This window comes from Sorex fumeus, unplaced genomic scaffold (genome assembly GCF_029834395.1).
Source record: "Sorex fumeus unplaced genomic scaffold, SorFum_2.1 ptg000010l, whole genome shotgun sequence".
Taxonomy (NCBI): domain Eukaryota; kingdom Metazoa; phylum Chordata; class Mammalia; order Eulipotyphla; family Soricidae; genus Sorex; species Sorex fumeus.
Window position 1 is genome coordinate 31,216,766 of NW_026606067.1, and position 1,153,433 is coordinate 32,370,198.

General features: G+C 38.3%; 3 protein-coding genes, 1 long non-coding RNA gene, 2 other non-coding genes and 2 pseudogenes across 6 annotated transcripts; 5 read left to right on the top strand and 3 right to left on the bottom strand.

Annotated features, from left to right (window-relative positions):
• Positions 1–9,590: 9,590 nt before the first annotated feature.
• On the top strand, positions 9,591–755,228 carry LOC130019997 (EGF-like and EMI domain-containing protein 1). The gene is made up of 14 exons (XM_056110600.1): positions 9,591–9,677; positions 115,879–116,013; positions 118,830–118,939; positions 119,611–119,712; positions 390,303–390,430; positions 543,322–543,444; positions 655,215–655,337; positions 715,137–715,256; positions 716,956–717,078; positions 730,505–730,642; positions 736,773–736,895; positions 739,661–740,343; positions 752,508–752,636; positions 755,200–755,228. Exons 8-12 carry the CDS (start codon positions 715,139–715,141, stop codon positions 739,795–739,797), a joined length of 639 nt encoding a protein of 212 aa, XP_055966575.1. The 5' UTR covers positions 9,591–9,677; positions 115,879–116,013; positions 118,830–118,939; positions 119,611–119,712; positions 390,303–390,430; positions 543,322–543,444; positions 655,215–655,337; positions 715,137–715,138; the 3' UTR covers positions 739,798–740,343; positions 752,508–752,636; positions 755,200–755,228.
• On the bottom strand, positions 30,819–31,730 carry LOC130019996 (nucleolysin TIAR-like; annotated as a pseudogene).
• LOC130019973 (mediator of RNA polymerase II transcription subunit 15-like) lies at positions 211,402–213,306 on the top strand. The gene is made up of 2 exons (XM_056110570.1): positions 211,402–211,947; positions 213,191–213,306. Exons 1-2 carry the CDS (start codon positions 211,503–211,505, stop codon positions 213,304–213,306), a joined length of 561 nt encoding a protein of 186 aa, XP_055966545.1. The 5' UTR covers positions 211,402–211,502.
• LOC130020187 (small nucleolar RNA SNORA8) lies at positions 312,180–312,313 on the bottom strand. The gene has a single exon (XR_008791962.1). It is a non-coding gene; the product is annotated as a small nucleolar RNA SNORA8 (small nucleolar RNA).
• On the top strand, positions 502,123–502,668 carry LOC130019974 (S-phase kinase-associated protein 1-like; annotated as a pseudogene).
• Positions 666,490–666,562, bottom strand: LOC130020185 (small nucleolar RNA SNORD50). Its single transcript, XR_008791960.1, has one exon. It is a non-coding gene; the product is annotated as a small nucleolar RNA SNORD50 (small nucleolar RNA).
• On the top strand, positions 751,228–859,515 carry LOC130019975 (platelet endothelial aggregation receptor 1-like). Its single transcript, XM_056110572.1, has 6 exons — positions 751,228–751,338; positions 752,508–752,594; positions 752,796–752,814; positions 755,200–755,334; positions 856,905–857,033; positions 859,307–859,515. Exons 1-6 carry the CDS (start codon positions 751,228–751,230, stop codon positions 859,513–859,515), a joined length of 690 nt encoding a protein of 229 aa, XP_055966547.1.
• Positions 859,516–866,931: 7,416 nt separating this feature from the next.
• On the top strand, positions 866,932–916,104 carry LOC130020121 (uncharacterized). Its single transcript, XR_008791953.1, has 4 exons — positions 866,932–867,062; positions 898,588–898,716; positions 912,549–912,677; positions 915,986–916,104. It is a non-coding gene; the product is annotated as an uncharacterized LOC130020121 (long non-coding RNA).
• Positions 916,105–1,153,433: the final 237,329 nt, after the last annotated feature.

Genomic DNA, 1,153,433 nt, shown 5'->3' on the forward strand with positions numbered 1-1,153,433 from the left:
CATAGGATTTTCAAGGTTCAGCCATGTTGTATTCTCAGTATTTCATTTAATTTTATGATCAAATAATACTGTTGTATACACACTGTCACACCGTCCTCCCATTGTTCATCGATTTGCTCGAGTGGGCCCAGTAACATCTCCATTGTGAGGCTTGTTGTTACTGTGTTTGGCATATCGAGTAAGTCAGGGAAGCTTGCCAGGCTTTGCTGTGCAGGCGAGATACTCTCTGTAGCTTGCTGGGCTCTCCAAGAGGGGCAGAGGAATCGAACCTGGCTTGGTCAGGCTGGCTGCGCACAAGGCAAATGTCCTACCGCTGTGCTAATATACCATATTTTTATTCACTGACTTTTAAACTTTTTGATTGTTTCTACTTCTTGACTTTTATAAATAATGCCATTAAAGATGTCAATGGACAGATTTTTGTTGGGACTTAGGTTTTCCATTCTCTTTTACTGGAACAGTAGGATCAAATGGTACCTCTATAATATATGGAGGAACCATGCAAGTCTTTCCCAAAGCTATTGTAACATCTTACTTTCCCACTAGCAATCCACAGGATTTGTTTCTCCACGATATTTTCAACAGTTATTACTGGTTATAACTGGTCTTTAGTTACAACCATCCTGCTAGGTATAAAATTATATTTCATAGTTCTGAATTGCATTTTTCCAGTGGCTAATTATGTTGCAGATTCTTTGTGTGCTTAATACATATTTACATATCTCTTTAGAGAAATTTCCACTGAAATAATTTTACCATTTTCCTTTTGCTAAAACTTTAGAAGTTTATTTTTTTAATCTATGCTGGGTATTAGTCCCTTATAAAACATGGTTTAAAGTTATCTTATCCCATTTTATTTGTTTGGAACTCTCAATCGATGCTCAGGGGGCTAGGGATCACTTCCAGCAAAAATCAGAAAGCAGATCAGATGATCAATGCTCAGGCCTGTGACACAGTTCCTTAGGTTAACCAGAGCAAACCTGTAGGGCTTAGGAGTCTCCAGGTTTATACTGGGTTGTTCTTTTGGTGGGAATGGGAGATGTGTGTTGACATGGATTACAATCATGGCCTTATACATTCTAGAAATGCAGTCAAGCTTTCTGAACTATTTCCCCAATATTTATCCCATTTTTTTATGCTCTCTTCTGATTTTTTCATATTATGTTGACTGTACTTTGACTCTTGACTTCTTCAGGACTATACAAAAAGTTGAGTTTGTCTGTCTTGTGCTACATAGAATGCAAATGTCAAAAGTATAAAAAAGTCAATTCATTTTTTCTTTTAACTTAAATTTTACTATTTTACGGCTATATTTAACATAATTCATTTTTAAGTTTTTTTCCAATTTTGGCACTATGATTTGTGACTGTTCATCATGTGTACAATGTTTCAACTCCACACCCTTCACCAGTGTCTACTTCTCTCACTCACTGGGTTGATACTATTTTTCATTTGTTTTTCTGAGTTCCTCAGACATAAACCATGTTACGTATTTACATTGAAATCATCCTCTGATTTAGAAAACAAATAGAAAATTATATTTTCATATTTGTTTTGATATTTACTAGATATGAACATTTTATAAGTGGTAAACTATTGACACATTATCAATAATTTAATCCAGCAGCTATAGCTTAAATAGCTGAGTACACTGTCGAGTACATAACAGGCTGTGTTGATCCACTATGCTTCTTTAGTATCAAATATGTTCAATAGTCTTTACACAAATTAGCTGAGGCATTGGCAGTGACTACTTGTATTTGATCAAGCAACCAAAACATTCAGACACAGAGAAAAGAATTCAGAATAAAATTTGCCAGGGAAGTGATTTTGATGTTTGCTTTTCTTCCTTGGCACAAAAGATGCTCAGAAAAGGTAGACTTTATTCAAAATATAATAAAAAACAGTTCTTTATATATCAAGAATTAACTTTCAGTTTTAAAGAAGGCCTTTGATTCTGTTGAGACGGAAGCAGTCATTGAAGCCCTAGCCAATCATGGCATTCAAACCCAATACATCAAGATCCCCCATGAGTTGTATTGCGGATTCACTACCAGGATCTCACCATTCTATAAAGAAGTAATCATTGATGTCAAGAGAGGGATTCGGCAGGGTGATACCATTTCACCGAAACTCTTCAGTGCCACCCTCGAGAACATCATGCGACCACTGGAATGGGAAGGAATGGGAGTGAAGATAGATGGTCGGCAACTACACCACCTCTGCTTTGCTGATGACATTGTTTTAATAATACCAAACATCAGCCAAAAGTCACAAATGCTGGCCGACTTTGACCGTAAGTGTGGAAAGGTAGGACTACAGCTGAATCTTACGAAGACAATGTTTATGAGAAACAGCCTCGTTCCTGACACCCCACTCGCTCTCAATGGAACGACCATCTCCGAATGCAACAGCTATGTGTACCTAGGTCGAGAAGTCAACATGACAAATGACCTGGCACCCGAGCTGCGCAGGAGGGAGAGAGCGGCTTGGAACGCCTTCAAGAACGTCGAAGAAATAGCTAAGAGGACGAAGAACCTCCGGCTCCGGGCACATCTCTTTGATTCCACTGTTCTTCCTGCATTAACATATGCCTCAGAGACCTGGGCCCTACGCAAACAAGATGAGAACGCTATTCGGGTTTCCCAAAGAGGAATTGAAAGAGCTATGCTTGGAATATCACGTTTCACTCAAATGAGAGAAAGAATCCGGAGTTCCGACATCTGTCAACGATCAAGAATCAGGGATGCTGTCTCATTTTCCAAGGTGTCAAAAATTAGATGGGTTGGTCACGTAATGAGATTTAAAGATGACCGCTGGACTAGAGCTGTTACCGACTGGATTCCACGGGATGTCAAAAGACCGCGTGGCCGCCCACCTACCAGATGGTCGGACTTCTTCATCAAGATTATGAATGATCAGTTTGAGGCTCTTCATTTTCCCAGAGCGAACAGATGCCATTGGGCTACACTAGCACGTGACAGGGACAAATGGAGACGTTACTGGCGCCCGCTTGAGCAAATTGATGAGTAACGGGAAGTTAAGTGATTAAGTGATTAACTTTCAGTTACTGTAAATAGAAAAAAAATTTAACCAAAAAGAAAGTTGGAGGCTTTGATTTTAAACACTTCAAATTTTAAAACATATTAAAAAGCAACGTTCTATTGTTCAACAAATACAAGATAATGTGAAGTGTAATATGCTAAAAACTCTAAATATCTGAAACTAGCACAGGGCTGCAGAGAGATAGCACAGTGGGTAGGGCATTTACCTTGCACGTGACTGACCCAGGTTTGATTCCTCCGCCCCTGTCGGAGAGCTCGATCCTGCCCCCATGGCAGAGCCTGGCAATCTCCCCGTGGCATATTCAATATGCCAAAAACAGTAACAACAAGTTTCACAATGGAGATATTACAGGTGCCCGCTCGAGCAAATCGATGAACTATGGGAGGACAGTGCTACAGTGCTATAGCTCAGGGCTAGAGCACTTGCTTTGCATGCCAGAGACCCAGGTTCTGTCCCTGGCACTGCATGTTTCCTCAAGCACTGCCAGGAGCAACTGACAAGTCAGGAGTAGTCCTTGGGCTCTGATAGTATGACACAACTCCCACCACTCTCCTAAATCCCGAGTCCCAACACACACACACACACACAGACACACACACATGCACACACATAATCACAGATCTAAACTATAGATCTCTGAGCCAGAGAAACAGTATAGCAGGTAAGGTGCTTGCATGAAGCTGACCTGACCCAGAACCCCATATGATTCCCTGAGCCTGCTAGGAGTAACCTGTAAACAACAGCCAGGGCAGATGGGTTTTATTCAAAAATCCAATGAATAAGTAAAACTATAAAACAAAGAAAACATAACCACATTCAGGGTTGGCCACATCTCAGCCTTGCTGCATCATTATTTTCTTTTACCTTATGAGGTACTCTCAGTTTTCTTCTCTATGGAGATTTCACAATCTGTTTTAAACATATCCCTCTCTTTCTCCCTCCTTCTCCATATATTCCCTAAATAAACTATTTTACATCATAATAAAAAGTGAGAAAGAAAGAAAAAATAAGTGAAAATATTCTGGCCAATATATTTAGTAGTGATTACTTGGAGGACACCAAAGGCACAGAAGAAAAATACACAAAAATGATATCAAACTTAAGAACTTTATTGCATCATAGGAAACAATTAACAGTGTGAAAAAATTCTATGTAATGTGAGAAAGTACTTACAAATTGTATATCTGATAAGCGGCAAATATCTTTGACATGGATGAAACTTCTACAACCCCAAAACAATAAAAAATAAGATTAATCAATAAATGGGCACAGGACTTGGTAAAAAATTTACTAAGGAAGGATTATAAAAATTCAGTGAATGTTTGAAAACATTTTTAGCAGTACTAGTCATAAAGATACAATTAAAATCACCATCAGACATCATCAAACCTCATTATGTAGGTAACCATAATGAAATAAAATACAAAATAAACATAAAAATACAAAAAATAACAAGTATTGGTGAAGATGTAGGGAAATTAGAACCAGTGTTCACTGCTGATTAAAGTATAGCACTACACTGCAGCACTGTCCTCCCGTTGTTCATTGATTTGCTCGAGCGGGCCCAGTAACGTCACCTTTGTGAGTCTTGTTGTTACTGTGTTTGGTATATCGACTATGTCACGGGTATCTTGCCAGGCTTTGCCGTGTGGGCGAGATATTCTGGGTAGCTTGCCAGGCTCTCTTAGAGGGGTGAAGGAATTGAACCCGGGTTGCCTGGGTTGACTGTGTCCAAGGCAAACACCCTACCTACTGTGCTATTGCTCCAGCCCTTGATTGAAGTATAGCAGTCATAAAGTAAAATAGTATAAAGTTGGCCCCCAAATCAAAATGGAATTATGCATAGGATCCAGCCACCTACTTTCTGGGTATATTTTGCTTGTGAAATCAAAACAGTATATTTATGTTCTGTTTTATAGGTTGTAAAACCGTGTTTATTACAGTATTACTCATAGTAGCCAGATGTAGAGGTTATACAAATAAATGAATAAATGGGTAAACAAAAACATACAATGAAAAATTATTTTGCATTAAAAAGTAAAGAAATTGGGGCCGGAGCGATAGCACAGCAGGTAGGGCGTTTGCCTTGCATGCGGCCAACCCGGGTTCAATCCCCAGCATCCCATATGGTCCCTCAAGCACCGCCAGGAGTAATTCCTGAGTGCAAATCCAGGAGTAACCCCTGAGCATTGCTGGGTGTGACCCAAAAATAAAAAAAAGTAAAGAAATCTTATTACATAATACATTGTGGACGAACCTTAAAGACACTCTATAAGTGAAAATAAGCTAGTCAGAAAAGAACAAAGACTGTCTGATTCTAATTGTGAAGTACCAAACATAGTCAAAAATCACAGAAACAGTAGGAAGTGTTTGACAAGAGTTGGGCCTAGAGACTGAGGGGAAAATAGTATTTAATGGTACTATAGTTTTAATTTTGCATGGAAAAATTTATAGAGATCAACCATATGACAAGGTGATATACTTAACACTGCTAAACTATTAAGATAGTAAATTTAATTTTATACATATATATTTTTAACATCCCAAAATAAACTATTTAAAGTCTAATTTCCAGAAATCTATAGGGCATGCATCTGTGCTGATTGTCCAATAATGTATAAATAACTATAATTCTGAAGTTATAATTTAGTTATAATTGATCTGATTGATCAATAACCTCTGGATACAACTTTACTAAAGAAAAGTGAAAAATATCTTGATGGTTATCAAGTAACTCAGTCCTGAAACATAAAAGAGACAGATCTCTTAGGGAACTAAAGATGAATTTATCATTTTGTTTAATAAAGGGCGAGCTCTTGGCTCTTAGGGATAAAATATAGTGGGCAGATTAAACAAAAGCAAGAAGAACACTTCACATCCTATTGTGATAATTCCATTTGGTGTCTGGGTGAGTTTTATTTTATTTTTTCAGATATCAAGATTTCCATGTATATGGCTCATTAGTGCTTGTAGACATTTCTCTAATGGCAATTTACTATACTTTCAGGTGACAGGAACTGTCCTTTGAAGAATTGTCTCCTGACCTCCTCTTTCAACCCACAACACATGGCTGAACAAAGTGGCCTGCTCTCTCTCCCCATCTCCATACGGACACAGTAAGTTTTTGTGAGAGCAGGACTGAAAAGCTTTTGCAGGAAGGTTTTTGGAACAGCCTGCCTGTCCAACTGCCTGGATCAACAATTAGAAGATAGAGGAGAAGATAAAGTATGCAGTGACTGTACTTCAAGCAGCAGCTGAGGAAGATTTTTGAGAACATCTGGTCGGAATCTATTTCTTTTTAGGTAAGCAAGCCTTTTTACAGCCAGCATACATAAAGCATGAAATTGGCTTATCCCGCCTCCTTTTAACAAGGGAGAAGCTAGTTATATTTATTACCCTTTTGATGCGGGGCTGGAGAGAGAGGTACAGCATGTGGCATTCCCATTGGAGACGCCCCTCAAAGCTTTTTTGATTTCTCTCAGGGAGAATGTTCGCCTGCTATAGCAAATCAATTCTTAAGAGTCTGTCCAGGTTGTCAGTTTAAAAGGTTATTCACAAAAGAAAACCCAATTTCTGATGCTTCTGGTTCCCCCACCTCCAGCAGGAAATGTCTGAATAAGGGAGCTCATCTACACTGAAATTCTTCTCTCTTAATTTTTAAAACTGACTTTTTTTTTTTATATCTTCTATTGCTTTGTTAGTTTGGTCAATTAATAATTAACATGCTTTAAAATTAATGTACATAAAAAGAAAATTTTCTAGTTTATAACTTGTAATTTACTGATTTTACTTCTCTTATCCTTTACCAAGCAATCATACATCTATATAATTTATGTACATTCCAGTATTTTCCGATGTGTCTTGAGTTTTTAAAATGGTTCTGAATTTCAGCTGTGGCTTATACCAAGTTTAATCTTTTAATAAAGGAGCTCTATTATTTATGCAAATCTTTCTCTAATATAAAGAAAATGATTAAGAACTTCCACAATTCCAGGATGGTATGAAGTTAGTTAAAGATAGAGCCCTGAAGAGTTAAAAGTAGTTAGAACAAAGAGCAAAGAAAGCACTAGCAAGACGCTGGAAACTTCAGGGTGTTTATTCTATATTGTTACCTTAGGGTTGGTATACTTTCTCATTAAACCAAGTATGATACAATTGTATTGGAATAAGTTTGGAGTCTTTAAAATTCATCCAAAATACAAACTACAAATTGAATCAATGAGCAGTACGAGTCTTTCACCTCTACTTATACCCAGAGAGAAAAGAAAACAGCTCGACTTTTTAATATTCCGTACACTCAGCTCAGGAGCCACCAGGTTGTGAATATATCTAGTTTCTTTTTCTTCTTTTTTCTCCCCCACAGTAACCTGCCTGCTTTTGGTCATTTCACTGTTCATTAGCATCTCTCTAAAAGAAGGAGAGGAAAAAGAGCAGGTGAAATCAATTTTAGAATAAGTGCTGCCGAAGGGAGCAGTTGAAATCAAGCATTGGACTCTGTTACTTGTTAACAAGGGTGGCAAAAGATTTAGGAGAAACTAGGAGTAAGACTTAAAAATAGATTTGAGAATTATCATTGTGTTTTAGGGACTTGTGCTGGGCTGCTATTATCAGAGCCAATTAAAAGTTAGCTGGTAACAAAGCAGCTGTAGATCAGACCAGATAATCAGTAAATTTACTAAGCCTTCCACCCCTTGGACTGGAGAGGGACTTTTAAAAATTTTTCTTCTAAATCTTTTTTTCTAAATTTCATTTCTAAATTCCAGTCATACATGGAACTTATGTATGACTGGAATTTAGAAAAGAAGTCCTCTCATTAAGGAAAATGACTTCAAATAATTATTTCTGTTGTGCAAATGTTTCTGAAAACCTGTTTAACAGTGTGTGTTAAAAGAGAAGTGTTTAGCTGTATATCTATTATGTTTCACTTTATGTTGAGCCAATAAAAAGTTTTTTTTTTAAGTGCCTAAGAAATAGAAGACAACTGCAAGATTGTCCATGAATTCCAACTCAACGAATCAAGAAAAACAAAATCACAGAATGCCAGAGAGGAGTCGGCAGAACAGTTCTACCTTTGCCTATATCCTCTTATCTTTTCCTTTCCAGAACCTCCCTTCCCCACCCCTTCAATTTGCTCTTCAGTCGGTTCCATAAATGCCCGTTTAGTCCCGAAGCTGCTGGCAAGGCAGGACCAATAGGAGAACAAAGGCTTCGAGGAGGACCAAAGCTAAGCCAGATGGCTGCTTCAACCACGGACGGCGAGAGGAAGCCCCCAAAGACCTTTCTGGGTTCTTAGGACTGAGGGGAGCAGGTGGTGGCCACTTTGAGTACTGGCTGATGATGCACGAGTCTTTGGAGAGACACTTTGGGTAAGTTTGGGCATCAAAGCCCCAAAGTTGTCCCACAGCAGATTGCTCGGTTCTCTGCAGGGTTGAAGTGCAGATTCTAGCTCCCGGGATTAGCCTGTCCTTGTTGGAGGACACGATGCACACACAGATTTTTGATTTCCACGAAACCGACTCCAGGGGTGTGTGGCCTGGCAGACGGCAGCTGGCGCCGCGCGGGGCTGCGCGTCCCGGAGCTTCCCTGGCGAGCGGCGCGGCCGGTCCGGAGGGCCGTGGACACTCGCGACTGCTCCCCCGGACCCCCAGGTCTGTTTGGGGCCAGAGGAGTCGATCCGAAGGGAAGGAGGGAGTAGGTTGGCACAGGCTTGGCTCCTGCTTGTAACGAGCCCGAAGGGGCGAGCGCGGTGGAGGCCACCTCGCACGCAGGGAGATGCTCGCGCCTGGAGTCAGGAGGGACGCGGGTGGTGACGGCTCGTCCTGCAACTGTCCGTCTGGCCGGAGCTTTGCTTCCTCGCCGCGGCCGGGTTCTCACTTCCAACACCCCCCAGCCGAGACGCTGATCGGCTCCAGCGTCCCGGGCAGGGGCGCGGCTGGAGAGCAGCCCGGGGGGTCCGCGGGTGGCAGGGGCGCGGCCGCGCGGGCTCTGAGCAGGGGCTGCGGCGCGGGGTGGGCGCGGGCGAGAGTCGCTTCGCTCATCCTTCGCTTCCTCCCACGCTCATCCTCCGCTCCCCGTTGGGCGCGGGACGAGGGAGGGGCGGCACCCCGGGCGGGAGGGGGGCGCGGTGGGGGCGGGGTGGGGGCGCCGGCCGCGCCCCCGGCCCCGGCGGCGGCGGCGCGGTCTCTTTAAGCGCTCCGGAGGGGGCGGGGGCGCGAGCGCGTTTCCATGGCAGCGGGGCCGGCGGGGGCTCGGCGCGGGGGGCGCGCGGGGCGGACGCTCCCGGCGGAGCCCGGCCGGCCGCGCATCGGTGTCTGCGGCCCGGGCGACTCCGGCTCGACGCCCGCCGCCTCCCGCGCTCCCGGCCGCGCCGCCGCCCCGCCCGGCCGCTCCGCCCGCGCGCGGGCCCGCGAGCTCCGCCGCCAACTTCTGCCCCGCGCGCCCAACTTCTGCGGGGCTCGGACGCGCGCGGCGCCGCTCGCCGCCCCCCGCCCCAGCCGCCGAGCCGAACCGGGCCGGGCCGGGATGGCCGCGCCGCTGTGGCTCTGGTGCGTGTGCGCCTGGGTGGCCGCGCGCTGCCCGCCGGGCCGCGCCCTGCAGCTCCGGGCCGGCATGTAAGTGGCGGGCGCGCTCCGGGGGCGGGGGAGCGGGGTCGGGGATGCCCAGCGGGCTCGGGGGTCCCACCCGGCCGCTGCCTCCGGGGCAGGGCGAGGGCGCGACGCCGGGCAGGGGCCGGGAGGTGGGCGCCGTCCCTGCCGAGGGCCGCCGCGGCGGGCAGCGCGGTCCCCTGGCAGTGGCGAGGAGCGCCGCGTCCCCGGGTGATGCTGCGACCCGACCGCGCGCCGCTGGCACCTGGCGCTTGCTCAGCGCTGACCGAGATTGCCCCCGATTCCGTGTGTGTGTGTGTGTGTGTGTGTGTGTGTGTGTGTGTGTGCATGCGTGTGCATGCGCGCGCTTTTTGGTCGGCCAGGCATATCTGAGTCTGGAGGATTGCATTATTCCACAGGTTTGATTAAAAAAAAGCGAATCCCCGTTTGCTTGCGCTGTCTAGACGAGGAGCCGGGATACTCGGGATACTCCGTCCTACTTAGTCCGGCGTGCGTGAGGCTACTGACCTTAGGGAGGACAGGACGGAAAAGACATGCACGACCCGAGGATGGGGCCGGTTCCTTCCAGGTTCCAAGACGAGGTCTCGTGGGTAGTAGTTCTGTGCCACAGTGTTCCTCGTAGCAAGAGACTCGCGGGAACTCGTTCTTTGCAGATTTCTCTGGTCACCTGGACTGGCTGCAGAAGTTTTCACCGAATTCTGGAGCATGCACAGAGAGATCATCTGACACCAGCCAGTGAAACCCAGATCTAATTCTGCCTTTCCTTGCTGCGCTGGAGCAGTTAGGAACATACCTAAGTATTTTTTTTTTTTTAACATCTAACCATTTTTGCTACTTTGCTTCGTCCTTGGTTTTGCAAAATGGGAATACTTGTAAGTGAAAAACGAGTGAGATATGCACACAAAGTTACCTCTATCTTTCTGAGGCTTTACACTTTTCTTTGAAGAATACTGTTTCAGGGTTAACTTTCCATTTCTATTTTTCATCCTTGTCACCCGAGATTCACTTTGCTACCTAGTTACCACAAATGTCACAATAAATCTTGAGACATGGCCAGGTAGCCTCACAGAACAATTCTTTTCTTTTTGGCCAGCATAGTTCATAAATGTCTGTTTGGGAGACATGCAAAGAGTTTCTGGGTATGTGATTTTCCCCCCCTTTGTTAATACGGTATGTCTTGTTTGGTTTGAAGAAATTGTTGACTTAGACTTTTCCACTTAGGATTATTTCAGAAAACAGCTCACTTAGGATAGCTTGTATATGAATAAGTCTTTGCTTCTTAGAAACTGCCTTTTAGTAAGCTTGCTGGCTGGCCATCCTCTGACAATTGCCATTATTAAATTTCGTATTCTCAGTAGGCTTATTAGATAGCCACAGAGATACCCACATGCATGAGGCTGAATAGTTTCTTGTGGGCACTGAGAAATAATGGAAACACCACAGCACTTTTTATATAACTTGTTTTTCCCCATGTTTTAATATTGACACTTTCATTCAAAAGGACAAAAGACATTGCATTTTTAAATTTGTTTTCGGTAAGGGTGTTGCTGTTGCAGTTTCTTATTTATCAGATGAGATGAGATTGGATATTAAAAAACAATATAGAGACAGGAAGATGGTACAGTAGGTAGGGCTTTTGCTTGCAGGTGGTTGACATGGGTTCAATCCCCTGCACTCCATGTAACCCCCTGAGCATTGCTAGGAATGATCCCTGAACACAGACCTAGGGGTAACCCTGTAGTACCATTGGGTGTGGCCCCCGAATAAAATAACAGCAACAACGCCCCTTAATTTGGGGGGTGTTTAGTAGCGATTACCTTTCCAGAAAGTTACTGAAATCCTCTGATGACTGTTGCTAATTTCTGAAATGATGAGAAAAAAATATAGCCACCAAATCTGCATTTAATTTCCTTAGATTAAATACATGATTAATGTTTCTTCAGTAGAAGGCACTTTGGCATTTAGTACTAGATTTCTTCAGATGTTTTCGTAATTGTTGTAGGCAACCATAGGTAGCACCAGATTCCACAGAACTGTCCATCTCTTAAAGGGGATTCTTCTTGAGATTTTTACTGACCTCAGAGGTCCATTATCAGAGAGCACAGGTTCTAATGAGGTGAGACCCACTAATGAGAACACATCATACTTGCTGTCGCTTGTAGTTCATTAACACAAATAAAAGTTTTGCTGATTTTGGATTCAGCAGATTTTGGAAGCTGGATTAACCATTGAAAGAAAGGAATCTGTATGCAGTTAAATAGCAATCAACCTAAATTTAATACATTTATTTATGGTATATTCCTCCATAGGTAAGCCAATTCCACAGAAAAAATTAATCAATAAAGCCAAAAATACATGGAATATGGCTACTCTAATTCTAGTAATAATTGATCCAGTTAATGGCCATGTTTTCTCATACTTAGGAAAACTAAAATTAGAGTCATAAAATATAGTGTCTAGCACTCTAACAATACCTATGCATCTAATTATAATTGGAAATTATAGGTAATCCTTAATATTTTAATTATTTGGTGGGGGTGGAGGCTCCTATACCTAGCCATGCACAGGAACTACTTCAGTTCTGATGCTTGGTACTTGGCGGCTGCTGCCAGCTCCGCTTGGGAACACATGTGGTGTCAAAAATTGCATTCAGGTCTCCTGTCTGTGAAGCATATTCTCAGCCCTTAGAGCAATGCCAGACCAATTTATAACTACTTTAACATGGGCTGTTTTATTTTATCCTGGAAGGTGCCCTTAAAGGTAGTATTCTTTTCATCTCCATTTTATGAAGGAGAAAAGATAGAGTAAGTTTATATTCTTCAATAATTCACAACATTTGGATCTCAAGTAGTTTGATTCCAGAGTTCCAGTCATGATTTTTTTAAACAAATGCAGTCTATTTCAGAATACCCAGGATCACTCTGTTTTTAAGTTCTCTCTTATTTTTTTTTCGCTTTTTGGGTGACACCTGGTGATGCACAGGGGTTACTCCTGGCTCTGCACTCAGGAATTATCCCTGGAGGTGCTTAGGGGACCATATGGGATGCTGGGAATAGAACCTGGGTTGGCTGCGTGCAAGGCACACGCCCTACAGGGTATGCTATCTCTCAGCCCCTTAAGTTCTCTTTTAATCAAGTTCCGTTTTATAAACATTCTCAATAGGAAATGATGATAGTGAGAAACCTGTGTGGCTGGGGTGAGAAACAGGGAGGGCATGGTTAGAATACTAATTGACTTGCAATGGATAGGATAGCTCCTGGCAAGGAAGATCTGACTTCCCTCTTCATCACTGACACTCCCGTTAAGAAATTTCCTTGCTATCTCATTACTATAGGCATTTAAGTATTAAAATGAGTGGCTGGGCTTAAACTTAAATTTTGGTATGGGGAAAGCTATCCTTGGCAAGAACATTCTGATTGGAGAGTTGTAACTGGTGGTGGGACTTTGATAAAGGGATATTGAAGAGTTTACTTATGCTAATGTTACTCTGCAAATATTTTCTAAAGGATTAAGTGGGAGGAACTAAACTCAGATATTTGAGACATCAAATGAAAGTGACTGTAGCATACTCAATTAAAATTTATCCTTTGTAATACTCCCTTATAAGCACTTGCATAGTTAATTTATGCAGCTTGATGAAAAGTACTAAACATGGAAGTGTTGCTGAGACCAGGCAGGCAGAAGTGTGTAAACGAGTGTTAAGTTCCTGGGACTTCAGACGCTGGTATTTCTCTGATATTTGGAAGATTTTGAAAGGTATGGCCACTTATGACTCAGCTGAATCTAACTTACTAAGATGCTTCATATACATTTTCTGATGCAGGTATCTGAACATGATGATGTATAATAATCCAAGTGATAGCTGATAAGATGCTAGTCATCTACTCTATGTCTATTGCCAATATACATACTCAGAATTGTTTCATCTGGCTTCCAGTTGTTGTGTGGTAGAGGGAAAGATCTCTTAAAGAATCAATAAATTTAGAAGCTATAATAAAAATTCAGGATATTGAAGGATAATTTCCAGAATGATCTCTTTGGTGTGGGGAGTGGGGTCTCCCAAAAGGAGGCCTAGGCTTGCTCCCAGCAATTCTTGGATATAACCTAGCTGTGCTTGGGGGTCTTCAAGACTTCACCTGGTGGATGATCACGTGGTTCTGGGTATTGAATTGGGGTTGGTCACCCACATTTTCCTTAACCCCGGTAATATTTCTCTGGTGCCTTTGAAGTTGTCTCAGAGCAAACACAATGTTGAAATTAATTTAGATTTTGGTTATTACTTTTGTTAAATCCTGAAACTGAGCCTTCTAGACATGTCTAAAACTAACAGAAGTCCACTTGAAAAGTTATAACTGATTTCATCATGACATGGGATCTGTAATTTATCTCGTATTTTAAATTAGTTCAAATATATATTTCTTTCTTGAGACATCAGCCATATTAAATAAACTTGGGGTAAACTAAGGAAGGCTGTGTTAACTCATAGTATAAGACACTTATTTCAGGAAAATTGCATTTTTTAATGTCTTTCATCCTAATGACAATCATATGAAGTAGCTAACAGTAGTATCACTACTTTTAGGATGAGCACACTGAGGTGTAATGAGATTAAGTAACTTGTCTGATATTTTATAACTGACAGATGTTTGTGCTTTGGACTCTCTCTGATAAACTTAAGAACCCAATTTCCTTTAATTTTCTCTGTTAATTCTTTTCCTACCTCTTAATTCTTCTGAGACCCTCAATTTACCACATTACTTGTTTTCCAACCTGCTCTGGTTCAGTTAACATATCCTGGAGCAGCTGACGTGTTTACTTATTGTAACAAGTAGATCTCACCTTTGCTGTACAGTGGGTTTTTGTTTGTTTGTTTTTGTTTTGGGGCCACACCTGGTGATGCTCAGAGGTTACTTCTGGCTCTGAACTTAGGAATTACTCCAAACAGTGGGATACCATATGGGTTTCCAGGGATTGAAACCTATGCAGGTCAAGAGCACTATCCACTGCGCTGTGGCTCTGGCCATACCGTATAGTGTTAGTCAACTCCAATCCATCCTTCATTGATGAAATTAACTTTATATTGTATCAGCTTTCTTATTGTCCTTGATCTGGTCTCAATCTCTTTTCTTTGTCTCTTCTTTTATACCATTGGAAAATATTTCATACCCATATACACCCAGCTCCCACCAAGGCACTTTATGGTTCTAACTCATTTAATCCTCTTAACAACCTTATCAGAAGGCAATAGCAGTATTCACAATTCATGAAGAAAACAAACAAACCCAGGAAAGTTAAGTAAATTGTTTGCCTTTCCTTCCATGCTCTAGTTATCATCTTTAATATATTTTCTGTGTAATCACTGGGCGGCTAGGAAGCCCCATTGGCTCTCTCTCGCCGCCTACATTTGGTGGTCTTGGGCCACTTCCTCACCCTGGCCTTCAGCTGCCACCAACAGATGCATGAAGAAGGGAACAGGGCCGCCAGGCTGGTTGGTGATCAGTAGCTGGTTATTCCATTCTCCCCATGTGCCTGTTCCAGTCTCACTAAGCTCCCCATTCCAGTCTCACACTGCCCCTCATTCCTGTCTCCTCCTGTCTCTCCCACTCATTGCTCTGACTCACTGCCTTCCTCTCTCTCTAGTCCCCCACCAACTCCCTGCATTGGGGGTAGCTACCAGACCCCCTCCGGTAGCAAAAACAACATATGAAAGCCCTTCTTCTCACTCCAGGGCAAAATACCATTTAGGGGTGTTTCTCCTTTCCTTACTCTAATAACTTGATTAACATCTTAATTCTACTTCTTAATATTAGTTATTTTGTATGGACACAGTAAGAGATACAGACTGGGGTACAGTTACAGACTTACAAACTTTCGTGCTTGCATTTCAGTCATACAATGATCAAGTACTAATCCTTCCACCAGTGTCCATTCTCTGCCACCAATGATCCCGGTATCCCTCCCACCACCCCTCCCCCCACCCCACCCTGTCTGTGAGGCAGGGCATTCCCTTTTGTTCTCTCTTTCCTTTTGGGTGTTGTTGTTTGCACCAGAGGCATTGAGTGCCCATTGTGTTCAATCTATAACCTACAGTGGCTCGCATCTCCCAAACCGAGCTCTGTGCACTGATTTTTTTAAAAAAACTTAATTGAATCACAGTGATACAAGATTGTTCATGATTAGTTTTCAGTCATACAGTGTTCCTACATCCATCTCTTCACCAGTGTACATTTCCCACCATCACTGTCCCCAGTTTTCCTCCCCCCAAGGACCACCTGCCTCCGTGGCAGTCACTTCCCTCCCTCCCTCCCTCCCTCCCTCCCTCCCTCCCTCCCTCCCTCCCTTCCTCCCTCCCTCTTTCCCTCCCTCCCTCCCTCCCTCCCTTCTTTCCTCCCTTTCTTCCTTCCTTTCTGCCTCCTTCACTTCCTCCCTCCCTCCCTGCCCCCTCTCTCTCTCATCTCCAGTCTCCTGCTTATTTTCTCCTTTCCCAGTGTACCCAGTGTGAGTCTGCCTTTCAGCAACTCTCTCCTTTATATGAGGAATGTCTACATCTATATGTGGATCGCTCTCTGTGTCTGTCCCCTTAAAGTACCAGGGATTGAACATAGGCTCTCACGTGTTCAGGGAAGACTCTTTACAGCTGAGCCACACCCTGCACCCATGTGAGTTTGTCTAGACCTTATCTCTTCTTTCATTCACTTTAGATTTTAAGAATAGTTCATTGTTGCCTATTTTCTCATTGATCACTTAACCCATCAAGTCTGGTCTTTCCTGCTAAGCTTTCTTCTCAGGAACTGTATTCTTTTCAGACTCACATACTAGCATTATTATTATCTTGCACCATGTGTTGTTGTTGCAGACTATTTCTCTCTTAGACTCTTTTGCTTCTTCATTTGTGCTTTTCCTCTGTATGCTTAGTATTAATGAGTTTTTCAACACTGACCTCTTCATTCTCCCTCCTTATGTCATTATCTTCTGATTATTTATTCCATTATTTTCACTATTTGGAGGGGTGGAGTAGGCCACACCTTTAGTGCTAGAAACAGATCTGGGTCTCCGGCAACAATGCCTGTGCTCCAACCTTTGAGCTATGTCCAGCCTGTTGTCTCATTCTTCATATGTTATTTGGTTTATTGCTTTTTTATCCCACTGACTTTCATCATAGGTTCTGTTCTAATGGAACTCACTTTTCCAAGTCTGCATAGAGTCCTATTGTCTTTGGAGCTGCAGACTTGCATTTCCAACTATAAACTTGTCATTTCTATGAGTTTAAGACTAAGAAATATCCATAGATTGTCACTGGAAATCATGGTCTGTATCTACACTTTATATTCCATAGATACTTTCCTTCTATTACCTTTACCTCATACTTATAAGTTTGTATCTGTCAATTCTAATTTATAGTTACATTATGAACTTCATGTGCAGTTATTTTGGGAAAATTGTAAATGGTCTTTAAGGCAGTTGGAGTACTGCATGTTTTAATTTCTATATTTCTCTCACGTATAAAACTCTATAAATACAATGAACTATTTTCTGAATTAGTGTGTATTCTTTTTCCCAATACTCAAGCTCAGTCAAGATGTTTTTCCTCCTGGGCTATTATAGTTATCTCTTAGTTGACCTTCTCTTCCACATTCTCTCATCTTTTATTTGTATGATATATACTATTAAATTTTAATCATGGTTGACTTTTATAAAAAAGATATAACATATTTTATTTTTTACAAAACTTAATTATACATGGAATGTAGTTCAAACATCAGTATTTTGTTCTTAAATAGCACTTATTGTATGCCAAGAGAAACCTAAGTACTTAATATATTTTTACTCATTTAATTCTGACAGTAGCCCTAGTAGAAAGTAGTATTAGTGTCTACATTTTGTGGTAAGGAAATTGATATTCAGGGGAATTAATGTTTTCTGGGAGAGTTATATTATAAGGATATGGAGCTCGTGTGGAATTTATAGCACTGTAGCACTATCCTCCCATTGTTCATCAATTTGCTCGAGTGGGCACCAGTAACATCTCCATCGTGAAACTTGTTGTTACTATTTTTGGCATATTGAATAGGCCACGGGGAGCTTGCCAGGCTTTGCTGTGAGGGCGGGATACTCTCAGTAGCTTGCCGGGCTCTTTGAGAGGGATGGAGGAATCGAACCTGGATTGGCTGCATGCAAGGCAAACGCCCTACCTGCTGTGCTATTGCTCCAGCCCATTGTGTGGAAATTATAAAGTTAATAAAATTAGTATAAAGTTATTATAAGTTATTATACTAATAAGTGAAGTTATTATTATAAAATTATAAAGTTAATAATTAGTATATAAGCTTTGTGCTCTTAATTACTGTGCTATATTGAAGGTCTTTTCTTCCAGGTCTTATTAAATTTTATAAACATTAATTGGGTAATGATAAAAAATTTGCCTTTTCACTTTTCTTTTCTAATTGAAAAGTATTTAAGACTTTATTGTATCTGCAAGGTAACAAGTAAGTATGCCACACCTCAAAACTGCTGACATAAGACAGAAGGATGGTGGATCAAAGACAAAGATTTTATTCATCACCCTAGAGTTTCGTGTTTGCATGGGCTTGTCTTACCTACATGCCCATGCCCTCCAAACTTATGGGGTCAGTGAAGCATATTTTATGTGATTCTCTGCAAACTGAGAACCACATATCCAAAAGAACAAAAGCAACTTGCATTGGCATGGATGTGGGGGGAGAAGGGGACTCTCCTTCACTGCTGGTTCGAGTGCTGACTGGTTCAACCTTTTTGGAGAACAATTTGGATGGTTTTGAAAAACTAGAAATTGAGCTTCCATTTGACCCAGCAATGCCACTTCTGAGAATCTATCATGGAGATGCAAAAAGATACAGTAGAAATGACATACGCACTTCTGTGTTTATGGCAACACTATTAACAATAGCCAGAATCTGGGGGAAAAAAAACCCAACTGCCAGAGAACAGATGACTGGTTAAAGAAATTCTGGTACATATACACAGTGGAATACTATGCAGCTGTTAGAAAAGATGAAATCATGAAATTTTCATATAAGTAGATTTACATGGAGAGTATCATGCTAAGTGAAATGAGTCAGAGAGAGAGAGAGGGACAGACATAGAATGATTGCACTCTTTTGTGGAATATAAAGTAACATAATGGGGGACTAACACTTAATGACAGTAGAGATAAGGGCCAGGGGTATCACTTCACAACTTGGAAACCCGCCTCACATGCTGGGGGAAAAGGCAGCTGGAATAGAGAAGGGACCACTGAGTAAATGATTTTGGAGGGCTCACTCAGAATGGGAGATACTTGCTGAAAGTAGACTATGAACCAAACATGGCCTCTTAGTACCTGTATTGTAAACCTTAACACCCAAAAGGAGAGAGAGAGAGGGGGGGGGGTATGTGCCTGCCACAGAGGTAGGGGTGGGGAATGGGGTGGGGGTGGTGGGAGGGGTACTGGGAAACATTGGTTTTGGAGAATGGGCACTGATGGAGGGATGGGTACTTGATCATTGTATGACTGAAATGTAATCACAAAAGTTTGTAAGTCTGTAACTATCTCACAGTGATTCATTAAAAAATAACAATAAAACATGTAAAATATAAAAAAATACATCTAATGTGCGGAAAGGAGTTTACAGTACACATGTACAGTACCTGTCTTTAGAGGAGTTATTTCCTGGCTTATCATTCTCAGGAAAGAACTTTGCCCTACACTGGCTTGGAACACTATCTAAGTTATTTTTGTTTTGTTGTTTTGCCATACCTAGTGGTACATGGAAGACCATATGGTGCCAAAGATCAAGCCAGAGTGCCAACCTTATGCAAAACAAGTTCTTTAACCCTTTAATCTTTAATCTTTAATCTCTCTGGCTAGCCTCCACTTTCTAAATCTAAGGCTATTTGCTATATCAATACACTTCCATAGTAAAGTCATCAAAAGCTTCTTTATATGATATATAATATGCAAGAAAATTTGAGAAATTGTTTTCTAACACCCCTAGAATTTCTTTCCAATTTTAACATACGGTTTTTGGAAAGACTTAAATCCAGTTTATTCTTTGTCGAATGAAGCACTTCATTTTTGTCTTCTTTTATAGTAGGCAGGAAGATTTTAGAAAGCAGGATACAGAAATTTAGTGAACTGATCCAAGGGACATGTTCAGATGCCAGGTGTTTCCCTTTTCCTACTGTATACGGTTGATAGGTAGCTGATTTATTTTGTCGTACATTCTTTTGGCAAATAGGTATCCACTGTCAAGTCCTTTGCTAGACTTTGGGGATTCCGAGAGGATATGTGGCCATGTGTCCTTAAAGGACTCATAGATCTGAAATGATGCTACTAGAATGTATGAGGTCACGAGTCAGGTGAGGTTAGAAACATTGAGAGGGCAAACACAGGCAAAGTCTTGCATCTCAGGTTGAGAACTTTGGATTTTGCAGTACACTCTTGAGCACCTAGGAAGTGACCAGCAGAAATGTGGGAAGAGATCTAATCAGATTCTGTTCTTCAATGAAAAATAGCTGGGACAAGGAAGAAACTAGAGACAGAGCATCTAATGGGAAGACATTATTTCAGTGGTTGAGGGAAAAAGAAAGAAGACTAAAACAGACAAAACAGTGCTGGGGATGAAAAGAAGGAAATGGGACTGGAGAGATTGTACAGTTGGTAGGGTGCTTGCCTTGCATGCACTCACCTGGGTTTAATCCGTATAGCCCAGATGGTCCCCAAGCCTCTACAGGGGTGAAGGGCTAGTAATAAGAACTGAGCACCACTGCGTGTGGCCCCCAAACAGGTAAAAGTAGAGAGCGAGCAAAAGGGAATGCCCTGCCACAGAGGCAGGGTAGGATGGGGGGCATGGAGGGTTGGAGGGATGCTGGGACCCGTGGTGGTGGAGGATGGGCGCTGGTGGAGGGATGGGTACTTGATCATTGTGTGACTGAAACCCAAGCACAAAAGTTTGTAAGTCTATAACTGTACCTTATGATGTTTCACTAATAAAAATAATAAAAATAAAAATATAAATAAAGTAAATAAAAATTAGGTCATTAAAAAAAACAAAAACAAAACAAAACCAAAAACAGGTAAAAGGAAGTAAAATAGAAAGCTAGTAGGGGTAAGGGATTAAAGAATAAGGTAAAGAAAGATTAAAGAGGTAAGGGATTAAAGAATATTAAAGGGTGGCCTCTGGGTTAGAGAGAAGATTGAAAGGAGAAGAAGGTTTAGGGGAGGAGAGCGTGAGGCACTTGAGTCTGTGGAATCTCAGATGGAGAACTCCTGAAGAAGCTCCACTTAAAGATTGGAAGCCAACAGGATGTCTATATTGGAACGCTATTTGGTACTGAGATAGAAAACTGGGAACATTGTTTGACTGAGACTCAATCACGAAGAGCGTTGTAATTGTGTATCTCACAGAAATTTAATGAAAACAGAGCAAAGAAAAAAAGTCTGGAATGTTTAATAAATGAGAAGAGAACAGATGAAAAATGACCTAAGGAGATCAAGAATCCTCTTGAGAGGTGTGAAAGTAGTAAATGCTGGAGAAAGCCTTAGGATAGGTAAAAGAAAAGATTGCAAAGTATACAGTGTCCCTAATATAAACAATTGACTAGAATCAATGGGTAAAACTTGTTCTTTGTTGTAGGTTAGTTAAAGACTACAGAGGCTGTAGGAGAAAGCAAATTCAGAAGAGGAAACCATGGAAAGGTGAATGAAAGTGATGATATTTGAGATTCGGGAAAGCTAGGGAGCAGACAAGAATCATTACATGAGAGGAGAGCAAGGCATTATCTCAGCATAGCGAGCCTTCTGTTTCACAGTCAATCATCATTGCCCTCAGCCTCTCTGCAGCATACCCTTACCTAGACTCCAAATGCCCTCCATATCATTATTTCCCTGGTACTTTTGCTCTACAGAACTTCTCTATACCTACTCTGTAATTTCCAGGTGTATTTCGAAGACTCCTGAAATGCCATCTATTTCACAAATACTTCGAAAACCAAGAGATAGGATTTATTACATGTCTATTTTAGCAATTTTGACTAATACTAATTTGACAAAAAATATATGGACAATTCTAGCTGCTTTAAAGAAATCCATTTGATAGCCACAAGGTAATGAGGACAACTTTGGACTTATTAAAGGCATTTTCCAAATAAGTCTTTGAAAAATCAGTTTTTTCATATGTAAATTATGGGATTTGTCAACTTGCGATCTGGGAAATATTTTCTGCCACTCTTCAGTGGACAGTTTTAAGTTTAATGTTCTCCTCACTGATACGGTTAATTAAGAATTGACAGTAATTCTGAGCTTTAGTGCATTTTGCTCCTCAGGGAATAGGCAATCCCAGGAAACTTGAGGTTTCATTTCTCTGAGTTATTAAGAAAATGGTTTGCATGGTTTAATGTAGTAGATTCTGACCAGTATAAAAGCAATCTAATTTTGAATCGTTTTTCCTTTCTGGAACTTAAATCACTTAATGGTCATGCCCAGTATTTTCAGATTTTTGTTACACTGTTACACTGTGAAGTGTTTAAAGACAAATATTTATGATACCAAATTATAGTCAATTTTTATTGCTTTTTTTATTGTGGATCTTAAACAAATTTTTGCTCTTCCAGTTTACAAAATCTATAAGAAAACTCTTTTCAGCATGAACAAACTGGTAATCTATCTTGACATCAAAAATTTATTTCCAATGCATTTTACTCATGCTGAGAACCACTTCTTATCTTTTGAACTTTTGAACTCTCAGGATGAGAGTGTATCAGGATGAGCAAAAATGAACATGGGTTTGCTTTCAGCGCACTAGAATACCACATGTAAAATAAGACAAATATAAACTCAAGACATAGCCATACTCACAAGTCAATTATGTGAAAACAGAATAATATTTGTATTGGACTTCTGGCATATTATATATAATACTGAAATTAATTTTGAAATGGAGAACATAATAGAAGCCTTTCAAAGGTATGCTTTACATCCCTTTAAAGCAAATCTTGCTCAAATTTAACTGACAGTAGAAAGTCAGGGCTAAGAAATGATTCAGTCAGCATCCTTCTTCTTTCATAAATCTATTTACAGTAGAAACCCCATTAACATTTTAATTGTTTCACCACTAAAGTTGCTCTCAGTGCCACCTTTAAAGGGCTCAAGTTCATTAAAATTTAAGGGAGCAGGGAGTTCATAGTCTACTCTAATGACTTGGTGATGGTTGTAAAAACTCTAAATGTATTTTTGGCTCACTGAGCAACTTAGGGATTCTTCAGTGGCTAGGTCTGCTCTGTTGTTGTGTTTTGCCAATTCTCTTCAGAAAACTCTTTTCTTGCTTTGAATCCACGGGTCTTCTGATGTCATGTGGAGTATTTTCTGGCAACTTTTATTTGGTTGTTTAGTTAATTCTACAGTCACATTTGAATTCCATTGAATGTAAGTATTACCTGATAATTGTTTGCTGAATTAAAACTAGTCACTGCTAATCTACCTTCAACCTATATTTCCATACTCCTCAGTAAAAATCTACGTCAGATTTAAATTATTTGTAAGCATTGGGGTTCTTGTTCTGAGTGTGCTCTTCTGATTGGCTGGATGGGACTGTAACCTTTTGGGTGTCAAATTATTTTGTCTGGCATTTGTTTTCATCTTACAAGCCTCTGCCAATTATATTTATTTTTTTTGAAGTAAGAAATTTGCCCTTTTTTATTTATTTTATTTTTTGCCTTAAATTTTTATTAGTGAAACACCATGAGGTACAGTTATAGACTTACAAATTTTTGGGTTTCAATTATACAATGATCGAATACCCATCCCTCCAACAATGCCCATTCTCCACCACCACTGATCCCAGTATCCCTCTCACGCCCCATCCCCCCATCTGACCCTACTTCTGTGGCAGGGCATTCCCTTTTGTTATCTCTCTCCTCTTGAGTGCTGTGGTTTGCAAAAGAGACATTGAGTAGCAATCATGTTCGGTCTATAGTCTACTCTCATCACGCATCTCCCATCCTGAGAGGAACCTTCCAAGACCCTTTATTTGGTCTTCCCTTCTCTAGGCATTTTTTTAAAATGTAGTAGTACTGCTACTTATTCAGCCACTGATTAAGCTGATTGAATTGGGCATGGAGATTTAGTCCTAGTATCCATATACCTGGACCTTGCTTGTGGAAGCTCTTGATCTCCAGGATTCCATCTGCAGTAGGTGGGGAGACTGCACCTGCTCCATCAAGGGTGCCCTGGTGAAATTGGCTCGGTATGGGGCCTGGAGAGATCTCTGGCTCTGTGGTGCCCTCCAGGGCTTGTTGCTGTGTGTCTGGACCTGGGTTGTTGGTAAACTGAGGGTTCCTGGAGGATGATTGTGGGGGTGACAATGGGTGACAGACCAACGAGTGGGTGGGGAGCTGGGGAGGGTTAGCCTGGCACCTCTGCTCCCATGCAGCATGGAGATTTAGTCCTAGTAACCGTATACCTCGGCCTTGCTTGAGGAAGCTCTTGATTGCTGGGCATCTATCTGGGGTAGGCAGGAAGACTGCACCTGCTCCATCTGGGGTGCCCCGGTGAAATTGGCTCAGTGTGGGGCCCGGAGAGATCTCTGGCTCGGTGGTGTCTTCTGGGACTCGCTGCTGTATCTCTGGCTTTTGATCTCTTCAGAGATTTATTTATGGGTCTCTGAAGCAAGGTTAGTAATAGAATTTACAGGGTGGCTCTGGAGTTCGTGGGGGTGATTGCCACTGCTTCCATGTGTATTGGGAAGTGGGGGGAGATAGCTCACCCCAACTCCATGAAATCCTGGAGATTTTAGTCACAAAACCTACATAGCCAATTTTCAGCAGATTATATCTTGGTGAGGTCTGTCCTGTCCTGAAGTGGTGGAGTGAGGCTGTGGGTATCACAGCGATTTTGGATTGTGGAAGCAAGCAGCTGCTGGAGACTCTGCTTGGGCAGGCACAGGCCAACCCTCCCCCCTCTGATTTACCCTAGTCTGTTCAGCCATGTGCGGGTCTGGGATAGTTGTGGCTTTTGGTCTCTTTTGAGATTTATCTATGGGTCTCTGAGATAAGGCCAATGAATGAGCTTGTATACCTGAGCCCGAGGTGGTTTGTGGGCATGGCTCCCACATACCTAACTTTTGGCCATTTCTTGGTAAACTTGGTCCCAAGTTGTTGGGGTCTGGCCAAAGGCACAGTGGTAATTTTGGGGTGTCAGGAAGCCTGAAGGCACCATCAGGCTGCTAATGCACTCGTCCCGCAGGTACAGGTTGACCTGTTGGTGACATCATACCCCATTGTCTGATAAACATTTTTGTATGTTCAGGACACTGGTTCTGGGATACATATACTTCAAGTTATAGCCAGCCTTAAAATATTTCTCTAATATGACTTATTGTATATAATAATTCAACAATTTATCACTGAATTTATCTCCTAGGTAACTGCATGTTACCTAAGAAAACAGTTTATGTTTGTTTGGCGCCTTGTCTATGTTAAATCCTCCTTGATAGATATAGTTAAAGGATTTTTATTTCTTGAGAGTATTTCTGGTTGATAATGAAAAACAATTATTTTTTGATTTTATAGAGAAAATCTTTTATTTTATATGGGAAGGGCTGGAGCGATAGCACAGCAGTAGGGCGTTTGCCTTTCACGCAGCCTGCCTGGCTGAGCCGGGTTCGATTCCTCTGCCCCTCTCGGAGAGTCCGGCAAGCTACAGAGATTATCTCACCCTCCGCCCCTCTTGGAGAGCCCGGCAAGCTACCAAGAATATCTTGCCCACACGTCAAAGCCTGGCAAGCTACCCATGATGTATTCGATATGCCAAACACAGTAACAACAAGTCTCAAAATGGAGATGTTACTGGGCCCGCTTGAGCAAATCAATGAACAGTGGGAGGATAGTTTTTTTTTTGTTGTTGTTTGTTTTTTATATGGGAAAACTAAGATGGAGAGAGGGAAAGACCAACTAAAATGATCTGAAAGCTCTATATTAATAAAGTACATTAAAGCTAGGAAGAAAGGCTAGAGAAAGGCTCAGTTGCTTTGCATATATGAGGCTTTCAAAAAATAACTGAATAGCACAGCGGGTAGGGCGTTTGCCTTGCACGCAGCCAACATGGCCGACCCAAGTTCGATTCCTCCGCCCCTCTCGGAGAGCCCGGCAAGCTACCGAGAGTATTTGATATGCCAGACACAGTAACAACAAAGTCTCCAATGGAGACGTTACTGGGCCCGCTCAAGCAAATCGATGATCAACGGGAGGGCCTTTACTTCGAGAATAAATGAATGAATAACTAAAACTTAGGAGTGCTCATGGATATGACACTGTAAATTGTTATTTGGGGTGCTAATAATTTATTCTTGATTTAGAGATGGTGATGATAGATAACAGATGTAGGATAACAATGGGTTTGTCCTTTCAGCCTTGCCACAGGGAACTTAGTTTACCTTAAAGCAATGTCCTTTCTGTATGGACACAGGAAGACAGTTAATTTTATGCTTTGTATCTTGGGAGTTTATTGACTCCAATAATATTTCTCCTGCGAATTTGCTCTTGACTCAGTTGCCCTTAATTCCTCGCACCCCAAAGCAGGATCCCAGGCAAGGGACTGAATGGACCCAGGGCAAGCTGTGAGCTACCCTGGCATCAAAATGGGCCAGGCCAAAGTGACACAATACTCAACTATAAGTTGAGAGCATGATCATAGACAAACACTGTCATGATCTAAAAGTAACGATGAGACTAGGACCCTGCTGGGGTTAGGAAGACTAACCTGGCCTGAGGACTGTGGTAAGACGTCCTCAGGAAGAACCAAACTTTAAGTTGATATATCGCTTACTGTGCTCATACAGAATGACATTGCTAGAAATATTAGAAGTATATTTACTACAGCTATTTAAGTGGATTAGTAGCTGAGGAAAGAGGAAAGCAACATACCCTGAATGAGATTCTGCCCTTAAGCGGATCTCCTAGTAATCCAGAGTAATCTCTTAAAATGAGAATTTATCCTTGAGATAATCTCTTAGAGAAGTGGTCTTACCTCTGGTCTTGCCTCTCTTTGTTGATTTGTTAATGTTCAACCCACCTTTGTCACCACCCTAAGTGTTATTCGTCGAGCAGGGCCCAGTAACGTCTCTTTCATCCTAGCCCTAAGATTATATTCAAGGCTCTTTAGGAGAATAAGACCCATCATTGTTACTGGTATTTGGCATATTTGGTACGCCACGGGGAGTTTGCCAGACTCTGCCCTGTGGGCAGGCTACATTCGATAGCCTGCAAGTTTGTCCAAAGTAGGAATGAGATAATAAGATGTCATAAAAACATCTTATCAGGGCATCTTTTTATGACATCTTTTTATGACATCTTATCAGGACATCTTTTTATGACACCACCCTAAGTGATTGCTATATAAACGAAGACTCTAAGAGCGAAGGAAGGAGATTCGGAATCCAGAAGCAGATTCAGAGTCCAGGGGTAGAGTCAGAATCCAGAGCAAAGGACTCCAGAGAGAGAAGCAGAAGCAGTCCAGAGAGAGTGATTGAAGAGACCAGAGGAGAGACTACAGAGACTTAATCACTTAATCACTTAACTTCCCGTTAATCATCGATTTGCTCGAGCAGGTGCCAGTAATGTCTCCACTCCATTTGTCCCTGTCGTGTGCTAGTGTAGCCCAATGGCGTCTGTTCACTCTAGGAACATGAAGAGCCTCAAACCGATCGTTCATGATCTTGATGAAGAAGTCTGACCATCTGGTAGGTGGGCGGCCACGCGGTCTTTTGACATCCCGTGGAATCCAGTAAGGAACAGCTCTAGTCCAGTGGTCGTCTTTAAATCTCATTACGTGATCAGTCCATCTGATTTTTGACACCTTGGCAAATGAGACAGCGTCCCTGATTCTTGATTGTCGACGGATGCCGGAACTCCGGATTCTTTTTCTCATTTGAGTGAAACGTGATATACCAAGCATAGCTCTTTCTATTCTTCTTTGGGAGACCTGAATAGCGTTCTCATCCTGTTTGTGTAGGGCCCAGGTCTCTGAGGCATATGTTAATGCAGGAAGAACAGTGGAATCAAAGAGATGTGCCTGGAGTTAGAAGTTCTTCATCCTCTTAGCTATTTCTTTGATGTTCTTGAAGGTGTTCCAAGCCGCTCTCTCCCTCCTGCGCAGCTCGGGTGCCAGGTCATTTGTCATGTTGACTTCTCGACCTAGGTACACATAGCTGTTGCATTCAGAGATGGTCGTTTCGTTGAGAGTGAATGGGGTGTCAGGAACGAGGTTGTTTCTCATAAACATTGTCTTTGTAAGATTCAGCTGTAGTCCGACCTTTCCACACTCACGGTCAAAGTCAGCCAGCATTTGTGCCGCTTGGCTGATGTTTGGTGTTATTAAAACAATGTCATCAGCAAAGCGGAGGTGGTGTAGTTGCCAACCATCTATCTTCACTCCCATTCCTTCCCATTCCAGTTGTTGCATGATGTTCTCCAGGGTGGCACTGAAGAGTTTCGTTGAAATGGTATCACCCTGCTGAACCCCTCTCTTGACATCAATGATTACTTCTTTATAGAATGGTGAGATCCTGGTAGTGAATCCGCAATACAGCTCATGGAGGATCTTGATGTGTTGGGCTTGAATGCCATGATTGACTAGGGCTTCAATGACCGCTTCTATCTCAACAGAATCAAAGGCCTTCTTTAAATCAATGAACGTTAGACAGAGCGGCTTCTTGAACTCCCGAGAAAACTCAATGAGCTTGGTTATTGTGTGGATATGGTCGATGGTGCTGAATCCTTTGCAGAACCCAGCTTGTTCACCTGGCTGACCTTTATCTAGTGTTCTGCCAATCCTATTTAGGATGACTCAAGTGAACAACTTGTAGATGACAGATAATAGGCAGATCGGGCGATAGTTGCCAATGTCATGGATGTCTCCCTTCTTGAACAGTAGTACGGCCCTGCTGGTTTTCCATTGGGACAGAACCTTGCATTCAGACAGGTAGCGTGTGAAGAGCCGAGCCAGTGTATTGATGAGTACTGATGGCAGGTTCTTCAGGTGTTCAGGTCTGACCTTGTCTGGGCCAGGTGCTGTTCGTTTCTTTACTGATGAAATGGCGTGTCGGATTTTGGAAGGGAGAACGTTGGGAACGACATATCCATCCTGTGGAATTTGGTATGTCTGCAAGTGGACATTGTTATCGAAGAGATTTGAGTAGAAGTCATGGATAATCTTCTCTATTGCCATGCTGGAGGATGTGATGGATCCATCAGGACATCGGAGGGCAGTTATCTTGGTCTTGTAGTTGGCGAAGGACAGGCAGGCATTACGAATACTTTTCCCGGCTTCTGCCACTTCTACCAGTACTTCTGCTCTTCTCTCTTTGAGGTCTTCCTTGATCGCATCTCTGCACTGCTTTGTGAGCTCGGACATTAGCTTGCGGTTGCCTGAGGTATGCAGCAAACCACGTTGGCGAATTAGCTCAAGAGTTTTCGAAGACAGGCATTTGTTTGTGGCTATCTCTCTCTTGGCGTTCCTCGCACAATCATGAAGGTGCTGAACCAGTTGATTGTATTCCTCGTCAATGTTGTCAACAATGGCATCTTCCCATGTTGCCGCAATAGTACCAAAGAGTTCCCAGTTGGTGGTCATTCTGGGAGTTCTCTTTTTAAACTTTGCAGCCCTTTATCCCCGCTCTGTGAAGTAGAATTTTGCACAAAGGAGACGGTGGTCCAATCCCATTTGGAATTTTGGGACAACAGCGACATCGGTCAGGCAAAACCATCAATTGAATATGATGTGGTCTATTTTGTTGTGGAATCGTCCACCAGGAGACTCCCATGTCCAGCGTTTAGATTCTGCCTTCTCGAACTGTGAGTTACCATGGATGGTCTTGGTCGACATGATGAACTCAGACAGTCTCTCACCCTGTTTGTTCCATTCTAGGCCATGAATCCCGATGTGAAGTTCTTCAGCTGATCTTCTCGGTCCTATCTTGGCATTAAAATCACGCACAGTGATCTTGTAGAAGGTGTGGTCTTCTTTATAGAAATTTTCCAGCTCCATGTAGAACTTCTCCATTTCTCTTGCATCATAGTGAGATGTTGATGCGTAGACAAGGAAGATAGAAACTGCAGGCAGTGAGTCACATCTATTCAAATGTAAACGTCTGATTTGGATTGTTAGGCTTTTGAATGAATCAATGCTCATGGCCAAGTTTGTGTTGACAAGGACACTGACGCTTCCGACACCTCTTTTATCGCATGTTCCGAGGAACAAGTCTTTCCTGTGTCGAAAACAGAATGGTAAGATTCGTGCCTTCTTGTCTTGGTCAGGCCAATGATGTCGTACTTGATCATTCGTGCTTGTACCATCAGGTCCTCGATGGATGCATCTGATGCTAGCGTACGTGCATTGAAAATACAGACGATCATTTTTGTCTTCCTTCGTTGTGGCAGCCTAGTTCAATCTTGAGATTTTATCAGCCTCTCCTTTCTCATCCTTCTCAGTGCTGCCATGTCGGTGAAGCCTTCAGGATCAGGTGAATGAGACCAGTTGTAATTATTGGTTTTGGCAAATCGAGTACACAATGGATAGCTTGCCAGGCTCTGCCGTGTGGGCGGAATACTCTCGGTAGCTTGCCAGTCTTTCCGAGAGGGATAGAGGCTTTTGGGGCCACCTCTAATCGCCCTGGTAGGTATTACCATATTTGAACCCTATCACATATGGCACGGCAATTCCGGAAGATGGGTATTTAGTGTCTTATGATGTGTCGTGCATTGGAAGAGACCAGAGGAGCAACTATAGAGACAGAGTCAAAAATAGAGAGACAGACAGAAGAGAGCACAGCAGCACGCACAGAAGCAAAACACAAAGGAGGAGCCATCCCAATCCATACACAGCAGGTCGAGAGCACTGAATGCAGGCAGCGAGAGAGGGCTGCCCCGAGAGCTCACCACCAACAAATCATCATCTTTGCATCCCTCCCCCGTGTGCCTAAGATAGTTTTTACAGCTGGCGTCCCTGGGTGGGCTTAGCACCAAATCTGCCCACCCAAGCAGCAGAAGGTGATTGATCTTCTCCAAATCCTTGCTGGTTCCCTGACTGGCCATAGACACCGTAAGGCACCACTTGCCACCCATTTGCTAATATACTGTCCGTACTGTTGTGGGTTCACATACACTTGGCTCCACTGGCCCTACTGACTATAGTCAACCTGTTGGAAGTTTCTAGTCATATCAGGAGATTCTTTACCCCAATAGCATTTAACAACATGTCCTTCAGGGGTGGTACCATTCTTCGACACAGTGGCATGGGTGGCGCTCTCATGGGTTGAACATCTGACAGATGAATAGCCCTTCTCTGGAAAAACTTGGATTTCCATAATCTGCCCAAACAGTGAGAACGTCTTCTCAAAAACTGACCCGGAAGCAATTCCTCCACAGTACACGGTGCAGTTTGTGGGACTTGACTGGTTTACTACATCTTCAAATCTCAACTACTTCATGTTATTTTCTTGTGTGCTTTTTGGCTCGGGCAGCTTGTTTATGGCCCAGTTGGTTCTGACCTGCTGGCCGCCCAGCCACTGGCCTCCCATGTGCACAATGGCATTTTCTGCATCCATTTTGTTATAAAAAGACATGAAACCATAGCCTTTGGACTTTCCAGTCGTCATGTCTTTGACTACTCGAGCATCCGATATTTTACCAAAAGGGGAAAATGCTGATCTGATATCTTCTGTTGTGATTTCTGGACTCCTATCCCCAACAAACCCATGGAAGTTATTGGAAGTATCTTTTTTTCTGGTTACTTGGTGTTGTTGCCCAGTTGACTTTGAATTCCTTTCCCAATTTTTTTCTCCTATTCATAGCAGCAAATGCAGCAACTGTATCTCTGTGTTCATAAAATTCCACAAAGCAATATGGGTCGTTGCTTGTATGCTCTGTTATCGTTTTACAGCTTTTACAGGGCCCAATCTGACAGAATAACTGAAGGATGAGGACTTTGGTCACATCTCTTGAGAGGTTACCTTCATATAGAGTCCGGGGCTGCCCGTCGTCTTCCATCATGGTGGGTGTGACGGAGTGATCCAGGGATCAGGGGGAGGGAAGGGCTAGGGAGGGGAGGGGGCAAGAAGTAAGGGGAAGGGGGCTCCGGGTGCCGGCCGGGCACCCCGGGCAGAGGCACTGAACCCTGCGCTAGGTCGTTCTCCCCACAGCCTGCTTTGAATGCAGGATGCAGGTTATATAAAAATAGTAATAACTGGGAGCAAGTGTTTATTTTTTCCTTTTTATCACATGATCTCTGGACATTTAAGTATCTAATGAGTGAGGTGAACTGGTTGTCAGTTACTGAAGACACCTTTGGATTTTGCTTATATTGTGTGTTAGATTTTTAAGTATATTTTTACTCATAGATTTTGGTTAATAACCAATAATCATCAAAGTAAAGTTTAAGGACTGGAGCAATAGCACAGCGGGTAGGGTGTTTGCCTTGCACGCGGCTGACTGAGGTTCGATTCCCAGCATCCCATATGGTCCCCCGAGCACCGCCAGGAGTGATTCCCGAGTGCAAAGCCAGGAGTAACCCCTGAGCATCGCCGGGTGTGACCCAAAAAAAGAAAAAAAAAGTAAAGTTTAAGGTATCATTTGGTGGACTGAGAGATGGCTCATCTAGAGTGCATGCTTTGCATGTTGCAATCCTGGGTTTGATTCCTGGTACCACATGATCCCCTGAGCCAGAAGTAGTCTTCCAGCACAGTTGAGGGTGCACTCCCTCCGAACAGATGCCAATATGGTTTTGTAAGGGCTAAATTTGCTCTGGAGGCTACCAAAATTCCTCGTTAGTAGTGAATGTTTTACCAATATTTTTTCCGCCACAAAAGCTATTTATGTTAGTAATATTTTGTTCAGCATGCAATCTGACATTTTTATTATTGTACAGTTATTAAATTATTTATTCTTCAGAAATTTGTACCCTACACTGAAAATATGTGAGTTCATGTTCAAGTTAAAAATAGCCATTTAAATACCCTGTTTATAGTCCTGAAATCCAAAAAGCTTAAAAGATATTAGCATTTCCTTTCTGTTGTTATTATTTGTCACAAATTTATTTGGTGGAAAAATCTAAACTGAGGTGACATAAGTCTGAGAGTAAAATTAAATTTAGTTAATATTAGTATTTTTGTGTTTAAAAATACTAATGTATTTATTAATCACTGTCACTGTCCTCCCATTGTTCATCGTTTTGCTCGAGCGGGCCCAGTAATGTCTCCATTATGACACTTGTTACTGTGTTTGGCATATCACTGGTATCTTGCCAGGCTTTGCCATGCGGGCGAGATATTCTCGGTAGGTTGCCGGGCTCTCTGAGAGGGGTGGAGGAATCGAACTCGGGTCAGCCATGGTCAGCCATGTTGGCTGCGTGCAAGGCAAATTCACTACCTGTTGTGCTATCGCTCCAGCCCGTATCTATTAATATATGTATATATAAAACAATATATACATATATTAGTATGTATATACATATTAATATACACTACTATATATAAATGTATATATACAATATATATTGCAATAGAAAAACCTTATGCAATATTTTTATTTGTATTCTAGGTGTTAGTTGATCTGAAGTAAGGAAGACTTTTTTTTTTTTGGCTTCTTGGGTCACATCTGGCAATGCTTAGGGGTTGCTCCTGGCTTTGCACTCAGTAATGACTCCTGGCTGTGCTCAGGGGACCTTATGGGATGCTGGGGAACAAACCCAGGTTGGCCGCATGCAAGGCAAATGCCCTACCCCTTGCAGTCTGCAAGGAAGACATCTTAGTTTGTTCTAAAAAACCCAACATTGTTACAATATTAAAGAATTAAGCTTATTAAATTCCAGCTATATGACATCAAAAGTGAAGAATATAGGGATTATAGTTATTAGACTTTACCATTTAAATAATTCTCATATTATGAATAAAAATATAGATATTAGATAAGACTGTCACTGTCTTCCCATTGTTCATCGACTTACTCAAGCGGGCCCAGTAATGTCTCCATTTTGAGATTCGTTACTGTGTTTGGCATATTGAATATGTCACAGGTAGCTTGCCAAGCTTGCTCTCAGTAGCTTGCTGGGCTCTCTGAGAGGGGCAGAGAAATCGAACCCGGCTCCACTGGGCTGGCTGTACACAAGGCAAATGCCCTACCACTGTGCTATCGCTCCAGCCCTATTAGAGTAATACATAAATTGTTTAATGTAGAAAAGTTAATTCTGTTGTCATTTATTAACCACATTCCTTCTCTGTATAAAAATTAGAATCAATTTTAGGCAAGGCAACATGGCAAAGGATTTCTGTTTTCTTTCATTTTATCCCATAGGAACAACAAACATTGTTCAATAATAAGCAAATTGTACAGTAGAACTATGTTTCTGATGTTGAAAAATCATTATTTAGGCATACCTGTTGGGTTGGAGCAATACCACAGTGGGTAAGGTGTTTGCCTTGAACGCAGCCAACTGCACCGACCCACGTTTGATTCCTCTGCCTTTGATTCCTCCGTCCCTCTTGGAGAGCCGGGTAAGCTACTGAGAGGATCTTGCCTGCACGGCAAAGTCTGGCAAGCTACTCATGACGTATTTGATATACCAAACACAACAAGTATGCCGAACAGTAACAACAAGTCTAACAATGTTGTTACTGGGCCCACTCGAGCAAATCGACGAACAACGGGAGGACAGTGACAGCGACAGTGACAGGCATAGCCATTAGGAAAACACACACATGACCATTCTTGTAGCTTAGTATTTTGTTCATTTCAATCTCACTCTCTGGACAGTAAGGATAAAATTCCATTGGCTGTACTCTTAGTTATTTATGATTAATTTGAGAGAGTTCGTGGTTTTTTGAAGGGAAGCAGTATATGCTAATCTAAGATTCAGTGTTAATGGAAGTAATCTTTGAAGGTATTCTGCTTTCCTTTGCCTCACACACTTTCATTTTTTCTTTTTGAAATTTTAATTTTGTTCTGTGAAGCACCTATTTTGACCCCAACAGCACTTACATTTTTTTCAGACTGTACTTGTGTTACAACTATAACTATGTAGACTTGGATAAGCAATTAGGTTCCAAGGAGAGTCACCTGAAATGACTAACTCACGTTGTTGTACTCTTTGCATTTCCTATTAAATATGCTTATAATATTCTCTTTCTGACATGGAATTTGCATGACCACACTTTGAATTATTAATGATCTCCCCAAGGCTTTGCTTCTTGCTGTGACTGCTTCAGTTATTTCCAAATGTATGTTCTTCATCTGTTGGCTCAGGTGGGCATTTATCCTTCTGGCATAACTCTAACATAACTGGGAGGTGGCATGTTTTGAAGGGAATATGGGTTCTTCTAAAGTGGGTTGTATTCCACTGAGAGAGAATTCTGCTCCCAATGGAGGCAGACACTTGAAGAGAGCACTACAGGTCTGTTCTGGGAAGAAAAGTTAATTCTAAAGGATACCAGAAGAAATCCAGGAAAGGCACTTTACATCTGACAGACTGACCATGGCTGAACTTGGGGATGGAGGGTTACACTTGGGCAGGGTTGAAAGCGAGGGTTTCTGACTCTGTTCAGTGTGGCAATACGAGATAGTAGGGCTTTTGACCTACAGACAAATTAAATGCCACCTGTCAAAAATTGAGCTTTATGGATGAATCTTTACAGTTGTGTGAGATAGAAATAAATTTGTGAGGAAACTGCTGGGAAAGTAAAATCTGAATTAAAATGAGTTATCACTTGAAGGAAAGATAAATGCCTACTCTGAACTTGAGGCTAGCAGTGAATCTATTACACTACTGCATCGTCACTGTCTGTTTCATTGTGTACTTCATTTGCCTACAAAATAAACCTTTCTTTCTCTTGAAAGCCATCTTTAAAGTTTCACATGTTAGCAAAAATATTGGAAACAGCCTAACAATAAAGTAACAGTTAGGTAAATTATAGTATATCTTTACAGTAGAACATTTATGCAGCTATTAAAAACAATGTTTACAAGGAATTGTAATGCTCTATAAGATGCTTATAATAAATAAAAAAAAGCAGGATATAAATGTCTGTAACAGCTTGATTTTTATGTGTAAATGTATAAATATAAAGACGAGCGAAAGGAGGAAAATGCATCAACATGTTTTAATAGTGTTTATCCCTTGGTGGTGAATTATGGATAATTTTTATTCTCCCATCTACAGTTCTTCATTTTTGCCAGTATTTCTGTAATGAACATTTATTGCCTTTTCTTTAGAAAAATGCTTATTTTGTTTTAAAATAGTTTTCTGAACCAAAATACATTATTGAACAGAACGACTGAGAGACAACTTTATGAGATTGTTGAGAGCTCAGGCATCACTAAACTTTATTTCTAATAAAAATATTTATGATTCCTTTGAATTTTAGAAAAAAATTGTTATTATGTCCTAAGCAGCTTTTTTTTGGTAATTGTTAAAATTAAAAAAAAAAGTATAGAGGCAATTTTCACCGTGTATAGGGTCTCAAAGCATCCCAGAGCAGAGGGAGGAGTCAATTGTGAGCATGGACTCTAGTCTTGTAACCTAGAGCCAAATTTAACGATATTGTATATTCAGATTTAAGAAGGCCATGGACATCGTTTCTTTTGATTTATACTTAATAATTTAGAATTGCAATCTTCTGTTTAGTTTACTACATGTTTTGCATACTATAAATTACTAACGATATTACCTAGTTTATCATTTTTTTTTAAACTATTTAAGAGTGCTATTGACCTGATTTTTTTAAAGGTATTGGTTCAAGTTACTTAGAAATAGGAATATTTTCTTAGAATTCAATTATTTGACAGTCTATATACTTGGAAAATAATTGAGTTTCAGGAAGTAACAATTCCAACATAAATAACAAATGCTATCATTTGTTGGTTACATGTTATTGTTTTTTTTTAAATTAAAAAAATTTTATTAGTGAATCACTGTAGGGTACAGTTACAAACTTTTGTGCTTGCATTTTAGTCATAAAATGGTCGATTACACATCCCTCCACCAGTGCCCATTTTCCACCACCAATGGCCCCAGCATCCCTCCCACCACCCCCACCCTGTCTCCTTCACCCCACCCCGCCTCTGTGGCAGGGCATACCAGGAGGATTACTCCGCAGCTTAGAAGCCGGTCGGTCTCACATGCTGGTGAAACAGCTCAGATAGAGAAGGGACCACCAAGTAAAGGGTGCTAGGCGGGCCCGCTAGATGTGGGCTGAAAGTAGACTATAGACTGAACATGATGGCCACTTAATAACTCTACTGCAAGCCACAACATGTTACTGTTTTAATTCCCCCTGTGGGTACTCTGTTCTCATTTTATTTTTAGTCATATGAGAACCCAATGCAATTGTTACTGTTATTTATAGTTACAAATAAGAAAACTCAGACATTGAAAAGCTTACGAAAGATGAATAGTTGCTGAGAAGATCGAAGCTGAATTGTGTTACACAGACCTATCTGTACTCTAACTTAGCACAGTAACTAAAAGATACAGATCACCAAGCAAAAATTGGCAGGCCTTATACTTCAGAGTCATCAAGAAGGATCGCAGTTTTTCAAACGACTCTAGTAAATTTGTGGAAAACATACTTCTAAGGAGGTAAAGGGTACTTCTAGAAGCAAGAATTGATAGCAGAAAAGAAAATATGGCTGTTGAGAGGCAGCGGTGATGCAGTGATACAGAAGGAGGGCCCTTGCTGGGCACGCAGCCAATCCTGGTCTGATCCCTTGCACCCAGTATGTCCCCTGAGACCCTAGGAGTGATTTCTGTTGCAGAACCAGGAGTAGGCCCTAGAAACCAGGTGTGACCCAGAAACCAAATAAATAAAAGAAAATGTGACTTACAGTGAGAAGAGCTGAGAAAATGAAAACATGTTGCAAGTTGCATATTCTCTTTTGGTTAGGTAAAATATATTGTTCCTGTCATCTTATGAGTATATAAACAAGAAGATATTGGGGGCAGAGCAATAGTAAAACTGGTATGACGATTACCTTCTGTGTGCCAACCTGAGTTCAATTCCTGGCACCCTGTTGGTCCCTTGAGCCTATCAGGATCTCTGAACACAGAGCTAGGAGTAATCCCTGAGTACATATGAGTGTGGCCCCAAAACAGAAGGAAACAAACAAAAAGGGTATATGATTGATAATGATGGTAGGTAGAGGTTTCTTGCCAATAACATGCTAAATTCAATATATCCCTACTTTTATACAGTTGTATTTTATTATATAATTTATGCATTTCATTGTAGAAAGCCTATATAGAAATAAAATAAAAACTCATAATCGTAACTAGGGATGTCCATGCTTAATAGTTTGTCTACATATGCACCAAATTGTACAAATGTAAGTATAAATGTAAATGTGTTTGTAGTTAAACAAAATGAAAGCATGATAGACTTTTTAAAAACCATTATGGAGCCCCAGGGATAGCTCAGTGGCTGGAGCACCTGCCTTGGAGGTCTGAGCTGCAAGTCTGGCCCCTGGTGCTCCTGCATATACTTAGTGTCGACGAAGTGGTGGCTTTGGTGTCTTTGGGTACTGCAGGTTATTTCTGGATGCTTCACAGCTCACACTGGTGTGTTTGTGATCACAATAGCTAAAGGATACACCTCCCATCAAGAATGACAACAGTATGATATGCATTCACTGTGGCTATGGCATGCATGAACCCCACAGCACCCTTGCAAATCATTAGAACCAGAATATGCACATCTCTGAGAAGAATTAATGGGATTTGACTCTGGATAAGAAAGTATGCAGAAATTTCAACTAAAAGGAGAGTGACTTCTGATGGACTCTAACCAGATAAGGTGTCAGAACCACAACCAGGCTTGTGTGTGACACCAGATGTCACATCAGGGAGGAAGGAAAGCAGGAAGATGTCCACATAAGTGCTGTGAACCTATCTTGAATTTTCTTTGATTGTAAAAGTAGACAAGTGTACAATATGTTTGAGAATAATTTTCTTCCAGAAAAGATAAAAAGACATTTATTTAATGCTTTAAGGCAAAATATATTAATCCAGAAAATGATTTCATGCAAGTTCATTTCTAAATGATGCTATATCAATGAAGCATTACTGTAGTGATTTTTATGCCACAGAACTCATTATTTACTTCCATTTACATTAAACTTTTTAAATTAATTTTTATTAAAGAATAAATAATAAGAGTGATAGTGATAACTGAAAATGTTTTGAAAGTAAAGAGTATTTATGACTGGAGCAGATTAGATTTAAAGTGCAAGTTCTTTTTTCACATAAAACACAATTAGCTTTGTAGCTATCAACCTACTTAATTCCAGAAGCTGCTTTAATATTTTCTTTCCTTCCTCCCTCCGTCCTTCCCTTCCTCTTCCCCTCTCTTTTTCTTTCCTTCCTTCCTTCCTTCCTTCCTTCCTTCCTTCCTTCCTTCCTTCCTTCCTTCCTTCCTCCCTCCCTCCCTCCCTCCCTCCCTCCCTCCCTCCCTTCTTTATTCCTTTCTTTTTTTAAAATAAATTTTATTGAATCACCATGAGATAGTTATAAGCTTTCATGCTTGGGTTACAATCATGCAATGATCAAACACTCATCTCTCCACTAGTGCACATTCCCCACCACCAATATCCCCAGTATAACCCCCCCCCTTTCCCACCCTCCCTCTGCCTCCATGGAAGATATGATTCCCCATAATCTCTCTCTACTTTTGGGCATTATGGTTTGCAATACAGACCCTGAGAGGTTATCATGTTTGGTCCTTTATCTACTTTCTGCACACATCTCCCATCCCGACCAATTCATCCAGCCATCTTTTTCTTAGTGATTCCTTCTCTGTTCCAGCTGCCTTTTCCCCCTTGCTCATGAGGCAGGCTTTCAGCTATGGAGCAATCTATCAGTCCTGTGTATCTACTGTCCTTAGGCCTCAGCCTCATGTTATGTTGTTTTATACTCCACAAATGAGTACAGTTCTTCTATGTCTGTCCCTCTCTTTCTGACTCATTTCACTTAGCATGATACTCTCCATGTCTATCCATTTAAAAGCAAAGTTCATGACTTCATCTCTCCTGACAGCTGCATAGTATTCCATTGTGTAGATATACCAAAGTTTCTTTAACCAGACATCTGTTCTAGGGCACTTGGGTTGTTTCCAGATTTTGGGTATTGTGAACAGTGCTGCAATGAACATATAGGTACGGATGTCATTTCTGCTGTACTTTTTTGCATCCTCGGGATATATTCCCAGGGGTGGTATTGCAAGGTCATATGGAAGCTCAATTTCTAGTTTTTGAAGGACTTTCCATATTATTTTTCAGAAAGGCTGGACTAATGGACATTCCCACCAACAGTGAAAGAGTGTTCCTTTTGCCCCACATCCACGCCAGCACTGGTTGCTTTTGTTCTTATGAATGTGTACCAGTCTCTGGGGTGTGAGATGATATTTCATTGTTGTTTTGATTTGCATCTCCTTGATGGCTAGTGATGTGGAGTGTTTTTTTCATGTGCCTTTTGGCCATTTGTATTTCTTTTTTGTGGCACCTTCTGTTCATTTCTTCTCATTTTTTGATGGGGTTGGAGGATTTTTTCTTGTACAATTATACTAGTGTCTTGTATATCCTGGATATTAATCCCTTATCAGATGGGTATTGGGTTAATATTATTTCCCATTCTGTAGGGTCTTTCTGTATTTTGGTCACTATTTCCTTTGAAATGCAGAAGCTTCTTAGTTTGATGTAGTCCTATTTGTTTATGTTTGCTTCCACTTGCATGGTCAGTGCTGTTTCATCCTTAAAGATGCTTTTAGCTTCAATGTCGTGGAGAGTTCTGCCTACATTTTCCTCTATGTACCTTAAGGATTCATGTCTGATATTGAGGTCTTTAATCCACTTTGATCTGATTTTTGTGCCTGGCATTAGATAGAGGTTAGAGTTCATTGTTTTGTAGGTAGCTATCCAGTTTTCCCAGCACCACTTGTTAAAGAGACTTTCCTTGTTCTATTTCACATTTATTGCTCCTTTGTCAAAGATTAAGTGGTCAAATATTTGGGGGTCTGTGACAGAATATTCAACTCTGTTCCATTGGTCTGCAGGTCTGTTTCTAGCCCACTACCATGCTGTCTTAATTGCTACTGCTTTGTAGTACAGTTTGGAGTTGGGGAGGGTGATGCCACCCATCTTCTTTTTTCCAAGGATTGTTTTAGCTATTCATGGGGGTTTATTGTTCCATATGAATTTCAGGAGTGTTTTATCTATTTCTTTGAAAAATGTCATGGGTATCCTGATAGGGACCGCATTGAATTTGTATAGTGCGTTGGGAAGTATTGCCATTGTGATAATGTTAATCTTCCCTATCCATTAGCAGGGGGTGTGTCTCCATTTCCTAGTGTCTTCTTTTATTTCTTGATGGAGTGTTTTGTAATTTTCCTTGTACAGGTCCTTCACCACTTTGGTTAAGCTGATTCCGAGGTACTTGATTTTCTGAGGTACTATTGTGAACAGAATTTTTTTTTAATGTCTCTTTCTTCTCTTTCATTATTTGTATATAAGAAAGCCATAGACTTTTGGGTGTTGATGTTGTAGCCTGCCACTTTACTAAATTGACCTATTGTTTCTAGGAGCTTTTCTGTAGAATCTTTAAGGTTTTCTAAGTATAGTATCATATTATCTGCAAATAGTGATATTTTGACCTCTTTCTTTCCTATCTGTATTCCCTTGATACCTTTCTCTTGCCTAACTGCAATGGCCAGGACTTCCAGTACTATATTGAATAGGAGTGGCAAAAGTGGGCAACCTTGTCTTGTGCCTGTTCTTAGAGGGAAGGCTTTTAGTTTTTCCCCATTGATAATGATACTTGCCATGGGCTTGTGGTAGATGGCTTTGACGATATTGAGAAAAGTTCCTTCAATGCCTATTTTGCTTAGAGTTTTCATCATAAATGGGTGTTGGATCTTGTCAAATGCTTTCTCTGCATCTATTGATATGATCATATGGTTTTTATCTTTTCTTTTGTTGATATGATGGATTATGTTGATCGTTTTCCAAATTTTAAACCATCCTTGTTTCCCTAGAATGAATACTAATTGGTGATGGTATATGATCTTTTTGATGAGTATTTGGATTCTATTTGCTAATAGTTTGTTGAGGATCTTTGCGTCTGTGTTCATCAGGGATGTTGGCCTGTAATTCTCTTTGTGGTATCTCTGTCTGCTTTTGGTATCAGGGTGATATTTACTTCATAGAAACTATTCGGAAGTGTTTTTGATATTTCAATTTTGTGGAAAAGCTTAAAGAGGATTGGGAGTAAGTCCTCTTTATTTTTTCATGGATCGTCAATACATAGAAAGTATGTTTTTTATTATTTTATTTATTTATTTATTCAATTTTTATTAGTGAAACACCATGAGAAACAGTTGTAGACTTAAAAATTTTTGTGCTTGGGTTTCAGTTATACAATCAAGTACCCATCCCTCCACCAGTGCCCATTTTTCACCACCACGGGTCCCAGTATCCCTCCCACCCCCCAGATAGAGAAGGGAACACCAAATAAAGGGTAGAGTAAGTCCTCTTTAAAGATTTGGAAGAATTCACTAATGAATCCGTCTGGGCCAGGACTTTTGTGCTTGGGGAGACTTTTTATTACCATTTCAATTTACTTGATGGTGATAGGTCTGTTCAGGTATTCAGGTCTTCTTGGTTCAGCCTTGGGAGGCTATTTATCCATTTCCTTGAGGTTTTTGTGTTCCGTGGCATAAAGCTTCTCTAAGTACTCCCTGAGGATCCTTTGAATTTCTGTAGTTTCTGTTGTAATGACCCCCTTTTCATTTCTGATTCGGTTTATTAGGGTTTTCTTTCTCCCTTTCTTTGTGAGTTTTGCTAGAGGCTCATCGTTCTGGTTTATTTTCTCGAAGAATCAGCTCTTGGTTTCATTGATCTTTTGGACTGTTTTTTGGGTTTCCTTCTCATTAATCTCTTCTCTGAGTTTTATTATTTCCTTTATCCTGTTCAGATTGGGCTCCTTCTGTTGATCATTCTCCAAGCTCTTAAGCTGTGAGGTTAAGGTGTTGGGATTTCAACTTTGGGTCCCCACATGTCAAAGCTGTAAGAGGGAGAGTAAGTACTGGCAAACACTGTGGGTAAGACAAGTCAGGTAGGGGCTGGAGTGAGCTTTTTAGTATAAGAATTTACTGGTGATCTTGGTGAGCTGGAGGCCAGATGTTGAGTTAGTGGCCTGAAGAATGAACCAGAGGCATGAGTAGAATAAGCAAGTGGAGATGGCATTTTCAAGTGATGAGTGAAATCAAGATTAGAATGTTGGTCACAGAGAGATCTAAGGTAAAGTGAACAAGTATGGTTGTTAGCACTGGTAAATTTGAAATTTGTGGGGAGAAGCTGTTGGGCCACATCTGGAAGAGCTCAGAGCTTGCTCTTTGCTCAGTAATCACTCCTGCTGCTTCTGGGCAACTGTGCAAAGTGCCAGCGACTGAACTTGGGTTAGTCCTGTGCAAAGTAAGTGCCTTGACTCCTCTACTCCTCTCTGACCCCTGAAACATTTTATATTAGCAAAGGAAGATCTAACCAAGGGACAGTACTAGGCACTGAATGAGTTCATAGAGCTCCTGAGTTTTCCTTAGGGTCGCTTGTATTTGTCATTAAATCTTGAGTTAAATAAGGAACTCTTTGTGGACTAATATCTAAGCCTGCATATGAAGGAAGATCATTCTTCCATCCTGGTATTCTAAGATGCAAGGCACTGGGAAGCACCCTGGCTTCTCATGCTGAGACACTGTTCAGAGACTGTGGGTCAGGTTAATTCATGTCAGTCACTCTTGAGTAGGTCAGTCTGCAGTTTAGAGTCCCAATGTGAGAGAAACCCCCTTTATTTATTTATTTTTTAATTTTTTTTTAGTAAAACACCATGAGTACAGTTGTAGACTTACAAACTTTTATGCTTGCGTTTCGGTCATACAGTGATTTCGTACCCATCCCTCCACCAGTGCCCATTCTCCACCACCAATGATCCCAGTATCCCACCCACCATTCCCATCTGCCCACCCAACCCCGCCTCTGTGGCAGGGCGTTCCCTTTTGCTCTCTCTCTCATTTTGGGTGTTGTTGATTGAAATAGAGGTACAGAGTGGCCATCATGAGAAACTCTTTAAATGATTCATTAATTCATTCAAAAATATACTTCATCTATTATGTGCCAGACAGTATGCTTCAGAACTAAGATGGCAGTGGTGTCCGTGGACTGGGTGTGGCTGACAAGAAGTTTGCCTTCTAGTAAAGAGAATCATCCTGGTTCCATTGGGAGAAGAAAGTTGTACCTCTCAGGAGAAAGTTCAGGGGAAAGTGATGGCAATATCAGGAACTGAAAAATGGTCAGTTCCTAACCATTGTGACTTAACTAGGTCTAGGGGCCAGGGGAAATGTTGTCTTCTGTGAGATAATATACACGGAGAATGTGGAGTTATGAAAATTTGGCACTTCTTTGTGAGCCTGAGAGAAATTTGGTTGACATATTTGTTGTTCTACTAATTAAGTGATATTGAGCAAAAGTGGGCTAACATTCTATTTCTTGCTCTTCAAGACTTAGACCTATTGGGCAAAAAAGATGCGTATATAGGCTGTTGTTAAGAATGCAAAGCTGAAATTGAGAGGAAGTTACCATAAGGATCTAAACATACCATAAGGATCCAATCTAAAGGATTGGAAGGATGCAGGAAGGGCAATGGAGAAATTTGATCAGGAGAGTCTGTTGGATGCTGACAGGTGAGATCCCAGTTTTGGAAATGTGAGTGGAGAAGAGTGGATGCAAGGAAGGATCCAGTTTTACAAAGAACAGGAGATCTGAGCAAAATAGTTCCTTGGAAATTCTTGGAAGGGAGTTTATTTGAGAAGGATCTCACTGAAATAAAAAACAAACTAATTTTCAAAGGGAAACATTTTAGATCAAGATGTGGGACAAGAGCTGGGAGCCAATGAAGAGAATGGAACAATACAGTACAATAGAGCTCAATCAATAGATGTCAAGGAACTTAGAAGCAAGTATTTTACTAGGTAGATTGAATGCTAAATTTCCTTTGATTAATGATCTTTTCAACTCAGATAATTAGGTAAATTCTAGGCTTAACAATAAAGAACTTCAAATTGATGCTTGTGACTGGCCAAAGAACATGTAATAAAAAATAGAAGCTATTATTTTTACAACTTTAAATGGAGCTGATTTCCTTTTCATTGTTATTTTATGGCCCGTTTGTCGGTATGAGCAAATGTTTGAATTTCCAATATTCTGTTTGTAGCAACATAGGATCAGCCCCTTAGCAGAGTTGATTTCCTGAGGAAATCAGTGGAGACTGGAATCTCAGGTGAAGATTACCAGCCTTTATTTGAAGAGGAGTATATGGGAATTCAACTCTGTGGATATGCATTTCAATCCTGACACAGATCAACATGCTGTGAAAACGCACCATTTCCAGTGTGCTAGGAAATGGGATTTCCCCAAAGAGCAGAGCAAAAGCCTGGTACACATTCACTGATTACTTAGGGGTGCTTGTGGGAGACCCAGCAGGGCCAAATCAATAAGCAATCCTGGGAGTTGCTGGGAAGCGCCCGGAGGCTGGCCAGATGCACCCCTAGTGTATGCTGGCTTTCCTCAAATACAACATTTCCTTTCTGAGGATGCCTTGGTGACTTAATGTTAATACTGTCAAAGAGAACAACCAGGGAATTTAGGAAACAAAACCATCCTGGGTTTCTTTGATTTGGATTTCAATTTGTTTTTGTCAGTGGCCAAAGAATGTCATTTCCAGTGAGGATATCTTTTCTATGTCCTTCAAAAACTGATTTGTCATTGCTATGGGAACTGAATGATCACATTTTGATAATTAGTATATTTTAGCTCTCTGGAGACTTTAGCTCTCTGTGTGACTCTGACTCTCTCCCTCCCTCCCTCCCTCCCTCCCTCCCTCCCTCCCTCCCTCCCTCCCTCCCTCCCTCCTTTCTCCCTTTCTCTCCCCCCCTCTCTCTGCATGTTTCTTTCACTGCAAAAAATAAAAATAATTTTTTTCATTAATAAAGTTAAATGTATGCTTTTGCTAGGTGAATTGTGGATTTGTGATGTCACATTTGACTCACATTTATTGTGTATCTTTACTGTCTCATTTCTTTGGGCACAAAATAACTAAGTGCCAAGGAAAGGGGAAGTTACTTTGCTATAGTCAGAGTTCCTGCATCTATTCAAAATCCAGTGGTCCCTGTCTCCTTGAGAGTGAAGGCTGTCCTAACCATGTGTGATCAACCCATTTCTCTGAACTAATTTCTCCCATGTTCACCAATTTTGAGCACTTGCAAGAAATGTTTCTTCCTTAGGGCCTTGGTTTTTGCTTTCCTTTCTACTAGGATGCTACTCTCTTTTTCACTTTTCTCTGGTCTTGACTCTAATGTTATCCTTTCAGTAAAATTACCGCTCCAGAAGATCTACCTTACTTGTTCCATTTCTTCTTCTTTTTTTTGTTCCCTTTCTTATTTTGTTTTCCTCACTGCAGTTACAGTGATTTAAAATGCAATATATTTTGCATATTTATTTGTCTATTTCTTGCCTTAAGACGTAAGTGTCATGAGGGCAGGATATTCTATCCATTTTAAAAATGTTGCATCCCCAGCATTTGGAAAATCTCTAACACACAATAGCACTGTAATACTGTCCTCCTGTTGTTTATCGATTTGCTCGAGTGGACTCAGTAACGTCTCCATTGTGAGATTTCTTGTTACTGTGTTTGGCATATTGAGTACGTCATTGGTAACTTGCCAGGCTTTGCTGTGCGCGCGAGATGCTCTGGGTATCTTGCAAGCTCTCTAAACACTAATAAATACATGCTGATTAAATAAGAAAATTTAATGTTGCTATGGTGTTTTGTATATTTTCCAAAACATTGTTCATTTCTTTTGGAAATCGCTGTAACATGCAATACTTTGCCTATTTCAGTGTTACCCACAGTGTTGCCCTTTAGTGGGTTATCAGCCCTAACACTAGGTACTAGAACCTAAAGACGCACCAGAAACAGGGCCTACCCACAAGGAGCTCACATTTTTTAAAGAAATCGGGGAGCTACAATACTTTGCAATCAGTACTAGAAGTGAGTTCATGTGGCTTGGAGGGACGGTACACGTGTTAACTAGCATATCTGGCACCCTGTTAATCCTTTACCGTTGTTCTCCTATTTTTCTATTATAGTTGGAAAGCCAGCTTCATTAGACTTTGATTGGTTAAAAGCTTCCACAAATATTTATCAGATAATTTTTATACAGTTAGTCTCATTTTGTTTTATTTTATTCTGTTATTATTATTCTAAGAGAGATTAGATTTCGGAGAGCCCGGCAAGCTACCGAGAGTATTCGATATGCCAGACACAGTAACAACAAAGTCTCCAATGGAGACGTTACTGGGCCCTCTCGAGCAAATCGACGATCAACGGGAGGGCCTTATTATTATTAATATTAATATGGGCTGGAGCGATAGCACAGCAGGTAGGGTGTTTGCCTTGCATGCAGCCAACCTGGCCGACCCAGCCGACCCAGGTTCAATTCCTCTGCCCCTCTCGGAGAGCCTGGTAAGCTACCGAGAGTATCTTGCCAGCACAGCAAAGCCTGGCAAGCTCCCCGTGACGTATTTGATATGCCAAACACAGTAACAAGTCTCACAATTATTAATATTATTATTTGCTTTTTGGGTCATACCTGGTGATGCTCAGGAGTATTCCTGGCTCTGTGCTCAGGAATTACTTCTGCTGATGCTGGGGATTGAACCCAGGTCAGCTGCATGCAGTCAAACACCCTACCTGCTATACTATCACTCCGGCCCTAACAGTCCCATTTTATTTTTTAATTTTTTATTATATTTATTTATTTTTTAATAGTGAGGCACCATGAGGTACAGTTGTAGACTTACACATTTTTGTGCTTGGGTTTCGATTATACAATGATCAAACACCCATCCCTCCACCAATGCGCATTTCCCACCACCTCGGATCTCAGCATCCCCTCCCCCCCCAGCCCCCATCCCACCCTGCCTCTGTGGCAGGGTATTTCCCTCTCTCTCCTTTTGAGTGCCATGGTCTGCAAAAGAGGCATTGAGTGGCAATCATGCTGGTCGACAGTCTACCCTCAGCATGCTCTCCCATCGTGGGCGGATCCTCCCAACACCCTTTATTTGGTGTTCCCTTCTCTTTCTGAGCTCCCCCTTCTCCTAACCTCTGTGGTTGTCCTCCGAACAGTCCCATTTTAAAGGTAAGAAATCCTTAATTTTGAATAATTGTGAACATGTCATGCAATAAGAATATAGGCTCTGTATGTGAAACTAAGATCTGATTCCACGTTCCAGATATTTTCTACTAATTTCCAGTTCTTTCTAGAATACTGAAATTTGTGTCATTAAATATTTAGGCACTAGGGCACCATGGAGAAGGGTGGGTTGAGTTTCCCTCCTGCCCCAAGTAGAAAGCCGGCACCTGAAAACCTCCAGAACCCAACCGCAACCATGCCCAAGGCCACTCTCCACACGCTTGGACAAGCCTCACCCATGAAGGAACTAGCAGAGGAACCCAGGTGTGCGGGACCCATGGCTGAGATCTCCAAGCCTGCTTGGATTGGGACTGGGCCTCCTCCACCCAGATCCCCAGTTTTCCAGTAGCTCGGTAGCCACACCCACAAACTGCCCCTGGCCCATGTAATCTCATCAGCGGCCAAGATCCAGAGAATATAAAATAAATCTCTCAGAAGAGAGCCACGCAGTATTTCCTGAGGTGCATGGCCGCATTCGAGGCCGCACAACCTCTTATACTCTAGCCCACTAGTGTACCTAAAGCAGAGCACATGTGTTTGGTTTTAACATACTTGCCTGTATTCTCTTATATATGGGCTTAAGTGGCCCCAGAATGAAATAAAACAACCTTCACACACTTCCCCCTTATTGTTGTCGGGAGATGCTTGCTGGTGGGGTGAGCGTTTGAATATTATCTGTAATGAACTATTGTGAACTACTTTATGAAAATAAAATGTATAAAAATAAAAAAAATTTAGGACTCTGCCATACATTCTCTTTATGGTTATCTGGAAAAAAAGTTACATATTGTTAGTTTCCTATTTTCCCTTTCTTCCAAAATGCTGTAATTTGATAAGATACTAATAAACATGTGAAACAATATTTGTTTATATGTATGTATATTTTTTATTTCCCTCTCCTTCATTGTTTTTGTCATACCTAAATGGTCACTCATACATACCAGTTGCTATGGTGTTATTCATTTAATTGTATTGCTTTCTGGGGGCTCCCATTTCTTTAATTGAGGTAATAGCACACGTGTTTGCAGGGTAACACTTCATTTATTTATATACTTGAACATATTCTGGTGGTTTCCTTACTAGAGACCACACTACCTAGCTATGGTTCTTGTGTGTTGTTGCAGTGCTTTCCAGGGCTCACACCCCTTTTAGTTGGAGTGCTCCGACACACCTAGCTGTGGTGCAGGCAGAAATTGTTTGTGCTGTAGGGATTTCAGACAGCAGAGCTGCTGAATACAAACAGTGGAGTCATTAGGACCACACTCAGCACACTCAAACCAAGGTTTGATTTCTCAGCCATATGCTTGCAAGGCAGTTGTAAGGCACTGAACTATCCCTAGGATACCATACTTTATATTTTACTTTTCTGTTATTTTTAAATTTCTAATCCCTGAGTACAGAGTCAGGAGTGAGCTCTGGTCATCCTTGGGTCTAGCCTAAACACACCACCAAATGTATATATGTATATAAATATATTTAAATATATTTCATAAATGTATACTAATAAAAATACAGATTGGAACAACTATTTCATAAATTCACAAATTGTATATTTATCTGTGATTTTGTTTAAGTTATCTTAATTTTTATGGCTACATAACTTACAAATTTGTATTAATGACATAAATCCTCTACTGATGAGTTTGCAAAAACACTGTTATCAGTTAAATATAGGGATAGTTTCATCAGTGTATATTTCTGAATAGCTATTTAAAAGAAAATTCTGAACTATATCATAGTCTTTAGAAAAGAATCTACAAACAAAGTTTGCTACTATCTCACCAGGCTAAATTTTAAAAGCATATGACCTTAAGATCATCTAAAAGATGAAGTGTTAAGTATTCTTTACTTGATATTACACATACATCACTCCAAGATACTTTTCTTTAAGTTAAAGGCAACATTTTAGATATGGGGAATTTTTAATTAAATTGTCACAATTAAGACAAAATTGTAGGGTGTCATTGCTATCTTATGCTCAGCTTTTTCCTTTAACAGACTAATGACCACAACTTGAAACAGAGGTGAGTCTTCCTCTGCTCTAGGAGTGTGATTTTCTCAATCTTCAATACATTAATATAGCCAGTTTTATAAATCTGAATAGAAAACTATTCTCCCAAAGTTTGCGATGGCAATTCCATTCTCTAGAAAGGTGAATGTCACGAAGTGAGTTCAGTTATACCTTTAGAAGGGACAGCAGTGATTGTGCTTGCTGACCTGGAATTATTAACAAATTCAAAAGCTGATCATTCTCATTTAAATACAAGCCAGTTTTATTTAACTCAGGATTGGTGGCAAATGAGATGGATTTAAATATGGTGCACATAACAAAGTCATGAGACATTTGTTGTTTTATAATAAGGTCAACTGTTACTTGCTAGTATCTTTTCTAAGGTAAAGTATCAACTCTGCCCTTTTGCTCTTCATAATGCCTATGTAGATCATTTCTACTCAGGGATGTAGTTCATGGTATTCTACAAACACTTCATCAGTGTATCCTCTCCCTAGGTGATGCTTGTTGCACTTGTTGACATCAGTGTAGTAGAATCCAGGAGACCTCTCTTTGCTCAGATAGACCATGAAGATTTGACCCAGTCTTGTGGGTTCCCCTCTTTCTTATAGTATGGCACTACGCACACCTGGGACAAAAATCTTGCACTTTTCAATACCATCCATTTAATCTATCTATTAATTTTTTATTAGATCACTATGAGATAAACAGTTACAAAGTTGCTCATAATTGAGTTTCAATCATACAATGTTCCAACCAATATTCCCTATTTCCCTCCATCCAGCCCCCACTCCCAGCCTGCCTCTACAGCAGACACTTCTCTCTCTGACTCTGTCTCTCTCTCTCTCTCTTCCTCTTTCATTTTGGTCATTATGATTTGTGGTACAGGTACTTTAAGGTTATAATTTATATCCCTTTACCTATTTTTAGTCTTCAATTCTTGTCCAGCGTGATCATTTCCAACTATCATTGTCATGCCAGTTCCTTCTCTATTCTAATTGCACTCTATCCATTCTCCTGACTTTTGACAGGCTTTCAGCGACAGCCCTTATTTCTATTGTCCATGGGTATAGTCTGATACTGTATTTTTCATATACAAAATGAATGAGGTCATTCTATGTCTGTCCCTCTCCTGACTCATTTTACTCAGCGGGATATTCTTCATGTTCATTAATATATAGGAAAATTTCATTACCACATTTTTAACAGCTGCATAGTATTCCATTGTGTAGATGTACCTTAGTTTCTTTATTTGGTTGTCTATTCTTGGGCACTTATGTTCTTTCCAGCTTCTGACCATTGTGAATAGTGCTGCAATGAACATAGAAGTGCAGATGGCACTTTAGCTGTGTGTTTTTAGCTTCCCATGGTATATTTCCAGAAGTGATATTGATGGGTCATATGAAAGTTCAGTTTCTAGATTTTTGAGGAATGCCTATATTGTTTTCCAAATAGGCTGTACAAGCCAGCATTCCCATCAACAATACATGAGAATCCCTTTCTCCCAGTATTTGTGCCAGCACTGGTTTTTCTTTTGATGAGATATCTCATTATTGTTTTGATTTGCATCTCCCTGATGTTTAGCAAGGTAGAGCATTTTTTCTGTACCTTTTGGTCACCCCTATTTTTTCTTTAAAATGTCAAAGATTGTATTTTTTTTGTTAAAGGTCTAGCAGTTCTTTATATATCGTTGATATTAGCCGCTTTTCAGATAGGTTTTGGATAAAAAATATTTCCCATTCTGAATGCCACCCATATTAGAATTTGTCATCACATGTGATGTGGCGGGTCTTATTTGAAAATCAAAAGTTCAGTTTGTGTCTGTGTACCTCTCTCAGTGCAACTGGACTATATATTTTTAAATTTGTATTGTGCATAAAAGTTTTAAAGATTTATGGCTAAATACATAGTACTACTCTACCAATGTTATTTACCCATGGAACTAGTAGTATGAAATTTCTGTATAACAAGACAGGTACAATCTTTGTAGAAAAGTAATATGACATATTTTAATACAAAAAAGTGGCAGCTGCTTCAAAAAATATCAGATGAACTTTTGACTTGAAGTTCATGTGACATTTCTGCAAGAACAGTAATGAATAGGTAAGAAGTCCTGTTATCTAAAACATCCTAGTTTGCTTCACTCCAAGTATTATAATTACATTGATTATTGTTTCTATATTCTTTGTATTTTAATCAAGTTTTGAGATAATTTAGTTAAATGATTGGTATGTGCTAATTTGCTTATATTTTGTATTGAATACAACCAAAATGGAAAAATAAAAGTTTACATAAAGATCTAGATTATAAACTGCTGTGGAAAAGTTCTCATAGTTGGATTTTAGCTAAAGACATTGGATTGCAGATTTTTTTACTTCATGTTGATTGGACATGCTTGAGATTGGTCTGAAAATATCTCTAGATAAACGCCATCTGCACTGTGCATGTGCAAGTATGCTTATCTGTGGAACAAGGTAACCGTGACTACTGGGAAGGTCCATAATTAGCTGTTGGAATTATCTACCGTAATCTAGAATTGAGTTGTGGCAATTACAAAATCTTTTTTATTTATACACTCGGTGGTGAATTCATAATAGAGCTCACGGAGATTCCTGATGTACTGGATTTGAACACCCTATTTGACTAGGGCCTCGATGAACACTTCAGTCTCAACAGAATCAAAGGCCTTCTTTAAATCAATGAACGTTAGACAGAGCGGCATCTTGAACTCCTGAGAAACCTCAGTGACCTTGTTCACTGTGTAGAGATGGTAGATCATGCTGAATTCTTTTTGGAATCCAGCTTATTCACATGGTTATCCATCGTCTAGTGTTCTGCCTATCCTATTCAGGATGATTCAAGTGAACAACTTATAAACGATGGAAAACAGGCAGATTGGGCAATTGTTGCCCATGTCATAGATGTCTCCCTTCTTGTACTGTAGAATGGTCCTGCTGGTTTTCCCTGCATTCAGACAGGTAGTGTGTGAAGAGCTGAGCCAGTGTATTGATGAGTACTGACAGCAGATTCTTCAGGTGTTCGGGTCTGACCATGTCTGGACCGGGTGCTGTACACTTCTTTACCGACAGAATGATGTGTCATTTCAGAAGGGAGAATGCTGGGAACGACGTATCCATCCTGTGGAATTTGGTATGTGGGCAGGTGGACATGACTATCAAAGAGATCCGAGTAGAAGTGGTGGATAATCTTCTCCGTTGCCCTTCTGGTAGATGTAATAGATCCATCAGGATATTGGAGGGCAGTCATCTTGGTCTTATAGTTGGCGAAGGAGAGGAGAGCATTGTAAATACCTTTCCTGGCTTCTGCCGCATTGGTCAACACTGCTGTTCTTCTCTCTTTGAGGTCTTCCTTTATTGCTTCTCTGCACAGCTTTGCGAGCTTGGACATTAAATTGTGATTGCCTAAGGCTTGCTCCGAACCACATTTAATGAGCTTGAGAGTTTCTGAAGACAGGTATCTGTTTGTGGCTTTCCCACTCTCAGCATTCCTTGCACAGTCATGAAGGTGCTGAACCGTTTCACTGAAACTCTTCGGTGCCACCCTCGAGAATGTCATGCAACAACTGGAATGGGAAGGAATGGGAGTGAAGATAGATGGTCGGCAACTACACCACCTCTGCTTCGCTGATGACGTTGTTCTATTAACACCAAACATTAGCTAAGCAGCACAAATGCTGGTTGACTTTGTCCGTGAGTGTGGAAAGGTTGGTCTGCAGCTAAATCTCAAGAAGATAATGTTAATGAGAAACAGACTAGTCCCTGATGTTCCATTTGCTCTCAATGGAATGAATATCTTCGAATGCAGCAGTTATGTGTACCTGGGTCGAGAACTCAACATGACAAATGACCTGGCACCTGAACTGTGCAGGAGGAAGAGAGTGGCGTGAAACGCCTACAAGATCGTCGAAGAAGTGGTTAAGAGGATGAAGAACGTCTGGCTCTGGGCACATCTTTATTAATCCACCGTTCTTCTTGCACTAACATACATCTCAGAGACCTGGGCCCTAAGAAAACAGGATGAGAACGCTATTCAGGTCACCCAAAGAGGAATTAAAAGAGCTATGCTTGGAGTATCATACTTTACTCAAGTGAGAGAAGGAATACGGAGTTCTAACCTCTGTCAACACCCAAAAATCAGGAATGCCATCTCATTTGCCAAGGTGTCAAAAATCAGATGGGATGGGCACGTAATCCAATTTGCAGAGGGCCACTGGACTAGAGCTTTTACTGACCGGATTCCACAGGATGTCAAAAGAACACCTGGTCGCCCTCCTACAATATGGTTGTACGGAAGACCCTGAACAAATGGTTTGATGCTCTTTCTGTTCCTGGAGTTACTGGTGCCTGCTCGCGCAAATCGATGAACAGTGGGATGACAAGTAATGAGTGATTTGTACACCGTGTTTACAAAGTTGTTTATAATGAGTTTCAATATACATTATTCCTATCCCTAATCCCACCATCAATGACTACCAGTAACTCTAGGTGCCTTCATTTCAATAACCCCCTATACTGACTCTTTGGTAGACACATTTTTAAGTTTAATGACTGTAGTTTGTATACCAGGCTCAAAGAAGAGTTGGATATATTGGTTTAGACAATATGCAGATACCTCACCTTTATTCCACAGATAAGCCCAAGACCTGTGGCCTTCAGCCTCATTGCTTGCAGTCTCCGTTTTCTTGCTATCCTAGCTATTTCATTCCTCCATTGGTGTTTTTGTTTCTGTTATTGAGAGCCAAGTTTCTGTCTACCTTTAATTCCTTCCATTCTCTAGAAATTTTATTTTATATACCACAGATTAGTGAGAACATTTGGCATTTGTTCTTGTCCTTCTTGACTTAACAACTTGTGGGAATTTAAAATAGTGGGAATTTAAAACAGTGTAGGCAGTTTAGTGGAGATTACGAAAGGACAGAGACCAAAACACTAGTAATAGATTATGTCATTATCTATAATGGCTTAATCAGACATTCTCAATCTGTAAGGGTGATGTAGATTTCAACTTAATTTGTTAAAAGAGAAGAGCAGTGTTCCCCCCCACCCTTGTTGACTTAGACTTTATTTGTAGATAAGCTCTTCTTATTTAATATTTAATATAAATTATAGAAAAGTTCCCATAAGCATGAAATATTTACAATGCTTGTTTATAAGAAGAAAGAAGCTGAGTTCATTGAGATGACTCAGAAGACTGGACCACAGTCTTTGTAGCTGAAGTTGCTTTTGATCCCCTAAGCTCCACGATGATTGACTCAAGCTTAGAACCAGGAATAAGTACGGAGCACAGTCTGGTATACCCCAAAACCACAAAAAAGAAGGGAAAGAGAGAAAGACATTAAGAGAGAGAGGGAGACATATATGGAGGGATGAAGAGAAGAAAGGAAGGAAGGTCTATAGTAATTTTATCTACTTATAACTTTATCTACATTTTTAAACCTAGAATATTAATTAATTTTTTAAAAAAATTTTATTAGTGACAAACCATGAGGTACAGTTGTAGACTTACAAATTTTTGTGCTTGGGTTTCAATTATACAATGATCAAATACCCATCCCTCCACCAGTGCCCATTTTCTACCACCACGGGTTCCAGTATCCCTCCCACCCCCCCATCCCCCCATCCCACCCTGGCTCTGTGACAGGGCATTCCCTTTTGTTCTCTCTCTCCTTTTGGGTGCTGTGGTTTGCAAAAGAGGCATTGAATGGCAATCATGTTCGATCTATAGTCTAATTTCAGCATGTTTCTCCCATCCTGGGAGGGTCCTCCCAACACCCTTTATTTTGTGCTTCCTTCTCTATCTGAGCTGCCTTTTCCCCTAGTATGTCTGGCTGGCCTCCAAGCCATGGAGTAAACCTTCTGGTACTTATCTCGGTTATAGAGTATTAATTTCTATTGCAAAGATTACAAAAGCATAAGATTTAAAACTTGTAAAAATTCTAATTGCTTTTGATTCCCTTCGCCCCTCCCTCCTTCCCTCCCTCCTTCCTTCCTTCCCTCCCTCCCTCCCTCCCTCCCTCCCTCCTTCCCTCCCTCCTTCCTTTCTTCCATTTTCCCCTTTTCCCTTCCTTCCTCCCCTTTTCCTTCTCTCCTTCCTTACCTCTTTCTCAGATCACTCCTGGTGGGCTTGGGGGGACCTCATGGAGTGCCAGGGATCAAACCTGGCTTAGCCTTGTGCAGGGCAAACATTCTATCCTCTGTACTATTTCTCTGGCTCTAAATTACTATAGTATTTTATATGTATTGAAAATAGATTAATGAAAAACAATTATTTTATTACTCTTGTTATTAACATGCTATATATGTTAAAAAGGTTGAGTGGAGTTAAATAACTTGTCTGGTTCATAGGTACTCAGAGACAGAGGCAGAACCTGATGTCAGAGTTCAAGTAGCTTTCTGAGATTACAATGATTTCACTTTATTCTAAACTTGTAACAGAGCTTCTAAATTAATAGATGTATAGTACATTAATATATAAATTCCATATAATTACATTAGATCTGTGTGTGTGAAACCCAGAATTTTACCAAATAATAATTTTTTCATTACTTTTGGTGGTGGATGGAGCACACGTGCTGATACTCAGAGTTTATTCCTAAGTGTTTTCATTATTACTTTCATGAAGGGATCCTGGAAAGGTGGCTAGGATAGGAATATGGAGTGAGTTATTAAATGAGTATGGTCTGCTGTACTCATCCTCAAATCCTAGTATGATTTGCTTCCTCAGGTTTTTGATGTTCCTTTGTTTTGGAGATAAAGAATGCCCCTTTCTCTGGGTATAGGAACAGCACCTGTTGTACAGGAAGTGGGAGGAATTTTCTCCTACCTCTAAGTTTCTTTTCTGGTAGTTCAGTTAATCAAAGTTCTCGTAAGGCAGACCAGGAGAAAACAACAAAACAGATGCTGGGAAATAGTACAACCATCAAGGCTTGTGTCTTGCCTGTGGAAGATCCCTGTTGCCAGTACCATGTGGTCCCACAGATATTCCCAGCAGCCCTGGAGGGCCTTAAGCAACACCCTGGAGGTCACTGCTGGGGTGACTTAGTAATTCCTGGCACACGAGGGTTTGAGAAGTGCAGTATTCTTGGTCCCTGCATGGGCCTCTGCCTGCTGTACTGAGAATTGCTATTGGAGCCCTTATGTCTCCTGACCAGCATTTGGGAGCCCCTCAACAATCAAATAATACCCATGAGAAGTCTGCGTAGATATCCAAAGACACTTACACAAAATGAGGGGGGTTGTCTAAAACTTAAGCTAGGGAATGAAATAGATGTGTGGGGGTTCTGGGATAGTAGAGGAGAAGTCACATGACAAGCAGAGACTCACAGGACAATGACTGTGCTCTGGAATTATGTGTTCATTTTGCCATACAGATAGATTTTTCAAATTTTCTTCGTTTTATAACTATTTTTTTTTTGTATTTTGGATCACACAGGTCTGTGCTCAGGGCTCACTCCTGACTCTGTTCTCTAGTTCCTTTCCTGGCGATGCTTGGGGGACCATACAAGGTAAAATGGATTGAACTGGCATCTACCATTTGCAAAGAAATACCCTACCAACTGTACTATCATACTTGATCCTACATAATTTTTAAAAATATTAAGTTCACTTTTAATAATAACCCTGACTTGCTAATATCTCCAATTTTCATTCTTCTAGGTAGCTAAGGACATTCTGAAAGTTTCTTGTATTCCTATAAGGACCCAACTGATCTCAACTCAAAATAATCTATATGCCAAAGCAGCATGTCTTGAGAAAGACTTTTCTTTTTTTTTTTTACCATTTTTTTTATTAGTGAAACAACATGAGGTACAGTTGTAGACTTACAAACTTTTGTGCTTGGGTTTCAGTAATACAGTGATCAAGTATCTATCCCTCCACCAGTGCACATTCTTCACCACCAATGATCCCAGTAGCTCTACCACCCCTACCCCATCCCCCCCACCCCACCCCGCCTCTGTGGCAGGGCATTCCCTTTTGCTCACTCTTTCCTTTAGGGTGTTGTAGTTTGCAATAGAGGTATTGAGTGGCCATTGTGTTTGGTCTATAGTCTACTTTCAGGATGCATCTTGCATCCCGAGTGAGTCCTCCAAACATCCTTTACTTGGTGTTCCCTTCTCTATCTGAGCTGATTTTCCCCCAGCAAGTGCTGCTGGTTTCCAAGCCGTGGAGCAGACCTCCTGCTACTTATCTCAACTATTCTTGGGTGTTTGACTCCCATTCTGTTACTTTATATTCCCCAGATGAGTGCAGGCTTTCTATGTCTGTCCATCTCCATCTGGCTTATTTCACTTAGCATGATACTTTCCATGTAGAACCACTTGTATGTAAATTTCATAACATCATCTTTTCTAACAGTTGTGTAGTATTCCATTGAGAAAGACTTTTCTGAACTTTTGAAAGAGGCTTGTCCTTTAGCCCCTCTCGCTCAAGACTTCTATGACCTGCTCGAGGAGAGAAAGGGAAGTGGGGATAAGTCAGAGAACTCTTTCTGCATCTGTTTACTCAAACTCCTTCTGTCAAATTTTGGGGCCATGTGTTTGGAAACCCACTATTTTAGTATTAATCAGCAAGAATTTTATTAAGATTATTATTTGATGGTCTGCGAAATTAGTGCCTCATACAGTTAAATCCTTCATTTCCTGACTAGTTTTCTCCTAACCTTGGTCATTCCTTCTTGGAAGCCTCCCATCTGTCTTCGTTTTACATTTTGATCAAGAATATTGGAAATAGGCCTGGACTGTATAGTTCAGCAGTAGAGTATTTGTTTCGTGAGTATGAGGCCCTGGGTGTGATCTCAGAATTGCATACATATTTGCACAAAGACACACATATGCACACACACAAACTCACACACACACACGTGCGTGCACATACATCACTCTCCTGGAAACAGCCAGGACACTTTACAGAATTTTTGTCTGAAGCAGGGGCTATTTATTGAGTCTCATATATTTTTTTTAATCTTAGTAGTAGGCTATGTCTGTCCTTGCTCTTTAGCATTACTTGTGAGCTGTATTTCTTGGAGGTAAAGACTGTGTGAAACAAATGATCACTGTTTAACTATTTCTGGAGAATCCATACTAATTGGGTTCCCTAAAAGTTTTAAGCAGAAAGAATATTTTCTTTGGCCTCCCAGGGGTAGTGCATCGGGGTGGATGATGCTCGTGTTCATCTCATGTTTTTAATTAATATGTTTGTTTTGGGGTGTCTTTTCTTTTCTGACATTTCTCCCACTGGATTTACTAAGTTTTTGAATGGCTGGTTCTCCTGCCAGGAGGGCATCTTTTGAGAATGGCCCTGGAGATGCTAAGAGACCCTGGAGATCTCAAGAAATGTTAATTAGCAGAAGTAAATAAATACCCCTTTTATTTGTATGCACATTTTAATGCTGTCCTTTCCTTTTCTTTAAATTAAGAAGTAGAAAATGTGCTTGTGTGTAAATGTAGTGTAAAATTTCCCATATTCCTTTGGGTGTTGGTGCATTTTCCCTTGTTGCAGAATATATGTTCAGAGGAATTTATTTGAGAAAGTCCCTCTTCCATTTTATTCTTGCCTCTGGCATCTAACTAGCAATACTGTTTTATAAATTGGAATGGTAAGTATACTTTTTAAAAAGTACAAATGACTAGAGTGGAAGAAACAGAGGCATAGGAATTGTGTATCATTTGCATAAAAATTCATCTAAACTAAAATTTAGAATGACAGAGTAATAAGGAACCTTTAGTATATCTTCACTGTTCTTTTTTTTTAATTATTTGTTTTATTTATTTATTTATTTATTTACAGTTGTAGATTTACAATTTTTTTTGTGCTTGGGTTTCAATTATACAATGATCAGATACCCATCCCTCCACCAGTGCCCGTTTTTCACCACCATGGATAACCATTATTAAGAAACTCTCCAAACAGAATTCTATTTTAGAAGGATGACACCATGAAAAGTTTTGAAGACAATTTTAATGACTTTCAAAATAAGGCACCATTTCATTTTCTTTAGCCATCTGAAATACATACATACATATAGACAACCTTGTATGTATTTCAGATGGCTAAAGAAAATGAAATGGTGCCTTATTTTGAAAGTCATTAAAATTGTCTTCAAAACTTTTCATGGTGTCATCCTTCTAAAATAGAATTCTGTTTGGAGATTTTCTTAATAATGGTTTGCTTAATATTAGATAGCAGAATTATAGTTCATTACTTATATTTAATATGCAGGTATAGAATTGTGGATGAGTGAATTCCGGAGTTAGATTCAGGGCTTCAAATTATGACTTTGTCACTTGCTACTCTGGGTAAATAGTTAGCTGTAGCACTGTAGCACTGTCTTCTCATTGTCATTGATTTGCTCCAGTGGGCACCAGTAACATCTCACAACAAATTGTGAGACTTGTTCTTACTGTTTTTGGCATATTGAATACATCGCGGGGAGCTTACCAGGCTTTGCTGTGTGGGCAGGATACTCTTGGTAGCTTGCTGGGCTCACTGAGAGTGGCGGAGGAATCGAACCTGGGTTGGCCGCATGCAAGGCAAACGCCCTACCCTCTGTGCTAGCTAGGCTGAAGAATTCTAATCTCTAAAATTATATAAATTAATTATGAGAATTTAGAAACATTTTATGTAATATATTTAGAAAATTCCCTGATATGTAGTATATACTAATTCTTTGTTATTAGGTTAGACTTATTATTAAGGAAGCTGGAGATCTTTAGACTAGAAAGTAGAGATTAAAAACAAAATGGAACTAAATCTCAATATAGTGCAGTATAGTAAGAAAGCCCCAATTTAAGATTACAATTCCATACAAATTATATTTCAGAATACGGAGATAATATACATATGATAACACTATCTTGGTAATCTTAATTTGAGCTTGGAGATATTTTGAATTCAGACAAAAAATCAGTAATATTTCTAAAAGATACTCAATAAAACCTATTATTACTGAAGGCATGATGGAACAGTAGCAACTTGATAATAATACTGCTTGCTGAATTTCTGAATTTTTACAAAAACACATGGTATGAATTAGCAGGTCATGAACAATTTTTGTTCCATCAGGAATCTGAAAGGGTTTATAATTCAGTCACTTCCAATTAAAATATAGATAAAACTAGAAAATTGGCATTATGGTAGAGTAGAAAATAGATATTACCAACTGAACTTCACATTTAGTTCAGAGGTCCTTGGCAGCCAGGATGACAAAGGAAATATGAGAATTTGTAATACTGTCATTATGCAGACAAAATTAGATAAATCTGTTTCTCAGTGGTAAAATTTCCCCAGTACTAATTTTTAGAGTACAGATTTCTTTTTTGGTGGCAGAAGATGGGAGGGATGTTTGGGTCATACCCAGTGATGCTCAGGGGCTGTTCCTGGATCTGTGCTTGTAAATACCACTGGCACTGCTCAGGGGACCATTTAAACTGAGGGTTTCAGTCAACAGTCTAAAACCTTGTACTCTCCTGGCTCCTTATAGTGCTCATTTTAAAGAAATTCATCTCATGGTGTATGTACTTATTTTATAGGTCGTTTCTTCCACAATGCTATTTGGAAAAGAGGTTTTCATGTTTAGCTTTACATTATACTTAGCTGTGCTTGGGGGATGCTTTGGACATTTCTTGGTGGGTGACGTTACTGCTGGCAGTGGTTGGAAGACCATGAACTTCTGGGGATCTAACCCAGACCTCCCTTGTGTAAATAATATACTCCAGCCCTTTGAACTGTCTCTCTGGTCTCTCCAAATGTGCTTTTAAATAACTTTAGGAAAAAAAGACTAACGGTTATCATTAGATATAAGGTTAGCAAAGACACTATTATAAAAAAACTAGGTTGATGCTACTTGTGTACATAAACTTTGTGTGGGATGACTTGACAGCTCTCTACCCACTTCAAGAATGCTCTTTAAAGTCTCTTCTTAGACAGTATTTGAGAGGTTATGGGTAACAGGTTGCAGTGCAGAAAGGTCAGGAGTAAAAATAGTTTTAGTTGGGAATTTTTGTAGGGTCAGTATGCAGTAGAATTCATCTTGGACGCTGGTAAAACTGCTTCCTAAGAGGATAATAATAGAATGTTTGTAAAACATGTTTTTTGAACATTTAAAAATATATTAAATGTATTCGGTTGTGTGAGCAGGTAAAAGAGAAAGACTTAATGAACTAGATTAGGTAGTTAAACATATATACTACCTAATCTAGTAGTTCATATATGTATGTGTCTATAATATATATATATATATATATATATATATATATATATATATGTACTCGGAGAGCCCGGCAAGCTACCGAGAGTATCTCGCCCGCACGGCAGAGCCTGGCAAGCTACCCATGATGTATTTGATATGCCAAACACAGTAACAACAAAGTCTCCAAGGAGACGTTACTGGGCCCGCTCGAGCAAATCGATGAACAACGGGAGGACAGTGACAGTGATATATATACATATATATATATATATATATATATATATATATATATATATACACATATGGCCATATATATGGGTCACTCCTCTCAGGGTAAAATGTGGCACCAGAGATCAAATTGGCTTCAGCCACATGCAAAGCAAACACTTTGGTTATTTAGTTTTTGTTTCTGTTTGGGGGCCACACCTGGCAGTGCTCAGAGCTTACTCCTGGCCAACTCTGAGGACCATTTAAGCTGCAGGGGATCGAATTTACATCAGCTGCATTCTAGGTTCTCAACTTACCTGTCATTCTGGCCCCAGAAATTCTGATCTCAGGGATTTTTATTATGTTTTGACAATTTGCTTTGCCTATTTATATTCTGCATATGAATGAAACTTTCTGATAATTGTATTTCACTTCCTAACTTGCATCACATAGTATTATAATGTCAAGTTCTAATACTGTGACAGAGGTACAAAAAATTTTAATAGATGAGTAGTATTTCACTGCATATGTATATGTATATATATATATATATATATATATAAATACATATGTTTAATCTTAGCTTTTCATCAGTCCATGGGTAGATTCCATGTTTGACTAATGTGAATAATGGTTCTATGAATATAGAGGTGCATATATCCTTTTGAATGAGCGTTTTTACATTTTCTGGCTAAATACTTAGGAGTAGTATTGCTGGATCATCTCACATTTTATTTTTAATACAATTATTTATATTTTATTAAAGCACTTGATTTTCAGTGGTCCTGCACTCTTACTACCAATGTCAAATTCCATTGTTATCTTTTATTTTTTATTTTATTTTATTTTATTTTTTTTTTGCCGACTTGAGTTCGATACCTCCGCTCCTCTCGGAGAACCCGGCAAGCTACCAAGAGTATCTCGCAGGTACGGCAGAGCCTGGCAAGCTCCCTGTGACGTATCTGATATGCCAAACACAGTAACAACAAAGTCTCCAATGGAGACATTACTGGGCCTGCTCGAGCAAATCGATGAACAACGGGAGGACCGTGATAATAATAATTTTATTTTTTAAAAGTTTTATTAGTGAAACATCATGAGGTACATTGTAGACTTACAAATTTTGGTGCTTGGGTTTCAGTTATACAATGATCAAGTACCATCCCTCCATCAGTACCCATTCTCCACCATCAATGATCCCTTCCCCCATCCTCCCTATCCCACCCCGCCTCTGTGGCAGGGCATACCCTTTTGTTCTCTCTCTTTTTGGGTGCTGTGGTTTGCAAAAGAGGCATTGAGTGGCAATCATGTTTGGTCTATAGTTATTTCCTTTTGGTATTAGAGAGATATGGGCTTCATAGAAACTGTTTGGGAGAGCTTCTGTTTCTTCAATTTCCTGGAAAGCTTGAGAAGAACTGGCAGTAGATCCTCTTTAAATGTTTGGAAAATTTGCTAGTGAATCCAACTGACCGGGGCTTTTGTTTGGGGAAGACTTTCGATTATAGTTTCACTTTCCTTGATGTTAATAGATCTACTCAGGTACTCTAGATCTTCTTGATTCAGCGTTGGGAGATTATAGGAATCCAGGAATTTATCCATTTCTTCTAGGTTCTCTTGTTTCGTGGTATACAGACTTTCAAAGTAGTCTCTGATGATCTTTTTAATTTCTTTGGTTTCTGTTGTGATACCCACCTTCTTATTTCTGATTTGGTTTATTAAGGTTCTCTCTCACTTTCTTTGTGAATCTTGCTAGTGGTTTATCTATCTTCTTTATTTTCTTGAAGAACCATTCTTGGTTTCATTGATCTTTCGGGTTGTTTTTTTGGTTTCCGTGTCTTTGATTTCTGCTCTTTTTTTTTTTTTTAATCTCTTTCCTTCTGCTTGATTTGGTCTCCTTTTGTGGATCCTTTTCTAAGATCTTGAGCTGTGAAGAGAAGTTGTTTATGTGGGACCTTTCTTACTTCCTGGGAAATGCTTGCAGAGCTATAAATTTTCCCCTTAACAAGACTTTAGCTGCATCCCATAGGTTCTGGTAGCTCGTGTCTTCATTCTCATTTGTTTCGAGGTATCTTTTGATTTCATCCTTGACTTCCTTCCTGACCCACTTGTTGTTCAACATTGAGATGTTTAATTTCCAGGTGTTTGATTTGGTTCTCCATGTCTGTGTGTGATTCACTTTTATTCTCAGTGCATCGTGGTCTGAAAAGATTGTTGATACTATTTCTATCTTCCTGATTCTATTGAGGTATGTTTTGTGTCCTAGCACATGGTCTATTTTGGAAAATGTTCCATGTGCACTGGAAAGAATGTGTATTCTTTCTTTTTGGGGTTTAAGGCCCTGTATAGGTCTATAAGCCCTCTCTCTTCTATTTCTTCCTTCAAAGCCAATGTTTCCTTGCTGAGTTTTGTTCTTGTTGATCTATCCAGAAGTCTCCGGCTACTATTGTGTTGCTAGCAATGTCCTCCTTAAAATTTGTTAGAAGTTGTTTTAAATATTAACTGTTCCCTCACTAGGTGCATATCCATTTAAGAGTGTGATTTCTTCCTCTTGTATGTATCCCTTGATGAATAGAAAATGGCTTTTGCTGTCCCTTCTAATCTTCTTCAACCTGAAATTTATGTTGTCGCATACTTGTATGGCCACCCCAGCTTTTTTGAGGGAGCTGTTTGCTTGCAGGACTGTTTTCCATCCTTTAACTTTGAGTCTGTGTTTTCTCTGACTGTTGAGATGGGTTTCTTGTAGGCAGCAGAATGTTGGGTTCTCTCTCTGAATCCATTTTGCCACTCTGTGTCTCTTAATTCATGAATTTGGACCATTGAAGTTGAGAGAGATTATTGTTATGGGGTTTTGAGTCATTTTTCTGTAATGGTCTGTTGTGCTTGTAAGGTTCGTCTTGTCTTACAGTAGCCCCTTTAGTCCTTCTTTTAGGTTTGGTTTTGAGTCTATGAAGTTCCCGAGCTGCTGTTTATCCATAAAATAGTGTACCGTTCCCACGAATTTGAATGAGAGTTTAGCTGGGTAGAGTATTCTTGGTGAATCGTTCATTTCAGTGAGTTTTTTTCACTATATGCCACCATTGCCTTCTGGCTTAGAGGGTTTCCTCTGATAGGTCTGCTGTGAGTCTCAGGGGTGCTCCTTTGTATGTGATTTCCTTCTTTGACCTTGCTGCTTGAGTATTGTGTCTCTATCTGTGGCATCGATCATTCTAACTATGATATGTCTTGGAGTGTTTTTGTTAGGGTCATTTTTAGCTGGCACCGTTCGGGCTCCTTGAATCTGAATGACTCCATATTCCAGCTCTGGGGATTTTCAGCAGTAATTTGTTTAAATGTGGCTTTTTCATTGGGATAGTTTCCCTGACCTTCTAGTACTCCAATGTTTCTAATATTGTTCCTCTTGGAATCATTTAGGACTCTGATTCGCTCTCAAGCTATTTTGAGGTCTCTTGTCATTGTTTTTTGTTGCCCGTTAGCTTCATGCAGCTGATGTTCCAGCTCACTGTTTTTCTCTTCAGCTGTGGCCATTTTACTGTTGAGGACACATACTGAATTTTTTATTTCACCTATGAAATCTTTTATTCATGACGTTTCTATGCATAGCTTTCCAATTTCTGCTCTCATTTTTTCCTGGATTTTCTCGATCCATTGTTTCTTTCATGTCCTCGTTCAATTTACTAGATATCTGTCTTAATGCTTCATTGAGTTCATTGAACATCTTCATTACTTCATATCTGAATTCTTTCTCAGAGAGGTCCCTTAGGTGAGTAGCACCTACTCAGGCTTCTGGACTCTTTTCATCATCCTCCCCACGTGGTCAGGATTTGCGTTGTTTCTTAATGTTGGTGTGGAGGTATTGAGACTGAGATATTACTTGAGATTGCTCAATATGAATAGACTACCTGTGGCCGCATGAGAGTCTGCCCGCCTAAAATCAGGCCACACCCACCTCTACAGAAGCCATGCCCATTTCTGAATATTCCAAGCCCCCTACCGGTACCTGGTGTGTGTGTGGGGGGTCCAACCTGGGGGAGGAAGAAGACCAGGCACAGCATTGGGGATGAACAGGAAGAGGCTCAGGGATGGTGAGTGTCTGGATCCTAGAGGACGCCTGGGGTGTGTATACGGAGAAAGCCAAGTCCCGTGTTCGAATACTGGTGGATTAACTGACCTGGGGGAGGAAGAAGACCCGGCACAGCATTGGGGACAAACAGGAAGAGGCTCCCCATTTTTATCTTTTTAAGAAATCCACATACTTTTTTTCATAGAGATCGTATCGACTTAAAATCCTATCAAAAGTGTGCCAGAATTCTGTATTCTCGACTCCCCTGTCAACATTTTTTTTCTGATCTTTTTATTATAGGGGTCTCTCACCAATGTCAGGTGATACTGTGATTTTGATTTGTTGTTTCTGAATTATAAGTAAATTTGAGAACTTTTTATAAACTTGTGTGTCATCTGTGTGTTTTAGTTGCTGAAATATCTATTCATATATTTTGCCAATTTTTTGATTACATTGTTTGCTTTTTTATATGCGAGTTTCTTATACTTTGGATGTCAATTTTTTATGAGACATATGATGTTCAAATATTGTTTATCGTATTTATCTTCATGTATTTCATTTAATTACTTTTGATCTGTGAAAGGTTTCTCTTTTTTTTTACTTTCTTTTTCATTTTTTTTTTTTTGGCTTTTGGGTCATACCCTGTGATACTCGGGGATTACTCTTGGCTCTGCATTCAGGAGTTACTCCTTGAGGTGCTTGGGGGACCATATGGGATTCTGAGGATTCAACCTTGGTCAGTTGCATGCAAGGCAAATACCCTACCTGCTGTACTATTGCTCCAGCCCAGTTTTCAGTTTTTGAAAATAAAAAGTTTGATGTAGGGCAGGAGAGATAGTTCAGGGGTTTCTTGTTGTGCACGTGGCCAACATGTGCTAGTGTAGCCCGGTGACATATTGGGTGCTCCTGCAGGATCAGGGGAATGAGGTCCATTCATTGTTACTGGTTTTTAATTAATTAATTTATTCTTTTATTAGCAAAACACCATGAGGTACAGTTATAGACTTAGAAATTTTTGTGCTTGTCTTTGACAAGTCGAGTACGCCACAGGTAGCTTGCCAGGCTCTGCTGTGCGGGTAGGATATCCCTCCCGTTAATAGAAATACCAATTTTTAAATAACATAAGGGACATGAGTGGAAGGTCTTGGCACTTTGGTGATGGTGAGATATAATAACTCTAAATGTGAAAACCATAAATGTTAACACTATTGTAAATATGTAACTTAAACTACAGTAGTTACATTAAAATAATAGTTCTTAACTTTTCCTTATTCCACAAATTATGGGAAGAGAGCTGAGCATGTCCACTTTTCTAAAAGCATACTTTTGAACTCTTTTTTACTATTGGGTTCAGCTTCTGTGAGAAACTGAGAGATTTCTCTAAATGTCAGACTAGTTTCTATGTGACCCAGTGATTTCGCTTCTTGGCATTCCAAACACTAAGACATCAATTCAAAAAGATATATGCACACCTACATTCACTGCAGCATATAGTATAATAGCTCTGGAAATGAAAACAGCCCAAATATGTACAGTGACAGATGAATGCATACAGAAACTGTGGCATATACACAGAATAGAATACTATGCAGCTGTAACAGAAGATTAAAATTGGGGGATAGAGTTGGGCTATGCCCGGCTGTGTTCAGGGTAGGCTCAAGTGTTCAGGGATCACTCCTGCTGGTACCTGGGGGAACACAGTCAATGTTATGGATTGAACTGGGCTTCACCACTTGCAAGACAAACACGTTATACCTTGTAAGATTTTTCTGGTCCCCTTATATTGAACTTTATACTTCAATAAAACTTGGATGGAACTGAAAGATGTTATCTTTTAAAATATCTTAAATTTTTTAAAAATTTTAAGCAATTAAAAATAGTGGCAAATAGGACTGGATTACAGTTGGTAATAGGGCATTTGCCTTGCATGCACCTGGCCCGGGTTCAATCCCCAGCATCCCATACGGTCCCACAGCACCTCCAGGAGTAGTTCCTGAGTGCAGAACCAGGAGTAACCCCTGTGCATTGCTGGATGTAACCCCCCCAAAAAAGCGAAAAAAGAGGCAAATTATTAAAATATAAAAGGAAAGATTTTTTTAGAGTTCTGTCATGATTGAGACTTAGAGGCAAGACACCTCTAGACCTGGTTAGAGATCCTCCTTGGTGCTTTTCAGGAATTTTTTTTTGTTCTCTAGCCTTCTGTGCATCTTATGTGTATTTTATTTAGAGCCTCTGTGGTGCTCAGGGTTATCTAATTAATGCAGGACCTTTGATTATTTATTTTTAAGGCATGGGTGGTGGATCATACACCTGCAGTGCTAGGAGGTCACTTCCAGCGATCTGCTGCAGCTTTACTTCAGTGGTGCACAGGAAACATGCTGTGCTGGGTGTCTTAGCACTTGGACCAGCCCTCTGGCTGTGGGCAGAACCATTAGACTCAGGTGAATAAGATCCCTTACTGGAACTGGGTTGGTTTGTGATATGAGGACACAGTATTAAACAGATGCTTTCTCTGAACTGCAAGGATTCACAAATCCTTTAATCTTTTGGCTTTCTCCATTTCTGCATTAAGATCATACATATCTTAAGTGCAGTTGGCCACAACACCGTGTTGTGTGGATATTGTTAGCCACCATAATTCACTTAGTTTCAAATTTTTCAATACTTTATACAGTTTTAAACCTGGAAATATTAGATGAGACAAGATAACTGTGCATACAAGATAAAAGAAATGGACTGTTATGGACAGGTGAAAAAATTGACATATTCCGTCTTTCTAGTGGATAAATAATAAAACAGGTGGTATCTCCCCAGAAAAATATTATTGTTTGGGCCATACTTTCACGTCTGTCTCCAATATCTGCCTTTCTCCCTCACATTATTCTGATGAAAATCACTGTTTTGGGAGCTGGAGGCATAGTACAGTAGGTAGGGCACTTGCCTTGCATCTGGCTGACCAGCCAGGTTCTATCCATGGTAGACATATGGTCCCACAGCCCTGTCAGGAGTGATTCCTGAGCGAAGAGCTAGGAGTGGGGGTGATCCCAAAACTTAAATAAATAAATAAAGTTACTGTACATGTACATCCACCCTGGTTAGTAAAAGAACTTGAATTGCTCTTAAGGTGGAATATGAAAATTTTACATTCAATATGCAGAAAAATATCCTGATAATGTTGTTAAATATTGAATAGGGATACAGGATATAACACAGGCCTAACTGTGAGGAGGAGGATTTGAAGGCACATCTAGCTTCTGAATACATTAAAACCAAAGTCTTTACAGAGCTGCCAGTCAAGATTATGTGAAAGCAGTAGACAGGGTAGGCTACAGAGAATTTACCAGACTTGTTAGAGAATAAGAGAAGAATGAAGAATTGCTCTTAGACTGAAACATGCCCCCCCCAACATTTCAGGAAAAGGAGAAGAGTAGGGGTTCTAATGAACATCAAATGAGGAATTTGATGCTCAGTACATAAATGAGGCACAGAAGGAACTGTCTAGATAAGCAAAACATATGGTGAATAATGGATAAAGAAAAAGGGAAGAGGGATTCCAATGTTGGCTACCTGTATTTATAGGAAATTGTCCTATGTTTGTAGAAGTATTTTGATTTTGTTTCTGGGTAATAAGTATAAAATGTAAATACCGCTTCTTTAAAATATTTGAATTAAAACATTTGAATTATATTCCTTGAAAAACATGAGTTATATATTCTTAATTGACTGAGACATTTATGTTCTGCTAGCTAGCTATGAGTGAAAGCAATGATCTCCTAGAATCAAGTCTTAAATTATCATTTCTTGGTCACCCTTGAGATTGGTTGGTGCTATATTATTATGATGTTCTCATTTGGATATAATTAAACTAGTGTTCACTCAGCAATTGCTGTGGAAAAAGGCTTGGGATACAATATTTAATAAGTTACATATTTCACACCCCTAGTTCTCATTTTGCTGTTTGCCGTGCCAGTGTCAGCCTCTAGTTTGTTGATTTCCCATAAGTGGCTGTGGTGCTCACTGTGGTCATTTACTTGATTGTGTGACATTGAGGGTTAGACTTATGGTTCTAGGTTCAAGAGTATTGTTGGTGACCACACCCAACTGTGTGGGGTGGTCCTGGGGATTAAACGAGGGGTTTGTGCATTCAAGGCAGATCAATCACTAGCCACAACCTTGAGCCCAAGATCTGGTGTATATTTTGAAAAAGATCTTTCAAGACCTACAGATGCAACTAAAGCGTGTATGGACTGAGTTCAGTTCTCTGTGCACACACACATACACACAGAGATCGCAGTATCTTCAGAAGGACATTGAAGAGAATACATACAGTAGGGACTGCTCTAGGGACAAAGGCAAATTTCTAGGAGAGGAAAGAGTCAGTAGAAATGAGTTAGGACCGTGTGAGAATATACATGGTTTTCTTGTAGGATTAAGTCTTAAAAAGGAGATGGCCTGCCTCCCTTCCCTTCCCTTCCCTTCCCTTCCCTTCCCTTCCCTTCCCTTCCCTTCCCTTCCCTTCCCTTCCCTTCCCTTCCCTTCCCTTCCCTTCCCTCCCCTCCCCTCCCCTCCCCTCCCCTCCCCTCCCCTCCCCTCCCCTCCCCTCCCCTCCCCTCCCCTCTGATCCCCATCCTCTCTGCTCCCCTTCTCTTCTCCTTCTTGCCATCCCTCCCTCCATTCCTTATTTCCTTCCATTCCTCCCTCCATGTTCCTTTACTCCCTCCTCCTCCCCACTTCTTCCCTCCTTCCCTCCCTCCTTCCCTCCCTCCCTCCCTCCCTCTCTTTTTCCTTTCTTCTTTTTTATAAAGGCAGATGAAGGAGGATGCCTCTGGCATGGAGGAGAGGTGCTAATAGTGGTATGCATAGTGTGTGGTATTTTCTGAAGTCAACTAATGATTTTGAGGGGGATAGAGTTCTAGGAGATAACCTTAGGGCAAGAGATATAACTACAGTTAGGCAGCTTATTCATAGCTTAAATAAGAGACTTCTAAGATATTCAGAAAACAAGAAGAAATGAAGTTGTGAGGAAAAACTGTGAACAAAGACCTGTGATGGTGAAAAGGAAGATTTCAGAGACAATACTAAGACTACAGTCTCACTGGTAAAATGCTGAGTTTACTGACAGAAACACAGACAAAGAAAAAGATGACAATGAGACTTAGGAGACTCCTGCTGTTTTTCTTCCTTCCTTCCTTCCTTCCTTTCCTTCCTGCCATCCCTTGTACTCAGCTTCTTAATTGACTTAGATACTAATGTTCCTTCAGAAAAAAGGATGAAAGCAATGTTCTCCTAGATTTGGTCTTTAAATTTAGATTCCCTCATTGCTGTGGAGATTGTTGGTGCTGGCTTCATGTTATAAGATTCAAGAACATATGTCAGTACAAGCTTTTTGTGCTCAGTTTTGAGTTACACAAAGTAACATGGGAAAGACATGCAAAAAACATGATGCTGTCATCGCAGTGCTGACCATCTACTTTGGGGACTAGAATCTGGCCATGATTATGAAGGATTTAGCTGACAGTTAAAGACAACTTTTTGTGAATGGAAATGGTTAAAAAGTGGAATAAGAGTTTCTCTCCCTCAGAAGTGAAACTTTGAAGCAGCTGTGCAAAGTATTCTATTTTCACCGTGTATCAGGTAATCAACTGGAGTCAAGCTCACATTTTGCTTGGTTTACTATGAACAGATTTCTCTCTCAGCAAACATGAAAGATGTTAGCAGATCCCCATGTGTTCTCACCCTCATGTACAGAGATCAGAGGAATATTCAATAAGTTTATGACAAGTTATTCTTGCCCTCTTGTTATTTATGGAAATTTCTTTCCCACAAGAATTACTTTGCAGATGCTTCCTCTTGAAACCTTCCTGTATTTCATAAATATTTTTTAAGGGAATGAACAGTGACCTTTTCAATGAGCTTAACCCCAACTTTTAAATACAAAATTCCCAGAGAAAGGAATGCATTTGAATTATTTGGGTCAGATTGTGGTGGCAGCCTAGGATAGAATTTGCATCTGGGATTTGTGAAATAAAAAAATGTAAACACGCCCATACACCCCTTTCCTTCAAACACCTTGTAATTTGGTATACTTTAGCTTTAAATTATTTACTTTAAAAAAACTCTTTCAAGACTCAAAATGGGATGAGTTTATTTTGCATTTGCACATTGCTCTTCACCAATGAATACATACCCGTGTCTTTTGTTGCCATCTGTTTTCTAGTTTCTAGGTCTATTTTTATGTAGTTTCTATTCTGTTAAAAAATTCTAATCTAGTTGTAAAAAGAAAAAAAGGGTGTATGTAGTTGGCAGAGACTGTTGAAGCATCTTTTATTTCCTAAGACAAACTACTAGATCATTTTGGAATATATGATAATTTGTGAAATTTGAATATAAAAACCCACAGCAAAAGGAAGAAAAGCAGCGAGGGTATTTGCTTCCAGGGAGAAGCTTCCACAGGTGAGGGCCACTTGATAGGCAAGGCCTCAGAGTACCTAATCTTTTGCTAGTCACTAGAGGCACCAGCACATGAGACAGGTATAGCCTAGAAAAGAAGTAGGTAAGAGTCCCCCTGGGACCTACTATGCATTTCCCCTTTATTTCTACTCTTTTGAGTCTCCGTTCTCTAATTAAAATTGGTTTTTGGAAAAAAAGAACATGAAGTCTGAACACAGTAATAAATTATATCCTTCCCTCAGACGGAATCAAAATGACTACAGACTCAAAATTTCTCTGCCTCCGAAAACTTAATTTGATATTTTCTGTTACACACCAAGTAGTGATTTGCAGCACACAGACTGGAAGATTAATTGAGACAGCCATCTCTTCGGGCGCATCTAATCTTACATCTAATTATCTGATCATCTGAATCACAAATATGGCAGTTAAAAGGAGTCTGTTTAAAGGGCAGCTTCGAAATGTAAATATTAAAAAGCAGCTCTCTGGTTTCTCCTGAGACAGACATGCAGACTTGTAATCGCCATTATGTTATTTGCGGTATTAGGTCAGAGGTCACATAAACATGTGGTTATGTTGTTCCATGACTAAAATGTGAGGATAATTCTAAAGTCTATACTGGGCTTGTTTTGACAATTAACCTCCATTAGTATTCTAGAACACAAAAGAGCAAAGCTCTTAAAAAGGCTCTCTTTTTTCCATGAATGCACTGTCAAATTGACTTCATCATTTAAATAGGACTGTAGTCACAGTAAATGAGTTGATATTTATACAAAGCACAACCTTAATTAAAATATTATGAGCAATTAAACCCAATGTTCACAGAATTATTGTACATTTATATGTAACAGAGCAAAAACATTGCTTAGGATTGTTAAATTTTTGCAGGAGTCTAATTAACTTTGACAGGTTTTGGGTTTTTCTCTCCTTATTTTAGAAGTGCTGTAGATGAAGGTGCTGTGCCAGGAAAACGTCAAAGAATTTTGATATGTAATTTGGGTCTGATATATATATATACATATATATATCAGAAAACTATATTGCTGGAGCTATAGCAGGGCTGGACCAATGGCAAAGCAAGTAGGGCATTTGCCTTGCACGTGGCTGATCCGGGTTCGATTCCTTCATCCCTCCCGGAGATCCTGGCAAGCTACTGAGAGTATTCTACCTTCACGGCAGAGCCTGGCAAGCTCCCTGTGGCATATTCGATATGTCAAAAACAGTAACAAGTCTCACAATGGAGGCCCACTAGAGCAAATTGATGAACAATAGTAGGACAGTGGTACAGTGTATGTATGTATGTGTATACACACACACACACACATGTGTATGTGTGTGATGTGTGTGTATTCTCTTAGATTCAGAGTTGCTGGGCACCTAGACATGCCCCACAGCTTTCTGCAGTGGGAAGGCAGGTATGTGAGGGAGAACAGCTGCAGGCTAGAGCTGCCAATGGGTATTGTGTGTTTTTGTCACAATTTAAATGTCCTGCAGCTATTGCTGTAAGAAGGGTTATATATATTTGCCCCTGATTAATGTTGTGGGTATGAAAAGGTGCATATTGCCTGGACTATAAGTCATGGTCACAGTCACGGTCCTCCCGTTGTTCATCGATTTGCTCGAGCGGGCCCAGTAACGTCTCCATTGGAGACTTTGTTGTTACTGTGTTTGGCATATCGAATATGTCACGGGTAGCTTGCCAGGCTCTGCCGTGCGGGCGAGATACTCTCAGTAGCTTGCCGGGCTCTCTGAGAGGGGCAGAGGAATCGAACTTGGGTCGGCCATGTTGGCTGCGTGCAAGTAGTTGGGAAATATTTCTCCTTACACCTCTCCAGCCCTCGGGGTATAGGCAGATCAGGAGCAAATCCACATTCCCATGAAGTAAGTCCAGTGACTTCCTGTGCTTCCTAAGTGCATGATGCAGTTATTGGGTGTTGAAATAAAGGTGTTGAAAGTTCCTGTTCTGTCGATTCCCTAAAGCCCCATGAGGTTGGTACAATACTGCTATATTTTCCACACCAATAAGCACCAATGATTAAGATGGTTTTCATACTTCATGTAATTTAATCTGTTAAGTCAATTCTCTTACTAATGAGGAAACTGATATTTACTCAGTAATTCTCAAAGATTTATAACTACAATGTGCTGCTGCTAGTAAAATGTGAGGTAAACCATATCATTTTTTTTTTTTTTGCTTTTTGGGTCACACCCGGCGATGCTCAGGGGTTACTACTGGCTCATGCACTCAGGAATTGCTCCTGGCAGTGCTTGGGGGACCATCTGGGATGCTGGGAATTGAACCTGTGTCGGCCCTGTTGGCTGTGTGCAAGGCAAATGCCCTACCCACTGTGCTATCGCTCCAGCCCCATAAACCATATCAATTGACATTGAATATTGAATGACATGGGCTGGAGCGATAGCACAGTGGGTAGGGTGTTTGCCTTGCACACAGCCAACATGGCCTACCCAAGTTCCATTTCTCCGCCTCTCTCGGAGAGCCCAGCAAGCTACCGAGAGTATCTTGCCTGCATGGCAGAGCCTGGCAAGCTACCCATGATGTACTCGATATACCAAACACAGTAACAACAAATCTCATGATGGAGATGTTACTGGGCCCGCTCGAGCAAATCGATGAACAAGGGGAGAACCGTGAACCGTGATTGAATGACATAAAAATAAAGGTTAAAAAAAAACCCAAAATATATAAAACTGTATACAAAACTGTACATGAATTTATGTAACACATATTCCTAGTTATGTAAAATGCAGACAGCATGTTGAGATAGATGCATCCAGATAAAGTTAAATATGAATAGTCAGATCTGTGATCATCAAAAGCTGACAGTGCTTATTTGAGTTGACAGAGCATGAAGGAAGGACAAATAGAACGGTTTTTTCCAAGTTCCTTTTCACTAATTTATTAATGTTGTTTAAATGTTTAATTTGTATGTTGCTTGGATAATTACACTTAGAGAAGAAGAAAGGACTTTTACTTGTGAACAATTAAAAAGAAATATATTAAAAGAAGATAGTGGTAGCAGCTGATTTCTACCTGACTTGTTTGAGCACTTTAGCATTATACTAAATGTGTAGTTAATGTGAAAAACAAAATCCTAGGAGGGTAAAAAGTATATTTCCTGACTCCCCTTCTCTGTCTCTGGAAAATCTTGTTTGTCCACAGTGGGCTTGTATGTATCACCATGTGTAATCTGTAGCACTGTAGCACTGTCCTCCCTTTATTCATCGATTTGCTTGAGTGGGCACCAGTAATGTCTCCATTGTGAGACTTGTTGTCACTGTTTTTGACATATTGACTACCTCACGGGGAGCTTGCTAGGCTCTGCTATGCAGGCGAGATACTATAGGTAGCTTGTTGGGCTCCCCTAGAGGGATGGAGGAATTGAACCCAGGTCAGCCACGTGCAAGGCAAGTGCTCTACCTGCTGTACTTACGCTCCAGCCCATGTGCAATCTATTTAGACCAATCAATATTTTGAGTATTGAGTACCTAGGAAGTATCAGTACTATAAGCCCAGAGTGGGCTACAGGAATGAGTAAGAAACTTGCTCTGAGCATAAGGTGTTTACAGCATAAGAAGCAGATAGTAGAATCCAAAAAATTTCACACAGAGATTGGTATCTGTGGGAGAAACTTGAGGTCTGTAGGAGAAATAATGCACCAGGGGCAGTGATGGGGCTCCACAGTAAGGAGCCAGACCTCACATAACAATTTCTGGGGTACTTTTGACCATGTCTAGGAGCTGATGCAATAAAAGGTAGTAAGAGATGGCCCTTCTGAAAAAGTAATACAGAGGGGGGAAATGCAGAAAACAGTACGTAATTGACTGCAAGGTAATGTAAGTTGGTTGCCACATGAAATAGTGATTTGGAATAGAAAATGGTCATTTTGGGTACTAATTATAGAAGAATTAAATGAATAAATGGAGGAACTAAATGACATTATCTGTCACATTTTTTTCTGCTTATCCATTGCTCTATAAAATAGTGGTAACCAAGAATCTTAGTTTGCATATGGAAATTGACCATGGAGTCTTTCTTCTCTGATCTTTGTTTAAAAAACCAGACAAATTAACAAATTCATTCACAGCATGTGTGTTTAACTGCTTAATTTTAAATATGCAGATGCAATTAACTCATATAATATAGCATCATATATAATTAATATATGTTACACTTATATGTATAAGAAAACCTAGATGTCTCTCCTCATTTTATTCTCTTCCTCCCTCGCTCCCTTCATCTTTCATTTTTTTCTGCCTGTATTTTTTTATTTTAATTTTTATTAGTGAGACACCATGAGGTACAGTTGTAGACTTACAAATTTTTGTGTTTGAGTTTCAGTTATACAATGATCAAATACCCATCCCTCCACCAGTGCCCATTCTCCACCACCAATGATCCTAGTAGCCCTCCCACCCTCCCATCCCCCCATCCCACCCTGCCTCTGTGACAGGGTATTTTGGTCACTATTTCTTTAGAGGTGCAGTAGCTTCTTAGTTTGAGATAGTCCCATTTGTCTACCTCTGTTTTCACTTGCTTGGCCAGTGGCGTGACATCTTTGAAGATACCATTAGCTTTAATGTCATGGAGGGTTTTGCCAACTTTATCTTCAATGTACTTTATGGATTCTGGTCTGATGTTGAGGTCTTTAGTCCATTTTGATCTTACTTTTGTACATGGTGTCAGTCTACCTGTATTTTTAAGACATTGGGCATAGAATTAGCATAACCTGGTAAAAATGATTTTTTTTGTATTCTAAAATAAAAAGTGTAGAGGAGCTAAATATCTAGAAATTTTCCTGTTATGAACCATTAGGCTCAAATTTAGATTCTTCAAAGTAGTTCCTTGATCTAAGCTCCTTTTTTATTATGGTCATAATATTATAAATAAGCTTATAAAATATTTCTATACATGCATTTAAGGACATGTATTTACATGTATGGTTGGTCAGTAAACGTTTATTGACAATCATTTCTAAGGTAGTGTAAGATTTACACAAGGAATATAAAAATGAAAAAGAACATTTTCCTGAAGAAAACAGTTTGGCAAAAAACAAGTATACCCCCAAAATATTGGGAAAGACATATCACTGATACAATGAACATCATAATTCATATGAAAAAGTGGTACATAAAAATGCTTTTATTATGTCTGTTTACATCTTTGTATGTAAATTATATTGGTTTAATACATGAACCACTGAAGATACATAAAATTTGTAAATATATTATTAACACATATTTATAACTGTGTTAATAATATTCATGAAACAAAATAAATTTTTTTCTTAAAAAAACGTAGCCTGACAGGAGCAGGCATTGTTCCTTCACCTGGCCCATTTGAATCCCAGCGGCTACAACCTCCACACCACAATGAAAAACTCAGTGAGTGCAAACTCTATGTCTCAAAAGATCAGGGATGGGTAGCTCCTTCCCATCTCCCCACCCCCTTGGGGTCCTGGCTGTCACGCCCATGAACTGCCTCCATGTGCCATTTAAGCACATTAGTGACCATGATCCAGAGACTCAAAAATGAATCTCAGAACCACAGCTCACTGAAGAGATGTCTCTGGAGCCCAATTATTTAAAATTTCAAAATTTCAGTAGTGCTATTCATAACAAGCAATACAAAATAAGTTATCTAGTATCTGTCTGTGTGGCAGGCTTGAGTGGTGGTGGGAAAATTCGAAATAATGGTGGTGGGAAGGTGGAATGGTGGTGGAATTGGGGTTGAAATATTGGATGTAATCAATAATTATTATTAATCACTTATCACTTAATCACTTAATCCCCGTTATTCATCGATTTATTCGAGCGGGTGCCAGTAATGTCTCCATTCATCCCGGTTGCGTGCTAGCGTAGCCCAATGGTATCTGTTTGTTTCAGGAACATGTAGAGCCTCAAACCGATCATTTAGGGTCTTGACGAAGAAGTCTGACCATCTTATAGGTGGGCGTCCACGTGATCTTTTGATGTCCCGTGGAATCCAATCAGTAATGGCTCTAGTCCAGCGGTTGTCTGTAAACCTCATTACGTGTCCAGCCCATCTGATTTTTGATGTCTTGGCAAATGAGACAGCGTCCCTGATTCTTGAGCGTTGACAAAGATCAGAACTCCGGATTCTATCTCTCATTTGAGTGAATTGTGATATTCCAAGCATAGTTCTTTTGATTCCTCTTTGAGAGACCCGAATAGTGTTCTCATCCTGTTTTCGTAGGGTCCAGGTCTCTGAGGCATATGTTAATGCAGGAAGAATAGTGGAATCAAAGAGATGTGCTTGTAGCTGGAGGTTCTTTGTCCTTTTAGTTATTTCTTCAATGCTCTTGAAGGCATTCCAAGCCGCTCTCTTCCTCCTGCGCAACTCAGGTCCCAGGTCATTCATCATGTTGATTTCTCGACCTAGGTATATATAACTGTTGCATTCAGCGATGGTGGTTCCGTTGAGAGCGAATGGAGCGTCAGGAACAAGGCTGTTTCTCATAAACATTGTCTTCGTAAGATTCAGCTGTAGTCCGACCTTTCCACATTCACGGTCAAAGTCGTTCTGCATTTGTGCCGCTTGGTTGATGTTTGGTGTTATTAGAACGATGTCATCAGCAAAGCGGAGGTGGTGTAGTTGCCGACCATCTATCTTCACTCCCATGTTTTCCCATTCCAGTCGTCGCATGATGTTCTTGAGGGTGGCACTGAAGAGTTTTGGTGAAATGGTATCACCCTGCCGAACCCCTCTCTTGATATGGATGATTACTTCTTTGTAGAATGGTGAGATCTTGGTAGTGAATCCGCAATAGAGCTCACGAAGGATCCTGATGTATTGAGTTTGTACGCCCTGATTGGCTAGGGCTTCCATGACCGCTTCCGTCTCAACAGAATCAAAGGCCTTCTTTAAATCAATGAACGTTAGACAGAGCGGCATCTTGAACTCCCGAGATACCTCAATGAGCTTGGTTATTGTGTGGATATGGTCGATGGTACTGAATCCTTTTCGGAATCCAGCTTGTTCACATGGTTGTCCTTCATCTAGTGTTCTGCTAATCCTATTCAGGATGACTCGAGTGAATAGTTTGTAGATGACAGACAATAGGCAGATTGGGCGATAGTTGCCAATGTCGTGGATGTCTCCTTTCTTGTATAGTAGTACAGTCCTGCTGGTTTTCCATTGGGATGGAACCTTGCATTCAGACAGGTAGCGTGTGAAGAGTCAAGCCAATGTATTGATGAGTACTGATGGTAAGTTCTTCAGGTGTTCAGGTCTGATCTTGTCTGGGCCAGGTGCTCTTTGTTTCTTTACTGACGAGATGGCATGTTGGATTTCGGAAGGGAGAACATTGGGAATGACATATCCATCATGTGGTATGTGGTATGTGGGCAAGTGGATGTGGCTATTAAAGAGATCTGAGTAGAAGTCATGAATAATCTTCTCCATTGCCCTTCTGGAAGATGTGATAGATCCATCATGATGTCGGAGGGCAGTCATCTTGGTTTTGTACTTGGTGAAGGACAGGCGGGCATTACGAATGTTTTTCCCAGCTTCTGCTGCATCTACCAGTACTGCTGCTCTCCTGTTTTTGAGGTCATCCTTGATGGCTTCTCTGCACTGTTTTGCCAGTTCGGATGTTCGCTTGTGGTTGCCTGAGGCACGTGCCAAGCCACGTTGGCGAATAAGTTCAAGAGTATTCGAAGAAAGACGGGTTTTTGTGGTTATCTCTCTCTTGGCATTCCTTGCACAATCATGGAGGTGCTGAATCATTCGATCGTATTCCTCATCAATGTTGTCAATGACGGCATCTTCCCATGTTGCCTCAATAGAGCCAAAGAGCTCCCAGTTGGTGGTTGTTCTGGGAGTCCTCTTCTTAAACCTTGCATTCTTTTCTCCTCGTTCTGTGAGGTAGAATTTTGCACGAAGAAGACGGTGGTCTGATCCCGTTTGGAATTTTGGGACAACAGCAACATCGGTTAGGCAAAACCGCCGATTGAATATGATGTGGTCTATTTCATTGATCCGAGTTCGATTCCTCCGCCCCTCTCGGAGAGCCCGGCAAGCTACCGAGAGTATTGGATATGCCAGACACAGTAACAACAAAGTCTCCAATGGAGATGTTACTGGGCCCGCTCGAGCAAATCGACGATCAACGGGAGGGCCTTTACCTTTACCTATTTCATTGTGGAACCGTCCATCGGGAGACTCCCATGTCCAACGTTTAGATTCAGCCTTTTGGAATTGTGAGTTACCATGGAAGGTTTTGGTTGACATGATGAACTCAGACAGTCTGTCACCCTGTTCGTTCCATTCCAGGCCATGGGTTCCGATGTGAAGTTCATCGACTGATCTTCTTGGTCCTATCTTGGCATTAAAATCACCGACAATGATCTTGTAGAAGGTGTGATCTTCTTTATAGAACTTCTCCAGCTCCATGTAGAATTTCTCAGTTTCTCTTTCACCATAACTGGATGTTGGTGCATAGACAACAAAGATAGAAACTGCCGGTAGTGAGCCACATTTATTCAAGTGTAATCGTCCGATTCGGGTTGTTAGGCATTCAAATGAATCAATGCTCGTGACTAAGTTTGTGTTGACAAGGATACCGACACCACCGACGCCTCTTTTATCACATGTTCCAAGGAACAGTTCTTCTCCAGTGTCGAAAACAGCATGATGGGATTGATGTCTTCTCGTTTCGGTCAGACCAATGATGTCGTACTTGATCTTTCGTGCTTGTACCATAAGGTCTTCAATGGATGCAGCAGATGCCAGCGTACGAGCATTAAAAGTACAGACAATCATTTTTGTTTTTCTGCGTTTTGGCAGCCTATGTCTGCCTTGGTGTTTTATCAGCCTCTCCTTCCGTATCGTTCTCGACTCTGCATATTCAGGGTTAGGGAAATAAGATCCATTTATTACTGGATTTGGCATATCAATTTGGTCTATTTGGCATAGACTATGGATAGCTTGCCAGGCTCTGCCGTGCGGGTTGGATATTTAAGGATATTTAAGGTACCCTGAAAATTTAGAGAAAAGTAAATAAATAGTCGCGCGGCTGCGAATGCAGCCGCGCGCTCCCGGGAGCTTGTTGTGATAATCTCTGGATCCTGGCCGTTGTTGGGGTTACACGGCAGTTGGAGGGTGTAACTGTCTAGCTACTGACAGGTCCAGTCCCAAACCGTGCAGGCTTGGAGATCTCAGCCCCGGGTCCCACACACCTGGGTTCCTCTGCCAGTTCTGTTATGTCTGAGGCTTATCCAAGTGCGTGGAGAGTGGCCCCAGTAAGGCCTTGGTTGAGGCCTGGAGGTCTTCAGCTGTTGGGCCCTGGCGAGGAGAGTCAGACACAGGGTAGGAGACTCTGCCTTGTGCTCTCCTGGGAGCTTGTTGTGATAATCTCTGGATCCTAGCCATTGTTGGGGTTACACGGCAGTTGAAGGGTGTAACTGTCTAGCTACTGACAGGTCCAGTCCCAAACCGTGCAGGCTTGGAGATCTCAGCCCCGGGTCCCACATTATTATTGTTATTATTATTGAATCACTGTAATATATAGTTACAAGCTTTCATGTTTGAGTTTCAATCAAACAGTGACCAAACACCCGTCCCTCCACCAGTGTAATTCTCCACCACCAGTGTCCCCAGTATGTCCCCACCCCATCCCACCCTCCCCCTGTCTCTATGGCAGACAATTTCCCCCATACTCTCTCTCTACTTTTGGGCAGTTTGGTCTGCAGTACAGGTAGTGAGAGGTTATTAGGTTTGGTCCTTTATCTACTTTCAGCACACATTTCCCATCCTGAATGATTCCACCAACCATCACTGACTTAGTGATCCCTTCTCTATTCCAGCTGCCTTCTCCCCTAGTTCATGAGACTGGCTTCCAAATATGGTGCAATTTTCCTGACCCTTGTATCTACTGACATTGGGTGTTTGTCTCATGTTATGTTATTTTATACTCCACAAATGAGTTCAGTCATTCTATGTCTGCCCCTCTTTTTCTGACTCATTTAACTTAGCCTGATACTCTCCATGTCCATCCACTTATAAGCAAATTTCATGACTTCATCTTTTCTAACAGCAGCATAGTATTCCATTGTGTAAATGTACCAAAGTTTATTTAACCAGTCGTCTGTTCTTGGGCACTTGGGCTATTTACAGAAAAACCCCTCCAACCCCATCCAAAAATGGGGAGAAGAAATGAACAGAAGCTTCCTCAAGAAAATACAAATGGCCAAAAGGTGCATGAGAAAATGTTCCACATCCCTAGTCATCAGAGAGATGCAAATCAAAACAACAATGAGATATCCTCTCATACCTCAGAGACTGGCACACATTCAAAAGAACAAAAGCAATCAGTGCTGGCGTGGATGTGGGGGAAAAGGGATGCTCTTTCACTCTTGGTGGGAATGTCAACTGGTCCAGCCTTTCTGGAAAACAATATGGACATTTCTTCAAAAACTAGAAACTGAGCTTCCATATAACCCAGCAATATCACTTCTGGGAGTATATCCCGAGAGTGCAAAAAAGCACAGTAGAAATGACATCTGTACCTGTATGTTCATTGCAACACTGTTCACAATAGCCAGAATCTGGAAACCACCTGAGTCCCTGAGAATGGATGTAATCAATTATTGTGAACAACTTTAGAGAAAAAATTTTAAAAAATGTAACCTAAGATGGTATTATGACCTACATTTAATAAGCATTTTCTTCACAATTCTCACGCACATTTAATGATCCTAGATGGATCCAAGATGGACAAAGAGAGCAAATCCCACATGTGAGGAACTGAAAATTATTAAGCCTAAAGGTTGCTTGTTTGGCGAAATTTGATTTTAATCACTCAATTTCAGTGATTGAGTTCATTATTATTATTATTATTATTATTATTATTATTATTATTATTGGCTTCTAGAGGGAAGCTTGCAATGTAAATATATTTAAAAATGCATATGCATCTAGAAATAATATCCTGCTAAGTAATTGAGGTGGTTGTTTATTTTATTTTATTATGTGTGTGTGTGTGTGAGAGATCACACCTAGATGTGTTCAGAGTTCCTGGTTCTTCACTCAGGGATCACTTTTGGTGGGCTCAGGGGACATATGTGGTGCTGGGGATTGAACTCAGTTCATCCGGTTGGCAGTGGAAGGCAAGTCCCATCCCTGTTGTCTCATCACTCTGGGCCTGCTTATTTATTTGGATGCAGGGGAAGAGGGTGCAGGCTCCTAGCTGGTGCTCAGGAGATCTAAGAGCTTTGTCAGTCATTCTTGGCCAACCCTGTGAGAGGTTCACAGCAAGGGCATAGGAGGCCTTGTCGCTCAGGCCCAGTGATGCTCAGCCACCGTCCCAGTGCCTGAGGACTGCAGTGGGGGGCTTTCAGGGGACTTACGGTGCCAGAATTGAGGCCTGAATTCCCATCTGGGTTAAGTCATTTTTAAAAAGATACTTCTGTCATTTCAACTTCTATTTTTCTTCTTAATCATTTAAAAGGTAAAGGCCCTCCCGTTGATCGTCGATTTGCTCGAGCGGGCCCAGTAACGTCTCCATTGGAGACTTTGTTGTTACTGTATCTGGCATATCGAATACTCTCGGTAGCTTGCCGGGCTCTCCGAGAGGGGCGCATTTAAAAACAGAAAAACCTATCACAGCCAATATGACTCACACCTAGACATTAAACTTGAAGTTTATCACATGCATGTTTGAAATGATAATTTTTCAAATTATGTAAATGTGTTTTTTCCAAAGAAAAATTTCAGAATAGTATAGGAAGTGTAAACAAACAAGCAAAAATATCTTACAAGCCACAGAAAGCTATCATTAGCCTTTGATTCCAAGATCTTCTATTTTTATAGTTATTTGTAATGTGGGTGTTACATGTAATTGGTTGAGATGGTATGTTTTGGAATTAGTTGCATAAGTGTGTGTGTGTGTGTGTGTGTGTGTGCGTGCGTGTGTGTGTGTGTGTGTGGCCAGTTTATAATCATTCACTTTCAGTCTTCCCGAGATGTGGCCATAGAGTAGAAACTCATCTTTGAAGCTGACTGAACATTCTGTGCTAGGGTTTCACTTTGCTTTATTGTCACCAGAGTTGGTGACCAGAGAGTTGCATGACAGAAACTTCTGCTCCGCAACCGGAGGGACAGACTGTAGGAGCAGTTGCTCAGGACGGGTGTGGATTATGGCAACCAGCTAAAACAAGGTTTTGGATGCTTCACTGGAATGTCTGAAACAAGGAAACAAGATATTTATCACAGATCACTTGCATGAGACCCACCCTGCTTCAATTCTTATGACTGCATAAAACCCCCCAAATGCCACCAGGAATGACCGTGATTCTAGAGCCAGGAGGACAGCCTGAGCACACCCCAATAAGGCCCGTTTCCCTTACCATTCGCCAAAGAAAAAATAGAAAACAGCTGAACTGATTTGTCCTAAGGTCCATCTTCAGACAGAGTGACAAAATAAAGACCTGATCTAAGCCAAAAGTGGACAGAAACAGTCAGGAGGAGAGAAAACGAACTCGTCTCCAGACACAGAACTTCTTTGGCCCAAAGAATTTTTATGTCCTGCAGAAACCTTTTGGGTTGACATCATTTATGTGAACGCTTAAGAGGCAGAATGTTTGGAAAGGCACACAATATACTTACCTAAACGACTCTATTTTACTCATATTTATTTAGGATGGTTTTGGGAACTCTAATGGAAACTGGGGGTCATTAGAAGCTTCCGCTCCTTATCGTCTACTGGTGGCCGTTCTTCGGTGCCCTTCTCAGTAGTTTTGTTTGTTTCTTTGTTTGTATTTGGGCCATACTTGGTTGGGCTCAGGGCTTATTCCTGACTCTTTCTCAGGGATAACTCCTGGTGGTTCTCTGGAGAACCTGGTGATTCTTTGTTGCCAGGGATTGAACCCAGGTTGTCTACATGTAAGGCAAGAGTTTTAATGCCTCTACAATCTCTCTTTCCCTTCAGTGATTTCTTTAGGTACCAAGAACCATCTTGAAGACCTATTTGGGGAAAATTCTTATAATCTGAAATGATTTGATATCCTGCAATATCCCAAGGCCAGGGGTGGTCCACAAAAATCCCTATCCTGAGATTGGATTGACTTACAGCAAATATTCCTTTATTCCTCATGTATTTATTAAGTAACAATGGTATGCCAGACACCGTTGTTATGGTTCTCTAGAAATGCTCAATACAAGGAGAGATACATTTGAAAAGCAACTTATATCAGTCCTTGCTGTAGTTGGTAGGGACATACACTTTGCCCATTCGTGGAAATTGAATAAAGACTGTTGTATTATTACATATTGTATTTGCATATGTAATACAACATTTTTATCAATGGTTGAATTTTGCCCATAATTTCTATTATGCAAACTTATATTGTTTAATTTTGAAAAAATGAATGACTGTTCAATTTAGTATTTTTCCTGCCGATTTTCCAATGCACTTTCTTTGTTTTATCTCATTTGTAATCCAGTAAACCAGGAACTTGTTGCGAGAAGTTGTCAGTTTTATGGCTTCTCTAATGCTTTTTAAAGATCACATTTGGGGCAGCAGTTCTTAAGTCTCTGGGGTGGGTGGGATCAATTCACTGAACAATGGTTTTCCAACTCTGATTTCCAAATCAGGCTTTCTAGGTCATTAGAGCCCTTGCTACAGTTGTAGAATCACTGCAGACTCTGGGGCGACAATTGCAAGTTATTTCTGAATATGTGTCAACATAATACATATATCATGATTGCAAATTGAACAACAACCTGAGCCTGACAAAATAGAGAAAATGGCCTGTCTTTTTTAATTCTATTTTTTTTGCGGGGGGGGGGGGGGGCGCACTCAGAGGTGCTCAGGCTTACTCCTGGTCTGCATTGAGGGATCACTCCTGGTGGGTTCACGGGACCAAATAAGGAACCAGGGATCAGATCCAAGTTGGCCACGTGCAAACTAAATACCCTGTCCATTATACCAACATTCTGGCCCTGGATATGACTTTTGACCTTAATAGAGTGAAATAAAAACTGAAACTTATAGACCTTAGTAGTTCTCCTAGGGCCACTGGATAATGTACATACTGTCTGGGTTGATTGTTAGCATTAGTAATACTTGGGGTTATAGTTTGCAAACTTTAACTCTCATAGTATCACCTGAAGGACAAATTAAAACCTAAATTTTGCTAAATAAACATTTCTAGAGTTTTGAATCAGTTGATTTGAGGAAAGGAAGGTCACAAGATTTGTACTTTTGCTAAGTTCCCAGGCATTGCTGTTGCTACTGATCCTGAGAATATAGTTGGAGAGTCACTCATGGAGGAGAATCCTTTACTGCATAGCATCATTATTAGTCTCTTAAAATATAAATTTTGAAAAAGATGGGCTGCAGTATATGAATTTACATTTGGAAAGCCATGATTCTATAGAAAATTAGATTTTTCTCGTATTTTAATATTTTTAGAGAGGAAAATAATAGATTTTTTCAAAACTTTTTCAAAACTTTTTCAAAACATCAGTTCTTAGATCTTCATCTAAAAGTTACTTTGTCTTAGACTTGACTTTAGTATGGTATTGTCGTTTGGAGACAGAAGAAAATGATTAGTCTTGGTTTCCCAGCTAAGTAATATATATTACTTTAGAATCTTCGTGTCAACTTTAATAATCAGGAGCATGTTGAATGGTAAGACCAATTATATTTTAGTGAACTTAAAAATAATATTAAGACACTTTGGTTTACAAAATCATTCATTAGACTTACAGGTGTGGGTGGAAAGGCAGCACAGTATATAGGCCACTTGCCCTACACATGTCTGACATAGTTCAATCTCTGGCATCCCATATGGTCTCCTGAGCACCATCAGGAGTAATTCCTGAGTACCGAACTAGTTACCCAGAGCATCAGATGTGACCCCAAAACACCCAAACAAAAAAACACAAAAAATCAAAATCATTTACAGTTAAGTATGCCATGTTCCAGCACCAATCCCACAGCCAGTGTCAACTTCCCTCCAGCAGTGTCCCCGGGTTCCTTCCCACCCCACTTCTATCTCCACACCCTGTCTCTTTGACAGGCACATTTTGAGTTTGGCTGTTGTGGTTTGTATTTTGTGCTTTCACTGTGGTTGACTCTGTAGTTTGACAGGGCTGTGGTTTGATAGACAATAGCTCTACTACTCCACTACACCACTGAAGTGCCTTGACTCCTGTCCCCATCACTTCCAGTTTGCCTCTTCTTAGTTCCCCCTCAAGAGAATGGCTAACTTTTCAAGCATATAAGAATGATTTAACAAAAGAATTCTAAATTCCTGGAAGGAAGTTTATCTGACCCAGGCATGACAGGCAGATACGATTTTAATTTCACATGCCTCTTTTGAGTAAGGCTTTATGTCAGAGATTTATTTAAATCCATACTCACTCTTGTTTCATTTTGTCTTCTAGTTAATAAATTAGGCATTTTGTTGTACCCAGCCTATGGTATAGTTGACTAAGTCTCCTGTAGACATTAGGTGTAAAGAGTGTTGTTTAAGAGCTGAGTGTTGTTAATGAGAAGTGTCTCATTATAGTAAGAGATACTGAACGTTTGCCTTGCACGCAGCCAACATGGCCGACCCGAGTTCGATTCCTCCACCCCTCTCGGAGAGCCCGGCAAGCTACCAAGAGTATCTCGCCCGCACGGCAGAGCCTGGCAAGCTCCCTATGATGTATTCGATATGCCAAACACAGTAACAACAAAGTCTCCGATGGAGACGTTACTGGGCCTGCTTGAGCAAATCGATGATCAACAGGAGGGCCTTTACTTTACTTTACTTTTACTGAACGTTTTATGTAATCCATGAATTCTTTTTGTTGTTTTGGGTCACACCCAATGGTGCTCAGGAACTATTCCTAGCTCTGTCCTGAGGAGAGATCACTTGCAGTGCTTGGAGATCATACTGGGGATCAAACTGGGATAGGCTGAAGGCTTTCCCTCCTGTACCATCTCTCTTGCCCCAGTTCTTGACTTTTTCATCACAGTAACTTCAAAAGATTTTTTAAGGCTATTGACGTCATTATCTATAACTTGATCTTGAAATATGTTAGCACTAAGATTATTTTAGGTGAAAAAATCAGCTCTAAGTCAACTGGTCTTTTTCCATGTATAAATAAATCCTTTTCATCAGGACCCAGCCTCATAAGCTAAGGAGGTGATCAATAAAGATAAAACAGTGGTTGATGGTTTAGGTCAAAGAAGATATCAGTTGGATAGAATTAAGATATAGAAAGCAAGCCTAGTGAGATCAGAATATTATGTTATCCTGTCTTCCAAGGGAAACAGAACCGGGTGGTTTAGAATGCTGGAGAAGTTGCCTAGTGAAGTTTTAAAGTCAACGATTTTAGTGGGACTCTGATTACTTTAGGACACTGGTTATCTAAGATCAAGGTTGGATGATGCAGAGCACTGAATGTCTGAGGTCTGAATGGGTGAAGATCAACCAGCAGTAGAGGATAGTTGCAACATAATTCTGGAGTGTGGTTTCCTCTGTGCTTCCACCATACTTTGCTGTATTTTGTTGAATGTCATGAATGTTTCTACTTTGAGGTGACTATAAAAAATAAGAAGAATAAATAGTTGTGGCCTCCTTTTTATTGAGGTTAATATGGTGGCAAAAGTTTTCCTGGAGACTGAAAAATATATAAAAGATAAAAATAGAGAAATATAGAGGTAAAGATATTCACAAATATTGGAAAGGTTTTACTTGTGATTTGGTTTGTGAAATGATGATTTAATAGAAAGGAGGGCCAAGTTATTAGCTCATATTATTCCTGATCAATATAGACCACCCATTCCTTTAAAATAGTTTATACGTTATAGGTAAGGCATTTCCCAGGGAAAACAAGCATCATTTATAATTGCTATTTGACTATTTTTTGTGTAAAAGCTAATCTTCTGAAGACTTAGAGAAATCATTGTAGATAAGAAATAAAGATTTGCATTTATAAGAAATTAATAATAGTTCTGAAATTGAAGAATCATTTAGTGCTGGGAGAAATAAATACAAATTGTAACATCTTTCTGATGGAGTTTTGTTTAGATTGCTTCTGGTGATAAACCATCTATAATAATATAAATCGTTGCTGGTGTTTCCCATAAATTTGCAATGTTTAGTATAATTTTCATTTGCAATACACAGTAAAATGACACTAAGAAATATGAGATTAACAGTTATTAAGTGAAAATAACTTTCATGTCTGTAGTCATTTTTAGAAACAGTTATGTGTAATTCATTTAGGGAGCAGAGAAAATTAATTCACAGCTGTAGTGTGAACCTGCACAATGAAACAAAGAGGAAAGTGGAATACAGCTGTAAACTTTTGGAACATAAGGGTGTATTTTTAATTTCTCACTTTAATTTTTCTCTAAAATAAGAGTACATTTGGTACCCTTCCTCCACCAAAATTTTTGTTTTGACTACAGAACATGAAAAACATGAAAGTTGATAACTGGTCTCACATTAGGTCATAACATTGGGGAGCATAAGCTTCTGCATGCCTGGAGGAAGAAGGGTCATATGCCAGAGGCAGAAGAATGGTGTATTTTATTAATTTTAGTGAGTGTTTTCATTAGCAAGTGTCATAGCAAGACTCACAACAAGCACTTTGAGCTTGGCCATTCCCCTTATTTGCTACCCAACGAACACTGTTTTTCAGGAAGCTGTATTTAAAATGGAGACAGATTCATATTCTGGTCTCATGATAGGGACTGATGTCTTGGTTTTCAGATCTACAGAAGGCCTCATAAGGTTATAGGACTCTAATTTTTAAAAATTTAATTAAAGATTTGAGATTTACAGAACTAGTGATAGATCAGTCATAGGCATACAGTATTCCAATACCAATTCCACCACCAGTATCAACTCCCGTGGGACTGGAATTCTAAACTGACAAAATAAGTCCTCTGGTCTAGATGGTAGCATCAGGAACTATAGAGCAAGTAGTCTTCAGTATAATACAGCACTGTTTATTTTTATTTTCTGAATCATTACTTTCAGTTATGTTACATTGCTTCTCATTTTCCCATGCTTTCAATAAATCATTTGCTGCCAAAGGTTTATTTATTAATATACTCTACTACATTTTAAAATTTCTGTCTTTGGGCTGGAGAGATTGTAAGATGTTAAGCATATGCCTTGCATGCTGCTGACCCTGGTTCAATACTCGGTAGCAGATATGGGCCACTGGCCATCACCAGGGGTCACTCCTGACCACAAAGCCATGACTAGTCTCTGAGCACTTCTGGGTGTGTTATAGTCCCCATTAATCCAATTAATAATAAAATTTACATCTTCAAACTTTAGCTCTTCCATGCTGTTGTCATAAGCTAGCTCTGTAGTTCTCATAGCTTGAAGGGATCATCAAAGGTAAGAGCAGGTTGTGTTTTGATCTGAGGCATCACTTTCATCTCTTTTCTAACACTCTTAGCATTCTTGGGCTGAGAATGGTAAAGAAGGATATTATTTTAGTAGTCAAGGAAATGGGACCTGATGTTATTTGGATTTCATTTGGTTTTGTCAAGATTGTTATCCTCTCTCTTACTGGCAGTATCCTTTATGTATAGGGAGAGGAACCCATTTTGTCTCTCAGGAAATGCTAGAGAGAGTAAGCATTTTCTCTTTGGTTTATGCCAGCAATTCACATGATCAATGACTTGCTGGATGTTTAATTACTTGATCTTGTTGCTACCTAGAGCTGGATGATTTCTCTTTAAACTTAGTAGATTTTTGTTTGTTCATTTTCCTGAAGCCAATGTAACCCTCTCAAATTTGTGGAAAACTGAGATGGTTGGACTTATGAAGATTGGCTTTCAAACCGGCAGTGGAAGCTTACAGCAGGGTTTCATGGCATTTGTTCATATAACCATGAATCAGGACCAGAATCAAGTATTCATTTATGTAGAACTCTAAAACATAGAGGGCTTAGTAAAAGCAAATCATTACAGAAATACTGAATCCTGCTTTTTAATAAAGATGAACAAATTTATTTCCTTTGCTCCCTTATCTATCTAGCTTAGAAAATTACTATAAATATGGAAAAAATTCAGGGGAAGGACATGTTGATAGTACTCTTTTTTTCAGATTTTAAGAGCACAATGTAGAAAGGTGTATTAAAGATTAATGGTGGTATTTTTTGAAATGTAAGAATATTTAGTGTGCTTGTGGACAGCAGGTTTGAGCCGGGGGTGGGGGGGGGCAGGGGCCTCATGGGAAGGGGGGCGTTCTGGGCCGTCCTTCACGCCCGACCGAGGTCACCAGCTGCCCCCCACGAGCGGCTCTCCGGCACGGCCATGGCCCCAGAGGCACAAGGACTTAGCACAGAGAGCCACCCGCTTGGAGCAGAAAAGCAAATGGACTATGTGTTAAACTGCGCCACTATGCCTGCCTGGAGGGGAAAGGGTTTTGTCCCGCTCGCCCGCTCCTCTCTGCAAAGAAAGATGGCGGCCACACGGGAGCCTTGTGGACAGCAGGTTTGAGCCGGGGCGGGGGGCGGCAGGGGCCTCATGGGAAGGGGGGCATTTTGGGCCGTCCTTCACGCCCGACCGAGGTCACCAGCTGCCCCCCACGAGCGGCTCTCCGGCACGGCCACGACTCCAGAGCACAGAAACCAATCTCTTAACTATCTAACTTTTAATAGAAATACTTCCAGGGTTAATAAGTAAAACAGGAGAAATCCAAAATCACATTTTATTTTATTCTTAAACCAAGCTGTAGAAAGCAAATCATTTCACAACGCTGTTTCAGCATATCTGATGGGGGGGGGGTCATAAACTCTAAACAATAATTGTGCATCTTCTATCGAAACAATGTATCTAGTCAAAGTAGATAGAGTATTAACTAGAACTCATCTGCCACACAGGAATTGGGAGGGGTGGGAGGTGGGGTTCTATTGGGGTTCACGGTTAAAAATAAGTATTGGTAAAGGGAAATGTGTTTGATACTTACATGACTGAGACCTAAACCCGAAAGCTTTGTAGCTTTTCCCACAGTGATTCAATAAAGAAATAAATTATTAAAAAAAAAAGAATATTTAGTGCCTTTTAGATTGAGTTCTGGTTTTTAGTCAAGACACTAAGATAATAAGAAACATCACACAATCTTGTTGCTCTAGATAGGTAAGCAAAAAAGAAATAAGAAGAGCTTCCTAATGAAAATCACTGTCACTGTCCTCCCATTGTTCATCAATTTGTTCTAGCGGGCCCAGTAACATTGTGAGACTTGTTACTATGTTTGGCATATTGAATATGTCACGGGTAGCTTGCCAGGCTTTGCCATGCAGGAGAGATACTCAAGAAGGTTGGAGGATTCGAGCTCGGGTTGGCCATGTTGGCTGCATGCAAGGCAAACACCCTACCTGCTGTGCTATCGTTCCAGCACCCTAATGAAAATAAGTCTGAAAATTAAAAAAATCTAAATGCATTAAAAATTGATCAAAGAGAGGCAAATTATCTTTGTTTTTGGATATGGGGTCACATTTGGCGGTTTTTAGGATTTACTGTGGATGGTGCAGCTCAGAGGATTATAAAGAGTGTTGGAGATTGAACCCTGGCCAACCACATGCAAAGTAAGTGCCTTAACAGCTATTCTATCTCTCCAGCCCAAGAAAGGCAATTATTAAAGCCACAAATAAGACTATCAATTAATTCTAGACAAGATAAAATACCTACGAGTTTTGAAAAATGATTAATGTTAAATCATGAAAAAAAAACACACATTAAGGGCACTGCCCAAGGGTCTCAGACATTTAGATTACTTAGAGGGGAGGTAACACTGTATATCAAAACCATGAGTCAACACTGTTTTAAGCATGTGACACAAACTTTAATAAGTAAAATAAAAATAATTAAAACTCTAAATAACTAAATAATTATTCTTTACTAATAATATTACTATTATTATAAATAATAAAAAACAAAAACACAAATATTAAGAGATTTGTACATTATTAGAAACATAGATCAGCATTTCATGTGTTCATGTTTTAATTGACTATGTTAAAAGTTTTAGGGTGTCACTCGGCAGTTAAAGCATTCTGTAATTCTTATTTGAAAGAATAAATATAATGAGTATTCTAATCAATTTTCAATAGTAGCTGGATGTATCATAATTAAAATTAAACATAAAGCCTTTCTAGTTTATCACACCCCTCATGGTTAAAGGCAGTCATCCACAGAATCTCCCACTTCACAAGTCAGTTGTTGGTCTTGAGGGTGCCCTAGATTACCTGCTCTTTGATTGGGTATGAATTCAGGGCTTATGACCACCTAAGATTCAATAATTCTAATAATTTGAAAAATAGTTCCCAGAATTTAGAAAACTATTCTATCATTACAGTTCTATTGTAAAGGACATAAATGAGCAGGAACAGTCAAATGAAGAACAGAGTGGGTAAGATCTTGGAGGGAAGGTAGAAATGCAGGCCCTCTCCTCAGGGACTGGAACCGTCATATGTCACCTGCATAGGACATCAACTCTTTGCCAATCAAGACAGTTTGCTTAGCATAAGTGTCCAGAGTTTTTTAAATTGAAGTTCTATTATTGAGCCAATAATACTTGGCCTATGATTAAATTAAATCTCTAAGTCCGCCTTCTTTCCAGTGGCAAGGCTGCTTAAAGATCTAACCCTTTAACCTAGTACTTGATATTTTTGGTGAGCAGTTCCCATCCTGATGATATCTCAGGACTCACAATGATTTACTTCTATAGAATGACAAAGAATCTCCTGTCTCTCAAGAAATTGTCAGACTTTTAGGAGATCCATGTGAGGATGCTAGGACAAAGTCTAGTTAAGTTCTTAATTTCATTTAAACAAATAACTTAAAATTCTGTTTAAAAGTAAACATATGTAGGTATAACATATAAAGGTAACTATTAAAATTATTAGAAATAAAAATAAGGATTCAGTCAAATGGATTTTGGAGAACATTATATAGGAAACAACAACTTAAGAGAGAAAGAGTTAGTATAAACTGTTAGAATACAGAAGTCACAAATTGGTTGGCAAAAATAAATACAAATATGCTTGTAATAAAAATGTAACTATTACCCTTTAAAAGACATTTAAAGACATTAAAAATTTGAATTTTAAATGTAACTTTGGGCTTTAAGATAATGTAATTGTCGATATAAAATAAAAAAATCAAGTTGTGGCTTTGAAAAAGGTAATCAAATAAAAGCTGATATAAAAATGTTGGCATCAGATAACTATATTTAAAGGTAAAACAAAATAGCAAGATCATTAACCTGACTTTGAAGAAGCACAACATAGTAGGGAAAGAACAACCCCAGAGTATATACAATATATGAAACAATATACCCTCAAAATATGAAGAACTATGAAAATATATCAATATTGAAAATATTAATGTCTAAAGCAACTGACAGATATATCAAGTTATATCTTTTATGATCCAGAATAATATATATTGACTTTAACAACATGTGCAAGCTTGGATATGTGCACATGTGTGTGTTTATATACATATTTCTATTTGCAGAGAAACATGTAAAGAAACAATGTATGTTTTGCTGCCTCATTCTTTCAGTAACTCCTTTTGATGACATCAATACATTGTGCCCTTTAGAGGTATCATGACCTATATAAGGAGATTTCGGGGCTCTTGAGGGAGAGACAGACCTGAGAGAATGGGGGATGGACTGAGAGAATCGGGGGTGACACATGCTTGAGAGAACCTGGAGGAGAGGTCTGCAAGAACAGGGTGGAAACACAATGGCATAAATTTCTTTTATGGTATATAAATGAGACTGTAAAAGGGAGCTGAGGAAGGCAGAGGAGAGATAGGAGTGAATGGAGAGGATTGGAATAAACTGCAACTAAGACCAACCAGCCTGGTCCTCCTTTATGTCCTTCACCTGCCCATCACCATCAACCTCCATAGAGTGGGGGAAATGGCCTGAGATGACCGAACGAGGGTGACAGGAGAGATAGACCTCCTCTGCTGACCCTTTTTGTGTTTACAAAAGAGAGAAGAAAGTGACATGAACAAAACAATCCTATTCACAATTGTACCCCAGAAAAATCAAGTACCTAGGAATTGGCTTGACTAAGAAGACAAAAGACCTGTACAAAGAAAACTACAAAATGCTACTTAGTAAATACAAGAGGATATGAAGAAATGGAAAGATAATCCCTACTCATGGATCAGGAGAATTAACATTGTCAAAATGGCAATACACCCCAAAGCATTGTACAAATTCAATGTGATCCCTATAATGATACCCATGACATTCTTCAAAGAAATGGAGCAAACACTCCTGAAATTCATAGGGAACAAGAAGTACCCACGAACAGCGAAAGAAATTCTTGGGAAAAAGAAAATGGGAGGAATCAACCTCACCAACCTCAAACTCTACTACAAAGCAGTAATAATTAAAACAGCAGGTCCTTGAACAAAGGTAGAGCTGTAGATCAATGGAACACGGTTGAATATACTGACACCTCCCCCCAACTATATGATCTTCTAATCTTTGTTAAGGGAACAAGAAATGTGAAGTGGAGCAAGGAAGCCTCTTTAACAAATTGTGATGGCAAAACTGGACAGCTACCTGCAAAAAGTGGGCTCATATCTCTACCTAACACCATGTACAAAAGCAAGATCAAAATGGATTTAAAACCTCAACATCAGACCAGAATCCATAAGATACATTGAAGACAAGTTTGACAAAACCCTCCATGACACTGAAGCTAATGGTATCTTCAAAGGTGTCATGCCACTGGCCAGCAATTGAAAATGGAGATAGACAAATGGGACTATCTTAAAGTAAGAAGCTTCTGCACCTCAAAAGAAACAGTGACCAAAATACAAAGACAAGTCTACAGAATGGGAAAGGATATTCGCCCAATAGCCAGCTGACAAGGGGTTTATATCAATGATATACAAAGCACAGGTTGAACTTCACAAGAAGAAATCATCCAACCTCATCAAAAATGGGGCAACGAGATGAACAGAAACTTTCTCAAAGAAGAAATCTGAATGGCAAAAAGGCACATGAGAAAATGCTCTACATCAATAATCATCAGAAAGATGCAGATTAAAACAACAATGAAATGTCATCTCACACCATAGAGACTGACCCACATCCAAAAGAACTAAAGGAACCAGTGTTGGTGTGGATGTGGCAAGAAAGGGAACCCTCCTTCCCTGCTGGTGGGAATGCTGACTGGTTCAGCCCTTTTGGAAACTATTATGGACGATTCTCAAAATATTAGAAGTTGAGCTCCCATTTGAACTAGCAATACCACTCCTGGGAATATATCCTGGGGTGATAGCACAGCAGGTAGGGCGTTTGTCTTGCATGTGACTGACCTGGTGGGCCTGAGTTTGATTTCTCCGCCCCTCTCAGAGAGCGGGGCTAGCTGCCAACAGTATCTTGCCTGCTGGGCAAAGCCTGGCATGATACCCATGATGTATTCGATATGCCAAACACAGTAACAAGTCTCACAATGGAGACGTTACTGGGCCCACTCAAGCAAATCGATGAACAATGGGAGGACAGTGACAATGACAGACAAAAAGTACAGTCAAAATGATATCTGCACTTCTATGTTCATTGCTGCACTGTTCACAATAGCAAAAATTTGGAAAAAAACCGAGCGCCCAAGAACAGATGACTGGCTGAAGAAACTTTGGTGTATCTACACAATGGAATAATATGTAGCTGTTAGAAAAGATGAAGTCATGAAATTTACATACATGTGGTTCTACATGGAAAGTATCATGCTAAGTAAAATGAGCCAGAAAAAAAGGGACAGACATAGAAAGACTGCACTCATCTGGGGAGTATAAAGTAACAGAATGGGAGGTGAACATGCAAGAATATTTGAGATAAGTACCAGGAGGTCTTCTCCACGGCTTTGAAACTGGCAGCACATGCTGGGGGAAAAGGCAGCTCAGATAGAGAATGTAACACGAAGTAAAGGATATTTGGAGGATTCACTTGGGATGCAAGATGTGTGCTGAAAGTAACTATAGACTGAACATGATGGTTACTCAATACGTCTATTCCAAACTATAATAATATATATATTCCAAACTATAATAATATATATTCCAAACTATAATAATATATATATTCCAAACTATAATAATAATATAAGTCTACAACTGTACCTTATGGTGTTTCACTAATAAAAAACTTTAAAAAAACAAATAAAATAAAAAATGTATTGCATTCTAAAGGGCCAGCATTTGCTTTGAATACATACAATCCTAGATCTGAGTGTCAGTACCACTAAACAAGACAAACAAAAATGAGTTATCGTCTAAAATGCAATATAATAATCAAAGCCTAGATATATGTTTTTCTTTGTTATTAACATGTTCTTATAAAATTTATGCAAAGAATTATATTGTCATGAAAATCAGAACAGTTAATGAGAATTTCCAAATTCTGTAGGGATCAGGCAGTGAAAAAAATGATGAAATATTTAAGTGGGTCTTTCTATTTACAAAAGCATAATTTGGAAAATTGTAGAAAGTCATGTAGTGTTAGTAATTAAGAATCTGTGTTGGCTGGCCACATGCAGGACAAGTGCCCTATCAACAAGTACTGTCCCTTTGGCCCTGATATTAAAGTATTTGAAGAATGCCATTAGAAGTTGCAGACAAGAGTAACTGCCATAGTATTATTTTTTTAAATCTGAGTGGGATAAAGTTTCTATTTTAAACATTTATTCTCTGGCTTAAGCTGACTTTAAGAACTTGCAGGAAATTATTAGAGTGAAACTGTAAGAAAACCTAAATGAGCTATAAAAATATGATGACATATCACTATAGAAGAAGTTCATAATATATAATGATATACTGATTAATGTATAATTGACAGATAATCTTTTGATATACAAATTTTAAAGTTAGCATGGGAATTGCTACTGATGAGTATCCTATTGTGTATTCTATACCATTAAGCAAAGTAGTAGGAACAATTAGGGCTTTGAAGAACCTTTAGAACTTCATGTATTTTCATAATAGCTATTTTATGTTTTTTTTTATTATTTTAATAGTGAAACACCGGGCTGGAGTGACAGCACAGCGGGTACTGTGTTTGCCTTTCACGCAGCCAACATGGCCGACCCGAGTTTGATTCCTCTGCCCCTCTTGGAGAGCCCGGCAAACTACCTAGAGTATCTCGCCCGCAAGGCAAAGCCTGGCAAGCTCCCCATGATGTATTCAATATGCCAAACACAGTATCAAGTTCTCACCCCCCTCACCCCCCCATCCCACCCCACCCCTGTGGCAGGGCATTCCCTTTTGTTCTCTCTCTCCTTTTGGCTGCTGTGGTTTGCAAAAGAGGTTTTGAGTGGCAATCATGTTTGGTCTATAGTCTACTTTCAGCATGCATCTCCCATCCTGGGAGGATCCTCCCAACACCCTTTATTTGGTACTCCCTTTTCTATCTGAGCTGCCGTCTCTCCCCAGCATGTGTGGCTGGCCTCCAAGCCATGGAGTGAACCTCCTGGTACTTATCTTGGCTATTCTTGGGTGTTAGTCTCCCAGTTTGTTACTTTATATTCCCCAGATGAATGCGATCTGTCTGTCCTGCTCTTTCTGACTCATTTCACTTTGCGTGATACTTTCCATGTAGTACCACCTATATGTAAATTTCATGACTTCATCTTTTTCTAACAGCTGCATAGTACTCCATTGTATAGATGTACTAAAGTTTCTTTAACCAGTCATCTGTTCTCGGGCACTCGGGTTTTTTCCAGATTTTGGCTATTGTGAACAGTGCAGCAATGAACATAGAAGTGCAGATGTCATTTTGACTGTACTTTTTTGCCTCTCCAGGTTATATTCCCGGGAGTGGTATTGCTGGGTCAAATGGGAGCTCAGTTTCTAAATTTTTGAGAATCGTCCATACTGTTTTCCAAAAGGACTGAACCAGGCAGCATTCCCACCGCAGTGAAGGAGGGTCCCTTTCTCGCCACATCCATGCCAAGACAGGTTGCTTTTGTTCTTTTGGATGTGGGCCAGTCTCTGTGGTGTGAGATGATATCTCATTGTTGTTTTGCTCTGCATCTCCCTGATGATTATTGAAGTAGAGCATTTTCTCATGTGCCTTTTAGCCATTCAGATTTCTTCTTTGGGAAAGTTTCTGTTCATCACCCCATTTTTTGATGGGGTTAGATGTTTTCTTGTAGATTTCAACCAGTGCTTTGTATATCCTTGATATCAACCCTTTATCAGATGGGTATTGGGTAAATATCCTTTCCCATTCTGTAGATTGTATTATGGTTATTTTATCTTTGAGGTGTAGAAGCTTCTTAATTTAAGATAGTCCCATTTGTTTATCTCTCTTCCACTTGGTTGTTCAGTGGAATGTCCTCTTTGAAGATACCATTAACCTCAATATTGTGGAGAGTTTTGCCGACCTCAGACGGGTTCACCAGTGAATTCTTCCAAACATTCAAAGAGGACCTTTTACCAGTTCTCCTCAATCTTTTCCAGGAAATTGAAAAAACAGGAACTCTCCCAAACAGCTTCTATGATGCACATATCTCCCTAATACCTAAAGCAAACAAAGACACCACTGACAAAGAAAACTATAGGCCAATAATCCTGATGAATACAGATGCTAAGATTTTCAACAAAATATTAGCAAATAGAATCCAACAACTCATCAAAAATATCATACACCACGACCAAGTGGATTCAATCCAGGGATGCAAGGATGGTTTAACATTCGGAAATCAATCAACATAATCCATCACATCAACAGAAGCAAAGATAAAAACCATATGATCATATCAATAGAGGCAGAGAAAGCTTTTGACAAGATCTAGCACCCGTTTATGATGAAAACTCTCACCAAAATGGGTTTTGAAGGAACTTTCCTCAAGATAGCCAAAGCCATCTATGACAAACCCATGGCAAGCATTATACTCAATGGGGAAAAACTAAGGGCCTTTCCTCTAAGAGCAGGGACAAGACAAGGATGCCCACTACCACCACTTCTGTTTAACATAGTACTGGAAGTACTTGCAATATCGATTAGGCAAGTACAAGACATTAAAGGCATCCAGATAGGAAAGGAAGAAATCAAGCTCTCACTATTCGCAGATGATATGATACGATACTATATCTTGAGAATCTTAAATTCTCTACCAAGAAACTCCTAGAAATAATAGTCTCGTGTGGTAAAGTTGCAGGCTATAAAATCAATGCCCCAAAATCCATGGCCTTCCTATACGCAAATAATGAGAGAGAGGAAAATGACTTGAAAAAAATAATTCCATTCACAATTGTGCTCCAGAAAATCAAATACCTCGGAATCAGCCTAACTAAAGAGGTAAAGGATCTCTACAATGAAAACTACAAAATGCTACTCCATGAAATAAAAGAGGACATAAGGAAATGGAAACACATCCCCTGCTCATGGGTAGGAAGAATCAACATCGTCAAAATGGCAGTACTCCCAAAGGCATTATGCAGATTCAACATGATTCCTATAAGGATACCTATGAAATTCTTCAAAGAAATAGATCAAGCACTCCTGAAATTCATATGGAACAACAAATGCCCACTAATAGCTAAAGCAATTGTTGGGAAAAAGACGTAGGGAGGCATTACCCTACCCAACTTCAAACTCTACTACAAAGCAGTAATAATTAAAACAGTATGGTACTGGAACAAATCCAGGGCCGCAGACCAATGGAACAGGGTGGAATATCCCTACACACAACACCAAATGTATGAACATCAAATATTTGATAAGGGAGCAAGAAATGTGAAATGGAACAAGAAAAGCCTCTTCAACAAATGGTGCTGGCATAACTCGACAACCACATGCAAAAAAATGGGCTTAGACTTCGACCTAACACCATGCACAATAGTCAGATCAAAATGGATTAAAGATCTCAACATCAGGCCAAAATCTGTAATAGCTATTTTAATAATATTCACCCATCTGAGTATATGCTAGGAGAGACTAAGAATCTCTATATTTGACAATACTTTGAATGCAATTCAACATGCCTCATTAATTTTTAACACTTTCCTCTATTTTTGTAAGATGAAAAGACATATAACTGAGATTTTATAGGGCCTTATGGGAAATTTTGAAGTTATGTAAGATCAAGATTTTATTTAGAATTTCCTTTGAGAAGGAAAAAATATCAAAAGGTCGAAAGACAGTGAAACAGCACTTACTTATATCAACTAAGTATTTAAAACTAGTGTAAGAATGGTTATAAGAAATGACATGATTGGGCCTGAGTGATAGTATAGCTGGTAGGACATTTACCTTGTATGTGGCTCACCTGGGTTTGATCCCTTGCATCACACCTGATCCCTCTGAGCACAGCCAGAAGTAATTTCTAAGTGCAGAGCCAGGAGTAAGCCCTGAGGATTGCCAGTCTGATCCAAAAAGCCAAAAAAAAAAATAAATGATATGATTGCATAATAATGTTTAGTTCTTTTAGTAGTGAGAAAACTAACTTCTGGTATATAGTCAAAGATATAATGGAGGCAGCATGGCAGATTATTTTGTTAAGATACAGAATCTTTGCTTCCTAAATAGATCATTAAGAGATAATGGCAAAATCTTTTATAATCCCTTAAACTCAGACCAGTAGACAAAAAAAAGTGTGTCCATTTAAATAGAGGAAACCAACTCTTGTTTGGTATTCAAGTTCTCTTAATACAAAGCCTCATTTAAAAGAAGCCTTTATTGGAAGGATCAACATCATCCCATGACAATTTTGCTCAAAGCATTATACTGATTCAATACTGTAGCACTATCCTCCCATTGTTTATCGATTTCCTTGAGTGGGCACCAGTAATGTCTCTATTGTGAGACTTGTTGTTACTGTTTTTGGCATATCAAATATATCACAGGGAGCTTGCCAGACTCTTCAAGAGGGGTGAAGGAATTGAACTCAGGTTGGCCACGTGCAAGGCAAACACCAACACCGTACGCACTGTGCTATCACTCCAGCACAAGATTCAATACAGTCTTTCTAAAACTACCCATGTCATGTAAAAACATAACACAAACACGCTTGAAATTCATACCCTCTACTTCAAGATAGCTAAAGGAATCATAGGGAAAAACAAGATGTGAGGATTTTCTTTTGCATAATCAGTGGATTATAAAGTGGTTATTATCTCATTCCTACTTTGGACAAACTTGCAGGCTATCGAATATAGCCTGCCCACAGGGCAGAGTCTGGCAAACTCCCTGTGGCGTACCAAATATGCCAAATACCAGTAACAATGATGGGTCTCATTCTCCTAAAGAGCCTTGAATATAATCTCAGGGCTAGGATGAAAGAGACGTTACTGGGGCCTGCTCGAGGCAATCGATGAATAACAGGATGATGAATGAATGAATGAATAAAGTGGTAGTAATCAGAACTGTGGTACTAGAGCAAGGGCAAACTTTCAGATCAGTGAAATAGAATTGAAAGCCCAGAGACAGATCCAGGAGCAAAAAGTGTGATGCAGAGCAAGAGAAGCCTCTTGAACAGAGTGCTGGGATAACCGGTCAGTCCCATGCAAAAATAGAGGCAAATACTTTCCTAACAACATACACAAAAGTCAAATCAAAATCGATCAAGACTTCAGCACCATACCTGAATCCATAAATCATATCAGATAAAATAAGTAGAATACTCTATGATATTGAAGCGTGTGATATTTTAAATGATTGCCATTGGTCCAGCAGATGTAAGCAAAGATAAAAAAAATGGGAAAACATAAAACTAAGAAGAAAGCACTTGCCCTGCAAAAGAAATGTTAACCAGAATCAAAAGACACCCCAAAGACTGAGAGAGAATATTTGCCAACCACTCAACAGATAAAGGGTTACTATATAAGCACTATATATTAAAGAGTCTAGATACATAAACCACTGATAGAATTTTACAAGAATATAAAACTAACCCAAACAATGGAGAGAAGAATAGAAAGAAACATCTTCAAAGAGAGACTTCAGATGGCTAAAAATTTGTAAATTTGAAAATGCTCAACATCACTTATACTCATAGAAATGCAAATCAAGACAACAATGAGATATCATCTTACACCAGTAAGATTGTCACACATCACAAAGAACAAAAGCAAGTAGTGCTGGCATGAATGTGGAGAAACAGGGAATCTTATTCACTGCTTATGGAAATGTTTGTTAGTCCAGCCTTTATGGAAAACAATATAAACACATCTTAGAAACAAGCTGTTGAGTTTCCAACATGACCCAGCAATCCCACTTCTTGTTATCTACCCCAATCGGCCCAGAAGTCTATTCAGACATTTTCACACTTATGATCATTGCAGCACTATTTATAGTTGCCGAAATCTAAAAAAAATAGCCCTATGCCCAAGAATATAAGACTGAAAGAAGAAACTATGACATATACACAATGAAATACTGGTCAACTATATGAAAATATGAAATCATACAGCTTTCTGCTCTATGGGTGGATCTGGAGGACTTCAGGCTGAGCGAAGTTGGTCAGAAGAAGAGGGACAGAATGATCACCAAATGTGAAGGAAAAAAAATAAGGGAATATCAAATGCCCCCAAACTGAGAACTTGTCAGTAGGAAGCCTACCCTGGGTGTGTGGGCGGTGACAGAGGGAAGTGGGCACTGTGTGCGAGTGTGATGCTGGATTGTGTGATGCAGGAAACACTGACCTCCACACCATCATAAATCATGGTGTCTAAAATTATTTTTAAATAAATAAAAAGTTAATAGACTTAAATCGAATCTGAATGAGTAAACAAATAAATAAATAAACAAGCATTTCCAACCTTAGCTTTGACCATGAGTTTTAGAATTCTTTTATAGAAATCTTCTACAATTTTCTACCTTCTGGTTTTGTTACACCCTCTGTCTTTGAGGAACAATTATTTTTATCTAGAACAAAATTGCTTTTGTTAGGGTGTGGATCGCAGTCTCTCTTTAAGGACAAAGAGACTCCAGAGAACTGCAAACAGCAAGCAGGGTAATTTATTGTAAGACTGGCTAGCCAGGGTCGAGCCACCTACGCAGACACGCAAGTCCAGCAGGTTGGGCAAGACCCCATGCTTCTCCAAAGGAGATCTTATATAGTCCTTCACTGGCCATTACACCATGCATTTCATAGCCAATAGATTTGTAACAACACCTCCTTTCCTGACCAATCCATTTAAAAGTGCATCACTCCTTAGCCTATAGTTTAAAGATCAGCATTTGCATCAGTGCTTAGGAATGTCCTGGTTTTTAGGGAGATGTTACTGGGTCTTGCGAGAGACATCTGGATATCTGGTCTGACCCCCACCCTTCTCGTGACTTGCAACTCAGGGCACCTGTATCCGAGTTCCTTGCTCAGAGGCAGAAAAACAAGTTACTTTGCAATGAGAGTTCCTGTTAAGCTAAGCTAAATTAATTCTGGTGGTCCATTTTGGGCCTATCCTTCACACTTTTTTTTTTATCTGACTTTAGCATAATACATTCCTTGCATACTTTTCATATGCAGTTGTCTCACATCACCCTCATTTCTAGTAGTTTCATTTTAATTATATTTTTCTAGTTGCTGTAATAGACTGAACTGTATTCCTTTCAAATTCAAATGTTAAACCTTAAATTCTCATTTGAGATATTTCTAGATTGAAGTCTTCGGGGGATTATTAAGATTAAAGTTGAGAATATGAGCGGGGTTTCAATTCAGTAGAGTTGGTGTACTCAGAAGATGATTCTGCTTTGTGTGTGTGTGAGCACACCCAGGAAAGGTTCCATGAGAATACGTCCAGAAAGAAACTGCATAACACTCAGTAACTGATAGTTCTCATCTGAAACTAATCTTGTCAGAAGCTTGATCTTAGACTTCTAACCACTGGAACTGTGAGAAAATCAATGTTATTTAAACCACCTAGACTGTGGTATCTTGTAATGATAATCTGACCTAACACTTAAGCTTTTCTTTAAAAGATAAAACCATGATGTAAACATTAGTAAATTGCCTGATTTGCACTAGTATTTTGTAGCAGATTAGCAATTGTATTAACATATTGTATCACAATTTTAAAGATATATGTTTTTGATAGTGCAGTTCTGTCCCCCCAGACACACACCCTTCCTGCTCCTTCTCCACCTTCTCCTCCTTCCTTTCCTCTCTCTTTTTTTTCTCAAAAAAACTTGTTTTGCAGTTCTAGGGATTAAATCTAGGTCTTTGCATGTACGAGCATATAAGGCAGGCACTTGTTCCACTGAACCATATCCCTGACCTGCAAAACTTCTTAATGAATCATAATATGCTTTTGCTTGCAGATTAATGTATTTTTTGATTCTCTGTGCCACGAGAAGTGTCAGATATATTCCTAAAAAGTATGATTGATAACAATAAATGCCATCAACATTTTATCTTACTAGGAAGTACTTAAATATTTAATTAATCTTTTGTATTTAAGTTAACATTACTTGAAGGATATGAGTTTAATCGTTGTAGGAATTATGAATAGGCAGAAATGTATTTAAATATATGTTGAAATAATGATTAAATTTGATTTAATTACATGCATTGAAGAATTTTTAAAACTTTTTTAGATCAAATCTAGCTGTGCTCAGTGTTTCTCACTCTACATACAAGGATAACTCTTTTTTAAAAAAGATAGTTAATTTATTTTTATTGGATCACCATGAGATACAGTTACAAGCTTTCATGTTTGGTTTTCAATCATACAATGATCAAACATCCATCCCTACACCAGTGTACATTTTCCACCACCAATGTCCCCAGTATGCCCCCCCTTTCCCATCCTCCCCCTGCCTCCATGGCAGAAAGTTTACCCCATACTTTCTCTCTACTTTTGAGTATTATTATTTGCAGTACAGATACTGAGAGATGATCACACTTGGTCCTTTATTTTCAGCACGTATCCCCCATCCCGAACGATTCCTTCAACCATCATTGTCTTAGTGATCTCTACTCTATTCCAGATGCCTTATCCCCTCAGCTCATGAGACAGGTTTCCAACTATGGGGTGCAATACCACTTCTGGGAATATATCCCAAGGTTGAAAAAAAGGATAACTTTTAATGAACTTGGAGGACCATATAAATTCCTGGGGATCAAATCTGGGTTGACCATGTGCAAGGCAAGCATCCTGCTGCCCAATATCTCTGGCCCCTAAATACTTTTATAATCTTATTATGAGTAGTAAGTCTAAGTAAAATAAAGTATGTGACTGTATCAAATTTAATGCTAATAACTTAGAATATATACATGTTTGTATAAAAATAAAAATACACCTATCTTATTAAAATTTACCCAAAATAAAATATGGGTACTTTATATGCTTCTGGAGGTTTTAGGGATATTTGATTAATATGAGATCTTTTACAATTAAAATAGTTTGTAAAGTCAGTTAGTAATTTAGTAATTACCTATGAGTGGGAAAATAACATATATATATGCATTCTGCAAATATAAAATAGAGAAATACAAATAATCTTAGTGTTTATATTTATTTTTTAATTTTTATTTATTTCGTTTTTTAGAGGGCCAGAGCAGTAGCACAGTGGGTAGGGCATTTGCCTTACACATGGCTGACTCGGGTTCGATTCCTCAGTCCCTCTTGGAGAGCCTGGCAAGCTACTGAGAGTATCCCGCTTGTATGGCAGAGCCTGGCAAGCTCCCTGTTGCGTATTAGATATGCCAAAAACAGTAACAAGTCTCACAATGGAGACATTACTGGTGCCCGCTTGAGCAAATTGATGAACAATGGGAGGACAGTGCTACTCTGCTAAAGTCCATGTTTAAGGAACCACACAGCAATGCAAAATTTACTAGTCTGTGTAATATTTGGTTGTTGTTTTTTGTTCTACTTTATAGTTTTATTCTAATTATATTTCTCCAGGTTATACAGGATGGAGCGATAGCACAGCAGGTAAGGCATTTGCCTTGCATGCGGCCAACCTGGGTTTGATTACTCCGCCCCTCTCAGAGAGCGTGGCAAGCTACCGAGAGTATCTTGCATGCATGGCAAAGCCTGGCAAGCTCCTTGTGATGTATTCTATATGCCAAAAACAGTAACAACAAGTCTCACAATTTGTTGTGAGACGTTACTCGTGTCTGCTCTAGCAAATCGATGAACAGTGTGAGAACAGTGCTATAGTACTACAGAATGATAGAGATATGCAGGGTTAGAAGTAGAAGGTTGGTTGGAAGAGCTTATGCAATGACTGAATATATTTACTCTTGGTAAAATGAACCAGCAAAGCTTAGAAGTGTGTCACTTTGCACTGCTTAGGGGTTATTATGAGCTCAAATAGCAGCATTCCTTTCCCCTGGATAGTCCCCCTGGAGATACAGTTTAAGGAAAACAGAATGTACTGAGAAATTATATTTCCACCCTCTGATAATCAGGAACTGTTCAAAATTAAAAGTTCATTAAATATGAGGCATTTCTATCTCAGACGACTTCTAATCGTCTTCTGGTGTTTCATGTTTAAATGTACACAAGAGGTATTAATAACCTGACATGTGATAAAGACTAAAGTATAGGAGGCTAAAAAAAAGAAGACCTGAACAAAAAGAACAATATTCAACGATAAAATTTAGAAGAAACATTTTAGTATATAATTCAATCTTCTATAGAAGTCAACTTCTATCAGCCTTTTTTAAAGTCATCAAATATTGGAAACAAATACCAATAGAATATGGTAAAAATTAATCTGCTATATTGATATTTCTACACTTCAGAAAGAGTTAAATTAATTCCGTTTAATTTTAAATATAAAAACATATACACCATGATGTTTGCTTAGTTTATATAAAAGCTTTTGTTATTTTTACTTTTTGCTTTTTGGGTCAAACCCAGCGATGCACAGGGGTTACTCCTGGTTCTGCGCTCAGAAATTACCCCTGGTGGTGCTCAGGGGACCATATGGGATGCTGGAAATCGAACCCGGGTTGACTTCGTGCAAGGCAAACTCCTTACCTGCTGTGCTATTGCCCCAGCCCCTATATAAAGGCTTTTAACACAATTTAATAGTAGTTAGAGTTTGATCTCACTTATGCAAAAATATGTTCTTGTACCCCAGCAAAAGATTTGAATGTAAATACATCAGTGGTTATTAGGGGAGTATCTTAGGAACAATTTTGTTTGTTTTGGAGTCATACCCCTGATGCTCAGGGCTTACTCCTGGCTCCGCACTCAGCAGTAACTGCTTTTGGTGCTCGTGGGACCATATGGAATGCCAGAGTTCAAACCCAGGTTGGCTGCATGCAAGGCAAATGCCCTACTACTGTTCTGTTGCTGCAGCCCTGATATTAGGGACAGTATCGATTTTATGTATTTTTCCTTTGCTCAGTATTATTTTTTAATATGAGTACATATAACTTTTTTCCCCTTTATTTTATTTTATTTTTTTACAGTTGTAGATTTACAATTTTTTGTGCTTTGGTTTCAATTATACAATGATCAGATACCCATCCCTCCACCAGTGCCCATTTTCCACCACCATGGATAATATCCCTCCCACCCCCATCCCCCCATCCCCCCGTCTCTGTGGCAGGGCAATCCCCTGTGTTCTCTCTCTCCTTTTGGGTGTTGTGGTCTGCAAAAGAGGCATTGAGTGGCAAACATGTTCAGTCCATAGTCTACTTTCGACATGCATCTCCCCTCCTGGGAGGATCCTCCAAACATCCTTTATTTGGTGCTCCCTTCTCTATCTGAACTGCCCTTTCCTCTAGGATACCCGGCTGGCCTCTAAGTTATGGAGTAATCCTCCTGGTGCCGATCTCAGCTATTCTTGGGTATTAATCTCATACTTTGTTACTTTATATCCCCCAGATGAATGCAACCTTTCTATGTCTATCCCTCTCTTTCTGACTCATTTCGCTTAGCATGATACTTTCCATATTGTACCACTTGTATGTAAATTTCATGACTTCATCTTTTCTAACAGCTGAGTACATATAACTTTTATAGCTAAAAAAGGAGATAAGATTTACATTAAAGTCTACTCAGGACACCTGCAAGAAAATTGATGGACTTATTAACATATATTTGAGATAAAAAATGGCATTATTGGGGCACAGCGGGTAGGGCATTTGCCTTGCATGCGGCCGACCCGCTTTCAATTTCCAGCATCCCATATCGTCCCCCAAGCATCGCCAGCAGTAATTCCTGAGTGCAGAGCCAGGAGTAACCCCTGTGCAATGCCGGGTGTGACCCAAAAACCAAAAAAAATAAGGCATTATTTTACCAGATATTCTCTAACATAGTTCAAATGAAAGCTAATCTTATCCAAAACTACTTTACTTAACCATGGTTCAGTAATATGTGTTCTGCAGTCATATTAGCATTTCTTATCATATTAACAAATTATTAATTATAAATACTAGAAATTTTAGTCTAACAGTTTCTCTGCTGTACTATATAAAATTTGTGCTGTGCCTCTCCCTCCTTCACTGGTGCTGCTGACTTTAGACATTTCTGAAGTTACAGATTTCCAGGAGGATTTCTATCTTTGTAGGAGTCAGTAACCCTCCCCTCCCCCTCCCCCAGTAACCCTCCTTGGTGAGTGTAGGGAGTCCCGGAACTTGTTTGATCCGGCAGAATTAGACTGGGCAATTAATTCTAGTGTGCAGCAACAGATACGACCACATCCCTTTTAAAGTCGGGAGCGACAGCTGCATTGGCGAGTGAGAACCACATAGTAGCTCCAATCCTGCATGCGGGAGATGGGGGCAGAAATAAGAACTTCGGAATCTTTCTGTGGCTTCCCCTGCCCTAAAAATTTAATCAGAATTCCTCAGTGTGAAAGGCCCTGACTGCCCTATGAAGCATCTCATCATCTGAGGCAATTTGTCTTTTTTTTTTTTTTTTTCAGATCCCGGGAGGCCAGATGTCTTACCCTTTAGAGTCTCTGTTCATTCTGATTCTTCCACCTGAATACTCTTCTGGCTCTTCTCTGAGAGGATTTTCTTCACCCTTTAGGTCACTTTGCCACATCTTCAGTGAAGCCTTTCCTAATAAATATATCTTAGTAAACTGCCCCTATCTCTGTATCAGCCGCACTTACTTCCATTTTAGCACTTACTATTTTACACTTATTTTGGTGCTTTGCTTAGTTCGTTTTCTCCGATTTCCAAAAATCAAATATGAACATTATTTGTTCCATCTGTAGTCAAAACTGGCAAAACCGGATCCAATCCCCTCTCCTTTACAGCTGCAGGGCTTTCCATCTGCTAGCATTTACACTTATTTGACAAAAAAAAATTACTTGAAAAAAGGTAGAGTATCTGGAATGTATATTTCCTAGGAGATTTAGACTGAGAGGACGTGCTATTACACACACAATATGTATGTGTATAGACACACACACACACACACACACACACACATATAAATTTTCCGCAGTGATTGCTTGAAGTAACCTAGCATTTTAGGCAGACGCATAGATAAGGTCACCTTTTTGTTTTGGGCCCATACTTGGTAGTACCCAGGGCTCACTCCTGGCAGGCTTGGGGAATCACATGTGGTACTGGGGACTGATCCCATGTTAGGAGCATCATGACAAGCTCCCTCTCTGCTATACTAAGGCTCCAGCCCAAAAGTCACCTTTTTTGAGTGACTAGCCACCTAATACTTGACTGAATCTGCAATACATCTTCTTGTTGGCTAACTTCTTTTTTTCTGTGTTTATATTACCAGTGCTTTCGAACTTCCCAAATAAACTTATTAACTTCACATTCTTCTTCTTTTTAAAATTTAATTTAATCTTTATAAAATTGTTCATAATAATTCATTACATTTAATATTTGAACACCAATCCCACCACCATTGCACCTTCCTACCACCATCTTTCAAATGTTTCAACCCCAAATCCCAAAATGTGCCCCCCAAGTAGAACAGAAACAATTAATTTTGTATTGCTTGTTATGAATAATTTTCTAAAAATGGTCCAATAAAATTTCCTTAGAGGAAAGTGTGTGAAGATTGTTGTATTTCATCCTGGAGCCATTAAGCCTTTGTATAAGAGATTGCTAACATGTTTGTTAAAGGTCTATCCTTGTGTGCGCATATATATATGTATAATATATATATATATAATCATATATATATATATATATATAATCACAAGCATCCTGTTGTTCGTCGATTTCCTCGAGCAGGCACCAGTAGCGTCTCCTTCGTCCTAATCCTGAGATTTTAAAAGAGCCATTTCAATGCTCTTTTAGGATTAGGGAATGAGACCCATCATTGTTACTGGTATTTGGCATATTGAGTACGACACGGGAAGTTTGCCAGACTCTGCTGTGTGGGCAGGATACTTTTGGTAGCCTGCCAGGCTCTTCAAAGGAAAAAGTAAGATGATAAGATGTCACGCGGCCGCATTTGTGGCCGCGCGCTTCCGGGAGCTGGGTTTTATAGTCTCTGCGTCTTGGCTGTTGATGGGACCAACTTGGTGCTGGTGGCAGCTGGTGGGTGTGATGCCTACCTACTGGAAAATGGGGGGTCTGGATGGAGAAGGCCCAGTTCCAGACCTCAGCCCCAGGACCTGCATGCCTGGGTTCCTCTGCCAGTTCTTTCATGCATGAGGCCCGTCCGGACGTGTGGAGAGTGGTTCCAGCATGGCCGTGGCTGGGTCCAGAGGTCATCAGATGCTAGGGCTCTGCTTGGGGCAGGGGGGGCAGAGAGAAACTCAACCCTCCCCCCTCCAAGGGGCCCCGGTGAGGACAACCAGGAGCGGGGGCAGGAGACTCTCTCTCTCTCTCTCTCTCTCTCTCTCTCTCTCTATATATATATATATATATATATATATAGATGAGATTGGTTCTCTTCTCCTTTAAACCCCATCAAATGTTTTGTGCTACTCTTGGTATATTAGTAGTGTAGAGTATGAGAGATAGTGTGGTCGCGTGCTCCAGGAATTCTAAAATTTAGAAAACAGCAGATGCACTCATGGGTGAGGCTTGTCTGAGCTTGTGGAGATGGGCTGGAGCACGGCAGCGATGAGTTCTGGAGGTTTTCAACTGCTGGGACTCTCTTGTTGTGGGGTCGGGGGAGGGAAGCAGCCTGATGTGACAGCCTGGTGTGGGGTCTGGAAGATTCACATTCTTCTGAAAGATAGTTTTTTGACACATGTAGATGACAGTAAACATTTGTTGAATAGATGCTTGGGTGGACAGATGTGTGTATATATAAATCAGTGGATAAAGTGAGTGAATTGGGTGGGTTAAAGAATGGATGGAATAACTGATGAAGATAGAGTGCAAGGCTGGGTGAGGATTAAGGCTTCACTTTTCACTTTTTATCTGCTATTGACTAGAAAAAAAGATGAAGTAAGCTTACTAATTGGGGCTAGGTGAATCATAAGAAGCACATAATTCAACGTTAAAAGTTAAAGGCACAGCAGATCAAAACCACAATGAGATATCACTTCACACCACAGAGACTGGCCCATATCCACAAGAACAAAAGCAACCGGTGCTGGCGAAGATGTGGTGAGAAAGGGACACTCCTTCACTGTTGGTGGGAATGCCGACTGGTACAGCCCTTTTGGAAAACAGTATGGTTGATTCTCAAAAAATTAGAAATTGAGCTCCCATTTGATCCAGCAATACCACTCCTGGGAATATATCCCAGAGAGGCAAAAAAGTATAGTTGAAGTGACATCTGCAATTGCCTGTTTATTGCAGCACTCTTTACAATAGCCAGAATCTGTAAAAAACCTGAGTGCCCGAGAACAGATGACAGGTTAAAGAAACTTTGGTACATTTACACAATGGATTACTATGTAGCTGTTAGAAAAGACGAAGTCACGAAATTCACATACAAGTGGTACTACATGGAAAATATCATGTTAAGCGAAATGACTCAGAAAGAAAGGGATAGACATAGAAAGATTGCATTCATCTGGGGAACATAAAGTAACAAAATAGGAAACTAACACCCAAGAATGGCCGAGATTAGTACCAGGAATTCTACTCCATGACTTGGAGGCCAACCACACATACTAGGGAAAAGGGAGCTCAGATAAAGAGGGGAACACCAAATAAAGGTGTTGGGAGGACCCTCCCAGAATGGGAGAAGCATGCTGAAAGTAGACTATAGACCAAACATGATTGCCACTCAATGTTTTTTTTGCAAACCACAACACCCAAAAGGAGAGAGAGAACAGAGGGGAATGCCCTGCCACAGAGCCAGGGTGGGATGGGGGATATGGGGGGTGGGAGGGATACTAGGATGCATGGTGGTGGGAAGTGGGCACTGGTGGAGGGATGGTATTTGATCATTATATAATTGAAACCCAATCACAAAAATGTGTAACTGTACCTCATGATGTCTCACTATTAAAAATTTTTTTAAATAAAAAAATGAGGACATTTCTAGATAGAGCATTGAATAAGGTTTCTACTCCTCAAAACTTCCACCAAATTTGCACCTTATTACAAAGCTAACCATGTGAAATAATTAGCCAAAAACGAATTTCATAAATAAGTAAACAATTAAAAAAAAGTTACAGGCACAGGACTCTAATATGGGATTTCTAAGTTTACAGAGAATCTAGTAGAGGAATTTTGTTTTATTTATTTTTTTCATTTTTTAATGAAAAAAAACGTTATTTTGACACTGTAGCTTACACAGTTGTTTATAATACAGTTGTTATGGGCTTTCGAGTTTTGAACATCAGTCCCACCAACAAAGTGACCTTCACTCCCCCACCCTCCCCATTTACCAAACCACCCTCCAAGCCTGTCCCCTTAGCAAACAATAACGTATTTTATATTGTTTGTTGCAACTAAATGGCTATAAAGAAATTATCAAAACTACTCCAGTAAAAAAATGTGAAAATTGTTATTTGGTAATATAAATTGTTATATTTACCACGGGGTTCCTAAATATTTGTCTAAGGGCTTACTAAGCTGATTGTTGCTAGTTGAGCCTTATGGGTTATTGTTTTTGTTTGTAGAGTTTAGTAGGCTTCTATGTTACTTTTCCATCTAATTTGGTGTACTCCCATTGGAATTTCAATATTGACAATTTGGAGGTGTTGTGTGGTCCAGGGACTTCAGGATCTAGGGTCCAGATCAAAGAGTTGACATGGTGGTAGCTGTGGAAGCATGGCTGCCAGGAGTTCTGGAAGCACAGGGGGAGGGAGAGGGGAGGCTGCCTACCCCCATAGTAGAGGAATTTTAAAAGCTGATGTTTTAGCTCCACAGCTCAATTTGCTTTTTTATAAATGCCTACCTTATGTGTAGTTTTCAAACATTATTTAATTTAGATGTTGACCTACGGCATTCACATGTACTATGAAAACTCATAAAGTTCAACATAAATTTCATTCAGTTCAGGTGAATTTAACCACCCAAACTATTGCCTTTCAGAAATATATTTAGAAGTGAGAATTGAGCTGTAAGTGAAATCAGGGGGTGAGATTTAGTCAGAGTCATGGAAAGAAGTGATTACAGGAGGGGCCTCGGGCTGTAGAGTGATGTAACTGATTTTAGTGTGGTGAGTACCACTAGACAGTTTATCAGTATTATAATTGTCTCACTGACAAGCTTACAGAATTATTTAGGTGCCAAAGAGAGCTTCTGATTAGGACCCATTGCTATATTTAGCAGATTATCTATATGGAGATTAAGTTAGACTGTGTTTCCTAATGATAAGAGTATCAAAACCTGACCTCAGCAGGGTCAATGTGTGATGCTCATGTGATTTTACATGAAAAATCTGTGTAGTGGTTTAGATTACTTTTAAAATTAGCAATGTTTTCAAGTGCAAAATTATTGATTTGGATAAGAAAATCATTCTTCATTAAATACAGTATTTCTCATTGTCACAAGCATCTTGTAGAAAAATGGAAGGATAAATAGATGATCAATGTATAAAACGATCTTTTTTTTAAATCACATTTTTCCTTCCCCTCCCCCCCCAACCCAAGGCCAAATGTTTGTGAAGAACAGCAAATGACTGTGGTGCGACTCCCACACCCTTGTGTGCGGGCATTTACACACACTGTGAAGCTCTGGAAACCTGGATGCTTAGACCCAAGATGGTGTGCGGGTTATGAAAGAAGGTAAGATTATTGTCTGCTATTTCCTTCTGGCTACTAAACATCTAAACCAAGAGCTTTGACTGCTTGCCAGATTTAATCCCATTAATTTAGAAAATAATTATGTCATTGAATAAACAAACATAAGCTATGCTCATCAGGGATTTTCATTTACACATTTTCCTTCAGAGTCAGGGCATAGGCTTCATTTGTGTGTAAGGTGTTTTAGGGCACCTGTCACTCATTTTACCTCAGGGCATAGGAGACTATTGGAAACTGGGGGTCAGGAGACTATCAGAAGTGGGATTATTATGTTGGTTGACTAAATTTAGTAGGACTTCGATGAGGGCATCTAAGTTAGTGAACCTGGATTTGACTGGTCCTTGATTTTCCTGTAGCACTTTGAAGTCTTAAGAATCTTTAATTGTATTATGGTCTTTGAATTAGAACTATCTTGACCAACTGAGAGTAAAAAGAAAAAGCAAATATGGTGCTCTTTGTGATACGATGCTCCATAGCAATTTTTTTTTTCAATTTTTTTAGTAGTTATACAAAATAACAAAGTACCTCTGGATTCTGTTATTGTTGAATAGTTAAGTTTTATGCAAGTGGATCAACTGGGTCTAGATTTAGGATACCTTAAGTAAAAAAAATGTAGGTTAATAAAAAATTTATTATTGCTTTCATTATTTTTACTGTTACTATTGTTTTTACTACTAACAAAGGAGATTTGGAACATCTAATTATTATGAAGATAATATTATGTAGACATAACAACACTGATAATATACAGAAGTAAATAATAATTGAAATAAGAAATATATTACAAGACAAAATCATTTTAGGTCTTAGCATATACACTCTGTGTCCATGTGTGAATGTGCATGTGTTTAACCTTCATATGGATATTTTTGTTAAATTGTTTTCTACACTTAGGATCTTTAATTAAAATTTTAACCAGAAATTTTTTCTTGACTCTATGTGACTATAGACCAAGCTGCTATATTTCTGAGTCATTTTTTTTGTAAAATTAGTAAAATACTACTTTGCATAGGCAAATTGATGATATCTGGTGAGTAGCACAATGGTGCATGGTAGGTACTCTATGTTTGTTTACTGTAGAATTTATATATGAAATTGGCTTTTCATTTTTGTTTCTTGTGCTCACCCCATGGGCTTCAATCATTATTGATACTGTATGAACCAGAGTTTACCACCATATAGACATTTGTACTTGGGATATAAACATGAATAAGGGTGACATGTTTTATAGTTTTGGTCTCCAGAGTTTAGTAGTTCTATACAATTCTTTTAAATTTTTATTTATTAGTTTTTTAAATACCACATACTTCTTTATTCCACAAGCATTTATGACATTAGGTTTGAAGTTGAATACATCTATAAGATATATTCAAAAATATCTGGCAAAACTTATATGCATTTTGTTGTCTATAAGTACACAAGGCTAAATTTCCTCACTATGGAGATACACATACAGAATAAGAGGTTACGCTTCATGAAAGTGAATACGTGTCAGTGAAAAATGATGCAGCCATAACAAATTCTAGTTTAGAGAGAATTGCATGAGTAATGTAGACTGACATGTCAGATCAGGGAAAGTTGGAGGAAATAATACTTGAATTTGACCTTTATTAATGAAGGGGATTGTCCAGGGCTATAAAGAAGGTATTTGAAGGGGAGAGAAAAAAATTTCAGGATGAAGAATATATATGAAAGGAAAAAAGGAAATTTGCTTAATACCAAAGGCTTGGTATTATAGTCTATTGAGAGTTTCTCACAAATAACTATAGTGTAGTGCTTGCAGTCGTGTGTTCTTAAGTTTTTCTGCTATTTTCTTCAATATTTGTCCTCATAGTTATAATTTGTAGGGCATTTGCCTTCTGCGCAGCCAGCCCGGCCAAGCCAGGTTTGATTTCTCCGCCCCTCTCGGAGAGCCCAGCAAGCTACCGAGAGTATCTCGCCCGCAGGGCAAAGCCTGGCAAGCTCCCCATGACGTATCCAATATGCCAAACACAGTAACAACAAAGTCTCACACTAGAGACATTACTGGTCCTGCTCGAGAAAATCGATGAAAAACGGAAGGACAGTGACAGTGACAATTTACATACTATTTTTCTAGAATAGCAAACTTTCATATTAAGATTTTTTTCACCCCTCTTGTCAACAGTCAACTATCACTCCTATGGGTGATACCACCACTGTTGCAGATACATGATCTAATGAGGCCTGTGAGTAACATGTTGGAAAGCACGTACCTTCAGGGTTTCATTATTCTCTTTATAATTGGGGGATTTACTCTTAATAGTTTGAATAAACCTTAATATAGTTTATACCCCTTGACATGGATAAGTGCAGTTTACTTTTCATTCAACTATCTTTTCATTGAATCAAGAATCAAAATTGAATGAGCTTGATTGTATTTGTAGTAAGATGTGTGTATGTATGTAAGAGTACGTATATACAAATGTGTGTGTGTGTGTGTGTGTGTGTGTGTGTGTGTGTGTGTGTGTACATGGCAGGCCTTGGGTTAGTTTTTGGTGTAATTAAAATGGTAGCATTGTCCTCCCATTGTTCATCAATTTGCTCTAGTGGGCCCAATAACGTCTCCGTCGTGAGACTTGTTACTGTATTTGGCATATCGAATACATCACCGCGAGCTTGCCAGGCTTTGCTGTGCGGGCGAGATACTCTCGGTCGCTTGCTGGGCTCTCTGAGAGGGGCGGAGGAATCAAGCCCAGGTGGGCAGGGTTGGCTGCATGCAAGGCAAATGTCCTACCTACTGGGAAAGCAGTAGTGATCTAGATTTCTGTGTTTCATAGGACCAGGTATTACACTGTTTACAGACAGACATACAGCCTGGAGCCGCAGACTCTCTACAGGTGCTGCCCTGGTTGGAGGCAGTGGGCCGAGGAACCTGGCTGCCTACACCGTGAGTCATAAAATTTTTCCTGTCTCATTCTCTGTCACTAGAACTAATAGTGTAGCTCATTTGGGGGGCACAGTCATACCATGCCTGCAAAGTTTCAGGCATCTTTAGAGTCACCAGAGTTTTGGAGCATATTGTTAGACTGACATGTGCAACTTGCGTAATATATGGAAAAATCCTTTCTGAGTATGTGTAGTGATGGTCAAAATGCAGAACCCATAGAACTACTGCTGTATATTGTCTCTTCATTTAAAAGACAGTTTGTTTAAAGCCAGTCAGGTTGTCCCCATGCTTCCATCTTTTCCCGCTTGCCTCTTCCCATATCACCAAATTTGTAATCCACTGTTGATTCTAAAATCTGAAGGGAATTCCCTGTATTGAATCTAAATGTGCTCAGCTTGTACTTGTCATGATTAATTGAAGACCACTGTAGTCAGTTTGCTTTTTAAGGCGAGGTGTGCAGTTCTTTTACAAATCTTTGGTGAAGGTATGCCAGGACCTTTGGAGTATGTTGGAGAGCACTCAAATAGCAGAATTGGTGTCATTGTAGATGAAAACACTGTCTTTTTAATTTTTATTGAAGTGGTGTTGGTAATTCTTTGTTGTTATTTATATTAGAAATGTGCTTAAATTGAAGCTTTTTTTTGATCCCTTTCCCACTCTCCTCTTTTTAGCTGTCTCAGCAGTGAGAACTTGTTTTAATGGAATATGTCGAGAACATGAAGCCCAGCGTTGCCAGTGTTCAGAGGGCTTTCAAGGACCCCGCTGTCAATATGGTGAGTGACCGATACGCTATTTTATCTTGATTTGGAGCTGTCTGATTTGCTTTCAGGCGTCAGTCAATTTTGTCTATTCAGACTGATGTTGGACTTATCTCTCCAGAGGTTGGTAACATTTAATATGAGCCACTAAGCAAAAACCTACAACTTACAGTGTACTCAGCATCACGAAATATGCTTTGCAGTTCAGTTTTAATTATTAATGACCAGAGTTCAAAGGCCAACAGTAACTACAGAATAGTCTATTTTGTAAAGGAAATGGCAGCTTAATAAGAAAACCACATCTGACCTCAGATGTTAAATCTTTAACGGAGCCATTGTTTGAAAGTGCTGGTACAGTGTTCTTGTTTGAGGTCTTTGTAAAGGAACAGAGTAAGAAAGATTTATTCTAATTCTGTACGCCTTATTAAAACTGTAAGAAAGCAAAAATAATATTAGACTAATATCTAAGGACAAGGAAAATGGGCCAGGAGGACAAGTCAGTGATTGGAATCTACCACAAATGTTGGAGGGGGGCATAAGGGCATAAGGTAGGTAAGACAGAGTAGGGACCAGTATGAAAATAATAGCTGGAAATGATCATACTGGGTAAGAACTGAGTATGTAAGGTAGATAAAGGGATATACATGATAAAGTTTCAGGATCTATATTGCAAACCACAATGCTCAAAAAGAGAGAAAAAGAAAGAGAGAAAGGGAGGGAGAGGGAAGGGGAGGAGGAGAGAGAGACACAGACAGAGACAGAGAGAGACAGAGACAGAGAGACAGAGACAGTGCCTACCATAGAGGCAGGCTGGGGCACGGGAGTTGGAGGGATATTGGGGACATTGGTGCTGGGAAATGTACACTGGTAGAGGGATGAGTCTTGGAACACTGTATAACTGAAACCCAATTATGAACAGTTTTATAATGGGCTATCTCAAGGTGATTCAATTAAAAAAATTTAAAAATATAACAGTTTGGTTAGAATTATTTTATTTAGATTTTTTCTGTCATTTGATTAACTTCTGTAAATATTATACAAGATAGAAAATGACCCTACACTGATATGGTTCTTTATAGTTTCTTGCACTTTGAGTTTCCAAAATTTTTAAGGTTGGAATTTTAGTGACTGTCAGTATGGAGATGTGCATTTAATATGTTTTTTGCAATGAAAATTTTAGAATGGTCAATAATTTATCCTTCCTGCATCTGCTATGAGATCAGTACTTTCAAAAGGATTTGTTTTGACTTGATCATCTGATGTAGTCTCTAGAGAATATGAACGCATATACATTTATTTTTTCAGAACAGGAAAAAACAAAGACATCTCTTCGAGAAGTTAAAAATCAGTATAAAAATCTAACAAATACATTGTATTCATTATCTTCTACTGATAAGTTTGCCTGCCTTTATCTATTCCTTGCTTCTGTAAAAGCAAAACTAAAATTGAGAAGTTGTGAGAATATTTCATTCATTTCTATTTGTCTACTCTGCCCTTGGCATAAGGTCAAGATTTGTCTTTTTTAATGGGTTACTTCTGAGCTTTTATAATTAATACTAATGCTCTTTGGTGGGATATTTGCTTTTATTCTTTAAAAATATTTTGGAACCCATTTAAAGTGTATTTTTAACTACATTTTGCTGTGACTTTGATTTTGATTGTGAGGCAAAGGTCAGTATACAATTTGAGTTCTAGAGTGTATCTTCAACAGTTTCTATTTTTTTTTAAAGAATGATACATTGAGCAATGATGAAAAACCACTTACCTCTAAAATATTTGTTTCAACTACATACGAAACACTGGTTTCCTCATCTTGATCAGTAGCTGTGGTAGGCAGTTACACATGTCATCAACTCAAAAATTGAAAAAATTATATTATTGAATCATTTGTTGTGGTAGAGTAAATTTTGCAAAGCATCAGGTCCCTAAGGGAAAGGATAATTAAAGAGACATATGGTAATGGTAATAGCCTAGAAATTGCACCTGGATTAATTTATTTATCAGTACTTGACTCTTAAGATTATTTTAATTGCTTAGCTAGTTTTATATGCCAAAATAATTTAAATTTTTTAAAATTCAGATAACCATATTCTTGTTTTTTAATTTATGTAAGTAAGAGACCTTAAATAATTTTGGAGCTCAAAATTTATTTCTGGTGTGACCTCAGGGATCACTCCTGGCTCTAGGAACCTTATGGGATCTGGGGGATTGAACCTGGGTTGGTTGTATGGTATACAAGACCCCTAACCACTGTACTATCATTCTGACCCTGAAACCTATTTTAAGTAGAGAAAAGATTGGTGTGTATTTTCTACAATTTTATGTTCCAAAGAGTTACAAAGTCATGAAAAAAAGACCAAATATAAAATATATTTTAGAAGGCTGCATTGCAATTTTCAGTATTGTTATTCAAGTGTGTTTATTTTTTGATATTTTACAATGTCATCTCTGACTGTAGAAGTTCTGTTGAATTTAAAAAAGAAAAATTGAATCATCCTGAGAAATAGTCAACAAAAGGTGGAGTTCATATCTTCTACAAACTATTGCATTTCATTGAATCAGAAGACATATAAAATATGTAAATTTTAAAAATGCTTATGGTGGAATTTTGAAGACTTCTTAGGAAATCAAACATTTGGAAACACAACTAGAGAATTCAGGTAAAAGAATGACAGAATTACCTGAGTCAGAAAGTGAATTACAAATTTACATAATCAAAGATTGGGTTTAAAAATAAATTGTGTGATTGTGAAACCTTATCAAGCAGTTTGGTTATAGTCTAGTGGAACTGCCTATCAGCCTTTCAGCCATGGACATATTTGAGATCTGATGTATGAATACATGGGTATGGTCTATCCTACTCTTTACACTACTCTTCCTCTCTATTTCTAATTTGTCTCTTTCTCTCCTTCTGTGTATAGAAATATTTTCATCATAGCACTGTAGCACTGTCTTCCCATTGTTCATCGATTTGCTCGAGTGGGCCCAGTAATGTCTCCATCGTGAGACTTGTTGTTACTGTGTTTGGCATATTGAATACATCACGGGGAGCTTGCCAGGCTCTTGCCATGTGAGCAAGATACTCTCAGGAGCTTGTCGATCTCTACGAGAGGGGAGGAGGAATTAAACCTGGGTTGGTCGGGTCGGCCACGGGCAAGGCAAACTCCCTACCTGCTGTGCTATTGCTCCAGCCACATTTTTTTCATCATAATGGAAGTAATAATTTATAGACTTTATAGACTTTATAAATAATTAAAATGGTAAAAATTCACAATAAAATACCAAATTATCAAAACAGTATTAAATATAACAGTATAAGAAAGTAAAAATGTATAGTACTATTGTCTTCAGATAGCCATGTGAGATTTTATGTATTTCTTCATTATATGTGCATATATGCAGTTTTATGTGAATTATATCATTACTGTGTACTCTTTTTGCCAAGAATGTCACTATTACAACCTTTCCCTTTCTTTTCTCTCTTTCTCCTGCAATTTCTCTACTCTCCTCAGTAACCACCTGCTTAATTAACGCTATTTTGTTTCTTTCTCTGTTTATGAAATGATATGCAAACAACTTTATTAATGTATTGTGTATTTCTAGACACTCATTTATTGATGAAAATTTATATTATTTCCAGTATTTTCATGACAGCAATCAGTGTTTCCATTACATTATGATTTTATTTCTGTGAAAATCTCAGCAGTGGGATTATTGAAGTCTTACATACGTAAATTTTTTGTTTTAATATATTTGAGAACCAAATTTTTTGTTTCATTAGTTGTCAAATGTTTTTTGAACTATTCTAATGACTTCATGAGTTTTTTAAAGATATAAATGAAATTTACATTAATTTTTATATTTTAATATAATACAGGCTATCTTGCATCTTTATCCAAACCTAGAATTGTGATAAATTAAAGTAATAAGATTTGTGTTGTTATACATATGAATTCCTGAATTATAGATAAAATTTCACTTTATTTTAGATGTAAGGGAATGAATTGGATGCTCTTTTAAAATAGGGAAAAAATATAGTTCTAGAAAGAAAATGGACATGCTAATGACTGAAGTTAACATGCTTGAAGTTAGTAATGATTCTAAAATTACTGATCTACTTATTTGAAAAATCTGCTTCTAATAAAGAAAAATGAAGAAAATGAATTTGTACAATTAGGAAATAATGAAGCACTTTCCAAAATAGCTATTGATTAAATGAATCAAAGGGAATACTTTGACAATCTGAACATATGCATGAGGCTGGGTACCTGATGGTGGAAATTTCTTTTTCTGTTCCATGAATCTAGGCAGAACAACTTAAAGTTTAAAGATGTGTTCCATTAGAGACTTAAAACTTCAACAGTTTTCTAGCAAGTTCCTATGAAGGCAACTGTATTTTGCCTTACCTAAGTTCACAGAAAGATACAGCAGTGTTGCCAGGGATTTGGACAGTAAGGAGATGGTTAGACTGTTTTGAGGGAAGTAAAGCAATACCTATTTTACATCTTCCTATGAGCCCAATAAAGGGGCTTCGTGCTATTGGAATTCATGCAGAGAATTTATCCCCTGACAGTGAGTTAAGAGAGAAGCTTTGGAAGTGCTTTACTAATTTACCATTCCAGATATGCTTTGCGTAGTTAATGTTGGCAATCATCAAGAAGACTGTATAAGGATGGTCTGATTCTACAAGTATGACAGCCTTAGAGGAGACTGAGGAAAAGTGACTTCTAACCCCAGTTGGCATTGTTTGATTTTATGTTGCTAATCACTGCTGAACTAGAAAAATGTTCAGAGGTGGATAGTGATGTCACAGCTAATTTATTAACCTTGCTTTCTACATGTGGATGCTGTCCAAAGTGCTTTGTGCTTGTTGACTCATTTAATACAACAATCCTATAAGGTGTCATTAATAATCTACTTTTACAGATGATAGTCCTTAAGTAAAGGAAAATTAAACATCTGAGATTATTCATTCATATGGCAAATGATGGAGCCACGGAGATTATCCTTTCAACTACTGTGTTATATTTTGGAAAACTTCAGAACTTCCTTGTCCTTAAAACATATAGTTTTTCCTTATAAAGACATCTGGGGTTTAATGATTATGGCAAGAGAATAGTCTTCCTATAAAAATGATAAGTGAATGATTCTTGTAATTTAAAGTCTTTCTCATTATATTATATGTAATGAAATTCTGTTTAAAAATGATAAACACATAGCTCTGATATTGAAGCACTTAAATTCTTAACCTAGAAAAAAAAACAAATCATTATACTATAATGAATGTTGTGCTCAGCAATATATTAAAAGTGGAACTGAGACCAGATGCATCTGGGAAATTGCACTTGAGGAGATGTGGCAAATGAGACTGTGACTTTAATGCCATGACACTCAGCATTGCATAGATAAATGACTGAGGGACCCCGGCTCCTTAAATATGCCATGCCACCAAAAAATTTAAGATAGTAGTTTCTCTGTCAAAGTGTGTTTCAAATTATAGCTATCATATAGTTTGCTTGCTACCAAAACTCTTTTTGTTTTTAAATATGACTTCTCAGGTTCAAAATGAGATTTGAAATGAGGGGTTTTTTTAAGTTTAAAATTCCTGTTTTGGAGCGATAGCACAGTGGTAGGGCGTTTGCCTTGCACGCAGCCAATATTGGCGACCCGAGTTTGATTCCTCCGCCCCTCTCGGAGAGCCTGGCAAGCTACTGAGAGTATCTCGCCCGCACGGCAGAGCCTGGCAAGCTACCCATGATGATTCGATATGCCAAACACAGTAACAACAAAATCTCCAATGGAGACATTACTGGGCCCGCTCGAGCAAATCGATGATCAACGGGAGGGTCTTTACTTTACTTTACTTTTATTTATTTTGGTTTTGGGGTCACACCTGGTGACACACAGCAGTTACTCCTGGATTTAGCATTCAGGAATTACTTCTGGTGGTGCTCAGGGAACCATATGGGACGGTGGAAATCGAACCTGGGTCGGCCACATGCAAGGCAAATGCCCTACCCGCTGTGCTATCATTCCAGCCCCAGTCCTGTTTTATTAAAGGAACTTGATGAACATAGTTTCAAAGAGGAAAATGTGAAACTGAGTGAAAATGTGAAATGTGAAAATTCTACTATAGAATTCAGTTATTGCTGGCTTAAAAAAATAAATGTAACTGAGTTTTTGTTTGCAATTTGTTTGCAATTTAAAAGTGTGTGCCGATGTGTTTCTAAATTGTGAGCTTTTTTTTTTTGCTCATTTTCTTTATTTATGGATATAGTGAACTATAACAGTATTGTCATTGCTGCCAGCAAAGGCAAGTGGGACTTATCACTCGGTTTGGTGTGTTGAACTTGAACTCAAGTTCAACTTGATTTCTTATTTATTTTTGAAAACATGTATATTTGATTATGCCATAAATGCTATGATGGAATAGAGATTTTACTATTCTAGAGGTTACACTGATCAGTGTTAAGAACCAATATTAGAGTGTTGATTAATCATTAGCATTCCCTTAGTTGATAATGTATTTTCTGCTGAATAAATAAATTGAAACCTATTTAGAATTCTCTGCTCTCACATTTGTTCCGTGAGTCTGGTGTTGGGTGTGTGGTGACAGGAGAGAGAAAAAAGTTCCTACGAGGTCTGCCTCCTACTTCAGTAGAAGTTTGCACACAAGACAGTTCTGAAGATGTCCTAGAACCTGATCATGGGCCTTTTGGAATTTATTTAAAGGTCTATTTGTTAAAGAGGTTAAAGTAGAAGACAGAAGGAAAGGCCAAAATGAACCACTAGATGAGATACAGCTAGAATAATGATAATCAGGAGAATGGAAAGGCTTGATCATACTTAAGGTATAAATTGATTTATATAGATTAGGGCATTGTTCTCAAGAGGAACATCTGCACTGGTCAATCAGAATAAAAGCTGAACATATAGAACATGGTTTCTTATTATATCATAAAAACATAAAAATTTACATTATAAAAGGAAAAGGTAAAGGTAAAAGCCCTCCTGTTGATCGTCGATTTGCTCGAGCGGGCCCAGTAACGTCTCCATTGGAGACTTTGTTGTTACTGTGTCTGGCATATCGAATACTCTCGGTAGCATTATAAATTTCTCAAAATTTATTCTCTGGATAATTGTTTCTTTGCATTTCAGAAAGTGTTACTGAAAATGGAGTTTTGTGTTCACATAAAAATGTTTGTGGGGCTAGAGCAATAGCGCAACAGGTAGGGTGTTTGCCTTGCAACACGGCCGACCCGGGTTCCATTCCCAGCATTCCATATGGTCCCCTGAGCATCACCAAGGGTAATTCCTGAGTGCAGAACTAGGAGTAATCCCTGTGCATCGCCAGGTGTGACCGAAAAAGAAAAAAAATGTTTGTGTAGTCCATATCATATAGTTTTATACTGTGTTACTGTTTTGTGTTTTTGTTTTGGGCCAAACTCAGCAGCACTTAGGCCTCTGAGTTTGGGAGTTGCTCTAGGCAGTGCCAGGGTTCATTTGGTGCTTCTCCAGCCTAGGTCTCTTGCATGCAAATCCTGTACTCTGTTAGGCTCTCTTTTCAGCCCTCTGTTCTTTCTTACAGGCTTTTTAAAAAAATTTTTTATTCTTACAGGCTTTTTAAGAGCATTCAAGGTGCCAGTGTGTATTGTGATCCCTTAGTAGAATCTCTAGATTTTAAACTCTTCACAATATTAAAAATACTTCTTTGTTTTCTTTATTAATAGTTCAGTAATATCTTAGTAGAATCTCTAGATTTTAAACTCTTCACAATATTAAAAATACTTCTTTGTTTTCTTTATTAATAGTTTTGAAATATTACTATTTTTAAAGAAATTTATTATACATGTATATGTACTCAAAATCAGAAATAACATGAAAATTATTTTTCTATTCTGTTGAACTTATAATAACATATTTATATAGTTGCTAGAACTTTTTTTAACATGGTGCTTTTTCATTTTCATATGCTGTCTTAATAAACCTTACACCTGATTGTGAATTTTTTATTATTCCTAAATTAAAACTGAGGTGACAGAGACTGTGATAGTTAATTTATTTGCCCAAGTCATGGGTTGTCATGAGCACAGATCATTGTGTCTAGTGTTTTATGGTATCTTCCATACCTGGGGCTAACAAACCTTATTCTAAGGTTAAAAAAGTCATAGTGTGATGGTGACAGACTTTTAGCCATCACCACACAGAGGAATGTGTTGGATAGCAGGGAGATTGGGGGCGTGTATGTCAATGTTCTGTGCAGTACACCGTCTGTGAGACTTTTCCATCCAGAGGTGCACAACGAGGTAGGTCTAAACTATCCTGGGCAATGATAGATGATAGTGGTTGTTCACTTCTTCACTATTTCTAGTGAGCAAAAGAACTAGTGTTGTGTTTACTCCAAGCACAAAATGCCAAAGTCTGATTTTTTTGACCCGGCATCACATGACATTTATGCCCATCACCCTCCCGTCCTTTGTCTCCACATATTCTATGCAAAACTGTCTTTTTAAATACCTGTTTTATTAAGTAAATCTCTCTTGACCTTCAGAATGCTCAAGTATCCTTGCAACCACAATGAGTGTATTTGCCATTGAGATAAGATCTTTAATCAAAAACTATTACAAAAAAAAAGAATTGTAGGAAAAGAATTTAACATCAGAGGGAAAATAGAGCTCTGGTCGTTGGACCTCAACTTCTGTGAGCCAATGTCCAAGATCTAGGAATATCATGCCTCATAGGGACATCTTTATTTGCATGAAATTCAAGGGCTGGAGCGATAGCACAGCGGTAGGGCGTTCGCCTTACAAGCGGCCAACATGGCCAACCTGAGTTCGATTCCTCCGCCTCCTCTCGGAGAGCCTGGCAAGCTACCGAGAGTATTCGATATGCCAAACACAATAACAACAAAGTCTCCAATGGAGACGTTACTGGGCCCGCTCGAACAAATTAATAGTTTGGGGTCTTGTTATTGCAGAAAGACCACTCAATATATCTGTAGGATATAGAAATTGGGTAATTCCCAGAAAGATTGGAATTTGAAATCAAATTTGAAATCACCCAGTTGGCAATCAGGCACATCTCAAGAAAAACTCTGAATTTGGGGCAGGAGTAAAGACAGGTGTAAAGACAGTTGTATGCAGCCAGTTCTGGTTCCATCCTAGTTATCTTATATAGTCTCTGAGTATCACCAGGAGTGATTCCTGAGCACAGAGCAGAGAAAGCTTTCAAAACCATGGGGTGTGACCCCAAAACCCAATAAACTAGAAAATAGAAAAATCTAAATTAGGGGCTTGATTAAACTTCCTGACTGGCAGAAGTCCATGTATATCGGCACACTTATGCAGGAAAATGATTTATTGTGTTCTTACTCCAAAGGGAGGACAGTAGAAGTTATACTCTGGGATCTCCTAAACTTGTACTTAAGCAATATTTTATTCTTGGATATTTTTTAATAGATTTAAAAAACATAACTGATTTCTGTTAGTACTGATAACAAATTATTGAACATGAGGATGGTTTGAAGATCCTCTGAGTATTTGCATTTAGTATCAGAAGTGAGGGTGGTGTCTATGGAGACTCTTTCTCTTCGTAATGTGTTAAACACACAAAAGGGAAGTCCCTTCACATTTTCCTTTTCACAAAATGCTTTGGGTCTTTGTGAGTGGGGTGGGAAGATAACTCCTCAGTTTGCAGGAGGATGCTGGCTGAGTGCTTTTCTTGTTTGTGAAGAACAATAGTGTCTGGACTGCCTAAGAGAGTCGAAAGTAATGACTTAATCCATCTAGACATTGAATCAGATGGCTAACTACAGAAGGCAAGTGTAAAAATAACATTTAAAAAATCTGTTAGTTTTGTCCAACTCTGAAGACTAGGGAATGCAGGGAGTAAGAGATGGAAGTACTGGAGACTGGAAGTTTGACGAGCCTGCTTGTATTTTGAGTGAATATTTGTTGAAGTTCTCATAATGGTTCAAAAATGGTTTTGACAACTATATGCTGAAGTATTTAAGAACTCAAGATTTATTTATGCATCTTAAGATAAAGCTCCTCTGTCACATACACACACACACACACACACACACCATTTTGACAGAAGAGATGTTATGTTTTGTCCTGTTGTGAATTATGGTGACCCCTGCTTGACTTTCATTTATCACTAATAATCATCTCCTAGATACTGCAATTGCTGCAATGTTAAGATGCTTATATTACATCTAACCTTGGAGAAGGGTCAGAGTAAATCTGTGAATTAAGCAGGAATATATTACAACTAGCTGAAGAATGTGTCAAAAATTCTTGAGAATTTAATCTAAAGCTATTTTTTACTATAACCTGCAGAGAAGATCACATGGCTCCTTTTCTATTCACCGGCATTAGCAGAACAATTTTTTTTTTTTAGTTTTGGTGTGTATGTTGGTAAATATCTATTGAAGGTACTTCTCATTTAAGAGAAATAGCAGATGGGTGCTGACCTTGTGTTACAGAAAGGAGGAAATACTCAGATAAGGCAGTGGCTGTAACCTTTCTAACTATTCCCCCCAAAAAAGTACACAGTGAAAAACTCATAAACTCTGAAGAAGAAGCAGTGTGGCTGGCAGGAATTAGCAGTGTTTTTCAAAGTTGATTGCACATTGAAATTCCCAAAGTATTAACACCTGGTTTTATGCTTGGAGATTATTTTCATGTAATTGTCATGATTGTGGTCTGGTCTGATCCTCAACCATGTTGTTATGAATATTAGACAGGCATTAGGAATTTTTAAAGCTCTCTTGGTGATTCAAATAAGAAGGAATGTTTGAGTACCACTAGGTTAGAGAAGATCTACAACAGGCAACTTCTCTGACTTCATTGATCGCCTAAAGATTCATTTACTGGAATAACATTCAGCTCTACTTAATTTTAAACTTGTTTTTAACATTTTTTTTTTTTTTTGGTTTTGGACTCACACCCAGCAGTGCTCAGGGCTTACTCCTGGTACTTTGCTAAGGGATCGTTTCTAGTGGGGATCAGGGCACCATATGGGATTCTAGGGATTTAACCCCCATTGGTGTGTACAACAATGCTTTACATCCCCCACTCTGTGCTATACTTCTGGCTCCCTTTATTTTTAAAACAAAAAATGAGGAATTTTATTGCTAGGGAAATAGTACATTTTCTTTTACTTAAGATATGCCAATGTAATTGTCTCAGAATATTGAAAAGTTTCTACAATAACAAAGGGCCTTCCAGGAGTCTGGTTCCCTAGTGGGTAATATAAAGACAGTTCTGAATCTCAGAATTTATCTATCTTCCCGTAACAAAAAAAAATTAACTTTTTAAAATTTGTATATTGAATGAGTTAGTGGATTAATTGCAATTTTATTTTATTTACATTATGTTGGAGGCTGAAAACAAATTTGTATGAATTGAAATTTGGATTATTTTTGTTTGTAATTGATATGGGTTCTTGTCTTGGGATGATTGGAACAGCTAGGCTATTTTCCATTTTCCCAACTGGACATTTCCTGGCATAGTTAGTGTAGCTTTGTTTCAGGTGGGAGAGGTGACTGTCACCCTAAGAAGTGGCTTCTCTTGGTTGTGAGAGTCTGGAGAATGGAGTCTACTGTGGAGTGATTGAGGGAACAGTTGGGGTTGAGGTTGGGTGAACCTCTGAGCCTCGACCCAAGCAGATAAGCGGAACTCCTCCCCCCTCCCCTGGGTCCTCTTGGCTTCCCGAAAGCAACTCCTCCTCAGACAGCTGGCTGCGCACCTGGCTGCAATTTCCTAACATCAGGGTCCACTGAGCAAGCCAGGGGAACTGAGGAACATGAACACCCTTTTCACAGTTTGTGGGCTTGTGTGGGAATCTCCCCAACCCCCCCCAGGTGTTCATCCATTGTCACCCCTTCTTTCTTAGGGTATAGAAAGCCAAGCTCGATTGCGATAGAGTGAATCTTCTGTCTGCTGAGGCTTCTGGAGCTTTGTCTTGTCTTTTCAGATGGCTCTGCACACTCATCTCCCTCTAAGGACCGTTCCCCTTCCCTGTCCGGTGAGCAACGGGTGGGGTTGAGTGGACAGCCACAGCCGGCTCTCCCATGGGTCCCAGGGCCCCAGCGTGTCAGAATGACTTCTGGCTGACAACAGTCTACGTTTTCCTTCTACTACTTAGGTGACGTGCAGCAATGCCAGGGGGAAATTTAGGACTGTTGAGGGTCTATTATGAGCACCTGAATGATAAATAACAGTGGTGTGGGGGGAGGAGGTGGGACGCTGGGGCCATTGGTGGAGGGCAGGTCACACTGGTAGTGGAATCAGTCTTGGAACACTGAGTGCCTGAAACAATTGTATTACGAACTACTTTGTAACTCATTGTGTTATAATTTTTAAAAAAATAAAAAAACTCATATCTTCCCAGCCCCCATGAGACTGTCAACAAATCATAACCGAATCCCTCTTTTCTACATTTTTCTACATTCTACAATTTTTTTCCACCTTCTATGAGAAATTGTCCATGCCACCAGATTTCTCAGGGAATCTTGGAATTCGGGCTGGAATGAGGAATTGCACATGGCAGGAAAGGAAAGTCAATTCTAAATCTTACCCAGCCTTTCCAAGTTTGTGTTCTTAGCTCTTGGAAAGGAATTTCAGGAGGGGAGGAATAATGAAGTTAAATAAATTTGGGAGATGAGGGGAGGGAAAGAGAGTTATGCATGCTGAAGAGTGAACATGGGCTTCACCAGAGTAGGAAAAGCAAGTACATGTCAGAAGTAGATTTGCAGTGACTTCTCAAGATGGAAAGTACATGCCATAAAGTAAAAAAGTACATGTCACAGACAGAGATGTAAGCAAAAGAAGTGCCTTTTTCTCTGTCAAATTAGTTTATAAACAGTTTTACTAAATTTTCCCCGCAAAGGTTGTCAAGGATTAGAGCATGGTGGGTTTGTCATCTTTTAAAATTCTTAGCATGGTCTTTGTACCACAGGTGGGGTCTCTTCTCCAAGGGGGTCCAGCCATACTCTGAGTGCAGGAGTCTATATCTTAAAAGTTTTCTAGATTCCTCAGATGGACTGTCTCAAAGGCCTTAATGTGTTTAGACTGGGTTAGGTTGCAGACAGTGTCCCTCCACCCCTTCTTCATATATGCAGGCCTGTCTTTCTCCCTTCAAAGGTTTTACTCTACAGGGCTGGAGCGATAGCACAGCGGGTAGGGCGTTTGCCTTGCTCGTGGCTGGCCCGGGTTCGATTTTCAGCATCCCATATGGTCCCCTGAGCACTGCCAGGAGTAATTCCTGAGTGCAGAGCCAGGAGTAACCCCTGTGCATTGCCAAGTGTGACCCAAAAAAAGCAAAAAAAAAAACAACAGAAACAAACAAACAAAAAAACCCCAAAGGTTTTACACTACAACACAGGACCCAACTATTGTTATCTTTGGAAAGTTAATTTTTATCACATCAAAACATTCATATTCATCTATTACTTTGGTATATGTTTTTTAAAATTATAGACCAAAATCCAAGGAGCAGCTAAGAAAGACCTAAATAAATATAAATATATAGCTTCAAATTAAATAGCTATTACTAAATTTTTGAAGCAATTTATCATTACCTAATAATCCCACTCTTATGTCCTCTCAGGAATTAAGTAACCAGTTCATTCTACAGTTTTTTTTTATTTTTGGAGCTAACAATCTTACCAGCTGCACTCATAGTTCCACAGTGCTTTGGGGCTATAGAGCAACTTGAGCATCAAAGCACTTATTTTAGTCTTTGATCCTTCTCTTCAGGTTAGACCCTTTTTTTTCTGCCTGCTTGCAATTTCTCAAAGAGAAAAGGCGTTAATAATTTTCCATCAAAAGACTTCCAATTTTGTTCCCTTGTTTCTTTGTCTACTTTGCGATTTTTTTTTCTACGCAAGGAAAAACACTTTTTTTTTTTTGACATGGCATGTTTGGCTTTAATAATTACAAGGAGGTTTACAGAAGCTTTCCTGCGGCTATGTCTAGTCCCTCATATGCCTCCCTTGTGTTTGCATTCTTGTTCCATCTGACCTGTTTCTCTTACCTAATTCCTACTCTCTTGAAACCAGTACTTGTAAAGTTACTATGCATTGAATTAAGATTCCATGTCAACAATGCTTCTGCATTTAAGGCAGTTGTAATGAGCAGCTTTAAGAGAGAATGCCTTTAAAAAAAATAAAACTGATTGTCCTTTTCCCTGTAAATGTTCAACAAAGAATAATATAACAAAAATTTAAAATGTATATCTAGTTGATGATAAGAAATAATTTGGATGATTACGCTTCCATTGTAGGAACTCATTGTATATTCTTTATTGTATCTAGGAACATGAGTCTCTTGTATTTATTTCTTTGTACTGATTTTAGAGTGAAGCTGTTGGGTTCACAAGGAGAAAAATATGCATTTATGCTTTTTGCTTCTTTAGTATTTCTCTAGAAGGGGCCTTGGAACTTAGATTAAATTGTAATGGACATTCAAAAATAAAATATTTTTCCAAATTGACTTATTGCAGACTGAAAGTACTTGGATGCAAATCTGCTTATATAATCTTCTTAGTATACATTTGCCTTTGATGTGGTGACTTCCTAGTCTTGATGTGCTTATTTCTCATTCTGTCTTCTGGCGCAGTGGTATTGGAGGAGATGTTTTCATTTCCTGTGTTGAGTTGACGGAGAGTGGAGGTGGGGAGAGCTTGGTCCCGCGGATGCCCCAGCTTGATAGTTGATCACAAACATGCACGTATTGAACGCGCATATCTGCATCCGTGGGCAAAACTCTTTGGCAAGTCTATCTGTCCGGCTGCTCCAGTGGCTTCTCTTTGTTGGTCCTCCTCTTCAGTGCGTCTCTTCTCAAAGAGGCATAAGAATAAAATATTTATGAGTTACTATTGGCAACTTAAAGTCATACCCAGTTTCCCTTATTAAAGCAGTAGTTTTCAGTTTTATGACAAAATGACATTATTGTTGTATTTACTGACATTTTTTAGGTCAAAATGCAAATGTTGATGACTGAGATTAGAATGATCCAGACACATTAACGTGCAAAAATGTCAGTTTAAATAACAGAAGTCTTATGGTTTTATGTGCTATGTTATAAAATATGATTTGTCCAATAATGAAAATATAGTTTATATTTGAAAACAGAAAGGAAACAATGCATTTCTAAGTTAAAAAATTTGAAATGAAAGGATCAACAGCAACTTATTTGAATATATCAAAAATATGAGTGGGGGAAGTCTGCCAATTTTGTTTGTAGTTCTTCAAAGGTATTTCTTCAGGCTGGTTGCAGTAGCAAGAGGATTGATTAATCATGCTGGGTGATTATATATATTTTCTGTATTGAAATGAATACATACTAATTTGAAGCCCACAACTGAATAAATAGGGTTGGTTCATGCTGTAGATAAAAATCTCTAGGTGACCTTCAATTTTGTATAGAAATGTTGAAATACTTTTTTAAACTTTATTTTGTAAATATATAAGGCCACAGAAGGTCATAGTTTCCTTTGGTTTGTTTTCACTTTGGGCCATACCTGGTAGTGCCTAGGACTTACTCCTGGCTTTGCATTCAGGGATCACTCATGGTGGGGTGTGGGAACCCTGTGGGGTACTCTAGATCAAACCTAGGTTGGCTGTATGCAAGACAATCATGCCCAATCCACTGTACTATCCTTCCAACCACCTATAGTTTTATTTTTTGTTTTTCTAATCAAAATGAAAGGAGACATACTGAGTGAAATGTTAAGGCATTTTTTTTTCCATAAGAGCAGCTCTATGAATGAAGCATTATTTTCCCTATTTTAGAGAAGATGATTGAATGGAAGGAGAAATCAAATAAAATTTGTTCAGAATCAAAGTCAGTGTAAGTGTAGATGATGAGAGTTGGAGCACTGTTTTGCCTCTTAGATGGCAGCTTCTGGGAATAAGTGTTTGTAGTTGCTACCGTGTGTTTGTGTTCCCAGAAGGGTCATCTCAGCAGATAGCCCATAATTTAATTGGGCAGTGCCAACTCACCTTTACTCTTGCTTCGGGCTTTTAAAATGATTCCGATTCAACAAGACTTGAGTAGATTTGAGATGTTTTAGGTCTTTATCTGATTATAAATCATAGTGGCATTTTTCAGAAATAGTTTTATTACTCAAAAGTTCACTTGTTACAGATTCAAAAGCTTTATGGCATCTGTTTAAAAGTGAGAATCATCTGTTACTTCTCACTCTTTGTGTAAAGGAAAAAGCAAAATGGTGATTGAAAAATTGTCAGTTCTCTAAGTTCCGGTGGTAATAGTCCATCTCACAGTACCACTCACGAGTTTCTGAAACTTCTGCAGCTGTTCGTTTAAAGATGCAGGAAGATAGACTGTGCACAAAATAGCAAACAAAGGACCTGCAGCCAGCAGGAGAATTGGGATTTCATTGTGTGTGTCAAAAGTAAATGAATTCAAGAATAACCACTTGAAAAGGAATTCTCCCTTAATGTCTTTGGTGCAAAAATGTGCTCAAATTGTACAAGCTCTGAAGAGACTCAGAGAAGTAAATTACTTTCTAGCTACAAGCTTTCAATTGCTACTAGCTCAAAGTGCTAGCTAACCTTGTAAAAGGAGCAGAGGAGAGGATGGTTTGCATTTTTTCCTAATCAAAATGAGAGAGAGAGAGAGACTGAGTAAGATACCAGACAGCACCAAGATTTCTGATGGCAGAAGTTTATAAATAGGCATAAACATCCAACTGCAGGTCTCAACAAGAACCACTTACTTGTCCTGTATACATTTTTCAAGCAGTTTTTATTTGGAATAAAAGGTCTAGGAAATAGTCTTAGGTGTGAAAACTTATGTTTATAGAAAGTAAACTGTTTTCTTTGTAGACTTTCCAAGTATATATCTGGCAGCTATCTAATTATGTAAATTTGTCTACAACAGTTAGAGCAGTTAGAAGCCAGTACTAGTGAAAAGATGGGTCATGGCTTCAGTAATGGTCTGGGACAGTACATTTCAGCCAAAGAAATGCTCTTAGCCTGGCCCAAGAAGCATTCTGAGGCTGCCTTGCAATCTGCTTAGTAGGAGCAAACTGGATACCAGAGAACTGGAGACATAAAGATCAAACCTTTATTCCACAAAATCTGTCTGCAATGAATGGCACTTGAATCCTTTGTATATCGGTGGGGGTAGAAAAGAATGCAATATGTATTTTGGAAGAGATTAGATATGAGCAGAGTATAACAATGTAGAACATCTTTTTGATGAAATTTCACTTCAGTTGTTAGTGCTCAAGTAGATTTTCCTGCTGGTGAGTTCTTGGGAATTGTATGAAAGATTTGCATACAAAACTTGAAAGATAAAAAGTGAGGATTCTTTGTACGGTTTAAAGGAGATGGGTCTGAATCTCTCCGCAGACGTTCAGTCACTGGTCCTGTCCCTGACTCCCTGACGTTTCCCCCTGTGGTGAATGAGCTCCTGTTCCATCCCATGCAGTCTCCGCGCCTCCTATGAACTGGGCTGGATACTCTCTCTGGGTGGCTCTCTCTATCACATGGACACTTCCTTTCATCTCCAGCCACGACCGTGTGTGTGTGTGTGTGTGTGTGTGTGTGTGTGTGTGTGTGTGTGTGTGATCCCTGTGTTCTCAGCCCGTTACTGGGCCTCCCAACTGTAGTCCAGCAGTTCCCAGCTGCGTACTGCCCTGGCTGTCCTAGTCAGCAGCCATGGCCACATGCTCATGCGTGAGACTCCTGTGCTTGGTGGTTTGTCACTACCTGGGTATCTGAGCCCTGCCTGAATCTGAGCCTGTATCTGCCCCTGGCCAGGCCTGAGGCTCCTTGTACTTGGTATTTGTCTTGTGTGCAGCCCTATCTGTAGGCTGCAAGTGTGCGGGGAGAGAGTGAGAGAGGAGGAAGAGAGGGAAAGGGGGAGAGGAGAGAGAGATGAGAGAGAGAGGGAGAGAGAGAGTCCTCCTCTTATCTGCTGCCATATCCCACTACCACTCCCCACCCTCACCACAGCCATCTGTTTATCTATTCTTATTTGCGACTTGCTCCACGGGCAAGATTTAAAGGGAATCAATTCACTTTGCTTTCCACCCTTCTGCTCTTGCGGTAGCACAGTGAGTTAAATCTGTAATTTAATTCAGAGGATAAATTCATGGGACCACACATGTATTTAATTTCTCCTTATTCTCCACTGTAAAGTGTAACTTATTGTGCCTACTTTGACTTGTTGAAAGAATTAATTAAGATAGTATATGGGTAGAAACCATTTCAGTACCTGGCAGATAGTAAGTGCTCAGTAAATGGTGCTGCTTTCTATTTTCAGAACTCTTCAAAGAATAATCGTCCTAAATGGAATAAGCACTATGAAATACTGATTAATTGATGACTTCAAAAACCATATTTTATATACAATATAATGTTAATATCTCAGCTTATGAAATCTAGGAATTTTACATATACGATGACACTTTGTGGACCAAACTGTGGGTTTCAGTGAAGAATTCTGTGATCATTGATACAATTTTCTTCACATGTGGTGTTGAGTCAAGGAGTTAAATATATTGGATATAGTGTGTGGATGAAATATGCCAGAGATTTAGAAAATGTTTAGAGATGAATTTAATAAACATAATACTGGGTTTCAGAAGTACAATAAAAGCTGTTTAAGAGGAGAATGAGTGAAAGAAAGGCAAAGAGACTGACTGGGTAGATCAACAAGATGGCGCTATCTTCTTGACATCATTTGGGTGGTGGAAAGTGGGCAGAAGAGCAACATATTCTCAAGAACACAGGACTAGAAGTCTAAGCTTTACACCCATTTCTGTCAAGAAAGGATGCCCTCATATTTTCCTTGGGAGATGACTTGATTTTCTGGACATTATCATATATTTTGATGCAATAAGAAAACGTAAGGAAAATTAAATTAAACTTGATTTCTAAGTTTTTTCCTGCTTTCACATTATATGGATCTTAAAAAGACAGATGTTGGTGTGCATGCTTTGATGTTTCAGAATCAGCAGCTTTCATGTTCTTCTCATTTTGAAAAGAACCCATCCTATGTAAGTAGTCAGCATACTGATTATCATGATGATCAACATTTGGGTTCCAAAATTTAAAAACTAGAGGTGAGGAACTCTTTGTTGTAAAGAGTAAAGAATAGATAACATGTCATGACTGAATAGGACAAAGTGTTCAGTGACAGCAAAAAAGCTTTATTAATTTGCTTTATGAATCGCTTTATTAAAAAAAACTGAAGCAAGTGAGAGAAACTAAGGGAAAGCAAAAAAAAGGCAAGAAAGAAGAGTGAGTTCAGTAGAGTTTGGGAATATAACACGGAATAGAAGTTTAGAAAGGAAGCAGGGTTGGGTAGAGTTGGGCTCTTCTGTATTTCTTTGTTCTCTCTCAAAACAGATATAATGGCATTGCATTAAGTTCACATTTGGCTTTAGGATATTTGGACATAGACATTTACAAAGTTGCAATTAACATGAATAAGTGAGCATGTTGAAAAAATAATATTTTGGGATTAGGGATATAACATTTATGTTTATCGTGGGATTTTCAGTTTTTGTCTTAATTTTTCTATGAAAAATAGTCTAAATTTGATAAGTACCAGTCCTCTTAATAGCTAAAGCATTTCCTTTTATTTGGCATGTACCATTCTGCGTTCAATAATGAATGATCTGAGTCTTTTCCTTCCAAATATTTATAAACTTTTAAAGTAAAAAATCTTGTCTTAGATGTTTTTGCTTTCCTCACTGTATAAATTTTGCACTAAAAATACATACATCTCTTTGTGTGTTTGTATCTTCACTTTGCTTTGTCTATAAACTCAAATTTTATGTAAGCAATAGTGAAGTGAAAGTTTTGGCAGAAAAATGAATGGTCTAGATGAAAATATATTTTATTCACTCTTCTTATAATAGATGTTTTCGTAAAATGTTGAGAACAGACTAACCAACAAAGACATGTCCTAATTTTTTTAATCACTTGAAATCCCGTTGCTTGAGCAGGCTCCAGTAACGTCTCCATTCATCCCTGTTGCATGCTAGCATAGCCCAATGGCATCTGCTCATTCTAGGAACATGAAGAGCCTCAAATTGATCGTTCAGGGTCTTGATGAAGAAGTCTGACCATCTTGTAGATGGGCATCCACACAATCTTTTGACATCCCATGAAGTCCAGCCGACATCTTCAAATTTCATTATGTGTCCGCTCATCTCATTTTGACGCCTTGGCAAATGAGACAGCATCCCTGATTCTTGAGCATTGGTCGAGGTCGGAACTCTGGATTCTTTCTCTCATTTAAGTGAAACATGATACTCCAAGCATAGCTCTTCAGTTCCTCTTTAGAGCCCAAATAATGTTCTCATCCTGTTTTCATAGGGCCCAGGTCTCTGAGGCGTATGTTAATGCAGGAAGAACAGTGAAATTGAAGAGATGTGCTTGGAGCAGGAGGTTGTTTGTCCTCTTAGTTTTTTCTTTGATGCTCTTGAATGCATTCCAAGCCGCTCTCTTCTTCCTGCTCAACTCAGGTGCCAGGTCATTCGTCATGTTGACTTCTCGACCTAGGTACACATAACTGTTGCATTCGGAGATGGTCATTCTATTGAGAGTGAATGGGATGTCAGGAACAAGACTGTTTCTCATGAACATTGTCTTTGTGAGATCCAGCTGTAATCCAACCTTTCCACACTTGAAGTTGGCCAGCATTTGTGCAGCTTGGCTGATGTTTGGTGTTATTAGAACGATGTCATCAGCAAAGCGGAGGTGGTGTAGTTGCCGACTATCTATCTTCACTCCCATTCCTTCCCATCCAGTCGTCGCATGACGTTCTCGAGGGTGGCACTGAAGAGTTTCGGTGAAATAGTATCACCCTGCCGAACCCCTCTCTTGACATGGTTGATCACTTCTTTGTAGAATGGTGAGATCCTGGTAGTGAATATGTAATACAGCTCACAGAGGATCCTGATGTATTGAGTTTGAATGCCCTGATTGACTAGGGCTTCAGTGACCACTTCAGTTTCCACAGAATCAAAAGCCTTCTTTAAATCAATGAACATTAGACAGAGTAGCTTCTTGAACTCCCGAGAAACCTCAATGAGCTTGGTTATCGTGTGGATAAAGTCGATGGTGCTGAATCCTTTGCAGAACCTGGCTGCTTGCATGGTTGTCCTTCATCTAGTGTTCTGCCAATCCTATTCAGGATGACTTGAGTGAACAGCTTGTAGATGACAGACAATAGGCAGATTGGGCGATAGTTGCCAATGTCATGGATGCCTCCCTTCTTGTACAGTAGTACAGTCCTGCAGGTTTTCCATTGGGACGGAATCTTGCATTCAGACAGGTAGCGTGTGAAGAGCTGAGCCAGTGTATTGATGAGTACTGATGGTAGGATCTTCAGGTGTTCAGGTCTGACCTTTTCTAGGCCAGGTGCTGTTCTTTTCTTTACTGATGAAATGGCATGTTGGATTTTGGAAGGGAGAACATTGAGAACGTCATATCCATCATGTGGAATGTGGTATGTGGGCACGTGGACGTGGCTATTAAAGAGATCTGAGTAGAAGTCATGAATAATCTTCTCCATTGCCCTTCTTGAATATGTGATAGATCCATCAGGATGTTGGAGGCAGAAACCTTGGTCTTGTAGTTGGTGAAGGACAGGTGGATGTTCCGAATCCTTTTCCCGGCTTCTGCTGCATCTACCAGCACTGATGCTCTTCTGTCTTTGAGGTCTCCCTTGATCTCTTCTCTGCACTGTTTTGCAAGCTCGGATGTTCGCTTGTGGTTGCCTGAGGCATTCGCCAAGCCACATTGGCGAATAAGCTCAAGAGTGTTTAAAGACAGGCTTTTTTTTTTGTGGTTATCTCTCTGTTGGCATTCCTCGCACTATCATGGAGGTGCTGAACCAGTCGATCATATTCCTCATCAATGTTGTCAATGATGGCATCTTCCCATGTTGCTGCAACAGAGCCAGAGTTTCCAATTGGTGGTTGTTCTGGGAGTTCTCTTCTTGAACTTTGCATTTAAATTTTTTTTAATATGATAGGTAAATCAGTCACTAATTTCCAAATAGGCATATGTGATGAAGGTAATGGGGCAAACCATGGAAAATCTCAGAATCATCTCACACATTTAGTGCAACTCTGATTTTCAGTGGTAACACACCAAGACTTGATCTTAGGTAACTTGATTCCAACTCTGTTTTCTAGAATCCCAGTAAAGACTTTTCTCTAGATTCCTCCTGTTCTGAAATTTTCTAGCTGCTGAAATTGATGGAGAAAATTATTTCCATAGTATTTTTTATGACTGAATGTTTTTGCTTTATTAGAAAAACAAAGATTCATTGGTTTAGCTCTTAATATCTTAATATTCTCTTAAGCACATTTTAAATGTATACTATCTATTTAATCCTTTCATTTCTCTAAAATGAATACTGAGCATCACTTTTTTAAGTAGAAGCAGAGGTCACTTGTGTTACTTGGCCAAGGTCAGAGAGAAATATACCTCTCAGGGCCAGAGATAGTGTAGCAGTTAGGCTCCTTGTCTTGCTTGTGGCCTACCCACGATCAATCCCTGCTACCACATTATCCTGGAACACTTGTTGGTGTGATTTATAAGGAAAAAGCCCTCCGTCCTCCCATATGTGGCTCTGTAAAACCAAACCAAACCAAACCAAACCCCTATCCACTTAAACTTTGATTTCTGGCAGCTGTAGAGCACCACAAAGATCAATGCCCCCTTCCAGCAGTGAACCAGGAATAGCTCTTGTCCAGCACAGTAGGTTGCGGTCCAGACACTAACATTACTTGGGATTTATAAATATGAATTTTGAACTATCATGAGAGAAAAATTATTAATGAAATCAAAACCTAAATCTCACCCACAAAGAGAAATCAAAGTAGGTAATATTAAAAAGCATGCAAGTGAAATTCAATGGTAAAAAGTTCAAAATTATTATTTTAAAATTTATATATGATGCTTTGAAGATATGGTAGGATATAGTGGTATAGTGTGTATTAATCTTTGAAATAATAGTCTTATGTTTTCAGAAATAGCTGAGTTTTATTTGAAAAATATAGAAATAAAAAGATTTGGTTAGATAATTATAGGATTTATATATATTACTGCCACAACCCAAGAAGCTAGTGGCCTGAGAGAGGAATAAGAGCTGTGAGGGTGGGTTGGGGAAGCCTGGATGAATCATACAGTGACTTTTTTGCAAAGTTCATTGACTTTTGTAACATGCAGTAAACAATTCGTGGGAAAGCCAAGGGTTACAAGTTGGGCAAGCTACTCTATCTGTTATTCTGTTTTGGAGCTGCTTATGCAAACAGTTCCTTGAACTTTCTCAGCAAAACAGGACAGGAGTGAGAATGTTGCTCTCGGCCTGGCCAACGCTGATCAGGTGCATCCTTATGGGGTCCGTCGCCAGGGCATGGTGCTCCACATGCCAAGTTTTTCCCCTGCTTATTCCCTTCTTAGGGAAAACCAGCAGGGGCTACAAAGGCCAGCCAGTGCCCAACATATTACAATCCTTATTCTTAACAGGTTACAGGATTCCAACCCACATTAAGGAGTATGCTATGCTTTTATAATATTTAGCCTTATTAATGGGCTGGAGTGATAGCACAGCGGTAGGGCATTTGCCTTGAATGGGGCCGGCCCCACCAACCCATGTTTGATTCTTCTGCCCCTCTCGGAGAGCCCAGCAAGCTACTGAGAGTCTCGCCCGCACGGCAAAGCCTGGCAAGCTGCTCGTGATGTATTTGATATGCCAAACACAGTAACAAGAAGTCTCACAATGGAGATGTTACTGGGCTCATTCGTGCAAATCGATGAACAATGAGAGGACAGTGCTACAGTGCTACTCTTATTCATGTTCATGGATACCAGGGGTCAGAGGCATAGTGCAGTAACTAGTCAACCCTGACCCCAGCTCCTCACTGGTCCCCATCGTGGTAACTTTGGTTGTGTAGTTCAGTTTTAGGCGTCTCTTTCTCTGGGCATTTGTTATTCCCCTCCTATGTTTCTTTACACATGAAAGAGATAATTCTGTCTGTCTCTACCCTTCTGACAGACATCAGCACAAAACTCATCAAATCATCCATGTGGCAGCAAAGTGCATGATTTTGTCTCCAGAGCCTAGTAGTATTCCATTTTGCATATACAGCGCAGTTCCTTTATCCAGCCACCAGTTTGTGTGATGAGGAAAATAGACCACTGACTCCCCCCTCCACCCCCAGTGATGAGGGAAACAGACCCCTGCCCTTACTTACCACTGAGCAGCCAGGGGAACAAGAGGTGCCAAAGAAAAACTGTTGCACCTGGACTACGTAAAGCAGTTGGGACATCCTTGAGATAATCCCCCTTATTCTGTGGCTGCAGAATTTGCTCAGAATGTCTTTGAGGTGGTCTTTACCCTGCTTTGCAAAAAGTATGCTTGGGAATTTATGCTTTAGGGCTGCAAGCTGCAAATCCCCCATCACTCATCAGATATTCTATAAAGCAGAGCTCGCGCCTGTATATGGGACCAGCCTTTGGAGCCTGAACTCTGCTGGGTCCAAAGGCATAATAAATCTGAGATCATGCCACTTGGTTTTGTGCTAGTGTGAATCAGGATTCACCCCTTTATGGTCCCCTAGATAATGCTGAGAGTGAATTAAATACATATTAAGTATACCTAAATATATGCGTGTTTTATAAACGGTGATGATGCATATTAATAAAATTACCACTGATTTCTGCAGGAAGTGGACACCCAGGTTGCTCTTATGTTTTGGCTATTGTACACAGTGCTGCAATGAACACAGAAGAGCAATGCCTTTACTTGAAAGATTTTTGGAGTCCCGGGGTAGAAACATCTTTCTATTATCTGTGTGGTGGAATGCCCTGTCATGCTTCTCCATACATGCTCACAAATGGATGCTCATGTCAGCCTCTTCCAGTTCTTAGATCTGACAACTGAAGGTCACAACTGACCTGTGAGCTATTGTGATCTTTTTTTTCTCACAACTGTCATTACCTTTTGGGATGCATTTGTAAGTAGGGGAGTCTTCTTCATTTTCCCTTTCTGCAACCGCTATGTATATTGAGGCTCAGGAGATTGTATATATTGACTTTGTATCCTATCACTTTATAGAACACATGAATTATTGTCAGTAATTTTAAATACAAAAGTACATAGTATTCTAATAATAAAGATACATGGTAAGTTTACCTTGTGTAAGAAGTCATTGTATTTGTGCTGTTTTCAGAGTTTTGCATTAGGAAATTTCCCCACATTTTTCTCCTGAAATTTTTATTGTTTTCAATATTCTTGCATTATCACTGTTTATAAAATATACATATATTTAGGTATACTTAATATGTATTTAATTCACTCTCAACATTATTTAGGGTACCATACAGGGTTGAGTCCTGAACTTGAGTCTCTCACATGGAAAACATGTGCATCAGCCCTTTGAGCTATCTTGCATAATAATAGTAAATAAATTATATATTTTAAAACAATAAGTTACACAGCCTTTCTTTTTGTATAGTACTGTAATGAAGTGTATTAAGAACTTTGATTCTTTGTAAGTTTCTATCATTTATCTTAAATTTAGCAGAAGTTGGTCTTGTACATTTTTAAAAGAAAGGTTTATAGGAATTATATTCCCAGATTTTGTAATTTATAATCCCCTGAAGTTGATCTGTAATGATCTGCAACTTATTTTATGAGGTACAATGTGAGACTACAAATTAACTTGTAACCTTCAGTAAGAAATGATATTTTGTGAAACAATTTATTGCTTTTTTAATCTACAGAAGGCGAAATTTGTCCAAGAGATAAATTTAGAATTAAAATATGCTTTCTTTTAGGGGGGTATAGTGCTGCCAGCAGGTCAATCTGTATCTGTGAGGTCAGTGTATCAGCAACCTGATGGTGCCTTCAGACTTCTAGATACCCCCAAATTGCTGCTGTGCCTTTGGCCAGACCCCAACAACTTGGGGCCAAGTTTACCAAGAAAGTAAATGGCCGAAAGTTAGGTATGTGAGAGACATACCCACAAACCACCTTCAGCTCAGCTATATAATTGGAGGCAAGGCCTAATCCTGATCATACTGCTTAACAGCCATGATCCCAGAGACTCAGAAACAAATCTTGGAACCCAGCGGCTTTTGGCAGAAATGCGTCCTCCATGCAGAAGGTTACTGGTGCCGGGCCACCCCAGAGGGAAAGAGTGCTGTTCCTCCACCTGTTCCCACTTGGCGGCTCGGAGGCCACCATCCTCCAGAGGCCACTGGACAGTCAGGTTTGGGCCCACAGTGACGAGACACACGGGGCCTCATGGGATGGGGGTGGGTGCCAGCTCTTTCCTACCCCCCCCTCCAATGAGACCCCAGGTCACCACCAAGGAATGGTCTCTCTGGCTCCTGATCAAACTGCTTACTGGTCATGATCCCAGAGACTGGCTCCTGATCAAGCTGTTTAATGGTTATGATCCTAGAGACTCAGGAACAAATCTCGGAACCCAGCAGGTTTTGACAGAAATCTCTCCAGATTTAAGTGTTAAAATTTCGGAATTTCAAAATCGTGCGGCCACTGCTGCAGTCACGCAACATCATATGTTACTCATAATCTACAATAGAAAACAAATTGTCTACTGTTGCTGTTTCAGCAGATCTCAGTGTTGGGGTAAAATCCCAAATGATAATGGTGGGTCTGGGATCAAAATATTGAATGTAATCAAAGTAGAGAGAGTAATGTGGAAATCAATTGCCCCACAGGTAGGGGGAGAATGTGGGATGGGGCGTATACCAGGGTTTTTGGTGGTGGAAAATGGGCACTGGTGAAGGGACAGGTGTTTCATCATTGTATGGCTGAGACTTAAACCCGAAAGCTTTGTAACTGTTCTTATGGTGATTCAATAAATAAATTTGTAAAAAATAAAATAAAATATGCTTTCTTTGAAGAAAATGAGTCTCCAAACAGGAACAATAAACCACGTTCAAAATTCAAATCCTGGTCATCTCTCCTCAGTTTGTGTCCTAAACATTTGTGATTTGTGTCTTTACCTCCAAATGTATGTGTGGGAGCATGGTACGTGCGTGCATGTATGCGTGTGTGTGTGTGTGTGTGTGTGTGTATGCGTGCGTGTGTGCGTGCATGTGTGTGTATGTGTGTATGTATGTGTGTGTGTGTGTTTTGGGTCAGTGGTTGTTACTTTTTGTGAATATAATCCTAGGAGAGGCTGACTATGCATGAAATATGTAAATATAATTCTAGGAGAGGCTGATCATGCAGAGACTGACCAGCATGAAACTTCTAGATTTTGTTGCATTTACGCAGGCTGTCCTGTGATTGCTGCTCAGGGAGTTCTAGAAGACAATTTGTACATAGAATTCGGAGACTTTTTCATTCCATAGCTACCCTCATTCTTCCAAGACTTAGCTACATCACTAGTAGGAAAAGAAATTAATTTTTTTGATGTTAAACATCTCAAAAAAGTTATTTCATTAACATATACTGAACAATGAATTCCTTTGTAGAATTTGTATAAGAATTAATAGGGGGCATTCAAGGTAATATTCCTTCACACAAGTAATTTAGATTTAATTCTGTTTGTCACATTGCTATTTCATAGCATCTCAGGTGAAAAAGTATATATGAACTGAGATAATATTAAATTTTATTGATTAAAGGTGTTAGAGGTTCTACATCCATAAAATGCCAAAATAGAGACAATTATTACTTGAAAATAACTGAAGAGTAAATGATATAAATAACTGATATTGTGCCCACATGTAGAAACAACCAATAAATTTTAACGTTTGCTAATCCTCATCATAGTTTCTGCCACATCATCACTAATTTATGTTGCAGTGTCTGGTTCCAGAGACTTGTTCTAGCCTTCACAAAACTTCATCTCTTCTCCACACCATTACTAATTCTTTGAATCCACAAATAAAATTAATATTCTCTTCAGTATTTAGTACTGTTTAGTATATTGTATATTATTGACTTAGCCCTTTCATAATGGAAACTTCTTTAAGGATGTATTTATTTTTTTGTGTAGGCCATTTCCAGCTATGGTTGTTAGTCACAAGCACAATTTCTGTTGTAATAAGCCTGGCAGGTCTTAAGATTTATTGTTCATCCTGGTAGTCGGTGACCACCAAGGGTACATGTTGTGGCGCTTAGGGATAACCATATGTGTTAGGGTGGACTCAGGTTCTTTCACGTGCTAGGTTTTGAGCCCTTTGTGACCATCCTTTAGAATATATTTTCATATGTTTTATTCACTTCGGATACATTCTAGTACATAGAAAAGAATTTCTAAGATAGGAAGCACTCAATATTTATTAAATGAATGAATCTCGATTATTTCTATTTATGTGTTTCTTGATTACTGTAGGTATTACGTTCCTCTAAAGTTTGCTACTGATAATTCATATTCACATATTAATTTATCTGGTAATTTTTAATCAGCCTATTTTAGACCTTGCAAGATAATTTTTGTTGTTGAATAGAAATATCGTAAGTAGTGGATTGGAATCTGATGATCATAGGGTCTTTTATCCAGAGAAGGTAGATTAAACCAAAGGTCTCTATCACCCGATTCATAATAAAAATAAGTCAGCCTAATTTGATAGTATATACACAGTAGAAACTCATGTTTCATGGACTTAAGAAGTATAAATATTCATTTATGGAATGATAAAATGCTTAAAAATATTTAAGGTTGATTATTAGTTTAAAGTCACTTGTCAAGTTTTCCAAAATTTAAACAATCTGTGCCACCACATTCTTAGAACTCAGACACTTCTGATGCAGAATGTGAGGCAGAATCCTTACCAGTGTTTCCTAGACAGTTTAAACTATGTGATGAAAGAAAGGATATATTGAATTCCTAAAGGTCCTTAGCATTTTAAAGAATTCCTATTAATTCATAATTTTGTTATATGGGGTATTTTTTATTTTGACAATTTCTTTAATAAAAAATATTCACTACTGTGAGTAAAACAATGGCTCCTATAAGATGTTTGTGTCCTAATTCCTGAGCTTTATGTAGCAAAAGCAATTACAAAGATGACTAAAAAGTTAAGAATTGTGAAATCGGGAGATTATTTTGGATTTCCTGGTCATTGTGATCTATCTGGGGTGGAGCGATAGCACAGCAGGTAAAGTGTTTACCTTACACGCAGCCAACATGGCTGACCTGAGTTCGATTCCTCCGCCCCTCTAGGAGAGTCCAGCAAGCTACCGAGAGTATCTCGCCTGCATGGCAAAGCCTGGCAAGCTCCCTGTGATGTATTCTATATGCCAAACACAGTAACAAGTCTCACAATGTTACTGGGCCCACTCGAGCAAATCGATGATCAACAGGAGGACCGTGACCGTGACCGTGATCTATCTACTCGTTCTTTAAAATTAAGATTTTTTTTCTCAGCAGGATCAGAGAAAACAATATGAAAATCTGTTTTTCCTGGCTTTGAAAATGAAGGAATAGGGCCAAGCGGTATCTTAGAAGTAGGAATAACAAAGTAGACAATTACCTAGAAGGAACCTTAGTTAACTAACAACTCACTGTGCAGACATGTGTAGAAATTTTGACCTATAGAACTATCACTATCACTATCTTCCCATTGTTCATAGATTTGCTCGAGCAGGCCCAGTAACATTGTGAAACTTCTTACTGTGTTTGGCATATCGAATATGCCATGGGTAGCTTGCCAGGCTTTGCCGTGTGGGCGAGATACTCTTGGTAGCTTGCCGGGCTCTCCGAGAGGGGCGGAGGAATTGAACCCGGGTTGCCCGAGTCAGCCGCTTGCAAGGCAAACACCCCACCCGCTGTGCTATCCCTCCCGCCCCGTAAGAAATAAATATGAATTAATCATAACATCGAGATGTTACTGGCACCCACTCAAGCAAATTGATGAACAACGAGAGAACAGTACTACAGACAGTGCATTGAGATACTGGTACTTTTTAATAGTATCAACAGCAACAATTAATGCAGTCATTGATAATTACGTAGACTATGCTGGTAACAAGTTTAAATATAGTTGTATTTGTATAACTGTACATGTTATTTAGTATAAAAATTTGTTTTGAATTTAATGGTTTCCATTAATGTACATTTTGGTCCAAATACACCTCTGGTGCTATCTCAATTAGTGAATTACATAGTTAAAAAAGAAAAGATCTAAATTTTACTATGCTGAAGTCACTTAGGACATATTTCTTGGGTGAGTTTAGTCCAAAAATATTTGATATGGTTTTGTGAATACATCTCAAATTTTGATAAGTTGGGGTTTTCTGCATTGAACAATGAACAATATATTTTTCTATGTTCTGAAGTTAATATTTTGGCTAACATGAGATATTTTGAAAGTGAAATATGAAACTATACCTATCAGTTGAAATAAATGTTAATGTGTTTTAAGCCAAGTGGCTAGACACAATAAATAATGCATTGGCACTGACTCATTATCCCAATAACACAACTGCATTCCTTCGAGTGAATGGTATTTTTGGTCATTGAATTCCTAGTATTCTTTAGCTCTGAGTTTTGTTTAATCTAAGAAAGCTAGTTAATTATGTTGTCTGGAGATGGAAAAAGAACCCACCAACAACCACTAAGATTGCTGCTAATGTTGATATGATTGAATTTGTAGTAGAGACAGCTGGATTTAATTATCAGTTTGTAGCTCTGTGGTTTCAACAGCAATTTCTGAGGAGTGGATAATGCAGGTAGCCTTCAAAGTCACTCACATTAGAGATGTAAAAAAAACCCTTGTCATTCAAGCAGACAGCTGACTGAACAAGTATTAAAATGAACAAAGATTTCCCAAGGGAGGTTGCTGAGGAAGGCTTGGTTTTGTTTTCTTCAGATATGTCACAGACACAGGATCTTATTTTACCCTAATGAAATGTTAGCCATCTTTGCATTAGGGATGTGTTGGGGAGGAGAGATTGAGGGTGGAGACATTTGGTGTGAATTACAGAAATTCTTAGTGTGCTTATTATTTCCGTCCCTTTGACTCCGTTATGAGGATAAATGTAGAAAATAGTACCTAAGTTCTTATTATCTCAGCAGCATTTCCTAAATACCAACTTAAATTTTGTCACAGTTATGATTAAACTAAAAAAATGTGACTCTTGCTTGGTAGCAGAAATTCAATGATTTCCCTCTTAATCAGTTTTTTTCAGCTCTGTTGACTTTTTAATTTCAGACAATTCTTTGTTGTATTGATGGTATTGGTGGGGTATAGTGGGACATGTTCCATATATTGTGGAGGATATTTGGCATCTAAATATTCTGATTTATATGCAATAATGACACATTTCTCTAATTGTGAAGACTAAAAATAGCTTCAATTTCCCCCAATTTATGCTTATTGAGAACCACTGTATAACTATATGAGGGAAATGTGGATAAATTACTTTTGTGGGTAAATTACTTTTTTTGTACACAACAAGTTTTTGATTTACATTGGTGTTGTCAGCCTATTCTTTCCTGAAAGGACTGTTTAGGGTCTTGGCATTCCCAAAAGAATGTAATCCTTGCAAGAAATATAACATCCTAGTTCTTGAGTGTTTATATATACAGAGTCACAGGCAGATATAGCCTCACTTGCACATACCAGACTGCTGTATATAAGCTTTATTGGTTGTATAATATCCTTATGATAGTTTAACCAGAGAATTGAGAAGTATAATATTTCTCAACATAAATTATTAGTTGGTTTTGCTCTTCTGCACAGCAGTACTTCGTTCTGTAGGAAGCAGCCCTTTAGCTACATAAGATATGAAACAGCAGGGTGCAATAAGGAGTGAATGAATATTTAATGAATAGTTTTTAATAGAAGTTGCATTGTTTAATAATGGGGAAGATAACATGGAATTAATGCTGGTAATTAATTAAGAAATCTTTAGCAAGATAATTGGCAACCATTTTCTTAATTTCTTTGTGTGATTCAATAAACATATCTATATTTTTCAAATTTGATAACATTAGCTGACTCACTCAAGCTCTTTTTGGATGTAACTTAGTTACCAGACTGAGGTTCAAGAATGTTAATAGAATTTGTCCTACACTTTGTTGACTAATTAATGCAAAGAATAATTATACTAAAGAGATTTGTCTGTTTTCTTTTAAGTGTGATTCAGGGGGAAAAAGCCATTTTATCCAGCTTATGTATGTGATTTTGTTTTGAGTTATACTTTGGATCCCCTTTATCTAAGTCCACCAAACATAATATCACAGAGATCTGGTGTAACTGGTTGTTGGAGTGGAAACCCAGACATCTGAGTCCTTGGTTTCCTCACCTGTTTGACCTTGGACAGATTGGAATTTTCTCTTCCTTCCTGCTTTTTTTGTATTTAGTAGGAGATAATTCTTTTTGTCCCAATAGTCCTCTACAGAATGTTACAGGGATTAATTCAAGAAGTCATTTGAAGTGTTTTATCAACCTAGGTGAAAGTGCTGTGTAACACAACTATTACTCAAGAAGTTTTTTCTTTCAGCTCTTCTCTGTGATCAAGGGTTCTGCTTCTCCTGTGTTTTCACCTCTGTCCATTTAAGTATTGAACAATATTAGATTCATTTTACTAACCTTACCTTGTCTGACAAACTTTGAATCGACCTCCTAAATGCATTCTAACATGTCCCAGTCACAGTATCAACAAAGCTGAAAATGCTAACTTTATTTCCTAGTCACCTTGCATAAAAATGATGCTGTTTATTTTCAACAAGTTTGAAATATTCTGATAAAAATGCTATCAGGTCTGATATTCTTCAGTAATGGGAATAGATTTTGCTGGTTTTGTTTGTTTGTTTGTTTGTTTGTTTTTAGGGAAAACTTATTTCTAAAAAGAACAGTTTCCTTTTTTTTTTGTAAATCTAATTGCTTCTGGTTCACCAAGAATTCATGGGCAATTGCTTTTCTCGCTATTACAAATATATTGCAAGTGGAGCTTTTATATTCAGGGTTGCTGACCTGAATCTGTTTTCCTACACAGTAATCTTGAGCTGTTTCCAAGCTAAGGAAGGCTGACAGGGTTTGAAAAGACAATATTCATCACTCAGACCATGTGCACTGCTTTTGCATCCTTTATACATAATTGCCAAAAAATCCTATTAATATCTAACTATGAAATTATAATCAGAGCATTACAGAATTGATTCAGAGACAACAGGAACCTCTGCTTTCGACCCCAATTTTCTACTCTCCCACACATATTTGGTGGTCTCCATTTCTGAAGAAATTTTCTATATCAGACATATAGACTTATAGTTCAGAGGTATGTCACTTTGAATTAGAAGAAGCCTATCTCATACCTTACATTATGCTTTACTACATGAAGTAACAATGACGCATTTCTAATCTTCATTCTGCTTGTCAGTCCTGAGGGACACATATGGTAATTTTTTTTTATTAGTTGTGGTAGAGTTTCAGCAGAATCATAAGAAACCCATCTCTTATGATTTCTAATCATTCAACATTTGGAGGGGTGTGTGTGTGTGTGTGTGTGTGTGTGTGTGTGTGTGTGTAGGTGTAGATGAGAGGAAGGAAGGAAAGGAAGTGGAAGAGTTGATCTCAGTGGAAGTAACCACACTTTCTCATTTGTGTTCCTAACAAAGTGGATGCAAATCACAATATTTTTACTGATAGCCATTTTTCTTTCTCCTAATAAACCATGGGCTCTGAAATTTGCTGATAGATTGGTTTAGGAAGTTGACAATATTAAAGGAGAAATAGGTTCATGGATAACTTATTTTTTTCATGTTCTATACTGAGTTTCAAAAGAAGATGTGTGGGCTCAAGGGACGAGAGTGTTTGGTGGCCAAGAACCATTCCTCTGGCTGGCCCACAGTGACAGACAGATGGACAGGACAGAGGAATGGAGAAATGGGGCCCCAGGCTAGTTGGTTTTCAGTTTATTTCTCTCTCTTCCCTAGCATAGTTTGATCTCTCCCTTACAGCACAGTCATAGTCGTCCTAGTCCCAGTTATCATAATTCCATCATCCTAGTCTCTTTGTAGACCTCAGAGTCCTGTGGTAGTAGTAATCCTCTTCCTAGTTCTCATCTCTCTAAGTCCCAATTTTTCCCCGGACAGCATATTTACACAGCAGTCGTGAAGGGTGGGGGTACACATAGTGGGGTTGAACATTGTCATAACAACAAACAGAGGTAGAGCCACTCTTTTAGGGGAAGTTCTGGGGGATAACTCAAGGGCAAAACCTCATGAGAGTTCTGCACTCTAGATTACTAGGAGATCTGCTCAAGGGTGGGATTTCATCTAGCGTGTAATGCTTTCTCCTTTCCTTCGCTAGTAATCAATTTAAACAATTATAGCAAATTTACTTTTTATAATATTTCTAGTCATTTTGTATGAACACAGTAAGAGATATATTGAGCTTAAAGGTTATCTCTTCCTGGAGACATCTTGTTATATATCCCAGACTATAGTCCTCAGGTCATGTAACTCTTTCCTAACCCTACTAGGGTTTTTTATTCAGTTCTTTTTGGGTGATGACAGAGTTTCTCTTATGACCATACTCTTAACTTATACTTATGGCACTTTGCTTGTCCCTTTACGATGCCAGGGTAGCTTACAGTTTGCTCTGGGTCCATCTAGTCCCTTCGCAAGGACCCTCCTTTTGCGGGTGTTAGGAAGTAAAAGCAACTGAGGGTTAAGTCAAGTCAAATACGATGGATGCCCAGGAGTAAATATTATTTGAAGTCAATTAAGTCCCATGTTACAAAAGCATAGCATGAACTGTCTTCCTGTGTCTGTACAAAAAGGACATTGCTAAATCATGCAAATGACATAAAGGAAAGAGAAAAGGGTCATGACAGAGTTGTCCTATGATCCTTTCAATATAGGATTATTAGTGCTTGATGGAATTGGGTGTGCCTCAGGGGCACTGTTGTGGGAGTAGCTCAATAAACCTAAGCTCTCTGCGGGAAGAGAAAGAACAACCCAATTTTATCCAACATTGTATCATCCACTGAAATTCCATTTTACAAGTTCAAATTGTATTAAAATTGATATCTTAATATGCTAGTTAATATTATTTAACCCTCTTTATGATTGTAGACATTGACAGCATTTAAAAGATAGGGCACTTTGTGTTGGTTTAATCTTATGTCTTAAGTTCTTAATGTGAAATTAAAAAATTGTTAATTTTCCATTTTGTTTTGTATCTGTTTTTTATTTCAGGTTTTTTGTTTGTCTGTTTTTTGGGCCGGAGAGATAGCACAGCAGTAGGCCGTTTGCCTTGCATGCAGCTGACCCGACCAACTGCGTTAAATTACTCCGCCCCTCTCAGAGAGCCCAGCAAACTACTTTGCCCCACAGGGCAAAGCCTGGCAAGCTACCCATGATGTATTCAATATGCCAAATACAGTAACAACAAGTCCCAAAATGGAGATGTTACTAGCCCGCTTGAGCAAATCGATGAACAACAGGAAGACAGTGACAGTGACAGTTTCTTTTTAGTTTGGTTTGGAGTCTCACCTTGGTACTCCCAGCTTTATGCTCAATGGTTGTAATCAGTGGTGCAGGGAACCATGTGATGCTAAAAACACCCAATGAGCTCTCTCTCACTGGTCCACCTTTTAATACTGTAAAAGTTTAATCATGAAATATTCTTAGAGATTTGAAAAACACTTCTACAGACATAGACATTGAAAAAGCAGAAAATGTCATTTTTAACACCTCCTCCCTCCAGAAATGACAGAGAATATCAAATAAACATTTTTTAAAAATTTTTATTAGTGGGACACCATGAGGTACAGTTGTAAACTTAAAAATTTTTGTGCTTGGGTTTCAATTATACAATGATCAAATACCCATCCCTCCACCAGTGACCATTTCCCACCACCATGGATCCCAATATCCCTCCCACCCTCCATCCCCCCCCCCCCCCCCATCCCACCCTGCCTCTGTGGCAGGGCAGTCCCTTTGGTTCTCTCTCTCCTATTGGGTGTTGGAGACTAACACCCAAGAATGGCCGAGATTAGTACCAAGAATTTTGCTCCATGGCTTGCAGGCCAGCCACACATGCTAGGGGAAAAGGGAGCTCAGATAGAGAAGGGAGCACCAAATAAAGGGTGTTGGGAGGATCCTCCCAGGATGGGAAAAGCATGCTGAAAGTAGACTCTAGACCAAACATGATTGCCACTCATTGCTTCTTTTGCAAATAAACATTTTTTTAAGGTCTGAATTTTTTTTTAAAATCATGATCTTGGAAATTGGACCAGTACCTAGCACATGCAAGACATATGTTCTATTGTAGGTCTACATCTTCAGCCCCAAGCTCTGACTCTTTAGAGGAGAATAACTTTATTGATGAGCAGCCATGCAGACTAAGGTTTTTATAAGGGCATATTGAATCCATGTGTAAATCACCCAGTGGAACAGAAGAGAGAGAGATAGGATATGTGATACACCTCTTTACACCAAATTCTAATACTAAGTCCACATCTAAATTATAGTATTTTCTGATAAAGGCTTTTTATTTAGCTTAGAATCACCTTGATTCTGGTAAAGGTTCTGCCTTTTAATTAGTTGAGAATCCTTTCCTTGATAATAGTATATTCAAAATCATCTGTAGGGGCTGGAGCAATAGCACAGTGGGTAGGGCGTTTGCCTTGTTGAATGCGGCCAACTCGGGTTCAATTCCCAGCATCCCGTATGGTCCCCTGAGCACTGCCAAGGGTAATTCCTGAGTGCAGAGCCAGGAGTAACCCCTGTGCATTGCCAAGTGTGACCCAAAAAGCAATAAATAAATAAATAAATAAAAATCATCTGTAAATAGTTGTGAGCAGAGTTGACTCATATTTTCTATTAGAATATTTTGCTTGTATTTTTTGGGGGGGCTGGAGCAATAGCACAGGAGTACGGTGTTTGCCTTGCATGTAGCCAGCCCGGCTGAGTCGGGTTCGATTCCTCCGCCTCTCTCGGAGGGCCCGGCAAGCTACTGAGAGTATCTCGTCCGCACGCCAAAGCCTGGCAAGCTACCCCTGATGCATTCGATATGCCAAACACAGTAACAGTTGTCACAATGGAGACGTTACTGGGCCCACTCGAGCAAATCGATAAACAATGGGAGGACAGTGACAGTGACAGTATTTTTTGGGAGCCACACTCAACTATGTTCAGGGCTTACTGTTGACTCAAGAATCACTCCTGATGGAGCTCTGGGGGCCATGTGAAGTGCAGGTTCTCTGTGTGCAAGGCAAGCACCCTTTCCACCATACTATCTCTTTCAATATTGATTTTTTTTTAAAAAATACAAAATATTTGGGTTTGGTGGTATTTTTTTGTTTGGAGTTGCTACACCCAGCTATGCTTAGGACTTACTCCTGGTTCTGCACTCAGGAATGACTCCTGGCAGTCTCAGGGGACCCTGTGGGATGCAGAAAATCCACCTCAGGTCGGCCATGTGAAAGGCAAATGCCCCACGTACTGTATTCTTTTCAGCCTCCTCAATATGAAATACTTGAGACTGAGGGGATAAAATAGATATTAAGTCTCATCCCTTGCATATGACTGACCCAGTTCAAATCCCTAGCACCATTTTTAAGAGGATTCCCTAGTTCTTTTAGTTGCTCTCCCACCAAAAAAATAAAACCCAAGAAATATGAAATATTTCTCTCTGTCTCTCTGTCTCTGTCTGTCTTTGTCTCTCTCTCAATATATATCTATGTATGCAAATATGAGTAAAGCAGTCAACTAAAAATGTGTCACTAGATAAAAGTTAGTGATGTTTTCAGTTCACAAACATTTTCAATTTGTTTGTACCATTTGATGTGCTGTATCAAGTTAGATTTGTATTTATTTAGTTATAGTCCTTCTATAACTTCTTTTCTTCAATCATTTAAAATGTATGAAGCTTAATAATGTGGGAGTGATGATACACATCTGTACCATTGCAGAACTTTGAAGATAAGTTCTTTGAAGATAGAATCTATGGTATTTTGCATTTTCTTGGACCGAAATATTGAAATAGTCTTCAACAACAATTCCCCTTACACTTTAGCTTATTAGGGGTTTGGCTATGCTACAAAGTAGCTTCTTATATTTTTCTTAAACTTATCGTAGTGAGAGACTTCCTCTTCTTCTTAGTGGTAACATCATTCAGTTGCTTAGGTCAAATATTTGTGTGTCTTTTTTGACTTCTCTTTTTTGTGTACTTTCCTGACCTTTCAAAGAGTCCTTTGATACTGTAGTCAAATGATTTGAAAGCTTTCACTATTCACTAACTCCATAGGCTGCTGGCCTCATCCAAACTGATGTTACCTTTTGCTTTGATTGTTCTAGTGGCCTCCTAATTGACCTCCTGATTCCACTTTTGGTGTTCTTTCCCCTCTTAAAAAACAGCAGCGGGGTGGGGGGCAGAGAGATAGTGCAGCAGGTAAGGTGCTTATCCTGCATGAACTTGACCTAGGCTCAGACCCTGGCATCACATATCATACCCCCAAGACAGCAGGAGTTCAGAGCCGGAGTAAGCCCTAAAAACTGCTGATTGTAGCCCCCAAGTACTCCCACCCCCCACAAAAAAAACTTTTTTTTTAAAGCGTCAGAAACAATTCTGGAGAATACCTTGCCAGAATATGTTACTGGAATGATCCAACACGGTAATGGTTCCCTGTTCCCTGTCCTTTGGTATAAAGATTTGCCTCATCTTCCCCCTCTACTTCCCCCTCTTCTGTCGTTTCTTTCATCTCTTCAAATGACCATATCCCTGCCTCTCCTTTTTTAATATCTCTGGTTTGGAAGCTCACACATACACAGGATATGTACTCCTTTGGGCCTTTGTATTGATGCTCTCTCTCTCTCTTTCTTTCTCTCTCCTCTCTCTCTATCCTTCCTCTGTTGCTTCTCTCTCTTCTCCCCCCATCCCTTTTTATGGTGGGGGTGTCATACCCGGCAATGCACAGGGGTTATTCCTGGTTCTGCGCTCAGGAATTACTCCTGGCGGTGCTCAGGGGACCATACGGGATGCTGGGAATCGAACCCGGGTTGGCTGCGTGCAAGGCAAATGCCCTACCCGCGGTGCTGTTGCTCCAGTCCTCCCCCCCCCCCCCATTCCCTTTTGTGTTCTTTCTTCCCAGTCTCATTTTTTCAGCCTGGAACAGTGTTTGACACACAAAATATCCCAAATAGCAATCACTCTCTATGCTGGCACTACTTTGTAGGTATTTTTCACTCCCTTTCACTCCCATAATTTAATTTAATTTGGTCCTAGAAAAATTTCACAGAATTAGGCTTTGACTCAGAATTTGAACAGAAAGTAGCAGGAGGCATTGGAGGAGCAAGGACGAGTTCACATGGCATTGAGGAATGAGAGAGTAGTGTGTGACAATTTGCGGGTGGAAAGCTGTCAGAATATAGAGAACAACATATGAACATTAATAGCAAACAGATTATCAAGGGACCTGAATATCAGGTCAATGTGTCTGAATTCATCCCTCTGACAGTAGCAAATAAAACAGGGCTTGACTTGCTCATATCAGCATTTTTGAAAAGCACATCATTGCAGTGTGATTTTTTTCTTTTGGAAAAAATGTCAAGTTTTCAAATGTATTGATGTATACAGAGAATAATTTCCTCAAAATACTATTATCATAAAACAGTACCATAGTTACTAGAAAATATTTTAAATAATTAGAACGATCTGGGTCAGTGCTACAGAGTAGGCTATATTTGCATATCTGAGCATGAATAAGAACTTGCATGATCTTTATTAACTATTGACTTTGGACCCTCTCACAATTTTGGAATTCTCTATCACCAACTTGATATTCCCCATTTACCATCACATCTGGTTTGGTATTATATGAGCTAAAAGGAAAATTTTCTATTAGTTCACAACATTTTCAATTACTTTTCATCCTATATTTATAATGAAAGCTGACTAAAAGTTTTAAGTATGAAATTCACTTGCACTGTGACTACAAACACTTTTCTTATTAGCAGAAAAAATAGCCCCTAGAAGAAGAAATTTAAATCTTGAAGGAAGTGTTGGAGGATGGTACTTTAAAGATAGGATGTGGGTTGCTACCTGATTGTACTTTTCCAGGTAAAGAAAGCCTCTACCAGGTAGACGGTCTCTGGAAACAGCCACATGTTCAAACGAAATGTTGGAACCAATTTAAAGAGATTTGTGCAGTTTTTCTTACTTTATCTCACCTCCCAGCACATCAAAAGAATTTAGCTTTAATTGCCTCATATAGGAATGAATCTATATGGAGCCTATTTCAAAATAGCCAGTGAAGCCAATCTTTTCTCCACACTGGCAAGTGCCCCAAAACATGATTGCCTCTTTTGCAAACCACAACACCCAAAAGGAGAGAGAGAACAAAAGGGAATGCCCTGCCACAGAGGCAGGATGGGATGGGGGGGAATGGGGGATGGGAGGGATACCGGGATTTGTGGTGGTGGGAAATGGGCACTGGTGGAGTGATGGATATTTGGTCATTGTATAATTGAAACCCTAGCACAAAAATTTGTAAGTCTACAACTGTACCTCATGGTGTCTCACTAATAAAAATTTAAAAAAAAAAGAAATTTGCTAAATGTAAACAGACCCCCATTGGTTTCCAATTTGTGAGTACACACACAGTACCATATTTTAAGTTAAGATTTTAGAAATATCATTCATCTATTTCTTGTTAGTGAGAATTCTTTGTTGTAAGCAAATGAAACTGACTGGCTATTTTACACACCAAATATAGGGAAAAACTAGTCCAGTGTATAGAAGGCTAGATATGGGAAAAGGGCATATAAATTAATAAGAGCAGGGGGTAGCCTGAGAGGAAAAAATTTGTAGAAACCAAACAGAAACCACAATTAATAGAACAAGTCTGGAAGCTCGGCCTTTGCTGCCACAGAGAATCAGACTCCAGAGTTCTTTATTCATGAGTCAAGCTGGTAAACTGTAAGGTAAACTGTCCTTTTCTGTGCTTTAGTGGGAAGTCAGTACAAAACAGGTTTGAACACTGAGGCTAGATTATGCAAAGTGGGCAGTTTTCTCAAAGAAGAAATCATAGTGTTCATAGGAAATTGTTGGGTTTGGGGTGGGTTAGTGTCAGAATAACTAATATATGCTATGTTTGAGGATTCAATGTTTGCAGTATTGCTTTTTCTAAAAAATAATGGGTATGGTGAGTGGATAAGCATTCTTCCCTTTGTAAATCGACTTAAAATTAATATATTTATGTCCATAGAGGTTATGTATTTTTTTTCTTGTGGAAAAGAAGTTGAGGGTTTGTATGGGAAACGAGAATGTTTTGATGCAAGCCGAGTTTGCTGCCGGTCTGTCGCAACTCAGGACTAATGACAATCCTGTAGACTCAAAATTGTTTTGAATTGCATTTGAACTACTCTACTTTTTTATTCTTGTCCATCAAATTACTAACACAAAAGATGAGGACTGAAAATAATCTTTCAATGTTTTTAATGTGAAATGAGGAACGAAGAGAATCACTGGTCATAACATTTTCAGGTGTATGTGTGTATACACATGTAAATGTATTTATGTGTTTTATTTGATATTCCATTTTACTCTATTTTTTATTGAAGTTCATGATTCATAATACTGCACCGTAGCACTGTCCTTCCATTTGCTCAAGCGGGCACCAGTAACATCTCCATTGTGAGACTTCTGTTACTGTTTTTGTCATATTGAATATGCCAGGGGGATCTTGCCAGGCTCTGCCACGTGAGTGGGATACTCTCGGTAGCTTGCTGGGCTCTCCGAGAGGGACAGAAGAATTGAACCTGGGTTGGCCCCATGCAAGGCAAATGCCCTATCCGCTGTGCTATCACTCCAGCCCCAAAACAAAGAAACAAAAAACTGCTTTTAGGGCCAGAGAGAACTGGGGGTTAAGGTTATGCACTGCATTCAGTTGATTTCACTTTCATCCCTACACCCCATATGGTACCCCAGACATTGCCAGGAGGGACCTGAGCACAGAGTCAGAAGTAAACCTGATCACAGCTGAGTCTGTTACAAGAACTAAAAATATCAGCTAACTAATTAATATAACAAAATTGTATAGTAATTATTATTTTGATATTACAACATTTTATGCCCTGTTAGAAAATCCTTCATGAGCTAGGGAAGGTAATATAATTTTTATAAATGATGGCATTTTCTGCCTGCGGTGTTCCAATACCATACCCTCCACCAGAGCCCCTGTTTCTCTCGACTGGGAACCATCCCATTCAGTTCCGAAAAATTTCAGTGTGTATTTCTTTAAATTATTTTTAATTAAAGCACTATGATTTACAAGGCCATTTATAGTTAAGTTTTAGACATGTAATCTTGCAGTACTGATCCCATCACCAGTGTGAACTTCCTTCCACCAATGTTCCAGTTTCCCTCCCGTGACCCCACCTCGATTCATGGAAGGCATCATGGTAAATGAAGTAAACCAGAAGAAGGGCAGAACAGGATGGTATAACTTATGTGTAATATTTAGAATAACTGGATGAGGGAATGCAGTGTTTTACAGGGATATGCCCAGATCAACCTCGACCCCAGAGTATAGGGAGGAGAAGGAAATCAAAAGTGGAGGAGAGAAGGAGAAAAGAATGATAAGAAGCAGTGGGGCAGATCAGGGGGATTCAGTTACAAAGGCGGTGTTAAGGAGTCATAAACCCAAGTATCCAAACCACAGAGTCAGCACACTGAAATCAAGAGACCCAAACTTTAATAATTCTACAACTATTTCATACAGAAAAATTATTTAATGTAACAGTATAATCATCAAAACCAGAAAATCAACATAAATATAATGATCTGTATCCCTTGTTCAGATTTAATAATGGGTGAAATGTTTTTCAATGTCAAAGATCTCAGATTGTTATATTCTGTTGTATTCTATTATGTTTAGTCTTTCTGATATGAAGATGTCATAAATCTGTAAAAGTTTTTTCATATTTAAGATTCTGATGTATTTTGAAAAATATAGGCCATGATTTTGTGGAACATTTCTCATTTTGAGTTTGGCTGATACATTTTCTTACAAATAGACTTAAGTTATATGTTTCTTGCAGGAGGCTTCCAAACATAATCCTTAGAGTATTGTTTCCAAGGTTCTTGAACTAATTCCCATTACTGGTAATGTTAACTTTGACCTCTTGATTAAGGAAGTATGTACCAGGTTTCACCAGTATAACATTACAATTTTTCTTCTGTAATTAGTATTTGTCTTGGAAATATTTGAGGCAAGGAAATAGTCTGTTGCTTTTCAAGTTCATACTGATTTTAGTATCTAATGATAATTTATTCCAAATAGTGATCTTTCCAGTTTATTTATGATTTCTATATTTATTGGTTGGAGTATTAATGTATGGAGAATGTTCCCTTCCTTCATTTCTGTGAGAGGTTTCATCTCCCTTACAGAATCCCAAAGTTTGGCATGGTCTCCTGGGGTAAACAAAGTCTATCTTAGAATCGGTGGCGTTCAGGGAGCGATAGCACAGTGGGTAGGGCGTTCGCCTTACAAGCGGCCAACATGGCCGACCCGAGTTCGATTCCTCCGCCCCTCTCGGAGAGCCCGGCAAGCTACCGAGAGTATTCGATATGCCAGACATAGTAACAACAAAGTCTCCAATGGAGACGTTACTGGGCCCGCTCGAGCAAATCGACGATCAACGGGAGGGCCTTTACCTTTACCTTTACCTTTACCTTATCTTAGAATAGAAATGAACAGCAAATATGGACTCAGGAAAGAATAGATTAAAACAGTTTATGGTCTAAAAGACCTAACCCCTCTATATCTAAATGATATAGAGGGCAACAAAGACAAAAGTATAATAGAATATTTTTAGGACTATTCCTTTTTTACTTTAAGAGTGTCTGCTTGTAAAATATGCCGACCTCTGCTCCTCATACCTATTGAATTTTGATGTGCTTATTCACTGTCCTTAATATCAGTTTAAACAAGGGATTGCGTGGGGGGGGGGGGGGAACCATGATGTATTGAATAAATGGCCAGCCTGTGGGCACACGGAAGGCAGCCCATGTGATCCTGAGTGTTGACACTCCTTGTTTATCTCCTTATGTGTTTTTGTCTCATCTGCATCAGCAATGCCTGGATTGAGGTGGGAGATGCCCATTCAGTTGGCTTTGTTGTGGTAAACTGCCACATAATCTTTTTTGTCTTTTTCCTTCCCTCCATCCTCCCTCCCTCCCTCCCTCCCTCCCTCCCTCCCTCCCTCTCTCCCTCCCTCCCTCCCTCTCTCCCTTCCTTCCTTCCTCCTTCCCTTCCTTCCTTCCCTCCTCTTTCCATCCTTCCTTCCATCACTAAACTTTTAAAATTATTATTTATTTTCATGTTCAAATTATCCCAAATTTTCCCAATGTGCTAGTCATAGATATCTGTAATTCTTTACCCCTCCCAGTTAGAATAACACTGTTAATATTCTCTCTAACACAACACTTTCTATAATATAAATACTTAATAACCATACGGAATTCACCAATAATTTATGTATTATTTCCTCTAAAGTGCTTAGTCTTAACATTCTGTAAAATTACCTTCTGAAAGAAACTTTTATAAAAATCCAATCCACATAATAATAGAAAATTATTTTATTATTCTTTTATTGAAGATACCAAAGACTAATGATTCTGGGAGCCTCCTTTTATACTCCCGTGAGTTCTGGAGGGTGGTTGGTGAGGAGATTATCTGGTGCCAACAGGGTGTGGCTTCTGGGTGTGATCCCTGAGTCACCAGAGACTGGGGAAAGCAGGCAGAGGATCTCTGCTCACAGTCCAGTGAGCCCAGAGGGGTTATATTATATTTTGAGGGCATTTTATGAACAGTCTGTCAGAAAATACGAGTGATAAAGTTGTCCCATCAATTACTGAACCATTCCTTCTGCATGAGGCTGAACTTGCTCCATTTAAAGTAGTAAATTAGTGATGCTTTGACACTGACTTAGGGATTCTACATTTAACCATAAAGTTTTTGCAATGCTCAAATTGAATTTACTATACCAGTCACTTGAAACTGTCTATACTCATGTTTGTACTTATGTGTGATCAATCAGTTTGTGAGAAGAATCAGGCTCATTACCCTAGCTGTTTCTCCAGCATTACAAGCAAAGATATTCTTTTCCAGCCTAATCATTTATAATGATCATACTCTACCCAGGAGGATGCTAGATGTTTCTGAAAGTTCATATAACCCTTAGAAAATTTGTTTTCACTGATATCAAGGAAATATGTTATAGTCTCTGAGTGTGGTCCTCAAAGAGGTTCTCTGAAAGCTTGGACAGCAAACAGCACATCCGGAGGACAAAGGTCCTACCAATTACACCTGATGCATATACCTACTACTTGTGAAACCAAAGTGTAATTATACAAAGTACATTTTACAGACCATAATTGTTCAGTTATGAGATTAAAAATTGCACATACCTGTGTAATTCACACACCACCAAAATAGTATTTCCATCACCATAGGTTTCTGCTTCTTTCCATCATTCCCTGAATAAAACCCTTACCACAAGTCATGGTATTGTTCTGATTTCATTCTCTGTGGTTTAGGTTTTATCTTCTAGAGTGTCATGTAAGTGGCATCATTAAGTAAAACCATTTTCAAAACTGGCTATTAATTTTGGCACTAAGGATTGAATTCAGGTTATGCAAGGCATGTATTTTACCCCTGTGTCACATCCTCAATCCTCAATATAAATTTTTATAATCTACAATGTTTAATGTATTCAACATTTATTTCTTTTTATTGCTTAGAACACTTTTGTTATTACTTCTTTTATGATATAAATTAAAACTATGTGGGAGGCCCACCCTCTCACCTGAGGTGAGAAAATCAGACACAACTGAGTATTTTCTTTTTTCTATAGATCAGTTCTTATCATAGTATACACTATTATAAGAAGTACTGTGATAAAACAATTCAACCAAAGTAACAACTAATACTTGTTTATCCCAGGTATTTTAGAAAATAGGTGAAACAAAACTTGATTTTCAAAGTTATTCATATATAATATGCATTGTTCTCATTAATAACTACTTATTAGGAACCTACTATGTGGTAGACATAATAATTCATACATTTTATCATGTGTTATAAAAACCACAGATAAAATAAGGCATCATTAGTTCATGTCTATTCATAATTGATAATATTCCATTTTAGTATAAGTTTATCGCTAAAGTTGAAATAAATCTGTGAAGATGCAAATTCTGTTGAAAAGTTATAAGTATTCAGAAAAGGAGCTCCTATATAATGTACCTTCAAAATCAGTTTGTCCTAAAGGCTTACTTTGCAGCTCGCTGTTGAAAAATGGACTCCATGGGGTTGAAGCATCATGGAGATTTTAATTAAGTTTTAATTAAATGTTTTCCATGGCTTTGCATAATAAGGAGATACTATCAAATCTAATTCCTGTAAAATCTAACATGCATCTGGGTAATCAAACACATGAGGATTCTCTAAGCATCCACATAGCTTTACACTATTTCTATTAAGTGGTTTTTAAAATAGATCCTTACTATTTTTGAAAAATATGTATTGATGAATTCTGTAGAACTCACCAGAGCTGATAGTTCTCATTTTACTTTCACTTTCACTTCAAATTTTATTGTTTTGATATAATGTTAATTTAATAATTCAGTGTATGAAATTAGTATGTTTGGTAATTTCTAATTTGAAAAAATTGACATCACTACTCATTTGACCTTTAAAAGTCTGTGGGATAGAATGTAAAACATCACATCACATTCAATTATGAACTTGCTAGAAACCACCTCAAACTCCATTTTTCAGTAGTTGAGAATAATAATACTTTCAGACAATGGGAATATTGTAGGGCTTACATTAGCTGTTGTCTCATAATATTTCATCATCACACACTAATCAGAACCCATAGTTTTGATTTTATATCCAAATGAAGTAATTGGATGATTATAGTAGTTAAATAATGGAATAAAACACTTGAAATGTATTGCATTGTTGTCATACTTCATATTTCATACGCTATAAGCCTTAAAAATGAAAGTATGCCATACCCCTTTTGAACATTGGGAAAATTAAAAAAACCTATAACATATAATGTAATCTAATAAACCAAACATATACTCGCTTCTAAATACTATTAAGAAAAAGTAAATTTATCTTTATGTTTTTGCTTTATTTAAGACTTTACATTAAAATTATTTTAATTTAAGAACTGTGATTTTCAAAGATATTGACAGTTGAGTTTTAGGCATATAATATTTCAGTACCAATCCCACCACCAGTGTCAACTTCCCTCCACCAGTTTTCTCATATATCACCCCCCTCTTGACCCATCACCACCTGTCAACTTGACAGTCACATTACAGAGCTCCAGGGGCCAGAGCGATAGTACAGCAGGTAGGACATTTGCCTTGCATCCTGCCAATCCGGATTTGATTCCCAGCATCCCATATGGTCCTCCGACCACCACCAGGAGTGATTCCTGAGTGCAGAGCCACGGAGTAACACCTGAGCATTGCCGAGTGTGACCCAATAAAACAGAGTTCCAGTGGTTGTAGCTTAGTTCTCATATTTTCAGTGTTGTTGAGTGTGTGTTAGGGATATATGGCTATGCCACTCACCCATATCATCAGTATAAATGAAGCCCTGATTCAAGGTTTTTCTTAGCTATAAGTAAGTTGAACTACGTGGTTTCTAAAATATTTTTCACTTCTGCACTTCTGTACTTTCTAAATCTGTGTTTTGAACACTAACATGTATATGTGCAAATACTGATACAGGCTTTACTGAGAAAGAAAATGTTTGTAATTGTTTTAAGACAACTAGGTTTTGTTGTCAGAAAAACCTACATTACTTCTCTACCACTTGATCTACCAGATGGCAGATCCCCCATCTTCCAGTATGTTGGCGTTATACCCACCAACTACCCCGGTGCCGTGTAATCCCATCAATGGCCAAGACCCAGTGACTATAAAACCCTGCTCCCGGAAGCACACGCCACATTCCCGACTGCGTGACATCTTATTATCTAGGTTTTACTCTGGAGAACATGGCAGGCTACCAAAAGTATCCTGCTCACATGGCAGAGTCTGGCAAACTCCCCGTGGCGTATTCAATATGCCCAAGACCAGTAACAGTGATGGGTCTCATTCTCCTGACCCTGAAAGAGCCTCGAATGTGGCACTTTTTAAAATCTCAGGGCTAGGATGAAGGAGACGTTACTGGGGCCTGCTCGAGGCAATCGATGACCAACGGGATGACAGTGACAGTGACAGTGATACTTCTCTACCACTTGGTACACTACCAAATCTCCTTGAATTTATTTCTTTAGAGTAATCCATCAAAAAAGGATACAAATAGTAGTGACATTATAACGTGTTATGAAGATGACATGAATTAATGAGGTGCTTATTACACTTTCAGAATATAATGGGGTAAAGTGGGTATTGATTATTTTACTCAAGCAGCATGAATATGAATAATTTACCTGGCAAATTGTTCCTAAATATTTTCATTATATAGAATGTATATGTTTTTATTTTCATATTTTACTTCCTTTAGGGGTGTGGGGTCTTGGCCACACCTAGTGGTGCTCATGGTTTACTCCTGACTTTGTGCTCAGCAATTACTCCTGGGAGGGCTTGAGTGACCACATGGGGTTCGGGGGATTGTGTCAGGGTCAGCGATGTGCAAGACTACTGGCCTGCCTGCTGTACTCTCTCTTTGGCCCCAGTGTCTCTATTTTTCAAGAAAATTAAGTGAACTTGGTAATAACAGAGCATTGTACTTTGTCTATTTTAGTAGTCATGCTCTTGTCAAGTTTAGCGCTTTAAGATTCCTTGGAGGAATATGGCATAGGAGAATCATCTTATAGGTACCTTCATACTGCTTAACATGATAGTAAATACAACAGATCCATTGCATCTTTGCTGAATTGATGAACAAATGATTGACTAGATGAATGAATTAGAAAGATTTCATAATATCATCTGTCCTTTATATGCCAGGAAAACAGGCAATATTTGTAAATGGTTGCATAGACACCATTTGCCTACTTGTTGGCATTTTCCATAATTCCGTCATCTTTCTTTGTCTTTACAACACATGTTCATGTACTTGCTTTATTATGATGCCTTCATAACACATGTAATACAATCATGTTTTGATTTATCCATAGCAAATATCACAAATAGTAAGTGGGGAACTTAAACATTAGTTTTCTTATTTTATTTTCAGAAATTGAGAGGCTACAGTTCAGAGAACACATGGCATGGAATTATAGAATGACTTTTAGTATCCTGTAAATGTTACTCTGTTCTTCTGAAGAAGTGAGGATAATTTGATTTTGGTCTTCATAGTTTTGGGTTTTATATGAAAGATGCAGATGTGCAGAGGTATTGCTTTGGTGATGCACTCATTCCTAAAGTTTAACATTTCAGGCACTTCTTGGACAAAGTTGCTGTTTTATACCTGTACTGAGTCAGTTTTAGCTCATGGTTATGAACTGAACCTTCAAATAGTGCCCTAAGGCCTTCTTGAATTTCACTTGACGTGTTATGATTATAGAGCCCCATTAAAAAGAGTCGCTTTGAGAACCTGAGTTCTCAAAATAAATCTGAATGTGTATCATTAAGAGTTATAACATTGGGATAACATCAGGCTTCTTTTTATATATCTTTGATCTTTGTGGTATGAGTTTGGGACAGAATGGAATTATTCTCTTTGAGCAGCTGCTGTGATATATTTTTGAGAGGGATAGATATTGAGGAATATGAATTGAAATCAGAACTAGTGAAATAAATTATGAAGGAACATTTCGAAATACAATATAGCAATATTTATGGGCCAGGTGTTTTTCATTAAACAGATATTAAAAATTAAAAGACTAAGAAGTCTACATGTTTTCTAGACTCTCCTCACCCTCAGATTTTATCTGTGGGGTTAGATTGAATATAAAAAATAAGAAGCTAAAAAAAATAGGCAATACTGCCAGTAGGAAAATCAGTTGCAATAATCCAGATGCTTCTACCATTTTAAAGGTCATGTCTGGCTTTCTCATAAAATGCAGAATAGTGTGAGAGGAGATGTTTAATAAATTTTGGAATTTGGTAGTAGAAGAAAAGTGGTGAATTTATAGACCTTAAGCTTGGTTGCTTGGATTCTCACATTATGCTATCTAAGAGTGAAAGAAATTTCTTCCAGCTGTAAAATTGTGGGTTAAAGGAAATGTCACACTAGCTTTTTTTCCTTTTTAAATGAATATCCATATGTTCTGAATGTTACCAGATTTTCAGGCTTTCAAAACTGAAGGTTTTTTATTCCTAGGGCAGGTTTTTTAGGAGTTACTATGGTGCAAATTCCTCCTCAAGACTCTCGCAACACATTTATTTCTCTTTGGAAATAACAGCTTTTGGGTAGCAAGAATAATTTTATTGTGGCCTTCAGAGCTTTTGTATTTTGTGTGAAAGATCTGGAAGTACAGAGGTTATGATTTATTGCTTCTGTGATATGAACATTTGTCCCTTAGGACTGACATTTCAGGAACTTGTTCATGTGTTACGAAGCCACCTGCAGAAAGTGTTTGAAAGTCACCGGATAGTTAACTTCATCTACAGGGAAACCGACGGGGACCCAGAGCATGGTCTTCTCTGTGGAAACTTATAGGCATAATTAGATTATTCTAGAATTCAAGTCAATCCAGCCCCACTCTAAATGACACCAAGAGCGTAGTGTCATACCTCAGTTTCACTTGTTAGCTGCTACTGAACTCTGAGTTAACTTCAAAGACCTTTGGACTGTCTTTAAGGGTTGGTGGTAAGAAAACATCAGGGTCAAGAGACATTTCAAAGATGGATTTCACATTTAAATTGCCTCCTAGAATTCAGAGAGCCATTGAGATGGAGCAGGCTATTCCAGGGTTCTCTGAAATGTGAACTATTTATAAAACATTTGAATGCCATTTAATAAGCCTTTGATATAATCATGATGCATATTAGTTATACAAATATTTATAAAATTAGAGGTTAGATATGAGATATGGAGATATATAACGACCAATACATAATGTAATGGTTAGTTTTAAGTGTCCATTTTACAGGCTATTGTTGAACGACACAGATGGCCAACATTATTTCTAGGTGTTTCTGCAAGATGGATTCTGTAAGAGATTCATATTTGGATAAAGGAGGTGGAATAAAGAAGATAGCCCTCACCATGTAGGTATGTATTTTCCCAAGTATTGTGCTCCAGAATAGGAAACAAAAACTAAGGAAGTGGAGGAGAGAAAGTGCTCTTATTGATTGCATTGGAATATTTCTCTGGCGCTGCCCTGGTACAGTGACACTTTGAGTTCATGAGGCTTTAGGATTAGCCTGAGTAGACTTCAGCTTGTAACAGAAGATAGTGGAGCTTCTGGGTCTCCATAATTGCTGGACCATTTCAGGCAATAAATCTCACCTCTCTCTCTCTCTCTCTCTCTCTCTCTCTCTCTCTCTCTTTCCAGTTGCTTCTGTTTTATTCTGGATAATCCTGGCTAAGGTAGACACATGCATAGAGAGTAGTTGTAGAGAATTTTAGGACTGAAGTTTTGATTTGAAGCTATCATATTTTCGTGTACTGGGCCACACCTAGTGGTGTGTGGATGTTACTACTGATCCTGTGGCTTGAGTGTAGCTACTGGTTACGTTCAAAGGATCATGCAGTGCTGGGATTTGAACATAACATGCTTTAAATGCACTCAGACCATTGAGAAATTGCTCTGTTCTCTGGGTCTGTTGATTGTTGAATTGATTCTAATTTGACCAGGTTTATAGATAGTAAGGACTATTTCCAGTGATAATGAGACAGTCTAAGAAATAGTTTATAGGGATACAAAAATAAATGCTTTGGATCACTGTATCACTGTATCACTGTCATCTGGTTGTTCATTGATTTACTTGAGCAGGTGCCAGTAACGTCTCCATTCATCCCAGCCCTGAGATTTTAGCAGCCTCTCCTTACTTGTCTTTCCCAATGTATTGGAGGCTCTTTCAGGGGCAGGGGAATAAGACCCTTTATTGTTACTGTTTTGGGCATAGCGAATATGCCATGGTTAGGTAACCAGGCTCTGCTGTGCGTGTTATAATATATATATTTGTTATAATATATTATATATTATATTATATATATTAATTATAACTTCTTGCCTACTGTATGAACCCCATCAAATATGGTGTGGTAATTATGGAAAATGGATAGGAAGTGTCTTTTTTCCCAGAAGTGGTATTGCAGTGTCAAATGGGAGCTCAATCTCTAGTTTTTTGAGAAACATCCATGTTGTTTAACCAAAAGGCTGGACCAGTTGGTATTCCTACCAACAATGAAAGAGGATTCCTTCCTCCCTACATCCACACCAACACTGGTTGCTTTTGTTCTTTTGAATATGTGCCAGTCTGTTGTGTGAGACGATATTGTTTTGATCTACATCTCCCTGATGATTAGTGACGAAGAGCATTTTTCAAGTATCTTTTGGCCATTTGAATTTCTTATTTTTTTCTTTTTGTTTTTATTTTATTTTATTGATTCACCGTGAGATATAGGTACAAGCTTTCATGTTTGAGTTACAATCACATAATGATCAAACAACCTTCCCTCCACCAGTGCACATTCCCCTCCCCACCACCAATATCTCCGATATACCTCTTCCTTTCCCACCCTTCCCTTGCCTCCAGGACAGACACGATTCCCCATACTCTCTCTCTACTTTGGGGCATCATTTAGGTTTGCAGTGAAGATACTGAGGGGTTATCATGTTTGGTCCTTTATCTACTCTCAGCACACATCTTCCATCCCGACCCGTTCCTACAACCATCATTTCCTTAGTTATCCCTTCTATATTCCAGCTGTCTTCTCCCCTCCTGATTGTGAGGCAGACTTCCAACTATGGAGCAATCTTCCTGACCCTTATATCTACTGTCCTTGGGTGTCAGTCTCTTCTTATTTTATGTTCCACAAATGAGTACAGTCCTTCGATATCTGTCCCTCTCTTTCTGACTCATTTCACATAGCATGATACTCTCAATGAGCATCCACTTATAAGCAAATTTTGTGACTCCATTTATCAGCTGCATAGTATTCCATTGTGTAGATGTACCAAAGTTTCTTTAACTAGTCTTTTGTTCTTGGGCACTTGGGTTGTTTCCAGATTTTGGCTATTGTGAACAGTGCTGCAATGAACATATAAGTACGGATGTCATTTCTGCTGAGTTTTTTTTTTTTTGCATTCTAAGGATATATTTCCAGAAGTGGTATTGTGGGGTCATATGGAAGCTCAATTTCTTGAATTTCTTTGAGAAAGATTCTGTTCATTTTATCACCTCATTTACTTATGGGATTATATGTTTTTTTTTCTTGTAGAATTAAACCAGTGCCTTGTATATCTTTGATATTAACCTCTTATCAGAAGGGTATTGTGTGAATATTCTTTCCAATTCTGTAGGCTGTATTTGTATCCTGGTCACTGTTTCTTTTGAGCTTCAGAAGCTTCTTAGTTTAAGATAATCACATTTTTTATATCTTTGCTTCCACATGCTTGGTCAGTAGCCTATCAGCTTTGAAGATACCTTTAGCTTCAATATCATGGAGGATTTTGCCGAACCTTTACTTCAGTATACCTTATAGATTCAGGTCTGATGTTGAGGTCTTTAGTCCATTTTAATCAGACTTTTGTGCATGGTGTTAGGTAGAGGTCTGAGCCTATTTTATTTTGCATATAACTGTCTGGTTTTGACAGCACTGGCTTTTCTTGCTCCATTTCATATTTTTTGCTCCCTTATCAAATATAGATGATCATATATTTGAGGGAGTGTGTAAGAATATTCAACCCTATTCCATTGGTCTGCAGATCTGTCTTTATTCCAATACCATGCTGTTCCCCACCCTCTTTTTTTTTCTTTTATGGGTCACACCAGTGGTGCGCAGTGGTTACTCCTCTATCTGCACTCAGGAATCACTCCTGGTAGTGGGAGACCATATGGGATGTGGGGGATCAAACCCAGGTCGGCCACATGCAAGGAAAACACCTTACCCACTGTAGTATCACACTGGCCCCATCATGCTCTTTTAATTATTATAGCTTTGTAATACAGTTTGAAGTTGGGAAGTGGGGAAGGTGATATCACCCATCTATTTCCCCCCAAGAGTTACTTTAGTTAATCACGGGGACTTGTTCAGTATGAATTTCAGAAGTGTTTGATCAATTTATTTGAAACTTATCATGGGTATCCTTATAGGGATCACATTGAATCGTATAATACTTTGGGGAGTATTGCCATTTTGACAGTGTTATTTCTCCCAATCCATGAGCAGGGGATGTTTCCATTTCCTTGTGTCCTCTTTTATTTCTTGAAGTAGAATTTTGTAGGTTTCTTTGTACAAGTTCTTTGCCTTCTTAGTTAAACTGATTCGAGGTACCTGATTTTCTGAGGGATGACCATGAACAGGATTGTTATTTTCATATCACTTTTCCCCCCCTCTCATTATTTGTATATATGAAAGCCATGGGCTTATGACTATTGATTTTATAGCCTGAAATTTTACTATGAAAGTCTATTGTTTCTAGGAGCTTTTTGGTAGAGTCTTTAGGGTTCTCTTAGTATACTACCATGCCATCTGCAAATAGTGAGAGCCTGATTTCGTCCTTTTCTATTTGGATGCCCTTAATATCTTTTTCTTGCGTAACTGCTATGGCAAGTAATTCTAGTGGAAGTTGGCATCCTTGTCTTGACTCGGATATTAGAGAGAAGACTTTTAGTTTCTTCACATTGAGAATAATGCTTACTCTGGACTTGAGGTAGTTAGCTTTGACTATATTGAGAAAAGTTTCTTCAGTGCTCATTTTATTGAGAATTTACATAATAAATGAGTGCTGGATCTTGTCAAATGCTTTCTCTGTGTCTACTGATAAGATCATATGGTTTTAATCTTTTATTGATATGATGGATTATGTTGATTAACTTGTGAATATTAAGTCCTCCTTTCATCTCCAGGATGAATCCCACTTGGTAATGGTGTATGATCTTTTTGATGAGTTGTTGGATTCAATTTTCTAATATTTTGTTAAGGATCTTCAAAACCGTGTTCATCAGGGATATTGACCTGTAATTTTCTTTTTTTTTATGCTGTCTCTGTTTGCTTTGGCATTAGGGTGAAATGTACCTCCTAGAAACTGTTTTGGAGTGCTTCTGTATCTTCAATTTCCCAAGAAAAGCTTTAAAAATATGGTAATAGGTCCTCTTTAATGTTTGAAAGAATTCACTTGTGAATCTATCTAGACCAGGGCTTTTGTTTTTGGGAAGACTTTTAATTACTGTTCACTTTCCTTGATAGTAAAAGTAAAAAAAATACTGTTTCACTTTCCAGGTATTCCAAATATTCTTGGTTCAGCCTTGGGAAGTTATAGAGATCCAGGAATTTATCCATCCCTTCTAGATCTCTTATTTTGTGGCATGCAAGCTTTCAAAGTAATCTCTGGTGATCTTTTGAATTTTTTTGGTTTCAGTTGTGATGCTTTCTTTTCCATTTCTGATTCAATTTTTAGGGTTCTCTCTTTATGAGTCTTGCTAGTGGTTTATCAGTCTTATTAATTTTTTGAAGAACCACCTGCTGGTTTCATTGATCTTTTAGATTTTTTTTTGGGGGGGGGAGAAATCCAGCTCATGATTTCTGCTCAATTTTTATTATTTCTTTCCTACTGCCTGGTTTGGCCTTTTTTGATGATTTTCTAAGATCAAGAGCTGTGAAGTCAAGTTATTTTTGTGGGCCCCTTCTTTCTTCCTGAAAAATGCTTGCAGACCTATAAATCTTCTCCTTAACACTGCTTTAGCTGTGTCACACAAGTTCTGGTAGCCCTTTTTTTTTTTTCATTCTCATTTTTTCCAGGATTTTTTTTTTATTTCTTCTTTGATTTCCTCTCTAACCCACTGGTTGTTCAACATAGAACTGCTTAATTCCAAGTGTTTAGTTTGGCTCTCCCTTTATGTGTGTTATTAACTTCTATTATCAGTGCATAAGGGTCTGAAAAGATAGTTAATATAATTTCTGTCTTCCTGATTCTACTGAGGTATGTTTTGTGGCCCAGCATAAGGCCTATCTTGGAATGTGTTCCATGTGCACTGTAAAAGAATGTCTATTAGGTTTTGGGGGGATAAAAATCCCTGTATACATCTATTAGCTCTCTCTCTCTCTCTCTCTCTCTCTCTCTCTCTCTCTCTCTCTATCACTTCTTCCTTCAAAGTCAGTACTTCCTTGCTGAGTTTCAGTCTTGTTAATCTATCAAGAGGTGATAAGGTGGAATTGAAGTTCCCAACTGCTATTGTGTTGCTACCAATGTCCTCTTTGAAGTCTAGTAGCAGTTGTTTTAAGTATTTTTCGGCCACTGATTGGGTGTGTATATGTTTAGGAGTGATTTACTCTTGTTCTTTTTGATGTGTGCTAGTCTCAATGGTGTGAGATGATATCTCATTGTTGTTTTGATTAGCACCTCTCTGATAATTATCAGTGCAGAACAGTTTTTCATGTGCCTTTTGGCCATTTGTATTTCTTTTTGAGGAAGTTTCTGTTCATTTCTTCTCCCCATTTTTTGATTGGGTTAGAGGTTTTTTTCTTGTACAATTTATTAGTGTCTTGTACATTCTGAATATTAATCCCTTTTCAGATGGGTATTTGGTAAATATTCTTTCCTATATCATTGGCTATCTCTATGTTTTGCTCACTGTTTATTTTGAGGTGCAGAAGCTTCTTAGTTTAATATATTCTCATTTGTGTATGTTTGTTTCCACTCGCTTGATCAGTGATGTTTCATCCTAAAAGATGAAGCTCTTAGGTTCACTGTCATGGAGAATTCTGCCTTCATTTTCCTCTATGTACTTTATGTATTCAGGTCTGATTTGAGGTCTTTAATTCACTTTGATCTGACTTTTGTGCCTAGTGTTAGAGAGAGGTCAGAATTCAGTTTTTTTGCAGGTAGTTGTCCAGTTTTCCCAACACCCAGTTGTTGAAGAGCCTTTCCTTGTCCCACTTCACATTTCTTGCTCCTTTATCAAAGATTATGTGATCATATATTTGAGAGTCTGTTTCAGAATATTCAGCTCTGTCCTATTGGTTTGTGGGTCTGTTTCTAGTACAATATCATGCTATTTTAATTAATACTGCTTTGTAGCACAGTTTGAAGTTTGGGGAAGGTGATGCCACCCATCTTCTTTTTCCCAGGAAGTTTATTGTTCCATATGCATTTCAGGAGCCTTTTGTCTGTTTCTTTGAAGAATGTCATATGTATCCTGATAGGGACTGCATTAAATCTGTATAGTGCTTTGGGCAGTATTGCCATTTTAATAATGTTAATCCTCCCTATTCATGAGCAGGGGATGTGTCTCCACTTCCTAGTGTGCTCTTTTATTTCTTGAAGTAGCGTTTTTGTAAGTTCTTTGTATAAGTCTTTCACCTCTTTAATTACGCTAATTCTGAGGTACTTGATTTTCTGAGGCACTTTTATAAACTGGAATTTTTTTTGATATCTCTTTCTTCTGTCTCATTTTTTGCATATAGGAAAGCCATGGACTTTTTGTGTGTTGATTTTGTAGGCTGCCACATTAGTATGCAAACCTATTGTTTCTAAGAGTTTTTATGTAGAGTCTTTAGGATTTTCTAAATATAGTATCATAGCACAGCGGGTAGGGTGTTTGCCTTGCAGGACCCAGGTTTGATTCCTCTGCCCCTCTTGGAGAGCCTGGCAAGCTACCAAGAGTATCTCGCCCACACGGCAAAGCCTGGCAAGCTCCTCGTGATGTATTTGATATGCCAAACACAGTAACAAGTGTCACAATGGAGACATTACTGGGCCCGCTTGAGCAAATCAATGAACAATGGGAGGAGAGTGACAGTGACAGTGACATATTATCTGAAAATAGTGATAGCTTGACCTCTTCCTTTCCTATCTGTATGCCCTTGATATCTTTCTCTTGTCTAACTCCTGTGGAAAGAACTTCCAGTAATATATTGAATAGGACTGGCAAAAGTGGGCAAACTCTTAGTTTCTCCCCATTGAGAATGATGCTTGCCGTGGGCTTGTGGTGGAATTGCTTTGACAATATTGATGAAAGTTCCTTCAGTGCCCATTTTACTGAGAGTTTTCCTCATAAACAGGTGCTTGATCTTGTCAAATGTTTGCTCTTCATTTATTGATATGATCATATGGTTTTTATATTTTTTTTACTGATATGATAGAATATGTTGATTGACTTGCTAATGTTATATCCTTGTATCCCTGGAATGAATTCTACTTGTTCATGTTGTATGATCTTTTGATGAGTCATTGGATTCTGTTTGCTTGGATTTTGTTGAGTATCTTTGTGTTCATCAAGGATATTGGCCTATAGTTCTCTTTCTTTGTGGTTTTTCAGTCTGCTTTTGTTATCATAGTGATACTTGCTTCATAGAAATTGTTTGGAAGTGTTTCTGATTCTTCAATTTCCTGAAAAAACTTGGAAAGGATTGAGAGTAAGTCCATTTTAAAGATTTGGAAGAATTTCACTGGTGAATCTGATGTCGGTGGGCCCCACGGGTGACTTCCGTGAAGCGGGTAGGAGAAAGACAGTCACTTTCTCCCCACCTGCCTCTGCCACTCGGGACCCAAGGTTACTGGGTTCTTGTCTCGCCTCGCAGAAAGGAATTTCATGAGTAGACAAGCAGTGAAACTATTTGGAGGATTTTTAGGTGTGGAGGGGGAGAGAGAGAGTGAGAGAGTAAAGTTAGACACGAAAGCATGAAAGTACACATCTCAAGAGGGGAGATGCGGGCGACACATGTGCTCAGGCACCACATGTGCTCGGCCACGTGGGCGCAAGCAGCACATGGGCTCAGGCAGCATATGCGTGCCCTTCCTTTGTTCCAGGTGGCCTTTATAGGGTTTCTCCAACCTGCCCCACGTGGGGCTTCTTTCCAGGTAAAAGTTCGTTGCTAAGGAGGTTACCAGGGAGGTCCAAAAAGAGGAATTTCATGGGGAGGCCTATATCCTGAGGGTCTGCGGATGGTCTTTTCAGGCCATTTTCTGTATCCACAAGTTGGGTCATTCCTAGAATTCTTCTTCCATTGCAAAGGGCCTTTCCCTATCTACCTGCCTACATCAAATCCATCTGGGCCAGGACTTTTGTGTTTGGGGAGACTTTTTATTACCATTTCAATTTTCTTGATGTTGATAGGTCTGTCCAGGTACTCCAGGTCTTTTCGGTTCAGCCTTGGGAGGCTATAAGAATCCAGGAATTTATCCATTTTCATGAGATTTTCTTGTTTCATATCATGAAGATTCTCAAAATAATCTCTTTGAGTTGATCAAGAGATTCTTTGATCCTTTGAATTTCTGTAGTTTCTGTTGTGATGTCCCCCTTTTCATTTCTGATTTTGTTTAAGGTTTTTCTCTCTCTTTCTTTGTGAATCTTGCTAGAGGTTTATTGATTTTATTCATTTTCTCAAAAAAACAGATCTTGGTTTCCTTAATCTTTTGAATTTTGGGGGGCTTCCATCTCATTAATTTCTACTCTACATTTTATTATTTCCTTCCTCCTGCCTGGGTTTGGTTCCTTTTGGATACTTTTAAAGGTAAAGGCCCTCCCATTGATCGTTGATTTGTGGGCCCAGTAATGTCTCCATTGGAGACTTTGTTGTTACTGTGTTTGGATACTTTTAATCAATTTCATGTTGAAGTAAAGAGACAAGTGATTCTATATATGCAACTTTAAAAAAATGAAGGGCTGGAGCGATAACACAGCAGTAGGGCATTGGCCTTGCACGCAAACAATATGGCCGACCTGAGTTCGATTCCTCCGCCCCTCTCGGAGAGCCCGGCAAGCTACCGAGAGTATCTTGCCTGCACGGCAGAGCCTGGCAAGCTACCCATGACGTATTCGATATGCCAAACACAGTAACAACAAGTCTCATGATGGAGACGTTACTGGGCCCGCTCAAGCAAATCGATGAACAATGGGAGGACCCTGATGTGATGAAAAAAAACGGAATATAGAAAATTAGTAATATTTATGTGATACTCATATTAGCTCTGGACACAATAGTAAATAAAATATAATCTTTGAGATTCAAATTCTATACTCAATTGCATACTGTCTTTAATACCTAGCTTCTATTAATGCCATGAAGAAAAATCTTATCACGTGCTACAAAGGACTGAAATTGCTTAAAATCAATGTCTGAATATCATCCTACGGTCTATGGTAAATTGAACTCAATCTCCAGGGGCATCTATTACTAAAATGAGAGTGTTGGTTTGGAAAAGAAATGCTGCATCCTGTTATTGTGATAGGATGTTAGGAAGACCCTCCTGATTCTGGAGACATTGAGCCTCTCAACTTCCCTTTGAGTCTTCATGCCTTTTGACTCTCCAGGAATTCCTCACCTCCAGTGGCAGCTGTTCCCTCATTCTCACAGGTAAAGGAGTCTCCCTTTCTGAGTGAGAGAATTAACTTGCTTCCCCCCTGTGGAGATGCTAATTGCTTCTTCAGAGGTAGTTGTCCTGAAAGATAATACTGATTTTCTTCAGGACCCAGCTCCATCACCACTCTTTACTTCCATACCTATAACTAGACTCAAATTGCAATAAACATCCAATGGTGAAATACTGAAAATTCCATACTTGAAAAGAATGACTTAAGTTTTCTAATTCATGCAAGCATGAATTCAGGAAATTTACGTGGGAATGGAGGCTAGAAGTATGGGATATTAAGTTCAATAAAATTTAATCAAGTCTATTTATATGGGCTTACCAAGCAGATATTTTATTTCACATTGTAACTCACAGGGTTAGATAAGACTGTAATAGTTTGGCCTGTTGATTAAGACTAAATCATGCACCAAAAGATAATTTCCTGCTGACAAAGCAGAAATGCCTTGGCCTACTTCAGTTTTGATAGATTTGGGACTCTGTCTGGTGTAGACAGAAGACAGAAACAAAAAAAGTGAAGGAAATAGTACAAGTTTATTGGGGTGTGTCCTGGGCAGACTATACAAACCTCAGGTGAGGCTGGGGTGGATCCATGCTTGAGACAGACTAAGTGGGATATTTATATTGTCTGGGTGGGTAAAGGGAACCAAGACTGGTGGAACCAAGGCACTTGGTCTGACTCCTGTTATATGTAGGGGGTCAGTGGTGATGGAATGTAGTCTGGTGGCCTCCTGGCACTAAGTAGGCTGTAAGTCTTGTCTTCTGTGTTGAGGGAAAGGTGATCTCTGGTTCCAGGAAAATTTCTGTCTCATTAGCCAGGAATCAATTTTGTCCTGGTTACCATTTTGTCCAAGCACAGCTCACAAGTTTACTGTTGAAGAAAGGATTAAGAGTCTCAGAGAAATTTGAATGTTAGAATGGATATTTTATTTAAGACAAACACAGTCACCCATACTTGGAAGGTCTAGAAGACATATCTTCCACCAATACTCTCTAAAATAGATTTGTGTGAGGAGTTCAAGTATCCCTAAAGACTTTAAGTTTAAATTTCAGTGCTTTAAAGTTCAGAGCTTATACTGAGAGTGACAACACTAAATCAAAAAACCTAAAGGCAATAGAGTCTCCTTTTATTAGGCATAATAATCCTCAACTCTGAAGGGTAAGGTAGATGAGCCTACCATACTGGACAGAAGGCACACTGGTAATTGTCTCTGTTGTCTTTCAAAGCTGATTTAAATAAGGAACTTAGAACAAGATTTGGCATAAATGTTAATGAATTTGAAGTCATTCATGAGACTATAGATTAATTGTTGTAAGTATGGCCAGTTCCATTTCTGGTAATTTTCTATTCTAACCTTTGTAAACAAAAATCCAGACTAGTATGTTAGATTACTTTTTCACATTGAAATTTCATGCTACTGACTATTTTCGTTATTGCTGCAGAGCCGGTGTGAGTGAAATATTACAAATACTAACAGTGAGGAAATCTGGTTCTTTCATCTGTTTTTGGCTGAAGTTGCAGAGTTTCCCAGTAGTGTCAGTTATAAAGCAACAGCAGAATTTGGCAGCAGTTAGAGATAACAAACCTTTCATCCCAAAGACTGTCTAGGCTGCACATTGGATTTTGCCCATCTGTCATCAGTCTCCTTTTTTCCCTAGCCAGAGTCATATTTGGAACTGGTGTCATTGGAGTTACTTGTTATGCCTGACAGAAGAAAACCCAAAGGTCTTATTGTTCATGACAATTCTGATGTAATTGAACAGTAATTACTATTTGTAGGAATTTCCTTCTGGTGTTCTCCTGTTTCATGAACATCTTCCCTTAGATGGCTCCTGGTATACTCAGCACTGTATGTTAGAATGAGCAAGAGACCATATCACAGTTGTTTTTTAAGAAAAAACTTTATGTGAAAGCAAAATAAAGTCATTATTTTGTATATGTCTAACATGAGAATGGATTATATTTGTGGTTTATTAATCAGGGAGGTAAAGTTAAGTAAGATGAAGCTGTATTTCCAGAAAATAATAGTTATGAATATTTAAATTCTAATAGTATGTAATTGAAAATGTCACATTTTGTTTGTTTTTTGTTTTGGAGAGACCACACTGAGCTATGCCCAGGAGTTACTCTTAGTTCTGCACTCAGAAATTACTTCTGGCTTGCTCAAGGGGTTGCTTGGAATGCTAGGGACCCAACTGGGTCAGTCATGAACAAGGCAAGTGCCCTACCATCTGTACTGTATCTCTGGCTGAAAATGTCACATATAAATATACGTTTTCAAGAGATTATAATGAGGAATATCAGAATAAATATTGATATACAGAATCAACAGGTGCACCTATCAATAAGTGTACTATGATTCCAGTTACCTTAAATTTAGTGAAAAAACTCATGTGCAGCCTAGCAAGTTGGGTAGTTTATTACCTACCCTTGGGATAGGACACTTAAAAGTGGGAGGAATTATGGGTCTAAAAATTATTTATTTTTTATTGAATCACCATGAGGTACACAGTTACAAAGTTGTTCATGATTTGGTTTCAGTCATAGAATGTTCCATTACCATCCCTTCACAAGTATATATTTCCCACCACAAATGTCCCCAGTTTTTCTCCCGTTCCTTTTCCCACCCTGCCTCCATGGCAGGTTCTCTCTCTCTCTCTCTCTCTCTCTCTCTCTCTCTCTCTCTCTCTCTCTGTCCTTTTGTTCGTATGGATTGCAATACAGATACTGAGAGGTTATCATGTATATCCCTTTACCTCCTTGCAGCAGTTAGTTCTTGACAAGAGTCATCATTTCAAACTATCATTGTCATAGTGGTCCCTTCTCTTTTGTAACTGCCCTCTCTCCGCTCTTCCACTTGTGGCAAGTTTCCATTTACGGATCAGTCCTTTGGCCTTGGTTTCTACTGTATCTGGCTATTAGTCTCATATTGCACTTTTTTTTAATGTCCCATCATGGCATCACGTTCATCCTGTTGTTCATTGATTTCCTCGAGCAGGCACCAGTAACGTCTCCTTCGTCCTAGACTTGAGATTTTTGAAAGTGTCATATTCAAGGCTCTTTCATGGTCAGGAGAATAAGACCCATCATTGTTACTGGTTTTTGGCATATTGAGTATGCCACGGGGAGTTTGCCAGTCTCTGCTGTGTGGTCAGGATATTTTCAGTAGCCTGCAGGGTTCTCTAGAGTAAGAACTAGATAAAAAGATGTTGCGCAGCCATTATGTCCCATGGATGAGTGCAGTCATTCTGTATCTGTCTCTCTTCTTCTATTTTGTCTTTCTTCTTTCATTTCATTCAGCATATTCCCCATGTCAATCCATTTATAGATAAATTTCATGACTTTGTTCTTCTGGTGGCTGAATAGCATTCCATTGTGTACATGTACCATAGTTTATTCATTTGTCTGTTCCTGGACGCTCAGGTTTCCAGATTCTGGCTATTGAGAAAAGTACTACAATGAAGTGCAGATGGCTGTCTGCTTTGAGTTTGGGAGCCCTTAGGTTATATTAGCAGAAGTGGTATTATTGCATCAAATGGGAGCTCAGTTCTTAGTTTTTGAGGACTGCTCATACTATTTCCAAAAATGTCTGAACCAGTTGGCATTTCCTCCATCAATGAATGAGAGTCCCCTTTCTCCCTGAATTTGTGCCAGCACTGGTTGTTCTTGTTCTTCTGGTTGTGTGTAGTCTCTGTGGTATGAGATGATATCTCATTGTTGTTTTGATTTGCACCTTCCTGATGGTTAGTGATGTAGACCATTTTTCATGTGTCTTTTGTTCATTTGTATTTCTTCTTTCAGAAAGCTTCTGTTCATTTCTTCTCCCCATTTTTTGATTTGTTTGGATATTCTTTTCTTGTAACGTTCAACCGGAGCCTCATGTATCACTGTCCTCCCATTGTTCATTGATTTGTGAGACTTGTTACTGTGTTTAGCATATCGAATACATCACGGGGAGCTTGCCAGGCTTTGCTGTGTGGGCGAGATACTCTCGGTAGCTTGCCGGGCTCTCCAAGAGGGGCAGAGGAATCAAACTCGGGTCTGCCATGTTGGCTGCATGCAAGGCAAACGCCCTACCCGCTGTGCTATCGCTCCAGCCCAGAGCCTTATGTAGCTTGGATATTAACCTCTTATCAGATGTGTATTGGGTAAATAATATTTCCTATTGTATCTTGGTCACCATTTCTTTTGGGGTGCAGAAACCTCTAAGTTTAATATTTTCCCATTTGCTTATATTTCCTACCAATTTCTTGGTCATTGGTATTTCATTCTTAAAGATGCCTTTAACTTCAGTGTCATTGAAAGGTCTGTGTGTATTCAAAAAAATGGGTTCATATTTACTCAACTTAAGCCTCAGTTGCCCTTAATTCCTAGCAGTGTCCTTCTCCTACCACATGTGTTAGGTGGCCATGAGCTGCTTCCTGGTCCTGGGCTGCCACTGACGCCAACAGATGCATGAAGTAGGGAACAGGGCCACCCAGCTGATTGGTGATCAGTTGCCACTTATTCCAATCTCATCTCTCTCTATTCCTTCTAGTCGTACCCACTCCTGTATTCCTCCTCTATTCCTCTTTCCATGCCCACTCTTATAGCCTTAGTTATAGCCCCAAACAATCAGGAGTTAGGGTAGCAATTACACATAGTAGTGGATATATGATTAACAAATGTAAAGTCCTTCCCTTAGGGGAAGCTTCTTCTAGGACAAAGACTCATCCAGCAAGATGATTTGCCCAAGGGCGAAAAACTATCTAGGGGTGTGTTTCTCCTTTCTTTAGTTCAGTAACCATTTAAACATTTGTCTTAATTCTACTTCTTAATAATATTAGTGATTTGTGCACAGTAAGAGATACATTAAGCTTTTAGGTGGCTCTCCTAGGGACATATAACTATAGATTCCAGACTACATTTCTCAGGCCAGATTAATCCTTCCTAATCCTAGCAAGGCCCTTGTCCAGTCACTTCTCTTTGGATCATGACAGAATTCGTCCACAATCATGCTCTTAACTTATAGTTAAGTATTATGGTACTTAGCCTATCCCATTTGCATGCCAGGGTAGCTCACAGCTTACCCTGGGTCCATCCAGTCCCTTTGTTAGGACCCTGCTTCTGGAGTGCTAGGAATTAAGGGCAACTGAGAGATTCCCAGGGTTAAATATTATTCAGAGTCATTTAACTCCCAAGTTACAAAAACATAGTATTACCTGTCTCCTGTGTCTTTACCAAAAGGACATTGATCTAAAGGAAACTATTCAAAGGACATAAGGGAAGGAGGAAAGCAATATTTCAATTACACATACAAAATCCAGAGTCCTTAGAAGGATCTGACCTTACAAGTCACAAGTCTGATTTGGGCATATAGGTGATTAACCAGTTGGGGAAGCAAAGCACGGAGAAGAGGTTAAAGATAAAGGCAGAGGAATGAGAGTGCCTTGGGAGCACTGTGAATGATGTAACCCAATAAACCTAAGATCCCTGCGGCAAGGGAGAAAGGACAAAACAATGTTATCTGACATTTCTGCTTACATTTTCCTGCGGGTACCTTATGAATTCAAGTCTAATATTGAGGTCAAAATATTTTTTTCCTTAAAAATACTCACAAGAGGGGACTGGAACGATAGCACAGCGGGTAGGGCATTTGCCTTGCACGCAGCCAACATGGCCGACACAGGTTCGATTCCCAGCACCCCATATGGTCCCCTGAGCACCGCCAGGAGCAATTCCTGAGTGCATGAGCCAGGAGTAACCCCTAAGCATTGCCGGGTGTGACCCAAAAAGCAAAAAAAAAATACTTACAAGACTGGTTTTTGCGTTTAGGAACTCCACTTTTGATTCCTGGCAATGCTTGATATGACCCCATAGCAAAACAGAAACAACAACAGCAACAAAAATACAACAGAAAACTACAAATGAAAGATGCTTTGTACCATTATTCAGAACTATTATGAATGATAAACATTAGTCAGTCATTTTTGTGTTAGATTTACATCTGTTTTAGTTGCATTATTTACTTAGCAATTACAAGGATTTTTGCAGTGCTTACTGGTCCCTGTTTGCTAAGGAGAAATTGGAATTTGAAGAAATTAAAGAACCTTCTGAAGGTTTTGTAGTAAATTGGTGGACATGGTTGTGAGGTTTTTTCTTTCTGTTTAAGAGAAGAGTTCCATCCTCTTCTGGGAATATATCCCGAGGATGAAAAAAAGCACAGTAGAAATGACATCTGTACCTATATGTTTATTGTAGCACTGTTCACAATAGCCAAAATCTGGAAACAGCTCAAGTGCCCTACAACAGATGACTGGTTAAAGAAACTTTGGTACATCTACACAATGGAATACTATATGCAGCTGTCAGGAGAGATGAAATCATGAACTTTGCTTGTAAATGGATAGACATGGAGAGTATCATGCTAAGAGAAATGAGTCATAAAGAGAGAGTCAGACATAGAAGGACTGCACTCATTTCTAGAGGATACAAGGGTCAGGAGGATTGCCCTATAGCTGAAAGCCTGCCTCATGAGCGGAGGGGAGAAGGCAGATGAAATAAAGAAAGGATCACTAAGAAAATGATGGCTGGAGGAATCAGTCTGGATGGGACATGTGTGCTGAAAGTAGATAATGTACCAAATATGATCACCTCTCAGTGTATGTATTGCAAACCATAATGACCAAAAGTAGAGAGAGATTATGGGGAATATTGTCTGCCATTTGAATTTCTTATTTTTTTCTTTTTTGTTTTTATTTTATTTTATTGATACACCGTGAGATACAGATATAAGCTTTCATGTTTGAGTACAATCACATAATGATCAAACACCCTTCCCTCCACCAGTGCACATTCCCCACCACCAATATCCCCAGCATACCCCCCTCTCCCCACCCTTCCTCCACCTCCATGGCAGACAACATTCCCCATTCTCCTGGTGATGAGCATGGGACCATATGGGACACAGGTATCGAACCTGGGTCGACCACGTGCAAGGCAAGCACCCTACCCACTGTACTATTGCTCCGGCACAATGATAAAACTTTGACCTAAAATTTATTTGAGATAAATATAACCTACTATACTACACACCTCTATGACTTCCTGGCTTTATAATTTTTTTGCTTCACATATTTGACATCCAAATCATACAGTCTTATCGATAAAACAATTATTTTAAATAAAAATCATGATCATGACCATCCTGTTATTCGTTGATTGCCTCGAGCAGGCCCCAGTAATGTCTCCTTTGTCCTAGCCCTGAGATTTTTTAAAAAGTGCCATATTCAAGGCTCTTTCAGAATTAGGATAATGAGACCCATCATTGTTACTGGTATTTGGCATTTTGGGTACACCACAGGAAGTTTTCCAGACTCTGTCTTGTGGGCAGGTTACATTCAGTAGCCTGCCAGTTTGTCCAAAGTAAGGATGAGATAATGAGATGTCAAACGGCCATAAATGCGGCCGTGCGCTTCTGGGAGCTGGGTTTTATAGTCTCTGGGTCTTGGCCGTTGATGGGATTACACAGCGCCAGGGGGCTAGTTGGTCGGTGTGACCCCTGCCTACTGGAATTTGGAGGATCTGGGTGGAGGATGCTCAGCCCCGATCCAAGCAGGCTTGGAGATCTCAGCCCCGGGACCTGCATGCCTTTGTTCCTCTGCCAGGACCTTCATGCATGTGGAGAGTGGTCTCAGCATGGTGGTGGCTGGTTCTGGAGGTCTTTGGCTTCCAGGCGCGGGGGCAGGAGACTCTGTAATCTTGTTTTCTTCACTTACTGATACATTAGGTCTGTGAAATTAATATACAAAATCTTATTACTATAAATTTAGTATAAAAATCTCTTTCAAAATTGCAATAAAATGTCATATAATAGCAGTGAAAATGACATTATCAAAGAGTCTAGAAAGAATCATTATTAGAGATAATGTGGTAAAAAGGGACCCTTTTTCACCTGGGGAAGGAATGTTGTCTGGTTCAACCTTTAGGAAACGTGGTATGGAGACTTCTTACAGAACTAACATACAACTTCCTACCATTCTTTGGCATCTATTCCAGAAATGCAAAACATTAATTGCAAAAGACACATGCATGCCTATGTTCATCACATCACGAAGTATATAGCTGAGGTATGGAAACAACCCACGTGTCCAGTTAAATATGAGTAGATAAAGAAGTTGTGGTATGTATACATATGTGATGCTACACAGCCTTAAGAAAGAATAAATCTTAGAGTTTGCTCTAACTGTAATAGAAATGAAGGGCATCATGCTAAGTGAAAAAAGTCATAGGGAGAATAAATGTTGGATGATTTCACTCATCTGTGGCACATAGAGAAATAAAATGAGAAACAGACAATATCTAAGTGGACAAACTCATGGCTTTGGTTGCAAAATGGGAGAAGTTTATGGGGGGAGACTGAAGGTGGTACAGAGACAGTGGTGGAGGGTTTGGGCACTTCTGTGATAGTGGAGGTGCAGTAAATTTGTTTCTTTTTATTTTTATTATTTTTTATGATTTTTATACATTTTATTTTCATAAAGTAGTTCACAATAGTTCGTTAGAGATAGTATTCAAACACCCACCCAACTAGCATCTTCTGACCACAGTAAGAGGAAAGTGTGTGAAGGTTGTTGATTTCATTCTCGTGCCATTTAAGCCCATTTAAGAGAATACAAGCAAGTATATTAAAACAAAACATACGTGTGCTGCTTTAGGTACATCAGTGGGCTAGAGTGTAAGAGGTTGCTCCAGGAAATACTGTGTTGCTCTCTTCTGGGAATTTTGTTTTATAGTCTCTGGATCTTGATCGTTGATGAGATTACATGGCATCAGGGGAAGTTTGTGGGTGTGACTGCCAAGCTACTGGAAAACTAGGGATCTGGATGGAGGAGGCCCAGTCCTAATCCGAGCAGGCTTGGAGATTTCAGCCATGGGTCCCGCCTAACTGGGTTCCACCAATGGTTCCTTCCTGGGTGAGGCTCATCCAACCGTGTGGAGAGTGGTCTTGAGCATGGCTGTGCTTGTGTTCTGGAGGTTTTTGGCTTCCAGGGCTTTGTTTGGGGGTGGGGAGGGAGACTCAACTTGCCCCTCTCTGAGGGGGCCCCAGTGAAGACAGGCAGTCGTGAGGCAAGAGATTCTGCCAATTTTGTTTCTTAAAACCATAAAGTTAACAGAATTGTAGTCATTTAACCTAAATAAATAAAACAAACAAACAAAACCCCAAGCAGCTTGTATTATGTCACACTAAAAACTTCTGCACAATGAACTATCATTAAAAGAAAAAGATATTCCACTGGGCAAATTCAAATCAAGATCATAATGAAATATCACAGCACAACACTGACAATGGCTGAGCTTCTCAATCGGGAAGTTCTTCTGATTTGTGTGGGAGGCATTCTTCTTTGACCTTGACTTCCCATTCCTCAGGACTGCTTTGGTTCTTATAGTGTACCTCTTGAACTTGTCTTGTAATTTTCTGGTATATTGTTCCTTTTTTCCCTTCAGATTTTTTCATCTTCTATTGTTGGAGATTTCTTGTGTTCTATCATTTAGGTCACCAGTTTGTTTCTCAGCTGCTGTCACTGCTTACTGAGACCTTTCATTGTTGTTGGTTATTTTTTTTCCAGCTTATTTCACACAGCAAGCTCTTCAGTTCTAACATTTCTGTTTACAGTTTTCTCATTTACCCTCTGGTTCATTCCTATACGTTATTGACTGCTTCACAATAGCTTCCTTAAGCTCATTAAACATCTCCTTTATCTCCGAAGCCTTTCCCTGAGTTGTTATATAGAGCTGGTTGATGCTCGCAATGCTGTCAGGACTGCCCTCTGAGCTCAGTGGGTTTCTGTGCTTCACCAGTATGACTTTTGTGCTGTAGTTCCCGTTGCCTCATTGTGACCCTTCCAAAATAATCCTTAAACTGTGAATGTTCCAGATTACAGAGATCCATGTTTCCACTTTTGTCTCAAGGTTAAGGCTTGGTTGGGCAATGGGGGTAGGGGGTGAGGGAAAGCAGTCTTGACCTGAGGTGCTTCCCACGTGAGTCCATTAGTAATAATTTCTGTATGTTTCTGAGTCTTCCTCCTCCCACCTCTCACCCCATTCTTACTAGGAACTTTACTGCTGGACAGCTGAAGACCCAGGGGGCTGACTAAGACCTGTAGTTTCGCTGCTCTTAGCCACACCATGAGTTTCTGCGACCAGCCTCCCTTAGCCCAGTGACTGCCTAATCAGTAACTCCCATGTCCCCGCACAGACGTTTTGGGATCTCTTACAGAACTTCCCGCTATTTCTGTTCTGATTCCTTGTTTCCTCATGCAGTTTGCCAGGCTTCGTTTCCATCACCTTGACACAGCCTTTCTTTTGTCTTATTTTTAAGGTCTTTTATTACGAAGGATTTAATGGTAAATTATTCCTAATAAATCAAAGTTTCTCCAAGTTTTCACCTTTTGGGAATACAGTTTTGCTTATTAGCAATGTGTGGGGAACAGTGTTGTTACTAGTGCTCATGTACATCAATGAGATCAAAAAGGATGTTGTTTGATTTTTGCTCCTAGCAGTGAATAACAAGAATATGATAATGGCAACCAATAAAATGTAAATAAAATAATATGCGATATTTCCAAGCTGAGCTAGAGGGATTGTGTGCGGTTTACCTGAACCTCTCTTTTGCCTCTTTCCTTCTTTCAATGGAAATGGTCTTTGAATAGCTGACAAACTTTTACTAAGCCACTGAGATTTTAAAAGTATTTTTAGTACAATATAAGTATCCTGTTCAGAATAACACTGTTTTTCAACCTATTTGACATGTTTCCAAAAATTATCTTTTGTGGTTTTCTTTTTATTACCTTTCTCAATACAGTAATTAAGTTGAATATTCTCGAAAATATGTTCAGCTAAGATCTAGTCGCATTTCAGTTTTAATTTTAGTGACCGCATTTTTGTTTCAGCATTTATACCTCGTTATTATAATCCTCTGTTGTTGATTTATAAAAATTTAAATTTTTTTACTTCTATTTTTTTATTTCTAACAGTATTTTGAACAACCTTATTTATAAATAAGTTTCAGATGATTCTTTCCTATTGCTTAGCATTTCAACTATCCTTTGTGGCAGTTTCCTAATACTGAGATTTTTGTTTGCTAACTCAATTGAGTACCATTTTTATTGTATTTGTTTTTGTTTCTCTGTTGTTGTTGCTTTTTTTGACTATAGTAGTGCATACTCCTGGTTCTGGGGCTTGGAGAACCACATGGGTGCTGGAGATTGAACCCAGGTTGGCCATATGTAAGATAAGCACCCTGCCTGATGTACTTTCTCTCTAGCTCCTCATTTTTGTTTTTAATATTCTCTAAGTTTATGTTCTTTGTCTACCAGCTTTTACTATTTCTATATCAATCTCCCTGGACCTCCCTGCTTAGAACTGTCACTGTCATTGTCCTCTCGTTGCTCATCGGTTTGCTCGAGCGGGCCCAGTAACGTCTCCATTTTGAGACTTGTTACTGTGTTTGGTATATTGAATACATCATGGGTAGCTTGCCAGGCTCTGCTGTGCGGGCGAGATACTCTCTGTAGCTTTCTGGGCTCTCCAAGAGGGGCAGAGGAACCGAACCCGGCTTGGTCAGGTTGGCTGCACGCAAGGCAAACACCCTACCACTGTGCTAATATAGCGTATTTTTATTCATTGACTAACAAACTACCACTATCGCTCCAGCTTAGAACTAGGTATTATATTATGTCTTGGGTTTGCAGAACTGCAGAGTACTGGTAAAGTCATGTCTTATTTTTGAGTCAGAGAATGACTGGATCAGGGCCACCACGAGTAGCAGTGTTGGTTCACTGCCTACTATCACTTACTGTCCTGACTTCCTTGATAGACTTTCAACTTCCTTGTTAGACTCTTAATGTCCACCACACTGTCAAGGGTCTTTGAATGAAGGAAGGAAATCTCTGGTTTCATAACCTAATCTGAAATTAATTGAGCACTTTGGACCCATTCACTTCTTTTGTATTGTTTTCTACTCTCTAGGAATCTGATGACTACTACTATTTGTGTTAATGTTCCAAAATGCTTATTTTGTTTCTGAATCCAGTTTCATCCTTTCATATTTTAAGTATATTATGTAACATTGACTCACAACATATGTGTAAATTTCTTTTAATTGTTGTTGGGTTCAAGTAAAGAAAGCATTTATATCTGAACTCAAAATTCTGTCTTAATACGAAGCAAGATTCTTTAATTAGGATTACACTTCCATCCTACAGTGATCCTTCTCACTGAAAATTCAGATATTTGAATAATTAAATATTAATCCAGGTATTGAATTATTATTAATTAATTAATACTTAATCATCATTAGTTCAGATATTGACTATATTAATCATACCATAATTGTCTTTTGATATTTAAAGACAATTAAAAATTAGTTTAAAAAAGGGTTTTTTTGGGGAGAAAATTGAGTTTGTTTTTGGTTGGGTTAGTCAAATGTAGTAAATCTAAAAGTTTGTAAGAGCGGTCTAACCGGAATGCTTAAATGCACCTGCTATCTAAATTTTTCATTTGAAAAAATCAGATCAGTGGATTAACCTAACTTTTGACATCTTACAATTCTTTTTATTTTATTCATTATCAAGTAACTCAAAAAATAGATACATTGATTGTCTAGAGTAAAATTCCTTAATAAAATGTTGAGGGCAATTAAATAGTGAAGATTATGGTACATTTTATTTCTTTATTAGTATGAGAGAGATAAAAATCAGACTTTGCATATGCATTAGTATGCTTTATTGATTCATTTATTGATTGATTGATTTATATTGAACCACCATGAGATAGAGCATTAAAAAGCTATTCATAATTGGGTTTCAGTCATGCAATGTTCCAACAACCATCCCTACGCTAGTGTACAATTTCCTAGCACCAACGTCCCAAGTTTCCCTCATACCACCCCACCAAATCTTCATCTCAGTCTGTCTCTATGACAGTCTCCTCTCTTCTATCCCTCTCTCTTTTTCCTCTCTTTCATTTTAGGCAATATGGTTTGCAGTACACATGCTGAAGGCTATCATGCATATCCTTTTACCTACTTTCAACACTCAGTTCTTGTCCAGTATGATTATTTCCAACTGCGGTTGTCATACTGCACTTTCTAGCTTAACTACCCTCCAAACCCCACATATTTGTGGTAATTTCCACCCTTTGACCAGTCCTTCTGGCCCCCATTTTCTCTTGCCTTGGATATTAGTCTCATGCTATTCCTTTTAGTATATCATAAATGAATGCAGTCATTCTATATCTGTCCCTCTCTTTCTGAATCATTTCACTCATCATGATACTTTCCATGTCCATACATTTATAGGCCAATTTCATGACTTCATTTTTCCTAACAGCTGCTGAGTATTCCATTGTGTAGATGATTCAATTGTGTAGATGATCATAGTTTCTTTATCCAGTCATCTGTTCTTGGACACTCAGGTTGTTTCCATATTTTGGCTATTGTGAATAGTGCCACAATGAACATAAGAGTGCAGATGGTATTTCTTCTGTATGTTTTTGGGCCCCTGGGGTATATTCCCAGTAGCCGTATTGCTGGGTCAAATGGGAGCTCAATTTCTAGTGTTTTGAGAAATGTCCATATTGTTTTCCGAAAAGGCTGGACTAGTCGGCATTTCCACCAGCAATGAATTAGAGTTCCTTTCGCCCTGCATCTGTGCCAGCACTGGTTGTTCCTTTCTTTTGAATATGTGCCAGTCTCAGTGGTATGAGATGATATCTCATTGCTGTTTTGATTCAAATCTCCCTGATGATTTGTGATGCAGAGTATTTTTCATGTGCCTTTTGTCCATTCAAATTTCTTTTTTTATGGAGAAAAATTATTTTTTTTGCTATATTATTTTTTAATTTTTATTAGTGAAACACCTTGAAATACAGTTGTAGACTTACACATTTATGTGCTTGTGTTTTAATTATACAGTGATTGGGTACTCATCCTTCTACCAGTGCCCATTTTCCACCACCACTGATCCCAGTACCCCTTCCACCCTCCATCCCCCCCATCCCATCTTGCATCTGTGGCAGGGCATTCCCTTTTGTTCTCTCTCTTTTTGGGTGTTGTGGTTTGCAAAAGAGGCATTGAGTGGCAGTCATGTTTGATCTATAGTCTACTTTCAGCATGCATCCCATCCTGGGAGAATCCTCCCAACACTCTTTATTTGGTGCTCTCTTCTCTATCTGAGCTGCCTTTTCTCCTAGCATGTACAGCTGGCCTCCACGCCATGGAGTGAACCTCCTGGTACTTCTCTGGGCTATTCTTGGGTGTTAGTCTCCTATTTTGTTGTTTTATGTTCCCCAGATGAATGCACTCTTCTATGTCTATCCCTCTCATTCTGACTCATTTTGCTTAGCATGGTATTTTTCATGTAATACCACTTGTATGTAAATTTCATGACTTCATCTTTTCTAAAAGCTACATAGTACTGCATTGTGTAGATATACCAAAGTTTCTTCAGCCAGTCATCTGTTCTCGGGCACTCAGGTTTTTTCCAGATTCTGGCTATTATAAAGAGTGCTGCAATGAAGAAACAAGTGCAGATGTCACCTCGACTATACTTTTTTGCCTCTTTGGGATATATTCCCAGGAGTGGTATTGCTGGGTCAAATGGGAGCTCAATTTTTTTTTTTTTGAGGAAGTTTCTCTTCATTTTTTTCTCCCCATATTTTGATGGGACTTGAGCTTTTATGCTTGTAAAGTTCTACCTGTGCCTTGTATGTCTTTGATATTAACACTCTTATCAGATGGGTATTGGGTGAATAGTTTTTCACATTTTGCAGGCTGTCTTTGTATCTTGGTCACTGGTTTTTTTTTAGGTGCAAAAGCGTTATAATTTAATGTAGTCCCATTTGCTTATTTTTGCTTCCACTTGCTTGGTCAATGGTGTTTCATCTTTGAAGATTGCCTCTAGTTTCAATATCAGAAATGATTTTGCCTATATTTTCTTTCATACACCTTATGGATTCAGATCTGATGTTGAGTTCTTTAATCTATTTTATTCTGACTTTTGTGCATAGCATTAGATAGATGTTTAAGGAGAGTCTTTTTGCATTAAGCTGTTATTTTCTCAGCATAGCTTGTTAAAGAGGCTTTCCTTGCACCACTTCATATTTCTTGCTCCCTTATCAAATATTAAATGATCATATATTTGAAGATCTGTGTCAGGATATTCAGCTCTGTTTCGCTGGTCTGCGGGTCCGTCTTCATTCCAATACCATGTTATTTTAATTACTAATTGGTGTGCTTTTCAGATATTGAGGTCACATTAAATACAAAATGCAATGGTTTCCATAGAAGCACTCTTCGAGTTGAAATAATGTTTCACTTTCAAGTTAGAATTTTCTTTCTTCTTTAGGTGTTTGCCATCACACAGCAGTCTCATTTGAGAATCATTTTTAGGGGGCTAAAATATTCAAAACATTTTCAGAGATATTTTTCACTTTACTGTGGAAGCAATTCCTTTAAAAATGCTTAAATATAAGTTTCCAAATGAATTCACCTGTTTTTAAATATTTCCCTTTCGAAGCCCCCAGATATTTAATTTTGCCAAGGATCTGCTGGAAAAAGTTCTAGAGTGCATGGCTGTACTTTATATTTAGCACTGGAATGAAAGATATTATCCCCCAAAGTCTGTCCATCTGGAGTTGGTTTGACCTTATTTGGAAATTGTACGTTTGCAGTTATATCTAACTGAACTACAGTGAAGTTATACTGGAGTAGAATGACTACTGCATTGGCACATTAGTAATGAAAGAGCAAAATTTAGGCATAAATATGAAGAAAAAGGAACACAAAAGACATAAATATGTATGTATTTTTTTTCATCATCCTGTTATTCGTCGATTGCCTCGAGCAGGCCCCAGTAACGTCTCTTTCATCCTTGCCCTGAGATTATATTCAAGGCTATTTAGGAGAATGAGACCCATCATTGTTACTGGTATTTGGCATATTTGGTAAGCCACGGGGAGTTTGCCAGACTCTGCCCTGTGGGCAGGCTACATTCAATAGCCTGCAAGTTTGTCCAAAGTAGGAATAAGACAATAAGATGTCATAAAAAAAAAGTTCTGTTAAGATGTCGCGCGGCCGCGAATGCGGCCGCGCGGTTCCGGGTTCTGGATTTTAAAGTCTCTGAGTCTTGGCCGCTGATGGGATTACACGGCGCCAGGGGGCCAGGTGGTGGGTGTTATATATGTATGTATATATAGAGATATTGAAAGAATTTGTCTATGAGCCAAAATGCCAATAGTTTTCAAACATCACCAAAAGCTAGGATAAAGTTATAGAAAAGACTAATAATTTTCATAAGGTAATTTTTGCATAGTTTGGTTTGGGACTTAACACCTTTAAAACCATAGATATCTGTTTCTTTTAAGTCAATCAATTTGTAGAACTGTTGTGTGCTCTCAGGCTCTCCACAAGAGGGGTGGAGGAGTCGAACTTGGATTGACCGGGTCGGCTGCATGCAAGGCATATACTACTCGCTCTGCTATCGCTTGTACTCAAAAAGGTCAACAAGATCAACAGCAAAATCTAGAAGCCTCATCAAAAAATGGGGAGAGAAAATTAATAGATACTCTACTGAGAAAGACTGATGATGGATGAACAACAGGCACATGAAAAAAATGTTCATAATCATTTACTGTTAGAGAAATCCAAATCAAGATGATAATGAGATATCATCATACACCAGCAAGAATGGCACATATCAAAAACTTTGAGAACATTCTCTTTTGGCAAGAATGTGTCGAAAAGGAGCCCTCGTCCACTGCTGATGGGAATGTTGACTTGTCCAACACCTGTGGAAAACAAAATGGTGGGTTAACCAGTTCTTGATGTTCACAGACAGTCCTGTGGACACAGGTCTAAGAGTCCCTTTTATTCTTGATGCTGTGGAAAATAGGTGTGTTAATAATAATAGCACCATAAGTAATAATTTTTTTCTTTTAGGGAATATAACAATACCCAGATATGTTCAGAGTTTACTCCTGATACGTTCTCAGAGGTTATTCCTGGTAGAACCCAGATTGGCTCTGTATACAATACTTTATCTGGTATACAATCTCTCTGGCCCAATTGTGATAAATGTGACATTTATGATCAAATGTCATCTCAGAAAATGCTACCTACTATGTTCTAGTTTTGTCAAACACTTGTTCTTTTACTATGTATATTAAATATTTCTATAAAGAATCTTTTATAGACTAGTACTGTCACTAGGACATTTTCTTTCGTGTCATCATTCATGTCTCTACAAAATTCTATAGAAATGACTCTTAAAGATGAAAATATTCCTTGCTCAATAGTTTCTTATGAACTTAGCATGAGGTGTTTGTTTTTGTCATTTTTGTGTGGATCCTTAGGTCTTCAACTTTGCTTAGAATATTTGAAGTTATCAAAGATATGGGAAATTGTTCTAATTTGTTCTGAACAATAATTAATCTCCCTAAACTACCAGTTATTTAAATAGGACTTTAATTGTTGCTTATTTGGAGATTTTTTGACAGTTATTAAATATTAAATTATATTAAATGATGTATAAAACTGAAATCAAAGGCAGACAAATGTAAGATAACATTGGTTTGTCCTTTCTGCCTTGCCACAAAGAGCTTAGGTTTATTGGGTTACTCCCATCACAGTGCTCCCATTCCTTTGTGTTTATTTGTAGCCCTTTCTTTGTGCTCTGCTTTCCCAACCAGTCAATCACCTATATCTCCTAATCAGACTCTGTTAACTTGTAAATATTGCTTTCTCTTCTCTTTAAGTCCTTTGCATAGTTAATTTAGAGTAATGTCCTTGTATGGATACATGAAGACAGTTAATGCTATGCTTTTGTAATTTGGAAGTTAATTAACTTCTAATGATATTCACTTCTGGGCATCTGTTCTCTCGACTTAAGCCTCAGTTGCCCTTACTTCCTAGCACTCCAAAAGCAGGGTCCTGGCAAGGAACTGGATGGACCCAGGGCAAGCTGTGAACTACCCTGGCATTGAAATGGACCAGGTCAAAGTGCCATAATACTTAACTATAAGTTAAGAGCATGGTCATGGACAAATTCTGTCATGATCCAAAAATTAACAGTTGGATTAGGACCCTGCTAGGGTTAGGAAAGATTAATCTGGCCTGAGCACTGTAGTTTGAGATCTTAAGCGAGATGTCCCCAGGAGAGCCAACCTAAAAGCTTAATGTATCTCTTACTGTCATTGTCACTGTCACTGCCACTGCCATCCAGTTGTTCATTGATTTTCTTGAGCAGGCACCAGTAATCTTTCCATTCATCCTTTCCCTGAGATTTTAGCAAGTGCCACATTGGAGGCTCTTTCAGAGTCAGGGGAATGAGACCCATCATTGTTACTGGGTTTTGGCATTTCGAATACACCTCGGGGAGCTTGTTAGGCTTTGCCGTGCAGGTAGAATACTCTTGGTAGCCTGCCGAGTTCTCCGATAGCAAAAACAAGACAATAAGAAGTAGCACAGCCGTGCGGCTGCACTTTGAGGAGTTTAGTTTTATAGTCTCTGGATCTTGGGTATTGATGGAATTACACGGTATTGGGGGCAGTTGGTGGGTGTAACTCTCTAGCTACTGGAAGATGGGGGATCTGGGTGGAGGAGGCTCAGTCCCAATCTGAGCAGACTTGGAGATCTCAGACCCAGGTCCCACACACCTGGGTTCCTCTGCCAGTTCCTTCATGTGTTAGGCTCATCTAAGCATGCAGAGAGGATTCTTGAGCACAGCTGTGGCTGGTTCCGGAGGTCTTCAGCTACCGGGGCTCTGCTCGGGGTAGAGAGGGAAACTCACCCCACTCCCCTCCAAGGCGCCCCAGTGAAGACAGCCAGGCACAGGGGCAGGAGACTCTGTATCCTCTTACTGTATCCGTACAAAATAATGTTAAGAAGTAAAATTAAGATGCTAATTAAGATATTAAGGAAAGGAGAAAAAACCCTAAGTGGTAATTTTGCCCTTGAGCCTGATCAGGGATCAGGAAGGGCTTTGATATGTTGGTTGGAGAGATGAGCGAGGGAGACAGGAGGAGACAGGAATGAGGGGCTTAATGGAAGATGGGGGATCAGAAACTTGAACACGCATGTGGGGAGCATGGAACAAATGGCAGCTGATCATTAAGCAGCCTGGCCCTCATTTCTTCCTTTATCTGCCCATGGCATTGGCTGGCCTGGGTGGGGGAGCAGCCTGAGACCACCAAACGCAAGCAGTGAGAGTCAGCTGTGGGCTTCTTCGTCGCTTGGTGATTACACAAACATTACAGTTGGACTGTCTTTTTCTCCCTAGTCTGTTTATTCATTTTCCCTTCTCTGTTTGTCTGTTCCCTCATATTTCATGTTGTTTTGTCTTTAAGGGTGCTTTCGAGTTAGTGCCAATGCTTAATTATGTGGGAATATGTCTTATATCTAATTATTTTTAAACCAGAAACTGAACAAGGTTGCTGAAGAAGCGTTGTTGCCATGATTACGAAGAATTAGATCAATTCACTTTGTGCATTCTGTCAATAAGTCTGATGGGAATCTCTGATGTGCCAGGTGCTGTTCTAAATTTTGGGGATATAGGATCCTAAAGGAGCACACATTTGTGCATGGCAAGACCAATAATAAAGAAAAAAATTCTAGGATATTTATTGGTAATAAGTATTAAAAAGGAAAAAAATGGCAAGAGGAATAGGTACATGAGGCAAATGAGTCAGTGTTTGCGATTTGAATGGTGGTAGTTGATCAGAAAGGTAGCACTGGTAAAGTGGGAGTTATTTAAACCTCAGAAAGCTTGAGGAGAGGGACTGGGAGAACATTCTAGAAAGAAAAAACAACCAGTGGAGGACTCATCAGTGGGAACTTATGGGATCTTAGACAAAGCATAGGCTAACACAGACAGAACCAAGGGGATAGGGCATGGCTGTTAAGGTATAGGATCTGAGAGATGGTAGTGAGCATGGCCATGAGAGAGATACGGGGGTAGGGATGGCTTCGGAGGTATAGGATCCAAGAGATGATGGTGTGCAAGGTTCAGAGGCCTGTTAGGATATTTTGAGAATTCTGACTTCTACTCTGTACCACGTAGCAGAGATGGAGAGATGCAGAGAGACACGGCATGCTCATGCTTGTATTTATGTCATGTTTTTAGGACCATGATGACTCTTGGGTTGTTGCCATCCATGTTCACATACCTTCTATCATTTAGGCATTTTGAAAGAGTTTGCAGTAGTTTCTCATGGAGGGGAACGCCTACTGTGGAGGCAGATGTCATAGGAACTATCAGAGTAAATTAGACTCTTTCATTTTCTCTTTAGCAAAAAATGACCTAGAGATAACAAAGGAGTCACTCTGGTGGAAAATGTTTTTAGAAAATCTGAACTGAGAAATTGTTTGTATTCTTTTCTTTAGCTCTCTGGCAAAAAAGAACTTGTTCAGGCTGAGATGTGTCACTAGCAGTTTTTAATTTACCACTTAGACTCTGGCATTTAATTATTACTAAAATTAAAAAAAACTTATAAGTTTTATATTATGATAGTCATAGGTGAAATTGTAAACCCAAGTTCTACCTCTAGCTTAAGTCTTTATAAAGTAGAACATTGTTTAATAAAGGAGCAGAATAAATTGGCTTGTTTTTCTTTAACAAATTAGACCTGAGTTTAACCAAGTGGTTGATGAGAATAATACCCCTTTTGTTCAACTATGCCAGTTAAAAGAAAAACAGTCATAATAGAAACCATCCATTAATGAACATATAACATGCAATTTACTGTACTCATGTACTGGTTCTTGCAGATCCCTGTTTTTATTCTGTCGTGTCATACTAATGTCTTTTCTTAACAGGGTATTCTGTTTTTTTAGGTGAACTATATAGTAGTAAAATGTGAAAATTTTCTAAAATAAATGGTAATCTTTACAAAGATATGATGTTTCATGTGTTCCTGAGTATTATTTGAACCCTCAAAGTTATTAAGGATCTAGGGTATGGCAGAATTATAGCAATTATAATTTAAAGAATTAAATAAATTATTAGGGGTGATAATGCTTTTAAGTAGAAAGTTTTAATATATCAGAGAATTATTATTTGTGATAATAGTTATCAGTTATTAATTTATACCTTCATCTATGTTTGACATGTATTTTGTTTTCACTAAGCTTGACAAAGGTCACAATAATAGATTTTGAGATAAGCTAGACATTAATTTTTTTGTTGTTATTTTTAGTTCATTCATGGGTATTTTGGGCTAAGTCTTGGTTCTATGTGCAGGGATAACTTTTGGCAATGTTTGGAGTACCATATACAGTGCTAGGGATTGCACCAGGGTGATTCATGTACAAAGTAAGTAACATATCTATACTATCTATTAATCCATGATATTTATTTTTTTATTGTAGGAGCCTAAGTAGATTCGGTAGCTCTGCTGAGCAAAATTTTCAAGGTACAGTTTCTCCCATTCTATTGTTATGTTTCACCAGAGTGTTCGTCTCATTAGAAAATAATCTAAGAAATCTTTTTCTCTCTGTGATATTTTTTGAGTCACGATTCCTCCCTGCACCTCTCACCCCTTTAGGGTCCAAACTGGAAATTACACATATTCATATACATATAGTTAGTTACTTATATATCTTTGCTCATATTGATGACTTAGTCTTTGCCAAAATTTTCTACAAAAATAGGGCAGTGTAGTATTTGTTTTTGCTGGCAAAATGCTTTGGTGACTACTCACAGGCTCTGTCTCTCAGGAATTATTTTATCCTTTCTCCACAAAAGGTAGTTAATATTGTGATTTTTTGTTTTATACATCATTATTCGAACATTTAACTAGTGAGGGCTGGCAAATATCTGCTATAATGATCATGGACAGTCAGTTATAAAGTGATAACCAAAAGAATAGACCTGGAATAGACCTGTTGCAAACCATAAGGCTGGGGGAGGGGGCGGAGAGAGAGAGAGAGAGAGAGAGAGAGAGAGAGAGAGAGAGAGAGAGAGAGAGAGAGAGAGAACACATGCCTGCCAGTGTGGGAGGTGGGGTGGGGAGTGGGGGTGGAGCGGGAGGGAAACTGGGAACATTGGTGATGGGAAAAGTACACTGGTAAAGGGACGGGATTTGGAACATTATATGATTGAAATCCAGTCATGAACAACTTTGCAAATGTGTATATCATTGTGACACTTTGATTCAATTTTTAAAAAAAAACCCAAGGGTAACACCTAAAGAAGTATCAGTGGTTCTTATTTCTTCAAGGTTATCCAGTTTCATGAAGTACAACTTTTCATAGTAATCTCTGCTTATCCTTTGAATGCCTGTCACTTCTATTGCAACAGCTTTCCATTCACCACTCACAGTTTTTAGGGTTTGTTAGTACCACTTATTCTTTAATAAAATCAGCTTTTTGTTTCATTGATCTTTTGATTTTTTTATTTTAGTTTTCATTCCATTGATTTCTTTTCCAGATTTTATTATGTCATTTATTCTGCTTGCTTTGGGTTCTTTGGTTGTCTTTTTATATGTACTTAAGCTATGCTGTCAGGTTATTTATTTCCACCTTTTTCTATTTCCTAATGAGTACTTGCATTGTTATGATTTTTCCTAACAATGCTTGGTATGTGCAGTATGTTCTAGTAACACTTGTGTATATTCTCAATTGTTTCTAGGAATCTTTTTATTTTCTCTTATTTCCTTTTTCCCATTGGTTTTTCAGTCTTAAGTAGTCTTTTTTTATACTGTATTTAGTTCCTCCCATTTTTATTTACGTTTAACTTCCATTTTTGAAGCCTCCTAGTCTGAGATAATAGTGATATGTTTTCTGTTTTCTTAATTTTTATGAAGATATGTTTTTAACCCAGGATGTAGTCTTAGTTTGGAGAATTTCCATTATTCTCTGTAAACGAATGTACACTCAACTTTTGGAGAGTGAAGGACCCTCTGCATATCTAATAGGCTATGTCTTCCATTTCTTCTTTTAAGGTCAGTCTTTCTTATGTTACCTAGTTGATGTGTCTAGAAGTGATAGAGGAGTGTTCAGGTTTCATATTACTATTGTGTTGCTGTAAATGTCTTCCTTCATGTCTGTTAGTGGCTGTTTTAAATATTTTGTTGGACCATAATTCAATGCATATGTTTAAGAGTGTTGGTTTTTCTTGATATATTGATCCCTTGCTCATTACATAATGATCATTCCCATCCTTCTGTATTCTTTTAATGATTTGAATTATTAGACTATAAGAAGAGACAAAACAATGCATTTTATTCCATATAGCTGGGTCTGATGCATGTCATGCTCAGTGATGTCAGTCAGAAAAGAGAGACAGACACAGAACAATCTCTCTCGTATGGGATTTAAATAAACATGCTAAGGGAATAACAAGGCAGCGGAGTTGAGAACTGGTGTATGGAAGTGAACTAACCACAACAGAGTTCTGGAGGGAGGAGGGTGGGGGACTGGAAACCATAACAGTGGTGGAGAGTAGCACTTTTAAAAATGCAGTAGAAATCATGGAAATTAATGTAAGGCCCTAGTTACAGAGTTTCAGGTCTGTACACATTTTATTGTACACCTAAACAATTTGCTTGTTATCTGGGCCCACTCGATATAGTCATTGCTTGCATAAAGAACCGCACAGTATTTATTACATTTGTGTATAAAAACACATATCTGAACGCATATTTTAGTACAAAGTAGTATATAGGTTTTAAACCTCATTTTATTTGAATTTTCTGTGTTTTGCTGATGTTCTTCTTATTCTCTAATTTTCTGTGTTTTACTGATATTCTTATTATTCTGAGAATAATAAAAAGGAATGTGCATACCTTTTTATGCACATTCATAAGGATACTCAAAACCGTTGGCACTCCTGCGAACTATGCTATCTTTAATTTCCAATCAAAGAAGAATTTGGTGTACCTGTGATTCAAAAAATATAACCCATAAGTATTGGAATATGTTTGTTTCTCAAGGTGTAGAAGACATGCCTTGCATGTGTGAGGTCTTGAGCTTTGTCCCCCAGTCCCTCCTGGAGTGGTTCTGGTGGCCCTGAGCAATGTATGTGTGTTCCACCACAATAGCAGCAAGCAACAATTATAGCGACAATAAGAGGAACAAAACGCGTATGTCAATAAATTTATCATATAAATAGAAAACAATGAGGTATTTTAATGCAGGAAGGGTAGCAAATATAGATATCATCTGAGATGCTTGAAAATACCATGTGGGAGTCCTGCTCAGTTAGCCGTAGATACATAAAATATAATGTTGAGAGAAATTTTGAGAAAAGTGGGTTCATCTGGGAAGTCCTGTCATGCCTGATTAATGATGTCTGAAAGAGGAGCAGGTGGGATGACATGTGTGCCATGTATTTTTGTCCATTAATGATTATATTGGTTCTGAGCTTCTAGCAGCAAAGGGAAGTGTTCAACACAGCGGGTTATGTTTGATACCTGATAGAATTGAAATATTCACATTTGTAAAAATGTGACCAACTTTTTCCTTGTTCTAAATTATAAGAGCTTTCTTTCTAGATCAGGGTGATTTTGAAAATACAATGATTTTTTAAAAATGATTTTTAAGTACACACAAAGTTATATTATTAAACTTTCTAATTGAGGCAACAATCATTTGCAATACTGTATATATTTTAGGGACACAATTTTACATATAAAATGTGTTGCCACATCATAATACCAAAGTCCCAATATTTTCCCACCATTGTACACTGGACTCCTTTATTTCCCCCTTTTTCAGTCTCCAATAATCTTAGTGCTGTGGTCTGAGTCCAGAGGTTTATTTTCTTTTCATTTTGTCTCTTCCCTTGCTTTCTTTGCTTTTCTGTTACCCATTTATGAAAGAATGAGGTCATTTGCCCTTCTGATTAAATCTTTATAATCACTGTCAATGTCACTGTCACTGTCATCCCGTTGTTCATTGATTTGCTCAAGCGGGCCCAGTAAGGTCTCCATCATGAGACCTTGTTACTGTGTTTGGCATATTGAATACGTCACGGGTAGCTTGCCAGGCTCTGCTGTGCGGGCGAGATACTCTTGGTAGCTTGCCGGGCTCTCCGAGAGGGGCAGAGGAATCGAACTTGGGTTGGCCATTTTGGCTGCATGCAAGGCAAACGCCCTACCACTGTGCTATTGCTCTAGCCCAAATCTTTATAATATATTATATAATTACATACTTTAAATCTCTTTGTATAATACATAATCTAACAACATATTAGAAAGGGGCTTATTTTATTATTTCAACAAATAGTGCCCTGTAGTTGCAAATATTAATAAAGAATAGTATGAAGACTTAGAAGATTAATGGTAAACACTCCCTTATGCCCCCAAAAGTTATAGATTTACATTTTTTCTTTCTTTTAAGAACATTTATCTTCGATGAAAGAGGTAATATTATATTATAATGAAGAGGAGTAGATTGGGTATGAAGTATGGATTAGACATTACAAAGAGATTAGACAGGTTTGGGCAGTGATATTTGCAAGTTTCTGCTTATACCTAATGTCTTAAATACTGGCTTTGATAATCTGTGACTCTGGCAAAGGTTACAAAGAGATGTCTTTTAATACCATACAGAAGCACTAGGTATAATGGGGATTCTAGACACTCCTCCTTTTTGTACTTCGTGTTCCTCGCCACTTACACTTCTCTATCCTTCTTCTAGATAAGAGCATCTCTTATTTTTTTTTTACCATTTTATGTACTGTTTCAACCATTCCTAACCTTCTTACAAGTTTTTAAATTTAAAATGGGAGACAGATTAAAGATTATCTCTAATTTTGTTACTTTTTAAAAATTTTAGTTACTAGAATGGATTTTTCATGGATTGTTTGCCTCTGTAACACTGCAACAAGTTAAATAAAGTACCTTTGACTTGTCTTTCTATTGAAAATTAGAAATTCATCATTGCTGTCAGGACTATATTGTAACGAACTACTAAAAGGGATAAACTTATTTTAAATTATTTTAAAAATCTCATTTCAGGAAGTTTTCACTTTTGTTAAAGATACAGAGGTGGAAACTGGATTTGGGACCCTGCCTGAAACATTCCTTTCAAATAGCAAAAAAGAAATATGTGACACAATAGTTTTTAAGATGTGGGACAACATTTCACTTAGCATGATACTCTCCATGTCTATCCACTTATAAGCAAATTTTATTACTTCATCTCTTCTAGCAGCTGCATAGTATTCTGTATTGCAAACCATAATGCCCAGGAGTAGAGGAAGAGTATGGGGAATATTGTCAGCCATGGAGGCAGGGGGAGTGTGAGAAGGGGGATATACTGGGGAGATTGGTGGTGGGGAATGTGCACTGGTGGAGGGCTGGGTTTTTGATCATTGTGTGATTGTAACCCAAACATGAAAGCTTGTAACTTTCTCACAGTGATTCAATAAAATTTTAAAAAAAGATATGGGACAACAGTCTGTGGTATCCAGTAATCTGAGCAAACAAAACAAAACAAGACAAAAACTAATGACGTGTTGCTTTTGTCTGTTCCAGTCAATAGCCTGGAGAGATGTCAGACCATTAAACACGGAAAAGAAATGCACACTGAACCCATTATTTTCCATGGACCAAGAAGAGAGGGCTGGCAGTCCACAGATACTAAGTAGGCTAGAGCTCCCAGAAAAAGTACTAGAGAGAAAACTCCACAGAGAAATAATAGTACCTCTCAAATCAGAGTGCTGATCATCAAAGTCATGTAGAGAATTCATCTGAAATGATGCAGTTTCTACCAACCAGACTAAAAAAGTAATTGTAGGAACTAATACACCACAAAAGCAAGACCTGAAAACCAAACTACTGCTATGTAATTGATCTTTCTGTCAAATGACAGACTATGAACAAAATAAAGCATATTTAGGTAATCAAGTCTCAATTTAAGAATATTCAAGTCATATAAATACATTCTCTTTCAACAATGGGATTTAATGTAATGATGGCAATAGAAGTATATTTGGAGAACTTTAGAGAGACAATATAGCGTATATAGTTGCTTGCTTTGCGGGTGGCCAGCTCAGTAAAATCCTGGCATTCACTACGGCATCCCGAGCTCTGCCAGGAGTGACACCTGAGTACTGAGCCAGTAGTAAGTCCTGAACACTGCTAAGTGTGCCCCAACCTTCCTAAATAAAAGATACTTGGAAAGTCTCCCATATATTTTCAAATCAATCAGAGCACACTTCTAAAAAGTATACAGGTCCAGTTGTAGAGTTACAAATTTTTGTGTTTGGATTTCAATTGTACAATGATCAAATACCCATCCCTCCACCAGTGCCCATTTCCCACCACCATGGATCCCAGTATCCCTCCTTCCCCCCATACCCCCCACCCCACCTTGCCTCTGTGGCAGGTCATTCCCTTTTGTTATCTCTCTCCTTTTGGATGTTGTGGATTGCAAAAGAGGCAATTAAAAATAAATCACTTAATCACTTAATCACTTAACTTCCCGTTAGTCGTCGATTTGCTCGAGCGGGCGCCAGTAACGTCTCCATTTGTCCCTGTCGCGTGCTAGTGTAGCCCAATGGCATCTCTTCGCTCCGGGAACATGGAGGGCCTTAAACCGATCGTTCATGACCTTGACAAAGAAGTCTGACCATCTGGTAGGTGGGCGGCCACGCGGTCTCTTGACATCCCGTGGAATCCAATCAGTAACAGCTCTAGTCCAACGGTCGTCTTTAAATCTCATTACGTGACCAGCCCATCTGATTTTCGACACCTTGGCAAATGAGACAGCGTCCCTGATCCTTGATCGTCGACGGATGTCAGAACTCCGGATTCGTTCTCTCATTTGAGTGAAACGTGATATTCCAAGCATAGCTCTTTCTATTCTTCTTTGGGAGACCTGAATGGCGTTCTCATCTTGTTTGCGTAGGGCCCAGGTCTCTGAGGCATATGTTAATGCAGGAAGAACAGTGGAATCAAAGAGATGTGCCCGGAGCCGGAGGTTCTTCGTCCTCTTAGCTATTTCTTCGACGTTCTTGAAGGCGTTCCAAGCCGCTCTCTTCCTCCTGCGCAGCTCGGGTGCCAGGTCATTTGTCATGTTGACCTCTCGACCTAGGTACACATAGCTGTTGCATTCGGAGATGGTCATTCCATTGAGAGCGAATGGGGCATCAGGAACAAGGCTGTTTCTCATAAACATTGTCTTCGTAAGATTCAGCTGTAGTCCTACCTTTCCACACTCACGGTCAAAGTCGGCCAGCATTTGTGCCGCTTGGCTGATGTTTGGTGTTATTAAAACAATGTCATCAGCAAAGCGGAGGTGGTGTAGTTGCCGACCATCTATCTTCACTCCCATTCCTTCCCATTCCAGTCGTCGCATGATGTTCTCGAGGGTGGCACTGAAGAGTTTTGGTGAAATGGTATCACCCTGCCGCACCCCTCTCTTGACATCAACGATCACTTCTTTGTAGAATGGTGAGATCCTGGTAGTGAATCCGCAATACAGCTCACGGAGGATCCTGATGTATTGGGCTTGAATGCCCTGATTGGCTAGGGCTTCAATGACCGCTTCCGTCTCAACAGAATCAAAGGCCTTCTTTAAATCAATGAACGTTAAGCAGAGCGGCATCTTGAACTCCCGAGAAACCTCAATGAGCTTGGTTACCGTGTGGATATGGTCGATGGTGCTGAATCCTTTGCGGAACCCTGCTTGCTCGCATGGTTGTCCTTCATCTAGTGTTCTGCCAATCCTATTCAGGATGACTCGAGTGAACAGCTTGTAGATGACAGACAATAGGCAGATCGGGCGATAGTTGCCAATGTCATGGATGTCTCCCTTCTTGAACAGTAGTACGGTCCTGCTGGTTTTCCATTGGGACGGAACCTTGCATTCAGACAGGTAGCGAGTGAAGAGCCGAGCCAGTGTATTGATGAGTACTGACGGCAGGTTCTTCAGGTGTTCAGGTCTGACCTTGTCTGGGCCGGGTGCTGTTTGCTTCTTTACTGACGAAACGGCGTGTCGGATTTCAGAAGGGAGAACGTTGGGAACGACATACCCATCCTGTGGAATTTGGTATGTCGGCAAGTGGACATGGCTATCGAAGAGATTTGAGTAGAAGTCATGGATAATCTTCTCCATTGCCGTTCTGGAGGATGTGATGGATCCATCAGGACGTCGGAGGGCAGTCATCTTGGTCTTATAGTTGGCGAAGGACAGGCGGGCGTTACGAATACTTTTCCCGGCTTCTGCCGCATCTACCAGTACTTCTGCTCTTCTCCCTTTGAGGTCTTCCTTGATCGCATCTCTGCACTGCTTTGCAAGCTCGGACGTTAGCTTGCGGTTGCCTGAGGCATGCGCCAAACCACGCTGGCGAATTAGCTCAAGAGTTTTCGAAGATAGGCGACTTTTTGTGGCTATCTCTCTCTTGGCGTTCCTCGCACATTCATGGAGGTGCTGAACCAGTCGATCGTATTCCTCGTCAATGTTGTCAACAATGGCATCTTCCCATGTTGCCGCAATAGTACAAAGAGTTCCCAGTTGGTGGTCGTTCTGGGAGTTCTCTTTTTGAACTTTGCAGCCCTTTCTCCCCGCTCTGTGAAGTAGAATTTTGCACGAAGGAGACGGTGGTCCGATCCCGTTCGAAATTTTGGGACAACAGCGACATCAGTCAGGCAAAACCGTCGATTGAATATGATGTGGTCTATTTCGTTGTGGAATCGTCCACCGGGAGACTCCCATGTCCATCGTTTAGATTCTGCCTTCTGGAACTGTGAGTTACCATGAATGGTCTTGGTCGACATGATGAACTCAGACAGTCTCTCACCCTGTTCGTTCCATTCTAGGCCATGGGTTCCGATGTGAAGTTCTTCAGCTGATCTTCTCGGTCCTATCTTGGCATTAAAATCACCCACAATGATCTTGTAGAAGGTGTGGTCTTCTTTATAGAACTTCTCTAGCTCCATGTAGAACTTCTCGATTTCTCTTTCATCATAATGAGATGTTGGTGCGTAGACAACGAAGATAGAAACTGCAGGCAGTGAGCCACATCTATTCAAATGTAAACGTCCGATTTGGGTTGTTAGGCATTCAAATGAATCAATGCTCTTGGCCAAGTTTGTGTTGACAAGGACACCGACGCCTCCAACACCTCTTTTATCGCATGTTCCGAGGAACAATTCTTCTCCAGTGTCGAAAACGGCATGGTGAGATTCGTGTCTTCTTGTCTCGGTCAGACCAATGATGTCGTACTTGATCATTCGCACTTGTACCATCAGGTCCTCGATGGATGCATCTGATGCTAGCGTACGTGCATTGAAAGTACAGACGATCATTTTTGTCTTCCTTCGTTGTGGCAGCCTAGGTCGGCCTTGAGATTTTGTCGGCCTCTCCTTTCTCATCCTTCTCAGTGCTGCCATGTCGGTGAAGCCTTCAGGGTCAGGTGAATGAGACCAGTTGTAGTTACTGGTTTTGGCATATCGAATACACAGCGGATAGCTTGCCAGGCTCTTCCGTGTGGGCGGAATACTCTCGGTAGCTTGCCAGTCTTTCTGAGAGGTATAGAGGCTTTTGGGGTGACCTCTAATCACCCTTGTAGGTGTTACCATATTTGAACCCTATCAAATATGGTACGACAATTCCAGAAGACGGGTATTTAGTGTCTTATGATGTGTCGCGCGGCCGCTTGCGGCCGCGCGGGTCCGGAAAGCGTCCTGGAGTGTGGCGACGGCTGGGTAGTGGAAGTAGTGTCGAGAGTGGAAGTCTGCCAGTGGGATATTTATCTGGGTAGGGTGGGTCTCCTGTGCACAATTCGATCCCTGGGTGGTTGATGGAAGCAGACAGGGCAGGGTAGGGTGGGGCTCCTAATTAGAATCCCTTTGTCACCTGTGGTGGTGGGAGCAAGCAGAGAAGCTCTGTCCCTGGGTCCGCCGAGCCTGGAGTCCAAGATCTCAGAGAGTTCCGCTTACCTTGTTCTGTGGGTCTTCAGTTGTGCGTGGGTCTCGGCCGGAGCTGTCGCGCGGGTCAGGAAAGCGTCCTGGAGTGTGGCGACGGCTTGTTCTGTGGGTCTTCAGTTGTGCGTGGGTCTCGGCCGGAGCTGTCGCGCGGGTCCGGAAAGCGTCCTGGAGTGTGGCGACGGCTTGTTCTGTGGGTCTTCAGTTGTGCGTGGGTCTCGGCCGGAGCTGTCGCGCGGGTCCGGAAAGCGTCCTGGAGTGTGGCGACGGCTTGTTCTGTGGGTCTTCAAAAAGCGGTCTTCCGAGGGCCCCGCCGACCGCTTCCGGGTTTGGGCCTGGCGCTGCGGTTCAGGCGGCGGCGGCGGCGGCAGCGGCTGCGGCAGCGAGAGCGGCGGCCGGGTGGGTGGCGGGTAGCGGGGCCTCGGACACCGGGATGGACGTTTCGGGGCAGGAGGCCGATTTGCGGAGCGCCGCTTTCCGGCAGAAGCTGGTCAGTCAAATCGAGGATGCCATGAGAAAAGCTGGCGTGGCCCACAGTAAATCCAGCAAGGATATGGAGAGCCATGTGTTCCTGAAGGCCAAGACACGGGACGAGTACCTTTCTCTTGTGGCCAGGCTCATCATCCATTTCCGAGACATCCATAACAAGAAATCTCAAGCTTCCGTCAGTGACCCTATGAATGCGCTTCAGAGCCTGACTGGTGGACGCCCTGCTGGAGCAGCTGGAATCGGCATGCCGTCTCGGGGCCCAGGACAGTCCCTGGGCAGCATGGGAGGCCTTGGTGCCATGGGGCAGCCAATGCCCCTGTCAGGGCAACCTCCCCCTGGCACCTCCGGGATGGCCCCACATGGCATGGCTGTTGTGTCCACTGTCCACTGCAAAAATAAATTAAAGAAATTTAAATAAAGTGAAAATTATGAAACTGAAAAAAAAGTATACGGGTCAAAAGAGAAATCAGAAGGGGAAATGAAAAATAGTTTGGATTGAATTCCTTGACTTACTTTATATCTATGATATATTTTTGGACAGAAGTAATTATCATAAAGAGACATAAGACTAGTTTTACACAAAGAACTAATGTCAATTGGTATTTTAAAGGATATGAAGCCATTCTGGATGATGCAAAGTTTTAATTTTCAAAAAGAAATGATAAAAATTGTTAGTTATCCATGTGCAATAGAAAAGTAATTTGAAATAAATTATAGATCTAAATATAACACAGATATCAAAATAAAACAAATCTATAAAATTATTGATGAAAGCATTGGAAAATATCTTTGTGAACTTGGATAAGGCATTTTATATTTTGGTTAGGTATTTTATATTTGATTCCAAAATCAGTCAGTAGAATAGAACCAGGCTTGGAGAAAGTAAAGTGTTATATTCCTAGCACAAGTGTTGGCAGGGTAGCCATGTCAGATGGCTGGGTATCCTGAGCATAAGAATGCCTGTGAAGCCCTATCTCATGGACTCCCAGTGAGTCACCAACATGGTTGGCAAGTATCTCCAGGAGGATGAATTTTTTAGAGCCTTCTGAGCAACTTTTGGGGTGATAAAAGTAAATAAAATAAAGCAAACTGGTAAATTAATTTCATAAAATTAAAAGCTTTAGTCTCAGAAAAATGCTGTTTAGAGAATAAAAGATAAAAGTATAAGAATTTTTTGCAAGCTTGAATCTGATAAATATGAATCCTGAATATATATATGTATATATTTATTTATCAACAATCAGCAATAAGAAAACAATCTACTTTGTTTGGGTTTTGGTTTTGGTAATGGTTTTGGGTCATATGCAGTGGTGTTCAGAGTCACTCTTGGTATGCCTATGTATTACTGGGTGTTGCATGAATATTCTTTCGGTCGGAAGTGTGAGATAGAACACACGAGAGGAATGCAGAGAGCACGGAGGGCCAAAGCTCATTCTGGCTCGAGGCCAAGAGTGACTGCCAGAGGCCTCCTTTGATTCTATATTTTATCAGTTACATCCTAATCACTTCATCACAGAGACTCACTAACGAGAGTACAAGCAGTTATTGGATGAGCATTCGTCAAAAGAACATCAAGGTGTACACTGTCTTGTCAAAGCTATGCTGTCAGTGCTATGTTGTTATGATTAAAAGTGTCAGAGGAAGATGTCCAGTCAGAACTGGACACAAAGGTTCTGCAGATTACGTTCCCCCACATTCTAGTCGTTGGTTACACATGGGACATAGAGAAGGCTCATACTGATACTTGAAGGTCAGTCCAGTTAAGGATGTGTAAGAGAGGGGAAAATTGCTGCCTCGTACTGCCAAGATGGTGTATGAGTAGGTAGGCATATGAGAGCATGCTGTACTCCTCCAGGTCATGGGACTCACAGGTTTTTAGCTTGCCCACTTAGTGAGAAGTGGGGCCTCGGTTCTGCTTCCTGCTTGCAGGGCAGCGTCCAGAGGCTCGTCCTAATGTCCTGGCTTAGCACCAGCACTGGGGATCAAACCATGGCCTTCCACATGCAAAGCATTCACTTAGCCTATTAAGCTGTATCTTTGGCACTAAGTTGTTGTTTTTCTTTTTTTTTTTTATAAATACTTGTGTAAGCTTTTTTTTTTTTAAGCTGTTTAATTAAATCACCGTGAGATAGATCATTATAAAGCTGTTCATGATTGGATTTCAGTTTTACAGTGTTCCAGCACCCATCCCTCCACCGGTGTACATTTCCCAACACTAGTGTCCCCAGGTTCTCTCCCATCACCCCCCAGCCCTTACCCCCTGCCTGCCTCTATGACAGAGGACACAAGGAAGTAGAACTACAAGGCCCCAAGTTTTAAAGTTGACCAGAGACATCACAAAAGAAGACATACAGATGGCAGATAAGTATATGGAAAGATTCTTGGTAAATGAAAACTGATGCTACTTATCTACTGAAATATCTTTCTTAAAACACTGGCAAGAATGTTGAGGAAATGAAAGTCTCATACATTGATGAAAATGTAAATTGATTCAATGGCTTTGGAAAGAGTTTGGAAATTTTTAAAAATTTCAAACACATGCTTGTGCCCCAGAAATATTAAAGCTTACTTCATAAAAATAATGTTTAAAATAGCATTATTTAAACAGATATAATCGGATAAATAATATAAAGTTCAGCACAGAAATTGAAAACTTGCAATATAATCATACAATGAAATGCTACTCAGGAATAGAAAGAAATGAACCACTCATATTTGTAACCTGAATGAATCTTAAACTAATGGTTAAGAATAAAATAAGCCAGGCAAGAAAGAGAGTGTGCTATATGCTTTTATTATATAGATTATAGGAAATAAAAATTGATACTCCGTCACAGAAAATAGACATATATTTGTCATGTGAAGGTGATGATGCAGCAGAGCTGGAGAAAAAATGATTATGAAGGGACTGTAGAAACTTTGGGGGATAATGAATTATTCATTGTGTTGATTTTGATGTTGGTCTTATGAGCATAGACATATGTCAAAACTTATCAAATTGTACACTTTAAGTGTGTAACATTTAATGCATATCAATTAAGCTTCAGTGTTAAAAGTTATCATGGTGAGGACTTTCTGCTACCATCTGCCAGCTCTTAGGGAATATATTTCCAGACAATTTTAACTGCAAGTAAAAGATTACATAAGGATATGTAATCCATGTTGCATAGCATCAGAATGCCACACTCTTTGTTGAATTTTTTTCCAACTTTAGAGATATCGCCGGGACACAGAAATTGTGAAAATCCCAGTGTAGAGGAAACTGCAACTCTGTCTAGAATAGTCCTGGCAGGATCTGTGGATTATGCTTGAAAATGAAACACACTCCATTGTCAGGGGTATATTGTACCATTAGAGAGTTCTCACTCTTAGAAAGTACGTATTTTATTTGTTATTTTTGAAAAAGCTTAATTTCTTGAAAATTCAAATCTGAGCATAAAATAAGTGTTTTAAAGAACTATAGCCCAATGTCCAGCATTAGTTTCCCAATTGGGTCCCTCAGGATAGCCTGAGAAAGTTTGGAGGAAAAATCCTATAATGAAGAGCCTCCTATCTTCACCTGTATTTCTTTCAAATTAAAATTATTAACTTTATCATTATTCTTTTGTGCAGGTTTTCTTTTGACAACATAATTTTTTCCTTTTTTGTTGTCATTTTAAATGTTGCTAGAACACTGTGATTTACAAAGTTATTCATGGTTGAGTTTTAGGCAATCAATATTGTAGCACCCACCCCACCACCAGGTTCAATCTCCCTGCACCCGTGTTCTCAAGCTCCCTCCCACATCGACCCCACCCCCTTCAGCCTGCCCTCTTGACAGGCGCCTTTGTAAGTTTGGTTGTTAAAGTTTGGATCTCTTCTCTTTATTTCAGTGTTGCTGACTCTGTGGTTTGGATATTGGCTCTATCATTCCTTAACACCATCTTTGTACCGGGATTCCATGATCCGGCCCCCATTGCTTCTCATCTGTCTCTTCTCCCCATTTCCTCCACTCTTTCTTTTCTTCTCCTCTTTATGCCCTGAAGCAAAGTTTGATTGTACTATTCCAAACTGTATAGTATTCCATATTATGCCCATATACTGCATCTTCATGGTCCACTTACTTGGGTTGGTTTCAAATCTCTGGTGTTGTGCTAAATGCTGGAAAATAATGGTGTGTATATGTTATTTTGAATTAATGTTTTTCTGTTCTCCAGACAAATACCCAAAAGTGAAATTTCTGGGTCATATGGGGTCTTAATTCTGAGTTTACTGAATATATTTTATAATACTATTTTCCACAGAGGTTAGCCGGATTACATTCTCAACAGCAGTAAATAAGGGTAAACTTAGTTAAATAAAATACACAGTTTTACTTAAATTGAATCTGTGGGCAAATACTCAATTTATTGTCACTTTTATTTTGAGACTATATTTTGTTTATAGTATCAATCTTGAAATTATTAATAAGTTGTAATAAATTAGAATTGAAAGCTACTCTATCAACATCATTATTTCTATATACTTTTATAGGAATACCATAAGTAAATATCATGGAATGTGTGCCTTAAATAACAAGCTTTCATTATCTCACACCTCTATAGATTTGGAAGTCCAAGATTCAGATGTCCTCAGGTTATTGTTTCTCTTGAGCTTTCTTTGTGGTTTGTAGATATTGCCTTATTTTTGGTTTTAATCTGGTCTCCCCTAGTCATTATGTGTGTCTGATTTTCTCTGGTAAAAACATGAGTCATCTTGCATTACTAAATACTAACTATAAGACCTAATTTTTGCTTGATGTACCTTTAAGGGTCTTGTGAGTTAATAGCTAACTCAAAGGTGTGGGGTGTGTGCCTGACATGTGCAACCTCCCAGTTTACTCCCCAGAATGACGTGACCTCTTGTCCGTGTCCCCCATTCCTGGGTGGAGCCTTAACGGCCCCTAGTGTTCCCGGAGACAGTGTCTTTTAAGACAGTTTATGAACTGGGAAAGAGTGATTCACCATGTAAATTTTCCTTTATTACAGAAGTATACCTTTCAAGTTTTCTTTGTCAGCAATGATGAGATAAACATTATAAAACAGTAGTAAAGCATACGTCACATTTTGAGCAGTAGACAACTATTTTTATTTTTTAAATTTTTTAAAATTTTCATTTATTTTATGTTTTTTAATGTATCACCATGAGGCACAGTTACAGACTTACAAACTTCCGTCCTTGCATTTCAGTCATACAATGATCGAGTACCCATCTCTACACCAGTGCCCGTTCTCCATCACCATTGTTCCCAGTGTTCCTCCCACCACCCCCATTCTCCCACCCCCACTTCTGTGGCAGGCGCATTTCCTTTTGCTCTCTCTCTGCTTTTGGGTAGACAACTATTGTTTAGATAATTATTGTAAGTTGCAAAATATTTACATCTTTGCTTATGTTAAGCATTTTTCTGTTATTGATATTTTGACTATAAGCACAAGATCATTTTCCCTACAATTTAAAATGTACTAAGATGTAATAGGAATTTATAAAGACATCACAAAAAATGCTATTTGGGTTACAATGCATGTCTATTTTTAACAAGTTGAATTCACACGGGAAGGCAAGACTAGACTTTTATTTACACAGTTCTTCACTCAGATGAAGAGGAACAATAGCCTTCAATGCTCTTGAGCTCTTAAATTAAGATGAGGTTGAATGGGGAAGGCAGGGATGAGGAATCTATAGAATGGCAGTGGAGACAATTTGCACAGTCTCAAATTCCTCTTATGTTTACATCACAGCAGAGACAAGCATTTACGCTACTACATTTTAAGCTGCAGTCATAGGAAAAGCTATTTTTGTTTCTTTCCTTACTAAGAAACAGGAGAAGGCTGAAATTCAAATATACGTATTAAATGCAATTAGTTTTTATTTATTAATGGTCACTAATGGTTATAATCATTATGGATAATTAAGTAAATAAGCAAACCATTTATTAAAAGAACTCGTAGAATTGAATTTGATTCACACAATTGAATTAACATAGCTTCTAATATTTTTGGCTCATATAGACTTAGCCATATCTGATCTTGATCGAAGGAATAAAGCTTCAAAAGAATACAATTTAAAGGAGCAGAGGAGTACTATCTTGTAATTAAAAAACATCACAATACTCCTTAAAATTCTATATGTTACTCATAATTTCTAAGCTCAATGATCTGTACTGTCATATTAATTAACTCTCAAAATTCTAATAGCTGAGCAGATCACTTGATTTCGCTTGCCTACTCTACTTTATGTTAATTAATGAAAACCATAAATTCAGAACCCTTGCAAATTGTGCTGCTTCATTGCATTTAGTGCTCTTGTAATTCCTACTCTTAATTAAATAATGAGCCTCCAGAGCAGATTCCTAGCCGTGAGTTAGACTACTGTGTGGATATAGCTGGAATTCCCACTAACCAGTGAGGTGAATCAGTGTAAGTCCTTTCTAAGAGATAAGAGAATTCATCATGCAGCCTTTGAGCTTGACATGGTAAGGGACTTGTTATAGTCTCTTACCCATCATTCTATTTAAAGTGACTTGCCAGGATTAGATTTTCATTTTCTCTTTCCACTTAGATTGGATGTGGGAAATTATTTTCTTTCTTTTTAAGGTACAACTGAAGGATATAAAAATAGGCCTCCCCTAAACCGTTCCGATAGATATCCCCAAGATGTGTAAAACAAGATATTTTTCAATATGAGTCAACCTGGCATGTGAAGCTAGGTTCAGCTGAGACTCTGGGTTCAAGACAAACTTTAACATTTTCATTTCCTTAACTATCTAGAAAGTATAAATTGCCCATATTTAGGGCTATCTCTAGAAGTAGTCTCTCAGATTTCTTAAGAAATCTGTCTATATGCCTGAAGACCATCTTGTTTCATTATATAACATTCCGTCATGTGAGCCCCCTGCATTTTTATTGATGTCCCAGAAAGTTATCCCCTTTCCTTAAGAATGAAATCCTTTGTCTTATTTACTCTAGAATTGACAACTATGGATTGCTATATAATTAATTTTATATTTTTATACTAATAATCTGTTGTAACTTTTTACGCGACTATTTATTTAATAATTTTCCGGATACCTTAAATATCCTTAAATATCCAACCCACACGGCAGAGCCTGGCAAGCTATCCGTGATCTATGCCAAATAGACCAAATTGATATGCCAAATCCAGTAATAAATGGATCTCATTCCCCTAGCCCTGATTATACAGAGTCGAGAAGGATATGGAAGGAGAAGCTGATAAAACACCAAGGCAGACATGGGCTGCCAAAACGCAGAAAAACAAAAATGATTGTCTGTACTTTTAATGCTCGTACGCTGGCATCTGCTGCATCCATTGAAGACCTTATGGTACAAGCACGAAAGATCAAGTACGACATCATTGGTCTGACCGAAACGAGAAGACATCAATCCCATCATGCTGTTTTCGACACTGGAGAAGAACTGTTCCTTGGAACATGTGATAAAAGAGGCATCGGTGGTGTCGGTATCCTTGTCAACACAAACTTAGTCACAAGCATTGATTCATTTGAATGCCTAACAACCCGAATCGGACGATTACACTTGAATAAATGTGGCTCACTGCCGGCAGTTTCTATCTTTGTTGTCTACGCACCAACATCCAGTTATGGTGAAAAAGAAACTGAGAAATTCTACATGGAGCTGGAGAAATTCTATAAAGAAGATCACACCTTCTACAAGATCATTGTTGGTGATTTTAATGCCAAGATAGGACCAAGAAGATCAGTCGATGAACTCCACATCGGAACCCATGGCCTGGAATGGAACGAACAAGGTGACAGACTGTCTGAGTTCATCATGTCAACCAAAACCTTCCATGGTAACTCACAATTCCAAAAGGCTGAATCTAAACGTTGGACATGGGAGTCTCCCGATGGACGGTTCCACAATGAAATAGACCACATCATATTCAATCGGCGGTTTTGCCTAACCGATGTTGCTATTGTCCCAAAATTCCAAACGGGATCAGACCACCGTCTTCTTCGTGCAAAATTCTACCTCACAGAACGAGGAGAAAAGAATGCAAGGTTTAAGAAGAAGACTCCCAGAACAACCACCAACTGGGAACTCTTTGGCTCTGTTGCAGCAACATGGGAAGATGCCGTCATTGACAACATTGATGAGGAATACGATCGAATGATTCAGCACCTCCATGATTGTGCAAGGAATGCCAAGAGAGAGATAACCACAAAAAACCGTCTTTCTTCGAACACTCTTGAACTTATTCGCCAACGTGGCGTGGCACGTGCCTCAGGCAACCACAAGCAAACGTCCGAACTGGCAAAACAGTGCAGAAAAGCCATCAAGGATGACCTCAAAAACAGGAGAGCAGCAGTACTGGTAGATGCAGCAGAAGCTGGGAAAAACATTCGTAATGCCCGCCTGTCCTTCACCAACTACAAAACCAAGATGACTGCCCTCCGACATCATGATGGATCTATCACATCTTCCAGAAGGGCAATGGAGAAGATTATTCATGAATTCTACTCAGATCTCTTTAATAGCCACATCCACTTGCCCACATACCACATACCACATGATGGATATGTCGTTCCCAATGTTCTCCCTTCCGAAATCCAACATGCCATCTCGTCGGTAAAGAAACAAAAAGCACCTGGCCCAGACAAGATCAGACCTGAACACCTGAAGAACTTACCATCAGTACTCATCAATACATTAGCTCGACTCTTCACACGCTACCTGTCTGAATGCAAGGTTCCATCCCAATGGAAAACCAGCAAGACTGTACTACTATACAAGAAAGGAGACATCCACGACATTGGCAACTATCGCCCAATCTGCCTATTGTCTGTCATCTACAAACTATTCACTCGAGTCATCCTGAATAGGATTAGCAGAACACTAGATGAAGGACAACCATGTGAACAAGCTGGATTCCGAAAAGGATTCAGTACCATCGACCATATCCACACAATAACCAAGCTCATTGAGGTATCTCGGGAGTTCAAGATGCCGCTCTGTCTAACGTTCATTGATTTAAAGAAGGCCTTTGATTCTTTTGAGACGGAAGCGGTCATGGAAGCCCTAGCCAATCAGGGCGTACAAACTCAATACATCAGGATCCTTCGTGAGCTCTATTGCGGATTCACTACCAAGATCTCACCATCCTACAAAGAAGTAATCATCCATATCAAGAGAGGGGTTCGGCAGGGTGATACCATTTCACCAAAACTCTTCAGTGCCACCCTCGAGAACATCATGCGACGACTAGAATGGGAAAACATGGGAGTGAAGATAGATGGTCGGCAACTACACCACCTCCGCTTTGCTGATGACATAGTTCTAATAACACCAAACATCAGCCAAGCAGCACAAATGCTTGCGGACTTTGACCGTGAGTGTGGAAAGGTTGGACTACAGCTGAATCTTACGAAGACAATGTTTATGAGAAACAGCCTTGTTCCTGACGCTCCATTCGCTCTCAACGGAACCACCATCTCCGAATGCAACAGTTATATATACTTAGGTCGAGAAATCAACATGATGAATGACCTGGCACCTGAGTTACGCAGGAGGAAGAGAGCGGCTTGGAATGCCTTCAAGAGCATTGAAGAAATAACTAAAAGGACAAAGAACCTCCAACTACGAGCACATCTCTTTGATTCCACTATTCTTCCTGCATTAACATATGCCTCAGAGACCTGGACCCTACGAAAACAGGATGAGAACACTATTCGGGTCTCTCAAAGAGGAATCGAAAGAACTATGCTTGGAATATCACGATTCACTCAAATGAGAGATAGAATCCGGAGTTCTGATCTTCGTCAACGCTCAAGAATCAGAGACGCTGTCTCATTTGCCAAGACATCAAAAATCAGATGGGCTGGACATGTAATGAGGTTTACAGACAACCGCTGGACTAGAGCCATTACTGATTGGATTCCACGAGACATCAAAAGATCACGTGGACGCCCACCTATAAGATGGTCAGACTTCTTCGTCAAGACCCTAAATGATCGGTTTGAGGCTCTACATGTTCCTAAAACGAACAGATACCATTGGGCTACGCTAGCACGCAACCGTGAGGAATGGAGACGTTACTGGCACCCGCTCGAATAAATCGATGAATAACGGGGATTAAGTGATTAAGTGAACTTTTTACTCAGCTTGAGCAGAATTATGAAGGGTGTGTTGGGGAGGAATGCTTCTTTGACCTTATGCAAGTCACACATTGAATGATCACGCATTGAACGATCAGAGTGTAGCATTGTCATTTTCTGCTCTGATGATTCCTGATTCGGCCCTTTATTCAGAAGTCCACAGACATGTATTCAGAACCTCCAGATAACTTGAGCATACAATAAAAATTAAGACTGTTCACTAAGAAAGCAGTTACATCTCCATTTACATCTGTTTATGAATCCTCAACTATTTCTCTCTCTTATTTTCCCTCTTTTTGTCTTTTGGCTACACTTGGTAGTGCTCAGAGATTACTTTTGGCTCTCTGCTCAGGGAACTATCTGGCAGTGGTTGGATGACCCAGTGTAGTGCTGGGGATCTCACCAAGATATACCACATGTAAAGCTAATGTCTTAAACTTTTTATTATCTCTCTGGCCCTATGGAAAATTTCAGTAGTGAGGACCTATAGTCTATTTGAGAGTCTCCATATATAACAAAAATTTTGAAACACATTATTTGTAAGAATTTGCCATAGTAAAATCAAATTATATAAAAACTATAGTTTAAGATGAGATATATAATAATTAACAACTCATATCTGTTTTGTACCTATGCTTTTGGCATTAATAAACTTCTTTATTTCCAAAATATGCTTCTGGATTGATTTATCATCTATTTTTGTTTGTGTGTTTGTTTCGGGGCCATACCTGGCTTATTCAGGATTTACTGCAGGCTCTGTACTCAAGGATCACTCCTGGCCATGCTCAGGGGACCATATATGGTGCTGGGAATCAGACTGGGGTTGACTGTATATAAGACAAGATCATTTACCTCGGTGCTATCTCTCTGGACCTTATATTTCATTTTCACCTAATTTTAATATTTTGGGGTTGTTTAGAACAGTGGTATAGAGTGCATTCAGTTTTTTATACCATAGTTTATTCAGTTTTACTATTTGAGAATAAAAATAAATCATAGTGTGTTTTTAGTGAGTATTTAAATCATTTTTCACAGTTTTATTGCAGATGAACAACTGCCAGTGGCAGCATAACTTAAGAATCAAAGTTACACAGAATAGTAGGAAATGCAATAAATTGTACTTGAGATCAAGAAATATATGAGAGCTAATGCTTGGTTACCCATGAACTATATTTCATATTGATTCACTATCAAATATTCTGTCTTTTCTTTCTTGGTATCTGCCCTCAATCATTTAATTTTATTATGTCAAAGAAAATGGGATAATCAGTTTTATAATTTGTTTTTTTTTTGACATCATTAAAAAATTTCTTTTCTAATGTTGATTATGAAGAGCATATGATGTTGTGTGGCCACAATAGCGGCCATGTGAATTTGGAATTTTAATATTTTAGTAATAAAACTAGAGGGATTACTGCCAGAAGCCCCTGGGTCAGTTTTATAATTTGTACCTATTATAACAACATAATGGTTATGATTTAAAATTATTTTTATTAAAATCTTGATTAAAAAGTATTCAGCATAATATATAATAGACTCTGGTTCTTACAATATTCCATGGATTAGAAGTATTTTGAGAGAAATATTTAGAAGTGCTAATAGCAATTTGCCTTTATCAATTAGTCCTTCACCCAAGTAGTTTGAGAAGTACTGTTATAAAATGTCTTTTATTATTAACTAGTACATGAATTTAAAATGTGCCTCAAATTTAGATATATAAAATCCGGCAGTGTAGCTGGAGTGATATAGTACAGCGGAGAGGTGTCTTGCCTTGCATGCAGCTTACCCGATTTGACTCTCCTGCATACCATAGAGTCCCCTGAGCACCCCACCAGGAGTAATCGTGAATGTAGAGCCAAGAGTAACCCCTGAATATTGCTGGGGTGACAGCAGAACAAAAGCCTGAAGAAACTTACCTTGTAATTGTTGATATACACATTTCCACTATTAATGTATATCTTTATTTGCCCATGGTACTTATGTGCTGGGAGAAGAGCAAGAGTTTTGTTTGCACTCCTATTCTGGGTGCTTTTGAACATTTCTTTTATTTACTTATTTATTTAAAGATCTTTTTGTTCAGTCACAGTGAGATAAACCCTTAAAAGCTGTTCATGGTTGGATTTCAGTCATACGGTGTTCCAACACCCATACCTACACCAGTGTACCAGCACCAGTGTCCCCAGTTTCCCTCCCATCACAACCCCCCACCCCATCTTGCCTCTATGTTAGGCAATTTTCTTCTCTCTCTCTATCACTCTCTGAATCTCATTCTCCCTCTCCTTTGGGAATTGTGGTTCGCAGTACAGATACTGAAAGGTTGTCCTGTATATCTCTTTACCTACTTTTAACACTCAGTTCTTGTACAGTATGATCATTTCAAACTATTATTGTCATACCGGTCCCTTCTCTATCTTATGTACCCTCCACCCCACATGTCATTGTGGTAGATTCCACCCATAGACAGTCCTTCTACGCCTGTTTTCCCTAGCGTTGAATATTAGTCTTCTAATATATATATATGTATATATATACACATATATATATATATTGTATACCACAAATACAATCATTCTATATCTGTTCCTCTCATTCTGACTCATTTCATTTAGCATGAGTCTCTCCATGTCCATCCATTTCTAAGCAAATTTCATCTTAATTTTTCTAAAAGCTGCATAGTCTTCCATTGGGTAGATGTGGCATATTTTCTTTAAACAGTGATCTGTTCTTAGAAACTGAGATTTTAAGTTTTCAGATTCTGGATATTATGAATATTGCTGCATAAACATAGAAGTACAGATGTCAGTTTCTCTGTGTGTTTTTGGGGCCCTGGTGTATATTCCCACAAGTGGTATTGCTGGGTCATATGGAAGCTCAATTTCTAACTTTTTAAAGGAATGCCCATATTGTTTTCCAAAAAAGGCTAGACCAGACACCATTTCCACCAAAAGAGAAAACTACAAAACACTACTTCAAGAAATAAATGAGGACATGAGGAAACAGAAATGCATACTCTACTCATTGATTGAGAGGATTAACATTGTCAAAATGGCAATAATACCCAGAGCATTATACAGGTTCAATGAAGTCCTTATAAGGATACCCAGGACAGTTTTCAAGAAAATAGATCAAACACATTCATATGAAACAATAACACACCCAAAATACCTGTCAGTCCTTGGGGAAAATAAGATGGGAGGCATCACCTTCCCCAACGTCAAACTGTACTGCAAAGCTGTAGTAGTCAAAACAGCATGGCATTGGAATAAAAGCAGACATGTAGATCACTGGAACGGAGTTGAATATCCTGACACTGACCTCAGATACATGATCACCTAATCTATAATAAAAGAGCAAGAAAAATAAAGTAGAGCAAGGAAAGCCTTTTCGAAAAGTGCTGCTGGGAAAACTGGACAGCTATATGTGAAAAAATGAAGTTAGACCTCTTCATAATGTGAGGCACAAAAGTAAGATCAAAATAGATTAAAGATCTCAATCAGACCTAAATCCATATAATATAGGAAGGAAAATGTGGCTCAAACCCTCCATGACATTGAAGTTAAAGGCATCTTCAAGGATAAAATACCACTGAGCAAACAAGTGGAAGCAAAGATAAGTAAAGATGACTATAGGGAATTAAGAAGCTCCTGAACCTTAAAAGAAACAGTGACCAAGATACAAAGACAGCCCACAGATGGGAAAAGTTACCTACCCCAAACCCATCTGATAAGGGGTTAATATCCAAGAGATAAAAGGCACTGGCAGAACTATACAAAAAAAAATCCAGCCCTATCAAAAAATGAGGAGACAAAATGAACAGAAAATTTCTCGAAGAAGAAATTCAAATATCCAAGGGGCACATAAAAATATGTTCACATAATTAATCATCAGAGATATGCAAATCAAAACAAAAATGAGATGTCATTTTATACCACAGAGAGTGACACACATCATAAAAAGAAAAAAGGAGCAAATCAGTGCTGGAGTAGACATGAGGAGAAAGGGACAACCTCAGATTTATTAAGGTAGTTATAGGTAGTTAAAATATTATAGGTAGTTAAAATATCTTCAAGTCACATAGTAACTAAAGCTTGATACATACTTGGAAAATATTATTTCATTTTTATTGAAGCTTGGGGCTTTGTGGGTTTTGGGGGAATTTTTTGGGGGTGCAATATTTAATTTTTATGTTTTTTGATAGATGTGGTTAAAAGTCTTCCCTTTCAAACCTTCTGTAAAAACAGCAGAACAAGAATAATAAATATGGTCTAGGCTCCTAGGTCAGGATGATTAAGGAGACTTCCCTGGGAATCTTGCCACCTAATTTATATAAAGAGGACACATGTTATTCAGCTCTGAGTCCTAGCAGGGATTGGAGAACCCTGTTATCAAATCCTCAGTGTTCCTAAAAAATTCCAACCTGTTTGTGAATTTTTCTGGATGGTAAATGACTGCTGCTGTAAACAACTTGGATCCCTCCTCCTGCCTTCAGGGCCCAGAGGCGAACTGCATTGAATGGCCTGAGGACAGCCTGGGACCATGTGATTTATGAGCCAGAGTTTAGTTGTGAGTATAGAATCATTTTTTCTCCTTATAAGGCACCTACTAATATTCATGAGAGTGGATGCTTGAGTAAGTCTGCGTCAGAGTAAGACAATTTGGTGCAACAGCATTCCTGTGATACATGTTCTGTACTGAGATATTGCAGACTGTTGAGATGTATGTCTATAAGAAAATTTCCCCTGACAATATAGCCAATCACTCAACTAATGTCACAAGTACAAATCTATCTGGTCCAACCGGAATTCACTGTGGGTCAGAATTTATCCAAGGACGTTCAGTTAGCAGGCAAAAGCACACCAGGTATATAAAATATATGAACACGTGTATTTTGAGAGAGATATAGAGATAGAGAATGAGTGAGGGAGGGAGGAGGGAGAGAAAGAGAAAAGAAACTTACCATAATTTTATTTTTAGTTTATAAATTAAACTAATTTTTTAGTTTATCTTTGTTTCTTTTTTTCCCTGACATCCAGTAAAAATCCAATTGTTTTTCACTGCACAACTTCCTCATAATGGAATAAATTTAATCCTGTGTCCTATTTAGGGAATGCTCTTTAATTGAATCTTGTGAATTATTGGTATTTCACATGAACAAAGTTGGCAGAGCTCATTGGCAGTGGACAAGCAGACAGGGTTATAAAGAGCATATATTTAGCCCTGAGCAAAATGGTAATTAGCTCATTGGGACCTTCTCCTTCTCAAAATGATGAGTATAGCTGAGAAGATAGTCAAAAAGAAGAGTGATTTACAATATTTATAAAAAGAAAGTGTGATATGTTACTCTGACTGCCCACGGACCGCATCAGTATAATTAACACAATTATCGCATGCCCATTCTGATCTGATCACTGTATCCACCTCTTTGCATTCTTAAATAATATTTCATACTTCAGTTTTCATGAGCCAGGTACTCCAAACTGTTATACTGTTATTGAAAAGTATTTTAAGACTCCTTTCATGATTGCTGTCAGGGTAAGTCACAGGTGCAGTGAATTGAAGTGGTATGTATTTTATTCTCTAAAGTGTTGCAAATATAGTTATAATTTCTGAGCTTTGAGTTTTTCTGAGTATTGATTTCTATTCAACATTTGGTAGCTATATTATGTATGTTAGGCAGTAAAAACTGTAAGAGGAGGAACGTACGCTCTGGTATCATGTGCAATTATTTGGAATTTTCATCATTGTTCCTTAGTATCTCTTTGACCTTGGACAGATCCAGATAACTGAACTCAGTTATATTATTTGAAGTTCCTATCTAATTATTTAAATTGAAAAGAAATTGGGCCCAGGTATTTTAGGGGATGCTTATAGTGTCAAAAGATCTCTTCTGAGATTATTTAAGAACAATTTTAGAGCAATTTTATAGTAGTTAATTTTTGGAAGGTACCTGATTGATTTTGATTGTCTACATTTTGTGTTGAGGATATGTATCATGAATGGCTGACATTCACCGTTGCAATGATAATTTAAGTTCATATAATGAATCAGTTCAAATCATCGAGCATATTTACCGACTTGAACATGTAATTAACATTTTAATTCTCCTGAATATCTTATCTCATTATCCACACTGCTTAAGAAAATATATTAAATAGACTCTGACAACCAGCAAACTTAGGCTGTATCAGACCTCAAGACAAAAGCATTCTGTTTCTACTCGTGACCCAGGGAATTTGTATTAACTTTTAAAATGAGGTTAGAGAAAGTGGTACATGTTTTAATGACCATAATCACTAGGATGGTCATTAAAAGAGCTTTGAATGAATGGGGTTCAGTAGTTTTTCTTTTTTTTTTTTTCCCCTTTATTTTATTTTATTTTTTTTAAAGTTGTAGATTTACAATTTTTTGTGCTTTGGTTTCAATTATACAATGATCAGATACCCATCCCTCCACCAGTGCCCATTTTCCACCACCATGGATAATATCCCTCCCACCCCCATCCCCCCATCCCCCCGTCTCTGTGGCAGGGCAATCCCCTGTGTTCTCTCTCTCCTTTTGGGTGTTGTGGTCTGCAAAAGAGGCATTGAGTGGCAAACATGTTCAGTCCATAGTCTACTTTCGACATGCATCTCCCCTCCTGGGAGGATCCTCCAAACATCCTTTATTTGGTGCTCCCTTCTCTATCTGAATAGCCCTTTCCTCTAGGATACCCGGCTGGCCTCTAAGTTATGGAGTAATCCTCCTGGTGCTGATCTCAGCTATTCTTGGGTATTAATCTCATACTTTGTTACTTTATATCCCCCAGATGAATGCAATCTTTCTATGTCTATCCCTCTCTTTCTGACTCATTTCGCTTAGCATGATACTTTCCATATTGTACCACTTGTATGTAAATTTCATGACTTCATCTTTTCTAAGAGCTACATAGTACTCCATTGTGTAGATGTACCAAAGTTTCTTTAACCAGTCATCTGTTCTTGGGCATTCAGGTTTCTTCCAGTTTCTGGCTATTGTAAAGAGGGCTGCAATGAACAAACAAGTGCAGATGTCACTTCGACTATACATTTTTGCCTCTCTGGGATATATTCCCAGGAGTGGTATTGCTGGGTCAAATGGGAGCTCAATTTCTAATTTTTTGAGAATCGTCCATACGGTTTTCCAGAAGGGCTGAACCAGTGGACATTCCCACCAACAGTGAAGGAGTGTCCCTTTCTCGCCACATCCACGCCAGCATCGGTTGCTTTTGTTCTTTTGAATTTGGGCCAGTCTCTGAGGTGTGAGATGGTATCTCATTGTGGTTTTGATCTGCATCTCCCTGATGATTAATGATGTAGAGCATTTTCTCATGTGCTTTTTTGCCATTCGGATTTCTTCTTTGAGAAAGTTTCTGTTCATTTCATTGCCCCATTTTTGGATGGGGTTGGATGTTTTCTTCTTGTGGAGTTTAACCAGTATTTTGTATATCCTGGATATCAACCCCTTGTCAGATGTGTATTCGGTGAATATCCTTTCCCATTCTGTAGACTGTCTTTGTATTTTGGTCACTGTTTCTTTGGAGGTGCAGAAGCTTCTTAGTTTAAGATAGTCCCATTTATCTATCTCTGTTTTCACTTGCTCGGCCAGTGGCGTGGCATTTTTGAAGATACCATTAGCTTCAATGTCATGGAGGGTTTTGCCAACTTTATCTTCAATGTACCTTATGGTTTCTGGTCTGATGTTGAGGTCTTTAATCCATTTTGATCTTACTTTTGTACATGGTGTTAGGCAGAGTTCTGAGCCTATTTTTTTGCATGTAGCCGTCCAGTGATGCCAACACAATTTATTAAAGAGGCTTTCCTTACTCCACTTCACATTACTTGCACCTTTATCAAAGATTAGATGAGCATATGATTGAGGAGAGATGTCAGTGTATTCAACCCTGTTCCATTGGTCTGCAGTTCTGCCTTTGTTCCAGTACCATGCTGTTTTAATTATTACTGCTTTGTAGTACAGTTTGAAGTTCGGGAGGTTGATTCCTCCCATTTTCTTTTTCCCAAGAATTGCTTTAGCTATTCGTGGGGGCTTATTGTTCCATATAAATTTCAAGAGTGTTTGCTCCATTTCTTTGAAGAATGTCATGGGTATCCTTATAGGGATTGCATTGAATTTATACAATGCTTTCGGTAGTATTGCCATTTTGACAATGTTAAGTCTCCCGACCCATGAGCAGGGGATATCTTTCCATTTCCTCATGTCCTCTTTTATTTCCTGAAGTAGCGTTTTGTAGTTTTCTTTGTACAGGTCCTTTACTTCCTTAGTTAAGCTGATTCCTAGGTACTTGATTTTCTGGGGCACAATTGTGAATGGGATTGTTTTTTTCATGTTGCTTTCTTCTCTCTCACTGTTTGCGTATAGGAAAGCCATGGACTTCTGGGTATTGATTTTATAACCTGCAACTTTACTATACGAGTCTATTGTTTCTAAGAGTTTTTTGGTGGAAGTTATTGGGTTCTCTAAGTAGAGTATCATATCATCTGCGAATAGTGAGAGCTTGATTTCTTCCTTTCCTACCTGAATGCCCTTAATATCTTTTTCCTGCCTAATCGCTATTGCAAGTACTTCCAGTACTATATTGAACAGCAGTGGAGAGAGTGGGCATCCCTGTCTCGTCCCTGATCTTAGAGGGAAGGCTCTCAGTTTTTCCCCATTGAGGATGATGCTTGCTGTAGGCTTGTGGTAGATGGCTTTAATTATGTTGAGGAAGGTCCCCTCTATACCCATTTTGGCTAGGGTTTTCATCATAAAGGGGTGCTGGATCTTATCAAATGCTTTCTCTGCATCTATTGATATGATCATATGCTTTTTATCTTTTCTTTTGTTGATATGGTGGATTATGTTGATTGATTTCCGAATGTTGAACCATCCTTGCATCCCTGGGATGAATCCTACTTGGTCATGGTGTATGATCTTTTTGATGAGTAGTTGGATTCTATTTGCTAGTAGTTTGTTGAGACAGTAGTTTTTCATAGTTATAAATACTCATATTATGTAAAATGCACTTTAAGGACAAAATTGGTAAGTCATGGAAAGAATGATTATCACACATTAATAAAATTATTGTAAACTAAATTACTAGGTGAATATATTCTAACATTAGGCACTCTAGCCATGTAACATCATGATGATGTTATAAAAATAACCATTAAAAACTAATCAGTTATATAATTTATTTTTTGGTTTTTCCATTAATTTATTTAGTTTTTAGTTGAATCACTGTGAAATACACAATTATAAAGTTGTTTACCATTGAGTTTCATTTATAAAATGTTACAATACCCTTACAAATATTCAATTTCAATAAATTCAATAAATGGTGTAAGATATAAACTTTTTAAAATTTTGTTTCTGGGCCATATCTAGAAGTGCTGTGGGCTTAAACTTGGCTTGGCACTAAAGGATCACTCCTGGCAGTGCTTGGGGGTCTAATATGGTGCCAGGGATTAAACCCAGATTGATCATGTTGAAGGCAAGTTCTCTACCTATTGTACTATTGCTCTCACCCAAATATGCAAAAAATTTGGAAAAAAATCTGACACTTTCATTAGGTATAGTTGATGTAGTTTGAGAGTGTCATTATTTATTATAATTTAAGTATTCTGAAATTTCTAGTCAATGAAATGTGCTGAAGTAGAAATAAAATGATAAATGTTGAAAAGGACATAATTGCTTTTGTGTGAAAAAAATATTTTATGTCTATACGTCTCAAGGACATATGCTGAATTTTAAAGAATGCTCATGGAAGTGTCCCTTGATCATTTTTTTAGTAGAATTAACAGAGTTATCAGAGCATGCTCAGGTAGCAAGCTAAACTCCATAGCCCTGAACAAAGGGCTCTTGACCATTTTTACCACATACTATTCATTTCCCTCTTACCTCCAGTCACGTGGACCACAGGCAATGGGTTAATTCAAAGAACTAAGAAATACTGTTGGTGCATCTGAAGCCCTGGGGGAATAAATGTGGTGTAGGTAAGCAGTAGCCTTGAGACTAGAGGGATACTCTGCCCCTTTTAGAAGAATTTTCTCCACAAGGCTGTCTGTGTTAGAGCCCTTGAAGTCTGTGCAAGCCTTTGAGTCTGATATCTTCTGAACAGGAATTTTAGGCTACTGCTCATATTTAAGGGTCTACAATTAAAGAGAAATACTCCACACCTGACATATTATATTTAAATTCAGTATTATAATAAATAAATCAATTCATTTCATACACATCTACCAATATCCAGCTCTAGTCTCAAAGAAGAAAATTCATAGTTATCTTAAGGCTATTGGTAAATTCTTTCCCTTCTCTACAATATTTCTTTCTGTCCCAAGGTTTTCATTATATAAACAGTGTTTTTTGGGCTTAAGTATATAACATGGGCTGAGATATATAACTGGCTTCAGTGAAGAACAAGTCATTAAAAAAAATCCAATCATCTTCGGCACATGGACGCCAACTCCTCCCAGTATCTGACAGGACCTGCACCTCTCTCTAAGCTGTCACCTCTCCAGTTATGCCCCAACTTCCTCCATCATGTGTGTGGAACACCCTGGCTGGTGACCTATTCCCCATACGTGCGCCCCAGCCTGGCATCTGGATGCCAACTCCTCCCAGCATCCAGCAGGACCTGCACTCCACTTTCAGCCGCTGACCCCCACCCCCAGCACCACCCCAACTTCCTCCATAGGATGTATGGGCCCCTATGATCACTCCCCTCGTTGCTCCCTATCTACTCATCTGAAATTCATTCTATACACCTAATTACAAAACTACATGGATGCATTAGCATTTGCACAAAGAACCTATTTTCTCTGCACCCCACACTTGGGGTACTAGTTATCCCAAGTCTCATATACACCTATCAATAAGACAAGGCATCGCACAAAGATAGCTCAATTTTAGGGGCTATAGCATACAAAAACAGGAGAAAAAAGCTCCAAAAGACAAAGGTCACTATAGTAAAACAACTCAGAAACTCACCAAGCCTAATGATTGAAGTTTCTAGCCCAGATGAATCAAACAGTAACAATGAACTCTATAACCTCTCAGATAAGGAATTTAAAATAGAACTTTTAAGGATGTATAAGGAGCTCAAAGAAACAATGGAACACACTGCTAATAAAGTACAAGAGAATGTGATAGTGGAGGTGAGGAAAATGCAAACAAAAATACAAGCAGAAATGACAGATGTAAAGAACTTGGTAGATGCAATAAAAAAAAAAAAACCCTCAGTGGAAGGCCTTACCAACAGAGTAACAGCTGTTGAAGATAGAATCAGTGAGCTCCAGGATGAGGTGCAGAGACTCTCCAGACAACAGCAGAAAATGGAAAAGAGCCTCAAAATAAACCAACAGATGTCAAGAGAAAATCCGGATGAAGCCAAAAGGAATAACGTAAGAATCATTGTAGTTCCAGAAGGACAAGAAGAAAACCCTGATGAAGAAGAAACTGTCAACGACATCATTGCTAAGAGGTTCTCAGAGCTGAAGACCACTTACAATCAGATCCAGGAGGCCAGAAGGGTTCCAGCTAAAAGAAATCAAAATAAAAGTACTCCAAGACACATCCTGATTAGAATGATGAAAACCATAAACAGAGATAAAATTCTGAAAACAGCAAGATCAAAGAAAGAAATTGCTCATAAAGGAGCATCCTTAAGATTCAGAGCAGACCTATCTGATGAAACCCTAAGGGCCCAAAGACAGTGGTGGGATATAGTGAATGAACTCAATGAAATAAACACCTCACCCAACTAGACTATCATTCATATTTGAAGGAACAACAGACAGCTTCACAGATAAACAACTCAAGAACTTCATAGCCTCAAAACCATGGCTACAAGAGCAACCAAATGGGCTACTTTAAGACAAGATAAGGTCCCTAAATACATCAAACTTCGTCATAAAGTTGCGACAAAACCCCATAACAATAGTCTCTCAATGTTAATGGGCTAAATGCATCAATTAAAAGACTCAAAGTAGCCAGGATGGATCAGAAAACTGAATCCAATATTCTGCTGCCTACAAAAAACTCATCTGAACAGGCAGATTAAAGAGAAAGGATGGAAAACAATCCTACAAGCAAACAGACCCCTCACAAAAGCTGGAGGGGCCATACTAATATCAGACCACATAGACTTCAGACTGAAGAAGGTTAGAAGAGACAGTGAAGGTCATTTCTTAATGATCAAAGGATCTGTACACCAGGAAGAAATCACGCTCCTAAATGTATACGTACCTAACGAGGAACCAGCAAAATACTTAAAATGACTGTTCATGGACTTGAAGAAAGACATTGACAGCAACACAGTGATAGTTGGAGATTTCAACACTGCTTTATCACCTCCTGATGGATAAACAAGACTCAAGCTCAGCAAGGATACTTTGTCTGAAGGAAGAAATTGAAGATAGGGGTCTAGTAGATATATATAGGATATTTCACGCCCCCAATTGCTGAATACACATTCTTCTCAAGTGCACATGGAACATTCTCCAAGATAGACCACATACTGGGCCACAAAACATACCTCCATAAAATTAAGAGGATAGAAATTGTATTAACTATCTTTTCAGACCATGATGCACTGAAAATCTAAGTAAATCACACCCAGAAGCAGAAATTCAAACTAGACACCTGGATATAAAACAGCTCACTACTGAATAACAAGTGGATTAGAAAGGAAACCAAAGTAGAAATCAAAAGATTCTTGGAAACAAACGAGAATGAAGACACGAGTTACCAGAACTTGAGGGACACAGCGAAAGCAGTGTTAAAAGTTCATAGCTCTTCAAGCATTCCTCAGGAAGGAAGAGGTTGCCCACATAAGTAATTTTAGCTCACAGCTTAAGATTTTGGAGAATAACCAACAAAAGGAGCCTAAACCAACAGGAGGAGAGAAATAATAAAACTTAGAGCAGTAATTGATGACATGAAAACACCTCCCCCCCCAAAAAAAAATCCAAAAGATCAGTGAAACCAAGAGCTGGTGTTATTTGAGAAAATAAACAAGATCAATAAACCACTAGCAAGACTCACAAGGAATGAGAAAGAGAGGCCCCTAATAAACAGAATCAGAAACAAAAAGGGAGACATCACAACGGATACCCACAGAAATTCAAATGATAATCAGAGATTACTTTGAAAATCTTTATGATATGAAACCAAACCTATCACAATCAAGGAAACTGAAATAATAATAAAAAGTCTCCCCAAAAAACAGAAGCCCTGGCCCAGATGGATTCATGAGTGAACTCTTTAAAACCTTCATAGAGGACTTACTCAATCCTGTTCAAGCTTTTATAAGAAATTGAAAAAAACAGAAGCACTTCCAAACATTTTCTATGATCAGATATTACTCTCATATCAAAACCAGACAGAGACACCACACAAAAAAAGAGAATTACAGACCAGTATTCCCGATGAATACAGATGCAAAGATCCTCAACAAAATACTAGCAAATAGCAGTGACTCATCAAAAAGATCATACACCACGATCAAGTAGGATTCATCTCAGGGATGCAAGGACGGTTTAACATTTGCAAATCAACTAACATGATACACCATATCTATGAAAGGAAAAATAAAAACCATATGCATAGAAGGCATTTGACAAGATCAGCACCCATTTAGATAAAAACTCTCAGCAAAATGGGAGTCAAATGAACTTTCCTCAGTATAGTCAAAGCCATCTACCACAAGCCCACAGCAAGCATTATTCTCAATGGGGAAAAGATGAGAGTCTTTTTATTTTAAGATCGGGTACGAGATAAAGTTGCCCACTCTTACCACTTCAATTCAGTATAGCACTGGAGGTACTTGCCATAGCATTTGTGCAAGAAAAGGATATCAAAGGTATCCAGATAGGAAAGGAAGAAGTCAAGCTATCAGTATTTGCAGATGACATGATACTATACTTAGAGAACCCTAAAAGCTCTACAGAAAAGTTCCCAGAAATAATAGGATTATATAGCAGAGTGGCAGGTTACAAAATCAATACCCGAAAGTCCATGATGTTCCTATACACATAATGAAAAAGAAGAAAGAGATATTTTAAAAAAATCATGTCCACAATAGTGCCCTAGAAAATTGAGTACCTTGGAATCAGTTTAACCAGAGAGGTAAAGGACCTATACAAAGAAAACTACAAAACAGTACTTCAAGAAATAAAAGAGGACACTAGGATATGGAGGTACATCCCCTGCTCATGGATTGGGAGGATTAACATTGTCAAAATGGTAATACTCCCAAAAGCATTGCACAGATTCAATACAGTACCTATAAGGATTTCTGTGACATTTTTCAAAGAAATGGACAAAATACTCCTAAAATTCATATGGAGTAATAAGCCTCCACGAATTGCCAAATCAGTCCTTTGGAAAAAGAAGATGGGTGGCATCACCTTCCCCAATATCAAACTATGCTACAAAGCAGTAGTAATTAAAACAGCATGGTACTGGAACATAAACAGATCCGCAGACCAATGAAACAGAGTTGAATATTCTGACACAGCCTCTCAAGCATATGATTACTTAATCTTCAAAAAAGGAGCAAGAGATGTGAAGTGGAGCAAGGAAAGCCTCTTCAACAAGTGGTGCTGGGAAAATTTGACAGCTACATGCTAAAGAATGAACTCAGACCTCTGTCTAATGCCAAGCACAAAAGTCAGTTCAAAATGGATTAAAGACATCAATATCAGACCTGAATAAAAAAGGTACATGGAGGAAAATGTAGGCAGAACCGTCTATGACATTGAAGCTAAAGGCATCTTTAAGGATGAAACACCATTGACCAAGCAAGTAGAAACAAATATAAACAAATGGCACTACATTAAACTAAGAGCTTCTGCACCTCAAAAGAAGAAGTGACTAAAAATAGAGAGCCCACAGAATGCGAAAAAATATTTACCCAATACCCAACAGATAGGGGCTTAATATCCAGTATATACTGGGCACTGTACAACTTTTCAAGAAAACAACCTCTAACCCAATCAAGAAATGGGGAGAAGAAATGAACAGAATCTTCCACAAAAAATATTCAAATGGCCAAAAGGCACATGAAAAGTTGTCTGCATCACTAATCATCAGGGAGATGCAAATCAAAACAATAATGAGGTATCATCTTATACCACAGTAAATGGCACACATTAATAAGAATGAGAACAACCAGTGCAGCACGAATGTTGGGAGAAAGGGTCTCTCATTCATTGTTGGTGGGTATGCCAACTGGTTCAGCCATTTTGGAAAATAATATGGATATTCCTCCAAAAACTAGAAATTGAACTTCCATATGACCCAGAAATACCACTCCTGGGAATATATCCCAGAGATGCAAAAAAAAAAATACAGTAGAAGTGACATTTGCACTTCTATGTTTATTGCAACACAGTTTACAATAGCCAGAATCTCGAAAAAACTTGAATGCCTGAGAATAGATGACTGGTTAAAAAACCCTGGTACTTCTACTCAGTGGAATACTATGCATGAAATCACAGAGGTGAAATCATGAAATTTCCACATAAGTGGGTAGACATGAAGAGAATCATGTTAAGTGAAATTACTCAGAAGGAGAGGAGCAGACATAGAATGACTGCACTCATTTTAGAATATAATATAACATAATATGAGACTAACACCTAAGGACAGTAGAGATTAGGGCCAGGGGGATTATGCCGTGATTTGGAAGCCAGCCCCATGCTGGGGAAAAAGTCAGTTGGGATGGAGAAGGAACCACTAAATAAATGATTGAAGGGATTGCTCAGGATGGGAGATTTGGCTGAAAGTAGACCAAGGACCAAACACGATGACCTCTTGGTATCTGTATTGCAAATCATAATGCCCAACATTAGAGAGAGAGTACAAAGGACTGTACCTGCTACAGAGGCAGGGAGTGGGGTGGGGTGAGTGTTGTGGGAGGGACACTGGGAACAATGGTGGTGGGAAATGTAAGTCAACTGATGGAGGGATGCGTGCTTGAGCATTGTGTGACTGAAACGTAATCATGAAGTTTGTAACTAGCTCATGGCGATCCAATAAAACTTCTTTAAAAAAATAAAATGGAAAGTAATTCCCCCCTCCAGAAAAATTCAGTCACCTTCTTTATATAGCTAATACATTAAAGACCATTAAAATATAAACTACGTTATAGTCTAACTTTTTATATTTCATTAAAATGTGTTATAATTGTTAATATACTCAAATTAATTACTTTAAAAATTCTCAATTTAAATACCTAATATAGAGAATACTGAGAGGTATAAACTCACTCCTTGTTTTTTTTCAATAATCTTTAATAAAGAAGAATGAGCAGATATCACAGGAGATAGGGAGCTTTTCTTGCACAGAGACAAACCACTCTGATCCCCTGTTCCCCAAGCACTGCCAGGAGTGATCCCTGAGTACAGAGCAGGGAAGAGTTGGAGAGATAGTACAGAGATTAGACTGCTTGCGTTGCATTCAACTGACTTGGGTTTGAATCCCCGTACCTCATATGGTTTACTGAGCACCACCTTGACTGATCCTTGAGAGCAGAGCAAAACATAAGCTCAGAGCATTGCCATCTGTAGCCCGCAAACAAAAGGAAACAAAACAAGACAAAAGCAGCCATGAATAAGCCCTTAACAAGCCAATTGTGACCCTTAGCTCCCACTTTCCTTCCACAATAAATACAGTTTAGAGGTATATTTAATAATTCTAAATGGTTAGCTCTCTCAGGGTAACATCCTAAATCATTTCTTGCTTCTTTCATCTGTCTAGCATGTGGCAGGTTCTGAGTAATGATGAAGTAAACTTTATAAGTAGAGTTTTTGAAGAATCTTCTAAACATTCTTTCAACACCTGTGAATATTCAGGTTTTCTGCCATTCTAAAAGTTACTTTTTAATTTCTTTTCCAGAGTGTTCTTAGTGAGCAGATTGTTATACAACGGGCGGTAGCAATTATTATTGCAGGTTACAAGTAAAGTAGATGGAACTGTTAAATATTTTCTATAATTTGCTATTAATTGCTATTCTAGTATTTTCATGCAATTTTAACAGCAAGTATCAAAATTTCAAAAATTTACATTGTGGCAACAATTCATCTTTTGTGGCATGATGCTAACTATCTTTAATGCTTATAATTTTATTTCTCTAGTAAGATGCACTAAATTATGATATTCAACAGTACAGTTTTTCAAGTCACTAGTTACAGCTCTTATGTTACTGCTGGGTCTTCTGGAAATTTATTCCTTAAAGTATCTCCATTACAGGTGGGTTTCTTGCTCCCTTCTTGCCAAATCCCTCTCTCAGTCTAAACTCAGTTTTAGCTTCCCCGTTGAGATCTCTGAAGTGCTATCATCACTTAGCAATATTTGGGATAGTCACTGTCACTGTCACTGTCCTGCCATTGTTCATCAATTTGCTCCAGCCCTGTAATATCTTCATCGTGACACTTGTTACTGTGTTCAGCATATCAAATACGTCACAGGTAGCTTGCCAGGCTTTGCTGCATGGGCTAGATACTCACAGTAGCTTGCTGGGGTCTCTGAGAGGGGCGGAGGAATCGAACCCAGGTTGGCTGCATGCAAGGCAAATGCCCTACCCGCTGTGCTATTGCTCCAACCCATTTGGGATAGTAAGAAAAAATATTCTTCAGGACAGAGCCATGAGTAAGTTCCATTCATCTCCTCTTCCATGATATATACCATGATTCCGAGTACCCCCTGACAGGACATATTTTAAAAAGTATAAACTTTATAGCATGGAATTTGATCACCACTTCAGCATATCAAATGCCTCTGGATTGTTTTCTGCTGTCTGGGCAAAAAATCAATCCATGCTCATTAATTTTCTGGAGAAACTGCTATCTTCATCATTTGTGTATATATATATATATATATATATATGTGTGTGTGTGTGTGTGTGTGTGTATACATATATTTTTGATTATTTTACAGCAAAATGCTATGTTTTTCTTTTGTAAAAACTATAAAAAATTATCAGCACACATGGTTCACAAAGTTATTCGTCCTGTGTTTCAGGCATGCAATGTTCATACACCATTCACACCACCAGTGTCAACTTTCCTCCACCAATGTGCCCGATTTCCCCACATCCTGCAGCCTGCCTCCTTGACAGGCACATTTTAAAGTTTGGTTGTTGTAGTTTGGATCTCATGTTATCAGTTTTGTTGGGTACTGCAGCTTAGGCATTTGCTTCCCTGACTTTAGTCTCAAATAATCAGGTATTCATGTTTTATTAAAGTGTTTGGATATAATTATGCTTTGTATAATTGTCAAACTAGAGCAGTGTTATGGAGCCTGTAGAGAATTTCTTTAAGAAGTAGCCATCATTTGTGTTTTCTCTGAGATCTCTTTCTTCTAATGTTATTGTGATGCATTTTCTGTTTTACAATCAACCCTTGCTTGCAAGGACTCTTTCCACTTTGTTTGGTTGGTCATGACAATTAGATCTACATTTCATTTTCTGACCTTGCATTGTTCCACCTGCAAATTTCTATGGAAAGGCAAAGTTATCTTCACTTTAGGAATCCTTTGTCTCTTAATCACATACTTGTAGTAGTCTGTCCCATACCTGGATGTTCCTGGGTGTGAACATAAATGTGTCAGGTATCTATTCTTCTTGATTTTCAAATTGGGGAAAGTCACCTTCAGGTAATCAGATCTCATGCAAATTGTTTTCCTCTATTTGCTCTCAGTTGTGGAAGTTACTTACTCCCTTGTTTTCTTTTTCTCTCTGGTGGTGTCTTTTATAGGACTCGAGAACTCCCTCTGAGATCAGTGCTCTTGTTCCAGTGAGTCATATGCGCCAGCATGGATATTTTTAATTGATTATTATTTTCCATAAAGGGAAACAGGAACCTTATTTCCAAAATACAAAACTGGGGCACAAAAGAGTTAAGCGTTTATCAAAGCTTGCCAGCAAGAGCAGTCAGAAAGTCAGAAAGAGAAATCACAGCTGTGAGTGATGATCCGATGCTTCCCTCCAGGGACTTGCTCTAAGGTTTCTAGACTGTTTCTTGACATTTTGGTGGACTGTTGTAACTAAGTAATTACAGTGAGAGAGGGGGAAGAAGAGAGCTCTTTCTCTTTCTGTCTGAAATTTATGATACTTTAATTCATTCATGTGAAAGAAAATATGGTTTTTATAAATTAACATGAAAATTCAAAGAATCATCATATGCAAAATTATCCTTTTAATCATAGACATAATTCTCCTGTAAAAGATACACATATCCTTTAATCTCATTTATATAAAAATATGTACATTTTTCATTCCTTCCTTTCCCACATTTCTCCTGACAAATTCAAATTTTATTTTAAATAGTCTGTACTTGGTTGAGGTTTCTGCCATTTCCAGAATTTTTTTCATTTTTTTAAAAAGAATTTGTTGCTTTAAAAGGCCCTCTAGGCCTAGGTAGGTTGTAGGTCTACACAATTATTATCTGCTGTCAGCAAAACTGAATAGCTGGAAGGGAATAATTATACACTCCCTGGTGCCATAAGCCACTTCTGAACATATTGCAATATATACTGGATTCATTTTAAAGTGGTTGTAACTAAATGAATCACAACCTTTTGGGGATAGGGTAATAGATAGTATATTAAGACTGTATAAAGTCTGTAAGAAGTCAGTATATTAAAATCTGTCAGAAAAGGTCATTGTTGACAGTGGGTTAATATCTGTAGTCAGTACCTTGAACAGTGTCAATATGTGTTGTCCTTTATCTTTGGTATGGCTCAAGGCAGGAAATGAGATCTGAAACTTCAGATAAAGCGGTAAGAATCAAATTGCTAAACTTTTTGCTATGAGATGTTTATGATATATATATACACACATATATATGTATTTTTGAATAGCATATTTTAGTGTTGTGTTATATAAAGTTTGTGATATGTATATATTTATATGAAGAGCATATTTTAGTGTTGAGTTATGTAGGATTTTACTGTCTTTGGACTTATAGATCTAGGATCAAAATAGATATGCCACTTTCTATTCATCCTACCACTAACCAGTTACCTTTATAAAGGTATCAGCTGTGTTTTGCTAATGAGCATGGCTAGAGGACATTCTGGAATTTCACTGAACACAGGGAATTTAAGAGTCACATTGGAATCAGACAACCTGTCAGTCTGTTTATACCTGTGCTGGTGTTTTCTTTGCAAGACATACAAACCAATTAGAGTGAGGTTCCCTTAGAACATTTTTGAGAAGTTGGACACTTCTTTTAATGCTTTGTTTGGGCACTTGTATCAGAGAGGATGAGAACAAAAGTGTTCTGATCAATCTTTGGAGGAAAATTTAAGATAAAGGGCAAACCAAGTATTGTTTAACAAGGGATAGCAGCAGAGAAAATAATCTGAGTCCCATATCTCTGTACAGCTTGAAAGTTCAAAAGAATGAGGGCAAACATGTTTCCTTAGACATGCTGTTCATTAAGTGCCCATTGTTTTTATAATTAGCTCATTATAGAGGAAAGATGTGAGTGGTGACCTCTGTCCAGTCTGACTCGTGAAAAACAAATGGACTGATTTCCTCTGGGCAGTATGATCAATTACGAGCAATAAATTGAAAATGAATGATCTTAATAAGCTCTTGTGCATTATATCTTGCAAAGAAATCAATGTCTTATGCAGTTTTGGAGAACAGTAGGACTTAAAGTTAGTGCCAGAATATCTTGTCTTCTTCTCTTCCTCTTTCCTAAATAAAACCTTACTGTCAAATAAATTTGACTAGTGCCTTAAGGAGGAAACAGGTGAATATGGGGCAGAGACCATAGATTTACATTTTGAAGGTTTCCTACTATGTGACTAGCAGCCAGAATACCTGTCAGCAGTTTTATTTTAATTTGTTGTTGTATGAAACTTTAGGGAAGAAATATTCTTGTCTATAGTAAAAAGTTCTTTCCCCCCCTAAATTGTATAGTGATTGGAGATCATCGCTATCAATACTTATATTTTACCATTCACAATCATAGTAAAGTACTAGCAAAATACTTATAGGCTTATACAGAGACACTATAAACATTTACTGCAAAATCTAGCATATAGTATTGCAAAAGCCAGCCTATAGTTTACCAATATTGCCACCTGTCTCGTTAGAAGACTGACAAGAAACTATAGAAATGAATATTACATGGGTCTTATTGTCTAAGTCTTTGAGACAAAGCTAAAATGCTGAATTTAGAAACTGAAACCTCATTTTTAATCAATATAGGATAAATAAGATAAAATATAATCTTTTTCTAGCTTTGGAGATCTTTTTTATTTACAGAATGGACCACACATTTAAAAATTTATAATAGTTCCTCTTATAATAACAAGTAAAGATAAACACCTGGAAATGGGGAAGCAACTCAAACAGTTATTGCCTATGTGATAAGTCTAATGCCTGTCATCACGTGGTCCTCCAAGCACTGACAGGAATGACACATTTGCAACTGTGGCCCAAAACTATTCTTGTAGAAAATTTAAAAGTATGAAAATAACATTCTATAAGGACTTAACCTCATTGTGTTTTTTTTTTTGCATCTGATGTTTTGAATGAAAAAAATTTATGAATAATACATATATTGATATACTACACTATAGGGCTGGAGCGATAGCACAGTGGTAGGGCGTTTGCCTTGCACGCAGCCAACATGGCCAACTCGAGTTCAACTCCTCCGCCCCTCTCGGAGAGCCCAGCAAGCTACCGAGAGTATCTCGCCCGCACGGCAGAGCCTAGTAAGCTTCCCGTGACGTATTCAGTATGCTAAACACAGTAACAACAAGTCTCATGATGGAGATGTTACTGGGCCCGCTCGAGCAAATCGATGAACAATGGGAGGACCGTGTACACTATATTACTATACTTATTTATTCAATTGCAAATGTCCCTTACTCTAATCCTAATCCAGTGGTCAGACAGAAAGACAGAGGGGTGAGGGAGAGTGAATAAACAGAGAGAGAGAGAGAGAGAGAGAGAGAGAGAGAGATTGAAAGAAAGGGCGAGAAAGAGAGAGAGGAAGAAAGAAAGAAAGAAAGAAAGAAAGAAAGAAAGAAAGAAAGAAAGAGAATACAGCAGATTTAGAGCTTGCCTTGCACCTTGGCTGACAAAAGCTCAATTCCAGTCACCATGTATAGTCTACTGAGTATCACCAGGGGTGATCCCTGAGCCCAGAGCTAGCCATAAGCCCTAAACAAAGCCAGGACTTGGCCACAAAATAATACAAAATAAAACAAAAATTAATCCTAATCCCAATTTTAACCCTAATCCATATTCTAACTCAGTGCTTCTAGTGGAAAGAGCAAGTAATGGTTATCAATAGATTTAGTTTAGCCTTCATGGGTTTGTCACTTGTTAGCTATGAGATCAGATGAATTTTCTAATCTCTAGAATCTTCTGATCTGTCCCACAAGTTTTCTGTGCCAAACAATATTTAATACCACTTCTAACACCAAAATTCTGTTTATGTGATCATTAGCACTCTTGTCAGTTGGTTAATGTCAGAGTTGAGTGTTGCAGTATCTTTGCAGGACAAAAAAATTCCTGACTTGACAACCCAGAGTTCTTTTCTTTGGAAAAGGAATAGTGTTAAGGATAGGGATAGCTCTGAAGAGGAGGGTTGAGGAGAATCCTTTATGTAATTCACAACTGCCAGGGCAAGCTGGCATCTACTAGATGCATAATGATTTCTGAGACATCCAATGGAAAATAATGTACAAATTGCATAAATAAAATAGGATTTTTGTTATTATGAACTTTATGATGTCACTGGATATTGAATATTAAAAGACAACTTAGCCATATTAAAAACATAAAAAGTGATAGAACTGTGTTTAATTTCTTTTTACTGTAAATGAGAAAGAAAAGAGAGTCTTACTCTTTTAGAATATACTTGGGTTACTGGTTTTTGCATATTGAATGTGCCATGGGGAGTTTGCCAGACTCTGCCATGTGGGCAGGATACTTTGGTAGCCTGCCAGGTTCTCCAGAGTAAGAACTAGATGATAGGATGTTGTGCGGCCGCAAATGCGGCCACGCACTTCCGGGAGCAGGGTTTTATAGACTCTGGGTCTTGGCTGTTGATGGGATTACACAGCGCCAGGACCAATTGCCTACATTCTGGGCCTAGGCCGTTGATGGGATTACACAGCACCGGGGGCAAATGCCTACATTCTGGAACCAGAGGTCTTCAGCTGCCGGGGCTCTGCTCAGGGTGGGAAGGGAAACTCAACCTACCCTCCTCCAAGTGGCCCCGGTGAGGACAGCCAGACATGGAGACAGGCGACTCTGCACTGAGCCTCGAATGTGGCCTTTTTAAAATCTCAGGGCTAGGAAGAAGGAGACGTTACTGGGGCCTGCTCGAGGCAATCGGTAAACAACAGGAAGACAGTGATACAGTGATACTTGGGTTGTCTATTAACCCATTTGAAGAACCAAATAGTGGGAAAATATCAGGCTTTGATAATGACTTTTTAAAAAGGTGTTTTAAAAAGACGTCATGAACTTTTCCCATCTAACTTCTTTCCACCCAAAGAAACACAAGTGTGAGTGCTGCTAGAAAACCTACAGATTCATTATGAAGTTGAGTTTTAATTCTCTTTTGGCTTCTGTGTCAGAAAGCTTTGGCTGATGCCAATTTTTCGGTGATTGCTACATTCAGTTACATGACCATTATTTAAATTTTAAAGACCGCTGTTCCTAAGAGATACCTGAGGCTGGTACAGAGCCACAGAGGTAGGGAGGGGGGTGGTGGTGAAGGGGTGGAGGTGGTGTGAGGGATACTGGAAACGTTGGTGATGGAGAATGGGCACGGGTGGAGGGATGGGTGCTTGAACATTGTATGACTGAAAAGTAATCATGCAAGTTTGTAAGTCTGTAACTGTATCTCACCTTGATTCATTAAAATAAAAAATAAAAATGATAATAAAACAATAAACATCAGGGGCTGGTGAGAAAAGAGATTTAGGATGTAAATGGTATGTTATTGCTAAACTTCTTAAACTGTGGGACACTCTTCCATATAGATTCACATTACAGTGTTTGTATGTGTGTATCTGTACATGGTGTGTGGGGGCTGGGTCTTGAAAAATGTATTAGCAGTCAAAGATTTAAGATGCTCAGTTCATAAAAGAAAAAACTGGGACTGTGAGCGGAAAAAGCTTAAGAAGCCCTATGTGAAAATATCTAAGTTAAAATTTATTCTAATGATGTGTCCTTCTGTTGGCTATCATGTACCTAATTGACAGCTCTGGGCTTTCCTATACTGGAGAATTCTGGATAACATGATGGAGAAAGATGACGATGTATATTCCCATTAACCTTATTTGAGAAAAGATTTGTGTTAATAAGAATAAGTTTTGGAGACTGTTAGCAATGCTTCTTCCAGGCCCCTAACCCATAGATTCTAATGTTCAGCCAAAGGTTGTAGGTCCAGATCGAACAATGGATGAAGCACTTGCCTTGCATGCAGCTGACAAGATTTGATCCCCTATACCACATTTATTTGGTTCAGCAAACTAACAGAAGTAATTCCCAAACACTTTTGTTTGCCCTCTCACCCACAAACAAAACAAAATTTTAAGAAATGGGTGTTAGGTTTAGAATTCATTTTTTTCAGAAGCACCAATGATAATTTTTAAAAGGTATTGCAGGTATTACATTTTAAGAAGCAAGCTCTCTTGTGTCTTGCAGAAATTTTATATTTACTAACTCTAGCTTTAGCAGTTGAAGGATTTCTTTTTTGTCTCAATTCTCAAATTTGAAAGAATCTTTTCCCTAGAGAGAATCTCCTCAATAGCAGATCAAGAATACCATGTTTATCACAGTTTAAATTCAAGGGGCGTTTCAGAATACATATATAAACACATATTTTCTTTGCACAGAAATATGTTCATTCTAGAGGTTATTAGACCTCATAAATGCAAGTCAAATGTATGTGTTGTGTGTGTGTGTGTGTGTGTGTGTGTGTGTATTTGTGTTGGGGACACACTAGGAAGTGCTTAGGGCTTACTTCCTGAATGCAGAGCAAGTTCCCTGATATGATTCAGGGGACCATATATGATGCGAAGGAATAAAGTTCAGGTAGCACAGGTGCAAAGCAGCACCTTACCAATTTTACTATATCTCTGTCATCATAAATATAGCTCATAACTCAAAACTCACTGAGTCCAATCAAAGCTGCTAAGTTTCAAACAAAATTCTAATCTGCAACAATGCTTAGTTATAAAGTCTACCAAGACACCATTTAGTCTTTTCTAAAAAAAAAAAATTAACAGAGAATGTGCAAGATAGTACAGGAAACAGGAATTAAGGCACTAGGCACTTGCATTTCATGAGACTAGCTCTAGTTCAAATTCCTGCACCACAAACGGTCCCCTGACCTGTTTTAGAAGGTAACAACTTCTCACTGAGCTGAGAAGGAGCAAGTACCCAACACATCTGGGCTTGGCTCAAAAACCAACTAAACAAAAATAAAGATTAGAGGGTCTATTTATGTATTTAATTATTTGTGTACTAATACATTTTGAAAGAAAGAAGGAAAATATGATACTATAATTTGGATGGCACAAACCTTTATATTAATGTTCAAGAACTCAGGGGAGTACATCTGAGGTCACAGTTCTGTGGAATGGGTGGAAAATGACAGCAGGCTTTTGGCCTGTTTGTAAAGGTTTTGTACTATTTGTATTGGAAGGTGGATTGTAAAGACAATTTATTTTCCTTCAAAAAGAAGATGCAGGTGGTGTTCCATATGCAATTTTTTGAGATAAATGTGCTAAACATTATCCAATTATTTGCATTTAATTAGCAACAGTTTCGATTACTTTGTTTCTTATCAGTACATTTTTGAAATATATTTGTTTTATTTAATATATTTTTAATGATGGTGCCATATCTTCATGCCTCTGAAAGGTTATCTAAATATTCTACACGTGGAAAATATTTGTTATTTGTCAATAATTTTGCAACACAGGCTTTGTTTTCCTCATCTATCTTGAGCTAGGTGATATGCAATATTTTTTACCAGCATTGATATGCAAATGCAGTTGTACATATAGTGTTGTGGCATGTATTTTCAATTGGCTTCAATTACAATTTAGTTTGTACTCCTCTTAGAACATGTTCTTAAGTGGGATTCTCAAAACCAGGTTCTTGGACTGTCTAACCAGAATTAATCTAAGATGCGGACTAAACATGCAGATTTCATGGTGCTCTGAAGTAAAGTATGTTTCATCCTTTATAATTATTCCATTCATATGTTTGAGTGGTAACTACCCTACTCCACCAGTGGCTACCATGTGATTGGATTTGTAGGTGGGACTTTAGGGAGTTCATTAGCATTAAAAAAAGTTCATAAGGTTGGGTTCTAATCTTCGAGGATGGATAGCCTCAGAAAAGGAGGAAGAGAGGAAGCTTCTTTTCTACATGCTACAAGGAAATTCAATGTGAAAATTACAAGGGGATCCTCTGTATGTCATAAAGAATATTCTCTCCATGGACAAAATTTGCCCCATGATCTTCCCATATGTAGAACTGTAAGAAAACACATTTTTGTTTCTAATCCATCCAGTCTTTTGCGTTTTTTAAACTACTAGTCCGAGCTAAGGGGTGTTGGACCTGTTCTACTGTATCCAGAATATCAGAAATGAGGTAGCTTGAGAATCTCCATTAATGGAACCCCTACCTCTGACACATTTAGGCTGCTAATAGAGAGTGCATACAAGAGAGAATAGGCATCTTCCAGTAGAAGGATAGCAGGAGTTTTGAAATAAGGTATGATGGTAGTATTTGGTCTCAAGACTTAAATATTAGCGTGTTCTGGACCCTAGTTAGGGGTCAGGGATTTGATGATGATTTCTTTTCAGGCAATCAAATGCTTTGATGGTTTATGGAATATAATGATATTTTCTAAAAGAAGGTAGACACTTCTTGAATCTATCTTGTCTACCACATTTTTACACCATGAGCCTAGTGGGTCTCTAGACTTTTGTTTCTACATCTCTCCTGCAGCATCATATGCAATGTGAAGACCATCTGAGGGAGAAATGTTGTGGGATCAAACACTGGACTTTTCCCATACAGATGTCATGGAATGGTGCTACCAAATACTACTTCCAGGTTCTTGGTATCTTTTCTTTTTTTGATATAATCATCTCAATGTATCCTGTTTCTGATCTTGATTCTTCTTTATGTGATGACATCTACTTTTCCTGTCACACTCTTTGCCCTTTCCTCTATTTACACTCTTCTATTCTTAAAGACCCGGCCCTGCTCTTAGCAGTATATTGATACAGAAGACATTGAAGATATATTAATGAATTTTCAAATTATAGCTATCAAATGCAGTATTACTGACATAAATTCCAGACCATCTCCTTCTCTCTACCGAGAGTATCTTGCCCGCATGGCAAAGCCTGGCAAGCTACCTGTGACATATTCAATATGCCAAACACAGTAACAACAAGTCTCACAATGGAGATGTTACTGGGCCCGCTCGAGCAAATTGATGAACATTGGGAGGACAGTGCTACATTCTTCCTTCTCTGATAATCCTGTAGGCAGCTGTCTCATTGATTCTACTCCAGAATAACCTGTTCATTTTTATGAGGATGAGGATGAGGAAGGAGAAGCTGATAAAATCTCAAGGTCAAACTCGACTGCCAAAATGAAGAAAGACAAAAATGACTGTTTGTACCTTCAATGCACCTATGCTGGCATCGGATGCATCCATTGAAAACCTGATGGTACAAGTGCGAAAGATCAAGTAGGACATCATTGGTCTGACCGAGACGAGAAGGCATCAATCACATCACACCATTTTCGACACTGGAGAGGAACTGTTTCTCAGAACATGTGAAAAAAGAGGCGTCGGTGGCGTCAATGTCCTTGTCAATACGAACTTGGCCATGAGCATTGATTCATTCAGATGCCTAACAACCCGAATCAGATGATTACACTTAAATAGATGTGGAACACTGCCGACAGTTTCTATCTTTGTTGTCTATGCACCAACATCCAGTTCTGATGAAGGAGAAATCGAGAAGTTCTACATGGAGCTGGAGAAGTTCTATAAAGAAGACCACACCTTCTACAAGATCATTGTTGGTGACTTTAAGACCAAGATAGGACCGAGAAGATCAGCTAAATAACTCCACATTGGGACCCATGGCCTAGAATGGAATGAACAGGGTAAGTTAGAGACTCACTGAGTTCATCGTGTCGACCAAGACTATCCATGGTAACTCACAGTTCCAGAAGGCTGAATCTAAACGTTGGACATGGGAGTCTCTAAACGTTGGACATGGGAGTCTCCTGGTGGAAGGTTCCACAATGAAATTGACCACATTATATTCAATCGATGGTTTTGCCTGACCACTGTCGCTGTTGACCCCAAATTCCAAATGAGATCAGAACACCATCTCCTTCATGCAAAATTCCACTTCATGGAGTGGAGAGAAAGGACTTCAAAGTTTAAGAAGAGAACTCCCAGAATGAACAACAACTGGGAATTCTTTCACACTATTGCAACAACATGGGAAGATGCCATCTTTGACAACATTCATGAAGAATACAATCGACTGGTTCAGCACCTCCATGATTGTGCGAGGAAGCCAAGAGAGAGATAGCCACAAAAGAACTCCAGTCTTTGAAAACTCTTGAGCTTATTCACCAACGTGGCTTGGAGCATGCATCAGACAACTGCAAGCGAACGTCCGAGCTCCCAAAGCAGTGCAGGGAAGCGATAAAGGAAGACCACAAAGAGGGAAGAGCAGCAGTGTGGCAGATGGGGAAGAAGCTGGGAAAAGCATTCACAATGCCCGCCTGTCCTTCGCCAACTACAAGACCAAAATGACTGCCCTCCAACATCTTGATTGATCTATCACATCTTCCAGAAGGGCAATGGAGAAGATTATCTGTGACTTCTACTCGAATTTCTTTGATAGCCACATCCACCTGCCAAATTACTCAGGATGCATATTTCATTCCCAATGTTCTCCCTTCTGAAATCTGACACACCATTTCATTGGTAAAGAAGCGAACAGCACCTCACCCAGACAAGGTCACACCCAAACACCTGAAGAACCTGCTGTCATTACTCATCAATACACTGGCTTGGCTCTTCACATGCTACCTGTCTGAATGCAAGGTTCCGTCCCAATGGAAAACCAGCAGGACTGTACTACTGTACAAGAAGGGAGACATCCACTACATTGGCAACTGTTGCCCAATCTGCCTGTTGTCTTTCATCTACAAGCTGTTCACTCAAGTCATCCTGAATAGGATTGGCAGAACACTAGATGGACAACCATGCGAGCAAGCCAGGTTTCACAAAGGTTCAGCATGATTGACCATATCCACACTATAATCAAGCTCATTGAGGTTTCTTGGGAGTTCAAGATGCCGCTCTATCTAATGTTCATTGATTTAAAGAAGGCCTTTGATTCTGTTGAGACTGAAGCAGTCATTGAAGCCCTAGCCTAGCAGGGCATTCAAACTCATTTCATCAGCATCCTCCGTGAGCTGCATTATGGATTAACTACCAGGATCTCATCATTCTATAAAGAAGTGATCATCCAGGTCAAGCGAGGGGTTTGGCAGTGTGATACCATTTCGCAGAAACTCTTCAGTGCCACCCTCAAAAATGTCATGTAACGACTGGAATGGGAAGGAATGGGAGTGAAGATAGATGGTCGGCAATTATACCACCTCTGCTTTATTGATGATATCATTCGAATAACACTAAACATTAACCAAGCAGCACAAATGCTGGCCAACTTCGACCGTGAGTGTGGAAAGGTCACACTTCAGCTGAATCTCATGAAGACTATGTTTATGAGAAACAGTCTCATTCCTAGTGCTCGATTCGCTCTCAACGGAATGAACATCTCTGAATGCAACAGTTATGTGTACCTAGGTCGAGAAGTCAACATGATGAATGATCTGGCACCTGAGTTGCACAGGAGGAAGAGAGTGGCTTGGAACACCTTCAAGAGCGTTGAAGAAATAGCTAAGAGGACAAAGAACCAGGCACATCTCTTCGACTCCACTGTTCTTCCTATATTAACATATGCCTTAGAGACCTGGGCCTTACACAAACAAGATAAGAACACTATTTGGGTCTCCCAAAGAGGAATCGAAAGAGCTGTGCTTAGAGTATCATGCTTCACTCAAATGAGAGAAAGAATCCGGAGTTCTGACCTCTGTTGACATTCAAGAATCAGGGATGCTGTCTCGTGCCGAAAATCAGATGGGCTGGACACTTAATGCAATTTGGAGATGACCACTGAACTAGAGCCGTTACCATCTGGATTGCATAGGTCATCAATAGATTGCATGGCTGCCCACCTACGAGGTGGTCAGACTTTTTCATCAAGACCCTGAACGATTGGTTTGAGACTCTTCGTATTCCTAGAATGAGCAGACGCCATTGGGCCACACTAGCATGTGATAGGGATGAATGGAGACATTACTGGTGCCCGCTCAAGCAAATCTATGAGTGATGGGATGTCAAGTGATCGAGTGAACCTGTTCAAAGGTGTTAGATGCTACAGGAAAGGTGTTAGAGGCAATGCACCAAAAGTGATGCAGCTTACTAATCTAGGGTCCAAACACATGTGATGGATATTAATCATTCCTATTTCTAAAATTTCTAGCACCATACATCATTAAAATTCTTTCTTTCTGCATCCAATCTTTTTCTCTCTGTTTAACTCAGTCCTTCTTCTGAAATTTATTTCAATTTTAATGTGTTAAAAAAACAGTCTCCTCATAAGTAACATTATAAGTCCCACATCATAATTCTCTCTTTCTCTGTCCATTTTAACCACATATCTTAAAAACAGGTTTATGAATTTAATATTTGTATTTTTAAAATTTTTACTTACTCATTATTTAATCTGACTTTTGTTCAAAAGTTTCACCCTTCTAGATCTTTAACTGCTGTCACCAGAATAATATTTGTTTTACTGAATATATCTATATTTCCATGAGAGGCATTGTTTATTGCCATTTCTGCATTGCCTAAAGTGAATCTACACAAAAATCCACAAACATTTTGTTTCATTACACTCTAAAGAGAAACATTCAAGATCATGATTCTTAACAACTGTACAAATGTGCATTTAATTTCCAAAATCTTTCCCCTGGGACCAAATCTGGAGATCAGAAACTTCTTTTCTTCAGCTTACTTCTGAAACTAAGGCACAAAGAATACGACTCAAGTTCCTATTGATTTTGCAGCTTCACTACTTTGTTGTAAACACCAAGAAGAGAAAGTAGTAGAAACATCATGAGCCAGGTTTTCTCAAGTTCAGTACCAAAGGATTTTGTTTGATGGCAGAGACATACCTGGAAATACTCAGGGCATAATCCTGGCTCCGCACTTGGGGATCACTCCTAATTATGCTCATATATCATATGAGATGCCAGTGATCAAACCTGGACTGGTAACATGCTAGATAAACACTAGATAAAAACTGCTATACTATGCCTCTGGCTCTGTAGGTCAATAATTTTTGATATTTCAGCTATCCTTTGCTGTGTAGAATTATTGGATATCAACCCTGGGCTCTATTATTAGATATCAGGTAAAGGTAAAGGTAAAGGCCCTCCCGTTGATCGTCGATTTGCTCGAGCGGGCCCAGTAACGTCTCCATTGGAGACTTTGTTGTTACTGTGTCTGGCATATCCAATACTCTCGGTAGCTTGCCAGGCTCTCCGAGAGGGGCGGAGGAATCGAACTCGGGTCGGCCATGTTGGCTGCGTGTAAGGCGAACGCCCTACCGCTGTGCTATCGCTGCACTCAGAATGGAGTATATCAGAAGCATCTGTTATCCTCATTATGCCAATAAAACATCTCCATACATTGTCATATTAGCTGAGTACAGAATTCTCCTCCACTTTCACATCTCTCCCTTAATTGAGATTTACTGATAAAGGAAAGAAGTTTGGAGTTTTAATTATTGCATTGGATAGGATAGTCAAATTACTTAAATATGCTGTTCTGGTGAGTAAGGAGGTACAAAAATTATAACACCTGCTAAACTTAGAGTGGTGGAGAAACAAAGTTTTTAAAGACTCATATTATTAAATATTTATATTTTTAGAATTGGACCTGAATCATTAAAATTTTGAATAAAATTAAAAAGGTAAAGGTAAAGGCCCTCCCGTTGATCGTCGATTTGCTCGAGCGGGCCCAGTAACGTCTCCATTGGAGACTTTGTTGTTACTGTGTCTGGCATATTGAATACTCTCCGTAGCTTGCCGGGCTCTCCGAGAGGGGCGGAGGAATCGAACTCGGGTCGGCCATGTTGGCCGCTTGTAAGGCGAACGCCCTACCCGCTGTGCTATTGCACTATTTTATATTATATGTGTATATATACTATGTATAGCATAAATATAGGTGCATATCCTTGTTTTGGCAGGACAGTGTCTACCCTGCTTAATTACTAATATATCTTATTCTTAAAATTGTTACTTTTTATGATAAATTATATAGTTGCTATCTTGTTTGTTTTTTATACTACATTATAAAATTTAGGAGCAAAGCTAATTCTGACGGTGTAATCACATACTCTCTTGGTACTTTCTGTGAGATTAATTTTATTTGTCAACTGTTTCAAGTGGTGTGCAAATTAAACATTTCTGTGTGTGCCCATGAGGGTGTGATGGTGTTTTCAGATAGGATTAGCATTTGAATCCCAGGACTACAATTAGTGGATTGCCCTCAGTATAGGTACACATAGCTGAATTCTTTGAGAGACTTAATTGAACAAAAATGGTGTAAGAAGGAGAAATTTGCACTTTTCTATTGTCTGATTACTTTAACTGTAATATTATTGGTCTTCTGACTTTGGACAGACCTGGTCACAGATGTTCAGATTTGGATTAGAAGTATGGCCATCGGCTTTATGGTTTCTCTAGATTGAAAATTGTGAGATTCCTCAGCCTTTAAAGTTGTGTAAGTCAATTATGTATTAAAAGTATCTTTCTATGCTTACATCATCTTGGTTGCATACCTTTGGAGAATATTGAATAATACAGGAATGCAGTGGCAATAAGAAAATAATTGTTGAATTCACAGAATTAAAGATTCTTTAAATTATGTTTTATCAGGATTGGTTTTGCTCCAGAAATAACAATAAAACACATAAATATGAATAATAATAATAATAATTCTTCCTCTTTCTCTTCCTCTTCCTCCTTCCTCATCCTCCTCTTCCTCTTCCTTCTCCTTCTTCTTCTTTCTTCCTTCTTCTTTCTCCTCTTCCTCTTTCTCTTCCTCCTCCTCCTCTTCCTCTTCCTCCTCCTCTTCTTCGTCATCCTCCTCCTCCTCATCTTTCTCCTTATCTTTCTCCTTCTCTTTCTTCTCCTTCTCCTCCTTCTTCTCCTTCTCCTCCTTCTTCTCCTCTTCCTTCTCCTCCTCCTCCTTTTCCTCTTTCTCCTCCTCCTCTTCCTCTTCCTCCTCTTCCTCCTTCTTCCTCTTCGTCTTCCTCTTATTATTACTCCTCCTCCACTTCCTCCTCTTCCTCATCTTCCTCTTATTCTCCTCCTCCTCCTTATCCTCCTCCTTTTCCTTCTCCTCCTCTTCCCTCCGCTTCTGCTTCTGCTGCTTCTGGTTTTTTTAATGTAGGAGAACTACTATTTATTCAGCCACTGATTAAGATAACTGAAGTGGGCATGTACTCCACATTATTTTTAAAAATATTTTTTTGAATTAAATACCTATGAGAATGACCCTTACAAAGCTGTTCATAATCAGATTTCAATCATATAATGATCCAGCACCCATCCCTCCACCAGATACATTTCCTACCACCAATGTGCCCTGTTTCCCTCCCACCATCCCCCAATATCCCACCTCCCCACCCTCAACCTCCCCTTGTCAGAGGAACTTTCCTTCTTTCTTTCTTTCTCCTTTTCCTTTTGTGCATTATGGTTTACAATACAGGTACCAAGAGCTCATCATGTTTGTTCAGGGCACTCAGTATTTTTTATCTGGATGATAAGGCTTGAGTAGATTTTTAACTGGGTGGCAGCTTTGGAGTGTGGATATGACTGCTAAAATTTCTGAAGTACAGGGGGTGGCGGGAGGTAACCCATCCCAAGCCCAAGAAATCCTGGAGATTTCAGTCACAGAACCTTCATACCCACATTTTTAGCAGATTATGTCTTGGGGAGGTGTGTTCTGATTCATTGGAGTCAGGCCAGGGTTATGGTAGAGATTTTTGATTGTGGAAGCAAGCAACTGCGAAGGGCTCTGCTTGGGTAGGCACCAGGCTGACCTGCCGCCCCCCCCCCCCCCTTTGATTTACCCAGGTCTGTTCAGCCTTGCACAGGTCTGAGATTAACTGTGGCCTTTTATCTCTTTTGAAATTTATTTGTGGGTCTCTGAAGCGAGTCCAGTAGTAGAGCTTATATGGTGGCGCTGGATTTGGTTCATAGGGTGCTTCAAGGAGTATTGGGAAGTGGGTAGCAGTAGCTCATCCCAACTCCAACAAAGCCTGGAGACTTTAGTCACAATACTCATATACTCGAATTTGTAGTCGATTATGTCTTGGTGAGAAGGTGAAGTCAGTCCGGGGGTATGGCAGTGATTTTGGATTGTGGAAGCAACAGTTGCCGAGGGCTCTGCTTGGGTGGACGCCAGGATGACCCAGCCCCGACACTCTGATTTACCCAGGTCTGTTCAGTCATGTGTGGCTCCAAGATTAATGGCAGTTTTTGATCTCTTTGGATATTTTTTATCAATGTATCACTGTCATCCCATTGGTCTTTGAATTACTTAAGCAGGCACCAGTAGTGTCTCTATTCCTCCAAGCCCTGAGATTTTAGCGGCCTCTTCTTACTGGTCTTTTCCCAATGATTGAAGGCTCTTTGATGGTCAGGGGAATGAGACCTATTGTTGTTACTGTTTTGGCATATTGAATACGCCATTGGGAGTTTCTGCCTGTGTGGGATACTGTCGGTAGCTTGCCAGGATCTCCAAGAGGCATAAATGGGTAGGAAGTGTCTTATAATGTGTCACACGGCCACTTCTGAGGTCCGGAAAGCGGCCTGGAGCATGGCTGTGGTTGGGCAGTGGAAGTCAGCTGCAGGGCCTGTGTCTCTTGGGGTGGGAAGGGCTCTCACCTGCCCCACAGCATGGCGCGGAGTCTGGTGGCATAGTTCTGGGAGCCCCTTTTATATTCCTGTCTAGGAGGAGCATCTGTGAATTCTGGAGGATGGCCAATGAGGAGATTAATCTGGTGCTGACAGGGTGTGGCTTATGGGTGTGATCCTTGAGTCATTGGAGACTGGGGAAAGCATCTCTGATCCGGGTCCTGTTGAGTCCAGAGTCCAAGGTCACAAAGTTCTGCATTATCTGGGTTCCTTGGGACTTCATTCTTACATGAGGCTCAGTTTGATATTTATTTATGAGTCTCTGAAAAAAGGCCAATAAATGAGCTTGTAAAGCTGAGCCAGAAGTGGTTTGTGGGCATGGCTCCCACATACCTAATTTTGTGCAGTGGAATTTCTTGGGAAACTTGGTCCCAAGTTGTTGGGGTCAGGCCAAAAGCACAGTCACAATTTTTGGGTGTCAGGAAGCCTGAAGGCACCATCAGGCTGCTGATGTACTCGCCCTGCAGGTACAGGTTGACCTGCTGGCTGCACTATACCGCCTGAAGTTTTTTTCTTGTTATCTTTTGTTTTGTTTTGATTTTGGTTTAGACTTAAGGTTATAATTTGGAAGTTCTTTCTAGGAGATTAAAAGACTTTTTGGCTACATACCAGCAGGGCATTTTGCTCAAATTCAACTATGCTGTTTATGCATACACAATTGAATATATTTTCATTATCATAGCTTTACATTCCTAATTATATTTTGAGAAGAGAATCATTATTCATACTTTTTTACACCATTGTGTGTCAATTTATGTTTTCCCCTAAAGGAATTAAATAAGCACAAAATATAGATTTGAAGTATGTTTCTTTAACATAGATGAAGTGTCAATGAACACTTTATCTCTGTTAAAGAATTATGGTTTAAAGAATTACACTAGATGTCTTTTTTCTCTTATCTGACTATCATCACTACATAGTATGTATGGAATCATACTGACACCTGCACACACACACACACACACACACACACACACACACACACTCGACACTCACACACATACACTCTCAAAAATATTTTATATCCTTCACTTTTCCTTGTCATTCTCCACTTTCCATTTTGGAATTACTTCCTAAAGAAATTAAGACCTACTATTCTTTGGAACAAATAAGCAGTGGAATGTAATATGACTGATGGAATTCATATCTTGGCTTTTAATAAACACAAGATGGCATAATTGGGTCAACTTCTGGAAGCATTTGTAATCTAAGGAGATTGGTAATGAGATAATATTATTTTCCCATTCTGGCTGGGAGCTTTAGATTATATTAATTTTTCATGCTCTTGACAACCAGGCATTATTCTCACATAGTGTGTTTAAGTAAATAATTAATCTGAGAATTAAACACAGGTCTTCCTGATACTGAGTCGTTAATATTCTCCTATAATTCATGAGGATTCTTTAGCTAATAGTAACTAATCTTATGAACTTATTGCATTTAATGTGGCCAAATACATGTGAACTTTCATGAATTATTTAAATTCACCGTTAATTATTTTCTGTAAAGTGAAGATAACAATTGACAACATTATAGATCTCTAAAGACTAAAATTAGATCCCATAATTACAGAATTTAATAAATTCCTTGAATATAATAAGAGTCTAGCAACATTTTATTATGTGCTTGTTGAGATCACAGTTGACCCATCTGTATATTATTTTGGGCTGGAGTGATAGCACAGCGGGTAGGGCCTTGCATGTGGCTGACACGGCCGGCTCGAGTTCAATTCCTCTGTCCCTCTTGGAGAGCCGGCAAACTACCGAGAGTATCTCACCCACACGACAAAGCCTGGCAAACTACCCATGATGTATTTGATATGCCAAACACAGTAACAAGTCTCACAATGTTACTTGATCCTCGCGAGCAAATCGATGAACAATGGGAGGACAGTGACAGAGACAGTGAGAGCCTACATTAATAATTGTTTAAATATTTTGTTTTATTGCACAATTATGTACTTGAATTATGAAGAATTATACTAGACTTCTTTCCAGCATTGTGCAAGAAATTAACTGATACATATTGTCTTTTTTTTTTTTGAGCTACTTTGGTCCTGGTTAAGAAGATAAAATGCACACACATACACATGTATGACAATTTGCCTTTAGGTGCAAGTAGAAGCTTAGTGGAAAAAGAAATAGATGTGGAGCCAAACTTTGATGGAACAGATATTGTTTTACTGGCGTGGCTGCAGTAGGGCCATGTGATTTTGAAATTCCAAAATTTTAACACTTAAATCTGGAGGGATTTCTGCCAAAAGCCACTGGGTTTCGAGATTTGCTCTTGAGTCTCTTTGGGGGGTATGGTACCGCCAGCAGGTCAATCTGTACCTGTGAGGCGAGTGCATCAGCAGCCTGATGGCACCTTCAGACTTCCAGATACCCCAAAATTGCTGCTATGCCTTTGGCCAGACCCCAAAAACTTGGGGCAAAGTTTCCTAAGAAAGTAAATGGCCAAAAGTTAGGTATGTGAGAGACACACCCATAAACCACCTCCGGCTCAGCTATATAATTGGGGACATGGCCTCTCTGGTTCCTGATTGAACTGTTTAATGGCCATGATCCCACAGACTCAGAAACAAATCTCGAAGCCCAACGGCTTTTGGCTGAAATGCGTCTGGTCCCTGCAGTAGGTTCCTGGTGCTGGGCCAACCCAGGTGGGAATAGGTTTTGTGCCTTGGCCTGTTCCCCCGGGTGGCCCAGTGGCTGCCATCTTTCAGAGGCCACTGGATAGTCAGGTTTGGGCCCGCAGTGACGAGACATCTTGGGCCTCATGGGTTGGGGGTGGAGCCAGTCCTGTCCTCCCCACCACAAAGAGACCCCAAGTCATCGCCCACAAACAGCCTCAATGGTTCCTGATCAAGCTGCTTAACGGCCATGATCCCAGAGACTCAGAAACAAATCTCGAAACCCAGCGGCTTTTGGCAGAAATGCGTCCAGACACCACAGTACGTTACTGTCGCCGGGCCACCCCAGGGAGGAAAGGGTGTTGTCCCTCCGCCTGCTCCCTCTTGGCGGCTCTGTGGCTGTCATCCTCCAGAGGCCACTAGACAGTTAGGCTTGGGCCCGCAGTGAAGAAACTTGTTGGACCTCGTGGGATGGGGGGGGAGCCGGGCCTGTCCTCCCCACCCTGATGAGACCCCAAGTCATCACCCACAAACGGCCTCTCTAGCTCCTGATCAAGCTGCTTAATGACCATGATCCCAGAGACTCAGAAACAAATCTCGAAATCCAGCGGCTCTTGGCAGAAATGCGTACAGACCCCTCAGTAGGTTACTGTTGCCGTGCAACCCCAGGGGGGAAATGGTTAGCCTGCTCCCCCTTGACGGCTTGGTGGCCATCATCCTCCAGAGGTCATTGGACAGTCCATTCTATTTTTAAACAAGTTATTAGGATATAAGTCACTCACCATGCAGTTCACTGATTTAAATTGTACAATGCAGTGATTCTTAGTATAATTATTTAAATGTGTAGCCATTGCTTCAATTAATTTCAGAACACTTCATCAACCCCCAAAGAAGCTGTGTACCATTTTCTCATCACTTCCAATGCACTGCCCTCTTCTTTCAACTTTAGACAACAAGAAACAGTTTTCTATTGCATACATTGTATCTATTCTAGACATTAAATTTAAATAATACGCGGATAGTGCCTTTAACCAAGCATTATATTTTTCAGGGTCATTTATCTTATACATGTATCAGAATTTCATTCTTTAGATATTTAATTATATGGAAATATCACATTTTACTTATCCTTTTATTAGTTCCTGGACATTGGGTTATTTAAAATTTTTCACTACTTTAGAGAATGCTATTATGAGCATTCATGTGTCATTTGTGTGAACACATTCTTTCACTTCCTGAATATATGTTTAAGAAAAACTCTATACTTACCGATTTCATGCCCTTTGATCCTAAAACTGGTTTTAAAATCTTCCTATATCCAGTCACACTAGACATAAGTACTGCCCTCAAATGTTCTTATTTCTCTTGACTCCATCTAAAAATCTTTGCTCTTCCTTGCTTGCATTTTCATTCACTCATTATTTATTTCAGTGCTTACATTGCTACTTAAAAGCAGTCACTAACCCACACTGCTTCTTTGCACTCTAAATCTCTACCTCCAAATGCCCAAATACCAAAAGATAACCTTTTGAATAACCACAGGGATGTCTAAATCAACTTTTATTCTCTTCCCTTTCACTGTTATTTTTCTCCTGTATCTTCTAAGTGAATTATATAACCAAATTTAAAAATCCGATGTCTATCCTTTCCTTACATAATCCATCAAGTCTCCTAAAAACCATGAATATGTTCCATCATCCAACACTTACTATCACTGCTTTAAATTAAACTCTCATGGCTTCTCCATACAGTAACCATTTAACATAATCCTTATTGCATCACTCTCTGCCTCCTCCATCTAATTCTACTTAAGCTGCTGGAAAACTTGCTCTGAAACCCAAATCTGATCCTGTCCCTCCCCTGCCTAAAGGCTCAGCATTTCCCCCATGGAATGAGGAATCAAATGACCCTTACAACCTCTCTAGCTACTTTTTAGATTATTTATATTCTGTGCCCAGATAATCAAATTCTGCAAAGTTCTGTAAACTAAGATGTAGATATCTTAATACTCATTTTATCAGTTTCTTCTATCTAGATTGTCTTCTCTCTAAAACTTGTGTTATCTAGTGAATTTTATTATGGTTCTTTGAGGGTAGACAAATAAAAAACCCGCTCATGTTCGCCAAGTCATTTAAGTTTTTGGGAAGAATTCCCTGGAATATCAATGTGAATTTGTTTATTTCTTCTCTATCTTGAAATTTCTATCATAGTTATTATTGAAATATGTATATTTCAATGTTGGCTGCGTGCAAGGCAAACGCCCTACCACTGTGCACAGTGGTAGGGCGTTTGCCTTGCACGCAGCCAACATGACTGACCCGAGTTCGATTCCTCCGCCCCTCTTGGAGAGCCCGGCAAGCTACCAAGAGTATCTCGCCTGCACGGCAGAGCCTGGCAAGCTCCCCGTGATGTATTCGATATGCCAGACACAGTAACAACAAAGTCCCTAATGGAGAGGTTACTGGGCCCGCTCGAGCAAATCGATGATCAACAGGAGGGCCTTTACTTTTACTTTACTTTTATATTTCAATATATATATATATATATATATATATATATATATATATATATAAAGTATTCTGTCACTAGCCTGACTTCATCAATTCACTGTTAATTCTTTTGGGTAAAAGACCACATTGATTTTATATTTGGTACCCCAGCATTATGCAAGTGATGAATAGCAAGTAATGAATCAGGTATCACTTAATCACTTAATCACTTAACTTCCCGTTAGCCGTCGATTTGCTCGAGTGGGCGCCAGTAATGTCTCCATTTGTCCCTGTCGCGTGCTAGTGTAGCCCAATGGCATCTGTTCGCTCTGGGAACATGAAGAGCTCAAACCTATCGTTCATGATCTTGACGAAGAAGTCTGACCATCTGGTAGGTGGGCGGCCACGCGGTCTTTGGACATCCCATGGAATCCAGTCAGTAACAGCTCTAGTCCAGCGGTTGTCTTTAAATCTCATTACGTAACCAGCACATCTGATATTTGACACCTTGGCAAATGAGACAGCATCCCTGATTCTTGATTGTCGACGGATGTCAGAACTCTGGATTCTTTCTCTCATTTGAGTGAAACGTGATATTCCAAGCATAGCTCTTTCTATTCTTCTTTGGGAGACCTGAATAGCGTTCTCATCTTGTTTGCGTAGGGCCCAGGTCTCTGAGGCATATGTTAATGCAGGAAGAACAGTGGAATCAAAGAGATGTGCCAGGAGCCGGAGGTTCTTCGTCCTCTTAGCTATTTCTTCGATGTTCTTGAAGGCGTTCCAAGCCGCTCTCTTCCTCCTGCGCAGCTCGTGTGCCAGGTCATTTGTCATGTTGACTTCTCGACCTAGGTACACATAGCTGTTGCATTCGGAGATGGTTGTTCCGTTGAGAGCGAATGGGACTTCAGGAATGAGGCTTGTTTCTCATGAACATTGTCTTTGAAAGATTCAGCGGTAGTCCTGCCTTTCCACGCTCACAGTCAAAGTCGGCCAGCATTTGTGCCGCTTGGCTGATGTTTGGTGTTATTAAAACAATGTCATCAGCAAAGCGGAGGTGGTGTAGTTGCCGACCATCTATCTTCACTCCCATTCCTTCCCATTCCAGTTGTTGCATGATGTTCTCGAGGGTGGCACTGAAGAGTTTTGGTGAAATGGTATCACCCTGCCGCACCCCTCTCTTGACATCAACAATCACTTCTTTGTAGAATGGTGAGATCCTGGTAGTGAATCCACAATACAGCTCATGGAGGATCTTGATGTATTGGGCTTGAATGCCCTGATTGGCTAAGGCTTCAATGACTGCTTTCGTCTCAACAGAATCAAAGGCCTTCTTTAAATCAATGAACATTAAACAGAGCAGCATCTTGAACTCCCGAGAAACCTCAATGAGCTTGGTTATCGTGTGGATATAGTCGATGGTGCTGAATCCTTTGCGGAACCCGGCTTGCTCGCATGGTTGTCCTTCATCTAGTGTTCTGCCAATCCTATTTAGGATGACTCAAGTGAACAACTTGTAGATGACAGACAATAGGCAGATCGGGCGATAGTTGCCAATGTCATGGATGTCTCCCTTCTTGAACAGTAGTACGGTCCTCCTGGTTTTCCATTGGGATGGAACCTTGCATTCAGACAGGTAGTGAGTGATGAGCCGAGCCAGTGTATTGATGAGTACTGTCAGTAGGTTCTTCAGGTGTTCAGGTCTGACCTTGTCTGGGCCGTGTGCTGTTTGTTTCTTTACTTACAAAATGGCGTGTCGGATTTCGGAAGGGAGAACGTTGGGAACGACATATCCATCCTGTGAAATTTGGTATGTCGGCAAGTGGACATGGCTATCGAAGAGATTTGAGTAGAAGTCATGGATTATCTTCTCCATTACCGTTCTGGAGGATGTGATGGATCCATCAGGACATCGGAGGGCAGTCATCATGGTCTTGTAGTTGGCGAAGGACACACGGGCGTTATGAATACTTTTCCCGGCTTCTGCCACATCTACCAGTACTTCTGCTCTTCTCTCTTTGAGGTCTTCCTTGATCGCATCTTTGCACTGCTTTGCGAGCTCGGACGTTAGCTTGCGGTTGCCTGAGGCATGCGCCAAACCACGCTGGCGAATTAGCTCAAGAGTTTTCGAAGATAGGCGATTTTTTGTGGCTATCTCTCTCTTGGTGTTCCTCGCACATTCATGGAGGTGCTGAACCAGTCGATCGTATTCCTCATCAATGTTGTCAACAATGGCATCTTCCCATGTTGCCGCAATACTGCCAAAGAGTTCCCAGTTGGTGGTCGTTCTGGGAGTTCTCTTTTTGAACTTTGCAGCCCTTTCTCCCCACTCTGTGAAGTAGAATTTTGCACGAAGGAGACGGTGGTCCGATCCCGTTTGAAATTTTGGGACAACAGCGACATCGGTCAGGCAAAACCGTCGATTGAATATGATGTAAACGAAATCGTCCACCGGGAGACTCCCATGTCTATCGTTTAGATTCTGCCTTCTGGAACTGTGAGTTACCATGGATGGTTTTGGTCGACATGATGAACTCAGACAGTCTCTCACCCTGTTCGTTCCATTCTAGGCCATGGGTCCCGATGTGAAGTTCTTCAGCTGATCTTCTCGGTCCTATCTTGGCATTAAAATCACCCACAATGATCTTGTAGAAGGTGTGGTTTCTTTATAGAACTTCTCTAGCTCCATGTAGAACTTCTCTATTTCTCCATCATAATTGGATGTTGGTATCAGGTATCGAGTGAATGAATTTCAGTGTATAAATTCCATATATTGAAAATACTTTAAGAACCTACATATCATATATGTTTCAGATTTCCTGATTGTGTTCGTTTTTTCTTCTTTTTGGTCACACCCGGCAAAGCACAGGGATTACTCCTGGCTTTTCACTCAGGAATTACTCCTGGTGGTGCTTAGGGGACCATATGGGATGCTGGGAATCGGACCTGGATTGGCTGCGTGCAAGGCAAACACCCTATCCACTGTACTATCGCTCCAGCCCCTCCCGATTGTGTCTTATCTTACCCAACTTATTCAATTTTTCAAGTTAATAAGTCTGTTCTTAACAATACAGTCTTGGAAACTGACTTTATTACATAAATAATGAATAACAAAATCACTTTTATCATAGAATAATTGATACTAATAAGGGTGAAGTTCCTATGCTATATTTCTTATTTTAACAACAAACAATGGGCAAGAGAGATAGTACAGTGAGTCGGGCACTTGCTTTGCGTGCGGCTGAGCTGAGATTGACCCCTGGCAGCTCAAATGGTCCCTCAAACCCAGTAGGAGTGATTACCGAGCAATATGAACACTGACAGTTGTTGCTCCCAAACAAAAATAAATTAGTTGAAAGCAACAAAAGTAAATAGGAACAGGCCTCTAAACAATGTCTAAAATACTTGTAATATTAACAGTCATTTGTATTTGTTCTTTCATTGGCCAATCCGCATTGACTAGTTCAAAGTCACTGTTGGGTGGTGATTCAGTGTATAAGGCAGGACGTAATACTGGACATGATGTCATTCTAACACAAGCATACATACATCACTTTTAGGTTGGAATAAGTTCTTGCGGTGGTTTAGGGAGTGCCTTTTAACTATGTACATTTTTGGGATTTGAGGCAAAACGACTGAAACTGGGTACCAGAAGAGAACCCACAGAAACACGGGGAGAATATGTGCACTAAGCATAGACAGTGAACCATTTCCTCTTAATTAAAAAAAAAACTAAGAAACACTGAACAAAGAAACATTACTTTTGGACTTGCTATATTGTATATCTGCATTAGCAACCTGATGTGCAATATTAGTGTTTTTTCTTATTCTTATTTTTCTTTTTATCAAAAACCTGCCTTCCCGACAGCTGCTAGCACTGTTTCTCATTGTTATTCTTACTGTTTGCTTCAGATTAGGTAAGGTTGGCTGCTTAGACTTATCTCCAAAGGCTACAGGACAGATTCATTCTGTGACTTGTGAAGGCTCTGTGTGTGCTACTCTTCATAGTGTGACCTTATAACTCTGTGAAACCCTGCAGGTGATTCTCTTTGCAAATGGATATAATAAAAATGAAACATTTGTCTCTCTATTTGCTATTGCTTAACAGGAAAAAAAAAAGAAAAAGCACAACCGAAAAACCAAGGTTGTTTTATCAGCTAACTAAATGTTTCTTCGGATTCTTCTCTAAGCAGCTGAATTTACAACTTACACTTTAAAAATGAAGGGAATTGGGAGTGATGTAGCGAGGCAACCCTGCGTATCCTTTCCCCACACAGAGTTCTCAAAACACTTAAGCATCTGCTTCTGTTCTAAGGAAAATTGCTTTTATTTCAATAACTCCTGTGGAGCTTCATTAAAATGAATGTATTTGCAGTTTGGAGGAAGAATTAATAGGACTGCCCTGTCAGATGTTGAGTGGAAGTGTGAATGCATTTAAGTAAGAAGAGGCTTTTACTTGTAAAACACATGAAATATGAAATATTGTATAAAATATAGCTGATAGCTAGTTGACTAGTCTGCTAATTGATTATATGAAATATTTTAATTTTCTTTTTGTCATTTGGATTTTGATTTGTAGTTCAAGTTTCTTTGTACTATCATATTGACTAGCATGAAGATATTTAATAATGAATTGCCAATAAACAAAATGATAACTACATTTGTTATTATGAAACTTGGTGTTGACTTTTCAAAAGCTTTATTTACCATGCTTTTATCTCTGATAAGTTTATCTCAAGTTATAAAGACAATTGTAAGGATTTTAGAAAACAAATGGAAATCTGTTTTATAAAAACAATGAGAGGTAACTGTGATTTTGTAACAATTTGAAGTGCTTACTGCAAGGAATTGTTTTTAATTTTAAACATAGTATTAAAAAAATGTGAATAGTTTTTCAGGCTACCAATTTTCTTACAGTGTCAACAAGACAAGTCTGTGGGAAAGGAAAGTCAGAGATTTAAAATAGTAACTGATAATGAGCCTTTGTTTGTCCCAGGAGACTAATGTGATTCACAGATACATTAGACATCAACTTTAAGTTTAAAAGGCTGAATACCTGGTTTATAATTTGCTTCTGAGGCTTCCTGTCTTGATTATCTGAATTAGTGGTGAATTTTGAAAATTTCTACAGGTTGTTCCAGAATTATTTCCTATAGTACTTACGTTTCTTTTAACTGCATCTCATTTTATCATCTAAGTCTATTAGAGAAAGTCAATATTCCCCTAAATTCTTTTTGCATAATTTTCTATTCTCTGCTAGGAAAATAAAAGATAACTGGGAGAAATTTGGATTCACTATCTCAGATCTGCATCATAATTTTATGAGCCACCTATTAACAGTTATTCTAGGACAAAAATAATCAAACCAGAAACTGGAGGGGTTAAGAAAGGATGCGGGGTTTAAAAACAGTTTTTATAAATTTCTGTTGATGAATCTCAAATGGAAGTTTGTAAATAACTTGGGTTGGCACGTATTTGACTTATGTGGCCTAACATCTTAATATAGAACAAGCTGGAAAGGATTTGTTTTGATGAAAGGCATGCCTTAACGTTAAGCTTTATAGTATAATAATAAACAAGATTATCTTCTTCTATAAGGGAAAGGACATTGAAATGACACATTTTCCTTTGTACCAGGGAAATTAAGCTCTTAAGGCAAGGCTTTTGGAGAGTTCATTTAAATATATATGTATATATATATGTATATATATACATTTGTCAATATATTTGTCAATACATTGACAACAGCAAGATATATGCAGATGTTTTATTTATCTTCTGAGGATTTTTATATGTTATTGAAATATTATTTCCAATCTGTTGTATGGAACAGGCTCTTAGTTCTTACCATGTACGGTATATGCTTCATAAAGGAATATCAAGCATGAAACATCAAAACCTTATTGAAAACAATGAAATATTGACTATCATGCAAAAGAGCATGGCACTTGAAGAAAGTTGCTAGAAACTTTACTTCCCCTCCCATTTCTTATTTGATTTTTCACAATTTTCTGAATCTATATCTGAATCTATATTATTAACATGTAAATATTTACTCATTGCATAAGCACTGTTCTAAAGTCGAAGAGAACTAAGGTGAAATAAAATCTTTTTAATCATTAATTTACAGATGAGAAAATGTAGAGAAAATAGCATAATGACTTCCCCAAAGTCCATAAGGCACATGCCTGACCTCAGCTTCTCTGGGTACATGATCTATACCTTCAGTAACTAATCCACATACTTGATCTTCTGCAAGCTGAGTTTTCAGATGCAGGTGTATTTTAATTTTTTTCAAATTTATATTAGTGAAACACCATGAGGTACAGTTGTAGACTTACAATTTTTTGTGCTTGGGTTTCAGTTATATAATGATTGAGTACCCATCCCTCCACCAGTGCTCATTCTCCACCACCACTGATCCAAGTATCCCTCCCACCCCGCAAGCTCCCCATCCCACCCTTCCTCTGTGAGAGTGCATTCCCTTTTGTTCTCTCTACTTTTGGGTGTAGTGGTTTATAAAAGAGACATTGAGTGGCAATCATGTTCAGTCTATTGTCTACTTTCAGCATGCATCTCTCATCTTGGGAGGATTCTCCCAACACCCTTTATTTGGTGCTCCCTTTTCTATCTGAGCTGCCTTTTCTCCTAGCATGTGCGGCTGGTCTCCAAGCCATGGAGTGAACCTCCTGGTACTTATCTCAGCTATTCTTGGGTGTTAGTCTCCTATTTTGTTACTTTATGTTCCCCAGGGGCTGGAGCAATAGCACAGCGGGTAGGGCATTAGCCTTGCACGCAGCAAACTTGGCTGACCTGAGTTCGATTCCTCCGCCCCTCTCGGAGACCTTGGCAAGCTACCAAGAGTATCTCGCCCACACGGCACAGCCTGGCAAGCTACCTGTGACGTATTTGATATGCCAAACACAGTAGCAAGTCTCACAATGTTACTGGGCCCGCTCGAGCAAATTGATGACCAATGGGAGGACCGTGACCGTGACATGTTCCCCAGATGAATGCAATCTTTCTTGTGTGTCCCTCTCTTTCTGACTCATTTCGCTTAGCATGGATACTTTCCACGTAGTACCACTTGTATGTGAATTTCATGACTTCATCTTTTCTAACAGCATGCAGGTGCATTTTAAAAATATAAAGATTCTAGTAAAACGTACATCTATTGCCATAAATATATTACTGTAAGCAATATAAATATCTTTAAAAGAGCTACCTGACTTTTCTAGGAGTAAGTTTAATACCTAGCAAATTAATGTAGGGAAGGAAGGGGATAAGGTCTATAACTCAGACAGTACTTAGAGAAAGAAGGCGTCAGAAAAAGTCAAGGCATATTTGAGGCAGAGGATCACAGAACATAAGACGCATGCTCTTGTGTGTTTCTGATCAGACTTGATTGTTTTAGAATGTTAAACAGGTCTCACCACCCTAATTTAAAAAATTTTGCTCGTTTTGCTATGTTTTATTTTTAATCCCCCTCCCCCATCCTCTCCTGCCTTTTCCTCCTGCCCTTTCCACTTCCTCTTTCTTTCTTATTAATTAATATCACCATATTCTGTCTAGTAGTCTAACATGTTTTTGTTTGCTTATAGTACCTAAACTACATGTGTTCACATCTTTTATATACCTGGTGTGAATTAGCCTCCTAACTGAATATCCATGGATAAATTCTGACCCACAGTGTGAATTCCACCTAGCCCACGTAGATTTGTATTTGTGATTTTAGTTGAGTGATGGGCTATATTGTCAGGGGAAGTTTTTCTTATAGAATACACATACATCTCAGCAGTCTGCAATATCTCAGTATATAGCACCTGTATCACAGGAATGCTGTTGCACTGAATTGTCTTACTCTGACCCGGACTTACTCAAGCATCCACTCTCATGAATATTAGTAGGTGCCTTAGAAGGAGAAAAGATGATTCTATACCCACAGCTAAACTCTGGCTCATAAATCACATGGTCCCAAGCTGTCCTCAGGCCATTCAGTGCCTCTGGGCCCTGAAGGCAGGAGGAGGGATCCAAGTTGTTTACAGCAGCAGTCATTTACCATCCAGAAAAATTCACAAACAGGTTGGAATTCTTTAGGAACACTGGGGATTTGATAACAAATTTCTCCAATCCCTGCTAGGACTCAAAGCTGAATAACAAGTGCCCTCTTTATATAAATTAGGTGACAAGATTCTCAGGCAAGTCTCCCTAATCATCCTGATTAGGAGCCTAGACCATATTTATTATTCTTGTTCTGCTGTTTTTATAGGTTTGAGAGGGAAAGTTTGAGAGGGAAGACTTTTAACCACATCTATCAAAAAACATAAAAATTAAATACCGCTCCCCCTGCAAAAAATCCCCCAAACAATCATAAAGTCCCAAGCTTCAATAAAAATGAAATAATATTTTTCAAGTATGTATCAAGCTTTAGTTACTATGTGACTTGAAGATATTTTAACTACCTATAATCAGTCTTAATAAATATGAGGTTGTCCCTTTCTCCCCACATTCATGCAAGCACTGGTTTGCTCTTTTTCTTTTTTCTTTTTTGATGTGTGTCACTCTCTGTGTTATGAAATGACATCTCATTGTTGTTTTGATTTACATCTCTCTGATAATTAAGGATGTGAATGTGTTTTCATATGCCCTTTGGCCATTTTAATTTCTTCTTTGAGAAAGTTTCAGTTCATTTTGTCTCCTCATTTTTTAATAGGGCTGAATTTTTTTTTTGTGTGTGTGTATGTATATAGTTTTGCCAGTGCCTTTTATATCTCGGATATTAACCCCTTATCAGATGGGTTTTGGGTAAATGAGTTTTCCCATCTGTGGGCTATCTTTGTATCTTGTTCACTGTTTCTTGTAAGGTTCAGGGGCTTCTTAATTCCCTAGAGTCATGTTTGCTTATCTTTGCTTCCACTTGTTTGCTCAGTGGTATTTTACCCTTGAAGATGCCTTTAACTTCAATGTCATGGAGGGTTTGAGCCACATTTTCCTTCCTATATTATATGGATTTAGGTCTGATTGAGATCTTTAATCTATTTTGATCTTACTTTTGTGCTTCACAGTATAAAGAGGTCTAACTTTATTTTTTTTTTCACATATAGCTGTCCAGTTTTCCCAGTAGCACTTTTTGAAGAGACTTTCCTTGCTCTACTTCATATTTTTTGCTCTTTTATTATAGATTAGGTGATCATGTATCTGAGGTCAGTATCAGGATATTCAACTCTGTTCTGTTGACCTACGTGTCTGTGTTTTTTTTTCCCCAATGCCATACTGTTTTGACTACTACAGTTTTGTAGTACAGTTTGAAGTTGGGAAAGGTGATGCCTCCCATCTTATTTTCCCTAAGGATTGACTTAGGTATTTTGGGGGTTTACTGTTTCATATGAATTTAAAAGTTGTTTGATGTATTTCTTTGAAAAATTTCATGGATATCCTTCTAAGGACTTCATTGAACCTGTATAATGCTCTGGGTATTACTGCCATTTTGGCAATGTTAATCATCACAATCCATGAGTAGCGTATACATTTCTCCTTCCTCATGTCCTACATTATTTCTTTAAGTAGTGTTTTGTAATTTTCTTTGTTGGTGGGAATAACGACTGGCCTAGCCTTTTTGGAAAACGATATGGGCATTCCTTGATGGCCAGTTGCTACCTACATTGCAAACTGTAACACCCAAAAGGAGAGAGAGAGAGAGAGAGAGAGAGAGAGAGAGAGAGAGAGAGAGAGAGAGAGAGAGAGAGAGAAAAGGAATATGCCTTCCACACAGGCAGGTGGTGTGGCAAGGGGTGGGGGTGACAGGGGTATACTGGAAATATTGGTGGTGGAGAATGGTCACTGGTGGAGGGATGGGTATTTCATCATTGTATGACTGAAATGTAATCACGAAAGTTTGTAAGTCTGTAACTATATCTCACGGTAATTCATTACAAAAATAAAAATAAATTTTCAAAAAAGAAAAAAATAATAAAAAGAAATTGAGCTTCTATAAGACCCAGCAATACCACTTCTTGGAATATACCCTGGGCCCCCCAAAACCCATGAGAAAATGACATCTGTACTTATATTTTTATGCAGCACTATTCATATTAGCCAGAATCTGAAAACAACCTCAGTGCCTAAGAATGGGTGACTGTTTAAAGAAACTATGCCACATCTACACAATGGAAGACTATGCAGCTGTTAGGAAAAACGAAATTATGAAATTTGCTTATAAATGAATTGACATGGACAGTATCATGCTGAGTAAAATGTGTAGTCAGTATGAAAGGGACAGATGTAGAATGATTTTGTTGTATTTTATATATAAAATATGTGTATATTAGAAGGCTAATATCAAGGCCAGGTAAAGCAAGGGCTAGGAGAACTGTCATGGTTGGATGCTTGAAGAGGTGTGGGTGGGTGAGGATATTTTGGTTAGAGAAGGAACTCCTAGAACCAATATAGTAGAAATGATCACTCTGAGTAAGACCTGTGTGCTAAAATTAGGTAAAGGACCAAACATGATAGTCTCTAAGTATCTATACTGCCAACTTTAATGCCCAAATGAAAGAAAGAGAATATTTTCAACGTTTTGCTATTAAATGAGATGAAATATGCTATGTTACCCAAATATGAACGTTCATACTTTAAAGTAGATTAAAATTTCATTGGCTTAATATGTATCGCCAACTCATATGAATGGCCCACAGATTGCTTGAGTGAAAAATTTTTAGGAGTGACAGGTTTATGTGTTATTCTTTTCAAATGAAAGCCTTAACTCTGCCTTAAAAACTTAGTCTATTATTAGAAATTAATGAGTTCAATCTATTTTCATATTTCAGATGTTCCTGAATTTAAAATTCCAGCTTTATCTATCTCTAATGGTAACTCTAAGATTTAAAAAAATTTAAAGTGCCTATAAAAGCTTATTGGAAGAAATGAATAGTAAGTTGGCTCTTGTGCAGGCTAATCAAAGTATGAATAGTTCAGAAGATTATTTAAAACAAGATTTTTAATATTTTAGATGTTAATGTAATCTCATAGTAAATGTGGATGGGCTCCAATTTCTCTTTCTCTCTCCCTCCCCTGCCCCCATCTTTCTCTCTTGCTCATCCTCCCCAAAAAGTCAAGTTGAAATCACTGTATAGTCAGTGAATTATAACCATACTTTGTGGAGAATAGAGAGTTTGAAGATGATGAGCCCTTTAGGTATTTCCATCATGTATCTTATTTAAAAGAATACACTTTTTCTTATTCTTGACTTATTCTTGTCTTATTCTTGACACTTCTTGGTGTCAGAAGTCCTATGATGATCGTGTCATAGCACTTCTAACACCAAGTGTATCTGAAGTTTTGCCACACTAAACAATTTATTGTCCCTCTGAACACCAGGTGGCTGTTTCACAGTTCAGTTTTGAACTACCAAGCCATAGCACATATAATTTCCAGATTTATTTCCCTCTCCCTTCCGTGAGATATGTATCGGGGGCCTAAAAGTTTCTTTCCAAGAGTTACGTAGTTTGTTACTTTGGCAACCAGCCCCCAACTTCCAAGAATCACTGGCATAAATTTAGGAGTGGCTGAAAAGAGCTTATTAGGATTAATCATAAACACTCATCACTATCATTTAGTAAATTATGACAATTTAGTAGGTCTGTGCTAAAAATTGTTGGTGAAACTAAAAGTGAAAAAGACTACATTTGCTTACATTTTAATGCATACTAAGACTAGTTGGATTACATTTATTAGCAAGAGCTCTGGCAAGCTACCGAGAGTATTCGATATGCCAGACACAGTAACAACAAAGTCTCCAATGGAGACGTTACTGGGCCCGCTCGAGCAAATCGACGATCAACGGGAGGGCCTTTATCTTACCTTTACCTTTATAACTATAACATGTGCTTTATTTTCTGTGTATATGTGGGGGTGTCTAGATGTGTGTGTGTGTGTGTGTGTGTGTGTGTGTGTATCCATGTGCTCCATCAAATTTTGGTTTTCTAAATTTAGCATTTCACTATCTGTGGAATTTCTTTTTAAACATACTCTTATTTTTTTTTGAACTGCACATAATCTCTTGATAAGAACATACCTGCATTTTCAGTACCTAATACATGATGTAAAATTAATATGTAATGTTTTTTGGAGAGGTCAGGAAAGGTCATCCAAACATTGCTCAGGAGGCTTGGAGCATAGTGCCTCCTGACAATTTTGTCCATGGGGCCAGTGTTTCTGTGTGAGGGTCTGATGATGCTGTGCTACTCAGGGAGTGTGGTGCTTGGGTAATCCCTGGGCCACCCGGCAGTGCTGAAAGTGTCTGGGGCTGAGTTGGGCCATGCTGCTTGGTTTACCATGTGGTGCTGGGGATTGAGCCATGGTCAGTCACGTACAAGGCCTTAACCTTAACCCATGTACTATCTATCAGTTCATGAAGATAATGAATCTTACCCTTTATATTTTTTCCCCATTCTTCCAAGGGTTTTGAGCTTTATTTACCTGAATTTGGGGACATATATACCCTAAGTGTTACAACATACCTATATATTTATACCCAGGAAAATAGTAATTTTCATTTTCTGTTAAGATTTCTGTTATTATCTTCATAATTGAATAATAATGATGTTGAGGAAGGTGCTGTTTCTTCTTTTCACTATAAGAAATTCAATTGTATACCAAGCAAATAAATTATACTCTCCTCTTAAACGGATGAGAATGCCCTGCTAGTTGAATTCTTCTCATTTATGTTGTCATAGGAGTATGTTTTCACTTTAAAGGGAACAGAATTGACTGAAATTACTGATTATTCAACTGTCTGTATTCTCATTGCATATAATTAACTTAAGAATTACATACTGAGCCTGTGCAGAAAATTGACCCAGGGAACTGCAAGACCTCACCATCCCCACCCCAACCTGACCAAGGTGACCCCTGTGAGCACCCGGACCAGAGGCAATCCCTGGAAAGTTTTAGGACCACATCAGAAGTGGGGCTTTAATCTGGTTCAGGCACCAGCACGGCCAACCTCCTATCAGGTATAGCTGGGTGGTGGGCGCGACCATAGTTATTTTCCCCAGTCCCAGTGCTTTGGACTCACATTTCAATCTCTGTTACCTAATTCTGAGGGGGACAGGCTGGCTGTTACGAACACATTATGCAGATAGTTCACTAGCATATTCTAAGCTCTCCAAAGTAAATGTAAACACAAGAAACTGAAAAAAATCTAATATAAAAGGACACATCCTCTGGAGCTGCACCAGAGGACTCACATAAGTTACAGAGGAGCACTGAAAAGGAATTTAGTATTCTAGAAGGGGAAAAAGGAGACCATCATCAACCTAGCTTATCCAGAATCATTTCTTGGAATGAGAGGGGGATACTGATAGTGAATGGGTGGGACCCACCTCCAATACTACACAGCAACGTGAAGAAACAGCAGAAATCTCCAACACAATGAATAGACAAAGAAAAGAGCCCAGAAACTTCAATAGGGAATACTGACAAATACAATCTTTCTGATAAAGAACTCAGAGATGTAATATTGAGAATGTTTAATGAACACAAAGAAACAGTGGAATAGGCATTCAGTAAATTAAAGGACATGAAAGTAACTATGGAATGGACAGCTAATAAAATACAGGAAGAAATGAGAGGAGAAATAAGAATGCTACAAACAGAGGTGTCACTAGTAAAAGATTCAGTAGATGAAATTAAATAATAATAAAATTAAAAACTCAGTGGGCACCCTCAACAGTTGAATAAATACAGACAAAGACAAACTCAGCAAGCTTGAAGATGGCAGCAGAAAGCATACAAGGAACAACATACAATGGGAAAAGGCCTCAAAATAGCTCAAGGACAGATCAGAGACCTAGAAGATGAACTTAAGAGGAACAAACAAGAATCATCAGAGACTAGAAGGACAAGGAGGCAACCCCAATGAGATAGCAACAGTTAAAGGTATCATTGCTGAGAATTTCCCAGAGCTAGATAATGCAGGCCTCCAGATCCAAGGAGCCCTAAGTGTACCAGCTAAAAGAGACCCTAGTAAAAAGACTATAAGACATGTCATAATCAGATGACAAATACCACAAACAGAGACACAATACTGCAAGCAGCAAAGTCAAAGAAGGAAATCACATACAGAGGAGAACCCCTTAGATTTACAGCAAGCAGACCTATCAGAGGAAACCATCTGAGCCTGAACACAATGGTGAAAAAACTCAATGAAATGAACGCCTCACCAAGAATATTGTATCTGGCTAAACTCTCACTCAAACTTGAAGGAGCGATACACCATTTCATGGATAAACAACTGCTCAGGAACTTCATAGACTCAAAACCAACCTTAACAGAAGAACTAACAGGGCTACTGTAAGACAAGACAAACCCCTACAAGCAGAGAACCTGCAGAGAAAGATGGCGCAGAACCCCATGACAATAATCTCTCTCGACACACCAATAAAGAGATACAGAGTGGCAAAATGGATTAAAAAAACTGAACCCAACATTCTGCTGTATACAAGAAACACATCTGAACAGTCAGAACAAACACTGACTCAAAGTTAAAGGATGGAAAACAATCCTTCAAGCAAATAAATCCTTCAAAAAAGGCCAGGGTGGCCATACTAATACCCGAAAACATACATTTCAGGCTGAAAAAGATTTGAGAGACAGCAAAGGCCATTTTTTTTTAATAATCAAGAGATATGTACAGCAGGAAGAAATCACACTCCTAAACATATATGCACCCAACGAGTGACCAGGAAAATACTTAAAACAACTGCTAAAAGACTTCAAGGAGGACATTGGTAGCAACACAATAGTAGTTGGAGACTTCAACACCACCTTATCACCTTTGGATAGATCAACAAGATTAAAACTTAGCAATTAAGTACTGACTTTGAAGGAAGAAATGGAAGAGAGAGGGCTAGTATATGTATACAGGGCTTTCCATCCCCAAGATACCAAATACAAATACTTCATTTTCCAGTGCAAATGGAACATTTTCCAAGATAGACCACTTGCTGGGCCACAAAACATACCAATAGAACCAGGAAAAAGAGAAATTGTATCAACTATCTTTTCAGACCAGGATGCACTGAAGATAGCAGTTAATCACACACAGATGTGGAGAATCAAAGCAAACACCTGGAAATTAAACAACTTAATTTTGTTAGGGAGAAAATCAAGGAAGAAATTAAAAAACAGGAAACAAATGAAAATAAAAACATGAGCTACCAGAACTTGTGGGATGTAGCTAAAGCCGTGTTAAGGGGAAAATTTATAGCTCTGCAAGCATTTCTCAGGAATGAAGAAAATACCCATGTAAATAACTTGACTACATAGCTCAAGATCTTAGAAAATGACCAACTATAGGAGCCCAAATAAGATAGTAGAAAAGAAATAATAAAACTTAGAGCAAAAATTAGTGACTTGGAAACCCAAAAGATAATCTGAAAGAATAATAAAACCAAGAGCTGGTTCTTTGAGAAAACAAACAAGATTGATAAATCAAAAGATTAACAGAGATTACTTTGAAAGTCTGTATGCCACAGAAAGAAATAATGGATAAATTCCTGGATTTGAGTAATCTCCCAAGGCTGAGCCAAAAAGATTTGGAATACCTTAATAGACCTATTAATATCAAGAAGATAGAAACTGTAATCAAAATTCTTCCCAAAACAAAAGTTCAGATGGATTCACCAACGAATTCTTCCAAAAATTTTCTACTCTTTTTGGGTCACACCCGGTGATTATCAGGGGTTACCACTGGCTCTGCACTCAGGAATAACTCCTGGCATTGTTCAGGGTTCCCTATGGGATGTTAGGATTCGAATCCCAGTTGGCTATGTGCAAGGCAAACACCATACCTGCTGTGCTACTGCTCCAACCCCTCTTACAAACATTTAAAGAGAATCTATTGCCAGTTCTTTTCCAACTTTTCAAGGAAATTGAAGAAACAAAAACATCCCCAAATAGCTTATATGAGGCACACATCACCCTAAAACCAAAAGCAGACAGAGACACCAAAAAAACAAAAAAGAAAACTACAGTTCAATATCCCTGATGAACACGGATGCAAAGATCCTTAACAAAATATTAGCAAACAGAGTCCAACAATTCATAAAAAACATCATACACCACAACCAAGCGTGATTCATTCTGGAGATGCAAGAATGTTTTAACATTCTCAAGTCAATCAACATAATCCATCATATCAATAAAAGAAAAGATAAAAACCATATGATCATATCAATAGATGCAGAGAAAGCATTTGACAAGATCCAGCACCCGTTTATGATGAAGATTCTCAGCAAAATGGAATTGAAGAAACTTCCTTCAGTATAGTCAAAGCCATCTACCATAAGCCCATGACAAACATTATCCTCAATGTGGAAAAAATAAATGCCTTCCCCATAACATCGGGACAAGACAAGGATGCCCACTCTTGCCACTTCTATTCAATATAGTACTGAAAGTACTTGCAATAGCAGTTAGGCAAAAAAAGATATTAAGGGCATCCAGATAGAAAAGGAAGAAATCAAGCTCTCACTATTTGCAGATGACACGATACTATATGTAGAGAACCCTAAAGCCTCTACCAAGAAGATCCTAGAAACAATAGACTTGTACAGTGAAGTTGCATGCTATAAAATCAGTACCAAAACGTACATGGCTTTTGTATACAGAAATAATGAGAGAGAAGAAAGTGATATGAAAAAAGCAATCCCATTCACAATCATGCCTCAAAATATCAAGTACCTCAGAATCAGCTTAACTGAGGAGGTAAAGGACCTGTACAAAGAAAAGTAGAAAATGTTACTTCAATAAATAAAAGAGAACTTGAGGAAATAGAAACATATACCTGGTCTTGGATTGGGAAAATTAACATTGTCCAAGTGGCAATACTACACAAAGCCTTACACAGATTCACTGCAATGCCTATAAGGGTACCCATGACATTCTTCAAAGAAATTGATCAAACACTCCTGAAATTCATACGGAACAACAAGTCCCCATGAATAGCTAAAGAAATTCTTGGGGCAAAATAGTTGGGGGGCATCAATTTCCCTAACCTCAAACTGTAGTACAAGTGTTGTAATAATTAAAACAGCATGGTATTGGAACAAAAACAGATCGAATGACCAATGGAATCGGGTTGAGTATTCTTACCCACACACTCAAATATATGTTCATCTAATCTTCGATAAGGGAGCAAGACATATAAAGTAGAGCAAGGAAAGCCTCTTTCACAAATGGTGCTATCAAAACTGGACAGCTATATGCAAAATAATGAGCTCATACCTCTACCTAACACCATGCACAAAAGTCAGATGGATTAAAGACCTCAATCTGACCAGATCCATAAGGTACATTGAATAAAAGATCATCAAAACCCTTCATGACATTGAAGCTAAAGGTATCTTCAAAGACAAAATACCACTTACCAAGCAAGTGGAAACAGAGATAAACAAATGGGACTGTCTTAAACTAAGAACCTTCTGCACTCCAAAGAAACTGTGACCAGAATACAAAGACAGTCTATATAGTGGGAAAGGAAATTCACCCAATACCCATCTGATAAAGGGTTAATATCAAGGATATCCAAGGCACTGGTTGAACTCTACAAGAAGAAAAGATCTAATTCCATCAGACATCGGGAGGGGGGGCGTGAAATGAAAAGAAACTTTCTCAAAGAAGAAATCCGAATGGCCAAAAGGCACATGAAAAAATGCTCTACATCACTAATCATCAGGGAGATGCAGATCAAAACAACAATAAGATACCATATCACACCACAGAGACTGGCCCGCATCCAAAAGAACAAAAGCAACCAGTGTTGATGTAGATGTGGGGAGAAGGGAGTCTCTGTTACTGCTGGTGGGAATGCCAGTTGGTTCAGCCTTTTTGGAAAACAATATGGACATTTATCTAAAAACTAGAAATTGAGCTCCCTTTTGACCCAGCAGTACCACTTCTAGGAATATATCCCAGAAATGCAACAAAATACAGTAGAAATGACATCTGCACTTGCATATTTATTGCTGCACTATTTACAATATCCAGATTGTGGATAAAACCTGAGTGCCCTAGAATAGATAACTGGTTAAAGAAACTTTGGTATATCTACACAATGGAATACTATGCAGATGCTAAAAAAAGATGAAATCATGGAATTTGCATATAAGTGGATCAACATGGGGAGTATCATGCTAAGTGAAATGAGTCAGAGATAGAGGGGCAGACATAGAATGACTGCACTCATTTGTGGAATATAAAGTAACAGTATGGGAGACTATCACCCAAGGATAATAGAGATAAGGGCCAGGAGGATTCTTCCACAGCTTGGAAGCTGGCCTCAGATTCTAAGGGAAAAGGCAGCTGGGATGGAGAAGGGAACACTAAGTGAATGATGCTTAGAGAGCTTGCTCGGGATGGGAGATGCATGCTGAAAGTAGACTTATAGACCAAACATGATCGCCACTTAGTAGCTGTATTGCAAGCCATAACACCCAAAAGGAGAGAAAGACTAAATGGGACTGTGCCTGCCACAGAGGCAGTGGGCAGGATGACGTGGTGGGGGTGGCGGGAAGGTTACTGGGAACATTTTTAGTGTAGAAACTGCACTGTTGGAGGGATGGGTACTCGATCATTGTGTGACTGAATCGAAATCACAGAAGTTTGTAAGTCTGTACCTATCTCATGGTGATTCATTAAAAAACAAACCAAAAAAAAAGAAATGTTAAAAAAAAAGAATTCACAAACTTGAAAGCTGTTTTTCAGCAGAGTTACATGTCTGTGTTTGTTCACTGTGCAAGTAGTTAAAACATGTGTTCTGGATTTGAACAAGGAACTTTGACTTTAGATTCTGATTATCTGATTATCAAAATAACATCCTCAGGTCTAAAATTCTCAGTTCTCTTATAATTTCATGACCTTTAATTGGAAAAAAAGGTGCAAATACCACTTATTCTAATAATGCTTAAGCCATTAATGAATCATGTTAGATTTCTTTAGGCTTTTCCACTCTTCTGCAGTTGCATAAATTGATGAGCTTCTGATGGAGCTCATGCATTTGAGCAGGAAGACAGTACACCTCGTTATTAATTGTAAAATATATTTTGATATGTGGTTCTTTTTTGATATGTTCTTTCCTTGTATTTAACAGTAATTCACAAAATTATCACCCAGAACTCTCTCCATCCAGTAGCGCCTTAAGTTGCTGTGCCTTTATTATAGTGGAGGTTGGTGGGGATGGAATGCCAGGCAATCTAGTAAATTGAACTGTTTTTTTAATTCATTTTTTTAACTGGGTTTTAATTTTTGAGTAGTCAGAACTCCTGAGTCCATCTCAAAGTTTCAGACATAAGGGATAGCAAGTCAGCAAGACAATGAAAATGGCTTAGGGGTAGAAATTGCAAACACAAGCAAAGGGGCACAGGACAAGCCTCCTCTTTTCTTTTTTGCTCCATCTCCTGTGTCTGGGTAAATGGCAGGAAAAGCAGAAGTTCTTACCCATCTGCACATGGTCAAAGAACAGAGGAAAACTAAAAAGGAAAAATAGCAGTAGATCACCCCTGCAAAAAAAACAAAAAACAAAAAACACAAAACATCAGAATAGATTAGACATTTGGTTCTGAAGGACAGACAAACAAGAGACCAGCATGGATAAAGGACAGCTTATATGGGAATCAGTGAGGAACCTGCATGAGATCTGGTCATAAGACTTAGGGGATCCAAGATTATCTTGTTAAAACTGTTATACAAATAACTATAACTTCATAAAGATCTGGAGATTTTTATGCTGTTTACATACAATATCACATAGGAATGAACCCAATTTTGCAGTACCACTTGACCAGTTTTTAACGCAGTCATAGTTTTTAAATGTACCTAATCATGCAACTTCAGAACCCAAAACATAGAAAGCAGAAGTTTTCAACCTTACCAATTTATAGAGATTTGATGGGGGGTGGCGGTGGGGCGTGTGACACATCTGGCCGTCCTCAGGGCTCACTCCTTGCTCTGTGCTCAGAAATTTTTTGGCATTGCTCCGAGGACCATACGTGGTACTGGGGATGAAACCAAAGTTTGCTGTAAGCAAGGTGAGCATCCACCTTGCCTCCTTTGCTATCTCTCAAACCCTAGGAAAAAAGTTTTTTTTTTCCAGTGCAGAGGGTTGGAGTAACCTTGCCTTATGCAACAGAACCTTGTTTGATCCCAGCATCACTGGTGCCAGCACCCCCAGGTGCTGTAGGATCCAACACCCTACCAACACCCTACTACTATTCTGTCATAATCTCACCAAAATCTTGATTCCTTGCATTCTGAAGTTCAATATTTTGAGCACTCAGTTGTTTAAAAAATGTCCCCAATTATTTCTGATGTGTAACCAACTGCTGACATAACACAGTGCTTCTTGGACTTTAGTATGACTACAAACAACCAGAATATAATTAACTCATGAAGATACATATTCCTTCTCACTAGGTCTTTGAGTGGGAACCTAAGATTCTGCATTCCTAACAAGTTCCCAGAGAAAGCTATGCCCTTTACTTAGAGATTGCAAGTAGAATTTCTTTCTTTTCTTTCTATTCTATGTTCCTTCTATTGAGAAAATTTTCAAAATATTTAAGAAAAATTCTTATTTTAATGAATTACCATGAGACACAGTTACAGACTTTCAAACTTGCATGATTACGTTTCAGTCATACAATGTTCGAGTGCCCATTGTGAAATTTTAGGCCAACTTTGATTCTTTAATATTCTAGAATTTGTTTTTCTTACTTTGTGACTTGTTGTGCACAACACTTTCTAAAACCTGACATCTTTTTAGTAAACCAAGACAGAGAGAGGGATTCCTCTGTCCTTATGCCTTTCTTGTTTCCCAGCAGAGAGCCCAACTTGCATTAATCGTGCACATAATTGCCGAGTACCTTGGCAGAAAAGAGATAAAGTCTGGTCACTGGAAAGTCTTGATTTCTGCCTATGAGGTTTCCTGTGGAAAATATTGTCTTTTGTAGTACTCCTGGAAGTCTTATGTATTTACTTGGGGCCAGGAAGGGGCAGATACATCTCACTGATCCCTCCAACCATCCTCTCCGGCAGCTAACTTGGCTAAATCGCTTGTTATTGATCATTTGTTTTAATTATTCACTTCTCTTTTGAACTTAGAAATTAGATTCTAATGTTTACTATTGTGTTTTAACACAACAGTTTATCTTTTGCTCTGTTTATTTCATTCACCGAGAACTAATTCTCAGGTCTCTAAACTTATTGAATGTGGTGTTTAAATTTTACTGTGCATGAACAATGTCTGAATTGTTTATTAGTTCTGATGATTCCTGTTTTCATATACAGAGATTTTAGTTCAGTCAGTCTGAAGAAGGCCTGGGCATCTGCATAACGTCCATGCAACACACATTAAACTAGGTGATTTAACTTTAGTAAGGCACTATTTTTTTTTTTTTTTAGGAAACACCATGAGGTACAGTTGTAGACTTACAAATTTTCGTGCTTGGGTTTCCATCATACAATGATCGAGTACCCATCCCTCCACCAGTGCTCATTCTCTACGATTACTAATCCCAGTATCCCTCCCACCCCCTTAACACCCCCATCCCACCCTGCCTCTGTGGCAGGGCACTCCCTTTTGTTCTCTCTCTCCTTTTGGGTGCTGTGATTTGCAATAGAGGCATTGAGTGGCAATCATGTTCAGTCTAGAGTCTACTTTCAGCATGCTTCTCCCATCCTGGGGGGATCCTCCCAACACCCCACATTTGGTGCTCCCTTCTACATCTGGGCTGCCTTTACCCCTAGAGTGTGAAGCTGGTCTCCAAGCCATGGAGTAAACCTCCTGGTATTTATCTAGGCTATTCTTGGGAGTTAGTTTTCTATTTTTTTACTTTATGTTCCTCAGATGAATGCAGTCTTTCTATGTCTATCCCTCTCCTTCTGACCCATTTCGCTTAACATGATACTTTTCCATGTAGTACCACTTGTACGTAAATTTCATGACTTCATCCTTTCTGGTAGCTACACAGTATTCCATTGTGTAGATGTACCAAAGCTTCTTTAACCAGTCGTCTGTTCTTGGGCACTCAGGTTTTTTCCAGATTCTAGCTATTGTAAACAGTGCTGCAATGAACAGACAACTGCAGATGGCAAGACACTATTTTTTCACCTGAATTCTTAGTTTTAATATGAGTTACAATCACCCATAAATCCTATTACATTGCAGATTCCAGTTAGCAATTTGAAATATTTAGCGAATATTTCAAATCAGGTTCTAGATACCAGGAGCCCCGTATTATAGGTATCAAGTCATTAGTATAGCTAATAGCATAATAGTGCATTTATTAATGATCTATACTTAACAGGTGTCTACTGTATGTAGTAATGTGGCATTAGTATCTTTTTATTAATTTCTTATCAGTTTACAGAGTTGTTTTCCCCAAGCTCAATCTAAGGAAGAAAATATCAGTTCAGCCTCATTGTGTTGACAGAAAACACTGTACTTGAAAGTTTGGTTTTGTTTTTTAAATTCTGATTTCCAGTTTTTTTTTTCTAGTGTCTGTGTATCCTCTAAGTACTTTGAGCTTGACAGTTCGCTAAAATCTGTTTCCTTTATTTGAGGCTCAAGAAGAGAAGACTGTTGAGTCAATATCAATAAGCTAATTACTGAAGAGCTGGGACAGAAATTAAATGTATCACAAAGTATGTGCAACAGTGGACACACAATTATTTGTCGTTTCAATAAATTTGCATCACAGGACTGAATGTTGAAGGCTTGATGGTCTTGTAGGTCTTACATAAAAGACATATCCAGTTATGCTTTGCTATTAAAATAGAGAAAATTTATTTTTCAAAAACGTGTCTTGGATCCATTCTTGATTGTTACAAGATTTGCCTACTTTTTGCCTATTTGACTAGCATTAATGTAAGACTGCTCCATCTAAAACATCCTAAAGTGGCATCTTTAGACTGAAAAGAAGTCTTGACTTTACAAAACATCCTTTATGGGTAAGATGAAATTCTTTTTTATCATCTGTGGAATTTATTAGAGCAAAGAAAATTGAAAGGGAGATTTTAATTTCAGGGAAACTAAATCTAGAAGCCAGGAGTGGAGTGAATAAGAATCCTGGAGCTGGATCAGGCTACAGTTAACCATGATTTGGACACTTTTGTGGGATAGGATTTTGTCATTTATTTGAATATCTCTGAAGTGATTTCCTATCTGTGAGATGAAAATAATAACAGTCACCTGAAGAGCTCTATGTAATTACAAGGTATGGTGAAAATATCTACAATAGGACCAGAGATGTAGCTCCAATGCGAGTGCACAGTCCTTGTGTTCCAACCCTGGTATTACACAGACCCCGGAGCACTGCTGCTGTGGCCCGGCCTCCCTGAGCACTTGTCAGGTGTGCCTTATTAATTAGAAGATAATTCACAGCAGAGTGATGATTATTAAGTATTTGCGTCAATTTGCTGTGGTTTTTTTTTGAAGATTATAGCTACTGTAAAATTTCATTGTTTCATTCATTTGCTGTCTCTTAGTTTAAGGTATAGTTCTAGTGTGCTTAGTTTATTTATATCATGTAGGGCTGGAGCGATAGCACAGCGGGTAGGGCGTTTGCCTTTTACGCGGCCCATTGCATGTGGCCAACTGGGCCAACCCGAGTTCGATTCCTCCGCCCCTCTCAGAGAGCCCGGCAAGCTACCTAGAGTATCTCACCCGCACAGCAAAGCCTGGCAAGCTTCCCGTGACATATTCTATATTCGAATACACAGTAACATGTCTCACAATGTTACTGGGCCTTCTCGAAAAAATCAATGAACAATGGGAGGACTGTGACAGTCTAATGTAGAGGCTTGAGTAATAGCCTAGTCGGTAGGGCATTTGCCTTGCACACAGCCAACTCGGGTTTGATTCCTCTGTCCCTCTTGGAGAGCCCAGCCAGCTACCGAGAGTATCCCACCCACACAACAAAGCCTGACAAGCTCCCTGTGGCATATTTGTTATGCCAAAAACAGTAACAACAAGTCTCACAATGGAGATGTTACTGGTGACCTCTTGAGCAAATTGATGAACAACTGGAGGACAATGGACAGTGGTACAGTCTAATGTAGATGACTTTAAAGATATAAATATATGCAGAAAATGGTGATAAATAAGCATTCAAATGTTTATTATAGAATAGTTTCAATGAAAAACCAGGCCACCTATTTAGAATATAATTTGAGAGGAAAGGAAATTAATTTCTTATACATAAAACTGAAGATTATTCACATTATTTTTATTTCTAGAAAATCAGAGTTTGCTGAGATAAAACATTCCCTGTACTATTTTTTTGTAAATTTTTCAGTGTTGTTCTTTTCAAGTACATTATTTGGCAATGTCCAAAACTACTAGTTTAGATTGAACACTAGTTTTATTTCCCGTGTCCTTGGAAAATAATTGACTCACTTCAATCCCTTTGGAAACCCACACATCGTCAATTAATTACATTTACCCTTCCTTAACCTCAAAGGATATATTGGGCAATTTCTGGAACTAGTTCAGTAGCCACCTTGAAAGGAAGGGCCTAAAAACCTCCAGTGTGGCAAAGCCCAGGGAAGCTCCTCAAATCTGAATGCACACAGGACAAAAGTCCCCCAAATTAGTACATAGGACTAACATGTTAGTAGTGCTGAGGTTGATAACCCCATGTTAATCTTTCGATTATTTAAAATCAATGGCAGGTGCAGTGTTAAAATGTGTCGCTCAACACCCAAAAGGAGAGAGAAAACAAAAGGGAATGCCCTGCCACAGAGGCAGGGTGGGATGGGGGGGATGGGGGTGGGAGGGATACTGGGACCCGTGGTGGTGGAAAATGGGCACTGGTGGAGGGATGGATATTTGATAATTGTATAATCGAAACCCAAACAAAAATTTATAAGTCTACAACTGTACCTCATGGTGTTTCACTAATAAAATTATTTTTAAAAATGTGTGACTGTGAACCAGGCTTTCTCAATAGAGACACTCCCATTCCATCCCTTACTCAGGGAGCAATAATTGGTTCTTCGTGTTTACAAGTGTTTTTATATCTTACAGTGGCTAATTATGCTCCACTGTTTAATCTTAACATAGGGGTAGGGTGAACAACTGATTGAAAAATACCTTGAGGAGGTATCAAAATACCTTTAGCCTCTTTAGAGTCTCCTCTGTGGGTGATAATGGAAAAAGACAAAGAATATATATCAAGGGTGGAAAGATTTTTTATAAACTGACTCAGTACTGACTCCCCGTGACGTACCAAATATGCCAAATACCAGTAACAATGATGGGTCTCATTCTCCTAAAGAGCCTTGAATATAATCTCAGGGCTAGGATGAAAGAGACATTACTGGGGCCTGCTCGAGGCAATCGACGACTCAGTACAATTATTTGCCAACACTACACAGCAAGGTTAGCTAGGCCAATGGCAGGATGGGAGTCCAAGGATATGTCCTTACGGGTTAAAGAAACTTGGAGAAACTGCTCTAAAGTTTGGTCTAGAAAGGAGTCCTTCTCATGGTGAGAAGTGCATGCTGGAACAGACCTACTGGATTTAAGTTTTAACTTTCACACATTATCTAAATTATCCAAGACAGATCATTTTCACTATTTTAACAGTTGAGTTTTATATGCGTACTTACTTCATAACTTCATAGGGTTTTGTGATGATTAAAGTAATGCTAAGTAATATTTGTTAATGATGTATCCTCATTTGTTAGACTGGACCTAATATAAGCAGTTACCTGCACAAGAACCTGTATGATAAATATTGTTATCAGCATTTTATATGAGAAGAAACTGTGTTTCATGAAAACTAATTAAAATTCAAAACAAGTGATAAGGATGTGAGGAGACACCTCAATTTCCAATTTATATCAAGTGCTAGAGTTCATACAGGAGCACAACTAGCATATGTTACACTTGGAGACCCTAATTTCTGGTACCACATGACCTCTCCGAACATTGTGTGTGTCCCTGATGTTACTGAGAGTCACTGGGCTGAGTAGCACTGACCCGCCCAGAGCCAAGCTCTGCTATGGGTGGACTTGCATCCTGAGCATTGTTGGTTGTGGTTTCTATCAAAATCATACATGGATGCAAAAGTGATTTCTTGCCTAACTGATATCTTTATTTTATTAACTCATCCTATAATACATAGCAGTTATCATACTTTAAATAATAAAGCAAGCATATGTCTACTTATCTCTGAGAAAGTAGTGAATATAGTTGCATTTTTAGAAAAGTTATGCTCCAATGGAGAAATCGCATCCCATCTCCTTACAAGCTTCACATTTCATCTTTCTTTTTATTTCCAGTATGTCCCTGGGAATGATTGGTACTATGGTGAACTCGGAGTATATATTTACTTTTCAAATTAAGGTGGGGTCCTTTATCAAAGATTAAATATTCATATATTTGGTGTGTGTGTCAGGGTATTCTCTGCAGGATCCTAGAACAAAGTTTCCTCTATATTATTCACTCAGCTGCCTCATTTCTCACTGTTTGTAAAAACTGCAAATACTGTGGATTTTACATAGTTCTTCCTCAACCCTATGATTCAAGTTAGAAATTACTTCATGCCACTCTTCATTCCTAGGCGTTCTCTGTAGAAAAATCTAAACAACTACTGCCTTTACTTTTCTAGATGTCATTTACTTTTTTTTCCCTTAAATTTTTATTAGTGAAACACCATGAGGTACAGTTGTAGACTTACAATTTTTTTGCTTGGGTTTCGGTTATACAGTGGTCTAATACCCATCCCGCCACCAGTGCCCATTCTCCACCACCACCAGTCCCAATATCCCTCCCACCCCCCTCCCCCCATCCCACCCTACCACTGTGGCAGGGCATTCCCTTTTGTTATCTCCTTTTGAGTGCTGTGGTTTGCAAAAGAGACATTGAGTGGCAATCTTGTTCTGACTATAGTCTACTCTCATCATGCATTTCCCATTCTGAGAGGAACCTCCCAACACCCTTTATTTGGTGCTCCCTTCTCTATCTGAGCTGCCTTTTCCCCTAGCGTGTGAGGCTGTCCTCAAAGCCATGGAGTAATCCTCCTGGTACTTATCTCGACTATTCTTGGGTGTTAGTCTCCTATTTTGTTACTTTATGTTCCCCAGATGAATGCAATCTTTCTATGACTATCCCTTTCTTTCTGACTCATTTCACTTAGCATGATACTTTCCATGTAGTACCATTTGTATGTAAATTTCATGACTTCATCCTTTCTGACAGCTGCATAGTATTCCATTGTGTAGATGTACCAAAGCTTCTTTAACCAGTCATCTGTTCTTGGACACTCAGGTTTTTTCCAGATTCTAGCTATTGTAAACAGTGCTGCAATGAACAGACAACTGCAGATGTCGCTTTGACTATACTTTTTTGCCTCTCCGGGGTATATTCCCAGGAGTGGAATTGCTGGGTCAAGCTATTTACTTTTTAATGTCTCCAGATTATGCCTCTTCTCCTAGCCACCAGATCTCATTAAAATTACATGTACCTTTATCCCTGAATCCTCATCAGCACTGGTTGGTTTTGTTCTTTTGGATGTGGACCAGTCTCTGTGGTATGAAATGATATCTCATTGTTGTTTTGATTTCCCTGATGATTATTGGTATAGAGCAATTTTTTCATGTGCCTTTTGACCATTTCAAATTTCTGATTTGAGGAAGTTTCTGTTCAATTCCTCTCCCCATTTTTTGATGAGGTTGGATTTTTTTTCTTATAAAGTTCCTCTAGTGTCCTATATAACTTTGATATTAGCCCTTTATTAGATGAGTATTGGGTAAGTAATTTTTTTTTCATTTTGTGAGCTGTCTTTGTTTCTTAGATGCCATCTTTTGAGATTCAGAAACTTCTTAATTTCATGTAGTCCCATTTGTTTATCTTTGCATACACTTGTTTAGTCAGTGGTGTTTCATCTTTGAAGATGCCTTGAGCTTCAATGTCATGGAGGTTTTGCCTATGTCTTCTCTCATGTGCCTTATGGATTCAGGTCTGATATTGAGGTCATTAATCCATTTTGATCTGACTTTTGTGCATCACAGTAGAAAAAGGTCTGAGTTCATTTTATATTTTCACATGTAGCTGTCCAGTTTTCCCAGCACCACTTGTTGAAGAGGCTTTCCTTGCTTCACTTCAAACATCTTGGTTCTTTATCAAAGATTAAATATTCATATATATGTTGTGTGTGTCAGGGTACTCAACTCTATTTCATTAGTCTACAGGTCTTTTTCCCTTCCGGTGCTATGCCGTTTTAATTACCACCACTTTGTAGTACAGTTTGACATTGGGGAAGGTGATGCCTCCCATCTTCTTTTTCCCAAGAAAAAGCAGTATTTTTATAGAATAATAATCACTCAAGTATATAATATAACATAAAGAAGTAATTGCTTTTTCTTTTAATAAAAATATATTAAGGTAATGTGTGTTTAAATTTGTTAATGTATATTATTCTAATAAACAAAGTTATTATACCTCACCAAAACAAAACTAGAAAAACCCATCAGCACTGACCTTATGTCATCTCTAGTCATCTTTCCCTCCCTGCCAGTACACCCGGTGACCTTAGGTCTGATGTCAGGCTAAGAGGTTTGTTTTCAGTCCACATTGTCTATTCCTTTGCCTTGCGTCATTATAGCTGATATTTGTCTTTATCCCTTATTTCACTTCCATTCTTCCACTTTCATATAAGTTGTAATAAGAGGTAGAATTTTATTTTTTACTATAGTTGGATAGTATATATACTGCGATTTATCTTCTTTTCTGTCATAAACATTTGGGATGTTTCTCTTGTATATTTTGTGATTGGTATTGTGGTGAACTGGCAGTATATATTTACTTTTCAAATTAAAGTGGGGTTGTTTTGTGTGTGTGTGTGTGTGTGTGAGAGAGAGAGAGAGAGAGAGAGAGAAAGATATGTGAAAAAGTGGAAGTGCTAGGTCAAATGTAAATTCTGTGTTTGCTGTTTAGAAAAAATTTCCATTTGATGTTCCATAAAGGCTGAACCAGTTCCACCAACAGTGAATGAAGACATTTTAACTGCATCACTGCCAGCACTGTAATATGAATATTTTCCTGTCTAAATATAATAACTTAATTTTCCGAGAGAGAATGTATTAGAACGTGAGGGATACTTGCCTTTACAACCCTGCTTCATCCAGCTGTTGACTTTCATCCTCTCTCACTCCTTCAACCTACTCTCATTGCCATTGCCATTCTTTCTTGACGGTGGCAACTGGAATTCTCGCCTCAGAATCCGTGCTTCTGCTATTTTCCATCAGATTTTCTTTCCACTGATGTTCAAATGGTTTCATATACACTGCCCCAAGGTCATCTAAGCAATTTATCTAAAGTAAAAACCTCTTCATTTTATTTTCTCCTAGCCTTCTTTAATTTTCTTTATCACACTTTATCACCGCTTGACATATTAATCATTCTTTTGATTGTACTTGGCCTCTCCCATTCACTGCTGTGTAAATATCATAACTTTGTTTTCTTTGCTGCTGTAACCTCCTATCTAGAAACAATTCTTTTTTTTTAAATTTTTATTGGTGAAACACCATGAGGTACAATTGTAGACTTACAAATTTTTGTGCTTGGGTTTCAGTTATACAATGATCGTACTTAAATGTGTTGAATAAATGATTGAAATATTATTCTTGTAATTTTGTTTTTCCTGAAAGACAGAGAGTAGACAATTTTTTTCTTCACCCACAAAACTCATTAGTTTATACTGACCCTCGGAGCCTTAGGGTTTCTACCATACTTTTCCAGGACATAAGTGTCCATGGTTTAGGATTAGAGTAGCTCCAAATTTATTTATTGTAGATGTTGATTCATTAGTAATAATTTTAATGTTTTGAAAATTACTAGAATAATATAATTTCTAACATGTTGAGAAGATCATCCAATAGATATTTACTGAATGAATGAATGACTTAGAATGAAACTGCTAGAAATATTATTTTTGCCATGAAGAGTAACGTAGAGCTGACACATTTCTTGAATAGCCATTTCATAATAAAATATCCCCAGCAGTGTTAGCTTTCATTTTTTCATCCTTTCAAAACTAATTTGGATTTGATTTAAAAATTAAAGTGTAAAAAAAAAAATAAAGATTAGTTAAGGAAGAAAAAAAATTAAAGTGTATATACAAAGTATTTTCTAATTCGGCCTAATGACTTTTTTTGCGTTTGTGGTACTCCTTTTATGAAATTTTATATTATTATTTTTGAATATAAGCACTAAATATTAAAGAAATAAACACGAATTAAATTGCCTTTCACAAGACAATGTATTATTAAAAAACTAAAAGTAAATTAAAATGTGACTTTTTTTTGAATCATTGTGAGATACACAGTTCCAAAGTTGTTCGTGATTGCGTTTTAGTCATACAGTGTTCCAACACGCTTCCCTTCACCAATGTCCCATTTCCCTTCTGCCACCCCTCCCCTTAGCCTACTTCTGTGGCAGGCACTTTTCTTTTTTTCTCTCTCACTGTCTTTCTCTCTTGTTCCTTTTGGGCATTATGGTTTTCAATACAAGAACTGAAAGATTATCACATTTATCCCTTTACCAACTTTCAGCACTCAGTTCTTGTCCAGAGTGATAAATTCCAGCTATCATTGTCATAGTGTACTTCACTGTTCTAATTGCCTTCCCCCCTCCACCACTTGTAGCAAGCTTTCAAGCGTAGGCCCTTGTTTCTTCTGTTTTTGGGTATTAGTTTCATACCAGGTTTTCTTTTTCACATATGCCATAAATGAATGCAGTCTTTCTATGTTTATTCACCTTCTGACTCATTTCCCTCAGCATGATATTCTTTTTGTAGCACTGTAGCACTGTCCTTCCGTTGTTCATTGATTTGCTCAAGTGGGCCCAGTAATGTCTCCATATTGAGAGATGTTGTTACTGTGTTTGGCATATCGAATACATCATGGGTAGCTTGACAGGCTTTGCCGTGCAGGCAAAATATTCTTCGTAGCTTGCCGGGCTTTCTGAGAGGGTCAGAGGAATTGAACCTGGCTTGGCCGGTCTGGTGGCTTACAGGGCAAACACCCTACTGCTACATCCATTTATAAATGAATTTGTGACCTCATTTTTCCTGTTGACTGTGTACTATTCCATCCTACAGATATTCTTTATATCACTTGATCAAGTGATCTCTTGATCACTTGACATTCTGTTACTTATCAATTAGCTCGAGCAGGCGCCAGTAACATCTCTATTCGTCCCTGTTGCAGTGTAGCAACATTACATAATATTCTTGTTAATTTCCCTTTAAATAGTTTATCATTTTTCTAGTTTAGAAGTGTGCTTTGTCTTATTTTGGGGCCACAACCAGTGATATTTGGGTATACTCATTGCTCAGAGCTAAGTCACTCCCAATGATGCTAAGACAACATGGAGCCCTGGGCATCGAACCCCATTCATCTACATCTAAAGTGTGCTTATGCCCTTTAAACTGTTGCTCAGGTTCATAGAACAGTTTATAAGCCATTTATCATTGTTTCTTTTGAGTAACACTACTGGGGAATTTTCTCTTTTATTACAAAATATCAGTTTTGTTTAAGAGAGACAGCATACCTGATTCTTGATTGTCGATGGAGGTCGGAACTCCGGATTCTTTCTCTCATTTGAGTGAAACGTGATGCTCCAAGCATAGCTCTTTGAATTCCTCTTTGGGAGACCCCAATAGTGTTCTCATCCTGTTTGCGTAGGGCCCAGGTCTCTGAGGCATATGTTAATGCAGGACGAACAGTCGAATCAAAGAGATGTACCCGGAGCCGGAGGTTCTTCGTCCTCTTAGCTATTTCTTCGACGTTCTTGAAGGCGTTCCAAGCCGCTCTCTTTCTCCTGCGCAGCTCAGGTGTTACGTCATTTGTCATGTTGACTTCTCGACTTAGGTACACGTAACTGTTGCATTTGGAGATGGTCGTTCTGTTGAGAGCAAATGGAGCGTCAGGGACGAGGCTGTTTCTCATAAACATTGTCTTCGTAAGATTCAGCTGTAGACCGACCTTTCCACACTCACGGTCAAAGTCGGCCAGGATTTGTGCCGCTTCGCTAATGTTTGCTGTTATTAGAACAATGTAATCAGCAAAGCGGAAGTGGTGTAGTTGCCGACCATCTATCTTCACTCCCATTCCTTCCCATTCCAGTCATCACATGATGTTCTCTAGGGTGGCACTTAAGAGTTTCGGTGAAATGGTATCACCCTGATGAACTCCTCTCTTGACATCAATGATTACTTCTTTGTAGAATGGTGAGATCCTGGTAGTGAATCCGTAACAGAGCTCATGAAGGATCCTGATGTATTGAGTTTGAATGCCCTGATTGTCTAGGGCTTCAATGACCGCTTCCGTCTTAACAGAATCAAAGGCCTTCTTTAAATCAATGAACGTTAGATGGAGCGGCATCTTGAACTCCTGAGAAACCTCAATGTGCTTGGTTATCGTGTGGATATGGTCGATGGTGCTGAATCCTTTGCAAAACCCGGCTTGCTCGCATGGTTGTCCTTCATCTAGTGTTCTGCCAATCCTATTCAGGATGACTTGAGTGAACAACTTGTAGATGACAGACAATAGGCAGATCAGGTGATAGTTTCCAATGTTGTGGATGTCTCCGTTCTTGTACAGTAGTAGAGTCCTGCTGGTTTTCCATTGGGATGGAACCTTGCATTCAGACAGGTAGCATGTGAAGAGCCGAGCCAAAGTATTGATGAGTACTGATGGCTGGTTTTTCATGTGTTCGGAACTGACCTTGTCTGGGCCGGGTGCTGTTTGTTTCTTTAGTGACGAAATGGCGTATCGAATTCGGAAGGGAGAACATTGGTTTTCCTCACCATAATTTATTGAGTCAGGTCTCATATCAAAGTCCATTTTGAATTGACTGTTCTAGGTGTGAGACAGGAATCTGATTTCATTTTGTAACATGTAGCTGTCCAGTTTCCCCAACACTATTTATTGAAGTTAGCTTTTCTTGCTACACTCCATACTCTGCTACTATGTTCAAGATTAGAAAGAAGTTTACCATCTTTTTTTTGTTTTAATGCTAAGGATGCTCTGACTTTGGGAGGCAGGGGATGTGGCAGTTAATTGTTCCTTATAAATCTTAACATCATTTGGTCTATGTTTCTAAAATAATTTCTGGCTTATTTATAGGGACTGCCCTGACTCTGTATGGTGCTTTGCATACCATTTTAATTTTGAAAAAATTAATCCTTTCTATTCATAAACAAGATGTATGTTTTTTCCTTTTGATTTTTTAAGTAGTGATTATGGTTGTCTCTATAAAACTTTAACCACTTTTGTCCAGCTGATATTCAAGTACTTGGTTTTTTGAAGTACTACTGAATGCACCTTATTTATTTTTATCTACTGAAATGCTACATTATAACAGATATAGGATAACACTTCAAATCATTATTATTTTGAATGTGAGTCTAAAATGAATGAGAATATGAGAATTATTATAAATTTCAGAATTATAAAATTTGTAAGTTTGTTTTATAGATGTTTAATTTGTATTATTCAATGCATATGGGTGATAGATAGCTTAGATAGATTATACAATTCATCATACATTACTCACCTTCTTAAATTTAATTTTGATTACCATTAGTATTGATTGCCTTTTTGTTTTCCACATTTGCATGATTTTTTTTCTTTTTGGGTCCATCCTAGTGATACTCAGGGGTTGCTCCTGGCTCTGCACTCAGGAATTAGTCCTGTAGGTTCTGGGAGTACCGTATGAGATGCCGGGGATCGAACCCGGGTCAGCTGTGTGCAAGGCAAACACCCTACCCGCTGTATTATCGCTCAGGACCTGTATGATGTATTTTTTCTACTCTTTTATGTCAACATTTCTTTGCCATGTTGTTTTAGTTATATCATTTACAATCAACATGTAGTGTGTTTGTTATTTATTTTTATGCATAATATCCTATTATTTTCTCTTTTCTATTTATCATTATTTGTTTTATTTCTCTATTTCTACATGTTTAGAAGATTGAGATTTTTATTTTGTATTTTGTGATTTTATTTTATCTGTCCTTTTCTGTGATTTATGAGTAACAGATATTTAAGGCATATTTTAGCTACATTTTGACACCTGGTGTTAATTAGTATTTATATGAGTCCCTGTTTTTTTACAACCCAAAAGATAACTCTGTCACCTCTTTAGAATTACACCTCCTATGTTTTACCATACTCTGTCATATTGAACTGGCAGAGGAACCCAGGTGTGTGGGAACCGGGGCTGAGATCTCCAAGCCTGCACGGTTGGGATTGGACCTGTCAGTAGCTAGACAGTTACACCCTCCAACTGCCGTGTAACCCCAACAACGGCCAGGATTCAGAGATTATCACAACAAGCTCCCGGGAGAGCACAAGGAAGAGTCTCCTACCCTGTGCCTGAATATCCTCGCCAAGGCCCAAACAGCTGAAGACCTCCAGGCCCCAGCCAAGGCCATACTGAGGCCACTCTCCACACACTTGGATAAGCCTCAGGCATAACAGAACTGGCAGAGGAACCCAGGTGTGTGGTACCTGGGGCTGAGATATCCAAGCCTGCACAGTTTGGGACTGGACTTGTCAGTAGCTACACAGTTACACCCTCCAACTGCCGTGTAACCCCAACAACGGCCAGGATCCAGAGATTATCACAACAAGCTCCCGGGAGTGCGTGGCCGCATTTGCGGCCACGCGAATATTTATTTACTTTTCTCTAAGTTTTCAGGGTACATTTAAATATCCCACCCGCACGGCAGAGCCTGGCAAGCTATCCGTGGTCTATGCCAAATAGACCAAATTGATATGCCAAATCCAGTAATAAATGGATCTCATTCCCCTAACCCTGAATATGGCAGAGTCTAGAAGGATATGGAAGGAAAGGCTGATAAAATACCAAGGCAGAAATAGGCTGCCAAAACGCAGAAAAACAAAAATGATTGTCTGTACTTTTAATGCTCGTACGCTGGCATCTACTGCATCCATTGAAGACCTTATGGTACAAGCGCGAAAGATCAAGTACGACATCATTGGTCTGACCGAAACGAGAAGACATCAATCACATCATGCCGTTTTCGACACTGGAGAAGAACTGTTCCTTGGAACATGTGATAAAAGAGGCGTCGGTGGTGTCGGTATCCCTGTCAACACAAACTTAGCCACGAGCATTGATTCATTCGAATGCCCAACAACCCGAATCGGACGATTACACTTGAATAGATGTGGCTCACTACCGGCAGTTTCTATCTTTGTTGTCTATGCACCAACATCCAGTTATGGTGAAAGAGAAACTGAGAAGTTCTACATGGAGATGGAGAAGTTCTATAAAGAAGATCATACCTTCTACAAAATCATTGTCGGTGATTTTAATGCCAAGATAGGACCAAGAAGATCAATCGATGAACTCCACATCGGGACCCATGGCCTATAATGGAACGAACAGGGTGACAGACTGTCTGAGTTTATCATGTCAACCAAAACCTTCCATGGTAACTCACAGTTCCAAAAGGCTGAATCTAAACGTTGGACATGGAGTCTCCCGATGGATGGTTCCACAATGAAATAGACCACATCATATTCAATCGGCTGTTTTGCCTAACTGATGTTGCTGTTGTCCCAAAATTCCAAACGGGATCAGACCACCATCTTCTTCGTGCAAAATTCTACATCACAGAACGAGGAGAAAAGAATGCAAGGTTTAAGAAGAGGACTCCCAGAACGAACACCAACTGGGAGATCTTTGGCTCTGTTGCGGCAACATGGGAAGATGCTGTCATTGACAACATTGATGAGAAATACGATCAAATGATTCAACACCTCCATGATTGTGCGAGGAATGCCAAGAGAGAGATAACCACAAAAAAACGCCTTTCTTCGAACACTCTTGAACTTATTCGCCAACGTGGCTTGGCACATGCCTCAGGCAACCACAAGCGAACATCCGAACTGGCAAAACAGTGCAGAGAAGCCATCAAGGATGACCTCAAAAACAGGAGAGCGTCAGTACTGGTAGATGTGGCAGAAGCTGGGAAAAGCATTCGTGAAGCCCGCCTGTCCTTCACCAACTACAAAACCAAGATGACTGCCCTCCGACATCATGATGGATCTATCACATCTTCCAGAAGGGCAATGGAGAAGATTATTCATGACTTCTACTCAGATCTCTTTAATAACCACGTCCACTTGCCCACATACCACATACTACATGATGGATATGTCGTTCCCAATGTTCTCCCTTCCGAAATCCAACATGCCATCTCGTCGGTAAAGAAACAAAGAGCACCTGGCCCAGACAAGATCAGACCTGAACACCTGAAGAACTTACCATCAGTACTCATCAATACATTGGCTCGACTCTTCACATGCTACCTGTCTGAATGCAAGGTTCCATCCCAATGGAAAACCAGCAGGACTGTACTACTATACAAGAAGGGAGACATCCACGACATTGGCAACTATCGCCCAATCTGCCTATTGTCTGTCGTCTACAAACTGTTCACTCAGGTCATCCTGAATAGGATTAGCAGAACACTACATGAAGGACAACCATGTCAACAAGCCGGATTCCGAAAAGGATTCAGTACCATCCACCATATCCAGACGATTACTAAGCTCATTGAGGTATCTCGGGAGTTCAAGATGCCGCTCTGTCTAACGTTCATTGATTTAAAGAAGGCCTTTGATTCTGTTGAGACGGAAGCGGTTATGGAAGCCCTAGCCAATCAGGGCGTACAAACTCAATACATCAAGATCCTTCGTGAGCTCTATTGCGGATTCACTACCAAGATCTCACCATTCTACAAAGAAATAATCATCCATATCAAGAGAGGGGTTCGGCAGGGTGATACCATTTCACCAAAACTCTTCAGTGCCACCCTCAAGAACATCATGCGACGACTGGAATGGGAAAGCATGGGAGTGAAGATAGATGGTCGGCAACTACACCACCTCCGCTTTGCTGATGACATCTTTCTAATAACACCAAACATCAACCAAGCGGCACAAATGCTGAACGACTTTAACCGTGAATGTAGGAAGGTCGGACTACAGCTGAATCTTATGAAGACAATGTTTATGAGAAACAGCCTTGTTCCTGACGCTGCATTCGCTCTCAATGGAACTACCATCTCTGAATGCAACCGTTATATATACCTAGGTCGAGAAATCATTGTGATGAATGACCTGGCACCTGAGTTGCGCAGGAGGAAGAGAGCGGCTTGGAATGCCTTCAAGAACATTGAAGAAATAACTAAAAGGACAAATAACCTCCAGCTACGAGCACATCACTTTGATTCCACTGTTCTTCCTGCATTAACATATGCCTCAGAGACCTGGACCCTATGAAAACAGGATGAGAACACTATTCGGGTCTCTCGAAGAGGAATCGAAAGAGCTATGCTTGGAATATCACAATTCACTCAAATGAGAGATAGAATCTGGAGTTCTGATCTTCGTCAGCACTCAAGAATCAGGGACGCTGTCTCATTTGCCAAGACATCAAAAATCAAATGGGCTGGACATGTAATGAGGTTTGCAGACAACCGCTGGACTAGAGCCATTGCTGATTGGATTCCACGAGACATCAAAAGATCACGTGGACGCCCACCTACAAGATGGTCAGACTTCTTCGTCAAGACCTGAATGATCGGTTTGAGGCTCTGCATGTTCCTAGAATGAACAGATACCATTGGGCTACGCTAGCATGCAACTGGGATGAATGGAGACGTTACTGGCACCCGCTCGAGTAAATTGATGAATAACGGGGATTAAGTGATTAAGTGATTAAGTGATGTTTTACCATATTATCTGTAAATCAACCAAGACATTAATAGGTCCTGTATGATATGTCATTTTTTATAACATCAACTTTATCAAAAAGGTGTGATGTTTTACCATATTATCTGTAAATCAACCAAGACATTAATAGGTCCTGTATGATATGTCATTTTTTATAACATCAACTTTATCAAAAAGGTGTGAACATTTTGAATCATTTGTTTACTATATTTTAATATTTTGTAGTCTTAGTAGTATTTTATTTACTGAAATGCATTCTTTAATTTTTCTAAATAGTGATCAAATTTTATAGATACCATCCTTTTGTTCTTTTATTTTTTGGATACTACCTTCCTGAGTCTATGACTATATTAACTTCAGATGCAGATGCTTATTTGAGTACTAATATGGCGGATATTTTTTTTAATTTATTATTTTACTTATATTTGATGAAAATGACAAGGGTTCTTACTTGTGGTGAGTATTTAAAAGAAATCCTTCCATCCATTCAATTTTTATGATTTGAGAAATCTGTAGCCAACAGTATTGTAATATACTGCTTAAGTAGAGAAAATTTTTAGACGATGAAAAGGTTGAACACATCTGAAATGGTTGAGAGGAGCTAGATGAAAGAACTGAGCCAGAATGTCACTAAACTTTCAGTGGGAATTCTTTGCAAAAAATATGTCTTTGCAAAAAATAACAAAATGCCAAGGACGCCAAAGGAGAGCCACTTAAAGGATGAGGCATCTGAAATGATAGTGATGGAGGTGAATTCAGAGCCCTGGAGCTAAGTTCTTTCTTAAAGCTTATCAAAGGATAGACTGATTCCAGACTGACCTTTAGTTCAGGGAAGACCTGTCGTAAGGTGCAGACGTCATCCCAGCAAAAAAAGATGAAACCAATCACACTGAACAACAACAACAACAAAAATAACTGAAAATAAAAAGTCAAGATTTTCACATATTTTATTATATTGAAAATATTGGAATGCACATATTTATTATTTTCCTAGCCAATCTCAAGCCAAGAGAATTGATTCTCTCACTGTTCCGTAGTTATGATGTTTAATATCAAAGTGTTAGTGAGGTCATAATCTTGGGAGCTCTTTGAGAGTTTTTCATTATCTCTTACTTGTCACTTCTAATGACTATTAATATTCTTTGTGACTCACAGCTATATCTACCTTGGTTTTAGCCTCTTATTTATCCATGTTTCTCCTTTTCTGTCCTTACAAGAACATTTGTCAGTGGACTTAGGACCCGCCTTGGTTCTTTAGAATTATCTCATTTTGAGTTTCTTAATTAGAATGATGAAAATTATTTTTCCAAATATAAGAGTACATTTTAGGTTCTATATAGACATGTCTGTGGAAGGAAATCAGTTAAACACACTATAAGGAAACAAATTCAAATATATACATTGGTATGAAGAGTGATACATAAATTAGAATAGGTCTGAAGGCTTATATACATTGCTATAATGTGAATCATAGAGAGTTGACATTGAATAATCATTTAATGTTCAAGAATTTTGCAATTTGCATTATGCCTCTAGGATATCGATTCACAAAATATAACACTTATATTAAATCACCTGGTTTCCTATTTAAAAATGAAGAGATTTTAAGCTCCACTTCAAGCATGGAATTAATAAATCTGACAAGGAACCTAGGAAAACATATTTTAACAGGCAACAAAAGAATGGGGAAAATCTTTAGTTCTTAGGATCAGAATTTAATATAATCTTGAGAGTTATATAAAAATGGACTAAAATGTGCAAAATTAGATAGAGTGTTACAATAAGTTTATCAGAAGCATAGGCTTGATTATTTTTAGCCCAGGATCACTCCCAAGTATAGTATGCAGTACGCAGTCTGTGGATCAGAATTTGTAAACATTATCCTAAAATTTTTCTTTGTTTACTTTGTTGTTAAATATAATCTCTTGTAGAAATGCAGATATCATGTTAACTAATTGAAGTTTTTATATAAAATATTAACATAAAATTAATTATTTAGATAAGATCTTTAATATGTATTCATATTATGACTATATTAGGGGAAAATTGAGGCCTGCTATTAAAATTAAGCGTGGGTTAGTTCAAAGCATCTTCTGAAGTCACCCTCATTTTGACTATTAATATTATACATTTATAGCATATTTTCTGGCTGAATAATGGAATAGACAAAGGTACATGAGTCAAAACCTAAGGTCTCCATCAAAAATTTTTATATACTAAATTAATATCTTGCCACGTTGCCCCAAAGAGCAATGAATTAAGACATGAGAGACTGACATATGTGGTTATGTCAAACACAGATTCTTAGTATTTCTGTCCTCATTTTAGGTTTTATCTTTTTTCCTTTTGTCTTCTTTTCATCTTTTTCTAAGATCATTTTCCTCTAACTTTATTGGATAGTACATCAAAAGAAATGATAAAGTTTCCATAGAACTTTGCTTTTATTTACTACCTGTATGCAAATGAAAATTTTAAAATTAAATTCTTTTAGTTTTTCTACAAAGTTTGAAAATATTACTGTTTAATTTTATTTTTAGTTAGGGGAATCTCTAGGCTGCATTCTGTTGCTGGTGCTACATATACATAATGTCAGGGCTGGAGCGATAGCACAGCGGGTAGGGCGTTTGCCTTACAAGCGGCCAACATGGCCGACCCGAGTTCGATTCCTCCGCCCCTCTCGGAGAGCCCGGCAAGCTACCGAGAGTATTCGATATGCCAGACACAGTAACAACAAAGTCTCCAATGGAGACGTTACTGGGCCCGCTCGAGCAAATCGACGATCAACGGGAGGGCCTTTACCTTTACCTTTTACCTTACCTTTAATTTGCAAGTCTTCGTTGAAGTAATTTTGGTTTATCAACTTTTATGTAGTTTTTTATAAAGGTTTTATATTTATATCATTAAATATCAATGTATATATCATGTTTAGCATGAAAAGTTAATTTTATTCTTCACCACATAGTTGACTCGCCTTTACCTGATTCACTCACCCACCTTCAGATGTCCATTCTGGTGATCACTAATTTGCTCTTATAGTCTAAAAGTTAATTTAAATTTTAACTGATTTATTTGTGTTTTTCTATACTATATAATAGTAAAATAACATGTTGATTGTTCTCTGTTTTATTTCACTAAGCATAGAATTTTATCATATTATTCTTATTAGTTTAAATTATATGGTTTCACCTTTTTATATGCAGTGATATAATATGGTCTGCATATATATTTAAATATTATGTATGTAAAATATATATATCTAATATATCATTTATCTAAGTATCTGCCAATGGCCTTTAAGTAGTTCTCTACTTGTAGGCTTGATAAATAGTGCTTCAATAAACTATTTGTATATTCTTTGGGCAAGTACCCACTAGTGACATAACTAAATTGAATGAAATTTCTATTTATAATTTTTGAGTTATCTTTATACTGTTATCCAACTTACATTCATGCCAACAGTATATAAGGATTGTCTTCTCTCCACATCCTCTATCTTACTTGTTTCTTGTCTTTTTTGGTAGCAGTTATTCTTTATATATGTATTGTGATATATTACTGTTATTTTGATTTACATTTCCTTAACATTAAGAGATGATTGACATCTCTTTATTTTCCTGATGGTTATCTGTATGTCTTCTTTTAGAAAAGGATTCCAACATGCAGGTCATGTAATCAGCTCATTGACTTATAATGCCAACACCAGAAAACTTATGTTTCTAAGTAATTTTTCATTTATGCCTTTCTTTCCCTCACCACTTGAGTTTCCTCTGCAAAAATCCCTGAAGCCAGTTTTAATGATATTATCATTTGTTTTCTTCTATATGTTTTAAGGTTTCAGGTACTGAAGGAAAGTTTAATTCATTTTGAATTAATTATTATGTGCAGTGTTAGTTTTTTAGATTTACTCTTTTAGGGGGATGTCATCTTTTCTGTACAACATTTATTGAAAAGGTTTTCTTTAATCCACTGTATGTTCTTGACTCCATTGTTAGAGTTTACGTGTCTATTTATGTCTATGTATTTAGTTCTGAGTTCACAATATTATTTATTTTATTTGTGTGGCTGGTTTTATTCCAATACCATGTGGTTATTATTATTAGTAGTATTATTATTTTATTGTATGAGTGATATTTATTCTATTTTTTCTTTAGAAATAATTTACTTTGAGGTTTTAGTTCCATACAAATTTTACAACTTTTTGATTGGTTTTATGAGAATAGTGGCATTTGATATTAATTATATTAATCTATTTATTGCTTTCAGAAATCTGGATATTTAATGAGCTTAATTTTTCCAGTCCATGAATTACCCTTTGCTTTCTACCTTCTAACAAGTTTGCCATATCACACAATAATTATTTCTGCTTCGTGGTTAGAATAATTAAAGATCTAGTCTCTTGTCTGTTTGAAGTCTATGGTACAGTATTGCTGTTAATAATCAGTGTGTTGTAATCTAGTTATCTCATTTATTTATTAGAATTCTGTGCCTTTAAACAGTGTATGCAGTTTTATATAACTTTCCCCAACGGTCTCACAGTTAGAAAGTGGCGAGACAGATATTTACACTGGACTAATCTGGAGTCGTGCGTGTTGCCACTGCTCTAATTATGAGATAAATACATAACTAAATCTACCTTTTTTGTAATTACCAATTCTTATTTACCAATAAATTTTTGTGTCTGTTTGTAGCTAATACAAATACAATGCTTTTACTTTTGCTTCATTTAAAATAGCAGCACAAAGATATAGTTGTGGACACTGTAAAACAGGAAATTACTGAGAATATAACTTTCAGTGATTGGGTAGAAAAGCTTTTAATTTTCATCTTATTTTGGCAGTTACACATTTTAAAATAAAATTCTTTGCTGTACATTTCAGTTTTACTAATGTGATTATGTGGTCTAACATCAAAAGGGTTCACTGCTTAATGACCAATAACCAATCAGGCCAGAATGCAGGAGATAGAAATCGTTTTAAATAAATCAGTTTCAAGAAAATTAATCTTTGACAAATGGTGCGTGAGCATTTCCATATGAAAGTAATTTCTATTATGACTTCATAGAGCAATTTAAACTGTTTTTTTTTTAAATTTTTATTGTCTTTATTGGTACCAAGAGCTGCTACATTGTGTTATAATAACACGGAATATTTCTGTCTCTAAATTATCCACAGATGAGAGTGGATTTATATAGTTGTGTATCTTTGTTCGTCCTCTCTTCAATAATCATCCTGAGTATTTCATATATTGCTTGTGATTGTGTATGTATCTTTGTGAAAGTGACAGTAAGGACTGAATCAGAGCGATGTATCATTTACTCCATAGTGCCCTACGTCTTGTCACTGCAGTTGCATGTTTACAGTCAGCTTGGTATACTTAAGATTTACAAGTCATTTGTTTGCCTCAGGAACTCATCTGGCTTGACTATGTATTAAATTATTAAGCAGTATATATGTCTCCGTGTCCCAAACTTTAGTGATTGTAGATGTCTGACACTCCCCCCGCCCCCTTCCCCCAATTCTGCTACTTAGTTGTTGTTTTCATCCCAAACCCAATACGTCTTTTGTAATTTATTGAGTAACTTCACTGAAAGTCTAGAATCATTTTTCTAGTAGCAAAGTAGAAATTACTTTCCCACACATTTTGCTTTTGCGTTTATATTATCTGTGTCCCAGTTAAATATTTAATTCTAAAACAGTTCGTATTTTAATCAGTTTTGTTGCTATCATTAAAGGTAGATTTTTATCTTCCTTCATTCAGTCACTACATTTATAACATAAAATATTCAGCTATTGATGTGATAGTGGATAAAAATAAATTTTTTAACACAGTATAAATGAAAATGAAGAATTATGTTGGGGAATCTTAAACTTTTTACTAACTAATGAGGTGGTTCTTTTAACTGTGATTTCAAAAGAACTTTGCATTTTTATAAGTGTTTTAAGTAAACATTTATGATAATTTACTATTAAAATTATATTAAGAAAACTCTTTAGTGATTTTAATTAAACTATAGTCATGGCAGTAAAAGTAAACCCCCAAGAATCTATGCCATAATATGAGTTTTAGCTACTTTTTTTTTCAGCATTAGGAAGTTACTTCTCTAGCTCTCCAAATGGTAAATCTATTACATTTTGCTCTATTGTGCCTGGTGGAGAAAAATACAGTAAATGATAGCCTATGGTACAGGTAAAATACAGACATCTATATAATATTTGTATTTTGTGCTCAGGAAAGTGTTTCAAATACTATTTTGATTCTAATAATTTGTTGCTCCAAGTAATAATGTGGTAATTATTTCTATCTTCTTTTTTTAAAAATTCCATTAGGCTTCTTTTTAGCATTTTTCTACGTACAAAATCTGACCCACCAGAAATGCCTTTGTTATTTTAGCACCTGACTCCAATTACAGTTCTTTTCTTAATTAGTGACTATAAAGAGAAAGGTTACGCAACCAGGCATCATTTTTATGAACAACTGGAGCACAACCTTTACATATGTGAGGACTTGAATATTAGGTCCCTGACTCACAATGCCCACTTCCCCCAGTTCTTTGTATCTCAGCAATCTGCAGGATTCTTGGACTCTGGTGTAACACAGAGCTTGCAAACTCCTCATTAAATTCTCAATATTCTTGTATCAGCAACTCTGCACAAATGATTCTGGCATGGTGTATTTTTATTTTGATTGTCATTTTTTATTCATTAGGAAACCTATAAACACAACAATAAACATAACAATGCATCTAGTAGTTTGTAAAATGTATTAGATTTAAGGTAACTTATTTATAATTATTTTAGCATTTATACTCTAGGTATACACAGTTACCTATTTCTTCTTGTTTCTTCTTGTTTTCCACAATAAATAAAGTCATAAGTTTTATTATAACAAGTGATTTACAAAATTTTCTATAACAGAGTTTCAGATATATAATGTTTTAGCACCAATCCAGTACGACCTTCTCCCCACAAATGTCCCCAGGTTTCCTCCTATACTCTTCCCTGTAACCTTAACAGGCATTTTTTTTAAGTTTAGTTATTGTAGTTTGGGTCTCATGCTTATTTATATAATTTAGGGTCTAGGGTAACCAAGATAACACCTCTTTGATACTTCACATTCATTTTTCCTGTAATTCTGCATATCGCAGATAAATGAGACGATCCAGTGTTTGTCCTTCCTCCTTACTTGACTTAACATTATATACTCCATTGCCATCCATGTTGCAATAGATTGCATGATTTCATCATTATTTGAATCTGCATAGTATTCCATTGTGTATACTACACCTTCATTATCCACTCATCTGTCATTGAACATATGGGGAGATTCCATATCATAATGATTGCACTAAATTCTGCAGTGAATAATGGTGTGCATGTGTCCTTTTCATTGACTTTTGTCACTTCATGTAAATGCCTGGAGGTCTTCGTGTAAATGCCTGGAGGGTCACACCCACCAACTGGCGCCCTGGTGCCGTGCAATCCCAGCAATGGCCAAGACTCAGAGACTATAAAAACCAGTTCCCGGAACCGCGCAGCCGCATTCAACATCCTATTATGACATCTTATTATCTCATTCCTACTTTGACAAACTGGCAGGCTCCCGAATGTAGCCTGCCCACACGGCAGAGTCTGGCAAACTCCTCGTGGCGTACCCAATATGCCAGATACCAGTAACAATGATGAGTCTCATTCTCCTAAAGAGCCTTGAATATAATCTCAGGGCTAGGATGAAGGAGACGTTACTGGGGCCTGCTCGAGGCAATCGACGATTAACAGGATGATTTGTGATTTGTGTTTTTTGTGCATGTAAATGCCAGGAGTGGAATCACTATGTCATATGGCAGGTTCACTCTTAATTTTTTGATAAATCTTTATACTCTTTTCCATATGGGTATAAGCAGATATTATTCTTACAAGCAATGGACAAGAGTTCCTTTTTCATTATATCCCTGCAAAAACAGATAATTTCTCATTTTTTGTATGTGCCATTTTCACTGGTTTAAGATGGTAGCTCATTATCATCTTGATTTGTACTGCCCAGATAGAAGACGATAATCAGCACTTTTTCATGTGCCTTTGCCATCTGCCTTCTTCACAGAATTTAGAAAAGTTCTGGTTGTTAAATGGAGTTTTTTTTTTGCATTTTGATAGGGCTTTTTGAAATTATTGTTGTTGATTTTTTTCTTATAAAATGGCATTTTAATTATTTTTAATGTTACAGACTTACGACTTTCATGATTACATTTTAGTCATACAACGATCAAATACCCATCCTTCCACCAGTGCCCATTCTCTCTACCAGTGTTCCCAGTAACCGTCCAGCAACCCCCACCATCTATCCTCTGCCTCTGCAGCAAGCATATTCTCTTTTACACTATCTCTCTCTTCTTTTGAGTGTTACGGTTTGCAATGCACATAATAAGTGTCCATCATGTTCTGTCCATAGTCTATTTTCAGCACACATCTCCCATTTTGAGCAAGCCTTTCAAGCCTTCCAAGCATCGTTTACTTAGTGGTCCCTTCTCTATTCTAGATATGGAGGAATCCTCCTGGCCCTTATCTCTATTATCCTTGGGTATTAGTCTCCCATTATGTTATTTTATATTCCACAAATGAGTGCAGTCATTTTATGTCTGTCCCTCTCTCTCTGACTCATTCATTTAGTATGGAATTCTCCATGTCAATCCACTTATATGCAGATTTCATGATTTCATCTTTTCAAACAGCAGCATAGTGTTCCATTGTGTAGATGTACCAAAGTTTCTTTAACCAGTCATCTGTTTTTGGGCACTTGGGTTTCTTCCAGTAACGTCTCCATTGGAGACTTTGTTGTTACTGTGTCTGGCATATCAAATACTCTCGGTAGCTTGCCGGGCTCTCCGAGAGGGGCGGAGGAATCGAACTCGGGTCGGCCATGTTGGCCGCTTGTAAGGCGAACGCCCTACCCTATGTGCTATCGCTCCAGCCCGGGTTTCTTCCAGATTCCGGCTATTTTGAACAGTGGTGCAATAAACATATAAGTGCAGATATCATTTCTGCTGCATTTTGTATAGTAATTTCACATGGTATCTTTTATCCTGCATGTTCTGTGTCAATTCCTAGCCTTTCATGTCTAATCAATATATATGTATATATATACATATATGTATATAATACACACAGACATATATTATAGGTTTTGAGACCACACCCAGTGATGCTCATGGGTTCTTTCTGGTTCTTTGCTCAAGGATCAATCCTACCGGTGCTCAGGGACAATATAGAAAGCCTGAGATCCAACCAACATTCAGTGTATGCAAGCCAAGCTCCTTACTTGTTATACTATCTCTTTGACCCCACTTGAATCACATTTTTTTGGAAATTTTCTCTTTTATTTATGAGTCTAGCCAAAGGTTTGTCTTTCTTGTTTTTTCTTTACATGACGTTGCTAGTTTCATTAGCTCTGCACTGATTTCTTGATTTCTATATCATTGATTTTTATTCTACTTTTTAAAATTTCTCCTTCCACTAGTTTTGGCATGTCATTTGTGGCTGCTTCAGAAGTCATGTGTTTCCTTTGGGGAAGGAATTTCAAAATGATTCTGGGGTGAAGAATTTGTTGTTCTTTACTCCTGGGCATTCAGAAGGGAGCTGTCAGAGAGGATACATTATGGTTGTTGTCTACCATCTTTTTTTATGAACTGGGGAGATGAGCCCAAATATAATTTTGAGTTTGGAAATGGAAAGATCAAAATAATGAGCACCTGTACTCAATATCGATTTTCATACGTAGACTTCTGGTACCCGTGAAGAACTTTCTCACACAATTCAAAGATTTTTTTCAAGTTGCATATACGTAGAATCATCAAATTTAAAGAAATTTGGCAATTGCTTGATTTCCATTTGCCTCCAATAAAACTTCTATTACTAAGGTACAGTGAGATGTGAATATGTGATCTCTTTCAGGCTCTTAAATTAAACGATTCAATAATATTTTCATAAATTATTTCAGTATCTGATACCTTGAAATGTTAAGAAAAAGATTTTATCATTAAATAAGTACCTTTGGTTTCATTAATCCACCAAATCAGATGACTAGCCTCATAGAATGAATGCAAGATCTAAGGGTACTGTCATTATAATCAGGTTGCTTTGCATCCTAATTCTTGAAGTCTATAACTGGAACTTTTAATAGTGATTAAATTTTGTTCTTAGTACTCCTAATATTATGAGGACAAAACTTGTTGGGTGTGAATAGCTGAGTATCTATTATCTTGTTTAAATTGTTTGAAGACTGATATTTTTAATGCTATACATTAATGCCTTTCTATTTACTGTACTAGAATTTATAAGTCTACAATAGATAATTGTTTCCTCTGTCCACTTCCCAAGTCCTTAACTTTTGATCTCCTTGTTATCTTTCTAAGCAATGGCCTAGTTCTTCAACTCCAAATCTTTAATTTTTGTTTTTTTTCCAATAGCCATTTCCTCCCAAGTTCTATCATTGTTATCATGTTGTTGGCTATTCCACTTCTCATTTCACAGAACCTGTGAAACTGTGACTAATGTAATCATTTCTTGGCTATTTTTATTACTGCTGCAATACTTTTAACACCTAGTCAGTAGGTGTCAGAAGAATAAACAGTATTAGGGACTGCTCCTAGGACAAGAACCAGAACTAGAAATTAATATACTATCTAGATGTTTTGTTGTTCTTATTGTTCTACATATGTTTAATTATGGTTTAAAAATAATGATAAATGCCAAATTGTGTGCAATGAGATCACTCCATGTAGGGCTCAGGGGACCATGCAGTGTCAGGGACCGTACCAAGGATTTCATGCTCTAACCCTTTGCAATATCTCCCTGACCCCGGACTCATTTTACTTATTTAATTTCGTTTATTTACTTTTGCTTTTTTGGGCCACATCTGGCAACTATAAAAAATGGGACATCTTTTTGGCCGCGCAACGTCTTATTATCTCATTCTTACTTCAGACAATCTGGCAGGCTACCGAACGTAGCCTGCCCACACGGCAGAGCCTGGCAAATTCCCCGTGGCATACCCAATATGCCAAATGCCAGTAACAATGATGGGTCTCACTCTCCTAAGCCTGAAAGAACCTTGAATATGGAACTTTTTAAAATCTCAGGGCTAGGATAAAGGAGACGTTACTGGGGCCTGCTGGAGGCAATTGACGAACAACAGGATGATCGTGATCGTGAAGAGATAGGAAGAGGCTTTATTTGCATGATTTAAAAATATTACCCCAGAATTTTAGGTATTAAGTGAAGTGATACCATAATAAGTGCAATGAGTGATGAGTGAATGAATTGAACCCCATAAATGAGCAAAATCTCAGTCAGAAATGAGAATGAGTGAAACTCAATTCAGAATATTTCTTACAAAGGGCCTGAAGCAATAATACAGCAGGTAAGATATTTGCCTTTCACATGGCCAACCCAGGTTCGATACCCAGTACGCCATAAGTGCAACAAGCATTATCTTGAGCACAGAGATGGGAGTATGCCCTGTGCATTGCTGGGTGTGGCCTAGAAACAAAACAAAACAGGAACATCTCAAATATAAATGAAGTTGCTATTAACCAAATCAACTAATAAGAAGGAAGACACATCTCTGGCATTAGTAACATCAGGAATATGGTCACTGGAGCAACGGCAGAAATCTTTTATTCTTCCTCTTCTCTTTGACTGAGGAATCTCTTTTCTCAAGAAAAATTTCCTTTGCATATATCATCTCTGATGCTCACAGTGAAAAGCTTTGCCATTCAGTGGGTATTAGAATTCTTTCCTGAGTTCCATCAAAACATGCGACAGAAAAGCAGGTGAACAGTCATATGGAGAGAACTTGTGTGTTTTTTCTCTCTGAACCATGCCAAATCTCCACCTAAAACTAAATTAATCAGCACAGAAAGCAAGTCTAGAACCCCATTTATAAAAGTTCTGACATCAAGAACAAGAAGGAGAGCACCCTAAGAAGTCAAAGTGGAGACATCCTCACTAACACAGAAACTTGAACATCATGTAGTAATGGATATTCAAGAGAAGAACTCTAAGGTGTAGAACTTTGTACGGGAAAGTTAGGGGTAGAGGATGTACCATACACAGGTATCCCTATCCTACAGTCCTATATTTATTACACTAGAACAGGAGATAAGAAACTGTAGAATAAAAATAGGAGCTGTAGTCACCAACAGATACCATCTTGATGGCTGTTATAACTATTAGTCTCAATGACAGCACTGCTAATGGATAACTTTTTCAAATTTAAATTTTTCAAATTTAAATTTAAGAGGAAGGTACATAAGTTCTTCCTCTTCCATCAATGCTCTGACAAACCCAAACCCATCTGCATGGAAATTTCTCAGTGAAAATACCAGCTTTATCAACCCAAAGTCAAAAAACCAACACTGCCCAACACTGGATTTCTGTCTCACTGCCCTTCAACACCCAGTAGGATGTGCTACTGTGTGCAGATTTGATGCAGTATCCTGATGAATTATATTTTGGAGCTCATTCTCCATAGTAACATATCCTGAAGGAATACTTCTTAAGTGAATACTTCCACTTATCTCTGGTTGGGAGGGGGCCGGTGAAGAAAAAACAAACAAATTAAAAAAAAAAAGCTGGGCCAGTTGAAAGCCAAAAGTATTTATATCTAACAAACAAAATGGGCACTGGTGGAGGGATGGGTATTTGATCGTTGTATAATTGAAACCCAAGCACAAAAATTTGTAAGTCTACAACTGTACCTCATGGTGTTTCACTAATAAAAATTTAAAAAAATTAAAAAAAAAATAAACAGACCCAAACTCTGCTAGTCCATATCTGCTCCCTATAGACTTAGAGATTTAAAGAATTACCTGTTAGCATGGGTATCCATTGCCTGCTATGCTTCCTTATTGGCCTGTGGCCATTCAAACTGTGTTCACTGTCTTCTCCCTGACTGACCTTTGTCACCAATTAATACCCCAACGTCCTATTAAACTCATCTTGCTACAAGTTTCCAAACCACTGCCCAAGCCTATTTAAACAAGAAAGTCTAGTATTCACCATAACTGCAATCTTGAGCATTTTCTTAGTGTCTAGCCTGCTTGAACCCTGTCCCACAGTCGTCTGTGTGCCTGAATTTTACCAGTTGATTAAAATTTAATCAAATTTACTGATTAAAAGAGTTGAACAGTATTACTTTGCAAAAGCAAATTCCAATGTGAACCCAAAAATAGATGCATATCTAGATACTTTATATGTAAAAATGTCAAAATCCATGATAAATAATTAAAGAAAAATTAAAATTAGTGAGAGAAAAGAAAAAAACTCACATATAAAAAAAGCCCTATGAAACTGTCAGCAGATTTTTTAACTCAATCCAACACTTATTTATCTAATCTCTAATTGTTAATCAGTTGATCTGTTGATGTACCTTATTGAAAAGAATTAATTCCATTATATTTTAGCTAAACTATATAGAAAAAGGAAAAGTTACTTTTACTATTACATTTAAATTATAATTTACTGTATATTCCATTATATTTTTCTTTTAAATGAACAACTTTCACATAAAAAATAAAATACTATATTCAAAATAATATCCCAATATTCATGGTATTTTGTAATTGAAAATAGAATAGAATCAGTTTAAAATAACTCTACAGACCAGATGGCAGTAGAATGATAATTACACAGTGCTAAATGAAAAGACTTCCATCTAAGAATTTCCTACTCAGTCAGGTTATCACTCAGAATTAAAGGAATAGTAAAATATGTTTTTAAAAAACAACAATCAACATTCACTGAAACTAAGTAGAACCTCTAAGGAAAATGTAAGGTTTTTATAGGAAGACCCATTTGAAATTAATAAAACATGAAATTAACAAGCTATAGATGATAATATTGTACCAATTCTTTGTTATGTCTCTGCTCTTGATAAAGTTTTAAATTTCAGATAGTATTAATTTCAGTTCTGAGTTAATTTTTTAAAAATTAAACTTACCGGGGCTGGAGCAATAGCACAGCGGGTAGGGCGTTTTTCTTGCCCGCGTCCGACCCGGGTTTGATTCCCAGCATCCCGTATGGTCTCCCGAGCACCACCTGCAGTAATTCTTGAGTGCATGAGCCGGGAGTAACCCCTATGCATTGCTGGGTGTGACCCAAAAGAGGAAATAAAAAGAAAAAATTAAACTTACTTCTGTTTTGAAAGAAAACTTTTTGAACTTTTAAGGTATTCTATTGTAGTTTTTGAAGTATGGTTAATTTTACACAGGCTTTTTAAAAATTATTTATTTATTTTGCTTTTTGGGCCACACCCAGCAGTGCACAGGGGTTATTCCTGGCTCTGCATTCAGGAGCGGGCCCAGTAACGTCTCTATTGGAGACTTTGTTGTTACTGTGTCTGGCATATCGAATAAGTCACAGGGAGCTTGTCAGGCTCTGCCGTGCGGGCGAGATACTCTCGGTAGCTTGCCGGGCTCTCCGAGAGGGGCGGAGGAATCGAACTCGGGTCGGCCATGTTGGCTGCGTGCAAGGCAAACGCTCTACCGCTGTGCTATCGCTCTACTCCCGGGACTATATGGGATGCTGGGAATCGAACCCGGATCGGCTGCGTGCAAGGCAAATGTCCTACCCGCTGTGCTATTCTTCAGCCCCCTTTACTCAGGCTTTAAAATTTATGCTCACAATTGTTTCTTACAATCACTCTAATATTGGAGTGGGAAGTCCACAGTGAAATGTTCAGTTTCATTAATGATGGTGACAATTAGCCTCATTGGCTCTCTCCCTGTCTTTCTCTTGTTAAGGATTTACCAATTTTATTAATCTCTAATAAAATCTTTTGGTTTCCTTGATTTTCTGTTAGTTTTCTGTTTTAAAATTTCTTGATTTCGACTTGCAAGTTTCCTGTTTCATTTGGTGCTTAAATGGAATTTCTTGTGCTCTCCCTTTTCTAGACCTAGAGGTGGAAATATAGATTATTGATTTAAGAATTTCTCCTATTCAATATTATAAATATTATATATATATATGTCTTAGGACCAAAGAGTTAGTACAATAGGTAGGATGCTTATCTTGCTTGCACCCTAAACACGCAATATAGTCTGCTAAACCTTGCTATGAGTGATCTCTAAGTTCACCATCAGGAATAAACCCTGAATAGCATGAGGTATGGTCCTAAAACCAGTGTTTGTGTGTGTATGTGTGTGTATGTGTGTGTGTGCACGTGAGAGAGAGAGAGAAAGAGAGACAGAGAGAGAGAGAGAGAGAGAGAGATTTTTAATATAATTAATTTAACTCCAATAACTTTGTTCAAAATATTTTCTATTATTCTTTGGAAATACCTCCCCTACTTTTACCCGTAGAATGGAAGTATAAATCTTTAGTATTTAAATACTTCGGTATTTCTATAAAAATTATCTTGTATTTTACTGTTATGTATATACAGTTCTCTTATAATTATACATTGTATGAATTAAATTTTTCTAAATTCACAAACATTGTGGGCCTTCTGGTATTGTACTCTGGGAAATACTTACAATTATCAATATTATCTCAATATATTGACAAACTCATGTCAAAATATATTTCACCTAAATCTATTGATAAGGAAACATAAAAAAAAATGAATCCGGATTTGAAAAAAAAATTTGATACAGTCTATTTGGATAGGAAAAGGCAGGTAGGGAGTTAACAACAACAAAAAATCCAACCTTGCCATGTTGTGTCTGTCCAGACTCCAAACAAATATTTGGAAGGGCGTGAAGCACAAGCATGGAAGGCACTGCACTTGAGCCCCAAAATACTGTCCCTCCAACACCAGGACTTCCTATTTCACTGTGAGGCATCCCTAAGAAATCATTTGATGTACAGCAGTAATAGACAGCACAACTGTGTTCTAACCATAATGTGTAAACATAATCTGGACTGAACATTCCTCTCCTTTGACTCCCAGAGAGAGGGCTGGGTCCAAACAGGTCTATAATATGTCTTTCAGAGGCTTGTGAGGACAGATATAACCAAGCTTCATAATAGGTCCTACTCTAGATTTGACTTGGCCTTCATGTCCTTTGTTTGTTGCTAGTTTTGTATAAAAAAAATTTGGGGTGGGGGTGGGGCACCCCATGCAGTACGCAGAGCTTATTTGTGGCTTTGCTCAGAGATCACTCCTTGGTGTTCAAAGAACCATATATGGCTAAAAGGATTGAACTAGAGTTGATTGCATGCAAGGCAAACATCTGAAACCTTAAACTCTATCTCAGGCACATGTCCTTTATGTTTTGCTCTCTTATGATTTCCTTTGCACATAGACTTTCTGCCATCTAACAATGCTTTTTCAGCCACCTAGTAGAATCTTCTTTCTCCCTAATACCCTATAGTACCATCATTACACACACTTCTAAAGGTACAGAAGTAAGATAAATAAGACAGATTTGATCTCATGAGTGTTGGCTAATACACACTTCATGTAATCTTGTATCTAGTCTTTTACAAATATCTCCATTTACTAACTGAACTTCCATAAAAAATAGTTTCTCAAACATTTTCCAACTGTAAGGATGAATCCTCTGCACTGTAGCCAGAGTGATGAGAGTAACACTTTTCTACTTGAATGTTCTATGTAGGAATGTTAATGATGAAACAATTTGGTTTTTGTGGAGAGACACTTTCACATAAGGAGGATGAATGAATTCCCAGGTCTCTATGAAAATCCTATATCCACTATAAACTCTCCAAAGAGTCTCTAAAAACTATTCACATAGAGCAGAACACTCTTCAGATCATAAGCCACTAGAATGTAAAATATTAGCTTCAGGAGGATGCCTTCCTCTTCCCATTACTGAAGATTCCTGTTCCTCGTAGTCAGAATGCTTATGTAACATAACAGGAAGATAACATTTTTTTTGCAGAGTAATCCAATATAGATTTAGGAGACAAAATATTTTCTATATCTGCAAAAGCTGTACCCTGGTCCAATGTCAAAGGATAGCAGTTTAAAAAAAAAAAACATCCCTGTGAAACACTTTTCCAGTGGAAAGATAACAACTAAAAACGTGATTTTTAAAAATGGAAAAGCAAAATTAGGTAAAGGAAAATTACTTTACAGGAAAAATTTCAGGAACTCCTTATAAACACTGGATTATGTTATTTAAAAGTAAGTAATTTCAGTAACAGACTTGGCTATGGTCGTTGTGAAATATTATGGGAATGACAGAGTGGTGCTGGGAATAGGTACAGGGTATCACAGGCATACAAAATATTTACCCCACTGCTGAGCCTAACAGCAAGAGATCTATGTTTTACTCTTTAATAGTCACTTTGAACAGTGACTATCTAGTAATGAAATTATGCTCTCAAGCAATTTTCTGTATTATTTAAGTTTCCTCCATGTGTTGTATAATGTTTATTGTTAAGGGATAAAAAAATATAAGTTCATGTTTGAACTTTGTTTGCTATAAATGAGCAATAATTTTTGCCAAGAAAGTTTATTAGTTACTTGATTACCAATTATTTGATAGTTTTGTTTAAATGAAATTTTGTCATTTTGAAAATAATAGCAGGATGCTGCTGCCTCTAGATTGATGATTATTTCTAAGTATTTCAATCACAATTTGTAGCAGTTGAGAAAGGAAAACTTAAATATCCCCTCCAATATAATTAAAACTGTTATTAACTCTGTATTATTTAGAACTTAAGATGAAATTTATTTATGAGTGATTGTGTTTATATGTGTGTGTTCTGTTTTGGTGAAATGGAAGGACTCTATCCAAATGGGGTTAATTACTGAATGACCATGTTGACTGCTTTTGAAATACAAACACATGGATAATTTATGGTATTTATGATATTGTTTATAATTGAGTTATTTGTGAAAGTATTTTGAATTTTGGGCTTAAGTAAACAACTCAGCTCTAATTTTTAAGCCAAATAAATAATTGTGCCAACAAAATTCAAGTACAATTAATTTTCAATTCAGTTCTCTCTGTGTGGAAGTAGACAAGAAAGTTTAATCAGTTTTAAGTGGAAAATAATTAAATGGATTGAATTTATGGATGGAATCTTCTGATTAGGGATGTCAGGAAGCTAATTAAATCATTTCATCAGATTTTGGTGATTTAAAATATACCTACAAGTAATGTGATAAATAGTAACATAATAGGACTGAAAACATTGATTATTAAATTTAAATTTAATAAATTAAATAAAATTTAATAATAAATAATTATAAAATAATACCATTAGCTTTTCATAAACTTCTATATTTTTTAAAGCACCATTTCTTTTTGTGTTTATCTTTTCTTTGATTTGTGATAACAAAACTACTGAGGTCCAAGGGTATACAATTTCACCTGTTTGACTGACTTCACTCACCACCAAAAGTACTATTGCATTTTACCTCCAAGAAGACCCTCTCTTTTTTCTCCTTTAGATCCCACTCCCCACATTTATCTTTTGATAACCACTGTAAAAAACTATGCACACTGAAGTTGTGTGTTCGTGGGCTCTCTGGATGGCTCTATCTCACTGCCCCATGTTCAGTGCCCTAGAGCTGCTGTGTGTGGCCTGGATCAGGATGGCTATTGGCCAAGGGCAGACGAAAGAAGAGACGAAGGCCAGGCCGGTTGATCTTTGCAGCAGTTTATTACAAGGAAGTTTATCCCATAGAAGAAATGCATGTTATGGAGGGCCTAGATTCTCTCAAGCACATGTTCTCCTTGCTAGTCTCTCTGTGGTCCATCTTACAGCCCTGCTCTCTCTTTCTCCAGCTCCCTTCTAGTCTGGGCTGACACCCCACCCAGTCAGGTAGCCAAATCAACATAAGAAAGCCCTTCCTGACTGCTCCAGGCAAAATACCTCCTTAAGGTGTTTTTCTCTTTTGCTCAGTTTAATAAACTATCAACTATCAACTATTTCTGAGGCTATGCAGGAAGGACAGAACAGTGTTAGCCTACAAACCACCATAGTTTTCACTAAGTCTAAAATTTAGTTTTGATTTTTATGATTCATTTGATTTAGTGATTTATATTCCACATATAAGTTGAATTATCCTGTAATTGTTTTTACCTCCTCCTTTGCTTCACAGCACAATCATCTCCATCCACTTATCCCAAAAGTCTGTAATTAATTTAATTTGTCAGCAGAGCCTGGCAAGCTAACCGTGATGTATTTAATATGCCAAACACAGTAACAACAAAGTTTCCAATGGAGACGTTATTGGGCCCGCTCGAGCAAATTGATGAACAACGGAAGGACAGTGACAGAACAGTTTTATTTCTTATCAATGTGTTGCATTTATTTGGGTTATATTGCAAAATATAAGAAAATCATGTAGTTTTGGATACTTATATTCATTTTAAATATTTAACCTCTATATACACAAAGCAGCTCTTTCATAAATACCTTAAGTTAGTGATTAGAATTCGACCTGAAACAGTACAGGTCAATTCGATTCATTTGAGATATAACAACTCACATAGTACTGTTGCATTTCTTTTTTTACTTCCTTCTGTCAATTCAAATACCAACTCTTAAATATATCTTAGTTTTACTTTTTCATTTTGTTAATCCATTATTTTACTGACCTTTACCTTTTATGCTTTTTCTCATAAGCACAATGTAATAGTAAAAAATAAAACAATCAAATAGTGTTATTTGATGATTGTCAGACTAAGTGATGAAAGAGGGAAGAGTTAATTTTCTGTTTACTTTTTCTAATCATGTTTACTCTCTGATGTCCCTCCTTATTGACCAAGAAAGAATTCACACACACATACATATATACACACAGCTTATGAATTTAGGGAAAGACATTTTTAAAATAAAATAATTTATTTTTAATTGTTTTTGAACAGGTTAATGCATATGACTTTTCATAATAAAACCAGCAAACAACAGGTAAAAATGAAATACTTTTAACTAAAATCCACATAAATTTTGTAATATAGTATTGAATCTTTCCGTTATTTTCCTATGCTAATCAGCCGTGGAGAAGTCCATTTATTACAGAATAAATAAATATATAAGGTTGGTGTAAAACTATAAGCTGTTACTTAATTTTATAAATATCTACACAGAAATAGTAAAAGAAATATATTTCATTTTGGAATTTTATTTCTATGCACATTAATATGCATTAGGTAGCTATCTGTTCTGCTGAATAATTTCTGTTAATTAAAGTTGATAATCCCAGAAAATGAGGTCTAGTACATTCATCTCTTGAGTCATTATTGTCTCCTCTAAGTTTTGGATAATAAGGTCATTTGCTCCTATGAAATGCCTTATGATTCTCAGCTGTTAAGAGAAATTGTCGATCTAGAACAGATAACATGAGGTAATAAGATTCCTTTCTCATGATTAAAAAGAACATTCTGTCATTTGCTTAGAAAGGTTATGTGGAAGTGATTTTATACATATAATATTTCATGACTAATACCTTTCAGGGTTACTGTTATTCATGTTTTTTAGTCTACTATTTCATCTTATTAAATTATGAAGCCGGTAACACTACCATTTAGCATTAGTGATAGGCTTCCCAAAAGCATAATATCTCAAACAAAACAAACACTGTCCTCCCATTGTTCATCTATTTGCTCGAGTGGGCCCAGTAACATCTCCATTTTCAGACTTGTTGTTACTGTGTTTTGGCATATTAAATATGTCACGGGTAGCTTGCCAGGCTTGACGGTGCAGGCAAGATACTCTCGGTAGCTTGCCGGGCTCTCCAAGAGGGCGGAGGAATTGAACCCAGCTTGGCAGGCCTGGCTGTGCACAAGGCAAATGCCCTACTTGCTGTGCTATCGCTCCAGCCCAGTGTTAAGATTAATTGTTATTATTTTGATTGTCTAGGGATTAGATAAATTTATCTTTAAAAATTCCTTTTGATAAAATAAAAATAATAAAATATGGAAAGAGTCAATTCTATCACGCAACATGTATGTACTGTGCCAGAATATTTACATTGATTTTAAACTTTCTATGGATGACTTTAGAATAAAAATCTGTTAGCACTTTAAGCACATTTATGACCTTTGTCTCCAGTCTTATTGCCTATGTCCAATAAAAGTTGCCATCTCCTGAAGAACCATTAGTATTTACTAACTTAAACAGTGTAAATAAATTTTGTGTAGCACCTTTTCTGTGCTTGAGATGATTTATAGAGTACAAATACTATTTCAATTTTAAAGAATTTCCAGTGATATATTTCCAGCTTGCCAAAATTAGACATGAGGGAATAACAGTATGCAAGGCAAATGCCCTACCGCTGTGCTGTTATAAATAAAATATATCGATATCCTGAGCTTAGGCATGGGATAGTGTGGGTATCTGAAGAGAGAGGATGGGCAGGCTTATAAAATCAAGACTCCATAATTTGATATTCCACGTGTCATCGTGATACTTCTTCTTGGGGCACCTGTTCTGGACATCTTGGGGAAGGCAAACTTGTGCTGGGCCTCACGTAGAGACATAACTCTTAACACTCATAATTATTGTGGAAGCCATAAGCATAATTTTTAGATCCAAGATCGGTTTTGAACATGTCGGTGAAAAAGTCATGAATGAGAAGTATGCGTGTTGTTCAGAGGCGCGAATTAGGAAGTCAGTTTGAAGGCTGTGCCCCTTTTTCAATGAGAAGACAGTGTGAGTCTTCAAGGATGAGACATTTGGGTATTCAAGAATGAGAAAAGTGTGGGTATTCTGAAAACCAGTGATGAGGCTGCCAACCACCTGGCACAATGGGAAAGAACAGAAATTCTTTGAAATTAGTCTATATATTTGACATCTACTCACAAAGAAATATACATTTTGTGTTCAAGAGTTCAGTCAAATTCAAGCGATACTCAAACTAATTTCCATGGTGTTACTAAAATCATTAAGTACCAATTATTTTTTATTGTTTTAAAGAGTTTTTGCTTTCCACATTAATTTCAACATTTTTTAAAAATAAATTATGACTATGACTTTAATAACAGGGTTTTAAATGTTACTATATTAATTTTGCTGAACTCTGGAATTCTCATGGTAGCTGATACAATAAATGAGTCCTTTTCTACTCATTAGTAAGGACATATGTTTCCACATGATTACTGACTGCTCTTAGTAATTACAATTATAGTAAAAAATTTTGCTTTATTGAGCTACACTTCAGAGGAAAAGTATTTCATTTTTTCTATTAAGTTTTATTGGACCACCATGAGATACAGTTACAAAGTTGCATGATTACATTTCAGTCATATAATGCTCGAACACCCATCCCTCCACCAGTGCACGTTTTCCACTGCCATTGTTCCCAGTGTCCTTCCTGCCACCTCCAACCCATCACACTCCCTGACTCTGTGGCAAGTACATCCTTTTTACTGTCTCTCTAATTTTGGGCATTATGATTTGCAATACAGATACTAAGAGGTCATCATGTTTGGTCCTTGGTCTACTTTCAGCACATATCTCCCATCCCAGGTGACCCCTCTAGTCATCATTTGGGATGAAGGAAGTGGTTCCTTCTCCATCCCAACTGCCTTTTCCCCTAGCATGTAGGACCAGCTTCCAAACTGTGGTGTGATTCTCCTGGCCCTTATCTCTACTGCCCTTAGGTATTAGTCTCATATTATGCTACTTTGTATTCCACAAATGAGTGAAATCTTTCTATCTCTGTCCCTCTCTTTATGACTGATTTCACTTAACATGATACTCTCCATGTCCATCACTTTTATGCAAATTTCATGATTTCATCTCTTCTAACAGCTGCATAGTATTCCACTGTGTAGATGTATGAAAGTTTCTTTAACCAGTCATCTGTTCTCAGGCACTCGGGCTTTATCCAAATTCTGGCTATTGTGAACAGTGCTGTAATAAACATACAAGTGCAGATGTCATTTCTATTGTGTGTGTGTGTGTGTGTTTGTATCTCCAGGATATATTCTTAGGACTAGTATTGCTGGGTCATATGGAAAATCAATTTCTAGTTTTTGGAGGAATGTCCATGTTGTTTTCCAAAAAGGCTGGACGAGTTGGCATTCCCACCAACAATGAACGAGAGTTCCTTTCTCCCCACATCTTTGTCAGCACTGGTTGTTCTTGTTATTATTGATGTGTGCCAGTTTCTGTGGTATAAGAGGATACCTCATTGTTGTTTTGACTTGCATCTTCCTGATGACTGCTCTTCTTAATAATATTTATAGTAAAAAATTCTGCTTTATTGAGATGCACTTCAGAGGAAATGTATTTTATTTTTAAGATAATATTTTCATTCATCAGAATCTGAATTGTCCAGTGCATGCTACTAAGTATCCTAAGTGGAATTGTCTTCTTTGTCTTCACTGTTTAAATGATGAATTTCAAAAGTGAATAAAATATATGTAACAGAAATTCTCTTGACTTTTGATGAACTCATGACACATTTAAAAATAGTAACTTGTTCATTTGTACACTGACAATTTGTCACCAGGAGCATACATTCGGTAGACTGGGAATACCTGCAGGGAAGATTAGAGATCGCCCCAAAAGTCTCCATTCCTCCCTCCTGCCCCCGAGAGCCAGAAAAGCTACCAAGGGTATCCTATCCGCACAGCAGAGCCTGGCAAACCACCCATGAACCACCCATGATGTACTAAACATGCCAACAACCATAGCTAAAATGGGTCTCATCACCCTAACCCTGAAGGAATCTCCGGCTGAGTTGGGAAGAACGAGAGGGCTCGTACTAAGCAGACAGTGCACAAGTCAACGGGTGGGAAGGCGCCCAGCAAAGGGCATGCCAGCCACAGGCGGCCTGAAGATGCCACACCACTACTGGCCAACACCGCCAGTGCACTGCGCGAGATCCAACAGCTGCCTTTTCAGCATCTGGTGCTCGAGATCGTGCAGGAGTTCTAGACTGACCTGCGCTGCCAGAGCTTGGCGCTGTGGGAGGCATTCAAGGCCTACCTGGTGGGGCTCTTTGACTACACCAACCTCTGTGCATTCCCCACCAAGCACGTCACCATCATGCCCAAGGACATCCAGTTGATGTGCCGTGTCCACAGAGAGAGGGCATAAAGTTTATGATGCTAAAATCTCAGGGCTGAGACAATGGAGATGCTATTGGCGCCCACTCGAGTAATGAATGATTAAAAGATGACAGTGACAGTGACAACTTGTTCATACCACTTAATACACACTTTTGCTTTATATAAAATTCTTGCAGTCCATCAGTTGTTGGCTAAATATGTATAATATAAAGTATAGTGCTTTATTATAAAATGTATTTTTACTTCTCAGTCATTTCCTAACATTTTCAGCTTCTTTATTGATCAAAACAAATAAAAGAATTCTAAATTCATTTTAACATGTATTTTTTCAATGTAAAATGTAGTACAGGACTAATGAAGAGAATATTTTTCAGGTAGACTTTTCTTAGAATTTTTCATGTTTATGTACTGTAAATATTGCCATTATAGACTCAGATATGTCAATGATAGGAATAAACTCATAGGAATCAATTTTAAATCTGCAGTGTATCACCAACTGGAGCGATAGCACAGCGGTAGGGCGTTTGCCTTGCACGCAGCCAACATGGCTGACCCGAGTTCGATTCCTCCGCCCCTCTTGGAGAGCCCAGCAAGCTACCGAGAGTATCTCGCCTGCGTGGCAGAGCCTGGCAAGCCACCCGTGATGTATTCGATATGCCAAATACAGTAACAACAAAATCTCCAATGGAGACGTTATTGGACCTGCTCTAGCAAATCGATGAACAACGGGAGGGCCTTTACTTACTTTTACTTATGTATATTAATGACAGACCTATAGAATGACGAGAGTTCTTTTATACTTTAGGAAATGTTTATGAAATCATCTAGATATCTAGAGTATCACTATTAAAAACATTTCACATTGAGGTCATATTATTTTGAATATTTTGGTTGCCAAGTAAGGAAAATAAAACTAAATTATTTTCAAGTCAGGAGAGAACTCATTATCCAGGTTAAATTTATTGGATTTGTATTTGTCAAATAGGAAAGTATGCTTTTTTAACTAAAATTGGTTTGGTACTTGTTTTGGCCATCATGAAATACTTGCCTATTAAGTTTCTCTCCTTAGAAATATTGGGGCCGCAATTCAGTCAGCCTAATCAATGGCTGAATAAATAGCAATACTCCTACATTAGAATAATAATAATAATAAAAGAAATATTGAGGCCAGAGCGGTAGTACAGCCTGTAGGGCGTTTTCCTTGCATACGTCCGACCTGGGTTCGGTAACTGGCATCCCATATGTTCCCCCAAGCACTGCTAGGAGTAATTCCTGAGCACAGAGCCAGGAGCATCACTGGATATGACCAAAAAAAGCACTGTAGCACTGCCCTCCACTGTTCATTGACTTGCACCAGCCGGCCCAGTAAGGTCTCCATTGTGAGACTTGCTACTGTGTTTGGCATATCGAATGCATCATAGGTAGCTTGCCAGGCTTTGCCATGTGGGCGAGATACTCTCGGTAGCTTGCGGGGCTCTCTGAAAGGGGCGGAGGAATTGAACCTGGCTCAGCCGGGCCGGCCGCGCTCAAGGCAAAATGCCCTGCCTGCTGTGCTATCACTCCAGCCCAAAAAAGCAAAAGAAAAAAAAAAAGAAAGAAATATTGCTGAACTTTGTCATCTTTCCTCATTGTTGAAATGCTTAACTTTCATCACCACAGGATTATTGTGAGGAATCAATTTCATAAAATTACCAGTTCTAATGCCTGGTACAGACTAAATTTGGTTATCGTTTTTTGCCATTGCCACTTTTAGACTCTGTTTGGAATATCCCATGAAAGCAATTCATTTTCTTTGCTATAATACTGTTTATATATCCTTGCCAACCCAACTCAGCAGTCAGGTAGCACTGTGTCTTATCAGTCACTGAGGTATGTACCAGCAGTTTCGGAATTATGCAAGAATGTCTGGATGACACAGAGGGAAAAGGGCTCAGGGAAATAGTACAGCAGGTAAAGTTCTTGCTTTCAGTTCGACTCGAAGCAATCACTGAGTGACTCTTTGCAGACCTAGGAGTGCTCCCTGATTGCAGCGCCAAGAGTGAACCCTGATCTTAACTGTGTGTGCCCCCAAACATAAACAAACAGAAAGAGTGGAAGTTTCAGAGGTTTGTACTTTGATAAAGATAAAAAAAATCTCTCAATTGACTTTTATCATTTTCTTTAGTTGGAGCTCTTTCCTACTATAATTTTCATCCTGAATACATTGATGACAAAAAAAGACCAGTAATTAAAATGTATGTGTATATTTATTTTTCTGGCTCTAGACATTTACAAAATAATTGTCACATTTTAGTTGTAGAGACCAATTACTGATCGTCCTCTGGTGAGCAATTAAGAGAGGTGGGAGGAAAACTGGGGACATTGATGAAAAAATTATTTAAAAAAAATCTGTAAGAACCAAAGGAACAAGATCAGTGAGGTTGAGTGACCAGGGGACTGATTTATTTCACATACACACACACACATATAGAGAGACATATATAAATATATATTTACACATCTATATTTCCAAAAATGGACTGCACTTTGCCCTTAGAAAATTTATGATTTTCCATCAAGCAGCCATCTTAAACCAAAGATAGCTCTAAGCCCTATTTTAAAATAAGCAATATTCCATCAGCAGAACTGAAAACACTTTCTTGAAGGCTACTTCTGGTTTCAAACACAAAGGGGGGAATACATTTAATGATAGGGTATGGACTTCTAAGTGTGTTGTTTTTCTTGGGCACATTGTATATGCCGAAAAGTTAATGCTGTTTTAAAGATAATTCATGATAATTGAGCTCAAGTGCTTAGAAAGTGCTGTTAGAGAGTCTATTTATGAACCTGTGCCCTCTTTGTCAATTCAGTAAAAGCATTGCTCAGTAAAAGAAAAGGGAGCAAACTGGCTGTGTGGTGTGCACTTAACCATATCTGCATCCTTTCCCCAGAATATGTCTTTTTCTAAGTGCTTTCTCCCCCCACTTCAATCTGTCTACCTCATTGAATCAGCAGGCCTGCTAGGTCCATTATCACTCCACTCCGAAGACTGGAAAAGGCTGGTAAAATGTATTTTGGTCATGATATACCACGAATCACTTTTGTTGCTCTGAGGTGTGAGTCAGAGTTGGCAGTATGAGTCAGGAGGAAGAGAGGGTCCAAGTGAATTAGAGTACTTTTGGGTGATCACACTGACAAATAATTTTAGTAAATAAATCGTACTTTGTCTTTGTCAAAGCATGCGATATTGAATTTTCATGAGTATTTTTGGGAATAAATATATGAAGTGTTACAGTTATCCTCAGCAATTTACTAGATGCGGGATATTATTTGAGAAAAACACCTTCCTCATAAAGAAATGAATGGAGAGAGAGAAATTTAAGATATTTTTTTAAGAAAAATGTTTCTCTTTATGAAGGAAGAATGACTAACACCGTGTAATTAATTTTAACAAGAAGTTTTTAGTGATTATATTTTAATTTCTTATTATTTGTGCCCTTATTATCATTATTTAATACAAAATATGATAAATTATAACAGCTATTAAATGTGAGAGTTTTTGTTTTGTTTTGTTTGACATACCTGCCACTGCTCAGCAGTCATTCCTTGCTCTATGCTCAGGATCACTCCTGGTGGTGATCAGAGGACCATGTGCAGTGCCAGGGATCAAACTTACATTGATCACATGCAGGAAAGCTCCCAATATGCTGTACTATCTCTCCAGCCCCAACTTTATAAATAACTTTAAATTTATGACCATATTAAAGAAATAATACTTATAAACAAATGGAAATTGGAAAGTGAGAACGGCTTATTCTAGTACATTTCTGATTATTTAATAACATTGTTTCTAAGAATTGAGATTTTTTTTAAACCTTGAAACATATGGTGGCTAAGATCATGTATTTGCAAAAGTAATGGAAAAACCCCATCAGTGTATGAAGACTGAAAGTTAACTGCATCCACCATGACTTCTTATCTTGAAAATAAAATCAGGTGGTACTTATTTAATGGTGGCATGGAAGAGCGAATTACTGCTTGTAAAATTGTATTCTAAAGTACATTTAAATATATTTTTATTATAAAGTGCTATACTTTGAACTAAGTGAAAATTGCTAAACAAATGCAACTTTTATTTGTGGTCCAGTTTGAAAGTAGAACCTAGGCTCGGATAATGATCTTCACGTTTCTATACAAAGTGGATGGGGATGGTCTGGGGTGTGTAATGATGGGAGTGTAGTTTGGTAGTAATTGGAGAAACAGGGAATCAGAAGAACATTTTCTATTCACCTCATTCAATTGCATCACATTTTTTGTACCTTAGTTTCCAAATCTGAAAATTGAAGAAAATAATAAATACCTACTAAAGTTATTAAATAAAAAGCAAATTTAAAATGCCTGTGAAACGCCTGCCAAATAGCAGTGATTCAATGAATATTAGCTCTATATTTGAATTTGGAATCTCTCTTGGGGATTCAAATTTAATTACTGAAAAGGCTAATGGCTCAAAAGTAGTCATTTTAGAGAGTGAATTCGCAGCAGGGAGAAAACTTAAGCTGCTATTCTTTCACAGAATTCCAAGAATAGGTCTTGGGCTAATATATGCCATTTAGTACCAAATGGCCTCTAAAGAGTGAGTTTTCAAATTTTTATCATTTGTTTGGGTTCAGATTTGACTGTGATAAGTTCACAAACGATTAGATTCTGAGACTTTTAAATTGGAGCACAAATAGAAGTTACATTTTGTTAGCAATTTCCTGTTAGTTCAAAGTATTACATTTTGTAATATAAATATGTTTACAAGTACTTTAGAGTATAATTTTACAAGCACTAATTCACTATCCCATGCCACCTTTAAATAAGTACTACCTACCTGATTATTTGAGCTGGAAATAAGTTGGTTTTTCTTCCCCAAATTTTTATATTTGGTAGGCTGGCTTGATTGCCAGCTACTCTAAAGGAAAGATTCATAAATAGAATAACAAATCTCTGGTAATTAAAAACTCCGAAATACCGAATAAGATTTATTGGGTTGGAATTTTGTCACCCTGGCATCTGTTTGACTTTCATAATCTTTACCTTAGGGCTGAGGGTGGGGGGATAATAACTTGTCTTTCTTTTCAAGAAAATAATTGTTGCAGGGAAATCAAACTCCTAAACAGCTTTATGAAATTGTCCTTTCACAAGTTCTGTCTCTGATATTAAAAGATATTAGAAATTTGAGTGGTGATTATTATCTAGGTCTCTATAGGAGAATTTTAGTGATGAGTAAAAAGTGTCATCAAAAATATAGAGGTAAGGTTCTCTCTGTTTGCAATGATCCTAGGGTTTCATGTCACAGACTTAAGCACTGTCTTAGTGGCTTTCAGTCTTGCTTCTTTCAGTACATTTTGCATATATATGTGTATATATATATATATATATATGTATATATATATATATATATATATATGGGCTGGAGCGATAGCACAGCGGGTAGGGTGTTCGCCTTACAAGCGGCCAACATGGCCGACCCAAGTTCGATTCCTCCGCCCCTCTCGGAGAGCCTAGCAAGCTACCGAGAGTATTCGATATGCCAGACACAGTAACAACAAAGTCTCCAATGGAGATGTTACTGGGCCCACTCGAGCAAATCGAGCAATATATATATATATATATATATATATATATATATATATATATATTTTGGGTCACACCGGCGATACACAGGGGTTACTTGTGGCTCTGCACTCAGGAATTATTCCTAGCAGTGCTCGGGGAACCATATGGGATGCTGGGAATCAAACCCAGGTTGGCCACATGCAAGGCAAACGCCCTACCTGCTGTGCTAATGCTCCAGCCCCTCTTTTTGTTTTTAAATAATTGCAGCCTTGGTTTTCTTTCATCTGTTTTTATTTTTATTCATTTTTTTAATATTTATTTTTATTGAATCACCATGAGATAGAGCATTACAAAGACATTCATGATTGGATTTCAGTCATAATATATTTGAACACCAATCACTCCACCAGTGAAATTACCCAGTAGCAATGTCCCCAGTTTCCCTCTTTCTCCACCAAAACACCTCCTATCCCAATTTGCAACAATGTTGAAAAAATAATTTTACCAAGCTGAATAAAAAAATTTCAACTACTTGATAAAACAAAGCAATTGCGTGATCATATGGAACTTTAAACACACAAATATGATCATGGAAAATAGCACTCTAATATCATTTTAGACTTGTAAAGCACATAGAAATTGGTAGTATTGGACATATGGAGTTATTAATTTTGTAGAATACTTGTTATAATGTGATTAATTAGCTCAGTTGTCTATGGATAACCATGGTGATGCTCAACTTTTCTTTCAGTTAAAAACTTATACCTTTGAAATACTCCCTGAATTTTTGTGCTATTTAGATTGATTGCACACTGCGCCTTAATAAAATTATCCAACCTAGCAACACTCCATAAGTTTTTTGTTTGTTTGTTTTTGGTCCATACCCAGCAATGCTCAGGAATTATCCCTGACTGGACTTAGGGGAGCATCTGTGGTGCTAGAGATTGAACCTGGGTCTGTCGTGTGCAAGGAAAACACCCACTTGCTCAAATCCCTCCAGAAAAATATTTCTATTGGAAAATAATATCACAATCCTACAGTTGTACTAAAAATAAAATTTTATACTCTCTACTTTAAAGGTAAAAGTAAAGGCCCTCCCGTTGATTGTCGATTTGCTCGAGCGGGCCCAGTAACGTCTCCATTGGAGACTTTGTTGTTATTGTGTCTGGCATATCGAATACGTCACGGGGAGCTTGCCAGGCTCTGCTGTGCGGGCGAGATACTCTCGGTAGCTTGCCGGGCTCTCCGAGAGGGGCGGAGGAATCGAACTCAGGTTGGCCATGTTGGCCGCTTGTAAGGCGAACGCCCTACCCGCTGTGCTATCGCTCCAGGAGAGCCCGGCAAGCTACCGAGAGTATTCGATATGCCAGACACAGTAACAACAAAGTCTCCAATGGAGATGTTACTGGGCCCGCTCGAGCAAATCGATGATCAACGGGAGGGCCTTTACTTTACTTTACTTTACTTACTTTAAAGAAATAATAATCAGTACTCAATTATCAGTACATTCCTTTTATGTTTTATTTTAATAAAAACCTTTTAGCCTTTAATATTAGACTGAATTATGTTAAGTATTCTCTTACCATTTGCACATTGAACTGTTAGTAGAGATGTCAGCAGTAGGAAAAGTTGATCCCTCTAGTGAACTGGGAAGCTCCAAAACGTGTAGCTCTTACTCAGCTCCTAGTGACTGTTGCAACGTAGTGTAGGCTTACCATGTAGATTGTATGCCTGCTGTTGCTTCTTTCCCAAATAACCACAAGCTTAGTCAGTTAAAATACATTTATTATCTTTGACTATAGAAGTGAAAAGTCAAAAATAGGACTTATTGAGCTAAACTCCAAGTGTTGGCAGGGACACCTTCTGGAAGGTCTAGGATAGAATTTGTATAATTTGTCTATTCAATCTTCAGGCTATCTACATGCCTTGGCTTTCAGACTTCTTTCATTCAATTAATGACCAATGGAGTCTTTCATTCTGTGTTACTCTGATTCTGATTCTTTAATGAAAGATTTCTGTATTTAAAGGTTCATTGTGAATATTTTTGGTCCACCTTGATAATCTAACAAAATTTATTTCAGCACAGTTTTATTAACTACTTAATTATCTCTGGAACCTTATTTTCTTTTCTTTTGTGTGTGTAATATCATATATCTGTATGTTTTAGAGAAGAGCATATAGATTTTAGTAAGGGTAATTATTCTGTCTATGTTGGAATGTATTTTTTTAATTATAAATCTGTTTTAAGTGAAATTTGATGTTTAAATTTTAAAACTAATTTTTATAGTTTTATAACTATGAGATTATATCTCAGCAGGTCCATTTGAACTTAATTACTACCTATGTATAACTGAATACTAGGACCTAAACAAAAGTTTCATCTTTTTCACTCATGTTTTTTCTGTAAAATCTAAGTAATCCAAGTGATATTAAAGAATTCCACAACTGTAAAGTGTGTAAATAGCATAATGCAAGAAAGGCAAACTAGGAATATAGAGAATGATCTATGTAGGATTAAGGTAAAATAGGTTTTAAAATTATGCATGATGAGCTAAACAGGTAAAGAACATTTAAAATTTGTGATTGGATAGGACAAGATGGAATGGGACTGGAAAGAAAGAGGTGTATTGATGCACCAGTGAGCTGTTTTGCTGTCTTAGGAAGGACCGGATGGGGCATAGATTATGTGATACAGTGGCCAGTTTATTCTTAACTTCCAAGACTCTCCCTGGAGTCTGGCTTTGTTTTGGGATCCAATAAGTCGATATATGTCTTGGGCCAGAGAAATAAGAGCATATAATTCCAATTACACCATTATTTTGAACGTGATCTTAATAGAAACAAAAGCATAAAGATCAAAAAGCAAATAGCAAGTAGAAGAGTGGAGAGCGTTGTTTCACTGGGGTAGGTGTAATAAACACCTTTGACATCTTTAATAAATAATGGCTTGTTTTCTGAAATGTGCTTACCTCACCTAGCCTTACAGTGAACCCCTGGGAATGTTCTCTATGTACCCCTTTGGCACAACAGAGTTCTAGGGAGGAAATGTGGTCATGATTCATGCTAGGTCAACCAGAATATTTTTGCAGAAGTATTTCCCAAGAGATGTGTTTTTTTATTTCTCAAGATTATATAAGTTGGGGACATATAAAATTCGTATTCTGAGTGTGCATCATGTAGTAATGAGAGTCAATCAAGAGCTTGGCGGGGAGAGAGAAAACAAAGGGTCGGGAAGAGATGGGGCGGAAGGAGGAGGAGAGGCGTGATGAAAATGGGCAGACATGACCTATGGAAGTTCCTATTGGCTGTCCTGGTCCTGTTTTGGGCTTCTTCTGAAGTTTTCCCACCTCCCCTGATTTCTGGTTATTCCATGCCTTACAGACATTCCATTCTTTACTTAAACTGATTGGAAGTGAGGAGTCTCTTATTTTCAGCCCCCAAAGGCCATAAACAAGGCACTGGGACAAGTTAAGTCTAGAACACTTGCTGAGATTTTAAGGATGCCTCTAGGCAGTAGGGAAGTAGAGATAAGAAGTAACAAAGTAATCTGGGAAAAAAGAGAAACAAAAGTGGTACTTAGAAAATTTTATATTCTTTATCTGATGATACTTCAGCTGAGTGGATATTTCTGAGAAGTCGCCCTTCGATTCATAGTCTTATTGCGTCCTCAGTATAACTTATTTATAATAATATTCTCTAAGAAACATTCATTATGTCATTTAAATTGTGGTTGAGCTTGTTTGAAATAGCGTTCAAAGGATTTTCAAACTGATTTTGTCTACTGTTAACTTTTAGGGGAATATATTACTCAGAACCCTTGAAAATTTACCTTTATTTAAACAAATAAAATAAAATATAAAACACCTTCTAATTATACCTATGTATACTAATACCTCCTGGATTGGTCCAGTTTTTTCCCTGAGTTGGATCATATCAACCTTTTTGAGAAGGAATGCTAGATTAAGATCTGTGTAGTCAGAGACCATGGAAGTTTGTTGAAAGAGCATTTTGTACTTTCCTATTGGAGACCAATGCCTGGTAATGGCTATAGTGTAAGTAAAACATCATAAAATTGGAAAATCTTTTCCCTGAAGTACGTACAGAAAAAACTTTGATTCAAGCAACATCATAGAACAGGTTCTAAATATATGTTTTGTAAATATAATTATGAGTGTTTAAAATAAATTAAATATTTATTTCATAATGTTAGTTATTACTTATTTATAATAATTACATTTAAAATTTATCTCAAAATATTTTCATGTAATAATTGTAGGGGTATATAGTTTCTAATACAAATTTGGAGAGAAATGGTAAATAATAATATTCTTGATGATTTGTTAACTTTTAAGAAGAATTTTTAATTATGCTATAGGGGAAATGTTACAATAGCATCAAGGGATTCAATACAAACATTTCTTAAAATAAGTTGGGTACTAGACTGGTCTACTACTCTAGGAGTATAATGGAGAAGCAATGAAGATTCCACCTTTTACTCAATAATCTCTCAGTCTTCCTTATTCTTCGCCCAGTCTTCAAAGATGTTCTCAAACATTGTATGTTTGGTGTTGATTCAGATCCAGTTATAGATGAAGAGGTTGGAGAGAAGAGCAAACAATAGGTCCTCTGAGAAGTCTCCTGTATCTTTTTTTTTGGAGGGGGGGTCACACGCAGCGATGCACAGGGCTTACTCCTGTCTCTGCACTCAGGAATTACTTCTTGGCAGTGCTGGGGGACCATATGGGATGCTGGCAATTGAACCTGGGTTGGCTGCATGCAAGGCAAATGCCCTACCTGCTATGCTATTGCTCCAGGCCCAGCTTCCTGTATCTTATTTTTCCCAAGAACTTGGCATTAGTGATATTACTGTAGACAGAGTTCAGCCATAGATTATTTTGGACTCAAAATAGACATCAGAAGCTTAACCACTATATCGCCGTTTTATGCTATGAATCTTAGTCACATTAGTCACATTTTCTATTTGATTAGAACTAATTTGAACATAATTGACTGTGTTTGATAAGGTTTGATAAGGTTCTGGTTATGCAGTGATTAGTTCTGAAAATAGGAACACATTTATCATTCATCGCTAGACTCTGCTGTATTCTGACTAAGCAACAGCCAATGTACAAAGGAGAGGTTGGCCATCCTTTACTCTCCTACCATGTCATTTGTGTCAATTTGGCAGGTGAAATTTGAAATTTGAAAATGTCAGGCTTTCTTGGTCTTCCTGCACATACTCACTCTCTGAATCAATTTCTTTCCCTCATTGAAACACATTTCATCATCTTCTGAACGTATTGGTCTTCAATCATGCACAGAGTCATCATACTCTTCCCGGTGTTTCTGCCTGCAGGCCTCTTCTTCTCATTATTTCTATATTGGTCCCTCTGTCCCCATAGCTCATGTCAATCATGTTTCTTACAAATGCATTTCAAAGGCATTGAACCTATGGTGTTGCACACACAGGAAAATAAGACTGAATCTTTCCTTTCCTAAGTAGTGTGGATTTACTTAGCTAATTTAATTTCACAGCTAGCAAAAGAATTTAAGAAGTTTTATAAAAGTGCATTAATTTTCCATCCTTCCCCCCATTCCCTTCTCACCTATACATATTAATAAGAGAAGAGTTTTATTTAACACAGAGACTGACTGCATCACACTCAGAAAAGCAAGAATCAATATTAACCATGACCTGCAATCATTCTACTTTTGACTCTGGTCATTTCAGATTGCCCGTCTGAGAGATGCCTGTCTGGCTGCATGTTTTAAGTAGAGAATCCTGTGGAGACAAAAGGATACTCAGGAGCACTTCTGGGAGTTCTGTTTATGGGGCTGTGTTCTTGCAAATCTGCAACTCTACTTTTCTGATCAAAACTAAGTATGCTCATTGGATTTCAAGTAGCAATTTTGTAATATTATGCTTGACAATTGACTGTGGACCCTATAACCTTCTGGAGATATTCTTGGTTGTTGGTGCACTACTTAGGAGACGGGACCTATATGCTCACCAGGTGCTCAGGTAACAAATGTTGTCAGGAATTCAGCCTGAGGCCTGACAATAGCAAGGCATATGCGCTATTGTCTGACCCCATATGCTCTATATGCCTGACCTCACATATATTCCTGAAGATGCTTGGTTGTAGTAAGTTCGATGAAAATAACAACAAAAATTGTTAAACATGATTGAAATGCTCTGAAATACCAACTGCTGTGCAGCCTGCTTCATTCATTCAGCTCATTAAATTCCCTCTAAATGTTAATTGGCTTGTCACCACATACTACAGTCAAGGAAGCTGAGGTTTAGAAACATTGAGCATCCTATTTCATCAGACTTGAGAGACATGTTGTCTTACTCAACTGGACTACTGTAACAAAATACAACTGACCAGGGGGCTTATAAGCAGCAAGCACATAATTCTCTCACTTCTGGAGACTAGAATTCTACTGCCAGAGCGACACACAACAGGTTTTCAGGAGGGCCCCTCCTGGAACTAACACTTCCTGTCTCTCCCTGTGATCTCATATGGGCAGAGTAGGAAGAACTGTCAGCTCACTCCTCTAGGAACACTAATTCTATTAATGAGAGCTATATTCACATGATCTCATCATCCCCCCTTCAGGTGTCATACTTCCTAATACCATGTTCAGGGTTAGGTTTTCAATCTAGAAATTTTGGGAGGGGAGCATAAAAGTCTTCAGATATAGCACACTTTCTATATTTTATCATCTCTGAAATTGGAATGCATCTTGCTTTCAATGCATTTTATGAAATTAACTGTCAAATTTTATTTATTTATCTGAGTGACATATAAGATACTAGGACATCCTGTGATTTAAATTTCTGGCACCTTGTTCAAAGTCAATAGGTCGTCACCTAGCAATGCAGAGGAACCAGTGCTATGTTCTCAAACATTCAACTTCAGTGGGAATGAGGTTAGGCCCTTTAGCTGATTAGTAATATGTTCACTTTTATATTGTGATATTCTCTCCACTGCAAGAATTGACACTGATAAAGTATTTGTATGGATCTTTGTAACTCTAGCCCCCAGTTTTATGGAAGAGCAATTATGCATGTTAAAGGAAGCTCACTAACTCATTGGCACTGCACAGAGAGTAGAGCCTCAGAGATACCGGTCAGTTTCCAATCTCTGATTCTAATATTTGACAATAAGGTTATAAAGAGAAACTTTATATCACTTTTAGAGACATTCATTCTCTGATTTTCTTTCTATAATTTCTTCTGAAGCCCGTAATCCTTGAATATACAAATACCCTTCCAGGTTTCAGAATCTAATTAATGAAAGACAAGCAAGGGCAGTTTTCTCTTTGCTTAGGGACTGAAAATTTTCTGTTACAGACTCTGAAATGTGTCTCAAAAAGCATTTATCTTTCTTTAGTTGCTGTTCACATTGAAGAGGGAAGAAGGGCTAAGAGCACTAAGTGGTTTCTCTTCTAAATGTTTCAGCATTCTTTGAATGACTTCTCATGTTCCCCTGCCTCCTGTTTTTGTAGCACTTCAGACTGTCTGACAGTCTGTTTTAGAGACAGTTTATTGGCTGTGATACTAAGAAACATGCAACTTATGTTTCTTAACTTTTTTCTGCTGTATTTTCCTTTCCAAATTAATACCACAAATGGCAGCCATTTTAAAAGTGAGAATCTGTTAAGAGAACTGGAAAAATATCATCCAATCCCAGACTTCTGTAGTATGATGTTAATGAAATATTTTGATAGGCTGAAATCTCAATTTAACACTGGTTTTGTACGTGAAAAGTTCTTTATAATGACTATATCCAAGTCACAAAATCTCTTGGAATATTTCCAAATGTAGCTCGAGTTCGAGAATACCAAATTTCATCATGAGATAATTCTTATAAAAATTCTACGTATTTGATACTGTCTCATAACAAAGGCTAATTTCACTTTAGATGTTATATCAAACATATTTTTGACATCTCATAAAGGGGAATGTTATCTTGGAAATTTTATATCTCTGGGTCCTTTGTCTCAAGATCGCTATTCTTTTTTTTTAAATTTTTTATTACTGAATCACTGTGGGTACAGTTACAGACTTACAAACTTTTGTGCTTGCGTTTCAGTCATACAATGGTCGAGTACCCATCCCTCCACCAGTGCCCATTTTCCACCACCAATGGTCCCAGCATCCCTCCCACCACACCCGCCCTGTCCCCTCCACTCTACCTCGCCTCTGTGACAGGGCATTCCCTTTTGCTTTCTCTCTCCTTTTGGGTGTTGTGGTTTGCAGTAGAGGTATTAAGTGGCCATCATATTCAGTCTATAGTTTACTTTCATTCCGCACATCCCATCCCTAGTGGGCCCTCCTAGCACCCTTTACTTGGTCCCTTCTCTATCTGAGCTGCTTTTTCCCCCAGCATGTGAGGCTGGCTTCTGAGCTGTGGAGTAATCCTCCTGGTACTTAAATCTGTTCTTGGGCATTAGTCTCCCATTCTGTTACTTTGTATTCACAAATGAGTGCAATCAAGATAGCTATTCTTAAAACCAAAAATTAGATTCCAATTTTCAAAACTTTGTATCAATTTTGTTTGCTCAGAATACTTTCTTCTTTTTAATTTTTAATGAATCATCATGTGATATATTTATAAAGCTTTCATGATTGACTATCAGTCATACAATGATTGAACACCCATCCCTCCACCAGTATAGCCTTCCTAACACCATTGTGCCCTTCCTAACACCAATGTGCCCAGTATTCCTCCCACCATGCCCTCTCTCTCCACCCCACCCCCTGCCTCTGTGGCAGGCAATTTCCTCATTAGTTTCTTTCTACTTCTTGGCATTATGGATGGCAATACAGATACTGAGAGGCCATTTTTGTTTGGTCCTTTGTTTGTTTTCAACACACATCTTCCATCTTGAACAATCCCTCTGACCATCATTGACTTAGTGGTCCCTTCTCTATCCCAAGTGCCTTCTTCTCTAGCACTTTAGGGAGGCTTTCAATCATGGACCAGTCCTCCTGACCATTGTCTCTTCTATCCTTGGATGTTAGTTTCATACTATGTTATTTTATACGCCACGAATGAGTGCAGTCATTAGATGTCTGTCACTCTCATTTTGATTCAATTCACTTCGCATGATACTCTCCCGTTCATTCACTGATTATATACAAATTTCATGACTTAATTCTCTCTAATTGCTACATAGTATTCCACTGGATAGATGCATCAAAGATTCATTAACCAGTTATCTGTTCTCAGGCACTTTGGTTTTTTTCAGATTCTGGCTATTGTGAACAGTGCTGAAATGAACATACAAGCGCAGATACCATTTCTACTGTGTTTATTTGCATCCATGGAGTATATTCCCAGAAGTGGTATTGCTAAGTTATATGGAAGCTCAATTTCTAGTTTTTTGAGAAATACTTGGGCTGGAGCGATAGCACAGCAGGTAGGGCGGTAGCCTTACAAGCGGCCAACATGGCCAACCCGAGTTCGATTCCTCCGCCCCTCTTGGAGAGCCCGGCAAGCTACCAAGAGTGTTCGATATGCCAGACACAGTAACAACAAAGTCTCCAATCGAGACGTTACTGGGCCCGCTCGAGCAAATCGACGATCAATGGGAGGTCCTTTACCTTTATCTTTACCTTACTTATATTATTTTCCAGAAAGACTGGGCCAGTCAGCATTCTCACCAACAACGAATGGCATCCACACCAGCACTGATTGTTCTTATTCTTTTTGATGTGTGCCAATCTCTGTGGTGTAAGATGATATTTCAGTGTTGTTTTGATTTGTATCTCCCAGATGATTAGTAATGTGGAACATTTTTTTATGCCTTTTGACATTTGTATTTCTTTTTTGTGGAAGTTTCTGTTCATTTCCTCTCCCCATTTTTAATGGGGTTGGAGATTTTTCTTGTCAAGTTCTACTAGTATCTTATATATCCTGGATATTAACCTCTTATCTCATGGGCATTGGGTAAATAAGATTTCCCATTCCATGGACTGTCTGTGTATTTTGGTCACGATTTCTTTTGACTTGCAGAACCTTAATGTAGTCCCATTGTTTATATTTGTTTCCAATTGCTTGGTCAGTGTTGTTTCATCCTTAAAGATGCCTTTACTTCAATATCCTACATGGTTCTGCCTACATTTTCCTCCCTGTACCTACTGGATTCAGGTACATGGAGGAAATGAATTATAATAGAGTTCTTTTATCCATTTTGATCTGATATTTGTGCCTGATGTTAGACAGAGGTATGCATTTATTTTTTATGTAACTATCCAGTTTTTCCAGCACCACTTGTTGAAGATGATTTCCTTGTTCCACTTCACATTTCCTACTCCTCTATCAAAGATTAAGTTATATATTCTTGGTTCTGTGTCATAGGATGATAACTCTATTCCATTTGTCTGTGAATACGTTTCTATCCCAATACCATGCTATTTTAATTACTACTCCTTTGTGATACAGTTTGTCACCCATCTTATTTTTCCCAAAGATTGCTTTAGCTTTTCGTGGGTGTTTGTTATTTCATATGAATTTCAGTAATGTTTTGTCTATTCAAAATTATCATGGGGATTCTTATAGGGATTTCATTGAAAGTGTATAATGCTTTGGGGACTATTGCCATTTTGACCATTTTAATATTACTTATTCATGAGAAGCATATGCGTCCATTTCCTCCTGTCCTCCTTTAGTTTTTGAAGTAGTATTTTTCAGTTTTCTTTGTACATATCCTTCACCTCTTTAGTTAATCTTACTCAAGGTACTTCAGTTTCCTAGTCACTAGCGTGAATGGGATTGTTTCTGAAATGTCATTTTCTTCTCTTTCATTATTTGTATGTAGGAAAGCCATGGACTTTGGGTATTGATTTTGTGACCTGCCACTTTACTATACAAACCTATTGTTTCTGTAGGATCTTTAGGATTTTCTAAGCATAGTGTCATATCATCTGCAAATAGTGATAGCTTCATCTCTTTCTTTTCTTTCCTTTCCTATCTGGATGCTCTTAATATTTTTTCTTGCCTAACTGTTATGGAAAGTACTTCCAGTACTATGTTGAATAGAATTGGCAAGAGTCAACAACCTTGTATTGTCCCAGATCTTAGAGGGAAGTTTTTAGTTTTACACCATTGAGAATAATGCATGCTGTGGGCTTGTGGTAGATGGCTTTGATTATATTGAGGAAAGCTCCTTTAATTCCCATTATGTTGAGAGTTGCTATCATGAATGGTTGCTGGATTTTGTCAAATGCTTTCTCTTTATCTATGTATATGATGGCATGGTTTTTATCATTTCTTTTGCTTATATGTTGTATTATGTCAATTGGCGTGCAAGTGTTCAACCATCCTTGCATCCCTAGGATAAATCTTACTTGGTAATGTTGTATGATATTTTTGATTAGTCATTGAATTCTGTTTTCTAGAATTTTGTTGAGGATCTTTGCATCTTTGGTCATCAGGGATACTGGTCTGTAATTCTCTTTTTTTGGTGGTGTTTTTATCTGCTTTTGGTATCAGGGTGATATTTGCCTCATAAAAACTGTTTGGAAGTATTTTTGATTCTTCAATTTCCTGGAAAAGATTGTAAAGGATTGGTAGTATGTCTGCTCTAAAGGTTTGGAAGAATTCACTAGTGAATCCATCCAGGCCAGGGCTTTTGTTTTGAGGGAAACTTGATAACCTTTTCAATTTCCTTACTAGTGATAGATTTTCAGTATTCCAAGTCCTCTTGGTTCAGCCTTAGGTTACTATAGGGATCCAAGATTATCTGTTTCCTTGAGATTTTCTTATTTCATGGCCTAAATATTTTCAAAGTAATCTGTGATGATCCTTTGAATTTCTATAGTTTCTGTTGTGACATCACCCTTTTCATTTCTAATTCTGTTTATTAGGGTTCTCTCTTTCTTTGTGAGTCTTGCTAGTGATTTATTGATATTGTTTATTTTCTCAAAGAACCAGGTCTTGGATTGCGTTTTGGGCTTCCATCTCATTAATTTCTGCTCTAAATTTTATTATTTCCTTCCTCCTACCTGGTTTCGTGTGATTTTGTTGGTCACTTTCCAAGATCTTAAGCTGCGTAGTTAAAATATTTATGTGGGTTCTTTCTTCTTTCCTGATGAATGATTCCAGAGTTATAAACTTTCCTCTTAATACTTTTTTTTGAAGTATCCCACAAGTTCTGGTAGATCGTGTATTTATTTTCATTTGTTTTCATGAATCTTTTGATTTCCTCTTTCAGAACTGAAAGGTTCCTCTCTAAGTCACTGGTTGTTTAGTAATGAAATGTTTAAGTTCCAGGTATTTGATTGGATTCTCCATTTCTGGGTCTGTTTCATTTCTATTTTCAGTGCCTTGTGTTTTGAAAAGATAGTTGATACAGTTTCTGTCCTCTTAATTTTATGGATGTACATTTTGTGGCCCAACACATGGTCTGTCTTGGAGAATGATCCATGTGCATTTTTTGTGTATTCAGATTTTTGCAGATGAAACATCCTGAATATATCTAATCCCTTTCTTCCATTTCTTCCCTCAAATATAGTATTTCTTTGCTGAGCTTTCATCTGGTTCATCTCTCAAGAGGTGACAAAGCAGTGTTGAATTCTCCAACCATTATTGTGTTGCTATCAATGTCCTATGTCAAGTCTGTTGGCAGTTGTTGTAAGTATTTTGCTGTTCCCTCATTAGGCGCATATCCATTTAGGAGGGTGAATTCTTCCTGATGTACATATCCCTTGATCATAAAGAAATGACCTTCGCTGTCTCTTATAACTTCAGTCTGAAATCTATGTAGTCTGATATTATTATGGCTACCTCAGCTATTTTGAGAGAGTTGTTAGCTTGTAGAATTGTTTTCCACACTTTGACTTTTGAGTGTGGGTTTGTTCTGACTCTTCAGATGTGTTTCTCGAGGGAAATAGTGTTGGGTTTCCTTTTCTCATTAACCCTGCCACTCTGTGTCTCTTAATTGGTGTATTTAGCCCAGGTTATTGTCATATTTTTTCCACATTTTTTCTGCAGGAGTTTGGTGTATATGAGGGGCTTGTCTTGTCTTAAAGTAGCCAGTTTAGTTTTTCTTGTAACCATGGTTTTGAGTCTATGAGGTTGTTGTTTATGAAGCTGTGTGTTGTTCCTTCTGAATGAATGATTGTCTATCTGGGTAAAGTATTCTTGGTGAGGCATTTATTTCAATAAATTTATTATTTCAATTTGTTGAATCAATTTATTATTTCACTATATTTCAGTTTATTTTCAATATATCCATCCCACCACCATCTTCTGGAATTGAGGGTTTCATCAGATAAGTCTGCTGTCAGTCTTAAGTATGCTCCTTTGTAAGCAGTTTCCTTCTTTGATCTGCTACTCTCAGCATTCTATCTTTGTGGTTTTGGTCATCCTGATTAGAGTGTGTCCTGGCATATTTATATTTGGATTTCTTTTAGCTGGTACTCTTTCGGCCTTCTGGATCTGAGTGCCCATACCCTTCATCTCTGGGAACTTCTCAGCCAATGATAGCCCTGGCAGTTGCTTCTTCTTTTGTTTTTTTTCCCTGTCCTTCTGGTACCCCAAGGATTCTTTTGTTTTTCTTCTTGGATTCATCCAAATATTCTCTTGTGACCTGTACATTTAATTTGAGGCTCTTTTTCTATCTTCTGCTGTTGTCTGGAGATTCTCTGGATCTCATCTTGGAGATCACTGATTTTTTTCATCAGCAGCTGTTCCTCTGCTGCTGAAGCCTTCCACTGAGTTTTTCACTGCATCTACCAGGTTTTTCAGATTTTTTATTTCTGTATGTACTTTTGTTTGCATTTTCCTCATTTCTGCTCTCATATCCTCTGGTATTTTATTGGGAGTTCATACCACTGTGTCTTTTAGCTCCTTATGTATACTAAATAGCTCCATTCTAATTTCCTTGTCAGAAAGGTTATATAGCTCATTAGTACTGATTGGGTCATCTGGGCTAGCTTCTTCACGCACTAAACCTGGTGATTTTCAGCTTTGCTTCACCATTGTGACTGGTGCAGTTTAGATTTTCACTCTCACTATTACTTTTGTGTTTTTGGTGTAATCTTAATTGAGGTAGAAGCTAATGAATTATTTGCCTAATGTGGTTTTGGTGATCAGGCAGCACTAATGAAAGTCCACTCTAATAGGCTAATTTATGGGTATAGAGAGGGGGAGATTAACTTGTGGCCACATTAGTGGTCCAGGCTCCGGAAGCCCCTCCCACCATGCCTCTGACAAGTAATTGGAGATATTAGGTCTTTGCAGTTCAAACCAGGATAGGGGACTGTCTCCTGCCCAGTTTAGCTGGTCCCACCTAGTTCTGTCCCATATCAATATTTTAATTATAATTAATTAATTTTAAAATTTTTATTAGTGAAACACCATGAGGTACAGTAGTAGACTTACAAATTTTTGTGCTTGAGTTTCAGTTATACAAAGATTAAGTACCCATCACTCCACCAGAGCCCATTCTCCACCACCACTGATTCCAGTATTCCTCCTACCACCCATACCCCCCATCCCACCCTGTGCTCTGTGGCAGGGCATTCCCTTTTGTACTCTTTCTCCTTTTGGGTACTGTGGTTTGCAAAAGAGGCATTGAGTGGTAATCATGTTCAGTCTATAGTCTACTTTCAGCATGCATCTCCCATCCTGGGAGGATCCTCCCAACACCTTTTACTTGGTGCTCCCTTCTCTATCTGAGCTACCTTTTCCCCTAGCATATGCAGCTGGCCTCCAAGCCATGGAGTAAACCTCATAGTACTTATCTGGGCTATTCTTGGGTGTTAGTCTCCTACTTTGTTACTTTATGCTCCCCAAATGAATGCAGTCTTTCTATGTCTGTCTCTCTCTTTCTGACTCATTTTGCTTAGCGTGATACTTTCCATGTAGTAACACTTGTATGTAAATTTTACGACTTCATCTTTTCTAACAGCTACATTGTACTCCATTGTGTAGATGTACAGAAGTTTCTTTAACCAGTCCTCTGTTCTCGGGCACTCAAGTTTTTTCCAGATTATAAGCAATTGTAAACAGTGCTGTAATGAACAAACAAGTGCAAATGTTACTTCGACTATACATTTTTGCCTTTCTGGGATATATTTCCAGGAGTGGTATTGCTGGGTCAAATGGGAGTCCAATTTCTAATTTTTTGAGAATTGTCTATACGTTTTCCAAAAGGGCTGAACCATTCAGCATTCCCACCAGCAATGAAGAAGTGTCCCTTTCTCGCCACATCCGCACCAATAGTGGTTGCTTTTGTTCTTTTGGATGTGGGCCAGTCTCTGTGGTATGAAATGATATCTCATTGTGGTTTTGATCTGCATCTCCTTGATGATTAACGATGTAGAGCATTTTCTGTAGTGCTTTTTTGCCATTCAGATTTCTTCTTTGAGAAAGTTTCTGTTCATTCCTTCGCCCCATTTTTTAATGGGGTTGGATGTTTTCTTCTTGTGGAGTTCAACCAGTACTTTGTATATCCTTGATATCAACCCCTTGTTGGATATGTATTCGGAAAATACCCTTTCCCATTCTGTAGACTGTCTTTGTCATATCAATATTTTAATGAAAACACATTTTAAATGAATTTTAGGGGCTTTTATATCTTTTAAAAGCCACATTTCAATCTTTTTACTTATTCACTTCCTGGAGATTTTTTTCTGTTTTCTCTAGCCTGATAAAATAAAGATCAAATTCACACTTGAAAAACAAGTTTGAGAATTTCCAAATAGTGTCAGTTATTTTTTGAGTGATTCATCTTCCTCCTGTCTGACTTGTACTTTCTCATCACTTGTCTGCTCTCGATTAATGCATGGTAGTTTTGTTTTGTCACCTTGGTTGAGCAATGTGATTGAGTGATTAGTCTAATTTTTGGCTATTATCTAATGCATCACACATATGTAAATTGAAACAAAATGCTGAAAATAGAGTTGCCTGTGTCTGTGTTTAAATAATTTCTCCAAAAAGAGTTTATATAAGTGTCACTCATTCCGTATTTAGATAACTAGAGGCAGCTACATAATTTGTAAAGCTAAGAGAGAAAAAAAATTAAAGTATGGCTCCACTTGGGCTTATGGATGCAATCTCCTTTTCCACAGCTAGGCAGAGAGGTGGCTCCCAAAAATTTACATCCTCTGATACTCAATACTTAAAACACATTAAAACAACATGCCCTCAATGTCTTCCCTGAAAGATAACCATTATATGTTCTGTGAACAGAAGAGTTTGTGTGTTGGATTTTTTTTTTGCTTAATGTTTAAAATATTTATTTATAAATATTTCTCGATAGCATAGCGGTAGGGCATTTGTCTTGCACGCAGCCAACAGGGCCGACCCGAGTTCCATTCCTCCGCCCCTCTCGGAGAGCCCGGCAAGCTACCGAGAGTATCTCGCCCACACGGCGAGCCTGGCAAGCTCCCCGTGACGTATTCGATATGCCAGACACAGTAACAACAAAGTCTCCAACGGAGATGTTACTGGGCCTGCTCGAGCAAATCGAGCAAATCATTTGCTAATGAGTAGTCATGCAGAAGAAGTGGTAAGTTTCTTGGAATTCCCACTTCTATGCTTATAGATGTAACACTTCATGTAAATATTATTAATGGTCAAGGAAAATAAAAATATGTGACTCAAGAAAAATTAGTTAACCCTACTTGTAGTATATTCAATTCAAGATGAGGCATTTATGAATATTTTATATGATCCTCTTATGCATTAGATTTGGTTTTAGGATTAAAGACCCAGAAATAGTATTTTCACTCGTGGGTTGTGCCATGATGCTATTGAGTTTTGTTTATGACATTATCAGGGTTGTTAGTGGTTTTCAATCCAGGTTTCAGAATGCAGTCAGCTGTAAATCATTATATAAAAACTGATTCTTAAAACCTTCACTGAGAATTTATTATTTAATTGACTCAATGGGTTTTTATCACTTTGAAGAACTTCAGAAGAAAAAAAACATTTAATGTTGGTTGTGGAAAGGGATTGTCTACTAGAGTTTCTGTGTGAGATACTCTTTGAGTCTAGGCCTTCTCAGAATCTACCAGCTACTGTCCAAGAAGCACCCCAAAGAATGAATACTGAAGTCCTAGTTAGAAGCTTCAAGACTTCCTGTTACCTAGCCTTAGACATCCCAAAGCATAATTTCTTTCATTCTGTTTGTCAAGTGAGTTGCTAAGTGAACCCATATACAAAACACAATGTATTAATCTCCACCTTTGATATTCCTGTATCATGTTTGAACAGAGCATTTAGGGTTAAAAATATAACTCCAAGGGTCTTTGGACATAGAATCGGCCTTAGAGTTTATGGCACAACTCCTTAAATTTTATTTTATGCAGAACTCTAAAAGGTAAAGGTAAAGGCCCTCCTGTTGATCGTCGATTTGCTCGAGCAGGCCCAGTAACGTCTCCATTGTTGTTACTGTGTTTGACATATCGAATACTCTCGGTAGCTTGCCGGGCTCTCCGAGAGGGGCGGAGGAATCGAACTCGGGTCGGCTATGTTTTAAATATCCAAGGCCTGGTGTTGTATATTTAAATTGTTTTAAAATTAATGTTAGTATTGTAAGAGTTTTCAGTCTGTGTAAATTTAATTTAAAATATTTGTGATGATAAAAATACATGTTGAATTATTAAAAATAAAAGCATGCTCAGTTGATAAATTAAATAGTAAAAGACATTTATACTAGCTAGCATAATTTAAATAAAGCCAATATACACAGTCTATAAGTTACAAAGCCAATCTCTTTGGTTTTATATCTGTAAAATAAAAGAAGACATAACATTGAAAAGCCTATTAAATTAAACTTTAATTTGGCACAACCTCTTGACAGCTGCCAGCTGCCACCTCAGTTAAGAGATTTGTTAAGAGTTTATCCAACTTCAATCCACCCTCAGGTTATGGATGTGGATACAGGTGGTTACAGGTGTTCATCCACATCTAACTGCCTTCAAAGCTTCCTTGGGTATGGTATTTTTCTGGAACTTTGTAGAGAAAGACATTCAGTTTCAGTTTACTGACAGAGTGTTCTTTTTTATGTTATGAATGTTTAGCCAAAATTAGAAGACAGCAACATAAAACATTCTCATACAGGATATTTATAATATTCATTCAGCAACCTAAACCCGTTTATGCAACTTATACTGAGTTTATTATGGTAAACATACATATTTTATATAACTCTCAACAACATTTGTCTTTGGTGAGAGTATGCTTGACAATATTAAATGTGTCCTGCAGGAATATATGTTCATTCATTTTATAACTAGATACATTTGCATTGATCCCATATCCTCCTCCAAGAATCATGAGCTACAATAATTATGAGGACATCAAAAATAAATACTGGACTAACCTGGGAGCGGGCTGGAGCGATAGCACAGCGGGTAGGGCGTTCGCCTTACAAGCGGCCAACATGGCCGACCCGAGTTCGATTCCTCCGCCCCTCTCGGAGAGCCCGGCAAGCTACCGAGAGTATTCGATATGCCAGACACAGTAACAACGAAGTCTCCAATGGAGACGTTACTGGGCCCGCTCGAGCAAATCGATGATCAACGGGAGGAAACCTGGGAGTACATGTTGGTATATTCTTTTCATAGGCAAAATCGTGGCATCACAATCAGGAAATTGTTGACACTGTAATCTGTCACAGTTATTGATACAATTCAAAGGGTGTTGAACACATTATACTCATGGTGATTTTTGTTTCTTTGTTTTCATTTTTGTTTGGGGCCACACCTGGTGATGTTCAGGTGTTACTCCTGGCTCTGCGTCAGTACTCAGAAATCACTCCTGGCTTTGGTCAGGGGTTGATATGAAATGCTGGGGATAAAACTTGGGTTAGTCAGAAGTAGTTGGTTGGTCAGAAGTTGGTCAGAAGCAAATGCTCTGCCCACTCTATTATCAATCACTCCAGGTCATTCTTGATATTTTTAACCCTTAATAAATACTCTCTTTAGAAATATCCACAGGGCCTTTGTTCTTTCTTTTAAAAAATTGGTATTTTTCATCCTTCCTTCATCTTTACATAACTATGGGTTTTCAAAACAGCAATGGAATCCTTTCTGTTCTTCACTTTTCCTCAAGTCTGTATAAGTGAAAGACCCCCTACCCCACCTCTTTAAACACCACTTCTCAGAGCACTGACAAAAAAAATGTAAATTCTTAGGCTTATTCTGTTTTTAATGGGTGAGTAAAATGTCCATAAATTTGGAGACTGGACCTATAGTACAGTAGATAAGGCTTTTGTCTTGAACGTGACTAGCCCAGGATTAATCCCTGGCAACCTACATGATCTACCAGGCCCGCCAGGAGTGATCTCTGAACAAGGAGTAAGGAGTAAGACCTGAGCACCACTGGTCATGTCACCCAAACACACAAAAATGCCCACAAACCTGCAATTTTAGTTTCCCAGACAATTATTTTTCTTAAGATACTTTGAGACTTGTTCTAAATCCTTGCTTCTTAAAGACCTCTCTCATTGCTTCTTTTTTTTTTTTTTGCTTTTATTTTGGGTCAAATCCGGCAATGCACAGGGGTTACTCCTGGCTCATGCACTCAGGAATTACTCCTGGCAGTGCTCGGGGGACCATATGGGATGCTGGGAATCGAACCAGGGCCGGCCACGTTGGCTGCGTGCAAGGCAAACGCCCTATCCGTTGTGCTATCACTCCAGCCCCTCTCATTGCCTCTTAAGCCTAGCAGCATGAGAATCCTTGGAGAGATGTCTTAAGATGCAGATTTTCAGGTTTAACTACAACTACTGAATAAATATATGCATTTTAGCAACATGCCAAATAATTAGTATATGCATCTGTTTTTGGAATCCTGACATAAAAATTTACATTTAAATTTTAAGCATGTCAGACATGGCTGGAGTGACAGCACAGCAGGTAGGGTGTTTGCCTTGCACATGGCCGACCTGGCTGACCCGAGTTCAATTGTGCCGCCCCTCTCGGAGAGCCCAGCAAGCTACCCAGAGTATCTCGCCCACACAGCAAAGCCTGGAAAGCTACTCGTGATGTATTCGATATGCCAAACACAGTAACAAGTCTCACAATGGAGACGTTACGAGGCACGCTCTAGCTAATTGATAGAACAACAGGAGGATAGTACTAGTGCTAGTGCTAGTCAGACATGGATAAAAACAATGACTGTTATTCCCACTATTTCTTCTGCCCTTCCACCTTATTCATTATCTACTAGAATTACTTACAATTAGAAAAGTAATATTGTTGAAATTGAAGATTTTTTTCACTTTTTAACTAGAATAGAACATTTGCTTTGATTCTACCTAAATACTTGTGATTCTACATATATGATTCCTTGATTTGATCAAGTTGATCTTATGCTAAAATGGCCTATTTTCCACTTGATTAATTATCATTTAATTTGAAGACAACTCTTCTATAAAGATTGGCTTATGTCTTCATATTGGATATATTGTTTTATCAATTTTACCATTTATTTGGAACATATAGTGTTCGATGATCATCTCCTAAATGAATGAATAACAAAAAGAAAAATTTACATGTTTTTCTAACTAATTCTCCCACATCAAAATCTACAGTTAGTGATGAGTGTTTTATTATTATTTCTTTTCAACAACTAATATCAAAAGAAAGTGGTGACAAAATATTCTCCATTTTAACATATCAAACTTCTATTTGATTTCTTATTTGCACTTTTCAAAATATGTTTTCCTAAAAAGTTGTAACTTTGTTAAATAAATCATGTCTTTAAAGTAAATACCCATCTTTCCAATATTTGAAACCTATGGATGATTTTCTTCAAAAAGTATTGACTCATTAACATTTTAACAGTCACCATGTAATTGACCAAATTTGTCACTATTTTGTTGCTATTTCTACTCTTGTTGGAGAAACTTGGAAGGGCACCATTGATTTATGCTCAAAGAAATAAGAAACTTGAGAACATCTTTACATCTCATATTTTTCTGCTCTGAAGTGACTATGAAAAAGAATACAATTTGGATCAGTTTTGGCTTGAAGAGAGAATGAATTCACACTTAACCTGTGCTCTTTGACCTTGGTAATGTTATCTTGTCATTTAAGGATTTTCCTTGGTGATGGCAGTTTTTTTCTTTAGATGATGGAATTTTTGATACAAACTAGATTTTTAAAAAAAACTTTAATTCAGACACTACAAAATTGCACACATACTCTATGAAGAATAAAAAAAAATGAAAGAAAATTTCACTTACCACAAAACAGATAAATTTACTAAGATTGTTTGCCCAGAGATTGTCAGATTAGTTTTAATTATTCACTTTGATAAAGAGTACTCTGTTTTATTATTTTTCAGCTGGAAAATTACATTTGATATATCAAAAAAAATTGTTGGAGGTAGTTTTGGGGGTTTGAGTCCATAGTAATAATCATTAGATCACTTGATCACTTGACTTCCCATTACTCATCGATTTGTTAAAGCAGGTGCCAGTAACATCTCCATTTGTCCTAGTGTAGCCCAGTGGCGTCTGTTTGTTCTAGGAACATGAAGAGCCTCAAATCGATTGTTCAGCATCTTGATGAAGAAGTCTGACCATCTTGTAGGTGGGCAGCCACATGGTCTTTTGACGTCCCAAGGAATCCAGTCGGTAATGGCTCTAGTCCAGTGGTCGTCTCCAAATCTCATTGCGGATCTAGCCCATCTGATTCTTGATGCCTTGGCAAATAAGACAGTGTCCCTGATTCTTGAACATCGACAGAGGTCAGAACTCTGGATTATTTCTCTCATTTGAGTGAAGCGTGATACTTCAAGCATAGCTCTTTCGATTCCTCTTTGGGAAGCCCGAATAGCGTTCTCATCCTGTTTGCGTAGGGCCCAGGTCTCTGAGGTGTATGTTAATACCGGAAGAAGAGTGGAATCGAAGAAATGTGCCCGGAGCCGGAGGTTCTTCATCCTCTTAGCTCTTTCTTTGATGCTATTGAAGGCGTTCCAAGCTGCTCTCTTCTTCCTGCGTAACTCAGGTGCCAGGTCATTTGTCATGTTGACTTCTTGACCTAGGTACACATAGCTGTTGCATTCAGAGATGTTCATCCCATTGAGAGTAAATGGACCATCAGGAAAGAGACTGTTTCTCATTGGGCGATAATGGCCAATGTCATGGATGTCTCCCTTCTTGTACAGTACCTCAGTTCTGCTGGTTTTCCGTTGGGACGGAACTGCATTCAGACAGGTAGCGTGTGAAGAGCCGAGCTAATGTATTGATGAGTACTGAGGGCAGGTTCTTCAGGTGTTCAGGTCTGACCTTGTCTGGGCCGGGCAGGTGCTGTTCGTTTCTTTACAGATGAAATGGCGTGTTGGATTTTGGAAGGGAGAATATTGGGAACGACATACCATCTGTGGAATTTGGTATGTGGGCAGGTGGACATGGCTAGCGAAGAGATCTGAGTAGAAGTCATGAATAATCTTCTCCATTGCCCTTCCGGAAGATGTGATAAATCCATCAGGACTTCGGAGGGCAGTCATCTTGGTCTTGTAGTTGGCAAAGAACAGGTGGGCCTTGCGGAAGCTTTTCCTGGCTTCTGCCGCATCTACCAGCATGCTGCTCTTCTCTCTTTGAGGTCTTCCTTGATTGCATCTCTTCACTGCTTTGCGAGCTCAGACCTTTGCGTGTGGTTGCCTGAGGCAATAATAATAGAAATAATCACTACTGATATTTTAGCACATATTCTTCCAGATTTGTTTCTCATAAAAGCTGCATTGTATCTATTACAATTAATTCAAACATCAACTATTAAATATAAAATGCATATGAGAAATATTTATGTTTCCAGCCCAAAATATGAAACAATTTTAGTCCAGTAGTTGATGTTATATATAAGTTATTTGTTTGAGAGAAAGGGATATGCTCTTTTTCCTCTTGTATTTTGATGTATAAAAACGTTATATTTTATTGATATATACTTTCACTGAAATATTAAAATAAATACAGAGGGCCTATACAATACATAATAGTTTGGTTAGGCTCCATGACTCAAGAACTGAATGAAGTCAGTTTGTCTGTGTGCCATTGTCCCTGAGCATCATGGTTACAGCCCTGGATGCTCCCTGCAATATCAGGGTGACTCGGTATCCCAGGTACCACAGAGCCCAGGCAGGATTGCACCAGGAATCTCCTCTAGACCTACTATCAGTTGACCAGAGTAGTCTCTGGGACCCAGGATCTACTGAGTACCATTTGGGAGACTCCTCAACACACACTGACTAAAGATAAAGAAGCAAATATGAACAATGTCCCATTGTTCCAAAGTTTAATTTAACTTGGTATTTGTTTCTTTTTCAGGAATGTTTTAAAGGTTTTGTGTTTGATGCTGAGTGATTAGCAGGATTTTGTGAAAAGTAGATTGTTAAGAAGTGATCCTCCCCTCCCCCCTATTAACTGGTAAACATATCTAAATTGAGGCTATTAATTTGTTCTAGGAATCTGAATTCATATTGTTTCTTATTTTGAGGGGGGCCTTGGGTTTAGTGGTGCTTACAGTTTATTCCTGGTTCTGTACTTCTGTACTCAGGAAATACTCCTGACAGCTCAGGGGACCATAGATGGTTCCAGGGATTGAACCCAGGTAGGCTGCTTACAAGGCAAACACCTTATGCTCTGTAAAAATTGCTCTAGCCCTAGAATTTATATTCTCTAACTAAAACTAACAGTCACTTAGTAATACATGTACAGACAAGAAATTATAAATTATTCTGACGAAGGACTGGATGGACCCAGGGAAAGCTGTGAGCTACCCTGGCATCGAAATGGGCCAGGACAAAGCGCCATAATACTTAACTGTAAGTTAAGATCATGGTCATGGACAAATTCTATCATTATCTAAAAAGTAACATCAAGAATAAGACCCTGCTAGTGTTAGGAAATATTAATATGGTCTGAGCACTGTATTCTGGGATCTCTAGGGAGATGTTCCCAGGAGAGCCACCCTACAAGCTCAGTGTATCTCTTACTGTGTCAATATAAAATGACTAATATTAAGAAGTAGAATTTAAATGTTCATTAAGTTATTGGACTAAGGAGAGGAGAAACACCCCTAGGTGGTATTTCCATCCTTGAGCCTGATGGGCTATTGGGAAGGGCTTTTGATATGTTGATTGTGCTACCTGACAGGGTATAATGTCTACCCCCCAATGCTGGGGAGTAGGAGAGAGAGGAGAGAGAGAGAGACCAGGGAATCAAGATGGAGCACAGGGAGTCGCAAGGGGGACAGAGGGAGAAGAATGTAGGGGAAGAATGCAGGAGCAGACACGTGGAGAGATGAGAGACATGGCTGAGAGAGGGAATGCAGAGAGATGATTGGAAGAGACCAGAGGAGACGGGAATGAGGGGCAGCATGAGACTAGAATGGGGAGCTCAGGAAGACTGGAGCAGGCATGTGGGGAGAATGGAATAAACGACAATGAAACATCAACAACAAAAAAGAGAAATTATAAATTATTTCATCAGAGTTTCAAATTTATTCTGATTTGACAATGGCACAGCAGGTAGGGCGTTTGAATTGCACGCTACTGACCTGACCTGGGTTCGATTCCTTTGCGCTTCTCAGAGAGCCCAGCAAGCTACCGAGAGTATCTCGCCCACACTGCAAAGCCTGGCAAGCTCCCCGTGACATATTCGATATGCCAAACACAGTAACAACAAGTCTTAAAATGGAGATGTTACTGGACCTGCTCAAGCAAATTGATGAACAACAGGAAGAGAGTGACAGTGACTTGACAATAATTTATATCTGCTAAGGGTGCTTTTATTTAATATTTTTTATTCTGGTTATTTTAATCTTTATTATTAGGATTTTCTACAAATGAAAAATCCCTAAACTCCACTTTTTTTTTCAAAATTAGTATGCGTTGCTACAAGTCTCTAAATCTATTTATACATGTGCTACATACTGCAAACATACAGAGCTATTTGTATTCACTAACATATATTAGAAACATATTTCAGTTTTGGTCAGAAAATTTCAATCAATTAAACTTAATGAGAATAAGGCTTTTGAGACACTGAAATAGAGGTTGCTATTCATTGTTCTAATGATGTATCATAATTATAGAAAGTTGATCCAATGACCTTTAACTCCATGAAATTCTCTGGAGAAAGAGAAAGTTAAGATTATTATCCTAGCATGATATTATTCTTGAAGATGACTCCTGAAATTAACTTTTTATAAATTTTATAAGAACTACCTTAAGAACTCCAGCTAGGCTGGAGCAATAGCACAGTGGTAGGGCATTTGCCTTACAAGTGGCCAACATGGCTGACCTGAGTTCGATTCCTCCACCCCTCTCGGAGACCCCGGCAAGCTACTGAGAGTATTTCGCCCGCACAGCAGAGCCTGGCAAGCTACCCGTGACGTATTTGATATGCCAAACACAGTAACAACAAGTCTCATGATGGAGACATTACTGGGCCCGCTCGAGCAAATCGATGAACAACGGGAGGACTGTGATCCCTGACCTTACAAAACTTTTGAAATGTGATTTATCAGTAGCTTTGGGCTATATGTAGAGTTGGATAGAGACCAGGAATTAAACGTTTTGACTCAGCAAGAACATTACATTTTGTGAACAAAATTATAAAGATATGCTAAATATTTTTACTCGATTCTCAGGTGAGTGGGAAATTTTTTATGTATTTTTTGACTTAAAATAAACCAAACCATAATTATTTTGTTACTCCCAATGACTGACTTTATGTTCTATATTCTGTTCAACAAGCAAACTTCATTTGTATTTTGGCAACTTGAAGTTAGAAGAAATGGAGATTTTAAAAACAAAGTATTTTTATGGACAATTTATATGTATTTTGAAGTTAATTAAATGCTTTTTAATTTATAAAAATATGAAGCACATGGGCTGAAGTGATAGCACAGCAGGTAGGGCGTTTGCCTTGTACACGCCGACCTGAGTTCGATTCCTCCACTTGGGGAGCCCAGGAAGCTACCGAGAGTATCTTGCCCGCACAGCAAAGCCTGGCAAGCTAACCATGTCGTATTCGATATGCCAAACACAGTAACAACAAGTCTCACAATGTTACTGGGCCCGCTCGAGTAAATCAGTGAACAACGGGAGGACAGTGACAGTGACAGTGATGAAGCACATTTTTTTTTTAAAATTTTTGTTTTATTTTTGGCCACGTTTGGCAATACTCAGGGCTTATACTTCTGGTATGGCCTGTGAGACTGAACCTGGGTCTCTTGTGTGCAAAACACATGGCTGTATATGCTGTACTATCTCTGTGAACCCAAAATAAATATCTTTATTAAATTGATTTTACTCTGCAATTTTGAAGCTTGAATTGGAAGTGTTCTTTGAATATTTGGACATTAGGGGTCAGACTACTGTAGTATTTTATAGATGTCTTCATATGTACCTTGGCAAAAAGGTGTGACTTTTCATTCAACATATATATGTATATATATGTATATATGCATATCTATCTATCTATCTATCTATCTATCTGTCTATCTATATATATATCAAGCACCGTCTATGTGTGAGTTTTTCTTTCAGTCTGTAGCACTATGTAGCACTGTCCTGCCATTGTTCATCAATTTGCTTGAGCGGGCTTAGTAACATCTCCTTTGTGAGACTTACTACTTTTTTTTTGGCATATCGAATAGTTATGGGGAGCTTGCCAGGCTTTGCTGTGTGGGCAAGATACCTTGGTAGCTTTCTGGGCTCTCTGAGAGAGGTGGAGGAATTGAACTTGGGTCGGCCAAGTTGGCCACGTGCAATGCAAACACTCTACTCACATTTCAAAATGAGTTTAGAGACTACAAAGGAACAAAATGATATGAGAGAAACTGTGTTGAGGTATTGAGTGAGGTAAGTGAATGAGGTGTGTGTTTCATTGCTGGCATGTATTCGGGAAGCACTTTTCCAACAGTCGCTTTCATATATCTGTTTTCTAGAAAATAGGGGGTAAATTTTTGAAATTAATGCAATGTGACTAAGTGTTAGGGCAACACACTTTTCACGTATGAGTACACTGCCTCTCCTCAGAGCTTCTGGATGTGTTCTTGTAGTCTTTGAGTTTCCTGACTATGGCCATCACAGCAATATAAAAACGTTGATATAGGGGAAAGGGCAGCTCAGGTAGAGAAGGGAGCACCAAATAAAGTGTGTTTGGAGGATCCTCCCAAAATGGGAGATGCATGTTGAAAGTAGACTATGGACCGAACATGATTGCCACTCAATACCTCTTTTGCAGACCACAACACCCAAAAGGAGAGAGAAAACATAAGAGAATGCCCTGCCACAGAGTCAGGGTGGGATGGGGGGGATGGGGGTGGGAGGGATACTGGGATCCATGGTGGTGAAAAATGGCACTGGTGGAGGGATGGGTATTTGATCATTGTATAATCAAAACCCAAGCACAAAAATTTGTAAGTCTACAACTGTACCTCATGGTGTTTCACTAATAAAAATATTTTTAAAAAAGTTGATTAGGAAATGGTCCTTCTGAGGCTGATATGATAGAACTGAGGGAAGCAGGATTGGACAGAATTCATATGGTCTGTGGAAAATGTGGTATGTTGTGGCAAGCCCTATGAGAACTCTGAAACTGAAATAATCCTTTAAAACTGGCCCTGCTTTAATGTTTTGTTTCTATACAAAAACCATCTACATCCCTAGCACAAATATCCACACCTTACCAGGCACTGGATGTTGGTTCCTCAAGAGACATCAAGATCTCAAGAAAGGTTTCTTTCACCAAATAGTGAAGACAGTGCCTGTTGAAGTACTTCTATTCCTTAGTCACAAACACTCCGAGAAGCATGAGGATTCTCGTTTTAACTAGGAATATAGGCAGTAGGGGAGCACCCACTGTGATACTAATTTCATACCTGAAGAATTAGAAAACCGTTACCAAATGACATTGGGGTAAGAACTTTCCAAGGAGATGAGATAACACATCGTGCTCAAAGACTCTGGGTTATATAAGTTATATTCCTCCCGTTGTTCATCGATTTGCTTGAGCAGGCCCAGTAATGTCTGCATCATGAGACTTGTTGTTACTGTGTTTGGCATATTGAATACGTCACGTGGAGCTTGCCAGGCTCTGCCATGCGTGCGAGATACTCTCGGTAGCTTGCTGGGCTCTCCAAGACAGGCAGAGGAATCGAACCCAGCTCGGCCGGGCTGACTGCATGCAAGGCAAAAGCTTACCGCTGTGCTATCGCTGCTCAAATAACTAAGAATGGAAATTGATCTACTGTTATCACTAACAAGAAAATGATTTAGAAGGGATATCATAACAATTGAGACATTGCAATGATCCACAGTGAAATTGTAACCTAGATGTGATAGTTACCCACAAATATGAAGAAAGATATTTTCAAAATACATGGCATTGGATTCAATTGTATGCTGTAATATATTGATTGGTGATGAAGTGAGTGAGAATAAGAGTTCGAGAATAGCTTTAACATTTATGAATTGAGCAGAAAATGTTAGCACAATTTACTAAGGTGAAGAATAGGTTTCAAAGTATTTTTTAATACTTGAAAACAAAAGTTTCAAAGTATTTTAATAAAACTATGAGCAAATCAAACTTCTATAGAAACATTTTACAGTCCCAATGACTATTCTTCCTGCATCTAAAACACAACCTGAAAATCACTGGAGTAATTATTTGGGAGAACAACAGAAGCAACATGACATTATGGATTTTGTATCAGTTCAGAAATGTTTATCTTCTGAGGCTCTGTTGTATTCTGTAGCACCTGTATAAGATAAAATTGACATTCAGTGATTGTGGATATGGTATATGGATGTGTTGACATAGAGACTGTCGTTTAGGGCATTCATCATGCAAAACAACATTGTTCATTCTATCACTTATTCATCTAGATTTTTGTGTACCTACAGTTCTTTAGAGCTAGAACAAAATGCTCGAGTATGTCATTCTGAGCACGGCAGAAAAAAATCCCCTAGCTTCCTATGAAGCTTACAGTCTTGTCAAGGGGCATAGAGAAAAATCTAATCCAAAATGAATTAAATAAAATCATTTCTGGTTGTGATTGATACATAAAATGGCAATATGGTGGTGAATGCAGCGTGTAATTGAATGGAGACTAATTATGTGATGGGGCAAACTTGAACAGCTTCCCAAGGAGATGACAGGCCTTATGTGAGATTTGGAAGATCTTGCAAAGCAAAAGGCAGAGAAAAATCAATTCCCTCCTCTGTGAACAAGTTGGATATATACAAGAAGCAGAAGGAAGCTCAATTTAGGCTGAAACACAGTAATTGACTAGGCAAATACCAGGAATGACATGAGAGCAGTAAACTTACAGAGTCTGACAGATATAGTTCCATCGTTCCTTAGCAAAAATAACTTTTCCTAAGCATTACAATTATGAACACATTCAATTAGGCTTAATATATTCTTAAAAGATCAATTCTAAGTTTAGTAGGAATGTTTTCATAATCAGTTTTCTTTTAACCTGAATGAAATTTTGAAATTATTTAGTTTTTAGGAAAGAGAGCTTTCCTGTTTTCTCCCCATAAGTGAGGTATGACTGGCCTTTTAAACTCATAAACATCACATAAAGTTTTCTATTTTTAGAAAAATAAAATCAACATAGAATGATGTACTGTTCTACCCCAGACTTACTTTCCTCTTTCAGATTTGTGTAACAATTGCCAAGGGGCTTGGCCATTCCATGGAAGACTGGGAGAGTAGATTTTATCATGTTTGACAAAATCTTTGTTCTAAAAAAATACCTATCATGAGAACAGATCATTCTGATGTCACAGTTTTTCAGACATGAGTGTTGTTGCAATCTGGATAACTCTAAGTAGGTAAGACATTGAAAATATCATCTCTCACTGAAGATAATCTTCTATTCTGTTTGTCTTGATGTTGCCAACTTAACTGATACACATAAAATGAACCTGGGAAGTGAAATGAATAGAAAATAGTTAAAAGGTAAAGGTAAAGGCCCTCCCGTTGATCGTCGATTTGCTTGAGCAGGCCCAGTAACGTCTCCATTGGAGACTTTGTTGTTACTGTGTCTGGCATATCGAATACTCTTGGTAGCTTGCCGGGCTCTCCGAGAGGGGAGGAGGAATCGAACTCGAGTCGGCCATGTTGGCGGCTTGTAAGGCGAACGCCCTACCCGCTGTGCTATCGCTCCAGCTGGAGAAAATAGTTATCTCCTCCAAATTTCACCAGGCACAGTTATGGGTGGTTGTGATTATTTGCATGCATCTATTTACTTCTTTGGTCCTTGATACTTGTTTTCTAAGAATGATTTTCTACTATGAGGTATGATTATTATTCTCAAAATTATGAACATTTAGTCTGTTTACTTGTATTTTTCAAAGTGTGGGTGGTTGCTACCAGAAGTTTTTTGCCAAAGGGGCTGGAAAGTTCTATGCTAAGGCTGTGAATGCAGTGCTACTGAGATCCTGTAGTGCTGGGATCATCAAACCACCCCAGTGGTTCTTAGAGACCGTCAAGAATATATCAGTGATGCTTGGGATCTTGTACTGTCAACCAGCTTGGGCACAGGCAAGGCTTGTGGTTTAATGCTGGTACTCTCTCTCCAGCTCCTCGCATTTCAAACCCTCTCAATTTGCAAAAGTTAACTAGAAAATTAAAAGCCTGACTTAATTTTATAGGTTGAAAAAATGAAAATGTACATTAGGAGGTGGGATATAATTGTTATTAGATAGCAAGAAATTTACAGAGATATAACAACTTTTGTGTATTTTAAATTATGACTGACAGGTGACACCAATGCAAGTTAAGTCATTATATTAAACTTAATTTTTCAGAAATCTGAAATCTGTAAAATTTGAAGAAAGACTAGCCACCAACTAAAAAGTTGAAATGGTACCTGGATATATAGTGTAAAGTGAATATTGCTATAATTTTTAAAAAATTGTAGACTGGAGCCAACTTGTAAAGCATTTGAGTCTTCAGTGAGCTTATTAACATGCAAACTCACATACAATGTGCTATAATGATATGCAATTAAGCACCAAGTTTATATGCCTCCAAATTTATTATCCTCATCTGCAAGTGTTTGAAATATGAAATTCCATTTTAAATTTAATAATTATTTAATGTTTGATACTAAGAATGTTGCTAATTGGTCAACTTATTTGTCATATTATATGCATAATCTTTGGAGACAAGGTACTTTAAATGTCTAAAATATGTAACCTATTATTAATGTATAACTGCCAGTATATATTTATGATACATGATATTTTTCTTTGCTCTTTTAGAATGATTGATTTTTGTCTCTGTGTAGCTTTTATGGTTAGATTGAGTGATGATTTTCTCTCTCAGAGGCATCAGTGGAAACATTCCTGACTGCCCGAGGCCGTCATATGCCACAGCTGGTACCATATTTAAACTACTTCCTAATGGAAGTGCCTAATTTTGTCACCTGGTGATAAACAGCAAAGAGGAACAAAAGGAAATTTTGCAAAAACCAATCTTATTTTCACTAAGCTAATGCTGCAGCTCTGTCAATTAAACTTTTCAAGGTTGATGAAAACATTTGTTTGCAAATTAAATAGCTCAGCACATTTCAGCAAGACTCAGCAGAAGCTGGATTGCCATTTCCTGAAGGTGCGTCACATTCCAGTTAGACACAGGCTATCAAATACTGTCTGTGACATCTAATGGCCCCTAGGTATTGATAATCTTTTAAATCAAAGAAAAAGCAACGCTCTTCACTAAGAGAAGATCAAGAAGATATAGTTGAACAAAATATTTTAAACATAAAATGAATTTATTTTTCAAAAAGTTATATGCTAAAGGATAAAGAGAAATGGAAAACATTATAATATGAATTGTTAAATATTTTCTTTTGTATTTCAAGTTGACTTTTGATTTTTTTTGTTGCTGGATGATATGATTCCTTAGTAAAATAACAGGAGTCTTCGTCAATTGGATGAATATTGTGTCAATACTTTAAATACAAGATGATTTTTTAGCTAAATATTAAAAAAACAGCAAAACCAGACATCTGTTAAAGTGACATTTTGGAACTACCTTAAAATCTACTTTTAAAGCTTTGTAATATGAAATTGTTTGCCTATTTCTTTTATTTACCACTTTATATTTTTTAATTTAATTTTTACCTCTGGTGCCACACCCAGCAATGCTTAGGACTTATATGTAGCTCTATGCTCAGGGAACACTCCTGATATTACTCAGAGCACCATATGTTATGCCAGGGGTCAAACTAGGACCAGCCACATGCAAGGCAAGTACCTTAACATCTGTATTTCTCTCAGGCTACACTACCTATTTCTAAATAACTCTCTCAAAATTAGCTTCAGTTCCAAAGTGATAAATTGTAAAAATACTTATTGTCATGATCTTCCAAAAGTGCCTTATGAGGCTTCCTTGCTTTCAGTGTAATCTTCACCAGGGTGCCAGGACCTGCTTCCGTACCTTTCCAAATCGATTTGCTACTATTCAGTCTGTAAATTTGGGTCATATTCTTTAGATTCCCCGCTTCAATGCGTATTAATTTGTCCTTTAATATAAAACAATGCACTATCCAGTGGATATCCATCTCCTCGATAAAACATAGCTCAAGGCATCAGCAGATGTGTTTGTCCCCATGGAAGCAGGTGGGATGATTTGCTGCTTCTTTACCCTTTGTTCTCACCAAATTACACAGGCTTGAAGTCTGCTACTTTTGCTCTTGCAGTTTGACCCTACATCTCTCTACAGAGAATTGGACTGTCAGCCTCTGAAATAACAGAATAATTTAACTGACTAAGTGTTTGTCTTTGTTCTTCTAGAGAGATCATGCTAAAAGCTTGCTATCTGTGTTTATATATAAATAAATCATAAATTCTATAAAAATAGTAGGATAAGTACTTATCTCAAAGCAATACTTAGGAATAAAAGTAATAGTTCATTTGAAAAAGAAGTTTCTTTCTGAAACAATTGTGGACAGTAAGACAAATAGGCTTTCTGTGGAGAAGAATGAAAGAAATAGGACTGCTTCTGATTCTGGATAAAGAGTAAAAGGAGATTACTTGTAAAATAAATAATTATGGTTTGTTGTTTTAATGGAGATAAGAAAATAAGATATGATAATAAAAACAATTAAGTAGCTTTACTTTAGAAAATGATCATTTTTAGGTTTTGTCAAAAGAGTAAGTAAAAGGTAAAGGCCGTCCCGTTGATCATCGATTTGCTCGAGCGGGCCCAGTAACGTCTCCATTGGAGACCTTGTTGTTACTATGTTTGGCATATCGAATACGTCACGGTGAGCTGGCCAGGCTCTGCTGTGCAGGGGAGATACTCTCGGTAGCTTGCCGGGCTCTCCGAGAGGGGAGGAGGAATCGAACTCGGGTCGGCCATGTTGGCTGCGTGCAAGGCAAATGCCCTACCAGAACCCTCCAAAGTTTTCCCAGGCCATGACTAGGGGATATAATGTACAACAGTGATGGGTGGTTAGGCAATTTCCAGCTTGTGGTTAATGTAGATTGTCCAGCTAAGCCAGCTGTTGATAGACTATACATGAAAAGACTTAGAAGAATGAATTTTCAGAGACAATGGGCTCAATGAAAGTTAACAGGAATACAACTAATACTAACTCCCGTATTCTGAGAGGTGCAGTAGGCACCAAATTTTAATAGCATATTCCACCCTTGAACGTTGGTATAACTAAACATTTGGTAATTTTCTTCCAGTTGTTCACTTCAAGGGAAATTGAATAGTGTTTTAGGGATTTAAATCTTATGAAACCTGAAACAAATTCAGTGCAGGAAAACATATTTAATAATAACCATACAGAATTATTACAAAAGCTTTGAAATGGGATCATGGAAACAAAGAGGTATAAAGCTTATGTTGCAGAAACTTCATGGTGAATAGTCTTTAGAATATGGCACTTTGGTCAATTCTAAAGTCTGATCATTTTAAAGGGAATCAGAGATAACACAATGCAGATTCAACACAAAATGAACCGATAGTCTTAAACAGCCCTGAAAGTTACAGTCACTGTGGACTTTAAAAACATAACCATGCATGCCTTCCATCACTTAAGATTTCCACTTAAATATTCTGAAGTAGTGCCAGATTTTTGGCATCATTTAATTCCTCTTTTGCTTATGGTTCTAAAATGCAGTCAAAGAATGATGGTATTGACAGTCACTGATTATTGTGATAAAGATGTCTTTGGAGCATCTACTTTGTGTGAGGTATATAGTACAAACTGTGACACATGATGGTTTTAGTACTAATGAAACCCTAGATATATATGTATTAGGATCATCTTAACAAAAAGTATTCTGAGGCTTAGTACTCATTGTCTTGTGTAATACAAGAAAGGCAGAATATAGATTCTGGAACCAGTACTGAAAATCCAGTCTGAGCAGAGTAGAGTCCTGACTCTTTGTGTTACCAATTCCTGATTTACTAGCATCTTTGAGAAGAACAGAAGTCCTAGATCATAGAAAGAGTCATAGAGCTAAGCGCTGCTACCAAGAGAATTTATAGCCAAAGGGATTCTTCCAGAAGCAGCCAGATACACTCATTGTCAAAGAAGTAACTTTTCTATTTTTGATCCATGAAAGATGAAATTATTCATTATTTTTTCTTTCTAATCATTCAGACCCAAATTAAAGTTAGATTCAAAATCAGAAACACCAGGAGAAATATCCTCATATTCTCCTTCTTTTCTAGGTTTTATTTGACGTTCAAAAGGGAATTTTTGCTTCAAGGGATATCATTACTCTGTCTACCATGCCTTGTATATTACCTGTATCAATGTATTCAAAGCCTTCCCTCTTATATCTATTTTTTAATAGTAAAGTCTGGATGTGATTTGTATCTATTGTTTGTATACCGGAATATATATGTCACTTCCTTTTAATTTTGGGTTTCAATTATTGAGATGTTATTAAGTTACAAAAATAATGGGCCACATCTCCTCTTAACTTTTTAAAAATTTGATGCAATGTGGTTTATCCTACTAATTGTGGAGTTTCTTGCATACTCATTCCAACACCACACACCAGACACAGAATACTTTCTATGCACAATCAAAACCCAAATGATCCTTCCATACCTTAGATAAGCTCATTTCTTTAGGTCAACCCTTCAGCACTGTTGCCTTTGTTCATATGTTTTTCCTTTCTAATTTTTAAATATCCAATATGAGTGAGATAATTCTGTATCTGTCCTTCTCCTTCTGACTTCCTTCACACAGTTGTACATACTACAGATACACTCACAAAGCAGAAAAAAAGCATGCTTTTGATTTTTCTTTGCAGATTTTGGCTATTTAAATAGTGCTTCAATGAACATAGGGGTGCACATTTATTTTCAAAAGAGTTTTTTTGAGCTCTTGGATAGATGCCAAGAAGTGGAATTTCTGGACTTTATTTAAAGTTAATACTTAGTTTTCAAACAGGCTTCTGTATTGCTTTCCAAATAGATTAAACCAATCAACATTCCCACCAACGCTGGATGGGGTTTCCTTCTCTCCCGTATCCATATCAAAACTGACTCTTTTTATTCGTTTTGTTGTGTGGCAATCTGATTGGTGTAATATGATCTCATTTTTGTTGGTTTAAATTTATCTATTCAATTTCCCAAGAAATTGAACACATTTCTTTTTTTATGCCATAGACCCTCTGGATGTCTACTTTAAGGAAGTGTTCATATTTTATTTTATTTAATTAATTAATTAATTTTTTAATTTTATTTTTTAAAATTTTTATTCTTTTTTTTATTAGTGAAACACCATGAGGTACAGTTATAGACTTCTAAATTTTTGTGCTTGGGTTTCAGTTACACAGTGATCAAGTACCCATCCCTCCACCAGTGCCCATCCTCCCCCACCACGGGTCCCAGCATCCCTCCCACCCCCCATCCCCCATCCCACCCTGCCTCTGTGGCAGGGCATTCCCCCTTGTTCTCTCTCTCTCTCTCTCTCTCTCTCTCTCTCTCTCTTGTTTTGGGTACTGTGTTTTGCAAGAGAGGCATTGAGTGGCAATCATGTTTGGTCTATAGACTACTTTTAGCATGTCTGGGCGGGTCCTCACAACACCCTTTATTTGGTGCTTGCAATAGCGATTAGGCAAGAAAAAGATATTAAGGGCATCCAGGTAGGAAAGGAAGAAATCAAGCTCTCACTTTTCGCAGATGATATGATACTATACTTAGAGAACCCTAAAACCTCTACCAAGAAACTCCTAGAAACAATAGGCTTGTATAGTAAAGTGGCAGGCTATAAAATCAATACCCAAAAATCCATGGCTTTCCTATATGCAAATAGTGAAAGAGAAGAAAGTGACATGAAGAAAACAATCCCATTCACAATTGTGCCCCAGAAAATCAAGTACTGGGAATCAGCTTAACTAAGGAAGTAAAGGACCTGTACAAAGAAAACTACAAAACGCTACTTCAGGAAATAAAAGAGGACACGAGGAAATGGAAAAATATCCCCTGTTCATGGATGGGGAGAATCAACATTGTGAAAATGGCAATACTTCCTAAGGCACTGTACAAATTCAATGCAATCCCTCTAAGGATACCCATGACATTCTTCAAAGAAATGGAGCAAACACTCCTGAAATTTATATGGAACAATAAGCCCCCACGAATAGCTAAAGCAATTCTTGGGAAAAAGAAAATGGGAGGAATCAACCTACCTAACCTCAAGCTCTACTACAAAGCAGTAATAATCAAAACAGCATGGTACTGGAACAAAGGCAGAGCTGCAGACCAATGGAACAGAGTTGAATATACTGACATCTCCTCCCAAACATATAATCATCTAATCTTCGATAAGGGGGCAAGAAAAGTAAAATGGAGCAGGGAAAGCCTCTTTAATAAATTGTGCTGGCAAAACTGGACAGCTACATGCACAAAAGTGGGCTCAGATCTCTGCCTAACACCATGCACAAAAGTAAGATCAAAATGGATTTATGACCTCAACATCAGACCGGAATCCATAATGTTTATTGAAGACAAAGTTGGCAAAACTCTCCATGATATTGAAGTTAATGGTATTTTCAAAGATGTCATGCCACTGGCCGAGCAAGTGAAAACAGAGATAGACAAATGGGACTATCTTAAACTAAGATGCTTCTGCACCTCCAAAGAAACAGTGACCAAAATACAAAGACAACCTACAGAATGGAAAAGAATATTCACCAAATACACATCCGACAAGGGGTTGATATCAAGGATATACAAGGTACTGGTTAAACTCCACAAGAAGAAATCACCCAACCCCATCAAAAAATGGGGCAAGGAAATGAACAGAAACTTCCGCAAAGAAGAAATCCATATGGCAAAAAGCACATGAGAAAATGCTATACATCACTAATCATCAGAGAGATGCAGATCAAAACAACAGTGAGATATCATTTCACACCATAGAGACTGGCCCACATCCACAAGAACAAAAGCAATTGGTGCTGGCGCGGATGTGGCGAGAAAGGGACCCTTCTTCACTGCTGGTGGGAATGCCGGCTGGTCCAACCCTTTTGGAAAACAGTATGGACAATTCTCAAAAAAGTAGAATTTGATCTCCCATTTTACTGAGCTATAGCACTCCTGGGAATATATCCCAGAGAAGCAAAAAGGTTTAGTCAAAGTGACATCTGCAATTGTTTGTTCATTGCAGCACTCTTTACAATAGCCAGCATCTGGAAAAAACCTGAGTTCCCGAGAACAGATGACTGGTTAAAGAAACTTTGGTACATTTACACAATGGAGTACTATGTGGCTGTTAGAAGAGATGAAGTTATGAAATTTACATACAAGTGGTACTACATGGAAAGTATCATGTTAAGCGAAATGAGTCAGAAAGAGCGGGATAGACACAGAAAGATTGCATTCATCTGGGGAACATAAAGCAATAAAACGGGAGACTAACACCCAGGAATGGCAGAGATTAGTACCAGGAATTTTGCTCCATGACTTGAAGGCCAGCCACATGTGCTAGGGGAAAAGGAAGCTCAGATAGAGAAGTGTTCATATTTTAAATCTAAAATTTATGGAGTTGCTTTTTGTAGTTAATATTTATTTTCTTATATATGTTTTAACTTCATTCTACTGATAACTGGTCAATTCCACAGTTTAGCAATTGAATAAGTCTATAATGATCTTGAAGCATTTTAGGAGAATTGTACGGTATTTTATGTAAAATCACTACAGCTTCTGGATTGTGAATCTATGTCCATATATTAAGTTTATACAACCATATTTTTTCCACCTAGCTGGACAGTGATTCAAAAATCACTCAGAATCCCACTGGCTGATAAAATTAATGTTTTTGATGTAATCTCCCTCATTTATGTGTCATGGAAGAATTCTCATATGTTCATGGAAGAATATATGTCATGGGAAGAATTCTCATATCTTGTACAATACTTGACCTTGTGAATCACTCTTGTTTCTTTTGGTGGTATGTGTCATCGATTTACTCGAGCAGGCACCAGTTATATCTCAAAACAAATTGTGAGACTTGTTGTTACTGTTTTGGGTATATTGAATACGTCATGGATAGCTTGCCAGGCTTCGCCATGTGGGCAAGATACTCTGGTTCACGATCACGACCACCCTGTTGTTCGTCGATTGCCTCGAGCAGGTGCCATCACGTCTTCTTCGTCCTAGCCCTGAGATTTTTTTTTTTTAAAGTGCCATATTCAAGGCTTTTTCAGGGTTAGGAGAATGAGACCCATCCACGGCCAGGATCCAGAGATCATCACACTCAGCTCCTGGGAGAGAACAAGACAGAGTCTCCTACCCTATGCATGACTGTCTCCACCAGGGCCCAACAGCTGAAGACCACCGAGGCCCAACCAAGGCCTTGCTGGGAGCACTCTCCACACACTTGGATGAGCCTCACGCATAAAAGAACTGACAGAGGAACCCAGGTGTGTGGGACCCGGGGCTGAGATCTCCAAGCCTGTACAGTTTGGGACTGGACCTGCCAGTAACTAGACAGTTACACCCACCAACTGCCGTGTAACTCTGGTTATCTACTGTATTTTAATCTTGTTTCAAAATATACTTATTTCTATTGAAGACAAACCAACTATTTGTGTCTATTTTCAGAAATCCAATTTCCTCTTCTAAGAATCTTTTTCTAAAAAGTCAGCGACTTTAATTATACCTATAGTCTAATAACCTTTTAATAAAAATTTCATATATTCTGAGGAAATAGATATAGATTTAGAAATTCCAGGTATTGCTAAGTTTTATTGTTACATGTTTGTGATTTAAGATCCACAGTGATGGGTAAGTTTGGAGGACCTCTTGGGACATTGGTGAAGGGAAGAAGTACTCTGGCGATGGGTATAGTATTGGAATGATGTATACATGAAGAGAATGACTAATTTCATTTTCATTTCATCATCCTGTTAATCGTCGATTGCCTCGAGCAGGCCCCAGTAACGTCTCTTTCATCCTAGCCCTGAGATTATATTCACGGCTCTTTAGGAGAATGAGACCCATCATTGTTACTGGTATTTGGCATATTTGGTACGCCACGGGGAGTTTGCCAGACTCTGACCTGTGGGCAGGCTACATTCGATAGCCTGCAAGTTTGTCCAAAGTAGGAATGAGATAATAAGATGTCATAAAGAAAAGTTCTGATAAGATGTCAGGTTCCGGGATCTGGATTTTATGGTCTCTGAGTCTTGGCTGCTGATGGGATTACACGGCGCCAGGGGGCCAGGTGGTGGGTGTGACCCCCGCCTACTGGAATTTGGAGGATCTGGGTGGAGGATGCTCGACTCCAATTCGAGTAGGCTTGGAGGTCTCGGCCCCGGAACCCGCGTGGCTTTGTCCCTCTGCCAGTACCTTCATGTGTGCGGAGAGTGGTCTCAGCATGGTGGTGGCTGGTCCTGGAGGTCTTCGGCTGCCGGAGCCCCGGTCGGGGCGGGGAGGAAAGCTCGACCCGCTCCCCTCCAAGGGAGGAGAATGACTAAGTATTGTATAAATTGGTACCTCAAAACAAATGGTTAAAAAATTATGCTTTATTCTGGGGCCAGAGTGATAGTCACTTGCTTCGCTTGCAGCTGACTTGGATTCAATCCCTGGCATTTTAGATGGTCCCCTGAGCACCACCAAGAGTGATTAATGAGTGCAGAGAAAGGAGTAACTCCTGAGCATCACTGAAAAAACAAACAAATTATACTTTATTCTGTTTAGAGAGAAGGCATTTTTAATGTTATATTTATATTTATATATGTAAATATATAATAATGAATATTTTTATAATGAATAGTAAATGGGATGACAATAGACATGTTATGCATGAGTTTATTCAGTAGATTTTCAAACTGTCATTGCCTGTTTTAATAGTACCTGGAACTTTTTTTTTCAGCACTAGCAAAAGAGCAGTGAATAAATAAAACAGAACTGTCTTCCCTCAGCTCACATAGGATAAAACCTTAAGAATGGTTTATTTTTCTTGCATATTTAATGTTATTATTTGCTTTTTTGCATAACATACCATCACATAATTTAGTGGAATCTTTACCATAAATTTTGGAATATGCTTATAATTTATCTATTCCATATATAATATCAAGAAAGGTTAGCTCCTGGTGGTGACCTAAGTTCTTGTCACTGAACCCATTGTGGAGCTAACATTTGGGTTTAGATTCTTTAACTTGATCGTGGGTTTTACTTCTGTTACTTCTTTTTCTTTTTCACATTTTCTTTTTTATTTATTCAACTTTTTTATGAAAGAGCCAGGATTTACAGTCACTGAGAGTTGAGTTTTAGGCATACAATAATTCAACACCAATCCCTCCACAGGTGTCAACTTTACTCACCAGTTTTCCCAGATTCCCTCCACAACTCAAACCTCACTTCACCCCGTCTGTACATTTGACAGTCATATTACAAAGTTTCAGTGGCTACTGCTTGGGCGTCATGCTTCCAGTTCTGTTGAATCTGTTTGGATATGCGACTATACCCCTCACTGATATCACTGGTACAACTAAGGCCCTGATGCCTGTTTACCCTCATTCTCTTCCCGCCCCATCCTGTCAACTTCTGTAATTCTCCTTAAATGTTCCCTCTTCTCTTTATCACTTAATACTAGTACCATTCCATGATATTAGGTTATCATTTTCTTCTGCTCTGCCCCATGACACGTACACAATGTACCTATCCCAATTGATGGATATAAGTATGTAGAAAACACTTACACATTTGGCAGAAGCTTCTATTTTATAAAGGTGATTATAAAAATTTATTATGAGTTTTTGTCGGCCTCTCCTTTCTCATCCTTCTCAGTGCTGCCATGTCGGTGAAGCCTTCAGGGTCAGGTGAATGAGACCAGTTGTAGTTACTGGTTTTGGCATATCGAATACACAGCGGATAGCTTGCCAGGCTCTTCCGTGCGGGCGGAATACTCTCGGTAGCTTGCCAGTCTTTCCGAGAGGTATAGAGGCTTTTGGGGTGACCTCTAATCCCCCTTGTAGGTGTTACCATATTTGAACCCTATCAAATATGGTATGACAATTCCAATTCATGAACGATTGGTTTGAGGCCCTCCATGTTCCCGGAGCGAAGAGATGCCATTGGGCTACACTAGCACGCGACAGGGACAAATGGAGACGTTACTGGCGCCCGCTCGAGCAAATCGACGACTAACGGGAAGTTAAGTGATTAAGTGATTATGAGTTTTTACTGGTCTAAAAAAAGATAAGAGTATTCTGTAAACTGTACAGCCTGTTCAAGATATGTCTAAAACTGTTTTTATTTATTCTCTATTAAAAGTTTTATTAGTAGCATCATGTAGTCATTTTTTCCCAAAATGGCTTCATTGTTCTCCCCAAGTGTTAGCTTTAAATGAGTATCTAGAGGTGAACAGATGCTCTCTCAGAGAGACTGATGATAACTTAGTGTCTCTATAGCTCATGGATTAGAGAATATGAATCATCTTTTTATCTATTTTGATTTTTGCATATATAGTAAATAGTAAAAGCATTTTACTATTAGCTTCTCAATTTCTGCAGAAGACATCTAAATTTTTTATTTAGTAAAGCAAATAATTTTTAGTGAAAGAAATTTAAATAAATTTAACAGAAAATAAATTTAGAGAAAAGAAAGATACATGTTCAAGAGAGAACATGGGGTTCTCCAAAGGTGAAAGGCTAAGAATCAACTTTTTAAAGATCCTATATTAAGGCTTTTCTTTTTTTAAACTATTAGCTTTTTAAAAAAATTTTTTACAGGGAGTATATGCCACCAGCAGGTCAACCTGTACCTGAGGGCGAGTGCACCAACAGCCTCATGGTTCCTTCAGGTTTCCTGATACCCTGATACCCCAGAATTGCCCTTGTGTCTCTGGCTGGACCCTAACAACTTCAAGTTTACCAAGAAATTAAATGGCCAAAAATTACATATGTGGGTGCCACAACCACAAACCACCTCTGGCTCAACTATACAAGCTTATTTATTGGCCTCATTTCAGAGACCCATAAATAAATATCGAAAGAGATCACAAGCCACAGTTAATGTTAGACCCACGCATAGCTGAACAGATAAATGATAAATCAGAGGGGGCTGGGTTAGTCTGGGGTCTGCCCAAGCAGAGCCTCCCACCCCGAAGCTGCTTGCTTCCATAATTCAAAATTGCTTCCATACCCCTGGCCTGATTCCAATATCTCATGACAGATCTTCCCAAGATAAAATCTCCTGAAAATTTGGGTATGCAGGTTTTGTGACTGAGATCGCCAGGACTTTTTGGAGTTGAGATGGGCTACCTCCTCCCACTTCCTAATACTTCTAGACGCACTGGCAGTCACCTCCGTGAGCCAACTCCAGTGCCACCATGTAAACTCTACTACCTAGCTTCAGAGACCCATAAATAAATCTTGAAAGAGATCAAAAGCCATAGTTAATCTCAGACCTGCACATGGCTGAACAGACTGGCATAAACAGGAGGGGGACAGGTTGGCCTAGGGTACACCCAAGCAGAATCTCTGGCAGCCACTTGCTTCCACAATCCAAAATCTCTGCCATGCCCCCAGCCTGACTCCATTGTCTCATAACGGATCTCACCAAGATATAATCTGCTGAAAATTTGGGTATACAGGTTTTGTGCCTGAAATTGCCAGCTTTCTCAGGGTCAGGATGGGCTACCTTCCCATACCTCCCTGTATTTTCTGAAGCCTTGCAGTCACACCTATACCCCCAAGTGGCCACTCAATTGAAAAGCTACTCCAGCCTTACTGTCCCAATAAAATACTTAATGCCCTGAACAAACACCATGACCTCTTAGCACCTGTATTGCAAACCATAATGCAAAAAAGGAAAAGGAGAGAGAGAGAGAAAGAAGGAAAGTTGCTCCCATAGAGGGAGCTGGTTTGTAGGGGAGGTGGGTGTTAGGGGATGGTAGTAGGTGATCAGGGAACATCGGTGATCTGAAATGTACACTGGTGCCTCCACCAGTGTACAATTTTCTCTAAATTTATTTTTCATGGGTGCTGGATCATTGTAGGACTGAAACCCAATCATGAAAAGCTACATAATGGTCTATTTTATGGAAATTCAATTAAAATATTTTTTAAAAAGTAATGGGGAGTTGATGCACAATTCAGTCAGCTAAATCAATGGCTGAATAAATAGCAGTATTCTTACATTAAATTAAATGTATTCTTACATTACATAAAATTAAAAAATAAAACCATTTCATAGATTTATTTAAGCAGAGAACGTGTTGCTTAAGAGAAGATAGACTGTTATATGTATTATAATAGTGTTTACAGTTATCTTTATCAGAAGTAATTGCTGAAGATGTGGTATATATACACAGCAGAATACTGTGCAGACAGGAGGAAAGATCAAGCAATGGAATTTGCAGCTATTTGGATGGAATTGAAAGGTATCACGCTGAGTGAAATAAGCCAGACACAGAAAAACAAATATAGGAAACTAACATTCATCTGTGGTATACAGAGAAACAAGGTTATGAGCAGAAGCAACAATGGCAAACTTCAGATGCTAGAATGCTGTCCTGAGAGTGGCAAGGTTAAGGATGGGGTGTGGGAAATAAATGGGTTGACTGGAAGTAATGCAGAAATGCAGCTAGAGGGTCTTCAGCACCTGAGCAATGCTAAGGGAGGTAACTATGCACTAAATATATAACTGTCAACTAACAAATATGGGAGAAGGGATGGGAGGGAAGGAATGTTGCACCTGAGGAAGCATATGGATGGGGGGAGAGGGCTTCGTGGGCACTGTTGTGGCAAGGGTACATAGTGACTTTACATATCAGTACCAGTATTTACTGGAAACTTGGACATTATTGTAACCCTGTCTATATATATATATATATATATATACACACACATATGTATATAAGTATATACATATTATATATACTTATTATAATATATATTATATATAATATCGAATACGTCAAAGGTAGCTTGCCAGGCTCTGCCATGCAGGCAAGATACCCTCGATAGCTTGCTGGGCTCTCCAAGAGGGGTGGAGGAATCGAACCCTGCTCGGCCGGGCCGGCTGTTCGCAAGGCAAACACCCTACCGCTGTGCTATTGCTCCAGCCTGTAGTATATATAGCATTGTTATTTTGTCATTAATTAGTTTGGTGGCCAGTGAGACTTTGACAGTATTCCAACTAGAATAATTAGTAGAATACTAATATTTGCAGATATTTTTCTTGCCAAAAAGGTATAACAATATTCACTAAATAAAGTCAATTTTTATAATTCAAATCTATTTGTTTGATATTTTATATTTTTATAATCCAAAATAATGACAGCACAAGGATATTATTAAAGCTATTTGCATAATGATATTTTATAAAAAGTGGCTAAGCATCTAAAAATGAGAATGAACTTACATATTTCTCTCTTTTTCTACTGTTTTTAAGATTGAATGGCTGTTAAATAGTACATCATAGAACCATAAAGTACAATTTACATTTCATGATCTAGGTATTTGAACTGAGAAAATTAATTGACTGTGGGTAAAATTACTTTGAGTGTTTTTTTTTTTTGTGAAAAAGATATTGAGCATCAAATATAATGGATAGATTCTTAAATTATAATAAAATAACATATTTTTCATTGGGGAGGCAGGGCTTCTCAGGCAGGGACCAAGAGTATTCCTATGGATATTCTGCCAACCAGGCCAGATGCTTCGAAACTTTGTCCAATTCAGTGTAGGTCATTAAATCCACAGGGAGATCTACTTAGGGGGTGGTGCTGAGAATTGAACGCAGCTCTTGTGTATGCAAGGCATATACCACTGTTCCGCTGAACTATTTCTACACCTCCGATTTAAAATGTTACCATGGAAAAGCAGATAATATCTACCTACATATCTATGTCTTTTTTCTAGAGGAATAAATTACAATCTAGAAATTCAGACTAGATTATTTAAAATATCTGTATAAAATCCAAAATTTTTCAAAAAATGATATTCAGCATTACTTCCCCTCAGATGAAAAGGTAATATATTCCAAATATGAGTCAAATGTTGGATTGAGCAATATAACATCAAATATGTATAATGGCTAGCTTCAGTGATGAGTGGAAAATATGCTAATGAATGTTTTTCTGTCCTGGAGAAACACAAAAGCGGAATTTCTGGGTCATAGTAGCTCAATTTTAAGTTTACTGAGAGTCACAATACTATTTTCCACAGGACTTGAACCAAACTGCATTCCCACGAGCTGTGGATGAGGGTTCCTTTTATACCACATTCCTGCCAACATAGATTGCTCCCATTATTTTTGATGTATTCTATTCTCAATGGTGGTGAGATGGTATCTCATTATTTTCTTGATTTGGATTTCCTTAACAATAAGTGATGATAATTGTTTTTTTTATGTGTCTGTTGACCATCTGTTGGTCTTCCTCAGTGAAGTCCCTGCTTATTTCCTCTCCCCATTTCTTAGATGAGATTTTGGATTATTTTATTTATTTATCTATTTGCTTCTCTTTGTGAGTGCTATATGCATCCTGGATATCAACCTTTTATCTGGTATGTTGGCAGCAAATATTTTCTCCCATTTAGTTAGCAATATTTTAACTTTAGCCCATCTCTTGACATGCAGAAACTCCTTAATATGATATAATCCCATTTGTTTATTTCTTTTTTATTCTGTCACCTTTGCCAGTGGCATTGTATCATTTAAGACACCTGTGTGGTCCAAATCTTGGAGTGTTTTCCATATATTTTTCTCGACATATTTTATAAATTCTAGTCCAATATCAAAGTCCTTGGTGAACTTTGAATTGATATGTCCAAACCACAGACTCAACAATACTGAATTTGCAGGACCCAAACCTTAATAACCAAATTTAAATGGTGCCTGTCAAGGCAGCAGGTTGGGATCCAGATGAGTGGGTAGGAGAGTGAATCTGGGAATACTGGTGGAGGAAAGTTGACTCTGGTGGTATTATTGGAGATGGACAAAAACTCAAAGCCAACTATGAATAAATATGCCGAAAACCCAACTATGAATAACTTTGTAATGCATGGTGCTTTAATAAAATAAAATTGGGGGAAAAAGAAAATTTGCAAATGAAAATATTATTTGTGGGATTACTAAAGGAATTACAATTATTTTATTTTACTTATTTTTTCTTTTTGGTTCATGCCCAGCAATGCTCAGGTGTTACTCCTGGCTCTGCGCTTAGGAATTACTCCTGACAGTACTTGGGGGTCCATATGGGATGCCAGGGAGTAAACCAAGATTGGTTGCATGCAAGGCAAATGACCTACCTGCTGTACTATCGCTCTGGCCCTAAGAATTATGATTTATTTTAAAAGAACCTAATATAAATTTTAATCAGAAAAAGACAATGTTTAAAATTAAAAACTATCATGTTCCAGTTTCTATACAAATAGTATATAACACTATTTTAGCAATAAAAAAGCCTAAGTTTAAAAGATAATATTAAAAGATAAAAAAGATTTAAAAGTAAGAAAGATAAAAGAATAAATATTCAGCATACTTGCAAAGTTAACAGAGTGCCCAATATAATTCTCTTCTGCCACATTTTATGTTTTATTACTCTCCCCCTCCCATTTTTTTGTGTTTCCAATTTTTTTTTATACTTCTTCAGGCATAATAATCTTAGCTAACAGCTAACAAAGAGTGAAGCAATACCACAGCAGGTAGAGTGTTTGCCTTGCGAGCAGCTGACCCAGGTTCAATTCCTTTGTCCCTCTCGAAGAGCCCAGCAAGCTACCGAGAGTATCCCGCCCACACGGCAAACCCTGGCAAGCTCCCCGTGGTGCATTCGATTTGCCAAAAACAGTAACTCACAATGGAGACGTTACTGTGCCCACTGGAGCAAATCGATGATAATTTATTAATTCTTTTTCTTATTTCTTCCTTCTTTTGTGTCCTTCCTTTCATCCTTGCTTTCCCCCAAAAAGCACTAAGAAACCTTTCCTAACAAAAGAGGAATATCATGTATTTCACGTTATTTTGAGAGGAAATTAGAAGAACATTGACCTTTGAATTTAAATTTTTATATTCTACTAATCACTAAATATCACTTATTTTGTTTTTCACATTAAATTCATGAAATCTATCTCTTAAGAGTATCTTGAAAATTTAGATACATTTATAATTCCCAATTATAGAGTATGTTATGAAACAAAATCTTATTGCACACATTATATTATTATAATTGTTAGCACTGTCCTCTCATTGTTCATTGATTTGCTCAAGCGGGCACCAGTAACATCTTCATTGTGAGACTTGTTGTTACTGTGTTTGTCATATTGAATACTCCATGGGGAGCTTGCTAGGCTTTGAAATGCGGGCAGGATACTTTCAGTAGCTTGCTGGCTCTCCGAGAGGGACAGAAGAATCGAACCCGGGTCGGCCACGTGCAAGGCAAACACCCTACCAGCTGTGCTATCGCTCCAGCCCATATTATAATTGTAATTATATAATTATAATTGTTACCACGATAAATTGTGTAATCATTGGGCAGCTGGAGAGACCCCGAGGCTCTCTTTCACTGCCCGTGTTCGTTAGTATCTGGCCGCTCTCCCTCCTGGGACAGCCCAGGCCATGGGAAGACGAAGAAGAAAATGAGGACCAAGCTGGTTGATGAGCAGTTGCGCTTTATTCCATTCTCCCCCCACATGCCTGTTCCAGTCTCTCTGAGCCCCCCCATTCTGGTCTCACACTGCCCCTCATTCCCGTCTCCTCCTGTCTCTTCCACTCATCTCTCCCTGCTCCCTCTCACAGCCGTGTCTCTCATCTCTCCACGCGCCTGCTCCTGCATTCTTTCCCTACATTCTTCTCCCTCTGGCCCCCTTGCTAATCTTCCCGTGTTCCGTCTTGCTGCCCTGTTCTCTCTCTAGTCTCTCTCCAACTCCCTACATTGGGGGTAGCAGAATCAACATGTCAAACATCCTTCTGATCGCCCATTGGGCTCAGACTGGGAAATACCATGTAGGGGCATTTCTCCTGTCCTTAGTCCAGTAACTTAATTAACATCTTAATTCTACTTCTTAATATTAGTTATTTTGTATGGACACAATGAGAGATGCATTGAACTTGTAGGGTGGCTCTCCTGGGGAAATCTTCTTAGGTATCTCAGACTACAGTGCTCAGGCCAGATTAATCTTTCCTAACCCTAGCAGGGTCCTATCTAGTTATTATTTTTTTTAAAATTTTTATTAGTGAGATACTGTGAGGTACAGTTGTTGACCTTAAAAGGTTTTGTGCTTGGGTTTCAGTTATACAATGATCAAATACCCATCCCTCCACCAGAGCCCATTTCCCACCCACCACCACGGATCCCAGTATCCCTCCCACCCCCCATTCTCCCCACCCCACCCTGCCTCTGTGTTCTCTCTCTCCTTTTGGGTGTTGTGGTTTGCAAAAGAGGCATTGAGTGGCAATCATGTTTGGTCTATAGTCTACTTTCAGCATACTATCTAGTTATTACTTTTTGGATCATGACTTAATTTGTCCATGACCAAGCTCTTAACATATAGTTAAGTATTATGGCACTTTGGTCAGGCCCATTTCGATGCCAGCATATCTTACCACTTGCCCTGGGTCCATCCAGTCCCTCATCGGGACCTGACTTTTGGGGTGCTAAAGAGTAAGGGCAACTGGCTTAGGTGAAGAGAACAGATGCTGAGGGGGAACTATTATCTGAAGTCAATTGTATAGTGATATTGAGACTGGTCTGAAATATCAAAGATAATCAAAGTAGAGAAAGAGAGTATTGTGCAGGTTGTCTGCCACACAGGCAGGGGTTGGTGTGGAATCGGGAACGGGGTTGGAAACTGGGGACTTCAGTGGTGGAAAACGTGCACTGATGAAGGGATGTATGTTGGATGATTGTATGATTGAAGCTTAGACATGAAAGCTCTGTTATTGTGCCTCACAGTGAATCAATAAAAAGGAGGAAAAAAGAAGTTACAAATAAACACAAAGGAATTGGAGCACTATGAGTGGGAGTAACCCAATAAATCTAAGCTCCGTGTGGCAAGGCAGAAAGGTTAATTCAATGTGATCCTACAATAAATATTGTGGCAAAAATTAGAATGCTTACAAAATTCATACTTAGAGAAAGATACAAATGTTCAGTTGATCTGCCTGTCAGTTAACTGCATATTTTTAAGATTCTTGAATATAATGAAAAAACATAACTAGTATTCAGAATGTATGGAGATTAGAAGTGTACTATGGCTCTCAAAAGATGCTGTGTTGTCCTTTTTCTATTGAACACAATCCTAATTAAATTTGTTGGCAGCAATGATTTATATTTTTAATAACAGGAAATATATTATCTAAAATACAAGTAAAGTTTCATAGTTCTTGACTAATCTCTTTTCCAAAATACCCTGCTGGGTTTTAGACATTATTGATATTAAGTAATATATGGTGCAAGATTTGTAATGATAAAACTAGATAAGAGTTCCAAGCACCTTGATCTCTGTCATCTTCTCATCATAGTGAAAAATGTGAATCATTAAATCACTAAGATCTGATTAGCCACATACTCTAATGGTGATATAAAATGTGCTAGTAAACATTCCTAACATTTTAGTGTGAAAGCATGGTTCCTATTATTAATTTCCTGTTATTAATTTCATAACGTTAATACACATGTAAACTAAAAACTATCTTTTTCTATGTGCAATATCCCTTTACAGTCTATTCCATTTCATAAACTGGTTCCATAACACACTAAAATATTTCACACCAGTGTGATAAACACTTCGCTATTGACTTTCAGTCAGACAAGGGTTATTTGAAATAAATTTAAAAATCTTGAGAAAAGAATAAATTTTTTATTTTCATGCAAGATTGATCTATTTGGTGATAATATTTCACTTTGTTTCTATTTGGTTAAAAATTATGAAAGAATTTTGTTTAAAATAAGAATATAAAAGCAACAAATGTATCACAGGATCACAGCAATTCTCTTTAATACAATAAAAGATAAATCTACTGTATATATATTTTATGCGTTTCATTTTTATTCGCCATGGTTCCTATTAATTTTCTATATTTGCATTTCATATGAAGTATTCCTTGACATGTGATTTGTATTGAATGTCATGTTTTAAGTGTAAAAAAGAATATTATCACAATGAAAAGGAAGCACTTTGAATAAAAGGGTAGATGGACACAGCTTAGTTGATGTGTGGAAGTTATTTTTGCTGTGAACTCCCATCAGCCTGAAAATCATAAAACAGAAAAGAGACTTGGTGCAGCTCACATGCCCGTAGGGGATGGATGGGAAAGGATTTAAAATTCTGATAGAGTAACTTCAAAAATGTAGCAGCTGAAATAATTTATTTCACTACAGAACAGCCAGCTGAACTTTTAGGTTGGAATTATTCTTTTTGAACTAAGGCCTGATAACAAGAGGGATGAGTGGTCTCTGCATCAACCTGGGAAGGGGTCCCGCGTGTACAGCTCTGCCTTCCCGCCCTGAACCTGGTGGAAACCTCTGCTTTGTCCTCCCTGCACTTTCTCATTGATCATTTCTTGAAAAATGGGCAAAAACAACCAAAGAGCTCAGAGTCTCAAAGAAGGGGTGAAAAGAGAAGAGGTGAGGGTAATGAGAAGAGTTTCTTTGCTTTAGGAAAGGTATGCAAAGGTTAGGTTGGGGGTATTGTATGGAAGCAATGCAGTTATCGGATGACTTAGTATTATGTGATTTTTTTCCAGCTATTTTTATTCAGTGAGCCTCAATTATGACATCTGGGTGAAGTAGACCTGTGGCTCATCTCAGAAGAAGAAATGGAAAAATAAAAAATCATACAGGGAAAACCCCCCACGGGTAGTGGGGAATACATGCTATTCTTTTTCCTTTTCTCCTCTTTGTCAACCAAAGCCTGAGTAACTCCATGCATTCTTTGTTCTGTGTGACACTGAAATGATGTCTACTCAGGGTAAAGAAATTCTGTCATGTCTGAACAGTGTTTTTCAACATTACCCATGTATGATATTTGTATGGTTTGTTTAATATTATTGAGATAATATATGAAATATAAACCGATGAGGATAGGAACTATAAAATGAATTTGTTTTATAAATAAAAGCAACAGCATGTACTTGATAAATATTGTATTTATCTATCTCTATATTTTTTATGTGACTGATTTTATACCAGTATACAAGCAAATTTATATTTTGCTTATGATCATTACATTTCTCTATAGTGGTTTATAATGTACAAGTTGAGAACTATTCCTTTAAAATCAGAAAAAAAAAGAAGGGGCTGGAGAGATAGCACAGCGGGTAGAGCGTTTGCCTTGCATGTGGCCAACCCGGGTTTGATTCCCAGCATCCCATATGGTCCCCTGAGCACCGCCAGGAGTAACTCCTGAGTGCAGATCCAGGAGTAACCCCTGTGCATTGCCAGGTGTGACTCAAAAAGCAAAATAAATAAATAAATAAAATAAAATCAGAGAGGTCATTATCCTAATCAGATGAAGAAAATGGAGGTCAAAAGGGATCACTATATTCATCTCTTGAGTGATAAGAAATTAAACTGTATCACTATATCACTGTCATCCCTTTGTTCATAGATTTACTCGAGCAGATGCCAGTAACATCTCTGTCCATCCCAGCCCTGAGATTTTAGCAGCCTCTCCTTACTCGTCTTTCCCAACGCTGCCATATTGGAGGCTCTTTCAGGGCCAGGGGAATGAGTCCTAAACGATTAAAATAAAGTTATTGGAGCTAACGAGTAACTCAGTAGTCAGGCACTTGGGATGGAAGTAGAAACCCTGATAGCACATTGCTCTGAGATTGTCAATGGTGTTACCCAGAGGTTCCCAGCACAGAGGGGTCCAGGGATGCCAGAAGAGCTGCTTAGCATTTCTGGGCCCTGGCAATGAATCTCTGTCTTCGTGGGCATAACATTGCTGGAATTGACCCCCGGCTCTCTGAGAACTACTTGGAAATTTTCAGGAAAGTGAATTAAATCGAGTGTAAATAAGGAAAATGTATGAATTAATTTGCCTAATTGCTATACATACCAAATGATAAACACTCAAAAGGTTGAAATGGTATAAATTTAGTTGTAGGTGAATTTTTCTAGAGTCTACAGAAGTTTTACAATATAATCTCTTCCTTATTTTTATTATTTAACTTTCAATTTTACATATGTATCTACTTGAAAAAAACTTCCATGACTCTTTCATTATGACATGAGTCATCAGTATATTTATATCCAAGGAGCCTTTAGGATTCCTTACTCTTCACATTGATGTAAAATATCTCCACTATATTTTCATAATTTTAATTTAATTTCAATTAGATTTTTTCATAATAATTTAGCTTTTCTTAAAACAGATAAAATAACTTTTTAATGGAATTATTTTTATAATCAAAAGTATATTTACTAAATAATTAGAAAAAGTATTGAGATTTTAGTTTTGGCGAACAGTCTTTGAGTTGTAAATAAGTAATTAAACAGATTCACTTGTCAATGTCCTGCTTATATTCTAGTCATTTGTATGTTACCATATTTCTAAATTACTCATTTTCTTTTAGAAGATTTAAAATGTATGGATAATACGTAGGCAAAATTATAACTTACTTGATTTGTTAATGTGGTGATAATGATCACCTACTGAGAAACATAGTTTTTAGTGTTTAGATTTTCTTTTGGGATAATTTTAGTAGTTTCTTGTTTCTATAAAATAAATTGCCAAAGGTTATTGTAAAATCATTCATGTTTTGATCATAACAGTTATTATGGTGTCTACACCTCACCTTTTTGGATAAGAGTTTTGTACTGGAAACTAATGCATAATGCCAGCTCCCAGCAAAAGTAACCTTTTGAAAGAGGGTAGAAAATTACAAGAGAGTTATAAGAGAAAAGTATTAATATTGAGAGAAAACTAAGACTTATGTTTTATTATTCATAGGCAAATAAGACTAAATTTTGACTTCTTTTTTAAAACTGCCATTGCTTTTTTGTTATGGTGTGTACTAAGCAAAGTACTTCATATTTAGTAGCTCAGTTTTAGTCCTAAGTTTCCCATGGAGGGGCTGGAGCCATAGCACAGTGGTAGGGCGTATGCCTTGCGTGCAGCCAGCCTGGCCTAGCCAGGTTCAATTCCTCCACCCCACTTGGAGAACCCAGCAAGCTATAGAGAGTATCTCGCCGGCACGACAAAGCCTGGCAAGGTACCTGTGACATATTCAATATGCCAAACACAGTAACAATAAGTCTCAAGATGGAGACGTTACTGGGCCCGCTTGAGCAAATCGATGAACAACAGGAGGACAGTGCTACAGTGCTTCCCATGAAGACTAAAGTAATCATTCCTCCTATTAACAAACAGAATGATCAAGAATAAGGAAGTTTGAGTGGTACGGATTTGAAAACAGGACTCAAATCCAGTTGTATCTTATTCCAAAGTTATACCATTGGCCATCGAAATTTCCCTAATTGATTGTATAGGTGCATAAAATATTAAATTTGACTCTGACTACAAGCGTAAGTACCCTTTTTTTTATGGGTGTCTTGCATTTAATTTTTTTCCGTTATTTCAAACTATAAAATATAACAGAAGTACATAGACACACCTTTTCTTTTACTTCTTTTTTTGTTTGTTTGTTTTGTTTCATTTATAGGCCATACCAGGCTGTGCTCAGGGCTTACTTCTAACTCTGCTCTGGGATCACTCCAGGTGGAACTTGGAGATCATGTGTGGTGTTGGAAATGGAATTGGGGTTCACTTCATGCAAGGCAAGCACCACACCTATTGTACTACCTCTGTGGTCACAGGAAAAAAATCAGTTAATTCAAGAGGGGTTTTGGTTTAATACAAAGAAGTACTTGATATTTAGGATGTAGAAACTGAAAAATAACCACCAGGAGCTGGATAATTTCTGAATTAGAGATCTTCAAGGGCAGGAAGAGAACGACTTTTCCTAGCTCTAGATCAGTCTTCTAAAGAACATGGCAACTATATAGATTTCCTTTTAGAGATGATTATTATAATTGTGAACACTTTTATGCAAAGAATATAACACATGTTAAAGTTAATCCACATTATTCCATGTTCATTTATGACCTCTGTTATAAACAGCTTTTGAGTTTTAAGTGTTTGACTTTACTTTACTTTACTTTAATTTTTCTCATAAATCACTTTTTTATGCTTTAACCTATTTACAAAGACTTAGGTCTATTTTCACTAGCTACATGTAGTAACTATGGGTCAATATGCTTTAATTTGTATAGCTATCCATATACTCTTGGATATTATAGTACTGTGATTGAGTATTTACTATTTCTGTTTTGGAGAAGAGAGACAATTTTAAAATACACATTGGTTTCTTTGACACAGAGTCCCAAGAGCATAATGACTATATCAAAGTATATTAACATATTTTAAGCATTTGTTAAATAGATTTGGATAGTCTTTTTCCAAAATGAGCAGATAACCTTTTAATGACTTCATTGACCTTTGAATCATAAATGCCAAACTCAAATTCTGATAGATGAGTTTTTGTTGTGGATCAAAATGGGAAAGTGAATGTTCTGCCCAGATGTCTGACAACTGAAGGGATGAACGTGGTGATAATGAGAAGGTCACAGGCACCGATTTAGAAGGGACGGGAAACCACTTAGCCCATCCTGGATATTGCATTTTAGAAATACAATTCCAAATTTGGTAAGAACTTCTTCTTAGTAAAATAGAAATCCAGTTTATATGTGAAAACTTTCTACTTTTAAACTTTAATGTCTGTAATGTTTTTGAACATTGTTTGAGACAAAAATGATTCTATTGGCCTCAATCAGCCCATTCTCCGGTTGATAAACTCTAAAGTATATATTCTAATTCTTCCTATGTAAAGCTATATATGATATAAAATGTTTACCATATCATTAAGGATACAGTGATAACAGTATCTTACCTATAATTTGTAAATATAATAACTGTACTGTTGTACTTATCCCAAAATAGTTCTATGTTTTTACCTACTTGTGAGAAGAAATTGGGGAATTTATTGACAAAGCACATCATTTACATATGGGTATGTAACAGTATATTTGAATCACATATGTTACTGTATCACTGTATCAATGTCATCCTGTTGTACTTAGGTTTACTCGAGGGGGCATCAGTAACGTCTCCGTTTGTCCCAGTCCTGAGATTTTAACAGCCTCTCCTTTCTCATATTTCCCAATGTATTGGAGGTGGAGGCTCTTTTAGAGTCAGGGGAATGAGACCTGTTATTATTACTGTTTTGGCATATCGAATATATATATATATATTCATCATTCATCGATTGCCTCGAGCAGGCCCCAGTAATGTCTCTTTCATCCTAGCCCTGAGATTATATTCAAGGCTCTTTAGGAGAATGAGACCCTTCAATGTTACTGGTATTTGGCATATTTGGTACGCCACGGGGAGTTTGCCAGACTCTGCCCTGTGGGCAGGCTACATTCGATAGCCTGCAAGTTTGTCCAAAGTAGGAATGAGATAATGAGATGTCATAAAAAGATGTCCTGATAAGATGTCGCGCGGCCGCCAGGCGCAGGGGCAGGATACACATATATACATATATATATATATATATATTATCATCTCATTGTGTTTCTTTTTTCATACTATAGTTCAGATGCTTTAGTTTTCTTATCTGTTCATCTTTCCTTTGATGAGATCCTAACATATCCCATTTTTTTCATGAGAAATTTATCTCTTCCCCACAGCAGAGGAACTCTTCTTTGTTCTCTAGTTTTTAATAAAATATTTAACTCTGATTCACCTAGAATTAATATTCTGTGTGGCATAAGAACTTATTCTAAGGTATTACTCAGCGAATGCGACCGTGCGGTTCCCGGAGCTGGATTTTATAGTCTCTGAGTCTTGGCCGTTGATGGGATTACACGGCGCCAGGGGGCCAGGTGGTGGGTGTGATCCCCGCCTACTGGAATTTGGAGGATCTGGGTGGAGGATGCTCGGCCCAAATCCGAGTAGGCTTGGAGATCTCAGCCCCGGAACCCACGTGACTTTGTCCCTCTGCCAGTACCTTTATGTGTGCGGAGAGTGGTCTCAGCATGGTGGTGGCTGGTCCTGGAGGTCTTCGGCTGCTGGAGCCCTGGTCAGGGCGGGGAGGAAAGCTCAACCCGCTCCCCTCCAAGGGACCCCGGCGAGGAACAGCCAGGCGCAGGGGCAGGATACACATATATACATATGTATATTATCATCTCATTGTGTTTCTTTTTTCATACTATAGTTCAGATGCTTTAGTTTTCTTATCTGTTCATCTTTCCTTTGATGAGATCCTAACATATCCCATTTTTTTTCATGAGAAATTTATCTCTTCCCCACAGCAGAGGAACTCTTCTTTGTTCTCTAGTTTTTAATAAAATATTTAATTCTGATTCACCTAGAATTAATATTCTGTGTGGCATAAGAACTTATTCTAAGGTTTTTTTTTTTGTGATTGATATCACATTGATTCAATGCTCTTAATAAATAGTAGTTTATTGCTCTATTGTTGGTATTTTATGATCATTTGAATTGATTCTTTTTGAATATCAGTGTCTTTCATCATTCTCCTTTTATGGGCTTTGAAATACATCTCAATATATAATCATTGCTTTGTGATTTTTGTCCTGGTAGGATAAATCAAACATATATGAAATTTCTTTATTATTTATACTGGGTGATTTCCTGGCAGCCTTTATTTTTCCTTCTCACAGAAAAATAATTGCTAATTTTTAAAGCCAACTTAAATGGTTAAGGAGAAGTATATTTTTTGGTTGTGAAAAAAAGATAGATTACTAATGTATGAAGTAATTTGAATTATCTAATAGAGTCATATGACAAACAATTTTCATTGGAGCATTTAATGAATCTATGCAATTAAGAAATATTTTGAAGGTCTCTATCTTTCCTTAAAATGCTAGAGTTCTGTGAATGTTATTTTTAGCTTTCATTTATTTTTGTTATTTTGGTCACACTCAGTTATTCTAAGGACTTAATGATGACTCTGAACTTAGGGATCACTTCTGTCAGTCTTGGAGATTATATGGGGTGCCAGAATCAAATGTTGGTTGACTGCATGCAAGTCATGTACCCTACCCATATATTACAGCACAAGTAGAAAGTTATCTATTTTTCTGAAACAGCATATAATCTGAGTTACTCTAATGGTTTACAGTCTTTTTTCCTTAGTGATGTAAAGGCTATCAGACTTGTCTCATTTGGGGAAACTTCTCTGCCAACATACGTGCCCCACCAAAAATTATCTGCCCTCTTCTGGTTCACTCCCTTGCCCTTTGGCTTCTGCATTTGGTCCTGTACAGGCTCTGGAACAATATAGTAAAAGAATTTGTGAAATGAATTCAGTCCATGTAAGACCTGTGTTGTAACCTCAGCATTAAATTATTTCTCCTTCAGGAATGGAGAAATATCCGAATATCCGAAGCTAGAAATTCAGAGACTGTGGCAGGATAAGATTCTTTCTGGATTGTTTTCAGGTGGCTGACTCATCCTGGCCATGGCTCAGATCATTACATACTGAAGTGAGAACTGAAATAAGAACTGAACTACTAATAACCACAGTAACAAGACAAACACATGTGAATTCTTTGAATTCTCTTTCTAATCCAGGATGAAAGTAGGCTGTGTATATGCATATGGAATTAGAAATTTGGAATAATTTTGGCATTTTTCAAAAATTTACATACAAGTGGTACTACATGGAAAGTATCATGCTAAGTGAAATGAGTCAGAAAGAGAGGGACAGACATAAGAAGATTGCATTCCTCTGGAAAATATAAAGTAACAAAATAGGAGACTAATATCCAAAAATAGTCGAGAAAAGTACCAGGAGGTTCACTCCATGGCTTGAAGAAGAGCAGCACATGCTAGGGGAAAGAGCAGCTCAGACAGAGAAGGGAGCACCAAGTAAAGGGTGTTGGGAGGATCCTCCCAGGATGGGAGAAGCATGCTGAAAGTAGACTATAGACCAAACATGATTGCCACTCAGTGACTCTTTTGCAAACCACAGCACCAAAGAGGAGAGAGAGAACAAAAGGGAATGCCCTGCCACAGAGGCAGGGTGGGATGGGGGGAAGGGAGGGGTAGGAGGGATACTGGGATCATTGGGGGTGGAGAATGGGCACTGGTGGAGGGATCATTGTGTAACTGAAACCCAAGCACAAAACCTTTTAAGGTCAACAACTGTATCTCATGGTGTTTCACTAATAAAAATTTTTTTTAAAAAATCAAAAATATATAGAAGCATAGCAGATATCTTAAAGTTTGAAACTTAAAGCCATTGCCTCTCTTCTCAAAAATTTATTGTCCACATCCTGCAATAACATGAAAGCTTGTAACTATCTCATGGTGATTCAAAAAAATTAAAAAATATACAGATAAAAAACTGGTTACTCTTGTTAGGAGTATGCCTTTGCTGAGACCCTGAGGATTGCATTTATCTAGACAATGATAGAGTATATTATAGTGAATAGTAATGGCACTTTCCAATTACACATGCTCTGTGATTGCATCTCTAAAAAGAACATTTTAGTAAATATATCTAAAGTAGGACAGGGATATTTTACAACTGTAAACCATCCTTGCAGAGCAGTGATGTAGTCCATTAATTCTCGGAGCTCAGGGCATGGCTGACAATTCATAAGTGTTAGATTCAAAGAGTTATGAAGATATTAAATCTCACAATCTGGTAAGAAAATGTGTTATTTCACTGGGTTGATTGATGGACACTTTCCCATTACAGTGCAATTTGGGAAATGGCACTGTTAATTGCTAGGGCTTTAGCAAAGCCCTGTAGTTCAATTTCAGTTACTTTAGTTTTGAAAAACAGAACAGCTGGATGGTAAAATTGCCTGGAGCTGTTACCAAATGAGGGCACAGCCAGCAACCTGACCTGTGCCGTTGCTGACATGGATTTCTACAGACGGTTAGCGAAATTGAACGCTTCAGGTATATGAGGACTCCTTACCACGTGCTTTCTTCAGTGGCAGGTCTGTTTGCTTGATGCTTGAACGGAACTATCAGGAGCCCTCCCATGATTATTAATTTGCCCAGCTCTTCACAGGGGAGAGATGAGAAAAGCAAATCTCATCAAATCTTGATCCTTTACTGAGAGCTCGTCCTTTCCTTGCTTTAGAGCCAAGCAGTTTTAAACCTTCATCTCGGAGATTTCTTTTGTTGTCACAGTGACCTTTCAGGCCTCTGTATGTGGGGCGAATTACATGTCTGCACATAGATTTCTTTGTTTCTGGTTAAATATAGAAAGAACAACTCCAGCTGTGGTTTGGAAGTGAACTGGTACTAGCAACGGAATGTAATCAAATTGGATGATTCAGCCCCCTGCTTCTCGGGTCTACCCCAGCTCACTGACTGTTGAAACTAGTTACGTATCAGATGTTTTCTTTGATAAATGTTATACGGACTCCAGGAGGCTCTGCCTTGCTTGGTTCAACTGTGAATCTCTATCTTCAGTAATTTCAGGATTTAGGAACTGTAAAGAAACAAGAGCAGGACAAAATCATTACAAGGACAAAGTTAAGAAGGATTTTAAATGAGAACTCTTTGTGAAGAGAAGCAATACTAAAGTGTGCTGGTAGGATATTTCGAGAAAACATTTCTTGCCCTTTTAGAACCTGTTCTTTGTATTCCTATGTGTTTGAAATTATTAATTCAGCTAATAATTTTAATATTCTTTTAAAGAAATAGTCTTAAGTACATGTTTATCATATTTTTACAAGTTAAGCTGGGATGCAGAAGAGGTGACTAAAAGAGAAGAAATTCCTCTATCTCATCTGTCCTGGCAATGTATTTTGGCATCGACCCTGTTTATATTCAGCTAATAAAAATACTATCCATACTATTATTGTATATTCACATGCATATGTATAGTTTTTTTCCTTTATCTTATTTAATATATATGGCCTGTTTATCATTCTAATGTAATTAACAGCCCTCTTAAAACTCAAATCTCAAGTTGGATAATAATTTACAGTAGTCCTTTGTATCAACGTCTGTCGCATGACACACTTATGAAATTCAGTCTGGGATAAAACCTGCTAAGTAAAATTTTCTCATTGACCTCAGAATTTGTATTCTTCACCTTTTTACACATATCCTAGGGAATGACCCATCACTTAATATAGCATTACAAAAAATCCACAAGATGCAGCCATTTGTTGGGTCCCTTAAAAATGAGAACACAGACAGCCTCTCTGAAAACTAAGAATTGCCATGCTTTCAAATGCCAAGATGTAAGGGCACATATAACATATCTTGATTTTGAGGTTATCATTTCTTTATATTTGCAAGTATAGCAAATCTATCACGTCTAAAATCTTTGAAGTACTACCTTTCTAAGCTGCTTTGTATCTCTGTATCTCTCCAGTCCTCAAGTTTAACAGGCCTATTATTTCACTGTTCTCTTCTAGGTTCTCTTTTTCATCTTTTCACCCCTGTGGATTTCTCCTGTATCTTTTCAGTGCTTGCCTGAATCTCTTCTATTTTCTGAAGACTGAGCAGTACCCTCTGGACATAATAAGTTTGGTGATAAGCAGAGGTAGGATTTTTTTAATGTACAGGTTATTATTATTTTTATCAAGTACTGACAACTTCACTTTACTGTGCTTTTATCAGCAGTCACCATTGTTTTTCACTTCATTAAGCCATGATAGTGGCTATATTCTTGTTTATGTTTGTGGAATTTGTATGTTTTTGTTGAAATTAATTTTCTTATATGCCCCATAATGGACACAATAGACAAATAAGGTAAATCCTTTAATTTAGAAAATTTGAGTGGAAAGAGAAAGAGAGTTCCATAAATAAAGTTTAAGAGTTACATAGCCCAAGTTTGGATGATGCAACTCCGAAACAAAGAGTCAACACAGACCATTTATTTCGATTTTAGCTTGTACTTAAAGCAGGCTGCCATTGCACAGAAAATTATAAATACTTTTATAATTGGATCATAGCTTTGAAATAATTTTCCAAATATAAGTTACATATCCTTGGTTATATTTAAAACCTGCAAGGGTGAAGTCATTCAGTTTAAGGATCTCTCCCAGAACTGAGGTTCTTGTTGAAACCAGGGAACAAATTGCACTGGTTATTTTGATGTTTTGACCAATGATGTCACTATGGTGACTATTGTCATTCTTGAATACATGAAATGTTTTAACTTTCTTAGGAAACATTATCAACCACTTATAGCTTGTATAAGCAAATGTGAGAATGTTAGGGTATATGTTAATAATTAGTGAGGCACCCTAGAAAATTGAAGGAGCAACGTATAACCTAGTTTTGGAAAAAGCTGGATCCAGGCCAGAAGTAAGATTCCACAAAACTCTTATGACTGGGCATTCTTTGATCTTTATGTTGTGTAACCTAAGAATCAAATATTAGAATTTAGCTCAGGTTTTATGCTCATTATTTGAACAAAGTAAGACTTTTTCGTTATAGTTGCTTTCTTGACTGGGCCCAGTGACTAAATAAGAGATTTCAATATCTCCAAAGCCCTCCACTTCCTGTATGCTATTTCAAACTACACCCACTTAAAAATGATTTATTTGTCTTAGTTGAAATAACATTAGCTTATGTGACTACATATGCTTTAGAGTTACAATTTCATTCCTCTTCAAAATAAATGTCACCTCACCAAAACTGATATCCTTCTAGGATTTAGAACTGGGTAAAGCAGCAATACAGAAGAGGATAAGCTAAGGAGGTTTGAAAAATATTCCCCATTTTCTCTCTCTTTCTCTCTTCCATCGCTCATATATATATAGACAGAAATACACACTTTATATAATAATATATCTCACATTATATATAATGTATGTATGAGAGAGGGAAAGGACAAAAAAGAGAGAGAGAGGAGAGTTTATGAGCATGCCATGCTAAGGGCTAACTCCTGACTCTGTCTGCTTTATTCCACTGTTGTTTCCTTTATTACCAGTGTATCTTTTTTTTAAAAATTTTTATTAGTGAAACACCATGAGGTACAGTTGTACAAATCTTTGTGCTTGGGTTTCAGTTATACAATGATTGAATACCCATCCCTCCACCAGTGCCCATTCCCCACCTCCAATACTCCCAGCATCCCACTCACTCCCCCCCCCATCCCACCCCACCCCTGTGTCTGGGCATTCTCTTTTGTTTTCTCTCTCCTTTTGGGTTCTGTGGTTTGCAAAATAGGCATTGAGTGGCAGTCATGTTTGGTCTATAGTCTACTTTCAGCATGTATCTCTCATCTTGGGAGGATCCTCCCAACACCCTTTACTTGGTGCTCCCTTCTCTATCTGAGCTGCCTTCGCCCCCAGCATGTGCGGCTGGCCTCCAAGCCATGGAGTGAAACTCCTAGTACTTATCTAGGCTATTTTTGGGTGTTAGTCTCCCTTTTTGTTACTTTGTATTCCCCAGATGCATGTAATCTTTCTATGTTTGCCCTTTCTTTCTGACTCATTTCACTTAGCATGATACTTTCCATGTAGTACTACTTGTATGTAAATTTCATGGCTTCATCTTTTCTAACAGCTGCATGATACTGCATTGTGTAGATGTAACAAAGTTTCTTTAACCAGTCATCTGTTCTAGGGCACTCCGGTTTTTTCCAGATTTTGGCTATTGTGAATAGTGCAACAATGAACATAGAAGTGCAGATGTCATTTCGAATATAATTTCTTTTCTCTCCGGGATATATTCCCAGGAGTGGTATTGCTGGGTCAAATGGGAGCTCAATTTCTAATTTTTTGAGAATCATCCATACTGTTTTCCAGAAGGGTTAAACCAGTCGGCATTCCCACCAACAGTGAAGTAGAGTCCCTTTCTCACCACATACATGTCAACACCGGTTGCTTTGTTCTTTTGGATGTGGGCCAGTCTTTTAGGTGTGAGATGATATCTCATTATTGTTTTGATCTGCATTTCCCTGATTAGAGATGTAGAGCATTTTCTCATGTGCCTTTTAGCCATTCGTATTTCTTCTTTGGGAAAGTTTCTGTTCATTTCATCACCCCTTTTTTGATGGGGTTAGATGTTTTCTTCTTGTAGAGTTCAACCAGTGCTTTGTATATCCTTGATATCAACCCTTTATCAGATGGGTATTGGGTAAATATACTTTCCGATTTTGTAGATTGTCTTTGTATTCTGGTGACTGTATCTTTTGAGGTGCAGAAGCTTCTTAATTTAAGATAGTCCCATTTATTTATCTCTCTTTCCACTTGTTTGTTCAGTGGAGTATCATCTTTGAAGATACCATTAGCCTCAATATCAGGGAGAGTTTTGCCGACCCTGTCTTCTGTGTACCTTATTGATTTTGGCCTGATGTTAAGATCTTTAATCCATTTTGATCTGACTTTTGTGCATGGTGTTAGGTCGAGGACTAAGCCCATTTTTTTTGCATGTGGTAGTCCAGTTATGCCAGCACCATTTGTTGAAGAGGCTTTCCTTGTTCCACTTCACATTTCTTGCTCCCTTATCAAAGATTAGATGTTCGTATATTTGGGGTTGAGTGTACAAATATTCCACCCTGTTCCATTATAACCAATGTATCTTGCCCAAACAAGCATGCAAATACTCTCTACTACATACTCTACAAGGCAATTATTATATATCATGCAAGGCGTGTTTGATAACAAAATATCTATTTGATATTTTGCTTTTATATATTAGTTTTTATATTCATTAAAATTACTGGATTTCTATACAGTTTGAGAGAACTAAATACAATAAAGAGTTGCAAGCTCTCATAGTATGCTATTAAACAAGAGAATAAAGACTTTATTTGAGACAGGAAAACTTGAAGTTATAACATTATTATTCTATTTTAGTCATGTATTCAATTAATGTGCTTGTCAACACATTTTATTAGCTAATATTTGGAAATGATTTTGTTTCTTTTCGTTTGGGCTGCCCCTGTGGTCCTAAGGGCTTATTTCTGGCTCTGTGTTCAGATTCATTTCTAATAATGCTCAGGGAACCATATGCAGTGACAGGGATTATACCTAAGTCACCCACATGCAAAGCAAATACCTTATCCGTTGTGCTGCCTTTCAGGCCCATTAGCTAATTATTATTTTATTTGGGGGCCATATCCAGCAATGCTCAGGAGATAGATACTCCTGGCTCTGCAGTTGGCTTTAACTTCTGGCAGTCCCATTATCTAATTTTTTTAATTGAAATTGCTGTAGTGTTTTCTACATCATCTCTTTTCAGATAAAATCAACCCCATTCCTAGAAATTAGAAATTTTACATAGTGCTAATATAATAGGTATATATTATGTGACTCTATAATCCATAATATACCACTCTAGCACTGTCCTCCAGATCTTCATCAATTTGCTCGAGCAGGTACCAGTAACATCTCCATTGTGAGACTTGTTGTTACTGTTTTTGTCATATCCCATACACCACAGGGAGCTTGCCAGGCTCTGCCATGTGGGCAAGATACTCTTGGTAGCTTGCTGGGCTCTCTGAGAGGGACAGAGGAATCGAATCTGGGTCGACATGGCCAAGGCATATTCCCTACCCGCTGTGCTAATATAATGTATATTAATAATCTTTTAGTGGAAAGAAAGGGATGGGGTAATAAGTTTAATTCATTGTGTTCTATATAACTTCAGTGTTTTTGCTTTGCACCAGCAAGTTAATTTACTAAGTATAAATGTTTATTATTTAATTATATGATTAGTAATATTTAATACTTTATTTATTGAATTTTTGCTTCAAAATATTCTATTGCAAAACTGTTAGATTACCATCAATAAATTATACATTTAAAATGAGTTGCCCATTTATTTTTTATTTTTATTTTATTTTATTTGTTTGGGGGCCATACCCAGAGATGCCTTGGACTGACTCCTGGTTCTGCACTCAATGGTGTAGAACCACTGGTGTTGCTCAGGGGACCAGATATATGCATTTTAAACACACTTTGTCTCAGCTCACAGGATGTGTGATTTCTCTTCCTTTACTTTTTCAGTTTTTCTCAAACAAACACACATACTTACCTTATCTTATTCCCTAAATAAACCTACCTACTTTATGAAAAAAGTATAGCATAATTCCTTTTACCATTGTTGAAACGTGTCTGATATTTCTCCTCTTTTCTTTACTATTGTTGTGCAGTGACCAGAAGCTACATACACATACACATAAGTTGTGGTGTTCGCATAGTCCTAGTACTTAGCTATACTCACTTTAGTTGTGGTGGTCCTATGTACATGTTTGTAGGAGTTAACATATTCTAATGTGGTGCCATTGGTTCCAGAAGGAATTGCTTGTAAAGTATTTGCTTAGCGGGGGCTCCAGGTATCAAACTCATGGTCTCATGATGCTTGCAAATCTGAAACTTTGTTATTGATCTACCATCTATTACCCTTTTACTTTAAAAAAAGAAAGAAGATACACAGAGACAGAGACAGAGGGAGAAGGAAAGAGCAAGAGAGAGAGAGAGAGAGAGAGAGAGAGAGACAGAGAGAGAGAGGAGAGGGAGCAAGAGAAAGAGGGGTAGAGAGAAAGAGAGAGAGAAGAGAGGAAGAGGGAGACGAAGAGGGAAAAGGAGAGGCAGAGAGAGAAAACCCACAGGATAAAAACCAATACTTAAACCAGAGTGATAAAAAGCAGGTAGTGCATATTACCTGGGTTTGATACATGGCACCCATGTGATTCCGAAGGAGTGATCTCTGGGTGCAAAGCTCTGATCACAGAAGCAGGTGGCCCACAAACAAAAAATTAAAAAAAAGGTAACATGAATTCATAAATTCATTGTAGTACACTTATTATATTTTGAAGGACTTTTATAGTTACTAAAAACTTTTGGTCATAGTTGTGATTAGAATGACTGGTTGTTTAAAATGGAAACTTTATGTACTAAGGTGTGTCCCATTAGTCCAGAACGAAAACCAACAATGAGGACAATCAGTCATACTTTGTACTGGGAACCTCTGAAAATTGAGGTCTGAACCTCTCAGATTGGTGATAGTCTGCTTATTACCTCAGAAAGTAGAGGGAAAATGTGTGCCTGACCCTCAGGGAGAGTGTGATGACCACTTCTTGCTGGTGCTTCCAATTAACTGCCCTGTTGCTTCACTCCTTGACTGATTTTTATCTTTATCTTTCTCCTGCAATAACTATAACTCTGAGTTGGACTACTTTATTTGAATTGTATGAATTCAGCTGAATTAAATTCATGTATTTAATGAGCCTGAGAGTAGTTGCAAGATAACCAAACTACTAATTAGAATAGGAAGTAAGGTAAACCTTAGGGGATATGAACCCTAACATTATAGTTGCTTTAACTACGAAAATTTGACTTAGATTTGTCATGTACTGACCTATTGAAATTTGAATTGCTCTAACTCTTAAACTCTTAAGCTCTTGATTTTCTTCTTTTATCAGAGTATATGGAAGAAACTGTGCATTCAGTTTGGGCTATTTATGCCAGACTTTACCGCAAAATTGAATATTTTACAAATTTAATTATTATAAATGTATCATTTTAAGACATTAGTTAATACCATGACACTTAAATTACTTTTATTTTACTTTAAATTTTTATTAGTTGTGAGGGCCACTTTAGTTGGTGTTTCAGAAGCCATGAGTATCAGAGATTGAACCAAGAGTCTTAAATTCAAAGCCTTTCTGTGGTCTTATTTATTCTGAAAAACATGTATTTGATTTTTTAATTACTCAGGAAAAGAAAGAGAAAAAATCAAGGGAAAGGAAAACGAAAAGAGAAATTCCCCATGTGGTAAAGTCCCCACAGTTCAAAACTATTTATCTGTGGAAAAGCAAGTCTCCTGTCTTCCTCCCATAATAAACTGTTAAGTTTCTTGACACAAGAATTGTTTCCCTCTTTCGTACTTATATGATTGTATTTATTGATGTTAACAGGCCACTCTGAGATTGGTTTAGTCTCTCAAAGTTCTATTGCTTGACTATAAAATTACAAACCACAAACAAAATTTCAAACCCCACATGCTCACAATTTCTTTGCTGTCCTTCTGTCTCCTTATCAGCAATTAGCAGGCCCCACTTTATTTTGCCTCTAATCGCTAATTACATTGTTTCTCTATTATCCTGTCCTTTATTTATGCTTGGCAGATAGTGTTTCTTTTAAAGCTATTATTACTATTCTTTGTGATGCTTTTTTAAAAAAAGTTTGTCTCCCCTTTATTAATTCAGTTATTTTTGGAATATGTGTAACTATATTCCAAAAGTAGCTAAATTAATGATAAATATTTATTAGAATCTGTTACTGTCACTGTCCTCCCGTTGTTTGTTGATTTGCCTGAGCGGGCCAGTAATGTCTCCATTGTGACAGTTGTTACTGTGTTTGGCATATTGAATATGTCACGGAGCTTGCCAGGCTTTGCTGTGTGGGCAATATACTCTCGGCAGCTTGCTGGTCTCTCCAAGAGGGATGAAGGAATCGAACCTGGGTCGGCTGGGTCAGCTGCTTGCAAGGCAAACGCTCTACCTGCTGTGCTCTCTCTCTAGCCCATTTGTTAGAATATGTGAAATAACTAGCATAAAATTATATAAGATATAATGTTTCTGAAATAAAATAAATTATGCTAAATTTGTTCACAAAAGTATGTTGATCAGAATTTTCTAGGTTTATAATTAATTCCTAATAGAAATGTTATTTTTATTTTTTGCTGCAGAGTATATAAAATAATTGATCTTGAAGATTCCATTACAGTATTAACTTATTTTCTATAAAACATATCTTTTGGCTAGGAGCATTAATAATCTAAAAATTTATTTATTATATTATATATTATAGCCTTTTAATACAAAAATTAGAAATGGTGTTGCTTGATGATAGGATTAAGTGTAAAACAGGTCTAGCATTACTATAGCACACTATAAAGTGCTATAAAGATTTGAACCCTATTCATGATCATTCTTATTTTTCTTTGAAAATTAATGTACTTCTGATAATATCTATCTCAATAAAGATAAGCTAAAATCACGTTATTATCAAAAATGGAAGACAATCTGTAGTGTCAAGAATAAACATGAACTAATTAATTTTTCTCAGGAGTTCCATAAGAGAATAGAAAATAATAGCAACAGCAAAGTCTTTCTATATATTTTTTTTAATATCCCAAACTACTCAATTAATTTAATTTGTGTATCTCCAATGGATAAACAGTTATTTCTGTTCTTCTGAAATAAAAGAGCTGGCATTTCAAACTCATTTCAGTCATACAGGTCAATGAGTTACATTTAATCTTTAAGTCTTGTCACATACTTTCATTATTGTCTAATAAAGAGGTCACATTGTATAGTAAAAAGCAGGCTAAATTATTGCAATAGAAGATTCTTATTACTTGGCATTAGTCATTACTGATACACCCTTGAGAAGTCTTTAAAAATCAAAATTGAACGCAGTTTTCTTCCTGTTCAAAGTTATTATGCATGTTTTATGACAGTTTACTTCCTTGTCTTGTTTAAATTTCAAAAACAATGAATAAGTTTTAACTTTTTCATAAAATACATAATCCATACAATCACTGAAGGGCTGGAGCGATAGCACAGCAGGTAGGGCATTTGCCTCGCACACGACTGACCCCGGTTGGATTCCGTCCCCCTCGGAGAGCCCAGCAAGCTACTGAGAGATCCCGCCTGCATAGCAGAGCCTGGCAATGTCCCCGTGTGGTATTTGATATGACAAAAATAGCAACAACAGGTATCATAATGGAGATGTTACTGGTGCCCACTCCAGCAAATCCATGAACAAAGGGAGGAGAGTGCTACAGTGCTACTATGTGTAAGGCACTGTTTAATATTTTGACAGTGAGATTTTTGAAAAGTCCAATACTTAGTGGATCAATTTCTTTATTGTGATTTCCATTCTGGTTATATTTGGTGTGTGTGTGTGTGTGTGTGTGTGTGTGTGTGTGTGTGTGTGTGTTTACACGTGCACAGTTTACAGGACTGAATTATATATCTTCTCAGCAGATATTGTCATGTTACAATTAGAGAACTGAGCCAATTAATAGGAAGTAAAAATTGTAGCCACGGTTCAGGTCTCTGACCTTCGTTTACTGCATTATAATTACATTTCCTTTTGTCTTGCATGTTATTAGTTCAGAAAAATATTAGCCTCAAAAGTTTAAATTAGAGGACTTCTTCCAAAGTAATTTATAATAGAAAGTTGCCTATTCAAGGAATAAAGAAAATCTGGCCTATGAATATTTAAGATTTTGAGCAATTTATTTAAGGATTTTTAAAACTTCTTTTTACAATTGCTGCCAATTCATTCTCCAACCTAGCCTGCACAAATTGTAAGTTGGTGGAATTGAATATTTATCCTAAATCAGACGGAAGAATTATACCTGAACTTGTCTAAATTTGTAATGATGATCACAGTTTACATGTACAATGATAGTTAAATATGGTTTCCCAGAAACATTAGTGGATAAACATGCTTTCTCTAAAGCAGTGTATTAGTTTTGGCACAATTTTTCTTGTTTAAGTTTTATTGCTAAAATAAAACCTAAAAAGGTTATAACTCATTTTGTAATTTGGATAGACCAATTTTCCGAAATTTTCAGAATGTATATCTTCCTCAATTTATATTTATTTTGTTAAATTTTTGTTTTTTGTTAGGACTCCATGATTTATAGTTATTTATTCTGTGGTTTACAAAGGTTACTTTGTGATTGACTAAACTGAGATTTAGGCATACGCTGTGCTAGCGCTAATCCAACCACCAGTTTGATCAACTTCCCTCCACCCATGACCAGTTTTGCTCCCATTTTCCAGCCTGCCTCCTGGACAGGCACATTTTCAAGTTTGGTTGTTGCCGTTTGGATGTCTTCCATTAAGTGTTGTTGACTTTGAGGTTTGATATCTCCTTTATCCATATTTTAAGTTGTGTCTTCATCATGTCAGAGAAAAAAAGATCTAATTTCATGTCCAGGTGTGTGGTTAGAGTGGTTTGGACAAAAGTACTTCTAAGCAACAGCCGTTCTTCGTTTTAATTATAAAAGTGTTTAATGTCTTTTATTGTTTAGTAAAGGTAAAGGCTGAAGTAGGGCTGGAGCGATAGCACAGCGGTAGGGCGTTTGCCTTACAAGCGGCCAACATGGCCGACCCGAGTTCGATTCCTCTGCCCCTCTCGGAGAGCCCGCAAGCTACCGAGAGTATTCGATATGCCAGACACAGTAACAACAAAGTCTCCAATGGAGACGTTACTGGGCCCACTCGAGCAAATCGACGATCAACGGGAGGGCCTTTACCTTTATTGTTTAGTAAAATCACAACTAAAAGTGTCTTTTCAGAGGGTATGTACTTTACTTCCTTTATGTTTCAGTGAATTTTTATCATATAGTATTTTATCCATGACTCGAGTAAGTGCATGTTTCAGTTTTAGAAATGCAGAAACAGAAGGATTCATTTTGGAGGTGATAGGATTAGACAAACAGGTTTCTGGCTCCAAATCTTGTCAGAAGTTATTTTTGCCTTCTATGATTTTTGTACATGTATGTGTTAAAATAGATAAGGGATTAAGAAAAAAGATATATACCTAGTAGCATTTTCTATATATACTTTGCCATAAACCCATTTTCATATAATTCACTAGTAGGCTTCTGAAAGAATAAATTAGAAAAGATCCTTCTGTATCCTTATTCTATGTATATTTCTTCTTCATTGTATTATCAAAGTATATATTTTTTAAAATTTTCTTTATTTTAAAATAAAATATTAAATACTGGTTATATTGTAATTTCAAAGGACTCTGCCTTCATAATTTCTTTTAAAAAGTACTTATAAGATGGGGCTGGAGTGATAGCACAGCAGGTAGGGCATTTGCCTTGCACGCGGCCGACGTGGGTTCAATTCCTAGCATCGCATATGGTACCCTGAGCACTACCAGGGGTAATTCCTGACTGCAGAGCCAGGAGTAACCCCTGTGAATCTCCAGGTGTGACCCAAAAAGCCAAAAAAAAAGTACTTATAAGACTTTTTCCTGATAGATGGCAAATATTTTAATAGATCTTGGTACTTGAAAAATGATATTATTAGATCAATAGTGAAGAAATTAGAAGCAATTTGTATCACTTGTATCACTTGTCATCCCGTTAATCTTTGATTTTTCCTCCAGTGGCACCAGTACTATCTCCATTTGTCCCTGTGGCGTGCTAGTGTAGCCCAGTGGCATCTGCTCACTCCGGGAACACAAAGAGCCTCAAGCCGTTTGTTCAGGGTTTTGACAAAGAAGTCTGACCATCTCGTCAGTTGGTGTCATGTGTCCTTTTGACGTCCTGTGGTCATCTCTAAATTGCATTACGTGTGGTTTTCCATCTTATTTTCAATGTCTTGGCAAACAAGACAGCGTCCCTAATTCTTGATCATTGATGGAGGTCAGAATTCTGGATTCCTTCTCTTACTTGAATGGAATGTGATATTCCAAGCATAGCTCTTTCGATTTCTCTTTGAGAGACCCGAATAGCATTCTCGTCCTGTTTCCGTAGGGCCCAGGTCTCTGAGGCATATGTTAGTGCAGGAAGGATTGTGGATTCGAAAAGATGTGCCCTGAGCCAGAGGTTCTTCTTCTTAGCTAATTCTTCAAAGCTCTTAAAGGCCTCCCACACCACTCTCTTCCTCCTGTGCAGTCCTGGTGCCAAGTCATTCATCATGTTGAGTTCTTGACCCAGTTATACATAGCTGCTGCATTCGGAGATGTTTGTTCTGTTGGGAGCAAATGGAATGGTCAGGGAGTAGTTTGTTTTTCATAAACGTAGTCTTGGTGATACTCAGCAGCAGTCTGACCTTTCCACACTCATGGTCAAAGTCGGCCAGCATGTGTGCCACTTGGCTAAAGTTTGGTGTTATTAGAACAATGTCATCAGCGAAGCAGAGGTGGTGTAATTGTCTATCTTCACTCCCATTTCTTCCCATTCCAGTCATCACATGACGTTCTCAAGGGTGGTACTGAAGAGTTTCGGTGAAATGGTATCACCCTGCTGAACCCCTTTCTTTAGGTCAGTGATCACTTCCTTGTAGAATGGTGAGATCCTGGTGGTAAATCCGTAATACAACTCACATCAGATCCTGATGTATTGAGTTTGAATGCCCTGTTTGGCTAGGGATTCCATGATCGCTTCCATCTCAACAGAATCAAAGGTCTTCTTTAAATCAATGAACATTAGACAGAGCGGCACATTGAACTCTCGCAAAATCTCAACTGGCTTGGTCACCATGTGGATATGGTTGATCATGCTGATTCCTTTTTGGAACCTGGCTTGCTCACATGTGTGTCCTGTGTCTAGTGTTCTGCCTATTCTATTCAGTATGACTCGAGTGAACAACTTGTAGATGACAGACAATAGGCAGATCAGGCGATAGTTGCCAATGTTCTGGATGTCTCCCTTCTTGTACAACAGAACGGTTCTGCTGGTTTTCCACTGGGACGGAATCTTGCATTCAGACAGGTAGTATGTGAAGAGCCGAGTCAAACCGAGCCGAGCCAAGAGTACTGGTGGCAGCGTCTTCAGGTGTTTCGGTCTGACCGTGTCTGGACCAGGTGCTGTACGTTTCTTTACTGACAAAATGGTGTGTCAGATTTTTGAAGGGAGAACATTGGGAACTACATGTCCATCCTGCAGAATTTGTATGTTGGCTGGCAGATGTGGCTATCAAAGAGATCTGAGTAAAAAAAAAGGTAAAGTAAAGGCCCTCCCGTTAATCATCGATTTGCTCGAGCGGGCCCAGTAACGTCTCCATTGGAGACTTTGTTGTTACTGTGTTTGGCATATCGAATACGTCACGGGGAGCTTGCCAGGCTCTGCCATGAGGGCGAGATACTCTCGGTAGCTTGCCAGGCTCTCCGAGAGGGGCAGAGGAATCGAACTCGGGTCAGCCATGTTGGCTGTGTGCAAGGCAAACGCCCTACCACTGTGCTATGCCGAGTGGTTAAGATCTGAGTAAAAGTAATAGATAATCTTCTCCGTTGCCCTTCTGGAAGATATGATAGATCCATCAGGACATTGGAGAGCAGTCATCTGGGTCTTATAGTTGGTGAAGAAGCAATTATCACCTACTTTTCAAGCAGCTCTCACCTCTCTCTCTGAACTATGAGGTTACAACATTTCTAGTCATGTAACCTCTTTTCCCCTCAATTGTTTACATAAAAGTAAATGAAAAAAATAATTCCCACTTAACCCACTTCACAATATTTTGTTGGTTACATTAAGTAATCAATTACCTGTGTATATTGAAATTAATGATAGTGTAGCTTCGATAATTATAATTACCATTATTGTTGGATTGATGTCATCTCCATGTATTTTTTTGTATGAGAAATTACTTTTTTGTTGCCTTATTATTTGTTTCACAATTTATTGTGCTCTGAGGCTATTCCTGTCCCTGTACTCTGTATGTCCATCTAGGGATACTAATTGGGGTTCACAGATGCAAGACAGCAACTTAACTTTTATACTGTTTCACTGACATCATTAAAGCATCTTTAACATATTAGGTAGTATTGATAAAATTTAAAAATACAATTGAAACCATTTGAAAATTTAAAAGTATTGGTTATCTGAAGGAAATATACATTTCTTATAGTATTCTTTTATCATCTCTTTATTTTTTCACACTTAATAGTAGGGCTTTAATTTTTTAATTTTTTTAGTTTTATAAGATTGCTTACAAAAATTCGTCAAAAATATTACATTGAATATTCTATTATCAATTCCCACCACCTTTGCACCTTTCTACCACCATTAATTTGAATGATTCCAACCCAAATCCCAAACCATGCCCCCTAACGCAGAACAAAAACAATTAAATTCATATTGGTTGTTATGAATAATCTGCTAAAAATTGTCCAATAAAGTTTCCTTAGAGGAAAGTCTGTGAAGATTGTTGTATTTTATCCTGTAGTCATTAAGCCCTTGTATAGATTACTAACACGTTTGTTAAAGGTTGAGTCTTGTGTGCATATATATATATATATATATATATATATATGAGGTCTCCAAGCCTACTCGAATTGGGTCTAGGCCTTCTCCAACCAGACCCCCCATCTTCCAGTTTTATAACTAAACTTTTGTATTTCCATGATTTAATTAATTTCTCCCTCCTGTGTGTAGACAAACTTTTATACGAATTTTACCACTCTTGCTACAATTTTGGTGTAGCTCTAGCAATTTTGACTAGGAGTACTTTGCCATGTAGTCATAACTTGTTTGTCATCTCTCCTTATCCTTTTGCATAGTGTCTGGGATATCTTGAAATTCTTTATTTGAACTCAAGTTTCCCAGATGACTTTAATTGAGCCATCTACTATTTCTTGTTTGATGTAAAGAGTAAAACAGGAACATCCAGATTATATTTAGGAAAGTCTTACTTAGAGATGAGGTGTTATTTTGGTGAAGAGGATAGGAAATAGTCAAGAGAGACTGAATATGAAAGCTTTGAAGAGCAGCAGGATAACATGTGGACCATGGATAGTTTTAATAATAGTTACCAAATAGTAGTATCCATTATATCAATCACAGTCATTTCCTTTTACCACTCATTGAGAACTGTCTGGATGCCTGACACTATCTTAGCCATCTTACAATCCTTATCTCAAAACCATCACAAAGTCATGCAATGTAACAATTACTATTATCCTTTTTAATGAAAACGTGTCACATTCAAAAACACTATGAACATTCTCAAGTTTCTATAGCTATCTTATAGGCAAAGTAGCCAGTATTTGAACATCATGGCATAAAGATTGGCTTTTTGTGTATTGTCTCGTGCAACTTGGATGTCGTCTTATTCCTGCTTGCTTCTTGAAATTCCTGATGATTGCATCATTTCTCTTTTTTTTTTCTTTTTCTATGAACCTGCAAGTGGTGAGCAGTCCAGAGGCTGCATTCAGTGAAACTCCTCAGTTCTGTGATGCTGTTCAGAATCCACACTTTCTCTAAAAGACCTCCTAGAGAATGACTTGCCATTAACTGCAAATGGAGCTCTGATCACAGGAGGAATAGGACAGGAAACTGAGACCATTATTCTCTCTATTCTCTGTTCTAAGATGTCTAAAGCAAACCATCACAGCTTTTATGTTTTCATTCCTTGCTTTGAGGCCTACAATTGGAAGTCTACCTTTCTTTTCAGGTAGCCACAAATGGGCTTTATTCTCAAAATTTATAGAGTAATGGTATTAGGTTATGCTCTTGCTATTTAAGGAAGCAGAAACATTTCAAATCTTGAGTACAATTACTTAAGTTTATTTCATTTAAAACATGGTAGATTGAACTCTGTTGCTTGAGGATAAAGCTGTGATACGCTCCTTACTGAGTTTTGGGCCATGTGTAGCTCGTTGCAGAGTCAGCTGACACCATTTGAGATTTGTGTGACACAATACAGTGTCACTTGCAATTTATATCAGTCAAAGAAATCAATGAAATTTGCAAAGCTTTGTGCCTCTCTGAAGATTTACCTGTTATTTAAAATTCCAGCAAAGAACAGTTTATTGTATTGAAGGGATCTATCTCCATCTTCTCTCTCAAAGATATTGTATCAAAAATTAATTCAAGGCTCATTTACGTGAATATGAAAAGGATATAGAAATGATATGTTTGGTGTATGTGTCTGTTTGTATGTCTTTCTGTGCTTTATTGCTCACTTTTTTTGGTGTGAAACATATGTTTGCAGATTTAGAAACGTTTATGGTTATCAGCTTTTCATTTTATTTTCCTTTTTTATTTACTTCCTATCAGATGTTCTTGTGTCTTTGAGTAAATCTTTATCCTTTGGCATTTACAGACATTATTTATGAATTAGTCTTACCTAGATCAACATATAGTTGATAAATTATATTAATTTGAACAATTTTCTAATCAATTATATAAATGCTTTTTACATATAAAATAAATATACATATATTTGGCAATAGATAATGATAAATATTGAAACTTGTAGTGATGATTATTAAAATAATTATTGAAATGATTATTGATTTCTCTCTTAGATTAGAGAATTTTATAAGATATGATAATACTGCAGAATTAAAAATGGAAAGGAGGAAAATGATACTAAATTAGCTCCCTTGTCATATTTTTGTGTAGAAAATTATTCATCAGAAATAAAACATACTATTAGGTACCATTGGTTTTGTAGCATTAATCATTAAAACAGCATTAATGCTGTTTATATGATTAGATTAACCAAGGCTACACTGAATAACATAAAATGTATAATGAAGTTTGAAAAATATGTACATGCTTTATGTGATATTGTGGAATAGATTACACTTGAATAGTTGTGGCTCACTGTCAGCAGTTTCTATCTTCGTTGTCTACGCACCAACTTCAATTATGATAAAGAAGAAACCAAGAGTTCTACATGGAGCTGGAGAAGTTCTATGAAGAAGACCACACCTTCTAAAAGATTATTGTTGGTAATTTTAATGCCAAGATAGGACTGAGAAGATCAGCCAAAGAACTCCACATTGGGACTCAATGGAACGAAAAGGGTGAGAGACTGTCTGAATTCATCATGTCGACCAAGACCATCCATGGTAAATCACAGTTCCAGAGGCCGAATCTAAATGTTGGACATCGGAGTCTCCCAGTGGACAGTTCCACAATGAAATTGACTATATCATATTCAGTCAATGGTTTTGTCTGTCCGATGTTGTTGTTGTCCCAAAATTTCAAATGGGATTGGAGAACCGTCTCCTTCATGAAAAATTCTACTTCACGGAGTGGGGAGAAAGGACTGCAAAGTTTAAGAAGAAAACTCCCAGAATGACCACCTACTGGAAGCTCCTTGGCACTATTATAGCAACATGGGAAGATGCCGTCATTGACAGCATTGGCAAAGAATACAATTGACTGGTTCAGCACCTCCATGATTGTGCGAGGAACATGAGAAAGAGATAGCCACAAAAAGACACCTGTCTTCGAAAACTCTCGAGCTCATTTGCCAATGTGGCTTGGCGTGAGCCTCAGACAATCACAAGCTCACAAATCAGTGCAGAGAAGTGATCAAGGGAAGACCTCAAAGAGAGAGGAGCGGCAGTGCTGGCAGATGCAGCAGAAGTTGGGAAAAGCATTCTGAACGCCCGCCTGTCCTTCGCCAACTACAAGACCAAGAGGACTGCCCTCAAAGTATCTATCACATCTTCCATAAGGGCAATGGCAAAGATTATTCATGACTTCTACTCAGATCTTTTTGATAGCCACGTCCACTTGCCCACATACCAAATTTTTCAAGATGGATATGTCATTTCCAATGTTCTCCCTTCTGAAATCTGACGCGCCATTTTGTCGGTAAAGAAGCGAACAGCACCTGGCCAGACAAGGTCAGGCCCTAACACCTGAAGAATCTGCCATTAGCACTCATCAATATACTCGCTTGGCTCTTCACACGCTACCTGTCTGAATGCAAGTTTCCGTCGCAATGGAAAACCAGCAGGACTGTACTACTGTACAAGAAGGGAGAAATCTACAACATTGGCAACTATCGCCCAATCTACTTGTCTGTCATCTATAACTCTTGGCTTGAGTCATCCTGAATAGGATTGGCAGAATACAAATGAAGGACAACCATGTGAGCAAGCCGGTTCTGAAAAGGATTCAGCACCATCGACCATATCCACACGATAACCAAGCTCATTGAGGTTTCTCGGGTGTTCAAGATGCCGCTCTGTCTAATGTTCATTGATTTAAAGAAGGTCTTAGATTCTGTTGTGACTAAGCTCATCAAAGCCCTAGCCAAACAGGGCATTCAAACTCAATACATCAGGATCCTCCGTGAGCTGTATTACGGATTCACAAAGCATTTGAGCTTATTACCTAGAGATTTTCAGGATGGTGAGGGATATTTCAGCTTGTGAATGAATTTATATATGTGAGAAGTCAAAAACTACCTCTAATCATGATGATTTTGGATGGAACTCTTAATAAGAAGAGATATTGACAGGAGAAAAAGTTTGTTAACTCACATAAAAGAGAATAAGCCCTTATGAGCAGTAACTCAAAATGGTGTCTTAGAAAGGTGGTTTCCATGTCCATTCAACAGGGAACAATGAACAAGAAATTGACAGGACAAAGGAAAGTGGTTTTAGGCTTGGAAGGGTAGTAATTATGGGAAGGTAAACGTATGGAGAAAGGTTTGTTTATAGATTCTTCTGGTGCAATCCCTGGGTTCATCAGAATCTGTCTATAAGAAAGAGAATTTATATACTGTTTTTAGGCAAAACGGGAGAAAGTGAATAGATATTCCTTGTATTTGCTGCTTCTTAATTGCTTTTAGCTAAAAATAATTTGTATGTCTAAGAGGCATGCTTTCATTTTATTCATAGACTTTAGTGGAACTTATTTCACTGTCTTTTGGAATAATACTTCTCTGCACAGTCTTGAATTGTTAAGGCCTTAGATCCCAGGACAGGGGATTTCAGCAGTAAGTAAAATTTAGAGAGAAAAGATTGCCCTTCACTGAGTCTTTTGCATGAGTTTCATGGCATTAAATCTACATACTTGACATAACAACATAACAAATACTACCTGCAGGTTTTCTTTTTGTCCATATTCAGGATGAGCCCTGGTAAGAAGTAGGCTATAGATTCTAGTCAGTGCAGAATATCAATTAGCTTTTTATCTTCTATAAAGATATTTAAACTCTCTGGGATTTAATATCTATGAAAGAGACACTGCTTTCTATGTGATGTTTGACTCTACAGCTTCATATTTAATTCTGTATTTTCTGGTTTAAATATATAACCTCTACTATGCTATGTCCTTCTGTACTATATGTAAAACAGTGCTGGTAACAATTTTGACACTCGATTTTTTTAAATTATTTTAAGAGAAATAAAATATTAGTGATATAGTACTGCCATGAATTAGGGGCATTTTTTTTATCTCTTTGTTCTCATTGATGTACTATTGTATTTGGAAAATGATTAATTCTGAAGCTCTTTATGTTGTGACCATGCATTTTTAGACTTAAACTAGAATGACAGTTGTAACTGGATATCTTCAGTATTGTAGGAAATGTGCCTATGCAGATAGCATATGGGCAAGAATAATGGAATTATGAAACAATTATCATTTCCTGTGAGTAGTAGAAAAAATTCTAAATCTCTTCCCCAACAACCTCTCTTATGAAAACCTTAAAATAATTATACTTTACAGATAACCAAAGATTACCTCTTACTTACTGAGAATTGTACCACTTTATTTGAATTCATTGGTGTTGTTATAAATGATGATTTACTCTGGTTAAAAGGCAAATGAAAATCAATTTATGGTTAACATTTTTTTCATTGCTGCCATTTTCTTTTATTGTTCTTTCTTTTCTGAAATATTGTTTTATCAAAGTGTTCCTGAAACTTGTCATTTAAAACCCACATTACACAGTTAAAATTATATATGTGGGGGGTATGATGTCACCAACAGGTCAACCTGTACCTGCGGGGCAAGTGCATCAGCAACCTGATGGTGCCTTCAGCCTTCCTGACACCCCAAAATTGACACTGTGACCTTGGCCAGAAACAACAAGTTAGGAGAATATTTACCAAGAAATCAAACGGCCAGTAGTTAGGTATGTGGGAGCCATTCCCAAAACCCACCTCCAGCTCAGCTATACAAATTTATTGGCCTTATCTCAGAGACCCATAAATAATCTTGAAAGAGCCACAGTTAATCTTGGACCCGCGAATGACTGAACAGACTGGGGTAAATTGGAGGAGGGTGGGTTGACCTGTGCCTCCCCAAGCAGAGCCCCCAAGAGCCGCTTGCTTCCACAATCTAAAATCACAGCCATACCCCCAGCCTGACTCCACTGTCTCAGGACGGATACACCTCACTAAGTTACAATCTGCTGAAAATTCGGGTATTCAGGCTTTGTGACTGAAATCTCCAGGCTTTCACAGAGTTCTCAATACACATGGAAGCACTGGCTGTCACCCTCATGAACCAGCTCCAGTGTCACCCTCTAAACACTATTATTGGCCTTGCTTCAGAGATCTAAAAATAAATTTCAAAAGAAATCAAAAGCCAGAGACACAGCATGGAGTCCTGGAAGACACCTGAGGTCTCTCTAGGCCCCATACTGAACCAATTTCACCAGGGCATCTCAGATGGAGCAGGTGCAGTCTCCCCGCCTACTCCAGATGGAATCTCAATGACTAAGAGCTTCCACAAGCAAGGCCCAGGTATGCAGTTTCCAGGACTAAATCTCCATGCTGCAAGGTGGAAGAGGTGCTGGGCTATCCCTCACCAGTCCTCACCTGCTCATAGGCTTGACTGTCACACCCATAATGTGCCTCCAGGTGCCATCTTAGCCCCCCAACAGCCCTGGTCCAGAGACGTTCAGTTGAATCCCAAAATGGATTAGTGCTCTAGAGAGATGTCTCTGGAACCCAACTATTTACAATCTAGGATTCCAGAAGCGCAGGGCCATCACACCCATAGTATTCAAAATGATCAATGGACAATAAATGCTCTAGCATTGTCTCTGGCAGGCAGGCTTGAATGGTGGTGTGAAAATTCGAGCAAAACATAATGCCCCAAAGTAGAGAGACATTATTGTGGAAATTGCCTGTCATGGAAACAGGGTGAAGACTGGGATGGCAGGGAAGATATAGTGGGGACACTGGTGGTGGAAAGTGTGCATTGATAGAGGAATGGGTGTTTGATCATTGTATGGTTGAATCTTGAACATGAAAGTTTTATAACTGTATCTCACGGTGATTTAAAAAAGAAAAGGTAATGTGGAGTTCATGCCCAATTTAATCAGTTTAATCAATGGCTGAATAAATGGCAGTACTGCTACATTAAAGGAAAAAACAATCTCAGTCCCGATTGAGCTTGAGAAATATACCAAAGAGCACGTGTATATTTTTTACCTTTTCTAGCACATGTAAAAAAAAGAATTATATATGTGGGAAAAATTATTGAGTATATTGAGTAAAGTCTCCAGAACAGATTTCTGCCAATCTTCTGAGCCATTATTGGTATTCATATAATAAAATGTTTCTTTTCTAATTTAAGTGTATTTTTGGATATACCTTAAAGCCAAGCCATACTGGGTTGAAATGAGTAATGTGATTGAATTTGATTTTAATAGAACATAACATTGATGGAATTGAGATTGACCTCATTATGATTCCCAATTCCATACTAGATCTTCGCTTTAGGCATTAAAGATTGTATGGTAATAACCTTTTTTTTAAGCTTTGTTCTTAAAGATTTAGTGGAAAGATTATCTGAAATACTTTTTTGATCAAATATGTTGCTCAAATGAGAGTAATTCTTTAAAGCATTATCATTAAAAATTCACAGAACACACATAATTAAAGAGCAAAAGCTTATTAGATCATATGTCCCCTTCCAGAAAAGTATTACTTCAGAGGAAAGTAACCATGAAAATGAAAACTAGTAGATAAAATAGTTATCACTATTATAGACAAGGAAATGAGTATAATTGATTGATTGGATACTTTTTATCCATTTTATATATAACATTTACATGTCTGAAACATTCATTCATTCATTCATCATCCTGTTAATCGTCGATTGCCTCGAGCAGGCCCCAGTAACGTCTCTTTCATCCTAGCCCTGAGATTATATTCAAGGCTTTTTAGGAGAATGAGACCCATCATTGTTACTGGTATTTGGCATATTTGGTGCGCCACGGAGAGTTTGCCAGACTCTGCCTGTGGGCAGGCTATATTCGATAGCCTGCAAGTTTGTCCAGAGTAGGAATGAGATAATGAGATATCATAAAAAGATGTTTAGATGAGATGTCGCGCAGCCGCAAATGCGGCCGCGCGGTTCCGGGAGCTGCATTTTGTAGTCTCTGAGTCTTGGCCGCTGATGGGATTACACGGCGCCAGGGGGCCAGGTGGTGGGTGTGACCCCCGCTTACTGGAATTTGGAGGATCTGGGTGGAGGATACTCGACTCCAATTCGAGTAGGCTTGGAGATCTCGGCCCCGGAACCCGCGTGGCTTTGTCCCTCTGCCAGTACCTTCATGTGTGCAGAGAGTGGTCTCAGCATGGTGGTGGCTGGTCCTGGAGGTCTTCGGCTGCCGGAGCCCTGGTCGGGGTGGGGAGGAAAGCTCAACCCGCTCCCCTCCAAGGGACCCCAGCGAGGAACAGCCAGGCGCAGGGGCAGGAGACTGACTGCACTGGTCTCGTCCGGGAGCTGCATTTTGTAGTCTCTGAGTCTTGGCCGCTGATGGGATTACACGGCGCCAGGGGGCCAGGTGGTGGGTGTGACCCCCGCCTACTGGAATTTGGAGGATCTGGGTGGAGGATGCTCGACTCCAATTCGAGTAGGCTTGGAGATCTCGGCCCCGGAACCCGCGTGGCTTTGTCCCTCTGCCAGTACCTTCATGTGTGCAGAGAGTGGTCTCAGCATGGTGGTGGCTGGTCCTGGAGGTCTTCGGCTGCCGGAGCCCTGGTCGGGGTGGGGAGGAAAGCTCAACCCGCTCCCCTCCAAGGGACCCCAGCGAGGAACAGCCAGGCGCAGGGGCAGGAGACTGACTGCACTGGTCTCGTCCGGGAGCTGCATTTTGTAGTCTCTGAGTCTTGGCCGCTGATGGGATTACACGGCGCCAGGGGGCCAGGTGGTGGGTGTGACCCCCGCTTACTGGAATTTGGAGGATCTGGGTGGAGGATGCTCGACTCCAATTCGAGTAGGCTTGGAGATCTCGGCCCCGGAACCCGCGTGGCTTTGTCCCTCTGCCAGTACCTTCATGTGTGCAGAGAGTGGTCTCAGCATGGTGGTGGCTGGTCCTGGAGGTCTTCGGCTGCCGGAGCCCTGGTTGGGGTGGGGAGGAAAGCTCAACCCGCTCCCCTCCAAGGGACCCCAGCGAGGAACAGCCAGGCGCAGGGGCAGGAGACTGACTGCACTGGTCTCGTCCGGGAGCTGCATTTTGTAGTCTCTGAGTCTTGGCCGTTGATGGGATTACACGGCGCCAGGGGGCCAGGTGGTGGGTGTGACCCCCGCCTACTGGAATTTGGAGGATCTGGGTGGAGGATGCTCGACTCCAATTCGAGTAGGCTTGGAGATCTCGGCCCCGGAATCCGCGTGGCTTTGTCCCTCTGCCAGTACCTTCATGTGTGCAGAGAGTGGTCTCAGCATGGTGGTGGCTGGTCCTGGAGGTCTTCGGCTGCCGGAGCCCTGGTCGGGGTGGGGAGGAAAGCTCAACCCGCTCCCCTCCAAGGGACCCCAGCGAGGAACAGCCAGGCGCAGGGGCAGGAGACTGACTGCACTGGTCTCGTCCGGGAGCTGCATTTTGTAGTCTCTGAGTCTTGGCCGCTGATGGGATTACAAGGCGCCAGGGGGCCAGGTGGTGGGTGTGACCCCCACTTACTGGAATTTGGAGGATCTGGGTGGAGGATGCTCGACTCCAATTCGAGTAGGCTTGGAGATCTCAGCCCCGGAACCCGCGTGGCTTTGTCCCTCTGCCAGTACCTTCATGTGTGCAGAGAGTGGTCTCAGCATGGTGGTGGCTGGTCCTGGAGGTCTTCGGCTGCCGGAGCCCTGGTCGGGGTGGGGAGGAAAGCTCAACCCACTCCCCTCCAAGGGACCCCAGCGAGGAACAGCCAGGCGCAGGGGCAGGAGACTGACTGCACTGGTCTCGTCCGGGAGCTGCATTTTGTAGTCTCTGAGTCTTGGCCGCTGATGGGATTACACGGCGCCAGGGGGCCAGGTGGTGGGTGTGACCCCCGCCTACTGGAATTTGGAGGATCTGGGTGGAGGATGCTCGACTCCAATTCGAGTAGGCTTGGAGATCTCGGCCCCGGAACCCGCGTGGCTTTGTCCCTCTGCCAGTACCTTCATGTGTGCAGAGAGTGGTCTCAGCATGGTGGTGGCTGGTCCTGGAGGTCTTCGGCTGCCGGAGCCCTGGTCGGGGTGGGGAGGAAAGCTCAACCCGCTCCCCTCCAAGGGACCCCAGCGAGGAACAGCCAGGCGCAGGGGCAGGAGACTGACTGCACTGGTCTCGTCCGGGAGCTGCATTTTGTAGTCTCTGAGTCTTGGCCGCTGATGGGATTACAAGGCGCCAGGGGGCCAGGTGGTGGGTGTGACCCCCACTTACTGGAATTTGGAGGATCTGGGTGGAGGATGCTCGACTCCAATTCGAGTAGGCTTGGAGATCTCGGCCCCGGAACCCGCGTGGCTTTGTCCCTCTGCCAGTACCTTCATGTGTGCAGAGAGTGGTCTCAGCATGGTGGTGGCTGGTCCTGGAGGTCTTCGGCTGCCGGAGCCCTGGTTGGGGTGGGGAGGAAAGCTCAACCCGCTCCCCTCCAAGGGACCCCAGCGAGGAACAGCCAGGCGCAGGGGCAGGAGACTGACTGCACTGGTCTCGTCCGGGAGCTGCATTTTGTAGTCTCTGAGTCTTGGCCGCTGATGGGATTACACGGCGCCAGGGGGCCAGGTGGTGGGTGTGACCCCCGCCTACTGGAATTTGGAGGATCTGGGTGGAGGATGCTCGACTCCAATTCGAGTAGGCTTGGAGATCTCGGCCCCGGAACCCGCGTGGCTTTGTCCCTCTGCCAGTACCTTCATGTGTGCAGAGAGTGGTCTCAGCATGGTGGTGGCTGGTCCTGGAGGTCTTCGGCTGCCGGAGCCCTGGTCGGGGTGGGGAGGAAAGCTCAACCCGCTCCCCTCCAAGGGACCCCAGCGAGGAACAGCCAGGCGCAGGGGCAGGAGACTGACTGCACTGGTCTCGTCCGGGAGCTGCATTTTGTAGTCTCTGAGTCTTGGCCGCTGATGGGATTACACAGCGCCAGGGGGCCAGGTGGTGGGTGTGACCCCCGCCTACTGGAATTTGGAGGATCTGGGTGGAGGATGCTCGACTCCAATTCGAGTAGGCTTGGAGATCTCGGCCCCAGAACCCGCGTGGCTTTGTCCCTCTGCCAGTATCTTCATGTTTGCAGAGAGTGGTCTCAGCATGGTGGTGGCTGGTCCTGGAGGTCTTCGGCTGCCGGAGCCCTGGTCGGGGCGGGGAGGAAAGCTCAACCCGCTCCCCTCCAAGGGACCCCAGCGAGGAACAGCCAGGCGCAGGGGCAGGAGACTGACTGCACTGGTCTCGTCCAGGAGCTGCATTTTGTAGTCTCTGAGTCTTGGCCGCTGATGGGATTACACGGCGCCAGGGGGCCAGGTGGTGGGTGTGACCCCCGCCTACTGGAATTTGGAGGATCTGGGTGGAGGATGCTCGACTCCAATTCGAGTAGGCTTGGAGATCTCGGCCCCGGAACCCGCGTGGCTTTGTCCCTCTGCCAGTACCTTCATGTGTGCAGAGAGTGGTCTCAGCATGGTGGTGGCTGGTCCTGGAGGTCTTCGGCTGCCGGAGCCCTGGTCGGGGTGGGGAGGAAAGCTCAACCCGCTCCCCTCCAAGGGACCCCAGCGAGGAACAGCCAGGCGCAGGGGCAGGAGACTGACTGCACTGGTCTCGTCCGGGAGCTGCATTTTGTAGTCTCTGAGTCTTGGCCGCTGATGGGATTACACGGCGCCAGGGGGCCAGGTGGTGGGTGTGACCCCCGCCTACTGGAATTTGGAGGATCTGGGTGGAGGATGCTCGACTCCAATTCGAGTAGGCTTGGAGATCTCGGCCCCGGAACCCGCGTGGCTTTGTCCCTCTGCCAGTACCTTCATGTGTGCAGAGAATGGTCTCAGCATGGTGGTGGCTGGTCCTGGAGGTCTTCGGCTGCCGGAGCCCTGGTCGGGGTGGGGAGGAAAGCTCAACCCGCTCCCCTCCAAGGGACCCCAGCGAGGAACAGCCAGGCGCAGGGGCAGGAGACTGACTGCACTGGTCTCGTCCGGGAGCTGCATTTTGTAGTCTCTGAGTCTTGGCCGCTGATGGGATTACACGGCGCCAGGGGGCCAGGTGGTGGGTGTGACCCCCGCTTACTGGAATTTGGAGGATCTGGGTGGAGGATGCTCGACTCCAATTCGAGTAGGCTTGGAGATCTCGGCCCCGGAACCCGCGTGGCTTTGTCCCTCTGCCAGTACCTTCATGTGTGCAGAGAGTGGTCTCAGCATGGTGGTGGCTGGTCCTGGAGGTCTTCGGCTGCCGGAGCCCTGGTCGGGGTGGGGAGGAAAGCTCAACCCGCTCCCCTCCAAGGGACCCCAGCGAGGAACAGCCAGGCGCAGGGGCAGGAGACTGACTGCACTGGTCTCGTCCGGGAGCTGCATTTTGTAGTCTCTGAGTCTTGGCCGCTGATGGGATTACACAGCGCCAGGGGGCCAGGTGGTGGGTGTGACCCCCGCCTACTGGAATTTGGAGGATCTGGGTGGAGGATGCTCGACTCCAATTCGAGTAGGCTTGGAGATCTCGGCCCCGGAACCCGCGTGGCTTTGTCCCTCTGCCAGTACCTTCATGTGTGCAGAGAGTGGTCTCAGCATGGTGGTGGCTGGTCCTGGAGGTCTTCGGCTGCCGGAGCCCTGGTCGGGGTGGGGAGGAAAGCTCAACCCGCTCCCCTCCAAGGGACCCCAGCGAGGAACAGCCAGGCGCAGGGGCAGGAGACTGACTGCACTGGTCTCGTCCGGGAGCTGCATTTTGTAGTCTCTGAGTCTTGGCCGCTGATGGGATTACACGGCGCCAGGGGGCCAGGTGGTGGGTGTGACCCCCGCCTACTGGAATTTGGAGGATCTGGGTGGAGGATGCTCGACTCCAATTCGAGTAGGCTTGGAGATCTCGGCCCCAGAACCCGCGTGGCTTTGTCCCTCTGCCAGTATCTTCATGTTTGCAGAGAGTGGTCTCAGCATGGTGGTGGCTGGTCCTGGAGGTCTTCGGCTGCCGGAGCCCTGGTCGGGGTGGGGAGGAAAGCTCAACCCGCTCCCCTCCAAGGGACCCCAGCGAGGAACAGCCAGGCGCAGGGGCAGGAGACTGACTGCACTGGTCTCGTCCGGGAGCTGCATTTTGTAGTCTCTGAGTCTTGGCCGCTGATGGGATTACACGGCGCCAGGGGGCCAGGTGGTGGGTGTGACCCCCGCTTACTGGAATTTGGAGGATCTGGGTGGAGGATGCTCGACTCCAATTCGAGTAGGCTTGGAGATCTCGGCCCCGGAACCCGCGTGGCTTTGTCCCTCTGCCAGTACCTTCATGTGTGCAGAGAGTGGTCTCAGCATGGTGGTGGCTGGTCCTGGAGGTCTTCGGCTGCCGGAGCCCTGGTCGGGGTGGGGAGGAAAGCTCAACCCGCTCCCCTCCAAGGGACCCCAGCGAGGAACAGCCAGGCGCAGGGGCAGGAGACTGACTGCACTGGTCTCGTCCGGGAGCTGCATTTTGTAGTCCAGTCGTCGGGGGTCACACCCACCACCTGGCCCCCTGGCGCCGTGTAATCCCATCAGCGGCCAAGACTCAGAGACTACATGTCTGAAACATTTGCAATTAAATAATCAGCCTTTTTATTTATTTTAAACTTAAGTTATTTTGAGGCATATAAAAATGCTGAAATAAAATTTAATTGACAATCCTTAATGCAATTTTTCTTCTTGTAGTGTCTTATTAATATGATCTGTTTTGTGTATGCATGTGTGAGGGAGGTGGAGTTCTGTTTAAAGACATTGTGTTTTTTTATAAAATATTAAGAAAACAGATTTAAATTACTTGAAATCTTATAGATATATTAAAAAGAGTTATTAGTAAATTTGTAAATGGAATTCTGTTTGAGATTTTATTTTCAAGAACAAGTGACATGTCGTCCTTCTGAACATAAAGTCAATGGATATAGAGCAAGAAAAACTTGACTCTTTTTTCTCTATCTTAGATTTATTGACAAGTCCCCAAAAAGACTGAGAAAGTACAGATATTGAAGGAAGATGTTTATTTATGTGTATATCATGCATGCAGTTAAAACCCTCCAATAGTAGAGGAGTGACAGGAAATAATCTGAAATTGTAGTTGTGGAATATTGAGGGAAGGTAAATATCCTCATGGGCACAGAAATAATTCTATAAATAATTGTAAAAGATGGAACATTTTAAGCAGTCATAATCACTGTAACTTTCAAAAATGTGATAAATCTTGAGATGATTGTTTTTATGGTCAGTTCCAATTTGGAAATGCCGTTATGATTTAACATTCAGTGAAATTGTATGAAAGTTCTCATATAAGAATATTGAGTTACTTAAGAATATCCTAAGTGGCTGCAAATCAGCGATAGTAAACAAGAGGGCATCACTATGGCCACAGGCACCCAAAGGAACGCCTAGGCTAGAGGGAACACCTGAAATTTTAGAAGTGAGCCGGAAGTGGGGCTGTAACTGTAACCCAGGATCTGGGGCCAATTCAGAAACCCACCCTGGCAGGTACATGGGCAACGGGGGAGTAGCCCTTGGGGCAGCAGCTGCTCATGGACCCACCAGTTAATTTCCCCTTTCATACTACATTGGACCCATATCTCTGCCTCCTTTACCTAATTCTTATGAAGGCAGCCTGATATATTCCCAGACTAATATTTTAAGCCATATTAGGCCAACAGTCCACTAGCTTATTCCAATCAAAATTCCCCCAAAACTCACCAAAATAATGGTGCACACAAAAATCTGTACAGAACCAATGTAAAAGAACATGCCCCCTGAATCAGCACTAGAGGCCCCACACAAGTCACACAAGAGCACCAGACAGGAAGGGGAATGAGAAGAACACCATCAACCGAGCTCATCAAAAGTCTTCTCTGACAGGGAGAGGGGAACACTAATAGAGAACTGGAGGAATCCACCTCTATACTACTACAGCAATATGGGGAAACAGTGTAGATCCCCACCTGGGAGGAAAGGATAAAGAAAAGAGCCCTGAAGCCTCAACAGAGAATACCCACATACACAATCTCTCTGGTAAAGAATTGAGAGGAAATGGTGAGGATGTTTAATGAGCTCAATGAAACAATAAAATGGACAGCCATAAAATTCAGGAAGAAATGAGTGCAGAAATAAAAGCTTACAAAGTGAATGATAAAAAATTTGGTTGATGAAGTAAAAACAACTCAGTGGATACCCTAAGCAGGCAGAGACACCAAAGAAAAAATAGAAATTTACAGGCCAATATCCCTTATGAACACAGGTTCAAAAATCTTCAATAAAATACTAGCAAATAGAATCAAACAACTCACCAAAAGGATCATACATCATGACCAAGTGGGATTCATCACAGCAAATTATGGTTTAACTTCTCGAGTTAAAAACATTATCCATCATATCAATATAAGAAAAAATAAAAACCATATGATCACATCAAGAGATGTAGAGAAAGCATTTGACAAGATACAGCACCCATTCAAAATGAAAACTCTCAACAAAATGGCAGTTGCCGGAAGTTTCTTCAGTATAGTCAATGCCATCTACCACAAACCCATGGAAACCATTATTTTCAGTGGGGAAAAAACTTAAATCTTTCCCTCTATGATCAGGGATAAGACAAGGTTTCCCATACTCTCCACTTCTGTTCAATATAGTACTGGAAGTATTTGCGATAGGAATTGGGCAAGATGAATATATCAGAGGCATTCAGATAGGAAAGGAAAAGCCAAGGTCTCACTTGCAGATGACATGATTTTATACTTATAGAACATGATTTTATACTTATTGAAAACAATCCCATTCACAATCATGCTTCAGAAAATCAAGTACCTTAGAATTAACTTAACCAAGGAGGTAAAGAAACCGTAAAAAGAAAACTACAAATTACTACTTTAAGAAATAAAAGAAGACATAAGGAAATGGAGACATCCCCTTCTCATGGATTGGGGGAATTAACACTGTCAAAATGGCAATACTCCCCAGATTAACTGTGATCCTTATGAAGATACTTGTGACATTATTCCAATAAATTTATCAAACACTTCTGAAATTCATATGAAACAGTAACCTATCACGGGTAGCTAAAGCAATTCTTGAAAAAAGAAGTGGGAGAGATCATTTTCCCCATCTTCAAACTGTACTACAAAATGGTTGTCTCTAAAATAGCATGATACTGAAATAAGGACAGACCTACAGACCAGTGGAATAGGGTTTAATATCCTGAGACACACCCTCAAGTGTATGATTATTTAGTCTTCGAAAAGGGAGCAAGAAATATGAAGTAGTGCAAGGAAAGCCTCTTTAATGAATGGTGCTGGCAAAACTGGACAGCTACGTGCAAAAAAATGGGCCCAGACCTCAAACGCCATGCACAAAAAAGTCAGATCAAAATGGATTAAAGGCCACAACATCAGACCTGAATCCATAAGATACATGGAAGGAAAGGAAGGCAAAACCTTCTATGATATTGAATGAAGCTAAAGATATCTTCAGAATTGAAATGCCTCTGACCAAGCAAGTGGAGACAACGGTAAACAGATGGGACTGCTTTAAACTAAGAAGCTTATACACCTCGAAATAGTGATCAAGATACAAATACATCCTAAGGAATGGGAAAGGTTATTCACCCAATTGCCTTCTCATAAGAGGTAATATCAAAGATATATAAGGCACTCGTTGAGCTCGACATGAAAAAATAATCCAACGCCATCAAAAATGGGTGAAAGAAATGAACAGAAACTTTCTCAAAGAAGAGTCACATGAATGGCAAAAAGTCACATGAAATAATGCTCTTCATGGCAAATCATCAGGGATATGTAAATCAAAAGAACAGTGAAATATCTTACACCACAGAGACTGGTGCAAAAGAACAAGAACAACCACTGCTGATGTGGATGTGGGAGAAAGGAAACCTCCAAAGATGGTGGGAATGGAGACTGGTCCACCATTCTGGGAAAACAATATGGACATTCCTCAAAAACTAGAAATTGAGCTTCCATTTAACCTAGCAATTATACTTATGGGAATATGCCTTGAGGTCCCAAAAATGCTCAGCACAAACACCGTATACACTCCTATGTTCATTGCAGCACTATTCACAGTGTCCAGAATCTGGAAAAAACACGACTGCCCCCAAACAGACAAATGTATAAAGAATCATGGTACATCTACACAATAGAATTTATGCAGCTGTTAGGAAAAATAAAGTCATGGAATTTTCCTAAAAAAGGATGTAAATGGAGAGTATCATACTGTGTGAAATGAGTCAGAAGTGGAGGTAAAGTTATGGAATGACTGCATTCACTTGATTTATTAAAAATATAGCAAAAAGTTAAAATAATACATCATATATGTTTATCAAAGGAAAGATGAATATAATTATGTATGGAAAATTTATACTTCAGTGTATTCTAAAGATAATTAGGGCAAATCTGGGGTAGCACTGTAGCACTGTCCTCCCTTTGTTCATCAATTTGCTTGAGTGGGCACCAGTAACATCTCCATTGTGAGATTTGTTCTTAACTGTTTTTGGCATATTGAATATGCCATGGGGAGTTTGCCAGGCTCTGCCGTGCAGGTGAGATACTCTCGGTAGCTTGCTGGGCTCTCAGGGAGGGGAGGAGGAATCAAATCTGGGTTGGCCTCATGCAAGGCATATGCCCTACCCACTGTGCTATAGCTCCAACCCAAATCTGGGGTACTTTTCCTGTATTAAAGGAACTGGGTATCAAAGATAGAAGAGGAGTTCAGTGGTGTTCAATGCAGGTATCTTACTTTTGATATTACTGCTTTTGCCCTTAGAAGCATGAAAAGTCACTGTATTTGCACAGTGAAACTCCTTGTCACTCCAGGTATTCTATCATAATAGCAAAGATAATTAGTTCATCTTTATTCTGAGAGTAAAATACTGATTCCATCAGAGAGATCTTGTTTACTTATAAATTACACCTGGAAGATATTCCCAAGCCAAGTTCTTCTAAGCCAGAAAGTAGACAGGGGCAATTGCTTTAGTCCTAGGGAAAGGGTAAAGGATTAAGATGGAGTGAAAGAATCTTCTGAGCCTCTAAGGACATCAATGCTCTTTTTTATTGAGTCACCATGAGATAGATTTGCAAAGCAAAGAGTTTCAGTAATATAATGATCGAACACCCATCCCTCCACCAGTGCACATTTTCCACCACTAATCTCCCCAGTATCCACCCCTCCCAATACCTCTGTGACAGACAACCTCCCCCATACTCTCTCTATTTTTGGTCGTCATGGTTTGCAATACAGATACTGAGAGGCTATCATGTTTGGTGCTTTATCTACTTGTGGCACAAAGGACGTCAGTGCTCTTCAAGTATTCTTCATTCCTAAGTAAAGGTCAGAGTGTTTGTGGTCCCAGTTGTCTCTTAGTTTCCTGAGCCAGGTGATGCTGATTGGAGGAGTCTTCTTCCATGAAAATCAATAAAAGTTTCTTTTACCCTTTACATAGCATGAGATTATGTTGACACACATTTTTATGTTTTTGGACAAAAATCCTGGGACTTTTTGTGACTGACCAAAATAAAGTAACCAAATATAAGAGATTCATGGCTTGGGGACTGTCAATCAATGATACAAGACTGACTTCAACTAAATTTTTAGTTGAAAGCTAAGACTAATTACTGCCACAAAAAGAGTCAGGACAAATCTCTCAAAACACTGAATCTCTTGAATAAGTGTTTAGGGTATTTTATATCTAATCAAATCTGAAAGCTAAGACGTGGATGATAGAATAGCTGGAGTCATGAGGAGTTTCATTGTGCAAACACAGTGACTGTTCATGCTTCTAAGGGAATAAGAGACGGTATCGAAGATAAGGTGTTGCCTTGAACAGGTTCAATCCCAGCACCCCTTCAGGTCCCCTGAACCCTACAGGAGTGATCTCTTATTGCAGAGCCAAGAGTAAGCCCGAGAACCACAGGGTGTAGTTCAAAAACAAACAGGTATAAAATCATTTTCCTGCATTCATTGTGCATTCAGAAAGTGATATTTTTAGAATGTTTGATGGCAGGATCTTTATAGGGCATATGTCACTAGGTAATTTCAGAATAATACCAGGTTGCTGTTCTACAGTCCTGAAGCTTCGGGTCTCCCTGGAAACTGTTCAGTCTTGAGTGAGTGGCAGCATTAGCAGGAATACAGCCCTGCTCACATGTATTTTCTGATACACCTGTTCAGGTTTTGAAAAAAAAAAAGCTGGGAGAAACAGAAATTGTAAAAATACATATTTCATCATAAACTTGCAGTGACCTACCTTCTCCAGATAACAATTACACACACCGATACTTATTTTTAGACCATAAGCACATCTGCACTCAAATTCCGTCAACATTTATCACTTCTGTATAATGAGAGATATTGTGTGTGTGTGTCTGTGCATGCATACATGCGTGTCTCTATTTGATGTAACTACATATCATTGTGGGTACTTTGAAGAAAAACTCTCTTCTTCTGCTTCATGGATGAGAGGAAGAAAAACAGATTTGTTTTTTTTTTGTATCAAATTTAAAACCAATATGTGTGTTTTTTTTTTCAGTAGCCTATGCAATGGAGGTATACAACCTGAACATTTGTTAGGTTCTGTTTCTGTACATTCATTCACAAAGAACAGAAATAGAGTTCATCGTAAGGAGGTAGGAATTAGAACATGATGTAAAATTAGCAAAACAAGCTTGGAGCAAATTAATTATGAAAAAAACCTATATAAAATCTGATAAGCAACTTGCTGTACATTGAAACTTCAATAAAATAATTAAATTTATTTTCAGAGTTCTTAACAGTAATTGATTACATTCAATATTTTGATACCAATCCCACTACCATTACACCTTCTCACCACCATTTTTTAAAATTTTCCCATCAGCACCCAAGCCTGCCCCAAAGTCAGATGCTAAGTAATTTATTTTATATTTCTTATTATGAGTAATTGACTAAAAATGATCAAAAAGTTTTCCTTAGAGGAAAGTGTGTGAAAATTGTTATATCTCATCGTGGAGCCACTAAGCCCCTGTATTAGAAATCACTGATATGCTGGATGGTGATTTTGGGAACTGGAGGTATTTCTGCAGCATGTTGCTATATTCTGAGTTTCATTTGTGAGTCTCTAGATCATGGCCATTAGTGTGCTTAACAGGTGCCCAGAGGCAGTTCATGGACATGACTGCCAGGAAACCAGAAGCACAGGGAGATGGGAGGGGTGGCCCATTCCCAACTCTGGATGAGCCTGGAGATTTCAGTCATGAGGCCGCATACCTGTTTTTTCAGCAGATAAAATCTCATATGTAGAGGTTTCCAGGTGAAGCTGTGAAGGTCAGTTGTGAATGTGGCAGCGATTGCATTCTGGAGGTTTGGAGCTGCTGGGGTTCTTTGGGGGCAGGCAGAGGGCCACACCTGCCCCTCTCCGAGATTCCCAGATGAAGTCAGTCTGGGGCAGGTTGGGCGGATATCTTTGTAGCATGTTGCTCTCTTCCTTGATTCAAAATAATTCATTCTGATTGCTCTCTCCCTGTGTTATTCCCAGCTCCCTCAAGTTGATATTTCTTACTGAATACCAGTTCTCATGTTCTTTTTTTCCATTGCCTTTGAGTATTGATAATTTAATGATGATGCTTCTTTATATCCCACATATGGAAAGATCATTCTCTCTCTCTCTTCTCCCTTCCCCCCATCACTCTCTCTCAGACCAACTTCACTCAGAATGGTACTCTCCAGGTTTCTCCATGTAGAAGTAAATTTTATAGCTTTATTGTCAAGTGATATTTCATTGTGTATATATATCCAGTCACCTAATATTGGACTCTTGGATTGTTTGCAGATTTTGGCTGTTATGGATAGTGCTACAAAGATCATAGTTTTGCAAATGTTTTGTCTCCATTGGCAGAGGTTGGGGGCAGGGGCAGTGGAGGCTTCAGGTATATTCCAAGAAGTGGAGTTGTTGAGAGAATGGAAGCTTGATTCCTAGAGTTTTCTAAGAATTTACATATTGTTTTTCCAGAGTGGCTGGAACTGTTGGCATTCCTATCAGCAGTGATTTGAGAGTCCCTTTCTCCTTGCATCCATGCCAGCACTGGTTGTTCTTGTTCTTTTGGTATGTGCCAGTCTCTGTGGTCTGAGATGATATTTCATTGTTGTTTTGATTTGCATCTCCTTGATGATTAGTAATGCAGAGAATTTTGCTTTCATGTGCTTTTTTGGCCATTTGTATTTCATCCTTGAGGAAGTTTCTATTTATCTCTTCTCTCCATTTTTTGATGGAGGTGGATGCTTTCTCTCATATGTGTTACATTTGTTAAGATATAATAATTAAACACAGCAATTTTAAGAGAATTTAAGTAAATCTAAGTGTGCATAATTTATCCCTTAATTTTATTTTTGAATATAAAGTAAATTTAAATGTGCATAATTTATCCTTTAATTTTTAGTTTTGAATTGCCTTAAGCAAAATTACTTTGTCACAAAGAACATATAGCCTCTCGTCAATATGAATAAAAATCAAACCTTTTGACATAGGTAAAGATTAGTTTTTCCTATTGATATCAGAAATTGTTGCTATTATGGCACTTAGAACTGTGTTTTCCCTCTATTCTCTTCAATTTCTGGTATAGCACTGTAGTTAATAAATTGTATAGGTAGGTCATATGTCATCTAAATGCTTCTTCTCCCAACCTAGAGCTGTTTATATGTTATTTAATGTTATTTTTAGAGAATATATATCCATTTTAAATATATTTAGTATTACTACTTTCTACATTAATAACCAATGTTTTAGAATATCTGTCAAAATAGTATATATTATGTTAAATCCCTAAATTTGATGTAGCTTTTTTCTCTTTAAATGCAGGTTTTCACCTTGGAAATGTACAGTGTTAGTTTTAACGAATAAAGCTTTGAATCCTTGGTGAAAGAATGTACTAGAACAGCATATTCACTTGACAGGAATTTATTATACATGCGTTGTCCTGAGATTCAAGCAATTTCTGTAAACTGAGGAAACCCTGTTATACAATATAATCTGGTTTAGGTGTTGGCTGGGTAATGGGCACATTGGTTATAGTATTCAATCCAAAGTTTGTACAGCTACAATCTTAAACATTTATTTTTTTTTCTTTTTTTTTTCTTATTTAATTTTTATTTTTTATTGAATCACCACAGATACAATTACAAGGCTTTCATGATTGAGTTTCAGTCATACGATGATCGAAAACCCATCCAGTGCACATTTCCCATTACGGATGTCCCTAGTAACCCACCAATTCCATCCCATCCCACCCCCTGCCTTTAAGGCAGGCACTTTCCTTCTTACTCTCTCTCTACTTTTGTATATCATGGTTTGTGATACAAATGCTGAGAGGACATCATGTTTGATCTTTTCTCTACTTTCAGCATAACTCTCCCTCCCGAATATTTTTCAAAAATTAGTTTTTCTTTTCTTCAGAGATGAATGCTCCCTAATATTAAAATATTTGTGGTTACATTAATAATAATGTGGGCTGGGTGGATCCTGATGTAATTCTGACATTTCAATTATCAGATGCCCATTATGTTTCATCTAACACTTATATATGTCACCTAATTAACAACCTATATTTCTATTTTCTATCATTCTTTTTTTTTATTAGTGAAGCACCATGAGGTACAGTTGTAGATTTACAAATCTTTGTGCCTGAGTTTCGGTCATACAATGATCAAATACCCATCCCTCCACCAGTGCCCATTTCCCCCCACCCCCCCTCCCACCCTGCCTCTGTGGCAGGGCATTCCCCTTTGTTCTCTCTCTCCTTTTGGGTGTTGTGGTCTGCAAAAGAGGCATTGAGTGGCAATCATGTTCAGTCCATAGTCTACTTTCAACATGCATTTCCCCTCCTGGGAGGATCCTCCAAACACCTTTCATTTGGTGTTCCCTTCTCTATCTGAACTGCCCTTTCCCCTAGAATATCCGGCTGGCCTCTAAGTTATGGAGTAATCCTCCTGGTGTTGATCTCAGCTATTCTTAGGTATTGATCTCATATTTTGTTGCTTTATATCCCCCAGATGAATGCAATTTTTCTATGTCTATCCCTCTCTTTCTGACTCATTTCGCTTAGCATGATACTTTCCATATTGTACCACTTGTATGTAAATTTGATGACTTCATCTTTTCTAAGAGCTACGTAGTACTCCATTGTGTAGATGTACCAGAGTTTCTTTAACCAGTCATCTGTTCTTGGGCACTCAGGTTTCTTCCAGTTTCTGGCTATTGTAAACAGTGCTGCAATGAACAAACAAGTGCAGATGTCACTTCGACTACACATTTTTGCCTCTCTGGGGTATATTCCCAGGAGTGGTATCGCTGGGTCAAATGGGAGCTCAATTTCTAATTTTTTGAGAAACGTCCATACTGTTTTCCAAAAGGGCTGAACTAGTCGACATTCCCACCAACAGTGAAGGAGTGTCCCTTTCTCGCCACATCCACGCCAGCATTGGTTGCTTTTGTTCTTTTGAATGTGGGCCAGTCTCTGAGGTGTGAGATGGTATCTCATTGTGGTTTTGATCTGCATCTCCCTGATGATTAATGATGTAGAGCATTTTCTCATGTGCTTTTTTGCCATTCGGATTTCTTCTTTGAGAAAGTTTCTGTTCATTTCATTGTCCCATATTTTGATGGGGTTGGATGTTTTCTTCTTGTGGAGTTCCACCAGTATTTTGTATATCCTTGTTATCAACCCCTTGTCAGATGTGTATTCAGTGAATATCCTTTCCCATTCTGTAGACTGTCTTTGTATTTTGGTCACTGTTTCTTTGGAGGTGAAGAAGCTTCTTAGTTTAAGATAGTCCCATTTATCTATCTCTGTTTTTACTTGCTCGGCCAGTGGCGTGGCATCTTTGACTTAAACATTTATTTAAGACATAGAAATATATTTTAGTGATTCATCTTCTGATAAAAGATTAAGGCTTTTAAAATAAAATATGGATACTATTTTCTATTTTGTGTTTTATTTTAAAATAGTACATCCATTTTCTATCAATATCCAGTTTTATTTTCTTGAAAAATGAAAAAAAAATACTTGAAAAATCATCTGTGAAAAATCCTTCCATGTTTTGTGGGTTTTCTCATATAAAATTCAATAGGATTTTAGCTTTCCATATACAACATTTTCCAAAAATGTTTGACTAGTTCTTTTATCATTCAAGTTTCACTGATTTATATATTTTTACACAAGTGAATACAATTGTAAATATGTTACAAATTAAGGACATGAATTCTCCCTACAGAGTTGTTCCCATCCCCACCTCCCATGCACAGATGGGAATAATCACTTTATTATCAAGACTAAATGGCACCAAGAATCTTTGCACACAGGGGTTGGAGAACATCAGAAAGGGTACTTACCTTCTATCAGTGACTGACACAGATTCAACCCCTGACACACCCTGTTGTTCCCCAAACACCACCAGGAGGGATACCTGAGCCCAGAATAAGGAAAAAACCCTGAGCAACCTTTGGATGCTGACCAAAGAGCAACCCTCTTCTGCAAAAGAGTGTAGCACTGTAGCACTGCCCTTCCATTGTTCATTGATTCGCTCGAACGGGCACTAGTAATGTCTCCATTGTGAGACTTCTTGTTACTGTTTTTGGCATATCAAATATGTCATGAATAGCTTGCCAGTCCCTGCCTTGCAGACTAGATACTCTCAGTAGCTTGCTGGGTATGCTCAAAAATTTAAAATTAACCCTAAAGATAGCACTTACAAGAGATAGTTTATAAAACATCAGTTCCTTCATGGTTTTACATCCTTACAATTGGGTAGTTTAAAGATTTGTTCCATTTCCTGTATCACCTTGCTTCTCTTTAAAATACTTCTTTTTTTTAAATGATGATAAATAAGCGATAAGTTCTAGTCAACCCTGATTTACTCATCACAAAGTTTTACTATATGCAGGCCCAACACACACTAATAAATTACTATTTTTCCTGTATCCTGTCCATTGTTAATTTATTTAGAAGGCCCAAGTACTCAACCTAAAAGGGCAGAGCAAAACATTTTCTTTACTAACACGAGCTTACAATTCAACTGGTGAATGAAAAAACTGATGGTGGAAAAAACTGATAGCTCAAATATTCACTGTGCCATGGACTGTAATTGGTGTGTATAAAGGAGGAATAGGTACTGAGGCTTCGACTAGCAAGCCAGTTAAAAGCGAATAAAGTATTTTAAAACCTTGATTTAAGATTTCTTGCACAGTGTCTGTGCCATTTATATCTTTATATTTCTTGGTACAAGTTCTGGCATGTAACATGCATAACCATGTGTTTATTTATTAGAATCAATATATTAAAAATCATGACCACAAAGTACAGCTATTTCCACCAAGGGTTATAAAAAAGTAGTCAACTTTTTTTTTCTTGTTTTTTTCCTGTCCTCATAGAGTTTTGTTTTGATTGTCATCTTGTCCATTTGAATCTGAGAAAATATATGCATAGTTTTTACGAGGTTCAATTTATGGTAAAATTTTTGGAATTGTCTTAATGCCATTTTGAAACTTCTATAAACTGTGATTATAATTGTAGAAGTGTTAAAAATTAAATGAATCTAGAGACATTTGGTATGCAGTGCCAAAACATGTTTGTATTACTCCCATGAGCAAAGAATTTAAAAGGACCTGTCATTAGTTACATTATAAAAGTTTTGTTTTTGCCTTTGGGCATACCCAGCAGTGCTCAGGTCTTTCTCCTTTCTAGTTTTTTTTTTATCAGAAATTACTGCTGGAGGGCTCTGGGGGCCATATAGGGTGCTGGGGACTGAACCAATGTCAGTGGCATGCAAGGCAAGTATTGTAACCACTCTACTATCTCTCCAGCCTTAGGGAATTTTTTTACAGTTGTTTGTTTTCTATAAAAATGTACATGTAATTTTGATGGTTTTATACGTTTGTAGTTTTAGAAATGAAAAATAAAAATAATCTTTTATTTTTCTTTAAAATCTCCCTTTGTAAAATCACTGTTTTCATCCCTTTGTTTTCTTTCACTAGACTGGACCTAACTTAAATTCTGTCATAGATAAGATAAATGCAGCACTTGAATTGTTTCTAGATTCTGGCTATTGTAAATAGTGGTGCTATGAATACAGGTGTGCAGAATGCTTCTTTGCATTGTGTTTTGGGGCTACTAGGATATGTTCCCAGGAATGCTATTGCTGGATGATATGGAAGCTCAATTTCTTTTTTTTAAGGTCTTTATTCTGGCAGGAAATGTGTCCTGGTGAAGGGATGAATGTTGGAATATCATATGACTGAAACTTAATCATGAACAACTTTGTGACTATATATCTCACAGTGATTCAATTTTTAAAATTTTAAAAATAATTTAAAAGATAGAAATGTAGAAGTTCTATATTCTCCCTGAGACAGCTCCCCCAAGCCATGGTGCACTGGAGTCATACAGTTCTAGTTTGTAATAGTTTTTGTTGAGATCTCTTTATCATTGATCTGGAAATTCATGATTATTTTCATTTACATTGGCCCTTTATGTTCTGAATATTATGTTTATTTGTATAAAAAAGGTATTTCAGTAGTTTTTTGAGAGAGCCAAAAGAATAAATTCCTTAAAATCATTACTTTTTCTTGGGTAAGAGTGATATTTCAGAGGGTAAGGCATTTACCCTGCACTCATGTGACTCTGATGAGATCCCTGGCATCCCTTATGGTATTTAGAGGCCGGCCAGGAATGATCCCAGAACTCAAGAGTCAGCCCTGAGCATCATCTGATGCTCCTGATAAAAACGAATTCTAACTTTCTGTTGCCTTTGGAGGTTTTGATGTTTCCTTACTATGTATTTTCTATCTCATATTTGAGAAAGATAGGTCTATTTCTGCTCTTCTCCTTCTGATTAAAATCAGTCAGAATACTGTCTAGATCTATTACACACAGCATCAAATTGTATGCTTTAGTCTCGTCTAGTGTCCAAGCAGTATTGCACTGTGAATATATGTACCATAGTTTCTAGAGGTTTTATGCAACTCATCTAGGAGCTCACTATTGTTTTTCAACTGCTGTTGAGCTATTGCATTGAGTTTATAATTTCACTTATCATATTCTTCAATTCTGTCATTTCTGATTGTAGTTTGCTCATTTCTGCTCTTTTACTTCCTTGTAGTGGTATCATTGTTACATTTAAAAATTTTATTTATTTTTCTTTAGTCACCATGAAATGACAGGTATTCATGATTGGGTTTTAGGCATGCAGTGTTGTAACACTGATCTCTTCATCATTTTACCAATTCCTCTTCCTTCCACCAATCCCTGACACACAGCCACTGACACCCAATTTTACATCTTACCCTAATTTTATGAGAGACCTTCCCCCATATTACTTTTTGCAGCATAGTTTATAGCACTCTTTCTGACAGGGTTTTATACATAGCATTTTACTACCTTTCAGCATCACCTCCTACTTCTGGTTGAACAACTCTTCCACCAAAGTTCTCCCTCAGTACCCTGTCTCCCACACCCGGAAGTGGCATATCTCTTTGAACTCATTAAACATGTACCTCATGGTATCCCTAAAATCTTTTATTGAGACATTATAGAGCTGATTGGTGCTGGTAAGGCTTTCTGGCACATTACATTCACCACGTGGGTCTTTTGGGTTTTATTCAACTTCCTTATTGAGTCTACTTTTCCCTGGGGTGAATTTTCATAGCTCAGACCTGTGAAAAAGCTTTTAGTGAATCATCTCCTCTAGGCAGTTAAGGGTAACACAGGACTGTGGTTTTGCATGGGGATATTTGTGTCTTCACTGTGAAGATGTCCTCCCGTTGTTCATGGATTTGCTCCAGTGGGCCCAGTAACATCTCCATTTTGAGACTTGTTGTAACTGTGTTTGACATATTGAATATGTCATGGGTAGCTTTCCAGGCTTTGCTGTGTGGGCAAGAGACTCTCGGTAGCTTGCCAGGCTCTTCGAAAAGGGCAGAGGAATCGAACCCAGCTCGGTCAGGCTGGCTGAGTGCAAGGCAAATGCCCTACCACTCTGCTATCGCTCCAGCCCACTGTGAAGATGAATGAATAGAATTCACACTGTCACATATGTTACTGCCTAGGTCAGTATTTTGGCAGAGGTGGCTGAGGTTCAGTCTTCATCGAGTTCCTTGAGGTGTCTGTTAGTTGATCAGAGTAGAGAATTGTTAGGAAGCAATGGACAGACAGATTGCCACGTGGATTCCTGATATATTCCTGTCTACATTTTGGTTTAAGAAGTGTTATAATGTTCAGATTTTTCAGTCTGTTTTTCTGATTAGTTAATGATAAAAGTATGACCATCCTTTTATTCCTACCTGGCATTCTAAGTCATATATATATATATATATATATATATATATATATATATGTGTGTGTGTGTGTGTGTGTGTGTGTGTGTGTGTGTAACTTCATTTTGTTTTTGTTTTGGAGACATGCACAGTGGTACTCAGGGCTCTGTACTCAGGGATCACTCCTGGTGAGGTTCAGAAAGACATATGGGGATACTGAAGATCAGACATTGATCAACCACATACAAGGCAAAGGCCCTGCCTTCTGGGATACATCTCTGGACAAATATACTAAGTAGATAACGAGGGATTTCTTTGTGCTTGCATTGGCTGATCCATGTAATTCAGAATTATCTACCTCAAGAAACAGAATGGAAAATTATACTGTATTTTATTGGACTATTTCTTATACTGTATTCTTGCTTTCAATAGCACAGTGGGTAGGGTGTTTGCCTTGCACGCGGCCAACCTGGGTTCGATTCATCCATTCCTCTCGGAGAGCCTAGCAAGTTACCAAAAGTATCCTGCTCACACAGCAGAGCCTGGCAAGCCCTCAGTGGAGTATTTGATATGCCAAAAACAGTAACAAGAAGTCTCACAATGGACACATTACTGGTGCCTGTTCGAGCAAATCCATGAATAACAGGAGCACAGTGCAACAGTGCTATTCTTTTTTTTTTCTTTAATTGGTTTGATGACATCTATTTACTAAAACCTTTTCTGAAATAGTAAATTCCCCTTAATTTGGGTCAACTTTTATTTTTTTAAATTTTTATTAGTGAAATACCATGAGGTACAGTTTTAGACTTGCAGATTTTTGTGCTTGGGTTTCAGTTATACAATGATCGATTACCCATCCCTCCACCAGTGCCCATTCTTCACCACCACTAATGCCAGTATCCCTCCCACCGCCCATCTCCCCATCCCATCCTGCCTCTGTGGCAGGGCATTCCCTTTTGTTCTCTCCCTCCTTTTGGGTGCTATGGTTTGCAAAAGAGGAATTGCGTGGCAACCATTTTAGGTCTATAGTCTACTTTCAGCATGCATCTCCATCCTGGACGGATCTTCCCAATACCCTTTACTTGGTGCTCCCTGATCTATCTGAGCTGCCTTTACCCCTAGAGTGTGCAGCTGGCCTCCAAGCCATGGAGTAAACCTCCTGGTATTTATCTCAGCTCTTCTTGGGTGTTAGTCTCCTATTTTGTTACTTTATGTTCCCCAGATGAATGCAATCTTTCTGTCTGTCCCTCTCTTTCTGACTCATTTCGCTTAGCATGATTACAGTGCTATTCTTCCTTTCTGTTTTTTTTAATTACTATTAATCAGCTGCGTATTTCCTGGATTGATACTTGACTACATGCAAGTTTTTGGTCTTGTGGTTCCCATGTCTAGTTTGTTTTTAAGTTCTCTGAGAAATTTCTTTGTTTTTTGTGGAATGTGATATATCTGGGAGCGCTTAGGCTTAGTCTGGGTTCTGTGCTTACAAAATATCATATTATGGGTTTGGAGAATATGTGTGGAGCCTGGAATTGAACCCAAATAGACTAAGCACAAGGCAGATGCCTGACTGCACTGTATAATCTCTAGCCCCTGGACAATCTTCCCTCTCTGCCTTCTCTCTGTCTCTCTATCTCTCTCACTATATCTCTCTTAACTGCTGCAACAATTTAATTTACTCTTCATATTTAAAGTATCAATATTGGACTGGAGTGATAGTATAGCGGGGAGCAGCAGGTAGGATGCTGGCCTTGCATAGGTGACCCAGGTTCGATCCAATATTGTCTCCTGGGCACTTTCAGGAGTATATTCCTGAGTGCAGAGCCAGGAGTAACCCCTGAGCACCAACAGAAGTGACCCCCCAAAAAATAAACAATAAGAGTATCAAAAGTATCAAAAATAATCCCCATTTATATACTATTATATACCATTGTTTACAGAATCTCTTAATACTGAAACAACTTAGAGAAAATCATTTTTTCAAAAAAAATTGAAAAAAAATGACATCCTAATAAGGTCTCTGGATTGATTAGACTTTCCCTTTTATCTTTCTGGAGCTGGAGCAATAGCACAGCGGGTAGGGCGTTCGCCTTACAAGAGGCCAACATGGAGAGCCCGGCAAGCTACCGAGAGTATTCGATATGCCAAACACAGTAACAACAAAGTCTCCAATGGAGACGTTACTGGGCCCGCTCGAGCAAATCGACGATCAACGGGAGGGCCTTTACCTTTTACCTTTACCTTCCCTTTTATCAGCAGTGGATGTGATTATTTAACATATCTTAATATAAAAAGGAATATTATTCAGTTCCTAAAATTGAAACATCAATTGTTACCACCTAAAGTTTTTTTATGAAAAGGAAGCCCATCAATTTCTTGAAAAATATTCAAGTACTGTTTTTTGGATGAGTTAATTGAAAATGTTACTACTTGATTAGTGCTGGCAGTGTATTTGGATTAACAATAACATGCCTGTACCTAACAGACCAAAAATAATATTACTTCACCCTTTAATATATAGATAAGTAGATATATAGATACATGCTTTAAAATCTTCTATACATTCTATTGTGCCTAATGTTTGTTTTAAAAGTATACATATTAACTCATATTTATATTTGAAAGTGTCTGCAGAAAATTTTTGTAATTTTTTATCTAAATTTTTTTTCTAGTCATATTGTTTAAAATTATATTTTTTAATATTCTGGATTTTTTGATTTACAGAAAGTTGACTCTAAGAATCATTTTTATTATTTTTGTAAAATTATTTTAATTTTTTAATATTTATCATTTTGTAAATTATTCTGTTGATATTGTCCTGATTAAATTACATAGGTGCAATATCTCTGTGATATCTACTTTTTTCTACTGAGTATACACACACACACACACACTCACACACTCATATAATCTTATACAAATGCACATGCAAGTACACCCACAGACTCATAAGTTCTACATTTGTATTTTTCCTCACAGGTTATTGTTTATTTGTTTTATTGTTTTTGTTACTAGCCTCAGAACAAGACAGCTCAGAAACTGATTTATAGGAAATAGGTGTATAGAAACTCTGTGTGTGTTGATAGGTGCCATTTTTGTATAAATATGCAAGAACAGGGTTTAATTTTGTTTTATCTCGGTTATTTTCTAATGTCATCAGCATCTCTTGGCCATTTTTCTTGGATTAATAATTTTCCCTAGAAAATAATCTTTGCTTGGGCCAAAGAGTACAGGGAGTAAGGTGCTTGCTTTGCAGGTGAGTGATCCACATTAAATTCCCAGCCCCCACTAGAAGCAAATAATCTACCCAAACATATCCAGAAAGATCCCTGAGCACAGAAACAGGAGTACACCTTGGATAGTACTGAGTATTGCCCTCAAGACCCCAGGGCCCACATTTTTTTAAGATAAAGGAAAACAGAGCGATAGCACAGCGGCAGGGTGTTTGCCTTGCGCGCCGAGCCAGGTTCGATTCCTCCGCCCCTCTCAAAGAGCCTGGCAAGCTACTGAGAGTATTCAATATGCCAAAAACAGAAACAAGAAGTCTCATAATGGAGACGTTACTGGGCCTGCTCGAGCAAATCGATGAACGGGAGGACAGGGTTAGTTAGTGTTAGCATTCTCATTAAGTATGAACAAGAATATTGAATCTATTTTCATTTTCACTGGAATATCTCACTTTTTCCCTTACTAAGTCCCCAATTTTTTCAGAGCTTAAACTCTTCCATCACTTCAGTGAAACAAGGAAAGGGAAAATTAATTAGGTGACTGGGTGAACCATATAATCTGAGTTTGAATTTCTTTGTATAGACTTTCAAAATTCCCCCTACTTTTTGTCCCATCCTGCACCCTGAACTTCCAAGATTCCTAGTGAGTTATTCAGAAATCTAGCAAAAATTCTGCTGTGAAAATCTGTTTCATCCTGCTGATAAATTCCATACACAGGAAATAAAGGTTTTCTGTTTCTCTGTTGTTCTAAATTAGTAACTGCGTTCCCACCTTCTTCCATAATTTAGGTGCCATCTCTTGCCTGCTAATGTGCCACCTCGTGTTCTATACTTACACTTGAGCTCTTTATTTTATTGGAGTTTCAGTAACGTTTGGGAGTAAATGAGATAACGTTTATGAATTTCTTCTCTCACTAATAATAGGATCCTTCCCAATACTTACTTAAATATCCTAAGTATTTTACTAGACATTTGAGTAAAGTAGAAGAGTACATGCTTTGCAAGTCCAATACCCTGAATTTGACTCCTAGAAGTGTGTTCTATATCAATTATTATTCTTTTATTGGTCTGCCTTTTGCAGAAATATATACTATATATCAGTTCCCCAAACACCATATTGTTAAAACCATTCTAACCATTTATCAATTATTTTTATACCTAAAAATAAGCTGATTTAGCATCAAATGTAAACAGTTTATTTGCACACTATTGATTCTTTTATGATGTACTTGAGATTAGATCCTTAAATTTATCTAATGTTTATCTGTAATAAGATATTTTATATCACACCTGATTCCTTATCATTCTCACAGATGTTTGCATTTAAGGCTTTATTTTCTTTGTCTGAATTACTTTATGAAATATTCCCTTCAGCAAAGATAAGAAGTGGTTTATTACTCATTCTCTAAGTCAATGAAATATAACCCATGTAAATATTATAATTCAGTTATATGATCAGAATACTTTTACCTTCTCACTTGAAACATTTTTTCACTAACAGCGTTTTCAATTGAAACATATTACTTCCTTTTGAAGATAAAGTGTATTAAGATTCTCTGTTTTAAATAATGTATGGATTATAAATCTGTGCTTATAAATTTATGATGCCTTCATCTAGGCAACATTGTCAGAGGGAAATTATTGTGTCAGTTTGTTTTTATGATTCTAATAAAATGAAACTGTGTTAGGTAAGAATACATTAAAAATTATAGTTAAATTAAATAGGAAGCCACTGAATTGTGCTTATGTTCAGATTGAAACCTAAAAAGTAATATTTTCCAGCATTCCTTGAAGCTACCATTCCAGAGCAAGTTTTTATTGAGCCTGATATATATGATGACAATTATGTTCTTAAGTAGAATAAATAAATTTCTCTAAAAAACATGGCTCTACCTTAATAATCCATTTAGCTCTTATTTTTAATCGGTCCTCTTTTAAATTGATCTCAGCTTACTTGTTGATTTCACTAGTATTAAAGAGAAGTTTAGTGTATACTATGTGGGATGTGTATACTAATGATTTTCATTACTTTTCTCCAATTGAGCTAGTCTAACATAGAACTTGAGAAGTCCTGACCTGAGTACCAGATAATGCAGAAGCAAAGCAATGTGAGAAACTAAATAAATGTTCTCTGCATCAGTGGTCTAATCCCAGTAACTGTGAAGACGTAATTTTATGACAAAAGGGCCTTGATAGTATGGTTAAAATATAAAGGTATAAAGATTATAATAGATTATATTGGTAATCCCAGTGATGTTTTCACAAGGTTCCTTAGAAGAAGAATTAATACTGGTGAAGAGTACAAGGTAGTTTATTGAGAATAAAAGCAAAAACGATTTGAAGATGGTGTACTTTTGGGTGTGATGAGGAAAGAAGAGGCCAGGAGCTAAGAACAAGAATGAGCTCTGGACATGGCAGGGACAGTGACAAAAAGGATTGTCTCTTCTAGTTTCTGAGAGAAGATAGGGCTCTTTTAACGCTCCAACTTCAGCACTGTAATTATTTCCATCTTGTGGCTTTCAAAACAGTGCAAGTATACTTATTATTAAGTATAATATGTTCTATTAGGAACAGTGTAGATAGTTATCCCCTGAGCAAGACAAAACAAAACCAAACAGCATAGGGGGATTCAGGTAGGATGTTGCACTTGCCTACAGTAATAACCCAGTTGAAGAAGATTCTGGGGCTGGAGAGATAGTACAGTGAAGAGGGATTTGCCTGTACCACTGGCCAGGGTTTGATTCCTGGAAGCACTGAGGTTTCCCTTTATCCCACTGGGAATGATCCCTCAGTACAGAGTCAGGAGTGTTCCATGAGAACTACCAGGGGTGGCTGCACAAGAAAAGAAAAAAGGAAAAAAAATGGAATATTTGCAAAATGTTGAAGCTACCACTATATATTTTTTTTATCATTTTTTTTATTAGTGAAGCACCATGAAGTACACTTATAGACTTATAAATTTTTGTGCTTGGGTTTCAGTTATACAATGATCAAGTACCCATCCCTCCACCAGTGCCCATCCTCCCCCACCACGGGTCCTAGCATCCCTCCCACCCCCCATCCTCCCACCCCCCCGTCCCACCCTGCCGCTGTGGCAGGGCATTCCTCCCTGTTCTCTCTCTCTTCTTTTGGGTACTGTGTTTTGCCAGAGAGGCATTGAGTGGCAGTCATGTTTGGTCTATAGACCACTTTTAGCATGTCTCTCCCACCCTGGGAGGGTCTTCACAACACCCTTTATTTGGTGCTCTCTTCTCTATCTGAGCTTCCTTCTCACCTAGCACATGTGGCTGGCCTTCAAGTCATGGAGCAAAATTCCTGGTACTAATCTGAGCCCTTCCTGGGTGTTAGTCTCCCGTTTTGTTGCTTTATGTTCCCCAGATGAATGCAATCTTTCTGTGTCTATCCCGCTCTTTCTGACTCATTTCGCTTAACATGATACTTTCCATGTAGTACCACTTGTATGTAAATTTCATAACTTCATCTTTTCTAACAGATACTTAGTACTCCATTGTGTAGATGTACCAAAGTTTCTTTAACCAGTCATCTGTTCTCGGGCACTCAGGTTTTTTCCAGATTCTGGCTATTGTAAAGAGTGCTGCAATGAACAAACAAGTGCAGATGTCACTTCGACTATACCTTTTTGCCTCTCTGGGATATATTCCCAGGAGTGCTATAGCTGGGTCAAATGGGAGATCGAATTCTAATTTTTTGAGAATCGTCCATACTGTTTTCCACTATATATTTTTTAAGAAGGCTTCTAAAGAGATTTTTCATTAGGTACTGTTTGGTGAAATGGTGTGTTAAAGTTATCAGAGGTAGCCAAGCTCGGACATATCCTTTGTTTTAATAAGAGAGAGAATTTGTTTTAATCCCTCCTGGAATTTTTTTCTCTTCATTCTTCATTTTCAAGGGGAAATGAGTGAATTAGACAACAGTAATTTTAAACAAACCTTGAACCAATTTGTTTCCTGATGTGTTGGAGATATCTATGGCTGCTTGCCACCCCCCTCAAAAAAAAGTAATCATGGAAGAAAAGTAGAAGTAAATGTATGATTTTTGTGAATTTTAATGGGACAAGATTTAACTGCGAGATATTTTGTGAAGATTCGACTTCAATTTTTATAAGATATTGTTACTAGAATAATCGTAGAGTAGGTAGAGTGTTTAACCACACATGCAACTGACCTAAGTTTCATCCTCAGCACCCCCACAGAGTCCCAGCACTGCCAGGAGTGAGTGCTGAGTTTAGAGCCAAAAATAAACCCCAAGCTCTGCTGAATGTGACCCCCAAACAGAAAGAAAATTTAAAGTTACAATATAAAACCAAAAAATCAAACAGCAATTCTTAGATCTTTGGAATAATGTAAAATATATAGAGATATATAACCAAATTATATTTTGTATATATACCAAGCCACCCCAAAAATTACTATGTTAAAGTTGCAAACATTTATTTTCTCTTAATGCTGAAGTTTTAGCCAAGCTTACAAGTGCGTATGTATGTTTTTTGATCTATTCTTCAAGTAATCTTGCTTGAGCTCACTCATAATATTGGAAAAACTTGAGAACCCACGGTTAAATGATACAACAGGAATTTACCTACTTGCCTTGCCATTGAGATGAACTCTTGATCTTAGCACTGTTTTTCTCCTCTATTAGTTCTCTTATTTGTTAATAAATTCACCTAGATTATCCCAAATGATAGTGTAATCCAATTTTCTCAGAGTGGGCAGTGCTACCCAGGGGTGCTGGGAAGATGTGTGTGTGTTGGGGAGGGGAAATTTGAAGGTAGCGGTTTCAGGTGCAACTGGGGTCACAAACAGTTTGTTCACATTAAGAAGACTACTGAGTAATTTTTTTTTCTGAAAAAGAGGAATGGTGCCAAGTACATTTGAGAAACACTGTGCTGGTAAATAATCCAAGAGGGCAAGAATGAACTTCAGTTTTTGAAGGCTTAGCCTGATAGGTTACATCATGGTGCATTAATGCATTTTCTTGGAAAATGTCATAATGCCAAATCCATTTTTAAGGAGAGGAAAAACTGAATTCACTTCTCCATGGGTAGAGGGTAAAGTCAAATGGCAAAAATATTGTGAATATAGCATAATGATACTAGTGTGAATCATCAACGCTTTAAAATATACCATCTCAAATTTTTAATGTTAACCTGTAAAAGATGGCTCTTGTGTATTATTTATTTTCTAGGTCCACTTCATTATGAACTTAATGTTTGAAAATATGAGAACCTGTATCATCGATGCCTGTTTCTTCTTGCTATTGTAAAATAGAATTTTTTATATCAATTTTGTGTGTGTTTTAAAGTGGTTAGATATATAGTTTGGGAAAGTAAGCTGTAAAAATGCAGGATAAGAATACTAGGATAGATTCAGCCGAAGAGAAGAACAACATGGAGGGCGGGATCCACAGATCCCGAAGGAAAAAAAAAAAACACAGTTTTCAAAAAGAGCCGAGATCATCGGGAAGTCCGAGATGGGGTAGGTACTGCATCCGCCTCCCCCAGATGGAACCCCGGTGACCAGAAACCTCTACAAGCACAGCTCGAGTACGCGGGACCTAGGACTTTTCCTCAAAACCTCGCGGCCGCATAAGCGGCCGCGCGACATCTCTCTATATACAAAGTGATCCATGGGAGGTAAACCACCTAACGTTTCTCTCTGAAAATCATAGTTAAGCTTTGAGCACGGCCACAGCCCCAGAAACACAAGGACTTAATGCATAACCCAGCAGCTTGGAGCAGAAAAGTGAACGGGCTATGTGTTAACCCAGGCCATCAAGTCTGCCAGAGGGGAAAGGGTGTTGGTCCCTTCCGCCCTCCTCCCTCTGGAAAGAAAGGTGGCGGCCACATGGGAGCCTTGTGGACAGCAGGTATGAGCCGGGGGTGTGGGGGCGACTAAAACCTCATGGGAAGGGGGGTGTTCCGGTCCGTCCTTCACGCCCTACCGAGGTCACCAGTTGCCCCCGACGAGCAGCTCTCCAGCACGGCCACAGCCCCAGAAGCACAAGGACTTAATGCAGAACACAGCAGCTTGGAGCAGAAAAGTGAAAGGACTATGTGTTAATCCAGGCCATCAAGTCTGCCAGAGGGGAAAGGGTGTTGCCCCATTTGCCCTCTCTTCTCTGGAAAGAAGGATGGCGGCCGCATGGGAGCCTTGTGGACAGCAGGTATGAGCCGGGGGTGTGGGGGCGACTAAAACCTCATGGGAAGGGGGGCGTTCCGGTCCGTCCTTCACGCCCTACTGAGGTCACCAGTTGCCCCCCACGAGCGGCTCTCCAGCACGGCCACAGCCCCAGAAGCACAAGGACTTAATGCAGAACCCAGCAGCTTGGAGCTGAAAAGTGAAAGGACTATGCGTTAATCCAGGCCATCATGTCTGCCCGGAGGGGAAAGGGTGTTGGTCCCTTCCGCTCTCCTCCCTCTGGAACGAAAGGTGGCGGCCACAGGGGAGCCTTGTGGACAGCAGGTATGAGCCGGGGGTGTGGGGGCGACTAAAACCTCATGGGAAGGGGGACGTTCCGGTCCGTCCTTCACGCCCTACCAAGGTCACCAGTTGCCCCCCACGAGCGGCTCTCCAGCACAGCCACAGCCCCAGAAGCACAGGGACTTAATGCAGAACCCGGCAGCTTGGAGCAGAAAAGTGAAAGGACTATGCGTTAATCCAGGCCATCATGTCTGCCTGGAGGGGAAAGGGTGTTGGTCCCTTCCGCCCTCCTCCCTCTGGAAAGAAAGGTGGCGGCCACATGGGAGCCTTGTGGACAGCAGGTATGAGCCGGGGGTGTGGGGGCGACTAAAACCTCATGGGAAGGGGGGCGTTCCGGTCCGTCCTTCACGCCCTACCGAGGTCACCAGTTGCCCCCCACGAGCGGCTCTCCAGCACGGCCACAGCCCCAGAAGCACAGGGACTTAATGCAGAACCCGGCAGCTTGGAGCAGAAAAGTGAAAGGACTATGCGTTAATCCAGGCCATCATGTCTGTCTGGAGGGGAAAGGGTGTTGCCCCAGTCGCCTTCTCCTCTCTGGAAAGAAAGATGGCGGCCGCATGGGAGCCTTGTGGACAGCAGGTATGAGCCGGGGGAGTGGGGGCGACTAAAACCTCATGGGAAGGGGGGCGTTTCGGTCCGCCCTTCACGCCCTACCGAGGCCACCAGTTGCCCCCCACGAGCGGCTCTCCAGCACGGCCACGACTCCAGAGCACAGAAACCAATTTCTTAACTATCTGACTTTCAGTATAAATACTTCCAGGGTCAATAAGTAAAATAGCAGAAATCCAAAACCAACATTTAATTCTTGAACCCAGCTGTAGAAAGCAAATCACGTCACAATGCTTTTTCAGCATGTCTGATTTGGGGGGGGGGAGTAAACTCTAAATAATAGTGGTGAATCTTTTATTGAAACAATGAATCTAATCAAAGCAGATAGAGTATTAACTAGAATTCATCTGCCCCACAGGGACTGGGAGGGGTGGGGGTGGGGTTTTATTGGGGTTCTTCATGGTAAAAAAAAAGTATTGGTAAAGGGAAATGTGTTTGAAATTTGCATGACTGAGACCTAAACCTGAAAGCTTTGTAACCTTTCCCACGGTGATTCAATAAATAAAAAAAAAAAATTAAAAAAAAATTTAAAAAAAAAGAAAATTAAAAAAAAAAAGAATACTAGGATATTGCTTTAAGCATTGTTTCTTAACCTGACTGAACCTTATATCACCTGGAGAACTTATAAACATGTGTATATTTAAGTCATATCCCAACTCAATTACATCAATACTTCTAGGTATTGATATTGCATAAAAGTTTTCCAGTGCTGTCAAGATTTAGGACTGTGTTAAAGTTAGGGATTTGAAGTAGTGGGTTAAAATAATGAGATTTAGGGAATATAGAACAGAAATTTTAGCTATAGAAAGAAAATATGACCAGAGATGACAATTGGCTATGCCTCAAGGTAAAAAAATTATTAACCTATTTTTAATGGATATGAGCAAGTATACTAATTTTATCTATAATGAATTTGAAATATTTGTAATTACTTATAGAGGGCAAAAGAGCAATAATAACATCATTTTTATCAAAGATTAGTAAGTGAATCTGATAGTTTCACTAGAGATAAAATTATTTTATATATTCTATAATTAAAAGAATAAAATTCTTAACTGGAGATTTGTAATTTTTACTCACTTTCCCAATTGGGATTTTTCTTAACTCTCATTAAGCTAAAGTTCAAATTATATTGTTTAAAAGTCAGTGACTTTTTTTTTAAAGTAAAAACAAGACCCCCTGCTCAGCCTTTAATCATTCTTAAATATATTACTCTCAGGAAATAAAAAAAAACACATCTGCAAGCAGTATTTGGCAGTGGCACTGTTTTATATATGATTACTGTTAGCTGCTGTAGTTGGGAAATTTACATGACTCTAGACTAATCTGGGATGTATGGAAATGTATTTTGATGCCAGTATAATTTTTGTTACAAGAAAATCTCTTTCACACTAATATATTCTAAATGAACAAATTCAATGTATAAAAGTTATCATAAAAGATTGAGTAGACCATTTGCTAACCTTCAAAACTAGCTTATTAAAAATGGTATCTTGACAGTTCAACACTCGTCCAAATTAAGGCTTGATTGTGAATGGGGAGAGTAATATAATACTGTGCCCGAAATGAAAGATTAATGTCTCAATCAGGGTAAAAAACTGTAAAGTAGGTAATAGGTTTTATTTTTCCATTAAAGGGTGATTACTACTGGCTAGAGTACATCTGGGCATTCAAAGATTTAAAGATTTAAGATGACATGAAGTCTTTAAGTGTTATAAAAGTTGATTTATTCAGAAAATCCCAGAGGAGTGTCCAGCATAGGCATCTCTCTATGTGGACACTGCTTTCATCTAAGTCTTTATGGTACAAAACTCTGAATTCAGATGAAAACTTTTATCTAAGAAATACACTTTATACTAAGGTTGAGTAAAATAAAATAACTGCATTGATCCTGAAACTAAATCTAAATTAAACAGCAAAAAAAAAAAAAAGAAAGAAAGAAAGAAAAAGAAACTGTTTTGTTTAAGGAGTCTCAGTCTTTTTTTTTTGTGAGGCGTATGTCATGTTTAATAAAGATTATGTGACTGATTACATTTCACATACTGACAACTCCCTGTGGTGTCTTTTATGTGGATGTGGAATGGGGCAGAGGGGGGATTATGTCAAAGCTCTGTTTTCTGTATAGTAGCCACCTGTTCTTTAAAAAAGATCATGAGACTGATCTGAATCTAAACTGAACAATAAGGTGAATAGTAAGAAGGTAAAGAAGATGGAGCCCCAGCAAATTGAAAATATACTTGGGTTTTATTTGTCAAGAATTTTCCTAAAACTCAGTTCTGATTGTGGATAAAGAATTATATCCTAAAATAGAACTAATGATTAAATAAGACGTATGAAGGATCGTCTTTCAATGTGATGGATGTGCGTAAATGATCTTTACAGATTTATTTTGATTCCCTAATTGATTTCATTGAGGAATCCTGTAGCACTGTAACACTGTCCTCCCATTGTTCATCGGTTTGCACCAGCGCCCACCATTAATGTCACCATTGTGAGACTTGTTACTGTTTTTGGCTTGTCAAATACACCAGGGGGAGCTTTCCAGAATCCTAGTGTATGAAAATACAAAAGGCAACTTTTTCACTAAGTCTTAGTATACAGTGATATTGCTATTAGAAATAAATATGAGGAGGCCTGAGTGATAGTACTGGGGGTAGGGCGTTTGCCTTGGATGTGGCTGACCTGGGTTCGATCCCCAGCTTCGCATATGGTCCCTTGAGCATCAGCAAGAGTGATTCCTGAGTGCAGAGCTAGGAGTAACCCCTGAGAATCACTAGATATGACCCAAAAGGAAAAAAAAGAAATAAATATAAAATGTACTATAGTATTTCCTTATAGTTATAAAACTGTATCACTGAAATAGTTTCAATCCTCTTTAAAGTAAGCTGGTTTGATTTTGAAATAGAAAATTAAAGGGTTTTTTTTAAAAAGTCAGAACCCAAGAACTGATAAAACAATATTAAAATGTACTAAATTTATTAAATTATCTCCAGTATAACATTTTAATATCCCATGAAATAACAGGCATTTTTTTCTCTTTAACTTTCTCCTTAAATATGGGTGAATATTTTTTGTCTACTGGTCACAATTCTTGTTTTTACACATTGTCTCTGGGTTGTCTGAACTGTTTTTTGTTTGTTTGTTTGTTTGTTTGCTTTGGTTCTAAAAGCTTTAAAAGCTAGGATCCCAAATAAAGTACTGCAAATTTATCCATATTAAAATCTGAGATATAGTCTTGGCTCTGCACTCAGAAATCACTCGTGGCAGAGCCTAGGGGCCCTATAGCAGCCCCTAAGGTGGTTGAACCTGTCAGCCACGTGCCACATGGAAGGTAAACACCTACGAACTGTACTAGAACCCTAAGTTCTAGTTTTCAAATCTGTTTCCTATTTGCTGTCAGAAATGGCATCAAAACCCTGACATTCAAGAAGATGAAAATCAAGGGATCATCCATTCTCTGCCTACCCATTCTCTGTTCAGTCTGTCAAGCTTCAGGATTCCCTAATGTCCTTTTATCACAGCCAGCCACAAACAATATAATTCTCATTTCTCATCTGAACATACAACAGGTCTCTCTCTCTCCCATCTACAGTATCTCAGCAGTTCCAGCTGAACAATTTAAATATCTTATTTCATCCTTGACTTTTCATATAATGGATCCCGCAAATATGATCTCTTATCAGATCTTTGCATACCTCCCACCCCGTAAAAAATAAATAAATAATGGTCCACTTGGATATATCATCTCCCCCTAAATTTGCTTTCATTCTTCGCCACACTGTACACTAACAATGGCTCCATGGAATGTGGACTGTGCTCTTGGAGAAAATACAGTCTTTATATGGAATATTAAAATACTCATCATTACTCGATGTTAGAGAAATCCAAATCAAGATGACAATAAGATGCCATTCAAACCAGTGAGAATTGGCACATATCAAAAATAATAGAAACAGTCTATGCTGGTCAAAATGTGGTGAAGAAAATTCTCATCCACTGCTGATGGCCATGTTGATACATTCAACCCCTATGAAAATCATAGGGGTTTCATAGGTGTATGGAGATTCCTTAGGAGACTTAGAATTGAACTACCATATGAACAATGAATTCCACTATTGGGCATCTACCCCAGAGCTTAAATCCATTCAAAGGGATGTATCATACCAGTATTCATTGGTTCATTTACTGCAACAGCTGATAAATGAAATCAACCTAGGTGTCCAACCACAGTTGAATGGATTATGAATTAATTATATATGTTGTTTATACACACAATGGAATACTATTCAGCTGCAAGGAAGGATGAAATAATGCAATTTGTTGCAACCTGGTTAGAACTGGAAGATATGATGAGTGTTTTAAACCAGAAGATAAATACAGGATAATCTGACTTATCTGTATTATATAAAATAATCCAATGATGAAATGTATGTGGTAAAGGGGGCATGCCTACATTATTCATGACCCTCAACTTTAAAGAGGAGAAGATCAGAGAAGGAAAGAAATCAAGGTAGGAAGGAAGAAGATAGATGGAATTAATGGGAGGGCAGGGGCCAGGGCTTCTGTTATATTAGTGATGCCGATGAATGATATACATATATATTCAAAACAGACTCAGTGACACTGAAAACATGAGGTCAAAGCTGCAGCCATCAGAACATTGTGATGTGCATGTCAGGGTGACAGATGTGTGTGGGGGACAGAATATGGAAACACTGGTGGAGGAAAGTTCACACTGTTGGTGAGATTGGTGTTGAAATATTATATGCATAAACTTAAATATCAATAACTTGTAAATAGTTGTTCTTTAAAACAAAATTATTTAAAAATATGGAATGTTAACAAATTAATGCTGCCTGACATTTGTGAATCAGAGCATAGTGTTTTGAGAATCAAAGAACAATTATCTTGTCAAAAACTAGAAATTTCTAGCAGAAATTTCAACCCTTTTTGAGGTTGGCATACTCAGGAGGTGTAGCATGTATCTACAATAGGACCTGAGGTCACATATGCGGTACATGGAGTTATAGTAGGGTAGAACACAATGTGTTGAGTTTTTCTGGTTTAGTAATCCAGAAAGGTTAGAACTAGAGACACAAACATAATACAGAGTGTCTAAAGAACACTGGAAATCAAAGGCGAGGTACAAATTTTAAAAACAACAGAGGTTTAAGTATTGATGCAAGAATAAATGTCAATAACATGTAGTCAATAGTGGATTCAAGTAAAATGACTGCAAATAAGAAAAGATGGGGGGACACAATGGGTTGTGGTAGGACAGGTTGGCTTCTGAGTCACTATCATGAACAGACATTCGATGTCTTCGAGGTATGCACAAAAACATACAATTCAGGCTCTTTGGACTGACACAAGTTACTGATTTCAGCAATGTATAGTGTCTCATTCCCAAACTCAGATTAAGACAAATGTCATTCACACCCACTGGCCTATCTACAAGGGTCCAGATTAAAATATGGACTATTTCTTAAAAGTCTTTGTCACTATTATGTTATTTTTATTTTGGTAACCTTATATGGTCCACAATGGTGTGGACCATACTTGCTAATTTGTAAAAGCTTACTATCAGTCTGGTTCTATTTTGTTATTTGTTTCCATTTTCTTTTTCATTTTAAAAGATATAAACATTGCAACTTTTGTGATGTTGTAAATAGATATTACTCAAGCAGTTGCTATCAGTGTATAGTGAGCTTCATTATAAGTCAAAATTTTCAGATTAATCTTCAGGCACTAAGAAGAAATTCACTACTGGCAATATATTGTACATTTATTTCTATCTTTTTTGTATAAAATTTTTGTTGCCTTTTGTATAAGCATGTTTATATTGCAAATGAGACATGTTTATTTTGGTAGCTCATACAAATGCATGTGACATCAGAATGACTATATGGAAGTTCATGCTTTTAAAAAACAATTTGAAATTAAATTTAAATATTTAAGCCTAGAATGATTGTGGTAAGGTATTTAGGATGAGACTAAAGTTGAATTTCCTAAACTATAGAAAAAATAGGAAGTAAAACGTAAATTCAAAATAATCTTCAAGTGTTGTTGGATGATTTTTGTCATTTCAAATTATTTGAAGATGATATAGATAAACTGAGTAGGAAATTGCATTGGAATGCTTTCCTCTGAACCACTTCACTTACATCTTTTATAAAATGTTTCTAATCCAATGTTTTTAACTGTCCTTGCTTCATTCTTTTACCTTTTCTGATTGTCATGACTTCAAGGTCTGCATATCTACCAGTTGTGCTCTCTTGGTCTATGAAATCAAGCGTGGGTGAGACCTGGTGCAGAACGGGAAGGCGACCCATACTTGGTTTCAGAGGCTGAGAGAATACCTACAGTTCCGAGAGAATGCTCTTTTTTGTATGCAAGCCCTCCAGAGAATGAAAACTTTATTGAAGACTAGGACTAATAAGGTACAGATAAAACTGGTGATTGTTTTCAATTTCTGGTCTAGTGGGACTTTTTTAAGTTATTAACTGACAGGGACCAGGTTAACAGATTTGACACCTCTGTTAATGCTATTTCAAGCATTGTACATCAATGAATCTTCCTCCTGCTTCCTCCTTAACTCTCTTCTTCATTTCAGCTCTCCAGCTGTGATGGTCAGTTTGTCAAGTTCCTGAGGTCGCTTCTTGGTAGCTAGCAGAGAAGGAGAGACTCAGGCCAAGAATATGGGTTTTGTATGCTTCATATATGCCTTACCATCTATCTGTCACTTTTTAAAACCACATATTTTTAACATACCCAGCCCTACCCACAGCTGCTTTCCCATAGAGCAAAAATCTTTTGTTGGTTATCTGTTAGAATTCCACAGTTCCGTGTAGGAGTTGGAACTATTTCAAAGAGCCCATCTGGTAGAATGAGGAGTCTAGGATGCATCTCAATGGCAGAGCACACGATCTGCATGTGCAACTCTGAGTTCTAACCCTGGTTCTTCCCCAACCCCTCAAAATAGACGAAATAGACTGAGGTGATAAAACATGTATTACTAAATAGTGGGTTGTTTTTGTATGTTTTTTATTAATTTATTACAATGTTTGTTGAACTGGTATATGTTAATTTATATACATTTCTTGATCTGGTTTTAATTTTTATTGTTCTACATTCCTCTACTTTTGATCGAAAATTGAAGTGAGAACAGTGTTGTTATATATTGTTATTTCTCAGGAAAGACTAACAATTTCAATTTGCTTTCTGATTTCTATATCTGAATTCTAGAAATATGAATTACTGGTATACAATATTACTAGAAAGGAAAATTCTGCAAAGCATATATCTCCTACTTCCTGGCCATTTATCATGTAGGTTTTCTTAGAGAAAAATAAAAGACATAAATAAAATTTATTATATATTTTATTAACTGAACTTCATTTTTAGTACATTTTTTGTTTATCAATGGAACTCCTTTTTGCAAGTTGGTGTATGAATTGTAACTATGCAAAATTACTAAAGGACATATCCCCACAAGATTAATTCTGATCCTGAAATGTATTTCTGACTTTTTTCTTTGTTGGAAAAAGAACTAGAGAAATTCAATTTTATATAAGCTATTAAAAATTTTATTTCACATGGCTTAGATAAGTGCTGTCCAGCAAATTTTTCTATGATGAGTGTGATCGTTGAGTTCTAATATGATAGAGAGGAGACATGACACAATTAGAATATGACTAATGCTTTTGGAAAAACATGTAAAAATATATTGCTACATGTTATTGAATATTAGATAGCACATTTCTAATGTACCTTACCCATAATAGATGTGGTAAATGGCATCAGCCATGTAGATGTCAGTCTACAGGTTAGGGTTAAAAGTTACTGGTATACCACCTTGGTTTTATTTTTATTAATTTAATTAACTTTAGTTTTGATTTAGACCCACTACTATTCAGGGATTAATCCTGGTTCTGTGATCAGGGGTTGTGAGTTTCAAGGAAAAGGTGCATGACATGAATAGGGACAAGAGTGTTTGGTGGCCTAGAGCCACGTCCCTAGGCCGGCACAGGGTGACAGAAGGTGGGGCAGGGGGAACAGGAAACAGGAATTGGACCCCAGGCTGAGTGGTAGTCAGTTTATTTTTCTCTCCCTATCTGTGTAGTCCAATCTCTCCCCTCACAGCACAGTTTTAGTTTAGTTTTGCACATAGTCCCAGTCATCATAGTTCCGTCATCCTAGTCTCCTCATAGACCTCAAAGTCCTCTATTTTGTTATCTCCTTCTTAGCCTAGCTGTAGTCTCATCATAGTCATCTACTTCCAGTCTTCATCGTCATCTAGTCCTTCTGGTCCTCTCAGACCCTCTAGTCCTCAAAGACCTCAAAGTCCCGAAGTCTCCAATGTCTCAATTCTCATTCCCCAATCTTCAGCATCTAGTTGTCAACTTTCTAGTCTCTTCTTCCCCTTACAGCATAGTTATATAGAAATCATGAAGGGTGGGAATACACAAAGGTGGGGTTGAACATTATCCTAACAACAAACAGATGTAAAGCCACTGGTTCAGGAGATTAGCTCAAGGATAAAATCTTATCTGAGGGTTTAGCACTCCAGATAACTAGGAGATCTGGGACTGAACAAATAGCACAGTCATAGGGGCATTTCCCTTGCACAGTACCAGCCAGGCGTCCATTCTTCCACTACTCTCGGAGAGCCTGGCAAACTACTGAGAGTATCTTGCCCGCATGGCAAAGCCAGGCAAGCTACGCGTGATGCCAAACACAGTAAAGTAATAAAACAAATAACAACCTGACAGTGCTTGGGGAACCATATAGCGTACCATATAACTTTTCTAATTTTATACTGGTTATGAATACTATTTTACTTTCACTGAAAACATTTACTCGTTAGCCCAACATCAAACAATCACGGTCACGGTCTCAGTCCTCCCGTTGTTCATCGATTTGCTCGAGCAGGCACAGTAATGTCTCTATCATGAGACTTGTTGTTACTGTGTATGGTGTATTGAATATGTCACAGGTAGCTTGCCAGGCTCTGTCGTGCGGGCGAGATACTCTCGGTAGCTTGCCGGGGTCTCCAAGAGGGGTGGAGGAATCGAACTCGGGTTGGCCATGTTGGTCGCTTGTAAGGCAAACACTCTACCGCTGTGCTATCGCTCCAGCCCATCAAACAATCATCAGAGAGTAATTGTATGTAACCCTGGCCAGTATCATTGTATATATTATTCTTAAGCCTATAAAACAGTATTTTGATGTGATTCATCAATAGTTACAGTCTTCTGGAAATATAACCTTTCAAGAAATAGCTAATATCTGTGCTATACCTTAATATGCAAAATAGACGTGTAGAAAATGATCAGAATATAACTATATCATTATAAAATACTTCTCATGATAACAAAGTATTTTCTGTACTTTCAAATATAAAAGGGCCAGAGAGCTAAGTCACTTTCCTTGCATGTTGCTAACTCTAGTTTGATTCCCAAACCACATATAGTCCCCCAATCAGGAGTAATCTCTGAGCACAGACCTAGCAATAAGTCCTGAGCACCACTGAGTGTGAGAAGAGAAAAAGAGAAAGAAAAGAGCAAGGAAGGTAGGAAGGAAGAAAGGGAAGGAGGGAGGGAGGGAGGGAGGGAGGGAAGAAGGAAGGAAGGATTGTACCAGCATATGTATTAAACACTGTTCGCTTAAGTTCATGTGTCAGTGATGAATATAGATAATTACTTTTTATAATTGTTTTTTCTTACTGATATGAAGCTTATTTGTTCTGTAAATTTTTCTTGTTGCTATTTTCTTTACAGAGAAAATAATTTTATAATTATGTAATTGTATTTTTAATGTTAATTAGAAATTTGATTATCTCTCCAACTACAAACTTTATTGTTATCACATGTTGAATTGTAAGAAGTAATGGTTTATGGATCAGACAAGACACTGGCTTATAAAAATGATTTATTTATGGGAGGGTTAAGATGACTGCATATTTCTTTTTAAAGTGGAAAGAAATAGTGAAGGACAGATTTTAATGTTTTTAAGGGCTAAGGTGGTAATTCAAGGGGTTGGAGTATGTTTGATTTCTGGAAATATATGTATGTGTGTATATATATTATATATGCATGATACACACATGCATATGTAATATACATGATACACACATGCATAATATATTAAATTACTCATATATAAGGCAAGTAAAGTTGCATCATGTTTTATTTTATTCAGTGACAGATGTCTCAGAATGGCAGAGTATAAAATCACTCAAGAAAGTGAGGAGGTTACATATCTAGTTGGGAAAAATATGATAAAATAATCATAATTATAGAAAATATTGATAACTATCTAACCATGCATTAAAATAATAATACTTCAATATATTTTCCCTCCCAGAAGAAAATAATATATATTTTTTAAAAAATGTTCATCTGTAATTAAATCACCTGTCAGTTAAGAAACTGCAAGTTGAAGATAATTTGGGCATTTACAAAGAGTTGGACTGGAGCAATAGCAAAGTGGGTAGGGCATTTGCCTTGCATGCAGCCGACCCGAGTTCGATTCCTCCATCCCTCTCAGAGAGCCCGGCAAGCTACCAAGAGTATCCCTCCCACACAGCAGATCCTGGCAAGCACCCCATGGCATATTCTGTATGCCAAAAAACAGTAACAATAAGTCTCACAATGGAGACATTACTGGTGCCCACTCGAGCAAATCGATGAACAATGAGAGGACAGTGCTACATTGCTACGAAGAGTTAATAATATAAAAATCAGTATTAAATTTTCCCATAACAGAATATCTTGGAAATCAAGGTGATTTTTGCCCCCTATCCCAGGGAAATTTTGCAAAGCTTGAAAATATTTCAAGTTTGTGAAGGCAGGTGTTGGCAGTATTCATCAGGTTAAACCAAAGGTTAAAATTAAACATTTTACAATGTACAGATCTGCCCTCTCTGCCTCCTCACACACTCTCCAGAAAGGACCATCTCGTTCAAAATCTCAATAATGTTCAAGTTGAGAACCTTTGCCCTGAAGACTTTAAAAGTCTATAACTGTACCTCATGGTGTTTCACTAATAAAAATATTTAAAAAAAATACTTTCTGTGAAGACCCATTAGTGTTGTTATATATCACTGAAAAGTTTCACCTTTGTACATCTACACAATGGAGTACTATGCAGCTGTTAGAAAAGATGAAGTCATGAAATTTACATACAAGTGGTACTACATGGAAAGTATCATGCTAAGCAAAATGAGTCAGAAAGAAAGGGATAGACATAGAAAGATTGCATTCATCTGGTAGACATAAAGTAACAAAATAGGAGATTTATACCCAAGAATAGCCGAGCTCAGTACCAGGAGGATTACTCCATGGCTAATAGGCGCCCCAGGCATTCTAGGGGAAAGGGCAGCTCAGATAGAGAAGTGAGCACCAAATAAAGGGTGTTTGGAGGATCCGCCCAGGATGGGAGGTGCATGTTGAAAGTAGACTATGGATCGAACATGATTGCTACTCAGTGCCTCTTTTGCAGACCACAACACCCAAAAGGAGAGAGAGAACAAAAGGGAATGCCCTGCCACAGAAGCAGGGTGGGATGGGGGGGAGATGGGGGGTGAGAGGGATACTGGGATCCGTGGTGGTGGGAAATGGGCACTGGTGGAGGGATGGGTATTTGATCATTGTATAATCGAAACCCAAGCACAAAAATTTGTAAGTCTACGACTGTACCTCAAAGTGTTTCACTAATAAAAATTAATAAAAAATAAAAAATAAAAGTTTCACATTCTTTCTTTGAGCTTTGTTTTATGTTTGGTGATATAATGTGCTTCATTTCTTTTTAAATTTGGATATTTGTAGCATTGTCCTCCCGTTGTTCATCAATTTGCTCGAGCTGGCCGAGTAACGTCTCCATTGTGAGACTTGTTATTACTGTGTTTGGCATATTGAGATACTCTCGGTAGCTGCCGGGCTCTCCGAGAGGGGTGTAGGAATCAAACCCGCGCCGGTCAGGCAGGCTGCGTGCAAGGCAAATGCTCTACCGCTGTGGTATCGCTCCAGCCCGTTAAGTTCTAAAAATTCAAAGTATAAAAGATATGAAGCATATTATTTTCTGTCTACTACCCTTAGTATGTTCAGAAAATAAAAAGCTGTGTGTGTGTAAACTATATTTTTTTAACTAGAGGTGACTGATTGATCCACACCTGGCCTTGCTCAGGGATTGCACCTGATATAGCTAGAATCAAATCAGGGTTGGCCATATGTAAGGCAAGATCCATAACCCCTGAACTACTTCTCTGCCTTGTCCCCAGCTCTGGGTTATTTAAACCTGTATTTCATGGAATGTCTGCTTGCATTGTCATAACTATATATCACCAAATTTAAGGAAGTGCTAAAACATTATCTGTCATGGTGACAATTTTAATAAATGCCTCATTCCATTTTCTATAGAAGAACATTTTCCTCAGCTGATTTTCTTCTTGATTAACATTTAAGACTGTTGAAAAAATAAATTTTGATTCACAATAATGTAAAATCAAAAAGAAGAGTATGTTAATGAAATTAGATTTTTTTGTGTTTCTATTTTGGCTACATTTTCTCTATGGTTGATATGTTCTCGATAAGAAATTAAAATGTTGAGAACTTAATATGAGCACATTGTATTCCTTCAATGGTATGAACTGTGAGCAAAAATCAAGGGCAGTCTTTTATGTTTAATTTTTTGAACAGCTAAAAACACAAGAAATTCACTTTTAACATGAACATCACCAGGAGTAATTCTTTTTTTTTTTTAGGCCAAAAAATAATAGGTTTCTGAGGAGATAAAATACAACTGCTTTAAAAGTAAAAGCATTTGTATTATTTCTGGATCTTAAAAAAGAATACATTGATTAAAAACCTGCCAGGAGCAGTTCTTGAAGGCAGAGCCAGAAGTACCTACTGAATATCACCAGATGTGACAAAAAAAACAACTGAAAAAAAAAAAAGATTTCACATCACTTTTTAAATATTTAGACTGTAGCACTGTAGCACTGTCCTTCCATTGTCCATCGACTTGTTCCAGCGGGCACCAGTAACGTCTCCATTGTGAGACTTGTTACTATTTTTGGCATATATCACGGGTAGCTTTCTAGGCTCTGCCATGCAGGCGAGATGCTATTGGTAACTTGCAAGGCTCTCTGACAGGGACCGAAGAATCGAACCCGGGTCAGCCACATGAAGGCCCTAACCGCTGTGCTATTGCTCAAAATATGGTGAATTGCCTAGACACTGTTAGGCAGAGGTCAGGATGAAAACTTGCTTCTGCAACCCCAAATGAACCGAGATTATTTTTAACCCCTTAGATTATTTTTAGAGCAATTAAAAATGTGCAGTTTTAATTCTGATAATCCACTTAAAATTAATCAACACTGTTTTATACTGTTTTTGTGATTTTCTAGTTTTTGTTCTTTTTTTAGATTTGGGAGCCACCTCCAGCCACACTGAGGATTTACTCTTGGTTCTCTGATTGGGAACAACTGATAGTGTTCAGGGACCCATATGTTGCTTTGAGGATCAAACTAAGGTCATCCATGTGCAAGGAAAGCATCTTGCCCCAGCTCTACATCTACGGCCTTGGCTGTCATTTTTCTGGAGTGATTTATCAGTAATCTGTGTACTGTCATAAGAAACATATTTTAATTGAGATTTAAAAAGTTATTTTTTAATAAAATAACATTTTAATTAAAGTAACATCTAGAACCACCCATAGTTGTGCTCAGGTATTTCTCTGGTATATGTGCTCAGAAATCCTACTGGTGGTGCTTAGGACACGACATGTGGTGGTCAGAGGGATAAAATTGGGATCCAGAGTTTAACAATCTTCAGGTCCTAAAGATGCGTTTCTAACACAAAGATGCTTCCTGACCCGTGTGGGAGGCTCAAATATACCTTAATTTAGAGGGTATGTATATTTTCTATAGAGAATACTCTTCTGAACTATTCTAATAAGAAACCCCATAACTCCTCATATCCTGACTTTGAAATAATGAGGACTGTTGAATGTTCCTATCTGCAAACTGGTTCTCCTGGGAAGAAAAGATAATGGAATAAAGCAGAGCTATATTACTAACCTTGGGATTTTTTTCTACCTCTTACCGTCCCCTTATCTGGAACAATTTTTCTCTTTATGTAATAAAAAAGAAGCCACAGAGTGTCATAAATATCTTTTCTGTTCTCTTTTAATTCTTTCACTGTTCAGGAGAATGAAACCACAAAATAGGAAACATTGACTTCTAAGCACTGCCATCAGTAATTTTTAATAAGGAATAGTTTACTTGTAAAATTTATAAAATAATTTTATGTCAAGTTATAATTTTATAAGTCATGTTAAAAATAATAATTTTATGTCATATTAACTTTAAAGTAAACCTCAGACTATGTATGACCTCTTTAAATCAGCTTTTTTCTAATTCATGTATCTTGGTTGTAATTATAACTGATTGCTCAATTCTTATTGAAATAGCTCTGATGTAATTTTAATTTTAGTTGAAGCTTTACTTTATACTTTTAAACTTTAGATATGATAACAGCGTTTAAGACCTGATATATTTCTTCTTATTGCTTTGTGGAAAATAATGTTTACTTATTCTGAGATCATAATTTGGTAGGTTCAGCATGTAGAAATTTGTTTCATTAAAAATAACAGAGGGGGACAGAGGGCTAGGAGTTTCGACACATACCTTGCATGTAGCTAACCCTGGTTCAATCCCTGGGACCACATCGCGCCCCCAAGTATGAGTGGAGTTTCAGCTCTAGATACCAAGCAGAGTGACCCAGGTAATTCCCATCTTTGAACGGCCTAAGAAGTACCACATCCTCATCCTCAGGCTCTTTCAATGAAGCACTGGCCTGTGTGGACAAACATTGTTGGAAAAGACCTGGTTTGGTTTCTGGAGCACTGATTGTGAGCCCATTTCACCAAACCAAAACAATAACAAAAATGTCTGGGAAATTATGTTCCTTGTGCCAGTATTTAGTTTACTGATATGTGTGCTCACTTCTATGCCCATATCAGTATACACAGTTTTATATAAAAACATGCATTTGAGATTGAACACAAAGTATACTTTGATAGGAAATGAAAAGAATAAACCTTATCAAAATCTGTAGCATGTTTCCATTTTGAAGTAACAGAAAACCCTCCCTTTTTATTTGCATACTGAAGTCACAAAAGAAATTTAATTGATTGTTTATTTGTTGTTAAAAGACACAACCTTGTACTTTGACTCTGTGTTCTATTTAAGTGCATCTTTTATCATTTGTCAAAAATCAATTTTATATATTGTTTTGGAAGCTCGGTTTCTGATGCATCTCTACTCTTACTAGACCTGATTTTTGTGTGTGTGTGTGATGTACTGCACAAAATTGTCTATTGATATGAAGCAGCGGTGAAACAATTTTTCAGCTTGGATCACTAGAATGAATTGATTTTTAACAAGCCCTCCAAATACGTGGCTGCTGACATTGTGTGTCTAACAACTCCATTGAAAGGCTGCATTTGATTTGCTATTGCTAAGTGCTCTCTTCTAGGGAGCTTGTCTGTGAAGCCTTCCTCCTCTCACTGAAGATCTTTCATTGGGTCAGAAAATGCTGGCAAATGTTATTTACTGATTAAAAAATAATTATAGGCAGGCCCCATTACACAGAATCATCAATTTGCCATTAGTGCTACTTGGTGCAAGCTTTGAAATGTGATTGAAACTCAAAAACTGGCTTTCCCAACAAACGTGAAAAGAAAAAGGCATTTCTTCATTTTGAATGCTTAAGATTAGTGGCAGAATCTATTGTGATGTTGCTTTCTCTTAGAGCTTATTATATTTTGTGTGCATGTAGGCTAGATTTATAAGACATCATTTTCTTCATAGAAGAAACTTGCAGTCAGAAACTTTTAGAACTGTCAGATTTCTAACACAATGGGACATACGAAATCAGGACACCATTGGTTATTTATGCCCCAGTTGGGAGTGCATCTGGCTTCCAGAAGATAACAATTTAGTTTTCAAATCTGCATTGATCCCCAGGTCCTTTTGTTTTATTTTTTTTCATTGAAAATGTTTTTATTTTAATCAGTTTATTTTTCTTTCTTTTTAAAATATTTTTTAGTGAATTACCATGATTTACATTTATAGACTTACAAACTTTTGTGCTTATGTTTCAGTCATACAATAATCAAGTACCCATCCCTCCACCAGTGCCCATTCTCCACCACCAATGTTCTCAGTATCCTTCCCACCACCACCCCATTCTCCTGTCCCCCACCCTGACTCTGTGGCAGGCACATTCCCTTTTACTCTCTCTTTCTCCTGTTGGATGTTGTGTGTTGTGGTTTGCAATACAGGCATTAAGTGACCATCATACTGGGTCTATAGTCTACTTTCAGATCATTTTGTTTTAATCGCTCCAGGGCTGGAGCGATAGCACAGCAGGTAGGGCGTTCGCCTTACAAGCGGCCAACATGGCCAACCCGAGTTCGATTCCTCCGCCCCTCTCGGAGAGCCTGGCAAGCTACTGAGAGTATTCGATATGCCAGACACAGTAACAACAAAGTCTCCAATGGAGACGTTACTGGGCCCGCTCGAGCAAATCGACGATCAATGGGAGGGCCTTTACCTTTACCTTTGTTTTAATATCTACCTGATTTCTGCAGTTAAATAAGTCATGCTGGGTAAAATTTTAATGAAGACAAAGTCTTTACTTTTTTTAGTATTCTCATTAATTTCACTGTGTGTTTTATTCATCAAAGCAGTTTGTCTATACTGCTTTTACAAACTCTTTAAAGATGTACATGAGGACACGATTACTATGGGGAAGACACTTGGACAACGGTGGAGGGGAATGGTCACTCAGTGGGGAGAGTATAGCGTTGGATTATATTATGCATTAAGCCACAGCATTACCAGTAGTGTAAATCATGGTGATTAAAATTTTAAAAAATCAACAAACAAAAGTTAGCGTATTAGCATATTTGTATATGATACAGGAGGGGGAGGTATTACCTCTTAAAAGCATGCAATAAGCATGAGTTTTTGTCCATTTTATTTTTAGTTCTGATTGTCAGTATTACCAGTTCTAGTTGAATTCCACAAGATTATAGTGTCCTTTAAATGTATTAATAGCATGGTTCTGAAAAGTTTGTTGATTTATTCTTTCATTTAGACATATTTTTTCACAAAATTTGAGGTTTTCATACTGACCAAAGATTGACAACTTTAAGAGCATTTTCTGACAGCTGTGACTGTCAAGAGTAAAACAAAATCAATGATTAAAATGGTGAATCCAGAGAAAACAACTGACAGAGCAAAGAAAAATCATATTTCTGCTTTTATAAATAAATATGTCAAACTGAAGTAAGTGCATTTATCCTTAACCTACTTTCCTGGGATGCTATCAGCTCCTTTAATACCTGAAAGGATTCAAATCAGAACTTCAGTAAACGTTCTTCTTTTCCACAATCACAAAGCTTGTTTATCAATGTAAAAAGGTACTCTCCTATTAAAATAGTTTTTTCATCAACAATAGAAATAAAGTAGAATTGATTATAATAAACGGTTTTACAAATTACAAGTGGAAATCATTATGGGGAAATTGTTTTCAACTTATCACTGTTTTTATTCTTGTCCTCATTACATCTGTTTTCTGATTTCTGATTCTTGTATATGTTAAATTGTCCAGAAGAGTCTGGCCTTTTTAAGTTTTTTGTTGCTTTGTAGTTAAGTGTATGATGAAACATCAAGAGTGTTAGGGACATGTAAAACTATTTCTTAACATCTTTTGTCATTTCTCCCTTTTCAGATTATAGAGATTGAACAAAAAAGCAATTCATTTTTCTATATAATGTTTTCTTGAGTGGCCTCTGGATTTCTCTGTTCTTTCAGGAACACAGTCACATTTCATTCTTTCTTTTTGGGGGCGGGGTCACACCTGGCGATGCACAGAGGTTACTTCTGGCTCTGCACTCAGGAGTTACTCCTGGCTGTGCTCAGGGTACCATATGGAATGCTGGGAATCAAACCCGGGTCGTCCGTGTACAAGGCAAACGCTCTACCCGCTGTGCTATCTCTCTAGCCCCACATTTCATTCTTGAACATGTAAATTAATGCAAAATTTTGAGACATTTCAAAGGACATAAAGAGGACTATTCATTTATATCAGTTTATTCTTCAAGTAAAAGACACGCAAAAGAATGGCTCAAAGCTGCCATTTTTTGAATGAAACTTTGCTTGCTTAAACTCAGAACCACAAATACCTAATGATTACCATAAGGATCACAATCACGATCATCCTGTTCTTCATCGATTTCCTCGAGCAGGCACCAGTAACGTCTCCTTCGTCCTAGCCCTTGAGATTTTAGAAAGTGCCATATTCAAGGCTCTTTCAGGGTCAGGAGAATGAGACCCATCATTGTTACCGGTATTTGGCATATTGAGTATGCCACGGTCAGTTTGCCAGACTCTGCCATGCGGGCAGAATGCTTTCGGTAGCCTGTGGGTTCTCCAGAGTAACAACTAGATAATAAGATGTCGCACAGCCTCAAATGCGGCCATGCGCTTCGGGGAGCTGGATTTTAAGTCTCTGGATCTTGGCCATTGATGGGATTACCTGGCGCCGGAGGAAGTTGGTGGGTGACGCCTACCTACTGGAAGATGGGGGATCTGGGTGGAGGAGGCCCATTCCCAATCCAAGCAGTCTTGGAGATCTCGGCCCTGGGACCCGCATGCCTGTGTTCCTCTGCCAGTTCCTTCATGCGTGTGGAGAGTGGTCTCAGCATGGTTGTGGCTGGTTTTGGAGGTCTTTGGCTGCTGGGGCTCTGCTCGGGGTGGGGAAGAAAATTCAACCCAGCCCCATCCAAGGGGCCCCAGTGAGGACAACCAGGTGCGGGGACAGGAGACTTTGCACTGTTATCTTCTGGGAGTTGGGTTTTAAGTCCATAAGATATTAATTTTATAAAGACCCCGGCCCTCTCCACTTCCCCCAGTAAGACTCTCTATCAGTGCTCTTATTCACCAAGTTACAGTGGCTTGCTCATTAACTACTTTCCATGTTATCTCACCTTAAACTTAGATGTTCCTTAGAAATTTTCTGTTTCTCTGTTTCATCTTTGGGAGAGAGAGAAAATAAAAATCAACTTTTTCCCATTTGCCTTTTGTCTGAAGACTATCTTTTCTTGAATAATTTTCTCAGAAAACAAGCAAAGTTTCTTTCACTTTTTAAAAATGGCAGTTCTCTCTTCCTCTCTGAGAACTTGTTAGAATAAAAGATGCTTGACAGCTGATTAGGAAAGTGACATATATTTTGCTGGCTTTCAGTTAAAATCTTCTCGAACTATTTACTTACCAGGGCCAGTGACAGCCTGTCCAGCAAAGATAATTGATACCCTTTCTGGTTATTGTAGAAAGAGAACAATGGAACAAATAAGGGCTTTCTCCTTCCTTCAGAGAAGAAGCTGAAGCAACTGATTGTCATTAAATTAAAGTTTTTCTCTGTATATATCTGGCCACTGACACATTCTTTTTTAATTATAAGAATTCTTTGCCTAACTGGCATTAATAATTAGACTTGGTATGCCGTTTCCAGTACTTAGTACTGAAGAAACACACATATTTTGCCTTTGAAATAAGGTAAATTATTTTCCCTTTTCTAGGTAAAATATATAAGAGCAAGTTTATAAATCTCTATGTAACCCTGAAATTACAATCCAATTCAATACTACTCAACTAACTAAAATCAGATCACTATGAGCAAAAGTCTTTTAAAGCTCATTTCTTTAGGATGTAATTTGAAATGTAGCTTTGGTTTGTTGGCGGGGGGTGAGGGGTGGCACACCCACTGGTGTTCAGAATTTAATTCTGACTCTTGTACTCAGGGAATACTCCTGGTAGTGCTTCGGGGACCATATGTGGTGCCAAGATTGAACCAAGGTTGGCTACAAACAAGGCAAATGTACTCTCTCCATCCCATCTGGACAGAATAATTTTAAGCTCAATGAGCATAAAAAATATTCTCAGAATTTCTTTTTCACTTATTTTTGAAATTCCACACTTTTGGAAATTTTCACTTTTGATAAAACTATGTAATAGGCATAGCCGTAGTTATTCACTTCATGGAGATTTTATTGGTGGCAGATCTTATCTAAAGTCATCAAAGAGGAGTTATGTAAATACTATTAATTATTATGAGATTGACTTAGAGGAATTAAGTTTTGGCACCTATCAATGTGAGCTACAAAAATTAAACTTTATTAATGAGAGAGGATCTGTATGTTTTGCTATACAAGATAAAGAACACACACTTCATTTTTAGTAAAGGGTCATAGCCAAGGATGTAAAAATTATTCTTTTAACTGCCAGAGGCAATTCAAAGGATAGTTACAATAATTTCTTAAATGTTGTTATAGTTTTTTTCTTACTACTTCATCTCAGTCTTTATCAAACTATATTATTAAAGTATATGTTGATAGATTTGGGAACCTTGTCCAGCACAGACAGGGACAGAGACAAATAAAGTGAAGGAAATAGGAGAAGTTTATTGGGGTGCACTTCCGGGAAAACTCCATGAACCTCATATGAGGTTGGGCTAGAGCTGTGTCCTGGAGAGACTAAGGGAGCTTTTAAATTGTCTTAGGTGGGAAAGAGAAATAGAATCAATGTACGTGGTCTGGCCTGTTGTCTGTAGGGGATGGATGTGAGGAAGCATGGGATGCAGCCTTGTGGCTTCCTGTCCCCAATGGGGGCTGTCTTCCAAACTGGGGACAGGGTGATCTGATTATGGGAATGTTGCTATCTCATCAGCCGGTCACCATTTGGTCCCAGTTATCATTTTGTCCCAGCAAACTTCACATATGTTTTCTTAGCTTTGGCAATGCAATCAGTCAAATTCTAAAATGAGTTTTTCCCATGTTAGAAAGTTAATAAAGTCTATTCCCTATTTCATTTTATCCTTATTTGGAACATTGTGTGACTGAAACCCAATCATGAACAACTTTGTAACTGTGTATCTCATGGTGATTCAATTAAAAAAGTAAGGTTATTCCCTATTTTATAAACTATGGTAAATACAGCAAAACTAGACAATCAGAAATTGAGCTACTTTGTGAAAAGGCATTTTGTTCTAGTCACTTGAGAACATTCATCTGATATATTAAATCATCCTGCTTTACATAAATTAGTATGTGATAGATCCCATATGATCAGAGTTTGGTCCTGGGACATCTGTAGATGTCATGCTTTGCTGACTAATGGATACTCTTGTCTTTAGAGAAGTAGAAAATTGGTTGTTTCTGTAGGTTAGACAGTTCCAAGTCAATGCTTGACATCTGAGCATTAAACCCATTATATTGTTTGTTTCCAAAGTTAAGGAGACCCTTGTCAGAGCACTCCATGCCCAGTCTCTTCTCTAAGCCGTTAAGTAATAAATTGTATGTAATGTGTAATTTCTTAAATTCTTTCTAAGAAAATAATGAGCATCTGTTGAACTCTGTGCACAGAAATGTCCTTCAATCGTCTCATATAATCTCTTGCTTTCTGATCCATGAAAAATACAAAAACTTCCAAGTTTCAGGACTTATTTTTGTGACTTAGTTTATGAGCTTTCTTAAGAATCTGTGATTTTTGGGAATCATGTATATCATCAAAATCTAAATTATCACTTTGACTTTTGGTTTTATGTGTAAATTTTGTTAAATCTGTCTTTTAGATATTTAGCTATTAAATATTATAAATTTTAATGAATCTGAAATATAAGGAAATTGGTTTAATTAATAAGTATTCTAATAACATAATGGTTATTAATTATAGTTTTGAGGTTTAGTATTACAGAACATAAATTCACACTATTAATATGCACCTGTAATATTTAAGATACAATGTGCTACAATATTTTGTTTCTTCGCATTTATGATCAGTAAACACATTTAGTTGTATTTGTGTTATTTCTTTCATTTGTGAGTTGAAGTGATAAAAATGCAGAATTTATATGATTAATGTCAGGTCACATAGCTAGTTACTGGCTGTAAACAAAGCTTGTATAGTACAGTATAGAACAAATATGATCTCTTCTATAATAAACTGAATGAATTACATAATTTTTGTTGTCAGTCTTTTGGATTCAAAAATCAAACTTTTTTAACAATTGTGGCTATTGCTTTTTGTCAACACAAATGAATGCTGTCACTGAAGAGTTTTTAAAATAATATTTAAACAGCTTTTCCGCCACACAATTTTCAGGTTTAGAATCTGTCCAGCTGTAGGTATAGAAATTCTGTCCTAGTATATGTAAAATAGTGAATGAGAGACTCTTGAACAGCAGCAACAACAATTTAAATTAAAATGTGAGATAAAGAGATATTTTCAGAATGCTGTTATGAGTAGGCCAGAGAAAATTCTAAAGCATTCACCTTCTTGCTAATCTTGCTAGTTGCAATTCAGTTTTATTCTCCGTTAGTATAACAATCCAATCTCTATCATTGCAGCCTCTCAAAATAAATTATCATTGAAAAAAATTACAGTTTCCAATCAAAATTTCACCTTTTACATCCCCTGGTTAAGAATCAAAGAAGAGAAACTGCTTTCCCCGTGGAGAAGCCACAAGGAAAGCTTTATGTAGAAGCCAAAGTTAAAATGATGCCAACAACCAGATGGATCTCGAGTCTGAATGAGAAAATCCTGAGCGAGGTCTCTTGCTGAGACTTTAATATAGCTCTGTTGTGCCCTAGTTTCTCTGTCTTTATTACTGGGATTCCAGTTATTTATGAATTGCATTCCATGTAGTTATCTTGCTGTTATTGTAAAATGCCACATGATATTTTGTGCTAAGTCAATAAATGCCTCGTGCCACCACTGTATTTACTTTGGGTTTGTAATCTCTGTACTTTATCCTTTTTATGACATTTTCCAAGTGTCTTCCTACAAATCAGCTGGCCATGGAGATGAGCTTCCTCAGCAATTGACAGTCTGCTGATGCAGGCCTAACCACCAATTCTCACCCCGGGGAGACTAGTCACCAAGCATGAGATTTGCTGTCATCTGACACTTTGGTTACTTTAAAAATTACTCCTAGGATTGAACTTTTTGCAGGTGATTCTTAAAGAAACATGAAAAAATAATGGTTGTTTGAAGTTTAAGCTTGCAATGAAGGAGAGCGATAAAGTAAGATCATTTGAAATCTAAAAATGGGGGATTTCAAGAGGTCGAAGGATAGTCTAACCCAGATAGTTCAATTTCTTTGAAGAAGTGAAGAGTAAGATCATTTATTATATTCACATTTATGTTATAAATGAGATCAAAGTTCTATAAAATAATAGTTATATCACATTTTAATTCATGTTTTCATAGCCACAAAGTGAGCACAATACAAAGATTTCAGTCAATTTTTTTTTCCTTTTGGGTCACACTCGGCGATGCACAGGGTTTCCTCCTGGCTCTACACTCAGGAATTACTACTGGCGGTGCTTGGGGGACCATATGGGATGCTGGGAATCAAACCTGGGCCGGCTGCGTGTAAGGCAAACACCCTACCCACTGTACTATCACGCCAGCCCTGATTTCAGTCAATTTGACTGATGATGGAACCAATAAGATCTGTGAACTGGTTCAGAGTTCAACTGAGGAGCTGAATATTCATGAACAATATAGTAAAGAAGGTTAATTATTGCTCTGATAGATATAATGCTGGTAAATGTGTTACAGAAATGTGAATGAAAAACTTGAAGGCTATCTTTTCTTTTGTACAGAAATTATTTGCCTATTAAATATATGAAATTTCCAGGATATCAGGAACTTTTAAAAAATCTGGACCCTTCAGTAATTTCTGTAGAGTCATTATTAGCTAAGGTTTTTGTTTGTTTGTTTTGGGACACACTTGGCAGTGCTCAGGGCTTACTCCTGGCTCTGTTCTCAGGGATCACTCCTGGCAGAACTCAGGAGACCATATGGGGTGCCAGGGATCAAACCCAGTTCAGTGATATGCAAGGCAAGCAGGTTACCTGCTATACTTTCTCTCGTCCCTTTTGGCTAAGTTTTTAAATAATGCTCCCATGTGGTGGTGAAAGAAATGATACTCAACTTTTTTTTACATGAAAATGAACTTAATTTTTTTTTATTTAAAGGGAGAGAAGAAAAGTAGCAGTTTCAAGCTAGAACACAGATTTTGCAGAGGAAGAAGCATACTTTTTGTAGTAGAAGAAAGGAATTACATACCCACAATTGGGAAATGGGCAATTCAAAAAAGAATTGCACAAAAAATAAAATTTTAACAAAAGTAAAAACTGCAGATTCAAGTTGATTACTTCTAGAATAGCACTGAAAAACTATGACAATTTCCCAAACAACTCTCCTTCCAACGCTAATACAGGTGCATTCATTCTCAACATTTTCAAGAAATCCATTTATCTGTAGGATTTTGTGCCTAGTAGGAGCTTTACAAAAATAATCCAGACATTTTGATAGAATAAGCCTTATGCTTTAGCAAACTCTCTTAATGCATTAAAGTCTAAATACATGATACTCAACTTTTAAACAAATTTTATTTCAAGTTTTGTTAGATTATAACAGGATGTACACTGGCATACTGAAATTATATTCTCTTCCATGTTTACAATGCTGATATATCTTGCTAATTAATTCAATATCCTACTACTAAGTCATGATTAAATTTAAATAAAACATTTCTTCTAATAGTTATATTAGATAGAGCTATATATAGCCAATATATTAGTTCTATGTGTCGTCATATGAGATATAGCTATATATACTTACATAGCTATATTTATATATTTTTAGTTTCTAATAGAGTAATATTAGATAACCTGCTATATTAAAATTGTTTACATTTATATGAGTACCAACTCAGTAGTTTTCAGTAGTACTCCAATGCAGGGCAAAGGCTTAATTAGAAAATGTATAAAGGAAAAGAAAATGATTTTATTGGGCTATAGTTTAAAATTTGTGATTACCCATAGTATTTTGATTTTATACCTTGAGATATTTGCAGCTATGTTTTCATTTTGCTTGTGCAGGTTGTAAGTCCACTTTGATGTAATGATCGGTTCTTAATTACTCTAACAAGACTCATAAATTTTGTTTTCAAGGTCCTCAAAGTTAAAAATAAATGATTACTTTTCTCTCACAGAGAACACATTCCTTAAAATGCAATTTAGGCTTATATTCTTCATATTGGAATAGGAATTAGATGACTTTGTAGAATTTTTAGAGCTCTGGTAGGAGACAAATTAGTTACCTGGAATCCCATCACTTTACAGAAGAGGAAACTGATATGAACCTAAAATGACCTGTGCCATCACTAAATAAATATCTTGGTGGAGTAATCATAGCAGGAAGAAAACAGTTTCTGGATTCAGAGTAGTATGTTGTTATTTTGAATCTCAGTTACCAAATAGAAGTCCACAGGAAAACTTCTTGTTTTTCTGCTATTTGGTGCCAGGTTTCTAAAATAGAGAATTGTATTAGGAACCTAAGGATATGCATACGTAAATAACTGTAAAACTGAGAAAATTTAGAACATGGAAAATTTTTATCCTTATCATTTTATCCAGTGTATTTCCCATCTCTGAGTACTTGTTTTTAAACAAGATGTATTTAAATGTTGCTGCATTTGCACAGATTTAGTGCAATTGATATCATGGGTAAAAATTTCCTACCTGAATTAAGTGAAATTTCAAAGTGTATTCTCTCTTCTACATGGAGCTCTACATTAGAACGATTAAAGACATGATAGTTATTATTGCCAATATATTATCACTGTAAAATGCCCTAAAATTTGTGAGATAAAAAACATCATTCTGAAAACATGTACTGATATTACATAAGATTTTCCACTGTGAAGACTTTTAGTTGTGCAGCTGTGCTTTTCATGCATTTTTTAAAAAAAATGTAGACAGAGAATCTGATAAATGGTTTAAAGCTACCTCCCTACTGATCATGCAAAATTTAATTATAGTAGAACATTTAACAATTTAATTCCATGCTCTCTCTGAAGAATAGCCTGTAAAATGTTTTTTCTTATGTTTTTTTCTTTTGTTCTTTCTTTTCTGGGTACATTTTGTTTTGTTTTGTTTTTGAGTCACACCCTCTGGTATCTAGGACTTCCTTCTCTCTGGCTATGTTCTCAGGGCTCACTCCTGGTGGAGGCTCCAGGGAACATATGGGGTTCCTAAGACCAAACTTACCTAAGCCATGTTGGAAGGAAAATGCCATACCCAATGTATTATTGCCCCAGCCCCAGCATCAAATTCTTGTTTAAATAAAAAGTACATTGTACCTTTGCCATAAGCAAAGCTTATTAATCAAATTGAGTTTGGAGATAAGTAAAGATAGAAGACAGACACGCAATCAAAACATACCTGGATATTTTCATCTCTCTTTGCTCTTAGGAAATGTTGAGATGGAAACAAGACAGTTATCCTGATTCCCACGAGTTACCTTCTAAATTGTCATACAAATATTAGGAAAGTATTTCAGGGATATTTATGTCTCCTACAAAGTGCTTCAGACTGTTGCATCAACGGGTCTTTTTTTCAATGCCTTTTCTGACTGCCACCTCCTTCCCTGGTTCTTCTGATTACTTTAGAGCAAAGAAAAAAAATCTTCATTTAAACACAGTTGAAAGGCATCGATCCAAAAGACTTATATGCTATTAGAATCCTAGCAATTGTCTTTATCTTTGTTATGTAGCTTAAATGCACATCACCTTATTTCCTGTTGCGACGTTTTGGGGATCCAATTTTATTTTCTGATGATGCTGAAAGAGTATTGAGTATTCATCATCAATAATTATTGATACCTTTCTTTTGCTTCTACTAAGATATTTGACTCTCTGATTTGGACTCATTTTCAAGGTCTCTTCTATCCTAGACTCCAGCTCCAGGACAAAACTCATGCTCTCCTGTCCATGCAAATGGAAGAATTTTGGTGTAGGAGGCCTTGAATTTAAACTTCCAAACTGTATTTAAATTCCTTTCATAAGGACCCTATGAATTAAACTTGAGAAAGGCAGATTAACAGGAAAATTTTTAAAATGTGTTTATGTGAGGATTTCATAGAAAAATGGTGTCTTCAACAAAGAAGTGTTTAGAAACTTGTACTTACATATCAATCCCACACAGAATAAACTTTGAGAGAAGTGCCAAGATAAAAGAAAAGGCTTTAGGAGGGGTGGAATGTTTTGACTAAGTAACTATATAAAGCAACCAACAGAAGAAGAGGGCATTAACAAGTTGTGTTATAGTATTTACCTCTGAGCACATCTTCAAACACATAAGACTCATACACAAAGCAGGCAAGTAGACAGAAGACAAAGAAACTTTTTTTTTCTTTGTCTTCATCAGAGTTTTTTTTATGCATCTCGTGTTCCTGAGTTTTATTTCAGTTTCCATCCTATTCTTTCCATTTATTCCCTAAAAGTTAATTTCTTATTCTATAGTTGGACAAGGACAATCCTACTTAGAGATTGGAGAAATGAGGAAGTAGTTGAAGGGGCATAAAGGCAATGAACCTATATAACAGATGGAGACAGTCCAAACACACACAGTTTTTGTCCTATTTCATAAATACACGGAAATGTTATACTAATGTTATCTATAACAGCCCATAACTCCACCACCCTATCTATGTCTTTGAAGAGTCAACACAGATACATAACGAATATCTTTTCATTGAAATTGTACTTAATTACCATAGCTTAGCTAGAAGTAATTTTTCTTATTCCAAATTTCTATCATTTTTGCTTTTGTTCTGGGACCTTACCTAGAGATACTCAGGAGTTACTCCTGGCTGTGTTCTCAGGAATTACTCCTGGTAGTGCTCAAGGGACCGTATAGATGCCAGGAATCAAAGCCAGGTAAGGTGTATACAAAAGTACCTTACCTACTTTAATCTCTCTCCAGCTCCCAAACTTTTCTTAAAAAATATTTTAAATTTATCTTGTCCTGGCTACTTCCATAATTTGACTGAAATTTTTATTTTACTGGACCTATAGAATGATACCTTAGAGTTTAACACTTTAAGCAAATGCTTGTACTACTAGCTGAAGTCAGGCCTAGAAATAATCCTATTTAATTAAGCATTATAAAAGAGTAGCATACTAATGTTATTACTGTTCTATCATCACCAAATGTTGTAGAAGGAAAGTTTTGGAAAGATTAATAAAGATTAATCCATTCTTTGGGACCACAGTAGTGCTTTCCTTCCTGATTTGATATTCTATTGTGCAAATCATTTACCAATATGAGAACTGGTTACTGTTAGAAGTTTTTTTTAATGGAATCACTGTGTACTAATATTTCTGATAACTACTAATTTAAGCGAAATTCAAACCATAAGTCTGAGGGAGGATCATTTACCATCACTAAATTCATGAGCCCTCTCATCTTACAATTTAAAAGCTTCAAGTGAAAATTTTCCCCTTAAACTTTACATATGCTATGTCTAAAGTTAAAGCAGAACCCCCATATCTGACCTTTTGTTGAAGTTTTAGAAGTAGAAGAAAAGAAAGTCAAGAGGTGATTTAATTTCCACTGAATTTCCCACAGGAGCACTGAGGAGAGTTATGTATCATTTTCTGTGTTATTTGATGACAATGAATCCACAATAATCTATGCTTTAAAGAAAGATTGCATTCATCTGGGGAACATAAAGTAACAAAATAGGAGATTAACACCCAAGAATAGCCAAGATAAATACCAGGAGGTTTGCTCCATGGCTTGGAGGCCAGCTTCACACTCTAGGGGTAAAGGCAACTCAGATAGACAAGGGAGCACCAAATAAAGGGTGTTGGGAAGATCCGTCCAGGATGAGAGATGCATGCTGAAAGTAGACTATAGACTGAACATGATTGCCACTCAGTTCCTCTTTTGCAAACCACAGCACCCAAAAGGAGAGAGAGAGAACAAAAGGGAATGCCTGCCACAGAGGCAGGGTTGGGAGGGGGGCATCGTGGAGGTGGGAAGGATACTGGGATTAGTTGTGGTGGAGAATGGGCACTGGTGGAGGGATGGGTACTCGATCATTGTATAACTGAAACCCAAGCACAAAAATTTGTAAGTCTACAACTGTACCTCATGGTATTTCATTAATAAAAATTAAAAAAAAGAAAGATACAATTTCCCCATTATATAAACTGAGTCTTGTGTTGAATATGCCACAATACTATAGATCACTGCTTTATTTTTGTAAGAATTTTGGCGAATTGGCTTTTGCTAAATAAACAAACCAAAAAACTCTCCAAATCTCCTAAGTTCACATATATTCATTTCCATACATTTTACTTTACAGTGGCAAATAGATCTGCATTTCCCCTACTTAAGAAGAGACTGGTGTTTGGTAAAGATATAGATGCACACTTTAAAAAAAGCACAATTTAGTCATCTAGAAGCTTAGACAATAAATACTTCTATGTTACTATGATAGATCCCACTTGCACTTTGGAATTTTGCAAACGAAACTCATTTGTTCTTTTTTTTGTAGGAGTACTGCTATTTATTCAGCCACTGATTAGCTGATTGAATTGGGCATGAACGCCACCTTAATTTTTTCATTTTATTTTTTTCTTTTTATATTTATTTATTGAATCACTATGGGAAAATTTACTAAGCTTTCAGGTTTAAGCCTCGGTCATACAATGATCAAACACCTTTCCCTTCACCAGTACTCATTTTTCACCACCAAGAACCCCAGTATACCCCCCTCCCACCCCTCCAAATGCTTATGAGGCAGATGATTTCTACTAAACTCTTCTCTGCATTGATTACATTCATTATTTCAACAAAAGATGCACCATTATTGTTTAGAATTTCCCCCCAAACAATCAGAATTGTTGAAAAGGCATTGTGAAATATTTTTTTCTATAGTTGGTTATGTGAATCATATAATGTCATGCGGCCATGATTTGGGATTTCTGCAAAGAGCCAGATAATTACGAGATTGGTTTCTGTGTGTCTGGTGTTATGGCCGTCCCGGAGAGCCGCTCCTGGGGGATAACTCATGACCTCGGTAGGTCGTAAAGTATGTGCTTGCTGGTACTGCCCCGCTTCCCATGAGACTGCAGTTGCCCCGTCACCACCAGCTCATACCTGGCTTTCCCATAAGCTCTGAGGCGGCGGCCACCTTGCTGCCAGGGGGGAAAATGGTGGAAAAAAGCAACACCCTTTCCCTCCCGGGGAGGCATGTTCCCGTAGTTTAATGCATGGTCCATTCACTTTTCTTCCACAAGCTGCTGGGCTCTGAACTAAGTCCTTTTGCCTCTGGAGCTATGGCTGTGCCAGAGAGCTACTTGTGGGGGGGCAACTCATGACCTCAGTAGGATGCGAAGGACGAGCCGGTACTGTCCCCCTTCCCATGAGACTGCAGTTGCCCAGCTCATACCTGGCTTTCCAATAAGCTCTGAGCTGGCGGCCACCTTGTATGCAGTCCAGATGCATTTCTGCCAAAAGTCGCTGGGTTTCAAGATTTGTTTCTGAGTCTCCGGTATCATGGCCATTAATCAGCTTGATCAGGAGCCAGAGCGGCCGTTTGTAGGCGGTGATTAGGGGTCTCGTTGGGATGGGGAGAAAGAGTCGGCTCCACCCCCATGTGGTGAGACCCCGTGTGTCTCGTCACTGCAGGCCCAAACCCGATTGTCTAGTGGTCTCTGGAGGATGGTGGTCACCAGGCCGCCAGGGGGAACAGGTCAAGGCACAAAACCTATTCCCACCTGGAGTAGCTCAGTGCCAGTGACCTACTGCAGGAACAGGACACATTTCTGCCAAAAGCTATTGGGTTCCGAGATTTGCTTCTGAGTCTCTGGGACCATGGCCATTAAGCAGTTCGATCAGGAACGAGAGAGGCCTTGCTCCAATTATATAGCTGAGCCAGAGGTGGTTTGTGGGTGTGTTTCCCACATACCTAACTTTTGGCTGTTTACTTTCTTGGTAAACTTTGCCCCAAGTTTTTGGGGTCTCGCCAAAGGCACAGCAGCAATTTTGGGGTATCTGAAAGTCTGACATTGCAATCAGGCTGCTGATGCACTCACCTCACAGGTACAGATTGATCTGCTGGCGGCATCATATCCCCTCATTTGTTACTTTTTGACCACGCTGACTTTATATAATTAAATTATGTGTATGCGTCAAGGGGAAAAATGAAAAGCATGTCTTTCTCACCCCTCTCTCTAACCATAGGTTTGTTTTCTTATTGTAATTACACTTTTTTTTCTTTCTGGGTCACACCTGGCAATGCTTAAGGGTTACTCCTGGGTGTGCACTCAGGAATTACTGCTGGTAGTTCTCAGGGGACCATATGGGATGCTGGGAATTGAAACGGGGTCTGCCATGTGCAAAGCAAATGCCTTAGCGCTGTGCTACCTCTCCATCCTTGTAATTACACTTTAAGTGAAGGCAATGTATGAGTGATTTTCCAGGGTAACATAATAAAGTTTTATTTAATTGTTTTAAATAGTTAATTATATGTTCTGCCTTCAGTCGTTTTCTCCCTGAGAAGCCCTTAATTCTTGATTCTCCCCATTCCCCATCATGCTTCTTGACAGAGAGACATTAAAAATCCAATGAAAAGCTGCATGCCTGTAGCACTGTGCATTTTACCATAAGAACCACTCAATAATTATTTGTCAAATGAGAGAAAATTATTTTGTCAAAATCATTTTCCCTTTAATTTAAGTCATAATGTGTGGGAGGGGGCAGTATGGTGGAGGTGGTGGCTTATACAGATGGTGCAGATATTTGTGAAACTGTACCAAAGGCCAGTGGGCAGGGGATGGATGGAGTTTGCTGTGGCTGACCTTGAAATCAGTTTCAACCTGTCATCAGAACCATTGGGTTTGTGACATCTATAAGTTGGAGACTGATTCTTCTTTGCTCTTGTTCTGTTTTAACTCATGCAACTGGCACAATACCTAGCATGGGGATATAGAAAATGCTACTAAGACAAATAGAAATAGCATGTTCCAAATGCAAAATGAATGTAATTCATTTAAATTTTAATATTTGAAATGCTCTCAGTTCTCTCCATGCCTAAATGCCTGAAAAAATTATTCTTTTAGAGTAGAAGATACAGTTTTATAAAAAGAAAACCTTATCTGGATAATTACTATAGAACCAAAGAGCAAGGCTGATCATTTTTCCACTTCAGTCTTAGGTGGTGTGGCAGTGGATCAAAATTTACAATAAAATATTGGGCAAAGAAGACACATGAGGCATTTATCTTTTTACTTTATGTGAAAAAGTATTTCTATTTAGTGCCTTTAAAATCACTCAGTTGATATCTATGTACATAAGGAAAAAAGAAACGAGGATCACAAACAGATTTCCCGAGAGCGTTACAGTGGAGAATGATTAAACTTAGAACATAAAATTGCCATTTATGATTAGTTCATTTTAATTAATCCCATCTATCTATCCCTCCTTTAATTCATTTATTCAATCAATCAGCATTTATTGAAAGACCTATGTTGTGTCAGGCTCTGTGCAAAGCTCCAGAGAGACAGGGCTCAAAGACTCCATCACAGAATCCCTAATCCTGTGGTATAGACAGAGATATAATCACAGTACCTGCTGGCAGCACATGTTTAATGCTAGTACGTTACAGGGGGATTTGGAGCACAGAAGGCAGGCAAATGAGAGAGACTATTATGTAACCATAAAAAAAGCTGGAAGATGAGGTAACAAGAAGTAGCCAAAACTCAGTATTCACTAAAATAGGATGTTTCCTCGATTTCTTCTAACTGAATCAATGAGATTTACAATTATTTGGTTTTATACATGCAGTGTTTCAACACCAGTCCCTTTGCCAGTGTTCACTGCCCTCCACCAATGCCCTCAGTATTATTTTTTCTGCCCCCCCCCCAGCCTGCATCTATGCAGGCACTTTTCTTCTTTTTCTTTTGACATTTTAGTCAAAGTGGTTTATGACACTGTTACTGATAGGATATCATGCACATCACTTTACTTCCTTTCAGCACCCAGTTCTCATCCAGAATGGCCACTTATTGTCTTGTTGGTCTCTTCCCTCACCTAACCCCTACTTTTCCCATAGTCACAGTCTTCCTACCTAAAATGAGTCTCCCTGACCTTTATTTCTATTACCTTTGGATGTTAGTTATTTCCTCACAATGATTATTTATATTCTACATATGAGTGATATCATTTTGTATTTGTCCTTCCCCGTATGACTCATTTAACTTAGCATAATACTCTCCAGATTCATCCATGTATAAGCAAGTGCATGATTTCATTTTTTCTTATGGTTGGTAGTATTCCATTTTGTATATGTGCTATAGCTTCTTTTCTCAAAAGGCTTATGAAAAACTGTTTTATATAACCAAGCATCAGGAAAATGCAAATTTAAACAATGAGAAAATGTTTTTTGTCCTCATGTAGCTTACAAGTCTTATATCTATTAGTTTAAGTGTCTGTACATTTACACTAATAGAAGTAGGCAACTATATTTGAATATTTTTATTTTTGCTTTGAGTGATTTCGGTTAAATTTCTGGTAATGAATATAATCTTAAAAATTGTTTGTTCCAACTAAATGGGCTACTTTAAGGCAAGAAAGGCCCCTCAAATACACCAAATTTTAAGAGAACAATGGGACAAATTCCCATAACAATAATCTCTCTCAATGTCAATGGGCTAAACGCACCAATTAAAAGACATAGAGTGGCAGGATGGATTAGAAAATTGAACCCAACATTCTGCTGCCTGCAAGAAACGCATCTCAATAGTCAAAGCAAACACAGACTCAGAGTCAAAGGCTGGAAAACAATCCTACAGGCAAACAGCTCCCATAAAAAAGCTGGGGTAGCCATCCTTATATCAGACCACATCGATTTCAGAGTGAGGAAGGTCATAAGAGACAGTGAAGGCCATTTCTTATTGATCAGAGGATCTGTACAACAGGAAGAACTTACAATAATAAATGTATATGCACCTAATGAGAGACCAGCAAAGTACTTAAAACAACTACTCATAGATTTGGAAAAAGACATCAATAGCAACACAATACTAGTGGGAGACTTCAACACTGCTTTGTCACCTCTTGATAGATCAACCAGACTCAAGCTTAGCAAGGACATACTTCATTTGAGGGAAACAATGGAAGAAAGGGACTTAGTAGATATATACAGGACACTTCATCCACAAAAAGCTGAATACACATTCTTCTCAAGCGTACATGGAACATTCTCCAAGATAGACCACATGCTGAGCCACAAAACATGCCTCCATAAAATTAAGAAGGTAGAGATTGTATCAACAATCTTCTCAGACCATAATGCGCTGAAATTAGAAGTAAATCACACACAAAAACAGAAAACTAAATCAAACACCTGGAAATTAAACAGTGCACTATTGAACAACGAGTGGATTAGACAGGAAATCAAAGAGGAAATCAAAAGATTCCTAGAAACGAATGAAAATGAGAACACGAGTTACCAAAACTTATGGGACACAGCAAAGGCTGTGTTAAGAGGAAAGTTTATAGCTCTACAAGCATTCCTCAGGAAGGAGGAGCGAGCACACATAAGTAACCTAACCTCACAGCTTAAGAGCTTGGAGAAGGACCAAAAAAAGGAGCACAACCCGAACAGGAGAAAGGAAATAATAAAACTCAGAGCAGAGATTAACGAGATGGAAACCCAAAAAACAATCCGAAAGATCAATGAAACCAAGAGCTGGTTCTTCGAGAAAATTAACAAGATCGATAAGCCTCTAGCAAAACTCACAAAGAAAGGGAGAGAGAAAACCCTAATAAACCGAATCAGAAATGAAAAGGGGGTCATTACAACAGAAACCACAGAAATTCAGAGGATCCTCAGGGAGTACTTTGAGAAGCTTTATGCCACGGAACATCAAAACCTCGAGGAAATGGATAAATTCCTAGACTCCTACAGACTCCCAAGGCTGAACCAAGAAGACCTGGAATACCTGAACAGACCTATCACCATCAAGGAAATTGAAATGGTAATAAAAAGTCTCCCCAAGCACAAAAGTCCTGGCCCAGATGGATTCACTAGTGAATTCTTCCAAATCTTTAAAGAGGACTTACTCCCAATGCTCTTTAAGCTTTTCCACGAAATTGAAATATCAAAAACACTTCCGAAGAGTTTCTATGAAGCAAATATCACACTGATACCAAAAGCAGACAGAGATACCACAAAGAAAGAGAATTACAGGCCGATATCCCTGATGAACACAGATGCAAAGATCCTCAACAAACTACTAGCAAATAGAATCCAACTACTCATTAAAAAGATCATACACCATGACCAAGTAGGATTCATCCCAGGGATGCAAGGATGGTTTAACATTCGGAAATCAATCAACATAATCCACCATATCAACAAAAGAAAAGATAAAAAGCATATGATCATATCAATAGATGCAGAGAAAGCATTTGATAAGATCCAGCACCCCTTTATGATGAAAACCCTAGCCAAAATGGGTATAGAGGGGACCTTCCTCAACATAATTAAAGCCATCTACCACAAGCCTACAGCAAGCATCATCCTCAATGGGGAAAAACTGAGAGCCTTCCCTCTAAGATCAGGGACGAGACAGGGATGCCCACTCTCTCCACTGCTGTTCAATATAGTACTGGAAGTACTTGCAATAGCGATTAGGCAGGAAAAAGATATTAAGGGCATTCAGGTAGGAAAGGAAGAAATCAAGCTCTCACTATTCGCAGATGATATGATACTTAGAGAACCCAATAACTTCCACCAAAAAACTCCTAGAAACAATAGACTTGTATAGTAAAGTTGCAGGTTATAAAATCAATACCCAAAAGTCCATGGCTTTCCTATACGCAAACAGTGAGAGAGAAGAAAGCAACACGAAAAAAACAATCCCATTCACAATTGTGCCCCAGAAAATCAAGTACCTAGGAATCAGCTTAACTAAGGAAGTAAAGGACCTGTACAAAGAAAACTACAAAACGCTACTTCAGGAAATAAAAGAGGACATGAGGAAATGGAAAGATATCCCCTGCTCATGGGTCGGGAGACTTAACATTGTCAAAATGGCAATACTACCGAAAGCATTGTATAAATTCAATGCAATCCCTATAAGGATACCCATGACATTCTTCAAAGAAATGGAGCAAACACTCTTGAAATTTATATGGAACAATAAGCCCCCACGAATAGCTAAAGCAATTCTTGGGAAAAAGAAAATGGGAGGAATCAACCTCCCGAACTTCAAACTGTACTACAAAGCAGTAATAATTAAAACAGCATGGTACTGGAACAAAGGCAGAACTGCAGACCAATGGAACAGGGTTGAATACACTGACATCTCTCCTCAATCATATGCTCATCTAATCTTTGATAAAGGTGCAAGTAATGTGAAGTGGAGTAAGGAAAGCCTCTTTAATAAATTGTGTTGGCATCACTGGACGGCTACGTGCAAAAAAATAGGCTCAGAACTCTGCCTAACACCATGTACAAAAGTAAGATCAAAATGGATTAAAGACCTCAACATCAGACCAGAAACCATAAGGTACATTGAAGATAAAGTTGGCAAAACCCTTCATGACATTGAAGCTAATGGTATCTTCAAAGATGCCACGCCACTGGCCGAGCAAGTGAAAACAGAGATAGATAAATGGGACTATCTTAAACTACGAAGCTTCTGCACCTCCAAAGAAACAGTGACCAAAATACAAAGACAGTCTACAGAATGGGAAAGGATATTCACCGAATACACATCTGACAAGGGGTTGATATCCAGGATATACAAAATACTGGTTAAACTCCACAAGAAGAAAACATCCAACCCCATCCAAAAATGGGGCAATGAAATGAACAGAAACTTTCTCAAAGAAGAAATCCGAATGGCAAAAAAGCACATGAGAAAATGCTCTACATCATTAATCATCAGGGAGATGCAGATCAAAACCACAATGAGATACCATCTCACACCTCAGAGACTAGCCCACATTCAAAAGAACAAAAGCAACCGATGCTGGCGTGGATGTGGCGAGAAAGGGACACTCCTTCACTGTTGGTGGGAATGTCCACTGGTTCAGCCCTTCTGGAAAACAGTATGGACGATTCTCAAAAAATTAGAAATTGAGCTCCCATTTGACCCAGCAATACCACTCCTGGGAATATATCCCAGAGAGGCAAAAATGTATAGTCGAAGTGACATCTGCACTTGTTTGTTCATTGAAGCACTCTTTACAATAGCCAGAAACTGGAAGAAACCTGAATGCCCAAGAACAGATGACTGGTTAAAGAAACTTTGGTACATCTACACAATGGAGTACTATGTAGCTGTTAGAAAAGATGAAGTCATGAAATTTACATACAAGTGGTACAATATGGAAAGTATCATGCTAAGCGAAATGAGTCAGAAAGAGAGGGATAGACATAGAAAGATTGCATTCATCTGGGGGATATAAAGTAACAAAGTATGAGATTAATACCCAAGAATAGCTGAGATCAGCACCAGGAGGATTACTCCATAACTTAGAGGCCAGCCGGGTATCCTAGAGGAAAGGGCTGTTCAGATAGAGAAGGTAGCACCAAATAAAGGATGTTTGGAGGATCCTCCCAGGAGGGGAGATGCATGTAGAAAGTAGACTATGGACTGAACATGTTTGCCACTCAATGCCTCTTTTGCAGACCACAACACCCAAAAGGAGAGAGAGAACACAGGGGATTGCCCTGCCACAGAGACAGGGGGGATGGGGGGATGGGGGTGGGAGGGATATTATCCATGGTGGTGGAAAATGGGCACTGGTGGAGGGATGGGTATCTGATCATTGTATAATTGAAACCAAAGCACAAAAAATTGTAAATCTACAACTTTAAAAAAAAATAAAATAAAATAAAGGGAAAAAAATTGTTTGTTCCAAGATTGTCCATATACACATGTATATGTGAAAAAAATCTCCCCTTTTCCTCTGAATTCTTCTCAGGCAGTTGAACAAGTCAAGACAGATTAGCTGAAGAAAAACTAAACTTAATTACATGACTATGGAGTATCCTTATATGGACGTAGACTCTAAAACCGATATAAATATTCATTTTCATATTGACTTTCGGAATTGAATAGAAACCAGTAATTAGAAACTTTCCATGCCATATAGGTGTTTCTCCAGTACAAAATATATGTCTGGTAAAAGTTCATTTCTAGATGAAATCCTTGATCTTAAGCTTTCTAGATTGTTAAGGAGTGACGTTATTTTTCCTTAAGCCCGCAAAACTTTGATTAGCCTCAATCTGAAACAATTCATATGCGAAGGAAATACATTTTGGGAAGGTCTGTTCTACATATGTTGGGTAAACCTATATAAGCATTGGTTGACAGTCTATCTGAAAATATAAAAGAGAGCTTTCCTTCTTATAGTCATTTCCTTCTGCAAAAAAATTTCTATCATTGATTTTGTTCAAAGCAGTATTTACAAGTCACCCTTAAAGTATAGCAAGTAAATTTGACCAACTATTGTTAAGCTTGTTGAGTGTGACAGTTCATAATTTTTTCATATTATAATAAAAAAACAATAATCTTGTTTGTCCAAAGAAAACTCTTGCATTTCAGCCTTAATTAAATCTCTCAAACCAAACAGGTTTCTGCAGAATATAAGCCATTCGTTTGAGTGTGAAAGGCCTGAATCTGTTTATATATTCACAATCTTGATATCTGTGCCTGAGATAAAATAAATGCATTTTTGAGATGTCTGGATTCTGCAGATATTATAATTACCATCATATATTCAAGGTTTCTCTTGAAAGACTCATTTACAGCACTTCTGAAAAATACTAGAAACGTGAAAATAGATTGTAAACACTTGGGGCAAAGTCCATATTTTGATTTGGTTACTTTTACTGCCTTGAAATGCTGTGTGTGCCTAAAGCTTTTCATGAATATGTACATAAAAATAAAATGATTAGCTGAGCTGGAATATAAAAAAAGAAACTCTTGTTAAAGGATCTTCATGAGATAAAATAACCATCTTTAGATAAGCAGCCATGGGAAGAGAATGTTCTGGATTATGTATCTCCAGTTTTCTTAGACTCATCACGATAACAGAATCTGATATTACAATGATGATTGTCAGTAAAAGAGGTTTACAGGCATACCAGTAACTCCAGACATGACAGATGACAGGTAGAAGTCATGTAGTAACTCAGTATAATTCTGAGTTACTTTTTTACTCACTTGTGGGAAGATGGCGGAAGAGGAAACAGGGGGAAAGAGAGAAGGAACAGAAGGAGAGAAGCAATAAAATAGAGACATAATTAAGCCTAGAGTGTTTGCGGGGACTATCCTACAGACAAAAACTCAGAAGAAAAGCAAAGTGTATAAACGTTTCTTTAAAGTAAGTAATATGACAGCACTAAGGCCAAAGTGTGGATATAACTATGCTGATGAAAAGAAAGATAAGAAAACCATAGGAGACCACAGTCTATAAACCATAGTCGGCCTTTAAGACCTAAAATGCAAAAAACAATTGTCTACTGAACAGAACAAGGGCAGATCAGCAAGGACTAGAGTGGAGTAGCAGAAGCCTGCAGGGGACGTCGGAGAAGCCAGGACACATAGAGAATCCGCGTTAGAGCAGCCCACCAAGAAGAAGGAATAAACCTTGCAGGGCATGTCTGTAACAAGAGCAAATCAGAGGAAGCTCAGTTCCCCCAGCTAAGAAGGAAGGGAGACAACATGACACAGAGAAGTCTGAGGCTTGATGTCTATTTGTTTTTAGATTATGACCAGGCTGCCAGGCTGCCTGGGTCTTAAAGTGGCTGGGATATGCAGCCAATCCAGCATTGCTGGGGCTTCCCAGGACCACACGCAGAGCTGCTCTTGCTTTGGGGCCTCCGCAATTACACTGATGATGCTCAGGGGAAACTCACAGTGTCCAGAATTAATCCAGGCGAGGGCTCATGCTTGGCTGTACTAGCCCCCAGTCCTAGGACATTTCCCAGAACTCTGCTAATGCTAGAGTCACCTTTTCATGGGTCCCGCTTCCTTTGCGCAGGGCTATTTTATACCTTATTTATTTCACCCAAGATTGACGTGGAGAAAAGATGCACTGATGTTCTATCTTTTTTTTCTTTAATTTTTATTAGTGAGACACCACGAGGTACAGTTATAGACTTACAAATTTTTGTGCTTGGGTTTCAGTTATGCAATGATCAAGTACCCATCCCTCCACCAGTGCCCATTTCCCACCACCACGGATCCCAGTATTCCTCCCACCCCCATTCCCCCATCCCACCCTGCCTCTGTGGCAGGGCATTCCCTGATGTTCTATCTTAACAGTGAAGGTAAGCTCAGAAATTTAGTACTTTCCATATATAGTCTAATTTCTTTTGACATAAGAGGGAAATAATTTTTAGGAACAATATCTGATACAGACTGAAATCTGCTTCAGTTTTTGCAGGTTAATTGCTATGTTTCCATAATCTAAAGAAAAACTTTAATCTTTTCAACAAGACACTGCCGTTTCTCTAGAAACTTCCCCTACAAGCTTATTTTACCAGATTTTCTTTGATATTATGTGGTGGTTTCTTCTCAGTTTAAATCTGGTGTAAGAAAATTGGGAAATAAAACTTCAATCCTGGAGGGCTGATTTCATTAAATATCTTATTATGTGTTGGTTATCTAGTCTTCCTGTCTTAAGCATGGCTCAGAAATGACATTGATAAAATTGCTCCTGTCAGTATAAGTCAGGTCTAACACAGTCATAATTCTCAGAGGCATAGAAGTGCTGAATCATGTCAAGAGACTTTCGGTTAGGAATTAAAATTCTTGATTTCCACTGCCTCAGAAAGCCACTTAGTCTCTCTGGGACTCAGCCCAAAATGAAATTCTCTAACTCTTTTCCATAGCCATTAATTTAATCTGAGCCTTGACCCAAAATAAGTCATCCATTTTGTTAGTTTTCATTCCCAAATAAAATGCATAATGTTTTAGTAATAGTTAATATTTATTATTTACTATGTACTGTGCTTTGGGCTAAATATCATCTGAGTGATCCCTTAAATAACATAAAACTTTGAAAAAATAGCATTAATATATGATAAAACAAAATGCCTGAAAGAATAAGCAACTTTCTCAAGGCCTGAAGGTTTATAACTTATAGGAATCTATGTATATTTGACTACATAATTCACATTTTTTTATTTGACTACTAGCATTAAAATTTGGACTGTGGTTTTCAGCCTTTTATCAGTTAAGTCAAATATTAGAAGAGAAATGATAAAGCTGGAAATTTCAATAGAAGGTTTTCAGAAATAGATTATACCATATTTTGACTATGCCTGTGTTAATTAAACAAATAAATGCCTTAACTTTCAGAGATGTATCTCTGATAAATATTATATTGAATAGTATTTTATTTTAGATTTTATATATTAACTATATTAACTATATTACATATTATATTAATATAATATTTATAATAATATAGATTATATAATAATATAAATGTCAATATATAATACATATTAATCTATTATTTTAAATATGTTAAATATTATTGCTCGAGCGGGCCCAGTAACGTCTCCATTGGAGACTTTGTTGTTTCTGTGTCTGGCATATCAAATACTCTCGGTAGCTTGCCAGGCTCTCCGAGAGGGGCGGAGGAATCGAACTCGGGTTCATTTTAGATTTTAACACTATTTCACATATTAGCGATTCATTCAAATTCTCAGAATAAGTAACTCAAACTCAGGAACAATACATTCTTTAACTTATGCGCTCTCATTCTAAAAAGTTTTGCTTCTGCACAGTTTTGTTGCTTCAATTCTGTGCTTGATGATACTATTTTATTTTGTTTTTAGTGTACTAGGAGTTAATTTGTTTATCTTTCTTCTAATTCATTCCATTGTCATTTTTATTAACTCTCTTATTAGTGTTAATAAATGACTTAAATTATTACCTGGAAATGATATTTTTGGAACTCTACATTTATCTCTTAGGGAGTATCTAGTTCTCTTAAAAACCTGGAACCGGTATGGACACTATACGCATAGAAATAATTGCTTCCAAACACTGGCCCCATCACATGGCCAGTGGTTCAAGTGGAACATTCTATCAAAGTTATCGCTACCTTGAGACTTCTCTTTTTCCTGTGGTTGTACTTTCATTTATGACACAGCAGCAGGTCCATTGCAAAGAATCAAATTAGGTGGTAGTAATTTAAACAAAGCAGTAAGATGAATAAAAATGAGGTGGAATTCTTTTTGTGATCATATGATTGCCTAACTGCAGATAACTACTGGGCTTTCTAGGGTCCCCCCAATACTGAAAGATCTTGAAATTGTGATCTCTCACACATACTTGGTTTGAGCTAATTCAATTGTTCAGTCATGTTTAAAGCTGCTTTAAATAAGACGTATCTCATCGGGTAACAGGAATTTTGTAGTCTAGATTAGATTTTAGTGCTGTTCAGCATCTGTTACACAGCTGCATAGAATGTGCATGCCATCTTTTCTTAAGATTTGTCAGTAAGATAAGATGGGTAGGTAAAGTCACACGGAAGTTTGAGAAATATTTGGTTATCTTGGGTAATCAATTGTCTTTCTGACACTATATCACAAAGCTTTGAATATACTATTGTGTGAGGAGAATATCCTAGGGAACTTTTAGCAAGTTATTGTTCTTGGGTGCTGTGTGTGTGTGTGTGTGTGTGTGTGTATGTGCGCACGCACGTGTGCACTGTGTCATGCTAGGTACTGAACATGGGGCTTACACATATGAAGCATGTGTTCTACCACTGAGTCACATACATGACTTATAATTTCTTTATATTTTCCACATATTTCTGATGGAGAATGCTTGTTATTATTAAAACCACTTTGGAAAATAATTTATGACATAACTACTATGGCTAAAATGTCAATAAACATTTTATGATCTTCAAGCCAGTATTCTGCTTTGGAAAATATATCCGAAGGAAAAAACTCTTAAAAGAGAATATTGTACATGAGTTTTTGTATATAATATTTAAAAATAATGCATTATGATATTACAAATAACTATTGCAAATAGTTAAAGTAAATATAAGTAAAAGTGATTCCAATGTGAATTACAATATAGTCATCGAAGTAATGTATATAAAAACTTCAAAAATATGAAATGTATTTAAGTGAATACAAAAGTAGAATACTGAATTATATGGATCCACTGATTTGGTAAATAATGAAAAGTTAAGGAAAATTTTCTCAAAACATAAAAAGTTGCTCAAAGTAATTAAAGATTTTTGAGGCTGATAGAATTATATGTGATTTCTTTCTATTTTTTCAAACAATGTTATTTTAGAATTACATTGTAATATTTTTAAAAACATTTTTGCTAAAGAAGAGACAAATTGAAGTTTGAGACAACTGCTTCCCATTTTGTGCTCAGATTTCTACTTCTGAACAGCAAGATTTTTTTGTTTTACTTACCAGAGAAAGCCTTTCCAGAAGCAGAACTTAAAGGCCCGGATGCATGCTTTGCTTGTGGGAGTCCTGGGTTCAACTCCTGGCACTGCTTGTTCCTTTTTGCACTGCTGGTGTATCTCCCTCTCTACCCTCTGAAAAAATAGAAAACCCTTTCTTTAACCAAGTTCCAGCTCTCTACCTTGAGCTATGAGGATATTCTTGCTCAGGCTTTCACTCAAGAATTGAAAAGTTTTAGTATAAAATTTCAAAATCTTATGCAGTTTAATTTAGAACAGAACGTTGTCATTCTGCATTTGGGGCTATCCATGAGTAATTGGATAATAAAGTGCAAAATGAAAGGTAGCTGAATGCATAGATTTCTGTTCCATTTAATTTGCATGAACTTTTATTTTCAATTTCCCACATGACCTCTCACTGTCAAAAGTTATTTTCACATGAGCTTTTAAAATAGTTATTATTGAAATTAGAGAGTCTCCTACCCCTGCGCCTGGTTGTCTTCGCCGGGGCCCTTGGAAGGGAGCGGGTTGAGTTTCCCTCCCCACCCCGACCTGGGCTCCGGCAGCTGAAGACCTCCAGAACCAGCCACCAGCATGCTGAGACCACTCTCCACACGCAGGAAGGTACCGGCAGAGGAACAAAGGCACGCGGGTCCCAGGGCTGAGATCTCCCAGCCTGCTCGGATCGGGGCTGAGCATCCTCCACCCAGATTCTCCAAATTCCAGTAGGCAGGGGTCACACCCACTAACTGGCCCCCTGGTGCCGTGTAATCCCATCAACGGCCAAGAACTCAGAGACTATAAAACCCAGCTCCCGGAAGCATCTTATTATCTCATTCCTACTTTGGACAAACTGGCAGGCTACCGAATGTAACCTACCCATACGGCAGAATCTGGCAAACTCCCTGTGGCGTACCCAATATGCCAAATACCAGTAACAATGATGGGTCTCATTCTCCTAAAGAGCCTTGAATATGGCACTTTCTTAAAAATCTCAGGGTTAGGATGAAGGACACGTTACTGGGGCCTGCTCGAAGCAATCGACGAATAACAGGATGGTCATGATCGTGATTGTGATTGAAATTAGAGGAAAATCAATAATAAACATCTAATCATTTTATTTCAACTTGTATCAAATTGTCAGTAATTGAATCCATCATAAAGTTTTCTGCAACTTTCTTAAATTGTGTCAAATATCTGTCAATATTGTGATTACATTTTGGTTCTTTTTCCATAATTTATTCCTAGTATTTTGAAATAGGTCCACATTAAATATAACACAACATTTTCTTTATTAGCTTGAGTTTTATAACAAACATGACTGGATTACATTTTCAGCTACTCTTGGTGTATAGTCCTGGGAATATTTGATTATTTTGAACTTTCTCACACTTCAAATAAAAAAAGACTTATGAATGTATTTTAATTATAGTGATATTCATTCTACTCATATGAAACTCTTCAGAAATTTCTGAGTGACCTCAATTGTATTTTGTAATTTTGAAATATCCCTGGGAAATATTTTGAGGATAAAAGAGATTCAGTGGTATCTACCACAAAGACATCAGCATATGTTACTCAGAGATGGTGGGGGATATATTCAGATGCAAATAACTAAGAAGGTGGCTGGAGAGATAAAATAGAGGTTAAAGTACTTGCCTTGCATGCTGTGGACCCCAGTTTAATTCCTGGAACTACATATGGTCTCCCAGGGATGGTCAGAGATTACCCTGAAAACAGGCCCTAAAGTAAGTCCTAATCACTGATGATGTGACCTACAAACCCCAAAGTGAATAAATTAGTAAATAAATAAGAAGTTTAAATGTTTCTAAATCTGTCCTCTATTACAGGTAAAGAAAGGCAAATATATTATGAATGATTTATATTAGCTAAATCTGAAAAAGAAAGTGTTCATAACAGATGAGTGGATTAAGAAATTGTGGAATATATACAACACTGCTGAGCTCTAAGAAAAGATAAAATCTTTTTTTAAATTATTATTTTTTTTTATTAGTGAGACACCATGAGGTACAGTTGTAGACTTACAAACTTTGTGCTTGGATTTCAATTATACAATGAACAAATACCAATCCCTCCATCAGTGCCCATTTCCCACCACCACGGGTCCCAGTATCCCTCCCACCCCCCGTCCCGCCTTCCCAACCTTCCTCTGTGGCATGGCATTCCCCTCTGTTCTCTCTCTCCTTTTGGATGTTGTGGTTTGCAAAAGAGGCATTGAGTGGCAATCATGTTCGGTCTATAGTCTACTTTCAGCATGCTTCTCTCATCCTGGGAGTATCCTCCCAAAACCCTTTATTTGGTGCTCCCTTCTCTATCTGAGCTCCCTAAGAAAAGATAAAATCTTTCAGTGTGCTGCTACTCAGATGAAGTTGGAGGAAACCATTGTAAGCTACGTGAGGAGAAAGAAATACTAAAGATCTCACTCATAGATGGAGTATAAAGACACAGGACTAGGAAATAGGCAGTAGTCAATGAAAACAAATCTGAAATAATGTGAATAGAACTGAGGAATTCAAACGGTGGGGTTGAGGGTGATGAGACTGTGGGAAAGGGCCTGAAGTTGTGATGGAAAGATACTGACAGTCTGGTGGTAACCATGATACAGTAGCATTGTAATACTAATAGATAGCATTGATTCCATTTAAAATCATATTACATCAATAAAATTTTTATAAAAAAGAGAAAACAACTTAGGACTTATTAAATGATACAAAAATTTTTAAGGGTCGAGTAACCTTTTCACGCCAGCCTAAATACAATACTCACTTTCATTTCATGTATTTTTAGTCATCATTTCGAGTTGACTTTTGTATATGCAGAAATCTCACATATATATTCACAAAATGATGACATAAAAAGTATGTGGTTGGTGTCTGTATTAAAAGAAATGGCTCCCAAAAGTTACATGATAAAATGCTCTACAGCTAGTTATCAGGGAGATGCAAATCAAAACAATAGATATCATCTCACACCACAGAGCCTGGAACACATAAAAAAAAAAAAAAGAACAACCAGTGCTGGTACAGATGTGCAGAGAAAGGGACTCTCTTTCATTGATGATGGGAATGCAGACTGTTCCAGCCTTTTTGGAAAACAATATGTGCATTCCTTCAAAAACTAGAAATTGAGCCGGGTATAATTGACTCAGCAATATCACTTCTGGGAATATATCCCAAAGGTGCAAAAAAACACAGTAGAAATGACATCTGCATCTGTATGTTCATGGCAGCACTGTTCACAATAGCCAGAATCTGGAAACAACCCAAGTGCCCGAAACATATGACTGGTTAAAGAAACTTTGGTGCATCTATACAATGGAATACGATGCAGCTGTTAGGAGAGATGTGCTTATAATAAGTGGATGAACAATGTAGAGTATCATGCTAAGTGAAATGAGTTAGAAAGAAAGGCACAGATATAGGATGACTGCATTCATTTGTGGAATATAAAATAATGTAATATGAGACTGACATCCAAGGACAGTAGACATGAGGGCCAGGAATATTGCTCCATGGTTGGAAGCCTGCCTTATGAGCTGGGGGAGAAGGCAGCTGGAATAGAGAATGGATCACTAAGTCAATGATGGTTGGAGGGATCAATAGTGATGGGAGAAGTGTGCTGAAAGTAGATAAAGGACCAAACGTGATAGCCTCTTAGTATCTGTATTGAAAACCATAATGTCCCAAAGTGAGAGAGAGTATGGGGGAAATTGCCATAGAGGCAGAAGTAGGCATTGAAATGGGGAGCATTCTGGGGACATTGATGGTAGAAAATGTGCACTTGGAAGGGATGGCGTTTGATCATTGTATGACTGAAACTCAATCATGAAAGCTTTGTAACTGTATCTCATGGTGATTCAAAAAGAAAGAAAAAGAAATGGCCCCAGGAATGTTTTGATAATTTCCATTTTCATATCATTGACATCTCCACTGACCACCTCTATGGCACTGTTAAAGATTTCAGGGTCTTGGACCTAAGAAATATTACAGCAAGGAGGGTGCTAGCCTTGCACATGGTCAACCTATTTGTGACCCCTGGCAAGACAGGGTTCCTTGAGCCTGTCATGAGTGATATTGAGCACAGAGCTAGGAATAAGCCATGGACATGCTGAGTGTGGCCCCCCAAACAAAAATAAATAAAGATTTCAGTGTTCAATAGAAGAAGCATTAAGACAGGGACTAAAAATGGATTTCAAAGAATCTGGTCTCCAGCAACAGCCTCATACCAATTTAGATCACAACATAGTACTATGCAATCTAGTTTAGATAACATGATTTTGATCTTTTTTAAATTTGTAGCATTGAAGATACTGTACCAAAATTCCCATGACTTTCCCATGACCTTCCGTGACCTTTCACCACTGTCTGAATTAAAGAAATCTTTAAACCAAAGAAAAGTTGACTTGTTTTTAAAAATCTTCCTTCCTCTTTCCTTCCTTCCTCCTTCCTTCCTTCCTTCCTTCCTTCCTTCCTTCCTTCCTTCCTTCCTTCCTTTTTTCCTTCCTTCCTTCTCTCCTTCCATAATTCTCCCATTTCTTCCTTTCTCATCTTTCTCCTTCCTTTCTTTCTTTCTTTCTTTCTTTCTTTCTTTCTTTCTTTCTTTCTTTCTTTCTCTCATTCTTTCTTTTTCTTCTTTCTTTCTTTCTTTCTTTCTTTCTTTCTTTCTTTCTTTCTTTCTCTCTCTCTCTTTCTTTCTTTCTTTCTTTCTTTCTCTTTCTCTCACTCTCTTTCTTTTTCTTTCTTCTTTTTCTTCCTTTCTTTTTTTCTTTTTCTTTCTTCTTTTTCTTCCTTTCTTTTTTCTTCCTTTCTTCCGTTCCGTGATCCAAGTTGTAGTTCACAGCTTATCAACAATAGAGTGGCAGAAGTTTAAGAATCATTGACTCCATTAAAAGGATAGGAAATATTGATAGCTGACCATTTAACCCATCTCTAAGCATATAGCATATAGGTTCCTGTTTGTTGAGAATTATATGTTATTAACCCTCTTTTCTTTTTGTTGACTATTCTATGTCATTAATCCTGTTATTAACAAATGTATGGTACATGTTAATGGGTATTGCAAGTTATTTCCCTTCAAGTATCTGAAATAATTGTCTTCTTTTAGAATTAGGGTGGAATGTCAAACATGCATTCACTATCATTTATCATATCCTGTACTAATGAAGAACTTATTAAACAGTAAATTTTACTACTGAGACTAAAATAGTATTAGATTCTGTTAAGAATTTCACCTTAAGATCAATAAGAAATTGATGACTAGAGGAATCGGTCGCGATGGGAGATGTGTGCTGAAAGTAGATAATGGAATAAACATGATGACCTCTCAGTGTCTGTATTGCAAACCATAATGCCCAAAACTTGAGAGAGAGAGAGTATGGGGAATATTGTCTGCCATGGAGGCAGGGGAAGGGTGGGGTAGGGGTGGTATACTGGAATATTGGTGGTGGGAATGTGCACTGGTGGAGAGATGGATGTTTGATCATTGTTTGATTGCAAGCCAAACATGAATACTTGTTACTATCTCATGGTGATTCAATAAACTTTAAAATAAAGAATTTTACCTTAAATCCATTGAAGGTGACACATAAAAATTTCTTTTCCTTCTTACTTTGTGTGTTATTCCCAGAAGATCTGTGTTAAAATGTTCTTGTTATATGAAAGGAACGACTTATTGACACTTCAGATTTACCAAAAGTTACACAGAATAGAGAAGAGTACAAAGTGGATAAAAATAACAATCAGGAATTAAAGGCACTAAGGGAGAGGGTAGGGAATGTAAGGTATCCTTTCAAGGAGCAACAGAGGAGAGGGCACTGTCAAATTCATTGGTTTGAACTAATTCAGTTCCCACTTTCAAGCCCTCCCAATGCTTCTTATCAAGCACTTGATATGCTATCAAATTCAATCTAGATTTCTAGCAACCCTCTTACATGACTATGAAGTCTGGTAAATCTACCATTGATCTCAGAATACATCAATTTGTGTATCTGGACTTTATATGCATGCTTTTAAAATTCTATGTAATTGCAGATGAGTAAAACAAATACAAGGGTAGTGAGAGCATTTGAAAATGAAATCCATCTTCCAAATATTCCAAAATCTTTTCTAAAAATCACTTGCTTTTTAGCAAATTATAAAAGGTATTTGTTTATTGAAGAATCAGAAAAATATATGTTGTAAAACAACTTTCCTATCCTTCCCTAAGGAACATTCACAGTATTAGAACTAATCCCAGGGTTAAATAGAGCAATTATGAAGTGCTTAAAATGTAATAAGACAAAATTTAAATATAGATGTTTTCATAATTATTCTTTGCTGTATGGTATATTTAACTAAAACTAATGAGTAATATAATAAGATAAGAGATATAAATCATAGTCTCAAAATTTCACCATGAGATAAGTTACAAGCTTTCATGTTTGAGATACAATCACACAATGATCAAATACCCTACTCCACCAGTGCACATTCCCCACCACCAATATCCCCAGAATACCCTCACCTTTCCCACCCTCCCACTCTTTGTGATTTCTCTAGTTTGCAATGAATTACAAAAAATTCCCTCCTTCAGTGATTTGATGAATATCTCATTTCAGTCCTTTAATAGTTCATATAAAAATATTTAACTCTAATTCTCCCAAATCTGTTTATGAAAAGTTGTGTGAAGTGAGACTCTAAATATTTATTAATTTAAATTTATCTAAAGATTTAAATTATTTTAACGATTTCTAATTATATTAAGCATAATTTATTGCCACTCTCTTGTTTTGTGGTCCTCTATGGTTCGAATACAACTCTCTTTGGTTCAAAGCATTAATTTAACCTTAAAATTTAAAATACAGATATATTTTTTAAATTTTTTAATAAATCAATGTGAGGTACAATTACAGACTTACAAACTTTTGTGCTTACATTTTAGTTATACAATAATTGAGTGCCCATCCCTCCACCAGTGCCCATTCTCTATCACCAATATTCCCAGTATCCCTCCCCCCCCCCCCCCCGTGACAGGCACATTCCCTTTTACTCTCTCTCTCTCCTTTTGGTTGTTATGGTTTGCAATACAGGTATTAAGTGTTCATCATGTTCAGTCTATAGTCTACTTTCATCGCTCATCTCCCATCCCAAGTGAGCCCTCTAAGCATCCTTTACTTGTTGGTCCCTTCTTTATCTGAGATGCCTTTTACCCCAGCATGTCTGATAAGGGGATAATACCAAGGATATACAAGGCACTGGTTGAACTCTACAAGAAGAAAACATCCAATCCCATCAGAAAATGGGACAATGAAATGAACAAAAATTTTCTCAAAGAAGAAATCCGAATGACCAAAAGGCACATAAAAAAAATGCTCTTCATCACTAATCATCAGGGAGATGCAGATCAAATCAACAATGAGATACCATCTCACACCACAGAGACTGGCCCACATCCAAAAGAACAAAAGGAACTGGTGTTGGCATGGATGTGGGGAGAAGAGGACTCTCCACTGCTGGTGGGAATGCTGATTGTTTCAGCCCTTTTGGAAAACAGTATGGACATTTCTCAAAAAATTAGGAATTCAGCTCCCATTTGACCCAGCAATACCCCTTCTGAGAATATATCCCGTAGATGCAAAAATGTATAGTAGAAATGACACTGCATTTGTTTATTGCAACACTGTTTACAATAGCCAAAATTGGAAATAACCCTAGTGCCCAATAACAGATGACTGGTTAAAGAAACTTTGGTACATCAAAACAATAGAATATTATTCAGCTGTTAGAAAAGATGAAGTCATGAAATTTGCATATAAGTGGATTGACATGGAGAGTATCATGCTACGTAAAATGAGTCAGAAAGAGAGGGGCAGACATAGAAGGACTGCACTCATTTGTAAAATATAAAGTAACAGAATGGGAGGCTAACACCCAAGGATAGTAGAGATTAGGAACAGGAGGATTGCTCCACAGCTTGGAAGCCGGTCTCACAAGATATCTTTTTTTTAGAAAAGCAAAATATTGTGACATTTATTTCTAATGCATATTATATATGGTACATTGAATACCTCTCAGAGAAGAGACTATTATAAACATTATCATGGTTTCCAGAACAAACTATCTATGTAATTATTCCTATACAAAACTAAATTGAAAGTAGTTATCACTGACTCTTTTCTGCAATACTGAGGAGTCAGAATCATGAACATACACAAGTATTATAGTAAGTTAGCAGAGTTATTTCTAATGATAGTGAAGATACAGAAATAAACTCAATTCATAGATAGCTCCTTTTCTATAATGTTGCTTATAATTTTAAACACAATGCAGTATAGTCATGAGTAAAAATTCTTTATGGATTAGAATGATTTTTAAAAGTTCACAAGACAGAATTTACACTGTATTACCAACATGCATATGGCATTCTACACTCATTTTCAAATTTTATTTGCTGTATGAAACAAAGCTTAGTGATAAAATTTAGGAGGTGCTCAAATCCTCTCAGTAGATCACAAAAACATCAAGCCATTAATTTTTAATTTTTTGTAAGAAATGAAAAAATGGAAATTCTGACAATTAAAACTCTGCAGTAAGTGGCTATCTTGAAACATCCATACAAAATTCATTTGTGGTCACCTTCACTATGTTCTTAAATACCTCTTGGCCTTATCTAAGGAGTTTGGGTGGCGAATAAAACCAAGCCACTCAGTATAATCACTTGGTTGCCCTAGGAAATTTTATCCTCATAAAAATTGTCTAGAATATATAGCATTGTTATTTTGTCATTAGTTGGTTTGGTGGTCAGTGAGACTTTGACAGTATTCTATGTTTGCCCTATATTATTCTATGTAAAGGATTATCACTTGTGAATGTGAGGAGGAGAATGCATAGTTTATTTGGACCACATAAGAACTTTCCCTGCTAAGATGCTAAGAGAGCTAGCTTTGCCTTTGTACTAATACAATGCATGACTAAAAAGTTGTCAGGAAAATTCCACAAGATACATGGGGAAAATCAGTTTCATCACTTTTTTTTTTCGGCTTTTCATGTCATGGGGATGCTCAGGGGTTACCCCCGACTTTGCACTCAGGAATCACTCCTGGCAGTGCTCAGGGGACCATATGGGATGCTGAGAATCAAACCCAGGTCAGCCACATGCAAGGCAAATGCCCTACCCACTCTGCTATCTCTCCAGCCCCCTTTTTTAGTTTTTTTTTCAGTTTTCTTAGTTTCATCACTTTAAAGTCACATCTCTATTTCCTTTATTTCATGCTGTACCCATCTCACAAAGGGCTACTAGAATTGGGGGCAACTAGATTTAACTAAAGTTGAACCTTTAATTTTAGTACCAAACAATGATATTAATGTTTCCTTTATTAACAATACAAATATACATTTTGTGTGCATGGTGATGATGGGGTGCCCTCTATGAAATAAAGGGCAATTTGGGGAACCATAGAATAAGAAAATCATTAATGTTGATAGTTTTTACTTTATTTTTTAAATAAATTTTAATTAGTGAAATACCATAATTTCAAATACCAAAATACCATTTGTTAAGTTCGTAGACTTAACAAATTTTTTGTGCTTGGGTTTCAGTTATACAGTGATCAAGTACCCATCCCTCCATCAGTGCCCATTCTCCACCACCACAGATCCCAGTATCCATCCCACCCTGCCTCTGTGGCAGGGCATTCCCTTTTGTTCTCTTTCTCCTTTTGGGTGCTGTGGTTTGCAAAGGATGCATTGAGTGACAGTCATGTTTGGTCTATAGTCTACTTTCAGCATGCTTCTCCCATCTTAGGAGGATCCTTCCAACACCCTTTATTTGGTGCTTCCTTCTCTATCTGAGCTGCCTTTTCCCTTAGCATGTGCAGCTGGCTTCCAAGTTATGAAGTCAACCTCCTGGTACTTATCTCAGCTATTTTTGGGTGTTAGTCTCCTATTTTGTTAAGTTAGGTTTTACTTTAAACATGTATATGCAAAGGTGATGTTTAAAGATGTCTTAATCTTTGTGGCACAGGAATTCACAAATGTGAAGCAGATTCCAGAGTGCCTGGTCCTTGAAGATTTATGCTGCCAGAGTTTAGTAATTTATTATCTGTAGTTGAAGAGAAGTGTAGAGTCCTGAGAGGGGTGGGCACATCTAAAAGAGGGGAAGAAGTGCTCTAACATTCCAGGGTATAGATTGCTATCCTGTCAATATTAAAATAGATCAGTATTGAAACAATCAGTGTGAATATCAGGAACTAACATTCTTTGAGGGTAGCTATTTAGGAAATTTGCATCCAAGCATTCAGATTCTGAAGATTCATTTAGCTCTTGGAATCTGAACTTTTAAGACATTTCCTATACATCTCCTGCCTTTCCTTCCTTTTGAGTCTCAGGTTATATTCTTCGCACTGACCTTCATTGGTCATGTTTCTCAGTTCAAGGGCTAAGAAACCTGAACATGACTCATCATGGGCACCAATATAAATCTGAGCTTCTCAAAATGTATTTCTAATTTGAATCACCTGGGAAGCCTTTACAATTCCTAATGTCAGGGTCAGAGTGATAGTACCATGGTAGTACTGTGTTTGCCCTGAGTGCAGCTGACTGAGGTGTGATCCCCAACATCCCATGTCCTTCCTCAAGCTTGCCTGTAGGGGTTCCTGTACACAGAGCCAGAAGTCTTCCATAAGCATGTCTAGGTATGATGCAAAAACTTTATTTAAAAAATCCCGTTGTCTTTCTTGGTGTTCCTACTATCATATTAATGACTAGATCACAACCTTGATGATGGACTTTACAATAATCTCTAAAGTGGCATCTAGACTTCAGTATTTCCTTGTTTTTGTTTTTGTTCTTGGATCACACCCATCTGTAGTCATGCAAGGGTTTACTCCTTGCACTGTACTCAGGGATGACGACTGCAAGTATTGGGGGACCATATGGAGTGCCAATGATGGAGCCCCAGTCAGCTAAATGCAGTGCACTGCCCATCATATATCTCTATGTCACTTGCCTTCAGTGTTTTAAAATATGTTCAGGTGATTCAGTGTAAAAAGTACTTTCAGAAAGACTAATCTAAATTGTCAAATGAAAATGTTAAACACATATTCATTCAATGTACAGAAACTCTCATGTACACTAAGAAGAAGCCTTTGTCATTTCTTAAACTCTTTGACTACATAGTTAAATAATTTGGCTTTACGTATTTATTTTAATATGTATCATCTTAGTTGGTCTTTTTATTGTCATCTAATTCTGTCGCCTTTACGAGCAGAGTTTCTGAGCACCATTAGATTCCAATAGATCTGTGGCCAATTTAAATCGTTCTCTAGAAATAAATGATCTCAAGAAAACTTGCAATATTCAATTTTTTGAGTGGTGTAGTGTACTCAGGAGATATTTATTAAGTGATGCTTTAGTCACTATCTGCCAGGGGGAGGAGTGGGGTGCCCACACTCTCCTGCCCATGTTGCCATTATTCTGAGTTACAGAATAAAGGCAGGAAGCACATCCTCTGTGCGAATAATTGGAAAGCTAGGCTGCACTGGGGTGGGGGAGAGAAAATTTTCAATTCCCAGCCCAACTTGTTCCCTTGCAGTTTGACAAGGAGGAGGTTACAGTGACTCTCTCCAAAAATCTTCCATAGGCAACCTGCTCTTGCTGCTCCATTCATGATTTTGATTGCTTTCTTTTAAATAATATATCTTATAAAATAAATATTTTAAATTTTAGTATATAATATTTTTCTTTTAACTTTTTTTAAGGCACCTTATTTTACAAAATACATTCATAATAGAGTCTTTTCAGGAATCCAATATTGCAAAACCAGTCCCACTCACCACTGTCCTCTTCACCAATTTCCCACATTGCATCCCATCCCCTAGACTGATTCCTTAGCAGGCATATAGCAAGGTTATTTCATATTATTTGATAAAAAAAACTTAAAAGAATGACAAAGGGAGTTATCAGAGAATTAATTAATAAAATAAATATGTAATTGATTAATGAATCATTTTAACATTTTATTACACTGTTTTATCCTAAAAAAGGGAATATGGTTCAATATCAGAAAAATTATACTGTGTGTCTATATTAATAAAGCAATTGCAATATAAACCTCTGATATAAAAACACTAATCAGACATAGACAATATAATTGATATATTAATCCATTATTGAAAATATATAAAATCCCATAGCAAGGTAGGAGTTAACAAATCTTTTTGAATCTAGTAAAGGGCCACTATATGCACTTTGAGTGTCGTTTTCAATGCCACATGTTGAAGGAGCTCTTTAATGCTTTGGGAAAAGCTGGATTCAAGACTGTGAGTTCCCTAAGCTCCTGTCTGTCCAGAAAGCTCTGTATAACTCTTTCAAATCTGAATGATACAGCACTCTTGGTGAGATGTTCATTTTGTTGAGTTTTTGTGCCATATCCCTCTATTCTTTTCTGACTCATGTCATAGATTTGCTATAAATCTTCCAGGCTTCCCTTTGTATATAAGTTCCTTTTTTGATTTTTCTGCTTCCAATATTCTGTCTTTATCTTTGACTCATGCCATTTTGAGTGCAACATGTCTTGGAATTTTTCTGGTTCAGTATGTTTACCCTGGGGTCCCTTGGCCTCTGGGATCTCAGTGCCAGTATTCATCAACTCTGGGAAGTTCTTAGGATTTCTTTAGGTATTGTTTCTTCATCAAATTTGCCTTCCTGTTCTTCAAGGCCTCTGATACCTTTTTTGTTGTTCTTCCTCTTGGACTCACCGCCTAGTTCCCTGGTAAGCTGCCCATTTCTTTTTGTACTATATTCCACCCTCTGTGTTTCCTAGTGGTTTCCTCCTTCTCATCTTGAAGTTCCTTGATTGTTGTATCAACTGCTGTTATTCTTGTTCAAGTTTCTATTCATTGTTTTATATCACCTAAAATGCTTTTCATTTTTATCATTTCTGATTGCATTAGTTTCCACCCACCCCCAACACTGGCCCCCGACCCCATTTTGACTCTTACACTTCCTTGTGCTTTCATAACTACTGATGCTATTTTTTTCTTGCAGCTCATTAAATATCCTCATCATGGTGCCACTAAAGTCATTGTTGGAGGATTTACTGGGCTTGTTGTTGGTGTTTGTGTCTCCAGTGATATTGTGCTTTCTCATTGAACTTGGTGGGCTTCTATGCATGTTCCCCATTGGTTTTCTTGTCTTTGTAGTTAGAACCCCCAGGAATATGTTGAGAGATTAGGCTGGGGGTTGCTCTCTTCCTTCTCTTGTCAGTCTTCACTAGTGACAGTAAGTATACATGTCAGCAGTGTGTAGTTTGCTCACTAGATATGTCTGTCACACAGACATGCATGCAGCACTGTGATTCAGGAGCTGTGCTATTGGCCCATTAATATGGTGCAGATTGGATGTGAGTGATGCTGGGACTTGACAAGAAAGGAGGGATTCTGCTCCCATTCTGGAGTAAGCCCAGTGGTGACAGCGAGGACAAGCATATCCTTTGATTTCTTTCTTGGTTCCTTATTTTTATTTTAATAAACTCGAAAGAATCTTTGATTCTTAACTTCTTTTAAGCATCTTATTTTTTCCTTCTCTTTGTCAATTATTGGAAGTAGGACAATGTATTCCAAGGTGAGAAAATGTATGAAGCAACACACAAAGTGAATAATGAGAGTAAATACAAATATTCAGAAAGAAAATAATGATAAAGTTTGCTAAAAATAGTGTGGAGAATGCAAGCTATAATGAGGAAAATCAAAGCAGATATGCTTTTTATGTATAAATGTAGTTACTTTTCAATTCAGTTTTTAGACCTCCTGTAACTTAAATGACTGAAGTTTAAACTTTTGAAATAAACAAAGAATAGGAATCATCTTCCTGAACCTTTCATAAATGTGACATGATTCATTGATATACAGCCCATTAGTCATCTCTTCATCTATCATTTCAATTATCTCTTGATTTCCCCAGAGTATTTTATAAATGGGAGACCATATACATTTGGTGCATAAATGAGCTCGGTAAATTTTGAAAATGTACCTCTACCTTATATATAGGTTTTTCTCTACAAGCCAGTGTTACTTCTTTGTGTATGCTTAAGGATAGAAAGAAATATCCGAAACACCATAACTTCGGAGATAATTTTTAAGTAAAAATTTGGAAATGTGAAATATATTCTTATTTTATTGTACTCATCATTCTGCCGGAGCCATAGCATAGCATAGCAAGTAGGGTATTTACCTTGCATGTGGCCAATCCAGGTTTGATTCCTCTGTCCCTCTTGGAGAACCGGGCAAGCTGAGAGTGTCCTGTCCACATGGCAAAGCCTGGCAAGCTACCTGTGACTTATTCAAAATGCCAAAATCAGTAACGACAAGTCTCACAATGGAGACATTTCTGGTGCCTGCTAAGGCAAATAGATGAACAACGGGAGGATAGTGCTAAATTATTCTTATTAATTGTATGAGAGTTAAAAATAGGTATCAAAACAGATAACTGGGTATTATTCAGAATAAATATGACTGCTTTGAAATTTATTTGTTTTTCAAGTATTAAAAATTCAGCGTTTTATGTGAAAATTGTTATATTGATTATGGGGTTGTTAAGTTCATGTCTAAGAATTTATTATGCAGTCTGTTGCTAGTTGAGTCATCATTCTTATATATTTTTTAGTTTAATTGGTTTCTATGCTATGTCCTCATCTAATTTGGTGTGCTCCTCAGTATTGAGGAATTTCGAGGTGCTCTGTAGCCACATATGTGGCCCTAGTCAAAAACTACAGGATCTATGGCCTGGGCAAATGAGTTGACAGGACCATGGCTATGGGAGGTGGGCATGGCTTCCAGGGCTTCCAGAAGTTCAGGGAGGGTCAGGAGAGGTCTTCTACTCCAACTCAGAGAAAAACAAGAATTCTCAGCATGCCAGTTCAATGGCGTACCTAAAATTATTCACAGTTTGGCGTCTCTGTGAGACAGTCAAGTTGAGCCGTTGGCATGGCTGCAGTGGTGGGGGGTGTGCAGTGGCTGGGCCTTTAGCAGGGCCAGTACTCAGCCTGCCCACCTCCAGAGGGTGTGCTGGAGTTGGAAACTAGTGTTACCATGCATTTTTGCTGCTTGACATATATCTCTTGTGAGATTTTATCTGGAGTCAGTGCAGTGGGACCAGCAGCTGAGGCAACATCTAACATTCTTATTTTTTAAAGTTTACTTACCCAAGTGATCTTTGACAGACATAACTATAGAAAAAAGCATTATTTATTTGTTTCTGTGGCAATATTATTTTATTAATGTCAATTTCTTTCCTTGGTGAGTTGAAAGAAAAAAAAATTTTCTAAACTATATTCTTATTGGGTTGGAGTGATAGCACAATGGTAGGGTATTTGCCTTGTGCACGGCCGGCCCGGCCAACCCGGGTTCAATTCCTCCACCCCTCTCAGAGAGCCCAGCAAGATACCGAGTGTATCTCACTCAAAGGGCAAAGTCTGGCAAGCTAACTGTGGCATACTCAATATGTCAAAAACAGTAACAATGAATGGTTCTTATTCCCCTGATCCTGAAGGAGCCTTCAATATGTCATAGGGCTACCCTAGCACGTGACAGGGATTAATGGAGATGTTACTGGGCCCACTGGAACAAATCAATGAACAACGGGGTGATAGTGACACAAAGTTATATAATAGATAAATTAGATAAATACCTCATCAACAGACCTCCACTACCTCCATTACCTCCGCTACCCAGCCTCTGCCATGCTCCAGGCCGCTTTCTGGATGTTCGGGCTGAGACTCACGCATGAGTGAAGCCCCAAAGAACCAGGTATGCGTAACTCTGCGATCTTGGACTCCAGGCTCCAGAGGAACAGAGTTCCTCTGCCTGCTCCCACCAATCACTGGCAAACCAGGGATTAAACCCAGAAGCCCCACCTACCCTGCCCTGCCTGCTCCCATCAATCTCCAGTGATCCAGGATTACACCCAGAAGACCTGCCCTACCAGTACCAGATAAATACCTCATTAGCAGACCTCCACTACCTCCACTACTCAGCCGCCACGACGCTCTAGACTTTCCGGACACATCATAAGACTCTTAATACCCATCTTCCAAGATTATAGCACTGCATTTGATGGGGATCAAATATGGTTTGAACCATGGGAACACCTGCGAGGGCGATTAGAGGCCGCCCTAAAAGCCCCTATGCCTCTTGGAGAACCTGGCAAGATACCGAGAGTCTCCCTCCCGCAAGGCAGAGCCTGGCAAGCTATCCATGATGATTCAAAATGCCAAAAGCAGTAAATACAATGGGCCTCATTCCCCTGATGCTGAAAGAGCCTCCAATACAGCAGCATTAAGAATGATGAGGAGGTAGTGGCCTGATTCTCTTCCTTGCTCTTCCGTATGCTGATGCAGCTCGGTTCTCATCAACCTCCAGCCCACTGTCTCATAACCGAACATTGTGCCTTCTATTACATTGCAGAGTTCTGATGGAGAGATATTTGAAGTTGATGTGGAAATTGCCAAGCAGTCTGTAACTACCAAAACCATGTTGGAAGATTTGCAAATGGATGATGAAGGAGATGATGACCCAGTTCCTCTCCCAAATGTTAATGGAGAGATATTTAAAAAAAAGTTATTCAGTGGTGTACCCACCACAAGGATAACCCCACTCCTCCTGAGGACAATGAGGACAAAGAAAGGCAAAGGGGTGATATCCCTGTTTGGGACCAAGAATCCCTAAAAGTGGACCAAGGAACACTTTTTGAACTTATTCTGGCTGCAAACTACTTAGATAGCAAAGGTTTGCTTGATGTTACATGCAAGATTATTGTCAATATGATTAAGGGGAAAATACCTGAGGGGATTCGTAAGACCTTCAATATCAAAAATTCCTTTACTGAAGAAGAGGAACCCCAGGTATGCAAAGAGAACCAGTGGTGTGAAGAGAAGTGAAATGCTCTGCCTGACACTCTAATACTGTAAGGATTGTTCCAAATACTAGTCGCACTGCTCTGTTTGTAATTGTTAATATTAGATAAACTGTAGAAAACGCAGCAGCAAATCAATTGTATTAGCAAATAATATCCTCTTTGCATGTGCAGTTTGAGTACAGATTCCAGACCTAAAGTTTGAATTTCTTCTCATATAATCAAAGGATTTTTTTCCTTTCTTTTTTTTTCTCTGAATAAAACAGAACAGTGGCTTCTCTCTAAAAAAAAAAAAAGAAAAGAAAAAAGAAGGCTGAGGAATAGAGGCTGATAAAATCTCAAGGCCAAACTAGGCTGCCAAAACGAAGGAAAAAAATGACTGTCTGTACTTTCAATGCATGTACCCTATCATCGGATGCAACCATCGAGGACCTGATGGTGCAAGCACGAAAGATCAAGTACGACATCATTGGTCCGACTGAGACAAGAAGGCATCAATCATATCACGCCGTTTTGAGAAGTCATCAATTACATCATGCTGTTTTCGACACTGGAAAAGAACTGTTCCTTCGGAACATGCGAGAAAGAGGTGTCAGAAGTTGGTGTCCTTGTCAACATGAACTTAGCCACGAACATTGATTCATTCGAATGCTCAACAACCTGTATTGGACGATTACACTTGAATAGATGTGGCTCACTGCTGGCAGTTTCTATCTTCGTTGTCTGTGCACCAACATCCAATTATGGTGAAGGAGAAATTGAGAAGTTCTACATGGAGCTGGAGAAGTTCAATAAAGAAGACCATACCTTCTACAAGATCATTGTTGGTGATTTTAATGCCAAGATAGGACCGAGAAGATCAGCTCAAGAACTGCACATCGGGACCCATGGCCTAGAATGGAACGAACAGTGTGACAGACTGTCTGAGTTCAAAGCAGTGCAGAGAGGCAATAAAGGAAGACCTCAAAGAGCAGTAGTGCTGGCAGATGCGGCAGAAGCTGGGAAAAGCTTTCACAATGCCCACCTGTCCTTCTCAAACTACAAGACCAAGATGACTACCCTCCAATGTCCTGATGGATCTACCACATCTTCCAGAAAGGCAATTAAGAAGGTTATCCATGATATCTACTCAGATCTCTTTGATAGCCACGTCCACCTGCCCTCGTACAAAATTCCTCAGGATGGATATGTCATTCCCGACGTTCTCCCTTCCGAAATCTGACACACCATTTTGTCAGTAAAGAAGAGAACAGCACCTGGCCTAGACAAGGTCAAAAGTGAACACCCGAATAACCTGCTGTCAGTACTCATCAATACACTTGCTCGGCTCTTCACACACTACCTCTCTGAATTCAGGGTTCCATCCCAGTGGAAAAGAATCAATAGTGTTCTACTGTACAAGAAGGGAGACATTCACAACATTGGCAACTATCACCCGATCTGTCTTTTGTCTGTCATCCACAAGCTGTTCACTTGAGTTATCCTGAATAGGATTGGCAGAACACTAGATGAAGAACAACCATGCGAGCTGGATGGGTTCCGGAAAGGATTCAGCATGATAGACCATATCCACACAGTAACCAACTCACTGAGGTTTCTCGGGAGTTCAAGGTGCCTCTCTGTCTAACGTTCATTGATTTAAAGAAGGCCATTGATTCTGTTGAGACGAAGTGGTCATCGAAGCCCTAGCCAAACAGGGAATTCAAACTCAATACATCAAGACCCTCTGTGAGCTATATTATAGACTCACTACCAGGATCTAACCATTCTACAAGGAAGTGATCATCCATGTCAAGAGAGGGGTTTGGCAAGGTAATACCATTTCACTGAAACTCCTCAGTGCCACCCTCGAGAACATCATGCGATAACTGGAATGGGAAGGAATGGGAGTGAAGATAGATGGTCGGCAACTACACCTCCACTTTGCTGATGACATCGTTCTAATAATACCAAACATTAGCCAAGCAGCACAAATGCTGGCTGACTTCGACCATGAGTATGGAAAGGTCAAACTACAACTGAATCTCATGAAGACAATGATTATGAGAAATGGTCTCATTCCTGATGTTCCATATGCTCCCAAGGGAACAGTTATGTGTACCTAGGTTGAGAAGTCAACATGACAAATGACCTGGCACTTAAGTTGCATAGGAGGAAGAGAGTGGATTGGAATGCCTTCAAGAGCATCAAAGAAATAGCTAAGAGGACAAAGAAACTTGGGCTCTGAACACATCTCTTTGACTCCACCATTCTTCCTGCATTAACATATGCCTGAGAGACTGGCCCTACGAAAACAGGGTAAGAACGCTCTTTGCATTTCCCAAAGAGGAATCAAAATTGCTATGCTTGGAGCATCACGCTTCACTCAAGTGAGAGAAAGAATCTGGAGTTCCGACCTCCATCAAAGATCAAGAATCACGGGTGCTCTCTCATTTGCCAAGGCATCGAAAATGAGATGGACTGGACACATAATGAGATTTGGAGACGACTGCTGGACTAGAGCCATTACCAACTGGATTCCACGGATGTCAAAATATTGTGTGGCCGCCCACCTACGATATGGTCAGACTTCTTCATCAAGACCCTAAATGACCAATTTTAGGCTCTTCATGTTCCTGGAGCGAACAGACACCATTGGGCTACACTAGCCGCAACAGGGATGAATGGAGACGTGACTGGTGCCCGCTTGAGCAAATCAATGAATAACAGGATGTCAAATGATCAATTGATAGAAAGGTACTACTATACTCTCACTCTGGCCCTAACAACTTAAAGGTGTTGGGCTGGAGCGATAGCACAGCAGGTAGCACATTTGCGTTGAACATCACACACTTGGGTTCGATTTCTCCATCCCTCTCGGAGAGCCCGGCAAACTACAGAGAGTATCCTGCTTGCACAACAGAGCCTGGCAAGCTCCCCATGGAGTATTCAATATGCCAAAAACAATAACAACAAGTCTCACAATGGAGATGTTACTGGTGCCTGCTCGAGCAAATCAATGAACAACTGAAGGACAGTGCTACAGTGCTACATTCAAAGGTACTGGACCCCTCCAGTACACACACACCAAAGTACCCAATATTCTCTACTAATGTTCTTTTGTTACTTCTAGCCCACCTCTTCATTTTCCTGTCCTTCTCCTGACTGCTTATTAATCTGGGTATGGTAATCTAAGACCAGGGTTATGTCACAGTTTGGTTCTCTTTCTTTGTTTTGTCTCTCTGTATCATAGGTGAGTGAGACCACCTGTTATTTGTTTATCTCCCACTGATTTATTTTCTTTTACATGATCCTCTCCCTTTAGTCAATGTTTCAGCCAAATGTATGTATGGTTCCTCTTTTCTTACTCTGACATAATACTCCTGTCATTGGACATTTAGATTGTTTTCTTATCTTGACTATTGCACTAAGTGCTGTAATGAACATAGGTGTGCACATATATTTTTGAATTTTTCATGTGTTTATGGGATAAATGCCAAGAAATAGAATTTTTGAGAGCTCTAGGAGTTCTTTGTTTTACTTTTAGTGGGGATTTTCCATATTATTTTCTATAGTAAGTTTGACCTCCAATGATCTTAGTAACTAAAGGAACTATAAGTATCATAGTCAAGAAATGTACCTTCATGTAAGCACATGTTTGTACACTAAGATTAAAATGAGTTTGGGACAAATAAAGGAGTGCAACTCTAGCATTTTCCAAACTCCAAATATTTGTAATCACTATGGCCAGATGTGTAATATGTCATTCTGGTGATTACAACAATAAAAACAGAAGGTTGTAAAAGGAGGAAATTTTAGATGAATGAATGATGGTGTCACTAATTAAAATAATTAATCAGGACTAAATATAACAAAGTGTACATGAACTATTATGGGAAAGGGTTATATATGTTATCTTCCATTAATGAAAGATCTTCTAAACTGAAAATTCCAGACTTTCATTTGGTCCTTCCCTATATGATGGACAATAGCCACATATGAGAGCCACAGGTCTGAGTGAGATATTGAGCTTAATCTGAGGAAATTCACAGTCACCAAGAGAGACAGTTATACGGATGTTAATCACTGATTCTCAGCTGGGGAAGATTTTATCCTGGTCAAGATGTGGTTCTCCACCAATTAGTTAAATATGTACATACAATGGTTTAATAGAACATTGGACTGAAGGTATAGTTGTGGGTGTGATAATAGAAGAGTTATGAAATCCAAAAGACTAATAAAATTAACAAGCAAAGTATGAATGATCAGAACACCAGATGAGGAAACTTGCAGTTCAAAGGAGAGAGTAATCACAAAATCAACCAAAAATAATATAATATTAATGAACACATTCAATCCCTTCACTTGACATTCAATTCATTCACTTGACATTCATTAATACTTTTATTTAATGTATTTTTATCAGCTCCTTTGTACAATGACTTAGAGGAATCAACAATATCAAAAGAAATAAAAATGGGACTAGATTGAAGCTTAAGTAGGAAAGCACATGTGCCTTACTCTACCAAATTCAGCATCTCTCTCCCACCTCCCACCTTCAACACAAATGGGAATAGTTCAGGTGGTCACTGAGCAATACTGGGTGTGGTCCCGTAATAATAGCAAAACACAGAAACAGTACACTGGGGATTAATAATATCTGTAGATTTGATAATGAAGGAGACCTTGGTAGAGAAGTGAAGGTTTCTGTGATAGTAAACATAAAGATGTTTGCATGACAATGAAAAGAAGGAAAGTGAAACAAATTACTCTTTTTTAACAGGCTAAGGAGAGGGGAACTTTTACAATGGAAGAAGGTGTCACAGCTGTTGTTTATAGTCTTGGAGACAAACCAAGATTTCTTAGAGAACTAAAAGGACTGAAAAATGTGTCACAAGAGGACAGAGAAAAAGCCTTGAGTGAGTGCAGTGCCTGAGGTGCAGATGGACTAGGGTTTGTTTAATTTTTCAGGAGGAAATACCAACCTTTGCTATGTGGGTCCGAGTTCAGAACCACCATAGGCCATAAAAAGGACCGAGGGAAAGCACAGATCCTGGCATTGCAAGCAGATTAGCCATGTGACAAAAGACACCCACAACTCCCTCAGTGAAGTAAGACTGTCCAAGCCAGTCATTTTACATTCCTTCTCTGGCCATACCCCACAGGCTCAAAAGGGCACAGAAACCCCTTTTAGAAACTCTTTTTAGATTGCTCTGAAATACTTGTTCAGATATTCTTTTGAGTGGCTTATTATACTATTTTACCAGGACATCATTATAGACACCAAATCACAATAAAAATATACTTTATATTTACATGGATTGCTCCTCTTTCTACAATCCAAGGAGTTTAAAGGTACCCACTATTGCTCTATTCAAACCTAAGGTATTCCCAGATGGCTCTTGCATAATCCACTTATTTTTCATGGACCTGTTACACAAATGTGAGTTGAGCATTTCTTTCCATTAGTAATTAGGTAGAATCATTAGTTTGATATTTGCCACTATTATATATCAATCTGATCAAAATATGATTTTTTATTTATTTTTTTTTTTTTAAATTTTAAGTAGTAAAACCCCATGAAACACAGTTGTAGATGTACAGATTTTTGTGCTTGGGTTTACCTTTACCAGTGTCCATACTCCACCTCCAATGCTCTCAGTATCCTTCCCACCCCCCATCTCTCCATCCCGCCCTACCCCTGTGGAAGGGCATTCCCTTTTGTTTTCTCTCTCCTTTTGAGTGCTGTGGTTTGCAAAAGAGGCATTGAGTGACAATCATGTTCAGTCTATAGTCTATAATCTATAGTCTACTTTCAGCATACATCTCTCATCCTGGGAGGATCCTCCCAACACCCTTTAATTGGAGCTCCCTTCTCTAGCTGAGCTGCCTTTTCCCCTAGCATGTGCGGCTGGCCTCAAAGCCATGGAGTGAGTTTCCTGGTACTTATCTTGGCTATTCTTGGGAGTTAGTCTCCTATTTTGTTACTTTATGTTCCCCAGATGAATGCACTCTTTCTACATCTGTCCCTCTGTTTCTGACTCATTTCACTTAAAGCATGATACTTTTCATGTAGGATCACTTGCATGTAAATTTCATGACTTCATCTTTTCTAACAGCAACATAGTTCTCCATTGTATAGATGTACCAAAGTTTCTTCCACCAGTCATCTGTTATTGGGCACTCGGGTTTTTTCCAGACTTTGGTTATCAAAATCCATGGCCTTTCTATGTGCAAATTATGAGAGAGAGGAAAAGTGACATGAAAAAAAAATCCCATTCACAATTGTGCCACAGAAAATTAAATACCTCAGAATCAGCCTAACTAAAGAGGTGAAGGACCTCTACATGAAAACTACAAAACGCGATTTAGTGAAAAAAAGAGGACACGAGGGAATGGAAACATATCCCCAGCTCATGGATAGGAAGAATTAATATCGTCAAAATGGCAATACTCCCGAAAGCATTATACAGATTCAGCGTGATCCCTATAAGGATACCCATGAAATTCTTCAAAGAAATAAATCAAGCACTCCTGAAATTCATATGGAAAAACAAACGCCCACGAATAGCTAAAGCAATTCTTGGGAAAAAGACGTGGGGCGGCATCACCCTCCCCAACCTCAAACTCTACAACAAAGTGGTAATAATTAAAATGGCATGGTACTGGAACAAAGGCAGAGCCGCAGACCAACGGAATGGTGGAATTTCCATACACACAACCCCAAATGTATGAAAATCTAATCTTTGATAAGGAAATAAGAAATATGAAGTGGAGCAAGGAAAGCCTCATCAACAAATGGTGCTGGCATAACTGGACAACCACATGCAAAAATTAATGGGCTTAGACCTTGACCTAACACCATTCACAAAAGTCAGATAAAAATGGACTAAAGATTTCAACATCAGGCCAAAATCCATAAGGTACATTGAAGACAAAGTCGGCAAAACCCTCCACGATATTAAGGCTAAGGGTATTTTCAAAGATGACACTCCAGGGCTGGAGTGATAGCATGGCAGGTAGGCCGTTTGCCTTGCAAGCGGCCTGACCTGGGTTCGATTCCCAGCATCCCATATGGTCCCCCGAGCATGGGCAGGAGTAATTCCTGAGTGCATGAACCAGGAGTAACCCCTGTGCATTGCCGGGTGTGACCCAAAAAGAAAAAAAAAATACTCTACTGACCAACCAAGTGGAAACAGATAAACAAATGGGACTGTCTTAAATTAAGAAGCTTCTGCACCTCAAAAGATACATTGACCAGAATACAAAGACAATCTACATAATGGGAAAGGATATTTACCCAATACCCATCTGATAATGGGTTGATGTCAAGGATATGCAAAGCACTGGTTGAACTCTACAAGAAGAAAATATCTAACCCCAAAAAAATGGGGTGATAAAATGAACAGAAACTTTTCCAAAGAAGAAATCCAAATGGCTAAAAGGCACATGAGAAAATGCTCTACATCACTAATAATTCAGGGAGATGCAGATCAAAACAACAATGAGATATCATCTCACACCACAGAGACTGGCCCACATCCAAAAGAACAAAAGCAACCAGTGTTGGCGGAGATGTGGGGAGAAAGGGACTCTCCTTCACTGTTAGTGAGAATGCCGACTGGTCCAGCTCTTTTGGAATACAGTATGGATGATCCTCAAAAAATTAGACATTGAGCTTCTATTTGACCCAGCAATACCACTCCTGGGAATATATCCCGGAGAGGCAAAAAAGTACAGTCGAAATGATATTTGCACTTCTATGTTCATTGGTGCGCTATTCACAATAGTCAAAATATGATTTCTGGGTCCAGAGAGTACAGGGTTTAAGGCGCTTGCCTTGCATGTGACCAAGCTATTTTCAGCCTCTGACACCACATATGACACCACTTTTGGTTACTGGCACCACTTTGATCCCTGAGCACAGAGCCAGTAGTGAAGCCTGAGCACAGCTAGGTGCCTGAAAACAAACAAACAAACAAACAAAATGGGTTTTGTATTCTCTTTTGAGTTTGTATCATTTACTTAAACATAAATATTATAAATATTAAATCTCTGATACATAACAGTTTCTGGTATGGAGGCTAAATAAAACATGGTTCTGGCACTCTTTGGAAAAATAAGATAGTTAAATGTCTAACATAGAAAAGAGTAAGTGCTTTAATATATATAATATATAAAGAAATTATGCAAGTCAGTGAAGTAAGTACATTTCCATTTTCCATAAAAACGTTTTCTACTCAAATACTAAATTACTTTTCTATTTTCAAAGGCCTGTCACTCAAGAACAGAAACAGCACATAACCCCCTCCCTTGCTCAATGGATTTGCCCCTCCTTTCTTTTCTCTTTTTGGTTCTTATCCTGCCAGTTCTCTGCAAGGCTCCTTTTATATTCTCAATTCCTTGTTAAGGGACTTTCTTACTGATTATAATGACATAGGTCTGTTTTCACAGCTGTAATCTTAAAGTTTCTTAATAATGTCATGTTTTAAACATTTTTCTGAAATGCTAGAATGTTTAAAGGTACTCAGAAAGTTAGCAGTTGGCTCATATTAAAAAAAGAGAATAGGTGTAATATAAAACTTTCAGCAATCTGTATCAGATCATTGGCGCTTCACTGAAAAATTTAAACCCTTCAGATAGCCTAATTTCCCTACCTCCCCTCAAGGGCAGTTAGCTCACTGGCTTCTACATCATAATCAGATAATCAGGATTCAATGAAATTGTAAAGACATTTACTGGACTTATTAGAAGTTGGCGAGTCTTTGACTTAGCAAAAATCATTTCCCAGAGACAAAATTTGGGGAATTTCCATTTATGTTCATGGTATCACCTCTTTGACATCTGAAACCCTAAGACTTGACATCACATACTATTATTATTATAAACAGAGTTCCCAGGCTGTTAATCTTAAATTGCTACTTTGGTGTTAACAAGATTGGTGCCACATGGTGAGCATATGTTGATTTTCAAAGTAAATGATGCTTTAAGAACTTTTTGCTCTCAAAAGGAAGTCAGCTAGGCTGTTATCTTGTGTTGAAACTTTGTATATGTTCACATTTGGCTATCATAAACACTGTCTAGAAAATCAATATCATTGCTTGAGAATGAATCAGAAAGTTGGCACATTTGGGCCTTCACCCTAGAACATTATACAAACTTTCTCTATGTTTATTCTTTTGAATGTGTATGCATTTCACTTCAGGGCTCTATAGATCTTTCAGATGGTATCTTAATAGAGTTTCCTCAGCTCAGAAATGATTTATTTCGTTCAACAAAGATTACTTAAATCTACCATTTAGAAATTTAGCATTTTCATAACTGGGTATAGAATTCCCTTACCTTGGACAGACTGGAAAAACTCCTAAGGCCATTAAAATAGTGAATAAAGCTATTTCCCTGTGCATTTTTTGTGAGTTAAAAATGTGAAGACTTGATATCCTTTTCTTCACATTTTATCTTGTCTACAAAACTAAAGATTTTCTTCTGTATTTTCATCATTTTGGTTTATAAAGAAATTTGACACACAAATTGTTGAATGAAATTATCTGTGAGATAGACTTCAAGAAAACATATTAACATAAAATTAATGTAATATTAACAATTAAGATTGTTGATGATAATCATCTCCCTATGTTAAATGTGATAACCATAGATTTAAGTGTGTGTATTTTTGAACTTTGTATCTCATTCCTCAGCCATCAGTGTTTTTAGCAAATAAGGTCATCAGGAAAACCATAATAAATAAGTTTTTCAGTATGAGATTATGAAACCCTCAGTGATCCCAATCTTTTATTCCCTTAAAGAAGTTTACTTTATTTTGCAGAACTAAAATTGTAATATTTTATAACTTAATAATTGAAATTAAATGAGTATTTCTGGAATTGAGTGACAGATATTGCTTTCATTCTTTTATTCTCTGTAGTCTAATTCTTCCTGGGCAATGACTTCAGTATACAAGCTTCCATGTTACTCTTTCCAAAATTTGATGCTTAATAAATAATTTCTCTCCACAAACAGATAAAGACCACTGAGTCAGTCAAAGGAGTTTTCACTCTAAAGTAGTAAGTGAGGTGGAGTTATTGACAGTGTAGCACTGTCCTACCGTTGTTCATCGATTTGTTCAAGTGGGCCCAATAAAATTGTGAGACTTGTTGTTACTGTGTTTGGCATATCGAATACATCACGGGTAGCTTGCCAGGCTTTGCCAGGCTTTTCCGTGCAGGTGAGATTCTCTCGGTAGCTTGCCAGGTTCTCCAAGAGGGGTGGAAGAGTCGAACTTGGATCGGCTGGACTGGCCACACGCAAAGCAAATGCCCTACCCACTGTGCTATCTCTCTGGCCCTATTGACAGTATAAATTAAGAAAATCATTATATGCATTTGCCTTTTAAGGATGGTCAGTCTGAAAAACAAGAATAAGATGGGCATGAAAATGGAAAATATGGAGACAAAGAGACAGTGTTTGTATGACACAAAGACCCTGACAAAAATCTAGAATCTTTTTTTTTTAACCTGCTATAACTCAAGGGAAATTACAGTGAAGAAAACAAAACAAGCGAAAACAAGCAAAAAAAAAAAATAGCCTAACAAAATGGAACTCTGTGTAAATTAAAAAATTGCTTTTAAGAAAATTAAGAAAATATTAGTTAGATTAATAATAATTTGAAGAGGAGGTCTGGAAATTTGTGAGACTTAGTGGTTACAGAGATTGAAGATTGAGACAGGAAATTAAGAAAAAAATTTAAAGTAGCCAGAGAAGCAATCAATATTACTTCTTAGTTTCCCATTTTATTTATTTATTTTATTTGTTTTGGGGACCAAATTCAGTAGTATTCAGGGATTGTACCTGGCTCTGTGCTCAGGGATCACACCTGGAAGTGTTCAGTGACCATATATCATGGTGCTAGAGATCAAAATGGGGTCAGCTGCGTGCAAGGCAATCACCCTAGCCCTGAATTATCTCTCTGGCCCAATTTTTTTCAAGCTATGAGAAACTGACTAAAAGAGAAATATGAAATAAGAACAAGTGCATGTCAGCAATGTAATTAGTGGCTTTGGGCAAAAATTAAAATTACTGAGTAAAAATCTAAATATCTACTCCTTATCTATGTGGACTCACTGTTCAAGGAAGTCACTGTGTACATATATATGCATATATAGAGATATGCATATATATGTAGACATATATATGTAGACATATATATGCATATATGTAGACATATCTCTATATATGCATATATATGTAGACATATATATTAAAGTTGGGGTCAGCAAGTAACTAAATTTCTGCCTGATGCATTTTGCAAATGAATTGACTTTCCTATGTAACACTGCGAGTTTTACAAAAGTCCTAAAGGAGATGAGTTGGGAGACCCTTTGGTTTTCCTTTCTTAGAGCATCAGGAGAAAGCAAGTTCCTTGTTGAGTAAAGAAACTGTAAGAATGAATGTAGCACTGTAGCACTGTCCTCCATTGTTCATTGATTTGTTCCAGTGAGCACCAGTAACGTCTCCATTCTGAAACTTGTTACTGTTTTTGGCATACTGAATATGTCATTGGGAGCTTGCCAGGCTTTGCCCTGCGGGCAAGATACTCTCAGTAGTTTGCCAGGCTCTCCGAGAGGGACAGAAGAATTGAACCTGGGTTGGCTGGGATTGGCCACGTCCTAGGCAAACACCCTGCCCACTGTGCTATTGCTCCAGCCCCATAAGGACTGTGAGAATGAATAAAGAGAGAAAACAGAAATGTTAACATTTTTCTGACTCATTATTTTTGAGATACCTTTATCTAAGAAGATAATGCAAACTTTCAGTGACTATTAGGAATCAGAGATGCAGGATAAGGGAGTGTATTGAAGGGAAATTACTTACAACTTGTACATAAAATAGAGCTAATTTGCCTACATATCTAGTATTTACGGTTGGATTTTATATCAAGAGCTTCTTTACAATTAAATAATTTTAGACGCTTCATTTCAAAGACATGCAGGTTAACCAACAGATTAAAACATTGTAAATTGTTGGATAATGATTTCATTCGAGCTCCCTTACTATACACAAACAGAACCCTTCAGCTGCCAGCCTTAATTACTTGGATTTCAGCTTTCAGACACCAGACAGTGAGTGGATCTTGATCAATAGCGGCTCTGTCATTTGGGAGCTGAGACTATGGCGGAAAGGTGAGAAGCACTTTTCACTTCCCGACTTCTGAAAAGCAAGTTTCTTCTCCAGTCTCAAAGAACTGCAGTGTGTGTGTGTGTGTGTGTGTGTGTGTGTGTGTGTGCATGTGTGTGTGTGTGTGTCAGAGTGAGAGAGAAAGAGAGAGATGAGACAGAGACTGACAGAGACAGAGGCAGAGAGAGACAGACAGAGAGACAGACACAGACAGAAAGGACACAGGTGCTGAAAAGGTCATTCCTTTTTTGCTGTTACAGATTCATTTTGGAAAAATTACGTTTGGGTTGATGATATGGTGGATTATAACTGATTTTGCTTTTGAATCTGTTCCATAAAGTAAATAAACTGAACTCAATGTCTATTTTTCTTTTTAATGCATAGTTTTATTCTTACAGGATTTGTTCTCGATTTTTAAAGTCAAATTAGAACTTAGCTCATAAACAGCCTTGAGTTTATGTTCCTGATGTTTCTAGTTATGAAAAATGTAATATTTGAAAGACAAATATCTATTACAAATCAAATTTATGTATAAACACAAAATATACATTTGCCAAATTGCTTCTTTCCCCTGGTATGCTGGGGAGAAAGCATGGGGATGTATGAATACAGTAAATAAAAACGAATTCTTCTCTTTGCATTTTTATTCCTTTCTCTAAAATTCACTATTTTCGGAGCTGGAGCAATAGCACAGCAGGTAGGGCATTTGCCTTGCACGCAGCCAACCTAGGTTCAATTCCCACCACCGCATATGGTCCCCTGAGCACTGCCAAGAGTAATTCCTGAGTTCATGAACCAGGTGTAACTCCTGTGCATTGCCAGGTATGACCCAAAAAGAAAAAAAAATTACTGTTTTCTTTTAATTTGACCATTTGGGATTTTTTTTTCTGGTCCTTAGAACTAGACTCCAAACACTTACTCTTATTCCTGATCCTCTGACTTTTCTCCAGTCCTTTTTGTGACAATATAATACTTTCTCTTTCTCATTGTGAGAATTTCCCTTTGTGGTTGTTCCAGTTGTCTTTTGACTCTTCTGGACCTTCATATGAACACATCAGCAAACCTCTTAACAGTGGGAACTTGCCTTACAATAACAGTATCAGTGATTGATGAAGCATTAAGTACCTTAGATTAGGTAGGAGACAATTACTAAAGGACAGATAAATTAGAGAAAATAAGATAAGTACTGATAAGTATTTTTTAAAAAAACAAAAATTCAGATTAAAACTTGAAATAATATATAATATACTGCACAAAAAGATGTGTGCATTTCAAATGCCGTTATACAGGATGACCTCTCTCATATGTGCATTATTAAGAAAACTAGTAGATGAATAACAAATGCCAAAGGTAATAGAAGCAAAGAACATGTGAACTAGTCTTCAATATGAAGCATACCTACTGGGGGCATTGGGGAGTGGAGAGAACACTATAAAAATGGTGAAGTGGGGACCAGAGAGCTGGGAACCAACCTAGATTTGATCCTTGCCATCCTATTTGGTCCCTAATCACCTGCCTGGGGTGATTCATGAGTTCAGAACCAGGAGTATTTTCTTAGCACTGCCAGGTATTGTAGCCCCCCACCACCAAAAAATAGATAGATAGATAGATAGATAGATAGATAGATAGATGGAAGTGTCCAACCAGGAGGAGGGGGTTGCTGAAAGATGTTATGCTTAAAACCCAATTGGTAATAGTACATAAACCACAGAGCCAGAAGTTATTTTTTTTAAAGTGCTTGTCATAGGAGGCACGGTGATGGGGGGTGGGAGGGAAACAGGGACAATTGGCGAAGAGAAGTGGACACTGAGAATAAATTTTTGTTTCAGCATTGTATGCCTAAAACCCAGTAGTGAATCCACAGTGAATAAATATTTTTTAAATAAATTTATAAAATACTTTATTTCTCCTGTCAAACAATTAAAAAATAAAATAAAATGTCGTTATGCCTGAGAAATAATTCAGTCAGCTGAACAAATGCTTTATATTTGGGAAACTTAAATTCAACCCCTGACAATTCATGGTCCTTCAGTCACCACCAAAAATGACTTCAAGACAATGAGCTGGTAGTATCCTTAAGAGTCCAGGTGGGTGTGGACCCCAAACAAATAAAAATAATAAATAACTTCCTAAAGACCTAGTGGACTTTATTTCTGGCTCTTATGCTTGTCAGTTAAATTATATTATGCTAGGTCTGCTTTGCTCTAACAACGAACCTGACCTAACTTACAGTTATTCAATGCAAATAGGATATTTGTATAGTAAGGGCATTGCTCATATATCAGGACAATTGTCTTATCCCAATAGGTTTGATGTTCATGGTGAGGAATAGATGTACTTTATATTAATGCAAGACTGAGGGATCCTACCTAGTCATTCTTTCATGACTATCACTCAAAAAAAAAACAAACTGGGAAATGTGTTAGGACCGAGATCTGAGGAACTGCAGGTGAAAATGATGTGTGTTTTCTTCCACTGTTCACAATATTTTTGTACAGAAATTCAGTTTTAGTCAATATATACATTTCTGTAGTCTAGTTTAGATAGCAGGATGATATATTCATGAATACCTCTGTAGACACGTTGCCCAAGAGCATGAATACCTTTAAGCGAGATTATCAGAGGAGTGAATATATTTGCACTGCATCATGGTGTATCTGAAAACGTAATCATACAGAGTTGTAAAGGAGACTGAGAAGGTATTAGAGTATGAAATGTGTACATATGAAAAACCTAATGATCCGCACTGTTTTATTATTTTATTATTGTAAGTGGTTTCCAGGATAAATGTATATATTTTGTCATAATGGTAATTTATCTAGTTTAATTTAACTTTGCCAATTTCTTGAACAGCTTTATCATGTTGGCTATGAAAAAATAAATTGTATTGAGAGTATAGCTTGTCATATTTTCTCCTAATTCCAGTAGAAACACCTGATTATAGGATATAGTTTTTTTTTTAAGGGCGGAGCAATAGCAGAGCGGGTAGGCGTTTGCCTTGCATGCAGCTAACACAGGTTAGATTCCCTCCGTCTCTCTCAGAGAGCTCGGCAAGCTATCAAGAGTATCCCGCCTGCATGGCAGAGCCTGGCAAGCCCCCTGCAGGGTATTCCATATGCCAAAAATAGTAACAACAAGTCTCACAATGGAGACGATACTGGTCCCCACTTGAGCAAGTTGATGAACAACGGGAGGACAATGCAGTGCTACATTTTTTTAAATAGATTTGGGGACAGTGGGGGATTAGACTATGAGTAATCAGTGAAAAGTAGAAATCTGCTGCTAAAGGGATAATGCAGACCAGTTAAGTTTTATGACAGATCTTTTTTCTATTTGCAGTGATGCTCAGGGCTTACTCCTGACTCTGCACTCAGGTTAGGGATCACTCTTGGAGGAATAAGGGAACCATACAGAGTGTCAGGGATGAAATTCAGGTCAGCCACATGCAAGGCAAGTGTCTTCATTGTTATACTATTATGTCATTTCTCTGATATTTTCCCCCTTCATTTAAAAAAATATTATTGTTGTTATATTATTGCTATTATTAACCTCAGCATGTTTATTATCTGGGTAATCTTGCTTCACATCAATTGTTTAATTAGGAAATCAGATAAAAAGAGAAAAGAAAGAAAACTGCAAGACAGTCTAATGTTCAAGCTATGCCTGTGCCTTGTAACGAGTCGGAGAATTTTCTGTGGGAATTCAGCTGATTAACTGACTTCTTATATTGGAGGATTTCTTCATAAACCAGAATAGCTCTGGCTTTTTCCATAAAATTCTGCACTAGTGTTGACCATGGCTTCCTTATTAGGCACTTGTTGCATTCTTTCTTTTTTTTTTTGCTTTTTGGGTCACACCTGGCGATGCACAGGGGTAACTCCTGGCTATGCACTCAGGAGTTACTCCTGGAGGTGCTCAGGGGACCATTTGGGACATATGGGACGCTGGGAGTTGAACCTAGGTCGGCCGCGTGCAAGGCAAACGCCCTACCCGCTGTGCTCTCTCTCCAGCCCACTTGTTGCATTCTGCTCCTTTCAAAACTCAAGTGTAAAACAAACATGTCTTTAAAGTCAAATAGATCAATTCAGACAAAGCTTCATTTTTCGTCTATGAGCTAGTGATTCTAATGAGTTAGAGGACATTTTGAAAAAAAAAGATCTAAATAAGGTAATAAAAAAGGAATAGGGTTCCTGTAGGCTTATGTTTGTGAAGGTGGTAGTCGTGGTGTGTGTGTGTGTGTGTGTGTGTGTGTGTGTGTGTGTTTGTGTAGTGGTGGGTGATGGTTTAAAAAGTACAAAAATAAAGAACTTCCATGAATTAAATGGTTTAAGAGTAAAGTATATAAATTAGAAATGCCTTAATTCCTTAGATATTTTCTGAGGATGGTTAGCCAGTGAATCCACAAAATGTTACAAATACAAATACATCACATTTGCCTGCTGTGATTAAATTTCTCTAATTGCACAACCACAGTTAATATGTAGGACCAATGCATCACCACTTTTTTCCCTCCTTTTGTAATCATTGTTATATCCGTGCTCTATAATCAGCTCTCATCACAGCTAATTAGAGTTTCTTTGTCTGTTGTTTCTGAGAGCTGACATTCCGAGAGTTCAACTGCAAAATTCATTTTTAAATATCTCTTGGCTCCAAAAGAAAAAAAAAGAAAATGCTAGGGCTATTATTCACAAATGGCTTTTTTAAATTTTAATGTACTATGATTTTCTTTTTTATTGAATTTAAATGATTACTCTTAGTGCAGGAGACCACGTCCTGCTTATGATTTTGTAAGAGTCTATGATTTACAGGTTCATTGCTGTTGTTAAAAAGAACCACCTGTCTCTTTTTTTTACTGCAAAAGATTTTGTAGATGTCAGTAAGATACATAATGACAAAGGCATTATTGCATCAAACTCATGTGAATATCAATGTTTCTTCCATTAAGGAGTGGGATGCTGGGGGTTACATCATTTTACATTAAGTTCGAATTTAAGTTCATTCTTAAATTCAGTTTTCTTTCAGCAAATGTTTTAATTATGGATACTTTAATGTATAATTACAGTGATAAGGCAGCTAGTTAAATGTTAGCTAGTCTATTACAACAAATTTAATCTACTTCTGTCACTGTCACTGTCACTGTCCTCCCGTTGTTTATCGATTTGCTCGAGCAGGCCCAGTAACGTCTCCATTGGAGACTTTGTTGTTACTGTGTTTGGCATATCGAATACATCATGGGTAGCTTGCCAGGCTCTGCCGTGTGGGTGAGATACTCTCGGTAGCTTGCCGGGCTCTCTTTTGAGGGGCAGAGGAATCAAACTCGGGTCGACCATGTTGGCTGTGTGCAAGGCAAACGCCCAACCGCTGTGCTATAGCTTCATGTTAATTTGAAGCCAGAACTTTCAAATCACTTCTGGTTTCTCATCTGTAACTTCCACCACCTCCTACAACCCCTTATTAAAGCTTTAAAGCTTTGATGAAAGAATGAGCCTACGTATAAGTCTGACATTCATTATCAGTGCATACCCCACTGTCGTTGGTTGTATTGCTCTTGTTTTCACCCTTCTCCTTGTTCTCTCCATTTTCCTTGCTGCTATTTGTATATCAGTCTGAACCATACCCTACCTAGTATTAACAATCTATAACAAATAAACGCATGTTTTGAACAATCATTTTATTTTCTGTGTTCACAGTACATCAAGGGAGCTAGACATGCAGACATAAAATTACCATTGCATGTTAAAAGATATTTTTGAAAAAATGATAGCTTCAATACTATGATAATCTGGGAAAATAATTTTTTAAATCAGCAAGAATAATATAGGGGCTAGAGAGATATTACAGGAGGTGAGGTGCTTTCTTGTGTGTGGCTGACCATGATTCAAATTCCTATTTGAAACTATTTGATGCTATTCTTAAGTAGCACCAGATGTAATCACAGAACACAGAGACAGAGTACAGAGTTTGTTTGAGTGTGTCCCCCAAACAAACAAATAAAGCACAAAAATATTCCCTCAAGATAATCAAGAATAATAGAAAAGGTGATGATAGGAAAGATAAAATTTACTGAATTGAAGATATTCACTTGATAACTTAGCCTCCCATTACTCATTTATTTACTCAAGTGGGTGCCAGTAATGTCTCCATTCGTCCCTGTCACATGCTAGTGTAGCCCAGTGGCATCTGTTCAGGGTCTTGACGAAGAAGTCTGACCATCTTGTAGGTGGGTGGCCACTCAGTCTTGAATTCAGTCAGTAAAGGGTCTAGTCCAGCGGTCATCTCCAAATCCCATTACGTGTCCAGCCCATCTGATTTTTGACGCTTTGGCAAATGAGATAGCGTCCCTGATTCTTGACCGTCAACTTAGGTTGGAACTCTGGATTCTTTCTCTCATTTGAGTGAAACGTGATATTCCAAGCATAGCTCTTTCGATTCCTCTTTGGGAGACCCGGATAGCATTCCCATTCTGTTTTCGTAGGGCCCTGGTCTCTGAGGTGTATGTTAATGCAGGAAGAACAGCGGAATCAAAGAGATGTGCTTGGAACCGGAGGTTCTTCATCCTCTTAGCCATTTCTTCGACACTCTTGAAGGCATTCCAAGCCACTCTCTTCCTCCTGTGTAGCTCAGGTGCCAGGTCATTTGTCATGTTGACTTCTTGACCTAGGTACACATAACTGTTACATTCGGAGATGGTCGTTCCGTTGAGAGCGAATGTAACATCAGGAACGAGACCATTTCTCATAATCATTGTCTTCGTGAGATTCAGCTGTAGTCTGACCTTTCCACACTCATAGTGAAGTTGCCCAGCATTTGTGCCGCTTGGCTAACGTTTAGTGTTATTAAAACGATGTCATCTGTGAAAAGGAGGTGGTGTAGTTGCTGACCGTCTATCTTTACTCCCATTCTTTCCCATTCCAGTCGTCACATGATGTTCTTGAGGGTGGCACTGAAGAGTTTCGGTGAAATGCTATCAACCTGTTGAGCCCCTCTCTTGACATCAATGATCACTTCTTTGTAGAATAGTGAGATCCTGGAAGTGATTCCGTAATACAGCTCACAGGGGATCCTGATGTACTGAGTTTGAATGCCCTGACTGGCGAGGGCTTTGATAACCGCTTCTGTCTCAACAGAATCAAAGGCCTTCTTTAAATAAATTGAAGATATTAATTTCTTCAACGCTTCTGTTTCTTTACCCTAAAATAGGTGTAATTTGTAACTTTTTTGCAGGACAAAAATTTACCACCTGGGGCTGGAGCAATAGCTCAGCAGGTAGGGTGTTTGCCTTGCATGTGCCAACCGGGTTCAATCCCCAGCTATCTTATTTGGTCCCCTGAGCACCGCCAGGAGTAATTCCTGAGTGCATGAGCCAGGAGTAGCCCCTGTGCAAGGCCGGATGTGACACAAAAAGCAAAATAAATAAATAAAGAAGTTACCACCTATATCATTAGGATACTTTTGCTGAAGCCTGAAGCTGCCTGACTGCCAGTCTAACAGCCCTGAGATCATCATGCTTTGAGTTGAGCCAGAATAGTTCAATGAGGAGCCACCTAGAAAAATTTGAGGTGAGAATGGAATGAAATCTGACTAATATCAATATTTATAATGCCCCTCCACTTTTCTTGCCACAGCTGTACTATAACTGCAGAAGACATCCAAGTTAGAACTGTCCAGTCAAACCTGCCCCAGAGTAGAAATCCACTAAAGCTGTAGGAAAACAAAATAATTGTTATTTTTAAACAGTTTTGTGGGTTTATATGTTACACAACACTAATGGGAATAATAGCTCAACAACTTTAGAAATACAGTTGTAACTTATTCTGACTCCAGTGCCTCTCATTCCTTTGCCAGAAAAGGAAACTTGAGATTTATAGACATTCTTTCAGGTTTATGAAAGATTTTCACATGATGTGAATATGTTGCATATTTCTCTCCTTCAAACTGGTAGTCTGATGCAGGAAATGTATTTGCATCATTGTTTTTTCTTGTCTCAAATATGAAAGATGAATAAGAAAATATTTAATGAGATTATAAATATATCAGTTGTTTTATTTGTAAACTTTGAATGTTCCATGATTGGGTAACATCATCTGCATAATCCCACCAACAACTTAAATGGCATGGTGGTTGGGGGAGAGGACAGTACTTTTGAGGTGGGAGTGTGTTTTTTGGGAAAACCCTATAGTACTCAGAACCTACTCCTGACTCTGTGTTCATTCTCTCCTCCTGGTGCTGGCGGGAGACATATAGGGTTTTGGAGATCAAACCTAGGTCAGCAGAATTCAAGGCAAGCAACCTGCCACCTGTACTATTTCTCCAGCCCCTGGGACAATACCTTTTCAATGAAAAAATTATCTTCAGATAGCTTGCTTAGAATGGAGAGGACTGAATCATCTTTGATCCAGATAGCTATGTTTTAGTAGACTTTATTTTAATCTTAGTTTTAATTAATTCATAGCTATTTGTAGAATTACATATCATAATTAACTTCAGTATGGGATTGAGACCATTTTTAAGTCTGACTTAAGATTCTAAAGAATCACATCAAAAGACATTCAATAAGTATTTGTAAAGTGAAGGGATGACATATACCACAGTTCCATTTACTATAGTCACCATTGCAAGCGTTAAATCTCCAATACCATTCATTATTTATCAACAAATAAGCTTTGAGTAACCCTTCCTCATTTCTCATTTCTCACTCCTATGTTTCTGTCAATCGTCATTCTATTATTTATAATTATGGGTTTGATTTCTTAACACTACACATAAAATAATGTTATGTATCATTTGCCTTTCTGTATATTTGTCTGTCTGGTATATTTCACTTGGCATAATATTCTTCACGTTCATCTCTTCTTTATTAAAGCTGAATACTATTTTTATGTATACATGCCCCATTTTCTTTATTCTTTTATTTATTAATAATTTAAGTAGCTTCATTATCTTGGTTATTGTAACATATGTTATAGATCCACATTTACTTCTTTGAGGCATATATATATGAGATTGTTGAATCATATGGTAATTTAAATTCTAAGAATAGTATCACTATTTTTCATGTCTCTACCAATTTGTGTTTTCCCCAACAATGTAATTTTTATTTTCTCAATATACTTATCTACACCAACATTTATGAAAATTTCCATAAATAAATAGGAGGTGACTGTGATTTTTATTGAATTTACCTGATGTCTGGTGACTGTACAATTTTTTAAATATCTCTGTGAGACATCTGAATGTCTTCTTTTAAGAAATATCTACATAGTTGCTTTGTAAATTTTTTAAATGTTTTTATTGAATCAATGTGAGATAGACCATTACAAAGCTGTTCATGATTGGATTTCAGCCATACAATATTCCAATATCCATCTCTCCAAAATCCACCAGTGTATATTTCCTGTCACCAGTGTCCCCAGGTTCCCCTCCATCACCCCCATGCCCCACTTCTCTCTCTCTCTCTCTCTCTCTCTCTCTCTCTCTCTCTCTCTCTCTCTCTCTCTCTCTCCCTTTCTCTCTCTCTCTCTCCCTCCCCCTTCTTTTGGGCATTGTGGTTTGCAATATTGATACTGAGAGGTTACCAAGAATATCCCTTACCTACTTTTTAAAATTATGCACATATTTATTGATACTCTTAGCAGAACCTCAAAACTGAATAATCTGGACTCATCTGTCTCTATTTTTTAACCTTAGCTCCACCGGAGAGATTTGGTTGAACTTTATTTTCAGCAGTTGAATTGCTAGATCATTGTGAGTGATTTTTGTTCATTCTACAAATAAGAAATTTGATAATACAAACAAGTAAGATTTTTCAGATTACTTAACACATGTTCTCATCTACAGTTCTCATACGTAACTGATGTCAGCTTTCTTGTTGTGTAGTCCAATTTTCGGGGGCTCCAAAGCAGTGTTCAGAGGCGAGAAGGCCACTCTCAGCACTCCTTGGCAACTCAGCTGAGGGGTCAGTATTCAGGGCTACTTCCAGTGACACTTGAGTGTCTCCAGGGTTACCCACAGCAATGCACACGCAATGCACTTGCATGCTCTAGTCAGACACATGCAAGGTTCTAAATTATCTTCCTGGTCCCTGAAGTGCCATTTTTTTTTAAGTTTTGTAGTAAAATAAACTGAAGTCCTCAGATACCAGAATTCCAGAATCCTTAAAGAGTAATTAATATCATGGTCTGGGTAGATCAAAGGGCTCTTTAGCACCACTGACATCCTTTCCACTCCAACACTCACCATGAACTGCACCCAACCGTCGAAATCACAATTCCCATTTTGCGTTAGGGGATTGATTGCTATCAGTTAGGACAGTAAATTATCATAGCCCATATGCAAGCCTGCAGCCCAGAGGAGCAGGTAGTTATGGTGACCTAATGCAGCATGGTGGGTTTCAATATGCTTGCTTTGTTTTCATCATCATATGTGTCAGTTTGTCACCGGAAACTCCACAGAAATAGTGGCTCCCATCCCAGAATTTTGACATGACCTTTCTCAGTTGAGTTGTTTTTTTGTGTAACAGTTACTTTATTTATTTATTTATTTATTTAGTTAGTTAGTTAGTTAGTGAAATACCATGAGGTACAGTTGTAGATTTACAAACGTTGGTGCTTGGGTTTCAGTTATACAATGATCGAGTACCCATCCCTCCACCAGTGCTCATTCTCCACCACCAATGATCCTAATAGCCTTCCCACACCCACACCCTATTACCCCCCACCCCACCTCTGTTTCAGGGCATTCACTTTTGCTCACTCTTTCATTTAGGGTGCTGTAGTTTGCAATAGAGATTTTGAGTGGTCATCCTGTTCGATCTGTAGTCTACTTTCAGCACGCATCTCGCATCCTGAGCAAGTCCTCCAAACATCCTTTACTTGCTGTTCCTTTCTCTATCTGAGCTGCCTTTTCCCCCAGCATGTGAGGCCAGCTTCCAAAACTTAGGGCAGACCTCCTGATACTTACCTCAATTATTCTTGGGTGTTCGACTCCCATTCTGTTACTTCATATTCCCCAGATGAGTGAAGTCTTTCTATGTCTGTCCATCTCTTTCTGGCTCATTTTATTTAGCATGATACTTTCCATGTAGAACCACTTGTATGTAAATTTCATGACTTCATCTTTTCCAACAGCTGCATAGTATTCAAATGTGTAGATGTACCAGAGTTTCTTTAACCAGTCATCTGTACTCTCTTTATGACATCTTATTATCTCATTCCTACTTTGGACAAACTGGCAGGTTACTGAATGTAGCCTGCCCACAGGGCAGAGCCTGGCAAACTCCCCTTGGCGTACCCAATATGCCAAATACCAGTAACAATGATGGGTCTCATTCTCCTAAAGAGCCTTGAATATAATCTCAGGGCTAGGATGAAGGAGACGTTACTGGGGCCTGCTCGAGGCAATCGACGAATAACAGGATGATTTGTGATTGTGATTTGTGTGGTATTGTTGGGTCAAATGACAGCTCAAATTCTAATTTTTTGAGTATCGTTCATACTGTTTTCCAAAAGGGCTGAACCAGCCGGCATTCTCACTAGTGGTGAAGGAGGGTCCCTTTCTCCCCACATCTGCGTTAACACTAGTTGCTTTTGTTCTTTCGGATATGGGCCAGTCTCTGTGGTGTGAGATGATATCTCATTGCTTTTTTGATCTGTATCTCCCTGATGATTAGTGATATAGAGCATTTTCTCATGTGCCTTTTTGTCATTTGGATTTCTTCTTTGAGAAAATTTCTGTTCGTTTTGTCACCCCATTTTTTATGGGATTGGACATTTTAACCTTCAAAGACTATATTTTCAGGGATCATTTCTATAGTTCATTGCTCTGGACATTTTAATTGACTTCTTTGCTCTAAAATTTCCCAATTAACTTGTATGTCTTGAATGTTCTCATTACATATCATGCACATTATAAATATGTCACTTGATCACTTGACATCCTGTTACTCATCAATTTGCTGGAGTGTGCACCAGTAAGATCTCCATCCATCCCAGTTGTGTGCTAGTATATAAATATAAAAAAATAACAACAAACAACAAACACTGTCCTCCTGTTCACCGATTTGCTTGAACGGGCCCAGTAACATCTCCATTGTGAGACTTCTTGTTACTGTGTTTGGCATATTGAATACTCTCGGTAGCTTGCTAGGCTCTCCGAGAGGGGTGGAGGAATCAAACCCGGCTCAGCCAGCTGGCTGCATGCAAGGCAAATGTCCTACCACTGTGCTATCACTCCAGCCACCCATAAATATAAATATAAATATCTCAGGGTGATTTTAATCTTTATTTTGTGATATTATGATATATAATGTGTGTATTCATATATAAATATCAATTTCCACATCTTAATATATGCAACTTTATATGCGAAAGATATATCACCAAGTTAAGTTTTACAAATAGAACTAGTTAAAATGTCTTAACACTTCATTTTTCTTTTTATAAAAAAATTATTCTTAATCCAGCAGTGCTACTTCTGGGAATATACCCTGGGGGTCCAAAAACACACCGCTGAAATACCATCTGCAGCAGAAAAAAGACATCTCTATTTCTTTGTTCATTGTAGCACCATTCACAATAGCCAGAATTTGAAAACAACCTGAGTGTCTGAGAATAGACGAATGGATAAAGAAACTGTGGCACCTCTGCACAATGGAATACTATGCAGCTGTAAGGAAAAATGAAGTCATGGAATTTGTCTAAAAATGGATTATCATGGAGTGTATCATGCTGCATGCTGTTACTGTTACTGTGTTTGGCATATTGAATAAGTCACGGGGAGCTTGCCAGGCTCGGCCGCGCGGGCGAGATACTCTTGGTAGCTTGCCGGGCTCTCCGAGAGGGACGGAGGAATTGAACTCGGGTCGGCCACGTTGGCTGCGTGCAAGGCAAACTCCCTACTGCTGTGCTATCGCTCCAGCCCTGAGTCAGGAGAGGTAGATAGAAAATGGACACATCATTCATTCATGGTATATATATGCATATATACATATATATACACACACATATATATAAATAATAGGAGAGTAATATCCAGGGTAAGGAGTACTGGTTGATGGTTGGAATCTAGCACAAATTTGTGTCAGGTGTAGGGTAGATAAGATATAGAAGAGACCAGAACTACACTAATACTTAAAAAGGTCACACTGGACAAAAATTGAGTGTTGAAAGTAGGTAAAGGGATATACATGATAACCTTTCAATGTCTGTATTTATAAACCACAATGCACAAAAGGGCTGGAGCGATAGCACAGCGGGTAGGGCATTCGCCTTACACGCGGCCAACATGGCCGACCCGAGTTCGATTCCTCCGCCCCTCTCGGAGAGCCCGGCAAGCTACCGAGAGTATTCGATATGCCAGACACAGTAACAACAAAGTCTCCAATGGAGACGTTACTGGGCCCGCTCGAGCTCGAGCAAATGCACAAAAGGAGAGAGGGGGCGGGGGAAAAGAGGAAGGAAAGTGCCTACCATAGAGGCAGCTGGGGAGGGAGTTGGGTGTTAGTGGGAGGAAAACTGGGAATATTGGTGCTGGGAAATTACACTGGTGGTGCTATGGGTGTTGGAACACTGTATGACTGAAACCCAATCATGAACAGCTTTGTAATGGTCTCATTGTGATTCAGTTTTTAAAAATGAATTTTTTTTATTAGTTAATCACCATGAGGTACAGTTGTAGACTTACAAACTTTTGTGCTTGGGTTTCAGTTATACAATGATCGAGTATCCATCCCTTCACCAGTGCCCACTCTCCACCACCACCAATAATCCCAGTATCCCTCCCACCCCCACCCCATTCCCCCCACCCCACCCTGCCTCTGTGTCAGGGCATTCCCTTTTGCTCACTCTTTCCTTTAGGGTGCTGTAGTTTGCAATAGAGGTATTGAGTGGCCATCATGTTCAGTCTATAGTCTACTTTCAGCATGCATCTTGCATCTTGAGTGAGTCCTCCAAACATCCTTTACTTGCTGTTCCCTTCTCTATCTGAGCTGCCTTTCCCCCCATCATGTGAGGTCAGCTTCCAAGCCATGGAGCAGACATCCTAATACTTATCTAATCTACTCTTGGGTGTTCTACTCCTATTCTTTTACTTTATATCCCCCAGATGAGTGCAGTCTTTCTATGTCTGCCCCTCTCTATCTGACTCATTTCACTTAGCATGATACTTTTCATGTAGAACCACTTGTATGTAAATTTCATAGCTTCATCTTTTCTAACAGCTGCATAGTATTCCATTGCGTAGATGTACCATTAACATTGTCAGAATGGCAATACTCCCCAAAACTGTACAAATTCAATGCGATGCCTATAACGATACCCATGACATTCTTCAAAGAAAATGAGAAAACACCTCTGAAACTCATATGGAACAATAAGCACCCACGAATAGCTAAAACAGTTCTTGGGAAAAAGAAAATGGGAGGCATCCACCTCCCCAACCTCAAACTCTACTAAAAGATGTGTTCTTAATAGTTAAACTTGAAATCCAGAAATTACCAACATTTTTTTTATATCTTGGACTGAGACATTTTCTAGATCCTGGAGGGACCCACAATTCATAAATAAGTGAATAGCTGCATTTAAAATTTATCTTTTTGACATGTTGGGGCATAAAGCGATGCTGGGTATAGAACTATTAGTACTAATGTCACATCTGATTCTGTCATTGTCTCATAACGATGTATGGGATTTGAGAAAAGTTTGAGAATTCAACTTTAAAGGTATATTTAAGATATTTAAGTATATTTAACTATACTTCTTTAAGTATATATAAGTATATTTCCTTAGCTCAGATATGAAGCTGAAGTGATTTTTTAAATTTATATGATTCCCAAACATAGCTACCTCAATTAATTAGGCTACCTACCCCAATTATTGATAATAGCTTACATTACTCCTTAATTTTTGAAATTCAAATGAAACCCTAAATGATGCAAATAGATAAGTGCTGATTATGTGTTATAATATGTAATTGGTAATTAGAATCATTAATCATGTGAAACTTGTGTTGTTGATGACTCATGAAAATATAGACCAAATAGGAAAATTGGTTTTAATTCCTCACCAGATATTTGTGTTGTAAACTCATATGATGTTCGCCTCCATGAGCAAGAGTTGCCTATTTAATTATATAGTGTATTCCAAAAACTTCAAACTTTCTCTCGTATTACACAGTAAAATTTTTTTAATAAGGAATACTAAAATTTGCAAAGGGAATTCAAATTTGAGACAATCGTACTTAGATGTTTATCTCTATGAATTACACAGAACACAGAAACATACATGACTGAAGTGACTGTGACTAAAAGAGGAAAAATAATATGTGAAAAATAATTCCACGTCACTCACTAAAATATTTAAATAGATTTTATTTATTTTTATTTATTTATTTTTATTTTATTTCAATATAAATCTATTTTTAATACATCAATCAGTCTTTACAACAAACTGATTATACCACAGATATTATAATTTCACAAGGAGGATAAGTAAATTATCCTAGTAATCAGTGTCTGATATTAAAGTTCAGTCCAAACATTATAGATTTGACTATATCACTAAATTTAGTGTTTTATTATTAAATAATTTGATTATTATATTTGATTATTATATTTGTTAAAAAGTACAGTTGGCGATCTTGAAGATAGTGCAATGGGTAAGTCACTTGCCTTGCAAGAAGCCAACCCAGGTTCAATTTCAGCACCATATATGGTCCCCAAACATTGCTAAAAGTGATCTCTGAGCCAGAAGTTAGCCCTGAGAATAGCCAGGAGTGTTCATCTTCATTATTCACAAGTAATCACTATCATGCAAAGCTAAATATTTTATTTTAGTTTTTATTGAGCAATATTTGCTTAAAAGTCACTATCTAAGCATTGCAAGTAACAGCCCCACACCTTGACAATGTTTATAATACATCACACCCACACCTAAATTCTCAGTACTATCCACCATGAACCCATCCCCTGCCCATACTCATTTCAGTCAATATTTAGCCATTTATTTACAAACTCCATTCTATTTTCAAAGTTTAAGAATGTGTCTTTGTTTTGTTTTTCTTGTTTCTGCTGGTTAGCTTAATCTATAGTAGTTTGTATGCATATGAATTTTCCTTTGTCTGATCTTATTTTAGCCCAGTCACTCAAGGCTTATCTATGATTTCTATAAATAGAAATAATGAACTTTTTTTATTGGTGATTAGTACCCAACTATAGATGGATAGATAGATAGATAGATAGATAGATAGATAGATAGGGATATCACATCTATATCCAGAAACGTTTTTAAAAAAGAGTAGTTTTAATCACATACTTAATTGCAGATTCAGTGGTCTATGTCACTTACTAAAGTTAGCATAATTATAATACCTTGGATAAGATTTGAAAATGTCTTTATTCTTATCTCCTTTCCTATGCTGTTACTATTGCAGTGACCAGAGGTCACAACTTTTCTTGCTCTTACTGCTGTCTCATGTCACTTGCAGCATTCCCATAATTAGTGAACCTATTTTCTAGGAGTTATATGTGTTATACAACTCATGCAAATTCTGTTTGGAGTGCTCACTGGGGAGCATTGCAGTGCTCATACATATGCTTGCCAGGATTATGCTCCTGGCCATAATGTTTGAACATTTCTTTCAATATGGGGCATGCTCTTAGGCACACCTTTGAGTTGTAGTGCTTTGCAGTAAAGCCAAAAATTGCTTGTAGTGCCATGGATTATACACTGAGGAACTTCCAAGCTCAAAAAGCAGATCTGCCTGAATTGAGCTACATACACTAGGCATCAAATGCATGGCCTAATGTCTGAAGGCAGGGACTTCAGTGATTCATTTCCCTGCCATTTTTAAAAACTTTTGAAATCATGCCTTTTAGAAATGTAGACTATGTTGAAAAAATGTCCTATAATGGTTCTCTTTTTAATTGTTCTCTATTTCATCTAAGTAATATTATCATTGGCATAAGTTTTATTAATTTGCAACAAAATATAATTTGTTTTTCCATAATTACCCAGTTATATCAATCTTATTTTTACTGGGGAGACACATCCAGAGACTCTAAGAACTTGTTACTGGTTCTGTACTCAGGGCTCACTTCTGACTGGACTCGGAGCAGCATACCCAGTGCTGGAGATGGACATTGGTGAGCCATGGGGAAGGCAAGGTCCTTAACTCCTGTACTGTTTCTCTGGCCACTGTTAGATGAATTTTTGCTAAACCTTTTTTTAAAGAAGTTGAGTGAAAATATAAAAAAATAAATATTTTATACTTAGTCTAAAAATGCATTTATATTGGAATCTCCACTTTATAGATATTTTATTGGTACTATCATTGTTATGCTCCTGTTGGCTTGCAATACAGATACTGAAAGGTTATCTTTCATGAAAGAACGTGCCTGAACCTATCAGAACCAGGAAAGTTATGGCAGCAAGGAATGTCACCGAGTTAAGTTTTCTCTGAGGAATTGATTTATAAGTGACTTAGTAACAGGTGAGAACAGGTGAGAAGAAAACAACTGCTAATTTGTTCTTCTCAATCTATTTAGGATATTCATGTTGCAATTTAGACCCTCCATGCAGTAATCATTGAAGTATATATAAAATATTTGAAATCAATGCCAGTTAGAATCCAGTAGATAGATAGATAGATAGATAGATAGATAGATAGATAGATAGATAGATAGATCCCTCTATATATGTGTATATCAGAAAATATATATTTTATTAGAAATGAGTTAAACACTCAGTTTTTGATTTTCTGATTTCTCATCAAAGTTAGATTTCTTACATACGAAAGAGAATATATATATATTTCTCTTTTCATCCAAAGGAAGATGTTATTTAGATAAAAGAGCATACAGGGTATTTGTGAAAGTACTCCATCCTATTCTCACTTGCAATCAACCTTCCTAAATGCAAAAATAACTAAAATGACAATTGCAAAATCTTCACTCAAATAAAGGAATGTCAGAATAGTCACTGGGATTCACTCAAATAAAGGATTTTCAAATTAGTTCTGATCCTTTCCATTTGAAATAGTCTCTACTTGCAATGTGAGCCATGGTAGAGGTGACAATTTTAACTGATACAGTAAACAAGAAATGCAGTTAGTAGTGCAGTGTTTAAACTTATCCACCTAGGTGTTTCCAGAGTTGTAAACATCTTAAACTTATTTTTAACAATTTTTTCACCCTTTTCAACACAGTATATACACACAATAACTTTTCAGGTGTGTTTAGTAAATATTTTTATTTAAAAACAATTTAAGAATAGTGGGTATAGAGAGTAAACACAGTGGAGTATGACTGAATGAGAATTTCCTACAATGAAACAGAATTATAAGCATTCTGATCTCCTCCCAAGAATGAAATTCAGATCTCATCAGAGTATAGCTACTGAAAATTTGTGGAGGTGCCACTGGGAAGATGTGGTGAATGTGTCCACTGGGTAGTCTGTGATATTCATGGATGCATAATAGATTAAACCTTTGAAGTTTCCATACTCCACTGGCTTGCTGATAAAGAGGCAGGAAGCAGTCTGTCAGCAATCACGCCGAATACTCTTCTAAACAGAAAATTGTTTTGTAAATTATAAGTCTCTCCTCTTATGGCTTTTGTGTGTCCATCACTTTGCACTAAAATGTGTGTGGTGTTGTAAGTATGTGCATGGAGTACCGTCAATAACAGTATTGTAATCATACGACCTCAATACAATTTTTTTTAAAACTGGCTTTACCTTGTATCAGTTGGCAGGGGAGAATGTTTTGAGTCTAGATTAAATAGCCTAAAGCAAATAGTGTAAAGCAAATCAACGAGGCAAAAATTTGTGAAATTAATAACATGATAAATTTGAGACTTATAACTTATAAAAGAATGAAATATAAATAGGATAAATTAAAAATAAACAACTGCAACAAATAATGTAATTGATGGTTTTTATTGTGTATTATAAATATATCTTTATAGAATATACAAACCAGAACAGAGGTACGTGGAACATATCTAGAATGACAAATAGAAAGAAAAAGATGAAACCAGTGAAGCAAAATAGCATGAAAGAAGTGATACATAGATCAAAGCTATCACGACAGGTTATGTTGAACTAAAATTAAAGAAGAGAAAAATGAAACAAAACCTAAATTCGACCAAAAAATAGTTGGAACAATTTTTCTGAAACTACAATAACATCAGTACCCAAAATAGAGATGTCATACAAGTTCTGAAAATAAAACTACAAAGATAAAAGCACTTCGAGGTATTCATAATGAAAAATAAGAACATATGTTTTATAATGAGAAGGAAACATGAAAAACAAGGACAGAAATATTGCAAGTAGAAAGAGAAAATGTCACACTATATTTAAAAGGAGATCTAAATGATAATGTTATATCAATTTTGTAATGTTAAAGAAAAAATCCTAAACTATCGTAATTCTATTCCATTTTTAGAAATACTATTTTATATAATTTTGAAAGTATTATTCAAAATTAATATAAAATAATTGGTTGAAAACAGATGAATCTTTGCAAAAGATTCGCATAATTTATGCAAATACTTCATCCTCAAGAAGGGAAGCTTAACTCTCAAGCGCTTGAGTATTGTGACATGCCAAAGATACAGAATGGGTAAAGTGGGAAAAATAAACTTCTTTCTGCAGGACTAACTTGACAAACTGCATCAAAGAATCAAGGCTTACACGAACAATGTCCCATGAATATCATGAACTCATGATGTGATTTCATGAAAATTGCATTTGAATTTTTGGGTCATCTTTTAGCATCTTTCATTTTAGCACTTCCTCTTAGTCTAATAAAAATGTAAGGCACTGAGGTCAGAGACATAGTACAGCAGCTGGGGTGCTTGCCTTACATGCCTCTGACCCAGATTGGATCCCTGGCATCCCTTATAGTCCCCCAAGTACTTCTGGGAATGATTCCTGAATGCAGAGCCAGGAGTAATCCCTGAACATCACTGGGTGTGACCTGAAAGAAAACAAACAAAAAAATAAAACATTATGAAAACACAAATTTGGGGACTGGAAAGAGAAATAAGCTTGATGCACTGGGTGCTTTCTATTCAGCAGAGCCAGGTTTGACCCTGGCAGCAGAGGGATGCTGAGTCCTGCTAGGAGTGACACTCAGGTTTCCAACTGGGATTAGGCCCTGAGCATCACTGCACGTACCCCTTCACAAGACAAATTACAAATTTTGATATGTTCTGTAAAATGCTTGTCCAGTACTCCTTAAAACTCTTAATGTTACCTAAAGCAAAGCCAATTTGAGAAACTATCTGAGCCAAGAAACTATCTGAGCCTAAGACAAGATAGCTGAACGAAAGACAATTAGCTGGACATGATCTTGGGAAAATAGGTTAGAAAAGAGAGGTCTGGATAACATATAGACTTTAGTAAGCAATAATGGAGTGACTTTGACTTCTCAATTGTTTTCTGTATAGAAAAATAATACAGAATAATTGCAGAATGTGAAATGTAAACTGTTATGTGGGAACAAAACATTAACTTTATGCTGTTTTGTTAATCAAAACCTATTCTAAAATTTAGAAGTTTTTTTTTTCTTTTTGGGTCAAACCCGGCGATGCACAGGGGTTTCTCCTGGCTCTGCGCTCAGGAATCACCCCTGGAAGTGCTCAGGGGACCATATGGAATGCTGGGAATTGAACCCCGGTCGGCTGCGTGCAAGGCAAACACCCTACCCGCTGTGCTATTGCTCCAGCCCCTAGAATTTTATTTTAAAGATTTAGGAAATAGTATATTTTCTCTCAACATCTGAAAAAAATTGCTGCCAGCTAATCGATATGAAAAGAAATGATAAAATCAGTTTTCAGATAGAGGAAACACTTTTCCAGAAGAAGCACATAAATGCAGGAAGCAGTAATTAAACCAGAAAAGTTAAATGTGAATGAAGTTATGTTGTTATTTATGATACAAGGCATTAACAACAAAAAATTATAGGGTTTCAATATTTGAACGTAATATATATGATAATAATATATAAAGCAGGAAGACATAAAGGAAACTAAAATATAAGATCAGCACTGTTGGGAAAGTGCTCATTCATATTTGACATTAATAATAGATGTTGTAATATCTAGGATACCACTAAAAGAATAATAAAAGAATACATAACTGACAAATAAGGAGAGCAAGTAGAAAACTAAAGGTATAAGAGAAGAAAGATGTAACATAATGTATAGAATTATATAAAATTATAAATTATTCTAAATATGTCAGTAATTACATTAAAATTTAATGGTATATCACAGTTTTAAAATGTTATTTTAAACAACACATATAGATGTCAATATAAATGTATAGATTGTTTCTCAAATGTTTTTGTACAAAAACAATTAAAAGTAAAGTTTAAATAATTAAATGTCTTACCAACACAATGTGAAAGAAAACAACTAATGAGTTTCTTATTTTTACATTATGAGAAAAACTTTTACATTATGAGAAAAACTCGGCCTGCTTGGAAGTGCTTAGAGGATATTCATGCTTCTGTATTAAGAAGGGAACCTCTGGCTAGGCTCAGAGGACTATATCCAGTGCCAGGGATCAAATTAGAGTTGGATGCATGTAAAGCAAGAGCTTTTCCCCATTTTAACAAGAGCCAGTTCCTCAGCTTTAAATATAAGAGCATTGTTTACTTAAAAAAAAGTATAAATCTGATGAAGAATATAAAATAGGTTAAGTCTACTGTGAACAGCTAATATATTCTAAATGTTTTCAGTATAAATTTCTACTGAGCAGGAATATTTATCATAAGAAAATATTATTGTGTTAGGAAGAGTTTTTAATTCTAAATTCTTTTTTTTTTTGCTTTTTTGGGTCACACCTTGCAATGCACAGGGGTTACTCCTAGCTCTGCACTCAGGAATTACTACTGGAGGTACTTAGGGGACCATATGGGATGCTGGGAATCGAACCCTGGTTGGCCATGTGCAGGGCCCTACCCACTGTGCTATTGCTCCATCCCCCAAATTCTAAATCCTTGAGATAGAAATTTATATAATTTTGATCTGCCTACAGTTAAATCACTTAATACTTAACTTCCCATTAGTCGTCGATTTGCTCGAGCGGGTGCCAATAATGTCTCCATTTGTTCCTGTCGAGTGCTAGTGTAGCCCAATGGCATCTGTTCGCTCTGGGAACATGAAGAGCCTCAAACCGATCGTTCATGATCTTGACAAAGAAGTCTGACCATCTGGTAGGTGGGCGGCCACGCGGTCTTTTGACATCCCGTGGAATCCAGTCAGTAACAGCTCTAGTCCAGCGGTCATCTTTAAATCTCATTACGTGACCAGCCCATCTGATTTTTGACACCTTGGCAAATGAGACAGCGTCCCTGATTTTTGATCATCGATGGATGTCGGAACTCTGGATTCTTTCTCCCATTTGAGTGAAAAGTGATATTCCAAGCATAGCTCTTTCTATTCTTCTTTGGGAGACCCGAATAGCATTCTCATCCTGTTTGCGTAGGGCCCAGGTCTCTGAGGCATATGTTAATGCAGGAAGAACAGTGGAATCAAAGAGATGTGCCCAGAGCCGGAGGTTCTTCGTCCTCTTAGCTATTTCTTCAACGTTCTTGAAGGCATTCCAAGCCGCTCTCTTCCTCCTGCGAAGCTCGGGTGCCAGGTCATTTGTCATGTTGACTTCTCGACCTAGGTACACATAGCTGTTGCATTCAGAGATGATCGTTCCGTTGAGAGCGAATGGGGCGTCAGGAACGAGGCTGTTTCTCATAAACATTGTCTTCGTAAGATTCAGCTGTAGACCGACCTTTCCACACTCACGGTCAAAGTCGGCCAGCATTTGTGCCGCTTGGCTGATGTTTGGTGTTATTAAAACAATGTCATCAGCAAAGCGGAGGTGGTGTAGTTGCCGACCATCTATCTTCACTCCCATTCCTTCCCATTCCAGTCGTTGCATGATGTTCTCGGGGTGGCACTGAAGAGTTTTGGTGAAATGGTATCACCCTGCCGAACCCCTCTCTTGACATCAATGATCACTTCTTTGTAGAATGGTGAGATCGTGGTAGTGAATCCGCAATACAGCTCACGGATGATCTTGATGTATTGGGCTTGAATGCCCTGATTTGCTAGGGCTTCAATGACCGCTTTCGTCTCAACAGAATCAAAGGCCTTCTTTAAATCAATGAACGTTAAACAGAGCGGCATCTTGAACTCCCGAGAAACTCAATGAGCTTAGTTATCGTGTGGATATGGTCGATGGTGCTGAATCTTTTGCGGAACCCGGCTTGCTCACATGGTTGTTCTTCATCTAGTGTTCTGCCAATCCTATTTAGGATGACTCGAGTGAACAAATTGTAGATGACAGACAATAGGCAGATCGGGCGATAGTTGCCAATGTCATGGATGTCTCCCTTCTTGAACAGTAGTATGGTCCAGCTGGTTTTCCATTGGGACAGAACCTTGCATTCAGACAGGTAGCGAGTGAAGAGCCGAGCCAGTGTATTGATGAGTACTGACGGCAGGTTCTTCAGGTGTTCAGGTCTGACCTTGTCTGGGCTGGGTGCTGTTTGTTTCTTTACCGACGAAATGGCGTGTCGAATTTCAGAAGGGAGAACATTGGGAACGACATATCCATCCTGTGGAATTTGGTATGTCAGCAAGTGGACATGGCTATTGAAGAGATTTGAGTAGAAGTCATGGATAATCTTCTCCATTGCCATTCTGGAGGATGTGATGTATCTTCATCTTCTGGAATTGTCATACCATATTTGATAGGGTTCAAATATGGTAACACCTACAAGGGTGATTAGAGGTCGCCCCAAAAGCCTCTATCCCTCTCGGAAAGACTGGCAAGCTACCGAGAGTATTCCACCTGCGCCGAAAAGCCTGGCAAGCTATCCGTTGTGTATTCGATATGCCAAAACCAGTAACTACAACTGGTCTCATTTACCTGACCCTGAAGGCTTCACCAACATGGCAGCACTGAGAAGGATGAGAAAGGAGAGCCCGACAAAATCTCAAGGGCGAACTAGGCTGCCACAACGAAGGAAGACAAAAATGATCATCTGTACTTTCAATGCACGTTCGCTAGCATCAGATGCATCCATCGAGGACATGATGGTACAAGCGCGAATGATCAAGTACGACATCATTGGTCTGACCGAGACAAGAAGGCACGAATCTCATTATGCCATTTTCAACACTGGAGAATAATTGTTCCTTGGAACATGCAATGAAAGAGGTGTTGGAGGCGGAGGTGTCCTTATCAACACAATCTTGGCCATGAGCATTGATGCATTTGAATGCCTAACAACCTGAATCGGAAGTTTGCATTTGAATAGATGTGGCTCACTGCCTGCAGTTTCTATCTTTGTTGTCTATGCACCAACATCTCATTATGATGAAAGAGAAATCAAGAAGTTCTACATGGAGCTGGAGAAGTTCTATAAAGAAGACCACACCTTCTACAAGATCATTGTGGGTGATTTTAATGCCAAGATAGGACCGAGAAGATCAGCTGAAGAACTTCACATCGGGATCCATGGCCTAGAATGGAACGAACAGGGTGAGAGACTATCTGAGTTCATCATGTCGACCAGGACCATCCATGGTAACTCACAGTTCCAGAAGGCAGAATCTAAACATTGGACATGGGAGTCTCCCGGTGGACAATTCCACAATGAAATAGACCACATCATATTCAATCGATGGGGTTGCCTGACCGATGTCGCTGTTGTCCCAAAATTTCGAACGGGATCGGACCACCGTCTCCTTCGTGCAAATTTCTACTTCACAGAGTGGGGAGAAAGGGCTGCAAAGTTCAAAAAGAGAACTCCCAGAACGACCACCAACTGGGAACTCTTTGGCACTATTGCGGCAACATGGGAAGATGCCATTGTTGACAACATTGACGAGGAATACGATCGACTGGTTCAGCACCTCCATGAATGTGCGAGGAACGCCAAGAGAGAGATAGCCACAAAAAATCGCCTATCTTCGAAAACTCTTGAGCTAATTCGCCAGCGTGGTTTGGCGCATGTCTCAGGCAACCGCAAGCTAACATCTGAGCTCGCAAAGCAGTGCAGAGATGCGATCAAGGAAGACCTCAAAGAGAGAAGAGCAGAAGTACTGGTAGATGCGGCAGAAGCTGGGAAAAGTATTTGTAACACCCGCCCGTCCTTCGCCAACTACAAGACCAAGATGACTGCCCTCCGACGTCCTGATGGATCCCTCACATCCTCCAGAACAGTTAAATATTTCTGGTTATTAAAAAGTATATAAATATTCTCAGTGAAATAACATTAATGGGAAATTCATTATTGATCACATTAATATGATCAATGCTGGTGCTCCTTTGAATTTTTATGAGCCTTCTGATTACAGCTAATGTTAGACTTTCATTGTAGCCTTTTCATCACATGTTGGAGTGGTTGGCAGAGATGGTTGGAAAATCTGAGGTGTAATTGGATCTCTCTCTCTTTCTTTCTCTCCACATCTAAGTTTGACATTACTTCTTTTTGCTAATCTCCAAGTAAAGAAAATTTAATTTTAGGTGCTATATTAGAAAACCTATTGCACATATCTAAGCAGAAGCTCCCAAGCTTACGAAGATCTAACTTTAGGAGTCACAAAGCATTCCTTGTTAGGTATCGATTGAATAAAGAATTGCATACTGCTGGTATTCTAGAGCTGGACCAATACCTTCCCTCTGTGTAGGAATTAGAAGTATGTCCTAGGGGAAAAAAGTAATTGGTGGCTGTCTTCATAGAGAAAAGAATATTACATAGTAATGTGATTGTTTGTGGCTATAAATGTACCTAAAATAAATTATTAACTGTAATCACAGATTTTTATGGTTAGAACTTCAAAATATCTTCAAATCTACTTTAATATTCTATTGTTTTCATTATCCTAAAACCAATTTGTGGAGTTTTCAAATATTTGATGAATTTTCAGTCAAATTTTATTTTGAAAATGTAAATTAGGATACTTTCAGAAGACTTTTTTGGCTGCAGCCACAAAGATAAAACTTTTTGTGCATATGTGTGAAATAAAGTAGTTTTAAGAAATTTACCTAGAGAAATGTAAGGGTACACGTATGTGTGTCTGTATGTGTGTGTATGTGTGTGTGTGGTATACTTATATAAGTATACATATATAAGAAATATATATGTTAAAATATATGCATATATACCTATGTATGTTTGCATATATATATTAGATATATTAAAAAGAGAACAGAGTCTTCTCTGTAGAGGAGAAGGGGATAGTGCCCCTCTCAAGTGGAAATGCATGCCAATCTTTAGGGCGGAGAATGAATCCTCAAGCCGTTGCAAAGTTAGTTTAATCAAACGGTATCTTTCATATTGTCTTGTATGGAGTTCTCTGCAAATAGAAAAGTTAATAAGAGTATTGTCATAAGGGAAAAAAATCACAGACATTATATGATTCTTTGATGTTATTATCCTAACCTTTAAATTCTCTTGAAGCTTCTTGACCTTCCTTTCAAAGTGCTTACCCTTCTTCGTGAGGTGCCTGTTTCTGTCCTTGGGTACTGGCTTATTTTCTCCATCTCCAAAAGAGCTTTCAGTGGTACATCTTCAACATGCCTTTGAGCTCTTCAGGGCTAGGCAATTTCTTTCTAGTTTTATTAATTCCCAAAACTCTTGGAGAATTCCTTCAAGAATTCCCTTTCAATTTCCCTCAACATCCCAAGGATATTTTGACCCAGTAATTTCAGTACTAGATGCATTACACAGCATTAATGAATATGTAATTTCCATCCAGACAATTGTAGGCAACTCTCTTAAAAAAGCAAAAATATTAAAGTATCCAAATTCTCATCAGATATGAATGGGAAATATTTAAATATTATATATTCATATAATTAAAAATAAACAGGAATAAGCTCACTACAACATATGCAACGTCATGTAAATCTCATAAATAGAATATCGAATATAGAAGACCAGACACATCCAAAGGACACATGATATGACTTTACTTAAATCCATCTCTAAGGAACAAAACTAACCTGTAGCAGGATATTCATTGGATAAGATAAGATAAAGCCCTCCCGTTGATCGTCGATTTGCTCGAGTGGGCCCAGTAACGTCTCCATTGGAGACTTTGTTGTTACTGTGTCTGGCATATCGAATACTCTCGGTAGCTTGCCGGGCTCTCCGAGAGGGGCGGAGGAATCGAACTCGGGTCGGCCATGTTGGCCGCTTGTAAGGCGAACGCCCTACCCGCTGTGCTATCGCTCCAACCCATTCATTGGATACTAGTAATAATCTGTTTATTGTGATAGTCTTGGTATATTTGGTTGCTGAAACTCATCAGCTTATACATAGAAAGTTGACATATATTTCTGCATGGATAGCACACTTTAAAAAAACTTAGTTAAAGCAAATAAAATCAGTCTTAACAGCTGCACAGACAGGCATCAGGCAAGATCAGCTTTCCAGTAAAGAAAGATGCAGTGCAGCTCACCCTTCCTGCTATCATTCAGTTCCTCAGTATCAGTTTGCTTCTCTTAAGGTTTCACAGTTTAGGGGACTAAATTGTCCTTTTCAGCTGTTTCTGTTTTTCACAACTCCTTCTTCCTTTCCCTTTCTATATATCTTTTTTTTGGTTTTTCAATACTTACCTATTACTTATGACTTCCAGTCCCATACCCTCTTTTTTTATCACTTTCTCTTTAAGCCACACTAAAATCATGAGACTCGGAATCTATTGTGAGTCAACATATTGTACAAGTGTTTCTTTTGGAAAAAATTTGTCACTATCAAACATACAGAAGTGTTGGCATACTCATAAGCTTTATGATGAATGGGAAAAACTGATCTCTAATGGTGATAATTGTTTCTGCCCACAGGTTTCATACTCTGAATGTAGCCAATAGAGGGACATAACAAAATTACCCTTTGGTTTAGCTGTGTTTTAAACTTAGTAAATCACAGAACTACTCTTTTACCTGTGTCGTAATATCTAGTAAATCCCACATATGTTGTAAGTGCTCAAAAAGTATTTATTTAGAAAATCAAAACCAAAGAAAACAAATAGCATCTAAATAGGTAGCCTAATGTTCTAACTCTATTTTCTCACTCAGTCCTTGATCTCATCATCCATTAATGATTGCATGTGAAATTTTGGGGTCTGCACCTTAAGTCTTCAAAGTCCATAGCACTTGAAAACTCCTTGGTACATTATTCAAAAATATTTCAAATATAAAAGACTTGGCACGGTCCTTTATTTACCTCAAAAAAAAAAAAATAGTGCATCGGCTCTAATTCAAGTGACATAGATAGTAACTGAGTCTGCTATTAAGTTGCTCCCCACCCAGGAAGTTCCTTTGTCTCTCTATTCTATTTTCCAGTAAACTTTTCTCCTTTCTAACAGCGACACCAAAACTAAAATAAAGTGAGTCCGGTTTTATTTATGGTAGTATGGTTGTACTTATCTAATTTATCTGGAGTCAAAAAGCAATATCACTCAGTGAGGATGCATTTTTTAAGAGAGTCAGTGAACTCTTCTTGTAAGTCTAGTTATAGAAAACTAATTCTGTTTAAATATTAAATTGCAGATATAAATGAATGTTCCATTGACAATGGTGGTTGTCAAGGGCAATGCTGTAATACAATTGGCAGTTATTACTGTAAATGTCAAGATGGCCTGAAGCTGGAGGAAGATGACAAAGGATGTAAAGGTAACTATTAAAACCACCTGCTCACTGATAAGGAGAGAACATCCATGTAACGCAAAAGAGAGGGTTTGTCTTTTATTCAGAGTGGGTTGAAGTGCTTGTGTTGAATGTTATAAAGAGTCAAGATCTTCCTCTTATATCTAGATTACAAAATTGTAACCCTAAGAACACTCGAAGTAGCTTATTATAGGAAACATATGATTATACGCTGGTTTGGTTGTGCCATGTTCTGATTATGGGATTTCAATTGTTCATTTAAATCCCTCAATAGAGTACATATTTTATAAAGCATTTCATTTAATTCTAAAGGAAAATAATGTTTATCATAAAATAGTCCTATGTGGCTACAATAGAAACAGAGTGGTGCAAAACTAAGCACAGTAATATTATTCTTGGCATAAAAGTAGCTTTTTATCCCAAACACCAATTTTCCATTTCCTTTTAAAACTAATTCCTTCTTTTCTTTCTTTATTAATTTGTCATTTTGTTCACTTGACAACCACTGAGTTCCTATTCAGTATCAGGCTTTATTCCATGTTCTGGGGATATAAAAATCAGTGATAACTAAATTCTTTCCTGAAGGAACTTACTGATTAGAAGCAGTGATTGAAACATAGCTGAAACCATACAGATTGGTGTTTTAAGTCATAACATAGAGTTAAGTGTGTTGTATTCAAAGAAACCTGAGCTTTAGCTTCAGCTCTGTCACTTTCAATTTGTAAAGCCTGAACATACTATTTTAACCTTTGCTTTTTCATTGGGATTGTTTCCCTGACCTTCGGGTGCTCCAATGATTCTAATGTTGTTCCTCTTGGAATCATCTCCTAGGACTCTGATTCGCTCTACAACTATTTTGAGGTCTCTTGCCATTGTTTGTTGTTGCCTATTGGCTTGGTACAGCTGATCTTCCAGCTCACTGATCCTGTCTTCAACTGTGGCCATTCTACTGTTGAGGGCAAAGACTGAGTTTTTTATTTCATCTACGCAATCTTTTATTCATGACATTTCTGTGTGTAGCTTTCCAATTTCTGCTCTCATTTCTTCCCGTAATTTCTCGATTTTTTTCTTTCCTGTACTCCTTTAATTTGCTGGATATCTGTCTCATTGTTTCATTGAGTTCATTGAACATCTTCATTACTTCATATCTGAATTCTTTCTCAGAGAAGTCCCTTAGGTGAATAGTACCTACTGAGGCTTCTGGACTCTTTTCATCATCTTCCCCCACAGAGTGCGGATTTGCATTGTTTCTTCATTTTGGTGTGGAGGTATGGAGACTGAGATGTTACTTAAGATTGCTCGGTATGAGTAGATTACCTGCGGCCACTCAAAATTAGGCCACGCCCGCTTCTGAAGAGGCCACGCCGCCATGGGTACCTGGTTTGTGTGGGGTGGGGATACAACTTGGGGGACAAAGAAGACTGGCACAGCATTGGCGATGAACAAGAAGAGGCTCAGGAATGGTGAGCATCGCAGGTTCCTAGAGGATGCCTGGGGCACGTACGTGGAGAAAGCCAAGTCCGGGGTTGGACTACTGACGGACTAACCGACCTGGGAAAGGAAGAACATCCTGAATATATTATTTTAATCTTGCTAAGAGTCTTTTGTCATCTGTAAAGTTCAATAACAGCAGATCCTAAACCCACAAAACTTGATTAGGCTATTAAATAATGCATCTAAAGTACTTAGCATAATGACAAAAAGTAATTGTTCAAATGATAACCAAATGATAACTGTGAATTGAGCCATCATTTTGCTTTCTGACGGGGCACAACTGATGGTCAGGGCTTATCCTGGATCTGTGCTGAGCTATCACTCTGGCCCCAACTGAGCTATCATTTATGAATTCAATTCTTGTTTACACTGGGTAATGCAAACAAATAATAATTTCCTGTCTTTTTTAAATAGAGACATCCAGATTTAAATATCACGTTTTGTGACTGTTCTTCTTACTTATTACTACATCACAACAAAATACTTGATCATTTTATTTTTAAAGATGCACTTTTTAATCACATGGATGTGCATTTATTTTAGCTATTTTTTAAATTATCTTACAGAAGTGTACTTGTCCTCCATCCATAACCCTCCCCTCCCCCATGCAAGAGACTTTCATGTTGGGGTATATGTGGATAAGTTGGTAGGGGGAAAAAACAAAACAATATAACATACACAACTGAAGGTGACTGAGAATAGGACCATAGTTTGGACTGGTACTTCCAAAACAAGAAAAGTTGTAGACAGGGGAAGAGAATTCATAAAATTTGTGGGAAGCAGAGTGATGGGTTGTAGGTAGGTCACTGGCACTTATAAAAGAGCATCTGCATTTAAGCATTTATTTTTATTTATTTTTAAATGAATCATTGTGAGCTATATAGTTAACAAGCTGTTTTGCTCATGATCTGGCTTCAGTCATACAATGTTCCAACACAGATCCCTCTACTAGTGTACACTCACCTCCACCAATGTCCTCTAGTTTCCCTTCCCCCACCTCTAGAAGCAGGCTGGGGTAGGGGTGACTTGAAGGGGTGGGAGGGAAATTGGAGACACTGGTGCTGGGAAATTTCACTGGTGGAGAGATGGGTGTTGGGGTATTGTATGAATGGAATGTAATCATGAACAGTTTTGTAATGCTCTATCTCATGCCGATTCAATCAAAAACATTATGTTTTTGACCTAGTCCCCCCAGAAAAAAATCCAGAATCTGGAAAAAACCCAAGTGCCCAAGAACAGATGACTGGGTCAAGAAACTATGGTGCATATGCCTTTCTGAGACAGGATTCATCCAGGTAGACTTCTCTCTCAGAAGGATATCTATGTATTTTTTATAAAGACAAGTCCTAACCAACCCAGGCCCTTTCTGATATTAATGAGGTCATGATTATTTCTGGTGAAATTGTCTGTCAGTGTTATTCCAATTACGTATTTAATGTTAGAGGTCAGAAATGGTCAAGGATCGTATGGTGTCTAAATGGAGCATGGCACAAAAACCATCAGTGACAACATAGTCTATAAGATGAGAACATTGTTAAAACCCTGCCTTTTCCTGAATGTTCTCTTTCTCTTTTTTATATATTGCCATTATTACTATCATAATGTTTAATGTATCTACAATGTTCAGAAATTATACATGGTTATCAATAAGAATGTTATACTACTAATATTATTAGACTAATAAGACATGTAATGCCCACAGACTTATTTACAAGTCATTCTCTCACATTTTTATTGACGGTTTCATTGAGTAACTGAGTTAGTCATACAAATGTCAAAATATTCAGAGAGATAATTTCCATGGTTTCTCTCACTGGCATTTATTTGTACAAAATGAACAAGAGAAAAGTCAGCATGTGAGTATTGGAAGTTTGAAATTGGCATAAAAGACTTACTACTGTTGTTAGTGTTTATTCACAGTTGAGGGGGAAGGTAAGACTAAATAGAATATGCTGCTACCAACACCCTGCTTGTTATACCACAACCCCGCCTTGAGTTGCCAGAGGAGTTCAGACCTCACAAACACCTACAGACAATCCTGCAGGGCATGGACAATAAAGTTCTAACCTTTTCCCAAGTTTCCCGGGCTTGTCTATTCTCACAGGGAAAAAAGTATGAGTAGACAGAGTGAAGCAAAGATATTTTATGTAAGAAAAAGGATAGAGACAGGAAAGAGTATCACAAAAGTGATTACATACATCAGGTTGGTATGAAGGGGGCTCACAGGACAGGAGCACATCCATAAGTTAAAGGAAACGGAGGCACATCCAGAGTAGTGGCCTTTGGATAATCTTTAAGACATCCTGTGTGCCAAAATATAATGGGAAGTAGTGGGAAAACCAGAGTAGAGAAGTGTGGATGAATCTGAAATAAGATCGAGAATGGGTTCCACAAGTTTCTTCAAAAGTGGCCTCACAGGATTTTCCTATTCTTTACACTCTTTGTAGAGTGTTATGTTGTCAGTAAGGATCCACTGAATTGTTCGTTCTTAGGTATTTAGTAGATTCCCAACGGATTAATGCTGGTTATAATTTCATGAACTTCAGCTGAATATCATTGCCAAGAATTCCTTCCCCACGCCTCATGTACCTATATGCTTCCCAATTGCCGAGTTACAGGATCAGGGGGTGATGATGGTATGGGGTAGTGCAACTCAACAGTAAAGAGCAATCTTGCTGCTCTCATATCTTATGGTTCATGCAAAAAAAAAAAGAGCCACCCTGCTCAGTATCTCATTTCTCATCATCAAACTTTTCTGTTTCACTTCTTTTAGCAACTATTTGTTAAATATGGTAAAACTACTGATTCAGCTTACTGGATAGTGGAATATGCAATGATCTCAGAGTTGTTTATGTACCTAATTATATAAAAATTTATAGAGACTATTTTGAAAATGAATGCATTCTTAAACCACTGCAAATGAGCATTTCAATGCATAAGGCCACAGTAATTAGTAATGCATGTTTATTTACCGCATGAAACAGGAAAGGTTAATTTCAACATCTATTGTACTGAATTCTATAACCATAAAAATATTCAGTTGAAAATAATTATTCTTTGAGTTGCACAAATTAAAAATGAACTTATTTGAATTTTAAAATACAGATCAACATTTTAGTGAAGATTCTATGACATCAAAGTTAACCTAAAAGCTACATAGAGGTATTTGTAATATTCTTGTTACCTAAATTTTTCTTTTCTATAGTAACAAAATTACTCTATCGCTGACCTCAGTTACATTAGTATTTAGAATACCCTGCTTGAATGAACAACAGTGACTTGAAGACTGGTTTCTGATTCACAGTGCAGATAAATTCTAATAACGCATACATTAGAGAAAGAAATACTGCCAACTTAAGTTTAGGTTTACCTGTTAACTGGATTAAGGTATTCATAGCTTTTCAAGTATGAATCCATCTACATAATAAGAAAATAATCTGTTCAAAATAAAAAGTAGAGATTGAATTTACTTTATTTTTTATCAAAGAATTCTAGATAGAATCTATGGAAATAAGAAGGTTTTGCAAATAAGAAACCAAAATGGAAGGTTTCTATAGATAGATAAAGGGTGGGATAAGGTTATTATCCAAAAAGTATTTTTTAAGACACACAGATTATTTTCTGTGAAAACTACTTCCCTCAGGGAAAAATATATACAAATTATCAGTTTAGTACTAGCCAGGGAAATTTAGAAGAACTGTTTCAAGAATACACATTTGGGAGAGAGATAAACTTGGAACAGGAGAGATTTTACAGCAGGTAGGGTACTTGCCTTTCATGGGGTTGACCCAAGTTCAATTTCTGGCACTGCAATTCAGAGTAAACTCTGAGTTACAGACCCAGGAGTAAATCTTGAGCAATAATGAATCTGGCCTCAAATAAACAAAAAATATGTAAATAAAATTTCTACAGATAGATTAAGTAGTAAATCCAAGTGGGAACCACAATTTAAACAACTGTAGTATGTGTTAGATTTTTTCTTTATGCTTTTAGAAAATACAATGGATTTATCATCTTTTTTGCTATTACATGCAATTTCCTACTATTTTTGCCTAAGGATTTACAACCAATAGACAAGTACTTTATTTCTCATGTTCATTATGGCTGTGTTCTTATTTGGGGTTAAATTTTCCCCCCAGAAACATGTTAGTGACTTTAGAAGAAGGTGCTTTACTGGAATCAGGCCAGGTTATTACTAAGCCTCTTCTGTTACTCAGATTATCAGGTGTTAAGCTTTCCATTCACAGGCTGATTTCATAGAATGTTTCTTTTTTCCCCTTCCTGCATATGTTCAGTTGGTCTATTGAGCTTCAAGTATTAACATATCAACATAACACTTTTTCAAAGTCTTATGTTTTTCTCAATCTGTAGGTTCCTTTTTTGTAACTGTGATTTTTTTTAAATTATTATTTATTTTTACCATTGCAGCAATGGATATTCTGTATCTCCCATCTGACTTCAACATCTCTGCTCTTTGGTTATTTAATTCTTTTGGAATTAAAGTGCATTGTTTTTCACATTTAGGACATTAGTTATACATTCTTTTCTTCCATGTTTTTTATACCTCTAGTATAAAGCTATTTACATTGTGCTTATCCGTATGTGTACAGTATAAATGGGACTCTCACATGGGAATATGTGACATCTTAGCACTTTTTCACCCACAGTTCACAAGAGGCTAGTAGTGAAAAGAATTTTATAAACACTTTTAAGTGGGGGCAGCATACCCAGCAAGCAGACCCAACAAAGTGGAAGGCCCCTCTTTGGCTTAGGGGCCCACTGAGCACCTAGCCAAGAGGAGATGTCCTGCAAATTTTAGGACTGTGCCAGAAGTGGTACTCTAATCCTCACAGGCACCAGCGCAGACAACTCTCCCAGAGGTGCAGTGGTGGCAGGGCCATGGCCTACAAGGCAGCTGCCCCCATGCGGCCACAGTTTTTTTTTTTTTTTTTCACCTTTCCCAGTGCTTTGGACTCAATTTCCATTACCTAATTCTGACAAAGACAGCCTGGCCTATAGTTTAGTAGCCTATTCCAATCTAAGTACTCCCAAAATGCACCAAAATAATAGTGAACATAAAAATCTGAACAAGCCTAGTGTAAAAGAACACATGCCCTGAAGCTGCGCTGGAGGACCTCACATAAGTGACAGAGAAGCACCAAGGAAAAAGTTAATATTCTTTTTTTTTTCACTTTTCACAAATTTTATTTTACTGAAGTATTTTTTTTAAATTAGTGAGACATCATGAGGTATAGTTGTAGACTTACAAATTTTTGTGCTTGGGTTTCAATTATACAATGATCAAATACCCATCCCTCCACCAGTGCCCATTTCCTTAAAGGAGAAAAAGGAGACTGCCTTTGAGCGAACCCATCCAGAAACCTTTCTGACAGTGAGAGGGGGACACTGATAGTGAACTGGAGGGATCCACCTCCATACTCCCACAGCAACATGAAGAAACAGATCAGATCCCCATCACAAGGCGCAGATGAAGAAAAGAGCTCAGGAACCTCAATAGGGAATACCCACAAATACAACCTCTAATAAAGAATTCAGGAATGAAACTTTGAGGATGGTCAATGAGCTCAAAGAAACAGTAAAACAGACATGCAGTAGATGAAAGGAGGACATGAAAGAAACAATGGAACAGACAGCAAATAAAAAACTGGAAGAAATAAAAGCAGAAATAAGAAAGCTATGAACAGAAGTGCCACTAATAAAAGATTTTATAGATGAAATTAAAAGCTTATTGGATGCCCTAACAGTAGGATGATAATAGCCAAAGACAGAATCAGTGAGCTTGAAGATGAGCTTCAGAAAACATACAGGCAACAACGTATAATAGAAAAAAGACCTCAAAATAGCTCAAGGGCGAATAAAAGACCTGGGGTGAATTCAAGAGGAATATGAGAATCATCGAGTACCAGAAGGACAAAGAGGTAAACCCAATTAAGTACAGTGGTGGAATATAGTATAGAATATAGAACACATTCTATATAATATAGAATATAGAAAAAAATCAATGAAATGAAGTCCTCACCAAGAATATTTTATCCAGCTAAACTCTCAAAACTCAAAGAAATGGTACACTATTTTATGGATAAACATTAGATTGGAACTTCATAGACTAAAAACCAACTTTAAAAGGACTAAAGGGGCTATTGTAAAACAAGACAAACCCCTACAAGCATAACAAATCCCTACAGAAAGATGACATAAAACCCCATGAAAATAATCTCTCTCAATGTCAATTGGCTAAATGCATCAATTAAGAGACAAAGACAGGCAAAATAGATTTAAAGACTGAACCCAGCATTCTGCTTCCTACAAGAAACATGTCTGAATAGTCAGAGCAAACACAGACTCAAAGTCAAAGGATGGAAAACAATCCTTCAAACCAACTACTACCTCAAAATAGCCAGGGTGGCCATACTAGTTTATGACAAAATCAATTTCTGGCTGAAAAAAATTAAAAGGGACAGAGAAGGCATTTTTTACTAATAAAGGGATATGTACATCAGGAAGAAATCACACTCTTAAACATATATGCAACCAGGGAGGAGCCAGTAAATTTCTTAAAACAACTGCTAATAAACTTCAACGAGGACACTGGTCGCAGCACAATAGTAGTTGGAGACTTCAGCACCATCTTATCACCTCTTGATAGATCAAAAAAAATTCAATTCAGCAAGGAAGTACTGGCTCTGAACAAAGAAATGGAAGAGACAAGGTTAATAGATGTATATAGGGCTTTTTACCCCACAAAACCAAATACACATTATTTTTCACTGCACATGGAACATTTCCCAAGATAGACCATGTGCTAGCTCACAAAACATAACTCAATAGAATCAGGAAGATAGAAATTGTATCAACACTCTTTTTCAGACCACTATACAAAGAAGATAGGAGTTTATTACACATAAAAAAAACAGAAAATCAAATCAAACACCTGGAAATTAAATGATTCAATGTGAACAACGAGTGGGTCATAGAGGAAATCAAGCAATAAATCAAAAGATTTCTGGAAACAAATGAGAATGAAGACATGGTCTACTAGAATTCGTGGTTCACAGCTAACTCATTGTCAATAGCAAGATTTATAGCTCTGCAAGCATTTCTCAGGAAGGAAGGAAGAAAGAGCCCACATAAATAATTTGACTTCACAGCTTAGGTTCTAAGAAAATGACCAACCAAAGGGTCACAAAAGCAGACAGAGACACCACAAAAAGAAAATTACTGGCCAATATCTCTGAGGAAACCGATGCGAAGATCCTCAACAAAATATTAGATATTTTTAAAGATAAAATCCAACGACTCGCCAAAAAGATCATAAACCATTACCAAGTGGAATCTTCCCATGGATGCAAGGGTGGTTTAACATTGCAAGTCAATCAACATATACTGTCATATGAATAAAAGAAAATATAAAAACAATATGCTCATGTCAATAAATGCAGAGAAAGCATTTGACAAGATCCAGCACCCACTTATTATGAAAACTCCCGTCAAAATGGGAATTGACAGAACTTTCTGCAATATAGTCAAAGCCTTGTACCACAGGGGCATGGCAAGCATTATTCTCAATGGGTAAAAACTAAAAGCCTTCCCTCTAAGATCAGTGACAAGATGAGAATGTCCACTCTTACCACTTCTATTCAAGAAGTCCCATAAGTAGCTAGAGCAATTCTTGGGCGGGGGGGGGGGGGGGGAAGATGGGACACATCACCTTCCCTAAACTCAAACTGTACTACAAATCAGTAATAATAATTAAAACAGCATGGTATTGGAACAAAGACAAATCCTATAGGGATGAATATCCTTACACACACTCTCTAATATATGACCAACTAATCTTTGATAAGGGAGCAAGAAACATTAAGTGAAGCAAGGAAAGCCTCTTTAACAGATGGTGCCAGCAAAACTGGACTCAGTTTTGCATGAGTACAGTTTTACATGCAAAAAAAAAAAAAAAACCTGGACTCAGAACTCTACCATAACACCATGCACAAAAGTCAATCAAAAAGGATTAAAGATTTCAGCATCAGACCAGAATCTATAAGGTACATTGAAGAAAAGGTCGGCAAAACCCTCCATGACATTGAAGCTAAAAGTATCTTTTAAAATGAAATGCCACTGAACAATCAAGTGGAATCAAAGATAAACAAATGGCACTATCTTAAACTAAGAAGCTTCTACACCTGAAAAGAAACAGTGAGGATACAGAGATATCCTATGGAATGGGAAAGGATATTAACCTCATACCCTTCTGATAAGGAGTTAATATCGAGGACATACAAGACACTGGTTGAACTTTACAGGAAGAAAACAAGTAATCTCATCAGAAAATGGGGCGATGAAATTAACAGAAACTTTCTCAAAGAAGAAATTCAAATGGCCAAAAGGCACATGAAAAAATGCTCTTTATCATTAGGGAGATGTAGATCAAAATAACAAAATAACAAAGAGATAACATCTCACACCTTAGAGACTAGCACACATCAAAAAGAATAAAAGCAACTAGTTTTGGTGTGGATGTGGGGAGAAAGAGACTTTCCTTCACTGTTGATGGGAATGCCGACTGGTCCAGCCGTTTTAGAAAATACGTGTATCTGTCCTGTCCTCCCGTTGTTCATTGATTTGCTCAAGCAGGCCCAGTAACATCTTCATTGTGAGACTTCTTGTTACTGTGTTTGGCATATTGAATACTCTCAGTAGCTTGCCTGGCTCTCCGAGAGGGGTGGAGGAATCAAACCCGGCTCAGCCAAGCTGACTGTACACAAGGCAAACGCCCTACCACTGTGCTATCACTCCAGCCTATATTATTTATGGGCTCCAGTCCATATTATTTTCTAAAATAAGGTAAAAAGGTAAAGGTAAAGGCCCTCCCGTTGATCGTCGATTTGCTCAAGCGGGCCCAGTAACATCTCCATTGGAGACTTTGTTGTTACTGTGTTTGGCATATCGAATACTCTCAGTAGCTTGCCGGGCTCTCCGAGAGGGGCGGAGGAATCGAACTCGGGTTGGCCATGTTGGCCGCTTGTAAGGCAAACACCCTACCACTGTGCTATCGCTCCTGGACATTTCTCAAAAAACTAGATATTGAACTCCCATTTGACCCAGCAATACCACTTCTGGAATATACCCTAGAGGTCAAAAAACACAGCAGAAACACCATCTAGACTCCTATGTTCTTTGCAGCACTATTTACCATAACCAGAATATGGAAACAACCTGAGTTGTTCTGGTTATGGTAACAGAGGAATGAATAAAGAAACTATGCTACATCTACACAATGGAGTACTATGCAGCTGTCATGAAAAATTAAGTCATTAAATTTGCCTATAAATGGATGGACATGGAAAGTATCATGCTAAGTGAAATGAATAAGAAGGAAAGGGACAGATATAGAATAACTGCATTCATATGTGGTATATTATATATACGCATATATATGTATGTAGTAGAAGAAAAATATTATTGACCAGGGTAAACAGGGATTAGAAGGACTGGTCAAGTGTGTGTGTGGGGCTGAGGGTAGGTAAGATAGAGAAGAGATCATTATGACAATAATAACTGGTAATAATCACGCTAGACAACATCTGAGGGTTAAAAGTAGGTAAGTGACATACTTAATAACCTTTCAGTATCAATATTGCAAACAGCAATGCCCAAAAGAAAGAGAGCAAGAGCAAGAGTGAGTGAGTGAGAGAGACAGAGACACAGAGAGAAGAAAAGTCCCTTCCATAGGGGCAAGTAGGGGTTGCAGGATGAAAGGTGATGAAGGAGAACCTGGGGATACTGGTGTTGGGAAATGTACAGTGGTGAAGGGATGGGTGTTGGATTACTATATGACTGAAATCCAATCATGAATGGCTTTGTAATGCTCATAAGATAATGAAAAAATAAAATAAAACACTTTTGAATGAATGAATGAATGGATAAATGAATAACCTTATACTCAAGTATAAATATATGCAAGCCTCTGACCAGTAAGCCTGTTACTTATTTATCTATATATTATTTCATTATTTAAGTCTTATCACTGTACCCTTTAGCATTAAATTACTTGAGCAACTTGATTATGATTGTGGACATTAAATGTGGATATTAAGTATAAAATTTCAGTCTGTTGCACTGAAATGCAACCATAGTATTACATCAGGGGCAAATCAGTCTTTTTACCTAGTTTAAAATTTCTTAAATTTCCCAAACTGAAACTTAAATTATTCATGCAACAATATCAATTGTCATACACTATTTGAATTTGATAAGGTTAAAAGTTGGGGAATTTTTCCAAATGAAATTTTGACTATAAAGTACTGTACATTTTAATAAGTGAACTTTAAAAGATAATGCACGTTGGGCAATGAGATGAAATCATCCATTTTGCAGCAATGTATAAATATATACAATACATTATTATTAAAGTATATTATTTGATGGATTGTTTTAAAATATTTGAAATTTGAAATTAATTTTATCATATTTTGATCCAATTTATTTTCTGAAACATAAATGATAATGGGAATATATGAAAAATATGCCTCAGTATGCTGCTGTCATAGAATTATAAACCTTTAGATGAACAAAAATTTTTTGTAGATGGAATCTTAGGAAATTTAGTGATTTTAGCAAGCTCTAAATTCTAATTTACGGATAAAGTCACTAGAAGCAGGCTTTCTCATATACTGTCAATGATAGTGATAGTCAACAAGAATTGGATAAAAATGAGGCTAAACAGAACCCCTGAGACACAGTGTTACTAGGATTTAGAGATGCCCAACTAATAGCATCATCTAAATAAGAGGAAAATTAAAATCTAGCAAGATTAACTGATGTCCTCAAAGTCTCAGACAATTTATTGTGAATGAAACCGGTTTCTCTTTTAGATCTTATAGATCTCTTTTCACTTGATCTATTAATCTCAAAAGTAAACATCTATCGAGTCCTCAATACTCAGTTCTGTGGTAAGTAATAGAAGAAAAATACTATAAGGCATGGGTTCTTGTGTCACTGAATTTTTAGGATCAGTATATGATAAAAATATTATGTGCCACCTTTATTTCATTCTATTTTTTTTCCCTTTATTTTATTTTATTTTTTTTAAAGTTGTAGATTTACAATTTTTTGTGCTTTGGTTTCAATCATACAATGATCAGATACCCATCCCTCCACCAGTGCCCATTTTCCACCACCATGGATAATATTTCATTCTATTTTTGCTTGGCTTGTGGTCACATCTCGCAGCGCTCAGGATTTACTCCTTATTCTCTGTGCAGGAGTTCCTTCTAGTAGTGCTTAGAGAAACAAGGTGGATTTTTTAGTTTGTTTTTTTTTTTTAACAAGCTGGATTTGAACTGGTGTCAGCATTATGCAAGGCAAGTGCTTGTGGGAGCGCCACCTCTTTTACCTCTCTGGATCTGTGAGATATTTTTATGAAAGTAACAGCAATTATGTGACCTGAGAATTCACCTAGAACAATTCCTAGACTCCATGAATCCAACTAAGCAAGGTTTTATTTTTATTAGATCAAGATTCCACAGACATTCTGCAACAATTTTTTGCAGTCCGCTTAGTAATTTCTACTTTATAAAAGTTATGTTATCTATATTAATCCTGCTAAATTTAAACTTTAAAATCTTATGTATTATTCCTGCTTTTAGAAGACATTTAATAATACTTTACAGTAATTCTTCCCTTACTTTCAGCATATACCTGTGCCCCCAATCAACAAAGTGAAAAATCCTAGTTGAACTGAAGAGTGGAGGCTTCTGTTGCATAAAAATTTCTGCATGACTCTGTCTCCCACTTGCTTTCTCTCTTTGTCAGGTTCTTATGGACTTGATTTTGAGATTGTAGCACTGTTCTCCCGTTGTTCATGGATTTGCTTGAGAGGGCACCAGTAACATCTCACAACAAATTGTGAGACTTGTTGTTACTGATTTTTTGGCATATCAAATACATCACGGGTAGCTTGCCAGGCTTTGTTGTGTGGGCGAGATACTCTTGGTAGCTTGCGGGGGTCTCCAAGAGGGGCGGAGGAATTGATCCTAGGTTGGCCGCATGCAAGGCCAACGCCCTACCCACTGTGCTACTCCAGCTGATTTTGAGATCATAAAAATAATTTGAATAAATAATTATTAGAGATATATCTACTTCTTTAAATTGTTATAAATCATTTATAAAGAGGTCCTTTGAGATCTTGTCTTAGGGAACATGAAGCAATACCAGGAACTCATTGTCCTCTGGGGATTGACACTCTCTTAACACAATAAACAAATAAAAATGATGTGGGAAAATGTACATATAGTCAATTCTTATATACTAAGAAAATGATTCCTTCCTTCCTTCCTTCCTTCCTTCCTTCCTTCCTTCCTTCCTTCCTTCCTTCCTTCCTTCCTTATTGTTTTTGGGTCACACCTGACAATACCCAGGGATTACTACTGTCTCTGTACTCAGATATCACTCCTGGCAAGTTCAGGAGACCTAAAGTGCATAATCATCAGTGGAAGAATCTTTACAACTCCTTGTCTCCTCAGTTACTTCCTTCTTCCCAAAAGAAATAGAGTGTATACACAGATAAGAACAGTGTGGACTGGAGTGATAGTAAAAGTTTTATATCTTTACTTTAACGTTCATGTAGCTGCAGCCATGGCAAGGGTCGAATCCCAGCAATGCATAAGATCCTCACACACCTCTAGGTGTGGCCTGATATAGAGACAGATGTGGGCTCTGAGAACAGAGTCAGTTGTTACCCCTGAGTGTAGAGCCAGGATTGGCTCCTGAACAGACTGTGATTTCCCAAACATCTCCACGTGTGCCCACACTCCAATTTAAAAGCTTGTAATTATTTATAAATTTTAGCCATATCAGTTAATATTATTTATTATTAAACTGTCTGTTGAAAGGTTGGTGAGAACTAGATGAGACAAGTTGGGAGAAAGTATAGGATTTAAGGTACAAGCCTTGCATACAACCAAAGCCAGATCAATCCTGGGAGCATGTGGTTCCCCGGATATGGCTGAGAGGGGTCCCATGGCCTCTTGAGAATCTCTTAGAGCTCATTCACCCCCCACAAAGGAAAAACAAATCAAAACTTTGTTGCAACATCAAGATGTATGGATTATTTATGAATATTTATTACAATTAAGTAGTAAAACTTGATGCATAATTTCTACATGAGAGTTTAGGGAATATTTTCACAGTATTAAAACATTAAAGATATTAGTTGTTATATATATGTGGATCATGGTAAAAGTGTTGTGCATTTGAGAAGATTCAGTGAAAGGGTGCAAAGTGAAAGCTTACAAAATTTAATCTGTGCCCAAGTGTGCTGTACCTCTGTCATCATCTGGCATGTGACCTGTCCTCAGTGCCACTCATGCAAGATTGTTTGCATCATTACTCTGCCACAGTGTGTCATCCACAGATCCATCTAGTGATCAGAAATTTTTGCCATTCTGAAGTGTTTGTCTTATATGACATATATTCCCAATTCTTGATTACTGCCTTACTTGATAGTTCAAAAAATGGACACAATATTTCCAATAAATGCCAATTGATCATAATGGAACTAATTGTGGAAATGGAGTGAGAAGTCTGTAAAGTGTTCACTTAAACATACTAACAAGGTAATGTCTGCTGATGATTGGAGATTTGCGGCTCACAGTGCATCAAAAAGCAATTGCACATTCAAATGCCGTTAATGAGTATGTTGATGTTCTGTTTATTTTTCATGTGTCATGAGCAGAATTATATACCACACGACAATTACATGATGAAAGGTTATAAAACAATTTTTGAACTAAAAGAGCATGGTGTGATGATTTTGCAATGAAATACAGTATGGTCAGTTGGGTGAGCCTATTTATTTCTGCATACTTTTATTAGGAGGTATGCATTATTTTCACCTCTATATTTCATTTTTTCTATTTTCTGTCTTAGAAAAATAAAGTAATATTATTGTCTCCATCTACCTTTTTTGTATTAGATCTCAGTTAATTGCAAAGTCAGACAAAATCACACACTTGTTTTTGTCTTTTTGCCAAATAGTAAACTTGCCTCCAGCATAATGTTTGCTAGGGAAAATATCTATTTTTAATTATTTCATGCCATTTTTAGTTAAGGCAAAAATTACATGTAAGGTTATTTTTTGTCCCAGTTTAATATTGAAAATAATATGAACACAAAATAGAAATAAAAAGAAGTAGGGATTAAGGAATAATAATATGGATAATATGAATAATTTGGATAATAATGATAATTTGAATAATGGGAAAACACTAATTGTAAAAGATATATGTACTCTATATTCATGGCATCATTATTCACAACAGACAAGCCATAGAAACAATCGGAACTGTCATGTACAGATGAACAGATAGTGACTGTAAAATCCTGCTATGAACATGTAAAGCGACTTTATCTTTCTTAATGTCAATATTTTACATAAAACCAATCAGTTTTTCCAAAATAATTTAAAATAATCATGACAAAACCTCAAATTTTAGCTAACACTGAATGCAAATTTGAATGTGAGTCAAAACGGATGAGACCATAAAGAAAATAAACATCCTGAAATAAGCTAGGTCACTTTCTAAATCACTTGAGGGATGGGCTTATTAATGTCATTCCTAATTTCTTTTAATGAATACATATAGCTAGAGTATTTGGGAATTTAATATTCTGAATAACAAGAACATTGAACTTCATTCAGAATTATTTTTAGTTTTCTTTTCAGTTATCTTTTGAAAAGGAGCTGAGCTCATTATTTACAATAACCAGAATCTGAAAACAATCTGAGTGCCTGAGAACAGATGACTGGATCAAGAATCTTTGGTACTTCTCTACAATGGAATACTACACAGCTGTTAGGAAAAATGGAGCCATGAAATTTTCCTCTAAATGGATGGACTTGAAATGTGAAATTAGTCAGAAGGAGAAGGATAGATCTAGAATTACTGCATTCATTTCAAGGACATATTTTATTTATTTATTTAATCACATGAGAACAGTCACAAAACCTTTCAGTTCAAGTCTCAGTCGGTCATACAATTATCAAACACCTGTCCCTTCACCAGTGCACATTTTTCACCACCACCACTACCCAGTATATCCCCCACTCACCCCCCACTTGTGTGTCAATTTCCACTTTCTCTCTCTCTACATTGATCACATTCAATATTACAACAAAAGACCCAACATTATTATTTGTAATTTTCCCCAACATTCAGACCTGCCACAAAGACATCATTAGAATATTTGTTTTCTATTGCTGATTATGAAGAGCGTATGATGTCGTGTGGCCACAACAGCGACCCCGTGAATTTGGATTTCTGATATTTTAGTAAGAAACCTAGAGGGATTACTGCCAGAAGCCCCTGGGTTATGAGATTGGTATGTGTGCCTCTGGGTTCATGGTCAGCTGGAAGCCAGAGAAGGCATTTGAGGGTGGCAACCTGGAACATTGTCATGGTGGGGAGCAGGGCCGATTCGACCCCCATCCCATGAAGCTCCACATGCCTCATCAATGCAGTCTCATACCTGGCTGTTCATTAGGCTCTAAAAGATGCAGGCCACCATGTCACCACTGCAAAGGGGGACAGGTGGAGGGACAGACACCCTTCACATCCCAGGGCAGCACAGCATCATAGTTAAATACACAGTCCAGATGTATTTTGGTTGGGCATTATATTTTGCTCAGATTTTTCCACCACCATTCAAATATCCTTGAATGGTGGTGGTAAAATCAAGGATATATTTTTAAAGTATGAAACTAATATCCAAGGCCGGGGAAAGAGGGGCTAAGAGGACTAATGATTGGAAATTATCACAAGGGTGATAATTAATGATTGGAAATTATCACAAGGGTGTGGTGAGTAAAGTGTAGTTAAGATAGAGGACAGTTCATTGTGACAGTATTACTTGGAAATGATCACTCTGGACAAGCACTGAGTATTGATAAACTAACAACATCTGTATTGCAAGCCATAATGCACAAAACAAAAGATAGAGAGAGAGAGAGACAGAGAGAGAGAGGTGCCTGCCATGGATATAGTTGGAGGTGGGGGCTGGTGTGGAGTGTGGGGAGGGAAACTGGGGACATTGGTGCTGGGAAATTACACTGGTACAAGGATGGGTGTTGGAACATTGTATGACTAAAATTCAATCATGAACAGCTTTGTATATTGAAAGCAGCAATATCAAAAAAGGAACTGAGATACAAAATAAAGCCCATAAAAACCACAGAGGATTTATGAAGCGAGACTCTTCAGTCCAGAAGATAATGGTGTAATAGAGTTTAAAAAAAAAGAACAAAAATGTCAATGAAATAAATACCTCATCAAGAATATTCTAACCAATTAGGTTTTCATTCAAATTAGAAAAAATTATACAAACAATTCTTTACAAAATTTATAGTCTTGAAAAAATAGAAGCTACAAGATAAACAAACTTGGCAAACACCTAACTTCTATAATATTATGGCAATAAACTACTCCATTTCAGTAATCTCACTCGGTATCAATGGCCTGCATTCAACAATGAAGATATAGAGTTACAGAATGTATATTTTTTGTAAGAATTTGGAATACAGCTGGCGATACTCAGAGGTTACTCCTAGTTCTCTTCCTAAGAATCACTTCTGATGAACTAGGGGACCATATGGGATTCTGGGAACAAAACAGGATTGATCCAATGCAAAAGAAACACCCTACCTGCTGTACTATTGCTTTGGTACTCAAGGATAGCCACTTTGTTATTGTTTGGTTATTGGCATATACTGTTGCTTCCTATGCTAGGGATCATTCCTGATAAGACTCGGGAATATTGAGAATTGAACCAGGATTGGCCACATACAAGTCAAGTCCCATACCTGCTATACTGTCTCTCCTGATCACTTCTTAAGAATCTAAAAAAAAATACCATCTAGCATTTATGTATCTAATAATGAACCACTAAAATATTTAAAACAACTGCTAAAAGCAAGATACAAGATACCTACAGCAGCACAATTGTCCTAGAGACTCTAACACTCCTCTTTCACTTCTGAATAAATCAAACAGCACAAACTCGACAAGGAAATACTGACCTTGAATGAAGAAATGTAACAGTGGGCTGAACAGACATGCATAAGGTCCTTCTTCCCCCTAAAAGTTGAGGATCTATTCTTCTACAGTTCACATGTACCTCTAAGATAGACAACATTCAGGGTCACAAAATATATCTCATAAAATTATAGACAATAGAAACCATATCAACAGTTTTCTCAGACAATCTTTTGAAAATGGAATTTAATGACAAACATACATGGTTTAAAAACTCAAACGTGAAAATTAAACACAAGAATATAAAGTGATTCTCTAAATTAAAAACAAACACCGTTAAGTACCAACATTCTGAAAAATAAAATGAAACAAAATAAAGATAGAGAGTAAGAGGAGCAACAAACACATTGATTGGGGCAATAGATCTGGACAATTAGTCTACAGAAATGAGTTTAACAAAGGACAAGGCATGCGACTGATCAAGCACTCTGATAGTGGATGGGGTGTTGGAATCTTGTATACATTGAACTATCATAAACAGTATCTAAATTATGGCACCTCAATTAAAATTAGAGGTACCAAATATAAAATAACTTACTATTACAAAATTAGAAATTTCTGTGGTTCTGAAAAGCTCATAGAAGTGCTGAGCTTCAGATCTTATAGCACTCCAAGCCCTCTCTCAAAGCCGGGTTGCATTCTGCAAATTGGTTTATATATGGTCATTGAGCATGACCAAAGAAACTTCTGCTAATAAAAGATGAATATAAAATATATAAAAATTTGTACCAATAAATGTAGTACAGATTATTTCTCTCTAATGAGAAATTATGTTTGCTTGGAATTATTTGTTATGCATCTTTAAACAAGTGAACTATATAATTTTGCATCTTAATCAATGATTTTAAATTATAGTATGTTTATAAAATTCAAAGGACTAGATCATTTAAACTATTTATCTGTGTTTCTTATAATTTCTTGTATTTAAATAATTATCACATTTTAGAGGCTTGACTGATCTTTGTGAAACACTAAAACCACAGCTAAGAAAATTAAGTTCATTGTAATTCATTAGATGATGTTCTTATTAAATGTGAATTGCTTTAATCCCTAGTAAAAGTCCTTAGGCTTATGAAAATAAAATATCTATGCAAATGCCTACTATTCTCAACAATTAGAAAATACTACCATTTGGTGTTTCTCAGTCTTTAATGTGCATAAGAATTGACTTATAACATCTTGTTAAACACAGATACTGATTCAGCAGGTGTGATATCATCCTGAGAATCTGCATTTTAATAGGCTCCCAACAGAGGTGATGTTTTCCATAGTTCCTGGCTAGGAAGGCTTTTGCTAGTATCTTCTTTTAGTATTTCTTCTGGATAATTATTAATCAGTGAACTAGTAGAAAATGGTTTGATTGAGTCTGCTTTTCCATATATAAATTATTAAAGCTTTTACAAGCCTTAAATTTAAAAAAATGGACCAGAAAGATTGTACAGGAGTTAAGGCTATTACTGGTTCTGATTCAACCCATGGCAATACAGGACCTCCTAGGTGCCGCTGTCAGGACTGACCCCAATAAAAGTTCTGATGGTAGACCCCAGAACTGGTGGGTGTAGCTCAATCCCAGCTGTACTGAGATAAAAATTCATATAACACATATCACCCTTTTAAAGAATGCAATAGAATAATATTAATGCCTTCCTCCCAACTTCTGCAATCTTCTTGGACCTAAGGAACTACAAAGATCTTTTTCTTATCTATAGATGTTTCTGTTCTGAAGTTTTCTATAAATAAAATTGCCTAATATGTGGCCTTTTGTAACTAGATTATTTAGCATATTTTCAAGATTGTCCATGATTTGTTAGAATGTTTTTCTTTTCATTTATTTTGAATTTTTTCTCAAACTCAGTGATACTCAAGGGATAGATACTCCTGGCTCTGTGCTCAGAGATCACTTCTGGCAATTCTTGGGGGACCACAAATAAACTGGAATAGAACTGAGGTTTACTGCATACAAGGTACTTTAATCCCACTACTATATCTCTAAACCCCAAATTTCCTTTTTCTTAGAAGTTGAATAATATTGCAGTATATGTACATTAACGGTGTGCTTATTCATTTGTCAGTGTATATGAATTTGAGCTAACTATCTAGGAGTTATGAACAATTTATGAACTACTATGATAAACACTTATGAGCTTTCTGTGTGCTTATGAGTATGTATGTATTTATTAAGGGGGAGCAATGCTCTCTCTCTCTTGTTGCCCACATTCAGTGGTCTTGGGCTGCTTCCCACACCCTGTCGAGGTTGATGGCGATGGGCAGGTGAAGGAAGGAATGAGGGCCAGGCTGGTTGGTCCCAGTTACAGTTTATTCCATTCCCATCTCCATCCTCTTCTGATTCTCCTCTTGCTTCTTCCTCCCCCAAGCTACTTCATTCTCCTTCTGGCTCCCCCGCCAATCTCCTTCTGGCTCTGGATTCCCCAGCCTCCTCTTACAGCCTCAGTTAAATCCCAAAGCATGAGGGGTTGGGGCTTACAAATTGGTGTGGTCATAATCAACAGAGGTAAAGTCTTTCCCTCGGGGTAAGCTTCTTCTGGGAGAGATTCTCACTCAGCAGGACTACGCACCCAAGAGCAGAATCCCACGGGTGTGTTTCTCCTCTCCTTGTCCAACAAACATACAAACATTCATAATATTAATCATTTTGTATGGACACAGTAAGAGATACATGAAGTCTATAGAATTGCTCTCCTGAGGTAAGCTCGATCTCAAACTACAGTGCTCAGCCAGATTAATCTTTCCATCCTTAACAAGGTCCTAATCTCATCATTACTTTTCAATCATTACAACATTTGTCCATGATCATGCTCTCAACTTGTAGTTGAGTATCGTGGCACTTTGGCCTGGCCCATTTTGATGCCAGGGTAGCCCACAGCTTGCCCTGGGTCCATTCAGTCCCTTGTCGAGACCTTGCTTTTGGAGTGCTAGGAACTAAGGGCAACTAAGACTTGAGTCGAGGAAGCAGATGCCCAGGTGTGCAGATTGTTTGGAGACAATTTACTCCCATATCACAAAAGCATAATATTAACTGTCTTCCTTTGCCCATACAAAAAGGACATTTCTTTAAAGTAAACTATTAAGGGGCTGGAGAGATAGCACAGCGGGTAGGGTGTTTGCCTTACATGCGGCTGGCCCGGGTTCGATTCCCAGCATCCCACATGGTCCCCTGAGCACCGTCAGGAGTAACTCCTGAGTGAAGAGCCAGGAGTAATCCCTGTGCATCATCGGGTGTGACCCAAAAAGCAAAAAAATTAAAAATTAAAAAATACATAAGTAAATTATTCAAAAGACATAAGGAGAAGAGAAAGGCAATATTAACTTCCAATGCAAGTTCAGTGTCCTAGAAGGATCTGACCTTACAAATTAACAGAATATGATTAGGGGAAAAAGCTAATTAACTGGTTGGGGAGGAGAGCACAAAGAAGAGGTTATAGATAAACAAAGGAATGGGAGTGACTCAGGAGCAATATGATGGGTGTAGACCCGATAAACTTAAGCTCCCTGTAGCAAGGGAGAAAGGACAAACCAATGTTATCTCGTAGGTACAAGTATGTACCTTAAGAATATACTCTGAAGGGCCATAGTCAATAGTACACTTGTCTTGCATACAGAAAACCTGGGTTCAATCCCCAGCTTCCCACATGGACCCCCATCCTGCAAGGAATGATCCTTGAGTGCTGAACCAGGAGTAATCCCTGATCATCATTGGGTGTTGCCCAGAAACAAAAACAAAGCAAAAACAAAAAGAATATAAATTGGAGTGGAATAACTCAAGTTTATGGAAACTCTATGTTAATTTTTTTTCTAGAACCTTAATTTAAATATACAATTATGATTTAAGGGCTGCAGCAATAGCACAGTGGTAGGGTGTTTGCCTTGCACGTGGCCAACCCAGCCGACCCAAGTTCGATTCCTCTGCCCCTCTTGGAGAGCCCAGCAAGTTACCAAGAGTATCTCGCCTGTATGGCAAAGCCATGACGTATTCAACATGCCAAACACAGTAACTAGTGCCACAATGGAAATGTTGCTGGGCCCGCTCAAGCAGAATCGATGAACAACGGGAGGACAGTGACAGTGACAGTGACAATTATGATTTAAAATACATAATCAGGGGTCAGAGCTATAGTGCAGTGGGTAGGGCATTTGCCTTGCATGCAGCTGACCCGGGTTCGATTCCAGGCATACCTTATTGCTCCCCAAGCACTGCCAGGAGTAATTTCTGAGTGCAAAGCCAGGAGTAACCCCTGAGCATTGCTGGGTGTGACCCACAAAGCAAAAAAAATAGACAAACAAACAAAATACATAATCATATGTATATGCATATGAATCATTATAGTTAACTTCTTCAAAAAGATTCTACGTTCAAGTTATATGGGTAAATTATGTATATACAATGGTAATATATGCATATATATTCCAAAATTCTTTGTTTTTATGTTATAAGCAGTACTGCACAGAGTTACCATAGTCTGTGTTCAGGGTGCTCTGTGATGATATTTAATATGTTATGGAAAGATAATCATATTCTGCAAATGAAAGGCAAACAATGGAAATCATCAATTGACATCTATGAGATGTGAAAGAGAATAATCAGTATGTTGTGATGACCAAATAGACTCTAGAGAAAGGGAATGCATCAGTTTTTGTAAGCAAAATGATAAGTAATAGTATGGAGTAATTTTGTAGTAGAAATGCCAAGTACAATCTAATAAAAACATTCTTGCAGACATATCATTTTTCAACCAGATTTCATAAAGTGCCTAAATAAATATACATCCTTGTTTATTTTAATCTCTCAACCTTAATTTAGTGTTGCCTCCCTATATCTTTTTACTAGAAGAAAGAAAGAATTCAGCAGAAAGAATTCAGAGCCAGAGAAATAATAGTACAGGGTTAAGGTAAGGGGCTAGCCTTGCATATGGCTATCCCGGGTTTAATCCCCAACACTAAACATGGTCCCGTGAGCACTACCAGGCATGATCCCTGAGCCAGGAGTAAACCTGAGCACTACCACATGTGCCCCCCCAAAAAACAAACAAAAAAATAGAAAATTTCAATGCCAAAGAAATAGTACAGATGGGGCAATTGTCTCACACACAGCCGACCTGGGTTCGATCCTCAGCATCCCATATGGTCTCCTGAGTACTGCCAGGAGTGATTCCTGAGTACAGAACCAGGAGTCACCCCTGAGCATCTCTGGGTATGGCCAAAAAAACAAACTAATAAACATAAAAGAATTCCCTTGTAGGTCCTGGAGAGAGCTCAGCAACTCAGTGTGCTTTTCATGCATGAGGCCCCAGCATCATCTGGTCTCTAAGTCTGCCTGGAGTGACCCCAGGCACCCAGTTAGGGGTAGCCCCAAGCACCTTGAGCACCAAAGGGTGTGGCCTTAAAAACAAAGCAAACCTTGGGGAGGCGGGGGGAGCACACCTGGCTTTTTGACACACCTGAGGACTCACTCTATGCTCTGGAATCATTCCTGCGGGGCTTGAAACCATCTGGGATGCCTGGGATCAAGACAAACACCTACTGCTGTACTGAGCCCCAAAGCAAACACCTTACCCTGGAGATTTTATTCAGGTGATCCTAGCAGGGCTAGAGCGATCCTGAAAACAGGTTGAGAATGCTATTCAGATCACCCAAAGAGGAATCGAAAGAGCTATGCTTGGAGTATCACATTTCACTCAAGTGAGAGAAGGAATCCAGAGTTCTGACCTTCATCGAAGATCGAAGATCAGGGATGCTGCCTCATTTGCCAAGGTGTCGAAAATTAGATGGGCCGAACACACAATGTGATTTGGAGACAACCACTCGACTAGTGCCATTACCTACTGGATTCCATGAAACATCAAAAGAACACCTGGTCGCCCACCTACGAGAAGGGTGGACTTCTTCATTAAGACCCTGAACAAACGGTTTGATGCTCTTCGTGTTCCTGGAGGGAGCAGATGCCATTGGGCTACACTAGCACACAACAGGGATCAATGGAGATGTTACTGGCGCCTGCTCAAGCAAATCGATGAACAATGGGATGACAAGTGATTATAAGTGATAGTTTGCAGTGGTGCTACTGATGGGTTTCATACAGAAAACTGTTTACTGCCTGTTCTACCTTTTAGGACACCTTCCTCATCCTGGGATGATGTTTTCTTCAAGTGAAGTTATTTTAGATCCATTTTCATAAGTACTGATCTCTGGTACCTCCCTTTTCTGCCCAGTGAGTTCCCACAGTCTGGAGATTACTAACATGGGTGCCAGGGATCATCGATCATTTCAGATCTCGTTGGTAAAATGGACTATACATTCTAGAGATTACTAACATGGCTGCCAGGGATCATTGATCATTTCAGATCTCGTTGGTAAAATGGACTATACATTCTTTTTCTTCTGTGAGCTTCAATTTTCTCATCTGTGAAACGATCCATTTTGAATGGAAAATTTTAAAATTTTCAAGTTGAAAATTCCATCATTTCACAATATAAATCTACAACTTGAAATGTACTCAAGAAGCTGAAACTGTGCAAAAATCTTGAAAGAGATTTCTAGATGTGAATGATTTGCCTGAACCATAAAGCGCACTTGATATTTAGGAAGACATCTATTAAGAAACTCCATTATATCAATTTGGCCAAAAGAGTAAAACATAAACACCAATGAAACTCTGAAAGTATTATAGAAGCATTAGATTTTAAATGGACGTTTTGGCATATCTTTAAGATGATCTAAGTTTTCCTTATATGGCTTATTTCAAAAACAAATATTCTTTCAAAACCAAACATTCATGCAAATTCTTTCATTTTTCAGACTGAGTTAAATATCTCCTTTACAGTATGTATGTTCAAATCAAATTCACTGCCATTCATTATTCATATCAACAGTCTGGATGAAATTTTAAAAAGACCACGGAAGCATTATGAGAAAAGATGAACTCTTCTAGATTGCTACAACTTGGATGGAATTGGAGGGCGTCATGCTGAGTGAAGAGAGGCAGAAGGAAAAAGGACAAATACAGAATGATCTTGCTTATATGAGGTGTATGAAGAAACAGAAGAAGGAACAGAGAATATCAATGAAAACAAAACTCTGATATGGTGCCAACAGAATAGAGAACTGAAATTGACAAGGGTGGAATTGGAAAGGAAAAGACTTATGGGATAGTTATGGGACAGGAGAAGTATCGATACTCATGGTACAGCAGCATTATAAGCAAAAACAATAAAACTGATATTGATACCATTACACCTCAATGAAAACATTTCTTAACATATTTATTCCTCTTTCTGAATTGCTCACTTTTTGAGAACTCAGAAGCAAATTGAGTGAAATTGCTCCAGATTCAATAAATGTGCCTCTAAAATTTATAAAACATATTAATGAAAAGTAAAAGTTACTATCTTGACTGATAAATGGTTTATATTTTCTGTATTTCTGCTCAAGAATTCATTCATTCGTTCATGTTTTTTTGGTCCAGGGCAACACCCAATGTTATTCAGGGGTTACTCTGCACTCAGGAATCACTTCTGGCAGTTCTTGGGGGACCATATGAGATGCCAGAGATCAAACCTGGGTTGCCCATGGAAGACAAGCCTCCTACTCACTGCACTATATTTCTAGTTGCCTCAAGAAAGAAAATTTTAAATATTAAGTAATGTTTCTTACTTAACAATTAATAAAAGATTTTATATTTTTGCTTTTTGAGATACTCCTTATACTCATCATTCACTTAATAGTTAAGAATATTAATGAATATGGTAAAGGTAAAAAGGTAAAGGCCCTCCCGTTGATCATTGATTTGCTCGAGCGGGCCCAGTAACGTCTCCATTGAGACTTTGTTGTTACTGTGTTTGGCATATCAAATGCGTCACAGGGAGCTTGCCAGGCTCTGCCGTGCGGGCGAGATACTCTCGGTAGCTTGCCGGGCCCTCCGAGAGGGGCGAAGGAATCGGACTCCAGTCGGCCATGTTGGCTGCGTGCAAGGCAAACGCCCTACCGCTGTGCTATAGCTTGCTGATTTAAATGTCATTTCCAATGAGTAGCGGTAAAAGGCTTGTAATAAAATATTGGTACTAATCAAAACAAAGTCTCCAATGGAGACGTTACTGGGCCCACTCGAGCAAATTAATGAATATATAGAAAATAAAATAATTTTGAAGGTATAGTGCTGCTTCAAATGTTCCTTCTTACAATTAATTTGTAATATATATGTTTATTATACTGGCATAAGTGAAGATGTCAGTGAGAATATTCTTAAAAATTTGGAGAAGGAGTTCGATGTCTGGGCCAGTGGGATAGTAGAATGGGTAGGGCTTTGTTTTGCAACTGGTTGAACTGATTTAAGCTCCAGCATCCTCTACGGTTCCCCAAGCACCTCCAGGAGTAATTCCTCAGTGCAGAACCAGGAGTAACCCCTGAGCATCACTGGGTATGACCCAAAAAAGAAAAAATAAAAAAACGATGCTTGAAAGTTAATCCAAAGTTAATTAGAGCAAAACAGAGAAGCTGATGAGCAAAGAACAGTGAGAGAGAGAGAAATATCCAGCTTATTACCTCAGCATATTACCCAGGGTTAACTACTGACCCCAATCACAAAAAGGATAGTGAAACAATGGGGAAATGTTAGAAGCCCACCAAGCTCAAAGAGCATAAACAATATCAACAAAGACATGAACACAGTAAATCCTCAGACATTGTATTTAGTGGCACTAAGAGTCTGTTCAATGAGTTTAAAGAAACAATAGCACAGGTAGTCAACTAAGCACAAGAAAGTATGACAGTCAAAATGAAAAAATAAAAATCAAAACTGACAGAAATGAAGAACACGGCAGGTGATCTAAAGAAGTCAATAAAATCTCTGAACAATAGAATAGCAGAAGCTTATTAAATGATCAAGAAGCTCCAAAATGACAAGCATGAAACTGCTAAGAAAAAGAAGGTCAAAAATAGTTTGAAAATAAATGAACAGCGTACCAGAGAACTATGGGATGAGTTCAAGAGGCACAATGTAAGAATCATTGGAATCCCTGATGAAAAGGAAGGTAAATGTGATGATCAAACAGTAGTTTAAAGAAATCATCAAGAATTTCCCAGAGTTGAGGAATATGAGCACCAAGATCCTAGACTCTTGAAGGGTCCCAGTGAAAATAGACTCAATTAGGAAAACTAAGATACGGTGTACGTGAAATGAAAAAAAAAAAGATAGAGACATAATATTGAAAGCAGCAAATTCAGAAAAGAAACTACATACAATGGAAAGCCCATGAGCTATATAGCAGGTCTACAAAATCAGACTTTATCAGCCAGAATATGTAAGGGCAGAGTACAAAAACTCAATGAAATGGACACCTCACCAAGAATACTCAGTCCACTTAGATTATCATTCAGATTTGAGGAAACTACAGAGATTATTTAACAGACAACAGTTTAGGGAATTCTCAGTCTTGAAACCAGTTTTGTCAGCAGTGTTACAAGAGCTCTTTTAAAAGACAGCAGAAACTGTTCATTATGTGGCACTGAGTATGACACTCACTAATGGTTTATATGTTTGTCCTCTAGTAGATAAAGAAAACACACAGCAATTAACATCAGAAATTGACTTTTATTGATATGTTTTCTGATAATTCTATTTGTCATTTCTTAAAGATTTATTACACTAATTAATATTCATTATATTTGTTATATGCCTGACAAGGGGACAAGCAATGGGTTGGGAGAGAAACTGGGAGTATTGGTGAAGGGGAGGGGACATTGTCGGTGGGATTGCTTTTGAGACATTTTATGATGGAAACCGTTTTAATATGAACAGCTGTGTAAATCACAGTATTTCAATGAACACCCCTGGAGGAGAACAGAAGAGAGAGAAGGGGCGGCGAGATAGTACAGTTGGGAAGGCTCATGCCATGCACATGCCTGGCCCAGGCTTGATTCATGAGATCCCCTATGGTCTTTGGGCACCGCCCACCAGGAGTAATATCTAAGTGCAGAGCAAGAAATAAGCCCTGAACATTGCCAGCAGTAAACCCCTCGAAGTTGTATCACTTCACTTGTATCACTTGTCATCTCTTTGCTCTTGGATTTTCTTGAGCAGGCACCAGTAACGTCTCCGTTTGTCCCTGTTGTATGCTAGTGTAGCCCAATGGTGTCTGCTCATTCCAGGAACATGAAGGGCAACAAACCGTTCGTTCAGGGTCTTGACGAAGAAGTCTGACCTCTTGTAGGTGGGTGGCCAGGCATACTTTTGACACTCCATGGAATCCAGCTGGTAACAGCTCTAGTCCAGCGGTCATCTCCAAATTGCATTACATGTCTGGCCCGTCTGATTTTCAATGACTTGGCCAAGTTACAAAATATAATTATAGAAAAAAAGAGTTAACTCTTTCTGGGAAGAATGGAAGAATATACTGATACCTTGAGATAATAATACAGTTTGAATGTGGTTGAGCACCTGTCTTGCATATTTGAGAGAGTAAGTGTGATAACCCATACAACACCACACCTGGAGTATGATCACCAGCACTGCCATTCTGATTCCTGACACCAGTGTACTGTGACTTTCGGTATACAACCAAGTATGTAACCCCTACATGTTAAAACAAGAACAACAAAAAAGAAGAGAGAAAGGAAAAGTTGGGCGAACAGGAACAGTCACATAGAGACAAAGGAGGAAACCCCTGAAAAGAAAGCTCTTGCTCTGCAATGGTCATCTAAATATGTACAAGAGAAATAAAACAAATCAGACACTTTGAGATTTTCAGTTTTACCTACATATAAATAATGAATTTTCCCCATCAAACAATAAGTTTTATATATTCCATTTGTTTGATCGGTGATAGAAAAGAGGCTACATCAGAAACCTAGAGAACAGACTGCAGCCAAAAAGAGATTTTCCTTAATTCTGATATAACATTTCTCTTCTGTCTGCTGAAAGACATTTCAAAAAGGGTTCAGATCAATATTTAGAGAGACAGCAAAAAGTGTATTTGGAGTTAGGAGTCAATTAATCAACAAGAGACACAGTTCCCAACTATGCCTCTCTTGTAAGAGGATTGTAAATATATGTCTTTGTCATGAAAAATTGGGTACTGCCATGAAGGCAGAAACATTTTCTGCTCCAATTGCTCCTTGATTATGAAATCCCAAAAGTGAAATTATTCCTGAGCTCATGAGTCCTTGAGCGTTGTGTGAAATATTTGCATACAGAACTCAGACACTCAACATTTAATGGTTTACTGTGCAGTTTAAATATGTGGGCCTAGGTCCCTTCTCCATGTCCAGGTTCTTTCCTTTCACCAACACATGTATCACTTTTGTTGTTCCCTGATGCCTGCTCAGGTTGCTCTGTCTTGTTTCCGTCTGTGTGCCGTCTGTCCAATTTCTGTGTACAATAGCCTCTTCTTGTTCCTATGACAGTGAACATGATTCTCATCTGAAATCAGCTCAACCCTGTAATCTTTGCTCCTTGGTAATCTGTTCAGGGCCTCTCTTGAGAACTAACCCTTGGGTCTCTCTGGGAAACTGCCATTTTGAAGTTTTGATGTGAATGTGCAATGCACCATACCCTTGGATCTTTGTCCTTTTCGGTGAATAAAAAGAGAGATCTCTTTCTTGTGGATCCCAGAATGAGATACGGAACAGAATAGATCCACATTTAACCTGGAAGAAAAGAAAAGATACCGTTATGTGAGTTCACAAAGTAATCCTCAGGGGCTGCTGCTGCAACGTGCCTGTGCCTGTGTGGTCAGTGGCCCTGAGCCGCCTCCCTGCCTCCCCACCTCCCCGGGGCTTCCCAACAGAGACATAGAGAGATGGGGAGATGAGGAGGCTGGGGACCACAATCTAATAATGAAAATGGCCCGTTTAATGCAGAGTTGCTAGCAGACTTATAGAACATCTGAAGGGGGGTTGAGGTAAGGACAGGTGTGATGGTCATTTGCAGAGATAAACATTTGGCAAAGGAAATTCTCTTGGGGATATCAACTCAAGAAGACACTCTGTCTCCCAGGAACATCTACGTTGCTTTTATCTTCCCTTCTAGTTGTATTAATTATCAATACTTGCAGTTGTTTGGATAAACACAATAAGAGACAAAGATCCCAACACTTAGTTCTCTGAGAGCAAGCAGGTCTTTTACCATAAATCCCAGACTAAGTCCTCAGAGGAGTTCAGCTCATCCTTCCCCGTGGAGGTCCTGTCTCTTAGGTTGTAACAGTTTGCATCAAAATCATGCATTTATGTTTTCTCAAATGTCCCATTTCGATGCCAGGTAGCTTTGCCACTCACCCTGGGTCCACCCCAGTCCACAACGGAACCTCCCTATTGGGGTGTTAGGAACTGCAGAAACTGAAGCCTGAGTCAATTAATTCTGGCCAAATAATTATGCCCAGGAGCAGATACATTTCAGAGTCAGTCAACTCCCAAATATTAGGATCATAGCATTAGTGGTCTTTCTGTGTTTAACCAAAGAACATTGGCCTATAGTAAAATATAAAAAGGCTATAGTGGGAAATATAAAAGCAGGTACAAATATACAGCACTTCAAATACAAAGCAGTACAAATTCAAATTCAAAATTACCCGAAAAGTTTTGCTTACAAGAAATCAAGACTGACTCGGGGAACTGTGACAATGTGAGATAAAATACAAGGGAAAGGCTAAAGATTAACTAAGTCAGGGATGCTAGCAAGGGCATATGAAACTTCTCTGGGAGGCAGAAAGGGGGCAATTCACTGATGAAGCCTAAAATACAGGGTTGATATCCAACACCGATACACCCCTAAGATTTTTTTTTAAATATATTATTACAAAAACAAGATGACTAATGCAGTTTTAATGCTTGACAGTCAACTTTCTGATTTTAATTTGATTTTAATTGTGATCATACTGCATAAAGAGGAGTGTAAACCATTATGTTGTTTTATGATTTTACATATTCACTTGCACTAAGGACATAAAAGGAGAGACAAGATCTATTTTCAGAATGAAGGGCATTAATCAAAGCATTGTCAACATGAGAGAAACCTCAAAACGTGTCTGATATATTCCAGATTACACCTCAGCCATTCTGGGGTATAACTTCCGGTGGAAAGTTATAGGTGGAAAGTATCCTGTCAACTATTTTCGCAAAGTATAATTCTTCTTAAAATTGCTGATTATTTTCCTCTTTATGTTGGTATTGATCAGTTGTCAAGAATAATGTTCAACATGGAAAGTATCATGTTAAGTGAAATGGTTCAGAAAAAGAAGGAAAGACATAGAAAGATTGCACTCATTTGTGGAGTATAAAAAATAGGAGACTAACACCCAAAATAGTTGAGATAAGTACTAGGAGGATTACTCCACAGCTTAGAAGCTGGCCTCACATGCTGGGGGAAAAGGCAGCTCAGAGAGAAAGGACCACCAAGTAAAGGGTCCTCGGATGGCCCGCTCAGGATGGAAGCGGACTGAAAGTAGATTATAGACCGAACATGACGGCCATTTAATACCTCTACTGCAAGCCACAACACCCAAAAGAGGAGAGAAAACAAAAGGGAATGCCTTGCCACAGAGGCTGGGTGGGGTGGAGGGAACGGAACAGGGTGTGGTGGGAGGGATGCTGGGACCATTGGTGCTGGAAAATGGGCACTGGTGGAGAGATGGGTACTTGGCCATTTTATGACTGAAACACAAGCATAAAAGTTTGTAAGTCTGTAACTGTACCCCATGGTGATTCACCAATAAAAATTTTTTTAAAAAAGAAATATGTTCATCCCATTTGTGGATGGATATGGGACACACTCCATGTTTCTTCGGGCTCTATTCCTGGCTGTGTTCAGAATGCCTTAGGTGGTGCTGGAGGACCACAGCTAGGACTGAGGGTCAGACCAGCATTCATTCAGTGCAAGGACTTTGTTGATACCTCTTTGTTTCCCAGCATGTGTATTGTCCTTGGGAGTCTTCCATTTGCACTAGGGAAGAACTGGTACTCGGCTTTTCAGAGGTAAACATCCCTATAAAAGTTATTATGTTCAGCTCCTCATTAAAGGTCTAGTTTCTCTTTATTTTTATTATTTTTTAATTTTTATTAGTGAAACACCATGAGGAGCAGTTGTAGACTTACAAATTTTTGTGCTTGGGTTTCAGTTATACAATGATCATGTACCCATCCCTCCACCAGTGCCCATTCTCCACCAACACTGATCCATTATCCCAAAGGGTATTTTCTGTCTGGTTTTATTTGTTCTCTGGAAAGAATGGAGTATAAAAGAACCCTACTATGATTACTATGATTGTGCTGCTATCATACCTGTTAGGAACTTTGACACCCCCTTTTTATACATGTATGTGTGAGTGAATGTTACATCCTCATTGTGTATTGATTCCTTATTTATTAATGTCCATCTCTGTCTATCTTTTCTAGTTTGAAAACTATTTTTTTCTGATAAAATGTCTGCCCCTGCTTTTGTAAGCTACAAACTGGCTTATGATTATTTTTCAGTCTTTTACATTGAGTCATTTATTGTTGAAGATCAAGTGTGTTTAATAAATTACAGAAAACTGGGTTTTGTTTCCTTATGAATTTGGTCATTATGACTCTTTTATGAGTTAATTTTCACTGAGATTCAGTGACATTATTCACATGAAATAATTCATTGCTGTTTGGATTCTGTGTAATTTTGAAATTTTTCTTTTCCATTTGATCATTTTCTTTCATATGTTAATATCACTTCTGAATGGTGATCAAGGTCCATTTTCACATCTTTATTTCATCTAAGTTTTGTTGTCTTGAGATTACAATGAGTTTACACCTACAATCAGAGCTTAAATTATTTTAAATTTATGACGATGAAATGTTAAATTAACTCTAAGAAACCTCAATAGCACTGTTAATAGCACTGTCCTCCCATTGTTCATCGATTGGCTCGAGCTGGCACCAGAAATGTGTCCATTGTGAGACTTGTTACTGTTTTGGGTATATCAAATACACCATGGGGAGCTTGCCAGGCTCTGCCATGCAGGCGGGATACTCTCAGTATCTTGCTGGGCTCTCCAAGAGGGGCGGAAGAATCGAACCCCGGTCGGCCGCGTGCAAGGCAAGGAAAACACCCTGACCGCTGTGCTACAGATAGCCCAGTAGGTATGGGAAATAATTCCCTTAATTTCCCACATTTTAGATGGCATCTTGTACTTCATGTGAGGTTAATTATGCTTTTCTAGAAATCACATTGGTATTTATTTCAAAGCCTCTTAGTTTTCATGCACTATTTTAATAGTTGTTTGAAAAACTTTTATTTTCACTTCTTGAAATATAAATGAATGGTAATAAATGGCACAGCGGGTAGGGCGTTTGCCTTGCACACGGCGGCCCACAGGCTGACCTGAGTTCGATTCCTCCGCCCCTCTTGGAGAGCTTGGCAAACTTCCAACAGTATCTCGCTCCCACGGCAAAGCCTGGCAAGCTACCCGTGACATGACATATTCAATATGCCAAACACAGTAACAACAAGTCTCACCATGGAGACATTACTGGGCCCGCTCAAGCAAATCGATGACCAATGGGAGGACAGTGGACAGTGCTACAGATAATAACTGGTTATGTTATTCTTACTTCAAGCTTCTCCTTTCTTCCCCTTCATCTCCCTTCCCCTTTTCTCCCTCCCCCTCCCTCCCCTCCCTCTACCAGTTACTATTGGTGATGGTCAGGGGACTGTATGTAGTGCCAGGGATGGAAGGTAAGTTGGGCCATTCCAAGGCAAGAATCTTACCCAGTTTATGATCTCTAAGCCTCAGAAGTTCTCTCATTCAACACTTTAGATATGTACCAATCCCTTCTGGCACATAGAGTTTAATTGAGAAATAAATAAATAAATAAATAAATAAACAAACATTTACAAGTTTCCATATAAATGAATCTTTGTTTTGTTCTTACTGCTTTTAGAATTTTATCTTTATCATTGACTTTTGCCTTTCTGAATATATTGTGTCTTCATGTGCATACGTTTCGTTTAGTTTTTGAAACTCTGAGCTATTTGAAGGTCCCTCAGTCTCCCCGTGACGTATTCGATATGCCAAACACAGTAACAACAAAGTCACCAATGGAGATGTTACTGGACCCACTCGAGCAAATTGACGATCAACGGGAGGGCCTTTACCTTTTTACCTTTTCAGCTATTAGTTTTGTTTAAAGAATTCTGCACTGTTATCTCTTTTTCTCCTTCTGGAACTCATGATGTGGATGTTATTCACCAAAATGCTATTTCAGAAATATCTCATGTATCATTAAAAAAAAAATCTCTCTTACTTTTCATTCTTTCCATGGCTTACTCTATCATAGCCTCTAGCTAATATATTAAACTTTTAGTTTCTGTCATTTCACAGATGAAACCTTATATTGTATTTTTAATCAATATACTATACTTTTTATCAATTTATTTCTATTTGAATTTGTGTAACATTTTTTCTGTGCCTCTATAAAGGTAAAGGCCCTCCCGTTGATCGTCGATTTGCTCGAGCGGGCCCAGTAACGTCTCCATTGGAGACTTTGTTGTTACTGTGTCTGGCATATCAAATACTCTCGGTAGCTTGCCGGGCTCTCCGAGAGGGGCGGAGGAATCGAACTCGGGTCGGCCATGTTGGCTGCTTGTAAGGCGAACGCCCTACCCGCTGTGCTATCGCTCCAGCCCCTGCCTCTATATTCTTTTCATAAATTTCTAATTTCAGTGAGCATTATTATGCTATTGCTTTTAAGTCTTTAATAGAGAACTTTATCATTTATTTATTTTTATTAAACAAGTTTTATTGGATCACCATGAGATACAGTTACAAACTTGCATGATTGCATTTCATTCAAACAATGCTTGAGCACCCATTCTTCTATTAGTGCAAATGTTCTACCATTATTGTACCCAGTGTCCCACCTGCCACCCCCAAACTACACTATTCCCTGGCTCTGTGGCAGGTACAATCATTCTTACTCTCTCTCTAGTTTGGGGCATTGTGATTTGCAATACAGATACTAAGAGGTTTCCATATTTGGTCCTTGATCTACTTTCAGCACACATCTCCCAACCTGGGCAATCCCTCTCCAATCATCATTTACTTAGTTGTTTGCTCTCTGTCCCAACTGCCTCCCTCCCTGCCCCCGAGTATGTGGGACTGGCTTCCATGGTGTGACCCTCCTGGCCTATATCTATTGTCCTTAGGCATTTGTCTCATCTTATGCTACTTTATATTCCACAAATGAGTGCAGTCATTCTATGTCTGTCCTTCTCTTTCTGACTAATTTTACTTAGCATGATACTCTCCATGTCCATCCACTTATATGCGAAATTCATGATTTCATCTCTTCTAAAAGCCACATAGTATTCCACTCTATAGGTGTGCCAGATTTTCTTCAACCAGTTATCTGTTCTCAGGCACTCAAGTTTTTTTTTTTCAGATTTTGGCTATTGTAAACTGTGCTGCAATAAACATACGAGTGCAGATATCATTTCTATTGTATTTTTTGTATTTCTGGGATATATTTCCAGGAGTGGTATTGCTGGGTCATGTAGATGCTCAATTTCTAAGCTTTGGAGGAGTTTACATAGTTTTTCAAAATGGCTGACCCAATCAGCATTCCCATCAGCAATGAATGAGAGTTCCTTTCTCCCTGGATTCATGCTGGCACTGGTTGTTCTTGTTTTTATTAATGTGTGCCATTTTCTGTGGTATAAGATGATACCTCATTGTTTTTTTGATTTGTATCTACCTGAGGATTAGCGATATAGAACATTTTTTTCATGTGTCTTTTGGCCATTTGAATTTCTTTTTTTTTTTTTTGTGGAAGTTTCTGTTCATTTCTTCTTCCCATTTTTTGATTGGGGTAGAGGTTTTTTTTTTTTTTTTGTAAAGTTCTACCAGTGCCTAATATATCCTTGATATTAAGCCCCTATCTGTTGGGTATTGGGTAAATATTTTTCCCATTCTGTGGACTTGCTGTATTTTAATTACTGTTTCTTTTGAGGTGCAGAAGCTTCTTAGTTTGATGCAGTCCCGTTTGTTTATATTTGTTTCCACTTGCTTGGTCAGTGGTGTTTCATCCTTAAAGATGCCTTTAGCTTCAATGTCACGGGTGGTTCTGCCTACATTTTCATCCATGCACCTTATGGATTCAGGTATGATATTGAGGTCTTTAACCCATTTTGACCTGATCTTTGTGCTTGGCATTTGACAGAGGTTTGAGTTCATTCTTTTGCATATAGCTGTCCAGTTTTCTCAGAATCACTTGTTGAAGAGACTTTCCTTGCTCCACTTGACATTTCTTGCTTCTTTGTCAAAGATTAAGTGATCCTATGCTTTAGAGGCTGTGTCAGAATATTCAACTCTGTTCCATTGGTCTATGGGTCTGTTTCTGGTCCAGTACCATGCTGTTTTAATTACTACTGCTTTGTAGTATAGTTTGAGATTGGGGAAGGTGATTCCACCGTTGTTCTTTTTCCCAAGGATTGTTTTGGCTGTTCGTGGGGGATTATTACCCCATATGAATTTCAGGAGTGTATTGTCTGTTTCTGTGAAAAGTGATATAGTTATCCTTATTGGGATTGCATTGAATCTGTACAATGCTTTTGAGAGTATCACCATTTTGACAATGTTAATCCTCTCAATCCATGAGAAGGGGATGTGCCTCCATATCCTAGTGTCTTCTTTCATTTCTTGAAATAGTGCTTTGTAGTTTTCTTTGTATAGGTCCTTTACCTCTCTGGTTAAACTGATTCCAAGGTACTTAATTTTCTGAGAACTATTGTGAACGACGGACACAGAATCTCCTGCCCCAGCACCAGGCTGTCTTCACCAGGGCCTCTCAGAGGGGGGAGGATTGAGTTTCCCTCCCCGCCCTAAATAGAACCCAGCCACAGGCTTGCTCAGGGCCACTCTCCACATGCTCAGAGGAGCCTCACGCATGAAGGAACCAGCAAAAGACCCCAGGTACGCAGGACTTGGGGATGAGTTCTCCAAACCTGCTCAGATCAGCACTGGACTGGTTTCCCCATTTCCCCGTAGCTTGGCAGTCACGCCCAACATTTGTCCCCAACCATGTAATCCCATCAACAGCCAAGATCAAGAGACTATAAAACCAAGCTCCTGGAAGCTCATGGGCTCTGATGCATGATATAGATCTCTTATAGTCGATCCCACTGGTGTACCTAAAGCAGCACATGTCTTTGGTTTTAACATGCTTGCTTGTATTCTCTTCCATACATTTTTCATCCCTCTCAGAGAGCCCGCAAGTTACCTTAAGTATCCCTTCTGCACGGCAGAGCCTGGCAAGCTCTCATTGTGTGTTCAATATGCCCAAAACAGTAACACTAATGGGTCTCATTCCCCTGACCTTGAAAAAGCCTGCAATATGGTACCACTGGGAAGGAAAAGTAAGGAGAGGCTGCTAAACTCTCAGGGTTGGGATGAATGGAGATGTTACTGGCGCCTATTTGGGCAAATTGATGAACAACGGGATGACAGTGATACAGTGATTGTGAACAGGATTGTTCTTTTGATATTTATTTCTACTTTTCATTTTATTTTTTAAATGTAGGAGTATTACTATTTATTCAGCCATTGGTTAGGCTGATTGAATTGGGCATGAACTCCACCTTATTTTTTTTTCTTTTTATAAATTTATTTAACCACTACACTATGAAACACCGTTTAAATTTATTTATTGAATCACTGTGAGAACAGTTACAAAGCTTTCGGGTTTAAGTCTTGTTCACACAATGATGAAATACCCTTCTCTTCAAGTGCCCATTTTCCACCACCAAAAACCCCAGTAAAACCCCTCATCCCACACCCTTTCCATACCTGTGGGACAGATAATTCCACGTTACTCTCCCTCTACTATGATTACAGTCAATATTTCAACACTAGACCCACCATTATTATTTGGGATTTTACCCACCACTGAGATCTACCAAAAAGCCAATCATAGACAATTTGTTTTCTATTTCTGGTTATAAATAGCATAAGATGTTGCTTGGCTGCAGTAGTGGCCACAAGATCTTGGAATTCTGATATTTTAACTATTAAATCTGGAGATATTTCTGTAAAAACCTGCTGGGTTCCAGAGCTGGAGTGATAGTACAGTGAGTAGGGCATTTGCCTTGCAAGTGGCAGACTCGGGTTTGATTCCCAGCACCCATATGGTCCCCTGAGCAATGCCAGAAGTAATTCCTGAGTGCAAAGCCAGGAGTAACCCATGAGCATCGCCAGGTGTGACCCAAAAAGCCAAAATAAAAACCAAAAAAAAAAAAACTGCTGGGTTCCAAGATTTGTTCCTGAGTCTCAGGGATCATGACTGTTAAGCAATTTGATCAGGAGCCAGGGAGGCCTTTAGTGGGTGCTGACTCAGGGTGTCATTGGGGCCTGGAGGAAGGAGCTGGTTCCACCCCCATCCCGTGAGGTCCCATGTGTCTCGTCACTGTGGGCTCAAACCTGACTGTCCAATGGCATCTGGTGGATGGTGGTCACTGAACCGACAAGAGAAAGCAGGTAGAGAGACAGAACCCTTTTCCCCCCTAGGGTGGTCCAGCACCAGTAACCCACTTCGTGGACCAGACTCGTTTCTGCCAAAAGCTGCTGGGTTTCGAGATTTGTTTCTAAGTCCCTGGGATCATGGCCATTAAGTAGTTTTTTGATCAGGAAGCAGAGAGGCCTTGCCTCCAATTATATAGATGTGCCGGAGGTCGTTTGTGGGTGTGTCTCCCACATACCTAACTTTTGGCAATTTACTTTTTGGTAAGCTTTGACCCAAGTTCTTGGGGTATGGCCAAAGGCACAGAAGCAATTTTGGGATATCTAGAAGTCTTAAAGCATCATCAGGCTTCTGATGCACTCACCTCACAGGTACAGTCTTTCTTTTTTTTCATTATTTGTCTATAGGAAGGCCATGGACTTCCAGGTATTGATTTTGTAACATGCCACTATGCTATACAATACTGTTATATCTAGGAGCTTTTCTGTAGAGCCTTTAGCATTCTATGAGTATCATATCATGTCATCTGTGTATAGTGATAGCCTGGCTCCTGGCTTCTTCCTTTCCTTCTGGATGCCTTTGATATCCTTTTCTTTCTTTTTTTTATGTAGGAGTACTGCTAGTTATTCAGCCACTGATTAGCTAATTGAATTGGGCATGATAGCACAGCGGGTAGGGCGTCTGCCTTGCACGCAGCCAACATGGCCGACCCGAGTTCGATTCCTCCGCCCCTCTCAGAGAGCCCGGCAAGCTACCGAGAGTATTCAATATGCCAGACACAGTAACAACAAAGTCTCCAATGGAGACGTTACATTTTTTAAATTTTTTTATAATTTTATTTATTGAATCACTGTGAGAGCAGTTACAAAGCTTTCGGGTTTAAGTCTCGGTCATACAATGAAACACCCGTACCTTCACCAGAGCCCATTCTCCACCACCAAAAACCCCAGGATACCCCCATTCCACACCCTGCCCTTACCTATGGGGCAGATAATTTCCAAATTACTCTCTCTACTTTGATTACATTCAATATTTTGACACCAGACCCACAATTATTATTTGAGATTTTACCCCAACACTCAGATCTGCTGAAAAGGCAATAGTAGACAATTCATTTTCTGTTGCTGGTAATGAATAACATTATGTCGCGTGTCTGCAGTAGTGGCTGAGTGATTTCGAAATTCTAAAATTTTAACAATTAAATCTGGAAGGATTTCTGCCCAAACCTGCTGGGTTCCAAGATTTGTTCCTGAGTCTCTTGGATCATGGCCGTTAAGCAGCTTGATCAGGAGCCAGAAAGGCCATTTGTGGGTGGAGGCTCGGGGTCTTGTTGGGGCGGGGGGGAAAGGGCCGACTCCACACCCATACGGTGAGGCCCCATGTGTCTCATCACTACAGGCCCAAACCTGACTGTCCAATGGCCTCTGGAGGATGGTGGCCACTGAGCCTCCAAGAAGGAGCAGGTGGAGGGAAAGCACCCTTTTCCCCCAGGGGTGGCCTGGCAACTGTAACCTACTGTGTGGTCCAGATGCATTTCTGCAAAAAGCCACTGCAAGTCGAGATTTGTTTCTGAGTCTCTAGGACCATGACTGTTAAGCAGCTTGATCAGGAACCAGAGAGTCTGTGGGCGGCAACTCGAGGTGTAATTTTGATGGGGAGGAAAGGGCCGGCTCCACCTCCATCCCGTGAGGCCCCAAGTGTCTCGTCACTGTGGGCCCAAACCTGACTGTCCAGTGGCCTCTGGAGGATGGTGGCCACCGGCACGAAACCTATTCCTACCTGGGGTGGGCCAACGCCTGTAACCTACTGTAGGGACTGGACACATTTCTGCCAAAAGCCATTGGGTTTCAAGATTTGTTTCTGAGTCTCTTGATCATGGCCATTAAGCAGTTTGATCAGGAACCAGAGAGGTCATGCCTCCAATTATATAGCTGAGCCGGAGGTGGTTTATGGGTGTGTCTCCCACATACCTAACTTTTGGCCGTTTACTTTCTTGGTAAGCTTTGACCCAAGTTTTTGGTGTCTGGCCAAAGGCACAACAGCAATTTTGGGGTATCTGGAAGTCTGAAGGTGCCATCAGGATGCTGATGCACTCACCTCGCAGGTACAGATTGACCTGCTGGCAGCACCATACCCCCTGATATCCTTTTCTTACCTAATTGCTATGGCTAGTACTTTTAGTACTATATTGAAAAGAACTGGTGAGAGTGGGCAACCTTGTCTTGTACATAATCTTAAAAAAAATCTCTCCACTTTTCCCCATTGAGAATAATGCTTGCTGTGGGCTTGTGATAGGTGGCTTTGACTACGTTTATGAAAGTCCTTTCAACTCCCAGTTTTTATCATAAATGGATGCTGGGTCTTGTCAAATGCCTTCTCTGCATCTATTGATATGATCATATGGTTTTTATCTTTCCTTTTATTGATATGGTGTATTTTGTTGATTGATTTGTGATTGTAAATCATCCTTGCATCCCAGGGATGAATCCTACTTGGTCACGGTGTGTGATCTTTCTGATGAGTCATTGGATTCTATTTGCTAGTATTTTGTTCAGGATCTTTTTATATGTATTCATCAAGGACATTGGTCTGTAATTTTCTTTTTTGTGGTGTCTCTTTCTGCTTTTGGTGGGAGGGTGATATTTGCCTCATAGAAATTGTTTGAAAGTATTTCTGTTTTTTCAATTTCTTGAAAAAGCTTAAACAGGATTGTGAGTATGTCCTCTTTGAAGGTTTGGAAGAGATCACTCATGAATCCATCTGGTCCGTGGCTTTTGTTTTTCGGGAGACTTTTGATAAATATTTCGGTTTCTTTGATAGTGATAAGTCTGCTCTGGTATTCTTTGTCTTCTTGGGTTAGCTTTGGTAAATTATAGGAGTCCAGGAATTTATCAATGTTTTTGTTGTTGTCTAGTTTCATACCATAAAGTTTTTCAAAGTAATCTCTGATTATCCTTTGAGTTTCTGTGGGTATCTGTTGTGATGGCTCCCTTTTTGTTTCTGATTTTTTTTATTAGGAAGGCAGCTATGCTAGCCACTATACCACCAACGCTGGAGTGACAGCACAGCAGTAGGGCATTTGCCTTGCACGCAGCCAACATGGCCGACCCGAGTTCGATTCCTCCACCCCTCTCGGAGAGCCCGGCAAGCTACTGAGAGTATCTCGCCCGCACGGCAGAGCCTGGCAAGCTCCCCGTGACGTATCGATATGCCAAACACAGTAACAACAAAGTCTCCAATGGAGACGTTACTGGGCCCGCTCGAGCAAATCGATGATCAACGGGAGGGCCTTTACCTTTTTTTTATTAGAGGTCTCTATCATTACTTGTGAGTCTTGCTAGTGGTGTATTGATCTTGTTTATTTTCTCAAAGAACCAGCTTTTGGTTTCACTGATCTTTTGGATTTTGTGTGTGTGTGTGTGTGTGTGTGTGTGTGTGTGTGTGTGTGTGTGTGTGTTTTGATATCATTAATTTCTTCTCTAAGTTTTATTGTTTCTTTCCTCCTGTTGGTTTGGGCTCCTTTTGTTGGTCATTCTCCAAGATCTTAAACTGTGAGGTTAAATTATTTATGTGGGCTCATTCTTCCTTCGTGAGGAATGCTTGTAGAGCTATGAACTTTCCTCTTAATACTGCTTTTGCTGTGTCCCGTAAATTCTGGTAGCTCATATCTTCATTCTCAGTAGTTTCCAAGAATCTCATGATTTTTGAGTTTCTGTTTCTGGGTGTGATTTACTTTGATTTTCAGAGCATCATGATCTGAGAACATTGTTGATAGAAATCATTGATTTCTATCCTCTTAATTTTATGGAGATATGTCTTGTGGCCCAATATGTGGTCAAAATAAGAATGTTCTAGTGAAAATAATAATTGAATATTATAAGTGACAAATGATGATATCTTGATATCTTTCTAAGTACCATTGAATTTAACACCTCTGTAGGGACAAGGTTTAATTAGAAGACTGATCATTCCAACTTATCCTAATATGGAGAAATACGCCATGATGTTGGGATAAAGACTGAAAGTAAGATTAGGTAGAAATACAAATTCTCATTTTTATGATCATTAGTAACAGGCTAGAAAGATAAAACAATGGGATCTGTATGTATTTTGTCCAGGCCCAGTCCAGTTTTTATTTCCTGGTGCTGCAGCATCCTATTAGTTCTGTTGGGAGAGAATCCAAGGCACAGACCAAGTGCTTAAACCCTGCTGAGAATGGCTCCCTGTCACTACCACAAAGTAATGTGATTATAACTTTCCCTACATGAAGTGTTATGTAATCTAAAGTCTAATTTAAAATTATGATCACTAATGTTTTGAGAGGTTGCTGGAGAGATGGGTGCTGGGTGTGGTATTGAACATTGTGTGTCTGAAACCTTATGATTAATCTAATAAATCATGATGCCTAGATTTAAAAAAATAATGCACCAAGGGAAGCTTTTCCTTCCTCTCTGTGTGAAGCTTCCCTTTAGTACTTTATTAAAAAATATAAACTGAAGAACTTCACTGTGAAAAACTTCCTAATAGTTGTATAATAAAAGAGAATGGTGGGAATAAGGCTTAATGGCAGATTGAAGATTTAAAGAGTAAGGATAGTGAGAATACACTTAGTCTCAGGTTATTAATCTCTGAAATTCCAGGAAGTCCTTTTTTTTTAAATCAAGAATCCAATGAACTCTCTTTGGCTCTCTGTGTTCTCTTTCACATACTTTATTTAACTCACAAAATGAACTTCATTTTTTTGTTAAATTGTCTTTCCCCAAAGCTATAAATGTTTTGAGGTGATAATTCTGTCAGATATCTAGCAGACCTGATGAAGTTTAATTGAAGACCAAACTTAGAGTAGATATGCAATGCATGTTAGGTGAAAAGAATAGGTAAAAAAAAATAGAGTAAAAATCTTAGGAAGATGAGGATTTTACTAAACTTTTAATGAAGAACTGAACTTTTCAAATAACTTGCTGTTCTTTTCAAGACACAATACAGCACACACTTTCTATTAACATTCAATAGAAAAACAAGTTTATAGGCTTTTATATATAAGGAGATACTTAGAAAATATTGATTTCTAATGGCTGAATTCCTATGTTTTAATCTATACATTTCTCAAGTTAATAAAAAAAACTATGATATTATGTTTAAAGAATAACAGTAATTTTCTTTGAAAAAGGAGTATAATTTTAAGTTGGAATATAATGATGACTGGAATGCTCTAAAACCAGGGGTTGTCCTAACAACAGGAGAGATAGTGTAGCAAATAGTCCAGAGTTTGCATTCCATTCCATTTCTATTCCATTTAATTGTCTTCCTTGGAATTGATTATTGTAATTATTTTGAAAGAGAAAAGAGATATTTTTAAAATTATTTACATCTAAATGTATAGTTATTTACTATAATTTTTATATGAGTTACTAGCATAACATTTAAATTTTTCAGGTATCTTAAAGTTATAGAACTTTCAGGTACTTATGGTATTTTTAAGATTAGTTATTAATTTTGTGCAAAAATTAAATTTCTATTAATAAAATCTTATTGTAATGCCGGCTGGTCCAACCCTTTTGGAAAACAGTATGGACGATTCTCAAAAAATTAGAATTTGATCTCCCATTTGACCCAGCTATAGCACTCCTGGGAATATATCCCAGAGAGGCAAAAAGGTATAGGCGAAGTGACATCTGCAATTGTTTGTTCATTGCAGCACTCTTTACAATAGCCAGAATCTGGAAAAAACCTGAGTGCCCAAGAACAGAAGACTGGTTAAAGAAACTTTGGTACATTTACACAATGGAGTACTATGTAGCTGTTAGAAAAGATGAAGTTATGAAATTTACATACAAGTGGTACTACATGGAAATTATCATGTTAAGCGAAATGAGTCAGAAAGAGCAGGAAGATTGCATTCATCTGGGGAACATAAAGCAACAAAACGGGAGACTAACACCCAGGAATGGCTGAGGTTAGTACCAGGAATTTTGCTGCAAGACTTGAAGGCCAGCCACATGTGCTAGGTGAAAAGGAAGCTCAGATAGAGAAGAGAGCACCAAATAAAGGGTGTTGTGAAGCCCCTCCCAGGGTGGGAGAGACATGCTAAAAGTAGTCTATATACCAAACATGATTGCCACTCAATGCCTCTCTTGCGAAACACAGTACCCAAAAGAAGAGAGAGAAAACAAGGGGGAATGCCCTGCCACAGTGGCAGGGTGGGACGGGGGGGGGTGGGGTGGGGGAGGTGGAGGGGGAGGGATGCTGGGACCCGTGGTGGTGGAGGATGGGCACTGGTGGAGGAATGGGTACTTGATCATTGTGTAACTGAAACCCAAGCACAAAAATTTATAAGTCTAAAAAATAAAAAATAAATAAATTACTTAAAAATTCAAAAAAAATCTTATTGTAATCACAAACAAGGCAAGAGTATATATAATTTTTAGATTTGTTTACAAAAATGTGAGGAGAGATACCATATCTAGTATGATATTGTACAGATTTGACTTTCAGTGAAAATATATGAGAAGCAATATATAAATATTGCTCTGTTCTTTACTTTGCCTTCTATGTTACATAAATCCTTTACCAGATTTCAAGATCTGGGAAAATGGAGTGCCCCAGAATAGGCTATATATATTTTATTTTCATCTCAGATACAACCGATACTGCTTTTCATGAGAGGGTAATAATCGTCACAATCTGTACTGAAACATCTCTGTATTTAAGAAACTGTTTGATCTATACTTAATAAAGTTTTAAAACTACCCTTCAGGTATACTAACATTTTCATTAACAGCCCAGTTTGAAGCACTACTTTGAACATGATTGTATAATGTTAGTTGGGGTGGGGGAGGAAGGTTAAGATTTAAAGATTGTCTTAAGAGACAGGAAGTTCAATTATTCAAAATACCCAATTTATTTACAATTAGAGTAATTTAACAAATAAAACTGCATTTTAGTCTTTTAAAAGTACAGTCCTTTATTCACGTCTTCAAATATGTAGTTCTTTGAAAATGGCTACATTTGAGTACCTCTGTCTGAGAAGAGAGAGTTGATTGAAATTAAAATAGCCCCCAGCAAATTGTTAAAACACAAATGTTTAAGGAACTAATTCAATGCTTGCAGTGTTCAAATGACTGTGCTTTATGAAACAAAAAGCCACTGTGCCCGGCTTGATGCTGACTGAAAGGACAGTTAGCAAACCATAATGTGCAGTTATAATTTACTTAAAATTGTCTTTATAGTGACTGTTTCATTTAAGAGATCAACCTTTGTGCCCCAAAGTTTGTTTTCAAAAGTATGTATTTATGTAGACTTTTTGTCTTCTTTAGTAAAGTCAGAGCAAATTATAATATAGGTGATCAACAAAAAGAATTTACTGTTGGGGGGCTGGAGCAATATCACAGTGGGTAGGGCGTTTGCCTAGCACGCAGCCAACCCGGGTTTGATTTCCAGCATCCCATATGTTCTCCTGAGCACCAGCAGGAGTAATTCCTGAGGGCAGAGCCAGAAGTATCCCCTGTGCATTGCCAGGTGGACCCAAAAAGCAAAAAAAAAAAAAAAAAATTGAATAAATAAAGAATTTACGTTTTTGTCATATAACTTTTCACCAGTTGTGTTAGAACTGGTGTTGAAAACATCTAGATAATTAAAAAAATATATTGAGTGTGGCCACAGTCTGGCCGATGGAGAGACTTGTTAAAATGGAGAGATGTTGACCTGTCTCCTCTGCACTGTTTTACCCTCAACACATAATACATTTTCAGAATGCCACTACAGTAGCCTTAAAGGTAAAGGTAAAGGCCCTCCCGTTGATCATCCATTTGCCTCTGCCCCTCTCGGAGAGCCCGGCAAGCTACCGAGAGTATCTCGCCCGCATGGCAGAGACTGGCAAGCTACCCGTGATGTATTCGATATGCCAAACACAGTTACAACAAAGTCTCCAATGGAGACGTTACTGAGCCTTAAAATATCATTTAAATAATATAAATAATATAAATTTAAAATATAATTTTACTATAATTGTAAACCAGTAAAAATATGACAACTAAAACAATTTGATAAGATCTAAATGTCTTAATTTCAAAACATTCAAACCTACCTTTAGTACCACTTGGGGAACTGTTATCCCCCTGCTCAGACATGTTGCACGGGGTGAGACAGGAACCGGTTCCAGGTGTGAAGGAGGGCAGGAACTCAACACCTCCAGGAGCCGATTAAGTGATCACTGCCCACTCGATTGCCACAGACACACATTCTTACAGAAAGTCTTGGCTTACTGGAAGTCCAGTCATATTAGAGTGTAACACCATTGGCCTATCACCTTTTCCTCCCTGCTTTGCCCCCGGGTGAAAGCGAGGTCCTAGGGAGAGAACTGGAATCCTTATAAGCAGAAGGCTTGCATCCCCACCCTTCTGAGAAAAGTCCTGGGCCCCAGGTTTTAAAGTATAAGCACTCAGAATGACAAAAACAAAAAAACAGGAACTTTTGATACTTGCTACTCGTCATCTTTCTCCAATATACATATTAGTGGAGTTTCAGCCAATATACATTATTATATAGAATTTTTAAATATTTTGTATGCATTCTCATTCATTTTTGTTTGTAAAATTTCACTTATGTTTAACTCCTTACACATGAATTTGGAGATTCTATTAATTAATTCATTAATTTAAAGATTTCCTAAGATCTTTCAGCCAGAAGTAGGGCCAAGTTACAAACATCTTATTTCTCCTCTGACATTCATTGACCGTTCTCATTGTTTCATCCCTAATGATTATTAATTAATCCTTCATGAGACAAAGAGGACAACCAAATGGGATGAATTAACATCTTGGGCTCCTGGGTATAATTCAGTAAATGGCAGTTTTCCCTGCCCTGCAGAGACAAATCAGTTTCCTGGAAATATTACGTATTTTACTCATAGGCAGCAGTGTGCTCCCTTGTCTCACCATGAAAGGTAATAATTATAAGATCTGCTTTTTCACTTTAACATATCTGTTTTGTTTTGGGGGGATATTGCTCTTGGGTTATTATTATAACTGCTATATATCAAACACCTTTTATATGATGCCTCTGTGTGCCAAGCGGACCTTGGACTTTTCACATTATACTCTGTGTAAAACTCACTTTCATTCAGATTTGGTCTTTTAAAAAAATTGTTTATCATTTAATGCTAATTTTAGTTTGAAGTCTTCAGTATTACAAGAGCGAGGAATTCTTCTTCTCGGGTTAATGATGTCCTTTCAGGATGTTTGAAGACTTATTTTCATATGAAGAAAGTTACTATCTTACTAAAGCTAGAAAAGAGTAATTTGGTATAATTTAGAAGAATTTAGCAAATGATTTATAATTTAGAGCCACTTACTACAGGCATTGATAGTTTTATGGAAATGAAGAGATCACCCAAATTTTATTAGAATATTTTGATTTTATGAGTTTATTTTTAATAAAGGTAATTCATTAAGGGATTTACTAAGTAGCGATAGCACAGCAGGTAGGGCGTTTGCCTTACAAGTGGCCAATATGGCCGACCCGAGTTCGATTCCTCCGCCCCTCTCGGAGAGCCCAGCAAGCTACCGAGAGTATTCGATATGCCAGACACAGTAACAACACAGTCTCCAATGGAGACGTTACTGGGCCTGCTCGAGCAAATCGACGATCAACGGGAGGGCCCTTACTTTATAACATTTATAATATAATTACATATGTACACAAAGACATTAATATATATTAGTGTACATATATATTAGTATATTAAAATTTGTTTCAGGATATGTTCTCCATTTGTTCTACTTTATTGTCAAGTAGAGAGTATAAGCTATTATTCCAATACAATTATTTGGAGACTTGATTACAGAAAATCCTGAATTTTTTCCTGAGATTAATAAAATGATGGGTTGAGATTACCAAGTAGGCTACCAAGTCCGCTTGGAAATTTCTTGATGTGGTTGGAGATCAAGCTCTTTTCTCTTCATGGCTGAGGTTGGGTGCCATAGTTACAGAGATAACAATTGTATACTCCACTGAAGTGTCAAATGGGAAAAATTTTACCTTCTCTGGTTGGGTGAGACTTCATGGAGCATTGTATAGAATCTAGGAACCCCACTTCTGGATAAATCTCCAAGCACACTGAATCAGATGAGACTTGGGGTCACAGTGAAGTAATTATTGCATTTATTGCATAAATTAAGGCATTGTAGAGAATGAAGGGTAGAGGGGTACTAAACAATTTAAAAAGTTATAGTTGCATTAAGATAAAAAAGATATTGCATAGTATAAAATAAATATGTGATTTATAACAATAGATAAAAACAGAGTTGGAACAGCATTCATATACCCTTTCTGAGCCCCAAATCAGGAAATCTTAGCGTTTTGTGAACCAGCCTCTAGTCTTCCAGATCATTCATTGTTCACTGTGAACTAATGGCCTGCAAAAGCATTATGGGAGCCAATTTCTTAAGAATTTTAGAGGAATTTTAGAGGAGAAAGTGATTTTTCATTTCTATTGCATGAGAATTTAACATTTTATTGCAATAAAGTATAGAAAATTTGTATTATCCTTACAAAAAACTGTATCATCGTTATTATATTAATGTTTCATATGATCATCTTATTAGATTTAAATATCTTAGAATACAACTCATTTTATACATCTTTTTATTTACCCAGAGTCTGGTATAGTGCTGGACCATAGAAAGTAGAAATTTAATGTTATTACCCTGCCCAAGACTAAAATGTTTATTTTCTGTTTGTTTTGAAAAGAAGAAATAATGTTTAACAGAGAATGGCAATCCCCTAGTTCTGATGACCTGAGGTCACAAATTGATAAAAGCTATTACTTTGTTCAGAATAACAAGGCCAACTTCTCATCTATAAATTGGACGTCTACGTAAATCTATTCCTCAGGCATGCAATTCACTGTGAAGAACAGCAGTCCAATTTTTTAAGTCACTAATACTTCCAGAAATAGGAATCTGTTGAATCTAAGGGTGCTCCTTCCCCGGGTCCTCTGTGTGAACCCGCACATTCAGATCAGAATCTGCAATACTGATATTTAGAATGTGAAGCAGAAAGAAAAAAAGAACAAGGAGCCAAATATACTCATCTGAATCTTCTGGGCAGGTTGAGTAGGCAAATTTGCAAACTTTAACAAGTTCAAGTAACAATTGCATCACATCTTAACACTCCTTATTCAATGCCAAAATGTATTTCTCTTCTCTGTGTTTCTGTTGATTCCCACCAGCTCTTTATAATAGTGCAAAAAACATTACGAAAATGTTTGAGGAAATATGTGATGGAAATGGAGTTTAAAAAGATGAAAGAATTTGCTAATGATGAGTTAATAATGAAAATGGCTCCTTTTCCCCCAAGAATGAAAACTTTTTAAAAAATCTAGCATTCTTTAACAACAACAACAAAAAAACTTCTTTAGCAGTCTTTCTACAACACCACCTGTCAACATAGGCATATTGTACAAAGATATTTATAATTCCTCCAGTGAAGAATCTAAGTTGAAAATGTGTTAAATATCCCGAAAATACTTGCTGTAAAAGTGCAATACAATTTTTATAAGAATTTTGAGGGAGATAATTCCATTGTATTTACTTTGTGCATGACTGCCTGTTTTTGAGTATGACCTAGATCCCAGGTTTAAGTAACTATTTTTTAACACATGTTCAAATCTGAACTCAAGTATATATTTTTTTTCTAGGCTGCTTTGATATGTTTCTGGGTCATAGCTGATGTTTGCAGACACTCTGAATCTGGAATCATTGAAAGATTTATTAATGAATTCTCTTCAAGCTGTTCATCAGTGAATATAGAACAAATGCATATGGACGTTAGTCTCTTTGTGGCAAAATATGTCATATGTTATTTTCCTAGAAGACCTGGAAAGTTTTGTGCCACATGCAGCCACTTCTTAGGGGACCCAATTTAATTCTTTATATATTTTATGTAAATAAACATGTAAGTTAATGCTAGCTAATTGGAAAGTAAGGGATGCATCATATCTATAACAATTGATCATGAGACTACTAATATTAAACAAAGTAAAACAAAATATATTTAAATTATTTTTCCCATTTATCTGCTCTTTTGAATCCGAATATAGAGGAATCTTGACTAATTCTAGGGAGAAATATTTTCTTTCCTCTTTTTTAACCTTTACTTACTCTGTTTTAACCTTCATAATTAAAAAATATTCCCTAAACTAGATAAAGTGCTTCACTAAAATATTTTTCTTATTATATCTCTTGTATTACTTGTGATCCATTGCTCATCAATTTGCTCGAGTGGGCACCAGTAACATCTCCATTTGTTCCAGCCCTGAGATTTGAGCAGCCTCTCCTTACTCGTCTTTCCCAACGCTGCTGCATTGGGGGCTCTTTCAGGGTCAGGGGAATGAGACCCATTATTGTTACTATTTTTGGCATATTATAAAATTGTTTATAATTCTAGCTGTGTATCTCAGTGGCTAAATTTTAAAAATTTTAAGTGTTTTATATGCTAAATGAGTTACCAACTAAGAGTCTTTAGCACATTGAAACAATTCAATTTAAAGGATGTAAATAACTCAAGAGCTAGAAGAATTTAAGTTCTTAATTGGCCTCTAAATATGTGTTCAATATCCTTGAACAGAGAATTCTTAAAAGTATGAACACTAAAAGAAAACTGCAAAACGAAAGCCAGTAAATTCAATCCAGAAACTTGGTTTCAGGAGGTAAAAGGGTAGAAATTTTGGACATAGATATAGCCTAATAATTGTAGGGTAGTGCTAACATACCACTTAACTTAGCCCATCTAAAGAAATATTATCAACAAACAGCAAAGCCAAAGGCAACAAAACTGGAAACTTGGTCTATGGAAATGAACTTACCCAGGGGAGATGAGAAGGCTCCTGGGAGAGTGCTGAAGAGAAGTCGGCTCTGGTGGTGGGTGTGGTGGTGGAATTCCATATCCGTGAAACTGTCATTATCAGTATTAAAACTCACAGTAATCAAATTACATTCACTGTCCTCCCGTTGTTCCTCGATTTGCTCGAGCGGGCCCAGTACCGTCTCCATTTTGAGACTTGTTGTTACTGTGTTTGGCATATCAAGTACGTCACTGGTAGCTTGCCAGGCTCTGTCGTGCGGGCGAGATTGCCGGGCTCTCCGAGAGGGGCAGAGGAATCGAACTCGGGTCGGCCATGTTGGCTGCGTGCAAGGCAAACGCCCTACTACTGTGCTATAGCTCCAGCCCTAATGTAATTTCTCCAAATTACATTAGGAGAAAAAAAAAATGTTAATTAGTGTTCAGAGAATTAGAGCACGGGTTAAGGCATATGCCTTGCTTGTAGCTGACCCTTGTTCTATCATGGGAATAGATCACTGACAGTGTCATCTCCTGAACATCACCAAGGGCAGCCCTGAAAGTCCCTGAGCGCTGTAGTGTATCCCTGGAGGCTCTCGAGCACTGTGTAGCTGATCACAGCACCTCAGGGCCCAAGCAACACTGTATCCTTAGGCCCTAGTGTTGGACTGACAGCATGATTGCTGGGAGGGACCCCAATTCCTCTTGAACACACTTGAGAAACACCCAAAAGATAAATATATAGACTCATTGAGAAGCATCTATGTATATCAGGATGTAAGAAACAGTGGAGATGTGTCAAAAAAGTCTATTTAAGAGATAATGGGGAAAACGTATTTTCTCCAGGACTAGAGACGGATTTATATAAAATGTTAAGATTGAAAATAAGGACTATTTCAGAGGTAGCACTGTAGCACTCTCCTCCCATTGTTCATCCACTTGCTAGAGTGGGTACCAGTAATGTCTCCATTGTGAGACTTCTTGTTGCTATTTTTGGCATATTGAACACAGTCTCAGGGAGGTTGCCAGGCCCTGCCATGTGGGCGGGATAGTCTTGGTAGCTTTCTGGGCTCTCAAAGAGGGATGGAAGAATCGAACCTGGGTCAGCCACGTGCAAGGCAAATGTTCTACCCACTGTGCTATCACTCCAGCCCACCTAACTAAGTGAATACAGAAATATACAAACAAGTGTAAATACACAAATAAATAAATACTCAAATAAGTCCGTAATCGGGCCCAAAGGAGCTTAGCACTTGTTTTAGGGCCGAAGCCGCCCTTACCAGTTTGGCGGCTTTATGCTTCACAGTTAGCGATCTTCTTTCTTGTCCCAGTGGTATTCCCATTTCCTTCAGGTCATCCACAGTACACATGAGCTTAAAGACAAGAAGGACATGCACAAGTCAGCCCAGTGAAAAGGCAACTGAATTTCAGAGGTAACTAAATTACTGAAAATTAATGTCTCTGTGATAATGGGGAAGACTTGGGCTGCAGAAAGAAGAAATGGACTAGAAGTAACACAAGAGATGTGAAGAAGGATATTGGGCACTTTTTGATTGTGAAGACGCAATATCTATACATCAAAACCGTAAATGTTATTTTTATTCAAATTATGTTACCCAAACTGCGATGGGGATAAGTATTGTAAGAAAGAATAAAGCAAAAAATATTAAAAGCAAATAGAAAAGACAGATGGCTTAACATGAAAAAAGTTTTTTTTCATAATACTCAGATAAATATGGGACAAGATCTACAAAAGGATGAATAGGATGAATATTCATTTTTCATACATTAAATATTTGTGAATACAACCTGCTCCCTAAAACGTATTTGTAACTCTCAAATAAGTACTGTGGTATTTCTAGATATTTGTGTACATATGCAAAACATATGCATATGTTTTGATTTAGTATAAGCACATGGCCCTTTCTTCCTGAGGTCCAGCAAAGCAGCACTGCCTTTTTGTTGCTTTCATGCTATAAACAAGAGACTCATTTTCAAATCTATTCTGTTCCGTGTTTTTAATATATTTGTGATTTTGTTCTTAAAAATGACCTATAGCATATATAAAAATAAATGTCTTTAAGCATTGAAACACATAAAAGCATATTGTGTATTTGCTTTTGGAACAAGTAAATGTCACTTACAAATTAAAATGTACATCTGCTGAACAATTTTCGGCATTATCCATTGTTCTGCTTTCTGTAGTTTCAATTACCTCCAGTCAACAATGATGCACAATCAGACGTACTGAGAAAGAGAGGGTAACAAAGCACACTCACATAAACTTTGTCATAGTACATTATTGTAGTTCTATTTTAGTTTATATTGTTAATGTCTTACTATGCATAATTCATATATTTTATTAGTATGTTTTAAGAGTACCATGGTTATGAATATGCAGGATGCATACATATATCACTTGATCACTTGATCCCCCGTTATTCATCGATTTACTCGAGTGGGTGCCAGTAACGTCTCCATTCATCCCGGTTGCGTGCTAGCATAGCCCAATGGCATCTGTTCGTTCTAGGAACATGCAGAGCCTCAAACAGATCATTCAGGGTCTTGACGAAGAAGTCTGACCATCTTGTAGGTGGGCGTTCACGCGATCTCTTGACATCCCGTGGAATCCAGTCAGTAATGGCTCTACTCCAGCAGTTGTCTGTAAACCTCATTACATGTCCAGCCCATCTGATTTTTGATGCCTTGGCAAATGAGACAGCATCCCTGATCCTTGAGTGTTTATGGAGATCAGGACTCCGGATTCTATCTCTCATTTGAGTGAATCGTGATATTCCAAGCATAGCTCTTTTGATTCCTCTTTGAGAGAACCGGATAGCATTCTCATCCTGTTTTCATAGGGCACAGGTCTCTGAGGCATATGTTAATGCAGGAAGAACAGTGGAATCGAAGAGATGTGCCCGAAGCTGGAGGTTTTTTGTCCTCTTAGTTATTTCTTCAACACTCTTGAAGGCATTCCAAGCCGCTCTCTTCCTCCTGCGTAACTCAGGTGCCAGGTCATTCATCATGTTGATTTCTCAACCTAGGTATATGTAACTGTTGCATTCGGAGATGGTGGTTCCATTGAGAGCGAATGGAGCGCCAGGAACGAGGCTGTTTCTTATAAACATTGTCTTCGTAAGATTCAGCTGTAGTCCGACCTTTCCACACTCACGGTCGAAGTTGGTCAGCATTTGTGCTGCTTGGTTGATGTTTGGTGTTATTAGAACGATGTCATCAGCAAAGCGGAGGTGGTGTAGCTGCCGACCATCTATCTTCACTCCCATTCCTTCCCATTCCAGTCATCACATGATCTTGAGGGTGGTACTGAAGAGTTTTGGTGAAATGGTATCACCCTGTCGAATCCCCCTCTTGACATGGATGATTACTTCTTTGTAGAATAGTGAGATCCTGGTAGTGAATCCGTAATAGAGCTCACAGAGGATCCTGATGTATTGCGTTTGTATGTCCTGATTGGCTAGGGCTTCTATGACCGCTTCCATCTCAACAGAATCAAAGGCCTTTAAATCAATGAACGTTAGACAGAGCGGCATCTTGAACTCCTGAGAAACCTCAATGAGCTTAGTAATCGTGTGGATATGGTCGAAGGTACTGAATCCTTTTCTGAACCCGGCTTGTTCACACGGTTGTCCTTTGTCTAGTGTTCTGCTAATCCTATTCAGGATGACTCGAGTTAACAGTTTGTAGATGACAGACAGTAGGCAGATTGGGCAATAGTTGCCAATGTCATGGATGTCTCCCTTTTTGTATAGTAGTACAGTCTTGCTGGTTTTCCATTGGGATGGAACCTTGCATTCAGACAAGTAGTGTGTGAAGTGTCGAGCCAGTGTATTGATGAGTACTGATGGTAAGTTCTTCAGGTGATATATAGATATAAAGATATAGATATATCGCAGAAAATATGTAGAGCGATATAGATATCAAAATCTATGTATTCTGCATATATATATATATATATCTTACTATGTATACACTATTTATGATTTCAGAAATACCCTAGGAGCTGTGGAGCATATTTTTTTCTGATAAAGCAAAAATGCAGTACATTTTTCCTTACATAAACAGGAAGTGAATTTGTAAAGCACCAAAACATCATTTAAAGATGTTTTTTAAGTAGCACTGTAGCAGTGTCCTCCCATTGTTCATAGATTTGCTCAAGTGGGCGCCACTAATGTCCCCATTGTGAGACTTGTTGTTACTGTTTTTGTAATATTGAATACACCATGGGGAGATTGCCAAGCTCTGTCATGCATGTAGGATACTCTCAGTAGCTTGCCAGGCTCACCAAGAGTGACAGAGAAATCAAAACCGGGTTGGCTGTGTCCAAGGCAAATGCCCTACCCGCTCTGCTATGGCTCCAGGCCAAGTTTTTAAGTAATATTAATGAAATCAAAGACACTCTCTTTTCATGTTATTTATAAGGATACATATCTTTAACTATAAAATTAAATATAATAAATTATCACAAGGCTATGGTATTAATTTGCTGTGTTTCTGCATATTGATGTGCTCTATCATTTAGATGTTTTCCCACATTGTTGCAAAGAGCCCACCTCAGAAATGTCTTAGTTTTTCACTGCTACTGGGCAATATCACCTTTATTGGATATTGGTTGCTGTGCAGAAATATTTTGAATTTAAAAGTAGTCATCTGAATAAAAGGTACTTGCTATAGTTTCTTTCAATTTTATATGTCTTCTTGGGAGTTTTTCTTCTTCCATATGGTATTTAGAGACTTCTCAAAAGACAGAAAAAAAAGATATCTGTTTAGCTGCAAACAAGAAACTCTTTTACATAGGCAAGAAATAATTATTTTCTGTATTTCTTATTGAGTAATCTTATGTTTGACAAGTGTCATGTCCTGCTGAGTGAATGTTCAGGGGGCTTTCACATATGTAACTGGACACAGCTTGTATTTTTAAGCTGTAGACCTTTGACTGAAGTAGTGAAGCTGGCATTTTCTTCTTTAATTATTTTGTTATTATAATAATGGGTTTATGGACACAGTGCAGAATAGATGAGCTCTATTTGTCAGATGAAATTTTGTGCGTCAAGTGGGTATTAGAAGACCTCAGGAGAACTTATAATTTGGCTTCGTTACTTTCAATGTTTTTTATGATTGTTACTTTTGTGTTCTCCTCTGGATCGTATGTACTATTTTGTTAGCACCTTTCAGAACTCCATTGGTTTATACCTGATCAGAAATGGAATAAGAGAGGGGTGAGGCATTGCTGGTTTGATTCCTGCTAGTACTCCACGTAAAGACTTTCAGAGAACTTTACCTAATTTTTATCAGTTTGTCTTTGGTTAAAGAGTTTTATACATTCTGATTAAAAGATATTGTTTAAAAAATCTTCTTAATAATAATGGAAAAGTAAAAAAAATAAGTTAACACATATTGACTTACACTGTGCATTAGGCATCAGGTTAGAATCCTTTAATCCTCAAGACAAATCTGTAGATGCTGCACTTTCACAAAACTCCACTTTTGCAGAATGTAAAAGTCTAGTGAGCTTACCTGACCAGACGTCACATGGGAGATTGTTGTAAAAGCAGATTTTTAGGTCCAATTCCAGAACCAGATGACTGGAGGCTGTGGTTGTGGACCCAGCAATCAGTTTAAACAAATCCTTCAGGTAAATTTACCTAAATTCTGCCTTTCCATTGGGCCTTCTCATAGGATCTTTTTCTCTTATTTACTGTAGAATAGACGTCTCTGTTATGATAAATACTATTATTCCAGTGTCTTTAAATGTTCCTGATTCCTCGGTTAAAAAAAAATTGCATTGTTGTGGATGCATCTATATAATTTTGCCTATGTTGCTTTATTCATTGTGATGTGGTAGTTCAATAACGCACAAATCCTCTTACCTAAATTTGTTGTATTTACTTTGGGGGGGTGACATACCCAGCAGTGTTCAGGAATTACTCATATCTCTGTGCTCAGGCTCACTTTTAGTGGCAATGGCATACTATATGGAGCGCCGGGGATTGAACCTACATCCTACCCACTGTACTACTTCTGCCCTAGATGTGTTTTCTTTTGAGTAGAAAGATCTATAATTCCTTTCTAACATACATCAAGCTACCTAGCACTAGAAACTGTGTGCAGTAAGGTAATTTTCATTTTGAATTAGATTATTTAAAAAGCCTTTTTGTTGTTGTTTTGTTTTGGGGATGACCTAGCTATGCCCAGGGCTTACTTCTGACTCTGTATTGAAGATTTCTCTTAGTGATGTTTTGTGCTTAAAGTTGCCAGGGATTAAAGAGGGGTTTCTTGTGAAGGCAAGCGCTGCCCTCCCCCCTCCTTGTGTCCTAATGGAAGCAGTCTCATATTCTTGAGGTCTAAGGAATGGTCTGATTCACTGTACTCATGTTTTGATGAGGTTTACATTTTGTAGGGAGAGGGAGAAGGAGCAATTCTCCATACTCTAGGTCTTTATGAGTAAAGAGTGATAGCAGTCAAACACACAAGCCATGAACAAATAAAAAAGATTAACATAAAAGCTTACCATACTGATTTGGGAACTAGATTGATGGTACAAAGTGTAAGGTGCTTGCCTTGCACATGACTAACTTGGGTTCAAACCCTGTGACTCCATATGGTATCTGAGTCTGCCAGTATTGATTCCTGAGTGCAGCATCAGAACCAGTAGTAAACCCTGAGCACCGCTGACTGGCCTCAAAACATATATATATATATATATATATATATATATATATTATTTGAAGCCACAAGCAAAGGCTTATTATAAAGCAGAACATAATTAATAATTTATGGAGACAATGATTAAAGATGTCGAGTGAAGTATTATGTATAGAATACTTGACGAGCTGTTGATTTGCCACTGTTTGGTTAGTCCAACTAAATAAATAAATAAATAAATAAAACCCACTAATGTAGTTTAAAAGATATATTAGAAGTTATCTAGTTAATATGATACTGTGTGCAGGGAACCCTTACAGCAGAACCTGTCAATCTCCCTGTGGCATATTCACCATGCCAAAAACAGTAATAATAACGGGTCTCGTTCTTCTGACCCTTAAAGAGCCTCCAACATGGCAGCGTTAGAAAAGAAGAGTAAGGAGAGGCTGCTAAAATCTCAGGTCTGGGACGAATAGAGATGTTACTGGCCCCTGCTCGAGTAAATTGATGAACAACGGGATGACAATGATACAGTGATACGGTGGGAGGGAAGGAGAAAGGAATGAGTGAATGGGAGGAAGAGAAAGGGAGCGTGAGAGCAAGAGAAAGAGAAGTGTGACAAAACAAGAGAAAAATAGTTGAATTGTGAGTATTAGTCACAGCAAGGTTAGTATTCAAGTATGTGGGAATATGCTTACAAAAAGCATTTTGAAAATTGAGATTAAGAAGAAGAATATGGAAAGTATCATGTTAAGTATCAAGTAACATGGAAAGTATCATGTTAAGCGAAATGAGTCAGAAAGAGCGGGATAGACACAGAAAGATTGCATTCGTCTGGGGAACATAAAGCAACAAAACGGGAGACTAACACCAGGAATGGCTCAGATTAGTACCAGGAATTTTGCTCCATGACTTGAAGGCCAGCCACATGTGCTAGGTGAGAAGGAAGCTCAGATAGAGAAGAGAGCACCAAATAAAGGGTGTTGTGAAGACCCTCCCAGGGTGGGAGAGACATGCTAAAAGTAGTCTATAGACCAAACATGTCTATAGACCAAACATGTCTATAGACCAAAAGTAGTCTATAGACCAAACATGATTGCCACTCAATGCCTCTCTGGCAAAACACAGTACCCAAAAGAAGAGAGAGAGAACAAGGGGGAATGCCCTGCCCCAGCGGCAGGGTGGGATGGGGGGGGATGGGGGGTGGGAGGGATACTAGGACCCGTGGTGGGGGAGGATGGGCACTGGTGGAGGGACGGGTACTTGATCATTGTATAACTGAAACCCAAGCACAAAAATTTATAAGTCTATAAGTGTACTTCATGGTGTTTCACTAATAAAAAAATGATTAGAAAAAAGAAGAAGAATATAGGATCTAAGATATATTTTAACTGGCTGGAGTGAGTGCTTTGCTTGCGGGATGCATCCATTTAATTTTCTGTACCACGCATCCACTGAACACTGCCAGGATCCACACCCAAGCACAGAGACAGGAATAGCCCCTGAATAACATCAGGTGTGAGCCCCACAAAAAAGAGCAAAGTAAAAATATAAAGAATATTAATAATAAAAATATTAAGAAATATAGAAGATTAATAAAGTTTAAAGAAACTTTGGTACATCTACATAATAAAATACTATGCAGCTGTTAGAAAAGATGAAGTCATGAAGTTTTCACATAGGTGGATCAACATGGAGAGTATCATGTTAAGTGAAATGAGTCAGAAAGAGAGAGACAGACATAGAAATATTGCACTCATTTGTGGAATATAAAGTAACAGAATGGGAGACTAACACCCACGAATAATAGAGATAAGTACCAGAAGGATCACTCCACAGCTTAGAAGCCAGACTCACATGCTGGGGGAAAAGGCAGCTCAGATAGAGAAGGGACTACCAAGTTAAGGGTGCTAGGAGGACCCTTTTGGGATGGGAGATGTGGGCTGAAAGTGGACTATAGACCAAACATGATGGCCACTTAATATCTCTATTGCAAACCACAATGCCCAAAAAGAGAGAGAGAGAGAGTAAAAGGAAATGCCCTGCCACAGAGATGGGGTAGGGTGGAGAGGATGGGATGGAGGTGGTGGGAAGGATGCTGGGAACATTGGTTGTGGAAAATGGGCACTGGTGGAGGGATGGGTACTTGATCATGGTATGACTAAAATGCAAGTGCGAAAGTTTGTAAGCCTGTAACTGTACCTAATGTTGATTGACTAATAAATAATCACGGTCACGGTCCTCTCGTTGTTCATCGATTTGCTTGAGCGGGCCCAGTAACGTCTCCATTGGAGACTTCTTGTTACTGTGTTTGGCATATTGAGTACGTCACGGGGAGCTTGCCAGGCTCTGCCGTGCGGGCGAGATACTCTCGGTAGCTTGCCGGGCTCTCCGAGAGGGGCGGAGGAATCGAACTTGGGTCGGCCATGTTGGCTGCGTGCAAGGCAAAGGCCCTACCACTGTGCCATTGCTCCAGTCCAATAAATAATAATAATAATAATAAAATAATAATGATAAAGAATATTAAGTTGGAGTTGCACACATTTCCTTTGTCACAATACTTTATGTATTTCACCGTGTCATATACATTTCTTTGCTCATATTCAGTGGGGGAGTTTCATTTTCATGCTGAGGAATAAAATCAAACAGTATTCTAAAACTGAACATTTAAATTCAAATGTGAAAACCAATTCAATTATTAACTTCCTTGAATCAATAATTTTATCAGGTAAACCTCATTCTAGAACATATTAAACCAATGTATTTCCTTTTATAATTTTGTAAAGCACGTTAAAACAGCAGATTAGTTATTAGCATTATTTTCCTAGGTTTATAAAGAAAGCACCAATTTGACCAAAATCATCAGTGTAATCAAGTTTATGAATTTTTCATTAAATATTTGGCATGCAAATGATTTTGTGCTGAGTAACTCAAGTACTATTAGACAAATTAGCTTTTTGTAGTTTTGAATTCTATTTTGATTGATTGAAATATACCTCTTGGATAAAGCAACCAGTTAATGTAGATCTGTCTTAACAATTCTATGGCTATATTAAATTAATCATGTTAACTTCTGGAATAGTCAGGATAACCAAGCCTTTTCTTTTGTTTTTTTTTTACATACAATTTATTTTCTACTTTCTTTTCAGTTTCCTTTTGTTGTCATTATTGAAATAATACACACTGTAATACTTGCACACTTGTGTGACTCCAAGTTAGATGCAGTCTTAGATGTTAGATGTGTGACTCCAAGTTAGATTCAGTCTTCGTTACGGTTGCACAATTTCATATGTGTCACTTCACTTGATAGTAATAAGCTATCGGTTGTAGGCTTTACAGTGCTTCTGGATTAAGGATTTGAGATATGGGCAGTTCTGGGGATTTCATCTGTTGCTTATGCCTATGTAGATATATTGAAGGATTAGTGACAACGAGTCATTTCTACTTACCATTCTCACAGAAGTCAAGAAATCAGAGCACCACCACTTATTCCCTCATTTTGTCTGCTCCCCTTCACCACATGTCAGCACTCCCTTCCCTGGACTTGGAGTCCATTTGTCTAAAAAATTTTGCTCTATCACACTTTTGAAAGCCAATAATGAGACAATTAAGAACAAAAAACTAGAAGTCCTTTGAGGGCAAGAGCTGGTAAGGTGCTTTCCTTACATGTGTGTGACCAACCCAAGTTTGATCCCCAACACCACACCATTGAGCCCTACCAGGAGTTATCCCTGAGAACAGAGCCAGAAGTAAGGCCAGTAAGCACAGAGCACAGCTGGATGTACTGCCACCCCACACAAAGAAAGGACCTTGAACAAGATGGTAAATATTTCTGAGGAAACAGAAGAAATTGAAAATCCATCATACAAAAAGGCTGCAGAATACCAAGGAACCTGTCAGGGACTCAGGGAGTGACTTTCATGTGTAGAGATTCGTGGTCTTGGTGAGAAGGATGGCAAATATATTACTTGAGGGGCCCTTGAGAAACCCTTGAGAGGTGAGGAAAATAAACAGCACCATTTCCCTCGATTGTGCCACCACAAGGACTAGCCTAAGATTGTACCACCCAATGGGGTATGGTGCCACCAGCAGGTCAATTTTTCCCTGTGAGATGATTGCATCAGCACCCTGATGGTGCCTTCTGACTTCTAGATACCTCCAAATTGCTGCTGTGCCTTTGGCCAGATGCCAACAACTTGTGGTCAAGTTTACCAAGAAATTAAGTGGCCAAAAGTTAGGTATGTGGGAGGCACACCCACAAACCACCTCAACTCAGCTATATAATTAGAGGCAAGGCCTCTCTGATTCTTGATCAAAATGCTTAAGGGTCATGACCCCAGAGACACAGAAACAAATCTCAGAACCCAGCGGCTTTTGGCAGAAATGTGTCCAGTCCCCACAGTAGGATACTGGTGCCAGGCCACCCCAGCGGGGGAAGAGTGCTGGCCCTACACCTGCTCCTCCTTGGGGGTTCAGTAACCATCATCTTCCATAGGCTATTGGACAGTCAGGTTTGGGCCTGCAGTAACGAGACACCTGGGGCCTCACGAGATGGGGGTGGAGTCAACCCTTTTCTTCTGACCCCAACGAGACCCGGATCGCCATCCATGAACAGCCTCTCTGGCTGCTCCTGATCAGGCTGCTTAATGGGCATGATCCCAGAGACTCAGAAACAAATCTTGGAACCCAAGCGGCTTTTGGCAAAAAGTCATGGAGTCGTGGCAGTAAGTTATTGGTGGTGGGCCACCCCAGGTGGGAATAGGTTTCATGCCTTGGCCTGTTCACCCCAGGGGTTTAGTGGCCACCATTCTCCAGATGCCATTGGACAGTCAGGTTTCAGCCTACAGTGATGAAACACGCAGGCTTCATGGGATGGGGGTGGAACTGGCCCTTTCCTCCCCACCCCAATGATACCCTGGGTCACCGCCCATGAACAGCCTTTCTGACTCCTGATCAAGCTGCTTGACGGCCATGATCCCAGAGACTCAGGAACAAATCTCAGAACCCAGCAGATTTTGGTAGAATTCCCTCCAGATTTAGTTGTTAAAATTTCAGAATTCCAAAATCGTGCAGCCACTACAGTGGCCATGCGACATCATATGTTATTCATAACTAGCAGTAGAAAACAAATTGTCTACAGCTGCCTTTTCAGCAGATATGGGTGTCTGGGTAAAATCCCAAATTAAATAATGGTGGGTCTGGTGTGAAATATTGAATGTAATCAAAGTAGAGAGAGAGTAATGTGAAAATCATCTCCCCCACAGGTAGGGGGAGGGTGTGAGATGGGGGGTGTACTGGGGTTTTAGGTGGTGGAAAATGGGCACTGGTGAAGGGACAGTTTTTTCATCATTGTATGTATGACTGAGACTTAAACCAGAAAGCTTTATAACTGCTCTCACGGTGATTCAAAAGAAAAAAAAAGTAAAGTGGAGTTCATGCCCGATTCAATCAGCCTAATCAATGGCTGAATAAATAGCAATGCTCCTACATTAAAATTTAAAAAAATAAAACGATTGTGCCACCCAATTATAGGACCAGAAAGACTCTCCTGAGGCCAGTCTCTGCAGGTCTGATCTGGTTTAGCAAAGAAAGTAAAAACCAGTATGTATTTCTCATGCATGGAATGAAATGTTTAATAATATTATTTTCGGATCATATCTGGCTGTGTTCTGGGATTACTTAGCTTACTCCTGACTCTGTGCTCAGTGATCACTCCTGATGTTCTAGGGGACCATATCAGGTGCTGGGGATCAGTCCTAGGTCAACTATGTGCAAGACAAGTGCCTTACCCCTAGACTATCTCTCTGACTCCTGGAATGAAAAAAATATCAAATACAAATGTGAAACACCTTTCCTCCTCAGGTTCCATGAATTTTTCTCAGAGGTATTTAGGTTTGCCTTTACAAGACACTGTTTTTTGGTTTTGGTTTTGTTACTTTTCTAGAATTATTCTGTATTTTTATATTTTTTCCATCTTCCTTTAATTTTATAAATGTCTCCCAGACTAGGGAGTTACTTTAACCCAATAAAATTTATTAGAAGTATAAAGACACATTGAGTAATATACAGTAAATTTGAAATTTTGTTATAAAACATGTTTATCAGAAAGTTTCCATTATATGATAAACTGTTCAGTGTAAAAAAGCAGAGTACGGAATTTTGTAGCACTATCTGAAAACAGTGAAACAATAACTTAACTTATAACACCATTGAACTAGACTTGAGAAACAGTTATGCATGAAAGAAATATGAATGAACAAAGAATACACAGAAAGTAAGGTTGTATTGCTCTAGTTTTCTAAATTTGGACCATACTTTTCTTGTTGATCAGATTCTATTATGTATTTTTTTTCAGTGACATTAGTTCTTGCTGAGGTATATAGAATATGAAATTTTTATGCTTGTTTTGGGGTCACACCTAGCAGTGCTCAAGCATTACTCCTGACACTGCTCTCAGGTATCTTTTCTGGAAGGACTTAGGGTACCATAGGGGGTGCAAGGGACTGAATCTGGTCAGCCATATGTAAGGCAAAAGCCCTACATGCTGTACTACCACCACATTTCAATGGAATATAAAATTTTTGTGTTTTATTCATGACTGCATACATTTACATTTTTATTTTATCAGCAAAATTAATTTTTTACAGGGTTGCTTAAAATGTAAAATGGCTTCTCAATAAGAATAAGTTAATCTGCACTTTATTCTGGAATCCACTCTGTAATCTTGGTTTCTCTCGATCTTGTCTGGAAACATGTTTCTCTCACATATTTAAAGAGTGAGTAGGTTTTAGAATGAGTATCGGCAACAATATAAGAAACAATCTCAGTGAGTCTGAAACTGTCTTAAGAATTATTAAGAGAAATTGTCTATCAGAGAGGTGAGAGTAGGGAGCAGTGAATTGATCATTGACAATATTTTATCCATTTATTTTTTAAAAAATTGTGTAATATGAGAGTTCTATGGAGTAAAGGAAGACTAATTATGCACCCCAAGCTAGGATATTGAGAACTCTGGAATAGAATAAGGCATCTCTTAACATTTTAGAAAATGAGTATATAAAAAGGCCCATTATCTTCAGCCCAAAGGGTTATTAGCAAGGTTATAATAAACTAATTCAAGAGATTTGGATAAGATGCTAATGAACATATAAATTGTATGCTGTGCATTACAAATTAATTTGCTTCTTCCTAATTATGTTTAGAAATACATTTAAGAAAACTTGCTGAATTACTTCTTCTGCACACCATATTCATTGAAAAAACTCTTTTTTTGTTAAAAAGTTAAATGTATTTCATATCATGACTAAATAAAATATTTATTTTAATTTATTTAAACATCATGATTTATAAAATGTTCATAATTTTCTCTTACTGAAAAAAAATATGAACTATGGAACTTTATTTCAAACAAGGAAATAAGTAGTAACTAATTTTTATTATTTTGCTTTTTGTTCTTGTTTTGGGGTCACATCCAGTGGTGACAGGGCTTACTCCTGATTCGGGCTCCGTGATCAATTATGGGGGGCCTAGGGGTTCCATATGGGATGCTGGGATTGAATCTGGATCTATAGCATGCAAGGCAAGTGCCTTACTCACTATACTATAGTTTTAGCCTCAAACAGTAGCTTTTTAATAAGCTGATTACTTCAAGAAAAACCTTTCAAAAATTGGTAAGACTCATCCTATTATTATTATTATTTTTATTTTGCTTTTGGGGTCACATTCAGCGATGCACAGGGGTTACTCCTGGCTCTGCACTCAGGAATTACCCCTGGCGGTACTCAGGGAACCATATGGGATGCTGGGAATTGAACCCGGGATGGCCGTCCTCCCTGCTGTGCTATTGCTCCAGCCCCCAGTCTATTATTTTTGAAATGAAATGTTGGTGACATGATTTGAATAGGAAGATGTGCACTAAGTTTTTTGTGGAAAATATCATAAGAATATTAAATATACATTTTGATGTAAGAATACTTTAAAACAAGTTTTATGAATACAAACCATATTTTGGGCAATTAAGTTTGAAAAGCAGTGTATTTGATTTTTTGTAAGTAAAGAAAAAAAAGGGACTGGACCTGCCAGTAACTAGACAGTTACACCCACCAACTGCCGTGTAACTCCAACAACGGCCAGGATCCAGAGATCATCACACTCAGCTCCTGGGAGAGAACAAGACAGAGTCTCCTACCCTATGCCTGACTGTCTCCACCAGGGCCCAACAGCTGAAGACCACCGAGGCCCAACCAAGGCCTTGCTGGGAGCACTCTCCGCACACTTGGATGAGCCTCACGCATAAAAGAACTGACAGAGGAACCCAGGTGTGTGGGACCCGGGGCTGAGATCTCCAAGCCTGTACAGTTTGGGACTGGACCTGCCGGTAACTAGACAGTTACACCCACCAACTGCCGTGTAACTCCAACAATGGCCAGGATGCAGAGATCATCACACTCAGCTCCTGGGAGAGAACAAGACAGAGTCTCCTACCCTATGCCTGACTGTCTCCACCAGGGCCCAACAGCTGAAGACCACCGAGGCCCAACCAAGGCCTTGCTGGGAGCACTCTCCACACACTTGGATGATTCTCACGCATAAAAGAACTGACAGAGGAACCCAGGTGTGTGGGACCCGGGGCTGAGATCTCCAAGCCTGTACAGTTTGGGACTGGACCTGCCAGTAACTAGACAGTTACACCCACCAACTGCCGTGTAACTCCAACAACGGCCAGGATCCAGAGATCATCACACTCAGCTCCTGGGAGAGAACAAGACAGAGTCTCCTACCCTATGCCTGACTGTCTCCACCAGGGCCCAACAGCTGAAGACCACCGAGGCCCAACCAAGGCCTTGCTGGGAGCACTCTCCACACACTTGGATGATTCTCACGCATAAAAGAACTGACAGAGGAACCCAGGTGTGTGGGACCCGGGGCTGAGATCTCCAAGCCTGTACAGTTTGGGACTGGACCTGCCAGTAACTAGACAGTTACACCCACCAACTGCCGTGTAACTCCAACAATGGCCAGGATCCAGAGATCATCACACTCAGCTCCTGGGAGAGAACAAGACAGAGTCTCCTACCCTATGCCTGACTGTCTCCACCAGGGCCCAACAGCTGAAGACCACCGAGGCCCAACCAAGGCCTTGCTGGGAGCACTCTCCACACACTTGGATGATTCTCACGCATAAAAGAACTGACAGAGGAACCCAGGTGTGTGGGACCCGGGGCTGAGATCTCCAAGCCTGTACAGTTTGGGACTGGACCTGCCAGTAACTAGACAGTTACACCCACCAACTGCCGTGTAACTCCAACAACGGCCAGGATCCAGAGATTATCACACTCAGCTCCCGGAAGCTTATCATTTTATCATCTCATTCCTAATTCGGTCAAACTGGCAGGCTACCAAATGTAACATGCCCACACGGCAGAGTCTGGCAAACTCCCCGTGGTATACCCAATATGCCAAATACCAGTAACAATGATGGGTCTCATTCTCCTAACCCTGAAAAAAGCCTTGAATATGGCACTTTAAAAAAAAAAAAATCTCAGGGGTAGGACGAAGAAGACGTTACTGGCACCTGCTCGAGGCAATCGACGAACAACAGGGTGGTCGTGATCGTGGTCGTGAAAGAAAAAATGGCCACATTTTGAAGTATACTTTCAAAACACATTTTTAAAATAAATCTTCGACATTTTTAATCTATATTTTTTGTGCCAACACCAAGTACTATTGCTCATATTTTTAAGAAAACTTTTGTACATTTTGGAAGTAGTATGTTTGAAGCTGAATATATAATTATTTGCTTGAGCGGGCCCAGTAACGTCTCCATTGGAGACTTTGTTGTTACTGTGTTTGGCATATCGAATACGTCACAGGGAGCTTGCCAGGCTCTGCCGTGCGGGCGAGATACTCTCGGTAGCTTGCCGGGCTCTCCGAGAGGGATATAATTATAGTTGAACTTTTATCATAGGTTATTTGCATAAAAGAATTTTCAGGCATTTATAGTTAATCAAAAGAGTGTTGATTCCACAAATGAAGAGAATAAGTCCTTATCTTTTTGGAACATAAACTAATAACCAGATAAAGTTGAAAACTTTTTTTGCTTATATGATTTTTCAATCAATTAAAAATGTAGGCATTTATATTTCATAATCTGAAGAAATCTGTTGAGGAAAAAATGTTCTTATTCTATTTTTCTTTTAGATAGGGGCTAAGTATCATTTATTTTCAAGTCATTTATTTTCAAACCACTTGAAAAAATCCTAAGTGCTTTTAGTGCAATTCTTATTTAATTATTTTTCTCTCTTTCCCTGTTTTATCATTCTCATTACATCACCTGAATATCTGAAAGTTGACTTTTATCTGTACCCCTTAGTATTTATTTTCAAATATAGAAAAAACTTACTTGAATTCAATAAGCATCTAATGATTACTCAACTCTTTATTATATTCAATTTTTGCAATTATCACGAGTTTTTAAAAAGCTTTATAATTGAATCACTGTGAGATAGACCATTACAAAACTGAGCATGATTGGATTTCAGTCATACAGTATTCCAACACCCATACCTTCACCAGTGTATGTTCCTGAGCACCAGTGTCCCCAGGTTCCCCTTTATCATCCTCCACCCCACAATCCCTACCTGCCTCTATGGAAGGGGCTTTTCTTCTCTCTCTGTCTCTGTCTCTGTCTCTCTCTCTCTCCTTTTGGGCATTGTGGTTTGCAATATTGATGCTGAAAGATTATTAAGAAAATCCCTTTACCCACTTTTAAGCCTCAGATCTTGTCCAGCATGATAAGCATGATCATTCCCAGCTATTATTGTCATAATGATTTCTTCTCTTACCTACACACACACACACACACACACACACACACACACACACACACACTTGTGGTTAGTTCCAACCCTTGACCAGTCCTCCTAACCCCTGTTTACCCTGGTCATGGATATTATTCTTCTACTACATATAGGGGGCTGGAGTGATAACACAGCGTGTAGGGCATTTGCCTTGCATGTGGCCGACCCGGGTTTGATTCTTCTGTTCCTCTCGGAGAGCCCAGCAAGCTACCGAGAGTATCCCGCCTGCATGGCAGAGCCTGGCATGCTGCCCATGGAATATTCAATATGCCAAAAACAGTAACAACAAGTCTCACAATGGAGACGTTACTGGCTCCCACTTGAGCAAATCGATGAACAACAGGAGGACAGTGCTACAGTGCAGTGCTACTACACATATATTTATATACCACAAATGAATGCAGTCTTTCTATATCTGTCCCTCTACTTCTGACTAATTTCACTCAGCATGATACTTTCCATTTCTATCCATGTATAGGCAAATTTCATGACTTCATTTTTCTATACAGTTGCATAGTATTCCATTGTGTAGATTTGCCATAGTTTCTTTATCCATTCATCTTTTCTTGGGCACTCAGGCTATTTCCACATTCTGGCTATGGTGAATAATTCTGCAATTATCATAGGAGTGCAGATGGTGTTTCTTCTGTGTGTTTTTGGGCCCCCAGGTTATATTCCCAGAAGTGGTAGTGCTGGTTCAAATGGGAGTTCAATTACTAGTTTTTTGAATAATGTACATATTGTTTTCCAGAAAGGCTGGATTAGTCTTCTTCACCACCAACAGTGAAGGAGAGTCCCTTTCTCCCCGCATCAACACCAAAACTGGTTGCTTTGAATGTTCTTTTGGATGTGTACCACTCTCTGTGGTGTGAGATGGTATCTCATTGTTGTTTTGATCTACATCTCCCTGATGATTAGTGATGAAGAGCATTTTTTTCAAGTGCCCTTTGGACATTTGAATATCTTCTTTGAGGAAGTTTCTGTTCATTTCATTATTCAATTTTCTGATGAGATTGGATTTTTTTTCTTGCAGAATTAAACCAGTGCCTTGTATATCCTTGACATTAACCCCTCATATGAAGGGTATTGGGTGGATACTCTTTCCTATTCCATAGGATATCTCTGTATCCTTGCCACTGTTTCCTTTGTGTTGTAGAAGCTTCTTAGTTTAAGATAGTTCCATTTGTTTGTCTTTGCTTCCACTTGCTTGGTCTGTGGCATTTCATCTTTGAAGATACCTTTAGCTTCAATGTCACAGAGGGTTTTGCCAACCTTTTCTTCAATGTACCTTATAGATTCTGGGTCTGATGTTGAGGTCTTTAATCCATTGATTAACTCATGATGTTAGGTAAAGGTCTGAATCCCAGGTTTTTGCATGTAGCTGTCCAGTTTTCCCAGCAACATTTGTTAAAGAGGTTTTTTTCTTGCTCTACGTAATATATCTTGGTCCCTTATCAAAGATTAGATGATCATATATTTGAGGCTGTGTGTAAGGATATTCAATCCTATTCCATTGGTTTGAGGATCTGTCTTTGTTTCAATACCATGCTGTTTTAATTCTTACAGCACAGTGGTAGGGCATTTGCCTTGCACACAGCCAACATGGCCAACCCGAGTTCGATTCCTTCACCCCTCTTGGAGAGCCCGGCAAGCTACCGAGAGTATCTTGCCCGCACGGCAGAGCCTGGCAAGCTCCCCGTGATGTATTTGTATGCCAAACACAGTAACAACAAAGTCTCCAATGGAGACGTTACTGGGCCCGCTCGAGCAAATCAATGAACAACGGGAGGACCGTGACTGTGACTCCGTGCTTTGTAGTACAGCTTGAGGTTGGGGAAGGTGATGCCTCCATCTTTTCCCCCCAAGAACTGCTTTAGCTATTCGTGGGCGCCTATTGTTCCATATGTATTTCAGGAATATTTGATCGATTTATTCGAAGAATGTCATGGGTATCCTTACAGTGATCACATTAAATTTATATAATGCTTTGGGGAGTATGGCCATTTTGACAATATTAATTTTCCCAATCCATGAGCAGAGGATCTGTTTCCATTTCCTCGTGTCCTATTTTTTTTTCTTAAGGTAGTGTTTTTGTAGTTTTCTTTGTATAGGTTCTTTACCTCCATAATTAAGCTGATTCCAAGGTACTTGATTCTCTAGGCATGATTGTGAATGGAATTGCTTTTTTCATATCACTTTCTTCTCTCTCATTATTCAAATATAGGAAAGCCATGGATTTTTGGGTATTGATTTTATAGCCTGCGACTTTACTAACAAGCCTATTATTTCTAGGAGGTTCTTGGTAGAGGCTTTAGGGTTTTCTGGGTATAGTATCATGTCATCTGCAAATAGTGAGAGCTAGATTTCTTCCCTTCCTATGTTATACCTTTTTTTTTCTTTTTCTTGCCTAACTGCTATGGCAAGTATTTCCAGTACTATATTGAATAGAAGTGCCTAGAGTGGACATCCTTGTCCTGTCTCTGATCTTAGAGGGAAGGCTTTTAGTGTTTCCACATTGAGAATAATGCTTCTATGAGCTTGTGGTCAATGGCTTTGAGAAAAGTTTCTTCAATTCCCATTTTGGGGAGAGTTTTCATCATAAACAGGTGCTGGATCTTGTCAAATGCTTTCTCTGCATCTATTGCTATGATCATATGCTTTTCACCTTTTCTTTTATTTATATGATGGATTATGTTGATTGACTTGAAAACATTAAACCACCCTTGCATCAGTGGGAAGAATACCACTTGTTTCTGTGCATGATCTTTTTGGTGAGTCGTTGGATTCTATCTACTAATGTTTGTCTTTTTTTTATTAATTAATTAATTTATTTTAAATACCCATCCCTCCACCAGTGACCATTTCCCACCACCATGGATCCCAGTATCCCTCCCATCCCCCATTCCCCCCCATCCCACCCTTCTTGTGGCAAGGCATTCCCTTTTGTTCTCTCCTTTTGTTTGGGACCTGGAGCATTCTCTGGGAGCTGTGGAGCCTCCCAGAGGCCTTTCTTCTCTCCTATCTACTAATGTTTTATTGAGGATCTTTGCATCGGTATTCTTCAGAGATATCAGCCTGTAATTTGATTTTTGCGGTATCTCTGTCTACTTTTGGTATTAGGGTACTATTTTCCTCAAAGAAATTGTTTGAGAGAGTGTTTCTGTTTCTTCAATTTCTTGTAAAAGCTTGAAAAGGACTGGCAATAGGTCCTCTTTAAATGTTTAAAAGAATTTTCTAGTGAATCCATCTGGATCTGGGCTTTTGTTTTTGGAAAAACGTTTGATTACTGCTTCAATTTCCTTGATAGTGATAAGTCTGTTCCAGTATTCCAAATCTCTTTGGTTCAGCCTTGGGAGGTTATAAGAGTCCAGGTTCATTTCTTCTAGGTTCTCTTATTTTTTTGGCATACAGACTTACAAAGTAATCTCTGATGAACTTTTGAATTTCTTTGGTTTCTGTTGTGATGTCCCCCTCTTTTCATTCCTGATTCAGTTTATTAGGGTTCTCTCTCTCTTTATGAATCTTGCTATTAGTTTTTTTTTATTCTTGGTGAGCTCTTCATTTCACTGCCTTCAGGCTCTCAGATGGTTTTCTCTCATAAATCTGCTTTAGATCCAAGGGATGCAATTTTGTATAAGATTTCCTTCTTTGACCTTGCTGCTTGCAGTATTGTGTCTCTATCTGTGATATTTGTCATTCTGATTGTGATATGTCTTGGAGTATTTTCATTAGGTTCTGTTTTAGCCTTGGGGCTCCTAGGATCTGGATGCCTGCATTCTCCAGCTCTGGAAACTTCTCAACAATGATATCTTTAACTGTTACTACTTCATTGGGTTTGCCTCCCTGTCCTTCTGGTTCTTCAATGATTCTTATGTTGTTCCTCTTGATTTCATCCCAATCTCTTTTTCCCTTGAGCTATTTTGAGGCCTTTTTCTATTATCTGCTGTTGCCTATGTGCTTTATGCAGCTTATCTTCAAGCTCATTTCATTCAGCTGATTCTGTCTTCAGCTGTTGTCATTCTGCTGTCAAGGACACTCAGTTTTTCATTTTACCTACCGAATTCTTTATTAGCAACACTTCTGTTCGTAGCTTTCTTATTTCTGCTTTCATTTCTTCCTGTGCTTTATTGGCCTCCTTTAATTTACTGGATGCCTATTCGTTCCACTGTTTCTTTCATATCCTCCTTTAATTTATCGGATGCCTGTTCCACCGTTTCTTTGAGCTCGTTGAACATCTTCAACATTTCATCTCTGAATTCTTTATCGCAGAGATTGTATTTGTGGGTATTCCCTGTTGAGGCCTCTGGGCTCTTTTCTTTATCCACTCCTCATGGTAGAGATCTGTGCTGTTTCTTCATGTTGTAGTAGGAACGTGGAGGTGAATTCCTCCAGTTCATTGTCAGTGCACCCCTCTTGCTTCAAGGGAGGATTCTGGATGAGCTCGGTTGATGGTGCTCTCCTTTTCCCCACCTTCAAGAATACTAACTTCCTCTTTGGTGCTCCTGTATAACTTATGTGGGGCCTCTAGTACAGCTTCAGAGGATGTGTTTTTTTACATTAGCTTGTTCAGATTCTTGTGTTCACTGTTATTTGGTGAATTTGGGGAGAATTTTGATTGGATTAAGCTAGTGGACTATTTGCCTAGTGTGTTTGGGATCGCCAGGCTGTCCTTGTAATAAACAGGTAATCGAGTTTGAGATATGAGTCCAAAGCTCTATGTAGCGCTGTAGCACTGTCCTGTCCTCCCGTTGTACATCAATTCGCTGGAGCAGGCACTAGTAATGTCTCCATTGTGAGACTTGTTACTGTTTTAGGCATATCAAATACATCTTGGGGAGCTTGGAGGCTCTGCCATGTGAGCGGGCTCTCTGAGAGGGATGGAGGATAAAACCCAGGCTGGCCCCATGCAAGGCAAATGCCCTACCCACTGTGCTATTGCTCCAGCCCTATGAGAGGGGAAAAAAACTGTGGCCTAGGCGCTCATGTGAGCACTTTAGCGAGGAGAGGTTCCAATTCCCAGTGACTGCTTGTTGGCAAGGCTCCACTGAGGCCACGCCCCCTGTCACCACTGTCCCTGTGGGGGAGGGACTGTTTTGCTTCCTGTATAGGATTAGAGTTCTACTTATGGGGTACTTCTAAAACTGCAAGGGTCCCTTCTGGCCTAGGTGCACATGTGGGCACTTTCACCAGGGGACATTCTAGTTCCCTGTGGCTGTTTGTTTGGAACGCTGCCCAGGAGGCCACCTATCACAAGTGTTATACATTTGGTTCGTTTGTTCAACAGACTTATTAAAAATATTATAATAAAACAGTTTTTCACTGAAGTGTTTCATGGTTAGAAAGTGCTAAATATTCAGGCATAGTATATTTTCACAAACTATGAAGAATATTATTTTTTTTCATAAAATTGTTCATGAATTTATTTTCAACGTTCATGTTTTAGAATATTTCAAAATATTCTTACACATAAAATACTCTTTTCGGTTGTTATGATCCTATAAAATGGACATATTTCACAATTGCATTACTGAAAATTAACATATGCAACCCCTTTTAACTTCATTTTCACTCCTCTCCATCTTCTTCCACTTTGTTTCTCTTCCCTTTAGCAATCACAAATTGGTCCTGTAGTCAAATTTTATTATTTTGTTTTGTTCATCTATTTGTTTTCTTTCTCTAAATACCACATCACGATCACGATCATCCTGTTGTTCATCGATTGCCTTGAGCAGGCACCAGTAATGTCTCCTTCGTCCTATCCCTGAGACTCTAAAAAGTGCCACATTCGAGGTTCTTTCAGGGTTAGGAGAATGAGACCATCATTCCACGGGGAGTTTGCCAGACTCTGCCGTGTGGGCAGGTTACATTTGGTAGCCTGCCAGTTTGTCCAAAGTAAGAATGAGATAATATGATGTCGCACAGTCGCAAATGCGGCCGCGCGCTTCGGGGAGATTGGTTTTATAGTCTCTGGGTCTTGATCGTTGATGGGATTACATGGCGCTGGGGGGCAATTGGTGGGTGTGACCCCTGCCTACTGGAAGATGGAGGATCTGGGTGGCGGATGCTCAACCCCAATTCGAGCAGGCATGGAGATCTCAGCCCCGGGACCCGCATGCCTTTGTTCCTCTGCTGGTACTTTCATGCATGTGGAGAATGGTCTCAACATGGTTGTGTCTGGTTCTGGAAGTCTTCGGCTGCCGGGCCCTGGTGAGGACAGTCAGGCACAGGGTAGGAGACTCTGCTTTGTTCTCTTCCGGAAGCTTTTTCTCATACCACATATGAGAAAAAAATAGGCATGCTTGTCTTTCTCCATCTGGCTTTTTTTTACTAAGCATAATATCCTCTAGGTCAATATGTGTTGTTACAAATGGCAGGATTTCATCCTTCTTTATAGCAAAATAGTATCAATTTGTGTATATATACAGCACATAATCTTATTCATTCTTCAGTGAATGGGTGATTTCTGGTTTTTAACTTATGTAAATATTTCTGCACTAAACATGGGAGTGTGGCTATCTCTTTAATTTGATTAGTTGTATTTTGTTTGTTTTGAGGCCAAACCAGGCAATGCTCAAGAATCAATGCTGTTGTCAAATGAGATATTTTGTACTTTTGTTTTTATAAATATACAAAAAAAAAGAACAACTGAATTGCATGTAGTTTTTATTTTCAGGATTTTTTTTTTTTGGTTTTTGTTTTTGAGCGATCTCCATACTGCTTTCCAACTGGCTGTACCAATTTAAATTCTAATAAATATTGCATAAGATTCCATTTTTCAATGTCATTTCCAACACTTCAAAAAATTCTTTTTTCTTTTTTGATTAATTTTTATTAAAAGCACTGTGGTTCACAGAGTTGTTAATTATACAGATTTTTCAGCATTTATTGTACCAACACCACTAGTGTGACTTTCCCTCTACCAATATCCCCAGTTTCCCTCCCTTAGGCATTTAATATATTTATCTTGTGCTACTTATTACTTTAAGAAATAGTAAGTTTAAGAAATAGTAAATAGAATGATCAGAAAATAAATCAGTAAGTACCAACTTGATACTCTATGATTTTGACCTATGTAAATAAAATTGAAACCATTTAATACAATTTAATAAAAAGACTATTTTCATGTACATCTATGTTTTCAACTTTGGAATCTAAGGTAAATATTACATTAAAATGTATTTTATACACTAATCTCATTATGGTAATGATCATGTCTCATCTGTCATTAATAAAACTTTTAAAGCAACTCTGTGTTAATATATTATGGACTTTAGATGAAATAGGTAAGTCCTATATATACAAATCTTACCCCTATATTTTATATAAACACCGTGATTTACAAAGCAATTCATGATTTGTTACAAGCATTCAATATTCCAACACCAATCCTACCACCATTACACCTTCACTCCACAATTGTCTCCAATTTTTCCCAACCACCTCTTAAACCTGAGCCCATAGCAGTCCCTCAGTTCTTTATTTTATATTGCTTGTTATCAATAATTTGCTAGCAGAATAATCAAAATATGTTTCCTTAGAAGTTAGTGAAAAAATGCTATATTTCATTACAGAGCCAGTAAGCTTTTTATACATGAGTACTAACGTGTGGTTACAGGTTAATCCTTCTGTGTTCATATTTTGTTAATAGAGACTGGTGGTGTGGGGATCAGTGCCTTCTGGGGCTCTGTTGGGCAAGCACTGTGCTGATCCACCCCCCTCCAGGTGCCCCGGATGTCTCAGCCAGGCACAGGTGTCCAAAAACTTTTCTGTCACTATTGATTTCTTTCAAGATGTATTTATAAGTCTCTGGAGCAAGTCCAGTATATGAGTTTACATGAGGATGCTGGAGGTGGTTTGTGGGTGTGACTTGATGTCTTTATTTTTTGATGCAAGTATCTTTCACTATCAAGAAACATTTTAGTTTTGTAGTCCTCTTTATTCTCTGAAATATTTTTGTTAAGGAACCCTGTTTACAAAATTATTCATAGAAAGTTTCAGACATATAATGTCCCAGCACCAGTACCACTACCCATGTCAACTTCCTTCTACCAGTGTCCCCAAGTTCACTCACTCCTCTGCAGTCAAGACTACGTTCTTGACAGGCACATTTTAAGTTTGATCTTTATGGTTTGGGTTTCATGGTTTCAATATTGTTTACCCTGTGTTTGAGTATAGAGCTATACCACTCCTCTCTACCACAGATGCACCAGGAAACTTTGATCCTTCCTCTTGCTATTTCTCTTATATACCTGGGACCTTTAATACCTTCTGATTTCGCATCCTCTTTTCTTGTTTCCCCCTTTGATTTCTTTCCCTCTCTATCTTTCTCATTTTTATATTCTGGAGTGAAGGGTGATGGAGTTATACTCATTTTAATACCTTGCATTTCCTTGTCCAGATATTTCATATAACACACACAATAGAGGTCTCCTATATTTGTCTTTCTTCTATTATTTTTCACTTAACATGTAAAGTAAAGTAAAGGCCCTCCCGTTGATCATCGATTTGCTCAAGCGGGCCCAGTCACGTCTCCATTGGAGACTTTGTTGTTACTATGTCTGGCATATCGAATACGTCACGGGGAGCTTGCCAGACTCTGCCGTGCGGGCGAGATACTCTTGGTAGCTTGCCGGGCTCCCCGAGAGGGGCGGAGGAATCAACTCGGGTCGGCCATGTTGGCTGCGTGCAAGGCAAACGCCCTACCGTTGTGCTATCGGTCCAGCCCTCACTTAACGATATCCTCCATTTCATCCAAGTTGCAGTGAATTGCATGATTTTGTCATCCCTTGAAGCTGCATAATATTCCTTTGTGGATATGTACCAAATCTTCATAATTCACTAATTGTCTTTGGACACCTAAGTTGATTACACCTCTTAGGTACTGTCCTAAGTACTTAAATAAATAATTGTCTGCTTATTTCCTTCTGATGGAGGTTTTTGTGTTCTTGGGGTAGATAGACAGAGTGGAATTACTAGGTTGAACAGCAGCTCAATTCTTAATTTACTGAGAAATCGCAAAACTATTTTCCATAGAGGTTGAACTAAGAACATTTCCACCAGCAATGGATGAGAGTTTCTTTTTTTCCTACATCCCTGCCAACACAGATTGTTCCAAGATTTTTAATATGTGTGATTCTCAGTAGTATGAGATAATTTATCAGTTTTTTAAACTTAGATTTCCCAAATAATAAGTGATGTGGATTGTGTTTTACATGTGTCTATTGATAATCCATCTGTCTTCCTCAGAGTATTGCCTAGTTTTTTCCCCTCTGCCATTTTAGTAGGGTTTGGGGAACATTTTGTATGTTGATATTTTTGAATACTTTATACACCCTTTATCTAATGTGTTGTATGCAAATATTTTAACTCATTAATTGCTCTTAGTGCATTATTTATTTGATTTTGTGGGGTTTTTTTATGGAGAAACTCTAATGTGATATAAAGGTAAAGGTAAAGGCCCTCCCGTTGATCGTCGATTTGCTTGAGCGGGCCCAGTAACGTCTCCATTGGAGACTTTGTTGTTACTGTGTCTGGCATATCGAATACTCTCGGTAGCTTGCCAGGCTCTCCGAGAGGGGCGGAGGAATCGAACTCGGGTCGGCCATGTTGGCCGCTTGTAAGGCGAACGCCCTACCCGGGATTTTTATGTTTTACTCTGTTACCATTTTTAGTGGTAGCATATCATGGAAGAAAGCTTTGAGGTTCCTGAAATCTGGAAGTGTTTAACCTATGGTTCTCTTGATGTACTTTGTATGAGTCTGACCTCAAGGTCTTTGATCCACTTTTAATTACTTTTGTGTAGGATGTGAGATATGAATACAGTTTCACTATTTTACACATTTTTCCAGTTTTCCAAACACCATTTATTGAAGAGGCTATCTTTATTTCATTTTGTGTTCTAAGCTTTCTTGTTGATAATTAGCTTAACATAGATACGGGAATTTGTCCATGGCTATTTGATTTTAACCCACTGATCAGAGAGTCTACCAATATTCAATCTTATGATTTTTTTTATTGTTATAGCTTTATAATAAAGTTTCCAGTTAGGTCACGAGATAGCTCCCAGTTTGTTATTTTCAGTATGTCGGTGGCTATTTGAGGTCACTTATGATTCCATACAATCTTTGTAATTGATAGCTCTAAGTCTTTGAATAATGTCATTTGAATTCAAATGAGGATTGCATTGAATCTATATATTAAATGTATACATTAATTTAATACGGATGGTAGGTTTTTTGGTTTTTTGTTTGTTTTTTCAGTTTTTTGGGTCACACCCGGCAATGCTCAGGGGTTTCTCCTGGCTCTGCACTCAGGAATTACTCCTGGAGCTAGCTCAGTGGACCATATGGGTTGCTGGGAATCGAACCCAGGTCATCCGCAAGCAAGGCAAATGCCCTACCCGCTGTGCTATCACTCCAGCCCAAGGATGGTAGTTTTGACAATATTGATTCTTCCAATTCATGAGCATGAAGTGTTTTTCCATTTCCTAAGACAGCATATCTTTAGAATATCAGGTTTTTTACGTTTGTCTCAGACTCTGCCTTTAATCTAGTACTGCACGGTTTCAATTGCTTTAGCTTTTTAGCACTGTTAAGTAAGAGAATGTTGTACCCACCCCCATCCCTACCTTTTCTTCAGTATTACTTTGGAAATTCTGGGACTTACATGTTTCCACAAAAGTTTTAGAAGAATTTGTTTTATCTCTTTAAGACTATCGTGAGAATTCTGATGGGGATTTTGTTGAATACATACAGTGCTTTGGGCAGAATGGACATTTTAAAAATAATTTTTGTCACCCATGTATGAATATATTTTTTATTTCTATGTGGCTTTTTAATTTCTTTGTGTTGCTTCACAGTTTTTACTAAAGTCTTTCACCTTTTAATTAAGTTGATTACTAGATAGTTGATTGATTTTGTCACCATTTTAAACTGTATATTTTCTTTTTCTCCTGTACCAATTTTTCAAGTTAAAATTTAATAAAATCTGTAAATTCATTTTGTCACCTTGTTATTTCTGATTTAAATTAATAGCTCCAATTCAATGGAAATTTTCATGTGTATGTCATGTCATCTATCAATGGTGACAGCTTGATTTCTTTTATTCGTTTTGCTTTTGGACCACACCTGATTATACTCAGGGCTTAATCCTGATTCTGTGTTTGGGATAACACCTGGCAGAACTTTGGAGACCATATACAGTGATGGGGATAGAACCCAGGTCAGCAACTTAAACATAAGCATCTTACTCACTATACTGTCTCCCAGGCCCCTGATATTTTCTTTTCCTACTAGAATTCCTTTCATTTTTTCTTCCCTAATTGCTGTGAAAAAGACTTCAGATATCTGGGGGCTGGAGCGATAGTTCAGTGGGTAGGGCATTTTCCTTGCACAGGCCGACCCAGGTTCGATTCCCAGCATCCCATATGATCCCTGGAGCCCCACCAGGAGTAATTCCTAAGTGCGCAGCCAGGAAAAACCCCTGTGCATCGCTGGGTGTGACCCAGAAAACCAAAAAAAAAAGACTTCAAATATCATAATTAATGATATCATGAGTGAAGACATCTTTTGTTTCAATCTTAGAGGTAAGCTTTTAATTTTTTTCACCATTGAGAACCGTGTTTGCTATGTGTGTGTATTTTAGTATATTGAGGTAAGTTCTTTCTCTTCCTACTCTGTCGGGGTGTTGAATTACAAGTATTGAGATTTATTGAATACTTTCTTTGCATATATCTATATGAGTGTATTATTTTTATCTTTTCTTTGGTTAGTGTGTCACGTTAATGGATTTGGATATATTGAACTTGTGTACTGAATATACATTATACTTGATAATAATATATATTATAAATATGTTTAATATATTGAATTTTGTCCACTAAAATATTGTTCCAAATATTTGCATTTGGTTTATCAGGGAAATTGATCTGTAATTTTTATTAGTCATGTCTTTGCTTTTAGTGTCATAATGGTGGTCTAATAGAACTGTTCAAATGAATTCCTGTTCTTCTAATTTCTAGAATGCCTTGAAAAAAAATAGGCCATGGGTCCTCATTAAAAGGCCGGAAGAATTCACTAGAGAATCTGTGTGCCCTTGGGTTTTCATTTGTGGCATATTTTGAATATTTACAGGATTTCTGTGCCATTTATTGAACTGTTCATACTTTTTATTTCCTTTTAAGTTCACCTTGCTAGAATTAAATGTTTTAAATTTAATTATTTTCTTTTACATTGGCCAATTTAATGACACATAATGGCTCATAATCTCATATGAACTTTTGTATTTCTGACATATCTGTTGTAATTCTACCCGCTTAATTTCTGAACTGAATTATAAATGTTTTATCTCGCATTTTTATTTTTTTAATCTAGCTTACAGTTGTCAATATTATTTTTTTGAGAAAACAAATCTTTGGACCAGAATGGAAGTACAGCTTTCCTTGCATGCCATCAACCCAGCCTCCATCCTTGGAACCTCGTATAGTCTCTCGAGCTCACCCAGGTGATCCCTAAGTGCAGTCGGGAGTAAACTCTGAGCACTGATGAGGTGATCCCCAAAGTAAGAAAAGCTTGACTTTGGTGATATTTTGGTTCTTGTTGTTGATTTTCATTTATTTCTACTCTAATTTTGAATCGTTCCCCTCCTTGTACAATTTTGGACTCTGTTCCTTCCTGGTTTCTTGTGAAGTTAGGTTATTTATTTATTTATTTATTTTCCCCAACTTTATTTTAATTTTATATAAACTTGTTCACAATAAATTACAGTCAATATTCCAACACCAATCCCACCATCATAACACCTTCCCACCACCACTTTTTTCGGTTTTTACCACCACCACCCAAGCCTGCCCCAAAAGTAGGTCCTGTAAAAAACTATGCACGCAGAAGGTTGTGTGTTCGCGTGCTCTCTGGATGGCTCTATCTCACCGCCCACGTTTGATGCCCTAGAGCTGCTGTGCGTGGCCTGGATTGGGAGGGCTGTTGGCCAAGGGCAGAGGAAGGAAGAGGTGAGGGCCAGGCCGGTTGATCTTAGTAGCAGTTTATTACAAGGAAGTTTATCCCATAGAAGTAATTTATGTTATGGAGGGCCTAGGTTCTCTCAAGCACAAGTTCTCCTTGCTAGTCTCTCCGTGGTCCATCTTGCAGCTCTGCTCTCTCTCTCTCTCCAGCTTCCTTGTCTCCCCAATTCCCTGGCAGTCTGGGCTGACACTCCACCCAGTCAGATATCCAAATCAACATAAGAAAGCCCTTTCTGAGGGTCCACCTAAAAGGTAATTCTAAAGCCCTTCCTGACTTCCCAAGGGCAAAATACCTCTTAAGGTGTTTTTCTCTTTTCCTCAGTGCAATAAACTATCAACTGTTCCTGAGGTTATGCAGGAAGGACAGAAGAGTGTTATTCTTCTACAAGGTCCTAAATTAAATAATTTTGTATGCCTTGTTATGAATAATGCATTAAAATGATCCAAAAAAAGCTTCCTTAGAGGAAAATGTGTGAAGATTGTTGTATCTCACCCCATAAGCCTTTGTATAGAAATTACTAACATGTTGTTACATGTTCAGCCTATGTGTGCTAATATTTACTTATTTATTTATTTATTTCACTGTCACAGTCTCTGTCCTTGCGTTGTTCATCAATTTGTTTGAGCGGGCTCAGTAAAGTCTCCATTGTGAGACTTGTTGTTATTGTATTTGGCATATCAAATACATCACGGGTAGCTTGCAGGCTTTTGCCATGTTCAGTAGCTTGCCGGGCTTTCGGAGAGGGGTGGAGGAATCAAACCTGGACCAACCAGGTCAGCAGCGAACAAGGTAAATGCCCTACCGGCTGTGCTATTGCTCCTGCCCACTTATTTATTTATTTATTTATTTATTTCAGTTGCCTTCTACCTTAATCCCATCAAATGTTCTGTGCTACTCTTGGTATGTCAGTGGGTTAGAGTATGAAATTTCACACAGCCACATCCAAGTATTCTAAAATTTTAAATAGGGTGATGCAACTGGAGATGAATTGGGGGACTGGAAGCATGTGGCTTGTGGCTTGAGGCATGTAACTTGTGGCAGCTTGTGGCTCTCTTCCAAGATTTATTTGTAAGTCTCTGTATAATGGACATTAATGAGTTTATATGTCACCAGAGTCAGTTTATAGGCCTGGCCTCCAGGCTCCAAGAAAGACAGCAAAATGCGGGGAGGTTACTCATTCCCAACTGCCTGGGATGCTGAAGATTTCTGTCACAAAAGCCACATACCTGAGTTGTTCAGCACACTCATTCTCATGTGTGAGGGGCTCATCTTGAGTCTTTGGAGATAGGCTGTGAGCATGGCAGTGATTGGGTTCTGGAGGTTTTCAGCTGCCTTGCCTACCCACCCCCTCAGGGTGCCCTGGAAGTTACATTCAGCTTGGCGGGCTGCATCAGGAGACATCTCTGCAGATTGTGGCTCTCTTCTGAGATTTATTTGTGAGACTTTAGGTTATGCTTTTCTTGTTTATTCATGGACAAATCTATTTTTATTAACTCCCACATCTTACTGCTTTTTCAGTATTCCATACATTCTACTATATGTTCATTTCTATTTTCATGAAACAATAAATCTTTTTTTCTTCATTAATCCAATGTCTTTTCACAAGTATGTTGGTTTGTTTACAAATATTTGAGTTTTGCCTAACTTTCTGTCAGTGCTTAATATTCATCTTCAAAGCATTGTGATCATATAAAATACTTGATGCATTTATCTCCTTGATTTTAATGTTTTTTGTTTTTGTTGGCATTTTTTAATCACATGTGATTCAAGCAAATTAAGTTGCTGTGATCCGAGACCAAAATCCTTGTCCATCTCTGCCCACTTTCCCAGCGGAATAGATAATTTTCCCTTCAGGTTGAGGTGACAACTTATGTGCACTCCTGCCTTTTTGAAAGAAAGATTCAACATAACCGAAAAGATAAGATCTAGGCAGCAACCACATAAAATGTTATGTGCCTGTCAAGTTGACAGGCAGGGCTATGGTGGGGCTTAGAATGGGAAGGGAATATGGGAACACTGGTGGAGGGAAGTTGACCCTGCTGGTGGGACTGTTGTTAAATTACTGTATACCAAAAACTCAACTATCAGTAACATTGTAAATTATGGCTCTTCAATAAAAATTTAAGAAAAAATGTGAAAAATTCAGAAAAAAGGAAAAGAATGGAAAACTATATTCTTTCCATTGACTTAGTCAAATTACACTCATCTCATTAGGCTTTTCAGGGTCTTAAGCCACCACCTCTGAAAGTGCCAGTCATTTTGCTTTTTATTTATTTTTCTAAATTTTACTGAATCATCGTGAGATCTTATTATGACATCTTATTATCTCATTCCTACTTTGGACAAACTGGCAGGCTACCATATGTAGCCTGCCCACACGGCAGAGTCTGGCAAACTCCCCATGGCGTACACAATATGCCAAATACCAGTAACAATGATGGATCTCATTCTCCTAAAGAGCCTTGAATATAATCTCAGGGCTAGGATGAAGGAGACGTTACTGGGGTCTGCTCGAGGCAATCGACGAATAACGAATAACATCGTGAGATAGTTACAAGCTTTCATGTTTTGGTTACAATCACACAAATGATCAAACACCTATCCCTCCACCAGTGTACATTCCTCACCAACAGTAACCCCAGTATACCCCCCCTTTCCCACCCTCCCCCTGCCTCCATGGCAGACACGATTTTCCATAATCTCTCTCTACATTTGGGCATTATGGTTTGCAATACAGACTCTGAGAGGTTCTCATGTTTGGTCCTTTATCTAAGTTCTGCAAACATCTCTCATCATTACTGATTCCTCCAGCCATATTTTTCTTAGTGATCCCTTCTCTATTCCAGCTGTCTTCTCCCCTTTGCTCATGAGACAGGCTTCCAGCTATGGAGCAATCTATCTGTCCCGTGTGTCTGCTATCCTTAAGTGTCAGCCTCATGTTATGTTGTTTGATACTCCACAAATGAGTGCAGGCCTTCTATGTCTGTTCCTCTCTTTCTGACTCATTTCACTTAGCATGACACTCTCCATGTCTATCCATTTATAAGCAAAGTTCATGACTTCATCTCTCCTGACAGCTGCAAAGAATTCCATTGTGTAGATGTACCAAAGTTTCTTTAACCGGTCATCTGTTCTAGGGCACTTGGGTTGTTTCCAGATTTTGGCTATTGTGAACAGTGCTGCAGTGAACATATAGGTACAGATGTCATTTCTACTGTGCTTTTTTGCATCCTTGGGATATATTCCCAGAAGTGGTATTGGGGGGATCACATGGAAGCTTAATTTCTAGTTTTTGAAGGACTGTCCATATTGTTTTCCAGAAAGGCTGGACTGGTGGGCATTTCAACAGTAAAAGAGCACCCCTTTTTCCCCACATCCACACCAGCACCAGTTGCTTTTGTTCTTTTGAGTGTGTGCCGTCTGTGTGGTGTGAGATGATATCTCATTGTTGTTTTGATTTGCATGTCCCTGATGGCTCGTGATGTGGAGCATTTTTTCATGAGCCTTTTGGCCATTTGGATTTCTTTTTTGAGGAAACTTCTGTCATTTCTTTTCTCCATTTTTTGATGGGGTTGGATGTTTTTTTCTTTTACAATTCTACTAGTGTCTTGTATATCCTGGATATTAATCCTTTATCAGATGTGTTGGAATATAGCTCCAAATATTTTAGGCTTAACATTGGTTTGCCCTTTCCCCCTTGCCACAAGGAACTCAGGTTTATTACAGTGCTCCTGAGGCACTTCCATTCCATTGTATTTATCTGTAAACTCTTCCCTATGCTCTCCTCCCCACCCAGTTAATCAGCTTTTCCCCTAATCAGTATCTGTAATTTGTAAGGTCAGATCCTTCTAGGACACTGAACTTGTATTCTAAGTTAATATTGCTTTTCTCCTCTCCTTATGTCTTATGTATAGTTTACTTTAAAGCAATGTCCTTTTTGTATAGATACAGGAAGACAGTTAATATTATGCTTTGTAATTTAGGATTTAATTGGCTTTGAATATTATTCACTCCCGGGCATCTGCTTTATAGACTTAAGCCTAAGTTGCCCTTAGTTCCTAACACCCCAAAAGCAAGTTCCCGACAAGGGACTGAATGGACCCAGGGCAAGCTGTGAGCTACCCTGGCATTGAAATGGGCCAGGCCAAAGTGCCTCAATTCTTAACTATAAGTTAAGAGATTGATCATAGACAAATGCTGTCATGATCCAAAATTAACGACGATACTAGGAACCTGCTAGGAATAGGAAAGACTATCTGGCCTGAGCACTGTAGTCTGAGATCCAGATGGCCCTAGGAGAGCAATTCTGTAAGTTTAATATATTTCTTACTGTTTCCATACAAAATGATTTATATTATGAATGCTTATATGTTTGTTGGACAAGGAGAGGAGAAACACACCCATGGGATTCCGCTCTAGGGTGGGTCAACCTGCTAATGAGAATCTGTCCTAGAAGGACCTTTCCCTGAGGGAAAGAACTTTACCCCTATTGACTGTGACCACACCTATGTGTAAGCCCCAACCCCTCATGCTTTGGGATTTAACTAGACTGTAAGAATAGGCTAGGGGATCAAGATGCAGACTCCAGGAGGAGGAGGAGAAAGTGGACCCAGATTCCAGAGCCAGAAGGAGGATGAGGGGGGATCAAGGAGAAGCAAGTAGCATGGGGGAAGAAGAAGCAGGAGGAGGCAGAGCAGAGAAAGGAGTGAATGGAGAGAGGATTGGAATAACCTGCAACTAAGACCAACCAGCCTGGCTCTCGTTTCCTTCCTTCACCTGCTCATCGCCATCGACCTACCCAGGGTGGGGGAAGCAGTGAAACTACTGAATGCAGGTAGCGGGAGAGATAGACCGCTGCTGCTATCTTTTTGAGTTAATACAAGATGCGTATTGGATAAATATTCTTTCCCATTCTTTGGGCTCTTTCTGTATTATGGTCACTGTTTCTTTGGAAGTGCAGAAGCTTCTTAGTTTGATGTAGTCCCATTTGTTTATATTTGCTTCCACTTGCATGGTCAGTGCTGTTTCATCCTTAAAGATGTTTTTAGCTTCAATGTCGTGGAGAGTTCTGCCTACATTTTCCTCTATGTACTGTAAGGATTCATGTCTGATATTGAGGTCTTTAATCCACTTTGATCTGACTTATGTGCCTGGCATTAGACAGAGGTCAGAGTTCATTTTTTTGCAGATAGCTATCCAGTTTTCCCAGCACTTGTTGAAGAGGCTTTCCTTGTTCCACTTCACATTTCTTGCTCCTTTGTCAAAGATTAAGAGGTCACATATTTGGGGGTTTGTGGCAGAATATTCAGCTCTGTTCCATTGGTCTGCAGGTCTGTTTCTAGCCCAATACCATGCTGTCTTAATTACTACTGCTTTGTAGTACAGTTTGGAGTTGGGGAGGGTGATGCCACCCATCTTCTTTTTCCCAAGCATTGTTTTAGCTATTCGTGGGGGTTTATTGTTCCATATGAATTTCAGGAGTGTTTTATCTATTTCTTTGAAAAATGTCATTGGTATCCTGATAGGGACCGCATTGAACTTGTATAGTGCGGTGGGAAGTATTGCCATTGTGATAATGTTTATCTTCCCTATCCATTAGCAGGGGATGTGTCTCCATTTCTTAGTGTCTTCTTTTATTTTTTGATGTACTGTTTTGTAATTTTCCTTGTATAGGTCCTTCACCTCTTTGGTTAAGCTAACTCCAAGGTATTTGTTTTTCTGAGGTACTATTGTGAACGGGATTTTTTTTTAAAGTCTTTTTCTTCTCTTTCATTATTTGTATATAAGAAAACCATAGACTTTTGGGTGTTGATGTTAACAACACCTGCCACTTTACTAAATCGACCTATTTATTGTTTCTAGCTGCTTTTCTGTAGAATCTTTAGGGTTTTCTAAGTATAGTATCATATCGTCTGCAAATAGTGATAGCTTGACCTCTTCCTTTCTGATCTGTATTCCATTGATACCTTTCTCTTGCCGAACTGCAATGGTCAGTACTTTCAGTACTATATTGAATAGGAGTGGCAAAAGTGGGCAACCTTGTCTTGGGCCCAATCTTAGAGGGAAGGATTTTAGGTTTTCCCCATAGAGAATGATACTTGCCATGGGCTTGTGGTAGATGGCTATGACTATATTGAGGAAAGTTCCTCAGTGCCTATTTTGCTGAGAGTTTTCATCATAAACAGGTGCTGGATCTTGTCGCATGCTTTTTCTGCATCTATTGATATGATCATATGCTTTTTATCTTTTCTTTAGTTGATATTGTGTTGAGTATGTTGATCAATTTCCGAAAGTTAAACCATCCTTGCATCCCTGGGATGAATCTTAATTGGTCATGGTGTATGATCTTTTTGATGAGTCGTTGGATTCTATTTGCTAATAGTTCGTTGAGAATCTTTGCGTTTGTGTTCATCAGGGATATCGGCTTGTAATTCTCTTTCTTTGTGGTATCTCTGTCTGCTTTTGGTATCAAGGTGATCTTTGCTTCATAGAAACTTTTCGGAAATGTTTTTGATACTTCAATTTCGTGGAAAAGCTTAAAGAGGATTGGGAGTAAGTCCTCTTTAAAGATTTGGAAGAATTCACTAGTGAATCCATCTGGGCCAGGGCTTTTGTGCTTGGGGAGACTTTTTATTACCACTTTAATTTCCTTGATTGTGGTAGGTCTGTTCAAATATTCCAGATCTTCTTGGTTCAGCCTTGGGAGGCTGTAGGAATCTAGGAGTTTATCCATTTCCTTGAGGTTTTCGTGTTCCATGGCATAAAGCTTCTCAAAGTACTCCCTGAGGATCCTTTGAATTTCTATATTTCCTATTGTAATGCCCCCCTTTTCATTTCTGATTTGGTTTATTAGGATTTTCTCTCTCCCTTTCTTTGTGAGTTTTGCTAGAGGCTTATCGATCGTGTTAATTTTCTCAAAGAACCAGCTCTTGGTCTCATTGATCTCTCGGATTGTTTTTTGGATTTGCATCTCGTTAATCTCTTCTCTGAGTTTTATTATTTCCTTCCTTCTGTTCGGGTTAGACTCCTTTTGTTGGTCCTTCTCCAAGCTCTTAAGCTGTGATAACCTCACAGCTTACTTATGGTTACTTATGTGGGTTCACTCCTCCTTCCCGAGGAATGTTTGTAGCGCTATAAATTTTCCTCTTAGCACAGCTTTTGCTGTGTTCCATAAGTTTTGGCAACTCATATCCTCATTTTCGTTTCCAGGAATCATTTTATTTCCTCTTTTATTTCCTTTCCAAGCCACACATTGTCCAATAGTGAGCTGTTTAATTTCCAGGTGTTTGATTTTCTCTTTGTGTGTGTGATTTACTTCTAATTTCAGCACATTGTCATCTGAGAAGTTTGTTGATACAATTTCTATCTTCTTAATTTTTTGGAGGTATGTTTTGTGGCTCAGCATGTCGTCTGTCTTGGAGAATGTTCCATATACACTTGAGAAGAATGTGTATTCAGCTTTTTGAGAATGAAGTGTCCTGTATATATCTACTAAGTCCTTTTCTTCCATTTTTTCCTTCAGATGAAATATGTCCTTGCTATGCTTGAGTCTGGTTGATCTATCAAGAGGTGACAATGCGGTGTTGAAGTCTCCCACTAGTATTGTGTTGCTATTGATGTCTTTTTCCAAATCTATGAGTAGTTGTTTTAAGTACTTTGCTGGTCTCTCATTAGGTGCATATACATTTATTATTGTAAGTTCTTCCTGTTGTACAGATCCCTTGATCAATAAGAAATGGCCTTCACTGTCTCTTGTGACCTTCTTCACTCTGAAATCAATGTGGTCTGATACTAGAATTGCTACCCCAGATTTTTTATGGGAGTTGTTAACCTGTAAGATTGTTTTCCAGCCTTTGACTTTGAGCCTGTGTTTGCTCTGACTATTGAGATGTGTTTCTTGCAGGCAGCAGAATATTGGGTTCAATTTTCTAATCCATTCTGCCACTCTGTGTCTTTTAATTGGTGCATTTAGCCCATTAACATTGAGAGAGATTATTGTTATGGGGTTTTGTCCCATTTTTCTGTTGAAATTTGGTGTGTTTGAGGGGCCTGTCTTGTCTTAAAGTAGCTCATTTAGATGTTTTTGTAACCATTTTGAGTCTATGAAGTTCCTGAGCTGTTGTTTGTCTGTGAAACTATGTGTTATTCCTTCCATTATGAATGAGAGTCTTGCTGGGTAAAATATTTTTGGTGAGGCATTTATTTCATTGAATTTTTTCACTATATCCCACCACTGTTTAGGAGCCATGAGGGTTTCATCAGACAAATTGGCTGTGAATTTTGAGGATGTTCCTTTATAGGAAATTTCTTTATTTGATCTTGCTGCTTTCAGAATTTTGTCTCTACCTAAGGTTTTGGTCATTTTGATCAGGATGTGTCTTGGGGTATTTTTATTCGGATTTCTTCTAGCTGGTACCCTTCGGGCCTCCTGAATGTGGTCACACGTTTTCTCCAGCTCTGGAAATGTCGTAGCAATGATTTCTTTGACAGTTTCTTCTTCATCAGGGTTTTCTTCCTGTCCCTCTGGGACTCCAACAATTTTTATGTTTCTCTTCTTGGCTTCATCGCGATCTTCTCTTGCCATCTGTTCCCGGATTGTGAGTCTCTTTTCCATTTTCTGCTCTTTTCTGGACAGTCTCTGGACTTCATCTTCAAACTGTTACTCTGCTTCTGAGGCCTTCCACTTAGTTTTTCAATTCGCCTACCAGGTTTTTCAGGTCTGACAATTTTGTTTGCATTTCGTTTGTAATTTTGTTTGCATTTTCTGCATTTCTACCTTCAAATCCTCTTGTCTTTTATTGGCATTGCTTTCCATGGTTTCTTTTAGCTCCCTAATCATCCTCAGTAGCTCCCTTCTAAATTCTTTGCCAGGGAGGTTGTCTAGCACTTCATTACTGTTGGGGTCTTCTGGGCTAGCCTCATCAATAAGTAAGCCTGGTGGGCTTCTGCATTGCTTTAACATTGTGACCTGTGTGGTTTAGAACTTCACACTCACTGTTACTGTTCTGATTATGATGCAGAATTAATTGAGATGGGCTTAATGAATGCTCGAGCGATAGCACAGCGGGCTTAATGAATCATTGGCTAATGCGTTTCTGGTGATTCAGCTAACCTAGTGAAAGTTCCATCTAAGAGGGTAACTTATGGTTTCTATGGGATATGTAGAGGGAAAATAACTTGCGGCCTGGCTCCAGGAAGAGGCCCTGCTGCTGGGCGGGTGCCTGGATAAGTGAGCAGAGGGTGCCCGGAATAGTTCAGCTTTGGGTGCATGTGGTGTGCCTCGGTTCCCATTCCCTGCAGACCAAGGATGAAGACCGGACGGTCTGGGGTGGGTGGGGGGAGGCTAGTTAAATGCACAGCCCCAGGAAGGGGCCCTGACACTGGGCCCTGACCTGGATGAGTGAGCCCATTTTACTTATTATTGGTTAGTGCTCATTTTCTGGGTTTATATCCCTTCTTAAAATAAAAGAATGTGAGCCTCAATATCTACATAGTACATACACTGTTGGCCTTCTTCTCCTATATTGCTTCTAAGTATCCTGGCATTTCCCTTTACAGTTACTTTGATATTCATGTATATCTATTTCGTTCATCCAGTAGGACTGTTTTAGTTTTATGTGAATTATAATCTGTCTGGATTGAGTATTCTTATTTGGAACCCTATTTATTCATGATGTTAGCTACATCATAACATTCCCATCTATCCTGGAAGTTTTCCTCTGACAGATCTGCTGGGTGTCTTGTGTAGGTTTTAATATGTTTAGAGATTACAATAGAAGATCATTACAAGAGAAACAAGGGTAAACCAAGGAGATATACACATATGTGTGTGTGTGTGTGTGTGTGTGTGTACACACATCTGTACACATACATTTCTTCAAAAATGGATGTAATATATTGCTTTTATTTTCAATTTTAATTTCATTGTGTCTTGGTATTCTTATATTTGAAATCACTTTATTCAGAAATATTTGAGTCTGTGAGTTGATCCTGTAATTGGAGGGATTCTTAGTTATAATTTCTCCCACCAGGCTTTTTTTACTGTTTCTGTGTTTTCTTTCCTGAGTGTCCCATAATTCAGACATTGCTTCTCTTGAGGCTATTGCATTGTTCCCTGAAGCTTTCTTAATTTTTGTAATTCTTTTCTCATCTTCTACTTTTATAATTGTTAAGTATATCTTTTCCTGGAGTACAGTTATTCTTCTGCTCAGTCATTTTTCTTGCATAGTTAATCAATTTAAATACACACACACACACGCACACACATACACACACACACACACACACACACACACACACATATATATATATTTAAATGGGATCTTGCTCTTTGGTTAGTGCTTTTTTTTAACAAGTTTGCTCTTGCTTTATTGTTAGTTATTGTTATTATGTATCAATCAATTAAAAGGCTTAATAACATCACTTTGAATTCTCTGTCAGGATGACTAGAGAGCTCTTGTCTGCTTAATATCCTTCTGGCTTTTGTTTTCATCGACTGGAAAAAATAAAATTACTTTGCTTCATAATTGTGCTTGGTTTAATATGAATGTTTGTGGTGAGGGTATGTCTGTCAGTGTATGACTCCTGTTTGCTGATCTCCACTAGAGATGGGGCCATTCTCAATAATTTGCTGTCATAAATTTGCTGAATCTTCTAGAATTCTAAAGAAAGACTGCCCAAGGCTGCTTTTTAGCATTCACACCTGCTGGTTCTTGGCTGCAATGTGGTGTCATCCTACTATATGAGGCCCTGTTTGCTACTGGTACTTGGGAGCGTGAAAAAGCCCTTGCCTCCAAAACAGAACCAGTATCCATCAGCCTGCATCTGCTTGTTCTCAGTAGTTGATCAGGTACTAGCCAGCCTAAAAAGCATCTCACTATTTCCACATCTGTTTTTTTTTTCTGAATTTTCAGTCATTTACTGAGGTCAGAATGTGTTCTGAATGAAAATGAGTAGCAAAAGGAAGGGGTTGGCTTTGGTTTTTATTTACCCGAAGTCACAACTGTTAGCCAGCCCTCCTATTGGCTGCTAGTGTTTCTACTTTCTGGATGGTAGTCAGACACTTCTGTTTGAATGGCAGGAGATTCATGTCTCAGTCCAATGTTGAGGAGACAAGTGTGGGAACAGATTTGTGTATGTTAGAGCCACAATGCTGACCTGGGTGCCACTTCTGTACTCACGGCATGGGGTGGTGGCTTTCAGGCTCCTTGCTAACTGACAGGAGGGCTCAGGATACAAGTGTTTGTTGACATCAGCCCTGTGCTCAATCAGATATGACACTGGTAAGCTGGATTCCTTGCCAAGTTTAAAACTTTCTCCTACAACTTTCTATATTCCTCTTTCTCTGTGAAAATATATCTTGCCTGTATCCTTGGTGGTTTTATTGTCTACATTCTGTTGCTGGAGTACCTTTGAATTCACTAATTTGTCCTACTTTTTGTCTCTTCTATTTCCATCATTTTCTCTAGAGATTTTTATCCTATCTATTGAGCTCTTCACATCATGAAGATCAGTGCTCAGGAATCACTCTTGTCAGTGCTTGAGGGCAATGCAGTGTCAGGGACTGAACGCAAGGCTCCTGTATGCAAAGCATTTAACTGAAGTTTTTTTAAACTACCTCTCCAACAATATTTTCTACTTTTTTTTCCTTTTCTTTTCTTTCTTTTCTTTTCTTTTCCTTTCTTTTCTTTCCTTTTCCCCTTATTTTCTTTTTTGCCACATCCAAATAGTACTCAGGGCTTATTTCTGGCTCTGCACTCAGGAATCATTCCTGGTGGTGCTAGGGTGGTAGGGGATGAAATTCAGGTCGCCTGCATACTTTCACTCTGGTCCCTATCCAATAATCTATTTTTTTAATTGAATCACCTTGAGATAATATGGTTACAAAGTTGTTTGTGATTGGACTTCAATCATGCAAAGTTCAAAATCCATTGCATCACCAGTGTACACTTCCCACCAACAATGATCCACCTCCTGAACTCCACTCCCAGCCTGCCTTTATGGCAGACACTGCTTCTCTCTCTCTCTCTCTCTCTCTCTCTCTCTCTCTCTCTCTCTCTCTCTCTCTCTCTTTCTCTCCCTCTCTCCCTCTCTCCCTCTCTCCCTCTCTCCCTTTCATTTTAGGCACTGGGCTTTGCAGTATTGATACTGAAAGTTTATCATGTATATTAGTTTACCTACTTTCAGCACTCAGTTTTTGTTGAGAGTGAGTGATTAATTTTCGATATCCAATAATCTTTTATTTTCCTGTTTACAACTTCACATTTTGCCACCATTTCCTTATTGACTTTCTTATTCCACTAGTTGCTTTCCTCAATTTTGTATTTTCTGAATGTTTTGTAACATTTTGAACTATCTTCTAATTTTTCTTGTACCTCTTCCTTTTTATAGAATTTTTGAAAAATGATAGGGAGGTATAATTTTCCTTGGTTTGGTTTCCTATAATTTTCCTTGGATTAGGTTTGGAGAGTTGTTATCTACTTGTGATGGCATATTCTGGAACAGTTTCATGTGGTTATGTCTTCTATTTCTGAGTCTGCTCATTTGGTATTTTAAATTTATCTGTTATTTTAAATTTTTTTCTACTTATATTAACCTGGAAGTAAAAGCTTCAATACCTCAAGTCTTGGATGTGTTAGAGCATTTAGGGCACATCTGTAGCATGCAACCAACCCAGGTTAAATTGTAAACACATAATGCATCGCTCAATTATCACTCAGTGCAGTGTGGAGGCTGGTATTCATAACCTGGTGATTTGCTTATTCCTCTAAGAACAGGGGCTGATCATCATTTCTTTGGGCTTTGCAAGGAACTGGTTACTTAATTGAATAAGGACTGATGGTGGAATCCTTGTCGTTTCTGAGAACCACTTTGGATAACGCCTCACTCCTAAGAGACCAGCACTACATATGCCTTTTATTGGATGGTGCTGTATTTGATTTGGTTATATTTTTGTAGTTTGATTTTGTTTTTGACCTGGGTTCGATTGCTCCGCCCCTCTCAGAGAGCCCAGCAAGCTACCGAGAGTATCTCTCCCACGTGGCAAAGCCTGGCAAGCGACTGGTGACGTATTCAATATGCCAAACACAGTAACAGCAAGTCTCACAATGGACGTTACTGGGCCTGCTTGAGCAAATCGATGAACAATGGGAGGACAGTGCTACGGTGCTAAAATTTGTTCACTCTGTGGCTGCCTCATGATTATAGGGGGTTACTACCAGCTTGATGCTTTGACTACTTCTGTCATTGCTCAAGTACCAAATGAAGCTGGTGATACAACCCAGAATTATTCGTGCTCATCATGCTCATAACACATCCGAGCTATTTCCCCACATTGATTTTAATTTTATTTTGAGTTCTATTCTGATGTCTGTAGAAACTTAAGTTGTTTTCCCACAGTTGCTATTTCAGTAGGGTGTTGGTAGGTACTAGAGGGTCTACTTGTTTTGAAAATGTAGCAGAGACAGAAGCTTGGTTTGTGTTTGTGGCACCATAGATTTTCTTCTTGGAAGTATCCAAATCTGAGACTCTATATGCTTTAATGACTGTCTACGAATGGCGCACTTCCTAAGGCCAATTCTCTTCAGTAGGTATGTGTGTGGAATTATTCCCTAGAGCACTTCTGTTTTTCTACTTGCAAGATCCAGTGTGTATTGAATACCCAGGCCCTCTGTTTGGGCTTAACCAAGAACAAAGAGTACACATCTCCATGGTGCTTTGTGCTTTCCTCCTCAGAGCCATTAGTTGAATCAACTCCCCTTCTTGCTGTGTCTCCTGTATTGAACTATTCTCTTCACCCACCATCTGTTCAATGAAGTCTAAACCCTTCTGTGTTCTCCTTTTTGGTGGAGCATTCTGATGTCTAGCATGCAGAGATTACCTTCGTTTTACCCCAGTTGACCAAAGTCAGTGTTCAGGTCTTCTAGCAAATGTATTCCTCTTTGGAATAAAGCAAAAGTCTTCTCTATCTGGAATATTCATTTTCAAAATGTATATGTAGTTGAGTTTTAAAAATGAAATGGTGCATCACAAGATAGCTTTCTAGGAAACAAATATTGAGATAATGAGGTTAGTGTGCGTGAATGCTATTAGGGGGCCTTTAGAATCAATAACTATCAAAAGGCAACAGAAATAGGCAGAATTCAAAAAGGTAGGGAATAATGTAGCCACATACACTCAGATCTTCAGAGGATTTCCTGGGATGTTCTGAAACTGAGATGGCCCTTTGAAGTTGTATGAACATGTAGTCTCAAGTTGGGCTTTTACAGATGATCCAGTCATTTGATTAGCATTGTACCCCAATGGAGATACATAAAAGAATATCTTTTGCAAAGGCAGTCTCCAAAGAAAAATGATAGTTCTAGGCTATATACTGTTTGTATTCCAGGTACTCTGAGTACTAGTCCTATATACCTGCTTGTTATGTAGGATATGCGTGGTATACTATAGTGCCCAGTACACTGTGCTAATGCACGCACAGTTTGACATGGTTATGAATCTACTTCAAGTCGTTTTGAGCTGAGGCTCACTTACAGATCTGGCACACAAAACTGTTGAGCAGATGCTGCATTCTTTTCCTCTTTGCTTCTATGACATTTTAGGTTTCTTTGCATATTTAAAAGACCAACCAGTGATGTGCTTTGTTTTCTAAACTTTTATATATTACAAACCAACGTGAAGAGTGAAGTGATTTAATGGACACTTTATCTGCTATATTGTTCTCTATATGTGGTTCAAAAAATATTTGGTATATCTTAATATAGTTTCTTTTATGACCTTGTATAATTTGAATGGACACTTTTAATTAGAGCCTGCAAATTTTCTAATGCGCCATATGGTTTGCATAAATGATTGAGAATAGAAGGGAGGATAATTATTGTCTGTGGAATAGCTCAAAGAATGTTCAACTAGCCAACTATCAATTGTGATTCAGATGTAAAAGACAAACTAAAAGCACAGTAATAATTTTGTATTGTAAAGGCTCTTTTCTTTTTTTCTATAGAATTTGTGGGTAAAACCTGAATTATAGTAATAGTTTCATCTCAACATCACTCTCATATTTTATATCATAAGTAACTTACTTTCATAAATATCTAACAGTTACATAGAAATACAGTAAGTCTTCAAAGAAAGTTATATGTTCTATGATTATATGTTCTATGATTATATTAAAATTTTAAAAGCTTTCAAATATAGACACAAGTCTTAAATTCAGATTTTGAATTGTGGTTAATGGCCTCTTATAATCCAAAGAGAGCCCTGGAAATGCATAATTGTAACAATGTGATTGTTAATTGGGATAAATTGAATTTAATAGCCAGCTACCTCTCGTGATTTCAGTTGTCATTTGAGAAGATGTAATGCATATAATATAGCACATGTGATAAAAGTTATTCATTCTTATTTTACTATATGTATATAAAAATATAAAACAAAATCCTTTCTTTAATAACACTTTTTGCCCTTTGTGCTCACTCATTTTTTCACTTAGGCTTAATTACTAGTGTGAGTTCTGTGTGCCTCTTTGATTGTTTCAGACACATCACTATCATGTGATATTTTTGGTTCAGGGGCCTCTCTCTCTTACTCTCTTTCAAAATGGACAGATTTTCATGCCAGCAAATTTCGAAGGAACTTTATGTAAAGCCGTTCCTTTATCTTCCAAAGAATTACACATTAAAATCAGGTGAATAAGTACTTTTTAATGAATTTATTTTAATGTAAACAAAAGTCATAACATAACTCTAGAGTTGAAATTGACAAGATAGTAAAGCTCCAATATTAAAATCAATAAGTATTAAACTCAAGTTTTGTGTGAAAATTGTGATATCTCATTGCAGGATTATTAAGTTCTTATCCAAGTATTTACTGAGCTGTTTGTTGCTAGTCAAGTCTCCTGTTATTTTTTTTGTTTGTTGAGTTTAGTTGACTTCTGTTATTTTCCCATCTTATTGGTACGCTCCTCCTGAAATTCAGTATTGAGGAAGTAGGAGGTGACCAGAGACTTTAGCATCTATGGTTTGTGACAACAAAACACTTGAAATGGCAGTGGGAGGTTCGCGTGCTGCTTGACTTCTGGAAATACAGTGGGGTTGGGGGGTGGGAGGGAGGTTGATTGTGTACTTTTAAAGATATCCTTATTTTATTCTCTCTACTCCATAATTTTATTAAGCAGTTAGATAAAATTTATTTCCTTCCAAGATATATATGGAATTTTCCCCTTTTTTTGTTCTTTAAATTTTTCAAAGCATTGGATGCTACACTCTCAGATACTTGTTAAGTTAGAAAGTTAATCCTAAAGAAAATTATTTCTTTTATTTAAAACAATTAAATATTTCTATATGTTCTTTTCCTCTGAAGCATCATATTCTATACTATTCTCTGAGAATGCAAGATCTTCCATAGTATTATAGAATCTGTAGTGATTCCCACTAACAGGTACAGACCATTAAATTGAAGCCTAGCTCTTCATTAAGCTTATATTTGAATGAAACTTTCTATTCTTAAGTCACACATTATAAAAGCCTGAAAAAAATTGGCACATTTTTCAAATTTCTAATCAATGTCCATTCAGCCAGAGCAGTGACTGCTTCATAAGCTAAATTAGAATGCCTTCTCGTACCTGATAATTCTTGGTGCAGCCTCTTGAGCACAAGTGAAAATTTCAAGAGAATCCGTCCCTCGATAAATTCGGTGTTATCAACCTGAATCCAGACAGTTTTTGCCTCTCTTTGAATGTTACGAACCTCTGCTTTCCATTTCTTTCATTTGCACTTCCTTTGTTGATCCACAAAATCATGTACAGAACAGAAGTGGAAGAAAAAGCATAGTATCTTTCCCTCTGGAGAAGCCCATTTCTCTCTTGAACATACACACACACACACACACACACACACACACACACTCACATACACACGGAATAAAAAATGATTCATTCTTATTATACTATGCATGCATAATAAAGTTTAAAAAATTCTTTCCACACAAACACTTTTTGCCCTTTATGCTCACTCATCTCTTTATCTTGGCTTAATTATTAGTATGAATTCTGTGTGCCCTTTTGATTGTTTCAGACACATCACTATCGTGTCATATTTGTGGTTTAGGGGGCCTCTCTCTCTTACTGTCTTTCAAAATAGACGCATTTTCATGCCAGCAAATTTTGAAGAAACATTATGTAAAGTTGTTGCTTAATATTCCAAAGAATCAGACATTTAAAATCCAGTGAATGAGTACTTTTTAATGAATTTGTAATTTTGTTTGTTTTTGTTTTGTTTTGCTTTTTGAGTCACACCCAGCGATGCTCAGGGGTTACTCCTGGCTCTGCACTCAGGAATAACTCCTGGAAGTGCTTGTGAGACTATATGGGATGCCGGGGATTGAACCTGGATTGACCTCGTGCAAGGCAAACATCCTACCCACTGTAGTATCACTCCGGCCCCTGAATTTAATACAGACAAAAGTCACCTTATGTTTCTCTAAATTTCTTTCAATAAAAATGGTTTTCTTTACTAAACAATTGAAAAAAGTTAGAAAGACCAGAATGTCTATTTACTAACATATTTCTGCCCTTAAAAACTTATTTTCCTTTGTTATTCCTCATTGATAAATATATTTTTGTCTTGGTTGCCTGTCCCCTAAACTCTTAAATAATACACCTGAAAAATCTTCTTACACTGTCATGTCAGGTGCTAATGGACTATTTTCTTTTAAAGTTAAACATATTCTCCAGGGTGAATAGTCAAAGATAAGTCCTTTCTGTGAAATTTGTTGGAATATTTCTATTATTGGTCAGTTATTGTCTTGACACTATTGTCATTTTTGAATGGAATATATGCCCCTTGAAATTTTTTCATATCATATATTTATGCTAAACAAGTTACTGAATTTCTTATATGAGTACTGTATTTTATTAACATATTATTATATTAATTATATTATAATTCATGTACTTAGATAATACATATCTCTTTGCTACTTACTATGCCTACATATTTTTTGTATCACCAGTAATTTGCCTTTATACTAGATGATTTCAAACAGTTAATGATTTTAAAACATTTAAAGAAGAATTTATAAAAGAACTTACAAATAACCTGCAATGCAAGTAGAATTTTTATTAGAGAAAATTACTTTAAAAAAGCTTTAGCAGCTTTTCTTCTAGTAGGATAAACCAAGGGAATCTATGGAAGATGACGTTTTCATTTGGTACCTGAAGAGGATGTTAAGCGTTCAGGTTGTGGGAAAGAGGGAGACTGTGTTTTGCACAGGGATAAGAATGTGCTAGGACATAGAGGTAGCATAGAACTTCAAACCTTTAGTATATGAAGCAGAGATACTAGGTACTGAGGAAGGTCATAGCTGGAGTACAGTCGGCCTAGAGTTAGATGTCAGGATTTGCACTGTAGGCATCACAGACATATCAAATTTCGAAAATTAGTAGCTTGCATAAGGGACCTATAGCATTCCAATCTGTCAAAGATCACCCAAACACAAGGGAAATTTATTGAAAGATAGAGCAGAAATTCAATAATACCAATACATATAGTTTTTCATGAAAATTTCATTTCATTATCTCATTCTTACTTTGGACAACCTGGCGGGCTACCGAATGTAACCTGCCCACACGGCAGAGTCTGGCAAACTCCCCGTGGTGTACCCAATATGCCAAATACCAGTAACAATGATGGGTCTCATTCTCCTAACCCTGAAAGAGCCTTGAATATGGCACTTTTTAAATCTCAGGGCTAGGGCAGAGGAGACATTACTGGTGCCTGCTCGAGGCAATCTACGAAAAACAAGATGATAGTGATTGTGATATAGTTTTCATGACAAACATAAATGTTTCACATTTCTCTGCAAACTTTGTAATCTGTATTTAAGGCCATTCATGGACCATGTGGCTATTTTTTGTTTATTAATATACATATATGTGCATATACATATATTAGCTATAAATAAGACATTTCTGAGGAAATAATTGCAGAGGAACAAAAACTCTTTAGATTATCCTTAAATATAAGAAGGAAGGATTCCTAAATTGCGTTTTCCCAATTGTGGTATATTTGTGTGTATTTAACAAAGAAAATGTAAAACGTGAATAGAAATTTGTTCTTTTAGGGATTTTAAATATAGTTAGTTTAGCAATCTTTGTGAATAGACAGTTCATGGTTTGAATTTAACTCATTTATTATGCACAGAAGGGTAAGGCATTTGCCTTGCACATGGCTGGCCTGGATTTGATTTCTCTGTCCCTCTCAGAGAGCCCGCCAAGCTACCGAGAGTAACTCGCCCACATGGCAGAGCCTGGCAAGCTCCCCATGGTGTATTCGATATGCCAAAAATAGTAACAACAAATCTCACAATGGAGACATTACTGGTGCCCACTCGAGCAAATCAATGAACAATGGGAGTACAGTGCTGCAGTGCATACTTAATGTATAAGTGTTAATATATCTGAGATCATTTTAAGCAGTATAACATCAGTTTACATATTAACTATTTTATAATGACAAAAGTCATACTTTACCACAGGTTAAGACACTGCATGAAAAGAGAATACGATTATTTTAAAGTGTTTTAATAAATACTTAACTGCTAGATAATATAGAAGTGCACTTTAGGTTAAATTAATTTTTCTTGTAAGTTTGGTTGAAAGCTATGTTTAAAAAAAAAAGAACCAAAACATGTTATTCTGCTTTTAGTGTGATGCTTTATAATAAAATCTCTTCTGTTCTTGTATATAAAAATCAGACAAGGAGTGAGTGAGGGAAAGAGCAGGAAAATGAACTTTAAGCAGATATTTTGCCCCAAAATGTATGGCAGAAACAAACATAGAATTTTTATTTCCAGAAATAGTAAAGTACAAGTTAAAGGAGGGTATCTTTTTAAATAGAAAAGTTGCATTGTTTTATTTGTACTTTTTGTTTATAACATTTTGTGTATTAGTTTGTATTTTTTCTCATGGAAAATTATATTTATTAATGTCTTTTCTTCCAAATGTTTTATAATGAGTAGTGTTACATAAATGAAAAAGGACATGTAGGAGGAGAATAAAAAAGTAGGAGGTAGAGCATTTTATAATCTATAAAAAAAAAGGATAACACAGAAAGCTCTGTACAGTTGAGATAGTTAATCAAAGTCTGAATAGCCATTTTATTGTTCATAAATCTGATGAAAACTCCTACAGTGTGTAGGTGTTTATATTACTTTATCTTTTTATGTTCCTTTCAAATTCTGCAACTGAAGAAATCAGTTGTTACTAGAATATTAGTACAAAACATTTAATTGAAAGTAAAGGGTGACATTTACAATGACAAAATTTAACTGTGTTTGCCAAAAAACCCTCAAAGTTCTGCAATATAAAGAATAAGTCCATACCTCCTGTAACTTTGTTCAAATTTAATTTGACAGTGTTTATAGGTTAGAGAAGGAACAACGGCACTCTGTATATATTAGTTCTCAAGATAGGAGCTCTGTAGTCGGGAAAGTGAATTATTAGAATTATTACCAAAGTCAATGAGATTTTTCTTAAGCTCAGTTTTACTGGACTCATACATCTCTTTCCTTTGCATTTAGTAATTAATGCTGTAAATTACCTAGTAACATTGAACATAGCCCGGTATCTGTCAAATCTATGTGTGTTGTAAGTGCTGTGCATATGATTTATTCTGTTACTTACTGCTCTGTCACACAGTAAGACTGGGCTGACAATATATATCGATACACTAGAGCTTTGTCATACTGTAGTTATCCAGGATGACATTGGGTCATGTAAGAATGAGGAAGCAATATCCACCAAAGCATGACCTTGGCAGTCTTGTTTTCAATAAGGACGAAAAAGTAAGTTACGAAAAAAATGAAAGTAATACACATATCCAAAGGTTAACTTAATATCAACATTCTTTGCTGAATTAGAAGACGCAAATAACTTTTAAGTTTATAATATTCCATATAGAGTCTGCCCCAAAAGATTCCATCCCTCTCAGAGAGCCCAGCAAGCTACCGAGAGTATCCTGCCCGCAGAGCAGAGCCTGACAAGCTACCCAAGGTGTACTCGATATGCCAAAAACAGTTAGAATGATTTGGTCCTCATTCCGCTGACACTGAAAGAGCCCCCAATATGCCGTCGGGCTATACTACCACGTGACAGGGACGAATGGAGACGTTACTGGTGCCCATTCGAGCAAATTGATGAACAAGGGGTGATAGTGATAGTGATAGAGTGATAATATTCCTTTCAGACATCATTTTAGTTGATTTTTCAGTAGCGTTTATCATGTTTTTCACATCTTTTAAAAGATGTTTAAAAGTTGTTACTCTACAGGTTCCAGGATTCTGAATTTAATATCTTCCTTTCATATTCCTTCATTTCCTTTTTTCATTCTATTTGCTAAGGTATCTTCCACCAGATATTTAGTACAATTAGTAATTTATTTAATTTATTCAGATTAAAATATTTGTTGTGCATATACTATTTAGTATGTTGAGCACATACTGTTTAAGGCACTAAATTAACTATTAGAAACAATCTAATAGTAAAACATACTCCATCTCAGTCAGTCACGGATTTAATAAAACAAACAAACACGGTCCTCCCGTTGTTCATCGATTTGCTCGAGCGGGCCCAGTAACGTCTCCATCATGAGACTTGTTGTTACTGTGTTTGGCATATCAAATACGTCACAGGGAGCTTGCCAGGCTCTCCGAGAGGGGCGGAGGAATCGAACTCGGGTGGGCCATATTGGCTGCTTGTAAGGCAAACGCCCTACCGCGTATATTAAAATCATCGCTTCCATAGGTCAGAGGTTTACCGATAATACTTTACTAAATACTTTACTAAAGTAAAGATAATACTTTACCAGGCTTACTGGGATCTTGTCTCGCGTCACAGAGAAGAAAGTCCAGAGTAGGAGAGCAGTGAGGTGAAGCGTTTTGTCCGGAGGTTTTGAAGGGAAGGAGGACGAGAAAGTGGGAGAGAGTTTAAATGCTCAGGAGAGAGCCGGGGCTTCTCCTGTGAGTCCTGAGTGAGTTGACCACCTCTTGAGGACAGAGAACAGTCTATAATACAAATCACTGAGCGAGGTTTATTGTTCCAGACAGCTGGGGTCCAAGCAAGGGCCTAGAGCCCCAAATTCAGCGAGGTCTTATACTTATTTTTTGCCTCGTGACGTCCAGCTCACTCCCTAACAGTTACATTCTATAGACATTCTGGGGATGTAGTCTTTGACAAAAGCATCTGTTTTTTGTTCTTTTCTTGATCCTGGAAGTAGCCTAGGTCACTCAGAAGGCCACAGAGCCAGGCATAGCAGTTCGACTGCTATGTGGGTCCTAACACTCCCAGGGCGGAGAGAGCCCTGCACAAAACCATTAAAGTCCCCAGCTCAAGAGGGAAGATGAGAGCGACCCGGCCTCGGGGGGATACATGTGCTAGGCCACGTGGGCGCAAGCAGCACATGGGCTCGGGCAGCATATGCCCTGCCTTTGTTCAAGGTGACCTTCATAGGGTTTCTCCAACCTGTCCCCACTCTACCTAGGAAAAAGAAGATTACAGGAGAAGGGGTTGGGAGTGGTGATGGTCTTCTTTGAAATCCCTTTCCCGCCTTTTGTTTCTGTAGGAGCTTGGCTGGGCCTATTGCTGTAGCTAGATGAGGGTCTTATCAGGCCTTAGTTCCTTTTTTCCCCTATTTTCTGCAAGGTTGGCTTTTGCCATAGCCTTGGGTGGGGGTCCTTCCTATCTGCCTAAATCAGTATGATCCTCCGGAATACCCGAAGGAGGATAACCGTCGTCTTTGGCTTGTCTTGGGGGTGGCTATGCTGGGGCTTAATCCTGCACCTTCGCTTGGGGATCACTCCTGTGGGTACCATATGTGATGCCGGGGATCGAACCTGGGTCGGCCATGAGCACAAAGCCCCTCACCTGTTACTATGGTTCTGATCCCCTTCATCAACGCCTTTTGAAAAATTTATTTTTGCTGCTTTATTAAGAATAATAATGGAGCAATAGCACAGCAGGTAGGGCTTGCACATGGCTGACCAGGGTTTGATTCCTCCATCCCTCTCGGAGAGCCTGGCAAACTACCAAGAGTATCCTGCCCACACAGAAGGGCCTGGCTCCCCGTGGTGTATCAATATGCCAAAAACAGTAACAACAAGTCTCACTATGGAGACGTTACTGGTGTCCGCTTGAGAAAATCGATGAACAATGGGAGGACAGTGGACAGTGGACAATGCTACTTTACTATCAATTTCAAGGCTTTTATATATTGCACTGGCACAGGTAAAACAAGAAGGTAGTAACTAGCTTAATAATACTGAGATAGTGAGGAATCAATTCAAGTTATTACTCACCTCTCTCATCAGATGTACAACTGCATTGGAAAACTGATTAACACAAACTTTGCAACAAGTCTTAAGCAAAATTGGAACAGATCTTCAAATTAATAGGAATTCTGATAGAATGTAATTGCTCCAAATAAATAATACAAGAACTACATGACTTTACCAATTATTGATTAAATACCATTTAAAACATGTTAGTGATTACAGGGCAATAAATCTTTTTTTGAAAGTTTAAGCTAAATATGATTCGTGACTCCTTCCTGCACTCCAACAGTACAGTATGCATGGGTAATTCAGGATGACTTTGTTTACAAGTGATAAAATCTTGCAACTTAAACAGTTTCAAAAATGAAAAATGATTGCATCATTTGACTGGAAAGTGGAGAAGAAGAAGGCTCTGGTATAGCTTCAAGTCCTCTTCTCTGTGATTCCTTTAGTTATGTTTCCTTTGTTGGCTTTACATTTAGTAAAGATTTACTAGTGAAGTTAAAATATCTACTACAAAAAAAGCTCATACTTATGCATTGCAATTTCTTTAGCAGGACGGAATCTATATTCTAAAATTTCAGTGTAAATGCTGAATTTCTGCTTGAATCACATCTGAACTAATTTACTATTCCTGAGAAAACCATATTATAATTAAGAGATCGCCTTGTCCAATTATTATGGTCATACTGAGAACTGTATTAAAAGGCAAATTAAAGAATAATGTTACTCTGGTCAAACACTAATATACATACAGGCACACATATATGTGCATTATATATATATAATGCACATATATGTGTATATATATATAAACAAATTTGTTCTTTGAAACAAAAGTGTATCATTGTTATCTCAGGGAACTTATTATTTTTACTACATAATTATTGCAGATTCCATAATATTTTATAAATAAATGGGGTGCAGGTGAAATTAATAAAATAATGTTTCAGACTAAAAAATAGTTGTGACAATTATGCAGTGAAATACATAATATGAAATTAAATTAAATTATAATGTAAATTATTTTAAGCTATTGAATGCTGTGACCATCTGGGGAAATAATTTGGAGGTAAATTCAAAAGAAATATTTTTAAAAAGGACATTAAAAATATAAAACAGTATACTGAGTTGATTATTTTGTTACTATTTATGACATAAAAGCCATAAAATTCTTGGTCCATAGCATAGTGATAGAGCTGAAAATTCTAATTGCTTTACCATTATTCCCAGAATTATACTAAAGTTTCAATTCATGAGGCAGGACTTTTTATAGGGAGCTAACATCAAGATATAACTCAAAGAATTTTTGGAGAAATAGTTTCTTCACATGACGTGTGCTTGATAAAAACATTATAATGTAATATTGACATTTCTGGTTTTAACTCTGTTGTGCAGAATCTTGATAGAAAAGAAAATTACAGTGTCAGGTTCGTCATGAGTATCTAATAGCATGACTGTTTAACCCAATTTACCATATATCAGAAATATTCATCAGAAAAGAGCTAAAGTGTCTTTATGTTATATATATATGTCATTTCATAATAAGTAATGGCAAACATGTCTAAAAATATTAACTATTACTGAGTAATATTATGGGAAATAATGGTGATTTATTAAGATTTGGCGAAGATTTAAAAAATATCATAGGCATATAAGTAATATTTTTGTCAGAGTATTAATTTATATAGTTTGGGTTAACTGGCCTATGTTAGCTAAAAATCTGAGAAAGTGAATCACATTATTACATCTGTGATCCATGTGCCATTAATGGATTATTCATATCCCTACTAACCAAGTGTAAGGTGAACAAGAAAGTGGTTTCAGATTTGTCTTTGATCTTTTAGGATTTTATTCTTCAGACTCAAATCTTTTGAATCATTCTATGTAGCTGGAAAAAAAATCTTTAGGATCAAAACTAAAAAACGACTTCATTGAATCTCTACTTAACCATATATTTGATATAGCTAGGTGTTTTTTTAAATATGATTCCTAGATTTTACCCATACAAATTTAATCAAGAATGGAATAAAGTCATGTATATTTTTAATTACTCATCAGGTGATTTTTACTTGCTGCCATATGAGAGCTATCAGGCATTCTAAATGTATAAATTCAGTGTATTATTCATAGAAGAAAGGAAGGAAGGGAGGAAGGAAGGGAGGAAGGGAGGAAGGGAGGGAGGGAGGAAGGAAGGAATATCTAGTCAATTACTTTTCATATGCTAAACTATAAATTATTGGTGTTTTTAAATTTAAATGACTTTGGCAAAGCCTGGCAAGCTACCTGTGATGCATTTGATATGCCAAACACAGTAACAAGTGTCACAATGGAGACATTATTGGGCCTGCTAGAGCAAATCCATGAACAATGGAGGACAGTGACAGTGACAGTGACAATAACTTTTCTCAGCCACCATGTGAATTAAGCCTTCATGTTTCTACTTTTCCAGGACTATATTGGATTGGTAAATCAATAATAGGAATGTTTTGCTATCCAGATTAATTTAAAGGATATTTTACATATGTTTTAAAACTTTATTTTATGTGCTAGCCTTGTTCATCAGCCTGACATACATAAATATTAAATGTCAGATACTGAATTTTTAAGTCAGTTTACTTTGGAATTAGACACTCTCTTCTGTATGTACCAATTCTCACTATTTATCTAAAAAAGTCCCTTATGATTCTAACCAAAACAAATGTTCCTATTCCTGAATACCTATGCTGCTTACTCCTTTATTATGCACTATTACTTCCTCTTTTGATGTTTTTAGTTTCCCATTTATTTCAATTACCTGTTTATTACTTGCAATTACAACATTTAATTGAAAACGTTAGCCTTCCTTTGTAAATCTAATGTATAAACCAAAAAGAAAAAAATCATAGCATATTGTACAATGTATTCTCTATTATATAGATGAGAAAATTTATTCTCAAAATGGCAATTTGACAAACTGTTTCCACTACCTAAAGTGTTACTTTTTCATGAGGCTTTGTATTATTCCTTCAAATCTGAATGATAATATAGCTGGATAGAATATTCTTGGTAAGGTGTTAATGTCATTGAATTTTTAATTTTGACTATATCACATCATTCTCTTTTGGCCTGAAAAGTCTAATTTTATACATCTGCTGTGAATCTTAAAATAGTTCCTTTATAAGTAAATTACTTTTTTATCTTCCTGCTTTAAATATTCTGTCTTTATATTTGACATTTGTCATTCTAATTACAATATGTCTTGGAGTTTTTCTTTTGTTTCTGTTTTATCTGGGACCCTTCAGACCTTTTGGATCTGGGTGCATGCACTACTCAGCACTGGGAAATTCTTTTCTATGGACTTTTTGGACAGTGGTTCTTTGTAAAATTAATACTTCTATTCCTCAGAGACTTTGATAAGTCTTATATTGTTTCTCGTGAACTCATTCAATAGTTATCTAGTGTGCTGCTTATTTCTTCATAGACTTACCGCCATCATCTCTTGTTTTCAAGAGGTTCCTGCTTTTTACCTTGGATCTCACCAATTTTTTCCCCCAGCTGCTATTACTCTGCTAATGAGGCCTTCTTTTTGAAGGCATCAGTTGAATTTTTAATTTCAGCTCCCACACTCCAGTACTGTCACTTGAGATTATAATATTACCATTTCCTCTAACAAACTTTCTTGTGCTTTACTGACTATCAGTACCATCGCTTCCTTGAGGTCACTAAATGCCCTCATCATGGTGTCACTAAATAATTATCTGATTCATTACAGAACCCCTTGGTACAAGTAGAATGAGCTCTGCTTGTCTTCACTCACGGAACATGGTGGACTTCTACAGGGTTTCCCCAGTGTGACCCTGCTTTGCTCCAGGTTGATTCTTTATAATTCATGTCACTGGGATCTTTCTGACCGATTGGTTGAGTATTAGTTCTCTACTGGTCCTCAATCAGTGACAGGAAGTGTAAGTGTGTGTGTGTGTAGTACAAGGTGAGATACTTAAATCTGTCATACAGCTGCTTATATGATCACACAACTCAGGGTACAAGCAGCACTTAGTGGAGTTTTGGATGTATGGATATGCAATATATGTGACCCAAAGAGATGACAGAGGTTGTCGTCAGCATGGAGGCTGATTGTGACCCAGGTGGGCATGAAAAAATTCATAAGCAGGGCCTATAGTGATAGTACAGAAGATTGAGTGCTTGCTTTCACACAGTCAAATCGGTTCAATCCTCACCACCCTATATGATCCTCCAAGCCTACTAGGACAGATCACTGAACACAGAGTCAGAAGTTGGCCCTGAGCTCAGACAGCTGTGGCCCCAAAATAAAGAAAAATGAAGAATATGTAAGTTAGCAATTTTTTAATGTGGGATCCAGAGATAGTGCAGGCATTAAAGTGCTTTCCTTTAACAAAATTGACCCTCACAACTCATGGTCTCCCAAGAACCACCTCCAGCAACACTCAGAATATAGCAAGGAGTATCACCTTTAATAATATGTGAATCCCCCAACCCAATGTTCTATAATAAAGCATGAGACTTCCTTTGCAATGTATGATATTATTCAGTTACAATTTGTCATTATAATAAGAATATTACATAATTAAGGAAAACTTTTGTTTTATCTAAGTCCAGTCCTCTAGATTATGTGACAATACAAATATTGCAGATTAGGTTTTAGATTAAAAGGTACTATGATGAGACATTATAATACTATATTCTTTATTGTTATCTTCTCCAGTAAGTATAATTACCTGTGAAATAATTTTATTTAATGTAAAAGTAGTTGTTTATGGTAATTTCTATGTTAGTGAAGAATATTTGTCAGAATATTTTCTAGAACATCAGGGATTGCGGACATGGAAATTCAGAGATATGTCTTGCTTTAGTCACATGCTCTTTCATGCTAATATAAAATTCTATGCCTATAATTTAGTATTTGCTAAAATATGTAAAAAAGATGCTAAAAGATGCACGCAGCTGACCCGGGTTCGATTCCCAGCATCCCATATGGCCCCCCGAGCACCGCCAGGAGCAATTTCTGAGTGTATGAGCCAGGAGTAACCCCTGTGCATCTCTGGGTGTGACCCCAAAAGCAAAATAATAATAATAATAATAATAATAAAATAAAATAAAAGATGTATAATCCAAGTTAAAAAAATTTTAATGAAATTTTAGAAGCTCTTATTACACCGATTATCTAAAAAGTTTTCTCTATATATGTACTTACATATCTCTTGTGATTTTAGGTAACTAACAGCTGATTAAATCAAGTGCAACAAATATATATCGTGAGAAATCAATGTCATTTTCAAGGAATATTTTATTTATTTATTTCCGCTGATCATTAGGTATAGGCAATTATGACCCACTCTCTTTTTTGTTTTTTTAATAAATAAACTCTCAGGTAAAGTTGTTACGTGTTTTTAGAAAGTGAAGTGCGGAATGAAGCAGAAAAAAACTGAATCAAAGCTGCAAATGTATTTATGTCATTTTAATTACTCTAAAACATGATTTTCTTTTTACTTACATGCTTCTACTCTGATGTCTGCCATAGCATGTGAGAAGAAGATTCAAGGTCTTAAGTCTATTCAAGGTCTTTATTCAGCAGCCTCAGAGCAATAATAGGTGTTTATCTACTAGTGTATGTTGCTCCAGATAGAATAGCTCATTTAATTCTCCTCTCCAGTTTTCCTTCCCTAAGGAAATATCCATATCTCAGATCTAATTAACCAGTGTGTGGAGAATAAAAAAAAAATTGTGAGATGATTCCTACACTCATCTTTCAAAAGCTCAATGAAGTTTCTTTCTATATTTTCTTGTTTATACCGTGGAGCAAAATCCATCAACCAACCAAAAATTTGTGGCAACTGAGACTGTACTTTTGTACAATATGACACATACTGGGTATCAAAGAAATATTGTGGCACTTCTCTGAAGCTGACATTGAAATGACATTGTAATCCTGGCCATCTGTCTTCCTCCTCTAGATGTCGATGAGTGTGCGGTGGTGAATGGAGGCTGCCAGCAGCGCTGTATTAACACTCTGGGCACCTTCCACTGTGAATGTGATCCTGGATACAGACTCCATGCTGATGAACGCACCTGCATAAGTGAGTAAATATTAGAACCAGCTTGAAGCCATTTTCAATGAAAATCGACCTGCCCGTGTTGGGGCAGGAAGAAAGGTTTTCCTATTGTAGAAGCATCTATAGAAGCTGACAGCTTTCAATTATAATTCTCCTAGAGTAAAAGGAGATGTATTGTTATTAAAAGATTAAAATTTAAAACATTGGAAGGAAAAAATAGAAATTGACATTCATGGCAAAATTTGAATGCCCAAATGGGTAAATATTTCCATAGCACATCATCGCTTCCATATGCAATATAAATATATCAGGAATAGTGAAGAAAGAATTCTGGGTGTTTAGAATCACCCTCTATGATGTTCACTTATTTCATACCAGATTCATTAATGAAGTCTTAGTATGACAGCAAGTTTCGTAGCATACTATATGCCAGTTTATTGATATTTAAACATACTTAAAGTTGTACTCGTTTTCTTAGATATCTTTTTTGGGCAGTGGCATTACCATTGGTTTTTAAATTATTATTATTTTTTTTGTTTGCGGAGGATACACAATAGTGCAGAGGAATGCTCCTGGCTCAGCACTCATGGTTATTCCTGATGGTGCTCAGAGGATCATTTGGTGCTGAGGATAGAACTGAACCTCCTGATGCAAACTATGGTCAGCAAAACCTTGTTCTACATTCCCAAACTAGGATTGCTCTTTTATATCTTCCTTTGATGTTTCTAAATTTTACGAGCTTTCTAAAATGAATGTCAACTTTTGTGACAGATAAATGAAGAGTATAGTTGAAAACACTATGTTCCCTATGTGATTAATAAGTACTGTTTACATTTTAGCTAAAGTAGTTTTATAAAATATTTTTCTCTACATGATGATCCTGCATCAAAATCAAGATATGCTCTAAATTTGCCAGGTCCCATTACAAATATTTTATTATTAGAATAGTCCATTTTAACATATAGAAAATTTTAATTGCTATTTAAATTTACATGGGGCTTATTAGCTAGTTCATCTGCTCAAATTACTACTCAAATTACTATAATAGTCTAAAATTTTGCTACTTCAATAAAGCCAATTTCATAGCATTTATTCCTCTTTCTTAAGATATCTTGTAGGAAATGAGAGAGAGCCAAGGGCACTGGTAAATATCTCAGTCACAAGTCTAATAGTGATATGATAAGTTGGGGATTTTGAGAACAAAAAGGTCAAGTGAAGCTATAAATAGAGGCTCTACCAGTATGTAGTTCCATCTATCACGGTGCCATCTCCTGTGATAGAAGATAGCAGCACATGCATATTTATTTAAAACAAATATCCACTTCTTTTGTCAGGATTGCTAGTTTTAACAACAGGAATCCCTTTTCTGTTCACACTTCTAAACTGAAAAATCTTCAGTTTGTGTTATCTTGAAACTGTCACTATAACTTCTCTTATGACAAAATATTTAGAACCAACAGGATTATCACTAAGTTCATATTCAGTATTACTATTAGCTGGCAAAGTTTTATGTCTTATATAAATATATTTCTCGAAGTTATGATTGATAGAAATGTATGCTATCTGACCTTTGTAATAAGACAAAATGAAAAGTCTCTAACCAGCTAAATTATATTTTCAGATAAAATTAATTACTCTGGCAGTATTTTGTTATTTATTAGTAAAATCGATAAGCCCTTTCATTACTCCTCATGACCAGGCTCCTGAATTTTCTAACTTTACTTTAATTATATCAGGCCAAAGTGGAGTTCGATAAAAATATTACAGTTTATCTTTTCTCTTTCTGTTCCTTAAGAATGATTTTCTATCTTACAAATACATGGATAATGTTTCTATCGGCCCCATAAAAATGTAGTTGTGAGGCAGAATTTTAACAGTGTACAGTAAATATGGGCCGGGGCGATTGCATAGCAGGTTGGTAGGGCTTTGCCTTGCACATGGCCAACCTGGGTTCGGTTCCTCCGCCTCTCTCGAAGAGCCTGGCAAGCTACAGAGAGTATTCTGCCCTCATGGCTAAGCCTGGCAAGATACCCCTGATGTATTTGATATGCCAAAAACAGTAACAACAAGTCTCGCAATGGAGACGTTACTGGTGCCAACTAGAGCAAATCGATGAACAACGGGAGGACAGTGCTACAGTAAGTATATACACATATATGTATACAAATGCATGTGCATAAGCAGATAGAGAATTAAACAATGAGAAATAGCAATTTCATGACAGCAATTATTTTAAAGCATATAACTCCTTGGATGGTATTCCACACAAGTAGTGGAATGAACCCAATTCTTGACCTTTGTTGAGATTTTATTGCCTATCTCACACATATTCACTTTGATTTTGAATCGCATTATCAAGAAAAACAGTTGACAAAATTTACAGCACTCTTGTTTTAACGATTTCAGAAACCATAAAAATATTATTTTTAGAGACTAATTACGACTGCTTAAGTTTAAGAACTACTCATTTGCTTGTTTTGAAGGAAGAGTTTTTTTATATATATAAAGAAGTGAGTTTTGTGTTATACTGTTAGGAGAATTAGATATTTATAAAACAAAAAAATTAAATTAGGCCATTTTCCCTTTGAGTGTTTTTTAGACCTTTGAGGAGACTGAGAAGGCAGTTGATAGTTCCTAGAAATTGTAGTGAAGAGAAATTTATCCCGAGCCATTGTATGGGTTCTCTTCCAATCTCAGAAGGGAATATGACATTATAGAATTTTATAAAGCCACTACTTGGAGTACCTGAAAATAATTGTCTGAAGTACTTTCTTACTTTCTCTTAATTTTTCTGAATCTGCCCTATTCTTCCTATCAGTTATAGACTGAGGTTAATAGTACTTTTGAGTTGTGGCTTCCAGTGTTTCTTTTTAAGTGGTAGTGTGAGTACCCAATTACTCAGAATGGACACTGCAAGTTTGGTAGTGTAGAGTCAGTAATTACTAGTTAACCTTAGTTAGTCTCTGTCAGAATAATCACTGTCACTGTCACTGTCCTCCCGTTGTTCACTGATTTCCTCAAGCGGGCCCAGTAATGTCTCCATTTTTGAGACTTGTTACTGTGTTTTTGGCATATTGAATATGTCACGGTAGCTTGCCAGGCTTTGCCATGCGGGCGAGATACTCTCAGTAGCTTGCCGGACTCTCTGAGAGGGGCAGAGGAATAATAATATCATACAAAGTGATGTAAAGGGAAATTTCTTTTCAGTAACTCCTTTCGCTTTTTTGACGAGGGTATATAGTTTTTGAGCTTTGAGAGTACTTTACATATTTTAAATATTAGCCCTTTACCTTATATATGTTGTGTGAATTTTTTTCTTATTTATTACAGTATTGGTATTGTTTTTAAATTTTTTTATTAGTGAAACACCATGAGGTACAGTTATAGACTTACACATTTTTGTGCTTGGGTTTCAGTTATACAGTGATCAAGTACCCACAGTATTGGTATTTTGGGCTCACTTTTTTTTTTTTATAGTGTAGAGACTTTTTGGTTTGATATAGGCCTGTTTTGGTTATTTTTTTCCCTGCATTTGTTTCTAAATTCAATTCTGAGCATCTAGAACAAAAGAAAACATTAATTCAAAAGAACATGGCTGAAGAGATATTAAAACAGATAAGACACTTGCTTTGCACATGACTGAACTGTCATGGTGTGATAATTTATATTTAATTTATGTAGCTTACATATTCTGTCGAAATATATAAAATATATACTTTGCTACTTTTATGAAAAAAGATTTTTGTTTTGGCGGTCAAACAGGGTAGTACTCACTCCTGGCAATGTTCAAGGGACCATGTGCCAGAGATTGAACCAGGATTGGCTAAATACAAGGCAAGTAACTTGACCTTGGTACTATTTCTTTGACAGTGAAAAAATTTTTTTTGATGTGATAGAATCATATTTGGGAGGAATCAGAGAACTAACTGACCAATTATTTATTTCAGAGATTAAAAAATTGGAGAGCCCAAAAGATCAAGCCATATTCACACAAAAATAAAGAAAAGTACTTTACAGAAAACCTAGTTATTTCAATCTGATTCAATGTATTAATAACTGAATAATATTTTAAAATCACAAAGAAAAAACTTAAAGTCGCTACAAAATGAAATTATTTTAGGTTGGTCAATGGTGTGGGGGATGGAGGGTAGTTAAGATAGAGGAGGGTCCATAATGATAATACTAATTAGAAATCACCGCTCTGAACAAGAGCTGAGTGTTGAAAGCAGTTAAAGGGATATAGATGATAACCTTTCAGCATCTGCATCACAAACCATAATGCCGAAAACGAGAGAGTGAAAGAGAAAGAGAGAGAAGAGAGGTGCCTGCCATAAAGGCAGGCTTGGGTGGAGGGTGGCTTGAACAGGTGGGAGGAAAACTTGGGACACTGGTGCTGGGAGATAACACTGGTGGAGGGATGGGTGGTGGAACATTATATGACTGAAACGCAATCATGAACAATTTTGTAAAGCACTATCTTACAGTGATTCAATTAGAAATTAATAAATGAAATGATTTTAGTACACAGTACTGAGAGTTACAGCACTTTATTTTCACAACTATTGAAATATGAAATTTAATTTTTCTTGTGATAATTAAGAACGTACACTTCTACCCTACATTTCTATAATATGCTCCCATAAAAAAAAATCTGGCTGCTTTCAATTCTCCAAGCAAATTCTGCCCTTTTGTACTTCCGTTCTTTATTCTTACTCTCGTCTCCATGTCAAAACTCTATTTACGTGTGTCAAGATGAATGTCAATTGGCCTGTTAAGATTTACACAGTTACTCTGGCCAAAGTCATCTTCTTTTATCCCTCCCTGAAATACCATGTAATTTTATGCCACTTTAATGACACATTATAACATATATTTTTATATGTGTGCAATTTGACTACAGATGAAATGAAAGACGCTGATAACCTCCTAATCATCAGTTTCAATTCCAGGCTCTTCTGTGTGGCTTCTGATTCTGTTAACAACTCATTTTTTCCAAATCTTCTTAACTTTATAACAGAAAATTTTCCGCATTTAATTGCTGCCTCTTTCAACATAATTCAAGTTATCGCAATTTTGACTTTTGATCATTTTTTCTCCTTCATGTAGACTAAATTATGAACTGCTGGGTATGGACCTTTAAGAGGTAATTAGGTTTTGAGGAGGTCATGTGCAGGTGGCCCTCATTATGTGATTAGCAATCCAGAAGAGGTGATATGAGAGAGATTGCTCTCTGTGTCCACACCATATGAGAATTAACTAGAGTGTAATCATCTGAAGTCAGCAAGAGTGCTCTCATTAGAAACCAACACTTCTAAACCTCCAAATCTGTAATGAAACACCAAGTTCAAGTAAGTTAATGTTGGAAGACTGGTCAGAATAATATACTCATCTCTTTGTTATTCAATCCTTCTCTAGTCATCTCTATATTATTCTATTATTTGACTTTTATATTTTATTTCACAATCACAACCATCCTGTTACTCGTCGATTGCCTCGAGCAGGCCCCAGTAAAGTCTCCTTCGTCCTAGCCCTGAGATTTTTTTTTAAAACTGCCATATTCAAGGCTATTTCAAAGTTAGGAGAATGAGACCCTTCATTGTTGCTGGTATTTGGCATATTGGGTACGCCACGGGAGTTTGCCAGACTCTGCCGTGTGGGCAGGTAACATTCGGTAGCCTGCCAGTTTGTCCAAAGTAGGAATGAAATGATAAGATGTCGTGTGGCTGCAAATGTGGCCATGTGCTTCTGGGAGCTGGGTTTTATAGTCTTGGCCATTGATGGGATTATACGGTGCCAGGGGGCTAGTTGGTTTATTTTACTTTAGGCAAAATACAAAAATTTTGATACAATTCTGAGTAAAAGTTATTAGATAACAAAGTTCCAATATTAAAATCAACAAGTATAAAAAATAAGTTTTTCATGTCAAAATTGTTATATCTGGGGCTGAAGTGACAGTTCAATGGGTAGGGCATTTGCCTTACACGTGGCCAACCTGGGTTTGATTCCCAGCATCCCATATGGTCCCCCAAGTACCACCAGGAGTAATTCCTGAGTGCATGAACCAGGAGTAACCCCTGAGCATCGCTGGGTATGACCCAAAAAACAAAAATTAAAAATGGTTTTATCTGATCACAGGGTTGTTGCATCCTTGTCTAAGAATTAAGCTGTTTGTTGCTAGTTGAGCCCTCTGTTATTTTTTTTGTCCATTGAATTTAGTCGCCTGTTTCTTCCCCATCTAATTTGGTATGCTCTTACTGGAATTTCTATCGATGAAATAGAAGGACTTTCAGGAGTTATGATATGGTTCAATGATTTGACATGGTGGCAGCTGTAGGAGATAATCATGGCTGCCAGGGCTTCCAGAAATGCACGGGGTTTTGAGGGGAAAGGGGGGAGAATGCCTTCCCCAACTCCAAGAAACACCAGCGGTGTTACGCAAGGCACAAAGATACCTGAAATTATTTTCCTTTTGGCATCTCTGCAGAAAATACTGATGAAGTGGTGGAAGTGAAATTTTGGTGTAGAAATGGTGTGTGCCTATAGCTGCCAGAGCTCCTGCAGGGTGGGTACCCTGTCTTCCTGCCAATGGATGGAAATATTGGCTGTTATTACAGGAGAGTATGAAAAGATATATGAGCCTACCAAAATGAATATTTTGTGTGTAGAAGCACTCAAAGTGGGAAAGTGGGTATAGTATTTCTATTTTGGGGGCAACTGCTAATAAGTTTTAGATAACAAGTGTATTTCAGTAACATTTATTGATATTGTTTTTTTGGGGGAGGGGGAAAGTCCACTCCCAGAAGTGCTCATGGGTTATTCCTTACTCTGCACTCCGGAAATATATGGGATGCTGGGATAGAACCAAGGTCTGCTACATGCAAGACAAGCACCCTACCAACTGATAGTTTACTGATTACTTTCTTACTGTTGAGAGATTAATTTAATATTTGTTACTGAATTAAAGTAATGATAATGTAGACTAAATTCCTATTACAGTTTATTATTTTTAATGGCAATGGAATTGTTTAAAATAGTATTTTATTCTAAGTTTCTGTATTATGTATGTAATATGCATTTTAAGAAACTTGTAGAGTTTTACTTATTTTAAGTAAAATACTTGGGAAGTATGCAGGGATAAAAACACATTAAAGAGGGAATGAGGTCTCTCTAAAGGGGAAAGGGTTGAGAGTGTACACAGTCCAAGGTAAGATGGACTTACCTTGACTCCAAAATGTGACCCTAAAATGTGCACCACCTCTGGAGCTCAGGCCACCCATGAAGTATAGCTACATTTAGGTATATCTCACAGAAATCTTTGTATTTGCAACTTCCTAAAAAATATGTCTGCCAGGAGTGATTTCTGAGCATCATCAGGTAAAGCACCAAAACCAAACCAAACCAAACAAAAATATTTAAGAATCAGTAGTACTCATACCTCTCTTTTATGGTCTCAGGTCACAAATTCATTAATATCTATATTCATACAAACAAATAGATTCACTTGTATTGGTACATTGAAACCTCAGAATTCTTTTTCCAGTTGCTGAGAATGGTTAAGCCTGTTGGGGAGGTCATTCCTAGTGGTTCAAGGGAGTTCATGCAGTGCAGGGTCAGTAAGCAGGTCTCCTGAATGCAAAGCGTGAAATTAGTGCATTGAGTTATCTCGCTGATAATCACTGGTCACCTTTATTTTCATAAAAACGAGAGAAAAACAGAACCTAGGCTACCCAGATAGTAAACCAAAAATTATCCAGTGTGATTATGTATATATATATATATATATATATATATATATATATATATGCTCGAGCGGGCCCAGTAACGTCTCCATTGGAGACTTTGTTGTTACTGTGTTTGGCATATCGAATACTCTCAGTAGCTTGCCGGGCTCTCCGAGAGGGGCGGAGGAATCGAACTCGGGTCAGCCATGTTGGCTGCTTGTAAGGTGAACGCCCTACCCGCTGTGCTCAGAGATCATCTTGTGACTCTAAATAAAGAGAAGGTAGGTGATAAGAAAGTAAGATAACCAGGAAGCTTAATTAATAGATCTTTAGTGAAATTTCAGTTACATATATAGTCTTATGTCATATTTTTATGAGTTTCACATTTAAAAATAATACTTAAAGTAGGAAAAGGATTGAAAAAATCATTAGGTGTGGTGGTCTTCATAAAAAGGATTCTTTTGTTTTTGATCTGTGTTCTGATCAGTGATGTCTAGGTTTGACCTGATAAAAGGAATGGAAGATTCTTTCCAGAGAATAAAAAAAAGCATGTCCTCAAAATTGGAGATGAAACAGGTTAAAAAATATCATTGTAACCCCCTTTCAATTAGTTGCATTATTTATGAAGACAAATTAGAAACAGAATTCATTTTAGATGACAGCTGATGTCTTGAGTAGGTCTATGTCAAGTTAAAAATTTGTTTTAGTTTGTCGGGTTGATGGCAACTCTCAGTCATTATCAAATTCATTGAATTTGCAATATTATTAACTGTAATGTGGCAAATGATAAGTTTTATCCCATCCAAAGTTTAATTTAACAATTATGTCCCATTGTCCTCCTCATCTGAATTGGTGGCCTTGCAAATATTCATTAACCTTATAGGTTCTTATCTAGACTATTGATTATTAATCCAATTAGAAAAATTTTTCAACTACTTGAATTTTTGATATGCATTTTATAATCTTCCATTTTCTAGCTTTCCTACATTTAATAGATGTAAGGGAGACAATTTTAGATCAAGTCAGACTGAAGTCTAAGTTCTACTTAATCACTGAAGTGTTGTGTGATGTTGGCCCAGTCTTAGACACTGAACTTCAGAGTCTGCATCCTCTCTGTTTTTATTCATATATCCATGTAAAGAAACAAGGATAATCTTTTGAAAACTAAGTATCACATAATTTTAAAAAAAGTGCAATGCATTTAATGCATTAAGTGGGTATCCCTGGTGAACAGGAGTTTATTCATCAATTGCCTCGAGCAGGTCCCAGTAACGTCTCCTTCATCCTAGCCCTGAGATTAGTGCTATATTCAAGGCTCTTTAGGAGAATGAGACCCATCATTGTTACTGGTATTTGGTATATTGGGTACGCCACGGGGAGTTTGCCAGACTCTGCCGTGTAGGTAGGTTACATTCGGTAGCCTGCCAGTTTGTCTAAAGTAGGAATGAGATAATAAGATGTTATAATAAGATGTCGCACGGCCACAAATGCGGCCGCGCGGTTCCGGGAGCTGGTTTTTATAGTCTCTGAGTCTTGGCCATTGATGGGATTACATGGCACCAGGGGGCCAGTTGGTGGGTGTGACCCCCGCCTACTGGAATTCGGAGGATCTGGGTGGAGGATGCTCAGCCCGGATCCGAGTAGGCTTGGAGATCTCAGCCCCCCCCCCCCCGGGGCCCACTTGCCTTGGTTCCTCTGCCGGTACCTTCATGTGTGCGGAGAGTGGTCTCGGCATGGTGGTGGCTGGTCCTGGAGGTCTTCGGCTGCCGTAGCCCTGGTCGGGGAAGGGAGGAAAGCTCAACCCACTCCCCTCCAAGGGGCCCCGGCGAGGACAGCCAGGCGTGGGGGCAGGAGACTGCACTGTTCTCTTCCAGGAGCTGGTTTTTATAGTCTCTGAGTCTTGGCCAAGAACAGGAGTTTAAAAGCAAACAAATGAAAATAAATATATGAATCAAGAGAGGTCCTTCAAGGTCTGGAGAATGAGAAGAACTATCCTGGAAACGAGAAGTATGATGAATTCTAGCCTGTGCTGCCAAGGTTAAAAGAAGGCAGTACAAGACAAAATGAAGAGATGTTAGCACAATGCTGTTCATATATGGCAGTTTTCTTTTCTTCTTTGTATTTATTTGCACAATGTCTTAAAGTACCATCTTTCAGGGAAATCTCTAGATTTATCTGTAAAATTATTTTATATATTTTAGAATTTTGTAATTTGTAGAATATATCTCTTTTTTCATTTTAGGAGACTATTCACAAATATATTTTCACTGTATGGCAAACTATTCTCACTTATTAATTCACTGAATATTAATATATAAAACTTAAATCCAAACTATCACCCCAGAAAATTTTCTAGCTACTGACAAGGAAAGAGAAATGTGGTTTTGTAGTGTGCATTTTCTATTTGCAATCATAAGGACATTATTTGATGAATTCAGTGATTTCTTGCTATACTGCTGAATAACTGTCTCTGTCTGTCTCTCTGCCTCTCTCTTTTTCGTGCTCAGAGATAACTACTGGTGGTGCTTGGGAAATCATGTAGTACAGGGGATTAAACCCAGGTTGTTCACACGAAAGGCAAGCAACCTTATTGGCCGTATTCTTTCTTTGGTCCTCTACTACTACTGTATTTAAAAATTAGGTTATGTTTAGCTGGAGTGATAGTACAGCAGGTAGGGTGCTTGTCTGGCCTGTAGCCGACCCAGGTTCAATCCCAGCACCCCACATGTTTCTTCTAGCCTGCCAAGAGTAGGCCCTGGGCACTGATGGGTGTGGCCCCCAAACAAATAAAAATTAGGTTATATTTTATCATTGAATTAAGAGCTCTTTGTATGTTCCATATTATATATATATATATGTATATATACACACATACATACATATGGGCTAGAGAGATAGCACAGCGGTAGGGCATTTGTCTTGCACGCAGCTGGCCTGGCCGAGTTGGGTTCGATTCCTCCGCCCCTCTCGGAGAGCCTGGCAAGCTTCCTAGAGTATCTCGCCTGCACAGCAAAGCCTGGCAAGCTTCCCGTTATGTATTCAACATGCCAAACACAGTAACAACAAGTCTCACAGTGGAGACGTTACTGGGCCCACTCAAGCAAATCGATGAACAATGGGAGGGCAGTGCTACAGTGCTGCTGAATAATATATGTTTCTGATTTTGTTGAAAAAATAGAAATCTCAGCTAGGTGGTGTCCCAACTTTAAGTCAAAACTGAACACTGACAACTCTCATATTTGTATATTCTGCATTTAAGAATAAAACTATTGTACTGTTTCATCGAACTGATCCCTTTCTGGTCTTTTCCTTAGAACTGTGCTCATAATGTTAATTATATGTTCTCACCAACCTTTTTCTCTATCATGTTTAATGTATTCCAGTTCTCTCAGGGTTATCCATAAACACGGACAGGGTTCAAGATCATGTCTCTAGAACTTTTTTTTTTTTCTTCCATCTCAGAAGTTGAATCCATAACATGTTTTCTTCTTCAGGTCCTCAGTTTCGGAATAGAATTCATCATTGATCAGACCAAAATCCATTAGCTGGGTCACCTAAGGATAAGTCCCAAAACTTTAGGGACAAGTAGCAAGTACTCAGAGGGCTTCATTCACACAACTTACCCAAAGATTATCGGTAGTAGGACATCCGCGGTTCCCCTGCAGATTCACTGGTACAAAAGTCAGGTTTGACGCAAAGTGGCTTTCCAACCTGTATTTCTCCCCAAATTTTGGGACTCTCCCTTTGCACCTTAATACCCCAGATGAAAGCTTCACTCTGCCTTGGGAGCCGCTGTCCCCTGCAAGAACGTTCTCAGTTCCCCCTTCACCAGCCGATCCTCCCAAAGCGCCAACCTTCCCCTTCCTGCAGCTTGGGTCCCACTTACGCCCGCAAATGGCATCTTCCAACCCCACGGGAGGAAAAAAAAGCAAGCTAGAACTTCCTTTTTCACACTTTCTACTTTGGTTTGTCAGACACATTCTCTTGGTCCACTTTCATCTCTAAGATCTTTTACATATTTTTCCTTAGAATTTTCCAAAATTCTTGTCTTCAGAGTACCAGTTTTATCTTTCCACTTACACAGTTTTATCTACTACAATTATCTAGAAGTGTATGTTGTATAACTCAGAACCACAAACGAACAGTCATTCTCCTTGTTTTCTTAACCCAAGTAAAATTTAATTTCAGGTTTCTTAGCTGCCATACCCCCTCATTGACGATTTCTACCAACCCTGGAAACTTAGGGCCCTAGACACAACATCTTTTCCTATCCACCATTTTCCTAGTTTCTAGTATCCTCCCATGTCAGACCACGCGCTATTCAGGTCATTTTGTATAACTCATTACTTCACATACCCAGATTTCTAGTAAAACTAATAGATTCTGATTCTATAATATAAAGAGCTGCCTCCACTGTATTGCTTTTATTTATGCTCTCAGAATCTCTTCTAGAAATGTTTATTGCAATTGCACCTTAATGATCGTATCTTCAGTACCTGCCACCTTCAAGCAACGATCTAACATTCTTTTTTTAAATTTTATTTATTTATTTTTTATATATATTAGTGAGACATCATGAGGTACAGTTGCAGACTTAAAAATTTTGTGCTTGGGTTTCAATTATGCAATGATCAAATACCCATCCCTCCACCAGTGCCCATTTCCCACCACCACGGATCCCAGTATCCCTCACACCCCCCATTCCCCCCATCCCACCCTCCCTCTGTGGCAGGGCATTCCCTTTTGCTCTCTCTCTCTCTTATTGGGTGATCTAACATTCTGGCAGAGCACTTTTGAAAATGTTTAAAACAATTTGAGTGGGACAGTAGTGATAGTACAGTTTGTAAGGTGCTTGTCTTGCATGCGACTGTTCCGGGTTTGATCCGTGACACCTCCTATTGTTCTCTGAGCACAGCCAGTTGTGAAACCTGAGCAGTGAGCCAGGAGTAAGCCCTGAGAACAGCTAGATGTGGCCTAAAAACATAAGAACAATTCCCATCATGTTAAATTGTATTTTTAATCTTCAAGTAGTTTTTAAGATTTAACCCAGAATCTTTATTATGGCTTAAAAATGCTTTAACATCTGGATTTTCATTCGAGCGGGCCCAGTAACGTCTCCATTGGAGACTTTGTTGTTACTGTGTCTGGCATATCAAATACGTCACGGGGAGCTTGCCAGGCCCTGCCGTGCAGGTGAGATACTCTCGGTAGCTTGCCGGGCTCTCGAGAGGGGCAGAGGACTCGAACTCGGGTCGGCCGTGTTGGCCGCGTGCAAGGCAGATGCCCTACCCGCTGTGCTATCGCTCCAGCCCTGATTTTCATTCATTACATCTTTTTTGACATGTTCCTTTCTGTAATTTATACTTTATACTTTATAATTTATACTTTAGGATTATACATGATATGATATTTTATATCTATGAGTGTGCCAGCAATTTTCACATACTTATAACTATTTTCTGAGTATTACAACTGTCAAATATGTCCTGCATTTGCTTATCCCTTGGTTTGGATCAAGTCAACACTTTTCCTTTTCTTTTAATATTCTTATTCCACCCACTTCTTTTTACCTATCTGGTATGTAGAAGGTAAGAATAATATAAATTGACCATCTATGTGGGGATTGGTGATTTTGAACAATTCCATAATTCCAAGGAAGAAAGTTTCACCGGTGAGTATTAGGTGCTTGGGTACATCTGGTCACTGAGTATGTATATTTTGGAAGCAAGGTATATTTGATCCTAATAAAGGAAGTTGATAGAGTGTTGGATTTTAGTAACTTTCATGATAGGAAATCAAGAATTCTGTCATGACTCCAATGCAAAGTCAAAATACCACTTGTGAGATATGATGCTACTGCGAAGAGCCAAGAGCATATCTCTGTTACATGGATTTAACTGTCTCTTACCACTCTTTCCCAATGGTCTTGATCTCTACAAATAAAGTGTTAATTTTTATTTGTTTTTATTTTATTTTATTTTATTTTATTTTTTACTTTTTGTGTCACACCCAGCGATGCACAGGGGTTACTCCTGGCTCTGCACTCAGGAATTACCCCTGGTAGTGCTCAGAGGACCATATGGGATGCTGGGAATCGAACCTGGGTCGGCCACGTGCAAGGCAAAAGCCCTGCTTGCTGTGCTGTCACTCCAGCCCCAAGTGTTTTTATATGACTTCATATTGTTTAAAATAAAAATATCCTTGCAATAAATTCTGCATTGTTTAAGTGTAAGAACATTTTGTTTCTTAGAATCTTCCTCTTGTTATTAGATGAAAATTATATGATGCATTTTTTGATTCCTAGAAAACTGAGTACTACACTGCACTCTTACCTAAAATGGCGCGATGTATCCAATATTTATAATTTAACTTTCTTTAGCTCGCTTCAAAACATGGGTCCCTTTCTATTTTGTTTACAGTAGTTATGTTTTTTACTTTCCCTGTTTTTTAAACCTTAACTTTAATCCGTATATTTTAGATGTGCTTTGATACTTGTTTTCATTGTGAGGCCACATCACAGAGAGGTTATGCCCAATCTGCTGGTACTCAGGGACTACCAGAGTTATGCAAAGCTTGATACTAAACTCACAGTTTTACATATGCAAGGCATATCTCTCCACTTGAAATGCCTTTCTGACACCAGTGTCTAAGTGTTTTCGAATGTGCGTAGTCTCAAATTACCTTTGGAAAATAAGATATAATACAAAGACCGTGTAACTCGCTAAACCCAAACCTATGTTTATTTCCTGTATTCTTGCAAAATTTGAAAATGCTATTTTAAAACAAAGACAGCAAAAATAAAAATGCCGTTCTGATACACACATAAGTATATATACATGCATTTATATAATGATTCTATTATATATCAATGGTGCTATTGATATTACTATGCCAATAATGTAAGGAAATAAGGATTAAGAAAGTTTTGAAAAAAATTTTAAGATCGGTCATTCTGCTTATAAATAAATGGTAGATGCTGACCCAGGATGTCTTTTGGGCACAGCAAATCAATTTCAGTTAGGACTGTATAAACAAACAGGCAATAAAATGTGTCTGTATAAAACTAAGCTCTAAGAGGGGCTGGAGCAATAGCACAGCGGATAGGGCATTTGCCTTACATGCGGCCGACCCAGGTTCGATTTCCAGCATCCCATACGGTCCCCTGAGCACTGCCAGGAGTGATTCCTGAGTGCAAAGCCAGAAGTAACCCCTGAGCATCGTCAGATGTGACCCAAAAAAGCAAAAAAAAAAAAAAAAAAAACCTAAGCTCTAAGAATTGATATTAAAATTTTTTTCAGGAAAAAGACACTAATTAAAATTAAATATTTCACTTCAGTACCCTATAAAAATATTGGTTAGACCTCTGTAAAATTATGAGTATCAGCCAACAGTTAAGACTGAGTTTATGAGAGAGAGATCCTGGTCTTTGGACTTTGACAAAATTCAAAAGACAATCAGCTAATAGGATTATTAATGAGAATATATGTTATTTTTTTAATTTACTCAGGAATACTGAACAAAAAAATTAAATCACATAAATTACATAAAAACATGGGTTTGTTATAAAGTTATTAAGTTAAGTTTACCACAATAAATCTAATCATTTGTTATGCATTCTAAGATCTAAGTTCATAGGTCTCTACCAGATTCTAAATTTTTGCCCTATTATTTAATGAAAAAATTGTTTGTGACAACTAAAAATGATGGAGACTGAGATTTATTTTGATTTATTTAAATTTTATGATTTTTATTGTAAACTTTAAAGTTGTCATGTCATGTCATGTTGATCCTTACCAAATAAGATTTAATGAGTGTCAATCTTGTGATATCCCATTATAATTTTTATGAAAGCTGTAGTGTAGTGTTCCTAGAGTGAGCAGATGCCATTGGGCTATGCTAGCACACAACAGGGATGAATGGAGACGTTACTGGCACCTGCTCGAGTAAATCGATGAGTAACGGGGTATCAAGTGATCAAGTAGTGTAATAATTTCATCTCTTTTTATTTCCATGAGAGAAATGATAGTTTCACCAATTGCCATATTAAACACTTATCAAGACAGTGGATTAAAATTAAAAAGAAAAATTCTTAATGCTTTGCAGCCCCAAAGGTTGAAAGTGACTGTTGTCTTGCTCTGTTGTGCAGTTGATTAAGCCTATGATATAAGAAAGTTAAACTGTAGGTAATCATCAAGCTATAAAACTGAAGATGCAGAGGATCAGACCTCCTTCACTCCAGTGACTCAAATTCAGTAGGAAGCATCCTGAAGTAAAAATTATGAGATCAAGTGTAATTTCTGTTCCAGGTGACCCTTAAAACAGATCTCATTTAATGTAACCATTTAAAATTGTAGCTCTTTTAAGTAGTCGAACCTGAATGTAGACATCCTTTTTCTAAATTTCATTTTATTTTATTTTTGCACTTTGTAGCAAAACTGAGCAATTCCCTCAGCCATCCCCATCAGAGGACCTTGAGCTGAGAGCACGTGTTTAATGATTCCGGGACTAGCTATTGATTAAACACTGACAATGTTCAGAGGAATTGAGAATCAAAAAGCCTCCCCCACGGCCAGCTCTGCCATGCTCACTTCTTAATAGATGGCAAAGGAGGATTCTAAATGAGGGCTACTTGCCCTGGCCATCCTCAGAACTCCACAGGCAGTGGGATTAATTCCTGCTTCGCAGTCCTTTGGAACTCCCAGGTCGAAAACGTCCAGAATTGAATACAGATGTCCTTCCTTTGTATTTCCTCATTACTCTATTTGAAAAAAAAATGTATTTGAATTTAAGCCAAAGAATAATATTACTTTAAATGCAGAATAAAAGAAAGCTCACTATTAATTATAACACACACACACACACACACCACCCCACCCCATACACACACACACACACATACACACACACACACTCACAAACCAGGAAAGTTCCAGGAGAGCGAATTCAAACCAAGTAAGCCCACAGATTAATCAAGGATACAACAAGAAAAATTAAACTCTTTTTTTAAAGAGAAAAATTACTCAAAAATCAGGACTTAATTCCCACTGTCACTGCACAGTTGAGTTAGTATCCAGAGGCTTAGATATTTTAGGATGCTCTTTTGGCTGGGTAGGAGATTGTGACCTAGAACTGTGAAGTAAGGCTATTTCTGAAATACTTCAAAATATGTGATTTTCAATAGGGGAACCACCTAGCTCTTACCTTCAACAAACATTGATGGAAAACCCAGAGGGTGTCAGAGACATTGTGTGATGCTTTCTCCTTTAAAGTTATTTAATCCCTCTAACAATCTTGTGAAATACTAATTATATATGTTTCAAAAATGTGAAACTTGTAGCTCAGAGGAATTAAATATATTTCCTATTATCAAGCAACAATTGGTAAATGGGTGAGAAGAAAGACATGCTGGAAGAAACTCAGAGCCAGGATTAAAATCCTTATTTTTTGGATAATAAACATCAAGCTAATTACCATATAAAACTTTTCTTGGTTTAATAATACACAGTTAATGAAATGTTATATGGAAAGTTCAAATTTTTGTTATTGTTTTCTTCTTTTACTATTTTTTTCTGATTTTCTAAGAATTATAATCTTAGGGAAAAATTATTTAAAAGTAAAAATTATCTAAAGGAGAGAATAAAGCAGCAGAGTTTAGCCTTTCAGAAGCTATCATTATTAATATTTATGTTTATATCACTATAAATTTTGGTCACAGCATCTTTGCTTTTAAAATTAAGGTCATGTTACTATATGTATTTGTATATATAAATTTAGCAGCATAAATATGTATGTGTGTATATATATATATATATACACGTGTGCAAACAGGACCTAAAATAAAATAACACATTGTAAAACTCACTTTCTTGGTAACAAATGCATTGTTATATGTGTTTATATAAACATAAACATATATCATGGATTTTCTTCTAAATAATATTTACAATAATATTTATATTTATATATATTTTCTAGATATTATATCATTTTGTAGATAAGATTTTATATAAATTGATTAAAGCAAAATATGTTGCTGTGTATTTTAAAAAGTTCTTATTACCTTAGTCAAAATGCTTTCTAATTTTATTATAATTTGTTGATTAACTTCCACTGCTTTCATTTCTACTGTGTTTTTCTTATTCTCATGAGCATCAAATATTATTGTTTCTTTTAATACTTACTCTAATGTGTTAATAAATCAAATTACTTGTTTCTTTTAGTGTTTACTATGTACATTCTTTTGATTTATTCTTTGAAACTCTAAAATATATATGCATATATATTCATTTCTAGTTCCTTTTATGTTTTATAAGTCACCTTGATAAATTTTTATTATGAATTTTGTCTTTACATATAATATGTATATTTCTGTATAAGGGGCTGGAGCGATAGCACAGTGGTAGGGCATTTCCCTTGCGCACAGCCGGCCCAGCCAAGCCGGGTTCGATTCCTCCGCCCCTCTCGGAGAGCCCGGCAAGCTACCGAGAGTATCTCGCCCGCACGGCAAAGCCTGGCAAGCTTCCCATGATGTATTCAATATACCGAACACAGTAACAATAAATTCTAACAATGGAGATGTTACTGGGCCTGTTTGAGCAAATCAATGAACAATGGGAGGACAGTGATAGTGAAAGTGATTTCTGTATAAGAAAAACATAACTTTTCCAATTTTATATAAATTTGCTTGCATATTTTTTCTGATTAGATTAAAAGCAATATGTGTGTATCAAAGCATATTATGTATGAAACAAATGTAAAAAATAATCAATAATGCCATAAAGAAATATTTTGCTGTGGATGGATGTTTGGGTTTATAGTGTGACATATCCTGATGCTGAAACTTGAGACAAATGTACTAGATTTCTTTAATACTCTCAACACTATCCCTGTCTACTTAGCTATCCATTATCAATCAATAACCAGTAGTTTAAGAGTTTATAAAAGTTGACTGCTTTTCCTTCCTTCTAAACAGATGAGCTTTACCGCAATTCTTCAGGTTGCAACAAAGTAAAAGTAGGCGACTTCAAGGAAATAGATGGTTCCCATCCTTGGTGTCCCCCAAATCTAGTAATACTAACTTTCAACGGTGCTGTATGTTTCTTGTAGTAGGATTCTTCTTAGGCTTCCAAAGCTAGTACAGAAGAGCTGATAGATGCAGAGATTTTCTCATAGTGGCATCTAAAGCAACTAGTTAAGGACCCTTGCTATGGTTTTACACAGAACAACACATTAAGGATGGGTGGCTACACAACTATTAGTTGTTTCCATTCTGAGAATATTTATGAATGTGCATGATTTTATGTAGAAATTCACTGAATTTTTTTAATCATGAATTCCTTGATCTTAAAGAGGAAATTTTGAAGAGACTAATTAGGCAATTAGGGACCAGCTTTTTATTTTTTTTTTTCAGTTGGCAAGCAAAGAGTTTATAAGAGGGCATGTGACACAAAATATTAACCCAAATAATAGAATTTTTGTTTCAGGGACTAAAGGTGAAACACTGGATATATAGTTTTCCATCCATTTACCAAAAATAATATTCCTTTAAAGTGGTAATATCTGATAAATAAAGCATAATTATAATCAAATCAAACTCCTGTATTTCCATTTTAATGAATTAAATCATCTGTGAAGTTGTCTGCATTGTTAAATACCTTCTAACCCTAAATTGCCATGAATCTTGTTGACCTGCTGAGAGAAGATTCACATGACAATGTAAGGCTTTCTCAGTGGATTTCATAATAGGTATATTTTAGGTATTTTAGGGTTATAAAACTCAAGTTTTAGTCCATTATTCAATCTCTGAGACTTTTTAAAATCTTTTTTTTAAGTGTATATTTTGGGTTTTTTTTTAGACTTATAAATTTTTGTGCTTGGGTTTCAGTTATACAATGATCAAGGGGGAATGCCTGCCACAGCGGCAGGGTGGGACGGTGGGGGGGATGGAGGGTAGGATGGGACCAGCTTTTTAAAATGAGCATTGTGATGATGCAGACTTTCGTAAAATCACTGTAGTGAGGGAAACAACTTATTTTTATTGAGGTGTGGGGGGGTAGATCATATTTGACTGTGCTCAGGGATCACACTGAATTTTTTAAATAATTTATTTTTGTTGAGCAGATTCTGTGATTTACAATACTGATAATGATGATTCCCAGTGCACAAAATACTAATACCACATCCTTCCTTATCTATTTTTTTTTTGCTTATTGGGTCACACTTGGCAATGTTCAGGGGTTACTCCTGGCTCTGCACTCAGGAATCACTCCTGGAGGTGCTTGGGGGACCATATGTGATGCTGGGAATTGAACCCGGGTCGGCCACGTGCAAAGCAAACACCCTACCCTCCGTGCTATTGCTATAGCCCCCTTCCTTGGCTATTTTTTCTTTGAATCATTGTGATTCAAAGTTACACAGTTTCAAAGTTCTTCATGATTGGGTTACTTTCATTCAATGTTCCAGCACCCATGTGACCATCAAGGTCCCAGTTTTCCTACCGCCACCCACATCAGCGTCTATTTGGCAGGCACTTTCTCTCTCTCTCTCTCTCTCTCTCTCTCTCTCTCTCTCTCTCTCTCTCTCTCTCTCTTTCTCTCTCTCTTCTTTTGGGCATTATGATTTGAAATAGAGGTACTGAGAGGTCATCATGCATATCCCTTTACCTCCTTTCAGCACTCAGTTCATCGCCAGTGATGACTTCTAACTATCATTGTCATAGTGGTCCATCTCTATCCTAACTGCCCATTCTCCTGCCTTGCCTACTTGTTGCAAGCTTTCAACCATGGTCCTGTGTTCCTGGCCCTTTTATCTAATGTTCTTGTGTATTGATCCCATATTATAAGTTTTTTATATCCCACAAATGAGTACAATCATTCTATGCCTGTCCATCTTCTTTTTATTCATTTCAGTCAGCACGATACTCTCCATGTCCATTCATTTATAAGTTAATTTCATGACTTCATTTTTCCTGGTGACTGCATACTATTACAATCTTTCTCTTTTAAACCATATCTTCCAACTCAGTTATCTGAATCAGTTCTCTTGTTTCATTACATTTTGGCCCTTTGTTGCTACTATACTATGTATTTTTAAGTTCCACATATGTAAAAGACCATTATTTATCCCTTTCCTTTTGATTGACTTCACTCAGGATAATATCCTCTAGTTTAATCCATGCTGTAGCAAATTGTATAATTTTGTTCTGTTTTATGGTTGTATAGTATTCCTCTGTGTAGATATACTATACTGCATTTCTCTAATTATTGTCACACATGATAGAGAAACTCAGATAAAACAGTATTGAGAAATTATCTGATGCCTTTTAAAATGGCACAGGTCACACAGTCTAGAAACAGCCATTGTTGGTGGGGTTGTAGTGAGATAGAAATCCTCACCCAGAGTTGGTGGGCAAGTCATCTATTTCAGCCTTTATGGAAAGCAACATAGGGATGTATCAAAAACTAGAAATAAATGGATAGTTAAATTGAAATGCAGTAGCAAATGATTAAAGTCAATTCTGTAGGTACTTCAGAACCAAATAGCTTTCATCAGATTGACCTTGTCTTTACACAAGTTGGCAGGACTTGATAGTCTTACATTGGCTAGTCATTTGAATTATGTTCTGGGGCTGAGAGGGGAACCTTGAGAAAAGTTTAACAAATGATATCTTCAACAAATATCACAGCTGAAATCTGCCTGTGACTAACACTCTTAACAAGGAAAGAAATGATTATGTAATTTCCAAGATGAAATTTGGGTAAATTTACTACAGTATCCATTACAATAATTTAAAATTTAAAATAATATATAATTTTATTATAACATATGTACTATATAAATTCCTTCTTTTTGGGGTTGTTTGAAGTGTTTTTTTTAATATATTTAACTGATGTTTCATGTTACATATTTTGAAAATGTCTTTTTCATTCAAAATATCATTTTAATTTTTATTTGCAACACTTTGATGCGCTCAAGGACAAACTCCTGATCCTTCAAAGAAGACTCCTGGAGTGACTGGGGCCCATATGTGGTGCCTAGGATCAAAGCTGAGTCTCACAAGGCAAGCACCCTACTCTCGGTGCTATCTCTGCAGCTCTATATTTTTTTTATTGAAAAAAATATATAGGTATTTGAATTTTATTTTAACAGTATATTCATGTTCATTTTTTATATTTGAGTTTTAAGAATAAGGCCCTCCCGTTGATCGTCGATTTGCTCGAGCGGGCCCAGTAACGTCTCCATTGGAGACTTTGTTGTTACTGTGTCTGGCATATCGAATACTCTCGGTAGCTTGCCGAGCTCTCCGAGAGGGGCAGAGGAATCGAACTCGGGTCGGCCATGTTGGCCGCGTGTAAGGCGAACGTCCTACCCGCTGTGCTAGGTTATTTCATAGTTTTACTTTGTTAAATTTAAAAGTGAATAGTTTATTATTAGAGTGGATTATGATGAAATTAGATACCTAAATGTTTTACCTTACATTTTATATGAGAAAATTAAAGATCTTTACTGCTGACCATCAATCTATAAATTTTTCTATATGACCAAGATTTGGGGGGCTGGAGAGATAGGATAGAGGATAGGATACTTTCCTTTTTGTAGCTGACTTGGGTTTAATCCGTGAGTCCCATCAGGAGTGATCGTTAAGCATAGAGCCAGGAGTAATCACTGAGTATCGCATGGTATGGACCCAAAAAAAATCAAGAGAAAATAAAGTTTAAATATAGATTGAAAATGACACATTGATGTTTTTACTGCATGCTTTCCCCCCAATTTCCTATAGTTTTTTATTTCAACACCCTCAAAATGATACAACATAAATAAATAAACTTTGAATGTTCAATAAATAAGATCACAGTTTTCTTTTCGTATCTACTTCTTGGCTTTGGTTTCTCTTCATTAGAAATCCTATTCGAGAATAATTCACAATGTAGTGTGAAAATATGAAAAACCTGTTGCATTGAAATATACTCACATAAAATCAGGTATGTACTCCCCACTTTCATTTCCTGAAAATATGTTATTCATAGAATTTGAATGTTTATAATAAATGTATTTCAAGCAAGTTTTTGACTAAATTGAAATGGAGTAAAGAACTTTGATACTCCTAGAATTTTTTTTATAAAAAATGTATATGTGGTTTCTGTTCACTTGTATTTATTTGTTTCACAAATGAATAATAGGAATGACTGATCACATCCTTTGAATGAATAAGTACAAAAATACTAAAGTTGTGGTAAGCTGTCCAAATAATAATAAGAATTTAAAGATGAAAAGATTAAAGCAATTTGTCAAGTATGAGGCTTTTTAAAAATATTTGCACATGTTGAATGGCATTGATTGAGTTCCATGACTAAACACAACCCCCACGCTAGCCAGTGGTGTTATCACTTTATCACTGTATCACTGTCATCTGGTTGTTCATCGATTTGCTCGCGTGGGCACCAGTAATGTCTCCATTCATTTCTGTCATGTGCTAGTGTAGACCAGTGGCATATTGGGGGCTCTTTCAGTGTCTGGGGAATGAGGACCATCATTGTTACTGTTTTTGGTATATCAGGTATGCCACTGGTAGCTTGCCAGGCTCTGCCGTGAGGGCAGGATACTCGCAGAGGCTTGCTAGGCTCTCTGAGAGGGATGGAGGCTTTGGGGGAAGCCTCTAATCACCTTTCTAGGTGTTCCCAGTCAGGCTTATGTGCAGGCAGGATACTTTCGGTAGTCTGCCGAGTTCTCTAAGAGCGAACACTAGACAATAAGAGGTTGTGCGGCTGCAAATGCAGCTGCACGCTTCCAGGACCTTGCTTTTATAGTCTCTGGATCTTGGCCATTGGTGGGATTGCACGGCAGTTGGTGGGTGTAATGTCTAGCTACTGGAAGATGGGGGATCTGGGTGGAGGAGGCCCAATCCTGATCCGAGCAGGCTTGTAGATCTCAACCCTGGGTCCTGCACACCTGGGTTCCTCTGCCAGTTCCTTCAAGTGTGAGGCTTGTCTGAGCATGTGGAGGGTGGTGTTAGTATGGCTGTGGCTAGGTTCCAGAGGTCTTTAGCTGCCGGGGCTCTGCTCGGGGCGGGGAGGGAAATTCAACCTGCCCCCGTCCAAGGGGCCCCAGTGAGGACAGCAAAGCGTGGGGGCAAGAGACTCTGTGTTGTGTTATGGCTGAAATAAATTCACTTAGTGAGGGAAGACACTCAAGAAACTCACAGTTATACTGTAGATAAAACAGACAAATGATTTTTTTCATGAATAATTCTCTGTATCATCTGTAATTGAGAATGCATTGTAAAAATTTTATTACTTTACACTCACCCCGAAGACCTGACAAAGACTTATAACTCTCACATCTAAATAATCATTTAGCATACTTTGTTAAATTTATATTGTATGCATATATCTCACATTGAGCTAATTAAAGACAAAATAAAATTAGAAGCTTATTTTTGCTACTAAAAGCTTTTCCTGGTAAGAAAGTATAAGAGTCTTTGTAGAGTATATTTTTATAGTTTAATTGACACATTGGGCCGGAGCAATAGCACAGTGGGTGTTTGCCTTGCACGCGGCCCACCGGGTTCATTTCCTCCACCCCTCTTGGAGAACTTGGAGAGCAACTGAGAATATATCCTCGCCCGCACAGTAAAGCCTGGCAACCTACCCATGACATATTTGATATGCCCAAAACAGTAACAACAAATCTCACAATGGAGACGTTACTGGTGCCCGCTGAAGCAAATCTATGAACAATGGGAGGACAGTTGTACAGAGAGTTGACAAAAATATGGCAAGAATTGTAACAACAGCTGATTTTTTCCTTCTTATTACTCAGAGCTCAAATAGAAAGGACAAAACACATTTTATTAGAAATAAATGTTGCAGATTATAAATGTTTGAATTCTTGAATATAAGATAATATATCATTGTTCATTATTAGGGAGGAGGATATTATAATAATATATAAGGCAATGACATTTATGAGTAAATAACATTTCTGTCTGTGACAGAAATAGATTTTCTTTAGCAATTGATTCCTCAATATTCTATCTAGTTATTGTGCCACATAGCACTGGAATTTTTTATGTCCGTTTTATTTATTTTCTTGCTCTTCCAGCATTCAAACTGTCAACCCTTGCTTTGTGAACAATAGGTGCTTTGAGGTGGACTGTATTCAGATCACTGATGAAAACTACAGGCTTTGGTGCCTGTCATATTGCTAGGTGAAATGAGATGGCAAACAGAGAAGAGGCACAGTGAGCACATGGTACCTGCTGAAAAAAAATATCTTTTCTCAGTACAGTGTACCATTTTGCAAGGTTGTATGTTGGAAACAATAATTTCCCTGCTAACATCTACTTTACATGTTGCTTTCTATAAACAACTCTTGTCTTTTTTCCCCTTCAGAAGCCATTTGTGGGTCTAGGTTTGGATTCATCCTCTTTGAAGGGAGGGCAAACAACTTTAGCGACATGATTCACTGTAGTGAGCTGTGACAGAATTCAAGAATTTAAAATGGTGTTAAGTATCCTATTGAGTCTATAAGAAATCCTAAACAAAGTCTTCTGAAATGTGCATAAATGCACAAATTAATTAGTAGGAATAAGAACTTTTGTGCAAACTTAATAGAAAAAAATAAAAAAATCTCCATGTATTTTGATACAAAGCACATTCTCTTCTTTTATTTTTTATTTAATTGATTAAAATTTTTATAAAAGCCTTGCAGATGAACTTTATTTCGCTGTTAAGAGAGGTATCAAGTCAAAGTTTTAGCCTTCTTTTCACATTTTGCATCTATGCCCTAACTTAAACCCTCAAGTAAATATACATTACTTAATGTAAGCAAAGCTTTTTTTTATTATAGCACTAAATAAAATGTAAACAAAACCATTTTAATGTTGATTTTCTTGCTAAACTCTAGAACATTGCCTAAATGTAAACATTGTACTTATAGCTAAGAATGTAGTTTAAGGTAGCCGTTTCCTCCAAATAGATGTATTTTCATAAGATCCTTCTGTATATAAACATTGAGACCACCACAGCTTATTTCCCAGATAGTTATCCCCCCCATTAAATTGCATGAAATTTTTTGTTTTGACAATTGTTTTCCACTTTCAAATTTTTTTCCCCTTACTTGTCTCAGTTAAGATATCTCCAGCCTGTTCTTTGAGGAAGTTTCCATTCATTTTTTTTCCTCCACATTTTTGGATAAAGTTGGTTGCTTTTTTTTTCCTTTGTAAAGTTCTACCAGTGCCCTTGATATTAATCCCTTATCTAATGAGTATTGGGTAAATAATTTTTCTCATTCCATGGCCTGTCTATACTGTACATTGCCAATCAACAGGGAGATGCAAATGAAAACAATGAGGTATCATGTCACACCACACAGACTGGCACACATTAAAAGAACAAGTACAATCAGTGCTGGCATAGATCCAGGGAGAAAGGGACTCTTAGTCATTGTTGGTGAGAATACAGACTGGTCCAGCCTTTCTGAAGAACAATATGGGCATTCTTTAAAAAAACTAGAAATTAGCTTCATACAAACAAGAAATGCCACTTCTGGTAATATACTCTGGGAGTACAAAAACACACAGCATAAATGCCATATGCACTTCTATGTTCACGGCAGCACCTTTCAGAGTAGCCAGAATCTAGAAACAAAGAGGCTGAGAATATATGATTGGTAAAACAAACTATGGTACATCTACATAATTGAAACAATAATGCCACCAGAAAAAATGAAGTCATAAAGTTCACTAATAAATGGATGAACGTGGAGACTATCATGCTGAGTGAAATGAGTCAGAAGGAGGGGGACAAAGAGTGATTGCATCATCTACAAAATATATTTATAGAAACATAGTATGAGACTCAAGGGGAGTAGAAACAAGGGCCAGTAGGATTGCTTTATGGGTGGAAGCCTGCCCCTAGTGCTGGGGGAGAAGGCAGTTGGGACAAAGAAGAAATCATATGACAATTACAGTTGGACATAATCACTCTAGATAAGAAGTGCGGGCTGAAAGTAGGTAATGGAACAAACATAACCTCTCAGCACCTTTATTGCAAACTATAGCACTGTAGCACTGTCCTCCCGTTATTTATCAATTTCCTTGTGCGGGCACCAGTAATGTGCACCACTGTGAGACTTGTTACTGTTTTTGGCATATTAAATATGCCACAGGGATCTTTCCAGGCTTTGCCATGTGGGCAGGATACTCTCGGTAGCTTGCCGGGTTCTTGGAGAGGGGTGGAAGAATCGAACCCAGGTCAGCCACGTGCAGGGCAAACACCCTACCCACTGTGCTATTGCTCCAGCCCCTGTTGCAAACTATAATGTCCAAAAGGAGAGAGAGAAAGAAAGGTAGAGAAAGAGACAGAGGCAGAAGAAAAATGCCTGCCATAGAGGCAGGCTGTTTGGTAGAGGGAGCCGGGAAACAGGAGACATTGGTGGTGGGAGATGTACACTGGTGGAGGGATGAGTGTTGGAACATTGTATGACTGAAAGTAAACCATGACCAGCTATGTAACTGTGTATCTCATGGTGATTTGATAGTATTAGTAATAATAATAATAATAATAGTAATAATATTGCAAGGTATATCCAAAAAGCAAAGTATCTCCAGCCTGGCAACAAAGTTCTCAATCACTAATCTTACCTTCCTTGGGGGTCTTATTACTGTCACTTCTCCTCTATCCTCAAGCCTTTTCACTAGTCTATATATTTTAAAGATTCCTTGACTACCAATGGTTCCTAGATCACATAAAATTATGTAAGAGAATTCAGACACACTAGTATTTACTTTCTTGAACAGTAATTAGAGTACAGTTGAAATTAAATTTAACACTTCAGAATAGAAGGGACAGGGCAAATACTCCAATTATATACTGAAAAAAAAAAGCCTATTTGTATGTCATTGATCTAAATTTGAGTCACTGAAGTACAACTACATGGTGTTATCATAGATAAATTTCATCACCTATAAAGTCTACTATTTTCCATTAATGAATACGTAATAACTGGAAATTTGGGAACAAGATTTGTTGGGAGAAAATAACATTCTAAGCTTTTGAATTATGTGGATATACTGAGATGTAACATAGTAGCGCTGTAGCAATATCCTCCTGTTGCTCATCAATTTGCTCAAGCGGGCACCAGTAATGTGTCCTTTGTGAGACTTGTTATTACTGTTTTTGGCATATTGAAGACTCCAAGGTGAGCTTTCCAGGCTCTGTTGTGGGGGCGGGAAACTCTCGGTATCTTGCCAGGCTCTCCGAGAGGGACGGAGGAATCAAACCCGGGTTGGACGCATGCAAGGTAAATGCCCTACCTGCTCTGTGCTATCGCTCCAGCCCAAGAGATATAACATATTAGAAAAAATGACATAAATGCCAAGATTGTGGTTTTGCTACATGGGAATTAAAAAAAAAGACAGTGAACCATTTTTGTTTGATACCCTGGTAAAATTTAAATTAGAAATTACAGCAGTCCCTAAGGAAATATGCTTTTAGACAACTATTGATATTAGCAATTATTCTGATTAATTAAGTTCTATGTGGACATAAACAGACTGTCTTTTATAAATTCAATTCACCTTCAGTTAAGGATGGAAAAACTTTTCTTCATTTGTCCTACAAATGTAAAGAATGACAGTGATTTCTTTTGTCTGTAGAGAGGTATTTACTAGAAAGGAGTTGCAGACTAGTGTAGCTATAAAATAACCTGGTAGTAGCACCTCTAGTCTTAGAACCAGATAACAGAATGCTGAATCATCCTGGGCAGGGAACTGAGAATAATCTATAGATTATTCAATGACAGTGTGGTTCTAATAATTTTATTTTAAGTTAATGTTTGGAAGTTTCCAAGCATGCATATTTTTGTCAAAAGATATTGCAATTGTTTATTGTATCTTCTGTTTCTAATTATGAAGTTAAATGCTTTAGATTTTATTGACTCAACCATACTGATTTGCTTATTATGAAGTGTAAATAGTGTAACTGTTCCAATAGTGTTTACTTGATAAAATGTTCATCATTGTGGGATAATTCACAATTCACCTAAATTTCCTATCCCAGACCACCTACTATCATGCACCAATAGTAATGATGTTTTCAGTGCTCGTAAACATACAGTGTTTTTTTTTTTTTGCCAAAATTATCACTGTTAAAAGAAGTACAATTTTATAAGTATTATTACATATGACATATAAATTGTGTTTCATTAATAGGAAATTATACATATTCACTTAAATAAAGCAAAAAATTAATGAGTGCAAGGAAAACACATCTTTCTATATGTAAAGTATTTCGTGTATTTTCTGATAGTAATTTAACCCCTTCTAGAACTTGCGGTTTTCAATTTGTCCCAAAATTCTCTTCATTCACTTAGAGTAAGAACTTACAGAAATCAAGTGGAAAGAAACATATTCAATGGGCTGGAGCGATAGTTCAGCTGGTAGAGCATTTGCCTTGCATAAGCTGACCCGGGTTTGCTTCCCAGCATCCCATATGGTCCCCTGAGCACCTCCAGGAGTAACACCTGAGTGCAAAGCCAGGAGAAATCCCTGAGCATCTCTGGGTTTGACCCAAAAAGAAAAAAAAGAAAGAAAAAAAAAGAAATGTAGTCAAGAAGAGACAAAGGTTATGGTCAGAATTAAATAGGAACTGGAGGGATAATATGCTGAAAAGTTGGTTGTGTTGCATGTGGAGGACCTGAGTTTATCTCTGCACCCCAGAAAGCCCCCTGAGCCCCATCAGGACTGATCCCTGAGTGCAGATCCAGATTTAAGAACTGAGAACTTTCAGATGTGGCCTCTCCCACAACCCCCCCCCCCAAAAAGAAGAAGACAAAATAAAAAATATTAGAAAACTGTGTTGTCTTGATGGGAATACATGTGACATATATCCACTAAGTCATACTGGCAAGGAAGGTAGCAGTCACTAGGATCTTTGTCAATGGAGTCAAGTCATTGAAAGATCCCTATGAGGGATATGTCAGGAGAGGTTTTGTTTTGTTTTATGTACCTTCATCTCTTGGTATACTCTCCAGGTCTTTAATCCACGTAAATTTTAGTGTATGGTGTGAGATTGTGTTCCAAATTCTTTCTTCACAAGACTTTCCACTTTTCCCAACACCATTTGAAGAAAGGGCTTTTCTTGCTGTACTTCTTGCACTGAGCTCTTTTGTCATAAATTAATTAACTGTCCATAAGTCTGGCTGACCTCACGTCTCATTGCAAAATGATTATAAATTTATTGGGGTTCCTTGATCCACTTCTTAGGTTCAGTATTTTCACAGACTGTCTCACAGAACCGAGGAAAGGACTTCACCAGTTTCGTATAAAGAGTACAGCTCAGGAATAGCCAAGTGGAAGAGATGCACAGGGTAGGATGTTAGTGCAGAGTCAGAGTTTACAGGCTCGTTTTGATCATTCTTACCTCCAACACTTCAATATAGCCACCAACCAGATCTCTTCAAACTACTGTAGAATGTTCAAATCTTAGCTCTTGCTGGCTCACTCAACCCCCAGTTCCTTTCTTTTTAATTTCACAGAGGGCAGGATTGAAAACCTAAATGTTCCAATTTTCTGATCACAATATTAGTTCCTTTGGCAACAAGTTCTCTTCCTAAAGCTATCTAGGGAGCCAATAAAATTATATCATGAGTATGAACTCAATATTGACTGAAAAGAGATATAATGAATATCAAAATATGCACCTCTCCTCCTTGTTACTCAGGAACTTTTAAAGATTTTAAATGATTCTTTGCCAGGAGCCAAAGAATAACACTAAAAATGCTTTACTATGTCACAATTTCCATTCCACTATATTTGACCAGTCTCCAATAAATAGAAACTTCAGTTAATATACACAGTTAATGCACAGTATTGCACATGACTCACAATGCTGTACATTTGTCAAACTATTTCCATGGGATGAATTTTCTAATATAGAGTTGTTGCGAATACTATATATAATTTTATAAAAATTTTATAAATAAAAAATTTTTGCTATTTTGATTTTAAGAAATGGAACCAATTTACACTTATATGAGTGTATAATAGTACTTTGTCATACTAATAAGCACAGGGTGCTGTCCTTTTTGTCTTTCATGTGCATAGACAAAAATAATATTTTATTAAATTTTAATTTGCAAATGTAAAGGTTTGATTAGAAGAATGGAGGCAGCTAATGTTAGGAAGCTTTGTAAGTAAAATTTAGGCTTTACTTTTAAGTCAAGTTTAGAATAAGATTGGGGGATTTTATATCTATTGTGAGCTTTTTGTAAAACCACTTTTATGATTAAGAAACCTGTTACCATGATTCAGGTGTGATTAAGTTTCAGCAAATATGTAACAGTGTTATTAACCAATTGATGAAATCAGAGAATGTAATAAAAGATTAAAGGCATTAAAAAAGAAAAGAAGCATTTTTAGTAGTAATAAATGATAGTAATGTAATTATGATTACCTGGTAGTAATAAAGCTATTGAATTCATGATCTTAGATGAGGACAGTGAAGGAAATATCTAGAAGATGGCTTTAACAGAAATGAAAGAGATAAGACAGAGAAAAGAACTAAGAAATACCTCATGTGATGTTTGAGAAATCATCAATAATATTGTGATTATGCTTCAGGCCTTATATTGCAAAGTATAAGGAAAATAGATGAAGAATATTTTTTGTCAATTAGAATGTGCGCCTGTGAAAATTACTTTAGAGGCTGGAGAGAAGAAAAGAGAAGTACTGAATCATCTTTGTTGAAAGACCTAGAATAACAGATAGAATCTGAGAAATTACCTAATTTAGTATCTTTCAAACTAAATACTTCCCAGAACAGTTATGAGTCAAACAAGAAGGAAAGTTTGAAGGTAGTGCTAACAGTAAAGTACTTAGTATGTGTGTATGTGGATAAACATGTTTTGAGGGAGAAAGGGGACTATATGGAGGTGTTCCAGGTTTTTTATCCACTATCTAACTACAGAAACCTCACTTCAAACTATTCAATACCATGGTTAACCCTCATTTTAAACCCTGGTTATAAAAGTTACATAAAATTAAGATGTCCTTAAAAATTAATATGAAAACAAGTAACATGAATTTACAAATGTAAAAAAAGTAGTTTCTAAGGGAATAAATTTGATTTAAATTATCTATTCATTCATTTACTAATGAACCAAATACTGAGGTAAGCCATATATATATATGCATATATATACCAGTTAATAAGGTCAAACAAGAAGAAACAGAAATTGGTCATAATTTTAATGTTTCAGGAATGATAGTATTCAAATCGACAGTATCTTAACAGATACCTTTCAGCTATTGTCCTTCATTATAGGAATGGAATCGGCAGGATCCTTAAATGGCACTTAAAATAGATTTAAGTAAAAATATTCCCAACGAACCAAATAAAAAGCTAAAGAATGTAATATGAACCTTACATATTTAACTCTGGGTAAGACTGCTCTATCTATATCTTTTTTTTTCCTAAATTTTATTTTATTAAAGCATTGTGAGTTGCAAAGTTATTCCTAGTCGGGTTTTTGACATAAATGTTTCAACAGAGATCCTGCTACATCCTCTCTCCACCAGTTTCCTAGTTTCCCTCTTTTTTTGTTGACATTTTTATTTCCTTATCAGTTCAGAATTTAACAGTTACTTATGTGACCCCAACAGAATTATTTTTTGGCTTTTTGAAATATTTTTTATATGGAACTTCTAGATCCTTTGTCTTTACACCATTATCTTGTTACAATTTTGGATATTGAAAACAATAAATCAACGGAGATATTTATTGGAAAAAGATCAACAAAACAATAATTGTAGCTCTTAAACATTTCTATAATTATCTGACATTTATTTAATGTAACAAGAAGAATTCTAAACTGTTTTGAGAAACCCAATTTTGTCATTAAAGAAAAACATTGCCTTTTAATAAAAAATATAAATTTCATATTTCAAGATATAATTTTGCTTAAACTTAGTTATGATTATTATTTGAATGTTCAAATACTTTGGGTTGTATACATTTAATTGAGTGAGGAGCCAACGTTTCCTAAGTATGGATTATAAATTATAAATTAATTTGGGTTTACATAAACTCCATCTATAAGAAGGCACCTCCCTTGTAGAAATGAGTGGAAAGTAAATGAATAGAAGCATAAACAACTCAGGTCTCCTTGATGGCAAGGATCCCACAAATCTGCATATTTATCTTGATTCCTTTTTTTTTTTTTTTTACATAGTGACATTAGTTGACCTCCAGGGGGCAGACTCATGCCAGAACATCTGGTAAATGCATTTGGGCTTTCTGCTTTTGTTTGGATGATTTTTTTTTAAATTTTTTTTTATTAGTGAAACACCATGAGGTACAGTTGTAGATTTACAATTTTTTGTGCTTGGGTTTGATTATACAATGATCAGATACCCATCCCTCCACCAGTGCCCATTTTCCACCACCATGGATAATATCCCCCCCACCCCCATCCCCCCATCCCCCCCTGCCTCTGTGGCAGGGCAATCCCCTGTGTTCTCTCTCTCCTTTTCGGTGTTGTGGTCTGCAAAAGAGGCATTGAGTGGCAAACATGTTCAGTCCATAGTCCACTTTCGACATGCATCTCCTCTCCTGGGAGGATCCTTGTCTAGAAAATAATCAGTAATCTGTCTTTCAGTGCCTGTCACATACTAGGTACCCATATTATTTTTCTTTAATTTTTAAAAAATTTTTATTAGTGAAACACCATGAGGTACAGTTGTAGGCTTACAAACTTTTGTGCTTGGGTTTCAGTTATACAATGATCAAGTACCCATTCCTCCACCAGTGCCCATTCTTCACCACCACTGATTCCAGTATCCCTCCCACACCCCCCCCCCCCGCCCCATCCCACCCTGCCTCTGTGGCAGGGCATTCCCTTTTGTTCTCTCTCTCCTTTTGGGTGCTGTGGTTTGCAAAAGAGGCATTGAGTGGCAATTGTGTTCGGTCTATAGTCTACTTTCAGCATGCATCTCCCATCCTGGGAGGATCCTCCCAACACCCTTTATTTGGTGCTCCCTTCTCTATCTGAGCTGCCTTTTCCCCCAGCGTGTGTGGCTCGCCTCCAAGCCATGGAGTAAACCTCTTGGTACTTATCTCTGTTATTCTTGGATGTTAGTCTCCTATTTTTTTTTTGTATTTTATTTTATTTATTTATTTTTTTATTATCATTTTTTTTATTAGTGAAACACCATGAGGTACAGTTATAGACTTATAAATTTTTGTGCTTGGGTTTCAGTTATACAATGATCAAGTACCCATCCCTCCACCAGTGCCCATCCTCCCCCACCACAGGTCCTAGCATCCCTCCCCCTCATCCCCCCCACCCCCGTCCTAACCTGCCGCTGTGGCAGGGCATTCCCCCTTGTTCTCTCTCTCTTATTTTGGGTACTGTGTTTTGCAAGAGAGGCATTGAGAGGCAATCATGTTTGGTCTATAGACTACTTTTAGCATGCTTCTCCCACCCTGGGAGGGTCATCACAACACCCTTTATTTGGTGCTCTCTTCTCTATCTTAGCTTCCTTTTCACCTAGCACATGTGGCTGGCCTTCAAGTCATAGAGCAAAATTCCTGGTACTAATCTCAGCCATTCCTGGGTGTTAGTCTCCTGTTTTGTTGCTTTATGTTCCCCAGATGAATGCAATCTTTCTGTGTCTATCCTGCTCTTTCTGACTCATTTCGCTTAACATGATACTTTCCATGTAGTACCACTTGTATGTAAATTTCATAACTTCATCTTTTCTAACAGCTACATAGTACTCCATTGTGTAAATGTACCAAAGTTTCTTTAACCAGTCATCTGTTCTCGGGCTGTCAGTTTTTTTCCAGATTCTAGCTATTGTAAAGAGTGCTGCAATGAACAAACAGTTGCAGATGTCACTTCGACTATACCTTTTTGCCTCTCTGGGATATATTCCCAGGAGTGCTATAGCTGGGTCAAATGGGAGATCAAATTCTAATTTTTTGAGAATCGTCCGTACTGTTTTCCAAAAGGGTTGGACCAGCCTGCATTCCCACCAGCAGTGAAGGAGGGTCCCTTTCTCGCCACATCCGCACCAGCACCTGTTTTTTTTTTGTTCTTGTGGGTGTGGGCCAGTCTCTGTGGTGTGAAATGATATCTCATTGTTGTTTTGATCTGCATCTCTCTGATGATTAGTGATGTAGAGCATTTTCTCATGGAGGTACCCATATTAGGTTCATGTTTAATCATATTGGTAAACTTTGTCTAGAATACTATAATATGATTTTTACTTTTTATTTGATCACTTAATCACTTGACATTTCATTACTCATTGATTTGCTCAAGTGGGTGTCAGTAACGTCTCCATTTGTCCCTGTCGCGTGCTAGCGTAGCCCAATGGCATCTGCTCATTCTAAGAACAAGAAGAGCCTCAAACCGATGAACAATGGGAGGACAGTGCTACAGTACTACAGTGCACTGTGAGGTACAGTTACAGATTTACAAACTTTCGTGATTACGTTCCAGTCATAAAATGATCGAGTATGCATCCTTCCACCAGTGCCATTCTCTGCCACCAATGTTCCCAGTATCCCTCCCGCCACTTCCCCATCCCCACACCCTGTCTCTGTGGCAGGCATATTCTCTTTTACTCTCTCTCTCTCTCAATCTCTCTCTCTCTCTCGCTCTCTCTCTCTCTCTCATTTTCAGTGTTATAGTTTGCTGTACGGGTTTTAAGTGGTCACCATGTTCAGTTCATAGTCTGCTCTCAGCACATATCTTCCATCATTAGCGAGCCCTTCAAGAATCATTTACTTGGTGGTCCTTTCTCTATCTCAGCTGTCTTTTCCCCCAACATGGGAGACTGGCTTCCATGGAGCAATCCTCCTGGCCCTTAGCTCTACTATCGTTGGGTGTTAGTCTCCTACTATGTTACTTTCTATTCCACAAATGAGTGAAATCATTCTATGTCTGTCCCTTTATCTCTGACTCAATTCACTTAGCATGATACTCTCCATGTCGATGCACTTATGTGCAAATTTCATGACTTCATCTTTTCTAAAAGCTGCATAGTATTCCATTGTGTAGGAGTACCAAAGTTCTTTAACCAGTTGTCTGTTCTCAGGCACTCAGTTTTTTTTCTAGATTCTGGCTACTGTAAATAGTGCTGCAATAAACATACAAATGCACATACGATTTCTACTATGCTTTTTTTGCATCTCTTGGGGTTCAAATGGGAGCCCAATTTCTAATTTTTTGAGAAATTTTCATATTGTTTTCCAAAAGATCTGAACTACTCAGCATTCCCACCACCAGTGAAGGAGACTCTCTTCTCCCCACATCGACACCAACACCGGTTGCTTTTATTCTTTTGTGTGTCAGTCTTGTGGTGTGAGACGATATCTCATTGTTGTTTTGATCTGCATCTTCCTCATGATTAGTGATGAAGAACATTGTTTTTTCATGTGCCTTTTGGCCATTCAAATTTAATCTTAAATAATGTTTCTGTTCATTTCATCGTCCCATCTTCTGATTGGATGGATTTGGATGGGATTGGATTTTTTTTTTATTTAGAGTTCAACTAGTGCCATGTATAGCCTCTCAATCCCTTATCATAGGGGTATTGGGTGAATAACCTTTCCCATTGCATGGGCTGTCTTTGTATTCTGGCCACTGTTTCTCTTGTGGTGCAGAGGCTTCTAAGTTTATGAAGTCATGTTTGTTTATCTCTGTTTCCACTTGCTTGGTGAGTCGCATTTCATCTTTGAAGAATCCTTTAGCTTTAATGTCATGGAGGATTTTGACGACCTTTTCTTCAGTGTACCTTATGGATTCTGGTCTAATATTGAGGTCTTTAATCCATCTTAATCTGACTTTTGTGCATGGTGTTAGGTAGAGGTCTGAGCCCCCCCCCCTTTTTTTTGCATGTAGCTGTCCAAGTTTGCCAGCACAATTTGTTAAAGAGTCTTTCCTTGCTCCAATTCATGTTTCTTGCTCCCTTATAAAAAATTTGATGATCATATAATATTTGATATGCCAGACACAGTAACAACAAAGTCTCCAATGGAGACATTACTGGGCCCACTCGAGCAAATCGTGATCAACGGGAGGGCCTTTACTTTACTTTACTTTACATATATTATTTAAGAGTGTGAGTAAGGATATCCAAACCTAGTCAATTGGTCTGCGGTTCTGCCTTTGTTCTAGTACCATGCTGTTTTAATTGTTACTGCTTTGTAGTAGAGTTTGAGATTGGGGAAGGTATTGCCTCCCATCTTCTTTTTTCCCAAGAATTGCTTTGCTATTCATGAGGCTTATTCCATATGAATTTGAGAAGTGCTTAATCTATTTCTTTGAAGAATTTCATGGGTATCCTTAAATGGATCGCATTGAATCTGTACAATGCTTTTGGGAGTTTTGCCATTTTGACAATGTTAATTCTCTCAATCCATGAGCAAGGGGTGTGTTTCCATTTCTTCGTGTCCTCTTTTATTTCTTAAAGTACCATTTTGTAGTTTTCTTTGTTCAGGTCCTTTACCTGCTTAGTTAAACTATTTCAAATTATTTGATTTTCTAAGGCATGATTGTGAATGGGATTGCTTTTTTTCATATCACTTTCTTCTCTCATTATTTGCATATAGGAAAGCCATGAACTTTGGGGTATTGATTTTATACCCTGTGGCTTTACAAGTCTATTGTTTCCAGGAGCTTCTTTGTAGAGGCTTTAGGGTTCTCCAAATATAGTATCATATCATCTGCAAATAGTGAGATCTTGATTTCTTCTTTTCCTATCTGGATGCCCTTAATATCCTTTTCTTGTCTAACTGCTATTGCAAGTACTTTTAATACTATATTGAACAGAAGCGGTAAGAGTGGGCATCCTTGTCTCATCCCTATCTTAGAGGGAAGGCTCTTAGTTTCTCCCCATTGAGGATAATACTTGCCATAGGCTTGTAGTAGATGGCTTTCACTATATTGAGGAAAGTTCCTTTAATACCTATTTTGGTGAGGATTTTCATCATAAATGGGTGCTGGATCTTGTCAAATGCTTTCTCTGCATCTATTGATATGATCATATGATTTTATCTTATCTTTTGTTGATATGATGTATTATGTTGATTGATTTCCAAATGTTAAGCCATCCTTTCATCTACGTGATGAATTGCGCTTGGTCGTAGTGTATGATTTTTTTTTATGAGTTGTTGGATTCTGTTTGCTAATATTTTGTTGAGAATCTTTGCATCCGTGTTCATCAGATACATTGGCCTGTAATTTTCTTTTCTTGTGGTATCTCTGTTTGCCTTTGGTGTTAAGGTGATATGTGCCTCAGAGAAGCTGTTTGCGAGTCTTTCTGTTTCTTCAATTTCCTGGAAAAACTTGAAAAGAACTGGCAACAGGTTTTTTTTTTTAATATTTGGAAGAATTTACTAATAACTCCATCTGGACCTGGGCTTTTGTTTTTGGGAAGACTTTTGATTTGATTACAATTTCAATTTCCTTCATAGTAATAGGTCTGTTCAAGTATTCCAGATCTTTTTGATTCAGCCTTGGAAGGTTATAGGAATCCAGAAATTTATCCAGGTTTTCTAGATTCTCTTGTTTCATGGCATAGAGACTTTCAATGTAAACTCTAATGATCTTTTGAATTCTTTGGTTTCTATTGTGACTTCCCCATTTTCATTTCTGATTTGGTTTATTAGAGTTTTCTCTTTCCTTGTGAGTCTTTCTAGTGACTATGAATCTTGTTTATTTTCTCAAAGAACCACCTCTTGATTTCATTGATCTTTCGTATTGTTTTGGGTTTTCATGTTCATTAATTTATGCTTTAAAGTTTAATTCTTTCATTACACCAGATTTGGGCTCCTTTTATTGGTACTTTTTCAAGATCTTGAGCTGTGAACTCAGATTGTTTATGGGTCCTTTTGTCCTTCCTGAGAAATGCTTGCAGGACTATATATTTTCCCCTTCAGCTGTGTCCCACAGACTCTGGTAGCTCATGTCTTCATTCTGATTTATTTCCAGCTATCTTTTCATTTCTTCCTTGATTTCCTCCCTGACCCATTCATTGTTCAATATTTAGTCATTTTGTTTCCAGGTGTTTGATTTGATTCTCCGTGTCTGTGTCCCACTATTGTCTTCAGTCTTGGAAGGTTTCCTCTGGTAAGTCTGCTGTAAATCTAAGGAGTTCTCCTTTGTATGTGATTTCCTTTTTTGACCTTGCTACTTGCAGTACTCTGTCTCTATTTGTGGTATCCATCATTCTGATTATGATATGCCTTGAAGTCTTTTTATTAGAGTCTCTTTTAGCTGATGCCCTTTGGGCTCCTTGGATCTGGATGCTTGCATTCTCCTGCTCTGGGAACTTTCCAGCAATGATATCTTTACCTGTGGCTTTTTTACTAGGGTTACCTCCCTGTCCTTCTGGTACTCCAATGATTCTTATATTGTTCTTCTTGAGTTCATCCCCTAGGTCTCTGATTTGCCCCAGAGCTATTTTGAGGTCTTTTCTCCTAGGATGTTGTTGCCTGTATGCTTTCCGGAGCTCATCTTACAACTCATTGATTCTGTCTTAGGCTGTTGTCATTCTATTGCTGAGGGCACCCACTGAGATTTTAATTTCACCTATTAAATCCTTTAATAGTGACATTTCTGTTTGTAGCTTCCTTATTTCTGCTCTCATTTCTTCCTGTATTTTCTTGGCTGTCCATTCCACCATTTATTTTATGTCCTCCTTTAATTTACTGGATGTCTGTTCCACCATTTCTTTGAGTTCATTGATCATCCTCAGCATATCATCTCTGAATTTTTTGTTGGAGAGTTCGTATTTGTGGGTCATCCCTGTTAAGGCTTCTGGACTCTTTTCTTCATCCACTCCTCATAGTGAGGATTTACACTTTTTGTTAATGTTGTTATGGTAGTATGGAGGTAAGACCCTTCAGTTCACTATCAGTGTACCCCTCTCACTGTGAGAAAGAATTGTGGATGAGTTCGGTCGATGGTGGTCACCTTTTTCCCCCTTGCTCTTTGGTGCTCCTCTGTGACTTATGTGAGGTCTCTAGGGAAGCTTGAGAGGGTGTGTTCTTTTATATTTGGCTTGTTCAGTTTCTGTGTTCACCATTATTTAATGAGATTGGAATAGGCTAATAGATATTTACCTAATGTGATTCGGATAACCAGGATATTCCCCTCAGAATAAGGTAATGAAGATTGAGGTGCGAGTCCAGAGTGCAGGGAAGGGGAAAAATACCTGTGGAGGCCACAGCCCCCGCTGCTACTCAGTGCCTGTGAGGAAGTTGGTCATGTTGGTATTAATATCCCACTTCTGATTCAGTCCTAATGCTTAACAGGAAAGTCCTCTGGCCCGGGTGCTGGGGAGCACCTTGGCTGAAGAGATGGCGGTGTTCTCGCAGTTCCCGGGGTCTGTTTTCGCAGCCACAGTTTCCCTCTTTTAATCACATTTCTCAGCCTCACCCATCTTGTCAAATACCTTTAAAAATGATTTTAACAATTTGGGTCTTATTATTTAAGTGTTGTTGACTCTGATTTGAATATTTAATATTTAGCTGTCATTCCTTAACACCATTGATGTACCTGCATCCCTTGCCTCTTGCTGCTGTTGCTTCTAGTCTATCTCTTCTCCCCTTCCCCTTCACTCTATTTCTTTCCTTCTTCTTCCTATACTTGGGCACAAGGGTGATCTAGGAATTCCCCCCTCGAGCAAGGACATTTCCTCATCCAACTACACCAAATGCCACATGTGAGTAATATAATCCTGTATTTATCCTTCTTCTGCTTACTTCATATAATGTGACATTTTCCATTTCCATCCATGTTGCTGCAAATTGCACGATTGGGCTGGAGTGATAGCACACTATCACTCCAGGTAAGGTATTTTGCCTTGCACACATCCAGCCTGGCTGAGCCGGGTTCGATTCCTCCGCCCCTCTTGGAGAGCCCGGCAAGCTACCGAGAATATCTCGCCCGCATGGCAAAGCCTGGCAAGCTACCTGTGACATATTCAATATGCCAAACACAGTAACAACGAGTCTTAAAATGGAGACATTACTGGGCCCGCTCGAGCAAATCGATGAACAACAGGAGGACAGTGTTTGTTTGTTTTTTGTTTTCATAATTCCTTATCAAATTCCTATGAAATTATGCATAGTATTCCATTGTGTCTACAAAGGCGTTGAGATCAGACCAGGATCTACGAAATGCATTGAGGAAAATAGAAGCACAACACTCCAAGATCTTACCTCAAAGTTGTCTCCAATGATTCAATGCCACAGGCAAAGGGGATTGAAACAAAAATAAACAAATGAGACTACATCAAATTAAAGGATTTCTGCATGACAAAAGACAAATAGACCAAAAATAAAAGACAGCTGAGTGGGAGAACAAATTTGTGTTCAACGAATTTGTGTTCAACAAAAATTGTGCTCAATAAAGGGTTGATATCAGGATATATAAAGTACTCACAAAGATCAGCAATTAAAATTTCAAAAATCCAATTAAAAATACAGGCACATAAAATAATGTTCATCATCTCTTATTATTAAGGAAATCCAAATTAAGACAACAATGAAATATTATCTCATAATAGTGATAATAGCAAATATAAAAAATATTTGGAATAATCTGTTTTGGCGGGGATGTGATGTAAAAGGAACTTCCATCTACTGCTGGTGGAAATGCTGTCTGGTTCAACCCCTATGAAAAATAGTATGGAGAGTTCTCAGTAAAGTTAAAAAGCGAGTGGCCATATGACCCAGAATTGCACTTTTCTATCCCCTGGACAGAAAAACATTCATTTAAGAGGACATATGCACACTATTATTCATTACAGTACCCAGTACAGTAGCTAAGATTTGGAATCAACCTAGATGTCTAAAAATTGCTTTATCTTTGGATCACTAGATAACTTTTAAAGTAGTGATCTCACTGTTGGAACTACATCTTTCAGAAGACATCTAGTTTTATTTTCATCAACCACAAATTATGTTACATTATGTTGAATATATTAAGTATCCCTCCAAAACTTTCCCTCTTTCAATGGTATTTTTTTCTGCCATTATTACCTCATGCCTCAGGAATAACTGATTCATGAAACGTGTCTCCCATCCTCACTTTCCAAAAAATAAAATGGACCATAATGGAGGTTGAATAATTTGTCAAATATTTTATAAGATGATAGTATAAGAAATGTATATTATAAGATAGTATAAGGAAAGTTTAGAGCTCTAGGATCTCTATAATTGCCCTATACCAATTTTCCAGTATTAAATACTTGGATTTATACTTGTTCATCATTTTAAATATTTCTATAGAAAAATAATTGCTATAATCCATGATAATTCTCTTAAAATAAATTCCAGTAATTGAATTTTTTCAGAAGTGTTTTGTTTTTTATTGTATCAAATTTTTAGCCAAATTGAAAAAAATAAGACATTCCAGTCTAATAAATGAACTGACACCTGAATGCAATAAAACATTAAATTCCCATTTCTTTCCTATTTCTTTTTGATTTCCAGAAAATTACATCACCACTATGTATATTATGAGAAGCAAGCATAATAATTCTATTCTGACCTTAGGGTTACGAAATATCTGGGAAGTTTGAAAGATGATTTATTTAAATTAAAATTTGACAAAGATATTTTAAAATGCAAATGTCTTTCTTCAACATTGAACAGACTGACAGTAAGGACTTGCTGACTGATGAGTTTAGATCTGAAAAGTATACTGGATTTCTGCTTTCTGTGACATTTGACACAAGACTGCTCACTTGAGTTTGTTGATAATTAGAGAGATTATGTGGAAGTTGAACAAATGACATATTGGACAATTAAGGGCCTTTGGTCCTCAATGACCTATTGTACCTTTTGCAAAAAAATAAGGAATTACACTTACCATTGCTTTAACAGTGTTCACAAGTGTGCCTTTTTCAATATTGGTATGTCTAGAAATTCTTTTCTACATAAAAACTATTGACAGAAAGCATTACAACAGCCACGCTTTAAAGACGGCTTAAAAATTGTGTATTTCCAAATCAAATGTAAAAGCATATGTCCAGCATCTTAAAAAATATCAAACTTTTCTTAAGTACTTAGATGTCTTACATACTTAGAAATCTTACTTTTATGTAAAAGTCTAGTATTCAAAATTATTAAATACTCCTCCAGCATTCCATCTCTATTATTAAAAGAAACACTTTCATGAAAGAATTTCTACATTTAAGTAGGGCTAAGCAACTAATTTTTCATTGTTCATCTCACTTCTGAAATGACTAATGGTATCCAGACTATTCTTATACATATCTTACTTCAAACATTTAATCAGGAAATCACTAAAAAATTGTTGACAACACTGAAATGAGGCTTTACAATGGGATTATTGAGATTGACTCTATACACATAGGGTTTCAAATAATTAATCCCCAATTAACACTGCCTTTTCCAATCCATTTTCTTTACCTATTATAGAATTTATCAAAATATTTTCCTCTTTGATAATGTAATATTGTTAGAGATTACAGTAGCAATAAGACCTACCTATCAGTATAAATTATAAATATCAGTATAAATAAACTCTGTCCCTTTCGCAGAGCCCGGCAAGCTACCAAGAGTATCCCACCTGCATGGCAGAGCCTGACAAGCTACCCGTGATGTATTCGATATGCCAAAAACAGTAACAAGAAGTCTCACACTGGAGACGTTACTGGTGCCCACTCGAGCAAATGATGAACAAAGGGAGGACAGCGCTACAGTGCTACTGATTATTTCATGAAACCATTTTCAGCTGAAGACACTCCTATTTATAAGCTTTCTTTGTAACCATCCCTTCTCTTGCTTTTGTAAGAGAACTCAGGCCTCTCCAATATCAGTCAGAAATTAAGAAACGAAGTCTGAATTTAGCGCGCTTAAATTGTGCTTCATTTTCCTAATCTATACGGAAATTTTCCTTATCTATAAGAAAATTTGAGATCCAAACTGTACCCACCTCTTTAATTTGTTGCTAAGATTAAATGAATGATATTACAGCAGTGCCTGAAACATATTGAATAAATACATGAGAACGTACAAACTAAGTTTACTATAAGGGGAATACTCATAAAATGTTAGCACTTTTTTTCCTGTTGGGTCTCAACTCCTCAATGGTTGATTCAGTTTGATTTTAATTTGATTTTAATTTTCTAGAAATTCTTAAAATTTATATCTTGAGGTCATTTTCTTTCAAGTATATTTTTTTCTAAAATTTGATCCCTTTGAGATATTTCAACATGTTTGTCTCCTTGCCCATCTTTTCACATAGTCTAAGTTCCTTGAAAATGGGGAGTAGGGTTACCTCATTTACCTTCCTCATTCTCTCTCTTTGTCTTACACACATTAGGGATTTAGTTAAGTTTTACTATTATCTGGTTTCTTTAATCCTCAGGAAAAGGGTTTTTGAATTTTTTCTCAAGCCTAATTAGATTTAGCTATGCACAAGTCTAAAATATATTGTATATTCTTACCATTCAGTCTCTTTAATACTAAAATCTCTTTTGTGCTAGTTTATAACTCTTATCTACTTTAATTTATATTGTACGGTACTTATGAAAATAAAACCAGTATTATTTAGTTTATACAATATTCCAAATGCTATATTATTTGCTCCCTGTGTAATTTTACTTAACATTCGCAACAATCCTGTGAATAACTGTTCTTGTGCCTTTTTACATATGAGACATAAGATTCTCACTTATTGTCTCAAGATTACAGTGGTCTTACCAGTATCTCACTCATCTCTTTTTTAAAATCATTTTCCTTTGGTATTTTTATATGTTTAATATTCTAAATGTCAATGTGAATATTATAGGCTATAATTGTTATATCAATTATAAGAAATGAAACTCTTTTAGTCATACACTTAAAAAACCATTTGCTTCTGTCTATCGGTTTACTATTGTAACTACTGAAGCTTCACAATGCAGATAGTCTCCAAGTACCTCCGAAAACGTGGCATTTGACTACTAGACCTCTTGTCAGAGCGGGCTGCAATTGTGTTGGAAATTAGTTCTCCAGCTGGGCTGGGCTGCCGTTAGGAAACATGATTGTAGATGGTGAACTACCACTGCTGGGATGTGAACCAGACATGAATGTTAAGCAAGAGTGTCCACAATTTGCAACCCAGGAACTGCCAAATTGACAGACTGAACTATTGTAGCTTAGGAAGATATGGGTACTTTCTCCATTCAGTCAATACAAAGTCTTATATTGTGCTTTGATGAGTACAATCTTACTGTCCATAAATTGAGATGCCTTCAATTATGAATATGTTAGATTCTTAGTGAGTATTTCATGTTTGAGCACCCTTGTAAGTCTGATAATGGCCCTAACTCCAGTCGGTTTGGATTAGCCTTTAAAGTGAACATGCAGTTCATTAAGCATATAGAAGCTCCAACAGCAGCTGCAGTTCTCTCCATGAACTAAATAGATTTCTTGCATTTTATGTAGGAGTTAGATGAAAAGGATCCATAATGCTGTGCTGGAAATAAGTCTTGACTCTCTGAGGGACTTAAACAGCATAGTGAGTGTATGAAATGAATGATGTTAGTAATGAGCAAACTTAAAAGGAAAGTCTGAAGGTTTGGGAGTTTTTCCATCTCTTAAAAGAGCATTACCAAGTGATTGTTTTATCTCTTTTTTGCTTCCAGGATTTATTTCTTCTAGATTTGAAATAGCCATTTTGATATTTTAGCAGATAAGAAATTTACTTACCTCACTCACCATATTCTCACGTTGCATTGCCCCTCATTTTTATCATGCAAGTGACATTTTCTGATTCCTATTATATTTCTGGCACTGGGGTTGAAGATAAAGAGTTCTTTAATATAAAAACAAAGGATGACTAGGGTGACAGCACAGTCATAGAAATCTGTATTAAAAATTACAGGAATGCAATGAATAGCCTCTAAGCTAGTATTAAATAGGCTCAGAGAAGACATTTAAGGTGAGATTACGTCTGCGTTGAGTTTTGAAGTTGGGTTAAGAATTGAGAAAATTGCTAAGGCCTTAGAGAGTCTCTACATTAATAAGGTTTCTACACCTAAAAAACCCATTATGAATTAAAATATCAGCATTTAATAAACAATATTACTGGGATTACTAGGAATATATGCCATGTTAGCTGCAGGGGTATTTTATTTAATGTGGATATCTCAAAATCACAAGTCGAATTACTGACTTTCAAATGTCTTTGAGAATCTAGAGAGAGGAGAAATCAAGAATATCAGGCAAATGCTCTGAGTCCTTTGGGGATGAGCCTGGTGGTTACAAACATTTGTATATGTGTAAGAATGCTATTTTACGAAAGTATTACATAAGTGAGTTGGGAAGTAGTTTTGCCAAACACTGTAGCACTGTCCTCCTGTTGTTTATCAATTTGCTGGAGTGGGCCCCAGTAATGTCTCCATTGTGAGACTTCTTGTTACTGTTTATGGCATGTTGAATACGTCACAGGGTGCTTGCCAGGCTTTGCCCTGCGGGCGAGATACTCTAAGTAGCTTGCCGATCTATCCGAGAGGGGCAGAAGAATCAAACCTGGGCCAACGTGGTCGGCCGCGTGCAAGGCAAATGCCCTACCGCTGTGGTATCACTCCAGCCCAAACACAAACTTATACATTTTCTTTTTATCTTCAATCTTTCTCTCTTTAATTACCCAAAGTATGATCATTAGAAGCACTGTCACTGTCACTGTCCTCCCGTTGTTTATTGATTTTCTTGAGCGGGCCCAGTAACGTCTCCATTTTGAGACTTGTTGATACTGTGTTTGGCATATCGAATACATCACGAATAGCTTGCCAGGCTTTGCCGTGCGGGCGAGATACTCTCCATAGCTTGTCAGACTCTCCGAGAGGGGTGGAGGAATTGAACCCTGCTCAGCCAGGCTGGCTGCGCACAAGGCAAATGCCCTATTGCTGTTATCACTGAGGAAATATAATAGAGCAACTTTCAGGGAGAAAACAAATTCTAAGCTTTAGCTTGAAATTTATGCCACTGATTATAACAAAATGATGTTTATTTGCCTTCATGAACATTATATTATAGAGACTCAAAGGGCCAATTTCTTTAAAAATTCAGAGGTGTGTGTGATGAGGAAAATAACTCTGAGGACTGGAGGACGAGCCTTGCATGGATAAGACACAGACTTGACTCCTGAGCTTGGCCTCCTGAGCGCCAGGAAATTGTAGGTCTGGGTCTCCCAGAACCACTTGTGGAGCTTCCGCCTAATCTTCTGCAAAAGAAAAAATAGACACAAAAACAAAGTTTCAGTTGTCTAAATTTGTTTATGTCACTTTCAGGTAGATTTATGTTTAATTTCACAAATAAGCTCTTTTGTTTTAATGCAGTATATTCTTTGGAAAGAAAAAGTATGTGATACAGATTCAGTGAGATAAATATTGCAATGAAGGTCACATTTGAAATCTTACAACTATCTCACATTGTTTTTATTTTAATTTTTATTTCTTTGAAATCAATAGATTTTATTTGGAGGATTTTTAAGGTGTGGAGGGGGAGAGAGTGAGAGAGTAATGTACTCCAGAGAGAACACAGGCTTCTTCAAGGGCAGAGAGAGAGCCCCTACACACATCCTAACATTAGATATGAAAATACGCATCTCAAGAGGGGAGATGCGGGCAACACATGTGCCCATCAGGCACCACATGTGCCCCACCATGTGGGCGTAAGCAGCACATGGGCTCAGGCAGCATATGCGCCTCTCTCATTGTTTTTAAAAACCTAAATACAATTTGTTTTATTAGCATTTTAACTTAAGCATCTTTGAAATTTGTGACTAATGGTCATGTGCTTACAATGATATCCAGGAGTTTAAACTTATTCAAGTCAAGTTGTGGTCTATTTTTTAATTTTTAATTTTTTTATTGTATCACAGTAAATATACAGTTACACAGATGTTCGTGATTGAGTTTCATGTCCCCAATTTCACTGCTGCCTACTTACTCCCTCCTGCCCTGCCTCTGTACTCTACCTCTATGGCAGACCCTCTGTCTGTATGTCTCTCTATCTCTGTCTCTGGTCTCTGTCTCTGTCTCTGTCTCTCTCACATACACACACATACATACATAATCTCCCTTATTTTCCCTTTGCAGCACTGTTTTACAACACAGTTACTGAAAAGGTATCATGCATATCACTTGGCCTCTTTTCAGCACTCAGTTTTTGTCCAGAGTGATCATTTCCAACTAACATTGTCATAGTGGTCCATTCTCTGTCCTAACTGCGTTCTTCCCCAAACTGCTTTGTGGCAAGCTTCCTACCTTGTTTCTATTGTCTTTGGGTATTATTCACTTACTATTATTTTTTATATATATCCTATAAATGAGCGCAATCATTTTATGTGTGTCCCTGTCCCTCTGACTTATTTCCCTCAGCATGAGATACTGTCCATGTCCAATCATGTATAAACAAATTTCATGACTTTATTTTTCTTAACAGTTCTGTAGTGTTCCATTGTGTAAATGTACCATAGTTTCAATGAAATATCATCTCATGCCTCAGCGACTGGCACAAAAAGAAAAACCAGTGGTGGTGTGAATGCAGAGAAAAGGAGACTCACTCATGCTGTTGGGAATGTCAATTGGTTCAGTCTTTCTGGAAAACAACGTGAATATTCCTCAAAAAACTAAGAATTTTGCTTCAATACAGCTAAGCAATATTTCTCCTGAGAATATATCCTAGTGACCCAAAACACAATGCAGAAAAGCCATCTGCACTCCTGTGTTCATCGTAGCACTATTCATAACAGCCTGTATATAGAAAATAAACAAGGTGCAACTTACTTTTGAGAAATGCTTTAGAACTAATGTATATAGTGAAATAACGTGCCAATTCAGATATCCAAGTTACCTCTCATTTGTATTTTCTGTTATACAGGAAGTGAAAAAGAATCAGCTATTTCTTTTGAATTTTAAGTGCCTTAAATATGTATATGCAATATTCTGAGGGATCTAAGGTTTTATCCTGGTTTGCTTCAGGGATACCATCTAAAAAATGTGCACTAATTTTAACATTATTTAAGAAACAGTAAAAGGTATTACTGAACCTAAAATTGGCAGACCTGAAAACTTTTCTTTTGATTAATTTTTTTCTTCACTAATCATTATCAGTAGCTTATGGTTGAAGTCTAATTCCAGAATTGATACCCATAGACCACATGACTAATCAAACAGGTGAAATATTCTGTGAAAATGTGTGTCTAAGGACTTTAAAGATCTCTGACCAAAATATTTATTTCAGTCAACCTCTTCTCTTAGTTACTCTGTATCATTCATTTTTACTTCCTTCACAGAACTCACTCAAGTAAGTCGAATATGTTTTTCTATAATTTGCCAATATACTATCTGTATCACTCACTAGAATAAGTGTTCCAGGAGGACAGGCTTATGGTCCTATTCACTGTTCTGCTGCTATGTGTCCATTGAGTTTTATTTACTGTGACATTAGATTTTGTTGTAGTGAAAGACCAATGCCAAAAAAACTGTTTCTTTTTGTTCTTTCTCCTGTTTTTTTTCTTTTAATGATATCTGTTATCTTGTTCCTATATCCTCTTCGTCAATATGGTTTATGAATAATATTCCACGTAGATTTTAGAAATAAAAGTATATCAAGGTATGAGTTAATCTATGTGGAAATTTTAATATAATGGAAATTATAACAAATTTAGTAGAAATTATGTTTTATACAAATAAATGAGTCCTGATTTGGGGATATTAGCACAGTTATGCCAGTATGTCAGAATCTTCTGCCCCCACACCTGGCTGTCCTCTCTGGGGCCCCTTGAAGGGGGGTGGGTTGAGATTCCCTCCCTGCCCCAAGCAGAGCTCCGGCAGCCAAAGATCACCAGAACCAGCCACAGCCATGCTGAGACCACTCTCCCCACGAATGAAGGTACTGGCAGAGGAACAAAGACATGCGGGTCCTGGGGCTAAGATCTCCAAGCCTGCTCGGATCAGGCTGAGCATCCTCCACTCGGATTCTCCATCTTCCAGTAGGCAGGGGTCACACCCACCAATTGCGCCCCAGCGCCGTGTAATCCCATCAATGACCAAGACCCAGAGACTATAAAACCCAGCTCCCAGAAGACATCTTTTTATCTCATTCTTACTTGGGACAACCTGGCAGGCTACCGAATGTAGCCTGCCCACATGGCAGAGTCTGGCAAACTCCCCGTGGCGTACCCAATATGCCAAATACCAGTAACAATGATGGGTCTCATTCTCCTAACCCTGAAAGGGCCTTGAATGTGGCACTTTTTAAAATCTCAGGGCTAGGACGAAGGAGATGTTACTGGTGACTGCTCAAGGCAATCGAGGAACAACAGGATGATTGTGATCATGATCGTGAACACAAATTTTAGCACCAACATCACTGTGTTAAAGAAGATGAACTAGAGGTAAAACATCGTCTATTATTTCCCACATTTGTTTCATAAAACAAAACTTATAAAATCAGTTTATAATAAAAGTATATCATAGTCAAATGAGAATGGCAAGCTTTTAAATAACTTATTATCATTTGTATGACCATTATTGCAATTAATAGGTTCAGAGAAATTCAGTGGACACAAGCTTTGTTTATGGTAAATACATAAGTGTATTTACCAATGGAAACGTTTTTTGGGGGTAGCAGGTACTTTGAGCCACACTCTACTGTGCTCATGCTCTCAAGACCATATGGTGTTGGGGAGATAGCAAAGTAGTGTAGTGAGAGCATGCAGTACCCATAGTACAGAAACTGTCTAGGCTGCTTTGGGACAAGCACCTTAACCTCTGGTCTATCTTCCTGACCAAGGTAATGGAAACTTTGGCCCTGTAACATCTACTAAAATCTGTTGATACCAAGGATAGTAGACACAAGGACCAAGGATATTGCTCCATAGTTGGAAGCCTGCTTCATGGGGTGGGGGAGGGGGAGAAGGCAGCTGGAATAGTGGAGGGATCACTAAGTCAGTGATGGTTGGAGGGATTGTTCTGGGTGGAAGATGTGTGTGAAAGTAGATAAAGAACCAAATGTGATAGCCTCAGTATCTATATTGCAAACCATAATGCCCAAAAGTAGAGAGTATGGGGGAAAGTGTCTGCCATAGAAGCAGGGCAAGGGTGGGATGGGGCGGGGGAGGATACTGAGGACATTGGTGGTGGAAAATGTGCATGTGCACTGGTGGAAGAATGGGTGTTCAATCATTGTATGACTGAAACTCAAACATGAAAGCTTTGTAACTGAATCTCACGGTGATTAAATTAAAAAAATCTACTGGTACATATAAAAGCAATGAAGAAATGATATCATTAACTTTAATATAAGCTATATGCCTTTAATATAAGCTAAACAAATCTAAAACTATCTTCAGATTTTTCTTACCTTTTACTGACCATTTTGAAGATAGTTTATACTCAATAAAGTGCAGTAATTTTACAGGTCAGAGAGACAGTAAAGGGGTTATGGCACTTGCCTTGTACGTAGACAAGTTTGGTTTGGTTCCCAGTACCGCAGTCACCTGAGCACTAGCAGACTTGATCCCTGAGCTTTTTGTCACTATAATTAGATTTATGTACTTTAAGGTGATTCTCTATAAAAGAACAATTTGGTATATAATCACCATTTTGGTAAGAAATCCTTAAAATATATTATGATTCAGGAAATATGGTTATAGTGGTACTAATATTGATAATATTAATGTACAAAATTACTGTACAATACTGCTCATGTCTTCACACCATTACCTTTGTATCACTGCTGAACCAATCTTTATTCACTATGCTCCAAATGTTTGTGCATATATTTTGTAATCTAAGGCCAAGGATTTATCATTGTTCTATACTATTTATTCCATGGTTTTCACAGATAAGATTCCACAAATTCCACAGATAAGATTTTCTGATGTTCCTCTCCTTCTGACTTATGTCACTTAACATGTTATCTCCAGCTCCACCTATTACAGCAAACTGCATTATTTCATCTTTTCATCTTCCGTGTGGCATTCTTTTGCATGAGCACCCTACAACCTGTTTATCTGTGTATTTCATTAATATTTTTCTCTCCATATCCTGGCTATTATACTGTGCTATAATGAAAAAAAGGTGTTTATATCTCTTTTTTCTTTATATATTGTTGTTTTTTGGTTTTGAACTATATCCAGTGGTATTCAAGCCTTACTTCTTTTTTTTCCATTTCCCATGATTTTTTTCTTTTACTGAAGCACTGTGAAATCGATTCTTACAAAGCTGTTCATAATTAACTCTCAGTCATATAGTAGTCCAATACCCATCCCCCCACCGTTGTACCCTTCCCAGCACCAGGCACCAGTGTCCCCAGTTTCTCTCCCATCACTCCCTATCCCACCCCAGCCTGTCTCTGTGGCAGGCATCTCTCTCTCTCTCTCTCTCTCTCTCTCTCTCTCTCTCTCTCTCTCTCTCTCTCCTTCATCTCTCTCTTTTTCACTCTCTCTCTCCTCTCTCTCTCTATCTCTACTTTGGGGCACTGTGGTTTGCAATACAGATACTGAAAAGTTGTCATGCATATTATCCCTCTCTCTATTTTTAATACCCAGTTCTTGTCCAGAGTGATCATTTCCAACTATGATTGTCATACTGGCCCCTCCTCTATCTTACCTACCCTCTGCCCCACACACTTATGGTAGATTCAAACCATTGACCATTCCTCCAAGCCATTGTTTTCCCAGGATTTCAGGCCCTCTTATTGGTATTCTGAGATTACTCCTAGTGGCGCTTAGAGTACTATATGTGGCACAGAGGATCAAACTGAGGCTTGCCACTTGCACAATAACCTTGACCCCAGTACTAGCTCTATGGACCCCTTGAATTAATGTGGTTTTTGTGTGTGTGTGTCTGAGTGTAGATGCCAATAAATAGACTCAATGGCCATATGGGAGTTCCATTCTTATTCTTTTGCATAATCTCAGAGCTATTTCCTTGCACTTCTGTTGTAGTAGTTTTGTTTGTTTTCCCCTGGCTTTTTAGAGATGCCAGCTTATCTTCTGCTTAAAATGGTTTCTAATAAGATAGATAATGTTAGATAAGTTTTTCTTTTTTATATGCTATATGAGTTTCTTTGTCCCCTAGAATCTATTTTTGTATCTTTAAAATCAGTTATTTTTATCAATTGAATAATGTTTGAAATGGTTTAGTTTTCTTTGCATTTATTCTTCTTGGACTCATTAAAAATTCTTGTCTATGTGGGTTTAGTTTCCATCACATTTGAAAAGTGCTCATCATATTTTCCATTAATCTTCTCATTCTATATTTCAATGATATATTTTCTTTTCTGTCATTTTCTTATTGGTCACTTAAATTTTCTGTATCTCATATTAATAGGTTTTGATTTTCATAAACACTTTGAGATAATTTTATATTAACATAATATAATATAAAGAGATATTATGAAATGTTATCTGTATTTCCCTAATGTTGGCATACTGAAAAATGTTAACACCATAGCACAATCATGATATTGACATCTATACAATCAAATACAAATTATTTCTAGGATACTTATTATCTAATAGCAAAATTCACCTTCCTCCCATATATATGTGTGTATATATATATAGTCTTTTATTCCTGAAAACTATATTTTACTCATCTTCATAATCTTATAATTTTGATAATACAATACAAATATATTCAAAGGAGGTACCAATTGTGGATTGGCAGTTCTCAACTTACCATATAATCCATAATTTCTTAAATTTCTCATTTGTAACAAAAGTTTAGTTTTCCATGGTATAGATAAAATATTTCCTTTAAATATATTGTTTGGATTGACTAATTTTTTTAGTTATTAATAAATCTTATTTTTCCTAAGATTTTTACAGTTTTATGCTTTATTATTTAGTATGTCATTTATTTCACCTAACATGTTCTAAAATATCAATTTTAGGTCAACATTCAGTTATTGTCTATACATTGGCTGAGATGGTTATTCTGTATCATTGAGTTGCTTTATATCTTTCTCAGATATTAAATTTACATGTTTGTGTGGGTATCTTTGGGGTTCTTAATTTTTTCCCACTTATTTACATACCAATAGTACATAGTCTTTTTTTTCGCTTTTTGGCTTTTGGGATCACACCTGGCAATGATCAGGGATTACTCCTGGCTCTGCACTCAGGAATTAATTCCTGGTAGTGCTCAGAAGACCATATGGGATGCTGGGGATAGAATCTGTATTAGCCAGGTGCAAGGTAACTCCCCTATCTACTTTAGTCTTGCTCCAGCCCAAATAGCACATAGCCCTAATCAGCCCTAAAGTTGAGTAGTAGATAGTACCTTAATCTTCTTTTTCTTAACTGTTTTCTTGATTGTTTTAGCTACTGCAATTTCTTTGTTTTGATTTTTAAAATAGGTTTAAAATCCTTTTTTTAATTTTTATATTTTATTTTAATAAGGTTGTTCACATTAATTGATTGCATTCAGTATTTCGGCACCAATCCCACCACCATTACAAATTTTCCCACCACCATTATTTTGAATTTTCCCACCACTGCTCAAGCCTGCCTGACACAGGCAGATGATATATAATTTATTTTCTATTAATTATCATTTTTTTTTGGTTTTTGGGTCACACCCAGCGATGCACAGGGGCTACTCCTGGCTCTGCACTCAGGAGCCAGAGCGATAGCACAGTGGTAGGGCATTTGCCTTGCACGCAGCCAGCCCGGCCAAGCTGGGTTCGATTCCTCCACCCCTCTCGGAGAGCCCGGCAAGCTCACATGGTAAAGCCTGGCAAGCTACCCGTGACATACTCAATATGCCAAACACAGTAACAACAAGTCTCAAAATGGAGACGTTACTGGACCCACTTGAGCAAATTGATGAACAACGGGAGGACAGTGTTTGACAGTGTTTGATTATCATGAATATCATGAGAGGTCGTGCAGCTGCAAAAGTGGCCACACACTACTGAAATTCTAAAATTGTGAATGATTGATGTTCAAAGATATATCTGTAGCAAGCTAATCCATTCCAAGATTCATTGTGAGTGTCTGGATCATGTCATTAATGCCCCTAAATGGTACCCAGAGGCAGCTTGTGGGCACGACAGCTGGACCCCGAAGGGGCAGGGTGACGACTGGAAGATGTGGCCCATCTCCACTGCCATGTGGCCTGGAATCTTCAGTCCCTGGTTCCACATACCTGACTTTTTCTTCTGGAAATTTGTGGCCAGTGGGGGTTGATTTGGAGTAACCAGAGAGAGAAAACCTGCTTTATCTGAGGTGCCCTGGTGAAATCAGCTTTCCAGGGGTCCAGAGAAATCTCCGATGAGCTGCTATCTTCTGGGGTTCATTGCAGAGTCCCTCCTCAGATTAAAATTCTTGTATTTTGATTAAAATGACATCAGTCTTGTATTTAATATTAAATTTTGGTGTCATGGAAATATTTGTTACTTTGTGTTTTCTAATCTATAAACACTTTCTATTTTATCATTTATTTGGAAATTTTTATCAGTGGTTTATGATTTTAGCATACAAGTTCTCTAAAGATGTTGCTGTGTCATGGTATCACTTTTTAAAATTAATTTAAATGCTATCACTTATTCTGCTTCATTGTTATTTTTATTAATAATATAGATAATATAGTTGACTATTTTAAATTTTATTTAAAGCATCATGTTTTCTAATACTGCTAATGATAAGGTTTAGAGACAACCCCTATTGTCTAATAAGAAATCATTGGCTAAAGACATCATGGTATACCTACTTATCATATATATGCATATATATATATATATAATGAAGTACTACTTGATAGATATATAGTTGACTTTTAATTTTTTTAAATTTTATTGAAGTACCATAATATAAATGATATATTCAAACCACTAACTGGAAAACAAAAACTTTCAACCTAGAGTTTACTATCGTGAAAAACTCTTATTTAGTTGGTGGGAAGAGATAAAAGCATGTTCAGACTCAACTCTAGTTGATATTTATACATTTATCTGTGTCCCATAACATTTTGGACTCACTTTAATGTTTTAGAAGTTCTTTAGAATTGTTGGATCATCATGTTACATGCAAATAAGTAGTTTAATTTCTTTCTTACCAATCTGTAATCCCTTTAGTTGTCTTTCGTCTACAACCTCACTATAAAGAACAATACCATGATGAGTAGAGGGATGAGAGTTAACAATCTCGCCTTCATCCCAATCTTCGGGGAAAGTATTTGGTATTTTATCATCATGTATAATGCTAGTTGCATATTTTTTGTACATAAATATTCTATGTACAATATTTATCAAGTTGACATAATTTCTGATTATTCTATTTATTCAAATTATTTTAACAATACATATGCACTGAATGTTCAGTATATATTTTTGCATTGAATATATGATTGAGTGACATTTTAATAATTTTTTTCTTGATGAAAAATCTTATTTACATTTGAACATTTAATATGTGTCTTGCATGCAACAGTAAGACACATTTATTAATGTTGTATAATTTGTATATGCATGTGTATGTATTGCTGCATTTTATTCTATAATTTTAAAATAATATAAATTTTATTGAGATATAATATTAATTTAAAGTATTAGTTTTAATTTTGGTAGTATTTTTGCCTATTAGTGTTGTTAGAGTAATTCTAGTTTAATAATATATTTGATTTTGATCCTGTCAAGAGCTTTTTTAAGCTTTATTAAGAAGAATCAGTACATACTTCATTCTGAGGGTCTAATGGATGTCCATGTGTTCATTATTTGTCTACTTTGCCTCATGAAAACTGATTCCACCTTCTATCTCTCTCTTTCTCTGTGTGTGTATATGTCTGCTTTGATAATCCTTTTGTTTTCAACAGTTCTAATTCTTTCTTGCATGCATTGTACTTTGCCTAGATTCAAAAAAATTATTCTCTGTATCTATGTATAGTACTTAGTCAAAGATACAGGAAGATAATTATTCCAACTCTGAAAATTTCTTTTGTTATATAAAAATATTAATCTAGAAATACTCTTCCCACCCTTTCCCATCACCTCAAATTCTAGAAGCTTCAACAGCTACAAAATAATCTTCTGTCTAGTCAATTTAGGTAGGTTATTGAACTTTTGATTTCTCTTTCTTAATTATCAGAAATTATCACAGTGAACTCTAAACAGTTTATTTTTGTTACTTCACTCGAGATTTCATTCTTTACCATTTTTCTTTCCAATATTTACAAGTAATTGTTTAGTACATTTCAGTATACTTCTGTATTTGTTCTCTATAAACAGGGAGTTTAGTCCTTTCTATGCTTTTGTAAGTATAGTTAAATTTGGAAGGCCCCATTTAAGTGCTACTATGTGAAAGGTACTGTTATCTATACACAGGAGATGCATTCAAATTTTTATTAAAGTACTATTTCCCCTACATATTACTGTGAAATATCCTTCTTTGTTATATCTGACAATAAAATATAATGTATATTTTTTATTTAGGGGTTTTATTTTATGGTTTTTACATGTCCGATTCATATAGGTTAAGTTCAGAGTTGCAATTAGTCTTAGAAATAGAAAGTATTTTTTAAATAGTAGCAACAGTCTTATATAGGAATCTTATATCTAATTCTGTCTGAGAGAGTAACCCTTAGAGTTAGAAAACTTGGGCATAAAGAAAACATTAAGATCAATCAAAGATTAATTTCAGGGAAGGGTTGCTCAGAGATAATTGTCAAATAGCACAGTGGTAGGGCGTTTGCCTTACAAGCGGCCAACATGGCCGACCCGAGTTCGATTCCTCCGCCCCTCTCGGAGAGCCCGGCAAGCTACCGAGAGTATTCGATATGCCAAACACAGTAACAACAAAGTCTCCAATGGAGACGTTACTGGGCCCGCTCGAGCAAATCGACGATCAACGGGAGGGCCTTTACCTTTACCTTTACCTTTACCTTTACCTTTACCTTTAAGAACAGAATATAAAAATAACTGAAAAATTACTGTGATATTTAATCTTGTGAAATTTACCCTTAATTTTCAGAGTCCAAGGATGTTACCTATCTATTTCTCATTAATGGCAGTGAATGTACATTAAAAATTAAACTTCTTTTACAAACACAATATAATTTAATATATTTCTTTTAACTTGTGACAAAGCATAGAGACAAAACAGAGAACACGAAACAAAACAAAAATGATCCAGGAAGTTATATGCTTTTATGAAATGTGTGGGGTAGCATGTTGAATCTGTATCTTGAGTTCTATTGCTGCTTAGAGAGAAGATACTGGGAGGGAGCAAAATGCAGGGGAAAGAGACAAGAGGAGGTGAGAATAGAAGAATGGCGACGATAAAGGTTAGTATAAAAGTTAGCAATATAGATAATAGAAAAAGAAATAAAATCAAACAAGAAGCAGGCTGTTTGGGGAAAATGTCATCAAAATTGATAAATGTTTACTTCACCTTGAAAATGAAAAAATGACAGACTCAAATTTCTAAGAATGAAAGAATATATTAGATATAGGTGAAGGAAACACATTCTTAGAATCATATGACTTTCAAAGTGACTTTCAAAAAATAGAAATTCTGGTTAGATATATAACAAAGAGAATAATTTAGCAATTTTAAAACTTTCTTGCTAGGAATGACATAGGATAATAGCATAGGATAGGATTATGAGCACTTGAGTGGTCGAGCTGCACAGTCACTTTCTACTGTAAAATACTGTAAAATTCAACACTCTTGTAACCTCACCACTTAAACCACAGCTAAAAAGTTAGAAAAAATAAAAATAAAACTTTCCCTATATGTGGATCAAAGAGGCAGTAAACGTCTTCAGAAAAGGGCTAGTACTCGCCTTGCATTCAGACAACCCTGGTTTAGTTCCCAGAATTTCATATGATACCCTGAGCATTCGAGGAGTGACCCCCAAACAAACTAAAACCTAGAATAAATAGCAATAAATAAATAAATAAAAATAAGATAAATTTAACATCTTTTATGATACAAAAAGTTTATAGAAGAGCACTTCTTCATCCTAATAAACGAAAGTTTTAAAAAGAGCATCTATTGGTGATGGGATTGGGGTCAAATAATGTATATTTAAGACTTAACCAATGTTAACTTTGTGAATTATAGTTATTTAATTATATAAAAAATTTTAAAAATACATAGTATCTATAATTGTGAAAATATATTCTCTATATATCTATTTATCATGCTTGCCTTATAGTTTTATAATTAAAATACCACAAAACATTTAAAAACATTTAAATGATAGAATTTATATCTGTGGTATGTCATATTTAAACTAAGTGAATATTTATATATGTTTTTCTTTTCTTTTCCTTGTATTCGTACTATAAAGGACAGGCATGAGATAAATTCAGTAGAACCCAGCAACCTATAAAGTAGACAATGCTGTGTTCACATAGTCAGTCCTGAATCACATAACTCATCAATCACAGGCAACCTCCTGCTCATCAGTTTGACAAACAAGCTCATTTGTTGAGTCCTTACATCTGATGGATTATGTGACTTCATATTACTTCAGACTTCCAGAGAGTTTGAGTAAGATTTATTATAGTAAGATGAAGTGAGGGGAGAATAAAGCCAGCTGGCTTAATCCAGTGAGGCCTGAATTTCTTTATTTTATCTCATCCGGTTCTAGCTAAGACTCTCCCATGAATTCAAGTCTCCCTTCTCTTCACAGCATGGTTATTTATCCAAATGTAGAGAGAGCCTAGGAAAGATGAAAGGTTTATCAAAAGATGATTCTGCTGATCAAAGGAGTAAGAAAGATAAAAAAAATGCAAAGGTTTATAGAAGTGTTCTTGTTTACCCTGATTTTGTTCAGCAGAAGATTTTGGAGTAAAATTAAATTAATTTTTCTTTGGTTTTAATCCATGTTTTGATTTGTTCAGATTTTGTAGATAAGAGTACAAGATAGACAATCTTTTTGCTGAGTTAGCTCCAACTGAAAGTGAGGAAAATCTTTCTTTAATTGCTACCAGCTTTGTGTTTGTGAGAAACCAATGAACTCAGTTAATCCATTACCTTTTCCCACTCTACTATTGTGTATACCTTCCTAAAATAAATAAATTATAAATTATCACTGTTCAATTTCTTTCAGAGATGGACCCTTGCTCTAGTGGGAATAGATGTACCCACATCTGTCAGAGTGAAAATGGTGTAGCCATGTGTTCCTGTCACCCAGGGTACCAACTATCTGAAGATAGAAAGGCCTGCAGAGGTAGGAATGTGAAGCTAATGGTTTTATTCTGTGAGTTATTTGAAGGTTTATAGTAATTTATTTTTAATAGAACATCCAGGAAAATGTTTTTATTTTGCTTAGAAAAAAGATTTTGTTTCTTATTTATCATTCTTAAAGGTATTTTTAGGGTAACATTATAAACTCAGCAAAAATATTTGCAATATAAAACATAACCTGGTGTAGAATCAGCATTAAGGGTTTTTTTTTTCGTACTGAAGTGGATCATATAAGTAAGTTCAAAACTTGTACAGGGAGTTTTGCCTTTTCTTTTTTTTCTTGCAAACTATAAAAGCTAGGGATAACCTTTCAAAAATACATATGTGTAAATAAGTATTCTCAGACTTTAAGAAAAATAACCAAAAAGCAAATAGAAAGGAACTCTGTAAATACAAGGCTATGTATTTCTATTTCTTAGAAATAGAGAAAAAGAAATAAACTCAAGATAAAAATGCTAAAAGGATAAAAAGTACTCCATTTTTAGAATTGATAAATGAGTTAATTCCTTTGGGGTAGGCTTTGTTTTAATAACTTCTGAGAAATCACAACAACCTTCCATTTTATCCTGATATTTTTGTAATGTAAAAAGTAGTTTAGGTTAATGGAAAATATATAGAAATATGTCTTTATGGAAAAGGAAAATATTTTAAGAATTTTAAAATATTAGGCATATAGATTAGTTCTTCTTTGTTATGCCAAAACCAGATAAAATTTTCTGTGAATTCTTTTAACATATCTTTCTGATATGAAAACTATTTTGCTGTGGTCCTCTTTTAACAAAACCTCAGCCAGACTTCTCACCTAACACAGAACCAGGTGTCATTAAAGTATCAGATAAATTCTTCCTAGAAAGGCTATGTTCCATGTTATTTCCTATTTAGGGTTTTACAAAATTCTAAGTTATTTCCTATTCTGGGTTTTGCAGAATACATAAAAGGAGTTTATCTAGGTGTAGTATTCCATCTGATATAGTGATTGTTCTAGTAACTTCCATGTTAATCCTCCCTCCTTCAATTCCACTCATTTTCTGTATTTCTCATTACTGTCCAGTTGTGAATGACATGTAATATAGTACCAGGACGAGCACTAGTTAGCAAATTGATGTGGAAAAGTATGAATATAAAGGAGAGACAAGGAAGGACTACCTGGGTAACAAAACAAAGTGAAATTGAATAGAATTTTCTGTTTGAAGTTAGCAAGAAGAGAGAGGAAACCAGTATTTAAATGGAACTCCCTGTGACAACTGTAGATACAATAAGCACCATACACTGCTAAATATCAAAGCCCCAAACCTGTTTTTCTTTGTAATAAGCACAAATACCATATACCTTAAATCAAGTAGCTGCCATTTTTTGGTTACGCATCAATTCCTAAATACAAGTGACAATGATCTATACATCTACTTTATGAAGGAATAGATAGGGCATAGCCTTTTTTTTCTTTTCTTATTACCAAAATTTACAGATACTAACAGCTTTTAATAGAATTATTTGAAAGAATCATAAATACTGGAGTTAATGTGTAAGCACAATTGGTTATTTGCAAATTGGGATCTGTTGTTGTTTAGAGTTAAGATAGAATGCCAGGGTTTGAAGGGGAGGGCAATGACTACTTTAAGTAACTTTTATATTTTACAAATAAGCCTCAGTCTGTTCTCCAAGTAACTCCTTTCTTTCTACAGACATAAACGAGTGTGCAGAAGGACTTGCTCACTGTAGCCATAATTGTGTCAACACCAATGGCTCTTTCACTTGTACCTGCCACCCTGGCTTTGAGCTTGGAGCTGATGGAAAACAGTGTTACAGTAAGTAGCAACAAGTGCTATGGAGGTGTATGTGGGATTTAGAAGTATAAGAATAACCAACAACAAACAAACAAAAAACACCAGCACTGAGCACTAAAGCAGGATATTTATTTTATGTTATGTTATTTTTTATAGAATTACCATGAGATACAGAGTTATAAGACTTTTCGTGATCATGTTATAGTCATACAATATTCCATCACCATCCATTCACCAGTGTACATTTCCATCACCAATGTTCCAAATATTCTTCCCACCACGCCACTCGATGCCCAGCTTGCCTGCGTACTTAAAGTAGGTAAAGGACCAAACATGATAACTTCTCAGTACCTCTATTGCAAGCCATAATGCCCAAACGGTCAGAGTGCAGCTGAATCTCATGAAGACAATGTTTATGAGAAACGGACTCGTTTCTAACATTCCATTTGCTGTCAGTGAAACGAGCATCTCTGAATGCAGCAGTTATGTGTACATAAGTTGAGAACTCAACATGACGAACAACCTGGCACCTGAGTTGCGCAGGAGGAAGAGAGCGGCATGGAACTCCTTCAAGCACTGAAGAAATTGCTAAGAGGACAAAGAACCTCTGACTCAGGGCACATCTTTCAACTCCACCATTCTTTCTGCATTAACATATGCCTCAGAGACCTGGCCCTATGAAAACAGGATAAGAACGCTATTCGGGCCTCCCAAAGAGGAATTGAAAGAGCTATGCGTGGAGTATCGCGCTTCACTCAAGCGAGAGAAGGAATCTGGAGTTCCAACCTCCGTCCATGATTGAGAATCAGGGATGCTGTCTCATTTACCAAGGCGCCGAAAATCAGATGGGCTGGACTCGTAATGTGATTTGAAGATGACCGCTGGACTAGAGCCATTACTGACTGGATTCCACGGGACGTCAAAAGACGGCGTGGCCGCCCACCTACAAGATGGTCAGACTTTTTCGTCAAGACCCTGAATGTACAATTTGAGGCTCTTTGTGTTCCTAGAGCAAGCAAACGCTATTGGGCTACATTAGCACACAACAGGGGCGAATGGAGATGTTACTGGCACCCGCTCGAGCAAATCAATGAGTAATGGGATTTCAAGTGATCAAGTGAAGTGATCAATGCAAAAAGGCGAGAAAGTGAAAAATAAGAAGAGCAGGATGTTATGAGAATGTTTTTAATTGATGCCAGAAACAATTGAGATCTTAGACGTTCATCCTTTTATTTTTAGTAAATAGAAAATTGAAAATTATTGGCATAAAATTCAATCATAAGAACTAAAAAAGAACTTAATGTTAAGTACAGTTGGTCTTGCGGGTTTGGGGGTTTTCTTTCTCAGATACTGTGACTTGAGATTCTCTTGAACCAAGGTAAAGAATCTACATCCTTCATCATATTGCCATGCAATATACAGATAGAGATAGATAGAAAGATATAGATGTACTTGGATATATACATATTACATATACATTATATATAATGTATGCATTATAAAATATAAATATACAATATACACATATGCCTATATATCAGTATATACTGATATATGCTAGATACATTCATATATATTTATATATAAAGAGAAGGATAAATATATACCTTGAATATCTAGGTGTAATATACTAAATATAGTAGTATATCTGGGTGTAGTATTCTATCTGACATAGTGAATATTTTAGTATCTTCCATGTCAACCCTCTCCTCCCTCTTTCAAGTCCACTCATTTACAACCTCTTTTAAAGAGGTTTTAAACCACTTTTTGTCTTTGCCTCTTCTTTTACCAACTCACCTTTATACTCTTTTTCTTCAAAAACATGATAATATAGTTCCATTTCTTTCTGGTGCTACCTACATGTCAGATCAGCACTGTGATTCTTCCTTTACTTTATGGAGTTTTTCTCTCTGCCTCTGTCTCTCTGTTTTTCTTTCTCTCTCCTCATATTTACTAACCAAAATTGTTTTAAAGTGATGATACAGATATTCTACCTTTACCATTTTACTAATGTAGGCTCACTTACATAGTGTAAAATATCCCATGTTAAAATTAATTTAAAATGTTAATAAACTGATTTATTTATTGCTAATAAATTACTGTAACTTTTATATCTCCCATTTTTCCTGCCGGTGCTCTATTTTTATAAATAGCCACACATTTTACTTTACTAGGCATAAAACTCTAATATAAATATAATAATATAATAATATAAATTATTTTTATATTAATATAATAATATAAATATCTTTAAGTTCTCTGTTTCCTATATATGTTTTTCTTATCCTCATTTATCTTCTACTTCTCTCCACTTTCAGATTACAGATTTTTTTTTCTTATATTTCCTTTTATGCAATTATTGTAATTCAGAAATACATTTTCTTCGTCATGTACAGGCTGTCTTTCAGTGCTTCTTTTCTAACTCCAATTTATATCTGTGTATTTTCTGTGTTCAAAACAGAATTATAAAAGTACAAATCATTCTACTTTACATTCAGAAAGATAAGTCTCCTGTGTTTAACCAGCACGACCAGTAAGCTCTCTGCTCTCAGAATGCTTGCCATCATCCTCATCCTGTATATTTAGCACCTTACTAAATATTGATATCATGCCCCTTTGCCTTTATCCTTACTTGTGTCTTAAATCATCCACAAAATGTATTTTAATTACTATCTCAGAAAACAATTGACAAAATATATTGGCAAATATTTATGGCAGAACATCAGTTCTTACTAATATGAATACGTCGTCATGCTCTGATAGAACAGGGACTGTGTTTGGGACCTCATGCCTCTGCTGCAAACATGAAGCCAATTGTTTTACTTATTACCATAAAAGGAAATCTAAGCAAATATCTCATAGGACTCCGGAGGGAGAATGTTTAAATGAACAAAAGAAACCAAACTGAACCAGCTTGTTCCAAGATGGATTACAGTGTCATCCTGTCACGGACGTTTCCACTTCATTTTATAACTAAAAGCATGCCCAATGGGGAAAATTTAATAGTCTAATGTGACAATATCCCATGAAGAAGCATGTTCTAGTTTATAAGACTTGTACGCAATATTTTGTATCCCCTTCGCCCCTCTATAAATGCCACTCCTTCCCAACCTTTGCCCCCTTGAAGAATTTAAAGGAGATGTAGCCAAGATTTGTCCTGTATGGTTTCCTTATGCACACTTTCAAACAGTAGACAAAGCTTGAATCTCTCCCTACCTCATGTCCAATTTCTCTTTGCACTAAATATCAAGAAACCTTGGGGCTTAGAACGCTATTACTATACAAGACAGTCTTCTTCACATCTACACAATGGAGTACTATGTAGCTGTTAGAAAAGATGAAGTCATGAAATTTACATACAAGTGGTACTACATGGAAAGTATCATGCTAAGCGAAATGAGTCAGAAAGAGAGGGATAGACATAGAAAGATTGCATTCATCTGGGGGATATAAAATAACAAAATATGAGATTAATACCCAAGAATAGCTGAGATCAGCACCAGGAGGATTACTCCATAACTTAGAGGCCAGCCGGGTATCCTAGAGGAAAGGGCAGTTCAGCTAGAGAAGGGAGCACCAAATAAAGGGTGTTTGGAGTATCCTCCTAGGAGGGGAGATGCATGTTGAAAGTAGACTATGAACTGAACATGATTGCCACTCAATGCCTCTTTTGCAGACCACAACACCCAAAAGGAGAGAGAGAACAAAAGGGAATGCCCTGCCACAGAGGTAGGGTGGGATGGGGGGGATGGGTGTGGGAGGGATACTGGGATCCATGGTGGTGGAAAATGGGCACTGGTAGAGGGATGGGTATTTGATCATTGTATAATCGAAACCCAAGCACAAAAATTTGTAAATCTACAACTGTACCTCATGGTGTTTCACTAATAAAAATTTAAAAAAAAATAGACAGTCTTCTTCGTTGTACTTTTAATTTTTTCACTCTAATTATCTCAGGTAAAGGTAAAGGCCCTCCCGTTGATCGTCGATTTGCTCGAGCGGGCCCAGTAACGTCTCCATTGGAGACTTTGTTGTTACTGTGTCTGGCATATCGAATACCCTCGGTAGCTTGCTGGGCTCTCGGAGAGGGGCAGAGGAATCGAACTCGGGTCGTCCATGTTGGCCGCTTGCAAGGCGAACGCCCTACCCGCTGTGCTATCGCTCCAGCCCAGAGTATTTACTATTGCAGTAACCAAAAGGGCCATTTTCATCAACAAAGCGACATGGGCCAGTTTCTTCTCTTTGAAGTACTCTTCATCATCCCGCAGACCTCTAAATATTCTATTGGATCACCTTCACATTAAATTATTTATAAATTTGCCAATGTGTCCTTATTTTGCTCCTTGCCCTAGACAAAAATGATTTCCATATCCGCCCTCTACTGTCGTCTGTGATTCCCATCATTCCTGTTAACTTACACATAAAAATTTTATAACCATTATTGCCAAAGAAAATTTTCTTTTTGTATATTTTTATACTTTTCTGGTTTACTCTGCCTTCCCTTTCAATGTGAAATTTATAATTTGGATTTCTTTTACTTTACGAGAATGTTCTTAGGCAGTGCACTCAGTATATCCACTTGCTTGACTGAAGATCCAGACAGAAATGCTTATTTCCTGTCTCAGTCCTAGAGAAGTCTTCATTTATCCACACCATGTAAAAACATTCTTTTTTTGGTATTGAAGCCAAAACTCCAATGAGAGAAAATAAAATGACAGAACTGGGACATGAACTAGGATTTCAAGCCTTTGAACAAACTGTACTTTAAATTTCCTCATAGAATTCTATATATTATATTTCTCTAACAGTTTTATTGAAAGGAGGGAATCTAGATGGTGATAAATAGGATAATCCTGTATTTTTACCCAGACTCCTCATAAAAGACATTCTTAGCATTACTAATTTTCTCATTTTCTTCCACTGTATTCCAGTGTATCAAATTCTACATTTCTTGAATGCCTAGTTGCAAATGTAGCCTCCAGGTCTACTAATATATTTCTACTGCTTAAATATTTTGAATTTTTGTCATGCTGATATTTATCTCCTAAATATCAAACCAAATAAGTTGAGAGTGAAGAGTGAACTGTTAATTATGACACATCTTCTGAAGTTAGTCTTTTGTTGCCCTGAGTCGAGGAGAAATGTAAATGATTTTTCTCTCATAGTTTTAAATTGTTTAATATTTTGAAATTTTAGTATGGTCAGCAGTTTAGGATAAGAATGCATTTTACAAATGCCTGAAATGAAACCACTTGCAATCTAGCTGGTACATTCTTAGTTACTATGAAAGAGGAGGCTATTATTGCCAATGAGTTATGAGGTACAGAATTTCTGTAGAACTTATTTGGAAAGCTATTTGCCTAGAGTTGAGTATATGTGTTGTACTTTTACTTTTATTTTCTTTATGTGAGTACATGGCAAAATTTTCTTTGTAACTCTTCATCAATATTTACTAGCTGACAAAAATATTTAATGAAAAGTGGTATTTTGAATTATATTAAAACCTGTGGATAGAGTAAATGTTTTCAAAATATGGAACTTTTTTTTTAATTAGTGAATCACCGTGAGATACAGTTACAAACTTACGAACTTTTGTGTTTGCATTTCAGTCATACAATGATCGTTTACCCTTCCTCCCACCAGTGCCCATTCTCCTCCACCGATGTTCCCAGTATCCCTCCCACCACCCCCACCTCATCCTGCCCCCCTCACCCCGGCCCTGCAACAGGACATTCCCTTTTGTTCTCTCTCCTTCTGGGGATTGTTGTTTGCAATAGAGTTATTGAGTGGCCATCATGTTCCATCTATAGTCCACTTTTGGCACGCATCTTTCAAACCGAGCGGGTCTTCCCAGCATCTTTTACTTGGTGATCCCTTCTCTATCTGAATTTCCTTTCCCCCTAGCATGTGAGGCCAGTTTCCAAGCCGTGGAGCAGACCTCCTGATCCCGATATCTACTATTCTTGGGTGTTAATCTCCCATTCTGTTACTTTATATTCCACAGATGAGTACAATCTTTCTATATCTATCACCCTCTTTCTGACTCATTTCAATTAACATGATACTTTCCATGTTGATCCACTTATATACAAATTTCATGACTTCATCTTTTCTAACAGCTGCATAATATTCTATTGTGTAGATGGACCACCAGTCATCTGTTCTTGGGCACTCGGGTTTTTTCCAGATTTTGGCTATTGTAAATGGTGCTACAATGAACATACAAGTGCAGATGTCATTACTACTGTACCTTTTTGCCTTTCCGGGTTATATTCCCAGGAGTGGTATTGCTGGGTCAAATGGAAGCCCAATTTCTAATATTTTGTGCACTTTTGAACAATGAATTATATGTAGGGCTGGAGCAATAGCACAGCGATAGGGCGTTTGTCTTGCATGTGGCTGACCTGGGTTCGATTCCTCCCGCCCTCTCGGACAGCCCAGCAAGCTACCAAGAGTATCTCGCCCACACGGCAAAGCCTGGCAAGCTATCCATGATGTACAAGATATGCCAAACACAGTAACAAGTCTCACAATGGTGATGTTACTGGGCCCGCTCAAGCAAATCGATGAGCAACGGGAGGACAATAACAGTAACAGTGAATTATATGTACTTTAAATAGTAAACTATTTTGCATGATACATATTTGAACTGTTGACTATGAAAAAGAGTTTATATTTTTATGCATTTTTTCAGATTTTCTCAAAATGCTTCATAGCATAAATATTGAAACTTTATTCCAGCCATTCTGGAAAACAATATATATATATATATTCCAAAATATGTAGGGAATTGAGCTTCCACTTGACCCAGAAATTCCATTACTTGAAATCTACCCCAAGATCCCAAAATCAAAATGGAGAAAAGACATTTGCACCCCTGTGTTCCTTGCAGCACTATCCACAATAGCCTCAATCTTGAACAACCCAAGTATCCAAGGATAGATGACTGAATGAAAAAATATACACAGTGCAATATTTCTTGGACATAAAAAAAGACAAAGCCATGAAATTTTCTGCTACATGGAGGGACCTGGAGATTATTATTTTGGGTGAAGTTTGTCAATGGGAGAGAGATTGACAGAGATCTTTCTCATATCTGATTTATAAAGAACCATAATGGCAGAATAATTAATACCCAAAGGCAATGGATAAAAAGAACTTGAGAACTGGTATTCAATAGAAAACATGCCTCTTGAGGAACCCAGAGGTAGGACAGGGAGGGAAGTCTACGGTAGAGGGAAGCATTCAGCCAAGAGGAGGTAAAGTGGCATGAAAGGAGCTAAAATGCATTTGAAAGCCCATCAGCAACAATACTGTAGATCACATTCCAAAAACGCATTTTAAAATCTGTGCCTCTGCATGAAAAAATCCTCTTCATCACAAATTATCAGGGAGATGCAGATCAAAACAACAATGAGATATCATCTTACACCAAAAAAATTGGCCCACGTCCAAAAGAACAAAAGCAACCAGTGTTGGCGAAGATATCGTGAGAAAGGGAATCTCTTTCACTGCTGGTGGGAATGCTGATCGGTTCAGCCCTTTTGGAAAACAGTATGGATGATTCTCAAAAAATTAGAAATTGAGTTTCCATTTGACCCAGCTATACCACTTTTGAAAACATATCCTGGAGAGGCAAAAGAATATAGTAGAAATGACACTTGCATGTTCATTGCTGCACTGTTTACAATAGCCAAAATCTGGAAAAAACCCAAGTGCCCAAGAAGAGATGACTAGTTAAAGAAACTTTGGTACATTTACACAATGGAATACTATGCAGCTGTTAAAAAGATGAAGTCATGAAATTTTTGTATAGATGGATCAACTTATCATGTTAAGTGAAATGAGTCCGAAGGAGAGGGAGAGACATAGAAAGATTGCACTCATCTGTGGTATGTAAAGTAACAGAATGGGAGACTGACACTGAAGAATAGTAGAGACAAGGACCAGGAGGTTTATTCCATGCCTTGGAAGCTGGCCTCAAATTCTGGGGGAAAAGGCAGCTCAGATAGAAAAGGAAATACCAAGAAAAGGGTATTTGGGTTGGGAGATAGGAGTGAATGTGGATTATAGATAGAACACAATGGCCACTCAATGCCTCTAGTGCAAACTACAACATCCAAAAGGAAAGAGAGAACAAAAAATGCTCTGCCTCAGAGGTGAGGTGAGGTGGGGGCGAATAGGTTGGGGGTGGTGGGAGGGATACTGGGATCATTGGTGGCGGAGAATGGGCACTGGTAGAAGGATGGGTACTCAATCATTGTATGACTGATACGCAAGCACAAAAGTTTGTAAGTCTGTAACTGTACCCCACAGAGATTCACCAATAAAAAATTTAAAAAGAAAAGAAAATTTGTGCCTCTGGTAAAAGCAGTGAAGGAAGCAAATTGGGTGATGTGGCGTTGGTGGAGTAAAGTGCACACTGGTGAAGATTTCAGTGTTGAGATATTATATGCAAGAAACCCAGTCATGAATAACTTTGTAATTTCATATGACTAAATAAAAATTTAAAAAATTATATTGAAACTTTACAATGTTATAAGTTCAATATTAGTATTTGCTAAGTAGAAATCAGAAAATTATGCACTGTAGCACTGTCGTTCCGTTGTTCATCAAGTTGCCCGAGTGGGCGCAGTAACATCTCACAACAAATTGTGAGACTTGTTACTGTGTTTGGCATATCGAATACATCACGGGTAGCTTGCCAGGCTTTGCCGTGCAGGCGAAATACTCTCGGTAGCTTGTCAGGCTCTCTGAGAGGGGCAGAAGAACAACCTCAGGTCAGCTGGGTGCAAGACAAACGCCTTACCCACTGTGCTATCGCTCCAGCCCCAGAAAATTTTACTCAGCATAATTTTAAAAGTTTTTTTCAAATGACCAAACAAAATAGTACATTGATAAATTTAACAGCCAATATATATTTAATACATCAGACAAATTATGATTATTTGTTTCCTATGTGAAAATATAGGAATACTTTAAAGTATTTGAAGACAATAATTTAATTAAAAATATTTAATATTTTTCATATTAATAACTCAAATGTCTGATTTTTTCTAAAGGAAAGTCATAGATTTGAAAATGCTTTTGTTTTACTCCCAGACAGTTTTAATGGATTATAACAGCATCATTTATATTTAAATATTTTGAAATACCTGTTTATAAACTTATGCAGATTGTAAATCAATGTATCTGAAGAAAAATCAAACATTTACAAGAACAGAAACCATGATTTGAAATACATCTTGCTAAAAAGTATATGTTAAAATATGCAAACCCAGTTTCCATCATTATTTAAATTTTATCTTTAGCTTTCTAATTTTCCTAATCATAAACGAGGTGTTTATAAATCAAAAAGTCTTCTGGGTTTCAATAATAAGATGGTATAATTATTTATTAAATATTAATTTTTTATTGTATTGAATCACTGCGAGAGCATTACAAACCTGTTCAGGATTGGATTTCAGTCATACAGTGTTCCAACACTCATTTTTCGACCAGTCTAATTTCCCAGCACCAATGTCCATGATTTTCCTCCGAACCCCCCAAATCACTTCCACCCCACCAGCCTCTATGACAGGCCCTCTCCTCTCTCTCTCTCTCTCTCTCTCTCTCTCTCTCTCTCTCTCTCTCTCTCTCTCTCTCTCTCTCTCTCCTTCCCTCCCTCTCTCTCATTTTAGGCATGCTGGTCAATGGTTGGAAATTACCATGACTCTGGGGGGTGGAGGGTACTTAAGATAGAGGAGCTTCCATTAGGACAATATTAGCAGGAAATAATCACTCTGGACTAGAACTGAGTGTTGGAAGTAGGTAAAGGGATATACATGATAACCTTTCAGCATCTGTATTGCAAATGATATAATCATTTTTAAAATTTATTCCTTCAAAATATGTTTTTAAGCAACTTTTATGAACTGCTTCAATGCAAGATGATTAGAGCACAGAATAAGGACACAATGACACAGGTGTGTACTGGGAATGTGGGGAATGCTGCCTACCTTCCCCTGGAATCTGGTGATTATCAAGATTGAGTTCTGTACTGTAACTACAGGAGTTACAGAAACAGTTTCAATCTAGGCAATTTAAATGATAATATGAGCTCTCAGTGAGTAACACAATCCTAAATACCCTTATCATGCTCTAAAGATAAAGAACAAACTTCTTTCAATGTACTCATGAGTTCAGGATAGAAAAAAACGGGGCCCAGAAAGGTAAACAAGTGTTGAGGTACTTGCCTTGTGTGCATCCAACCTCTCTTTGATCCCTGGCACCATATTCTCCCCCCAGGTAATGCCAGGACTGTTTCTTGAGCCAGCAGTAAGCTGTGAGCAGACAGGTGTAACCTCAAAACTGATAATTATAAAAGAAAATCATGATGATAATACTAATAACAAATGAAATGTTTCTTTGTACATTCTCATTAAGAAGAAGTAAGTCCAAGCATACAAATGCAGAACCACAGAGACCAATGGTAAAAATAGAAAAGTTTCTTAATACTGTATTTTAAGAAACCCACCTGTCCTTCACCAACTACAAGACCAAGATGACTGCCCTCCAACATCCTGATGGATCTACCACATCTTCCAGAAGAGCAATGGAGAAGAATATGCATGACTTCTACTCGGATCTCTTTGATAGCCACATCCACCTGTCCACATACCAAATTCTGCAGGATGGATACATCGTTCCCAAAGTTCTCCCTTCCAAAATCTGACACACTATTTTGTTGGTAAAGAAGCAAACAGCACCTGGCCTGGACAAGGTCAGACCTGAACACCTGAAGAACCTCCCATCAGTACTCATCAATACACTAGCTAGGCTCTTCACACACTACCTGTTTGAATGCAAGGTTCTGTCCCAGTGGAAAACCAGCAGGATTGTACTACTGTACAAGAAGGAAGACATCCACAACATTGGCAAATATCACCCAATATGCCTATTGTCTGTCATCTACAAGTTGTTCACTCGAGTCATCCTAAATAGGATTGGCAGAACACTAGATGAAGGACAACCATGTGAGCAAACTGGGTTCCGAAAAGGATTCAGCATCATTGACCATATCCACACGATAACCAAGCTCATTGAGGTTTCTTGGGAGTTCAAGATGCCGCTCTGTCTAACGTTCATTGATTTAAAGAAGGCCTTTGATTCTGTTGAGACAGAAGCGGTCATTGAAGCCCTAGCCAATCAGGGCATTCAAACTCAATACATCAAGATTCTCCGTGAGCTGTATTACAGATTCACTATCAGGATCTCACTATTCTACAAAGAAGTAATCATTGATGTCAAGAGAGGGGTTCTTCAGGGTGATACCATTTCACCGAAACTCTTAAATGCCACCCTCGAGAACATCATTCAACGACTGGAATGGGAAGGAATGGGAGTGAAGATAGATGGTCAGCAACTACACCACCTCCGCTTTGCTGATGACATCATTCTAATAACACCAAACATCAGCCAAGCAGCACAAATGCTGGCTGACTTCAACCGTGAGTGTGGAAAGGTCGGACTGCAGCTGAATCTCATGAAGACAATGTTTATGAGAAATGGTCTCGTTCCTGACGTTCCATTCATTCTCAGCGGGACGAACATCTCTGAATGCAATAGTTATGTGTACCTAGGTCGAGAAGTCTACATGACGAATGACCTGGCACCTGAGTTGCACAGGAGGAAGAGAGAGGCTTGGAATGCCTTCAAGAAAGTCAAAGAAATAGCTAAAAGGACAAAGAACCTCTGGCTCCGGGCACAACTCTTCGATTCCACTGTTCTTCCTGCATTAACATACACCTCAGAGACCTGGGTCCTATGAAAGCAGAATGAGAACGCTATTCCTCTCAAAGAGGAATCGAAAGAGCTATTATTGGAGTATCACACTTCACTCAAATGAGAGAAAGAATCCGGAGTTCTGACCTCCGTTGATGATCAAGAATCAGGGACGCTGTCTTGTTTGCCAAGGCATTGAAAATGAGATGGGCTGGACACATAATGAGATTTGCAGTCAACTACTGGACTAGAGCCATTACCGACTTGATTCCACGGGGCCGTCAAAAGATCACATGGCCGCCCACCTGTGAGATGGTCAGACTTCTTCATCAAGACCCTGAATGATCAGTTTGAGGCTCTTCGTGTTCCTAGAATGAGCAGGTGCCATTGGGCTATATTAGCACGCGGCAGAGATGAATGGAGACGTTACTGGCACCTCCTCGACCAAATCAATGAGTAACGGTATGTCAAGTGATCAAGTGATCAAATATTCTAAGATCAATTAAAACATTTTTTTCTCATCTATTCACTAAGAAGTGACTGGTCAGGTAGTAAGTACAACTGGCCTCCAAAATTCTCAAAATTAGTAGCAAGCACCAAGACTTGTTAGTTTAAAAGTAATATGACATAATGTATTATTCTCCTATATGTCAAAATTATTAATTCAGTAACAAGATACTAGTTACATCTAATTTATGTTTTGGTTAACAGCTATTTCTAACATTTTTGTGGACTCTCAAGAGAATACGTAAGTATATGCCAGCAGCTTGGGAAAATATAGCAAAAAATCTACTTGCTTTCTGATATGTGTTTTCTATGTTCTGAATGTACTGAGAATTCTTAGATATAAGTATATTTTAAGATAAGTATCTAATAACCACTGGTATATATATTTACCTTTTTTCATCACTTCTTTATTTATTGGTTCATTGGTGTTTTCACCTGGTATCTCAAAATTAGTATATATTATGGTAGCACTGGGCTGTACCGATAGCACAGAGGTAGGGCATTTTCCTTGTGTGCGACCGGCCCAGCCGAGACAGTTTGATTCCTCTGCCCCTCTTGGAGAGCCCGGAAAAGCTACTGAGAGTATCTCACCCGCACAGCAAAGCCTGGCAAGCTACCTGTGACATATTCGATATGCCAAACACAATAACAACAAGTCTCAAAAATAGAGACGTTACTGGGCCCACTCAAGCAAATCGATGAACAAGAGGAGGACAGACAGTGCTACAGTGCTATATATTAAATATATCGATTTGCTTGAGTGGGTCCAGTAACATTGCGAGACTTGTGACTGTGTTTGGCATATCGAATATGTCATGGGTAGCTTGCCAGTCTTTGCCGTGCAAGGAGATACTCTCAGTAGCTTGCTGGGCTCTCCCAGAGGGCGGAGGAATCAAACTCTGGTTGGCCTGGTTTGCTGTGTGCAAGGAAAATGCCCTACCCACTGTACTATCTCTCCAGCCCATTATATTAACATTTATTTTAGTATTTATACATATATTCATGTTTTGGTGTGGTATGACATTAACAAGAATAAATGGCCTTCATTCTAAAAAGTTTCTGTAGTTCATAAATTTTTTGTAAAATTCATCATCTTCCCAACAGAATGTCCCCAGTGCTGACATATATTCCGATTCCTCTGTTATACTAATACTACTTTTTTGCTTGTTTTAAAAAGGAATTGAGTTGGAAATTGTCAATAGCTGTGAAAAGAACAATGGAGGTTGTACCCATCACTGTGAGCATGCAGCCGGTGGCCCTCACTGCTTCTGTGACCAGGGACAACAGCTTGACTCAGATGAGAAGACGTGCATAGGTGATGTATAATAGGTGCCATCTGCTTTCAAAGTTATTCTGGATTCATTCATCCCTTTACTGTCACATAAGTTTGTGTAGTAGTGAGTCACATCTCAAATAGTGAGTAAATTGAAAAGCCTCAGTCAAAGGGATAAAAGCAAAAGATAGGTTGCTATGTATAAGATATTTAGATACTGTTTGAAGGTAAAGATAATTTAAAACAATTTTAATTTGTTTTTGGTAAAATTGCATTCAATAATTTATTTTTTATTAAAGCACCATCTAGCGGTGCTCAGTGTTTACTCCTGGTTCTGCACTCAGGAATCTTTCTTGGTAGGCCTGGAGATTCAAACCAGGTTGGCTGCATGCAAGACTTTACCCACTGTCTCTTTCAGATCTAATTTAAACAGTTTTAAAAACTATATGAATTTATGTTTTCATTCAGAAAAAAATACTCCTAGATCTATCAAGCCATTAAGTACAATTTGTATTTCTAACCACAAATTGTAAGAATATTTTATTTTCTGTATTCATATAGAAACAAATCACATGCATTGATTTTTACATATTGATCTGCATGCATCTTCAAATCTGTTGTGGCAGGTAGCTATATTTTAAATGAAAATATCAAAAATGACAATTTTCCAAAACTACCAGCTTAAACCAGTTTTTTAATAGATTGTCATCAGACATTAACTTTTGGGAATCAAATGTACAGTTGCTGTAGGTCTATCAGTAGAACTTAGGAATGTAGAGCTGGGGGTTAAATTTGGGTATTACACAGTTTAGGCATGTTATTTATCACTTTGAACCCTATATCAGGCTGATCAAGCCTATTTGTAATGAATAATTTTCCCAAGTTTGACCCGAGTTCGATTCTTCTGCCCCTCTCAGAGAGCCCGGCAAGCTACCGAGAGTATTCGATATGCCAGACACAGTAACAACAAAGTCTCCAATGGAGATGTTACTGGGCCCGCTCGAGCAAATCGACGATCAACGGGAGGGCCTTTAATTAAGGGCCTTAATTTAAAACTTTCCCAACATATTTTAATTTATACCCAGTAATAAAATGAGAGCAATAGATTCTATCACAGTTTGCTTCACGATAAAATATTTTAAAATCTCTAAGAAAAAGTATCTTCTAACTGTATTATTATATGGTGAGTTGTAAGAGAATTTACAAATCCCTAAAGAAATTTGCTATATTGAGAAATTATGATAGCTTTTGTGTGTTTTCATTTGCATATTTTTATTATTTCCACTCTTAGAAAAAAAGTATTAAAATAATAAAAATCCTTTTATCATTTTACATTGCTCACTATGGTTAAAGATAATCTAGAGTATTAAAAAGGAAGAGATAAATTTTGAATGCTTACATATTGGTGATCTTTTACTTTGTTAATAAGCTGAGAAAATATACCATAAAGATTTTGAAATATTTTTATAAATCACTTAACCAAAAAATTGTAATTTTGTGTTTTTTTTTCTTCTTCAACTGACATTCTCTCAATGATTGAATTTCCTGATCTAGAATTTTTATGAGTTTACAGTGGTTAACTTAGTGGGAAAAATTTGCTTTCTTTTTCTCCTTTTAGTCCATAAAATATGCTTATAATTCTCTTACTTTACTACTTTTATATTAATGAGAAAATAATTAAATATAATCCCTCCATCCTTGCTTTCTGACATTTTAGACTATCGGATAAGAAGAATATGAAGCTTAAGAACTTATTTTGCAATTTGTATTTTGTGCATTTTATTATTATTTAAAAATAATTACTTTTGGGTGTCAACGATGAAGGACAGAACTGCATATGTAACAGTCATTTGCTATGTCTGAGCTATATGCCTGGCCCTCCTTTTATTCTTGAACAACATAATTCAGTAATGTTCTTACACAAGAACTTACCTAAAATCAGAAAAAATTAACATCTTCCAGGATCGAAACATAGAAAACTGCATTTTAAAAAAAACTTTTTATTAAAGGACCACGATTTAACAAAGTGATTCAAAGTTTAGTTTTAGATATACCATGTCCCAGCACCGATCCCACCACCAGCATCTTCCGACCCCCTCTTTCCCTCCCAAGTATAGATCCAGAACCAGGCGACCTTGAGAGGCACATTTTAAGTTTAGTTGTTGAAGCTTGGATCATTTGTTTTCAGTGTTTGTTGACCCTTGGTTTGGAAATTAGCCATAATACTCCTCTGAACCACAGATACATTGGGGTTCCCTTGACCCAGCTCCCTCTTGCCTCTTGTCTATCATTTCTTCGCTACTCAATTTCTTCCTTTTCTCCTACCTATGCACTGGAGGACCAAGAGTATTTTGGCATCGCCCATTTTAAACATTTCATCCCCATATCCAGTTATTCTATGTACCATATATAAGTAAAGATGATCCTGTTTCTGTTTGTCTTCTCCTGGCTTACTTCATTTTACCTGATAACTTACAGTTCCATCTATGTTGTAGAAAATTGCACGATTTTATCCTTCCATGAAGCTGTTTAGTGTTCTACTGTATTTCAATGTATCACATCTTTGTGATACATTTTTGTGATCTAGATATCTAGGTTGATTCAAACTCTATTGTACTAAGTGATGCAATGAATAATGGTTTTCTTACTTCCTTTTTGAATGAATGAATGTTTTTGTGTCCTGGTGGTAGATACCAAAAGAAAACTGGAATTGCTGGGCTGTATGGCAGATGAACCTTTAGCTTGTTTCCTAAGAAGGTTGAAACAAGCAATATTTCCACCAGCAGTACATGAAAGTTTCTTTTTCATCACCTTCCCATGAACACAGATTGTTCCCAACATTTAAGATAAATGCCAGTCTCAAAAGTTTGGGATGGCATCTCATTGTCATCTTGATTTGGATTTCCCTAATGATAAGTGATAGCGAACATTTTGTCATGTGATTGTTGGCCATCCATTGATCTTTCTTGCAGGAGTCCCTGTTAAATTATACTCTTTATTGTTTTAGAGTAGCTGTGGTTTTGTTGCTGTTGCTGATCTTTGTGACAACTTTATATATCTTGTATGTCAACCCTTCACCGGACATGTTGAATGCAACTATTCTGTCTCATTTAGTTAGTTGTATTTTAGTCTTAGCCCATGTTTCTTTAGTCAGATGTAGTCCCATTTGTTTAGTTTTTATTCTGCTGCCTTTGGCAGTGGAATTGTATTATTGATGATATCTTCAGGGTCCAAAATTTGAAGTGTCCTACCTATATTTTATTCAGTGTTCTGTATAGACTCTGGTCTGATCTTAATGTTTTTGATTCACTTTAAATTTATTTTTATATAAGGTGTGAGATATGGATCCAGCTTTAATGTTTTATACATGGTTATTCAGTTTTTCCAACATTATTTGTTGAAGAAACTGTCTACTACCCTACTATTTCAGCTTCTTTGTCAATAATTAGGTGACCATATGTGTTGGAGTTTGTCTTTGGATAGTCTATTCTGACAATGGCAGAGAATCTGTCCTCTTTGTAATACCACAGTTTTGATCACTATAGATTTATAGTATAGCTTTAAGTTAAGTAATGAGATACCTTGCAATTCTTCAGTTTGATTTTGACTGTTCAGGACAATTTGCAATTCCGTTAAAACTGCATTATTGACTGCTTGTATGTAACAATTCAATAGTAAAAATGCATATATATATTATCAGCAGTCAATGACAGTATTTTGTTGTTAAAGTCTCATTTATTTTATTTTATAACAAAAAATAACACTCATTTATAAAAACCAAATAATACAAATGCCATACTCTTTTTGAAGTGTGTGTGTATGTGTTTTGGTGTGTGTGTGTAAAATTTGCGATTTTTCCTAAAAACAGATTAAGGAGACCAGATATATAGAACAGAAATTAAGGAAATTTCTTTGCACATGGCTAACCCAGTTACATCCCCAGCACCACATATAGTCCCCAAAGCATCGCAAGGAGTGATCCTTGAGTACAGAGCCAAGCCAGGAGTAGCACTGAGGCCTGAGGCACACTGGGTGTGACCCAATATAACCCCCTCAATAAAAAAGAACAGACTAAGTCATGGATTACTTTTAACTCATAAAAGAAATTAATGAATTTTATTTTACCTGATTGTATCATCTTTGTCATTAATATTAGAATTACAAATATTCTGTGAAATCACTCATCTAGTCTGCATATGATCAATAAATTATACACAAATGCAAGAAATCATTAAGGCAAACATAGATATAAGTTACTGCCATTTGAAAAACATCTGCACAGAATCCAAGTAGCTGAACAATAAGTCCAACTGATTGTTGTTTCCTTTTTCTTTTTTTCTTTTTAATCGGAGGAAGAGCAGTTGATTCCAAGCCCAGCAGTGGTTAGGGATTACTCCTTCACTCCTCTCTCGCTGCACTCAGATATCACTCCTAGCAGAAGATCAAATCTGAGTTAGCCATGAATAAAACACGCACCTTAGCTGCTGCACTATCTCTCTGACCCAATTATCAGAATTTTTAGAATTTCCAGAGTTTGGAACTTTATTTAGTGACAGCACAGTGATGTGCTACACAGAAAATAAAAATTTTCAAAAATAATGTTTTTCCTGAAGTAGAACTGACATGGTGAAGTGCCCTTCTGACTATAGTTGATTAATGAAATCATTTTCCAATGTATAAGGCACATGTAATCTGTGTTTACTGACAGCAAGGAACCCTGGGACCTGTATGTTACCTAACTCTGTTGGTATCTGAGACATTTTTAAGTCTTGAAAATAAAGAAACAAAAGTCATATAATAATACTTTAGATTAAATTAAGTTGACTTCTCCTAAATGATTTTTGTCTTCTGCATATCATTTTATTTAATCTAAAAGAAAAATCAGAGTTTAGTGTAAGATAAAGAGAAATTATTTAGAATTTTATGATAGTAATATTTGTGACATTTTGCAGAATAATTTGTGTTTGAATGACCTTCATTTAGATATTTTCTAGTGACCTGCTCACCTCAGTTGATTGATTGTATTTTCTTTAATTTCTCCTTTCTTGTCTGCATTTCCTTACATTGGTACCCTTTCCAAGGTTAATTGAGACACTGACCTTTATATCTGTGGTTGCAGCTATTGTTTGTAAACTTGGCACTGACAGGCCACCCAATTTAATAGCTCAACAAATACAGGGGTTGACTTCATCTAAAGCTTATATCCCAAATTCTATTGAAACAATTCCAAGGTGTCTAGCCTTAGGAAAGTAGAGGACGAAGAGTCAATTGTTGCTCTTTAGACCATTCTGTTAGTAATGATCATCTCAAAACTTTAGTGTTGATAGGCTATTGTTGAATTAAGCAGTTTAACTTTTTTTCCTGTTTTTTCATTTGCCCTAGAGTAATTATATTCAGGAAAATGTATTCTGAATTGAAGAATTCTAGATTAAAAAGCTATTAACATGCTGATAGAGACTTAGACATATTATTTAGAAAAGCATTTTCATATGATAAGACATTACTTAGAATAGTGTCAACAGTTGTATTAGAAAACCCTGGATCGCACTCATGTGGTCAAAACCTAACTGAAAAGTTAAAAGAAAAAGAGAGAATACAGAAAAGTTCAAATCCTTGAGATACTCTGGATTTAAAACATAATATTTAAAATGATTGTCCTTTTCTGAATAGCAGTTGCCACTTCTTCCCTGTTGAATTTCTTTGTTCAAAAGAAAGTTTCTTCTTCATCAAAAGTTTCAGAAGACATTTTATTATAAAGTCTAAGACTGCTTCTTCTTTGCAGCTATCAAATGTTCACTAAAGAATATATTTGGCTCTTCCTTCAAGTCGTTTTTTTTATGTTGTTTTTCAAATTCTCTGTTTATTCAGTCAGATTGCTATTTAATCTGAAAAATAGCAGAAATCTCTTTTCCTGTACTTATAATGCATTTGGAGATTATTTACATACTCCAAAAATAAATAGCAAGGATAGGACAAGCATGCAAGAAACATATGCCCATATATGGGCCTTTCATTATTTTTTATGTGGTAGTTTCTTCAACGTCCATACTTTGTGACAAAATAAAATAGGAATGAATTTATAAAGCAGTTTTAAAGTAAAACTTTTTGAGTGCTTCTAAACCATAATTTAAAGTTTTTGTCTCAAATAATAAAAATGTCCTTTCCCTTCTAGATATTGATGAATGTGAAAATGGAGAGTCCTGCTGTGACCAGATCTGTATCAACTATCTAGGAGGCTATGAATGTGGTTGTTCAGAAGGTTTTCGGCTCAGTTCTGATGGTTGTCAATGTGATGGTAAAGTTCTGAGTCTGACATGCTGTTTCTGATGTGATGGGCCAATCTATGGAGGAGCCATTCAGAAAGTGGAAAATGAAAGACTGACTCTAGAGAGACTTAGATTTCTATATGGTTCTTCCTTTTACTCTTATAAGAACTTGATCACTCTAAGTAGTCTCAACCTCAATTTCAGATCCTTATCACTTAGGTGAAGATAAATGGATTAGAGGGCCCAGAGGCATAAGATAGTTACTTGCCCTACATGAAATTGACCCTGATTGATCCTAACACAGCATACAGTCCTCTAGCACTGCCAGGAGTAACCCCTGAGAATAGAGCCAAGAAGAAGCTCTGAGTACTTCCCTGTGTGAACCAAAAAACAATTTATAAAAACAGCATAGGAGGGTAAATTTGAGTGTAATAACTTCAAACCACTCAGTATAGTTACTGACATGGAGAAATCACGTAACATAGCTACAGCTACTATTATTATAATACTATTTATATGCATTTAATAACTTTTATCTAGTTTAGTATAATGCCATAGCACACTGCCAAGGGAATCAATCATGGAAAACTAAACTCAAATTAGAAAGTTATATACTGGAAGTCATTCTATTTGTTTTCTTTTATTTTTGTTCTCCCAAGTGGTATTCAGGAGGCCTGGGGACCCCTCCCTGATTTCATAGACCCAGGGTCATAGTCCACAATGATCAGGAGTCTCCAGTGCTTCAAACACTCCGTGATGATGAAGAAACCATTTATAGTACTGAGAATTGAACTGAGGTCCATTTTATGCAAGGGGAGTACCTTAAGCCCTGTACATTAAGACCCTGGACATCATTTTATTAGAGAACAATAGCAAAAAGATTGCTATAAACAATAGCAAAAAGGATTGGAATAATTCTTGAACCACAGCCCAAATCTCCTATCAGATGATTTTGTGAATCTAACATTAGTATAGTTAGTACAAATTTTAAGGTAAGTTGTTTTATAGTATTTTGACTGCCACTGTCACTGTCCTCCCGTTGTTCATCGATTTGCTCGAGTGAGCCCAGTAACATTGTGAGACCTGCTACTGTGTTTAGCATATCAAATACGTCATGGGTAGCTTGCCAGGCTTTGCTGTGGCGGTGAGATACTCTCAGTAGCTTTCTGGGTTCTTCGAGAGAGGCGGAGGAATCAAACTCGGGTCATCCATGTTGGCCGCATGCAAGGCAAACGCCTTACCCGCTGTGCTATCGCTCCAGCCCAGTATATTGACTAATTTATTAAAATTTATTCACATACCTTTATAGCTTATGTATTTATTAAAAATATCATAGTCAGTACCAATGCTTTAGCTAAGGTAGAAGCACATACTCTACATGTTGTTGTCCTGATTTCAGTGCACCATACTATACAGAACTCAAGTATTACTACGGGTGGCCCTTATGGTCCCTGTGATATCTCTGGGATGACTACCATAAGTATATGTAAGCACAAATAATATAATCATATAAAACAGAATTGAATGTAGTGAATAGTTAACTCCATTGTTATGCCAGTATATCAACACATGTGTCATTGCTGTTCTTTCATTTTTAAAGTTTACTACATATATTTGGGCTGGAGTGATAGCACAGTGCGTAGGTCATTTGCCTTGCACGTGGCTGACCCGGGTTCAATTCCTCCATCCCTCTCGGAGAACCCGGCAAGCTGCCTAGAGTATCCCACCCACACAGCATGGCAAGACTCCCCATGGTGTATTCGATATGTCAAAAACAGTAACAATAAGTCTCACAATGGAGACGTTACTGGTGCCTGGCTTGAGCAAATCTATGAACAACGGGAGGACAGTGCTACAGTGCTACATATGTTTAACTTTAATTTTTAATTTTGTGTTAATCATTTTACCCATACTATTATAAAAATTGAATTTAGGATATCGATTATTAGTAATGGTAAAATTCTGTTAGATACAGTTTTAGAGAAATAGCATTTCTTTGTTTAAAAAAACAAATTTGTGAATTATGTTGAGGATATTGATTGTGTTACTTCATATAGTTTGCCAAATCTCTTTGCCTTACAGCAAGGAACACAGAAAAAGTATGTCTAGATATTCTAAGCACAATAGAGAATGTTACTATTTAGCACATTTCATCCAACTCTAAGGGCTAAATCAATTTTTCATTATTTCATTCATAATTTTTCATACCATCTGCTCTTCTATTGTATGGCAATAATGCATAAACTTGGGTTTATGAATAAAGGTCAAAAAGGTTTTCAGAATCTGAAGCAGAGTGTATTGGTCTAAAATTCCTAAAGGTACTTTTATTACATGAGCACATTCGCCAAATTCTGAATTCAAAAATGGATATGAGGTAAATTCATGAGATCAAAGTCTAGGCTTTTCTGTCTCTATAAAATCCCTGACAAAATTTGTACAAAATTATGTATGGGATAAATGTTTCATCATAGATATGGAATAATTTATAGGGAAAAAGATTTTAAAATGGTGCACAGCATGAGACTATGACTTTATTAAATTTCAAATTCTTTCTCAGGATCTCATAATAAGGCCTCAGAAGTACATTGTCTATGTAGAGGAGTTACAAAAAAGTTGGAAATCACTAAAAGAAAAATAGTGGCCGGACATATTTGAGGAAGAATTTGGAGACTGCTTACTCTATAGTTTTATTATTATATCAATGTACTAAAGGAGAAAACAAGAAGGACAGAGATATTTCTATGTGTTCACAATGTCTATTTTTATTCCTAATACTTGACTGAAATTTTCCTAGATGTGGATGAGTGTCTGGATGTCAGTCTAGTCTGTGACCAACTCTGTGTTAACTCTGTGGGAACATACGACTGTTCTTGTGAAGAAGGCTACAGAATTGGAAGTGATGGGAAAACTTGCTTCTGTAAGTCACTGTGAAGAATTAATTTTATTGAATCTTTAAAACTACTTCAGCCCTCGGCTTGTTCTTCAGGAGCAAAAGAGACACATATTCTTAAACTCAACTTCTCCTCCCCTTTCTTTCTTCACAGACTGAGATCTGTGACTTTTCCTTTTGTTCCCTTGGCTACATTTTCAACTCGATGCTCAATGCTATTCACCTTCATTTACAATAGGCTTTTTGATATGGACTTTTCAAAGAATTTTTCTTTCACTGGGTCCCTGTGTTGGCTGTCTAGTTCAAACTCTCCTTTCTCTGGTCCTTGCTTGATTTTTTTTCTTTTAAACCAACATGTTCAATAGAGGCATTTTCCTGTGTGGTCTTAGCTTTAGATGATGATGAGTTAGAGGAAGAAGAAGAAGAGCAATTAGAAATTGTGAGATTTCCACGACTTCTTTTCAAGAGTCGACCTCAACTGCTTCATTATGTAGCTGACTCTCTGTCTCCTACCTACCAAAACGAAGAAGATGAAGATGAGAAAGGAAAAGGGGTTTACAGAAAACTAACTTCCTTGCTCAAAGTTGGTGAGTAAAGAATTTATCGTGTGCTTCTCACTTTTTGTTTTTCTTAACTACACAAACTTTTGTATGAAACGTCATCATCTAGCATTATCAAAAGTTTTCCCATGATATTAAAAGGAAAATTAGGTAGGGTATATGTCAGCTTTCTAGATACTCCTACTATTATAGCGCCTAAGATTCTTATTTTTAGGCAGTCAATATTGAAAGCAGGCCACTTGACAGGACATGGCCAAATTCAATAGAAACTAAATTTGAGGAAAGTAAAGGGATGGGAGGGAAGTTTGGGAATGAGCTGTCCTTAATTAGGAAGCCCAGAAAAATATTATTTTCTGGATTATTTTTAATAAGAGAATAGGCAGGCAGTCTGCATTTAGCTTAAAATGTACAATACAGAAAGACACAAGGGACTGGGAAAGATCAGGGTGACTGAAAGGAATATCTCCCTAAATCCGAGGCACATATTCCTGGGTGCATAACCTGGATCAAATCTTCAGGAATTTTCCTCTAGAATCGTTCTTTCTAATCTCAACCTGCCAATTTCCCCCATACGCCTATGTAATTATATCACTATCAGTTCATTTTTTAACCTGTCTCCCCTTTAAAGGCATGACTTATAGGTGCCCATAGAATACAATATGGTGAAAATGATCTTAAAAGATCATTTAAAAGAGAGAATGATTACAACTCTGTAGGTATTTTAACTTAAATCTACACAGATCACTTTTATATCATTTATCTTTCATAGAAGAAGGTGGGACAAGGCAATTGAGTTAAAGGATATAGTTGTGTGGTGAAGAGTATAATTTGACTTTTAGTGGTGAACTTGTTCTAGTAAGACCCATGTTGAATTTCAGTGATGCTGACTGGAACTTTAATATGATAATGCTCACTCACTGGAACTTTACTTAGTATGATAATATTAATGCTTTAAAATGTATACAGAGGGGCTGGAGCAATAGCACAGTGGGTAGGGCATTTGCTTTGCATGCGGTCAACCTGGTTTGATTCCCAGCATCCCATATGGTCCCCCAAGCATCGCCAGGAGTGATTTCTGAGTGCAGAGCCAGGAGTATCACCTGACTATCTCTGGGTATGACCAAAAAAAAAAAAAAAAAAGAAAAAAAAAGTAAAAGAAAATGTATACAGAAAATAAATTCCATATTGTACATTTATTTGATGTGTTCAAGTGAACCAAGGAAAATTCTTTTAAAATATGGTCATAGTATATGTATTCATGTAATACAAATCAAGCATCAAATAGCTCTGATCAAAATAAATTTACATAAACTTATAAAAGAACAGTTTGCAGCCAGTTTTCTGTTTTTTCTTTTCTTTGTAAAGCAGAACTGCTCATTTTGTTCTCCTTTTATTCATTGTATTTTTAGCATAACAAAATTTGGTGATTGCTATAGAACGTGTTGGATAAAATGAAAGAAATAGTTTTGTTAGGGTTGATGATCACATTAATATCAGCAACTAGTTGCACATAAATTAGAATTGCTTTTAAATTTTTTACACTTTATTTAAGCACTATGTTTTACAAAGAAATTCATTATGCATTTATTACAGGCATTCAATATTTCAACCCCAATCAACCACAACTGTGACTTTCTCATCACGATATTCCTCAACATCTCTCAAGCCTGCCCTCATAGCAGCCAAAACTACTTTGTTTTATATTGCTTTTTACAACTAGATGGCTCATGGGATTATCAGAACATATTTCAGTAAAAGAAAAATTTTTGAAAATTATAATTCCTCACCATGCGAACATTATGTCCTTGTCTGAGTGTTTACTAAGTTGTTGCTATTTGACATTTCCCTGTTAATATTTTCATTAGTCCAGCTTAGTTAGCTTCTCTGTTACATTCCCATCCTATCTACTGTGCTCCTACTGGGATGTCAGTGTTGTATTTAGAGTTGTCCAGAAAAATCCATAATATTTAATTGGGCAATGAGTTCACATGGTGGTAGTGGACTATGGGTGTGGCTGCCAGGGCTTCTGGAACTTTCTAAGGAAGTCATGAATTTTCAGCCAAAATGCTCAGTGTACCCAAAAGCTTGAATGGTTTGGCATCTCTGTGGCTCTCAGTTGTGAGACTGTGAAGTCCAACTGTAGGCATCGTGTAACTACTGGGATGTGAGGAGCTCCAGCAGGTTCAGCCGGGCGGGAACTTGGCCAGCCTCCCTCTCAGGGTTGTCCTGGAGGTCTCAGCTGACAACTGTGTTTTGAACAAAATTTTGTGCCTAGTTTATCTCTTTAGCACAGCAGGTAGGGCGTTTACCTTGCATGTGGCCAACCGGGGTTCAATTCCTCAGTCCCTCTCCGAGAGCCCGGCAAGCTGCCGAGAGTATCCCACCTGCATGGCAGAGCCTGGCAAGCTCCCCGTGGCATATTTGATATGCCCAAAACAGTAACAATAAGTCTCACAATGGAGACGGTACTGGTGCCCGCTTGAGCAAATCAATAAACAGCGGGTGGACAGTGCTACATTGCTACAGTTTATCTCTTTAGAGATTTAATCATTAATCTCTGAAGCAGAACTGAGAAATGAACTTCTCTGCAGCGGAGTTGGAATGTGGTGTGTTTATATTTATTAATTAAAATTCATATACTTCAACTATAAAATGCCAAAGTAGAAATAATTCAAATTTCTCCAGTCAGTCAGAACTTAAGTGACTAATATCAGGAGACATTAGAAGTTATGATGACACATTATTTTTGATTACATCACTCTCACTGTCCTCCATTGTTCATCAATTTGCTCGAATGGGCCCAGTAACATCTCCATAGTGACACTTGTTACTGTGTTTGGCATAGCGAATACATCATGGGTAGCTTGCCTGGCTTTGCTGTGTGGGCAAGGTATTCTCGGTTGCTTGCTGGGCTCTCCGAGAGGGGCAGGGAAATCAAACTCGGGTTGGCCATGTTGGCCGCTTGCAAGGCAAACGCCCTACCCACTGTGCTGTCGATCATAATTTCTTTTTGGAGTTAAAATATTTTTATTTCTCTAAGTATAAGGAGAGAGAAAGAAAGAGAGTTAAATATTCAAGAAAGAACATGGACTTTTCCAAAGGTGGAAAAGCCAAAGTAAATTATACTGAATAAAAAAGAAAGGAATTTTACATTTCAGGTTGAGATGTCAGTAAATCCTAGAATTATATAAAATTTTATATACTATCACCTCATACATGTTATATATATGTTCTGCTCATAAAGAACAAACAGTAATTGAAAATACAATTCCTGAGAGAATAAGAAACTAAACCACAGTTTGCAATAGAACCATGGTTGGTGGAAAGGGAGAAGTTAAATTTAATCTGTCAAAATGGAGGAGACTTAGGGACTATCACGGGTTTGTAATTGGAACATCTGAAAGACCCCATTTAGAAACAGGGGTGAAATATGGATTTTTTAAAAGTGAAATAAAGTCTACCCTTATTTAAAAATAAGAGGGGGAAGCCACATTCATTAGTTAGAATTCTAGATAATAATTGAAAACAAGCTAAGACACACAAAATATGAGAGAACATCACAAACATTTCTTTTTGGAGTTAAAGTATTTTTATTTCTCTAAGGAGAGAGAAAGAAAGAGAGTTAAATAATCAAGAAAGAACTTGGACTTTTCCAAAGGTGGAAAAGCCAAAGTAAATTATACCGAATAAAAAAGAAAGGAATTTTACATTTCAGGTTGAGATGTCAGTAAATCCTAGAATCCTAGGATAATGAATGTGATGAAAATATTGCAATAATCATTATATTAATTGTGTAAATAAACCTTATATACTTTTTATTTTATCAATTAGTTCAAAAGGGAAAATAAAATGTTTATAGAAATCAAAATAGTGCTTAATTTGTACAGTTTATATTTAAATGCATCAAGTCACCTTTAACTTTTGGGGGGAGGGTTAGTAATATTCTATATGATTTTTCTGATGGACCCTATTAGAAGTTGCTTACACTCTAAACATTTATTTATTTATTTGAGGGGTTGGACACACCCCAGGCGTGCTCAGGGCTTACTCATAGCACTGTACTCAGGTATTGTATTGGCAGGTTGTGTATCACATGGGATGCTGAGATTTCATGGGTCAGCCACATGAAAGACAAATGCCCTAACTACTGTACTATAACTCTGGTCCCTATACTATATATATTTAAAGTTTAGAGCATACACCTGAGATATGTGCATTTCTCTATGTGCGTATTAAATATCATCAAAGTGTTACCTGGAGAAAAAAAATGCACATATAAAACCTGGAAGGAAAAGTAATAAAACCTGGAAGGAAAAGTACTAAGTACCAGAAACTGATCATTTTTGTGTCTAGAATCAGTTTTATTTATTTATTTATATAATACTTTAAATTTTCTTTAGGAACTATATTTCAAAGTCTATTTTAAAAGTTTTATTTTCACTTTTTTCTCTGAGACATTTTAAGAAATAGGCTCAAGGAACACTGTTTTTTGAAGATTAAGTAAGTAAGTAAGTAAGTAAAGGCCCTCCCGTTATTCGTCGATTTGCTCGAGCGGGCCTAGTAACATCTCCATTGGAGATTTTGTTGTTACTGTGTCTGGCATATCGAACACGTCACGGGGAGCTTGCCAGGCTCTGCCGTGCGGGCGAGATACTCTTGGTAGCTTGCCGGGCTCTCCGAGAGGGGCGGAGGAATCGAACTCGGGTCGGCCATGTTGGCTACGTGCAAGGCAAATGCCCTACCGGTGTGCTATCACTCCAGCCTGTATTTCCAGTGTCTTTTCAGTGACATAGGGAGTATAGGCAAAGATGGTTTTACATTGAATCTGTAGTAAGTCACATCTTTGGACAAGATTTTACTTTGAGCTATGAAGATTGCATTAATGGAGGAAACTGTCAGGAAGGGAAAAGAAAATGAATCTGTCCCACTGGCTGGGGTGGAATTCATGGTAATGAAAGTCAGGGATACCCTGAGGAACTGGTAAAAAGGTAAGTTCTCTTCTACCAGTAAACTATTGGTGAATAGTTCTCCTTTAAATGTATTAGCTGAAAAGTATTTTACTAAAAGAAACAACTGATATATGGAGGAAACTAATTTGTTGTGCAGAAAGAATTCCTAGTGCTGAGGTTTTAGACTAAATATGTGATTAAAAGGGAATATTTTATGTTCCCTGGGAAATGTGTTTTGTTATTTCTTGTTTATCCATGGAATGTAATAGTTAATAAAGGATTCTAATATTCTAGGCCTATTAAAAATTCCTTCCATTTAAATAAATCATTAAACCATGGTAAGCTAATCTTATTGAAGACAAAAAGAAAAGGTGTTGGCTATAAAGTAGAATTAATGCAATTGCTTGACTGTTTGCTGCTGCTTCTTGTTTAAGTTATTTTTCTTTTTAATGATGTCTCAGTATATTCATTGGCATTATAAGTTTTTATATATGTCTCATGCGAAAATATCAAGGACTTTAAAAAAATTTCTAGTAAATATTTTCCTTGATATTTAAATGAAGTAGTATTGGTGCTACAAATACTTAGAAATGAAAAAAAACTATATTTACTACATTAATTTACACTTTCTCCTTTTAAAATTTATTTTATGTCATAAAAAGTCTTGGTTTGTGATTTGACTTGGAAGATAAGGAGAAGACTTTATTTTGAACTCCTTGTATAAGTAAAGAAGTAGTACAAATGTAAGCTAGAAAAATAATCCAGTGGCTAGCGTGCTTTCCTTGAACGTCACCTGTCTGGGTTTGTTTACTGAACTCCATATGGCCTTTAAAGTCTTGAAAGGAGTCATCCCTAATCCAGAGCCAGAGGTAAGCCCTGTGTACCACTGCATGTGGCCCCAAATCCAAAAAATGAGTACAAATAATATTTTTATATTGATATAAATGCAAAACAAAATATAAAATTACAGAAATTTACTTAAGTAGGTAATGTTCTAAGGATCTCCCTCAAATGTTTCTCCAATTTTATTTCTTTCTGGCTCAAAACTTTTTAGAAAGACCCTTTTTTTCCTGGTGGATGAAACTATACTTATTTAATCATTTCCTGCCATCTAAATTCAGGTTCTCATAAATCCTACCACTTCTAATCCTAATCACATCTCTCCATCCAGTGTATTATTTACCACAAGCTAAATCATTCACTACTTACTGCTTTACACTTCTTAAATTTTTATGACTTTTTCTAAATTATCCTATTTTATTGTTTATTGCTGCTCATTACAAAAAAGTTTTATTTGATGTCACCAATTTAACCACAACCAAATCTGCATATATACATATATAAATTTAAAGTCTCCATTCCCTCACTATTCCCTGTATCATTGGAGTAGTTATACGTCTGTTCAATCTCCCTTAAAAACAGGAAACTCTATTGTCAGATTCTATTAAGACTTTTGCAAATTGCAGTCACATAAATGACCAAGTGGATAATACTTGGTATCAAGTCACCTCTGTCAACTTCTAAGTACCCCTAAGTGTGGTTCTGAGTCCTCCAGCACATCAGGCTCAAGAATGACTATTCAGTCCTGTGTCATGGGACCAAGCCTTGCCAACAAGGCTCTGGCCTTCCTAAAAACTTCATGGCAAATACTTCTCTAAAAACAATTCCTATGGACTCCTCAGTACAAAATCTGAATCTTTAAATTCACTATCATTATTACTATCACTTGCATCCCGTCACACAATGGAGACATTACTGGGCCCGCTCTAGCAAATCGATGAACAATGGGAGGACAGTGGACAGTATTGTAAATCATGACACCTAAAGGAAAATTTTAAAAAATAACTCTTATACAAACACAAGAAATGACGAGTTTCTTGAATTCTATGTTGTATTTTAATATATAAATTATTTAGGTAATGGTAGCAAAACTATATATTTTAAGGGCACAACTTGACACCTAAATATCTTTATCGTACCACATCTACTGCCAAAACACAAATATCCCTATACCAAAGTCCATTGGACATTTTGTTGATTTCCCTCCATCCTTTCCTGTCCCCATGGAAAACTAAATTTTGTGGTTAAATTCAAGATTTTGATTTTATTTTGGTGTCTTTTCCCTTATTTTTCTTTTCTATATCATATACATGTCAAATCACTCGGCATTCATCTTTATCCATATGACTTGCTTTGTATAAATCCCCCTAGCTCTATGTCATCAACCATCACTGTATCACAGTATCACTGTCATCCCATTGTTCATCAATGTGCTCAAACGGGCACCATTAACGTCTCCATTAGTCCCAGCCCTGAGATTTTAGCATCCCTCTCCTTACTTGCCCTTCCCAACAGTGATTTATTGGGGGCTCCTTCAGGGTTAGGGAATTGAGACCCGTTATTGTTACTGTTTTTGACATATCGAATATGCCACAGGGAGCTTGCCAGGCTCTCTGAGAGGGATGAAGAATGTACATAATAGAATAAAAGCAAGTATGTTAAAACCAAACACATGTGTGCTGCTTTAGGTACACCAGTGGGCTAGGCTATAAGAGGTCGCATGACCTCTTATAAGGGGTCATCACTATATTTTTTTCTTTTTTTTTTTATTAGTGAAACACCATGAGGTACAGTTATAGGCTTACAAATTTTGTGCTTGGGTTTCAGTTATACAATGATCAGGTGCCCATCCCTCCACCAGTGCCCGTCATCCATCACCACGGGTCCCAGCATCCCCTCCCACCCCCCATCCCCCCCGTCCCATCCTGCCTCTGTGGCAGGGTATTCCCCCTTGTTCTCTCTCTCTTCTTTTGGGTACTGTGTTTTGAAAGAGAGGCATTGAGTGGCAATCATATTTGGTCTATAGACTACTTTTAACATGATTCTCCCACCCTGGGAGGGTGTGAGAACGTGTGGCTGGCCTTCCATTCATGGAGCAAAATTCCTGGTACTAATCTCAGCCATTCCAGGGTGTTAGTCTCCCTTTTTGTTGCTTTATGTTCCCCAGATGAATGCAATCTTTCTGTGTCTATCCCACTCTTTCTGACTCATTTCGCTTAACATGATACTTTCCATGTAGTACCACTTGTATGTAAATTTCATAACTTCATCTTTTCTAACAGCTACATGGTACTCCATTGTGTAAATGTACCAAAGTTTCTTTAACCAGTCATCTGTTCTTGGGCACTCAGGTTTTTTCCAGATTCTGGCTATTGTAAAGAGTGCTGCAATGAACAAACAATTGCAGATGTCACTTCGACTATACCTTTTTGCCTCACTGGGATATATTCCCTGGAGTGCTATAGCTGGGTCAATTGGCAGATCAAATTCTAATTTTTTGAGAGTCGTCCATATTGTTTTCCAAAAGGGTTGCACCAGCCGGCATTCCCACCAGCAGTGAAGGAGGGTCCCTTTCTCGCCACATCTGCGCCAGCATTGGTTGCTTTTGTTCTTGTGGATGTGGGCCAGTCTCTGTGGTGTGAAATGATATCTCATTGTGGTTTTGATCTGCATCTCTCTGATGATTACTGATGTAGAACATTTTCTCATGTGCCTTTTTGCCATTTGAATTTCTTCTTTGCGAAAGTTTCTGTTCATTTCCTCGCCCCATTTTTTGATGGGGTTGGGTGATTTCTTCTTGTGGAGTTTAACCAGTACCTTGTATATCATTGATATCAACCCCTTGTCGGATGTGTACTTGGTGAATATCCTTTCCCATTCTGTAGGCTGTCTTTGTATTTTGGTCACTGTTTCTTTTGAGGTGCAGAAGCTTCTTAGTTTAAGATAGTCCCATTTGTCTATCTCTGTTTTCACTTGCTCGGCCAGTATAAATAATCCAATTCCTTCAAATACAACAAGGAAAAAAAAATCAAAGAAGAAGATTCAACAGAAATCTCGAAAAGTATACCATTTAGAGGATTTGGGACCACTTAATTTTTTGTAAACTACAATTAAACAATTTAATTATTACTACATACAAATTCATTTATTGAGTTATAAATGTGATATTAAATTTATATGTAGTTTCACAATTTCAATTTCACTTAAAGAAATGAATATTGACTATATAATTTTTGCTGTGCAATTTTATCCAGTAGAAAGGAAGGATAGTAGTATTTTCATATGAAAAATGAATATGGAAGGAAATATTAAAGTTTTCCTCTAAATTATCTATCTGTTTGGGTTACATACTTTATAAAAAACCATTCTTCATGGTAATCATTTTGTCTGATTCTAATGAAGTATTTAGAAAATCCGTGTAGTATCATAGTCATTTTGTGTGTGAATACCAATTAATTATTTGGTTTTAATGATATTTATAACTTGCTATAATTCAGGCACCATACAAACTATGTAAACATCCTTAAGTTTGTTTTCAATTTATTTAAATATATATGTATATGTATATTTAAAAAGTATCAACTTTAGGATCTGATATCATGTGAGTGTGTAACTCAGTGGCAGAGTGCATCTTCACATTTCTGAGGTTCTAGATTAAACCTCATGCATGGGATTAAGCATACATATATATATATGCATGTATATTCATATGTATGCACATATTCATATATATGTAACCTCTGTATTTGCTATAAGAAACAGACTTTCAAAAAACCAACATGTAGACATAAATTGCATCATAAACTTCAAACCATGTTTGTTGCCCGTTTTCCTCTCACTTAGTTCTCTTTCTTTTCCTTTCTTTTTCTTTCCATGGTTAGAGTTTGAAAGCAAAGGAAAATTGGAATATGTTATCAATTTTCTGTTAGCATTTGGAATGATGTGGGTCTATAAACAGAGATATAAATTTGTTTATAAATTATATGTACATATATGTGTAAGTATAGTTTTAGAATTTAGCCCTCATAATAAACTGTACATTTTAGAGATTACCGAGTTCAGTTAAATTTAAAGTAAGATTATACCATTTTCCTTAAATTTATAATGCAATACTGAATATTTCCTGTAAAACCAATAATCCGAAGACACCAGCTGTTCAGTAATCAATCTTTGCCAACGCAAATCACCTTGTGATTCTCCAAACAATCTTAATCTTATGTATTCCTGCCTTAAGTTTCAGTAGTATTTATATTTTCTTCCTAATTTTCAAAATCAAAGGTATAGTTTTTTTTCTCGTAAGAATTAGTGGTGGCTAATAGAAATAATAATAATAAAATAATCCAGTGGATAAGGTGAGTCATCTTCAGAATTAAAATCAATGAGTTTGATTCTCAATTTCTTGCTCATTTCTTGAGACATTTAAATGATGTTGTTGCAGTGTTCTTTAAAAAGGAGCCACACAACCTTTAACAATGTTAGTGATCTTTTAAGAAAATGAGGGTTGGAGGAATGGGTCAGGATGGGAGATGGGTGCTGAAAGCAGATAAAGGACCAAATGTGATGCCCTCTCAGTATCTGTATTGCAAATCATAATTCCCAAAAGTAGGGAGAGAGTATGGGGAATATTATCTGCCATGGAGGCAGGGGGAGGGTTGGAAAGGGGGGTATACTGGGGATATTGGTGGCGGGGAATGTGCACCGGTAAAGGGATGGGTTTTTGATCATTGTGTGATTGTAACCCAAACATGAAAGCTTGTAACTATATTTCACGGTGATTCAATAAAATAAAATTTTAAAAAATTGGTGATGGTTGTGCACTAAAGTATATCAGCTTATTTTAAATCACTTTCTGGGTTAAATTATTCTTGTGAATCTTGTTATCAATACCTCTGTCATATTTTGACTTGATGTATATATTTATTTCCCCTAGAAATCATTATGCCATAAGAGCTTACCAAAGATTGCAACTGGGTCTGCAAATTACCGAAATCTGAACTAATGGGTATCTCTTAGGGGGGAAAAAAACAGCTATTTTTAAAACATCTCTAGTTGGTCATGGTGAACATATTTTACTGTCTTCTCACATTTTGAATTTTCTTTATAGCTTATTCTCCAAAGATAAATGGGAAAGTGCCTTTCAGCAGCAGCTGTGATTGTAAGAACGGAGGAGTCTGTGATCTCCCTGGGAGGTGTCTCTGTCCCCCCGGATTTCATGGGAAGACCTGTGAAGATGGTAGGAGTGCCCAGTGCTTATCTTGAGGCTGAACCTGAGGATCTTAGGTTTCTAGTGGGAAATAAAGTTATTCAAGTTGGTCTTTCCAGGAGTAGTGAAGGTTATGTTTCTTTTTACAAGAGTACAACTGATTTCTCTAATGTCAAGTAACAGAACAGAATAACTGACACTTAAATCTCAAATTGTAATTGAAGGTTGAATTCTGATGCAGAGGAAGTCTTGTCTTCCTTTAAGCAAAAGTTGAGTGTGTGTACAGATTTGGACATAGGAACCGGGAAAATTTAGTCATTCTGAAATGGAAAATAAAAGGGAAAACCTTCTTGGTCCAATCAGGGAGGAAGAGGAACTGAAAGAGTTAAGAAGGAATGTAAAAGGAGTAATAATGCAAAAAAGTCACATAGTACCACTTAGTACTGTTTGAATTTTTATGGAAACCAGTAAAAGTGACATAATCTTTCCCTGGTTTGATAAAGCACAGAAGCAATATGTATGCAGTAGAAGGAGAGAGGAGATAAGAGAAAAGTGAGGGAAGAACATTCCAGACTGAGAAGTCATGGTTTTCAGAATCTGAGAGGAAGTAGGAGGAGCTGGAGCAGGAGAGGAACCCATGGGAAAGAATTGGTCCAGCAGCACCGTGCAACAAGAGGCCAGAGAGGAAAGGGCTCTTTAGGTGCTGTAAATTTGATGTTTTTAAGCCAACAGCAATGGCAAAAGACTGTGAATTTTAAATAGAAAACATAAAGGTGGCACCTGTGCTTTTCAAAAGATCTCTCTGCATCCCATAAACATAGTACATGGGTCCAGAGGGTGGACCGTGGTTCAATTCCCAGCACCGTGTATGGTCCCTTGAAGGTCACCAGGAATATGAAGTTTTTACCTCAACAGCAATGGCGCAAGAGTGTGGATATTAAGTAGAGAACATAAAAGTGGCACTTGTGTTTTTAAAAAGATCTCTGCATCTCTGTGAGAGAACAGAGAAAGAAGTAATCTGTGAACACTGCCGCATATACCACACACCTTCAAAAGAAAGAAAGAGAGAATTTCTCTGGCCTGAGACCAATCAGATTGGAAACAACTCATCTCCATCTGGTTGTCTTTTTATATCACAACAGCTCTAGAAGGTGTTGCTTGGGGTAAATATTAGTTTTCTTTGTCCTTCTACCTTCCAGGATGCCCAAAAGGATTCTTTGGGAAGAACTGCAAAAGAAATTGTAACTGTGCCAACAATGGTCATTGCCACAGGGTGCATGGAGCCTGTATGTGTGAGCCAGGACGCTATGGGCGGTTTTGTCATCTGAGTAAGTCACTCATCTAAATTTGTTCCCTATGTGTGGATCTAGCAGGCTCAGAAATGTAAAGAAAAAGGACACTGGGGAAATGACATATTTTACACGCACATATCATATTGTCATACACATGCAACAAGTATTGTCTATATTTGCTTCCTTGTATTATAGAATATGGACTTTAAAGAATGTAAGTATTTTATATTTACATTTGATCTTGACAGTGAATTATGTTTAGTTTATTTAAATGAATATTTGATACTTTGGGGGAGTGGAATATCAAAATCTCACTAAGTCTTTTATATATGAACTCCAAAACAAAGTGATAAAAGTGCCTAAAATTTCTAAAATGTGAGACATAGTCGTAGTTCAGTATATAAGGTGCTTGCCTTGCATATACCTGACCCAGGCTTGATCCCCAGCACCTCATATTATCTTTTTGTTGTTGTTGTTAAACTGCATTCTTTATTTTTGTTTGTTTGTTTGTTTTTTGGGTTTTTTAAAATTTTTATTTATTTATTTTTTTATTAGTGAAACACCATGAGGTACAGTTATACACTTATAAATTTTTGTGCTTGGATTTCAGTTATACAGTGATCAAGTACCCATCCCTCCACCAGCGATCATCCTCCACCACCATGGGTCCCAGCATCTCTCCCACCCCCGTCCCCCCAAATTATCTCTTGACTTTACCAAAAGTGATCCCTAATCACAAAGCCATGTAAGGGTACCTCTGGGTGTGGCCCCAAAACAAAAATAAATAACAAAAAAATCATTAAATAGGATATTGTTTTTTATTTTTAAAGAGGCCATACAAAATGGACTCATGGAATTTGGGGTTACTCCAGACCAGACTTGGCTCAGGAGTTTGTGTGTGAGAGTTCACATTCAGGTGTTGACAAGAGTCTTGTTATCTAGAAAGGCACAGAGAAAGGGTCAACTTTCAGGATTTTTCTTAGTTCCTTAATTTGTGGTGGCATAACTCCCATCTTCATACTTCTATTTCATGTCTGTGTTCCTGATTATAAGACATATCATATTAGAAGCCCATGTTACTGTAGTGTGTCTTCATCTTGCTAATTACATCAATAGAATACAATTTCCAAATATGATGATATCTTAAGGTCCTGATGATTGCTTAGGACTTCAACATATGAATATTTGAGGTTATATTTCAGTTCCTAATAAATCCTAACTAGTCACTGTCCACAAAAAATATTCTTTATTCCACTTTTCCTCTATTTTACCTAAGCTTATTAACATAGTGAAGTGATCTTAATATATCTACTGTCATATTTACTATTTTATTGTGTGTAAACTGACCCCACTATCACTCTTCTAAGTGCAGAACTAGGAAGATTAGGGTAGGACAGTCACTGTTCTCTTGGTGCTCAATAATGAAAATAAAGAGACTAATATCAAGGACGAGATCAGGCGCGTTCAGGGTGGTATGGCCATAGTCGGAGGATAGCACAGCGGTAGGGCGTTTGCCTTACACGCAGCCAACATGGCCGACCCGAGTTCGATTCCTCCGCCCCTCTAGGAGAGCCCAGCAAGCTACCGAGAGTATCTCGCCCGCATGGCAGAACCTGGCAAGCTCCCCGTGATGTATTCGATATGCCAAACACAGTAACAACAAAGTCTCCAATGGAGACGTTACTGGGCCCACTCGAGAAAATCGATGATCAGCAGGAGGGCCTTTACTTACTTTACTTTACTAATATCAAGGAAGACGATAGTTCAGAGAGATCTTAGGGCATGGCGGCTTGGGAAATGTCTAAAAATTTGGAAGCTATGGTAAATATGAATGATGAATAATATATAATATATTGGACATATTTTAGGTTAGTTGCATCAATCCTGGAAAATCTCTGATTTGATGTTTCCTAAAATACTTGCAATAGTGAAAAACAGTCAGTTATATTTTGAAAGGGAAATTGAACTTCTTTATTTACTCTAAGTGAAACCTATAGATACATTTTCCTGATATAAAGTTGGTGTTTCTCTCCAGTCAGAATTTCTATACTGATTACCATCCATAAAGTGCAATGGCTTGGGGAAAACAATGAAGAAAAGGCTTCATGTGCCAGACCTATAGCCAAGATAGAGTCACTGTCATGATGAAAGCTCTGAGCTATCTCCATGATGTAAAATCATCTCTTATTACCATGTAATGAAAGGGAGTGAAGACAATGATGAGCTTTCACTTAATTCTTGTCCATCACCTCCATGCTGCAGCAGGTTGAATATGAGGCCTGGCAGGGCTTAGCCATCCATGGAGAATATTAACTATAGGCACCAGTGGAGCTCATTGAGAAGCAATTTCTCTCACTGAAGCACCTAAGCCTTTTAGGAAGTTCAGACTTCACTGTTCATATCCAGTTGCCAAAAAGCAAGTGAATCGCCTGATTTAAAAGACATTTATTTCTCTTCCCGCCCCCATTTTTGGCAGTCAGGATGAGCCCCTTGTTTTCCCTATAATCAGACACTACAGAACGACATGCTTGTGCACCAACAATGTCAGTGAAACAAAGCGCGGCTTTCAGGTGACTCATTTGCCTCAATCTGCTTTCAGACTGTCCCAAGGGGGTGTATGGAGCCGGCTGCACTACAGAATGTCAGTGTGTGGAAGAGAACACCCTGGACTGCGATGCCAAAAATGGCAGTTGCACCTGCAAATCTGGTTACCAAGGCAACAGATGCCAGAAAGGTACAATCTGATAAATTTTCTTTCTTCTCTAGTAACAATGCTCAGGCTTTGTCCACCACCATATTACAATAATTAGTTAATCCGCCAGTGTCCACTGGAGATGGGTAAGCTTTATAAATCTCCGATTTTTCAGGAGAAAAAACAGAGACAGGACAATAAAATTATTTAACCTCTCTTCTCAGGTTCTGTTTTGCCAAAGGAGAACAATTGCATTTCTGAAAATTGTACCTAAAGAAGATTAAAACTGGTCTGTCACTTCTTTGCACTGAACTAATCAACCAAGGTCACTGCTACCTCCTGATGTTAAAGAATCATTTTCTTCTAAGCAAGGGAGAGAATTGAAATAAAGGCAATTAAAAATTCTGATCACAGCAAAATTTAATATGGTTATCAATTAGATATTTTCTAAAATTCCTAAACATTCAATAAGTATTTTAATAGATCTATGCTAATAAAAAAATTGGTTATAAGTAAAATATATGAATATTTGTATGTTAAAGTGCACAAAAAGACTGGAAAAACCTCTTCAGAGATCTTTTTGTTTATCTTGACAAATCAAATTGTCTCTGTTTTGTGATTCGTGGCCACTTCCCCTCAGAGATATATGGTTTCTTTCACCTTTTTAAAAGTCTCCAGGCTGCAGCAACAATGTAGCAAGTAGGTACTTACCTTGTTCATGGCCAATCATTCTTGGACCCCCAGCATCCCATATGGTATCCACACTTTGTCAGGGATGATTCCTGAATACAGAGCCAGTTGTAAACCCTGATTATGGCCCCCAAACAAAACAAAGTAAAAGTTCTCAGGTCACCTCTTTGTCTAATTTTTTTTTTAAATTTTTATTAGTGAGACACCATGAGGTACAGTTGTAGACTTAAAAATGTTGTGCTTGGGTTTCAATTATACAATGATCAAATACCCATCCCTCCACCGGTGACCATTTTCCACCTAAGGAAAATTGAAAAAGGCAATATTTCTTTACTGTTTTTCCCCCAAAAGTACTTACCATTTTTAACATACCATATACTGTATTATTATACTAATATATATAGGGCATTTGCCTTGCACACAGCCAACATGTCTGACCCGAGTTCGATTCCTCCACCCCTCTCGGAGAGCCCGGCAAGCTACCGAGAGTATCTCGCTCGCACGGCAGAGCCTGGCAAGCTCCCCATGACGTATGCGATATGCCAGACACAGTAACAACAAAGTCTCCAATGGAGACGTTACTGGGCCTGCTCGAGCCAATCGATGATCAACGGGAGGGCCTTTACTTTTTACTTTAATATATATTGTTTATCTTTCCTTCTAAAATCTTAATCCCACGAAGGACAAACTTGTATTCATTTTGTTAAACAGAGCATCTGCAAACTCTTAGAATAATCCTGACATGTGGGAGTTTCTCAATAACTATTTTCATAAACGAATATATAAATATGCATGGCCATTTTTTTATTCTTTCTATGTTTTCTCATATTATCAGAATCTCAGGGTAAAATGCATGCTTTTTTTATTCAGGGGAAAATATCATAGGAATTTTTTCTTTTTAACACATAGTGGTATTAAACATATAACAAAATTATCGTAATTAATGGCTCAAGAACTCTTCCCTTGGAAGCAATCCAAAAGGCAATCTTGTTTAAAATCAGGATGAGAGAGTAAATTCAAAAAGTAACCATGTACAGGGGCAAGCACTAGGATTGCAAATTGTCTTTAACCCTCATGTATTACACATTATTCCTGGATTTGTGTTCAGAGTGTCTTCAGGGCTTTTCTGGAGAAGAATGAGAGTCTCTTTGGCTTTTTTGTGGCTGTGTGAACAAGAGTGTGTGAATACAAATAGCCATCTAGATTTCATGGACTCAGAGTGTGTTGGGAGCTGGATGCTTGCTTTCTAGGCAAAGAGAGAAAGAGCTTGAGGAGAAAAAAAAACTAAAATTACCTGATTCAGTTTTATTAGGCAAGAGAGTAGGTCCTTTGCCAGTCTATAAGCCTACTCCAGTGTTAACTAATTTTTAAGGCTAGAGTTAGCCCCTTAATCAATTCCCCACCAAGGAAGTCATAGACTGGAAGACCACGTATGATGAAACAATACCGCATCCATGCATCTGAGTAAATTAAATTTATTCTAACAGCATTTTTTAAAAGCGGCTGCTGAATCTACTATATTGGAAAATACTTCTGAGATTCCCACTGTGAAGGAAAATGAACTGAAAGTATATGTAAATCAACAAAATAGAGAGGTCAACATAATCTCTGGAAAACATATTATTTTTCAATAAGATACTTTGTCCAATTCTGATATTTTTGTATAACCACAAAATGAAATTATGAATCAGACTGGAGAGGGTGAGTGTGTTTGCCATGACTGGCAGCTGAAATCAGGGTAAAAGCTCTCAAAGATTCGTGTATGACAAAAATCAGGCATATTGTTTTCTTTCCCTCTTTTTTAAAAGACCAGGTATCCCAAGTGCCCCCAGAGTCAGATTTATCTTTAAAACTCTTACCTCTAGACCTGTTGTCTAGACTGCAGATGAATAGTTAATCAAGGAATGATTTCTTTCAATGGCACTAATGAACAGTGCTCTACACAATCAGTACCAGGCCTTATTTAGCCCATCAGCAGTGACTTCTAAAACAGAAGAGCTGACTGCTACAGCTGATCTGTAAAATAGGGAAACAGAGAAAGAGAAAGGAAAATGAGATGTCTGGGCTGTGGCTAGCAGTCTTTTTGCCTTGTTTTGATTATTTGTAATCCAGAGTAGTTTGAACTCCTGAAGGAGGCTGACCTTGGAATATGGAGGATTCTGAACCAGGGAGAATTGGAGTCCCTGTGGGAGGCTTGTTCAGTCCTATATGATCATAAGGAGAGATGTTTTTGCATTGGTTCCTTACTGGGTTCACCTTTTTTTTTTTTTTTTTGCCCTCCCCTTGATCGTCGATTTGCTCGAGCGGGCCCAGTAACGTCTCCATTGGAGACTTTGTTGTTACTGTGTCTGGCATACTGAATACTCTCGGTAGCTTGCCGGGCTCTCCGAGAGGGGCGGAGGAATCGAACTCAGGTCGGCCACGTTGGCCGCTTGTAAGGCGAACGCCCTACCCGCTATGCTATCGCTCCAGCCCTTAAGTTTCGAATTTAATTTTTTTTTCTTTTTGGGTCACACCTGGCGATGCACAGGGGTTACTCCTGGCTCTGCACTCAGGAGTTACTCCTGGCGGTGCTCAGGGGACCATATGGGATGCTGGGAATCGAACCCGGAGTCGGGCACGTGCAAGGCAAACGCCCTACCCGCTGTTCTATATCTCCAGCCCCATCAAATTTAATATTTTTCTTTAATCAGGTTACTTGAAAGCTTCCAAGTAAGATGGTATCATTACTTCTGCTATGTACAATGACTACAGGTATGAACTTTAGAGGTCAAAAGATATGATTCAAGTTCTGAACTTTTCATTTGTTTTTTGGGGGAGTTCTCAGGGCTTAATCCTGGCTTTGTGTTCATACATCAGTTCCGGTAGGGTTCTGGAGGCCATACCTGGTGTCAGGGATTGAACATGGTTGACTCCATGCAAGGCATGCACTTTACCTACTGTACTATCCCTCTGAACCGGTTCTTACAGTTGCTTCGCACTTCTCATTTTCTCATTTTCACAGTAAGTCACTTAGCTCTTCCCGTGAAAGAGACCTGGGATTTCTTCTGTAGATGAAGATAACTATGCTTATGACATGTAGTGAAATGAGGGTGTGAGTTAATTCATACAAAGTACATAAAGGACGTAGTAGGCAGGAATGACCTGAACATCCTGCTTTAAACTGCTTTGAACAAGAAGGTTCTTCATATCCCAGCTGATTTGTTGTGACTTTCCATAACATATGTTCAGCAACATTTCACTGTGTTCTGTGTGCTAAGAAAATCCTTTCCCCCAAGTTTGTGACTACGGAGCTTCGGTACTAGCACATCCGCCGCGACCTCCGTCAGAGTCACAGTGGCCTCCGCAGCATCCGTAGTCTTTTGCCGGTTCAAGGGACGTTCAACAAAGCTGCACACATTCATTCTTCCACAAAAATACACAAATTATTGAACCGCAGTGGCAATTTTTCTGGCTTACAAAAGAAGCCCAGACTGAGAGTAGGAGACGGAGGCAACCATTTGGGGACGACTTCCTGAACAGTCACGGATGGAAAGCTTCTGTTACAAATTGCATCTCATTTTCAGGTTTTGTTGTTTTCAGGTTTTGTGCAACTGCCTCATAGATATATATCAGAATTGCTTACTGACTGGAAAGCTACATTTTCAGCAAATAGAAAACCTCTGTGTTTCCAAAGTGAAAGATATCACAGGCACCACACTGTTTTCTTCAGGGAATATTTTTGGAAGTGCTGCAAACCCCTGGAGACCACTGGAATGATTTTTATTCTGCATCTCAGCTATACATGCAACATCAGCTATACATGCAACATGCATTCTCTCTTTCTCTTTCTCTCTCTCTCTCCTCTCTCTCTCTCACACACACATACACACACACACACACACACACACACACACACACACACACACCAGCATGAATGCATTCAAACATACCCATTGCATTTAGGCAACACTGTATCTGGAACCATCTTGAAATTGAGAATAGGATGCTATTTGAAGCAATGCTGGCAGGTACTTGAAAAAATACATGAAAATCTTTTTATTATTCTTATCTCTGTATTGGCTGATGGAAATTGATGGTGATATTTAAATTAAGCCCATATCAAAAAAAAATTAAAACGAGTACCCTAATGATTCTTACTTTCTCTGCATTCTTTATTTCATCCACAGTGGAATAATGTAAGTTGATAACTTGAAGAAGGCTGTAGGCTAGAAGGTTTTTCCCTTAAAGTTTCCAAATAGGTCTAATAAAAGTTAATAAAAGTATGTGCTTTGTGACAGTTGGTGATTTTATGAAATATATTCATATGGATTGACTTCTAGTGCTTAAGACATTCCATAAGCCAACAAGCAAATAAAATTTAAAAAATAAAGTACAATGGTTAGATGCTATTTAGCACTTAGTTGATCATCATCTGATCATTTGGCGAAAGACTCTATTTTCCCTAAGGGTAACCCTCAAGCAAAAAGTGGTGGGACCCAATTTTGTCTGGATTTTTTGGATATAACTAGTTTTTACTTTAGGATTGTCATTCTTGCACTATTGACAAGCATTTCAAATGGTATGAAAATTTACTCCAGCAGTATTTTGGTTATCTTTAACATACATATTTGCTTTTTAGAAAGCCTAACGATAAGAATTTACATTCAAAGTGAGTAGCCTACTATTTCCACAACAAAGTATCATTTTGTCTTGTCTAACTAAACTTCAATAATTATTTTGCAGATGTTAATAATTTTAATATTGTTCCAGTTGTTAGGTGACATAAATTGACTAAAACCAAGTGAAGAGAAAGACAAACTAGTCCATTATTTAAAACTAAATTACAATTCTTCCATTCTAGGATTTCAAGCACCTGGAGAAGTATCAAGATAATCCTGGATAATAATATTATAATTTCATTGACAACTTGATATGAAGATAATGTATTTCACTAAATAGCAAAAATAGTTTCAATACATAGACCAGTTTAATTTTAGTGTTAATATATGTTATTATCTTATTTTACACACAAACGAAAATACAAGTTATATAATTACCATAATAAGATCTTTAGAAAAAATGAGTGGAATTAAAGGATAGGAGTCATTAAAAATGCTTCATGCCTCAAGAGAATGTGTGTAGCATTTAAAAAATCTCGCATTTAAAAAAAATGCAACATTTATTTAAATGTTCTGTTCTTATGCATACAGAATTTTAAAAACCTAGTTACTCTGAATAATGAACTGTAAAAATGCTTAAAGTCTATACAAGATATATATTTGGAAGCAGAAAAGAACAGAAACATCTATTTTTAAAAATATTGGTTTTAATCACGCTGGACAAGATCATGGGGTTAAAAGTAGGTAAGGGATATTCTTGATAACCTTTCAGTATCAATATTGCAAACCACAGTGCCCAAAAGGAGAGAGAAAGAGAGAGAGAAAGAGAGAGAGAGAAAGAGAGAGAGAGAGAGAGAGAGAGAGAGAGAGAGAGAGAGAGAGAAGAGAAGCACCTGCTATAGAGGCATGTGGGGAGATTGGTGGGTGATCGGAAGGAACCTGGGGTCACTGGTGCTGGGAGGTATACCCTGGTGGAAGAATGGGCGTTAGAATAATGTATGACTGAAATCCAATCATGAACAGCTTTGTAATTATCTATCTTACCATCATTCAATAAAAAAGTTAAAACATTGGTTTTATATGTTTCCATTTTTTTTGAAATTATATGTGCAAATGTTTGCGTAAGTTAATTCATTTTAAATATCTTTGTTTAACTAATAGATCATTCTCTAGTTTATGAGTTATAATCCCCTCTTCTAATTACTAACCAGAAATTCTTCTAAAACCTAAACATTTTTGAGGCGATATGAGGCCTACTGTGGTCTTATAGATGTTTTTCTCCCTTGATAAAAATGTTGCATCTCTGTTTAAAAGTTTATAGTGGAACAATACAAGCAAAACAAAATATAAATATAAATCCCATATGTGTATAGCAGATCTGCTACTAAATAATATAAACATCTATAATAAACTGCCTCTAGCTTTTTCTTTATCCCCAAATTTTTTATAACACAAAATAAAAACAACCTATATATCCACCAGAATGAAACTGATTCAACAGATTATATAGTAGTGCATAATTCAGGTGAATTACCATTAAATGACATCAAATAATGTAAAAAGCCATGATGCAAATTTTAAGTACAGGTGCCTGTTTATGTATATGGGAATTGGAAAATTACAGTAGAAAATAGCCAATGCTACCAGTGGTTGTCTCTCTAAATGCTGTGGCTACAGTGAATCAGTAGGTGCTAGGGAGATGTCTCAATGAGCTGCCATATGTATTTTCATTTGTTTGTTTTTCCAATTTATTTTATTAAAGCACTGTGTGTTACAAAGTTAGTCATCACTGGGTTTTTGACACAGAATGTTCCATCGTCATCTTTTCACCAGTGTCACTACCCTCTGCCAGTGTTCTTAATTTCCCTCTCCTAATTTCTCTCCAGCCTTAGTCTTCCACATTGACAGGCACCTTTTAATTTTGGTTATTACAGTTTTGGTCTCATGACTCTGTGGTTTGTACATTTAACTCTATAATTCTTTAACATCACCGATATACCTGAACACCCTTTTCCCATACTCCCAACTCCTCTCATAGATCTCGTTTTCCTTTTCCCTTCACTCTATTTCTTTCCTTCTTCTATACTCTGGGGCTAAGGGTGAGTTAGGCATCTCCTTCTTTAAAGCATTAAATTTCCTCCTTCAAGTACTCTTATACCACATATAAGTGATACCATCCTGTGTTTTTTCTTCTTCTTCTGGGCGACTTCATTTAACATGAAGTAACATGGTGGAGAGATGAGGATGGAACATTGTGTGTCAAAAACCTAGTGATGACTAACTTTGTAACACACAGTGCTTTAATGAAACTGGAAAAACAAACAAATGAAAATACATATGGCAGCTCATTGAGATATCTCCCTAGCACCTACTGATTCACTGTAGCCACAAAATTTAGAGAGACAACCACTGGTAGCATTGGCTATTTTCTACTGTAATTTCCCAATTCCCATATACTTACACAGGCACCTGTACTTAAAATTTGCATCATTTTTTTCTTCTTCTTCTGGACTACTTCATTTAACATGATATCTTCCAGTTCCAGCCATGTTGCAGCAAATTGCATGATTTTTATCATTCCTTAGAGTTGCATAGTATTTCGTTATGTATATACCACATCTTCGTGATCCAGTGATCTATTGTTGGACATCAAGGGTGATTCCAAATCTTAGCTATTGTACTGAGTGTGGCTGTGCATTTCAAAGCCCAGTTTTTAATTCCTAGTACTACATAGTTCCCAAGCTTCTTCAGGAGTGATTTCAATCACTGAGCCAAGAGTAGCCCTGAGCACCAAAATATATAGCTGCCAACTACCCAAAAATAAGGAGGCAAATTACATTAGATTGAACATTAACTATATAAGTAAGATAAGTGGCTGTTCTTAAAGTATTATTTTTCCATCCCTCAGTCATCTTATTACCTTTCTGAGTTTTCATTAATTTTCTTGAGGATTTAAAAAAATGTAAATGATGGAGAATGGGCACTGGTGGAGGTATGGGTACAGTTGTAGACTTACAAAGCACAAAAATTTGTAAGTCTACAACTGTACCTCATGGTGTTTCACTAAAAAAAATTTTTAAAAAAGACAGGACCATTGGGTTATATAGTTATATAGTACAGAAGATAAGACTATATAGTACATAAGATAAGACATGTGGCTTGCATGCAGGAAACCCTGGGTTGATCTCTGGCATGGTATGTTATCGCCTGAAGCTTTGCCAAGAATAATCCCTGAGAATAAAGTATGGCCCCGAAACCAAAAAAAAGTAAAATAAAATGAATAGGATTGTTTACTTCAGATGGGAGAAATCAGAGAGAATAAGGAGAAGGAAATCACAGATATACTAATTCAAAATACACTAGCACTTCAAACATCAAATGTCCAAACACCAGGAAGTGCTGAGTCATAATGAAATTATGATGTTCATACATGAAAACCAGGTTAGATACAGGTGTGAAGCTTTCATGCAATAAGCTAATAAATGTTTCAACAACTAACTGTAAAATATTTTTTGAAAAACCTTGGTTTGCAGCATGTTCTGATTTCTATGTCTAATACTAACATGTTAATTTTAACCAATGAATGTGATGCCATCTGACTTGCTTAATTCATAAAAATTGATCAGTTAGCTTCCCCAACCAGGCAACAACTCCACTATGTTATCTGCTGAAAATATTGTGTTCTTTAATACACAGAATAGTTTCGTAAACTTGGTTTTATTTTTTGACATCAAAAAAATGTAGTACCAGGAGGTTCACTCCATGATTTGGAGGCCAGCTGCACATGCTAGGGAAAAGGCAGCTCAGATAGAGAAGGAAGCACCAAATAAAGGGTGTTGGGAGGATTCTCCCAGGATGAGAGATGCATGCTGAAAGTAGATTATAGACGGAACATGATTGCCACTCAATGACTCTTTTGCAAACCACAGCACCCAAAAGGAGAGAGAAAACAAAAGGGAATGCCCTGCCACAGGGGTGGGGTGTGTTGCGGGGATGGGGAGTGGGAGGGATACTGAGAGCACTGGAGGTGGAGAATGGGCACTGGTGGAGGGATGGGTACGCAATCATTGTAAAACTGAAACCCAAACACAAAAAAATTGTAAGTCTACAACTGTACCACATGGTGTTTCACTAATAAAAATAATTTTAAAAACTTACTTTTTAAGTATCAATGCTAATTTTCTCATTCCAAATCCATAATTATTTTCCATTCTGGGTTGAAGTAAATTAAAAAATTGTGTGCTGTTTTAACCAGAAAAAAAATCAGTTTTTAAGCTAATCTGTTTTTAAAAAATCAATACTATGTCTGAACTCATTAAAAATTTACGAAACAAATAAAAATGCTGGTTTGTTGTAAATACATACCCCTATTCTTTTTGCCTCTACAATTGATGAAGTTTGCATATTGAAGAGGAATCATGTTTATCAATGTCTGAGATGTTTTTCAACTTCTCATAAACTGCACCTACCATAAACCTGAGTAGTATTTCTTTATGAAAATATTGTAAAAGTTACTCTTTTACAGCTACTTTAGACAGAAAAAAATTACATATGTTAAAGAAAATAGAACAAATAAAAAAGTACTCAAACAATTAAAAGTTCTAAGCATCACCTGTCATGATGAGCTTAAATTTAATATTATGCTATTCACCTCACTGAAGTAATTCTAAATCTGATTTTTAAAGTTGCCATAAAATAAATTGTATTTAAATAATACATCTCCGGTTCTTTCCAGCAGCGAGATCATATCCCTTACCAATCTGCTCTCAGCAGGCAGTCCAGCCTGATAAGTATCAGCAAAATGTCAGCTCCCACGGAGAAGTGCAACAGAGACAACCCTAGAGTAGTGACAGGCTATTGTGCGAATTCAGTTTTAAAATAGGAATGCAGCTGAATGCTGATGGGAATGTCATAACCAATGTTTTCATCTCCCCATAGTCTGAGGCAATGGGAAGCATTATGGTGCCATGGTTGAAGGGCATTACGTTGATGTGTGGAAGATCCGGACTTCTGGAAATTTATATCGTCCTATATTTTTCATGGAGTTAATGTTAAAATTAGTTGTCACTTTATTTTTAGTGTACACTCACAAGGGTGCCCAAAGAACTGCTTTTTTCTACATTCTTATTACTATTCATAAGTTTCATATGTTTCAGTTGGGCTGGAGCGATAGTACAATGGGTAGGATGTTTGCCTTGCACATAGCAGGCCCAAATACGATTCCTCCATCCCTCTTGGAGAGCCCGGCAAGCTACTGAGAGTATCTCGCCCGCACAACAAAGTCTGGCAAGCTACCTGTGATGTATTTGATATGCCAAAAATAGTAACAAGTCTCACAATGGTGGCATTACTGGTGCCCGCTCGAGTAAATTGATGCACAATGGGAAAACAGTGCTACAGTGCAGTTAGATCCTCAAAAACAAAGTTTGCCTTATAATTATTTTATAATACTCATGTCCTGCTAACATCTTATATGATGATATCAAAACTCTATTTAAGAGTTTGGACCATCAGGATGTCGGAGGGCAGTCATCTTGGTCTTGTAGTTGGCGAAGGACAGGCGGGCAGTACGAATACTTTTCCCTGCTTCTGCCGCATCTACCTGCACTTCGGCTCTTCTCTCTTTGAGATCTTCCTTGATCACATCTCTGCACTGCTTTGCAAGCTCGGACGTTTGCTTGTGGTTGCCTGAGGCATGCACCAAACCACGTTGGCGAATAAGCTCAAGAGTTTTCGAAGACAGGAAAATCCTCCTATAACATCCTCCAGAACGGCAATGTAGAAGATTATCCATGACTTCTACTCAAATCTCTTCGATAGCCATGTCCACTTGCCGACATACCAAATTCCACAGGATGGATATGTGGTTCCCAACGTTCTCCCTTCCGAAATCCGACACGCCATTTCGTCAGTAAAGAAATGAACAGCACCCGGCCCAGACAAGGTCAGACCTGAACACCTGAAGAACCTGCCATCAGTACTCATTAATACACTGGCTCGGCTCTTCACACTCTACCTGTCTGAATGCAAGGTTCCGTCCCAATGGAAAACCAGCAGGACCGTACTACTGTTCAAGAAGGGAGACATTCATGACATTGGCAACTATCGCCCAATCTGCCTATTGTCTGTCATCTACAAGTTGTTCACTCGAGTCATCCTAAATAGGATTGGCAGAACACTAGATGAAAGACAACCATGCGAACAAGTCAGGTTCCACAAAGGATTCAGCACCATCAACCATATCCACACGATAACCGAGCTCATTGAGGTTTCTCGGGAGTTCAAGATGCCGCTCTGTCTAACGTTCATTGATTTAAAGACGGCCTTTGATTCTGTTGAGATGAAAGCGGTCATTGAAGCCCTAGCCAATCAGGGCATTCAAGCCCAATACATCAAGATCCTCCGTGAGCTGTACTGCGAATTCACTACCAGGATCTCACCATTCTACAAAGAAGTAATCATTGGCGTCAAGAGAGGGGTTCGGCAGGGTGATACCATTTCACCGAAACTCTTCAGTGCCACACTTGAGAACATCATGCGATGACTGGAATGGGAAGGAATGGGAGTGAAGATAGATGGTCGGCAAATACACCATCTCTGCTTTGCTGATGACATTGTTTTAATAACACCAAACATCAACCAAGCGGCACAAATGCTGGCTGACTTTGACCGTGAATGTGGAAAGGTCGGTCTACAGCTGAATCTTACGAAGGCAATGTTTATGAGAAACAGCCTTGTTCCTGACGCCCCATTCGCTCTCAACGTAACGACCATCTCCGAATGCAACAGCTATGTGTACCTAGGTCGAGAAGTCAACATGACAAATGACCTGGCACCCGAGCTGCGTAGGAGGAAGAGAACGGCTTGGAACGCCTTCAAGAACATCGAAGAAATAGCTAAGAGGATGAAGAACCTCCAGCTCCAGGCACATCTCTTTGATTCCACTGTTCTTCCTGCATTAACATACGCCTCAGAGACCTGGGCCCTGTGCAAACAGGATGAGAACGCTATTCGGGTCTCCCAAAGAGGAATTGAAAGAGCTATGCTTGGAATATCACGTTTCACTCAAATGAGAGAAAGAATCCGGAGTTCCGACATCCATCGTCGACGATCAAGAATCAGGGACGCTGTATCGTTCACCAAGGTGTCAAAATTCAGATGGGCTGGTCACGTAATGAGATTTAAAGACAACCGCTGGACTAGAGCTGTTACTGACTGGATTCCACGGGATGTCAAAAGACCACGTGGCTGCCCACCTACCAGATAGTCAGACTTCTTCATCAAGATCATGAACGATCAGTTTGAGGCTCTTCATGTTCCTAGAGCGAACAGACGCCATTGGGCTACACTAGCACGCGACAGGGACAAATGGAGACGTTACTGGCACCTGCTCAAGCAAATCGACGATTAACGGGAAGTCAAGTGATCAAGAGTTTGGACAATAAAGGCCTATCATCAACCTATGATTAATATTTGTTTGACTATCCTGAATATTTTATTCATTCCTCTAAGCTTCATGTATTTTTTAAACAGTGTCATAATTCATTGCTCCTTCCACTAATTTTTCTTTCTCCATTTCTTACTGGTAGCTAAAACTATAGAAAGAAAATTTTAGTTTTATGTGTATGTAAACCAAAAAATTACTTTATGTATATTTGCATAACAAGAAAAATATAAAATCTCTTTAAATGTCTTCCAACATGTATTAAAATTATGTGTACATAATTTAAACTATGGTTTACCTTTTTGTCTTCTCTATGTTTTATGTACAATGGATACTTGATTATTAAGTTAATAAACACTCAAACTTAGAAAAAGATTTGGAAATTAAAATTTCATTAAAAATCACTAAGCAAAGAGTTCTTGTCACAAGAAAAAATATGTCATCATATGTGATAATGATAATCACCAAGATCTATTGTGATCATTTGAATGTATGTATCAAATGATTATCATATTACATCTGAAATAAATACAGTATGTTATATGTCCAAAATATCCTCTTGCTCTCTCTCAACATACTAGACTTCTGAGCCCAGAGATGATACAGTTAGGTAAAGAGCTTGCGTTTTGATCCCAAACATTCCACATGGTCCCCAGAGCTGGCCAGGAGTAATCCCTGTTCACTTCTAGGTGTGGTCCATAAAACCAAAAAAATAAAAAATATACTAAATTTCTTTCCTCCTATACACATGTATGGATATGTAAAATACATGTATGGATATTTGAAATAAGAAAGATATATATGTGATTTTTTAAAAAATATAGTAAACACCTCATTAAAACACCTAAATTAAAATCACTGTCACTGTCACTGTCCTCTCTTTGTTCATCGATTTGCTTGAGCGGGCCCAGTAACATCTCCATAGTGAGACTTGTTGTTACTGTGTTTGGCATATCGAATATGTCAGTCACGGGGAGCTTGCTATGCTTTTCCATGTGGGCGAGATACTCTCAGTAGCTTGCCAGGCTCTCCGAGAGGGGTGGAAGAATCGAACTCGGGTCGGCCATGTAGGCTGCATGCAGGGCAAACAATCAACTCTAATTCTTGATTTTTAACGAATGTATTTAAATTACAAATTAATATAAACTGTAGCACTGTTGTCCCATTGTTCATTGATTTGCTCGAGTAAGCACCAGTAACATCTCCATTGTGAGACTTGTTGTTACTGTTTTTGGCATTTCTAATATGCCACGGGTAGCTTGATAAGCTTTGCCATGCAGGCGAGATAATAATAAATTATTTTATATGTGATAAATAGTAATACAAGGAAAAGCTATAAAATGATAATATATGCTCAATGCTTACTTTAAATTGAGTGCTTACTTCACTGTAACCGCATTATGTGATTTACACTAATTTATTCATTATTGATTAATTAATTAATTGGCTTTGCTATTCCCCTTTTATGAGGAAACAGAGTCCAGGTAGGATTGCTTACATAAGGTGATATAGCTAGCAATTGAAAAGTGGATAGCAAATCTCTGAAAGGAAAAATAGTTGCTTATAAAAAATTTAGTAGGTACCTGCTTATAAAGGTAAAAGGTAAAGGTAAAGGCCCTCCCGTTGATCGTCGATTTGCTCAAGCGGGCCCAGTAACGTCTCCATTGGAGACTTTGTTGTTACTGTGTCTGGCATATCGAGTACTCTCGGTAGCTTGCCGGGCTCTCCGAGAGGGGCAGAGGAATCGAACTCGGGTCGGCCATGTTGGCCGCTTGTAAGGCAAACGCCCTACCGCTGTGCTATCGCTCCAGCCCACCTGCTTATAAATTTTAAGGAAAAGAAAATTAGGATTCCATAGAAAAACCTGGGAGTCAAGAAGTTTGACTGATCCACTTCTTTTTTGATTCCACTTTTGTAGGTTGCAAAAAAACAGTGGGTGCTTGATATAGCAAAGAGCATCCTTGGAATGTCAAATGCTGTAACAGCCTCTGTTCAATTTGCATGCAGGTTGTCCAACCTGTTTTAGTCAGCTGCACTACATCAGCACTGATAGTTTTCATTGGGGTCTTGATTCTAACCAGTGGGTCACTTAACCAACTGGACCAAGCCTGATGACAGATTCCGTAAATCAGAAGTTGATTTTAAATGTTGCTCATCATCTAATATAAACAATGACACAAGGAATTTTCTTTACATTCTGCACATAGTGAGGGATCTCAGTGGGTTTTTCTGTTTGTTTTTTTTTTATAATGGACTTCCCAGTAATAACTATGTTTAAAGTTCTCTTAGGTGCTGGTAAATATACTTGTTAGCTACTATAGTAATCCACAATTATTCTGGCTGCTTGCTTCCAGAGTCCTGGATTAAATATCTACCAGAGCACAAAGTAAACTTTTATTTCTTACGAATCAAAGTGAGTCAAACAAGAGTTCTACCTTCTAATATCACACATTTCACTTATACATACACATTCACACACTTGTATATCCAGTTGCCTAACTGGAAATAGATTATTAGGGTCATGGTTTACTGTTGGAGAATTTTCAGGTATTTCTGATTCAAGATATTTTTAATTTCTTATCATACATTTATTCTAGAGTAACAAGTTTTTGATTTAAATATGAACTTCAGGGATGGCATATAAAACACTATAATTTTCTTTTAGATATCACTGTGTTCAGTTATAAATGTATGATTTATAATCAGAGACCCTTACATATCTGTACTCCATCTGTTAGGAAATTATTTTATTTTATTTTCCTCATCTGTAAAAGTGGAACAAATAAAGGAACTTTATCAATAGATTTTTAAAAATTAAATATGCTTATACAATAACACATTTGAAATGTCTGAGGAGTAGATATCCCTGAGAATTTTTCACATTGCTTTGAAAATTAGAAAGGTCTCAAAGTGAATATATTCATTTAATTTTTGTTTGTTTAGCTTTTTAGTAAACTGGGTGCATAACATATGCTAAATGCTATCTGGGATATTCATAATAAAACAGTTTTATGAATGCAATGAATTCATTCACAATTTAGTGGGGTAGGGAGATATGTAAACAATTAGTCATATCTATATTTTTTAAAAAAGAAGATGCCGGCTGGTGTGTTATGGAAAGTTGTGATTAACTCTATTAAGGGAAATCCTTGAAGTTTTCATTGAACAAGCGGGTTATCAGCTAAATCTTCAAACATAAGTGGAAATTTGAGGGATAGGTTATAATAAAACTCATGCCAGGCAAAGCCACTCTGAGAGCAATGTCTTAATGATGTGAAATGTTATACATTCAGACAGATCACTAGGACTCTGACATGATTCAGGTGCCACTATGATGAGAGATTAAAAAACAATAAAGGGTAGAATTAACGTGATGTGTGGAAAAACACTTAACAACATACCGGGATTTAAGTTTTCTTTTGGAAGTAATAATGAAGGTCAAAGATTTTGAGTGAAATAATTGTTGTTTTCTCAGTGGTGATGTGGAAAACACTGTCACATCTCTATTCTGCTAGAGTTCTCTGTTGATTCATTATCCCCTCCCTCTAGTCAGACATATCTAGTCATTCTCGACGTACATATCCTGAACTAATTTAGAAAGCCGAGTTCTAGTCCAAATAAAAGCTTGTTTCCTTACATAGCCGAGGGCTAACTCAAGCACAGAAGTGGAGTGAGCAGGGTAGAAGACGGAGAGAAATTATTTTTCACAAAATATAGATGTGTATTCTCACTTTGCGCTCCTGTCAAATATTGGCAAATCTGCAAAATTCCAAATTGTCTATTACTATGATTACATATGTATAATGTTATATCTATAGCTGTATAGTTAACATATCTATATCATTATATCTATATATTTGTGGTCAGTAGTGTTTGATATTATTACTGAAATTTTTTTGGGTTCCCATAGCCATATAAGATGATGAACATGATTAATGATTTTTATGTGTTCTGATTTCTCCACCTGCCATGGAGCAATTTTCTCCTTCTCTCTGAATCTCTGGATTTTTCTCCTCTGTCTGTCTCTCTATGGACCTCACTATTTCCTCACATACAGTAGTATTGTTGATTGAATATTCGACAACGATCTCTAAGTGTTCCATGGAAAGAGGAATTAAATCAAACCTAAAAAAAGATTAAGTTTAGTGAAGAAGATATTTCAAAAAACCAAGATAGGGTCAGAGCAAAACCTCTCGCGCCATCAAGATGTGAATAAAGAATAGGTTTTTTTGTTTGTTTGTTTCTTGATTGTTTGCATTACACAACCAGTAATTCTCAGGGCTTACTACTGGCTCTGTGCTTAGGGATTATTCCTAAAAGTGCTTGGGGCACAATATGGGGTGTGAGGCCTCCAACTCGGGTCAGCTGGATGCAAGGCAGACACCCTACCTGCTGTACTATCCCTTCAACCCAGAAGAATACTTCAAAGGATATCTCCGGGGTTAGAGGGTAATGTTTTCATGTACCCAATCCTGATTTTATATGCGCATAGCATGACTCCAAGCCTGACTAGTATATGACTAGAGACCTGTAAACTATGTCCTGTCACTCTAGTGGCCCCAGAGCACTGCAAGGGAGGGTGGGACTCTTCTGGTCCCCTGTGCCACAGGACATACGTGGCTGAGAAGCACCACATTTATGCGTCCTAAGATTCCCTGTCAAGCCCACCTGGCTGAGGGTCTCTGGGAGTGGCTTGTGGGCAGCGGGAACACTGCTTGGGAGCACTCTCTCCCACCAAAAAATCCAAAATAGAACAAAAGCATACTCTAGTAAATACATCAATTACTCTAGTGAATACATCAATTATATTTAATCCAAATCAATATATCGCTGATATTAGGAAAATTTCAGTGTTCTGATAAGATGACCAAGTCAGTAACAATATTTCCTTTAGCCAAAGCTTAATTCAGGGTGATACTGTTACTCCAGACACTAGAGGCCGAGAGTGCTGAGGAAGATGAAAGCAGGAAGGTCTGAAGCTAGTAGACTTCTACAACCAAAGGAAAGGACCAATGTTCACAGTGTAAAGGTACCAAGGGAAGAAGTATAGACTGGAGCAAGTCATTCAGAAAAGCTACCCACTATTGAAAACTCAGTGATGAAAATGACTATACAGACAACACATTTTCAGGGTAGTTGGAACATAGTTATCTTGGGAAAAGATTTCAAGTATTTCTGTCACTGCTAGGAAAAAAACAAATATCGGCTACAAAGAACAGGTTAATTCTCCTATTAGGAGTTAATGCAGCTAGTGACTTTAAAATCTGTGTTCATTTATCATTCTGAAAAAAAAACTTAGGTTTAAGGACTGATGCAAAAATCTTCTTGTGCTCTATAAGTGGAACAACAATGTTTGTATGATAGCAAATCTGTTTTAAACATGATTCACTGAATAATTTAATCCCACTGTCCAGCCCTTCTCAAAACTTAAACAATTCTTTTCAAAATGTATTGGCAAAGTACATTGTCAGTCAAGAACTTAGATGAAGGTTTAGAAAATGAGTAAATATTATTTACTAACTAATGTAAAATTCATTGTGCAGCCCAAGAATCAAGGAATTATTTTAATCAAGAATTATTTTAACTCTCAATTATTATTTGAGGGGTACATTTTATAAGGCTGAAGCTGTGGTTGTTAGTGATTTCTCTGCCCGAGGTAGGCAAAGTAAACCTAAACCTCTGGATGGAAAGGATTCATTTTCTAGGTGCTAGTGAGAACATTTGTGATTCATGGGAGGGATTTGGAAGAAATTCACTCTAACCCATATGGATGACTTTGAGATTTTCAAGACTTTCAGTGGAGGAATTTGTTACAAAGATGCTAAAAAGAACTAGATCCTGAAGATGCGAACAAATTGCTGCAATATCATGATCAAACTAGTAGATGAAAAAAGAAAAAGAAAGGCACTTGTTGAAATGGAGTCAATTCATGGTAAACGTGCTTTAGCATTGTCGATAAAGATTTATTAGCAGTGTGGAAAGATAAGAAAAATTTTGAAATATTGTTGGAGCTGAAGAGATAAAAGAGCTGGTGGATTGCTTGTCTTGCTTGTGGCCAACCCAGATTCAATCCGCGGAGTAACATACGGACTCTTGAATCCCGCCAGCTGTGATTCTGAGCACAGTTCTGTATGCCCTCAGAAATTTAAAACATTGAATAAAATTTAGTTAATAAAGCAGCAGCTGTGCTTGCTTTCAGATGGATTCCAGTTTTTAAAAGTTCTACTGTCAAACTCTCAAGCAACTTCACAATCTACTGAGAAATCTTTTGTGAATGCTTGATGAAGCAGAATTTATTATCTTACTTTTAAGAATGTCCGCAGAAACCAAACATTCAGCAAGCACCACTGGGGTCATCAATAGTATTCTATCAACATTGAGGCCCTCTCTTAGAAAAACATTACAGGCCACTCACCCACTAAATCTCAGTAAATAACTCACTTTTTTGTTTAGCAGTAAGGTATTTTTTAGCTACTCCGTATGTGTGTGTGTTTAGTTACTGGGCTAGAGCGATAGCACAAGGGGTAGGGTGCTTGCCTTGCACACAGATGGCCCAGGCCGACCCCGGTTCAATTCCTCTGCCCCTCTCAACGAGCCCAGAAAGCTACCAAGCGTATCGTGCCCACATGGGAAAGCATGACAAGCTAACCGTGGCGTATTTGATATGCCAAAAACAGTAACAAGTCTCACAATAGAGATGTTACCTGTGTCAACTCAAGCAAATCGATGAACAATGGGAGGACAATGCTATAGTGCTAACATTTTCATACAAAATAGGCCACATTATAGTGTCAACACAACATTTTTTTTCTGGTATTAGGGCCACACTCAGCAGTGGTCAAGGTTTAGTCTAGGCTTCACCAGACTCAGGGTTTACTCCTGGCAAGGTTCGGGATTGAACCCAAGTCTGCCTTGTGCAAGGCAAAAGCCCTACCCACTGCGCTATAGCCCAGGACCATGTTAACAAAACTTTTACATGTATACAAAAACAGAAAGTATATGCTACATTATATTTTTTCTTTAGCTACTATTTATTTATTGATTAAGTTGATTGAATTGGGCATGAACTCCACATTACTATTTTTTAATGTTTTAATTGAATATCCATGAGATAGACCATTACAAAACAGTTCATAATTGGGTTTCAGTCATACAATGATCCAGCACCCATCCCTCCACAAGAGAACATTTCCCGTCACCAATGTTCCCTGTTTCCCTACCACCTTCCCCAATACCCTATCCCCCCTCCTCCAGCCTCCCTTTATGGGAGGCATGCTCCTTCTTTCTCTCTTTGCTTTTCCTTTTGTGCTTTATGGTTTGCAGTACAGGTGCTAAGAAGTCATGGTGTTTGTTCATGGCATTCGGTATTTTTATCAGGACAGTAAGACTTTTTAATTGGATGTGACTGCCCAGACTTCTGGTAGTACAGGGAGGTGGGGGAAGTTAGCCCATCCCTACCCTGAGAAAGCCTGGAATTTCAGTCACAAAACCCGCATACCTGAATTTTCAGCACATTATACCTTGGTGAGGTCCATCCTGAGACGCTGGAGTCAGGCTGGGGTATAGCAGCGATTTTGGATTGTGGAAACAAGTGTCTGCCGGAAGCTCTGTTTGGGCAGGCCACCCAGCCAACCCGGCTCCCTCTGATTTACCCAGGTCTGTTCAGCCATGTGTGGGTTTTGAGATTAACTGTAGCTTTTGATCTCTTTCGGGATTTATTTATAGATCTCTGAATAAGGCTAGTAAATGAGCTTGTTTAGCTGAGCCGGAGGTGATTTGTGGGCATGGCTTCCACATACTAACTTTTGGCCATTTAATTTCTTGGTAAACTTGGTCCCAAGTTGTTGGTGTGTGGCCAAAGGCATAGCGGCAATTTTGAGGTATCAGGAAGCCTGAGGGCACCATCAAGCTGCTGATGCACTTGCCCTACAGGTACAGGTTGACCTGTTGGCAGCACCATACCCCCTCACATGCTTTATTATGGTGACTTGGAACCTAATTCACATTACCTCCTAAGAGTGCTTTGTTTTCTGGTTTGAAAATTGAAACAAAAGGCTAAGCTTATCATATATTTAAGAGGATTAGTTTTGTTTGTTTTGTTTGGGGGTCACACCCAGTGATGCTCAGGGTTTCCACCTGGCTCTGTATTCAGGAATTACTCCTGGATTTGTAATTGGAGGACCAAATGGGTTACCAGGAGTAGAACCCAGGACAGCTGTGTGCAAAACAAATGCCCTACCTGCTGTACTTTTGCTCTGGCTCCATTTCTTTTTCTTTTCTTTTTTGTTTCCGTGATGTTGGGTTTTTTTTTTTTGAGGGGGGGGGGGCGGTCACACCCAGCAATGCTCAGGGTTTACTCCTGGCTCTGTACTCAGGAATTACTCCTGGCGGTACTTGGGGGACCATATAGGATGCTGAGAATCGAACCTGGGTTGCAAGGCAAATGCCCTACCCGCTGTGCTATTGTTCCAGATGTTGGTTTTTATGAAGATTAAATAGGTTAATACACAGGAATGGAAAGGTAGTACAGTGGCTAGGGCACATTACTTGCCAATAGCTGAGCAACTATGATCCCTGGCACTACATATAGTCCCCAAACAGCTGTGAATGACTCCTGAATTACAGAGTCAGGAGTAAGCTCTGGACACTGTGGGGTGTAGACCCCCAATATTTTTTAAAAACAAACAAATGAATAGGTTAATACATATACTTTTGGAAGAGTATATAACATTTAGTTCACTGTCACTGTCCTCCCATTGTTCATCGATTTTGCTCAAGCAGGCCCAATAACGTCTCCATTGTGAGACTTGTTGTTACTGTGTTTGGCATATCAAATACATCACAGGGAGCTTGCCAGGCTTTGCCTTGCAGGTGAGATACTCTCGGTAGTTTGCCAGGCTCTCCGATAGGGGCAGAGGAGTTGAACCAGGGTCGGTCGGGTTGGCCACACGCAAGGCAAATGCCCCACCGCTGTGCTATTGCTCCAGCCCAACATTTAGTTATACCTAGTAAATTACAACCTAAATCTTTCCTTAAAAAACCTACCAATCTTCAAAAATTAATCTGCAACACTAAACATATACTACATAGCTTCAAAGTGAATTAAATGCTAAGAATCACAAATTAGATTTGAAACGCATCTAAATAAAATGCCTAACATACATTGATTTGAGATCTTTTCCCAAAGCTTCAGCTATAAATATTCAATTTGGTATCCTTCTATCTTGTAAATAATATTTTAATGATCACACCAACTCTGGGTATAAGGACTATAATTATCTGCACTTCCTAAGAAGGAAAATTGATGTTCAAAAAAAAATTGTCCCAAAGCGACATGATTAGTAAGTTTGGATTACAATACAAGTGGTTTAATTTAAGTGACTGATTTAAACCAATATAAGATGTTATCTATGATATATAGGTGTATGCTGATGCATAATCCCATATTGGTATATGTAATTGCATATATATGTACTAAAGGTTCTAGCAAATTTATATGGAAAATGAAATATGGTTAAAGTATTTTATTTGTAACATTTTGGTACATTATGAGCAAATATGCACGATGATTTGTTGGAAAATCATATTCCACATGCTTTATGGAGGGATCAGAGCTAAGAGTGTATCTGTGAGAGCCATTGACATATAGATGAATTGGAGAAGACTAGTGACAAGACATAAAAAAGGAAAAGCAGGAGGATGAAGAGCAGAAAATCAATGAATTTTTACATTTCACATAAAAAACTATAACTCAATACTAAATTAAATAGAGTGAATATTACAACATTATATACACATTTGATAAAACTATGTTTGTCTCCCCAATAAATCAGAAGCTTCTGGAAGATTAAGAAAAAAAAGAGAGAAGGAAAAGCCGTAAATGAGACCAACTTTATCGAGAGCATATGCTAGAAAGAGTCATGAAGCTAAAACTGACTTTAAGATGTGCAGGAAAATTTCTTTTAAAATACCTAATTTTGTGTTTAAAAATAAAGAAACATATGAGTACCGATCATATATTTCTGTCTGGAGGAACAATTACTAAATTTCTTTATCTCCTTCCTGCTTAGGTGAGGAATGTTCTACGCAGTTTAAAGTTCTTGCCATTCTCTTGTTATTTTTCTGCTAAGACTCCATAGAAGTTTCTGTATTTTGATTGCAGGCTCTATGGGACCTCTGTGACTACTGCTTTATAAAGTGCTAATAGGTAGAAAAGAAGTATAACTCAAAGTAATAATTCCTGAGAAGGATGATTTTCAAGAATAAAAAAAAAAAGCCTGTCTTGTGTGTTGCTTAAAACTGAAAATGAGAAATTGAGGCCAAACAAAAGATTTGATTTAGAGTGCACACATGCACATACACACACACACACACAAATGCATAAGCACATGTCCACACATGCACACACACAGCTAATGGAAAGGGAATATTAAAATCAGCATTAAAGATTGAGAAGTGAGGAAATAAGAATAGCACCCATATAACACCCTTTCTGAAAGTTTGATCATGAAGGAAACAAAAGAGTTAGGCCATTTTATTTTTTGTCAACAATGTTTACAATGTTTTCTGTCTTTCCAATTATGTTATCCCTTCTTATTATCAACATAAGGTCACTGGTTTATCAATTAACTCCTCAATCCTTATTACAAAAGTTCAAGTCTAATATAAACATGATGTTAAGGTTCCAGAAGTCTCAAGGGTTGTAAACTTCAAATATAATCAAATCATTGGACATTTTAAAAATAAATTTTAATTTAAAAATTTCTGATCGATATTTTGAGAAGTAACTTTTTTACTTCACTGAATGTTTCTATTTTCAGGTTCTAATTTATTCCCTTCTCCACCTTCTCACATATAATGCATATATACCGTATCTACAATATTGTACTCCAACTCATAATTCTTTCTATATTTTAACATCTCTAAAATTAGAGGTTTCTTACATAGCACAGCAGTACATAACTATATTTATAACTTTCCAACATAGTCTATTTTTCTAGGAATGCATTGAAGGAAAATGTCTGTGATACATTGCAAATAATTTCTATCTCTCGGCTCAAAAGAAGATGCAATGTGAAAGAAAATCAGATGGACTATGTATATTAATCAGTTTTCAAACAGTGTGAAGTGACTCAATTTTCAATGCCTGATTGATCATAATAGTTAATTCCAAGTAGGAATAAATAGCTGCCTGTTTGGCTTCAGAGACAATAGGATATTCAATCTGAGATATCTGTGCCTGCTTCTCTTCTCTAATAAAGATGACAGGCACAAGAAACTGGAAGAAAAACAACCCTTTTGCTATTTTAAGACCCTGTCTATCTCACTGTGTTTTTTGTGCCATCATTAATCAATTGTCTGAATATAGAGAGGAAAAGGAAGGAAGTTTGCAGTCCATTTACTGTGTCTCAGCAACAAAGAGCTCAGATTTCCTGGATGTCTACCTTAGTGGGAGTCTCCACATAATTTGTGTGTTTTGTAACCTGAAACTTCTCAAAACTTCCAGAAAAACTTTTAAATATAATTGAAATTAAATAACTCCATGCATCCTTACAAGCAGTATATGCGTTAGCTATTACCAGGGAATTATATTTTATTTATATAATGGAATTATAATCATTTTAATTGCATATTTCAACTATATGTTACTAAACTTTCTCTTACTTTGTACACAGGCCTTACTCCTGGCTTGTGCTCAGTGATTGCTTTATGGAGAATAAGTTTTGCTTTGACTTTAAAAAATGAAAATGATAGTGCTAATGTATTCAAATATATAATATACTCATAAGTTGCCATTCCTATAGATTCTTCCTCTAACGTAAAACTACGTGAGCACGTTATTATGAAAGTGGATTATTCCTGTGCTACTGAGTTCTTTAGAATTCTCTGAAAGATTTGCATACAAAATTCAGAACCTTAAAACATTAAGAATTCATTGTATAGCTCAAGTATATGGATATGAGTCCCTCCCTAATGTCTAGTCTTCTATCCGTGTTTCATGTCACTCATCCTGTTTCTTGATGCCTGGTCCAGTTTATTCCTTCCAAAGTCCTGTATCTCATTCTTTGCTTGCCTCTAGCATATGATGGCCTGGTTTTATCCCTATGCTCTAAGACCACCGCTTGGTTCTGCCTTCTATCTCTGCATAGGAGTCCTGCCTGATTTTTTCCATCTGTCCAGGAATCTAAGCTCTGCCTAGTGGTTCTCTGCTGCCACTGACCACGTGCATGTGAGTGTTATCCCTTTGTATCTTGTCACTGAGCCTCTTTAGTCTATGAACTCAGTGGTTCCCTGTCATTCAGGCACCATTTAGATTCCAGCCATGGTCAGATGCATTTGGGCGAGATCCCTGTTTGGTCCTGTCATCTGCCCTTATAGCCCTTTCTGGTTCTGCTGTCTGTCTAGGAGTAGGTGAGTTGTTGGAGGAGGAAAGAGAGAGACAGTGGGGTAAGGGAGAAGGAGAGAATGAGGGAGAGAGAGAGAGAGAAAGATGCTTGGTGCCTGGTTGGGGACTTTCTTTAATCTCCTGCTATCTCCCACCCCCAGCCATCAATTCATCAGCTTTTATTGGACATTTTTTAACAGTTTATATTTTAGTAACCAATTAGATTAACTACTTCACCTGGTGCTATACCTTTTACTCCCAAGGTATCATTCTGTCTGATTTATATCACCAATACTCATATCATTATAAATATTGTGTAAGGTTTAGCTATACAAAGCATTTTTACTTCTATTATACTCATTCATACTTGTATAATTAAAGTAAAGCAATAAGGTTCACTTCAATACTGCATCGATCCTCAAATGGTAAAGAAACTGACTTTAAGATTTCAGGGAACTGATTTAGTTCTTTATTATTGATGTCATTCTTTTTCCCTTTTTTTATGTTGAATCACCATGAGATACAGTTACAAAGCTTTCATGATTGAGTCATAAAATGATCTAATATGATCTAACACCATCCCTCCACCCATGTACATTATTCTTATACCATGAATTCTTATATCATATTATTATTATTTCATTATTATTCTTATATCAGGAATTCTCTCTGGTATCTAATATGCTGTATAAGTAATGCACTACCTTGTATTTTATATGCTTTTTTCTTCTATTTTGATAAAATTAAAAGAAGATAATTGTTTGAGAACATGATAAAGAGACAAGTAGATTATTAACAGGTTTTAATTTGTTCTGTTCTGTTTTTCTGTTTTGGGGGCCGCATTTAGCTTTTCTCCGTGATTTCTTTTTTACTCTGTGATTAAGAGATCACTCCGATGCTCAAGAGACCTTCTGTGGTGCCAAGGATCAAAGGAGAAACGCTGCATACAACACAAGCACCTTAACCACTACAGTATCTCTCCAGCCTAGAATGATTATTTGCTCGAGCGGGCCCAGTAACGTCTCCATTGGAGACTTTGTTGTTACTGTGTCTGGCATATCGAATACTCTCGGTAGCTTGCCGGGCTCTTTGAGAGGGGCGGAGGAATCGAACTCCAGTCGGCCATGTTGGCCGCTTGTAAGGCGAACGCCCTACCCGCTGTGCTATCGCTCCAGCCCTAGAATGATTAATAGTTTTGCTTAACTTTTTTTATTGAATCACTGTGGGATAGACCATTACAAAGCCATTCGTGATTGGATTTCAGTCATACAGTATTTTAACACCCATTCTTCCATCAGTGTTCATTTCCCAGCACCAGTGTCCCCAGGTTCCCTCCCATCACCCCCACCCCCACCCCCCACCCCCACCTGCTACCTGCCTCTATTCTCTCTCTCTCTCTTTCTCTCTCTCTCTCTCTCTCTCTCTCTCTCTCTCTCTCTCTCTCTTTCTCTCTGTCTCCCTCTCTCTCACTCGCTCTCTCTCTCACTCTCGCTCTCCTTTTGGGCACTGTGGTTTGCAATATTGATACTGAAAAGATACTCCTTATAAAATAACATATTCCCACATATTTAGTATTCAAATCCATAATTCACTTGATAGAGTAAGAAAATATTCCAATCATCTCTTTAGGACTATTTTGTTTTCAAAATCTTTAGCAAGGCATTTTTAAACTTTTCAAAGAATATTAATGATTCATTAAAGAAACCCAAGCACAAAAATGTGTAAGTCTACAACTGTACCTCATGGTGTCTCACTAATAAAAATTTTAAAAAAAAGAAAGTTAAAAAAATAAAATATTCCAGAATATAAAAAAAAGATTATTTCTATGTCAGTCTTGAGATCAAAATGTTTGAGTCACTTTTAAGTTATCTGAATCACAATATAGATGCTCTGAAAAGGACAAACAATGTAAGACTATGCTCTACTCACCAGTTTTTACTAACACATAGCATTAGCTCAGTTTTTCTAACAACAAAGAAGGTGATGGCAGCGTGCATACTGGTAAATAAATGGAGCTTAGGGATGCTCTCAAAAGAAAACATTTATTTTCTGGAACCCTGTATGACTTCCTTGCTAACTAAAGAGTGTGTCAGAGGTATGTCAATGATGATGAAATCTTCACTGTCTACAACCTGTATGTTGTTTTCATTAATAAGCATTTAAGTGTAGTGCAGTATCTATTTGGAAATTAAAAGATAAGGTAAAAGTATAGACGTGAAGATGGAGAATAGAGGTATTTTAAAAATTAAAGTTAAGAAAGAGATGAGAAATATATGCCCATAGTAATATCTTTTGATTCTTCAATAATTTTATTTAATACACAGGTACAGAAAAAAATACAAATAATGGTAAGTGTTGAAGGAAGTGAAGCACTGTTAATATTATTTAAATTAAAACTATTTTATATATTAATACATTTCAAGTGTGACCTCTTATAATTTCCCTCACCTTTGAGGTAGGAATGACAATATACAATATACAATTTTGGATGTATTGTTGTGAGGACCAGGGTTACTATATCAAGAAAGTCACAGAAGCTAAATTCAATGATTAGTAATACTTATTATAAAATAATTTTTTAATATCCAGGTGAGTTGTTACTTTCCAAGAACTTTAATCTTATGAGCTATGCTTTGTCATTTGGAATCATTATGCATGATTTTTGTAATAATTTCCACCACTAATTTGAGGAAAGTTATAGTTTTTTTTGTTTTCTACAGTGTGTAAATTTCTCATTGTAGGTGCCTACATCACCTGTCTCAATCCATCCCCAAAGATTTGCTGATTTCCCTTATTAAAAAACACAGTCCTTTGAGGGAGCTTACATTCCTTGTTGGAATTCTGTAACTTGTTGGAATTCTGTAACAAAAGACTGCCAGTCAGTTTTGCCAGTTTTCCCTTGGTCCTGGCATGTAGAACATGAGTTGGTTTCCAAGGCAAAGTATTCAGTAATATGTATGCAAAGTAGTATTTTTACATAACTCTGAATGTCATATCCAAATGTAAAGCTGCCTGTTGCCTCAAGTGTGAAATTCACTCTCATTTTAAATTTTTGTTTCTTTGCAACTAGTGAGGCTGGTATTTGCAGATCGGGCTGTGGAAACACAGGAGACAGTTGTTAAAAGTAGTAATAACTTAGACTATCCAATTTCTGTCTTCATGAAAGAAATTTCATGTGCAAGTTCTCCCTGGACCAAAAGAGTAAATTTGCATGGATCAAGAGAATATTTTTTTTGTCTTTTAATATTTTTCAATCTTCTAAGTTAGGTATTTTCCAATAGGTTCGTGATGACTGTTATCTTTATAGAGTCTATATATTTAAAATTATATGTTTCTTTTTATCATTTGAATTCAAATATATAATAGATTGGATTCCAGGTTATTTTCAGATTCTTTTCTTGAGAACAGTCAGCAATTAGAATTTGGTTTTAGGAAGAAAGAATATTAGGATGTTTGTCTTTGTTCACTTACAGAAGAACATCTGGGACCAGTGTCCCAGCTGGTACCTACCCATGAAGATTTAAGGATCCTAACCCTTTTAAAATGTATTTCATCTTGAGCTTTTTGAGTTTGATTTCAATTCAAAGTGCCAATTGAGGATGAAAAGGTTACTAGAGCATTTTGCCTATTCATGATGCAACCCACGTTTTTATCTGGGTCCCCAGTCACCTCATGCTTGGATCACTTTTAATCTTCACGCTGCTTCCCTATAATGGCTTCTGCTCCTTTGAAATACGTTTTTATGTAGATAGTCAATGACAAAAACTAGTGTCTTATGGTTAGAGCAGATCTTCCATTTTGACCAGAAATCTTAATGTTTTAATCATTAATTATCTCAATTAAATTAAGCACTGAGAACTGCTGCTCAAGAGATAGGAAAGAAAATGACAACAACATCTATAATCTAGAACTTAAAAAGGACTCAAAAAGAAATTCTATATGCTGAAAAGAATCTGTACTAAAAATGTTGGCCTAATTATACAATTATTGTTATGCAACATCTTGCCTTAAAATCTAATAACACAAAAATACATTTGAAGCACTTTTGACAGTAAACAATAACTACTTGATGTTTTTTAGGAGCCCCTGGATAGAATGGACGCTGGTAATGGTAGAAGCCAGACTTATCTCCACCCTCTCAACTAGAGCTGACAAGTCCAAGATGGCCTCTTAAGTCTAATCCCAGAAATGGCACACTATCAATTCTGTTGCACTCTACTAACCAATGCAAAATTTATAAGGTAGAAAAATAAACTATATTACTCAAAGAGAGATGTAAACTGTACTACAAAAGCCTAGGATACAGAACTGGGTGGATTAAATTTCAATATCTTTTTGAGATTATGAGTAACAATGCTAATAGCCCCTCATATCCGAACTCAAACCAACCTTTAATTCTGGCAAGTTCAACAGGTCAAAAATGGGATGTATTATTTTTGAATTACCACCAACATCAGTTAATATAGAATCTGAGAAAAATAGATACCACTATTATTGCTTTGTACTAGCTAAAACCTAAAAAAGACATAACATTATACCCCTAGAATAAAAATAGCGAGTAAAATAAATGTTATTTCAGTTGTTTTATTTCTTTGTTTCTCAGGGCTGCAGCGATAGAATAGCAGATAGGATGCTTGCCTTGCACATGGGTAACCCGGGTTAGATCCCCACTGTCCCATATGTGTCCTCAAGGTTGCCAGGTGTGATCCCTGAGTGCAGAACCAGGAGTAAGCCCTGATCACTGCCAAGTATGGCACAGAACAAAGTGAAGTAGGATGAGGGGTTAACATCTGGTGGGCTGCTCGTAGCTCCTTGCTTAGATGTTCTTCTTGTGGTGCCTGGAGGTCAAGGTCAGTCAAGAATTAAGCTGGGCCTGCTGAACAAAAAACATGCACTCCAGTCTGGGGAGCTATTTCTTCAGCTTTTCAATAAAATTTTTTAATAAAAATACATTTCTAAACGACTTCATTTTGTACAGATATAAATTTAATTTAAATGTCTAGCACTGCAGCACTGTCCTCCCGTTGTTCATCGATTTGCTTGAGCAGGCACCAGTAACGTCTCACAAAAACTTGTTGACTTGTTACTGTTTTTGGCTTATCGAATACGTCATGGGTAGCTTGCCAGGCTTTGCCATGCAGGAGAGATACTCTCGGTAGCTTGCTGGGATCTCTGAGAGGGGTGCACGAATTGAACCCAGGTCAATCTCATGCAAGAAAAAGACCCTACCCGCTGTGCTATCACTCCAGCCCCTTAAATGTATAGATAAAAAAAATTAATGAAGTCTTAGAGACCAAACATGATTGCCACTCATTGCCTCTTTTGCAAACCACAACACCCCAAAGGAGAGAGAGAACAGAGGGGAATGCCCTGCCACAGAGGCAGGGTGGGATGGGGGAAATGGGGGGTGGGAGGGATACTGGGATCAGTGGTGGTGGAGAATGGGCACTGGTGGACAGATGGGTATTTGATCATTGTATAATTGAAAGCCAAGCACAAAAATTTGTATGTCTACAACTGTACCTCATGGTGTCTCACTAATAAAATTTTTTTAAAAAATTAATGCAGTCTTGAATTTTTTCAGTTTAATTTAATTTAAGGATTTGTCAAGGTGGGCTCAAGGGAAAATATGGGGTGTCAGGTAACAAACCCAGGTCAGCTATGTGCAAGACCAGTGCCCTGCCCACCATACTATGTCTTCAGCCTGAGTCTTGAATTTAATTTAGTTTGTTTGCTTGTTGGGCTACACCTGGCGAGGCTTAGGAGATACACATGGCTCTGAACTCAGAAATTACTCATGACAGTGTTGGGGTGCCATATGGGATGCCTGGAATTAAACCTTGGTCAACAGTTTACAAGGCCTACCCACTATACTGCCACTCCAGCACCTATGAGCCTTGTATTTTAAAATGCCATGTTTAGGAAGTGTGTCTTCTTTTTATTCTCACACATATGTGTGTGTATATATATGTGTGTGTGCATATATATATATGTGTGTGTATATATATATATATGCCTATGCCTCATGCATGAAAGAACTGGCAGAGGAACCCTGGCATGTGGGTCCTGGGGCTGAGATCTCCAAGCCTACTCGGATTGGGACTGGGCCTTCTCCACCCAGACCCCCCCATCTTCCAGTATGTAGGCAGCACACCCACCAGCTGCTGCCAGCGCCAGGTGGGTCCCATCAATGGCCAAGATGCAGAGACTATAAAACCCAGCTCCCGGAAGCGCCCGGCTGCATTTGCAGCCATGTGACATCTAATTATCTCCCTTTTCTTTTGGAGAATCTGGCAGGCTACCAAAAGTATCCTGCCCACACGGCAGAGTCTGGCAATCTTCCCATGTCGTACTAAATATGCCAAATACCAGTAACAGTGATGGGTCTCATTCTCCTAATCCTGAAAGAGCATTGAAATGGCTCTTTTAAAATCTCAGGGCTAGGAAGAAGGAGACGTTATTGGTGCCTGCTCGAGGAAATCGACGAACAACAGGATGATCATGATGTATGCCTTATACATATATATATATACATATTTTAATTTGGATGTATGTGCTTTTATGTGTATGTATGTGTTTTTATCATCCGGCCCACCTCTGTCAGCATGCAGCACCCTTATTTTTCTTTGGCACTCTGAGGCAGTCCTGGGTTACTAATAATCCTAAAGGTCATGCCCAGAGGAAGAAAAATGTTACCTGTCTCACAGAGGCCAAATAGTTTCCTAGGGATGATGATATTAATAAGCATGTTACAGGTACCTTTATGTGGTGGTAATAGAGAATTTATAGACTAATCAATATGAGACTAAAAATCTGGCAGATATTTTTGCACCTGCATAGCTGTATTTATAATCCCTCATCAGTTGTAGTGCTGACATCTCCACTAAGAATTTAATGAGCACCAGCAGGCCTGGCTTATGTACAGAACACAGAGATAACCACGTCCCCTACCCAGCAAGCTGTTGCATGATTACAGAGTTTCTGGTGTGCAAAAGGACCTTCCTGTTTTCACTTACTTCATAAATCCAGGCACAGACCTTACTTCAGGGCTCACTTTATTGAGAGGAGACTACGAAGGAAAAATAAACCCCATTTGGTAAAGTAAATGGTATGCCTGCGTCTGTAGCTACCCGTGGTTTATTACTGTTGTACGTTTTTTCCAGCACTACTTATAACAGTGATCATAGGGGACCTTTAAAGACTTACTGATCCCCTTGAGCAGTTTCAGAATAATACAGTTTATAAATAATTCTGCCTACATATCTTCTATCCTCAGGATCCCTTTTGCCTTGCTTTGTTTATGAGTATATTTGCATGAAAACAGGTTATTTGGATATTTGTCCTTTGAGAGCGATTGCTTATTCTTCGCTCCAAGTCAGAGTCTCATGTGATAGTCACTGCCAGATGACTGTGAAGATTTATAAACTGCAGAGAGAGAAACAACATATAAATACCTTTCCAACATCTTACTAAAATTTTGCATTTCTTAACCTTATTTTTTGTTACATTATGATTGAAAGTTAGCTATTTGGCCTGCAATTTAAGTGTGTATACGTGGGGATTTATGGTAGATTAAAAATTAACTGTATAAAAATCATGTATCTTTAATAGATATCACTTCTCAGAATGCAATGAAAGTTACATATTAGAACCAATAAAGTTTATATGATTCATTTTTAGTACATATCATTTTTATTCTCCCCAAACTATCTGAATGTGTCTGTATTCTGCTTTTATTTTTGTTTGTTCTTGGAAGAGACTTTGGGGTGACAGCCATTTCCAGAGACTCTCACCCTGGTTCCAGAATCAACCATGCAGAGGTCTTAATCCTTGACTACCTTTCTGGTCCCCGGGGCTTTATTTTTTCTTTTCCTGAATGTTTGGGAAAACTTAGTAATAGTATCACATATGTAAATGTGCTTTTAAGTATGTTTTCTATTTGGAATTCAAGAACATAAGTATGCACCAAAGTTTGAAATAAATATTTGTACAATTTTCTTCCTGTTTCATTGGAATATCTGTTAAAAACACAAATTAAGAGTCTTTTGTCATTTCTGCTGAATCAGTATCTGGGAATTGAGACAATGTACCTCTATCTTAAATTAATCCCCTAGGTGTTTCTTTCTTGAATATTTTAAAGTTTGAGAAACACTGCAAGACTTATCTCAGAACTAAATTTAATTATTAGAAAATAATATTTTAAGACCTCATAAATTCAATTCCCAGTGAATTGTTTTCATGGTACAATGATTCACTATTTTGTGTTTTATTTTTATCATGAAGTGGTATAAGGAATAAGAACATGCAAAGGAATTCTCTAGTCTTAAGATGCTATTGTTAACAACAGGTCATTATTTTCAGAAACCTTCACTTATGAATTCGACACATCCCCTTTTCAGCTAGCTAAGGTGCTTAATTATGACATCATATTGAAATGGGAATGGATTATAGATGTTCAGAATGTCAAACCTCTTTAAGTGAATGCTTTGTGTCAGCGGTACTGGTGGGGCTGAAGAGATAGTATAAGGATTAATGTACTTATCTTGCAGTAAGAACAGCCATGGTGTGATCCCAATACTATATGTGGTTCCTTGAGCACTGGCAGAAATCACAGAACCAGGAATAAGCCCTGAGTCCCACTAGGTGAAACCTAAACCCCCACTTTTAAAAAGACATTATTGATGTCCTAAGTAGCCCACTGTGTCTAATAGAAGAATAACTACCATACTAAATTTTACACTACAAAGCAGTTTTGTAAGATTTTCAATTTTTTGTGCAACTAAAATAATTTATGCGTCTTGGATAGCCCGGCAAGCTACCGGGAGTATCCCGCCCGCACAGGCAGAGACTGGCAAGCTCCCCGTGGCATATTTGATATGCCCAATGCAGTAACTACAACAGGTCTCATTCCCCTAACCCTGAAAGAGCCTCCAATCATTGGGAAAAGACGAGTAAAAAGAGGCTGCTAAAATCTCAGGGCTGGGAGAAATAGAGACAATACTGGAACCCACTAGAATAATTCAATGATCAACAGAATGACAGTAATACAGTGATACAGTGAAATAATTGTGTCTTTTTAAAACTAGACCTGAAATTCATCTATATTGTCATATATAAACTTGTCATTTATTTGTGTTATTTAGTATGTCGGGCTGGAGCAATAGCACAGCGGTAGGGCGTTTGCCTTGCAAGCAGCCAGCTTGGCCGAGCCGGGTTCGATTCCTCCGCCCCTCTCGGAGAGCCCGGCAAGCTACCAAGAGTATCTCACCTGCACGGCAAAGCCTGGCAAGCTCCCCGTGACGTATTTATATGCCAAAAACAGTAACAACAAGTCTCACAATGGAGACGTCACTGGGCCCGCTCTAGCAAAACGATGAACAACAGGAGGACAGTGCTACAGTGCTACATTTAGTATGTCAGTTATTATTATCCCCAAATTTTCCTGTGTTGTAACCTGGAAACAACTTCCTTGGGAATTTCTGGCTCAGATTCTCTCATGTGGTTGTGTTTAAACTGTGAGCAAACTTCTCTCTTGGAAAACTTGTTTGAGTTTTGGCAATCTATTTCCAATTCCACTTATGGTTCTGATCTTCAGAGTAGTCTTCCTCATAGTATTTTTGTTTTTCGTATGAGATCTCTCTCACCTTCTTCTTCTCCCCTCTCTCTCTTTCTCACACACACTCACAGAGGGAACATAGAAGACAGTGGTGAAAGAGGTGGAGTAGGGAGAGATGTCAGGGGCAAAGGGAGATGAGTCAAAGAGAGACTTGCTGACTTTGATAACTAAACCTCAAAAGTCACATGCTCTTACTTCCGTCATAAAAATTCATAAAAATATATCACCATGTATCACTACATGTGAAAATGGACTGTGATTAGTAGTCCTGGGAATAATAAAGAGGCAGGGATCTTTGTAGACCATCTTATTGGCTGACTACTGTAGTGACATAGAAGTCGTTTTCAATTGTTTGCTTGTATGAATAGAGCTGCTTTGAATATTCCTTAACTTAGTATTTGTAAAGATATTGTAAAGTTTGTTATTAGATGTATATTAGTGGAATTACTGTGTCAAATTTTATACAGACATTAACCTTTACTAAGGTATTTTCAAGTTTCTCAAAGAAAACATACCATTTAAAGTGGTAGAAAAAATAACTTTTAAAGCAATGCTCTAGTTAAACTAACTTTAAAAACACTGAACAGTGTGTATATTGTTTCATTTCATTTCATTTTACACCATGGTATCTCACTGTCACTTTAGTTTATAGTTCTATGATCTACACACATACTGCAACTTGAATCTACTCTTTTTTGAAAACTTACCTTGCTACTTATCTGTCCATTTTATACAACATTTATTATTAACTTGTATTTTATTACTGAAGTATAATTCTTTATATATTTATTAACTATATTATATGTGCATATGTGTATTGTCCTTTATGTGTTATATCTTATAAATATCTTCACATGATGGTATGCAGCTACACACTTTTAGTAATATATTTCAATTAGAAGATAGTTTTTATTTTAATGTAGTAATTTATCATTGTTTTACATTTTTGTTTAATCATCTTGAACCCTGAATCATTAACTATCTGAGCTCATGAATCTGCTTTTCTTTTTCTCAAAATGTTCCTGTCCTATCATTATTAAATTTACAATTCATCTACAATTCATACACATCTATATGTGTCTATCATATGTTCTGTATATATACTTTTGTATAAAAATTATGAAAGAGACTTAAAGATGATTTTGCCACTTAAAATTTATTATGTTATTCTTCTATAAGGAAAAGGGAGAGGGATAAAATTTTGTGATTGTATTAAAATGTGTAGAAAACTATGTTCAACATTTTATAATAATGCACGTATATATATATCCTCATAAAATGAGGAAAACAAGTAGATTTTCTAAATCTCATTCCCTAAAAATCAATAAAATAAAAATATCAAATACCATATGTGGGGGTAAAATGTTGAAATTATTCCCTTAAGAGAAGAAAAACAAGACAAGATGTTGACTTTTTTACAACATGGAATTGGAAATCCTTGCAATGTGATAAGAAACAAAAGAGACTGGAAACTTATAAAACTCCCATGTTTCCTAGTTAGTATCAAATTGTTACTAGGATGTGTATTGTGCACTATTAAAAGTCATAGATAATTTGAATGTTACTGATGCTGTGTCAGTGAGCAGACCAAATATGTATACTTGAAGCAGACAAATGGAAAAAAATTTAAAGAGAGCATTAGTAATTGCTTTAAAGAAAATTATATATCAAAAAATAGATTAGCTGAATGTTGTATACTTCCCTGACTTAAAGGTACATATTACTGAATGTATTCGAATATATCTAAATAATGTAGCCTTTATTGTGACTCTGGCCCACTTCCAAACACTATTGTTTTCATCCTGCGATTCCCCATACATTTGGTTTGCAACTACTCTTGTGCTGTGATCCCCATTCAAGTGATTTTCACCTATAGCTACTTTGGGATATTCTACAGGCCCACAGGCTGCCATATGACCCACATTGAAAAGCACTTTACTAGAATAATAATATAGTAAACAAACAAACAAACACAAAACCTGACTCCTACTTCATACCATGCACAAAAGTCAAAGTAGTCTATTAGCACAAAAATGTATCTTCTTTTTAAAAAATATTTTTATCAGAAAACCAATTTCATATGTTAATTTGGTTTTACTTTAGCTATCTGGAAACTCTCATGTCTTTGTGTTACATTGTTCTTGCTCTTTAATCCTTCCTTTAGCTATTTTATTTATTTATCAGTAGGGCGTTTGCCTTGCATGTGGCCGGCCTGACCGAGCCAGGTTTGATTCCTCCGCCCCTCTCGGAGAGCTCCGGCAAGCTACCAAGAGTATCTCGCCCACACGGCAAAGCCTGGCAAGCTACCTGTGACGTATTCAAAATGCCAAACAGAGTAACAAGAAGTCTTAGAATGGAGATGTTACTGGGCCCGCTCAAGCAAATCGATGAACAACGGGAGGATAGTGCTACAGTGCTTGCTTGCTTTATTTATTTATTTATTTATTTTTGCTTTTTGGGTCACACCTGGCAATGAACAGGGGTTACTCCTGACTCATGCACTCAGGAATTACTCCTCTCAGTGCTCAGGGGACCATATGGTATGCTGGGAATAGAACCTGGGTCAGCTGCATGCAAGGCAAACACCCTACCCGCTGTGCTGTCTCTCCAGAGCCGCTATTTTATTTTAATGGTTTCATAATATTGTCTAAGTTATTCAAAATCCTTTCTAAGAGGTATAAGTTAAACTTCTTATGAAAATTTGAAACCTGATTGAATTGTCAAAAAAAGAATTATAGCTCATATAGTAATCCTAGTCATTACTCTCTGATAAAACTATAACTGTCTAAATCATAGTGGTAATACATATTGTGCAAATAAATATCCCATGTAATATTCTTTAAAATGTAGCATATGTGTCAATATTAAAAATAAGTAGTGTTTACATGGAGAAAGAAAAGATTCTTCTAAACTCTCTGTAATGTACTTGAGAAAAATTAGGCAGTTTTTTATAGTTTAGTTTGCATGTAAAATAAATATTCAGGAGAGAAAAAAAACAGTTTAGTTTCATTAGAAAGTAAAATGGATGTCAAATACTTCTAAGTCTATTAGTGACTGAGTTACTACACTGACCTGTGTTGGAATCTCAGCTGTCTTCTTAGTGATGCTGTAATCCAAGAACAAGTCTCTTGGACTTGCTTAAGCTTCAGTTTATTTATATCCAAAGTGGTGATAAAAATACTTACCTCACACAGGCTTATTTATTTATAGGACTGAATATATGCAGGAGATTTTTTCCCGATTATAATGTGTCTGTCTTAATAGCCATTCTTTAAAAACTTGAGATTCTAGATAAGAATAAAGAACCTGGATACTCCTGTGAAGCCATCTGGCTGAATATGAAAGAGCACAACTAGAAAATCAGGTTACAAACCCACGTGACAGGGGCAAATCAGAAATTCTGAGTGCTGTGCGTAGCCCATCAATTGCAACGAGGACCTAGGGAGTTGTAACCTCTGAAACCGTAGATGCTGTTGCTCCACTCTGCAGCACTGCATCTCTGGCGGGCTCTCTGAGCACCCATTCCACCTAACACACATGGCAATAAAGTGAAAAGCATGTTGCCCACATCAGGACAATAGCTGAGCCCTCAAAATAACATTTTATTTATGATCTTTGCATTTGCAGAGATCATTTTTAGACTTTTCCTTTTTCTAGGTTATTATCTTTTCTCTCCAGATCCTTGCGTTTAGTGACAATGTTTCTCACTGTGGACTCTCAGAGAATATTTTCCCTGGTTCAGGAGGCCTAGAGGAATCCTTTGATTCACAATATAAAGTCACCTGCCCAAACCAGATTGGGGTTTCTATGATATCGTGAGAAGTCCGAACATGTTCAGAAAGACTGCTAAGTGTCAATTTGTAGAAAAGGGAACATTTTCTTTTTTACTACTTTATTTGATTGCTGATGTTTGCTGGTCCCATGGTTTTCGTCAAAGGCAGGGCTGGAGCAACAGCACAGAGGGTAGGGCGTTTTATCTTGCATGAGGCCATCCCGGGTTTGATTCCCAGCATCCCAGGTGGTCCCCTGAGTTCCACCAGGAGTAATGTCAAAGAGAGATTTTGTTAGCAAACTGGAATTGAAACTGTGTGTTGAGTGGGCATTTCCTTGTATATTCAGTATTCCTGTTGATATCCTTATAGATCGGCAATTGCAAGGATCTTATTTGACCGTATTGTCATTATTTGAGTGAGTAGTTCATCAAGATGGAAATAAGGACTTGATATTCTTATTTACAATTAAACCACCCCTCCTCCCAGGAAATCCGACACTTGCGATAGCAGTACAGAATATTTTCTTTTACGTTACATAATTGGTTAGCTACATACATATGTCTCCCACTTAGAGATGTTTCTATTGTCCTGAGATGTTTCTATTTTTCTATTGTCCTTTTATTATAATTGAGCTAGGTACATTATAGATTATTGCAGATTAATAATTAACCAAACTGAAGTATACAAGTAAGATCAATTTATATTTACACTAAAAAAGCCTTTAGATGCTTTTAAAAAGTATCTAGAAAAATTCAATTTTACTTGGTTGTAGAAGCATGTATGTACATAAGATATCTAAAATTAAGCAATTCTAGTGAAAAATACTTTAATATTTCACAAATGATTAAATACTGCTGTGCTGTCACACAGTAATTTTCTGAACTGAAGCAGGAGTTATTTTGGTTTGAATTTGTTACATAGCTCATGCATGAAATGATCTATTGATTGTGTGAAGTTGTTTTCACACTACAGAACTGCAGTGGAGGAAGCATTCTGTCTGAGGCATTGTAAAAGTATTGAGAGTTCTAATAAAGAGTTTTTGTAGAGGTACCTAACAGCGACGTGTTATTTACACTTGACAGGCCAATGGTTGTTAAAGCCAAAATCTTAGATGCTTAGCTCTCAGAATTATCACTTCCTGAGTCCAGAAACACTCCTCTGGCACCGTTAGATTCACTCATGTGATCACACTGCCACCGTGTGGCTGTAGGAAGGCATTTCCACTTTAAAAAATTCTAAAAAATTTTATTTTCTTTTAGTATTTTTTATTATAGTTTAATTAACATGGTTACAATGGTGTTAATGTTTATGGTATTGATTTACAGTCATCACACTCCACCACCACCCAAGTATGCAAGACCCTCTCCCACTGTCCTGTCCTTTAGTACAAATAAGAAGGCCCAACATTTAATTCTTACAGTTAGATTCAAGTTATAAGATATACAAGAACAAGTTTTGGCTTCTATTAACTATCCCTTTTACTGCATTCTAACTTGACAACATATGCAAGATGAAAAATTACACTCCCAAAGCATGGCTGTTGGAAAACTAATGAAAGAAAAATATGGATTGTAAAAGAATGAAGGCATTTCTGACAACCAAATAACATAAATTTATAATTAGTTTTTCTCTGTATTTCACATATAAGTGAAATCATATGGTATTTGTCATTCTCTGTCTGTTTATATCATTTAGTATAATAACCCATTATGTGTTTACCCATGTTGTTGAGATTGGCAGGGTTTTATCTCATTTTTAAAAAATTTTTATTAGTGAAACACCATGAGGTACAGTTGTAGACTTACAAATTTTTGTGCTTGAGTTTCAGTTATACAGTGATGGAGTACCCATCCCTCCACCAGTGCCCATTCTCCACCACCACCAGTCCCAGTATCCCTCCCACCCCCCTTCTCCCCCATCCCACCCTACCACTGTGGCAGGGCATTCGCTGCTTTTGTTATCTCTCTCCTTTCGAGTGCTTTGGTTTGCAAAAGAGACATTGAGTGGCAATCTTATTCGGACTATAGTCTACTCTCATCACGCATTTCCCATCCTGAGAGGAACCTCCCAACACTCTTTATTTGATGCTCCCTTCTCTATCTGAGCTGCCTTTTCCCCCAGCATGTGCGGCAATCCTCAAAGCCATGAAGTAATCCTCCTGGTACTGATATCAGCTATTCTTGGGTGTTAGTCTCCTATTTTGTTACTATATGTTCCCCAGTTGAATGCAATCTTTCTATGTCTGTCCCTCTCTTTCTGACTCATTTCGGTTAGCATGATACTTTCCATGTAGTACCACTTGTATGTAAATTTCATGATTTTATCCTTTCTAACAGTTACATAGTTCTTTATTGGGGAGATGTACCAAAGTTTTTAGATGTCTTTCTACAAAGTGTCTTTAGAGGTGTCTTTCAAAAAGTGATAAAATCCAAGTATTAGGTTTTTTTCTTGTTTATATGTCCTCTTACAGTGTCATAGATTGTCAGTAATTATCACAACTAGAAGGATTAGGAGAAATTTAGAGAGTAGTATAGGTAAAAATCTAATAATTCTGTATAATTCATTCAGATTTTTAGTTTCTCTCTAATGAATATAGTCGAGACATTAACATTAATATTAACTAAGAGAAACTATTTTCAATTGGTTATTTCTGCATAAATTTGTCATTTACAGGGTCCTGGAGAAAGGACCCAGTTTCCAAAAATATCTATAGTTAAGGAGCTGGAAAAGTAGCACCAAAAGTAAGGTGTGTGCCTTGCATGTAGCTAATGGGGTTGGGTCGTTAGCACCACATAGGATCCCCAGAGCCCGATCAGGAGTGATCCCTGAACACAGCTAGGTGGGAACCAAAACAACACCTGCAACAAAAATAAATATCTGTAATCAAAAGAAAAACTGAGGTCTCTAGCGCAGAGGCACCAGGACTTTCCTAGCCCTAGGAACTTGTTAGAAATGCACACAATTGGCTTCATTTTAAGTGCTGGATCAGAAATTGGAATTCGGGTGCAGAAAAACAGATTTTTATTTTTTTGTGTGTAGAAATGAATTTATTGTTACCATTATACCACTTTACTTTACTTTACTTTATTATGCCACTAGCAATATTAAAGCTTTCTGTGTTGATTAATGTATATACCTCACCACATTCATCCCCAAAATTCTAGTTACCACCTACTACTTCAATTAGCCCTCATTCCTGGCACTTCCCTCCACTTTTTTTCTCTAGTAACTATTATTTTTTGCTCAGAGTCTAATAATTGCTTTTACCTACTCACTTGCTGTGCTTCTTTAATTATTTATTTATTTTTGTTTGTTTGTTTTAGGGTGACATACCCAGCAATGATCAGGGGTTACTCCTGACTCTGCACTCAGGAATTACTCCTGGTATTGTTCAGGATATCATAGGGGATGCCAGAGATTGAACCTCAATTGACCATATGCAAGAGAAGCTCCTTCCTGGCTATACTATTGCTCTGGACCATCTTTATATTTTTAATGAGTGTAGCTATCCTGTATTCACATTACAGGTGATGCTCACGTTTGCTGAGATTTGAAATCTAGTGCTCAGAGCTTGGGCACTTGTACAGGGTTTTAATCCAATTGCTTTGCATCCTGCTGCCCCTGGTCTATTCGCTGGCACTGTCTAGGGTACCTGGAGCATCACTAAGGGTCACTCCTGAGCACAGAACGAGGAATAGTTCTTCAGCACTGCTGGGTGTGACCCCAAACTCCTCCACCTATGCCCCCTCTTCTTAAAGAAAATTATTAAAGACAATCACATCTTTCTTTCTGTGTGTGACCATATATTGTCCTGTCTGGTAGAACCTAATAGCAGTTTCCCAGCCCAACCAAAAAAAAATAGAGGGATGAGAAGGGTACCCTTTGGTGTTATTCACCAAATGATAAATTTGGTGCCCCAACTCCTCAAGCCCTCCCTGGGAAGAAAGAGGCAGAGACTCTTTAGCTTTCCTATCTCCATCAGTTGGGGTTCAAATCTTTTTTTTTTCTCTATAACCACCTGATGAAGGCACTATATACAAACAGGAAAAAATCTTGTATCCTTTGGGGATTATTTGAGAAGACACAAATGATAGTTTGAGTAGATATTATATTTTAATGATACCTTATAGTATTACAAACACAGTTGTGTGCCAGAGAGAGAATATAATGGGAAGGCACTTATGACAAACCTATGTTTGATTCCTTGGCACCATATATAATTTCCTGAACACAGAGCCAGGAGTATGCCATGAGCAAATCCAGGTATGGCACCAAAGCATGAATAAATAAATATAGATGTTGGAAGCAGAGCTAAAAATTGAAAAGTTCTGGGGCTGGAGCAATAGCACAGCGGGTAGGGCATTTGCCTTGCACGCAGTCGACCTAGGTTCGATTCCCAGCATCCCATATGGTCCGCTGAGCACCGCCAGGAGTAATTTCTGAGTGCATGAACCAGGAGTAACTCCTGTGCATCGCTGGGTGTGATCCAAAAGCAAAAACAAAAACAAAAACAAAAAAAAGTTCTTAGGCTCTAAGAAATGCTCGAGAGCAATGGTACGGCATGGAGATTCCTGCCCTGTCCTGGGACTGTCTCTAAGGCACTTCCCAGTCCTACTGGCTGTGGTCATGCAGGAGGCCACCCACTTCTAGAACTTCTAATTGTTTCCATAAAAGCTAAAAATAAATTTACATAAAATATTCTGATTTTTAATCATGGGCTCAATTTTAAGGACTATTTTCTTTTAGAAGTACTAAAACTTGGGATGAGAGAGATAGGACACGTGCAACGCCATTACCCTGCATGTGCCTGACTTGCTAGATCAGCAGTGCCCTTACTGTCTCCAAGCACAGCGGCACCCCGGTGCAGGTTCAGTAGTAAACCCTGAGCATCACCATGGGTGGCCCCAAACACTTCTAAAAGATAAAAGTACAAACACTTATATACCTCTTTGATTCATTTTGCTGAACTTCAGGCTCTGATAATTGTATGAACAATATGAAAAAATGTGGATGACGAGCCTCATGCATGAAGGAACCGGAAGAGGAACTCAGGCATGTGGGACCCGAGGCTGAGATCTCCAAGCCTGCTCAGATCAGGACTGGGCCTCCTCCACCCAGATCCCCCATCTTCCAGTAAGTAGGCGTAAGACCCACCAACTGCCCCCGGCGCCGAGTTGTCCAATCAACAGCCAAGACTCAGACACTATAAAACGCAGTTCCCAGAAGTGCGCACCTGAAAGGCTACTGAGAGTATCCTGCCCTCACGGCAGAGTCTGGCAAACTCCCGGTGGCATATTCGATATGTCAAAACCCAGTAACAATGATGGGTCTTATTTTCCTGACCCTGAAAGAGCCTCCAATGTGACACTTTCTAAAATCTCAGGGCTAGGACGAAGGAGACATTACTCGTCCCTGCTGGAGGAAATCGATGAGCAACAGGATGAGAGTGATACAGTGTGGATGTCAATCCTAACACATTGAAGACTATATACATATCTCATATTTGAGTGATGTGTATTCTGTTTTCCTCACCCTCTCTATAGACATGTTACAGTCACGGTCCTCCCATTGTTCATCTATTTGCTCGAGAGGGCCCAGTAACATCTCCATCATGAGACTTGTTGTTACTGTGTTTGGCATATTGAATACGTCACGGGGAGCTTGCCAGGCTCTGCCGTGCGGGCGAGATACTCTTGGTATCTTGCCGGGCTCTCCAAGAGGGGCGGAGGAATCAAACCCGGCTTGGCCCGGCTGGCTGTGCGCAAGGCAAACACCCTACTGCTTTGCTATTGCTCCAGCCCCAAACATTCAAATCATGTGTCTCAAAACATGGGAAATATTATATTCAGTAATAAACTAAATTCAAATTCATTAAAATCAACCTGAAAATTTTTAAAATTCATAAAGCTTATACCCAAAATTCCACATTTTTAAAAAGAATATACATAATATTTATACTGAGCTTAAGTAATCTTACAAATTCTACAATGTATAAAAATTAAAATATGTGTTCAATATACTAGTATTTAATATACAGAATATATAAGTGCACCTTATTCTGAAGGACATAACATATTTAGAGTATCAAACCCAACAATATACGTATACACATTTTGGAGCAGATATCATCTTTTCATTATGTTTTCATAACTGATTCTAAAAGGAATATGTAAAAAATATTTATTGACAATGCAATGCAATGTATTAATAAGTATTGATTTGAGTGCTTAGCAGTAGAATTTTCTTTCCTAAGTATGATGATAGGTAGTTCAATCCTAATTTCCTCTCTGAACTCAAGATTCATAAAATGATATCTCATTTCATAGCAATATATTGGTTTTCTAAAACAAGTTAAAAGGATAAAATAAATCACAGAGATACTCTTGGTTTTTACCTGTGTTTTTTCTCTAGACCAAAGAAAATTCTAGTGTCTATCCTGATGACAATTTTTTTTAGATTGTCTGATAGGAGAATAGTTGTGAAGTAGTTAATTTTGAAATACTAGTTCAATTAATTTTAAACTGCACTTCACAGTGTTCACTTTAAGCTAAAAATCATTCTAGTCACAGGAGCTAATGACTGAATGTAGCCTCAATCTCTATACAATAAATGGTCAGGGGAACCTAGTTCTTCAGATTTATTGTTTCATTTATTGAAGAGTCCGTAACCAATGTACATAGTACAATGTTGTAATACTGTGCTCAGGATTTAACTTTGAGTACCTTATTTTTTCTTTTCACAAACTATCATGTTTTAATAATACATGAAGCTTTCCTCAACTACTTAGAAATATTACTGTGAATCAGGGCTGGAGCAATAGCACAGCGGGTAGGGCGTTCGCCTTACAAGTGGCCAACATGGCTGACCCGAGTTCGATTCCTCCGCCCCTCTCGGAGAGCCCGGCAAGCTACCGAGAGTATTCGATATGCCAGACACAGTAACAACAAAGTCTCCAATGGAGACGTTACTGGGCCCGCTCGAGCAAATCTGGCTTTATAACCTGATAAATATGTTGATGGTTTCTTTATGGTTTCTCATCAGATGAAACACAGAAACCATGAATGAAAAATAAAATATTGGGGGCCTGAGTGATAATAGAGCACGTAGGCCTCTTGCCTTGCACATTGCCAACCTGGATTTGATATTTGGCACTCCATATGCCTCCCCCCACCTGCCTCAAGCTCTACTAGAAGTTATACCCAGATAATAGCCAGAGTAATCCCCAAGCATTTTCAGGTATATCCCTCCCCAAATTAAAATATAAATTAATAGAGGCTTTCATGATAATATAATTTAGATCTGATATCTTATGGACCTTATGGACCATTGAAAAAATCTATCCCAAGGATCTTGAATAGTTAAATAAGTTACTAATGTTTAAATAGAGTCTTCCAAGCTAATAAACTAATGAGGGCGGTAAAGATGAAATGTGAAGTTGGTTGATTCTCAAGGCTAATGTACTTGTCAATCATTGCACTTTTCAAACCTAGTATAATGGGTCTGTAACACAAATTCAGTCACTATCCCTAGAGTATAAGAATGAAAAAGTCAAGAATGTTTCATATGTTTGAAGGACAGTACAAGTAGTGGTGGGCTGGAGCGATAGCACAGTGGGTAGGGAGTTTGCCTTGCACGCAGCCAAGTGGCCAACCCGAGTTCGATTCCTCCACCCCTCTTTGAGAGCCCAGCAAGCTACCAAAAGTATCTCACCCGCATGGCAAAGCCTGGCAAGTTACCTGTGATGTATTCGATATGCCAAACACAGTAACAATTGTCACAATGGAGACCTTACTGGGCCCGCTCGAGCAAATCGATGAACAATGGGAGGACAGTGACAGTGACAGTGACAGTGACAGTGACAAGTAGTGGAAGAAATAAGATTACAAAGATTGATGAGGGGCAGAGATCATGAAGGCAATACTAAATTTAAAGAATTTTATTCTGTATATCTGTATTGTCTCTTGTCATCAGGATATCTAGCCTCAAGATCTATTGAGGTACTTTTGTTCTTGTTGTTCTAATAGCAGATTCCTAAAATTTTCAGCAAATCTTTGAGCAATCAATAACCAATCGAATCAGAATCTCATGAGAATCAAATCAAGATGTTAACACGATAGCACAGTTGGTAGGGAGTTGGCTTTTCACACGGCCGACCAGGGTTCGATTCCTCTGTCCCTCTCAGAGAGCCTAGCAAGCTACTGAGAGTATCCCGCCCACACAGCAAAGCTTGGCAAGCTCCCAGTGATGTGTTCAATATGCCAAACACAGTCACAACAAGTCTCACAATAGAGACATTACTGGCACCCACTCGAGCAAATAGATGAACAACAGGAGGACAGTGCTACAGTGCTAACATCCTTAACACTTTGTGGGAAAAAGAGTGACACTTGATTTTTAAACATTGTTGCTTTAGCTATTTAAAGTATTCGGTGTCTTAGTCACTGTCACTGTCCTCTCATTGTTCATCAATTTTTCTCAAATGGACAACAGTAACATCTCCATTGTGAGACTTATTGTTATTGGTTTTGGCTTATCAAATACAACAGGAGCAGCTTGCCAGCTTTGCCGTACGGGCAGAATACTCTCAGTAGCTTGCCGCTCTCTGAGAGGGGCAGAGGAATCGAACCCAGATTGGCCTCATGCAAGGCAAATGCCCTACCCACTAATGCTATCGGTTCGACCCAGGTGTCTTAGTATATGTGTAAAAATTCATGGTTCTAGAACAATCAATATACATTATTTACTAAAAGTTCCTGAATGATCATAAAACACTAGAATTTAACTCATGTTTTCAATAACTCCAGAAGACTAGGTTATTAATGAGTAATTTTAGAAAACAAAGAAGCTCATCATTAGAATGAATTAAAGAGAAAGCTTTCTGAAAGATTAAAACTATATAGTGTTTCTTCTTAATAACTTTGCTAAATTTCATTCTAATGTAACTGTCAGTATTGACGGAAAAAACTGAAATGATCAGGAGCCAGAGAAAGAGTACAGGGATTCAGGTGTTTACTTTCTATGGAACAGACTCAGTTAGAGCTCTAGAACACTGCCCCCCGCCCATGTTAATATTTAAAAAGAGAAAAAATGATGTTGAAGGTCAGGAACTGTCTCAGTAATTTCCATTTTAACTAAAATATTTACCAAAAATATGAGAATGTTTCAAAAGAGAGAAATGGCACTTCCTGAGCAGTTAGAAACTAATAGTTATTTTACCCTATTTCAAATAACAGATGAAGCATTTGATATTCTACAAAGTGTGTAAGTTAACTGTTTATGTATTCAAAGCTTCACATATTTAGATAATATCTAAAATCCTTGGTTTCTTTCTGATTAACATTTGGGAATCACAGTATGGTTCTGTTTCCTTCAAAATTGAGAGCAATATTTGCAAATAACAACTAAAAAGGTCTATTCTTGGAGATATGTCACTTGGAACAAGATAACGTCTATAAAAACAGTTCTTTAGAAAAGTCATGGCTGAACTCTAATGACCTAGATTAATGCAAACATTGTGTGCAATTTTGGAGATTTGGGATAGCCCTCCCTCTACTCAGCGAAACATGCCTGTTTATGTAAAACCAACGTGGAAACAATTCAGAGGCACAGCTTGCTATTCTTTGTATGTGGGGCAGACTCACTGAACTTCATCCAAACTTGGAGCTGAATCAGATACTGAGTGAGAAGGAGTGCTTGTCTCTGTGGCAAGGAGTGCAGTGAAATCTGTTGAAGCACTTCACAGAATGCAAATCATTTAACAGACTTAAGATGTTAATAATATATTCATTTGGAACATGCATTATTTTGCAAGTTGTTAATGTTTGATTAACAATTATCATCATATCGTGCTCCTAAAATGTAACTTGCTCTTTTCAGTGAACGTTCAAAAGTTCACTTTGGAAGCTGGTTTGTATCAATGTATGTTGACATGTTAAGTTCTTAAAAGACTAGTGTTGTATGACTGTGCCACAGCCTTTTTACCATATGCCTAAATGCACTGTAGCACTGTCCTCTGTTGTTCATCGATTTGCTCGAGCGGGCACCAGTAGCGTCTCTGTTGTGAGACTTGTTACTGTTTTTGGCATATCTAATACACACAGTTAGCTTGCCAGGCTTTGCTGTGCCAGCGCGATACTCTTGGTAGCTTGCCGGGCTCTCTAAGAGGGACAGGGGAATCGAACCAGGGCTGGTCCACGTCGGCTGCGTGCAAGGCAAGCGCCCTACCAGCTGTGCTATTGCTCCACCCCCATATACCTCAATAGAGACATTTTTGTTTTAATTGTTTAGCATTATTAATATCACATCGAAAACATTTTTGTACATATTTTCTTGCAGAATGATTAAAGGGATTCTTTAGTGTTTGTACCATAAATGGATTTCCTCGGTTGTGGCATAATGCATTCCGCATTTGTTTGAAAGTCTAAAAGTGCTCTCTAAAAATGGGGAAGCTTGGGGCTGGAGAAATAGCACAGCGGGTAGGGCATTTGCCTTGCACGCGGCCGACCCAGGTTCGATTCCCAGCAACCCATATGGTCCCCTGAGCACTGCCAGGAATGATTCCTGAGCGCAAAGCCAGGAGTAAACCCTGAGCATCACTGGGTGTGACCCCCCCAAAAATAAAAAATAAATAAAAATGGAGAAGCCTGTTGAGAGAGTTTTAAAGTTTCACTGCTCCTTTATCTAACTTGTGTCATATTTTTAAGGAATTTGGAAGGTCACACCCAGAAGTACTCAGGTATCATGCCTGTCTCTGTACTCAGAGATTGCTCCTTGTCATAGTTGGAGTAGTGTATGTTGTACTGGGTAAAATGGGGATCTTCTGTGTGTAAGGCCAGCACCTTACTCCCACGTTATTTCTCTGGTTCCGGGAAATATTTTTATTCACATTTTTATTAATTTGCTTCAGTTTTTCATTTTTATACTGTCTTTTTTGTTGTTCTGTTGTACTTGACCGTGAAATAACTGTATTATGCCCTTGATTTAGACTTTTGGGAGATTCCCATGAATGAAACAAAGATCTTCAAACTCTTAGACCTTATACACTAGGAAGAAAAGACAATAAATGGTAAACAAAAGACATGTTTCATAGTGTCATAGACAGTGAGAAGTGCTATTAGAAAAATACAAAGTGGAGCAAGTGAAATGAAGGGCATCACGGGGCTGGAGCAATAGCACAGCGGGTAGGGCGTCTGCCTTGCACGCGGCCGACCCGGGTTCGATTCCCAGCATCTCATATGGTCCCCTGAGCACCGCCAGGGATAATTCGAGTGCAGAGCCAGGAGTAACCCCTGTGCATCGCCAGGTGTGACCCAAAAAGGAAAGAAAAAGAAAAAAAATGAAGGGCATCAGGAGTTCAGGGTAGACAAAATGATTCATAGTAATAGAGTGTGATTGTTGGGAGTTAGAGAAGATAAGATATTTAGTCACAGTGAATGAGGTAAGAAAAGCAAAATTTAAATGGATCAGGGGTGGAAAGATGGACAAAATGCACTTCAGAGAGAAAATCATGAATAAGAGAAGTAGCTAGGATCTTGAATGCCTTTGTACAACTTTGGCTTCTAATTAAATAAAATGGGGAATCCAATGAAAGGCTTACCAGCGTGACAAAATCTCTTCTAGTTGTGGAAGCAGTAGGTTTATAGACCAATTAATAATGGCATACTTTGAAATAGAGGATTCCTGTACTTGAGTAAACAAGTGCAGAGCAAGCAGTGTGCACTTCCTTTTGGCAACACTGGCCTAGTGCTGGGGACCGCTGTCTCTTGGCATACTGTCTGTGCTGGGGACCGCTGTCTCTTGGCATACTGTCTGTCACAAGGAAAATGTCTTCACTGGGGTTGGCAGTCTTTATCTAGACCCACGGTCAGATGTTGTTCAAACATTATCTCTAATACCTGGCAGCACAGTACAATAAATAAGAACAATCTCATTTTGTAGAGTTAAGTTAGACTCCAAGACTGATCAATCCCAAGTGCCCAAATTTTTATTACATAGAGGTGGCAACTACATTCTGATGTGATTGTACAGTTATAGGATTTTTCTTAAATAAATGGCAGTAAGGTTTAAACAAGATGGCACTGTGTAAGTTCAAGAAGTATAGGTGGGTTCTCAACACGTGTTCGGTGGCCAAGAGATGCCTCCCCACCCCAGCCAGTTGCTGCCACTGATAGACACATGAAAGGAGGGGTTGGGGGGCATGCTAGTTGGTGATCATTCGCTGTTTTTTCTGATATTTGTCCTATTCTAGTCTCACTCTGCATCCCATTCATCTCACAATGCCCCTCATTCCAGTCTCCCCTTGGCTCGTCTCACAGCCTTAGTTATCAAGTCAATCCTCTAGAATTGGGGGTAGAAAATACACATAGGTGTGGTTGTGCAGTCAATGTATGTCAAGTCCTTCCCTCAAGGGAAGCTTCTAGGACAAAATAGCATCCTGCTTGAAGATCTGCCCAAGGGCAGAATTCCATCTAAGGTGTATTACTTTCCCTTTCCACTTTCTTTAGTCCAAACCCATTTAAATGGTTATCTTAAGTTTACTTCTTAATCATATTTCTAGCCATTTTGTATGGACATAGTAAGAGATACATTAAGATTAAAGGATGGCTTTTTGGGGACCTCTCACTATATATTCCAGACCACAGTCTTCAGGTCAGATTAGTCCTTCCTAATCCCAGCAGGGTCCTTATACAGTTATTTCTTTTTAAGTCATTACAGAATTTGTCCATGACCATGCTCTTATTTTATTATAAGCTTTATGTCACTGGCCCTGTCACTTTTTGATGCTTGATTAGCAAAAGGCCTGCCCTGGGTCTGTAAGGCTTGCCCTGGGTCCATCCAATCCCTCAACAGGACCCTCATTTTAGGGTGTTAGGAACTAAGGGCAACTGAGTGTTAAGTCAAGTAAACATGGCATATGCCCAGAAATAAATATATTCAGAGTTAATTAACTCCCCGAGTTATAAAAGCATAGAGTTAGCTGTCTTCCTGTGTCTACAAGGACAGTGCTCTAAAGTGAACTATGCAAAGGACATAAAGGAAAGAGAAAAGCAATATTTCAATTACAAATACAAAATCCAGAGTCCAATGAAGAATCTGATTTTACAAGTCACAGGGTCTGATTTGAGGATATAAGTGATTAACAGGGTAATCAGAGCACAAAGGAGAAATTAAAGATAAACACAGAGGAATGGGACTGCCTCAGGAGCACTGTGATGGACGTTAATCAATAAACCTTACCTCCCTGAGGTGGAGGAGAAAGGACAAACCAATGTTATCCAACATTACTCGGCTCACGATGTAACTCAGTGGTAGAGAACATGTTTCATGTCTGTGAGGTCCTGGGCTTGATCCAAAACTAATGTAAAAAACAAAATCAAACAAATAGACACAAAAACGCACACAGCATGCACACACACACACACACATATACACACACACACACACACTCTTTCCTGTCTCTCTCTCTCTCTCTCATCTCTCTCTCAAACACACACACACACACACACACTTTCCTGTCTCTCTCTTTCCTCTCTCTCTCAAACACACACACACTCTTTCCTGTCTCTCTCTCTTTCCTCTCTCTCTCTCTCTCTCTCTCTCTCTCTCTCTCAAACACACACACACACACACACAAACAAAACGACATGATGATTATGAACTCATCAAGATTTTTTAACTTGGGGATAGGGCAATAGTATAGCAGATAGGGTATTTGCCTTGCATGTGGTCAACCTGGGTTCAATCTCCAGCACTCCACATGGTCACTCAGCACAGCCAGGAGTGATCCCAAAGCACAGTCAAGAGTAAGTCCTGTGATCTGCTGGGCATGGCTCAAAAACAAAACAAAGGGTTGTTTTCCGATTAAACTTAGTTTGATTCATTTCATTTTGGAAGTGTTAACTTCTATTTTCTTTGAAGAGGTGTTTCTTTTGTTTTTCTAATGATTTGGTTGTATTGCAAATGGTGGAAATTTTATGAAATAAATTTCGAAACTCAAAAATATTTGATTTATTTACAAAAGTGTAAATGTCAGTTCTTATATGCTAAACTGATACGATACACAACTGTATTATCAAAGTTCTACAAAAGTGACTCTTTTATAATACAATAACAAATTTAAGTGTTTAAAGGAAAAGTAAATAGCTGTTGAATGGATTATGAATAGCTTTCTACACATGTTAATAGGTATATACTCTTCTAATACGTTAGTGAATTCTTGCCTGTTCAAAACTGTTCAAAGACAACTTCAGTTAAGAAAAATCTATTGTTTTTTCCCATAGGTGTACAAAGGTCAAATAGTAAAAGTTTTGTTTTGTTTTGTGAGGTCATACCCAGCAGTGCTCAAGGTTTACTTCCGACTCTGTGCTTTAAGTTTGCTTTTGGCAGGGCTCAAGCGACCAGAGGTGATACTGGAATCAAACCTGGCTCAGCCTCATGCAAGTTTCCAATAATAAAATTTTGAACCCGGAAATCTGCCATAATGCACATTGCCTTTAAGTATTAGTACATATTGTAACAAAACTCAAAATGGGTCAGAATTAATTCTTTCAAGGTCAGGCTATAATAAATTGCTAGGCATATCATCATTTTCTACAAATAAAGGCTCATGTCAGAACAGGGAGCCTTGAATGAATGTGAACTCCAGTACCCAGTCATTAAATCATGACATAAAGCAGTACCGCTCACTGCCCCGTGAGTTTACCTTCAGAAGGCTAGTCTGGAAGAACTCTTTTAAGTTTACTTCAGATGGGTGGACTTGGAATCCTGAGATTATGATGCTATGCAAGTATGTGGCTGTGCAATTGGAATAATATTTTCTCTTTGAAAATCACTTTTCAAATTTCATAACAATGAGATTAAAATAAGAAAACACCAAATTGTCTTCAATTATATAAAATCATTTATTTTGGAAAACATTTCAGTATATTCATAAATTAAAAACAAAATCAGAAAATGAAAATGTTGTCCCAGAAGATACATATGATGGCCCAATATATTTTCCTTTCAGAATGGATACATCTAGAAAAGGAAAGAAACATGATTATGTCTTTTTATCGTTCCTCTAAAAAACAATTGCTTCTTCAAGGAAAATTTAGGCTGTACTGACCAAATTTCCCTTTATCACACAGGAAAGTTAACTGTAAACATGAGTGGCCTTCTCTCATTCAATATTATTTCTGCACAAAACTTTAAAAGAAAAGGTTACTAGGTTAAAAAGTCCAGCAAATTCTTTCTTTGCAAGAGCAAAACACTACTTCACTTGTTCAAGATGATAAAGAGTTAAGACCAGAGTTCATAACATGAACTTATACCTGACACCCCCACCCCTTTCCACTTGATGAAAACACGCTCATATGCAGGGAATCTGAAACTGAATCTGCTGAACATGTTCAGCATTTGGTACCAAATTTGCACTGTGACATTCAAACTCCTGCCATGGCCATTGCAAAGTAAATAGGAAATTCAAAATGTGATTTGAATTGCCCTTTGGGGAGTTTTACACTAAGAGACGGTACATTTCCAAGGTAGCCAATACTTAATAGGAAGCAATGCCAGAGCTTGGGATGGAGACTGTTCTGCTTCAGGGCGGGAGTTGACAGGAAACTCTGCACGCCTTCAACAAGACCGAGGGAATTTGGCAGTTGACATAGCCATATATAGTTTTGAAATAGTTTCTCTTGTTGGAAATGTTTTAGGTTAGCCCATGAAAAATAAGCACTTTCATTATTCAGATGTCGGGATTCAGTTTTGAGGTGACAGCTGCCTACATAGGTCCGAGCTTGCAAGATTGGCATGAGCAACGACTGGTTTTTAATTAGTAACCAGCTTTTTAATTATTAGAAGTCTGCCTTTCCTGTAAATGAAAGAGCTATGGGAGCGATTGCTCGGCCTCAGCAAACAGACATGCTCAGGTATTTCCAACCAAAGCAGCGGACTAAGTGGGTTCTGTCACGTAGCTCACAGAAAGACGCATCATCAATTCAAATTTTATCAGCATGATTCAGAAGTTTTTTAAATAAAAATTAAGTTCAAGGGTATTAATTTTTATATAGTTTTGTATATCACTTGATAGAAATTCTAGTTGATTATCCCCATAGTTAAATTTATTTGTCCTAATTTTGTCGTTAGTTCAAAGATATGCAATGAAACAATTGTCCACTAGAGGGCATTGCTCCCTCTTGAGTGGTTGGGAAAGTCAAAAATGATAAGAAAAATAAAAGCTATCATGTTATTTCCCCCTCAAATTTGTTATTGTATATGCCTAATATAAACGCAAGTAACTTAAACATTTTAAAGTATATCAGGTGTGTAGAGTGCAAAGTTTGCCCGCTCTTTTTCTCTAACTAATCTGCATCATTTTCAAACATAAATGTGATTGTACCAACTGTTTATTTTATGACTAATTTGATTATTTATTAAACTACACATTGTAGAATAATTTTTCTATCAGTCCACACAAATTTTCCCTTTTACTGATATGGTTACAGAATACTTGATTTCAATCCTTTAAAATGATTTCAATCCTTTAAAATCTCCTAAAAATGGTTCAGATTGTTTTCAGTATTTTTTTACTTAAAAGAAACACACAAAGCCTAAGGGATAGTTAATGACTGAGGTACTGGTTGTAAATGCTGCTGACTTGATGTGAGTTCTGACCTCGAAGAAGGTGCCAGGAGCAACACCAGGAATGATCCCTGAGTGCAGGAACAGGAATATGTCTAGCTGGATGGGGGGGCCACACCCCACACCCCTGAAAAATAGGGTGCAAGGAAGGGAATGAGAGGAGAGTGGAGAGAAGGGGAGAGAAGGGAAGGTGAAGGGAGTGGGAAATAGTGCAGGAGAGAGGAGAAAAATATTATTGGACTATTATTGCATATTTCTTGCACTGAATGAGAGTGTCTAAGTGAAATATTTGAGAGGCATAATACTTAGCTTATTTGTTTTAAATTTCAATAGATACTGAAAATGTATCACTTAAAGAAAAAGAAAACTTTCCCTAATAAACTTCACACAATTATGTATGAAAATGTCTTTTAGCTCTGACCATGCCAAACATGAGGTCAAACCTTATCATCTGATCAAACTGTTAAAGAAAAATATCTTGGCAATAGTTTAAGTTTCTTTCTAGGTTTATACCAATTTACTTGGGTTAATTAAGTAAACGGAATTTTAAAAAACCTTGTAAAAATTTGTTTTACAGATTTACTAGATGACTGAAATAGAATGATCAATTCTTAATAGTTCCAGAAAAAACTCTCATGGGACAAACTGACATGGTTTCTATACATGTGAGAACAAAACATTGCTGTAACTAAATATATATTTCCATAATACTTTTATATTAGTTGAAAATGTGTCTCAAAAAATCATATAAAAGAAGATGAACATACATGATTGTCACTCTTAAAATGAAGAGATTAATGTTCTTTTTATTTTGTGTCCTGTATGATTTTTACTTAAGGATCTTTAATCAGGAGTCTTGGGATTTATGTTCTGCATTTTAATTCAACTTTCAAAGTCTGTTTCTCCCTTTGTCTTTAAAGACCATCTATCACAATTAGCCTATTCTTTTCTTTTAATTCTACACACCCACATCCTCTCTTTCCTTTTGATGTTTTGCATAGAACAAAAGCCCAGATTAAAATGTCAAGCATTTATTTTCCTAATAAAATATTTTCACTATTAGGTTAAATATACACACAAGTAGCAGATGAAATATTTACAAAAAATTGACTAATATTTATATCAGTTTATTTCATTTTCCTCTAAAAGAAAATTTGTTATTTAGTATTAGCCCTCTATACTATGAGACTAAAATTATGCTATAATATGACAAAGCTACCTTGGAAAATTGCAAAGTAGGCTAGATTTCTAATTATTTTTATATCCCTTCCCGTACACCTGAAAACTACTCACATAAAAGTATCTTTGTCCCTCTTCCATTCACTTACCTCCATGTTATTCTGTTTCAGTAATCTATACAAAGGGCTGGAGCAATAGCACAGCGGGTAGGGCGTTCGCCTTACAAGCGGCCAACATGGCCGACCCGAGTTCAATTCCTCCGCCCCTCTCGGAGAGCCCGGCAAGCTACCGAGAGTATTCGATATGCCAGACACAGTAACAACAAAGTCTCCAATGGAGACGTTACTGGGCCCGCTTGAGCAAATCGACGATCAACGGGAGGGCCTTTACCTTTACCTTTACCTTTACCTTAATCTATACAAAAATGGAGATATCCTGAACTTACACACACAAGTGTAATCCCATCAATGGCCAAGACCCAGAGACTATAAAATCCAGCTCCCGGAAGTGCGGTCGCGAATCATCTTATTATCTCATTCTTGCTTTGGACAACCTGGGAGGCTACCAAATGTAACCTACCCACACGGCAGAGTCCGGCAAACTCCCCATGGCGTACCCAGTATGCCAAATACCAGTAACAATGGTGGGTCTCATTCTCCTAACCCTGAAAGACCCTTGAATGTGGCACTTTTCAGAATTTCCGGGCTAGGACGAAGGAGACGTTACTGGTGCCTGCTCAAGGCAATCGACAAACAACAGGATGATCGTGATGCTAATTGTGATCCTGAACTTGTCTACTAGCTGAATGTACCTTACATTATGTGGGGAGTTCATAGGAAACAGAACATCCAGAACTCAAAGGAGAGTTTCCTTCAAGGAAATAAAGACGTCTCTCTCATGGGGACATAGTAAGCAAGAAACACAATTTTTAAACATAATAAAATGTTTTAGTAATAGTTTATAAGACAACTTCCATGGAGTATATCTGTCTCTGTATAAATATGAAAGTCCATACAGAGAGAAATAGAATGGTAAAGATCATCGGATAATGTACTCTTAACATTTGTTTCAATTTAGTAGCTTGTCCCACCTGACCCTCCTGTTTTCTTTTTTTTTTTTTTAACTATTGTCACAGATACATTAATCTCAGAATTGAATGTGTTAAAATCCATCGTCCAGACTTCTTGAGTATGGAAGTGATTTTTGGACTAGAGCTACTGCCGAGGAATTATTAGATAAGAATTTCCAGAGCAAAGCACATTGCCTACTGTACTTTCTCCGCGGCCTAAATTTTTAGGCTGTTCTAGGTAATTTACATTTTCAGCTCACTAGTACTTTGAAATAATGCTGAAGTCAGACAAATTGTTAATAGCTAGCAATTTATGAACTTTAAAAGAATGACATTGCTTGAAAGGAGAATATGTATGAGTCAGCAAACGTGACTTATATGCATGATATTAATTTTGTTTATGAGGAACGAGTTATCTCTGGCCAGAGCAATGGTACAGTGGGTAGGGCACTTGTCTTACAATGTGTGATGCAAAAAAAACAGCGTGATCTCTAGTACTGCATATTGTCCTCCAAGCCCCCCTAGGAGTGATCCCTGAGCACAGAGGCAGGAACATCACTTGGTAAGGCTCAAAACACAAAACCAGAACAAAAAATGTGTTATGGATATGAGATAAATTCTTGAGTGTGAATCTATTATAAAAAATAGTAATTTCGTAAAACCCATTTATAATACCACAAATGAAATAGACTTGTTTAGAGAAACTTGAATTATTTTCTATTTTGTATAGATTTTATATTGAAGATATATTTTGAATTGCAAAATTTCTGGTTGTGCAGAAATTTCTTATAAGTTGTATAAAATTAACTTTGGACTAGATAGTTTCGTTGTTTTATCAACTTTGGTTTTTGTTATTGCTGTAGTTTTGAAGCTATACCCAGTTTTGCTCAGGGCTTCCTTCTGGTTCTGTGCTCATGATAACTGCTGTTGGGTTCAGGTACCAGGGGGAGTGCTGAACTCAACCGTGGGTCACCTGCATACAAGGCAAACACCTTACCTTCTGCATTATCTCTCCTTTCTGGGGATTGGATATCTTTTAGTTTTTGTATAGTCACCATTGCTGATATAGTAGAAAAAATGTTTATGTTTTATGTTAGATACATAATAGATAATTCAACAGAAGAAAAAATACTTTACAACTGTGAGAAAACTTTTTTTTATTGAATACATTCTTATTAGTTGAAAAATGCATCGTCTAGAAATCTTGCCTCAGAGGTGGTCAATTTATCAGGCACTGCAGCAGTACACAGAAACTGGAACAATATTTAAAAGGAAAAAAAGGGGAGCATTTTTTCATTTTCATCTCTTTCAGATGGATTTCTTGGAATTAAGTTGTCATCTAGTTTGAATAGTCAGTCATTTAAAAACAATCCCAATGCCCCCTGGTTGGGTTGAATCCAAAGGTAACAATTAATGTGGATGGAGTAGTTTTTTTTTTTTTTACCTTGATTGTGTGACTGTCGCACTTGGTCTTTTTGAGTTTCCCTGCCCCCAACCCTACAGGGCCAACAATTAGCCTCATGGTTTGAAATGAATCAAGTTTTGGTTAGTGAACACACACACAGATTTATTTTTTAATATTGTATTCTAGTGTTGACTTACATAATCATATACATTTTTTGGAGGTCATACCCAGAGGTGCACAGGGCTTACTCCTGGTTCAGCACTCAGGAATTACTCCTGGCAGTGCTTGGGGTATCAAATGGGATGCTGAAATCGAACCCGGGTCAGCTGCATGCAAGGCAAATGCCCGACCCGCTGTACTATTGCTCCAGCCCCCCAAAAGCATGTATTTTTAAACAGGTATTTTAATTATTGAAAATGATCACACAATCACAATCAATCACAATCATCCTGTTGTTCATCGATTGCCTCGAGCAGGCACCAGTAACATCTCCTTCGTCCTAACCCTGACATTTTAAAAAGTGCCATATTCAAGGCTCTTTCAGGGTTAGGAGAATGAGACCCATCATTGTTACTGGTATTTGGCATATTGGGTATTTGGCCACGGGGAGTTTGCCAGACTCTGCCGTGTGGGCAGGTTACATTTGGTAGCTTGTCAGATTGTCCAAAGTAACAATGAGATAGTAAGATGTTGTGTGGCAGTGGATGCGGCCGCGCGCTATTATTATTACTATTACTATTACTAGTATTCCTGACAGAGGAACCCAGGTGTGTGGGACCCGGGGCTGAGATCTCCAAGCCTGCACAGTTTGGGACTGGACCTGCCAGTAACTAGACAGTTACACCCACCAACTGCCGTGTAACTCCAACAACGGCCAGGATCCAGAGATCATCACACTCAGCTCCCGGATTTGCGGCCGCGCGACATCTTATCATCTCATTCCTAATTTGGTCAAACTGGCAGGCTACCAAATGTAACATGCCCACACGGCAGAGTCTGGCAAACTCCCCGTGGTATACCCAATATGCCAAACACCAGTAACAATGATGGGTCTCATTCTCCTAACCCTGAAAAAGCCTTGAATATGGCACTTTAAAAAAAAAAAGAAAATCTCAGGGCTAGGACGAAGAAGACGTTACTGGCACCTGCTCGAGGCAATCGACGAACAACAGGGTGGTCGTGATCGTGATCGTGAATAGTAATATTGCTATTACTATTATTACTATTACTGAGTAACACTTTACTAAATAAACTCTTTGGCGAAGGACTCATCAATGATAGAAATATAATGATTCATTGAGGGCAAGTCATTTCCCATGGATCTCGACAACCTGGGTCCACTTCTGCCTCGGTCCACTTCTCTGGAATAACTGTGTGAAAAGTCACAGAACACCTCCCTGGCAAATGGACTCCTGAGAGCCAGTGTGTGACCCCACCTGCCTGCGTTCCTTCTGTGTACTTAGGGAAGTTACTGCATTCTATTGTGATGCTCTTAGCTGTAAAGAGGAGACAATGACACAAAACAAGGCAAAACTAGCAGCCAATTCTTGGCAGTGAGAAAGTCAAAGCTCTGCAATGTGAGCTGTTACTATAATCATTCTGAGGATGGTCAACTCACCGCAGTGTTCAACTGAGAAAGGAGCAGGACCACAAAAGAGAGCTGGAGGGTGGAAGTGTGGCTGGGGTACGAGGCTCAGATTCAACTCCCTAGTCCACAGTCAGTCTTGACACACTTAGCCTCAGAACAGAAAGACATCACCAAAAAAGCTACCCAAGATGATTCAGTTTCCAAGGGATTGTTTAAGGATTAGAAGGGAGAAGCAGGAAAAACATATTTAGAAACAAAATGGTCTGTATTGACTCAAGGGGCTCCTGGTTATGATTAAGGGGTGTCCCACCAGCCCCAATGAACTGTAGGAGTCACGTGGTACCACCTGAGAATGAGACTTCTCCTTCCTGCCTTTGAAAATGATAGAGATACATTTATTTTGCAGCACCTAAAACACTTTTTTTTTTATTTTATTGAATCACCATGAGATAGTTACAAGCTTTCATGTTTGGGTTACAATCGCACAATGATCAAAAATCCATCCCTCCACAAGTGCACATTCCCCACCACCAATATCCCTGCTATACCCCCCCCTTTCCCATCCTCCCCCTGCCTCCATGGCAGACAATGTTCCCCATATACTCTTTACTTTTGGGCATTATGGTTTGCAATACAGACCCTGAGAGGTTGTCATGTTTGTTCCTTTATCCACTTTCTGCGCACATCTCCCATCCTGACCGATTCCTCCAGCCATCTTTTTCTTAGTGATCCCTTCTCTATTCCAGTTGCCTTCTCCCCTTTGCTCATGACACAGTCTTCCAGATATGGAGCAATCTATCTGTCCCGTGTATCTACTATCCTTAGGTGTCAGCATTGTGTTACGTTGTTTTATACTCCACAAATGAGTGCAGTCTGTCCCTCCCTTTCTGACTCATTTCACTTAGCATTATACTCTCTATCCATTTATAAGCAAAGTTCATGACTTCATGTCTACTGACAGCTGCATAGTATTCCATTGTGTAGATGTACCAAAGTTTCTTTAACCAGTAATCTGTTCTAGGGCACTTGAGTTGTTTCCAGATTTAGTCTATTGTGAACAATGCTGCAATGAACATATAAGCACAGATGACATTTCTACTGTGCTTTTTTGCATCCTTGGAATATATACCCAGAAGTGGTATTGGGGAGTCATATGGACGTTCAATTTCTAGTGTTTGAAGGGCTGTCCATATTGTTTTCCAGAAAGGCTGGACTAGTGGGCATTCCCACCAACAGTGAAAGAGTGTTCCTTTTTCCCCACATCCATGCCAACACTGGTTGCTTCTGTTCTTTTGAATGTGTGCCGGTCTCTGTGGTGTGAGATGATATCTCATTGTTGTTTTGATTTGTATCTCCCTGATGGCTAGCAATGTGGAGCATTCTTCATGTGCCTTTTGGCCATTTGCATTTCTTTTTTGAGGAAACTTCTGTTCATTTCTTCTCCCCATTTTTTGATGGGGCTGGAGGTTTTTTTCTTGTACAATTCTACTAGTGCCTTGTATATCCTGGATATTAATCCCTTATCAGATGGGTATTGGGTAAATATTCTTTCCCATTCTGTGGGCTCTTTCTGTATTTTGGTCACTATTTCTTTGAAGTGCAGAAGCTTCTTAGTTCGATGTAGTCCCATTTGTTTATGTTTGCTTCCACTTGCATGATCAATGCTGTTTCATCCTTAAAGATGCTTTTAGCTTCAATGTCATGGAGAGTTCTGCCTACATTTTTCTCTATGTACCTTAAGGATTCATGTCTGATATTGAGGTCTTTAATCCACTTTGATCTGACTTATGTGCCTGGCATTAGACAGAGGTCAGAGTTCATTTTTTTGCAGATAGCTATCCAGTTTTCCCGGCACCACTTGTTGAAGAGGCTTTCCTTGTTCCACGTCACATTTCTTGCTCCTTTGTCAAAGATTAAGAGGTCACATATTTGGGGGTTTGTGGCAGAATATTCAGCTCTGTTCCATTGGTCTGCAGGTCTGTTTCTAGCCCAGTACCATGCTGTCTTAATTACTACTGCTCTGTAGTACAGTTTGAAGTTGGGGAGGGTGATGCCACCCATCTTCTTTTTCTGAAGGATTGTTTTAGCTATTCTTGGGGGTTTATTGTTTCATATAAATTTTAGGAGTGTTTTGTCTATTTCTTTGAAAAATGTCATGGGTATCCTGATAAGGACCGCATTGAACTTTTATAGTGAAAAGCATGTGTTTTTAAAAATAGAATCTTCTATTGTTACATGGGCAAAGACACTATATGTTTCTAATCTCTGGAGATTATATTGGTAAATAATTTCATAATATTAATATAGCTGATCAGAACAATTAATATTAGATTGAAAAATCAGGTTCATTATCTAAGAAAAATAGGATGAGTAATAAATTTTTCATACTGTAGATAGCACTTGATCATCTTGTTGTTACAGTCAACAGTTGTTAATTGATCAACAGTTGTTACAGTCCGAGTCAGAGATACATGGATATGCTAGGTGTATGTGTATACCATCCAACCATTGTCCATAGTTGTAGGCACATACTGTTATCATCCTCAAAGAGCACGTATATGCCACTTTCTATTAAGTTGCATTCTCCAGAGACCCAAGAAATGCTCACATGTTTCTAAATAACTTGCCTTTGCCAATGTTTAAACCTATAAGCTGTCACAGAAGCTTACACTTTGGCAAACTATTAAAAGAAGAAAATGTCTCCAGTGTTTCTGGGATGTATCATCTTTTGTTTTGGAAACCCTAAATTATAGAGCATTCTGGGATGGATCTTCTGAAGATCTTATTTTCTATTTGTAGAGAAAACTTTTTTTCAAGAACAATTTTCTAAAGGTTTTATTTTGCAAACCTATTATGTAGTACTATTATGGAGATATCAACAGTAATAATACTGACTGGTCACACCTCTGTAATTATTCAGAGTTCTTGCTCCTCCCAATACAAAGTTGAAAATAAATAATAAAGTTAACCTCAAAAATATTAGGATCAAAGTTATTATTACATTTTCACAACTACATTTTGAATTAGGTTGGTCTTTAAAAATTATAAGCATTTCTAAAATTCATATGTACCTTTTATTTTCAACTAAAGTTTCTGATTAAAGATCCTGTTAAATAAAAAAGTAGAGCTGTTACTATATACCAAAGCTACAACGATCTCTGATTTAAGCTGTCAAGTCCTTCTTTTTCCCCTCTCAGTTGTGGATCCATTCTGCCTTGATTCAGTTGAACCAACTTTTTTTTAATGAGTCAAACTCATGGCATAATAATATTTAGCATTTTCATAAATTCTTTTTTTATTAGTGAAAAACCATGAGGTACAGTTATAGGCTTACAAATTTTGCGCTTGGGAATTCTTACGTCATGATCATCTTGGGCCTTGCCTTTACTTACCTTTCCCCTAATATCTATCCCTATCTCTTTCATGTACCAAAATTATTTCTCATTCATGGAACAAATTATTCCCCCTTATCTAACTATTAGCAACCTTTTCGGTCCCTCTCAACTGCCGTTATTTGCTATAATTCTGTAAAACTCCTTGAAATAATAAAATGGACTCATTTGAGTTAGTTACAAAAGGAAAACTAGCATCAATGTGACTGTCACTGAATATTCTTCCCGTGTTGTTCACTCACTGCAGAAAATCTTCACTTGCAAGGACTTCACAAGCATGGCTGTTTATTCATCAGACTATCTGAAACCATAGCTAAGAATGCTCTTCTATATTTTATTAAAATCAATTAAGTAATTGGGTCTTTTGTTATTGATCTCAACTTCATCTTCTGCGGAAAACCTACTGCACTTTCCAACTCATAAGGTGCCAACCATTCATTTCTTTGTGGTATTGAAGGGAATTTGATTTATGCCTTGCTCTAGTTAAGATGCCCATGTCTTCAAGCATTTTTGACTAGAAGTTAGAGGCTAAGGTCAAGTTAACAATGGTAATCTGTCTCTCTGTTTGCAAACAATGAATCACCACTTCGATGTTAAGACCATAGTAAGCTTTGAGTTGGCAGCTTAGTTCAAAGGTTGTCAGCAAAATGTATGAAAGTGGCCTGTGTTGGAACCTCTGATCATAGATGCCAAGGATTTTTCTAACAAGGCCACCAGTATAGTCATGAATAATTGGTAAGAAAGAGAAATGGTTAAAGAAGCATTAGCACCATGACCTATTTAGGCTGGATTGATTTGATCTAGGCTTAATAATATTAAAAGCTCTTCTAGTCATTCCCAGGGCACAAATGAAAAGGCTTTCAAATTATTAAGAATGAATGTGACTTCCTCAAGACTATATATATACATGTATATATATATATATACATATATATATATATATATATATATGAGCAGTAAGTGATAAAATGAAGGAGTTCATTACGGACCCTTACTTTGTACCAAGTAAACTTCCATTAGCAAAGACAGAACTTCACAGAGTGTTCCAATATTTTATTACTAATTGAATTGGAGTTTTGTTTTGGAGAGTTGGCAACTTAAGTACTTGAAGTTGAGATGAACAATTCATAAAAGGTATGGGCCAATTTCCTTCAGCCATCTTATTCTTACTCTTACAGAAATCAGAAAAAGTGGGCACTTTGAAACAAAACCCTGAGACCTCTAAGATCCACTTTGAGGGATTCATTGTTGTTGTTGTTGTTGTTGCTATTTTGTTCTTTTTTTATATATATGATGGCATTCCAAATGTTCTCAGGGGATCCAGGATCACTCCTGGTGATACTCCACCAACCAGCTGGTTGGTTCAATATTCAGCTCCAGCGTGTGGTGCTGCTGGGTCCTGATAGTGTTGGGAGTGCAATAGTGCTGTGGGTGGGGGATAAGGACCCCCATCCAGCTATATTTTATTCCTTTAGGAATATACCTGGTAGAACCTTGGGGAGTAGAAGGGATCAAACTAGAGTCAACTCACATATAAGTTATGCACTTCTGACACTTAACTATCCTCCAGTTCTTGACCTGTTTTGCAAAATAAACTCAGGGCTTAGCACACATGAGCATTAAATTAAAATTTTCAAACAGTGAGTCAAGTCTCAATGGCAGTTAATAAGCTAATGTTTCTATCAGTCTTTAAAAATACCAAACTTTTTTATTTTATTTTTTTCCCTTTATTTTTTTTTATTAGTGAAACACCATGAGGTACAGTTATAGACTTACAAATTTTTGTGCTTGGGTTTCAGTTATACAATGATCAAGTACCCATCCATCCACCAGCGCCCATCCTCCACCATGGGTCCCAGCATCCCTCCCACCCCCCATTCTCTTATCCCATCCTGCCTCTGTAGCAGGGCATTCCCCTCTGTTCTCTCTCTACTTTTGGGTGTTGTGGTTTGCAAAAGAGGCATTGAGTGGCAATCATGTTTGGTCTATAGTCTACTTTCAGCATGCTTCTCCCATCCTGGGAGGATCCTCCCAACACCCTTTATTTGGTGCACCCTTCTCTATCTGAGCTTCCTTTTCCCCTAGCACGTGTGGCTGGCCTCCAAGTCATGGAGCAAAATTCCTGGTACTAATCTTGGCCACTCCTGGGTGTTAGTCTTGATCCAAGTCCCAGGAACCTCCACACCTGACCCTCTCCACCATCTACCAATCAGCCATCTGTAACTCCTGAACTTCAGCTTACCCTTTTTTAAAAATATATTTTAAAAACAATTTTACTAAAGATATGTGATTTTCAAAGCTATTGATAGTTGACTTTTAGGCATATAACACTTACACCAATCCCATCACTGGTTTCAGTGTTCTCATATCCCTACCCCACCCTCATCTCCAACCCATCCCAGCCTGCCAACTTGGCAGGCACATTACAAAGTTTCAGTGGTTGCAGCTCAGATATTATGTTTTTTAGTCTTGGGGAACTATGATTTTAAAATAAGACTATACCATTCACCCATATCACTGGTGTTACTGAAGCCCTGTTGTCTGATGTTTGTTCACCCATTACGTCCTGTTTTCTTCTTCACCCATTTGATTTTTCTTCTTTGTTCTCCTCTCTAAACATTGGGGTTAAGGGTGTTCTAGGCATCCCCCTTTTACTTCAGTAGATTTCCTCATCCAGTATTCTAAAATCCACAGATATGTGAGATCATCCTGTATTTGGCTTCTTCTGGCTCATTTGCTCTTCTAACCAGCCCCTCCCCTCCAGTGAGGTTAACTCCAGACTGACATCTCCAGTGGGGCTCACTACAAAGCTTTTCCATCCAGCATGAACACAGTAAACACATTGAGAATGACACGGAATGCCACCAAGTTTAATGAGTTCAAATAATAACATGTAAGGTTCGACCCATATCAACTATCGCTATGAGCTTTCAAAGAATAATTTTAATGATGCCATGCTGAGAATGTTTAAGGAGAAACCAAAAATTATGGCACATTTATCAGCAAAGCACAAAAAATATGAATGCAGAAGTGAAAATAGTAAATTCAGAAGTTTGACAAATGAAGGATGTGGTTGGTTATTTATTTTAATGCAGTAGATGGTTTGTGAATCAAAATAACATCAGCCAAGGATCAGGGTGCTCCAAGATGAGACGCAACGTTGCTAGAAAACAACAAAAGACGGAAAAGAAGTCTGCAGATAAACGGACCGTACACCAGAGAACTATGTAATGAAGTCAATAGGAACAATATTAGCATAATCAGAGTCCCCGAATAACAAGAAAAATTCAATGATAAATCAATAGTTAAAGAAATTATAGCCAAGAATTTCCCAAACCTGAGGAGTGCAGGAACTGAAATTCAATTGTCCTGAACAGTCCTAGCAAAAATAGGCCCAAACACTAAAACTCCATTACACATTATAACCCAAATGATAAAGCTAAAAGCAGAGATAGAATATTGAAGGCAGACGTTCAAAAAAGGAAGTTACAAAGGAAAAACTATAAGATTCAAAGCAGATGTATCAATGAAACTCGACGAATCAGAAGAGAATGGTGAGACATAGTGGAAAAAACTCTATAGCTCACTGAAATCAACACGTCACAAAGAATATTCCATCCAGCTAGATTGCGATTATAATTTGAAGGAATCATAAAAAGCTTCAAGGAGAAGCTTAGAGAATTCCTAACCTTGAAATCAGTTGGGCAAGCAGCATTAAAAGAGCTTTTTAAAAGACGAGACACACTTATCAGCACTTTAGTGTAGCATTCACTCATAGAAGTTATGGTTGTCCTCTGCAAGATTAATTAACTGTTATTCCTACCCTGCTAAGGAATCCTGTACTTTTTAAATAATGTATTAATGTTTCATTTATATAGAATGTTCTGTGTCAATTCAGGTGATTTTTGTATTTATAAGGATTTTTATTAAAGTATTTTACTTATTAGTGCAGGCATTAAAACTTATCAGCAATGTACTATCTCTAACATAAAGCCTACATTCCCTTTTTAGGATAAATGACACTTTTATACTTCTATAGGCCTAATCATAGTTTCCCTTAAATTTTTTAATAATTCTATTCTCATTCTTATTAAAACTGTGTACTTGTAGAATTTATTTCATGTTAACTTTAAAGTGTATCAGCACTTTAAGTAAATATAGAATTACTTACACTATTAAATGTTTATTTATATACTTACATTTAATATACTTATAAATATATTAGTATATATAAGTTATAAGTTATATATATACTTATATATAAGTATATATAAGTTATATGTATATGCCTTATATATAAGTATATATATTTATATGCTTACATTTATATACTTACATTTATTTAAATTTTTATTTATATACTGGAGTGATAGCACAGCGGCTAGAGTATTTGCCTTCCATGCAGCTGACCCGGGTCCGATTCCTCTGTCCGTCTCTTTGAGCCCGGCAGGCTACTGAGAGTATCCTGCCCGCATGGCAAAGCCAGGCAAGCTCCCCGTGGCATATTCGATATGCCAAAAACAGTAACAAGTCTCCTAGTGGAGACGTTACTGATGCCTGCCCGAGCAAATTGATGAAACAATGGGAAGACAGTGCTATTGTGCTACAAAAAGAGAAAGATACAATTCTTGAAAAAGTATTTTTCACCTTATAATTTACTTAGAATTTTTTGAAATTTCAGGAATTTAGCCTTAATTCTCTATGTGCCTGTGTCACTACCTCCACAAAACTTTTTTTAGATCTCTCTCCAGAGATAGAGAGCTAGAACATAGGGTACTTGTCTTGCACGTGCTTGACACAAGTTCAGTCCCAGCACCACATACGAACCTCCCAAAACCTGCCAGTAGTGATCACTAATCACAAAGCCAGGAGTAAGCTTTGAGTACTACCAGGTGTTACCCGAAACCAGAAAGGTAAAAACAAATAAAACAATATTTCTTATATGTGTGATATAGAGAAACATAAAAAGACAAGAACAAATAGTCAAAGTCATAGGAACTGGAGATTTGGCTCTACAAAGCTAAGCCTACCGGGGAAGGGTGGTGGCTTCAAAGGGCCCCTCAAAACACTGTAGAGTTAATCTGGCACTCTGATAGAGTATGGCATTGGAATGACATATATATGAGGATTTTATAATTAATAGCAACATTGTAAATCCCAGTGCATCGGTACAATGGTAAAAATAAAAAATATCAATCTTATAAAGACATTTATTCAGAAACTATGACTAATTGACAAAATATAATTTTATGACTTAAACTAACAAGAATCTATCAGACTCTCTGGCAGTTATTGGATTTTAGTGTATCATGCAGAATAACATTAACCACTTTTCTTGTGCTTCTGTTTTTGCTGCTTTACTTTTTATAATGACAAAGGGGGAATGCTACTCAAAATGGCCAAATAAAGATCTATTTGTCAGGACAGGAAGAGTTTGAGCAGATTACTGATGGAGTCATTTTCTTAGTGCATCTGAGCATAATTTGTTAACTTTAAGCGTTCTTGGAATTAATATAAAATGAATTTTCATTGGATATTTGTTTTTCATGGAAACACAAAATTAATTATCTTGGATAATAGTTCTTGACGACATATCTATTTTGGTAACATATCTGAAAAAGGAAGAAATAATTGCTAATAATTAGACTGTTCCTAGATTCAGTAAGTTGTTTTCTTACGCATTTCAGTGAACATAATACACTTGAGCAGAGGAACATGGGCTTATTTAGGTTCTGGGGTTTCAGGTCTACTGGGTAAGTACAGCCTCTGATCCTGACATTTTTATTTGGATTTTATATAGTTCATCCTTCAATCTGAATTTTAAGTGCATCACTTGATCAATTGACATCCTGTTACTCATTGATTTGGTAAAGCAGATGCCAATAACGTCTCCATTCATCCCTGTTGCATGCTAGTGTAGCCCAGTGGCTTCTGCTCGCTCCAGGAACACGAAGAGTCTCAAATCGATCATTCAGGGTCTTGACGAAGAAATCTAAACATCTCGTAGATAGGCAGGCACTCAATCTTTTGACATCCCATGGAATCCAGTTGCTAATGGCTCTAGTCCAGCGATCATCTCCAAATCACATTACATGTCCAGCCCATCTGATTTTCTTTTTTTTTTAATTTTATTAGTAAGACACCATGAGGTATAATTGTATACTTACAAGTTTTTCTGCTTGGGTTTCATTTATATAATGATCGAGTACCCATCCCTCCACCAGTGCCCATTCTCAACCACCAGTGATCCCAGTATCCCTCCCACACCACCCCCTTTCCTACCATCCCATCCCGCCTCTGTGGTAGGGCATTCCCTTTTGTTCTTTCTCTCCTTTTGGGTGCCGTGGTTTGCAAAAGAGGCAATGAGTGGCAATCATGTTTGGTCTATAGTCTACTTTCAGCATGCATCGCCCATCCTGGGAGGATCCTCCCAACACCCTTTATTTGGTGTTCCCTTCTCTATCTGAGCTGCCCTATCCCTTAGCATATGCCAGCCCATCTGATTTTCTATGCTTTGATAAACGAGACAGCGTCCCTGATTCTTGATCGTCGATGGAGATTGGAACTCTGGATTCTTTTTTCTCTCACTTGAGTGAAGTGTGATACTTCTAGCATAACTCTTTTGATTTCTCTTTGGGAGACCCAAATAGCGTTCTCATCCTGTTTTTTTTAGGGCCCAGGTCTCTGAGGCATATGTTAATGCAGGAAGAACAGTGGAATCGAAGGGATGTGCCCGGTGTCAAAGGTTCTTTGTCCTCTTAGCTATTTCTTTGATGCTCTTGAAGACACTCCAAGCTGCTCTCTTTCTTCTGTGCAACTCAGGTGCCAGGTCATAAGTCATGTTGAGTTCTAAAACTAGGTACACATAACTTGCATTTGGAGATATATGTTCCATTGAGAGTGAATTAATGTCAGGAATGAGTCCATTTCTCATAAACATTGTCTTTGTGAGATTCAGCTGCAGTCCAACCTTTCCACACTCACGGTCAAAGTCAGCCAGCATTTGTGCCGCTTGGCTAATATTTTGTTTTATTAGAACAATGTCATCAGCAAAGTGGAGGTGGTGTAGTTGCCGACCACCTATCTTCAATCCCACTCCTTCCCATTCCAGATGTCACATGACGTTCTCGAGGGTGGCACTGAAGAGTTTCGGTGAAATGGTATCACCCTGCTGAACCCCTCTCTTGACATTGATGACCACTTCCTTGCAGAATGGTGAGATCCTGGCAGTGAATTCATAATATAGCTCATGGAGGATCCTGAAGTGTTGAGTTTGAACGCCCTGTTTGGCCAGTGCTTCTGTGACTGCTTCAGTCTTAACAGAATCAAAGGCCTTCTTTAAATCAATGAATGTTAGATAGAGCGGCATCTTGAACTCCTGAGAAACCTCAATGTGCTTGGTTGTCATGTAGATATGGTCAATCATGCTGAATCCTTTTTGGTACCCGGCTTGCTCGCATGGTTGTGCTACATCTAGTGTTCTGCCATTCTATTCAGGATGACTCAAGTGAACAGCTTGTAGATGACAGAAAACAGGAAGATCGAGCAATCTTTGCCAATACCGTGAATGTCTCCCTTCTTGTACAGTAGCACAGTCCTGCTGGTTTTCCACTGGGATGGAACCTTGCATTCAGACAGGTAGCGTGTGAAGAGCTGAGCCAGTGTATTGATGAGTACTGACAGCAGATTCTTCAGGTGTTCGGATCTGACCTTGTCTGGGCTGGGTGCTGTTTCCTTCTTTACTGACGAAATGGCATGTCGGATTTTGGAAGGGAGAATGTTGGGAACGACATATCCATCCTGCAGAATTTTTATGTGGGCAGGTGGATGTGGCTATCGAAGACATCGGGGTAGAATTCCTGGATATTCTTCTCCATTGCCCTTCTGGAAGATATGATAGATCCATCAGGACATCAGAGGGCAGTCATCTTGGTCTTGTAGTTGGCAAAGGACAGGTGGGCGTTGCAAAAGCTTTTCCCGACTTCTGCTGCATCTGCCAGCACTGCTGCTCTTCTCTTTTTGAGGTCTTCCTTTATTGCTTCTCTGCAATGCTTTGCAAGCTTGGACGTTCACTTGTGGTTTCCTGAGGCTCGCATCAAGCCATGTTGGCGAATGAGTTCGAGAGTTTTCAAAGACTTGCATCTTTTTGTGGCTATCTCTCTCTCAGCATTCCTCGCACAATCATGGAGGTGCTAAACCAGTTGATCTTTCTCTGTCAATGTTGTCAGTGACAGCATCTTCCCATGTTGCCGCAATAGTGCCAGAGAGCTCCCAGTTGGTGGTTATTCTGGGAGTTCTCTTATACTTTGCAGCCCTTTCTCCCCTCTCTATGAAGTAGAATTTTGCATGAAGGAGATGGTTGTCCAATTCCATTTGAAATTTTGGGACAACTGTGACATCGGTCAGGCAAAACCATCGATTGAATATGATGTGCTTAATTTCATTGTGGAACCATTCACCGGGAGACTCCCAAGTCCGACATTTAGATTCAGCCTTCTGGAACTGTGAGTTACCATGGATGGTCTTGGTCGACATGATGAACTAAGACAGTCTCTCACCCTGTTCGTTCCATTCCAGGCCATGGGTCCCGATGTGGAGTTCTTCGACTGATCTTCTCAGTCCCATCTTGGCATTAAAATCACTGACAACGATCTTTTAGAAGGAGTGGTCTTCTTTATAGAACTTCTTCAGCCCCATGTAGAACTTCTCAATTTCTTCTTCATCTAAAAACCTCCACTACCTCCAATACCCAGCCATGGCCTGGAGAGTGGCGATAGTGGAGGTAGTGAAGGTTTTAAGTGCATACTACCAGCAATTTTTATTATCATTAGAAAATTCTTGCATTGATTAAGAAGTAATTTGTTCACTAATTTAGTGAATTATATTATTCAGCTTCTCAAATTTAATTGTTTCACACATGACATGGAATCCTATTTACTTAACTCTCAATATCCACTTAATAGTAACAAATTATGGTCAGATTACTTTACATATCATCCTCTCATACTAAAGAATACCAAGGTATAACACTGTTTATTTACATAATAAAATTATTTTAATTTAAAACCAAATGCATCTGTGTATATGTCAAAATCCATGACAATCAGGGAAGAGGCAGTTATACCAAAATAACACAAACAATAATATAAGAATGAATAACCTTAGAAGCTCAATCTCACTATACAAAACTGTTATACATTCACAGAATATTCACATTCTGTTGCTGCAAGAATTCAGCTGCCATACTGCTGCCTATCTGGACAGAGTTCTGATTCTCAAGGTAAACTGAGAAAAAAAGCATGTTGCCAAAAGTTGTAAGAATGGTTACCTGTTCATTCAGATGTACTTATTTACCATGTCCTTCTGAAGTTGGTGTCTTAATAGCTTTTTTATTTGTGAATAAAATGTATGATCTTTAGGTAATCATGGAAGAGAGGTACAAATTGATTACTCCAATAACAAACAAAGCAATAGGTGTCTGGGAATAGATAGAACCTTTTATCTTATCTCTCATACAACTGTGATCCAGCATGATCCATTAAACTTTTGAAAAATTTCCTCTTCATCAACAACTGGGCTGGAGCGATAGCACAGCGGGTAGGATGTTTGCCTTGCATGCAGCTAACATGGCCGACCCAAATTCGATTCCTCTGCCCCTCTCGGAGAGCCTGGCAAGCTACTGAGAGTATCTCACCCGCACAGCAAAGCCTGGCAAGCTACCCGTGACGTATTCGATATGCCAAACACAGTAACAATTTTTACAATGGAGACGTTACTGGGCCCTCTCGAGCAAATCGATAAACAATAGGAGGACAGTGACAATGACAGTGACATCAACAACTACTTCCCATCCCTTTCCTTTCTAGTTCCACATTCCTGGTTCTTGTTTCTTACTAGAAAATCAGCAGTGACATCCAGCTGGGTTCCCATCTCAATTTCAGTGTGAACATTTTTGTCAATCTAATGATGATTTTCTTTTTTGTGGGAAGCTGGGGAACTTGTTTGCTTTTTTAGTTTCCACAGTCAGCTGTGTTTGGAGTGGGTAGTGATCACTCCTGGCTAGTCAGCCGCTGGTGGGGTTAAAGGATGGGTGGGGCATCCCACTGTGTTGGTGTGTGTTGAAGGGAGGCATGAGGGGGGAGGGCAGTGGTACTAGGGATCAAATTCAGAATCTCATGTGCTAGGTATCTACTTCATCAGTTTGAGACACATTATCTCTTGATGATAGTATGTTTTGTAATGGTGGTTTTTTTTTGTTGTTGTTGTTAATTTTGTTTTCAGTTCTGGGAATAGAACCCAGGTTTCATGAATGCAATACACATTAGTTAGTTACAACTGACCTACATCCCCCACCCAATCTTGGTTTTTTGTTACAGAGAAACTATAAGCACCAGGTTAAGACTTTAGTGTGCTCCACAACTCCCAATAGGAGAGAGAGAATAAAAGGGAATGCCCTGCCACAGAGGCAGGGTGGGAGGTGGGTGTAGGGGGTGGGAGGGATACTGGGATCCATGGTGGTGGGAAATGGGCACTGGTGGAGGGCTGGCTATCTGTACCTCATGGTGGCTCAGTAATAAAAATTAAAAAAGTAAAATAAAAAAAAGACTTTAGTGTGCTACCAAAACACTTAACAAGCAACTTGATGTATAAACATGTTGAAAATGGCATTCCATTTTTGTATTGGAAAAGCTTTTTACATAGTCATATATATATATTAAACTAGCGACAATTTCCTGCCTTATCTTTTCTTCTTTCTTCCTTCATGGAATATTTATTGAGCCATTATTCCAGATCTATGTGAAGTGTGAAGTACAACGAATATAATAAACAGAGACTATACCTTGGAGAAAATTTCAAATTTAATATGAAAAGAATAACAGTAATAAAATTAAATTTTGGTACCATTAACTTGACTGGAACTTCCTTAATTTTAATAATTAGACTGAATGACAATCTCTGTTCTCTAAAGATTAACATTTTACAAGAGTCTCCAGTACAAATGACACTTGGCTATCACGCCCTAATGCATACTTTTTGTGCAAAAGCTATTGGTAGAATCTCCTCAAGAGGCTTCTGAAAGGTTACTGGAGAGCAATTTCTTATATAGAGAATGAAAAGTTGATTATTTTGAGGGTGAGACCCCTGCGGCCTACTTTAAGCTTTAAACTCATTAGCTTTGGCCTTGGGAACATAATTCATTCTATTGGATATGTTATCTGTAAATTAAAGTTGTTGTTCTTGACTCTAGATCAATGGTCCTCAATAAGGAATTAGTTATAGAATTCAAAAAAATAACATTTTGTGTTCCATTATCAAACTTCATAAATTGCAATCAACTCTCAAAAGTCAGGTCATATATATCTAGCAGCAACACCAAAAACCAAAAACAAATAACCTTGCTGGTGATTATGAAAGACTTTGACCCAGGCTATATCTGTTCCCTGTACTATCTTGATATCTGGTTTCTCTTGATATCTGGGCCTCTGTCTGGCAGGCTGCCACCCTGACTAAGACAGAGCGACTATAGAGGCACTCCAGTCTTTCTCCTTTAAAAGGCTGTGAGAATCAGGAACATTGTTTCAAGAAACAATCAGATCAGTGGCTGACATCATAGGTCTTCCTGAGGGAGAGGAAGGAGATGCAGACCATAGATAAGACCAAAATTAAAAAAAAAAAATCCCAAATGCCACTGGGACACTGGTAATCACAGTCAGCACCACAATTCTCAACAAGAAGCTTTTTGAACTTTAAGATGGACCCAGTCATTCTGATGGCCTAACTTCCATATATTTATTCTATGACTAAAGCACCAAGATCCTGGTGAGCTAATGCATCAACTCATGAAAAATGAACAATTAAAACAATGAAGTTGTCAGTTCTTTTACTAGATTGCAAATAAATAACCTGCCCGTCCGGCTGGCTGCTCTGCTGAACCATTAGTTTAATACAAAGACATTCTGAGAAGCAGGTAGGTGACAGCTGATCTATCACCAAGCCTTTGATAAAGACCTGTGCAAAATGTGTTGTCATAAACCACCAGAGGTCAATTTCAATTTCTTAAAGCAAAGTTTTAGACAAAATTTAAATACACCTTTCTACCCATCATGAAAACCAATGACTTTTAAAAAATCTGGTGGAATGATAGGTTCTGGTTTGCCAGCATAAAGCATTTTTCTTCTTGGCTTATGCTTATTTAGATTTTCAGGATCACTGTGGTTTTATAAACAGCTTTAGACTTTGTATCTTTGTCTGTGGAAAGACTGTAATTTTGGGACTACAAAATATAATTTTTTGCCAGACTGGGCAGGATCGTCTCACAAAAAGTTACTTTACACCATGCCAAATGCTAAGACAGCTATGGATTTCTGAAGCAAAAAAAAATCAGTTAATATTAAATTCATATTATGTTTAATTTATGTTCTAGATGCCATCTCATAAAAATGTTTGAAATCTAGACAGATAGCTTACAAAAAAATTATTAAAATAGATTAAGCTGATCACAGATTAATTCATTAACCTTTAACTGATAATTTAATTTTTTCATAGAACAAGTATACATATAAATTATCTTAAAGAACTAACTTGGAAAAAGCAATTCTTAATTTTAGAAGCATAGAATATCAGAAATTATACCTCTTGTATAAGTTAATAAGGAAAAGTGATCATGAGGTTATCAGGATTAACCAGTTTTTCAAGTTTTTGTCTTATCTTGCATCTCAGCAAAGCTTAATCTACAAATCTAATGTCTATCAAATATCTGGAAAGCAAACTAATTAAAATGTCTACATGTTTTCTTCCAAAGTCTTTTCAATATTTACTTATTTAGTTCTTACTTCTATGATTAAAATTACATATGTCCTGCGGAAATCAAACGTAGTCACTGCAGCCCATTCTCATTTTTTTATTGCATTCACCAATTAGTTCAAAGTGTAAAATGTAGCTTTAATGTGAGAAACGACTCAAATATTCCCAGAAATCTGTAGATAGGTTGTATGTTGCATAGTTGCCCAGGAGTGCAGTTGAAGAGGCAGCAACCACCTTTTACTTTAAACTGGTCTGACCAGTTCTTCCAGTGGTCTGAATGGCTTATTAGTAAACCAGGTGAACCAGAAATTTTTAATAGAAAACTTTTGAGGCTGATTTTCCACTGAACTAAGTTGAACTATCACCTGTATAATTTGTTTAGGCAGACTTTCTTCTGTTGTCCACCTTTATGAATGCTTCAATGTTACATAATATAATATCCCTCTCATTTCCTAAAAAGGATCACTAAGGTTGAATGAAGTCTTTGAGTTCAACCTGAGTATAATGTGGTTTTGCCAATTAGTCACATCATTTAGAATAAGGATTTAATGTCTATTTATCTGCGCAAAATACCTACTTATAGAATAACATACTAAAAACATACACTCTTCTCAAGACTGAAGGCAGCCTTATAGGTGCTTTACTTAAAACAGAGAAACAAAAAGACTTTGGAACAATGGTAGAGAATATGAATAAAGTTAAAAAAAAAAAGAAAAGCAGTTCTAAGCCTTGGGCTTGGGCATACACTTGTAATCATGATATATAGATTACAATAAAGATAAAGATCTATAAAACAAAAATAATCAAACCCTAAAGCAAAACTAAAATGGAAATAATATTCTTATGTCAGTCACTAGAAAGAGCAAGCAATTGGTGATTCAGGAACCCACTGTGATCTGCATTTAGTCCTTCAGTTCTCTGAGAAATCTTTCTTTTAAATTCAAAGCTTCTTTCTGATATATTCATGGGGATAATTTTAGATTCCTTACACCCATTGCATAGTCCTTGCCAGATTCTCACCTTCTCCTTCAAATGCCAAATTATTTCATCCACTGATTTCAGTAATAGACTTTATTTTGTATGAACCATACCCAGCAGTGCTAGAGAGTAGCACAGAGTCACTTCCAATATTAGTAAGGGGTCCATGAAGTGCAGGGATAAAATTAAGGTCCTTTCACATTCTAGATATATACTTTCTCACTGGAACTATTCACAGTACCTTCCAAAATAGTTGGTGGTATTTTTCCTTTAAGTTTCAACCTTTAGGTATAGAATGATGTTATTTAGTGTCTAATTTTATTTTTTGAGAAATTACGATCTAATTGAGATATTATGTACTAAATAGGCTAAATTAGTGATAGGAGGAAGAAAAAGGAAATAAGGAAAGAGGAGAAAATTTCCAGAGGAAAACATGCAGATATAGATGAGTTACTGATAGGATTCTAAAATGCTCTAAAGATACTGATATGATTTTATGTTAGACAAAAGCCAAGTTTATATTCCTATGATAATAAAGCTGGGGGAGATAAAGTGGTTCGAGGAAATTCTCTTCAGCAAATGGTTTTGGAAAAACTGGATAGCCACATGAAAAATAAAAATAACAACAAAAAATAACAAAACAATGAAACTAGATCTCCATCTGACATCATAGCACTGTAAGCACTGTCCTCCCATTGTTCATGGATTTGCTTGAGCGGGCACCAGTAACGTCTCACAACAAGTTGTGAGACTTGTTGTTACTGTTTTTTTTGGCATATAGAATACGTCTGCACAGCAGGTAGGGCGTTCGCCTTACAAGTGGCCAACATGGCCGACCCGAGTTCGATTCCTCCGCCCCTCTCGGAGAGCCTGGAAAGCTACCGAGAGTATTCGATATGCCAGACACAGTAACAACGAAGTCTCCAATGGAGACGTTACTGGGCCCGCTCGAGCAAATCGACGATCAACGGGAGGGCCTTTACCTTTTACCTTTACCTTATAGAATACGTCACGGGTAGCTTGCCAGTCTTTGCCGTACAGGTGAGATACTCTCGGTAGCTTGCCTGGTTCTCCCAGAGGGGCGGAGGAATTGAACCCGGGTCAGCCGCATGAAAGCAATGCAGTGCTATCGCTCCAGCCCATCTAACATCATACAAAATTTAATTCTAAGTGTATTAAAGACTGCAAGATTAGACCAGAAGCCATAAAACACATTAAGGAAAATATAAGCAGTGCATTCTTTTTATTTATTTATTTATTTATTTATCACCATGTGATAGTTACAAAGATTTCATGTTTGAGTTTCAGTCATTCAATGATCAAAAATCCATGCCTCCACCAAGTCCATTTTCCACCACCAATGGCCCAGTATTCCCAATGTCCCCCTCCTCCCCTCCTCCTACCCGAATGACATACAATACCTACTTTGCTCTCTCTCTACTTTTTGGTCTTGTGGTTTGCAATACAGATACTGGATACTGAGGACCGTCACATTTGGCCCTTTATCTACTGTCGACAGGCATTTTCCATCGTGAGCGATCCCTCCAAACATCATTGACTTAGTGATTCCTTCTTTATCCCAGCTGCCTTCTCCCCATTATCATGAAGAAGGTTTCCAACCATGGAGCCATCTTCCTGGCCCTTGTCTATACTGTCCTTGGGTGTTAGTTTCATATTATTTTATTTTCCACAGAGGATTGCAGTCATTTTATGTCTGTCTTGTCATTCTGACTCATTTCAATTACCAAGTCCATGCACTTATAAGCAAATTTCATGACTTCATCTTTCCTAACAGCCTTATAGTATTCCATTATGTAGATGTACCAAAGTTTCTTTAACCAGTCCTCTGTTCTCTGGCGCTCAGGTTGTTTCCAGATTCTGGCTATTGTGAACAGTGCTCCAGTGAACATACAGGAGCAGATGTCATTTCTACTGTGGTTTTTTTTTTTTTTGCATTCCCAGGAAATATTCCCAGAAGTGGTATTGCAGGGTCATGTGGAAGCTCAATTTCTAGGGTTTTGAGGAATGCCCATATAGTTTTCTAGAAATGCTGGGCCAGTCAGGATTCCACCAACAATGAAAGAGAGTCACCTTCTCCCCACATCCACGCCAGCACTGGTTGTTCTTGTTCTTTTTGATGTGGACCAGTCTCTCAGGTGTAAGATTTTATCTCATTGTTGTTTTGATTTGCATCTCCCTGATGATTAGCAACGTAGAGCAGTTTTTCATGTGCCTTTTTATGCCATTTGTATTTCTTTTTTGAGAAAGCTTTTGTTTATTTCTTTTCCCCCTTTTTGATTGACTTGAAGATTTTTCTTGTAGGTTTCTACCAGTGTTTTATATATCCTAGATATTAACTCCTTATTTTATGGATATTGGGTAAATAATTTTTCCCATTCGTGGTTGGCCGTGCGCAAAGCAAATACCCTACCCACTGTGCTATCGCTCCAGCCCATTCCAATATCATGCTGTTTTAATTGCTACTATTTTGTAGTACAGTTTAAAGTTGGGGAAGGTGATGCCACTAATCTTCTTTTCCCCGAAGATTGCTTTAGCTATTCGTGGGAGTTTATTGTTCCACCGACCTCTTTAGTTTCCAAGGTACTTGATTTTCTGAGGCACTACTGTGAACAGTATTTTTTAATCTCTCTCTCTCTCTCTGTCTCTCTTTCGCTTTAATGTAGGAGTACTGCTGTTTATTCAGTCATTGATTAAGCTGATAGAACTAGGTGTAAACTTCACATTAATTTTATTTTATTACTTTTTATTATTATTATTTTAATCACCATGAAATATAGTTACAAAGCTTTCCTGTTTGAGTTTCAGTCATAAAATGATTGATCCCAACCCTCCACCAGTGCACATCTTCCACCACCAAGGTCCCCAGTATCCCCCCAATCCCAACCCTCCCCCTGCCTTTATGGCAGACAATCTCCCACATGCTCTCTTTTGTACTGCTTGTTATGAATAGCATAAGATATCATGCAGCCGCAAGAGCAGCCACATTCTCCTGAAATTCTAAAATTTTAGATAATTAGGGTATGGAGAAATCTGCAGCAAGCTGCTCAGAGCAGAGATTCTTTTGTGTGTCTCTGGAGCATAGCTGTTAAGGAGCTTAGGTAGCAGCCGGAGGCAGTCTGTGGGCCTCACCTCCAGGGTCCCATGGGAATGGGGATGAGAGGGACCAGCCCATCCCTTATCCTTTGAGGTCTGGAGTTGCCGTCACTGAACCCATGTACCTGCACTTCTCATTGGTTTCTGGAAGTTGGCAGGCCACCAGGGTTCTTAGGGAGCAGGTACTTATATATCCTAGATATTAGCTCTTTGTCTGATGGATATTGAGTAAATAATTTTTTCCATTCCCTGGGTTCTCTCTGTATTTTGGTAACTGTTTCTTTTGAGGTGCAGAAGCTTCTTAGTTTAATGTAGTTCCTTTTGCTTATGTTTAATCAATAGGCTGCTGATGTGCTCTCCCGGCAGGTACAGGTTGATCTGCTGGCAGCATCATACCAAATATCTTTCTTTTCTTTCATTATTTTTATAGGAAAGCCATGGAATTTTGGGTGTTGATTTTGTAGCCTGCCACTTTACTACACATACCTATTTTTTCTAAGAGTTTTTCTGTAGAATCTTTAAAATTTTCTAAGTATAGTATCATATCATCTGCAAATAATGACAGCTTCACCTCTTTCATTCCTATCTGGATGCCCTTGATATCTTTTTTTCTTGTCTAACTGCCATGGCAGGAACGTCTAGTACTATATTTAAGGCACTGTAGCACTGCCCTCCCATTGTTCATCAATTTTCTCGAACAGGCCCAGTAATGTCTCCATTGTGAGACTTGTTGTTACTGTGTTTGGCATATTGAATACATCACGGGTAGCTTGCCAGGCTTTGCCTTGAGGGTGAGATACTCTCGGTAGCTTACTGGGCTCACTGATAGGGGCAGAGGAATCGAACTTGGGTTGGCCGTGTCGTCTGCGTGCAAGGCAAATGCCCTACCCACTGTGCTATCGCTCCCACCCTATATATTTAATAGGAGTGCCAATTGGACAACCTTGTATTGTCTCCAATCTTAGAGAGAAGGCTTTTAGTTCTCCCCATTGAGAATAATACTTGCTGTGGCCTTGTGGTAGATTGCTTTGACTAAACTGAGAAAAACTCCTTTAATTTTCTGTTTTTTAAGAGTTTTTATCATGAGCAGGTGCAAGAGCTTGTCAAATGTTTTCTCTGCATCTATTGATATGGTTTTTATATTTTCTTTTATTGATATGTTTTATTATGCTGATTAACTTGCGAGTCTTAAACCACCCTTGCATCCTTATGATGAATTGCACTTGGTCATGGTGTATGATCTTTTTGATGAATCATTGGATTCTGTTTGCTAGGATTTTGTTGAGGATCTTTGCATCTGTATTCATCAGAGATATTAGCCTGTAATTCTCTTTCTTTGTGGTGTCTGCTTTTGGTATTAGGGTGATATTTGCTTCATAGAAACTGTTCGAAAGTGTTTCTGATTATTCAATTTCCTAGAAAAGCTTGTAAAGGATTGAGAGTAAGTCCTCTTTAAAGATTTGGAATAATTCACTAATGAATTCATATGGGCCAGGACTTCTGTTTTGGGGGAGACTTTTTTTACCATTTCAATTTCCTCGATGTGATAGATCTGTTCAAGGACACAAAGTCCTCTTTGTTCAGCCTTGGGAGACTATAGGAATCCAGGAACTTATCTATTTACTTGAGGTTTTCTTGTTTAATGTCACAAAGATTCTCAGAATCTTTAAATTTCTGTAGTTTCTGTTGTGATGTCCTGCTTTTCATTTCTGATTCTGTTAGTTAAGTTTTTTTTCTCTTTCTTTCTTTGTGATTCTTGTTAGAGTTTATCAATCTTGCTTGTTTCCTCAAAGAATCAGCTCTTGGTTTCATTCATCTTTTGGATTGTTTTTGGGCTTCCATCTTGTTAATTTCTGCTCTAAGTTTTATTATTTCCTTCCTCCTGCCTGGTTTGGGCTCCTTTTGTTGGTCATTTTTCAAGAAATTAAACTGTGAGATTAGGTTACTTATGTGGGCTTCCTCTTCATTTCTGAGGAATGTTTGTAGAGCTATAAATTTCCTCTTGACACTGCTTTTGCCGTGTCCTATAAGTTCTGGTAACTTGTGTCTTCATTTTCATTTGTTTCTGGTTTTTGATTTCTTTTCTAAGCCACTGGTTGTTCAGTAATGAGCTGTTTAATTCCCCAGAGTTTCATTTAATATTATGTTCGTGTGCGTTATTTACTTCTATTTTTAGTGCATTGTGGTCTGAAAAGATTGTTGATAAAATTTCTATCTTCTTAATTTTATGGAGATATGTTTTGTGGCCCAGCATGTAGTCTTTCTTGGAGAATTCCCCATGGGCACTTAAAAAGAATGTATATTCAACTTTTTGGTATGAAGTGTTTTATATACATAATATATGTGTGTTTTATATATATTATATATATATACATATGGATATGGGCTGTAGCAATAGCACCGCGGGTAGGGTGTTTGTCTTGCAAGCAGCCAACATGGCCGACCTGAGTTTGATTCCTCAGCCGCTCTCTGAGAGCCCGGCAACCTACCGAGAATATCTCGCCCTCATGATAAAGCCTAGCAAGCTACCCATGACGTATTTGATATGCCAAACACAGTAACAATTGTCACAGTGGAGATGTTACTGGGCCCATCAAGCAAATCGATGAACAACGGAAGGACTGTGACTGTGATCTTCCATTTCTTCCTTCAGATAAAGTATGTCCTTGCTAGGCTTGAATTTGGTTGCTCTATCAAGAGGTGATAAAGTGTTATTGAAATCTCCAACAACATTGTGTTGCTATCGATATCTTTCTTCAAGTCTATGAGTATTTATTTTGAGTATTTTGCTGATCCCTCATTTGGTGCATATACATTTAGGAGTGTGAGTTCTTCCAATGTACAGATCTCTTAATCATTAAGAAATGACCTTTACTGTCCCTTGTGTTCTTCTTCAATCTGAAATCAATATGATCTGATACTAGCATAGCCATCCCAGCTTTTTTAAGGTAGTTGTTTGCCTCTAGAATTATTTTCCAGCCTTTGACTTCGAGTATGTGTTTGCTCTGATTGTTCAGATGTGTTTCTTGCAGGCAACAGAATGTTGGGGTCAAGTTTCTGATCCACCCTGCCACTCTGTGTCATTTAATTGGTACGTTTACCCATTGACATTGACAGAGATTATTGTTATGGAATTTTGTCCCATCTTTTTGTTTAAGTTTGGTGTATTTGAGGGGCTGTCATCTTAAAGTATCCCATTTAGTTTTTCTTATAACCACGGTTTTGATTTGATGAAGTCCCTGAGGTGTTGTTTTCTGTGAAGCTGTGAGTCATTTCTTCCGATATATTCACATCGAATAGTGAATACATTACCCAGAGTCTAGCTGGGTAAAGTATTTTTAGTGAGGTGTTTATTTCATTGAGTTTATTACTATATCCCACCAATGTCTTCAGGCCCTAAAGACTTCATCAGATAAACTTGCTGTAAATCTTAAGGAAGCTCCTTTATAAGTGATTTCTTTCTTTGATCTTGCTGCTTGCAAAATTTTATCTCTGTCTATGGTTTTCATCATTTTGATCAGGATGTGTCTTGGAGTATTTTTATTTGGATTTTTTTAGCTGGTACCCTTCAAGCCATCTAAATCTGCTTCCATGTGCTCTTCTGCTCTGGGACTGTCTCAGCAATTATGTCCTTGACTGTTTGTTCTTCATCAGGGTTTTCTTCTTATCCCTCTGGGACTCCAATGATTCTTATGTTACTCCTCATTGCTTCATCCCAATTTTCTCTTGACATCTGTTGCTTATAATAAGACTCTTTTCCACTTTCCCCTGTTGTCTGGAGATTCTCTGCATCTCATCTTGGAGTTCACTGATTCTGTCCTCAGCAGCTGTTTCTCTGTTGCTGAAGCACTCCATTGAGTTTTTCATTTCATCTACCAGGTTTTTCAGATCTGTCATTTCTATTTGTAATTTTGCTTGTGTTTTCCTCATTTCTGCTCTCAAATCATCTTGCATTTTATTGGCAGGGCATTCCATTTCTTTCTGAGCTCCCTATGCATCTTTAATAGTGTCCTCTAAATTCCTTGTCAGAGAGGCTATATACTTTGCGGTTTGGACTTTCATGTCACCATTACTATAGTGTTTTTGGTGTAATGTTAATTGTGGAAGGGGCTATGAATTATTATGAATTATTGGCCTAATGTGTTTTTGGTGATCAGACTAGACAGTACATTCTAAGATAAGAATTTCAGAGATATTTTCAATAATTTGACTTATTTAGAAAATCATACAAAAAATAAAAATAAAGTGATCCTATATCAAGTTTTTGCATAGCAGACGACAGACAAAATTAAAATAAAAGATTCCCTATTGAACAGAAAACAATGTTTGTGTAGCACACATGTGATAAAAGACTAATCTCCATACATATAAAGCACTCAGAAGGTTCAACAAACAACAAGTAAAAATAACCATCAAAAATAGGGAGAGGAGAAAAATAAGGAGAGGAGAAATACACAAACATGAATAAGATCACTTACTGTCGGAAAAATTTAAATTCAAATAACAAAGAAATATCAACTCACACCAGTAAGAATGTCACAGTCTTTCAGGATCAAATCACAAATCACAAATCATCCTGTTATTCGTCGATTGCCTCGAGCAGCCCCAGTAACGTCTCCTTCATCCTAGCCCTGAGATTATATTCAAGGCTCTTTAGGAGAATGAGACCCATCATTGTTACTGGTATTTGGCAGATTGGGTACGCCACGGGGAGTTTGCCAGACTCTGCTGTGTGGGCAGGCTACATTCGGTAGCCTGCCAGTTTGTCCAAAGTAGGAATGAGATAATAAGATGTCGTAATAAGATGTCGTAATAAGGTGTCACGGCCACGCGGTTCAGGGAGCTGGTTTTTATAGTCTCTGATGGCAAAAAAAAATTTTTTTCAGGATCAATTGGGAATAATAAATATGGGTGGGGCTATGGTGAAAGGGAATCTCTATTCACTATTAATGGAAAAGATGGAAAAGTTACTTGGTTAAGCTCTTATAGGAAACAGTATGTAGAGTTCTGTAAAAAGGTTAAAATAGAGTTTCAGGGGCTGGAGAGATAGCACAGTGGATAGGGCATCTGACTTGCAAGCAGCCGAACCAGGTTCGATTCCCAGCATCCCATATGGTCCCCTGAGCACCGTCAGGAGTAATTCCTGAGTGCGTGAGCCAGGAGTAACCCCTGTGCAACACTGGGTGTGACCCAAAAAGCAAATAAATAAACAAATAAATTTTTAAAAAAATAGAGTTTCAGTGTGAATCAGCAATTCTACTTCTTAGCAATAACTCTTAATCACTTAATCACTTAACTTCCCGTTAGTCGTCGATTTGCTCGAGCGGGCGCCAGTAACGTCTCCATTTGTCCCTGTCGCGTGCTAGTGTAGCCCAATGGCATCTCTTCGCTCCGGGAACATGGAGGGCCTCAAACCGATCGTTCATGATCTTGACAAAGAAGTCTGACCATCTGGTAGGTGGGCGGCCACGCGGTCTCTTGACATCCCGTGGAATCCAATCAGTAACAGCTCTAGTCCAACGGTCGTCTTTAAATCTCATTACGTGACCAGCCCATCTGATTTTCGACACCTTGGCATATTAGACAGCGTCCCTGATCCTTGATCGTCGACGGATGTCAGAACTCCGGATTCGTTCTCTCATTTGAGTGAAACGTGTTATTCCAAGCATAGGTCTTTCTATTCTTCTTTGGGAGACCTGAATGGCGTTCTCATCTTGTTTGCGTAGGGCCCAGGTCTCTGAGGCATATGTTAATGCAGGAAGAACAGTGGAATCAAAGAGATGTGCCCGGAGCCGGAGGTTCTTCGTCCTCTTAGCTATTTCTTCAACGTTCTTGAAGGCGTTCCAAGCCGCTCTCTTCCTCCTGCGCAGCTCGGGTGCCAGGTCATTTGTCATGTTGACCTCTCGACCTAGGTACACATAGCTGTTGCATTCGGAGATGGTCGTTCCATTGAGAGCGAATGGGGCGTCAGGAACAAGGCTGTTTCTCATAAACATTGTCTTCGTAAGATTCAGCTGTAGTCCTACCTTTCCACACTCACGGTCAAAGTCGGCCAGCATTTGTGCCGCTTGGCTGATGTTTGGTGTTATTAAAACAATGTCATCAGCAAAGCGGAGGTGGTGTAGTTGCCGACCATCTATCTTCACTCCCATTCCTTCCCATTCCAGTGGTCGCATGATGTTCTCGAGGGTGGCACTGAAGAGTTTCGGTGAAATGGTATCACCCTGCCGCACCCCTCTCTTGACATCAAACGATCACTTCTTTGTAGAATGGTGAGATCCTGGTAGTGAATCCGCAATACAGCTCACGGAGGATCCTGATGTATTGGGCTTGAATGCCCTGATTGGCTAGGGCTTCAATGACCGCTTCCGTCTCAACAGAATCAAAGGCCTTCTTTAAATCAATGAACGTTAAGCAGAGCGGCATCTTGAACTCCCGAGAAACCTCAATAAACTTGGTTGTCATGCAGATATGGTCGATCGTGCTGAATCCTTTTTGGAACCCGGCTTGCTCACATGGTTGTCCATCATCTAGTGTTCAATCCTATTAATATAATAGCCAATCCTATTCAGGATGACTCAAGTGAACAAGCTTGTAGATGACAAACAAAAGGCAGATCGGGCAATCATTGCCAATGTCGTGAATGTACCTTCTTGTACAGTAGAACAATCCTGCTGGTTTTCCATTGGGATGGAATCTTGCATTCAGACAGGTAGTGTGTGAAGAGCCGGGCCAGTGTATTGATGAGTACTGATGACAGATTCTTCAGGTATTTGGGTCTGACCTTGTGGTCCCGGTGCTGTTAGCTTCTTTACCAACGAAATTGTGTGTCAGATTTCGGAAGGGAGAATGTTGGGAATGACATATCCATCCTGTGGAATTTGGTATGAGAGCAGGTGGACATGGCTATCGAAGCCATCGAGTAGAAGTCCTGGATAACCTTTTGCCCTTCTGGAAGATGTGATAGATCCATCAGGACATCAAAGGCATTCAATTTGCTCTTGTAGTTAGCAAGGGACAGGCTGTTGTTATGAAAGCTTTTCCTGGCTTCTGCAGCATCTGCCAGCACTGCTGCTCCTCTCTCTTTGAGGTCTTCCTTATTGCTTCTCTGCACTGATTTGTGTATTCGAACATTCGCTTGTGGTTTCCTGAAGCTTGCCTCAAGCCATGTTGACAAATGAGCTCGAGAGTTTTCAAATGCAGGCATTTTTTGTGGCTATCTTTCTCTTGGTATTCCTCGCACAATCATGGGGTTGCTGAACCAGTTGTTGATTGTATTCTTCAAAAATGTTGTCAATGATGGCATCTTCCCATGTTGCCACAATAGTGCCAAAGAGCTTCCAGTTGGTGATCGTTCTGGGAGTTCTCTTCTTAAACTTTGCAGCCCTTTCTCCTCGCTCTGTGAGGTAGAATTTTTCATGAAGAAACAAATCCTGTTTGGAATTTTGCAACAACTGTGACACCCATCAGGCAAAACCATCCATTGAATATGATGTGGTTAGTTTCGTTGTGGAACCATCCACTGTGAGACTCCCATGTCCAACATTTAGATTCTACATGATGAACTCAGACAGTCTCTCACCCTTTTTGTTCCATTCTAGGCCATAGATCCCCATGTGGAGTTCTTCAGCTGATCTTTTTGGTCCTATCTTGGCATTAAAGTCACTGACAATAATCTTTTAGAAGGTGTGGTCTTCTTTATAGAACTTCTTCAGCTCCATGTAGAAATTCTCAATTTTTTCTTTATCATAATTGGATGTTGGTACATAGACAATGAAGATAGAAAGTGCCAGCAGTGAGCCACATGTATTCAAGTGTAATCATTAGATTTGTGTTGTTAGGCATTCAAAGGAATCAATGTTCATGGCCAAGTTCGTGTTGACAAGGACACTGACACCACCGATGCCTCTTTTGTTGCATGTTCTGAGGAACAGTTCTTCTCCAGTGTCGAAAATGGTGTGATATATTTGATGCCTTCTCGTCTCGGTCAGACCAATGATGTTGTACTTGATCTTTTGCGCTTGCACCATTAGGTCCTGGATGATGGATCCGATACCAGCGTACATGCATTGAAAGTACAGACAGTCATTTTTGTCCTTCTTTGATTTGGCAGCCTAGTTCGGCCTTGAGATTTTATCAGCCTCTCCTTCCTCATCCTTCTTAATGCTGCCATATTGGTGGCTCTTTCAAGGTCAAGAGAATGAGACCCATTGTATTTAATGATTTGGGCATGTCAAATATACCACAGATAGCTTGCCAGGCTCTGCTGTGCGGGCAGAATACTCTTGGTAGCTTGCCAGGCTCTCTGAGAGGGATAGAGACTTTTGGGTGGCCTCTAATCGCCCTTGCAGGTGTTTCCTAGGTTCAAACCATATTTGAACCCCATCAAATATGGTGCAGTAATCTTGGAAGATGGGTATTAAGTGTCATGATGTGTATAGAAACTATAATAAAATATTAAATTTTGAAAATTTCTATAACTTAAATGGAACTGGAAGGCATCATGCTAGACAATCATATGGAGAACAAATGCCTAATGTTCCCTCTCATTTGCAGTGTATACAGAAATAAAACAAGAAATAGAAAATACAAAAATGCAAATCCTTGAACTTTGATTAAAAACTGAGATTACCAAGCACTGCGGTATAGGTAGTTTGTGGGGAAAAGAAAGAGGAGATTGAGAAATTACATGGACAGCAGTGGGAGTTCCTGGCACTTTGATAGTGGTGAAGGTGCAACGATTCTCTACATGAAAAACACACATGTTAACACTTATAACCAGGATACATTAACTACAATAAAAATTTAAAAGAACTTGCTTATCACCCCACTATTTCAAGATTTATGGGCATAAGAATCATTTTGAATCTGATCATTGTTATGAACAGTGTTGTACGTAACAAAGATATATTACTTGACTGAATGGATGCATCCCAGAATCCTGCATGCCTTTGGGTATGGGTTTAAATCAAGACCCTTAACATATTTTATCTGAATTCATGAGACAATACAGTAACACACAATCTTTTTTCTTGAACACTTTAGGTAGACTTTCATACTTATTGATTTCCTCTATAGATTAAGTCAAAATCGTCATTATTTAGACAAGTAAGAACATATGAGTTTTGCAACATGTATGCAACAAAATATAATAAATACTACTCTGCTTATCAATTATTTTTTTGGGATAACATTCAGATTATTTTTCTTTTCCTTTTGTTTTATTTATGTGCAATATAAATTAAAAATCTTCAATGATGCATTTACATAGATTTTAGAACCAACTTACAGAACTTTAAGAGGATGATTTTTTGAGTCAGTTTTATCATGTGTAAATTTTTTTATTCTGGAATCCAAGAAAAGTGTTCAATATATATCCAAATGGGCCTTGTGATAATCTTTGAATGCTTTTAAGAATCCTCAAAATAGTAAACAATTGACTAGAGTATAGTTTTTTTCTGTGTGCTTCTAGAAACTTCATAAAATCTGATTAACATATTTTTTGCTTTTTAGAAATATTTTCCCAGAGAATATATTTGTAATGATATTCTTCAAATATCACATAAATTTCCCCGGAAGTATACCATTTCTATGGTCTTTGCCTGTATGCAGTTCCTTTTTAAAATAATTCATTTTAATGTTAATTATAAAGATTTTGAAGAAAAAGTTTGATTTTTTGTCCACATTCTCTCTTGAACACATATCTTACTTGCTTGTCATGATATTTCTTTGTTTCCTTATTTCCAACTCTGGAGAAAACTGTGTTCTCTCTTAAACACATTACCCGCTTTCTCTCCTCTCTCATCTCTCTAAGCAAGTTTCATTCAATAAAACTTCCTTGGTTCAACAAATGGTACTATCTTAAATTAAGAAGCTTCTGCAAATCAAAAGATGCAATAACAAGAATACAAAGACAATCTACAGAATGGGAAAGAATATTTACCCAATACCCATCTGATAAAGGGTTGGTATCAAGGACATACAAGGCACCGGTTGAACTCTACAAGAAGAAGACATCTAACCCCATCAAAAAATGGGGTGATGAAATGAACAGAAAAATTCCCAAAAAAGAAATATGAATGGCTAAAAGGCACACGATAAAATTCTCTACATCAGTAATCATGAGGGAGATGCAGATCAAAACAACAATGGGATATTATCTCACACCACAGAGACTTGCCTACATCCAAAAGAACAAAAGCAACCAGTGTTGGCGTGGATGTGGCAAGAAAGGGATTCTCCTTCACTGCTGGTGGGAATGCCGAACGATTCAGCCCTTTTGGAAAACAGTATGGACGATTCTCAAAAAATTAGAAATTGAGCTCCCATTTGACCCAGCAATAGCACTCCTGGAAATATATCCCAGAGAGGCAAAAATGTATAGTCGAAGTGACATCTGCACTTCTATGTTCATTGCTGCACTATTCACAATAGTCAAAATCTGGAAAAAAACTGAGTGCCTGAGAACAGATGACTGGTTAAAGAAACTCTGGTACATCTATACAATGGAGTACTATGCAGCTGTTAGAAAAGATGAAGTCATGAAATTTACATACAAGTGTTACTACATGGAAAGTATCATGCTCAGCGAAATGAGTCAGAAAGAGAGGGACAGACATAGAAAGATCGCATTCATCCGGAGAATATAAAGTATCAAATTGGGAGACTAACACCCAAGCATAGCCGAGATAAGTACCAGGAGGTTCACTCCATGGCTTGGAGGCCAGCCACACATGCTGGGGGAGAAGGCAGCTCAGATAGAGAGGGGAGCACCAAATAAAGGGTGTTGGGAGGATCCTCTCAGGATGTGATATGCATGCTGAAAGAAGACTACAGACCAAACATGACTGCCACTCAATGCCTCTTTTGCAAACCACAGAACCCAAAAGGAAAGAGGGAACAAAAGGGAAAGCCCAGCCACAGGGGTGGGGTGGGAAGTGGGGTGGAGGGGTGGGAGGGATGCTGGGTGCATTGGAGGTGGGTAATGGGCACCCGTGGAGGGATGGGTACTCAACTATTTATAACTGAAACCAAAGCACAAAAATTTGTAAGGTCAACAACTATACTACATGGAGTTTTACTAATAAAAAATTTTAAAAAAGATAAACTCCTGCAATTTGTAACAATATGAATAGAGTTAAAGCATGTTGTACTTAGTGAAATAAATCATAGAGAGGGACAAACATGATTCACCCCTGTGACATATAGAGAAAATTAGCAGATGAACTAAATAAAACAAATTGAACTATAAAAAAATAAATAAAATTAGCTTGGTTCACTAAAAAAATTCTTTTAAAGATTTCAATGAATAATGATTTCAATGAATACGCAATTTTTATTAAGTCACTTATGGTAGCTTATATGCTACCATACTATGGCAACTTTATAAAAATCTGTGAGTTAGAGTTTAATAATCCCGTTGTTTAGCTGGGGAAATTGTAGACTCTAGAGCCTAAATAAGTTATTTAATGTCGGATATAAGGTCTCTAACAGTACTACTACTAATTATTATTATTATAATTAATTATAAATTCTGCCGTGTGGGCAGAGTACTCTCGGTAGCTTGCTGGGCTCTCTGAGAGAGCTTTGTTGCCTACTGTCTAAACCCCATCAAATAAGAAAGATTTGTTACCTACTATCTGAATCCCATTAAATATGGTGTGGTAATTATGGAAAATGGGTAGGGAGTGTCTTATGATGTGTCACGGAGATACATGTCTTATGATCTGGCAAACTACTCGTGGCATATTAGATACGCCAATAACAATAACAGGTCTAACAATAACAGGTCTCATTCCCCTGATCCTGAAAAAGCCTCCAATACGGCAATGTTGGGAAGACGAGTAAGGAGAGCTGCTAAAATCTCAGGGCTGGGGCAAATGGAGACGTTACTGGCGTCCGCTTGAGCAAATCGATGAATAGTGCGATGATAGTGATACAGTGACAGTGAATTAATTATAAGTTCACATTGTTTCCCTGTTCCACTAGACTAGCACAACCGTCTCTGAATATTTGCCAAGCACACTATATTCATGATGGCTGTCTTTCAAGCAAACCAGTTTAAATGTCTCTCCCCTCAAAGTGGTAGCAGTGAGTCATGCATTACAATATAAATTAAAAAAAATAATTTGTGATACTGTAACATTTTATATAAACACTGTTGTGTTGGGCAGAGTCACTTTGATTTTTCTAATAGTATTACTTTTTAAAGAACACAAAATCTTGTAGCCACTTTTGTGAAAAAGGACAAGATTATGATCAGGTAACTCATGGGAAAAAGAGGTCTTCCCAGAAGAATTTACACAACCGGAAGGGTTGCACAGCAAAGTATTTGTAATGACTTCAGCTTGGGTTTCTACAGTCATTAGGAGCCTCAACAAAAGCATATTTTATTTTTTTCCCTTATTGTCTGTTAGTCCTTCATGTTAGAAAATCCTCCCATTGTCGTGTTTTAAAAATCTCCCTTTCATCATGTCACAGTGGAATGCGAATGATGCTTTTGTGGGCTTACTGACAGTGAGGTAAAGGAACTGAGACTCTCACACACACCCATTCCAAGTCATCTATTAAATGTTGTGATCAGTTCTTCCTTGACCACTTATTAATAAAGTTAAGAAACTCTCTTAGATAGTAAAGCCAGAAATGCTAAGTATCTGAACAATTCAGAAATTATGCTGTAATAATATCAACTTCAACAATCAGTAATTCATTCAAAAATGAATGTCTAGACCAACAGCAAACTACATAAATAGATGCTCAGAAGCTGAATCAGATCCTATTTATTGCTCTCGTATTTGTAACAACCCAGCCAAGAAAGAAAAGAAAACTCTTTTTGATTTACCACCATAGGTCTTTGAGTCTTTGTTTTAAATGCTACATTATAACTCCTTACATTGAGCCTCTTTTACGTAAAGAAATCTGGAAGGTAAAATATGCTGAAGGACACTAGTGATAATGAAAGAAGTGACAATCGAGAAACAGGGATGGCAAATAAAGAGCAGAGATGCAACGAACAGAACTTAATTCTTCTCCAATATGAACTCTTTTCAAACCTATTTAGTTTTCCTTATGCCATACTCCAGAGATGAGAAATTTTTTAATGAATCCTTAAATTATTATTCAATTATAGGTCTTCAGGACTTAATCTAACCAACTTGTGTGTGTGTCCCCACACCATCACTCCTAACACACACACACACACACACACACACACACACCACCACCACCACCACCAATTTGTTTGAATTAGACACAGCCATGGAAGTCAAAATGTCTACGAGAGTGTTTTGTAAATTGAAAAACTCTCAGCAAGCCATTTGAATTTCTTTAAAAAAAAATGACATTGCATTATTTAGGAGTTAAAGCAAAAGTGCTCACTGCTCAGTCAATAAAAAGAAAACAACACAACCCAGCCTAGTGGCTGACAAGTGACACAAATACAGTACGTGCTAATGTGCAGAGAGAAACAACCTTGAGAATTTAAACCAGCTGCACCAGAAAAAAAAAATCTTTATCCAGATATGTGGTCCCTCATGAATTATACTATTATTTTAGTTGATTTCACCTGACATCACCCTATGATTTTCTTCAGTGACAAGAAAATTGCAGCCGGCCCTTGACAGTTGGTCACAAATTGACTGAACAAAACAAAATCAAACAGTGAAGTAATCCCCAAGTAAATTTAATGAAACCAAAATCCCAAAGGGCAGCACACTTCTGTAGGCATTGGTCTTATTTAATAAATTTTTCTCTGCTTTTGCTTTTAGAGCTATATTTACACAGACAAATTTAATTCATTGGGTTTACATTTCCTCTTCCCCTTAGTTTGTCTACCAGGCACATACGGGGAGGAGTGTAAACAGGTATGTCAGTGTTCTGCCAGCAATGAGGAGTGTCATCCAGCTACAGGGAGATGTACCTATCTGCCTGGCTACGGTGGAGGTCGCTGTCATCTCTGCCAATGTGCTTATAATTTATGGAGGATGCACCGATAAGGCAGTCAGCACTCAGAATGCCAAAAGGAAAGTGTTAATTTAAGCTTCTAATTTGTAAAAAATCCTATGGGAATTGTTATTGAAATGATTGAAGCTTATACTATCCTGTGCAACTGATTCTTCCATTTTTCTCCATTCTTATTCAAAATAAGTCAAAGAAAAACACAAGAAAGCAATCAATAAAGTAAAAAAAAAAGAAGAAAAAATAAACATAATTATAAATCAACACGCAGAAAATAACAAGATATTTAAAGTGATTCATAAAGTTAGTTCCAGGTCCTGATAGGAACAATTAGATTAAACAAATTGTTATTCTTAAATAAAAACAACTGCTTTTTGAAAGGAAAAATGCCAGTTGGCTCATTGTTATATAATAAAAAAGAATAGTCCGTAGGCCAAACACCTTCTATTGATTTGTTCAGACGTTTTAACATCGAAAATAGTTATAGGAGAACACATAATAAAAAGTCCCAATGAGTAAGTAAAAACGTTCAGTCAGCTACTTAATTTTTAAGGTTGTGATTATTTATAATGTGCTTTTTATAGGTTTAAAATGAAATGATTTGGCTTTGGCTGAATTTTTCCCTAAAGTTGGCCTCTGATACCCTTTTTGCCTCCCTGGATGTTCCTATAGCAGATTCCTTCTATTTTACCTTCCTGATTCTGTAAGTATATGGGTGAATTTTTTTCTTTTTATTTCTTAACCAAACAACATCTAACACACATAAAGTCATTACTAAGCTCTTAATTTTTGGTTTCTACAGTCCATTGAATATTTTCAACATTACTTTTCATTTTTCCAAATTTAATATATCTCTAGCTAATTAATCTTTAATATGGAAACATAACCAGCAAGTACAGTTGCTCCAACTTATAGTTCACTAAAACAAGAAATTAGCAAAATTTTCATTATTTTTGTGGTAATGGCAAATTTAAAGCACCTTATGCTGGAAAAAGACTATTCCTCACATTTGAGATTAATAGACTTTTTGAAGAAGAATTTCTTCTCAGTATTAGGAGTCTTTTAGATTAATAAACTATTATCACGTTTTCTATCGCTTTAAATACATTTGTATATTTTCTTATATTTAGTAATAAACTTCATATAGCTTAAGTGTATTTCAGAAACAAAAGTACCTAAAATTGAAGAAAGATAGTTTCTTCTAAAAGTGAGATTGGATCCGGGAACCACTTTCTACCTAGTCCTATTGGCTTAGTTACAAATAACACATGGTTGGAGTTTCTGCCGAGGTTTTGGCAATACCAATTGCAATTATAGGATTGAGAAAATGAGTTCAAGAAATTTTTCATAAAAGGTGTAGCTGGCTTAGAAGTCAATGTTTTGGCAGCCAAACACAACTGGACTTTCATGTTCTTAAATTCGAAGTTGAAATCAAAATGTTCCTCAGCGCAGGTCAAAGGAAGCAAGCTTTCCATAGGAATATCACCCTAAGTGTCCATGATTTACGATAGACAGATGACTAAGTCTCAACAAATTGGTAGCATGTGGGACAAACACAAGTGCTCCATTAAGTGTGAATTCATCATGTACCGTATTCAGTGAGCAATAAGAAATTGTAAAATAACTATAGACCTGACGATCTTTTACTTCTCTTAGCAATACTCAGTGTTCATAACTCTCGGAGACAATTTGTAACATTGGCATTTTGAAGTGTTCATTTGTGTGTGTGTGGGGGGGAGTTTAGGGTGGTATATCCTGCATACCAAGTGTTGCTCTGGGTTTACTGTTAGTTTTATAGTTAGACGCCTTCTGTATTTCCCCTGGGGACCATATACAGAGGCAGGTGTTGAATCAGATTTGACTGTATAAATGCCTTAACCCTTGTACTAACTCTCCAATCTGGTGTGTTTATTTTTGGATGAGAGAGAGTAGCACTTGGAACTTGGACTTCACACATGTAAGGAAAATGATCAAACATGGAATCATTCTTTGGTCCAAGCACTAAAAATTTAAAACCCTAGTAAGCTAGTTCTATGAAAGTATTCCTAAGAGCAGCCCATGGTTCAATCAGAATGTTTTGAGAAACGTTGGGTTGCTAACTAGTGAAACAGTACTGGGGGAGAAATGACATCAAGACACTAATAGAAATTTAGTTTAATATCTTTGCTCATAACTCTAAAATTTTACACAGAAAAATTTTGCATCTATTTTAAAAAATAAAATCGGGGAGCGATTATGCAGCGGTAATGGAGTTGCCTTGCATATGGCCAACCAGGTTTGATTCTCTGTATCCCATATGGTCCACTGAGTACCACCAGGAGTAATTACATGTGCAAAGCCAGGAGAAATCCCTGAGAATCACCAGGTGTGTCCCAAAAAGCAAAAACATTAAAAATTAAAAGACAAAACTGTGCAACAATTGTTAGTATATGGCAAGTTAATAGAAAACATTGCATGAAACACAAACTCATGATTTCCATTTGTACTGGACCCAAGTGTCATAGGATTCAGTCCACAACTTTTGTTTTTTCTTTTTTCAATAAAATATTAAATGTCATTTGCATTATCAAAGTAACAAATTATATTATTAGCATTCATATTATCATTTTCTTTTAATATTTACATAAATCAGGTTTCTCCTCATATCTGAGTCAGTCTCCTAGAAGGAATTGGCCTATTTTAAGGAGGGGCTGGGGGGCGTGGGGTGGGATTCTCACTTTTCAATGAAAGCTCACTAATCATCTCTTGCCATATAGGCTACATTTTACAGCAAAAATAATCATAAAATTTTCAACAAAAGTCTAGTAGTGATCAAAATTGAACTAAAGGAAAAGAGGGAAGGAAGATCAAATTTCACCCAAACAAAGGATATGTAAAAGGAAATACACTCTAGGTAGGTGTTTCCTTGTTAAATTTAGTGACGTGAAATTAAGGGATGTACAAATAGTCTCCCAAAGTCAAACTTTTTACACACACACACACACACACACACACACACACACACACACACACACACAATGATTTAAGAAAACAGAATTGTCACCAAACAATCCCTGTGTAAAAAAGTGGACATTTCTGTAAATACAGATGAACTCTTGATCTAAATTGAACGTTTTTCAGAACTAAGAAGTTATAACGTATAAAGTCTTTCATCAGATGGCTTACATCAGTAGGTTAAATTTTTTAACTTTTAATGTATCCATTTCAAAAGTATGAATGAGTTGAATGCTAAAAATCAATCGATTTCTTTACAAGGAAAGAACAGCAAGTTGACCAAACTTAAAATCACTCTTAAAATAATTTGTAAAATGGATATATGATAAATGGAAATCATATTTCTTGTTAACTTCAACTTACATGAAAGTTATTTCAAAATATACACCTATACACATATTAGTTATTTAAATTCACCAATCAACTATGCATAAGTTTTCTTTTCAATTGAGATGTTCTGGTTTTTGGTTAGCAAAGTTATAATCAGAGTTTAGGATTTGACTCTTTAGGAATAACATAAGTTTCACTTTTTAAGATGTTGTTCTTTTCCTTACTTGGAAGGAAGAATTAATTTCCCCTTTCACTTCACAGTAACTTGACTCCAGAATTTTCTATGCCAATCAATTCTTATTAACAGAAACTTCTTTATGTAAATAACTTTTCAGCAGTATATCATATCTTACTGTTTCAGAATCCATACTTTCCGCTTGTGTTGCATGCATTTTCTGTAATATCAAGTAGCCAAACTTTCAAATTATCAAACATAGTAAAAACTACTAAAGTTTACATTCTAAAAAACTGACCACATGACAGACACGAAGCTTTTCATATCTTAGTGATTTGAAGAGGAAGAGCATGATGCTTTCTTGCAATAATTTTTTGTGTGTTTTTAGACAAATCTGTTAAATTTTTCTGAGTGAAATAGAATAACTTGCTTAAAAGACTAAAAATATAACACAACTAAGTATATAATTTTGTCGGTCAAGTACCTATAAAGAACTGACATCTCTAAGAAAGAATGAATGTCAAAAATGTGAATATTTTTATTTTTATAGATAGGACTAAGAATATGCATTTTAACAGAGAAAATATCCCTTGGAATAAATAATTTTATAGTGTTTCTCTTTGTGTCTTCACCAGAGACACAAAGAAACCAAAATAAAAACCAGAATAAAGGAAGAAAAAGAGTAATCACTCTTTGAGATTCACAGGAGTTTGAAACTAGGTTGTGTGTATGTATATGTGTGTGTGTGTGTGTGTGTGTGTGTGTGGCAAACAAAAACATATATGGCTTCCACCTCTAAATCTTGCTACCTATGAACATTTTGTATTGTTCTTTGTTGGGTAACATTGCTTTGTCCTTCAAGAAGCTTAGGTTTTGATCTGGTTACACCCACCTCAGTGCTCCTGAAGCACTTCCACTTCCATTGTGTTTATCTGTAAACAGTCTTCCCTATGCTCTCCCACCCAGTTAATCAGCTTTCCCCTTAATCAGACTTTGTTAATTTGTAAGATCAGTTTCCCAGAAATCTATGATATTATATGTATGAGTGAAATATTGCCCTTTTCCTCTCCTTATGCTTTATGAATAGTTTACCTTAAGGTAATATCCTTTTTGTATAGATACAGAAAGAACGTTAACATTATGCTTTGTAACTTATGATTTGATTGGCCTTGAATATTATTCACTCCTGGGCATCTGCTTTCTCGACTTAAGCCTCAGTTGCCCTTAGTTCCTAACACCCCAAAAGCAGGGTCCCGACGAGGGACTGAATAGACCCAGGGCAAGCAGTGAGCTACCCTGGCAGCGAAATGGGCCAGGCCAAAGTGCCACGATTCTTAACTATAAGTTAAGAGTTTGATCATAGACAAATGCTGTCATGATCCAAAGGTAACGACAAGACTAGGATCCTGCTAGGGGTGGGAAAGACTATCTGGCCTGAGCACCGTAGTCTGAGATCGAGATGGCCCTAGGAGAGCAATTCTATAAGTTTAAGATATTTCTTACTGTATCCATACAAAATGATTTATATAATATTTTATATGCTTGTCGGACAAGGAGAGGAGAGGCACGCCCATGGAATTCTGCTCTAGGGTGGGTCCTCCTGCTAAGGAAGGATCTGTCCTAGGAGCGGTCTTCCCTGAGGCTAAGATTTCTACCCCTGTTCATCTCCACCCCTATTGATTGTGACCACACCTATGTGTAATTGTTCCCCCAATTCCTCAGGAGAGAGGATTTAACTGTACTGTAGGAGGGAGACAGGGGCAGGAGAAGGAAGAAGAGAGTTCAGAGAGGGGCAGAAGGAAGAAGCAGAAGTTCAGAGAGGATCAGAAGGAAGAGGAGGATGAAGGGGGATGGGGAAGGAGAATGAAGTAGCATGGGAGCAGAGACAGGAGAGACGAGGAGAAACAGAGAGAGATGGGAGCAGATAGAGAGATAGAGAGACAAGGGGAGAAGAGGAAAGAATCAGAATAAACTACGACTAATACCAACCAGCCTGGCCCTCGTTCCTTCCCCCGCCTGACCATCGCCATCGACCTCTCCGGGGTGGTAGAAGGGTGAGACTACCGAACGCGGGTGGCGGGAGAGATAGAGCCGCCGCCGTGTGGGTGCCGCGCGCCCCCAATTTGTGTGAGTTTACACAGTTCTTTATTAAGTGATCTTTAAAATACATGATAAAAGAAAGGAGGCAAGCTAATTTAATTACTTATCTATCCTTTCAACAAAAATGTCTTTCAAAAGAAAGATACTAAAACCACATAAAATCTTTTGACCCAGGGAGATGTCTGTCAATGATTGTGCCAAAAGATAGCAATGGCTACTGTTGCTGTGAGGGTTCTCTGAGTTTGTTAATGTGCTAGATACTCCTAGTAGTTCACTGCAATACCTCAAAAGGTCTACACTATTGTTAATTCCTTTAGAAATGAAGAGTCAAAGGCTCAAAGAAAAAAAGGTAATTAAAGTAGCAATAGTGGAAGAAATAGGGTTGAAGTCATAGTCAAAATTATTCAATTTTTTATTGCAAATATATTACAACAATGAAAATAGTCATCTTTAACAGTTGATGGAGTTGTAGGCAATAAATATTTCAAGTTATTTTTCTTTCTAGCTCTTTATTTTTTAATCTTAAGGTGGCATTGAATCAAATCATCCTGAGGTTTCTTGAAACTTAAACTTCCATGATTTTAAGACAGTAACATCAGGCATTCTATAAAACATACAAGAAGTCACAATTGAAGTTCTGGAAAGTTTATCCAATGTTTCAGTTTCTGCTACATTTTATTTATTTATTTATTTTTTTAATTTTGCTTGTGAAACACCATGAGGTACAGTTGTAGACTTACCAATTTTTGTGCTTGGGTTGATGCATGCTGAAAATTGCTACATTTTATTTTCTCTGCTTTGTACTTCCCAGCTTCTGCTTGATTTAGATGAGATAAGTAATTTGTTATCTCCTGAAAAGAACTTATTGAAGACTTAATAGCTCTTTAAGAAAATAATTTAATATTAAAATACATTTTTCTCTTTTCTCATAAGGCCTTTTCAGCTTTGAAGTCACTTCCGTCTTCTTAGCTCTTTTTTCTTCAGACTAAACTCCCCCATAGTTCAATAATTGCACAGATAACACCGTTTTCCACTGCTCTTTAATGCATTCAACATCTCTTTATCTTGAAATCTTGCTATTTAATCATCTCTCGGTATCATCAGACTGGGCTGCACATCCATAAATACAAATGAATAGAAATTTGAGAAACTCACCAAAAATGAACACACTTTCCCTTACACACTTGGTGCTTTTTAAAATTATTACCTGTATTAAACATAACCAGATAAACTATCTTATGTTTTTGTACAAGACCATGAGTCAATTCCATAGCTTGAAGGTGATTTAAAATATCAAACCATGTTAATTGGAATGTTGATATGATCACATGCCTGTGGTATAAATTTAAACACTAATTCAAATTACAAAACCAAATGTTTTATTCTTTTGGAACAGGATGCCCTGAAGGCACTTATGGTCCATATTGTCAAAGGATATGTAAGTGCTTGAATGGTGGCAGCTGTGATACTGCAATTGGCACCTGTGACTGCCCTCCTGGCTTTATTGGGGCTGACTGCAATCAAAGTAAGTTACTCAACCTATGACGATGCTAAAGTCAAGATTTTAAGGACTACACCTTGGAAGCAAATATTATTGTTATTATTGTACTTAATAGTTTACTATAGTGATAGAAAAGACACTAGCACTAGCAATATCCTCCAGTTGTTCAACGATTTGCTCGAGCGGGCCCAGTAATGTCTCCAGTGTGAGACTTGTTTCTCCATTGTGAGATTTGTTGTTACTGTGTTTGGCATATCAAATACGTCAGTCACAGGTAGCTTGCCAGGCTTTGCCGTGTGGGCGAGATATCTTGGTAGCTTGCTGGGCTCTCCAAGAGGGGCTGAGGAATCGAACTCGGGTCGGCCAGGTCGGCCACATGCAAGGCAAATAGAAAAGACAATCTAACCTAACTGGCAGGTTCAAGCACCTGTATCTCAGGAATGTAAGTGAGGGCTGAATCAGTGAGCGAAGTCAAAGGAAGTCTTTAGCTCATAACCTCTCCTATCACATAAAGGGAAATCAAGTCAATATCAGAAAATCAATTTTATATGATCAAAACAGAATTGAGGATTGTTGTGCATCTGTTGTCAAATTCATTGTCAGAAGTTCCACAATTTTATCTGCTCTCAGAGACTGCTCAAAGTTAAACTATTCGAGAAAGTAATCAGATACCAAAAATTCAGAAACCTTAACTGAGTTATCACAAAAAGAATGACTGATGTAAAATTTAAGAAGGCAGACCAGAGATGTAGCAGAACATGATTATGGTCATTGTAAGGAGCTTGAGGGAGTAGTGAATAGGAAAGTATGACACGGAAGTGGTCCTAGGAATACGGTATTATTTGACCTATTGTGAAGAATATTCATTCTGTGAACCTTCTTCCGGTAACTCAATTAGATTTTCACCCCATCATTTATCTTATGCTTCACAATTCAAATAGTAAAAGTACCATCTTATACAGTGACTGTGAACTTGCGATCATTTTATTTGGAAGAATGATAATGAAGTTTGTGACTAGATAGAATGCTAAGTGATTATATGTTAAACAAATACTCAAAATATATCTCTTGCTAAGGTAGGTAGTTGCTAAGTCTTCACTGTATGAGAGTAATTTTGGGTGCTTAATTGTTTTGCCCCACCACCCGGCTGCACTAAGAATAAAAGATTCATGAGACCAACCCCTGGCTGCAGGTAGAGGGATATTTAAGCCTACTAGGTACTACTTCTGTAGCTTCAAGATAGCCATGTTATCTTTGAGTTAAAGCCAGCCATACTAATCTCATTGGTTCCTTTGTATTTGTGAGATAATATTCATGAGATAATAATCAATGAAAATTATCTCAGGATTTTCTTTTTTGTTAATAATGGATTAAATAAATTGTACATAAGAGAATCAGGAGAAGATTTATAATTTTCTCAGGACCAAGCATCTTCCAAAGCTATGGTTTCCTTGAACATTGGGAGTATTTTGCATCAGAAATCCTTGATCTTGTACCTGAGCACTTTTTTTGTTTTGTTTTGGTTAGGTAGATCAGAGCCAATTTTACAATCTTGCTTTTACAAATTCTAAGAATTAGAGTATTCATCAATACTGTTATTGTAATTTTATTGCACTTGATTTTCAGATACTTATTTGTCTTTGTTTGTTTTATGTTTTTTACTAAGTTCAGTGAATTTTCAGAATGGGAATTCCGTGAAAATTAAGCAAAGAAATGAATAAATGTGGGTTAGTTAATAAATTAGCATTGACTTTATTTGTTTTGATTTGGCACAGACTGATGCTCAGGATTTATGCCTAGCTCTGTGCTCAGGAATTGCTCTAGGTGGTGCTCAGGTGAACCCTAAGTGGTGCTGGGAATTGGACCCGGTTTGATGACATGCAAGAAAAATGGCTAATCCATTGTACTGTCTCTCTGGTCCCAATCTTTGACATGATTAAATAAATTTACTGTAAATGATAAAATCATTCAATATTATCTCACTATTTTCTTTCTTACTAACTAACTATATAAATTATACATAAGAGAATAAAGTATGCACAAATATTTGGAGATGTAAACATAATAGATTGACACATAGAAGTGTAAACTGAAATCCAAGAATGACTTAGAGAAAGAATACTCAAGGTTTTCACACACACAGGCACTTCCTCATACAACTATTAATAAACCAAGCTAATTTTAAGTTATTTTATAATGTAATGAAAGTGTTTTATACTTGGTTGTAAATTCCTGGCATCAACTAAGATTGCATTAATATTTGGTTTTATTTTGTTTTGCTTCGCTTCTTCCTGCAGCCTGTCCTGAAGGTTACTATGAGCAGAATTGTACTCTGATGTGTTTCTGTGGCTCAGGACAGTGTGACCCGGCCACTGGAGAGTGCCAGTGTCCATATGGCCAAGTAGAAACCAGGTGTCAGCAAGGTAACAATGACCACCAGGTCACTTTGCCCATCCAAGAGCTAAGTATGAATGCAAACTTGACGTCTGTACCTACAATTACATAATGATCTTTTATAACACTTTCTTCTTAAATGTGGACATAGTAACATTTAAATAAGAATTCCTGAAGAACTATAAAGGACAGAACCTAGTGGAGGTCTAACAAAAATTTAAAACAAAAACAAAGAAAAATTAATTTGTTGATTAATTTGATAGTTAATAGGTCTTGAAGTATAACATCGTATACCTGAAATATAACATTTTGTAAATCAATATTTTCTCAATTTTTAAAAATGAGACAATAGTATTCATAATTTTCAAGATGCTACTAGAAGATAAATTTGAACAGCCACATAATGAATGGAAATGCTCTGATAAAAAGGCTATTGATCATTAAATCTATTTTATTTCTCTCCTTCCTTTCCTATTGTTCTAGTTATTTTGATGGTCCAGGCTCACATGCCTGATTGTGGTGCTTTAACCAGTGGGTTTCTATATGCCAGATATCAAACATTTGTTGTGGCAAAGGAAATATCCAGGACAGTGCCACTGAGATAATACTTGACAATATAGGGGAAGTATTGGAAATTAAACTTACAACCTCATGCCTGGAAGCCAGTCTATCACAGACCGACATCTCTGAGCCTATTAAATTAGAAATAAGTTTAAAACAAATGTGGAGATTATGATAACATAATAGCAGACAAATATAGAATATTATAAATTATAACCCTTTTGAGGTTTTATCATAACAAGTATAAATTGGAAAGGAACAGAAGGTCTAAATGTAGTACTAAATTTCATCATTAAAGGTTTGTGATGGCAGAGACATAACTGTGTTAAGTTATATTGCTTAAACATGACAACTTAATAAGTATTTTTAGAGCATAATGTTAAATAGGCAGAGCCTGGCAAGCTACCCGTGACGTATTCGATATGCCAAACACAGTAACAACAAGTCTCATGATGGAGACGTTACTGGGCCCGCTCGAGCAAATCGATGAACAATGGGAGGACCGTGAATGTTAAATAACTACTGAAATGGGAAGGAATGGGAGTGCAGATAGATGGTCAGCACCTACACCACCTCTGCTTTGCTGATGACATAGTTGTAATAACACCAAACATTAGCCACGCGGCATAAATGCTGGCCGACTTTGAACGTGAGTGTCGAAATGTCGGACTGCAGCTGAATCTCATGAAGACAATGTTTATGAGAAACGAACTTGTTCCTGACGTTCCATTTGTTCTCAACGGAATGAACATCTCCAAATGCAACAGTTATGTGCACCTAGGTCGAGAAGTCAACATGACGAACAACCTGGCACCTGAGTTGTGCAGGAGGAAGAGAGTGGCTTTGAACGCCTTCAAGAGTATCGAAGAGATAGCTAAGGATGAAGAACCTCCGGCTTTGGGCACATATCTTTGACTCCATGATTCTTTCTGTACTAACATACACCTCAGAGACCTGGGCCCTATGAAAACAGGATGAGAATGCTAATCGGGTCTCCCAAAGAGGAATCGAAAGAGCTATGCATGGAGTATCATGCTTCACATAAGTGAAAGAAGGAATCAGGTGTTCCGACCTCCATCGACAATCAAGAATCAGGGATACTGTCTCATTTGCCAAGGCATTGAAAATCAGATGGGCTGGACACATAATGGGATTTGGAGACGACCACTGGACTAGAGCAGTTATTGACTGGATTCCATGGGACATCAAAAGATCACATGGCCACCCACCTACGAGATGGTCAGACTTCTTTGTCAAGACCTGGAGGATTGTTTTGAGGCTCTTCGTGTTCCTGAAGGGAGCAGACGCCAGTGGGCTACACTAGCATGCAACAGGGACAAATGGAGACGTTACTGGAGCCCACTTGAGCAAATTGATGAATAACGGGATGTCAAGTGATCAAGTGATCAATATTGAATACCACAATTTACAATTTTATGATTAAGAATTTAAGAATGAAAATCTAGGCAACTAAGACCAAGTGGTGAAGGATAATCAGAAAAAATGTGAAGAAATTTCATTTCAATCACCATAGTGGTTAGCAAATAGATACTAAGAAAATCCACTGGATTATTTAATAGTACATGTATCTCTAAAGAAGATGACCTATATTATACAAATCACAAATCATCCTGTTATTCGTCGATAGCCTCGAACAGGCCCAAGTAACGTCTCCTTCATCCTAGCCCTGAGATTATATTCAAGACTCTTTAGGAGAATGAGACCCATCATTGTTACTGGTATTTGGCATATTGGGTACGCCACAGGGAGTTTGCCAGACTCTGCCGTGTGGGCAGGCTACATTCGGTAGCCTGCCAGTTTGTCCAAAGTAGGAATGAGATAATAAGGTGTCATAATAAGATGTCGCGCGGCCGCAAATGCGACCAAACGGTTCTGGGAGCTGGTTTTTATAGTCTCCGAGTCTTGGCCGCTGATGGGATTACACGGCGCCAGGGGGCCAGTTGGTGGGTGTGACCCCTGCCTACTGGAATTTGGAGGATCCGGGTGGAGGATGCTCGGCCCCAATCTGAGTAGGCTTGGAGATCTCGGCCCCGGAGATCTCGGCTTTGTCCCTCTGCCATTACCTTCATGTGTGCAGAGAGTGGTCTCAGCATGGTGGTGGCTGGTCCTGGAGGTTGAAAGATATTATACAAGACTATATTAATTATCCTATGACTTATAGAAAAGCTAGATGTTCAATTTTCTATTGCTCTTCTTTATAAACACAGTAAACACAGTTACAGGAAAGCTCAAACACAGAATCTAGTAAACCCTTATAGAACACTCTGGCCTTAGGGAAGAATATATAGTCACACTTATGTAACAGCAGAATATATAGTCATGTGCCCATGGAACATATTCTAAATTATATGATCCTAGGCGATAAAACAAACCTTAAGAAACTTTAAAAAGTTAAAAATCCCATATAGTTTGTTCTTATATTTGTATCAAATAGAAATCTATTGAAGAAAGGCAGCAAGAGAGTCTCCAAATACTTAAAAACATACATCTAAATAATCTATGAGTTAAACAGAAATTCTCAAGAGAAAAAAAAACTATTAGAGTAAAATTAACTCAAATCCGGGGGAAGCAATAACAGAAGGGGAAAAAAAGAGGGTGAGACCAAGATGGTTAATTAATGGAAATTCACCTAGCATTCACCCGATATTAAGACAAAAATTCTGCACAAAAGCTGAATTAAATAGAGTCTCACCTGCATTCAAGTAGAAAATATTGCTGAATTCAGCCAGTAGAGGAATTCTACTAGTTAGAATTCCTACAACTGTCAGAAGTAGTTAAAAAAAAATAGTTCTGAAAGAGCACTGAGAATGGTGGCCCTGCTTGGATACCAAAAACCTAGGGATAGATTTGACCCGCAAAGTTCCACTACACTAGAAAACAGGGTGGGTGGCACTCAGACTAAGAATTCCGGCATAGTTCCCTCTGTTTAAACATCCTCTAAACTGGGAAGACGTGCCTGAGAAAGAAAACTTGGATTACAGTCAATCCCTGTCATTGTCTCTGTAGATGGTGGTGGTCTGGCTAGGGGCCACCTTGGTTGAGCTAAACCCCACCCACCCCAGGACAATAGCAGAAAGTTTACAGCTAGTACTTGGTTAGCCAAACCAATAGACTCCACCCTGCTTATCACTCTGCTGCTAGACGCTCTCTGTACCTTCCAAAGTATTAGCCAGTTGACCAAGAGCCCGAGCTTCCCCCACGTGGCACAGACACTCACAGAAACTGTGATGATGGAGGCTTCAGCTGTTCATTAACACCAGGTCACCACTTTGGTTACCCATCCGCACACAGACCTGTGTAAAAACCGGCCACGCAGAGAACTGCTAACTCAGAATAAACAACCCCCCAACTGTCACCCACGCTTTCTTAGTATTGGTTCTCAGATAACCTGAGGTATTTGTAATTTGAAGCCTACCCCTCATGAGTAAGTTAATTGGGCAGAGTTATCGCTGAACACTCACACCCCCAAATTTCTTGATCACCATCATTAGGTATGCAACTAGCCGAAAGATAACCCTGACTACAAGACATTTAGTATACCAGGTAGCCCACAGACCTCTCCAGACTCAGCACAGACCTATTGCAGTGTAATAGTGACTGCATTCTCAGTTATCTGGGACACATATAAATTGCCTCATGTTTCAGAAGCTTACTCAAACTCAGTGCCACAAGCCTACCCAAAAGAGTGAAATATCACAGCACAGACTGCTGTTTCCGCAATTGATTCAACAATTGGAGCCCAGCCAAAATGGTACCCCAATAGTTACAAAGAACAGTTGTTTTGGGGTACACCCAACTACAATTCCCAGATGTTGCTGAGGCAGCCAGATATTGACTTCAGAGCTGTTTGCAAACATTAGAAGCTGTAAATCTTCAGTCAGAGCCTGATCCTATTAGACGTCAATATTGTAGCTGCTACAGGGAACTTAGGAGCCCAAATCTCCAGCCCCTTCCAGGCTGCACAGTCTCAGGGTAACTGGCACTGAAACAATTCTGTAAGCATCGACTTCTAATTGTTTAGATTAGCTTGTACTCAGATTGTGACTCTCATAAAGTACCAGGCATGAAAATGGAAGAAGTCAATCACATGAATGGATAGGAACAAAAGATGTAGAAGATTTTGAAATACACCAGAATTTTTCAACTTCTCAAAGAAAACATCAAAACAACAATATATCAATGTTAAATTAAATGAAGAAATCAGTGGAAGAGTAGCAATAAAATATAATAAATTATAAAAAATACTTCAGGCAGAAATTAATGATTAAAAAGGTATAGTAGCTGAACTAAAAAATACACAGCAGGTCTAGCAGCAGAATGAAAGAAGCTGAAAATTAAATCAGTGCCGTGAGGACAAACTTGTTGAAACCATTCAAAAGGAAGATAAGAAAGAAGAACTAGGAAAAACATAAGGAATTTATAGAACAGCAATACTAGGAACAACATTTGCATCATAGAGGTTCTGAAATGACAGGAAAGATATATGGGAAAAATTGTTGATGTAATAAGTAGTATTACAATGCCTCTCTTGCAAACCACAGAACCCAGAAGGAGAGAGAGAGAGAGAGAGAGAGAGAGAGAGAGAGAGAGAGAGAGAGAGAGAGAGAGAGAGAGAGAACAAAAGGAAATGCCCTGCCACAGAGGCCGGGTGGGGTGGGGGGACGGGGGGAGGGGTGGGAGGGATGCTGGGACCCGTGGTGGTGGAGGATGGTCACTGCTGGAGGGATGGGTACATGATCATTGTATAACTGAAACCCAAGCACAAAAATTTGTAAGTCTATAACTGTAGCTCGTGGTGTTTCACTAATAAAAAATAAATAAATAAATAAATAAATAAAAAACAAAGAGAGATGGACGGGATGGTGGGGAGAAGGGGGGGGGAGAGTTGGGGGAGGGAGAGAGAGTGGTAGAATCCAAAGTACACTCAAATTTTAAATTCAGTGATTAGAGTAAGTCCGAAATAACTAATGTTTATGGTTAAAAAAATTTGGTGATAATAAAGTTTGAGAGTGAGAACAGGATTAAGTATTTTTCTTTTTAATCGTAATGCCTTTATATCCTGTTTTATATTTTTGTTTTTATATTAAAGTAAAGTAAGTAAAGGCCCTCCCGTTGATCATTGATTTGCTCGAGCGGGCCCAGTAGCGTCTCCATTGGAGACTTTGTTGTTACTCTGTCTGGCATATCGAATACTCTTGGTAGCTTGCCGGGCTCTCCGAGAGGGGCGGAGGAATCGAACTCGGGTCGGCCATGTTGGCTGCGTGCAAGGCAAACGCCCTACCCGCTTTACAAAAATTAATAGTTACTTACTTAAGTCTGGTAAATAGTATTCTAAAAGTGACACCATTTAAAAAACGTTTCTGAGTTGTCTTCACTTTTGTGATTATGTTTCTTGCATTTCTGGGGACTGAACCTAGGGTTTCATACACCCAAAGCAAGTAAGTACTCTAACTGCTAAACTGCATCCCTGGTTCCAATCATTGTTTATTCCTATGTCTTAGAGTTCTGTGTTTTGAGAATTCACCGGTTTGATTAAGGCATCTTTTTGTTGGGGCTGGCAAAATAATGGTCTTCCTGGCTGTGTAGAGGTTTTTGTTGAAAATTAAAGGAAAGCAGAATAGCATCTTTTAATAAAATAGAACTTAGCATTGTTGATTCTGGACAGTGGGTGTTGAAAGAAAAAGACCAAAAATTAATTGAAAGTTAATAAAGTAGCTAATCATGCAAGTGATGATGGTTAACCATTAAATATATAACTATAACTGTTATTTAAATAAAATCAAAATCTTCCTTTCATTTAGTACTAAACTACACCTATTCAATCATATAATAGCAAGAAAGAAAGTAGGATTCGATTCCAGTATATGCATGGTTTGGTGTTAAATAAATACCTTGAGATATGTTTTAAAAAGCAGCTCCTAAATGTCTCTTTTGCTGGCTGAAATAGAAATTATGCTTGATGAAGTGTCAAAAGTTCTTGATTTGAATCTTGGTTCTTATCTTTACTTTACTTACCACTTAAGTCCAAGTAAGATTTAAGGCTATGAGTTTCAGTTTTCTCAAGTGAAAATTAAGAATACTGTTACCCACATCACAAAGTATTTGTGAGTATTCAATGAGATAATTTATGTGGAAAATCATTATGTAAAAATATATGAAATGGAGGGTATAAATGGCAGGAACTTGGCCAAATCTAGCCACAAATGTGTTTGAATTGGCTGCCATAATGCTGGCCTCTGCAGCCCTGTAAAGCAATTTTAATTGGTTGCCAACTTTTAAAGATTGGATGATTTCATGTAAAATATGGATTTGGAGTGTTCCCGAATAAGTCATATTACCTAACAATGTGGGCCTGTATCTTTAGTAGAGAAACCCACTTAATATGCACAGTGAAAAATCTCACATAGAGGATCTTAAGTGCTTGCTTTCGTGACTTTTTCCATCATTGAATTATTCCCCCGTGTCAATGAAAGAGAATCTCAATTTTCCTTATTGCTGGTAAATCTGTCTTTCTAATATCTTAATTCCTCTTGTCAGTACATGTTTGTTTGTTTAACCCTCACTGACCATTGAAGTATTTTTCATATTTCAAAATAAAAGCATTAAATAACAAATTGTTATTCTGTCTTATTTATCAATTACTAGACTAAATATACAAAAAGCTAGCATTAATAATTTGAGATTTGTTCTTTATCTGTTCAGTAAGGCCTCTCCAAGTGCCCAAATAATTAGGTATGGTTATAACTCAACAGTTGATCAGGGAATTAAAATAAGAATACATTATAAACCTGTACTTACAGAAGTAGTAGAAACATGCTAATTATAATTAAAACTCTTTGGACGTTTTTGTTTGCTTTCTAAATGATAACATGATTATTCTATTTATCATAAAGAAAAGCATTTGGTCATATGAAAATTTACTTTGATTTTTAAAATATTTTAATGCAGGGTGTCCCCAAACAAGGTATGGCCCAAATTGTGATCTCAAATGTAACTGCATAAATGATGGGATTTGCAATCCTGCGAATGGAAGCTGTACTTGTGCTCTCGAATGGACAGGAAGTGATTGCAGAAAATGTATGTTGATGCCTTCTTTGACTCAATAAAATCTAGAGAACTCTTCAGTAGTTAATAAAATATGAGATTACTTTCTAAGAATTTAGACAAGTTTAAAGCAAGTTAATTATGAATATCTTGCCAATAAATAATTTTGCTAATTTTTTGTCTTCTTTATTTCTAAATACCTTAATTTAAAAAAATATATTACTGTCGTTGAAGCAATAACACAGTGGGTAGGGCGTTTGCCTTGCACACAGCTGACGGGTTCGACTCCCAGCATCCCATATGGTCCCCTGACCACTGCCAGGGGCAATTCCTGAGTGCAGAGCCAGGAGTAACTTCTGTGCACTCCTGGGTGTGACCCAAAAAGCAAAATAAAGAAATATAAAATAAAAGTTATTACCTATGTTTGAAAGGTCATTTCAGAAGAGAAACAAGAAATAATAAGGATGGAGACTTGCAGCTATGAATATTGTTAGACTGATTTCAAAATCAATTGAAATATGAATTCTACAGTGGAGAGAAAGTAAAAAAGGAATGAAGCCATCAGAATGAAAAATTTTCCTTTTTAGAATTTTTATTAAGATTGTGATTTACAAAGTTATTCATATTTAAACTGTTTCAGGCACACTAAATTCCAAAACCAGTCCCACGTCAGTGCCCACCTCCTTCCACCAATGTCCCCAAGTCTCCTCTCCCCAGCTTGTCTCCTTGGCAGGCATATAATCAATTTATTTCAAATTACTTACTCCAACAAAACTTAAAGTAATGAATGGCAAATGGAATTATCAGAAATTTATCAATAAAAATCAATTTGTGGGCCAGAGCAATAGTACAGTGAAAAGAGCAGTTGCTTGAGCATGGTCAACCTAGGTTTGATCCTCAGAATCTCATATGGTTCCCTGAATTTACCAGGAGTGATCCCTGAGTGCAGAGCTAGGAGTAAGCCCTGAGAACCCTTGGGTGTGGCCCAAGAACCAACACACCTTTCTTAATATAGCAGAGGGCGAGCATATGCACAATTAGTGTTATACTCAATACCACGTGCTGGGAAGTTTGTCCTGTCCTTGGAAAAGCTTTTTGACATTTCTTACAAATCTGTTTTCAGGGCTATGAATTCACTGAGCTGTTGCCTGTCCATGAAGCTCCATATTTTTCATTCAAATCTAAACGACAACGTAGCTGCACAGAGTGTTCTTGTGAAGTGTTCCTTTCTTTAAGCTTTTGTATCAAATCCTTCCTTACTCTTCTAACTTGCAGAGTTTTGTTTGATAGAGCTATTGTATATCTTATGGAATTTTCTTTGTACGTAAGTTCCTTTTATGGTCTTTCTAATTTTTATTTTGTCATCTTGATTCAAAGCGTCTTGAAGATTTCCTACTTGAGTCTTCTATCGCTGGGACGCTTCTAACCTCTTTAATCTCAGTGCCTGTTCTCATCTCTGGGAATTTCTTATCAATGATTTCTTTATTATCTCTTCATCAAATTTACCTTAGGGACTCTGATAATTCTTATTTTTTTTTCTCTTGAACTCAGCCGTAGTTATCTGGTATGTTGTTTATTTCTTTTCAAATTATTTTCTACCTTCTTTTGTTTCCAAGCAGTTTCTTCCTTCTCATCTTGGAGTTCCTTAATTTTATTCTAAGCTTCTGTAATTTTGCTATTTAGAGCTTCTATTGACATTTTATATCACATACTATGTCTTCATTTCAGTCATTTTTGATTGTAGTATTTTTTTCACTTTGTCTCATACTTTTTTGTACTTTGCTATCATTGCTAATGTTACTTTAAAATATTGAATGTCCTCATTATGCCATGCAGACATTGTCTGAGGATCTACTGGTGTTTTTAATGTTTTCAGTAATATCGTGTTTGCTCATTGAACCTGGTGGGATTCTAAATGTTTTTCCACATGGTTTTTTATTGTTATGGCTTGCACTGGAGGAGGTAAGTCTTTGTAATTAGACCCCTTGGAAGATGCTGAGCAATTAGACTGGGAGTGTTCCTTTACTTTTTTCTTTCCACACTTTTTTAGTAGAGCTGTGATTTATAAAGTTATTCATAGATGAATGTAGACATACAATATTGTAGCACCCATACCACCACCAGTGATGACTTCCCTTGACCAATGTTCCCAGCTTCCCCAGAAGCTCAGTATTGTTCCTTTTAATCTGGCTGATAATCTTGTTGGATAGCACATTCTTGGTAATATATTCACTTTATTACAATTTTGTGCTATTTCACCCCATCCTCTGATGACCCAGAGTCTCGTTTAATAGGTGCTGTATCATGCTAAGTGAAATGAGTCAGAAAGAGAGGGACAGATATAGAAGGACTGCGCTCATTTGTGGAGTATAAAACAACATCATATGAGGCTAACACCTAAGGATAGTAGATGCACGGGACAGGAAGACTGCTCCATAGCTGAAGCCTGCCTCACGAGCAAAGGGTAGAAAGCAGATGGAATAGAGAAGCAATCACTAAGAAAATGATGACTTAAGGAACTGGTTGGGATGGGAGATGTGTGCAGAAAGTCGGTAAAGGACCGAACATGATAACTTCTCAGCATCTGTCTTGCAAACCGTAATGCCCCCAAGTAGAGAGAGAGTATGGGGAATATTTTCTGCCATGGAGGCAGGGGGAGGGTGGGAAACGAGGGGTATACTGGGGATATTGGTGGTGGGGAATGTGCACTGGTGGAGGGATGGGTGTTTTTTCATTGTGTGATTGTAACTCAAACATGAAAGAGCTTGTAACTATCTCATGGTGATTCAATAATTTTTTTTCTTAAAGTGACCTGTTTAAAAAGTTTTTCTTTTCCAGTGTGGGTAACTGTATTCATACTTTTATTGTTCCAGATTCATTTTGCCTCTTTCTGATCTTCATAGAAATTGAATTGTCAGTGTATTCTTTTGTGTTCCTCTCTTTCCTGGCAGCAGTACAGTTAGTTGGATTTTTTTTTCCTTGTTAATTTTTTTAGGGGGGTGGCATCTAGTGATACTCAGGTCTTATCCATGGCTCTGTGTACACGGATCACTCCTGGTGGTGCTCAGAGATCATATGCCATGCCAAGGATTAAGCCCTCATAAACCATGTACAAGGCAAGTAATTTAACCCCTGTAACGTCTTCCTTTGAAGACTCGGACATTGTTCCAAAGTAAGGAGCTCTGAAGAAAGAAAACATACGCACAATGTGCATGATCCATTTTCTATCATGCCTAACAAGAGACTCAAGAAAGTTTCATTTTGAAGTACTCTTTTTAGAAAACACTTATTAGGGAGGCCCGGGGTGGTACAGTGATTCTATCCAGTCTTGATTCCCAGAACCACATGGTCTCCTGAACAGCCCTGGGGTGGACCACATAACCCCAGTTTCACAGACCCTGAACAGCATCCTATCCTAAGGACCTCACATTGAACGATTGGTTGTCAGAGAATCATGAGTGCCCCCCCCCCCCCCGTAGGCTTTCTGAGCTTCAGTTCGAAGCTCTACTCCTGCTCCCACCCCCTCCCGCAAAACAGGACTGGGGAAGTGACTCCAAGAGCCCCTGTCCCATCCCAGCACTGCATTATCCCCAGGCAAGGATAGGCCCCCCTAAGCACAAATGGGTGTTCTCTACCACAGAGGCAATTATTAGGCTCGAATCAGTGTGGCAGAGAGTTTGACGCTTTTGCTAGAGCTGTTTCCCCCGTTTTTTCCCTTATTAGCAGATCCTTAATTTTGATGAAGCCTGTTCTTTAGGGAAGGCGTCTCTATTTCTTTCTAGATAGAGGTGAATCCTGATCAATCTAAGCCAGTTGCGGTCTCCTATTCCTTTGATCAGTCATTAGAGGAGGGTTGAGCAGGTGACCCGCAAGCACCATTGAGAAATGGAGCCTACTGTTCTTAGGAATGATTTCCTGGTTTTGAAGAAGACGCCAGACAAAATGGTTCCTTCTGCCTCTGGCTGTGGTTTACCTGAGTATTTTGTGGAACCCCAGAAAACCAACTGCAACTGAACATACACACAAAAAACAAGTTACAAGTTGTGAGCATGAAGACTTGATGTCCAACCTAGAACGTGCCCTTTCCCAGTTAATGTGAGGGAATAAATTCACTTATTATCTAAAACCCTTGGGCTGGGTTTTCTACTGTGGGACACTGAAACTAACCCCCTGGCATTGGCCTGTGTTGAATAACAACTGGCAAGCAGCACTCTGTGTTTACTTGTTTGCTTTTCCTTTCTTTGTGCCGTAGAGCAGTGCTCAGGGCTTACTCCTGCCTCTGTGCTCAGGGGATTATAAGCCATGTCAGGAATTAAACAGAGCTGACCATGTGCAAAGGAAGTGCTTTAACCCCTATACTGTCTCTCCTACTTCAGGAAACAGTGCTCTCACACATGTCATAAATATATACAGCGCCTCCTCATTTTTTCATCATCAAAGTGCTCATTAGAGCATTAGATTCACCTGGACAGCTTATTAAACCAGGTTGCTAAATTCACAGCAGCAGTTTGATTGAGCAGATGTGGGGTAGGGTCATTTGTTTGCGTTTTTCTAAGTGATACTGACATTCCTTTCCCAGGGACAACATTTTAAGAACCATTGTTCTGTAATATAGATCCCATCTTATAATACTTAGTGACATACTTTTAAAACTAGTTTTGTGTTGTATAATTTTTTTATGTAGTCATTTATTTGTTATGCTTGGAATCAAACCTAAAACTTCACACAAAGCATATGCCCCACCACTAAGTCTCTTAAAAGACTGAGATCGTCTATGAACTTCTTCTTCATGTCAGTGGATCTCTTTGGGGACCAGAGTGGTAGTACAGTGGGTAGGGTGCTTGCCTTATACATGGTTGACCCTGCTTTGATCCTCAGCACCCCTATGGTATCTTCAACCCCCCTGAAGTTATCCCTGAGTGCAGAGCCAGGAGTAAGCCCTGAGTGTGGTTCTAAACCAAAACCAAAACCAAACAAACCAAAATCCCCCACAAATATTAACTATGATTTTGAGTGACGACTCAGTATTCTGCTGTATAGCTATGGCACTATTTGCAAACGCATTTTACGAAAAACTGCTGTGTTACTTGTGAGCTTGTATCACTACCTTAGTGTGAGCGATCCTGCCATACATATTCTTCTATAAATCAGTCTGACTGTCTAGCACTCTCCTAAAGTAAATTCCTAGAAGTTGCATTACTGGATGGAAGGGAGATGTGAATCTTTTTCCTTCTTAATCCATGGTGCCATAAATCACAGATCAGCCATAAAAATACACGGGGTCCATGCCTGACCTGTGTCTTTGCCTGTACTGCTCCTACAAGGATGCCAATGAGGTGAACCGGAAGTGATGGTGGAAGAGGAAGAGAAAAGTATTTGCTCCTCCCATTCCCCACTGGTCAAGGCTTACCCTCTTGGGAGGGAACTGCCCTCTCTCCCTGTTACTGACTGCTCAATAAATCGTTGACCTTGGCAAAGGCTCAGGAGACAGGACCCTGCACCCCCACCGACTCTACCCCAGTCACTCATAATACACATTTCAGGAGTGGAGGGGGCATTAAAAGAATCGAGAAAGTGTACGTGCTCTGTTTCAAGACGAACTAAAAATCATTTGAGTAGGAAATGAAAGAAATTTATCTTTTTTATGAAACTGATACATTTTCTGCTTTGATTACATATCCTTATACATAAAGGATATGTAAAAAAAGCAGGAAATGTATTTGTATATATCTGTATATATCAATCTATATGTGTATATACAAGACCTAGAGACTATAGCACCCAGCTCCCGGAAGCATGGCACCTTATCACCTCATTCCTGCTTTCAACAACGTGGCAGGCTACCAACTGCAGCCTGCCCACAAGGCAGAGTCTGGCAAACTCGCCATGGCGTACCCAATATGCCAAACACCAGCAACAATGATGGGTGTCATTCTCCTGAACCTGAAAGAGCCTTGAATGTGGCACTTTTTCGAATCTCAGGGCTAGGATGAAGGGGACTTTACTGATGCCTGCTCGAGGCAATCGATGAACAACAGGATGATTATGATTGTGATACATATATATTGTGATCTTATGCCTAAACAAGCTAAAAACTTTTCTCGTAATATTACTGTGCACGTAAGCCAAAATTGGTCAGGAAAGTAAAATTTTTCAATAGAGAAGGAATCAAAGGTATTTATCTTTTGAAACTTGGTTGGTGTGAGGGTGAAACATGCCAGGACAAGCTGCAGCTAATATTGAGTCTCAGCTAAGCCTCAGTTTCTGTTTCCCCAAAGCAGGACTTGCGGTTGCTGCTAGACTCCCAGTTGAGTAATGTAAGGAATTGGGCAGTTGGGTCTGGCTGGTCATGAGGGGTCACTGTACCCCCCTTAGAAACTGTTGCTAATCATTGCCTAATGGCTGACCACCATTGGAATAGGGCCAATGCTCAAACTAGACCAGTATATAAGTTGCCTCTTAACCCTGATCCCTAGATAAATGGCTTGTGATTTGAAGTCCGGTTCCTGCTCAAGACTCCACTGCACTGGATGAGACTTGGACCCTGGCTTGAGCTAGCACTGTCTTGGGCTAGTAATACAATCCCTTTGATTTTGCATTATCGTGTGTGGACTCAGTCTCTCTGAAATTGGGGATCTGAAACTCGGACACAACAGTGGGAACTTTTAAGGGGGTCTGAGGCACACTCAGAGTTGCTGGGATCTGGGCCCCTTCTGCAAGGCAGTGCTGAGCCCTGGACATGGCACATGTGTGGTGTGGGCGCTGCTGCTTCCTCAGTTTCTCCCTGGCCTGGCTTATAACTTTGCCAGTTGTAGGATAACATTGGTTTGTCCTTTCTGCCTTGCTGCTTAGGGAGCTTAGGTTTATTGGGTTGCTCCCATCACAGTGCTCCCATTACTCTGTGTTTATTTGTAACTTTTGTGTTTGTGCTGTTCACTTGTAAATCTTGTTTGTCTCTTCTCCTTGGGTCCTTCGCCTAGTTAATTCAGAGCAAAGTCCTTTTTGTATGGGCACAAGAAGACAGTAAACGAATGCTATGCTTTTGTAACGGGGGAGTTTACAGTCCTGACAAGAACCTCAGTCCAGGTCGGTGTTATGATGTGGTGGTGGTGGGGGGGGGGAGACTGGTAGGGGATACAGAACTAAAATTGTGTTAGGTAAATCTGAGGTGTAGAGTATTTTAGTTTCCTGACTCCATTACTGCTAGGACCGGTTTCTAAATAGGGAGGAGGTCATGGACCATCTAAGGTGAAGGGAATTAAACAAGGTCAGTTCCAAGCAACTTAACCCCTGCACTGCCTCTTATCCCAACCTGAACCTGTGCACACTCACAAAACAGGAGTTGTCCACCCGCAGAGGAAACAAAATAAAAGACAAACAAATGTAACTCAATAAAGTGAAAGAGCTTCTGAATGGCAGAAGAAACATGAGCTAAACCCAAATGACCGCTACATGAATGGGGAAAAATATATTCATTACACACATCAGATAAAGGTTTGATATCCAGGACACATAAAATACAAAGATCAACAATGAGAATTCAAAACTCTATCCAAAAACAGGGAGAGCAAATGAACAGACACTTCTCAGAGGAAGAGAGGAGGATGACCAGGAGACACAAGAAGAAACGCTCAGCACCATGTACCACCAGAGAAATTCAAATCAAAATGATAATGAGACAGACTCACACCAAAGAGAATGGCACACATAGAAAATAGTAGGAACAATCTTGTTAGCAGAGATGTGGTGATCAAGGGGATTATCATCCACTTCTGATGGAATGATGTCTGGTACAACACGTGTGGAAAACACTTTGTAGGATTCTCAGTTAAATGAGCTGTATGCAACTCTACTTTGGGGCCTCTATCCCCAGAACCGAAAGAGAGATAAATGCACATTCTTCATCAATGCTTTCAGTACAGTAGCTAAGATTTGAAATCAGTCTAGGTGTCCAGTGAGAGATGAATGGATTATTAGAAGTGTTATATATAACTAATGGGATACTATGCAGCTGCAAGGAATGATGAAATCATGTAATTTGTTCCATCGTACTTGGAACTGGAAGATAAAAGGTTGAAGTCAGAAGCCAGAAGAAGAAAGACAAACACAGAATGATCTCACTTACCTGTGGAACTTAGACGACTCGATGAGGAATTGTTGTAAAAGGGGGAATTTTTAGACCACCTTTGACCGCAGTGCTTATAGAGGAGACAGGAAGAGAGGAAAAGATATCAAATGGGGGGAGAAAATAAAAAGAATGAATGAATGAATGAACATGCATTAGGTCTTTTGTTATACCAGTGATATGAGCAAAGGAAATAGCCATGTACCCAAAACACAGACGCCACAAACTAAAAACAGAGCTCTAAGCAGCAACTATTAAAACTTTATATATAATGTGCCTTCCAGTTGACAGGTCATTGGAGAGTCAGAAGTGAGCCCACAGTGAGGAGACACACAGGGTCTCACGGGATGGGGGGCGGAGCTGACCCTTTCCTCCCCACCCCAATGAGACCCCGAGTCGCCAGCAAGAATGGCATCCCTGGCTCCTGATTAAGCCATTTCACGGCCAGAATCCCTGAGACTCAGAAACAAATCTTGAAACCCAGCAGCTTTTGGCAGAAATGCATCTGGTCCCTGCAGTAGCTTACCAGCGCTGGGCCACCCCAGGTGGGAGTAGGTTTCTTGGCTTGGCCTGTTCCCCCTGGCCAGAACAGAGGCCGACATCCTCCAGAGGCCACTAGAAAATCAGATTTGGGCCCTCGGTGAGGAGACACGCAGGGCCTCACAGGATGCGGGTGGATCCAGCCCTTCCGTCTCCACCCCAATGAGACCTTGAGTTGCCACCTACGAACGGCCTCTCATGCTCCTGATCAAGCTGCTTAATGGCCATGATCCCAGAGACTCAGAAACAAATCTCGGAACCCATAGCTTTTGGCAGAAATGCGTCTGGACCCGCATTAGCTAGCTCAAACCGCACCACACCAGGGATGAAAGGGTGCTGTCCCTCCACAAGCTACCCTTAGGCAGCTCGGTGACTGCCATCCTCCAGAGGTCACTGGACAGTCAGATTTGTGCCCTCAGTGAGGAGACACTTGGGGCCTCATGGCATGAGGGTGGAGCCGGCTCTTTCCTCCCCATCCCAATGAGACCCCTAGTCACAGACCATGAATGGCCTTTCTTGCTCCTGATTAAGCTGCTTAACGACCACGATCCCAGAGACTCAGGAACAAACGAGCAGGTTTTGGCAGAAATCCCTCCAGATTTCAGTGTTAAAATTTTAGAATTTCAAAATTGCATGGCCACTACTGCAGCCACACGACATCATGTTATTCTTGTTATTCTTAAGCAGCAACAGAAAACAAATTGTCTACTGTTGCTTTTTCAGCAGATCTGCGTGTTGGGGTAAAATCCCAAATAATAATGGTGAGTCTGGTGTCAAAATATTGAATGTGATCAAAGTAGAGAAACTCATGGGGAAATCATCTGCCCCACAGGTAGGGGGATGGTGTGGGATGGGGGTATACTGGGGTCTGGTGGTGGAGAACGGACACTGGTGAAAGTACAGGTATTTCATTGGATGACCGAGACTGAAACCCAAAATCTTTGTAACTGCTTTCATGGTGATTCTACAAATAAAATTATAAAAAATGAAAAAAAAAGTAATGTGGAGTTCATACCCAATTCAATCAGCTAATCAGTGGCCGAATAAATAACAGTACAAAAGCCCAGGTACAGATGGATTCACTAGTGAATTTTTCCAAACATTTAAAGAGGACTTATTGCCAGTTCTTCTCAAGCTTTTCCAGAAAATTGAAAAAACGGAAACACTCCCAAACAGATTCTATGAAGCCCAGATCTCTCGAACACCAAGAGGAAACAAAGACACCACAAGAAAAGAAAACTACAGGCCGATATCCCTGATGAACACGGATGAGAAGTTTCTCAACAAAATAATAGCAAATAGAATTCAACAACTCATCAAAAAGATCATGCACCATGACCAAGTGGGATTCAACCCGGGGATGAAAGGACGTTTCAACATTCAGAAATCAATCAGCATAATCCATCAAATCAACAAAAGAAGAGATAAAAATCATATGATCACATCAATAAAGGCAGAGAAAGCATTTCACAATATCCAGCACCGGTTTATGATGAAAATCATTGCCAAAATGTGGATTGAGGGGACTTTCCTCAATATAGTTAAAGCCATCTACCACAAGCCTACAGCAAGCATCATCCTCAATGGGAAAAACCTGATCAGGGAAGACACAAGGATGCCACTCTCTCCACTACTGTTCAATATACTCCTGGAAGTACTTGCAATAGTGATTAGGCAACAAAAAAGATTTTAAGGACATCCAGGTAGGAAAGGAAGAAATAAAGCTCTCACTTTTCACAGATGATATGATACTATACCTACAGAACCCTAAAACCTCTCCCAAGAAACTGCTAGAAACAAAAGACTTGTATAGGAAAGTGGCAGGCTATAAAATCAATACCCAAAAATCCATGACTTTCCTAGATGCAAATAGTGAAAGAGAAGAAAGAGACATGCAGAAAACCACCCTGTTCACAATTCTGCCTCAGAAAATCAAGTACCTTGGAATCAGCCTAACTAAGGAAGTGAAGCACCTATACAAAGGAAACTACAAAATGCTACTTCAGGAAATAAAAGAGGACACGAGGAAATGGAAAACTATCCCCTGTTCATGGATCGGGACAAGTAACAGAGTCAAAATGCAATACTTCCCAAAGCACTGTACAAATTCAATGTGATCCCTATTACAAGACCCATGACATTCTTCGAAGAAATGGAGCAAACACTCCTGAAATTTATATGGAACAATAAGCCCCCAGGAATAGCTCAAGCAATTCTTGGGAAAAAGAAAATGGGAGGAATCAACCTTCCTAACTTCAAACACTAGTGCAAAGCAGTAGTAATTAAAACAGCATGGTACTGGAACAAAGGCAGAGCTGTAGAACAATGGAAGATGGTTGAATATACCGACATCTCACCTCCCCCCCCACACACAAGCATATGATCATCTAATCTTCGATAAGGGGCATGAAAAGTGAAATGGAGCAGGAAAGCCCCTTTAACAAATTGTGCTGGCAAAACTGGAGGGCTGCATGCAAATAAGTGGGCTCAGATCTCTGCCTAACGCCTGTACAAAAGTAAGATCAAAATGGATTAAAGACCTCAACATCAGACAGGAATCCATAAGGTACATGGAAGACAAAGTTGGCAAAACCCTCCATGATATTGAAGCTAATGGTATCCTCAAAGATGTCACACCCCTGGCCAAGCAAGTGAAAAGAGAGATAGATAAATGGCACTATCATAAACAAAGAAGCTTCTGCACCTCCGAAGAAACAGTGACCAAAATACAAAGACAGAATACAGAATGGGAAAGGATAATCACCGAATACACGTCCTAAAAGGGGTTGATATCAAGGATATAAAAGCACTGGATGAACTCCACAAGAAGAAAACATCCAACCCCATCCAAAAATGGGGCGACGAAATGAACAGAAACTTTCTCAAAGAAGACATGCGAATGGCTAAAAGGCACATGAGAAAATGCTCTACATCATTAATCGTCAGGGATATGCAGATGAAAACCACAATGAGATATTATTTCACACCACAGAGACTGGCCCACATCCAAAAGAACAAAAGCAACCTGTGTTGGCACATATGTGGCGAGAAAGGGAACCTCCTTCACTGCTGGAGAGAATGGTTCAGCCCTTTTGGAAAACAATATGAACGATTTTCCAAAAATTAGAAATTGAGTTCCCATTTGACCCAAAAATACCACTCCTGGGAATATATTCCAGAGAGACAAAAAAAGTATAGTCGAAGTGACATCTACACTGGTTTGTTCATTGCAGCACTCTTTACAATAGCCAGAATCTGGAAAACACCTGAGTGCCCAAGAACAGATGACTGGTTAAGGAAACTTTGGTACATCTACACAATGGAGTACTATATAGCTGTTAGAAAAGATGAATTCATGATATTTACATACAAGTCGTACTACATGGAAACTATCATGTTAAGCGAAACGAGTCAGAGAGAGGGAGGGAAAGTCAGAGGAAGAGTGCATTCATCTGAGGTAAATTAAATAACAAAATAGGAGACTAACTCCCAAGAGTTGGGGAGATTATTACCAGGAGGTTTGCTCCATGGGTTGGAGACAGCTCAGATAGAGAAGGGAGCACCAAACAAAGGGTAACGGGAGGATTCTCCCAGGATGCATCCTGAAAGTAGATTATAGACCAAACAAGATTTCCACTCAATGCCTCTTTTGCAAACCACAACACCCAAAAGGAGAGAGAGAACAAAAGGAAACGCCCTGTGAGAGAGACAGGGTGGGATGGGGCGATGGGAGGTGAGGTTTATTGGGACTCATGGTGGTGCAGAATAGGCACTGGTGGAGGAATTGGTGTTCCAATTTAAAATAAAATCTAGATAAAACAAAAAACCTAAATTTGTTGTTTTCTATTTGTCTTACATTATATCAGTCACAAATGTAGTTATTATTATTATTTTAATATGTTTCACTAGGAAAAACTCAAAATATCCTCAGACTATTGAAATGAAGTTCTGTGTGGCCAAAATCCAGCATCCATAGCGCAGTCCTGCCACGTGGTGAAAACAATGTTTAAGAATTGAATAATCAAGAGATTTCACATGCATTTGGATGAGCCAAGCCCTCTTGTGGGGTTCATAGGTTGCAAAACATCCCATCAGTTCTAGGTTCATTCACTTCAGTTCCTTCCAAACTAGCGAACAAGCAGGGCAAAGTTGACCTAGAATCAAGGCTTCGCCTGCCTCCCCACTTTCCCCACAACATGTGTGAGGAGAGGAACCACCTCCAGTACCAGCTCCGCTCCAGTACTGAACTAGGGCCCAGAGGGAAGGGTCAGGGCCTAGAAGAATAGATCTCTCTCTCTCTCTCTCTCTCTCTCTCTCTCTCTCTCTCTCTCTCTCTCTCCAAGAACACGCCTTGTCCACTCAACCACAGGCGTTCAGAGGTCCCATGTTGGGAAAGAGGAGGGCCGGGGAACCTGGGGTGGGGCTGGGGAGCTTCCCTCAGGTCCAGCTAGAGTGGGTGCGGCCTCCATGGGATGTCACTGTTCCCTGGATGTGGGGGTGGAGGCCAGGGCTCCCGGGGGATATTGGATGTCTCTTAGGGTCCATTGGAGCTGGAGAGCTGCTGAGTGGCTACAACAGTTCTGAAGCCTACCCACAGGCACACAATGTACAGTCACCGATTTCCTGCCTCTTGCTGTATCCCAGGGTGGATACGGTCCTCTATTCTGGGATGTGCTTTGCTTAAGGTTCCCACCCAACGGTGCTCAGGAGCTGATCCAGGCAGGGTGCTCAGGGGTTGCTTCTGGGATGCTCAGGGTACCAGGTGGTCTGGGGATCAAATCCAGGCCTTCAGTAGGCAAAGCTTGTCCTCGCGTCCTTGGAGCTCTGCTGGCCCCGTGTTTGTGAGAGGGCCCACCTAAGCCCACCCAGCTGGAATGACTACCAAGTTCTGCCGATGAGGGACCCATAGCGGAGAGAAGGAAATCGCTGAATGAACAGACCCAGCCAAGGCAGCCAATCCCGAGCCACAAAGTCCCTGATTGCCCCGAGGCCCAGCCAACAGGGAATAGGTCGGTGGACAGTTCAGGTTCGGGGTCTAAAAGGGGCGCAGAGAGGTAGGGTCTGGTTCTCTCTCTGGGGAGAAGACCCTGGTCACTTGATCGATCAGCATCTGGACTCTCTGCTTGGCAGGAAAGCAAGCTCTGTGCAACTTTCACATTTGTGTTGCACGCGTTCCTTCGATCACAGACCCTAGCACTTTGACCATCCACGGGGTTCTTCTCTTGAAAACCATCGTGCAACGAGAACAACCCTTGCTGCCCACCGAGGGGCTGATATTTCAGATTCAGAAGCCTGAAAGGCTCCTATCAGTCAGTGTTCTGGCTCATGGTTTCACTCTTCAGCAGAGGTTCGAATGAAAATGTTAGACACCCATATGGAGAGGGCAGAAATGCAGTTCAGGGCTTAAGGTTAGGCATCTCTGATATGAATTCTGGGATTGAGAATGTGGTGGCCTGAACTCTGGCAAGGTGGGAAGGGTCAGGGCATGGAGTCGGGCACTTTCTCTCTGAGGACGCTCCTTTCCCACTCTTTGTCTTGCCATTCAGAGCCATGTTGGGGAAGGGGGAGTGCTGGGGCTCCTGGCGTGGGGATGGGGAGCTTCCCCCAGGCCCAAGTGCTGCCTGAGCAGCAGTGGTTGCAGCCTCCATTGTGATGTCCCTGTTCTCTGTACAGGGCTGTAGGACATGGAAACAGGGGCCCCAGGGGGCTTTGGAATTCTCACTGGCCAATGGGGTTGCAGAACCTGGGCCACACCCATGGGCCCCCTCTATAAATGCGTGGCCTCAGCCTCTTGGGGCACCCTCTCTCAGTACTGCCGTCCTTGAGGACAAATCCTCATGGAGAAGCACAGGAAGGAGATGAGGCCCCGACCCCCACCCCCGGTGGTGTTCCATACCAATGAAGAGATGAAAGAACAGATCGCTAGAGCCAGGGAAATGGTAAGAAAAAAGTGCTGGGACCTGGTTCCTGGGTCTAGCCCAAGGCCCTAGGATGACCCATCAGTGGTCAGTGTGTGGCCGCTGGCTGATGAACCCCTCAGCCCTTTCCAGACCCACCCAAGTCTTGAGCCGGTCTCACCCAGCAGCTGCTGCCCTCCGGGAACTCCTGTGGACTCTGGCCCAGGAACCTCTGGGGCTTCCCTCCTGGGGACAAGCACCATCCTCCTGGGTAGCCCACTGGGTTCCTCCCATGGAGACCAGTGCAAGAGAACTTGTGTCAGTGGAAGGGGAACAAGCAGGCTCAAGCAGCTGTTGCTTTGCTTTTCTGCAGCTCAACAAGTTCGAGAAAGACAACGATCTAATCCCAGGACAAAGGAAGCAGAGGAAAAACAACAACCACGGAGACAGTGGCCAGAACACCGCCACTTCCCGACACTTCCAACTGCTGACTGGGGTGAGTCCTGCCCTGCAGGACATCCCAAGCACATAGCTGCTCAAGGGGTGCTGTTGGGACGTTTAGGAATGTGGAAGGAGGAGGGCACCCACACAAACTCTGCTCCTGCTTCCCCACCTGCTCGGGCTCTGCTTGGCCTGACATGGGGCGCACCGCCTCAGTCCTGGCCTCCAGTGTTTCACTTCAGTGGGCAAGTTTGGCCTTTGAGATTGAGTTAGGACGAGGCGCGGGCTGGGGCGCACTAAGGAGCTTCCCTCAGGTATTAGCATGCTGGGCGGCCTCAGGAAACAAGGGTCCTTATTGCTTTTATCTGCCACAAGCCATGATCATTTAGCGGTAGCCCCCTTTGTGGAAGCGAGCTGCTTCATCAGAAGTCTAGTTCTAGGTCTTACAATGGAGAAGGTTAGGTGGGTGGATGGGGCCCTATTGGGTTCCACCCCATTCTCATAGGCTTGATTCAAGGGATTCATGCCCCCCCCCCCAGAAAAAAAGGCCTTGCAATGGGACAGTGTAATCCTACAGGCAGGGGCATGTGTGGTACTGGCCTGGGGCCCTCTTTGGAATGGCCCCTTTGTTCTCACGTGCAACATTCCAAGCCTCACCATGGAGCAGGGGCACCCTGCAGACAAAGACATGTGGTGCTGCTCATGCGCCTCTTTGCAACGGCCCCTTTGTTCTCTCTTGCACCATGCCAAGGGGACCTGCCACCCCTGGACACCTGGTCTCACTTTGACTCCCTTTGCCCTGGACTTGGTTGGCTCTGCCCTCTTTGCTCCCTTTAGATGAAGGACCGGGGTGAAGGGTGACCTTTCGGGCTGCAATGGAAAATACTGTCCAATGGGAAAAATGGCAGGGCAGGTGCCATGCCCTCTGCCAGATCTGCACGAGCCGCTGGCTGCATTCCCACTGTGGGGGTGTCTCTCTTGTTCCCCCCTGTCGACCCGTACTTGCTGTTTTCTCTTCTGCTTGATTGACTGCGTTGTTTTGAAATTTTGTTTCCCTCTTCCCCCTCCATCAGCAAGCAGGGACCAGGAACGATGGCCCAGAGCCCTACTTGGATAACGGGCATAGGGGTGGGCAGGAGGCATTCAGGGAAGGGCCTGGGGGGGCTCTGCCTGACCAACCCACTTGGGTCTTCCAGAGTGGAGAAGCCAGAAAAGAACAGGTTGTAGAAGAAGTAGAACTTCTCGAACAAACCTTTGCGGAATTAAGCGTCCAGGTAGGCCCTACTCCAGCTGGGGTGCGGCTCCTGCCTGAAAGGGGGAGGTGTTTCTTGGGGCCAGCACAAGGGAGATCCAAGGCAGTTCCCACTAGGGAAAGGGAGAAGGGTGATGCAAAGGTCTCTATGTCATATTAAGGCCGGGCCTGGAAATCACAGTCAAGGCTGTTGTAAGTAACACGATGGAGTCAAAAAGATGGGGGGAGGGGTGGGGCACGCGGGGCGGGGGGTGGGGGGGGCACAAAGCAGGGTTTGAGCCCTGGGTTGAAGTGTAAACTTCACCACACACCACCAAGATTCAGGATCTTCAAGCCAGGGAGGAAGGTTCCTGGGAGGTGGGAGGCAGGCAAGGAGGCAAGGGCCTGAGTGGTGGTCGTGGTGGTGTGTGTGGGTGGGAGTGTCATTACTTAGGTCCTGAGAGTAAGACCATGAGGACCTAAGCGGGGAACGGACCGTCCCAAATATTGTTTTCTTGGCCAAGGGAGTCTGAGTGTGACAGTCACCTGTGCTTAACAGTCAGGCTGCCCCTGCTGCCCATCCTTACTTCCAGCTTCATACCCACAGGTGCGAAAGAAGAACCAGGAGCTCCGGAGTCAGCTGCTTCTGGAAGACTGCTATGTTCGATTGATGCAGCAGTGCGCAGACAAGCTCCATCAAAAACTGGCCACGTTGCAGCAGTTAGCCGTCGAAAAGGAGCGCCAGCTCGGCAAACAGTTGAAAGAACAGCGAAAGAAATATAACTGCGTAGTCGAAAGACTTCAAGTGAGAGCGGGGCCCTGTATCGTTGAGCAGGAAGACCTGAAGCAGACTTCCTTGCTCGCTCACTCACTCACTCACTCACTCACTCACTCACTCACTCACTCACTCACTCCCTTCTTCCCTTTCCTTTAGAAACTTTTAAAAAAGAGCAACGAAGACAATCTCCACCTCCGAGCTCAGCTCAAAGTGTTGACCACCCTCGCAAAGAGTAAGTGGCAGGGACTCCAGGAGGGAGAATCTAGCTTGGGGTGAGGTGTGGGTGGGGGCGTGTGAAGGGAAGGCTGTACAGGGAGGCAGAAGCCAGCCAGATCTGCCCTAGGGGGCCCCCGTGGCTTGGGTTGTCTGTGACCCTGGGGATCTTTCCACAGGAAATGAAGCTGAGCAGGAGCAAGAGAATGAGCAAGAGGTGGAAGCAAAGGAGGAGGAGGAGGAGGCTGAGGAGAAAAAGGAGGAAGAGGAGGAGGAGGAGGAGGGTCAGGAGGATGAGGCAAAGGAGGATGAGGAGGAGAAAAAAGAGGAGGGAATGAAGGAGGAGGTGGTGAAGGAGGAAGAGGAGGAGGAGGAGGTGGTGAAAGAGGGGGAGGAGAGGGAGGAAGAGGAGGAGGAGGAGGTGGAGGAGGAGGAGGAGGAGGAGGAGGGGGTGAAAGAGGCGGAGGAGTTGGAGGAGGAGGAGGAGGAGGAGGAGGAGGATGTAGGGGCGGAAGATGTGGAGGACGAGGAGGTGAAGGAGGAAGAGGAGAAGAGGGAGGAGGCAGATAAAGGGGAGGAGGAGGTGAAGCACGAGGAAGAGGTGGAGGAGGAGGAGGTAAAGGAGGAGGGGGTGAAGAAGGAAGAGGAGGTGGAGGAGGTGAAGGAGGTAGAGGTGGAGGAGGAGGAGGTGCTGAAGGAGGAAGAAGAGGTGAAGGAGGTGAAAGATGAGAAGGAGGAGGTAAAAGAGGAGGTGAAGGAGGAGGTAAAGGAGGCGGAGGTGATGGAGAAGTTAAAGGAGGAGGAGGTGGAGGTGGAAGAGAAGGTGAAGAAGGAGGAGGTGAAGGAGAAGGAGGAGGAGATGAAGGAGGAGAATTTCAACGAGTGTGTGCCAGTGATGGTCATGTCAGACGACGACGCCGATCTTCTGAATCAGCCGTTCCCCGTGTGGACCACACCCTCGGTGAGCCATGAGCATGACTGCTGCCTTCAGCGTCCCCTGGGACCAACCATCCTTAACTCTTGGTTTCCCTCCTTCCGATTTCTCTCAACCTGCAACTTTCCCATGGGACATTCTGGGCCACCTCCACGCAACACCTCCTTGAAAGCCCATGTATGCTGGGAGGGGCCAGGAAGGGACTGCCTTTCCCAAGGACACCCAACCAACTCACCCCATTCGATCTTCCTCCAGCTGCAAGGCTCGGCGATCCCCCAACAAGAGCCTGAACAACAGATGGAGCATGTCTTGAGGAGGAGGAAGGCGAGCGGGAAGTCATCCCAGTCCTCTTTGGAGGAGAAGGCCACAGTCCAAGAGACCACGGGCCACATAGTGATCGAAATGGGCTTCCCAGTCGCATCCAAAAACTCAGACTGGGGACCCAGGTCCTTGCTCTCATTGCTCCCCTTGACCGACTGGTTCCGTGCACTCACCAACTTAAAACTGGCATAGGCTAATTCTACTCTATTTTCCACCTCCCCACCACCCTCCTCGCCACCCAGAAGGAGGAGGGGCTGAAGGAGGAAGAGGAGGTGGAGGAGGTGAAGGAGGTAGAGGTGGAGGAGGAGGAGGTGCTGAAGGAGGAAGAGGAGGTGAAGGAGGTGAAAGATGAGAAGGAGGAGGTAAAAGAGGAGGTGATCTTTTATCAATCGATATATGATTAGAATAGTAATAAAGTATTTTTAAAAGTACCCAAAATATTCTAATCTCTGGGAGGAATGAACACATGAAAACCTGCATGCTGTCCTAAAGGGTCACTTGATGACACACTTGAGGTTTGGATGTGGACAGAATTCTGAACATTTTGGTTTTCTTTTTGGGTCACACCCGGCGATGCTCGAGGGTTCCTCCTGGATGTGCACTGAGGATTTACTCCTGGCGGTGCTCAGGGGACCCTACGGGACGCTGGCAATCTAGCTGGGGTTGGCTGCGTGGAGGGCAAACGCCCTCCAGGCTGCACTAGTGCTCCAGCCCCAGAATCCTCAACATTTTTAGGGCTGCGTATAAATGATCGTTCTAATGATTAGCAAAGTATAATATGAAACCTTACTTTAAAAGAGTTTTGTTCGATATAGTCATTTTCAAATGAAAATATGTGCTCTGCGAAGAGAGCTGAAATGGCTGGAGGAGATGCCTAGGATACAGGGGCCCACACACAATCCTTGCCTTTCATGGTCACTCAAGCACTGGGGGGAAAGAAATTCGGAGTCCCACCACACTACCAGACTTTCTAGTACTACAACATCCACCTTTCAAAACGGTACTGGAGAAGTATCCGAGAGGTTAATCACTTTTCATGCATGTGTCCAATCCTGTTTGATCCTCAGCATCACATGGTCCCCTGAGCACTAGCTATAGTGACCCCAAGTGCAGTGCTGTGAATAGCTCTCAAGTTCCACCAGGCATGCCCCCAAAATAGGCGACGGGTTTGAATCGATTGTACTAAAGGCTGCCTATCAAGTCCCATGACACGCATGAAAAAGATGCTCAACACGAATCAGGAGTTCCAAGCAAATTGATCTCAAAGAGAGATTTTAATCCCACCCGAGGACGTTCATCAAAAAGACAGAATCTGGTGAGGATGTGGAGGATCGGAAAGATTTATAGAAATGGACAACATTTTACAGTTCTTAAAGAAATATAGCAATTGATAGTATTAGTTGCCCAGAAGGTGATTGGGTTCGATTTCCAGGACAGCCTAGTCCCAAGAACAGCTCTCGAGCCCCCTGAGCACCTCCACAGTGGTGCTGAGGGTCCCGCAGCATTCAGTCATTCAATCTTTCCATCCCAGCTGCTGAGAATTACTAGCAGTTGCCCTGGGGCCGTCTTAGCAGGCTTTGGAGGAACCCTGACCCAAAAGGACAATGTCTGGTATTCTGAAAGTCAGCATAAAAGACAGAATCTTTCATTTGAACAAATATGAACGGCAGAGCCATTAGGACCAGTTGGAGATTGGTTTGAACTTCTATCTGTCACTCATTTTTGGGTATGAATAAATCGGTGCTAGGTTTCTCTAAAAACGAAGACAAGGTTTTCTCTTCCACAACGTTGCTCCAACAAAGAGCAACGGCGTTCAATAGAAATGTAAATATAATAAATATGCTAATTATTATACTAATAATATCAATATTAAAATTTTACAATATTAATATATTAAATTAAACAATATGTTATAATCAATATAATATGATACACGATCATATTACGTATCATATATGTTAAAATACATAGATATGAATTAAATATAAATGTAGTAATTAATGAAAAATAATGAATGAATAAATAATAACATATAAAAACAATGAATAAAGAAATAAAGAGAAATAGAAAAATAATAAATCACAATTAATAAATGTAAATAAATGAAAAAATATAAATAAAATAAAAATATAAAATATGAAATAAAAAATAAAAATAATAAGAATAACAATTATCATCCACCCCCTTCTTGGTTTGATTTGTAGCTGTCCACTGGAATCCACACAAATGTCCTTCACGTGGCAAGAGGATAAACAGGTGATTTGGGGGCCTGGGCGTGGCTCGGCCACAGGAGCGCCTGCTCTGGCGGCAGCATCCCAGGCTGTGGGTCTGACCCCCAGCAGTGCCCCCACATTCCTAGCCGGGCCTGGCACGGCTGCTATCTGGGGACCTCTAAAGGAAAACCAGCTCTCCCTTCAATGAGCACCATGGCCAGAGCAGGAGCACCACATGGAGTGTCTGTGGGACCCCCCGAGTCAGTGCAGCGACAGCAGAAGAGAGGGGCGTGTCACGCGGTCAGGGAACTGCAACCCAATGCACGGTACTCGGCCAGGACGAGGAAGCCCCGATCCGCGCACTGAATCCACTGGACCTCAGGGGGCTCGGCTGGCTGTGTGCTTCCGTCTGGGGGGTGGGGGTGGGGTGGGGGGGCCTCTGCTCCCACGCACCCGGTGCCAGACACACCGCACAGTCCAAACTGATCCTGGCCAGCTGGCATATGAGACAGCTCAGCACACGCTGGCCTCCTTGGCCCTCAAGGAGCCAATGCCCCGACTTGGTCCCTTAGGAAACCCTGCACCTTCCACTCCACGCCAGCGCCCTCTCCAAGTGCTCAAAGATACAACAGTTTCTAAAAGGTTCCTGCCTTTTCCGGAGGAACCAGAATTCAGGCTCACACACGTTCAGCTCGAGTTGCTCTTCTCTTGTTTTGGAAACCAATGTTTGCTGTGAGCATGGAGAAACACATCTCGGGGTGGAGCTAGCAAAGCACACAGGAGAGCAGGAAAGGAGAGTCAAGTGTGGACACATGGAACCACATGGACCAACCTTAGAAACCTTGTTGGCTCAGAGACACCAGAACACCCCCGCCACCTGCGCTGCTCTACTTTGTTGCATCTGAGTGAAGAAGAATCTAAGATAGGGCCCGAGCCAGAGCACAGCTCACAGGGCATTTGTCTTGCACGGCGCTGACTGGAACCCGGTGTGGTCCCTGCCCCCCGAGCACAGATCTGCATGAGCTGGTGGCTGCATTCCCACTGTGGGGGTGTCTCTCTTGTTCCCCCCTCGGCCCGTTCTTGCTGTTTTCTCTACTGCTTGGTTGACTGCGTTGTTTTGAAATTTTGTTTCCCTCCTCCCCCTCCATCAGGAAGCAGGGACCAGGAACGATGGCCCAGAGCCCTACTTGGATAACGGGGACAGGGGTGGGCAGGAGGCATTCAGGGAAGGGGCTGGGGAGGCTCTGCCTGACCAACCCACATGGGTCTTCCAGAGTGGAGAAGCCAGAAAAGAACAGGTTGTAGAAGAAGTAGAACTTCTCGAACAAACCTTTGCAGAATTAAGCGACCAGGTAGGCCCTACTCCAGCTGGGGTACGGCTCCTGCCTGAAAGGGGGAGGTGTTGCTTGGGGCCGGCACAACGGAGAACCATGGCAGTTCCCACTAGGGAAAGGGGGAAGGGTGATGCGAAGGTCTCTATGTCAATTGATACCGGGCCTGGACATCACAGTCAAGGCTGTTGTAAGTAACACGATGGAGTCAAAAAGATGAGGGGAGGGGTGGGGCACGCGGGGCGGGGGGTGGGGGGGCACAAAGCAGGGTTTGAGCCCTGGGTTGAAGCGTCAACTTCACCACACACCACCAACATTCACGAACTTATAGCCAGGGAGGAAGTTTCCTGGGAGGCGGAAGGCAGGCAAGGAGGCAAAGGCCTGAGTGGGGGTCGTGGTGGTGTGTGTGGGTGGGAGTGGCATCTATTAGGTCCCGAGAGTTAGACCATGAGGACCTATGCGGGGAACAGCCGTCCCGAATGTTGTTTCCTTGGATCAGGGCGTCGGTGTGTGACAGTCACCTGTGCTTAACAGTCAGGCTGCCCTTGCTGCCCGTCCTTAGTCCCAGCTTCATACCCGCAGGTGCGAAAGAAGAACCAGGAGGTCAGGAGTCAGCTCATTCTCGAAGACTCCTATGTTCGATTGATGCAGCAGTGCGCAGACAATCTTCATCAACAACTGGCTGCATTCCAAAAGCTAGCCGTCCAAAAGGAGCGGCAGTTCGTGAAACAGTTGCAACAACAGCAAATGAAACACGACCGTGAAGTAGAAAGACTTCAAGTGAGGGGGGCGTTTTACCATTGAGCAGGAAGACCTGAAGCAGGCTTCCTTGTTCACTCACTCCCCACCTTCTTCCCTCGCCTTTAGACACTTCTGAAAAATAGCAGAGAAGACAATCTCCATCTCCTAGCTCAGCTCAAAGTGTTGACCACCCTCGCAAAGAGTAAGTGACAGGGACTCCAGGAGGGAGAATCTAGCTTGGGGTGAGGTGTGGGTGGGGGCGTGTGACGGGAAGGCTGTACAGGGAGGCAGATGCCAGCCAGATCTGCCCTAGGGGGCCCCCTTGGCTTGGGTTGTCTGAGACCCTGAGGATCTTTCCACAGGAAATGAAGCTGAGCAGGAGCAAGGGAATGAGCAAGAGGTGGAAGCAAAGGAGGAGGAGGAGGACACTGAGGAGGAAAAGGAGGAAGAGGAGGAGGAGGAGGGTCAGGAGGATGAGGTAAAAGAGGATGAGGAGGAGAAAAAGGAGGAGGGAATGAAGGAGGAGCTGGTGAAGGAGGAAGAGGAGGAGGAGGAGGAGGTGAAAGAGGGGGAGGAAATGGAGGAGGTGGAGGAGGAGGAGGATGTAGGGGAGGAAGATGTGGAGGACGAGGAGGTGAAGGAGGAAGAGGAGAAGAGGGAGGAGGCAGATAAAGGGAGGAGGAGGTGAAGCACGAGGAAGAGGTGGAGGAGGAGGAGGTAAAAGAGGAGGAGGTGAAGGGGGCGGGGTAGATCATGAAGGAGGAGGAGGAGGAGGAGGTGCTGAAGGGAAAGATGAAAGAGGAGGAGAAGGTGTTGAAGGATGAAGAGGAAAAGAAGAGGAGGAGGTGAAGCAGGAGGAAGATGTGGAGGAGGAAGAGGTAAAGGAGGAGGGGCTGAAGGAGGAAGAGGAGGTGGAGGAGGTGGAGGAGGTGGAGGAGGTAGAGGTGGAGGAGGAGGAGGTGCTGAAGGAGGACGAGGAGGTGAAGGAGGTGAAAGATGAGAAGGAGGAGGTAAAAGAGGAGGTGAAGGAGGAGGTAAAGGAGGCGGAGGTGATGGAGAAGTTAAAGGAGGAGGTGAAGGAGGAAGAGAAGGTGAAGAAGGAGGAGGTGAAGGTGAATGAGGAGGAGGAGAAGTTCAAAGATCATGTGCCATTGATGCAAATGTCAGACAACAACGTTGAACTTCCGAATCAGTCGTTCCCCATGTGTACCAAATCCTCGGTGAGCCATGAGCATGACTGCTGCCTTCAGCGTCCCCTGGGACCAACCATCCTTAACTCTTGGTTTCCCTCCTTCCGATTTCTCTCAACCTGCAACTTTCCCATGGGATATTCTGGGCCACCTCCACTCAACACCTCCTTGAAAGCCCATGTGAGCTGGGAGGGGCCAGGATGGGAATGCCCTTCCCAAGGACACCTAACCAACTCACCCCATTTGATCTTCCTCCAGCTGCAAGGATCGTGTATCCCCCAACAAGAGCCTGAACAGCAGATGGAGCACGTCTTCAAGAGGATGGAGGCGAGTGGGAAATCATCCCAGTCCTCTTTGGAGGAGAAGGCCACAGTCCAAGAGACCACGGGCCACATAGTGATCGAAATGGGTTTCCCAGTCGCATCCAAAAACTCGGGCTGGGGACTCAGGTCCCTGCTCTCGTTTCTCCCCTTTACCAACTGGTTTCGGGACCCACAAAGTTAAAAATGGAATAAAAGGCCCGTTGTTCGTCGATTTGCTCGAGCGGGCCCAGTAACGTCTCCATTGGAGACTTCATTGTTACTGTGTCTGGCATATCGAATACGTCATGGGGGGGCTTTAAAATAGCCTACTTCTATTCTATTTTCCACCTCCCCACCACCCTCCTGGCCACCCATACCACTTTTATCAATCGATGTATGATTAGAATAATAATAATAATAATGTATTTCTAAAAGTACCAAAAAATTCTAATCTCTGGGAGGAATGAACACATGAAAACCTGCATGCTGTCCTAAAGGGTCACTTGATGACACACTTGAGGTTTGGATATGGACAGAATTTTGAACATTTTGGTTTTCTTTTTGGGTCACACCCGGGGATGCTCAGGGGTTCCTCCTGGATGTGCACTGAGGATTTACTCCTGGCGGTGCTCAGGGGACCCTACGGGACGCTGGCAATCTAGCTGGGGTTGGCTGCGTGGAGGGCAAACGCCCTCCAGGCTGCACTAGTGCTCCAGCCCCAGAATCCTCAACATTTTTAGGGCTGCATATAAATGATCGTTCTAATGATTAGTAAAGTATAATAAGAAACCTTACTTTAAAAAAGTTTTGTTCAATAGTCATTTTCAAATGAAAATATGTGCTCTGCGAAGAGAGCTGAAATGGCTGGAGGAGATGGCGAGGATACAGGGGCCCACACACAAAGCTTGCCTTTCATGGTCACAAAGAAATTCGGACTTCCTCCCACGTCCCCACACTTCCACTCCTCAGTCCTTTCTAAGTTTAGTTTTTAAAATTTAGGTCTCTGGATATTTAAATGTTGTTAATCTGTGTTGTGTTTTAGTTATTTGGCTCTTTTATTCCATAACGCCACCTTTGTACCTGGCTCTCCTGTCCTGTTGCCTCTCATCTGTCTCTTCTCTTCTCCACATTCACTCTATTTCCTATCCCTCCATATACACTGGTGCCAAGGGGTGATAAGGATATCCCTCCTTTAAACTTCCAGATCCATCCATGTTCCACAAACTGCATAGTGATTTTACCATTACTAACAGCTGTGTAGTATTCCACTGTGCATGTATATATATTATATATATATTACATATATATAATATCTTAAGAATCTACTGATCTGTCATTGAGCATAAAAGTTGATTCCAAATCTTAACTATTGTACTCAGTGCTGTAATAAATAATGGTGTGCATACATTCTTTTGAATGAATGTTTTTTCATCCAGGAATAGATACCCAAAAGTGGAATTGCTGTGCCATATGGGACCTCAATTCTGAGTTTACTGAATACCCTCTATACTGTATTCTATAGGAATTGGACCAGACAGGATTCCCATCAGTTGTGGATAAGGGTTCCTTTTTCATCTAACCCCCCCAACAGAGATTGTTCCCAGCATTTTTGATATGTGCCATCCCCACTGCATGTAATTTGTTGAGTAGTTATGTTGCTTCAGGAGCTCTATAGATTATTTACATGACACAAGTCAGGTGTGGAGGCTGCTGGGACCTAGCCGGTATGGATGGGCTCTGCCTTCCCTTCTGATTAGGCTCAATAATGCCAACTGGAGGTAAGCCAAATGACAGAACAACGAACAAAAGATCTTTCTTACTTTTTATTGATTTCATTTACTGTATATCACACTAAAACTCTTGAAACTTGAAGTAAATGAAATAGTATTTGTCTGGAGGAGTTTCTCTGTGCCATAAATCTCATTCTTCCTTCAACTATTCTCTTTTTGTTTTAATTATTTATGAAAATCAAACTTTCTGAGTCTGTAGCTGCTAAAAAGGTGGATAAAGTCCCTTGATCACCACTGAGGCATTGAGGAAGGCAAGGAGTAGTATTCAGAGTCCTGAGTGGAAACAAGCTCAGATTTAGAATGGACCTAACTAAATGAAGCAGAAGGAAAGCTCTCAAAAATGTACTTTATCAGGAAAAATTAAATAATGTATCCCATAAAGTAATTTTTATTTATAAGCAATCTTTGTGCACTTTTCAAATAATGTGGTATAAGTTGGTAATGAGTGGATAACAAGGGATCAGGCAGAGCACAGAGATAGGGAGGGTGATTGTTTTACACACAATCAACCAAAGTTTGATCACTGATACCCGATATGATCTTTCCTTAACCTCTGTAGAAGTGATCTCTGAACGTAGAACCAGGAATAAGCCATAAGCACAGTCAAATGTGGACTCCAAGCAATGAAGAACAACAAAAAAGAATGCTAATGGAAAGATAGATAGATTGATTGATAGATAGCAATAAATAGAAATATAAAATTGTCCTGATGTCTATTCTTTAACAATTACAATGGGTGAAATGAAATTATTTTATATACTGATGCTCGCAGCCAACACGGGTTCAATTCCTCCGCCCCTCTGGGAGAGCCCGGCAAGCTACCGAGAATATTCTGCCCACACGGCAAAGCCTGGCAAGCTCCCCGTGACGTATTCAATATGCCAAACACAGTAACAACAAAGTCTCACAGTGGAGACGTTACCGGTGCCCGCTCAAGCAAATCATTGAACAACAGGATGACAGTGCTACAGTGCAGTGCTACAATGGGTTGATTTATGCAGCAGTGGAGACATGCCACTCCATTTGGAGTTTAGCATTATAGAAGCTATTCATGAGTTCTGTAGAATAAGAAAGGGGCAAATCAGTGAGTCTGTCAGAGTGTAGGTGAAAATATTGTTATGAGAGGAAGGCTAAACATGCTGAATAAAAATAAACAAACAAAAACAGTGAATTTATAATTAAAATTATTTCAACTTAAAACTTGCAGTCCAATAAATATGCTATCAAATAGGTGTTATAATCCACCATCCGTAATCACTTTGACTCCAGAAATTGCTGGTGGGATGTAGAAAAAAAGTAATTTGAATGAAATTGAACAGATACACATACTCACCCCTGCTCTGTTTATGCCATGCTTTGTGCTTTTGAGAAATTTACAGTTTCCTTGATTTTCTTCTGGATCTTACATGTACATGTAAGGATATTTGCTTTAGTTTTTTTTGTGTGTGTGTGACATTTTGGCCCACACACATCTGTGCTGAGAGCTCACTCCTGGGTATGAGCTTGGGGATAACTCCTGGTGTGACACGCTGGGATAAAACGTTTGGGGATCACTCTGTGTTGAGAGTTCACTCCTGGGTATGAGCTTGGGGATCACTCTGGGGACATTGTGACATGCTGGGATAAAACGTTTTGATTTTGTTTAAACTTTCATTATGAAACATAAGACTTGCTGGATCACTGGTAAAAATGTTGGAAGACAAATTCAGTCTTCCAACATATTAACAAATGCACATCCCCACGCAGAACTCTCTGATTTTATGTCCTCATAAGTAATCTTGAAATTCCTGTTTCTTCACAGCTTTGTCAAAAGAGTAAGGTGTAAAACTTTCAGTGAGAAACATTATCATTGTAGTCTTAATTTTCATTGTTGTTACTAGGAAAAATATTTTATGAGATGATTTTTTAATTTTAATAAGTTACTCATAGATAGTGGATTTTCTATAAAGTATTTCCTTTGTTAAACATTCTATGTACTAGACATATATTAGAGATATTTTCTTTGAATTATTCAAGTTAAATTAGAAACATTTATCTTTCTATTTTGTAATAATGTTTTCTAGTCAATTATTAACTGATGAATAACTACACACCACAAAGCTTAAAGATTTAAAACAATTTCTTATCATCTCTTAATTCTGAAAGTTAACATGGACCAACTGAGTGCAATTCTTTGTTTTCTTTTCCATTGAGTAAACTCTTTATTTTCACTATTTCATTTATATCTAGCTATGTATTTGTTAATGTGCTCAATTATTTTATTGAAGTATTTAGTAAAATTATTGCAATCACTTTACACATTTGTGTAACTAAGAATATGAGTTTTCTCTTTAGAATGCTAAATACGGTAGATTCATCAATGAATTAGTTTATATTGCAAGAATAAGTACTTTTATTATATATATGGATAACATATTTTTATGTACTTATTATGTGAATTATTTGGCAATAAGATTCACACTTGAAATTGACCTCTACAGTCGTTTTTTGAAAGTTTTCAAAATTGAAAAATTATACTCATAATGTTTCATTGTATGGATTTTATATTACATTTAGGTATCAGATAAAATGCTTATGGAGCAGAGAGAGTGCAGATTGGAATTGTACTTAATCTATAGAATAGCTTAGGTACAATAGTCATATTAACAATATTGATTCTTCAAATCCATGAGCATGGAATATTTTTCCACTTACAAAAACCTTCAATCTCTTTCTTAAATGAAATTAAAGTTATCATGACATAGATATCCCATGTCTTTTTTTAAAGTTGATGCCTAGATAATGGATGTTTTAGAATTAAATGGTCTAAAAACTCATGTATTTCTCCTCTGATTTGTTTTTTGTATATAAGTATGTGATTGGTTTCTGTGTATTGACTTCGTAGACACTTTCTTCACTCTGTTGAGTCTAGGAGCTTTATTGGGCTTTTTAAGGTCCCCTATACATCATGTATTATACAAACTGAAAATTTGACTTCTTTTCCAATTTGGATCAGTTTTATTTGCTTTTCTTGTCTGGTTTTATAGACATGACTTCTAATACTATATTGAATACAAATATATACATTGGGCATCCTTGCTTTATTTCAGAGAGAATGCTTTCAGTTTTTCACCATTAAGAATGACCCTGCAGGGGCTGGAGCAATAGTACAGCAGGTAGGGTGTTTGCCTTGCATGTTGCCAACCCGGGTTCAATCCCCAGTATCCCATATGGTCCCCCAGGAATCGCTAGGAGTAATTCCTGATCTCAGAGCCAGGAGTAATCCCTGAGCATTGCTGGGTGTGACCCAAAAAGCAAAAAAAATAAAAAAGAATGATCCTTATCATAGGTGGCCATTACCATCTTGAGGAAGTTCATTTCACCCCAAGTTTGTTGAGATTTTTTTCATGAGTTGATGTTAGATCTTCTCAAAGGCTTTCTCTGCATTGCTTGATATGATCATGTTATTTTTATCTTTCCTTTTACTGACATGCTATATTATGGTAACTGATTTGGTATACTGAACCATACTTGCATCCCTCAAATGAATCCCATTTGATTGGGTTACATGACAATTTTTTTTATGTTATTGAATTCAGTTAGCTAAGATTTTGCTAAGGATTTCAGGGAGATTGGTCTGAAGTACTCTTTTCTGGAAGAGCATAATGTTAGCTTCAGAGAATACATTAGGAAGGATTCCTATGTCTTTAATATTTGGAAGAGTTTGAGAATTAAGAGCAATAAATCTTCTTTGAAAGTTTGAATAGTTCTCACCGGTAAACCTGTCTGGACAGGAACTTTTGTCTTGGGTAGATTCTTAGTTACTGTTTATATTTCCTTAGTTGTAATTGGCCTTTTTAGGCTTTCTTCTTCCTCCTCATTCAGTCAGCTCTGGGAGATTACACAACTTTAAGAATCTGTTAATTTCTTCTGGGTTCTCCAACTTCAGCACATAAAAGTTGTTCATAGTAATCTTTTATTATATCTTGAATTTCAGAAGGATCTGTTGCAATTGCTCCACTTTCATCTCTGCACTGATTTTTTTAAAATATTTTCTCTTTTTTTTCTTTGTGAATCTAGCTAAAGATTTATCTATGTTGTTTATTCTTTGAAACCAATTCCTGATTTCATTGATTTCTTTCAATTGTTTTCTTGGTTTCTATGTCGTTAATTTCTGCTCCAGTTTTTATTATTTCCCTTTTTCAACTCCTTTTTGGATTGTTTTGTTGTTCCTTCTCCAAATTTTGAAATATATTTTTAAGTTTTTGATTAGGACTTTTTCTTCTTTCTTAGTGTATTGCTATACATTTACCCTTTGTATAGTTTTTGTTGAATCCTGTAGATTCTGAGCGTTTGTATCTATATTCTCATTCGTTTCAGGAAATCTTTTTATTTATTCCTTGATTTTCTCTTTGATCTAGTGGTTATTTAGCAGTGTTTCATTCAGCTTCCAAAAGTTAGAAGTTTCTCCCATCTTCTTTCTGTGGTTATTTTCTACTTTTATGGTATTAAGGTCTGAGAAGATACTTCAACTTCTATGTTGGTAAGTTTATGTAAGATTGTTATGCCCTAATATGTGATCTATCCCGGAGAATGTTCCATGTGCACTAAAGAATGTTTAGTCTTGTTTGGGAGTATAAAGAGCCCTTTATATTTCGAAAAATCCGAGTTGTTTTAGTTCATCTTTTAGGGCTCATATCTCTTTTCTGATATACCCTCTGGTTGATCAGTATAGTGGTAAAAGTGGAGTGCTGAAGTCTCCCATTACTATTGTGTTTTTGTCAATGTGTTTCTTTAGGTTTGTGAGTAGAAGTTTTATGAACTTTACTGAGTCTTCATTTGGTACATAAATATTGATACAGTATTTCTTGATCTATTGTTCCCTTAACCAGTGAGTTGTGTCCTTCACTGTCGCTGTGTCTAGTTTCTATCTTTGCATTAAATGTTACTTGGTCTGGTATAAGTATGGCTATCCAAGAATTTATGTGTGTTCACGTGACTTCTATTAACTCAAATGATTATTTTTCATCCTTTCTGTATTTGATCTTTGATTTTAGGTTAGGGTTAATGTAATGGACTTGAAGGGGATTTAGGAAGTGATCATGACACAGGGGTAGCACGGAAGAGGTTAGGATGCACCTAGAAGAGAAAGAGGCCAGTATCAGTATTGTGGTACTGTGGGAGAATGTCTTCGGTTTGAGAGAGGGGTAGTGAGGATTTCCTTGGTCCAGGGGACCCAGAAGGAAGCCATACCAGTTATGACCTGTTTTTACATTTTCTTTAGTACGTTGTAGCTATTCTACATTTTTCTATTTTTCCTTCTATAATTAGCTGGCCTAAGTTTACAGCGTTTACTTAGCATGATTTTGATATTTTCTTCTATATTTTTAAATTTTCCTTTAGGTGTTTATATTTATTTGTACTATGTGATCTGGTTATTTGTTCACATGAAAAATTAACTGTTTTGCTTTGAACTTATTACAGATATAATTTTCATAACTATAACTAACGTTCAGGTGGTTTCCTTTTCAGAATGTTCTCCTCATCATTATGTCCCAGATTGCCGTTTTAATTGAACATGTCAGAACAATGGAATTTGTAACAGGTTTTCTGGAAGCTGTGAGTGCCTTCCAGGATACTATGGAATACAATGTGAATACGGTAAACAGAGAAAATGGGGTGGCCTATTGTGGTGTTAACAAACTTTGATTTTAGTATGATTTTAAAATAAAAATCTGAATTCAACATGATATCACATTAGACAAATGTAAATATTTTATTTAGCGTTTGTCTTATAATATCTTATAATGGGCCGGAGTGATAGCATAGCGGGTAGGGCTTTGGCCTTGCACGCAGCTGATCTGGGTTTGATTCCTCTGCCCCTCTCGGATTGCCCGGCAAGCTACCAAGATTATTGCACCCGCACGGCAAAGCCTGACAAGCTCCGAGACATATTAGATATGCCAAAAACAGTAACAGCAAGTCTCACAATGGAGACGTTACTGGTGCCCACTCGAGAAAATCGATGAACAACGGAAGGACAGTGACAGTGACAGTGATCTTATAATGTATTTCATAGCTGTAATGAAAATTTCATATGTTGACAGTTGCTCTTATGAGGTCATTGGATTTGTGTATTCTTCTTGGTACAGCTGCTTGAGAAACAATTTTATCATTCTATAATTATCTAGAGTCTATATTACTATATTTAGAGTTATCTAAAGAAAAAGACAGATACACTCTGTAAGATAGAAAGTAATCAGTTTTTAGTCTTCTTAAAATTATTCTTATTTCTATAGCTTCTTGTAGTCAAAATTAAGACAAGAATTGTTTATCTGTTTTATCTTAATCTAGGATTAACTCTGAAAAATATGCCTATAAATTTACTTTGGATATATTTATTTATATTGGTTCTTTATTAGAACTCAGTATGTTCAATTAGAAGTTTGGAAAACACAGAATCATACAATAATTTGTCTTGGACATTGACTAACATCAATTTAAAGCACTTAAGAGGTTAATAAACCCTAAAGAGATTGAGGTTAATATGTGAAAATATAGAATTAGTGATATCTGACCTATCTTGGCCATTTAAATATATCTAGACTATTTTTATAAATTTCATGATCTGTAGAACAGAAATAATAATAATAATATGCAATATTTACTTTTTCAAAGTTGTCATAATAATATATTTGTAAGCATTTAGCAGTGAAGAATGTGACTCCCCCCTAAATATGAGTATTAATAGATGACAAATGTTAAAGCACCTAAAGAAATACCAGCAATATTTAAATTTGTTTTCATTTGTTTCAACCTGTTTTAATACTGGTAAACTTATTTCACAGAATAAAATTCTACACCATTTCAATTCTAACCTATTAAATTTTCAAACTTGTGTCAACCAATCTGTGGATTCTTGGGTTGGAAATGTGGAAAAAATATCGTTTATTTTTTGTTTCTTTGTCTTGATTCTAAAATTGTAAATAGCTGCATGAGGTTTAAAAATATATATATGTATGTATGTACATATATATGTATAAATGTTTACTTGCATATATATGTTTCCAAAATGCAAACACTTTCTACTTTCAGTGTGGTAGTGTTATGGGGGATTCTGAACTGTCAAGAGACCTTACTTTGGTGAAATAAATCTCCAAAGTGTCAACGTAGTAGTTATCATTGGAAAAATGATGTGTCATTGTGAGAAGCTATGCAGTATACAATTTTAAAAATCTACACTTTGCAGTAAAATGTATAGTAATGAGCAAATATATGTTAAAAGAGCATTAATTGTATTTGTTGATTATTTTGGACTTGGAGAGGAGGAAGACGGAGATTTCTCTCTCTTCTAAGAGAAGGAAACTAGACTGATAGTATTGTTTAGAGAAGTGGAAAAATCAAGAAAGATATCTTTATGAGCTTTTGTTGGGATCGGGAATTCCCTAGCCCTGGGAGGCGCAGAGAGACCAGATAGACACAATTCCTGCAGGAGTAAAAACGGGGTTTATTTAGACCAGCATGCTGGGCTCCGCAGCATACCCCAAAAATGGGCAGTGGCTGAGAGCCCCGAACTTCTTCAAAGGGGATCTTATATAGGCCTTCACTGGCCGTTACAGCAAAGCCCGCGCATTTCATAGCCAATAGATTTGTAACAACATATACTTTCTTAACCAATCCGTTTAAAAGTACCTCATCCTTAACCTATAGATTCAAAGATCAGCATTTATGTACATCAATTGTCAGCACAAGCGAGGTTATAGCCGGAATCATTAAGCCTTAGGTAATCTCCCTTGACCATCCTCATTTTGAGTTACCCAAGTCTGCAGGGTGCTTTAATGAGACAATACATTCCAGGAAAGGGCAATTTCCCCCAACCACCTGCATCCTGAGTTATCCTTTACCCAAATCTGCAGGGTGCTTTACTGAGAAAATACATTTCAGGAACAGTAAATACACCTGAATCCTGTCACACTTGGTTTAGAAAGAAGTTATGCCCTGTTCACTTTCCAAGTCCCCTCTCCCCCAGGTGCAAAGCAGCCAAGCAGCTTTACAGAAAGCAATGTTGCAAGTTAGCTGAAGTACACAAAAATTTGATGCCCTAATATGGATTCTTTCACTTTGTGTTGTGGGGGTGTGGGAGAGAGTACAGAAGGCAGAGCCTTTGACTTCCATGTGGCAGACCTGAATCCCTGAGTGCAGATCCAGGAGTAATACTTGTGTGACTTGAACTGCTCACGCCCAATAAAATATTTTGTTTTGTGTATAATTCAACTAAGGAGTGCAAAATATTTTGTTGCAAATTCTTAATGAAAATTATACAAGACTAAACAGATGAAACTGCAGAGTCTTCTGTTGTTCACTTTTTAAAATTTTAAAATAAGATTTTTTATTGGAAAGCCACTTTTTATAAAAGGATGTCTTTCTAATCCCTTTTGATTGATTCTCTTTTTTTTTTCCTTAAGTGTGATTTTTCTCTTAATGTTATTTCTGTCATAAGTAACTCAATATTTACAGGATAATGTCATCCACACACAGCCTCGGCAAAACCAACTTTGAATTTCTAGGGATGGGACATGTGAGATAATAAAGGTGTAAAGGAGTAGGAAGGCAGAGAAAGGGAGAAAATTGATAACTTATGGATGAAAAAATTTCATAAATATCCATTCTCATTGGTGAGCGTTAGGCACAGTCACAGAGAAAATTCAAGACAGGAAAAAGGAATACTGTGTGTGACCTCAAACTTAGCTCTCACAGACATCTCTGACAGCCTTCATAAGGAAATTCTCCCAGCATTGGTGACAGTTCTAGCATCCAAAAAATGCATTTGTATACAGTTTCTAAATGACTGGGAAAGACCACTTACTCCTAATTACTTTTAATGTTCAATCACAAAAATAATGATTTTTTTCCAACCAATGAGGAAAAATATAGTATTGGATTCTAAGGGCAAATTCAATATTGTGCTTTACAGGTCATGAAAGAAATTTTTCAGAGATTAAATTTTATAGAACTTAAAACCTCACTTATAAAACGTTAACCCAATGTATATTTATTATTTTATTTATTATTCCTTTTCTCTTTCCTTCCTTTCTTTCTCCTCTTACTCATACCAAGAGCTGCCATTTCTACTAAGGAATTCAAATGCCAAATCTATATGAATATCTTCCTTAGATATTCTCTTATTCATTCCAAAAATCAAATTGAAAAATTACCTTTATAAAATTTAGATTGGATCTAAGTTTGAAGATATTGCTCTTTTAGGAATTTTTAAGATATTGGAAAGCATTGATTGTTGGAGTACATGGAGCTTAGGTTTATCAGGTTGCACCCATCATAGTGCTCCCGAGTCATTCCTATTACTTTGTCTGTCTGTAACTACTTCTATGCTCTCTTGCCCAACCAATTCGGAAGGTCTCATCCTTCTTATGATGTCGGTGGGTCCCATGGGTGACTTATGTGAAGTGGGGAGGAGAAAGATGGTCACTTTCTCCCCACCCGCCTCTGCCACCCGGGACCCTGGGTAGGCTAGGACCGGTAAAGTCTGCAGTGAGCACCTGCTCGGCATGGGCCTAAGCCCCGCCAGCCCCACAAGGTGGCCGTCAAGCCACACCTGAAGTCCGCTTGATCTTCTCGGCACGGGAGTTAATCCCCACCACCCAATTGCTCGGGGAGCCACGGACTCAAGTTGGGGCCAGAATTCGCTCTTTGCAGGAAAGGAGAGACCAGTCCCAAGCCTTACCCGAGGTCTCTGGGGTTCTTGTCCCACTCGCAGAAAAGAATTTCAGGAGTAGACGAGCAATGAAGTAACAGGTTTTATTTGGAGGCTTTTGGAGAGGGAGAAAAAGGGATAAGCAGATAATAAGAGAGAGAGAGTAACGCGTCCAGAGGGAATGTGGGCTTCTCCGAGGGTGGAGAGAGCCCCAAGTGGACTCTCGAGCTGGTTCTTATAGATCCTTCTGACTCGGAATGTTCTGGAATCTCCTTGGGGCTGGGTCACTGGAGTTAACCGGATTGAAAGGGGGGTTCTCGGAAAGGAGGAATTTCATGGGGAGGAGGCCCATATCTTCAGGGTCTGGGGATGGTCTTATCAAGTCTTTATTCTCTGTGTCCACAGGGTGGGTCAGTTCTAGAATTCTTCTTCTATGAAACTTTGTTTCATTGCAGAGAGCCTTTCCCTATCTACCTGCCTACATCACTTAGACACTGAAGCTGTACTGTAAGTTAATATTGCCTTTCTCCTCTCCTTATGTCTTTTGAGCAGTTTACTTTAATGCAATGTCCTTTTGTATAGATACAGGAAGACAATTAATTAATATTATGCTTTATAATTTAGGAATTGATTGGCTTTGAATATTATTCACTCCTGGGCATCTGCCTTCTCAACTTAAGCTGTTGGGATCGGGAGTTCCCTGGCCCTGGGAGGCGCGGAGAGACCAGATAGACACAATTCCTGCAGGAGTAAAAACGGGGTTTATTTAGACCAGCATGCTGGGGCTCCGCAGCATACCCCAGAAATGGGCAGTGGCTGAGAGCCCCGAACTTCTTCAAAGGGGATCTTATATAGGCCTTCACTGGCCTTTACAGCAAAGCCCGCGCATTTCATAGCCAATAGATTTGTAACAACATATACTTTCTTAACCAATCCATTTAAAAGTACCTCACTCCTTAGCCTATAGATTCAAAGATCAGCATTTACGTACATCGATTGTCAGCACAAGCAAGGTTATAGCTGGAATCATTAAGCCTTAGGTAATCTCCCTTGACCATCCTCGTTTTGTGTTACCCAAGTCTGCAGGGTGCTTTAGTGAGACAATACATTCCAGGAAAGGGCAATTTCCCCCAACCACCAGCATCCTGAGTTAGCCTTTACCCAAATCTGCAGGGTGCTTTACTGAGACAATACATTTCAGGGACAGTAAATACACCTGAATCTTGTAGAAAGAAGTTATGCCCTGTTCACTTTGCAAGTCCCCTCTCCCCCAGGTGCAAAGCAGCCAAGCAGTTTTACAGAAAGCAATGTTGCAAGTTAGCTAAAGTACACAAAAATTTGATGCCCTAAGATGGATTCTTTCATTCCCCACTTCTTTTCATGAGCATCTCTAATCCTAGAGATCGTGGGGGGTCGGGGCCTAATTCAAGGACCCGTGGTTAAGAGTAGCTTCCCTCAGTGGGTAGAGTCCGGTACTGTTGCCCCGAATTAGGAGGATCTTCAAGACTCAAACCAATTCTCCCAGGCTTCTCCGACGTCGTTCAAGGCCTTCCCGTAGCTTGGCTGTAGAGTCTCTGACAACCTCAGTGTGGTCTGCGTAGAAACAGCATCCCTCCACCAGATCAGAGCAAAGCCCTCTGTTCTTGAGGAACAACAGGTCGAAGGTCGAGTCCTCTCAGGTTTTGGGAGACTATCTCGAACAGGGATGTGAGAGATTTCTCGATGAGGTCTTAAAAAGAGTTAAAGCAACAGAAACCAAAGCAACATAATGCCATACCCATCTCTATCATTAAAACAATGAAAAGGATTAACTCTACAAACAGGTTTGGTTGATAATATAACTTCCTGTGTTCAGATTTTTCTAATGGTCACAGAAACACCAAGCCATTCTCTGGCTTTCTCAGTACAGACTGGAAAAGCTTCTGCCCATATACTGAAGCTATCAATGAGAACCAACATATATTTATACCTTGAACATATGAACATTTGATCATTTGTATAAGGTCAAGCTGCCGATTCACCTCTAAGTTCCTTGATGCTGAACAGGTGTTAGGAGAGGAGGCTCAGGATTTCCACTAGGTTCATTAATGGCACAGAAAGCACAGTTCTGAATTACTTCTATCTTACTTGCTGTTCAGTTCCTCCCCATGGAAGATGGTTCTCACTAGTGTTAAAACATAACCCTTTAATAATATTCCATTGCATTGGTTCAGGAGTTGTTAATCCCATGATGCAACAGAAATTAAGAGCTGATAATATTCTTGTTCTCTCCAAATGACTGTTCACAGAAAATGAGATGCAATAAAGTATAGAAAGAAAATTCACAGTATTTTAGAACTAGATATTAATCTACTCTAATTTAACCAGTTTAGATGCCTTTCTCGACACTTTGGCCAATTCAGACCGGGGGAAAGCAATTCTGCACTTTGAGATGAGCTTCACCCTAGTAAAGCTCTGGCTTTCAATGCTCGTATCAGACTAGTGACAGCATGTATAATATTGAGTTCCCTTTACAGATTAGGCTGTTTTACCTACAGACAGTAAACTAAGTTTTATCTAAATTTCCCCAAAGGGGGTACCTTTTAGATCAAGATTAGAATACATTTATTCAATCACCTCTGTAGAATTAGAATCTGATTCTTACAAAAAGCAAGTTACAGAAACATGGTTTTCTCTCCACCTTCATTTTAAAACGTTGCAAGATAGTTTAACAAACCTGGCTTGTTCTTTTGCATAAACACAGTAAGATTAGAGAACTCTCCATTTGGGATACCCAATTATTTACTGAGAAGTCCTGGGGATCAGCTAAAGACAGGAGACACAACAATAGTGGCATTAATCTTCATTAATCTTATCTGGCACGTCAGAGCTACCCAGGCCTGGCCAGAAGATGTCCCGCGATGTCTCGAGCCCTTGGGTTGTGGCTTTGGTCCTCGTTTTCCACAGAGATGTCCTGGCAGAAAGGAATCCATCCCATCCCTTCTTCAGGGCTGGGAGAAATCCTGGTTTCCAGGTTTTTCCTTGACGCTGAGAGTAGGCCCAGACTGAGTCAGTCATTGCAGAGTCCTAGATTCCTCATTCTCCATAGCAGTGATGGTTTCCAGTCTTTTCTCGAGCCAGCCTGCCTCTAGGGTCGCTCTGAGGTTTGTAGGGTTCTTGAAACAGTACCTGTTAAATCCCTGCTCCTGTCATTTAGACAGATCTCCTGACTGTTTCCCTGGAAGAGGGCTTTGGGGTCCCATGGCTGGTTTTTCCTGTCTGCATGAGGGGTAGACCCTATTACAGAGAGGAAAGACTTATCTGGATTTATGCAAACCAACATAGTGCCATGAAACATCAAAAAACATACTGAAGGTACAAAAGAAGAGAAAAGCAAGTATTTCACTTTACTCACAGAGATGTAATACACCTGTTTGCTGTGGGTCCTAGTCAGAGAAGCTAAAATCTGTAGAGATAAAGCATACCGTTTAACATGTTTTTAATCCCATGTCAAAACCCTTGATTTCTGCAACTTTTGAAAAATTCAATGATCTTAAGAGCACTGTAACAGGAGTCCAGATAATCCATCAATCATCTTTACCATAGATCTTACCACAAAGGTGCTAGAAGAATTCTGCATGTGATTTAAAGCGTTTCTTATAACAGTTTGACCAGTTCCTTTTCTTTAGAACAACCTCAAACCTTCTACACATTCCTTTACATACATTCTGTAACTTTCATTCATTTAAAAATCAATTTCACTTTAACAGAATTCCTTTCCTTTCTTCCCACTGACGATATCTCCATCCATTATCTTTCTGACTTATGGCATACATCTATAGTAGTACAATGTACAATGTGATCTCCCAAATTTAGACACAAGTTACCAACCATCTCACTTAACATGACAAAACTGTACTCTGCAGTACTATTTCAAAAGCATTAGATCAGTTCCATAGATATTCAAAATGCTTAAAAATGCTCACAATTAAAGCTGTTACAAGGTATATCCACTGGGCAAAAGATCACTTTACATTAGAAACTAACCAGGAGACATCTTAAAATTCTGATTTAGAGGAAAACACAAATACAAAAAGATTAAAACACTCATATATTACCATGAAACAGAAAGCATCTCAGGTCAGGGCTAGGTTGATACCTGGAGACAAACCTTGGCATAAAATAAAATTATCAAAATAATAGCATGCACTTTCAAGCACTAGACAAGCAATGCTATGGCTTCAAATTGTCAGGCTGACATCTGAGACTAATTCAATACAACTTATTACTAAGTAGCCCTAGAAATTTTAGTTACCAAGAGTCTCAGAGATCAGATAGAGCACTGGTAGGACAAACTTTGTAACCAATTTTATAACTCTAGAAACTCATGATTAAACTAAACCATTACTTTTAAACCAGTTTTAATGTGTCATAGTTATTTTAACTCTTTCTAGGTCAAATATTCTAATCCAATGCAGATACAAATATGTACATTAACATAACAGCATAAGACCTATAAACAATCAATTTTTATAAAACATGATAAAACCTTCTTTGGCTTAATTTCAATAGTTCTTGTACCTTAATTATTTAAAATCATGAGCTTTCTACACCAGATACTTTTTAACAATTCCACAGAAATACAAACATGCTTTCAGACACAGAAAAAGCCCTTTGGATTTTTTTTAACCAAACTTTGATATCAGCATAAGAAAATATTTGAATTGTTGTGTGAGCACAAAAAGGATGGCAACAATCTATCTTTCCCACCGCCAGCGTTCTGTAGTTTCCCCCACTCCAGGGAGGTAGATGGAGATGGGCAGGAAAAGGAAGGAAACCTTATGGCCAGGCTGCTTGATCTTAGTTGCAGTTTATTCCAATCCTCTCTCCACTCTCGTACCAAAGACTAGCCTGCCTAGAGCTGGGAATCTGCAACCCAAAGATCAGGCCTGGCTAGCACCTGAGATCTCCGTATCTAACTAAGACCTGCTAGGTTCTGTGAGAAAAAGGGAAACTGCCTCTTACAAATTTTTCATAAAAGTTAGCTGAGGCTTGTAAGACAAGTTCTTGCTTTCTCTGAACTCTTATTTCACTTTAGTTTCAGGCTCTAGTTCCATAGCTCTTCTAGACAGTACAAGATTCTTAAGTTCAAAAAGGATTTCAACTGTTAATAATATAATCAATGTTCTTCTAACAAGAAATTTAGATTGAGAATTCTGCTTTCTCTGTAGGCTCAACCTTCTGATAAGGATTAACCCTTGTCTAACAGGTTCCTAAAACAACTGCATTTCTTAAATCACTGGGTTGCATGTCACTAACTTCTCTAAAATTTCTACTTCTGATTTCAGCCTGGTTCCAACACTCAAGTGTTCCACACAGACACACAGACAGACAGACAGTCAGACACAGACAGACGGACACAGACAGACAGACAGTGAATTGACGAAAACACCACACGTACATGTGCACATATCTGTAGTTGATCGATCAATCTGACCCTTCAAAAAAATGGCAGGGAGAAACTGATGGACTGAGAAAGGGACAGCTCCCAGGGCGGCTGATTGGGAACTCTGCTCCTCATTTCCCAGCCTAACTAGTCAGTCTCCCACTTGTTAAAAATGGGTCAAGAAAGCGCTTTTGTTGATATAAGCCGGCAAAATAAACTATGACAAAGATGTTACCATATTTTCGCCAAGGCTAATTCTGAGGCAGGGAACTAGTACCTTCCTATCAGACATGGGGATAGGCTTCTTTGTTTCTGATGTCAAACAGTTAATCATAAGATCTCGCATTTTCCTGCCTCCTCTGCTTTGATACTCTCCTATTTCTTTTGTTACCTGCAAAGATCTGACTGCAAAATGATCTGGTAATGCAAACTGCCATTCACTGGCTATCTTTCCCCAATATACTCAGGCCACATGGTGTTACAGAGGTCAATAAGATCTCCTTATCTAAAACTACCTAGTTGGAAGCTCCTCAGATGATTTCCTAATTGCAAGCAATAATCTATGAAAAGGGATGGTTCCTTGGCAAAACTTTTCTCCAGGTCTATCACTTTTGCCTCTCCTAAGGGGACTCTAACCTCCCTTAAATTGGCCTTTATTCAGAGGCTCATCTCTACCTGGGTGGGCCTGGCTTTGGGCAGACCCACAGCTGTGTGCCTGAGCCAAACTTAGTGCTGTGGTCTTAAAAACTCTGCTCCTTAAAAAAAAAACAGTTCTGCCTTCTCTCAGCTTGCTACATCTTCCCTGCTTTTGCTGGCTTGCTGCTTTTCTTAGGCTTCTTACCTGCCTTTTACCCCTTTTTTTTTCTTTCTGCCTTACATCTGGACTGCCTTCATTAGCATTTGAATTGACCTCTAGCTGAGACTGGGTGGGGAAAAGGATTTTCTGCCTGTAAATTGATCTGCCTTAGTTTCCCAGAATCTTCTCACTAGTGGGCTTTCCTCCCATCCCCCCAATAGTGGATGGTGATGCAAGACAGACAAAGGAGGGGTGCCTCTTGGCAGAGACTATTCAGATGCTTGCCTGGAGGAGAACTTCACAGCAGATCTTCCACAGATTACCTCCTTTATCTGAGTCACAAGGTTTGGAGAGAAGGAACCTCGTGGGGGCCAATCCACACCGAAGGAAGGTCATTCTGATGAACAATAAGTGTCAAATTTACCTTTCTTGATTGTCAAGCCCAGATCCTGAGCTTTCCTGTGGATCTCAGAGAAGTGATCAATTCTGACCCGTATTAAACAATCTTAATAAACAGAATTAGGAGAAAGATAATAAATACACACACTATGGATACACGCACAGCTCACACTTAGGCACTCGCTCGGACCGGTCCACTCTTTCACACGGGTGTGCACCACACTCACCAGTCACCCTGGGACTCCCAAATATGCCCAAAGGGCATGCACATGATTTTTCACCTCCAGAGGGTTTAGTTCTTCCAAGTGAAGAGATCAGAAGTAGGGAAAGGCCAGTGCTGGCCCGGGAGTGGCAATAGAGAGTTCGGGGTTCAGGGGCAGAGGAGGAGCAGAGTAAGTGGGGGCCCCTTCTCCCCCCGGCCTGGCACTCCTGCCTAAGGCTCCTGGTCCGGGTACCCCCGGGGAGCAGGCTGGTAGATGACTCCCTTGACCTGGAAGATAAGAGGCGAGTGGAACGATCCCTCGGGGGGGCAACCAATCTGGAACGTCGGCCATCCTGCAGAGCAAAAGGTCTGCCATTTAGGCTTTTTAACAATCAGAAAAGGATTCTGAGCACGAGAGCAGACCTCTGACCAGTGGGAGAGAGTGAGTGAGAGGAGTGGACGGAGATTGTCCCATGGTTCCAAAGACGGTGTCTCGGTAGAGAAAAAGGACGAGCGTGATCCAACCTACAAAAAAAGAATGACGCAAGCGCAAGGCCTTTTGGAGAGGAAAGAAGAATAGAGAAGTAATAGAGCGGCCGATGATTCCTGACACACCAGATGTAGCCTCTCCGAGGCTACCACCAAAGAGGCCTCCAGGCGTCCCTGGCCCTCATCCACCTCCGGGGCGTCCCCCAGGGCTGCGGCCCGTGTCTATTCCCGACACGTCTGTCAGACACAAGGCTCGCACACACAACAGTGTGCTGCACACCACTGTCACTGTGCTTGCACACCACTGTGCTTGTGTCACCGATCGGTAACTAGAGTAAAACGGTACCGGAGAAACAAAGAGAGAGAAAGAGGCGCCTTAACTTACCCCGCGGCTCAATCCTGCGTCCCTGGGGCAGGGTCCTCGGTGATCTCGGTGGGACCTCCAAATGTTGGGATCGGGAGTTCCCTGGCCCTGGGAGGCGCGGAGAGACCAGATAGACACAATTCCTGCAGGAGTAAAAACGGGGTTTATTTAGACCAGCATGCTGGGGCTCCGCAGCATACCCCAGAAATGGGCAGTGGCTGAGAGCCCCGAACTTCTTCAAAGGGGATCTTATATAGGCCTTCACTGGCCTTTACAGCAAAGCCCGCGCATTTCATAGCCAATAGATTTGTAACAACATATACTTTCTTAACCAATCCATTTAAAAGTACCTCACTCCTTAGCCTATAGATTCAAAGATCAGCATTTACGTACATCGATTGTCAGCACAAGCAAGGTTATAGCTGGAATCATTAAGCCTTAGGTAATCTCCCTTGACCATCCTCGTTTTGTGTTACCCAAGTCTGCAGGGTGCTTTAGTGAGACAATACATTCCAGGAAAGGGCAATTTCCCCCAACCACCAGCATCCTGAGTTAGCCTTTACCCAAATCTGCAGGGTGCTTTACTGAGACAATACATTTCAGGGACAGTAAATACACCTGAATCTTGTAGAAAGAAGTTATGCCCTGTTCACTTTGCAAGTCCCCTCTCCCCCAGGTGCAAAGCAGCCAAGCAGTTTTACAGAAAGCAATGTTGCAAGTTAGCTAAAGTACACAAAAATTTGATGCCCTAAGATGGATTCTTTCAAAGCCTCAGTTGCCCTCACTTCCTAGCACCCCAAGGGCAGGGTCCCGACGTGGGACTGGATGGAACCAGGGCAAGCCGGTAAGTTATGTGCTACCCTGGCATCGCGATGGGCCAGGCCAAGGTGCCACGATTCTTAACTATAAGTTAAGGGGTTGATCATAGGCAAATGATGTCATGATCCAAAAGTAACGACGAGACTAGGGCCCTGCTGCTAGGAATAGGAAAGATATCTGGCCTGAGCACTGCAGTCTGAGATCGAGATTGCCCTAGGAGAGCAATTCTATAAACTCAAAGTATTTCTTACTGTGTCCATACAAAATGATTAATATTATGTATGCTTATATGTTGGTTGGACAAGGAGAGGAGAAACCCGTCCTAGAAGCAGTTTCCTGTGTGTCCTGACTAGCTTGGATGAGACTGCTTTCTCCCCTTCAAACTGTCTTCAGTAAATGATTTCAGTATATTGAGACAGTTTCCCCTTTCTCTCAGAAACCTAGCTGGTCTTAGATATGCAGCAGGTGCTAGCCAGGATTGATCTTTGGGATGTGGATTCCCAGCTCTAGCCAGGCTGGTCTTTGGGATGCAAATCAAGGTGCTTGAAGCTTGTGAAAGTGCTTGTGAAAGGTTTCAGTTTGGCTTTGTATCTTCTTTCCGGAGGCCAGTATTACTGGTCTGAGGATGTAAGGAAACAATGTGGATGTAAAGAAACAATGTATGGTTTGCCGCCTCAAAGTTCTTTCTGCAACTCCTTTTGATGACATCACTATATTGCGCCCTTTAGAGGTACTATGATCTATATAAGGGAGATTTCAGGGCTCTCTGGGGGGACACGTGCATCAGAGAGCCTGGGAAGATGGGACTGAGGACAGAAGCTGAGAGAACAAAGGTGCACGTGCTTGAGAATTCCTGAGGCCTCCATGACATACATCTCTTCCATGTAATAAACGGCTGCTAAGACCAACCAGCTTGGCCTCGTTTCCTTCCTTCGCCTGACCATTGCTATCGACCTCCGTGGAGTGGGGAAGCGGCCTGACCGCCGGCCTTTTTATTTTTTGTGTGTTTACACAATTGGTGAGGTTTTTGGCTGAATACCTTAACAAATTTTGCCTACATGAAAGTATTTCAAATTTATTAAGAAATTTTTCTGTACTAGCTATATAGAAGGGCACTTGTCTACTCACTTATCTGTATCGATTACTAAATCGATGTTTACTAAATAATTGTTTTGACTTGCTTTCTAATTTCTGTTCTTGGGAAATAAATGACTTGGTGCCTATATTTTACTTTCCTTTTATTTATTCTTAAAGCCAAAATAGCATTTTGACATTTCTATTTTCTAGCATGCCTTCCTAGATTTTATGGTTTGAATTGTGCTCACATCTTTGACTGCAAAAATCGAGCCAGCTGCAATACAGCAAGCGGACTATGCATCTGCCCAGCAGGTTTCCATGGCACCCAGCGTGAGAAAGGTATAGGAGTGTGTTTTTAAGTATGTTGTTAAGTGTCCTCTGAATGACTATCAGGTTTTCAAACATGTAAACCCCAATCAAAAGCAAAAAGTAAATCACGTTAGCTTCTAATTTGTATATTAAAAGTGACAAGAATTCACTCTATGGTCTATAGTCAGTATAACTAATCTTGATTTTCTTGATTGAGCAAAATGTGTACGCTTGTATAAAGAAATTTTTGAAAAAACAAATTACTACTATTCATTGGGAAGAGTCTATCTCATGTCAAAAATGTATTAAGTACTTTTGAAAGAATGACTTGTAGGGACTGAGGAAAAGAATGACAATTGGGAGAACACATGTCTAGCATGTATGAAGGTCTAAGTTTTATCTGTGATACCAAGTGGTGCTTTGAGATCCACAGAGTATGACCTAGTGACCTAGAGTCCTGCTGAACCCGAGTACCTAAAATTTAGGCAGTGAATCTATTGCTGGTGATGGCCCCACAGTCCACAAAGCAATACTGTGTGTGTCCCCTATAAAAATGGCTAAAATAGATATTAAAACTTTATGAAAGTATTTAAACATATAAATTATAAATTTAGAAAGTAATATGCTATAAATATGGATTGATAGATACCAGTAAGAATTTTTAAAGCAATTTAAATTAAACATGTCTGATCAGGCCCATTGGAATCAATACCAAACTAAATATTTCTCAGTCAATGTTCAAATTTAGTCTAGTTTTGTGTGATCCCTTGATTTTGAGTACAACAACCACAATTATGATTGTCTAATTATAGGTAATTTCAATTTACATGGATCCAAGTTATTGCCTTTTTTTTTATTGAAACATCGTGAGAGCAGTTAGAAAATTTTTGGTTTAAGTCTCAGTCATACAACGATGAAACACTCGACCCGTCACCAGCGCACATTTTCCACCACCCAAAACCCCACTATCCCCCCATACCACACCCTCCCCCTACCTGTGTGGCAGATGATTTCCACTTTGATTACATTCAACATTTTGACACCAAACCCACCATTATTATTTGAGATTTTACCCCAACACTCAGATCTGCCGAAAAGGCAACATTAGACAATTTGTTTTCTATTGCTGATTATGAATTACATATGATGATGTGCGGCCGCTACTGCGCCCACCCAATTTTGGAATTCTGAAGTTTTAATAATTAAATCTGGAGGGATTTCTTCTAAAAGCCGCTGGGTTCCGAGCTTTGTTTCTGAGTCTCTGGGATCATGGCTGAGAAGCAGCTCAATCAGCAGCCAGAGGGCTCATTCATGGGTGGAAACTTGGGGTCTCGTAGGTGCAGAGGGGGCTTGAGGGGGAGGGCCAGCTCCGCCCCCATCCCATGAGGCCCCATGTTCCTCATCACTGCATCACTGTGGGCCTCTCCCTGGCTGTCCCTAGACCTCTGGAAGATGGCGGCGGCAACCGAGTTTCCAGGGGAGGCAGGCCAAGGCATGAAACCCATTCTCACCTGGGGTGGCCTGGCTCTGGAAACCTAATGCATAGTCTGCATGCATTTCTGCCAAAAGCTGCTGGGTTTGTTTCTGAGTCTCTGGGATCATGGTTGATGAGCAGCTCAATCAGAAGCTAGAGTGCTCATTCGTTGCCTTGCCTTTTTTTTTTTAATTGAATCATGGTGATATGCACAGTTACAAAGCTGGTCATGATTTGGTTTCAGTAATACAATATCCCAACACCAATCCCTTCATCAGTATACAGTTCCCACCACCAGTATCACCAGTTTTGCACCCACCACCCACCCCTCCTCCTTCCTCAGACTGCCTCTGTGGCAAACACTTTTCTTCTTTCTCTCAATCATTCAAAAGGATCTATAGAAACAGAGAAAAAGTTAAGGTACTTGTTTTCTTGTGCCTGATACAAATCCCCAGGATCACACAGTCTCCTGAGCACCTCCATAATTGATACTGAGCACAGAGCAAGGAATATATTCTGCATACCATTAATCATTGCCCAAAATGAAAAGAAAAATAAATTAAATTAAAATAAATAAATAGTATCTGTATTTTAGTCCTATACCTTATCCTTATATGTCACTAAATCTTTATATATTACCTCTATGCCATTCTTATCCATTCATGCATTTAGTGATTCAATATAATAATTTAGACTGCTTTTGTAGCTATTACTATTAAATTCTGAGAATACAGTACGTCCTTACCCTCTTCTGTGGAGAATTAAGTAAAGTAAAGTAAAGTAAAGGCCCTCCTGTTGATCATCGATTTGCTTGAGCGGGCCCAGTAACGTCTCCGTTGGAGACTTTGTTGTTACTGTGTCTGGCATATCGAATACTCTCGGTAGCTTGCCGGGCTCTCCGAGAGGGGCGGAGGAATCGAACTCGGGTCGGCCATGTTGGCTACGTGCAAGGCAAACGTCCTACTGCTGTGCTATTCTAATAAAAATATTAAGAGTAATACATTTGATTAGAAAGATTTGGTGTCTTTCATTAAACTCTTTTCCTTTAAAAATATATCTTGTGTGTGCTGAGGGTGGATAATGGACCAAACATGATCACCTCTCAGTGTCTGTATTGCAAACCATAATGTTCAAAAGTAGAGAGAGAGTATGGGGAATATTGTTCGCCATGGAGATAGGGGGTGGGTGGGAAAAGGGGAGTATACTGGGAAAATTGGTGGTGGGGAATGTGCACCAATACTGGTGGAAGGATGGGTGTTTGATCGTTGTGTGATTGTAACCCAAACATGAAAGCTTGTAACTATCTCACAGTGATTCAATAAAAAGGCCCTCCCGTTGATCATCGATTTGCTCGAGCGGGCCCAGTAACGTCTCCATTGGAGACTTTGTTGTTACTGTGTCTGGCATATCGAATACTCTCGGTAGCTTGCCGGGCTCTCCGAGAGGGGCGGAGGAATCGAACTCGGGTCAGCCATTTTGGCTGCTTGTAAGGCGAATGCCCTACCCGCTGTGCTATCGCTCCAGCCCAGTGATTAATTGATTAAGTGATTAATTGATCACAGTGATTCAATAAAATTAAAAAAAATAATAAAATAAAAATAAATAAATAAAAATGTATCTTGAAGGGGGTGCAAACAAGTGTGTAAGTATATCAATTTTAAACCAAGTTTAAAAAATCATGTGTAAATAGAACTCCTTCCTGAGAATTTCAAAACTTCCTCTCTTCTGATCAACAAGTGTCATTTTATCAATCCACCTGGCTATTTAAAATTCAAACATGAGGAAATGATATTTTTTATTTAAATTTAGATGCACACGTGAAAGTGTTAGAGGTTAATTTTTCAACATTTCTCTTTCCTTAAAGAGTGTTTACCTGGAATGTTTGGAGTCAGTTGTCATCAACTCTGTGACTGTGAAGGGGGAGGTCTCTGCCAACCAGCAACTGGGAACTGTCTCTGCCCGCCTGGGAGAACGGGAGCTAGATGTAGCATTGGTATGAACCAAAGCACCCCACGACATGTCCCAACTCATGAATTATGTTGAGACTAGATGCAACATTGGTGTGAACCAAAGTACCTCATGACATGTCCCTGACTTGTGAATTATGTTGAAATGAGCAGACATGTTTATACTAAATACATCACACCATTAAAGAATTTGGCCCACTCTTTCTTGCCACTTTCCTTAGTACGAGTAACCAGGATAGTTCTTACATGAAACCTCCACCCAGCTCCACAAATGACAAACAGCACCTTAAAAATTACATCAGGGAGGGCTGAAGAAATAGTACAGTGAGTACAATTGCCTTGGATGAGGTCAAACCCAGGTTAAATTACACATGGTATATTGCAAATATTCAATGGGTACCAGTAACTTATGGGTTCATATGCATTGATATTAGAGATCCAATTTAGGTGCATATATCAAAAGCCTTTTTTTTTTTGTCTTGAGCCGTTACTGATGTCCACAGTCTACCCAGGTGTACTTAAGGGTTCTTTATTTTAGTTTTAGTTTTCATTAGGCCCAGTTCATTTTTGACATTAACTGTGAGCAGCTGTGTCTATGAAGGCATTATAAAGATAAAAGGGCTCATTTTAATTTGAATTCTGGCAAAGAACCTATTAAGCAGCCATAATGCTGATTCATAAAAGAATGTAGCAGATTTTTATTGAATTATTTCTCCCTCCCCTTGGTAAATTAGCATTCAAACATGTCTTTATTTTATTTTTTTTTTTTTGAGGCACTGTGGAATAAAAAAAGTTACAAAGCTGTTTATACTCAGGTTCTGGTCATGCAATGTTATGACAACATTAGTATGAATAACCAGGAAATATATAGTTCTTACGTTAAACAGTCATAAAACACCCATATCCCCACCAGTATACATTTCCCACCACCAATGACTACATTGCCCTCCCAGGCACTATTCTACTTTTCTTCTCTCCCTCTCTCCCCTCCTCTCTCCCTCTCTTCTCTCTCTCTCTTCTCTCTCACTCCCTCTCCCTCTCTCTCGCTCTCTCCCTCTCTCTCCTCCCTCTCTCTCTTTCTCTATCTCTCTCTCTCTCTCCCTCCCCCTCCCACTTTTTGGTCCAGGCCCTGAACCACATACAGTCTCCTGAGCCCCACCAGGAGAGATCTTGAGCTCTTTGAGTTAGAAGTAAATCCTGAACACCACTGGCTCTGTCAATGCTCCTTAGAAAAAAAAGAACTTTGTACTACTGTTAGCTCATGTTAGAGATCTATAAATAGAACTAATGGTACAATGATTTGTAAGTATCAAATGTCTCATCACTTGATCACTTGATATTCCATTACTCATCGATTTGCTCAAGCAGGCACCAGCAATGTCTCCATTCATCCCTGTTGCGTGCTAGTGTAGCCCAATGGCGTCTGCTCGCTCTCGGAACACAAACAGCCTCAAACCGATCATTCAGGGTCTTGACGAAGAAGTCTGACCATCTCGTAGGTGGGCAGCCATGCAAACTTTTTATGACCCATGGAATCCAGTCGGTAATGGCTCTAGTCCAGCCGTCGTCTCCAAATCCCATTACGTGTCCAGCCCATCTGATTTTCGATGCCTTGGCAAACAAGACAATGTCCCTGATTCTTGACCATGGACGGAGGTCGGAACTCCAGATTCTTTCTCTCATTTGAGTGAAGCGTGATACTCCAAGCATAGCTCTTTCGATTCCTCTTTGAGAGACCCGAATAGCGTTCTCATCCTGTTTCCATAGGGCCCAGGTCTCTGAGGCATATGTTAATGCAGGAAGAACAGTGGAATCAAAGAGATGTGCCCGGAGTTAGAAGTTCTTCATCCTCTTAGCTATTTCTTTGATGTTCTTGAAGGCATTCCAAGCTGCTCTCTTCCTCCTGCGCAACTCAGGTGCCAGGTCATTCGTCATGTTGACTTCTCGACCTAGGTACACATAACTGTTGCATTTGGAGATATTAGTCCCATTGAGAGTGAATGGAATGTCAGGGACAAGACCGTTTCTCATAAACATTATCTTCGTGATATTCAGCTGTAATCAGATCTTTCCACACTCACGGTCAAAGTCGGACAGCATTTGTGCCACTTGGCTGATATTTGGTGTTATTAGAATGATGTCATCAGCGAAGCAGAGGTGGTGTAGTTGCTGACCATCTATCTTCACTCCCATTCCTTCCAATTCCAGTCATCACATGATGTTCTCGAGGGTGGCACTGAAGAGTTTTGGTGAAATGCCATAACCCTGCCAAATCCCTCTCTTGACATCGATGATCACCTCCTTGTAGAATGGTGAGATCCTGGTAGTGAATCCATAATACAACTCATGGAGGATCCTGATGTGTTGAGTTTGAACGCCCTGTTTGACTAGAGCTTTGATGATGGCTTCAGTCCCAACAGAATCAAAGGCTTTTATTAAATCAATGAATGTTAGACAGAACAGCATCCTGATCTCCTGAGAATCCTCAATGAGCTTGGTTATCATGTGCATATGGTCGATCGTGCTGGATCCTTTTCAGAAACTGGCTTGCTGACATGGTTGTCCTTCAACTAGTGTTCTGCCAATCTTATTCAGTATGACTCTAGTGAACAGCTTGTAGATGACAGACAATAGTTGCGAATGTCGTGGATGTCTCCCTTCTTGTACAATCCTGCTGGTTTTCCATGGGGATGGAACCTTGCATTCAGACAGGTAGTATGTGAACAGCTGAGCCACTGTATTGATGAGTACTGACGGCAGTTTCTTCAGGTGATAGGGTCTGACCTTGTCTGGCCCGCGTGCTGTTCGCTTTTTTACCAACGAAATGGCATGTTGGATTTTGGAAGGGAGAACATTGGGAACGACATATCCATCCTGTGGAATTTGGTATGTGGGCAGGTGGACGTGGCTATCGAAGAGATTCGAGTAGAAATCAAGGATAATCTTCTCCATTGCCCTTCTGGAAGATGTGATAGATCCATCAGGATGTCAGAGGGCAGTCATCTTGGTCTTGGAGTTGGCGAAGGACAGGTGGGCTTTGAGAATGCTTTTCTTAGCTTCTGCCACATCTCCCAGCACTGCCGCCTTCTCTCTTTGAGGTCTTCATTGATTGCTTCTTTGCACTGATTTGCAAGCTCAGACATTCACTTGCAGTTACCTGAGGCTTATGCCAAGCCACGCTGGTGAATGAGCTCGAGAGGTTTTAAAGACAGGCATCTTTTTGTGGCTATCTCTCTCTTGGCATTCTTTGCACAATCATGGAGGTGTTGAACTAGTTGATCGTATTCTTTGTCAATGTTGTCAACGAAGGCATCTTCCCATGTTGCAGCAATAGTGCCAAAGAGTTCCCAGTTGGTGGTTGTCTGAGAAATCTCTTTTTAAACTTTGCAGCCTTTTCTTCCTGCTCTGTGAAGTAGAATTTTGCACAAAGGAGATAGTGGTCCTATCCCGTTTGGAATGTCTCATATTTAAATTTTAAATATTTTAATAAGGAGTGAAGGTAGACCACATCTTAGCCTACCTTTATTACTCACAAGTGAAACAGATACAAATGCTTCTGCATATTTTAAAAAGGCAAACTAATTTCCCACCAAACAAGGCAAATTGTGAGACTATAAAGATGATCTTCAGAATATTTAACTTTATAATGATAATTCCTCCAACACACTGGGAGTTAACACACTGGGAGTTAGGAACACATTAAAATGAGTTTGAAATGACAGAATACTATTTGTTTACTTTTCATAAAATTTTGGCTAGAGCAATAGTGCAATAGGTAGGACGTTTGCCTTGCATGCGGCTGACTTGGCCAATCCAAGTTCGATTCCTCCGCCCCTCTCAGAGAGCCCAGCAAGCTACTGAAAGTATCTCGCCCACACGCAAAGCCTGGCAAGCTACAAGTGACGTATTCGATATGCCAAACACAGTAACTAGTGTCACAATGGAGACGTTACTGGGCCCGCTCAAGCAAAATCCATGAACAACAGGAGGATAGTCACAGTGACAGTGATATAAAATTTGATCATTTAAAGAAAAGATTCATTTCAGAGTTGTATTTTCATTCTTTCCATGCTCACTCTTTTTTAAATGTTATGCTCACTAGAGTTAATTTTAGTACCAGTGTCTTTGTGTGTGTGTGTGTGTGTGTGTGTGTGTGTGTGTGTGTGTGTGTGTATTTGAGCCACACCAAGAGATGCTCAGAGTTTACCCTGTCTCCTCACTCAGGGATGACTCCAGAAGGTTCATGGATATGGGGTGATGAAATTGAACCTAGGTCTGTTGCATGCAAGTCATATGTCCTACCTGCTATACAATCTCTTCAGTCCTAAGTACAGGTTTCTTTATATTTGTATTGATAACTTTAGAAGTTTCACTTTTCTTCTTTTCTCTTCCCTATCTTGGGCTCTCTTCCATGTAATGCTTGAAATCTTGGGTTGAATAAAGCAGAATGAGGAGTGAGCACCAAATGAGAATTCAGAAATGCATCTCTGCAATTTATCCATCATAAACATTTGAGAAAATCTCTCAAACAATACCAAATTGAGTTTTTTCTCTCTAAAACAGAGCTTATATCACTGCCTGGCCTACCTCACATGTTTGTTAGAACCAAATGAAAGAATGTTCTAATAATTCTCTTTATAAATTCTGTAAAAGTCATTGACTTTTATTATTAATTTTAAAATTTCTGCTACTTAAATTTAGGAAAGTTGTGAAACATTGCAGACTTTCCTGATGAGTTAGGAAATATTAAAATTTTCTGATTCCACTGATCATGCTGTTTTTTTTTCCCATATACTCAAAGCTTTTAGAAACAGTACCTGTGGATTCTTTGCTGATTAACTACCAGTGTCAGTCTATGAGCAAACACAGGCAGGGGGATAATGTCTCAGAGATGCAAATCGATTAAAATTCACATTTTAGATGAATAAAAAATTTAGGTATTTTTATAGTTAGCACTTTTCCTATGTCAACACCCCCATGAAATGACAATGAAATTCAATTTTGCCATAGTAACTGTCCTTTAGTATGATTTTACGGGATTTCATAGAGGTATGTACATAAGGAATCTAGAGTCCTTTGATGTTATTTTAAAAGGTGACAGAGTTGAAAGCCATTTTGTTTTCGAGTATAAACACAAATAGCCATATTTAAACCCATGGACATATTTTATATATTTTGTATTCTGGGTGAGAGTTTCCTTTTCTCTGAGTCTGACTTCAAGACAACTAATTCATTTTTCCCTGACTCCTCAACAATGCCACTGCTATAAGCTGAATAGAATAATAAAAATCTGAGAAGGCACATTAAAAATAGAATTTCCTGTCCTGCTTTCTACTCTTCAAATTTTAACTTCCATGACACGCCCCAACTTCCTCCTGTTTTCCATGGACACATTTTATTATATGATATCCCAACATGGCAAAAAGCTAACACCCAAGAACAGCAGAGTACCAGGTTTTAAGTACCAGGAGGTTTACTCCATGGCTTGGAGGCCAGACTCACACGCTGGAGGAAAATGCAGCTCAGATAGAGAAGGGAGCACCAAATAAAGGGAGTTGGGAGGATCCTCCCAGGATGGGAGATGTGTGCTGAGAGTATACTCTAGACCGAATATGATTACCACGCAATGTCTTTTTTGCTAACCACATCACCCAAAAGGAGAAAGAGAGAGAGGGAGAGAGGGAGAGAGAGAGAGAGAGAGAGAGAGAGAGAGAGAGAGAGAGAGAGAGAGAGAGAAAGAGAGAGAGAGAGAGAACAAGGGGGAATGCCCTGCCACAGAGGCAGGGTGGGATGGGGGGGTAGGGGGCAAGAGGGATACTGGGATCAGTGGTGGTGGAGAATGGGCATTGGTGGAGAGATGGGTATTCGATCATTGTATAACTGAACCCTAAGCACAAAAATTTGTAAATCTACAACTGTACCTCATGGTGTTTCACTAATAAAAAATCTAAAAATAAATAAATAAATAAACAAAAGTTTTCAAACAAAAAAAGCTACCCTGTGGTTAACCAGATGCTTCACCAGTCTATCATTGTATATTTTGAATTCCACTGAGTTGTAGTCAAAAGGGTATGTGTGGTAGAGAATCAGCTTTGAATTGCGTTCATTTTTATTCTTCCTTTACAGAATGGGAGTCGGATCGTTATGGACCTGGCTGTGTTCTGCAGTGCCAGTGTGAACACAGAGCCAGGTTTGACCCTGTCACCAGGAGGTGCACTTGCCCCACTAAGAGAATGGGCCCAACCTGTGAGGAAAATGGTTTGGATTCTCTTCAGTGACCAAATGCTAACAGCTTTTCAGTGGGTGAAGAGAATTTTACCTGGGTTCAACCACTTTTCATCAACTTAACTTTAACAGAAAAAAATACTTACTCAACTTTCCGCAATTCAGCCTTGCCTGTTCTGAGGTGAAAAACAACAGGACGTTTCAACTTTATGGCCTCCAAGTATAAGTTCCTGAAGCTAGTCTCCCCTGCTTAACTTCCTTCTGCTGAGGAACATAACCAAGAAAAAGAGAATGTTTTTTCAAGATCCCAACTGCATTAACATTTTGGACTAATAAATGAACCTTTCTTTAATATGCACAGACGGTATTTAAATTTGGACTTAGCACTGCTTTTCAGCTCATGTTGGACTGCACTGAAATATTCACACCTATTCACTGAAGACCTCAGTGGCCATTAAGTAGCTGGATCCTCTTTTAAAATGTCTAGAATTTCTTCTCTTTATTCTCAGTATCCTGCTTCACAGCTAAGTCTGTTCAGATTCTTAATGTATTACATTTCAAACATGACTTTTGGTGTGGTAAACTATTAAGGCTTTATCCACATAATGATGAGGGTGAAAGTCTGACAGGTTCATTGACAATATATCATCAGAAGTTTTTGTGGTGGTCAGCACACAGGGAAAAAAGGAACAGAGCAATCAAGGTAAACAGCTTTTTTGGGGAAAGATGAATTTCCTTAGAGTAGAGCCTGGCTGGAATTCCCATTTCAATGGGTAATTTTGACACAAATTGTTTATTATGTAAGCCAGCTCTACAGTCATTTTAAAGACTAGCCCAATGCGAAGTCTAAGAAAGATAGCAATAAATACCATTGTATTTGACTTCTCAAATAGTTTCTAAATACTTACAACTTTACAGTACTGGTTATTTCACATTAGAAAGAAATAATTTTCTTGTTAAAAGTACTATTATTCATAATATGCATGTAATTGGGTTAAAATAAACAGTATTTAAGTTTTTGACTTATACATCAAAATCTGAAAAGCTTCAGGGTAAAAACTAATTTTGGGTAGAATTGACTAATGAATTTAATATAAACACTTGGTGTAAAACTTTTGGAATAATCCATTCAATATAGTTTCTGATCTCTACTTCGCATACATTTTTACAAATCTCAGGACAAATTGTCAGAGATATAGTGTACTGGAAATAAGGAGCCAAATGTAATTATATAAGCAATTTTATTAAGTAATGTCCCATAAGATTATAAGTTTGACTTTATCATAAAAAATCTGATTTTTTATCTTTTTTCTTTTCCCATATACAGTATTTAATGTTGTATGTTTACACTTAAATCCATTTTAACTATTTTTATCAAATCAGTTGAAAACTACACTTTATTCTGAATATTTGCTCACTCTCCTGATCTTTTCATTTCTAAACTTCTATAAGCTACCCCCATCTATCTGCTAAGAGAGTCACAATCATGATCATCCTGTTGTTCATCGATTGCCTCGAGCAGGCACCAGTAACGTCTCCTTCTTCCTAGCCCTGAGATTCTAAAATATGCCACATTCAAGGCTCTTTCAGGGTTAGGAAAATGAGACCCATCATGATGGGTCTCATTTAAGATTATTTTATAAAAATATTACAAACAGTAAACAAAGCAAAAAATCAGCTGTATCTTTCTTACTAGAGCACATCTCTTATTAAAATAGGCATAAACCTTTAGATTCATTTGGAAAAGAAAAAAGTAAAATGCTTTGGTTGAAATTATTTTGGGTGAATTTCTTATATATTGCTTAACTTTTTAAAATGTTTTATAAGCACAGATCTTGGTAAATAGCAGGTGGTTTTGTTATATCTTCTAACATCCCTTTATTCAAAAAAACTATGAGTATCAAGAAATAAAATTATAGAATTAACCTGTATTTGGACCATCACAGGACCCACTGTATAAATTAAAATTTATCTTAATTTTTTGGGGGGTGAGGGATGGAGATCTAGCAGTGCTCAGGAAGCCCTGTGCTCTGCATTTTTGGCTCTGCACTCAGGAATGATTCCTACCAGGCTCAGGAGACCACTTGTGCTGAATATGGAACCAGGGTTAACCACGAACAAGACAAGAACCCAAGTCCCTCTCCTATCTCTCTGGCTCGGTTAAGACTTTTACCAATTGACAGTCAAGTTATTGTAGATGCTTTATTCACAAAATTTTGATAGGTCATATTTTATAACCCACTCCCCTTGGGTGGGGGGTGAGTTGAGTTTTCCTCCCCACCCTCAGCAGAGCCCCAGCAGCCGAAGACCTCCGGAACCAGCCACAGCCATGCTGAGACCACTCTCCACACATTCGGACGAGACTCATGCATGAAGGAACTGGCAGAGGAACCCAGGCAAGCGGGATCTGGGGCTGAGATCTCCAAGTCTGCTTGGATTGGGACTGGGCTTCCTCCACCCAGATTCCCCATCTTCCAGTAGATAGTCGTTACACTCACCAACTGCCCCTGGCTCCGTGTTATCCTATCAATGGCCAAGACCCAGAAACTATATAACCCAGCTCCCGAAAGCACGTGGCCTCTTCTTATTATCTAGTTCTTACTCTTGGAGAACCCAGCAACCTAAGAGAGTATCCTGCCCGTACAGCAGAGTCTGGCAAACTCCCTGTGCCGTATTCAATATGCCAAAAACCAATAACAATGATGGGTCTCATTCCACTGACTCTGAAAGAACCATGAATATGGCACTCTCTAAAATCTCAGGGCAAAGACGAAAGACACGTTACCGGTGCCTGCTTGAGGAAATCGATGAACAAGAGGATGACGGTGATACAGTGATATTTTATAACAAAAAATATAAAAGTTAAGAAAAAAATACAAAAATTTTAGAATGTTTTCACTGTACCTTTATTTACATTGATTTCAGTGATCACTGTCAACTGTCACTGTCCTCCCATTGTTCATCAATTTGCTCGAGCGGGCCCAGTAACATTGTGAGACTTGTTACTGTGTTTGGCATATTGAATATGTCACAGGTAGCTTTGCAGTGCAGGCAAGATATCACTGGAATTACTTAATGTTAATAGTCATATTTTAACTTATCCCTGATTAAAACATTACGGGCAATGACATTTTATTCATGGATTAACATATAATAGATAATATCTTAATGTAATAGAAGGGACATTATTAGAATTTTTCTTTCAACGTCATATAACTTTTTATAGCTTTCATCTCAAAATGTTTAAAATTAAGAAAACTATAAAATTACCCACATGTTTATCAAAACACTAAAGGATTTTTTTTTTCAATTTTATAAAGGCTTACTTCATGTCAATAATTGTGTTGGGTCAGTGGAGTGTGATTATGCTGTCAAAAAACATTTGCACAAACCTTTAAAGAACTCAAGTACTGTTGAAAGTAAACATGATAAAGTTCAATGCCAAATTAGAATCATAGTCATTGGGTAAAAATGCTTTTGATTACTGCCTTTTCCTCCTGATTTGTCTCCGTATCTTTCTTTCGATTATAGAAGTGCTGACCCTCAAGTAAATTAATTTACCCATATATCCCTTTACACGGTGCCTGTGCAGTGATGTTTCAGGCTCTTTCATTTGAAATACAAGATCAGAGTTGAGATTATTGTGCTTCTCTGTTACAGCTCAAGTTTAAAGAAAAATGAGCAGATGTGTGGAAGTGTGTAAGCTAATTTGGAGTTTCAGTCTAACATGCCTGGGATATACCGTTTCAGTTTAACACCTTTCTTCCTACCCATTCTAACATATACATTCCTTTATTGAGTTTTCCAGATGAGACAGCTATTTGACACAGGTTAAATTATTTTTAGAGAGCTTGGAAATCATTCCGAGAGTTAATGGCAAGAATGGCATTTCCTTTGTTAGAAACGGTAAAGAGAATTTGGCTTCTCCTTTGCCTCTTTCACCTTAGTTTCTTCAAAATCTGGTAGCAAGAATTTTAAAAAGCCTTTACATTAAGTGAACAAATAATAGCAACCGTCTATACTTGAAGAGTAATATATGAAATTCAGTTGAGATACATTTCATGGTCCTATAAAGGAAAAAATTTAAAACCTAATCTTTTAAAATAGACTTCAAAGGGATACTAAAGTTTTTGCCACTGGAACTAACCATATCAAAGTGATATTCTATTTTTATTTCTCATATTTTAATTTTTCCTAAATTAAAAGCACTAAGCATAAAGAGCTAAGAAATATATTAAAAACTAAAAGAGTTTATTTAAAAATATTGTTCCAAATGTTGACATACTGATTAATCTCTAAATATTTGGTGAGGATTACATTAATCATTCATCCATTTTAGTTGTTTGTGCAAATAACTCAAATGTTAAAGAATAGTAATTCAAATAATAGCATTGTTTCATTGCATATCTTTAAAATTATTGAAATTTCTTAATAGCACTTATAACTAACTTAATTTTTTAAAAATAAAATCCAGCTCCCAGACGAGAACAGTGCAGTCTTCTGCCCCCGCGCCTGGCTGTTCCTCGCCGAGGCCCCTTGGAGGGGAGCGGGTTGAGCTTTTCCTCCCCGCCCCGACCAGGGCTCCGGCAGCCGAAGACCTCCAGGACCAGCCACCACCATGCTGAGACCACTCTCCGCACACATGAAGGTACTGGCAGACGGACAAAGCCATGCGGGTTCCGGGGCCGAGATCTGCAAGCCTACTCGGACTGGAGTCGAGCACCTTCCACCCAGATCCTCCAAATCCCAGTAGGCGGGGGTCACACCCACCACCTGGCCCCCTGGCGCCGTGTAATCCCATCAACGGCCAAGACTCAGAGACTATAAAATCCAGCTCCCGGAACCGCGCGGCCGCAAATGCGGCCAAGCATCGTCTTATCAGGACATCTTTTTATGACATCTTATTATCTCACTCCTACTTTGGCAAACCTGCAGGCTATCGAATGTAGCCTGCCCACAGGGCAGAGTCTGGCAAACTCCCCGTGGCCTACCAAATATGCCAAATACCAGTAACAATGATGGGTCTCATTCTCCTAAAAGAACCTTGAATATAATCTCAGGGCTAGAATGAAAGAGACGTTACTGGGGCCTGCTCGAGGCAATTGACGAATAACAGAATGATGAAATGAAATGAAATGAACTAACTTAATTTAAGAAAAATATGAGATGTAATTATATTGCTTAGATTTCATGAAAAAAAATCTAATGGCTAATGCGACAAAAGACTTATTTGAATATTTTCCTATTGAATGCTTTTATATATTGACAAATATTGATGTCCTGAAACATAAAACACTTATTTTTGAATAAAATTCAATACATACGATTTGGAACAATTTTGTAATGAGTGTTTAACATATGTTAATATTAATGAAACTTGTGATTGATGATATTTTTTCCCAAGTCACAAAGATTAACAAGTCCTATATTTGTGTGTCTGATTTCAAGTGTTTCTACCACTGAAATTTCAAAAAAGCAGGACAGCTGTTCAAGGTATAGCTGTAAGGAAAAAAAAAAAGGAAGTTGCAATCCTTTGTTAAGGAAACCTCTTAGTTGGAAGTCAGGTTAAGGCACATGAGAGTAGCAGAATCTCTATAACCGACCTGACAGTAGGAAGAACTACCTGACAGTAGCTCAGTCTGGTTTTCATAGCCCTGAGATCAGAAAAGAGACAGAGATAGGTTATCCTGAGGGTTAACTTAAGATGTGAACATTCTATGTAAAGATGGGTTGATTTTTGTTGGCAACAAAGGAATACTAAGTGACTTACCAGACAACACAAAGTATGCCTTACAAGTACATGGTCAATTAATAAAGTCTATAAAGTCAGTCTGCCACTTACTGGGCAAGTTCATTGGTATCTGTAAGCCTTTGACACTGGGCACTTAGAAAGCTTCTTTGATATAAAATCATTTTTATGTCGGGATATTCTTCTGAATTTGCTCAATTTGCTCGAGCAGGCCCAGTAACGTCTCCATTGGAGACTTTATTGTTACTGTGTTTGGCATATCGAATACACCATGGGTAGCTTGCCAGGCTCTGCCGTGCGGGCGAGATACTCTCGGTAGCTTGCCGGGCTCTCTGAGAGGGGCGGAAGAATCGAACTCGGGTCGGTCATGTTGGCCATGTGCAAGGCAAATGCCCTGCCGCTGTAATTTCCTAGTTTTTGTTTGTCTGTTCTGTTGTTTTTCATATTTTAAAAAATCCTATTGTTTAATGATATCTTGAATTTATTTATTTTATTTTAATACATTTTATTTATATTTTTCATCTCTTTTGCTCCTATTACCCTGTTTTTTAGGTGACAATCTTAATTTTATTTTCTAATTCCTTTGTTAGCTTGTAGGAGAGGGCACACCTGGCAGTGGTCGAGGACCACTCCTGACTTTGTGTTCAGGGATTACTCCTGGCAGTGCTTGTGGGACCAAATGGGGTGCTGGGGTATGAAGCTGAGTTGACCATGTGAAGGCAAGCACCTTATTCGCTGTATTATATCTTCAGCTTCTATATTCTGTTTTTAATTTCTAATATTATGAGCTGGAGTGATTAGCACAGAGGGTAGGGCATTTGCCTTACACACGGCCAACTTGGCCGACCCAAGTTCAATTCCTTCTCCCCTCTTGGAGAGCCAGGCAAGCTACCGAGAGTATCTCACCCATACGGCAAAGCCTGGGAAGCTACCTCTGACATATTCCATATGCCAAACACAGTAACAACAAGTCTCACAGTGGAGATGTTACTGGGCCCATTTGAGCAAATCAACGAACAATGGGAGGACAGTGCTACAGTGTGATTGATGAACTAAATGATCTATTGGTAATACTTTGAATCAATGATTGAAAAAATACCTTCATTACTGACACCATTGTCTAAAATATAATTTTCTTCATTTTAACACCACATTAATTCACCGCTCATTCAAGTTTATATATTAATTTCTTGCACTACAGATACTGGTAAAAACCAAGTCCCCTGACTTCATACGTTTCTATGCTAGTAGATAGACTGCAAATAGCAAAAGCAGGAAAAATTTAAAAATAGGCACGTATGCTTCTCGATTATCTGTAATGTCAACGCTCATGAGTTGCTGCTGAAAATATGTATCCCCCTCGTATGCAACTCTAGACGTGTACTTCTATACTTCCCTACTTTAATGCTGAGATGTGTACTTTGGACTTTTCTACTCTGGAGAAGCCTGTGTTCTCTTATCTTCCTTTATCTTATTTTCCTTTATCTCCCGATCAATTTGTTATACTTTAATTTTTTTCACATTCTTAGTTTTTCTCTGTGAACAACAATTGACCAATTATTTTATAGGTAATCTCTTCCGATATTTATTTTCATGACTCTATTAATACTCTATATTAAATGCACAGTTTGAAAAATCAAATATATCCCCTCAAATCTTAAAAATCCACATAGCAGGTTTTACTTTGAATGCCAGTGCAGAGATCATGCTTTTACTGATTCATTAAAATACTATTTCACATTTAAATACATTGCAAAATATTTTGTAATGTAGAAGGGAAGTCCATTTTGAAATCTTTGTTGGAGCCCAAATATATGGGGATTAAGGTAGTGTAAATATAAAAAAATACTTAATATTTATCCTATTTGGATATCTTTCAGGTTCTTTTAGGCATCCACTACTGCCTACCATTTTGGTCAATATTGATGCTTCTTGATGGTTAATGAGGGGGTTCAGACAACTTCAGTAGTCAATTTTTTTTGATAACTCACTGTATCACTGACATCCCATTTTTCATCAATTTGCTCGAGCAGGAACCAGTAATGTCTCTATTTGTCCCAGCCCTGAGATTTTAACAGCCTCTCCTTACTAGTCCTTCCCAACAGTGCCGTATTAGAGACTCTTCTTGGGTAAGGGGAATGAGACCCGTTATTGTTACTGTTTTTGGCATATCAAAAATGCCACGGGGAACTTGCCAGTCTCTATATGTGGGCAGGATACTCTTGGAAGCTTCCTAGGCTCTCCCCAAGAGGGACGAAGAATGTATATAAGAGAATACAAGCAAGAATGTTAGAATCAAACGCATGTGTTCTACTTTAAGTATATCAGTGGGCTACACTATAAGAGCTCACTTCCGGGAGGTTTTGTGTAAACACAAAAAGACAGCAGCTGTCTATCTCTCCAGCTGCCTGCGTTCAGTAGTCTCGGGCCACTTCCCCCTGTGGAAGGTCAATGGCGATGGGCAGGCGAAGGAAGGAAATGAGAGCCGGCCTGGTTGGTTTTAGTTGCATTTTATTCCAATCCTCTCTCCATTCACTCTTGTCTCTCTCCTCTGCTTCCCCCTCTGTTTCTTCCTCCCCCAAGCTACTTCATTCTCCTCCGCGATCCCCCTTCATTCTCCTTCTGGCTCTGGAATCTGGATCTCCCAGCCCACTCTTACAGTCTAATTAAATCTCAAAACCATGAGGGGTTGGCGCTTACACATAGGTGTGGTCACAATCAATAGGGGTACAGTTCTTTCCCTCAGGGGATACTTTTTCTAGAATAGATACCCATTCAGCAGGATGGCCTGCCCAAGAGAGGAATCCAACGGGTGTGTTTTTCCTCTCCTTGTCTAACAAACATATAAGCATTCATAATATTAATCACTTTGTATGGACACAGTAAGAGATACATTAAGCTTATAGAATTGCTCTCCTGGGATTATCTCAATCTCAGACTATAGTGCTCAGGCCAAATGAGTCTTTCCTATCCCTAGCAGGGTCCTAGTCTTGTTGTTACTTTTGGATCATGATATCATTTGTCCATGATCAAGCTCTTAACTTATAGTTAAGAATTGTGGCACTTTGGCCTGGCCCATTTTGATGCCAGAGTAGCTCACAGCTTGCCCTGGGTCCATTCAGTTCCTCATCAAGAACCCTGCTTTGGGGATGCTAGGAACTAAGGGCAACTGAGGCTCAAGTCAAGAAAGCAGATAGATGCCCGGGAGTGAATAATATTTGAAGCCAATTAAATCCTAAGTTACAAAAACATAATGTATTTTTCACAGTTGGTAGTTTATCAATTTCACTAAATTTCTAAATATGCTAAAAGGTTATCAACAAACTCAATGTGCTTTATTATATATTAATTCAACTTGTAATTCTGTTTTGAATAATTCTCAAAGATTGCCAAGATTTGTTATGCTTTCCAGAAATACCTGATCTCTAGATTCCACTCTGGTATTCAAGAAGTCACAGTACCAAGATTATCAAATAAGGTTTGTAAGCCCTTAAAGCCCTTACAGAGTGCTTCCCAGTAAGTATTCTATGGAATGGTAAACTGCTAACAGCACTTGGTGAAGGAGATAAGGGTGAAGAAGGAAGAGACATGCAATCATAATAGGGATCTCCAATATTAAATAGAAATAAGTTGTATGTTTTATATAATATTTGGTAAGAGTCTAATATAATTTGTGAAAAACAAAAAAAGAAATCACAGTATACAAAGAATTCAAAGTTGTTTCATGGAGTTCCTTTTCTAGGGAGAATTTGAAAAACTAATGTCCAAAACAAACACCTTTTATAAAATATGTTGGCAAATGTATATGTGAATCCTTATTGTGCATCCTTGGTCTACATATGTTGATCACACATTTCTCTGCTGCTTCTAGTAGTTATCTGAAAAAATTCTAGACAAGGCCTATATTACTTTATCATTTCCCATGTAATCTCCTTGAGCCAATATTTCTCAAAATAGAACTTTTACAAAGCAAAGAAAAATAACATGGTTCTATAAAATTACCTGTCTGTCTTTATTGTCTAATTAGTATGAGAAATTTTGCAATTTAAAAAATTTTATAGATGCAAAAATATGTAAATAAATCCTATACTTTTAAAATTGAATATTATAAAAATTATACAGGAATTCATATTATAAAATAAAGAACCAATGATTTTCTCACATATGGGCAATTTATAGCAATTTTACTTACAATAGTTTTAATTTCTCATGGGTATCATTTAAATGCATTGAAAATTACAAAGAGAGGATGTTCAGTAGCTTGCAGTAATTAATATAATTCCTATTGAAATCATAAAACAGTTACATAGCTACAACATAGTTGAAATATGTAGATTTTTATTAATTCTAGTTATTATGATCCATGTATTATTCACTAATGATCTTTATATTATACTTATGCTTTTTTGTTAAATAGCAAAAATAAGAGATAACATTTATGGAGTAAAGAATATGATAAATTTGAAATCACAGAAGTGCAAAAGAGTAAAATATTTTAAAGCCCTTCTAGTAGTGTTTTTTGTTAAATTGATAAGGAATTCAAGATTCAGTGAATTAGTTTGCACTATAAATGAATTACACAGTTAAGACTTTATTGTTATACCTTTCATCTTTCACTTTGATTGCTTCACTTTCTGAGGCACCATAAGAAATTGTTTGACTACAAGAATCAATAAATATTGCTATTTATAAGTACCTTCAAATTATTTGGCTATTGCTAAATACATCATCTAAAATTGCAATCTGTTTATTTATTAGATATCTGCACTATATACCAGAGAGTAATATTAAATACAGATGAGAGGAGCTGAAATCATTGGGAAGTTCATGGTCCTGTGTATTTAAACTGAATTCAAATAAAATTAATATGCATTTTAAACATTTTATATCTTTGACATATAACAGTTATGTCAAAGGTTAATAGTGCATTATTATTAGTTGCATCATTGAAACTATGAGGGAAAGTTGTATTAACTGCATTTTTCATTTGTTTGACAGAAATTAGGATCCAAACCCTAAGAATATCAAGGAATCTATTCCATATGAATTGTGAGATTTATAGTACAACATTTTACTGACTGAACAAGAACATTTTCAAGGATATTTAAAATAATTAAATGTAAATGATCTAAATACACATATATGGCTGAAGCAGTGCTTATCAAATGAACAGGAGACAGAACATGCATATAATGATACTAAAGAAAGAATATAAATTATTAGAATCATCATAATACATGAGCAGCAACCAGTAATATGTTGAAAAGCTATGACTGCTTTAACTAAAAAAGTCTTAAACATGAATAGTAGAACCTTAGCAGTTAATAGTTTAAGTTAGACAAATTTACTTTTCTGACATATATATCACCAATATTTTTTGTTGCTTGAATACTTTATTATTTGCTTTGTCAGATCTCTTAAAAAACATTGAACATCGGTTTTTAAAGATAAAATTTTTTTTAAGGTTTCTGGCCACACCTGGCTGTGCTCAAGGCTTGCTCCTGGCTCTCTGCCTAGGGATCGCTCCTGACTCTGGGGAAGATAATGTAATGGTGCCTGGGCTGGAATCCAGCTCTGATGCATGCAAGCCAATCATCTTACTCACTCTAGTATCTCTCCAGCCCGACATGAAAATTCCTTACGGTCAAGTGTTTAAAGAAAACCCAGCCAAATGTGAATTTGAAGAAAAACGTCTCATATCAACCAAAGTAATGGCATTCTTTTCCAGGTTTCTGAGCTCTTGTTTGGAAGTCCTGGCAGTGGACTGAAGAAGAGTCTCTATTCGGAGAAGGTGGCCCTTTCCGAACAAGCAGGCAGCTTCAGCAGGGATTCGAGTGGGAGAAAGGAACACTTAGCCAGCCAGATCAGCCAATCAACCTTGACAATCAACGGGGTGATAGACTTTGAAGGCAGGTTGCTCTCACATCCATCTTTTTCTAAGTTTTTGGCACAGCGTTGTGGAGTTTAAGAATTGTTGCTCCAAAGGCTATTTGTGATTTGTTGACCAGTACTTTCAAGAATAGAAAAATAGGAAAATTGTATTTCAATCTTTTAAAGTACAATTTTAAAAACCAAAGCGATTATAATAAAATTACTATTATTTAATTTCTTTTTGAAAACTGTGTATTTTATAAATATGGTTCTTGTCTCAAATGGTTTTGTTACACATTTTGCAGTAATATATATGTAATATGCTTGAATTTTGGAATAAAATGTTTATATTTGAGAAGTTAATAGATATCTACAAGTGGTTAAATAAGCAAATCACTATTCAGTTTGACAATGTCAATATAAGGAGCAGTATATTTTATCCACTCTAATTTTTGAATGTAATCATAACAAGTTAATAATTTTAGCATTAACCATTGCACCATTGGCCCACAGACTGGAGCGATAGCACAGCGGGTAGGGCATTTGCCTTGCACGCAATCAACATGGCTGACCCGAGTTCGATTCCTCCACCCCTCTTGGAGAGCCCGGCAAGCTACCGAGAGTATCTTGCCCGCACAGCAGAGCCTGGCAAGCTACCCGTGACGTATTCAATATGCCAAACACAGTAACAAGTGTCACAATGGAGATGTTACTGGGCCCCCTCTAGCAAATCGATGAACAACAGGAGGACCGTGACCAATAATTTTAGAAGTTTCTTTTATTCTCCAAATTCCTGGTATAGTCTAGTATTTATGAGCATTTATTTTTTATATTTTATGTTGAAATCTTTTCTTATTCCTTGTAAAAAATAAAATATCTTATTTTCCTAATTAAAATAGTTGTACATAATTATTTCTTTATGAGAAAATATGTCTTAGGCACAAAATTATTAATGTATATTAATATTAGACTTTTATCATCCAGCAAAATAAATATTATTCAATTGGTGTATTTTATAAAATACTTTTCCCAAATATTTTTTATCAAACTAAATATGTTTGTTTTTGAGTTATAAAACTGTCACTGTCTATCCTCCCCTTGTTCATCGATTTTGCTCGAGCAGGCCCAGTAATGTCTCCATTTTGAGACTTCTTGTTACTGTGTTTGGCATATATTGAATACACTATGGGTAGCTTGCCAGGCTTTGCCATACGGGCGAGATACTCTCGGTAGCTTACCAGGCTCTCCGAGAGGGGCAGAGGAATCGAACCTGGCTCGGCCAGGCTGGCTGCACTTTAATTGATAAATTTCACTTATCAAGGTCTTAGTATTTGCCAGACACCATAATAAACATTTTTCAAAGATTGTATTAAGCTTCATAATAACTACTTGGTAAATAAAGGTCCACATTAATTTTTTTTAATTTTAGAGTTGAGAAAATTAAGATCTAAAGGTATCAAAGAATTTATTGATGTCATATGGCTCCTAGGCTCTGTTATATTTAGGTTTGTCTAACACTGGAGATAAAAACATATAATTTCAAAACATACCATATAAGGTTGAAGGAGTTGAGGGGGTTTGGTGTTGGAACATTGATGTATTCAACTCTATCATTAACAGTATTATAAATCATGATGCCAACATTTTTAAATTAGTTTAAGAATAAAACATTACCACCATAAAATGAAAATCTATAGCTATATTTTAGAAAGTAATCAAATATTTGCAAACAAAAATTAGAATTCTGTCTATAATTGAGATGATGATTAAGACATGGATTTAGTCATATTTCAAAAAACATTATTTTGGTGAATGAAAAATATTTGTGCATTCTTTTAAAAGTTTTATTTTACATAAGCAATGATTAAACAAAATATATATCTTGTTGACAGTACCTCTAAACAAAGATCACACTTATTTTATTTCTGCCATGTGTCCTCTTATTTCTAAACAGATTCTTCAAACTCAGAATGAAAAGTAATAAAAAAAATTCTTGGTTAGTTAGCACTAACCAGGTATTAGATTGCTTTGTTAATCTAATACTTTGGATCATGTCCCCATAACATTTTCAGGTAAATTTGGCAATGTCTTACCTTACACTTACCTTCAGACTTAGATTATAGACACTCTGACTTGAAAGAGGCATTTGCTTTAATTGCTCAATATATGGAAAGGAAATATTTCATTTCACAGGATTCATAGAACTGGAGATTATATTTATCAATTAAATATTTTTGATAATGGCTCTTTGATTGTAGCAATAAGACTCACATTTTCCTATCCTCTTCAATACACAGTTCAACATCCATCCCACCAATCAATCCAGTTCAATCAAATCAATTCTTACATCAATCCAACCAATTCAGAGAACTTCTTCTACCTTTCACTGCACTACATCTTCATACTAGTGTCTCTGCTTGAGACACTTTATTCTTTGCATGCAAGAACCTTAAAAGTTCATTCAGAGTCTTACCTAACCCTAATTTTCCATTGAAGAATATAAAGAAACTTTCTCTTCAAGCTTCTATAGCACAGAATATGACATGTAATAGGAGGGAAAGAATGATTTATAGAATTGTCAACAGCATTAAAAATGAATTAAAGACTGATCTATCTGTCTGGAGCCCTCTTCTCCATTACAAATTTCAGAGCTCTTTGTTTAAATTTCAAATACCCATTCCACTTGGGACTCTAATTGGCTTGGGCCAGCAATAACCAAATGAACATATGTGGACAGTGGATGCCAAATAATGCAATTTTATTGAAATATGCATGTGGTTTTTTTGTTGGCAGGAGAGTAGACATTTATTCTACCATATATACTTACTTAAAAAAATGCAGCATAAGGAAAAAAAAGATCCCATCTGCCAGGTAAAATAGCTATAATGTGGAGAAATAAGGTTTTTAATGGATCCATTGAGAGTAGCTTGAGTTATTTTTTAATGTGAGAGCAAATAAACTCTTGAACAGAGCTGTATAGCAACATAGTATTCTTTAAATTTATAGCTAGGCCAAATATAAATCCTGGATTTAGCTAAATTAGAATATTCCTAAAAGAAACAATGATTAGCCAAAGCAAATGGGACATTGGTGGCAGTCAAAAATTTGGTTCAAAGTGTAAAGAACTTAGAATTCCATCTTTAGTTCAAGACATAAAAACATTTCACTATATATTCGTTAATACTGTACATCTTGGCTGCATTTATTTTTAGTGCATATCCACAATAACAAATGATGTTCTTACTTAATTCAATCTGCAGGAGTGTGTGATAAAGACAGACACTTGCTCCTTTTCTTTACTGCTTGGCATATTCTGTCTCCATTTTAATACACCCATTTTGATATCTTCTCCCTTACTACTAATAGGCTTGCTTGACATATGACTCATTCATAGGATGATAATGGTTAAAAGAAAGATCCTCTATGTTAATAAAAATCAATTACAATGTGCATCACATTTTTGCTTAGCATCACAATAATACTTCGCATTCTGTAATACTTCACGGTACTCTTCTTAATCACAAAATGGAGAATAACTGCAGAAATATAACTTTGAATTTTATATTTATCTGGTTCCTTTGGGTATCTTATTCAATCAAAAATTGTTCAGGAATAGGACTGGAGAAATAGTAAGATGCTTACTTTTTGTGTGGCCTGTTCTGGTTCAATCCCTGACACTGCATGGTCTCCCAAGCTCTGCCTGAGGTCATCTCTGAATCCAGAGCTAGAAATAACCCTAGAACTTCTGTGTATGACTCCAAAAACCAGCCCCCAAAATTAGTCTTTCAGAAAAGTAACAACAGATTCTATCTTCCTTATACATTGATGCATGCATTTTCAAAGTACAATTATGAATACATAAAACTTTCTCAGATAAAATATTTGAAGATAAAATATTAAATAAACTGAGCCTCATCTTGGGAGCAGGAAACTATAGCCTATATCCTAATTGTATTCCCAGGATATTGTTGAACCAAAAAAATATACTTAGGCTTTTCTCCCTCCCCCAGGTCAGTGAAAAATCGACCTGGGACACCACCTTCCCTGTGCTCAGGCCCCAGGTGTCCTCTCGGACCCTGGGCCTCCCAACCTCCCCGAGTGCCTTCCTGTTTGTCCCAAAGGCTGAGGCAGCTTTTCTCCCTCTCCCAGGTACCTGTAGAGGGTGTGGCCTCTGCAGAAGTGGGCGTGGCCTCAGCAGGTATGGGCGTGGCCTACATTGGGGCCTGTGGCACCTCACTCAGCCACAGGTAAATTACCCATACCCAGCAATCTTCTGTTACATCTCAGTCTCCATAACACTACAACAACATGAAGAATCAGCACAAACCCCCTCCATGAGGAGAGGACAATGAAAAGAGCCTAGAAGCTTCAACAGGCATTACTCACAAATGTGAGCTCTACAATAAAGAATTCAGAGATGAACTAACTATAGAAGATTTTCAATGAACTCAAAGAAACGGTGGGACAGATATCCAGTAAATTAAGGACATGGAAGAAACAATGGATTGGAAAATCCAGAAATTACAGGAAGAAATGAGAGCAGAAATTAAAAAGCTACGCACAGAAGTGTCATGAAAAGGATTCAGGAGATGAAATAAAAAACTCAGTGTGTGCCCTCAACAGTAGGATGGCTACAGCTGAAGACAGAATCAGTGAGCGGAAGATGAGTTGCAGGAAGCCTATAGGCAACAACAAACCATAGAAAGAGACCTCAAAATAGCTCTAGAACGAATCAGAGTCCTAGGATATGAATTCAAGAGGAAAAACATTAGAATCATTGGAGTACCAGAAGGTCAGGGAAGCAATCCCAATGAAAAAGCTACAGTTAAAGAAATCACTGCTGAAAAATTCTGAGAACTGGACAATTCAAGCATCCAGATTCAAGGCCAGCTAAAAGAGACTCTAACAAAAACACTCTGAGACATATTATAGTTAGAATGATGGATGCCATGTATAGAGACACAATACTGCAAGCAGCAAGGTCAAAGAAGGAAATTACATACAGAGCATCCCTTAGACTCACAGCAACTCTATCAGAGGAAACCCTCCAAGGAAGGCAATGGTGGAATATAGTGAAAAAAAAACTCAATGAAATGAATGCTTCACCAAGAATACTTTATCTGGCTAAACTCTCACTTAAACTCAAAGGAACGGTACACTATTTTGTGGACAAAAAACAGCTCAGGAACTTCATAGACTCAAAACCAAACCTAAAAGAAGGACTAAAGGGGCTACTGAAAGACAAGACGAACCCCTGCAAGCACAGCAAACCCTTACAGAAAGATGACACAAAACCCCATGACAATAATTTCTCTCAAAGTCAATGGTCTAAATTCACCAATTAAGAGACGCAGAGTGGCAAAATGAATTCAGAGGCAGAACACAACATTCTGCCGCCTAGAAGAAAAACATCTGAACAGTCAGTACAAACACAGAGTCAAAGTCAAAGGATGGAAAACAATCCTGCAAGCAAATAATCCCCTCAAAAAAGCTGGGGTGACCTTACTAGTATCAGGCAACATAGATTTCAGGTTGAAAAAGATTAGAAGGGACAGTGAAGGCCATTTTTTATTAATCAAGGGATATGTACAGCAGGAAGAAATCACACTCCTAAACGTATATGCACCCAGTGAGGAACCAGCTAAATACCTACAACATCTGCAACAGACCTTAAGAAGGATATTGCGAGAAACACAATAGTACTTGGAGACTTCAACACTGCCTTATTACCTCTGAATAGATCAAGAAGATTTAAACTCAGCAAGGAAATAATGGCTCTGAAGGAAGAAATAGAAGAGAGATGGATAATAGATCTATACAGGAATTTATATCCCCGCCCCCAAATTAATGCACATTCTTTTCCAGTGCACATGGAATATTTTCTAGAATAGATCATGTGCTGGGCCACAAAGCATACCTCAACAGAATCAGGAAGATAAACAACTATCTTTTCAGAATCAGGAAGATATGTCAACTATCTTTTCAGACCACAATGCACTGAAGATAGAAGTTAAACATATTCAGATGTAGAAAACCAAATCAAACATCGGAAAATTAAACAACTCAATGTTGACCAATGAGTGGGTCAGGAAACAAATCCAGGAAGAAGTCAAAAGATACCTGGAAACAAATGAGAAAGAAGACACGAGCTACCAGAACCTGTGGGACTCAGCTAAAGCCATGTTAAGGGGAAAATTTATAGCTCTGCAAGCATTTCTCAGGAAGGAGGAAAGGGCCCACATAAACAACTTGACTTTACAGCTAAAAATCTTAGAAAAGAACCAACAAAAGGAGCCCAAACCAGGCAGAAGGAAAAAGATAATAAAACTTAGAGCAGAAATCAACGACATGGGAACCAAAAAAAAAAAAAAAACAGTCCAAAGATCAATGAAACCAAGAGCTGGTTCTTTAAAATAAATGAAATTGATAAACCACTAGCGAAACTCACAAAGAAAGAGATACAGAGAACTCTAATAAATGAAATCAGAAATGAAAAGGGGGCAACAGAACAGAAACCAAAGAAATTCAGAAGATCATCAGAGACTACTTTTAAAGTCTGTATGCCACAAAACAAGAGAAATTAGAAGAAATGGATAAATTCCTGGATTCCTGTAATCTCCCAAAGTTGAACCAAGATCTGGAATACCTGAATAGACCTATTAATATCAAGAAAATTGAAACTGTAATCAAAAGTCTTCCCCAAAATAGAATTCCAGGTTCAGATGGATTCACTAGCAATTTTTTCCAAACATTTTTTTTTATTAGTGAAACACCATGAGGTACAGTTGTAGATTTACAATTTTTTTTGTGCTTGGGTTTCGATCATACAAGTTATCAAGAATATTTCGCCTATACAGCAAAGCCTGGCAAACTATCCATGATGTATTCGATATGCCAAACACAGTAACAACAAGTCTCACAATAGAGACATAACTGGGCCTGCTCGAGCAAATCAATGAACAATGGGAGGACAGCGTAGTGCTACAATGGAGGTATAACCAACTGACTTAAGAGATCAAATGAACATGGCGAGACAAAGTTCTTGCCAAAATGTTTAGGATGTCATGTCATTCCTTTTATTTTCCCACTTTGCTTCTTTATTTTCCTATGAGGCTTTCTGCCAATACTTCCCGTGGACACTTATCACAGGAACATTCACGTTACAGTTCGTCTCCAAAAAATCCAATCTAAACATGTTGACTGAGACAGTTGTGTGCCTCTGGGACTGCCCTCCTGAAATTCTTGGTCATGCTATCTTTGATTTTGCTTTCATTACTGAGGTCCAAAGGGAGGATGGAGCAAATGGCAGATATCTTGGAGACTTGGTTTGCACAAAATCCTGCATCGTGCTGCTTCCTACCTGTAGGGCCGGCAGATTCTCAGCTCTCACCTTTGAACACGGACACAGCCTCTCAGTCCTTGGCAGTGTGTTCTGCCAGGTTGCACAACGTTGCAGATACCCGTGAGTTTTGGTACTCACCCTAGGAGAATATCATGCCTAAAGAAGTGCGACATTAAAAAGCGAAGAGGTGTACTGATGACATTTTGAGATAAAACCCATAATAGCAAACAATATGCACTGTCCTGTTCTTTGAAGGAAGCCTCACATATTCACCTACAGTACAGTGGGTCTCCACAGATTTTGTAAAAGCGCCCAGTCATCTTATTTTTTTCCTTATAATTTTTATTTTGTTTTGGGGTCATACTTAGTGGTTTTCAGGGTTCAAACCTGGCTCTACTCTCAGGGATCACGCCTGGCAGTGTTTAGGGAATATATGGGGTATAAGAGATTGAATCTACATTAACCACATGCAAGGTAAGTGCCTGACTGCTAAAGTATCTAAGGCAAGTGCCTACTTGCTAGACTATCTTTCTGGCCCCGTATTTTGGTAATGATCTTAACAAAGCCAAAGCTTTTAGTGAAAAATATTAAAGATCTTATTAGTAGTTAAGGTAAGAAGAAATGAATCCCAGCTATTTTGTTTTGAGTTGATACGGTAGAATTGTTAAATATGCTTCCCAACTTCAATTTCTCCTCCTCTGAAACATATGCCTATTTTGCTAGAATTACAGCAAGTAGGGCTTTTGACTCGCATGCGGCTGACACGGCAGATCTGAGTTTGATTCCTCTGCCCCACTCGGAGAGCCCAGCAAGCTAGCGAGACTATCTCGCCCACAGGGCAAAGCCTGGCAAGCTACCCTTGAAATATTCAATATGCCAAACACAGTAACAAGTCTCAAAAAGTTACTGGGCCCACTAGAGCAAATCGATGAACAATGGGAGGACAGTGACAGTGACTATTTACTTATCAGGATATTTTTTTTTCCAGTATGACTTTTAGCTGAGTGTGGTTTTGTGATAAAGTTTTGGTTAATGCTATATAAACATATAAGCATATGGTATTTCATGAAAGCTGCCTAGAAACACATGAAGGAAAAGAGATCAATTGTCTTAGGTGCTTCTGAGTCACAAAATAGTTATAGAGGCTCATGAAGTAGCATTAAAAGGAGAAATAATCAGTTATAGTTGTTTCGTAAAAGGTAGAGCTTGGGATTTTAATAAGAAATGCTATATGTATTTCTGGATTATGCACATTTAAGTTCCACGTAGGTAAGAAAGCATCATAAATTGTGACCTTAAAGTCAGAATACTTGAGGCCTGAGCAACAGTACAGTCGGTGACATGCTTACTGGGTCTTATTCCTGGCACACAATATGGTCTCCTGAGGCCACTACAAGTGATCAGTGTAAAACCAATAAGGAATAAGAACTGACCATCATTGGGTATGCCCCCCCAAAAAATAATGAAATAGAAGTGAAAAATAAAGTCAGAGTTCTCTCTCTTTCTCTCTCTCTCTCTCTCTCTCTCTCTCTCTCTCTCTCTCTCTCTCTTTTGTAGGGGTTGGAGGAAATTGGACACTCTGGTGATGGATATGATTTAAAACTTTATACGCAAGAAACCATATAATTAACAGTACTATAAATCACTGTTTTCAAAGGTAAATATATACAATATGTAATTCTGTACTAAACCTATAATTTTATGGCATACCCAGTGGTGCCAGACTTCATACTATACATAGATGATTTTGCACCTGAATATAAATGGACAGTCTCATGGCAAATAAATTTATTTATTTATTTTTTTAATAATTTATTTCTTTATTGAATCACTGTGGGAAAAGTTACAGAGCTTTCAGGTTTAGGTCTCAGTCATGTAAATATCAAACACATTTCCCTTTACCAATACTTATTTTTAACCGCGAACCCCAATAGAACCCCACCTCCCACCCCTCCCAATTCCTGTGAGGCAGATGAGTTCTAGTTAATACTCTATCTACTTTGACTAGATACATTGTTTCGATAGAAGATGCACAATTATTCTTTAGAGTTTACGACCCCCCCCCCCAATCAGACATGCTGAAACAGCGTTGTGAAATGATTTGCTTTCTACAACTTGGTTTAAGAATAAAATGATGTCGCGCGGCCGCAATAGTGACCGCGCGGTTTTGGATTTCTGCTATTTTACTTATTAACCCTGGAAGAATTTCTATTAAAAGTTAGATAGTTAAGAGATTGGTTTCTGTGCTCTGGAGTCGTGACCGTGCCGGAGAGCCGCTCGTGGGGGGCAGCTGGCGACCTCGGTCGGGCGTGAAGGACGGCCCACAAAGCCCCCCTTCCCATGAGGTCCCTGTCATGGCAAATAAATTTATTTCATCAAAGCATAAGGGTTTATTTTCATTGAAAATTGCTATTCACGTGGTTTGTAGGTTTATATACTAGGAATGAGTTATATTGTGCAGACTCTACTTTCTCTTTCTGACTCATTTTGATCATATTGGCACCCTCTGGTTCCATCCATGTTGAAGAAAAGTGCACATTTTCATAATTTCTGGCAGTTGAGTGGTACTGCATTGATGTACGTTTTCACATTCTCTTACTACTCATCTGCTATTGAATACTAGGTTGTATTCAGATTGTGGTAAAAAAAAAGCACCACAATGAACATAGGTATGCATATCTCATTTCAAATTGTGCTTTTGTATTTTTTGGAAAGAGATATGAATGTAATCACTGAATCATATGGCAGATCTTTTGGAGAAATCTCCATGGCATTTTCATGAAGGCTGAACCAGTATTTTTTCACTTCAAAAAGAGAAGGTTGGGGCCAGAGAAATGGTAGAGGGGGTAAGGTACTAGCCTTGCCAACAACTTATACCAATTCAAGCCCCTGCACAATCTATGTCCTCCCTCGAAGCCCCAACCCAAGCCTCACCAGGACTGACTCCTGAGCACATAACCAGTAGTATGGCCTGAGCACCAAGAGAGTTCTCCATCCCTAACAGCAAACAACAAGAGAAAATGAAGGATTGGGGTTTTTCGTTTTTTGTTTTTCTTTTTGCTTCTACAACTCCATCAGCATTTGGTGCTTTTATATGTTCTATCCTCACTGGTGTAATGTGATATTTTTGTCATTTTTATTTACGTTTCCTAGATAATTCCTGATGATAATTAACAATTCATTTTATGTTCCTATTGGCCATGTATACATCTTTTATGGAAAAATGTTTGCCCAACTCCTCTCCCCTCTCTTTGGATGAGGTTATTTGTTTTTATTTGTTTGGTTTGGGTTTTGGGTCACACCCGGCGATGCACAGGGGTTTCTCCTGGCTTTGCACTCAGGAATCACTCCTGGCGGTGCTCAGGGGGCCATATGGGATGTTGGGAATCAAACATGGGTCGGACACGTGCAAGGCAAACACCCTGCCTGCTGTACTATCTCTCCAGCCCCTGAGGTTATTTGTTTTACTGCTGAATTTTGTGAGTTCTTTATAGTAGTAATTTAGATGCTAGTTCTATGTCAGATGTGTGATGTGTGAATATTTTTTATTTAGTAGAACATCTTTTTGTTTACTGATAGTTTCTTTCTCAGTGCATAACCATTGTAGTTTGATGAATTCTGCTTAATTTTTTCTGCTCTACAGGGCAAGGCTCAGGAACTGGTGTGGGAGTATAGTAGGTAAGGTGCTTGTCTTAGAGGTGGACAACCCGGGTTCAATCTCTAGCATCATTATTGGTAAGTTCTTGCAAACTTTGGTTTTAAAGAGAACAATTTAATTCAGATTTTATGACATATTAATATCACTAAAATATAATTTGCTCTTTCGGCCTTCCTCTAGGCATTGGAATGTCACCAACCATCTGAAGAAATACCAGAGCACTTTTCAATGTAATGCTAATTTGTTTATTTTTGTCTGTTTTCTTTGTCAGTAGAGCTGAATCATTGGGAACTTCTGAAATCAATATCATGAAGCATGCTTTTTCTCCATTTTATGGTTTCAGGTCTAATATCAGGGTCTAGCCTATTTTAAATTAATTCTCTTACATAGTGTAAGATTCTATTTCAACATAATTATTTTTTTATGCTTGACTCGGGCTGGAGCAATAGCACAGCGGTAGGGCGTTTGCCTTGCACACAGCCAACATGGCCGACCCGAGTTTGATTCCTCCACCCCTCTCAGAGAGCCCGGCGAGCTACTGAGAATATCTTGCCCGCAATGCAGAGCCTGGCAAACTACCTGTGATGTATTCGATATGCCAAACACAGTATCAACAAAGTCTCCAATGGAGACGTTCTGGGCCTGCTGGAGCAAATCGTTGAACGGGAGGACAGTGTCAGTGTCAGTGTCAGTGTCAGTGTCAGTTTCATTTAATCGTGAAGAGTTGTGACAAATGGAACTAATTTATCCCTTTTAGAATGTGGCAAAAAAGATTACGGGGACAGAGAGATATTAGTGGATAGGCACTTGCCTTGCAAATAGACAACCAGGGTTACATCCCTGGCACCACATATGAACTCCAAAGCCCAATAGGAGTGATTCCTGAGCACAAAGCCAAGAGTAACCCCTGCACATAGAAGGGGAGGGTATTAAACAAACAACAAAACTAGAAATGCAACAAACAATTTTGATAACGCATCATGGTTTATTAGCACACCCATCATCCAATATTTACAACTGAGTGTCTGCAATGAGAACTTTTAAAACCTTAAAACCTATTTCTCTTAGTAACATTAAGTACACAACATATGACTATCAGCTATAATCACTACTTTGCCCATGCTTTTGAAGTTTTATATATTAATGGAAGTGGAAAATGCCTAAAATCCCAGGCTTGCTTCCAGATGGGGATAAACTCTTGGAAGCTGTCTCACACGATACTGATCCATTTGCTTGAATAAATTACTCTTTGAGAAAAGACAACTTCAGTAGTAAAATTCAAAAAAAATCCAATAAATAATTTGCTAAAATAGTAATAATGATAATGCTAATAATAATCATAATAATTAGCCAGTCATAGACTCAGACAGGTGCATTGGGGAGCAAGGGAATATGAACAAAAATTAGAGATGTGGAAAGGCTAGGAAATACATGAGATATTAGACTTCAAAGAAACTTGTTAGAAAACACCTCTTTCCTACTGAGTTTAAAAAAAATAAAAACAAGATATAAATAACAGCATTTAGGAAAAAATGAGAAATACCCTAGCATTTAGAAGAATAACTACTTATAATTCTTACAAATGAATACTTCAGTGAATAAAAAACTGACTTAAAGTCAGAATAGACATGACTATTTATACCCATTATTTAGAAATGTTTTGACATATCTGGAAGTAAGGAATTCTGTGTTGATGTTCCCAAACCATATATACATTTCCACCTATTTTTTTAAAACCCCCAAATTTGCTGTTTATTATTTGTCTTACATTATTTCAGTCACCAACATTGTTATTATTATTTTAATATGTTACACTAATAAAAAGTCAAAGTATATTAAGACTAGTGTAATGAACCTCTGGGCAGCCAGAATCCAACATTCGTGGCACAGTCCTGCAACCTGGTAAAAACAATGTTTAAGAATTCAACAATTAAGAGATTTCACATGAATTTTGATGAGCCAAGCCCTCTTGTGGGGTTCATAGGTTGCAAAAAATACCATCAGTTCTAGGTTCATTCACTTCAGTTCATTCCAAACTAGCGAACAAGCAGGGCAAAGTTGACATAGAATCAAGGCTTCACCTGCCTCCCCACTTTCCCAACAACATGTCTGAGGAGAGGAAACACTTCTAGAACCAGGTACAGTCCAGTACTGCAGTAGTGCAGGGGGAGTTGGATTTCTCTTAGGGTCCAGTGTAGCTGGATAGCTGGTGAGTGCCTACAACAGTCCTTAAGCCTACCCACAAGTACACAATGTACAGTCACCGATTTCCTACTTCTTGCTGTATCATAGGGCTGAAACATTCCTCTTTTCTGTGATGTGTTTTGCTTAATGTTCAAACCCAACCATGCTCCGGTGCTTCTCCAGGCAGGGTGCTCAGGAGTTGCTCCTGGGATGCTACAGGTACCAAGGTGTCTAGGGATCAAATCCAGGCCTTCAGTAGGCAAAGCTTGTACTTGCATCCTTGGAGCTATGCTGGCCCCATGTTTTTGGTAGGGCCCATGTGAGCCCACCTAGCTGGAATGACTACCAACTTCAGTAGTTGGTGGACCAATAGGGGAGAGAAGGAAATTACTGAATTAAAAGACCCAGAAAGGCAGACAATCAGAACCACAAAGTCCCTAATTTCCCCAAGGCCCACCAAACAGGGAATAGGTCTGTTGACAGTTGTGATTCGGGGTATAAAAGGGGCTCAAAGATGTAGGGTTTCATTCTCTCTTTGGGGAGAAGACCCTGGTTGATTGATTGATCAGTACCTCGACGCTATGCTTGGAACGAAATAAAGCTCTGTTGAACTTTCCCATTTGTCCTGCACTCGCTCTTGATATCACAGACCCTAACAGTTTGAATGTCCACATGCTGCTGCTCTTGAAAACAATCATGCAATTAAAACAACTATTGGCTGCCCACAGAGGGAGAGACAGGGCTAATATTTTAGATTCAGAAGCCTGCAAAGCTCCTATCAGTAAGTGTTCTTTATACTGGTTTATCTCTTCAGCAGAGATTAGAATGAAAATGTTAGAAACACATATTGAGAGGGCAGGAATATAGTATAGGGGTTAAGGTTAGGAATCTCTGACATGATTTCTGGGATTGAGAAAGTAGTGCACTAAACTATGTCAAGGCAGGAAGGGCCAGGGCATAGAATCATGCACTTTCTCTCTGAGGACACTCCATTCCCACTCTTTGTCTTACCATTCAGAGCCATGTTGGGGAAGGGGGAGTTCTGGGGCTCCTGGGGTGGGAGTGGGGAGCTTCCCTCAGGCCCAACTGCTGCAGGAGCAGGAGTGGCTACAGCCTCCATCGTGATGCCCATGTTCTCTGCACAGGGTTGTGGGACATGGAATTCTCACTGGCCAATGGGGTTTCAGAACCTGGGCCACACCCATGAACCCCCTCTATAAATGCGTGACCTCAGCCTCTTGTGGCAACCTCTCTCAGTACTTATGTCCTTTGATGAGAAATCCTCATGGACAATGAAGTGAGGAGATGAGGCCCCAACCCCTATTCCCGATGGGCACTCATGTGAATAAAGAGATGAAATTGGCTAAAGCTAGAGAAATGGTAAGAAAAAAGTGCTGGGATCTGGTTCCCGTAGCTTTCCCAAGGCCCATGATGACCCATCAGTGGTCAGTGTGTGACCACTGGCTGATGAAACCCTGGGCCCTTTCCAGACCCATGCAAGTCTTTAGCCAGTCTTACCCAGCAACTGTTGCCTTCCTGGGACTCCTGGGGACTCTAGTCCAGTAACCCCTAGGGCTCCCCTTCTCAAGACAAACACCATCCTCCTGCCCATGGGTTCCTCCCATGGAGACGAGTATAAGAGAACTTTTGTCAGTGAGATGGGAACAAGCAGGCTCAAGCAGGTGTTGCTTTGCTTTTCTGCAGCTCCACAAGTTCGAAGTGGAGAATGATTTGGTCCCTGGCAAGAGGAGGAGAAAGAAAAACAACTGCGGAGACAGTGGCAGGAACACCGCCACCCCCAGGCCCTGCCAACTGCCGAATGGGGTGAGTGCTGCCCTGCAGGACATCCCAAGTAGATAGGTGCTCAAGGGGTGTTGCAGGGATGTTTAGGAATGTGGAAGGAGGGGGTACCCACAGAAACTCTGTTGCTGCTTCCCCACATGCTCGTGCTCTGCTAGGCCTGACATGGGGCACACTCCCACAGCTCTGAACTGGAGTGTTTCACTCTAATGGGCAAGTTTGGCTTTGAGATTGAGTTAGGACACGGTGGGGGGGGGGGGAGAGGGAAGGGAGGGGGAAAGGTGGGAAGAAGTGTTTCTCAGGTATCAGCATGCTGGGCAGCCTAAGAAAAAAAGGGTTCTTGTGTCTCTTCTCTGCCACAAACCATGATCAATTAGCTGTAGCCCCCTTTGTTTAAGCAAGCCCCTTCATCAGAAACCTGGTTCTAGATCTTACAATGGAGAAGGTTAGGTGGATGGATGCAGCCCTTCGGGTGCCTACCCCATCCTCATGGGTCTGATTAAAGGGATTCACGGTGAAAAAAAAGCCTTGCAATGGGACGGGCTAATCCTCCAGGTAGGGAAATGTGTGGTACTGGCCAATGGCCCTATTTGCTATGGCCGCTTTGTTCTCTCCTGCAACATTGCAAGGGGACCTGCCACCCTGGACACCTGGTCTCGGTTTGTCTCCCTCTTTTCCCTGGCCCTTGTCCGTTCTGTACTCTTTGCTCCCTTTAGATTAAGGACTGGAGTGAAGTGTGACCTTTATTGCTGCAATGGAGAATACTGTCCCATGGGAAAAGTGGCATGGCAGGTGCCATGCCCTCTGCCAGATCTGCACGAGGTGCTGGCTGTGGCCCTTTGGCCAGTTCTTGATGTTTTCTCTACTGCTTGATTGACTGGGATGTTCTGGAATGTGTTTCCCTCTTCCCTCTCCATCAGGAAGCAGGGGAAAGGAAAGATGGCACAGAGCCCTACTTGGAAGATGGGGGTAGAGGTGGGCAGGAGGTTTTCAGGCAAGGGGCTGGGGTGGCGCTGACTGTCCTACTCACTTGGGTCTTCCAGAGTGGAGAATACATTAAGGACCCGGAGAGAGAAAAAATGCAATTTCTGGAGCAAACATTAGCAGATATCACCGATAAGGTAAGCTCTGCTCCAGCTGGGGTGCGGCTCCTGCCTGAAAGTGGGAGGAGTTAATGGGAGCCGGGGTAAGAGAGAACCAAGGCAGTTCCCATGAGGGAAAGGGGGAAGGGTGGTGCGAAAGCCTCTATGTCAATTAGGGCCTGGCCTGGAAATCACAATCAAGGCTGAAGTATGGAGCAAGAGAGTCCAAACAATGGGGGGAAGGGGGCGAGGGAGGAGGGGCACAAAGCAGGGATTGAGCCCTGGGCTGAAGCCTAAACTTCACCACACACCAGCAAGATTCAGGAGCTTAAAGCCAGGGACGAAGATTCCTGGGAGGTTGGAGGAGGGAAGGAGGCAAGGGCCTGAGTGGTGTTGGTAGTGGTGTGTGTATGTGTGGAGGGGGGATCTCTTAGGTCCTGAGAGTAAGACCATCAGGACCTGTGCGGGGAACAGACTGTCCCAAATGCTCTTTCCATGGGCCTGGGAGTCTGTGCGTGACAGTCACCTGTGCTTGCTGCCCCTGCTGCCCGTCCTTAATCCCAGCTTCATGCCCGCAGGTGAGGAAGAGCAACCAGGAACTCTGGATTCTGTTAGCCCGGCGGGACTCCTACATTCAGGATCTGCAGGAGTGCTCTGCTAATCTTCATCAACAACTGGCTGCATGCCAAGACTTAGCCAGGAAAAAGGAGCGGCAGCTCCTGAGCAACTAGAACAAGAGAAAAGGAAGCATGAGTCTGAAGTTAAAGGACTTCAAGTGAGAGAGGGTCCCTGTACAGTTGAGCAGGAAGACCTGAAGCAGGCTTCCTTCCTCACTCCCTCACCACCTTCCTCCCTCTCCTTTAGAAACTTGTGAAAAACAACAAAGAAGATGCACTGTATCTGAAGGCTCAGCTCAAAGTTCTCACCATTCCTGCAAATAGTAAGTGACAGGGACCCCAGGAAGGAGAAGTCAGCTTTGGATGAAGTGGCAGCGGGGTGAGGGTAGGGCTACACAGGGAGGCAGAAGCAAGCCTGATCTGCCCTAGGGGGCTCCACTGTCTTTGGCTGTCTGTGACCCTGGGGATCCCCCAAAGAAAATGGAGCTGAGCAGGAGCAAAAGGAGGAGAAAGTGGTGGAAGAAAAGCAGGAGAAGGACAATGAGGAGAAAAAGGAGGAGGAGGAGGAGGAGGCGAAAAAGGAGGAGCTTAAGGAAGAGGAAGAGGTGGTGAAGGAGAAGGAGGAAAAGGAGGTGGAGGAGGAGGTGAAGGAGAATGTGGCAGTGCTGCAAATTTCAGAGGAAGACATTGATGTTCGGAATCAGCCTTTCACAGTGTTTACCACATCCTCGGTGAGACTGACTGCTGCCCTCAGGGGCCCCTGGGAGAAATCCTCCTTAACTCTTGGTTTCCCTCCTTCCAATTTCTTTCAACCCCCAAGTTTCCCATGGCACATTCTGGGCCACCTCCACTCAACACCTCCTTGAAAGCCCATGTATGCTGTTAGGGGCCAGGAAGGGACTGCCCTTCCCAAGGACACCCAACCAACACACCCCATTTGTTCTTCCCCCAGCTGCAAGGTTCGTGTATCCTACAAGAAGAACCTGAAGACCAGGTTGAGGAGATCTTCAAGAACATGGAAGGGAACGGGAAATCATCCCAGTCCCCATTGGACAAGAAGGCCACAGTCCATGAGACCGCTGACTATGTAGTCATAGAAATGGGTTCTGTGATAACAGAAAAGAACACAGGCTGGGGACTGAGGTCCTACCTTACCTTTTTCTCCTTTATGAAGCGGTCACATGGACCCGAAAAGTCAAAAATTATAACAGTGTAATTCTATTCTATTCTCCACCTCCCCACCACCCTCCTCTCCCCACCCACAATACTTTTCCTAATCTATGTATGTTTAGAATAATAATAAAATATTTCTAAAAGTACTAAAAATTTTCTAATCTCTGGGCAAAATTAGCACATCAAAACCTGCATGGTGTCCTAAAGGATCACATGATGACACACCTGAGGTTTGGATTTGGGCAGAATTCTTAACATTTTTTTTTTCTTTTTGGGAGACTGACACACATCTAAAATAACAAGAATACATCCAAAGCTGGCATGGATGTAGGGAGAAAGGGATTCCCATTCACTGCTTGTGGGAATGTCTAATGGTCCAGCCTGCTTGAAAAAAACATATGGATGATCCTAAAAATATCTACAAATTGAGATTCCATTTGACTCAGCAAATCCAATTTTTGAAATGTACCCTAAGAGCACAATAACAAAATAGAGAAAAGGCATTTTCACCCCTCTGTTTCTTGCAGCATTATCCAGAAAAAAAATTCTGGAAACAACCCGTGTCCAATAATAGATAACTGAAAAATGAAACTATGGTACAAACACAGAATGGAATATTACTTGGCCATAAATACCTAAAGTAATGCAGTTTGCTGCACATGGAGGGAACTGTAAAGCTTCATGCTGAGTGAAGTTAATCAGAAAGAAAGGTACCGATACTGAATGATCTCTCTCATATGCAGAGTGCAATACAGAGAGTAAGGAAACATAGTGGGGGAATAATGAATGTCAAAAATAATGAATGTCAATCATGAATGTCACTTCCAAAGGAAGTGGAAGCAAAGAACATAACTGGTAGTCTAAGGAAACATAATAACTGAGGGAACTTGGAGATAGAACAAGGAGGGGGCAGAAACTGCAATGGAGGGAAAATAAAATGAGAGGAGGAGGTGAAAAGGTGAAAGTGATAAAGCATTATATATAATCAAAGCAAACTGAATTCCACAATAAATTCAGAGTCAATAGCAGGATTAAGGATTTGTCCCAGGGATGCAGGAGAGTTAAATGTAAACAAACTAATTGATGCAATATAGGAAGGTAAGTAAAGATGTATCAAATGATGTTATACATAAACCTAGGACATTGGATAAGATTTTATAAACATTTACAATGAAAAACCCATTAAGTTTGGGATTAAAGAAGCATATCTCAGTAAAGTACATGTTGTATTTGAGAAACCCACAGATAAAATCATATTCAGCTGTGAAAATTGGAAAATTTTCCCCTATCAGGTATAAGAAGGGATGTTCATTCACACCACTATAATTCAACATAACTCTAGAAGTTAAAAGCAGATAAATTAGGCAGCAAAGAGAAATAAATTAGGCAATAAATAAAAATTAATATGATCAGTGCTTTCAAAGATTTATTATTTAAAAACTTCTGAACATCCCCACTGAAAAGCAGATATTAAATAAACCAATATAGTAAAGTCGCTTGCTATAAAATCAATATATTAAAATATCCTACATATTTATACTTAAGAAAATATGAAAGAAATTTTTTAAGTAAATAATTTTATTTATAATTTATCTAAAAATTTATGAACCTTGAAATAAACTTAACAAAAGTAAGATACTATACATAAAAAAAATATGTCATTTGTAAAATAAAGATAATATGCAAGGAGAAAGACCATGAAAATGAATTTCAAGGCTTAACGTTAGGAAAATTACCATCTCATAAAAATTATCATACAAATTATGTATATATGTATGTGTGTACGCACACACACACACACACATACACACACACACACACACACACACACACACACTGTAGCACTGTCCTCCCTTTGTTCATCGATTTTCTTGAGTGAACACCAGTAAGTAACGTTTTCATTGTAAGACTTGTTGCTACTGTTTTTGGCATATCGAAAATGCCAGAGGGCACAGGCAGCTTTTGAAGCTCTGCTGAGCAAACAGGATACTCTGGGTAGCTCGCTGGGCTCTCGGAGAGGTACGGGGGAATAAAACCCGGGTCGGCTGCAAGCAAGGCAAACACCTTATCCGCTGTGCTAAGTGGAGTGCCAGCCCGAATATGCACACATATATATTAAAAAAATACTTGAAATTTTGAAAGCTTTGCATGCAGGTGTCCCAACTTTGATTCCCAGTACCGCATTTGGTTCCCTGAGCACCACGTCAGGAAGTGCCCCTGAGCAAAACCGGATGTACTTCCTAAGCATGATCCCTCCCCCTCCAGAACATAAAAGGTATATTTCTGATTTCAAGAGATGAACATGGAACATGGAACCAAGAGCTGGTACAGAGGTTTAGATGTCTGCCTTAGATATGGTTGACCTCAATCTGTTTGATGTCCAGAATCAAACCTGGTAAAATGAGCACCATCAGGAATGACCCTGATAAAAGAGCCAGGAGTAGCCCCAAAGCACCATTGGCTGTGTGACACACCACCCCCCACCCCCAAATCATATAGTGTTACAGACAAAGATTTTGTTAGTTGATTTTGTGGCAACACACCTTACAGTGCTCAGCGCTTACTCTCGTCTCTGCACTCAGGGATCACTCCAAGTGGGGATTAGGGGTCATATATGGTGCTAAGGATCAAACAAAGGTTTCCCAAATACAAAGTAAGTGCCCTACTTACAGTACAATCTCTCTGGGCCTAGAGGTTCGTTAATTTTATTTAATTTTCTTATGGGAAGTAATTCTCTAATATATAAACATAAAAAAAGTAAAGGTAAAGGCCCTCCTGTTGATCGTCGATTTGCTCGAGCGGGCCCAGTAATGTCTCCATTGGAGACTTTGTTGTTACTGTGTCTGGCATATCTAATACTCTCGGTAGCTTGCTGGGCTCTCCGAGAGGGGCGTAGGAATCGAACTCGGGTCGGCCATGTTGGCCGCTTGTAAGGCGAACGCCCTACCGCTGTGCTATCGCTCGGGAATAATTCCTGAAAAGGTTTTGTACAGTAAGAAGTTCTGACAAATTCTAAGCAAAATAAGTATTTCTTGATTAAAGATACAAACTGAGCTTTCCATAGAGGAAAACCCAGAATTCCTGAATCTATAGTGGAACAAGAGAATTCAAGTATCTCTCTTTCACAGTTTCCATTCCCATTAAGACTTACACTCTAGCACTCTTCTTAGTCTTGGGAAAAAGAAAAAAAGAAAGGTGCTGAAGTAAACGATCTTTCTTAGCTTCGAAAGCTGTGTCTGTGTGTGTGTGTGTATACCCACGCATGCATGTGCACGCGCGCGCGCAACACACACACACACACACACACACACGCCAGAAATCTAAATACATATTTAGTCTTTCTTTTCGCCACTTTCCGGGTATTTTTATCATAGTTTCATTATGTTTACTTTATTAATAGTCCTCTTGATAAATTTTGAGTAATGAAGGCATCATGTAAGAACACTGTGTTAATAAACTCTCTAGTGCCATCTGGTTGGTAAATCATAGACCTATTCAGCATGCTCTGCGAAAGTCATCTTATTAAAATTAAAGACTACTTTCTCCATATTCTTCTCCTTGTTCATGTATATGCATTTTCCCCTTTAAATGTCAAATTCTTCAAAACTACAGAACTTTGCTTTTTGTCTAGCGAATCCTCTCTTCATTTCACCTTCAGCTGTAGTTTCCCTTTTTAACAAGGCATGAAATTACATATTAGTGAAGTAAATTACCCTCAACAACACTAGAAACAGATGCTGTATAATTTCCATGGAGTTTAATATATCAATTTACAGACAGCAATTGACACATTGCAATAGACATATATATATGTATATATGTAATAAGAAAAGCAGCAGATGAGGAAACTTTATAATAACTCTTATCAGTCACTAGCCTCCAGGATTTAATCTTCAAAAGTTTTAAATTGACAAAAATTTCACAAAAATTTAAAAAGGGAAAGAAGGAGACATAAATAAGCACAGTAAAAAATAACACTTCATTTAAAAGATATGCTTTTTTTAAGAAAACATGCATAAAAAACTTTACCTGTTCATTAACTTAGCAAATTATTTGATATTCACTCTACAAAGGACATCACACTCATGGAACTGGGAACTATATTACTACTTTCTTTCATTTGTTCAGTAATGGCAAAACATGTATGTGCTTTTTTAGAAAAGAAGACCAATCCATAAAGTGTTTCTCATTTTCAAATCTATGAAGCAAGGGATGTAATCATTCCTAAAATTAACCAAATTCTTGACTTGCAATCCAGGGAATAAGCAGGGGAGTAACAGGGTAGTAATGAAGCACATCCTTACAAATCACTGCTACAAATCAGCAAAAGCCATGTGGAATACTTAAATTAAAATTGACATTAGCCTACAGCAAGCATCATCCTCAATGGGGAAAAACTGAGAGCCTTCCCTCTAAGATCAGGGACGAGACAGGGATGCCCACTCTCTCCACTGCTGTTCAATATAGTACTGGAAGTACTTGCAATAGCGATTAGGCAGGAAAAAGATATTAAGGGCATTCAGGTAGGAAAGGAAGAAATCAAGCTCTCACTATTCGCAGATGATATGATACTCTACTTAGAGAACCCAATAACTTCCACCAAAAAACTCTTAGAAACAATAGACTCGTATAGTAAAGTTGCAGGTTATAAAATCAATACCCAAAAGTCCATGGCTTTCCTATACGCAAACAGTGAGAGAGAAGAAAGCAACATGAAAAAAACAATCCCATTCACAATTGTGCCCCAGAAAATCAAGTACCTAGGAATCAGCTTAACTAAGGAAGTAAAGGACCTGTACAAAGAAAACTACAAAACGCTACTTCAGGAAATAAAAGAGGACATGAGGAAATGGAAAGATATCCCCTGCTCATGGGTCGGGAGACTTAACATTGTCAAAATGGCAATACTACCGAAAGCATTGTATAAATTCAATGCAATCCCTATAAGGATACCCATGACATTCTTAAAAGAAATGGAGCAAACACTCTTGAAATTTATATGGAACAATAAGCCCCCACGAATAGCTAAAGCAATTCTTGGGAAAAAGAAAATGGGAGGAATCAACCTCCCGAACTTCAAACTGTACTACAAAGCAGTAATAATTAAAACAGCATGGTACTGGAACAAAGGCAGAACTGCAGACCAATGGAACAGGGTTGAATACACTGACATCTCTCCTCAATCATATGCTCATCTAATCTTTGATAAAGGTGCAAGTAATGTGAAGTGGAGTAAGGAAAGCCTCTTTAATAAATTGTGTTGGCATCACTGGACGGCTACATGCAAAAAAATAGGCTCAGAACTCTGCCTAACACCATGTACAAAAGTAAGATCAAAATGGATTAAAGACCTCAACATCAGACCAGAAACCATAAGGTACATTGAAGATAAAGTTGGCAAAACCCTCCATGACATTGAAGCTAATGGTATCTTCAAAGATGCCACGCCACTGGCCGAGCAAGTGAAAACAGAGATAGATAAATGGGACTATCTTAAACTAAGAAGCTTCTGCACCTCCAAAGAAACAGTGACCAAAATACAAAGACAGTCTACAGAATGGGAAAGGATATTCACCGAATACACATCTGACAAGGGGTTGATATCCAGGATATACAAAATACTGGTTAAACTCCACAAGAAGAAAACATCCAACCCCATCCAAAAATGGGGCAATGAAATGAACAGAAACTTTCTCAAAGAAGAAATCCGAATGGCAAAAAAGCACATGAGAAAATGCTCTACATCATTAATCATCAGGGAGATGCAGATCAAAACCACAATGAAATACCATCTCACACCTCAGAGACTGGCCCAAATTCAAAAGAACAAAAGCAACCGATGCTGGCGCGGATGTGGCGAGAAAGGGACACTCCTTCACTGTTGGTGGGAATGTCCACTGGTTCAGCCCTTCTGGAAAACAGTATGGACGATTCTCAAAAAATTAGAAATTGAGCTCCCATTTGACCCAGCAATACCACTCCTGGGAATATATCCCAGAGAGGCAAAAATGTATAGTCGAAGTGACATCTGCACTTGTTTGTTCATTGCAGCCCTCTTTACAATAGCCAGAAACTGGAAGAAACCTGAATGCCCAAGAACAGATGACTGGTTAAAGAAACTTTGGTACATCTACACAATGGAGTACTATGTAGCTCTTAGAAAAGATGAAGTCATGAAATTTACATACAAGTGGTACAATATGGAAAGTGTCATGCTAAGCGAAATGAGTCAGAAAGAGAGGGATAGACATAGAAAGATTGCATTCATCTGGGGGATATAAAGTAACAAAGTATGAGATTAATACCCAAGAATAGCTGAGATCAGCACCAGGAGGATTACTCCATAACTTAGAGGCCAGCCGGGTATCCTAGAGGAAAGGGCTATTCAGATAGAGAAGGGAGCACCAAATAAAGGATGTTTGGAGGATCCTCCCAGGAGGGGAGATGCATGTCGAAAGTAGACTATGGACTGAACATGTTTGCCACTCAATGCCTCTTTTGCAGACCACAACACCCAAACGGAGAGAGAGAACACAGGGGATTGCCCTGCCACAGAGACGGGGGGATGGGGGGATGGGGGTGGGAGGGATATTATCCATGGTGGTGGAAAATGGGCACTGGTGGAGGGATGGGTATCTGATCATTGTATAATTGAAACCAAAGCACAAAAAATTGTAAATCTACAACTTTAAAAAAAATAAAATAAAATAAAGGGGGAAAAAAAAATTGACATTAAACTCATGTCATATTTCTGTCATAAATCTCTTATCTCAAAGCTCCATTTAAATATACATATATGAATATATAGACATATATAAATATGCATATTTTGGAATTTATATGTGAATGATAGTTTTTTTATGTATTTTATATGAATTTTTTATTAGTGAAACATCATGAGGTATTGTTGTAGATTTACAATTTTTGTGCTTGGGTTTCGATTATACAATGATCAAATACCCATCCCTCCACCAGTGCCCATTTTCCACCACCATGGATAATACCTCTCCCACCTCCATCCCCCCCATCCCACCCTGCCTCTGTGGCAGGGCATTCCCTTTGTTCTCTCTCTCCTTTTGGGTGTTGTGGTCTACAAAAGAGGCATTGAGTGGCAAACATGTTCAGTTCATAGTCTGCTTTCAACATGCATCTCCCCTCCTGGGAGGATCCTCCAAACACCCTTTATTTGGTGTTCCCTTCTCTATCAGAGCTGCCCTTTCCCCTAGAATGCCTGGCTGGTCTCTAAGCTATGGAGTAATCCTCCTGGTGCTGATCTCAGCTATTCTTGTGTAATAATCTCATATTTTGTTACTTTATATCCCCCAGACGAATGCAATCTTTCTATGTCTATCCCTCTCTTTCTGACTCATTTCGCTTAGCATGATACTTTCCATGTTGTACCACTTGTATGTAGATTTCATGACTTCATCTTTTTCTAACAGCTACATAGTACTCCATTGTGTAGATGTACCAAAGTTTCTTTAACCAGTCATCTGTTCTTGGACATTCAGGTTTCTTCCAGTTTTTGGCTATTGTAAAGAGTGCTGCAATGAACAAACAAGTGCAGATTTCACTTCGACTATACATTTTTGCCTCTCTGGGATATATTCCCAGGAGTGGTATTGCTGGGTCAAATGGGAGCTCAATTTCTAATTTTTTGAGAATCGTCCATACTGTTTTCCAGAAGGGCTGAACCAGTGGACATTCCCACCAACAGTGAAGGAGTGTCCCTTTCTCGCCACATCCACGCCAGCATCGGTTGCTTTTGTTCTTTTGAATGTGGGCCAGTCTCTGAGGTGTGAGATGGTATCTCATTGTGGTTTTGATCTGCATCTCCCTGATGATTAATGATGTAGAGCATTTTCTCATGTGCTTTTTTGCCATTCGGATTTCTTCTTTGAGAAAGTTTCTGTTCATTTCATTGCCCCATTTTTTGATGGGGTTGGATGTTTTCGATTTGCTCGAGCGGGCCCAGTAACGTCTCCATTGGAGACTTTGTTGTTACTGTGTGTGGCATATCATATACTCTCGGTAGCTTGCCGGGCTCTCCGAGAGGGGTGGAGGAATCGAACTCGGGTCGGCCATGTTGGCTGCCTGCAAGGCAAACGCCCTACACGCTGTGCTATCGCTCCACTCATCTTGTGGAGTTCAACCAGTATTTTGTATATCCTTGATATCAACCCCTTGTCAGATGTGTATTCAGCGAATATCCTTTCCGATTCTGTAGACTGTCTTTGTATTTTGGTCACTGTTTCTTTTGAGGTGCAGAAGCTTCTTAGTTGAAGATAGTCCATTTATCTATCTCTGTTTTCACTTGCTCGACCAGTGGCGTGGCATCTTTGAAGATACCATTAGCTTCAATGTCATGGAGGGTTTTGCCAACGTTGTCTTCAATGTACCTTATGGTTTCTGGTCTGATGTTGAGGTATTTAATCCATTTTGATCTTACTTTTGTACATGGTGTTAGGCAGAGTTCTGAGCCCATTTTTTTGCATGTAGCCGTCCAGTGATGCCAGCACAATTTGTTAAAGAGGCTTTCCTTACTCCACTTCACATTTCTTGCACCTTTATCAAAGATTAGATGATCATATGATTGAGGGGAGATGTCAGTGTATTCAACCCTCTTCCATGGGTCTGCAGTTCTGCCTTTGTTCCAGTACCATGCTGTTTTAATTATTACTGCTTTGTAGTACAGTTTGAAGTTCGGGAGGTTGATTCCTCCCATTTTCTTTTTCCCAAGAATTGCTTTAGCTATTCGTGGGGGCTTATTGTTCCATATAAATTTCAGGAGTGTTTGCTCCATTTCTTTGAAGAATATCATTGGTATCCGTATAGGGATTACATTGAATTTATAGAATGCTTTCGGTAGTATTGCCATTTTGACAATGTTAAGTCTCCCAACCCATGAGCAGGGGATATCTTTCCATTTCCTCATGTCCTCTTTTATTTCCTGAAGTAGCGTTTTGTAGTTTTCTTTGTACAGGTCCTTTACTTCCTTAGTTAAGCTGATTCCTAGGTACTTGATTTTCTGGGGCACAATCGTGAACGGGATTGTTTTTTCCATATAGCTTTCTTCTATCTCACTGTTTGAGTATAGGAAAGCCATGGACTTTTGGGTATTGATTTTATAGCCTGAAACTTTACTGTACAAGTCTATTGCTTCTAGGAGTTTTTTGTTGGAGGTTATTGGGTTCTCTAAGTATAGTATCATATCATCTGTGAATAGTGAGAGCTTGATTTCTTCCTTTCCTACCTGAATGCCTTTAATATCTTTTTCTTGCCTAAGCTCTATTGCAAGTACTTCCAGTACTATATTGAACAGCAGTAGAAAGAGTGGGCATCCTTGTCTCGTCCCTGATCTTAGAGGGAAGGCTCTCAGTTTTTCCCCATTGAGGATGATGCTTGCTGTAGGCTTGTGGTAGATGGCTTTAACTATGTTGAGGAAAGTCCCCTCTATACCCATTTTGGCTAGGGTTTTCATCATAAAGGGGTGCTGGATCTTGTCAAATGCTTTCTCTGCATCTATTGATATGATCATATGGTTTTTATCTTTTCTTTTGTTTATATGATGGATTATGTTGATTGATTTCTGAACGTTAAACCATCCTTGAATCCCTGGGATGAATCCTACTTGGTCATGGTGTATGATCTTTTTGATGAGTAGTTGGATTCTATTTGCTAGTAGTTTGTTGAGGATCTTTGCATCTGTGTTCATCAGGGATATCAGCCTGTAATTCTCTTTCTTTGTGGTATCTCTGTCTGCTTTGGTATCAGTGTGATATTTGCTTCATAGAAACTGTTCAGAAGTGTTTTTGATATTTCAATTTCGTGGAAAAGCTTAAAGAGGATTGGGAGTAAGTCCTCTTTAAAGATTTGGAAGAATTCACTTGTGAATCCATCCAGGTCAGGAGTTTTATGCTTGGGGATACTTTTTATTACCATTTCAATTTCCTTGATGGTGATAGGTCTGTTCAGATATTCCAGGTCTTCTTGGTTCAGCCTTGGGAGTCTGTAGGAGCCTAGGAATTTATCCATTTCCTCGAGGTTTTGATGTTCCGTGGCATAAAGCTTCTCAAAGTACTCCCTGAGGATCCTTTGAATTTCTGTAGTTTCTGTTGTAATGACCCCCTTTTCATTTCTGATTCGGTTTATTAGGGTTTTCTCTCTCCCTTTCTTTGTGAGTTTTGCTAGAGGCTTATCGATCTTGTTAATTTTCTCGAAGAACCAGCTCTTGGTTTCATTGATCTTTCGAATTGTTTTTTGGGTTTCCATCTCGTTAATCTCTGCCCTGAGTTTTGTTATTACCTTCATCCTGATCGAGTTGTGCTCCTTTTGTTGGTCCTTCTCCAAGCTCTTAAGCTGTGAGGTGAGATTATTGATGTGTGCTCGCTCCTCCTTCCTGAGGAATGCTTGTAGAGCTATAAACTTTCCTCTTAACACAGCTTTTGCTGTGTCCCATAAGTTTTGGTAACTCGTGTCCTCATTTTCATTCGTTTCTAGGAATCTTTTGATTTCCTCTTTGATTTCCTTTCTAAGCCACTCGTTGTTCAATAGCGCACTGTTTAATTTCCAGGTGTTTGATTTAGTTTTCTGTTTTTGTGTTTGATTTACTTCTAATTTCAGCGCATTATGGTCTGAGAAGATTGTTGATACAATCTCTATCTTCTTAATTTTATGGAGGCATGTTTTGTGGCTCAACATGTGGTCTATCTTGGAGAATGTCACATGTACTCTTGAGAAGAATGTGTATGCAGCTTTTTGAGGATGAAGTGTCCTCTCTATATCTACTAAGTCCCTTTCTTCCATTGTTTCCCTCAGATGAAGTATGTCCTTGCTAAGCTTGAGTCTGGTTGATCTATCAAGAGGTGACAAAGTGGTGTTGAAGTCTCCTACTAGTACTGTGTTGCTATTGATATCTTTTTCCAAATCTATGAGTAGTTGTTTTAAGTACTTTGCTGGTCTCTCATCAGGTGCATATATATTTATTATTGTAAGTCCTTCCTGTTGTACAGATCCTTTGATCAATAAGATATGGCCTTCACTGTCTCTTATGACCTTCTTCACCTTGAAATCGATGTGGTCTGATATTAGGATGGCTATCCCGGCTTTTTTATGGGAGCTGTTTGCCTGTAGGATTGTTTTCCAGCCTTTGACTCTGAATCTGTGTTTGTTTTGACTATTGAGATGTGTTTCTTGCTGGCAGCAGAATGTTGGGTTCAATTTTCTAATCCATCCTGCCACTCTATGTCTTTTAATTGGTGCGTTTAGCCCTTTGACATTGAGAGATTATTGTTATGGGATTTTGTCCCATTGTTCTGTTGAAATTTGGTGTATCTGAGGGGCCTGTCTTGCCTTAAAGTAGCCCATTTAGTTGTTCTTGTAACCATGGTTTTGAGTCTATGAAGTTCCTGAGCTGTTGTTTGTCTGTGAAACTGTGTGTTGTTCTTTCAATTATGAGTGAGAGTCTTTCTGAGTAAAGTATTTTTGGAGAGGCATTTATTTCATTGAGTTTTTTCATTATGTCCCACCACTGTTTTCGGGCCATGAGGGTTTCATCAGAAAAATCAGCTGTGAATTTTAAGGATGCTCCTTTGTAAGAGATTTCTTTCTTCGATCTTGCTGCTTTCAGAATTTTGTCTCTGTCTAAGGTTTTGGTCATTTTGATCAGGATGTGTCTTGGGGTATTTTTATTCGGATTTCTTCTAGCTGGTACCCTTCGGGCCTCCTGAATATGGTCACAAGTTTTCTTCAGCTCTGGAAACGTTGTAGCAATGATGTCCTTGACAGTTTCTTCTTCATCAAGGTTTTCTTCCTGTCCCTCAGGGACTCCAATAATTCTTATGTTACCCCTCTTGGTTTCATCACTATCTTCTCTTGACTTCTGTTCCCGAACTGTGAGTCTCTTTTCCATTTTCTGCTCTTTTTCTGGAGAGTCTCTGAACTTCATCTTGAGCTCACTGATTCTGTTCTCAGCAACTGTTACTCTGCTGCTGAGGCCTTCCACCGAGTTTTTCATTTCGCCTACCAGGTTTTTCAGGTCTGACATTTCCGATTGCATTTTCCTCATTTATGCCTTCAAATCCTCTTGTCTTTTATTGGCATTGCTTTCCATTGTTTTTTTTAGTTCCCTAAGCATTCTAAGTAGCTTCCTTCTGAATTCCTTTTCAGAGAAGTTGTCTAACACTACAGTACTGTTGGTGTCTTCTGGGCTAGACTCTTCAATAAGAAAGTTTGGTGGACTTTCATGTTGCTTTACCATTGTGACCAGTGTGGTTTAATCCTTCACGTTCACTATTACTATTCTGCTTGATATGCAGTGTGAGTTGAGATAGGCTTATGAGTTATTGGCTATTGTGTTTCTAGTGGTTGAGCTAAACTAGAGAAGATTCCATCTAAGAGGGTAGCTTACGGTTCCTATGGCATATGTAGAGGGAGAATATTTCGCTGCCGCTAACATGGCCGCGGCTCCGTGAAGGGTCCCTGGCGCTGGGCGCCGGGCTATACCTGGTTGGAATGAGGAGAGAGTACCCGGAGCTGAACGTCAGCTTTGTTGCCGAGAGGTGGGCCTCAGTTTCCGTCCCGCGCAAATCAGGGGAGAAAACTGGCTGTTCTAGAAAATTGAGCTGGCTGCGCATGCCCAGAGAGAGTCCCAGGCCCTGGGGGCGGGCTGTACCTGGTTGGAATGAGGAGAGCCCAAACATTTAAAGAGGATCTATTGCCAGTTCTTCTCATGCTTTCCCAGAAATTGAAGAAACAGAACTTTTCTCAAACCAATTCTAAGAGGCTCATATCTCTCTAATACTAAAAGGAAACAAAGACACCACAAGAAAAGAAAACTACAGGCCGATATTCCTGATGAACATAGATGCAAAGATTCTCAACAAAATACTAGGAAATAGAATTCAACAACTCATCAAAAAGATCATACACAATGACAAAGTATGATTCATCCTGGGTATACAAGGATGGTTCAACATTCAACATTCAGGAATCAATCAACATAATCCATCATATCAACAAAAGAAAAGACAACAGTCATATGATGATATCAATAGATGCAAAGAAGGCATTTTACAAGATCCAGCACCCGTTTATGATGAAAACCCTCACCAAAATGGGTATAGAATGGACTTTCCTCAATATACTTAAAGCCATCTACAACAGGCTTATGGCAAACATCATCCTCAATGGGGAAAAACTGAGAGCCTTTCGTCTAAGATCAGGGATAAGACAAGGATGCCCACTTTCTCACTGCTGTTCAATATAGTGCTGGATGAACTTGCGCTAGCAGTTAGGCAAGAAAAAGATATTAAGGACATTCAGGTAGGAAAGAAAGAAATCAAGCTTTCACTATTCCCAGACAATATGATACTATGCTTAGACAATCCTAAAACCTCTACCAAGAATGTCCTAGAAACTATAGACTTGTACAATAAAGTTGCAGGCTATAAAAACAATACCCAAAAGTCCTGGCTTTCCTATACGCAAATAATGAGAGAGAAGAAAGTGACATTAAGAAAACAATCCCTTGAAAAGAGTGTACTGTTCCTTCGAGTTTGAGTGAGAGTTTAGCCGGATAGAGTATTCTTGGTGAAGCATTCAATTTCAATAAGTTTTTTTTACTATATCCCACCATTGCCTTCGAGCTTGGAGGGTTTCCTCTGATAGGTCGGCTGTGAATCTAAGGGGTACTCCTTTGTATGAGATTTCCTTCTTTGACCTTGCTGCTTGCAGTATTGTGTCTCTATTGGCAGCATCAATCATTCTAACTATGATATGTCTTGAAGTGTTTTTGTTAGGCAGGGTGGAATGGGGGATGGGGGATGGGAGAGATACTGGGATTAGTGGTGGTGTAGAATGGGCACTGGTGGAGGGATGCATATTCGATCATTGTATAACTGAAACCCAAGCACAAAAATTTGTAAGTCTACAACTGTACCTCATGGTGTTTCACTAATAAAAATTTTTTTAAAAATCATAGAATATATAAAAAAGAAGACAATCCCATTCACAATCGTACCCCAGATAATCAAGTACCTAGGAATTAGCTGAATTACGGACTCAAAACACCTGTACAAAAAAACTACAAAACACTACTTCAGGAAATAAAAGAGGACATGAGGAAATGAAAAGATATCCCCAGCTCACGAATCTGGAGAATTAACACTGTTAAAATGGCAATACTCCCAAAAGCATTGTACAAATTCAATGCATTTCATATAAGAATACCCATGACATTCTTCAAAGAAATAGAGAAACACTCCTTAAATTCATATGAAACAATAAGCCCCCACTAATAGCTAAAGCAATTCTTGGGAAAAAGAAAATGGAAGAAATCAACCTCCCCAACCTCAAAATCTACTACAAAGTGGTAATAATTAAAACAGCATGGTACTAGAAAAAGGCAGAGCTGCAGACCAGTGGAACAGGGTTGAATATACTGACACCATCCCCCCAAATATATGATCAGCTAATCTTTGATAAGGGAGTAAGAAATGTGAACTGGTGCTAGGAAAGCCTCTTTAACAAATTGTGCTGATAAAACTGTACAGCTACATGCAAAAAAGATGGGCTCAGATATCTACATAACACCATGTACAAAAGTAAGATCAAAATTGATTAAAGACTTCAACATCATACTGGAATCCATAAGGTACATTGAAGACAAGGTTGGCAAAATTCTCCACGATATTGAAGCTAACGGTATCTTCAAAGATGACATACCACTGGCCAAGCAAGTGAAAACAGAGATAGACAAATGGGACTATCTTTTTTTTTTATTTTATTTATTTTTATTTATTTATTTATTTATTTATTTTTATTTATTTTTTTACAGTTGTAGATTTACAATATTTTTTGTGCTTGGGTTTCAATTATACAATGATCAGATACCCATCCCTCCACCAGTGCCCGTTTTTCACCACCATGGATAATTTCCCTCCCACCCCCATCCCCCCATCCCCCCCTGCCTCTGTGGCAGGGCAATCCCCTGTGTTCTCTCTCTCCGTTTGGGTGTTGTGGTCTGCAAAAGAGGCATTGAGTGGCAAACATGTTCAGTCCATAGTCTACTTTCGACATGCATCTCCCCTCCTGGGAGGATCCTCCAAACATCCTTTATTTGGTGCTCCCTTCTCTATCTGAACTGCCCTTTCCTCTAGGATACCCGGCTGGCCTCTAAGTTATGGGGTAATCCTCCTGGTGCTGATCTCAGCTATTCTTGGGTATTAATCTCATACTTTGTTACTTTATATCCCCCAGATGAATGCAATCTTTCTATGTCTATCCCTCTCTTTCTGACTCATTTCGCTTAGCATGATACTTTCCATATTGTACCACTTGTATGTAAATTTCATGACTTCATCTTTTCTAACAGCTACATAGTACTCCATTGTGTAGATGTACCAAAGTTTCTTTAACCAGTCATCTGTTCTTGGGCATTCAGGTTTCTTCCAGTTTCTGGCTATTGTAAAGAGTGCTGCAATGAACAAACAAGTGCAGATGTCACTTCGACTATACATTTTTGCCTCTCTGGGATATATTCCCAGGAGTGGTATTGCTGGGTCAAATGGGAGCTCAATTTCTAATTTTTTGAGAATCGTCCATACTGTTGTCCAGAAGGGCTGAACCAGTGGACATTCCCACCAACAGTGAAGGAGTGTCCCTTTCTCGCCACATCCACGCCAGCATCGGTTGCTTTTGTTCTTTTGAATGTGGGCCAGTCTCTGAGGTGTGAGATGGTATCTCATTGTGGTTTTGATCTGCATCTCTCTGATGATTAATGATGTAGAGCATTTTCTCATGTGCTTTTTTGCCATTCGGATTTCTTCTTTGAGAAAGTTTCTGTTCATTTCATTGCCCCATTTTTGGATGGGGTTGGATGTTTTCTTCTTGTGGAGTTTAACCAGTATTTTGTATATCCTGGATATCAACCCCTTGTCAGATGTGCATTCGGCGAATATCCTTTCCCATTCTGTAGACTGTCTTTGTATTTTGGTCACTGTTTCTTTGGAGGTGAAGAAGCTTCTTAGTTTAAGATAGGCCAAGCTTCTGCACCTCCAAAGAAACAGTGACCAAAATACAAAGACAGTCTACAGAATGGGAAAGGATATTCGCCGAATGCACATCTGACAAGGGGTTGATATCAAGGATATGCAAAGCACTGGTTGAACTCCGCAAGAAGAAAACATCCAACCCCATAAAAAGATGGGGCAACGAAATGAACAGAAACTTTCTCAAAAAAGAAATCCGAATGGCTAAAAGGCACATGAGAAAATGCTCTACATCACTAATCATCAGGGAGATGCAGATCAAAACAACAATGAGGTATCAGCTCACACTTCAGAGAATGGCCTACATCCAAAAAACAAAAGCAACTTGTTTTGGCACGGATGTGGCGAGAATGGGACCCTCCTTCACTGTTGGTGGGAATGACAACAGGTTCAGCCCTTCTGGAAAACAGTATGGACAATTCTCAAAAACTTAGAAATTGAGCTTCCATCTGACCCAGCAGTACCACTCCTGGGAATATATCCTGGAGATGCAAAAAAGTACAGTCGAAATGACATCTGCACTTATATATTCATTGCTGCACTGTTCACAATAGCCAAAATTTGAAAAAAACCCAAGTGCCCGAGAACAGATGACTGGTTAAAGAAACTTTGGTACATCTACGCAATGGAATACAACGCAGCTATTAGAAAAGATGAAGTCATGTAAGTTACGTACAAGTGGTTCTACATGCAAAGTATCATGCTAAGTGAAATGGGCTAGAAAGAGAAGAACAGACATAGAAAGTCTGCACTCATCTGGGGAATATAAAGTAACAGAAAGGGAGACAAACACCCAAGAATAATTGAGATAAGTACCAGGCGGTCTGCTCCATGGTATAGAAGTCTGCAGCACATGCCAGGGGAAAAGGCAGCTCAGATAGAGAAAGGAACACCAAGTAAAGGATATTTGGAGGATTGGCTCAGGATGCGAGATGCGTGCTGAAAGTAGACTATACACCAAACACGATGGCCACTCAATAATTCTATTGCAAACCACAACACCCTAAAGGAAAGAGATAGCAAAAGAGAATTCCCTGCCACAAAGGTGGGGTGGGGAGGTTGGACTGGGGGGTGGGAGGACTACTGGGATCTTTGGTGGTGGAGAATGGTCACTGGTGGAGGGATGGGTACTTGATCACTGTACAACTGAAACCCAAGCAAGAAAGTTTGTAAGTCTACAACTATAGTTCATGGTGTTTCACTAATATATATATGTTATATATATATTATATATAATTAATTCGAATGACTAAGCATATATATAATTTATATATAATATATATTATATATATACTTAGTCCTCAACATCATATTGGAATCCATAATGTACATTGTATATATATAATATAATATATAATACATATGTTATATATATATACATATTCAGACACAGAAAATCAAATCAAACACCTGAAAATTAAACAACTCAATCTTGACCAACGAGTGGGTCAGGAAACAAATCCAGGAAGAAATCAAAAGATACCTGGAAACAAATGAAAGAAGACACAAGCTCCCAGAACCTGTGGGACGGTTTGATGTTCTTCATGTTCCTGGAGCAAGCAGACACCTCTGGGCTACACTAACACGTGATAAGGACAAATGGAGACATTACTGGAGCCCACTCGAGCAAATTGATGAACAACAGGATGACAAGTGATATAAGTAATATCGGAGATAATTCAACATTTTATCTTTGACATGCATTGATTAACCAGATACCCTAAAGTTCCATTCACATATAAGAGAATTACAGGTTTCATTTTTATTTATAAATGAACACTATTCTCTTCTTTATCCACTCATCAATTCTTGAGCATATGAGTTGTTTCCAGATCCTATATACTGTGAATAATGCTATATGAATATAGCAGAGAAGATATACGTTAAATTAATATTTTGGCGCTCTTGTGGTATATACCGGGAAGTGGACTCACTGGGTTTTATGGAAATACAATTCTTAATTACTAGTCATCATACTATTTTCCATAGAGACCAAACCAGACAATATTCTCACAGACTCTGGGTATGGATTCCTTTCCCCAACACATCCAGCCAGCACTCTTCCTAGCCTTTTATTATATATGCCATTCTCACTGGTGTGAGATATTTCATTGTCTTTTTGTTTTTCATTTCCCTAATGATAAATGATGGAGCATCTTTTCATATACTCATCAGCCATCTGGTATATTTATTTTGATTTATTCATTGTCTATATCTATTTGTTCAGCTCTTTACACATGCTAAGCAGAAATGTTCTTTAACTCTGAACTTGTCTATCATCTGCCTTCCACTAGAGCTTCCTGAGCTGATAGTGTTTTCCCCACTGAATTTCCTCGGTGACACTCTTTGGAAGTGCTGTGTTCCACTCAGTTGTTATAAATTCTTTGTTTTGGTGCCACAGGGTCGTTCCTAGAACGGTTCTTTGTTTGTCACCTTGGACATGCCCATCTCCTATAATTATCCTTTATAATTTTTTTAATGTCTGTTTTCTTTTGGTATCTGGCTAATATTGTCATCATAGAAACTGGTGGAATTCCTCTTTCTTTGACATTTGAAATAGTTTGAGAGTTAACTCTTTGGGAAGAGCTCTTAAGATGAAAGTCCTTGGTAGATTTGTTTGGGAGAACTCACTAGTGAACCGACCTAAGGGTTGGGATTCTGTTTTGGGCAAAATTTTGTTATTATTTTAGTTTCTGTGTCATTATTCTGTCAAGTGTTCTACTACATCCTCAGTTAATCATGGGAGATTATAGGATTTTCAAAATTTATCCATTTCTTCAGGTTCTCTAAACTCATATAATAGCTTTTTGTAAAATCTTGGATGATCTTTGTATCACCTCCGGGAGGCTAGGGAAGGCACCAGTGGCTCCCTCCCCCTTGCTTCCCGGGTTGGGTGGTCTTGGGCCACTCGCACACCTGGGGCCGCCCAGGCCATGGGACAGTCAGAGGAGGAAGTGAGGGCCAAGCTGGTTGGTGATCAGTTGTCGTTTATTCCATTCTCCCCACGTGCCTGTTCCAGTCTCTCTGAGCCCCCCCCATTCTAGTCTCACTGCCCCTCATTCCCGTTTCCTCCTGTCTCTCCAGCTCATTTCTCCATGCTCCATCTAGCAGCCTGGGCTCTATTTCTCCATGTGCCTTCTCCTGCATTCTTCTTCTACATTCTTCTCCCTCTGTCGCTCTTGCTAATCTCTCTGCGCTCCATCTTGCTGCCCTGCTCTCTCTCTCATCTCTCTCCAACTCTCTTGTCTTTCTCCAACTCCACAACACCGGGGATAGACACTACATCCAGTCCCTTAGCAAAATTTTTAGCATAAGAAAGCCCTTCCTGACTGTCCATCAGACTCAAGGTGAGAAACACCACCTAGGGATGTTCCTCTTTTTCTTAGTCCAGTAACTTAATTTACATCTTAATTATCATCTTAATTCCACTTTTTAATATTAGTTTTTTAGTATGGAGACAGTAAGAGATACTTGGAGCTTATAGGGTGAGTTGGGAACATCTCACCACAGATTCAGACTACAGTGTTCAGGTCAGATTAATAGCAGGGTCCAAATCTAGTTAAGTACTGTAGCACTGCTTCTGGTGTTCATCAATTTGCTCAAGCAGACACCAGTAATGGCTCCATTGTGAGACTTGTTTTTGGCCTATCAAATACGCCATGGGGAGCTTGCCAGGCTATGCTGTGCAGGCAGGATACTCTTGGTAGCTTGCTGTACTCTCCAAGAGAGGTGGAGGAATCAAACCCGGGTCAGCTACATGCAAGTCAAACACCCTACCCACGGTGCTATGGCTCCAGACCAGTTAAGTACAATCTTTTGTAGTTAAGTACAATCTTTCAATATTTTTATCATCTATTTAACACGTTTCCATTTTATCTCTGATTTATTTTGCTATTTTTCTCTTCAAATTTGTCTGAGTCTGCCCATCTTGTTTATTCATAGAAAACAACAATTATTTGTTTAAATTGAGATTCAGTGGTAAACAATACTATTAATAATGGTTCATCATGCACAGAATATATCAATGTTTTTATTTTAGGGAGTTTCATTTTGTTGAGTTTTGCTCTAGGCTTTATTACTTTCTTCTTATTACTTTTGACTCCCTTTGTTGTTCTTTTTCTAATAACATAAAATGTGTAACTAGATTATTTATTTTGGAATCTTCTTGTTTACTATAAATGTATTGCTATAAACTTCCTTGTAAGACAGCTTTTACTGTATTCCATATGTTCCATTAATTCATTATTTTATTCTCATTTGTTTCGACAAATATTTTTATTTATTCTTTGATTTACTTTTAGATGTTCCATAATGAGCTGTTTAATTTTCAAGTATTTGAGTTTATCCAAACGTTTTGTCTGTGATTCATTTCCATTTTCAAAAATTTATGTTCTGAGAATATATTTGATATGACTTATATTCTCTTGATCTTTTGGAGACATATTTTATATCTCAGCATGTGAGCATGACTGGAAAATAACCCATGTCTTGGAAAGCAAAATATATAAACTAGAAAATTTGGGGGTTACAGATATCTCCACCCATGTCTATTAAGCCCATCCCTCCAATTTCTTCCTGTAAGTAAATGATTCCTTGATTTTTTTCCTAATTGATCAATCCAGTGTTAGAAGAGGTGATTAAATCTCATATTACTGTGTTTCTATTAATATCATTCCTCAGGTTCACTAGCATTTGCTTTATAAATTTTGAAGCTCTTTTACTTGTTGCATATGTTGGATATAAAGTCTTCTTGATGCACAGATTTCTTGGAAATTAAATAATGCCCTTCACTGTGATTTATAACCTTTCTTTTTTGTTTGAAGTCTGATGTAAGTATGGCTGCCAAGTCTATTTCAGGTGATTCTTTGCCCATAAGATTTCTATTCAGCCTTTTACTTTGAATCTATGTTTATTTTGAAGGTTAGGATTCATCACTGTAAGCAACAGAAAGTTGGATTCAGTTTTCTGATCCATTTAGCTACTTTGTGCTCTTTTCCCTCCTTCACTATTTATGGTCCACATTTGACAAATGTCTGATGTACATTCAACCTGTTTGAATACCTTTAATAATCTTTGAATACCAATCCTTCTCATGTTATAAATATCCTCCTTAAATTAAGACGAGTACTGACACCTTAGAAACCACTATTTTTTGAAAAGTAGTCTTAATACTTATCTATTAGATAATCTTTCTAATAGTTGAAGCCAGATTTTATGTTTAATTCCCTTTTCTCCCTTCCAGATCAGAAATCATGGTGCTTAAATCATTTCTGGTATAATTATGCACGATCTCAGCTTTACAGTGAGAGTTTTCCTAACTCCCAGGGATGTAGCTTTAGTCTAAAGTAGATTATTATGTTGTGTTTTTTATCTTCATGATTATTTAAGTAGTCATGTATATAATGGAGAAACACCATTTGCAATTTAATCTTTTATATATTATCTATTTATACATTTCTGGTGTTTTTATAAAGTAGATGTGTGCATGATTTTGATTTGCTTCCCATGCGTTTTGTTTAATTTTATATTTTACTGACTCTTTCAAAAGTTATATGTAGTAATTTATCCTAAATCCAGTATTTTAAATTCTCTCATGATGGTATCTTCTTCTTGACTCTTTACCCTATACCTAAGGAAATTCCTTTTGAAGCATTTAGTCAACATTAGGACTATGACTACAAAAACCCTGAAGCACTTACCAGGTAAGTGCTTGTTGATAACAAAACACTTCAGTTACAATAGAAATCAGGAATTTCATCTATAAAGTTGATTTAAACTGAGAACACTTCTCTCTTATTTGTTGACCAAGTCTTCCTTCTTGAAAAGACACTTCTGAAGCAGATAAGAAACTTACACTCTCTATTCATAAGGTATTTAATCTTTGTATTCTCATGCTGACAAACTGAGTGTCATTAAGCAATGAGACAGTCCACTGATGACAGAGGTGAATCCCCAGTGAAAGGAGCCAAGTGAAGGTGAAGCAGCACAAGACTTTGTAACCATAGTTACTCCAAGTCTAAAATGACAAATGTGTTGTTTCCATTATGAAAGATGCATTAACATTCTTTTATGTCCAGACTTAGAAAGCTTGTTATCACAGCTAGCTTATTTACTCACTTATCTCTTAGAAGATGACTAGGCTTAATTAACACTTAAATATTAACCTTGAAAATGCGCCTGGGAAATGGCAGGAAGCAATGGGTAGAACACTTTGCAACTGGGAAATAATAATCCTAAAAATCGTGAAAATTCTGAGACTCCAAAATGTATCTTATAAATTCCTTCAAGGCCTTGCTTCTACTAACCAAGAAATTTCTAAAATGACTTGCAGTCTTTTAATGTATGCACCTGAGTGAAATTAAGTGTAAAATGAACGTTTTTTGAAAAGCATCTCTTAAAATTAAAATTCTGTATACTATGAGGTTTACTTTTTATCCAGTTGTAGCAGATATTTTCTTGTGCACAGAACAAGACGTTCACAATATACAACTGGGATGATTCATATATTCAAAGCAATAAAGTAGAATGTTCTTTTTAACAAATATGTCACATTTTCAGGGAAATGACTGCTTCAGTTTGTTTGCTTTTGGTAGAGAACTTTCCTACATTCACACAATTTTATAATTTAAAATGAGTCTGCTTATAAACTACTAAATTTATTGTAGGGCATTGTATTGTTGCTATTTCTGTGGAATTTTTTGAATAGCGAAACCAGTGAAGTTGTCCCTATTTGTAATTAGTTTTTCAACTGATTTTTCAAAATTATTTTAGAATTTGAAATAGACTTGTTTGAGATATTCCTTAAAGGTTTTTTCTGTCTTGTGAATCCATGAGAAACTTAACTCTCACACAGATGGTAATAATTCACCTTGACTTGATTTCTGCATTCTAGTAAAGGTAAAGGTAAAGGCCCTCCCGTTGATCGTCGATTTGCTCGAGCGGGCCCAGTAACGTCTCCATTGGAGACTTTGTTGTTACTGTGTCTGGCATATCGAATACTCTCGGTAGCTTGCTGGGCTCTCCGAGAGGGGCGGAGGAATCGAACTCGGGTCGGCCATGTTGGCCGCTTGTAAGGCGAACGCCCTACCCGCTGTGCTATCGCTCCAGCCTGCATTCTAGTAACTTAGAAATTTTGCAGATTATTCCACAATATTTCTGCTGGAGCAATAGCACAACAGGTAGGGCATTTGCCTAGCACACGGCCTACTTGACCAACCTGGGTTCAATTTCTCTGCCCCTCTCTGAGAGCCTGGCAAGCTACAGAGAGTATCTTCCCCACAGGGCAAAGCCTGGCAAGCTACCCGGGATGTCTTTGATATGCCAAACACAGTAACAACAAGTCTCACAATGGAGATGTTACTGGGCCTGCTTGAGCAAATCAATGAACAACAGGAGGACAGTGACAGTGACAGTGATTTGGTGGGTGGGGGGAGTGTTTCAACCATACCCCTCAGTGCTCAAAGCTTATTCCTGTCTCTGCACTTAGGGACGACTCATGGTAAGGTCATGGGACCATCTGGGGTGCTGAGGAGCAAACTAGGAGCACATGCCCTACCCACTGAACTATCGTCCCAGACCCCATGACCAAATTTTTACAGTTTTTTGTTTGATTTCAAAGGGACTGATTGAGGATACACCTAGCAGTTCTTAGAGGTTACTCCTGACTCTGTACTCATGAATTATTGCTGGCAGGGCTCAGGAAACCATAGGACATGCGTACTATACTCTAGTAGTGACCCCTTCCATCATATTTATAAAAGTTGTAAAGAGTACTCCTCTTCCCCTGGCGTGGGTTTATCTGAAATCTTTGAGTCCTTTAGAGTTGAGCTTAAAGATAATTTTCTCAGAAGAACTATGTATTTCTCTGCATTAATTAATTCAACAGAAGTTTAACAGTATGTGAAAGCAGACACCTTATCCATGCTTTTGGAATTGTGTTTCCTTAGAAGCAGCCATTGTATTTCGAACATGGGCAGTCTTCCAAAAATGTTTGCTAGTTGAATAAATTTTGTATGAAATATACTTTGAGTCCTTGCAACATGGATTTTCTCCATTTCACTTTTCTTGTTTCAATTTTACAGACACATTCTGTATCTATCTTTATATATAGCCTTTTGAAAATGATAAACCATTTTAATTTCTAAGAAAACATATTTCCCACAAACAATAATTAAATTTTGCGCTTATGATATATGATAATGTGTGCTCTAGCAGAGAGAAATTGGTAACGTATGATCCAAGCCTTAAAAAGGTTAATGACCTCTTCACCTGGAGTCACCCTCATCTCAGCTTTAACAATATAATTTCTCCTCCTTTATTTTATGGATATTTTCTATTTATTACTCTCAATCTTCAGCCTATATTTTCTGAATAAAATTGTTTTCATTTAAAAAGTTTGTTATGAGTGAATACCCAGAAAACCAAGGTATGTGGGACTTCAAGACTGAGAATTCTGGGTTCAATGGGACTGGGAAAGAGATTCTTTGCCCATATATACCCCTCCCCTCCCCCTCACCCATATAATTCAGCAGTCATTCCCATAAGCCACCTCTGGCTGGTGCCAGATAATCTCATTATCAGCCACCATACAGATTATACGTCCATCTCTCCCAGAAGGGAGCATAACATGTCGCTTTGTTATAACCATGCTGCCAGACCCTGCACTGGGCTGTTTCACTCTGGGCGCCCCAGAGGGGGACACATGAGAACTCACCTGCCCCAAGGGACCCATCCCTGGAAGCCAAAAGTCTCCAGAACTCAACCACCATCACGCTCATAGCTGATCTCCACATGCTTGGGCCGAGTCTCACCCACAAGTGAATCTATTCCTGTATACTTCATACCAGACAGATACTCCAAGAGTACCACACCACATTTGATAGAGTTCAAAAAAGGAGGCAACCAATCTTAATGGGAAATATTTTTCTTACAGAGATATATATATATACATACATATATATATTAAAGCACACAAGGCTCAACCTTTAACAACATGGTTGTGATCTCTTATAGAATGGTTTAATGGCCCCTGGGTGATATACAACAATCTTCACACTCTTTCCTCCAAGGATACTTTGTTCTGCATTTTCAACAGTTTTTCATAACAAACAATACAAAATATCTTATTTGGGTTCTGCTTTGGGATAGGGATTGGGGTTCAGATGTAAATTTCCTAAATATGGTGGTGGTAAGGGGTAATGGTGGTGAGATTGGTTTTTGAATATTAAATGTAATGAAATATTGTGAACTACTTTATAAAATTTAAAAAATAAGAATAAAATAATTCACTTCTAAAAAATAAATAAAATAAAAAGTGTGATAGTAATAGTAAAGAGATCAAAAGATTAAGAAGCAACTTAAATAGATCTGAAGAGATGCATCGATGACAGCACAACAGTACAGGGGGACTTCAGTACCCACACGCTCATCAATTGACAGATCAACTGGACAAAACATCAATAAAGAAGAAACACAGGATAATATCTGAGGCCTTGGATATAGAGATGACATTTTAGACAGATCCAAAGTCTCCCTCTTTGAAAAATAATTGATAGTTTGGATACTATTAATATAATTGTATTGATACAAATTATCAGTTTATTTTTCAGTGTAAATAGATCTGAAGTGTATCATGCAGAGTGAAGTTAGTCAGAGGGAGACCAACAAGCATGAAACTATCTCATATGTGGGATATAAAGAAACAAAATAGTAGAGTAACAAATGACCAAAGTCAACAGAAAGGAAGAACTGGTCTTCAGAAGGAAGAAAGCCACTTGTTAGTGTTTGGAGATTAGACAGGGAAGGCAACACCACCACAATGGGGGACAGAAGAATTTGACTGGGAGAAAGAGAGAGAACTGAAGGAAGTAAAAGTGTCACGTATGGAAACCATCTGTTTTGTAAACCACAGTGACAAAACTTTTTTTTAGAAAAATGGACTTTCATAGAGGCACCTGGGTAGGTTGAGAGGGAAATAAGGGACAGTAGTAAACACTGGTGAAGGGATTAGTGTTGAAACACTCTATTTGTGAAACCCAGTTATGAATAACTTTGTAATTTATGGTAACTTAATAGAAAATTATATAACTTCTGTTTTGTTAAAAATACTGACAGGAGAAGTTATTGTCAGGAGAATATGAAGACAATGCTTCTATTAAGAGAACAAAATTCACAGGACACTCAAAATAAAAAAATTACCATCCAGAATACAGAAAGAATTGTTAACGTTCAATGGTAAATTAACAACTTATCAAAACAAGGCAAAGGTCTGAAGAATATTTCACCAAAGAAGCCATCCAGGTGGCAAATAAGTGAAAATCTTCTCAGGGCTATGTTACTAAGGGGTGTCAAACTAAAATAACAGTGGAACAGAAGTTAGAGTTTAGCAACATCAGGGATCACTCATAAGCACAGAACCAGAAATAGTCTTAAACACCACTGGTATATCCTAAAAACAAAACAAAAATAAAAAGAGTGATGAAATGTCACTACACACCCATAGAAATGATGATAATCCAAAATACTGACAAATACCAGTCTGACACTTTTAATGCTGGTGAGAATGGGAAATGACAGTCACTTTGGAAGATAGTTTGGAAGTTTATTTTAGAACTCATGTTCAGGACTGGAGTGCAGTGGTTGCCTTGCACATGGCTACCCCAGGTGTGTTCCCAGGCATCCCATATTATGCCCTAAACCCCACCAAGTGTTGTACAGATCACAGAGCCAGGATTAAGCTCTGAAAACCATCTAATGTGGCCCAAAAACTAAAATGGAAAAAAATGTATTCATCAAAATGATATGAACATTTTTATACTAAAAACTGCATAGTGATTATATATAGCAGCCTTATAAATAATAACTCAAAAATAAAAGCAAACAAAATTTTCTGCAGTGGGTGAATAAATTTTAAATGCCTCTAAATTGAAGAGCTGTTTATAAAATGACTGCATATTTTATGATTCCAGTATTCTGGAAAAAGTCAAAAGAGGAATGGTTACCACAAATTTTTGTGGGATGGAAAAATGATCTAAATAAGAAAAGAAAAGGTAAATTTTAGGAGAAGTAAAACTATTCTATAGTATACTGTAATTATGATTACATTGATACTGTAATGGTAAATAATAAATAATGATAAAGAACTAATGATTTTGAATTAGTTTTATTCTGATATGTGCAATTTTGAAAAAGGTTTAGGTGATCAGAAGCATCCCAGGATGTAATGTGGAATACAAAAAATATTATAGGAACCAATCATCACATATTTACCTGTTATTGATAATCCCATTTGCCATATCTGAAAGATTTGTTAGAGTAAGCAATATGAAAAAAAATTGCTATGTGCAAAGGCAATGGCTTGGGGGGTTAAAGAGAACCTAAGAATTCCAGTGATGAAAAGGGACGCTTATGGTGGTGTTGGTGTTGGGTTTAATACCCGAAACAATATGAACTTTGTAAATCACAGTGTCTAAATAAAAATAAACTTATTTATTTAAAAATTATCTATTAAAATTAATTTATTAAAAAATAAAAAGTTATTACAAACATGAAAGGAAAAAATCTTACTATATTCTAAACACATGAAGCTATATGAAACTCACTGAAGTGGTATGAAATAAAGGTGCTGATCTAAAATAACTGAAAATAAGTGGAATCATAAAACCAAAGGCATAAGGAACAGTCCATAAATAGTTTTGTAGATGAAGTTATTTCCAGGGAGATATGGAGATATAATTACATGAACTTAATAATAACTAATATTGTTACTCATATATTTAAATAGGTAGGTGATAGGAGCTAGGAATTTCAATCTTAGATAATCTTAGATAATAAAAGAGAATCTAGAGTAATACATTTGATAATGGATTAGAATTTAGAACATCAATATCAACTCATATTTACCTTAACATAGATACAATAGGAATATGAATAAATGTATACATATATACATATATATGAGATAATGGATAGTTCTTTTTAATATTTTTTGCTTTATTTTAAAAATTTTGACAAAAGGTAGTAAAGAACTACATTATTAACATCTCTTATTTTGATTTGTTGTTTAAGACAACTTCTGACAATCTCAGGGGTTACTCCTGCCTCTGTATTCAGTAATTGCTACCAGTGGTGCTAAGAGACCATATGAGATGCTGGGAACTGAACCCAGGTCAGTAGCATGCAAGACAAGCGACTTATCCACTGTGCTTTCTCTCTGGCCCAAACAATATCAACATCTCTTAGAAAGATACAATTTGACCTATAACAAAAATATCCTGAGATTATAAGTGAGTGTTGATTTATGAAGTCACTGCATTTATATTGTGACTCACAGTCACAGTCACGGTCCTCCGTTGTTCAACAATTTGCTTGAGCGGGTCCAGTAACGTCTCCATCATGAGACTTGATGTTACTCTGTTTGGCATATTGAATATATCACGGGGAGCTTGCCAGGCTTTGCTGTGTAGGTGAGATACTCTCCGTAGCTTGCCGGGCTCTCCGAGAGGGGCGGAGAAATCGAACTCGGGTGGGCCATGTTGGCTGCGTGCATGGCAAACGCCCTACCGCTATGCTATCTCTCCAGCCCTTATGTGACTCATGAGAAAATTAGTTTTTGATTAGTACTAATATTTTATTACAAGCCTTTTACCGCTACTCATTGAAAATGACATTTAAATCAGCAAGCTATAGACCTCCCTCTTTTTTTGTAATTTTTTAAAATGTAGGCTCTGTTATTTGCAATACAATTAATGATAAATTTTCTGGCTTACAATGTTCCAAAACTCCACCCATGACTCAAGTGTCAGCATCTCTCCTCCAATGTTTCAGAATCTCTTGTCATCAACCCATACTGAATAAGCCTATATTCAGGAAACTCATTTCTGAGTGCTGTTATATGAAACTGGTCAGAAAAGTCCTTTGAAGATAATATGTAGAACAACCTGGAGCATAGTTTGTGAAATAGATTATAGACTCCTTAAGTTACAAGACTGCGGAATCCATTTGTATGATTATTTATCCTAAGTTTCTCTGACATGCTATGATATATAAACTATTCTCTTTAATGTGAATTCTTCTACTGGATTATTGATCACAACTTTAAAATATGCAAATAAAAACAGCAAATATAAATGAATTAAGGAGACTACTTTCCTAGAACGTGTGCGGTCAAGACTGAAGCAGGAAGAAGAAATGAGAAGGATAAAAAATAAAATTATATATTTATGGAATGATTAAACTGCTTTTTGCTGAAATAGAAATGGCTATAGAAACAGCTACAATTTTGTTTGAAGCAGATATCAGGAGGTCATTGTCGCATATATCAACTTTGTGCTGTCTATCACATTCCTTTATTCCTCTTCTATCTGTCCTATTTGCTCCACAGACTCAGTCCCACTTCAAATAAACATTAATAGCTGACATTGCTCTACTGTATGTCCAGACTTTACATGTTTCAATACACAAAAGAGCACAGAATTGAGTTATAAAGATAAAAAAGCAGGTCAACTGATAGGATCCAATTCTGATCAATAGATTGATGTATCTCTCTACATTTTACCAATAATATAAATATTAATATAACATTGAATAAAGATGATCTTCTCAAAAATATTTGGAAATTTAATTATGCAGAGGGAAAAAAGGAAAAATCTTAATGTTTCCTTCTCACATGCACAGTTACATATGTTTTGTAGATTAGAATATAAAAAGGTAAAAATGTATCTCCAAATAATATAGAAGTATCTCTTAATATTCATAATCCCTTAATAACTAAAAGTAAAATTAGAGTAATTTACAACTGTAAGATATAAAAAAGGAACAATTTATTTAAAACAAGCATTTATACTAATAAAAATGAAACAGTTAGTTAAATACAACTATCAAATTAAATATATATGCCCAGTTAATAGCATTACTTATGATTACATAAATTGATCTTTCATAAGAATAATAAAGAATAAAGATAAAGCAATCTAATAGGGAAAGTTGAAAAGGCCATACACACATAATAAATACACGATAAACATATGAAATATGGAATATACAGTAAAACTAAATGTATTTGCTGTAATATCATTTAAAATTACCTAAATACCTATGATGACTAAATTTTTCAACTACCGATAAAGATTTATATTAAAAGATAATGCTAATTATCATGCAATTTTACTGCATGGTATATTGCTTCAACTCTGGAGAAACATATCAACTTGAACCGAATATATTTTATGTTCCTTTAATTTTACTCTTCAATATTTAATCAAGATAAAGTTAATCATGTATAGAAAGGAGCCGTGCACTAAGAAGTTCATAGCTCTATCATTTATCAGAGTCGAATGTAAAAATAATCCAATATCTCTTCTTTTTTTTTCTTTGGTTTTGGTTTACACCTGGCAACCGGCAATGCTCAGGGGTTACTCCTGGCTCTGCACTAAGGAATTACTCTTGGCAGTGCTCAGGGAACCGTATGGGATGCTGGGAATTGAACCTGGGTTGGCCGTGTGCAAGGCAAATGCCCTACCCACTGTGCTATCACTCCAGTACCTCCAATATCTTTTCAATACTAGATTTCCTAAGTAACACATTTTATTCCCATTAAAGAGAGCTAATGTTCAATTGTTAAATAGCTCTTTACATATGTCGAGATACATATATTTAATTATTCAATTTATACAATATTTTAAATAATAAAATCTAGATATTTAGTGATTCATACTTATAAAAATAAAAGAAATAATAATAATAGGGCTGGAGCGATAGCACAGCAGGTAGGGCATTTGCCTTACATGCAGCCAAAATGGGTGAGCCGGGTTCGATTCCTCCACCCCTCTCGGAGAGCCCAGCAAGCTGCCGAGAGTATCTCGCCAGCACAGCAAAGCCTGGCAAGCTACCCATGATGTATTCGATATGCCAAATACAGTAACAAGTCTCACAATGGAGACGTTACTGGGCCTGCTTGAGCAAATCGATGAACAATGGGAGGACAGTGAAGTCCAATGTTAAAATGCAGCATTATTGCCTTTTCATGAAGACCCTTTTCTTGGATCAAAGGTAAGCCTTCCCCTATGTACATGCAAGGTGAGAGGAGCTTTGGAGCATTATGAGGTCCTTAATCTCAGTCAGAAGGTCTCTGTATTTACCTATTCACCTCACTAAAGTTCTATTGTCTAATGCCATAAGAATTTTAACACATGACTTTTAGAAGAACACAGACATTCAGACGATAGCATGTACTATTATTAGAAGTTGCCATGTTTGTCTTAAACTATAAAGTCCAGAGGAAACATAGTAAGTTAAATCTTGCTGAAAGCTGAATTTGGAGAAAGACTTATTCCTGGGTTTATATGAAAGTCCCCAAATTTGTGGTATAACTTTAACCTGCATTTTTTTCTTCTAAATATAAAATATAAATTTGTAAGTCTATAACTGTACCTCATGGTGTTTCACTAATAAAAAAAATAAAGAGAAAATATAAATAAATATAAAACATATCAGTATTGTAGTGATGGGTGGTGGTAGTGATGATGATGATGATGATGATGATGATGATGATGATGTGGTGGGGGAGGAGTAAAGGGGGGAGAGATAGAGGGAGAGGGAGTGGACTAAGGTGATATATGAGGTGGAAGATGATTTATCAGAAAATCATTATAATCAGCAGCAAAAGATTGTTGACTAAATATTAATCCAGAAAACAAAGAATTATTTTAACAAAATCTTTTTACATTTATATTTTGAAACATGACAATAACTTAGTACAAATATTGGAAAGTAATTGGGAAAAATTTTGAATAAAACCAATTTGGGACTTGAATTTGGGTCACAAATTTAGTTTTGACATTAGTTGGGTTATAAACATGTGGAAATTGTTTTCTTCTCAGGAACTTTGCTTCTAGACTTGTCAAGTTAACATTAGGGCAAGACAGACTCTGAATTTCTCTTCATCTCTTATAAGTCTATAATTCTATTACATGGACCTATTGATCAACTGGAAATATCATAGCATCAAGTGTCAGTCTATTGTGACACAGGTTATTCTGCTTTGTTTTTCTGAACCTCTTTTCATTACCAGTGGAATCATTTTATTGTTTTGTTTTTGTTTTCTTGGGCCCCACTTGGCAATGCTCAGGGGTTACTCTTGACTCTGCACTCAGAAATTACTCCTGGCGGTGCTCGGGGGACCATATGGGATCCTGGGAATTGAACCTGGGTTGGCCAAGTGTGAGGCAAACTCCCTCCACACTGTGCTATTGCTCCAGACCCGCCAGTGAAATCATTTTAGTAAAAAAACGTAAAATAGGCATGAAGTTGTTGAGCTCAGCTTGGCACATAACTTCAGTGAGCTTCCAAAAATTGTGTAATTAGAATATAAATCACCTGCATAGCATTGCCTTACCTACCCAGATTCTCAGAATTTCCCTTACTTCTGATCTCAAAACAATTGATATTTGGGCCAAGTATTCAGTAACTCATCGATCATTTTCCCCATATCTGTCTCAAACAATATCTAAATATACTAGTGATAATAGTGACCACTTGCCATTCACCAACTATATGCTAGGCACAATGAATTATATATGGTTTTCAAAGCAACAATGTGAAGGAGTTTCTTTGCTTGAAAATTAAGATCCAGTCAGATTTCATTTTAAAAAGTACCAAAAGCCGAATCTTGAACATAGTAGATATTTATTACATAATATTTTGATTGACAGAAATGAAGCAGTATCTCCTTCCAGTGCATGTAGTTATTCAATTTATAAAAAAATCTGTCTCTGACTCTGGTCAACTATAGTATTTATATTTGACAGAACAAACAAACAAAAAAAAACACCACAGAGTTTGGCAACTCTGTAGTGATAGGTGATGTGTGATCATTGGAGTGAAGGTGAATAAACATTGAAGGGGAGAATAGACACTCTCTATTTATACTTTGAATTTCAAGGTTTTGTGGGTAGTTAATTATATTTATGGGAATGCATGACTGAGCAGACAGATTCAATGGTAAGAAATTTTAGTCTAAATTATTTCATTGTGCGTTTCTAGATATCAACTTATTGCCACTGGTAAAAATTTCTATATCACTGCTGGAATATATGAAACATGCAATCTGTTGTATATAAGCCTTAAGAGAAAATCTTTAATACAGACAGTGGAGTTCAAATAGAAAGAAGTGGGAACCAAGGATGCAGGCTCCAATGACTGTTCAAATAATTAAAGATGTTAACCCAGTAAGTCATTTGAATCTGTATCCCAAAGAAACCACTCGGGTGGGCACACAGTAGGAGATTTAAGAGAACATGCTCTTTCCTAAAGAACCTCTAAGGCATGAATTAAAAATGGTCCTGGAAGCTTCTCAGCTACCGAGGTAACAGTGTGAGAGATGACAGATGTCACAGAGAGTTACTGTGCCATCTGCTTATTGCTACCCTCACCCCTTGGAAGCTGGTACTACACTTCCTGCTTAAGTAATTACACTCAGCTTCCCTAAACTGACCCTATTGTCCCAATGGAATCTTTTTCTCTTCTCTGATAAAAATGATACGATTCTGAATAAAGATAGAGATAGGAGAATAGTATTTTTAGGTTCTGGACAGTTCTAGTTTTACTAATGGGAGAAACCAGTCTGAAAATCTTTCAGACATGTTCATTAGGTCCTTTGAATGGAAGATGTAACCATTCACATAAGTGAAAATTATTATAATTGTTTAAAATGTACAACCCATCAATATTCTGCCGAACCTAATGTACCCCACACACCTGGGAGAGTACTAAGCCTCAGGGACACTCATTTTTTTTTAACTTTTTTTTTGTTTTGTTTGTTTTTTTTATTTTTATTTATTTATTTTTTTACAGTTGTAGATTTACAATTTTTTTTGTGCTTGGGTTTCAATTATACAATGATCAGGTACCCATCCCTCCACCAGTGCCCGTTTTTCACCACCATGGATAATATCCCTCCCACCCCCATCCCCCCATCCCCTCCTGCCTCTGTGGCAGGGCAATCCCCTGTGTTCTCTCTCTCCGTTTGGGTGTTGTGGTCTGCAAAAGAGGCATTGAGTGACAAACATGTTCAGTCCATAGTCTACTTTCGACATGCATCTCCCCTCCTGGGAGGATCCTCCAAACATCCTTTATTTGGTGCTCAGGGACACTCTTTGGCACTTTCCAGTAGCACAGAATAAAACATGGGTGGGTGACTGTACTTTGTTTTAATAAAAGAACTCTATTTAATTTCCTCCCTTCTATAGGGGCAATTCTTGTATTTTTTAAATCAAATAAGTTACATTACATTCACACAAGATCCCTATTGTATAGGGATTTCAATTTGAAAACAAAGTGAGATTTTTTTTAAAACAAATCAGTAGATGGAGCTCTTTCTTTTTATTTACTTATACATCCAAGGACCTATTTTTAGTGAGAAACACAGGGTACTTGAATGAAAAAGTAGGCTTTTTCAAAAAAATGAAAACACATATACAATGTGCTTTCCTAATTGAAAAGGTATATTGTGAAATCATTACTGTCACAGAACATTTGCGTTGCCAGAGAATGCTTAAGCAAAGAAAATATATAAACCTAAATTGACTTTAGCTATTTGAAAGTGATAGTGGACATCTGTATTCAATAACTTTTTGCTAGTAACTGGTGTTTAATATTTCATGTCAAATCAAGAAGAGTGATAGAAGGTTTTTGAACATAGAAATGGCTGGCATTTTCGAGCACAGCCTGTCCTTTGTCATACTCACCATAAAGAAGCCTGCTATAGTGAGGCCTGAAACTGCACCAGAGTGAGCTTATGTAAACTTCCAGAATACACTGGCCTCTATTTTCTTTTAGAATGATAGGAAAAAAATGCATTACTTCCAGAGTTCATGATTTATTTAAAGGGAAAAGGTAGTGTGTGTGTGTGTGTGTGTGTGTGTGTGTGTGTGTGTGTGTGCTTCTGTGTGTGTGTGCTTCTGTGTGTGTGTCTATGTGTATCTGTATGTCCTGGGGATGGTGAGCTTTGGAAAGAAATTACAGCAGAATAAATCTTCTAGAACAAACCTTACCTTTGTGTTTTCGTCAGTGCTGATTCTTTCCTAGTCAGTATGAAGTAATGTTTAGGATCCTGCTTGCCAATGGAAACATACCTTCCTAAAGCTCACAATGAACTATGTCAGATAATATTTTAATGTTTATATGGTTGGAAAGGAAGGCAGTAGAGAGTGAAAAATATAACTTTTCAATAATTATAGAATTGTGCTTTAGGTAGTGAAGTTAATGTGAAATATATGTATTGGTCTTTAATGACGCACTCATAAAGCATCTAAGGTTGAAATGCAATGTTGCTTCAATAAAATGTTAAGCTATGATTTGTTTTTCTAAGTAATCTAAAATCAGTAACAATTTTTTTTTGCTTTTTGGGTCACACCCAGCATTGCACAGGAGTTATTCCTGGCTCATGTACTCAGGAATTACTCCTGGTGGTGCTCGGGGGGACCATATGGGATGCTGGGAATAGAACCCGGGTCGGCCGCGTGCAAGGCAACCACCCTACCCGCTGTGCTATCGCTCCAGGCCCCTAAAATAAGTAACATTTATTCTAAATACATATTTGTCTTAGCAAAAAATATAATAGAAGAAATTATCAAAAGGGCCAGTGTTTTTCTTTGAGTTGTTGACAACATGAATAGCACTTATTCCAGAGAATTTTGTTAATGTTGACCTGATGGTCTTAGTAGGTCATTGTAGTCATGAGTCTTCTTCCATTTAACTTTCACATCACTGTATCTTTTGAGTTTATTTGAGTAGAATGTAGGAAAATCTACAGACTTTAAGATCATCTAGACATCTGGGCATAATTTATGTTGCTCTTGATATGAGAAAACTGTATATCTGCACAAATAAATGTTACCTTCACCTCCTAATAACAGTCTGATCCAGAATGACCAGAAACATATGTAGCTATATACTTTTACTCATTAAAGTGTTGATTCTAGCAGTTGTATAGTGGAAAAATTTTCAGAATTCAGAAGAACTGTGATAGTTTTGTATGATAAAATTCATCCAACTAAGGTTCAAAAGTATAAGGTAATTTATGCAGGTTGTTTTTTATTAAGAAATCTATTTCTATTCAGAAATCCAAAAAAGAATTGGACTAATAAATTCAGTAAATTTGCAGAAATATAGAAATCAAATTTAATAACATAAATTATTCTTCATCAAAATAACAAAATACCTAAAAATAAATTTAAATAAGAAGGTATAATATTTGGACACTGAAAACTATATGAGATAACTGCTATTAAAGATGGTACAAATATGAATATATATATATATCTTATAAATGTGATCAAGGAGTAAATTTTAAATACACACACTGCCCAAGCTAATTAATAGTCAATGTAATCCTTTTCAAATATTTAGTTATTTTTCACAGAAACATAACAAATTAAAATACTCACACGAAACAAAAAAATAAGCCAAAGTAGAACATTTCCTTATCAAAACAGAGCATTGCCACTTAAAAAGAAAACAAAGATCTGTGTAACAAAATATAGTTCACAAATTAACCTCCACACATTGACAGTGTTTACAGTAAAGAGTCTAAGAATTTATAATAAAGAATCTAAGAAAATTCAAAGGAAAAGAATATTTAGTAGATGCTGTTGCAAAAATCTTTGGTAGAATAAAATTGTGTTCCTATCTTATGCCCTACGCAAAATAATGAACTCACACTTAAACACTTGATTATAAATCTAAAGTTGTAAAATGTCTCAGAGAAAACAGGAAGTAAGTTACTTGTCACTGATCTTACTTGACATTTATCTTGATACTGATTTTGAGTCTATAACAAATTATAAGCAATAAATTACATCAAAGGAATAATCAACATAAAAATAAAGCCTTCAATTTGAAAACTGATATTTGCTGACTAATATATAATTGTATGAACATCAAAAAGTTAAAATCTTATATAGATCAAAAGCAAAAAATAAAAGCAGCAACATAAAAATGGGCAAAGAAAATGAACCGGCATGTTTTTTGAAAAGATATATAAAAGAAGCATGAAAAGATCCTGAACATTACCAATAGTTAGGGTATTTTAAATCAAATGACATGGGCCTGGAGAGACAGTACTGAATTAAGTTTCAGAGCCAGGAGTAATCCCTGACACCGTTGCATGCGTTTTCAAAGTCCTTCTCCCCCAAATTAAATTAAACAAAATCATAGCGAAATATCACCTATTAGTATTACTATATAAAAATTTTTTATGTGCTAGTGCGACTGTGGTAAAGAGGAACTCTTGTGCACTGTTGGTGGGATTATAAATGGGACATCCACTATGGGAAGCAGTATGGAATTTCCTTTTAAATTACAGTATTTTTTTACCATATGATCTAGCAATTCCACTTCTGGGAATATATCCAAGGAAAACAAGCAAAATCCTGTATAAGTTCTATCTACATGTCAGTGTTCATACTAGTGTTATTTACAATAGCTAAAATATGGAAACAACCTAAAGGTTCATCCACAGATAAATGTATATGGAAATGTGGTTTATATACAATGGAGTATTATTCAGCTCTAAAAAGAAGGAAATCCATAATTTGTGGCAACATGGATAGAATTTGATGGCAGTAAACTTAGAAACATAAGTCAGGAAGGGGAATAAAAAGTAAATGTTATATGGTCTCGTATGTATGTAGAGCTTAAAAATAATAACAGCAACAAGAGCATTAAGATACAAAGAATAGATTGGTGTTTGATAGAGATGGGTGGTAGCATCAGAATGGATAAAATGGGTAAATGTGGTCAAAAGGTAAAACTTGAGGCAGTAAGGCAAAGCACAGTGAGTACATCTTGAATGTTTTTATTATAGAAAGAAATATTTTCTAGTTATTCAAAATAATGGGCTATACTATTAAATAAACTTAGATTGATTGTCATTTCACTACATATATATCAAGTCACTACTTCATCAAATTAAACTAATTTTAACTTTCTATTATCCTTTTGTTTGATTGGTTGAGGGGCCGTACCTGGTGATGCTCAGGCCTTACTCCTGGCTCCGCATCAGTCCAGGCACTGCTCAGGGGAACATATGGGGTATAGGGATTGAACATTGAACCTGGGTCTGCCTTGTTCAAGGCAAATGTCCTACCTGCTGTACTGCCTCTTGAGCCCAAATATTTTTTGTTGTTGAAAAGCAAGAATTACAACATCTTTAAAAACACAGAAGGAAAAGAGTAGGGATGGAGGGAAGAATATACTTGCTGATGCTATACTCCATGGAAAATCAGTCTAATATTTCTCATAAATTTTTATCTACAAGCAAAAAAATAGGTGTCTGAAAATAATAAATCACAGGCAGCATGAGTATCCTTATTTGGTTTCAAAGAACATTGGCTGATAATTGACATGTTTCACATTTTGCAAATTTCGTGTAATTTTTTTTTTTTTTGGGCTGGAGTGATAGCACAGCCGGTAGGGTGTTTGCCTTGCAAGCGGCCGACCTGGGTTCAATCCCTCAACCACTTGCGGAGAGCCTGGCAAGCTACCAAGAGTATCCCGCCCACATGGCAGAGCCTGGCAAGCTCCCCGTGGCATATTAGATATGCCAAAACCAGTAACAAGTCTCACAATGGAGATATTACTGCAGCCCGCTCCAGCAAATCGATGAACAACGGGAAGACAGTGCTGCAGTGCCGCAGAGTTTTTTTGCCCTTTGATCATCATAAATCTTCTCTGATGATTAAGGACTTCAAGTGTCATTCCTTGTTGGAAATAAAGAAGAAAAGTGCCCGAGAACAGATGACTGGTTAAAGAAACTTTGGTACATCTACACAATGGAGTACTATGCAGCTGTTAGAAAAGATGAAGTCATGAAATTTACATAAAGTGGTACTAAATAGAAAGTATCATGCTAAGTGAAATGAATCAGAAAGAGAGGGACATACATAGAAAGATTGCATTCATCTGGGGAATATGAAGTAACAAAATAGGGGACTAACACCCAAGAATAGCCGGGATAAGTACCATGAGGTTCGCTCCATGTCTTGGAGGCCAGCCGCACATGCTAGGGGAATAAAGCAGCTCAGAAAGAGAAGGGAGAACCAAGTAAAGGGTGTTGGGAGGATCCTCCCAGGATGGGAGACGCATGCTGAAAGTAGACTATAGTCTGAACATGATTGCCACCCATTGCCTCTTTTGCAAACCACAACACCCAAAAGGAGAGAGATAGAACAAAAGGGAATGCCCTGGCACAGAGACAGGGTGGGATGGGGGGTGGGAGGCATATTGGGATCATTGTTGGTGTAAAATGGAAGTTTACAACTGTACCTCATGGTGTTTCACTAATAAAAATTTTTTTAAAAAAGTTAATTGCAGAGGCTACTGAAATAGTATAGCAGTTAAGATCCTTGCTGGTATGTGGCTAAACCCAGTACTTCCTACAGTCCCCTGAGGACTCTCAGTGGGAATCCCTAAATGCTGATGCAGAAGTAAGCCCTGAGTGCCGCTGGCTGTGGCTCAGGCCCGAAAGTACAAATAAACAAACAAACATCAACAACAAAAGTAACCACTGTGGGCTGGTGAGATGGCTAAGTGCTAAAGTACCTTCCTGGTCTTTATAAGTCTCTGTATCTGATTCCAGGCATGTGAGAGGTGGGGTGAGGGGGTGGCGGGGAGAGGGTAGACTCTAAAGTTACACTGGGGGGCTGGAGAGATAGCACAGCAGGTAGGGCGTTTGCCTTGCACGCAGCAGACCCAAGTTCGATTCCTAGCATCCCATGTGATCCCCTGAGCACCACCAGGAGTAATTCCTGAGTGCAGAGCCAAGAGGAACCCCTGTGCTTCGCCAGGTGTGACCCAAAAAGCAAAAAAATTAAAAATAAAAAAATAAAAAATAAATGAAGTTACACTGAACCTTTGTGAGTGTTTTTGTCCCAAATGCCAGGCAGCATGAATATTTTTGATAGCATGAATGTCAAGGGTACAGTCTAATGGCATATCCCCTTTTCCCTCTTAAAGCAGGAAGCCATGGTGGCACACCAGACTTAGTCATGCAGTATGCAGAATGCAGGAGACTGATCTTCATGACAGATGTTAAATGATAGAAAAATGTAGATAACATACATGGGAAAGTGTAGCCTTCTGTCTACAGCTGCCAGAGAGATCTGCCTTCAGGCTTAGTCTGTTTCCCATATATTCCTTAAGTAAAATTCCAGTCATTGTGGCTAGTTAAAAGGGTGAAAGAAAATAGATGTCATCACTCAAATGTTTCCCATGTAGGGTATGTTTATTAGTCATCAGTCTTATATATCACCATTCAATGGAAAGGTCCGCATTTACAGTAACCATGTCCCCTTCCTTTTTCTAACAGGCTACAACTATGCCTGGATAATTTAAATAACTTTATAAGCTTCCATTTTGATACAGTGTAGTTTTTTACTCATTTAATGTGACGTTGATGTCAGTGATTTGTACAGAAATTTATTGCATGGCTAAAGAAAATTATCTTTCCAGTATCATACCAAGATATCCCATTTGTCTCTTCATCATCAAAGAAGAGCCAATGGTCAATTAGAAAACCAAGTCTTATTTTATGAGAAGCCTCCTCTGTATACTTAATACCAAAATAATGTGTAGCAAGTGAAATAGATATGCTTTTCAGTTGTACAGTCTTTTAACCCATAATGTCAAAAAATCACATCTATTCTTTTCAACTTTGGACATTAACTGTCTTTTAAATCAAAATCAAATGTGTACTTGGCAACTTCTAGCTCAAGCAATTTTTTCTCCATAAATCCTGGAAATGACACAGTGTGGACTTCACCACTGGTCCACCTCTTCAAAAACCAGAGGCACGCAAGGAGACCACTCCAGAAACAAGGAACCCTATCCCTCAAGTTTCTCAAGTTACCAGAAGCAGAGATGCATAGATGAGCCCCCAGGCGAGAGGGGACACCTGTGTCTTTAGAAGTGCACGAATAGTGGGACACAAACTGTAACCCATAATCTGCACCAATGCGTGGCCTCTCCTTCCCCAGGTACACCTGTGTTGGGGGGGGCGTGGTCTCAAAGCTGGATCCGGTCACATGGCTGCCTATAATTTCCCCTTTCATACTGCATTGGACCCAAATCTCACACCTTATACCGAACTCGTTGGAGGGCAGCGTGGCCACCCGAACCGCATTAGGCCAATAGCCCCCTAGCCTATCCCAATCAAAATACCCCAAAAACCCAAGTTATGAGAATTAGGAACATTTTGAAAATGACAGGAACAAATCTGCTTAAACACACAAAATTAAAAGAGAGAGGATAAGAAAGAGAGTGTGTGTGAGAGAAAGAAAGAGTGAGCCAAAAAGAATAATCTGAGTTCCACTTCCACAGACTTCTTAAGAGAGAATTTTCTAAACTCCTGTATTTTCCCATTTCTTTACACTTACATCATAATTCAACATTTTCAATTCTTATTTTATTAGAATCAAATTCCTCATCTTTTTGTCTTACCCAAATTTCCAACCAATTATGCAATTACAACTTTTTTTTCTCCAAAATATTCTTTCACCTAGTTAGCACAAAAAGTTCAATTTACATTTTCTCTTTTGTCTGCCTCCAACTATCCTTTCACCATATATGAAAAGTAATTGAGCAGTGGCTGATTATCCCCTAGCAATAATAAAGCATTCTTTATATGTGATTCTCTTTGTGATCCATCAGAGAGATAAGAAAGATAATATTGCAAAAATCAATCACGACCACGACCATCCTGTTGTTCCTCAATTGCCACGAGCAGGCCCCAGTAACGTCTCCTTCCTCCTAGCCCTGAGATTTTATTTAAAAAGTGTAATATCAAAGCTCATTCAGGGTTAGGAGAATGAGACCCATCATTTTACTGGTATTTGGCACATTGGGTATGCCACGGGGAGTTTGTCAGACTCTGCCATGTGGGCAGGTTACATTCGGTAGTCTGTCAGGTTGTCCAAAGTAAGAATGAGATAATAAGATGTCCGGCATCTGGGTTTTATAGTCTCTGGATCTTGGCCTTTGATGGGATTACACGGCGCCAGGGGGCCAGTTGGTGGGTGTGACCCCCCGCCTACTGGAATATGGAGGATCTGGGTGGAGGATGCTCAGCTTCGATCCAAACAGGCTTGGAGATCTCAGCCCCGGGACCCGCATGCCTTTGTTCCTCTGACAGTACTTTCATGCATGTGGAGAGTGGTCTCAGCATGGTTGTGGCTGGTTCTGGAGGTCTTCAGCTGCTGGAGCCCTGGTCGGGGCGGGGAGGGAAACTCAACCAACTCCCCTCCAAGGGGGCCCCGGCGAGGACAACCAGGAGCTGGGACAGGAGACTCTGTGCTGTTCTCTTCTGGGAGCTGGGTTTTATAGTCTCTGGCTCTTGGCTGTTGATGGGATTACACAGCGCCAGGGCGCCAGTTGGTGGGTGTGACCCCTGCCTACTGGAATATGGAGGATGGGTGGAGGATGCTCAGCCCCGATCTGAGCAGGCTTACAAAAATAAAAATTTAAAAATTTTAAAAAATAAAGATAATATTCCCTAAATTAGAGAGAAAGAAACTTTGACACAAAAGTACAAAAAACTGTACATATATCTCTTTAGCTTTCCATATAAGGTAGTAGTTCTCCCTAGCTCACAGATTGTTGCCATAGCCATTGTGTTTTTGAGTTCCCTACACTTCCATTCTAAAATTTAATGCAGTTCTCTGAATTAACATTTCTAATTTCTTCTTTTTTTCCCAGTTGTGTTTCAGAGTTCAGGGCTCACTCCCAAATGGGCAGTGGTAATGAGCTCAGCAGTCTGGAGACCACAAGAACCAGCTCAAGGGGCAGAAAAGGCTATATGGTACTGGTATCAAACCCGAGGACTCACGTATTCAGTGTAGGTGTTCTAATTCTTGTCTAGCTTAGTTTTGGAGCCACACCCAGGGGTGCTCATGGCTTACTCCTGACTCTAAACTAAGGGATCACTCCTGGCAGTACTTGAACTTCAATACCCTGATCAAAACCAGGTCAGCTAAATGCAAGGAAAGTGCCATACTTTTTGTATTAGCCCTCTGGCCCTGTGTTCTAGCCTTTAGAGCTATCTCTAAGCTTTGCTTGATAAATATTTGTTTGCATTTGCTCTTGGATTGTTATAAATTTGGCCATAGAAAAAATAAGAGTTGTCTTTGTTAACCAAGATAACAAGGCTAGCTAATAGCATGATAACAGACTGGGATCTAGTGATGTCATCTACAGAATGAAAGAATGGAAGCAAAGACACAAAAACCAGCTTGGAAAATAAAATAAATTCCTTATGATTCTTGGGTACAAGGACTTTTTACTAGACTATGGAAGTAGAAACTTATCTATTATTTTATATTATCTATTATTTATTATATTAAGTGTCATAATCATCTGAGAAGATACAAGATATATGTTCTAAATGCTACACATTTTGATGATATTCTTCATCTTCCCTTCATCTGACAAAGATTTATTAGGAGTTCCAGAAGGCAATTCCTAAGCTGGGTAAAGACTTTCTGCCACCAAATCTTATCAAAGCAAATATCTCATACTCATTATTTTAAGTAATCTTATCTAAATGTAATTGAACAACTGAATTTAGTGCCCCCCCATCTGAGTTTATTTCTATTTCCAAACATAACTGCTTACAGTTTTGCTTTATCAAGCTTGCCTCCTCTTCAGTTATGGTGGAAACAGGATATCATCTCATCTTCTAGTCAGTGCAGAAGACAAACTTGAAGAAGGCTGGACATCCTACATAAAGTGTTTTTGTCATTCCTTAACTACCCAACTTATAAAAAATGCTTTAAAATTTAATTAATTCAAATCTGAAATCTTACAAAAGAATTCAAGGCATTTGTGTTATACTGTAGATTTTAAAAATCACTTTGTTGAAGTATAATTAACAGGTGAAAAGCTGTTTAATTTACAAAAAACTCAGCGAGTTTAGGAATAAGCACAAAGCATCACCATCATCAAGGCAAATCCATCACTCCAAAAGTTTCCTCGCCTTCTCATAATTACTACTATTAATATTTTATTACCATTGTGATTTAATATGGTACTGTATGGTATGAACAGTTAACTACCATCTAGGACAATTTTATGTATTTCTGTGACGTAAATGTTAGTGTTTTGCCAAAATTTATTTGTTGAACTTCTATTTCCTAAAGTAATGATATTGGGAGATATGGTTTTAGGAAATTATTGGCTGATAATATTGTCTAACCTATAAGATATCTTCTTATACACTAGGAAAAAGGTCATACCAGAATGCAACAATGCTATTGACTTCATTTTTTGCATTTTCAAACCTCCATAACTGAGAAAAATCAATGCATATTGATTACATAATACTCAGTATGTGACATTTTCTTAAAGCCACCAAAGTCTAAAGAAGTATACACTAGTTAGTTACTATTCTGTATAAGTAAAACTTTAGGGCTCATGTCGCTGGAACTTTGAATCAAATTTTGACCAGCCTCTGTATTTCTTTTCCTCCTCGTCCCTTGGAACCACCAGAAATACCTTTTGCTCCTATGAACTTATTTTACATTCTGCATGCAAATAAGATTATACAATGTTTTTCTTTCTACGTCTGGTTTACTTCACTTAGAATACTGCCCTCTGGGTTCATCCATATTTAATTAAATACCAGGCTCTCTTCTGGATAATATTTCATTCTACATTTTATTCGATGTCAACTAAATAATACAACACGTTTTCTTACCTTTGGACGGCCCTACCAGTACTGTCCTAGAGTTCTAGGACCACTTTCAGCAGTGTGGCATTGGGGTAAGTAGGATTACACCTGGTGGTGTTCAAGGAGTCTGTAGTATAAGAAATTGAACCCAGGACCTCTCACATAGAAGGCATGTGTTCACCACTTGAGCCACATGCCTGCCCTCCTATACCACATTCATTTTTATCCACTCATCCATCAGTGAACATTTGTTTCCAAGTCTTGACTATTATGATTTATACTGCAATGAATATGACAAATCAAGTATCACTTGAATCCTAATTTCTATGTTTTTGGATAGATATTCAGATGCTAGATCAAATGGTAATTCTTCTATAAAGATTTTGATGAAGCACAGTACTGTTTTCTATAAATACAGAAAATATCCTAGAGATCTAGGAAATATAATATTTCCTCTAATCATATACAAGGTTACCCTTGCTCTACACTTTAGTCAACACTTGTCATTTTATTTTTCTTTCTAATTAAAAAAAACAGCTTAACAAGCGATATTTCTGACTCAGCAGAGATATCTCCGGACCTGCTCCAGGCTGTCCTATCTGGGGCATTCTTGAGGGGTGTGGTTGAGTCCCTCTGCCTGCCACAAGAGTCCTGGCAGAATAAAACCTACAGAACCCAATCGCTGCCATGCTCATGTCCTATCTCCACATGCTTAGGAAGAGCCTCATCCACTGAGAAAGAATCTGAAACCCAAGCACAAAAATTTGTAAGTCTACAACTGTACCTCATGGTGTTTGACTAGTAAAAATTTTTAAAAAATCTGCTGAAAAACTCAGGTGTGCAGGTTTTGAGACCAAAATCTCTAGGGTCTCACAGAGTTAGAATGGGTGACCTCCCCCTATCTCCTTGTTCTTCCCAAGGCCTGGCTGAAACTGCCTCTGGTGCCATATAAGCTCACCATGTTAATGCCCATGAACTGCCTCTGGCTCCATATAAGCTCAGTAATGACCATGAGCCAGAAACCCACAAACAAACCTTGAAAGAGAAAGAGAGCAACACACTGCAGAGATGCCTCGGCAACCCAAAGTCACCATCTAGTTAAAAATTTAGCTCTAGCTTTTGCCCTATTTGATCACTTGATCACTTGACATCCTGTTACTCATCAATTTGCTTGAGCGGGCACCTGAGCGGGCACCAGTAATGTTTCCATTCATTCATGTAGCATGCTGGTGTAGCCCAATGACATTTGCTCACTCCAGGTACACGAGGACGTCAAACCGATCGTTCAGGGTTATGTCAAAATCACTTCTGTTCTAGGCTAAATATGAAGTAAAGGCTCACTAACTTTACTTCTCTTTTTAAATTTTGAGGGAGTTTGAGAGAATTTTGAAGAGAAAGAATTCAAAACTAGAGAACCAGATGGCATAACTATTGAAATTTATAATGAATAACTTCAGTGCTATTTTGGAAGTATGTGATATTATGTTAGTATTTAATGTACTAAATTTAGTGTGGGCTGGAGCGAGTAGGGTACAGCGAGTCGGGCATTTGCCTTGCATGCAGCCGACCTGGGTTCAATTCCTTCATCTCTCTCAGAGAACCCAGCAAGCTGCTGACAGTATCCCGCCCTCACGGCAGAGCCTAGCAAGCTCCCCGGGGCATATTCGATATGGCAAAAAACATTAACAACAAGTCTGTCAATGGAAGCATCACTGGTGCCCGCTCAAGCAAATCAATGAATAACAGGAGGACAGTGCTACAGTGCTATAAATTTAGTGCACACTTCTGTAATCACCACCATTATGGAGACTTCAAACAGTTGTATGACGACAAAATATTTCCATATGCCCTTCCAAATTAATACTTTCTCAATTCCCAGCTTGATTGACTGCTATTCTGTTCTCTGTCATTATTGATTAGGACTTCACATAAAATTAATCATGCAATCTGTATACTGTCATTGGTATTATTGGATCTACAAAAATGTTTTCCAGAGATAATACATTATTATATATCAGTTAATTTATTTCAATTATTTGCCTACTGCTGTTAATCACAGTGGATCACTTCTAATCACTTGTTGAAAACTTGGTTTCCAGAATTAGTTACATGGCATTCTTTTTATTGCATGTTTATTTTTGTTTCATTGATTTAAATTAGAGATAAATATGGTGTGTCAAATAATTTTAAGCTTATTTAATTAATTAGCTAAACTTATTTAGCCTTATAAGAAATAGCACAAATTTGGGGCTCAGATAGTACAGCAGGTACGTTTGCCTTGCATACATCCAGCCCAGGTTTTATCCCCAGTATCCTACGTGGTCTCCTGGTCATTATCATGAGTGGTCCTTGAGCGTAGGGCCAGGAGTAAGGACTGAGTATCACTGGACAAAATAAATAAATAGCACAAATACTTTTCAAAAGATTGTAAAATTTTCATTCTCTTCAACAACAAATTAAAGCTCAAATCCCCCACGCCCTTACACATATCTGTCACCATTTTAATTTTAGCCATCTGAATTGAATTTTAATGTATCTATGGAACATACTAAAATGTTTAAATTTTCACTTATATTAATTCTAATGAAAATATAATATTTCATCATTAATTTTATGTCATTTATATTTCTGATAAAATATTAATTTTTTTTATTACTGAAACACCATGATGTACAGTTGTAGACTTACAAGTTGTTGTGCTTGGGTTTCAGTTATACAATGAACAAGTACCCATCCCTCCACCAGTGCCCATGCTCCACCCCCACCAATCCCAGTATCCCTCCCACCCCCCTATCCCCAATCCCACCCTGCCTCTGTGGCAGGGCACTCCCTTTTGTTCTCTCCTTTTGGGTGCTGTGGTTTGCAAAAGAGGAACTGAGTGGCAATCATGTTCAGTCTATAGTCTACTTTCAGCATGCATCTCCCATTCTGGGCAGATCTTCCCAGCACCCTTTATTTGGTGCTCCCTTCTCTAACTCATGGACATGGTCAAGGCAAACAACCTGCCAATTATACTATAGCTGTGGCCTCAATTTGGTGAAGATTATGATGTATCTATTTAATTTTGAAATATTTAACTTTGAAGAGAAAAGTTTTAAATTTATGTTGTTACTTTATTAATTGTTTATTGTTTGTACTGTTTTATGTCCCCTCTGAAAAAATCTTTGCCTTCTCTAGGGTCATAAATACTTTCTTCTATATTTTTATTAGCTTTTATATATTTAAATCTATTTTCCATGTTTAGATAAGATTTTTAATGTAATTTAGTTAAATAATGCTAATAGTTTTACATGGAAATAAAATTTCATAGGATCATTTCTTGAAAAGACTAGTACTTCTCCTTTAAATATCTTTCTACCTTGTTCAGAATTAAAAAAGTAAAAGTAAAGGCCCTCCCGTTGATCGTCGATTTGCTCGAGCGGGCCCAGTAACGTCTCCATTGGAGACTTTGTTGTTACTGTGTCTGGCATATCGAATACTCTTGGTGGCTTGCCAGGCTCTCCAAGAGGGGCGGAGGAATCGAACTCGGGTCGGCCATGTTGGCAGCTTGTAAGGCGAACGCCCTACCCGCTGTGCTATCGCTCCAGCCCAGAATTAGTTACCTATAAATTCACAGGTCTATTTATAGAATATCTAGCTTGCTCCACTGTTTAGGTTATCTAATTTTATAACAATAGCATACTGCACTTTTTGCTAAAAATTGGAATAACTAAGCCATGAAGTCAGAGAGTGTAAATCTTAAAGATTACTCTTTTTTTTACAACATTGTTTTGGCAATACTAGGTCCCTTGATTTTTGACTCAAATATTTGGATAATTTGCGAGTTTTTAACATAGAGAAAATATCCAGAGGTGCTCCTGGGCAACCAGGATCACCCCGAGCAGTGTCAGCAGAGCTAAGGCTCTAACGCAGGGCCTAGCAAATGTCAGGCATGTTCTCTGCCATTTATCGTGGACCTGGGGTCTAACTTGACAATGTTACTGCTTTTAGAGTTTGTAGGATGTTGACCTAGACTTCACTGAATTTTTATATTTATTTGAAAAAATACTGAATTCCTTAAAATTATTAACAAGATGTAATTTCTCCATTTATATAGTCCATTTTTTCAAGAAGTTTGTTTTTATATTTTAAAAGAGTATTATTTTTTCTCATACTTTATTAACTATACCCCTTAGCACAGCGGTAGGGGGTTTGCCTTGCAAGCAGCCAACATGGCCGACCCAAGTTCGATTCCTCCGCCCCTCTCGGAGAGCCCGACAAGCTACTGAGAGTATCTCACCTTCAAGGCAAAGCCTGGTAAGCTCCCCATGACGTATTTGATATGGCAAACACAGTAACAACAAGTCTCACAATGGAGATGTTACTGGGCCCTCTCCAGCAAATCGATGAACAATGGGAGTACCGTGATACCATGACTGTGACCCCTTAATAATAGAGCGTATTGAATGTTAACAAACTTTTGGACTTTGATTATAAAGCTTTGCATAAAAAGTAGTGGGAGGAGGGTCTCGTGGGGAGGAGGAAGTGGACGGAAAGTGGCATAAGACAATGGTGTAGGGTCTTTGCCATTTATGTACAACAAATGCACTTATTGTCATGTTGCTACCACCTCAACATCAATAAAATAAAAATTAATAAATTACTGCTTACATTTTAATATCTTTATAAGTGCTATTTTCATTTCTATTTTTATAAAATTATATTATGCAATTAGTCAGTTACTGATTTTATTCTCTGAAATGTTGCAAAGCTCATCAATTATAGCAATAATTTTGTGGATATCTTATAAATTTCTAGATTAAAGAGTATTCAAATATCACGACCATCCTGTTGTTCGTCGATTGCCTCGAGCAGGCCCCAGTAATGTCTCCTTCATCCTAGCCCTGAGTTATTTTTAGAAAGTGCCATATTCAAGGCACTTTCAGGGTTAGGAGAATGAGACCCATCATTGTTACTGGTATTTGGCATATTGGGTACGCCACGGGGAGTTTGCCAGACTCTGCCGTGTGAGCAGGTTACATTCAGTAGCCTGCCAGTTTGTCCAAAGTAAGAAGGAGACATCTTATTATCTCATTCAAATATAATCTTTATAATTTTTCTTCTATGCTTTGTCTTTTATTTCCCTTTTGTCTCGAGTGGCAATTGGACCATACTCATTGAATTTAGGGACTATTCTTGGTTCTGTTTAGGTGTTGGGGAAAACTGTATGCAGTTTGGGGTTTAGAGTAAAAACCAGGATTGGTGTTATGCAAGACCAGCACCTTAACCTCTGCATTATCTCTCTGGCCTTTTTTTTCTTTTTAAATATATTCCCTTCTCTACTGACTACAACCGTTAATACCGTACTTAACAGATAAGCATCATCCTCAATCTTAGGTATAAATAATATATTTTATCAAGGAATATGATGATGCTGGATATAGGTTTTTCTTAAGTAATCCTTATCATGTTGAGGAAGTTCCAATATATTCCTATGTTCTTAATTTTGATATTCTAATTATGACTGGCTCTGGAAATTCATCAGAATTTTAAGGTACCTGTTTGCATCTGTTTTGATAATTTTATAGTATTTTTTATTATATTAATATTGTTAATTGCATTGATTACTTTTCAAGTGTAAATCAAATTTGTGTTACTGGGATAAATCCTAAACTGTTATGTTAGGCATGGCAAGTGTTGAATTTGATTTGCTAAAGTACCAAATTCTTTGGTGTTCATCGCTTGTCTGTACTTTACTTGAAATTTGAGAGGCATAAATTTACTATTACATCTATCTGGATTGAAATTTAGTTTCTGGTGTGATTATTGGTCGCATTTTATTTTCATTACATATAAAAATCTAATCATATTTCCTTTTTTAGTTGATTTAGTAATTTTGGCTTAACCGAATTTCCATTTCTTTGAAGTTGTCAAATGTATTACCAGTAAGTTGTTCTTATACTTTCCCTATCGCCCTTTCATTATATACAACAATGTTTTACCAGTTGTTGTTAGTTATGTGGCTCTTCCCTTCCTTTAAGTATATAGTAAATATTTACTTTTATTTTCATAGGAAGAGGGGCGGGTCACAAGGAGCAGTGCTCAGAATTTATTTCTGACTGACTGTTCTTAGGGGTCCTTCCTGTGAGTTCTGAGACCTTGTGTGGTGTACTGTATCTTAAGCTCAACAATTATGTCATGAGCAAGGGAAAATCAGTGCTCAGTTTACTATTGGGACGGTTCACGTGCCAAAAAAGGAAGGGGAAAAACCTAAGCTATGTATGCTGGCCTCTTGCCTCTCATGATGAACAATTTTTGATCTCTGGTGGCGGTGCATGGTGAACTACAGCTTGCTGACTCTGGTGTGTTCACCTCTGACAGCCAGCAAAATTCACCAGCCATCAAAGGGGAGTGGTCCATGGGTCGCTCTGGAAGTGGTGGCCTTTGAGGAGACTACTCTGACAGGGAGACTTTTCGAATTCCTCTTTCTTTCCTGAAGCTGCAATTTTTATGTTTCTTCAAAAGGTGTGGAGACTACTGTTTATCTTTCTACTTTATATACCAGTCACAAGTGCTATTTCATCCATGGTTCACAAGTTTTTTTTTATCACATTACTCATAACGTCCCTTACATGTTCAATTTAGCATGATACTCTCACTTAGCAATTTATGAGTTAATATTTATTAACATTTTTAAGACCTACTTTTCTTATAATGGCTATATAATGTGTTTATAGTTTAATTGATGGCTTCTTTTCTCTAAATTATTTTATTTCATCTACTTATTTTGAGTTTATTTTTATCTTTTGTACTTTTTATTTAATTTAATTACTTTTAATTTTCAAAAAGGATGCACAAACAATTGATATTCAGATATATTTTTCTATTTATATCAGCTTTCGGTGAAATGGTATCACCCTGCCAAATCCCTCTCTTGATGTCAATGATTCCTTGTAGAATGGTGAGATGCTGGTAGTGAATCCGTAATACAGCTCACAGAGGATCCTGATGTATTGAATTTGAACGCCCTGTTTGGCTAGAGCTTTGATGACTGCTTCAGTCTCAACAGCATCAAAGGTCTTCTTTAGATCAGTGAACATTAGACAGAGCAGCATCTTGAACTCCCGGGAAACCTCAATGAGCTTGGTTACCATGTGGATATGGTCAATCATGCTGAATCCTTTTCGGAACCTGAGTTGCAAGTCATGGTTGTCCTTCATCTAGTGTTCTGCCAATCCTATTCAGGATGACTCGAGTGAACAGCTTGTAGAGTACAGACAACAGGCAGATTGGTCGATAGTTGCCAATTGTAGGATAACATTGCTTTGTCCTTTCTCCCTTGCCACAAGAGGTTTAGGTTTATCGGGTCACACCCATCAAAGTGCTCCCAAGTCACTCTCATTCTTTTGTTTATCTGTAACCACTTCTCTATGCTCTCTTCCCCAACCAGTTATTCAACTTTTTCCCCTAATCAGATTCTGTTAATTTGTAAGGTCAGATCTTTCTAGGACACTGAACTTGCATTGTAAGTTAATATCGCCTTTCACCACTCCCTTTGTCTTTTGAAGAGTTTACTTTAAGGCAATGTTCTTTTGTATAGACACAAGAGGACAATTAATATTATGCTTTTGTAATTTTGAATTTAATTGGCTTCGAATATTATTCATTCCCAGGCATCTGTTTTCTCAATTTAAGCCTTGGTTGCCCTCACTTCCTAGCGCCTCCAAAAGTAGGGTCCCCACAAGGGACTGGATGGAACCAGGGCAAGCAGTAAGCTATGTGCTACACTGGCATCGAGATGGGCCTGGCCAAAGTGCCACAGTTTCTTAACTATAAGTTAAGAGTTTGATCATGGACAAATGCTGACATGATCCCAAAGTAACAATGAGATTAGGACCCTGCTAAGGATAGGAAAGACTAATCTGGCCTGAGCACTATAGTCGAGATCGAGATGACCCAGGAGAGCAGTTCTATAAACTTAATGCATCTTTTACTGTGTACATACAAAATGATTAATATTATGAATGCTTAATGTTTGTTGGAAAAGGAGAGGAAACACACCCAGGGGATTCCACCTTTGGGTGGGTCATCCTGCTGAAAAAGAATCTGTCCTATAAGCAGCATCCCCTAAGGGGAAGAACTTTAACCCTATTGATTGTGACCACACCAATGTGTAAGCCCAGCCCCTCAAGGTTTTGGGGATTTTACGAAGCTGTAAGAGTGGGCTGGGAGATAGAGATCAAGAGCCAGAGCCAGAAAAGAGGGGTTCCAGAATGGGGCCCAGGCAAGAAGGTGAGAGAGAGATAGGAGTGAATGGGGATGAGAATGGAATAAACTGCATCTGATCAATCAATCGGCATTGGCCCTCACTTCCTCTGCCATCTGCCCCATGGCCCGGGCCACCCTGGCTAGGGGAGTGGCACGGGCCCCACCCCACAGAATCTGGGTGGACAGGGGAAGAGTCATCAGGGCTAGCTCCTGGCTGCCCTCAGAGATTTTATACAGCCAATGTCGTGGATGTCTCCTTTCTTGTACAGTAGAACAGTCCTGCTGGTTTTCCATTGGGATGGAAACTTGCATTCAGACAGGTAGCATATGAAGAGTTGAGCCAGTGTATTGATGAGTACTGAGGGTAGGTATTTCAGGTGTTCAGGCCTGAACTTGTCTGGGCTGGGTGCTATTCACTTTTTTACCAATGAAATGGGGTGTCAAATTTTGGAATGACATATCCATCCTGTGGAATTTGGTATGAGGGCAGTGGACATGGCTATTAAAGATATTGGGGTAGAACTCCTGGTTAACCTTCTCCATTGCCCTTCTGGAAGATGTGATAGATCCATCAGGACGTCAGAGGGCAGTCATCTTGGCCTTGTAGTTGGCGAAGGACAGGTGGGCATTGCGAATGCTTTTCCTGGCTTCTGCCGCATCAGCCATAACTGCTGCTTGTCTATCTTTGAGGTCTTCCTTTATCACTTCTCTGCACTACTTTGAGACCTTGGGCATATGCTTGTGGTTATCTGAGGCTCGTGCCAAGCCACACTGTGAATGAGCTCGAGAGTTTTTGAAAACAGATGTCTTTTTGTGGCTTTCTCTTTCTCGGCATTGCTCACACAATTATGGAGTCGATCATATTCTTTGTCAATGTTGTCATGACAGCATCTTCCTATGTTGCCGAAATAGTGCTAAAGAGCTCCAGTTGGTGGTCATTCAGACAGTTCGCTTCTTAAACTTTGCAGCCCTTTCTCCCAACTCTGTGAAGTAGAATTTTGCACAAAGGAGACAGTGGTTAGATCCCATTTGGAATTTTGGGACAACAGCAACATCACTCAGGCAAAACCGTTGATTGAATATGATGTGGTCAATTTTGTTGTGGAACCATCCACCAGGAGACGCCCATACCCAAAGTTTAGATTTGACCTTCTGTAACTGTGAATTACCATGGATGGTCTTGGTTGACATGATTAACTCAGATAGGGCTGGAGTGATAGCACAGCGGTAGGGCGTTCGCCTTACAAGCGGCCAAGATGGCCAACCCGAATTCGATTCCTCCGCCCCTCTCGGAGAGCCTGGCAAGCTACCGAGAGTATTCGATATGCCAGACACAGTAACAACAAAGTCTCCAATGGAGATGTTACTGGGCCTGCTCGAGCAAATCGACGATCAACGGGAGGGCCTTTACCTTTTACCTTTAGTTTCTCACCCTGTTTGTTCCATTCTAGGCCATGGATCCCAATGTGGAGTTCTTCAGATGATCCTCTCGGTCCTATCTTGGCATTAAAATCACCGACAATGATCTTGTAGAAGGTCTGGTCTTCTTTATAGAACTTCTCCAGCTCCATGTAGAACTTCTCATTTTCTTCTTCATCTTAATTGGATGTAATTGATCATAATGAAGATAGTTGTCTTCAAGATAGTTCTCTTCAGTGCCACCCTCGAGAACATCATACGATGACTGGCAAACAAGACAGCATCCCTGATTCTTGACCATTGACGGAGGTTGGAACTCCAAATTCTTTCTCTCATTTGAGTGAAGCGTGATATTCCAAGCATAGCTCTTTTGATTCCTCTTTGGGAGACAGAAATAGTGTTCTAATCCTGTTTCCATAGGGCCCAGGTCTCTGAGGCATATGTTAATGCAGGAAAAAACTGTGGAGTCAAAAAGGTGTGTCTGGAGCCGGAGGTTCTTTGTTCTCTTAGCTATTTCTTGGACACTCTTGTCCAAGAAATAGCTATTCCAAGTGGCTCTCTTGCTCCAGCACAACTCGACTGGAATGGGAAGGAATGGGAGTGAAGATAGACGGTCGGCCACTACACCACCTCTGCTTCGCTGATGACATCATTCTAATAACACCAAACATTAGCCAAGCAGTACAAATTCTGGCCGACTTCAACCATGAGTCTGGAAAGGTCGAACTGCAGCTGAATCTCATGAAAACAATGTTTATGAGAAATGGACTCGTTTCTGACATTCCATTTGCTCTGAATGGAACAAACATCTCCAAATGTAACAGTTTTGTGTACATAGGTCGAGAACTCATCATGACAAATGATCTGGCATCTGAGTTGCACTCCCAGAACTCGGCGATCATGGCACTGCAGGAGGCATGTGAGGCTTACCTGGTGGGGCTCTTCAAGGACACCAACCTCTGTGAATTCCCCGCCAAGCGCATTACCATTATACCCAAGACATACAGCTGGAGTGACATATCAGCAGAGAGAGAGCACAAAGTTTATGATGCTAAAATCTCAGGGCTGGGACAAATGGAGATGCTATTCGTACCTGCTCGAGTAATTGATGATTAATGGAATGACAGTGACATTGACTTTTAATTTAATTCCACTGTGGATGTTAAACAACTCTTATAAATTTAATGACATATTTTAATATTTTATTTACTGTCGGATAACACTGGGTTATCCTTGCTCCTTCCTCCCACAGGGAGCTTAAGGTTTATTAAGCTACTCCCACAATAGTGCCCTTGAGGTACACCCAATTCCATCAAGCACTAATATTCCTATACTGCTTTTCTCTTTCTTTTATGTCATTTGCACGGTTTATTCAGCAATGTCCCTTCTGTATAGACACAGGAAGACAGTTGATGCTTTGCTTTATAACATGAGAGTCAAGTGACTCTAAAATAAGACTTACTCCTGAGCATCCATATTTACTTGACTTCAGCCTCAGTTGCCCTTAGTTCCTAGCACTCCAAAAGCAGGGTCCCAAAGACAAGACTGGATAGACAAGGGCAAGCTCTAAGTTACCCTGGCATTGAAAGAAGACAAGCTATGTGCCATAAGTATGATAAGTTGAGTATAATGGTCATGGAACAAACTCTGTCATGATCCAAAAAGTAACTGAATTAAGGACACTGCTGGGATTAGAAAAAACTAACCTGGCCTGAGGACTGTGGCCTGGAATATATAGCTAAGATGTGCTCAGGAAGAGCCAACCTTTAAGCTTAATATAACTCTTACTGTGCTCATACAAAATGACTAGAAATATTGTAAGAAGTAAGTTTACTATTGTTGTTTAAATGGATTGCTAGTTGAGGAAAGGAGAAAGCAATACACCCTAGATGGAATCCTGCCCTTGAGTGAATCTCCTAGTAATCTGTAGTGTTAAACCTCAGGTGAGATTTTGTCCTTGAGTTAATGTCCTGAAGGAGTGTCTTTATGTTTGATGTTATGACAATGTTCAAACCACCTTTGTGTATTTCCACCCTTCATGATTTCTATGCTTATAAGAGGAGACTAGAAAGACCATGACTAGAAGGAGGATGAGAAGTGAGACTTTGGAGTCTTTGGGACTTTGAAGTCTTGGAGAGCTAGAGATTCTTTGAGGACTAGAAGGAGGACTAGATGACGACAATGACCAGAAGTAGAGAACTATGAAACTATGACGAGATGAGGAAGAAATTGTAATGACATAGATGGCTTTGAGGTCTTGGAGGATTACTAGGATGATGGAACTATGATGACCGGGACTATGATCAAAACTACGACTCTGACTGTGCTGTAAGGGGAGAGAACAGACTATGCTGGGGAGGAGAGAGAAACTGACTACTGACCAGCTCAGGGCCCAGTTTCTCTGTTCCCCCTGTCCTTCATCTCTTCGTGCTGTGGACTGGCCTGGGGAAATGGTTCCTGGCCACCAAACACTCGAGTCTCCCATATGCCCATGCCTTCTTCAGAAACGTACAATTTGCTCTCAACCTTTATACACCTTTTTGTACATTTTAGGGAATTTGGTGCCATTCCCAGTGTCTTGAAGGACTACTCATAGCTCTGTGCTTATAGTAGCTCCCTGTGGTACTTGAAGGACCACATGATGCCAGAGATCACACTGGGCTCTGCAGCATACAGGATCAACACCTTAACACCTCTACTGTCTCTGTTTCTAAAACATTTTTAATGTAGGTGATTTTTTTCTAATTTTTTAAATTTTGGTAATGACGGTTTTTAAAATGTAAGTGATTATATTTTTAGGGGTTACAACACCAGACTCACCCTCAAAATGCCAAGACCCTTCCAGCACAACCCACTGTATTCTTTTAATCCCATATTCCCAACCCAATACTACTTAATAACCCCATTATATGGTCAGAGTCAAAGGGTGTATTTTCATCAAACATTGTCAATATTTTTTTCTTCATATATAACACAAATAAGTGACATTGACAAGTATTTATCTTTCTTCTTCTGGTATATTTGCTTCATATGGCACCTGAAAACTCCACCCATGTTTTAGCAAAAAACTATGTAATCACAAAATAAATGAGTGAAGTGGCAGTGGGCAGCAGTGGCGTGGTCTCTTTCGTGGCCATGTGCATTCAGTGGCCATGAGTCACTTCCCCACCCTGGCCTGCAGCTGACTCCAACAGACACATGAAGGAGGGAACAGGGCCGCCAGGTTGGTTGGGGATCAGGTGCCACTTATTCCATTCTCCCCATGTTCCTGCTCCTGTCTCACAAAGCTCCCTATTCCAGTCTTACACTGTCCATCATTCCAGTCTCCTCCAGTCCCCCTTGCTAGTCTTTCTGCACTCCATCTCACCTTTTAGTCTAGCTCCCATTCTCCAAGCTTTTGGGATAGCAACTACACCCAGGTCAGGTAGCACAATCTACATATAAAATTCCTTCTTTCAGATAAGACAAAGATCTCCTGCAGCTAGGAGATTGGCTCAAGGGTGAAATGCCACTTAGGGTGTGTTTCTCCTTTCCTTAGCCCAACAACATTTAAACATTAATCTTAATTCTACTTTTTAATTATATTAGTCATTTTGTATGGACACAGGAAGAGATACATTAAGCTTGTAGGGTGACTCTCCTGGGGACATATTGCTATTGATCCCAGACTATAGTGGTCAGGCCAGAGTAGTCTTTCCTAACTCTAGCAGGGTCCTAATCCAGTTGGTACTCTTTGGATCATACCAGAATTTGTTCATGATCATGCTATTAATTTATAGTTTTAAGTATTATGGCGCTTGGCCTGGCCCATTTCAATGCCAAGGTAGCTCACAGCTTGCCACAGGTCCATCCAGTCTCTCATCAGGACCTTGCTTTGGGGGACCTTGCCCTAGGAACTAAGGGCACTGTAGCACTGCACTGTTCTCCCATTGTTCATCGGTTTGCTCAAGCAGGCACCAGTAACATCTCACAACAAATTGTGAATCTTGTTGGTTGGAGCGATAGTACAACGGGTAGGGCATTTGCCTTTCACGCAGCCAACCCAGCCTCCACCCCTCTCAGAGAGCTCGGCAAGATACCGAGAGTATCTCGCCCATAAGGTAAAGCCTGGCAAGTTACCAGTGACATATTCGATATGCCAAACACAGTGACAAGTGTCACAATGGAGACGTTACTGGGCCCACTCGAGCAAATTAATGAACAACAGGAAGGTAGTGACAGTAACAGTTGTTATTTTTTTTTTATTTTTTTTTATTAGTGAAAAACCATGAGGTACAGTTATAGGCTTACAAATTTTGTGCTTGGGTTTCAGTTATACAATGATCAAGTCCCCATACCTCCACCAGTGCCCGTCATCCATCCCCATGGGTCCCAGCATCCCCCCCACCCTCATCCCCCCCCCCCCCGTCCCATCCTGCCTCTGTGGCAGGGTATTCCCCCTTGTTCTCTCTCTCTTCTTTTGGGTACCGTGTTTTGCAAGAGAGGCTTTGAGTGGCAATCATGTTTGGTCTATCGACTACTTTGAGCATGCTTCTCCCACCCTGGGAGGGCCCTCACAACACCCTTCATTTGGTACTCTCTTCTCTATCTGAGCTTCCTTTTCACCTAGAGCCTGTGGCTGGCCTTCCATTCATGGAGCAAAATTTCTGGTACTAATCTCAGCCATTCCTGTTATTTTTTACTTTTCATTTAGCTGTGAAATTCCAGTGAGAATAATTTTCAAATTTTGAAGTTTACTTTTTGCTAGTTTTATTGTTTCTATCACTGTGTTTGTATTTTTCTTTAACCACTCAAACATAGCTCTCATTACTTTTAAATATCTCTCCTAACTGCCATAATGTTTGTCAATTCTGCACACATATTACTGATGCTAGTGGCTTCCCCTGGTGATTATGTGAAGAGGAAAGAGATGGCCACTTTTTCCCAATCCACTTCTGCCACCCCAGAACCAGCTGGAAAGTCTAGGACTGATAAGGCCTGGGATTAGCCTCTGCACCCACTTACCTTAAATTCTGCCAGTCCCACAAGGTGGCCACCAAGCCAGACCTGAAGTCCACTTATTCTGCATGCCAAAGGAGTTCATCACACCACCCAATTTCTCTGAGAGCCATGAACTCAGGTTGGAACCAGAAATTATTCTTTTCAGGAAAAGAAAGCCAGTCCTATGTTTTTCCCAAGTCTTTTGGGCCCTTGCCTTTCTCTCAGAAAATAATTTCAGAAGATGAGCAGTGAAGTAAAAACATATTTTATTTGAAAATTTGTTGAGGAAGGGAATGGAGGAAGAGATAGTGAGAGTAATGCACTCAAGACAGATGCTCTCTCTCCAAGGCAGAGAAAGCCACGCTACATATTCCAACAATAGATATGAAAGCATGGACAGTACACATCTTGAGGGGAGATGCAGGCAACACATGTGCTTGGGTACCACATGTGCTTTTCCATGGTACCTGGACACAAGCAGCACGTGGACTTAAGTAGCATATGCACACTTTTTCTTTGTTCAAGTTAGCTTTCAGAAGGTTTCTCCTGGTGTAAGCTGCCCTATGTAGGGCTTTCTACTTAGGCAAGAGTCTGTTGCTACGGTGGTTGCCAAGGGCATAGAGTTGGGAGTAGGTGATAGTCTTCTTTGAAATTCCTTTCCAGACTTTTGTTCGGCTGGAGCTTCTCTCAGAGGAGGTTCCAGCCTTCTCTGACTCTGTACTGTGCCAGGTAAAAATATTACCAGGCCTTATTTCTTATGTCCACAGGGTGGATCTTAAGAGCCTTTGGACTAGTTGTTTCTATTGCTTCCCAGAAATTCCATTGTCATGGGGGCTTTTCACTATCTATCTGCATGCCTCACTACAACATCAATTTCTTCACAGCTTTTGAGTCATATTTCTACATCTTCGCATGGCTAGCAATTTATTTATATTTAAGTCATTATTAATTTTATGTTTTAATACTTGTTTTAATCTTGATTACAGTATATTTTATCTGGATAGGCTCTTTTACCATTAAATGTTGACTCTTCGGTCAATACTGAATACACATTTTGAACCAGAAACCTCAACTTTGTCAGTTTAAGAAAAGTTTATCGTATTTCTTTTTCTTTTTATTTTTAATTTTTATTTGTGAAACACCATGAGGTACAGTTTTAGACAAACAAATTTTTGTGCTTGGGTTTCAGTTATACAATGATCCAGTACCCATCCCTCCACCAGTGCCCATTTTCCACCACCACGGGTCCCAGTATCCCTCCCACTCCCCCTCCCCCCTCCCACCCTGCCTTTGTGGCAGGGTATTTCTTTGGTTCTCTCTCTCCTTTGGGGTGTTGTGGTTTGCAAAAGAGGCATTGAGTGGCAATCATGTTTTCTTCTTAGTGAATCTTTGTATGCTTTTGATGCAGCATGTATTGAGGGCATTGTTTAATGATTGCAGACCATTAACAACAAGCTATTGGCCTGGGGAGGGATATATCTCAGAAAAAGTTGAAGATATAGTAGCAGCTCTAGACCCCTACCTTACAAAGCAAAGAAAATCAGAAAGGAGATTTTAAAGATGTTTTTGTCTCTCTGATAAGAATATTTGATGTTTTGGTTCTGACCTTTCAAAAGGAGTGATACAGTTTCTGCATTAGTGCAGGAGAGGCAGCCATTTGGGTCTCGGTTCTAATAGAAAAGGTGGTTAATATGGGTCTTGTCATTTTCGGAAAAGAATTAGAGTTTACCTGTACTAAGGAATGCACAAAGGTAAGCTCTGTCTCTGGTTCAAAAAATATTAAGTTCGGGTTACAAAGAAAATAATGAATGACTAACTCTGTGCAAAGAAAATGTTTAATTGCGTCTTTGCTTGAAGAGAAGCATTGGTTGATTTAGGTTTTGCCTTTTCAGAAAATAGAGTTTGCTTCTTTTGTTCCTAAGAAAAGCAAGAAATGTAGGATCTGATTGAACAAAGGGTATTTATTGGCTTTTGGTTCTGCTCTGAAAAAGAAGATAACTTTAAAAGTTAAGGTGTTTGTTAACTTTGAAGCAGCTTCTAGCCATGCCTTAGGGGTAATTTCAGATACATGCAAATCAGCTTCAAACCCTGAAGTTGGGTACTGTCACCAAGGGTAAGGTAAAGGTAAAGGTAAAGGCCCTCCCGTTGATCGTCGATTTGCTCGAGCGGGCCCAGTAACGTCTCCATTGGAGACTTTGTTGTTACTGTGTCTGGCATATCGAGGGATTGGGTACAAATGTTTTTCAGGTTCCAAATAGAATCAAGCAAGATCTCAGGTCCAGGGTGCAAGTTCAAAGTATTACAAACAGGCTGTGACTTTGATGATTTCAAATCTCACATGGAGAAAACAACCACAGAAGTGTGTGTTTTTAGCTTTAAGCAAGGTGGTGGCTATAGACCCAGCACACAATGGACAGTGTTTTATCTAGCACTCCATAAGGATAAAAAGAAATTTCAAGGAAAGGTTTCTGCTTTTGGCATGAGTTTGTGATATTTTCCAGACCCAAGGTAGTTTTGAATCCCATCAGAGAAATGGTTTCCAGAAGTGGGGGGACACGCAGCTTCCAAGTGGGAAAGTTCTACTGGCCTGCCTCAGAGGTGTGTCCCAGGCTTGAGAAAGTAGGTAGCTCTCTACTTCTTCGGAAAGTGATTACTAGTGGCAGTCCAGGACCTGTCAGGAAAGCCAGGAACTTTTTGCTCATATGAGAACTCTTTCAATTCATAGTTTGGTTCTCACAGATAGTATGAAAAGTGATTTCAACTTTCCTCTCTAACAGGCTATTGCAAAGAGACCTTCTCCCAAGTACCATTTTGTAGTTTAGAAATATGGCATTAAGACATGTCTGGGATAATAGTGAAGACTTGGGGACATGTCCAAGCACTCTAGTTAAGTTTTGTTTAGTACTGGCCTTTCCCTATAGACAGAGACTCAAAATCAGTCATAATGTTAGAGCAAAAGTGGATTTTTCCTGAGCTTGTGGGTTCTTGAGAATTGTACGTAAGATTTTCATAGAAGATTTAGCATTTAAAATTTCAGCAGTTATTATATAGTTCAAGTAGTTAGGTACAGGTTCTTCCCCAATGTTCAGGCCTCTTCTTTTGCTTGTAATGAGCCCACTCATTTTCTCCCTCTCTCTCACCTCCAGTGTATACCTGGTTGACTGAAATCCCTGGGACTTGACCCCTGCACCCACTAACCACTGCTTAGGATATCCCGTCAATATTTTAAAAGCATAATTGTAAAATTTTACCCCAGTGAATAATTTTTACCCTAGTGAATAAATTATAGCATTGGCAGTGGTTAATATTCATCCAGCCCATACTTAATGTTCACAAATAATACAGATTATTTGTACCAGAGAGAAAGTGAGTAAGGTGCTTGTCTTGCATGCAGCCAACTCTTTTCAAGTCTAGCACCACATATGGATCTCTGAGCATGGCTAGGAGAGATCCTTGAGCACAAAAATGGGAGTAAGACTTTGAACTTGAGCACCTGCAGCTGTACTCCTTTCCCCCCAAAAAATTCAAACAAAAACAATAAATAAGTGAGACAGATATAATTTTTTAAATTCTACTCTTTTCTAGTTCTTCAAATGTTTTTAAATTTGTCATAATAGACTCACTAAAATTTTAAACGTCAGCAACTTCATATAATATTTCATGTTCAAGCATGCAATGGTATAATTCTATATTCTGAGTTGTGTAGCTCTTATGGGTGTCTTTCTTCAAAGGAGAAACTTGTTGCTTGTAGTTTTGTTTTTGTGTTTATCTCCCCCCCCCGCCCCCGAATTTAAGCATTTAAAGGCTTCTGGATTTTGTGTGCAGATGAAGAGAAACAATGCGAAGAGAGAATACAGACTAATTTGTCAGAAGATTGTGTAGAATAACTCTGAAAATGACTCACTAGCTTTATCTACATTATATTTCAAATGAGATTGAGAAGTGTAATTAAATTGCATGCCAAGGAAAGGCAAAGAATTTGATTAACAAATAACATGTCTCTGTTACATCTTTTTCCTATAGTGAGGAATACTCCATATCTAATATATGAGACAAAAAGTTTTGTTTCTCATATTTACATTCTTTTTTCTGAAAGTAGAAATATTTATTAGAAAGTAGAAGAGAACGAAAAATCAACTCCCCATATGGTAAGAACTTAGTATAATACTGTTTTCAGGTTTATATTCTTACACTTTATTTACCACAGCTTCAGGAGCCTATAATCCCAACATAAAGTTTTTAAACCAATCAGACTTCCAATAGTTAGATGCATAACGCTAGTTTACTGTATATTTTACTTTCATGAGAAATAATTGGATAAAAGGATAAGTTATTATTCACATTAATAATTGTAATGGGCTGGAGCAATAGCACAGCAGGTAGGGCATTTGCCTTACAAGCGGCCAACATGGCCCACTTGAGTTCCATTCCTCTGCCCCTCTCAGAGAGCACGGCAAGGTACTGAAAGTATATCGCCCACATAGCAAAGCCTGGTAAGCTACTCATGATGTATTCTATATGCCAAACACAGTAACAACAAGTCTCACAATGGAGACGTTACTGGGCCCGCTCGAGCAAATTGATGAACAACCGGAGGACAGTGACAGTGACAGTGAATAACTGTAATATAAAATTCTATGATCAACGTCAAACAAAACTAAAAAATATATAATCCAAACTGAGACAATGGACCCAAAATAGACATTTATCAATGGAATTAACACCCCATAATTAAATCCTCACATATATGGGTTATTAACTACGGAAGAGATAGCATAGAATGTTGAAAAACAAGCCCCCTTGGTAACTGGTGCTGGAATTTGCTTCAACCTAGTTGGAATTGAAACTTATGAGGTTAAGAGAAGTAGCAAGAAGAAGAATAAACTTGGGAAAAATCTCACTTATCTGTGGAATATCAGATAACTTGATGGGGAAATGTAGTATAGCAAATAAGGGATGCCTAGATCTGCCTTGAGTCTAGAGTATAGGAAGAAGAAGGACAGACAAAGAAAGAAATCAAGGGGAGGAGAAAAAAGATGAGAAAGAGAAGTAATGGGAGAACAGGGGTCAGGAGCTTCAGTTATACCCATGATGTGGATGACTAGATAGCTCCATCCAAAGCACAGACAGGGAAAACATGAGATCTAAGCTACAAACACAGAACATTGAAATGTGTCTGTAAAGGAGGCAGGTGGAGAGGGGAGGAGAGGCCAGGCAGAGTGAGCATGAAAGCCCTGGAGAGAAGTTGACAATGGTGGTGGGGCTGGTGTCGAACTACTACACCTAAAACCCAACTATCAATAACTTTGTAAATCACAGTTCTTTAATTAAGAAATAACTGATGATAGAAAAATAAGATAGTTATAAGTGAAAATAAAATTATCACACTCTCATATCATGTGCATAAATCACAATGATTAAAAACTTAGATGTTATACCCCAACCACTGAAACAAAAAGTAGGCAGTACTCTCTGATAATGCTTCCATGATGACAGAGAGTATTGGATTCCAATAGCAAGGAAACAGAAGCAAAAGTAATGAAATCACAATAAATTTTAAAGTTCTGCACAGTTAAACTAACATCTTAGTAAAACAAAAGGGTGTTCTGCTTCCTGGGGGAAAAACACACACTCTGTGTATAACAAAGAAATATTATCCAAGTTACATAAGGAGCTCTCAAAATTCAATAAGATAATTAATAATGCAATGAGAAAATGGAAAAGGCAGGAGCAGGCACTCTACCACAAAATACATGTAATGAAATAAAACACTTCATGGAAGAAGACATATGAGAATGCTCATTGTCTCTTTTGTCACGATCACATGATCACGATCATCCTGTTGTTCGTCAATTGCTTCGAGCAGGCACCAGTAATGTCTCCTTCGTCCTAGCCCTGAGATTTTAAAAAGTGCCATATTCAAGGCTCTTTCAGGGTTAGGAGAATGAGACCCATCATCGTTACTGGTATTTGGCATATTGGGTACACCACGGGGAGTTTGCCAGACTTTGCCATGTGGGCAGGTTACATTCGGTAGCCTGCCAGGTTGTCCAAAGTAAGAATGAGATAATAAGATGTCGCATGGCCGTGAATGTGGCCGTGTGTTTCTGGGAGTTGGGTTTTATAGTCTCTGTGTCTTGGCCGTTGACATGGCGCTGGGGGTCAGTTGGTGGGTGTGACCCCTGCCTACTGGAAGATGGAGGATCTGGGTGGAGGATGCTCAGCCCCAATCTGAGCAGGCTTGGAGATCTCAGCCCCAGGACCCGCATGCCTTTGTTCCTCTGCCGGTACCTTCTTTTTGTCAGGGAAATATAAATCAGATGACTTTGAGATGACTTTACCTTGAGATGACTTCACCTTGAGATGATTTATATGTGAAGTATAAAGGACAATGAAAGTGAACATACAAAACCAAATAAAAACAAAACATTGAGCATTGAGTATAAAATTGAGTATAAAAGTGGGAAATGTAAGAGGAAACAGTCCTATGAACAGTAGCACTGCACTGTAGCACTGTCCTCCCATTGTTCATCAATGTGCTCCAACGGGCCCCGTAATGTCTCCATTTTTAGATTTGTTATTACTGTGCTTGGCATATTGAATATGTCATGGGTAGCTTGCCAGGCTTTGTCATGTGGGCGAGATACTCTACGTACCTTGCCAGGTTCTCAAAGAGGGGCAGAGGAATCGAACCCGGGTCTGCCGCATGCAAGGCAAATGCCCTATCCACTGTGCTATCACTCCAGTCCCCTATAAACAGTATGGAAGATATTGGTATTTGAATAGGGAGCTTTATGTAAGAAAAGGTATAGATTGTAAAAATGAAGGGTCAGAGGAATAGTACAGAGGAAAGCCATTTGCCTTGTATGAGACCAGTTCCATCACCCGGATCCCCAAGTAGTCCTCCAGCCAGTCAGGTGTGATCCCCGAGCACAGAGCCAGGTGTAAGCCCTGAGTACAAGCAGGTGTGGCCCCAAAGCCAATAAATAAATAAATAAATAGAAGTAAGACACATTAGTTAAAAATATACATACTTGTGGAATTTGAAGTGTTGCTAGACTGAAGTCAGACTGTATCAGTACTCCACTTTAGGGGATTATTTTAAACACCAGTATATAATTTGTATTGTTGGTTTCATCCATCTGTTATTTAAGGGCCAGGATGGGGGCTGGTTAGAGAGTATGTTCAGTAGGTAGGGAGTTTATATTGTTCATTCCTAGCCTGGATTCTATGATTGGCACACATATAGTCCCTCTAACTCTATCAGGAGTGATCCCTAAGTCAGGAGTAGTCCTGAGCATTATGGGTGTGACCCCAAAACCACAAACAGCAAATATCTGATTGTTATTTAACCATTTAATTCTTTTTCAAAAAAATAAATAAACATCATTTTTAGAGTAAAATATGCTGGTGAATTTTAATTTCTGAGATATAAAGCCATACCCAAATTAGATATAACTCATAACATTTTAAAATTATAACTCTTGTTTGTTATCCACAGAAATTTATTCCATTCACCCCACAAAACTAATTCGTTGTTTTTCCCTTAGAAATAGATGAACTTGCCATAGGAGCCAGCACCGCGCCGGAGAGTCACCATGAAGTCCAACCTTTAATCACCGCAGTAAAAGCAACCTCAATACACCCCCTTCTTGCGCTGAAGATCATGTTGACCCCTTTCCAGGGAACTGGGACAGAAATACAGTGTCTGCTCCACGTCCATTCGCAAGGATGAAGACTTCTAGGTGGTTCAAGGAAACTGCAAAGATCAGGGAATCAGAAAGGTAGCCCAGGTGTACAGAAAGAAATCCGTCATCTACGTTTAGCGGGTGTAACAGGAAGTGAATAGCATGACCGTTCAGGTGGGCATTCACCCCTGTAAGGTGGTCATTACCAGTCTAAAAATAGACAATGATCAGGACAAAGTTTTTGAACACAAGGCCAAATATCAGCACGTTGGAAAAGTGAAAGGCAAATACAAGAAAGAAATGATGGAGAAAATACAGGAATGATCCTGTTATACTGTCATTGCTGAACTAGGTCCATGGCCTCCTGTGTATTTGAACATTTTAAGCATGTCTCTGAGATATTGTACTCCTTCACTATTTTGTTACTGGCATGTGGGCCCTTTGGTGCATCTCATGGAGTTGATAATAAAAGTGGGGCACAGTCATGATTTCACATGGAAAAAAAAAGAAAAAAAGAAGCAAACTTAAGTCACACATAAGTTTAAGATTACACTAGTTGATATAAAACACTGAATGTACCAAGAAGCAATAGATTTCAATACATAATTTGTTTCTTTATTAAATAAGAAACAATGACTTTTTCTCAAATCCCTTACATAAAAGAATTTCTTGCTCTTGTTTTGATAATCTGAAATAGATCACTTGTAAGGACTATTTTGAAGCTACAGGAGTTTTCAAAATTTTTATTGTACTTGAGTTAACACTGTTATATAGTGTCAATTTTTATGTATTTGGTATGCAAAGTATTGCACATTCATATTTTAGTGACCATGTTTTAAAGCAGTCAAAAACAATTGGAAAAAAGTATTTAATATGACTCATTTCTCTTAGTCTGAATTATTTTAGAATTCTTATAATAAAACATTATGCATGTCATTAATATATTAGTCTTATAAATATCACATTAGATTATGCTTATAATCTCCAACACAATTATGTCATAACCCCAAAACTGTTGTTAACATTTTCAAACCAGGGCAAGTTCTTGCTATTTTTATATTTCCAATACCTTGGACAATGCCTATCACCTATAAACACTGATAAATGTGTGATAAACAACTGTACTGATTTCTTTTTTGATTTTATAAAAATTAAGCAAAATGATGATTCATACTATGAAAAATCACATAAAGTATCACACATTCTTATCTTCTCGAGAGTTTCCTAGTTATAAGTATCAAATTCTGCTCAAGTCTGAATTTCACATGCAAATTATAACATGATTATTCTATGATACGTAGTGGTGCACAGTCAATGTTCAATATGCACTCACTGAGTGGATAAATGGATAAATGGTGAAGCCCAATAGTACCAATATGAGTGTGCAAATTTTTGAATACAACTGCATAGGGAACTGTACATTTGGAACTGTCTGTGTGTCTGTCCCGTTGTTCATCGATTTGCTTGAGCAGGCCCAGTAACATCTCCATTGTGAGACTTCTTGTTACTGTGTTTGGCATATTGAATACTCTCGGTAGCTTGCCGGGCTTTCTGAGAGGGGCAGAGGAATAGAACCCGTCTCGGCCAGGCTGGCTGCGCGCAAGGCAAATGCCCTACCACTGTGCTTATGCTCCAGCCCACATTTGGAAAAAGGAGAGATTATTCTCACTGGAGCAATAGCACAGCGGTAGGGCGTTCGCCTTACAAGCGGCCAACATGGCCGACCCGAGTTCGATTCCTCCGCCCCTCTCGGAGAGCCCGGCAAGCTACCGAGAGTATTCGATATGCCAGACACAGTAAAAACAAAGTCTCCAATGGAGATGTTACTGGGCCCACTCAAGCAAATTGACGATCAACGGGAGGGCCTTTACCTTTTACCTTATTCTCATGTAAATGCAATTTGTATTGCTGATGGAAATAACTAAACGACATTCATAAGCATATTAAATCAATTCCATGGTGCTGACTTCTGTTTTTGAAAATAGCCCAAACCATCATTTAAAGCTGATATATATGTCACCCTGACTATGCCCGGTCTCATCTAAAATATTAAAGTCTTGTAATTCTTTGAAAGAAGTGTGTGAGAGAGTGTGTGTGTGTGTGGGGGGGGGGGGAGGTGATGTCAGTTAGGGCCACACTTCATGGTTCTAGGATCTTACTCTTGATTCTGTGCTCAGAAATTATTCCTGGTGTGATTGGGGTGACAGTGCCAGGTCTCAAATGTGGGTCAATTACTTGTAAATCAAGTGTCTGACCCATTATCTTATCTTTCTGGCTCTAAAATAATGTAATTCGTGTAAGACATGGTTTATTATTTAATTACACAAAATAATATATTTTAGAGCCCAGCAAGCTACCGAGGGTATCCTGCCCACACGACAGAGCTTGGCAAGCTCCCTGTCACGTATTCAATATGCCAAAAACAGCAACAACAAGTCTCACAATGGAGACGTTACTGGTGCCTGCTCGAGCAAATCGATGAACAATGGGAGGACAGTGCTACAGTGCTACAGTGCTATATTTTTGGGTAGGGATCACAACCAGCTGTGTTCAAGGTCTACTCGTGGCTTCTGTACTCATGGATCACTGCTAGCAGGGCTTGTGTCGCCATATGTGGCCCAAGGTTGAACCTTTGGTCAGAGGCATGCAAGGCAAGTAACTTACTTGTTGTACTATCTCTCAAACCACCAAATCGTATATTTTAAATTAACAGTTATTTATAAAAAATCTACTTGCTCCAAAGATATAGAAAATTATTCATAATATTATTGATATTCTATGACATCCTATTGTTTTATACATAATGTCATTAAAATAGCCTCTCAAAGCTAATCAATTTCGTCTGATAATTTATTTGTTGTTTTCTGACTTTTTTGATATTTACGTACTATTAAACTGTAAAACTTAAGGTGGCATGAAACAAATACATTCTACATAACACTACACAGCACTAATACAAAACTAGAATTAATCAAAAATTTATCAATAAATTAATAAACAGATTGTCACAAGAAGTCAAAGACAAAGAAATCTGAGTTATTCATGCAACAATTGGAAAAATTAAAATTGCACAAAAAACTGAACAGAGAGGAAACATTATCTGAAGAGAAATGATGGAAAGTAGTTCAATTTTACTTGCAATAGGGAAATTGAAATGCAATGATATAACCACTATAACATCCACTAACTTGTCAGAAACTAAGAATCTGGAAGCACAATAATTGGGGAAGATATGGAAACTCTTAGTCGTTGCCAGTGCAGTATTAATTATTTGAGTTAAACCCTTACAAATATCTCATCTGTTTTCAATCAGGATGCTGTCAAAGATACATATTTTTGCCTATGTCCTAGTTAGACTCAAGGCTATTAAGAATATGCTTATGCCTTATAACATATTTCTTTTTATATTTTCTATTATACCATGTATTTTCACATGGGAAACATTAATAAGGAAAAATAAGTCTAAATAATTAATACACTGATATTATAGTAAATGAATTAAAATATGTAAATTGAATTTGTCTTTCTACTCTAGGTTCAGAGTTATTTAATACTAATTTTTGATGCTAACATAATAAATGCAAAGATCCTGAGGAGCTTGAATGTGTACATTTGTATGAAGTAGGCTTCCGTAACGTCTGTTTCTGAACTTTAGCTGAAGTTCTCCTAAATAATGACTATAATCAAGAAGACATTTTGCAAATTTCAAAATTATTTATTGTGCTTTATAGCTCACAAAGTGGTTTTAATGTATTTGTCTCTCATACAAGTTCAGGAGATGGATGGATAAGACAATACTGCATTAACTATTACTTTAACAGAATCTAAGTCTTGAAGAGAGCAAATGTGGACTCAAGTCCACATGTTAGATAACTACAAAGTTCGTACTCAAAATCTTACTTTTGAACATACTTTTCCATACACCATTTACCTCTAAAGATATTTGATAAGCTTATAGGACATGAAATGATTCATTACTTTCAAAATGCATTTGTTTTGCTTTTCATATTCACCCTCAAGTTTCTTTAGCATATTTCGTTTTTCCTTCTTTCTCTCTGAGTATATACATATATTAAAATTTAAACCAAATTTAAAATTTAAACAGTATTATCTATAAAAATATAGGGCCTTTTCATGAATAATTGTCTAAATAGCCAAATCAAAGTAACCAACAGATAATTTTTTCATAAACTTTTGCAGTTGTAAAAGAATTAAATAAAAATAATAATTTTGAAGTTTCTTGGTGTGTTTTCAGTGAATGAATGAGGGATAATTACGTAGTGCAAACAATCTGTTTCCATGTGTTTTATAAAAACAATAGAAACATGCTCTTCCCCCTTGAAATCCACTCTTTACTTTTCAAAAAAGATAAATGACATCTTTGATAAAATATATCTTGAAATGTGCCATGTCACAGAGTATTATTCAAATGTACTGTGCCATACCATTGGGGGAAAGTCCTTATTTTCATTATTATTTCAAAAACCATGTTTAAGTCTTTCTCACTCTCTTTCTCCCTGTTTCTCTTTCTGTCTCTCTTTTCCTCTCTAATGTCCATGTGGTTGTACCAGGGAATGGCAGTCTGCTTACAGGAATACTCCATTTTATATCACATCAAACCCACCTGCTCGCACTTGACAGGCTTTGGCGTGAGGGCCGCTCATTAGAGGCTCTGGCAAAGAGAAAGCGTGGCTAGAAGGAGCAATGAAACCAGGGCCTGAAAAGTGAAACTGAGGTTTTTAGGTTTTATATGGAATTTTATTTGGTGAGTGGTTACAGTGCTTTTCATTATACCAGATAACAGGTTACTGGCAGCATATTTAAAAGATATGGAACTTTTAAGGGCCGAACATGAAATTAAATCTTGATGAAATGAATTTTAATCTGTGCACCATAGTCATATGTACGCCAGGAAACATACACGCTGGTGCCTTAATTGTAATTGGGCTATTCCCTGAAAAGCAGCGGCAATATTCACTTTGGTACACATGGAGAATTTAGGAAACAATGCCATTAAGATTTTATATGCCATCATATGCTCCACTTTCTCCATAGCATTACATCAGTTCTGTAAGCATTTTCTACCCCATTTACCAAACTGGCTCCAGTCAATGAAGTTTTGCTTTATATGTCCCCAGGGAAGAAAATAATGCAAGACTTTTACTGTCCATGTTAATGCTATTTAATACATAACTCAAACACATACTTAAGACCAACAGTTCTGATTACACAACTTTGGTTTAAAGTAGCTTTCAAACTGACTTCTTAACTGGCAACTTCTCAACAGTGCATGTCTTCACAAACTTCTTGATGGAGGACTGGAGGTTCAGTGAAGTGAGGTTTGAGATGATGCAAACTCTAGGCTGTTTTCAGTGTCATTATTTGGCTGTCTGAAAAAAGCGGCGGAAAAGGACGTCCAGCTTCTTCGTTATGCTTTGTTTTCCAACTGTTGTATGTTTGAAAAGTTGATTAAATGGAATCTAATCCTCACCTATCTTATGGGAGTCTGAATCCTTGAAAAATGATTTAACACTCTAAAAATGATGTGAGTCCAAAAGCTAAAGTTTGAAGTAGAAGTGAATAGTGAGGTAGAACAGCATTCCATCTCTTTTTTTGAGGACTTGGATTTTGCTCCATTCCTTTTCACTAGGAGAAAAACAGATCTGTCTTTTCTCTGTTTGGATAAGGGAAAGAGAGGGCTTAAAAAGAGAAACATTTTCAATACCAGCTGTTCCTAACTCAAACCTTGCATAAATTTATTCTTTCCTGACCTGGAACTCCTAGAACAAAAACCCTGAGAATGGAAAATAGAAAGTGAATTAGTAGAGCCACTTTTATTATCCAAGTTACACATTTTTTTACAGAAGACTAATTTGAAGGGATAAATTAGCCACAGTTCAACACAAGCATATTAACATAGGAATCTAGTGAAATCTCTTGACTATACTATAACAGGAGTGCTTTTAAGAGATCTCTAAAATCAATCCCCATTTCTAATCCTTTCCACAAGTCCCCACGTATTTAAGCAAATATCACCCGGCATGGGAATCTAATAATATCATTTCAGGACCAAACAACTGCCTCTCTGACTTCTGCAAGTGTATTTTTTTCCTATCCAAACTTATTAGGTTCTTTACATCAAAATTTAAGATCTCTGTCTAATATTTAGAGATTCTCCATTAAGTTTAAGATCTTATTTGAAAGATTTAACTCATAAAGATAGTGAAAAATATATTTCAGAGTAAATTTGGAATATATGTGCTTGGGCACATCAAGAATGTAACTATCTCAGCACGTAGATTAGAGTCAAATTCAAATAAATAAGCATGCCAAATGAAAATCATAAAGTAATGTGTTAGTACGGCTATATAATCTGTTAATTTTAGTCGCTGACTATGTGTCTTTTTAAACCTAACATGGCCCAGACCAAGTAAAAATTCTTAATTTCTTTGGTCTATCTGTTCTTCTATGACAAAACAAAATCTTTTCCTGACAACATGTACCCATGATGGTCTATATTATTTTGCATGTGTTCGTTCTTCAAAAACATCCTCTACTCTATCATTAAAAGACTCACAGATTTTGGAACCCAACAGCCTCCTTCATGTCAGTTGCTGACCTGTACTTTTTAAAACAGTATCACAACAACAAATATTTATTCAGATAATGAAACTACCTTAGTGGGATAGCGTTCAATTTAGAGATACCACAGGAAGATAGTGTTCAACTGATGGGACCTCTTAAAAATAAGGATCTAAAGGAAAGAAATACGAGAAGGATGGATATGACGCTCTTGCCTGTTCCCAACAGAGTTCATGTCTGCTAGGTCTGAAGACTGGACGCAGCTGACAGTTCACAGAGGTGCCTGGAGTCTTCTCTAAGAAAGGAACCCTTGGCCACAGCTTCTCTTCCCCAGTGACTAACTCATCTGGGCAGGAGGAAGTGAAGCCTGAAATGTTCGGGTTGCTGTGAGGGGAAGTCAGTCCGACAGGCTGAGTTACTTGCCTTTCTTGTCCTTGGCATTGTAACAGTGCACGGTCTTCTGTTGTTCCTGGAACCACTCAAGCGAATAATGAATGGAGTACCAGTGATTGGAAACGGTCGACCGCGATGATATTTCCGCAAGTTGTTTTCCTTCTACAACTTGGTAATGGATTTTTCTAACTTTAACAGGATGGTGGAAGTGTCTTATGATTTTATATGCTGTTGCCCCCCTCTGGAGCCAACTATGTCCGTTATCGTGTCATTTTTTTCAACACTGAAAGTCAATTCCCCTCTAAAATCTCAAATGTTTTCCTTGGAGGCCTACATGGTCCTAAGCAAACAAACAAACTAAGAGTCACTCAGGTTTCGCAGAAGAAATTTGAACTTTCTTACTTTGCCTAATGAGTTAAGTTTTTGGATCTGCTGATTAGGTTCACTGAATTCTTCAGAGGTCGGGGGAGAGCAAGGAATGTTTAACAATCTTAGTGCAAGAGGGAAATGGGTTCTGTGAGGCTGAACCATTTCTACGTACCAACACCTGTAAGCCAACTGAAGAGGAAGGCAGAGGTCCAAGTTGGGAGTGTTTAATAATGAAGGTCAGCGAAGACAGACCCTTCAGACATGCCTGGGTTAAAATCTTAGCTCTATGTAGTAGAGAGATGACTCAAATGACTGGAGGGCATGTTTTTTTCTTTCAATTTTTATTAGTGAGACACCATGAGGTACAGTTGTAGACTTACAAATTTTTGTGCTTGGGTTTCAATTATACAATGATCAAATACCCATCCCTCCACCAGTGCCCATTTCCCACCACCACGGATCCCAGTATCCCTCCGACCCCCCATCACCCCCATCCCACCCTGCCTCTGTGGCAGGGCTTTCCCTTTTGTTCTCTCTCTCCTATTGGGTGTTATGGCAAAATAGGCAACGGGTGGCAATCATGTTTGCCTATACATAGGGATCTTAGTTAGATCCCTGAAAAAATATGATCCTCAAGAAGCTCTGTAAGTGGTTCTAAGTGGTCCTAAGCAAAAAAAAAAAAAAAAAAAAAAAAAAAAAAAAAAAGCTCTATCTCTAGTTAGGAACATGAGTTTGAACAAAATCTTTGAAATTTAAGGGTTTCAATTTAATGTCTTTATAGCATTGTGAGGTAAATGTCTATTTTAAGAACTTATAAACAGGCCATTTTTAAAGCACTTAACTTGTAATATTCCATTTTTTTCAAACATAATCCATTATAAAATATGTACTTTTTATTCTTTTTGGGTCACAACAGGCGATACACAGGGGTTACTCCTGGCTCTGCATTCAGGAATTACTCCTGGCGGTACCCCAGGGGATGCTGGGAATTGAACAGGCCTCATGCAAGGCAGTTGCCCTGCCGGCTGTGCTCCAGCCACTGTACATTTTTTTCATTGTAAGAAAAAGATAAAAGAACACCTGACTCAAGTAATCAAGTTAGTAATGACAAACATAACTTGAACCTCAGTAACTGCATAAACAATATTTTTAGCAACTATGGCTTACTTTAGTAATTTGCCACACTATAATATAATTTTCATCTTATAAACAAGGGTATTTCAACATATAGCTATACATGTCGTTCATATATTTAAACCTAAGCTTTGATTTTAGAACTTTGAGAAAGAATCAAGTTTTTCCCTGCAAAAAAATTTTAATCAGATTTTAGAATTTTCTTTGAGTTTTAGAGTTGGCAGCCACTCTGGACACAGATTGAGGAAGATCTATGCACCCTGAACACTACGTGGAAATTCAGAGACAGCTGGAATGCTCTAGAATTAGTTTCCACATTCAGTAAGGATCTTTTCCCCTCTGTTTCTCAGAATATTATTTTTTTCATAGAATTATTTTTTTCATAGAATGGGAACATTTTATGAAAAATGTGTTTAGCTTGCTAAAAGGCTTTGTTATAAATTGATGTGACTTATTATTTCCCTAATCTTATTTGGAATCATATACTTACAACCAACATTTCAGTGTTCTTTGTGAGTGCTATCTGCTGTGTGAGCACCATTATAACCATCCTAACTCAGTAGTTAACACACAGGGGGTATCCTTGCTTCTTAGATACAAACTGAAACCATAGATAAATCATTTCATGTTCAAGTTCATTTCTAATTTAAAACTATAGAAATAACAATTCTAAGTCCCATTCCACTTCATCCTTATCAACCCATACATGTAAAAATAAAAAATATAAAGATTTAATTTTAAAGCTTCAACACTGAAAGTGCTGAGCCTTGTTTTCAGGTTTCAGTTAAACTCATTATTTGTGAAAACCTTAAAATCTTTCTCACTGTCAACATTCTGTCTTAATGTGAGCATCATCCTCCTGTCCCACTGATTGTTCTTTGTAGTTCTCACCCTGTTTCTCTGAGCTTTTGTGACACTTCTTTTACAGCTACACATTCTAGGCTGCCTTTTCTACAATAGTCTCTTGTCAATCTGTGTCAAATTTGCCTTTTCCTAACATATTTTGCTGACAAACTTTATTGTATAATAATTCCTTGTAATTCTAAGCCAAGGATACATTGTCAATAAATTAATACTTATACACAGGCTCATGGTTTGTGAATTTTTTGCTAAGCGTATATTTATATGCACGATCACGATCACAATCATCCTGTTGTTAGTTGATTGCCTCAAGCAGACACCAGTAATGTCTCCTTCGTCCTAGCCCTGAGATTTTAAAAAGTGCCATATTCAAGGCTCTTTCAGGATTAGGAGAACGAGACCCATCATTGTTACTGGTTTTTCGCATATTGGGTACGAAATGGGGAGTTTGCCAGACTCTGCCATGTGGGTAGGTTATATTAGGTAGCCTGCCAGGTTGTCCAAAGAATGAGATAATAAGATGTCGGGCAGCCGCGAATGCAGTGGAGCACTTTTGGGAGCTGGGTTTTATAGTCTCTGGGTCTTGGCCGTTGATGGGATTACACGGTGATGGGGGTCAGTTGGTGGGTGTGACCCTTGCCTACTGGAAGATGGAGGATCTGGGTAGAGGATGCTCAGCCCCGATCCGAGCAGGCTTGGAGATCTCAGCCCCGGGACCCGCATGCCTTTGTTCCTCTGCCAGTACCTTCATGCATGTGGAAAGTGGTCTCAGCATGGTTGTGACTTGTTCTGGAGGTCTTCGACTGCCAGAACTCTGCTCGGGACTGGGAGGGAAACTCAACCCACCCCCTCCAAGGGGCCCCAGCGAGGACAGCCAGGTGCTGGGGCAGGAGACTCTACAGATGAGGTAATAGAAGTGAGTGGGCATTATGTCTTTTAAATGTTGCCATTGCACTCAATTTAGATTACATTCTTTTCTATCACTGTATCATTGTCATCCCATTGTTCATTGATTTTCTCAAGCAGGCACCAATAACATTTCCGTTTGTCCTAACTCTGAAATTTTAGCAAGTGCCACATTGAAGGCTCTTTCAGGGTCAGGGGAATGAGAGACATCATTTTTACTGGGTATTGGCATTTTGAATATGCCACAGGGAGCTTGCCAGACTCTGCCATGTGGGCAGGATACTGTCGGTAGCCTGCCGGGTTCTCTGAGAGTGAGAACTAGACAATAAGAGGACAACCAGGCATGGGGGCAGGAGATTCTGCGTTGCTCTCTTCTGGGAGCTTGGGATTACTCCTGTCTCATGCACTCAGGAATTATTCCTGGCAGTGCTCTACCTGCTGTGCTATCTCTCTAGATCGTACTGTAACTTTTTTTATATTCTTTATTCTTTGTATTGGACAAATCCTTGGTTTTCTTTTATTTTTAATTTTTAATATTTTAAAAATTGTTATTAGTGAAACACCATGAGGTACAGTTGTAGACTTACAAATTTTTGTGCTTGGGTTTCAGTTATACAGTGATCATGTACCCATCCCTCCACCAGAGCCCATTCTCCACCCCCAATTATTCCAGTATCCCTCCCACCCCTCCCACCCCCCTCCCCATCCCATCCAGCCTCTGTGGCAGGGCATTCCCTTTTGTTCTTTATCTCCTTTTGGGTGCTGTGGTTTGCAAAAGAGGCATTGAGTGGCAATCATGTTCAGTCTATAGTCTACTTTCAGCATGCATCTCCCATCCTGGGTGGATTCTCCCAACACCCTTTACTTGGTGCTCCCTACTCTGTCTGATTTGCCTTTCCCCCCAGCATGTGTGGCTGGCCTCTAAGCCATGGAGCAAACCTCCTGGTACTTATCTCTACTATTCTTGAGTGTTATTCTCCTATTTTGTTACTTTATATTCCACGAGTGAATGCAATCTTTCTATGTCTGTCCCTCTCTTTCTGACTCATTTCACTTATCATGATACTTTCTATGTAGTATCACTTGTATGTAAATTTCATGATTTCATCTTTTCTAATAGCTGCATAGTATTCCATTGTGTATATGTAACAAAGTTTCTTTAACCAGTCATCTGTTCTCAAGCACTCCGGTTTTTTCCAGATCTTGGCTATTGTGAACAGTCAGCATTGAACACAGAAGTGCAGATGTCATTTCGACTATACATTTTTGCCTCTCCAGGATATATTCCCTGGAGTGATATTGCTGGGTCAAATGGGAGTGCTGGAGGCAGTTAGTGGGTATAACACCTAGCTACTGGAAGATGAGGAATCTGGGTGGAGGAGGCAAACCGAACAGGCTTGGAGATCTCAGCCCAGGGCTGAGATTCTTTTCTATGTATTAAAAAATTGCTTCACCACAAGGGCTTAATGCAGAACCCAGCAGCTTGGAGCAGAAAAGTGAAAGGACTATGCGTTAATCCAGGCAATCATTTCTGCCCAGAGGAGAAAGGGTGTTGCTCCCTTCCGCCCTCCTCCCTCTGGAAAGAAAGATGGCGGCCACATGGGAGCCTTGTGGACAGCAGGTATGAGCCGGGGGTGTGGGGACGACTAAAACCTCATGGGAAGGGGGGCGTTCCGGTCCGTCCTTCACGCCCTACTGAGGTCACCAGTCACCCCCCACGAGCGGCTCTCCAGCACAGCCACGGCCCCAGAAGCACAAAGACTTAATGCAGAACCCAGCAGCTTGGAGCAGAAAAGTGAACGGACTATGCATTGACCCAGGCCATCAAGTCTGCCGGAGGGGAAAGGGTGTTGCCCCATTCGCCCTCTCCTCTTTGGAAAGAAAGATGGCGGCCACATGGGAGCCTTGTGGACAGCAGGTATGAGCCGGGGGTGTGGGGGCGACTAAAACCTCATGGGAAGGGGGGCGTTCCGGTCCGTCCTTCACGCCCTACCGAGGTCACCAGTTGCCCCCCACGAGCGGCTCTCCAGCACGGCCACAGCCCCAGAAGCACAAGGGCTTAATGCAGAACCCAGCAGCTTGGAGCAGAAAAGTGAAAGGACTATGCGTTAATCCAGGCAATCATTTCTGCCCAGAGGGGAAAGGGTGTTGCTCCCTTCCGCCCTCCTCCCTCTGGAAAGAAAGATGGCGGCCACATGGGAGCCTTGTGGACAGCAGGTATGAGCCGGGGGAGTGGGGGCGACTAAAACTTCATGGGAAGGGGGGCGTTCCGGTCCGTCCTTCACGCCCTACCGAGGTCACCAGTTGCCCCCCACGAGCGGCTCTCCAGCACAGCCACGGCCCCAGAAGCACAAGGACTTAATGCAGAACCCAGCAGCTTGGAGCAGAAAAGTGAACGGACTATGCATTGATCCAGGCCATCAAGTCTGCCGGAGGGGAAAGGGTGTTGCCCCATTCGCCCTCTCCTCTCTGGAAAGAAAGATGGCGGCCACATGGGAGCCTTGTGGACAGCAGGTATGAGCCGGGGGAGTGGGGGCGACTAAAACCTCATGGGTCGGGGGGCGTTCCAGTCCGTCCTTCACGCCCTACCGAGGTCACCAGTCGCCCCCCGCGAGCGGCTCTCCAGCACGGCCATGGCCCCAGAAGCACAAGGACTTAATGCAGAACCCAGCAGCTTGGAGCAGAAAAGTGAATGGACTATGCGTTGATCCAGCCCATCAAGTCTGCCGGAGGGGAAAGGGTGTTGCCCCATTCGCCCTCTCCTCTCTGGAAAGAAAGATGGCGGCCACATGGGAGCCTTGTGGACAGCAGGTATGAGCCGGGAGTGTGGGGGCGACTAAAACCTCATGGGAAGGGGGGCGTTTCGCTCCGCCCTTCACGCCCTACCGAGGCCACCAGTTGCCCCCCACGAGCGGCTCTCCAGCACGGCCACGACTCCAGAACACAGAAACCAATTTCTTAACTATCTGACTTTCAGTAGAAATACTTCCAGGGTCAATAGGTAAAATAGCAGAAATCCAAAACCAACATTTAATTCTTGAACCCAGCTGTAGAAAGCAAATCACTTCACAATGCTTTTTCAGCATGTCTGATTTGGGGGGGGGGGTAAACTCTAAATAATAGTGGCGAATCTTTTATTGAAACAATCTAATCAAAGCGGATAGAGTGTTAACTAGAATTCATCTGCCTCACAGGGACGGGGAGGGGTGGGGGGTGGGGTTTTATTGGGGTTCTTCATGGGAAAAAATAAGTATTGGTAAAGGGAAATGTGTTTGATATTTGCATGACTGAGACATAAACCTGAAAGCTTTGTAACCTTTCCCACAGTGATTCAATAAATAAATAAAAAAAAAAAATGGGGGTAAGAAGGAAGGAAAAAAAAAATAAAAAAAAAATAAAAAATAAAAAGTAAGAAAGAGAAAAAAAAAATTGCTTCACAAATATTCTCTCTACATTTCATTTGTATTTTCTTAGTTTCATATGCTACTTTGTTTTTTTAACTTTATTTAAACACTGTGGTTTACAAAATTGTTCAGAATACTGTTGTTCCAGACAGTCAATGAACCAATATCAATACCACCACTGAGTGTCATTTCCTCCACCCTAGTCCTCAGTTTTCTGCCCAATCCTCAAGCTTGCATCCGTAGCAGGCATACAGTAATTTATTTTATATTCCTTGTTACAACTAAATGGAAGTATCAAAAACTATACTGTAGTAAAAGAAAATTTGTGAAGATTTTTGTATCTCATCATGAGGTCATTCAAGTCATTTTATGAGGCTTTACTGAGCTGCTTGTTGCTTGTTGAGCTTTCTGTTTTATTGCTTTTGTTTATAGGGCTTCTTGGGCTTCTCTGCAACTTTCCCAACTATTTTGGTGTCTGACTTCTGGGCTGTTAGTATCGTAGAATTTGGAGATATCAAGCAGCCACATATGCAGCTAAGAACTCCAGGATCTGCAGAGCTGGTCCTGTGGCTTACATCTCTTCCAAGATTATTGGTGAAGCTGTGAAATGGGGCTATTGCTTACATGGTGGCCGCTGTGGAATGTGGGTGTGGGTATGGCTGGTGGGGCTTCCAGCAGAAAGGGGAGCAGTGAAATGGAAGAAGGTTGCTCACCATCACTCTCAGGAGACCTCAGAGTTCTCAGTCCCCAAACCAATATAACTGAAATTTTCCTTCTGTTTGGCTTCTCTGCAGAAATTAGTTATGAAACAGTGAAGTTGGGCCATTTGCCCTGTTTACATGGAGGTAGCTTTGGGGTGTGTGTGCAGGCTGACTGTGGGATGTGAGTGCATGCTGTCTGAGTTTTGCAGGGCTGGGACTCAGCCCATCCCATCAGCCTGAAGACAAACATATCCATGGATTCCAGTACTGTGGCTTGCATCTGCCTTGAAATTATGGTGAAGCTGTGAAGCTGTGCTGCTGCTTACACGGTGCCTCTGGGTTGTGGGTGTGGCTCACTACCTTGTTTTGGTTAAAAAAAAAAAGGTATTCCTAGTCAATTTTTTTGTCATATCTAATCAGCTTCAATTTAAAAATATTCCTGATTTACTTTTGGTGTTCTTCTAGATATAACATTTTTGTTTGGTTTTAGTTTTGGGGCTAGAGTCAGTATTGTTCAGAGTTTACTCTTCGCTCTGTGCTCCGGGATCACTCCTGGCAGCTGTTGGAGAATCAAATATGTTGCCCAGATTGAACCCGTGTTGACCACATGTAAAACAAGGTCTTTTACTCCTGTGCCATCTTTCTAGTCCTTGTACAAAATCCTTATAATGACTGTACATATGACCTACTTCAAAATATTATCTATTGTTAATAGTTACTTTTTTCTAACTTTTCAATTAGGAAACTGAAAATCAGCACACAAGTAATAAAATTATTCTCGATAGAAAACTTATCTTAAAATAGTGTTTAGGGTGAGGGAGGTGCAGAAATAATACTACAGCAGGTGAGACAATTGAATTGCACATGATCTACCTGAGTTTGATTCCCTGGTGACTGTGGTCCTCTGAATACTGCCAGGAGTGAGCCCTGAGTGCAGAACCAGGATTACGCCCTGAGCAGCATTGGCTCAAATAACAACAAATGTTTGGGAAGAGGAAGTACAGTACTCTTCATATTTCCAAATGACTTCACTTGAGAAGTCTAAATCCAAGCTATGGATAAACTGAGTTTAGAAACAAAATTTTTATATTCTGTAAATTTCACCAAACTCATAAAAGCTATTATTTTTTACTGAATAAGTGATATTTGCATTGGTTTAAGAAGATTGACATCATTTGTGTTAATGGGTTAAATATACATAGAACACAATGGGCCAAATTGTATATTACTTATAAATAGCTGCAGTGTGAAATCAGTAATCTCTTTTCCTTTTCAACATACGCAATAGGGATTTTTGGTATCACTTAAGTATTATCTATTCCAGCTTATACATTATTGACTTTTTAATGTAATAATACCACCATGGCAAAGGCATTCTTTCCATATGAAATAATTGCATAAATTAAATTGTTTCAATACTTACTTTTAGCCTGAGTTGAAAACAGTCTTTTGTTGTTGTTTTGATTATAGGCAAGTAAATGAACATATGTTCAATTACATTTTGGGTGCAATATCTTTAGATACCACATCGTGGCATTTTATTTTATTAGCTAAAGGCTCACATATGGTTTCCATGTCTCCAAGCTATCTTTAAGGATATAAGAGTTGTATAAGCTAACACTGTTTGCTTTCCTTCTCTAACCCCTCTCCAATTCTCACATCTGCTCCCTGATAGAGGTGACTCTCTCAGTTAAAGATTATATGTGGAAATTGTAAAGCACCTGAAAATGTGCTAATGCTTTGAAGAAATGCTGAAAGAAATTCTTCAAACCTGAAAACTGTTACCTAATAAAACATTCTGAAATAACTAAAAAAAGGTTTACTATACAATCGATATTATTCATATACCCATGTATAAGTCTTCCTGCGCTCATTATTTATCTGCTTCTTTCTGATGGCAAGGTGTCACAGTTCTCACCCTCATTAGAACACTTCACAACAGCTTTGGAATGAACAAAGAAGGGAGTCTAGAGAACATTTTAGACTTAAATAAACAAGACACAGCAAAGTACTGCTGGGGAAAGTGTAGTAGTAAGATAACACTAAGTCACATATTCAGTTCTTTTTGGTTTCAACCTTCAGCCTGTGGACTTGTCTTACTGATAAAGTTAGTTGTTTGAAAACTACAAAATTCATATATACTGATCAATAGTTAAAAAAACTTTTTCTCAACAATCGTCTAAAACTTGGTTTATATGGATTAAAGCTTTTTTTTCTTAGCATCTCATAAGATTTGAATATCAGATTCTTTCAGTGTCATACCTAAACACTGGATGGTTTAGTCCAATCCTACGCCCCCATAGGATAAGTTTGAATAGATTGTTGATCTTATAAAGATTCTGAAGCTTCATATACATGCAGCATAAATCAATATTGGATACCTCAAGATCAATAGACACTTAATTTAAGAGATAAGCAAGATCTTGAAATACTTAACTATGTTAAAAGTTTATCTGGGCATGCTAAAACAACAGATTAGACTACTGCTTTCAAAAATACAAGTTAATTTCTGCTATTTCTGATCACTCTTAGGCAGGATAAGGAATCTTTCTTTACAATTTTGCCCCTAAAGTTTAAGTTTGAAGAGTGTACTGTGAAGCTGCTATGATGAAAAGTGTTTAAGCTTTTCATTATCACCCAATGCTTATTTATCCACCTGAATTTCTTCTTTGAATTTCATAGCAAAATAATTTGCAGGTGAGAAAAAAAATTGTTTCTTTGTGTTCTAAAGTACAAAATATAGTTAAGTATTTACCAAATGCCTCCATGTATAAGATGAATGACAATCTGGAAGAGCCACTTTAGATTTCTTTTCAGTTCTAGTTCGTAGTGTGTTTGACTTGTATTATTAAAGTTTTATTTAAAATTTGACACTGCCAGAAATGTCAAAATACAAATATGTCTAACTGCCTTGGGTTTCTGGCATGCTCACTCTTCAAAACAGGTGTTTCAAGTTAATTACTACCTTGTTATATCTTTACTTTTGAATATTTAGAAAGTTCTTTTTTACAACAAATTGATAATGAGTGTTACATGACACAAACTTATAGCTTAATTAGAAATTTTAATTTTCTTTTAATATGAAAGAAATATATTCAATATTGATGATGCACTTCCAGTCCCCTAGACCAAATATTCATATTTTATATTCAACCAGTGTTCAAACCAGAGGACATAACCATTTGATAGAATTGAGTCTAGTAAGTTTTCTGCTTCTGTTATGGTCTCAGGATGTGGTTTAAACATAATATAGATAATTGTTCCCTATTACATCTGTCATGCTACTGTATTGTTTGTGTACTGGTCAATCTTTATACTATTATTCTTTTCGCTGATATTTGGACAGTAATATATCTCATGGAAATGTTTTCAGAAACAGTGATTATTATAATAGTAATAGAAGTAGCATATGCTATGTATAAAACATCTACCTTGCACCTGGCTCTGTATTAAATGCATTACATATATCATCTAGTTTAATGCTTGAATAGTAACTTTATCTGAATCTAGTACTGTGAAGGGGATGTTTAAGAAAATGCAAGCACTTTGTGCTAAATCATATTGCATAAGTAACAAATCAAGTTTTAGCCAAATATTTTCGTCCTTGAATGAATTGATAGAGTTTTACAATGATGAAAATTAAATGGCAGAAATTTTCCTTTTAACATTAGAGTGCTTGAATAATAAAAAATATATTTCTTCTTTTCAGGAGATTTTTAAAAGTTTTTTATTAAGAATTCATGACTTACAAATCTACTCATAGTTGGATTTCAGGCATACTATGTTCCAGCACCAATTCAATCACCAGTGTCAACTTTTCTCCATCAATGTTCCCAGGTTCCATCCCAACCGCCCTGTAGCCCTCAGCTTGCCCCCTTGACAGACACATTTTTAAATTTGGTTGTTGTAATTTGGATCTTCCACTTTTAATGTTGCTGACTCTGCAGCTTGGATATGTAGCTACACCACCCCTCTACATCGCCAATGTACCAAAAACTCTTGACCCCTGACCAACATTACTTTCCATCTGCTGCTTCTTGCTACTCCCTCAATTTCTTCTTTTTGTCCTTTTCTACCCTATATTCTAGAATTCTTGAAAAGCATTTTAAAAGATGTATAATTCTAAATAAAATCTCTTATAAGTAACATGCATAAGATACGTAATTCAAAAATAAAAACTATCATGCAATTAAAAGGACAGTTAAAAGAACATTATTACCGAGCAAGATAGATAGTATAGGCTGAGAACCTTGCCTTGCCCACAGCTGAACTGGGTTCGATCTTCAGCATAGGTAACTATGGTGATCCCTGAGGACAGTACCAGGAGCAGCTTTGTGTGACCCAAGATTCCTTCCTCAAAAAAAAAAAAAGGTATTATTTCTCCTACTTATAATCCTAGTTCTTCCTAAAATTAAACTAAAACTACCCACTAAGTTTTTTTTACCTTATTTATATACACTGTATAAATAAACACACACTCACATGTGTACGCACACACATTCTCACTGACCCAATCCTAATTCTTCCTTCAATTAGAATCCCATTCTGCTGTGGGAAAAATGTGACCAGTTAAAATACAATATAGCGAATGTGAGTGACTATTTGAACAATTTATTTATTTATTTATTTATCTATTTATTTATTTATTTTTATGAGTGAGACACCATGAGGTACAGTTGTAGACTTACAAATTTTTGTGCTTGGGTTTCAATTATACAATGATCAAATACCCATCCCTCCACCAGTGCCCATTTCCCACCACTACGGATCCCAGTATCCCTCCCACCCTCATTCCCCCCCCATCCCACCCTGCCTCTGTGGCAGGGCATTCCCTTTTGTTCTCTCTCTCCTCTTGGGTGCTGTGGTTTGCAAAAGAGTCACTGAGTGGCAATCATGTTTGGTCTATAGTCTACTTTCAGCATGCTTCTCCCATCCTGGGAGGATCCTCCCAACACCCTTTATTTGGTGCTCCTTTCTCTATCTGAACTCCCTTTTCCCCTAGCATGTGTGGCTAGCCTCCAAGCCATGGAGTAAAATTCCAGGTACTAATCTCAGCCATTCTTGGGTGCAATTATTTTTAAAGTCAATGAATGCGAAGCAGAAATTGATATTTAGGGCTTTCAGAAATATTTTCTGCCAGGGTTCAAATGTTTAACTCTACTTATCTCTGGCTGAAATAAAAGAAAAATATTGGAAATAGAAGAGGCAAACTTAAAACAAGTAGGTGCCCCCTCACATAATAAGGATTAATGTGTGTAAAATGGAAGAATCTAGGTTCTTTGTTGTGATACTGCTATCACTATAGTAGCATCAAACAGCTTTAATGTTTTGAAAATAAAATTACTAATTTATTTTTCATCATTTTAAGAACAACAGAATAATCTGTGTAGATGGAGTATAACTCACTTCTAAATTACCATCGAAGTCCAGTTAGTTTCCTTTAAAACTCCCATTAAAGAAAGTTTGTAATAAATATCCAAGTCATTCTGTCTTAGCAATAAATTCCTAGAAGCAAAAATTGGCTGGTCAAAGGATACGCACATTTTCAAAATGTAGGTGTTGTAAAATTGCTTGTCATACATAGAAATAGTTCCAACTTATTAACATCAATTCATAAAAAGCTTTCTCCACATTATTGTTAATGCAATATATCAAAGTTGTAGATTTTGCTTTCCAAATTCAAAGGTAAAAAATATCATATCCTTATACAATTTTAGTTTAAATTTATGTCACTATAAATAAGGTTAAAAGTCTTATAGTTTTTTCTCTTTGCCAAATTTCTTAGTTTTCTGCACTCATTTTATCTAATTATTTAAAATAAGTATTAAATTACATGTAATTTAAAATGTTCAAGTATTAGGAAAACGATTCTCATATTTTTATCACACTAGTCTAGATTTAAACTTTCAATATATCTCTTGTTTTTTTAATATTCAAGAATTTGTTTATTACACTTTGTATTGATTTTATTTTTTCTTATGTTTTCCAAATTTGCATCTTATTTTAAATCTTTTCCTCAATAATATTATAATAATATTCTATTGAAGTGTCTGGAGAGGTAGAACAGAGGATAAGGCACTTGCCTTGCACAAAGTGGACCTAAGGATGGAGCCTGAGGGATAGATAGGTCAGTGGGTAGGGACCTCGCCTAGCACAATGACCTGGTTACCACCTCAGGCATCCCATCCAGTCCCCTCGTGTATTGTCAGGAATAATTTCTGAGCATTGAGCCAGAAGTAACTCCTGAGCATTGCAGATGTGGCCCCAAAACAAAGCAAACAAAAAACACCCAAAATCACTCACCAAAGTGGACCCAGGATCAGTCCCCAGGCCCTGACATGTTCCCCTGAGCACCACCAGGCACCAAGCAGGATCCCTGAGAGCAGAGCCAACAGTAAGCCCCGAGCTTCGCTGGTTGTGGCCCAAAAAACAAATAAAAGAATTCTACTATGGATTTAAATATTCGATCCATGTCAAAATTAATTTGTATGTTATGTAAGGTCAGGACTTCATTTTCTTTAACTTTTACTCAGTTGTACCAATACAGTTGCTGAATACTAACTTCTTTTTACTTAGAAAATTTTATCATTTGTTAATGATGTGCTAACTTACAAAGGAAAGTTAAGGAAATCAATTAAAAAGCTTCATAGGAATTAAATAAATTTTGCAAACTCTGGGGGAAACATGACTATCCCAAAGCCATATATAAAGTCCACCCCACATACTAAACTTTAATGCCACTGTCGTTATATACTAAATGCCTGCCCATATCTGATTGTATTCATATTTATGGCCTTTTAGTTATGCTTTATTAATATCTCTTGGCATGTTTCAATATTATACTGCTTTAGTTATTGCAGCATTATAATGTGGTTTTAAATTGAGCTTCATCTCTCCACATTTTTATTTTTCAAAATTACTCTTGTTCTTTCATGTTTATTTTTCTACAAGATCATTAGAACCAGCAGTTTTACTGCCAATTCTTCTCTAAAATATCCTATTTATTCTTAACACTATAAATACTGTGTCTACTCAATAAACACAATACACATTTACATTTCCTTAAATCTTACTTTTTTTCTTTTTTTCTATTGTACCTTTGTGCGGGGGCTGGAGCAATAGCACAGGGGGTAGGGTGTTTGCCTTGCAAGCGGCTGATCCGGGTTCGATTTCTCCGCCCCTCTAGAGAGAGCCCGGCAAGCAAATGAGAGTATCTCGCCTGCATGGCAAAGCCTGGCAAGCTCTCCCTGGCGTATTCGTTATGTAAAAAACAGCAACAAGTTTCACAATGAAGACGTTACTGGTGTCCCCTGGTGCGAATCGGTGAACAACGGGAGGACAGTGCTACAGTGCTATGTTTGTGAAGGGGCTCTCTAATAGTGTGTGCGAGTCTATTGTTAGGAGCTCTGTTTGGCAAAGTAATGTTCTATGAGTCTGAAGGTTCCCAAACCCACCCAAACTGCACAGCTGTATACTTGATGAGTCACGTGTTGCTGCAAATTAAATTTCAGGCTCACACAGGCCAGGGATGTGGCCTGCCCTTTGAGCTATCTCCAGTCCTCATTTTGCTTCCTCAGTACCTGCTTATGATTTTATTCTTACAGATTTTCTACATTTGTTGTTAAGTTATATTGTATATTTAAGAAATATTGTATATTTCCCATTGGGTTGGAATTATTATATCTGTTGTGAAAGGGTTTTCCATTTTATGTTTCCATTGCCTTTATAATATTCATGTTTCCCCAACAAATTTTCAAAATGCATTTCATACCGATAAGTTTAAAATTTACTTTCTTGACTTTCCTACATAAGTAACCACATAATTAATAAATGACAATAATTTTCTTCCTTCTCTATTTTAAGCTTGTCATTGTTATTTTTCTAATTACTATGGATAGAGTAGAAGTTCAAATTCAAATTAGGTCTATACTTAAGTACAAAAATATAATTATGTGATCTCAGCGACCTTCCCTTATACCAATGCTATTAAATTTGCTGTAATACAGCTTCTTCTTAGAAGATTTTGACAATTCATATAAAAATATGCATGTTGAAAATAAAATATAGAAAATGTTGAATTTACTATATTGTTATAGAAAACAGGGTAGTCAAAAATATAGATAACAGGATAGTCAAAATGGTAATTAAATATAAAATGACATTATAAGACAAGGAATTTCTAAATAAAAAAATATGTATGTCTTAACTAAGAACTCCACCTTCTTAAAAAAGTATTAATAGCAATATAATTCAATATAAACACTGACATTTGCCTGGAGTTAAAGTTTCTTGTTCTATATTAGTATATGGATATTAACATACATAATAGTGTTTTATAATTACGTTCAATAACTTTTCACTAGAATAACTCTTTATTTTTTAATGAAGAATTTAAATTTTAAGATGACATATATAACATTTTCAAAGTAGTGAAATTTAGAATTGTCAAATAGTTGACCTTCCTCGTTGCATATATGAATGTGTGTATATGCATATATATAATTTTCATGAGAAAAATTGAATAAGAGGCAGCATCACATAGGAAAATTTAAATGTAAAATAATGAATTAATTGGGACCAAGGATATAAAGTCAGTTTGCTGTGATGAATAGTTTACCTATTTCAATTGTTGATCTCAAAACTAATTTTGTAGCAATTTTTTTCCTTGAAAAAAGAAAAAAGAAAAAACATGTCATGGCCAATAATTGCTGAAAAACTGGAGACTGGCATTTCCAAATGTTTGGCAGATTATTAAGCCAAATTTTATTGAGTCCACTCTAGCTGTTGGAGGGTCTGTGATTCCCAACTGTTTCACATCAGAGAATGAAAACAAGGAGACCCCAGCCAAGACCACATTGGTAACTGCCAGCCCTTTATATGCCAAACATGAAAGCAACAAGTCCAGATGCTTTGATCCTTGCATTTTTGGATTCAGCCCAAAATTATAGAGGGAAAAAAAGCACAATTCATGTTAGGACAACATACATTATAGCTAGAAATCAATCAATAGCACTGTGACCTTCAAACTCAGTAAATGTTTGGAGTTAGTTTCAGAGCATGTAATCTAAATTAGGGATTGGAAGTTGGAACTGGTCCTAAACTAACAGAAAAAAATGTATATTTTTAAAATATGGAGATTAAAGGAAGCAACAGATGAAGTTTGAATTTATGTGTGTATGGTGTGTATGTATATGTGTATTTATACACATAGATATTCGTGAGGAATGTATTCTAATTTAAAATACCCTAAATAGTAAGGAAAAGAAAGCCACCACAATGAAAACCTCTTTTTCTACATATAATTAAAAGAGAACCAAATTGTGGCAGGAAAATATATTGGAAGGAAATTATGAGCTTTCTCCCAATTTAGGGCAAGAGAATAATGAGATAATTTAAGAGGTGAGTCACTTGGTTGCTAGGAAACAGTGTTAACTTGCAGCAGCTCTCTAGACTGCCAACTCAAGAAACAATTGGCCATGGTCTTGGTTGGACTGTGAGCATAAATCCCCCAACACAGGTATATTGAAGAACTGGTGATGGCCGAGTTGAGCTGAAAAGTTGATGGTCAATATGAAGTCGGACATACGTAAAACTATAGCCTCAATCCTTGTGTTTCAAATCAATGCCTCTGTTCAAGATAGTTACTTAAAAAAATAAAATCTTCTGGGACAAAGGAAATAGCAATAAAAAAAGAGCTTTACTTAGGAGGGCAGAATTTGGCACCAAGAAATAATTTAAAGTAATTTTGAAATCCTTTATTTAATTTTGGTTTTGAATGTTATAATAAGGATTGGACTGAGTTGTCACACAATTCTGTCTAGACTATATTGTGTTAAAACCTCACTGTTTTGTATTATAAACCTTTTGAGTTGTTCCTGGCACCAAGTAGGCTGTTGTAGTACAAAAGCTAGTGTTCAGCAACGCTGATAACGTTTAAGAACCTATCATTAAGGTTTCTTTCTCTTTTCTCATTTTTAAATACACATTTTCCTGATCAGAAAAGCAAATTTGTGGCTGCAATAATGCTTTGAGTTCTCTACTGAAGAGTTACAAAGGTAATGTACACATTAATATTTTCAAAACCTTCCAGGAACTGACTTTTCCAGTTCCTGGAAGACCTGGTCAGATCTGGGTTCGAAAAAAATATATATATATGCACATATACATATAACTTGTTTAAAATATCTCACAGGTAGAGATGATCGTGCTGTTGTAAGCTAGACTGTTTTCACTGTGTGCTTTTTCTGGTTTAAAAATGTTCCCATGTACTATAAGAGTTTATTAATGTATCACTATAAAAGTACAGTAAGGCACAAAATCAAAGGGTGACTTTTTGTAAAAGAATTCATTTACCCAAGTCTAAGTTCAGTTCACAACATAGAAATATTGGCATAATATTATGGAATCTTTTAACATTAAAAATTTAAGTTCTTATCAGTCATTTTTGCATCAATGTGTTCATATATTTATGTAAGTACTCCATAATTAATTTTCATATTCTAATATATATTACATTCTCTTATTGTAATTATCCTACTCTGAATCAATACCAACTATGTCCATTTCTAAACATAACTTTAAGTGGTAAGATGAAAATAGACATGAGTCTATTCATTTCATTCTTTGTTGGTCCTTCATAATTTGTGAAAGACTTTCTGGGAACAGAGGGAATTTTTTAAAGGGGAAGATATTATGTTAAAGAAGGGTCATAAACTTCTGGGAAATTCTAACTTCAATTTTAACTTCAACCAGCAAGAGTAAAACCTTAAAAAAATTATTTATCCCCCCTGATATTTCACCCTCATCATATTTAAAATTAAAATAAAGTTTTTTTTGCTTGTTGTAGTATTTGAGTAATAAAAAAGACAACATTAAAGAGATGAAAAATTATAAACATGAAGTTTATATGGACAATATAAGGGGAACTATTTTTTTCTTCTCTACTAAGCTTTCTATTCATTTCTGGAAACAGTTTATCTTCGTATAAAATTATTTGGGTAGTATGCAAAGAAAACTTTAATTAATCATACTGAGTACTAAAAAGGAATTGCTTTAATATTTAATTTACTAAAGCCTTAAACAAACGGGGGTGTTAGCTAAAACTTTAGAATTTTAAAAGTCCCCCAAATATAGGTGTGATTGTTCAAGGCCTAGAAAAAGACAATCACATATAGGTAAGAAGTTTGGTGAGCTGTGGTAAGCATAAGTATACCACAATTCTTTATTCAGTTGAATACCTGTATACTGGAAAACATTTGCTTAATATGAAGAGTACAGTTTGGCTAAAATTCTTCAGAGAAGCTAGGAGAAAAAAATGTATAATTCACTCCTTTATTATATGCAACAAGTAATTGTAAAAATGAGAGCAACTTTGTCATGTCAGAGAAGGGCTATGTAAGAGATTTATATCTGAAAAGAGAGCGTATAAGAGAGGCTAACAGGAAATCGCTGTTCAAATTTCTTTAGTCTTAGCTTGCCAAGTAGGGAAGTGACACTCGAGCCAAAATACAGAGATGTATTTTTGGAACAACTCTTGGCTCAGTTCTGGGGTTGGAACAACCATGGAGGGGTATTTTGGATGTGTATCTGGTCTACTTTGTGTTGGCACCTCTGATGTTGTTCTGAAGCTAGGTGAGCCAGTCTGTCTTGTCAGAATGCAGGCAACTCTACATGTCAGGCATTTGGCCAGAACACCAAGAAAGGCCTGAAAGAGGGTTATAGGTGAGGGAGAGGAGTGAAGAGTGCCGTCCCAATTGGAATGCGGACAAGAAGTACTGGCAGGGGAGGCTTTACCTCTATCGTCCAAGAAGGAGTTTGAATAAAGGACAATGGGTTGTATGCAGTGACTGGACTTGCCATGAATATCTCGAAGAGGATGATTAAAGTGACAAGAAATTGCAGACATAAGAGGAACACGTAAATATCAGAAATGTTGACTAGCATGAAACCTATCAAGATGTGCGTGATCAATTGTCTCTTGTCTCAATTCTCACTTATCTCCTCTTTTTCTTGCTTTCCTTATTTATTTATTGGCCCCCAATTTTCCTGACAAAGTTTCTCTTCTGTTTTTAGAAACCAACACCAAGGGCTGGAAAGATAGAGCAGATAGGGTATTTGCCACATGCAATCCACCTGACCCAATCCACTGCATCATATGTGGTGCCCAAGCCCTGCCAGGAGTGACTCCTGAGTGCAGAGCCAGGAGTAATCCCTGAGTATCATGGTGCGGTCCAAAAAAGAAAAAATTTAAGAAAATAAAATAGAAACCAACTCCATAAAAACAGTTACTAGCTCTTGACTGACTTTACATTAGAATATTTTACAATTTTTTAAATAAATTTTAAATATTGAACAAGCTGAATGCTAAGACTTTGTGTCAGGCACTTTGTTTTCTGGCAACATGGAACTAGCATCTTGCACATACTGAAAATAATAAAAGAACTGACAACAAACAGACTAATACATAGCTAAATTTATATTTCCAATTTCTTTTTTCTATTTTTAACTTCCCATCATTTGTTGCATAAATAGGTAAGTGGGTAGGGGGGTGTATCATGAGCAATAGAATTGCTAGAAATCAGGGTGCCACTAAGACAGTGAAAATTACAAATATTAAAGTGCCCAAGGTAAATTAAGTATATGGTGAAAAGAGAATGGCTCCAATGTCCTGTAACCTCCCTTACCTCATTTCCATTTGCAGAGACTAAGAGGCTAAAACTTGGAATTTTTAAAAATATATATTTTTTATTAAATTAAATTAAAAAAAAATAAAATATGGCTAGGGTGTTGAAATCATGGGAACTTCTGAGTAGCAGAAATTAAAGTTTATATCTTACCAACAAGAAGCCCTATAAACCCTAGGCTTTTGATTCAGCCATCCAAAGGATCATCATGTTTGTTTGTAGCGCCTTGGATCAAAGGAAGGATCACACATGTAAGACATGCACTCTAACCAATAAGGCAGTATTTAGATTTCATCTTAAGTATAGGGAATTAGGCTGGTCTAAACCAATACTGATTTTACTGGATTAAAATTACCTGCTCCTCACCAGCCCTCCAAGAGCTCCAGCGGGTGCCTTTTTTAGACGCCAGCGAGAAGCACCAGGTACAAGTTCATGGTGATGGCAAATCCCAAGTCTCCTGGGACAGGGGAGGAGTGGGCCCTCATTCACCCCTCCCACATATGATGCCAAGATGATGTCACATCCGCCCATCATCTATTTAATCACCCACGTGGCCACAATCCAGAGACACACAATCAAATTTTGGACCCCAGCAACTTGGTGCAGTGATTTCTTCAGGCCCTAATTATTAAAGTCTTAGAATTCCTTGAACTCATGGCCACAAGAGCGGCCACGTGATATTATATTATATCCATAACAAGCAATACAAAACACATTGTTTAGCATTGCATTTTCGGCAGGTATGAGGGGTGGTAGGACTTGTCTTGAAATATTGAAGATAACTAAAGTGGAGAAAGAATATTTTGCAAATTGTCTGCCATACAGGCAAGGGGAAGTTTGGAATGGGGGTGGAGGGTGGAATCTGGGGATTTTGGTGGTGGAAAGCATGCACTGGTGAAGGGAAGGGTGTTTAATGACTGTATGATCAAAGTCCAAACATGAGATTTTTGTTACTGTACCTCACGGTGAATTAATAAAAAATTTTAACAAAAAATGATTTGCTTCTACTAAACAACCTTAACAATATGGTTGTCGTCGATTGCCTCGAGCAGGCCCCAGTAAAGTCTCTTTCATCCTAGCCCTGAGATTATATTCAAGGCTCTTTAGGCGAATGAGACCCATCATTGTTACTGGTATTTGGCATTTTGGCTACACCATGGGGAGTTTGCCAGACTCTGCCGTGTGGGCAGGCTACATTCAGTAGCCTGCCAGTTTGTCCAAAGTAGGAATGAGATAATAAGATGTCATAATAAGATGTCGCGTGGCAACTGCCAGGGCCCTGGTCGGGGCAGGGAGGAAAGCTCAACCCGCTCCCCTCCAAGGGGCCCCGGCGAGGACAGTCAGGTGCAGGTGCAGGAGACTGCACTGTTCTCTTCCGGGAGCTGGTTTTTATAGTCTCTGAGTCTTAGCCATTGATGGGATTACATGGCACCAGGGGGCCAGTTGGTAGGTGTGCCCCCACCTACTAGAATTTGGAGGATCTGGGTGGAGGATGCTCGGCCCCAATCCGAGTAGGTTTGGAGATCTCGGAACCCGCGTGGCTTTGTCCCTCTGCCAGTACCTTCATGTGTGCAGAGAGTGGTCTCAGCGTGGTGGTGGCTGGTTCTGGAGGTCTTCAGCTGCCGGGGCCCTGGTCGGGGCTGGGAGGAAAGCTCAACCCGCTCCCCTCCAAGGGGCCCCAGCGAGGACAGCCAGGTGCGGGGGCAGGATGACACTAAAATTAAAGGGGGAAATGCAAGAAACAAATGCCAAATAAACCCAGACACAGTAATTAGACACAAATCATAATTAAAATAATTTTAACTAATACAATCAAGAAATTAAACAATAGTTTTTCTTTAAAGAATGGAAGGCAGAGAATAAATGATGAATTCTTAAAATGAAAACCACATTAATTGAAATAAGAGACATAATAAATTAAGTCTGTGTTGCCTTAGGCATAATTGAGGGAGGGATTATTGAAGTGGAGGACACATTAGGAAAAAATAATATATATATTGAGCATGGGAAATATAAAAGTGATTTAGCCTCTGCCATATAAACAACCCAGTTTCTCAGCTTCACAACTTATCTTGTAAGAGATGCCAAGTGCTTGAAATTCCCAACTATACTGGTCTTTGAGCTGAAAATTCTGGGGCTTCCAGGAGAAGAAGAAAGGGCAAAAATCATGCCAGTCCTATAGATCCTGGAGCTCCTGTAGTACATGACTATATGCATTGCACACAATACCTTAAAATTCCACAATACTCACAGCTCAGTAACACACCAAATTAGACAGTAAAGCAGCATAGAAACGCACTAAGTTCACAGGCAGAACAACAGGAAGAAGGCTCAACTACGAATAGCTTGGAAAAAACTCAGAAAAATGACTTTAATCACACCATTGTAAGATATAAGAATTTTTGCAAATATTATTTAACTGACTTTTCTGTGTGTGTGGTAATTCTGCTTACCATTTTGTTGTAATAAGCAATATAAAAATAACAGTTTTTTTGTGCCTGCTAAGGGGCGGGCAAGGGTGGGGAGCACCAGGGACAATGGAGGTAAGAAGAGCACAGAGATGGTAGGATTAGTAGCATTGATTAGTAACAAAACAACTGATTAAGAACTTTGTAAACCACGGGGGTTAAATAAAGTTACGGGAACAGAGCAATAATATAAGCACGCGCGCACACCTACACACACACACACACACACACACAACACACACATTTTATTTTTAAATCATTTGTAAAATGATTAAATAACGTCTAATGAGAGTGTCAAACTCATCATATACAAACACTCTTCATTTACATAGAATAATAAGAGTAATAGATTGAAGCCCTACAAAGAAACAAAATTTCTAACTGCTACCAAAAATGTCGTTAAACAGAGTCAAAAGTTCTTGAAATTCAAATAGAATCAATATAGAGAAAACAACACATGGGCCAGTTACAGTAAAGCAAGTCAAATATATATATATATATATATATGTATGTATATATATAAATCCAAATAGTCTCACAAAATACTAACAATAATGCAATAATGCAGATTCCCAAATATGAATATATTTCTGAAATAATTATTTGAAGCAGTGAAATGAAAATAACTTTCAAAAAGTCTATATCAAACACAAATATTCTGCAAAGATGAATAATATTTTTTTATTTTATTGAATCACCATGAGATACAGTTGCAAGCTTCCATATTGAGTTACAATCACACAATGATCAAACATCCATTCCTCCACCAGTGAACATTCCTCACCACCAATAACCCCAGTATACCCCCTCCTTTCCCACCCTCCCACTGTCTCCATGGCGGACAATTTCCCCCATACTCTCTCTCTACTTTTGGGCATTATGGTTTGCAATACAGATACTGAGAGGTAACCATGTTGGGCCCTTTATCTACTTTTGGCTCACATCTTCCATCCCAAACAATCCCTCCGATCTTCATTTTCTTAGTGATTCCTTCTCTATTCCAGCTGCCTTCTCCCCTTCACTCATGAGGCAGGCTTCCAACTATTGAGCAGTCTCCCTGGACCTTCTGTCTACTGGATAAATAACATTTTACAACAATCAGTATTCATGCATTAATATGGAATTGTAAAAGGTGGTCCTAAGACAGAGAGAAATGATCCAGAGGAAAGCAAGGAAATGTAGGAATACATAATGAGCCACTTAAACGGTAAAAATGAGACTGAATAGAAATAGATATTGGCTTTTATATTCATTTAAATAAATTAAACAATAGGGACACATTATTTGATTTAAAATATGTAGGGTTAATATGTCACCATTAATAACAGCAAAGACATGAGGTCTTTGCAATAAAATATTTCAAGTTTTTATATTGTTATAAAATGTAAAAAAATAGATTATAAAAATGAGAATACAGATTTACGACATCTACAGTAACCAATGAGACTTAAAAATAAAAATTGTAAGAAGAAATGATGTCAATAGAAATGAAAGATGAATGTTGCAACCAAAGGAACACAATATATTGCATAAAAACATAAAACATGATAAATGCTTCAAAAATACAAATATTATAAGACTATTTTTAAAAAGGAAATTATGAGATTTTTAAATTTTATTTTTATAACTACAAAAAAGAAGATATAAAATTCATATCTTGCAAATCATAAACACAAAAAGTTTTTCAGATCTAATATAAAATGGACTTTAATGTGGAGATCATATATAATACCTAAACTAAAATTTCTTAGTTAAAATTATAAAATTATTTCTATTTATTAAAAAATTTTAATTTAAAAGTATAAATTCATTTCTACTTATTTAAAAATAGGAGAAAATCCCAAAATCACGCAATTACTATTAACATCTGTGACTCCAAAAATCAACTAAAAGCAGACAAAAATTAGAAAGAATGGAAAGCTTGCCTTACTCACACATTACCAAAGTTTGATCCCAACAACCCCATACAATGCCCTCCAGCTCTTCTATTAGTGATTCCTGGGCATAGAGCCAGAAATAAGCATGGAGCACTGGTAGGTGTAGACCCAAAAGACAAACAAAAAGAATAAAATAAAAAGTCAGAAAGAATATAAAACTGTTAGAATGATTAATAAATTTGGCAGTCTGACACAAGTATCATGTTTTAAACATCACAACAAATGAATATCCCTTTCAATCTCTTTGAACACTGACAATAATGGAACATTTGCTTATCTTAAAGCAAATCAAAACCAATGTGAATGATTAAAATTGCCACAAATTATCTGACCAAATTAGTATGAAGCTATAAGTTGGTAATATAAAATTTTGAGTGATTAAATATTTGATAATAAGTAACATACCAGTTTAATCTGTGGTTTAAATTAAATTTGAAAAAAGAAATGGTGGCAAAAACACGACTATCAAACTTGGGAAATACATCATCATAAACATAATCCTAGAGAGAGAGATGTACTTTATCATGCATTTTTTGTGTTTGGAAACAAGAGTTTGGAAACTTTATCTGAGTGTCAAGTCAAAAGCTATTTTTGTTTATTTATTCTAAATTGTTTTATTAAAGCCCCATGACTTACAAAATGACTGAATTTAGACATATAATGCTCAGCACACATTTCACCCCCTGTGTGATCTTCCCTCCCGTGTTCCCATGTTACCTTTCCTAAACCACCCCACTCCAGCCCACATCCTGCTGACTTGAAAGGCACCTTTTTAAGTTTGGTATTAAAGTCTGGGTCTCATGATTTCAATGTTGTTGACCTTGTGGTTTGGATATTTGGCTCTAACATTTTTTAACACTACTGATGATTCTTCTGTTGCATCTCATCCTCTTCTCCTCCACTCTCCACTCTGTTTCTTTCCTTCTCCCTATAGTTTGGGCCCAAGGGTGATCTAGGAATCCCTCCTTTGAGACATAGAAGTTCCTCATCCAATTACTCATAACACCGAACACAAATGATATCCTGTGTTTACCCTTCTTCTTGGCTTACTTCATTTAACACATTTTGTCCCAGTTCCATACACATTGCAGTGAATTGCATGATTTCATCATTTCTTACAGCTGAATAGTATTCCATTGTGTATGTATACTACATCTTCATGTCCCACTGACCTGTTGTTGGACGTTCAGGTTGATTCCAAATCTTAGGTTTGTACTCAGTGCTGCAATGAATAATAGTGTGCATATGTCCCTTTGAATGAATGTCTTTTTGTCCTGGGGTAAATGCCTAAAAACACAATTGCTGGGTCATTCGCCAGCTCGATTTAAGGTTACTGAAAAACACTTCATACTTTTTTCCATAGGGCTGAACTAGACCACATTCTTATCAGCAGTAGATGAGAATTCCTTTTTCAACACATTCCCACCAACACGAATTGTTCCCACTATTTTTTTCTTTTTTTTGCTATATTGTTATTGTTTTTTAGGTAAATCAGTTTTATTTTTATTTTTATTCTTATTCTTATTTTTGTATTGAATTGCCGTAAGGTACACAGTTATAAAGCTGTTCTGGTTGTGTTTCAGTCATATAATGTTCCAACATCCATCCCTCCACCAGTGTATATTTCCACCACCAAAGTCCCCAGTTTTCCCTCCCACCACCGCCCTCCTGCTGTCCCCCACAACCCAGCCAGCCTCTATGGTAAACACATTATTTCTTTCTCTTTCCTTTGTGGTATTATGGTTTGCAATACAGGTACTGAGAGGTTATCAGGTTTGTTCCTTTACCTTCTTTCAGCATGCATGTAGTTTTTATCCACAGTGATCATTTCCATCTATTGTTATGACAGTGGTTGCTTCTCTATCCCAACTGTCTTCTCCCACACTTAAGTCAGGCTTCCAACTGTGAACCAGTCATCCTGGTCCTTGTTTCTAAGGCCCTTGGTTATTAATCTCATACTATATGCTCTTATAAAGGAGCAAGAAATATGAAATGGAGCAAAGAAAACCTCTTCAACAAGTGGTGCTAGGAAAACTGTGCAGCTACATGCAAAAAAAAAAAAAAGAAAGAAAGAAAAGAAATGAACTCGACCTCTCTCTAATGTCAGGCACAAAAATCAGATAAAAATGATTTAAAGACCTCGGGATCAGACCTGACTCCATAAGGCACATGGGGTAAAACGTAAGCAGAAGCCCCCCACCCCCATGACATTGAAGCTAAAGGCAGCTTCAAATATGAAACAACACTAAGCAAGTGTCCTAAAATAAACCAATGGGATTACATTAAATTAAGAAGCTTCTGCACCTTTAAAGAAACATTGAACAAGGTACATACAGCTCACAGAATGGGAAAAATTATTTTTCCGATAGTCATCAGATAAGAGTAAAATATTCAAGGCCTATAAGGCACAGGTATAACATTACAAGAAAAAACATACAACCCCATAAAAACATTGGGAGAAGAAATGAACAGAAAATTCATCAAAGAAGAAAACAAAAATACAAATGTCCAAAAGCAATTAATAAATGTTCTATGTCATTAATCATGAGGGACATGCAAATCAACAACAACGAAATCATCTCACACCACATCAAAAAGAACAAGAATTACCAGTGCTGGCAGACACGAAAGGAAAGGGGTTTTAATTCACTGGTGGTGGGAACACCATGCTGACTGTTCAGCCATTTTGCAAAACAATAATGGGCATTTCTCAAAAACTAGAAATTGAGCTTCCATATGACCCAGCAATACAGTTCTAGGAGTATACGTCAGGAGCACAAAAGCACACAGAAGAAATGCCATCTGCATTCCTCTGCTCGTTCCACCACTATTCACATTAGCCAGAATATGGAAACAACCCGAGTGTCTGAGAACAGACAACTAAATAAAGAAGTTGTGCTGCATATACACAGTTGAATACTATGTAGGCACCAGGAAAAATGAAGTCATGAAATTTGCTTATAAATGAATGGACATGGAGAGTTTCGTGTTGAGGGAAATGAGTCGGAGGAAGAGGCACAGACATAGAATCATTGATTGCACTCATTTGTAGAATGTTCCCAGCAGTTTTGATGTGCCATTCTCATTGATGAGAAATGATACCTAATGTTATCTTGATTTAGATTTTTCTAATAATAAGTGATGATGAGTTTTGTTAAATGCCTATTGGCCATCTGTTGGTCTTCCTCAGAGAAGTCCCTGTATGTTTCCTCTCCACATATTTTGATGGAGTTTTAAAATAGTTTGTTTGTTGATCTTTGTGAGTACTTTATACATCCAGGATAGCAGCTCTTTTTTGATGTGTTGGGTGAAAATATTTTCTCCCAGTCAGTTAACAGTTTATGTTTTAGCCTGTTTCTTTTGCCATGCAAAAACTCTTTAATTTGATGTAGTCCCATTTATCTATTTTTTTACTTTGAGACCTTTGTAAGTATCATTTTATCACTAAAGACAATTTAGAGGTCCAGATTTTTGATAATTCTGCCTGTATTTTGCTTAGTGTATTTTATAAGTTCTGATCCTATATCAACATGTTCAATCCACTTTGAATTGACTTTTGTATACAGTATGAGATAAGGATACAACTGAAATTTTTTACACGATTATCAAGCAAGTTTTTCCAGCACCTTTATTGAAGACATTTTCTTTCCTTGATTTTAAGTTCTCAGCTCCTTGGTCAAAAATCAACTGACCATATATGCGGGGGTTTGTCCTTGCATAGTCGATTCTGACTCATTGGTCAGAGAGTCTAGCCTTAGTTTACTACCATACTGTTTTGATCACTATGGCTTTATCCTATAGTTTTGTTAGGTGGTGGAATATCCTCCTAATTTTTTATTTTTCAATATAATTTTGGATATTTGGGATCTTTTATGATTCCATACAAACTTTATTATGTACTTTTCTAAGTCCTTGAAAAATATCGTCTCTCCAAGATAGACCACGTGATTGGTCACAAAACATACCTCAATAGAATCAGGAAGATAGAAATTGTATCAAGTATCTTTTCAGACCACGATGCACTGGAGATAGAAGTTATACACACAGATGTGGAGAATCAAATCAAACACCTGGAAATTAAACAACTGAATGTTGAACAATGAGTGGGTCAGGGACAAAATCAAGGAAGAAATCAAAAGATACCTGGAAACAAATGAGAATGAAGACATGAGCTACCAGAACCTATGGGACACAGCTAACGTCATGTTAAAGGGAAAATTTATAGCTCTGTGGCATTTCTCAGGAAGGAAGAAAGGGTCCACATAAATCACTTCACAGCTCAAGATCTTAGAAAGAACCAATAAAAGGAAAAATACTGTCTGAATTTGGATTTGGGATTGCATTGTATCTATATAGCAATTTAGATACTATATGGTCATTTTTGACAATGTCGATTCTTCCAATCCAAGAGCAAAAGAAAATTTTGATATTATAAGGTACTCTATTTCTTATGTAAGTGATTTTGAAGTTTCATAATAAACATCTCCAACCTCTTTTGTTGATTCCTAGGTACTTGATGTTCTTGGATATTATTTTGAATGGGATAAACTCTTTGATCTCTTTCTTTTCTGATTTGTTATATATAAGAATGTGACCAAATTTTGTGCATTGATTTTGGAGCAAACCAATTACCTGAATTGTTTTTATCATTTTTGGAAGCTGTCATGTGGGTTCTTTTCAATTTTCTGTGTATATCATCATGTCATCTACAAGTAGAGATAATTTTACCTCTTTGTTTTTTTCTTTTCCTGCCTGATTGATGTTTCTAGGACTTCTTATACAATTTTGAATAATATGGGAGACACTAGAAATTCTTGTCTTGTAACTGATATCAGTGGTAATTCTTTCAGCTTTTCACTATAAGAATAATATAAATTTGTGAGACTCACAAATAAATCTCAGATGAGAACAACGCACTGTAGAGAAGCCTCTGGACTGCAAAATCACCATCCAGTTAAAAATTTAACTCCAGCTCTAGCTCTCTATTTAAAATTTCAGAATTCCTGGAGTGCATGGCTGTGAATGCAACTGTGTGCTATCTTATACTTATGTTGCGCCTCTTATGCCACTGATATATATATATATATATATATATATATATATATATATATATCATGCCACTAATATACCCAGAGTAGCATACACTTGATGGGATGTAAAGTAATCTGTCTGTCTATCTATCTATCTATCTATCTATCTATCTATCTATCTATCTATGCACACTGGACCCAACATATAACAACATGTTATTTATCTCTTATACAGGGACTTAATGTGACTGGAGCGATAGCACAGTTGTAGGGCATTTGCCTTGCATGTGGCCGGCCCAGCCGCCACGAGTTCAATTCCTCTGCCTCTCTCAGAAAGCCCAGCAAGCTACTGAGAGTAGCACGGCAGAGCCTGGCAAGTTCCCTGTGACGTATTCAATATGCTAAACACAGTAACAAGTCTCACAACGGAGACATTACTGGACCCGCTTGAGCAAATCGATGAACAATGGGAGGACAGTGCTACAGTGCAGTGCTACGGGGATTTAATGGCTCCAAGGTGAGATACAATGATTTTTCACATACTTTCCCCTAAGGAAACCTTTTCTGATCATTTTTAGTCTATTACTCATAACATTCAATGTAAAATAAATTATTTAGTATCCGCTTTTGGGTCAAGCTTGGGTGGTGGTGGGAAAATTCAAAATAATGGTGCTGGGAAGGTATAATGGTAATGGGATTGGTGTTGTAATATTTAATGTAATAAATTATTGTGAACAACTTTATAAAAATATAATTTTTAAGAAAAAGAATAATATTTGTTGTGGATTTGTTATAAGTAGCCTTTACTATCTTGAGAAAAGTTCCTATTTTGTTGAGGGTTTATTTTTTTAATCATAAATATGTTGGATCTTATCCAAAACTCTCTCTACATAAATTGATATGATGATATCACTTTCATCTTTCTTTTTACCAGTGTGGTATATTATATAAATTGATTTATGTATATTGAACTATCCTTGTGTCCCAGAAATAAAAACTACTTGATTGTGGTGTATGATTTTTTTAATATGTTGTTAGATTTGATTTGCTAAGATTTTGTTAAGGGTTTTTACATCAATGTTCATTAAGAAGCTTGATCTGAAATTTTCTTTGTTAATAATCTCTTTCGGTTTTGGGTATCAGTGCAATGTTGATTTCATGTGAGGTGTTAGTAAGGATTTTTGTTTCTTCAAATTTTTAGAAGAGTTTAAGGATCAAGGGCAGTAAATCTTTGAAATTTTCATAAAACTCACCAGTAAGTCCTTCTGGATCAGGACTCCTTTTTGGTGGTGGGAGGGGGAGTTTCTTGATTACTGTTTTAATTCCTTGCTTGCAAATGGCCTATTTGGCTTTCTATTTCCACCTCACTCAGTTTTGGGAGATTACATTCCATTTTTTTAAGATCCTCTAACTAAAGAGACTACAACTTCCATACTAAATTCTCAAGATATCTTTGATTTCTGTTGTCATTTCTTCCCTTTAGTTAATGATTTGTTTGACTACTATTTTTCTTCTGATAAAAGTCAAATGTCACTATATTTTATTTATTCTTCTGAATAATCAGTGTCTGGTTTCATCCATATTTTGTGGGTTTTTTTCTTGATTTCTGTATCATTGATTTCTGCTCTGGATTTTACTATTTCCTTCCTAATGATGGTCTTTGGATTCATTTGTTATTTGTTCTTCAGGTGTTTGAGATTTGTGTTTAGGTTGATTTTATCATTTTATTTCCTAATGTAGGCGTGCATTGTTATAAGTTTTCCTCTAAGTATGACTTTTGCTGTGTCCCATAAATTTTGATGACTTGTTTGCTTATCATCATTAGTTTCAAGGATATTTTAAAATTTATTCTTGATTTCTTCTTTGTTCCAGCTCTTATTTACTATTGCGTTGTTGAGTAGACATTTTTTCACATTTTCTTTGAATGATTAATTTCTCTCTGTGATTATGTTGGTCTTATAGGATGCTGCATATGACTTTTATGTTTGTGAATTTATGTAGGTTTGTCTTATATCCTAACATGTATTCTATCCTAGAGAATGTTCTATATGCTCTAGAAAAAAATGTGTATTCAACATTTTTGAGTATTTAAAGCCTGGTATATATCCACAACTCACAGCTCTTCTGGTTAGTCATTAGTGCTCTTATGTCTTTGCTCATATTGTTTAGTTGATCTATCCAGTGGTGGCAATGAAATGTTGAAGTCCAACACTACTATTATGTTTCCATCCATATGTTTCTTTAGGTTTGTGAGCAAAGTCCTTATAAAATTTTCTGATCCTACATTTGGTCTGTGTAGCACTGTAGCACTGTCCTCCGGTTGTTCATCAATTTATTCGAGCGGGCCCAAAGATTTGTTGTTACTGTGTTTGGCATATTGAATACACCACGGGGAGCTTGCCAGGTTCTGCTGTGTGGGTGGGATACTCTCGATAGCTTGCCGGGTTCTCCAAGAGGGACAGAGGAATCGAACCTAGGTTGGCTGCATGCAAGGCAAATGCCTTACCCGCTGTGCCATGGATAGCAAGCTCCCTGTGGTGTACTAGATATGCCAAAAATAGTAACAACAAGTCTCACAATGGAGATGTTACTGGTGGCCACTCAAGCAAATTGATGAACAACGGGAGGACAGTACTACAGTGCTATGTTGGATAGAGAGCTTATTGGTCTGTGTATGTTAATTAAAATTAGTACTTATTGAGCAATTGTCCCCTTAACCAATAAGTAATGTTCATCCTATCTCTACTTATTTTCCTTAGATTGAATCCAATTTGGTCTAATGTAAAGATGAATGTCATAGAATTTTTCTGTTTACTGTTGGATTGAATAATTATTTTACAGACTTTGACTTTGAGCCTGTGTCTATCTTATTATTTTAGATGTGCTTTCTGTAAGCAACAAATGTATGGGTTTTGTTTTCTGATTCATTCTACTACTCTATACCTTTTGATGAAAGAATTCAGTCCATTGACACTTAGAGATTTTTTTTTTGGCTTTTTGGGTCACACCTAGTAATGCACAGGGATTACTCCTGGCTCTTCACTCAGGAATTACCTCTGGTGATGCTCAGGGGACCATATGGGATGCTGGGAATCGAACCCAGGTTGGTTCCGTGCAAGGCAAATGCCCTACCCACTGTGCTATTGCTCCAGCCCCTAGAGATATTACTGATATAAATGGTTGTGTTGCCATTTATTTATACTGTGGGAGGTTGTTGCTTCTACAATTGGCTATTTGGCTTACATATGTGTTTTTTCAATATTAAATTGAGGGTCAGTTTAATTTTAGCAAATGTTGTCAATTTTTGTGTATCTGAGAATGTTTTCATCCTTCCCTTCCATATAAATGAAAACTTTGAGGGTAGTGAACTCTATGTTCAAAGGTTTTTTTCAATGATTAGTTTGAATGCTCCAGCGGGCCCAGTAATGTCTCCATTGGAGATTTTGTTGTTACTGTGTCTGGCATATCGAATAATCACGGGTGGCTTGCCAGGCTCTGCCGTGTGGGCAAGATACTCTCGGTAGCTTGCGGGGCTCTCCGAGAGGGACGGAGGAATTGAGCTCGGGTTGGCCATGTTGGCTGCGTGCAAGGCAAACGCCCTACCACTACTGATTATATGAGATATCTTTTGTGATTTTTTAAGTAATTTCCCATATATTTAAGGTTTCTCTTCTCTCCTGGTGCTTTTTTAAAAATTTTTATTAGTGAAACACCATGAGGTACAGTTGTATACTTACAAAATTTTGTGCCTTGGTTTCAGTTATACAATGATAGAGTACGCACCCTTCCACCAGTGCCCATTCTCCATCACCACTGATCCCAGTATCCCTCCCACCCCCATTCCCCCGTCCCACCCTGTTTCTGTGGCAGGGCATTCCCTTTTGTTCTCTCTCTCCGATTGTGTGCTGTGGTTTGCAAAAGAGGTATTGAGTGGCAATCATATTCGGTCAGTAGTCTACTTTCAGCATGCATCATCCATCCTAAGAGGATCCTCTCAACACCCTTTATTTGGTGCTCCCTTCTCTGTCTGAGCTGCCTTTTCCCCAGTGTGTACTCCTGGTGCTTTAAGAAGTCTGTCTCTCACTTCATATTTTGCAATTTCAATTAGTATGTGTTTTGGAATTGCTATTTGCTTATATTTTTCATGATAATCTGTATGTCTCTTGAATCTGTACATCAGAATCCACCCAGAGACTGCTTCTGACATAACTATAATTCACAAATTATTCATCATGCTGTTATCTATTAAGTATCTTCCATTCTCTTTGATTCTTTTCTCTCCCTCTTTTTTCCACTTCCTCATCAATGCTGGCTTGTATTTTGTCTCTAAGTTTGATATATGTTTCACTACTTGTGTAATTCTGCTACTATGGCTTACTATTTTCTTCTTTAGTTCCTTCGATTCATTTTGTATGAAATTTAACATCCTCTGTGTTGTGTGAATATTCTTTCAGCCAAAGGCGCAGAGACAAGACACACTAGAGAAATGTAAAGAGCACAGAGGGCCAAGGCATAGGCCTGGCCCAAGGTGAAGAGCAACTGCCACAGGCCTCCTTTTATTTTATTTTGTATCAGTTACATCCTAATGACTTAATTACAGAGAGAGACACACTAACTAGAGCACAGTTATAGGATAAACATTCTCAAAAGAACATAGAAAGATTGCATTCATCTGGGGAACATAAAGTAACAAAATAGGAGACTAACACCCAAGAGTGACTGAGATTAGTACCAGAAATTTTTCTCCATGGCTTGGAGGCCAGCCACACATGCTAGGGGAAAAGGGAGCTCAGACAGAATAACAGGATGGTCATGATCATGATGTGGCGAGTATCGATTTCAGGTCCTCATCAACCAGGCCCAAGAGTTTTAATGTGCCTGAGGATTTGCCTGAATTTTGACCTCTGTCTGATACAGCAGTTGGGTTCCTTAGTTTCCCCATTGTTCTTTTAATGTGGGTTAATACCCTATGGAGTATATTATTGCTTTGGCCCTCAAAACACTTTTTTAAGTTAAGGGGAAAAGGCAGCTCAGACAGAGAAGGGAGCACCAAATAAAGGGTCTTTGGAGGATCCTCCTAGGACGGGAGAAGCATGCTGAAAGTAGACTATAGACCAAACATGATTGCCACCCATTGCCTCTTTTGCAAACCACAGCACCCAAAAGGAGAGAGAGAACGAAAGGGAATACCCTGCCACAGAGGGAGGGTGGGACGGGGGAAAGGGGGTGGGAGGGATACTGGGATCAGTGGTGATGGAGAATGGGCACTGGTGGAGGGATGGGCACTCGATTATTATATAACTGAAACCCATGCACAAAAATTTGTAAGTCTACAACTGTAGCTTATGGTGTTTCACTAATAATTTTTTTAAGTAGCCTTTTGTCTTATTTATAGCACATGGATATTTTCTTCCACTTAAAAGAATTTCTTTTTATTTTAATAAGTGTTTCGCTTTCTGTAAATATAAATATTTCCCTTAAGAGTATCATTGAAATTCTGAAAGGAGTTTAATATAATCTACATATTGCTTTTGATAAGAGGTCATTTTAGAAAAGTAAATTCCTTAATCCCTGAGCATGGAGTATAGTGTCTTTCCATTTCTTTGTGTCTTCTATTTATTTTAATAAAAACATTTTCTATATAAATGTCTTTAATTTTCTTTAAGTTTATTTCTAGCTTAATTTTTTTATATAAAGGAACTTTCATAACAACAGAAAAACTAACCTCATCCAAATATTTAAAGAGGAGTTGAAGATATTATAGTGGTTAAGGTGTTTGCTGTGCATGCAGTAGACTCTGGTTCAAATTTCAGCACCACTTATGGGGAGCGATAGCACAGAGGATAGGGCGTTTGCCTTGCATGCGGACGACCCGGGTTCAATTCCTCCGTCCCTCTCTGAGTGCCCAGCAAGCTACCGAGAGTATCCCACCGGCATGGCAGAGCCTGGCAAGCTCCCTGTGGCATATTCGATATGCCAAAAACAGTAACAAAAAGTCTCAAAATGGAGATGTTACTAGTGCCTGCTCCAGCAAATCAATGAACAACGGGAGGACAGTGCTACAGTGCTTATGGTCTCCCAAGTATCACCAGGAGTGACCGCTGTCTACAGAACTATAAATAGACCTGAGCTCTACCAGATGTAGCCCCAAACAAACAAAAACTAAAAAAAGTTAAGCAGATATTTAACCAACAAAAATATTTAGATCACCAACAAGTCCCTGAAAATATGTTTTTGCCAGTTAGTACCAAAAGGGTGCAAATCAAAATGACAATGAATTATCTATTCAATCCTGTGAGAATGACACACATTAAAAGAAGAAAAGAAAAGGAGATAACAATGTTGATTGACGTGTAGAGACAATCTCTGGTGCATACTGCTGTGGATATTTATGGCAGAGCCTCTATCAAACCAGTATGGAGAATTCTCAAAATACTAAAGTTGCATCTACCATATGATTCAGCATTTCCTCTCCTGGTTATACAAAAAAAATGTAATGCAAAATAATATGGTTATTGCAACACCATGTATAAGAGCCAAAATACGAAAACAATCCAAGTATACACTGACAAGAGTGGACAAACATTAGGCTTTTATACAAAATGGAATAACATTCAACTATTAGAAAAGAGGAAGTATTGCAATTTGGAACAGTATGGATTGAACTAGAGTGGTCATGATCAATGAAACAAATCAGACGAATAAAGGTAAATGCTGAATAATCTCACCCATATATAGAATATAATGAATCAAAACAAAAATATAGACAGTGTCAAACAAGCAAAGCTTGAACTCTAAGCACAAACAGGATACTACTAAAGGGAAAAAAGTTGAAGGGAAAAGTGGGAGACTTGGGGAGCCCCCAATGGACAGCAGAGGACAGACTTCAGTACTTGGATAGATGACATAGTGTGGTACACATATTTTTGAAGTGGTGTAAAAATTTTACTTCTAAAATGAATAGATTTCTATAAAATAACCTTTTCTCAAAATAAAATAGAAATAGAGGATACCTTATGTTAAGAATTAGACACTGGAAAGATAAATTTTCCTTATCTAAACTTACTGATTTACAATTATGTGGAGTTTCAGTAGTTTAGTTCTGCCTATTTATAGATGTGCAGGTTTTACAGTAAATTTTAAAAATAGAAACAGAGTCACGGAACAACAAACAGTTAAAGTATCAACTGAAGATTTTGTCTACAGAACTGAGTTTGTATAAGGGCCTTTTGGTGATGGGGTGTGTGTGTGTGTGTGTGTTAGGGGTACTTAGGTTCTTGTGACACAGGTGGTAAAAAATGGGTCCTCTAGTGATGTGGTATGGTATTGGAATAATATTGGAATAATAAGAAGTGTGATTAACTGGTACATCAATAAAAATGGTAAAAATAAGTATAATAAAATATAGTCTAAAAAATTATACGCTAGCACCGGTTGTTTCCCAGTGCTCTATTGGGGATGGTTTTGTTTGATTGTTTACTTGATTATTTTAGAAATCTATTAAATATTTATATTGTAAGATTCGGGCAATTATTATTTGATCAGTCAATCCTTTTCATTTTGAAGTGAACAATCCAGTTGCCTAATGAAAGATAAATTAATAATGATGTCACACTACTCAACTATAGGAGAAAGAGAAATCTTTCCATTTTTCAATGTATTGGAACCTGAGGAGTCATGCTAAGTAAGAGGTTACTTTGGTTTCCAGAGAGTAAAGAGGAAGCGGGATAGAAATGGGCAGAGAGTTCCAATAGACTGTGGTTGGAGAGAGATTGGTACTTTGATATTAGGTCTGATATTGTCAAGCGAAGTTTGAAGAGAAGCAAAAGGATAGCCTTAAAATATAAACAGTCTTTTATATTTTATTTTCTATTCAGTTAAGTTAACATTAACTGAATTATAAAGCAAACAGAACCCAAAAAATAAAAGCTAAAAAAGGTAAAAAAACGAATCATAATGTGATAGCATGAATAAATGATACAGAAAACGAACATGAAATGGAGAAATTCAGCAAAATCAAAAAGAAGTCTAATACAATTCGTAACAGTAAAGTAGCAATGATAAAACAAATGAGTGTGAGAAAAAGAACTGGATGAATTGGAGACAAAGAAAGTAGGGATTACTAACTGAAATCAGAAATGAAAATGTAAATGTGATAACAATTGAAAGGAAAAATAAAAATATATTATGGACAATTTTATATAAATATAGGCAACTATGTAGAAATGACCAACACGGCTGACCTGAGTTTGATTCCTCCACCCTTCTCGGAAAGCCCAACAAGCTACCAAGAGTATCTCGCCCGCATGGCAAAGACTGGCAAGCTACCTGTGACGTATTCGATATCCCAAACACAGTAACAAGTCTCACAATGTTACTGGGCCCGCTCGAGCAAATCGATGAACAGTGGGAGGACAGTGACAGTGATTTACAAAAACTTTAAATAATAAGTATTAGCCTAATATTATTATTATAGTGTAATTTTAGTGCCCTATAGTAATCTATCAATACACCATGTGGATCTTCCTTTGACCCAAGACTTTCTTTGATGACTCTTTAGAAAATAATTCCAGCAATTTGCCACTCAAATTGATACGACTCCAAGAAATGCACTTAAAAAACTCAAAATTACCATTTTTATTTTGGGGGTGAGAGTTATTGTGTTTTTTGGGTCACTCTCAACAGTGTTTAGAGAATACTCCTGTCTCTTGGATTTGTCACATATGATCTTTATTATATTGATAGATCTTCCTTCTACATCTATTTTAATAATACATTAATAAAACATTAAGAAATGGTTTATTATAATTGAGATGAATCTAGGTTTGATCTCCAGAACCACATGGTTGCCTAAGAACCATAAAAGTGAACCTCCAAGCACTGAACCAGAAATGCTTTTCCCAAAGAACTGCCAATGTAACACCTAAACAATTTTTATTGCAGGTTAAACTTAGCAAATGCTTTTATTTGTGTCTTTTGAAGTAATAACATAATTTTTGTCCTTTTCGCCAGTGCATTTTTTGTATTGCCTTAATTCTGTACCAGAATTACGTCCCTGGAGTAAATCATACTGATTTTGACATGCAAGTTTTGCACTGTTGAATTCATTTACTATCATTTTGTGGAGATTTTTCATATCTATGTTCATCAGACAGTGCATGTGTATGTATGTGTGTGTGTGAGACAGAGAGAGAGAGAGAGAGAGAGAGAGAGATGTTCTTGTTTGGCTTCGTATCAAATTAATGCTGGTTTTTTCAAATATGTTTGTAAGTTTTCTCTCCTTTTCAATTTTTTGTAGCAGTTTGAGAGAACACATTAAGTTTTTGAAATTTTGTTGTATTTTACTTGTGAAGCCATCTACTCCTGAACTTAGTTCTGGGAAAGATTCTCGGTAATTGTTTTAATTTCTTTTCTCGTGATTAGTCTACAAAAATTTTCTATTTCTTTGTGAATCATCCTAGGAATGTTGTATGCTTCTAAAAATTTGTTATTTTAGATTGTTCGATTTGTTGACCATAAAGTTGTTACTATTCTCTTACTTTGTATCTCTTTTGCATTTCTGAAGTATCTGATATTACAAGTTCACAGTGAGTAGGGCGTTTGCCTTACATGCGGCTGACCCTGGTTGGATTCCTCTGACCCTCTCCGAGAGCCCAGCAAGCTACTGAGAGTATCTCGCCTGCCCGGCAGAGCCTGGGAAACTCCCCATGGTGTATTCGATATGCCAAAAGTAGTAACCACAAGTCACACAATGGAGACGTTACTGTGCCTGCTTGAGCAAATCGATGAACAACGGGAGGACAGTGCTACAGTGCTACAGTGCTTATCATATTTTCACACTTTCTGAGTTTTGCTTAAATGTCAACTTTGTCTAATTCACATATTTTAAATAAACATTTCTTGGAAATATTGATCCCTTGAATGATACATTACCACTATTTGACTTTTTTTAGTTTTTTTAAAAAATATTATTATTATCACCCTCATTAGTTTCATTCTTCCTTTTTTAGCATCATTCTTTTTTTTCGAATTTCATTAGGTTGAAATTTTATTATTTGGAATTTTCCTTTACTGTGGTAGTCCATAATGCTACAAGTTTCCCTCTTCATGCCATTTTTATTGCAACCCATAGGATCTGAAAACTTATGTTTATTTTTTAAGTTTTTTTATTTTTCTTGTTATTTGAAAATTTGTTCAATGTCATGTCGCTCAGTTTGCATGTATTTAATTTTCCCTTTTTCATTTGATTTATTTCTGCTTCCATGCCATTGTGAACCATGAAGATGATTGATATGATTTTTGTCTTCAGATTTATTTAAATATTGTTGTAGGGACCAGGATCTGGAAGTGCTTATAGTTTACTCCTCTCTAGGTACTCAGAAATTACTCCTGGATGGGTGCAGGACACCATAGTGGTAGAAAGGAGAAAGGCAAAGAAAGGAAACAAAGAAGTTGTGAACAGTCCACTGGAAGAGAATGATAAAAATGAAAGGTAATGAGATGACTGGGAGACATCAGTTTGAAAATGAGGAGTCCTTTTCAACAGAATCCATTGTGATCACATACAGTTTACCATAAAATGAATTAGACATATTTTTATCTTTTTCTTTTCATGGATTTTGGGCTCCACCCAAAGGAACTCAGAAACTCCTCAAAACACATTGCTCCGACGTCATTCCTGTTATCTTCAGGACAAGTACTTACTAGCACTTTGAGCTTTCTCTCATCTCCTACATACATCTTTAATATAAATAATTCTTATTATGCTGCATGTATGGTTGCTAGATAGAAATAGTTTGCCCTTGGTTTAATTGCCACTAACAAGTTGTGGTTGTTATAACATTTGTATTTATAACATTTGTTGTCCTAAGGTTTAGTTGAACATTTGGTAGTTACGGAAAATATTTTGAAAATGACAGGGCCATAGATTAATTTAACTACCTGAATATTAAGAGCAGGGGAGGAAGAATAGACATGGAGATGTCACAGCATCCATTTAACAAACACTACTTTTCCTTTCTGCACTCCTTCTTGCAAAAGTACAAAATATATCTCAGCTATGTTATTCCGCTCGAGCAAAAGTATTTATAATGACTAGTTATCTACCTGTGTTAAATAGGGCCAAAAATAAGCTCAAAAAGGGATAAATTCATTGTGTTTGGCCAATCTCCAACTCAGTATTGCTGGTTTCACATTTTTGGGGGTCTAAGCAATTTAAGGTCAGAAATATTTTCTGCATGGCATCATATAATGCGTGTCAGCAGCACGCACCATCCCCAAATATCTTTCTTTAGCTTAAGGATTATTTTAAGTCAATCATTTTTTATTTTTGAGATTAAAGCAGACAAGGATTTCTTTTTAAAAAAGGAGAAGAAGAAGTAGAAGGAAGAGGAGGAGGAGGAGGAGGAGGAGGAGGAAGAAGAAGAAGAAGAAGAAGAAGAAGAAGAAGAAGAAGAAGAAGAAGAAGAAGAAGAAGAAGAAGAAGAAGAAGAAGAAGAAGAAGAAGTGCAACTCTTTTAAGGGGTTAATTGATTATAAAGTCTCAGGGCTGGAGCGATAGCACAGCAGGTAGAGCATTTGCCTTGCACACGGCCACCAGGTTCGATTCCCAGCATCCTATATGGTCACCCAAGCACTGCCAGGAGTAATTCCTAAGTGCTGAGCCAGGAGTAACCCCTGAGTATTGCTGGGTGTGACCCAAAAAGAAAAAAAATCTCTATTAGTAAGGGTTTCTGCCTCTTTGTATCAGAAAGAAAATCAGTAGAATTATGAAAAACTCTTACCTGTGTAGAAGGTGCCTAGTTTAAATCTGAATTACGACTTGTTACTTGATCATTATTTCTTGGTAGCTTCAGAGAACTAGCCTCACCATTCTTTAATATTTATCTCTTGACTAAACTTAAGTTTATATTAAAGTGATGACGTGGGCCCTGGGGAAGTTTTACTCAATTATTCTGAATATTTCAAAGCATATAGGTTTATTAAATTCCTACCTATTTCTCTTCTCTCAATATCTTCTTTGTTTTTATTAAAGGGAAACTCCAGAGAATCTTAACAACAAAAGAAAACAAATTATTTTTCCTTTCCTAATTAGTAGTCACATTTAATATTCCTTTCTGCTAGACCTAGTTTCAATCTCATAATCTACCTAAACAATTTTTTTCTAGTTAACAACAGAAGCCCTGGAATTAGCCGGAGTACAAATTAGTGTGCTAACTGGAATTAGTGTTGAAAAAATATTGTATCCTTTTCAGCAATCTAATTAGCATGGCCATGGTTATATAAAGAAGGGAATTCTTAGGGTGAGAGAAATAGTGCTTTGCAAGTACGTGACCAGTATTCCATTCCTGGCACCCTATGTGGTTCCCCAAGCACCCGATCGTGATCCTTAAGCACAGAGCCAGGAGTAAGCCCTTACCACAATTGAGTAAGGTCCAAAATAAAATACAAATAAGGAATTCCTCGAAGTTGAAGGTTTACATAAATCAAGAATAAGGTCATAGAATTAAATTCTATGATCACATGGAAAACTATAGTTTTATCTTGGTATGCTTTTGCTTATTCTAATTATATGTGAGATATGTGCATTTCTAGAATATGGGTGTTCGTAAATTTATCTTATATTTAGCTAACTTCATAATCATACTTAAGGTTTTTTTTCTAATTTTGAGTCTGAACAACTCATATTTTAGTCTAAATTCCTCATAGTATAATAACCAGTCTAAAGTACAGAGATGCTAACACTTCTAATTCCTGGTACATTGAATGATGAAATTCAGCTTGTCATACAGGAAAGTGTAAATAGCAGTTGTATTCTCAGAAAACTAAGATTATATCCAAACATTCTAAAAGAAAAATCATTGAAATATGAAGCATTGCAGAATTTAAAACTAATATTTGGCCTTTATATGCCCATAGTTATTTTGAAATTTTCCCTTTATTTTCTTCCTTTCCTCTCTCAAAAAGTACTAACATGTCATCTCTCAAAACGTACTAAAGCTTAAATTATTCAAAAGAATTTAAACTTGTATGTTTGACTCTGCAATTATATATTTTTGATACTTTTAATTCTTCCAAACTATGGATTAGTTTCTAGATTTCCCCCCACATTTTGTGCAATATTTTCCCCTAAATTAAAGATACGCAGAAAAGCTATATAATATTGTGATATTATTATTTCTTCTTTGACATAAATATCAAGTGAAAAATTCAAATGGAAATAATGTGGAAAGCATGCATGCCTTTAAGATTTTTATATACTGAAGACCAGCTATATCAATGGGTCTTTAGTAATTATGTAAACTCACTTAAATCTTTGCTAAATTTAATTTTACTTCAAATAATTTTATTTTTTCATCTTCTTAATTGCATGAAGTGATAGAACGACAGGTATTAAAAATGTTAAGAACACAGATTCTGAGTTGAAAATGAGCATACGGCTTATTAGAGTTTATTGGACAGATTATAGCCTGGATAGTCCAGGCTTAAGGGGGGTAATATAGTCTAAAATAAACCAATTGCTAAAAGATATTGCAATTTCAAAAAGATGGGCATCCTTAAATTTTACCTGGAGTATCTTTACTATATTTTCATTTTCTTCAGGAAGAGGAACTTGCTAAGTTTTCTCCAATTCATCTTAAAATTAAACACTCACTTGGGAGAATTCTTTAACAACTTTGGATCAGTCCAAAACACCTCTATTACAGAGATTAATACTCTTTGATTCTGGGCCAAAAACATGGCTTTCAGATGTTGCAATTACCTGTTCAGCTTCTTAGGGGCAATTATTTGAAAGGAGTAAACACTCTGGCTACAATTGCCTCTGTGGGAGACTCAGTAATTGCTATTCATCAGGGCAGCAACCTGCTGAGGGCATCAATTCATAAACTCTGAGCCACCAATAAACTGGAATCTGGGGCCCTGGTGCCAACATTCTTTGCACAATGAAATATTATTACTAGCAATTAAGTAAACAATAAGCCAACCAGAAAAAGAAGATAGATTGTCAATGACTACCTTAGACCCTAGTCCTCACATGTCCTGATTCTTCCCTTACAAGAGAAATATCTTTGGACAAGTTCTTTTGCACCACGAGGATCCAAGTTAGCACAAACTAAAGCTGTCACCTACCGAAGATTAAAGAAAGAGGGAAATGTTAATAAATGAGCTTTTGTGTTAATCAGAAAGAATGATGTGGATGGCAGTTAACAGCCGTTTTATAGAAATCCATGATTATCTCGGGCACTTTGGTCAGTAATTGGTGTAGGGTAGAATAGGGGGTAATATGTTGTGTGCTGAAACTGGACTCCAGGCAGTTAACATCACAGACATACCATGGGGTGCAGTACCTAGTAGTGCTCAGGGAGCCTAGGCCTTAGAAGTTAATCATTTATGAATTGCTAAGAGTTTGCCAGGAGCTGGAGAGATGGAACAGCAGGTAGAGTGCCTGCCTTGTGCACAGTTGACCTGGATTCGAACCCCAGCCAGGAATAATTCCTGAGCACAGAGCGAGGAGTAAGCCTGAGCACTCTTGACTGTGGCTACAAACTAAACAAAAACAACAAAATAAAATACCATACACTGTGAACGTATATTATCAGTGAGCGAGCTAGGGTAAGCATTTTTATTGTTCATTGTGTTGTTACTGTTTCAGACCAGCACACAAGGTTGAGGGTTGACAGGCCAGAGACAGATCTCTGAGGTCAGGCTGAGAGCAGTGCTTTCTCCTATGCCGTCTTGTCATCTGTCTAGTTCAGGTTTCCACTCAGCCCTTGCCCCTCCCCTCCACCACCAGCTGAAGTGCAAGTCTGAAGCTTTATTTCCAACTCTCTAAAAACACACAATTAAGCACTTGGAGCCCAGACCTTCAGAGCTATTTTTCTCATTGTACTCTAACAGAAGGAGAGGGAAATATAGCAGAAAAGGGGGGCCGTCATAACCTGCAGTGAAACCTTGTTTCTTCTTTGAAAAGAAAAGAAAAAAAAGGGAGAGAAGTTAAGGTACCAACATGGGCATCATATCAAGACCCAAGGCTGTAAAAGATATTTGAACCGACAGACACAGCGGTCACATTGAAATGCAATCAGAAAGATGATGGGTGATGAAGTTTGGGATGTTTGATGGAGTGAAAAAAAGGAAGGAAGTCCAGAACCAGATAATTTTAGTCATTTTTCTGTCTAAAGTGGAATTCCTAGACCCCCTTCTCTAGTCCTCTTGTTTATACCCACATAAACAATGCCACTGAAAGCCATTTGACAGAATAAGTATATGCTACTACAACAGGAAAACTATGAGCACAAGTAGTGGGAGGTCAGGAATTTTTAAAAGGCAGCCTTAGAGAAATGATGTGGTTTGGGGTATGTTCTGAAGGTAATGCAGTGTGTCCATGGTCAGGAAATTCTTTTGACTGATAAATCATATTTTATTTTTATATGACTGAAACTTATTAAATACATTTTATATATCAAATAAGTTTTGGATTGATAAAATATATTTCTAGAAACTTAGCAGGAAATGACAATCTATAGTGGTTAGAGCACCGGATGGAGAGCCAGGAGTAATTTAGTTTATTTTCACTAGCACAAATTCAAGATATATGATCAGGGCAGAGGAGCAAATTATTTTTCTCCTCACTTCCCCATTTGAAAAGAAAAATAAAACAGAAGCAAAGTTAGGCTTTTTGGACCCTTGTTTTAAGCACTTAGTGATTAAATTAGTGTGATTTTCTTACCATCCAGTCCCTATTTTCTGCTTTCTTTTGATTTGTAGACTAACTCGAATTCTGTGAGGGTCTGTGGAAGGAAGTGGAAAGATGGATTTCCTTTGCAAATCTTCTAAAATCAGTTCACAACAACAGGTAAATGAAAATGTTGAAGACAGTATGAATCTTAAAAAAAACATAAAGGGTTTAAAAATAGTTGGAGCTCACCTTTTCTCAGAATAAAAATAAAAATTAAGAAAATGGAATTCTGAGCTTCAGTACATAAAGGATATTCTAAAGAATTTCCTCCAAAGTCTCAATTGAAAGGCTTCTTAGGTTGTCGTAGTTTCTAGATATAGAATTAATTCATGCACTCAAGAGAGAGAAAATACATTAGAAAGTAGAAGTTAAGTTAAATTCTCCCCAAGCTCAAGATCTCATAGAGGAACCCATGTCTAAGTTAACCAAATAAGTCATGGAAGAATTATTTTAGAATTTTTGCAAATATGTTTAAATTAGTAACCATTTTTGCAAGAAAATATGACTTTTCTGCCCTTTTTGTGAGTTTAAACACCTCATAATTTTCTACGTTTTTAGATAATAAACTTTGGAGATAATGGTCTATTTGTCTGTTATCAGCTGACACCATTGATTAACAATCCAAATTATTTAATTGCCTAAGCTAAAGCATCTTTTCCTTTTATATAATAAAATTTCTTTTTATTTAAAAATAATTGATATCATGTATAACTGATGCAGAATCAAGATTATAAAAATTAAAACATCAAATAGTTTTACTTATTATTCATTATTTATTTATGGGCTGAAGCGATATCACAACAGGTAGAGTGTTTGCCTTGCACGCAGCCAACCAGAGTTCGACTCCTCTGGTCTTCTCAGAGAGCCCAACAAGCCACTGAGAGTATCCTTCCCAAACATCACATATATACGATATGCCAAAAACAGTAATAACAAGTCTCACAATGGAGATGTTACTGGTGCCCACTCGAGTAAATCAATGAACAACAGGAGGACAGTGCTACAGTGCTATTATTCATTATTTATTATTTATTTTATATAATTTATGAGCCCCAGAGATAGTAAAAGTGATTCAGGCAGGTAATTTTGGGAAACCCTTCCCCCCTCCCCCTCCTCCACGATGGCAATGAAATATCTGGAAATAATAAAACCACCTGTCTTAAGTCTGACCCATTCTGTGGATACAGAAAGTAAGGCCTGATAAACCCTTCTCCAGCAACACACCCAGAGGAGACAGGACCCCTACCTACAGAAAGGGCCTGAAAGAAATTACTGAGAACCCTCAATCCCTTTTTTATTCCAATTAACCCTCAGCTAGCCATACCAGAGAAGTCTGGACATCCTTCAAGAGAAGACCCAGCAGGACCAAAGGTCAAGAAAAGGAGTTTCAAAGGCCATACCCAATTCTACCCACTTAGCAACAACACTAGCAAGCACCTTGAACAAAGGAAAGGCGCTCATATGGTGCACAAGCCCAAGTGCTGCTTGTGCCCACATGGCCAAGCATATGTGGTGCCCACATCTCCCCTCTTGAGATGTGTACTTTCATGTCTAATGCTGGTATGTGTGTAGGGACTCTCTCTGCCCTTGGAGAAATCCAGGTTCTCTCTTGAGCACATGACTCTCCACTCTCTCTCATTTTCTCTTCCTCCTTCCCTTCAAAAACCTCCAAATAATATCTGTTTGGCTTCACTGCACATCTACTCCTGAAATTCTTTTCTGCGAGGTGAGACAAGAACCCAGTAACCCTGGGTCTCAGGTGGGAGGGTGGACGGGGAGAAAGTGACCCTCTTTCTCCTCCCTGCTTCACATAAGCCATTGGTAGGGCCCACTAACATCACAAGGGTTAAGTCATTTTCCTTGTTTGTGGCTGACCTGGGTTCAATCCCTGGCAATTCATATTGGTATCACCACATAGGAACAGGAGGAAAACAGGCAGGTCAAGTTTGAAAGAATGGCCCCAGAGAGAAAAATTCCTGAGAATGGCCCATGATAAACCCAGGAGAAGCACCCAGGATATGCAGAAGTTATGCCTTTCATTCTCTTCCTCAGCTCCCTGTCTTCCCATCTTTCATGCCTTGGGTTCAATGAAGAGTATTAATTCATCCCCATAATAATAGAATGTAAAAAAGAAAGTTTTCTATGTTTGTTTTCCCAGTTTCCCACTCAAAGGCAACACATTCCCCATCTTTCCTATCCTTCTTTTTCTCTTTTCGAAGATTTTCCTGAATTCAGCTAACTCATCTTTCAGTCTTGACTGCCTGAGGACAAGTACCTGACCTTCTGCTATAAGCACCTTCAGGGGTTATCCTGAATACTAAGTTAGAAATTGCCTCTGGGCACTGCCTGTGAAGTCCAAAGTTGCCCCATTCCCCAAATTGGGGCCTATAGTTTTTATAACATTTATTTTATGAAATTGTTATGAAATTAATAATACATATAATGAGTGTCATTGGGTTGCAGAATCTTACATTTTTCAATTTTGTTCTAATTATTGCTAATTCTAATTATTGTTATTATTCTATTCTATTCTAATTATTGTTAACTAACATTAACTTTTGTCAAACATGTTAGTTAATCTGAGTTAATGCCAAGTGTATATGGTTACTAATAGATTTGAGACAGCCCAGACAGAGGGACAGAGAGGAATAAATTGAAGGAACTAGGAAAAGTATGTTGAGGTGCACTACATGATGGAACTCTACACACTTCTGATCAGTCAGGGGTAGAGCTTCTGCCCTTGGAGGGACTAGGGGGCCTTTTAAATTGCCTTGGGTGTAGAAAGGAGAGAAGGAAATGAAGACCAGTGGAACCATGTGCTTGGTCTGGCCTGTTTTCTGTAGGGAATGGATGTGAAGAATCATGGAATGCAGCCTGGTGGCTTCCTGTTGCCAGGTGGGCCATAAGTCTTCCTTGCTGGGGGCAGAGCGATCTTTGATTCTGGGAAGGTCACTATTTCATGCACCATTCTGTCCTGAGTAAACCTTACAGTCATACATCTCTATTTGGGGTCTTTATTGAAACAACCAAACTATTTTCAAAGACAACGCTATACTAAATTGCATCGAGCCTAACTGGGTTATTGAAGCACTTACGGCCAGTGGCATTATAAATCTCCAGCACAAAATTTTGAATTGATTACTCAGAGTTTTATCTATTGTTCATGATGGATGTTGCTTTCTGAAATAGATGGTAAGGTCCCTGAGTGTAGAAACTGTAACTTCTTTATGATCCATAACATTTTATAGGTCTCCGAGGGACAAATGCAATCTCCTATAGTCCAAAATATCCCAGAAAACAAATCCAGAATATTAATAAGGATTTTGTGATCAATATCAGTGAACATTTTTACCATCTACCCTTAAAATTGTTTGTATTTCTTAAAATATGTCAGAACTAAAGGTATAGAAAAAGAAGGCCTTACATTTTTAATGACTCTATTTGTCACTCAATTTTAGTAGTACACACACTTGTTCTAAAAGAAAATGCTCAACCTGTTCATCTGTTTCTTACCTGTTGTCATTAAGAATTAAATGTGTCACATGGTTGGTGAGTAACATGAATTTTCAAAACCAAAGTGATTGCAATGTCAAAGGAGCAAATACAATTCTCTACAACAAAATAACATTCTATTCTACAAATATTAATAATTTTTCACTGTAATAGGATAATCTCAAAAAATTAACAGGAAGACATCATTTTTTACTTAGATTATACTGCACCTCTTTTTTATGATAATAAACAGTTTAATTTTAAAATACTAACTGAATTTTATCACAAACTTTATGCAGATTTATTTCATGATCTCTTCTCCCCACTTCTTCCATCGCAACAAAAAAAGATAAATTCTAATCCAGTGTTTTTTATTTTATTTTATTTTGGTTTTGGAGTCACACCCAGGGATGCTCAGGGGTTACTCCTGGCTCTGCACTCAGGAATCACTTCGGGCGGTGCTCAGGGGACCATATGGGATCCTGGGAATCGAACCTGGGTTGGTCGCTTGCAAGACAAACGCCCTAACTGCTGTGCTCCAGTCCCTCTAATCCAGTTTTTCACATTTTCTAAAATACAGCAAATCGTGACAACAGCTTTTCCACAATAACTTTTAATTAGATTTTTTAACTAATCTTATATAATTTTGACTATAGTTCTATCCATTCAAAATAAAGGATTTGGGGGCAGGAGAGATAGAACAGGGCTTAAGTGTTCACTTTGCATGCAGCCAACCCGGGCTGAGTCCTTGTCATATGCTCTTCTTTGCACTGCCAAGAGTAATCCCTGAGCACAGAAGTAGGGGTAAACTGAGTATTGCTGGGCATTCCCCTACCACTCATTTCCGAAAGTTCATTATTTTGTGCTCAATAGTAATTTATTTCCATATTATGTGGTATTCACATTTCTCCAGATATTGTGACAAAGTGCCAGACTCTATTACGTACTGAGCACAAATAAAGATGCAGAAATAAGGATGACAATTTCTACTAGAAGTCAAATGATTCACGATTAAGGGGTGAATCAATCAAAGAAGCAACTTAACTGTGGCTGCAAAGACAAAGAGATAAATACGGTGTTTTTTTTAAACTAACATTATATATTAATTGAACAACTCAGAAGATGGTTCTACTTCTAAACTTTCTATAACTTGAGTTTACATTTTTTAATTGCTTAAACTTTAGTTAAGTTCGGTGATTCAAAGACAAAGCATACTATGACAAAACTCCAAGAAAAAGGGAGTAGTTACACAGAAAACATAATCTAAATAGAAATTTTTCCTACTTTCTTTCAAGATTTATAACTACAATGACCAAGTTACTCTATTTACTTTAGATAAATAGAATAATCAAACTCAAAGATAAAAAAGACAAAAGTCACTTCAAATAGTTTCAAACCAAAGTTCTACTGGTAGTCATATTATCTGTTCCTGCTGTTGTTATTGTTGCCATTGGTGAAGGTTTTTATTTTCTTCACAATAGCAGAGATTTATTAAGCTTTATTGCATGAGTCTAATAATTTGCTGTTTATTCAACTAGAATGTAGCTTCCTTATATCACCAACTATTGAAGCTATAAATTGATATTGTTTATTTATACATGGCTACCTAAAAACAAAGAATAGTCATTTTGTATTCCTCTTACGTTACCAACAGCCACTCATGATTGCCTTAGATCCCCATTGGAAGCATTTCATTGCAACATCTTTGGTTTATCTGGTTAATAGATAACCCCCTTCTAAAATAAATATACACTTTGTTTCCTTCCACAGGTGCTCAATTACTGTACAATAGTCATTTTACTTTTTGTTCCCTATTCTTTAACAAAGGATTTCAATGACTCTGTTATTTAAAAATATAGTTAGAGCAGTAGGTTACTAAATTTTGGAAACCTGGTTCTTAGCAGTAAGTTCTTAGATAAATAAGAAATCACCTATCTGTGCATTGATATTTTTATTTGTAAAGTAAGTAACAAATATAATTTCTTTTACAGCATAATTCAGGGGATACTATACTTAAAATATCACTATTACTATCACTATCATCCCATTGTTCATCAATTTGCTTGAGCAAGTGCCAGTAACATCTCCATTTGTCCCTGTCACGTCAGGGTCAGGGAAATGAGGACCATCACTGTTACTGTTTTTTGACATATCAAGTACACCATGGATAGCTTGCCAGGCTCTGCCATGTGGGCGGGATACTCTCAGTAGCTTGTCAGGCATTCTGAGAGGGATGGAGGCTTTTGGAGCATCCTTTAATCACCTTTACAAGTGTTCCCAGTCAGGCATATATGAGGGCAGGATACTCTCAGTAGCCTGCCAGTTTCTCTGAGTGCAAAAACTAGACAATAAGAGACAATAAGTAAAGTAAAGGCCCTCCTGTTGATCATCGATTTGCTTGAGCGGGCCCAGTAACGTCTCCATTGGAGACTTTGTTGTTACTGTGTCTGGCATATCGAATACTCTCGGTAGCTTGCCGGGCTCTCCGAGACAATAATAATATATATTTAAAATATATAAAACATAATTATATCTTTAGAATGCACAAGATATCTAGTTATCTATTTTTAATTGAATAAATAATTTTTGAGAGTCTTCAGGAAGGAACAATGGCACTATCCTTACTAAATGATAATACAAATTTAAAAAATGAAAGTTGTGTACAGTTTTCAAGTAGTTCAATGTTAGGGTTAAGTAGTTCAATGCTGGCATGTGGGAGCACTGAGTTTGACCCCTTAACCAAAAGGTACCCCAAGTACCACCAAGGTGACTCTGGAGTTACCTGGTATCTCTGAGTCAACCAGCACCACATTGAAAAACCAAGAACGGCTTCAGTCCCATGACAATGCTAGGAATATTAAATAAGCTAATAGCAAGGTAAATGTCTGACCAGAAAAATAAAGTAAAATAAAAATAATACCAATGTTATATTATGACATACAACACCACTAACACACACATATGATGAAGAAGGAAGGCAAAAGAAAGTCGCTGCGAGTATTGGTTTTCCTCATATTTGGGTAATTTGTCTAGCCTTGTGATTATGTTTTGCCATTGCTATCAAGATTCTTTTGTCAAAGTTTCCTTACTTGGCTGTTTTTTGTTTTTTGTTTTCTCCCACATGGTAAAGTTATATAATATCAAGCAAGAATATATAACATCAATCAATGTTATATAATATCAAGGAACGCACTAAAACAAAGAAAACACACTATGACATTCTCTCTGATCTTGAACTAAATAGAAATTACCATACCTTTCTTTGTGATACATCATGTCCTGTAAAGGTAAAGGTAAAGGCCCTCCCGTTGATCGTCGATTTGCTCGAGCGGGCCCAGTAACGTCTCCATTGGAGACTTTGTTGTTACTGTGTTTGGCATATCAAATACTCTCAGTAGCTTGCCGGGCTCTCCGAGAGGGGCGGAGGAATCGAACTCGGGTTGGCCATGTTGGCCGCTTGTAAGGCGAACACCCTACCACTGTGCTATCGCTCCAGCCCATGTCCTGTAAATACTGTGATAATTATGAAGGGAAAAATCCATATTCTATGTAGTTTCAAATTTCTGTAAATTATAAACTGCTGCTGATTTTAGGAACTAATTAGAATATCACACTCTCCTGTTCACATAAAAGTTAAAATATTCAAAACAAGACTCAGAAATTTTCTGACACAATTGTTGGAAGATTCATTTGGTCTATTTGGCAAGGTGTTGGAAGTGAGTTGGATTTGCTAACAATCATGTCATTGCAGCCTAAAGAATGTTTGAGAAAGAAACAGAACAGGTTCAGAAGACACAGAGATGAAAGAGAGAATACCAACAATACTAGGATACTGGGTTTATTGAGTTTTTGCCCAGCACATGGTCTCCCAACTAGTGAGCAATTGCATTCCCTCTTTATTTAAAACCAAATTGTAATGTGGTGCTATTATTCACATTTTTTTTGTAAAAACAATAAAATCTTGCTAAATGATGAGAGGGTGCTTACCTTGTATGTAGCCCACCTGGGTTTGATTTCCAGCACCATTTATGGTCTACCGAATTTGAACAGGAATGACCCCTGAGCACAGAAGCAGGCGTACACCCTGAACACAGCCAGGTGTGGCCAAAAACAAGAAAATGTTGGTAAAACATAGTAGCATAGTGCCAGTATTTGAACAGTTATAAATAAGTGAAACAATCATCAATTCCATAATAATTCTCTTACTGTCATTTATATAGTGCTGAAGAGTTTACATAGTTCCAAACTAAAACCTAATCATCAAGAAAAAAAAGTATGGTTAATAGTTTTATGTAAAGATTTTAAGATCTTGGTGAGTAAAATGAGTTGCTCAGATCTATTAATTTATTAGGGAATGGAGGTAGTACAGGGGTAAGACATGTGTCTTGCATGAAGCTGACCTGAGTTCTATCCCTTGCACCACATACAGTCACCCCTGCAACACCACAAGCAACCCCTGAGAGTATAACCTGGAGCATGCACTGAACCCTACTAGGTGTAGCCCTCCCCAGAAACTAACTAAATAAATAATGGGATTCTGGGAATCAAACCCGGGTCGGCTACGTGCAAGGCAAATGCCCTTCCCACTGTTCTATCACTCCACCCCTTAATAGATATTCTTATAAAGAAATCAATAGGTAAATGAAAAAGTATTCATTGTTATTTATTATCAGAGAAGTTAGAATAAAATAAGCAAAAAGATGGGGCCCAAGCAATAGTACAGGTGGTAGGGTGGTTGGCTTCACATAGGTTTGATTCTTGGTAACTCATGGTTCCCTGAGCGTGCCAGGAGTGATTCCTAAGCTTTGAGCCAGGAGTAGAGTCCCGAGAACCACCACATGTGATCCAATAACAAATCAAAAAGATATGTTTCACCCATGAGAATAATGCATGTTATAAAGATTGAAAACAACCAGTGTTGGCTGGGATGTGATTCCAAAGGAATCTTCATTCATTGTTGTTCATTGTTGAGGGAAATCTCATCTGGTTTGCCTTCTGTGGAAAGCAGTATTGAATGGCCTCTAAAAACAAAGAATATGCATGATTCTGTCATCCTATTCCATAACATCTATTCCAAGAATGCAAAAACACTGATTTAAAATGACGTATGCTAACTTCATTTAGGAGTATAATGAGCAGAATATGAGAACAATGCAAATGTCCAATAAGAGATGGTTGGGTAGAGAATTCACAGTATACATTGACAATAGATTACTATGAAATTGTAAGAAAAGAAATCTTTCAATTTGTTGCAACTTAGGTGAAACTGAAAGATACCATGTGACGTAAAATGAGTCAAAGGGAAAAGAATAAATACTGACTGATCTAATTTGTCTGTGGCCCACAGAAAATCAAAACAAGAGAATATAAAATATTGAATGAGGACTAAATCTTGACCTTTAATAGTAAAAACAGATTACCAAGAAGCTGCATATGTGGAGGGACAATTGAATGGGAGGAAAATATAGGCTAGAAATTACAGAAGGACTGTGGTGGAGGATCTTGGGAATTTTTGTGATGGTAAAGGTGCAGCAAGATTACGCATTAAAAAGATGAAAGTTAACATAATTATAACCGTATCACCAAAACTACAGTTTTTAAAACAAGAGAAAAAAAAAGACGAAACTCAAATAAAAGGCCTGAAAGATAGCAAGAGAGCACATTTCAATATGCATGAGGCTCTGAGTTTAATTCCTAAGTTCTACTGAGCCTGGCCACTACAGAAAAAAAAATAAGTTTTAAGAAATGGATGCAGTGGTAATTTTGCTAAATATTGCAGCAAGTATGCACAAAATTTTAAAAAATATATTTAGAAATTATCTTAATGATTTAGCATCATACTGGCCAGTAATATTTATGTGTTATATAGAAATTAAATGTAGAGTTATTGTTTTAAAAATAATTAGTAAATTCATAAAGATTAATCTCATATTGGGGCTGGAGCACTAGCACAGCGGGTAGGGCGTTGCGCGCAGCCAACATGCCCAACACAGGTTTGATTCCCAGCATCCCATATGGTCCCCCGAGCACTGCCAGGAGCAATTCCTGAGTGCGTGAGCCAGGAGTAACCCCTGAGCATCGCCGGGTGTAACCCAAACATCCAAAAAAAAAAAAAGATTAATCTCATATTAAGCAACTCTCTGTATCACTAGGCTAGAAAACCAAAACTCAAACATAAAAAGAAAATTGAAAAAATCAAATGAATACTAAATATCATGTTAACTAAATAATTCTTGGGAAAATAAAGAAATCAAAGAGAACATTAAAAATTTTATTAGACAGGAGTTGGAGAGATAGCACAGTGGGTAGGGCATTTGCCTTGCATGCGGCCGACCTGGGTTCGATTACCAGAATCCCATATGGTCCTCTGAGCACCACCAGGAGTAACTCCTGAGTGCAGAGCCAGGAGTAATCCCTGTGAATCACTGGGTGTGACCCATAAAGAAAAATAAGTTAGAGAAAACAACCCTCAAAGTAAAATTTACAGAAGCACAGGCTTGCATTATAAAATAAAAATTATCTCAAATAATCTAACTACACCTTAAAAAATCCAAAAATAGGAAGAAAGAAGCCGAATTTAGTAAAAGTCAGGAAATAATTTAAATTATACATGAAACAAAATACAACTCAGAAAACAAATGATCGATGAAAGCAAGCGTTTATTCTTTTTTTTTATTAGTGAAACACCATGAGGTACAGTTATAGACTTATAATTTTTTGTGCTTGGGTTTCAGTTATACAATGATCAAGTACCCATCCCTCCACCAGTGCCCATCCTCCACCACCACGGGTCCCAGCATCCCTCCCACCCCCCATTCCTGTCATCCCACCCTGCCTCTGTGGCAGGGCATTCCGCCTTGTTCTCTCTCTCTTCTTTTGGGTACTGTGTTTTGCAAGAGAGGCATTGAGTGGCAGTCATGTTTGGTCTATAGTCTACTTTCAGCATGCTTCTCCCACCCTCGAAGGATCCTCACAATACCCTTTATTTGGTGCTCTGTTCTCTGTCTGAGTTCCTTTTCCCCTAGAACATGTGGCTGGCCTCCAAGTTATGGAGCAAAATTCCTGGTACTAATCTCAGCCATTCCTGGGTGTTAGTCTCCCATTTTGTTGCTTTATGTTTCCCAGATGAATGCAATCTTTCTGTGTCTATCCTGCTCTTTCTGACTCATTTAGCTTAACATGATACTTTCCATGTAATACCACTTGTATGTAAATTTCATAACTTCATCTTTTCTAACAGCTACATAGTACTCCATTGTGTAAATGTACCAAAGTTTCTTTAACCAGTAATGTGTTCTTAAGCACTCAGGCTTTTTCCAGATTCTGGCTATTGTAAAGAGTGCTAAGCAAGCGTTTATTCTTTAACAAAAAATTGGCAAATGTTTACCAGGAAAAAATAAGAGAGAAATCCTAATAAATCATATTTTAAATGAGACTGAGGTCTCACGAAAAGAGTTACATCCCTCAAAAATCAAAGAACCATGAGACTACTACAAACAAATATATGGTTCTAACTGACAAATCTAGAAGAAGTGCAAAAATGCTTAAACTCGACCGCTCAAGACCAAGGATAAAGGAAAATATGAAACATGAACTTCCCAGTTAAAAGCAAGAAATTAAAACAGTAATCAAAATGTCTCATCCAAGTGTTCAGAACCACATAGTTTCACCATTAAGCTCTATGTCACCATAATAGATAGCATTTAACATCTTTCTCAGGCATTTCCAAATATTAAAAAAGTAATCCTTCCAAGCATTGTAGCACTGTCCTCCTGTTGTTCATTGATTTTCTCGAGCAGGCCCAGTAACGTATCCATCGTGAGACTTGTTGTTACTGTGTTTGGCATATTGAATACGTCATGGGTAGCTTGCCAGGCTTTGCCGTGAGGGCGAGATACTCTCGGTAGCTTTCCAAGCTCTCTGAGAGGGGCGGAAGAATCGAACCCAGCCTGGTCGAGCTGGTTTCATGCAAGGCAAATGCCCTACCACTGTGCTATTGCTCCAGCCCCAAGCACTTTATATTAAATTGTTGAATATCCAAGAGACCATTAAAAAGCTATTCATGATTGGGTTTCAGTCCGACAATGATCCAACATCCCACCCTTCACCAGTGTACATTTCCCACCACCAATGTCGAATTTCTCTCCCACCAACCCTCACCACTTCCCATACTACTTCTAGGAGTATAGGGAAGTGCAGGGAAGTAACCCATCCCAACTCCAAGAAAGTCAGGTAATTTCCGTCACAAAGATCATATACCTAAATGTTTTATAGGTTTATATCTGTAACACCCAGCCTGCCTCTACTGAAGCACTTTTCTTTTTTCTCTCTCTCCTGTTGTGCTTCATGGTTTCAATACAGGTGCTAAGAGCTTATTGTGTTTGTTCAGAGTTTTTATAGGAAAGGTAAGGCTGGAACAACTTTTTTTAACTGGGTGGCAGCTTTGGAGTGTGAACATGACTGCAAGTCTTCCGGAAGTATAGGACCATAGGGGAAGGTACCCCATACCAACACCAAGAAAGCCTAGAGATTTTAATCCCAAAACCCACATATTCAAATTTCCAGCAGATTATATCTCGGTGAGGTCTGTCCTGGACAGTGGGAGTCAAGCCAGGCGCATGGCAGCGATTTTGGATTTTGGAAGCAAGTGACTGCTAGGACCTCTGCTTGAGTGGAAACTCATTCGATTTACAAATCTGTTCAGCCTTGCATGGGTCCAAGATTAACTGTGCTTTTTGATCTCTTTTAAGATTCATTCATGGATCTCTGAAAGCAAGGCCTGTAGAAGAGTTTACATGGTGGCGTTAGAGTTGGTTTGTGGGGTGGCTACCAGTGCTTCTGGGAGTATAGGGAAGGGTGTGTTTTATGTGTGTGGGAGGGGGGGTAGCCCATCCTAACTCTGAGAAAGCCTGGAGATTTCAGTCACAAAACCCACATATCCAAAGTTTTAACAGGCTATTATCTCTTTTTCAGGTCATGAGGTGTGTCCCGGGACAGAGGAGTCCGCTGGGGGCAGGGGGCAATTTTGGACTGTGGGAGCAAGTGGCCTCCAGGGGACCTGCTTGGGTGGATACCAGGCTGATCTGCCCCTTCTGATTTACTTTGGTCTGTTCAGAACTGCAAAAATTCAAGATTAACTACAGCTTTCAATCTCTTTCAATATTTATTTGTGAGTCTGTTATTTCATAAGGCCTTTTCTCATCCTTCTTAAGGCCTTCAAGAGCATCAGAAGAAGTTGTTAAGAAGACGAAGAAGCTCCAGCTCTGAGCACATCTCTTCAATTCTACTGTTCTCCCTGCATTAACATATGCCTCAGAGACCTGGGCCTTATGAAAACAGGATGAGAATACTATTCGGGTCTCCCAAAGAGGAATCGAAAGAGCTATGTTTGGAGTATCATGCTTCACTCAAGTGAGAGAAAGAATTCGAAGTTCCGACCTCTATTGACGATCAAAGATCAGGGATGCTGTCTTGTTTGCCAAGACGTCGAAAATCAGATGGGCTGGACACGTATTGAGATTTGGAGATGACCGCTGGACTAGAACCATTACCAACTAGATTCCACGGGATGTCAAAAGATTGTGTGTCCGCTCACCTACGAGATGGTCAGACTTCTTTGTCAAGACCCGGAATGAATGGTTTGAGGATCTTCGTGTTCCTGGAGCGAGCAGATGTCATTGGGCTACATTAGCACGCGACAGGAATAAATGGAGATGTTACTGGCACCCACTTGAGCAAATCGGTGAGTAACAGGATGTCAAGGAATTAAATGAAATAAGGCCAATGAATGAGCTTGTATAGCTGCGCCAGAGGTGGTTTGTTGATGTGGCTCCCACATACCTAAATTTTGGCCATTTCGTTTCTTGGAAGTCTTGGTCTTAAGTTGTTGGGATTCAGCCAGAGGCAAGCAGCAATTTGGGGTCTCAGGAGACCTGGAGGCACCAACAGACTCCTGATGCACTCACCCATAAGCAGAGGGTGACCTGCTGGTCATACTGGACCCCCACAAAGACTATTTTTGAGGTTCACTTATTCTTATACCAAAAGCAGAAAGCTATATCACCCAAGAAAGAACATTAAAGATCAATGAGTGAGAGAAAGATTGATCTGAGTGGAGGAAAGATTATTCACTGCTGGTGAGAAAGCTGTCTGTCCAAGCCTGTGGCAACAGTATAGAGATTTCTTAGAAAAAAATAAGAATAAAGCTACTATATGACCCAGAAACTCCAATTTGTGGGCTCTATCCACGATGTACAAAAGCATTCCATAATTCAATACATAGTATTGATCACTGCAGTGCTTGGTACAATAGAAAGGATATGAGATCAACAAAGGCATCCACAGATAGGTGAATGGGTAATGGAAGGGCTGCATATATACAAACAATGTAATGCTATGCAAGGAATGGTATAATCATAGATTGTTGAAACTTGGATAGAACTGGAGGAGATGTTATTAAGTGAAGTAATTCAGAGGAACTAAGCCAAATACCAGATGATCTGTATCTTTGGCAGATAGAATAGCAAGGCAAAGAAAAACAAAATATTAAAGGGGAGGATATCTAGATTGCCCTTAACTCTAGATGAAGGAAAGGAAATGAAGGGGTATGGTGAGGATTATACTACAGTGCAAAGTGTGCTTGGCCTGCCTGCAACCAACCTGAGTTCATTCCCTGGCATCTTCTATGTTCCCCTGAGCCTTGCTAAGAATAATTCGTGAGCACAGAGCCAGGAGGAATCCTTGTAGCTACAAAACAATCAGTGAAAAAGCCTGGGTTCCTGAGTATATTGTGATGCAGAGGAATGGTATACAAATATATCTAAACCACAGAGCCAACAATACAGAAAGCGTAAGATTGAAACTGCGATGTACAAACTTCAAAATATATCTCTCAACGAGCTGGGGTTTTGGAGGGGACCGGTGACTAGTGTTGAAGGACACTGGTGTTGAGATTGATGTTGGAATAGTGTATCATGAAACTCGACTATGAATGACTTTGTCACAGTGTCTTAATAAACAGTTAATTTAAAATAATAAAAATTGTTTGATTGTGTTCAAAATAAAAGAGTAGAAATATATGTTACTGATGAACACAGGATCATTACTGGAAATCTTTGGCAAAGGTAATTTTAATGAGTGTTGGTACCGAGAATAAAGTAATCTCAAGCAGGCACCAGTAATGTCTCCATTGTGAGACGTTAGTGTTGTTAGTGTTTTTGGCATATCAAATTTTGCCAGAGCAATTTATTAGATTAAGAGAGTGCTTAGTGGCAACAAAGGGTTAATACAACACTTAGGAAATTGTGAAAACAAGTGATTTATGACTATTATGCAACATAAATCTTCTGCATTTTATTTTAGTTTTAGTCCTGAAGATAGTTTTGTAGTTATTATCTGTAATATTTTGAACTATAAATGGAAGAAAGATTACTTTATTCTCTGTACCAACACTCATTAAAATAACCTTTGCCAGTGAATAGAGGGAGCTAAAGGGTAGCACTTTAGCACTGTCGTCCCGTTGTTCATCGATTTGCTCAAGCAGGCACCAGTAACAACTCCATTGTGAGACTTGTTGTTACTGTTTTTGCATGTCGAATACGCCATGGGGAGCTTGCCAGGCTCTGCTGTGCGGGTGGGATATCACTGGGTCTGATCCGAAAGGAAAATATATTTATGTATATATATATGATTATGTATATATATATGATTAAATGAGATAATTAGGTCATTTCAATTTACAAGTTTTTGTACATTTTGCGAAGTGTACATTTTGTACATTGAGTTTTTCCTCCCATAATAATGTAATTGCAAATTATTTGAGTAAAAATAAATTTTAAAACTTAGTTTTAACTTCCAACATTTTATCTAAATTTTAAAACTTAAATATGAAAAGCAAAAAAATTCAGTGCATTACCATCAGTACTCTATATTTTCTTCTAATTGTTCATTTTCTAAATGTGCAATTATATATAAATATGTTTTTACAAATTTTTTTACACTGTCCTTATTTAGCTCACGGTTTTATGGCTATGTTGAATGCATTCATTGACCACAATTTATTTAAGCATACTTCTCTTGCTAAATATTTTTATTGCAGCATAAACAATGTTAAAAGAACAAAAATGAGAATAAATCTTTTGTAATATTTCAGATTGCTTTCTTAGTGTACATTCCTACAAATGAACTGGCTGGCTCAAGTGTGCAGCTATTTTTAAGGCTTTTCTTACACCATATTCATATTGTCCTCTAAATAGCTGTGTTATCTTACATTTCTAAAAATAATGTATGACTGTCCCTGTTTCCCACCACCCTAGCCAATATTGAATACTGTCATTTTTATCTTTTCCAATGCTGCATGTAGAAAAATCATTACCATTAATATTTTAATCTGCATTATTTAATTCCTTGTGATATGATACTTTTTATAATCTATGGATATTGGATTTGATTTTGTCATTTTGTCTTGTTAATGTATTATATTAATTAGTAAAATTATTCATAACTTAAAATACTTGCTTTTTAAAGTTTTTCAATTACTTTTACTGGTCATCATATTTGATAATTTTGTGAACATATTTTAATTTCATGTTTGGACTTACTAACATTTCTATTTTTATTGTAAATGTTGTCTTTCTACCCAAAATCAGATATATTTTATCTATATTTCCTTCTATAGTTTTAAAACTCTCTATCTTGAAAATTTAATGTGAATGCATTTTTTAATTACTGGGCCCACTAGAGCATTTTTTAAATAATTGCTGTGATATAGACATAGACTTCATATTTTCTAACTAATCAGTAAATTGTCATCTTTCTTCCCATTGGGCTATTATGTACCACTAATTTGGATATTATTTAACTTATTAGTAAACATATTTTCTCCAATAATCTTGGGCAATTTTACATCCTTTCTACTTTACTTACATATGTTAGCTTTAGATTTGTGTTCATTCAACAATGGAATGAATTTTATGGCTGTCACGGTCACGGTCACAGTCCTCCTGTTGTTCATCGATTTGTCGAGCGGGCCCAAGTAACGTCTCCATCATGAGACTTGCTGTTACTGTTTTGGCATATCGAATACGTCATGGGTAGCTTGCCAGGCTCTGCTGTGCAGGTGAGATACTCTCGGTAGCTTGCCGGGCTCTCTGAGAGGGGCAGAGGAATCGAACTCAGGTTGGCCATGTTGGCTGCATGCAAGGCAAATGCCCTACTGCTGTGCTATCGCTCCAGCCCTTTTTAATGGCTGTATCATATGAAATTCTCTAACCAGAAACAATAGATTTTCAATAGTTATTAATGTGTCTTAGGCTACTCTCTCAATGTTTTATTCTCTTCTATTAATTCACCACGCCAGATTACAGATTTGCTAAAATGATAGTCATTGTGAAAGTTTTTTTTATCTTGTGATAACTTATTTTGTGCTTACTCTCTTTTTTCTTCTTTAAGAGAAGCTTTCATAAACATTTAATTGAAACTGTTATACATTTGTGTCTTTATTTGGAGAGATATTTTATTATTTTTTTATATTTATTTAATATTTTGGGGGAAAAGCGTCCTTTTTTTATTTAATTTTTATTAGTGAGACACCATGAGGTACAGTTGTAGACTTACAAATTTTGTGCTTGGGTTTCAGCTATACAGTGATCAAATACCCATCCCTCCTCCAGTGCCCATTTCCCACCATCACAGATCCCAGTATCCCTCCCACCCTCCCATTCCCCCACACCCCACCCTGCCTCTGTGGCAGGGCATTCCCTTTTGTATGGAGAGACGTTTTTATTTCTGGTAGAAACATGCATGTCTGTTGGAGGAGTGGGACCCACAGGTGGGACCCACTTGCAGCTCTTGGAGGACCAGGTGGTTGGTGCATGCAAGAGCCTGAGATACAGTGCTGTTCAATCCTCCAATGTCAGGGATTACTTGTACCACCAAAGTGAGCTCAGGATTTTCAGGACCACAACCTGTGATTGATTCCCTGGTGACTAGGTGATGACAGGAATGAACCCTGACTGGTCAATTGTCTTGGCCATCCTAACTATTGTACTATCTCCAAGCCCCAAGGAATGTAACCAATCTTAATATAATACAACCCATTCTGTGTATTTCTCAACAAACCTTCATATCTACAAAGACACTTTCAAATAATTAATTCTTAGATATAAGTTTATACATTTTAAAAATTCTATTTTCTTTTGTGTTTTCTTATTACAAACCTATCTCTAAAATCCCAAAATAGTTCAGGATCCCATGTTGTATGAAAGGGCCACTAACTCTTTCTTATGAAGAAAAAGTGAAGAAAAAGTGATATCCGCAAAGGAAATAATAGATAATGCAATCTTGTCAACTCAGAGATACTGTCAATTGTTACAGGGATGAGCACTCATCAGGTCAAATTGTTGCTATTTTGAACTGATTAAACTTCTAACTTCCTAAGAGAAAATAGAAACCTAGCTTTATTATATAAAATGTGCTAAAATTTCTAAGGTCATATAAAATTGTAAGGACAAATGAAAAGCTTTCAATGCTAAAAGAAAAAGTACCAATATGCAAAATGAAGTTTTGTTTTGTTTTGTTTTGTTTTTCCTCTTTGGGCCATACCTAATGGTACGGGCTTACTCTTGACTCTGCACCCAAGCAACACTCTTGGTAGGCTCAGAAGACCACATGGGACACTGGAGATGGAACCTGGACTGGCCATGTGCAAGACATAAGCCCTACCACTGTACTATCTCTCCAGCCCTGCAAAAATGAAATTTTGTGCATGCATTAATTTTTTTATTAAAAACTTTTTTCTTGAGAAATTTATTATGCATTTTGTTATGTGTAGAAAATATGCATTTTAAAATTCAGTTTGGACTGTTATCACAGACTCAATGATTACAGCACTGTAGCACCACTCTAGCACTGTCCTCCTGTTGTTCATCAATTTGCTCGAGAGGACACCAGTAACGTCTCCATTGTGAGACTTATTGTTACTGTTTTTGGCATATTGAATATGTCTTGGGGAGCTTGCCACCCGGGCTCGATTCCTCCATTTCTCTCAGAGAGCCCGGCAAGCTACCGAGAGTATCCAGCTTACACTCAATAATTATGGACTGTGCTGGACTGCCCTCCCGTTGTTCATTGATTTGCTCAAGCGGACACCAGTAACATCTCACAACAAATTGTGAGATTTGTTGTTACTGTTTTTGGCATATCAAATACGCCACGGGTAGCTTGCCAGGCTTTGCCATGTGGGCTAGATACTCTCGGTAGCTTGCTGGGCTCTCTGAAATGGGTGGAGGAATAGAACACGGGTTGGTTGTGTGCAAGGCAAATGCCCTACACGCTATGCTATTTCTCCAGCCCACTCAATAATTATAGGATCAATAATTAAACAACAGATGTTTACATTTTACAGTTTTGTAATTTGAAATATCCAAGATCCAAATATGAGCAAATCTGGTATCTAGTGAGTTTTTCAAGTTGCTAGTATTCTGTGTGTATTACCTCAGTGTCAGACAAATAACATATCTGTGACTCAATGAGAAGAAGACAATGGAACTTTTATGTTAGCTTCAAAAAATAAATTTCCCTGCATTTTGCTCTATGAACTTATTCTTGGATGGATTTAAATTTCATCATTTTGCAGTAATAAACTACAGCCATGAGTATAATAACTTGGTCAGTGAGTTTTCAGACCATTATAAGGAATACCTGCTTTTAAATATGATCTCTTATAGTGACTATTCCGTTTAAAATTTTTCAATTGGCTTAAAAAATCTCACACTGATCATTTCATCTGACCATTTAACACAAAAACACATGAATTATAAACTAGTTTTTTTAATTTTTGAATTATATTGAGAGAAAATATATCAAGAAAATATTGATCTCAACTTTGAGTATTTTTGGTAAATGACATAGTGAGAACTATTCTTTAGTATAGAAAATTTTTCAAGCTAAAATAGGTAGAAAAAATAATTGAATTGATCAGAATTAGACCAAAATTATAATCATTATTAAAGCATCCCAGGCTGGAGCGATAGCACAGCGGTAGGGCGTTTGCCTTGCACGCAGCCAACATGGCCAACCTGAGTTCGATTCCTCCGCCCCTCTCGGAGAGCCTGGCAAGCTACCGAGAGTATCTCGCCCGCACGGTAGAGCCTGGCAAGCTCCCCGTGATGTATTCGATATGCCAGACACAGTAACAACAAAGTCTCCAATGGAGATATTACTGGACCCGCTCGAGCAAATCGATGAACAACGGGAGGGCCAATTAAAGCATCCCATAGTCTATATTCCTAAATAAGTCCAGTGTACTAAGAGCTGGGCTGGAGCGATAGCACAGCAGTAGGGTGTGCAACCTTGCTCACAACCAGCCCAGCCAAGCTGGGTTCGATTCCTCCACCCCTCTCAGAGAGCCCGGCAAGCTACCAAGAGTATCTCACCCTCATGGCAAAGCCTTGCAAGCTACCTGAGATGTATTTAATATGCCAAATACAATAACAAGAAGTCTCAAAATGGAGACGCTACTGGGCCTGCTCAACCAAATCAATGAACAACGGGAGGACAGTGGACAGTGACAGTGTACTAAGAGCAATCACAACTTATATGACAATACAATGTTGTAATCTTGGGAAAAAATCACAGAATGATATAAATACTTTTTTTTCTCAATTGGGTAGGTAAATAATTTGATGATTGGTGCATAGATACATATTTATGTAAAAATTCTATATTGTGACTTGATAGATAGTAAACAAAACCCCTAGATTGATGAGGAGAACTAATTTGGGATACTAATATCTGTTTGAGAGTTACTTGCTTAGTTATTAAAAATTAAATCTTGTGCTATAATAAAATAGCAAATTATTATTCAATCTTGAATAGGATTGGCAGAACACTACATGAAGGACAACCATGCGAGCAAGCCCGGTTCCACAAAGAATTCAGCACCATTGACCATATCCACTCGATAACCAAGCTCACTGAGGTTTCTCAGGAGTTCAAGATGCTGCTCTGTCTAACATCCATTGATTTAAAGAAGGCCTTTGATTCTGTTGAGACGGAAGCAGTCATCGAAGCCCTAGCCAAACAGGGCGTTCAAACACAGTACATCAAGATCCTCCATGAGCTATATTACGGATTCACTACCAGGATCTCACCATTCTACAAGGAAGAGACCATGGACGTCAAGAGAGGGGTTCGGCAGGGTGATACCATTTCACCAAAACTCTTCAGTGCCACCCTGAAGAACGTCATGTGATGACTGGAATGAGAGTGAAGATAGATGGTCAACAACCACACCACCTCCACTTAGCTGATGACATCGTTCTTATGACACCAAACATTAGCCAAGCGGCACAAATGCTGGCCGACTTTGACCATGAGTGTGTAAAGGTCAGATTACAGCTGAATCTCACAAAGACAATGTTTATGAGAAACAGTCTCATTCCTGACATCCCACTCGCTCTCAACGGAATGACCATCTCCGAATGCAACAGTTATGTGTACCTAGGTCGAGAAGTCAGCATGACGAAAGACCTGGCACCTGAGTTGCGCAGAAGCAAGATTGTGGCTTGGAACGCCTTCAAGAGCGTCAAAGAAATAGCTAAGAGGACTAAGAACCTCCGGCTCTGGGCATATCTCTTCGATTCCACTGTTCTTCCTGCATTAACATACGCTTCAGAGACCTGGGCCCTATGCAAACAGGATGAGAACGCTATTCGGGTCTCCCAAAGAGGAATCGAAAGAGCTATGCTTGAAGTATCACGCTTCACTCAAATGAGAGAAAAAATCTGGAGTTCCGAACTCCATCGAGGGTCAAGAATCAGGGATGCTGTCTCCTTTGCCAAGGTGTCAAAAATCAGATGTGCTGCACACGTAATGAGATTTAGAGATGACCGCTGGACTAGAGACGTTACTGACGGGATACCATGGGACTTCAAAAGACCGTGTGGCTGCCCACCTACAAGATGGTCGGACTTCTTTGTCAAGACCCTGAACGATTGGTTTGAGGCTCTTCATGTTCCTAGAACGAACAGACGCCATTGGGCTACACTAGCACACAATAGGAATGAATGGACACGTTACTGGCACCCACTAGAGCAAATTGATGAGTAACAGGAAGTCAAGTGATCACGTGATCAAGCTATAATAAAATAAGTCTGATTCTATACCAAATAGCTTTGACAACACTAATTCTTCACAGTATTTTCAATGTAATAAATGGGTTGATGCTGATATTAAGAAGTTAAAGAATACAAAGTAGAACCACAGATATATTTAATCTACACAAAAGAAGTTTTGAGGAAAAGGCAGTATTCTTTGAATATTTCAATTTTCACGTATGAATACACACACATTTCCCATTCCTTCACCAGATTCAACTGAGAATATGTAAAATTTTATTTTATTTAATGTATGTGCTCAGAATATGTAGAATTTTCTAATAAAAAAAGTCTGTCGAAGATTAGAACAAAACTATAGCAATTCTTTGTGGGTGGGTGACAGGTACCTTTGTCTAACTGTATTAAGTGGTCTTTGGAGAGAGTATTTGATATAGTTAGGTAGTTCTAAATTATGTTTTATTAAAAATGCTCTAAAATAATCTGATGATTTGTTTTTCTACACCCAGCTGTGCTCAGAACTTAATCCTGAGCACATACAGTATGTCAGAAATCTAAATTTGGTCGGCCATGTGCAAGGCAACAACTTATCCACAGCTCTACCTCACTGGCCTTGAAATTGTTTGTTTTTTAATGAAGTCAACTTAATCACCAGAAAACCTCCAGATTTTGTTTCCAGCTTGTTTCTCTTCCCTAAGACAATTCAGGAGTAGTAAATTAGAAGTAGAAAGACTAAAGCTTCCTAAAATAACCTAATATGTAGACACACCTTTTACATGTTACATGTTAACTGCCAGGAATGATCTCTGAGCACAGAGCCAGGAGTAAGTCCTGAGCACTGCCAGGTGTAACCCCCAAACAACAACAACAAGCAGACATACAAAGACCATAAGAAAACACAAAGCTGTGTTCAGTATGCTATAGTTAATATCAATGCCATTGCCATTCTGAGTTTTGCTTTCTCAACTTAAGACTCAGTTGCCCTTAGTTCCTAGCACACCAAAGCAGCATCCGGACGAGAGACTGGATGGACCCAGGGCAAACTGTGAGCTACCCTGGCATTGAAATGGGCCAGGCCAAGCGCCATAATAACTTAATCACTTAATCACTTAATCCCCGTTATTCATCGATTTACTCGAGTGGGTGCCAGTAACGTCTCTATTCATCCTGGTTGCGTGCTAGCATAGCCCTATGGTATCTGTTCGTTCTAGGAACATGCAGAGCCTCAAACCTATCATTCAGGGTCTTGACGAAGAAGTCTGACCATCTTGTAGGTGGGCGTCCACGTGATCTTTTGATGTCCCGTGGAATCCAATCAGTAATGGCTCTAGTCCAGCAGTTGTCTGTAAACCTCATTACGTGTCCAGCCCATCTGATTTTTGATGCCTTGGCAAATGAGACAGCGTCCCTGATTCTTGAGCGTTGACAAAGATCAGAACTCCGGACTCTATCTCTCATTTGAGTGAATTGTGATATTCCAAGCATAGATCTTTCAATTCCTCTTTGAGAGACCCGAATAGCATTCTCATCCTGTTTTAGTAGGGTCCAGGTCTCTGAGGCATATGTTAATGCAGGAAGAACAGTGGAATCAAAGAGATGTGCTCGTAGCTGGAGGTTCTTTGTCCTTTTAGTTATTTCTTCAATGCTCTTGAAGGCATTCCAAGCTGCTCTCTTCCTCCTGCGCAACTCAGGTGCCAGGTCATTCATCATGTTGATTTCTCAACCTAGGTATATATAACTGTTGCATTCAGAGATGGTAGTTCCGTTGAGAGCGAATGGAGCGTCAGGAACAAGGCTGTTTCTCATAAACATTGTCTTCGTAAGATTCAGCTGTAGTCCTACCTTTCCACACTCACGGTCAAAGTCGGCCAGCATTTGTGCCGCTTGGCTGATGTTGGTGTTATTAGAAGGATGTCATCAGCAAAGCGGAGGTGGTGTAGTTGCCGACCATCTATCTTTACTCCCATGCTTTCCCATTCCAGTTGTTGCATGATGTTCTCGAGGGTGGCACTGAAGAGTTTTGGTGAAATGGTATCACCCTGCCGAACCCCTCTCCTGATATGGATGATTACTTCTTTGTAGAATGGTGAGATCCTTAATCACTTAATCACTTAATCCCCGTTATTCATCGATTTATTCGAGTGGGTGCCAGTAACGTCTCCATTCATCCTGGTTGCGTGCTAGCGTAGCCCAATGGTATCTGTTCGTTTTAGGAACATGTAGAGCCTCAAACCGATCATTTAGGGTCTTGACGAAGAAGTCTGACCATCTTGTAGGTGGGCGTCCACGTGATCTTTTGATGTCTCGTGGAATCCAATCAGTAATGGCTCTAGTCCAGCGGTTGTCTGTAAACCTCATTACATGTCCAGCCCATCTGATTTTTGATGTCTTGGCAAATGAGACAGCGTCCCTGATTCTTGAGCGTTGACGAAGATCAGAACTCCGGATTCTATCTCTCATTTGAGTGAATCGTGATATTCCAAGCATAGTTCTTTCGATTCCTCTTTGAGAGACCCGAATAGTGTTCTCATCCTGTTTTCGTAGGGTCCAGGTCTCTGAGGCATATGTTAATGCAGGAAGAATAGTGGAATCAAAGAGATGTGCTCGTAGTTGGAGGTTCTTTGTCCTTTTAGTTATTTCTTCAATGCTCTTGAAGGCATTCCAAGCCGCTCTCTTCCTCCTGCGTAACTCAGGTGCCAGGTCATTCATCATGTTGATTTCTCGACCTAAGTATATATAACTGTTGCATTCAGAGATGGTGGTTCCGTTGAGAGCGAATGGAGCGTCAGGAACAAGGCTGTTTCTCATAAACATTGTCTTCGTAAGATTCAGCTGTAGTCCGACCTTTCCACACTCACGGTCAAAGTCCGCAAGCATTTGTGCCGCTTGGCTGATGTTTGGTGTTATTAGAACGATGTCATCAGCAAAGCGGAGGTGGTGTAGTTGCCGACCATCTATCTTCACTCCCATGCTTTCCCATTCCAGTTGTTGCATGATGTTCTCGAGGGTGGCACTGAAGAGTTTTGGTGAAATGGTATCACCCTGCCGAACCCCTCTCCTGATATGGATGATTATATATATTATTATATATATATCATATTTTATATATTATATATATATTATATTATATATATGATTATATATATATCCAGTAATAAATGGATCTCATTTCCCTAACCCTGAGATCCTTAATACTTAACTATAATTTAAGATCACTGTCATGAATAAATTCTGTCATGATCCAAAGAATGACAACTGGATTAGGACTCTGCTAGGGTTAGGAAAGACCAATCTGGCCTGAGCACTATAGTCTGGGATCTATAGTGAGATGTCCCCAGGAGAGCCACCCTACAAGCTGAATATATCTCTTACTGTGTCCATACAAAATGACTAATATTAAGAAGTAGAACTAAGATGAATGTTTAATGGTTCTTGGACTAAGGTAAGGGAAACACACTCCTAGCTGGTATTTGGCCCTCCAGCAGATCTCCTGACTGCAGGAGATCTTTAGAAGAGCTTCCCTGGAAAGAGGAGCCTTTACAAGGGTTGATTCTGCTGCTTCACCTTTGTGGTTGCTATCCCCAGTCCTTGGAGGTTGGGGCTGACAGAGACTGTGAGACAGAGCACCAAGGACTAGCATGGGGGACAGGAGGAGACGGGAATGAGGGGCAGTGTGAGACTGTAATGGGGAGCCAAGTGAGACTGGAACAGGCACTTGAAGAGAAAGGAATAAACACCAACCAGTTCCCTCCTTCATGCTGAGCAGCTCATGGCACTGAATGCATGTGGCAGATGAGAGAGTCACCACTACTGCACAGCCCGCATACTTATTTATTTTTTGAATACACACATGACAAATCCTTGGAATAACCAAACAGTGGGGTAAGGAGAAAAGGAGAAAAAAGAGCAAAGTATAATAGACATAGGGATAGTATTTGAGAGTAATGAATACCCAGGAGTGAATATTATTCAGAGTCAATTAACTCCCAAGTTGCAAAGCATAGCATTAACTGTCTTCCATCCTGTGTCTATGCAAAAAGGACATTACTCTGAAGTAAACTATCCAAAGAACATAAGGGAAGGAGAAAAGCAATATTTTACCTACAAGTACAAAATCAGAGATTTCTGAGGAATTGGCTTTACAAGTCACTTTACAAGAACTGCTTAGGGGAAATGAGTGATTAACAGGTAGAGAAAGCAGAGCATAGAGAAGTTAAAGAATCCGGAGAAAAGGGGAGTGCTTCAGGAGCATTGTGATAGGTATTACTCAATAAACCTAAACTGCTTGTGGCAGAGGAGAAAGCACAAACCAATGTTATCCTGCAGTAATTGATGCTTTTGTTTTTACACATGAGCTGGTTATTGATAACATAATGGAATAAGTTCAGTAATCTGGATAAAGAAAAAAATCAGGATATTTTATTATTTAATGATATGTATCAAAACAATTCAATCAAACTCTTATTTTCCAAAAGTGTCTTAACATTATCATTAATAATTACTAATGTTGATAAGTAGAAAATTAAATTGTTAAATAGGTCAAGTAGCAAAGAAAAAAATATTTGTAGGTGTTATTTATGTCCTAAGGGAAGACCAACTCTTATCCTCCCAGGATGGGAGAAGCATGCTGAAAGTATACTATAGACCAAACATAATTGTCATCCATTGCCTCTTTTGCAAACCACAACACCCAAAAGGAGAGAGAGAACAAAAGGGAATGCCCTGCCACAGAGGTAGGGTGGAATGGGGGGGGATGGGTGGTGGGAAAGATACTGGGATCCGTGATGGTGGGAAATGGGCACTGGTGGAGGGATGGGTATTTGATCATTGTATAATTGAACCCAAGCACAAAAATTTGTAAGTCTACAACTGTACCTCATGATGTCGCACTAATAAAATTTTTTTTTAAAAAAAGAGTAAAACATGGCATGAATAGCTCTACAGTGTTAGTTTATGAATTGAGAAGAAAATAGTTATTATTCTCCTTTGTTAAATCAGAAACTAAAACTCAGTAATAGAAATACATTGAAATATACATTAGTAAAAAAGGCCTGAAAACTATATGTTTTCAGGGGCTACCTGTCAGGAAGAGGGAGTTTATACTGAAGGCAAATTGTCAAATATGAAATGTAAGGTCTTATAACTGATCTAGGACAGATTAAACAAACACATAGCAAATAAAATGCTTTATTATAGGTTAAAGGTCAATTTCAAAAATAGACTGCTCAGCACTAAAGTGGACAGTCTAATCAGATCCTCTGCAGAAACAGCAAAGTTTTTACACATGAAGGAAAATCTGCACATATGAAGCCATGACTGGAAAATTTGATCCACATGGTTATATTTTTAGGTATGTCAAAGACTGACCTCTTTTTGCCATTATTTGAGCAAGAATTTAATGTACATTAATATACAAGTAGCATTCCTGTATTTCATTAAACTGCACTGTTTATTAAGTACAATCTATTACTTGTAAATAGGTCAATCTTTCAATAATTGCAAATAATCTTTATTTTTTAAATATCCATATTGTAGGGAATATCTACATACATTTATTGTAAAGTTTTGGTTCGTCAACCTGAAATATTTATGTGTGATAAGGCTTCATAGAGATTTACAGAAGATGAAATGAACTGTTTAATTACCTTCAAATTATCTAAAAGGTAACGAAATGGTGAACATATGGGAAAATTCTCACCACATAAATATAAACTGTAAGAGTTCTTATTTTTTCATCAGTATGTGGGAAAATCTAAGTGTAGAAAATAGATATTTCTTCATATTTAAAACAGACATGAGCTGGTTATTTTCACAGGCATATCATTATTATTTTATAGATAAGTGAGTATATAATTGTCAACACATATATACATATGTAGGGGTGAGAAACATGGTAATCTGGTGTGTGTTTTATAATAAAGCCATGATCCTATTTTAAACTTTGCTTTTCCTACACCTATTACTGGCAATTCATTTGACAGTCATATTACTGTGTGGTATTCAAATGTCGAATGCATATCTCATTTTCAACTAAGAACATGACATCATTTATTGTCAAATAAACTGAAATATGTCTAGGTCTAGCTCTGATTAGATAAGGGACCTCATGCTGGTGTTAGCAAATTCAACCCGAGGGACTGATTCCCAAGCTAAGGGAAATGGCAAAGTTATTATTGATGATGGTGCCAAAGCTAACAGGTTTCACATGTCCTTCAAGAACATATGGCTACAGCTACAACAGTGACACTATTAACAGCCATTTATTCAAGTGTCCTAGAATCACTGCTGAAAAAAAATGCGCAAAATCCATAAATTTTAAGCGCTAGCCCGTATGGAAGTTTGCTTAACTCATTGTAGGTTTCTTGGTTCACTGCACCTACTGGAATCATAGGGAAAGTTATTATGTGCATGGAGGAGTTTGTCTCACAGAGAGACCATATGACATGTACATTAGAGTCGAGGTTTAAGTCTGGATTCTGTGAAGTTTTACCTTTAGGACATGAACAATGTTCTTGATCTCAGCATCAATTCTTCATCACATATATGATTATTCTGAAAATAAAATAATATTCAATCAATGAATCACACATTATTTTTCATTTTGTGAGTGTGCTTTATAGTCTTGTTTTAGATCAAGAAACAAACCTGGTAAAGGAAAGTGACTTGTTCAAGGTCACATACTAATAAGTGCAAAATGGAATCAAGCTCTGGCCTCCTGATTTAGAAATTCAGTATTTTTAGTGTCTGTGAAGGGAAAGAGATACTGTGTAAATTTGACTATAATCAAGAAATTACTACAGTTGTAAAGGCAAAATGAATAGTGAATTTACCAAATTATTTAAATATTTCAAGCCCCCAAGTATCAAATTCTTTTATGTTGTATGTCTGAATATTTTAGGTCAAATATCTTAATAATTGCCCAATTAATCATATCACCATAAATATATTTACAAACCTTGTGTTTTGGAGATAAGAGAATGAGAGTACACTCTGAAACATGTCTCCAGTCTTTCCAACATAAATAGACTATTATTTCTCATTTTCTTCTAATTTGTCTGAAAATCAGTGGCGCTTTTTAAATTATTATTATTTTATTGAAGTTTGTGGCTAAAGGGCATAAATATTTACTGACATATTGTACTTCCAACTGTGATTTTGGCTTGAACTAAGCTGCTTACAGACACAACTTCATGTAAGAGTGACAAGCCAAGGCCTTCTTTGTGAGTGTGTTGGGGACAGGGGCAGTGAGTTTATTGGGAATCTTTTCAGCTTTTATTCTGAGTATAGAATCAAACTCTGATTCTGGAGAAATTTCTCTCACCCCCATTGAAAGAGATTGTATTCAAATCAGTCCAAGGTATTTCAGATATCAGAGGAGGTAGATCAAAATTACAGTTATTTGAAACTGAAAGTGATATTTACTCTCCTGTTTTTGTTTGTGTTTATTTCTGATCTGCTCTGATCTTCACAAACCAAAGCAATATTAACTTTTGATTGTGTTTCCTTAGAGACCTAACAACACAATATCAGCATTAAAAAAAAAATCAATCATGTTTACACACCAACCAACAATGTTTTGTTTTGTTTTTTAACTATAGAAATGCACATCAATTAAGACAGATTGGGCTGATGTAAAATCAAGTTTAAAAAAGTCTGTCAGCCTACCATTACTTATATTTCTTCATAAATAACAGTGTTTAACAGAATGTGGGAATAACATTACCATAGATTGACAAGCCTATTATATTTGAACAGGTACTGTACAGAAGGTGGAAAGCAAGTGTCTTTGTTTAGTGAAGTCTGTGATGCAGAATGATCCCTGAGATGAGGAAGGAAGAAGTTCAGACACAATGAGTTCCCTTTGAAAGTCTATGTTCTTGTAATGGGAGGGGAGTGAGTCCCTAGCATTAGTATGTTTACCCTCTACTAGGGTTGCTAAAAAGTTCTTTGCCCATCCAGTCAATTTCCGGGTCTTTCTCAAACATTCACAAGCTCAAAAGCAATGAAAGTATTTGTTTTGTTTTGTTTTGTTTGCTAAACAACAAAGATATGTACAAAAACAGACAGGATTGCTATCTTTGGACTTTGATTAATCCTATCTTTGTAATTTCCAGTGAATGTCCTTAATTATCTTTGTACTCTACCCATTCCATGTGTTTGCTTAGGTGTGAAAATGATAAAGGGTTGGTGTCATTAAAGAAATTGGTGACTGAAGTGTCCCACTTCTCAAAGAACCTACTAGACCTTGATTCATTCAACTAGAGATAAGAAAGTGGATGGAGGAATCATGAAATAGGAAATGAAGAGCACAGTTTTGTTTTTAAGTTTTAAAGAGAAATGAAAGGTTCAATTAAAAAAAACCCTTACTCAGGATGGTAGAGATAAAGACCATGAAGATTGCTCCATGGCTTGGGAGCCAGCCTCACATGCTGGGGAAGAGGCAGCTCAGACAGAGAAGGGAACACCAAGTAAAGGATGCTTGGAGACCTGTCTCGGGATGAGAGATGTGTGCTGAAAGTAGACCATGGACCAAACTAATGGCCGCTTAGTACCTGTACTGCAAACCACAATACCCAAAAGGAGAGAGAGAACAAAAGGGAATGCCCTGCCACAGAGGCTGGCGGGGGGTTGGGGGAGTGATGGGGTGAGGGTGGTGGGAGGGATACTGGGATCATTGGTGGTGGAGAAGGGGCACTGGTGGAGGGATGGGTATGCTATCATTGTATGAGTGAAACATAAGCCCAAAAGTTTCTAAGTCTGTAACTGTACCTCACAGTAATACATTAAAAAATAATAATAATAAATGTTTTGATCTTTTATAAATAAAAAAATGCCTTGCTCAAAAGACAATCTATGAACACCAATTTTCTTATCTGGATCTAAATAGTCCACATTATTAATAAAATAAGTTAGAAGAGTAAAAACTTTAAATGAAAATTTAAATAGATTTTATTTAAATAGGTTTCCTTTCTATATGTTCTATATTTATGCCCACACATCCTCCCTTCTAAGACTTTTATTTCCAATGAAATAATCATAAATATGCAGATTTAACATCTTTATAACAATTTTAACATACATAAAAACAGGGATTTTACTTAATCACTTAATCACTTAACTTCCCATTAGTCGTCGATTTGCTTGAACGGGCGCCAGTAACGTCTCCATTTGTCCCTGTCGCGTGCTAGTGTAGCCCAATGGCATCTGTTCACTCTGGGAATATGAAGAGCCTCAAACCGATCGTTCATGATCTTCACGAAGAAGTCTGACCATCTGGTAGGTGGGCGGCCACACGGTCTTTTCACATCCCGTGGAATCCAGTCGGTATCAGCTCTAGTCCAGCAGTCGTCTTTAAATCTCATTACGTTACCAGCCCATCTGATTTTCGACACCTTGGCAAATGAGACAGTGTCCCTGATTCTTGATCGTCGATGGATGTCAGAACTCCGGATTCTTTCTCTCATTTGAGTGAAACATTATATTCCAAGCATAGCTCTATCTATTCTTCTTTGGGAGACCTGAATAGCGTTCTCATCTTGTTTGCGTAGGGCCCAGCTCTCTGAGGCATATATTAATGCAGGAAGAACAGTGGAATCAAAGAGATGTGCCCGGAGCCGGAGGTTCTTCGTCCTCTTAGCTATTTCTTCGACATTCTTGAAGGCGTTCCAAGCCACTCTCTTCCTCCTGCGCAGCTTGGGTGCCAGGTCATTTGTCATGTTGACTTCTTGACCTAGGTACACATAGCTGTTGCATTCGGAGATGGTCGTTCCGTTGAGAGCAAATGGGGCATCAGGAACGAGGCTGTTTCTCATAAACATTGTCTTCGTAAGATTAAGCTGTAGTAGTCCTACCTTTCCACACTCACGGTCAAAGTCAGCCAGCATTTGTGCCGCTTGGCTGATGTTTGGTGTTATTAAAACAATGTCATCAGCAAAGCGGAGGTGGTGTAGTTGCCGACCATCTATCTTCACTCCCATTCCTTCCCATTCCAGTTGTCTCATGATGTTCTCGAGGGTGGCACTGAAGAGTTTCGGTGAAATTGTATCACCCTGCCGCACCCCTCTCTTGACATCAACGATCACTTCTTTGTAGAATGGTGAGATCCTGGTAGTGAATCCGCAATACAGCTCACGGAGGATCCTGATGTATTGGGCTTGAATGCCCTGATTGGCTAGGGCTTCAATGACCGCTTCCATCTCAACAGAATCAAAGGCCTTCTTTAAATCAATGAAAGTTAAACAGAGTGGCATCTTGAACTCCCGAGAAACCTCAATGAGCTTGGTTATCGTGTGGATATGGTCGATGGTGCTGAATCCTTTGCGGAACCCGGCTTGCTCGCATGGTTGTCCTTCATCTAGTGTTCTGCCAATCCTATTTAGGATGACTCGAGTGAACAACTTGTAGATGACAGACAATAGGCAGATCCGACGATAGTTGCCAATGTCATGGATGTCTCCCTTCTTGAACAGTAGTACGGTCCTGCTGGTTTTCCATTGGGACGGAACCTTGCATTCAGACAGGTAGCGAGTGAAGAGCTGAGCCAGTGTATTGATGAGTACTGACAGCAGGTTCTTCAGGTGTTCAGGTCTGACCTTGTCTGGGCCGGGTGCTGTTTGTTTCTTTACCGACGAAATGGCGTGTCGAATTTCGGAAGGGAGAATATTGGGAACGACATATCCATCCTGTGGAATTTGGTATGTCGGCAAGTGGACATGGCTATCGAAGAGATTTGAGTAGAAGTCATGGATAATCTTCTCCATTGCCGTTCTGGAGGATGTGATGGATCCATCAGGACGTCGGAGGGCAGTCATCTTGGTCTTGTAGTTGGCGAAGGACAGGCTGGCGTTACAAATACATTTCCCGGCTTCTGCCACATCTACCAGTACTTCTGCTCTTCTCTCTTTGAGGTCTTCCTTGATTGCATCTCTGCACTGCTTTGTGAGCTTGGACATTAGCTTGCGGTTGCCTGAGGCATGTGCCAAACCACGCTGGTGAATTAGCTCAAGAGTTTTTGAAGATAGGCGATTTTTTGTGGCTATCTCTCTCTTGGCATTCCTCGCACATTCATGGAGGTGCTGAACCAGTCGATCATATTCCTCGTCAATGTTGTCAACAATGGCATCTTCCCATGTTGCTGCAATAGTACCAAAGAGTTCCCAGTTGGTGGTCGTTCTGGGAGTTCTCTTTTTGAACTTTGCAGCCCTTTCTCCCCTCTCTGTGAAGTAGAATTTTGCACAAAGGAGACGGTGGTCTGATTCCATTCGAAATTTTGGGACAACAGCGGCATCGGTCAGGCAAAACCGTCGATTGAATATGATGTGGTCTATTTCGTTGTGGAACCGTCCACCTGGAGACTCCCATGTCCATCGTTTAGATTCTGCCTTCTGGAACTGTGAGTTACCATGGATGGTCTTGGTCGACATGATGAACTCAGACAGTCTCTCACCCTGTTTGTTCCATTCTAGGCCATGGGTCCCGATGTGAAGTTCTTCAGCTGATCTTCTCGGTCCTATCTTGGCATTAAAATCACCCACAATGATCTTGTAGAAGGTGTGGTCTTGTAGAAGGGATTGTACAATGAAATTAAATGCAACCAGTAAAATGATGTTATTGAATTTTTTTTCATTTTTATTTCATTCTTATATTCTAACCAGGCCTTACATAAGGCAGTATCTACTTTTGCAGGCCAGACATCTTAGTAGTAAGACACAAATAGAAATAATTATTTAGACTTGAGATAAGGACAGATACATATTAGCAGAAAAAAGTAAGCTTCTGATTTTTTTTTTGGAGTACAACAGTTCCTTTAATTTTTTTCATTCAATGTAATTTTGCTGTAGTATTGAAAAGAAAATTAAAGTTCAATACCTACAGGAGCTACTGCCTGTATCACTGTCACTGTCACTGTCCTCCCATTGTTCATCGATTTGCTCGAGCAGGCCCAGTAACGTGATGTGTTAGTACGCTATATAATCTGTTAATTTTGGTCACTGACTATGTGTCTTTTTAAACCTAACATGGCCCAGGCCAAGTAAAAATTCTTAATTTCCTTGGTCTACCCATTCTTCTATGACAAAACAAAATCTTTTCCTGACAACATGTACCCATGATGGTCTATATTATTTTGCTGAGTGCAAGGCAAATGCACCTAATGTGTTCCTTGATTTGCCTTTGAATACAAATTATGTACTAGGAAAAAAAAAACAATATTTTCTTCTTTCATCACCCTTTGTCTTCCCATTGAAAAATCTCACTTCTAGCCCTTCAGGTCCCTGAAATTAAAGATTCCATTCTACAGAACCCTTTTTACTCTGTCTCAGATGCCAATTGAAAGTCCAAATTGTTCCCTATCAAGATGGCAGACTGGGCTGAGTTTGTGAGTAGGAGAATCTGGAAACATGGAAATACTAGTAGAAGAAAGTTGACATTGGTGGGTGTAGGATAACACTGTTTTGTCCTTCTTGCATAGTCTCAGATAGTTTAGGTTTATTGGTTGTTCCCATCACAGTGCTGCCATTCCTCTGTGTTTATTTGTAGCTTCTTTCTTTGTGTTCTGTTGACTTGTATATGTTGTTTTTCTCTTCTCCCTAAGTTTTTTGCATAGTTTATTCAGAGCAATGTCCTTTTTATATGGACACAAGAAGACATACTTTTGTAATGTGACTCCCAGTGATATTTCATTCCTGGGCATCTGCTTTCTCAACTTAAGCCTCAGTTGCCCTCACTTCCTAGTGCCCCCAAAAGCAGGGTCCCGACAAAGGAGATGGAACCAGGGCAAGCAGGTAAGCTATGTGCTACCCTGGCATTGAGATGGGCCTGGCCAAAGCACCATAATGCTTAACTATAAGTTAAGAGCTTGGTCATGGACAAATGCTGTCATGATCCAAACGTAATAACTAGATTTGGACCCTCCTAAGGTTAGGAATGATTAATCTGGCCTGAGAGCTGTAGTCTGAGTCTATGGCAAGATGTTCCCAGGAGAGCTGCCCTATAAGTCTCAATGTTATTTCTTACTGTGTCCATACAAAAATAGCTAATATTGATATGTTGATAGTTATTGGACTGAGGAAAAGAGACAAACACCTTAGGAGGTATTTTGCCCTTAGGCAGTCAGGAAGGGCTTTAGAATACCTTTTAGGTGGGCCCTCAGGAAGAGCTTTCTTATGTTGATTTTGCTACCTGACTGGGGGCAATGTCAGCCCAAACTGCAGGGGTGTTGGAGAGAGAGGCAGAGGGGAGACAGGAGTGAATGAAGAGAAGATTAGAATAAACTGCTACTAAGACTAACCAGCCTGGCCCTCTTCCTTCATCTGCCCTTGACCAACAGCCGTCTTGATCCAGGCCACACACAGCTGCTCTAGGGCACCAAACGAGGCGGTGAGATAGAGCTGTCCAGAGAGCCCGCAAACACACAACATCCCGCGTGCATAGTTTTTTACAGGTGGGAAGTACTAGTAATGGAGCAATGTATGTCAAAAACTCATGTATGAATAACTTTGTAATCCATGGTGCTTTAACAAAATTAATTCCCAGCATCCTCTATGGTTCCCAAGCACCCACAAGGAGTAATTTCTGACTGCAGACTCAGGATTAACCCCTGTGCATTGCCTGGTGTGACCCAAAAGCAAATAAAATAAAATAAAAAATATATATGATGAAGTATATAAAGAAACAACCAAATGAAGAGACATAAAAGAATGCAGAAGCTTTTGTCCAAAATGAAATGGGAGGAGTTTATTACCTTCTTTGTACATGGATATTTTCACAATCTTTCACAACCTTTCACAAGTTTGAAAGACTTCCAAACCCTGAACTTTAGTGTATGTTACAGAGGTTTTCTCAGGGAGGAATAATCAGTTATTAATTAATTTTCAGTTCATTTCCCCTCTATAAGGAAGTTGTGGGAGTAGGCCTGAAAATTCTGAGCTTCTAATTATGGCGTTGCCTTTCATTTTGTGATCAGCTTTCACTAAAAGCATAGCCAGAGTCACCTCAATAGAATAAGGTATTTTCTTAGTGTTCCTAAAATTTATGAATTTGTAGGGCTTTAAAAGGCCTTGTCAGAGATCGGAGGTTGGGGGTGGGAGGGATAAAAGGCCAATATATACATATATGTTCTTATTTTCTCACACTGTATCACTGATTAAGAGGTAAAACTGTAAAACTAATCTGTTTATGTATTTACTTTTCTTCTTTAAGATCAGTAAACCCAAAATATGAAATTTCAGTTGATTACAAATGTAACAATTTCCTTTATTGGTTAATGTGTATGCACTCAACTCCAGGTTTTGTTATGAAAAGAAATTCCCTGACACCTGGAGATCTATTGTTGCTGTCCAAGAGATAGTTTGGTTTTATCTTGGATCAATGCTCATAGTCAATGTAAAATTATCCTGTATTTGGTTTGTTTTTTCTTTCTTTCTCCTATATGTGGGTATCTTTTTACTCGTCCTAGTGACTGGTTAGGAAGTCGTTTCCCCTTCCTCTTTGGTGCCATGATTAGATTGAGTGGTAGATGTTTCTAGTGAATCATTCCGCCAATTAGGCTAAAATATTAAAAGACAAGTAACTTGAGAAGGAAACTCGCATTTCTATAGCACTTTGCAGCAGATGTATCCTATTTACTGCTTTATTTTATTGCTTAATGACTGGATCTGAAGTAATTGCACCATTTGACAGATATTTATTTGTAAAATGTGATTCATTCAGTCAGACACTTTTAGAATGATTTTCATGCCAAGTGTTAAAATTGTGTAGGCTTGAGTAGCTCTTTCAAAAGATGCAAACATGCATGTAAATTCCATGCATCAAGCACATCTACTTTCGGCTCTTTTTATTATAGAAATATTCCAGTTGACAAAGAGTGTTAGTGAATAGACGGCAGGGACTTCTGGACTTTAATCAACCGCAATCACTGGCAAAGTTCAGAATTAATTTCCTAGCTATGAATCACCTGCAGACAATGAATCACGTTTTAGAGAATTTGGCCAAGCAAAATAAGCTATCATGCCCTGCACAAATTTTGAGGACAGGGCCATGGAAACTCTTTTGACTAACATAGTTAAAATAGTGAAAAGAAAGGAATACTAGAGAAGAGTGGAACAAACGATCAAAGAGTGTCTGGTAACTTTCAGTGTACAAGGGACTCAAGAGTTCAGAAGGAAAACACATCTGAAACTCACTGGTTAGATTTTGTTCTTAAGTTTTCTCTAATAAGAACCAAGGTAAAAGGTTTTTTATCAACACTGTTTTTTGGGCCACCAAATTTTCTCACATTACAGCATAGACATTGGGACAGGTCTACCTATTGTTTAACCAAAACATTAGAAGCTTTTCCTTTAATTTCTGATTCAGACCAATTCCTCTATGACAAAAGAGGTATAGAAGAATTAAATAAATATTTATATTATTCAGATGAAGAAACATGTTTGAATAAAATAATCACATTCTCACGTACTACAGCCATTCATTAATTTACTCAATTTCTCCTGTCTTCCAAGTACATGAAGAAACCTATAAAATTATCTTACATTGTGAGATAAATTTGGCATAAATCATGCAAAAAAATATTTATGATTTTGTATAACATCAAAATAAATACTAAGTTAAAAACAGTAACAACTAGTCTCACAATGAAGATGTTACTGGTGGCCGCTCAAGAAGATCGATGAACAACTGGAGTTCTAGAACAGTGCTACAGTTCTATTTTAAAAAGAAATATATGTACTGCCAATTATGATTAAAGTTAATTTCACTATTCTTGATAACCTTTCAATATCAATATTGCAAACCATAATACCCAAAATGTGATTTGTATATATAAATCATGTATATATGTGTTGAATATATATGTATATATATATACATATCACATTTTGTATATATTTTATATATATAAATCTCTCTCTCTATATATATATATATAGAGAGAGAGAGAGAAACAGTGCCAGCCATAGAGGCAGACAGGAGGCAGACAGGGGGTAGAGTTGGGGGGTGATGAAAAGGAACCTGGGGATACTTGTTGGTGCTGGGAAATGTAGACTGGTGGAGGGATGAGTATTGGAATACAATATGACTGAAATCTAATCATGAACAGCTTTTAATTTTTTTTTATTTTTTTATCAATTTTTTATTAGTGAAACACCATGAAGTACACTTACAGACTTATAAATTTTTGTGCTTGGGTTTCAGTTATACAATGATCAAGTACCCATCCCTCCACCAGTGCCCATCCTCCCCCACCACGGGTCCTAGCCTCCCTCCCACCCCCCATCACCCCTCCCCCCGTCCCACCCTGCCGCTGTGGCAGGGCATTCCCCCTTGTTCTCTCTCTCTTCTTTTGGGTACTGTGTTTTGCCAGAGAGGCATTGAGTGGCAATCATGTTTGGTCTATAGACTACTTTTAGCATGTCTCTCCCACCCTGGGAGGGTCTTCACAACACCCTTTATTTGGTGCTCTCTTCTCTATCTGAGCTTCCTTCTCACCTAGCACATGTGGCTTGCCTTCAAGTCATGGAGCAAAATTCCTGGTACTAATCTGAGCCATTCCTGGGTGTTAGTCTCCCGTTTTGTTGCTTTATGTTCCCCAGATGAATGCAATCTTTCTGTGTCAATCCCGCTCTTTCTGACTCATTTTGCTTAACATGATACTTTCCATGTAGTACCACTTGTATGTAAATTTCATAACTTCATCTTTTCTAACAGCTACATAGTACTCCATTGTGTAAATGTACCATCTGTTCTCGGGCACTCAGGTTTTTTCCAGATTCTGGCTATTGTAAAGAGTGCTGCAATGAACAAACAATTGCAGATGTCACTTCGACTATACCTTTTTGCCTCTCTGGGATATATTCCCAGGAGTGCTATAGCTGGGTCAAATGGGAGATCAAATTCTAATTTTTTGAGAATCGTCCATACTGTTTTCCAAAAGGGTTGGACCAGCCTGCATTCCCACCAGCAGTGAAGGAGGGTCCCTTTCTCGCCACATCCGCGCCAGCACCTGTTGCTTTTGTTCTTGTGGATGTGGGCCAGTCTCTGTGGTGTGAAATGATATCTCATTGTTTTGATCTGCATCTCTCTGATGATTAGTGATGTAGAGCATTTTCTCATGTGCCTTTTTGCCATTCGGATTTCTTCTTTGCGAAAGTTTCTGTTCATTTCCTCGCCCCATTTTTTGATGGGGTTGGGTGATTTCTTCTTGTGTAGTTTAACCAGTACCTTGTATATTCTTGATATCAACCCCTTGTCGGATGTGTATTTGGTGAATATTCTTTCCCTTTCTGTAGGCTGTCTTTGTATTTTGGTCACTGTTTCTTTTGAGGTGCAGAAGCTTCTTAGTTTAAGATAGTCCCATTTGTCTATCTCTGTTTTCACTTGCTCGGCCAGTGGCATGACATCTTTGAAGATACCACTAACTTCAATATCGTGGAGAGTTTTGCCAACTTTGTCTTCAATAAACATTATGGATTCCGGTCTGATGTTGAGGTCATAAATCAGCTTTTTAAGGGTCTATCTCACAGTGATTCAAGAAAAAGTTAAAAAAAAGTTAATTTCACAGTCATTAATTTGTAAAAATATTTTTCAGGCCCAGAGAGATAGTACAGAAGTTATGGTGATTTTCTTGTATACAGCAGACCCCACTCTGATCTCTGGCACCTTATTTGGTCAGCTCCTCCGTACAAGTACTGGTTCCTGAGCACAGAACCAGATCTAAGGCCTGAGCACAGACAGTTGAGGCACCCAAACCTGTATTTATACGTATATATTTTAATTTTTAAAACTTTATTTAAGCACTATGATTTACAAAGTTGTTCACAATACAGTTGTTTTTGGTATTCAATATTCTAACACCAAACCTACCACAATGTGCCCTTAACTCCACTAGTGTCCCTAATTTCTCACCCACTCATCAAGCCTGCCCCTTAGCAGGCACTAAAAAATTTACATTATATTGCTGCTTACAACATATGTCTCATAATATAGCTGCTAAATTGATGACCTGAGGATTTACTGAACTGTTAGGTGTGAGTTGGGCTTTCTGTGTAACTGCTTTCACTCACTGAGCTAAGTGAGCCTTTACTTAATTTGTCCATCTAATTTTCTTGCCTCTCCTGGACTCTCAACTTAGTCAAGTTTTGAGCTTTTGTGCAACCACATAAGCAGTTGGTTGGTTCAGGAGCTTTGGAGTTGGGATGATCAACTGCAGGTGTAGCTCAGGCCTCTCTGAAATCAGTCCTAAAGCTGACTAATTCTCTGGTATGGGTGGGAGGTGGATGTGGGTGGGTGGAGCATCAGACCTTTGGCAGGACAGGGACTCTGTCTGCCCACATTAGGCTGAGGGTCTTGAGCTGGTGGTGGCAGGGTCTTCCTGACATTAACTCAACTATCAGTGTCTCTCCAGAACTGAGGGTCTCTACTGTGGGAGGTTGACCATTCATGGCTCAGTTCTTTGCTCCAATGTAATGATCACTTCAGGTTTGGTGAATGTCCCATTGACTCCAGGTGACTGTAAGTTCCAGGGTCACATCACTGTGGAGTCCTTTGCTCATCATCCCAACACTGCCACTCTTCCTAATGAAGTCCGCAGCCACATCCTCAAATATAATCACCCTCCAGAGATCTGTTCACTGTCTTTTCTATTAGAAACATGGAGATGGAGCATGGAAAAACGATGGGCAGAGTCTGGGAAGAACTGGCATGGTTTGCTCCTAGGCCTTAGAGTCTTATGCCCAGGGCTCTGTATTGATTAGCTTTTTGTTTCCTCTGACCCCATGTCCAGACTTATTTCAGTCTCACAGTGAACCTCAGTGAACAGTCCACAGAATTCAGGAGCAAGCTGTGTGTGTGTATGTGTGTGTGTATATATACATATACATAAATATAAATATATATATATAGTTTATGTATAATATATAAAAAAGACCATGGTTACTTCAAGATGCAGCTATATTCTGACTCAAATAATGCATAAATTGCAAAGAAGATAATTAGTAAATAGTAGAGAAACTATTATTCTTTCAAATAATGATGGTGAACAGTGATGGTTTGTGAGTATTTTTTTGACAAGTAGAAAGCTAATAATCAACAATATCCATATTTAGAAATTCCTTTGAAGTATTTTGATCACTATATAAATGAGATTGTCATTATATTTTTTTTTATTAGTGAAGCACCATGAGGTACAGTTGTAGATTTACAAATCTTTGTGCTTGGGTTTCAGTCATACAATGATCAAATACCCATCCCTCCACCAGTGCCCATTTTCCACCACCATGGATAATATCCCCCCCATCCCACCCTCCCACCCTGCCTCTGTGGCAGGGCATTCCCTTTTGTTCTCTCTCTCCTTTTGGGTGTTGTGTTCTGCAAAAGAGGCATTGAGTGGCAAACATGTTCAGTCCATAGTCTACTTTCAACCTGCATCCCTCCTCCTGGGAGGATCCTCCAAACACCCTCCATTTGGTGATCCCTTCTCTATCTGAACTGCCCTTTCCCCTAGAATGCCTGGCTGGCCTCTAAGCTATGGAGTAATCCTCCTGGTGTTGATCTCAGCTATTCTTGGGTATTAATCTCATATTTTGTTACTTTATATCCCCCAGATGAATGCAATCTTTCTATGTCTATCCCTCTCTTTCTGACTCATTTCGCTTAGCATGATACTTTCCATATTGTACCATTTGTATGTAAATTTCATGACTTCATCTTTTCTAAGAGCTACATAGTACTCCATTGTGTAGATGTACCAAAGTTTCTTTAACCAGTCATCTGTTCTTGGGCACTCAGGTTTCTTCCAGTTTCTGGAGATTGTCATTATAGAGTCTTCTATAATGAGACTTCTATAGTGAATTGGGCACTTGCCTTGCACTCAGCTGACCCGGATTCAATTTCTGGTACCCCATATAATCCCCCAAATCCACCAGGAGTGATCCCTGAGCACAGGTGGATGTGGCACACACACACACACACACACACACACACACACACACACACACCGCCAAAAACCTTAGCTCTTGAACCAGGGAGTACAAATTTTTATAGGTTGTAATATTTTTACAAATAAAAGTAAGGGACAAGGATAGAAAGGTAATACAGGAGGTAAGATAAGGTAACACAGGAGGTAAGATCTTGTATGTGGCTCTGTCTGCCCTGACCTTGTTTTGAATCACCAGAACCAAATCTATTCACCTAAGCACTGTGGGACTTCCTCTTGAGCACAGATCCAAGAACAGCCCTGAGCACTCTGGCTGTGACCCAAAGTCTTTTAAAAATGATAAATAAAGAGAAGCAATATTGAAATCATGTGGCAGGGAATGAAATAATTTTTTAACCTGACAATATTTTATCTTACACTATAAAGTAGTCAAACTACAAAGTTTCAGTCATTTTTAGCACATGAATGTAGCACATTTACTATTACTATGATTGAGGGAAACTCAGTGAAATTTTCTTCTTTGATTTTTGTACCATCGTCTCTTTTCCATGAATGTATTGTCTTAAAAACTCCTCATTATTCCTCTCACTGGTAGCCTCAGAACCTAATTTGCTTTCTTCTTCAACTATTTCTGCTGCTATATTCCTGGCACCTGCACACATGTGTTCAACCCCAGATTCAACTCTTTTGTGTTCAACCCTTAGTTTTCAGCACTCCATCCTCATCTCCATTGTTTTTGACATTCCTGTCAAGTGCTCTTCAGACAACCACTGCCCGATTGTAAATCCGTGACTTGAGTCCTCACCTGATTTTATATTCAAGAACTTGTAATTATTTGATTCCAAACTTTTTTTCTCTGCCTCTTTCTTAATTATTGACAAAACGTTATTCTTCTGTCTCATTCTTTACCCACCTGATAGTATTGAAAGTCAGATGGAGTGATAATTTCTGGCAGGGATTGGAGGATCACAAATGTTGTGAAAACTTGAACCTGAATCAAGTGCTTTCAAGGCAAGTTCCTTACCCACTGTACTATTTTTCACCACAGCTTCAACTTTTAATTCTCTTGGTCAGTTCACTTACATACCTTTCCTATCTAACCTAATTCTTATCATTTCAATTACTGTATTTTTAATATCCTGTTTTCTTTCATTTTAAAATTTTTATTTAATTAAAGAACTGTGATTTACAAAGTATTGATAATTCTGGTTAAGGTGTATAAAATTTCTACACCAATCCCACCACCAGTGTCAACTTCCCTCCGCAAGTATTCTCGTGCTCCTCCTCCCCATCTCCACTTTCCACATTGACAGGCACATTTCAAAGTTCTGTGGTTGTAGATTAGATCCCATGTTTTCAATGCTACTGAGTCTGTGCTTTGGACATGTAGCTATATCTCTCCCCACATTACTGATGTGCCCAAGGCCCTTGACTCCTGTTCTTCCTTCTATTTCCTTTCCTAAATTCTTACTCCCCACTTCCAGCTATTTCTTCTCTCTCCTCCTCTGTATACTCTAGGTCCTAATCTAACCATTCACCCTTTTCTACACTACATTCAGTTATTCTGTATATCAGAGATAAATAAAAATATACATCTTTTACACATATTTAATCCAGTCATCTATTGTTGGATATTTTGATTGTTGCTGTATCTCAGTTATTATAAATAATGCTTTGATGAACATATGTGTGAATATGTCCTTTAGAATTAAATTTCTTGTGTTTTTTTGAGTAATTAACCAGAAGTTTAATAGCAGGGTTGTTTGGATACTCTATTCTTAATGTTTTAAGACGATGCCAAACTATTTTTCAAAGAGGCTGAAGCAAGCAGTAGTTGCAATAGAAGCAAATAAGAGGTTTATTTGTTGTGTAACATCCCTGCCAGCTCTTAAGTTTTCCAAACTTTTTGATATAGACTAGTCTTGCTAGTGTGAGGTCATGTTTTATTGTCATTTTGATTTGTAGTCCCCTGATAATCAATAGTAGTGACCATCTTTTCATATGCCTATTATCCATCTTTCTTTTTCTTTGAGGATGAGAATGTATCTGTTTATCTCTCTACTTATTTTGGTGTTGAGAAAAATGGGTAGCCACTTGCAGAAAAACAGAAGAAGAGAGAAAAGAAAAGAAACTTGACCACTATCTGACACTACATATAAAACTCAATCCAAAATTGATTAAAGACCTTGGTCTCTGGGAAAAACAGAGACATGAAGAGACATGATCTTGATCTCAGAGGGATCTTTAATGATATAACCTCATTTGCAAGGCAAACAAAAGTAGAAATAAACAAATGGAACTACATCAAAATAAAGCATCTATACTGCAAAGTAAAAGAAATGTCTGAAATGGAAACAGATCCCCAAACTTGGAGAAAATATGACATGTTAAAAGTCTAATCTTGCCTGCATCCCAAGGCAAGCTCCTCCCAGCATTTTTCAGGGACCTGCACCCCCCTAAATCATCCATCAGGTGTGTGAAATCCGAGTGTCACTCTCTGGATCTACCCATCCGGCAGACCTTCTAAATCCCCAACTTCAAAACTGTGTGAATGCTAGTGCATCTGTGTGAAGTTATTTTGTCTGCATCCCCCATTTGATATACTACCCAGCACCCATTTATGATAAAAACTCTTAGCAAAATGGTAATTGAAGGAACTTTTCTCAATATAGTTAAGGCCATCTACCACAAGCCCATAGCAAGCATTATTCTCAACGGGGAAAAGCTGAGAGCCTGCCCTCTAAGATTGGGTACAAAATAAGGTTGCCCACTCTCACCACTTCTATGCAATATAGTACTGGAAGTATTTGCCATAGCACTTAGGCAAGAAAAGGATATCAAAAGCATCCAGATAAGAAAGAAAAAAGTCAAATTGCCCTAATGCTGAACTATAAGTTAAGAGCTTAGTTGTAGACAAATTCTGTCATGATCCAAAAAGTAATAACTAGATTTGGACCCTGCTGGGGTTAGGAATAATTGATCTGGCCTGAGCACTGTAGTCTGAGTCTGTGATGAGATGTTCCCAGGAGAGTCACCCTACAAGCCTAAAAGTGTCTATTACTGTGTCCATACAGTATGGTAAATATTAGGAGAATTAAAGATGCTAATTAAGTTGCAGGTCTAAGGAGAAGAGAAATACACCAAAAGGCTGTTTTTCCCTCAGGGGCTGCAGGTGGTTGAGAAGTCTGGAAAAACATTTTTGATCAGGCTTCCCACGGTGGGGAAGCTTGTTGGGGAGGCATGGGGAGAAGAGAAAAAGAGCAGCTGCCAGGAGAAAGGGGGATTAATTGCTGGGGATTGTTGGTGGGAGAAATGGATTGATGTTTGGATTGATGGATCACTGTATCAGTGTCATCCTGTTGTTCATTAATTGTCTCGAGCAGGCACCAGTAACATCTCCTTGGTCCTAGCCCTGAGATTTTAGAAAGTGCCACATTCGAGGCTCTTTCAGGGTCAGGAGAATGAGGCCCATCATTGTTACTGGTTTTTGGCATATTGAATATGCCACAGGGAATTTACCAGACTCTGCCGTGTGGGCAGAATACTTTTGGTAGCCTGCCAGGTTCTCCAGAGTAAGAACTAGATAATAAAATGTCGCATGGCCATGAATGCGGCAGCATGCTTCCTGGAGCTGGGTTTTATAGTCTCTGGGTCTTGGCCGTTGATGGGATTACTCGGCGCCGGGGGCAGCTGGCGGGTGTAAAGCCTACATACTGGAAGATGGGGCATCTGTGTGGAGGAGGACCAGTCCCAATCCGAGCAGGCTTGGAGATCTACACCCCTGGTCCCGCACACCTGGTTTCCTCTGCTGGTTCCTTCATGTGTGAGGCTCGTCCAAACATGTGGAGAGTGGTCTTAAGCATTGATGTGACTGGTACTGGAGGTCTTCAGCTGCCGGGGCTCTGCTCGAGGTGGGGAGGGAAACTCAACCCACCCTCTTCCAAGGAGCCCTGGTGAGTACAGCCAGGCGTGGAGGCAGGAGACTCTGCCTATCAGTGTGAAGCAGGATTGATGGATGAAATAGGGAAATGGATTGTAGAATTGATCAATGGATTGAAGGAGAGATTGAAGGAGAGACAGTTACAGAGACAGAAGAGAGACAGCAGAGTGACAGCAGAGAGACAGAGATGGGAGAGACGTAGACAGAGGGAAGAAGAATTGCATGATTATACAGAGATACACAGACACAGACACACACACACAAACACACACACACACACACACACACACCGGGGGCGGGGGCGTTTGGAAAGAGCTGGAAGAGATGAGAGATTGATTAAATGGCAGCTAATCAGCAACCAGTGTGGTCCTCGTTCTTCCTTCATCCGTCCCAGGCAACAGCCTTCCCAGGTGGAGAAGCTGCTGGAGAGCACCGAACGCGGGCTGCAAGAGAGAGAGCTACCAGGAGAACCCACAAACATCCTTTCACTAGTAATCCCCATGCGTGTGAGGGGTTTACACAGCCCTGCCGTTGGGGATTCACAGCCTGCACACGCACGTGGGGAATTTCACAGCTGCTCATGAGCGTCAGATTTTTTTACACTCTATGTCAGTTTAAAAATGTTTATTTTAATTTAAATAACGGTGAAAATAATGTCAACATTTACAGCAAAAATTTTTCATACCTCAGTACCAAAAATTGCCCATAGTGTTCATCGATATCTTTGTGTTAGTTCTCGTCCATTTTTCATCCTGTACACCTCTACACATTCATCTTCCACTGCTTGGAAATCAGTTTTCTGTTCTGGGCTCAAGAGTTTGTCATTATCCAATATCCATTTCCTTGCTTCATATTTATATATACCACCGATGAGTCAACTAATTCAACTTTTGCCCTTTTCCCTTTCACATAACGTGACTCTTTCCATTGCAGTCAGGTTACAGCAGCATGATTTTATCTTTTCTTACAGCTACATAGTACTCCATTGTGCGTTTATACCATAATTTATTTCTCTGTTGGTCATTTGGGTTGTTTCCATAACTCTTGCACTAAGCATTAAAATGAACAGAGGTGTGACAATTTATTCTCAAATCAAAATATTTATGTTTGGGGTGGGGATACATGGGTATAATTCTTTATAATATAGATGTCAGAGGTGACTTCAATGATATTATTTCATAGGAGATGTCACGGTCACGATCCTCCCGTTGTTCATCGATTTGCTTGAGCGGGCCCAGTAACGTCTCCTTCGTGAGACTTGTTGTTACTGTGTTTGGCATATTGAGTATGTCTCGGGTAGCTTGGCAGGTTCTGCCGTGCAGGCGAGATACTCTCGGTAGTTTGCCGGGCTCTCCGAGAGGGGTGAAGTAATTGAACTCGGGTCGGCCATGTTGGCTGCATTGTGCTAATGCCCTACCCACTGTGCTATTGCTCCAGTCCATTATTTCATAAATAAATAAAATATAGAAATGGGACTATGTCAAATTAAGTAAGTTCAGGGTAAAAGAAACTCTAAAATGAAGACACCATACCAAGTGGGAGAAAATACTTGAACATAGTACATAGGATAAAACACTAATTGTAGAGTAGCACAGTGGTAGGTTGGCCTTGCATGTGGCCAACTTGGGTTTCATCCCCAGCATCCCATAAGATCCCCTGAGCACAGCAGATATAATTCCTGAGTGTATCACTGGGTATCACTGAGTATCACTTGGCATGTTCCTAAACACCCCCCTCAAAAAAAAATAAAGACCAATAATATTCAGGCTATGTAAAGCTCATGGCTGCACTAGCACGAGACAGGGACGAATGGAGACATTACTGGTGCCCACTTGAGCAAATTAATGAGTAACGAGATGTCAAGTGATCAAGAGATCAAGTGATGTAAAGCTCACAAAGCTGAATGACCAAAATACCCGTAATAATATTAGAACATTGAGAGAAAAATAGAGACTTCCTTAGAAAGACATACGGATGGCCAATAGGCAAATAAAATGTGTTGTCACTTATCAGGATAACACAAGTCAAAACAACAATGAGCTATCTTCTCACATCAGTGATAATGATCACTTAATCACTTAACTTCCCGTTAGTCTTGCTCGAGCGGGGGCCAGTAACGTCTCCATTTGTCCCTGTCGCGTGCTAGTGTAGCCCAATGGCATCTGTTCACTCTGGGAACATGAAGGGCCTCAAACCAATCGTTCATGATCTTGACGAAGAAGTCTGACCATCTGGTAGGTGGGCGGCCACGCGGTCTTTTGACATCCCGTGGAATCCAGTCGGTAACAGCTCTAGTCCAGCGGTCGTCTTTAAATCTCATTACGTGACCAGCCCATCTGATTTTCGACACCTTGGCAAATGAGACAGTGTCCCTGATTCTTGATTGTCGATGGATGTCAGAACTCCGGATTCTTTCTCTCATTTGAGTGAAACGTGATATTCCAAGCATAGCTCTTTCTATTCTTCTTTGGGAGACCTGAATAGCGTTCTCATCCTGTTTGCGTAGGGCCCAGGTCTCTGAGGCATATGTTAATGCAGGAAGAACAGTGGAATCAAAGAGATGTGCCCGGAGCCGGAGGTTCTTAGTCCTCTTAGCTATTTCTTCGACGTTCTTGAAGGCGTTCCAAGCCGCTCTTCCTCCTGCGCAGCTTGGGTGCCAGGTCATTTGTCATGTTGACCTCTCGACCTAGGTACACATAGCTGTTGCATTCGGAGATGGTCATTCCATTGAGAGAGAATGGGGCGTCAGGAACGCCAAGAGAGAGATAGCCACAAAAAATCGCCTATCTTTGAAAACTCTTGAGCTAATTCACCAGCGTGGTTTGGCGCATGCCTCAGGCAACCCCAAGCTAACGTCTGAGCTCGCAAAGCAGTGCAAAGATGCGATCAAGGAAGACCTCAAAGAGAGAAGAGCAGAAGTACTGGTAGATGCGGCAGAAGCCGGGAAAAGTATTCGTAACGCCCGCCTGTCCTTCGCCAAGTACAAGACCAAGATGACTGCCCTCCGACGTCCTGATGGATCCATCACATCCTCCAGAATGGCAATGGAGAAGATTATCCATGACTTCTACTCAAATCTCTTCGATAGCCATGTCCACTTGCCGACATACCAAATTCCACAGGATGGATATGTCATTCCCAACATTCTCCCTTCCGAAATCCGACACGCCATTTCGTCGGTAAAGAAACAAACAGCACCCGGCAGAGAAAAGATCAGACCTGAACACCTGAAGAACCTGGCTCGGCTCTTCACTTGCTACCTGTCTGAATACAAGGTTCCGTCCCAATGGAAAACCAGCAGGACCGTACTACTGTTCAAGAAGGGAGACATCCATGACATTGGCAACTATCGCCCGATCTGCCTATTGTCTGTCATCTACAAGTTGTTCACTCGAGTCATCCTAAATAGGATTGGCAGAACACTAGATGAAGGACAACCATGCGAGCAAGTCGGGTTCCGCAAAGGATTCAGCACCAACTACCATATCCACATGATAACCAAGCTCATTGAGGTTTCTCGGGAGTTCAAGATGCCGCTCTGTTTAACGTTCATTGATTTAAAGAAGGCCTTTGATTCTGTTGAGACGGAAGCGGTCATTGAAGCCCTAGCCAATCAGGGCATTCAAGCCCAATACATCAGGATCCTCCGTGAGCTGTATTGAGGATTCACTACCAGGATCTCACCATTCTACAAAGAAGTGATTGTTGATGTCAAGAGAGGGGTGTGGCAGGGTCATACCATTTCACCGAAACTCTTCAGTGCCACCCTCGAGAAGATCATGAGACAACTGGAATGGGAAGGAATGGGAGTGAAGATAGATGGTCGGCAACTACACCACCTCCGCTTTGCTGATGACATTGTTTTAATAACACCAAACATCAGCCAAGCGGCACAAATGCTGGCCGACTTTGACCGTGAGTGTGGAAAGGTAGGACTACAGCTTAATCTTACGAAGACAATGTTTATGAGAAACAGCCTCGTTCCTGACGCCCCAGTGATAATGGAATTTACAAAATTAAAAAAAAAAAAACTAGAACTGAAAGCAACTAGGGTTGGAAGAGAAGAGAGGTAGTGAAAAATGAACCCTCATTCAACTCTTGGTTGGAATGCCATCTGGTTCGGTATCTATGGATATTTCCATTGTGTTGAGGTCACTGCATCTGCCATTCTCTTCTTTATCTCGCGGGTCTTTTGCACAGCAAATTACTAGTCATCCCTCAGGTAATAGCTTTGTTATCATAATTTTTATGTAATCTCTATTATGCTTCTAAAATGTTATTATGGTTGCTTTATATGATTTATTTCCCCATTTAGAATAGACATTCTATAATGACAGAAACTACTCTGTTACGTATTATATCTGTAGAATTTAGACAAAGTTTTAGAAAGTAATAGATGCTCAATATATTTTTATCTTTTCATTTAGTACTTGGATTTCTGAAAGTTTGAAACAAGATAGGCTGTGTATAAGGAAAGTGCTATACACTTTGTACCATCTCTCCAACCGTTAATTAAGGATTTTTTATGCATACTTTTATAAGGAGAAACATACTAGTGTTATTTAGCACATCCTGTTTTTATTCAGAAAAATAATTTAAAAATATGCTGAATATAGTAAGGAAAAGTGATCATTGCCAGGATAAGCATGAAAATGTCAATCTAGAGTTCTGTTATTAGGTGTTCAATCTATTTTCTTGAGGTGCCCTGTGAGACAGGAGTCATAAAACAATAATGATCACAGTACTCATCAGATGTCATGACTCTACACTCTATCTTAAACCTATCTCTCAGACATTTACATAAGGAAATGGTGTCAACACTGTTTGGTAGTTGTTTTTCAGTAAAAGAAGAGTCATCGACATCTCAGTTAGTAGAGCATCATTTTGACCATTTCTCATTTTGACATTTTTTTGAGTGGGACAGAAAGATTGAACTCTATATCAGACTGGATAGTGAAGGCTGAATATATATGTCTTAAGTCACATACTTCTATGGAGATTTTTAGTAGAAGTAATTGTGACTTTCTTCATATGAAATAAGAGCACCTTTATATAGTTGGAAAGTATAGAATATTCAAGTATGAGCTAATTAAAAGCAAGGAAATTTTAACACAAAAATCCTAAATTGGGGCAAAATAATGCCTTTGAAGCCTTGAGAAAATCTCAAGCAAATCAATGCTATGTTGCTACAAGATGATGGAATTGCCTAAAGGAGTTGTGATTAGCTCCTCCAGTCAAGGTGGGGAAGCAATTCTATAGGAGAGTCGAACAAGTAAAAATTCCCAGTAAGTGTCTTCTACCTGCAAAAAAAAAAAAAATGATACTGATACTGTCTTCATGGGCAGATGCTGTCTTCATTGGGTGTATTCATGAATTTTTAAGAGCATTTATATTCGAAGGACAAATGTATCAATAATATTCTAATTTTTGTTAAAACTAATCTCACTGCCATATTTCAAATATACTATTTAATTGAGGTCAAAATGAATTTGTGATTAATTTACATTAAAAGATGAAAATTTCACATAAATTGGGATTTTCATGAATTAAGACACTATAGAAGTAGCGATCGCAAGTCCCACTACAACAGAAAACAAATTCAAGAGAAAGAGACGAGAGAGACTATCCTTCAGGTCCAAAATCCTCACACCAAAGCTTGTTCTAATATGTGAATACCACGAGGCATCCCTGAGATTTTGCAATTGTAGATATCTGAAACAAAGAGAAAGCTGGCTATGTGCTAGAAACGTAAGTGTGTGGAAAGTTTATTTCTCTGGAGCAGAATTTTCCAATTTTATTTGGCTTAGCACCCCTTTTCAGGAAAATAAAATCACTGAGTGTCCCTCTGGATATGTGCCTTATCAGGTAAGTAAACAGAAAGCATCCCCAATAGAACCAAGGCTACTATTCATTCTCCTCTGTTGTCATTCCAGCCTCTCCCTCTCTCTGCCACTCTCCCTGGAGGCATCTGGTAAGCCATTTTGGGAAATGCTTTTCTGCAGAATTAATAAAGAAAAATCTCAATAACTTTGCATGCTTCACATGAATGCAGTGGCGTCCCACAGACTCAACCATAGGCACGAACTCTTTAACTATATAGTTCTTCTCTTCAATTAATTTGCTGTGTTTGTTACTATTACCTAGTTCTTGTTTGTTTTGTTCATTGAAATGTATTTCCTTTTAAAACTACGTTGATGAGTTACACACACTTGAAGAAAAATTTCAGATAACGTTGTGTAATGTCTGAGAGACACGCGCCTCATTTTTTTCCCTAAAGATTGAAGCCGTTTCAGACTTGTTCTGGCTGAAGATTCCCTAGTCCATGCTAGACACTCACTTTCTAGACACTGATCAGCTGGCTTTCATTTTTCTTCACTTCTTACTCAAATTATGTGTGAAACTCTAGCATTGTAGAACTGGCTGCTTCCCAGGGAATTCTGGACTGTCCTAAAGGTCATTTTCTACCACCCTGAAGGTTTAGCTGCAAACTTGATTTAATTGGCAATGGTGGGCAATTAGTTGTGGGTATTGTGCTGTGACAATCCAGGAAATGTCTGCCTGCCATAGTGTTGGCAAGTTGTTCATTGAAATCCTCACACGATCACTTGTCTAAATGTTTTGTGCTACAAAGTTGATGATATGCCCAGTTCAATCAGTCATCAAATATTTACATCAAATGCCTGTTCTATCACCGCTACTAGTGTGAAACTCTACCCATGGTTGGCCATTATGCTCAAGTAAATGGTGCTCTTATAAAGGTCATATTGATATTTGTGTGGCTCCAGTGAATATCTTCTATTACTTCTAGCCCTTCCTACATGGAAAAATCAACCAATTATTGGAAACTTTACTACTGAACACGAACTATGGGCCCAAATTATTTAGCAACGTTGTGAAAAAACCAAATCAGAATCACTCCTTCCTTTTCTCTTTCATTTCCTTCTTCAGTAACAATATTAGCTACTAATATTCCTATAGAATTTTGTTTTTAAGGTGATTTTGTTTTTTATTACATAAAATTGAGAGGACACTTCTAATTCTCTTATAGTTAAGAAAATTGGAAGATACAGACTTTCTAAATAACAGCTGGCAGAACTCAGGGTAAGGATATACATCCTGTAAGCTCAAATTCACTTTCTTTACAGCCACTTTTGTAGTATAAATGCATGACATGTGTTTTTGACTATAGACTAAGTATTTGACACATTGCTTTTGATTATAAAGGTAACCATTTCAAAGACAGAAAAAATTACTTATGTATGCATGTGTATATATATTGTTTATAAGTATATATATGTATATATAAGTATATATAACATACTGCTAGCCATAGAAGTAAACAATAAATATGGGTCTACCCATACTTTAATTTCCCCCTATTTAGAAATTCATGTGTAATCTAGAAAATAGACTCCCTTCAATAACTTGAAATTTTATTCTTTAATACTTTAAATTCCCATATATGGTTTATTTTTTACTTCATCCTATATTTTATTGAGGTATTCTAAATTACAGTTACAATGTTGTTAATGATAGCTTCATGTATCCATCAATACATCATCCCAACAGTACAAAAATATAGAGTATATTTTTTAAAATTTTTATTAGTTAAACACCATGAGGTAAAGTTGTAGACTTACAAATTTTTGTGCTTGGGTTTCAGTTATACAATGATCAAGTACCCATCCCTCCACCAGTGCCCATTCTCCACCACCACTAACCCGAGTATCCCTGTATCTTTTAAAGCTAGTCACAGAATCTGTTACTCAAATAATATTCCAGACTTCTACTGCTGAAAATATGTCTGTCTCTGTCTCTGGTTCAATCTCTAGCACTTTGCATGGTTCCCAAGAGAGATCCTAGAGCAGCACAGAGCCAGGAATAAACCTTGAGCACCATCTGGTATGGTCCAGCACCACCACCACCAACAACAACTACAAAAACAAAATAATATCAGAAGTAAGTAAATGATCTTTAAAATGACTCAAACAGAATAAAGACCTCTCTACTTTTTTCCTCACTAGATAAGATGACATGAATCTTCTTTCATTTATTTATTTTTTAATTTTATTAAATCACCGTGAGATAGTTACAAGCTTTCATGTTTGGGTAACAATCACACAATGATCAAACACCCATCCGTCCACCAGTGCACATTCCCCACCACCAATATCCCCGGTATACCCCCCTTTCCCACCCTCCCCCTATCTCCATGGCAGTCATGATTCCCCATAATCTCTCTCTACCTTGGGGCATTCTGGTTTGCAATACAGACCCTGAGAGGTTATCATGTTTGGTCCTTTATGTACTTTCTGCACACATCTCCCATCCCTACCGATTCCTCCAGCCATCTTTTTCTCAGGGATCCCTCCTCTATGCCAGCTGCCTTCTCCCCTTTGCTCATGAGGCAGGCTTCCAGCTCTGGAGCAATCTATCTGTCCCGTGTATCTACTATCCTTAGGTGTCAGCCTCATGTTATGTTATTTTATACTCCACAAATGAGTGCAGTCTGTCCCTCCCTTTCTGACTCATTTCACTTAGCATGATACTCTCTGACGTGACTCTTCTGAGTTTTCCATTTTTGTTTGGCTTCAAGAGTTTTTCTGACAAGAGTCATGCTTGCATGGATCCTGTGGTACTGATTTAAGCTGCTTCTGTCTCAACCATGTTTCTTGACAGCTATTAGCTAGCTGTAACTAAATATGCTATCCAGTTTTTAAAACCCTTCTTCCCATATTCAGCTCTCTGAATCTCTTCAGTGTGGTTTTTGGCCTTGCCTTATCATTCCACTCAAAAATCTTGTGGTAAAGTCAAAATTGACCTTCAAGTCACTCAAGTAAAAGATTCTATCTTTCTCTAATCTTTGACTGCAGAGAGGCAAAACTGCATAATGGTAAACAAAGCCCAGGGCTCTGAAGTTGAACTATCTCTGTTTGAATTCCAGTCCTTGTATTTACTAGTTGTGTGAACTCAAGCGAGAAACGTAGTGTAACGTCTCTCTCCATAAAATGGGCATGATAGTATCTTATCCATATCATGGTAGAGGTGATCTTATCCATATCATGGTATAGGTGAAAGGGTTCCAAAGTTTGTATGCAAAATCCTAAGAAAATTCTCGACAGAGATTCAGAGAAATTATATAGAGGTTAAGAAGTTTGTCTTGTATGTGGCAGACTTGAGTTTGATCCTTGGTACCTCATGTGACTCCCTGAGGATAGTCAAGACAGATCCTAGGGTGCAGAGCCAAGATTAGGCTTCAAGCACCACCTGGTATGACCCCAAATGAAACATATGACACAGTAACATACAGTTGCTAAGAGCTGATATTTTCTGGATTGTCTAAGGAGCTATAGAGGTGACAACCACTATATTTCACTATTTTGTTATTGAAATCCAAAACCAAGAATTATCTAGAATATCACGATTACCTCTAAAAAGACAACCCATGATAAGTCCTGAACAATGATGCCTCCACTATTCTTTTTTTAAAATATTCTGCATTTTTTTATTAGGATCTTTGCTTAGTGAAGTCTTCAAAACCTTTAAAGTCCTTTCTTCTCATAAATCTGATTCCTGTTTCTTTATTTGGCTTATTCAGGTCCTGTGATTTTCTGCATATTACATATCATGTTTTACATTACCTTATGGAATATTAATAGTCTTAAATTACTTTATGAATCATGTTTACCTTAGTTTATAAAACTATAAACTCACAGAGGCTATGCCTAGGGAAGATGTTATTTTTACATCCCCAGGATATGGCTTTGAGGTGTTATTACAAAATATTGGTTGAAGTGACCTAGCCCTGGGTATTATGAGTTCAGTTTTATTCCTAAATCCCTGAATAGATAGATATGACAAAATTTATAGAGATGTATGACATATCTATACATATATACATATGCTAGAATGGTAATGTAGGCATTCAATATGCTAAACCCTGCCATCTGCCATGTTTGTATAAATACAGGTGTAGAAATTGAAGTCAAATTCATTAGAGGTTTCCAAAACAGCATTATAATTTGTATAACACTCTAGACCTAAAGTACTATTACGGAAAGTTGAAAAATTTCAATTACTTTTGTCTTTTTTTCTTTTGGTTTGTTTTTAATTTTTTTTCTGGGGCAGGAGGCCGAGACACCTAGTGTTTCTCAGTGGTTTCTTTTTTTTTTTTTTTTTTTTTTTTTGCTTTTTGTGTCCCACCCGGTGATGCACAGGGGTTACTCCTGGCTTTACACTCAGGAATTACCCCTGGCGGTCTTCATATGGGATGCTGGGAATTAAAATGGGTCGGCTGCATGCAAGGCAAATGCCCTTACCACTGTACTATCACTCCAGACCCCACTCAGTGGTTTCTTCTGGCTTTGCACTCAGGAGTTCCTGCTCGCAGTGTCCAGGAGATCTGCTTTTGTCTGAGATTACAATATCTGGGATCTATTTACTCATAACCAAAAATACGTGGCCAAATGTTACTCAATGATTTAGATTTTAGCTATATTTTATTAGTGCTTTAATTTGTAATAAGTCTTTTGTTATGCTCCCCCCTTCAAAAAAAAGAGATTGATTTGCATCAGTATGACTAAATTTAAGTGCCAGTGATATTTGCAAAATTATAGTAAGAGAATAAGATGAGATTTCACTATTTTACTTTAAGAATGGCAAAAACTAAAGGGGAGAAGGCAGCTGGAATAGAGAAGGGATCACTAAGAAAAAGATGGCTGGAGGAAACGGTCAGGATGGAAGATGTGTGCAGAAAGTAGAAAAAGGACCAAACATGATAACCTCTCAGGGTCTGTATTGCAAACCATAATGCCCCAAAGTAGAGAGAGATTATGGGGAATCACATCTGCCTTGGAGGAAGAGGGAGGGTGGGAAAGGGGGGTTATACCAGGATTATTGGTGGTGGGGAATGTGTACTGGTGGAGGGATGGGTGTTTGCTCATTGTGTGATTGTAACCCAAACATGAAAGCTATAGCTATCTCACGGTGATTCAATAAAATTAATTTTAAAAATGGCAAAAACTATTTCAAACATCAGTCTCTTCATAGACGAGTAATAATGTGGCTAGATTTAAAAAATTTTTAAAAAAGGAAAAAAATTTTCCCATTATAAACCTTATTCCCGTAAATCCTTAATACAAAAAAAGAATTATTTTATGGTCTCTATTTTTTAATTGAAATTCTCTAGATTTGCTTCCAAAACAAAATTTGATGACTCTGTTTGAAAAAAAAAATTGTTATATTATAGGATTTTTAAAGAGGGCATCTGGACAGTTCATTTGAATGGCCACAAGAGAGCAGTAAGAAATTAAAGCTTAGGCAGATGACTCATGGTCACACTTTCTGCATGTGTCTTTTCCCATTAAGAAGAATTTAAAGACAGAATTACTTCTACTTGTTCTTTAGTTCAGAAATATACTTTAAGATTTCTTAGGCTTTTAATATGCTTTTAAGAAAAACCATATAGATACTATTTGCATATCAACTGAAAATTACTTGAATTAGGAGTTTTATAGAAACTTCAATTGAAGCGTGAAATAGAATAAAACAATTACTCTTGCCAGAAGGACGTTTGGCCTATCCCTTCGGATTATGCAAGCCAGACAGAAAGGTATGTAACCCATTTTCAAAGTCCCTGGGAAGATTCCAGCAGCTCATTCTAAAACATGGCCAATACTTTAAAATGTTAACTGTTAGGCAAAAAGATTTATTTAATATAATTCTATTCTCTTATGCTGTAATTTCACTACTATTTTAAGTAATGCCTAGGGCTATACTAACTCTTTCTCTAAAGTCTATCTTTATTTCTTTATGTGTCTTATTCTTTTTGTTTGTTTGTTTGTTTATACAAACATTAGCATTTTTAACTTAAAATTCTGGGTGATATAAAAGGAAGATTCATTTTAAAATCACAGATTTGAAAAATGACTCAGAATAATTATATGAAATGCTATTATGAACTGCTAAAATATTAATAGACAAGAAAGGGAAAACATATAAGCCACCTACTCAAAAAACTAGAGCCTTCTTCAATAACCAGAAGAAATTTGTTCATACTCAACAGTGAATATATAAATATAAATTAAAATAGGATATGATTATATAGTATTACTACTACTATGATGCCTAATAATAAACAAGAAAGAAAAGACTCACAAACATTGGGGCAAATTCTGGAGCAACTTTAGGGAGAGCAGTTTAGAAGTTTATATAAAAAATTGTTTAAATATCTTTAATACATTAATTTATATACATTTCCTTTGACCTAGAAATTTCACTGTTAAGAACTAATTTTATGAAGACAAAAATAGTGAAAGAGTAGATAGAATAGATTTTAATAGGAAAGAATAATTTATAAAATATAGATTTAAAATGCACTAAAAATAACTGATTAAGTTAGTGCATAACCATACAAATAGACTTTTACAAAACCATTAAAAGTATTGCATATATATTTTATTGCCATTAAAAGTACAAAACATATTTTAAGTACATAGAAACTTAAAATATTTGTAGATTACTACCGAGAAAAAGGACTGCATGAATACACCAAAATCATAATCTCTGTATAGTAGATCTACAAGTGATTACTCTGTTATAGAGTTTTCTGTAGAAAATGTGCTTACGTTTGTTTTTATAAATTACTGCTTGTTACTTAGAAAATAAGTAAAACATAAGATTACTTCTTTCCGGAGCAAAAAATCCTTAGAAAATCTTAAGATGTTGCTCAATCTGTAAGAAATTTAGTGTTTACTGTCCTACAACTAGTGACAATGAAAGTATGACTTTAAAAATTACAATTATAGCAACTGTATTTTTACAACTATGAAAAATATGTAAGAGCAAGCAACCAGGATGTTGCAGTTTGTGTCAAAAATTCAAATGGTCTAATTTCTTCATAATGTAAATTTTTTTCAGGAAAAATATTATGATCACCTCTTTAAACTTATGAACTATCCAATGACTTGATATGCAACATAGTTTGTCTACTTTAGTATTCTAAATGATTGTATTTTATTAATTTCAGTCTACACTTATCATAAAATTTATATAATGCATTTTCTTTGAAAGAGTTTTTACTTAAGGTGACTTATGTGCAGTTTAAAAGCTACTAAAAATGATGTTTCCAATTACTACAGATTTGTAAAGAAATGCTTTATCCTGCCATGAACTGTGAACATTTCTTTAGTTTTGACTTTCTCAAATTATCTCCATGACTGTCAATATTATCACCTTCTATCTCCTATGAATCTAATATTAGATTAGATTTTAACACAACCTCAAGATAAATATAATCCTCTGTGTTAGTTGGAAACAGTCAAGAGATTCAGTACTTTGTGTGCAGAGCGTAAGGAAACTCAGAGAACCCTACAGGACCCTCAGTCTTGCACTTGCACCTTAAAAATGTAAATAAAAGCAGATAAATAAATATAGCCATTTTCCTCAGTTCTTACATTTTGTTCTTCACAGCATTTCTTCACTTACTAAGAGTATCATTTTCCTGTCACTGGACTTTCTAGATGAAAAGGAAAGTCTATTACATGTCTTCGAATATTTTTCGTATTTTATTATTTTTTTCCTGCCAATGCATGTACGACTTGAGAGTAGACATGCAGTGGGTGAAGGGCTATAGGTAAGGCCGTGAGCTAGGCACCATCCACAGTGCCACAGTCACTGTGTGAACATCTCTGAGGTGACTCTTCTTTTCTTATACTTTAAGTTCCCTCCTTTGTAAAACGGGAATAGGCCTCTTTGTCACCCTTATTGGTTAGTAACAACTCCACCCATCTTAAAAATGTATTTTACCCTTACTGGAAAAATAAAAATTTGTGATGGAGAAGTGAAAACAGAAAAGGAAATAAGTGCCTCTGTTTTATCCATCACATCTGCAAATAGTCTTTAGCAGCCAATGAAACTGTTTTTTGATAGTCTGAGCATTTGAATACCCTCAGCCATGTAGCTCACAGAATGGTTTCAGCAGGGCATTGAAGTTTGACTCCACAATACGGACAGCATTCTCATAAATGATGAGTAAATGTATTAGCCATTTCCAGCCTAGAAAGCTGATTGGACAAGAATTGTTTCACCATAGATCTCTTGAAGTTCTGAGGATCTTCTTTAACCATGTTCTGTCCCAGGTCCTTTTACTCTGTTTCTTGAACATCACATTTCCTATTCCCCAGTCATTCATTGGTACATGCTTTTAAACACTGTTAACATAACCAAAACGAAAGTAAGTCGGAACTTTTTAGAAAATCCACAGGGAAACAAACAAAGCAGGCAGTTATACAAGAACCAAGAAAAGTAAGCAAGAAGTAAGAGATGTGACTGATGATGAGGAAACGGTTAAGGATGGAGTAGGGTTGAAAACTCATGAAGTACCACTTACTTGCTGCTCACTGGCCATTGTGTGAGTCACCTAACAATAATATCATATGAAACTCATAAAATAGATATGAAAATACTTCCTTAAGGGAATCTTAAGCAAATGCGAAAACTTTTTAGATGATTTTCCTATAATAATTGCAAAAATTACTCTCATCTCCCTATTTACTTAATCTTAACAGTTGAAAAATTGTAAACATTAAAAGGAGATCATTAATTTTTTATGTTTAGAAATTTGTCTTTTTTTCAGTGAGTCAGTTATATATTATGTTTACCAGTTCAATGAAATTAGAATGTCAAATATCAATACTACAAACATTTAGAAAGTCACTAATGTATGTTATGTTTAATCTCTAGTCCCTTTAGGCAGTAATAGGAAATAAATGAAAGGACTCTAGTAAGAATTAAGGCAACTATGGGAACATAACAAGGGAATGAAAATTAATGAACTCAGTTGGCTAGAGTCAATTAAGACTCTAAATGTATCCCTATTTTTTTTCTGGATAGTGAACTTAGACAAGCTCAATGATTTGAACTTTTATCTATCCAACCAATTAAATATGTATTGAGAGTGCATTCCAGAACAGACAATGGCCTACTGAGAATAAGATAAAAATCCTTTCTTTCCCTATGAGAAGAAGTAATATAAAACTTCTATATTAGAATAATAGAAGTAATAATAATAGAAGAAGGGGAGTGCTATGAAAGAAACAAAATGAGCAATAAGAGACTCTTAGAGGTTTTTTTTGATAAGGTGGCTCATGAAGTCATCCAAGTGATAGTATGATGAGTCAGTCTGTGCTAAAGGTCTCAAATGAGAAATCAATGGTGTGATGAACCAGGAAGAGTCAAAAATAAGAAATATTTCGTTCAGAGGCTGATTTTGAACAGGAACAAAGCCACTGTGCTTAGCATGTAGCATGCAAAGAATATGAGGGCAGCAGAGTTTGAGGTCAGGAAGATGATACAGCTTAAATCATGTCAGGGTTTGACATCAAAAAAGAAGATTTGATGATAATCAGCATAAAAAGAAGTTATTGGCAGTTTTAAGCTTAAAAAAAGGAAAGAAAAGTCAGACCACTTGAGAATGAATAGACTGGATGGACCAACGATGTAAGGAAATATGGAATTATGGAAGAAACAAGTCAGCTCAGAAACATATTTAAGCTCGTGTAAGAAGTTTATACAAGCTTATGACATAAGAAACCGCTTAAGTCTGGTGAGCAAAAATGTTGCTATGAAACAGATTCACCATGAGGTATTATATAGGATTAGGACTTTCTATAATGCATATGAAAGTCTTTGGCAGTGTTTGTTTGAATGGTAATAATTTGGTCTCACCAACCGAACTTGTGGTGTCAGGATTAAAGCACAAAACAGATGAGGCACAGTTCTATTCTAAAAAAAGGTTATGGTTTTAGTTCAATTAATTATAATTCTTTACTCAGGAATGTAGATGATATGCTAACTCAACTATCTTCACTAGGACCCTCTGAATGTTGAATCCTCCATTGCAAAGAATACAGGATTAATAAATTGCTCTTGATAACACTGAGGGGCCGTGGGGTAGGGAAGGTAGAACTACCAGCCGAACATAAGGCACAATGTCTGGATTTCAATAAAGCTGTAATCAGAACCACATTGCTTTGTAGCAGGAAATCTGGGCTTCTAAGAACTACAAAGTGGAGACTTACCAACTGACCTAATCATGCAAAGAAAATGTCAAATTGCAGTAACAGATTTTCATACTCTTGTCTGCCTGAAGAGCAGAGGTTGGAGTCCATGCCCAGGATCGGTCACAAAGAACACAATTATCCAGGCTCCATTTTTCGGTAGAATTTTGCTTAAATGTGCCAGATATTGTTAAAAGTATAAAGGAACTGTTCATAAACACCAGGATTTCTACTGATCCAAAGGCACATGTTTATTTGCGTGGTCAGAGGCCTGCATATTTTAAGAATCATGTAAATAATAAAATCAAACTACTTTATTTAGTAAGAGTGAAATTGATAGCCCAATAATCAGACACATTTGTCAGTTATTATAGCTACATATGCTATTGATGAGAAATAGTGACTTTGTTTGAGATACTTATAAAGACATATTTCAAACTATTATTTTATGAGAAAGATTTCTTAACAAAATTTAAAATATAACTAAAAGATGATCATGACCAAACAAAAGAAATAACAATAATTGAAGACCAATCAAACCTTAGATGTAAAAATGTTTAGCAATTAAATATAATAAGGATATGCTGATAATTTCTGCACTCTTGTCTCAAAGTAAAAAACTATGTAAGACTACTTCTGAGACCAAAAAATTGTCATTCTCTATTTGGACACTATGTGAACATAACCTAAACTTAAAAGGATTTTATTAAACTTCACTAAGTAAAGTACCTAGACATATAACTAATTTTTAGAAACATTTTCTGGAAATGTTTTTAAACTGTTTTGACTAATAAAGACTCTCTTGAAGTCAAATATTTAACAGAGTAGCCTGTATTTGAATGACCCGTCCTTCTGTCTATAGAAAGCTGCAATTTCAGAAGGCTTTTCAGTGCAAATAGCTGAGTTCAAGCTAAAGTGACCACCAATTGCTAAGCTTTTTAAAAAGTAACAATACAATAATAAACATCATTTGTTTATACATATGTATATTTACTTTTCAGTTCAAGGGAAATTTAAGTAAAAATTAGCATATAGATTATTTATAATAATTGTTCAGTATTTAGGAATGCATAATGGGTCATTTGTCAAACTTTACACCCATTTTCTAAATAAATGTCAGACTTTTTCATTCCATGCTCCAGAGTTGAAATCTTCAATTTGATCACAGCAGACTCTCAAAGCCGGCCTGACACTTCACCACAGAATGCAGCAAGCAGCTGGCTTAGAGAGATGAAGGCTAGTTTCAGAAGTGAAACGTCTTTGCTCTTCTTGATGTCTGCAAAGACAAGTGTTTTTTTTCCCTCCTTATTAAATCCATGTACCAAACACCTTTTCTACACTTCATTCCTACTATGAAAAGTCAGAGAGGTGAGGAAAGATATAAAGAAAGAGAAAAAGAGAGATAGAGAGAAAGAAAGAAGGAAGGACGGAAGGAAGGAAGAAAGAAAGAAAGAAAGAAAGAAAGAAAGAAAGAAAGAAAGAAAGAAAGAAAGAAAGAAAGAGGGAGGGAGGGAGGAGGAGGGGGGAGGGAGGGAGGGAGGGAGGAAGGAAGGAAGGAAGGAAGGAAGGAAGGAAGGAAGGAAGGAAGGGGAAAAAGGAAGGAAGGAGGAAGGAAGCAAGGAAGGAAGAAAGGAAAGAAGGAAGGAAGGAAGATCAAAGTAGCTCATTTGTACTTTGCACATTTTATCTAAATAATCTCATCAATGCAGAATAAGTCAATAAATAGTTGGTCAAAATGAAACTCAGGCTCAAATTCATATTCCCTAACCCATTGTGTTTCTACCTCAAAGTCACACATTGTATTATGACTTTGTAAAATAGTCTTTGAAATTGTAAAACATCTTTGACAATTAAAAGGGATTAAAATAATAAATGTAAAAATATTAATTTTAGGTGTTCATTTAAAAATATTTCTGATTCAAATATTGTATTTCATCAATCTTACAAGTGAACATAATTTATATTAAAATGGTCAATATTTGAGTACTAATTAGTAAGTAAACCAAATATGAACCTTGTATCACTTGTATCACTTGTCATCTTGTTGATTGTGATTTGCTTGAGCAAACGCCAATAACGTCTCCATTTGTCCCTGTCACGTGCTGGTGAAGCCCAGTGGCATCTACTTGCTCCAGGAACACAAAGATCCTCAAACTTTATTCAGGGTCTTGACGAAGAAGTCTGACCATCTCGAAGGTGGGCAGCCACGGGATCTTTTGACTTCCCGTGGAATCCAGTCAGTAACAGCTCTAGTCCAGCAGTCATCTCCAAATGCATTACGTGACCTGCCCATCTGATTTTCGACACCTTGGCAAACGAGAGAGTGACTCTGATTCTTGACTGTCGATGGAGGTTGGAACTCAGGATTCTTTCTCTCATTTGAGTGAAGCATTATGCTCCAGGCATAGCTCTTTCAAATCCTCTTTGAGAGACCTGAATAGCGTTCTCATCCTGTTTTCATAGGGCCCAGGTCTCTGAGGCGTATGTTAATGCAGGAAGAACGGTGGAGTTGAAGAGATGTGCCCGGAGCCAAAGGTTCTTCATCCTCTTAACAACTTCTTTGATGCTCTAGAAGGTGTTCCATGCCGCTCTCTTCCTTTTGCACAGTTCTGGTGCCAAGTCATTCCTCATGTTGAGTTCTTGACCCAGGTACACATAGCTGCTGCGTTCGGACATGTTCGTTCTGTTGAGAAAAAATGGAACTCCAGGAACTAGTTCATTTTTCATGAATATTGTCTTGATGAGATTCATTTGCAGTCTGACCTTTCCACACTTACATTCAAAGTCTAGTTAATATAAACCTTAACTAGAAATAATTACAATGTTAGACCAGAGTGATAGTACAGCAGGTAGGGTGCTTGCCTTACACATGGCAGACCTGGGTACAATTCCAGGTATCCAATTTGGTTCCCGAAGCACCACCAGGAATAATTCTGAGTGCAGAGCCAGGAGTAACCCTGGAGTATTGCCTGGAGTGAGCCAAAACCCAAATAACATTGCTGCTTAAAATATAATTTATGTTAAATATTCACTAATGTAAATTACTTAATCTGTTAAATGTATCTTTTAATCTCAAAATACACTATTTTTCATGATTTTAAAAGAGTCAAACATCTCTTGAGAAAGATTGACTCACAAATTTGGAGATATTCACTGAGTTATATAAAATAAGCTAGTATTTTTTTAAATATTAGTAATAGACAATGTTCTTTTTCACAGATAAATATATGGTTAGCAGCGCCATCACCCAAGGAAGGTATTGATGAAAAAATATTAATGTAAAAGTTACTTTTAATATGTATTCTTTAATTAATGTCACTGTTATTTCTATGAAGCTTTATCAGATCATGACCAATCATTTTATTTGAGGTAATATTATGACATATATACATTTAATATCTAATTCTAGTAGATATATTTATAAATATTAACAGAAGAACAGTTCCTGTAATGAAAAGGTGACTGGGGCAAAAATCAATAAATATATTGAAAATAAATGGTTCCACTTATGTAATTATCAATTGTCTCCTTTCTAAATGAGGTATCAAAGAATATTATTCTTTTGTTTGAATGTTTATTCTCAAACAGATTTTATTACTTTTCTATCTCTATTACAACATTCACACTAGTAGAGATTACAAGAAATAAATAATATGCTTCTACATAATATCCAATTCTAAAATTGTGAATGACCTACCTGGATAAAGAGTTGTTTTTCTTTTATTGTTAAGTATTTCCAATGACCCTTATCCTAGCTCCATATAAGGATAAAGGGCACTTGTGAAATACCCAGAGAGGAAAACAGGAAACAATAGTATCCTACTTGTTTAACTTATTTTGTAAATCGCAAACTCTCTGGCCCAAAATTTAAGGCTTAGAGTTACTTTTAAAAAGCAGAGAATCATATCTTAGAGTAAATTCTGCAAGCAGAAAGGTTTTTCTTCTCACTTTGGTATTGAAACAAAATTTCCATGCACACCCAAATATTATTTAGAATTCCCTAATTTGTAATTATTCAGTCCCACTGATTGTAAAACTAGAGTTGAATTGACATTTGTAGAAAGATAATAACATATGAGAGTGAATTTCACATAAGCCCCTCAATTTACGTAAATAAAATCCTTCATAATCGTTCTTCATTTCCAGATTGACTTAGTTGATCAATAAACTGAGCACATTCTTCCTTTGAGTTTTAAAATAAACCAATGTAAAATTAAAATTTAGGGTATAAATAAATGTAGTGCTATTTTTACAGGTTATGTCTAATTAAGAATCAGAGATGTCCAAAATCATCACAGATGTCCAAAATCTCTAGAAAGTTCTCCACCTATTCTTGTCAAATAAACTGAAGTTTTATTGCATTATAATAAATATCAAAACCAATTTCTTTAGGTACCAGAGAGAGTACAGTGGACAGGGCGTTTGCCTTGCACCCAGCTGACCCAGGTTCAATCCCTGGCATTCCATACAGTCCCCCAAGTTCTACCAGGAGTAATTCCCGAGGACAGATATAAGAAACATAACATAGAATCTTCAATCTCTGATTTCTTTGCATTATGTCTTACTCTTCCCTTTGGACTTTCTCTTCTTGCTCTATTCTCCCCCTTAACTTTCTTTATGTCCCTTCATAAAATTTTACCCTTTTTTCTGCTCAACTCAAGTGGAGCACCAAGGGTCAAGTATACTTTTCTGTTGACTTAAATTTTCATCCAGATATTTGCATCTTATGGACACAATATCATTTTTCAAAACAAGATCTGGCAACATTCAATTGTAAGGTTTACAAGTGGATGCTAAAAATGCAAGGTGCTGTGATGGTTATAATTATAATTAGTGTCTAGTGGAAAAACTCATAAGTGAAATCCTTTTCTCATCAATTTTCTTACATTAAAAGAATCATTAAAAAAATAAACTCGAGTTTATGGAAGAATCATCTACCACAAAGGCAGGATTCTTTAAGGCAAAGCTTCTAAGTTCAGACTCAGTGTTACAGTTTGTTTCAATTCCAAATGTTTGATCATTTTACTGTTTGAAGGAATCAAAACTTTGTCTTCTAATGATTTTTGCATTCTATAATAGTTTGTGAAGTCTGCAAAAAAATAACATCTAGTATATAGAATTGTTAGGAATATTTACTCAGGAGACTAAAATAATTATTTTAAAAGTATTTAAATAAAATTCAATGTGATCATAGTGCAGAATCTTAATACAAATTATTTTAATTTGTCTTGATAGATTGGAAAAGAAAAATCTAGACATTTTTCTTAATTTTTGCATATACATTTTAATAATATTTCTAAGCCAATGGTAAAAGTTAATAATGTAATAAAATATTTTAGTACATTAAGAATGAAATATGAAGATTTCATTTAAATTGCTATTATACATTAAATTACACTAAATTTTAGTTCAACAGATTTGAATTAAATTGAAGACTTACATATGATTCTCTACATTGATATTTTTTTTATTTAATTTTGCTTTTTGGGTCACACCCTGCAATGCACAGGGGTAACTCCTGGCTCTGCACTCAGGAATTACACCTGGCAGTGCTCAGGGGACCTTATGGGATACTGGGAATCGAACCCATGTTGGCCGCGTGCAAGGCAAATGCCCTACCCGCTGTACTATCTCTCCAGCCTTAATATGATATTTTAAAAGAATGTGAATTTTTCAGTTTATTTGAAAATAATCTTCAGGATATTTTTAGCTACAGTTCTGAATTATCAATAGTATTCAAGTGATTTATATTGATGCTTATTAAAATGAAATTTGACATTGTTAAACATTCCAATGTTGTCATTGAAATAAATATTATTTTTTAGTTTTTCCCATTACACAATAAAATATGAAGTATTGTTTCGGAAACAATATTGGCAGTTTCCTCAGTAATGTAAATTGGTATTCATGCTCTGGTTGCACAGTGTGAGCACAAACAGGAAGCACAAAACACATTTTTCAAAACTAACCTGTAATCTTTTTCCAAGAGCTGGTACATACTTTACATGTAGAGATCTCAGCTGTTTGTTTGTGTTTGGGGCAGGATATTATAGTAGCTTCCTACAATTTTAAGTCATTTTGAAAAATATACTTATCCCGAAGTCTCAATGATGAAAGATAAAACCAAGAATCATAGACACATTTATAGCAGGAAATTTGAACTATGCATGCTCTGTGCTAAAAAAGAAATTGCCTTTTCCCACAAGAGTCTTAGTATGTGAGGCAGAACTCATGAAAATCAAAATATATCTCCCCGTAGCAGCCATGTATTAAATAGGTGTTTAACTCAAGGTGCAATATTTTCTGTATTATTTAGAAATACTTCCCCAAATCAATAAATATATATTTATATAACATTTTAACAGAATATAGCACATTTAGCCCAGAATTACTTAAATAAGGTTATATGACTCATGACTAATTCTCTAAGCTTTTGTTTTTTAAAGGAAAAATATAGTTGCGTACATTGTCAGCATGTATTTATAGAGAATTTTTATTGTTAAATTATGCTTTTAGGGCTTTAAAAACATGTGGAAACAATAATCAGTAGCAATGTGTAATGGTATTGTTAGTGGCGTCCTTTCTATTGAATTTTCAAGATGTTGTAAAATGAGATTATGTGAGTTGCACCTCAGGACACTTTTTCCCATCATTGTGTTGGTATCAATCGCTGACTTCCACCATTTCTCCCGGTATTAAATAGAAACACTGTTTCCCACTGCTTTGATTGGAGGGTTTAGAGTGTATGACAGAACTGATAACCCTACGGAGACAAAGCATCGGAACCCTGTGAAAGCTGAGCGAAACCTGCCCCATCAGACAGACAGCGTCCTTAACACGGACCCGAGAAGGTCTGAGTGCCTTACTTTCATTTCTGATTTTGACAAAAGGCTTCTTTTCCCAGCAGGGCCTTGGGAAAAACGGAAATATTCTACCAAATTCTCTTCTTGAGCGTCAACTGGTTGGAGAGGCAGCTGTTCTACGGGCAGATGTAACCTTTGCCAGATGCTGAAGCTAGAACCTCTCCGAGGAAAGGGGGCATGTGATCACTTACTGGGCACACATTGCCAGCACACACAAGATCATTTTGCCGTTGGCAGGGCCAGTCATGACTGGAAATTGAACTATGAATGATGAAAAGGTGTCCGTTCCTGACTCTGCCCTGGAGTCATCTGGAACTATGGAAAAAACCTTTTCACATTTATTTGCTTCTCAGTTTCACACGCACGCAAAGAAGAAAATGAAATTTAATGGTCAATTATTGATTCTTCTCTGTAGAAGATGTGGAAATGAGTTATAAAGTACCACTTAATCTGATGGAATCGAGGGTGGTAGACCAGTTCCTGAACCTCAGAGACCTCAGATTTATATTCAATCGTTGACATTTAAAAAACTTTTGTTAGATTATTTATTATCCTCACTGATCACGGTCTGTTACTAATGACCAGAGCATATAAATTGCATGCCCTTTCTTCTTCTTTTCCTGAACGAATTATTAGAAGACAGAAGTCTCAAAGCAGCTCTGCAGAATGCCTTGTCAGCAGAAAATGGCTACTTATAACTGAATTACTTTTTAAGCTTTCCACTTCTCCTCTACTGTTCTTACTCATATTGATCCCTCTTTCAAATCTACCCAATGTATCCAATTTTCTCATTGACTTGGGACATAGATTTCTGAATGACTTCTATCGCAGGACTTCTTTTCCTCTCGCAAAATATACTATGTTTTACATTTCCCACTTGATAAGCTTATATCAGCTGATCCATTGAAAAAACTGTAAGCTAATAGTTGATAGCTGATGACAACATAATGTTATTATTTGTCAGACACAAATATTTTCATTTCATCAGTTGACAGTGTATTAATGCAAAACACTGATGAAATATTTTCATCATATTTTATTGTAGAAACTTATTAATGTCAAATAAGAATTAAAATCAAATAGAAAAAATATGACACGATATAAGGTTAACCAAAATGTTATAATGAAAAGTGATAGACCTGTGTTATACCTGGTTTATCAAATCATACATGAAGTATTTTGCTTAATTATACATTTATTTATTCTAAATTGATTGATGAATGATGAAATATTTAGATGAGTAGGGAAAAACATAGAAAAGATCTTAAAATCAAATCATGTTAGAAATAACTAAAATGGACTGTGAAAAGTAGAAAAACGAGAGCAAAGACCTATTTTCAGAAATGATCTTTAATGGAAAGTATAAAGAAATAAGCTCAATGTACAGCAGGATTTGAGTATAAGCTTAACTAGTGATTTGTTAAAAAATAGAATCTTATTTTTTGTATCAGAATATAAAATTGGGCTTAGATGGTTGCAATGAACAATTGCCTACTCTAGTATAATGTTTAGAGTAAATTATTGAAAAAAATATAAAAAGAATAAGAAAATACAGACTCTTGCAAACAGTATGGAGATTTATTAAATAATTATGATTTTAGATTACATATGAAATAGCAATTCCACCTATTGACATTACCCCAAAGGCCCAAAAACACTTTCAAAAAGATATTTACATATCTTTCATATTCATTGCAGCACTATTCACAGTAACCAAAAGTTGAGAATAAACTATGTACTCAAGAACAGATGAGTGTATAAGAAAATTGTAGTATATGTACATAATGGAATATAACTCAGTTATAAGAAAAGATGGGTCACGAAATTCACCACTTTGTAGATACAACTAGAAGTGACATCAGAGAAAATGGGTAGAGGATAAATACAGAATAAACTCTTGAATGTATGGTATACTGTAGAATAACATTGGTTTATCCTTTCTGCCTTGCCAGAGGGAGCTTAGGTTAATTGAGTTACTCCCATTACAGTGCTCCCATTCCTCTGTGTTTACTTGTAACCTCTTTCTTTGTGCTTTGCTTCCCCAACTGGTCAATTACCTTTTTTTTTCTAATCAGACTCTGTTAACCTGTAAATATTCCTTTTCTCTTTTCTTTAAGTCCTTTGCATAGTTAATTCAGAGTAATGTCCTTTTTGTATAGACATAAGAAGACAGTTAATGTTATGCACTTGTAACTTGGGAGTTAATTGACTCTGAATGATATTCACTCCTGGGCATCTGTTCTCTCGACTTAAGCCTTAGTTTCCCTTGCTTCCTAGCACCCCAAAAGCAGGGTCCCAACGAGGGACTGGATGGACCAGGGCAAGCTGTGAGCTACCCTGGCACTGAAATGGGCCAGGCCAAAGTACCATAATACTTAACTACAAATTAAGAGTATGGTCATGGAAAAATTCAGTCATGACCCAAAAAGTAACAACTACTTTTGACCCTGCAAGGATTAGGAAAGATTAATCTGTCCTGAGCACTCTAGTCTGAGACCTATAGTGAGATCGCTCCAGGAGAGCCATCCTACAAGCTTAATGTAAGTCATACTGTGTCCATACAAAATAACTAATATTAAGAAGTAGAATTAAGGTGTTAATTTCTATGTTAATTAAATTATTGGAGTAAGGAGAGGAGAAACCCCCCTAGGTTGTATTTCTGCCCTTGAGCTCCATCTGTGATCAGGAAGCTTGGTATGTTAATTGTGCTACCCCCAAGGTTAGGAGTTGGGGAGAGACCAGAGAGAGACCAGGCTGCGAGATGGAGCACAGAGAGATGAGTGGGAGAGACAGGAGGAGATGGGAATGAGGAGAATGAGGGGTAGTGTGATACTAGAATGAGGGGTTTAGTGAGACTAGAACAGGCAGGTGAAGAGAATGGAATAAATGGCCACTGATCACCAACCAGCTTGGCCCTCGTTTCCTCCTTCATCCACCAATGGCATTGACCATCCCAGGAGGGAAAATGGCACGAGACAACCAAACGCTGGCAGCAAGAGAGAGCCACAGGGCTTTCCTAGTCACATGACGAGTACACAGCATACAAAGAAATATAGTAAAGAGAATAAAAATTGACCTGCGGCAACATAATCTCAAAATTGGCCTAAAGAACTGAGTTTAGCAAGTTGGGGTTGGGGGACAGGGAAGACAGAGGACCTTAACATTGGTGGAGGGACACTGACATTCTAATGCTGGGTATGGCTTCAGAACATTGTTTGCATGAAATTGCCATAAAAAGCATTGCAAATCATATTGTCCCCATAAAATAAGGGGAATAAAAAGAAAACCCTGCAAAATTCAACTTATGATCATATAGTCAGGTTTCATAGAGATAAGCACCTCTGCCTGCCTCTTCCTCCCAAGAACACTGTAGCACTGTCCTCCCGTTGTTCATCGATTTGCTCTAGCAGGCTCCAGTAACGTCTCCATTGTGAGACTTGTCCTTACTATTTTTGGCATATCGAATATGCCACAGGGAACTCGTCAGGCTCTGCCGTGTGGGTTGGATACTCTTGGTAGCTTGCCGGGCACTCCGAGAGGGACAGAGGAATCGAATCCGGGTTGGCCGTGGGCAAGGCAAACACAGCCTTGCCCGCTGTGCTATAGCTGCAACCCTCAGGAACAGTATACTCTCTTAATCTGGATAAGTGTGCTAAATTCTTCTCTCTACGGACTATATTAACTTTTGGAATTTCTGATTTCTTTGACTGAATATTTTTCATTTACTTATGTCCTGAATTTCTATAGCATGAACTCCATTACTATGTCTACACTACCTTAACAACTTTAGAAATAACATCATCTCTCTGCCATTTCAGAGTCTTATGGTTTAAATTCTTCCAATAGGACCATGTTGATTCCCTTTGAGTTAATTTTCTACATCCAATCCATTTTATTGTGTTAAGTGGGTATGTTCTACCAGATTGTAATCCATCAGTTAAATTTTGAGATAGGGGACAGATTGTTTTATAACAGTATATGGGAAAACAATCACTATAATGAAGGTGAGAGTGGGCTCCCTCAGACTGGAACTAAAACAGAGAACAAAGAATCACACCTGAGCTTTTATATTGAGTTTACCTATAAAATCCTTTACTACTTACTTAGGCTTTGATCATGTAAATTTTATCATAAGTAGTAGTATATTTGGTGGAGAAATTTTTGAAAATGTTCATATCGCACAAAAAAATTGACTATATTCCAATTTACTTCCTATCTTAGCACATGGGCCACTATCCTAATGTTCTAGGCAAAAACACAATGTTTACTTTGACTCTAGCCCTTCCTTAAGTTCCCAAGTTAAATCAATTAAGAAGCTGGAAATCAATTACTGGCAATTCTATCTTATAAATATCCCATTGTTACATAGATTTTGTGTCCCATATGCCATATGATACTACTGCCATCCTAGCTCAAATCACCTTTGTCTCAAACCTGAAATAGTTCAAATGTCTCCTAAACTGTCTTCCAAGGAGTTATCCTAATTCCATTTCCTATAATCTATCTTGAGCAAGCTTTCCAACCAGGTTTGATTATGTTGATCTTCATTTAAACAAATTCTTATCAGTCTTTATTTCAAAGTCAGTCGTCCTAAAGGAAACCCTGAGGTCTGGGTCTTGCAAATTATCTGGCTTCATGATACACACTTTGTTCCTGCTCTCAAAGTTCCAGACAAAAAATTTAGTTTCAAGAATGGAAATATACTAAGTTTTCTAGCTCCTTAAGACCTTTGAACAAGCTACTTCCTGTGTTAGGAACACTTTGTTCTACCACCCTTGAGCTAGATAATTCTACTGAGCCTTGACATTTTAAATTATGTCTTGAGGGAATTGATCCCTGTAAAATGTTGAATGTCCAATAGCACACTGTTATTGCATTTTTGCAACACGTAACTCAGGTGAATTCATAATTCAATGCCTGTCTTTCCTATTAAAAACAAAGGATCAAAAAGAACTAATCCTTTTGAGGCAAGGACAGTGCTTGGCATTAAACATGACTTAATACATATTTGTAAAGAATACTATTGAAATATAAGCACAAAAATTTGTAAGTCTACAACTATACCTTATGGTGTTTCACTAATAAAAATTAAGAAAATAAATAAACTTCAGAGATAAAAGCCAAAAAAATAAATAAATGTAAACTTAGTTCTAATAGTAGGCACTGTAAGGACATAAAATTTAAATTTTCTTATATTTTAAAGCAATTTAAAACTTCATTCTTCGTGGAAACTATGCACATGATGAGGGAAAGCAAGATGCCTTTTGAAAATTTCCAAATTCAGGAGAACAATTTTTAAAGTATTAGATTCTCTGTCCACTGAAAAGAAAAACAAAACTTTTATGTGGGTTGGGATTGAATAACTAAACATTGGTATATGTCATATATATGGTACATGTCATATAAGAAGGGAGAATAAAATTTTAATTATTTCAGGATATTTATATATTAAGTAACTAACATATACTAGGAATTAAACCAGATATTATAGAAATAGGGTGGAAAATTGAAAATAATTATTGTCCTCATGGAGTTTATGTACTATATATGTAATGTGGTTTGCAAAAACTCAAAAACATGGGGAAGCACTAAAATATTTACTCAGACTTGATCAAATTTATAAAGTAAATATTTCTGATCTTAGCCTATATAATTATTGTGTTTTCTCGGCATTAATTCCAAGAAAATATCCTAGATGCTGCATAGAAATACAAAAAACAGACTTTGGATAAAAGCTGACAAATATCCTTGCAGAATTCCCATGATAGTGATTTAAACTAAATGGATATATGTCACTTGAACTTGCATAACACAATTCTAAAGACATGAAAAGTGTGATTCTTATTCATCATACAGTAAATAATCCTATAAAAGAATTTTTAAAAGAATAAATAATTTTGGTGACTTTGCACCTCTTCATATCTTTTATATTTTTTATTCATATCTTTTAATGCTTAGTTTTTAGATCAAAGAGTAATGATAATACTGGGGTGGTAAAGAACATAAAGCAGAATATTTCCAGTCCCTTAATCACGTTAGTCAAAGGAAGGAATATATGAGATAATAGATGCTAAGGGTGGCAAAGAAACCATGGCAAGTGGAGTGATACAATATCCCTTTTAATGCCTTTGTTTTAATTACAAGGGATTCTATGTTGGTACAGTCAAACAATAGACTCTGCAAGAGCAAAGTTCACAGCACAATAGGTGCTCCAAAGTGCATGTCAATGCAAAAGGAAATTGGACCACTTTGAAAATAGAATGCTGCCTTTTGTCTTAAAACTGCAGCCAAATTTAACTGAGAGAAGACAATTCAGAACATAATAGAGGTCTATGACAGTTCTCATTGGTTTTGTTCAAGAAGCCACATAATATATCTAATAAATATCATTAATACCAAAACTGATAGCACTAAGAAATTGTCAGTACTTCATTCATTATATTTTTTGGCCAATATATATTGGATGCACCCTATGTGCCATGTACAATTAAAGACACTGATGATATAAACGAAACAAAACAAACATGAACTTACATAGAGTTCAATATCAATATGGAAGGTAAATGTAAGGCAGATGTATCAATACATATCCATTACACTGTCAGATGGTGGTAAAATCTGAGAAACTATAGTGGCACAATAGAGAGAACTATTGGTTTTGTTTAGGATGAGGCAAATACCATAGGCAGATACCATATCATACTCAAGGATTTCTCTGCTTGGGTTATATAGGCTAATAGGGAGACTTTTGAATGACCTATTGATATTTAAAGTGAATCTACTTCTAAGAAAAACATTTTGCCACACAATGAGGGCAATCCAACTTCTCTACCTAGAAACAAGACTAAGCAATTAAGGCGACATTTATGCTGCACAGGGTAAGACAGAAACAAGTTCAGAGAGGAGAGGAAAATGGAGTTCAGATCACAATATTAACTGTGGATGAGAGAATGCTATATTTGCTGAAACAAAACTTAGAACAGATGGGAAAAGTTGTTAAATTGTGGAGAAAAAAGAAAAAGAGAGACAGAAATAAACAGCAGGCATTTTCAACTCCCGTTTCTTCCTGTCCATGCTCAATAATATAATTATGGTGCTAACCTATTTTTTTCTATTTATTCAGTTTTAATGGCAGAACTGACGTACTAGATTATCATAATGATTACATCCAATAAGAATGATCAGAACATTTCAAATAGTACCCAAGACATCAAGTCTCTAGGAATTAAGTTAACAAAATAACGTGGGAAATCTGTACCATGATAACTTTAAGTCACTTAAAGAGATAAAGGAAGAGCTTAGGGAATGAAAATATATCCTACGCTCATGGAGCAGAAGAATCAATATTGAAAAATGACTATATTACCCAACCTATTATGAAGATTCAATGCAATCCCTATCCAAATTCATATGAATTTATTCCAGGGCCTAGGAAAGTTAATAATAAAGTTTTTATGGAACCAGAAGAGACCAAAAATAGCCAATACCATATTGAAAAATAAGAAATCGGGAAATATTTCATTACTTAATTTGGAACTGTATTACAAAGCTATAATAATCAAAACTGCATGGTACTGGAATAAAGATAGACTCTCTGATCAATGGGTCAGAATTGATTATCCTACAACAAAACTCCATATATGTGGACAGTTAATTTTTGATAAGGTAGCTGAAACCATGAAATAGAGCAAAGATAGCCTCTTAAACAAATGATGCCTGAAAACTGGATAACTGTGTAAGAAATTAATGATGGATTCATATCTTTTGCCTTCCACACACGTCAATTCAAGTGTATAAAACACCCTGAGATAGACTAGTAACCATAAAGCACACTGAGGAAAATATAGGCAGAATGCTTAAATATTTGGACCAAAAAGATATCTTCAATGATCCAATATCACTAGCAAAAGTTATTTAAAAATGGGACTAAATAAAATAAAAGATATTCTGTGTGGCCAAAAAAAAAAAAAACACAAGTTAAAACCAAAAGAAAGCTAATTGAGTGGGAATAAAATATTTGCTTTCAACCCACCAGGTATCCAGGACATATCCAGGGTTGATATACTCACAAAGATCAGTTTCAAAAAATGTTAATACCCCTGGACTGGAGCAATAGCACAACGGTAGGGCATTTGCCTTGCACACGGCTGACATGGCCGACCCGAGTTCGATTCCTGTGCTTCTCTCGGAGAGCCTGGCAAGCTACTAAGAGTATCTTGCTCGCACAGTAAAGTCTGGCAAGCTACCCGTGACATATTTGATATGCCGAACACAGTAACAAGTCTCACAATGTTACTGGGCCTGCTCGAGCAAATTGATGAACAATGGGAGTACAGTGACAGTGACAGTTAATACCCTATCAAAAAATGGGGAGAGAAAATCAGCAGATACTTCTCAGAGGAAGACAAGTGAATGGCACAAATAATGAAATACCATCTCACACCAGTGAGAATAATGAAAACAATATGTGTTGATAGGGATGTGGAAAAAAAAAGAACTCTCACACACTGCCGGTAGAAGTGTTGTCTGGTTCAACGCCTATAGAGAATAGTAATGAAGAATTCTTAGTAAACTTAGAATTGAACTGCCATATGATCCAGCAATTCCATTTTTGGGTATCTACCCTCAGTATTTAAAAACATCTGTTCAAAATGACCTGTGCACACCATTTTTCATTGCTCCACTTAGTGCACTGTCTGAAATAAGGAATCAGCCTACGCGTCCATTCGTGATAAATGAATCATGAACATGTGGTAAATATACACAACTGTGCAGCTGGAAGGAACAATAAAATTATGCAATTTTCTGCAACTTGGTTGGAATTGGGCGATATCATATTGAGTGAAGTGGGCTAGAAGAAGAAAGACAAACACAGATGATCTCACTGATCTGTGATATATATAATAACAGGCTGAGGAAAGGCACTAAGTGGATCACCTGATCCTAGAGCACCTCTAAGCCCAGGAGAAGGACGGTGAAGGAAATAAATTAAAAAGTGAAGAAAAAAGAAGAAAAAGAAGAGTAATGGGGTAAAGACTTCAGTTATACTGGTGATATGGTAGAGTGGTATAGCTATAAATTCAAAACACGGGCTCAACAACATTGAAAACACGAGATTTGAGATGTAACCACTGGAACTTTGTAATATGCCTTTTATGGAGACAGGCCCAGGAGGCGGGAGGGAGTGATGTGGGAGGGGGGAATGAGTGTGGTTGATGGAATATGGGGACACTGGTGGAGGGAATTTGTCACTGGTGGTGGGATTGGTGTCAAAATATCATATGCCTAAAGCTTAACTATCAATAGCTTTTTAAATCACTGTTCCTGCATGGGAGGGTGTCACTAGTGGGTCTGTGGTGACCCCAAGCACATCTGGGTGCATTGGGGCTGATCACCGTGCCCACACTCTTAACCAGCTGATGGTGACAGATGAACAAAGAAGGGAACAGGGGTTATCAGGCTGGTTGGTAATCATGGACAGTTTATTAAAGTCTTACAGCATTGGTTATAGAGAAATCATGAAGGGTTGGGGGTAGATTTACACATAAATATGGTTGAACATTACCATAAACAGTGAACAGATGTAAAGTGCCCTTCCTTCAGGGAAAGATCTAGGACAAAATCTCATCCTGCTAGGAGATCTGCCCAAGGGCAGAATTCCACCTATTGGTGTATTGCATTCTCCTTTCCTTAGCCCATATCCATTTAAATGGTCACCTTAATTTTACTTCTTAATAGTATTTCTAGTCATTTTGCAATGTCATCGTAAGATATATCTTAAGCTTAAAGAGTGGTTCTTCGCTATACATCCCAGACTACAGTCCTCAGGCCAGCTTAGTCTTTTCTAACCCCAGAAGGATCCTTATTTAGTACCTTCTTTTTGGGTCATGACTGAGTGTGTTCCTTGACTGTGATCTTAACTTATTATGTGTTTTATGACACTTAGCCTGCCCCTTTTCAATGCCAGGGTAACTGACGGTTTGCCCTGGATCCACCCTTGTCCCTAGGAGGGACCCCTGTTTGGGGGTGTTAGGAACTGAGGCTTAAGTCAAGTAAATATGACAGGCAGCCAAGGAATAAATACTATTAGGAGTCAATTAACTCCCACTTTACGAAAGCATAGCATTAACTGTCTTCCTATGTCTATACAAAAACGACAATGCTCCAAAGTAAACAATGCAAAGGACATCAGGAAGGAGAAAAGCAGTATTTCACTTAAAAATCCAGAGCCCTTGGAAGAATTTGACTTTACAAGACACAACGTCTGATTTAAGGATAAAAGTGATTAACAGACAGGGGAGAAGGCACAAAGGAGAGGTTAAAGTTAAACACAGAGGATTGGGAGTGCCTGATGGAATTGGACGTGCCTCAGGAGTGCTGTGGTGGGAGTAACTCAGTAAACCTAAGCCCCCTGCAGTGGGGGAGAAAGACAAACCAATGTTATCCAACACTTGTTACACGTGTTAAAGAAATTAAAGTTTTATCAGAACATTTATAATCTCTGATTTGCAATACTGCACTTATTGCTTTTTTACTAGTAATGAGCTTGACTTGGATGTTATGGTAGATGGTCTTTAAGATTGAACACAATGAGTCTCATCTCCTGGTGTTCAAATCCTGTGAAGATCTCTTTGGTGTTAAGTCAGGTTTATCTACATGACAAATAGAATACTGCTGATGTGATGGTATGAAACTTCCAAGGATAGAAGATAAAGATTACCTTAGTTTGTCAATTCATTCTCTTAGGAGAATTCAACTGCTGTGTCATAAAGACACTGAAACATCTCTTTAAGGAAATCCTGGGGGCTGGAGCAATAGCACAGTGGGTAGGACATTTGGTTGCATGCAGTAGACCCAGGGTTGATTCCCAGCATCCCACATGGTCCCCTGAGCACTGCCAGAAGTAATTCCTGAGTGCAGAGCCAGGAGTAACGAGTAATTCCTGTGCATCGCTGGGTGTGACCCTCCAGCTCCCCTCCCCCCCCCAAAAAAGGAAATCTTGATACCTAAACCTCAACAACTACATTCATTACCTAGAAACATAATCCGGCAGTTCAAAATCTTTACAAACATGAAACTCAAAATCATGATAAACCCTGAACATGAAACAGTTTCTGAATTCTAACTTCACGGAAAAATTTTGGGTATATTAAATGTGTGAATTACGAAGTATGTGGGTAATTTGTTATGCAGTAATATTTAACCCATACAGTTACTGAAGGAAGATAATTACACTAAAAGTATAAATAAAAGTTATTTGAGAAGTACTAAGGAAAAATAATTATAAGGACCACAAATTCTGTAGTTGCTGATATAGGCAATAAAAGTATTGAAGAAGAGAAAAATAGCTACCCATGATTATTCATAACCTAAAGACTAAGAGTAAAAATAAATGGGTCTCATTAAAAGCATAGATGAGAGCATAGACTATGAATAGATATGGTAGAAAAACTGAGGATAAGTACTGGAACATAATTGTAAGAGTAATAAAGTACTCAGCAAGATTAGATTCAATTTTCAAACATGGCAGATTTGCAGTGTTAAGATGTGAACCCTTTTGAGAAATAAGTGACATCCTGAGATCCATAATAACTCTTTCAGAGTTAATGCATTAAAACACAGTGAATTTTCAAATTTTCCTAACTCCCAGCACTACCTTTTTTTTTTTTATGTAGGAGTACTGCTATTTATTCAGCCACTATTTAGGCTGATTAAATTGGGCATGAATTCCACCTTACTTTTTAAAAATTTTTTATAATTTTATTTATTGAATCACTGTGAAAGCAGTTACAAAGCTTTCAGGTTTAACTCTCAGTAATGCAATGAAACACCCGTACCTTCATCAGTGCCCATTCTCTACCACCAAAAATTCCAGTATATCCCCATCCCATACCCTCCCCCTACCTGTGGGGCAGATGATTTCCACATTACTCTCTCTCTACTTTGATTGCATTCAATATTTTGACACGAGACCCACCATTTTATTTGGTATTTTACCCCAACACTCAGATCTGCCAAAAAGGCAACAGTAAACAATTTGTTTTCTATTGCTGGAAATAGTCTCTGGGTCTTAGCTGTTGATGGGATTACACGGCGCCAGGGGGCCAGTTGGTGGGTGTGACCCCTGCCTACTAGAAGATGGAAGATCTGGGTGGAGGATGCTCAGCCCCGATTCGAGCAGGCTTGGAGATCTCAGCCCTGGGACCCGCATGCCTTTGTTCCTCTGCCAGTACCTTCATGCATGTGGAGAGTGGTCTCAGCATGGTTGTGGCTGGTTCTGGAGGTCTTCAGCTGCCAGGGCTCTGCTCCGGGCAGGGAAGGAAACTCAACCCGCTCCCCTCCAAGGAACCCTGGCAAAGACAGCCAGGCTCGGGGGCAGGAGACTCAGCGCTGTGTAATCCCATCAATGGCCAAGACCCAGAGACTATAAAACCCAGCTCCCGGAAGTGCGTGGCCGCATTCGAGGCTGCACAACATCTTATTATCTCATTCTCGCTGGAGCGATAGCACAGCGGTAGGGTGTTTGCCTTGCACGCAGCCAACATGGCCGACCGGAGTTCGATTCCTCCACCCCTCTCGGAGAGCCCAGCAAGCTACTGAGAATATCTTGCCCACACGGTAGAGCCTGGCAAGCCACCCGTGATGTATTCGATATGCCAAACACAGTAACAACAAAGTCTCCAATGGAGACGTTACTGGGCCCACTCGAGCAAATCGATGAACAACGGGAGGGCTTTACTTTACTTTTACTTACTTTGGAAAACCTGACAGGCTACCGATGTAACCTGACCACTCCCCACTTGGCAGAGTCTGGCAAACTCCCCGTGGTATACCCAATATACCAAATACCAGTAACAATGATGGGTCTCATTCTCCTAGCCCTGAAAGAGCCTTGAATATGGCACTTTTTAAAATCTCAGGGTTAGGGTGAAGGAGATGTTACTGGTGCCTGCTCATGAACAACAGGATGATCGTGATCATGCTGGAAATAGAATTTATGAATAATTATTGATATATTATGAATAATATATGATGCCACACATCTACAGTAGTGGCCATGCGATTTTGAAAATCAGAAATTTTAACAATTAAATCCAGAGGAATTTCTTCCAAAAGCTGCTGGGTTCCAAGATTTGTTCCTGAGTCTCTGGGATCATGGCTGTTAAGCAGCTCGATCAGGAGCCAGAGAGGCTGTTTGTGGGTGGTGACTAGGGGTCTTGTTGGGACAGGGAAGAAAGGGCCGGCTCCACCCCCATCCCATGAGGCCCCATGAGTCTCGTCACTGAGGGCCCAAACTTGAGTGTCCAGTGGTCTCTGGAGGATGGCAGCCACCAAGCCACCAAGGGGGAGCAGGCAGAGGGACAGCACCCTTTTCCCCATGGGGTGGCCCTGCGACAGTAACTTACTGTGGGGTCTGGACGCATTTCTGCCAAAAGCCGTTGGATTTCAAGATTTGTTCCTGAGTCTCTGGGATCATGGCCGTTAAGCAGCTTGATCAAGAGCCAGAGGGGCCGTTTGTGGGCAGTGACTTGGGGTCTCGTTGGGACGAGGAGGAAAGGGTCACTTCCACCCCTATCCCATGAGGCCCATGTGTCTTGTCACTGTGGGCCCAAATCTGACTGTTCAGTGGCCTCTGGAAGATGATGGCCAGCGGGCTGCCAGGGAAAACAGGCCAAGGCATGAAACCTATTCCTACCTGTGGTGCTCAACGCTGGTAATCTACTGCAGGGACCAGATGCATTTCTGCCAAAAACCACTGGGTTTCGAGATTTGTTTCTGAGTCTCTGGGATCATGGCCATTAAGCAGTTCAACCAGGAACCAGAGAGGCCATGCCTCCAATTATATAGCTGAGCCGGAGGTGGTTTGTGGGTGTGTTTCCCACATATCTAACTTTTGGCTGTTTACTTTCTTGGTAAACTTTGCCCCAAGTTTTTGGGTTC

What these genes read in the sequence shown, in the direction of transcription:
- LOC130019973 (XM_056110570.1), top strand. Translation starts at nt 211,503, where the DNA reads ATGGACGTTTCGGGGCAGGAGGCCGATTTGCGGAGCGCCGCTTTCCGG. An exon ending in TGTTGTGTCCACTGTCCACT is followed by an intron (nt 211,948 to 213,190) that starts GCAAAAATAAAT and finishes TATGATTAAAAG; the next exon opens with TGTCAGAGGAAGATGTCCAG.
- LOC130019997 (XM_056110600.1), top strand. Translation starts at nt 715,139, where the DNA reads ATGGACCCTTGCTCTAGTGGGAATAGATGTACCCACATCTGTCAGAGT. An exon ending in TGATGGAAAACAGTGTTACA is followed by an intron (nt 717,079 to 730,504) that starts GTAAGTAGCAAC and finishes TGTTTTAAAAAG; the next exon opens with GAATTGAGTTGGAAATTGTC. An exon ending in AGATGAGAAGACGTGCATAG is followed by an intron (nt 730,643 to 736,772) that starts GTGATGTATAAT and finishes TTTCCCTTCTAG; the next exon opens with ATATTGATGAATGTGAAAAT.
- LOC130019975 (XM_056110572.1), top strand. Translation starts at nt 751,228, where the DNA reads ATGGGAAAGTGCCTTTCAGCAGCAGCTGTGATTGTAAGAACGGAGGAG. An exon ending in AGGCAACAGATGCCAGAAAG is followed by an intron (nt 755,335 to 856,904) that starts GTACAATCTGAT and finishes CTTTTGGAACAG; the next exon opens with GATGCCCTGAAGGCACTTAT. An exon ending in TGGGGCTGACTGCAATCAAA is followed by an intron (nt 857,034 to 859,306) that starts GTAAGTTACTCA and finishes TTCTTCCTGCAG; the next exon opens with CCTGTCCTGAAGGTTACTAT.